Source organism: Aotus nancymaae, unplaced genomic scaffold, assembly GCF_030222135.1.
Source record: "Aotus nancymaae isolate 86718 unplaced genomic scaffold, 86718_ANA_hifiasm-v0.15.2.pri h1tg000025l, whole genome shotgun sequence".
NCBI classification, from domain to species: domain Eukaryota; kingdom Metazoa; phylum Chordata; class Mammalia; order Primates; family Aotidae; genus Aotus; species Aotus nancymaae.
Window position 1 is genome coordinate 11508372 of NW_026988438.1, and position 1153433 is coordinate 12661804.

The following is a 1153433-nucleotide window of genomic DNA, read 5'->3' on the forward strand; positions in this document are numbered from 1 at the left end:
ATTCTACTTTCCTTCACATGAATTCACTTGCAATGGAAATTTAAAATCGTATAAGGTCGATAATTTCCTGCCTAAATAACATATTTTCTCAAATACATAGCTGACCCATCCCACCATTTAAAAGTTATGCTTTACTTTTCTCAGTCAAAACCACAGCTACTGGTCACTTTTAAGTTCGATTTAAAGACCAAATCTTATCTCTTTGATGAGATATGCTTTGGAAGTGAACAACACTCTGCTGATAAACAGTTTCTCACAGTGGTTTGTTCGCTTTCACGCTACCATATGGCCTACCAGACCCTATCCATGTCTGGGTAACTAGGCACTCCCCTTTGTTTTGTAAAGCTTTTCTCCCTCTTTTTCTGAATCTAAACAAAAAAGTAAAAACTTGTATTGCTGAAGCTTTGTTTGCAAGAAATGTGCAACTTCCTTTGAAATGATTTCACTGAATTTAAACTTATTCCTATAAATTCTGAGGTATAAAGTGACATGGGAACAATGTTTTCTCTATTTAATGTGGTCATACCTGGGAACAATACAAAGACTTGGAACTTAAGACCTCTAGATTCTTGCCTTGTGATGGAGTGTGTGTAAGTTAAATGTCAAGAGGAAGCCAAGCTGTAGAAATCTGATCCAGTTAGACACCCCACAGCTCCAGAGATGCAGGTCAGGAACTCAGTGAGTACCAAAAACTGCCATTACCCTGAGCTGAATTTATCTCTGTCAGGTAATGAACCAACAACCCCAGTCTTTCCAAAAATATATGTGAACTATTCCAGTTTTACTAATAACTTTATTTAAATAAGACACAGGAACTTCTATACTGAAAAAATACAAAACAAAAGCCACACATTTCCTTGTGTAAAGCCATATTGTATGGTAACTCAAATACTGTTCAGCGCAGTGGCTAGAATTAAACAGTACAATTATATACAAAATTGAAGCAATTTCTGACAAATTTCTACAGCTGGATGTAGGATACATTTGAGCTCAACAACTTCTGGGAAATTTACATGGCAAAGCATAAGCTTTAACACATTTGGTTCAAAACTTTAATATATGCTAAGAACAAATGTACAACACAATATTTAGTATCTCATGAGAAAATAAAAGCACATGTCACTATAAATATCGTACATCAGATTTAATCACCAAAAAAGCATATTCAGTCCATTTTTCTGAAATTGATATTGATACTATTGCATTTTATCTGGACAAAAGCAGAGCATAAGATCAACATATTATGTAATGCTAAACCAGATATCAGAAGTTAAATGGAGCTCATATTTATCTTACGGAACTAGTAATTTTCTCCCTTTAACCATAATCTACAAAATATAATATTTTCATGAAGGCCTGAGATTATTAGGGTTAAAGGTATCTGCTGCTGAAAAGATTGTTTTAAAAGGTTTCTCTGTGAAAATGGCAAAAGTAAACTGAGTCCTTTTTTCCATGACAGTCTCCTACTATATAACACTGACTAATTTAAAGGAGCCAGAATGCACCTTCAGGAGAAAATATTACGGCAAACTTTGGTGGAAAGAAGAGAATTGAGATTATGACAAAATAATACACATACACATACACACACACAAACATATACATATATATATCATTTCTTTAAAAAAAAAATCAATGGTGTTGCTTTCTTCTCTATCACCTCATCCTTCTTCAACCTTCTTAGAAAATGAACAAAACAGAGAAAAACCCAGGAATGAATGAAGGGAACTGAAACGTTCCTTTAACTGTAGGCACCTTGTTCCTCTAATTCTTAGGAAAATTGTGCCGAACACCTTAGGTGCAGATGAAACAACTCTAGGTTTTACTGAACTGAAAGCAGTGGAATACAAATACAGAATCTTCGCTTTGCTTTTGGATACTCTCTGTACTGAAGGAAACGGTGAAAGTTAGGCTCTCCTGCTGACCAGTCAGGAACACCTGGGGCTCTCTTCATACTTGGTGAAGACCTTGTGTCAAAAGTCTGCAAGTTCAAGGAAATTTTCTTGAGTTTATGCTCTACTTCACCAAATTTCAAAACTATTCATGATTGTGTATTATGAGAGGCTTAAATGAGATAGCTTCAAACTAGTGCTCTTGTAAGTTACCAAAAAATCTGCTTATTTATGTTGCATCAATTCTGAGACCCCAAGTATTCTATGCAAATGCAGGTCATGCACCTAAACTGGAAAACAATAACCAAAAGTATGTCAATTTCTCACGTGCAAAATAAAGAATTTCCAAGAGAGAAACTAAACATAAATATGTCTTTAGATTAAATGGTAACAGTTATGACCCTGATGGCCAACATAAAAAAGTCTCAACCATCCCTTCAAACACTTAAATCTAGACATTCTTGTCTTTAAACTTCATCACACACAATGTGGAATGTTTATGTACAGTCTAGTACTGAACACTTTATTTGCAACGTTGTAACAGTCCTTTACTGAGCAACACCTGAACTTTTCAAAAAGCCACATGTACACATGTTGAAACAGTGAATGCAACAGTTGTTTTACTTGTAACCACATGACAAAGTGATGTCAAACACCACAGATTTGCTGGTTCTCCTCATGTTCACCCATGTCCAGGATTATCATTCTCCTAGGATTGAATGCACTTCTTATTCTAAGAATGTGGAATGTAATGAGGAAAGGGAAATGCATAAAATAAGGAAAGGCAAAAGAGTGATGTTCCCTCTTTAGCTTTTTAGCTGTGAAATATTTAATATCCCAATATGATATACATTCCAAGTTACCTGAGTTTAGACTTCAACTGAAGTACCTGAAGCTAGGCCATAGGGTGGGCACTGTGCAACTGTTGTGGCCATTTTTTTTTTTTTTTTGCATTGTATGTATTACAGAAGTTAGAAACAAACACCTGGGTCAATTGTAAACATAATCCTGAAGTACAGTATTTTCCATAGGACAAAACACAGCAAGACATTTTCTATTTAGACAGGCAACTTTTTGATATAGAGCTTATTTATACTGAAGAATCTGGAACAAAACACAGGACAAAGTACTAATCTCAAACATACTATGAAATGCATAGTCTCCACTTAAAATGCTGAATGACACACATGTTTTGCAAGCATTACAGCTTTCCACAAAAACTGCTGAATAGGAGTTCCATCCCTGCCAAGATCAGTGTTAAGAGATATTTTATGATGCTGATAAGTATTGGTGGTGGTGGTGGTGTTCAGAAAGTTTGTCACTCCATGCAGACACAAGTCTGAAATCTTGTTCCTAATCCATGGAAGGTAGGGTGGAGGCCAGCTCCCCCTTTTTTAGATGATCACATAGTTCTGGGCAGAGATGTGGTCCTCACCCTGCAGTTCCTGCAGGAGCTGCTGCTGCTGGGATGGCTGCTGGGCAGAGGCCTCCGTGGAGCCCGCTGTGCTGGTGTCATCAGAAAGAGACGTAAAGGAAACCCGGGATGAGAGCTGCTCAACAGTCAGAGTTGCCAATGCTGAGCTCTGGCCAGAGTTAGGAGAGTTCTTGAGCATAAGGTCGGAAGCCGGTAAGAGAGGGCCTAGAAGTTTTACAGGACAGAAAGCTGATCCGGTTGGGATGAAATTAACCTTGTTTTTGTCAGGACATGAAAAGAGAGGGGCCGAGATAGGCTGACGAGACCTAAAACCGTAAAACAAAATTAGATTTATAATCACTAACACAGAAAAAGTTAAGCATTTTCTGAATCAACTGGAGTTCTCTAAAACAGCTAAAATGTGAATGGCAGGGGATGGGTTAAGTGTATACAGAGGGGTAAACATCTTCCATAGCACAAGTCAGCTGGCAGACTATTCAAGCACACAGCACTGAAGTGGTATCTGAGACAAAAGGATTTTCAAAAGAACCAGAAAGACAAATATTTAGAAATCATTAGTTAGTTTTTAATCATTTGGAAAGGTGGAGAAGTCTGCTACGTTATAATTGAAGATTATGCAAAGTTAGAATGACCTTTTCTGTTAAGAAGAAGTATACTGGAGGTGGGGGGCATTAGTTCATCATGTATTCAGTTTTAAATACTTCCTCCTTTTTTCTCTCTAGATATACTTCCATTAGCACAGATGGGGGAATGGAGTGGGAAGGGGAGAGTTTCAGTGGTCTCTCAAAAAGTCAGTCAGTTCAACAGAGTTTGGGTCCACAAGCCCTTCCTCTCCTCCTGTTTCCAGGAGCTAAGCCATCAGCTCCTGCAAGATGGATCCTTCTAGGTTGCAAGAGTACAGCACCCTCCACTAGGCACCTGCACTGGAACAAAGGCGTGAGTGCATCCAAGAACCACGTAGTCTTCTTTTGAGCTACTCTGCACAGTGTTTGCAGCATTAACCTCTTTTTCTAGTTTCACTTCTAACTTACACATATTAAAATTTCATTAAGAAAACAAACCTCTTGTGAACAGAAAGTCTGAATATAAGCAAGCTTGATGTGGCTATACGGAAGGAGGCTAATCTTCTGGCTTGTGGGGTACACTGTCTTTAAGCTAGTCACCCATGGATACTGACTTTGCTCCTAACGTCTCTTTGTTAGTCATCTAAATTAAGAGTTCTTAAATGACAATTCTTAATGATTAAAAATAGATCTTTCAGGTAATAAGTTTCCAAGTTTCTTTGTACTGGCTTACACATTTCGAGCATACAGACTCCAATTCTCCTTCAATAAGATCTCCCTTGTCTATTCAATTCTCTTTACATTATTTGCTGTTGAAACGCATTATCAGCTGGATAGAGTAGTTGATTCATATGTAATCAACTGGTCTCAGTAAAAAGCTTTACAGCTTTGCAGACAGATCCCAGCTGACAGAAAAGACATTACTTACGCCATTTCCTCAAAGACCTTCACTCGCTCACATCCCTCTGGGGGCTCCCGTTTGAACATGTAGCTGTTGTTTGGTTTGGGAGATGAAGCATACTTGGGTAACGGTGAGCTACTCCCACTGTCTGTAAATTTAAAGCAGTTATATTAACTAGTGATTGAAAGCTCTATTAAATTAAATTTGATTTCCAAACAGCCTTTTGCACAATTTATCCACTACTGCGCCTATACTTTGACCACAGTCTCCTTTATTGCAAAGTTATTTCTTACACTTTGAATAGTACATTCTTCTAAATAAAAACTTCAGTGCAACAGTAATCTGCCATACCAGAGAACATAAAAAGAAGGACATTTTGGTCCAGAAAACTGCATTTTGAATAAAACAGAGCTGCCATCCTGAAAACAAATGTTATTTATTACGTATTTCAAGAATGCAAATGATGGGCCAATGTGCTTAAGTCATACAGAAGAATAAAACAGATTACAATGATACAGGGTTCTCTACATGCCTTCTCACTGTAAAACCAATTTAATGAAAATGAATAATATTCATTACAAAAGTTCTTAGCAGAAATGTTATTTTTGCTAAATATCATGAATAACACATACGTAGGGGAAAAAAGTTTATAAAATGTCTATCTGCCCAGCATAAAAAAGTAATTTGCTCAGAATTTTACCTTTAAAATGTTTATAATAAAAGGGCTTTTTCAGCAGAGTTTGTATTTTTGCTACTAGAAGACATGAGACATCTCCAAACATCTCTACCTAACACGTTTTCCTCATATTTTTGGCCAAAAAGAAAATGGTCTATTCATGAAAAGCCATAAAACCTATATGCAATTTCTCCCTTTCCTACCTGGCAAGAGATGTTGGAAATTCAAATCCACTAAAATGTGTCATTATCACTGTGAGATGCCAAGTTGTAAAGTCAGTAACATGTTTGTATACAATAGTCCTATTTAAACAAATTCTGACTTAATACAAACCAATCCCCACTGCTAAAATAGTATTATTTTCTTCTATTTGAAAGACTGCACTAGTATCATAATTATATTTATCACAATTTTGGTAAGTTGCTTTAGTTTAGAATACAGAGCACAGTCCAATACTCAGAAACTGAGTAATAAAAATGTTTTATCATCATTAATGAAGTTATAATACATGCTTAGGAAGAAAACCCTTGATGTACACTAATAACTTGTTAGTCTTGTGAATGCAGATCTATGCTTATATTTGAACATGGCTGTACCTCTGGCTGGGAAACCACTGTCTAGAAAATAAAAAGGTTACATTATTGGGAAAGCTAGAAAACCACGTAGTTTCTCTATCATTATTATGCATGTCCCTACAGAGCAGGCACCAAATAGCCTCTTGGAAAAAATTAAGTCTTAGAATGAAGTTTGGTTTCTTCCTATACCATACAGATTTGAGGATTTTCTTAAGTTTAATACTAATCTTGTATCTTGCATAAACAAATGGGAGGAAGAAGGAGAAATAGGATTGTATCTCTTAGGTTGATAAAAAGCATAATTAGCCTGATTGGAGGTCTGAATTTGCTGCTCTATTTGAGCTAGACTACTAGACTAGACAAAACTGGCTCATGATAAAAACAAACAAAAAAACCACCTGATGAGAATAAGGCCTCAAATTTGGTGTAATATTAAAAATATAGCTTGACCTTACCTTACTATGCAAACAGCAACAAGCCAGGCAAAGGAAATATGAGATCAAGAATACAAGTAGAAAGGATGGAAACCGCATTCTTCATGATGTGCTTATTTCACACTACATACTATCAAAACATCTCCTGTACCCCATAATATATATACCTACTATGTATCCACAGAAATTTAAAACATACAAGTAGATATGGCATGAGATGACTTCATGGAAATTACTGCTGAGCATAACTTAGCCTACAGGGCACAAGCAGCATCAGCCTCAAACCATGAGCTTGATGCCATCAGTAGTCATGTCAGTAGTTAAGGATCCGCCCTGCTATCACGTAAGAAAAGTCATCTTGGCCACAGTTATTGTCTTCTGTGTTCTTTTTCTTACTACAACATCAGGCCTACGACATTATTTCTCACTATTTTATTGATGGTTTCAAAGGCTAGATGTGAGCTGGCTAATCTAGCTGCAAAACTGATTATCTTCCTATTAACAATTTAGAATGAAGTAATTTTTCTTCTTAAAATATTTCTAATTTCAGACAGTATAAGTGTGTATTTTTTAACAGAATTTTACCTTTTTAAACATTACTGTTCTGCTTTTTTGGGGGGTGTTACTAATGTTAAGTAAACACATATACTGCTATCCCAGACAGACAGTATTCAGTGTTATTTTTCTGCCTTTTCAATAAAAATTGGTGTTTTTGTTGAATATATGTTTATATTTTAGGTGGTCTGGAAAGGCAAAGCTTAAAAGAAAAAAATTTTGAGACTACTAACAAATATTTGCTAAATCTGGAGTTTTTCTTCATGTAAGTATACAATCGGAGAGACTATAAAGAGGGGCCAGGGAATGGAGACACCTAGTCTGCGGTTTTAGCTCTTCTTGTATAGTTCTATGTTACCTGGAATACAACCACCTTTCTGGATTTCTATATAATTTAAAGGAACTGCCACTCATGAACTCTAAAATTCTGTGATTTTTCTTTAATAGTTCTAACATACAAAGAAGGTGTATTTTGCAGCCGGGTGTGGTGGCTTACGCGTGTAATCCCAGTACTTTGGGAGGCTGAGGAGAGCGGATCACGAGGTCAGGAGTTTGATGCCAGCCTGGCCAATATGGTGAAACCCAGTCTCTACTAAAAATAAAAAAATTAGCCAGGAATGGTGGCATGCACCTGTAATCCCAGCTACTTGGGAGACTGAGGCAGAAGAATCACTTGAACCCAGGAGGCGGAGGTTGCAGTGAGCCAAGATAACACCACTGCACTCCAGCCTGGGTAAAAGAGCAAGGCTCAGTCTCAAAAAAAAAAAAAAAGATATTTTGCATATATATTTTTTCTTGCCTTACAAAGTGGGATGCTTTAAAAACAACACATATTGGCTGGGTGTGGTGGCTCACACTTGTAATCCCAGCACTTCAGGAGGCCAAGGTGGGCAGATCACGAAGTCAGGAGTTTGAGACCAGCCTGTCCAATATGGTGAAACTCTGTTTCTACTAAAAAATACGAAAATTAGCTGAGTGTGGTGGCACATGCCTGTAGTCCCAGCTACTCAGGAGGCTGAAATAGGAGAATCGCCTGAACCCAGGAGACGGAAGTTGCAGTGAGCCAAGATCGTGCCACTGCACTCCAGCCTGGGTGACAGAGAGAGACTCGGTCTCAAAACCAAAACAACACTCCCACCCCCACCTCGCCACAAAAAAAACTGTCACATATGGCCAACCTATGCTACTCATTCCAGACTTGAATGTATAAAATGTTACTATTCATTTAAAACTCTGTGTTGAATTTAATAGCCACATTTCAATACAGAATATTATAAACATAAATATGCCTGCTCAGGAGATTCAAGATAAGAAGTCTCATGGTAATCTTAATTCAATCTCTTTTGTTTACCAGTATAGCAAGTTTTCTCATTCTGTTATCCCAGATATTAATATGGGATCATAATTAGAAATACATTTGAGATTAGGTTAAATGTTACTTTATGACTTTTAACATCATAGCCAATGTCAATTAATAAAATTAAATGCAGTGAATTCTTTATATATCTTTCTATATTTGCAAGTCTCATTTACATATATTTATAATAGAATCACTCAACTCTGAAAATCAAGAATATGGAAAAATGTGATTGCTATTTTATTATAACAGATCATACATATGCATTTGTACCATATTTACCACTAAAATACAATTAGCTTGTCAAATACTTTTAAACATATAATGAATTAAAGCTTGGAAAAATTAGAGAAGTTAAAGTTTAGAATTTCATATAAAAACAATATTCATTAAACTACATGTACTTGTATAGCTTGAGTTTTCTCAATTTCTCCTTATAAATGACCTTTATTATATCTGGTATATTACAGTGTGTGGCCCACAGCTCTTGTATAAAAAATTATACGTTTGATCACACAACCGCACTCCAGCCTGGGTGACAGAGTTGAGACCCTGTCTCAAAAGAAAAAAAATATCGCATCTATAAAGGTTGATTCATTTATGCAGGCAGTATGTAAAATCTCTGTCATGGTTATATTCTAGCCCTAAGTCTATACATGTGCTTTATCTCTATCAAATTACTTTATCAAACTAAGTAAAATTAATTCTAAAACAAGCAATAATAGAATAGTGGTTCTTAACCAGAGCTTCTTTCACATTAGACTCATCAGAAGATGTTTTAAAAAGATCAATCTCTAGACCTCATTCCTGAAAGACTCTAATTAGTCTGAGGAGAAGCCAAGCATTGCCTTGGGGTGGGGAGGTGGGAGTAAAGCTCCCAAATGCACCCGAATTGTCACTCATGAACTCTAAAATTCTGTGGTATTTCTTTAATAGTTCTAACGTACAAAGAAGACATATTTTGTGGCCAGATGCGGTGGCTCACAGCCATATTTGAGAATCAATTATGAAAAGGTTAAGAACACTGGTCTGGAGTGAGGCCGCCTGACTTCTTCCTAGACCTAACTGCATGGCATAGGGTAAGTCTGATCCCTCTGTTTTTTGATCTACAAAACAGAAAATACCACTGATATGACAGCTGTGAAAAATGTATGTAAAAGAATTAGGATAAGGGCTGGGTGAGGTGGCTCACACCTGTAATCCCAGCATTTTTGGAGGCTGAAGTGGGAGGATCACTTGAGGCCAGGAGTTCAAGACCACCTGGCCAAAATGGTGAAACCTTCTCCACAAAAAAAAAAAAAAAAAAAAAAACCCTAAACCCCAAAACAAACAAAAAGGATTAGGATAGTACCTGAAACACAGTAAGCTCTGAATATTATTATCATAGTAAAACATATCATTTCTAATTTGAAAATTAAAAATGATATGCCTATTCTTCTCCCTCTTGACAGAAGAGAATAAAGGAAATGTTGTTTTTACTAGATTTGTGCACTCTAACTCTACTCAGGTACGTACAGATAAAATTTTGTTTCTGAGAGAGAAGCAGAGTAGTATCTGGATTACTAGGTTGTCCAGGTTTATCACTGCCTGGCATGAACTCTGCCAGTTCATGATGGCATCCTTTAGTGTAAAGAAATATCCTGAAATTAAAATCAATGCTTAAGGCATGCAGATTCTATAGGCTACTATGCAAAGAAAATACTTTTATAGTATATGCAGCAATAACCAGTAGAATGTAATTCTTACTCTGGTAACTGACTAGGAAAGTGAGTACACTGTTCAACCAACACTCTACTCAATGACATACTGAAGCATAAAGTTAGCCAAGAGAGTTAAATTAGAAACATGATTGACTTAAATAGTACTTAAACAGAATTACTACTCTAGTGTTAAAATATACTTATTTTGCTTCAGGAAATGAAATGATCAACTATAATGTATAATGGGGTTTGAAGGCCTAATGAAATCAGGAAATGTGCACAACTGTATATCATTTCTGGGCAATAAACTTTAAGAATCAGGTTGTATTACCAATTGTATTAAAAACCTTCATTTTCAGTTAACTCCAAGACCAACTTGGAAACTTACAAGTAAAGAGAACATTTGGCTTTTACAAAGAGCCTCTAAGGTTTTTCTAAAATTCGAAGTTAACACCTTGTGAGAATGCTAAAGAATTTTAATGAACCAAGACATCAGCTATATATAAGATCTCCTTTAGATCAGCATTCAGCAAAGAATAAAGGGGAAAAATGACATCAGAACCTTTTGTTACTTATATTTATAAACTTTGTTTCTAATCTGATTTTTTTTAATAACTGGGACTCAACTTACTTACATTCCAAGGTCCATTAAATATTTATCATATGTAGGAAGTATTTTCTATTCTGTAATCACTTCTCGTTCCATAAGTATTAATTAAATTGATACCAACTTACAAATTGAGCAAAAATAAATTACTCTTTTGTTTTTGTGTACTCAAAATAAATACAGTGCTTATTCCACAGAACAACAGTCCTAATCATTATTTTTGATATGCTAACTACTCACTCTGAATCTGGTATGAAATTTAAAAATGAAAACAAGTCATTTTTAACCTGATATGAGAGTTAAAATTGAAAACTGTCCTTAAACCAATTTGTAGACTAAAATAATTCTTATAAATCATAATGGTAAAACTAAAAATAAATTGGATTACAGAAAATATTTTGTATCTTGTAAAGTACAAAAGTAAGTATCTCAAGAAAATCACTACAATACAATCTCAATTTTTATATTGTCAAGTTTATTAAATGGCAAAATTTCCAGGAACACGAGTTTTTTTTTTTTTTTTTTTTTTTAACTGATACACATTGTTCATGTTAAACTGCTCCTAAGGTACCCTACAACTGTGATTTCCCAATAAGGTAGGCATGAAACAATCTGCTGACATGTGGGGTGGAAAAATCAGCACATTATACATATTTACTTTTTATCTTTAAAAACAAGTAATCTTTAACATTTAGGGAAAAAAGAACATCTGAACTTCTAATAAAAGTTTCACTACAATTTTAAACGTTCAGTTAAATATTTACTGAGCATTTATTTACAATGTTCAAAATTTAAGGCAAAGCAAAATGCTATCAATGTTGTCAGTGCAACATTAGATAAAATTTACTATTTCCTCTTTTAAAAAATTTCTTGCTAAAGGGAAATGGTATTATAATGTCTTTAGGCAGAAACCAACATCTTAAACTTATCATTATAGTCACCGTAAAGTCTATTCCATCTCCAATATTCACTACCTTATTAATGATGGTAATCATTTCCACATTTCCCATGCTGGAACTTCATAACAACTTTGCTATTATCCTGATCTCCTTTTCCTCCCTCACCTCATACATCTAATCAGCCACCAAATGCTGTTGTCTCTTCTTCAGCTCCTTTCCTCCAGTTCCTCTGACCTTGCTATGCCTCCTCATCTTTGCCCTACACCTGTGGTCTCCCAGTTAAGGGGTGTGAAACAATCTGCTGACATGTAGGGGAACAAACATAACAGCAATTAAATACATTTATTTTTAAATTTATACGTATTTACTTTTTATCTTTTAAAAACAAGTAAACTTTAATAGTTATTTAGTTTGTAGAATGAATTATATACATATATCACCTAGAAATATATAAACATATTAGGGGTACACAGGTTCAAAATCGCTGACAAGGGTGTGGAATAAGTAAAGTTTGAAAACCACAAGACTAGACTATTAGCATGGCTACTTATCTTGTCCTCCTACTGTCTCTACTTCTGTGTCTACCTGAGTTACAGTTTTTAACTGTTAAACTGGCCATATCCTTTAGCAGATAAAAGATATTTCCTTGGCTTTTCCTTTCTCTTAGCAAGGCTTACAAAGGCCCTTATGAAAGAGTGGACTTTCTAACTCTCCAGTCTCACTGTTTTCTACTCTCCACCATTCACCCCTATGCCCCAACCATACAATTTCTTACTGTTCTTACACACCAGGCCCTTTCACAGCTGAATGTCCATATAAAGACTATTCCTTCTGCAAAGGCAGCAAGATGTAGTATCAGGTTCCTACAGAAGATCTTTGTTGGCATGTAGACACCATGGAAGTTAGCAAAATTACTTACTTTCTCTAAGCATCAGATTCTGGGTCCTTTAAATAATGACAATGTCACCTATACCCATAGGACTGTGGTAATATTACAAGAAATGATAAAAATAAAATCACCTGAACACATTTTATCATAACAATTCTATGAGGCAGCTATCCCCAACTTATAGGTGAGGAAATTGAGATAGAGATAGATAGATTGAGTAACTTGTTCAAGGGCACACAATTAATAAGTGGCAGAGCAGGGATTCAACCTGGCTGCCCCAGTGTCAAGGTTCATTATTGTTATGCTATCCGTCTCACTTAGTTTGGATCTAGCTCAACTCAAGTGTCTTCGTTACAGATATGAGATGACTAGATGATCAAGTTCCTTCTAATCTAACATTCTGTTTCTAATTAAAGGCTGATAGTTCAGGCAAGAGCTTCATTGGGTCTGCTTTCTGTCAGTGTCACAAGCAGACAGTGTAAGGAGTGGTCCGTATGAGTTGAAACTTTTTCTTAGAGGAACACAAAAGATAACGGGGAGGGAAAATCTAACAGATTCCCTTTTCCTTGAACCTAGTTGACACCCTGTTATTTTCAACCCAGTTATCATCAGAGTTTACTGGTTACCAGCATGACCAACAGCAAGAAGGGGAAGATGAGAGAGTTTTAGCAGTTATCTCCTTTCCCCTTATTTCAACAGCAAATTTGAACTTCATGGCCTCTTTCCCACCAAAAGCCTATCACTAGGTTTAGCATAATCTTTTATGCTAACTTAATTATGCTTGGTTTTTATTTTTATGAAGAGAATCACACACTCTTTATGAACATTAAAAGCCTAACATAAAATTTAACAATTCAAAGAAAAACATTTTCAACGTAGCTATAAAAATATATCCTTTAAAAAATGGACACACCATGAAGAAACGTCTTAATACTCAAACAAATTTCCATTAAGCACTGCAACATTCTAGGCACTAGTTAATCTGCTGAGACTAAAGCAATGACCAAAATAAAGTCATTTACTCTTGTTGGAGCTTATTTCACGGTAAATAGATAGGAAGTGATTAAGTGAAATATATATGCAGGTATGTTACAAATTTTTGATTTGCTTATATTCTAGACTGAGCAATAATGGCTAAAACTGAGTTGTATACTTAAGTAGTTTTGAATTATGAATAACAATTCATGCACAGAGAGCTATCACAGTATCTACCATTGGTACAACTGTTAACATTTTCAGAAAGAAGGGACAAGAGCATTTACTGGATACTTATTTTGTGCTGTTGGACACTGGAATGTATGTATTTTTAAGATGCTGTCTTGAAAGAGAGGTAAAATGACCTTAGGGACATAATTCTAGAATAGGTCCATTTTAACCTACAGACTAACTTCTTTGTTGGAATAATATCTTTATACTCTGTAATTTTACCACCAAAAGATTCTTCTAGGATAATAAGCATCCTAGAACCATATAAAGAGAATATTTCGATAAACACATCCTGGTTCAAAGGCAATGATTTTTTTCAAGGTGTGGTAGCTCAGAGAAATACGTATATCTATCATAGCTGTTTTTACAATATAAACCACCAAAAGAAAAGTGTCATAAAATCTTGGCTGATTACCTAAAAACTAAGAGGGTTAAAGCACAGTAAGGGCAAAGGTCAAATAAAAAAAAAAAAAACACAAAGCCATAGAGCACTAGAGATAAATACAAGTAGGTTAAAATGTATATAGAAAGGAAGAGGAGGGTGCCAAAAGCCGACTGTTTCAAAAGTCTGCCTAGGGTCAAACCCAGACCCTGAAAGATAATACTTTTGTTTTTTAATCCTAGGACCAAGGGTGGCACAGTCCTAACACTAAAAATTTAGCAATATGAATATTTATGAAATCACAGAATGAATTAAATAGGCTTATATGCATTGGCTTGAGAAACTCTATCTACATAGCATACACTGTTCCTTCAGGAAAATATAGCTTAAATTACAAGTAATCAATTTATGGACGCTTGGAATACAACTCTCAGTAGTTGGCCTAAATAAAATGATTCCTTTTATTTCATGATTACCATAATCAATGTTTCCACAATATCCTGCAAAATTGCAGAATTTTATAACAACTGCATAAGTGAACTGTGCCAAAGATCAATGATAAGTAGCTGACTGAAGTCTAGATTTTGCAGCTTGCCCAGCATGTTTGGCTACCATCAAGCAATGCTGGCAGAATTGCTTAAGAAACTAATATTCTGACTATTATAAACTAATAGTTATATAAATGACTATTTTTCTTCCTTGCATTTTATTTTGGGCAGGATAATGTGGAAAAATGCAAGCTACCTCTTAGGATACATTCTGTGACTGCTCTTATTCTGGATCTCTGAATTCTTCACACAGAGAAGAGCAGTAGTAGTTGCTACGGCTATTAGTTAGCCTGGCAACTTTACACATGTGACCAGAGTGACCAAGTTGTCTTTGGACTTTAGGTCACCAGAAAAATCTAGTAAAAAATCAAAAGACAAAAAACCCATTCACCTGAAATAAGTCTCTCAACAGTTGAAACCTTCTTGATAAGAGTGTTTTTGTCCTGGCACTGCAATCCATACAGGCAAAGAAAAAAACCAGTGTGTGATGCAGCTAAAATTATTTTATAGGTCTCAAATTATACATAATTCATAGAGAATAGATGTTAGGAACAGGCAAAAATAATGTTGGCAAAGTCAGAAAAAGAGTAAGTATATAACATGAACACTAGAAAAATAAACAGCTCACCAGCACATCCCTCATTAGGGCAGATACTCACGGCAGCTGTCCCTCTTCCCACCTGTATATGTCTATCCAGGCTCCTATGGAGTCTGAACTAGTTACTTTACCGCAGAATACATTTCTCTAAAGCAACTGCAGAATTTGTAGGTACTCCAAATCAAATCAATCCTAGTTGACTTCAAAATTATAGAATTCATTCTGTTTTCATAATAATGAAAAGCTCTAAGAAAGCTATACAGCTTCCTTTTGTCTTTAAAAAATAAAAACCAATTTATGATTTAATGTAGAAAACATACATTATAGGAAGAATTAGTATCTTTATTTTTTTTGAGACAAAGTCTTGCTCTGTTGCCCAGGCTGAATGCAGTGACTGATCTCGGCTTGCTGCAACCTCTACCGTTATTTCTACTTTTTATTTTTACCCCAGTTATGAGAGTTAAATAGCAAAAGTGGCCACCCTGAACTGTACTTATCCTTTCTACTTGTATAACAAAAAATATGAGTTTGGAATCAAGACAGACTGGTTTCTCTGTTTACCACCTATACAACCTAAAGCAAGTTACTATTGATAAATAATAGTAACATTTCCATTTACCTTCAAAACAAACACTCCTACTGGAAGCAAGATGTTTTGTTTTATTGTGAAACATCCACATTAAAAGGTTGTGAGGAAGTGATTGAAGGTATCTGCTCTCACAGGACGCTTCAGTGAAATGAAAGTTTCGTAGTCTGACATTTTAAGAAATGGAGACTTCCCACATGAAGCCAAGAGATACCTAAGGTACTACATTCGATATATCCTTAATGAAGGAAAGGGGGCCCCAAGGCCTTCAATAATGAAATGGTCAACAAGAAAGGGGAGAACTCTTTAGATCTACCCACATATAAAAGAAGAGGACAAAGTCTAAAGCAGCTTCCACTTAACATTTCAGAAGAGTTAGGTATAATGATAAGCAAAAGAAGTTAGACATAAAGAATATATACCATACTACTCAGTTTCTATGAAATCTAGTAAGAGGGGAAACTATAGTGATGGAAGTCAGTGCAGTGGTTACTTTCAGGTGAAGAGGGGAAGGATAGTATTTGGGAAGAGGCCCAAGGGAGCCTTGTGGGGTAATAAAAATCTTCTATATCTATACTTGATCTAGGTAGTGATTTCATGAGCACACACATATGTAAAAATTTACTTGGCTGAGCACTTATGATCTGGCCATTTTGCATATAACAATACATCAATCATAGGGGGTAGGGGTCAATTCAGAACAAGGACCATAAAACTCCTGCAAGATTTTCTCCTGCAAGATTTTATAAACCGCAACTTTGTATGGTTTTACATTTTTGTTGCCATTGACCTATTTCTCTATGGCAACAAGCAGTAAATGTGTTATAAAAATAAGATCAGTGTTTCTTTGTAAGTAGCTAGGAAGGCAGAAGCTGGGCAGTCTACATGGCCTTCTGTAGCTAGGTCTTAGGGGGCTAGAAACAATACAGGGAGTGTTGGTAGACAAGTGGAGGTGGACACAAGGATAGAAGAACATAGAGAGACAGTTTGGGCTTGACAGGCAATAAGAATCCCAGAGTTTCTCAACAGTTAATAATTTATCTACATACCATAATATAATCCCTGATGTCCTGTAGGTACAAGGACATCAGGGATGTAACCAAGCTTTAGTACACTTGGTTAAAAATACACTTATTTTTTTCCAACATAATTTTTAGAAATTATTTCCTCGCAAATCAATCTGATTATAAAATCTAACTTTAAGCTTGAGAAACATAAACTCTACCACAGCCATCGTCCGCTCTGGACAATATCAAGGAAAAGACCTATGCATTATATCAAGTTGTACACACTCCATTTTGTGGCTTTCATTAGCTGTTAGAACCATGCGCTGTGCTTCTCTGACACATTTATGGAAGATGTTTGTTAGAGTCACAAAGAAGGGGGTATGTGAAACCAATGAACAAAGAAACCTAGATTAACCAATCTTTGACAATGTCACCATTCAACAAAATAAAAAAAAAATGATGTAATGGTCTAAGACAAAGTATAATGAGCAAGGCCCATAACAAACCCGCTAAGTGGATGATTCCATTCTTACCTTTATCGCGATCATAGAGCAAATCTTCTGTTGAGCAAGGGCTACCATCCTGGGATTCCGGGGGACAAAAGGGGGAGACACAGGGTGAATGACTACTGCAGCTACTGCTGCGCTCCTGGACAGAAGGAGTCTGAGTGTCAATGCTGCGAGTACTACTGCTCCGGTAATAAGCAGGGAGTGGAGCTCTTCGACCATCTGGTATGTCCAACGGCTGTAAGAGGAATACCATTAAACATCCGAATGCTGGTGCATACACCCTGTCTACATACAAAGTACGTAGTATTTCTGTTGATTTCATATTCCACCACTACTGACCCAATTTATTATTCAAAGGCTAAAGACCAAGCTTGCATCTTAAGCTAATTTCTGTATATGTTACCTTTATTGAGCTAAAAATTTCTTTCAAATCAAATTGTTTGCCTTAAAAATTCCATAGCTCACCGTATGTACCTGTAGGTCTGCACATCCCATAATACTCCTCAAGGACAGCAGGAGTTTAACACTGTATCCCTAATGCCTGGCACATGGCAGATATTTAGTACACATTTGCTGAACGAATTAACTGAATTGCTAAAAAAAAATTCACTTTGACTTGCTTGTAAGAAAAAGTGAAATCTCATATTCACAGGTACACATTTTTCTGTTTGTTCCTTCCTATTTAATTTTTTTAAAGGCTATGAACAGAACCATCGTTTCTATTTCCTTTGCAAATTATCCAAAATTTCTAAGAGATTTATTCTATTACTACTCAATAGAGTTTATTAACATAACTCAGAAGAATTCTACTAATATTAGAATAATTCGGATATCAAATTCTACTAATTTGGTATCCAACTAGGACTACTCAAAATTTTCCTTAGTTTGAATACCTTATTCTTAGTAGCAAAAAGAAGAAATAGGAAGCCATAATCACAGAGCCATATATTTTGGTCTTGAGGGCACCTCAGAGCTCATTAGTCTATTGTTTTCTTTTCACAAATGAGGAACCTATAGTTCAGAGCTCCTAGTGACACAGCTAATTAAGTGGCTTCAGAGATGCTGCTGCAGTGGACTCTTTCTACTCTACTACTCTGATTCTACTGTAAAAATAGATCTTACTCCATATTCTTCATTTGTGTGCTAACAAAATAAGGTTAACAAGTAAAAGTCTCTATATTATTAAACACACATGATTGCAATGCTAAGGAAAAGAACCAATATACTTTTATTTATATTTTCACTATTGTGTCTACTGCTCTTACTCTGATCATTGTCATTTCAGAGATTTTAGAAACACTGTCAAGAGGGGAAAGGAAGGAAGGTAAAATCAGGTAAGATTCAAAATGTATTATTTTCTAGACCTAACAAGTGAAGGCTGACGCTATGCAAATGAAAACATCATTTAGAGTTCTGCCCCTGCTGTCCTTGAACTGGAGAAGAAACAAAGAGGCTGAAGGCTTTACTTGCACTGCCAGCATGACATAGTCACCATACAGACAGGAGCCCAGTCTCTTCCCTGTGAGCCCTCAGCACCCCACCCTTCACCCAGTGGGGCTCCCAGCACAGGCCACCAGCACAGCTGCCCCACCCCTGGCTGAACATCCCAGTAGCAGCGGATCTGTGTATCTGAAGTGGAGCTCCCAGAGGCAACTGAAAGCCCCTCTGCCACTGCAGTGGTACTACCCTTGCTACCCTTAGATTAGGAAAAGAGCAAAGACCCTGAGTGCTTTAACCATACCTCCAGCAACCTGCCACTGTCCTAAGAAGAGGTCAGTCTGTCTCCCCCGGGAACCACCCCCCGGCCCCTCTTGGGCCCACAACACAGCTGCCCTACCCCAAGCCAATCACACTGGCCACAGTTTTGCATTTCTCTGGGGTGGAGCCCCTAGAGACAAGTGACCCCCTGCCACAGCCACTGCCAAGGTCCCTTCTCCTGCTGCCTCCAAGCTGGGAGAGAATATAAAGCCTTAGCTCACCCCCAGAGCTACAGTGTGCAGCCTGGGAGTACCAAGCCAAGATCTGCAGCCAGCACTTGGGTGGGAGAAGAGCCCACACTTTCAGAGCACTGAGATGGAGCACAGCTGCAACGTGCAATGGTGAGGAAATACAGAGGAGCCACGTGGCTGAGCAAGAATTTACCTACTGGCCATTACGCTTAAGAGCCATCTACTGATCAGAGTGTAAACTTCAATACCAAAAATACTTTGCTAATAAGCCCTCCTGTGAAACAAAAGACAATAACTCAGCTACAAATAAAGACCCTGCACAATGCCTTGGCCTCTGAAAACATCCAGAAAAGTCAAGCAACTGTACAAATTAGACCATGGAGGGTACATCAGCCCACAAAGATGAGAAAGAACCAGTGCAAGAACTCTGTCAACTCAGAAAGCCCCAGTGTCTTCTTTCCTCCCAATGACCACATTAGTTCCCCAACAAAGGTTCTTAAGTAGGAATGGCTGAAATGACAGAAAGATAGAATTCAGAATATAGGAATGAAGATCAAGATTCAGGAGAAAGCCAAAACCCAATCCATGGAATCTAATGATTATGATAAAATAATACAGAAGCTGACTGAAAACCAACTGATCTGAGATTGAAAAAGACATTACAAAACTTTCATAATGCAATCCCAAGTATTAACAGCAAAATAGACCAACCTGAGGAAAGAATCGCAGAGCTTGAAGACTGGACTGGTGCTCTGAAATAAGTTGGACAAAAAAATTTTTTTTTCCTTTTTATTTGAGACAGAGTTTTGCTCTTGTTGCCCAGGCTGGAGTGCAATGGTGCGATCTTGGCTCACTGCAACCTCTGCCTCCTGGGTTCAAGAGATTCTCCTGCCTCAGCCTCCTGAGTGGCTAGGATTACAGGTACCTGCTACCATGTTAGTAGAGACACGGTTTCATCATGTTTGCCAGGCTGGTGTTGAACTACTGACCTCAGGTGATCCACCTGCCTTGGCCTCCCAAAGTGCTGGGATTACTGGCATGAGCCACCGTGCCTGGCTGAAATTTTTTAAAAAGAGTAAAAACAACGAACAAAGCCTCTGAGAAATACTGTACTATGTGAAGACACTAAATCCACGATGCACTGGCATCCCTAAAAGCAATGAGGAGAAAGCAAGCAACTTAGAAACCATATTTCAGGATACTGTCCAAGAAAACTTCTCCAACCTCAGTAAAGAGGCCAACATTCAAATTCAGGAAATGCAGAGAACTCCTGCAAAATACACAAGAAGACCATCCCCAAGACACAAAATCTTCAGATTCCCCAAGGTTGGAATGAAAGAAAAACAGAATAGGCAGGTCACCTACAAAGGGAACTCCATGAAGCCAAAGCAGACATTTCAGCAGAAACCCTGCAAGCCAAAAGAGATTGGGAGCCTATGTTCAGCATTATTAAAGAAAAAATTTCCAAGCAAGAAGTGCATATCCAGTCAAACTGAGCTACATAAGCAAAGGATAAATAAGATCCTTTTCTGACAAGTAAATGGTAAGGCAATTTATAACTACCAGATCTGCCTTACAAGAGGTCCTGAAAGGAGTGCTAAATCTGTAAAGGAAAGAACGTTATCAGCCACTACAAAAACACACTTAAGTACACAGAATAGTGACACTATAAAGCAACCACACAGTTAAGTCTACATAATAACTAGCTAACAACACAATTAAGGGTCAAATCCATACATATCAATAATAACCTTGAATGTAAATGGGTTGAATATCCCAATTAAAAGGCACAAACTGGCAAGCTGCATAAAGAAGCAAGACTAAATGGTAGGTGTCTTTGAGAGACCTAGCTCACATGCAAAGACACCCATAGGGTCAAAATAAAGGGATGGACAAAAATCTGCCAAGCAAATGGAAAACTGAAAAAAGCAAGGTTGCTATTCTAATTTTAAACAAAACATTTTATACCAACAAAGATCAAAAAAGGCAAAGAAGGGCAGTATATAATGATAAAGGGTTCAATTCAGCAGGAAGACCTAATTATCCTAAATACACATGCACCCAACACAGGAGCATCCAGATCCATAAAACAAGTTCTCAGAGACCTACAAAGAGACTTAGATGTCCACAAAACAATAATGGGAGACTTCAACACCCCACTGCCAGTATTAGATCACTGAGGCAGAAAATTAACAGAGATGTTCAGGACTTGAACTCAACACTTGACCAAATGAACTGAGCAGACATCTATAGAACTCTTCACCCCAAAACAATAGAGTATACATTCTTCTCATTAACACATGGCACATACTGTAAAAACCACCACACAAATGGACATAGAACAATCCTCTACAAATTAAAAAAAAAAAAAAAAAAACTGAAATCATGCCAACCACACTCTTGGACCACAGTACAATACAAATTGCAATCAATACTAAGAAATTTGCTGAGAACCATACAATTACATGGAAGTTAACTTGCTCCTGAATGGCATTTGGGTAAGAAATTATGGCAGAAATCAAGAAATTGTTTGAAACTATGAGAACAAAGATATAACATATACTAGATTCTATGGGACACAGCTAAAGCAGTGTTAAGAGGGAAATTTACAGCTCTAAAGGTCTACATTAAAAAATCAGATCTCAGATAACAGATAACAACTTAACATCATATCTAGAGAAACAAGAGCAAACCAACTCCAGAGCTGGCAGAAGACAAATAACAAAACTCAGAGCTGACCTGAAAGAAACTGAGATGCAAAAAAAAAAAAAAAAAAAAAAAAAAAAAAAAAAAATCCCTAAGTTAATTCTTTGAAAGAATAAGTGAGAGAGATAGACAGCCAACTAGACTAATAAAAGATCCAAATAATATCAGAAATGACAGAGGGGATAGTACCACTGACTCCACAGAAATATAAAAAAACCCTCAGACTACTACTATGAACACCTCTATGCATACAAGCTAGAAAACACAGAGGGAATATGTAAATTCCTGGAAACATACAACTTCCCAACACTGAACCAGGAAGAGAGAATCCCTGAACAGAACAATAATGAGTTTTGAAATTATCAGTAATAAAAAGCCTACCAACCAGAAAAGAGCCATGAACCACATAGATCCACAGCCAAACTCTACCAGATGGATAAATAAGAGCTAGTACGATTCCTACTGAAACTATTCAAAAAAATTGAGGGGGATTGACTTCTTAATTAATTCTGTAATGCCAACATCATCCTGATACCAAAACCTGGCAGAGACACGACAATGACAATAAAAACTTCAGGTGAACATCCTCGATAAAAATAGATGCAAAAATCCTCAACAAAATACTAGCAAGCCAAATCTAGCAGCAGATCAAAAAGCAAATCCACCATGATCAAGCAGACTTTATCCCTGGGATGCAATGTTGGTTCAACATATGCAAATCAATAAATGTGATTCATCACATAAACAGAACTATAAACAGAAACCACATAATTATCTCAATAGATGCAGAAAAGGCTTTCTGCATCCAACATCCCTTCATGTTAAAAACTTCCAACAAACTAGGCACTGAAGGAACATACTTCAAGACATTAAGAGCCATCTCAGAAAAACCCACAGCTAATGTCATATCGAATGGGCAAAAACTGGAAGCATTCCCTTGAAAACTGGAATGAAACAAGAATGCCCTCTTCTTGCCACTCCTGTTAAACATAGTACTTGAAGTCCTGACCAGAGCAATCAGGCAAGAGAAAGAAATAAAAGATATCCAAATAGGAAGAGTAAAGGCAAACTATCCCTGAATGCAGACGATATAATTCTATACCTAGAAAAATCCCATAGTATCTGCCCAAAGGCTCCTTGATCTGATAAACAACTTCAGCAGTTTTAAGAAACAAAACATATAAAAATCAATAGTATTCCTATATACTAACAATGTGAAAGCTGAGAGCCAAATAAAGAACACAATCCCATTCACAATAGCCATAAAAAGAATAAAATACCTAGGAATACAGCTATCTAGGGAAGGGAAAAATCTCTAGAATAAGAATTACAAAGCACTGCTCAATGAAATTAGAGATGACAGTATCAGATGGGAAAATATTCCATGCTTATGAACAGGAAGTATAAATATTGTTAAAATGGCCATACTGCCCAGGTGTGGTGACTCATGCCTGTAATCCCAGCACTTTGAGAGGCCAAGGTGGGTGTATCATGAGTCAGGAGATTGACCATCCCGGCCAACATAGTGAAACCCCGTCTCTACTAAAAAAATAAAAATAAAAAATAAAGCCAGGTGTGGTGGCACGTGGCTATAGTTCCAGCTACTCAGGAGCCTGAGGCAGGGTAATTTCTTGAACCAGGAGGCAGAGGTTGCAGTGAGCCGAGATCATGCCACTGCACTCCAGCCTGGTGACAGTGTGAAACTCTGTCTTAAAAAAAAAAAAAAAAGGCCATACTGCCCAAAGCAGTTTCCAGATTCAGTGCTCTTCCCATCAAAGTTCCAATGATACTCCTCACAGAAATAGAAAAATCTATTTTAAAATTCATATAGAACCAAAAAGGAGCTTGAATAGCCAAGGTAGTCCTAAGCAAGAACACCACAGCTGGAGGCATCATCTGGCCTGGATTCATATTATACTACAAGGATATAGTAACCAAAACATGGTACTGGTACAAAAGCAGACATACAGACCAACAGAACAGAAGAAAGAGCCCAGAAATAATACTGCAGACCTATAACCATCTGATCTTTGACAAAGTCGACAAAAATAAGCAATGGAGAAAGGACTCCCTATTCAATAAATGGTGCTGGGATAATTGGCTAGCCATATGCAAAAGATTGAAACTGAATCCCTTCCTTATACCATAAACAAAAATCAACTCAAGATGGATCAAAGACTTAAATATAAAACCTGAAACTATAAAAACACTGGAAGATAACCTAGGAATTACCATTGTGGACATAGGACCTGGCAAAGATTTCATAATAAAGAAGCCAAAGGCAACTGCAACAAAAACAAAAATTGAAAAATGGGACCTAATTAAAGAGCTTCTGTTCAACAAGAGGTTTCAACAACAGAGTAATCAACCTATGTAATGGGAGAGAATGTTTGCAAACTATGCATCTGACAAAGGTCTAATATCCAGAATCTAAAAAATGAAAACAACAAGCAAAAACCAAAGAATCTCATAAAAAAGTGGGCCAAATGGCCAGGCATGATGGCTCATACCTGTAATTATAATCCCAGAACTTTGGGAGACCAAGGCAAGAGAATTTTTTGAGCTCTGGAGTTGGGCAAATTAGCAAGAACTTGCCTGTACTAAAATTAAAAAAAAAAAAAAAATCAGCTGGCTATGGTGGCATGTGCCTGTAGTCCCAGCTACTCAGGAGGCTGAGGTGGGAGAATCACTTGGGCCTGAGAGATTGAGGCCACAGTAATCCATGACTGTGCCACTATACTCTAGCCTAGGCAATGGAGCGAGACCCTGTTTTAAAAAAAAAAAAAAAAAAAAAAAAAAAAGGCAAATCACATGGACAGACACTTTTCAAAAGTAGGATATACACATGGCCAACAAGCATATGAAAAAATGCTCCACATCACTAACCATTACAGAAATGCAAGTCAAAACCGCAATGAGGTACCATCTCATCAGTTAGAATGGCGATTATTAAAAAATCAAAAAACAGATGTTGGCAAGGTTGTGGAGAAAAGGGAATGCTTATACACTACTGGTGGGAATGTAAATTAGTTTAATCACTGTGGAAAGAAAGCACTGTGGTGATTTCTCAAAGAACTCAAAGCAGAATTACTTTTCAACTCAGCAATCCCATTATTGAGTATATACCCAAAGGAATATAAATTGTTCTACCATTAAGACACGTGCATGTGAATGTTCATCACAGCACTATTTACGATAACAAATACACGGAATCAACCTAAATGCCCATCAGTGGTAGACTGGATAAAGAAAATGTGGTACATACACACCATGGAATACCATGCAGCCATAAAAAGAATAAGATCATATCCTTTGCAGCAACATGGATGGTGCTAAAGGTCATTATCCTAAGCAAACTAACACAGGAACAGAAAACCAAATACTATACATATTCTCACTTATAAATGGGAACTAAACATTGAGTACCTATAGACACAAAGAAGGTAACAACAGATACTAGGTCCTATGTGAGGGTGGAGGGTGGGAGTAGAGTGAGGACTGAAAAACCACCTTATCAGGTAGTAGGATTATTACCTGAGTGGCGAAATAATCTGTATACCTAATTCTCGTGACATACAATTTACCTATAACAAACCTGCACATGTGCCCTTGAACCTAACAGTTAAAAACTTCATTTGTCTACAGAATGCTGCTAAACAAAAACTATACCAACTTCACAATCTAACAATGACTATTCTAAAGAGAGTTTTTAATTATTTATATATCAGTTCATTTTATGAACAAAAAAATGTTAACAAATTGTCCTGTTAACTACACTGGAATACTAACATAGTTAACAAGACAACTTTCCTTTTTTGGCTACTGGCCAATTCATGGTGATATTTTGATTCATTAAACTTTTTAGGTATACTTAATCATAAATCTAAAACTTCTAAAAATTATAAGTTTGTAGGTTATCCCAGAATAATTCTGATATGGCTATTGAAGTAAGGCTTATTTAAAAGGAGAAGTACTTTACCAAGTTTTTTATTTTAGCATAGTTTTCGTTTTTTGTTTTTAAGGAATCAGCAAATATGTGAATTTTCTCATCCTCCAAAAATGAGATCAAGTTTATGTCCTTACATTACTGTCCTTAAACAATGTATAAAGAAACAGTTTAATGGGCTGGGCCCAGTGGTTCACATGTGCAATTCCAGCACTTTGGGAGGCCTAGGTGGTCGGATCACTTGAGCTTAAAGGAGTTCGAGACCAGCCTGGCCAACGTGGTAAAACCCTGTCTCTACTAAAATTACAAAAATTAGATGGGCACGGTGGTGTGTGACTGTAATCTCAGCTACGCAGGAGGCTGAGGTAGGAGAATAGCTTGACCCTGGGAAGCAGAGGTTACAGTGAGCTGAGATTGTGCCACTGCACTCCAGTCTGGGCAACAGCACCAGACTCTGTCTCAAAAAAAGAAAAGAAAACAGTGCAATGGCAAACAGAGATGCCATATGTATGTCTAAAGAATTCCTTGATGGAATAATATACATAAAAATAAAAACTTAACATGAAATGTTAAAGGAAAGTAAAATAGTACAACCTTTTGGGAGGGTAATTCTGGCAATATTCATCAATATTTTAAATGTACAAATGCTATGACCTAGCAATTTCACTGCCAATTTTAAAACGGGGAGAAAGATCTAAATAAACATTTCTCCAATATACAAATGGCTACTAGCACATGAAAAGATGCTTAACATCTTCAGCCATTAGGAAATGCAAATTAATACTACAATGATATATCACTTCACATCCACTAAGATTGCTATAATAAAGAAAAAGACAGATAATTACAAGTGTTAGGATGCAAAGAAATTGGAACTCTTATACACTGGTAGGAATGTACAATGTTGCAGACACTTTGGAAAAGAGTTTGGCAGTCCCCTAAAAGGTGAAAATAAAGTACTATATTAGCAATTCCAACCCTAGGTATATACCCAAGAGAAATGCCAACAGTATGTTGACACAAAAACTTGTATACAAATGTTTATAGAAGCATTATTCACAATGGCCAAAAAGTAAAACAATCCAAATTTCCATTAATTTATAACTGACTAAGTAAAATCCATATAACTGAGCGTTATTTGGCCATAAAAAGGAAGTCACTGATAACAGTCTAAACATGGGTGATCCTTAAAAACACTAGGCTAAGTTGAAGCCAGTTACAAAAAGCCACATTGTACGATTCCATTGATACAAAATGTCTAGAACAACAACCAAAAAATCCATAAACAGATTAGTGGTTGCCTAGGGCCAAGAGTATTATAGGGAAATGAGGGACCACTGTGAAAGGATATAATGTTTCTTTCGGGGGTGATGAAAATGCTGTAAAATTAATTGTGATGATGGTTGTGTAACTCTGAATATGTTAAAAACCACTGAATTGTACACTAAATGAGTAAACTGGATGGTATGTGAATTATATCTTAATAAAGCTGTTACCAAAAAAGTACTTTTCAGACAGCTTGCTATAAAAAAAAAAAAAAAAAAAAGGATTCAAATATCCCAAGTAACCTTACCTTGGATACTTCTTCCTTCCCATTACTTTCCTTAATGAATACCTTTTCTAATTCAGGACTTATTCCTTCTACATTGCAGGGCACACGTGAAACAGATGATTTTGGCACTGATACATTTGACAGTGGCATAGGAACGGACCTTGATCCAGTAGCCTATGAGATAAGATAAAGGTGGTGTCAAATTATTTGTGGTCAAGGCAATCAAGACTAAAGAGTATGGTAAATACTAAAATTGAAACTCAATGAGCAGAGTTATTGCTGACCTTTCAAATACAATAAAAATTCAGGTGCACATACAGAAATTTAGGTTCTGAAGGAAGTAAAATGAAAATTATATAATCAGAATAATCCTTTCAAATCCCTTTATGTAAGTATAATGGTATAACTGTATAATGTATATACTTGTTCAGTAGAATGGCAGACAGAATCTTCTGCATTACATTGTTTTCCTTTTTCTGTTTCACGGAACAGCATACTTGAAATCATGTAACTTAAATATATCATGTAAGTCCACTCTATAGCTCTGTATTAATATGTTTAAAAGATGTTTGTTTTCTGTATAGTGACAATTACCTTCTAGTATTTTTCATTTCCATCTTGTCAACTATTTAAGAAAATCTCTTGGATTATTAAGTAATGGCAACAGTATTATACTAAGTTCAACTCTCTTAACAATTTTGACTGTTTTCAAAAGTCCTTGGCAGAAGTTCTCAAAAATTAACTACCACTAATAGCTGTTGTTAAGTAAAAATTTCAAGACAATCCTTTTGATGCTTAAGGATTTATACAACAGAAAAGAAGTAAGAAAAATAAAGATTAATAAGGTAAAAATTAAAACAACATATGACCTCTATCTTACACTGAATCAAGTTGATATACATGATCTGTGTTAAAGTGGATTGCTAATCACTGGTTAGCACACTAACAATATTTCTCATACAATGGTGTATTCTTGCCAGTTGTGAGTTGCTGCTCATCAATGTCTTTTGTCTCTTATTGATGCATGAGCTTTTTTCATAATGTGGTTTTAACTTTTTTATATGTTAGTATCACGTATTTTTTCAAATACTGTTGACCCTTGAACAACATGGGTTTGACCTGTGTGAGTCCACTTATATACGGATTTTCTCCTACCTCTGCTACCCCTAAGACAGCAAGACCAACCTCTCCTCTTTCTTCTCCTCGGCCTAACTCAAAGTGAAGAAAATGGGGAGGAAGACCTTTGTGATGATTTACTTCCACTTAATGAACACTGAATACATTTTCTCTTCTTTATGATTTAAATAATTACCATTTATTTTCTGTATCTTTATTGAAGAATACAGAATACATGAAACAAACAAAATATGTTAAGCACTATTTTATGTAATCAGTAAGGCTTCTGGGCAGTAGAAGGCTATTAGTAGGTAAGTTTTTGAGAAGCCAAAGTTATAAACAAATTTTCAACTGCATGAGGGTCAATGCTGAAACCCCCATTGTTGTTCAAGCGTTAACTGTATTTTATCAAATAGGAAATTAACTTTTATCAATATTTTTCTTTCAGCATTTTTACATTTTTTCATATTTAAATACTTAACCTATCATGATTTATTTTTGTGTATGGTGTAAAGTCTAAGTATTCTTTCCCCCACACAGTAATTCCACTGCTGTAACATTTCTTTATGGATTCTATATTTGATTTCCTGGAGCTACTATCTGATAATGCCTATACAGAGTGCCACTTAATTGCTATAATTATACATTACATTTCAGTATCTTGTAGGAAAAGTCTTTTCAAATTTTCTTTTCTATTAATGAGCACTGCTTTTTTCATTGACTTTCGAAGACAATTTTTCAAGTAATGAAAACAATTCCTTTTAAATTTGCACTGGAACTCAAAACAATTTGTACGTTAGTTTCAGGTAAATTGTTATTTGAAAGATACTGAATCTTCTCATCTATCAATGTGTTAAGACCTCCCATTTATGTGTCTTGTACTTCATGTTCTCAGAGATGTAAAGTTTGCGTATTTAAATGTGATTCTAGGCATTTTATATTTTTCATTATATTTTCAAGCATGTTATTACTAGTACAAGAGGAAACAATTTGTGTATGTTTTTACTTTAATCATCTAGCTTCAGTTTTCCCCTTTTAATTATGGAAAATTCCAATCATAAACATAATTCAACAGAGTAAAACAATAAACCCCTACCTGCACATAATCCAGCTTCAAAAATTATCAACATTTACCAATTTGTTTCATGTGAACACTCCTTTTTGGTTTTTGGAATATTTTAAAGTATATTCCAGACTTCATATTTCACCTACAAATATTTCAGTATGTATAGCAAAGGATAACCATTTTTAAGAAGAACCACATAGCAAAAATTCAATGTAAATTTGAACGATTGTATAAGTCTTCTTTGTTAAGTCAATGGGTCAGCTGATCTAGTGTAAGTACATTGGACTCCTAGAGAAAAACTGCTTGAAATAAACAATAAGAATATCCTACTTCTATCAGATTAAGAAAAAAAAAAGGCATGTATGAATTTTCACTTCAAATGTTCAGGCTTGCCAGTTGGTTTTACAGCTCTAATGAGGTATAACAGGCATACAAAAAAATTTTCCCTTTTTAAGTATGCAGGTTGTTGAGCTCTGTTACACAGATACAGTCCTACAATTATCAGTACAGTCACATTCAGAACCTTCTATCCAAAAACTTTCCCTAGGGCTTCTCTGTGGTCAGTCCCCCATCCCTATAAAAACTTTGTTTTGATAATGTTTCCTTTTTGAGAATCTAAAATAACAAATCATAGTATGTAGACTTTTGCTCCTGATTTGTTTCACTTAGCATGTTTTTAAGATTTAACCATGTTGTTCCACGTATCAGCAGTTCCGTTCATTTTACTGCCTAACAGTATTACACTGCATGGACAGATGAAGTGCTTATTCACTCACAACTTGACAGATGTTTGTCTATTTCCATTTTTTTTTAGTATTATGAATAATGTCTCAGAAGATTCATGTACAAGTCTTTATGTAGACATATGCTTTTATTTCTCATGGACCAATACCAAAGGGTGAAAATTCTAGTTTAATGGTCAGCATATGTTTAACTTCTTAAGAAAATGACAAAATGTTTGCCAAAGTAAAAAGTACAAAGTCTGTACCTTTTTGTGTTCCCACCAGCAATGTGTGGCTGTTTCGATTGTTCCACATCCTTATCAACAGTTAGTATTATCAGTAACTTTCATTTTCGCTATCCTATCATTAGTTTTAGTAGTCTTGTTAATTCACTTTGATTTTCTAAATATATAATATCATATGCAAGTAGTGATGATTCTTTTTCTTACTGCCCTGTTCTAGAACCTCTGAACCACTAGCAAATAATATCAATAATTATACACATCCTTGACTTGATTTTTTAACAATTATGCTACTAATATTTTATTGTTAGGGTCTCACTGTATTTGCAGTTAGTCACATTAGGAAATATCCTATTTTTAGTTTAGTAAGAGTTTTTTTTTAAAATCACAAGATACTGAGTTTTTATGAAGTGTAATTCAGCATCTAGAAAATCAAATGTTTTTTCTACTTCGGTTTTCTGATGCAATGAACTAAACTAATACATTTCTCAATGTTGAATCATCCTTATCTTTGTGAAACTAATCCTAATTGAGTTTGTTTTGATACACTGTTTGGGTTTCTTCTGTTACACTACTATTTTGTTCCATAGGATATTTAGTATTTATTTCTAGGGGAAAATAAAAACGTTAATCCTCAAATTCATCATATGTAAAACAGGGACAAGATACATAGAGATAAAGAGAAAGAACTGTCAGGAAGATTAAATGAAATAATGCCCATAGTTGCTCAATAAGTGAATGAAGTAAAGATTTTAGTCTAGGTCAGTATCATCCTTGAGACCACTATCCTCTGTTATATGTGTTATTAAGACAAGGCTAAACATATGCTTTTTAATCTTTTTTTTTTTTTTTTTTTTTTTTTTTTGAGATGTATTCTAGTTCTGTCACCCAGGCTGGAGTGCAGTGGCATGATCTTGGCTCTCTGCAACCTCCATCTCCCAAATTCAAGTAAGTCTCCTGCCTCAGCCTCCCAAGTAGTTGGGATTACAGGCACCCACCACCAGTCTGGCTAATTTATTTTTTGTATTTTTAGTAGAGGCAGGTTTTCACCATGTTGGCCAGGCTGGTTTTGAACCTCCTGACCTCAAGTACTCTGCCTGCCTTGGCCTCCCAAAGTGCTGGGATTACAGGTGTGAGCCACCTCGTCCAGCTGCTTTTTAATAATCTTTTTATAATCATTTAACAAAGAAGTAATTTAGTAGAGCTAAAGATTCATGGTATTTATTTAATGCTAAAATGATTAATTCTCTTCCTTAATGAACTAAAAGTTATTATTCAAATCTAGACAAGAAGAAGTTAGCCTACCTGAGTGTGACTGATTGTTATATGGTTGCCATGAAGAGGTGACTGGCGATCTTTCTCCTTACTGTGACGAATACTTTGTTTACTGCGTTGTAGCTGCTGCCTCAGTTTGGCGATCTGCTTTGGGGAGAGGGAAAGGGGAGAGGGAAAGGGAACAAAGCAAGAAGAGAAAAGTGAATACCAAATTTATATATATATTTCTTCAGTTTGGGGGTATTGATAAAAAAATTTTCAAGTTTCAAAGAAGAGATAATATTTCACCACAATGATTTGCTCTTCCAAGTTTTTAAAATTAAGATTATTAAAAATGAGAAATAAATATATGCTACAATTGCTTCACTTTTACAAATTTGAATAGTGTTACTGGTAAATAGCATGCTAACTACATTTCCCCAGACTATTTCAGATTTTACCTTTGTAACACCAGAAATATCTTCCTTTTCGAAAACCTTTTATAAGATGAAAAATAATATTTCAAATGCCAACTGATTAAAGTTAAACCTGATCTCTAAACATAGGGACCACATTAGTTTCTTAGTTCCTGTCTTACATAAACAAAATGGATCTGGATTTATCAGTTACTAAACACTAAAATTGTAAATCCCATGGTGTTGTGGAGAATCAAAGCTATTAGGTATTAGTAACTTATTAATATTTAATATATTACTATATATTACTCTTTAATCATTAAACCTTTAAAACCAAATATAATTTAGGGCATATTCTCCTAAACGGAAGGATCACACTTCCCTGGTTTCACAGATAAGTCATTACTATAATATGACCTGGAATTCATTAAACTACTTAACATGTTTTAGGTGATGTAAAAAAATTCCTGAGCATTCATCACCACCGGTCATTAGAGAAATGCAAATCAAAACCACAATGAGATACCATTTCACGCCAGTTAGAATGGCGATCTTTAAAAAACCAGGAGACAACAGATGCTGGAGAGGATGCAGAGAAATAGGAATGCTTTTACACTGTTGGTGAGAGTGTAAATTAGTTCAACCATTGTGGAAGACAGTGTGGTGATTCCTCAAGGATCTAGACCTAGGGATACCATTTGACCCAGCAATCCCATTACTGGGCACATACCCAAAGAATATAAATCATCTATTATAAAGACACATGTACATGTATGTTTATTGCAGCACTGTTCACAATAGCAAAGACTTGGAGCCAACCCAAATGTCCATCAATGATAGACTGGCTAAAGAACATGTGGTATATACACACCATGGAATACTATGTAGCCATAAAAAAGGATGAGTTCATGTCCTTTGCAGGGACATGGATGAAGCTGGAAACCATCATTCTCAGTAAACACACACAAGAACAGAAAACCAAACACTGCATGTTCTCACTCGTAAGTGGGTATTGAACAATGAGAACACATGGACACAGGGATGGGAACATCACACACTGGGGCCTGTTGGGGGGTGGGGGGCTAAGGGAAGGACAGCATTAGGATAAATACCTAATGTAGACGAGGGGTCAATGGATGCAGCAAACCACCATGGTACGTGCATACCTATGTAACGAACCTGTACATTCTGCACATGCACCCCAGAACTTAAAGTATAATAAAAAAAAATAATTTAAAAAAACCCAAGCATTTATAAGGAAACCATTAATAATTTGGGGGAAGTTATTTAATATTGGTATTATTTTCTTTGTAGAAAAGATGATGTTAATCAATAATTATTCCCTGAATCTACAATGAGCCCAGAGAGATATAATGTATTATAAAATTATCTAAAATATTTACCTTGAATAACCATGGCAATATAAAGCACAATAGAAAATTACTATTAAATCCTATAAATGCTCAAGGGTAAAAGTACGTAAGTCGCTGAGAAAACTAATATTTGCCTGTGGTTAATACAAGAGAAAATAATATAGAAGAAAATAAAGCACCCAAACAAGGAAGAATTTATATCATTTCTTTTATACTTAGATCTTTAGATCCCTTTAGGTTTTTTTAAAGCTCTATGTAGCTTATGGATCTCTCATAAAATGTGCTTGCAAAAAAAACATGTACAAATAAGATTATGTTAATATTTGTGTTCCCTCCTCTCTGTTGAACTGACATAATTTTCTTGCAGACAGCATTAGTTTTTATAAGAAAATGAATCAAAATTTATAGTAATCAATATAAAATCAAGACAGGTAACTCTCTATGATAAAAAATAAACAGGGCAGTGGCTCACACCTGTAATCCCAGCACTTTGGGAGGCTGAGGCGGGTGGATCAGGAGTCCAAGACCAGCCTGGCCAACATGACAAAACCCCGTCTCTACTAAAAAAACACAAAAATTAGCCAGGTGTAGTGGTATATGCCTGCAGTCCTGGCTACTTGGGAGGCTGAAACACAAGAATGGCTTGAACCTGGGAGGCCAAGTTTGCAGTGAGCTGAGATACCATCACTGCACTCCAACCTGGGGAACACAGTGAAACTCTGTCTCAAAAAAATAACAAAAAAACAAAAAATGAAAAATGAAATAAAAAAATGAAAATGAAAAAAAAAAACAAGAAAAAGGAAATAAGTGATCCTGGGTCACAAGGAATAAATAATAACTGTACAGAGAGTAATTATCATAGTCACAAAGAAAAGATTAAAGCATTTATGAAATTAAATGAAGAAAAAACAGAAATTGGCCTCACTTAACACCTGAGAACCAGAAACACATTTTTTGAAAGCTTGGTAACATCATCTCTGTTTATTTGCCATTTTTCTCCTATTTATTTCCCCCACTACTGTTAACATCTAAAAGAAAATTAAAATACATATCATTCTCAGCAAACTGACACAAGAACAGAAAATCAAACACCGCATGTTCTCACTCATAGGTGGGTGTTGAACAATGAGAACACGTGGACATGGGGAAAGCATCACATACTGGGGTCTGCTGGGGGGAGGCTAGGGGAGGGACAGGGGGAGGGAGTGGTGGGGGAGGGTGGGGAGGGATAACATGGGGAGAAATGCCAGGTATAGGTGATGGGGGGCTAGAGGCAGCAAACCACCTTGCCATGTATGTACCTATGCAACAATCCTGCATGATCTGCACATGTACCCCAGAACCTAAAGCACAATAAAATAAATAAATAAATAAAAATAAAAATACAAAACTAAAACCAAAACCCTTACCCTCAAAAGACTGGTTGAGCACTTTTGCCTCAAGGACTGAAGAAGACAGAAATCTTTCTCAGAATGAATTATATTCCACCATAGGGCAGGGAAATGGGAAATCTTAAAAGGACTAAGTGATGGCAGTGAGAGAGGAAGCAGGATTTGGGGGCTTTGGAAAGAAAAAAAAAAAAAAAAGAAGAGATAGCCTAGAACCAGGAAAAATGTTAGAGGTTATCACTAGCAAGAGACCTGGTATTCTCAGTTAGTCCTTCTTATCCACAAGTACCACTGCACCACAATTTAAGCACAGCCATCAGAGGTAGATGGAAACTGCAGTAATTATTTACAATGTTAGGACAATATAGGAAGTATGCCACTGATACCCTAAGACAGACAGGTAAACAATATTTACTATAGAAAGGCCACTCATTACACACAGTGGTTAAGGTCTCTCTCTATCCCACTACTATAGGTTGGGTTATAACCAAGATTCCACAGAACAGTGTTTCAGGGGGAAAAACATATCCTGTGTGTGAGACATCTAACTGATAACCAGACTTCTAAGTCATAACCAACTCAAAACTAAGAAATTAATTTTGGAAGTTAGCTCCCCCCAACTTAAGAACAACCTTTTTAAAGGAGAAAATCCAATGTATAAACTATAATAATTGGTATTCAATAGTTAGAAACTGATTACTTAAAGATAACCTGCCCTAGGGTGCCATCTTTGGTTTGCAGTTTGAGTATTGAGCAAATATTAAGGCACCAGACTGAGCTCTACTCAGCAAGCTGTAGCCGTAACAGAATATGCAGGCTACCTGAAAGAAGCCTTTTCCTTCACTAAAAGACACTAACCTTTAAAAAAAAAAATCTTATGCTAATGGGGCTGCAGATACTTAAAAGGGGGCGTTTTTATCTAATTCACACAAAGGTGACGTATAAGAGTAGTACCTGTCCAGAACATGGTGACTAAAGCTAAAATCCTATTTAACAGAAACCAAAAGTAACAGCTATGATTTTTTTCATCTTTGAAAAAGAAATTACCATTAGAATAAAAAGGGAGGCCATACACTGGGGAAAATATATTTACAACACATATATCCAAAGAAGAATTCACATCCACAATATGTAAAGAACACCTACAAAGCAATAAGAAAAAGACTAAGAGTAAACCAAGACTTTAACAGGTACTTAGCCAAAGAGAATATCCAAATGGTCAATATGCATTTAAAAAAAACGTGTTCAACATCATTCTAATGAGGGAAATATAAATTAACACCCATCATAATGTCTAAACTTAAAAGACAACAAAATCAAATGATGACAAAGACATGAAACAATTGGAACTCTACTTCCATTGCTAGAGGTGAAGGGTGTTCTTTTATTTTAACATAGTAGGCTTGAACAGAGAAGATTTTCTGGGGAAGTGCTTATATTCTCAATACTAGGTCACTGAAGGTAATAGCTGAAGAGCAGAAAGCAGTGACCTGACTCAAATGAGGCAAAAATTCTTAGTTCAGTTACCTGGAAGGAGAAATGAATGACATGCTCAAGGCTGTAATTAGGTTCTAAGGTTCTCAGTAGGAAACAGCGCAAACAGAAGAGGGAATCATGCTGATTATTCAAGAGGGAATGAGCTACCGGAAAATAGAAGACCTCTGCAAATATACAACTATGATGTCTATTTCTGTTAATAATGTTTCTAACAATTAACAGACATTAGAACACACCCTCTTTGTGTAAAGAGATATTCCTATAATAGAAATCTATCCATTGCCAAATGCAGGTAATACAATTTTAAACAAATTATAATTCAGCATGCTGAAAATGCTCTGATGATGCACATTCTGCCTAATAACATATTCTTTCCAGTAATTATTAAGAGTAATTATAGGCCAGTTTGTCTGATGACAGTGCCAATTAACAATAGAAAAGCATCATTAAAATTTGCCTATCTAATTATTTATTACTAACATTGTAGAAGGCACTCTGCTACTTGCTTTTATGTGAATTATCTCATTTATTTTTCAACAAAAGCACGTGAGATAGGTATTATTTCAGAGGTGAAGAAATACACAGGTAGAAATGTTAAAAAAAAAAAAAAAGCTTGCTAAAACAAGTGTTTACACTCACTAAGTGGAATTCCAGAGTCTGCTCTCTTAATCACCATTCTACACTGACTGAAGAACGAAGTTAATCACACACAATTTTCTTACAAAAATTACAGACAAATGGGAATGTAAAAGGTGACAAAAGCTGAACTGGGATAATTCCTTCCCCAAAACAATCACTAAAGATACTAACTCAAGAAATTTTTCTGAAAATATAGTTTGGAAAATCATGAATCTCAAGCTGTTATTCTCTTCTCTATAAAACAGGAAATATATGACAAACTTTAAGGCTTATAAAGATCACGTGTCTCAAAAGAAAGGTCTATAGCCTAGTTAAAAGCAAATTTTATATATTATATCCCTCAATAAAAATCTCAAACTTCCAAAAATAAAAATTTTAAACTTCTTTTGACTTTCTATAAAAATGAATAATCGGTGTTGTTTTCCTATTTTTCTTTAAAGTGCCAGTATGCAAACCCTGATGAACAAATTGTTCTTCAACACATGCACACAAACATGCACAAAGAAAACACATATGTGCATGCACAATACATATACACAAGGGAAGGGTCATCTGTAAACACATCAACCCCTATACATCCACAGACAGACATGCTTGCCTACATGCAGACTTCACATCAACACACTGATCCAGGAACAAACAGAGATTACACATACCACACTCCCCAACCCCCAGATTCACCTCTAAAGATACAGCTAGCTTTGGGAGAATTTTTATACATGTAAGTTTTAATATAGAAATGTACTTACAACTATTAATAAACCATATTTGTCAACAGAGACATTTTAACAATACAAGACTAAAATTTAAAGACACTGTTCACAAACCCATCTGATGCCTCAAATTTATTATATCATATTGCAGATGAGAAAAACTCAAAAGCAAAGTACCATCCCAATGTAAAACAGCTAATAAATGGTAAATTCAGTTCTATGGCCTTCATTTGTAACCTCTATCACCTAGCAATTCCTTTTTTAATGCTGGAGATATTACAAGCTGTGAAGCTGAAATAATAATGAACAAAAATTTAATGAAACAATTAAATGACTGTATACTAACTTACTGGTAAGTTTCTATATTTTTTGATAAACAATTTGTGTGACCTTCAAAATTGTTCCTATTGGGCCTGATTGTTAAAAGATAGTGAAAGGATTAAAAACATATTTACAATTCAATTTAACTTAGAGACTTTACTGGATAAATAATATATGTATTTTTTAAAGGTTTATCACATAATTCCTTTGATTTGACTAAAAATATTCAGATTATCTTGTACGTCCAGAGAAACCATTATTGCAATTGTTTTTCCCTAGTATTATTGACAATATGTATTTTAAAATGCCAAGAATGAACACAATGTTAAGGCAGAATGTACCCTCTCAGTAAAACTATAATTTTATTAAAGTATAAGGAAAGTTTTACTTTAAAAAGGAGACCCTATCAATAATATTAATCACTTTTAATTGGAAGCAAGAAATATCCCTAATCATTTATTTTACTCCTTCAGATGGTTCCATCTAAAAAAATATATCCTACTAATGAGAAGGCTTACTGGTGAAACAAAGAAGCAACATGTGATTTTTTTTCTTTCTATTGAGCACCTTAATAATAGTAAATCTATCTTTTTCAATTTTTGTTTATAAAAATTAGAATATTAAAAAAAAAGAAAGAAAAGAAAACAATGTAACAGTTTCATTTATGTTCCCTCTGGGACAAAGGATCAATCTGCTTACTGCTTATTATAAAAGCGGTAGATTATATAAGCTCAGTGTTCCTCTTCTATAATATGATCTACTATATATACAGGATCCATCTGAGTCTTCCTCATTCCCCTATGGGACTTGGGGTACAGGAGAACTGACATAAATTCGATGTTCTTGATACTTGCTGTGCTGTGAATAATAAAGTCACCTGTCTCTAACTCAGGAGTCTTATGCCTTCTGCCAGCAACCATGAAAGAGTAACAGGTTAATGTATGAGGTCTAAGTAGGATAAAGCAAATCTAATGCCCAAGACAGTATACTTACTCCTTCACCTCAAATGAAGAGAGGAGTTTTAATGGAACAACCTGGAAAGACTGATGTATGTTCCCCCTAACTAAGGGGACTGGTATTTGACTCACACTCCTCATACTGGAAAGGGTGCGGTAGGATGATACAGATTTATTGCTGCATTAGAATAAGTCTAAACTCCCTGAATTAACCAGGCGCCCCCCCACCAATAAAAATGGGTGAGAGTTTCTCAGGAGTCATTTGGGAAATCTGAGTGTGAGAGCCATCATGAAGGGTTGTCTTAGATCCTTCTTAAGAGGGCCAGCAAGAAGGGGAAATAGAGCTCAGTTGCTGAGAAGCTGAAGGTTATATCTAGAATTCTAGAGACTAAGAAGAGAGTAAGAGATACACTTACCCAGAAAGAAATGCAGATAAGAGATGTGCAGAAAAACAGATCTCCAAAGACCCATGAAAAATATAAGAGAAAGTCAACTTTAAAAATCTGTTAAGCCCAGAAAAAGTTTGCCTCTTATGACAGTAGCAGTCAAGTAGAACATTTCTATTCCATTTCCTTTCCCTTCATTTTTCCAAGCTCCAACTCCACAGAGGCTGGAAATAGAGACTGTGGAGTTTGGGGGGAAAAATGAGCAAGAAAGAGAAAGAAGCCCCTGGGATTCCTTCACCCATGATAAGTCACCCAGCAGTAGTACACTCTGGGAGAAGGGAAGTAGCTATACACATAAAAAGAGATGTAGGCTTTGATTATCATAAGAGACAAGAAAGCATTTACTCAAAGAGAACACAGGAGTTTAGGAGTGATCAGATTCTAGTTTTCTATCATGGGCAGAACTTCTGTCACTGAATAAGGATAGTGGGAGCTAATTAATAAACTCCTTTTGTGATTAACACTTAAAAGTCTTAGTTGTGTTTTCTAATATGTAAGTAAGTTCTGTAAGAAGTAGACGATCTCTAAAGTTTCTTTTGAAATTTTAGATGCTTTACATAATACTGAGTATACAATCTTACTCATTTGAGGTTAATGCAGATGTTGACACTACATAAACCAATGCAGTATCATCAAAGGCTGAAAATGAATGCTGAAAAGTTATCTTAAGCATATAGTTTTCTTCATTTTTACCTCAACTAAATGTGTGCAAATTAACTGTTGTAAAAGTGATAAGTATTCATTAAATCCTTATTTCTTTAGTAGACATCTTAAACCCTACTTATGCTTTATGTATTAATTTAAAATTATTGTGTTATTTCAGCAGGGAAACACAAATCTAACCAATGGAAAAGTATATGTATATCATTGTTTAGAAATTAAACGAGGGTATAATCTAATAAAGGTTGGATTAGCAAATCCCCAGTAAATACAATGCACTGAAGGAAAATCAATCTTTTCATAAAGGGAAATGATGTTTCACTTGGATTCACTTCCTTAACATGGGCACAACTGCACTGTATACGAGCATTAACTATGATTTCTAATAAATGCATTGATAATCTGGTTGTCATTTCTTTGTAAGTAACATGCTTTCCCCTAATTGCTAGAATGTGTGTGTACGTGTGTATTCTTGATCTACAGTTCTTTTACACTGTATCTAGAGTTTTTTTTCCCCTCCCTGTTTCTCCTCGTTGAAACTGGTAGCTTTTTCAATCTGAAGACACATCTTTCTCCAAATCTAACAAAATTTCAACCTTGAAATTTCTCTTCCCTGACACTATTCTTACATTCTGGAACTCCTAGCTCAGTTATCTTTGTCAACAACAACAAAAAAGTCAAACTCTGTATTTGAAGGTATTTATTCTGAGCCAAATATGAGTGCCCATGGCCTATGGCACAGCCCTGAGGAAATTCTAAGAACATGTGCCCAAGGTGGTTGGGACACAGCTTGGTTTTGTACATTTTAGGGAGACATGAGACATCAATCAAATACATTTAAGATATACATTGTTTCAGTCCTGAAAGGCAGTACAACTCGAGGCAAGGGCTTCTGGGTTATAGGTAGATTTAAAAATTTTCCAATTGGCAATTGGCTGAGTTATTATCAATAGAAACAAATGTCTGGATTCCGATAAGAAGTTGTGGAAACCAAAGTTTTATCATGCGGAACCCGGTAGCAGGCTTCAGAGAGAATAGACTGTAAGTAAGTATTTCTTATCAAACTTAAGGTCTGTGTTGATGTTAAACGCTGGTCAGCTTTTCCCAAATTCCAAAAGGGAGGAGGGCATAAAGAGGCATGTCTGCTGGGCATGGTGGCTCACGCCTGTAATCCCAGCACTTTGGGAGGCTGAGGCGGGCAGATCACGAGGTCAAGAGATCAAGACCATCCTGGCCAACATGGTGAAACCCCGTCTCTAATAAAAAATACAAAAATTAGCTGGGTGTGGTGGTGTGCACCTGTGGTCCCAGCTACTAGGGAGGCTGAAGCAGGAGAACTGCTTGAACCCAGGAGGTGGAGATTGCAGTGAGCTGAGATTGCACCACTGTACGCCAGCCTGGCGCCTGGCGACAGAGCAAGATTCTGTCTCAAAAAAAAAAAAAAAAAGGCATGTCCAACCCCTGCTTCCCATAATGGCCTAAACCAATCTTTCAGGTTCACTTTCAGTTCCTGGCCAAGAGGATGGAGTCCACTCAGATGGTTGAGGGAGGGCTCTGAATTTTATTTTTGGTTTACATCTTCCGTAACTCTTTCATGTTTTAAACCTCTTTATCTTTTTGTTCTATGTTCTAGATGAATTAACTCATCTTAGTTTTCAATTCTCAGTTGATATTTCTGATTCACGAATTCTCTCTTCTGTTATGGCAACTTGACTTTAATCCATCCAAGAGTTTAATTGTATCCAATTTTGTTACAAGATTTACAAGTGGCTGTTTTTCATTCCACCTGTTCTTATTTATTTCTATTCTCATAGTGAGTTATGACTTCAGCTGAAATTCTTATACATATGTAAGATTTTTTTTCGAATTGTGTTCTTATTCTCATTTCCTCAGATGTAAATGATCCTACTTAATATGTCTGATATCTCTTATGGCAACAGATTTCCTTATGTTGTCTAAGATATTTGTTTGCAAGTTCATCTTACGTGGACGTTTTATCCTTTGTGAACTCCTGCCTGCTGTGTGGTTGCATGGTTACTCACACTAGCCCTCTAGAGTTATACAGCTCCAGAGCAGGTCTAACATTTGGAACTTTGGTCCCTCATAAGTAGAGCTGTAATCCAGGTGCCACATCTACATATATTATAGGGTTACATTCCGATTTTTGCATAACTGCCTCATTGGGCCACAGGAAAATACCAACAGTGTAAAGTGGAATTGTTTCAGGTATAGCATTTCACGTATAGTTGCACTGCCTAGAAATATGGTCCCCGTTCCCTACTTTTATATAGAGAGCCCAGTTCCAATCTCCTACCATTTGCAAAATACTTTTGGTTCTCTTTCCCATGAAGATTACCTAGGTTTTTATATAACAGATCCCTTCATTATAATGTTGATTGAAAACAATTGATTCCAGATGGGACCTCCTGCATCCCAAATATGTTGCTGTGTCTAAATGGTCCCAGTCTAAGTGAGTGTGGGTGCATCTGTGAGTGTGCCTTATGATGGAATGGCATCCTATCCAGGGTTGGTTCTCATCCCGTGCATTAACCTTCCAGCATAGGCTGTGGCCACTCATGACCCTGCACTGGAACAGCTGGGTAAGTAATTATAATATCTTATTTTTATTACTATTTCTTAAATTTATATCCAGCTCACAGTTATTTCAATGTTTAATGTTAGAAGATTTTTGGTCTTTTCTGGAAGTCTGGCAATATTTTTATGACCAGAAATATGCCATAAGGACTTAACTCTTGTTTTTGTCCATTAGCCTATGGTAAAATTGGTTTTATCGTAGGCTAATGGACAGAAACAAGAGTTAAGTCCTTAAAAATTATATATCATTTCCTTTAAAGTCACAGTTTCCTAGAAGCTACTGACAACATTAAGTGAGGACTTAACTGTAAGCATCAACATCCACTCATCACTAAGACTTTCTTTTCTATTTCTACAGTCTGCTGAGATTTTTCTTGTCTTAAATGTAGATAAAATGTATTTACTTATTATTAAATTTTCTTCACAATGCATTCTTATAGGCTTGGAGTAAAGTAGAGGCATACTATATACAAGTGCTTTCACTGACATTTTAATCAGAAATCCTAAAGCAAACTATCTGAGAAGGAGAGTATACATGTGAATTATGAAGAATAGATGTGGCTGGGCATGGTGGCTCACACCTGTAATTTTAGCACTATGGGAGGTAGAGACAGGATGATCGCTTGAGCCCAGGAGATCGAGACCAGCCTGGGGAACATGCAGAAACCCTGTCTCTACAAAAAATACAAAAATTAGTCAGGAGTGGTGTCACACGCCTGTAGTCCCAGATAGGAGGCTGAGAAGTGAAAGGATCACTTGAACCCAGATGGTCAATGCTGCAGTGAGCCAAGGTCAAGCCACTGCACTCCAGCCTGGGTGACAGGGCAACACCCTGTCTCAAGAAAAAAAAAAAAAAAAGAAAGAAAGAAATGGATGTAATAATGTTTAGTTTGATCCTATGACAAGGAAGATGATGATATATTATTTCAAAAAAACACAACTTCAGTGGTATGTAACTTTTAAAAATATTTGGTGCTTCAACAATAGTTTTTATTTTTCATAATTTTCTCAAATTACAATTCTTGCCATCTATTACAACTGTTCTACCTATTTTCATGTTTAGTCTTCACCCATGTACTCTCATCAATTTTATAGCCTGTTATGATCATACAGAATTTAATAACTTCATGAAATACCATGAAAATCGCATTAGTCTTTTATATCTATTCCCTTTTTTTCAGTTTTATTGAGGTATAATTTATATTCCATTAACTTCAGCCATTGTAATAGTAAAATTCATACAATTTTAATCAATTTACAGAGTTATACAACAATAATCACAATTCAGTTATAGGACTTTTCATCACTCCCCCCACCCCCATCAAATTTCCCTTGAGTTTATTTATTGCCAATCACCAGTTTCCTGGTCACAGGCAACCATAATGGGCATTTTTTCCTTTCTATAAATTTGCCTTTTCTGGAATTTTGATAAAACTGGAATCATATAACATGTAGTCTTACTCATCTGACTTAATCTAGCAAGGATTGGTAAGCTATGTTCTGCTGGCCATATCTAGCCTGTCACTTGTTTTTGCAAATAAAGTTTTACTGGAACATAGTCAAATCTACTCTATACTGCCTATGGCTGTTTTCACACTACTACAGCATTGTTGAATAAAGGCATACTTTTGAGATATTGCAGGTTTGGTTCCATAAGACCACCATAAGAAGTAAAAAATATAGCAACAAAGTGAGTCACATGAATTTTTTGGTTTCCCAGGGCAAATAAAAGTTATGTTTCTACTATACTGTAGTCTAAAAGTGTGCAATAGTAGTGTCCAAAAGCAATATACATGAAGAGACCTAGCAAGATGGCCAAATAGGAACATCTCCAGTCTGCACCTACCAGTGAGATCAATGTAGAAGGCAGATGATTTCCACATTTCTGACTGAGGTACCTCGTTCATCTCATTGGGACTGGTTAGATAGCGGGTACAGCCCATGGAGGGTGAGCTGAAGCAGGGTGGGGCGTCACCTCACCCAGGAAACTCAAGAAGTCAAGCAAGTCCCTTCCCTAGCCAAGGGAAGCCTCAAGGGACTGTGCCGTGAGGAACAGTGCACCCTGGCCCATATACTATGCTATTGCCATGGTCTTCACAACCCACAGACCAGGAGATTCCCTCAGGTGCCTATACCATCAGGGCCCTGGGTTTCAAGCACAAAACTGGGTGGCTGTTTGGGCAGACCCTAAGCTAGCTACAGGAGTTCGTTTTTGTTTTGTTTTTTTTTTCATACCCTAGTGGTCCCTGGAATGCCAGTGAGACAGAACCATTCACTCCCCCGGAAAGAGGGCTGAAGCCAGGGAGCTGAGTGGTCTAGATCAGCAGATCCCACCCCCATGGAGCCCAGCAAGCTAAGTCTGAAGGCCACCTAGGACACGAGTTTAGTCAGAGGAGAGGCATCCGCCATTAATGAGGCTTGAGTAGGCGGTTTTCCCTTCACTGTGTAAACAAAGCTGTGGGGAAGTCCTAACCAGGCAGAGCCCTCATCTCAGCAGAGGTGCTGTAACCAGACTGCCTCTCTAAACTCCTCCTCAATGGGCAGTGCATCTCTGAAAGAAAGGCAGCAGCCCCAGTCAAGGGATTATAGATCAAACTCCCATCTCCCTGGGACAGAGCACCTGGGGGAAGGGGCGGCTATAGGCATAGCTTCAGCAGACTTAAACGTCCCTGCATGCCAGCTCTGTGCAGTGGAACTCCCAGTACAGCATTCGAGGTCTGCTAAGGGTCAGACTGCCTCCTCAAGTGGGTCCCTGACCCCTGTGTCTCGACTGGGAGACAATTCCCAGCAGGGGACAACAGATATCTCATACAGGACAGCTCGCACTGGCATCTGGCAGGTGCCTTCTGGGACAAAGCTTCCAGAGGAAGGAACAGGCAGCAATTCTTGCTGTTCTGCAGCCTCTGCTGGTGATAGGAAAACAGGATCTGGAGTGGACCTCCAGCAAATTCCAGCAGATCTGCAGCAGAGGAGCCTGACTGCTAGAAGGAAACTAACAAACAGAAAAAAATAGTTTCAACATCAACAGAAAGGACGTCCACTCAGAGACCCCATCCAAAAGTCACCAATTTGAAAGACCAAAGGTAGATAAATCCATGAAGAAGGGAGGAAACAAGCGCAAAAAGGCTGAAAATTCCAAAACCCAGAACGCCTCTTCTTCCCCAAAGGATCACAACTCCCAGCCAACAGGGGAACAAAACTGGATGGAGAATGAGTCTGACGAACTGACAGAAGCAGGCTTCAGAAGGTAGGTAATAAAAAACTCCTTTGAGCTAAAGAAGCATATTCTAAACCAATGCAAGAAAGTTAAGAACCTTGAAAAAGGGTTGGAGGAATTGCTAAACTAGAATAACCAGTTTAGAGAAGAACATAAATGACCTGATGGAGCTGAAAAACACAGCACAAGAACTTCATGAAGCACACACAAGTATCAATAGCTGAATCAATCAAGTGGAAGAAAGGATATCAGAGATTAAAGATGAACTTAAAAAAATAAACTTTGAAGACAAGCATAGAGAAAAAAGAATGAAAAGGAAGAAACAAAGCCTCCAAGAAATATGGGACTATGTGAAAAGACCAAACCTACGTTTGGTTGATGTCCCTGAAAGTGATGGAGAGAATGGAACCAAGCTGGAAAACACTCTTCAGGATACTATACAGGAGAATTTCCCCAATCTAGCAAGGCAGGCCAACATTCAAATTCAGGAGAGAGAACACCACAAAGATACTCCTCAAGAAGAGAAACCCCAGGACACATAATCATCATATTCACCAAGGTTGAAATGAAGGAAAAAATGTTAAGGGCAGCCAGAGAGAAAGGTTGGGTCACCCACAAGGGAAGCCCATCAAACAGTGGATCTCTCTGCAGAAACCCTACAAGCCAGAAGAGAGTGGGGCGGGGGCAGTGGCAGGGGGCGCAATATTCAACATTCTTAAAGAAAAGAATTTTCAACCCAGAATTTCATATCCAGCCAAACTAAGCTTCATAAGCACAGGAGAAATAAAATCCTTTACAGACAAGCAAATGTGGAGAGATTTTGACACCATCAGGCTTGCCTTACAAGAGCTCCTGAAGAAAGCACTAAACGTGGAAAGGAAAAACTGGTACCAGCTACTGCCAAAACATACCAAATTGTAAAGACCATAGACACCATGAAGAAACTCCATCAACTAATAGACAAAATAACCAGCTAGCATCATAATGACAGGATCAGATTCACACATAACAATATTAACCTTAAATGTAAATGGGTTAAATGCCCTACTTGAAAGATACGGACTGGCAAATTGGATAGAGTCAAGACCCATTGGTGTGCTGTATTCCGGAGACCCATTTCACGTGCAAAGACATACATAGGCTCAAAATAAAGGGATGGAGGAATATTTACCAAGCAAATGGAGGGCAATAAAAAGCAGGGGTTGCAATCCTAGTCTCTGACAAAACAGACTTTAAGCTCAAAAGAGACAAAGAAGGGCATTACATAATGGTAAAGGGGTCAATGGAACAAGGAGACCTAACTATCCTAAATATGTATGCACCCAATACAGGAGCACCTAGATTCATAAAGCAAGTTCTTAGAGACCTCCTAAGAGACTTATAGGCTCCTACACAATAATAGTGGGAGACTTTAACACCCCACTGTTGATATTAGAGAGATCAATGAGACAGAAAATTAATAAGGATATTCAGGACTTAAACTCAGCTCTGGACCGAGTGGACCTAATAGATACCTACAGAACTTTCCACCTCAAATGAACAGAATATACGTTCTTCTCAGCACCACATAGCACTTCTTCTAAAATTGACCACATAACTTCTAAAACTGAGGAAGTAAAACACTCCTCAGCAAATGCCAAAGAACAGAAATGATAACAATCTCTCAGACCACAGTGCAGTGACATTGAAACTCAGGATTAAGAAACTCACTTAAAACTGCACAACTACATGGAAACTAAGCAACCTGCTCCTAAATGACTACAGAGTAAATAATGAAATGAAGGCAGAAATAAATAAGTTCTTTGAAACCAAAGAAAACAAAGACAAAATGTACCAGAATCTCTGGGACACAGCTAAAGCAGTGTTTACGGGGAAATTTATAGCATTAAATGCCCACAAGAGAAGGCAGGAAAGAGCTAAAATCGACACCCTAACATCACAATAACTAGTGAAGCAAAAGCAAATAAATTCAAATGCTAGCAGAGGAAATAACTAAGATCAGAGCAGAACTGAAGGAGGTAGAGACACAAAAAACTCTTTAAAAAAAATCAATGAATCCAGGAGCTGGTTTTTTGAAAAGATCAACAAAATAGACTGCTAGCCAGATTAATAAAGAAGAAAAGAGAAAAGAATCAAAACACAATAAAAAATGATAAAGGGGGTATCACCACTGATCCCACAGAAATACAAGCTACCATCAGAGAATACTATAAAAACCTCTATGCAAATCAACTAGAAAATCTAGAAGAAATGGACACATTTCTAAATTCCTGGACACATACACCTGCCCAAGACTAAATCAGGAAGAAGTCAAATCCCTAAATAGACCAATAACAAGTTCTGAAATTGAGTCAGTAATAGCCTACCAACCAAAAAGAGTCCAGGACCAGATGGATTCACAGCCGAATTCTACTAGACACACAAAAAGGAGCTGGTACCATTCCTTCTGAAACTATTCCACACAATAGAAAAAGAGGGACCCCTCCCTAACTCATTTTATGAGGCCAACATCATCCTAATACCAAAACCTGGCAGAGACACAACAAAAAAATAAATTTCAGGCCAATATCCCTGATGAACATTGATGCAAAAATCCTCAATAAAATACTGGCAAGCCGAATCCAGCAGCACATCAAAAAGCTTATCCACCACAACCAAGTTGGCTTCATCCTTGGGATGCAAGGCTGGCTCAACATATGCAAATCAATACACATAATCCAACACATAAACAGAACCAATGACAAAAACCACATGATTATCTCAATAGGTGCAGAAAAGGCCTTCGATAAAATTCAACATCCTTTCATGCTAAAAACTCTCAGTAAACTAGGTATTGATGGAACGTATCTCAAGAAAAGCTGTTTATGACAAACCCAAAGCCAATACTATATTGAATGGAAAAATACTGGAAGAACCCTTTGAAAACTGGCACAAGATAAGGATACCCTCTCTCACAACTCCTATTCAACATAATATTGAAAGTTCTAGTCAGGGAAATCAGCCAAGAGAAAGAAATAAAGGTATTCAAATAGGAAGAGAGGAAGTGAAATTGTCTCTGTTTGCAGATGATATGATTGCATATTTAGAAAACTCTATTGTTTCAGCCCAAAATCTCCTTAAGCTGATAAGCAACTTCAGCAAAGTCTCAGGATACAAAATCAATGTGCAAAAATCACAAGCCTTCCTATACACCAATAACAGAGAGCCAAATCATGAATGAACTCCCATTCACAACTGCTACAAAGATAATTAAATACCAAGAATACACGTTACAAGGGATGTGAAGGACCTCTTCAAGGAGAACTATGAACCACTGCTCAAGGAAATAAGTGAAGACACAAACAAATGGAAAAACATTCCATGCTCATGGTTAGGAAGAATCAGTATTGTGAAAATGGCCATACTGCCCAAGGTAATCTACAGATTCAATGCTATCCCCATCAAGCTACCATTGACTTTCTTCAAAGAATTAGAAAAAACAACCTTAAATTTCAAAAAAGAGTCCGCATAGCCAAGACAATCCTAAGCAAAAAGAACAAGGCTGGAGGTATCATGCTACCTGACTTCAAACTATATTACAAGGCTACAATAATGAAAACAGCATGGTACTGGTACCAAAACAGAGATATAGACCAATGGAACAGAACAGAGGCCTCAGAAATAATGACACACATCTACAACAATTTGATCTTTGACAAACCTGACAAAGGCAATGGGGGAAAGGATTTCCTGTTTAATAAAGGTTGTTGGGAAAACTGGCTAGCCGTAGGAAGAAAACTTAAACTGGACCCCTTCCTTATGCCTTATACAAAAATTAACTCAAGATGAATTAAAGAATTAAATGTAAAACCTAAAACCATAAAAACCATTGATGAAAACCCAGGCAATATCATTCAGGACATATGCATGGGCAAAGACTTCATGACTAAAATATCAAAAGCAATGGCAACAAAAGCCAAAATTGACAAATAGGATTTAATTAAACTAAAGATCTTTTGTACAGCATAAGAAACTATCATCAGAGTGAACAGGCAACCTACAGAATGGGAGAAAATTTTTGGCAACCTATCCATCTGACAAATGGCTAATATCCAGAATCTACAAATAACTTAAACAAATTTACAAGAAAAAAACAACCCCATGAAAAAGTGGGTGAAGGATATAAACAGACACTTCTCAAAAGGAAACATATATGCAGCCAGCAAACATGAAAAAGAGCTCATCACCACTGGTCATTAGAGAAATGCAAATCAAAACCACAATGAGATACCATCTCACACCAGTTAGAATGGCAATCATTAAAAAGTCAGGAAACCAAAGATGCTGAAGAGGACGTGGAGAAATAGGAACACTTTTACACTGTTGGTGGGAATGTAATTAGTTCAACCATTGTGGAAGACAGTGTGGCAATTCCTCAATGATCTAGAACTAGAAATACCATTTGACCCAGCAATCCCATTAGTGGGTACATACCCAAAGGATATAAATCATTCTACTATAAAGACACATGCACACGTATTTTTACTGCAGCATAGTTCACAATAGCAAAGACTTGGAACCAACTCAAATGCTCACCAATGACAGACTGGATAAAGAAAATGTGGCACATATGCACCATGGAATACTATGCAGCCATGATAAAGGATGAGTTCATGTCCTTTGCAGGGGTATGGATGAAGCTAGAAACCATCATTCTCAGGAAACTAACACAAGAACAGAAAACCAAACATCACATGTTCTCATTCATAAGTGGGTGTTGAACAATGAGAACACATGGACACAGGGAGGGAAACATCATGCACCGGTAGCCTGTCAGGGGGTGGGGGGCTAGGGGAGGAATAGCATTAGGAGAAATACCTAATATAGATGACAAGTCAATGGGTGCAGCAAACCACCATGGTATGTGCATACCTATGTAACAAACCTATATGTTCTGTACATGCACCCCAGAAGTATTAAAAAAATAAAAAATATACATGCATTAATTTTAAAATACTTTATTGCTAAAAAACACTAACAATCATCTGAGTCTTCAGCAAGTTACAGTCTTTTCTATGGTGAAGCTCTTGCCTTGATATTGATGTTAGCCAACTGATCAGAATGGTGGTTACTGAAGGCTGAGGCAGTCGTGCCAATTTCTTAAAACAACAGTGAAGTTTGCTGAATTGACTGACTCTTCTTTTCATAACAGATTTCTTTGTAGCATGTGATGCTGTTTGATAGCATTTTACTCACAGGACTTCTTTCAATATTGGAGTCAATCCTCTCAAACCCTGCCACTCTTTATTAACTAAGTTTATGTAATATTCTAAATATTTTGTTGTCATTTCAACAATGTTCATAGGCTCTGCACCAGGAGTAGATTCCATCTTAAGAAACCACTTAATTTGCTCATCCATAAGAAGCAATTCCCCATTCATGCAAATTTGGTCATGAGATTGCAGCAAATCAGTCATATCTTCAGGTTCCACTTCTACTTATTATTTTAATTTTTCAAAGAGACAGGGTCTCGCTATGTTGCCCTGGTCTCAAACTCCTGGGCTCAAGTGAGCTCAGCCTCCAGTGTTGGGATTACAGGCATGAGCCACTGCATCCAGCCCAGGTTCCACTTCTAATTCTAGTTCTCTTGCGATTTCCACCACATCTGCAGTGACTTCCTCCACTGAAGTCTTGAACTCCTCAAAGTCATCCATTAAGGTTGGAATCAAGTTCTTCCAAGCTCCTGTTAATGATATTTTGAAAGCCTCCAATGAATCACAAATGTTCTTAATGGCATCTAGAATGGTGAATCCTTTCCAGAAGGTTTCCAACGTACTCTGCCCAGATCCATCAGAAGAATCATCACCTATGGTACCTGTAAGCCTTAAAAAATGTACTTCTTAAATAATAAGACTTGAAGATTGAAATTACTCCTTCATTCATGGACTGCAGAATGGATGTTGTGTTAGCAGGCATGAAAATATTTTTTTTAAATCTCTACCATCAGAGCTTTTGGGTGACCGGGCAAACTGTCAATAAGCAGTGATATTTTGAAAAGACTCGCTTCGAGAGAGAATCCAAGATGGCCGAAAAGGAACAGCTCTGGATTGCAGTTCCCAGCGAAAATGCAGAGAATGATCGCCGCGTTTCCAAACGAATTTTTACTGCCCACAGACCAGGAGATTCCCGAGCGGAAAAGAGCCACAAGTCTTCAGCGTGGCTGTTTCAGCAGGCGCAGCGGGTCTCCGCACAAAAACTCACACAAATCCAGGAGCTGTTTTAACTGGCAACTGGAATGCCTGACAGACAGAGTTATCTGTTCAACTGGAAAAGGGGCTGAAACAGGGAGCCAGGCGATCTGTCTCGGCTGCTCCCACCCCCACCCACAAAGACCAGCAATCTGAAACACTCTGGACTGACAGTTTCACAGCAAGCACAGCTGGACCCAGGATGGTCCAACTCTGTGGGGGGAAGGGTGTCCGCCATTACCAAGGCAGTCCGCCATTACCAAGGCAGTCCGCCATTACCGAGGCAGTCCACCATTACCGAGGCAGTCTGCCATTATTGAGACAGTCCACTATTACAGAGACAGTCCACCATTACTGAGGCAGTTCCAACTATACCCTATAAACAAAACTGCAAGGAAGTTCACACAGCAGCTGGGAAGAGCCCATGGCAGCTCAGCAATGCCTCTGCTGGCAGATTGTGACTAGGCTACCTCCTCCTCGCTAGGCAGGGCATCTCTGAAAAAAGGCAGCAGAATGACAGGAACTTATAAATAAAGCCCCACCTTCCTGGGACACAGCACCTGGGAAAAAAAGGCGGTTATGAGTTCTGCTACAGCAGACTTAAACGTACCTGCCCAGCAGCTCTAAACACAACAATGGAGCGTACAGCTCAGCACTTGAGCTCCTATAAGGGACAGACTGTGTCCTCAAGCAGCTCCCCGATCCCCGTATAACCAAACAGACACCTTATAAAGGAGAGCTCAGGCTGACATCTGGCGGGTATTTTTCTGGGACAAAGATAACAGAAGAAGAAACTGGCAGCAACCCTTACTGTTCTGCAGCTGCTGCAGGTGATCCCCAGGCAAGCAGGGTCTGCAGTGGACCTCCAGAGTCCTACAGGAGGGGGGCCTGTTAGAATGAAAACTAAGAAACAGAAAGAAATAACTTCATCAGTAACAAAAAGGACATCCACCACTCAGAGACCCCATCTGAAAGTCACCAACCACAAAGACCACAGGTAGATAAATCCACAAGACGGGAAGAAACCAGTGCCAAAAGGATGAAAATATCCAAAGCCAGAACACTTCTCCGCCTCCAAGGGATCACAACTCCTCACCAGCAAGAGAACAAGACTGGATGGAGAATGAGTGATGAATTGACAAAAACAAGCTTCAGAAGGTGAGTAATAAGAAACTTCTCTGAGCTAAAAGATCATTTTCTAACCCAATGCAAAGAAACTAAGAACCTTGAAAAAAGGTTTGAGGAAATGCTAACGAGAATAAACAGCTTAGAGAGGAATATAAATGAATTGATGGAGCTGAAAAACACAACACAAGAACTTCACGAAGCATACACAAGTTTCATTTTTTTTAAATTTTTTTATTTAAAAAAATTTTTTTTCTTTTTTTGCCCCTCCAACAAGTCTGTTTATATCAGGATTTTTTTTTAATTTTTTTTTAAATTTTTTTTGCATACACAAGTTTCAATAGCCGAATCGACCAAGCAGAAGAAAGGATATCAGAGATTGAAGATCAACTGAATGAAATAAAACGAGAAGGCAAGATTAGAGAAAAAAGAGTAAAAAGAAATGAACAAAGCCTCCAAGAAATATGAGATTAAGTGAAAAGACCTAATCTACGTTTGATAGGTGTACCTGAACGTGATGGAGAGAATGAAGCCAAGCTGGAAAACACCCTTCAGGATATTATCCAGGAGAACTTCCCCAACCTAGCAAGGAAGAAGGCCAATATTCAAGTTCAGGAAATACAGAGAACACCACAAAGATATTCCTCAAGAAGAGCAACCCAAAGGCACATAATCGTCAGATTCACCAGGGCTGAAATGAAGGAGAAAATGCTAAGGGCAGCCAGAGAGAAAGGTCAGGTTACCTGCAAAGGGAAGCCCATCAGACTCACAGTGGATCTCTCAGCAGAAACCCTATAAGCCAGAAAAGAGTGGGGGCCAATATTCAACATCTTTAAAGAAAAGAACTTTCAACTTAGAATTTCATATCCAGCCAAACTAAGCTTCATAAGCAAGGGAGAAATAAAATCCTTTATGAACAAGCAATTGCTCAGAAATTTCATGACCACCAGGCCTGCTTTACAAGAGCTCCTGAAAGAAGCACTAAACAAAGGAACAACCAGTACCAGTCATTCCAAAAACATACCAAATGGTAAAGAGCATCGACACAATGAATAAACTGAGTCAACTAATGGGCAAAACAACTAGCTAGCATCAAAATGGCAGGATCAAATTCACACCTAACAATATTAACCTTAAATGTAAATGGGCTAAATGTCCCAATAAAAAGACTCAGACTGGCAAACTGGATAAAAAGTCAAAACCGGTCGGTGTGCTGTACCCAGGAAACCCATCTCACATGGAAGGATATATATAGACTCAAAATAAAGGGATGGAGGAGGATCTACCAAGCAAATGGAGAGCAAAAAAAAAGCAGGAGTTGCAGTCCTAGTCTCTGATAAAATAGACTTTAAACTAACAAAGATCAGAAGAGACAAAGAAGGGCATTACATAATGGTAAAAGGATCAATGCAACAAGAAGAGCTAACGATCCTAAATATACATGCCCCCAATACTGGAGCATCCTAAAGCAAGTTCTTAATGACCTACAAAGAGACTTAGACTCCCACCCAATAATAGTGGGAGACTTTAACACTCCACTGTCAATATTAGATCAACGAGACAGAAAATTAACAAGGATATCCAGGACTTGAACTCAGACCTGGACCAAGCAAACCTAATAGACATTTACAGAACTCTCCACCCCAAATCCACAGAATATACATTCTTCTCAACACCACATCACACCTACTCTAAAATTGACCACATAATTGGAAGTAAATCATTCCTCAGCAAATGCAAAAGAACGGAAACCCTAACAGTCTCTCAGACCATGTTCTTAACATGTACCCCAGAACCTAAAATGCAATTTATATATATATATAATTTTTTTTTTTTAAGAGAAAAAAAGAAAAGACTGGCTTCCTTTTTTTGAGCAGTAGGTCTCCATAGTGGGCTTAAAATATTCAGTAAACCATGTTGTAAACAGATGTGCTACCATCCAGGCTTTGTTGTTCCACTTTATGAAGCATAAGCACAGTAGATAACAGCATAATTCTTAAGGTCCCCAGGATTTTCAGAATGGTAAATGAGCACTGGCTTCCATTGAAAGTCATCAGCTTCAGGTGGGTGTGGTGGCTCACACTTGTGATCCCAGTACTTTGGGAGGCCAAGGTGGGAGGATTGCTTGAGCCTGGGAGTTTGAGACCAGTCTGGGCAACATAGTGAGACTTTGTCTCTATAAAAAAAAAAAATAATTAGCTGGATATGGTGGTGTATGTCTGTAGTCCCAGCTACTTGGGATGCTGAGGTAGGAAGACTGCTTGAGTACAGTTGCAACTGCAGTGAGCTATGATCATGCCACTGTCTTAAAAAAAATAAAAATAAAAATAAGCTCCTAAAAAGAGAGTCAGCCTGTCTTTTACAGTTTTGACGCCAGGCATCAACTTCTCTCGAGCTATGAAAGTCCTAGATGACATCTTAATCCACAATAAAGCTGTTTTGTCTACATTGAAAACCTGTTAGTGTAGCCACCTTCATCGATGATCTCAGCTAGGTCTTCCAGTTCACTTGCTGCAATATCTACATCAGCACTTAGTACTTCCTCACCTTGCACTTTACATTATAGAGACGGCTTCTTTCCTTAAACCTCAGAACCAATGTCTGCTTGTTTCAAACTTCTTCTGCAGCTTCCTCTTTTCTCTCAGCTGTCACAGAATTGAAGATAATTAGGGTCTTTGTCTAGATTAAGCTTTGGCTTAAGGGAATGTTGTGGCTGGTTTGATCTTTTGTCTAGTCCACTCCAATTTTCTCCATTATCAGCAATTATGCTGTTTTGCTTTGTTATCATTCTTGTGTTTGCTTGAGTAGGATTTTTATTTCCTTCAAGACCTTTCCCTTTGCATCCACAGCTTGGTTATTTGGGTGCAAGAGACCTAATTTTGGACCGGTATTGGCTTTTTACATGCCTTCCTCACTAAGCTTAATCATTCCTAGCTTTTGACTGAATGTGAGAGATGTATGACTCTCCCATTCATTTGAACACTTAAGAGGTCATTGTAGGGATATTAATTGGCCTATTTCACTATTATTGTGTCTCAGGAAATCAGAAAGCCTGAGGAGAGGGAGAATGATGGGAGAATGGCAGGTCGATGGAGCAAAGTACATACATACATTTATGATTAAGTTTGAATGATGCTGCTATACACATTTGTGTATAAGTCTCAATGTAGACATGTGTTTTCATTTTTCTTAATACAGATTTTAAGAATTAAATTGTTGGGTTGTATGCTAAGTTTCTGTTTACCTTTTTGAGAAACTAGCAAAGTGTTTTCCAAAGTGGTTGTACCACTTTATATTCCTAACAATGTCTGAGGGTTCCAGATCCTCCAAATCCTTATCATGCTTGGAATTAATCTGCCTTTTAAATAATAGTCATTGTGTGTGTGTGTGTGTGTGTGTGTGTGTGTGTGTGAATTATATCTATTTTTTTTTTTTTTTTGAATCAGGGTCTTACTCTGCCACCCAGGGTAGAGTACAGTGGCATGATCATAGACAGCCCACTACTGTCTCAAACTCTTGGATTCAAGCAATCTCCCTGTCTCAACATCCTGAGTAGCTGGGACTACAGGCATGCACTACCATGCCCAGCTAACTTGTGTATCTTTTTAGAGATGAAGTCTTACTATGTTGCTCAGGCTGGTCTTGAACTAATGCGCTCAAGAGATGAGATCCTTCCCTCTCAGCCTTCTTAAGTGCTGGGATTATAGGTGTGAGCCACCACACCTCCCTCATTGTGGCTTTAATTTTCATTTTCCTAATGACTAATGAATGACACTGAGCACCTTTTCATGTGGTGATCTGCCATTCACATATTCTCTTTGGTGAGATACTTCTTTTTTATCATTTATTTTTGTAGTCTTATGGGGTAAAAGTGCAGTTTTGCTACATGAATATATTGTGTAGGGAAGCTTGGGGTTTTTTTTGTTTTTGTTTTTTGTTTGAGACACAGTCTTGCTCTGTTGCCCAGTCTGGAGTGCAGTGGCACGATCTTGGCTCACTGCAACTTCCATCTTCTGTGTGCCAGCGATTCTCCTGCCTCAACTGCCCGAATAGCTGGGATTACAGGTGCCTGCTACCATGCCTGGCTAATTTTTGAATTTTTAGTAGAGATGAGGTTTCACCATGTTGGCCAGGCTGGCTCAAACTTCTGACCTCAAGTGATCCACCCGCCTTGGCCTCCCAAAGTGCTAGAATTACAGGTGTGAGCCACTGTACCCGGCTGAAGTCTTGGCTTTTAGTGGAATCATCACTTGAATACTGTAACCATTAGGAAATTTTTCATCCCTCACCCCACCTCCAATCCTTCCAAGTCTCCAAAATCTATTATTCTACTCTCTATGTGCATATTTTCTAGCTCCCACTTACGAGTAAGAACATGTAATATTTGACTGTTTCTGAGTTATTTCATTTAGGATAATGGCCTCCAGTTCCATCCATGTTGCTACAAAAGACATGATTTCATTCTTTTTTATGAATGAATAGTATTCCATGGTGTGTATATATACACATACACACAGACACATCACATTTTCTTTATCTGATCAGCCAGTGACATTTATTCCATATGTTTGCTACTGTGAATAGTGCTATGACAAACATTTGAATACAGGTGTCTCTTTGCTATAATTTCCTTTCTTTTGGTAAGATACCCAGTAGTATGACTGCAGTTCTATTTTCAGTTCTGTAAGAAATCTCCATATTTTCACATAGAGGTTGTAGTAATTTACATTCTCACTAACAGTGTATAAGCATTCCCTTTTCCTCACCAACATCTATTATTTTTTGACTTTTTAATAGTCACCTGACTGGTATAAGGTGCCATCCCATTTTATTTTGCATTTCTCTGATAATTAATGATACCAAGCATTTTTGATCTCCTTCTTGGCTACATGTGGTTTTCTTTTGAAAAATGTCTGTTCATGTCCTTTGTCCACTCTTTAACAGGGTTATGTATTTTTTTCTTGTTGAATTGTTTGACTTCCTTATAGATTCTGCACATTAATCCTTTGTCAGATGTATAGTTTGCAAATATTTTCTTGCATTCTGTAGGTAGTCTAATTTCTCTGTTATTTATTTTGCTGCACAGAGACTTTTTAGTTTAATTAACTCTCATGTGCCTATTTTTGTTGCATTTGCTTTTAAGGTCTTACTCATAAACTCTCTGCTTAGGTAATGTTCAAGTTTGTCCTAGGATTTCTTTAAAATGTTTATAGGTTCAGGTCTTACACTTAAGTCTCTAATCCATCTTGAGTTAATTTTTGTATACGGTGAGAGATATGGATTCAGTTTCATTCTTCTCCTTATGGCTACACAATTTTCCCAGCACCATTTATTCAATAGAGAATCCCTAGGATATGTTTTGTCAACTTTGTCAAAAATCAGTTGGCTTTACTTCTGGGTTCTCTATTCTGTTCCACTGATTTATGTGTTTGCTATCATACAGTAGTAACAGTAGTATCATACAGGCTATACATACAGTAGTAACAGTAGCATGCTGACATACAGTAGTAACAGTGGTATCATACAGACTATAGTAACAGTAGCATGTTGCTTTGGTTACTATAGCCTCGTAGTATAATTTGAAGGCAGGTAATGTGATTCAATAACTTTTGTTCTTTTTTTGCTTAAGACTGCTTTCACCATTTGGGCTTTTTTTCCATATGAATTTTCATATTCTTTTTTCTAATTCCATGAAAAATGACATTGGTATTTTGATAGGAATTGCAATGAATCTGTAGGTGGCAATTTTAACCATACTGATTTAAGCTCTTACAATCCAAGAGCTTAGAATGTTTTTCCCTTTGTTTCTATCATGAATGATTTCATTGGTGTTCTGTTCCATGCAATAATGAGAAGAATCTATGTTCTATGGTTGGTGTGAATGTTCTATAAATGTATGCTAGCTCCATTTGATCTAGAGATCAATTTAAGTCCAGTGTTCTTTGCTAATTTTCTGCCTTGATGACCTGTTTAGTTCTGTCAGTGGGGGGTTGAAGTCCCCTTCCCACTATTATTGTATTACTATCTATCTGTTTTTTTAACTCTAGTAGTATCTGTTTTATCAATCTGGGTGGCCTAGTATTGGGTACATATATATTTAGAATTGCTATATATCTTCTTGTTGAGTTGATCCTTTTATCATTATATAATTATCTCATCTGTTTTTTTCCTGTTGATTTAAAATGTTTTATCTGATGTAAGTATGACTACTCCTGCTCACATTTGGTTTCCATTTGCATGAAATGTCTTTTTCCATCCCTTTACATTGAGTCTTTTAAGTGTCTTTAGCAGTTAGATGGATTTCTTGGTAGCAGAATATGTTTAGATCCAGCTTTTTAATCAATTCTCCCAAACCGTATCTTTTAAGTGGAGCATTTAACCCATTTACATTCAGATTTAATATTGGTATATGAGGTTTTGTTCCTATTATAATGTTAACTTACCTAGTTGCTTTGCAGTCTCAGTTGTGGAATTGTTTTATAAGAACCATGAGTTTTATTCTTTCATGTGTTTTTATGATGGTAAGTGTCACCTTTCATTTACATGTTTAGAAATCCCTCGAGCATTTCTTGTAAGTCCAGTCTAGTGGTGATAAATTCCTTTAGCGTTCACGCATCTGGGAAATACTATTTCCCCTTCATTTACCAAGCTTAGTTTACCAGCATACAAAATTCATGGTTGACAGTTTTCTTTTAAGAAGTCTGAAATTAGGGCTCCAACCTCTTCTGGCTTATAGGGTTTATGCTGCACATTCTGCTGTTAGTCTGTTGGGGTTTTCTTTACAGGAAATCAGAGTTTTTCTCTTGCTGATTTTAGGATTTCTTTCCTTCACATTGACTTTAGATAGTCTGAGGACTATGTATCTTGGTCAAATCATCTTGCAATATAACTTTTAGAGTTCCTTGAGCCTCTTCTATTTCAACATCTAAATCTCTAGTGAGATGAGAAATTTTTTCCTAAATTATCTCCTCAAATAGGTTTTCCAAACTTTTTGCATTTTCTTCTCCCTCAGGAAGAAGCCTTCTCCCTTTGAGTAGGTTAGGAGGTTTTACATAATCTCATACTTCTCAAAGGCTTTGTTCATTTTTCAAAATTCTGTTTTCTTTTTCTAGCTGAATTAACTTGCAGGACCTGTCTTCATGCTCTGACATTCTTTCTTCTAATTGGTCTAGTCTACTGTTAAAGCTTTCAACTGTATTTTGTAAATCATTCAACAAATTTTTCATTTCTATAAGTTCTGGTGGATTATAAAAATGTCTAATAGATTTTTCATTCATATCTTGAATTGTTTTTCTGATTTCATCTGGTATTTCAAAGATTTCATTTTCATTAGAATCTACTGCAGGACAGTATGATCCTTTGGAAGTATTATAATACTCTTGTTTTTTCATACTTGCAGAATTGTTTCCCTGGTTCCTTCTCATCTGGATAAACTACCTCTTCTTATTTTTATATTTACTTCTGTTTGGACATTATTTTTTTTCCATCTTAAGGATGAGACTATAATACGTGTTGTGTAAGGCCTTTTGGCTTCTGTTCTGGGTGCTTTCCACTGAAAGCAAAGTCTCTATCAGTGGCATGGTTACAGACATGCTTTGTGTGATGGCTTTTCAAATGCTAGTTGTAGAAGTGATGTATTAAGCATGTGAACAAGCTCACTGCATCTTGAGCCAGAAGCGGGAAGATCTCGGGAAGCTTATCTCATTCCCCAGAACTATGCACTTGACGTTAGCAGATTTTGTATTGGGTTGTGCAATTTAACCTACAGGCCAGTAGGTGGTGCTTATGTGTAAAAGCCAGCCACAACAGAAGCAGATGGATACATGCTTGATCTTTGTTTACTGGAAGAAGCTCTCTGTTGCCTCAAATTGGCCAGATTGTATAATGTACAGTAGCCTGAGATCCCTGTTCAGCCTCTGATGGGGACAAAGCTGGGCAAAGCTAAACCACAAAGCCTGCTCTTCAATATTCCAATGGTGGATACAAGCACTAGCCCTGAAAGGAGTGGTGAGAGGAGCTCCTAGTGGAATATGACAAGCTGTGTAGGGGACGGAACAGCCCCAGCTCCATACCTAGGCAGTCAGGAACATGATTTGCTTCTGTATCACACCCCTGTTAAGCACTTGGGACACTCTGATGGGATAGATAACACTGTCTATGTCCAGGCTGCAATGTAGCCAAGAGCTGTGAAATATGCCTGTCCCACAGCTTGCTGCCAAAATGTCTTAAGCCCAAAACATGCAACTTTGTGGCTCTCCTGATTTCTGCTTCATGAACACAGCAACTCCACATATAAAGGGGGAGGGGCCCCACCTTTCACACAAGACTGGGACCAGCCTGAATGAATTCTTTTCTTATTTTTTTAGATTATCAGTGTGGACACGGCCATGCCTAATTACCCTAGAAGGCTGTCTTCTGATATGCCTGTACCGACCTCCCAAAAGAGTAGCAATGGCTGTGTCTGCAGCAGTGGACAAGCTAGGAAGGAGAAATAACCCTTCTCCACATTTTGCTTGAACACTGAGGCCACTGAGCTACTGGGATGGAACCTTGTTTCTCTCTTGAAGAGCCAAGCACAGTGCCTGCATCTGCAATGGAAGTGGCAGCCAAATGGGGAGTTCTTGGACACAGGGCAGCACACACTCTGGTCACTTTGTCCTAAGGAGTACCCCTTTTTATCCACTTTCCTTTCCCTTCCCTTAGGAGTAGTACTCCCCCAAGGGATAGGCCACCGAGAATCCTGCAGCTCCCCTGGGTCCAGCCAGGCCTATGTGGCTGCTACAGTCTGAGTGGTTGCCAGGGAATGTCTGCATGGGATCCAGTGATGTGAAGACAGAAGGGCTAAGGTTCCTTGGGCAGAACTCAGTCCCTCAACGGGTATGTCCCAAATATTAGGACTGCCATCACAGCTTGGGTCCATGGGGAGGGTAAGCAACCCAGCATGAGCTGGAAGTCTGTTGTAATGCCCTCGTTAAGTCCCCAAATCACCACCCACACCAATGTTTGGGTTCATAAGGGGAGAGGAACTCTTGAATACCAGAAGTCTGCTGCAAGATGAAGGGGAGCCAAAAACACTCCCACCTACCCTTTCAACAAAATACCAAGTCCCTTGGGCTTCCTAGCCAACCTCTGCCAGCCTCTGTTTCCTTCTTTTTCTGTGTACTAGCTTCTTCTTGTGAGTTCTCCACTGGGCTCCAGGACTCTCCCGTTGATATAACACCTTTTCATATGCCTGTTTGCCATTTCTATGTCTTTTGAGAAATGTCTAATCAAATCTTTTGCCTAATCAAATCTTAACATATGAAGTTAATTCCAACGTATTTAATTTTATTTGTGTCCTTTGTAAACAGGATTACTTTTTATTTCTTTTTATATTGTTCACTGTTAGAATACAGAAATGCTATTGATTTTTGAATGCTGATTTTGTATTGTGCAACTTAACTGAATTTATCAGTTTTAATAGCTTTTTGATGGAGTCTTTGGGTTTTTCTAAATATACGATCATATCTGCAAACAAGGATAATTTGACTTCTTCCTTTCCAATTTGAATACCCTTTATTTTTTTCTCTTTTCTGATTACTCTAGATAAGACTTCCAGTATTATGTTGAATAACAGTAGTGAAAGTGAACGTCCTTATCATTTTCCAGATCTAAAAGGAAAGTCTTCCCCCCTCCCGCCCACATTCAGCACGATAATAGCTGTAGTTCTGTGATACACAGCTTTTATTATGTTGAGGTATGTTCCTTCTACAGCCAGTTTTTTGAGGGATTTTAACATGAAGGATGTTGAACTTTTACCAAATGCTTTTTCAGCAACAATTGAAATGATCATATGGTTTTTGTCCATTTTGTTTATATGATGTATCACACTGATTTGAGTTTCTTGAACCATCTTTGCATCCCTGGGATAAATATAACTTGGCCATGATGAATGATCTTTTTAATATATTGTTGAATTTGGTTTGCTAGCATTTTGTTGAGAATTTTTGTATCAATATTCATCAGATACACTGCCCTGTATTTTTACTTTTTTAATGTATGTTTGTCTGGTTTTGGTATCAGGGTAACACTACTCGGGTAGAATGAGCTTGGAAGTATTCCATCTTCCTCCATTTTTTGGAGCAGCTTGAGTAGGACTGGTACTAGCTCTTCTTTAAATGTTCGGTAGAATTCAGCAGTGAAGCCACTGGGTCCCGAGCTTTTCTTTACAGAGAGGCTTTTTATTATGGGTTTAATTTCTTTACTTGTTATTGGCTTGTTTGGACTTTGGATTTCTTCGTGGTTCAGTCTTGGTAGGTTATATGTGTCTTGGAATTTATTCATTTCTTATGGATATTCCAATTTATTGGCATACAGTTACTCAAAGTAGCCACTAATGATTCTTTCAATTTCTGTGGTTATCAGCTGTAAAGTCTTCTTTTTCACCTCTGATTTATTTGGGTATGCTCTTTTTTCTTGGTTACTTTGGCTACAGGTTTGTCAATTTGGTTTATCTTTTCAAAAAAACAACTTTTAATTTCATTGAACTTTTGTAGTATTTTCATCATTTCAAATACATTTTATTTCAGCTCTGATCTTTATTATTTCTTTTCTTATATGAACTTTCAGTTTGATTTGCTCTTGCTTTTGCTATTCTTTAAGATGCATCATTAAGTTATTTATTTGAAGTTTTTCTTCTTTTTTGATGTAGGCACTTAAATTTCCCTCTTAGTGGTGCTTTTGTTATATCCCATAGATTTTGGTATGTTGCGTTTCCATTATCATTTGTTTCAAGAAGTTTTTCAATTTCCTTCTTAATTTCTCCATTGACTCACTGGTCATCCAGGAGTATATTGTTTAATTTCCGTGTGTTTGTATAGTTTCCAAAATTCCCCATTATTGATATGTAGTTTTGTTCCACTGTTGTCAGAGAGGATTCCTGATATTATTTCAATTTTTTTTGGTATGTTTTAAGATATGCTTTTTGACCTAACATGTGGTCTGAGAATAATCCATGTGCTGAGGAGGAAAATTTGTATTCTGTGGCTGTTGGATGAAATGTTCTGTAAATATCTATTAGGCCCATTTGTTCTACAGTGCAAATTAAGCCCAATGTTTCCTTGCTGATTTTCTGTCTAAGAGATCTGTCTAACTGCTGAAAGCAGGGTGTTGAAGTCTCCAGCAATTATTGTATTGGGACCTATCTTTCTCTTTAGCTCTAATAATATGTTTTATATACCTTGGTGCTCCTGGGTGCTCCAGTGTTGGGTACATATGTATTTACAATCACTATATCCTCTTGCTGAATTGATCCCTCTATCATTATAGAATGATCTTGTCTTTTCTTACAGTTTTTGTCTTGAAATCTATTTTGTCTGATATAAGCATAGCAACTCCTGCTCTTTTTTTGGTTTCCACTGGCATAGAATATCTTTCCATCTTTTTAGTTTCAGTCTATGTTTATCTTTATAGGTGAAGTGTGTTTCTTGTAGGCAATAGATCACTGGGTCTTTTTTTTTTTTTTTTAATCCATTCAGCCACTCTAATGTCTTTTGTTTGGAGAGTTTAGTCCATTTACATTCAATTTTATTACTGATAAGTAGGAATTTACTCTTGCCATTTTATTATTTGTTTTCTGGTCTTCCTTCTTTCTTTCCTTCTTGTCTTTCTTTTGGTGATTTTTTTCTAGTGGTATGTATGCTTTCTTTCTTTTACATATTGTTGAGACAGTGTCTCCCTCTGTTGCCCAGGCAGGAGTGCAGTGGCGTGATCTTGGCTCACTGAAACCTCTACCTCCCGTGCTCAAACGTTTCTTGTGCCTCAGCCTCCCCAGTAGCTGGGAATACAGGTGTGTGCCACCACGTCCAGCTAATTTTTGTATTTTTAGTAAAAACAGAGTTTTACCATGTTGGCCAGGTTGGTCTCAAACTCCTGACCTCGTGTTCTGCCCGTTTTGGCTTCCCAAGGTGCTGGGATTACAGAAGTGAGTTTCCTCAAAACAGCTACTTTGAATTCTCTGTCTGAAAGGTTATATATCTCGGTTTCTCTAGGATTAGTCCCTGGTGCCTTATTTAGTTCATTTGGTGAGGTCATGTTTTCCTGGATGGTGCTGATTATTGTAGATGTTCCTCGGTGTCTGGGCATTGAAGAGTTAGGTATTTATTGTAGTCTTCACAGTCTGGGCTTATTTGTGCCTGTCCTTCTTGGGAAGGCTTTCTACATGTTCAAAGAGACTTGGGCCCCAAGCCCAATAATAGTGTGTTTTTTGCAGATTTGTAGAGGTATACCTACCACCTTGGAGGTCTTAAAAAAGATCTGCGAGAATTCTCTCAAATACCAGACAAAGACTCTTGTTCTTTTCCCTTACTTTCTCAACAGCAAACAGGGGGTATCTGTCTGTCTATCTCTCTCTCTCTCTCCTAAAGCTTGCCAATAAAAACTTCTGACTGCTGGAATGGGCGATTCCCCCCTGGCTAAGGCTGGTCCAAATGCTCCCTCCATGCAAAGGCAATGGCTGAAGCGAGCTGGCTTTATTCTTCACTGTGATAGGGCCGTACTGAGTTTAGTGTAAAGTTCCCCAGTTACTGTACTCTTCTTTCTCAAAGTGCACATATTCTCTCCGTTTTCCACACAATTGCTGCTAGGGGATGGAGGGGTAACATCAGCAATTCAAGACTGTCTCTGGCCTACTCAATGCCTCTTTTGGTGATATGAACTTAAAAACTAGGTACTGTGATTGCTCATCTGATTTTTGGTTCTTGTGATGGTGTTTTTCTCTGTGCAGATAGTTGTTAAAATTTGGTGCTCCATTGGGGGTTGGAGGCGATGAACAGTGTAGGCTTCTATTTTTGTGTTACGGCTGTTTTTGTTTACCTGTTCCTTTCCTGCTTTCTTTTGTGATATTTTTTAGTATGCCTTTTGCGATATTTTAAAATTTCTCTATTTTTTCTTTTTTTACATTTTTGGAGTTATCATCTTAGTAACTTAGCAACTGCTCTAGGGCTTATAATGTATCTTACTTTATCACAATCTACATCACAATACTTAATTCCAGTAAAATAGAAACTATACTTCAATATATGTCCTTTTCCTCACTCCTCCTTTGTGCTATAATCATATATATTTCACGTACATGCTATCAATCCAACAAAACAATGTTGAACACTCTTTTATATTTACCACATATTCACTATTCCCAGCACTCTTCAATTCTTCCTAGAGATGCAATTTAATATCCAGTGTTACTTCCTTTCAGCCTAAAGATTTGCTTTATTATTTCTCAAAAGACAGTCTGACAGGGAGAAAAGATCCCAAGTTTTATCTGGAAATGTCATTTTTTTTTGCCTCCAGTTTGGAAGACTAGTTTTGCTGGATATAGAATACTTGGTTGACAGCTTTGGTTCATTTTTTTTCTTTCAGCACTTTGAATGCATCAGGTCTTATGGTTCTTATAGCTTCTGATTTTAAAGTCAGCGGTTAAAGTTATTAGTGGTCCCCTATGTGTGATGACTAATTTTCTTCTTCTTACGGCTCTCTGTGTTTTCCTAGTTGTGATTAGCTGAGCTTTATCAATCTGTAAATTGTTTTTGACCAAATTTGGAAAGTTCTCTGTTAGTATTTCTTTAATTCTTTTTCTTTAAAGAATTTCTTTAACTCTGCTGTCTTTTCTCCTATGAGGTTTTTTTCAACTTTAATCTTTTTTTCCTCTCTGTTCTTCAAGGTACATAAATTCTGTTGACTTACCTTCAAATTCCTTGATTCTTCTGCCATTGCAAATCCGCAGTCAAGCCAATCTAACACATTTTTATATTTATATTTAGTTATTGCCCTTTTTAAGTCTAGAATTTTGTTTCCTCCTTTTTTAGAATGATGTCTTTGTGAAAACTCTTTATTCATTGAGTCCTTGTAGTCCTACTTTCCCTTTAATTCTTTAATCATGGTTTCCTTTATGTCTTTGAACATATTTACAATAGCTGCTTTGATGTCTTTGTCTGCTAAATACATCATAAAGATACATACAGTTTCTAATGACTGCGTTATTTTCCTGAGCATGTACCATACTTTTTTGTTTCTTTGTATATCTCAAAACTTTTTGCTGAATGCTGGATATTTTAGATAATGTTTTATAGCAACTCCAGATTCTGATTTTCTCCCCTGAGAGTTGTTGTCTATTTGTTATTTTTTAATAGTCTACAAGTCTGTTTCCCCTGCAATGTGTGACTGCTTATGTCTCTATTATTTTTTGCCTGACTTCTTAAGACCTTTTAAAGCACGTCTCCAGTGTTCACCATAGTGTTTGGCCAAAGACTGATTGTACATTTTATTCAAACATCTGAACCCAATAAGGCTTCTACTTCCCACTGATAGAATTTGTTTGTGGACAGAGGAGAGCATTTGAAGTTCAGGTTTTTTACATGTCTCCCCTGGTTGTATTTCCAGTAGCCCACTTGAATTTCCTCTGCACCTATTCTTAAGCTCTACTGGCCAGAAACAAGTCAGTGGCTTGGGCCCACTCTGTTCTCTGCTGTGCATGTCCACAGCCGTCAACCTGGGATATGTGGGGAATTTATCAAGCTCTCACTACTGTCTTACCTCTCAAAAGTCTCTACTAAACTCAACTAGTCAAAGAGTCTACCGTTGGCCCCAAACTGGACTACAATCTCAGGCTAATAAAGTTGTTGGCCCTCTTTGTTTATTTGCCACAGAGATCACTATTTTAACCTACAGTGCTCTGCATCAACCGATTTCTCTGCAACAGTGGAAGCAAAGCTGCTGATTTTCATCCTGATTGAAATGCTATGCAACAGAGCTGGGGACAAGAAAAAGGGGAAAAGGAGTAGCACCAGATCATGAATTTGTGCTCTTCTTACCCTACTTCATTACTTTTCATGAATAAAACTTCTCAGTTTGTTAGGTAAGGTACTCAAACAGTTGTTTTTTTGTTTGTTTGTTTATTTTTGAGATGCAGTCTCACTTTGTCCCCAGGCTATAATGCAGGGGCACGATCTCAGCTCACTGCAACCTCTGTCTCCCAGATTCAAGCAATTCCCCTGCCTCAGCCTCCTGAATAGCTGGGAATAAAGGCAAGCGCCACCAAGCCCAGCTAATTTTTTGTATTTAAGTAGAGATGGGGTTTCACCATGTTAGCCAGAATGGTTCAATCTCCTGACCTTGTGATCTGCTGGCCTCAGCCTCCCAGTGTTGGGATTACAGATGTGAGCCACTGCATCCAGCCTCAAACAGTTGTTTTGACAGTTTTGTCCAGCTCTATTCCTTTTTAATAATATATATCACTATTCCTATGTCATATATTCCTGTAATCCAGTTATAGGATTATAAATTAATTATAAATCCAACAAAACAGTGTTAAAAATTCATATTTACTCACATATGTACTATTCCCAGCACTCTTCAATTCTTCCTAAGGATTCAAATTAATATCTGGCATTACTTACTTTCAGCCTAAAGATGAGTAAATCTTGGTGATAACTCTAAGACTGTATTTAACTCTGAGATAAAAGTACAAGTTCATTTATTTGTCATTCATATGCTATACATACATATGTAATTATTGTAAGCGATATTATACTCAGCTTCGTTTGTTTTTTGTTGCTGCTGGAGAAAACTGATTTTTCTGCATACATGTATGGTAGACAGAAGGAGCTAAGTAATTCTCTACAACCATACTATAAAGGAGCTGCTCAAAATATAATACAATCATAAGTAAAATCATGCTAATAAACTATATCTATGCAGTCCAGACACCACAGTATATGAAGGACACTGATAACCTATAGTATATAAAAATTATACAAAGACGCCTGGAAACTGGTATATGAGAACAATTTTGAGACAAATGCTGATGTTTACACTGGAGAAAAAAAAAAGGCTTATTGCTAGCCTTTAAAATACTTGGACTTACTCAATATTGATCCAGAGGACAACGTGAAAACTAAGTTATCTAATTCTAAGTTCCATACATAAGAGAAGATATTTAACAACTTAAAACAATTTAACTGGTTCTTTTGTAAAATAATGAGTTTTCCTCACTAAGAATGATCATGGCTTGGTGCTGTGGCTCACGCCTGTAATCCCAGCACTTTGGGAGGCCGAGGTAGGCAGATCACTTGAGGTCAGGAGTTCGAAACTAGCCTGGCCAATATGGCGAAACCCCATCTCTACTAAAGATAAAAAAAAGTAGCTGGGTGTGGTGGCACACATCTGTAATCCCAGCTACTCAGGAGGCTGAGGCAGGAGAGTTGCTTGAACCTGGGTAGTGGAAGCTGCAGTGGGCCAAGATTGTGCCACTGTACCAGCCTGGGCGACAGAGCGAGACTCCATCTCAAAAAAAAAAAGAATAACAGAGATTGGATGACCACCTTTTTAAGGATCATTTATTTAGAGGATAGACTAGATGACCTTTCAACTCTAAATTTCTGTAATTTATAAATACAAATAAAAAAGAATTTAGATTGATAAAAGTATCAGGAACAATAATACAAAATATACATATAGATATGACACTTCAGGTTATTAATAAATAAGTAAATTGGTCATAGAAACCACATTTCTAAGAAACAGGATTCCACTCTATCGTTGGGTTCCAAAGGGTGACAATATGCTGGATATCATTTAAAAAGCTATTAGAAACAGGAAACACTATCCTACCATGGTACAAAGCTATAATCTATAGCTCTGGTTGCTACAACTTAAAAACAAGGAAGCTGAAGAGAGAACAAAAGATAACTCAAATGAACAAGATACAGAGAGTATTACATAAACTCAGACTTCATTCTGGAAAGGCTAAAACTGACTGAGTGCATAACAATTATTTATAAAAGGCAAAATACCCAGATAAGATAAATTCGGACTTGTTCACCAAAATGTAGAATGCAACCTACCTATCCAGAATTTGTCTTAACTTTATGAAAACCTGCCTAGAATTTGTCTTAACCTTACTAAAAGAGGTAAGGTTAGGACAAATTTTTAAAGTATCATTACATTCAGGAAATACTAAGGTAATCTAATTTACTAGGACCTAAACAGGTTATCAACTGAAAACAGAAATAACTTACCTCTTTCAGTTGATCAGCACTCCCCCATGATGCAGAACGCTGGTGTGACCTCTTTTCTGTACCCTCTTCTGCCCAACAGCTAGGTGTCTTTAAAAAAAATATATATATAAAAAATAAGAAATTTTCTCTCTACTTCCTAATCTCAAGCAACTGAAACATATTTCAAATTCTTAGTACATACCAGTTACAGAGCTATACTAAAATCCCTTAAACGCTAAGAGTTTCATGACCCAGTGAAATGTTTAAAATATATATTCTGCCATATTCTGAATTATATAGGCTCAAAGATGTCTCTGAGTCACCTTTCTTAAAACATTTGATATCTTCACATCAATAACATTAAAAACTTATTTATAAAATTCAAAGGGAATTGTAAAGATTTGTATATTGGTCTTTCTAAAGAGAATAGCTGAACGAAATTCAATAAACAGAGGTAAAATGAACAGAAGTATCTCCAAAGCAGGAGTATTAAAAAATGACCTATATTTCAAATATTTAGCTGCAGGACTGACTGTACTGCTTTTCCTGTACTTGGGGAAACGTATTAGTATCCTTTTTGAAAAATATCAGGCATCTTTGTATAAAAAACATCAAGTTATTATAAAAGTGAAAAAGATTAAAAATAGTAAATATAAGCTAAATAAACTGAAGTAATACATCGTCTAAAAAATCTGAACCAATATGTCGGAAAAGAGAATCATCTTTATCTAAAATATCATTTTCAGTTTTTTAGCCATGAATAGACACTATCCTCAAATGTAACACAAACCACTAAATCCCAAATAATACAGTGGTAAGACCATTTAATAGTTGTATTAAAAAAATTAAACAATAGGCTGAGCACAGTGGCTCACGCTCGTAATCCCAGCACTTTGGGAGGCTGAAGCGGGTGGATCACCTGAGGTCACGAGTTCAAGACCAGCCTGACCAACACTGTGAAACCCCGTCTCTACTAAAAATACAAAAATTAGCCAGTCGTGGTGGCAGGCACCTGTAATCCCAGCTATTTGGGAGGCTGAGACAGAAGAATCACTTGAACCCAGGAGGCAGAGGTTGCAGTGAGCCGAGATCATGCCATTGCACTCCAACCTGGGCAATGAAAGTAAAACTTCATCTCAAAAAACAAAACAAAACAAAACAAAAAAAATTAAACAACATTAAAATATCATCTTTAAAATATGAGAAGACTCTTGTGTAATATAAATTAGAAAGGGTAAAAACCACTACTAAAAGGGCAATGATTATGACAGTAACTACATACAGCTTTAAAAATTCTTTTTCATTACATGCTGAAAAATGCATCATTAATATTAAGGCCATAGTTGTGACTATATAAGTTCTTATGAGGAAGTCATCAGTTCTATTTTATACAGTTCAAAATGCTTGTGGAAAACTTTTTAAATAATCACATCTTCAAAGCAATGATATTCAAAAATAAAACTACTAACAAGTGAATGCTAGCTGAATACAAAAATAAACTGCTTGAACAGTTCACTGGTAAAATGAAGTTGTTTAGTCAATTGACAGAGTAAAATATTTTATTCAATCAGCAAGTCCAAGGATAAGAGGTATCAATATATTAAATATGTTGCTTAGACAAAACTATTAGTTATTAGAATTTCCTATGTTCCATCCTATATAAGATGAACTACTCTGAAAATAATTCAGCCCTCCAAATAATTGTATCCTTAATAATAAATTTATTCCAAAATTATTCAATTGTTTAGTCACTTTTATTCTGAGAATTTATGTAACAATGTTTTTACCTGTCTACCAACTGAACATTACTCTTACCAAAAACGAAAAGATTAAGGATCATAATCTTCATAACTCAAAGTATATTCACAGGAAATGAGTCAAATTTTTAGCATTTTCCGTAATTACTAAAAACCAACATTTATAATGTGAATTATGTTCATTTTGTACAGCTCTTTTTCAAAGGACATTTAAATATACTGTATCTCCAACTTAACAGACAAATGATAGCCACAAAACTTCTGCAATTGCTTCAATACTGGCAAGCATGCCAATAGCAAAAGGAACTAAATCTGAGTTCTCTTATCTCAAAGATTATCTTTTTTCTTCCTATTATACTTTTCTTAAGAATGAATTTGAAAACCTATTCAATTATTTCAGAATGTATTATTATTTACACAAAAGAATTATCTACAAAAGAAATCCAGTTAGTAGTATATGTATAGTTATGTGCTACATAACAATGCTTTGGTCAGTGATGGATGGCATACATAACAGTGGTCCCGTAAAATTATAATGAAGCTGAAAAATTCCTATTACCTAGTGATGTTTTGATGATCCTGATCTTGTGTAGGCCTAGGCTAATGTGTATGTTTGTCTTAGCTTTTAAAAAAAAAGTCTAAAAAACAAAATAAAGAAAAATAAATAAATAATAAAAGCTGATAGAGTAAGAATACTTTGGCACGGTTGTACAATATGTTTGTTTTAAGCTAAGTGTTATTATGAAAGGATCAAAAAGCTAAACAAAATTAAGTTTATGAAGTAAAAATGTTATTGCAAGCTGAGGTTAACATTATTGAAGAAAGAAAAATATGTGTTACAAACTTAGTGTAACCTAAATGTGCAGTGTTTAAAAAGTATACAGTAGCTTACGGTAATATACTAAGCCTTCACATTCACTCACCACTCACTGATTGACCCAATCAGACTAAGTTCCAGTCCCTCACAATCCATTCCAAGGTATATGCCCTAAACAGGTGTATCATTTTCTATCTTTATATATTATATTTTTACTGTACCTTTTCTATGTCTAGATATACAAATACCATTATGTTACAACTTCCTACAGTCTTCAGTACAGTATCATGCTATACAGTTTTGTATCCTAAGAGCAATGGGCTACGCCACATAGTCTCAGTGTGTAGTAGACTACATCATCTAGGTTTGTGTAAGTACACCCTATGATGTTTGCACAGTGATGAACGCCCAATGATGCATTTCTCAGAACATATCCCCATCATTAAGTGATAATGACTGTAGTTTTTAAAAGAGAAAAATGACTGGAAGAGTTCTCACAAACATATGACTATAGAGTACAAATAAATTATTTAAGTATAGTCATCATAACCTCGACTTTCCAAAAATATCCCTCCAAGAGTAATTTTAATTCCATCAATTTAAAATAAACAGTATGAAAAATATTCCCATCTACAAATATTATCTACAAATTGCATTATCCAATAAAATAGCTACTAGCCACATATGCCTATTTAGATTTAAACTAATGAGGACCTAAAAAAAAAAAAAACTAAATTTCCTTAGTCACACTTAGCATATTTTAAAAGCTCAACAACCACATGTGGCTACTGGCTGTCATATAGGACAACACGGATATGGAACATTTCCATTACTGAAGAAAGTTCAATTGGAGAGCAGTGTTCTATACACTGGTCACCAAGTTTTAGTAAGTTATTTTAGCCAAAACAAAACCATAAGATGGCTACCAAAATCAAATCTATTTAAAGCTGATGCTTAAAAAGTCATAGAAGGTGAACTAATTGAATCCAATTTATTACACCTGAGTATCCGAGAAATGTTTTAGCATTTCAGTCAGGAAAATAACACAAAGTAGCAAAAATTCTTTAGTTTCATATCAGCAAGCAGCCCCTTCCGAATGGCCTGTTATTCTGTCCATTAATCTAGACTAGAATTTTTAAAATAGTGCTATATATAATAGTGCCCTTGGTGCTAACAAGAGTAGACAAAAGGGTTCCACAGTCAAACAAATTTAGGAAAAATTGTAATATCATATCATCATTTAAAAGAAATGAAACTTTTGTACACTTGAACAATGCAGAACAAAAACCTATCTGCAAGGCTGTTGACAAAAAAGGTAACTGGGGTAAAAAAAAAGCCTCAATGTTTAAAGGATATGTATAGGTAGAAGAGGTCCTTTTTTTATTCTCAATCCATGGAAGCCTCCAAAGTCCAGACCATGAAATTTCTTTCCAACCTCTAGGGCCATACTGCCAGCTCCAACCTGGGTGAGAACCACTTTTTCTCTAAGTAAAATATGAAAAGAACAGTCCCACTGCACAGGACTAAACAGGTGCAAAATGAATACCATTAGAAAAATTATTTTTGTCTCCTGCTGAACAGTCTAGGGAGAAAGAAAAAAGGAAAAAAAAATTAAAAAAAAAGAAAAATTATTTTTGTCTAGATCAATCAAAAAGCTTAAATACTGGCTGCTTTTGTTATGTATATCTTTATTTACTAACTTGTGAGGGCCAGTATGCTTTTTAGTTTTATCAATTTCAAACCAGCTCAAACTAACTTCAAGCAAAAAGTATTCTTTTTCAATGTGCAAAAGTCTAAAGCCATTTAAAAAAAAATCCAAAACGATTACATCACAAAATTCTTTAATCTTATTTAAAACTTAAAAAATCTACTTTTATGTGGTTCATCACTGGTCTTGAAATTTGTTATAGTTTATCATTTATAGAAATATGAGTACTGACTGCTAGTTATTTTATAGTAGTTATAGCAATGATAAACCCAGCAAGAAATGAGATGGAATTAGCTGAAAAATCAATGACACTTAAATTAAAAATGAATTATGACCACAGACTGATCTTAAATTATGAAAAACTTTTAGATTAGGTAATGGCAAACCCTTCATTATTTATAAATATACACTTTAGAAATTTTTCTTTTGACTAAAAAAATTTTTAACTTCTTTTAAAACTTTTTTTTTTAAAGATTATTTGAAAAGTCTATCCTGATGAAGTATTACAAAGCAGCACAAAAGATTATGGTTCTAGTATAATCATCTGTTGCCTTTCTGGTAACAGTAGTAACCAGATATAGTAAATAGCTGCTTTGGATAGCAAAGAGTATAGAAAAAGGCAGAATTCAGCTCAAACAAAACACTGTGAAAATTAAGACTCCATTTTAATTTTATGTAAAGTTGGAGGGTTGTTTTTAAAGCTTTAGTAATACAGCAATAAGGAGCAGTTATATTTTCAAATTTTTTATCAAACTCCAACTCTATGCTAAGTTTTGTGCTCATTATATTAGACCAGTTTGAAAGTGCAGTCCCCAGATAAGCAGTAGCCACATCACATGTTAGAAATGCAAATTCTCAGGCTCAAGCCCAGAGTTACTAGATCTGAAACTCTTAGATAAGGACCAGCAATATTTTACTTTTTAAACAAGATTTTCAGATGATTCTGATGGATGCTAAAGTTTGAAAACCAGTCTTAGATTTAAAAAATTGCAATCAGTAACATATGGATTCTGCAATCAAGATGTCATGTTGACCATATACGCACTCATTTTTCTTGCTAGTTTTGACCATGTTGTTTTAAAGTCTCTTATATCTGACAGAAAATCAGCAATACAGGTGAGTACTATATACCACCAAAAATATTTTTCACATCATTCTGAAAAACACCCACTGAAGTCATAAAAACTAATAGTGCTAAGATGATGGCATGAATATCACCAAGTATAACTAAGTAATGGAGGAGGGAATAGTTTTCATGAGAATGTAACTACACTCTCCTGCACCTGAACCTATGGACGTGAAGTACCACTTATTTGTAAGACAGCAAACACACAATAACTACTTCTGACTGATGAATCCTGACCTACCAGGAGTTGTTTATTGAATTTCAGAGACTCACATGCTCTGGGGTCATTTTTATCATTTCTGTGCCATTTCCTACCAGTCCAGACTTAATGTTCATAATTGTATAATCAATAGTTGATACTAGCAATAATGACTTTTTCTGTACACTTAATTCAATATTATGATATTTAAACCTGGCAACAGTAACATACTATAGATAATACTTAAAGGCAACCAACACGTATCAGTGTCTATTATGTCACAGATACTCTGCTAGAGCTTAATTAACATGGACTATTTCATATAATCCTCATTGCAATAGGCTGTGTGAACAATAATAGTTGCCCTCCAAAAGCTGTTAGAATTCCAACAGCATGGAAAAGTTATCCCTTGGTTTATACTGATCCTAACAATATGGTATCTCCCATATCGATCATTCATTTATTCATTCATTTATACAAAATAGTATACCTTGAGAGGCATACTGTTATTTCATACCATATCGTAAACTATGACCTAATTTTAAACTATGATAATTCTGTGATGTTAATTGTTAAGGCATAATGTCTTTAACATAAAAATGTCTCTCAGTAAATTCTGTTTAATACTATCACAGGAATTATATATATATATATAATATATAATTAATATATTTACATAATATTAATTATATATAATAATTATATAATTATATGAATAAAATAATTAATAATTATATATATAATTATATGTGTATAATTATATATATATTTTATACTTTAAGTTCTGGGGTTACATGTGCAGATTGCGCAGGATTGTTACATAGGTACACACATGCCATGGTGGTTTGCTGCATCCATCCCCCCGTCATCTACATTAGGTATCTCTCCTACTGTTATCCCTCCCCAATCCCCCCACATCCTCCTATGCCTCCCGTAGCTCCCCCACCCCCAAATAGGTTCCCCTCCCTGTGTCCATGTGTTCTCATTGTTTCAGCACACACTTGTGAGTGAGAACATGTGGTGTTTGGTTTTCTGTTCTTGTGTCAGTTTGCTGAGAATGATGGTTTCCAGATTCATCCATGTCCCTGCAAACAACATGAACTCATCCTTTTTTATGGTTGCATAGTATTCCATGGTGTATATATGCCACATTTTCTTTATCCAGTCTATCACTGATGGGCATTTGGGTTGATTCCAAGTATTTTCTATTGTAAACAGTGCTACAATGAACATATGTGTGCATGCGTCTTTATAACAGAATGATTATAAGCCTTTGGGTATATACCCAGTAATGTGATTGCTGGGTCAAATGGTATTTCTATTCTTAGATCTTTGAGGAATCACCACACTGGCTTCCACAATGGTCGAACTAATTTACACTCCCACCAACAGTGTAAAAGCATTCCTATTTCTCCACACCCTCTTGAGCATCTGTTGTCTCGATTTTTCAATGATTGCCATTCTAACTGACAAGAAGTGGTATCTCCATGTGGTTTTGATTTGTATTTCTCTAATGACCAGTGATGATGAGCATTATTTCAGATGCTTGTTGGCTACATAAATGTCTTCTTTTGAAAAGTGTCTGTTCATATCCTTTGCCCACTTTTTGATGGGGTTGTTTTTTTCTTGTAAATTTGTATAAGTTCTTTGTAGATTCTGGATATTAACCCTTTGTGAGACAGGTAGATTGCAAACATTTTTTCCCGTTCTGTTGGTTGCTGGTTCACTCTAATGATAGTTTCTTTTGCTGTGGTTCTTAAGTTTAATTAGATCTCATTTGTCTATTTTGGCTTTTGTTGTCATTGCTTTTGGTGTTTTAGTCATGAAGTCTTTGGAAGGAGGGATATCAGAGACTGAAGATCAACTCAATGAAATAATGCGAGAAGGCAGGATTAGAGAAAAAAAGAGTGAAAAGAAATTAACAAAGCTTCCAAGAAATATGAGATAATGTGAAAAGACCAAATCTACATTTGATCGGTGTACCTGAAAGTGACGGGGAGAACAAAACCAAGACGGAAAACAATACTCTTCAGGATGTTAACCATGAGACCTTCCCCAATATAGCAAGGCAGGTCAACATTCAAATACAGGAAATGCAGAGAATACCACAAAGGTATTCCTCAAGAAGAGCAACCCCAAGGCACATAATCGTCAGACTCACCAGGGTTGAAATGAAGGAAAAAATGCTAAGGACAGCCAGAGAGAAAGGTCGGGTTATCCACAAAGGGAAGCTCAGACTCAGCGGATCTCTCGGCAGAAACCTATAAGCCAAAAGAGAGTGGGGGCCAATATTCAACATCCTAAAAGAAAACAATTTTCAACCTAGAATTTCATATCCAGTCAAACTAAGCTTCATAAGGACAGGAGAAATAAAATCCTTTATGGACAAGCAATTGCTGAGCGATTTCATCACCACCAGGCCTGCCCTACTAGAGTTCCTGAAGGAAGCACTAAACATGGAAAGGAACAACTAGTACCAGCCACTCCAAAATCATACCAAACTGTAAAGACCATCGACACTATGAAGAAACTGCATCAACTAACAGGCAAGACAACCAGCTAGCATCAAAATGGCAAGATCAAACTGACATATAATAATATTAACCTTAAATGTAAATGGGCTAAATGTCCCAATCAAAAGACAGAGACTGGCAAATTGGATAAAAAGTCAAGACCCATAGGTGTGCTGTATTCAGGAAACCCATCTCACGTGCAAAGACACACATAGGCTCAAAATAAAGGGATGGAGGAAGATTTACCAAGCAAATGGAGAACAAAAAAAGCAGGAATTGCAATCCTAGTCTCTGATAAAACAGACTTTAAACCAACAAAGATCAAAAGAGACCAAGAAGGGCATTACATAATGGTAAAGAGATTAATGCATCAAGAAGAGCTAACTATTTCAAATATATACGCACCCAATACAGGAGCACACAGATACAAAAAGCAACTTCTCAATGACCTACAAAGAGACTTAGACTCCCACACAATAATTTAAGTGGGAGACTTTAACACCCCACTGTCAATACTACACAGATCAATGAGATCTCCAACTCATTAACAATGATATCCAGGACTTGAACTCAGATCTGGACTAAGTGGATCTAATAGGTATCTATAGAACTTTCCACCTCAAATGAACAGAACATACATTCTTCTCAGCCCCACATCACACTTATTCTAAAATTGACCACATAATTGGAAGTAAAACACTCCTCAGCAAACGCAAAAGAACAGAAATCATAACAGTCTCTCAGACCACAGCACAATCAAATTAGAATGCAGGACTAAGAAACGCACTCAAAACCGCACAACTACATTGAAACTAAACAACCTGCTCCTGAATGGCTACTGGATGAAAAATGAAATGAAAGCAGAAATAAAGATGTTCTTTGAAACCAATAAGAACAAAGACACAACATACCAGAATCTCTGGGACACATTATTAAAACAGTGTCTAGAGGGAAATTTATACCACTAAATGCCCACAAGAGAAGAGAGGAAAGATATAAAATTGACACTCTAACATCATGATTAAAAAAACTACAGGAGCAAGATAAAACAAATTCAAAAGTTAGCAGAAGACAAGAAATAGCTAAGATCAAAGCAGAACTGAAGGAAACAGAGACACAAAAAACCCTTAAAAAAAAAAAAATCAATGAATCCAGGAGCCGGTTTTTTGAAAGGATCACAAGATAGAACGCTAGCCAGACTAAAAAGAAAAAAGAATCGAATAGATGAAATAAAAAATGATAAAGGGGATATTACTACCAATTCCACAGAAATACAAACTACCATCAGAGATTACTACAAACACTTCTATGCACATAAACCAGTAAATCTAGAAGAAATGGATAAATTCCTGGAACTTACACCCTCCCAAAACTAAACCAGGAAAAGTTGAATCTCTGAATAGACCAATAACAAGGTCTGAAGTTGAGGCAGCAATTAATAGCCTACCAACCAAAAAATAGACAGGTTTTCAGCAGAATTCTACCAAAGGTACAAAGAGGAGCCTGAAACTATTTCAAGCAATAGAAAAAGAGGGAATCCTCCCTAACTCATTTTATGAGACCAACATCATACTGATACCGAAACCTGGCACAACTAAAAAAGAAAATTTTAGGCTAATATACATGATGAACATTGATGCAAAAATCTTCAATGAAATACTGGCAAACTGAATCCAACAGCACATCAAAAAGCTTATTCATCACAATCAAGTTGGCTTCATCCCTGGGATGCAAGGCTGGTTCAATATACACAAATCTATAAACGTAATTCATCACATAAACAGAACCAAAGACATGATTATCTCAACAGATGCAGAGAAGGCCTTTGACAAAATTCAACAGCCTTTATGCTAAAAACTCTCAATAAACTAGGTATCCATGGAACATATCTCAAAATAATGAAAGCTATTTATGACAAACCCACAGCCAATATCATACTGAATGGACAAAAAGTGGAAGCATTCCCTTTGAAAACTGGCACAAGACAAGGGTGCCCTCTCTCATCACTCCTATTCAACACAGTACTGGAAATTCTGACCAGAGCAATCAGGCAAGAAAAAGAAATAAAAGGTATTCAACTAGGAAAAGAGGAAGTCAAAGTGTCTTTATTTGTAGACAACATGATTGTATATTTAGAAGACCCCATCATCTCATCCCAGAATCTCCTTAAGCTGATAAGCAACTTCAGCAAAGTCTCAGCATACAAAATCAATGTGCAAAAATCACAAGCATTTTTATACACCAATAACACACAAACAGAGAGCCAAATCATGAATGAACTCCCATTCACAACTGCTACAAAGATAAATACCTAGGAATATTCTTTCCTAATTATCATGATAATTGTGTACAAGCCTCTGAGAAGAAACTTTAGACCAATGTGTATTGTGTAATATATGCCAAAACCTGTGAAGGAAACTGGTAGGATTGGGAGTTGAAAGAAAACAAAAATTTGTCTGCTGTGCCCATGGAGTAGTCATTCTTTCATTCCTTTACTTCCCTAATAAACTTGGTTTCACTTAAAAAAAAAAAAAAGAAAAAAAAGATAATAATTCCATGAAAAACGAAAAGAAAAGAAAAAAAAATACTTAGGGATACAACTAACAAGGAACATGAAGGACCTCTTCAAGTAGAACTACAAACCACTGCTCAAGGAAATAAGAGAAGACGCAAACAGATGGAAAAACATTCCATGCTCATGGTTAGGAAGAATAAATATCATGAAAATGGCCATACTGCCTAAAGTAATTTATAGATTCAATGCTATCCCCATCAAGCTACCAATGACCTTCTTCACAGAACTGGAAAAAGCCACCTTAAACTTCATATGGAACCAAAACAGAGCCTACATAACCAAGACAATCCTAAGAAAAAACAAAAACAAAAACAAAGCAGCAGGCATCACGCTATCTGACTTCAAACTATACTACATGGCTACAGCAATCAAAACAGCATGGTACTGGTACCAAAACAGAGATATAAACCAATGGAACAGAGCAGAGCCCTCGAAAGTAACACCATACATCTACAACTGTCTGATTTTTGACAAACCTTACAAAAACAAGCAATGGGGAAAGGATTCCCTGTTTAATAAATGGTTTTGGGAAAACTTTCTAGCCATATGCAGAAAGTTGAAACTGGACCCCTTCCTTACACCTTATACAAAAATTAACTCCAGATAGATTAAAGATTTAAGTATAAGAAAATATAAAAACCCTAGAAGAAAACCCAGGCAACACCATTCAGGACATAGGCATAGGCAAGGACTGTATCACAGGAATTTTTTATAGAAAATTGATACATGATATAACAGGTTGAGAACCAAAGTACAGGTCAATGTACAGAACCAACACAGGTCAGGGGACCAGAGTAATAGTGCTATTACAAATAAATACAACCTATTTCACAATTTTACCTAGAGTGAGCTAAGGGACAAAGGCATGAGAAAGCAATGAAGAAAAACAGGTTAATTTTGTTTTAGCTAAATGTTTCTTATAAAGGGAAGAAAACTGAGTATCTAGGTAATGGGAGTATGAGAAATACCTTTCACTGTATACTTTCTACTTTTGAACTAAAAAATTAGAATTAGTAAGTAGAATTCTGACTTTCTGGTAATTTTAGAAAGAGCATTTGAAAATCATGAATAAAATATTAAATATTTTAGTTATGGATTAAAATTTTTCATCAATACAGCTGAGTATATCCCTTTAGCAACCAAATAAATTACTCTCTAAACCAGAAACATGACTAATTTAGTGTGAACTATTCAACTCCAAAATTCCACAATCCTCTGTCTCATAAATTAGATGACGGCTGAAAGAAAAAGTAAAGGTGATCTCAACAGTCAGGGACCAGCTCCATAAAAATAATTTAGACCCCGAGAACGCATCTAAGAGGCAAAAACAGTCAAATCTTTAGGCTTGTTTTCATTTCATGCAGAAGTCCCCCAGCCCCTAAAATGTTTCAGCAACTGCTGTTTCTTAAATATATTTCAACAGCAAGCCCTTTGACAAGGGCACAGGAAACTCAAACAGCTGTAGAAAGTGTGACTTTTGGCCAGGAAATGAATTTCTGATCAGAGTGATAAAACTTAAAGTTATTTTTTATATCAGTAAGTATTTGAGGTACATCACCTATTCCTTTGACTAAAGTCCTCCCCAACCAAGTTCCTTTCAGGAATGGAGGAAAAGGGTAGGTACTTAAAATATGACGTCAATAGCAAAGAATATATATTTTAGTTCAGAATTAGTTGAGTTTATCGAGTGCTGCCTAAAGCCAAATGCTAAGTACTTAGTCTGAATCTGTTTCTTAAAAACAAATAGATTTCTAGGGAAAGATGCTGGCATAGAGGCAGGATCATAAAACTCTATATACTCAAGTAGCCTGAGATTAAGAAATTGCTTTATGTGCTTTTGGCATGCCTAATGTTCTACAGTTTAGCCTTTGAAAATTAATTTAAAACAATAAAATATCAAATATAACAACATCACCTGGAGAAAGGGAAGTATCAGTATATGTAATTTTATTTAAGATCTAACCATCCCATCTCTCACCCCTCAAAGAATACAAGTTTTGAAATCTCTCCCTGATACCAACCAAGAGACCAAGAGCAATGGAAGAAATTAAGAAAACTTTCTAAAGTGCTACAATCCAAAAACATACTAGGCTACTAAGCTTCTTAGGTAAAATCCTTTCAGACCCAAGTGACAGATAACTCAGATGATATTTATACCATGTTATGCTAGAGCACAGAGGAAGGAAATCTTGCAAAATCTTTTTATGAAGCAAGTGTAAAAACAATCTAAGGCTCATGAAAAAAATTTAAGACCTCATTGCTGAATAATAAACAAATATAAAATTAACAAACATACTCAATGATGAAATGGCATTTTCCACATAAAGAATTATTCCTGATTAAAACAAGAAAAACCATTACTAAAGATAAGCATGTGTACTCTATGTACAAAACGTATACACTGCCTCACAGCCGACATCAGTATACCTTGTCCAGTGAATAAACTAGACACATTACCATTAGAGTCAAGAAAAAGGCCAAGGCATTCAGTACCATAACTGTTAGTTTACATGGTTCTGGGAGTGGCAGCAAATGCAATTCCAAAAGAGGACACATAGCAAGGAATAAATAAAGAAAAGGATGTAGAATTACTATTTGGATAATCGTATATCTAAAAAAACAAAGAAAATTACCTAAACCATTACTAGAAACAAGAAAAGTCAAGTTGAATATGTCCTATACACAAATTAGATATTAAATATCCTAATTACAACAGCAACCAAAGAAGACAAAATTATTTTGATGTAAGTTTAACAAGAAATGTGTTGTTCCAGTACGAAGTTGTAAAATATTCTCAAGGACAAACATAAGACTTAAAAGAATAAAAAGATATGCCCCTTGGGTGGCTCACGCTTGTAATCCCAGCACTTTGGGAGGCCGAGGCAGGCAGATCACAAGATCAGGAGATCGAGACCATCCTGGCCAACATAGTGAAACCCCATCTCTACTTAAAATACAAAAAAATTAGCTGGGTATGGTGGCGCACGCCTGTAGTCCCAGCTACTTAGGAGGCTGAAGCAGGAGAATTGCTTAAACCCAGGAGGCGGAGATTGTAGTGAGCCGAGATTGTGCCACTGCACTGCAGCCTGGGCGACAGTGTGATACTCTTTCTCAAAAAAAAAAAAGATATGCCCTTTTCTTGGATAAGATTTAATATAATAATTCCCCTGAATAAATATTTAATTGTAATATAAAACATTCTAAGAGGAATGTGACAAATTATAAAATTAACTGAGAAAAATAAATATGCAAGACTAGCCATACAAATTATGACAATGAATTACTATGCAATATAAATTAAAATCATTCAGTAGTAGGCACAAAAAGATATTAATGGTATATAGTATAGCATAGAGAAGCCAGAAAGAGATCCAAATAAGAATGGAAATTTATGATATCACAAGGATGACATCTCAAATCAGCAGGGAAAAGATAAACTACTAATCAACTATTAGTCACTTTGAAACATAAAGCTGGATATCACCTCATGCCTTCCATCAAAATAAACTCCAGAAATATCAAAGAAAGAAATATTAAAAAAGAAACATAAAACTGTTAAAAGAAAATATAGTTTAAATAAAATTTTTTAACTTTGAGTAGAAATCCTTCCCAATTATGGCATAATGCAAAAAGCCACAAGGCACAGACTAATGTAATAAACATAAGCAGCCAGAAATAAACCCTCACATATATGGTCAATTGATTTTTGACAAGGGTGTTAAGGCCATTCAATGGGAAAAGGAAAGGCTTTTCAACAAATGGTGCTAGGAGAACTGGACATTCACATCCAAAAGAATGAAGTTGGACTCTTACCTTATACTGCATACAAAAATGGGCTCAAATGGATCAAAGACCTAAACTTAAAAGCTAAAATTCTTAGAAGAAAATAAGAAGAAAGCTTATTTGGCAATGATTTCTTGAATATGCCAACAAAAGTACAGGCAACAAATGGAAAACAGATAAACTGGACTTTATCAAAATTAAAAACTAGTTAACTATCAAAATAATAAAAACGCAACCCACAGAATGGGAGAAAATATTTGCAAACCATGTATCTGATAAGAGATTGATATCTAGAATATATAAAGAACTCCTAGAACTCAACAACAAAAAATCCGATTCAAAAATGGTCAAAGGACTTAAATAGACATTTCTCCAAAGAAAATATATAGATGGCCAAAAAGCAGATGAAGTAATGCTCAACATCATTAATCATTTAGGAAACACAAATAAAAAATCATTAAGATACCAGGGTGACTAATGTTTTTTTTTAAAAGGAATAAAGAAAATAACTACTGGCAAAAATGTAGAAAAACTGGACCCCTGAGCATTGCTGATGGGAGTATAAAATAGTATAGCCGTAGTGGAAAACAGCATGTCAGTTCAACAAAAATTTAAACACAGAATTACCCTATGATCCAGCAGTTCTACTTCTGGATATATATACAAAAGAACTGAAAGCAGAGACTTGAAAAGATATGCATACACTAATGTTGCCAGCACCATTATTCACAACTGTCAAAAAGCAGAAACAACCTAAATGTCCATCCATAGACAAATGAATAAAGAAAATGCGGTACGTATATCTAATGCAATATTATTCCACCTTAAAAAGAAAGGAAATTTTGACACATGCTACAACACAGATGAACCTTGAAATCAGTATACTAAGTAAAATAAACCAGACACAAAAGGATAAATACTGTGTGATTTTTCTTATATGAGGTTCCTAGAGTAAATTCACAGAGACAGAAAATAGAATGGTGGCTACCAGAGGCTGAGGTATGGTGAGGAGGATGGAGACCTAGTATTTAATAGGTGGAAAAAGTGAAAATGTGTTAGACATGGATGGTGGTAATGGTTTTACAGTAATATGAATGCACTTAATGCTATGGAACTGTACATTTAAAATATAGTTAATTCATCTTCATCCATGGTAAATTTAATTATTTTGGGGGTGAGGGAGGGGGGAGATAGGTCTCACTCTGTTGCCCAGGCTGGAGAGTAGTAGGGCAATCCTGGCTCTCACTGAAACCTTCGCCTCCTGGGTTCAAGCGATTCTCTTGCCTCATCCTCGGGGTAGCTGGGATTACAGACACATGACACCATGTCTGGCTATCATGTTATATGTATTTTACCACAACTTAAAAAATAGGGGAAAAAATGAGGTAGGGATTTATATGTTATAAGGAGAGATGCCCATGATCCATCAAATGGAAAAAGCAAGTCAATGATATGATATAGAGTATGATTTCATCTCTGTGTGTATATGTTTAAATAATATCTTACAGAAAATGTCTCAAAACATGTGCCCCCCGCCCCCGCCAAAAAAAAAGAACCTGTTAATAATAATTTTTTTAAGTAATAGGTCCAGGGAGTCAGCGGCTACTATTCATGTCCTTCTATATTACATGGATTATTTTACCATCAAAAAGCATTACTTTTAAAACAAAGTCAGATAAAACTCAAAAATACATAACTGAAATATTTACTTATTTTAATTTAGCTGAACTAAAAACATTCTGGAACAATTACAGAATGTCTATAAATATATCACTAAGCATCCCTGCAAGAACTGAGAAGCACAGAGAATTTATACTATGATAGGATGCTGACCTTGGCAGGGAGCAGATGCCTGAAGTGGAAACACTATGTTTAGGCAAGTGACTTTTTTCTTTTACAAGTTATATATAAAAAGCATTCAATCCATCATTTTATTACAATATAAATCTAATCAAAAGCATTTTAAGTCCTTGTTTAAAAAAACAAAAGCAGCAAGAAGGCAGTGGTGGTTTCTCTTGTTAAGACTGAATATATTAACTTGCAGAAAGCCTAATGAAAATCACCTCTGTAGATTAACACCATCATGTCTTCTAATTTAATGGACATTTCAAAAGAGGTGACATTTTGAGACTGAGGTAGCCTGTTCCACAGGCTGCTTTAGATGGACTACTCATACAAAGAAAATTGTCTAACTGTATCAGAAAAAGTTTAAGGTCTATAAAAGTCAAAGAAAGGTATAACAGGAAAATAAACTATTAAGATACTATTTTTAAAAAATGTTTAAATAAAATTAAGAAAAGTTAATTAAGCAAATGATAAAACTCAGAAAAAACACTTCCCATGCTGTTTTCTCTTTCTATTTTGATACTGATTTTATGTCCACACTGAATCTTTTGAAAAGTTTTTAATTAAGAAATGTAACATACAAAAAGCCTACAAAAATTTGTTTAAAAGGTTATTATACATTGCATATTAGTCAGTAGAGTGTTGGTTATAGGATAGTAACCACACAATCTCCAAATCCCAATGACTTAAAATTGCAAAAGTTAATTTCTTGCTCATACAACACGTATGAGTCATTAAGAAGGCTATGCTTGTCACTGTCAGTGATCCAGATGGACAAAGTAGGAGTGAACAGTTACTTCCCTGTCAGAGAGAATGCACCGGTTCTTTAAAGCTTCTTCCCAAATCAAGTCTCATGGCCACACTTAACTTCAAGTGGGCAGAGAAGCAGAGTCCTACCATGTGCCCAGGAGAGAGAATGCCAGTATCTAGGAACAGCTCTAATCACACTACTATACCTGGGAAGTTGTAGGAAATACCTCTGATTATTGCTGTATTTATTATTTTTATTACTTGGCCACTTTACAAAGAACACATATTACTTTCACATTTAAAAACACACTCTAACACAAAATTTAAAATTTGTCCAGAGACTATACCTCAGACTATGGATGAAGACTGAGAAATCATTACTGTCTTATTACAGTAACCTTAATTGCAAGTTCAATTTTAAGAGTTGGTAATACATTTTTTGTTTTATAAAGGTTGTGTCTGCAAGGCTACAGTAATAATATTATATTTCACAAATGGCTTTTAGTTTTTCTTTCTACTATGCTAAACAGATGACTCTAAATCTGGCAGTGATCCATTTCTTCAGAGGCCTTAAAAATGTAAAGCTGTATCTTTTAGACCTCAGAATAAACATGTGAATGTGCAAATTGGTTATTATTAATTTTAATTTACAGAAAAGAAAGCTTAAGACTGGGTCGCAAAGCAACCAAGTCAGTGGGCCATGAATTTTTTTTTTTTTAATATTTTACTAATAGAAATTTCAAACAGAACAGTTAAAAGAGAAAAAACCTGTTCATGAGGGCCCATAAAGCCAATACTCAGCTTAGATAACATTTTACTCTATTTGCTCCACCAGATTAGGTATCCACTCATCAATCAATCTTATTTTTGATTCATTTCAAAGTTGCAGACAGCAGTATACTTCATCTCTAAACATCTGAGTTCAGTATTTGTTTTCTGTTCATATTCTATGTTTTTAAAATTAAAGTTATATAGCAAAATGTGCAAGTGTACACTTGGGTAAGTTCTGATAAATGAATTCACCAACATAACCCAAACTTCTATTAAGATATATAACACTGGCCAAGCATGGTGGCTTACGCCTATAATCCTAACACTCTGGGAGGCCAAGGCTAGTGGCTCACTTGAAGCCAGTTCAACAGCAGCCTCTACTGCTGAAACTCCATCTCTACTAAAAATATAAAAATTAGCTGGGTGTGGTGGCAGGGGCCTGTAGTCCCAGCTACTTGGAAGGCTGAGGCATGAGAATTGTTTGAATCTGGGAGGCAGAAGTTGCAGTGAGCCGAGATCACACCACTGCACTCCAGCCTAGGCAACAGAACAAGACCCTGTCTCAAAAAAAAAAAAAAAGATACATAACATTTAACGTACAGAAATAGCAGAACGATGGTTATCAGAGGCTAACGGTTGATGGTCCTGGGGAGATGCTGGTCAAAGGACACAAAATTTCAGTTACGAGAAATAACTTCAAGCAATCTATTGTATATCATGATGACTACAGTAAATAACAATATACTGTATATTTGAAAATTTCTAAGAGAGATTTCTTCCTACCACACACAAAAAAATGAGGTAATGCATATATTAGATTGATTTAAACATTTCAAATGTGTGTATATATATCAAAGAATCATGCTATATACCATTAATATAAATAACTTTTACTTAATTAAATTAACTAATTTTTAAATTAATTAACATTTCCATTATCCCAGAAAGTTCCCTCAGTGGGCCTTCATTTGAATACATCTGTGCCCGGATCTTTAACTGTCTAGACCCACACCTCTAAGTTTTGCTAGTTATTTCTACTTGGAAATTCCACTGCCTGCCATATTAAACTTATCCTCTTCCTCACTAAATGAATACTCAATCAAAAGACTAGGGAAGCATAAAATATTACAAGGACAGAACTGATGAGATAGATGATAAAAAAGAAGCCAGTTTCACAGTTTCAAGCTTGCCTGAGAAAATGACAAAAACTGAGAAGTAGAGTTTTATAGATCATGTCCAAAAAACTCTCTTCCTGTCTTTTTCCTCATTCTTCAGAGATGAAACTCTATTCTATTTCCCTAACCTACAGAGCCCAAAATGTTCTTTCCTTTGAATGCCCTCACGTTTACACCTCTATTCATCTAACACTGTCTTCATTTACCAATTCTTTTAAACGTATGTCTTATCTACCTAACTGTGCGGCAGGTTCTTTAAAACCAATAACCATATCTTATATTTTTAGTATTCTTCATGATGACAATAAATGCTGATTGACTACTGTTAGGAAGATATGGTAAATAACTCAGATAATCATGAATAAAGATGTTTTCAGATTTTTTTTTTCTGTCATGGAGAAAAAGCTTTTCAAATCAAAAGCCTGGGGATCCTTCCAAAAACAGGAAATGTGACAGTTAATTTATATTTCCCTCTGAAGGCTTTTAATCTTGGTTTTAACAGAAAAAAATAAATTATCCATCATACATTTTATTAGGCATATGTTAATACTTTATAAATTATTTTCAAGAAGTGTGCAAACTACTCTTTAAGAAGTTTTATATTTTCTAAAATGGTTACTAGTCATTTTAATTTCCATTGGAAAGCAATTCTTAAAATTACAACAAAAGTCTTTAAAGCCATATAATATAGACTGACGTGCTATTTAAGTATTAAAGAATTTCAAAGCTTCTAAAACCCAGATGACAAAAAACAATTATTGCAAAGTTTATTTAAAACGATGAGTTTTCCTTTCTTCCTTGGGTGGATGTATTTCAAATTTGGATAAATTTTATTACATTACATTTTCTTTACTGTGATCAAAACAGAAGAAGTGCAGGGTGATAAGCTGATTTTGATTTGCTTATTTTACCTGAGTAGCTTTGTCTTTCATGCATGAAGGGTAGTGAACATGAGGATCCCGTGGCCACTGTCCTGTGAGGTAAGGTCCTGTTATTGTATCCAAAGAGGAGGTTCGCCTTATTGTACTAGAGGTTCGAACTTGCTGAGATTTTGGCCTGTCCACTACAAAAAGTGAAAAAAAAATAGATTAGTCATTAGTGAATAAAGTGAAATGTAAAGTTATTTAAACTTCATAGTTTGTAGAATATCATCCTGTCAATTTTCCCCGTGATACATATTTATACTAATAGCCCTGTTGTACAATCAGATGAAATGTATGACCCATGTCCCAAGGAAAATACATTCATGTTAAATCTTACATACATTTCCAGGGCTTCCACAGACCCTATGAAGCCTATCCATTTTAGGGACCTGTAATAAATCTGTGTATCATCTCTTGCCATTATTTTAATTGCATGCCTCACTTGAACTGCCAGTTTTCTGACTGCTATCTCTGCAACCACTTCAAGTAAACTTTACAGTTCCATGCCCAAACAGAAAAATTTCCATGGTTAGTCACCATATTTAACTTAAAGCCCATATTATTTAGTATGACATAATAAGCTTTCACGATTTGGCTGGCATATACTTCAATGTTTAATATCCTGCTACTCCATAATCCCATGCTAAGCATCACATGAATGGCCTGTGTTTTTCCAAAAGTAAAATGCACTCTTTCTGCCTCTGTACATTCTACTTCCTGAGCCTAGAACTCTCTCTTTTCTTGTTTACTTGACAAACAAATCATTTATTTTCAAGACTAGCTAAGATGTCACACTGCCTCTGTGAAAGCTTCCCCAATGCCCTTTTCTCTCCCCTTCCTTCTAAGATATACTTGCCTGTCTGTGCTTTCGTGGCACCCTAAGCTTATTTCTCTCTCCCCTCAGAGTGTAAGTTTAAACCCTACAGACTGACTAGGAGTCGGCATTCAATACTCACTTAATGAATTTATTCGCAACTACACAAAAATAACATGTATAAATAACTTTATATTTTAATTCAACCTCCTCATTCACAGATGAAGAATTTGAAGCCTAGAGGAATACTGAACAAAAGATGCAAACAGGAAACAGAGGTAAAAAGAAACCAAAATCTATAAACATTATACACAGTTCAATCAATTGGCCATAACAAACTACTATACTTCTCCCTTCCATAGGGGTATCACAAGTATCTCCTAAAAATTAATCACACTACACACCAAACCTATAACGAGGATTTTCCATGTATCCTTCCCAAGTAATTTACTACTAATGTGCATTTGATGATACAATCCAATAGATTTACAGGTTCCCAAGGCTAAGAGTCTTTTCAGAGTCATACCTCACATCAAACAAAATGCCTTCCTCTTTACAGAGGGTGAAGAAACATTTATTTTGAATGCTGTCCTTTAACTACCTTTCTGAAATCAGAATGCATAGTTTACCAGAAAAATAGAAGAAAACGCAGTATACTCTAATGTTATATTATGCAGGTAATAGGTTAGAATTGCAGTTTTTATTTTTTCCTTTGACCCAAGAATTGTTAGAAAATATCTGAAAATCACCAGATTTCCTCTTTATCTGTATTACTTTAGCTCTAAATGTATTGTACTGAAAGCAGAGAATCTAGTGGAACCTATTTCTACTCTTTGGAATTGCCTGAAATTTTTCCTGTGACTAAAAACATGGTCAACGTTTCATGAATCAGAGAAGATATTTTGTTTTCAGAATATATAGTTCCTTGTCTTGTATATCAATTGAATTAAAATATAGAATATAGTAATATAATTATCAGTTTTATCTGTTACAGACCTAGAAGAGTACTATAAAATATTTAAACTATAATTGAGTTCTAAAAATTCTCTTTATTCTTTGAACATTTTTGACCTTTATATTTTAGTTCTGTATTATTTGGTACATATAGATTCTTGACATCAACATCACAGCTTATATGCATTATTGTTTTATCTCATTAATTAATATGCATTGTTTTATCTCATTAATTTTTTAAGTTTTATCATGATGAATATTATGACCCCCTCTGCTTTATTTTTGTTAATTTGCATGGTATGCCCATCCTTTTAAGTTCTTAAAAGATTTTTTAAATGTGTATCATAAAACAAAGTATTTTTTTACACTTAAAAAAAAAAAAACTTTGTAGCAAGCCTTCTGGTTGTAAAAGGTGAATTCATCCCACATATTTATTGTTATAACAAATTTGGTTTAACTTGTCATGTAATTTTTTCCTGTTTTGGAATGTTTCCTTGCTACTTGTTTTCTGTTTTATTGTTTCTTCGTCTCCCTTTATCCTCACCTCCCCCATTACATCATAGGTAACTTTGAAGATATATAAACTGTTTCTAGTTCTATTAATATTACTAAAAGTTATTATATTAATTTTTAAAAATATTTTTCCTGGTATAAAGGCAATACCTACTAATTTTAACAACACTGGGAAACACAAAATTAACATCTCCTATTTCTGATTTATAATAATTTGTTTAAAATTGTAAAGTTTATGTTAAATTCCTTCCACCATGAAGAAATAAAAAACAACAGACTGTTGAGAGGCAAGTCCAACATTTAACAGCTGACTTCTAAATTTAAAAGGCCTATATAAAGGTCAGCTACAATCAGATAAGGAAAAGCCATTCTGAGTGAATAATTTGCACCTCTACTTAAATTGCTCAAACTATTTGAAAAGGTGTAAATAGTTCACTTAGTTATTAAAACTCTTTTTATTTTAGTAATTAAACAGGAACCATATTTAATTGTTTTTTTGAGGGGGAATCAATTTATTTTATTTAATTCATGTTTTTTTTTTTAAATTGTACTTTGGGCTCTGGGGTACATGTGCACATCATGCATCCTGCAGGATTGTTGCATAGGTACATGCATGCCATGGTGGTTTGCTGTCTCCATCCCCCTCCCCAACCCACCGTTGCCTACATCAGGCATTTCTCCTGGTGGTATCCCTCCCCATCCTCCCTGTCCCCTGCTGTCCCTTCCCTCCCCCCCCAACTTCTACCCCCAACCTACACCAGTGAGTGTTGTTCCCTTCCCTGCGCCCAAGTGTTCTCATTGTTCATCACCCACCTATGAGTGAGAACATGTGGTGTCTGATTTTCTGTTCTTGTGTCAGTTTGCTGAGAATAATGGTTTCTAGATTGATCCACGTCTCCACAAAGGACACAAACTTGTGTTTTATGACTGCATAGTATTCCATGATGTATGTGCCACATTTTCCTTGTCCAGTCTATAACTGATGGGCATTTGGGTTTGTTCCAGGCTTTTGCTAATGTAAACAGTACCACAACAAACATACATGTGCATGTGTCTTTATAATAGAATGATTTATAATCCTTTGGATATATACCCAGTAATTGGATTGCTGGATCGAATGGAATTTCTATTTCTAGATCCTTGAGGAATCGCCACACTGTCTTCCACAACGGTTGAACTAATTTACACTCCCACCAACAGTGTAAAAGTGTTCCTTTTTCTCCACATCCTCTCCAGCATCTGTTGTCTCCAGATTTTTTAATGATTGCCATTCTAACTGGCATGAGATAGTATCTCAGTGTAGTTTTGATTTGCATTTCTCTAATGACCAATGACGATGAGCATTTTTATATGTTTGTTGGCTTCATAGATGTCTTCTTTTGAAAAGTGTCTTTTCATATCCTTCCCCCACTTTTGAATGGGTTTGTTGTTTTTTTTTTTTTCCTTGTAAATCTGCTTTAGTCCTTTGTAGATTCTGGATATTAGCCCTTTGTCAGATGGGTAGATTGCAAAAATTTTTTCCCATTCTCTTGGTTGCCGGTTCACTCTAATGATTGTTTCTTTTGCTGTGTAGCAGCTCTGGAGTTTAATTAGATCCCATTTGTCTATTTTGGCTTCTGTCGCCAATGCTTTTGGTGTTTTAGTCATGAAGTCCTTGCTTATGCCTATATCCTGAATGGTGTTGCCTAGGTTTTCTTTGAGGGTTTTTTATGGTGTTAGTTCTTATATTTAAATCTTTAATCCATCTGGAATTAATTTTTGTATAAGGTGTAAGGAAGGGGTCCAGTTTCAGCTTTCTGCACATGGCTAGCCAGTTTTCCCAACACCATTTACTAAACAGGGAATCCTTTCCCCATTGTTCGTTTTTGTGAGGTTTGTCAAAGATCAGATGGTTGTAGATGTGTGACGTTGCTTCCGAGGACTGTTCTGTTCCATTGGTCTATATCTCTGTTTTGGTATCAGTACCATGCTGTTTTGATTACTGTAGCCTTGTAGCATAGTTTGAAGTCAGGTGGCATGATGCCTCCAGCTTTGTTCTTTTTGCTTAGGATTGTCTTGGCTATGTGGGGTCTCTTTTGGTTCCATATGAAGTTTAAGGTGGCTTTTTCCAATTCTGTGAAGAAGGTCAATGGTAGCTTGATGGGGACAGCACTGAATCTATAGATTACTTAGGGCAGTATGGCCATTTTCACAATATTGATTCTTCCTAACCATGAGCATGAGAATGTTTTTCCACCTGTTTGTGTCCTCTCTTATTTCCTTGAGCAGTGGTTTGTAGTTCTCCTTGAAGAGATCTTTTATATCCTTTGTTAGTTGTATTCCTAGGTATTTTATTCTCTTTGTAGCAATTGTAAATGGGAGTTTGTTCATGTTTTGGCTCTCTGTTTGTTTGTTGCTGGTGTACAGGAATGCTTGTGATTTCTGCACATCGATTTTGTATCCTGAGACTTTGCTGAAGTTGCTTATCAGCTTAAGGAGGTTTTGTGCTGAGACAATGGGGTCTTCTAAATATACGATCATGTTGTCTGCAAACAGGGACAATTTGACTTCTTCTTTTCCTAATTGAATGGCCTTTATTTCTTTTTCTTGCCTAATGGCTCTGGCTAGAACTTCCAATACTATATTGAATAGGAGTGGTGAGAGAGGGCACACTTGTCTAGTGCCAGTTTTTAAAGGGAATGCTTCTAGTTTTTGCCTGTTCAGTATGATATTGGCTGTGGGTTTGTCGTAAATAGTTTTTATTATTTTGAGATATGTTCTGTCAATTTTGAGATATGTTCTGTCAATAAAAGCTATTTACGACAAACCCACAGTTGTGAGTTTACTGAGAGTTTTTAGCATAAAGGGCTGTTGAATTTTGGTGAAGGCCTTCTTTCCATCTACTGAGATAATCATGTGGTTTTTGTCTTTGGTTCTGTTTATGTGGCGAATTACGTTTACAGATTTGCATATGTTGAACCAGCCTTACATACCCAGGATGAAGCCTACTTGATTGTGGTGAATAAGCTTTTTGATGTACTGTTGGATTCAGTTTGCCGGTATTTTATTGAGGATTTTTGCAGCAATGTTCATCATGGATACTGGCCTGTAGTTTTCTCTTTTATTTGTGTCTCTGCCAGATTTTGGTATCAGGATGATGTTGGTCTCAGAGAAAGAGGGAGGATTCCCTCTTTTTGTATTGTTTGGAATAGTTTCAACAGGAAATGTATCAGCTCCTCTTCATATACGTCTAGTAAAATCCAGCTATGAACCCATCTGGACCTGGACTTTTTTTGGTTGGTAGGCTATTAATTGCTGCCTCAACTTCAGACCTTGTTATTGGTCTATTCAGGGTTTCAGCTTCTTCCTGGCTTAGTCTTGGGAGTGTGCAAGTGTCCAGGAATTTATCCATTTCTTCCAGATTTACTGGTTTATGTACATAGAGCTGTTTGTAGTAATCTCTGATGATAGTTTGTATTTCTGAGGAATCAGTGGTGATCTCCCCTTTATTGTTTTTTATTACATCTATTAGATTCTTCTCTCTTTTCTTTTTTATTAGTCTAGCTAGCATTCTGTCTATTTTGTTGATTTTTTCAAATAACCAGCTCCTGGATTTACTGATTTTTTTGAAGGGTTTTTTGTGTCTCTATCTTCTTCAGTTCTGCTTTGATCTTAGTTATTTATTGTCTTCTGCTAGCTTTTGAGTTTTTTTGATCTTGCTCCTCTAGCTCTTTCAATTTTGATGATAGAGTGTCGATTTTAGATCTTTCCTTGTTTCTCATGTGGGCATTTACTGCTATAAATTTCCCTCTAGACCCTACTTTACATGTGTCCCATAGGTTCTGGTAAGTTGTGTCTTCTTTCTCGTAGGTTTCTAAGAACATTTTTATTTCTGTCTTCATTTCATTGTTTATCCATTTGTCATTCAAGTGCAAGATGTTCAGCCTCCCTGTGATTGTGCATATATATATTTAGGATAGTTAGCTATTCTTGTTGCACTGATCCTTTTACCATTATGTAATGCCCTTGTCTCTCTTGATCTTTGTTGGTTTAAAGTCCATTTTGTCAGAGACTAGGATTGCTACCACTGCTTTTTTTTTTTTTGCTCTCCATTTGTTTGGTAAATCTTCTTCCATCTCTTTATTTTAAGTCTATGTGAGTCTTTGCAATGAGAAGAGTCTCCTGAATACAGCACGCTGATGTGTCTCGACTTTTTATCCAGTTTGCCAGTCTGTGTCTTTTGATTGGGGCATTTAAGCCATTTACATTCAATGTTAATATTATGTTTGAATTTGATCCTGCCATTTTGTTACTGGCTGGTTGTTTTGTCCATTAGTTGACTTGGTTTCTTCATTGCATCATTGTTTTTACCATTTGGTACGTTTCTGCAGTGGCTGGTACTGGTTGTTCCTTTCCATGTTTAGTACTTCCTTCAGTAGCTCTTGTAAGGCAGGTCTGATAGTGATGAAATCTCTCAGCAATTGCTTGTCCATAAAAGATTTTATTTCTCCTGTGCCTATGCAAGCTTAATTTGGCTGGATATGAAATTCTGGGTTGAAAATTCTTTTCTTTAAGGATGTTGAATATTGGCCCCCACTCCCTTCTAGCTTGTAGGGTTTCTGCCAAGAGATCTGCTGTGAGTCTGATGGTCTTTCCTTTGTGCATGACTCGATCTTTCTCTCTGGCTGCCCTTAGGATTTTTTCCTTCATTTCAATCCTGGTGAATCTGACAATTATGTGCCTTGGGGTTGCTCTTCTTGAGAAATACCTTTGTGGTGTTCTCTGTATCTCCTGGATTTGAATGTTGGCCTGCCTTGTTAGGTTGAGGAAGTTCTCTTGGATAACATCCTGAAAACTGTTTTCCTACTTGGATTCATTCTTCCCGTCACATTCAGGTATGCCAGTCAAGCATAGATTAGGTCTTTTCACATAATCCCATAGTTCTTGGAGGCTTTGTTTGTTTATTTTCACTCTTTTTTCTCTAATCTTGCCTTCTCATTTTATTTCATTTGATTTGATTTTCTATCTCTAATATCCTTTCCTCTGCTTGATCGATTTGGCTGTTGAAACTTGTGTATGCTTCACGAAGTTCTTGTGCTATGCTTTTCAGCTCCATCAAGTCGTTTATATTCTTCTCTAAGCTGGTTATTCTAGTTAGCATTTCATGTAACGTTTTTTTCAGGGTTCTTAGTTTCTTTGCATTGGGTTAGAACATGGTCTTTTAACTCAGAGAAGTTTGTTATTATCCACCTTCTGAAGCTTGCTTCTGTCAACTCATCAAACTCATTCTCTGTCTTATTTTGTTCCTTTGATGATGAGGAGTTGTGATCCCTGGGAGGAGAATAGGTATTCTGGGCTTTGATGGTTTCATCCTATTGTGCTGGTTTATTCCCATCTTTGTGGATTTATCTACCTTTGATCTTTGAAGTTGGGGAGGAGTCTCTAAGTGGACGTCCTGTCTGTTGAGGTTGGAGCTATATCTTTTTTGGCCTGTAGAGGCACTGCTGGAGTGTCTCAAATTCAGTCAGGTTGCTGGGTGGGTGATCCTTCCCTGGAGTTCCTTTGTAGGTGAGATTAGCCCCACCTTCCCAATGGCGTCTCTCCTTCCCCGAGCTCGAGCTTCCCGGTTGGGGTCAAACTGGTGTATTTGCTGCCAAGCCCTCTAGTGCGTGGGCTTCAGTTTGAGTTTTGTGGGGGGTGGCGCCTGCCAGGCCTTATGGCCTGTTTCCCTGCTTTCAACTCTGCCTCTTTCTGTGGGATGGGTCCGTTCTCCTGGTGTTAGTCCAAACTTCCACTGACAACTTGCAGCACCTGGCAGGAGCCATCGCTCAAATTTGCATCAACAACCCATAGCGTCCCTCAGTCTGGCGGGGCTCTTGTGGACCCTGGGTTGCAGAAGGGATGAGGTAAGCACAGGATCCGAATCAGAGCACTGAGGGGGTGACAACCCCGACCCTCCGAGCTGGCTGCACATTCCAGGTGGGGACTTGCCCCGTCCTGTCTCGTTTGCCCTCCCTGGGCAGCTCTCACCCTGCGGCTCCTTCCCTGGGCTATTTTCAGTGCACTACCAGTCCCACTGAAGTGAACCCAGCACCTCACTTGGAATCGTGAAGTCCTCTAGCCCTCTGCATCTCATTTGCTGGGAGCTGCATTCTGGTGTTGCCTCCTGTCGGCCACCTTGGCACACCGTCCCCCACTTAATTCGTGTTTTCTATAAAGAGTCTCCTTCTGTCACTCAGGGCTAGAGGGCAGTGGCATGATGACAGCTCATTGTAGCCTCAAACTCCCAGACTTAAGTGATCCTCCTGCCTCAGTCTCTTGAATAGCTGGGACCACAGGTATGCATCACCACGCCCAGCTAATTTTTTAAATTTATAGAGATGTCTCACTATCTTGACCAGGCTGGTCTCAAACTCCTGGGCTCAAGTGATACTCCAATCTTGGCCTCCCAAAATGTTAGGATTACAGGTATAAGCCACCACTTGCAGGCTTGTTCTTTTTAGACACAGGGTATTCCTCTGTTGCCCAGGCTGGAGTGCACTGGCGTGATTATAGCTCACTGCAGCCAGGAATTCCTGGGCTCAAGTTATCCTCCCGCCTCAGCTCTAAGACTACAGGTGTGCACCACCACATCTGGCTAATTTTTAAATTTTTTGTGGAGATGGGGTCTCGCTGTGCTGCTGAAGATGGTTTCAAACTCCTGGCCTCAAGCAATCCTTTCCCCTTAGGCTCCCAAAGCGCTGAGATTACAGACATGAGTCACAATACCCAGCCCATATTAATGCTTTATAATGAGTTAAATATATAAATAATCTATAAATGAGTCCCTTGGTCTGTACAATAATATTCTAATCTATATTTACTTTTACTTACTTACTCTATATTTACTTAGTTTTTCTTTTATTATATTTTTAATCATTGAATCTTTACCTATCTCTTTAAAAAGATCACATGCTCTACCCTTAGTGTTCACTTTCTATGACTGACTACTCTGTCAGAACTATGGTCTTCGAATTATTTTAACTAAGTATTCCTACTGGTAAATATACAGGCATGCAGTAATGTGTAGTTGCTTATTTATGAACTGGATATCTAAGATATTGCTAATATATATTATAAAATGCAAAATACAAAAAATAGAAATGTATATGTAGGAAATAAAAAATAAAAATACAGAAATTATATGTCCTTTCTGTACCTGAAAAAATAAATTTTCAGGGGCAACAACCTATTTAGAGACAATAAAAGTATGAATACACACTCTAGAAAATATCCTGCTGCAAAAAAAGTCAACCAATTCTTTGAAATCTGTGACTAGCTGCTGAACTTTTAGATCTAATAAATTTAAACATGTAGTCAGCTCCTTCAAAAAGTCATTTGCTATTAGTAAATTAAGTGCTAGCCATGACAATAAGAACTTTAAAACCTAAATACAAAACACTCTAAGGGAGAATGCTTACAAACATTAGAAAGTAACAAAGTACAGTATAGCTTCTCTGGAAAAAGACTCAGCCACGGAAATGAGGCATTTTGCATGCAAATGAAAGTTAAAAGTTACAATAAAAGCGGTGCCTCGGCCAGATGCAGTCACCTGTACAGGCTTACACCTGTAATACCAACAATTTGGGAGGGTGAGGCGGGCAGATCACCTGAGGTCAGGAGTTTGAGACCAGTCTGGCCAACATGGCAAAACCACATCTCTACTAAAAGTGCAAAAATGAGCCAGGGGTGGTGGCAGGTGCCTGTAATCTCAGCTACTTAGGAGGCTGAGGCAGGAGAATCGCAGTGAGCTAAGATCGCACCATTGCAGCACTCCAGCCTGGGCAACAAGAGCGAGACTCTGACTCAAGAAAACAAAACAAAACAAAAACCTACCTCCTCAAAAACTAAGTCTGAAAAAAAAAATAAAGTAGGGCCTCTTATAAAATGAAAGTGCCAGAGTAAAATTAAATCAAAGACTGCTCTAATATATAAGCAAAGTGAAATTTAGATTTTAATAATTTAGTTTCATTAAATAATTTAAGCCTGAGTCTGAAAATTCTATAAACTAGATATAATATTCTAAAGCTACCTCATTTATTTATTTATTTATTTGAGACAGAGTCTTGCTCTGTCATCCAGGCTTGAGTGCAGTACATGACCTCAGTTCACTGCAACCTCTGCCTCCCAGGTTCAAGTGATTCTCATGTCTCAGACTCCCAAGTAGCTGGGATTAAAAATGTGAACCAACACATCTGGCTAATTTTTGTTATTTTTGTAGAGACAGGGTTTTACCATGTTGGCCAGGTCCAGACTGGTCTTGAATTCCTGGTCTCAAGTGATCTGCCCGCCTTGGCCTCTCAAAGTGCTGGGATTACAGGCCTGAGTCACCACACCCAGCCTCTATAGCTACTTTATAAAACCTTTAACAGTCAGTGAGTTTTTCATGATGTTTAACTTTACTTATTAATTCAATCTTCACTAAAATCAAAATAACAAACTCATCAAGAACAGACTGAATACAAGACATTAAGTTGCTTTTCTTCAACTTCAAAATATCCTGAAATGATATAGTTCTTAATCTACCTGAGATCAAAAATAGTCATAAATAAATCCAAGTGGGGATTTTTCCTGCTATTGGGTCACTAAGGCTAAGCATAAATTTGCTAAAACTCAATTTTATTAATAGAAATTTACTTCATTAATTCTGTAATGAGAAATAATACCATGAAAGCTATACTTTTTAATGTATTATAGCTATTAACATTAAGAGTAATTTCTCCTTGTCTCACAGTTACAGAGAATGATTTTCAAAATAAATTTCAGAAAAAAGGTAAGAACAAAATAACTGAGAATACAAGATGTGGAAAGGAGACTGTATGTTTTTCTACGCAAAGTAATGTACATTAGTATTTATCATCCAATAGTCCCCCATTATTACTAGATTTAGTTTTCCTAAGTTAGCATAATCTAGGCACTTCAACAGCTGTTAATGGTCTTCCTCCTTGGCATATAAAATGATGAAAAGTTAGCCAAATACATGGGCCACATAAAATAAAATCACCAAATTCAAATGAACTTCAGATAAGTGATGGGAAAGATACTAGATGTGAATGTGCTGTCTGAAACAAAATGAAAGGGCAAAAACTGAAGCTCTCTCGGTGTGGGCAGATTCTGAAACACTTATCAACCAAACCTGGAATCCTGCCACAGAAGCAATCTAGAAAAAAATGCAGAAATGACCATATGGCTGCGCTGCAGAATCTGGAAAGAAACCAACCAAGAAGCTGACAAGAGAAACAAACATGCTTCTGACCAAATGAGGCCTGACACAACTCTGTAACCTGAGGTCCATCAGGAAAAACAAACAAACCAAAAAATGTAGTCAGGCAGCCATTTAGGCATGATTATCTAGGATACAGGCTCACCCAACAAATTTATGTCAAATGACACAGAGATTGAGATAAGACATTTGGAAGGAGGCCTTGAGTCTATTTTCAAAGAAAAGAGAGTATCTTTGCAACAAGGCTGAAAAGAAAGCATCACTAATATGGCTACAAGAAGCCTGCTAACAAGCACTGAAAAAGTACCCAACAAATTAAGATGGAGCTCTGATATTTGGAATACATTTTTTTAATTACATATGTGGCAAAAGATTTTTTTAAGTTCATTTTCTTGGGAGGGGGCAGAATGATAGTCCTTTAAGGAACTTTAGCAAAGTAGTAATTAGTAGGAGATTGATCAGCCTTATGAATTTCAAATCAATTGTTAATGAAATTCCACACATCTAAAATCCATTATGACTAATGAGTTCACATACTAAAGAAGTAATCCCAAAGTATTAGCAGTTACAAAAACAACTAAAATAATGACCAAAGGTGGAAGGTCACATTGTAAGGAAAGGAACACAAATATTCCTAATCAGAAAACAGAACATTTCACAAAATTCTGTGAATTTAACTTCTAGTTAAAGCACCAAAGCCAGGAACATTTTTTTACCAAATGAGATAGACTCACTATTACATCTCGATTTATAAAGAACAACTTTTTTAAAAAAAAAACGCACAACAATAAAGGTTATAAAATGGGCTTTCTCTTTTTTTGGAGACAGAGTCTTGCTCTGTCACCCAGGATGGAGTGCAGTGGCACAATCTCAGCTCACTGCAGCCTTGATCCCCCAGGCTCACATGAGCCTCCTGCCTTAGCTTCCCGAGTATTTGGGGCTATAGGCATATGCTATCACACTCAGCTAATTTTTGTATTTTTTGTAGAGAGAGTTTTGCCATGTTGCCCAGGCCAGTCTGGAACTCCTGGGCTCAAGTGATTTGCCTACCTCAGTCTCCCAAAGTGCCATCTAATATTACTGGTTAAATACCTTGATAATTAAAGTAAGGAATAATTTCCTCAATATAATGACATATAGGAAAAAGCATTTTCCCTCAAAATTTGCTTTTTATTTAATGAGAAATAAAGTTAACAAATAGAAAGTAATTCACTCTTCTAGCAGAGGATACTACTAAAATTATTCACCTGCTTTTATTTGGGATTGATGTCCATACATACAGAAATCCATATACATACACAAAACACAAACACATACACACATACTCTCTCCATATTTGTCCAGGTAACGGTTTCACTTCAAACACTAACAGTGCTTGTGTTTTTGTATCTAACAGTGTTTCAAGTGAAACTGTTACCTGGACAAATATGGAGAGTGTGTATGTGTGTGTGTTTGTGTGTGTATGTGTATGTATATCTATATAATATATGTAGCATTTTCTGTCCATTAAATAGAGTAATAAGTCAATATTCAAGATAGTTCCTTATACAAAAGTTTTGTCAAGTATTCCAACAATATGAAGATGCTGGCGGAATGGACTTTAACAACAGACAGACATCAATGAAGAAAACTGCTACACTTGAATGTCCCTTCCTAAACTCAGGCAGAAATTTAATTGCCACTCTGATGGTATTAAGAGGTGGGACCATTAAGAGGCAATTAGGTGATGACGGCTCTGCCCTCATCAATTCATTAATGTTGTTATTACAAGAGCAGGCTGTTATAAGGGTAGGTCGACCCTCTATTGCTCTCTTGCCTTTTTACCTCTGTGATGAGATGACATAGCATAAAGGCCTTCACCAAATGTCATTACCTTGATACTTTGATACTGTACTTCCCAGTCTCAGGAACTGTGAAAAATGAATTTCTTTTCTGTATACATTATCCAGTCTGTGATACTCTGTTAGAGCAATACAAAAGAGATTAAGACAATAGCTAAACCAAAGATTCAAGGGCAATACAGATGGTTCCAAATTTATGATATTTCGACTTAGAATTTTTTAACTTTATGATGTGTTTATCAAGATATAACCCTATCGTACCTAAGTTAAGGAGCATTTGGACTTATGATAGTCTGACTTACAGTTTTTTGACTTTACAATGGGTTTACTGGGGTATTAAATACATATTTGACTTAAAATATTTTCAACTTATATAGGTTTATTAGGATGTAAGCCCACTGTAAGTCAAGGAATATTGCCATCTATAACATAATAATGTCACAAAATATCCCTGCAAAACACTAAATATAAGTGAGTTGAAAGAAAGCATTAAAAAGTATTGAGCCATAGTGGTATCAGCATCTGTGTGAAACAGCAAAGGGAATATACCCAGGCTTCTGATGGTCCAGAGAACAAGAGAACACAATTCACTAATGGATAAATGTAAAGAGCCAATCTAGAAGAGCAGCCAAAATTGGGAGGGTATTCTACAGGATCCTGATTTGCAAGTGAAGGCAAGAGGACATCAACTCAATGAAGTCTGAGATACTAGAGCAATATGGCTACTCTCAAATCTAAGAAAAAAGAACTATTTCCAACACAGAATCCAACAATGAAGAGAAATTACTGGGAGTCTAATCAAAATTGAGAAGCAAAGAAAAGAGAAGGTTGAGAAAAAGTTGGACAACAGTCAGGGAAACAGCAGATCAAGAATTTCTTTAAAGGTCATTTTACAAAAAAACAGTAAAAGTGGAACCACTAGAGCCTTGAAGACAGAAATGCTATCCTGAACTATACCCCTTATTTAAAAGTACAAAAACATTCATTTTACTTAAAAAATGAACAACTGAAAAGAATAGCAGATTCTTCCTGAAGTTGTCATAAGGGAATAACAGGATACAAAGAATAAAAATGTCCCTATGAATAATGAAAGCATGCCAGAAAGGCCATATAAGATGAAAACTGTGACCTAATATTCCAGAATAAGTTAAAAATCCTTTTTTAAATGCCAATAGTGATGAAAATGCTCAGTACTTAAAAAATACTCAGAAATGATGTGTCTGACAGCAAGGAAGATATGAAAATCAAGGTGATCAAACTCAGGAAAGACTTAGAAAAGATACCAAAACTTGTTTTAGGGATGAAGACTAAGTTACAAGAAGCACAAGAATGAATAAACACAATGGGTAATGCCTTAACAGAAACAGGAAATGGTAAGAAAAAAACTTTAGATTTAAAAAAATGAGGAGACAAGATTTCAAGAGAAAGTAATATGCAACATAGGCAAAGAAGATCCAACATATGTGTATAGCAGGAGTCCCTCAAGAAGATGACCAAAGGAACAAAACAAAAAAGACTAAAAACTATCATTTTAAAAACTCTCCTAAAATAAAAGATAACTTAAAAGGACATATTGAAAGGACATACTTATACCTGGGGAAAATAATCAACATATCACATATATTTAATAAAGCTAAAGTGACCTTCAAGTATAAAGGCCACAGAATTTTTAAATAAACTGTATCTGAGTTCTTGCCATATAACTAGCAATAACTTAAGGAATATTATTCCTGTGAATCTTTCCTGAAAATCTATTACAGAATAGATTCAATCAAAAGCCTGGAAAGGAATTAACATAAGGACTGGTGGAAGGTGTGAGTCATTCAGTTAGCAAGCACCTTTGAAGAAGAGAGCAGCAGTATGTTCAGTATTTCTATAAGCAAGTCTTCCACCACTAAGTGAAAGAAATGGCCATAGAAGGATAGTAAAATTATATTGTTTCCTTCTTAGTACATTTGAATTTCAGACTATTAATTTCCAGAATGTCTGATAACTAAATGTAAGTTATTAAATTCCTTCAGAGTCAGATATATATGAGAGAAAGACAGAAAGAAAAAGAGAGAGAGAGGAAGGAAGGGAGGAAGGAAGGAAGGGAGGGAGGGAGGGAGGGAGGGAGGGAGGGAAAATTCTCATATTTCTCCAACATCATTGAATTGGCTAGCCTCAGAGAGGTCAGTTTCCTTCCTAAGTAACCTAGTAAAGAAATCTGGTCCTGTTCAATCTAGAGGGGAAAGTAACTGAAACTGGAGCATTCACACTAAAACCATCAATAGGATGTTTGCCTATTCTCTTCCTCCAAGCCTGACACTCAAAAAGTTCCAGGTGCGTCCTATGGAAGTCTATGGAGAAATGTATTTACCATGACAAATGATGGGATAATGGACTGAGGGGGTTGAAGAAAGGGCCATGTAGAAAAGATATAGCCTTGAGGAAGATCTTCTCTTTGCAATGGGGTAAATCTGGAAGAGCCTCTTAAGGAACAAAGAGAATAACCAGGCTCCTTCCACACCACCCTGCTATCCACTGGATATGTCAATAAAGAACAACGCATCCCTAAATTTATTTTCAAGGCCAAGGAAGAGCTGATTATGATTATTAATATTATGGAATCTCTACAAAAGGACAATCAAATTATGCCATGTAAAATGATGTATTTACATAGCTGTATGCCTATAATTCCTCTAATTCTGAAAAGTAACATTCTTCCTTGGAAAATTATCAGCATTCTTATCTCCTTTTTGAATAAAGAACAACAGCTAAATATAATACAGAAAACACTCCTAGACAAGCGAATAGCCCTTCTCATGACACCTAAACCGAAAAGTTGTAGAGTTCCAAATCCAACTATGCATTTTAACATATAATTCATAAAGAAAATATTCAAGCACTTAAACACTTTATGTAATAACTACAAATTAGCTCGTAACTGCCTAGTAACAGGGTGAACAGTTAAATCCATGGTTAAATGTAGAAGAGACTGAGGGGAAAGGTGTAGGAAAAACAGTAACTACTTAATTGAGTAAGGTATGATTGCCAGTCAAGCTAATCTACTGCTGCTAAGCAAATGATAAACAGAAATCGATAATGAAATATGTCTAAATACCACTGACTTGCTTAATGCAAAATAATCTAGTAAATTAAATATAGCCTACAAGCTGCATCCTCCCCACCCTCACATTGTGTCCCCAAATCCAGCGATGATGAATATGCTGTTGACTAGGAAACACAACTAGTTATACTTTTCTAGAGTAAACCCAGAATAAAGAGACACAACAGAATGAAGGCTTCAGAAATATGGAAACACAGATGTTTATTCTAGCATTTACTTTCATAAATATTGACAACAAAGAATCAAATATGTAGCTGTGAAACAGTAGTTTATCCAAAAGTGAATGCTTCATTAAAGCTGGAAATGGCCAAAAGCTGCAGAAAATATCCTGAAGGAAACTGTGTCACACAAATGACACTTTTGTAGAGGTCACGAGTAAAACAAAACATAGTAAAACACCAGTTTATGTCTGCATACAAAGAACACCTTCCACCTGAACAATTCTACAAATATTGTGCATGAAAGATTGCTAAGAAGTGTTGCCAAGGACTGAGAGCAACTGAAGAAATAAAACAACCAGCAACATAAATAAGTGTAGGGCAAAGTGTCATAAAATATTGGAGGATAGCATTATGCTTTATTTCTCTAAAATAGCCACAAAACTGGACATTATTAACTTAGTCAAAAAGAGTCCATTGATATTACTGATTGCACTGTGCTTCGGTCAAAATGCCACTGTCCAGGAGATACAAATAGGCTACAGTCACAATGTTCCAGTGTTTACTGTTAGTATTTAAGTATAATTTTTTCTCCTCAACAAACAATTAAAGAGCACTGTTCATCCTAAGTGCCCAAGAAATAAGTGAATTAATCTCAAATGATAGTTTTAGACACAGCCTGAATCATTAACAATACCTAGAATAGCTGGGGCATTTAGAATACAAAACTGAATACCTCCAGATGTACTGGGCTCATCTCAAAGTAGGAGGAAAACAAAACCACACCAAGCCAGTTGACACAAAAAAAGATAGCTCCAATGGATTTTTTTAAATCTCCTTTCTCTCTCCCTTCACTTCTGATTAGGTTTTTAAAATCCTTTCTATGTATGTAGTATTAACTAATGACAAGAACTGAACTATGCATATTCGAAGCATTATAAATAATGTAGCTCACTTATTTTTCATCATGGAGATGTCCCATCAAGCACTTGTATCTGTCTCTCTTTTCACCTATATCTTAACTATTTTACTTTCATTTTTGAATGAGAGAGGAAAAAAACTAACATTCAAAACCATTTTACTTTGACCTTAAATGCTTAATGCAAGACTTATCTACCAGAAGATACATTCCTAAAAAGCAAGAACTTTGTCATATTTTCATTTATCTGACACCTAGAACATCTACTTAAAAAACATCTGTTAGGCCGGGCGCGGTGGCTCAAGCCTGTAATCCCAGCACTTTGGGAGGCCGAGGCGGGTGGATCACGAGGTCAAGAGATCGAGACCATCCTGGTCAACATGGTGAAACCCCGTCTCTACTAATACAAAAAATTAGCTGGGCACGGTGGTGCGTGCCTGTAATCCTAGCTACTCAGGAGGCTGAGGCAGGAGAATTGCCTGAACCCAGGAGGCGGAGATTGCGGTGAGCCGAGATCGCGCCATTGCGCTCCAGCCTGGGTATCAAGAGCGAAACTCCGTCTCAAAAAAAAAAAAAAAAAAAAAAAAAAAAAAAAAAAATCTGTTAAACTTGTGGATATCACAATTGGTCTTAGCCCTTACTATGAAATAAATATTCAAAAATCTAAAATTGCCTGGCATGGATTCTGGATCTCTTTACCAAAGCAGACTTTTGGAAAGAGCCTCAAATAGAATAGCTCCACATTTCTCGTTAATATTCTTTACGTGAGGCTCATCTAAAATCATTGTGAATAAAGTACAAGACAGTGAAAAAAACAACTTGAATTCAGGTCCAATTGTCATTCTATTTTCCTCATTTATTTATGCTCAGACATTTTACAAAAATGAAAATAGGATAGGTTGATGGAGTGCCTCTTGCATTGACAGATGTACTGTCAACACAAAATTAACCATACTTGTCAATGTGACAGATCAGATAAGGAAAGAGAAGAACTCCCAAGGTGAATTTTCAAAGTGGCTCCAAGAGTAGCAGCTAGTGGACTACCTTCTTCAAACTCTAAAGTACAATAAGGGTGGTAATGCTAGCAGCTACAATTTAAAATTATAGCTTTATTTTTATAAAAATATTAGTGGCTTATCACAATAAAAGCCCAATATGTATTTTCTGACTGAGAAAATGCCTTCCACATGATCATTCGTGGATTCAGACTTCATTCATTTTATGGCTCCACCATCCCATTAAGGCCTTGGTTAGGGTCCTTTGCAAGATTCTCTGCACCCGGTTGGCAGATGAGGGAAAAGAAAGAATGAGGAGGATCAAACCAGAATTTTTTAATTGAACAAGGATGACAGTGTTGTTTATCATTTAGCCTTATCTAATTGCAGCAGGGTTCAGCAAAGAAAAAAATATATAACTGCAAAGCAGGTCAGAAATTACAGCCTACAAGTAGGCTCAAGAGGAAGAGAAAAGAAGATTAGGTGAACACATAGAAGTCTACTATAGAAGACTTTTTGTATTATTAACAACTCCATTTGTCTAAATTACTCTTGGAGACAGTCTGAACCAAATTTTAAAGTGACTCTCACTGCATAACCATCATAATCTGTCACCATAAATAAGATAATGTTAACTTAATCACCTACCTTACTCTCCACATTAGGTTCTTAATGATGTTTGGTTATTTTCAAAAGTTGTATCAACCCCTAAAAGAGGTAGAATTCTAAATGAAATTCTCTAAGGACATTTAAAATAAAAGGACAGCCAGTCACAGTAGCTAACACCTGTAATCCCAGCACTATGGGAGGCCGAGGCAGGCAGATCACAAGGTCTGGAGTTCAAGACCTGCCTGGCCAACATGGTGAGACCCTGTCTCTACAAAAAATACAAAAATTAGCCAGGCATGGTGGTGCACGCCTGTAGTCCCAGCTACTCAGGAGGCTGAGGTGGAAGAATCGCTTGAATCCGGGAGGCGGAGGTTGCAGTGAGTCAAGATCATGCCACTGCACTCCAGCCTGGGCTACAGAGCAAGACTCCAGCTCAAAAAAAAGGACACCAAAAAAGACTAGAAAACATATATATTCCCCAAGGTGATCTCTTTGACTAGGTTTGAAGAATTACAGTATACTGTTTTTCTTAAGGGATGGTCAGGATTCTGATAACTTATTTGAAAGTTCTTAAGGTTTGTCAAAGCAAGGTTGTATGTAATTTCAAACTGATGATAGTATTTATTAATAACAATACACCTCATAGAAAATAATAAAAATATTTGCTCATCAACATTAAAATATATAACACCAGTCAAACTTTCTGAATCCTTTTAACATAGACTTAACCATAAAAACCTTACTGTAAACTGTAAACTCTTGTCAACAGAGCCTCCAGTGCTGCCTTAGTTCTAGGTTTTAGGATTTGGAGACATACGGAGATGAAGGACTATAGTCTCAGATTCCAAATATCGTCTTATTGAAAGACTACTACTTTCTCTCCCAAAAGCAGTTATGTCCATCATTCCCCTCTCATCTCCAAGAAGACTCATTCTCTTGGTACCATTGTTCTCAATTTAATTTCATGAGGAAAATAATCTAATTGAACTAATTCATACAAAAGATAGTGCATTTCAAGGATATCGTTTCAGAGATATGAATTTTAAAAAGTAAAACAGTGGCTCACCCCTCCAACTCCAGCACTTCGAGACGCCAAGGCAGGAGGATCACTTGAGGCCAGGAGTTCAAGAACAGCCTGAACAACATAGTGGAACCCCATCTCTAAATAAAACAAAACAAAAACAGCCAGGCATGACAGCATGCACCTGTAGTCCTAGCTACTTGGGAGGCTGAAGTAGAAGGACTGCTTGAGCCCAGGAGTCTGAGGTTACAGTGAACTATGATTATGCCACTGCACATCAGTCTGGACACAGAGCAAGATCCTGTGAATCAGTTAATAAATAAATGACTGTCAACTCAAAAGGATCTCTAAGTAGTAAAATTTCAGGCAATGTGTTAGAGTGAAATAGAAACATTCAAGTAGAGAAATATATTTGGTGGGCAATGAGATCCTAAACAGTCTAGAATTCCTGCCCTCAAGAAACTGACATTTCAGATGAGATGACAAGTGTCTTAAACAGCGACTGTACAACATAAAGGCATAAATATAGTGCTTTGAATATTCAGAGGAAGTCACACTTCTCTTTACCTGGAAATGTTAGAAATATTTTGCACAGAGAAGCATGATATTTGAAAGCTGCTTGCAAAGAACAATTACGGGTTTTCAGGCAAAAAAGCATGTATATTAGAGGCACAAGTATTCCTGACAAGAAACATGTACCTAAAGCATTTTTTTTGTTTTTGAAACAGAGTTGTGCTCTTGTTGCCCAGTCATTGCCCAGGATGGAGTGCAATGTTGCGATCTTGGCTCACTGCAACCTCCACCTCCTGGGTTCAAGTGATTCTCCTGCCTCAGTCTCCTGAGTAGCTGGGATTACAGGCATGCACTACTACACCTGGCTAATTTTCTGTTTTTAGTATAGATGGCGGTTTCTCCATGTTGGTCAAGGTGGTCTCGAACTCCCGACCTCAGGTGATCTGCCCACCTTAGCCTCCCAAAGTGCTGGGATTACAGGCATGAGCCAACCCGCTCAGCCAACATTTTTAATAGAAAGTGAGTTCAGTTTGGCAGGAACACAGGTACACAGTGGAGGATAGTGAAATGAGTCTTTCACCCCTAATTCACCAAGGAACTAACAGAAATCTTTTATCAAAATCAGTTTTTGAGGGTTTTCTTTAAGAGAGACTGTGCTTATAGCAGTACAATGCTTACATTAAAGATGCAAGACAACTTGCATGGAAAAAGACTTCAGAGGTGATAATTCCAAGCAATAAGTAATAATTAGGACACGGAAAGAATGAAAAAAAAAACAAAACAAAACACGAGGTTCAGGAGATAATTCTGAGGAGGTAGGACAAGATACAGTAAGCAGTAGGATGGGAGAAATTAGGAGAAAAAGTCAAAGATTATGCTAGTAGGAAGTGAGAACTTAATCCAGTGACACTCTGGGTCTGAATATCTCTTAACCATAAAAGCTGTGTTCCATTGTGCCAATAAAAAAAGAATCCAATTCCATTTCTATACCAAGTCTCTGAGTGTAAATTTAAACCATTCAATGCCCTTGTCTTGATAACTATGCTTCTAATCATATCTTATTATATATGAATCATTAAAGCACATGACCCAAGCTTGCAATTATATAGAGTAAAATCTGTTAAATTTTATTAGTTTTCTTCTCAGTAACACAGAAAAATACACTAGGTCACTTTTTCAATGCATGAAAATTGAATACGAATTCCTGTACTAAGAGAGTATGACACATTCTATTTTGTGAAAAATAGGTTGAATACACTTTAAAGCCTTTTATATAGATGGTAACAGGATCAAGAAGAAGATAAAAACCATGAGCAAAACATCCAGAGACAGTTATAATGATACTTCAAAATATTTAGATTCGTAAACTTGTTGAATGTGTAAGGATCATGTCTGTTTTAACTTGCCATACACAAGTACCAACTATAAAAATACCCATTTCCAGCCAACAGAAATGCAGTAATTACACTTTCCAATGCTTGTTTCAAGTTTGAATTTAAATACCAACATAATCTTCTGCTCAAAAATTATAAAGCCAACCCCAGCAGAGAAAATTATGATACATTTCTTAAGAAAATTAAATTGCAGATAACTGGATTGCCATTGTAAAACTATATTATATGATTCAAAAGAAAGAATTTGTATCTAAACTGATTGATTTTTCTCCAAACCCACACACAGCAAACTTACATCTTACCAAACAACTCTGAGGTAAACAGTTTAGTCAAGGTGTTCAGCATTCAGAAAATGCTTCCAGGAAGGAAATATAATTATAACACTAGAAATAGTAAAAATCCCCTGAATCACAAGAAAGACATTCAAGAATATGTCTAGTTGGATGTTCACTGGTTTTTTTTTTTTTAATTTAATTTAATTTAATTTAAAGTTCCGGGATACATGCACAGGACATGCAGGTTTGTTACACAGGTAAATGTGTGCCATGTTGGTTTGCTGCACCTATCAACCCATCACTGGTTTTCTCGTATATGAAGTGAGCAAAATTCCTAAGTCACTATCACTCAGTATATTGAAATTACCTAAAGTATTAAGAAAAACTGATCATGAACCTCTACTCTGTATGGAGAAAATGTCAGGAGCCAGGGATTATCCAGTGATTGCTGAAAAAAGAATGTGAACTTTAGGGGTGTGCATGCTATTGCTCTCTTTCTCTTTTTCCCTCTCTTCCTCCCTCCTTCCCTTTCTCTCTCTCTCTCTCTCTCTCTCTCTCTCTCTCTCTCTCATATACACACATACATACATTTTTCTTGGTCCTTAAGTACACACAGAAACAATAAATTAAAATCAGCCTGTAGAAATATACAATTATACATAAAATCATAATCTACAGCACTAACCATATTTGTAGTCTAATTATGCTTACTTCTTGCTCTGTCCCTCTGACAATGACTAGAGTAAAATGTTTTATGAAAGCTTTTCTTGGAAGAAGGAGAAATATGAAGCTGGTTAGGAATAATTTCCTAGGGAATTATAACTGAAGTAATATTTTTTAAAAATAAGGACAAAATATTCCAGAAAAAGTCTTGGGGTATTTATCCAATATAAGCATATCTTTTCAGAGAACTGTGAGAAAATTATTAGTATATATGAGTTATTTTCCTTTGGGGGGTTATTTGAATACCACATTCCTCAGAATTTTAAAACTCAGACTAGAAAGGGAATGGAAAAGATATATTCATTTTCATTTATAATAGCTTCTTAGGATATTAATTTTGCTAAATTTCAGTAGAACATTTTATTCAGCAATGAGAAATTACACTATTCAGTCAATATGTTTTTACAACCTCAGATGAACCTCAACCTTCTGTAACTGACTTCCTAAAAAGTTTGTGTAAATAACATTTTGGTAAATTGGATCATTTTACTTGCACATAAGTTAGATATTGTGTAGAGCAAATAATCTGCTTTACAGTCTAAAGTTTTTACACCTCAAAATCTGCTTTACAGTTTAAAGTTTTTATATTACGATGAAGTTCAAATTAATATATAATTCACATTCTCCTTAGTTGGAGCTCAGTATTACCAGTCTTCAGGAGGGACTATAAAAACATTAGAATTTTTAATTTGAAGAGCCTGCAAAATTTTGGGCATGATGGTCTAGTTTCTCTAAGTATAAAAGATTCAGGGTCAGGAGTGGTGGCTCCATACTATTTGTGCTTTGGGAGCCCAAGGTGAGAGGATTCCTTGAGCCCAGGAGTTTGAGACAAATCTGGCAACACAGGGAGACCCCATGTCTACAAAAACTAAAAAATCAGCTGGGTGTGGCGGCACACACCTGTGGTCCTGGATACTAGAGAGGCTAAAACGGGAGGACTGATGGAGCCCAGGAGTCTGAGGCTGCAGTGAGCCATGACTGCGCCACTGCAATCAGCCTGAGTGACAGCGTGAGATCTTATCACAAACAAACAAAAAAAACAATTCAGAAGCTGATTCTATGGAGCCTCACTAAATCAAAATTCACTTAACAGAATTTTAAATGTAACTTAGAAGCTCACTCTGTAGAAACCTATCTTTTAAAATGTAGACTATGCTGACATCACCCATCTTTATCCCACCTATCTCTACCAGCAAGAGCACCCAGCTCTTATTTTGTGTGAGAGTCTAAATCAGTTTTTCCACTACCACCACCACTGAATAACAGGCCTTAAATGAAGATAAAATCCATCAGTTATCTAAACTATTAGGCATTTTTACAAAATGGGCAACACAAATATAATCTATTAATTTGACCTCTGTCAGATATTCATAGGACTGGCATGCCCTAACAATCATTGTTCAGTGATTTGAACCCAGCTACATATACAGCTAAAACAGAAATCTCTATATGAACCCTATGTAAGTATTTAACAAATATTTACTGCAAGGCTGGCTTTCTAAACACCAGAAACCACGGTAGATGCTAGAATACTAAAAATGACATGTTATTATCTGGTGAAGCACAGACATCCACCAAAACTACCTTGAATGCAGTTATAGAAACATTAAGATAAGTGAAAAATCATAACTAAACTATTAAAGCCTCTAGAATCACTATATTAACTTTAGAATAATACAATGAGTCAAATAATCAAAGTTTCAGCTACTGCATTGTATATTTATTTTATTTTATATTTTGAGGCACTTAATTCAATAATGGAATAATATTCTTAAATGAACGAAACAGATGTTAATTATAATTCATTTCATTACTTTTCCTATACCTCCCTATTTCCTAAAATTCCTACATACAATCTTAGATGGTTTCTTACATGGCTATAGTCAGAGGCCATAAGATTTTCTTCAGTGTTCCATATGCCCATAAAAAAGAAAACCCAGAAAATATGATTCATTTAACATTGTTTGCTTTGCCAAGAAGTTAACTACAACATATATTTCATTAAACAGGAATATCTGCATAAAGGTATTATTTTTTGACCATATGTTTAACACAACGTACAACGGGGCAAGTTTCCTAAAGATTAGCTAACATAACTGAATAGTAATATTACAGGCTTTAATTCTAATATTTTTTATAATTTGGCATTATTTTACACAAATGAAGATACCCATAGCACATGATCAAGCAATATAACTCCTAGACAACGCTCACAGCAGCATTGTTTCAGCAGCAAAAACAAAATAAAACTCAAATGTCCACCAAGAGAAGAATGAGTATTCATATAATACATATAGCAATAAAAATGAAAGTCACAGAAGTAAACAAACATTATACCATTTATTCAAAATTGAGAAATATACAAAATTCATATGTATAAAGCAAATGACATATGTATACATATGTATAAAGCAAATGACAAACACAAAATTCCAATAATCATTTGAGAGGGAGAGGGTTCTTAGGGGCCTTCTAAGGTGTAGGCAATATTCTATATCTTAGGCTGGCTGATGAGTACCAAGGTATTTATATTATCCCTTTACCTTATAAATACAGATTTACCTATTTTTGTAGTATAAAATACTTCATGTTTTTAAAAAAGAGTAAAAATGTTAAAGACTTCAAAAATGAAGACTATTTATGTATAACAATAAAATTAGTACAAAAAAGTATAAAAAGAAAATGTTATCTTTCAGTGCCCTATATAATCAGTATTAATAATCTAAAGGGCCATAATCCTAGTATGAAAAAAATAAACTTTGATACAACATCTGAACATCTGTTTCATGGCACTCCAAGTTAGACAAGGGTGAGAATGTTAGCCACTCAATTCTGCCTCTTCATCCTTCATCTCTACTTAGATTTTTCTTTATATTTGGATTTCTTTGACTTCCGCTTCAGTATCTTTTCACTCCTTTCTCTTTCATAAAGATGTTTGGCATTTGGATTTGTGACTACTACTATAATGGCCATCCCTCTCTTGAGATCAGCTACAATTTCAGTTCTGAGTTCGGTCTCTCTTTTTACTCTTTTGTTTCTCCCAACAGCTTTCTACTGTTTCATAGTGACCAAACTCCCATTCTCTATAGCTATCGGGATTAGTATTTTTAATTGGTATGTAGTCCTCGTCTTCTTTTTCTTCAGAGCAGTGATGGGTTTTCTTCTTGTGTTTTTTACTTGTGTGTGAATGACTTGACTTTGAGTCTTCTGCCTGCTCATCTAGTATAACATCATATTTTGCCTCATGTTTGAGCTTAATTTATCTTTCAGAACCAAATTAGATGGTTTATCCCATTCCTTTTTAGACTCCTTTAAATTACTCTTGGTGTATTTCCCACCTTTTCCTTCCATTTCACCTTTTGTAATAGACTGGCCACAATCCATGTTTTCTTCTATTATCTACAAGTACATTGTCCATTTTGAAGAAGGCTTTCTCACAATCTTCTTCCTTTTCAAATTCAATAAAAGCATACATCTGTAATCACAGCACTTTGGGAGGCTGAGGCAAATCACCTAAGGTCAGGAGTTTGAGACCAGCCTGACCACCATGGCAAAACCCCATCTCTACTAAAAATACAAAAATTAGCTGGGCGTGGTGACACCCACCTGTAGTCCCAGCTACTTGGAAGGCTGAGGCAGGAGAATCACTTGAACCTGGGAGGCAGAGGCTGCAGTAAGCCGAGATCGTGCCACTGCACTCCAGCCTAGGAAACAGAGTCTCAAAACAAAACAAACAAACAAAAAGCATAAAAGAGGATTTCTGTCTTACAGTCCCGGTTAACTTCACAACTTCTTACTGGACCAAATTTAGAGAATATTATTTCCATATCCTCATCTGTGGCCACTAGATTCAATTTACACAAACAGTAGATTTTCTCGAGATTTAATATCTGCATCAGTAGGTCTCCTACCAACTCTAAAAGCATAGCCTGAGTTTTGGCCTCTTTTTCTGCCTTTATTTCTTCTACTTCTTCAGCTGATCTTCCTTGGAAATCATCAATTTCCTCATCTGCTCCAATTCTAGAACCTTTCATTGTTTCCTTGTAGGTTCTGGTGATCCACCAGGGATTAATAAATCAGGAGTGTCATTAAAATAGATCATCTAAAATCACTGTATAATTTATTCTGATATCCTGAAATGATACAAAGTCCTTGTCAACAAAGGTCTCATTAACTTTCTTAATTATGTCCATGCCTTCTGGCACCTCACCAAATACTGTACAGACATTATCAAGGTAATTTAGATTTTCTCCTGTAGTGATAAGAAACTAAGACTCATGATGATCACTGCCATTATTCATGATGAACAGTGTGCCTTTCTTCTTGTGCTCAATTCTTGGGACTTTTTCTGTCTCAAAAAAGCTTGCTTGATCACTGTACAACTGGCCAAAAATAGACTCTCCTCAATGACCAATCCCTGTAGGATCACCGATTTGTATGATAAAATTCCTTTGTACACTGTGAATAAGGCAATAATTGTAATATTTTATGTTGCACAATTCCAAGAAATTAAAGCAGGCGAGTACCTTCTAGATGCTTGGCACTGCCATCAAAAATGCCATTAAACCGCGGTACCTGCTCTCAAAAGGTTCACAGTCACAAGGCTGCTGCTCAGTGTACAAGTCGACAACCACGTTGATGAAAGTGGTCTTCGGTAGAACTGCCATGTCACCCACTCCTCCTTGGCTATAAGCTCTGAGGAGGTCGCTAATATTTCTTTAAAGTAAAAACAAAAGTCTATAGTAATTGAAAATAGTTAAAGTCTGATTATAAGAAAGAAAAATAGGGCTGGACACAGTGGCTCACACCTGTAATTCCAGGTTACAGGACCCAGTGGCTCACACCTGTAATGCCAGGTTACACTGGAAGGCCAAAGCAGGCAGATCACTTGAGGCCAGGAGTTTGGAATCCCATCTCTTTTAAATGTACAAAAAATTAGCCAGGTGTGATGGCTCACATCTGTGGTCCCAGCTACTTGGGAGGCTGGGGCAGGAGAATCACTTGAACCTGGGAGGCAGAGGTTGCAGTGAGCCAAGATCATGCCATTGTGCTCCAGCCTGGGCGACAGAGGAAATGCTGCCTTATCAAGCAGGGTCTGGAGTGGACCTCCAGCAGTCCTACAGCAGAGGGGCCTGACTGTTACAAGGAAAACTAAGAAACAGAAAGAAATAATTTCATCAGCAACAAAAAGGATGTCCACTCAGAGACCCCATCTGAAAGTCACCAACTACAAAGACCACAGGTAGATAAATACACAAAGATGGGAAGAAACCAGCACAAAAAGGATGAAAACACCCAAAACCAGAACGCCTCTCCTCCTCCAAGGGATCACAACTCCTCACCAGAAAGGGAACAAGGCTGGATGGAGAATGAGTCTGATGAATTGACAGAAACAGGCTTCAGAAGGTGGGTAATAACAAACTTCTCTGAGCTACAAGAACATATCCTAACCCAATGCAAAGAAACTAAGAACCTTGAAAAAAGGTTTGACGAAATGCTAACGAGAATAAACAGCTTAGAGAGGAATATAAATGAATTGATGGAGCTGAAAAAGACAACACGAGAACTTTGCAAAGCACACATAAGTTTCAACAGCCAAATAGACCAAGCGGAAGAAAGGATATCAGAGAATAAAGATCAATTCAATGAAATAAAACAAGAAGGCAAGATTAGAGGAAAAAGAGTGAAAAGAAATGAACAAAGCCTCCAAGAAATACGGGATTACGTGAAAAGACCTAATCTACTTTTGATAGGTGTATGTGAATGCAACGGAGAGAATGAATCCAAGTTGGAAAACACTCTTCAGGATATTATCCAGGAGAACTTCCCATCCTAGCACGGCAGGCCAGTATTCAAGTCCAGGAAATACAGAGGATATACCTCCAGAAGAGCAACCCCAAGGCACATAATCCTCAGATTCACCAGGGCTGAAATGAAGGAAAAAATACTAAGCACAGCCAGAGAGAAAGGTCGGGTTACCCACAAAGGGAAGCCCATCAAACTCACAGCGGATCTCTCAGCAGAAACCCTATAAACCAGAAAAGAGTAGGGGCCAATATTTAACATCCTTAAAGAAAAGAACTTTCAACCTAGAATTTCATATCCAGCCAAACTAAGCTTCATAAGCAAAGGAGAAATAAAATCCTTTACGAACAAGCAATTGCTGAGAGATTTCATCACCACCAGGCCCGCTTTACAACAGCTCCTGAAAGAAGCACTAAACATAAAAGGAACAACCAGTACCAGCCACTCCAAAAATGTACCAAATGGTAAAGAGCATCAACACAATGAATAAACTGTGTCAACCAATATGGGCAAAACCACCTAGCATCAAAATGGCAGGATCAAATTAACACATAACAATATTAACCTTAAATGTAAATGGGCTAAATGCCCCAATCAAAGGACACAGACTGGCAAATTGGATAAAAAGTCAAAACCCATCGACGTGCAGTATCCAGGAAACCCATCTCACATGCTAGGATACACATAGGCTCAAAATAAAGGGATAGAGGAAGATTTACCAAGCAAATGGAGAGCAAAAAAAAGCAGGAGTTGCAGTCCTAGTCTCTGATAAAACAGACTGTAAACCAACAAAGACGAAAAGAGACAAAGAAGGGCATTACATAACGGTAAAAGGATCAATGCAACAAGAAGAGCTAATGATCCTAAATATATATGCACCCAATAGAGGACCATCCAGATACATAAAGCAAGTTCTTAATGACCTACAAAGAGACTTGGACTCCCACACAATAATAGTGGGAGACTAATACTCCACTGTCAATATTAGACAGATCAACGGACAGAAAATTAACAAGGATATCCAGGACTTGAATTCAGACCTGGACCAAGAAAATCTAACAGACATTTACAGAACTCTCCGCCCCAAATCCATAGAATATACATTCTTCTCAACACCACATCACACCTACTCTAAAACTGACCACATAATTGGAAGTAAATCACTCCTCAGCAAATACAAAAGAATGGAAACCATAACAAACAGTCTTTCAGACTACAGTGCAATCAAACTAGAACTCAGAATTCAGAAACTAACTGAGAACTGCACAACTTCATGGAAACTGAAGAACTGGCTCTTGAATGCTGACTGGATAAACAATGAAATGAAGGCAGAAATAAAGATGTTCTTCGAAAACAACGAGAACAAAGACACAACTTACCGGAATCTGTGGGACACCTTTAAAGCAGTGTTGAGAGGGAAACTTATAGCAATAAATGCCCACATGAGAAACAAGGAAAGATCGAAAATTGATACCCTATCATCAAAATTGAAAGAGCTAGAGGGGGAAGATCAAAAAAACTCAAAAGCTAGCAGAAGGTAAGAAATAACTAAGATCAGAGCAGAACTGAAGGAGAGAGAGACACAAAAAAATCCTTCAAAAAAATAATAAATCCAGGAGATGCCTTTTTGAAAAGATCAACAAAATAGACCACTACCCAGATTAATAAAAAAGGAAAGATAGAAGAATCAAATAGATGCAATAAAAAACGATAAGGGGATATCACCACAGATTCCACAGAAATAAAAACTATCATCAGAGATTACTACAAACTCTATGCACATAAACCAGTAAACCTGGAAGAAATGGATAAACTCCTGGATGCTTGCATCCTCCCAAGCCTAAACCAGGAGGAAGTCGAAACCCTGAATAGACCAATAACAAGGGCTGAAGTTGAGGCAGCAATTAATAGCCTATCAACCAAAAAAAGTCCAGGTCCAGATGGGTTCACAGCCGAATTCCACCAGCTCCACAAAGAGGAGCTGGTACCACTCCTTCTGAAACTATTTCAAACAATACGAAAAGAGGGAATCCTTCCCAAATCATTTTATGAGACCAACATCATCCTGTTTCCAAAACCCGGCAGAGACTCAACAAGAAAAGAAAACTTCAGGGCAATATCCATGATGAACATAGAGGCAAAAATCTTCAATAAAATAACTGGCAAGGCAATTGCAACAGCACATCGAAAAGCTTATCCATCACTATCAAGTAGGCTTCAATTCGGGGATGCAAGGCTGGATTAACATACGCAAGTCTATAAACGTAATTCATCACATTAACAGAACCAAAGACAAAAACCACAAGATTATCTCAATTGATGCAGAGAAGGCCTTTGACAAAATTCAACAGCCCTTTATGCTAAAAACCCTCAATAAACTAGGTATTGATGGAACGTATCTCAAAATAATAAAAGTTATTTATGACAAACCAACAGCCAATATCATACTGAATGGGCAAAAACTGGAAGCATTCCCTTTGAAATCTGGCACTAGACAAGGATGCCCTCTCTCACCACTCCTATTCAATATAGTATTGGAAGTTCTAGCCAGAGCAATCAGGCAAGAAAAAGAAATAAACAGTATTCAATTAGGAAAGGAGGAAGTTAAATTGTCTCTATATGCAGACAACATGATTGTATATTTAGCAGACCCTATTGTCTCAGCCCAAAATCTTCTGAAACTGATAAGCAACTTCAGCAAAGTCTCAGGATACAAAATAAATGTGCAAAAATCACAAGCATTCCTATACACCAGTAACAGTTATTTAACTCTCTTAAAGAGAGTCAAATCAAGAACGAACTGCCATTCAAAGTTGCTACAAAGAGAATAAAATACCTAGGAATACAACTGACAAAGGATTTAAAGGACCTCTTCAAGGAGAGCGACAAACCACTGCTCAATGAAATAAGAGAGGGCACAAACAGATGGAGAAATATTCCATGCTCATGGTTAGGAAGAATCAATATCGTGAAAATGGCCATACTGCCCAAAGTAATTTATAGATTCAATGCTATCCCCATCAAGCTACCAATTACCTTCTTCACAGAACTCGAAAAAACCACCTTAAACTTCATATGGAACCAAAAGAGAGCCCGCATAGCCAAGTCAAAAAGAACAAAGCGGGAGGCATTACGCTACCTGACTTCAAACTATACTACAAAGGCTACAAGTAATCAAAACAACATGGTCCTGGTACCAAAACAGATATAGACCAATGGAACAGAACAGAGGCCTTGGAGGCAACGCCACACATCTACAACTATCTGATCTTTGACAAACCTGAGAAAAGCAAGCAATGGGGAAAGGATTCCCTGTTTAATAAATGATACTGGGGAAACTGGCTAGCCATGTGCAGAAAGCAGAAACTGGACCCCTTCCTTACACCTTACACTAAAATTAACTCCAGATGGATTAAAGGCTTAAACATAAGACCTAACACCATAAAAACCCTAGAAGAAAATCTAGGCAAAACCATTCAGGACATAGGCATAGGCAAGGACTTCATGACTAAAACACCAAAACCATTGGCAACAAAAGCCCAAATAGACAAATGGGATCTAATTAAACTCCAGAGCTTCTGCACAGCAAAAGAAACAATCATTAGAGTGAACTGGCAACCAACAGAATGGGAAAAATTTTTTTGCAATCTACCCATCTGGCAAAGGATTTATATCCAAAATCTACAAAGAACTAAAACAGATTTACAAGAAGAAAACAAACCCATTCAAAAGTGGGCGAAGGATATGAACAGACACTTTTCAAAAGAAGACATCTATGAAGCCAACAAACATATGAAAAAATGCTCATCATCACTGGTCATTAGAGAAACGCAAATCGAAACTACATTGAGATACCATCTCATGCCAGTTTGAATGACGATCATTAAAAAATCTGGAGACAACAGATGCTGGAGAGGATGTGGAGAAATAGGAACACTTTTACACTGTTGGTGGGAGTGTAAATTAGTTCAACCATTGTGGAAGACAGTGTGGCGATTCCTCAAGGACCTAGAAATAGAAATTCCATTTGACCCAGCAATCCCATTACTGGGTTTATATCCAAAGGATTATAAATTGTTTTATTATAAAGACACATGCACACATACAGTCACTGCAGCACTGTTTACAGCAGCAAAGACTTGGAACCAACCCAAATGCCCACTGATGATAGACTGGACAGGGAAAATGTGGCATATATACACCATGAAATACTATGCAGCCAAAAAAAAGATGAGTTTATATCCTCTGTAGGGACATGGATGAATCTGGAAACCATCATTCTCAGCAAACTGACACAAGAACAGAAAATCAAACACCACATGTCCTCACTCATAGGCCAGTGTTGAACAATGAGAACACATGGACACAGGGAGGAGGGCATCACACACTGAGGTCTGTCGGAGCAGGGGGACTAGGGGAGAGACAGTAGAGGGTAGGGAATTGGGGAGGTGATGGGGATGGAGGCAGCAAACCACATTTCCATGTATGTACCTAAGCAACAATACTGCATGTTCTTCACATGTACCCCAGAACCTAAAGTGCAATAAAATGCATACATACATATATATATATATATATATACACATAAAAATATGATGCTGCCTTAAAAAAAAGAGAGAGAGAGAAAAGAAAAGAAAGAAAAATTGTTCAGTGTGCATTCAGCCAAGATTTCAGGTAAATGGTGATATAACACATGAAAAGTTTGTCACTTTCCATTCTAGCTCAGCAACAACAAATATTTAGCCAAAGCCAAGTCCTCCTTATCTCAACAGCCTCACAAGCCATCACTGTCCAAGATTACTACACAACATTATTACTACATATTACTACATTACAAAAAGCCACATCCAATAATACAGTTCAGACTTCTGCATGAATATATATGTGTGCAGAGAAAGGGCCAGTGACATCATCCTAGGCCAAACTATAGTATAATATTATAATACGTACAGGCAGCAAGATACATTAGATCTAAGTATGTTATAGAAACTACAGGATTAAACTATTAATATTTTAAGTTTCATCTAATGAAAGAAAAAGACATATAAACAGAGTGGCAACTTCAAAACAAAACACCAGAAAAAGCTCAAGCTAACTCAGAAATAAATAATTCATATATAAAATCCAAAGCTCAGTGAGAATAGTATATTTCTGAATAGTGATAATTCATTTAAAATCTGCTAAGAATTTGACCCACTATTTGCTACCCAAAAAGATACAAAGTGAGCAAATGCAAGTGCCTGAATGAGTTTTTTTTTCAAATAATAGGTCACTCAGGCATGTAAAGTATTAATAGACCTTTAAAATATACCTGTTAAGCTATATGATCAAAATATTACAGAATACTATAGCTTTTTTCAAAAATCTAATTTCAGAGCACAGTCTAAATCGTCACTTTTGCAATACTACTGAAGCTGCATTTAGCAATGTTTGCCAACACCAGTTTAGTAAGTCCTAGACACTTTAGTGGTCTGACTTAAAGCAGGAAGAGGACAGTTGATTGATTCTTTTAGGGATAATGTGTCCGAGTAACTCCAAGAATACTTTAGAAGAAAGAAAATGACACAGAACTTCGAAAGATATTGTAAATATATTTTGTTTATGATTAGCTAACATATAAACCAATCTATATTTTACTATGATATTTTTGTACCTTCATGGAAAGATCACAAGTTTGTATGAAGAATAGCAAAGTTTCCAGATGACTAGACTTGATGTAACCCTGAGCCACTCAGTCCTACTGCTTGTATTATTTTCTAAGATACCAGCATTACACTTAACTAATTCAATGTATAACTGATGCATTTAAACAGAAAAGTAAATATAATTACAGAAGAAATGTTATGAGAAACTTTATCCATCACAAAGATTCTATATAATACTTTCAATATCCTAACAACAAATACAATATCTAATGTTACTTTAAAAAGAGAATCATTTCCACATTGACTACTATGCAGAACTTAACAGTAAGCACAAAGGACACTAAAAAACGTCCAAACACCCTGGAAGAAATTATTAAAATAGAGATTAAAATTTCTTTTCTATATTACATCAACAAACCTAAAAGAAGTGAAAGGGCCAAGCAGATATAAATAAAATTATTTTTTAAGGTAGTGTGCCTTGCTTTGCCATGACAATGTTGTATAAAGAGACACTATGTTAAAAGTTGCTAAAATATGAAAGGATGATAAATGTAGAGAATCATAATGATGGGGCTGAAGGTAGCCTTATAATACTTTATTATATATTGACAGAGTTTTTAAAGTTTACATTGCCAAGTATGAAAATACACAAAAGAGACCTTATTCTACCCAGATTTTGAAATTTTATGTGAAAGGAAGTTTTTAAAAATCAAATGCTAAATTCTGTCTTAACAAAGTGATAGGTCCTTTAGGAACCAAAGGGAAGGCCCAACGATGGCATAATTACTGGGGATAGCTGCAGCTGTTTTAAGTTCCATGCACCCTAGGGTCTAGTCCCATTTAGCTTTCTCTTCCTCCTTCATGTCCCAAAGCTATATTTAGCCTTTCTATGACTTAACTATATAAGCAGTGGGATAATACATTGTGCGTAATTTCTTGACCCATAACTAACTGGGTTCCAAAAACAACTTTCAGCTATCTTGAAGTCAGGACTTAGAGCATTACAAGGGCCCTGTGCATGCTGCCTGATCTTGGGCAAAGTATTTAACTTCTCAGGACCTCATTTCCTCACCTGTGAAAAGAGGTTAATAAAATCACCTTAGATTGAATTCTACCAAAGATTAGTAGTTGGCATAAAAGCTCAATAAATAAACACTTCAAGAATCATCTAATCTAATAAACTTTCTTTTCCTCTCAATAGCAGAATCTTCTTCCTAAACAACTAAAGCTTTAAAAGCCTATCCCCTTCATTTTAAAGACATAGAAGATAAGATGCAGAGTTAGTGGCTTGTCATAAGTCGAATGTCAAAACTGAAAAGAGAATCCAAGTTTCTTGACTCCAGATCTAGTATTTCCCAGGATACATTTATGTCTCTTAAGACATGTCTATGGAACCATTTAGAAAATAATTACTTTGGCCTTTCATTTGATAATTCTAGAGAAAACAGCCAGGTTTACTATCAAGGGCTAATTCTGTCAAACATGCTTTGCTCCGCCTTCAACAGAAAAACAGCAAATAATCCCAAAAGCAAATTTATAGAATCAGTTATACTGCAACTCTAGTCAGTCAATACTCATTCAGTCTTATACTCAACATCATCTATAGTAATAATTTTTATGTACATGAATTATCAGTAAGTTATTAATAAAGCTAATCAAGCCACAAGGAGTTCATTTATGTCTTGTTCACTATGCTTAACAATCAAGTGTATAATAATGTTAGAAAATGTTTCATCAGAAAGTTAATTTTTTAGTAATGTAAAAGTTAAAATTAGCTATAGGGACTACTCACAAAAGTTCTCTTTATGGCCATAAAGGATAAATAAGGAATTATTACTGTCAGTAGTTAATAAGTATTTGATCTTCAGTAACACTAGACAGGAAGTTGTAGCAGTTTTTACCTTTTCATTATGAAACACATCTAGATGGTTGGTGGATTTCTTAACTTTTTTGTGTTTTTGAGACAGTGCCTCACTCTAACATCCAGGCTGGAGTGCAGTAGGGTGACCTCGGTTCACTGTAACCTCTGCCTCCCGCACACAAGTGATCCTCCTGCCTCAGCCTCCTGAGTAGTTGGAAATACAGGAGTGTGCCACCATGCCCAGGCTAATTTTCGTATTTTGTGTAGAGACAAGGTCTTGTTGTTCCCCAGGCTGGTCTTGAAACCCTAAATTCAAGCCATCTGCCTGCCTCAGCTTCCCAAAGTGCTAGGATTACAGGTGTAAGCCACTGTGCCCGGCAGGATTTCTTAACAATTCTAATAACCTGGCAGACAATTTTGCCACATAACCATGGGTTACTAGTTTCTTTTCTTTTCTTTTTTTTTTTTGAGACAGTGTTTCACTCTTGTTGCCCAAGCTAAAGTGCAATGGTGCAATCTTGGCTCACTGCAACCTCTGCCTCCCAGGTTCAAGCAATTCTTCTAACTCAGCCTCCCAAGTAGCATGCCACCACATTGGCTAGTTTCTTGTATTTTTAGTAGAAACAGCATTTCACCATGTTACCCAGCCTGGTCTCAAACTCCTGACCTCAGGTGATCTAAATACCTCAGCCTTCCAAAGTTCTGGGATTATAGGTGTGAGGCACTGCACTTGGCCTCCTTTTTTTTATTTTGAGATGAAGTCTTATTCTGTTTCCCAGACTGGAGTGCAGTGGTGCGGTCTCAGCTCACTGCAACCTTCACCTCCCAGGTTCAAGCGATTTGCATGCTTCAGCCTCCTGAGTAGCTGGGATTACAGGTGCATGCCACCACATCTGGCTAATTTAGTATTTTTAGTAGGGAATGGAGTTTCACCGTGTTGGCCAGGCTGTTCTCAAACTCCTGACCTCAAGTGATCCTCCCACCACAGCCTCCCAAAGTGCTGCGATTACAGGGGTGAGCCGCTGCACCAGGACCACTAGCTTATTTAAATCATCACTATTTTTGGTGAGCCATCATTAAGGTGCAGTATGATTGACTTCATTAAGTTACATACGTACACAGTTCACCCCACAAACTGCAGGCTCTTGGAAGCCTGTTGTCTTTTGGGAGGGATGAATCAACCTAGTGCCAGCTGCTGGGACAATCACTTGAGACCTGTCTCTTTAGTGATTCCTGAAGGCTTCATCCGTTTAGCACCATATGTAATTAACTTTTAACATTCATGAACAGCGAAAAGGTGAGAAAAGCACTTCTATTCACTATAATGTAATTTGAGGACAGTACAGATTCTGATTACATGTAAGAAAGGCCAGATACAATCATGTTCTTATCTTCAGAAACAAGGATTTCTCTCTCTCTTCCTCAGGAACAAGGATGTCTCTCTCTGTCGTGCTCTCTCTCTCTCTCTCTCACACACACACACACGCACACACACACACACTTTATGCAAGAAAGAAATGAAAAAATATGGCCAATCCATCTATATTTTAGTTACACTCAACAAACTAGGTCTCACATTTTTAGACATTTTGAAAATGTCAGATCATATCCCAGCACAGCGTAATAGTGCCATGGAAACAAAAGAAAACCAATTCCTTTGTCATTCTTTCAGCTCAGAAATCATAGCTGATCATCAACATCAGAGTCTTTTTGAGTTAGGAGCAACAGGATAGTCTCATGGTATGAACTTTGGATCTGGAATGAGAACATTCACATCCGCAATCCTTGCTGAATCAAAGTATACTTTGCTTAGCATATAGTTAGCACACAAGTAGATGTTTTCTTCCTACCTACAGCTAGAGACACAGCATAATATAGGGAAAGTTACTGATGTATTCAGGAACTTGCCTCTTGGTATGTGCCTCAATAACATTCACTTGGAATAAACAACACTGCTTAACGGTATCTGCCATGCTTGTTCATACTACAGTGAAATACTTTTCCACAATTTGTTCATAATATAAGATCCTCAGATTGTTCAGAATTACTGCTAATCCATTATAATTTGTTTTTCAGAATAAGCACAAAAATTCTTCCAGACTAGCTAAATGATGAGTCAACTCATGGTCACTTCCAAGGGTCCAGATGAAGAGTAGAGGGAAATACAGGTAGTACCTGCTCTTCCATCAGTTCTCTAGGCTTTCTATATCAATGTATGAGTACTTGTGTTCTCTTTCCTCCACTTACTTTTGGCAGAGACCAAGAGTTAGATAAATTCAACCTCTTGTTAAAATAATTAAACAGCATATAGCACAGAAAGAGTGTCAGTGATTTGGCTTCTTAGACACTTAATAAGAGAATAAATTATATACTGAAGACAAAAAAACAGTGCCAGACACAGATCTAGGACAGGGGCTGCCAAAAAGTCTATCTTGGTGATATCTGGAAATACTAAGCTCTGGAGAAAAGAGCAGACTAAAATTAAGAATAACTAAGTCATTAGAATATGCTCTTTGGCAGATTATTAACTGCCTGTGAACATTTTAATAAAATAGACTTTTAGAATTTTTAAAAATTTCAGACTTAAGGAAAACCTTCTTCGACTAGCCATTTGTTGAACATTGTCATTTATTTCCATTCTATACACTACCATGGAGCCCAGTTACTCCTTTTATTTTTTTATTCACATGTAGTCTGACTTATCACAAGTAAAATAAAAATCACAAGCATGCCATTATCCTTTAACATTTCCCCAAAGTACAAATCCTAATTTGCATTAAGTCCTTGCAGAAAAGTATACTGCAGTGAAATGTCCTTCTGTAAAATGTACTGTAATTAACAAAATGATTTCCAGTTGAATATATAGACACAGAACTTTACATACAGTTAAAAACTGACTAAAGTGATTTATATGGCCTAGGTATTTAATATTCAATATGCTTAGAGTAACAGTTATTTGGGAGGAATATAATCTTTGAACATAAGACAGTAGATTTTAATTAAATAACTGTAAGTTCATTTATCTATTTTGCTATTCACTTATTGATCTAGATATTTTAGGCACCATGAGATAACTGATGGAAAAAATTAGTTCTGTAAATAATGAACACTGCTGCTCTCTAGTATAGTTCTCTAAGAATTAAAATCTTTTCCAAAGTCAGACCTGTCTCTTTAGAAAAAATGAAAACTTTAACGCATTTTCACTCAGTAGAAGAAAGCTTTGAAACAAGTTTCTATAAGCACTCTAAGAAAATTAATTAATTTTAAAATGGAAAGGGAGGATCTTAATTTCCAAGAATATCAGCCTGAGAATAAACTTTATAGAAAGAGAATATCTGAGTAGCTCTAAAAAGAGAAAAAGTAATTAAAATTTTCTGTATTCCACTGAGCTCAGTATAAAAATGACTTAAAAAGATAAATTTAAGGAAAAGATAAAAACTGAAAGCAAATGAATTAACACATAGGCAAACATATGTTACATGCGGTTATTTAACATTATATTCTGGTTGGCTTTGTATTATCTTTTAGAATAGAATCATAACTTCTTTATGTATAAAACAATGAGGCTCTCAAGATGCTCATGAAAAAGTCTAATGAAATTTCACTCTAGAGTTAGCAATCTGTCAGAGTATTAGACCTAAATAAACCTGATATGTTAAATTAGGAACCAACACATGCTATTTTTCATAACAGGTGCTATATAAATTACAAGCTCTTCCATGTTTTTGTTATTAGATTTGGTACGGTTAAAAATAAGCTGTATTCTCTATCCAGACTACTCTAAATATGACTGTTTTTACATCTTTTAGAACTTATAATTCATTCTAATGCTCTAGCTTTACAAAAAAAAAAAAAAAAGGTTTGCATTCCCTACTTACTATTTTGCACAGTAAAACTGTATTTATACTATGTTTAAATCCATGGGTTCCTCTCTGTAAGGTTTCAAAAAGAAGGAACTTTATTATATATATTTTTGGTTGTTACTAATAATTTCAGCTTAAAGATCATTAATTTTAATACTAACATCCTGCTTTTTCTCATTTGAGTTGCTCTATTTATCTCAAAGGTAGACTTTATGTATTACCATTACAAAAAAACAACTATTTGCATAATACTTTATGATTTTACATCTATCACAAACACATCACAGGGAGCCTGAGGATTCATTCAGCAGCCTGTCATTCACCACTTCAAGACCCTTCAGAACAAAACAAGAGAGAGGATGACATTTTACTAATGGCAAAGGTACAGAAATGAATGTAAATAACAACCTTGAAGTTTTAAAAATACGAAAGAAAAAAAAAAAACAAACAGAAAACGATCCATGAGCACAAACAAAACAGTTTCAATTTGTAAAACTCCATGTCCTCTATACAGAGCAAGGTGTTTGGCAATTTATGTATTTTCTACTATAGTAACTATTTAAATTATTTAAAACTATGTTACAAAAATAAAGGAAATTACCATCTTTTTCCTGGGTTGTATAAATTAATATTATAATAATATTAAAATTGACTATTCCTATTTATAGAATTCAGCTTTTCCTCAGCATTGTGAAACAATTTGAATATCAATTCTCTATTACTCTAGTCCTACAAATATACACATTAAGAAAGCTTAAGGGGCAGATAATCATATAATGTATTTAGAAATTGTGTTGTTTCACAATTTCTTGGTAAAAGAATCATAAAAACATTTTTAAGCTACTATATTTTCTCCTATAATCATCACTCAGATAAAATGCATGAAATATTGAATGCTCAGTTATGTCACCTCTAGTCCAAATGCCCATAGCACTTGCAGCTTTCCATAAACAATATGCCTCTATACATACCCCTTGAGCCATCAACTACTTAATGTTTCAAAATGTAGTTCCAAACGCAGTTTTAACACCGTCTTGCGCGCGCGCACACACACACACACACACCCCGAAGTGTGCAGAAAAAGGAGGAGGTAGAGAGCAGAGGAAGAAATGGAGCACGTTGTTGTTTTTCATTCATGCAGTATAGTGATGTCAGTGTCTGCAGCAGCAGTGGCAGCAGCAGGAGCCTTGACCAGTGGAGGCTAAAAACCAATCAAGTCAGAACCTTACAGCATTCAAAAGAAACTGAGAAGATAACCATTTGAAAAATTAAATCAACTCTTCAGATAATGGATTTTAACTAGCTAAGGAAACAGAATAGATTAGTAGGATAGTTTTAATTTGGGTAGGGAGGGAAAAAGGCGGGACACGGAGAAGTAACATAGGAGTGATATAATCAGGGAACTGGGGGCACAGGAGCCCGCATTCAAAAATCACTTCAAGGTAAGAAACTGACAAAACCACCTGGTGTTTAAAACAGTAGAAAAATATCTTTAGTAAAGAAAGCCCTTCCATTCCCAACACAAGCTCTCTGACACTGCAAATCTGTCTGCTGCACAACCAGACTCAGAAAAGTGTTTTCATCATGATTGCATTAAAATTGCATTAAACTCGGATGTGCCATACTACAACAAAGAGAATAGCTTAAGCCAGATCACAAATTTCATTAAAACTGCTTGATGATGGAGGATGTAATTCCTAAGCAGTTAAGTCTTTTGAAGGATGCAGAAAAACAAGTTGTATTATTATCTGTTGTAAGATGTATATTAGTGTTTATATACAAAAGGGGAGGAGGTACTAGATGGCCATTATGTTGTTGCAGCAATTACCGAAACTTCTCTCACTCACCCACAAGACCCTCTATACACAATCTGCAATGCTTATTTCATGCCTCTTAGTCCCTACAAGAAAATTTCAAAACTTAATTTGTGCACTGTTGGAGCGAAATCACTAAAAAATTTATGTAACTGTTTTCCGTTCGTTCTGTTACTTCTCATTTCATATAGCTCTAGAAAATGTGCAAGGGAGTTGCATATGGCATTAATCTGTTAGAAAATGGTGGCCTTTTCTATAAAATACAGCCAAAGATGTGTGTTCAGTTGCGGTCATTATTAGGGCGATCACGTTGTTTTCATTCATTCATTCAGGATTTGCTATCAGTTTCTGCAGCAGCTGGCTTGACCTGGGGGAGGAGTGGGGGAGCATATTCCTCTCAGTGCATACAGATTACAGGATGTATTTCTTCGTGCTCATGTACTCATCCCACTTCACTACATCCTACCCTGGTTCACCATGAGGTGGTCAGAAAACAAGTGCGTTAGTAACATGCTAATTATAGGTCTGAAATATTAAAATAAAAACACCAAGACTGCAATGTATCATAATGCAGACAACCACTTTCTCCAACTCTAATACCTTCATTAAGAAAACTCCATTAAAAAAAAACAAAACATACCACATAAACAATGTACAGACTTTGGCAGTGTTTCCCTTCCAAGCAGAGATTTTTCCACTCAGTATAATCTGTTCCCTCCACAATGCAGCAGCAGCAGCATCTGTAGCTCTAGGCTGGTATCTAATAATATTAGCTATTCCACTCTCCCTTATGAGCTTTAAGTCCCTGTTTTGACTAATCTTCCTTTTCTCCCCCAGGGCTCAACTAGATCATGCACTGTGTCCCTAGACATAAACAAAACCAAAGCAAAACAGAAAACGCTAACGAAAACCCACAGGATCCACCAGCTCACCATTACCTCTGACACCTAACAAAAAAGAAACTTGAGATCCTGAACTGTTAAGTGTACTTAAAAACGGAAGGAAAAACCGAACACATTCAACAAATAAGTTTTCAGAAATTTATCCATGAAAATCTCTGGTTGAGCATAAACTGTTTCTAGTGCAGGACTGCTCTGATGCATGAATATATTAAGGGGAGGGGAGAGAGGCAGAGAGGGAGAGAAGAGAGAGAGAGAGGGGGAGAGAGAGAGAGGGGGCGGAGCAGGGGGTAGAGAGGGAGGGACGGAGGGAAAGAGAGAACTGGGGGGAAAACCGTATATACTTCAATTGCACATTCAAAACTGTCCCCTCTAGTACATATCATCACATCTAGCCGATATCCTTACATCATAACTAATACCACCATACCTCTAAAAATTAAAAAATTATTCCAGTGGTTAGAGGCACGTTAGGAACTTTGCAGGAAAGCACAAAGAGACTGTAGAGATTACAACCACCACCTTATCCGCAGCTGGAGAGTTTGCGAGCATGTATAAGTGTTTCGCCCAGCTCCTCCTTCCCCGGCTACAAACAGCAAACACACGAATGAGCTAGCCAGCTTTTAAACTGAAAAACCTTTCGAAGCAGGCGAGTGATGGAAGAGAAAATCTGAGGGGCGGCATGAGGGTCAAATAAAAGTTGCTTTTCAGTTCGCTCCTTTAAGCCCCGCAGCGACCGCAGGGGGGGTGAGATTCCCAAAGCCACTTTCACACCTTCGATAATGCACTAGTAAAGAGAAGCCCGAAGAGGCTGAAGTTTCCACGGAGGGCACCGTCGGGGAGACGCAGCCCGGGAGGACGGGAGGGTTGGGCTCGCTACCTCTGCATACAGGCGAGCCGGGGCTCCGTCTCTCAGGTGAGCTGCTCCTTCGGTGACTCTCTGGGGACCGTCTCGGGCGGCCCTTGGCCCGTGGCGTCTGCTCGGCCGTGGCTGCGGCCGGCGGCGGCGTCGGGCTGGAGGGGCTGGGGCCGCGGGCCGCGCCGGGCCCCGGGAGGCTGCCCAGAGAGGCGGCGGCAGCGGCGGCGGGTGGGCGCGTGGGACTGTGCTGGCTGCCCCGCAGGAGCTGGTAGGGCACCGTGGCGCGGATGGGCTGCAGCAGCCGGCCGGCTCCGGCAGCCGGGGCGCAGCCCACGCCGCCGCCAACCGCACCGTTCCCGCTCCCGGCGGCAGCGACGGCGGGCGGAGACCCCGCGGCGCTGCGCCGCATCCTCTGCGGCGGGGGATGAGGGGTCTGAGAGGAACTGGAGGAGGAGGAGGAGGAGGCAGTGGACATGGTGGCTCCGCGGGCCCTGGACGCCGTCGGCCGACACGGAGGCGCGGGGCGGGAGGCGCTCGAGCGTGTGGGAGCCGGCGCGATAGTGCGTGCGAGTGTGTAAGGGGGAGGGGCGGGGGTATCACGGAGAGGGAGGAGTCTCGGAGCTCCCCCTCCCCAACGCACACCCCCGCCGCCTCAGCGAGGGGGGAGGGGAAGGCTGCGAAAACAAACGTCCAACGGCCCCAACCGGCCGGCTGGGCTCGGCGTGGCAGTCACGGCCGGGGCTGCGAGGAGCCAGGAGCCGCCTCCACCACCGCTCTAGGCATCGCGCTGACAGGGCAATCGCCCGGATCACGCAGCCCCGAGGGCCGCTCACAGCCTTCTCCTCAGCCCCCGCGGGGCTGCACGCACGAGAGAACCCGGCAGCTGCACGGAGGGCCGGGAGGCCTGCTTCTGGGGACCAGGGTAGGGAGAAAGGGCCTCGAGGTGCTGGCGCTCCGGGGAGTCCGCACCACCACAAACGCCGCCGCCGCCGCCGCCGCCGCCGCCGCTTCTACCTACTCCTCACTCCGAAAGGCAACTAATTCGCCCTAGCCGCACCCCGCCCCCGGCACCGCCTCCCGGCGCTCGGGACCCGGCAGGGGCCGTAGCGAGCATTTCCATTGGCTTAGTCACTCCCCACCAAAACTCGAATGACTGGTTCTGGAGTAGGAGTGACAGGAACAATATCCAATGAAAATGATACCTCCTACTTTGAAGGCGGGCGTGAGGGGTGGCAGCGTGAGGAGGGGGCTGAGCGCGCAGGGAGGAGCGTAAAAGTTGACAGCCTTGAGGTAAGAACGAGACCAGGAAAGGGGGACTGTGTGTGTCCTGCGCGTGTCCCGACACCCCTAGACACGCACACGCTCAGCTAGGCAGGCTGCAGGGCTCCACCGTCCTGGGCTGTCTGTACGACTTGAGACAGAGGACACGTGAGGCAAACTTTAATTTGCAAGTACACCTGCAACCGGTGGGATGTTTTAGAGTTAGAACCAGAAGACTGGATCCCTTCCCCTTAATTTTAGTAAGCTGAGTTTTCATGACCAGGAGCCTTATTAATCAAAAGAACCTCTGGTGATCAGGAGAAATGTCTGGAACCTGGATTGAACAAAGTAAAACATTTTTACAGCCTAACATTTGTAGTTATGCAGTGAAAAGAGATTATCAAATTCTATGTTCCAAGACAATAACTCCGAATAGCAGGGGTCAATAAGGAATTTTACGTCATTGCACTATCAGTTAGATACATTAATGAAGGGCGCCCCGGTTGCCTTTTCCGAAGCAGATAGCTTCTTGAGAGGAGTAAATACCAGATGTAACGTAATAATCCATTGTAGTCAATTTGTTTTTTATTCTGCAATGAAACTGAAAGGACACAAAGATTTTGGATGACCATCAAAAACCTAAATTTAACCCACAGTAAGTTAAAGTTTTAATCAGGAGCAATTAACGTTAGGATATTCATCGAATAATTTTCATTAATTTTCAAGAGGTTAAAAGAGAAGAGGAATGTCAGATTGGTCTACTGGTAGTGTCTGCCCACACTGACAAGCTTCCTCTGATTTCAGGCACTACATGCAAAGGTCACTTGCACTTACAGGAGCCATCCTTCTTTGCTTCCTTGAGTGTTCAGACCAGAAAGCATACTAGGTTCTGTAAAAAATTGATGAAACTCAATAAAAATACAAAACTTTCATGCAGTACTTCATCCCAGTAAAACTAGTGATAGCTCTTCACTTTACTACATATTAGAATAATGGCTAACATTTATTCACCATGTGCCAGCCACTATTCTAAGAAAATTATGTGTTACTTCATTCAGTCCTCATATAATCCACAGGTAGATACTATTATTATCCTTACTGTGGTCTCAGTTGAAGCATAAATAATCTGTCTTGCCTGAGATCACTCAGTTAGTATATGGGGAGCTAAAAATTTCACCCAGACTGGCTCAAGAGTCTGAGGAAGCCCTCTGTTACAGTGCCTGGCAACTCAAAGCTGTGGGGTACATAATTTGTATTTACAATGGCCCACAAATCTCATCTGTGAGATAAGTTCCCATCAGTTCAAAAGAAATTTTACAAATGAAATGAGACCACTACTTGTTTCTTTTGTTTTCTGGAATAACATGTATTTTAATTATGAATAGGGTAAAAACTTTACTCTTTCAAATTTTATATAATTGGCCTATATCATTAATTTAAAAACTGCATTATTTTGTATGTAAAAAGAACGATAAATGATTTCTTTCCAATGACTTTTTCAGAATAGCAAGAGCAAAAAATCTGTCAGATTAAAAATATGTAAAGTTGGCCAGGTGCGGTGGCTCACGCCTGTAATCCCAGCACCTTGGGAGGCCAAGGCAGACAGATCACTTAAGCTCAGGATTTTGAAACCATCCTGGGCAACATGGCAAAACCCTGTCTCTACTAAAAATACAAAAAAAAACTAGCGGGGAGTGGTGGGAGGCTGAGGTGGGAGGATCACCTGAGCCCAAAGGCCCAGGAGGTCAAGGCTACAGTGAGCCATGATCATACCACTGTACTCCAGCTCGGGTGACAGAATGACACTCTATCCAAAAAAAAAGAAAGGCAAAGAAGAGAAAATTAAGGTTATTCTTTTACATGCTGGTAAATTCTAAGTTGTTGCTTTGATTATAGTATAGTTGCATTATAGAAATGCCATCTCTAGCTACTCCTAAATATATTTATGGGACAACCTCAACACATCAGGTTATAATAATTCTAAATTTATACTAGGTCACAATCACAATGAATACCTAATTTAGATTTAAAACAACATATCTAGTGATATTTTAAGGACTTTCTGTGTTTGTTCAAATCTACCACAGCTGACTTATACATCTAAAGCAAATCGAAATAACCCATACAGAGAAACAGAGAATTAGTATGGTCTTAAAATACTATTTTCAGTTACTGGTAAGTCATCATGACCAATGGAGTAGTTCAGTCACTTCTCTTTGCTATAGAAACCTTGATTGTCTCAAACTTTTATTCTCACGAAGTAACTACTGATCTTCATATTTAAGGAATACAGACTTCAAACAAATCAAAGGTGGCCTAAAATAAATTAAACTCAGTGCTTGCTTTCAAATGTCCGTTTGTTGAGTTCTTGATAATATTTTATTCTTATTGAGGATGACAGTAGGCTCCAAGGGTATATAGAAGCTTTAGGACAATGTTCTTAGTAAATTGGAAACCCCTTAGAATAAGATGTGTATTGCTGGGCTAGAGAGCATTGTTATGCTACTATGCTAGCTATGGGGTAGTTAGGCCTAGTGCAGATTTTCCATATTGGTTGAATGTAAGTATAACAATCTCTGAAAATCCTATATAAGGTTTAATGTTAGCAGTGACTTCATTACTATGTTGTCCTGTGTAAAGAAGACAAAATTGAAGGCACAATTTGGTGGCATGAGAAATACCTCTGTTTCAGTAGCCCCATGCCGTGGCTATCTGTGGGGCAAGGATCTACCATTAGCTAATCTGAGATAAAATTCTGTTATTCTTACTTCTTAGTGCAAACATGGTAATGGACTACATTTTAGGTTAAATTACAACTTGGAATCATTGACTACATATGATTTATATGCAGCCACGTGTGGAGAGATCACAAGATGAAGACAGCACAGAGCCCACAGAACTACCAAAACCTTCCTCTTCTAGCTCCGTCTGGGTTTGCCTGGCTGAGCATCCAAGGCCCATCCAAATCTGAGAGACAGTTCAGGCTGTCAGTATTTGCAATGAGGTCATGGCTGGGAGAGAACACTAAACAGATCTGCACTGATTTTCATCTTAAGCTGATTAAACTCTCTTGTAAATTGATTCCTAATAGCAACAACAAAAAAAGCCTTGCCTGAATTTTTGTCCCTGGCAGATGCGTAAATTAAACTCCTTACTGCTTGTGACAGCCTACGTGCACCTTTGCACTAGGTGTTCCCTCTGCCTGAAAGGTTCTTGCCCCAAATATACACATGGCTTGCTCACTCATTTCCATCAGGTCTTTACTCAAATGTCACCATCTTTATGATGAGAGCTTTCCTGAACACTTGTTTAAGAATTGTAAGCACTCCTAGGCTTTTTCTGCTCTTTATCCTACTCTTTTCCAAGAGTACTTATCACCATCCAAAACATGATTTGTTAAAATTATTTCTTGTTTTGTCTGTCTAGAATAGAACAGCCATGAAGTGAAGACTTTTTATTAGTTTTATAATTGCTGAATCTCCATAACAGTGCTTAGTATATGGTAGATGATCAATAAATATTTGTTTAATGTTGTTAAGAGTGGCAAATTTTATGTTTATCTTATGAACTAAAACTTGTGCTTTTCCTCAGGAAAAAAAAATCTAACAGGTGTATCTCTGCTACAAAAGCAGTCGCAGAGTTAAAAATATCTGATGTGACTACTGTAAGCCACACAGATATCTGTATTGAAGCTGGCATTCAAAAAGAAAGCATATCTTGTATTATGGTTGTTAGTACTACTGGTTCCTGAAAGCTCATCAGAGGTTGAAAATGGAAAATGGGGCCAGGCGTAGTCCCAACTACTCGCAAGGCTGAAGCAGAGGGCCACTTGAGCCCAGGAGTTTGAGATTACAGTGAGCTATGATCGTGCCACTGCACTCCAGCCTGGGTGACAGAGTGGGACCCTATCTCCCCCCAAAAAGGAAAATATAATTGGCAATGGAGAAAAGGCAGTGAAAAAAAAAAAAAGGACAACTGAAATAATAAACAGAGAAAGCTGAAGAGAATCACTTAAGGAGTGACATCTGCTGATTGGTATTTAGTTCTATCTCACTATTAAGAAGAGCTATTCTCAAGAGGCCTGTGCAAAGGAACTGAAAATGAATGATAATTAAGTAGACAAGACTATTATATGTAAATAACGAAAACTTTGTTTCTAAAAGAGGTTCAGAAGAAGCAATAATGAGAGATATTTTATTTTTAACTGGTAAGGTCCCCAGAATAAATGTAGTTATTTCTACAAGGATAGAAAACAGTAATGAAAACCACTGGTTTTTCAGTTTTCGTCTCCACAGTAGCTCCAGTTGCCAAGCATGATGCCAGTGGCACATCCTGTGCGTCTTAAGCTGAAGCATAAGACTCTCGCCATTTAAGTAAAAGACTATATTGTATAAAGCCAGCACATTCACAGGTCAAACTTGGGGGCCAAAGAACTATAAATATTCTCTTTCCATGCTGTGACATTCTATTTGTTTTAGTCCCAAACAGAGTGTTGATAAGACATGAAAGCAGTAGTAGTCCTATGAAGGGAATATGTTTGATTATCATGGTGTTTTTTTTTAAATGAGAGTTTAAAGTCATTAAAGTATGTCATAAGTTTCTTCCTATGTGGCTGAATCTTATTTTTTGCCACATGAATAGCTGTGTTGAGGGACTGTTGTTAGGGTGCCATCAACTCATCAACCATGCTTGACTAGAGAAGTTTATTTTTATTATTTTAAACTTTTTGAAACATACAATTTTCAGAGTGCCCTACGCAGCGTCTTATTGAAAAGGTCCATATTAATGCCCCTAATAAGCCTAAATGGGAGCTTAGTAGCAACAATACTGCATCAAGCCATAGCAACTCCTTATCAGGTTACTTACAGAATGTTTTTGAAGTGTCAGACACTGTTCTACACTCTGTAGGGTTTACCTGTTCTCACACTTTGGTAAATGGGGATAAAAAGATATGCTGACAAAGCTAAAGCCATATCTACAGATTTGCCTTACAAAAATAGGGTATTATGGAAATGATGGAAGGGAAATCTCACTTGAGAAAAGGCTTCAGGAAGAATAGTATGAAGAAGTCATGTAGTTAGGAATGCACAGAACCAGGCAGAAGATGATTGAACAGTCTGATGGTTTGGCTGATGGTTAATGGAAGGTAAGTCTTGGTCTGTTGATGACAGTTCATGGAGGCCCTTGGTTGTAAGGCAAGGCTTGCACTTTATTGGATATACAGTGAGGAGCTGATGAAGATTCTTGAATGGGTGGGGAGAACATTAGTGGAGCTGTGCTTTATGAAGATTAATGAAAGAATAGTTTACAACATGAATTAGAGACTGATGGTTGGAAGATGATGTAGGAGGCTGGAGAATACTCCATATTAGTTTAGGTGACATGAGTTAGGGGAATGACAGAGGACAGCAGAGGGGAACACGGTGCAAGTCATGCTCCTTCTCAGCTGATGACCATGTGGACTTTGAAAGGAGAACGCCAGACAGTTTTGAAGATTCAAGCTTGGATGCCTGAGAAGATAGTCATGGCTTTAACACAAACTAGGCAGCTAAGGGAAGGAGGAGGTTTGGTGAAAAGATAATGAGTTCAGCTATAAATAAAACAACCAGAGAATATTCAAATGCAGGCAGCTTTTAAATGACAATGAAGTTGAGAAGACAAGAGAGAGATTTGCGGGTTATCCATGTCCACATGGTAGTTGAAGCCACGGGCACAAAAGAACTTGGCAAAGGTAAAAAGCATAGAAATAAAGAAAAAGAGGGTGAAAGACAAAATTTTAGAAATTTATACATGAGCCATGGAGGGAAAAGTAAAAACAAACAAACAAATGAAAAAAAAAAGAAACCAAAACTAGAAAAGAAGGCAGGGCAGAAGTACTCCTTAACAAAATAGAGTTAGGGTCTCAGAAGATAAGTTTGGTAGATGCTTTGTGGGGCATCTGACAAACTAATATCCCTCTTCTCTGAGAACCAATCCTTCCCCAACCCGTGGAGGGTTTGGGCCTGACAGCTATGTATGTACAAAATAACCTTGCTCCTCTGGCCATGGTTGATTTCACCTGAGTTCAACAACTGACTAAAGTTGGGCCAATTAAATTTTTTCCCTTGGGAATTTGAAATTAATAAATAAAATGTTTTTCTATAAAGAATTGTGCATGGAGTGGTCATTTTCTGTCATGGGCACAGAGAAGCAGAGGAAACCTGCTTTCTGAGAGAAAAGAATGAAGTGACTGACAGAAAGAAGGAGAAATCAGACCAGGTGACCAGAAAGAGGGAGAGCGCCTGAGAGGAAGTTCACTTTCCCATGATGATTATTTTGTTTCTTATGCATTTTATTCAATCCTCCAAAACCACCCCCGACTCCAGCCCCATCCCTGCTGATACATCTCCACTATAATCCCACTATCAAATCTATGATTGTTTTTCAACATTTGTATCAATTTCTCCTTCCTTTCTGTCCAGGTAATACATGTTCTCCTTTCCTATCGAAAGCCATCTTCTCCACTTCTGATTTGCATTCCTTCCCCTCTTGTCTTCTCAGGGGCATCATTTCTGCAGTTATCTCCGTCTTCTTCATCATCAAATTATTGATTTTTCCCAGTAATGTCTGAACATGCTGTTATGCTAACATTTATTTTAAAAGGCAAAACAAAGATTCTCAGGCCATCCCTTTCCATCTATGGTCCAAATTCTTTGATCTTGTCACAGCAACACTTCTTGAGAGAAGTCTACATGTTACTTCTGATTTCCTATTTAACCCTGTTAATCTACTATTTTCCTATTTAGTCTACTCCAATCTGGCTTCATGCCACTGAAAACTGCTAATCAATATCAACTGCCTCCATATGGCCAGACCCAGTGGCTATTTCTGGGACCTCTTCCTACTCCAGCTTTTAGCAGTTTTCTACATAAATGGTCAGGTTCAGTTCTTTAAAAAAAAATCTCTTCTATGGGAGTCAAGGACACTGCACTCACCTGGTTTGTTCCCTACTTATCTAACCACTGCTCAGTGCTCTTCAGATTCTGCCTCCTCTCGTCCCCTCTAAAAGTTGGGCTCTATTCTCTGCTTGTTTCTCTATAAACTCACCTTCTTGGTACTCTCAGACATTCCCATGGCTTTAAATACTATAAAATGCTGGTGACTCCTAAATGAAACTCTCCAGCCCAGACATTTCCTCCAAGTTTCATATTTGTATATCCAGTTGACTGCTCGATATGTCAAGTCCCCATGAATACTTAAAATGAATGTGTCTTTTATAGGACTAAAATGTTAATTTCCATATTCCTGTTTTCTCTTAACCTCTGAGAAAATCGTCTCCATTTTTTCCCCATTTGAGTAAATGTTATCACCATCTATCCAGTTATTTCAAACAAGAAACCTGGACAATATTTTTGATTTCTCATTCTTCTCCCCACCATCGCCCCCTCCAACTAGACCTCTTATTTGTTCTTCATAAACAGATACCTAACCCATCCACTTCTCTCCATCTCTTCCACTATTACATCAAGCCAAACTACTGTCATCTCACCTAAACTATTGCTGCAGCTACTGAACTTGTGTCTCAGCTTCTACTCTCGCCTTCTTCAATCTAATTTCTATTTATCAGTCAGGGTAAACTTGGAAATATGTTGAGTCACATTTCCTGCTTAGCAATGTTCAATGTCTTCCAATAACTTTGCAATGAAATCCAAATTCCTTAAAGTAGCTTAAAAGGCCTGGCTTGGCCTGTCCTGACTTTTTTCTCCCGCTCCACCTACTTTTGCTCTCCTCTCCTCTCCTCCCCTCCCCCTGTAGGTTCCAGCCACAGTGCCTCCTTTCACTTCCCCTGAAACACTCCTACATGGCCTGCACACAGGTGTATCCTCAGCCTAAATCACTTCTTCTACCTCCCTGCTCCTCAATTCCCTTGAAATGCCATGCCTTAAAATGTCCTTCCTGAGTCCTCACCCATCACTAATAACCTACAATAATCTATCATTAAATCAGTTCTTTTCCATCTATTTTGCTCATTATAAGCTGTCAATACACATTTGTTTACTTCCTAATGCCAAGCCTTTCCTACTAGATTGTAAAGTCTCTAGAGGCAGCGACCTTGTTTATCTTTTCTGTTCACTACTTGATCACTTAACAGCTATGGAGTTCCTAGGATATACCACGTGTTCAGTAATGACTTGTTACAACTCTACTGGTTGCTGATGGCTTCATAGTTCATTATTCCAGTCCTTGTACAGTCCTACTATACTTTCTGTGGGAGAGTTTCCTATAGTCTTATATTCAGAACCCTCTTATTTCAATAATTTGAGTAGGTTTCTGCTCTTATATCAAATGATCACTAATTGATGCAGCTTTTAAAAGGATAAGGTGAGCCAGGTGCAGTGGCGTGGCTCACACCTGTAATCCCAGCACTTTGGGAGGCCGAGGTGGGCAGATCACCTGAGGTCAGGAATTCGAGACCAGCCTGACCAACATAGAGAAATCCTGTCTCTACTAAAAATAGAAAATTAGCTGGGCGTGGTGGTACATGCCTGTAATCCCAGCTCCTTGGGAGGCTGAGGTAGGAGAATTGCTTGAACCCAGGAGGCGGAGGTTGCGGTGAGCCAAGATGGCACCATTGCACTCCAGCCTGGGCAACAAGAGTGAAACTCCATCTCCAAAAAAAAAAAAAGGATAAGGTGGTCTGCAATGTCACATGCTGTTGAATGGGAAAGAAGGTTAAGAGCTAAGTAAAAAGCACTGGATCTCATCACTGATCATCTTCAAGCCAATAGTGTCCATAAAATATGGCCAAATGGAAGCCAGATTACAACTAAGTTAACAAGATGGGTAAGAAGGTAGATGCATCAATGCAGAATATTCCTTTTAAGAAGTTTAACAGTAAAAATAAGGTATGATATAAAAATGGGATATTGGGGTTCAGCAGAGCCAAAGAAAGTACATGTTGGTTTAGTTTAAAAGAAAAGAGAAGAAATGCCCATTGATATGCCCATAAGCCAAAGAAGTCAAAGGAGAAAAAAAAAATCAAGAAGTATTTGAATGGGGAAGAAGATTAATAGATTTAGTTTCCATTAGCATTAGAGGATTTGATCAAGAGCACGATGTTGACAAAAAGGCACAATGTTCCCCTTCTACTACAGGAAGGAAGGAGGATAAGATGTCAAAAGTAAGATAAAGTTTTGGATAGATCAAAGGGAGGTTGAGTGTGGCCATTTCAGAAGGTAGCAAAGTCATCTACAAACCAATCGTCTAGGCGAAGAATCTCTTGGAAGACTTTTCTGAACCATACTTCCAACCCTTCATTCCATCCCTTGCCTCCTGCTTTCCACTACCACCATAGCAGACACTCACTGCTGCAAAAGGCCATGATGGCTGATATAAGTGTGTCTTACTTCTTAGATGGTGCTATGGTTTGAATGTTTGTACCTTCCAAAACTCATGTTGAAATTTTTTTTCTTTCTTTCTGCTCTCACCCCCTCATGTTGTAATTTAATTGCCATTGTAACAGTACTAAGAGGTGGCACCTTTAAGTGGTGATTAGGTAATGAGGACTCTGCCCTTATGAATGGATTACTGCCATTATCAAGGGAGTTGGTTCACTATTGCAGGGGTGGGTTCACCCCCATTATTCTCATATTCTCTCTTCCACCAGTGACACTCTGCCATGGGATAATGCCACAAGAAGGACCTCACCAACTGCTGGCACCTTGATACTGGACTTCACAGGCTCCAGAACTGTGAGCCAGTAGGTTTCTGTTCATTATAAATTACCCAGTCTGTGGTGCATCATAAATTACCCAGCCCATGGTGTTCTGTTACAGCAGCACAAAACAAATTAATACAGGTAGGGTGGAGTAGAAAACAGTGCAATCCGTGAAGAGAAAGATGGTGAGAAGGGAATATGGGGTTGAAGAGCTCTGGCATCAGGAGGAATATGACAAGGAAACAAAACTGTATTTTCCAAACCTGTCAGATCATCAGGCATATCTGAGGCCCTTGCTAAAAACACAGATTTCAGTCCCCTTTCCTAGAGAGTCTAATTCAGGTGGCCTGATGGTGGGAGGGTTAGGACTGTATAATTTTCAACAACTTCCCCAGGTGATCCTTATGATCAGGCAAATTTGCAAAACAACAGATTTGAAATGAATAAAAGTTTACCAAGTATAATTGCAGGCCCCAAATATTTTCTCCATATTCATCCAAATAAAAGAAACATTGATACCTGACATCAATTCATTGAAATTACCAAAGAAAACAGCTTTTAAAATTCTACCTGTAGAATTTTTTTTTTTAATCTAAGAGGTTTATTCATTTTACATAATTGGTAACTAATTCTATGGTTCCAAATAATCTACAGTGATATTTAAAAATATAAGACTAGATTATGGATATTTCTTTATTATAGCAAATTGAGGAGAAGGGAAATGGACCTGACTGGCTAACAGTTATTATTTATAATATAATAATGAGTCAGATATTTTAAAGCCTGTTCTGCTTCTAGTTTGCTTAGTTCCCAGATTAATAAACTAAACATAGTAAAATCTAAGAATGCAACTTGATCTTATCCATTCCTAACATTTTAAACAAAATCTTGAGCACACTAGCAGTACAGCAGTATAGATTCAGGTCCCTGAAAAATTTCTTTCCATTTCCTCCCAGAAAAAGTGATTTGTATTGATACACAATAGTTGCAGCCCAAACTACTTTCTGTGACCACAAAGCCCCGCTAATTTGTACCAGTTTTTCTCCTTTCTAGTTGGTCCTGACCATCAGGCATAAATTAGTGCTAAATCAATATTAGCTGATACTTCCCCAGGTGTGGGAAGTGAGGAAACCTAATCACATGAGCAAACACAGCCCTTCCTGGCTACATTTAAAATAAGGTAGTTATTATTATACCGTGTGGGAAAAAGAATTTTTTTTTTAAATCAATCTTATGCCACCTCAATTTGTATTAACTTGATATAGTGATATCAGTCAGTCATTAGTTAGAATCCATTTTTAGTTATAGATTCCCTATCAACCTTCATACCTTTTTCATTCTTTCATGGGGCCTCCTCTTGCCCTTCCCACTTCTTCTCACCCCCAGCTATGCCGTGTGCCCTGCCTCACACCCTTTTTCATTGCTAGTACTACTTACTTAAGAGGTTGAGTGGAGGAGCCCAGGGGAGTAGGTTTACATACCTGCTTTCATTGCTCACCTTGGGCGGAGCAGTGTCCTAAATAAACTTTAGTTCTGCCACAGCACCATTACTCAACGAAGTATTTTTACAAGTGTCACTTAATAACACAAAAATAAATAAGGCACTTAAATTTGTTATTGAGGAAAGAAGCTTTAGCCGCCCACTTTCTGTAGTCAGGGGCCAATCTCACTTCACTTGTTCTTAGAAAACTCTGAAGGAGTTTTCCTTAAAGAAAATCAGTTAGAGCATAAGTGCTATGAGCCAGGTCTAAGCACCTTTACCATTGAAAGGATTAGTTCTTTTGTTACTTATCAATTGACAAGGAATTCTGTCATTTTCTCAATACTTTCCAGTCATGGCTATTGATAGGGTAACTATGTACTCAATGGTTTCATAAATATCAAAAACATATATGTTTAGCCATAGATGGAAACAAACAAATATTCAAAATTCCAAGGAAATAATGTGACTCTGCATGATTTTTTCCCCTTCTATTTCCTGGGTTTTATAAAAACTTCACAGTACTTTTAAAGCACTTTCGTATCTATGACTTTTTTGTTATCACCACCACAATTCCGTGACGTTAGAACGTGTCTGCTGTCCCCATTTGACAGATGGGGAAATGGAGGCCCACAACCATGAGTGGGGTCACAGATCACACATGAGAGACTAGAATTAGAAGCCAGTTCTTCTGATTCCTTCACTATAAAAATTGGGTGATTTTTTTTCCAGTGTTTTTTCTTCACTATAAAAATTGCCTCTGTAGCAAGAGCCAGGGATGTAATTGAGAGGCATGGATCTTTTCCACCTTGGTCTTTGAAAGACCTGTGAGCTAATAGTGTATGCAAGAGAGGACACTTACTGCCTAAGAGATTGATTACCTACATTCAGGGCAACCCGATGATGCACCTTGATAAGAGAAGGGCCTGTCTAAAGGTCCTAATTTGTTTTAAATATCCAGAGTTCCTGATAGGAAGGCAGGGTGTGGTAATCATATATGTAACTTTTGGCTCATCATCTCCATATTCTCACCTTCACAGGTGTCTTTCAAACATTGATAATTACAGCGTCCAGAGCCAAAGCCTACAAATTCATAATCCACACAGATGACATACTGAAATCTACTCAAACTTGTAAGTCTGAAGGCAATTTCAGCACTGCTGGACTTACATTAAGAGAAAACTGCTTTATGTCATAGCTATACTTTATCACATAGATGTGTCATGGTTTCACCTTGATCTGAGAAATTTAATCAAAATGAACAAAACAAGCAACAAAAAAGTGTGTAGATAATATCATAAGAGTAAAACTGACTCAAATTAATGAAACCAACTTGAAACAATGAAGGAACTCCTTTAAATAAGATAAAGAATCAGAACCAAGAAATACGTACAGCACAGAAAAGCAGTCATCCTTGTCATGGTGGCCTACAAGTACAACCCAAGTTAATTACATCTTTTAAGGTTCTTATTAAGAATTTAAGCCAAGTGTTGTGGCTCACACCTGTAATCCCAACAAATTGGGAGTCTGAGGCAGGAGGGATTGCTGGAGACCAGCAGTTTGAGACCAGCCTGAGTAACATAATAAGACCCCATCTCTAAAAAAGTAATTTCAAAATTTACCAAGCATGGTGGTGCATGCCTATAGTCCCAGCTACTTGGGAGCCTGACGCAGAAGGATCACTTGAGTCCAGGAGTTTGAGGCTGCAATGAGCTATAATGGTGCTACTGCACACCAGCCTGAGATCCCATCTCTACAAAAAAAAAAAAGGAAAGGAAAGGAAGAAAGAAAGAGAAAAGAAAGAAAGAAAGAAATTAAGAGAGAGAAAGAAATAAATTCAAAATATGAATCCAGCAAGTTCTTGCTATAGGGGCATCAACATAACAATATATAAGGTGTACTCTTACACCACCATCTCTATCACCAGCCAGAGCAATTGTAATAAATCCTGCCTAATGTGGGGTCTCACAATTTAGGAAGGTCTTAACATTTAATAAAGATTTATGAATGTACACTCTAGAAAAAGTCAAATGATTTAACTTTATTTAGCTTGCAGAAGTTCAAGGAGTGGTTAGTCATGGCCTTCAGGTATATTTAGTGGCATAGCTATTGGTGTTTGGGGATTTTTCATCATAGAAAGAACATAAGGAAATGTTAAAGATTTAAGAGGAACCAGCCTGACCAACATGGAGCAACCCCATCTCTACTAAAAGTACAAAAATTAGCTGTACGCGGTGGTGTGTGCCTGTAATCCGAGTTACTCAGGAGGCTGAGGCAGGAGAATCACTTGATCCCAGGAGGCAGAGGTTGCAGTGAGCCAAGGTATCACCATTGCACTCCAGCCTGGGCAACAAGAGTGAAACTCTCTTTCTAAAAAAAAAAGATTTAAGAGGAACAGGGTAAATAAAAGCATATGTTCAGCATTCACATGGCTATGCACTTTTTGTACATTATCTCATGGAATCCTCACAGATACCCTGCAAGACTGATAGAAAACAAGAATGAGAAGGTAGAAAAGTCAAGGTCAAAGTTAAAGGTCAAAGTCCTTTACCTGGTATTTGACCTTAGAGTCTATTTGCTTCCAAAGCCTGTGCTACAAGACCAACTCACTGTAATGCTACATTGGGCAGTGTTATGAAATCTTCTGCTCTCATTAAATTCAAGAATGGTTTCTAGAGACATATGTCTAGGATAGTGATATAGTCTTATCTGAAAATAGAAAAATGGACTATATTCCTCTGAGGCTACCTGCAGCCCTGCAATTTTAGATTAAAATTCAGATCAATAGAGATTTAGTCCAAGGCTTTTACTGGGCACAATTTTTTTAATCATTAAAGATCTGAGGCCTATAGCATGAGTAAGACTTTAGCTATTTATATTTAAAGTTTCCTCCACCTACTTAAATATCCTACATTAAGAAATTAGTCTAATAGAGTATATCCATACAATGAAATTTTGTGTTACTGTTAAAATTATGTGGAAGATATTTAATGACATAAGAAAATGTTTATGATATGTTATCAAGTGAATTAAAAAAACAGAAAAACCAAACTCAACTGTAAAGTGTGTTTATAACTGAATTTAATATATATTTATATATGCATATATAAAAACAACTGAGAGAACACAGTGAAAACATTAATAGTGGTTCCCTGTGGTTACTGGGATAAAGAGTTACATTTATTTTCATCTCTGGGCTTCTTTACATTTTTCTAAACTGAACATGTCCTACATATATTACTAGAAAGAATGCTTTACACATACCACACACACACACATAAAATAATTTTCTTCAAAGGTTTTAAATTTTAGAATAGAATAACATTGTATTAGGAATGAAATTTTGTATAGGGTGAGGAAAATTTATTAAATAGCATAGAGCTCACTGTTAGCAGCAAACTGTCACTCTTCCCAACACCAGAAATAAAATTGGCCTTTCATATAATTTATTTCTTTGTTTTTTTGAGATAGGGTCTCACTCTGTTGCGCAGGCTGGAGTGCAGTGTCACCATCATGGCTCGTTGCAACCTCTGTCTCCCAGGCTCAGGTGACCCTCCCACCTCAGCCATCTGAGAGGCTGGGACAACAGGTGCACACCAACACACCTGGCTAACTTCTGTATTTTTCGTAGAGATGGAGTTTTTCCATATTGCCCCAGCTGGTCTTGAACTCCTGACCTCAAGTTATCCACTCGCCTCAGCTTCCCAAAGTGCTGGGACTACAGGTGTGAGCCATTGCACCTGGCCATAATTTCTTACTATGCCAAAACTATCATATACAACTACCAGAATTCTTTTAGCCCTTGCCTAAAACCCTCTACTCAAAAGACACACAGAAGACACACAGCTAAGCACATGAAACAATATGTATCAAATGAAGATAATAATCATACCTAGCTCTTACATCTTAAGATGTAAATAAAATAATACTTTTAAAGCTAGGCCTAGCTCAGTACCTGGAACATAGTAAGCACTCAATTAATGTTATCTTGGTAGTTATGTTCTCATTGTTAGCTAAAGAACAGAAGAATTCTACAAAAAAATGGTTATTGATCTAAGAATTTCCAATCAGCCACCTGGCACACATACTTCATTTTAAAATAGTCTTGCAGTTAATGTAGATGGCATCTAAAGGAATGTTTGACACACTGTAATTATATAGCTCATTTCATTCTCCATACTTATCAAGGTTTTAATGAGTAATGAAAACAGGAAATGAAGCCATAATATAATTCAATTTTTTAAAATAATTTTTCTTATGTTTATATTACCAAAAAATGTTTGCAATATAAAGAAAATGTTAGGACTTGATAATTACAATGTTATTTGAATTTTTATTTTATGTAATTATTTATTTGTTGGATTTGTCTCTCTGGAGATAATTTTTTATTTTTATTTGTGATTAAAAGCACCTTTGAATTTAGCTATGTCTTTTACTATAATACAAAGAAAAACGACATCTAAGATTCATTCTTCTTTGCAAATATCATTGTCCATTTGGACACACACACACACACACACAATATATTTGTCTCAATATATTTTATTTTATATTATATTTTTTTGAGATGGAGTCTCACTCTGTCACCTAGGCTGGAATGCATTGGCATGATCTTGGCTCACTGCAACTTCCACCTCCCAGGCTCAGGTGATCCTCCCATCTCAGCTTCCCTATTAGCTGGGACTACAGATGCACACCATAACACTTGGCTAATTTTTTGTAATTTTGGTAGAGATGGGGTTCACCATGTTGTCCAGGCTGGTCTCAAACTCCTGAGCTCCAGTGATCTGTCTGCCTTGGCCTCCCAAAGTGTTGGGATTACAGGCATGAGCCACAGTACCCAGCCTCAATATATTAAATCTACAGTTGGTGAAATTGGCATGGCTAAATGTTCCACATTTTTAAGGAAAATTATCTTAGTAGGGGGTCACATTGCTTGCTGAGGACACATTAACCTGATTTCAAATAATATGGTTTGGGTCTGGCATCACATTTCAAGATCAAAAATACAAACCTCAGTTACCTAGTAAGTGAAAGATCTACAATGATAACTGATAAGAAAGTGGTTCAGGAACATGAGTAGGATTTTAAACATTTAAACTTAGACTTGTTTGTCTCCTACCCTAAAAAGAGAAATATTTTTATGGAGGGAGCAAAAAAATCCAGATAACTTAATGGCAAATGTTTTTGTAAACTGAAGAATAAGGGTGTCTTCTGCCAAAAGTAGTCATTTCAGAAATGCGGTTAGGGACTATACCTCACATATCAACTCTGCTCCTTGACCATCTTCTCAGAAGCCCTTGTACGTTTTCCTCCAGGACCATTCCTAATTAATGCCTTATGGCTATTTGAGCTTTTTCTGCCTTTTCAGGAAAAAGTTTGTTCTGGTTTCTGTCAAGACTTGCCCAGCCTCATTGATATGGTTTGGAACTGTGTCCTCACCAAATCTCATGTCAAACTGTAATCCTGAATGTCGGAGGTGAGGCCTGGTGGGGGGCGATTGGATCATGGGGGCAGTTTCTCAAGGTATAACACCATCCCCCTTGGTGCTGTCATCATGATAGTGAAGTCTCATGAGATTTGGTTGTTTAAAAGTGTGTGGCACCTTTCCACTACGTCTCTCTTCCTTCTTCTCTGGCCATGTGAAGTGCTTGATCACCCTTGCTTTCTGCCATGATTGTAAGTTTCCTGAGGCCTCTCCAGAAGCTGAGCAGATGCCAGCATCATGCTTCCTGTACAGCCTATGGAACTGTGAGTCAATTAAACATCTTTTTTTTTTTAAAATAAATTACCTAGTCTTCTATTCTTTATAGCAATGCAAGAATGGACTAACACATTCATCTAGCTTGTTTTCCAGCTAACAGGTTTATTTTTGGCCCAAGGAGGCAGGAGAAGAGGGGAAGGTGCTCAGAGGTGGCTCAATAAACCATAACCATTTAGGACACAGCTGGGTAAACTGATTCCACCAAAGATGATAGGTTTCTAAACTTTCTTGTATAGGTTCAGTGTGACTCTTTAACTTAATCAAAATTTCACAGTTTAAACATTAATTTTATGTTTCTTTCTGTTTCTATCACATGCTTTACAGATAATCCATTTTAAAGCAAGAAAACAAGATAATTCCAAGTAAAATTCAAAGAGGAAAGGGTGGGAGTCTGTGAAAGGTTGTTCCCTTACCATCTCCCACTTAGAGCTAAATTATATTTGACCAAGTAGTGTTTCTATGTATATATTCCAGGTAGCAGATTACTCTTGTGGATAAATAGGGAATATCTCTTTCTCTTCCCAAGGGAAAATTGCATGACTCTAAATTTGGAAACCAGATAGGATCTGCCAATATGGGGCAGAATAGTTAAAAAGAGGATGGATTTTGATTTCAGAAAATTTAGATGAAAAAAATGGATTCCTCAGGCAACTGAAAGAACATATCTGGATCTGTTAAGACTAAAGGAGGCTTCAAGAGAAATGGACTTCGTGTTGGACAGACTATCTGAGACAGGGTAAAACCCGTTCTGAATGATTACAGACAAATCAGTTAACTGGCTTGAGTTTCACCTTCTTCCTCTGTAAAATCTAGTGATTAGATTGGCCCAGCAAAAGATATAATACACATAAATAGGAATGAATCTGCATTTTTCCAAGCCTGATGAATTTTTAAAAACCGAATTAAGTCACTAACTGGCAGCCTGAAGATGAAAGAACTCAGTCATGCTTCTTAAGGTAAAAGGGCAGTCTAACTAAGAATTTCGTTATCTCTGAGGACAAATTATAAGGAGGTAAAGACACTCAAGATCACATGGAAGGCTTCTGCTCCCACTTTGAGACTGCAATGTAAGGCATGGAAACAGAATATTCTCTATAGAAACATAAATGTTAAAATATAAAACGTAAAGGTGTTAAATAAATGCCACAGTTTATTTATTATAAGAAATTTTTTCACATTTAAACATCTCTGAAATGTGGATAAAATTATTTTATTATGTTTATTTTTGAGATGGAGTTTTGCTCTTGTTGCCCAGGCTATAGTCAAATGGCACGATCTCAGCTCACTGCAACTTCTACCTCTCGGGTTCAAGCCATTCTCCTACCTCGGTCTCTCCAGTAGCTAGGATTACAGGCGCCCACCACCATGCCTGGCTAATTTTTGTATTTTTAGTAGAGACGGGGTTTCACCTTGTCTGCCAGGCTGGTCTCAAACTCCTGACCTCAGGTGATCCACCCACCTCGGCCTCCCAAAGTGCTGGAATTACAGGCGTGAGCCACCACGCTCAACCCTGAAATGTGAATAAAATTTTAAATGAATGGCTTGTTGTTTAATTGGCAGCATCTTTTTTCTTGGCACTACTTAAAGTAATGGTACAATTTATGATGGTATCTTAGGTTTGATTAAGTATTTCATCAAATTATGAAGTATTTGATGAACTGTCTTTAATAGGGACATCATATATGTTTAAATATTTGTGAATTATCTTAAGATAAGCTAGAAAACGCTAAAGAAACATTCCTGAGAATGTCTGGTCTTGTGAGCAAAAAGGAAAAGCATTGTTAGGAGGAAGTTCTCAGGTAAAGACAATGAGCTTAATGACATCATCAGTGACTTAGGTCTGGCATCTAACTCAGCTATGGCTCTCCTGTCTCACTTCCTAACCTCATAAAGCTGCGTCTAGTCAGTTTCAGTCCCTTCATATTGTGCTAGAATTCAATAACACACTGCAACCCCTGGAAAAGATTCACTTACCTTAATAATGTACTTAATAACAGATATAACATGTTTTCTAGGCATTATATTTATCCAAGTTTGACTGTAAAAGATCTTATACTTTTAAAAGGCCTATAACCCTATACGATCCATATAAAGTATATGTATTTTTAAAAACTTAACTAAAGCATTTTTGTCACCCTGTTTATATCAGTCCAAAACAGCATCAGTTCTTCAATAAGGGCTTCAGAGATCTTAAGTTGAATGAACAAAGTAGCCAATTAGTACAATGGAAGATTTAAAACCAAAACTTATTTTTTTAAAAAGATGAATATGTATATACACACACATATCACACGTAGATAAGGTATGTAGATAAGGCTTGGAAGGGTGTGTCAAAAGTGGTTACTTTGGAATGAAAACTATCTGAGTTTGTTTTGCCTCATCTGTGTTTCTAAATTTTGCCACAGTAAGCATATATTGCATTTGCAGTCACTTTAGAAAGCAGTAAGTATGATAGCATCCCCCCCTTTTTTTTCCACAATTAAATAGTGGGTATCGTAAGGTACAGCTGGCATAGTTAAGGATGTATCTTCAAGGATGCATTGGCTTAATTTTTTTCCTACAAAGTTATATGCACCATCTAGTCCAGCCACAAAGCCCAATTTAGAGTTAGCTGTACATGAGATAGTGGGGGCCTACAAGCTAATGTAGAAGGGATAATTCTTCCCTCCCTATTGATAGAGATGGTGACTTCTACACATTTCTATGTGTTGACAATATATGCATACACTTGCAATTTGCCTTCTCTGGTCAGGCCACAGAAGAGAGCAATTCACTTAAATGAATAATTTTCTTTTTCTTCTTTGTTTCATAAACAAATGCACCTAACGGTTTTATTTATAATACCCCAGAACTGGAAAGAAGCCAAATGTCCAGTATGTGAATGTATAAACAAATTGTGGACTATAAATACAATAAAATTCTCCTCAGCAATAAAAAGGAATGGACTACTGGTACATGTAACAAGAAAATGCATAATTTTCTTGACCTGGGTTTTCTTCAGAATGCTGGAGTTTTAGAGTCTTTTATTTATTTGATGTCACTTCAACTTGTCAAAGGATAAAACCCTTTTGGTACAGGCTTTTCTCCTACCATAACCACGTTTATGCCAAACTTAAAATATTGGTAAGCCTATTTGAAAATCAGTTGCGGAATAAATAAAATGTCCTCTTTTGCTTAGCTATTAGCAGAATTTTAGGATGCTATGCCTCCTTTACTACCATGTACTTGGGAGAAAATTATATTTCTGCTTTTTATATTATTCATAAATAAAAGTCAATATTTTTAAGGTTCTTTGTTTCTTCAAATCATGTTATTAACATTTATTGAAATATAGCTCTTTCTTCTTTTATCTTAGGTGTATAATCTCATCAACTTTGCAGGAAAAACAGATACCCTTAGGGTCTGAATTGGTATTTAAGTAGATAAGCTCACTTTTAGTCCATGCCTCACAGTATTACAGTATTGTTTAGGAAGAGATAGCAAGCTATGTCTTATAAATTTTAATATACTCTTTCTGTCATCGAATAAAAACAGAATTATCCCACTGATAAACAATAGGATTCATATACAATTGTGGATGATGTCTAGCTACTCTATTTCTGCCAAAAGGAGAACACAGATCAACATTATTCCGTGGCCAGCATTTCAGTGACTTTAGGAACTTACACGCAGTTAGCACCTCTTCACATATTGCTCAGAAAGCATATTCTCCAGTGATTTCAGACGGAGAACAAGAGGGACTCCAAAGGAGAATTTACTGGATGTTTGTGAAATTTGGGGCAATAGAGCCTCTCAAAGTTTCCTCCCAGGCAAAAGAAAGATGATTAATTCCTTATTCACAGGATGGTTGGAACTCTTAAATGGGATGATGCAGTTAGATAAAAACAGTTTGTGAAGCACTATGTTGGTATTACTATTACTGCATAAAGACGAACAGTGAGCACAGTAGGCCAGACCTTATTAAATTCAGTGCTTTAGATGGTGCGTTAGCACACAGAGTAGCCAGGGACTAGGCTCTGGAGAGGGGTACAGAGGGGACAGGCTGAACACTATTGACCCTGGCATTACAAAACCCACTGCCAGAATTTCCTGGTTTGCAGTACCATTCATGTTCGTTCAAGGTAAAGGGCACACTCTGCCTCTCTCATAGCAAAGGGATTCCTCCTCTGGCAAAGGTGCTGATGTCACACAATTTAGTAACAGTAAACATGGGAGTATTAATGGAAAGGAGTAGGTTAACATTCCCTTGAGGGAGTTCAAGGAAGCTTTTCCAACTGAGAATTGAGGTGGGTGGAGAAATAAGAGTTAAACAGTGAATGGGCATTAACTAAATATACCACAACAAAGGCTGGCCAGATAAAATATAGATGAACTATCCCTCTCTCCACATGCACACCTAACACCTGTTAACATAGCAATTGTGCACCGCAAGTGAGAGAGTTAAAGATAACTGATTAGATGATTCCATTGTCCCTGGGTAGGAAGATGCCTGGTAGCTGAGAAGCTCTGCTCTGTTTTCTGTTAGCAGAGATTCTACTACCATCATCTTATTTTGCAGCAACAGAGACAAAGGGGATTTTCCTGAGCAGCATCAGTAACAAAGAAATGAGTCACATTATTAAGAAACTGATGGGCATTCATTGAAGAGCAACAAATATGATATATACGTCTAAAGGGACTGCCTTCAGAGGGCAGATGAAAGAGACAAGTCTCCCAGCATGACCACACGGCTCTAACGGGACTGGCTCATCGGCCACAGGTACTTGAAGGGTGTAAATGGCAGGGACAGAGAGAAATTATTTAGTGTCCAAGGGGACAGCAGGAGGAGTGATGGAAATAAAAGTCAAAACACAGATGATTTAGGTGGCTGAACAAGTCATATGCCTGAATGGAGAGATCTATTATAGGCTGTACAGCATCACCCCTTGGGAAGGGTGGAAACCCCATCACTTGGGCCATTTACAATTGGAAAAGGCATTAAAAAGTAGATTAGCATGGTAGAGAGGGAAAAAACACCACATGTCCTCAGAGAATCAGTGGGATGACTTAATAGGTCTTTTCCATCTCACATTACTGTGATGTAGTTTGTATGCTTGGGAACCTGAGTTGCTAGACTAATTTTTCCATCATTTGGGCTTCTTTACTCTTACTACAAGGCCTCCATGAAGAAACGATAATGGGACATGGAATGCCGTTTCCGCATTGTATACAGAAACCCACAGTGTACTGATGGTGTAGCATGAAGGCAGAACTGACTATGATCAGTTTCAAATTGTGATGTCAGTGTAAATAAATACAAACACAATACCAATCAAGTCTCAAAACAACATACATATATTGAGACCTAAGGCAGAGGGAAAGGACCTTTGTCACAGTTAGATGGTGGCTGAACAAATGAAAATTCAAATAGTTTATTCTCTCATCTAGAAAAATACATGTCTAAATACTTAAAGTCTATCTTTAAAAAAAAAATAAGAAAAAAAATTGGCCTTAAAACTCTCAAGAAACATTGACTATGTAGGAACTTTAGGACCCACATTTTGAATGTGTGCTGTATTTCCTTCCACAGCTGCAGTCGTAGTTAGCAACTGACACATTCTGAAACCCGTGGTGGCCCAGAACACACACGTGCACAGGCTGTGCCAACCTGGGGCAATAACTGCAACTGAAAGGAATGGGCACAGCTTGGTCAGATGGAAACTAGGGCAGGCAGAGAAGGGCTCATGTTACTGTGATTACTAGAAGGAGCACAGCTGTGACCATCTCAACCCTTCTCAGCCAGAGGATGACACGGAAGCAGGGGACAAAAATGGTAAAAGGGTCACAGGAGGGAGAGGCAGCGAGAAAGAAAGCGAAAGAATCCAGAGACGGAAACTCACAGATGCAAGCTCTTTGCAGGTGGAGAATATCACAGCTCCTGAGAAAAATATTGTATGTGGTTGAGCATAAGTGAAACTTAGCGTTCTAGAAGACTGAAGTTTGCAACAAACAAATTCAGGGTTTGACCTACACCTGACAGATATAGGTCAACCCTCATCCTGCTGCTCTCAGCAGCTGTAGCCAATAGGAGACAGCGCTGCCCAGCATGCTGGTTTAAGCTGCTACTAATAGGGGGAAATCAACCTAACCCCATATTTCCTGCCTCTGTAGTCCTCACTTGTCTATTCATCACCAACTCAGGCGCAGGCAGAGCTGCTGGCTTGCTGTAACTGCTGGATGACTGATAAATGGAATCTGGTGATAGCATATATATTCCCATCTCATCTAGCTAAAAAAAAACTGTTGTAAAGTCTTTTAAGGGAGGACTATTAAAATGCAATATTCCCTCATTAACGTAAATGCTTTCCTAAATTCATACAACCAGAAGAGACTTACTAATTCTTCACACCAACAGAACTTTAGAGATGTTTAGAGACAGGAAATTCTGTGACAGAGACGTGTTTTCGAAAGGATACAGCAGAGGTTAACTGACTTATCCCATGTTACTTGGTGGTGATAGTTAAGGCAGAAAGAGAACTGAGAGAGTGGTCTGAGAGTAAGTGTGGAAATTATGAAATTAAATCTGAAGAAAGAACATCATCACCAAATCATGTTGCGTGTTGGTGGGTGCCTGTTAAATATCTATTGGAAATCCCAGTTCAGTAACACACATTCCTTTATCCTACATGTTCAGACTCATGTTAAAAGTGAGTTCAGATATTTCCTAGGCTCGTGTTTTTTAAAAAAATGTTCAACCATTCTCCTCAATGACCATGACATTAAATCAAGCTAAGTCCAGTCAGATGGCCTCAACTTTATTCACTAAAGCTAGCAGGCAAAGGCCTAGTGAGGTGAATTAGAGGTTTAATTAGAAGAACAAACAATAAATGCTAAATGTTCTGTTGCAACTATGTAACTTTCTGTGGGATTTTATGCCTTGTATCTTTTTTTCCTGAATTCCAGGCCAATGGGGCTGCACTAGAACCCCAGAAGTAGAGAATTCCATAACTCAGAATCTTTGATTCAGATAGTTTCTTTTCATACCTTGAGAGAGCAAATAAATCCCCTTTTACCACCTCTCAAACTTCTAGAGGATATTCTTGACTTTTCTTTTCATACCTTGAGAGAGCAAATAAAACTACTTTTACCACCTCTCAAGCTTCTAGAGGATATTCTTGACTGGAATTTGTCCATGTTCTGAAATAACAGGTTACCTCACGTTCTTTGTGTTTAAATAAATGTAATTAGGCCTGTTTAAAAAAAAAAAAAAAAACTATGGAAAATATTAAAAAGAAAATAAAAATCATCTATAAACTTACCACCCAGTGGCAACCACATGAACATTTTTGTGTTTCCTTCTTATTTCTACACACGTATACGTTCCAAAATTGGTCATAAATGTTTTAAAGGTGTTTCATATATTGCCAAATTGCCCTCCAGAAAAGTTAAATCAATTTATATCCATTTTCAGTGAGTGGTATAATTTTTTAAAAGCCAGCTTGAAATTTGAGAGTTGAAAAATGATGCCTCACAGCTGTTTTTATTTTCTTCTATCTTCCTCACTCCTAAAGTTGGCCATTTCTTTCCTATGGTTATGGTCAATTACAGTGGACATTGTATTGCACTCCTCAACAACAATGTAGTTTCTGGAATTGACCCCAGCTCTAGGAATGAGTGCTGATTACTGTTAAACCAAGCACAGTAATCCAATCTCTTTTGCTAGTGAAAGATTCGCAATCAAAACATGGCATTCCTCTGACAGGAGATTTGATCCAGGTTGGTCCTAAACTGAGTCAATAAGGCCGAGAAGAAGCACAAAGTCATTGCTAGAAAAGAGATTCTAAAGCCAGGTGTGGTGGCTCACACCTATTATCCCAGCACTTTGGGAGGCTGAGGTGGGTGGATCATTTGAGGTCAGGAGTTCGAGACCAGCCTGGTCAACATGGTGAAACCCTGCCTCTAACAAAAATAAAACAATTAACTGGGCGTGTTGGTGGGTGCCTGTAGTTCCAGCCACTCAGGAGGTGGAGGCAGGAGAATCGCTTGAACCCAGAAGGCGGAGGTTGCAGTGAGCAGAGAACACGTCACTGCACTCCAGTTTGGGTGACAGAGTGAGACTCTGTCTCAAAAAAAGAAAAAAAGAGATTCTACTTCTACTCTGATGTATGTGAACAGGAAAGTCTATATGCCCCACATGCTGCTAGGTGTTATCTTGTGATCGTCAGAGACGTCAACATGACTTTCTGGTTACATGCAAAAATATATTATTTCCTCAGTGTTTAGGTTAGTTTTATTTGGGGTTCCAATTTTTACAGTGAGAAGCAGTGAGAACCCTTTTTCTTTATGTGATCTTTTTGGAGTTTTTTAATTTTGCTTTTTCCAATTCCTATTAGGCATTATCAGTAATTTTATTATTGATGTGGTAAGAACTCTATTGAAGATATAATCTTTTTTGTCTGTATGTTATGATTATGTCTCCAAGTTTATCACTTATTCATTATTTGCTATGTACTATTATTTAATGCAGAGAACAGTCTTAATATAATTAAATATACCAGTATTTTTCTGTGATACATTCTATTGCTTTTACTGTTATTCATTCACTTGTGTGTGTGTGTGTGTGTGTGCGCGCGTGTGTGTGGCAACCACAAGGTGCCAAGCTATAAGAATACACAAGTGAGCCAAAAAAGATATAGTCCCTAGTTTATATCCTACTGGGTGGATTGAGGGTAAGGCAGACATTAAGCTGAAAAGCCACACAAATGATTGTGAGCTGCCAGTGGATAGATCCTACGAAAAGAAGGTACACAATATGTGAGAGCTCTAATAGGAAAATTAGGCCTAATTAAGGAAATTAGGGAAGCTTCCCTGGGGAAATGGTGATTGACTATGGATGATCAAATGGAGTTAGGTAGCTGGATAAGGGCATTACAGGTAGTGGGAACCACAGGTGCAAAGGTCCTGCTCAGGAACAAGCACAAGAAATATGAGGGATGAAAGAAAGTAAATGTCACCAGATCCTGAGAGGGCCTTGGTTTAAGATGAAGCTGGAAAGGTTGAGAGGTTGGGGGATGGAGCTGGGAGAAGATGACTATGTAGGGTTAATAAGTCCGTGTTAAAGAGTTCTGCCCCCTTCCTGAAATCTATGGTGTCATCTTTGACAACCATATTATTTTCACCTCCAACATACAATTCTATCAAACCCCCAAATCCTATTGATTTTGCTTTTTTTTTTTTTTGAGACGGAGTTTCGCTCTTGTTACCCAGGCTGGAGTGCAATGGCGCGATCTCGGCTCACCGCAACCTCCGCCTCCTGGGTTCAAGCAATTCTCCTGCCTCAGCCTCCCGAGTAACTGGGACTACAGACGCCCGCCACCATGCCCAGCTAATTTTTTGTATTTTTAGTAGAGACAGGGTTTCACCATGTTGACCAGGATGGTCTCGATCTCTTGACCTCGTGATCCACCCACTTCGGCCTCCCAAAGTGCTGAGATTATAGGCGTCGCCACCGCGCCCGGCCTGATTTTGCTTTCTAAATATCTCTTCAATCTATCCACTTTAATCTGCCCATTTCCCTTCATATTTGCCAACACTGCTTTAGTCCCTTCTGTCATCACTTCTGTGATCTGTTAGCTCCCACTCTTGCCCCAGTCCACTCCATTCCTACGTGGTAATGAGAATTCAGACCTGACATTGATACCGTTTGATGACATAAGACAACACTAGGAGATCTAACGTACAACAGGAGGGCTCCACTAAATAATATTGCACTGAACTTGAGGTTTTCCCTAAAAGAGTAGATTTTAGGTGCTCTTGTCACACACAAAAAATGAGTAATTATATGAGATAATGGATATGTTGATTTGCTTGACTATAGTAACCTTTTCACTTTCTATATGTATATCAAAACATCGTGTTGTACAACTTAAATGTATACAATAAAATTTTAACAATAAGGAAGGCAAGAAAATAAACTTAACAAAAAGGAAAGAAAACACTGAGAAAGGACCAGTTCGGATTTCTGTTAGTTTGTTTTTCAAGAGGAGAGGGTAAGCAGTGGGCAGTTCGTGAGCTCAATTTTGGACCCGTTGAGTTTGAAATGATCTTGAGAGGTCATGGAGAAGAAGCCAGTAGGAGGGGAATGCGAGGTGGAGATCTTCTGCTTTCCCACAGAGTCACTCTCCACCTTTCTCAGTTCTGCTGTGTCCAGAGAGACTGACCTGTATGAAATGTATCCTCAGCGCCTAGTTCCCACGCTCTCTGGCTTCTAGTCAGCTTCAGCCAATGGGAGGTAGAAGCAGAAGACTGAAGGAAGGCTGATTATTTATTCCACATTATCTCCATACTGCATTCTCTCTTCCCCTTCCTTCTCCTGCTTCTACCACTCCTTTGCCACCTCCTCCTCCCTCTCTCTCTCTCTCTCATCGAGTCATCATTTCCACCTCCTTCCTCGTTTAAGCCTAAGGCAGTAATGTTCCCTGAGATACTGTGCCATTATCCTTTGTTGCTTTCCCTAAACCTTTTGTAAATGATCTCTTAACTAAAGTCTTCTTAATTAGCCATTTGGAGTGTGCCGGACATTTCCTGCCTGGATCCTGACAATTACTGGAAAGCTGGAAATGGCTAGGCTGGAGTTGAGTCACCTGACTGAAGTGGTAACTGGAGCAGTGTTATGATGAGAATCCTTGGGAATGGGCCCAGAGGAACTCAAACATATAACGTTCTCCAGAGAAGGATAATCCTGCAAAGTCACTGGAGAAGTAGTGGCCAAAATGGTAAGAGAAAAATTAGGGAAGTGTTACGAAAGTCAAAGGAAGCAAAGGGAATAAAAAGAGGGTTCGCAGTCAGGACTATCAGTTGGTCCTACGTTCATTGGATTTAGTGATTTACCACATCCTGAATCTGTTACATATTTTCTGTGTTCCCTTGTAGTTTATAATGCTTTAAAATTTTTACATTCCTTTAACTTACCTAGAATTTACTTTGGAATACAGTTTAAAGTGAAAAATTATCCTTCTTTAGCCATTATTACAACATCATTTACTAAATGATTCATCACTTTCTCTGTTACAATTACTTCATCATATACTGTTTTTAAAAGGACAGAGATGCCTAAGCACTTTCTATTAGATGTTTAAGAGCTTCTTATTTAACTATAATTGTGGAAAGGGTTGTCAGCTTCATACATTTTAATATCCTTTTGAGCAAGTCTAACTTCTTATTTCTTAATTTTTAGAATTCTATTATTAATAGTGCCATTTATTCTTCCAGATGAACTTTAGAACCATTTTATCAATTTTTAAAAATTCCACTGGGATTTTATTTTATTTTATTTGTTTATTTTTGAGATGGAGTTTCACTCTTGTTGCCCAGGCTGGAGTGCAGTGGTATGATCTCGGCCCACTGCAACCTCTGCCTCCCCTCCTGGGTTCAAGCAATTCTCCTACCTCAGCCTCCCTAGTAGCTAGGATTACAGGCATGCACCACCACACCAAGCTAATTTTTTGTATTTTTAGTAGATGGGGTTTCACCACATTGGCCAGGCTGGTCTCGAACTCCTGACCTCAAGTGATCCACATGCCTCGGCCTCCCAAAGTGCTGGGATTACAGGCATGAGCCATTGTGCCCGGCTGTTTGGGATTATTTTCTCTCTCTTTTTTTTTTCTTTTGAATTCCATCACCTGGAAAGGGACTGTTTTAACCCTACAAATTAATTTGGCAAGAGTTTCACTTTATTATATTTAGCCAGAAACTACACACACGCACACACACACACACACACACATACACATACATACATATATCTACTTATCACCAAGTCTTCTTTTACCTCTAAAAAGAGAATAAGAGAATAAGAAGCATATTTTGTGAAGGTCATTTCCAAATATTTTATATTTACATTCTTCTTTCTGATGTTTTTAGACATTCTTTGTTATTCTTTCTCTGACATGGTTTTGATATAACAGTAATAATTTCTGTGGTAGAAAACTAGGAGAAATTAAGAAAATAAATTAAATATAATCCTAACATCAACTCCCAGATCGACTGCAGTGCAATGGCACAATCATAGTTAACTGCAGCCTTGAACTCCCAGCCTCAAGCAATCCTCCCACCTTGTCCCAAGATGCTGGGATTATAGGCATCACTTCTTATACTCATATCTACATGTATTTTTATATGTTCCTTATCCAAATAAGATACCATGTTGTTCTATAACTTTCTTCTTTCACCTGCTCTTCCAGGAATATCTTTCCTATCAGTACATACATTTCTAACACACCATCCTTCATTGCTGCACGCTCTTCTGTTGTATAGATGTACCTTAATTTATTTAACCAGTCTCTTATGTGACCTTTGCTGTTTCCCAGTTTCCAGCCTGAAATAATGCTGTGATAAACTTCTCTTATCTCCTCAACTCCAAAGATCTTTGAAATTTTGTTTTTATCAAATATTAAATATATACAAGAATATTTATAAAATCAGTGTTCATTTTTAAAAACAATACAGTGATCACTTATGTAGCCACTATCCTAAGAAACACCACATCTAACCCTCTGTGTGTCCCTCTCAATCTCATCCTTCTTTACTCATCATTCCCTTTATTTCATTTCTATTTTACCACATATACGTTGTTCCATGAAAAGGCCATATATGCCAAGTAGCCCCCAAATGCCAAAGGAGCCAAGAAACCAAAGAAGGAGGCAAATAAATCCAGTTTGTCGGTATTGGCTGATTTATCAAGAGAACTTACAGACAGAAGCGTGGTCTTGGGTGGCCACAAGACAAGCAGATCCTCACATTGTTACTCTTCAGACCCAGGGCTTTATACCACAGGGAGAAGGTTTACGTGCTCCAGCAAGACAATGAAAGGCAACCCTCCAGAACAGGTGAGAATGCTGTGTGCGTCATAGCCTATAATTTGTGCGATAACATCAAGGTTGCTTTGATCTAAAAATGGGAGTACATCTTCTAATACTAAGAACAGTAAATAAAACAGAAATCAGGAGGCATTCATAGGACTCGGGCTAATCAGAAGTCAACATGGTGGATTAGCATCCAAGATGGAGTCACTTTTGTCTCCATATGCATATATGCCTGAACATATATAATATGCGACTTTGCATGGTTTTGAACTATATAAACTGAAATTTTACTGGATAGATTTTTCCGTGACTTGCTTTTTCCACTCAATGTTTTCCTGAGATGGATCCATGTTGTTGTACAGAGCTACAATGTATCCATTTTTACTGTTGTATTCAATTATATGAATATACCACATTTTAAATCTATTCTCCTGTTAATGAATAGATTTTGCTATTACAAGCAGTGTTACTATGAACATCCTTGTACCTGTGTTGCAGTACATGTGTATAAGAGTTTCTCTTGGCCAAATATCAAGAGTGGAATTACTGGATCAAAAGCATGCACATTTTCAACCTTTTAGATAAAGGCAAATTTTCTTCCAAAATGGTTGAAATAATTTACAGTCTCACTAACAGTGTATAAAAATTCATTGGTTCCACATCTTTTCTCATTCTTGTTATTTGACATTTTAAAACTTTTGCCAAACTAATAGGATTGAAATAATATGCCATTGTGGTTTTAATTTGCATTTCCCTGATCACAAATGAAGTTAAGTATATTTTCATATGTTTATTCACCATTTGTGTTCTCTCTTCAATGAAGTGCCCATTTAAATCCTTTTCCCATTTAAAATGCTTTAGACTGTATTTTTTTTTTACAGGCTTATAGTTTTTTATTTTTTCTTATGGGCTTACAGTTTTTTTCTTTGTCACAAATCCCCTATCCCAGTTTGTGGCTCATCTTTTTCTCTCTTTAGGTGTCTCTTGATGTACAGAAGTTCTTAACTTTAATGTAGTTGACTTCAATAATTTCCTTTACTGTCTGTGCTTTTTGGTTTGGCTTCAGAAACCCTTCCCTTCCTTTAATTGAAAAGGACATTCTCCTATATTATCTTCCAAAGTTTTAAAGCTCTACCTAAAGTTAAGTCTTTAATCCATCCAGAATTGATTTTTTGGCATGTGGTGTGAGATAGGGGTTCAAACTGACTTTTCCCCTAGGAATAACTAGTCATTTCAGCATCATATATTTAAAGCCTATGCTTTCCCAATTGATTTTCACCTCTGATCAGCCAACTCTGATACATTTGACAAGCAACCTGACAAGTTCCACCATCCATTCCTCAACCCTTCCTCCTAAAAAGAAAAAAAAAAAAACTCAAAAACAAAACAAAACAAAAAAACCCCACCTTGTTGGGGTTTGAGTGTAATTGAATTAAATATACTGGTCGAGTACAACAAAAGTGAAAACTTTACAATACTGAATCTTCCTATCCATAAACATAGTATCTCTTTCTACTTATTTAAACCTCCTTTAATTTCTGTCAATAATTTTATGATTTTTTTTGTGTACAGGTCTTGTACATATTTTATTAAATTTATCCCTAGGTATTTAACATGTTTGTAGTATTGTAAATGTTACCTGTTTTTATTTGTGGCCATATAGAAATTCATTTTTAAATTATTAACCTTATAAGTAATAATTTTGCTAAAAAGGCTTAATTCTAATTTGTATGTAGATTCTTTTGTATTTTCTATGTACAAAAATCATCATCTGCAAATGATGACTCCTAATTTCTGCCCATCTAATCCTTACAAATTGTATATAAATTTTGTACTGTCTTTCTAGTACCTGACTAAAGTTTTTGTGGGTGATATTCAGAAGCTCGTTATTTGTGTTGGGTGTCATTCATGGTGCTTTTGTTTCTTAACTGTGGATTCATATTTCTATGGGAATTCTTTGAAGCCTAGATTGAAGGGAATTCATTTAAAGAGGATTTGCATTTGTTTCTGCCAGATGCCCACGGGTACTACTGAAGGAGGGCCACTTTAAACTAAATTCTCAGCTTGAAGTTTTTCCAGACCACCCAGGTGGTAAAAGGCAGCAAAACTCACACATAAGGGCTGGCTTGTACTTACAAACTTTCAGGGAGATTTTCCTTCCCCTTTGCCCAGTGCCAAGTTTTAAGATAAGCAAATTTTCTTCTTGTCTGCTGTGGGGGCCATTTGAGCTTTATGCAGGATGTTGTCTTTTAGACTACCTTCTTTGGGCTGGACCTGGGCTTTGTGACCTAGTGTCCACATCTCACAAGGCTGTGAAAACTGGAGCTTAAGATCCCCTGGATCTGTCAAAACTCCTCAGTACAGAAGCCAGCATTAGTGCCTAGGTCATCTCACTAGGGCCTTGCTTTGAATCTGTTTTGGCCTTACTTTATTTCCAGTTCATTGAGGCATTTTAAAACATATTTCTATATTTTATTCATTGTTTTTAATTATTCTCAATAGGAGGGGTGGTAAGGATATCTAGTTTGCCAGTGGTCTTCCATCCACCCCACTTCCGCTACCTATTCTTATACCCTGGAGCTTTTCAATCTCTGTTTCACCTCCTAAATTTCAAATCTCGACCCTATGGCCAACTTCTCTTGTCTTTGAGTGCCTCTAACTTATCAGTTCTATTTTAAGAATTATTCAACCCTATTAGGACTGCCAACCCATTCACCCCATATGTTCACGTTCACTGTTCATCTTCTCAAATTCATCTCAAAAATTTATTATTATTATTGCTATTTGAGACAGGGTTTGGCTCTGTCACACAGACTGGAGTGCAGTAGCACAATTACAGCTCACTGCAGCCTCAATTTCCTGAGCTCAAGTAATCCTCCTGCCGCAGCCTCCTGAGTAGCTGGGACTATAGATGTGTACCACCATAGCTTGCTAAGTTTTAAGTTTTTTCTAGAGACAAGTCTCACTATGTTTCTCAAGCTGGTCTCGAACTTCTGAGCTCAAGTGATTCTCCCACCTCCCAAAGTGCTGGGATTGATTACAAGCCTGAGCCACCGCACACAGCCAGATTAGAGTCTATGCAGGGTAATTGTGTTGCAAAATACAATGTGCCTTCTGCAATTGTGCCATGCTGTGGTACTGATCCTGTATTCCATCATCATAATCACTCCCTTACACACACCTTCAATGTCCTTATTCCTTTTCCCTTCTAATATTTAATCTGGCAACAAATACTGATTAAACCTAAATCTACCAGCCTACTCTGTACGTAGCTCTGGAAGGTAACAAGCAACTATGCTGACCTGATTTCCTTCAAAATGTATGTGGCTTCAGTATGCTCAACAATCCTACTATATTTCTCTAGTCAGTTTACCACCTTCCAAAGCAACTGATTCACGTCTTGCTCTCTGCAAATCCCTAGCCTTCCCTGAGCCTTTCCTTTCTCAATTGGTGGATTCCGTTCTATTCTATTGGAGACAATATTCTATTGGAGAATCCATCACTGGAGAGCTTTCTCATTCGCCCACCACCAAATCCACTAAACTCCCTGAATCTGCAGTACTGTATATTCTTAGCTTTCCTTCTTGTAACTTTGCTCAACTGTCAAAGTGACAAATGCAAAAGTGAAAAACACTTGAGTGCGTGGATCCCACTTTCCTCCTCTATCCATCATTACATATAACTCTCTGTCGTCATTCTGTTTGTCTTTCTGGTCTGAGAATGACCATGTGCTGTCAGATTTTTTTTTTCTTAAAACAAAACAGGAGACTTCTGTTTCTGGGAAGATGTAATAGACATACTTTTCCCTATTCCTCCAGCTAAATCAAATGAAAACCTCTTGGCATTACATATAAAAGAAACATTAAAACATTGAAAGGTGGAGAGAAGAAGGCAGTCCAGCGCGGGGCTTCGGAACTTGAGGAGCGACATAGTGACAGTTCCGTGTGCATTTTGTTTGTTTGCCTCCTATATCCCAGGCTTTGAGCTGAATAAGCTGGTAAGCCACAAACACCAACAGGCACAGACAAAAAAAAAAAAAAAAAAGCCTCAACAAAAGCAGGATCTCTCAAGCCAAACAACCAGGAAAGGGTCAGCCTAGTAAAACAAAAAATTTTTAGACAATAATTACTCCAAAAACCACAGGAAAACTGTGGCGGCCTGATTCCCACCCACGCCAACCAAGCCTTAATAGGAAGCCGAGACTCCAACCCTCCGCTAGGCTACACTCAGGACCCCCCAACATGCCGTCCAAGGTGCTATGAAACAATGCTGAGTAGGGAATACCAGAAGGTAATGACACATGCTTTCCTCCAACATCCCCCTCTCCAGTACCAGTAGACACCACATAAGGAGCTTGGACTTCCACTCCCACTCCCCCACTGGGGTGCCATCAGAGGAGACCCGGTGGAGCTTCAGGGTTTCCACCATGACCCAGTGGAAATGAGACCATGTCCTCACCCCAATATCAGTGGAGGCGTCATGTAGAGCAGTTATGAGGCACTTCTCCCGCTCCCTGCCAGGAAGTCATCAGTGGAGGCCCAGTGGGAAGCAGAACTCCCACCCTGCCCAGCAGTAATGAGGAGATGTTAAAGAGCATGGACTTTGCCTGTGTGGGTCATCTTTGCGACCTCAGTGCCTGGATACTGCTTGGCATATGATAGGGGCTAGTTGCACAATCTTGCTGCAATCACTCATTCCTTCTGCACATAAATTTCCTCCTCAGAGGAAGATGAGGACGAATGTAATAGTGTCTACCTACACGTTGTTCTGAGGAGTAAATTAATTTATATATGTAACGCTCTGAGACGAGTGTCCAGCACATGAGGTGTCAGCCGTTGCTGCTGCTGTCATTCATTCATTCCTCGTTGGTTTACCTGCCACTTAAATCTAGCTTTTGTCACATCCCGTGACTTTTGATTTGTAGTGTCTTCATTCTTATTTTCTATATATTCTGTAATTGCAATCATATTTCCCTCTTTATGCCCAAAAGAATATGGAAAGTGTATTTTTATATTTTCAAGTGGGTGGAAAATTTTTGTTGAAATGTTTGTTCTTGATTTGTAGTTTTATTATTCTGTGGTCAGAGAATATGTCAGTGCATTTTGTGTTTTAAGAGATTTATTGATGTTTTCTTTATAGTCTAGTACATAAGCTATTTTTTTAAAAAATAATTTCTTCAATTAAAATAATTTCTCCCTTTTTCCTCATGGTGAAGGCTTTTATGCTAGGGATATATCCTATAAAACATACTTTCCAACACACCAAACTAGACAGTTAAATGAAATAAAAGCTTCAGTCATGTTGAGTTAAAATGCTTTATTCCTATTCAATTTGCAGTAAGCACAGATTGCAAAGTTCCCCAGAGGGAGAGAAATGGAAGTGGGTACTCTCAGCCTGCAGGTATGATTTGTTATTGTTCTTTTGCCTCTTTTTTCCCTCCAGTTTTCTTCTTGCAAATAATTCCTTTAATTCTTAATTGTAGCAAACTCTAATTTCCAAAAGTAGTCACGGCAATATTGCTGGTCTCACATGCTCTTCTAGGATCTTGCTACTTCCCTTCAAGAAGTGACGTCTATCTCTTTGTACTGGGGTGCACCTTTATGATTGCCTCAACAAAAAAGGAATAGAGTGGAAGTCATGCTGTGTGATTTCCAAGATGGGTCAACTAGCAGACATGTGAATGAGCCTTCAAATAATCCCAGCCCTCAGCCTTGGAAAGAAGATCAGGGCCAAGCCAGCGCTACAGTGCCCTGTGCGAAATCTGTGATGCACAGACTCAGTGAGCATATTAAGTGGTTGTGTTATATCATTGAGTTATGAGGTAATTTATTACTCAGCTCCAGTAGCCAGGTCACCAAGATGGAGTGACTCTGACTTATCAGAAGATTTCATGTAGAAGGAAGGTGTTATAATGAGAAAAACATTAGACTAGGACCTGAGAGACTTGGCTTATAAGCTGGATTAGCTCATAACTGGCCATGGGTCCTTGACTAAATCATGTAACCTTTCTAGGCCTTAGTATCTGCATCTGTCAAAGAAGGCATCTGGACTTCTTAGGCTTCTTTAACTTCTACCATTAAATATGTCAATATAAAAAATTTAATATTATAAATGTTCTTATGTTGGGAATATTCTGTCTCTTGAGATGCTGAATATCTGTTTTTGATCAATGCTAGTCTTGATTTACAGGGCAATCTTATTTTTCTCATTTCCACATTATTGGAAATAATTTTCCAAAATATTGGCAGTAGAGAATAGAATCATTTTTATCAGCCCAAATTTAGTAAAAATAAGTTAGAAAGCTGGGTAGGCATTTGATGGAAAACAGAGGGCTTCCCAGTCTCTGTTCATGGTAATATATTAAACCACTACACTCTGATTCCTGACTTTTATATTGTTCAGTGATTTCTGCCTACTATTTTGTGTATTCTTTGTTAGTTACCAGGTAACAAGCTGACAGAATATATTTACTGAGATTTTACTGTCTCTGTCTAGATCCAGAAGTTGGAGAATTTTAAGTATACCTTCCAAAGCTAAATCTGCTATGGGATAAGTAACACTGGTTTTTCACCAGTTGTAATTCTCTGAAAGTTGTGAAGAGTCATCTATTATTCCACATACTGTATTCTAGAAACAGCTACAGCAAGTGCTTAATACATGCTTTCCAACACACAATACTCCAAGGTCCCTAGAGTGGGATGACTTGGCACAGCTGCCCCAAGTCAATATTCAGGGGACCCAGCCGTTCTGGCAGCTTGTCAGTGACTCAAGGAGCACCAGCTGTGGCCTGTAACGTGCTTGTATTACCCTTACCAAAAACAGTCTTAAGCTGCCTCCCCTTCCTGGACTCACCAGAATCAGTGAGCCTCTGTTCTCTTTGTATCATAACACTCCCCGACACAGAACAAAGTTAGTAGGCTACTCTCTGATATGAATTGTGTGATCCCTGAGAAGCAGTTTTTAGTTCCTAAATCTGTTTATGATAGTTGTATTTTATTATAATAATGATGTGATTTCATTAAATATTATATAAATCAATAAAATATGAAGACAAAAGAGCCGTTTCTATGAAAACAAGTTGAAAGCATCACAAAGTGTGAGTGATACCGTGGCAAAGGATTGTGGGAAAAAATCTGGAAGGATACTGTGCTCAGATTTCTTCCCATTTCTCTACAAACTCTCACTCTCCTTTAAAGAAATTCATACTTTAAATCTTAGTTAATATGTAGGAGGTGTGCTTTATTCAAGAGTGATGTCCTGTGCTGAAAGAAAAGGCCTGCTGGCCAGGCATGGTAACTCAGGCCTGTAAGTCCAGCACTTTGGGAGGCTGAAGCAAGAGGATCACTTAATCCCAGGAGTTCAAGACCACCCTGGGCAATATAATGAGACTCACTGCTACAAAAAATTTTTAAAAATTAGCCAGATATGGTGGCCCGTGCCTGTAGTCCCAGCTACTTGGGGGGCTGAGGTGGGAGGATCGCTTGAGCCCAGGAGGTCAAAGCTGCAGAGAACTATTGTCACACCATTGTATTTCAGCCTGGGTGACAGAGCAAGACCCTGTCCTTGTCACGATTTAAAAAAAAGAATAAGAGAAACAGAAAAAGAAAAGGCCTTGCCCCTATGTCAAAGGATTGGCCAACTGATGACATATACTTTTTTTTCAGTAAAAATGTATGTGGAAAATCGCATTTTTTGACTTGTTGTTTTAACCTACTTTTTAACAGACCAACTCCTGGTCCTACTCCTGAGGGATAAGTTGGCTTGGACTGCATGTAAATTCAGCTCATTTGTCTTTGCTGTTTCATCTCCACCAATAAAGAGCTGCAGGGATGGCCTTTTCTTGCAGCCAAGCTCCGCACTGCCTCTTTGTGACTTTGTTTCCATATTGAGCTTACCCTTGACATAAGCTTTGGCCTCATCTACCCAACACATCCCCCTTCACCTCTCAAATTATTTCTAGAGAAATGTGATTTATTCCAGGTTCCAAAAACCTCACTGGGATAGCGCCATATAAGCTCATTTACCCTGGGAATTCTCTGCTATCTCCCCAAATGTAGGAAAGATCCTCTGCTTCTTGCTCCAAGCAGTTCTCTAGTATAAAGTACCTGGTACCTTTCCTTCCTTGATTCAAGCAATATGAATTGGACACCTACCATGTGTCAGGCTCAGCACCAGGTACTAGGTATGTAGTAGTGACTACAATGGGCCAATTTCTATTGTCAACAACAGCTATAAGTGTATTATTGACAGAAGAGCAAAGTCTTTCTTTTTTTGGTGATAAATTGGTAAACTGGCTAGAGGGAATTTCCACAGCACTTTTGCCTTGGGAAACAAGAGTCTTTATTTGGTTTATGTGCTTATGCATGCATTTATATACATATGTATTTATTTGTGTTTCCTGGGGAAATTAAATGGGCAAGGGCATGTAATATTTTAGCTTAATCCAGAGACTGGCAAACTTTTTCTATAAAGAGCCAGAGAGTAAACATTTTTGTTTTGTGGGCCATAGGTCTCCGTCACAACTATTAAACTATGCCCTTGTAGCACAAAAGCAGTCATAGACAATACATAATTCAATGACAGTGGCTGTCTTCCAATTTTCCTTACAGAAATAGACGGGAGCCCTAGTTTGCAGACCCTTAGAATCTATCAAAATATATTAATGGCTCTCCCACTTGCAATTAAACTTGCTCAAGTCTCTCCCCTAAATAAAAATCAAAGAAGCCCACATCACTGCGGAAAGTTGTTTTGTACTCACCATCTCTCTTTCTCCACTGCTCATTTACCTTCAACTCTAGACAAACCGACCTCTGTGCTCACCACCCACTAAATCGCCCTTATCAAGGTCACCGCCGATCTCCATGTTGCTAAATCCCTCAGAGACTCCAGTCTTTTCTTTCTTACTCAATCTCTACACAGCTTTCAACACAGCCAGCCACTCCCTCCTCCTTCTGGAAATACTCTCCACTCAGCTTCTGAAACCTTCCAAGTCTGATTTCCTTCCTTCAGCAGGAATACTCGTCAACTATCGAAGGCTCCTTCTCCTCTTCACAAACGACATGATGGAGCCGCTCAAGGCTCTGTCCCGGGTACTACGTCTTCTCTCCCTAGCTTTATCTCTTCTGTAGCTTTAAATGATATCTTTATGCTGGAAACTCCCAAACTTACTTTTTCACCCCAGGTCATTCCCCCAGTTCTTTACTCATATATCCAATTGCCCACTTGACATTGCAAGTCTCTTAGATAGATGTCTTAAATGTAAAGTGCTGGGCAAATATGAATGAATAAATAGACATGAGTTTACCCAGTTTCCCAAGCAGAAACCAGAGCCTAATCATTAACTCCTCTCTTTGGCATTCTATTGCATTATCAAAACATAAGGCTTCTCTTTCCTAATCATCTCCTGAATCTTTTCCTGGCTCTCTATACCTAATTCCTAGGCTGGTATAGCCGCATCTGTTGCTAAAATACTGAACTACTTCCCTATTTGTTTCAAAGAACTGCAGGCCTAAGCTCCTATTGTGGTAGCTCTACCTCTGGGGTCCACCTGCCCCATCCAGCCTGGTCTAGCAGATGCCTGAACACTCTGCTCTAGCGCTAAGGCTTGCATCCATTCTGATGGATCAATGTTTATGCCAAAATAACTAAGTATTTCAATATTATCCCAGCCTAATACCACAGTGACTAAAATATTCTAGCACTAGGAAATTATCTTTCACCCAGATTACTGGAAAAGCTATAGTTTGGATGTCTGTCCCCCGCAAATCTCATGTTGAAATGTGACCCCCAGTGTGAAGGTGCGTGTAGTGGAAGGTGTTTGGGTCATGGGAGCAGATCCCTCATGAATGGCTTCGTGCTGTCCTCGCTGTAATAAGTGAGTTCTCACTCTATGAGTTCACACGGGATCCGGCTGTTTAAAAAAGCCTGGCGCCTCCTCCTCCTCTCTCTTGCTCCCTCTCTCACTATGTGACATGCCGGCTTCTCTCTTGCCTTCCACCATGATTGTAAACTTCCTGTGGCCTCACAAGAAGCTCAACAGATGCTGGCACCCTGCCTGTACAGCCTGCAGAACTGTGAGCCAAATAAACCTTAATTCTTTATTAATTACCCAGCCTTGGGCATTCATTTATAGCAATGAAACAGACAAACACCATCCAACTGGTTTCCCTACCTCCTGCCTTATTCATCTCCAGACTTAGCATAGCAGCCAGAGTGTGATCTGTCTAAAATGCAAATTGATGACATCTCTCCCCTGCTTAAAATCTTTAAACATGGGTAACTCTCAAGATAAAGCTATAGCTCCTTAATAAGGTTCCCCAGGCTTTCAGGATCTGCCTCCTGCTCATTCTTCAAATCTCACGTCCTCAGAGACATCATCCTGATCCCATTTAAAGTAAGTTATTCTTATTATTCTCTCTTAGCAACTTATTTGTTTTCCTCATTGTATTCATTACTTGACATTATTATGGTGATTATGTTTATCTGTTTCCCCAACTAAACTATAAGCTACCTGAGAGCAGATGCCATGTCTATCTTGTATACCGATATTTCCCTTTCTCCTGAATATTGTTAAGTGAATAAATCTGAACCCCTGAATACCTTCTAGCTTCATCTCTTACTATATTTTTCCTTGGAATTTATGGTTTAGCTGTATGCAGTCAACATTTATTCAACAATTACTTGATAATGATATTCTTGGTTCCCTAAACATTCCACGTAGAATATTCCTTTTGCCTGGATAGTTCTGGCTGCACGCTCACGCCCTTTCACCTGGCAAACTCCTGCTTACTTTCCAGGTATCAACACTGTCTTTGCACCTGAATGCCTTGCTTGTTAGTTCCTCCATGATAAAACTCTTTATACTATAATTTAAATGTCTGTTTCTCTTTCTGGTTTTCTTACTAGATGGTGAGGCAATTAAGGCAAGGACTATGTTTGTCATTTTTCACTGTTGCCTCTGAAGTACCTCGCTCAGTGCCTGGCACTAAATAAACAATATTTAGCAGACAAATTTAATCCTAAAGCAGACATCCCAAAGTTCTGAGAGGGGACCAGTGAACTCATATCCATTTGGGTGGCAAGATTTTTTATTTTCATTTTTACGTGGCTACAAAGAAAAAGGTGGGATTTTTTGTTTGTTTCCCTAAGAATATATTTTCCCTTAGCTATGTGCTCCTGCGATACACAGTGACTCCACCTGCAACTCATTGTTTGGCTTTAATAGCAGAAACTCATTCATAAATTGCTAAATTTATTTATAGCCTAAGTGAAAAGTGCAAAGTGCAGATTACTAAAAAGATCTATGAGGAGAATGGGTTTTGCAAAGTCCCAAAAGGACACAACAGGAGAGCAAGATCCCTTCCTTATAATTTTAAAAAAATATATTCATTATGAATTCATGTAATTTAGTTAAAAACAGAACCTCTTTCCTGTACTCATTAATGGCAGTTTTATGGTTTCATTCTGCCGGGCACATAAATATGTTATAATATAAACAAGCCAATGGTGTAATGAATCATTTCAGTCTTATTGTGCATATGTTTTTACTACAAATCTTGGTGAAAAAAACTATTCACGCTCTGCATTTTTAAATTATGCTAATGTGATTAGTCATTATGGTCCTACTTACTCTTTATGATGGATGCAAGATGTTTAAGCCTCTTACAGGACTTGTGAGGGGCCTGATTAATGCTTGAGACCCAATCAAGAAGCTGTTGATGAAGTTCAAATTACATATTAAAAAGTTATATACAACAGAAGAGTTGATCCTTGCCCATATAAGATTACATAAACAATAAAATAAGTGTAAATTGTATTAATGAACATTTGTATTCTTCCACAAAAATTTTAGCCGCTACCATAACTGCTTAATGTATTTTGGTTTGGAATGAAAGTGTAAAAATGACAGAGAAAGCTGTTATTATTGTTAAATATAAAAAAGCAAACACATCCACATCAGAAAACAAGTGTTTTTAAAACCTAGACTTCAAAACAGTTCACCCATTCTTGCATTTTGAGGTTGACATGATCGAGCAAAATGAAAAACAGAAGAGACATATTTTGGTTGGTTATTATGCTGCCAAATTAGATTGTTCCTGTTATTGTCTTGCATAAATCCCAAGCTCAGAGGGAGAAGTGAGGAGCCAGGAGAAGAATATGGACATGTGTGTGAAGGCAGCAAAAGAATAATTTCAGAATTTTAAATGAGTCCAATAAATTGAAGACCTGAATAGCAATCTGAGAAATAAATTTCAGGAGAAAGAAATGAAACATACACTTTATATTCAGTGTTTTTAAAACTTTTTAAGAAATGGAACCCCTTTTCAAAAATCTTATGAATAATCACAATCCATATACAATGGCGTATAAGGCTGTACTTGTGTTGATATAAAGAAATACTGAGTGATTTATAAAGAAAAGAGGTGGAATTAGCTCATGATTCTGCAAACGGTATAGGAGGCATGGTCATAGCCCCTGCCTGGCTTCTGAGGGGGCCTCAGGGAGCTTTTACTCATAGCGGAAGGCAAACTGGGAGCAGGCATGTCACATGGTGAAAGCAGGAGCAGAGAGGGAGTGGCGGGGACATGCCGCACACCTAAACAACCAGATCTGGAAAGAACACACTCGCTACCATGCAGACAGCACCAAGCCATGAAGGATGTGCCCCCGTGACCCAAACAGCTCCCACCAGGCCCCACCTCCAACACTGGGGATTATATTTCAGCATGAGATTTGGGCAGCAACAAATATCCAAACTATTAATATATCAGATGGAATATAAGAAAGAAATAAGAATATTTAGTAAACATTTCATTAGTTCGAACTTATCATATTTATGCATATCAATGAATTGGAAAAGTAAGACTTTTGATATTTCTGTGATTTCTTACTAGTTACATATTATCGAGATTTTCTTGATAACAAAAATAAGCTGTTGGAAATGGTAAAAATTATGAGTTTTTAAACAAGATGCCTTGTAATATCAGGATACTATTCCATTTATAAGTAATGAGAGGGAACTTCGTTTGTTCTGAGAGCCGCATTCTGGGTTAATCTGAAACAAGTTGACATGTTGTTGGTCTCTGTTGTAATAACATTCGGTACGTGATACGCTTGAATGTGCCTGTTTTTAAAAATAGCGTTTTGTAATAGATAAAAATTTAGCAAAATTCCAATCAAATGTTTCTGACCCATGAGTCTCCTCAAGGACACAATAGGGTGGGGCAGGGTGAGAACACTGTTCTGGCTGGTTCTCTCTGACTTGTAGTCTCCTCCACTGCACAGGAAGGATTTTAACAACCTATCTGCTAGCCTGCTCTGCATACCACCCCCATACTGCCCTGCTGTAGACATAAAGGATGTATTCCTTTTGCAGTGTTCTTTATTTCAGTTAATGGTATCACAGCCTTAGAAGCTGAAAACCCCTTCGACTTTTCCCTTTTTCTCACTCCTAACATTTAATAGCTCACAAAGGTCTACTCACACCATCTCCAAACTATCTATGGAATCTGATCTCTCATCTCCCTTTTGTCCCCGCTGCAACTGCCTCCTGACTGCTACCTGCAGACTTCAGCCTCATTCTACCCCTCCCAGCCAGAGCTTCTGTTCTGAAACACAGGCTTGATTCGGTTATTCCCTTGCTTTAAAGCTGGTTAACACTGTCTTGCACCTAACTGGTTAAGGCCAAACCCCTCAGCAAGTACAAAAGGCCCTCCATAGCCTAACACCACCAAACTCCAAACTTCTCTCTTGCTGACTCCAACCCAGGCAACCCTGGACTTGTCACACTGCAGGTACCTTATCCTTTGCATCTGTCTTCTTTGTGCCTGAAGCACTCCTACTCATCCTCCAGGGCCCAACTCAAACATTACCCCTTTTTCAAAGCATTTCTTGATTTTTCCAGGCAAAGCAAGTTGCAGCTCTTGAACTTCCTTTGTATTACATATCCTTGTAGCAACTGCTCCAGTGTTTAGACTGCAATCATCCTCTTTTACGTCTTTTTTTCTTCTCAAATACTATGAGCTTTTAGAGCACAGATACTGTATCTCATCCATCTTTTTAATCCCAAGCATGTACCCTCATGCTTGATATGTGCCTGAAACATGGTATACTTTCAATGCATATTTTTGAACTCTTTATTACAGCATTTCATGTGGAGTTTGTTCTTGATTCTTACAGTGACACGAAAACAGAAACCACAGTGATATCCTGTAGGCTTTCTGCTGCAATGAGCACACAGCTAATTGCCAGTTTCTTCTCTACTTACTCCCATTTCTCCATTACATTGGGCACTTAAATCCTTTATCTTCCTCTGAGTTTATTAACATATTTCAGAATTTAATCTTGAAACATCTCCTCTTTATGATGTTTTCTTTCCAAAATTTACTTATCCTGTCCCCTCTCAGGTTATATGAAACTTTCCTGGTGTTTAGAACCTCAAACAGAACTAATTTCTCTTCCTGGTTTCAGGTCAGATTTTGGGGAATGTGATCGGTTATTGTGCTCCAAGATAAAGACTGCCTTTCATTGTTTGTTCCTACTACATTTTATCCTTCCCACAAGAGGTCATATTCAAGTGATCTGCAAATTTTAGGTCCTCTGCCCAATAGCCCTTGAACCCCGAAGATGCCAAAGTAAAGCTGGAATTCTAATTATTTTTGTGTATTAATGCTATATGCTACAGTCAATAAAAATCATGAGTAAATTTTTATTGAATTATAGGATAGATTCAATAAAAATCGATCTCATGATATTATTACTTCTTTACAAACACAGTTGCTTATTATTCCTGACCAGCTGGATATTTTACTGATTTTATCACCATTTATTTGCTCCATGATTTTACTTGAATAGAATTTAATAACACTTACTAGGATGGTTGTTCTTCCTCATCCATTCAACCATTTCCACCCCTTTGCAAGGCATAACATTTCCTATTTCCAATCCTCCTCGGGTTTGTAAAAAAATAGCTTGGCAATGGTTCACTAAGAATTGCAATTTAATCCTTTGGAATAACAGGCTTTTCATCTCTGCTCCCCGCAATGATCCTACGATCTGCCACACAATCAGTTCCTTAGAAAAGAACAATGCAGCTCAAAAGAAAAGAAAGTGCTGGCAACATGGTAAAGAACATGAGGCCTGTTATAAAATTTGTAAATATAAATTAACCTTGGGAGTAAACGGCATCAAAATATGAATTATTGCTCCCTTTCAAAAGAAGAATTAGGACATTTTTGGCAGCAAATGCAAATGAACCTGGGTGTCTGTGCTTTTGATCCAGACTGTGTAAACACAGGCTCATAACTAGGTAGTTTAGTGTTTATATTGGTGGAGTCTCTAAAGTTATGCTTACCAACCCAGGAACAATGCAACATTCAAGAAAGAGCAAACACAACCTTAATTCTTACCTCCCATGGCCCTTGACCTAAGGGGTGTTTATCTAAGTTGTTTTGTATCTTGTATTTTATGGAGCAGGTTATTATTAAAAATATACAGATACAGCCCTATATATCTAAAATGCTACACACACATTTATTTAAATGGGATTAGTCTGTTATAAAATATCCTCCTTTTAAGACAATTATAGGCCATCAACAATCTGCATAGTAATTTATTACCTCGTTTTCAGTCATTATCACTATTAGTCAACCATGTGTTCCACAGCCTACACATCACTGAGAGTTCACTGGGATTAGTTACATGTTTTAAGAGTCATTATCATCATCATTATTACTACAGATCACACCATTTATTTTGCACCAACAATCTGCTGAAGAAAGTAGGTGGGCACAACTTACAGTGGATAAGAAATAGATGCCACCTACAAAAGGAACACAGGAGTGGGTTTCAGCAAGAATGTGTGAGGGAAGATGACTTAGTATGATCTTTAGGAAAGAGTATGGGGTTATATATTTTCACCTGGAATGTGGTCTCCTGGAAAGACAAATACTTTGTAAAAAAAAATCCTTATGTTTCTTCAATGGCCTGATCAATAAAGAACTAAGAGAAGTGACCAGAAGATATATTTAAAATCACAGAATTTAGAAACTGCCCATGTCTATGGTGCAAAATGACTTTTTTCTCCAAAGCCCATTGAGATTTTTACTCTCTCAAGTCAATCTGAGTCTAAAGTTGGTGTCTGAGTCCCCTCCTCTGCCAGCACAGGCTATTTATGTAACATCCAGAGGAGTGAGCCATCCAGTCAACCAAAGCAGGGTACAGAGAGGTTGGCAGTCTGAGCTCAGCCAACAGATTACTGCATAATAAAAAAGGATGCATTTCCTTCTGAGTATTACAATAAATGTAAGGCTCTACTATGCCTTATTTGGAAACTACCAGAAACCAAGTCAAATACTCCTTTTTCTTTCTATAAAATGTAAACATTAAAAGTGATTCTAATGTGATTATAAACTTTAACTTGGAGACAAAGGTTTTAGGACAAAGCAGAGAAAGTTTTTATTTTTTATTTTTTTGGGCTTTTATAGAATTGGCCAAAACTTTGAACAAAACTTAAGGGTTAAAGGAGACATTTGGCGAAAATGTCTGCATTCCTGCTTTATTTTTTATTTAAGGATTGTGAAAATTTGAAGTAAAGCAGCAAATCATATTAATAAAATTTTAATTATTTTACGTTTATTGAGAAGGAATTAAGTTCAAAATCATCTTACATTTGGTGGCTAGTGATATCTCAATAATTAATGAAATTAGTTTTCATGAAAATCACATATTTTCTTTATATGAGATGTGATATAATTTTTGACATTTAAAAAGAGCTACAGGATAAATAACCTATTATTATCGGGGTCAGATTTGTACACATGGTAAATATTTGACCTTTTATATATCCTTAGGACTTTTGGTTACAATAATTAAGGTTAAGGGTACTTCACATTTTAACAAGCCCAGATTTTCTATAATATCTAAAGATTCATAGTATCTTCATTTTACCCCAGTTAGCATCTGTACACATATACATAACTGACGAAAAAGAAAAAAAAACCTTTCCACCTGAGTATTTCCATTTGGTGTTCTGGGTCTGAGACAAGTACATGTTACAGAAAATGGCTGCAGGGAAAAGAAAAGCAATGGTTGAGAGGATATCAATTCCAGAAATTCTTAAGTATCTGGGAAGATTTTAAAAGTAAATATAAAAAGAAATGTTGGTGGGCTTTTCCAGAAAACAAAGTAATACATTTTATTATGTATTTATGGCTCTGGAATTTTTTTTTCCTACAACCTACCCAAGTTATAAAGATAATTGCCAACCCTTCCCACAATGACTGATGCCGTCTGTAAGGTTGCTACTGGCAGAAAGATTTTTTTCAGAAGACTGAAAAAAAAAGTATAAATATTATGTTTTTTTATTGTCTTTATGAAAAAGTATTTTTTCAGCCCTTGGACCTGAGCGTTAATTTACATAGCCGATTATAAAAGCTCTCTCAGAATGACTGCACACCTGCATTGGGTGAAATCGAAAGAAAAACTCTCTTGTTCAGTAATGCACCATATGCAAATTGGGGGAATAAAAGGAGCACAACAGCTGGCATGAAAAGAGTATTTTACACATTCTTAGGGAGTACTAGTCTGGAGGCATTCAGAAGCGCCATCAGGCTGGCAAAAGTGCACTATGCAACTAGGGTAACCTTGAGTATGAAAAAAACCCAGCTTTTAAAGAAACAGATAAATGTTATTATGATCAAAGTCCAAAACTCAATGGCATTGATAACCGAGTGTTGAGCAAAATGGGAACAGCCATTAACAAATACAGTAAGAGCCTCTTTATTCCTACCATCAACTGAAAACATATGTCTAATCTGTACTCTCTTTAATTTATTTCAATTGTTATTGGTAGAAAAAAGATAGCCTGCTTGAATCATAAAGATACGGCTATGACATACTTCTTATATTTCCAGGTCAGGGTGTACACATCTTCAGTCAACATTTATATTAAATGACAGCAACCTTTGAAGGCCTAGTTCTTCCTTGAGCAAAGAAGTGATTACTCTTCACAAAGGGACTGCTAACAGGATCTTAGAGGCAGTGTTGCCTATGAAAAAAAGCTCTGGACCATTCATAAGTTCAACTCACTCATCTATTAAATGGGGCTAATAATACCTGTCCTGCCCATTTGCACTTACTGTGAACATCAAATCGAATCATAACAGGTGAAAGCACTTTGTGATGTGTAAGATGACACATAAATGTAAAGGATTATAATTCATAAGTGAATTAGATAATAGCTATTCTTAGTTTATAGATATGAGAGAAGTCTAAAATTCTCAGAGTTTAATGCAATTATAATTATTTGATCCTTATATTTATTTTGATTAACAATCACATGCATCTCTTATTTAGGCAAGAAAGCCGAATTTCCTTTTCAGGCCACCCTCTGCCAGTATTCAAGCTTGTTTTTTATGTGTTTGTGAAACTCACTGAACTCAGCCAAGATTTTAACAGGGAAGTCCCAATGTTGATTAAAATGGCCTATTTTGGCACTTTTGTCCAAAATCTAATTACCAATGACAAGATAAAACAAAACAAACAAAACCAATGTCCCATTCCATGCAATCTCAGAACCCTAAGCTGCTCTCATTCTTGGTCTACTGACCAAAAGACTACTATTTTAGGCAAGATTTACACAGACCATTGCTCTTCTATGTAAACTTTATAATAACACATTCATAATACGCTAGGAAGCATCATCAAAAATAATCAAGGTTCAATTGTGCTTACAGAGTACAGTTTGTTATTGTAGCTTATATTTCTTTCTTTCTAGAGAAATTTACAATTATCTGGTCATGAAATTCCTAAAAGCTGTTAGCCATGGAAGGAAGCTTAGAAGTGGGTAAGCCCTGGAATAGATCTTCTTTGCCTTAAGTTTTACATGCTTATCATTTGGTAACTAATTTTTCTTTGTGTGTGTGTGTGTGTGTGTGTGTGTGTGTGTGTGTGTGCAGTGTGTGTGTTGTCTTTTGAGGGAAGAGGCCCAAGAATTGGTGGGCCTTTTTACAATAAATCTGGATAATAATAATGACCAGGTACAATGCTTTCTCTAACGACTGCTTTCTGTGGCCATTAGCCTTCAAGTCCTGGGAGTCCCTGACCCCCAATCTGTGTTGCTTTTAGGTAAATGGGTTTTCTCACTTTGCAAGCTTAAGGCAAAAGGTCTGGCTGGGCCACTTTAGGGACAATTATTTTCATTTGTAAAATAAGCACTCTTGAGTTAAGGCTTTCAAGGCCCCCTTCAGCTCTGAAACACTCATGGCTTGTTAAGCAACACCTCCAAAGATGATTCAGTCTATTCAGTGTATAAGCTTAATTATGCTCACAAAATTTGAGACCTACTTCCAGCATCTATCATAAAAAAGTTTTCCTATCTTCTTTATTGACTTGAGTTTTCATTTCTGTTTCTACAATTGACAATCATTTAACAACAAAAAGCCACAACTAAAATAATATTTTTGCAAAAGACCGTTCAAGTCAATCTTATTCGGACTAATTGTCTACTCCATAGCAATGAATATGAAGTATTTCACTGTGAACAGTTACACTTTGAATGACAAATATTTTCTGAGACGATCACTAGAATACCTATTGTTGTCAGAGCAGCAATGCTAATTATTAGCCGGCCATTTAAGCTGGCTAGTATCTACTCTAAACAGTCATTAACTGGCCTAGATTGAACTTCGGTTTCCCTATCTGTAAAGTTGGAATTGGGCCACTGATATAGCTCTTGAAAAGCACTTGTAATCATCTTAAGTCTCAGAGGGTAAATTACCACCTGGGCACATCTGAGACTTTGGGGGATGCATTTACTTTTGGGGCCATTAGAGAAACCATTTAGTACTGCAGCAATGATTTAGTGCTGTTGCCCCAAGCGCCCGAAAGAGTTAATGCACTTCCCATACATCTCCCCCCTTCTCTGTAAATCAACAAATTTATCAAATGGTGCTTTTGACAAATCAATTTGCTTGACACAGGTGGGCATTTTACTTCCATCTATTACAGACAGAGTACTTTGACTTTTCTTGGCTCATAAAGGAATCAGGGCCAAACCCCAACAGGCATCTACACAGCACTCTGCCTCACAGAGTAGTTTGAAATTATTTATGAAACAGTTGTTAACTGCTGGAACCTTTCACTGCCATTATTGTAGTCTCCCGTCTTTAGGAGAACAATGCCAAATGGTGGTGGCAGTTACTTGATAGAGTTGTGATTTTAACATTTCATTATTAATGACAGCTATAGGATGTGAGCATCTATCCACCACCTGTTCTTACCTCCTTCCATCTGGACTCAGAGAATGAGGGACATTAAAGAAGGTGAATCCTACTTATGTTCTGGATCTGTTCTTCTTGTCTCCTTAAGCAGTATTTTGATCAAATATTTCTACTCTCTCTGGAGTCATCAATATTTTTTTTTTTTTGCTACATTTTCCTTCTAAGCCATGTGAAAAACTCCAATCTTAAATAAATCACGTTGATTTTATGGCCCTCTTTGTTCTCTCCATCTCTTTCTTTCCTTGTTATGTTTGGGAAAGAGAAGTCCATATTTACTATCTTGGCTCCATCACTCATTATCTCCATGGCCCCTGTGGCCTTCTCTGAATGTGGTTCTATTTGTTTTGTTTGTTTCATTTTGAGACAGTCTTGCTCTGTCACCCAGGCCATAGTGCAGTAGTGTGATCTCGGCTCACTGCAACCTCTGCCTCCTGCTTCAAGAGGTTCTCCAGACAGCCTCCCAGTAGCTGGAGTTACAGGCAGCCCCTGCCACACCTGGCTAATTTTTTTGTATTCTTAGTAGAGACAGGGTTTCACCATGCTGACCCGAATGGTCTCAAACTCCTGACCTCAAGTGATCTGGCTATCTCAGTCTCCCAACGTGCTGGGATTACAGGCGTGAGCCACCACAGCCAGCCTGAATATGGTCACTACTGATGACAGCCTAGGTCTTCTACATTTTCAAGAGCCGACAAAATGTTCGCGATCTAAAGAAAAATCAACTAACTCAAATACAGAAGAAACTAGAACAATTTTAATTTGTAACAATTTCAAAAGGAAAAAGGTTAATCTCCTAAATTTTTATGACATAAATTTAATGTGGAATTTGGTGTATTTTAATATTTGCTGCAGCATGTGGTTGGATCTTTAGAAACCAGCATGTTCAGGATCTAGAAGAGTTTTAAATGACCCTGATAAGACATCTAATTGCCAAATCCAGTGGGCCATTCTTAATCCTTATTAAAAAACGAAGCAGCATTGGATAATGTTGACCACGCTCTCCATTCTCCTCCCTAGGTTTCTGTCATATCACCGTCTCATGGTTTTTAACCAAACTCTTTGAATACTCCTGCTCAGTCTCCTCTGGAGTCTTCTTCTACACCCAGAGTTCCATCTTGGTTATCTTTTCTTGTCATATGCTTTCCTTGACAATCTCATCCACACTCAGGTTCCATGCTCATTTATATTCTGAGCTCCATCACCATCTGCACTGTCGCCTCAACTTCAACTGTCCTTAAAAGTCTGCTCCTCATTTCATAGATCATGAGTAAATGGCACACTATTAATTCAATGGCTTAATCAAGAAATCCGGGGGTCATCTTATATTCTTTCTTTCCCTCTCATCTTATAGTCGATCAATCACCAATTCCTGTCAAGTTACTGCAATCTCTTACATCTGTCCACTTTTCTTCATCTATTAAGAGCTCAACTCTGAGCCAAGCATGGTGTTTCACACCTGTAATTCTAGCATTCTGGAAGGCCAAGGCAGGAGGATTGTTTGAGCTCATGAGTTCAACATCAGCCTGAGCAACATAGCAAGATCTCATCTCTCCAAAAAAAATTAAAAAATTAGCCGAGTGGGGTGGCATGCCCCTATAGTCCCAGCTACTCAGGTGGCTGAGGCCAGAGGACTGATTGAGCCCATGAGGTCAAGGCTACAGTGAGCTTAATCATGCCAATGCACTCCAGCGAGGGTGGCAGAGAGAGAGACCCTGTTTCAAAAACAAAAAAATTCACAACTCTGATTGTGTTATTCCCATGTTTAATCACTTCAGTGGCTCTCAATGACCCTGGGACAAAGTCCAAAATCTTCCTCTGAGCCTCTCCATGCGCTGGCTGCTGCTCCAGCCTTATTTCCATCCATTCTTCTGCTAGATAGTACTTCTTTGAATCTCCAGATCCTGTCCACAGCACACCACCACCTGCCACCATTACCTTGTTTTTGCACTATTGGCCTCATCTTCTGCAATTCCTATTATACCTTTTTTTTTTTTTTTTTGAGACAGAGTCTAATTCTGTCACCCAGCCTGGAGTGTAGTGGCACGATCTTGGCTCACTGCAACCTCTGCTTCCTGGGTTCAAGCGATTCTCCTGCCTCAGCCTCCCAAGTAGCTGAGATTACAGGCACGTGCCACCACACCCAGCTAATTTTTTTGTATTTTTAGTAGAAACAAGGTTTCACCATGTTGGTCAGACTGGTCTTGAACTCCTGACCTCAAAATATCCCCCCACTTCAGCCTCCCAAAGTGCTGGGATGACAGGCATGAGCCACTGAGCCCAGCCCCCCCATCATACTTTTAATTACTTGCTCAATGTCTGTTTTCCCCAGTAGAAACGGTGCTTAATACGTGTTAGGTACTTTCCCTGTGACAGGAAGTTTTACATACATCATCTCATTTTAATCACAACAGCAACTATGAGGTAGGTTCTATTATTATTCCAATTTTAAAGATAAGGAAACTGAAGCATTGAGAAATTGAAAACTGCACAGCCAGTATGGAGGAACTTAAAACTAAAACCCAGGCAGTCTATATCCAGGGCCCATATCTCATCCACAGTTAATATTGCTTCAGTGGTCAGGCACGGTGGCTCACACTTGTATTTCCAGCACTTTGGGTGGCCGAGGTGGGTAGATCATCTGAAGTGGGAGTTCAAGACCAGCCTGACCAACATGGAGAAACCCCGTTTCTACTAAAAATACAAAATTAGCCAGGCGTGGTGGCGCGTGCCTGTAATCCCAGCTACTTGGGAGGCTGAGACAGAAGAATTGCTTGAACCCAGGAGGCGGAGGTTGTGGTGAGCCGAGATTGTGCCATTGCACTCCAGCATGGGCAACAAGAGCAAAACTTCATCTCAAAAAAACCAAAAACATATTGCTTCAGTGAAACAGTAAGGTCTACAAGGGGAGGGGCTGAATCTTGTATCTCCAGAACCTAACACAGGATTGGCACAGACGGGGGGCCAATACGAAATTGCTGAAATAATAAATGCAATCCAATTCTTAGACTGGCATATAGGAGCCTCCACAATCTTACACTGACCTACCTCTTCAGCCTCATGTCCCTCCTTCCCCATGCCTTATCTTCCAGCCATACATGCGGTTCCAAGGATAGGCTACAGTGGTTCACACCTCTGACTTTTGTATATTCATAATTCACTCACTCATAATTCATTCATTTGCTAAACACCTACTGAATGCCAGGCAGACAGAAAAGTCCTGTGATAGACAGATGCTATAGGAACACAGAATAGGGATATTAAGGGGTTTGGACTAAGGAGTCAAGAACATCTCCCAAGAGAATTAACATTAAAAGTACATTTCATTTCCCTGGAATGTGCATATCTGCATGGCAAGACCCTATTTATCTTTTCGACTTCACTCAAATGTTTCTTCCAGGGCTCTCTCCATCGCAGAGCTTGCAGCCATTGTATTGCATGTCTTTGGGTGGTGACCTCCCCCATCAGACTATGAGATCCTCTTAGCCTCTTGGTGTGTATCACGTCAGTACAGTGGGTTCCTGGCACAGAGGAGGTATCCAATAAAAAGCTGATGAATGACAAAATCATGGTCCTTTTGTGAAGATACTGCATTTTAACTCATTGTACATATCTTTGCACTTACCTGAAACCATGGAGCTTGGGCTTCTGTTCATTTACAGAACAGATATATTTTAACATATAAATGAGAGAGATTAGGGAACACCTAGCACTGTATTATTTTATTTTAGACACAGATATATAAATTATGTAAAAATAGCAATGTAAAGATATACACACACACTCGAATACTTTTGTCAATTTAGTGACTAATAACTTGAGGAAATAAGAATTCCCACTATAAGGCACATTCTCCTGAAAGCTTTGGGCACTGTGGAGAATACTACGTAACAGAATGCTGGTATATTTTCTGAAAGACAAGATGATCCTAATGATTTCCTCATCAATGAAAAATGACTTTTTCATTATTAGAAATGAGCCCCAAATGTTAGGCTGTTAATGTGCTTTGTATACTGTGCAAACAAATGCCATTAATAACACTTTGGACCAACATCGAAGCACACTTCTGTCTCACTACTCTTCTTTTTGGGGTTGACATTTGAAGAGATTCTTTGAAAATTATAATGAGATACAAACTTACCCCAACATCCCCTTCTATCCTAATACATGAAGGGCAGCTGTGACTGGTTTTCAGGGAACCAAGGCTCTTACAGGAGTTGCTTAGGGAGACGCCTCGCATTCTGCAATCCTCTTTCTGTTTGAATATGTGAACCTGAGCTACCTCTCCCTCCACCCCTCCTCCCCTCGCCCGCTTTCTCCCTCCAGATAGATTTCTAATCTGTCCAGTCAATAGCTGGAACTACAGCCAGAGTCAGTAAACTTTTTTGGTAGAGGTCAAGATAGTAAATACTTTCAGCTTTGGTCCACATGGTCTGTGTTGCAACTATTTAACTCTGTCATTATGGTGTGAAAGCAGCCACACAGAACCTGTAAACAAGGGGGCATGCCTATTTTCCAATAAAATTTTATTTACGAAAACAGGTGGTGGGCCAGATCTGGCCAGTAGATCATAGTTACAGACTCCTGGACTAGAAATATTCTAGGATCCCTGTTAGCTTTTCTCTGCCTTAGCATTCAATTTTCATGAGTCTGTGAGAGTTCACAATTGGGAGACAGCTGGAAAAAAAGAGAAGCAAACTTTGAAGAATCATTGGTTGTGTGAAATTACTATATTTGACTTATCTTTTCACTTGGAGTCTTTTAACTTTGTAACATAATGCCCCTATTATATTTAGCAATTAGAGTGCCATCACAAAGTAAAATGTAAAACCATTATTCCTTGAAAAGGGAAAAGGCTTGTGGTATGAAATGATGCATGCAACGAGTGTGGGTGATAATTTACTCATATAATCATTTCTATTTCAGTTCTATGGCAAGTATTTCTGGAGATGGCTCAGATGGCAAGGAGATCTTTAAGAGGTACACGCCATAATTAACCTTTTTATGTGCTCTGATAGAAATATCAACAGTCTTTTCTCCTTTAGCACTTTTAACTTTACTTACGGTCTACAGAAATGATTTGGAGAATAATCATTATAAGAGAAAGAAAAGCCTTTATATCTTGGTTTCAAACAAAACATGCATATTCTTCCTATTATGTTCACTTTATGGCTAAGTTCTAGACACTGAACATCTGCATTTCCTTTTCCCTCCTTGTAAAGGAAACTAGACAACCAGCCGATGCCTCTGCGGACTGTAGTCCGTGATATACAAAGTGTACTCAGGACTAGCAGCATCAGTATCTGCATCAGCATCTCCTGGAAACTTGTTAAAAATGCAAATTCTCCAGTGCCATTCCAGACCTATTAAATAAGAAACTCTGGGAGTAGACCCAACTGTCTGTTTTAACAAGCCCTTCAGGTGATTCTAATGCTGCTAGAGTTTAAGAACCACTGGTATAGATTAAATTATTACTTTATAGAAGCACAAGTTAAAGGGAAGACCTGGCCTCATATAAACAGCAGAATGACCTTAGAGCTTGTACATTCAGAAGGCACAGAATACAGACAATAAGCCTATGACTACATTATAAGAAGAAAAAGGGGCTGAGAAAGAAAAACAATGGGAAGAAGGAGACATAGAACTTGAATGAGTAGGAGGAACTGGAAAACCCGAGGGTTCCGTTTGCAACTGTGGCTACAATCCTCCATGATTTGATGCGTGAGGACTGGGCTAGGTGAAGGGAAACAGAAATGAAGAGAACAGTCTCTCCATCTGCAAAGAATTCATAGTATTAGAGTGGAAAAAGGCAAAAAATGGCTCCCTTGAGAATAGGACCTACTATTTTAAGTCAAAGGATGCTGGGCATGGTGGCTCATGCCTGTAACCCCAGCACTTTGGGAGGCAAAGACAGGAGAATCACTTGAGCCCAGAGGAGTTCTGGTGCAGCCTAGGCAACATAGCAAAACAACGTCTCTACAAAATATACAAAAATTAGCTGGGCGGGGTGGTGTGTGTCTGTGGGCTCAGCTGCTTGGGTGGCTGAGGTGGGAGGATGGCTTGAGCCCAGGAAGTTGAGGTCACAGTGAGCCGTCATGTTACCGATGCACTCCAGCCTGGACTACAGAGTGAGACCCTGCCTCAAAAAAAAAAAGGATCAAAAGAGAGAGGTTGGACATCAGGAGACATAGCGACAAGAAGAAGACAACAAAAAAGAGAGGATATGAGGATAAGCAGAGTGAGTATTAAAAAGTTGTATCTGTACTAGAACATAGAGCATTTAGGAATTTGTTCTTTTAATTCCTCCAATTACTAAACGGTAAGCTCTGCTTTGATTTGGAGATAAAAATCCCTGACTTTCTTTATTCTCTTATTGCTTTACTGGACAGAACCACAGAAGAATTGCAACCAAAAGCTTTTCATTTCCTATGATGCTTATGGCTAACACACAGCCATAGTAACACACTGACATAAACCATTAAGCTATGCATGGGTTCGTGCTATTTAAAGAATGTTTGCTTCCCTACCCAACCCCATTCTTATGTTGAAATCCTACCCCACAATGTGATGGTATTAGGAGACATGGCCTCTGAGAGGTGATTAGGTCATGAGGGTAAGAGCCCTCATGAATGGGATTAGTGTCCTTATAAATAAGAGACCCCAGAGAATACATTTGCCCCTTCCACCATGTAAGGGTGAGAATACAGCCATCTATAAACCAGGGAACAGGCCCTCCCCAGACACCAAATCTGCCGGTGCCTTGATCTTGGCTTTCCCAGCCTCCAGAACTGTAAGAAATAAATTTCTGTTATTTATAAGCCACGCAGTTTAAGGTATTCTGTTATAGCAGCCCTAATGAACTAGAAGGAAAAAAAAAAAAGGAACAACATATTCTTATGGTAACACAACCTGGTCATTTTTCAAGTCCTGCTGCAGAGTATCAATCTGGGAGCCTCATCATAAAATCATTTTTGGGTTCCTAAGGAGAATGTTATAGGTGAGACCATACTATTAAAAAAATAACATGAAATCAAAGATCATAGTCTTTTCTGGAAGATTTTTAGAAGTCGTCTTGTCAAAACAGCCTCAGATGTTTTTAAAAATGACTTCACTGTTTTAGTAAAATGTGTATGCTTATTTATTTATTTATTTATTTTGGGACGGAGTTTCACTCTTGTTGCCCAGGCTGGAGTGCAGTGGCATGATCTCAGCTCACCACAACCTCCACCTCCCGAGTTCAAGGGATTCTCCTGCCTCAGCCTCCCGAGTAGCTGAGATAACAGGCATGCGCCACCACGCCTGGCTAATTTTTGTACTTTTAGTAGAGACGGGGTTTCTCCATGTTGTTCAGGCTGGTCTCAAACACCTGACCTCCCAAAGTGTTGCGATTACAGGCATGAGTCACTGTGCCCAGCCTATTTTTTTTTTAAACTCTAATAATACAGAAAAGCACAAAGAAATAAGTAAATAACTTCCCAAAGTAAAGATTACCAACATTTGTTGAATAGAATCCATAAATACAAATAGATAGACAATTAGGAATGGTTTCGGAGAGATGGATCATATGATACATGCTATTTTTTAAAATAAAATGTTTATTTTTGAATAATTTCAGGTTTATGAAAAGATTGCAAAGTTAATACCGAGTTTCTATACCTCTCAACCAACTTCCTCTATTGCTAACATTTTACATAGTAGGTACATTTGTTACGACTAAGAAAACAGCACTGGTACATTACTATTAACTAAATTCCAGACTCTTTTTAAATTTCACTTTAAAAAGTGAAATTTTCTGTCCCAAGATCGACATTGCATTTAGTTTTCAGGTATTGTATTAGGGTTCTCCAAAGAGACCGAACCAATAGGATAAATGGGTATATACATAGAGAGAGATAGTAGTTAATTCTAAAGCTAAGAGTCACGGAACCATCAGACATACTGTTTCAAAAGAAATTGGAAATAGAGTTACAGCCAGAGCAGCACAAGTAGCTAAGAACGCTCAGAACACCACAGTACCAGTGCAACCCACGAAAACAACTAATGTCAACAAACAACTGAAACCTACTGCTTCTATGAAACAGTACAGATGAAAATGTTGGTTTCAGAGGGTCCTTTTCCTACACCTGAGGATGTCTCCATGAAGAAGGGAACATCTGCCAAGCTTTCTTTGTTGCCTTGCTCTGCAAAATTGAGGATATTGATAACGAAGACTGGAAGAACCCTCAGCTCTGCAGTGACTATGTTGAGGATATCTATCAGTACCTCAGGCAGCTGGCGGTTTTGCAGTTCATAAACTCACATTTCTTAGATGGATGAGATATAAATGGACATATGTGCACACCATCCTAGTAGACTGGCTGGTGCAAATCCATTCCAAGGTTTTAGGCTTCTTCAGGAGACTCTGTATGTGTGATTTTTACTGGTTCAGCCAGTTTCCTGGAGGAAGCTTCAACTAATTGGGATTACTGCTCTGCTCATGGCTTCCAAATACGAGGAGATGTTTTCTCCAAATATTGAAGGCTTTGTTTACATCACAGACAATGCTTACGCAGGTTCCCAAATCCAAGGAATGGAAACGAATTTTGAAAAAAGTGAAATTTGAGTTGGGTCGACCCTTGCCACTACACTTCTTAAAGCGAGCACTGAAAGCCAGAAAGGTTGATGTTGAAAGCACACTTTAGCCAAATATTTGATGGAGCTGACTCTCATTGACTACAATATGATGCATTATCATCCTTCTAAGACAGCAGCAGCTGCTTCCTGCTTGTCTCAGAAGGTTCTGGGCCAAAGAAAATGGAAGTTAAAGCAGCAGTGTTATACAAGATACACAGAGAATGAAGTATTGGAAGTTGTACAGCACATGGTCAAAAATGTGCTGAAAGTAAATGAAAACTTAACTAAATTCATCACCATCAAGAATAAGTATGCAAGCAGCAAATTCCTGAAGATCAGCATGATCCCTCAACTGAATGCAAAAGCCATCAAAGACCTTGCCTCCCCTCTGATGAGAGGGTCCTAGGCTGCAGTGGCCCCTGGGGATGTGTGCTTCATTTGTGCCCCCTTTTTTTTTTTTTTTTTACTGGTTTAGAACTCTTTATTTTATACATAGTTCTCTGGTCTTTTCATGAAACCTCTTTGAGACCAATTTTCTAAATGTACATTGAGGAAAAATAAAGCTACTGGTTTTTCTTAAGGTAAAAAAAAAAAAATAGAATATACCTATTAGAGAGATCCTAAAAGAGATTTATTATAAGATATTGGCTCATGCAATTATGGAGAATGAGAAATCCCAAGACCTGCCGTTGGCAAGCTGGAGACCCAGGTAAGTTGACATAGATTTCCAATCTGAAACTTAGCAGGCTGGAGACTAAAAAACAGTCAATGTTTCAGTTTCAAGTCCGAAAGCCAAAAAGAAACTGGTGTCCCAGCTGAAAGCAGTCAGGCAGGTGGAGTTCCCCTTAATGAGTCTTTTTGTTTTATTCATGTTGTCTTCAAAGGATAGGATGAGGCCCACCCATATTAAAGAAGGCAGTCTGCTTTACTCAGTCTACCTATTCAAATATTAACCTCATCAAGAAACATTGTCACAGACACAGAAGATTAATGTTTAACCAAATGTCTGGGCACCCCATGGCCTAGCCAAATTGACACATAAAGTTGACCATCACAGATATGCATGCTATTTTGAATCTATCAGGTTAATGTAATATCCGACTTGCCAGATCATGCCATGTCACCCTTCACTTTAAATGCTCACAGCAAGCAGACAGCTCTCTAGATACCCTACACTTCTGTCTCCACAATTCTGCTGGAAGATTTCCATGAGTCAATTTGGGTGTTTGAACCCAAACTTTTTTTCTTTTCCTTTTCTTTTTTTTTTTTTTTTTTTTTTTGAGACAGAGTCTCTCTCTGTCGCCCAGGCTGGAGTGTAGTGGCACAATCTCGGCTCACTGCAACCTCTGCCTCCCAGGTTCAAGCAATTCCCTGACTCAGCCTCCTGAATAGCTGAGATTACAGGCACATGCCACCATGCCTGGCTAATTTTTGTATTTTTAGTAGAGAAGAGGGTTCACCATCTTGGCCAGGCTGGTCTTGAACTCCTGACCTGGTGATCCACCTGCCTCGGCCTCCCAAAGTGCTGGGATTACAGGTGTGAGCCACGGCACCTGCCCCAAACTTTTTTTAGTCATACAATTTAAATAAATATTAAGAAAACTGATAAAATATAAATGTGAAAAGAACAAATTTTTGCTTACATAAAAACTAGGTTGAGTACGTTAGAAAAACTGGATAAATACAGGGTGATTAAAAATTTGCTTTCAGGCTGGGTGCAGTGGCTCATGCCTGTAATCCCAGCATTTTGGGAGGCGAAGGCAAGAGGATTGCTTGAGCCCAGAAGTTTGAGACCAGCCTTCTCAATTTTTTTTTAGTTTGCTTTCAAAATAGATATGAGCATGACACATAGGGGGCCAAGGGAATCTAGGAGGACTCTATACTCAGATTCCTTTCCAGGTGTCTTTCTTGTTTCATTTTTTAAAAACTGAAATTGAAAATCACAGAGTGGCAATTCATACAAAATAGATGGTGAGAGGGAATTCCAATCAGGTGACCACTCTCAAGGAAAAGATCGTGGTCCCAATTTAAGAGATTGGCAAATGACAAATAACTACCTATAATTTATGTTAAATAATCCATTGGGGAATGTATTAGTCTTTTTTCACACTGCTAATAAAGACATAGCTGAGACTATGGGTAATTTACAAAGGAAAGAGGTTTAATGGACTCACAGTTCCACATGGCTGGGGAGGCCTCACAATCATGGCAGAAGGCAAAGGAGGAGCTAAGTCACAGCTTACATGAGGGCAGGCAAGAGAGCATGTGCAGGGGAGCTCTCATTTATAAAACCATCAGATCTTGCGAGACTTATTCACCACCATGAGAACAGTATGGGGGAACAGCTGCCATGATTCGATCATCTCCATCTGGCCCCACCCTTGACACATGGGGGTTATTACAATTCAAGGTGAGATTTGGGTGGGGACACAGCCGAACCATATCAGGGAAGATGAAAAAGTTCTGGAGATGGAAAGTGGTGATGATTGCACAACAATGTGAATGTAAGTAATCCCATGGAGCCGTATACTTGAAACTGGTTAAAATGATAAATTGTGTGTTATACATATATTATCATAATAAAAATATGCAAAGTAACTATGTATGTTTTTTCAGATTCCTTGTTTCAACAAATGCTTTTTTATTAATTCAAATTGTTGCATTCAGTAAGCGGGCTTATTCTGTATTAAGTTTTTTATTTTAGTTTAATAGAAGAAAAGGACACCATCATGAAGGTGAATGAATTTCAGGTAAATGATTCCCTTTTGAGATTTTATGAGATTCTAATTCTCTAACATTGCTCTAAATTTAATAGGAAAGATATGAAAACCTGTAAGAGGTTAGAGCAGTGGTTCTCAATCCAAGGCAGTGCCAATTCCCTAGGGTGTATCTAGAAATGCATGGACATGTTTTGGTTGTCACAATTATGAGGATCCTAGCATTCTCCAGAGATGTCAAACATCTTATTATGTACATTGCAGCCCTGACATCAAAATATACCCAACCCAAATGTCAATAGCTCCCTCAGTGACAAACACTGGGGAAGAGTTGATGTATGTTTTATTTTTATTTTTTTCTAACAAAATCCAATCTGAAATGCAAAAGTTTGTCAGAATAAAAATATATGTACATTACAATTATTTCACATCACTTGTAGATTTTACCACCATTCATTTTTAAATGATTTTAAAGTTTATACTGTAAATATTTGCACATTTGCAAACAAATCTTATATTACCAGATTTCCAATGTATCAGATATTGAATATGAAAATTTAGGATTGACGACTGATAGTTATATCTTACTGCACTTACTATTTCTATGAAATTTTAGAGGGAAAAAAGATTAATTCATTTTAAATGAAAAATATAGACTAGTTCACAAAGTTGTGTATCATCCTGTGTGTACAGGAGCTATGCTATTCTTCTCTGTATCATTCCAATTTTAGTATATATGTTGCAAAACCAATCAACATATTTTTTAAATTATATTTCAATTTCTTACAATATCTGACAATTTCCTTATGAAATCTGATAAAATAGACATAATTTCACTTTCTTCCTCCTCTCTCCCTCTTCCAACTGTATTTTGTTAGTTATATTATCCTTCATAATGTCTGGGTTTTTAACATTTACATCTTGTTCTGAAACTGTAATTCAAACCACTGTTTACTCATTTCTATTTTAAATGATTTGGTGCTCATCATCTAACTTTTCTGTGCCTGGCTTCTCCATTTCTTCACTCTGATTCATCTACTTAGTTGCCTAGAGTTTATTATACAAGAGTTTTTTGCTAATATACCCGTATTATTATTATTATTATTTTTAAGGCATTTTTTTATTATCTCAAATGTAATATTTGATACCTATAAATGATTAAAAACAAAATATGTAAATTATAATCAAAATAAGATTTAAGCTTTTAACCACTCAACTGAAGAACTGTAAGAATCCCCAATAGCACTGCATCTACCTATGGATTCCGCCTCTGTCCCACGTGCCTCTTCTCCCCCAGAGGCAGCAACCTATCTGTATGTTTATCCTTTCTTTCAATATTATAATGGTTTTGTCATGTAAATATGCATCCCCAAACAATATACAATATTATTTCATTTTGCTTATTTTTAAGTTATATAGAAATGGTGTAATACTATATATCATCTTTTAGAACTTTTTTCATTCAACTTACTATTTTTAAAGACTCATGTTGCATTGTATTACTAGAGTACTCATTTTTAATAGCATTATTGATACATAATTCACATCATCAAGTTCACCTGTTTCAAGTGTATATTTTAATGGCCTTCGGTATATTTACAAAGTTGTGCACCCATCATCATCTTCTAACTTTAGAGTATTTTCATCATTCCCAAAAGAAATCTTGTGCCAACTGGCAATCATTCCCAGTCTTCCTCTCCTCTGCCTTCCTAGCCTCTGGCCTGACTTTCTGTCTCTACCGATTTGCCTCTTTTAGGCATTTCATATAAATGGAATCATTAAATATGTGGTTTTGTTTCATTTAACATTACATTTTTGAGGTTCTTGCATGTTGTAGCATGTATCAGTACAATCATGCATCACTTAACAATAAGGATATGTTCTGAAAAATGAATTGTTAGGCAATTTTGTTGTTGTGCAAACATCATAGAGTATACTTAGAAAAACCTAGATGGTACAGCCTACTACACATGTAGGCTATACCATATAGACTATTTGCTCTTAGGCTACAAACCTATATATCATATTACTGTGCTAACCTACCCTGTGTTAGCCAGACAGACTCCATTTTGCTGAGAGCCAGAGAGACTCCATTTTAACCTCCGCCTCACCCCTCCTGGCATTTCTCCCTTAGGTGCATACCTGGGTCTTGCTACTGTGCTGGGTCATGCTGTATTTAAAACTATAAAAACATATAACCTTTGTAACCATATCCTGCTTGGCAAGCCCACTTGCTGTTGTGAATGCCCCCCTTGATTGATTATATGACAAGTACTGAATACCCACCTTGGTAACTGACAATCATGGGAACCACTTGTGTATACCCTCCTTGGAAATCAACAATCACGAACCTCCTGCCTCCTAGTTACCAGCCTCCTTATCTAACTTGCTTGTTCTGCTTCTGTAAATTCTGCTTCAGCTAGGCTCCCCCTCCCCTACCTTAATCAAGGTATAAAAAGGAATCCAGCCTCTTCCTTGGGGCAGAGAGAATTTTGAGCATTAGCTGTCTCTCGGTTGCTGGCTAATTAATAAAGGACTTGTGATTCAAACTGAGAGTGTGGTGCTGTTCCATCTAACTTGCCTGGGTGTAACATTACTGTACTGAATGCTGTAGGCAACTGTAACACAATGATAAGTATTTGTGTATCTAAACACAGAAAAGGTACAGTAGAAGTATGGTACTATAATCCTACAGGACCACTGTTGTATATGTGGTCCACTGTGACAGAGACAGCCTTATGTAGCACGCGATTGTACTTCATTACTTTTAATTGCTGAATATGATTCTATTGTATGGCTACAGCACATTTTATTTATCCACTCATCAAAAGCATTCATTTTCACTACTGTATAGTATTCCACCAAGTAAATATTCTACAATTTATTCAGTCTCCTATCAAAGGATGGATATTTCAGTCATTTCCAGTTTTTTTTCTTTTGTGAATTGTGCTGCTCTGAACAAGTGCCTAGGTAACCATGGGTAATAGTTTCTGTAGGATATATATCTAGGAGTAAGTACACTCATACTCCAATTTATTGGATAATGCCAAATTGTTTTCCAAAGCAATTACACAAGTTTACATTCCCAACAAATGTATATAAGAGATCTTGTTAGCTCCCATCCCTTCCAGCACTTGACATTGCCCAATTTCTTAATTTCTGCCAATTCTGGGTATAAAAAAATGGTGTTTCACTTCAGTTTTAGTTTGTATTTCTGTTATTACTCATGAGAGTTAGCATTTTTTATATACTGTCCATTCATTTTTCTCCTTTGATATGCCTGTTACTGCCTTTTGATCATTTTTCTATTGGTTTTTCTCAACTGATGTGTACATTTTTGTTGTAACTATAAACTGTACCTTTTTTATATCACATTTTAAAACTGTTCACGACCACCATTTACAAAAGCAGTTGGGGAATGCACCTTCATTTTACACTGAAGGCTGCATCTCTCTAGTTTGCAAACTGTTTACTGGAATATAGTCTCTTTCTTCCACATTCCTTTTCAGAGAACTCTTGTGCAGGGGCTGCATCTCATACACAAGGGTGAGAGAAGACTGCATGTTACAGAATAATGCTATGATACAATTTCTATAAAGTTTAGGAAAAAATGCAAAACACTGCAATTAGTATAGGTTGTTTAGCAATGTACATCTACATCTATGTCACAGAATTTTATAGAAAATCATGGCAATCAGAGGTATCAGTTTAATGTAGGGGTTACTTCTGGGAAGGGAAGGGGAAGTGATATCAGGGAAGTGGGATCAGGTATATGTAGGGGGATACAATGGTATCTTTAATATTTATTCCTTAAACTGGGTGATGCATATATGATTGTTGATTATATTTCTCTCTCTGTATTTTCTTTCTTTTATTTTCTTTCCTTCCCTCCCTCCCTCCTTCCCTTCCTTCCTTCCTTTCTTCCTTTTTTCTTTCTTTTATAGCATCTCACTCTATCACCCACACTGGAGTGCAGTGGCACAATCTTGGCTCACTGCAACCGCCACCTCCCAAGTTCAAGCGATTCTCCTGCCCCAGCTTTCCAAGTAGCTGGGATTACAGGTGTGTGCCACCATGTCTGGCTAATTTTTGTATTTTTAGTAGAGATGGGGTTCACCATATTGGCCAGGCTGGTCTTGAACTCCTGACCTCAGGTGATCCGCCCACCTCAGCCTCCCAAAGTGCTGGGATTACAGGCAGGAGCCACCGTGCCCAGGCTGTATTTTCATTTAGCCAACATGTTGTGTAACATTTTTGTGAAGGGCAGAGATAATTGTCAACTCTTGGCTATCACTCCCACATCCAGTCAGTCACTCTACAAATTTTGCCTTTTAAGTAGTCCCTGGGACTGTCCCCTCCACTCCGTCTCTACAGCCCCTTAGTGTGGGCCTTCATCATCTTTACCTGGACTATAGCAATCACCTCCTACCTCCAGCATGGGCCCCTTCAAATCCAGCCTCTACACTACTGCTGAAGTGGTCTAACTAAAATGCAAACTGTCACTGTCACATACCTCCCTGCTTAAAACCTTTCAACAGCTCGCTGCTGCCTGGAGGTCGAGGTACAAGTTCCTTTAATATGGAACACCAGGCCCTTTGTGATCTGGTCCCTGCTCTTCTCCCCAGTCTTGTCTGCCACCACGTCCTGCCCTGCATTTTAAGCTGCATGACTTTGGACTACTTACAGTTCTCCCACAAAGTGATCAGCTCCTCCTGGTTTGTGCAGGACTTTGCTGGTCTGAGCACTGACAGTCCTGCATCCTGGGAGCCCCTCAGTCCCAGGCAAACTGGGACAGTCATGGTATTGAACCTGAAAGTCCTGCATCCTACAAAACCCTCAGTAACAAGCAAACTGGGAGAACAGTTTCCTAATCTCTGTGCTGTTTCTGCAGATGTCTCAGCAACTTAGGATGTGTCCCTGACCTCCTGCTTCCTACTTCTTCTGAAAATATGACCCAAAGCAAACAGCAAACAGCAAACAAGATATAAAATAAAACATAACAAACACAAACAATAGGCAACTGATTTCTGCATATGGGCTTTAGAGCCTGACACCTCTAAACGTGATAATTACTATCACGTTGTTTTAAATTCTTTGTGATTTTATTTGTATATTATCATATTATCTGCAAATATTTATGGGTTTGTTTTTTCAAAGCAAACTTGGAATAGAAGAAATGTTTGCACCTTTCTAATCATTATGCCTTTATTTATTTTTCTCATCTTATTGTCTGGTTAGGAACTCCAGTTTTAATGGTGGTTAAAAACATGATAGTGAGCAAATGTGTCCCATTTGCGATTTTACATGGGATTTTCAAAAAATTTTCATCATTAAGAATGATGTTTACTGAGGTTTTGGCTGATAACTTAATTCATGTAAAGGGAATTCTCTTCTATTCATACTTTGCTAAGACTTTCTACACTAAATCAGTGGTTAACTTTATCCAAAGCTTTTTCTGTTCCTATTGAGATTACATATGATTTTTCCCTTTTAATCTATTAGGTAGATCACAATTCAAGATTTTTAAATGTTAAACTACCCTTGCATTCCTGAATAAAGCCAAGTTGATCATGATAAATGAACTTTTTTTTTTTTTTTTTTAACTCCACTGCATTTCATTTGGTATAATGTTTTTAGGCTCTTGAGATTGGCCTATAATTTATTTTCTCAAACTTATTTGTCTATTTTTGGTGTTCAGGTTATATGGAAAAATTTAGAGAGCATTTGTTCTTTTCCATTTTGCTAAATAAGTCTGTAAAAGATAGAAATTAACTCTTGAGTGCTTAGTAATTTCACCTATAAAATTAAATGGCTTGGTCTTTCCTGTAGGAAATTTTGAACTACTAATTCGGTTGCTTTAATAGTTATAGAACCATTTAAAGTTTCTGAATTCCTAATTCAGTTTTGATAAGTTATATTTTTCTAAAGATTATTTCATTTCACCTTCAATTTATTGGCCTAATATTGCACATAGGATTTTCTTTTTAATCTGTGCTATAGCTATATCTATATTCTCTTTTAATCCTTACGTTATTTGTATGCTTTTCTTTCTCAGTCTTATCAAAAGATTGTCTATTTTATTAGTCTTTTCAAAATGCTAACTTTTATCTCTATAAATTTTTCTTTCGTAGTATTGTTTTCAACTTATGGGATTCTGCTTCCTTTTCATTTTCTCTTATTCTTTTCTAAATACTTATGATGGTGCTTAGCTCATTTTCAGACTTCTTTCTTTTCTAATGTAGATATTTATGGTTGATAGACTGCCCTCAAAAATACTGGTCATGACACTTTATATTTTCATTACAATTTGGCTTTAAGTATTTTTAAAGATTATGATTTCTTAATTGAGCAATGAATAATTAAGTATTCTATTTACGAAGATGTGAGGACTGTAAAAATATCATTTTGCTATTGACTTTAACCTTAACTGAATTTTTGTTGAAAATGTCATCTTTCTTTTTATTTTATTTTATTTTATTTTATTTATTTTTTGAGACAGAGTCTCACTATTGTCACCCAGACTGGAGTGCAGTGGTGCGATCTTGGCTCACTGCAACTTCTGCCTCCCAAGTTTAAGAGATTCTCCTGCCTTAGCCTCCTGAGTAGCTGGGATTACAGGCACATGCCACCACACCTGGCTAATTTCTGTATTTTTAGTAGAGACAGGGTTTCATCATGTTGGCCAGGCTGGTCTCGAACCCCTGACCTCAGGTGATCCAGCTGCCTCAACCTCCCAAAGTGCTGTGATCACAGGGATGAGCCACTGTGCCCAGCCCTAAAATACCATCTTTCTAAGGAATAATCTTTAGTGTGTGATATGGTTTGGCTATGTCCCCACCCAAATCTCATCTTGAATTATAGCTCCCATAATTCCTACATGTCACGGGAGGGACCCAGTGGGAGATAATTGAATCATGAGGGCAGGTCATTCCTGTGTTGTTCTCATGATAGTGAGTAAATCTCACTAGTGAGATACGATGGTTTTAATAAGGGCAGTTACTCTGCACACATCCCCTTGACTGCCGCCATGTAAAATGTGCCTTTGCTCCTCCTTCACCTTCTGCCATTACTATGAGGCCTCCCCAGCCATGTGGAACTGCAAGTCCATTAAACCTCTTTTTCTTTATAAATTACTCCGTCTTGGGTATGTCTTTATTAACAGATTGAGAACAGACTAATACAATGTGAATCTACTGATGGTAAATTCTCAATTTTTGGTTAATGGCAAATGCCTTTCTTTTACTCTCACGCTTGATAATAGCTATTTGTTCTCAACACTTTATTATTCCACTGCTTTCTGTTTTCTGGTGTCACTGTTGAGCACTCTGCTGCCAATGAAACGATCATTTCTCGGTATGCAATGTGTCTTTACTTTCTGGCTCCTTTAAAATTTTTTGCCTTGTTTCTCTAGAGAGCCAACACACTTCTAGATGTCGCTTTTCTTTTTAATTTATCTTGCTTGGGAATACTGTCCTTTATGAAACTGGGGATTCATAGCTTTCAGCATTTCTGAACATTTCTCCTTGATTAACTTTGTTATCACTTCTTGGTTGACTTATTCTTTTCTTCTGTGACTCTGACTTGATGTATGTTAGAACTTCTCATTTTATCCTCAACATTTTAAATTGTTCTAACATCTTCTGACCCTTTTTCTTTCAAGATTATATTCTGGTTAATTTATTCACTTCAACCTACAAGCTTATTAATTCTCTTTCATCTGCGGCTAATCTGCTTGTTAACATGTTTTGTGTTTTCTTCCATTGTTTACATATTTTATATAGACATTCCACTGGATTATTTGTAAGAACGGCCTGATTACTCCTGATAACTTTCTGTTGCTTGCTCACTATTTTGATCCTATATTTTACTTTGTAAGTACTTCACAGACAGCATTTCTATGTCTAATGGTTCTAATATAGATGGCTTACTGCCTCTTGTAGCTTCGTGGTCTTTGGTTGTGAACTAATACTTGTCTGACTATATATTGTGGGAATATGATGAGATCTCCGTAGGATGCTTTCCTATGCTGATTTGGCGTGTTTCTGCAAGTAGGTAGTAGGACTACTAACCTGGGGCCATTTACTACTCTTTGAGGGACCTGGGTTAACGCAAAAATCTCAGATTCAGTTCCCTTTCCTTGCTGTTGACCCTAGGCTCAGTGTCCTGGTTGCAATTTACAGTGCTTCTATCGGCATTTTCCCTCGGTATAACACAGTTTCTCTCCCTTGCTTCTTGCTCAGGACATTTATCTGTTCATGGCTCTAAGCTCCAACATTGGCTCAGATTGTTCCTTTTTATTTTCTGGAGGGGAGGAAGGTTGGACTTAGAGGTGGTTTTACCCACTTCCAGAGAGTCCAGTAGCAAATCAAAATGTTTTATTTAGGATATAACTGATTTCCAGTACAGAGTGTCTTGTCTCCATTGCTGCTGTAAGTGAAAGTGCTGTTCTTAATCTGTGAAATTCAAGGAATACAACACATGTGCTGACCACTCTGCCTGTTTTCTTGGCATATTATGATTTAAAGGGTAAAGTATCTATAATTGTTTTTGGATTTTCAGTTTAAAAATAAGTAAACTGAGGCCCAAATAGGCTAAATGACTCAATCATTTCATAACAAAGCAAGACTAGAAACCATGCTTTATGTCCAGTCTGGTAGTTTTCTCAACAAATCCTTCTAATAATCTTTAGACCTGATTTTAAAAGACATGTTGTGTTAAATTCCATCTGTAATTGTTTAACTTATGACAAAGTTTATAATTTTATTTTTAAGTCTATACATTCCCAAGTCTAGATACATATGTCTATGTACAATCATATACATACATAAACTCGAGCCTATATAGAAACTATTATAAATAATTTAATATATAGATAAGCATGAATACAAAGAAGATACCTTGAAAGCACTAAGGGGAAACTACAGAATCCTAAACTTTTTTTCTACTAAGCATGGCCTTTAAGATCAAAATAATTGTACACAACATAGAACATTTGTTTTTAATTATGCACAAGAGCAAATAACTTCTGGTAAAGATTATGAGGACCTGGATTAGCTATATACTATGTTTCGAGTAGTCTTTTAAATAATCTCTGCATTGAATTAACTCATGGGTTAGAATTATAAATTACACAAGTATGTCAATGAAAAGGAAAAGTGAGATTTCTTTTGGGCAGTATTCATCAGCAGTACTCCAGAAAATCTGTCAACATACACAGTCACTAACATAGCACAAAGTTAATACAGTCCAGAGAGAACAAGGGGGAAAACTAGAGGCAATCAGGAAAGCAGTCATTTCAATTTAGAGAATCTTGCTATCAGAGAATCTGAGAGGAGAGAGTTACAAACACACCCTCGGATATGTCAGCATTCCATGAAGCTATAAATAGCGGCCAGTAGTGACCCTGGGTTTCCTTAAATACTATCTGATAATTTCTATTTTATTAGCTCTGCTTGGATATATTTTATTTTGGTTATTTATTTTAACAGACAAAAGTTATATAAATTTATAATGTACAATATAATGTTCTGAAATACACATATACTGCGAATTGGCTACATGGAGCTAATTAACACGTGTGACCTCACATACCTACTATTTTTTTGTGGTGAGAACACTTAAACTTTACAGCTTAAATCTAGGAAATGTATTTTTAAAGTAATTGGGTTACAGTCCTAAAATTAATTTTAGATATTTCGAGGACTGAAGGTGGAGACAGATGTTTCTCAAAGCTCTTTTCAGATGACTTGGCCGTATGTGCCCCTTCTTAAAAGTTCTCACAGATACTCTTGCCCCTAGGAGATTCTCCAAGAATATTTCAGTGTCTTTGTTATTTCCACGTTAACAAGCAAGGGAAGATAATGTAGTTACTTTTCTTTTTTCCTCCTTTGATTTTCTCTCCTGTCCAGTTTTGCATTCTCCATCCCTCGCACCCCAACCTCTACCCCCAAAAATCTTCCAGCATGTAGCTCTGCTTCTCAAAAGCAGATACTGTTTTAGTCTAATGTAACACTAGCTTGAATATAGTTGTGCTTGGGCATTTGTGAACCTTTAACAAATCTGTATTGCTAAGATTATTACAGCATGGTCCACATATGCTACTACTCCTGAAAACCACTAACAGATGAAGTGACTTAGAATATTATAGGCAAGGGTTGAGTGAGCTTGGAGTGTCAGAACCTGAATCACCCTGTGAAAGGTGGAAGACACTTTAGATATGTCAATCTGGGAGGAGAGTCACATGGAAGAAGGTTGTTTCAACAAGCCAAGTCTGTACAACGGCATTCCCAAATCAACTTCTAATTTTTCAACAAATGATTATACACTTAAGATACTGCCCAGGACCTTTGTTTTTCCTAACTTCTAGCTTTATATGATAATGTGTCATATTATACACAATGAATAATTATTTTACACATACTTGCAAATCTATTATACAATTTAAAAGTGAAATTATTGACATATTTCATAGGCCCTGGTTGATCCCTGAAATTTTCAACGAACCCACCCCCTAGGAGACTACTCCCTGCATCTGGGTGTGAATGGACGCCTCATCATGTTTGACCTTCTGGAGGGTCATAAAACATACACCATCAACTTAAACATCCGCTGTACTCCAGAGCGCCTTGCATTGCTATTATGTTTTAATAACAGTGACAGTTGTACTTAATAGGCAAATTGACCAATTCCGACTGATCTGACAATGGGAGAAGTTGGTGTTTAATAACACAATAGATTGTTTCTTTTTTTTTTTTTTTTGAGACGGATTTTCGCTCGTCACCCAGGCTGGAGCGCAGTGCTGCGATATCGGCTGACTGCAACCTCTGCCTCCCAGGTTCAAGCGATTCTCCTGCCTCAGCCTCCTGAATAGCTGAAACTATGGGTGCATGGCACCATGCCCTGCTAATTTTTTGTATTTTTAGTAGAGACGAGGTTTCACCACGTTGGCCAGGCTGTTCTCAAACTCCTGACCTCAGGTGATCCTCCCGCCTTGGCCTCCCGAAGTGCTGGGATTACAGATGTGAACCACCGTGCCTGGTTTTTTTTTTTGAGATGGAGTCTCACTCTCTCTCTCAGGCTGAAGTGCAGTGGCACAATTTTGGCTCACTGCAACCTCAGCCTCCCAGGTTCAAGAGATTCCCCTGCCTCAGCCCCTCAAGTAGCTGGGAACACAGGTGTGCACCACCATGCCTGGCTAGTTTTTGTATTTTTTTTTTCAGTAGAGATGGGGTTTCACCATGTTTGCCAGGCTAGTCTCGAACTCCTGACCTCAGGTGATCCACCCATCTTGGCCTCCCAAAGTGCTGGGATTACAGGTGTGAGCCACTGAGCCTGGCCCATAATAGATTGTTTGCAATTGCTTGAAAAAATGTCCTTCAGAAAAGTCTCCTGACACAGAGTCAGAAGTTGGGGCAGGCAGCGAGGCTTATTAGACCTGGAGCCCAATGGGGGGCAGCAGGTGACAGCTGGCATTTTCTCAGGAGAGACACTTTATTCATTATTTTACTGTTTGTGTTAGTGAATACCTCCAAAGTAAAAGTGAATTTCCCTTTGGATTACTTAAAATATTATTTTTAATGCTGAGGTTTTCCACATCCTTGGACAGATTTTTTTTTCTCAGAATGAGTATTTTTTTAAAAAAATTATATGATTATTTCCAACAACATGTAAACCCATGATTTCCTTGTAGACATTCTTAACGACAATCTTTGAAGAAAGAAAAAGACAAAAGCATTTAGTGTTACGGATTAAAATGAAAGTTCAGTATTTTACTTGTGGGTGGCAGGTGGTAAAGAGGAGTGAAATTCTCCTTAAAACTTTGAAACAATGAAATTCCACCTACTTCTGTCTAAAAATTCCAAACAATTAAAACGAAGCTTGCTAAACAAGTATAAGCTTTAGGTTATTGAGACCATTATGGACCTGTCTAAAGTCATGCCTGTTCCGTTTGCATCTGTCATCTCAAATATGGTCTGTTAGAGAATGGCAGGGACAAAACGTCTTCCTTAATCTATCCAGCTGCCTCCCACCCCTGCCAGAGCATCTCTGGGCTGTGTTTAGGGTACAAGAGGCAAGCCAGAGAAGCATGAAATCAACCACAGTTTCCGCTTCCTTTTCTCACTGCTCCCCGCAACTCCACCCCCAATCCCATCAAGACCTCCAATTGTGAGGGGCTGGAGCTGCTTCTAATGCCTGTCCATGTCCCTCTCTGGCAGCTATGCTCACTGGGCAGCATCAAGAGAGGAGCACAGTCCAAACCAAGAAACATTCAATGTCAACTTCCTCAGAACCAAACTTTTAGGTAACTTTCCAAGCAGGCAGCATTTTGGGGAATTTTGCTGTCACTTCCTTTGGAAGGGCTTACTAAGATAGATTTTTAATGTGCTTACAAGAAGCTGTGTTTAAGAGAATATTGTTATTAGATTAATCCAGCAGATAAACTGTTCTATAAGCATGACAATGCACTGTGAAAAAAAATTCATATTTCTACTTTAATACTATTTAATGTTATGCAAAAGTGAGTTCTTTGAACTAGATGAATCTTGAATTATAAGCAGACTGAATTTAGAGCAGATACAGAAGATGTAAGAATTTCAGAAGTGCCAGGGAAATTCCTCTTTGATAAGGTTTACTGGTATCACCTTTTTTGGACTTTCTGTATGTCTCAGGTTAAATGAGAGAATAACAACTTTAGGAAAGCAAATATATCTTTAGTCTTGGAATGGCAAATAGGCTTATTTCCCCTTTTGAATTCAAAATCAGCAGGCAAAAATCATTGCTTTTAGAGAGAAATGAAAAGCTTACTAGAATCGTATCCACCGAGCTTCCACTGGACAAGCCCTGGAAAGCTCTATATACAAGTTAGGATCTGCTTAACCCCAGGGAAATATTGAGGTTGGATCACAGTGACTGAGAATGGCTGACTGTTAGTAAGGCATTTAACTACACCTAGACACACGAATTTTTTTAGCTTGAGCTCTGTACTGTGTCTCTTGAATGTTCCTTTATGTTTGTATTTATGTGCTTAAATGAAGTTCTGTTTTACTGGAGAAAATAATTGTGCTTTGGTTCGGTTGATACATGCCTATAGGAAATCTCAACCAGAATGATATCACCTAGACCCTAGCACCCACCTCGCAGAACCCAAATGGTGTGGTTCTGTCAAATTATGTAAGACATGGAGATAAAATAAACACTTTAAGGAACATTTATTAGTACACCCACTTAAAAAAGCATCTCTCCATTTATTTTACTGGATACCAAAGGCCAGTACCGGAGATGTAGGAATTCCTTACCATATTCAAGAAATGAAAAGGGATGGATAAATGTAGATAAAGAGTTTTATCCCTGGTTCTAAAGGAAACTAACCTAAATCCCAGGGAATTTCAGAGACTCTATGTTTTTCTATTTGATTTCCTCAATATATGTCATCTCCAACCTCATCCTGCCCTAGAATAAAGAGGATAAGGTGGAAAGAAAAAAATGAGCCAAATATTCAAAAGTGAAAGAAACATTTGAACACAATAAAGCAAAAGCCAGGGAACCAGAAATGAATGTTTCCTTACAAAGGATGGACAATGATTAGCTAGGATACTGAGTACTGAGGTTTACAGAAAGGGCCATAGTGGGTGCTTATTGTTGTCAGGAGAGCCTCAGCCTAGCATTTCATGATTTTTGTGTTTTTTACTTTATAGTCAGACAATTCCATTCCTATCGTTTAGAAAAAAAAGCCGATATAAAATGAATACTACAAGCAATTGGGGGAAGAGGTGAATCTAGTTGATTTGAAGGAAAATGATGTTTCAGAAGAGATGAAAATACATATTCGATTATGTTTTTGAGAGGATGGCTAAAAGGTAGTGAGACTTGCAAGTCAAACATCTGGGACCAGCAACAATTAAGTCAAATGCTGGTAGGCTTTGTCCCAGCTACATCTAAGCAAGAAGGAATTCTTTATGGAATTTGGTGCAGTGTCAGAGAAGACAAAATCCAATGCTTAGCTATGAACATTTTCTAAAATTATCCCATGACTATTTGTATATTTGAATTAATAACAGTTCCCTAGGCCAAAATTGAGTCTGGAGGATGTGCCTTTCTAGCAAATACAGTAGTTGTTACAATGATTTTTAAACCACAGCTATCAATATAAGAGTGGCTGCTGTATTCTGTAAACCATCTGCTTCACAGCCAGATGAAGTCATAGATACAAAATGCAGCTATGAGTTATTTTATTGTATCTCCATAATGTTAGTGTCTCACATATATTTTAAGACCTGGAAGAAGTGTCAAAAAGATAGGGGTCCAGAAAGAATCACATGTCCCCTCTTCCAACCCCCAACTACAGCTTTAGTGACTAAAGAAATCTTAACTAAATAGTACAGTTATTTTCAGATAAGATATTTAAAAAATAGAAACAGTTACTCTAAAAAAATGATCTGGTGTCCATCTCTACTTCATCCTTTATAAAAAGCAAGTATTCTCTGAACATCTCATTCATGAATAGAGAGAATGAAAGTGAATTAACTGGATGAATAGTGACTGTAACAACAGCTAAAGGAATGCATCTAATGAAAATACCCAGCAAGACTTTGAAAATTCACTCACTGCCAGGCACAGTGGCTCGTGCCTATAATCTGAGCACTCTGGGAGGCTGAGGTGGATGACTTGAGCCCAAGAGTTCAAGATCAGCCTGGGCAACATAGTGAGATGCTGTCTCTATAAAAAAAATAAAAGAAACTACCTGGGTGTGGTGTCACGTGCCTGTAGTCCCAGCTACTCAGGAGGTGGGAGGACCACTTGAGCCCAGGAAGTTGAGGCTGCACTGAGATGTGATGGAGTGACAGAGAGAAACCTTGTCTCAGAAACCTCTGCACTCCAGCCTGACAGAGAGAAACCTTGTCTCAGAAAAAAAAAATTCACTCACCATTCGCATTTTAGGAAACAGAACTTCTTACTTTTTCAGAAAAATATCCCTTGCTCCACCTACTTCCTTAGGCTACAAAGTATTTCTCAACTTTTTTTCATCACTGTTCTCCAAAAGAGAAAAAAGAATTTAATTTAAATACTCCTTTATGAGAGAATTAAATACTAAGGGATAAGATCTGTCGGGTAGCTATGAGCTTTGGATGACCACAAACTATTTAATATTTAAGATATTTTTGCTCTCCCCAAAACCAGTTTTCCCACTGGGAATACTTGGGTTATAGTGACTTGATTCCTCTTCCTCCATCATATATTCTCTATTCCTTCTAAATTGTAGGAAGTTATGGCTAAATAATAAGTACTCAGGAAAGGCATGTGGATGGTCAGTATACTATTTCATGGGTGCCTAATTAACTCAGTCAATGGTAACTTAGTTCAGCTGCTCTGTGACTCCTGTTAGCTACAAGACCATTTGTTCAACTGGATGGGCTGCTGTCAGAAGGGCGAAGAGGCTGTAAAGTCAGATGTCCTGAGTGCAAACCTCAGGTTTACCACGTATCAGCAATGAAACTTCAGCTAATCATCTAACCCAGTGGTCCTCAATTTGGGGCAATCCCCCAGCACTCAACCAAGCCATTTGCAAATGTCTGGAGACATTTTCGATTGTCACAGCTTGGGGATGGGAGACGACCAGGATTTAGCTGGGTAGAGGCCAGGGATGCTGCTAACCGTCCTGCAATGCACAGGACAGCCTGTCACGACAAAGAATTACCCAGTAAAAATGTCAGCTCTCAGGCTGAGAAACTGATTCCATCTCTCTGTTCCTCTTTTATTGTCACTGTGCCAGATGGTGTTTATTCCTCAACAGACATTTCCAACCCATCTCCTTGCTGCCTCCATTACAGATGCTGGAAAAGCCAAGCACTCATTCTGCTGGCCTCTCTTGCCTTGCAGCTTGGGATAGCCCTGAGGTACAGTCCTGCCAGGTAAGATATTGAGGGAAATTTATTAGGGCTTTAGGAAAGCTTTCATTTTGTGTGCGTGATAAAAGGAAAAGATTTGACTGATGTCACTCCTTTCTTCCCCCCTTCCCACCTTAGACATGGATGCAATACACAGAGTTGCAGTAGCCATCTTGCTGTCACTAGGGAAAGCCAAGAGATTGGAGGAGAGGCTGACCCTGAACCAACGCCACAGCACCCTCCTAGACGTCTCTTTCTGTTAGTATATACAACTCCTATGTGTTTAAACATTCCAGATATACTCAAATCAAAATTAGGTTAGGAATAGCGTTTTTCAAAACTGTTTTTTACTGTGGTAAATATATATAACAAAATTTGCCATTTTAACCATTTTTAAGTGTATAGTTCAGTAGCATTAATTACATTCACAATGTTGTGCAACCATTACCACTATTTCCAGAATTTTTCATCACCCCAAACAGAAACTCTGTACCCATTAAGTAATAACTGCCATCCCTCCTACTAAAGTCCTTGGTAATTTATAATCAAGTTGCCATCTTTATGAATATGCATAGATATGCAAATTCTAGATATTTCATATAAGGTGAATAACACAGTATTTGTCCTTTTATGTCTGGCTTATTTCACTTAGTACAATGTTTTAAAGATTCATACATGTTGTAGCATTAGTAGAACTTTATTCCTTTTTTGTGGCTGAGTAATATTCCACTGTACAAATATTTCATATTTTATTTAGCCATTCAGCTGATGGACAAGGGTTGTTTCTACTTTTGGCAATAATAGAGTTTCAAAAGATAAATAATATATGTAAAGGATTTAGAACAGTGCTTGGTACCTAAGAACTAAGCAAATGTAAGATAAAAAACTATTACTGCTATCACTAAATACCAACCCACCATATCCACTTTGTCAACTGTTTTCATTTCAAGGGGAAATGTAGTATGTGGATACACTGACACAGAAGTGCCAGACAGACCTACCATACAATTCAGAGCAAATGATACACTCACAGGTCTGTGGCCAACTGTGGTGCAGGTATAATGAATCCAACCCCACTTATATCTGTCTGTCCATCCATCCATCCATCCAGAATTTATTAAGTACCTCCTCTGGGAAAAATACTATGCTTCAAACCTAAGCTGAAGTGACACATAATTAAACTGTTAAGTGACAAAGAAGAAAAGGGGCAGCACTTAGGCATTTCTAGTGTGATGAAATAGTTCTACAATCAATCACGAGCTTCAGAATTCTTCCCATGACTGGGACTATGTCGTTTCTACAAAGTTATCAATGAACCAGTCACCTGCCTTATGAAGTCCTCATGCTGCTAATTAATTACTCTTAAATTCATTCATAAAGGCTGGGCACAGTGGCTCATGCCTGTAATCCCAGCATTTTGGGAGGCCAAGGAGGGCAGATCACTTGAGTCCAGTAATTTGAGACCAGCCTGGGTAATGTGGGGAAACCCCATCTCTACTGAAAATACAAATACTAGCTGGCATGGTGGCCCATGCCTGTGGTCCCAGCTACTCAGGAGGGGAGTAGTATCACTTGACCCGGGAAGCAGAGTTTGCAGTGAGCCAAGATCAAGCCACTGCACTGCAGCCTGGGTGACACAGCAAGACTGTCTCAAAAATAAAATTTAAAAAATTCATTTATAAATATTGTTGGCCTTTGCACCTAATGTTTCAATCACAAGAGTTGAAAACAATAGCTGCTTATACTCATTGTCATGACTAGTTCCTGGAAGAGGACCATTTTCTAAGTGAGAAAAGCAAACTTCCACCTCCAAGTAACAAGGATAGGAAAAGAATACTGAGAGTACCTCTGTTCACAGTAGAAGAGCACAGCAGGCCAACTTTTTAGCTGGCAGGAAGTGCATCTCTGGGAGAGGATCTGCTGTGCGGGAAGGAGCATATACTAAAGAACACATTTAAACAGGGAGTGGGAAAGAGCGGGGGAGGAAGGAAGGTAATCACCCTCCAGTGACAGTGGTGATTACACATCTCGCTTAGGCATTGAAGACCTCGACACTAATGTAGATGGTCAATCATTTGAGATGCAACAACCCCAAAAATGTTTGGAAGTCAGGTATTCATTGAGCACCTACTGTGTGCAATGTGTTTTATTATATAAAATAATAATCAGGTTGCCTTTACATATCTAACAATGTACTTAGAGAGTTAAGATTCATCACACAATATTGTGAGAAAACAAGTAGAAAAAATAGTGGGAAAATCTGGATGCCAGAGTCAGAGGGGCTCTGAGATGACATGTATCAGTCATTCCTGGAGAACACATTCACGAGAGGGCTGGAAACACAGCTGCCCTGAGCGTTAGTATGTGCACAGGCAGGATACAAGACCAAAAGAGGGAGAAATACCATCAACAGAGGAGTGACATGGCACCAGAAAGGAGGTAAGGAATGAGCAGGAGGAAAAGAGGTTGGCTTGACTGGGCCCCATGGTAAATAAGGTTCAGTAGTGAGAATGGGGCCAAAAAGGAGCCATGTACTCAACAGTTCATTATTTCCAGGCTAGTCACAAGAGAATATGGCTTCACGTCAAGATTCTGTTCTATCACCACCACCCCTGTCCATTTGTCAATTCTTTTCATATCTTGTTGCATTACAAATCACACACTCTAGGCAAGATAATTTAGAAAATAATAAACTAGCCCCAACAAATTTTCTCTGGGTGCTCTGAATAACCGTTGCTTGGCCTCTGAATCACCTCCTTCCCTGACTTGCATTTAAACTGGCTCACTTGCTTGGCATTTCATGATGATCAACCCTGTCTCTGGTGGTCAACCTGATACTGTTACTGCTACCTGTAATTTTAGAATCTAGAATGAAAAGCACTAAGGATAGAGAACTTGTCTTTTGTGTATTATGTTTTGTCAAGCTCAGGGTGCATTTCTGGCACTCTGTACTTAACAAGCATAACAAAGCACACCCAGACTGAAGGATATCACATCTGCTGTACTTCAGCACAACAAAAGCAGCAAGCCCAGTGGTCTCTCCCCCTAGGGTGGTTAGAGATTACACGGGAAAATGTGGTCCTTATCACAATCCACATAAAGAAGAAATCATGCCTCAAGTGTATCTCTTCATATACTAGGAAAGCCCCAGTGGAAATAAGACTGAATGGAAATAACCTACACCCAGAAGAAAAATGATTTGCTTAAAGAGGGTTTAAATTCCTACAATCACTCTCTGATACTTCAATATTGCCAAGTGTAGAAACTTAGAGTCACTTATAATTACTCAGGAAAACCTAAGGTGGGTATAGAGAGTTTCAGCAGGTAGTCTTTCAATCAGGAAAAGAAGAAAACTATTGACCCCTGACACTAATTTAATGTAGCATTTTAATCAAAAATAGGAAGGTAATAAAGATTACAAATTTGCTTTTAAGTTCTGGAGATAATTTTTGCTGAAACTCTTTCTAATGAAAGATTGTATGACTTCTTGATGTTACAAAGTATTTGCAAATTGTTATTTGGGTAACAGAAATGAGAATTTTGTTAACCAACAACAGGGTTTTTTTTTTTTTTTTTCTTTTTATAGACTAAATCAAAGTTTTAAGAGATTGGCTACTATTCTCCATTTGTGGAAAATTATATATTGTATATCCACACTTGCATCTTGGGAAAAAAGAGGACCTATGAAAATGTGAAACCTTAGAGGTTGCAATAATTAATATGGTAACCACACTAGTTAGAAGTTCAGTTAACCAATATTGCACAAAATCATTATAAACCATTACAAAAATTAAAAAGTTAAATTCATTCAGTAAATTGGCTATCAAATAAATGGACCAGTTAAACAATATTTTAGAACCTGTTTTTATTGCATGAAAAATTGAAATTATCGTCTTCCTTCCTCAGATAATTATTTACTTTTCTTCAAAAGTAAAATGAGCTTATCTTTCAAAATGGACCACCACCAAAATGGTTAACATTTCCGAATCCTTCAGTAAGGTTAGATTACATAAAAACAAAATGCTACAGCCCATTAAAAAACCAGGCATTCCATTTATGGTATATATTTAAATCTACTCAAGTCCATGCTTTGAAAAGAGCCATGTAATTTAATTACCATGAAAAAGTGTTGATTTAATAGAAGGATTAAGAAAGTTCTTCCCAGGTAGATATTAAAATAAACGAAAAAATAGGCCGGGCACAGTGGCTCATGTCTGTAATCCCAGCACTTTGGGAGGCCAAGGTAGGCAGATCCCTTGTCAGAGTTTGAGACTGGGTTGGCCAACATGGGGAAACCCCGTCTCTGCTAAAAACTACAAAACAAAGTTAGGTGGGTGCTGGGTACGGTAGCTCACTTTGGGAGGCTGAGGTGGGAGAATCACTTGAACCTGGAAGTGAAGGTTGCAGCGAGCCGAGATTGTGCCACTGCACTCCAGCCTGGGCTACAGAGTGAGGGAGACTCTGTTTCAAAAAAATAAAATTAAAAAAAGATAATGTAAATCAAGAAATAAAACCCAAGTTATATAGATCCAGCCAGCCATGGTGGCTTAATGCCTATAATCCTAGTACTTTGGGAGGCTGAAGCAGGAGGATTGCTTAAAGCCAGGATATCATGACCAGCCTGGGCAATAAAGTGAGACTCCCATCTCTACAAAAATTAGAAAATTAGCCAGGCACGGTGACATGTGCCTATAAGTCCCAGCTACTGGGAAGGCTGAGGTAGGAGGATCACTTGAGCCCAGGAATTTGGAGAATGCAGTGAGCTATGATTGCACCAGTGCACTCCAGCCTGGAAAAACAGAGCAAGACCCTGTCTCTAAAATAATAATAATAATACATAGATTCATAGTAATTTATATTCCAAAAATTTAATCTGAAGACTTAACACTGTCTGAAACATTGTAACAAATATAAAATGTCTTTATTGTATTAATGTGGATACAGATCACCAAACAAAAGGGGTAGAAATTTAAGAAGCTAATTTATTTAGAATACAAGATATGTTTGGGGCATTAAGGAAATGTAGCATATTCTAATATGGATATCAGTGAAGTTTCCTAAAGGCTTCCAACACAGACACAAGGGCAACGTCTAATAGTCTAATATAGATGGGACATAAACTAATTGATTTTCTTGAATCAATAGTGACTCAAACTGGACAAACTTTTACTGAGTACACACTGTATGTCAAGCATCACGTTAAGCATGGAAGTATATGTTGGTTTCAATTCAGAGTTATGAAGAGGGAACAAACAATTACAAACAATTATGAAACAAAGAGGAAACAAACAATTACAATACTATGGATCAAGAACTTTAAAAGGGAAAGCACACGTTAGCACAAAAACAGAAAAAGACATCCAGTGCAGCTCACCGAAAATAAAGCAAGACTTCCTCGAAGAGATGATACAGGAAAAAAAAGTCTTGTAACAGGATTTAGTCAGGTGAAGAAGGGAAGGTCAAGGCATTCCAGGCAAAGGAAATAGAATATAAGAAAATTAAAGAAGGCATGGCATGTTAAATAGTGCAGGGCATTGCTCAATCGGTCAAGAACACAGAAGATATGAGTTGCAATATAATTTGGGGAGGCTGGAGAGGCAGGTGGGGGCTCCTTGTTTGCCTTAAAATGCCTGAATTTTCTAGAGACACCACAGAGCCTGTGAGGAATTTATCTGTATTTCTTACGACATTTCACCTGGCTTTAGTGTAGAGGATGGATGGGAGGGAGGCTTACTTGGATGTAGGGAGATCAGTTGGGTGAAATGATGAAGACCGGCACTGAAGTAGGAGTGGCAGTGGGTCTGGAGTACACATTTGATAGACAAATCTTTAAGATGTATAATTAACAAAAGTTTATCATCAACTGAGTATGGAAATAAGAAAGAAGAATGGATAGATTCTTAGATTTCTTCCACGGGTAATCCAGGTCCTCAAATAATATGCTTAAGACTTTGAAACATGGAGGGAAGGACAGTGTCAGCAGCAACCCAGCAAAATAGGTGCGTCTTTCTCCAAAAATCTATGTATTGGTTGATGGATGATAATTGGACTAGGCTAGGTTATGTGTTTATCACCTTGTGGTACAGAAATGGTCATAAGTATCATAGCTCCACCAGGACTATATAAAGTGGTGCACAATTCCTCAAAGAAAAGTGGGGCAGAAGGAAGAGAGATGAAAAAGAGTGTGGAGCAAATAAAAATAGCCGCTATAGGGCCGGGCGCGGTGGCTCACGCCTGTAATCCCAGCATTTTGGGAGGCCGAGGCGGGTGCATCACAAAGCCAAGAGATCGAGACCATCCTGGTCAACATGGTGAAACCCCGTCTCTACTAAAAATACAAAAAATTAGCCAGGCATGGTGGCACGTGCCTGTAATCCCAGCTACTCAGGAGGCTGAGGCAGGAGAATTGCCTGAACCCAGGAGGCGGAGGTTGCAGTGAGCCGAGATCGCGCCATTGCACTCCAGCCTGGGTAACAAGAGCGAAACTCCATCTCAAAAAAAAAAAAAAAAAAAAAAAAATAGCAGCTATAACAGACCAAAATCTGTTAAAGAAGCTGAGAGTAAGGGTCAAGGGAGATATCTGATAGCAAATTATGTATATGGATATGGAATCTGAGAGAGTTCTGGGCTGGAGATTGAACTGGCAGATAAGACATGGATATGACTGCATAGGGAAAAGAGAAAAGGTAGAGAAGACAGTCAGAGACAGAATCCTGAAGAACACCAACATTTTACAATTAGAATGGAAAAAAGTCCCCAAAGGTCTAAAATGGGATGGTTACAGAGATGGAAGGAAACCCAGAAAAGTTGTCATAGACATCAAGAGTGGAAGACGATTTCAAGAGAGTAGGATTAATCAATAGTGATTAATTGCCTCAAGGAAAGAGAGATAGGCTGGGCACAGTGGCTCACACTTGTAATCCCAGAACTTTAGGAGGCTCAGGTGGGTGGATCACCTGAGGTCAGGAGTTTGAGATCAGCCTGACCAACACGGTAAAACCCCGTTCCTACTAAATAATAATTTTAAAAAATTAGCTGGTCGTGGTGGCAAATGCTTGTAATCCCAACTACTTTGGAGGCTGAGGCAGGAGAATCACTTGAACCTGGGAGGCAGAGGTTGCACCGAGCTGAGATTGTGCCATTGCAGTCCAAACTGGGTGACAGAGCGAAACTCCATCAGAAAGAGAGAAAGAGAGAAAGAGAGAAGGAAGGAAGAAGGAAGGGAGGGAGGGAGGGAAGGAAGGAAGGAAGGAAGGAAGGAAGGAAGGAAGGAAGGAAGGAAGGAAAGAAGCATTTTGCAAGTTTTAAAGGTGGGCCGAGTATAAACCAGTTCAGGGGAAGGGTTCTAATGAGGGCCCCAAAGTCAGATTGCAGAAGCTGACAGTGAATAGAAAATAAGAAACTGGAGACACAAATATAGACCACTCTCTCAAGAAGCTTGCAACTCAAGAGAAGGGAAAAAGAGTTTATAGTTGGAGTTAGATGGGAAAGAGCTAAAATGTTTATATGAGGAAGGATCAGAACTGGCTGAGTGGGAAACACAGGACAGAGATATCGGAGAGTACTAAAACAAAGGTGCACTACTGCTCCTGGAAAAGCGTCTTTTTAAAAGAAATAAGGTCATTTAAAAAACCCAAATGTGCTTGGAGGCAAGCATATGAAAAAGGAAAACATTTTTCAAGGACAGGTGAGATAGGACTAATAAAATCTGGGGCAGGAATACACACAACCATAATCAAGAACACCCAAGGGAAACTTGGCAGGTGAATAAAACCTCAGACGGGTTCATCCACAGCACCAAAATTCACTGCATTGTCTAGAATCAGCTCGTCATTATGGGCAGAGGAAAACATAACCTGAGAAACGTGGATATTACCCACCACAGATAAAAGATACAATTTGTAGAGTACGGTGAGCTAAGCGTTATTTTCAGCTGCACATAGTTCTTCCCAAGGCTGGAGAAATGACAAAAGTTTTAAAATTCTATTCCTTTGCTTTTGGGAAATCTCATGATTAAATAACTTAATGATTTATTTGATTGATTCACTCATTCATTCATCAAATCCTGACTGAGGATTTATCATGTGCTAAGCACAAGCCCAGTCAGAGCACAGATTCTTACGTGAAATAGGGAATGGCAGTTAATCTTTGAAAAAGCACATTCAATTTACCTATGATCTTTGTAATAAAAAATACGAAGTAAAACCTGTCAGAAATCTTCTTGGCTGGTGGAATATATAGAGGATACAGGGAAAACACACTGTAGGTCACATTAGTTTTAAAAGCAGGACAGACATTGGCCCAAGGATTCAAGCATTTCTCTTTAGAAGATATTCAATATGAAGATAAAGTATCTGGATTCATTGCTACTCCTTGAAGTTCAATTTCTAATTTCAGGATATGGAATAGGCAAACCATAGAAGAAATATATAGTTAATTTATGGAGATATTGACCTGTATCTTTTTTTCTAACCTACTATCTGTTCTTTATGGTTCTTACCAGGGTCCTTCCATTCTGTAACTCATCTTTATTTCTTCTACTGTTGCCTACATGTTTAGGGATAGGAAACTCAAATAGCTACCTGAGGTAGAAACCTCCAGATTTGCTTCACAGACAGCAGCTAAGTTTCCTGCAAAAGGAAGAGGAAAGTTTAGTGTTCCTGTTTTAGCTGTGTTAATTGATGGCTACAACTGGTGTAGTGTGAGATAGAAGACTGCGTGCAGTCTGTTCCAGGCTCAAACATATGTGTGGAAAAAACACAAATTCTCCTGAAGATCCAAAAGAAGGATGAAGGAAGAGACTACAGGAAGGGAATGAGTATTTAGGTTTCATCTTAGACCAACTTCCTCTGTGTGCATTTCGGCATCCATCCATCCATCCATCCATCCATTTATCTATTTATCTATCTATTTATTTATTTCTTTATTTGTCCTGGGAAGGCCTATTCAAATGACTAAGTTAACAATCTCACACACGTTAGTGTACCTTGTAGGTGTAAAAATTCAGCTTTGTTTTGCCCTTGTTCTAGAACAAAAGCTTCTTCTCTGCTAGCCTCCCAGATGTTCCTTGCCATTATGCAGAAATACATTCATTTTAAAATAAATTCTGTACCTTTTGAAAAAATTAAAAGAAAAATCATACACAGAAACACACATATGCACAATGACATTATCCTGTTCCCTCTCCCATGTGCCTTAGAATTACAGCCAACACCTGTGGCCACGCAAGGGGCAGATTTGGCAGCTGCAGAACCCAGATGTCAGACACTGGATTGTACATCCCTGGCAGCAGTCCCAAGTTGGAACCTGTCTCCTTAACTGACCTCTGAAATGGTCTATTGTCTGACTCCCTTTCTGGCCTGCGTAGTGACTAGCAAGCTCTCTGTCAGGGCTGGTTCAGAGTCAGCCAACTGATGGTTTGTTCTGGACGCAACTATCCTTTGATTTACCTTTGATTGTAAGGAATTTATTTATTCATTTATTTTGTAAGGGTGAAAACTGGGATCGGGTAAATTCTTAATGAGGAGTTATATTCAGGTTTTTTGCAAAGACTATGTAAGTTGTTTTTTGTTTTGATTGTCTTTCCCAACTGAAACTGAATGAGATCCACTCGTCCCATTTACATTTTAGCACACAGTGAGCTTTCGCTAATAAGTAAAATTAAGAGATTCTTGGGCACTTTTCCCCGCCAAAAGACTGGCTTCCTCTTATTGATTCTTCTTTCCTCCTTGTCCTCCTCCTCCTCCTTTATTTGCCTTTTATTGGTTCTTCTTCCCTCCCCCTCCCCCTCCTTCTCCTTCTTTTTTAGACAGGGTCTCAGTCTGTCGTCACGGCTCACTGCATCACTGCAGCCTCGACCTCTCCAGGCTCAGGTGATCTCCAACCTCAGACCCCTGACAGCTGGGATTACAGGTGCACACCACCAAACCCAGCTAATTTTTTCTGTAGAGATCGGGTTTCACCATGTTGCCCAGGCTGGCTTCTACTGCTTCTTAAAACTACCTCTTAATGTTGAAAATAAAATCCATTTTTCTTTAGAAAATTAAAGAGGTACAATTTTATTTTTGCTATTACTAAAAAAAAAAAAGTCTCACCTTATACAGAGAAGAACTCTTTGTATCATGAGTTTTCTCGATTCTTTAAAGAGGAAAATAATGACATTACAATCTCATTTTCATACCACTTGCTGAAGAATGACATTTGTAAGATGCAACCATCTTTGGAATAAGGTAAGAAAAGGCCAAGTATCTAAGGGGGCTCCATTTACAATGCAACACTGTTAGCCCTACAAGGAAGGTCTGTGGTATATACAGTTATTTGTGGCAAGCTAAGGAGATACACGCCTGACATTAACAGGAAGATAAATTTTGAGGAAACCATAAAATATACCATCATATGCAACATAAAATGGTATTCATCTGCACCACGTAAAATGTTCCAAATTTTCTTTATTGACTTTCATAAAAATGTAAATATGTCTCCTGGATACCACTGATTAAGACTTGGAAAAAAGATTGAATATTCCTGAGTTCCTACTAATATAAATCGACAACTGATAAACAAATCGGGGAAAAGAGACAAATCTGTCATGCAGAGGAATTCCAAATAATTTATGTGATACTTGCCTTTCGAGGAGGTGGAATTTAATTCCCCACCCTTGAGTGTGGGCCATGCTTTGTGATTTAATTCCAAAGAGTATAGAAAGGTTGGGGGAAATAACTTTTTCAGTGCAGAAATCTGAGAAGCACTACTTTGGCCAGGTACTCAAAGTCAGCATCATCAGTAGGAAGTCATGTTTACAGCATATACTACACTTAATATAATATGATATAATCTCACTGAAGGGTGCATCACCTTTATAATATTTCTCCAAAACCCCATATCCCTAGTATCACCATGTGAAAACATTAGATAAACCCCACTTGAGAAATATTCTACAGAATACTTTACCAGTACTCCTCAAAACTGTCAAGATCACCAAAAATAAAAAGTCTGAGAAACTGTTGAAGCCAAGAGGAGCCTAAGGAGATATAATGACTAAATCAAGGTAATATGTTATATTAGATAGGCTGCTGGAGGAGAAAAAGGACATTAGAGGAAAACTATGAAATCTGAACAGGGTGTGCAGTGTGGTTAACTGCAATGTATCAGTGTTGATTACTTAGTTGTGACAAATTTACTGTAGTTATGTGAGATGTCAACAACAGGGGAAACTGAGTGAGGGGTATATGGGAACTCCCTGTAGCATCTTCATAATTTTTCTGTAAATCTAAAACTAGTTCCAAAATAAAAAATTTAAATTTTAGTAAGAATGACATATTGTCATATCGACTGAAACAGAGTTCCTTGTGTCAATCAATACATCTTTCGTTCTTTTGCACACACACCTATCTGCCAAACCATATGGCATAAAGAGTCCTTTTCCTGAAACATAAGAATACTTCATCCTTCAAGCCAATGTAGTATGAATGGAGATGGACTTATACTGAAAGTTTTAGATTTCCCAATAATACCTAGGTCATGCCCTTGGTAATATGGCACAAATGCTCAAAAGATAATGTCTATAAAGCTGTATTTCTCAAAAGCTGTAAAAACAGAACATCCTTCAATTACATTTCCAGTAAACTTATACTTTGTGTGAGTTATCAATGACATAATTAATAACAATGCATTCATCTCTGAAAGAAACACGTTCTTTGCTAGATTACCGAGGGCAGTGTTCATTTATTGATCAATTGTTATTATGTGAGGCACAGAGGTAAAGTCTGATGTACCTCGGTTTCAGAACATGGGTGAGATCAGTTCCTTGCTTCTCCTCACCTGCCATTTAGAATTATGAGAAATGAAACCTCTGGGAATTTTAGATGAGATACTCTTTCCTACTGTTTTCAATTTACCACTTTTCTTTAAGAAAAGAAAAAACAAGTGTTGATATCAATGAATGTTTACTTGAAAAAACGATTATGGGTTTCTGCAATTGTTAATAAAAATTGTGCCTTTGTTAATATTTTAATCATATAATTTTAGAAGTTCAGTTGATCAAAATTTAATTAGCCAGGATAATAAACTGGTCAGAATTGCCTCTCTCATCCTGTTTTTTAGGAAAGAATGCAAACGTCCTTAAAGAAAGCATGGGAAAAAAAATACATGCAAGTTCTTGAATGTATTTTAGGGCTAAAAATAAGATTCAAGGCCAGGTGTGGTGGCTCACACCTGTAGTACCAGCACTTTGGGAGCCTGAGCAGGCAGATCACCTGAGGTTAGGAGTTCGAGACCAGAATGACCAACATGGTGAAACCCCATATCTATTAAAAAATATAAAAATTAGCTGGGCGTGGTGGCAGGAACCTGTAATCGCAGCTACTCAGGAGGCTGAGGCAGGAGAATGGCTTGAACTCAGGAGGCGGAGGCTGCACTGAGCTGAGATTGTGCCATTGCACTCCAACCTGGGCGACAAGAACGAAACTCCATCAATCAATCAATCAATCAATCAATAAAAGATTCAGTAAAATCACTTGCACATTCTATACCTATAATACTTTGCAATAATAACATATATTAGGAAAAAAACTATAATAATGAGGAAAAAATATTCACTATGGAATTCTTAGCTAAGGCAGAACAGTCAACTAACATACTTTAGGAATATTTCTCACAGCAAGGTATTTAATATGGAAAGAAAATACTGGAAAGGAGGGGAGATCTACAGTTAATGTAGGTAGCTGTTTTTTTCTGTTGTTCTTTAAGAAGTTCAACTAATATGTATTTTGGATTGCATTATACTACTGCGTGTATGTGGCCAATAACAAGAATTATAACAATCCCTTTCCCAGAATACTGATGATGCGCTGGGTTTTAGGCTGCCAGGCGTTTGACAGACACCACCTATAACTTAACATAACCCTGCAAGTTATGAATAATTAGTGTTTAACAATTGAGGGAACTGAGGGCACCAGAAATTAGGGAACTGATTGAAAGCCCCACCACTTATAAGGGAGGGAGCCATTACAAACTCTGTCTGGTCACCTTAATTGCCTGAACTCTTTCCCACCATATCATTCATACAGCTTTGTTATCATATATTATAATTACTAACTATTAAAGTAAGCATTTATTTATCACTAAGTGATGTAAGTCATTTAGTTTTTCTAGGCTTCAATTTTCTCTTGGGTAAAATGAAGCTGACTGATTGATTTCTAATGTTTAATAGAAACACTGATTTATATACAGAATAAAAGAATGTAAATGGTCATTTTCGCAATACTTTTGTTTATAAAAGAAAATCATTAACACTGGCCCTTACTCAGTGTTGTGAAGATGGGACTGATCTAGAAGTGCTCATGTCATCTCTCTCGAATACCTCTAGTCCTGTTAAGCCAGGGCTAGTGATCTTACCATTTTCAATGTTATTCCTTAAAACTTACAAGTAAGAGGAAATTGGATAACTTTTCCCTGCACTGTACAAACTATATACTTAAACTTTTTGGCTCCTAAAGAATCAATAACTTGCATTCAGATATAAATAATGCAAAGAAACCCATTTTTCTGGCTCTGAAAATAATCAAAATTTTTATTTTAATTCACATTTATTTAAATATAATATTTTTATAGACACATGAAGGTACTTATAAACATTTATAACATGGTAGACATAAATATAGATGAAATGTTTAGGTATTTTAGACAAAATTTCACACATACATTAGACAAACTGACTATATGCTCACATTTAGTTTCAAGGGTACATTAACATAGATATTTGAAAAGGATGTGCTTTTACAAAACTACAAAATGTTCACATTTGCATCAGTAATAAGTTATATTTCCTAGACTGATGTTTTATAAAAACTATGTAAAGATCTAATTTAATCATTAACCACATGATAATATTATTTGTAAATGAAGCATATTTTTGTCAACAGAAATGTTCCTATAACTTTTAAATAACATAGCATTTTTATTAAGACCATGCCACATCTATTAAACAAACATGCATAATATTTTAAAACTTGAATAATTCATGTACCTTTATGCACAGTGTTTAGTTTCACTATGGCACTCTATCTTTGTGAAAAAAATATACTTAAAACTTGGCACAGAGTTAATAAATCATATTGCTGGTAATCAAAATAAATGTGATTTCAATTTCCCATGGCATAGAAAATTCTCTATCACAATTTACCTCTTCCCTTCACAGTTTATTGACCAATGGCAGTTCTGTTTTCATTAAAGTAAACAATGGATATTCAAGAACTAAGTCATATCTATGTGTTTTGCCTATACTCTAATTGGAAATGAGTTGATTTTAGTTTCTTCAGCAGTAAAACATTTCCATCTGTATTGTGGCCAACAAATTTCTAAATAAGGGTGTTATCAGCAATAATACGTATCATCACGAGATTTTTTTTTTTTTAGGAGGCAGAGAGGTTGAAAGGAAATGTGGATCTCTTCATAAACTGGGAACATATGTGGTAAGGAGAGCAAACGCCAACTGAGGCAGAAGCAGGGCAAGTTCTTTGGAAAGCTGGTCAGAGAGCGCACTGAAGTAGCAAAAGAGAACAGAGGCGGGGACACAACAATTATTCACGATGGAAAGGGCTGCCATGGGGTTAAGAAAACGGAGATGGGCCACTCTAGAAACAGGACGCAGAGCAGTTCTAGCACGCTCGTATCAGCAAACTACCACTGCTGTCTAGGACAAGTTTTACATTTCCACATCAATGCGTCTAAAGTGAGACTGAAGAAATCAAGCTAACTGGCACCTTTTTTCTGAATTCATTCATAAACACTGTGGAAGAGAAAAATTCGGGAATAACACTAATTCAACTTCCTACAAACCAGAAAGGAGACTTCACACCCACCTCAAGCTCAGACTTCAGAGCTGTGGTAACTAAAAAATGCCACAATTCTTTTTCACAGTTCTTCTAAGATAAATTTGAGATGTTATATTTTGAGAGACCATCTGAAGGCATCGACTCCTTTCATAAAATCTTCATAGCCTAATTTTTATATTTATTATGTGGGAGAAAGGAAGTAGAACTTAAGTTCGGTTTTTATACAAATATTCTTTTTTCTAAAAAATAGAGTAATGAACATAATGCTATTTTCTTCACTTAAGATCCTTGCTTTGCTGAGGGCCTTAAACAGTGAAACGGCAAAGAACATCAAACAGGTTAAATAAAATAGGCAAACTTATATTTTAAAGCTATTAAGGTGCAAACAGACATAAAGATTATGAATCACAGAGCACTGAATTTTCAAGAGTGAAATCATACCAAAACCGGGATAAGTTTTCGCTGACATCATAGGAGAGTAAGTGGTCGGGAAGGTCAGTGACGGTGCCCTGCACTGCCAGCACATGCGGGGCCAAGGTGAAGGGTACATCGCTCAGCAGCTCGGCCATTAATGAGCTGTTCTCCAGAGTGTGGCCTGCCTTATTTTCCGTCTCAGGGTCTGATACAGTCACACTGGATGCATTTTCTTTGTTGGTCTAAAAATACATATATTTAAAACATTTAGACCTTGTGAACTTTGAGGTTTAGTCACGGTAAATGTGGCATTAATACATCAAAATGATTGAGAAACGTGGACTATATAAATATTCCCTGATTTGAATGCAGCTATTTACTTTCCTTTAGAATGACATTCATCCAAATCTCGTTAGGCTTTAAAATGCTCCTAAACTTTAACTCAGACTGACCACCCACAGACCCCTTAAATACAAACTGGCCTTCCTGTTATTTCCCTAGCTCAGATAATGTCTGCAAAGTCTGTCTCCACTTTTCCAAATCTTATGTGCGTTTTCAGGCTCTGCGAAATTCTCAGCTGCCCCATAAAATCTTGTATCACTGGAGTCCAAAGTGATCTTGCCTATTTCAGAATGCTTATGGGGCAAATTGCCTAGTATGTTATTTGGTATTGCCTATATGTGTCCTTTCTTGTTGCTGTTCCATATACATATGTATCTTATCTCCAACCAGATTCTAGGGTCCTTGAAGGCAAGCAATCTATCGGGCATATCTTTGTATTTTCAATCTTGTACACTTTACTGTTTAATATGTATGTACTCATAATTTATCTCTGATGTATACCATGAGTATTGATTGATTGCCTGACTTTCATTGGAACTAACCTGTTATGTCACAAAATTTATTCAATTTTTTTTAAGAAAGGATATATCTTGTTCAGTTTCTTTATAATTAATTATCTCTTGCAAATCACCTAAATATCAATCAAGAGAAGAATGGGTAATAAATTGAAATCTATTTACAGCAATGAAGACAAATGGCCTGCCACTATGAGCACCTGAAACCCAACTCAAACCAGCCTGGACAAAAAACGACCCCATCCTGCCCCTCAATCTCAGGCAGAATAAAACTACCAAGTCTTTAGAGAGGCCTACGAGCTTCTTCATGATCTGGCTCCAGGTATGCCTCTGACCTCATCTCCAGCTAGTGTGCCCTGGCCTATTCCTCTTCAGTTCCACTGTCTCCTTGCTAGTACAAGTGCTTGCTTGTGCACACCCAGCCTGCTTCTGCCTCAGGGCCCCTTTCCATTCCCTCTGCCCAGGACACTCTTCTCCCAGACATACACAGGGCTACTTCCTTTACCTCCCTCCAAATGCTAGACCAGATGCCATCTCAATAAGGCCTTTTCTCACTTACATGAAACTTACTTTTATGTGTTTTTCTTGTTTGTTATTTTTTTGAGATGGGAGTCTCACTCTGTCGCCCAGGCTGGGGTGCAGTGGCGTGATCCCACCTTACTGCACCCTCTGCCTACCAGGCTCAAGTAACCCTCCCTGCCTCAGCCTCCCAAGTAGCTGGCATTATTAGGAGCATGTCACCATGCTTCTAATTTTTGTATTTTTTTGTACAGACAGGATTTTACCATGTTGCCCAGGCCAATCCTGAACTCCTGGGCTCAAGCAATCTGCCTGCCTCAGCCTCCCAAAATGCTGGCATTACAGGTATGAGCCACTGGGTCCAGTAAAGGAGCTTTCGTAGCTTATGTTCACTGCTATATCCCACATGCCTAGATCAGTGCAGTAAACCTAACTCAAACCAGCCTGAAGATTTACTGGGCTTTTTTTTTTGGTTTGTAGGCTATTAATTACTGCCTCAATTTCAGAACTTGTTACTGATCTCAGAGATTCAACTTCTTCCTGGTTTAGTCTTGGGAGGGTGTATGTGTCCAAGAATTTATCCATTTCTTCTAGATTTTACAGTTTATTTGCAGAGAGGTGTTTATAGTATTCTCTGATGGTAGTTTGTATTTCTGTGGGATCAGTAGTGATATCCATTTTTTATTCTGTCTATTTATTCTTCTCTCTTTGCTTCTTCATTAGTCTGGCTAGCGGTCTATTTTGTTAATCTTTTCAAAAAACCAGCTCCTGGGTTCAATGATTTTTTTGAAAGGTTTTTTGTGTCTCCATCTCCTTCAGTTCTGTTCTGAGCTTAGTTATTTCTTGTCATCTGCTAGCTTTTGAATTTGTTTGCTCTTGCTTCTCTAGTTCTTTTCATTGTGATGTTAGGATATTGATTCTAGATCTTTCCTGCTTTCTTCTGTGGGTATTTAGTGCTATAAATTTTCCAGTATCCCAGAGATTCTGGGTCATTGTGTCTTTGGTTATAAATGCTGACAAATTCTTTGACTCATAAGTCTAAAAGAGAAGAATGATTTTCTGTATGAGAAATAATTTTGTAAAACTTTAAAGTATAAAATACAGAAGAGATTACGTCATAAGTATATAACTTGCTAAATTTTCACAAACTGAACACACATGAGCAACCGGCACCCAGATCAAGAAAAAGACCAGCCCCCAGAAGCCCTCCTGGTGTTCTCTTGCAGTCACAATCAACCCCCGTCCCCTCAATCACAATCCTTATTTCTAACAGCACAGAACTGGTTTTACTTGGTTTTGTGTATATATGTGTATGTATATGTTTATTTATTTATTTTATTTCATTTATTTTTCCTTTTTGAAACAAAGTTTCGCTCCTGTTGCACAGGCTGGAGTGCAATGGTGCAATCTCAGCTCATTGCAATCTCCACCTCCTAGGTTTAAGTAATTCTCTTGCCTCAGCCTCAAGAGTAGCTGGGATTACAGGCAACGGACACCATGTCCAGCTAATTTTTGTATTTTTAGTAGAAATGGACTTTCAACATGTTGGCCCGGCTGGTCTTGAACTCTTGACCTTTGGTGATTTGCCTGCTTTGGCGAGTGCTGGGATTACAGGTGTAAGCCACCATGCCCAGCCTGGTTTTGTATTTTAAATAAATGTAATCATACAGCATGAACTCTTGCTTCTGGCTTCTTTCACTCAAAATTATGTGGATGAAATTCATCCACATTTTTTCATGTTAGATGAAAAAAATAGTGAAGAACATATTGTTCTCTGACTGATGTTTTAAAATAATCACCCTGGTTGCTGGGTTAACAGCAGATAGTAGAGCTGGAGTGGCCAAGGAAGGAAGTGGGAAGATAGCTGGGAATGAGAGAGTACTATGAAGTGGATTATAGCAGGGATAGCAAAGGTGAGATGAAATGGTTGGATTTTTAGAGAGACAGAATGGATGGTGGGGGTGTGAGAACAAAAGCATAATCAAGGACAAAGTCAAAGTTCTTGGCCTGAGCAATGAGACAGATGGAATCACCACTTACAGGGATGGGAAAGAGTACCAGGGAGCAGAAATGGGTAGAAAGATCAATACTTCAGTTCTGGAAGTTTCAGTGCCTAAAACATCAGGTGGAGCTGTTAGTAGGCACGGAGATATAATTTGAATCTAGAGCTGGATGAGATCTGGTGGAGAAAGCGAAGAGAAAATTAGACAATATTTCCTAGGTGTTATGATGTAGATGGAGAAAGATAATGGGCCAGTAGTTAAAAAGGGACGTGTAGTCAAGAAAAATTTCTTTTGATTTTTGTTTTTCTTTTTAAGTTAGGAGAAATAATGATGATTTATAAGAAGCAGCATATAAGAAAGGAAAAATACATAGGGAATTTATAGAGAAAGAACTTGTCGAGATCTCTGCAAGATGGCCGGTTAGGAGCAGCTCAGGATTGCAGCTCCCAGTGAAAGCGCAGAGGGTGAGTGGACGTCGCATTTCCAGACAGATTTTTATTGCCCACACACCAGGAGATTCCCAGGCGGAGGAGCCCCATGGGTCGCCAGGGTGGCTGTTTTGGCCAGCGCGGCTGTTTTGCCTGTGCTCCGGTGCAGCGGTTCCCAGTGCAGAGTAAACAGGAATGTGTCCCCACTTAGCCAGCAAGGGGAGCTGAAACAGGGAGCCAGGTCAGGAGATTCCCGGGCAAAAAAGCGCCACGAATCTCAGAGCCGTGGTTTCAGCCGGCGCAGTGGGTCGCCGCATGGGAAATCACACAGATCCTGGGGCCTATTCAACAGGCAACCAGGACACCTGGGAGAGAGCTGACCATTCAACTAAAAAACAAAAGGCTCTGAGGCAGGGAGCCAGGTGATCAGGTCCAGCTGGTCCCACCCCGACAAAAACAAAAATAAAAACAAAAAAACAGGAATTGGAAACACTCTGGGTTGAGAGCATGTGGGTTGTGCTTGTGCTTCACAGCAAGCACAGCTGAACCCAGGATGGTCCAGCTCTGTGGGGGAGGGGTGTCCGCCATTACTGAGGCACTCCACCTCTACGGAGGCAGTCTGCCATTCCTCAGGCAGCCTGCTGTTGCCGAGGCAACCTGCCGTTGCCGAGGCAACCCGCCATTACAGAGAGAGTCCATCATTACAGAGGCGGGCCACCACTGCCGAGGCAGTTCTAACTACACCCATATAAAAAGGACTGCAGGGAAGTGCACATGGAAGCTGGGCGGAGACCACAGCAACTCAGCAAAGCCTCTGCAGGCTGAGAGTGACTAGGCTGCCTCCTTGTGGGCAGGGCAGCCCTGAAGAGGAAAAAAAAAAAGGCAGCAGCACAGAGGAAACTCATAAAGCCCTAACTCCCTGGCACAGAACACCTGGGAAAAAAAGGGGGTTTATGAGTTCTGCTGCTGCAGACTTAAACTTACCTGCCCAGCAGCTCTGAATGAACAATGGGGCTCACAGCTCAGCACTTGAGCTACTATAAAGGACAGACTGTTTCCTCAAGCAGCTCCCTGACCCCCGTATAGCCAAAGAGTCACCTCATAAACGAGAGCTCAGACTGACATTTGGCAGGTATCCTTATGGGACAAAGCAGAAGAAGAAACTGGTAGCAACCTTTACTGTTTGGCAGCTGCTGCAAGTGATCCTCAGGCAAGCAGGGCCTAGAGTGGACCTCAGCAGTCCTACAGCAGAGAGGCCAGACAGTTAAAAGGAAAAACAAGAAACAGAAATAACTTCATCATCAAAAAACAGGACATCCACTCAGAGACCCAATCAGAAAGTCAACAACTACAAAGTCGACAGGTGGATAAATCCACAAAGATGGGAAGGAACCAGCGCAAAAAGGATGAAAACACCCGAAACCAGAGCACCTCTCCTTCTACAAGGGATCACAACCTCTCCTTCTACAAGGGATCACAACTCCTCACCAGCAAGGGAACAAGACTGGATGGAGAATGAGTGTGATGAAATGACAGAATCAGCCTTCAGAAAGTGGGTAATAGGAAACTTCCGTGAGCTAAAAGAACATGTTCTAACCCAATGCAAAGACACTAAGAACCTTGAAAAAAGATCTGACGAAATGCTAATGAGAATGGACAACTTAGAGAGGAATATAAGTGAATTGATGGAGCTGAAAAACACAACACGAGAACTTCACGAAGCATGCACAAGTTTCAACAGCCAAACTGACCAAGTAGAAGAAAGGCTATCAGAGGTCGAAGATCAACTCAATGAAATAAAATGAGAAGGCAAGATTAGAGAAAAAAGGGTAAAAAGGAATGAACAAAGTCAACAAGAAATATGGGACTATGTGAAAAGACCTAATCTATGTTTGATAGGTGTACCTGAATGTGACGACGAGAATGAATCCAAGCTGGAAAATACTCTTCAGGATACTATCCAGGAAAACTTCCCCAACCTAGCAAGGCAGGCCAATATTCAAGTCCAGGAAACACAGAGAACGCCACAAAGATATTCCTCAAGAAGAGCAACCCCAAGGCACATAATCATCAGATTCACCAAGGTGGAAATGAAGGAGAAAATGCTAAGGGCAGCCAGAGAGAAAGGTCGGGTTACCCACAAAGGGAAGCCCATCAGACTCACAGCAGATCTCTCAGCAGAAACCCTACAAGCCAGAAGAGAGTGGGGGCCGATATTCAATATCCTTAAAGAAAAGAACTTTCAACCCAGAATTTTATATCCAGCCAAACTAAGCTTCATAAGGGAAGGAAAAATAAAATCCTTTGTGAACAAGCAAGTACTCACAGATTTCATCACCACCAGACCTGCTTTAAAAGAGATCCTGAAAGAGGCACTACACATAGAAAAGAACAAAAAGTACCAGCCACTCCAAAAACATACCAAATGATAAAGAGCATCAACACAATGAAGAATCTGCATCAACCAATGGGCAAAACAGCCGGCTACCATCAAAATGCCAGCATCAAATTCACACATAACAATATTAACCCTAAACGTAAATGGACTAAATGCCCCAATCAAGAGACACAGATTGGCAAATTGGATAAAAAGTCAAAACCCATCAGTGTGCTGTATCCAGGAAACCCATCTCACATGCAAGGATACACAAAGGCTCAAAATAAAGGGATAGAGGAAGATTTACCAAGCAAATGGAGAGCAAAAAAAAGCAGGAGTTGCAATTCTCATCTCTGTTAAAACAGGCTTTAAAGCAACAAAGATCAAAAGAGACAAAGAAGGACATTATATACTGGTAAAAGGATCAATGTAACAAGAAGAGCTAATGATCCTAAATATATATGCACCTAATACAGGAGCACCCAGATACATAAGGCAAGTTCTTAATGACTTACAAAGAGACTTAGACTTCCACACAATAATAGTGGGAGACTTTAACACCCCATTGTCAATATTAGACAGATCAATGAGACAGAAAATTAACAAGGATATCCAGGACTTGAACTCAGACCTGGAAGAAGCAAACCTAATAGACATTTACAGAACTCTCTACCCCAAATCCACAGAATATACATTCTTCTCAGCACCACATCACACCTACTCTAAAACTGACCACGTAATTGGAAGTAAATCACTCCTCAGCAAATGCAAAAGAATGGAAACCATAACAAACAGTCTCTCAGACCACAGTGCAATCAAGTTAGAACTCAGAATTCAGAAACCCACCCAGAACCGCACAGCTTCATGGAAACTGAATAACTTTCTCTTGAATGTCGACTAGATAAACAATGAAATGAAGGCAGAAATAAAGATGTTCTTCGAAACCAACAAGAATGAAGACACCACATACCAGAATCTCTGGGACACATTTAAAGCAGTCTCTAGAGGAAAATATATAGCAATAAGTGCCCACATGAGAAGCAAGAAGAGATCTAAAACTGACACCATATCGTCAAAATTGAAAGAGCTAGAGGAGCAAGATCAAAGAAACTCAAAACGTAGCAGAAGACAAGAAATAACTGAGATAAGAGCAGAATTGAAGGAGATAGAAACACGAAAAACCCTTCAAAAAATCAATAAATCCAGGAGCTGGTTTTTTGAGAAGATCAACAAAATAGACAGACCACTAGCCAGATTAATAAAAAAGAAGAGAGAGAATAACCAAATAGATGCAATAAAAAATGATAAAGGGGATATCACCACAGATTCCACAGAAATTCAAACCATCATCAGAGATTATTACAAACAACTCTATGCACATAAACTAGGAAACCTGGAAGAAATGGATAAATTCCTGGACAGTTGCCTCCTCCCAAGCCTAAACCAGGAAGAAGTCGAAACCCTGAATAGACCAATAACAAGGTCTGAAGTCGAGGCAGCAATTAAGAGCCTACCACCCAAAAAAAGCCCAGGTCCAGATGGGTACACAGCCGAATTCTACCAGACATACAAAGAGGAACTGGTACCATTCCTTCTGAAACTATTCCAAATAATCCAAAAAGAGGGAATCCTTCCCAAATCATTTTATGAGACCAATATCATCCTGATACCAAAACCAGGCAGAGACTCGACAAGAAAAGAAAACTACAGGCCAATATCCATGATGAACATAGATGCAAAAATCTTTGATAAAATATTGGCAAGCCGATTGCAACAGCACATCAAAAAGCTTATCATCCACCATGATCAAGTAGGATTCATCCCGGGATTGCAAGGCTGGTTCAACATACACAAGTCTATAAATGTAATTCACCACATAAACAGAACCAAAGACAAAAACCACATGATTATCTCAATTGATGCAGAGAAGGCCTTTGACAAAATTCAACAGCCCTTTATGCTAAAAACCCTCAATAAACTAGGTATTGACGGAACGTATCTCAAAATAACAAAAGCTATTTATGACAAACCAACAGCCAATATCATACTGAATGGGCAAAAACTGGAAGCATTCCCTTTGAAATCTGGCACTAGACAAGGATGCCCTCTCTCACCACTCCTATTCAACATATAGTACTGGAAGTTCTAGCCAGAGCAATTAGGCAAGAAAAAGAAATAAAGGGTATTCAATTAGGAAAGGAGGAAGTCAAATTGTCTCTATTTGCAGACGACATGATTGTATATCTAGAAGACCCCATCGTCTCAGCCCAAAATCTCCTGAAACTGATAAGCAACTTCAGCAAAGTCTCAGGATACAAAAATCAATGTGCAAAAATCACAAGCATTCCTATACACCAATAACAGGAGAGTCAAATCAAGAATGAACTGCCATTCACAATTGCTACAAAGAGAATAAAATACCTAGGAATACAACTAACAAGGAATGTCAAGGACCTCTTCAAGGAGAACTACAAACCACTGCTCAATGAAATAAGAAAGGATACAAACAGATGGAGAAACATTCCATGTTCATGGTTAGGAAGAATCAGTATCATGAAAATGGCCATACTTCCCAAAGTAATTTACAGATTCAATGCTATCTCCATCAAGCTACCAATGACCTTCTTCACAGAACTGGAAAAAACCACCTTAAACTTCATATGGAACCAAAAGAGAGCCCGCATAGCCAAGTTAATTCTAAGCAAAAAGAACAAAGCGGGAGGCATCACACTACCGGACATCAAACTATACCACAAGGCTACAGTAATCAAAACAGCATGGTACTGGTACCAAAACAGAGATATAGACCAATGGAACAGAACAGAGGCCTCGGAGGCAACACAACATATCTACAACCATCCGATCTTTGACAAACCTGACAAAAACAAGCAATGGGGAAAGGATTCCCTGTTTAATAAGTGGTGTTGGGAAAACTGGCTAGCCATATGTAGAAAGCAAAAACTGGACCCCTTCCTGACACCTTACACTAAAATTGACTCCAAATGGATTAAAGACTTAAACATAAGATCTAACACCATAAAAACCCTAGAAGAAAACCTAGGCAAAACCATTCAGGACATAGGCGTAGGCAAGGACTTCATGACCAAAACACCAAAAGCATTGGCAACAAAAGCCAAAATAGAGAAATGGGACCTAATCAAACTCCACAGCTTCTGCATGGCAAAAGAAACAGTCATTAGAGTGAATCAGCAACCAACAGAATGGGAAAAAATTTTTGCAGCTTACCCATCTGACAAAGGGCTGATATCCAGAATTTTCAATGAACTAAAACAGATTTACAAGAAAAAAACAAACAAGCCCATTCAAAAGTGGGCGAAGGATATGAACAGATACTTTACAAAAGAAGACATACATGAGGCCAACAAACATATGAGAAAATGCTCATCATCACTGGTCATTAGAGAAATGCAAATCAAAACTACATTGAGATACCATCTCATGCCAGTTAGAACGGCGATCATTAAAAAATCTGGAGACAACAGATGCTGGAGAGGATGGGGAGAAATAGGAACACTTTTGCACTGTTGGTGGAAGTGTAAATTAGTTCAACCATTGTGGAAGACAGTGTGGCGATTCCTCAAGGACCTAGAAATAGAAATTCCATTTGACCCAGCAATCCCATTACTGGGTATATATCCAAAGGATTATAAATCGTTCTACTATAAGGACACAGGCACACGAATGTTCATTGCAGCACTGTTTACAATAGCAAAGACCTGGAACCAACCCAAATGCCCATTGATGATAGACTGGACAGGGAAAATGTGGCATATATACACCATGGAATATTATGCAGCCATAAAAAACGATGAGTTTGCGTCCTTTGTAGGGACATGGATGAACCTGGAAACCATCATTCTCAGCAAACTGACACAAGAATACAAAATCAAACACCACATGTTCTCACTCATAGATGGGTGTTGAGCAATGAGAACACATGGACACAGGGAGGGGAGTACTATACACTGGGGTCTGTTGGGGGGAAATAGGGGAGGGACAGCGGGGGGTGGGGAGTTGGGGAGAGATAGCATGGGGAGAAATGCCACATATAGGTGAAGGGGAGGAAGGCAGCAAATCACACTGCCACGTATGCACCTATGCAACAATCTTGCATGTTCTTCACATGTACCCCAAAACCTAAAATGCGATAAAAAAAAAAAAAGAACTTGTCATAAAGTATCTCCAACATCTAAAACAGGGGCCATCAAGAAGTATTTTTTAGTGAATGATCTTCAATTAATAAAGTTAAAAAGCACATGCCTGTAAGAGTGGTCTTATAATTTCATGTGAAAATAATACCACAGTACTGTTTTAGAACTGCAACTAACAAATGTAATCATATTCTGTTATGATAAAGCTTGCTATAAAGATGTATGTCTGCAGTGGGCAGATCCTGTCTCCTGAAATCGAATTGGGACTCACAACACTAAGTATCCTTGGGTCAGAGAACAGTGTAGGTGTGAGTAATGACACCACCATTCTAGTCTCTTTAAAGGGCTTCCCTATACTGGTTTATACAGAAAAATGGAAAAGGAAGCAACATTTGGGTGCACCATAAAACCTCAAGATTCCATATGCACCAGGGCTTTGATCACCTGTGAGCAGGAGAACAAAGTGGTTAGGAGCACAGATTCCAGAACCATGCTGCTTGGTATAAATCCCAAGTCTCTTGTTTATTAAGAAGCAAATGGCCTTGGACAAATTATTTAACTTCTCTGTTCTCAGTTTCCTTAGCTGTATTATGAGATTGATAATAGTTAACTATTTCATAGGATTGTTAAATGCAAGGATTAAATGAAGTTATAAGTAAGTAGAACACTGCTTGGCACACGTTAAAGTAAGTGAATAAATAACATTTTAGAAATGCCGGATCCCATTTGGCTTTAGATGAAGTTTAGAATCCATTCATTTCTTTTGACACTCACTGGTAGTTCAAATAAAACTTTTCCCTTTCCTTTTTTTCCTTCCTTTCTCTCTTACTCTCACATATAAATGTTCCCTAGATGTGGTAAGTCTCATGCCATACCCAAGCTTTCTTCTCTTTTTTGTTTATGTACAGAATGTTCCAGAGTTTCATTAGCCAAATAATCTAATAATCTCCTTTCTTATACAAAAGCATTCCCAACATCCCACCTTCTCCACTAAAGCGGGAGGCATAGGCATATACTGTTTTATTGCTTTTTACTTTATGGTGCTTCATAGATACTGCTTTATTTTTATTTATTTATTTATTTATTTTTTTACAAATTGAAGGTTTGTGGCAACTCTGCATCAAGTCTCTTGGAGCCATTTATCCAACAGCATGTGCTCACTTTGTGTGTCTATGCCACATTATTATAATTCCCACAATATTTCACATTTTTCATTATTGTATCTGCTTTGGTAAAGCATGATCAGTGATCTTTGATGCTATTACTATATTTGTTTTGGAGTGCCATGAACCATCCCCATGTAAGATGACAAATTTAACTGATAAATGTTGTGTGTGTTCTGACTGTTCCACCAACTAGTTGGCCATTCCCCTGTCTACCTCCCTGGGACATTTCAAGGTATTCTGTCACCCTAAGACACAACAATATTGAAATTAGGCCAATTAGTGATCCTACAATGGCCTCTATGTGTTCAAGTGAAAGGAAGAGTCATATCACTTTCACTTTAAATCAAAAGCTGGATGTGGTTAAACTTAGTGAGAAAGGCACATTGAAAGTCAAGACAGCCCAAAAGCTAAGCCTCTTGTGCCAAACTGCCAAGTTGTGACTGCAAAGGGAAAGTTCTTGAAGGAAAGGAAAAGTGCTACCCCAGTGAATACAGGAATGATAAAGCAACAAAGCCTTATAACTGATATGGAGAAAGTTTGAGTGGAGCGAATAAAAGATCAAATCAGTCACAACATTCCCTTAAGCAGAAGTCTAATCCAGAAAAAGGCCTTAACTCTCTTCAATTCTCTGAAAGCTGAGAAAGGTGAGGCTGCCATGGAAGAAAAGTTTGAAGCTAGCAGAGGTTGGTTCATGTGGTTTAAAGAAAAAAGCCACCTCTATAACAAAAGTACAAGGTGAAGTAGCAAATGTTGATATAGAACCCTCAGCAAGTTATCCAGAAGATCTACCTAAGGTCATTGCAGAAGGTGGCTACACTAAATAAAAGATTCTCAGTATAGACAAAATACCTTTATAGTGGAATATGATGCCATCTAGAACTTTCATAGCTACAGAGGAGAAGTCAATGCCTACCTTCAAACTTTCAAAGGGCAGGGTGGGCATGGCGGCTCACACCTGTAATCCTAGTACTTTGGAAGGCTGAGGCGGGTGGATCACCTGAGGTCAGGAGTTTGAGACCAACATGGTGAAACTCTGTCTATACTTAAAATACCACTAAAATTACAAAAATTAGCTGGACATTGTGGCAGGCACCTGTAATCCTAGCTATTCAGGATGCTGAGGCAGGAAAATTGCTTAAACCTGGGAAGCAGAGGTTGCAGTGAGCCGAGATTGTGCCACTGCACTCTAGCCTAGGTGACAGAGGGAGACACCATTTCAAAAAACAAAAAAGAAAAAAAAGAAACATATTTCATAAGGCCATAGCTGCCATAGATAGTGATTCCTCTGATGGATCTGGGCAAAGTAAATTGAAAACCTTCTAGAAAGGGGTCATCATTCTAGATGCCATTAAGAAAATCTGTTATTCATTGGAAGAGGTCAAACTATCATTAACAGGAGTTTGGAAGAACTTGATTCCAACCTTCATGCATAATTTTGGAAGTACAAGACTTTAATTAAAGTCTTGGATGAATTAATTACAGATTTGATGAAAATAGCAAGAGAACTAGAATTAGAAGTAGAACATGAAGAAATGACTGAATTGCTGCAATCTCATGATCAAACATGAATGGATGAGGAGTTGCTTCTCATGGATGAGCAAAGTAAGTGATTTCCTGAGATGGAACCTACTCTTGGTAAAGAGGCTGTGATGATTGTTGAAATGACAACAAAGGATTTAGGGTAGTACATAAGCTTCGTAAAGTAGCAGCAAAGGTGAGAGGACTGACTCCAATTTTGAAGTAAGTCCCACTGTGGGTAGAATGCTATCAAACAGTACAGCATGCTAAACAGAAATCTTTTGTGAAAGAGTCAATTGATGTGGCTAACTTCATTATTGTTTTAAGAAACTGACACAGCTGCCTTGGCCTTAAGTACACCACCTTCATCATCAGCTGCCATCAACATCGAGGCAAGATCCTCCACGAGCAAGAAGATTCCAAGTCACTGAAGGCTCAGATGATTGTTAGCATTTTTTTTAAGCAATAAAGTACTATTAATTAAAGCATGTACATTTGTTTAGATATACTGCTACTGCACACTTAATAGATGAAAATATAGTGTAAGCATAACTTTTATATGTAGTGGGAAACAAAAAATTTATGTGACTCGCTTTAATGCAATGTTCACTTTATTGCAGTGGTGTAGAACTGAACCCGAAATATCTCTGAAGTATGTCTGTATATTACCTGTAGCATTTTGCTTTGTAAACACACAACTTCTTTTTTTGTTTTTTGGTTTTTTTGGCTTAGTAGGGCAGGCTTTATTGATGGCACATGAAGGCCCCTTCCTCTTCAGCGGGTATGTGTGGAACTGAGGAGGGGAGATTCTTGACGTGGTGGCAGCCTCAGTGTGGCAAGGACTCCCCAGCAGCTGAGGGTCTCTCTCTTCCTCAGCTTCTAAGGCTTAACTCTCTAGCAGCAATATTTATTCCCTTGTTCATATTTTTATTAATCCTCTTTTTTTGACAAATCATTATTTCTGAGAAGGTAATTCCTTGAGGACATTGAGACGTGTTTTCTTGTTCAAGTTATCCTGATAAAACTACCATCTGATCTGAAGGGGGTTGTCTTACCCATCTGAGACTCAGCCCACTGTTATGCAAAATGAGTGAAGAGGGACCAAAGATGAAGATGATGAAGACAACTAGGATGGCAACGATGACAAGACAGCAACTAGCATACATGGAACACTTTGTGTCAGGCTGTATCTAAGCTGTTTAAACGTATTCACTCATTTAGGTCTTCCAACAGCCTTATAGGGTGTGTGCTCCTATTAGTCCCTTATTAAAGACAAGAGGACACTGAGGCACAGAGAGGTTAAGAAAGTTGTCCCAGGTTGTACAGTTTGTCAGTAGTGAAACTGATCATCAAACCCAATGACCGGGGGAGAGAGATCCAAGATGGCTGATCACTAGCAGCTCGGGCTCGTAGTTCCCACTGAAATCGCAGAGAATGAGAGGACACCACACTTTCAGAAGAATATTTGTTGCTCACGGACCAAGAGATTCCCAGCGGAGGAGCCCCACGGGTCGCCAGGGCGACTCTTGTGGCCGGCGCGGCAGTTTTGCTGGCGCCTTAGCGTGGCAGTTCTTGGTGCAGAGTCCGGAGATTCCCAGGCAGAAAAGCACCATCAATCTTAACACCGCTATTTTGGCCGGTGCAGTGGATTGCTCAGATTTCGGCACTGGGAATCAACAAGTTGGACGTCCGCTCAGAGACCTAGTTAGAAAGTCGGTAATTACAAAGACGACAGAGGGATAAATATATAATGAAGGGAAGAAACCAGCCTAAAAAGGCAGAGAATACTCAAAATCAGAATGCCTCTCCCTCTACAGGGGATCGCAATTCCTCATCAGTACCAGAACAAGGCTTGATGGAGAACGAGTGTGTTCCAATAACAGAAGCAGGTTTCAAAAGCTGGGTGATAAGAAACTTCTGTGAATTAAAAGAACTTGTTCTAACCGAATGCAAAGAAACTAAGAACCTTGAAAAAAGGTTTGACAAAATGTTAACGAGAATGGACAATTTAGAGAGGAATATAAGTGAATTGATGGAGCTGAAAAACACAACACGAGAACTTCGCGAAGCATGCACAAGTTTAAACAGTAGAATTGATCAAGCAGAAGAAAGGATATCAGATGTCGAGGACCAGCTCAGTGAAATGAAACGAGAAGACAAGATTGGAGAAAAAAGGATAAAAAGGAATGAGCAAAGTTTCCAGGAAATATGGGACTATGTGAAAAGACCTAATTTACGTTTGATAGGTGTACCTGAATGTGACGAAGAGAATGAATCCAAGTTGGAAAATACTCTTCAGGATATCATTCAGGAAAACTTTCCCAACCTGGCAAGACAGGGTAATATTCAACTCCAGGTAATACAGAGAACACCACAAAGATATTCTTCAAGAAGACCAACCCCAAGGCACATAATCGCCAGATTTATTAGGGTTGAAATGAAGGAGAAAATACTAAGGGCAGCCAGAGAGAAAGGTCAGGTTACCCATAAAGGGAAACCTATCAGACTTACAGCAGATCTCTCAGCAGAAACCCTACAAGCCAGAAAAGAGTGGGGACCAATATTTAACATCCTTAAAGAAAAGAACTTTCAACCCAGAATTTCATATCCAGCCAAACTAAGCTTTATAATCGAAGGAAAAATTAAATCTTTTGCGAACAAACAAGTACTTAGAGACTTCACCACCACCAGGCCTGCTTTACAAGAGCTTCTGAAAGAAGCACTATACATATAAAGGAACAACCAATATCAGCCCTTCCAAAAATATATCAAAAAGCAAAGAGCATTTACACAATGAAAATTTTACACTAACTAATGGGAAAAACAGCCAGCTAGCATCAAATGCCAGTATTAAACTTATATATATTCTAATTGGATAAAAAGCCAAAACCCATCGGTATGCTGCATCCAGACCCATCTCACATGCAATGATACACAAAGACTTAAAACAAAGAGGAGGAGGAAGATTTACCAACCAAACAGAGAGTAAAAATAAACAAATAAAAAGCAGGAGATGCAATTCTCGCCTCTGATAAAGTAGACTTTAAAGCAACAAAGATCAAAAGAGGCAAAGAAGGACATTACATAATGGCAAAAGGATCAATGTAACAAGAAGAGCTAATGATTTTATAGATCAACGAGACAGAAAATTAACAAGGACATCCAGGACTTGAACTCAGACCCGGAACAAGTAAACTGAATAAACATTTATAGAACTCTCCACTTCAAATACACAAAACATACATTACCACCTCACACCTATTCCAAAAGCAACTACATAATTGGAAGTAAATCACTCCACAGTAATCGCATAGCATTTCATAGGTTTAAATGAAATATTGATTGGCTGCTTGTTTGTTATTTTCTTCCCTTATTCCTTCCTGTCTACATCAAGTATAATTATTGCTATAAAAGAGGTTTTCAATACCCATTACTAAACTGCATTCTAGCCTGGGCAAGAAAGCAATACTCCCATTCTCTCTCTCTCTCTTTCTCTTCCTTTTTCTTCCTCTTCGTTCTTTTTTTTCCTTTCTTTCTAAATAAAAAAAAATAAAAAATAAAAATGGAAAAAAAAAAAAAAAGAAAAGCAACCATTATAATTAATTACACTAATGGGTTAAAGAAGAAACATCACATGATTATCAAAAAAAAAAAAGAAACAGAAAAGTCAAATAGACTCAGTGTATTTTAAAGAAATTTAATTAGTTTCAAACATATCTCCCCTACAGAAGGGATTCAACCCAGATGGTTTTATGAGCAAATTTACCAGCTCTTTAAGGAATAGCTAATACCTACTTTACAAAAACAATTTATTTTCATGAAGTTAACTTAACTTTGATACCAAAACCAGACAGTGCAAAAAGTGAAAATTAGAGGGAATGCTAGCCAGTTTCATTTGTGAATCTAAATAAAAAAATAGATTAGCAAAATAATTCTAGTAGAGTATTAAAAAGTACATTATGATCAAGCAATACTTACCCCAATAATGCAAGGATTGGTTCAACATTAGAAAATCTATCCAAAAAAAAATCCCAATGACCATTAAAGCTCTATATTCCAAGATCCTGCACATTTCAGACGTGCTTTGGATAGAATAACTGGCTGAATGAACAGGGCTTCAAAAATTTTAAGGTACAGTATTAGAAAATATAACAGTTACTAAAGTAGCATATCTTGGCTTAATTTAAGAGGAAAAATATGCTAATATTTTGTACCTTAAAGAAGAAAGGACTGAGAAAATCATTAAGGTGACAGATCATACAGACAGGCTGCAGAAGGATGGAAAAGCAAGTCTAATGTAAGATATATTTATCCCTGGAAATGAATCTACCAGGAGTCTGGAGAAGATCATGGGAAAAACACCATGGACAGTGAAACAAGATTGTCTGTGAGTTGGTAATTATCGAAACAGACAGGAAGGTACGTGGGAATGCAGCACTACAGTATTCTTTCCACCTTTGCATAAGCTTGAAAATTTTTCATAATTAAGTTTTTAAAAATTAGTTTAAAAACACAATGGGCAAAGTGTTCCACCAAATGTCTCCCAGAATGATGTGAATTTCAGTTGTGGTGTATGTATTACTCCAGCATCTATCTCTTAACTGTTGGCTATAATGCAATGTTACAGTCTCCAAGGAGGCTGCCTGCCCTCTTGGCAGCAGGGTGAGTGCCATGATGCAGCTGCTGTTGGCATGCTGAGAGCTGGAAGGGGAGAAATATAAGCCAAACAAGAGTAAGTCACAAAGAAAATGTGAGTCAAAATTCAAGGACTCCACAGCCGCTAAACCTGCTCACTAAGTCTGGCAGCCAATGGAAGCAGTGGTGGGGGCTGGGGGTTTAAACAGGTGCATGAGTTTCCCTGCAAAAAGCAGCTCTCTCTTAGACACAAAGTCTTGTGATTTTTTTCATTTGCATAATAAAATGGGTCTTTAATGGGAAGAATTAGTATGTTAACTACAATAGAGCAAAGAGAAAAGACTCAATTAACCTTTTGGTTAATAGCCAAATTTTAGAAAATTACTTCAAATACTGAGTTCATAAAGCATATTTGTTATTTCTGTGATTAATCCTGTTCACAGAAATGCTATCATAATGTTTCAGAGTATAGTTTCTTCATAAATCTAGCTTTAGTACTTCTTTTTCAAATTAGTATTTGCCCTTACTTAGTTTAAATACGAGTATATCATGTTAGATTTTTTTAATCTTACAAAGAAAATTAATTTTCTTATTTATGTCACTATAACAAATAAAGTTTACTATTATTAGCTGTTTTCATATGTTTGTATAAAAATTATTTCTTGTTCATCAGTTAACCTATTAAAAAAATTGGCCAAATTTATTTTCATTCCTTACATTCTATTATCTTTATTTCAAGTAATTCAAAGAGGTTTACAGGTACTCTTCCTCCCTTTCTTGCAGAGGGGTATAAAAATTCATGAGGTTCAATCTTAAAAATCTTCTCAGAGCTTAGGAAAAACACACTCCAAGAATACAAGGCATATAACACTTTTCAGTAAAGGGCTGGAAAATGAAGTCACTTCCCCAGAGCAACAGAAGGTTCGTGGCATTCTTGTGAACCTCACTCTTGGGTGTTTGAAAGCAAGGAAATTCAGGTTTAAGAACAGACAACTACATTTTTCCTGGCACGAAATTCCAGTAATCACCATGAAATCTATTAGGAGGCGCCAACTTTGCAGACGCACTAACAATTGGAGACCTCATCTACTTAGCTATATCCAACTAAATTATGAATATTTTATTAATGTGAAAGTCATCTATATTTGGCTTCTTTTAAAATCTCCTGCTTTTTTCTCTGCTACCTATGCCTCAGATAAATAGCATTAAAATAGTATGCTATAAAAGCAAAATATTGATGCATTAAAATTTGGAAACCAGCCTTAACTAAAACAGCAACAGAACCTATTAAAAGAACATAAAACCAGGTATAAAACACCCTTCTAACACATTCAATTTACATACAGAGAAGGTAGCTATATCAAGCATATTTCTAGGAAACAAGTTACAGAAAGAAGAGGTAATATCAAGCTCGGCTATCTATGCCTTTAAATTCTAATGTCTATAAATAAAAGACAAGCTTCTTTGAACAATAGCCTGAACAAGCAACACTGTCACTTTATCTCCCCAGATAACTATCCATTCTATTCTGGCTTCAGCTGGTATCTGTTTGCATTACATCAGCTTCTTGACTGTGGGGTGAGGTGGAGAGGCAAATCTGAGTTAGAAGCATTAGGGGACAGAGGTTAGCAGAAGGTGATATAAGCTATGGCGCAGTTACGGCGGCACTCAAGCTTTCTATTTTTTAATAAGAAGCTAGTCACTAATAAATGTCTGTCTAGCTATTAAAAGCCAGAGTTGGTGTCTTGCATCTATGTAATTCCTAAGCAACAGTCTCCATTCACTTGGGAGAAATCATATTGCAACAGCAAAGACTGTTTCCTATTTTTCACCAAGTTCCCAGTACCCAGAACAGCACCTAAACATACAAAGTGCTCACTAAATGTTATTGAATGGCACTGGATCTGGTCCTCTTCCTTCTCAGATACTCTAGGCACTCAGACTTGATTTTAAAATTGAGGGGTTAGGTCAAAGAAGGAAATAAAATCTCAGGACACGTTGTCACTGACATAGAAATTAGGTGGGAGAAGGTGAATTCAAAGAAGATTTCTATCTCTACGTGGCCTGAGTATTAGCTTCCCCTAGAAGTGAGGGCTCCAGTTTAAGAATGCTGGATTTCAGTAGCGATTTTAAGAGGCTAGGTTAGAAAGCAGATATTTTCTCTGTTTCCTTTCCTAGTCTCTGACATCATTTCGGTTTACCTTCTGGCTCATGATTTTTTTTTTTCAGTATTTGTTCCATTTTCTCTTCTTTCTCTTTCCTTCAATATTTCCACCTGCTTGTGCTCCCTGCTTCTCCAACCTCTTTTTAAAAAAGAAAAAAAATGTTCTCCCGACTTCCTCTTTTCAGAACTCCAGCTGAACGTATATACAAGTGCAGAAGGGGAAGTGAGCAGGCTGTTACTTGCTTCTGTAATCTGTTCCATGTATTCTTGGAAAAGTGGTTTGTCTGAAGCTGGAAAAATCCTCTACACTAGCCAACTAGAGTGGGGGTGCGGTGGAAAAAGGAAAGAGAAGCATTTCAGGAAAGGAACCAGGCAAGAAATAGTGCATTCAATGCAGGATCCTATTTAATACTGGTTTTGAAACACAAAAGGCTGTTTTTTTTTTTTTTTTTTTTTAAAAACTGTTTTAAAGTTGGTTTACAGAAATTCATGAACTCTAACCGTAAGCTGTCCAGGGAGCTCATTTTCCCAGTAGGCCTTCCCAGCTCGTGATTCACAGCACACATTTCACCTTTCTCTTCTCTCCTATAGCCCTACATCACTACCTTCCTCCTCACTGGTGGCAGGCGGGCCAGCCTCCTATTTCACAGAGAAAACAGGAACCACCAAGTGAGGATCTCCTCTATCTGTCCCACCCAAAAAATGTATCTGCATTTGTAGCCAGCCCTTTACCCAGAACTTCCAGGGCTGCAGTTCCACCCAGTGTCTTCAAAAATGTGGCTTCATCAATTAGGTGGTGTCTCCTAATTGCTAATCTTTCCTAGAAGCAATTAACCACTTTTAAAAGTTGTATTCAACTCTCTATTGCCTCCTGGAATGTCACCTACCTAACTCCCACACTACCTTTCCATGTTTTTTTCACAGCCAGGCTGAGACCATTGTGGGCACACACTGTCTGCCGTTCATCCCTCACCCACTGGACCTGCTTTCTGCCTGTGCCTCTCTACTGAGTCTGCTTTCACAAAGGTTACTAATGATCACTCTCTTGCTAAGTTCAGAAAACGTTTGGAAGCGCTATTCTGAAATGACCACTTTGTAGCACTTAGCACTAGTGACTCCCTCTCTGAAGTTTTATTTCTTGGCTTTGGTACACTTCTTAGGTTTGTTTTCTACATGTCTAGCTGGTTATTCTTTTTGTCTATTTCTCAAGTGATGGTGTTCTTCAGGGTTTCATTTCCTTTTACTCTTCCTAATCTCAACACACTTCTTTGGATGAGCTTATCTGATGTGGATATGCTCACAAAGCCTACTGCTCCACTATTCCACTCCCTCAAAAGTAGTATGTATGTCGATTCACGCATATGTGTGTGTGCGGGCACACGCACATATACCAATCCCAAACCTGGATTTCTCTCTAGAGTTCCTGATCCCTATGTTCAGCTCCTATTACATGTTTTCTTTTGGATACGCCACAGGACATCTTACACTCACCATGTTTTAAATCTGGCTCTTATTCCCTTCCTTACCTTAACCTTACCTCAAACTTAATGCTCTTCCAATCTTCCAATATTTTCTGTATCAGTGAAGAACACCTACATAGTTGCCCAACACAGTCCCTCCCTCTCACTTCCTCCATGCAGTAAATCCCTGAGTCCTACTAACCTTTCTGTCTTTAATATCTCCCCCAATTCATCCGTTTCTCTTCAGGTTCATGTCATTCTCTTTATTCAGGATACTAAGGTCTTCTGCCTTGAATGCTGCAACACTTTCCCATGTACAGCCTTACTACCCTACACTACACTCTCCCTACCACTTGGAGCATGTAAAACACAATTCTCTTCTTTGCTTAAAATTCCTCAGTGCCTTTGAGAAAAGACCAAACTCCTTATCATAGCACATAAACATGACCTGGCCTTGTTTACCCCTCCAGTTTCTTGTACTGTTATTCCTCAATTCTTTACTGCATCTGTACCAAGCCATCTGCTGTCATCCAAACATTCTCATGGTGCCTACTGCTTTCCACTCCCCTAAAAGTAGGTACATATGTAGATTCATGCATGTGTGTACACACGCTCTCTCTTTAGTTCTGAGCCTTGGTTCATTTAATTACTTTAACCTAAGTAAGACATCCTCTCTCCTACTCCCTTCATCTTGCCTATTTCAATTTGCCCTTCCAGATGGACCCAAGCCTCTTTTAGAAAGACTTCCCCACCTCCTTCCCACACCTGGGCCAAGTAACCATGCTTGTGTTTCCAAAACAGCTTGTGCATACCTCTCTCACATCACACATCACACTCAACTAGAATTCCCTGTCACCCCCACAAAACTATGGGCTGTTCAAAGCCAGGGGCTATAGCTTTCATTTCCATTTCCTTCCCAGTCAGCACAATGTGGGGCTCATAATAGGTGATCAATACATGTTTACTGAATGACTGAATAAATTTCTTTATAAATTTTATATTCAATTTTTTTTCTGAATAAGCTAGGAGTTAGGATGCTGGGCCTCAATTCCTGCATTTGTTTCTTTGTTTTTCAAAGATTTTATCAACCCCATTTTAACTATGGATGGTATTAAATGCAGAGATAAACTGTTTTGCGACTCCAGCTGCATCTATTTCCTCAAGCGTGAGAAAGGCTGTTCCTCGACTTGCCAAATGAACAGCTTTACAAATATGACTCCTAAAGGAAGTTCAACGGGATCCTGCTACAATGTCGATGAAACCGTTGAGGAAAGATTTTTCCTACAGACCCATCTTCTCACTGAGCTAGCCTCATCTACTCCAAAGTCCTCTTAACCACCCTGCTTTACACAGCTCTTCTCTCCCAGGAACGACTGTTTCTCTCCAGCTACATGGGATAGTCCGGAGGCACTGCAGTATAGCCTATGCTTGGGGACAGGGCACAGGGACAGCAACAGGGTGGCAGGACCTAGGTAGGCACTGAAAAGGAATGAGAGCTTCAGAGATGAGAGCTGCATAGTAGGGTAGGTAGGAAAGGGGATGGGCTGGTGAATTCCATTTAATTGCTGTTCACCTCTGTTAGAGGGAAAAGCCTCATAGCTACTTATCTGGTTTCTATAAACAGGGACTTTTTTCTATAAGGAACTCTGGCCTTCTGCTCTACCACTTATTCCTCCCTAGGGAGGTAGGCTGAGTTACCTAGTTGGTGGGTCTATGTTGTTTTTAGTCACAACACTTATGACACTAAATGCAAGGTCTTTTTCCTCATATCAACCAATTCTCCAACTCTCTGAATACCAACTGAGTGTTCTACAATTCAGTTCTATTCCAATGCTAACCCCCTGGACGTAGCCCAAACTCCACAGGTTCAGGGCTCAGTCTCACAAGACTGCTCTCATTTCAGATGCCAATCACAAGTTCAGGACACAAGTACTTTTGACTGACTAGCTATAAAGTCAGGGATTCCCACAACCCCCTCCTCCGGGTTGATAATTTGCTAGAGCAGCTCACAAAACCCAGAAAAACAATTTTCTTCACATTCCTGGTTTGTTGCAAATGATACCCTCATGAACAGTCAAACAGAAGAAACGCATAGGGCAAGATCAGGGGAAGGAGTATAGGGCTCCCACACCCTTTCCAGGGACCTTGCCCTTCTGGCACCTCAATGTGTTCACCAATCCAGAAACTCTCAGAACCCACTACTTAGGGGTTTTTATGGAAGTTTTATTACATAGGCATAAAATCATTGGCCACTGGGGTAATTAACTCAATTTCTAGCTCATCTTCTTCCCAGAGGTCAAGGAGTGGGTCTGGCAGTTCCAGTCATGTAATCACATGGTTGGTTCCTCTGGCAAATGGTCCTTCATTCTGATGCTATCTAGAAACCACCAACAGCCACCTCATTAGTACAGTAGGTCCTCAGATAATGTCGTTTTGTTCAATGTACAACATGGATAAGAAAAAAGAATCAATTCCTGAAGGAGCCACTGAGTGTGTGGAGTTCTCATATTCTCCTCATGTCTAGGTGGGTTTTCTTCAGGTACCCTGATTTCTTGACACATCCCAAAGATGAGCATGTTAGGAGAACTGGCGTGTCTGCGTTGTCCCAGCCTGCTTGAGAGTAGGTGTGTGTGAGTGTGCCCTGTGATGGGATGGTGCCCTGTCCAGCTCTGGGTACCCCCTCACACCCTGAGCTGCTGAGATACACTCCGGTAACTCTGAACTCAAATAACTGGGTGAGTAATGTTCTTAGTTGTTTTTATTAATATTTCTTAAATGTATAGCTCACATTTATTTCAATGGTTACTTTTAGAAGTGTTTTGATATTTATTTAGAAGTTTGGTGATTTTTCTGTGACCAGAAATATGCCATAGCAACTTCATTCTTATTTCTATCAATTAACCTATGGTAAAACTGGTTTTGTTACCTGCCATTTTGCTTAAAATTGTAGCTTCCAAGAACCTATCAAGGAATGTCAATGGAGAATGGTTGAAAGGAACTTGTAATAGATAACAAAAGATGCTCCTCTCACCCCATCACTCAGGAAATTCAAAAGGTTCTAGAAGTTCAGTGTCAGGAACTGGAGACCAAGACCAAATATATATTTCTTATTATCACAGGGGATGACAGACATAAGTCTATATTTCTAGGTGGGGTAAGCTAAACCCAATATCCTCAGGCCCAGAGAGAGTCTCTTTCTCCTTATCTCTCTACTTGGACTGGGGAAAAAAAGTGGCCGAAGGGAGAATCTGTTGTGGTTCCTCAAACTTTCCCTGCAGATGCAGACATGGGACAGTGGGAGTGCGGAAGTCCATCTCAGCTATTACACCATCCACCCACAGCTTTATGTGTCAAAAGAGGGCTATCTTGTTTCCCTGTCTGGTGGCTCTTTGGTCTTATTTCTCCATTGGCTCAGGATGTAAGAGGGAAGAGTGTTCTTTATTAGGACTTAAGACCCCTACCAACTTCTACTGCCCAAAGCAACTTCATCTACACTAAAAAAAGGCATATTAACCACACCAAAACAAAACACAAAACAAAAACCGAAGTAAAGCAGATGTTAAATGATCTGGAAATTTAAAATATAACAAATTAAGGGTTTTAAAAACTTACATGCCCTATAGTACTATACAAAACAACATACTGGTGCAATTTTATCAAAGTTTCATGATAATTCAGTTAGATCTAAGAGATCAGAAAAGTTATCATCAGAACCTTGGAAAAATAACATTTGTACGGTGCTTTACATAGTTTTCAAAGTAGTTTCACATGTTATTTAATTTGAACCTCACAACCCACTAAATTTGATAGGGAAGCTATTATTTCATTCTCCTCTTCTGAGGCTCAGAGGTTAGTGACTATCACATCACCACTAACTGGCAGAGACTTACACTTTGGGTCTTCTGACTTAAAATTCAATGATCCCTGTCTCATACTCCAAGTCAATGACTGTCACAGATAGACTATAAAACAAGTATGCATCCCCTGTGTCCAGATCATAACAATGTTGATGCAACCTACATAAACAATCTCTAACCTTATAATCCAACTTGGCCAGGCTGATTTTTTTTTTACATTAAATCAGCCGTATTTCAATTTTATGTACTATAGTATAGTTTCACACAAAAATGTTTTACTCAAGTTTCCCTAGACATTCTGATAATTTTCTTTACAAGTCTAAGCAAACTGAATTGGTTAAAGCCTTCCAGTAAAGACTACCAACAGGGGAAATAATTTTAAAGGTTACTTGTCTGGAGTTTTTTTGTTTTTGTTTTTAGGACTCAAGTTTAGCAATTTCTTTATGGACAAGTGTCATCTGGATTGGAGAGTGAAGGTCCAAAACTATATAGACTCTACCACTATAGAAACCAAGTTTAAACTAACAGTTCAACTAAGCATCTTTTTAGTAGGTTAAATCTACCAAGCTGGCTCCAACATGTAATAGTTTAGAAAACTACAGCATCTAATCACAACTAAGGTTGCAAAGCAATTTAGGCTTCTGTGCACGAATTCTTCAAGCTTATTATGTATACCACAGGTCTGAAGAACGTGATATCCCTTGACAGTCACAATGGATTCTATTGATACTTAACTTCCCATTTATGTAGCCTTATTTGTTTTAAGTATCTATTCAACTTCTTTAAAATGTAATCATATTTTTTCCAGATAATTTAAAAGGAAAACAATGAGAAATGATCTTGCCCATCTCCTAGCGTGCCGAGTATTAATTTCACTGAAATGAATAATACTCATTTCAGTGAAACAATAAAGTACTTCAATCGTCTGCATATACAATAAGAAAGAAAATGGAATACTTTCCATTTTTAAAGCTGGTACGAAAATACAATTATACTAATTTGTTTTTATATAATTAAATAAATTGACATCACTTATATGATATTGACTGAATGCAAATAAATGGAATAAGATACAGTCAGAAATACAAAAAGAAGGTAAATCTAAAAACGTTAAGTAACAGCTACATGTTGGGTTTTTTGGTGTGTGCCTTGATAATGAACATTTGCTGTTCTCATAACCTAAGTATAATATATATTTTTAAGAACAAAAAATTAAATGTTATGACAAATAACAATGAATATAATTATTTCATGTTAAGGCTGTTGTGTGAGCACAAAAAAAACAATCTGTTCTGCTGCTCTTAATATAGACTAAAAAAGTTATGATTTGTCAATGTTTCTACCACATTATACAAAAACATAAATGTATAATTCTTAGTATGTACTTAGAATTGCTCATGTTCACCCTACGTATAAATATCTCTCTAATCTCAAAAATCAAATAACTCCTCAAGAAATGGGAAAATATTCGAGAAGAAAAGCCTTATTTTCTGTGTAATTTGAATTTGACATATGGAGAAATCCACATACTTGGAAACACTATAGTTGATGAGTACACAACTATGTGTTTTCATATACAGATGAAAGTAAAAGGAAATGTGTCATACCAAATCGAGTACAGAAATTGTGAGGGTAGGCTAATTAAATTCCACTTGGCGTATGAGTGATAATGTTACTCACACTTGCTGCACCTAACCCAGAACTCCACTAGAAAAACAATGTTTGGCAAACTGAAGAGGTGAGCAGAAAGCTGTGTCACTTGACCTTGGCTCTCACTTGCAAAAGTCATATTTCAAAATAGAAGATGGGGTTAGAAAAGTAAATACAGCTGTGTTCCTCCCCCGCCACCCCCAGTATGAGGACGAAGGGGCCGTTCTGAATGGCAGTGTCCCTTCTTGGTGTACACTCAGAGTCCAAAGAGTGTGCTATTATTTCATTTCATAGGTAACTCAGGACAGTAGTTTTTTATCATGGTAAAATATACAAAAATAAAATTTACCATCTTAACCACTGTTAAGTGTATAATTCAATGGCATAAGTAAATTCACAATGTTGTGCAACCATCAATACAACCCGTCTCTAGAGCTTTTTCATCATCCTAAACAGAAACTCCATACCCATTAAACAACTCCCCATCCCTCCTCTCCCCAAGCCCTGGGTGAACTTCTTCTAAATACTTTTTGTCTCTATCATTTGCCTGTTATAGGCAACTTTTATATAAATGGAATGATACAGTGTATATCCTTTTGCATCTGGTCATTTTACTTAAGAAAACGTTTTCAAGGTCCACATATGTTGTAGCATATATCAGAATTTCATTCCTTTTTAAGGTTGAATAATATTCCATTGTTGTATATACCACATTTTGTTTATCTATTCATCTATTGACAGACACTTGGTAGTTTCCATTTTTTGTCTAATGTAGGACAATATTTTTAAGTTTGTCCTTAAAACTCTCAACTTTTTCCAGTTGAGCGAAAAGTTAAGAAACAAGTCTAACAGATTCATAAGGATTTGATGAATATAGGAATACAGAATATTTAAGTAGATGGAAGACAAACAGCAAGGGCCTGAAGTGAGAGAAACACAAACTATGGTTCCTGCTTATTTTGAATTATAAATTTGTTTAGGTAGAATAAATCTGTATATTTTCATAATATACTCTTTGCTTGTCTTTAAAAATCATAATTAAATAATTAAAGTAAATCTTGTCAACTTAGTATTTTATAAATTAAAATCTGAGTATAATTGATACTATTTCAATCTTGTTTGAAACAGTTCCATAAACCCTAAGACTTTCCACACACACTGCAACTCTACACGACAATTCTTTTCTGTGGTTATTATAAGGGTACAAGATGTCCTTACCCACTCTTGGAGAAAGTCTACCCAATAAAATAGAATGAATAATACTAAGAAGTGATTAAAAGTGAGAAGCCACAATGGTGTCTAAAAAATCATGAGAAGAAAATTTAAAGTTCACATAGCTTAATAAATTTCAAAAATTATAATGCTTCAACGAAGCAACAAACCTTACATAAGCAATCTGGAATTTCTTAAAGGAAAATACAGTGTAGTAAAAAAATACTTTCAGATCAACAACAGAAAAGCTGATTAATGTATAATCAATTCTTAAGGTCATCTTTTTCCAGGATTCCTAGAATTTTTGGGAAAAAGAAGGTAATTATCAGAATATACGCTGTTACTTGTATATCAAGTTGAAAATTAATCTGCAAGACTTAGAAGAAAGTGCATTAGACTCAAGTCTCAATGACCCCTGCCTCTACCTAAACTGTGTGACCTTAGGTGAATCATTTAACCTTTCTGGGTTTCAACTTAACTCCTCTGAAACATGAGATAATTGGACCAGATGATCCAGCTCTCAAATGCCATGATTCCAAGTAGACTTAGACCACAAATCTGCACTAGTTAAAATTCTTAATGAAATAGTACTTAAATCAATATAAATGGTAACAGTAGAAAGAAAGTAATGACTGAGAAGATACCCGTAATTCAGAAAGATATTCCAAAGGTTATTTAAAGGACTCATATTCACATTGTTCTTGATTATGGTAAGAAACATAAACACTTAGGACCCAAATAAGAAAAATACAGGTAGGTACCAATCTTCTCATAAGTATGGCCTAAAAATAATCTTTATAATTATTAAGAAGTCAGAATGTATTTTCTTAGGCTAATGAGTTCACAATAGAGACAAAATCCTATATATCTGTAATAAACAGATATAGAAAAATTATTATAATATGCCTTGAAATCAGGAAAACAATAAATCAGAATAAATTAAATTTATCCTGAATGCTAGCATTTGAAAAGGCAATTTAGTTTGGAGGAGCTGAACTCTGGTAAAGGAACTAAAGAGCACTTTCAAGATTGCTGGCCTCAGTTTGCTGGGGTATTTTCATTAGAAACATCGCTAGGAAATACATGATTTAAAACTTTTCGTTTTATCCCCATTAACAGCAAGGTGATAGAGTAAAATTTTCCTGAGATTAGTGGCAGAATCTGGAGAGAGAAGGGTATTAGGAAAGATGTACACGTATGAAAGAAAGCAATTAGCTACAGGTGGAAATGACTCGTTACAAGAAGTGAAAGCATAAGCATAATCCATCTGCTAACAGTCAGAAATGGAAAATGGGACGTGATAGGGAAGAACCTCACATAGTTCCTTCCTGGCTACCATGTGAGTTTTCCATGGGTCAGACTGATTTTTCTGATGGCCAAACTAGAGAACAGAAAAACCTAGAATGACTGGGAGGAAGAAGCAACATCACACAGCTCTCCAGGACCGAGATGATTACGTACTTCACCAAAGTTTCTGGGTAGTCAACTATCAGAACCTGGTACAGATTCTCCTTTAGTCTTCCAGAAATCATTGCTATGGTTTCAACTACCAAAGTGACCTAAAAGTGAACACCTATAATTTCCCAAAGTGTTTTTAAATGTATAGAAACTATGCTTACAGCCCAACAGAGCTTCTGTTTTCCCCTCCTCTGTCCTCTTTGCAGTGAGTTGATAACAAGAATTCTCTGAAGAAACTAAATAATTTATGGTGCAGTCCTGAGGGTAAAACAAAGGGTTTTAAATATGAGCCCTGATAGATACTAATAAATAAATTACATTAGCTTTACTGATTTTAGTTTCACTAACTTTACGTTGAGTCAGTCTTAAGCTTCTTATAGTGTGCCTATTTCTACTACCATAGTTAGCAGTTCACACTGAATGAACACTTACTTGCGAGTCATGGTTTTAAGCTCTCTACCTGAGTCTAACTTAATTTTTCCTTTATGAGGTAGGTACTATTTTAATCTCCACTTAACAGGTGGGGAATACCGAAGTACAGAGAAGTTACACAGTCTAACTCTGGAGTTATAAGCTTAACCACTATTTCATGCTGCTTCTCAAATCCATCAGAGTGTAAGGACATTTCACTTCATGCCTTTTAAAATGCAAAGCTATTGTTTCTAGAAACCAAAGATTATCTTCTCTTTCAGAAAGGGTTATACATTCGTTTCTAATGATCATACTTAAGTCTTCTACCGAAACAAACAAACAAAGCAGATAAAATGTGAAGGATACCATTTTTTGGGGGAAAAAACATTGGCTGTTGTATTATACGTCATTTTTCTATGCAGCTGGATATGCTAATTCAATGTAGATCTTAGAAACTCTGAAATTACAGGCTGTTTAGACTATTTTAAAACCTAAAAGCACTGTTGTGATCCCTGAATAATACATTTTAAAAAATAACTATTTACCTTAACCAAATGTATTTCAGTTAAATTTAAGAACTTAAAGTAACAACACACTGTCCTTTGTTCATGAGGATGACTCTTCCTGAGAAAAGCTCTCTGTGGCCAATTGTCCAGTAACAGGGACAGACTGCATTCAACTGCCCACATTCTCTAGCCCATAGCACTTGGCAAGCAATGGCAAGAAGGTGCCAGATGGCTGGGACCTGGGCTGCAATCTGTTCTCAGGAAATGAAAATATACCTTTCCTTTAACAGGCTCAAACACATGATCTGGGCCCACTTAACATGATTCCTGAACCAATTATACTAAGAGATTATATCAGAGGCTAGAAAAGAGAATGAGAACATTTCCGGGACTCAATATAGTTGTAAACTCCTGGGTGGACCCTTAAATGTGGGAAAAAAAGGGGAAGTACTCATCAGTATTTATGCCCAAAGAAGTACAAAAAAAGTGGTGCTTTCATGCTCAAAGAGTACAGTTGATTTTTTAAAGACTCGTAAGTATATTTTACGTCCTATTTATTTCATTGCTTTGAACTAAAACCTAAAAAAAACTGATTAATGTGATACAGTCCAAAATAGAATTTTCATGGTGGTTGCCTGAAAAATTATTGAAAATATCTGGGCTCATCAATTATAAAAAGTAGAGCAACTCACAAGTTGAAAAATAATTTTAAAATTCTGAGTAGAAAGTCAGTGAGAAGGAAACACAAAAACTATTCTCACTTGCACAAAAATGTGCTGAATTAATGCTATTCCCTCAGTTTTCCTTTTTACAACCAAAAGTTAATGTGTTTTTGAAAAGAGACCTGTACGGTCAATATATGTAAAGTATATGCTTTTCTGTAGCATGAGCTTTGAACTGTTCCCTACTATGCTTTACATAAGTTTAGGGAAACTCAATTAAGGTAATATATCACATCAATAGAATAAAAAATTAAAGCCACACGATCATCTCATATGGCCAACTCAATAGGCTCAGAAAAAAATATATGAAAAAATCAAATACCCTTTCAAAAAACAAAGAAGACACCCAATGATATGGTTTGGTGGTATCTCCACCCAAATCTGGAATTGTAATCTTCATAATCCCCACATGTTGTGGGAGGAACCTGGTGGGAGGTAACTGAATCACGGTGGCGGTTTCTCCCATGATGTTCTCGTGACAGTGAGTGAGTTCTCACAAGATCTGATGGTTTTATAAGCATCTGGCATTTCCCCTATTTGTACTCATTCTCTCTCCTGCTGCCTTGTGAAGAAGTGCCTTCTACCATGATTGTAAGTTTCCTGAGGCCCTTTCAGCCATGCAGAACTGTGAGTCAATTGAACCTCTGTTCTTTATTAATTACCTAGTCTTGGTTATTTCTGTATAACAATGTGAGACTAATACAATAAATTGGTACCGAGGTAGTAGGGAATAGCTTAAGATACCTGAGAATGTGGAATTGACTTTGGAATTTGGTAATGGGAAGAGGTTGGAACAGTATGGAGGACTCAGAGAAAGATGTGGAGAAGTTTGCAACTTCCTAGAGACTTGTTGAATGGCTTTGACCCAAATGCTGATGGTGATATGGACAATGAAGTCCAGGCTGAGGTGGTCCCAGGTGGAGATGAAAAACTTGATGGAAAATGGAGTAAAGGTTACTCCTGCTATGCTTTAGTAAAGAGACTGGCAGCATTTTGTCCCTGCCCTAGAGATCTGTGGAACTTTAAACTTGAGAGATGATTTAGAGTAGCTGACAGAAGAAATTACTAAGCAGCAAAGCATTCTAGAGATGACAGAGCATAAAAGTTTGAAAAATATGCATCCAGATGATACAGTAGAAAAGAAAAACTGATTTTCTGGAAAGAAATTCAAACCCTCTGCAGAAATTTGCCTAAGTAATGAGAAGCCAAATGCAAATCACCAAGACAATGAGGAAAATGTCTCCAGGGCATGTCTGACAGCTTCACAGCAGCCCCTTCCATCACAGGCCTGGAGGCCTGGGAGCAAAAGATGGTTTCCTGGGCCAGGTCTAGGCACCCCCACCATGCTGTGTGCAGCCTTGGGACTTGATGCCCTATATCCTAGCCACTTCAGCCATGGCTAAAAGGGGCCAAGGTACAGCCCAGGCTGTTGCTTCAGAGAGTGCAAGCCCTAAGCCTTGGTATCTTGCATGTGGTGTTGGTGTTGTGGGTGTGCATTAGACAAGAATTGAAGTTTAGGAACCTTCGCCTAGATTTCAAAGGATGTATGGAAACTCCTGGATGTCCAGATATAAGTTTGCTGCAGGGGTGAAGCCTTCATGGAGAACCTCTGCTAGGGAAGTGCAGAAGGGAAAGGTAGGGATGGAGCCCCACACAGAGTCCACACTGGGGCACTGTCTAGTGGAGCTGTGAGAAGGGGCCACCATTCTCCAGACTCCAAAATGGTAGATTCACTTAAGGCTTGCACCATGGGCCTGGAAAAGCCACCGACACTAAATGCCAGCCTTGAAAGTAGCTGGGAGGGACTGTATCCTGCAAAGCCACAGGGCAGAGCTCCCGAAGGCCTTGGTAGCCCACCTCTTGCATCAGCATTACCTGGATATGAGACATGGAGTCAAAGGAGAATATTTTGGAACTTTAAGGTTTAATGATCACCCTATTGGATTTCAAACTTGCATGAGGCCTGTAGCCCCTCTGTTTTGACCAATTTCTAACATGTGTGACAGGTATATTTACCCAATGCCTGTATCCCCATTGTATCTAGGAAGCAACTAACTTGCTTTCAATTTTACAGGCTCATAGGTGGAGGGATTTGCCTTGTTTTAGATTAGACTCTGGACTTTGATTTTTGGGTTAATGCTGAAATGAGTTAAGACTTTTGGGGGCTTTTGTGAAGGTATGATTGTGTTTTAAAATGCGAGGGCATGAGATCTGGGAGGAGCCAGGAACAGAATGGTATGGTTTGGCTCTGTGTCCCCACTCAAACCTCATCTTGAATTGTAATCCCCATAATCTTCCTGTGTTATGGGAGGGACCTGGTGGGAGGTAATTGAATCATAAGGGTGATTTCCCCATGTTATTCATGTGATAGTGATTTCTCATGAGATCTGATGGTTTTAGATGTGTCCGTCATTTCCCTTACTGGTACTCATTCTCTCTCCTGCCACCTTGTGAAGAAATGCCATGATTGTAAGTTTCCTGAGGCCTCCTCAGCTATGTGGAACTGTGAGTCAGTTAAACATCTTTTCTTTATAAATTATCCAGTCTCAGGTATTTCATTATAGCAATGTGAGAACAGACTAAAAGACCCAACAAAGTAAGAAGAGAAGAAATCTTCTGCAACCTGATAAAGTGTGTCTATAGAAAAACCAAAGCTGGCCAGGCGCAGTGGCCGATGCCTGTAATCCCAGCACTGTGGGAGGCTGAGGCAGGCAGATCACGAGGTCAGGAGTTTGAAACCAGCCAGAACAACGTGGTGAAACCCTGTCTCTACTAAAAATACAAAAATTAGCCAAGTGTGGTAGCACATGCCTGTAATCCCAGCTACTCAGAAGGCTGAGGCTGGAGAATCTCTTGAACCTGGAAGATGGAGGATACAGTAAGCTGAGATCGTGCCACTGCACTCCAGCCTGGGAAAGAGAGTGAGAATGTATCTCAAAAAAAAAAAAAAGAAAAGAAAGAAAGAAAGAAAAGAAAACCAAAGCTAACAACATAATTAATGTCAAAGGACTAGATGCTTTTTCCCTAAGATCAAGAACAAGACAAGGTATCCATTCTTGCTACTTCTATTCAACATTGTATCAGAGGTTCTAGTCAGGGCAATTAGGTAAAATACTGATAATAATAATAGTCATCGAAATTAGACAGGAAGAAGTAAAACTATCTCTTTGCACAAATAATACGATTTTCTATATAGAAAATTGTAGGGAATTCATTAAAATACTATTGGAACAAATAAGTTCAGCAAGGTTGCAGAATACAAAATCAACATACAAAAATCACTTTTATTTCTATATACTTGGAATGAACAATCCAAATATGAAATTAAGATAATTTCATTTACAATACTATTAAAAATAAAATAATTAGGAATAAATTTAATGAAAGAAGTACAAAACTCATACTATGAAAACTACAAAGGGAAATTGAAAAAAATTAAAGAGCACCTAAATAAATGGGAAAAAACCCCCACACTCATGTATCAGAAGACAATATCATTAAGATGGCAATACTCGTAATCCCAGCACTTTGGGAGGCCAAGGCGGGTGGATCATGAGGTCAAGAGATCGAGACCATCCTGGTCAACATGGTGAAACCCCGTCTCTACTAAAAATACAAAAAATTAGCTGGGCATGGTGGCGCGTGCCTGTAATCCCAGCTACTCAGGAGGCTGAGGCAGGAGAATTGCCTGAACCCAGAAGGCGGAGGTTGTGGTGAGCTGAGATCGCGCCATTGCGCTCCAGCCTGGGTAACAAAAGTGAAACTCCTTCTCAAAAAAAAAAAAAAAGATGGCAATACTCCTCAAATTGAGCTACACAATCAATGCAATCCCTATAAGAATCCCAACTGACTTCTTTGTGGAAAAGTGGATCCTAAAATCCGTATGTAATTGTCAGGAACCTAGAATTGCTAAAACAATTTTGAAAAAGAAGAACAAAGTTGGAGGACTCACTTTCTGATTTCAAAACGTAGTACAAAGCAATAGAAGTCATGAAACTGTGGTAGTGACATAAGGAGAGAGACATAGATCAATGAAACAGAAGAATTAAATGTCCTGTGTGATATTATGTTATATGTACATATTTCATCCACAGTTTCTGGCTCATAACTCCTATGGCTTTTGTTATAATGCTGGGGTGCTTTAGGCCTCAGAAAACAGACTCTCTCTTTCTGACCTTCCTTTCATGGGCCCAAGGCAAGACTCTATTCTGATTGTTGGGCCATAAGACACAAGGGTAAATCTTCAGGGCCTCACAGTTTGAAATGGATTCATACATATGACACTCATAGTAAATATACATATAGTTTAAATTAACTTATATCAATTTTCTTTGTTGCCAGGAAATATGATAACATGATCAATAAAAGACTTTCAAGATAAAAGATAAAATTCTTTGGGAGGAAGTAGATGGAAATCTGAGTTCAAGGAGAAAAAGGAATGATGTCAAATATAAACTTCCATGCTTCAAAGGATACTATCAAAAAAATAAAATGGCAACCCAGAGAATGAGAGAAAATATTTTAAAGTCATATATTTGATAAAGGACTTGCATGTAGAATATATTTTTTAAAAACCTCAGCAACTCAAAAGACAATGAATTAAAAAGAATAAACAAAGGATCTGAGTAGACATTTCTGCAAAGCAGATATACAGAAGTCCAATAAGCATATTACTAGTCACCAAGGAAATGCAAACCAAAACCACAATAAACAAAATGTGGTATAGCCACACAATGGAATATTATACAGCAATGAGAAGGAATGGACTACTGCGTAAACATGGATGACCCTTGAAAATGTTTCACTAAGTGAAAGAAGCCAGTCACCAAAGATCACATTTGTATGAACTATGCAGAATAGGTAAATCTATAAAAGACAGAATAGATTAGTTGTGAAAATTTCACTTTTACTTCCAAAATATCAAAGCTACATGTTCAAGTAAAAAGATACATACTGGTCATAAGTTAGCTTTTATATATCTTTGAACACTTAATTAGACTCATAAAAGAAGTATTCTCATTTTTCCCCAAATATTTTTGGATATCATAAATCCACATTCATTTTAAAATTTATTATAACCCATCAATAATATTTAGATGAACTTAAAAGGAATGTTGTAGATTCTACTATATAAGGTGCTTAAAAATCACTAGTACACTTTTGTGAGACCCCCTTCCATCCTATAATCATTAGTGGCCCAAATCCTTCACTTCATTTTATTGTTAGCATTATGCTAGTAATAATTATCCTCAGATATATGAATTAATTGAAAAAAATCAAGTTATTCCATCACATTAAGATATACCTTTCTTTAAAAATTACCTTCATGTTTAATAATTGTCAAAATTTGGAATTACTTATATTGTTTTGGATGATTATATACCAGAAATAATTAAAATAATAAGTCAGAAGAAATGTTATAACACTTGGCCTTATGGTCATGGTAAATATACATATAGTTCCAATTAACTTATATCAATTTTCTTTGTTGCAAAGAAATAGGATATTGCGATCAATAAAAGACTTTCAAAAGATAAAATTCTTTGGGGGAAAGTAGATGGAAATCTGAGTTCAAGGAGAAAAAGGAATGATGTAAAATTTCTGATAAAGAGCTTAGCTTGTTCATGTATTTTTTAAATGGATGATGTAATGTATCAAATTGCTATGGGACCTCAATTCCATTGGATATAGTATTAAATATATTTGAAAGAATGATGTAAGAGTTTCATATTTAAATATCAATATTCATAATATGTAAAAAATTCTAATCTTTGTAACTATTAAAATTATAAAGGAAAAGTTTTTTAACAGCTTAAAAATGTCATGGGGGTACATAGTTTTCAAGACTTCTTTTAAGAATAATTGCTCCAGGATTTATATACAAAACTGTATCTTCACAATTACTAGCTATTGCCAAATTGGTCTCTAGAGTAGTTGTGTGGACTTAAACTGGGCATGAAGGTTTTCCTTTTCCCTACACCATAAAAATGAGTCTTTTCAGGCTTTTTAATCTTTGCCAAACTGAATATGAAAAGGCATCATAGTATAATTTGCCTTTGCTCCCAGTTCTATCTAAAACTCCTTGCATCCCCCTGAGCATATCTTCCTAACTCTTAAAGTCTCAGCTTAAATACCACTGAGAGAGTCCTGTTCTTTCCACTCTATCTTAAAGTAGATGACCCTTCATCCTCATTCTCTACACTGCTCTCTATCTCACTCCATCGGTTATTTCATTTGTTCTATTTACCACGGTCTGATGTACTTTTATCTGTTTACCTATTTTTAGTTTAGTTTAGTTTTTGGTCTGAATCTCCCACTAAAAGGTAAACTCCATGAGGCAGGGTCCCTGTCCACTCTGTTGTATGTGCAGTATACGACAGAATACCTAGAACACAGTAGACACTCAATAAATACTGTTGAATGAATGACCATTGCAGGGTTGGGTCATGGAGTAGTGTCATCCTCTATCCTTCCTTCAAAAGACCTCCCAGAATTCACTAGGCCACAGTATCTGGTCTTGCTCTTGGCCACACCCCTTAGCTTTACTCTGGGTAAACGTCTATGTGCATAACCCTACAACTACTTTTATAGTGAACTGTGTTGAACTGTAGAACACAATATAAATATAGCAGTTAACGGCTCCCTCTTTGTGTGACCTTAGAAAAGCTACCTTACGTGTCTGTGCCTCAGTTACTTTTTATTCTCAAACACAAGGAAAGCAACTGTGGAAAGTGTTATAAGGAGGAGCAGCATGCAATGAAAAGAAATGGAATGGGCAGTAAAAATGGGAATAAGTGAATCTATTTGTAAGATGTGAGGACTGAATGAGATAATGTTGGTAAAGATCCTCAATACAGAATGCAGAATGCAGTAAGTAATCAATAAATGTTAGTTACTATTACCTCACTCTCTATAAGGAAATTTGAACATGTCCATCAAGTCCATCATACTCAGCATTATCCCAAATTTCAACATAACGGAAGTATTTCATTCTAAGAAGAGCAAGTAATATAAAATCTAGTCATAACTTAAATAACAGGTAGACAAATAACACTTTAAGAATGTGGCATACAGAGTTCTTCAAAGAACAAGATAAATTATATTATCATCTTTGCAAATTGAGAAAGTAGTTTAAATAAAGTTGGCAGTAAAATATGACAAAATTGCCAGCACATAGATAGCTTAAAAAAAATCTTTCCTTCAAAAATACTGATAATTGACCTAATAATCCTAAAAGCAGACTTGGCTTTCTGGTTGTCTTTTCCTTTAAGTTTGATGACTAAATAATGATTACAATTTTTATAATGATTTACTGTTTTTCAAACCCCTGTGTCACCTTCAGGCAAGATTTCATAAATTTCTCCTTTTCTCTTACTTTAACAATGCTCAGAAAAATAACTTTTTCAAACAAACGTTTCAACAATAGTAAGCTTGATTTGGTAAATCCTCTACTGTCAGTTTTGAGAACACGCTAAATGTTATTTGACTCTACCATCGTTGGTGGAAGTACTATCTTTGGTATTGAGTATAATTTTAACCAAACTGTGAACACTTTAGACAGAAGACCAACTGTTAATATAGGACCTGAAGGCTTCCTGCAGGAAACCAACCAACACTTGTGTAACTTCAACCCAATTACCAATTTCACAGCAATGTATTAAAAATTGCTAAAATATGTTTTCTTTTTGACATCATTACTCGTGTGTCATTTTATTTTGAGACAGCAAGCTGAAACACAGATTGGCCATAATGTATATCTTGATATATTTAGTAGCATAACAGATTCTGTTAAAATCAGTTATTTGGGGGAAAAATGACAAAGAGACTATCAAGTTGAAATAGGCTATACTTTAGTCAATTAATAATGTTAACAATTGTTAAAAAAAAAAATTCCAATGCTACATAATATATCATTAGTTCCAAGGAGCTTCTACAGGTATCTTTCAACAATTCATTTATTTAATAAGTTTAAAAAATTCTCATGGGCTTAATTCATGTTGGTTTGATACATCAAAAGATGACTGTCGACTAAAAATATCTTAAGAATTTTGTAGCTGCATGTGAAAAAAAAAACAAATGGCTTTAAGAAATTTGGCAAAATGGGTATAAATAATGGTTTTAGTTTTTACAGTTAAAAAATGTGCATCCTGACTGGGTGCAGTGGCTGTAACGCCTGTAATCCCAGCATTTTGACAGGCTAAGGCAGAAGAATTGCTTTGAGCCAGGAATTCAAAACCAGCCTGGGCAACATAGCAGCACTTCATTTAGATTTGAGTCCCTATAATGCGCCTGGCACCAGAGTGGGGAAGAGTCATGATGCTGCCTTGGTGAGAATTACAGTCCAGTGTGGAAGTTGGACAGAACACAAGGAAACCAACTGTGGGAAGTGTTATAAGGAGGGGCAGCATGGAATGAAATGAAATGGATGGGCAGTAGGGATGAAGAGGGAAAAAGACAACTAATTTTGACTGCATAGTTAGGGAAACACTCACTGGGGAGGTGAGGTTTCAACTGAAATCTGGAGGAAAGGAGACAATGTCATAAAGAATGGGACCTGAAGCTAATTCAGGCAACCAGGGTAAACTGAACATGTGGCGTCTCCAGTGAAATAGTGACGACAATACTGTCATTCCTATCTCACAGAGATCCAGCGAGAGCATATATATATATATATGCTATGTAAACTGTGAAGCATCAGCTAGGGTGAAACCCATCTTGGTTTGCTCAGAACTAAACTGCTTCCTGGAATACAGAATTTTCAGTGCTAAAACTGGACAGTCCCAGGAAAATCAGGCTCATTGGTCACCCTAAGCTGTATCACTTTAAAATAATTATTATGATCAAATATATTTTTAAAATAGAATGAAGTCTTTTAAGTAAACTTGTGACTCAATTTCCATACTTCCATGTTAAAATATTTGAAATTTTGGAATAATTATTATTGAAAAACGTTCATTTTAACAATCTAACCCTCAATACACCAAGTTTTAAAATCCAATTCAATGTTATAATAGCAGTATTTAGAATAGTCATCAAAGCATATCAAAATTTTACCATGATTTTGAAAATCCAATTTAAAAATATTACTACCTGGCTGAGCTTTTTAAGATAGTCTCATCTGTTTACATTTTATTTTATACATGTGATATTTTATGAATATCACATTTGTAAAGAAAGTATCTCCAGCTATTAGTGTTGTATGAATTGTAATATCTCTTGCAGGTAATAATTATTAAGGAAAATAAGATGTTACTATAACCAGATTTGACCAAGAATTCTTAGTTTAATGGTGGAGGATTTCCAGGGAACAGGAGAAGACTAAATATATTGTAAAGAAAAGAATAAACACTTGATCTTTACTTTTTCTTTGTACTAAAATAAAATGGATACTAAAAGATATTATGGAATATTAAGCTATATATTCCTTGATAAGATGTTACTATAACCACATTTGACCAAGAATTCTTAGTTTAATGGTGGAGGATTTCCAGGGAACAGGAGAAGACTAAATATATTTTAAAGAAAAGAATAAACACTTGATCTTTACTTTTTCTTTGTACTAAAATAAAATGGATACTAAGAGATATTATGGAATATCAAGCTATATATTCCTTGCACATGTGTCATTTAAATCTGCGCAACTACCCTACAGATAAATAGTATTACCCCCAATTTGCAGACAGGAAAGTGAGACACAGATGCATTAAATAAATGGCCCAAGGTCACAGTTCATATATCACAGAGCACTACTCTACACTGTTCTTAAGAACGGAATTCTGGATTACTTTACTATGCATGAGTAAATCTCTCACTCAGATATAGACTGTTCTCACAATACTAGCAAAGGGTGTGTTAAAGCTTAGCAAGAGAAAATAACTAGTTGCCTAGCATTAACAATTTACCAAGGAAATACAGAGCCTGCAGGCCTTATTCTTAACTGGCATCATTTCGCAGTTATATGCTAACATGATAGCTGTTATTGGAACATACCCAATAAAAATTTGTAATTTATGATAATTTGTATTACAAGTGTGCAAGGAAATTTGAAAACTCTACTACAGTATTAACTAGATCTATTTAAAAAATATTTCTGCTGCCATAATGGTTCTGTATGTAAGGTTTTCATAGGGAAAACTATCTCCATTTTAAGAAGGGCTAATAACTGAAATTTCAAATTTATGAAATAAACTAAAAGGAACATTTACCTCTAGTATAAAGAGACTCTGCTTTACAAGAGTTCAGTGAAAAATTCTGAAGAATAGACATTTCCTCTTACAATAAAAGTGCCAGAGTCACAGAAAGCTACTTTCACTAAAAAGGGCATTGGTCTTATAATTTAAAAGAAATTTCTGGTCTCAAGCTTTACTACTTTACTAAAATGCTATGTAACCTAAAGCAAGTTACTTAAATTCTCTAAATTCTATGAGGTTTCCTTAACTCTAAAATGACAGGGTTAGATGAGATCTTTATCTCTACAGAACAGCTCTGTTAAATAGAAATTAATAAGGTCTACATATGTAATTTAAAATTTTCCAGTAGCCACAGTAAAAAAGGACAAGGAAACAGTTAAAATTAATTTTAACAATAGATTTTATTTAATCCAATATATCTAAAATGTCAGTTCAAAAAATAATCAATATAAAAATTATTAATGAAAATTTTAAATTCCTTTTATCACACTAAGTCTTTGAAATCCAGCATATATTTTATACTTAGAGCATGTTTCCATTCAGACTACACACATTACAAGTGTTCAGTAGCCACATGTGACTGTGGCTACCATATCAGACAGTGCAGCCCTACGAGTCTGTTATGTAATAATTTGTGTAACATTTTTCAGGACTATTCTATTATCAAAAGTAAGGCACACCAGCAGAAATTAGGCTTAAAGCAACTGTCTACACACTGTGGATAACAGCAGTGTTGTGAATGTGCCTAACTACTGAAGCCTGAAATTCCACCTTGGGTGGGGATTCCTTTGTACTAAACAGAAATTACCCATGTTTTACTGTTTTAAAGTATAAATTGTGAAAAGATAAGTTTTTAATGCAAACTAAAAATCTTTTTAGAAGCATAAAGGCTATAAATGGTAAATTAAGTTAAAAAATATATAATATATATTTATAAATATAGATATAACATATATATTTTTTTGAGATGGAATCTTGCTCTGTTGCACAGGCTGGAGTGCAATGGTGTGATTTTGGCTCACTGCAACCTCTGCCTCCCGGGTTCAAGTGATTCTCATGCCTCAGCCTCCTGAGTAACTGGGATTACAGGCGCATGCCACCATGCCTGGTTAATTTTTGTATTTTTAGTAGAGACAGGGTTTTACCATGTTGGTCAGGCTGGTCTCGAACTCCTGACCTCATGATCTGCCCGCTTCGGTCTCCCAAAGTCCTGGGATTACAGGCATGAGCCACTGCATCCAGGGTCCCTAATATTTTATATGAATGTGTTAACGTATTAGCTGGGTCACTAGCATCTTACATGGCATTGGAGGGTAGGGATGAAAAATCGGTGGATGGTAGACACCTAAGAAAAAATGTATACACTTAATGAATCAGCCTTGTGTTCTCAGAATCTAACTTTTTTTATTCTTACAGTCTAACTTTGAACTAAATGGAAAATAGATAAGAAAAAAGAATCCAGATAATCCTGTGTTAGGTGAAGTCATACCAAAAAGGCTGTCATTTTGACCTTAGTGTCAATGAATGCCAACTGCAACATGGTGATGTTGGGGAAGATACTACCAACACCAGTCAACACTATAAAATGCACTTGGGCTCCTTTAGAAGGCCATACTGACAATACAAACTAAAAGTTAATAGCAGAGGCATAGTGAGATAGGACACTTTAAAACAACCAGGACCTGTGCAATAGATAGTATTCAAACATTTAGCTGCACCTTGAAAGCAGAAATGGTAAGTCTGCAGCACAGAGCCTGTTGAAAGCAAAAAGAAAAAAATCCTAGACTATGTCAAAATTTGTGTTCTCATGTCAACCAGTTTCCACTCTGAGATTCAGATTAAGGTTCTGCAATAATCACATGTGCAAGTGACCACATACTGGACATGTGGGAAATGCTGTGGAAGCCTCTTATTAAGAGAAAGAAGAAGACAGGACCAGAGTGGTCCTGAAAATAATTTTGGCCATTCATTTTTATTTAGTCAGGTAGAAGGTGGCTATGAATTTAGGATAAGTATTCAGGCATTACATAAAAGCATTCATTCATTCCCAGTGGCCAGTCAAAAAGGAACACTTTGTCAAAACCAAGAATTAGTATTTCACTCAGTTTACTCTTACAAGCAAATCTAAATTTTAAACATAAAGCTTGGTAGGGGAGGGTACAGGGGCCAGGGGTGGGGGTTCCCTGTTAGTTTTTGCAATTATGGGGAGGAATGGTTTGAGGGGATTACAGAATTGACATTACTGGGCCTGGGGCATGTTAGCTGTTCTGTCAGTTCAGTAAATTGTGGAAGTATAATTTTTCCTTGATGGAAAGGATTTTATCTAAGAATTACAAAGCAGTAAGGAATCATCACTGTAGAAAACACAGCAACCTTTTCATTACATCTCTTTTTTACTGGCTCTTACATTTATTTCCAGTCTACTACGTCCATATTCATCAACAAGTTTGAACTCTATCCAAATATACAGCACAATAAAATGTCAGATAATAATAAATAGCACAGCTATAGGTAGTATGCTTCATCTCCCTTCATATATATTGTGTGTGTTAGAATAGGAATATTATTGCCAATCCACTCAGAGACTAGTTCAAATAAACAGGGAGGTACATAAAGCTCTCTAAGCAATCAGAAGAACAGTACTCTAAGGTCTAACAATCTTTCACTTTAAAACAGGTTTACTATCCTTCATAGGAGAATCTACCAGTCTTTAGCAATCATTTTAGTTCTAGAACGACCCAATGAGCAACTGATTCAGCCAAGAAAGAGGTTCAAGTTGGCAGTGAATCTCAGAATAGACAAGTGTGGGCCCTGATAGGGACACCTGCACGCTAAAGCAACTGACCTTTCACAAACTTTGTAGTCAAATGCTCAACTTTAAAAATCAGTGAGCTTAGGCCAGGCATGGTGGCTCACGCCTGTAATCCCAGCACTTTGGGAGGCCGAGGTTGGCGGATCACGAGGTCAAGAAATCAAGACCATCCTGGCCAACGTGGTGAAACCCCATCTCTACTAAAAATACAAAAAAATTAGCTGGGCGTGGTGGCGCGCACCTGTAGTCCCAGCTATTTGGGAGGCTGAGGCAGGAGAATTGCTTGAACCCGAAAGGCGGAGGTTGCAGCGAGCCGAGGTCGCGCCACTGCACTCCAGCCTGGAGCCTGGTGACGGAGTGAGACTCTGTCTCCAAAAAAAAAAAGAAAACCGGTTAAAATGGCACCTTGTGCTTTTCTTTCTTAAAGTGGCAGGGAGACTTTACTTAGTTTTTGCAAAATCAACTCACTAACTAGATTCTTAAATTTGTATGTCCAGAAAAATCCCTTTGAACGACTGGGAATACTGGATGAGTCATCTCAAACAGAATCACATTATTTAAGATATGGCAAGAGTATCCACTTGGCCCACGGCATCCCCCTTCACAGTCACAGGACAGACTCTACTGGGTTTTTGTAATTACCTTTGTCCCCTATAGACTGAGAAGTCTGGGAGGGCATGGAGATTGCCTACTTTTTTAACAATAACTGTATTCTTTCTTCATCCCTGAGTACCATGGCTGGCATATCACAGGTGCTTAGTAAATATTTATTAAAAGGGGAGGAAAAGAATTTTCTCAGGATAGGCTAAAAGAAACAAGAATGGATCACCAGTAACCAAGATTCTGAAGAATACATATTGAGTAAGGGATGTAGTCTTTACTTTTCTCCTAGGATAATAATAGCTTTCTTCAGATAATAAGCTTTCTTCTCAGTGAAATAGCCATACAATATTAGTAAAAAAAAAATAAAATAAAAGTTAACAATTTTCCTTGCCACATTTTACTCAATACCATTAGGGAACTGCCCACAGGTTATCAGAAAACACAGTACTATTTCTCTTTTAGACCTTAATAAATCATTCTAAAATTTGATGGATCACATTCACAAGTTGTAAGACCTCGTGTCATACTGGCAGTGCCAAATCAGGTTTTAAAGCTGTCTAGATCTTGGTTGTGCTTACCAAAATAAGGTCCACTTTCTGGATTAGAAACACAACAACAAAAAATAAACGATGATAAAAACCATTATGTGTAGAAATTTCTCATTTGCAAAGCATTTCCACAATCATTGACATTTACTACCACTCCTGTGCAGAAGGCAGAGAGAGTTATCCTCATTTTTCAGAGGAATTACTGGGGCTCACAGAACTAAGCCACTCAGTGTCACACAATTAGTAAATGAATAGTTGGGAATTTCAAGCTCGAAATGACGACAAAGACATTGCTGAAAGTATCAAAAAGGATTTGTTTATAAAACATAAGCTTAGTTTACTGTTACTGCTTACCTAACATACCCAACAGAAACACTGTACAGAAATTACATTGTTTACTGTCTGGTGTCACTGTCCAGTGTTGTCATCATTATTTTTGTTTTGTACAGGGCCATGGAGAAAAGTGTATGGCATCCCATATCAGATGATAGGCTTTTAAACTAGATCTTTTATTCATTTATAATATAAGATGACATGAATTATTATGGAGAGCAAAAACAATTGGAATAAAACATAGGAGGCATATGTTTATAGCAAGCTAAAATCTGGTTGGATATAAAGAGAGAGATGTATCTCATTATTCTTCAAATTAGAATAGAACTATTCTGGAATGCTCCAGATGGAAAATATTTTCCAATTCTTTCTTTGATATTGTATTTTCTAAGCTTCTTGCATGCCAGCTTTCCTAGTGATCCAGTGAATGTATATTAAAATATATTTTTGTGTGCAATAGTACAAAATATGATCATTTATGAGCCAGGTGTGGTGGTTCATGCCTGTAATCCTAGCATGTTGGGAGGCTATGGTGGGAGATCACTTGAGCCCAAGAGTTCAAGACCTGCCTAAGCAATATAAGGAGAACCCATCTCTACAAGAAAAAAAAAAAATTCAAAAATTCGCTGAGTGTGGTGGTGCATGCCTGTGGTCCCAGCTTACTTGGGAGGCTGAGGTAGGAGGATCGCTTGAGCCTGAGAGGTCAAGGCTGCAGTGAGCCATGATCGTGCCATTGCACTCCAGCCTTGGTGACAGAGCAAGACCCTGCCTCAAAAAAAAAAAAAGATCATTTGTTACATTGACAGTTTGTATGTATAATTCCTTGCATTCTTTAGTGGAACCACATATTCAGGAGTCCCTAAGTACCCACAAGTATACATTAGCTTTAAATAGTACTGTTTACCCTGACTAATGACGCTCCTTCTTTTGCAGGGAAGGGAGTAAGAGTGTGTAAATGCACACAAAGTAATTTGGGAATATAAAATAAAATATTAGAATGTTATACGTTTAATCTCTGTCTCCTCTTCCCAATCCCAACCCTGGCACAGGGACATTGAAACACAACTAAAAGGCTCTAAGGTTCCTATTAGTGGGAAAATAGCAATCAGCTGTCTCAGCCTTTAGGTTTTGACCAGAGAAAAGAAAGTACCCAACTCCTAACCTGCTAGCTTCTGACATCTGCATACTGCTAAGCCAGTGTATGATGGGGTGCAACTCCTCCCAGCTTCACAACAACTGTGCCAGCTCAATTCAGAATACTGCCAACTTCTAGCTTTTTTGCCAAACTTTATTAGGAACTTTCCCTGATGATCATCTAAAACTAGTGCTGTATTTTCTAATCTTCTGTAAAGAACCTTTGATAAAATGTCTGGACACTTTCCCCAGGATAATGTTCCTGCTGTTGCCACTGTCAATAATAATGATGATGACAATAACAAAAATAAAAAGAGCTACCATTGACTGAGTGCACACTATATACAATAAATTGTGCTATGCACCTTTCAAGTAGTCAGTGATCCTCTGAATCATTCCTAGTTCCTCCCATATTCTCTCAGTCCATAACAGTTCTTTCTACTGCTTCTTTTATAATGAATTGGCTTGGCAATGCCAACATCCATGTAGACCTGTGGTGTCTCAGGTCTACATGAACCTAAATGCACACTATAATCACACAGGGAGTTCTTTAAAAATATAAATTCCTCAGAAACCACACCCAGAGATCCTGATTTAATTGATCTGGGGTGGGGCCTGGGCATCAATATTCTATGAAAGTCCCTCAGATTATTCTGATGTGCAGTCAGGGTTGAAGATCACGAGCATATACAACCCATCCAATGCTCCATCCTCTCAGTTTCATGTACTCCAAAATCCTTTTCTATCAGCAGAACTGGGTATTCCCATGATCATCTTAGACACTGACACTAATAACTAAACTAACCCCAGAACTCTATTTACCTAACAATCTACCTCACATACTCTGGAAGCTACACTCTGGCAATTCTGTGACTTGCCCTGCTCCCCAAAATGGGCGGGGGGGGGTGGCATTTCTGCATTGTCCAGGACACCATCATATCTATTCTTTCTTTATCCAGCTTGAATTCTGTTTCATAACTGTAATTATCTCATTGCATACACTCCAATTCCATTGCCCTGTTTGTTCCTACCATGTTTTCAGCTAGCAAAACCTCAACCTCAGTTAAACCCAATTTTCTGCCAACTGCAAACCTGCATGCACTTGAGCAGCTGGATATGAGCTGGAGGAAAGAACAGAATCATGATGGCTAGTGTCATTTTAAATTTGTGGTCATAAATCTCTAGATGGGATCTTCATCTTCCCACAAACCAATCTATCAACCTACGTGCAATTGTACCATATATTCTTCCCCAATCCCCATTAAACTTGTCAAACTGACCCTAAGGCCAAACCACTCATTTGTAGACTGCATTGCTTCTCAAGAACTTTGTTCTTGAAACTACCTTCTCTTCTTCCTTATTATGACTTTCCCCCCATCTCCTGGATTCCTATTAGCATTCAAACATGTTATTTTAAGTCTTATTTATAAAGAAATCCTTTTACCCATTTCTCCCTCCAACCTACTGCTCTATTGCTTTGCTCTCTTGTACAGCAAGAGTAAAAAGGCTTAAAAAAAAAGTGTCCATCTGGCCGGGTGTGGTGGCCGAGGCAAGAGACTGGCTTGAGCCCAGCAGTTCAAGATCAGCCTGAGCAACATAGGGAGACCCTGTCTCTACAAGTAACCTTTAAAAAAATTAGCCTGGCATGATGGCATGTCTGTGGCCCCTGCCACGGAGGAGGCTGAGGCAGGAAGATTGGCAGAGTCCAGGAGGTTGAGGCAGCAGTGAGCCATGAACATCATGCCACTGCCTTCCAGACTGGGTGATGACAGAGCAAGACCCAGTCTCAGAAAACAAAAAAAGTGTCCACCCTTGTTGTTTCCATACCTCCTTACTCCATCCCCACTGTGTAATTTATTTCATTTATTAAACAATGAGGAGATAATATGATATGTGTAAGGCACAAAGATTAAAATACAACAACAGCTGTGTTTCGCCACCCAATTTAAGGAATAGAATATTACCAGGAACTCTGGAGTTTACTCTCATTCCCATCTACTCCTTTTCTTCCCCTACTAGAAAGTAAATGCTATTCTGAATTTTGTGTCTGTTCTTGCTTTGCTCTTCTTTATAGCTACATGACAAATATATAAATCGATATATCTATATATATCTCTCTAAATTAAGTATTGGGTAGCTTTGCATGTTTTGAATTTTATAATTGTATTTATTCTTCTGTGGTTTGCTTTATTATCTTAAAACTAAAGATTCATCCATACTGCCATGTGAAGCAGTTTTAAATCCATTTTCATATCCTTAGAGTATTCCATTTGTGAATAAACATTATTTATTTTTCATTCTGTTGACAATGAATATTTGGGTTGTTTCCAGTTCTTACTACCATGAATAGCACTGTGATCATTCCTGTATGTCTATTACTGTACAAGAGTTAATCTAGAGCATATGACCAGGAGTGGACTTGCTGGATCATAGAGGAACAACATATTTAATGAAGAAATGCCAAATTATTGTTAAAAGTGGTTTTACTAATTTTATTAGTTAACTGGATAATGTTGATTCTAGATAATAATCTTAACACTTATTGATATTTGCTCTATGGTCCTGTATGCTTTTTATTTTCATAAATCTTCCATGCCTCCTTGAGAAGAATGTCTCTTCTATACGTGTATGGTCAATATCAACCTTATTAACTCTGTTACTAAAATCATTTATTCCCTCACTGATTTTCACTCTCTACTTCAGAAGTCAAAAAACTATACCCCATGGGCTAAATCTGTTTAGCCTATTGTTTCATGGCCCAATGAGCTAAGTATGGTGCAAAGAGGAATACACAAAACAGACTATATGTGTCCTGCAAAGCCTAAAATATTTATCTGGCTTTTCTTTCAGAAAATGTTTGCCAATCCATGGTCTATTCAATAAATCAATTATTAAGGAGATTCCAATCTCCAACTCTGATGACAAATTTTTCTTTTTATCCTTGTGTTTCTGTCCCTCTTTTTATATTATATAATTTTGGTCTATGTTATTAGGTGCATACAGCATTAGAACTGTCATATTTTCCTGGTGAAATGAATCTTTTACCATTATCTAGTGACCCTCTATCTCTGGTAGCATCTTTTGCCTTAAAGTCCATTCCACCTATATTTGTAGTTATATCACCCTATTTTTCAAAACCTTGATGTACCCTTATGTAGGGGTTTCACATAAACCACAGTACTGTATTTAGATTTTTAAAGCTAGCCTATTTTTCTAATTTAATCTAATAAACTGTGCTTTTTAACAGGAGGATTTAATTTATTTATATTATAGTGACTAATATGTTCACATTTGTTCTCTCATCTTGTTAAGCTTTGTCTCCCTTTCTTTTTCTCCCTTTTTCTTAACTTTGTTTGGGTTGATTAACTACTTTTGTTTAGTTTAGAGTTTTACTATATCCTTTCTTTAGTAAGTACCCTAGAAATGTTAACAAGCATAGTTAGTGTTTTTGTTGTTTGTTTGTTTTTACCAATTTCCTACATAAAGCAAGGACTTTAGAACGCTTTAACTCCAACCACTTCTCTCTCAAGTTGTTTGCTATAAGCCATTACATTATTGTTTCACCACTCAATTTTAGTTTAGATTTATTGTCATACGAACCACTTTCTTAATTCGTTATATCCTATTGTAGGTCAAGGTCTTCCATCAGGGATTATTTTCCTTCCGCCTGAAGTGTATCCTTTAGAATTCCTTTAGACAGAGTCTCTTGCTGCATATTCTCTCAGGTTTTATATATTTGAAAAAAATTATATTGCCTTTAATTTTCAATTTTTTGCTAAATATGGAGTTCTAGCTTGAGTTATATTTTCTCACCACTTTGAAAATATTACTTGACTGTCTTCTGGATCTACTGTTGTTACTGACAAATCAGCTTTAGGTCTTTTAATTCTTTAAGGCAGTCTTTTAAGACCGTTTGTCTTTGGTGTTATGTTGATTCACTACTACATGTCTAATGGGAATTTCTTTCATTTATTCTTCTTCGTATTTTGGGGGCTTTCTAAATCTGAAGACTGATATTTTTTTAACTAGTTTTGAAAAGTTCTTAGCTCCTATCTTTTCAAATATTGTCCCTGCCTCATTCTTTGACTTTGTCTCCTCTGCTTCTTGGACTCCATTACGATGGATGTTAGACATACCTCTTTATTATATCCTTCATGCTATTATATGCATTTCTTTCTCTCTGTTACATTCTGAGTAATCCTTCAGATCTGTTTTCTAGCCTATGAAATCTCTTTACTTATGTCTAATATACTCTTTAACCTATGCACTGAATCATTGTTTTTAATTTCTAATATTCCATTTTTTCCAAATATGCTTAATTTTTAAGTCTCATAATTGTTATAATATTTTAAGTTTGCCTTTTATTTCCTTAAATTTAGTAAATATACTTAGTTTATATTATGTGGGATATACCGATATCTGAGACCTTTGCAGATCTGACTCTGCAGTCTGTTTTTACTAACTCCTACTCAGCCTTGAGACCCACGTATCTTGATAATATAGTAAATTTCTAAATTTCAAAGGGATAAAAAATAAATTATAGCATGAAACAGAAAAGATAAAAACATATTCCCTACTAGAGAAGGAAAATCAGGTTGGCCAGGAAACCATGGAGTGATAATTTTGAGCAAAACAAAGATTGTAATGTAAGACTTTTATAGCCAGTAAAATTATTGGTCCTTTGTAAAGACCAAAGAATACCATTTTTAAATATTCAAGAGCTTAAAAATATACTCAGGACTTTTTTTTTTTTTTTGAGACGAAGTTTTGCTCTTGTTACCCAGGCTGGAGTGCATTGGCGCGATCTCAGCTCACTGCAACCTCCACCTCCTGGGTTTAAGTGATTCTCCTGCCTCAGCCTGACATTTTTTAAATAATATGTAAACATGTTTACCACTAAAATTAAGAAATTCAGGAAGGTTAAATTAGTGTATACAAATTGACAGTAAGCATTAAAAGCTGTTAAATATAGAAGTCAGTATAATTATTGTGGCTATGAAACCCTATTAAGAACAGTTAATAAAATTAATTAAATGAAATCTTTAAGACTATATTAATAAAGACCATAAAAGAGCAAGACTGTTAATGATTAAATTTCTCATGTTATAAGAAGAGAACAAAAGATACGATTCTTGGATTTGATAAAAAGGCAAAATTTAGATTAGAAAATGTTTTCAGTGAATGTAAAAATATCCACTTATGTAAATAAAAACAATATCATCTTTCAAATCAATTGAGAAGGAAACAAGCAAATAAAGCAAGATATTTCTCATAAGACTTTAAAGACCAAAATCTAAATAGAAACAAAACCTCAGAAAACCTAAAATAAGATAACCAATGTAAGATCATACACATATCAACTATTTCAGTAAATGTAATTCTTTTAAATCCTTTTATTAACTGACAAATCATCTCCAGTGCTACTTAACAGCCTTTTACCATGCTGTTTATCATGTTAGCACACTACTGTATTTTCTTCATAGCACTTACCACTATTAGAATTATTTTTGTTTATTGCACAGTTTCCCACACTAGAATATAAACTCCACAAGAAAGGACCATGGCTGTCTTGCTCACTTCTATATATCGCTAAGAGCTCAAAAGAAAGTGTTGTTTCAGTGAGTGAATAGATGAATGAAAATCACAGAGCAAGATTTTTTTAAAAAGCAAAAAAAACAAGCAGAAGTTACAATAAAAATGTCATATAAAAGTGATAGCAAAATGCTTTTAAAATCCATAAGGGTATTTTTGCTGTGTGATAAAAGATAAAATTTGTGACTTTAAGTCACAAATCTTATATCAAATAACCAGATCAAGACACACACAAAACAACAAAAAGCAGAATACAGACAGAAAATGATAGAATTACAATGATGATGAGTGACTAACATACTTCTAATAGTCTTTGCTAGATTAGGTGAATAAAACATAATAGAATCAATGATACAGATTGGCTCGTGTTTCCACCCAAATCTCACCTTGAATTGTAAACCCCACCTGTGGAGGGAGGTCATTAGATCACGGGGGCAGTCTCCCCTATGCAGTTCTTGTGATAGTGAGTGAGTTCTCAGGAGATCTGATTTTTTAAGTGTGTGGCTTCCTTTGCTCTGTCTCTCTCTCTTCTGCTTCACAATAGGAAGATGTGCCCTGTTTTCCCTTCACCTTCTGCCATGACTGTAAGTTTCCTGAGGCCTCCCCAGCCACATGAAACTGTGAGTCAAACCTCTTTTCCATATAACTTACCCAGTCAGGTTGCTCTTTATGGCAGTGTGAGAATGAACTAATATAGAAAATTGGCACCAGGAGGGGGTACTGCTATGAAGGATACCTGAAAATGTGGATGTAACTTTGGGACTGCGTAATGGGCTGAGGCTGGAACAGTTTGGAAGGCTCAGAAGAAGAGAGGAAGATGAGGGAATGTTTGGAACTTCCTAGAGGCTTGTTGCATGATTGTGACCAAAATGCTGATAGTGATATGGACAATGAAATATTAAAGCAGTCTCAGATGGAGAGGAGGAATGTATTGGGAACTGCAGTAATGGTCATTCTTGCTATGCTTTAACAAAGAGACTGGCGGCATTTTGTCCTTCCTCTAGAGATCTGTGGAACTTTGAACTTGAAAGAGATGATTTAGGATATCTGACAGAAGAAATTTCTAAGCAGCAAAGTATTCAAGAAGTGACTTGGCTTTCGTTAAAAGCATATAGTCATATGCATTCACAAAGAGACAGTCTGAAATGGGAACTTATTTATAAAATAAGTTATAAAGGGAAGCAGAGCATAATAGTTTGGAAAATGTACAGCCTGACTATGTGGTAGAAAAGAAAAACCCATTTTCTGGGGAGGAATTCAAGCCTGCTGCAGAAATTTGGATAAGTAACAAGGAGCTGAATGTTAATAGCCAAGACAATGGAGAATATATCTCCAGGGCATGTCAGAGATCCCCTTAACAGTCCTTCCCATCACAGGCTTGGAGGCCTTGGGGAGTGGTTGTGGGGGGAGGTTGAAGGCGAAATGGTTTCATGGGCTAGGCCTGGGCCCACTGTTCTGTGGAGCCTTGGGAAATGGCATCCTGCATGCCAGCCACTCCAGCTCCAGCTGTGGCTAAAAGGGGCCAAGGTACAACTCAGGTGGTGGCCTCAGAGGGTACCAGCCTCAAACTTTGGTGTCTTCCATGTGGTGTTGGGCCTGTGAGTGCACAGAAAGCAAGAGTTTAGGAACCTCTGCCTAGATTTCCGAGGATGTATGGAAACGCCTGGATGTCCACTGCAGGGGTGGAGCCCTTATGGACAAACTCTAGTAGCACAGTGTGGAGGGAAACTAGGGGGTTGGAGCCCCCAAAGGGTTCCCACTGGGGCACTGCCTAGTGGAGCTGTAAGTGTAAAACTTCAGGAAAAGGGCAACCAAAATTATATGCACAGGGCATCTACCAATAAATTAAAGATTCTTCAATGTACAAATGAAAGTTAAGAAAATTTTTTTTCTAATAACTGGTAATATCTCCCTGATTTACAAGCTTATTGTCTGCTATGGGATAACTGTGTATCTCTTCCTCCACCCTACACACCCACCCCTACCTCCAATTCATATGTTGAAGCCCTAACTGCCAATGTGATGGTATTTCGAGATCACATATTTGGGGAGATAATTAGGGTAAGAGAAAGTCAAAAGGGTAGGGCCTTCATGATGGGATTAGTGGCTTTATAGGAAGAAGAAGAGAGAGAGTGTGTTGTTTTTCTATCTGTGAAGACACAGCAAGAAGGTGGCCATCTGCAAGCCATGACGGGATTCTTCATCAGGAACTGAATTGACCATAATCTTAGACTTACCAGCCTCCAAAACCATGAGAAAAACAAAGGTCTGTTGTTTAAGCCACCCAGTCTATAGTATTTTGTTATAGCAGCCTGAGCAGACTAAGACACTGTCCGATGACATGCTGTATTGCAGTCTAAAAATATAAAAAGCCTGGGAAATAGGATAAGAAATTTATGGATGGCAGAACCATATCAGGTTATCTAGAAATGTAAGGGATAGGCTGGATGTGGTAGCTCATGCCTGTAATCCCAGCACTTTGGGAGGTCCAGGTGGGTGGATCACCTGAGGTCAAGAGTTCAAGACCAGCCTGACCAACATGGTAAAACCTCACCTCTACTAAAAAACACAAAAATTAGCTGGGCATGGTGGCAGGCACCTGTAATCCCAGCTACTTGAGAGGCTGAGGCAGGAGAATCACTTGAACCTGGGAGGTGGAGGTTGTAGTAAACTGAGATTGCACCACTGTACTCCTGCACTCCAGCCTGGACAACAGAGCAAGACTCCATCTCAAAAAAAAAAAAAAAAAAAAGAAATGTTAAGGAAACTTGGGTAGATCACCACATTATTGAGGCTGATGACATGATACATTACCCACAGAATCTCCTTGGAAACCAGTGCTTGACAGAGTAAGATGGGAAGCAGACTTCTGTAGGATTAGATAGGCGAATACTGCTCTTGTCTGGCTTCTTCAAGTGTTTCAAATAAAACCTGAAAAAGGGCCGGGCACGGTGGCTCAAGCCTGTAATCCCAGCACTTTGGGAGGCCGAGGTGGGTGGATCACGAGGTCAAGAGATCGAGACCATCCTGGTCAACATGGTGAAACCCCGTCTCTACTAAAAATACAAAAAAAATTAGCTGGGCATGGTGGTGCGTGCCTGTAATCCCAGCTATTCGGGAGGCTAAGGCAGGAGAACTGCCTGAACCCAGGAGGCGGAGGTTGCAGCGAGCCGAGATCGCGCCATTGCACTCCAGCCTGGGTAACAAGAGCGAAACTCCGTCTAAAAAAAAAACTGAAAAAGTAAGCACCATGTTCTGGCTGCTGTTCCATGATTAAAGACATTTTAAGCACATACACAGAATTGTGTTTTTGTATATTTAGCATATATGTGTAGTTTTTCTAATTGGTTTTTCACAGTATAAAGGTGAATAGGCTCCAACAAGTATATTTCCTATCCTGCCATCTTTTAACCTATTTGTGTAAATGTGCCACAGTATGGTAATTACCAAGACTTATTCTCTGAAATCTGCTCCCTTCCTGACAACCCTATTTTAATTGAAGGTACTCACCTGTTTCTTCCCAGTCATCTTGACCCAGGTCCATCCTGTCCTTCACCTCCATGTCAGAACAGTTGCCAATATCAAGAAATACTAACACCACAGTATACCTCATGTGTGTAGTAACTCTCTTTTTCACTCCCAATGCCAACAGTCCAGAGATGACTCTGGTCTTAATTTCCACAACATTTCTGAGTGTATCTGTTCTCCTGTAGTCTGTTCCACTTCAGTTCATCTGGCATGCTGAGGCCTGCCCACTTTCACAGCACAGCTCTAGTCTATCACTCTCCATCAAAACCATGTGGTGACTCCACAGTGACAGCTGAATTAAATATAAAGTTTTCTGCCAAACTTTCAGGGCCCTCCACACTGTCGCCCCAAGCTGCCTTTCCGGTCTCATCTCCTATCCCTTCCTTTACAAGATAACTACAACTCTAGCAAAACAAATCACTCTTTTCTGAACCTATGTTTTGGTAGGTCCAATCCTTTGCTCACACAAACACTCTCCCTCATTTCCATCAAACTTCCCCTCTTATCTATGAAAAGCTGACCTACCCATTAGGTCCTATCTCAAACACAAGTACTAAGAAGCTTCTCCTGATGTCTCCAATCAATGTGATCACTGCCTCTACCGAATCTCACCTGCACTCTGTAGAGTACTTACTACAGTTTGCAGACAGATGCACCTTCTTTATGTCAACATTTTGTTCTAAACTCCTAGAAGGTAACAACTGTTCGTTCTAAACTCCTAGAAGGCCCATCTCTGAGTCCCCTTTGGTGGTAGCATGGTACATTATGCAAAGTAGAGTTCAATGATCATCATTGAAGAGAACCATTAAAGAGCAGATGTCTTAAAAGAGGCTGTTACTAAACTTACCATTAAAAGCCAAAAACTTTCCCCTTTGACTTAGGAGCTCAGTGGAGACAAATGGCTAAAACACTGTCTTCCTGGTCTCCTCATTTTTCTTTATACTTTTCTGTAGAAATAAAAGTTACACTGTGGTGATTAAAAGCCTCCTGTAAAAATGATGTCAACAGGCCATATCTGGGAAGAGAGGATCAGTCCTCTTTAGTAAGGAGGATATGAGATGGCATGTTTGGAGACAGAAAGGAAATGGAATTTTCAAGGGAGAAAAATTACAAAAGAAAAACCTGTTTCACAAAATGCAGTCTATGGAAAATCAGCTGAATGTCAAGATTAAGAAAAATCAATAAAACCTTTGGAACTAGAACCATGTTAGAAGCCTTTTAGGCTCAATGGCAAAATACAAAGCTACGTCATGAAAAAAATAAAATCTGTCTCAAGTAATCGCAAAAGCAATTCTTCAATATTCAGGAGCCTCCATGGCCCCAAAATATGCTTAGCACAAATTACTTATTACACAGATAGACATAGTCAACATTCAAAGGGCCAGCATTTTCAAAAGAACTTTTACCAAGGCTGCAATTAGTTGTTCAGGCAAAAACTGCATACACATCTAATTGCACACACAATTGGCTAATTGTATCTTCAAAATAAAGGGTAAAGAGTTAATTGTATCCACATCTGGCCACAAAGAAAAAAGTTGTCCTTTGAAAATATGACAGTACATTTAGAGAAAATTTGCATTGAACAACCATCCCTATTACTACTAATAATTATAATAATACTATGCTTACAAATTAATACCCTTCTTCGTGATCCTGAAAACACTTTACAAACATTAATTAACCTCACAGTACTCCCACGAGGTATGAAAGGTGATTATCCCAACAGTGTCAATGAAGAAATACAGCAAAGTTAGGTAATTGTCAAAAATCCACAAAAGGAATCCGAGCTCCCAGTCCAGGCTCTCAACGCTGACTGAAGTCACCAGGGAGGTTCAACGGGGTGCTTGGCTCACATAATCAACAAAAAGAGCCTAAAAACAACACGAAACTAAGTAATCCAATTTCAGAAAAGTAAAATGTGTCTGTGATTTAGAGACCATTTTAACTTCTTTCATTGAAAGGTACCCAGAGAGACAGGCTCAAGAATAGAGCTAACAAACAGAACTTCTTTGTTCCTTAGTTTGATTTTATAATCAAATATATCAGATAATTTTTAAGAGTACAGAGAATTGATATGATGCACCACCAATGAATCATACTTTCAAAAATATATAACAAGAATAAACTTCTGTAAGAGATAGATACTTAGAATGTCCTGGCTACAGCAACTATAAGGTGAAGACATGCTGAACACAGGGATATGAGCAAGAAACTAAAACTCAGTAAAACTAACATCACCTTCACTGTAACTCTTGAAGATTTACATCAAGTTACTGGTCAGGAGAATCCAATTAACACTAGCCAAGAATATCTAACTTCATACAAATAATTTTCCTTATAAATGCATAAGTATATCATGAGTATTTGGTATAATATTCTTAAAGAATCAGAGAAATATAAGAATTTATTTTTATCAACAAAATACACATTTTAAGGACTGGTTTTTTTAATAATTAAAAAATATTCTTGTAGCCACATGAGGAAATGTTTGGGTGATTTGCTTATTCATCAAAACTAATGACAATATTTTATAAGCAGATACTTATAAAGATATGTAGATATAAACAGGCTTCAATTCAATTCACTTCACTTATCCAGTGAAGACACAGTACTGAAATATACAAGATGAGCAAGAAAAGGTTCCTGCTTTCATAGAACTTACAGTCTGTTTATTTATAATGTCTCAAACCCCTGCTGTATCTCTTCTTACAAAGGTTCTGAGGCCAATATCTTAGAATAAAGGAAACATTGAAATAGAAAGTCAGGGACAAGGAAAACAAACCAAAACATGCTGAAGATAAGAATCAGTGTGACCGGTTTCCACACTTCAAAGTTGGCTCACAGTTACTGGGCACCCAGAGCAAAAAAGGAAAACACACATGCTAAAAGAAAGAAAGAAAGAAAAGAAAAAAGGAAAAGAAAGATATAAAAGAGGGATACTAGAACATATAATTTTTTTAAATAATAGAGGTAAAAAAAATCAATATAGTATAAAAGTGCTTCAAGCAGAGAATGAACTTCTGATGGGAGAACCTGGTAAGGCTCCAGGGAAAACAGTCACATCCTAGGCTGGACATGAAGCGCAGGGCTGACCTCCATAGCAGTTGCTACAGAAAAGGTATTCCACACTCACTGTGTAGCAATTAGACAGAAAGCTGGCTGATTACAATGCGTATTCAGGAAATGGCAAGTTGATTCCAGCACCACGTACAAGGTAGACCACAGTCCTAGCTGGGGGTTGGCCAGACCTGCAGGCCCACTGGCAAATGCCTGTTAAGGAACAAATAACATGGTAGATTTTTGAGGGTGAAGTGGAAAAATAATATAACTTTTCTTTTTTAAAGTAGAAAACTCTAGCACTGTGTAAAGAATAGTCCAGAAAGCCAAAAGTCAGAAGGAAGAAGATTTGTCAGAAGACTCTAGTAAATCAGATGAGGGAAGATAAGGGCCTGATCTCTAGTCCTGGCACAGGAGAGGCAAAGGAGAGGACAAGTTAGAGACTCTCTGGCAGCTCCTAGTGAACATAATTAAAGGTGAGGAAAGAGATGAGTCACACATGACTTGAGGGTGCCTTGCTTCTCAATTCTATGTGACCAAGGAGATCCAGAAGGCTGATACTATATGCTTTTTCTAATGTTTTACTAGGTCTGGTGACAACAAAATTAACATATACCTTTGTGTCTCAATATTTTTCATCAATGAACAGTATACAAAATTGTTTTTTAAAATGTTTGAGAATTGCATTTAAAATTACGTCAGAATATGAAATGTATGTTTGTTTAAAATAAAAATAAAATGTGCTATTTCAGCCAGATCCACCATATGAGACCTAAAGCACTGTGGTTATATACAGTTCTAGCTCAGGTTTCAACACATTCCTTTTTTTGTCCATCTATATTTACAAAAAGGAAAACGGGCTTCAATTTTTTATCCAGGAATTTAAATGACTTGCACTCACCAAGTGTCATATTATTTACCTTCCACATTACCAGGGATAACACAAAACTATGATGGAAGTAGATGCTTGAAAATTACATGCTAAATGAATAATTTCAAAAATTAAAGTCAAGCAGAAATCACCTGTTCCCCAAACTTGTAGAGAGTTATTGCTCTTAGCACTGGACTATCTGTTCAATGCAGGCGTGCAAGTGATTGCTGATGCTCATTAACTAACAGTGTAAAATGTTCATCAGGGAAGATCTGTTTTCTAAATAATTTATCCTTATTATCAAATTTTGTTGTTATGAAAAATTGCTAGACACCCTATACAAGACCGAGTCCTTATTAATGCCAGTGCTAAGAATTGCTAGAAAATGAACATTGGCAATAAAATGTTTGGGAGCTACTGCAACACAGTTATAACATTTACTTAGACAGTGACATGACTATATGATCAATATTATATAATTAGACATTTTATCCCTGATAATAGTGCTCCATCTTTGCATTTTGAGGAAAAACAACTGATGTTTATCTACCTTAATTTAAAGATAACATTATTGTCAGTGACCTCCTAACCACATACAAAACAGAGTTCAGACTTTTAAATTTGACATTCAAAGCCCTAGTTAACCTGGGCCAATTGATTTTCTTGTCATAATTCCCTCTAATCTGTTCAGGAATTCCTAAGTAGCAGGGAGAGTACCACTGATTGTACAAGCATTGAGAAGGAGGAGGAGCACTGGGAAACTGAAGTTCAGGAGAGCTTCAAAGGCAAAAAGGAGAAGGAAAAATGAAAGGCAAGGTTGTGTGCAAGACAGGTCAGGAGCTATCTCCTTTCTTTTTCTGGATCAAAGTCTTTAGTGGCAGGCCTTTATCCCCTGCACAGACTAGCATGCGTGTGTATACACAGAAGTCAGCAGGGATGGGATCCCTATAGATTGATCTAGCTGCAGGAAGCCCAGGACTAAGGGCTCTGAGAAGCATGAGTCAGAGCTGTATTCCCCAATTCTGATTCAGTGACTCAGCAGTTAAGTGTTTGGATTGAATCCAACAGATCAGAATTTGAGTTTGAGCCACAGATTAGGTATGTGACGTGGGTAAGTCAGACTTTTGTCTTTCTGAGCATCAGTTTTCTCAACTTCTCAAATAGGGAGAGCTACATGATAAACATGCATGCACTGTACTCAGCACAGTCTCTAACCACAGTAGGTCAACAAATAATACCTATTCTTATTATTACTGAATGCTGGATCTCATTCATCCATTTTAACCAACCAGCAACTATCAAACATCCAAAAACACTGGCCAGGTTGTAAATTCAAATGAATTCTGTGAAAATATTTTGAAACTGATGAAAGGTTTTCATAAGTATTTTTGCAAACGAGATGGTAGTGGTGAACGGCAAATAATCTCTTTCATTCCACAACTTTTTAAACATTATCCGATAACCTGACATGTTCAAAAGAAGAAAAAGACTTTGAAAATGGCCTTACAATGGCTTCTTGAATAATTGTTTGCCTAACAAAACTCATCTATGACATTTTGGTCCGAAACTGATTCCATGAACAACTTATAGGAAGAGGGGTTAAACATATTTATCTACTTCCAACTTCATGTGTGAATTGGAGATTTTGCTGCTGGTAGTAATTTTCATTAAAAGGCAGAATTGTCTTGTCGGAGGCAGAACTTCATCTTTGTCCTAAACCACATGCCATTGAGCCAAATATACTGATCAAAAAATGTTTCATTTTGCCTACTGAAGAACTTAATTTGTTTACTATTAAGTAATGAACTAAAAGTTATATCTTACTATTACTTCTAGTTCATTATGCATTTAAAATTTTAATATCACTGTATTTTCTCAAAAGTTACCTTTAGTTGGCAAGTAAAATCAGCTTTATGTATATGATACTGGCATAAAATTTCCTCTTCAAATATATGTATTAAAACATGAATCAATTTTAAAACTGTGGATAAATATTTTTAAATACTAAAACTATTTTTAAAAATATATCAGAGATATAGTAATATGAATATCCTAAAATAATAGGTGGCACGAGTTGAATACAGGGGGATTGCCCTCTGCTTATTCTCGTTTGCCTGCCAAATCTACTAATCTACCTTTTGTAGATCTTCCTTGGCCACTGCAGCCACAGCAATTACTCTTTGTATCTGGAATTTTTCCTACAGAATTCAGTTTATACTATGTGATTTCATTTTTACTACACGATTAACATAAAATCATATGCTATAATATTCCATTATTTAAATTGTATATATACTTAAATTGTATATAATATTGTATAATGTATATATATATATATCCCGGACTGTGAGACTGGTAAAACACTTCAGGGGAAAAATAATTAATCCATTTCCTTTGGCACTGAGCACAGCACTATACAAATGGGGCACACTATAAATATTTTCTGAATAGTCTTATAATTCCTTATCATGCATTAAAGTAACTGCATCTTAAAGAATGTTATCTAAATATTAATGAACATAAACTAAATTTTAGTTTTAATTATTTTGAATTGAATGATCCCATAAAGACGAAGATAATAGTTTACCCTAATTTGAGTTGTTATAAGATTAGTAGTTGTGTATTGGTGAACATTTCTTCTTCTTTAATTATAGATAAGTATGATGATGGGGTGACAATGTGCCTAGCTAACATTTCTGAGCCTTCCTTGCTGATAGATTTAGTCAACGAGATGTAAATGAAAGCTGTTGTATGGGGTTTTCAGAAAATTACTTAAAGCGGGCTGGGTTTTACCCTAGTCCCCTCCTGCTATGGTTGAAGATGCAGTGTCCATCTTGTAATCTAGAGGCAACCTGATATATGGAAGCCATACATCTAATAAACAGCACGGGTAGACTAGCTATCCAGGTGAAATATCAAGAGCCAATTTTCTATTCACCAAATGATGTGAAAGAAATGACACACGGTGGTAAGTGAGCGGCTAACACACAGGCCCAGTTTAACAGGAGGGAATTTACCTGAAGCTTTATTAAGTGGACAGTTGTTCCACTCAAGCACTCAGACATTTCTCAAGTGCTTGTTATTTGTGACTTAGTACTAGATACTAGAGATTCGAAATGATGATGATAGTGTCCTATCTTCAAAAATTAAAGATTGTGCAACAGAAAGAGAAAAAGTTGAGAAAACTGATAGTATCATGGAGCCACCATATCAGCCCTCAGTTGCCTAACTTGAGACATTTTTAGATGAAGAAAAACAAACCCCTGTTTTGTTAAGGTCACCAGGCCAGGAATGCCCATTACTTGCAGTCAAATGCAATTTCTGGTTCATCCATGTACATAACAATCAGCCCTCTGTATCCTGAGGTTCAACATCCATGGAGTCAACCAACCACTGATAAAAAGTATTAGAAAAAAACCAATACAACAATAAAGTATAACTTTAAAAACAATATAACAACTACTAATATAGCATTTACATTATATCAACTTTCACAAGTAAATCTAGTAATGACTTAAAGTATACGAAAATACATGTGTAGGTTATATGGATATACTGTGCCCATTTTATACCTGAGACTTGAGCATCTTCAGATTTTAGTATCTGCAGAGCTCATGGAACCAATCCTCTATATACTGACGGACAATTTTATGCTTTATAGGCACCACCTAGGGAATCCTATTTGAGTGGCGATTAAAAAGTCCTTAGCTTTTCCACAAACACCTTTTTCCCTGGTACTATAAAACATATTCATTATAAAATATATCATCCTGCCATGAACAGTGGGATTACACCTGTAATCCCAGCACTTTGGGAGACTGAGGCAGGTGGACCACCTGACGTTAGGAGTTCAAGACCAAGCTGGCCAACCTGGTAAAATCCCATCTCTACTAAAAATACAAAAATTAGCTGGGTGTGGTGGTGGGTGACTATAATCTCAGCTACTTGGGAGGCTGAGGCAGGAGAATCACTTGAACCTGGGAGGCAGAGGCTGCAGTGAGCCAAGATCACGTCATTGCACTCCAACTGGGCAACAGAGCGAGACTCTGCCTCAAAAAAAAAAAGAAAAAACAGATCATGCCAATATTATTCATTCTTTGGAAATAAGGTGATATGGTTTGTCTGTGTTCTCACACAAACCTCGTCTTCAATTCCCACTTGTGGGAGGGGGCAGGTCTTTCCTGTGCTGTTCTCATGATAGTGAATAAGTCTCATGAGAACTGATGGTTTTAAAAGTGGAAATTTCCCTGCACAAGCTCTCTTTCTTTGCCTACTGCCATCCATGTAAGACGTGACTTGCTCCTACTTGCCTTCTGCCATGATTGTGAGGCCTCCCCAATCAAGTGGAACTGTAAGTCCTCAAACCTCTTTCTTTTGTAAATTGCCCAGTCTTAGGTATGTCTTTATCAGCAGCATTAAAATTGACTAATACATATGGATTTAAAGTTTCTGTAAAACTGTAAATGCTATCTGAGAAGAGTTATACTTTAACTTATCAATATAATTGAATATCTCATTGTGAATTGACTTATTAATTAACTTCAGTGACGGGCAGGCCCTGAGAGGATGGAACACAACATATAAATAGATAAGTTTTCCTGTAGGAAGATTACACTCCCCCCACACCTCCCACCCCACTCTATTCCCATCCCTAATAAATTGACAGGCAGCCTTAGGGGTCAAGGATACAAAAACTGAAAGAAGAGATACAGACCTGAAGAGAAAGCGTGCCAAATGCAAACTTACATCTCTGTTACATAATGCTACCCATGACCACCCTCTATATGGGTCTACTTTATTATTCCACACACACACACACACAAAATCCAGTTAACTAATCAACAGCATGGGTAGACTAGCTATCCAAGTGAAAAATCAAGAGCCACTTTTCTATTCACCAGTTGATGTGAAAGAAATGACAAATGGTGGTAAGTGAGCGGCTAATGCACAGGACCAGTTTGTTTTTGTTTATTTATTTTTCTTTTTGAGACAGAGTCTTGCTCTGTCACCCAGGCTGGAGTGCAGTGGCCCGATCTCAGCTCACTGCAACCTCTGCCTCCCGGGTTCAAGCAATTCTCCTGCCTCAGCCTCCCAGCCTCCCGAGCTGCCAGGACTACAGGCGCATGCCACCACGCCCAGCTAAGTTTTTGTATTTTTAGTAGAGACAAGGTTTCACCATATTGGCCAGTCTGGTCTTGAACTCCTGACCTTGTGATCTACCTGCCTTGGCCTCCCAAAGTGCTGGGATTACAGTCATGAGCCACCGACCCAGCCAAGGACGAGTTTAACAGGATGAAATTTACCTAAAGTTTTACCAAGTGGACACTTGATCCACTCAGGCACTCAAACGTTTTTTCAAGTGCTTGTTATTTGTGAGACTTAGTACTAGATACTAGAGATTAGAAATGATGAGGATATGTCCTATCTTCAAAAATCTTCCAAACTTCTACTGGTGATTGTCATGTAAATAAACCATGACAAAACACAGTGAAATATGTGATAATCCAAGTGTATACAAAAGCTGAAGTAGGATAGCAGAATTCATTCTAAGGAAAATGAAGAGCAGAGAAAGCCTCACACAGGGAATGATACCTAAACAGGATTTTCCAGGATGATAGGATTTTGCTACAAGATAAAAAGGGATATGCATTCCAGTCAAAGGGAACAATGAACAAAACCTGAAGATATGAATGTGTGAGGCATGACAAATATCTGTTATTGCTATAGCATTGAGCACTGAGGAAGAAGTAAAAGAAGTGGGAATTAATTAGAATGCAGATCAGGGAGAGTGCTGGATGCCATGCTAATCAGCTTGGACTTTATCTGATAAGTAGTTACTAAAGGTGAGCCAGGGTCAAGACTTGGAAGATTTGGAATGGAGTGAGGCTGGAGGAAGGAATATAACCTGGGAAGCCTTAGTAATAATCCAGATGACAAAGGATGAGGTCATGTAGGTTACAAGTGGTTCCTCTCTGGTTCTCTGGAGCAGAGGGCAAGGTAGTGGGTGGGGTTGGAAAAGGAAAGGAAAGTTAAAAATCATTCAGCTGATGGTAGTGTTTGTCTTCTGGATTAGTCACTTTTTACCCACAGGCCCTCAACATTGTTTACAAGGCACCCAGGAAATGTACGTTCTCTATGAATTCACTCTTTCCAGGTTTCTTTTGTCTGTGATTATACCGCTAGGGATTTAATACTAAATGAACCAAAAATAAAGAGAGGTGACAAGGAGAAGTGGAAGCTTTTTGCTGTAGGTGTCTTCTTAGCTTTAAGAATCAATATTATCACTTTATAAGAAAGAATTTTTCACCTAAAGGGAATGAAGAGGGGATGCATTAGATATACTGAAATCTGTCTTTAAATCATTTTAATACCATCTTTAGATATATCGTTGTGGAAATTATCTAGAAATATATACATTAATAATTTTTTTTAATAAAAAAGAAAGCATTTTCTTCTTTTTAAGAAATGAAAAGTAGGCAAGATGTGAATAGAGTCTGCCCAATTCCTATCTCCCAAAAAAGATGTGGACAAATGAGAAAGCATACCTGAGGCACTATGGGCTTCAAAAAAACTGGGCAAACAGAGTGCAGGAGGGCTAAGCATCACATTTGCTAGACTTGGGAGTGGAGTTAGTAAGAGAGCTGAGTTTTTGATCTGGGGGTTGCCAGATCAAATATAGATAACTTTTTTGGTCTAAGCATAACCCAAATATTGCACAGGACAAACATACTAAAAAATTGTTTGTTGCTTATCTGAAACACAAATGTAACTGGGCATCCAGTAATTTTATTTGCTAAATCTGGCAATCCTAGTTATGGTGATATCTTAAGGGGGAAAAAAAGTTAGCTGAATTAATGACTGACTTATCTTTTTTGGTGTGGCATTTTGGCTTTCTATGTGCGATAAGGAGTGTTACTACGTAGTAGGTGATTATGAAGCACAACAATATAAAAGTGTGAGCTTAAATGACTAATAAGTTATAAAAGGTTTCCCAACAATATTGGGATCTCATCTTTTAAATACTGTGCTCTATTTAAAACATCAAGGGAGGATTTAAAACATCACTCCTAATTAATAAAAGAGAATATTAACACCTGAAAGAATAAATAATGTTCACTGACACATTGTAAGCACTATAACCTCACAGACAAGTATTCTGAAAAGCATACAGACCATAAGAATATAGAGGCACAAAAACTTTTCTAAAGACATGTCACCTAAAAAAAATTATTGTTAACAAAGCATACTTTCTTTATAAATGACAGTGAAGACAATCAAAAAAAAGTTGTTCACGTTCACAGAGGTCTTACTAATTCAACTGATTGCTAGAAAAAAAACTGATTGCTTCAGGGGCATCTTTGGAATCCAAGCAAGGTAGAAAGCTCAATTGTTCAAATCTAGGAATTTTTCTGTATTTACACTAAAGCATTATGGCTATTTCTTATGCACTTTAAGCTTACTTTTATTACTTCCAGAACCCTTTCCTCATTAAGGCATAGATATAAACTGAGAACTGCTTATAGGGCACATACCAAGTAGTCTGTGTGCTGGTGGGATATAGACCTCCACCTTGCATGCTTATCAGCTGAAGAAAAAGAGCCCTTATTCATCACATTTAAAAAGCACTCTCTCATTTCATGCTAATTGTATGAACCTTTACATGATATACAAATGATTGCCCAAGATGAAAGGCATGAAAAAGAAAACTATCAAGCTCAGGTTGTTGTTTATTTTTGGAACAAGATTAACTTATTACTTTTTCGGAGAAAGTAGATGACTAATTCAAGTATTACACTTATCTTCACAGATTGACCTTACAGATTTCATTATCAGCATTTACTCAACTGCCTTTGTCTTCCTCAGTGAAGTAATGTGACTTCACTGTACTATTCTCAGTGCTTCCAAACACTTTAAGTTGGTGTCAAACAATACATACATTAAAAAATTTAAATAAAGTACACAGAGATTATTACCCAAGTTTTTCACAGGAAAATTAGCTAAACTCCTCTGGGAAAGAGAGGCTTATTATTAATAAATGCTTGCTTCCCAGTTCCTACAAAATGTAGGTTCTGCTTTGGCTGATATCATACAAAACACATCAAAAACTCATTTTTGTTTACTTATTTAATAAGCAATAACAACAATATTTACAGTATTATGTAGTAACATAAACAGTGATAGAATATTACTCAAGGGTTATCAATAAGATGATAAACCACGATAATTTATGACATAATTTATGGGATATAGTAAAACATGAATTGGGTCTCTGAAAACCAATTTAGATTTATGTTACCATAAACATCAATTGAACACTAACAACCACATAAAAGTCACCAGGGGAAGACGCAGAAAGTAGAGAAACAGTAGGTACAGTTCACTCATTTGGCTGCACGACCACAAAGCAGTACTTACGCCTTCCACAACTATCGATTACTCTTAGTCAACTCAATCAGGACTGGCAATTTCAAAGAACAGCTGCTTTAACCTGGAGCCCTCGAAGAGACCAAGGAATAATTGGGCTTCTCAGATTTCCAAAGAATTGACTGTTCAAGAGGTTAAAACTTGAATCATGTAAGCTTTTAATATTTAATATTTACTGTATATATTAAGAAGTTTTAAATATATTAGACTGGCATTGTCCAATAAATCGGGAGGCAAAACACATATAATTTTAAATTTTTTGATAGCCATATTAGGAAATTTAAGAGAAACAGGTGAAATTAATTTTAATGCTCTTTTTAAAATCCAATATATCAAAAACATTACTATGGCAACATGTAACTAATATAAAATATTCAGCTATTTTACAATCTTTTTTTTCATACCAAGTCTTTGAATCCCAGCATGTATTTACATCTGAATTCAGACTAGTCACATTTCATGTGCTCAATAGCCTCAAGTGGCAAGTGGTTACTGCATTAGGCAGTGTGGTTAAAATTTCACCAACTGGGGGGTAGGGGGAAAGCACTGTTTTAATTACTACCTAATGTTTTCCTTCGAGTCAGATCTCAAGCCACTAGTGAGGTTACTTGTTCTTTTGTGATCATGAACACAGTAAGCTACAAAATACCAAAAAGCTATACCACTAAAAACAGGGATTGAATCCTAAAAAAGTCATGCTTATTTTTCATTAATAACAAGTACTTACATATTAAACTACTGTTTTTCCTGGTTACTTTTCAGATTCTGCAACAAATTTCAGGAGTTTCAGTTTTTCTCTGAGGATCTAATTATCAGCAAAATCACCTGATATTCAGTGAAATATTTACATCTTTACTATTTGCTAAGTATTTGAATAAAATAATGTTTCAAAGTAATAAACTATGCAATTCCTAAATCCAAACTGGCTTATGATTAATTGGTAGGGATTGTAGATTTTCCTCACGAAAAGGGTTTGAAAAAATCAAGAAAAGAGTAACTAAAAGCAAATGAGTACCAAAATACACTAAATTCCAGGCTAACAAGCTCTTTGGCCCTTATGAAACTACAAAAGGCAGCTTAAAGGCCTGCATGCTAAACTGAGACCTGACAGGCCATTTTGAGGAGCTGAAGCATAGATGATCATTAGCAAAAAATAAGTGACGCAGAGGTGCCAGTATTCAATCCTCAAATCTGAATATTCAAAATATAAAAGACATAATATTTTAAAACAAATCAATGTTACTTCATTTTTTCTTTCTCATTTATTGTTAGAAAATTTTAATTCCAAGCTTGAATTTTGAATTGACTGATACTGCCCGGCAATATAAGTAGAAATCAAAAAGTTAGTGGAATTATAGATGCTATAATCAATACCTAAAAAGATCTTGAGATACAAGCTGAGTATTCATCTTAATCCTTATAATGTGATTAGGTCATTCAGTTAAATATGTCAGAAAATGAAGCATTCTCATGTTACTATGCTTTAGTCTATAATTCATCTATAATTTAATCAATAATTCTCATAATATATCTTCCCCAGATCTCATATTCTCCTGTATCACCATCTTTCTGCATCAGTAACTCCTTAACACTTAACTGAATTGAGGAAAGCAGTGGTTAACTGATCCGTTTGGTTAATTAATGTTTAGCCCTGTGATGCCCTAAAATTCTCCTGAGTGAAAATTACCTCTAAAAGACATTGTTATAGCCTTCAATCCCAAAGTTCAGTCATGGTCCATTGTTTTGCTTGATATTGATATGATGAGTTTTAGAAGTATAATACAATTTTTTTAACCACAAATCTTTGTCAGAGTAATAACCTATAAATTTTCAGATATGGTGAACAGAGTTTAACAGAGCCTTATCCAAAATAGGTGTGTAAGCAATATTTGGTGAAATAAATGGGATGGTCTGCTATTTCAGCAATGTACTTGGATGAGAAGCTACAGAATGGCATTAATAATTTATTAACCAAGTGGAACAGGTTTTAGTTAGGCAATGGTACAAATGCAAATGCAAAGTTAACCATAAGATATTTTTGTGAAAAAATAACCTTATATCAGAATGTGAACTTGCTTTTCTTTCAGAGGAAAACTAAAACTATTTTTGTCGAAAGCACAAAACACTGGTTTTGGTTCTCAATGTCAACAGGCATGGAAAAAACAAACAAGGAATATACACATGGATTTATGCAACTAAAAATGGCCCTCCTCTTTCAGATCTGATTCAGTGGCCCTTTTGCATAAGTGTGATTTCTGCAGGCTCCCAGCATATTTGTATAGCATACCTAAAGAGACCCTGCAGAAATCACACTTAAGCAGCTCTCAAGAATCTTATAGTCTTCTATTAATTATCTATAACTTATCAGATATAGCATAATATGAACAACTGCTGAATGTTATTTTATACATCAGAAATTGGGGCTTAAAATTCTGAGAAGTAGTAATATACTCATGGCTTGAAGAAAATCTTCAGATGCTTGTCATTTACTTATTTTGCCAATTTCCTAATTTTTGTGCAAGAAGGTCCTATACTATGGGGTAAAAAATATACACAAAAAGATCCTTAGGAATCACCGCTTAAAAATAAGAGGAAAGAGCTGAGCATGGTGGCCCACGCCTGTAATCTCAGCACTTTGGGAGGCAGAGGTGGGTGGTTCACCTGGGGTCAGGAGTTCGAGACCAGTGTGGCCAGCATGGTGAAATCCCATCTCTAATAAAAATAGAAAAATTAACTGGTTGTGGTGGCATGTGCCTGTAATCCCAACTACTCAGGAGGCTGAGGTGGAGGCTGCAGCAAGCAGAGATTGTGCCACTGCACTCCAGCCTGGGCAACAGAGTAAGACTCTGTCTCAAAAAAAAAGAAAAAAAAAAGAGGAAAAAACCCAGGCAACATGGCAAACCCCGTCTCTATATAAAAATACAAAACTTAGTGTGTTTTCTTTATCCAGCCTTTCAATGATGGGCATGGAGGTTGATTCCATGTCTTTGCTATTGTGAACAGTGCTGCAATGAACATGTGTGCATGTGTCTTCATAACAGAAAGATTTCTATCTTTGGGTATATACAGTAATGGGATTGCTGGGTCAAATGGTATTTCTGTCTTCAGGTATTTGAGGAATCACCACTGTCTTCCACAATGGTTGAACTAATTTAAACTCCCACCAACCGTATATAAGCGTTCTCTTTTCTCCCTAATCTTCCCAGCATCTGTTATTTTTTGACCTTTAATTAATAGCCATTCTGACTGATGTGAAACAGTATCTCATTGTGGTTTTGATTTGCATTTCAGTAGTCATCAGTGATGCTAAGCTTTTTTTCATATGATTGTTTGACACATATAGGTCTTCCTTTGCAGAACTGTCTGTTCATGTGGTACACATACACCAAGGAATACTACGTAGCCATAAAAAAAAAAAAAAAAAACAAGACTATGTCCTTTTCAGGGACATGGATGATGGATGAAGCTGGAGGCCTTTATCCTTAGCAAACTAACACAGGAACAGAAAACAAAATACCACATGTTCTCACTTACAAGTGGGCGCTAAAATGATAAGAACACATAGACAAATAAAGGGGAACAACTGGGTCCTATGAGAGGGTGGAAGGTGGGAGGAGAAAGAGGAGCAGGAAAAATAACTAAGTACTACTAGTCTTAATACCTGGATGATGAAATAATCTGTACAGTAAACCCCCATGACATGTGTTTACCTATGTAACAAACAGGTACATCCTGCACACGTACCTCTGAACTTGAAAGTTTAAAAAAAAAAATTAGCTGAGCCTGGTGTTGCATGCCTATAGTCCCAGTGACTTAGGAAGCTGAGGCAGGAAGATCACTTGAGCCCAGGAGGTGCAGGTTGCAGTGAGCTGACATCATGCCACTGCACTCCAGCCCGAGTGACTGAGTGAGACCTTGTCTCAAAAAAAAGGGGGTGGAGGGAACATTTTGAAACATCTAATAAGTACTACTGGACATATGTCTTTAGTCAGGAATGGATACAAAAACAGTTGAGATACAGGAAAAAAAATCCAAAACACAACTAGGTTTTGAGGAAAATCATAATACATAACAAATACAAAATCAATGTGGCAGGTAAAATTGGATAAGAGAGGCAAGAGTCACTTTAGGATTTGAGAATTAGAATCATCATTCAGCCGGTATAACGGAAATTATTAAACATAACCTGAAAAACTAACAAATTGTTAAGAACCTGGTGAGAATAATTCACTTCAGAGAGATGAAGCAATGTTTCAAATAGACTCCCATTACTCTAGCACTGAAAAGTATGGAAGTTATTTAAAGTTATAGCTTTTCATGGCTAAGAGCGATACTTAGATAACAAGTTATTCTTTTGTCTAATCTAACTGTTTCCATACATATCAAACATTAAATATTTATTGAGTGGCTGATGCATGCCATGCACAGTGCTAGGCACAGGGAACAATGACGAGTCAGTCCGAGTCCCCACTTAATGTAGTTCCTGATCATAACACAAGGAGCTAGAATGCAGGCATGTACAAGGTGTTAAGGACTGGAGGGGAGACAAAAATGGCATTGAAGAGGAAAGATATTTGAGCAGGGGTTTGAAAGATGAACAGGAATTTGCTCAGTGAACACAAGAGGTATGGGATAAAGTTTTTCAGAGAAGTGACAGAAATTGCACATACAAACTCCAAGAGAAAGGAATATACTCAAGATATGGTAAGAAACTGTGTATGGTGACATGGAACCGACCTAAATGTTCACACAGGGGGCAGAACCAGATCAAGAAGGACCATGCACGCTGGGTAAAAGTTACTGGATTTTATCCTGCAAGCAGCTGAAGAGCCTCTGATGCCATCAAGTCAGGCAACTACATGGTCAGATTTCTGGATGAATGGACTGAATGAAGGTAGGACTGGGCATTAAGGGTTATTACAGAAACTCTTTGTAATAATCCATGTGAAAGATAAGGCCAGGACCATTGTAGTTGCAGTGGGGACGTAGAGAAAAGGACAATTATCTGTAGCCAGAAGAGGCAGAAACAAAGTGACTTGGTGATCAATTGGGTTGAGAACGAAAGGGGAAGAAGTCAAGGATAATCCCCAGGCTTCTGACTTGAAAAAACACACCTCCAGGCCAACTCATTCTATCAGCTTTCCTTTCGGACTTTGGCTCACTCAGATGGGTCACTGATGCTTTGCCACATTCCCTTTGTCCCAGAGAATGTCCTTGAATGCTATGGACACTGGTGGCAGAAATCCCAAGACAGTCATTCCCACCTCTGAGTGGCAGAGATGAGAGAGAAGCACCACTTCTTCCTCTCCCAGCCTCATCTCTACAGCCTTCAGCAACCAACAGCAGCAATCTTTTATAGAACACTCAGTTCAGTTCTACATACAAATCATTGAAGTCAACAGATAGTTATTATGGACCTCATAGAAGGCACTATGGAAGAGAGAAGCAAAATGAAACAGCAGGTTTCTGCAGCATTATTTATATAGTGGAGACAGGAAAACAACATGATGTAAAGCATAGGTTTTGTGGTTAGTCAGGCGCAAGTCTGAATTTCGGTTCCATTAATGTTACTGGTTTTTTTGTGTGTGTGTGTGACCTTAGGAAATGGGTATTGTTGAGCCTTGGTTTCCTCCTCTATAAGATATATTGATAATAATGCCTACCTCATCTATAAAAATTAATAAGTTAATATCTGTAAAGGTCCTACCAGCATTGTACCTAGTTTATTCAAGATTTTTTTAAAAAGTAATTGTCCTTCTTTACTTCTTGCCCACTATGGCTACTCAGACTTCCTGCCCCAATCCAGTCTCCACTAATGAATGTTTCTCTCTGCCAGTATTACATATTGAGTCACCAAATTCTTATAGTAATCCTGTACAGTAAGTGATAAAGCCAAGATATGAGCTATAAGTCTGTCTGACACAGTTCACATTCTTACAGCTATCCACACTACAGCAAGGATTATGAAAATTTGCTACTATGAGGAACCATTACTCCCAGAAAATCTTTCTAAGTTAGAAAGGCACTTTTCCTACATCCTCTACACTGATATCCAAAATCCAACTGGTAAACCATCTAAAAAGCATATCTGAAGATTGAAAACAAGAAAAGTATATACAGAAGGGAGACCATGAAGTGGCCGATGTGACAAGTCGTGAGAGTTGCAGATGCCTGGGGTACACCCTGCCTGAAAGCAGCTTGGCAAGGCTAGAAAGGAGGCTTCTTTCACCTGCATCTTCAAATCAATAAGGATCCTGAAAAAAATCCCATTACACTGGAGATCAGTGTGTAGCTGACTGCCAGATTCCACCTGAGGCATCGGGGAGACAGGTTAAGTAAGGTACCCAATGTCACATTCCCGCAGTAAAACCCCTATGTATAATTTTCTCTCTTATGACTTTTGAAAGAGAAGCAAAAGATTAAAATTAGAGGCTATGTCTATCGGTTACAACCTATTAAAATAAAAAGCACACTCTAAATATTTTTAATATAAGTATTACACAAATATACTTACATATAAGAATATATTTTAACCCCGTCCTCTACAAAATGAATCCAAGGCAACTAACAAGACCCACAATAAATTTAAAATTTATGTCCAGGAAAAATACAGAACAGGAGCATCAGGTAAGAGGAAAATAAAGTATGTAGATGCATATCTCATAAGATCCTAAATTGTTACTAAAACTGAACTGTAAATTTAGGTCTGAGCTTCCTCCTAGCCAATGGAAAACGGGGAAAAAAAAAGTTAGGCACAAAATTTACAATGGCCATGAGAAAAAGAGACTATTACCACCTCAGGAAAGACAAAATATTTTGTTAGTATAAAAGCAATCAAAAATTAGAATACCTAAGTGGGACTTCACATGGGAAACTATGTAATGTAGCAGACAATTCTTAGTAACACCTCCATGATAAATATCACAGTATATTCCACACAAAGTTTCTTACCGAGTTATTTAATCAAAACAAACAATAATACAAGGAGAGCAATCCATGCAGGACTAAGGCAATGAGGTAGAAATACACTGCTCTCCGATGGGTTGGTTTGAGCTAGTCATCAATGCCAGATCATTTTGATGAACAAATAAAAAGCATGTTCTTCAACTATTTTCCAAGAGAAACCTTTAAAGTAGGGTTATACAACCATTTACTGGCATTTCAGCTAAAAAGTTCTGAGCAAGTTTTCATATGGTTTTTATTAATGTAAATGGTACTTCAGTCCACTATCACGGCACTCTTATGTATAGCATACACCAAACTTTTCTCTCTCTGTAAGTGGCATAAAAAGGCAGAAAAAAAATGTGGGTTGCTGTCAGTTATAGCTTTCAGCTTTCATATTAGGAGGTTCAAATATATATGGCTTTCTATTACATAACTGGTATCAGAGAAAATTTATAAACTCACACCTATAACAATTTCTAAACTAATTTAAAACGTGATGTGTGAAAGGTACTTTCCTAAGAGTATAATATCCCCAAAGTAGTTACCACACACCCTTGTAAAGATGAAAATTAATCTCAATTCTTGAATAGGGTAGAAAGAATACTGACATTCATTAAAAACAAAGAAACCTAGCACATAGTAAGGAATGGGGCTGGCTAGGCCTGGAAAGAAATATAAAATCTATGTAAATTTAACTAAGCTTAACTAAAGTGTATATTTTTTTGGTATGAATTCATGCTGGTGCACTCTCGTAGGCATGTTTACAAAAAGAATCCTCAGTAGGTACAAAGTGGAATATTCAGATAATGTCAATTAGACCAAGTACATACCTGAATGTTACTTTTCCACTGCCTGAAGATTCAGATGAAATTTATCCTTCAAGAAGGAATCTCTAGTTGTGGGAAGACATCATAAATATGGCTGCATTTTAATGTAAACTCTCTATGTAGTCTCAAGAAGTTACAGTGGTAACATAAACCAAAGGAGGACAAAATAAGGACCATTTGCTACTAATTAAAAACCAGAAAACTTGAAAAAAAAAAACAAAACCTGATGGCTGTGGGAAATAGGGAACAGTTGTTCTCCCAACATGGACCTCTCACCCTGCTGATTTTGTGGGTTTTAAAGCTATAAAAGTGGAAACTGGAAACAATGACAAGGTGACTACCAACGTATAAACAGAATGTTACATATGGCTTTAAAAAAATAATATCTAAGTTGAAGACAGAAAACTAGATTTGGTAAACAAAAGCTAGTATTTCCACATTTTTGTTCTTCCTACTAAATATATATAATTAACACATGTGTAGCTCCATGAAATACAGTAACAAGGTTCCAGTTCTTTGATTCTAATTGCAATCAATTGTGATCAATCAACAGAGATGGTGGGAACTTAAAGTTACATAACTTTAATATACTAAGATTGCTAAAGTTAAATAAATATTGTGGTCATTTTAAGCTACCTAACTTCATCAAGCAGAGCTACAAAAGCAGCAGGTTATCGGGTTTCTGGCAGGGAATACTTGGTGCTGAGCAACAGACTGTGTACATGAGCAGAAACATTGCATAAAACTCATATTACTGGCTTACCCACACCATATGTGCAGTTTGGATGGAAACAGGGTTGTTCTCATACACCTCACATGGTTTGGCCTCACTGGCTAGGGTGAATGAACATTATGTTTCAGTGTGCTAGTTAACCCCAACGTAAGCCAAAAGAAAGCACCATAATTATGAACTTTCAATTATAATTTTTCCAGCAAAAGTGAAGTTAGGATACAGATACAGTGGTAACAAAAATGTACAAATTTGAAATTATGAAAAAGACCTTCACAAACTTTGATAAGCAAGCTGTAAGTAAATTTATCTTGGCAGTGTTTTGGGTAAACAATCTATGCTAATCTTATTGTAAAAATAAGTCAAGATTATCTATAGACTAAAAGAAATAATAATGTTGAATATTTTTAATTGTTCTCTACCAGGGACCAAATTTATCATTTTCCAAGACAGACACTGTTAGCAAGAGCAAGAATCTTTGAAGTAATTTTTGCAATCTGACGATTTATCTGCAAGGATCATTAAATTTTCCCCACCCAACAGGCAATAAAGCTTGATTAATCAATGCTAAAATCTCTTCATTATGCAGCAGATTCTCATATCCCTTTCTTCCCTATTAAAGCATTATTTTAAAGGTTGGCATTTTGTGGCAAAACCCCAATTCACTTTCCAAAGAGGTAAATAGCCATGACTTCTAGACAGGGAAAGAGCTCAGACATTGCATCTAATTCACTGACTTCATGGACTAAGAATTGAAGTTAAAGAAATTTTAGCAACATATCCTAAATCACATATTTAGCGAACAAAGGAGTCCAACAAAAATCCACTTTCTGTTTTGTTATATGACCCAGCAATTCAGATGAAAATATAGGTTGGAGAAATGCATTCTACAGAATCTTCTTACCAAGAGGTATGTTGCGTAAGAGGATAAACACATCAAAGAATTAAATTTACCCGTTTAAATGACACAGTGCAATAATCTATGCTTCACATCCCAAAGAAATCAGAAATTACAAAGGGTTATATATTAGGAAGAACAAAGAATGAACACAAATCCTGATAATTCTTTGATAAAATCATGTTCTCATCAACTAATTATTATAAAGCTAGAAATTCGTATCTTTAAATTAGGAGTATCAGCATCATAGATAAAAAGAAAGAGGTGAGATGTTTAGACAAATATATGCTCAAGCCAGTAACTCATACATTTTTGGGGGGCGAAAATATGCCTTTATAAGTGATTCAATGACACTGACAGGTTGATTAATGAGAAAAGTTTAGGCCATGTGATTTCCAAAGAAATAAGGAAGAATAATCCAAATCACCTCACTCTTCTCCCTGCTGGAAAGGTCCCTGGGTGTCAGGGGACAGATGTTTTAACAAATCGTGATCAGATACGGTACTCTGTGATCAACTAATTAAGAGATCCTAAACCTAAATGAGTCAAGGAAGGAAAGTACCAACATTATCTCCTTCATGATCATTCTCAATAGACCGATTGTTTCACTGTTTCACTATCATACAAAATAGTTCTTTTATTAATCAAAAACTATCCTTAAGTGAATACATTGTTTCCTCATCACCAACATTACTATCATTTAAAATATAAGATACATTCATTATAGATAAATTGGAACATCAGAACACTGGAAAGAATGATTTAACCTATAGAGCTATCATCTCAAATGCAACTACTCTTAATGTTTTTATGTATTACATCATCTTTTTCTGCATAGTTTTTATATAGCAGCAATCATATTGTATATACAATTTTGTATATTGCATTTTTAACTAAAATTATAAAACCACTGTATGTTTTATTGAAAACTCATCAGTGTCATTTATGAAAACTGAAAAATATGCACTGACTGAATAAGACATCTTTTCCGAGCATAAAACTTGTGGATTTAAAAGATTATTTTCTTAGAACAGAATCCTAAAAGTGGAATTACTGTCAAAGTATATTAACATCTTTATGGTTCTTAATATCTATTGCCAAAATGCTTTCCAAAAATGGTTGTACCAATTTAAACTGCCTTCCATAGCAATATCCATTATATTTGCATTTGGACTATGAACGTCTTGTGAGAGTAAAGAGTTTCATAATCATCTTTGTACCCCCAATGCTTTAAATTAATATATTTATTATATACCATGTTGTATTAAAAAATTCTTAAAGCCAAAATCCTGGCATCCACTAGAAGAACTGTTGCTATATTTGAAATTGTTCTTGAAAATCTCCCCCTCTGGTCTCCTTTTTTCTTCACTTTGCATCCCCAATTCCTTTCTACAAAAGACCCAGTTTTTAATGCAGTAATCTTATTCCATTCTTCATGGTGTAGTAACCAAAGTCTGTGTCACATGGGATTCACAAACCTCAAGGATATTTTTATTCATTTTAATAACTATCTGAAATAAAAGCAACAAGGAAACGAGTCCCTACAGAATCTGAAGGCTCCTATAGCTCTGTGAAAGACATAATGGATGTATGAAAACACATCAGAAGAAAAGTGAACACATTTTATTAAAATGTGCATCTCATTTTTAGAAAATCGAATTTTAGACTGAGGGAAAGGAGTGGGTAGTGAAAGAGAATTTGCTGATCAAAGAGGACAAAGTTTCAGTGAGGCAGGAAGAATCAGCTTTAGTAATCTAATGCACAGAATGGTGACTTCAATAAATAATAATACATTGTATATTCAAAATTGCTAAAAGAGATTTTAAATGTCTTTATCACAAAAAAGATAAGCATGTAAGTGACAGATTTGTTAATTAGCCTGATTTAATCACTTCATATTGTAAGCATGCATCAAAACATCACACTGTACCACATAAATGTATACAATCATCGCTTGTCCATTAAAAATAAAAATGTTCATAAAGAACTGAACAAAAGAATCAAATTTTCCCTAAGTTACTGAACTATGAATTCGACAATGCAGCTTCATACACAATGCAGCTTCCACAACAAGTTCAAAAGAACTCAAGTTTTTGTTTACAATTGTATGATATTCCAAAGTGACTACTGTGTACTAAATTGAGAAGTGCGTTTGAAATTATCTGAATAAACAAAGTCCCTTGAATCCTTCCTTTACCTACTAGAAATATCAAGCCGCTAACAATTTTAGCAAAACAGTTTTTATTGTTTTGCTACTCCCTTAATTACTATTTTTGCAACTCTATTAAATTTAATAATACAAATTGGCCATAAGATTGTTTTATCTCTTCATTAAGAAATTTATATTAAATACACAGTAAGTTACTTTGGTAAACAGAAGATGGAGGGAGATGTTAGTGCCACAGTTTCTTAATATAAATAATTTTTCTGTGTCTTCTGTCAGTATAACCACAGGAGTATCTCAACACCACCAACTGATAATAATCTTTACAAATCCTACTTTGCAGCTCTACCATCTGTTAGTTATTATTTTATATGTGTCTCCATATGCATATGTGAATTCGTTATCACTTGAGACAAATATACAAATGGAATTATGGTTTTGTGGGGAACATTTTATTGGCTTGTTTTTGTATTTTGTTATCTTTAAGCCAGTAAGTAAATAAGTAAATAAAAATATTTCTCAGTCTTTGAGATCAAAAGTAAGTTCAAATTTTTAAAAAATTACAGTTACAAATATAAGAAATTTAAGTTCAACCAACACTTAAACAACCTAAAAATATCTGCTAAAACTAGGTTAAAATTTATAGCCACCAAAATTAGGCATACTTATAAACTAAAACTAACATATTCTCAACTCCCAAAACGTATCTACGAAGCCAAAAAGAACAGGTCCACCAGTAAATTATTAGCTAATATGGTTCCAGTTTTCACAATATAAAACACTTTCCAAGACTGCAAATTTAAAAAGAATGACTACTTGCTTAAATGTAATGTTTATTCTCTTAAGAGATGAGTCATAATGGCAAAATCTCAAAGCTGGGCCCCTACAGGTTTATCTCCCTGATCTGTAAGTTACAGGCTCCAAGACTAGCAGAACACAGTAGAAGTAGCTGCTATATCATTACAACTCACTACCAAAATTTACCCAGAAAACAAGAAAAAGATGTGGCTAATCTTTTAATTGGATACTTAGTTCAAACTGTAACTCTTCCCTCAAATACTACAGTCTAATGACATTAATTTTAGTAAGTCCAAACATGGATTTATACACACTCACTCTCTCCATACCAAAAACATGATGAACTTTGTTAAAAGTTACAAATTACTCTTAAAACACAGAGTAATGCACAACTTGATAAAAATCACACTTTGATGATTAGATAGTTCAATGACATTTCTCCTAAAGTTACCCTATTTTAGGTGATAATATCTTAGGATGATGCATAGGAAACTATAAGGTAGAAGCAGTATTAATTAATTTTTCATTGAGAGAAACCCAAAACTACTTAAAGAAGGAGAGTGAAGAGGAGACAAACAGCACTTCAGGAAATACTGAAAACTTACCATTTTTCTGGAGTGAATTCTATATTATCACTTTCATGAACTGCAAAGTCCCTCAAATCACTTAACACAAATATGCTGTTTTCCATAGACAATCATTTGTGCAAATGCATTAAAATATACCATAATCTAACTGTAAAAACTAACCTACTTGATGACCAAACCAGATCTTCTTTTCTAAATTCAATTCCATCTAGATGTTAAAATTTCCATGATGTCCAGAGATGTACTTGGATAAAGAACACAGTTTTGAAATATACTTGGGCTATAAAGTGTAATGAAAAATATCACAGACTACTTAACAAATATTTTAACTGTCATTAAAATTACAATATAGCATAGGCCAGGCTACACTCATTTCATTTTTTAACCCCTTATTACTAGTCATTGAGATTAATGTGTGTAAAGCAATTCACATTAGCATTTGCTTCTGTATTTCTAAAATGTTCTTAATGAAGAATTTCATTTCCTAGGAGCTTCTTAATCATAAACAATGAATCATATAAGCAGACAAAATTACTCATGGTTCAAAGCTCATCTAATGCATGATGCCTTTTTTGACTCCCCAGACAATATCCTTCTTCCATCAAAATCTCAGTTACCTTTGTAGTTATGAAGCATAAGAAACTTATTTTATTTCACTTTACATTACTGTGATTTGTTAAATTTTCCATGAATGTCAGGGAACTCCCATAAAAAAAAAAAAAAAGAAAAAAAAATTTTCCATGAATAGATTGAGAATTCCTGCATCAGTAAGTCAGAGTCACTGAGACTTACATATCTTTGTATCCTCCCTACCCCTGTGCCTAACACAATTCCTTGAAAATAAAAAGGCAATCTATATGTTTACCTGAACTTGCCAAAAAAACCTCTTTTGGTATACTAAAAGCCACCTTCTCCAAAGGGTGCTTAGAAAAGTGAGTTCTATTTTGGCAACTACAAACATTATTTTTAAACTTTATGGAACCCATACTAATAATGTTTTCATTATAGAGAATATTTCAACATTGCTTATATAGTCATTAAAAATTAAAATAATTTGGATCTTTCCAGTTAACATAATAGTTATGATTTCTTAATCAGATGTATATTTTTAAAAACTAACTGAAGTTACTAAACTTTTCCCTGCTAATGTAGTAAGAGTACCAAAGATAAGGTAAATTAATAGATTTTTTAATGGGTAACTCCAAAGAAATGCAAGAAAAACTTTTTTTATGATGAGAAAAGATATAACTGTGTGTTTACCCTGTAAAGTAGAAAACAGAATTTAATAAACATAAGTGGATTATTTATTTTTTCATTTATCCACCCAGAAATCATTGACAGGGCATTTATGTTACAACACATACATCTAACAGTATGATAGCTGCTGAAGTCATAAAGCTAATTAAGCCCTAGCCCCATTTCTTTCAAGAACCTGTGCTGTAGTGAAGTCATAAAAGACAACATAAGCATTAAGAGGACATTGGGGTCATCTCTGGCTGGGGGAGCAGAGAAAAAGGGTCACAAAGTGACACTAGAACAGGGTTCAAGGTTTAAGCTTCGCTGTGCAGGTTTCAAGGGATTTTAGGGGGGAGCATGGAAGTAAAAAAAAAAACCTGTTGTTCTTTTTTAGAAAGAGATTTGGGAAGGCCGGGCGCGGTGGCTCAAGCCTGTAATCCCAGCACTTTGGGAGGCCGAGGCGGGTGGATCACGAGGTCAAGAGATCGAGACCATCCTGGTCAACATGGTGAAACCCCGTCTCTACTAATACAAAAAATTAGCTGGGCACGGTGGCGCGTGCCTGTAATCCCAGCTACTCAGGAGGCTGAGGCGGGAGAATTGCCTGAACCCAGGAGGCGGAGATTGCAGTGAGCCGAGATCGCGCCATTGCGCTCCAGCCTGGGTATCAAGAGTGAAACGCTGTCTCAAAAAAAAAAAAAAAAAAAAAAAAAAAAAAAAATACAAAAAATTAGCTGGGCATGGTGGCACGTGCCTGTAATCCCAGCTACTCAGGAGGCTAAGGCAGGAGAATTGCTTGAACCCAGGAGGCAGAGGTTGTGGTGAGCCGAGATCGCGCCATTGCACTCCAGCCTGGGTAACAAGAGCGAAACTCCGTCTCAAAAAAAAAAAAAAGAAAAAGAAAAAAAAGAAAAAAAAAAGAAACAGATCTGGGGAGGAAACTGCTCATCTAATAATAGTCTAGTGAACAGATGAGGAGCTAGTTGGGGTAGGAGAAACCATATTTGGAAGGTATTTGGTGGGCAGAAACATTAGGATTTGGTGATAGATTTGATGACAGGATGAGAAGAAGGAGTCAAGAAGACATTTAGGCCTTTAACCTGGCAGATGGACAATGACATTAAATAAAATCTAGGTGATCAGTTAGAAGTATTTATCAGATACCTTCTGTGTACCAGACACTATTCTAGACATACAAAGTCTGTTTTCATTCTAGTCAGGAGAAGCAGACAGCAAATGAATAATCTGAGACAGTGATAAATGTGATGGAGAAAATAAGACAGGGTTATGTGACAGTGACTGGGGGGAGGGACACATTAGCTGAGGTAGTCATGAAAAGTGACACTTGAATGATAAGGAGGAAGCCAAGTGAAGCTCTGTTTAAAAAAAGGATGAGCAAATACAAAGCCTGAGATAGGAAAAGGCTTAACATCATCAAGAGACAGAATGGCAGGCAGTTGGTGGATGGGCATGGGGATGGGAGAGAAATGAGATTAGAGAGAGTATGGAGTTCATTGTAGCCCACTCCAAGGAGCTTAGTGTTTACTCTAGTTACAGTGGGTAGTCAGCAGCTTTTAAGCCAAGGAGTGATGTGATCTGACATATTTCTGTCTGCTATGTGGAGAATGGACTGAAGGAGAAGGGATGGGAGCCTGGTAAAAGGGGTAGCTTAGACTGTTCTAACAGTGATGATGTTGAGAAGCAGTCACATTCCAGATATAGAGGGCAAGATGGCAGGACTTGCTGACAGACTGAATGTGCAGTGCGAGGAAAAGAGAAGAGCCAAGGGTACCTCAGGGGATTTGGTTTTAAATCACTATATAGATAGAAGGTGGTGATATTAAACAGGGATATTAAAACTTGGGTACAGAGAAGCTTTAGGGTAGTGGGGCCAGGTATCAATAGTTCTTCTGTGGCTAAGGAAAGGCTGAACTGTGTAGAAATTTGTTACATAGGCACTTGGGTACAGAGTCTAGAACTCAGGGGAGAGGTCTAGATAGAGACATATTTTAGGAGTCATCAACTTCTACACAGAATTTACATCTAGGAGGCCGGATAAGACTCATTTTGACTATAACAAGGTACAAAGAGGGTAGGGGGTATTCAGCAGTGTTTTCATTTTTGAATTTTTAAAGGGGAGGAATAATGAATCCCATGTTAGATGCTTACTGTCAAGGTAAATTATTACTTGGGTTTTCTGTGGCGAACATATATAGCCTCTAAAGTATTTTATCATTTTCTTCTTGCATTGCGATTTAACCCTGTGGTCTTATTTATAGTCTCCCACTCCACTTTTTTTCCTACATCAGTGAGATCTCTGATAGCAAGCACTGTCCTCTCATTGCCCAGCTGCTACTTGAATAGAAGTACTTTTGAAGTATCTATTACTGCATGAGTATATACATCCAGCCTAATGATTAACAATTGACTATATTAATAGAGTGACTAGAAAGTAGCACAATAATGAGTTCGTTTCAAATCTCTGCAGACTGTAATCTTAAAAGCTTCTTTCCTTAAGAATTAGTCTTGGAATTCTTTCTGTCAACGAATCAACTTTGAAAAATAGTCAAGTTCTACAGACATTTCCAATGAATCACATAACTAAGTGCTATGGTCTCAAATGTTTTGTGTCCCTCTCAAATGCATATGCTGAAACCTAATCCCCAAGGTGATTGTATTAGGAGGTGAGAGGTGGGAGAGGAGAGTCTGCATTAATGGGATTAGTGCCCTTATAAGGGGCTGAAGAGACCAGAGTTCTCCCTTTATCATGTGAGAACAGAGAGCAAACAAACAAACAACAAAAAATGGGCCCTCGCCAGACACAAATCTGCCAGCACCTTGACCTTGGCCTTTCCAGCCTCCTGAACTAAAGAAATAAATTTCTGTTGTTAATAAGATATCCAGTTTATGGTATTTTGCTGTAGCACCCCAGATAAAAGAAGACACTAAGCAACCAAACTCAAGTAATCATGGATGATTTTTGAACCATCCTGGTGGTTGTGTCCCAAATCCCAAATATAACCGCCTTTATTTCCTATCAGAGATGCTACTTATGGTCAGCACTCACTATGTGTTTCTGCTACCCAGGCTGGGTGATTACAGCTCACTGCAGCCTTGAATTCCTGGGCTCAAGCAATTCTGCCACCTCAGCCTTCTGAGTAGCTGGGACTACAGGCGTATGCCACCACACCCAGCTAATTTTTTAATTTTTTTGTAGAGATGAGTCTCTCAGTGTTGCCCAGGCTGGTCGCAAACTCCTAGCCTCAAGCGATCCTCCTTCCTTGGCCTCCCAAAGTGCTGGGACCATGGGTATGAGTCACTACGCCCAGCCTCACTAAATGTTTGAATAAATGAAAGAGATCAAGTTGCTTCACGGTATAACCTGGACATTGTTCTTTGTCCTTGTATCTTATTTTCACCATTATGTATTCAGCTCCATGTACAGCACTTTGAGTATAGTCAGTATTTAATAAGTACTTTTTGCATGCATAAGTGAAAGAATGAACAGTTTTATGAGAAAGATGATTTTCTTCCTCCTCATGAATTTACTTCCTCTATCACATCTTTAAATAAGATGATTTTTCCTTGATTGTAAAATATTTGTTCACTGTGAAAAATATAAATATATAAAAAAAGTATCTTTTAAAATAAATATTACTCCCTACTTATAACTCATGATTGTACTAACTTATTCATTTAATAAATCTTTTCAACCACCTACTATGTGCTAGGCATTAAGACACCATGGTGAATCACACTGGCGAGGTCACTGACTTCCCTCTAGTTGTATGCAGCAATACCCTCATGTGCTACAACTAGAATACAAGTAGAGTTGTGACACCACGTAGAAAGTTTCAAATTTCCAGATAATCATTCCACCCTAGTACTTAAAATTGCCCTTAAGTCTTAAAGATGATGATTTCGGTGATTAAATAATGTTAGTATATTTCTATATAGTATTCAAAAGTATCCTAACTACATTTTCACATTTGCCCTTAAAGAGCCAATAGTTTTCTCATGTGAGAAAGAACAAATACTCTAGTTTTTCTACAGAATACTTTCAAGGAGTGTACTTTGATGCTGGAAATAGTAAGGCAATAGTGTGCTGAATGGATTATTTTTAAGCCTTTCTCTCTAAGTTTATGTACTGCCTATTTACGGAAATGTTTTGTAAATAATCACTCAATTAAAAATAGTTTAAATGTTTTAACTTAAAGACTCTATTTCTGTTTCGTTTTAACAGAAAGTTTCCACTTCCAGCACTAAAAGAGTTTAGCACTTGGGAAGTCACTCCCTGTGCTGCTCTCCACTGACTTTCAGCAGACCACTTGTTTCTCTGTATTCAGGCACTTATGGCATAGCAAGAGCAGACGTTACTATTTATCCTCAGAGGCATATATAATCATAGTGACTTGTTCAGTTTCATCGAAAAGGACTTAACCTTGTTTCACTTACCTCCAAAGATTGGTCAGCTTCTACATCCGAAGTTTTGCCTCTTGCTGACATTCTTTGCTCATTTGATGTATCTCCTATGAAGTAAAATATTTTTTTAAAAAAAACTTGACCGTATTACTGAGGCCAAACCACCTGCTAATTGTTTGAAGTATCTTTTGTTATATGTTTCACATGATGGAAGAAACCACTATTTCCTTTGTTTCAAAGTAAACAAGCTAACTTTTTAAGAAAAATAATTATATACAGGTCTCATATATCATTCATAAATACATATACACACAACCTAAATATATCCTGTTTCATACAGATTTACTCTGGAAAAACCAAATAAATTCATATTTTATAAGTCAAGTCATATTTCAAATAAACTTGGAAAACTATGACTTAAGGCAAATTTTGTTGAAATACAGACTCTTTATGATAAGGATGTCCTCCAAATTAGTTTTTCATAAGGCTTCCCATTTGTAAGCGTTTGTGTATCTGTGGATTTGCCTTGGAGTAGATGTGCATGTTTATATGTAATAATTAACCAGATGCCAGACAATCGTTATAGCGGGGAAGAATAATGAACAAATGCATAAATTAGCCTTCAGTTAATACTTTGATTCCTAAAGGTAATGCCTGGCTAAAGGGTTACACTGCTACATTAAGTTAGTGAGTAGGCTGGCTTGAAGGACACAGGATAGACATAAACACACTTGGGTAAGTATAAGCAGAATTTAATAATTCATCCATTTTAATTTATTAGTTATCGCTAATGGTTTGTGATTAACACATTATAGATAGAGACTATCTATTAGCCTACTTTTTTGAAGCATAATCAGATGCTAATTTAGCAATTTGTAAATTGTTCTTTCTATAAAATTGGGCCATCTTAGGAATGTCCACAGCAGGGAAGATTACCAAAGAAATAAATGATGGCTTAACTGACACTAATGGTTAGAAATTTGTTAATGTAAGGAAAAGTTATGAGTCTTGATTGCAGATAAAGTGTAAAATCTTGTCTAAGCTTAATTTCTACATATGCAACACAAAAGTTTAGTTTACTAGTGAATATAATTAAGAAAGAGTTTCAAGAAAATTGTAAAGGATTATACATAAGCCTGTTGACAAGAATGATAAAATGGACTTTGGGGACTTGGGGGAAAGGCTGCAGGGTGGAAACGGATAAAAGACTACACATTGGGTACAGTGTACACTGCTTGGGTGATGGGTGCATCAAAATCTCAGAAATCACCACTAAAGAACTTATTCATGTAACCAAACACCACCTGTTCCCCCAAAACCTATTGCAATAAAATAAAAAATAAAATAAAGTCTGATTAATGTAATAAAAAATATAAATGAGCTTGTTAAATTATAAAATCATGAAACAAGAACTAAATTGGTAGCTTATTTAAGATAAATTGACCCACAAAATATTTATAATGCATGTTCCAGTCTATCACTTTGTTCTCTGTTTTGTACATTATTATTATTATTGGGCAGGGCCCAGCACACAATAGGTGTTCAATAAACATTAATTGAATAAATTATTGAACTTCTCTTTGTAGTTCACTGTAAAACTATGACAATACTTTATGATACATAATAAAAACTATATTTGAGCATACATTGTTGTAAAAACGTATTTGTGAAACAAATACCCCATGTCTGAAAGTGAGGGATAAGAGAACCTCTAATTTACACTGGAGAAACCAATACATAGAGGAGTTTGGTTTGCTTAGTCATACACATGAGACCACAGCAACCTGAGTGGCCAAGGTAATACAAATGTCTGTACAACAAGGTCAAGGTTGTGTTTAACAATGCACGTGCATGGTGTTTCTAAGAAAACATGTATAGTTCACTATAAAAGGTCCTTTACTCAAATAAATATTATTTATCTTTTAAAAAGTGTTCCATCCATAGCCACACAAACACTATATTTGGTTAAAATCATACAGCACAAAGTCTGTCTTCCTTTGCCATTTTCTAATTTCAAGGTGTATATCTATTCAAAACTTTCTCCCCACTGCTTGAACAACTAGAAAGGTTATCAGCCAGTGTTCTTAACTTTACACAACACATCTGCCTGGAAGCAATTTCAGAATCACTATTTACTGTAATGCCATGTCTGGCGATGACTCAGATAGGACAATAACTGATTACAAGGAAAATTGCCATCTGCAAGATTGTTTCTCCGTAAACAAAGGCATAAAAATGAAAGCTGAACAAACAACAAATGGTAAAAAATGGGTCACAAGGAAATATAATTTTTGAAGTTTTTTTTCCACCCATTGAAGAATTATTTCATTATGGTAAAAATTCAGTTATTTTCTATATTTTCTCTAATCCATGTAAAAGTTAAATACTGTAACAATAATAAGCAAATGGATGTGAGAAATATGAAATAAGGTACTTTAGTTTTCACATATCAGTTAACTTTATATGTTGGACAGATTAAAAAATTTCATTTGCAATTCATTGAAGTTTTTTTTCCACTCATTGAAGAATTATTTCATTACGGTAAAAATTCAGTTATGTTCTATATTTTCTCTAATCCATATAAAAGTTAAATACTATAACAATAATAAGCAAAAATGGATGTGAGAAATATGAAATAAGGTACTTTAGTTTTCACATATCAGTTAACTTTATATGTTGGATAGATTAAAAAATTTCATTTCCAACTCAGATATTTTAACAAAAACAAAAACACTGACAATTTCATAATACCTTACCTTTCATATAGGCTTTTAAAAAACATCACATTTGATTACTTACTTAGGCAAGCCCAGTAAGATAACTCTACCCACCCACCAGTTTACAGGTGAGTGAACCCTAAGGGACAGAAGCACTCAGCGACCTGCCCAAGGTCTCCTACATAGAAAGCAGTCACAGTGGGAGCAGATCACCGTCTCCTGACATCTCTGGGGATTCTATGGTCTGGTGAAAGGTTCCAATGCATGAGGACCAAGGTGGGAGGAATCTAGACTGAATTAGGGAACAGGATGTGACGAGAGGAGCCACAGGGAGCTCTGAAGGCAGGATCTCGTGCCTTCTTGTCCTTCAGTTTTCATTACTCCGTTTTGCTTTCATAGGCCCCACAGATTATCTGTTTTCTTCCCTTTCTAATGATACTTCTGACTAGTGCAAGACTCTATTCTTCCTTCTGGTCCTTCAAAGCAAACACATAGTTTCCTTCATATTTTTCAAGAAGTTTGTAAGGCTAGAAACTATTTTACAAGATGCAAAAATTGTCCTTATAGTACAGCCATGCAATTCTCTTTGTTTCAAATATAGTTTTTATTTAGAGTGAGTAAATGATAAAGGCTACATATATATACTAATGAAGTTCTTTCAGAACTTAAAGGACTGACATGAAATCCATCTATATTTTAGCTGATGAGTTGGCAAATTTTTTTTTTTGTAGTAAAGGGCCAGATAGCAAACATTTTAGTTTTTTTTTTTTTTTTTTGAGACGGAGTTTCGCTCTTGATACCCAGGCTGGAGCGCAATGGCGCGATCTCGGCTCACCGCAATCTCCGCCTCCTGGGTTCAGGCAATTCTCCTGCCTCAGCCTCCTGAGTAGCTGGGATTACAGGCACGCGCCACCGTGCCCAGCTAATTTTTTGTATTAGTAGAGATGAGGTTTCACCATGTTAACCAGGATGGTCTCGATCTCTTGACCTCGTGATCCACCCGCCTCAGCCTCCCAAAGTGCTGGGATTACAGGCTTGAGCCACCGCGCCCGGCCTACATTTTAGTTTTTGCAGCCCATAAGGTCTCTGTCACAACTTCACAACACACCATTGTAGCTACAAGCAGCCATAGAAAATATGTAAACTAATGAGTGTGGCTGTGTTCCAGTAAAATCTTGTTTACAAAAACAAGTGGCAGCCTGTAGTTTTCCAGTTTGTTTTAGAGAAATACACGCCTTCCATCTTTCCTGGGTTAAAAAGTTAAATGATGACCGGGCACAGTGGCTCATGCCTGTATTCCAGCACTTTGGAAGGCTGAAGCAGGTGGATCACTTGAGGTCCAGAGTTCGAGGTCAGCCTGGCAAACATGGTGAAACCTCGTCTCTAATAATAATACAAAAAATAGCCTGGCTTGGTGGCACAGGTTTGTAATCCTAACTACTGGGGAGGCTGAGGCAGGAGAATCACTTGAATCTGGGACATGGAGGTTGCAGTGAGCCAAGATCACACCACTGCACTCTAGAGCGAGATCCCATCTCAAAAAAAAAAAAAAAGCTGGATGATGTTTTAGCTATATAAGGAGGTGAGAAAGGAATGGTCATTAGAGTATCATCATGATCCCATTCTACTGGGTGAAGATGGCTGAGGGAGAGGAGAAACAGTGGTGAAGAATGAGCACTAAGGTATAAAGGAAATTGGAAAGGAGAGAAATTTCCAGTGATAGGAGAGGAACTCAATGCCTACTTGGGTCACCCAGAGGAGGGTTGTCTAAAGGGGTTGGTGGCGGGTAGGTGATGGAGCAGACATGTGGTTCCCACTCCTTATGAAACCATAATAGGTTCATTGCCCCATGCATGTGATAAGTCAATATACTGAGCGCTATGGTTTGGATGTGTGTCCCCTCCAAATTTTATGTTGAAATGTAATCCCCAATGTTGCAGGTGGGGCCTGCTGGGAGGTATTTGGGTCATGTGGGCAAATCCCACATGAAGTGCCCTCCCTGTGGTAATGAGTTCTCACTCTATTAGTCCATGTGAGAGGTGGCTGTTTAAGAGTTTAGCATCTCTCTTGCTTCCTCTCTTGCCATGTGACACGCTGGTTCCCCTTCACCTTCTGCCATGATCGTAGGCTTCCTGAAGCCCTGACCAGAAGTGGTTAACAGCATCATGCTTCCTGTATAGCCTGCAGAACCCTGGAGCAAAATAAACCTCTTTTCTTTATAAATTGCCCTTCTCAGGTATTCCTTTACAGCAACATAAACAGACCAATACACTGAGACACTGGGCTGTAGCAGTGAAAGAAGTTTAATCTTAGGGCCACCGAATAAGGAGACACGAAGAAAACTCAAATCTGTCTCCCAGAGGAGTTTAGGGATAGGGTTTCTAAAGGTTTTGGAGTGAGCCAAAGTGTGGAGACCACTGATTGGTTGAAAAGTGCAGGATGAAGTCATGGGACAGGGAGATGAAGAAATGGTATTCTCTTGCTGATTTTGTTCCTCTGTAGGGGTCTTTAAACTGGTTGCTGTCAGTTGTTCCACTAGAATCCAGGATCCGCTTAAGTAATTCTTCAACAGAAGCTTATGATTCTAGTGTCAAAGATACTGTCTTAAACAAAAATCAGTTCCATATCTATAGGAACAACGGGGATACAAATGGTCAGTATCCCGTGTTACATGAATTTTGGTTACAAAGAAATGGGTCAAAATGCAGCATGAAGAATGCTTAATTATATCCATAAATTTCTTTTGGATATTCCGAATTCTTGTAAACTCTATGAGGTCACTTCCCTTATGCTTTCTTCAGCAAGGAGGAAATTCCATTAACATTCACCCCAAGCCTCTCTCCACTGTCCTGTCCATTGGTTGGTGCATTTGGGAGGACTTGGCCGCAGTGGTTCCATCCCCTTGTCAGAGGCATTTGAACCAGCGACTCTATCTTGAATAGGGGTCTGGGCGAAATGAGGCTTAGACCTGCTGGGCCACATCCCCAGGATATTAGACATTCTTAGTCACAGGATGGGATAGGTCACAAGATAAACATCACAAACACCCTGTTGATAAATGAGGACGCAGTAAAGCCGGCCAAAACCAAAATGGTGATGAAAGTAATCTCTCCTCATCCTCAATGTTCATTATATGCTAATTACAATGCATTAGCATGCTAAATAATACTCCCACTAGCATCAAGACAGTTTACAAATGCCATGGCAATATCCAGAAGTCATCCTATAAGGCCTAAAAGGAAGAGAAACCCTCAGTCTTCGGAAATCCCTGCCCCTATCCTTAAAAACTCATAAATAACTCACCCTTGTTTAGCATTTAATCAAGAAATAACCATAAAAATAGCCAACCAGCAGACAGCTGCTCTGCCTATGGAACAGTCATTCTTTTATTCCTTTACTTGCTTAATAAACTTTATTTCTTCACTCTGTAGACTCACCCCAAATTACTTCTTGCAAGAGATCTAAGAACCCTCCTCAAGATCAGGATTCCTTTCCAGTAACTTCTTCCCTCTCTTGAGAATGGAAGGAACACAGGCAGCCTGTTGCTGTCTGCTCTGATCCTCCACAGAAACGTCCTCTTACTTGGGGAAAAACTTGGCCAGCCTCAGCATATTCTGTAACTGAGTGGAACTAGCTGACAAAAAAGCCAAGCTCTGTAAAATATTTGGAGAGGTTTATTCTGATCCAATGTGTATGTCCACAACCCGTGCAACAGTCTCAGGAGGTCCTGAGAGTGTGCCTGAGGTAGTCAGCTTACAGTTTGGTTTTACATATTTTAGAGAGACAGAAGTTACAGGTGAAGACATAAATCAATACACGGTAAGGTATACACTGGTTCAGCCTAAAAAGTTGGGATATCTCAAAGTGGGGAGGAGGGGTTCTTACAAGTCATAATTGGATTCAAAGATTTTCTGATAGGCAGTTTGTTGAAGGAGTTTAGCTTTATCTAAAGACTAGAAGTAAATGCTTGAGTTAAGATGAAGGGCATTGTGGAAGCCAAGTTTCTCCTTAAGCAGATGACGTTTTCAGGTAACAGCCCTAGAGAGAATATCCTCAATGTCTCTTCTTCAAACCTTACAGGTGTCGGTCTTTTATTTAATCTCTCCTAAATCTGGGAAAGACCTAGAAAGGAAAGGAGATTCTCTACACATGCAATTTCCCCCACAAAAGACAACTTTGCAGTGCCATTTCAAACAAGGTCAAGGAAATATATTTTAGGGTAAAATATATGTATTTCCTTCAGGGTCTGCTATCTGTCATGAGATCCTATACCAGTGTCAGGTTGGAATTTGGTATCTTATTGCTACAAAGAGCCTGTTTTGTCAGTCTTATGATCTCTCTGATAACACCTAGTCAGTTGCTCCTAAACTCCAAAAGGGAGGGGGTATAACAAGATCTCCAACCTCCCTTCCTGTCACAATTGGGAATGCATTTTTTCAGTTTCTCCTTGGCCCAGAGGGGGTTTATTCAGTCCGTTGTGGGGGTTTAGGATTTTACTTTTGGTTTACAAACTCAATCTAATTCTGAGATTCAGATTAGGAAGCCCTTTTGCTCCCTGTTATAAGCTACATTCTTCAACACCAGCTTTATAGGCAGTAAAGATGAGAATTTGGTCTCTATCTATTCCTTTTTCTCCCCGCTCAATCCACTAGATCTCATCTGGGGAAGAGGGCTGTTACTGTCATGCCTTTGAGCCCAACAAAACTGGAAATGGGCTGCTGTGGACTGGGTTGGAGCCTGACTGCATGCAAAGGGCTGTGAATACAGAAAACTGTTTCTCTTCTTCTTTTCTTTAATTAGAGAGGATTTATCTAGAACTCTATAACTGAGAATTTAATATACAAAGCACTGGTTCCAAGAGGTTCACAAGGAAAAATACTTCTATGGTCAAAAATACGAGAAACACCTTCAAAATGCGAATTCTCTTCCAGTTGATTTCCTTTAGCATCTGAGAAATTCTGCAGTAAAGAAACTTAAAAAATTTTTTTTCAGTGTATTTGACTACGGAGCCATTTTATTCACCTGACACCTATTAAACATCTTGCAAAGCTTCATTAACACACCATGGGAAATGCTGATATAACATTTCTAAAGTTAAATTTGGTTATAAAATATATTCTTTTCACCTGACTCTTTGGAAGACCCTCTATATAGCCAAATTTATTTGCTTTTGGACATTCATTTTAGAGAATGCTAACCCATGCTTTTTTCCTTTTGATGATATTTTTTCCTGGCTCCCTTTTAATTCACGACTCTCTGTTAATGCATTTGGGGCAGACTAGCAGTATGTGACCTCACTCTGCTACAGGATTCTGATTCTAGAATCTATAATCTATAAAGAAGAAAAAGATAGCCAGGCACCTTGAAGACACAGGAGAAAGCCCCAGTACTTAAAAATATCTCCCCCACAAATTTCACCAATTAGAGATTCATTAGGGTTAATGAGCTCACTTTTAAAATGCAAATACCCTCTGGGAGTGTTTGCCTATTAGTCATTCACCAAGTGAAGTAGTGGAAAGAACAGGGAACGGCCACACCATTAACTCCTTTTCATTCTTCAGTCACACTCATTAATCTAGGCAGCCTGGCACTGTGGAAAGAGGATGGCTTTGAAATCTGACAGAACTCTACCCAAATCCTTTACCAAATCTATGACCTTGTGTAAGATACTTCTCAGGGCCTCAATTTCCTCATCTGAAAAATGGGAATAATAATACATACTAAGGCTGTTATAAAGATTAAATGGGAAAACATATCAGACACTAATTGCAGAGAAGCATGGGAAGCCAGGGCAAGGTCTCGGTTTCAACTGTTATTCTGTCTTTGCATGTAGCAATTAGTGATATGCTAATTTAGCATAGGAGAATCTATGGACTGAATGTGTGTGTACTCCCCAACCCTCGCAAAATTCATATGTTGAAACCTAATCCCCAATGTGTTGGTAGGAAGAGGTGGGGCCTTTGTGAAGTCAGGAGGTCATGAGGGTGGAGCCCTCATGAGCGTGATTAGTGCCCTTATAAGGGGCTGAAGAGAGCTGTGTTGTCCCCTTCTACCATGTGAAACAGAAGATGCCTTTCTTGAACCAAAAAGTGGGCCTCATCAGACTCCAAACCTGCCAGCATCTAGATCTTGGACTTCTCAGCTTCTAGAACTGCGAGAAATAAATTTCTGTTGTTTATAAGCCAAGCAGTTTACGGTATTCTGTTATAGTAGCCCAAACAAACTAAGACAGAGAGGATGACAGGAGAAGGCATGTAATCTTATTTAATGCTCTGGCAGTGTCGTGAGGTAGGCTTTATTGCATTCATTTAACAGAGGCAGAGCTGGTACTAAAACCCAAGTCTGTTGACAATGACAAAGTATTCCATAATATCACGGTGCTTCCCCATTACTTATCAAAGCTTGAGTTAAGTTATCCAATTCAGTTTTAAACACATTACATTTAAGTCTCCTCCAATTCCCCTCCTGCTTTTTCTAATTCTGTCCATTTAATCCCTGTCTGTTTTCCACCATAATGAAGAAAAGAGGAATAGAGAGAAAACAAAAGTACTAATTGGTTAAGACATGGCTTGCCCAGGAGCCTGGTCAGGATTCTGTTGACAACTGTTATAACCTCAAAGGAAAATGAGCCAAGAATAGGAACAGCTAAGCCATAGAGGAAGGAATGCAGTTAGCAAACAAATATAGGAAAGGGTTCAAGCTGACTGAGAATTAAAGAAAAGCAAATTAAAATGGCACAGAGCATGTAATAAATTAGCATACCAAAATTATTAACACCCAAAATTGGCAAAGGAAGGAATTGGCACATGCAAAGTGAATGCGCAATAAACATCTGTTGATTTGACTGTAGGTGGGAGAAGGACAGTAAGAAAGATAATGCTGCATACATACTCACTAAAAGCTAATAAAAAGAAGTACAAATTATTGCTAAAATATAAAGAAGTTTCAAACTAAGGGTTCACCAGAACACGTAGTCTACATTAAAAGATATTAGTGTGGATTTTCATATGTATCTCTACACAACTTTTAGGTATCACGTTAGATTTTAAATGTGATTGCTATTCAAATCACATAGCTCAAAAACTAGCTTACTACTTTAAGAGCATTGGGTCACATTGAATGTTAAGCATTTTTAGTCTGGAAAGTAAGAACACCAACAAATCTAAATGTGGTCATATCCACTGGTCAGTCCTACCGGCCTGCTCTTAATTAATCTGTCTTGGGCTTTACTGATGTCCTTAGTTCTGAGTCTTGTTACTTTGTAGCTATGGGGTAATAATTTTTCTGGAAGATCTTGAAGGAACCCCAAAACATTAATTCAGCCATTTAACAGTTTTTGTTAAAAACAATTAAGCCTAGGCATTCTTACTTTTAGGCTGGAAGACTAGACACTGAAAAGGCCAAATTAATTTTGTACATATACATTAGTACAATATTATATTAAGCTGTACAAACCTGCATCTTGAAAGGTTTTTTGTTGTTGCTGCTGTTAATATGTTTCCCATGTCAGAGTAAATTTATATACTGCTGGAAGCATAAGTTGGATCAACCATTCCTCAGCCTGAGTCCCAAAATGCTGCCAATAGAAAGCTCTACAAAGGGCAGTTCTCAGCATTCCACTGACAACAGACTCTACAGGCTCTGCTGAGAACAAACAGGACTGCCATTAAAAAAAATATTTTTAGTCTGTATAGCTTAAAGACTAAATAAGTAAACAGAAAATAAAATATGCTCCAGCCAGGCACGGCAACTGTCGCCTGTAAGCTCAACACTTTGGGAGGCTGAGGTGGAGAGTATGAGACCAGCCTGGCCAACAAGGTAAAACCGCATCTCTCCCAAAAACACAAATATCAGCCATTGTGGTGCATGCCTGTAGTCCCAGCTACTCAGGAGGCTATGGCAGGAGAATCGCTTGAACCTGGGAGATGGCAGTTGCAGTAAGCCAAGATTGTGCCATTGCACTCCAGCCTGGGCAACAGAGCAAGACTCTGTCTCAAGAAAAAGAAAAAGGAAAAAAAAAAAAAAAACCAGGCTCATGCATTATGTAATGCATAATGCAAGGATACAGGTTGTCTGGTATCCTTGATGAAGACTCAAGTGGGCAAGGATGATGGCATTGATCCATCACCAATAATACAAACCCAGGTTGGAGACACACTGGCATCAAGTCACTCACACTCAAAGAGTGTTCAGTCTCCTTTCAACCAATAGAAGAAACTTGTAAAATTATGGGCTGATATCAGGAGTTCTGCTCAGAGTTTTCTACATAGAAAAATAAGTGACACCAGGAGATCAAATATGTGTCACCTTTGTTTTTTCTCAACATCAACTAGTCCAACTAGAAATATTAGTTATGCAAACTTCTCAATCTCTTAAAATGGAGGTTTTAGATGGATATAAAAATTGTACTGTAACAAAATTACGAAGAAAATATCTAGCAGAAACAATAAATGCAGTATATGAAATATATTACAATCAGGCTCAAGTTAAGTCCCCTTCATTCAGCAAATGTTTGCTGAATGCCTATGTCCAATGCACCATGCTGGGCACCATGTGAACTACAGTCACACCATCCCTGCCCTCACAGAGCTTACATTCAAAAAGGAATTTCAACCAAGCAAATGGGAAATCCAAAAAAAAAAAAATGGTTGTAGAAATGAGCCAAAAACTAAAATTATGGGAGTACCAAATAGGTTAAGGAATGATCATTTGAATGGAACATATCATGAACCAGCTATAACAAGAACAAGCTTTCTTATGAGGGCCTTTTCCTCCTAGTACCTTTCATTAAAAAGTAAAATAAAATAAAGAACATACATCATTAATCAGTATCATTATTTTTAATGGAAGTCAAATATTAAATTTGTTCTTATTATATCACACAAAGGTTAGAGGAGAATATTTCATGAAAAATACAAACATTATTTGAAAAAAAGTTGATATCAAAAAAAGTGACTTCCAGCTGGGCACGGTAGCTTAGGCCTGTAATCCCAGCACTTTGGGAGGATGAGGTGGGCAGATTACCTCAGCTCAGGAGTTCAAGAACAGCCTGGCCAACATGGTAAAACCCTGTGTCTACCAAAAACACAAAAATTAGCTGAGCATGGTAGCGTGGGCCTATGGTCCCAGCTACTTGGAGGGCTGAGGCAGGAGGATTGCTTGAGCCCAGGAGGCGGAGGTTGCAGTGAGCTGAGATCGCACTACTGCACTCCAACCTGGACAGCAGAGCAAGCGAGATTCTGTACCATAAAAAGAAAAAAAGTCACTTGCAAATCACAGATCATGTAATAATTAGAAGCAAACCACACATGTTAAAGATAGCACAATGTGATAACTAGATGAAAACAGAGTTCAAGTTCAAAATGCAGAAGCTGGTTGGTTTCATTAAAGATATCACACTTGTCATTCAGCTATACAAGATGAACGTGAGAAATTACTACCCTAATTAGGATCATAATTTGCTATGCCATACTTAGAATGTTCATATCAGGAAAGACATTTGGTCCCTTTAAGAACTCAGGTAAGCCTAAACACTACAAGGCCTGAGGGAGGAAGTTCTAACCTGTTCACTGGCCCACTGATGAGAGGCAGACAGACAGCAAAAGTGAATCACTAATAGGAGCCTGAGAAGAAGGACCTGAATGGGCCTGGATCCAAGTTTAGGGTTGCAAAGTCAGGGCTGCCCTCCTTTATTGTATTTATGAGACTTTTAGTTGGGCTAAAATATGCAGACAGAATAAAGTGAAAATCATAGGCTAGCCTGGGATGGATGTGCCTCCCCAAAAGCAAGACACTATTAGTAGCAGGCAACAGGACTTCCATCTGCATAAACACAGATAAATCCTAGGATGTCTAATTGCCAGTGCTCAGTGCATCTCACATTTCGGTGTACATAAGAATCACCTGGGGTGCAAATTCCTGTGTCTACAAGAGAGTCTGATTTGAAAAGTCTGGTGAAAGGCCTAAGAATCAAAATTTACCAGATATTCTAATGCAAGTATACATGGACAGAACTCTGAGAAACAATGAAGCAGACAGAGAGCCTTAAACAGTGGACAGACTATTATCTGCCTACTTTTTACAGTCACTGTTTCCTCCTTTCCCACATCGATTCTGCCCACATTGTTCAAATATTTAAAGAATAAATAACTCTGTATGAAGACTGGGGCTCGGTAAGATAAGCATTCCCAAAGGAATTGAAAGTAGAGTCTTAAAGAGATACTTGAACATATGCCCATGTTCTCAGTAGCACTATACACGATAGCCAATGGTGGAAGCAACCCTAGTCTTCAGTGACAGATGAATGAATTAAAAACGTAGTATAAACATATAATGGAATATTATTCAGCTTTAAAGGGAAATTGACACATGCTACAACATGGATGAAGCTTGAAGACATTGCTAAGTAAAATAAGCCAGTCATAAGACAAATATTGCATGATTCTACTTATATGAGATACCTAAAGGAGTCAGATTTGTACAGACAGAAAACAGAATGGTGGTTATCAGGGTCTGTGGGGAGAAGAGAAGGGGCATTTTGTTTAATGAGTACAGAGTTTCAGTTTTGTTCTAGAGATCTGTGGTACAACAATGCGAATGTACTTATCACAATAAACTATATACTTAAAAAGAGTTTAAGAAGGCAAATATTGCATTATATTTATTTTATTACAAATAAAAAATTTAAGAAATAAGATGTTTTTCTCTATTTAAAACAATAAAACAGTATTTTTTCAATTCTTTTTTTGTTCTAACAATTGTTTTCATACAGATGTTATAAGTCTCTATTCTACATTCATACTGTTATTTTAATAAACAGGTATTTAAAGGGAAAAGGAAAGTCATGTGAGGGAAATGTGTTTTCTTTCTCTCTGCTATAGAATTGGTTACGGCTCAGTAAAAGGCCTTACCACCTGACTACAAGAAATAGTTTGACCACCTGCCCAGCTACTATGCCTTGCAGTAAAAAATAATAACCAGTATCAGAGGAACATACTTTGACCACTTTTTACTAGCACAATAATGTTATTTCTGTTGATGTATATCTGCAAGTTTGCTTGTATGTATACCACCAGTACCAACAGTGTTAGTGATACTGCATATCAATATGTTTTACTCTAAATAATTTTAAACTGCTGGTTACAAAACTAGACATTTTTAAGTAGATCAAGAAATTTAAAATATAAAGTATTACAAAATAGATGAAGCACAATTACAGATTATGGAGAAATTCAGGGCTAATATGTATATCCTTTAAAGCTCTAGCGCAAAATACCTAGATTTTCTCTGAAGATGGGACATTTTTCAATCTTCTTAAGTCTTGATGTCACTAAAATGGGAAGAGGAGGTTGCCAAAAATAAAATTCAAGTGTTCGGAGGGAGGGGTTTGATATCAACAAATATTCTAGGTCCCCCCACAACTCCCCACCCACCCACCCTTATCCAACTGCTGGCTTTGCTTCCTGTAGAAATTACAGAAAATCTGAGCAGTTGAGAGAAGGAAAAGGAGAATAACCAGGTAGGAGGCAGTGGACAAACCAGACATTGAGAGCCTGCTACTAGTAGATCCTAATCAAACGGCTAGAAAACTCTGACCTCGGGAATTCCAAAATAGCTGATACTACAAAATCAGAAACATGGAAATGTGTAAAAGCAAGAGCTCATTAAGAAGGAAGAGGCACCTGGTGAGACTGAGCAAGTGGCATGGCTGAATAGTATGAGAATAAATAATATGAGAACCTGCTTGATTACAGAGTGAAATGTGATGATAGAAAGAGAAGGGACCACTCATAGCCTAAAATATTTCCCGACCTAGATTTCAACCAGCTAATAATGTGTACTCAATCTGCATGCTTCGGCTTCAAGACTACCCCAATAAAACCCATGCCTACTTTACAAGTTGTCTGATCTCCTTCTTCTCCAAAGCACTTCACCCATTTGCAATCACTTAATTACATGCACTCCCTTGTTTAATAGCTGTTGTTCCCACTAGACTATCAGTTCCACGAGGACAATGATGTGTTTATTTGCCACAATATTCTCAGCACCTGATAAAGTGGCCGGGACCAAGTAGGCTCTGACTATATCGCTGTTACCTGACTGGTGCATTGTGGAAAACATGGTATGGTCAAGAGGAGGGTGGCAATAGTCTCAGAAAAATTAAAGTTTCTGATGAAACTACTGGTTAGGTGAAGGAAGTTTAAGAGGATACACTTTAATAGATAATAGGAAATAAGTTTATTAACAGCACTTTGACCTGAGTGAAAGGCAGAAACTGAGGAAAAGGCTTAAGGAGAGATCTATAATCACAACTCTAACATGAAGTTTGGACAGGATTTCTGCAATAAAGACAGGGTAGCTCAGCTATAAGATACTTGGAAACACTTCCCAGAAGTTTCCAAGGGTAGAAGAAACAGGTAAGCAGTCAATAGTGACTCTGAAGCTGCATTAGGAAAACTGACAGGTCTCTGGTATTCTGTGGAGAAGATAATGTGGGAGAAAGGAGAAAGAGAAGAGATTTTACTGGGTTCTACACCGTTACGATGGAATTTGAGGTAAATTACATGAAATGCAAAAGTTAGCTGAGACTCCAAAGGAATTCTGATTAAGTAATTTTATTTATCATATTGTATTCAATGCCATATTTTAAAGTTTACTAACATATATTTGATTAATTTAAAACACCTATTTTTTAAAAGCAGTACTATATTAGAAATACATGGCAACAAATTTGCAATACTTTTTAAATTCCTTTAAAAATAACAGTGCTGTTTAAAAATTCTGCAGTCATTTCAGTTTATAAAGAAGGAATCACTAATATTAAAACTGGTTAAAGAGTAAAAACATTTACTCTTTTAAATTATGAAAATCGGATATAGTTCATGTACTTTAAAGCTGTATTTCTTTTTTTTTTTTAATTTAATTTTTTTTATTGTATTTTAGGTTTTGGGGTACATGTGAAGAACATGCAAAATTGTTGCATAGGTACACACGTGGCAGTGTGATTTGCTGCCTTCCTCCCCTTCACCTATATGTGGCATTTCTCCCCATGCTCTCTCTCCCCACCTCCCTACCCCTCGCTATCCCTCCCCTATTTCCCCCTAACAGACCCCAGTGTGTAGTGTTCCCCTCCCTGTGTCCATGTGTTCTCATTGTTCAACACCCATCTGTGAGTGAGAACATGCAGTGTTTGATTTTCTGTTCTTGTGTCAGTTTGCTGAGAATGATGGTTTCCAGGTTCATCCATGTCCCTACAAAGGACACAAACTCATAGTTTTTGATGGCTGCATACTATTCCATGGTGTATATGTGCCACATTTTCCCTGTCCAGTCTATCATCAATGGGCATTTGGGTTGGTTCCAGGTCTTTGCTATTGTAAACTATGCTGCAATGAACATTTGTGTGCATGTGTCCTTATAACAGAATGATTTATAATCCTTTGGATATATACCTAGTAATGGGATTGCTGGGTTAAATGGAATTTCTATTTCTAGGTCCTTGAGGAATCGTCACACTGTCTTCCACAATGGTTGAACTAATTTACACTCCCACCAACAGTGTAAAAGTGTTCCTATTTCTCCACATCCTCTCCAGCATCTGTTATCTCCAGATTTTTTAATGATCACCATTCTAACTGGCATAAGGTGGTATCTGAGTATGGTTTGATCTGCATTTTTCTAATAATCAGTGATGATTAATATTTTTCATATGTTTGTTGGCCTCATGTATGTCTTCTTTTGTAAAGTGTCTGTTCATATCCTTCGCCCACTTTTGAATGGGTGTGTTTGTTTTTTTCTTGTAAATCTGTTTTAGTTTTTTGTAAATTCTTGATATCAGCCCTTTGTCAGATGGGCAAACTGCAAAAATTTTTTCCCATCCTGTTGGTTGCCAGTTCACTCTAATGACTGTTTCTTTTGCTGTGCAGAAGCTGTGGAGTTTGATTAGGTCCCATTTGTCTATTTTGGCTTTTGTAAAGCTGTATTTCTAATTACCACCAAATACTATAGTACTGCTTGGTTCCATAAATTAGATATTCTTGAAATTAGATTTATTTCATTAAATCCCCATTATATATTTATATCATAGTGACTCACTATTTTCGAATAATTTCAGCAATTTGCTAGGGAGCAGGTTTAGTGAAATTAGAATTCAACTGGACATGTGCCTGATTGCAAAACATATTTTTAAAATTCCAATCTCTAATAACTTGTTTTAAGGCTTGGAGGACTAGCAAGGAAAAAAAGAGAAACATTAACTAACTGGCTATTTTATGCAAAGTTGTCTAGGAGTAGCTGCTTCACGCAAATCAACTTGTCGCAGTCAAATCCCTTCTCTTCTCCCACTCTCATCCTTTAACCACATCCGGACTTAAAATGAGGCAAACCTTCCTCCTCCCATGGCTGTCAGGTTCTCTATCCACTTTGTGAGAAAACACATCAACCTCAATGAGAGCAAGGTACCTGGAAACCAGAGCACAGTGGCAACAGAGAGAGCCTTTCAATCTAAGACAAGACAAAGTATTTCTCTTCTCCACTAAACTGATAATAAATTTAGTTGGTAATGATACAAATTACAATAATAATGGAGATTATAATTATCTAAAAAATATTTCTCTCAACAAGGCTTACAAAGGGGGGAAAATACTGAATGTTTACTTTTCTATATAGCCCCAGCTGATCTGTACAACATGCATCTATTCCCCATCTCATAGCAAATTAGTAAGTGATGAAGGTTGACATTTTCAGTAACGTAACAAACAGGAGTTGTGCACTATTTGATAGAAAGCAATGAAAAGAATACATAATTATTGTGATATTCCTAACAAAAATTCCTGAATCATAAACTGAATCTAATTGCAAAACACATCAGACAAACTCAAATTGAGGGATATTTTACAAAATAATTAGCTTGTAATTTTAAAAAATGTGTAGATGTTGAAGGAAAAGGAAATAGTGAAGAAATGTTCAAGATAGAGGGAGATTAAAGAGACATAATAAGTAAATACAACATATGATTCTAGACTGGATCCTTTTGCTGTAAAGGACATCGCTGGGACAAAACATAAAAGTAGGAGATGCCTTTGCTTTTAGGAAATGCACACTAAAATACTGGGAACTCATGAGACATCATATTGCCAATTTACTCTCAAAAGATTCCAAAAAAACAAAAAGCACTTTGTACTGTTTTTGTGACCTTTAAGTTTAAAATTATTTCAAAATAAAAAATAAATGAGAGGAATAGTTGGGATGATTAGAATACATAGATATGATACAGATCTAGATAGGTATAGAGATAAATATATTGATAGATGTATCTCACTATTTGCTTTAACCTACAGACTAAAATGGAACTAATCCTTTGACCTTCTCAGCCTAGGTACTCTGTGTAAAAGAAGGAAAAGTATCACCAACTGCCCTGCTTCCTATTCCTCCTTCACTCCCCGCATCATGTCAGTCAGCTAGCTGGTTATTTTGTATCCTGGCCTCCACTTTCAGCTTTCTAAAGCCACTGACTCTACTCAAGTTTAGGCTATGATAATTTTTTGTGATTTTCACAAGTGGCCACACAATTTCCCTTCCTCTACTTGTTCCCTTTCCTTCAATCCATTCTCCTACTCTTTCTTAACACAGATCTGGGCCTTTGCCCCATCTTGCAACTATTTTATGGCCCCTACTGTGCTTAGGATAAAGGTCAAATTCCTCTACATGGCTTCCAAGTCCAGGATATCTGTCCCCTGACTAACTCAACCCCTTTCGTCCCTTCTGCTCCAACTCTACACTCCAACCACAAAACAACTTTCAGATCCTCAAATCTGCTTCCTTTCAGGTGTGCTAGTCTGTCATGAACATTCTTCCCCATTCCATCTCACCTCTTCCCACTGAACACACAATCAATATTCAAGAAATATTCAATTTAATGAGTAAATGAATTATTGTCTTCTTAAAAGTCTTATTGCATTTTCCCAAACCATTGTTCAGGAAGTTTTCATTCTATCACAACTTTATACCATACCCAGATTCACTTCTTATATCAAATGTTATGCCTACTTGATTTACTGGTATCTTTCTTTTTCTCTTTACCTGCAAAAACCTGAAGGACCGATAACAGATTCTTCAGGCACTTGTAAATGAAGATACAGGAAACATTCCCCACACAGACTGCACATGCCACAAAAACTCCAACACAGTTCAGATAATTAGGGAACCTTTCTAAAAAGGAAGAGCAGAAACTAATGTAAAACATGTTCAGATGATACGGTAATATGTAACTGGGTTGGTCTTGTTTATTTTCTATATAGCACTTTTCCTCAAAAGATTTTAAGTAGAGGGCCGGGCGCGGTGGCTCAAGCCTGTAATCCCAGCACTTTGGGAGGCCGAGGCGGGTGGATCACGAGGTCAAGAGATCGAGACCATCCTGGTCAACATGGTGAAACCCCGTCTCTACTAAAAATACAAAAAATTAGTCGGGCATGGTGGCGTGTGCCTGTAATCCCAGCTACTCAGGAGGCTGAGGCAGGAGAATTGCCTGAACCCAGGAGGCGGAGGTTGCGGTGAGCCGAGATCGCGCCATCGCACTCCAGCCTGGATAACAAGAGCGAAACTCCGTCTCAAAAAAAAAAAAAAAAAAAAAAAAAAAAAAAAAAAAGATTTTAAGTAGAAAATTTTCAGTCAAGAAAATCATAATTTCTTTGAAAATTTCATGAAAGTGGACAAACTCCTTACAATAAGATCTTTACAACAACTTTATTAAGTAGGAATGATTTTGCTGATTTAACAGGTGAAGAAAATAACAAAAAAGAGAGTTTAGAAAGTTCCCAGCATCACAAAACTCCTAAGTAGCAGAGACATATTCAAACTAAAGTCTGTCTAGAAGTCAAGATCCACACTTTTTTTTAATAAAACTATAAAAGAAAACAATTCACTCAAAATTCTCTTCATAAGCAATGTCTACCTTCAGAATGGCATTCTGTTAGTCTGCCATAAGAAAACTGGATCCATTTATCATCTTTAATTTCTTCCTTAATTGTTTAATTTCTTCCTTTAATTTCTCCTTCATCTTTAATTTCACCTCCTTTTTGGTGAATGTACTGAATTAGGGTGGACAGCCACAGTGTCAATTTCTGGTCTGATTTTGCTTAACCAGAAGTACAGTATATTGATCATTTTATAACAGTGTACAAAACAAACTGAATTACCACATGTAACAGGGTGCCTGTGAAAACGGTTTTTTGTTGTCAGTTTTAAGTATTCTGCTGGTGTAATTGTTTCTGGCTTTAGTCCTTTGTTTCTATTTTCTTTTAAGGACTTGGAACCAGTTTTATACCTCTCTAATGAAAGCATATCAGTTTACCCTTATAATTCCTAATAGTTCGTTTTTAAGCTACAAATCTTGGTAGTTAAGACCTGGAAGCAGCCTTTGAGATTATTCTGGCAACTGCCCTTCATCCTCATTTCCAAACCCATTTTATAAGTGAAATCTGAATACAGTGTCCTGATTGTCCATTCTGATTCTCACCTCCTAGTTTCAAAGCTCAACAAACACCCAAAGACACAAATCCTGAACCATCTTTCTTTTTTTAAAAAAAAAATATAACTTCTATTCTACAAAAGATAGGATTCTCAAGTTGTCATATCCCAATTCTACAGTCATTAGAGGTAATTAATTCATTTGATTTTGATAAGAGAAAAAATGTATTTTAATAACCACCAGCCCTGGCTTACGGACTATTTTGAGCAAGTTACAACTATCTGTAATTGATCTGACCTAGTTTTATTTTACAAAATTAGACAAAATGGGTGCAACCAGCCTCTTACAAGAATTAAATGAGACCCTAGATAGTCTCTTCCTAAAAATCAGCAAACCGCCATCTCAAAAGAGGACAGTTAATCTCTAGATCAGACTTTGTCAGTGAGTATGTGGGTCCACATAAAAGATTATACACTAGGCCTAGAGTGGTGGCTCCTGCCTATAATCCCAGCACTTTGGGAGGCCCAGGCGGGCGGATCATCTGAGGTCAGGAATTCCAGATCAGCCTGGCCAACATGATGAAAACCTATCTCTACAAAAAAATTACCTGGGCGTGTTGGCATGTGCCTATAGTCCCAGCTATGGGGGAGGCTGAGGCAGAAGAATCGCAAGAGCTCAGGAAGTAGAGGTGGCAGTGAGCAGAGATCATGACAATGCACTCCAGCCTGGGCGATGACAGAAAGAGACTCCCTCTCAAAAAAAACAAGAGAGAGATTATATACTAGACATTCTGCTATTGTTTCAGCTATAGGCACAGAAGGTCAATAATGTGGATTAACTAAGATTAAAGTATTATTTTCTGATTACATTTGTGGTTCAAGTTTCTAGGTACTTAAAAGTATCCTTAAGATTAAACCAAAAACCTATAATTTAAAATGAATGTGAAACAAAATAAAACAAATTTAAACATTTAAAAGTAAACTGAGAAAAAATTATTTTTATAATCTATGCAATAGCATATAGATACACAACTTAGATATATTTTCTTATCTCTGAGGAAAAAGGTGAGATAAGACAACCCCTGACAAAATACTGGTATCTCAAATGCACACACGTATAAAGGTATTCAGATGAATAAATGGTAGAAGAAGGAAGAGAATCACTAGAATGACCCAGAAGAACAGAAAAGTACTATGAAAACATGTAAGAAAAAAATCTGAGAGGAAAACTGAAAGATTTTTATTTTTTCCCTTATTTATCCTAAAATTTATTTTTCATTAGTATTAAAAAAATTATTCCCAAGCTACTGTATTCTTTAAAAAAAAATAGAGAAGCAAAATAGAGAATAGATAATAAAAATAGAAGTTTTTAAAAATGAGATGATGGAAAAAGTGTAGAGTAGTATAAAGGGTAAATAATGTGGTCTTCATAACTACTTTTCCTAATGTAATGATAGATAATTTTTACATTCTACAACTTCATTAGTTTGAGGTTTAACTTTGTTACTTGCTGTTTCATACAAAATATAAGGCTAGAGAAAATAGTTGAGAATTGGCAAAAATGAGTACCTCAGTGCATTAAAAGAACAGATCAGAATTCTACATTTCTATTTTTTAATATTTTTCCAGGTTATCATTTTTTTATTTCTTTATTTTATATATTAACTTCTCCCTTTCTGAAATTATAAACTAAATGTTCCCAGACCCAAAAGTATTATGGGGGGGAAAACTGTTAACATTAATAAGAGCTTGGTAAAAAGGATTAATACAAAATTAATATAGAAAATACAATAGCTTTCATATAACTAAGTTGTAATGGACAGAAAATATCTCATTCCCAGTACTAGGCGAAGTATAGCAATAGCAGTTCTGGTGGCAAGTAGCATTTCTACCATAAGATAGCTGTGTGACTTTAGGCAAATTATTTAACCTTATTGTGCCTGAGATGCCCTATCTGAAAAATGATGATAAGTATTAATTACTATTATCATTTATTATGTTTATTTAGAAGTAGAGTTTCTAAGATGCTTTCAAACCTAGAAACACCAAACAAAACAAAAAAGAACACAATAGGTAATGAAGCAGCAGATGCTAAATCACAATAAACAATCTCAACAAAGAATATGGTCTCAATTTTTTATTTTGAAATATATTAGGCTAAGTGTGGTGGCTCACACCTAAAATCCCAGCACTTTGGGAGGCCAAGGTAGGAGGATCACTTGAGGCCAGGAGTTTGAAACTACCTTGGGCAACATAGCAAGACCTCATCTCTATAAAAATAAAGAAATTAGCCAGTACACACCTGTAGTCCTAGCTACTTAGGAAGCTAAGACAGGATGATCACATGAGCTCAAAAGGCTGAAGCTGCATTGAGCTGTGATTGCATCCCTGCACTCCAGCATGGGCAGCAAGATCTGCCTTAAAAAAATGAAACAGAAAAGAAAGAAAGAAAAAAAGAAAAATTTTAAATCTATGGAAAATTTGAAAGAATAGTACAATGAACACTCTAGACTGTTCACCTTCACTTATATTCATCAGTTGTTAAATTTTGCCATATTTACACACTCTCTCTTACACACAGACACACACAAAACCAGTGTTAGAGAAGCCAAGATGAGAGCTGGCTAGCTCATTGTGTAAAAGTATTTGTCATTTGTACAAAAAGCCTTTTTCAGAGAATCTAATATTGCATAAGACGTATAATGTCGCAATATCAAAGTTGCAATAATTGTGATGACCAATACAGAGTAACACTGATAGCAAATATGAATTTTTTTTGCAATGCTCTGCTTGGGAAAGATAAAGAGTCTCTGAGTTTTGTGTTCAGGTCTTTTAATAAGGAAAGAGCAAAGGCTTTCATAAGCAGGCAAGGAAGCCTAACACAGCCAGATCAGGGTTAGAGTTAGATATGTTACTGAATGAAGTTACTGGAAAAGGATTTCCAGAAACAGCCCTGTGTACATGGGTATTTCCCCCTTAACTATACTGAATAGGAGCATTTAAATAAAGGTTCCCCACTCTGTTTTGTAAATTTTAAACATCCAGATTTTCACAAGTATCTGGAAGTGGATGAGAAGATCAAAAGGATGCCAAATACTTTGTCTCAAAGAATTACATATGTGAATATTTATTTTACAGATATTAGACAGAATAACATAAACTTTTTTTCTAGGTTAGAAAGCCAAATACTGGCAATTTTCAATATATTTATATATATTTGCTCATGTGGGAAATGATATATATAAACATATTAACTGTAGTTTTTTCTTTTTTTTGAGATGGAGTCTCACACTGTCACCCAGGCTGGAGTGAAGTGGTGTGATTTCGGCTCACTGCAACCTCAGCCTCTTAGGTTCAAAAGCGATTCTTCTGCCTCAGCCTCCCAAGTAGCTGGGATTACAGATGCCCACCACCATGCCTAGCTAATTTTTTGTACTTTTAGTAGAAAAGGGGTTTCACCATATTGGCCAGGCTAGTCTGGAACTCCAGACCTCGTGATTCACCTGCCTCGGCCTCCTAACATGCTGGGATTACAGGAGTGAGTCACCGCGCCCCGCCTGTAGCACTGTTTTTACAAGTGGAAGTCTGGAAATGACCTAAATGTCAATAGACAGGAGATCAGTAAATAAAATGTGGTACAGCCACATAATATAATACTATTCAACTGTTAAAATCAAAAATTAAAAAGCTGTGTACCACCTTGAAAATTTCTTAAGATGCATTGTTATGTGAAAAGAGTATGGTACAAAATAGTTGGTATAGTAAGCTACCTTTTGCATAAGCAGGGAGGAGGGTAAAAAAAATACATCTGCATTTGCTTGTATAAACATAAAGAAACTCTGAAAGAATACATAAGAGATTAATAGTAGTAGTTTACTTTTCGAGGATGAATGAACTGTGTGGATGGAAGACAGATGTTGGAGGAATACTTTTCAGTGTCTTCTTTTTCATGTATTTTTTAGTCATTTATATATATTACCTAATCAAAAAGAATTTAAGATTTTGAACATTTAGATATGGTGATCGGAGACTGATCAGGAAAATGATTCTTCATGTGCCTTCTGTCTACAACAATGCAATGTTACCCAATTGTAATGATCTCTATGAAATTAAGTTTCTAGTGTTTGCAGAATAACATTATTATAGATTTAAGTTATAAAGATTGATTTTTTTTGGCATACTGTCTTTGTTTCACATTAGAGAACCCAGTATCTAAAAGGCACTTTCAAAAGAAACTTTTTGTGATACAGATTCTTTAGTCATATAATTGCAACGACAACACTGAAAATTCCTGTGTGTCTTTCACCTAGTTTTCCCTATGGTTACTATCCCTAACCCCTGGCTACCAGAACCTGTTCTCTATCTCTATAACCTTGTCATTAGAGAATATTATATACATGGATTTTTAAAGTATGTAATATTTTGAGATTAGCTGTTAGTAATTATTTTTCCCACTCTCAATCCCCATATTTCATTTTCATATTTTTATTTGCTTTTTAGGGATGTGGTCTCATCATGTTGCCCAAGCTGCTTTCCAATTCTTGGGCTCGACTGATTCTCCTGCCTCAACCTCTCAAGTAGCTGGAACTACAGGTGCATGCCGCTGTGCCTGGTTCCATGTGTCTTGTTTTGTTTTGTTTTTTTAAGTCCGGTTTATTGAGGGATAATTTACGTACTATAAAATTCACCCTTTTCAGGCGAGTTCTATAACTTTTAAAATAGTGTGCAGTTCTGATTGTTAAAATAGTTTTACTGTGGTATAATTAGTGTATAACAAATTATACATTTTCAAGTATCAAATTTGATGAGTTTGTATGTATTTGTGAAGGCATTATCACAACCTACATAATGATCCATCACCCCTGAAAAGTTTCCTTGTACTACTTTATAATCCATTTTTTCAACACTTTGCTTTCCATTACTATAGGTTTATATTTTCTAGATTTTTATTTAAATGGAATCACACAGTATATTCTTTCATTTCTCCTGAGTAAATATCTAGAAGTAGAATGGCTGCATCATATGGTAGGTATATGTTTACCTCTTTTACAAACAGCCAAACTTCCAAAATATCTGTACCATTTTATATTCCCACCAGCAATATATGCAATTCCAATTTCTCCATATCCTCACCAACATTTGGTATGGTCAGTCTTTGCAATTTTAGCCTTTCTGGTGGGAGTAGTAATGTATTAGTCTGTTCTCATGCTGCTATGAAGAAATATCTGAGACTGGGTAATTTATAGAGGTTTAATTGACTCAGTTCTGCATGGCTGGGGAGGCATCTCTTCACAGGGCAGCAGAAGAGAGAATGAGAGACAGCAGGGAAAATGCCAGACACTTATAAAACCATCAGATCTCATGAGAACTACTCACTATTATGAGAACAGCATGGGGGAAACTACCCCCATGATTCAATTACCTTCCACTGGGTCCCTCCCATGACACGTGGGGATTATGGGGATTACAACTCAAGATGAGATTTCCATATCAAGTAGTATCTCACTGTAGTATTAATTTACATTTCCCTAATAACTACGATGCTGAGCATCTTTTCATGTGCTTATTTGAACAGAGAGAAGCCAGATTGAAACGGATCAAAAGAAAGCATGAATGCTGAAGAAGGAATAAGCTCAAATCACTCTTTGGAAAATTTTGGCAGTGAAAATGGAAGAAACACATATGATACTGAACTTAAAGAGAGTTTCTTGGCTATGGAGAAGGACCAGTAGAGGAGATTTTAAAAAGAAACGAGAAATACATGAAATAATTGATGAATAAAGGTTGGAGAAGAGACAGGATGAGAATGTGATAAGCATACAGGTTACCTCTTGCAAGGAAGAGACAAAGTGAGAAGGAAATTCGGTGAAGAAATACATTTTGAGATGGTGAACAGGGAAACTCAAGGCCCTTGCTCAACCTTCCTGGCAAAACTGGGGAGGAGCTAACATAGGAGGAACTGGGCCTGGGGCTTGAGAAGGATGACAGAAGTGGAAATTGGTGTTATGAGAAAGTGGTGGGTTGGGAATCAAACAGAGGTAAGTAATGGGATTATCGAAGGGCTTTAACAGCACTCACAAAGAATCTACGTTTGTAAAATTTAGTATTTGCTGTATTCCCTTTCCTTGATTGTCAAGATTTCCCCAAAAAAGGACATAAATGGGCCAAACAGTTCCATAACTATACTTTACTACCTCACAACACTTCTACATTCTCAAGCTCTCTCTCTTTCTCTCTTTTTAAGACTTACATACTGTTTGGTATGTAAAACAGGTTCCACTCTATACGTGAAGAAACAGAAGGTGAGAGAATGGCTTTCCCGCAATGCTATGTCAGCTGGGACTGCAATCCAGATCTTGTGACTCTGATTCTAGTAATTAGCATGTCCCACAATTCCCGTGTTGCATCCTGCTACTATCTACCTTCAACACTCTTCATGATTGTTCTGACCTTAAAACCTGCCTCAGTTTCTTGTTATTCTACCTTTCTAATCCAACCCACACTCTGCTACATTCCCTTTTCTAAACAACTTTGCTCATGCTCTACAGAGGCAGAAGTCTGTCCAGAAGTCAGAGTAGCATCTAAGCCTGAGAAGCTGCTCAGAGAAAGGGGAAGAAGAGTTTGGGGCACATGATGACTCAGTTTGCAAACAGAAAAAGCACCTGCTATCAAACTGCAGCTATGGTTTGCCATTTAGAATGGATGGCCTGATTCTCAGTGTTTTCTTACTGTCTGGGGTGAGGAGAGACAAAAGAAATCAGGAGAGAGCTACCATCAGTGAGCCAGAGAGAAATAGCAGCCAGGGTTCTTCTCTAAAACAGCCAATCTAACGTAGACTCATCCTCCTTTATAATACCTCCCAGGGAAGCGCTGCAAGGTTGGAAATGAGCAGAGCATTTGGGCTGTAACTCCTCACTCACCTCCTCCCTTCAACCAGCCTTCCAAATTCACCTAACTGAAATAAAGCCTAAGAGTCTCCCCCAGAAAATCAATATATAATAATGTTTCAAAGCAAACCTGAAACTGGCACCTTTACTTGCTCAGGATGAAAATTTCAGTTTCTAGTGTGTTGGGCAATCTGTATAAAAAATTATAAAGGTTAAGTGTCTAGTACAAATAAATCTTGGTTATTTGTGAACACAATAGGTTTTTGTTTGGTTTTGTTTTTGTGGGGTTTTTTTAGAAATTAAGCTCCCTCTGACCTTGAAACAGTCATTTTGCTACTGTAGACTGTGATGCAAATTAAGGCATTTCTATTCTTATTTCAAAGTCTGCTGCATAAAATAAGTGTATGCTTTTCAAAGTCACTTGACAGCCTAATGTTGCAAATTTAGCTACATCAAATAAATTTCACCAGCTTATTTCATTATTATTTGACTAACTGATTTTAAAATTTATCAAGAAAAACATATAACTTTCTCCTCTCATGGTTTCCAGTCTTAAGAAACTAATACCCTAACACTTATGATAGTTCCCCTAATGTTGCAGGTTGTGTACAAAGCAGGTCTAAAAAGCAGCCTCACAACTTTATTATGAAAGTAGATCACTTTTTTTAATGCATTAAGTTAACATAAATGTAACTGTGCAATTCTTTATTTTAAGCTTTGTTTTGAAGGCAGATCTCTCACAAATGAAATCATCTTAAAACCCGTACTTTTTAGTTTGCACTTGTTACAAAAACAAGCAATTATTCCATAGTAGAGCATCTCATGTTTCCTAGAGCTAAATGATACCGTGAAATAGCAAAAATCTTGTAGGCCAGAATGATAGCAATATTTCTCCTTTGAAGCATTAAAGAAAAAAAATGAATAAATTTAAGGTGAAATCCCTCTTTAAAACAAATAAAAAGGCTTCTTGTGTTATATTTAATCCACTTTCACACAGTTTTTCTTAATTACACTACAGCTGTCTGGTAAGGCACAACTGACCACTTCCATCATGAAAACAAACTGTACCCTACCATCTAAAGTTCTCGATTAAAAAGCAAGTGTTTTTGTGAGCCCAGAGAAAACGAGTGCAGCTGCTCCATTTCACGAGGCAGGCACCTCTACTCCATTCAGCTGTGAAGAATGGCAATGACTGTAAATTGTTCTTCCTGATCGGTTCCACAATAAAAACAAACCACACTACTTTCAATTTTTCAAAGCCAATTTTTTTAAGCCTACAGTACACTGGAAACAAGAGTTGTGTTCTTCTGATTCATGGCCTTTGATTTCTACATAAACATCCCTGTATGCATGTAAAAACAGGTCCCTGCAGGATACTCACAGACTGTATATATTAACTTACCAGATGTACCAGGAGATAGAAATGCCATCAGCCTACCTTTCAAAGCAAGATACTATTTAACAGCTTAAACTGCCTGTGACTAAAGAATGACTGCAAAGAACACATCGTATGTGGAGAGGCATTAGGTAGTTCATGAGAAAACTTAAGCATTTTCACAAAAAGTACAACAAATGGTTTTCAACTTGTGTTTTAAGGCTCTCCCTTAAAATACAGAGTAAGGAATTAAGGTCAAGAAACACATCTGCATTTTGCAACTAAAACATTAATGTTTAGCTATTATTAGGAAACCAATAATAGCTAAAATGATTGACACAAGTTTGTTGAGAAACTTCTAAATATTCCCAGTTGATTTACAATGCTCAAACAATAATTACAATTTAATCTTGAAGTCTCCAAAGTATTTTTTAATCAAATACACACTTGTCAATTTCAAACTGTGAGAGCATGCTTCTGCCATATTTATAAAAATCATATATAATCTATCTACTTACAAGCATGGAGCACTATACTAATATCTAATACACATTTTTAAACATATGCAAAAATAGTTGTTAAGAATAGGATAAAAATTGTTTATAAATAGAAGTTTTAAGACTCTGCACACCTCCTATAGGTAATCTTGCACAGCTCCTGGGGCACCATCCCCTCCACCCTCACCCCCACCAATGGAGACCCTAAGTGGACCACAGCTAATGTGAGGACAAGCCATGCCCTTAGTGGCTTTGGATGAATTATTTGATTGCTATAATTGCTAACCCTGCCCTCAAGAAGATTGTTTGTGGAAACATAAGAACATAATCTAGTTTAGAACAGCTTTTAATTCTGACTTATGACTGGAGGGCTGTAATGGAACTTAAATGTGGTAAAATGTTACGGAGATTTAAAAAACAAGAAAATGTTCGTATCTGTGAACCCCTGACTTCAGCGGCAAAACTGCTAGCAGCCAATGATTATTCTCTGATACCTGAAAGCCATCAAAATCACCTGAATCAGCAAAGAGGTTTATATTGAAAATAACATCCTGTGGCTGCTGTAGTGATGGCAGCCCCTAACCATCAGCCTTTCCATATAGCTCCAAAATATTGATGCTTTACCTTTCCAAACTGTCTCATTTACAACCTCATTCTTTCCAAAAACCCTAGTTACATGTGATTTCAGGCAAAGGAAGTTCTCAACAAGTGATGAGACTATTTTAATTGAGCCCTGTCAATAATGCAATCTAATTGGTATTTATTGAGTATATACAACTTTTGCTAGAAGCTGTCAATACAATTATCCTTGTCTTCAAAGAGTTCCAAAGGAAAAAAAAAAAAAACTAACAAAAACCTCCATCTAACAAAAATCTACCTTATTGTATTTGCCGCCTTTCTTTCTGCCATTTGTTCTCAGGCTCCTTTACAGGTTCCTCTTCTTCCACTTCCTGTGTTACTCTCTAGGGTTATTTTCTTCTCACTCGCTCTCTAGTGGATCTTATCCAAGACTAACTCAAGATACACCAAGACATCTTTAATTACCAAAGCCATTTCTAAACAACAAATATTTTTCTTAAGTTATACACTGTATGCCTCATACTCTGAACTGCTTACCTGATTTTTCCAACTGGATGTCCAACTGCAGTTCACCTCAACACTTCCAAAAGTGAACTCATGATCTTCTCCATAAAACCTGCTCCTCATTCTGTATTCACTCTCTCAATTCACAGGAATCATCATGGATTTCTCCCTTTACTTCAACTCTCATAACCACTGAATGTGAAATTCTAATCAATCCTACCTCCTAGATGCCCCTGAAACTTCTCTCCTCTCCATCACAATCACCTTAATTCAACACCCTTCTAACTGATCTTTTCTCTCTAATTTCTGCCTTCCTTGCCTCATCCCTCAGCATCACAGCCACAGTAATCTTCCTACATACTCAGACCACCTACCCCCCTTGCTTTAATAAGGAGAAGCAGGCAGTATCTTGAGAAGAGTGGTGTTTTTAGGCCAAGGGAGATTGGAAAATGTTTATAAGCTGGAAGGAAAGGGCCTGTGGTAAGAAAGGAATGAGAGTCAACGATAAATAGAGCTAGGTCCCAGAGCATGAGGCAGGCTAGGCAGGCTCCAGATCCCTGGAGCAGGGGATGGCTTGATAGATACGCACTTGCCTCTGGGGGAGAAAGAAAGACTGAAAGGATGAATGTGATAAATGTAAGTTTGAATGTGGAGGGGAGGCAAGTTGAGGGAGTATGTGCCAGAGAGTATCTATTTCCTTAGAAACATGAGAAGGGAGGTAGATTATTACTTGAAAATGAGGGGGTAAGTAGGACTGGCTGCCTGAGAAAAGCAGTTCCAGTTTGGAACAGTCACTACTAATAATGAAGAAAGCAGATGATTATAAATAAGTTTGAAGGCCGGGCGCGGTGGCTCAAGCCTGTAATCCCAGCACTTTGGGAGGCCGAGGCGGGTGGATCACGAGGTCAAGAGATCGAGACCATCCTGGTCAACATGGTGAAACCCCGTCTCTACTAATACAAAAAATTAGCTGGGCACGGTGGCGCGTGCCTGTAATCCCAGCTACTCAGGAGGCTGAGGCAGGAGAATTGCCTGAACCCAGGAGGCGGAGATTGCGGTGAGCCGAGATCGCGCCATTGCGCTCCAGCCTGGGTATCAAGAGCGAAACTCCGTCTCAAAAAAAAAAAAAAAAAAAAAGAAATAAGTTTGAAACAGCTAGGTGCAGTGGCTCACGCCTGTAATCCCAGCATTTTGGGAGGCCAAGGCAGGCAAATCACGACGTCAGGAGTTCAAGACCAGCCTGGCAACATGGTGAAACCCAGTCTCTACTAAAATTACAAAAAAAAAAAAAAAATTAGCTGGGCATGGTGGCGGGCACCTATAATTCCAGCTACTCAGGAGGCTGAGGCAGGAAAATCACTTGAACCCAGGAGGCAGAGGTTGCAGTGAGACGAGTTTGTACCACTGCACTCCAGCCCAGGCAACACTCCCTCTCAAAAAAAAAAAAGAGGTTTGAAAAAAAATTAAAAGTGGAGGGAAAAGCTGAGGCTGGAAATCATAAATCTGTACCAGAGTCAATCAGCACAGTAAGAGGAAAGTTGTTGCAAAGGTGGTGGGCAGGAGAAGCGGGAAGAGTGTGATTATGGTGCTGATGGGCTATAAATCACCAACAGCTTTCAACGCCCACTTTTATCCATTTAGCTCAGTTTCCTAGGGCCAGTGCAATTTAGTCCCTCTTCCCCTCCTGAAATGCATGTTCCAACCATAATGAACATACTGTACCATTTCCACAATATGCCACACTATCAGGACTCTGTTATAAGACATGCTGCTTCCTCTACATAAATGCAATTCCCCTACTCCCCTCTCCTTCTCTCTATCTTCCTTCACTCCAGAAAGAAACATTCTAAAATCACTCTGATTGGACTGGGTGAGCAGCCCAATAAACCAATAAGCTGGGTATGCAGTAAGCACTCTACAAGCATTTGATTCGGGAAGGAATCATATGATATGTAGTAAAAACCCATCCTGTTAGTAAGGGAGGCTCTCTAAGGCATATGAAGAAAAGGGAATAATAGGTATCACTAAGTATCCCCTCTACCGCATCATGTTTAATAAACTTGTGTATCATTCCTCAGGTCCCTATCTCCCTAACTAATTCAATCTAAATTTAAAATATGATCCCCTAAAGTTCTCTAATATTTTTTTTTTTAAAAAAAGAACATTAAAGGGCAATTGATTTTGAGATTTTTGTGTAAGTTAAAGCCACTTAGTCTCTCTAATTGACAGAAGCAGATTTGTTAAGTTTTAACTGAGTTCCTATCTCTACAACTGTTTCCCTTACCATGTTACCCTGGAAAACAAATGAATATCTGGAACTCAGTTTGACTGGTATGCCCAAATGTGCAAATTGCAGCCAAACAAAAGCTAAATTTCTGGACAGAAGAATGAAAAGGGACATCTGGTCTTGATGTTTCTGCTCCTCCCTTCTTGATTCAGAGTTCAGAAATTCACAATGCACTGGTCCTTTTAGTCACTACTCATTCTAGCACCCTCCTTTTAATCATCTCCATCAATACCACAGAGATCTAAAAGTATTAATTAGTTGCTCACCCATTAATTCAGTAAACAGTTACTGACTTAACTAATATGTTACAGATACTAGAAAAAATACAAAGAAGAATAACATGAGAAGCTTACTGTCTGGGGAACAATAAAAAGTACAAAAACTATTATAAACAATATAGTAATATAATATACTATGCATTCATTTATTTATTAAAAAAATAAGAAATACCTAATATACACTAGACACTGCTTTTGGTGCTGAGAATTTAACAGTGAAAGAAGTAGGAGGAAAAAAAGTAACACTTGTCCTCAAGGAGTTTAACTGATAAACAAATAAGCAAACAAAATGAAGCAGGACATTGAAGGCAGCGACTCCTCCAGAGCAGGAGGAGCTTTCAGGCCTCCTCAGAGAAGCTGATAGCAGTTTAATCTCAGAGGATGAACAGAAATGCACAGGTAGAAGAGGAAAGTGGTCCAGGAACATGGTCCCAGGAAGCAAAGAGCATAGACATGTAAGGGAATAGTGTGTGGAGTTCAGAATGGCAGAAATACTTGCTCCAGGAAGAATTCCAAAGGGGGATAAGTAAGCCCAAATATTTTCCTTCTGTTAGACTGCAGTTAAGAAATGAGGAAATCCCTCTCAAAACATGAGGTTGGCAGAATTGTGCTTGTTCTCTTTATGGGAAAATGAAGTCTGCTTTTCTGTTTCCAGTTTTTTTTCCAGAGGTACAGAAAAATAAAATTTTTAGGCAATGAGTTTGACTAAATTTTCATTTTAAATTTAATAAATCTGTCAGGGTATTGGGTATATAAAAACAAATAATAATATTAATTAAAAAGTAAGCAAACATAATTAAGAACCAAAACAAATAAATTTCCAGGTTCCTAAGGGCTGGAATTACAATTTTAAAAAGACGCCTTTCCAAGATAGGAAAGTCATGAATAAGAAAAAAAAGTCATAATAAAACCAGTATGTTCACTTTCATGTTCAGAGTACAACATGTGCTACACAAATTAATATTTACATAGCCAAAAGATAGCTAATTCCTAGAATGAAAAGGCAAGAAAGCATATACAGTATTTAAGGATGGGAGGCAGTAGAACACAGAGGTGAAGAGCTAGCTTGTTTGGGATCTCACCTCCGCCTTGCCTCTCACTAGCTTTGTAACCTTGGGCAAGTTGCTCAGTCTCAGTTTCTTTACATGTAATACAGAGTTATAATAATGGTATCTACTTCAAAGAATTATTTTGAGGCTTAAACTCATAAACAAGGCTCTTCAAACCAGTACTTTCAAACAGGAAAATATAAACTGTTCCTGTTGAGAGGTGGTAATGGTTATTGTTGCTATTATGATCCAGGGCTGGCACTTACTATAGAATCCATATTAACTACCAATGTCTCCTGAAAAAACGTTTATCCTCTTATTAAAATGTGTAAAAATGCTGCTTTCCAGTTATACTACTACTCTGGAGTTGAAACCTAAAATAAACATCCTCAGCAATACAGATTGTTTAATCCTACTTTTGTTTAAGAGCTTAATTTCTTGAAATGCTCACTATTCACAATAAACAGCAATGATCATCTGTGAAGCAATACTCATGCCATCTTTTTAGGGTGAAAGGACTTTAAAAGACAGAACTTGAGGCCGGGTGCGGTGGCTCACGCCTGTAATCCCGGCACTTTGGGAGGCCGAGGCGGGTGGATCACGAGGTCAAGAGATCGAGACCATCCTGGTCAACATGGTGAAACCCCGTCTCTACTAAAAATACAAAAAATTAGCTGGGCATGGTGGCGCGTGCCTGTAATCCCAGCTACTCAGGAGGCTGAGGCAGGAGAATTGCCTGAACCCAGGAGGCGGAGGTTGCGGTGAGCCGAGATCACACCATTGCACTCTGGCCTGGGTAACAAGAGCGAAACTCCGTCTAAAAAAAAAAAAAAAGACAGAACTTGAAACTGTTGCTTATATTTTACCTGTCTAGAGGATTTATGAATAGGCAAGAATGCCTATAATACCCACCAAAATATAAATTCCACTAGACAATAAGTTTCCATAAAGGCAAGGATTTTTCTGAGTTCACAAATGTGTCATCAACATATAAATCTGTGCCTGAAATATGGCAGGATCTTAATATTTCAAAATAAATGAATAATATGGTTTAAAATGAATTGTCCAAATGTTAAACAAGTACACATTTTTGGAAATTACATATATATTTAAATGAAAAAATGAGTACTAGGTTAAGTTTTTAAAATAATCACAGGTTTGAGCTTTACATGAAGTGTTATCTTCAACATTAACCAGTTCACAATATAAGAAGGAAAAAAATTAAACACTTTGGAGAACCTGTAGATTTTAAACCAAAGCAGCACCTGTATCATTGAGAAGAACAAATTCAACAAGAAGCAGTTAGGAATATATAAATCATAAAGCTTTGGGGGTTCTTTTATATATGAGTAACAGCAAGTACTTTCTGGACTTGCAGCTAGTGCATTATTTTTAAACTACACGAGGACCTATTTTATTCACTACAGAATTTGAAACCTGAGGCATTATCAGTTTATTAATCAGATGAACTTTAATGTTAAACAGTAAAAGTTTTATTTAGCAATATAAATTGTGGGCCTGCAGAAAGAAGTAACAAATAGCATGTCACTGAGCATGCATGGAATAAGCAATAACTTGCAGTAAAATATATTTTTAAAAATCGATTGAATTAACTACGTATGTACTGTGGGAGAAAAACAGACAAGTAAATTTTACTGCTATTGGCAGGGTTATTCTATCATAATCTTATGTCTTAGCACAATCACTGTTACATTAAAAGAAGAAAGCTGCTACATTTGGGTTCTATCTGCCATATTTGGATTCTAACAGATCTATCCCAAACAAATGACCAGAAGGCTAATTCTGATTAAAATACTTATTCTGCTATTACAATGATATGTAACTAAGGAGAACTGTTCTACTATTTATTATATATACAAGGACTACTTCCTTGGCTAAGAAATTAGTAAGTATTCAAAAAAAATCCCAGATACTAAGTAGAGGGAAACAATTATTTCTAAAATTTTGAGTAGAACATTATATTCATAAAACCAGATAGATAATGTGCTGATTAAATAAGCCTGTAGGTACCCCAGCTTCCCCTGTTGCTCAGCATACTGTATACCTACTATCTAGCAGAGAGTTTGAAGCTCAATAAATATTGACTGGCCATATTATTGACTTCTCAATCAACCAAAAGTATGCCCATAATAAGAACGTGAGCTTCTTAAGGCCAAAGACCACATCTCATTCATAATCCTCAGGGCAGGCCTATCTCAATCCCTGACACAGAGACAAAACTCAAGAAATGACTAATGGGTCTATAAAAGTAATGAAGTCAATGACCTAAACAGTTTTCAATTTTAAAAAGCAAATTTTAGGATTTTAATATTAAGCTACCAAATTATTACGTTTCTTTAATATGATTAATTTCCTTTTCATAAGATTTTAAATGAGAGTAGCCAAAAATCAAAATTTAATCAGAATTAGAACTTTTAATAAGTCATCAATAGTTTCTGAAACAATGGTGTGATTGATTAAATATTATTATTTTTAAGCACTGAAATATTGTACTCGAAGCAAAAGGAATATTTTGAGAGAAAGATCTCAAGACCAGATTAGAAATTTGCCTACTGGAAAAAAAAAAGGACAGATACAGAAAAGACAGATACATAGAGCGAACTGATGAGAGGTGAGATACGGGTGAAGGAACTTGAGCTTTTTGATCAGTGAGATGTTGTCCTCACTGGCGTAAGTAGAAAGTTATATATTTGTCAGATTTGGGAAGGGAAGACTAAAAACAGGACTTCAATAATTTAAGTGTGTGAACACTGAAAGACAACTTAAGACAATGCCTGATTTTCTATGTCCTTATTAAAAAAAGAATATATTAAGAATTAGAGCAGAGGTGTCACCAGTAGTAGGCAGTGGTGGCTAAAGTACAAACGTGACGAGAGCTAAGATATAACAGGTATATATGGGGAAGGAAGTGCTTTCAAAAGAAACAGCAGGTCAGTTTTGGAGATCAGAGGCAAAGCAGTCAAAGAAATTCTAGGAGCCAAGATCAAAAAGGGTGCTTACAGAAAGGGAGGGTACCCTGGCAAAGACATCAGAACAGTTCTTGAGTAGATACACTGAATCACATATTGTAAACAATGAGGCAGAGTAATCCAACCAGTATAGACAACAGTAAAAATATGACCTCATTATTTAAACACACTGCTTCCAATCAATTCCAGCACTGTTACCTGATGGAGTTCCTCATGTAGTCCAAACTTACCTCAAGTGATCTACCTCCCATCACTGTCTTAAGATGCTCTTTCACTATCTGCATAATTGGCCTAGATATTCAGAAGTGCCTATGAACGAGTTCACACTACTCTCACCTTCCATGGTCTCAGCTTCATCTGAACAAATCTGTCTTCCAACGAGTTGCTTATATCCACTGTATAACCTCATATTGCTTTACTACTTAACCAAAGCAAAGAGATTTTATTTTTAAAAATTATTTTATTACATTACATTCTCCCCTATTCTAAGAACTACAGTTTCTATTTTTCAATACTCAATATATTGATAGCTGTGGGTTTGGATGTTCTTAAGTTGATAGAAGACACATGTGATCTTAAAACTGACAACTTGTAAGAGATTTCTGCTTCCCTGCATTATTGTAATGAGTTTGCAAGATGACCCCCGGAAAGGCAACAGCTCTTTGTGACTGCCATATCCCACTGCAACCTCACATCTGCTTTGCTGTCTGATAGCACCTGACTTCCCTTCAGTACTATTAAGCATTGTCTCTCATTAAATATCTATTTCAGATTATTTGCTCTTAGATGTATTCGCTTGTAATTTCTTAGGCTGAATCTCACTATTTCCTATGATACTTCTAAACCTTTTTGCTATCTTCTACATTGCTACTTGAAGTGCTTCCCAATTTACTATCATTTCTAAAGCTAGTTGACATACTTCATTTCCAATTTTAGATTTTTAATGAAAATGCAAAGGAAAACCAGATAATATATCATCCGAAAGAGGCTGTATTATTTCATCTTAGAATGAATTTCTTAAGTAAAAGCTGTAAATCATCATGCTATGAATAAACCTGAACTGTTTACTTATTACACAAATCAAATAATCTACTAATTTTGTGACTAATTTAAACAAAAATTGATGATATTTAGTAGCATTTATTTTTATATAACATGTAAAATATACTTGGCTCAATTTCACTCATTCATTTTTTGAGATTAAAAATGTTTAAGTGTTTTTGTTTAAATTTCAATCTTAAATATATATTTAACTTTTTAAAATTCAAATATCTTTGATACTCCAATGACTGTAAAAATGTCATTGGCTTTGCATGTTCTCATTTATAAATGAGAGCTAAACATTGAGCATGCATGGACATAAATATGGAAACGACAGACACCGTGGTCTACTGGGGGTGGGGAGAAGGAGGAAAATGTGGGCTGAAGAACCATCTACTGAGTACTATGCTCACTACCTAGGTGATAAGATCCATACCCCAAACCTCAGCATTATGCAATAGCCCCATATAACAAACTTGTACATGTACTGCTTGTATTAAAATACAAGCTAAAATTTAATTAAAAAAAATTAATAAATAATTTTCAAATGTCATTGGTGTTAATTAAATAAAAAGCACTTCAACTAAATATCAGTGATCCATATTTAATATTTTAAATACTACCTAATCATATTTATGATAGTTATATAAACTTTTCCCTACTAGGCTGTTTGTAACTTGTTTCTTATTGTCAAAAAATTTAAAAATAATTTTTAAATTTTAATTTTAATTAAAAATTTAATTTGGCTAGGGAATTTCAGGATATTTATTTCCTTAATACTGTGATTACATAAACATAAAACTCCTGTTTTACATCATTGTTTATTTAATATCATTCTGATTTTCTCTATTTTCTTTTGAGAATGATGGCTTAAAAACATTTTAAAAAATCAAACCGAAAATTAATGTTATTCAAAGCACTTTAGATTAAACCCATTAAACCTTAAATATACAATAATGTGTTTCTGACTCATAAAGCCTTTGATGAAAACAAATTCTAATCCAAGCCAGGAAAGTGAAGAGTTAAGTGTGCAATTTAGGAAAGAAATATTGCAAGTCCATGTATGTGGCTCAGCCTTCCAGTGATGTTTATATCACTCTAAGACAGGGAATCCTATCTCTGTCTGCACTAGATTATGACCCTTGTCATCGCCTGCCCTGGAGCAGTTGCATATGCATCTACTTCTCCCACTAAGCAAGTCTCTCCTGAAGGCCAGAAGCAAATGAAACCTTTGTAATTTCCATGAGGCATCCAACAGCAATTTTCACAAAGTGGCCATACAATCAATGTCTTTTAAATTATCAGAAGAGCAAAGTTCTTGAGTTTGCCTTAATACACAAGACTCGTGAAAAATGAAATGAAAAGTAACTACATGCATGGGGTGGGGGTAGTAGTGGTGGTGCTAAAAATGTTAGCAAGAAACCTCAAATGAAAATATTAAAATGTGTTGTGACTTAACCAGTCACTGATGTACTTAAACAAGAGTCAAGTTTTTTTTTGTTTTTGTTTTGTTTTTTTCTAAGTAACTTTTCATACCTCCCAAGTTAGAAGCTGGGGAAGCTTCATTATTTTGTTTGAAAGTTCTCCGAATTAGACACACCCATATGACACAGCCAATGTAAATAATTTGTTCTGCTGGTGTTGCCACTGCTAAACAATGATGAACGGATCAACGGTACAGGAATTCCCCAAGGAAGAGTGACCTATTGTGCAAAAAATACATCGTGAAACAAGGAACCGTATTTAGGATAGGTTTCTACTTTCTGAATTCTGGCACACCCTTAGTCCCTAACTGCCTATCAGTCTCCTGAAAAACCTGAAACTGATCTTTCAAAAGCAATGCAATTCAATTCAACAAACATTTATTGAGCACCCACTGTATAAAAAAAGCACAAGAATGGGAGGCCAAGGCGGGTGGATCACGAGGTCAAGAGATCGAGACCATCCTGGTCAACATGGTGAAACCCTGTCTCTACTAAAAATACAAAAAATTAGCTGGGCATGGTGGCGAGTGCCTGTAATCCCAGCTACTCAGGCGGCTGAGGCGGGAGAATTGCCTGAATCCAGGAGGCAGAGGTTGCGGTGAGCCGAGATCGCACCATTGCACTCCAGTCTGGGTAACAAGAGCGAAACTCCGTCTCAAAAAAAAAAAAAGCACAAGAATGGAAACCTGAGGGAAAAGGGCCTGTAAAGGAGATTGGTAAGAAGCAATGTTCAAAATAGAAGGAAAAGATACAGAAGAGAGAGGTGTATGAAATACAAAAGAGGAACTGGTCAACATTCTGGTCAGACATCACAAGGAGGAAAACTGAGATTCTAGAAGAAAAGGTAACAAAATTTTTACTGAGTAAATACAAATCACTGGGATCAATAAATAATAAAATGACTGTCTTCCCATGTAAAGAATGATTCTGCCTTATAAATCTATTCCCTAAGAGTAAGTTCTAGTTCTATTAATGTCACAACTAACCTCCCTACCATCCAGACTTCAGATTTCTTCCTTTTCCTTCTAATAGCAAATGTGATCCGTTACCAAGTCCTACACTTGCACCCACAAAATTAGGGACACAGGCATGTTAATACAGGTTGTATACTGCACAAGGATATGAAAAGGGGAGGAGCATTCAAACCAAAAACATGTATTTAATAATTTTCCAGCAGATGGCAGTCACGTGTCTTATTCTAAAAACATATTACAACAATTTTCTAACAGATGGAAGTAAAATGTCATAAAGAAGTAGCACTTTTTTTTTTTTGAGATAGGTCTCACTTTCATCACCCAGGATGGAGTACAGTGGCACAATCACAGCTCACTATATCTTTGACCTCCTGGGCTCTGGTGATTCTCCCAAATCAGCCTCCCGAGTAGCTAGGACCACAGGTACATACCACCATGCTGGTTAATTTTTTGTATTTTTTTGTAGAGACAGTTTTCTCATGTTGCCTGGGCTGGACTTGAATTCCTGGGCTCAAGCAATCTGCCCACCTCGGCCTCCCAAAGTGCTACGATTACAGGTGTGGGCCACCATGTCCAGCTAGGGGGACCTTTTTTTTAATTCACAAAATGTACTAAGTAGGTCAGTGGTGGCCCTGCCCACAGTATTTCCTGTCTATTTTCTAGCCTTCATTCTGGTTGCAGCTACCACAAATCAGAGTCAGATAACATCTTGCAATAGTTTCCAAACTGATTCTCTAATTTCTCCATACTTCAGTTCATCCCACAAGAATTTGAAAAAAATTCCCAAAAGTGGAGTTTTGCTAGCATAACTTTTCAAAAAATACAGTGGCACATATTGTACAATTTTTTTCAACCTCACATTCAAGGCCCTTCATAGCATGTCCTTAAACTTCTCTTTTAGCTAGTATTTCACTGTTCCCAAGAGGTGCCCTACTCCTAGCTGAACCTAATTACTATGTACCTTACATATGTCCTGTCCTTCTCTGCCTTGCTATCTTTGTTCATGTCATTTCCTCTGCCTGAAATACTCTCCAAACTCAGTCTTCCTGCCAGAAGTTCTAAATTACATTGAGTAGTATATTCCAGGGAGAGGTTGTGGATGACTTAACATTGTCTTCGGCAAACATCTAAGGAAAAATCCCCTCACTCTGGGTTTGGTTGGTATTCCAGTTATCTATTGGTGTATAACAAACTACTCACAACTCAAGACAATGATTATTTTTATTATATCTCACAACTCTGTGGGTCAAAAATTAGGGCAGAGCTGAGCATTTCTTCTGCTCTGTATAGTGATGTTAGAGGCTGCTCTAGGGTACTGGTAGTCAGGTAACAGGTGACTGGTCTGAAGGGTCCAAGATAACTTCACTCGCATTTGGCAGAATGGCTTGAAAGTTGGACTCAGCTGGGAATGTCAACCAGATCATCTACACACATGTCTCTACAGCATGATGGCCTCAAGCTGATTGGAGTTCTTAAATGGTGGCTCCAGGCTCCAACAGCAAGTGTTCCAGCAAACAAAGCAGAAGTCACATGGTCTTTGACAAATGACCCTTGTAAACCAGGGTGTCTTTTGCCATATTCTATTAACTGAGGCAGTCATGAGTTTGTCCAGATTCAAGAGGAGTGGGTGTCGACACAACTTTTCAACAGGAGAATGTCAAAGAATATGCAGCCGTGTTTTAACACTGCCTAAGTTAGGGTAGAAGGGGGATGATATGGCAGACTTTCTCCCAGAACGATCTGAGCCGCTTCTCTTACTGTTTCCTGAATATGTCACCGTCTTATACCTTTTCCCCTCCTGTATCTTTACTCTGCCTGGAAAGCCTCTCCATTCCTCCTTCTTCCCTACGAGCATGTCTAATTGTCATACACCTTTAAGGTCTTCTCCCGTAAGGACCAGCTTAAATTTGCCTTCCTCCAAGACTTCTTTCTAGATCCTTTCAGTCAGTTTTAATCTCGTTTCAGATTCCCTAGTACTTTTTTCTTCATGATAGTACTTTTCCTATTTATAATTTTACATTAATTTTCATTTATGTATGAAGCAAAAAAGAGAGAAAGGCAAAAAGCAAAACAGAATGCTGTAAGCCTGTGGCCTTGTAAATTCTGTCAAGTTTAAAGGGGGCACAAAATGCCTGATGTAACTGGAACCTTAGGGAATCAAGTAGAGGGCCTGAGTCCTGTGTCCAGGCTGATGCCGGATAAAGGTGACCAAGCACATGCAGACAACATACTTTAAAATATATTATACATATATTTATTCTAAATTAATAGCATTTGTAATTCCCACAGATTCCAAGAAAGATAAACAAACCTGGGGAGAAGGAAGGTTTAGTGTCTTTTGTTCTGCTTAATGATAGTTTCTAATACTACATATACTTTCATCCTCAAAAATGTTCAAAATGGAACTTTCCCATGTCAAAAGTAAAATCCATATCTTCCATAATCTACTGAAGAGATATACTAATGGGCCTGTGAAGAAATACAAACAACAAAAGCCAGTAATTCAAACTATCCAGTTTCAATACCCAAATAAGAAGTGCGACTCTGAGCTAGAAAAGATCTAGTTCAATCTTACGTTGAAAAATCTGAGGCCCACATAATTTGACTAGTCCCCAGAGAATTCATTTTCTGTATAAAAATAAACAAAACAAAACAAAACCAAAGCTATAAAGATCTGTGAAGCAAGATATGTGCAAAAACTTTTCTGGCAGTACCGTCTCTAATAGGGTGGGGAGGGAGAGTGTGTCCATAAATGCCCACTACTTGGAGAAAGGACAAATTGTGGTATACAAAGAAACATTACACAGTGGTCAAAATTAGTGAACTACAGCTACAAATATCAACAGGTATAAATCTGATAAATGCAACACTGAAGGCAAAATTGCAGAATAAAAAGAAAATGACAACACTTATACAAAATGTTTGCATAAGTAAAATGGTACTAAACATAGGCTGGAATTACACACCGTATGTGGTAAAAGGATAAGAAAATGGCATGGGAATGAACGGCTACTCCAGCGAGGGCTGAAGGTGTTCGGAGGCAGCTTCCACAGTATCTACCCATTATGTTTTCTTTCTAAAGCTGAATGGTAGGTATGTGGATGTTGGTTGTATCGTAATTTATAACTTTTGTAAAGCTTAATTATTGTATAATAAAATTTAAAGATAAAAAAGATTGGTAAAAACAGCTTTTACACTTTAAGATACTCACTATAAAAATTTGGCATAAACAGAGGGAAACAAAGATTAGGCAGGCTCCACAAGGAATGATTCAAGACCATTAAGATAGGCTATGTGAGAAAAAGGGAAGGCGAAGACGCCTCTAGTTCTCAAAATAAGGTAAGAAAAACAAACCAAAAATCCAGCCAAGGCCAGGCGTGGTGGCTCACGCCCATAACCATAGCAATTTGGGAGGCTGAAATAGAAAGACTGCTTGAGCCCAGAAGTTCAAGACCAGCATGGTCGACATAGGGAGAACCCTGTCTCTAATTAAAAAATAATAATTAGAAAATAACTTTTAAAAAACCCAACCAAGCAAGCACATTTAAAAAATCTTAAATAAACCACATCCCAGATCCTTCCTTCAACTTCTGCATTTCTGTTTTATAAGTGCCCCCTACCCCAAAACTTCCACTCTATATGGACCTTAAGAAGACAGGATCAAACACAATACAAAACCCTGCTGCAGCCTCCGGAATGGTGGTGGCAGTGGAACCAACAGCATAACTAAGACGTAGTAGGCATATACTATGTACCAGGCATTGATAGCTTCGAGCTTTTTCTGCATTCTCTACTCAATCCACACAACATCCCTAAATGTGGGAATTGCTACCATGTTCATTTCACAGAAGCTGAAGAAATTGCCAATGCCCCACAGCTAGCAAGTGGTGGAACCAGGAGTCTAGCCAGATCCAGATGATCACCAACGTTACTCTGCTTTTCTGTCTATCCAAAATGAGAATGACCAAATATCTGGAAATTTCTCTTAAAAAAAGTTACCTTATTTACATCTTGCTCCAAAGCATGTTTAATGAGATTAAAGTAGCTTTACTTTGGTAGTGTAAGTATTTCCCCTTCTGCAATACAACACAAAGAACTTTATAGATCAATCTCTTAAAAAACCACCTGTACTATGTTCACATGGTTGTCAAGGTTTAAAAATGAATACAAATAATAACGGAAGCAATTCCAAGGGGAATGTTTCTTTTAAGAGAGAGGATTTGATGGAAACATTCTAAAAAATGAGAAAAGGAACGCCATCTGGAATAATTTTATTTTCTCACATCTCAGATACCTCATAGTGTGAAAAAATGTGAAAATAAAGGATCAGGAAGTCCTGAAGTTGACAAGTCTTAGCATCTCAGAATCCAAGATGACACCTTGAATACGTAATAAAATTGATCGTTGCTTATGAATGGATATCCTCTCTGGATTTTTCTCTTTTTACTAACAACTAACACATTTACATCATTTATCTGTTAATAAAAGTAGTAACTCATGTCTCAAAGAAAAGCAAAATCCCATTCATTTAAAACAAAGAAGGAGCATATTAATTTACCACAAAACAGATCAACATGTAGCTATTCTATCAAACTGGCACTTTCCTTCCGGGCAAGCAGGTACCACACACTGTAGCAGTGCCCAAGACTCCCAGGAAAACTCAGCAACATCAAAGCCTGAGGTCTTCAACCCTGGCTGCCCAGTAGAATCACCCGGACTTTAAGGAATTCTGAGCACACTGTAACTGTACATATGATTGGTAAAACAGTAAAATGTCTAGCAGATTACATAAGGGAATATTTTCTTGATCATGGGGAAGGCAAAGATTACCTGCACAACAGAAAGTACTAACCAAAAGGGAAAGAGATTGAGAAACTTAACATTAACATTAAAAACGTTTGTATCAAGAGACATATAGTAAAAAGCAAAGCATGATGTGGGAGACAATAGTGATCAGCACATTCATCAAATAACAGAGTAAGGGGCTTGGAGCTGCTGTAGCCATCCTGCCACCAGAAAGGGGTGGCTGGTCTGAAGATGAGGCTTGCACACAAAGAATAAGATCCTGGGTCATCTTTGGAACCTTAAATCAAGGTATGCCTAAAGTCAGCCCGACCCATGGACTGGTTATATGCACCAAAAGATGCCCTTTTAAGCCAGGATAAACTAGATTTTCTGTCACTTTCTTCATAAATAATCACGAACAATACCCAATTCAGACCCACTCACAGTTTAATTCTCAACTCCGTGGGCACATTTATGAGCTCTTTTTTGGTCAATTCACCAGGTGTAAATCCACACGTCCTCAAATCTGATTTCATGATAACTCCAAACTGGGATGGTTTTTCTCCTGGTCTCACATATAAAAGGCTATCTTCATTTTCCAACAATTGTCTTTATCCTTTGGGGTCCTACTTCACACTAAGCCTAGTTTTAGCATTTACTCTGCTATCACTTCATATTCCTTTCTTTCTGATTAAGTCTCCCTGATTTCTTGAGTCCCCTGCTCCCAGGGCTCAAAGCTCTAACAAACACTACTTATTGCAAGCAATGTGGTTCACTTGCTTATTCATTTCATTTGTTCATCTAAAACATTTATTCAGTGATACGTGTAAGTCCACATATTTATAACTATCACCATATCTTGTATCATAATAACCTTGAGCTTTCAAATAATCATAAAATCTCTAAAATTCTATCTTCTTAAATTTTATGTTTAAATAGCTCATAGGGGTCTCCCTTACATAGTGGCACTGGGATGATAACATTACATACACACTTAGCCAACATGTTTTTAGTAGTCATTGTTTAATTTTAAAAATGGTTTCCTAACTTGTAACCACTCTGAATTTTTTTAAATCTTAAATTTTTCTGCAAAACTCTTCTTGACTTCTAATGGGCTTAGAAACCATTTTGGAGTGTCTCTGCCAATACAAAAGCCTTTTCTTTAAGCCTGGCATGGCAGGACTATAGTGAGTGGCATAAAGAGGAGGCAGACAGATTTTTCTCCTTTTTGCACACTGATTTTTTTAAAAGTGCCACCAGATGTGAAAGAGAAAATTTAGACTCTGAATTCTGAAATTCAATCTAGCAAGAAAGAAGCAACAAATTCTTAATACATAGTATACTTCAACTATCTGCCATAACACCATTTCCTCTTTTCAGTGTGCTCTTGATTAGAAAATGTCTGCATCATTTTTACTCCAGTTAACAAAGTTTATATTACTTCAGTGAGTAGTACTGGGAAGGAAAAATGGGATGTCTTTAAAAGGAGCTGGCAGTGGTCAAATAAATGAGACACTAAACAAGACCTTAAATTTTGTATATGGAAAGTCTCCACTTTACTAAATAACATTTCTGATGGATTTTTAAAAGAATGAAATATTTGTGTCTAATTCCCACATTACAGATTAAAAGCTGTCCACCATAGCCTGAACTGAGTAGAATAGCAGTGAAAAAACAGATCAAGGCAGGCATTCGATGTGGACTGCAGACTTGGAATTTGATTTTGAGATAGATTTGAAGCCACTAGAGGGTTGTGAACAAAGAAGTGACATGATCTCACTTACACTTAAATTAAAAATGAAAAGACTACAAAAACAGAAGAGAATATTAGACACTAATAACTAAATGAAATAAATCTGCAAGTTGTTGTGAAAAGATGTGCAAACCATACAGTTAAGTTGGAAAACTAAGATGCAGAGTATGATCCTGTTTATGGATAAAAAATAAATATATGTATATACACAGACACACCACATGTACACACACACACACTCCCAACCAGTGATGTCCTTTGGATTTCAGAAAATTTACAGCTGAAGAAAATAAATCCACATACCCAAGTTGTTTTAAGCATACTTAGAAGTTTTCAAATAATGGAATTATTATTTTAAATGTAAACTGAATTAAAATTAAACTTTAATGAAATGAAAATTTAAACATCAGTACATTTGTTACATTTCAAGTTCTCATAGCTACATGTGGCTGGTTAGTGTACACCTTACTGAATGAAGCAAATCTAAACAACTGTAAAGCAGAGATAAGAAAAGCTACCCATCTGACGAGGAATTAATAACCAGAATATATAAGGAGCTCAAACAACTCTATAGGGAAAAAACTAGTAATCTGATTAAAAAATGGACAAACAATTTGATTAGATATTTCTCAAAAGAAGACATGCAAATGACAAACAGGCACATAAAAAAGTGTTCAACATCACTGATAGTCAGAGAAATGCAAATAAAAATTACAATGAGATATCATGTCACCTGAGTTAAAATGGCTCATATTCACAAGACAGGCAATAACAAATGCTGGAGAGGATGTGGAGAAAAGGGAACCCCTGTACACCGGTGTTTTTTGTATTTTTATGAGATGGAGTCTCGCTCTTGTCGCCCAGGCTGGAGTACAATGGCGAGATCTTGGCTCAACCTCTGCCTCCTGGGTTCACAAAATTCTCCTGCCTCAGCCTCCCCAGTAGCTGGGATTTCAGGCACCCACCACCACGTCTGGCTAATTTTTTGTATTTTTAGTAGAGACAGGGTCTCACCATGTTGGTCAGGCTGGTCTCGAATGCCTGACCTCAGGTGATTCACCCACCTTGGCCTTCCAAAGTGCTGGGATTACAGGCAAGAGCCACCGCACCCGGCCCATACACTGTTGGTGGGAAAGTGAATTAGTACAACCACTATGGAGAACCATTTGCAGGTTCCTCGAAACATTAAAAATGGAGCTATCATATGATCTAGCAATTTGACTTGTGTGTATATCCCCAAAAGAAAGAAAATCAGGATACTAAAAAGATAACTGCACTCCCATGTTTGTTACAGCACTCTTCACAAGGGCCAAGATTTGGAAGCAACCTAAGCACCCATCAACAGATGAATGATAAAGAAAATGTGGCATTAATACACTATGGAGTACGATTCAGCCATAAAAAAGGATAAGATCCAGTTGTTTGTGACAACATGGATAGAACTGGAAGTCATTATGTTAAGTGAAATAAGCCAGGCACAGAACGACAAACATCACATGCTCTCACTTATTCCTGGGATCTCAAAATCAAAACAATTGAACTTATGGAAACAGAAAGTAGAAGAATGGTTACCAGAGGCAAGAGAGTAGTGGGGAGTTGGGGGATTTATGAAGATGGTTAATGGGTACCAAAAATAATAGAATGAGTATGACCAAGTATTTGACGGCACAACAGAGTGACTACAGTGAACAATAATTTAATTGTAAATGTTAAAATAACTAAAAGCGTAGAATTGAATTGTTTGAAACATAAAGGATAAATGCCTGAGGGGATGGATACCCCATTTTCCATGATGTGATTTTTACACAATGTATGCCTATATCAAAACATCTACTGTACTCCAGAAATATATACACCTAGTATGTACCCATAAAAATCAAAATAAATAAATAAATAGATGATGTTACAACAATTTTTAAAAATACATAAGGAAGGTTAAGTTTTTTCTTCTTGGGCTTACAAATAAGGGTGGAGGAGGAGTCTTTTACTTCTCACTTTATGCCTTCTGGAGTATGTATGCCACATAATAAATATATTTTTTCATGTTTAAAGAATTAACTACAGACAAGAGTGGATCCAGATTGTAAGGTATCTGAACCTTATGCAACTTTTTAAGACCTTTTAAAGAAAAAGAATACAAAATTATGAATACAAAATTAGATAAGAAAGTGGAAGTATATTTAGAACAGAAAAATTACAAATTTTAAATAGCTGAAAATAAACATCATGAAATTCAGAAAAATATCATCCTATTTTTATTAATCTGACAAACCTCTATAATTGCTTTTTTCTAAAGTTTTTGATTATGCGTATTTTGACAAATGACAATTTCATAATATAATTTTCCAGATTTAAAATTAAAAAAATAATTTGGTGTCTCTTCTCATTATGCTATAAAAAGAATTTCTAGAAATATGTGTTTAGGAAAGCTTCTGTTCACTTCACAACTCATGTCAGGTTAATTTTTAGGATCATTGTAAAATTTGAGAAAACTTTCATAAAAATTTTTTTCATTTATGAGCTGCAAAATTTCAGGTTACTTCAAAGTTTCTTATGTGGCAACTCATCCATATACTCTTTGAATTGAAGATACTCATTAATTATAAAGCTCATTATAGTTACATATTATGACATTTTATGTTGTCTTTCTCTATATGTATTTTGTGGTTAAATCAAGAAGAAATGTAAATGTTTCCCCAATGTATTCATATGACTCACTCTTTTTTATTAACTAGGTTTTCAAACAGTCTATCAAGCCTATTTATTACCTCTATTAGAAAGTTTTCTTTTCAATGAATTACTGCTTTTGTTATAATCTAATTTTTACAACACACATTTTGATATCAAATAATTCTACTTATTTCATCATTCATCTTTGTTGCTTTAGTTTTATGTTCCATTATCTAAATTATCCCATTCTTTAATAAATAAACACAAAAATGAGAACATAATTACCTCATGTGCCTAAATTAGGAATCGATAATTTCTCACTTGTCTTACTGAAATGTTTCAAAATATCTTTCAAACTGTAGTTTAAAGTTGTGTATTCTCAACTCAATTTCCCTTTAGCCAGATCTGATAAATGCCTGTGATCACTCCAAAGCAATCCCATGTGAGGAAATGCGATAGAAGGACGGTCAGAGTAGAAAAGAGATAGCAGTCTTAACTAACTGTGCTTAAATACCTTTAAATTCTTCAAATTTTGCAAAACCATATGATCATGTGAACACATTGCTAGAGGTCCTCGCAGAGCCGTGGAAGGGGTCTGTGCAAGTCAGAGGTCCTGAAACCTAAATCCCACTAAATTAGCTCCAGGTAAATTTGCCTCTGATTACAGGTAAACAGAGCAGTTAGAAGATCCAACTAAAGCCAAAGGTCCTTGGCTCAAGCCCAGGAGGAGCTGAGCGTTTGTCCCCATCTATCCCTCCATCCCCATATATAATATTCAATTTCAGAATGACATAAAGTGTTAGTACAAAGTCTAATTTACTTTCCCTGACTTTTCCACATTGCAAAGCTAGAATTGCTTAAATTCCATTTTTGCCAAAATTGAAATTCACACAAGATGAAATCTTAATTAGCCAAAAATCTCTAACTTATCAGAAATTTCTTTAGTTTCAGTTTCACTAATCCATTGTTTCAACTGACACATCTAGTCTTTCTCTCTCTCTACAATTCTGGAAACTTCAGCCCTATTTTAACATACAAACTCTAAACGTTTCATATGCCCCAGGCATTCATTAAAATTATCTTTCATTTATAAAATATAGGCTAAAATCATAATACATATAATGGGGGAGAGAAATATTCATTCACAGAGCTCAATACTGTACTTCATAAGCTGAAGTAATATAACTAGTGGTATAACACAGGAAACAATAATGATGGCATTATATTCACACTGCTCAGTTATATACACAAAGGGAAGCCTGCATAATATCAAATGGATAAATAAAGTAGAAGTCTTAACTGGCTTTTAATACAGTTAAAGCTGGTTTTGTTTCTCTTTACCATTTATCTTGCATTTTTAATATAGAGAATTTCAAGGTATTATGGGGGTCATTACTTCTTATTAAATATTTTATTGATGCTATTTGCTATCTCTATTTACCCTTTACTACTTTTAAATCCAGCAATAGGATTAAAACAATTATTGTTTTCACCAAATTCTGAAATATCTGAAAAATGTATACAGTTAAGAGCACTATGGAACCAAACTGACTGGGTTTATATCTCAGCTCTGCCATGTTCTAGCTGTATGATTTTGAGTGAGTCACTTAACCTCTCTGTGCCTCAGTTATCTTATTTGTAAAATGGGGATAAAATAATGCCTACCTCATAGGTATACTGGTGAGGATTAAATTAATTCATGTTTGTAACTACTTAGAATAGTGCCTTACACACAGCAGTGCTATATACATGTTTGTTAAATGTAAGAAAAATATGTAACCATGTGTAATATAAAATAGGTAGTCATTAAAGAAGCTATAATCAAGAAATCAGGTAGTTATTCTAATTTGAGTAGAGTTCTACTATTTTCCATCAAGTATTATACATCTCAAACTGCAAAAGATAATTAATTCAAATTTAAAAGCATGAACACATTTCTGAGCCAAATATACAATCTGTACATTATCAATACCATATCCATCTCTGATCATGAGGAAGTCAAAGACTGACAAGCAGCTTGGTTCAGTAGAGTCTGATATATGTGAAATGGACTTTAGCTGCGCAGCTTTAAGGAAGTTACTTAATTTTTTAAAAACTCAATTTTCACATTCGGGCAAATGGCATAAATATTACCTAAACTTCTTGAGATATGAGTTAAAATTACATTATATAAGACATATATAAAGAGCTAGTATGTGGTAGAAGATACTTAAAAAATCGAAGTTATTATAATTGCAATTGACCATAATTCTACTTTGTTAATATTGCTCTTTATATATGATACCTTACATTATAGACCACTGCCTCTTACCATTCTAGCAGTATAATTAAGAATATTTATCTTCCCTATTCACTTTTGTTAAGACTGTCAAACATAATCAATGTCTGACCTTGTCTTGGACTGAGACTGAATAACACTGGTGAAAGAGATCCTTCATGGATATTTATGAATGCAAATGTGACACATAACGTCCTTTCATTAACAGTTACTTACATTATTAAAAGTTTTACAGAACTTAGATAAACTATCTTGGAAAATAATAATCTTATCTTAGATGTTTTCTGTGTAATAAATATTTCAATTTATAGCACTTTTTATGAGAACATACAAAAATCTCAATATGCGTTATTTTATAAATCTTTTCCTCATATCTACATATTAGATCACAGCAAATATCAATGCCCAGTTTTATTTTAGAAAAATATGAGAGTAAAGATTTATGACTTGCCCTCCTAAGCATGCCAAGAGGGGAATTCAAATAATTTCTCACTTTTCTGAAGGAAGCCTTTGCCACCAGTACTGAGAAACCTATAAAATTAAGTACTGGAAGCTAAAATTGCTAAATATTCTATAAGCCATGAAAAAACTGCTTACCCACTCCCATTCCTGGAAAATGCATTAACTAATGTCCCCCAAATATTTTTTCTTGGATTAGGTGGAAACAGTTCAAACCTAGAGAAGACACATAGCTTTCACATGGAATGTTGGCTATTAAAGTGTGCACTGTCGGAAAGTAATTAAACCACACTGTATACTCACTTACGTGAGATTATGAAAACCTAGAAAAGAGTCCTTCAAGGAAAAAGTGTCAAAACCATTTAAATTAATTTAACACATCTAATTTCACTATATTTATTGTGGAATTGTTGCAATTATTTTAACATTAAAAATAAGTAACTGATAAATTGAATTTGTTTTGGAATCCACACAAATTTTTCCTCAAATCTGTTGTAAAACCCAATACCAAGTATGGAAAGATCATGCTAAAACTTTTTAAAACACTATCAAGGGAAATAAAAAAAAAAAAAAAACCAACACAGAAATCAATGCAACGCAGTAACACTGATCTGGGTAAAGAAGAGCCCAGAGTAAAAGAAAATCATGTAAAATAGGATATCTCTAGCACAGCAAGAAAAGAGGGATGAGAGAATTAGTAGTGTGAGAAGTCTGGCAGTTTTCCAAGCTGATGGAGCTAAATCCTAAAGTATCCTTCTGATAAATATAACATTCTTTTCCCCAAATTTTTGCTTCTAGAAATAAATTTTAAAATTTTTATATATACAAAATATATACACATATACTTACATGTATAAATGTAACCACTAACCCCCAAAGAACAACATGATCAATCCTATTTTAAAAGGAATTAAAAGGTAATAGATGGGAATTTGGTAAATGTGTAAATTAGCATTATGATTATATTGTTAATATTAATGTGCCACCACAGGAAAATGTTGATAACCTTGCTGTAAATGTAAATCTAACATAAAAATAAGTCTTTCCTCACTTGCTCCCCTCAAAAAATTACAGCAGCTCTAACAATAAGACTATTGATCAATTTATATTCCAATCTGGGAATGGTTACCTAGTTCTGTGGTGGCAGCAGATTTCAAAATATCATTGTTAGTCTATCACATCTCTATATATCTTTATTTTATAAATGCATATTGAATTTATATGTTATAATCCATAGAATATAATTTGGTTTAATAAATTATATTATTATAATTTTATTAAGGAATTATATGATAAAAAATAAATAAAATACATAACTTTATAAAATAGAACATATATAATCAGAAAACATATACTTTTATTAGATGATTATGCACTGTTTTCCTACTTTTTTGGTTTAGGAATGGCACATTATGTAATAATTTAATGATTTAGATTTAATTTCTATACCTTTTTCCCAAAACACAGGCAAACCTTTCTTTTCCTTTAAGTAAAATTATTTGTTAAACTGAAAATAATGAAGACTAAATGGAGAAATAGGGCAACTTAGCAAGTAACAGTGAAGATTTCCCATTTCCTGAAATCTTGACTTAGTGGGCTCAGTGTTAGAGATGAAAGGAACAAAAACCTCCATCTCTGATCTGTTTTGAGTTACTCCTCTGGCAGCCTTCTTGGCAGTTTCAATTGCTTAAAAGGTTTATTATTTCTTGGAAAAGATATATTTCATAATTACAAAGCGTCATGATAACCTAAAATTTGTTGCTTCCGACTGGTACTGTTATAGAAAGAGAGCCATCCTCTGCTAACCTGTGACCTTGACCAAGTCACTGTGTATCTCTGAGCCTTGGTTTTCTTCATCCATGAACCAAGATGAAAACATTTGCCCTGCCTTGATCTAGGGATTTCTGAAAGAATCAAATAAAGTAGCATGTATTAAATGCTCTATGATATAGCAAGTGTTAAACAAATGAGGTGCCATTATAGTTGCGATAGTACTGATTAATTAAATTAAATAGATTTAACTATAGTAGGGCCTTCTGAAACTCTGTTTAAACAATTTCTGTTCTCCTGTAGCAACTCCAAAACAATACTAGGATTTATTCCTTCCCTATTATTTAGGAAAATGTCTTCATGGCCTAATGGCTACAGTATCCCATTACTACTTCTCACCATGCACCTGAAGGCCACTTTGCCTACCTAACAATAAACATCATTTCTAATTAGAGATATGAAGTATCTAAAATAAATATGGCAATAACTTCCAGTAACACTCACTCTCTCTCTCTCTCTCTCTCTCTCTCTCTCTCTCTCTCACACACACCCCCCCTCACTTAAAAGGAATATAATCATTTTTCAAAATATCTTAAATCTATAGGGCCTGAATACCTGAAGATAGCAGTAAGAAAGAGGACTGCATGTGTAAACTGTACCAAAGCCAACAATAAGACATTCTCAAGTTGTGTTTGAAATTCTTTCAACAAGGTGGCCTTTTTAGCAAATTAAGATAAAGGTGTGAAACATTTGAGGGACAGGGCATTTGGCTGGCATTCTGCCATGTTCTGTACCAGATAATTTCAGTTGCTGCTATTTGTCTCATATGTTTTTTATTCTTCCTCTAGGGAAGTCAAAGCCTTTTCACTTGCAGGCAAATTTTACTGTAGCTCTGGTAACTACTTTACAAGGTGATAAGCATTCACAAGAGGCTTTTATTAGGCCAGTAGCTAAGGCAAAAACTACATGCACATATTTAAGCAACATGTGTGAAATGAAAGACTTTAAACATATATGAGTTCCAAGTTAGCACACTAAAAGTGCTTATCTAATGAAAAAGGCTGGAGATAAGAGGAAGGAGCATTTTAAATAGTCTAAAATGCAATTATAAAATTGTATATTTTCTTTGCCTTCAACTCAACATATCAGTTTGTTTAATTAACTATATCAGTTCCTGCATTTGCTAACCCATTGCTCTGATTTTGCCCATCTGCCCAAAGTGTTTCCCTCTATCATTTTCCCAAATGATTTTGCAAAGTTAGAACAGTATACTGTGCTTTTTCCAGTTTGTTCTACTCAGCTCCACACGTAGTATGCCAAAGAAGTAAACTATGGTACATGCAAATTATGAGAGCAACTAAACATTCAAATATGAGAATATTAATTAAGACACAATGTTTAAGACTGCTATGCTAATTGGAAAGAGAAAAAAGACCATCAGAAAGACACCAGTCAATTAGCTGGTGTGGTGGCACAACGCTTGTAGTCCTAGTTACTTGGGAGGCTACGGTGGGAGGATCTCTTGAGCCCAGAAGTTTGAGGCTGCAATGAGCCATGAGAAGGTAGGTCTTGGTCCCAGGCAGACCTGGATAAAGAAAGAGAAAAGAAACAGCCCAGGAAACAACAAGAATAAGGACCCAATGTAAGCTTCCAGGGCCCAGAGAGATTGAGCAAAGAGCTCCAGTGAGGGGCAATGGAAAGAAAATGTGGGGAAACAGACCATTTGTCATTTTACTAGACAACTTTGTACAGACCATGAAGTAAAATATACTCAGTGATATTCGAGTTTCCATGGCCTGCAAGTTAATATCATAAATCTAATAAAGTAAACTCTTCTTGGTTTATAAAGACACAGTGATTTTCCTGACAACTCAACTTTTCCTGACCTGTCTGCTAGACTATAAGCTTACTGAGAATGGGTTCCATCTTATATTTATTCCCAAAAATTCATCACAGTATCTAGTACATTAGCAGGCACCAAAATAAATTCTTCCTGAATTCTAGAGCACAGAGAGAAGGGGTAAGAAATAGACTTGACCAGCAGAGACCTTTCTCAGGTTATCACTGACAGGCACACCACATAAAGAGTTCAAAGTTTCTGAAAATAAAGTCATGATGCAATTAGAAATCAGAGAGAAGAAGCAGTAAAATCTCAAAAAGAAAGTACAGTTGACCCTTGAACGACACAGGTTTGAATTGCAGGAGTCCAGTATACATGCATTTCCTTCCCCCTCTGCCACTCCTGAGACAGCAAGACCAACCTCTCCTCTTCCTCCTCCTCTTCAGCCTACTCAAGGTGTAGATGACAAAGATGAAGACTTTTATGATGATCTACTTACACTTAATGAATAGTAAGTATATTTCCTCTTCCTTATGTTTTTCTTAATAACATCTTTTTTTCTCTAGCTTACTTTATTGTAAGAATATAGTATACAAAACACATTCCATAGAAAGTATGTGTTAATAGACTGTTTATGTTATCAGTAAGACTTCCAGTCAACAGTAGGCTATTAGTAATTTAAGTTTTGGGGAAGTCAAAACTTATACACAGATTTTCAACTGTGCACAGGGGTCAGTGCCCCTAACTCACATGTTGTTCAAGGGTCAACTTTATTATGAAAAGACAACCTACAGAATGGGAAATAATATTTGCAAATCATATATATCTGTAAAAGGCTTGTATCTAGACTATATAAAGAACTCTTACAATTCAATAATAAAAAGACAAATAATATGACTTAAAAATAAGCAAAATATCTGAATAGACATTTATCCAGTGAAAAGATATAAATGGCCAATAAGCACATGACAATATGCTCAACATCATTAGCCTTCAGGTAAATGAAAATCAAAACTCCAATGATACTATATCACACTCACTAGGATGACTATAATTAAAAAAACAACAACAACATCAACAGTTAGTGTTCACCAGGACATAGAGAAATGAGAACCCTTGTACATAGCTGGTAGGACTGTGAATGGAGCAAATCCCTTTGAAAAGCTTTCTAGCAATTTCTCAAATGGTTAAACACAGGACTACCATGTAACCTAGCAATTCCACTCCCAGGTATACACTCAATGAAATGAAAATACATGTCTACACAAAAGCCTGTACACAAATATTCACAGCAGCATTATCTGTAATATCCAAATAGCAAAAACAACCTAAATATCCATCAATTGATGCATAGTAAATAAAATGTGGGATAGCCATACAATGGGATATTATTCAGCAATAAAAATGAATGAAGTAATGATATCTCCTCTAACATAGAGAGATGTTGAACACATAAAAGAAGCCAGTCACAAAAACCTACTATTTTAAAATTTCATTTATATGAAGCACCCATAATAGGGAAATCTATAGAGATAGAAAGTAGATTCATGAGTGACTAGGGCGAGGGGAAAGAAGATTTAGGGGTAATAATGAGTAACTGCTAATGGATACAGAGGTTTCTTTTGGGATAATGAAAATGTTCCAAAATTATGGTAATGGTTGTACAATTGTGTGGATATATTAAAAGCCACTGAATTGTAAACTTCAGGTTGATGTTATGGTATATGAATTATACCTCAATAAAGAATTTATTTTAAAAATAGTTTCTCTGGGGTGATGAAAAAGCTTTAGAAATAGACAGTGGTGATGGTTTCATAACATTATGAATATAATGAACACGACTAAATTGGACACTTAAAACTTGTTAAAATGGAAATTTTGTTACATATATTTTAACACAATTTTTAAAATAAAAAACTGCAGAATGGAAAATATATATGCATATGTATAATATACACATATATGTATATTAGCTGACTTTCCCTTGCTTTAATAATGAATAGATTCTTTCTCCAATAGACTCACTTTGTCCAGAGTAGGAAAATCTCACATCTAAAATGCTTTATAAGCCCAAAAATACATAAGGGAAAAGTATTAATATGACTTTGGAAAATTTATTGAAATAAATCAATCAGTAAAACAAAAATATCTGTAAAAGATATCAAAACATCTTTAAACACTACTGAACATTCTGCTTTCAATGTTATAATTTATACATTTCATATATGTAGTTCTTTAACCTGCCTTAACACTGTTTTTGACAAATGACGTTTGTTAACTGTTTTGCTATTTCATGTTGTGAGGAAATTAACTGACTGTCACAATTCAGGTTTTAACAAATTGCATTTCTAGTATCCTTTGCTAATTATGCTGTGCTTAGATTTTGCATAAAAATTCACACTACATTTAATCTCCTACTTTAATTTTAAAGCAACTTGTTTGTAAGTATGTAAATGTATACAAATTTCTCTTGCACCACCAGACCTAATCTGATTGTGTTGTTTCTAAACCAATTTTAGACACATACTCACACAGAAATTCACACTGATGTGAATAAACTAAAAGTAACATTTAAATATATACCACCTTCTTCAGGTTTCAACAGGAATGTAAATACATATATACACATAGACACAAAACAAAAACAACCTAGTGCATGAAATATAAAATGCACATGCTTTACAATAAATATTTCCATACAAATATTTTCTAATACACTGAAAATTATTACCTTAACATGATTATATTTTGAACATATAGCACTTTGAAGGGGTTAAAGTCAGTCTATTATGACACAAAGAATAGTAAATATTCTACCACAGTGCCATTTTACACAAAATAAAGCATCAATATCAGAAACTGGAAAAATTAAAATGTCAAGCAATAGTCATCAGTCAAGCTGATTTTAGAGAAATACAGAATTTCAAATCTTTGATTATTCATATTTATTTTCTTTTTAATTGACAATCATGAAAAATCACTTGAAAATTATGGTTCTTTTAGGCTCATTATGAAACAGAATTAATACTTCTAAGAAACTGTCCAGACCCTTTTCACAAGATGGTACCGAAAGCAAAGAAGAAACCTCCTGCCCCTCCTACAGCTGAAACCAAAGTGAAGGCTTTGAAGGCCAAGACAGTGTTAAAAGGCGTCCACACCTACAAAAAAGAGAATCTGCATGTCACCCACCTTCCAGCAGCCCAAGACACTGCGACTCCGGAGGCAGCCCAAATATCGTGGTAAGAGCGCCCCCAGGACAAACAAGCTTAACCTCTATACTACTGTCAAGTTTCCGCTGACTACTGAGTCTGCCATGAAGAAGACAGAAGACAACAACACACTTGTGTTCACTGTGGACGTTAAAGCCAACAAGCACCAGATCAAACAGGCTGTGAAGAAGCTCTATGACATTGATGTGGCCAAGGTCAGCACCCTGATTCGGCCTGATGTAGAAAAGAAGGCATATATTCAACTGGCTCCTGATTACGATGCTTTGGATGTTACCAAAACAATTGGGATCATCTAAACTAAGTCCAGCTGGCCAATTCTAAATATATGTATATCTTTTCACCAGAAAAAAAAAGGAAGAAATTGTCCCTAATCCAAGTCACCACCATCTCTCACCTGGATTACTTTTGCCTTAGGGTACTTCCTACCCATTCTCCCCTCCAACTACCAGTGAGGTCTTTAAAAAAACCCGAACATATCCTCTGCTTAAAAATTTTTCAATACTTTCCCATTGCACTTTAAAACAAGATTCAAACTACTAAGCCCTGCATGTTCTGACCCCTTCATTCCTTGCATCTTCATCCCATGTTTTTTGCTCCCCTCTCTACTTTGTGGTATTAGTCTTCTTTCAGTTCTTATAATCCCAAATCGTTACTGCCTCAGAGTTTTTGCACATGCTAGGTCCTCCGCTTGGAACACCTTCCCCCACTCCTTATTTAGATAACTCTGACTCATTCTTCAAGTTTTAGCTCAAATATCACTTCCTTTGAGTGGCCTCCCTAATCTGCCATATTAAATTAGTTCTCTCTTGTAATCCTTTTATAGCATCCTTTTCTTTCCTTCATATCACTCATTGCTGTATATAAGTATGTATGCAGGTGTATATGTATATGTATATATGTGTGCATATGTATGTGCATGTGTGTGTGTTTGTGTTGTTAACTGCTTTGATATTTCATGCTGTGAGGAAGTTGACTTTTACAATTAAGGTTTTCAAAATTGCATTTCTACTATCCTTTGCTAATTATGCTGTGCTTAGATTATATATATAACATATGGTTTATATACTTTTATTTATATTGTATATTAATAGCTCATATATTATACATTAAAATATACATATTTTATATATTATATATTATATATATTTATAACATAAAATATATATAATCTGAGCACAGCATAATTTGCAAAGAATAGTAGAAATACAATTTATATATAACATATTTTATATATAATATATAAAAATGTATATTTATAACATAAAAAAATTTATAACATTATAAATATAAAATATTTTATAATATATACATTATATATATTATATAAAATGTCTGGCTTTCCACTAGGTAGTAAAATTAGCAAAGACAGAAATCATGTCTGCCTTGGTCCCCACTACACAGCCAACACTGCATAATATTTGGCACAGAATGGACACTTTTTAGAAATATGCTGAACTAATTAGTGAAAAGTCCCCTTTTCTACCGATAACACATCCCCAGGCTCTGTAAGCCACCATTGTAACACTGTTTCTTTTTTATCTTTCCAGATACGAAATATTTAAACAGGAAAGAGCTCAAGTATAAACATATTTTTATATTCAAATATGAACAAGTAAATGTTACACAGAAAGAAGTCAATACTATGTAAATCTTCAAAATATCACCAAGCATTTACTAAACATCTATTATGTACCAAGTGCTGTGCTATACAATGGAACTGTCTCACATCAGTATTCATTTAAAAGTAGTATTTATGAAAATTTTTCAGAGGCAGTTGGTAAGAAATATTTTTAACACTATAACTATAAAATGATTGATTTTATTACGTTCAAAATAAAAATATTTTATTTAGTAGTAAAAACAACTTTACTTTGTCATTTTACAAAGGTGTTCTATTTTTAGTAAGTTGACTTAAAGCCTTTTACTTAGGGCCAGACACGGTGGCTCATGCCTGTAATCCCAGCACTTTGGGAGGCCAAGGCAGCAGATCACCTGAGGTCAGGAGTTTGAAACCAGCCTGACCAACATGGTGAAACCCCGTCTCTACTAAAAATATAAAAATTAGCCAGGCATAGTGGCGCATGCCTGTAATCCCAGCTACTCAGGAGGCTGAGGGAGGAGAATCACTTGAACCCAGGAGGCAGAGGTTGCAGTGAGCCAAGATCACACCATTACACTCCAGCCTGTGCGACAGAGTGAGACTGTCTCCCCCCCAAAAAAAAAAAAGTCTTTACTTAATAGTCAACTTTTACAAGGATGAAGAAATGCAGGTTTTTCTCTGCTCTTATCATACTAATTGTAGTTAACTTAAAAGTCTAAAGTTTCCCCTCCCATGGCAGCATGGGAGCTCTTTCTACTTCTCTTTCTTTCTTTCTCTGCCTAATAAATCGCTCTCTGCTAAAAAAAAAAATAAAAAAAATTTTTTAAAGCCTAAAGTTGTTTTCAGCAAGCCAGTGGTTTAAGTTTAAGTTATTGTTGGTTCAAAAGCAGAGAGGACCTCAACTGTCATTCTAATCATGTTTCAATTCATTACATTACAGTCTTTTTTTAAGACTATTTTTCCCTTGCTCTTTAAAGGAATCCAAAGTTCTCCTAGTAAGTTGAGCACCTAGAGAAACTTTATTAAGAGCTATTCCCTGAATTACTGCCACAACATACAAAATAGAAGCTTTCTAACCTGAAGAAGTTAATGTAACTCCACAGCTGCTCGCCGCCATGCTATTAGCTAAGTTAATGGTTTTGTCAAATGAATGGAATGGAAAACAAAAAAAAAAGACCAAAAGGTCAGGCTTTGCAAGAATTTAAAGAAAAAATGAATTTCTAATGTTAACATTAACTGAAAAAAACTTTAAACTTATTTCCACAAGGATAGACATGAATTCTCACAATACATCCTTGGAGGTGATTGCAAACATTATATAGGTTTGGACCCAAATACTGGAATTCTTTACTCATTAAAATTTGCAACTGATAAAACAGATTTTGGCTAAAAGAGAAAGGGAGAAAGGAAGAAACAAAGAAAAGTCGGTTTTCAAACTGTCTTCAATTCTGGTAGCTACATGTCAAGACGTAAACAGATGCTGGATAAGGTCGGTAAGATGACCATAGAATAATGGATTGCTGTATATGGTAGATTATAACCAAGGGTTATGACATCTCAGTATGGAAAGGGCAATGCAAAAGGCAGATTAAAAGAGTACATAGAACAAAAGCAATACCAGCTTATACTTGAAATAATTTATGACAAAGAAAATAATGTTTTAAGAAGTTGATAGAAAACTTGTTTATCTTACCGTAAGTAGCATAAAGCTAAAATTATAACAGTTTCAAGAAGGATTTAGGTGTTTTTTAAGGATTTACAGATAAAGTAATCTTGCAACTCCATTTGGGTGGGGAGAGAGAACAGATAACTTTTTTTAAGGTTATCGCAAAGGACAGACATGAATTCTCACAATACATCCTTGGAGGTGTTTGCAAACATTACATAGGTTTGGACCCAAATACTGAAATTCTTTACTCTTATTAAACTTTGTGTTTGATAAATTAGATTTTGGTTAAAAGAGAAAGGGAGAAAGGAAGAAACAAAGAAAGAAAAGCCAGTTTTCAAATGAAAGTGATAGCCTGCTGCTCAGAATTTCAAATCTGTCTCATGCCTTGAAAGTAGTAGCAATCCAGGGTTTCAAGAACTTTTAACAATCATGCTCCTATCTGAAGGGGAAAAAGGGTTCACTGTATAGTAATTAGATGCTTAAAAGTCTTATTTAAGTTGCCTTCCTATTTTCCCCATTGACACAGGTAGCAAGGATGCTGACTCAGATTTCTCTTCAGGCCTGCCTGGTTAATCTTCCTGTGCTTTCCTTTGTATAGACAAATAAGCAGAATCTGAATGTCCTCACAAGTTTCTCTAACTACTTAACAGCAAGCTGAGCCATTTCTTCTACTCTTGATGAATTTGTCATCATTCCAACGTGAAAAATAAAAGATCCCATCATTTCTCTGCAAAAAATAACTCAATTAGTATAAACTTACAGTTTCCATTTTTAACATAATATCAGGAAATATTAAGTGCTTTTTGACCCAAAAATAAATATCCAGATTTTTTAAAGTTTTTGCTTGATTGATTTGCTGTATCACTAGAAACATCAAACAATTTCCTTGAGAAAAATAGATCTTGAAGAATCTATTTTAAGTTTGAAAAATATTTCTGACTATTTTTAGACAGCAAAGGTGCTGGGGTCAAACCTCATTCCACAAGAGGAAATCATCAATTACCTCAAAAAACAAACAAACAAACAAACACTTGTTAAGCTTGCTACCAAAACAAAACAAAACTATTTTATTTTGTGGAGTATATAATGAAAATGGCAGGTGTTAGTAATGGAGAAAAATGCCAAATCTCACCTAAGACTACAGCAACTTGCTAAAAATACGATAAATTTCAGAGACCAGGCAAGGTAAGTGAAATATAAAACTGACTGTATGATTAAACCTCAAATGTCTGCTGATGCAGCAGTTCATTACTAGGTATTTACACACCCACATTTGTGGTCTGTCGACTTAAAATTTTTATTTAACAAACTATGCTAATTTCCTACTTTAAAAATACATTAATTTAAGCTACTTAAAGTATACTTATGTAACAATTAAGTGACACTTCAAATGCTTTAAGTTTATAATTTGTTGCCCAGATTTTGTGCCCAAATAATGGTGCTGAAAAGTAAAAATACTTTCTCATCCTTTTTCCTGAAATTTCTCCCAGTTCTATCAAGAATCCCAACAATAGAATTTCATTCCCTGTGCCCAGTCTCCTTTCTATTTCCTCTTCCACCTATGTCTCAGCTGGAAGCTTAGACCAATGGTTCCACCTTCTTCAGCTATCATCTAAATTCCTAATGTAGCCATGACAAGGCATCTGCACATGGCAGCTGTAAAAGAAACACTGGCACTTTATTGATGAGAAGAAAAGTAGTGCCATTTTTTGAGCATCGGTACCCTCCCAGAGAGGATGACAGCTGGCAACTCTGTCCTACCGAAAATAGGAAAGCAAGAGAAACATATATAGAAATGCCTACATATGACATTACTAGGTAGCCACAGCCCTAAAAGTATCCCAGAAAAAGGGCACATTAGTGGTAAAGCTAAAGCAATAAATTTTCCTGAACAGCATTTGGTTACAAGGACAAACAAAGTTCATTTATATTCATTGCTTAGTGGAAGATTTCTTTTACAACCATGTTATTTGGCAAAACTTTTATATCAATGCAACAACCTAGTCCAATGACTTTGAACAATAGTCCATTAAACATCACCAGGTCCTTCTTGAACCTGTTTGACACTTGGTTAGTGTCAAATACCACAGCAAGTTATCCAACGCAAATAGAGATGATTTAAATTTTATGACTTGATGAATACAGCAATGATTTATTTTTTGGCACTAAGGGCATAGGGAGAACAAGCCTCCGTTTTGTTTGTTTCATTTTCAGGTTCAGAGAGTCAGATACAATGCTGGAAAAAATTTTATAAAATATACTAAATCCTTCCAATGCCTAAACTAGTGGTTGGTCATACTAAACTTCCTTAAGAAACTGAATTAGTTCTTTTAATAAGTAACTACTGTTTAATATTCTACAGATCCTTTTATCAATTCAAAAAATTATACCCCTTTATGTATTAAAGTGACATTCTTCTATTAACTTGACTTTAGAATCCATTTTCTCAATTGATAACATGAAAAACTAGGTTATGTTGTTTCTTTGTTTTAAGGTGACTAGCAAGACAAAGTTTTAGTGACACTAAATTTTCCACTGCATATTAATGACTAATATCTATTGACTTAGTGTATGCAAGTGCTGGGCAGGCCTCTGGAATGTATTATCTCATTTAATCTTTGCAACAATCTGATAAAAGTTTAACTACTATAAATTATGCTATCTGCCAACATTCTACATTCTTATATTACTATACACAAAAAGACAATATACCCAGCTTCAAGGAGACCAAATTTAGCAAAAACTTAGGTAGGAAAATCAAGCAAAAATCCATCTTTTTTTAATAGATAAAAATATAAGCATAATTAATACTTTATAAATCTCAATGTGTACTTTAAAATAATAGTAAAACCACTGCTGTGCCATCAAAAACAAACTATCATGAGTGAAATGAATCAAATAATACTAAGTATTTCCTACTGATTTAGTTCTTCACTCACGCTGTAGCAGTAGTTTCTTTTCTCCAGGCTTTTAATCCTACTACACGACTTAATGCTATGTGTTCTTGAGATTAAATAATGCACAATATAAAAATCCAGTTGGGCACGGTGGCTCACGTCTGTAATCCCAGCACTTTAAGGGAGGCCGAGGCAGGTGGATCACTAAGTCAAGAGATGGAGACCATCCCAGCCAACATAGTGAAAACCTGTCTCTACTAAAAAAAAGAAATATACAAAAATTAGCTGGGCATGGATGGCACACGCCTGTAATCCCAGCTACTTGGGAGGCTGAAGCAGGAGAATTGCTTGAACCCGGAAGGCAGAGGTTGCAGTGAGCCAAGATTGTGCCACTGCACTCCAGCCTGGTAACAGAGTGAGACTCCATCTCAAAAAAAAAACAAAACAAAACAAAATCCAAAGGTAAGAACTGGTGGTACTGGAGAGAAGGGGAAACTGCTGTTGACTGACAACCCATTCTGTGCCCAGCACTGGGCTGGTATTTTAATTTCCATAAGTTACTAGATCTAAACGTCACAACAGCACTACTGAGTCCATGTCATCATCCTTGTTTCACAGCTGAGAAAACTAAAGCCCAGAGAGGTTAATTAATGCATCAAAGTCTTAGCTGGCAAGTAGCAGAGCTGAGATTCAGCTCCAAGTGTCTGACTTAGTAGACAATGGGTTTTCTTCCTAAATTAATATATAGAAATTATATATAATTTGTAAGCTTAATTCCTTTCTCTGTAAAAGACGACAGGATTTGCGAAATGTAGCTTTAGAGAACCTACGCATGGCCCAAGCCAAAGAAGGAAAACCCCTCCCAGAGCAGGGTGGCCACAGGAGCTTCTGGAGAAGCAGTGGGGTCTTCAGGGAAAGCAGAGGCCTGGTGACCTCTGGCAACCCTGGTTGTTTTCAGATTGTTTCCCACCACTGGGGAATGAAAAGCAGACAGCTCAGCAGGAGGGCGCTGGAAGCCAGGCTCCAGCTGTCAGAGATGCATTGGTAAAGGATGACATTTGTCTTCTGAAGTGTGGAAAAGCTCAGAGGAGAGATACAGTGACTCCCATCTCAACATGGACCAACGAGTCTACTGCTTCATATTTTCCCAGTCACTGCATACGAAGATACCAAGAAACAACTTTAGAATTCAGAGAGAGAATTCTTTCTTAAAGAAAAGAATAAAACTTTGAAAGAAACATTTATAGTAAATAAGATGAAGAAAAACATGTTCTGCGAAATGAAAACCAGTAAACAAGGGCTATCATGCACATCAGGAAGCCTGCATCGATAGAGATCATTTGAAGAGCACAATGGAATCAAATAAATAAAGATGACTGAATCTTTGAAAGTAGTGAGTGAATAGATGTAATCTAAATAAGCAGAATTCCTCCTTCTATGCACAGAAGTAGAAACTCAGCAAGTGAAGAGGCATTTATCAAACTGGGAGGCGGAAGACTGAACTGTGATCTGAAGATCCATGTTTTAGAACAAGAGCTGCTATTTATAAGGAAAACAACGTAGCAATTTCAAAATAGAGCTGCAAAAATCCAAAGGGATCCATCTCAGGAAGAAAACCTAACCAGCAGACACTTTCAAAAACTAAGCTTTTCAAGTCATAATATGCAACATTTATATTGGTAACCAAAGGGAGAAATGACTACTAAGAACACTGAAAATTATTACTACAACCAGGAAAGCCTTTGTCTCAAGAGAATATGTTGAAGACATTGGGGAGGACAGCACAAAGCTGCATTTCATGCATTTTACTGCAACATTCAACAGACATCCCTCTTTCTCGCCAAATGATAAAGCTCTTTGTAAGAAATACCACAGCTTCTCCTTTACCAGGAGATCTGAGTATTTTATTAGGGAAAGCAATTCTCCAATCATGGACAAACAATGGTAGATCCATTCCTATGGATGTGACTACTGATGGTACAAACTTTTAGGAACACAACTCCTATAGCAAAAAATCTGTGGAAGACACTTTGTGGGTGTTTCCAAGTCCTCCGAAATTCAGTGAGGCAGACTTTGGGGAAACTAAAACTATTAGGTCAACATAATCAGAACTGTCTTGATAGAAATTAACTCTGAAGAGATTCATATTTAAGATGAGGATGTAGGATTTACCCCAGTGGTCTCCAAGAAATATGTACAACACACTAAAAGTAAGCTTGGATTAAAAGTTTGCAGAAGTCTTCAGAGTATGTGTATGTGTGTATCTGCACATATTGTACCTTTAGGATTACCTTTAAATTATTACTACCTTTCCTTCGAATTTGATCCCATGATGGGTTATTTCTAGCCAAAATGTCTGTATCCTCAAGAGTGACATGTTACCAATGTCAACTTTTCTCTTTGACTTTGCAGCAATATTCATTTAAGGCATAATCACTCTTCATGGACAAATCATTGTCTATTAAATTATAACTTACCTGATGAGTTCTTGAAATTTTTTTACACCGTTGGTTTTGTGAGACCTATTTCATGACAGAAACTACTAAAATAATACCCTGTTCACACTATATTTATTAAATATAATCTAGGAGTATAAAATATAATTTTATATTTACTATGTAAAAATAGAATTCAAATTGAATGTGCTTTCTGTATAGTAGTCTTAGATCTTAGATATTTCCTGAGCATTGTGGGAAATTGCAAAGCATTGTGAGTAAATGCACTTGGGGTTACACATTTTTTTATGTATGAAAAAATAAAGTTAGCTAGCATATCATTTGGCTTTAAAGACCACAAGATATATCATAAGGTGGTTAATGCGAATTAATGGAAATGATAGGTAATTATTTTAAGTGAATAATGGAAAACAAGAGAGATCAAAAAAGCCCTTGAGGGTAGGCATTTGGTTTCAGCATGGTATGGTGAAGGGCTTTATTTTAACAAAATTCCTTGTGATCTTGAGTATTTGTGATGAAACTTCAAATATACAGTAAAGTTCATATACTTCTCAATATAATGAAGAATAACAGATATTTCAAATTTAGTTGGATGAATGCTGAATAGGGAGAGAGGTTTAGCTCTGAAAGTAAAAGCACCAACATATAGCTTAATTAAATAGAAAAGATAATTTCAAAAGTATTAAGCTTCGTATATTCATGAACTTCTTAAAGTTTCAAATTAAAGGCCTTAATTAAAATTTAAAAGACTTAATAATAAATAAAGGTTAGCTACAACACCAAGGCACAGGAACCAGAGAATTTCTGGGAACTAAGAGAAGACTCATATCCACATAAGGGTAAATAAAACAGTTTAATTTGACCTGGCACACCCAAAATCATACCATAGGGGACTCAAAGCTCTGAGACATCGTGAGCTAACAAAGTCTCCTATGATTACAAAACTGGGATCAATATCTCAAAAGGAACTTAAGCCTGTAGCCCTGCAGTAACTCTAAAATCGCTTTGATGATAATGACATTGATCAAAAACATCAAAAGTTTAAAAAAAGGGTGGTTGGGGAGAATAACCTTATACATACCTTGTAATTAAAGAAAACACTGTTAATTCTTAACTGTAACAAAAAAAAATGAAAAGAGATTACACTCCTTTGAAAATACAAGGAAATTAAAATCTCACGATTATCTGAAAGAACCAGAAATTACACTCATATTTTCTTCTCTAAAGAGAGATATTCATATTATGTATAATGTAAGTCTATAATCAATTTTATAAATATGTGGGGAATCTGTCTTGGTGTATGCTATCTAGATTCAAGATAGCTTGAACAGCTATTAATACAAATGGAGTATTTTAGACCTATAAAATGCATAAGTATGAAAAGTCATATATTATTATAAACAAAGAAAAGTTTAGTGACAAAGCTGAAAATAATATTTTGGCAGAATATCTAACTTCAATTGACATGACTGGCTAGTATTAAAAACTGGCCTGGGATAATTCTGTACAATGTCTTGTGACACACTAGACTGTAAAGTCATAATGACCACATATTGCTAATGTTTTCTGTGTATCATTCATTTCATGTCATCATATTAATTCAAAACATGAGGACCATCTATTCTAAAAGGGACCACAATTATAATTTACGGAATTGAATGAGGAATTCCTTCGATCAGAAATATCAAGTTTATATTGTTGGGCTTTGGTCTCTAAGACAGCAACTGTCATGTCATTAAATATATTCTTGCTAAACCAATAAATAAGATCAGCAAAGGAAATGCATCAGGGAAGCACCCAAAATGTCAGTCTTCAGGGCATACTTATAGCCTAGTGGTATCTTAGGAACTATACACCAAGACCACTGATGTCTCTCTGAGTTTAAATCAGCATTCAGCTGACTACCCAGAGACTCTGGAGTTTCCAGCCAAATAAAGGACAAACATACCAACTGGGTATTATGTGCTACTTGCTGCAGTTTTAAAAAACAATATGAGATTACAGCACTCTTTGTCCACAAAAATGCCTAACATTTCTGGCCTAAGACTTTTTGGACCTAATAACTCCATTACTTATGACAGAGGTTTCTTTCATTGATGGGCTTATTAAATAAATAAGTAGTTCATCAGTTTACATAATGTGTTATTTCACACAATTTAATATGAAACAACTAGCAGGTGGTACTATTAAGAACCATCAGTAGTAGGAATTGTTTCACAGATGACCAACTTAATCTACCTTTGGAACACTGCCACCCTTTATAAGGTTTTTCCATATAACACATTCAAAGTTTTAGTGCCCATCTACTCAGGGTGTTTATGAAATCCTTGTGCAACTTTAAACTTGACCTATCCCACTGAACTATATTTTATGGGACTGTGTTAAAACTGTTGTGTATTCATCCAGACCACATTCTTTAAGAGAACTTCCAGCCAGGATCATGAATGCAATTTATGAAATCACTCAGCAGCAGCTGTAGAATGTTTTCAATGAAGTGGAAAATCAGACTGAATGTTGGATCACCAAAAACTGGTGGTTATGTTGAAGTCTATAAATTTAAACTGCAATGTTAAAGTCTTATGCACACTGATTTAAGTCATTTAAAATTTTTCTTCTGTCACAAATACAACAAAGACTAAGGTTTAAAGTTAACATGGAAATTTTTAAAACACCCCAAATGGCTGTGAAGTTATATATATGTATTAGAAACTTTCTTATTTTTCCCATGTTAGAAGACTAACAGCAACTCATTAGAAAATGTTTGCCTTTTCACTTTACTGTTCTCCCTACTTCTTTCTCTTCACAGAATTTATTGATTATAGAAGTTAAGGGCAATTAGTAAATTTTGAGAAAAAACACTCAACTGGAACTTCATGAGAGAATCAACATTTTTATGTTTAACAAAAACATCCGTTGGCTAATACTCAGCCAATGAATTTTTTTTTTAAAAGAACATGAATTACTCTGCATTTGCTTACTAAATAACAAGAATATTTTAGTGAATCTCAATGGCCAGAGCAAGTAATCCAAGCAGAAGATATAAGAATATCTATCTAAAATTCACTATATAAAACAAAATAATGGTAATTAATATTTATCTCAGATATTTCTCACAATCCTCTAAGGTGGACCCTCTTAAGTTTTTCCATTGTACAGATAAGGAAAATGAATTGTAGCAATGTTAAGCAATTTGCTCAAGGTCACCGGGTCAGTTAAGGCAGGAGATGAACCTCAAAGCTCGTCTATGTCTACAGCCTAAGCCCTTAGCTACTACACTTCTCTGGATTATGGTATTTTTATACTTAAGGCTTCTTTTACACATTTCAATGGACCATTATAAAGATTCTGAATCACTGATCAAATCACTTATTTAAATTTGCTCTAGCATTACACTCCATAGACGAGATTTCTATTCTTTCAAAAAAAATTTCCTGAAAACTCTTTTATTGGGGCAGCTTATAAATAAATAGGCAATTTAGCAGTCTTTTGGGTTAATTACTATGAACAAATTAACTTAAATGCCTATGAGTCTTTGACAGAATTCTCCAGAATGCAAAATGAGCCAATCTTATTGATTCTAGCTTTAACCTCTAGAAGCATGGCTTTTTTTCCTTTGTCTTCCTCGCTGCTACTACTTTAGTGCAGGACATCATTTCTTGCTTAGACTGCTGAACATTGCTCCCAAATGTCCTCTAACCTGTTTCCTTTACAGACCATGCCCTACACTGCTACCATAGTTCCATCCTTAAAATACATATTTGATCATTTTACTCCTTCCCCCTAGGAGGAGCTTTCAACATTAAAAATCGAAGTCCAACAATTTTAATGTAATATACAAAGCCCCACCACCATTCCCACCACTACTTCCACTCCCACCACTACTCCTATCCAGTCCCAACCATCTTCTAGATACCACATCTCAGTATATTTCATCAAATATTATTTGCTTTGAAAATTGTCATCTTTCCACTTAATACTGCTTAGACTTGGGTTTGGCAGATTTGGGTTTTTTTTCCCCACAGGTTTTTGTTTTGCTTTTAAGAGAAATGCATGCTTAGTACATGCCTATTATTTTAAACCTAGCCACTCAGACCATCTGGCTCAGATCAGGAGCAGAGAAGGTGAGACAGACACCAGTGTACCTTTTGAAAGGCTTAAATGTGAGGATATAGGTAATTGCTTTCCTCTAGAATAATAATGAACTAGGCAAGTATGAATGTAATTAGAGGTAAGTTTAAATGTAAAAAAAGAAAGAGAAGCTTGATGAGATTAGATCTATTGCTTAAAATGAGGACTAGCAGAGAGTTCAAGCAGCAGCAAACATGTCCATCAGTCTCTGTGGTCACATTAGTACATGGTTCTCAACCTTGACTGCACATTAGAATCACCTGGAGAGTGTCTAAAAGTCCCTGCCCGGTGTTCTTCAGGGCAATTGCATCAAAACCTCTAGAAGTGAATGGCAGCTATTGGTATTTTTTAGAGCACCCCCAGGTGATTCCAAAATACAGCCAAAGTTGAAATTCACCCAGTTAAGACAAAAGTGATGAGAAAGGACCACAGAAGAAAGCTGACAGCTCACATAACTGGAAAGCAAAGATACATTATAGTGCCCATATCACAGTTATGATTTTTTCCAGGAATGCTTAGTAGCCTGGGACCAAGGACACGTAAAGGGAAAAGTCGAGTTTATCCAGAGTCGAAAAGCAGCAGGGTCCTAAACAATACAGACCTGATCTTAGAACACTGCAACTATTGAACATAGGCTCCAGACTGGGTAAGAGAAGTCAGGAAGTGACGACAGACTGAGCAAACAGCTGTCAATGAATTCGGTGAATGAGTGGGAATAGCAGCAGGAAAGAGGGACAAGTTGACATGTGAGAGAATTTCTGGGTTTAAAATTTAAGTTTTTTGAGGCAGCACCACTCTGAGTGATTATATAATCTGGAGCAAGGCCACAGCAGAGAATGATGGGAATAGAAAAGAGAATGGCTGGCTCCAATGACAAAGTTTTTGAAGACTGAGATTAGGGTGTTCACCAGGGCATCATGAATTTTAGAGTTACCCAGGCTATCTATAGGATCTAGGAAGGGAAAGAAATCAAGTGAAAGGGCTTTATGAAGTCTGGGACACAATCCAGAGTGAGTAGAGAATAGCAATGGCCAAATACAAGCTCAGGAGATGGGAGCCTTAATGAGGTAGAAAAGAAATAGCCTGAAATAGCAGAATGACTGCAAGAGACTGACACCCTAATCACAGAAGCCAAGTACCACGTGTTTGACAGAATGAAGAGCAGCTGTCTGAGAGAACAAAGGCGTCTCAAAGGATGAAAATGAAATATTATTTCAAACCCATAATTGTCCAGCTCATTCCCATCTTCAGCTTAATGTTCAACATTGGTTTCCACCGCTCAAGATAAAAACATGACCAGCGCCTACAAGGTCTAGCAAGACTAGGGTCTGCCTAACTCCCCAGCCTCATCACCTTCCATGCTCCATCCTGGCTCTCTGCATATCAGTCAAAGGGCCTTTTCCCAACTCACCAAATGTGCCATGTTCCCTCCCACCAAAGAGCCATTAAACATTGCTGTTTTGGCAGTCTCAAACTCTCTCACCTCTCTTTGTTCTCCATCCAGTTAACTCATTCGTGTTTCCATTTCCAACTCAAATATATTATGTACTTATAGAAACCGTACTCAACCTTCCACATTTGGTCAGTTGCTCTAGTACCACTTATGAACATTGTAGTTTTACACTTACTTAGGTGATCGTATAACTAATGTCTATCTCTACAACTGGGCTGTCAGTTCTATAAGGGCACAGGCTATATCCATCATATTCACCATATATTCCTAATGTCCAGCAAAGTCACTGACATATGGTAGGCCCACTATAAATACTGCTGAATCAATGAATGAAAACATAGATACACCACAAATGAATGAGAAGGAACATAGTGAAAAGAAAATGCTATTGGAATCTTAATGCTATTCATATAGCAGAGATATCACTTGTTGAGGGCTTCCTGTGTACCAGATATGGCTACTCACTTAATCCATGCATCAACCTCTAAGATAGGTTTTATTTCTTTCTTTCTTGAGACAGAGTCTTGCTCTGTCACCCAGGCTGGAGTGCGGTTGCGCAATCTTGGCTCACTGCAACCTCCACCTCCCAGGTTCAATTAATTCTCCTGCCTCCGCCTCCCAAGTAGCTGGGACTACAGGCATGTGCCACCACACCCAACTGATTTTTGTATTTTTAGTAGAGACGGGGTTTCACCATGTTGGTCAGGCTGATCATGAACTCCTGACCTCATGATCTACCTGCCTTAGCCTCCCAAAGTGCTGGGATTACAGGCATGAGCCACCGTGCCTAGCCTGCGATAGGTTTAATCGTCTCAATTTTGTAAACTGAACACTCAAAGAGATTAAAAGACTTTCCTGCTGGCCCCCAGCTGTAAGCAGTGAGAACCAGGATATTCCCAGGTAGAGGTACCTACCTTTATGTCAAGTTGACTATAAAGATACCTACAGTTAAAACCAAATTATCCTCAAAAAAGCAACTCTAGATGTGCACACATGTACGAACATATCTGAACATGTACTAGTTTGGCTTCAAGCTGGTACTCTGAATAGGGCATTTTACCATAGAATGGAGGTCCCAAGGGTTGAAAATAGAGCCAATAGAAGAAAATAGGTTTGGATGGTGCATTAGTCAGGGTCCTCTAGAGGGACCAAACTAATGGAATAGATACATATATAAAGAGAGTTTATTAAGGAGTATTAAACTCACACAATCACAAGGTCCCACAATAAGCCATCTGCAAGCTGAGGAGCAAGGAAGCCAGTTCAAGTTCCAAAGTTGAAGAACTTGAAGTCTGATGCTGGAGGATAGGAAGCATCCAACATGGGAGAAAGATGTATACCCTGGCTGAACGGGCATCTGATTAGAGGATGCCCACCCAAATTAAGGGTGGGTCTGCCTTTCCCAGCCCACTGACTCAAATGTTTTCTCCTTTGGAAATACCCTCACAGACACACCCAGGATCAATGCTTTGCATCCTTCAATCCAATCAAGTTGACACTCAGTATTAACCATCATAAGTACATCCCTTGTCAACGTGAACTCATACACATCTCCTGAGATCATATGTAAGTTTCAAATAAAGACAATAATAAAGTCATAATTATGCCTAATATAATACAACTATCCTATGTATAACTGAACACACACCAATACCCAACCCAAAAGCTATTACATAAAGTTAACAATACTTAAATAGTGGTAAGTCAGTAAATCTTATGTCATATGATAAAGTAAAACAGAAAATGAAGGCGTATTCTTAGTACAGTGTATATATACATGAACCAACATGTTTTTAACAAAAGAAGGAAAAAATACTCAAGAAAATTACAGTACTCATTTCTGCAACTGGTCATGTAGCTGGTATTGATGACTACCTTCTTCTACTACCCATTCTGTATTCCCTTTGCCTTCAACAAGCACCTCAGCAGGTCATGGATTTTTTTTCCTGGTGGAGTGACCCAAACCTTCATTCCTGAAGGGTCTTGGCCATTTACAGTCCTGCCTGGATTGGGCTGTTGTAGTTTCCAATTGACCTTAACCACAGGACATGGTAAATACTAAAAGACACCCTAATAGATCTCCTGTATTTCATGCATACTCTTACCTCTGTGGTGAAGTAGTAGACTGATTTCATCTTGATAGTCTAGGTCAATCACTCCAGCCAACACTGTAACTCCCTCCTTAGCCTGTTGACTTAAGGTAGGAGGTGCCCAAAGTGTTTAGGTGGCAATTCTAATTTCCAGTTTAATGGAATCATTGTTGTGTTTCCTCATGGCAGCATGCCTCCTTCTGGAACTAAGACCTCTAGGTCAGCAGGACATAATGTCACAGGAACAAGAAGCAAAATTTTGCAGATCACTAGGGGTAAGGGTGAGTGGTGCCACTTCCACTTTCACCATGAATCCTGGCTATGGGAGAAACAGTACCATATATTGGACACTGATTCAGAGCATAAACAACCTTCTGGAGAACTGTGTCCCAGCCCTACAAAGTACTGTCACCTATTTGGTGTTATAATTGTGACTTCAAAAGGCCATTCCATGATTCTATCAATCCAGCTACTTCAGGATGATGGGGAACGTTGTAAGACCAGTGAATTCCGTGAACATGAGCCCACTGCTGCATTTCCTTAGTGTAAAATGAGCGACTTGGTCAGAGACAATGCTCTGTGGAGTACCATGATGATGGATAAGGTATTTCATGAGTCTATGGATGGTAGTCTTAGCAGAAGCATTGCTGAGGTTACCTGTTAGTGAGCACTCACATGGGATACAAATTATCTTCACAGTGTTTGACCACTAAGAGAGGTCCATCCACACGCCTCTTCCTCAATTTTCTTTGTCACCAATTTTACAGTCATGCTTCTTCCAAGTCCCTGACCATCCAGCCAAACCATTGGCTACAGCCCATGAATCAGTATATAATCACACATCTGGCCATCTCTGGCCTTCAGGACCTGCTTGAGCCCGATCACAGATACACCACTTCCATTTGTTGATGGAATGCTGCTGTGCATGATCCACTTTTTGCCTAGATGGGTCAGAAAGCACCCAGTTCATGACAGGCAGTTCAGGTCACATGGTGACTTGATGATCCATAGTCAAACGGTCAGTTCCCACCAAAGCCCAGTAACAGGCCAAGGGCTGTCTCTCAAAAGGAGAGTAGTTATCTGCAGATGATGGCATGGTCTTGCTCCAAAATCCTAGAGGCCTCCACTGTGATTCACCTATGGGGGCCTGCCAAAGGCTCCAAAGAGCATCCCTATCTGCCATTGACACATGAAGCACCAGTGAATCTGCTGGGTCATATGGCCCAAGTGACAGAGCAGCTTGCACAGCAGCCTGGACCTATTGTAGAGCCTTCTACTGTTCTGGACCTCATTCAAAACTGGCAGCCTTTTGGGTCACTTGATAAATGGACTGGAGTAACACACCCAAATGAGGAATGTACTGCCTCCAAAATCGAAACAGGCCCACTATGTGTTGTGCCTCTTCCTTGGTTGTAGGAGGGGCCAAATGCAGCAACTTATCCTTCATCTTAGAAGGAATATCTCAACAGACCCCACACCACTGGACCCCTAAGAATTTTACTGAGGTGGAAGCTTACTGAATTTTAATCAGATTTTTTTTCCCATTCTCTGGCATGCAAATGTCTCACCAGTAAGTCCAATTTGTTTGCTACTTCTTGCTCACTGGATCCAATCAGCATAATGTCATCAATGTAATGGACCAGTGTGATATCTTGTGGAAGTGAAAACCACTCAAATTCTCTCCAAATAAGATTATGGCACAAAGCCAGAGAGTTGATATACCCCTGAGGTAGGGCAGGAAAGGTATATTGCTGGCTGAAGGCAAATTGCTTCTGGTGAACCTTATGGACAGGAATGGAGAAAAGGGCATTTGCCAAGTCAATGGCTGCATACCAGGTACCAGGAGATGTGTGAATTTGCTCATGCAATGTAACCACGTCTGGTACAGCAGCTGCAATTTGAGTCACCACTTGGTTAAGCTTACAATAATCCACAGTCTTTCTCCAAGATCGATCTGTCTTCTGCATAGGCCAAACAGGAGAGTTGAACAGGGATGTGGTAGGAATCACCACCCCCGCGTCTTTCAAGTCCTTGATGATGGCACTAATCTCTGCAGTTCCCCAGGGATGTGATATTGTTTTTGATTTACTATTTTTCTAGATAAAGGAAGCTCTAAAAGCTTCCATTTCCTACCATAACAGCTCTCACTCTACCAGTCAGGGAGTCAATGTAGGGGTTCTACCAGCTGCTAAGTATGTTTATGCCAATTATGCATTCTGGCACTGGGGAAATGACCACAGGATGAGTCCAGGGCCCCAGTGGACCCACTGTAAGTCCGACCTGAGCTAAAACTCCACTAATTACCTGACCTCCATAAGCCCCTACTTTAACTAGAGTTCTACAATGATGTTTTGGGTCCACTGGAATCAATGTCAGCTCAGTGTCCAGTAGTCTCTGAAATGTCTGATCATTTCCCTTTCCCCAATGCACAGATACCCTGGTAAAAGGCTGGAGGTCTCCTTGGGGGAGGATGGGAGAAAGATTAGCAGCATAAATTGTTGGTAGTGTAATGGGGTCCTTCCTCAAGGGGACCCAGCCTCCCCTCCATTCAAGGGGTTTTGGGTCTGTAAACTAGCGCAAGTCTGGAAATTGACCGAGGGGCTGTGATTCTCTGTTTTTATAATTCAAATTAGTCTTTTGTCTGTTTGACCTGGAAATTTTCTGTTCATATAAATTAAGTAGAAATGCAGTAGGCTATCAATTTCACTTCTAGGAGCACTGTGATTAATTAGCCAATGTCAGAGCTCTACATGAGTCAGACTATTCTGATTGTTGCTTTGCCTCTGCTGTCCATTACAGTAGCTATGTCTACCTTGCCTTTGATGGTTAGAGTGCCACCACTTGGCCCTGCCACCTCAGGATCCAGTTATTCTCATTGTATTTAAATTTTGTAGTTGAGTGACTATGGTTCCCACTGTTAGATTTGACAGACCGAGAAGAGCAATTACAGGGCGTTTCAAAGATGCAGGTGCTGCCCTCACAAATCTGTTTTGCAAAGCACTGGTCAAGGGTAAATCTTCTGGACCCCCCCCCCAGCTGGGAAGAGTAGGTCTAAAGTGACTAATCCACTCCATCATCCCAATCTCCCTAAGTCTTTGGATCACCTCCTCTACATTAAACCAAGGGAGATCAGACATTTTCAGCCCTCTCACAATGGGACATCTTTTAATCCATATTTCAGCTAAGCAAATAAACTATTAGAACATTTTTTAACCCCTTGAGCTGCAACATTAAATGCAGAACGCCTACTTAATGGGCCCAAATCAATAAATTTAGCCTGATCCAACTCTATGTTCCTTCCACCATTATCCCAACACCCTTAATATCCACTCCCATGTCTGTTTTCCAGATTTCTGCATATATAAATTGGAAAACTCGAGCAATTGTTTTTAAGTGTGGTGCACCTCCTCATGGGTCACATTCTGAACCACGCCTCTAGGGGCCCGCCAGGACTTTAGTTATAGGTCTAGAAGCAAATAGGGGTATTGGGTGGCTCCTGAGAATCAACATCATCTTGCCTGGCAACTGCCTCACGGGAGGCCATCACATTGCCTCAGGCAGCGCAGGGTTCATCTCCTCAGACAAAGGTGGAAAGGCTGATGGCAGTGTGGGTCCGGGAATGCATGCTGCCATTACTAGGGATGGAGAAGCAGCTTCTTCTGGCAAAAAAAAAGGTTCATCAGGGTTTACAAGCTGAGTGTCCCCAGCTTCATCAAGGTCCTCCCACACATCCCCATTCCAAGTTGCAGGGTCCCATTCTTTTCCAATTAGTGCCCTTATTTTAACAGTAGACACCTGGCAAGGCTGTGCACACATCTTTCGTTGCAGGTCAGCCACTCGCATGATAAGAGTTTGTGTCTGTTTTTCCACAATTTCAACTCTTTCACTACAAGAGATAAGACTCTCACTAAGGGCAATCTTAGGAGACTTAAGGCTCAGTATCTGCTTCTGAAGCCAGGAATTAGAATCCCCGAGTTCATCGTTTTCCTTCATCACTTTGTCCAGTGAACTTAGGAGGAACCAACCCACTTCATTACTTTTCTTAGTTCTCTACATATAGCCAAAAGTATTATGTACAGAGTCACTAAACTCTTTGCCTCCCACAAGCAGCGAATCAGGAGTGTCAAATGCATTTATTTTGCATTACTCTCTAAACAGTTCATGCCAAGGACTATCAGTGTTCTCCACACTATTAGAAGTAGAGTCCCTAGCATTTTTGGGTCTAATCATATTAAGCAGCCCAAAGTTCAAGAACCTGAAGTCCGCTGTTCAAGGACAGGAAGCATCCAACATGGGAAAAGATGTAGGATAGGAGGCTAAGCCAGTCTAGCCTTTTCACATTTTCCTGCCTGCTTTATATCCTGGCCGAGCGGACAGCTGATTAGATGGTGCCCAGTTAGATTAAGGGTGGGTCTGCCTTTCACAGCCCACTGACTCAAATGTTAATCTCCTTTGGAAACAGCCTCACAGACACACCCAGGATCAATACTTTGCATCCTTCAATCCAACCAAGTGCACACTCAGTATTAACCATCACAGGTGGGGAGTTTGATAAAATCCCTGAGAGGACAGGTAGCAAAATCCTCATGACAGTCACAAAAAAGATCAAGAAGGAGGAAGACTCAGCACAGATGCTGATTCACTCCCTCTGCAGAGATCTTTCCTGGGGTAGAAGCAAGTCTTCATTCCAGTAGAAGATCATGAAAGTGACCAGTTCCTGCTGATTACAAAAGTCTCCTCCATATTTTATGAAACGTAACTCTGACATCTCCATTTGGTATTTATTCAAATGCATGAGCTTCTTTTTAAGGAAAAATGGTTCCTAATGGAAGTATCCCCCAGGGCTCACAATTATGCAGCAGTAGTACGGTTTTCATGCAGGCTCCTTAACATTTAAAATAGAATTCAAACTTGTCCACAATGATAGGTCCAGAGCTCATGAACCTCTACACACATACGAAATATCTGAGAAAAGAAACTTTACTATTTTTTTTTCTATTTAGTAGTGGTCAAAAAGCCAAATGAGAGTAAAAGTGATTCACATACTGTATTAGGTTTCCAAAGCTGCCATAGCAAAGTGGTACAAACTCGGTGCTTAACACAACAGAAATTTATTCTGTCACATTTCTGGAGGCTAGAAATCTGAAATCAAGGTATCAGTAGGGCTGTGCTCTCTCTGAAGTCTCTAAAAGAGAATCCTTCCTTGCCTCTTCCTAGCTTCTGGTGGTTGCTTGCAATCCTTGGTGTCCCTTGGCTTGTGCTGGCATCACTTCGATCTCTGCCTCTCTCACATGGCCACTTCCTGTGTGTGTGTGTGTCCCTCTGTCCAAATTTCCCTTTTCTTGTAAGGATATCAATCATTGAAGGAGGACCCTCTCCAATGAGTATGACCTCATCTTAACTTGATTCTATCTACAAAGAGACTCTATTTCCAAATAAGGTTATGTTCACAGGTACTGGGGGTGAAGTCTTAAAGGTATCTTTTTGGGGGACAGAATTCAACCCACAACACATACTAACCACCTGGTCTGGATTACCAGAAAGCAGCACACCTGCACTTGGCCTTCACTGAAGGCTTGTAGTTATTCAGTAAAATGCCCCTCACTTTTATAAAAAAGTTTAAACATAAGTATATGAAAAAAACAAATTGGCTTCTTCTACAAAATCACTATTGAAGATGCTTTTTTTTCCTCAAAAGTCTTTTTATAATTACCATGAAAAAAGTTTATTTCTTATGATGACAGTAAAAAATTTTCTTCCGTTTGGCAATTAGGAAGCTTACTAGTCTGCACTATAGTACTATAATAATACTCAGTAGTCTACAGTACCATAATACTACAGTAGTCTGGGTGTTTCTCAAGTTTGAATGGAGACAGTAAGTTAGGAAGGGAAATGATTAAAAACACAGATGCCTGGGACCCACTCCAAACCTATAAAATCAGAAGTGATGGGGATGAGGCCCAGGCTTATTCACTTCTCACAAGCAGCCAGTCATTCTGCTATACACCAAGTTTGAGTGCCACCAGCCTAGGGCTTTTACACCCCATTTCCCCCTTTATTCTCAGGGGTGTATGGTTTATGAGTTTTATATTTTAATGCTCTTATGTCCTTTATTGCAAGCTATATTTTTTTTAGCTATTTACAATTAACATTAACAAGCAATTTATAAATACTATATTTCTGAACTACACATGTGAAATAATACATTTTAGGTCCTGTAGCACTTTTTTTCTGTAGCACATATATTTTCAAACAGATGGCTTTATTCATGCTTACCAAGTCCCTCTGAGGTACAATGGAAGAAGAAACATATTCCCTTCGAAAATAGAGGCTCAAGTCCAAGTCAAACTGAGTATTTATTAAACACCTTTAATGTTCAAGACACTTAAATATCACCTCATCAGGGCAGGTTATAGCTAGGGAGGTACATCTCTGAATATGGAAAGGTTAGTGTACCACTTAAACACAGGACACTGATTTATCATCTCTGGTTTGTATAGAATTAAATAGTCTGGACAATTTAATTATTTTAATTGATCAGCGTAAGTAGTTGTGAACAATTCAGAATAAGAGCTCGAAGTACAAGTACTTTCTTTCCACATTATTATTCTCATCTTCTGTTCATATATGAAAACTAAAGCCTCCTAAAGATTATAAAGTACTGCAAAGTATGATAGTCACTAAGGTGAAAAAAAATTACTAGTTTCTATGGCTGTCTATAGTTCAACTTATCTGAAAAAATATATAGTCAGTTTTAAGTCTTTTGTGAAATCCCTTGTGAGTATCTACTGTTGACTGTGGTTAGAATACAGTCAAAAGTATAATCAGATTGCATCATCACCATCACCTGCTCAGTTGAAGAAACACGTGCTCATGAGGCTGAAGTTGGTTTATTGTACTACACTCTCATGTGGGCTTGCCAGACAGATTAGTCACCATTTTGCAGCTGGTTTCAAATTCAGTTGCTGCAATACAAGTGCAGATGCAATGGCTTACCCTAATTATATTGCTCCAGTTTAATCTTTCCATTTGTAGCATACTATATACTGGATCAAATTCAAGACTCTGGATTGGTTTCAAACAGAAGAGACTTCAAAATCACATATTTGTGATCCTCTCCTAAAGCTTGCTGATCATATTTCATCATCGTATCTTTTGGATCTTCTGAATCCACCCCAAAGGTGTTTTTAGGTTTCTAAGCCTTCACTAGATCTTGATAATTAATAAAAATGCAGGAAAAAAAAAAAACAGTTCTTAAAGTTTTTTTAAACAAAAAAAAAGCAAAGTTATGTCATCTCTAAAAATACTTTTATATTTTTTAAAATTTCAAGGTTTTTCCTGTTTGGAATTAAATATACAAGTAAATCCTAAGGAAATTAATTGCAATCAGGGGTTTCTAAACTTGACTGATGATCAAAATCACTTGGGAAGCTTTAAAAACATGCATTTCACCCTATACCTGTTGAATCATAATTTAAAGAGATTTCTTTTTAAATTAATCTAGAAGTTAAATAAAGCTTACGCTGGTTTGCTTTGAGAGTAAGAAAGAAAAAAGAAAGGTTCCTGCCTATCTCAGGCAGGTCTTTTTAACTGCCTGCTACTGTCCATATTTAATAAATGCCATCTGTCAAGAACGATGTCTAAGAGATGATGTAATCAGAAGAACTTTAAAATATAAGAAAAAATAAAATCCTAGCATCATCAGATTCACAGAAGCTACTCAGAGAAGAGGCTCCAAGAGGAGATTTTTGGATGTGAAAAATAATGCCAAAGAGTACAACACACGTTTAAAATAGTCTTCATTTTGTTAAGTATCTGTTTAAATTTGTTGGATACACAGTTTTTTCCTTCAAAATAACTTATAGGCATGATTTTGAAGACATATATAGTCAGGATTATGCATTTTTACTCCCTTGTTTCTTATTCATTCATTCCACACTAGTGCTGGGAATATGGTGATAAGAACAAACAACCCATGTCCTCACCACGCATACAGTATCATAGATGGCATTATAAAACATATCAAAATAGTTTTATGGTTAAAATAAAGTATATCATAAGAAATTCAAATCAGTATATTTCAAAACACCCTTGGGGATAAAAATAACACCTTCAAGTTATAGTTGACACAGTATTTCAAAAAATCACTAAAGTTCTGCAATTTCTCCTTCCCAAATTAATAATGCCAGTTTTACTTTATCTGATCTAAAAATTATTATACAAAAATGTGAAGTTAATAAGTGAACGATACATCATAGGTTATTCAATACATAGCTAAAATTAAAACTCACTGTGTCAATTCTAAAAATTAGACTTCCCTGTAATCCCAGCACTTTGGGAGGCCGAGGCGGGTGGATCACGAGGTCAAGAGATCGAGACCATCATGGTCAACATGGTGAAACCCCGTCTCTACTAAAAATACAAAAAATTAGCTGGGCATGGTGGCGCGTGCCTGTAATCCCAGCTACTCGGGAGGCAGAGGCAGGAGAATTGCCTGAACCCAGGAGGCGGAGGTTGCGGTGAGCCGAGATCGCGCCATTGCACTCCAGCCTGGGTAAAAAGAACGAAACTCCATCTCAAAAAAAAAAAAAAAAAAAAAAACTAGACTTCCCTAAAGTAAACTCTAAAAACAACTATGACAAAGAGAATCTACAGTACTTTGTGACTCTTAATATTATAATTAAACATCAGGTTTAATTAATAGAGAGGTTTCCTACATAGATTTTCATATAACAGAATATGTCAACTGGATAATTATGACCAATCATAAACTTAAGCATAAAAGGTGGTGGTAAGATCAAAACAAAATCTTAAAGATAAAATTTCAAACTCATACTCTGAACCAGGCCACAGTTCCTGAACTATACAATTACAAACTAACTTCTTTGTTATTTAAACTGCATTTTACTCTTTACAAATACAAGTAGTTTTGCAAGTACTCCACACTGTTAATCCCCTAAAGTGGGAAAACCACATGAATTAAAATAAGTAGAGGCCATGTTAGCCAATGTGATTGAGACCATTTCTTCATTTAATAAAAAAAATCAGTTAAAGTGGGAAATTATAAAAAATATACACATATCTTAAACATTTTATTTTAATTCAAAACAAATCATATTCATTTAATAAAGTACTTTGGAAGTAGCGGCGTTGTCTGAGGTAAATGTCCCAGGTTCGTCGTCTCCCGCCAAAGAAGTCAAAGACGAGGACACACAAGGAGTGAGCTTAAGAGTGTTAGTTTAATAGGTGAAAGAAAGAGAAAAGCTACCCTCCTCGTGGAGAGGAAGGGTTCGTGGCAAGATGCGGTTGGTTTTATAGGAGGTCGTGTCTCCATAGGGCTGGAGAGACTGGTCAGACCAGGTGTGCCATTTACATAGCCTGGGAAGAACCTGGCCACCCCATCTTAATCTTTTATTAGACAGATGGGTTCACTACCCAGCCAGCGCCATGTTGCCTGCCTCTTTATTGCACACGTGGTGACAAAGAAAAGGTCAGGTGAGCCTCCATGTTGAACATACCGGCTTCCAAGTAGCCCTTTTCTATTGGTACAACTGCCAGCATTCACCTGTGCAAGCTTCCAGCTTGCTTATCTGTCTGCAGCTCAATTTTTCAGGCTGCCCTTTGTTAGAAAAGAAATGTTTTTGGGGCTGCTTTTCATTAAAAAGGAAACCTTGCCAAAGACTCTCCTACCCTCACTAACTGCCTAAATAATTTCTTTCTAGTTCCTGTATCACTTGGAAGTTATAAGAATAAATATAATTTTCTTGGCATTGTTTCTTCCCATGTTGTAGTAATACCAAATCCTGATTCAAGCTGATATTCGATACAACATAGAACTATTTCTAGAGCATCTATAACTACCAACAGCATGAGTAATTTTTGCCTCTGGAAGCTCTTATCTCCTCCTCCTCTTCATATTAAATCCATCCTTTTCTGCCACAGCTTGTTTGCTTTCTGCATCCATAATTTCATTTTCAAGAAATAATTTCTTAACTGTAACCATATGTCTGACATATATTAGTTTCAAATTTAAAAAATTATTCAATTTGTCTGATACTTAAAAGTAAATAAAAATAAATATACAATTGCAAAAAACTATGTTTTATACTACCTCCTTGTAGTTAAGGATATTTTTAAGTCATAGTTTTTAACCAAAGTTTAGTAAATGCTTAAATGTAAATTTTGCTCTATGCTCTCACTATACTATTTTTTAAATATTTGATGTTATTCTATTTTATATGACTGCTACTACTGTCTTATACTTCTTTTTCCAAATTAAAACTCAAAGCTCTTTTTTACATCTTCTCTTTACATATTCTGATTCATGGGTTAGAGGAAGGATATTCCATTCAATGGTAAAACTATGACTTTTAGGTCATTTTCTTTTTTTATCAGGAAATCTGTGGATCTTCATTTTCATTTTAAAAAATAATTGTTATTGAAAAACTCTATCCTCAACTGAATGAAAACAGAGCTCTTTGTACTGTTTATCACTGCATACCCAACACCCAGCATATCACCTAGCACACAGAAATATTCACATATTGTCTGAATGCATGAATGTTTATATAATTTCATGGAAGCAGTAATTAATGAAATAAGGGTGCACATCCCTAAGTTACTTATCAGGGAACTAGTGTTGGTTGTCAAGATCTTCAAGTTTCAGATTTAGGAGAAAATTCATTAAGTTAGCTATATAAGCTCTAAGGTCAACTCTTCTGCTACTACCACTCACCAAGATCACTAATAAAATTGCATTCATAAATCTGGTGAAAATTTTTCAGTTCTTATCCTACTTGTAGTTCATTTTGTCTCAGGTCCTCAGAAAAAGGATGTGATGACAATGCACAGGAAGAACAACTGTTTCAGGTAAGTTTATTTTCTTTAACTGTTTCTATGCTGAACGTGCATTTTAATGGTGAGACATTCTATAATTCAGAATCCATCTCATAAAACACTAAAAAAAGTATGATGTATTTTTTAAAGTTCTAAGATTTGTGAATTTGCCTACAACAAAAAAAACTGCAGTTTGTTAGTTCTAATTTCATTGCTGACTATGACAACTGTAATTCCTCTGTAGATTTTTTTTTTTTTTAATTCTAGTGTCCCTGTTCTGCTTTTCTAGGTTATCATTTTGAATAACTATTCCAACTACATGGTAAAACAGGTCTGCAAGTATTGCTATCAACTAAAAAAAAAATGTAAAATTTTTGAACAACTAGTCCATGAGGAAATAAACAATTACTCTATACAAATGCCCAACACCCTAAATGCTGACTTTCTCCCAGCTTCCAACCTGTTACTTGCTTTAACGTTCCCACAGGGGAAAGTTTTCAGTTGAGGCCTTTATTTGCAGTTAGGGACACATTATAGAGTTCTAAGCCTTTCTTACGTAAGTCCAACATGAATACATTGTATACAATATCCAACTATTTTTAAGCAAATGAGAATTTAAAGATATTTACAAAATCAATCTACAACTGATTCTAGATCCTAAGGCATCTGACTCATACATAATGACAGCTCCTTTTTTATTTTAGCAATTAAACTACAGAGATTATTTCCAAAACATTTAACAAAGTTTTGCAGATATAAGAACTCCCTCTTTATTCATGTTTAAGCACTACCTCTTAAATCATATTTTAATTAAATTATGCAATTATAATAACAAGTACATACATTTAGAAGCATACCAAACACCTTGACACTTCAACAGCACTCTGCTGGAATAGCCAAAGCAGTCTGCTCATCAAAGAATAGACTAGATGCTCTCAACATCCAAGGATTTATAGAAAAGTTGGAAATGCTGGTCAATATGCAAAGTCACATAGTGGAGGTCAGTTAAGACTGATATGCTTTTCTTTGAGAACAGGCCATGAATCAAGTCTCAACACATTTCAGGAATTTCTATCATTTGTATCACACTCTCTGACCATAGCACATTAAATTGAAAATCTTCACCAAAAAGATAACACAAAAAAACTCAATTTTGGAAATCCTGAAACATTTAAAAATAACTCAGCAAAAAGTATTAACAATGAAAAACGTGTGAGTCAGGTGTGGTGGCCTATGCCTGTAGTCCCAGCTACTCAGGAGGGTGAAGTGGGAAGATCACTTGAGCCTAGGAGGTCGAGGCTGCAGTGGGCTGTCTGTGGTCATGCCACTGCACTCCAATGTGAGTGACAGAACAAGACCCTGTCTCTGAAAAAACAAAATTTAAGTTTTTAAAAAGAGAAAAATGTGTAAAATGAAAAACAAATGGAAAAATACAAATTAAAACTTGGAAGCTGCCCTATTTAGCAGCTTTTAAAGGGGAATACAGAGCATTTTCAATGAACATATTAGAATTTTTAAAACTTTAAAAATGATGATGCAAGGGCAAGCAACCAACAAAAAGTTAAAATGAAACCAACAAAATAAAGTCCAAAGAAAATGCAAAAGAAAGTAATTAAGGTAGGAGCAAGAAATGATGAACAGAAAATAAAATGCAACAGAAGAACAATACATCCTAAAACTGGTCTTTTGAAAACACTAAGAAAATAAATAGCAAAGCAATAAATAAACAATATTGGAGTTGGGGGAGGAGCAGAACATAATGAAAATCCCAGAGATTAAAAAACGGTAAGAAGACATCATTAAAAACAAACAAACAAACAAAAAAACTCTCTCTATAAATTTAGAATTTTTTTTATATAAGCAATCACCTAGGAAAATATCTTACCAAACTGACAAATTAGGCTAGTCTGCAACTATCAAAGAATTCATTCAGTACATAAAGCTACCCACTAAAGAAACACCAGGCACAGATAATGTTTATAGGTTAAGTCTATTAAAATCAAATGTTATACTAATTCTAATAACACTCACTGCCTATTTATGTTTTTTCAATAAGCCTTTAGCCAATCAGGAGCAACCCAAAAAACAGTATGTACTATATCCAGTAGTTAAACACTGCAAACATTATAATTTTTTTTTTAATCAGAAGTGGGAAAAAGATGTTTTCTTAGACACTTCTCTTCAACATACTAGATGTCCTAGACTATGCAATAAGACCAAACAATAAAATGAAAGCCAGAAGGATTTGAATGAAACAGAACTCACTATTCACAGAGGTTATAATTATCTACTTAGAAAAATTCAAAAGAATCTAAAGCTGAATTATGAGACGTAAATACTTTATCAAGGCAGTTTCTACAAATATCAACTACATGTTTCTATGCTGGCAACGAATGGAAAATACAATTTAAAAAATATTTACTATAATAATAAAACAAAAAAAAAACACTCTAAGAATAAATCTGACAAAAGGAGAAATGTGATTTTTATGAAAAATGTATAGCAATTTTATAAAAATTTACTAAGGAAACCTAAGTAAATGAACAGAAATATACTTCTGAAGAAGGGTAAATATTGTAAATACAGCAATTCTCCCCTAATTTAATCTATATGTTCAATAAAATTTCAACAAAAATCACATCAGACTGGGTGGGTTTGATTGATTATTTATTATTCATTTTTTATTTATCTGGCATGAATGAGCCAATGATTCATCATATAGAAAAGCAGGCAACAAAGGAAGGTTGAGATGGTTTTAAAGGATAGTAACATAATGAGCTTTATGACATTAGCTAAGAGAGAGAAAAATAGTCTGATAAAGTATAAGAACCAAATATATATGTAAGAGTGAGCTTGGAAGATAAGCGAAGAAAAGAAGATGAATTAATCCAAAACAGTTCTAAGAAAATAGGTTATCCTTATGAACAAAAAATTAAAATTGGATCACTATATCACACTATAACCAAAGTTAACCATAGAGCTTTAAGAAGATGCTATAGGAAGATAACTTTCTGATCTCCAAAAAGGGACTTTTAAAATCAGACTGAAATATAAAAGTTAAGAAAAAGTTTTATTTTAAAATCATCACATTAAAATCTCTCTTCATTAATAGATATAATTTAAAAAGAGAAACATAAGTCATTAACTGAGTTACTATAAAGTACCACAAGATTCATAACTAGATCCCCTTAGCATCAATTTTTAAAATGATAGACAACACAATAAGGAAAAGAGATAGTGATTTTATGGAGCAAAAAAACACCTATGACTATTAAACATAAATAAAAACATCCAATTTCATTATAAACAAGAAAATGTAAATTATAAACATGATAACATTTTATAACCAACAGACTGATAAAAATTTAAGTCTCACAATATTACATGTTAAAAAGGATATACTGTAAGTAGAATTTTCATATACTGCTTGGGAAAAAAATTTGCCATTATTTACTAAAGTTAACATGTGCATAGCCTATAATTCCTCCTGGAAATAAAAATCTAGAGGAAAGCTTACATACGTGCACCAGGAGACATGTACAATGATGTTTGTAACAGCATTATTTTGTCTTTTAATTGAACTTGTTGAGATAAATGTAGATTCAAATGCAGATTGGAAAAATTATATGGAAATATCCCATGTAGCTTCTACCCAGTTTATCACAATGGCAACATCTTGCAAAACTATAGTACAATACCACAACCAGGATGTTGACACTGATACAGACCAGATACAGAACATCTCCATAACCACCAGAATTCCCAGTGTTATCCTTTTATAGCCACATGCACTTCCCTCTCACTTTCACCCCATCCTTAACCACCAGCAACCACTAATTTCTCTATTTTTTGTGTATACTTTTGTTATTTCAAGAACGTGACACAAATGAAGTTATACAGTATATCATCTTTAGGGATTGGCTTTTTCACTCAGCATAATTCTCTGGAGATTCATCTAGGTTGTTGTACATATCAATAGTCTGTTACTTCGTCTTGCTGAGGATTATTCCATGGTATGGCTAACCCATAGCTCATTTAACCATTCACCTGTTGAAGGATATTTGGTCTGTATCCAGTTTGGGGCTATTATAAATAAACTTGCTATAAACACTCAGTTTTTATGTGCACATACGTCTTCAATTTCTCTGCCCAAAGTGCAATTGCTGAGTCGTATAATAACTATACATTCAGGTTTTCAGAAACTGCCAAGGTGTTTTACAGAGTAATTGTACCATTTTACATTCCTATTATCAATAAGTGATCCAGTTTCTCTTCATCTTTACCAGCATTTGGTGTTATTACTATTTATTTTAGCTATTCTGATACAGGTTTGTAGAGAGCCCTCATTATGGATTTAATTTGCATTATGGCTAATGACACTTATTCATGTGCTTATTTGCCATACATATATTCTCTTCAGTGAAATGTCTCTTCACGTTTTTTGCCCATTTTCTAATCAGGTTTTATGTTTTTTTGATTTTTGTTTTTTTACTGCTGAGTTTTGCAAGTACATGTTCTAGATACTAGTCCTTTCATTTTGAGCAACTTTTGCATAAAGTGTGAGACACAGATCAAGGTGTCTTTTTTTTCTGCCTACTAATGTTCAATAATAGCACTGTTTTTAGGAAAACAAAACAAAACCCCAAATGTTCATCATCAGAACAGATACATAAATTGTGGCATATTCATCAATGGAATGTCAAATAAAAACGAAAGAACTAAAGGTACATGGAGCAATACAGATGAGACCAGATAAATGATACTGAGTGAGAGAGGCAAATTGCTGAAGAATACACTGTATACACATTGTGAATGACTCCATTTACATATGGTTCTAAAACATACAAAACTAGACATACAAAAAATATGTTAACACTACTTAAAAAGAGACTGAAAAAACACAGAATTTAAAGAGTGGAATTTACCTCTGAGGTAGGAGTAAGGGGGAGACTAGGGAGCAATTCTCCCCTAAGTTAATCTACATGTTCAATAAAATTTCAACAAAAATCACATCAGCTGGGTGGGTTTGAGTGATTATTTATTATTCATTTTTTTATTTATCTAGCACAAATGAGCTGATGCTTCATCATATTTCTTAAACCAATTGTTAGGTACACAGGTGTTCATTACATTGTCATTCTGAATACCTTATTACTAAAAAAAAAAAAAAACTTTAAAAGGTTATTTTTAAAATTGAGATTTGCATAAGCAAGAGCTAAGAATAATACCTGGCAAGATGTCACCTTAAAGATCTTACCCTCAGCAGACAACAAAACAGTATTATAAAATGTAATACAGGAACATATCAAACAGACCCTTGTTTGGGAAAGATGACTTCTGAGCAAACCATTCTTATCCCACAAGCCTCGTTTTACCCTTGTAGGCTCAGCGCCTGACTTTTGTTTCAACTTCAAGTCCCCTAACCATTCACCTTCTCTCCAGACAGTTCCTTCTGCTTTGTTTTATAGCATTCTGCCCTCCTCAGGTGGTAATGCTTTAAATGAACACCAACATCTGACCTCTCCGCTTATCCACAGGACTTATCTTCTTAAGAGATGGTGTGAGGACAAAGGGTGAGCCTTCCTGACTTGAATTAATGAGGACCCACAATTGAACAAGTTTCTAATGTTCATATTTACAAAGAATATAGTCTAGAATCTCACTCAAATACATACTAAAAGTAACTCCATGCATAATATCATTATTTACATATATAATTGAGATAAATATCAGCATACAGATAGAAAAACAAAGAAACTTCAAACAACTAATAAAATTCTTTAACCATTAGAAAATCACTTAACTATGCAGAAATTTGCAAAATATTTAATAAATTATTATGCAAGACACTGAAAGATGTGTTATTAAGTAGCTAATTGGTATTTGTAATAGCACCTTTCCTCTTCTGTCTTCTCTTCCCCTCCTCTTTTCCTCCCACACTCTCTCTCTTCCTCTCCCCTTCTCTTTCTCCCTCTCTCTCTGCCTCTGTCTCTCTCTCTCTCTCTCACAAACACACACACTTTGCTAGCTAAAACCTTCTTAAAAACATACAACTGGCTATGTTTGTATATACACATATGTATTTGGTGTCTTGTTATAACTTTCCTTTAAACCACATATTAATGGGCAAAAAAGTACTAACATTCTATCTGTTGAAATACTGGGTCTCCAGTAAACATAGTTGCTCATTTCAGTCATTCAGCTTATTTGCTAATTATAAAATATAATTTTAAGATGACCAAAACGAAGTAGTAAGAGAAGTGTATTACTACTTTAATAGAATTTGCTTCTATTTTTAAGGTCTGTCCTACAAAGTGCAAATACATTGACTCATTTTTAAAGGTTTCTTTTCAATGTTTCAAGTTATAAAGTATGACTGCTTTTGTAAAAAACCTTATTAATTTCTTAATAGAGTGTTAAACCTGATCCCACTATATCCAAAATGATAAATGCTATCTAATAAATACATGGGTGATTGAATAAGGGTCACTGACACTTGGGTAACTGTTTGATATAGAAACAATTTATAATAAATATCTCTCTACAAAACTAAAGCTGAGTAATCAATAATTTTGTCTTCCTTCGTCTGCAAGTAGCTTATCCAACATTAACTAGTAAACCAAGGGTGAAAGCGAGGGTTGTAAATCACAAAGAAAAGAGTCATTTTATTCTTAATTCCCACTTGAATCTATGTAAAATGTTAAGTTACAGACAGTTAAGGAGAAGCTGTTGTTTTTGAATATGTAATTGCTATTTAGATGATAATGGCATGGATGTCACAGTAGAACCATGATCCAAATTTGAATAAGGTCTTAATGAAGGAGGCTAAGAGAAGAATGACGAATGAAATACAACAGTGTCAGCAACAGACCTTAATGAAGCAAATTACTTTCAGTACCTTTGTAATTCAGGAGGAGCTGCATTGAAAAAGTGACAACTAAAGGATCAAAAGCAGGACCTTTGCAAACTAAACATGCTTAAAACATGACATCACTGTCTGGGCAACAAGGCATTGTGGAAAGCAGCCTCAATGTTTGGGTTTTACAGCTCACATAGCAAAATAACTACATTAAAAGATCTGGCTAGGCAAACCAATTTCCTTAGAAAGCATCTTTATATTTCAAGTTAATGACATTTCTGAACAGAGGACTATAAATGCCCAAAGATACCTTGACCGATTTTTAAAAAGCATTATATATTAACACTAAGAATAGCTTTAAGGCAAAACTAAGCCAGATTTTGGATCACAGAAAACTAAAGAGGTCTTTTTTCAGTTTCCAAATATCATTTATTCTTTTATCATTTGTTAGATTTATGAAATATACAATGCATTCTACTTAGTAAGTGGTTGAATCACTTTACATATTCATATTTTAGAATCAATTTCACTTTTACAAAATCATACTGAAGCAATTTGAGAGCATATGGCATTCTCACTGCCAAATGAAACATACGTTCAACATGTTTAAATGATTTACCCAAGGTAACATTGATGATAGTGCTAGAAACTGAACACAAGGCTTATGACTTCCAAAGAAGTCATTCAAGGCAAGCACAAACTACCATAGTTACAAATTTAACTTGATACCTAAAGGATATTTTCTGAAGTCTTCTTAGTAACAGAAACTTGGTGATAACATTCATTCCATATTAATATTGTAGGCGGACAAGGAGTTTACGACCATAGTGAATATAATCTCTGTTGTACAGACCAGTATTCACACAGGGTTGTAAAAACTGATATTGCCTGTTTATTCCAGCTCCTCAAATAAAGTGCACAAACAGCAATCCTACCAACCAGGGAATGCTAGCACAACAGTTATGTATTTATAATCAGAAAATCATTCCTCAATACTAATTAATTAGTGTCCTAACAAAGTCATGTTACTATTTCTAGGGACTGAATAAAAATGTTTCGACTTCAAAGATAAGAATGAGATAAGGTAGAAGTGAGGGAGGATATCCAAGATGGCTGAATAGAAACATCTCTGGAGTGCAGTTCCCAAAGAGAACAATGCAGAGGGCAAGCGATCACCGCATTTCCAAACGAGTTTTTACTGCCAACCAACCAGGAGATACCAGGCTGAAAAGCACCACGAGTTTCCAGCACAGCTGTTTCAGCCGGCGCCTCAGTTCTCCGCACAAACTCACACAAATCTGGGCAGCCATTTCAACTGGCTCCTGGAACGCCTGGGAGACAGAGCCGCCTATTCAACTGAATAAAAGTGGGCTGAAACAGGAAGCAAAGTGATCTGGCACAGCAGATCCCACCTCAACAAAGATCAGCAATCTGAAACGTTCTGGATTTAGAGTTTCACAGCAAGCACAGCCGGATCTGGGACGGTCCAGCTCGGTGGAGGGGAGGGCATCTGCCATTACTGAGGCAGTCTACGACTAACGAGACAGTCCGCCATTACAGAGGCAATCCACCTTGAGTGAGGCAGTCTACCATTACCGAGGCAGCCCACCATTACTGAGACACTCCTAACTGTACATCTGTAAACAACACCACATGGAAGTTCACACAGCAGCTGGGCAAAGCATACGGCAGCTCAGCAACAGCTCTGCTGGCAGACTGTGACTAGGCTACCACCTTGCTGGGCAGGGCATTTCTGAAAAAAGGCAGAAGCACATCAAGAACTTATAAATAAAGCGCCACCTTCCCACGACAGAGCACCTGGGAAAAAAGGCAGTTACGAGTTCCAGTGCAGAAGACTTAAACGTACCTGCCCAGCAGCTCTGAATGGAACAGAGCTCCCAGCTGAGCACCTGAGCTCCTATAAAGGACAGACTGTCTCCTCAAGCAGCTCCACAACCCCCATATATGCAAAGAGACACCTCATAAACGAGAGCTCAGGCTGACATCTGGTGGGTATCCTTCTGGGACAAAGATAACAGAAGAAGAAACTGGCAGCAACCCTTACTGTTCTGCAGCCGCAACAGGTTATCCCCAGGCAAGCAGGGTCTGGAGTGGACCTCCAGCAGTCCTATAGCAGAGGGGCCTGACTGTTAGAAGGAAAACAAAAAAAACAGAAAGAAATAACTTCAACATCAACAAAAAGGATGTCCACTCAGAGACCCCATCTGAAAGTCACCAACTACAAAGACCACAGGTAGATAAATCCATGAAGATGAGAATGACCCAGTGCAAAAAGGATGAAATCACCAAAAACCAGAACACCTCTCCTCCTACAAGGGATCACAACTCCTCACCAGCAAGGGAACAAAGCTGGATGGAGAATAAGTCTGATAAATTAACAGAAACAGGCTTCAGAAGGTGAGTAATAACAAACTTCTCTGAGCTAAAAGAACATGTTCTAACCCAATGCAAAGAAAATAAGAACCTTGAAAAAAGCTTAGATGAACTGCTAATGAGAATAAACAACTTAGAGAACAATATAAATGACTTGATGGAGCTGAAAAACACAGCACAAGAACTTGGCAAAACATACACAAGTTTCAATAGCCAAATCGCCCAAGCAGGAGAAAGGATATCCAAAACTGAAGATCAACTCAATGAAATAAAACAAGAAGGCAAGATTAGAGAAAAAAGAGTGAAAAGAAATGAACAAAGCCTCCAAGAAATACGGGATTATGTGAAAAGACCCAATCTACGTTTAATAGATGTACCTGAATGTGACCGAGAGAATGAATCCAAGCTGGAAAACACTCTTCAGGATATTATCCAGGAGAACTTCCAAACCTAGCAAGGAAGGCCAATATTCAAATCCAGGAAATACAGAGAACACCACAAAGATATTCCCCAAGAAGAGCAACCCCAAGGCACATAATCGTCAGATTCACCAGGGTCAAAATGAAGGAAAAAATGTTAAGGGCAGCCAGAGAGAAAGGTTGGATTACCCACAAGGGAAGCCCATCAGACTCACAGCAGATGTCTCAGCAGAAACCCTATGTCCAGAAGAGAGTGGGGGCCAATATTCAACATCCCTAAAGAAAAGAACTTTCCACCTAGAATTTCATATCCAGACAAACTAAGCTACATAAGTGAAGGAGAAATAAAATCCTTTGCAAACAAGCAATTGCTTAGAGATTTCACCACCACCAGGCCTGCCTTAAAAGGGCTCCTGAAAGAAGCACTAAACATAGAAAGGAACAACCAGTACCAGCCACTCCAAAAAAGCACCAAATGATAAAGACCATCGATACTATGAAAATACTGCATCAACTAATGGACCAAACAACCAGCTAGGATCAAAATGGCAGGATCAAATTCACGCATAACAATATTAACCTTAAATATAAATGGGCTAAATGCCCCCATCAATAGACACAGACTGGCAAATTGGATAAAAAGTCAAAATGCATCGGTGTGCTGCATTCAGGAAACCCATCTCACATGCAAGGACACACACAGGTTCAAAATAAAGGGATGGAAGAAGATTTACCAAGCAAATAGCTAAAAAAAAAAGCAGGAGTTCCATCCCAGTCTCTGATAAAATAGCCTTTAAACCAACAAAGATCAAAAGAGACCAAAAAGGGCATAATGGTAAAAGGATCAATTCAACAAGAAGAGCTAACGATCCTAAATATATATGCACCCAATACAGGAGCACCCAGATATATAAAGCAAGTTCTTAATGACCAACAAAGAGAATTAGACTCCCACACAATAATAGTGGGAGGTGTTAACACTCCACTGTCAATATTAGACAGATCAACGAGACAGAAATTCAACAATGATATCTAGCACTTGAACTCAGATTTGGACCAAGCAAACCTAATAGACATCTACAGAACTCTCCACCCCCAAATCCACAGAATATACATTCTTCTCAGCAACACATCGCACTTATTCTAAAATTGACCACATAATTGGAAGTAAATCACTGCTCAGCATATGCAAAAGAACAGAAATCATAACAGTCTCTCAGACCACAGTGCAATCCAATTAGAACTCAGAATTAAGAAACTGAGAACCCTACAACTTCATCATAATTAACAACTGGCTCTTGAATACTGACTGGATAAACAATAAATGAAGGCAGAAATAAAGATGTTCTTCAAAATCAATGAGAACAAAGACACAATGTACCAGAATATCTGGGACACGTTTAAAGCAGTGTCTAGAGGGAAATTTTTAGCAATAAATGCCCACATGAGAAGCGAGGAAAGATCTAAAATCGACATCCTATCATCAAAATTGAAAGAGCTAGAGGAGCAAGATCAAAAAAACTCAAAAGCTAGCAGAAGCAAGAAATAACTAAGATCAGAGCAGAACTGAAGGAGATAAACACACAAAAAACCCTCAAAAAATATCAATAAATCCAGAAGCTGGTTTTTTAAAAAGATCAACAAAGTAGATAGATCACTTGCCAGATTAATAAAAAAGAAAAGAGAGAAGAATCAAATAGATGCAATAAAAAGCAATAAAGGGGATATCACCACAGATTCCACAGAAATACAAACTACCATCAGATATTACTACAAACAACTCTAGGCACATAAACTAGTAAACCTGGAAGAAATGGATACATTCCTGGACACTTGCACCTTCGCAAGCCTAAACCAGGAAGAAGTTGAAACCCTGAATAGGACAATAACAAGGGCTGATGTTGAAGCAGCAATTAATAGCCTTCCAACCAAAAACAACCCCAGGTACAAATGGGTTCACAGCTGAATTCTACCAGAAGTACAAAGAGGAGCTGGTACCAATCCTTCTGAAACTATTCCAAACAATACAAAAAGAGGGAATCCTTCCCAAGTCATTTTATGAGAGCAACATCATCCTGATACCAAAACCTGGCAGAGACTCAACAAGAAAAGAAAACTTCAGGCCAATATCCATGATGAACATAGACACAAAAATCTTCAATAAAATCCTGGCAAACCAACTGCAATAGCACATCAAAAAGCTTATCCATCACCATTAAGTAGGCATCATCCCGAAGATGTAAGGCTGGTTCATCATACACAAGTCTATAAACGTAATCCACCACATAAACACAACCAAAGACAAAAACTACATGATTATCTCAATAGATGCAGAGAAGGCCTTTGACAAAATTCAACGGCCCTTTATGCTAAAAACTCTCAATAATCTAGGTATCGACAGAACGTATCTCAAAATAATAAAAGCTATTTACATCATACCCACAGCCAATATCATACTGAATGGGCAAAAACTGGAAGTGCTCCCTTTGAAATCCAACACTAGAGAAGGATGCCCTCTTTCACCACTACTATTCAATACAGTATTGGAAGTTCTAGCCAGAGCAATCAGGCAAGAAAAAGAAATAAAGAGTATTCAATTAGGAAAGGAAAAAGTCAAATTGTCTCCATTTGCAGACGACATGATTGTATATTTAGAACACCCCATTGTCTCAGTCCAAAATCTCCTTAAACTGATAAGCAACTTCAGCAAAGTCTCAGGATACAAAAATCAATGTGCAGACAGTTTACAATAGCAAAGACCTGGAACCAACCCAAATGCCCATCGATGATAGACTGGACAGGAAAAATGTGGCACATATACACCATGGAATATTATGCAGCCATTAAAAACGAGGAGTTCGCGTCCTTTGTAGGGACATGGATGAACCTGGAAACCATCATTCTCAGCAAACTGACACAAGAACACAAAATCAAACACCACATGTTCTCACTCATAGGCGGGTGTTGAACAAGGAGAACATATGGACACAGGGAGGGGAGCACTATACATGGGGGTCTGTTGTGGGGGAGTGGGGGGGACAGCGGGGGGGTGGGGAATTGGGGAGGGATAGCATGGGGAGAAATGCCAGATGTGGGTGAAGGGGAGGAAGGCAGCAAATCACACTGCCACGTATGCACCTATGCAACAACCTTGCATGTTTTTCACATGTACCCCAAAACCTAAAATGCAATAAATAAAAAATAAAAATAAAAAAAAAAAATAAATAAATAAATAAATAAATAAATAAATAAAAAAAAATCAATGTGCAGAAATCACAAGCATTCCTGTACACCAAAAAAAGACTTAAAGAGAGCCAAATCAAGAATGAGCTGCCATTCACAATTGCTACAAAGAGATTAAAATATCCGGGAATACAACTAACAAAGGATGTAAAGGACATCTTCAAGGAGAACCACAAACCACTGCTTAACGAAATGAGAGGACACAAACAGATGGAGAAACATTCCATGCTCATGGTTAGGAAGAATCAATTTCGTGAAAGTGGCCATACTGCCCAAAGTAATTTACAGATTCAACGCTATCCCCATCAAGCTACCTACGGCCCTCTTCACAGAACTGGAAAAACCACCTTAAACTTCATATGGAACCAAAAGAGAGCCCACATAGCCAAGACAATCCTAAGCAAAAAGAACAATGCTGGAGGCATCACGTTACCTGACTTCAAACTATAATACAAGGCTACAGTAATCAAAACAGCATGGTATTGGTACCAAAAAAAGAGATATAAACCAATGGAACAGAACAGAGTCCTCGGAGGCAACGCCACACATCTACAACCATCTGATCTTTGACAAACCTGATGAAAACAAGCAATGGGGAAAGGATTCCCGGTTTAGTAAATAGTGTTGGGAAAACTTGACTAGCCATGTGCAGAAAGCAGAAACTGGACCCCTTCCTGATACCTTACACTAAAATTAACTCCAGATGGATTAAAGACTTAAACATAAGACCTAACACCATAAAAACCCTAGAAGAAAACCTAGGCAAAATCATTCAGGACATAGGCAAGGACTTCATGACTAAAACACCAAAAGCATTGGTAACAAAAGCCAAAATAGACAAATGGGATCTAATTAAACTTCAGAGCTTTTGTACAGCAAAAGAAACAATCATTAGAGTGAACCGGCAACCAACAGAATGGGCAAATATTTTTGAAATCTACCCATCTGACAAAGGGCTAATCTACAAAGAACTAAAACAGATTTACAAGAAAAAAACGAACAAATCCATTCAAAAGTGGGCAAAGGACATCAACAGACACTTTTCAAAAGAAGACATACATGAGGCCAACAAACATATGAAAAAATGATCATCATCACTGGTTATTAGAGAAATGCAAATCAAAACCACATTGAGATACCATCTTATGCCAGTTAGAATGGTGATCATTAAAAATTCTGGAGACAACAGATGCTGGAGAAGATGTGGAGAAACACTTTTACATTGTTGGTGGGAGTGTATATGAGTTCAATCATTGTGTACAGTGTGGCAATTCCTCAAGGACCTAGAAATAGAAATTCCATTTGACCCAGCAATCCCATTACTGGGTATATATCCAAAGGATTATAAATCATTCTATTATGAAGACACATGCACGTGTATGTTCACTGCGGCACTGTTTACAATAGCAAAGACCTGGAACCAACCCAAATGCCCATCAATGACAGACTGGACAAGGAAAATGTGGCACATATACACCATGGAATACTATGCAGCCATAAAAAATGATGAGTTTGTGTCCTTTGTAGGGACATGGATGAATCTGGAAGCCATCATTCTCAGCAAACTGACACAAAAACAGAAAATCAAACACCACATGTTCTCACTCATAGATGGTTGTTGAACAGTGAGAACACATGGACACAGGGAGGGGAGCATCATACAGTGGGGTCTGTTGGGAGGGACTAAGGGAGGGATAGCACGGGGTAGGGAGTTTGGGGAGGGATAACATGGGAGAAATGCCAGATATAGGTGATGAGGGGATGGAAGCAGGAAACCACATTGCCATGTATGTACCTATGCAACAATCCTGCATGATCTGTACATGTACCCCAGAACCTAAAGTACAATTTTTAAAACATTATATATATATATAAAGGTAAGAATGAGACAAAAATATAAGCCTGGCATTAGGAAAGATTTGCTGTCATCTCCCTGGGCCTCTGTTAGGATTTTAGCCACCCTTGCAAATGTTTGTGCTGCAATGGATTTTATTTTAAATCTAAGTAAGTCACGATGGTGTATCCAAAAAACAACAAAAACAACAGATAGGATGTAGAACATACTGATTAAGAACACAGACTCAGGCAATCTAGTTTAAAATCCCAGCTGTCACTTACTAACCGTGCACTCTTAGGCAAGTTAATCAACCTTACTGACACTTAGTTTTCCCATCTGTGAGTTAGAAATAATAGTACTAAGTTCTTAGAGTTCTTACGTAAATGAGTTAATATTAGCTATCATCATTATTACCTACTAGTATGTGCCTTTGGATGGGTTACTTAAGCTTTGTTTTCCTCATTTTTTCCAATTTTAAAAAATGATAACTAACATTTTCAGGCACAATTTAAATGAGGCTTTGGAAACTCTGGAAATATTTCACATATTGTTAGCATTGTTATATAATTTTCATTTTTGTTTTTGGAATCACTGAACCTAGTATAGTTCCCATGCACTGTTGGTAATGCCTGAACTTAACCCTCTCTCTTCCAATCATATGTATTCTAACCAGCAAACCCAGACTAGGGTGATAACATGATCAGCCTCACTACGTCTACCTCTTCTAGATTTTCCTCAAATCTCTACCAACAGATAATTTTTAGATGCTTTTTGATGATTTTTTTTTCCTTCTCAAAAGGTGATTATCCATTTTGTTCTGACTCAACATGAACTTCATATATTTCACTAATCTCTACTCTCTCTTCCCCAAATCGGTCAACACATACAGTATCGAGATAATGTACTTTCTTTGTAGCATCTTGACTCCATGATAACTTTGAATGGTGACTTCCATAATTTATTCTAGTGAATAATGACTTCATCCATGTATTTTTCCATGCAAAAATAGCAACAATGATTTCTAATAACAGATTATAGAGTACATATTCCTTTTTAAAACAGAAGTTATTCTTTAGAGCAGTTTTAGGTTCATAGCAAAGTTGAACAGAAGATACACAGAATTTCCATATACCTCCTGCCCCTATACATGCACAGCCTCCCCTACTAACAACCTCCCCGACCAGAAAGGAATGTTAATTACAATTGATGAGCATACACTTACACATCATTATCACCCAAAGTCCATATTTTACATTAGTGTTCACTCTTTTTGTTTTGTACTCTATGAGTTTGGACAAATTTGTAATGACATGTTCCCACCATTGTAGTATCATAAGAGTAGTTTCACTGCCCTAAAAAATCCTAAAAACATACAGTTCTCTGTTTATAAATAAGTTTGACTGTTTCATCTCGAACTATAATTCATTGTCCCTATAATGGAAATACTAATATGATTATCAAAATAACAGATTAGATAAGCATAGTACATAGAGCCAGATGATTACATACAATATGTATTAAACATTTTGTAATAACACAGTGAATATAAACACTCAGTGCAGGCTGTATGGAGCAGTGACCCAAGCCAATTATATTCACTTGAACCTACATAGTTATTTTTTATGCTTACATTATTTAGAACATGTAAAATTACTTTTTAAACTCCAAAGCACTCTCATAATGTAGGTGGTTATTATGATCAAACATTTTGAAGATTCTTTTTTTTATAAGTAAGGTATTTTTTCTCCAAACAGAATCTTAATGGCAAAACTAAATCACAGTGCATCAACTATACAAACTTCATTACAATCATCTTGGACGTTAATATGTCACTTCCTATTCCATGCACCTCAACAAGATTTCTAAGTTGAGATCTCTTCTTAAGTTCAAAAACGAAGACTGGTTTACAACATGTGAGAAGAGGAGGTCCCTTCAATTCAGAATAATAACAATGTCAGAAAGAACAATGTCAGTAGTTCTGTGTTACAGATGCCAAGAAGCACTGTGGTTCACAGTCAGCTCCCTTCCTCTTCTCTATCTGTAACTGCATGCTGAGTTTATCTAGAATCTTCTTTTCATTCAGATTATGAATACTGTTTAGAATCTGCCCATCTTCTAGACCAATTTTACTTTACCCAAATAAAACATCATTTTTTTCAACTGATGACCCTTTTGTGAATAAAGACAATCTGTAAGTTAAACTGGCACTTAAGTACAGAAACAATTCTTTAAGGCAGCAGTTGTTAAACTCTGTGATCTCTAAGACCTCTTTACAGTCTCAAAAATTATTGAGGACCCAAAGGACTCTTACATCAGTTATATCTGTTAATATTTTTCATGTTAGAAATCAAAAATGAGAAATTTTATACATATTTATTAATTTATTTTAACTGTTTTACATATTGACATAAATGTTTCTATTTTAAAAAATGACTATATTTTCCAAACAAAAAGAAAGGTAGTGAAAAGAGTGGCCTGATATTTTTATGAATATCCTTAATTTCTAGCTTAACAGAAAACAGCTGGTCTTTCTCTTATGCTTCTGCATTCAGGCTACTGTAATATGTTGTTTAGTCAAAATACATTAAAGAAAATGCAGCCTCACACACAGATACTTAGTTGGAAAAGGAAGATGTCTGGGATCCCATGAAAGTATCTCCTTAAATACTGTTGCTCTAAGGTATGTCTATGTTTCTTTCTTTTCTTTCCTTCTCCTTTCCTTCTCCCCTTCCCTTCCTTCCTTCTTTCTCTCTTTTGTTAAGCCACAGGTTATCTGTCATCCAGGCTTGACTGCAGTGACATAGTCATGACTCACTATAACCTCAACCTTCCAGGCTCAAGGGATCCTCCCATCTCACCCTTCCAAATAGCTGGGACTGAATGTGCATGCTGCCACACCACCTGGCTAAGTTTTGTAGTTTTGTAGAAACAGAGTTTCGCCGTGTTGCCCAGGCTGGTCTCAAACCCCTGGGCTCAAGCAATCTGCTGGTCTTAGTCTCACAAAGTGCTGATGTCTACATTTCATAATTAAAACATCCTATTTGCCAAAGAAGAAGGAACTGAACCTTGGCCCTGAACTGATTAGGACAAATTGTTGTTAGCACCTGTGTTGTAAGTGCCTGTATTTTGAGCTTGTTTGAAACCTGAGTCAGGAACTCTGGGATTCAATATAGGTTAGAAAAAGATGTTTATAAAATTATGTGTACTTGCTATATCTACACAATGAATAAAGTTTAGTTTTCTTTTTATTTAATCAATAAGAAATAAGAGCACTCACAAAATGGTACTTCACATTAAAAAGTTTAAAATTCTATAGGTAAATAAATAAGACTGAAAAATCTCTTCTTTTAGTCTAAATTTTGATGAAAGATCAGTTTAAACAGCAACCTTAAACGAGAACACCCAAATTCAATAATTCAGAAAACTACCTTATTTTTATTGTAGAAGCCTCGTTTTAAGCACATTTTCAAAATCTCAGCACAAAAGTACAAACATCAAGTGGATTTTAATCACCATTTTATTGGGTACCAGTAATTATTTTCAGCAAATAAGATAAACTACAGCTGTATTCAATTATACGAGGAGTCATTCAGGGAAGGTTTGGAAAGGAAGTATTTAAAAAGCAGGCAATAAATTCAGTGTAGTACTTTTTTTTTTTTTTTTTTTTTTGAGACGGAGTTTTGCTCTTGTTACCCAGGCTGGAGTGCAATGGCGCGATCTCGGCTCACCGCGACCTCCGCCTCCTGGGTTCAAGCAATTCTCCTGCCTCAGCCTCACGAGTAGCTAGGACTGCCGGCGCGCCCCACCATGATCGGCTAATTTTTTGTATGTTTAGTAGAGACGGAATTTCACCATGTTGACCAGGATGGTCTCGATCTCTTCACCTCGTGATCCACCCGCCTCGGCCTCCCAAAGTGCTGGGATTATAGCCATGAGCCACCGCGCCAGGCCGGCCCAGTGTAGTACTAAGTAGAAGACTAGCTGATGGAATTCTCCTGAAATTCTGTTGTGGCTGCTCACATGGCTTTAAGGAACTCATTACAAGTGAACATGACAACATGACTGGAGAATGACACGAGTAAAAATCAAATGATTTTCCCCTGTAGCTAGGACAATGAGGTTGTACAGGTGGACGAAGCAACAACTGTTCATCAACAAACAAATTAGTTGTCTTGTCTCTAAGCATTTATTACAAAAAGTAAACAAACAAACAAAACCAGGTCACTGATGGTCAGAAAGGGTGGCTTGTCAAATTTTACTCACAGTAACACCTTTCAGAAATCATAATAGACATCAGTGGGAAAGTAAGATTCGATTTAAAGAAAGCCACTGAAAATAATATGTACAAAAGTATTTAAAACATTAAGAAACTTCTGCTTTTTATTTTTATCTTTGAGGGCTGTTCATTTAAAAATAAAAATATGTTTAAAAGTATCAGGAAAAATACAGAAAATGAAAATGAAAATAGCTATCTCAAGTATTAGAGAAAAAGGATATCTGCATTTTATGTAAAAGCTACTTCAGTGTACTTGAAAGCCAGGTTCCCTGCCTCCCAGACAAGAATTTTCCTATTATATCCCATAGACTCCCTCATAAAATATCAATTTAAAAAATAAGATGTAATAAAATATGTACCATATAAACTCCACTGAATATAGTCTTATCTTTCCTTAAAAGTCAGTGTAGGAAGCATAGGATCTCTAGTCCCTGAAGAAGAATATCAATAATTATATTACTAACTTGTGAAATAATTATTTAATAAAGATTTAGTTTTAAAATGTGAAATAGCCTTCTGCATACTGATATTATCAAATACCAACCTTTTAAAGACAAGCTATGATTGTCATATACAATCTAGCTTTCAATCACAAAAATAATTGAAAACATCTACATAGTAATCACTTCCCTACCTCGACATCCCTTACATTAAATTCAACTATATGTAAATATATTTCCGTATACCTTTTCTGTCTGAATTTCAACATGAATTTCAGTTATACTTTTTACAAATCATGAGCCCCTCTTATTTGGAAAATTCATAAAAGAAGAGAAAAGAGGTCAGAAACAGAAAAGAGAGGTATAGCTGATGGCAGAGAGATGGCAGAAATGGTTACAGTGAATTATTAGGAAAGGCACAGGGAGACAGAAGAAAGCAAATACACCCAGGCATCCTCAGAGAGCAGACAGTCAGAGATGTGGGTAAAGGGTTTGTCATTAAATAACCATGGGAGGACTCACAACTGCAGAAACCTGAATAAAGGGGAACTGATAAACAGATAGGAGGTAAACATAGGTAAAAACACTGTCATTCTCTTAATCATCCTAATCAGCCTCCTAATCATATTTCACTATGAAATATAGGACCATATAGACAAGACCCATAAGGTCAACTCTGAATCAGAAAAGCATAGACACAGAGCATTTAAATAGAGGGGAAGGTTCAGAAAAATACTACTTCATGTGTCTTTCATCTTCACAAAGCAGCACAAATTTACAGGCATGGAAGAGCAAGATCTAAGAAATTCTCTAGCAAACAAGGGATGGTAGATGAAGATGAGCAGGACAGTTTCCAGTATTAGTAATTTAAGATATGTAAAATGTCACATATTGTCTGTAGTGTGCTTTGTTTTCTTCTAGCAAATGCAAAAACTGTCACATACCTTCAATTTAAGGTTACCTAACCTAGTTTCCCCTTAAATTTTAAGTTCCTCAGCCAAAAATGTATCCTTAAATGAGGTTTTAGTGCCCTAAGTCCTATAGTTAGAGAGAAAATGATATAGTTTATTCCTTAAATAGGTATGATAGATTCCATTCCTCCTCACACATTTTTCTCTATAAAGACACAGAACATGTTTATTAAATGTCTAATACACAACTGGAATATTAACCAAATGGCTATAGAGATCCAAGTGTGAATTATACTTGCATGACTTTTTCTTTTTCTTAAGAGACAAGGTCTCCCTCTGTCACCCATGCTGGAGTGCAGTGGCATGAACATAGCTCACTGTAGCCTCGAACTCCTGGGCTCAAGCAATTATCTTGCTTCACCCTCCCATGTAGGTGGGACTACAGGTACGCACCACCATGGCTGGCTATTTTTTGTTTTTTTGTTGTTTTTTGTTTTTGAGATGAAGGCTCACTCTTATCACCCAGGCCAGAGTGCAGTGGTACAATCTCGGCTCACTGCAACCTCCACCTCCTGGGTTCAAGTGATTCTCCTGCCTCAGCCTCCTGAGCAGCTAGATTACAGGCGCCCACCACCACGCCCAGCTAATTTTTGTATTTTTAGTAGAGACGAGGTTTTGCCATGTTGGCCAGGCTGGTTTCGAACTCCTGAACTCAGGTGATCCGCCCACCTCAGCCTTCCAAAGTTCTGAGATTACAGGAAAGCATGAACCACCATGCCAAGTCCCCTCCCTTTTTTTTTGAGACGAAGGCTCACTCATCACTCAGGCCAGAGTGCAGTGGCACAATCTCGGCTCACTGCAACCTCCACCTCCTGGGTTCAAGTGATTCTCCTGCTAATTTTTATATTCTTAGTAGAGATAGGGTTTCACCATGCTGGCCAGGCTGGTCTTGAACTCCTGAATTCAGGTGATCCACCCACCTTGGCCTCCCAAAGTGCTGGGATTACAGGCAGGCATGAGCCACTATGTCAAGCCTTTTATTTTTTTTTCCTCTTTTTTTTTTGGTAGAGATGAAGTTTCACTATGTGGCCCAGGATGGTGTTGAACTCATAGCCTTAAGCAATCCTCCCACACTGGCCTCGCACAAACTGGGGTTACAGGTATAAGCCACTGCACCTACCCTGACTTTTTCTTAATATAAAATTTTGGACTCAGGTGTTTTCTTTAGACTGAATATTTGTGTTACTCCAAAAATTGAAATCCTACCTCACATCATGATGGTATTAGGAGACTTTTGGGAGGTAATTTGGTATTGAGGGTGGAGTACACATGAATAGAATAAAATAATCCTCAGAAAGCCACCTTGCCCCTTCCAACATGTGGGGAGCAGGGAGAAGGCGCCATCTATGAACAGAAAGTAGGCTCTTACCGGACTGCCTATTTGCCAATGCCTTGATCTTGGACTTCCCAGCCTCCAGAACTCTGATAAGTACATTTCTGTGGTTTACAAGCCACCAATCTATGATACTTTGTTACAGGAGTCCAAACTGACTAAGACATCCTCCACAGAAGTAGTTACTTACTTGAGTGAGCAACTCTAAATATTTGAATAACATAAGTGGGTAAAATATCACCACACTTACTTCATGTGAAGAAAATGTCCCTTTTTACTTTCACTGTACTTCAGAAATATATTTTTAAGTGTAGTTTTCTGAATATAATCTCACTATGAATAAACAAAAAATGTATTTCCATTTATATAAATAGTATTATTTATAATCCAGAGCTCAGTTTAAGGTTCTTACTATCCAAATTCATCTACTCATTCTCCCCCAACAAATATTTACTTAAAATATTTACAACAAATATTTACAAATATAAACTTAATATTTGTAAGGCATTATATGAGCACTAAGATTACTGAGCCTTATAAGCTGTGGTGCACCAGCAGTTGCGAAATTGAAAAATACCTCTGCCCTCACTCAATATAGCTTTAGGACTAAATGTGAAAAGCCTGGAGGAAGGAAGTAGTCTTTTCTGGTCCTAAACTTAGAAATAATCCATCTCCAAGATGACCTTACAGACTGGACCATCACATCCACGAACCACCCTAGGGATTCACTTCTCTAGCAGTTTCTAAAGTGAAACTTTCCAGTGTTCCTGTTTAGTTCAGTCTGGTGCCACTATTTTTAAACAGCTTAATGATTTTCCTATTTTAGTGTAAGCAAAAACTAAACAAAACTATACTTTTAATTCAAAAATTCTTATAAAATTCTAAGGAACTAAGGGTATTAAATTTTTAATGAGGTCCAAGTTTATGAGTGATTAAAGCAAAAATATAAGTTTTAACTCAGTTTGACAAAGAATCCAAAAAAACTAAAAACTAAATGTTATATTATTAAAATTAGTCTGATGAGAAGGAAAAACACAAATGCATTCTCAGAAATCTATTCTTAATTCCCATAATCAGTGAAATCAGCACCCCTTGAGAGTTGGGGGAACCCAGCCAGGCACAGTGGCTCACTCCTGTAATTCCAGCACTTTGAGAAGCCGAGGTGGGTGCAGACCAGCCTGGGCAACATGGCAAACCTCGTATCTACCCACCCCATCCCCCCGCAAAAAAAACTATACAAAAATTAACTGAGCATGGTGGTGTACCCCTGCAGTCCCAGATACTTGGGGGACTGAAATGGAGAATCAGTGGGCCCAGGGTGGTCGAGGCTTCAGTGAGCTGTTATCACACGTGGGCAACAAAGTGAGACTCTGTCTCAAAACAAAAAAAAAAATGAGAAGAGAGAGAGAGTTGGGGGAACCCATATCCACAGCCAGAAATGTCACGGTCTGGTTTTTGGCTCCAAATCACTTTGCGATAGATTCATTTTAGGACAAGATTCCTATTTACCTTACCATTAAATAGTCATTAAAGAAGTGGAGCAGGTAATTATTAAGAGCTGGGGAAAGAAGGCTAAAAGGATGCTCCAAACCGAACTAAGAAGCTGAGGCTGTAGCACCCACATTACAACTGAACTACTTGATAGTCAAAAGTGTAGAATGAACTGTCTAAACAGGATCTCCAATTATATGAAATACTACAAAAATATTTAGACAGAATAAAGCCTGCAATGATTCAATCTCAAACACTTTTTGTTAAATCAGGTGGATCCGGTTCTAGAAGTGACTTCTAAGAAAAAAGCTAAGCTGTAAAAACACTGAAAGTCAACTTATAGCTATTTCTCAATCAAAATTTCTACCAGTTTGGTTGAAATTGACAGCAGAGGTGCAGCAGGAAATGCATTATCACATAAACCTTATTTTAGAAGCACTAAAAACAATTTTGTCTAGTAACTTAAAGAATGGGAATTGTTGGCTGGGTGCGGTGGCTCATGCCTATAATCCCAGCACTTTGGGAGGCCAAGGTGGGTGGATCACAAGGTCAGAAGTTCAAGACCATCCTGGCCAAGATGGTGAAACCCTGTCTCTACTAAAAATACAAAAATTAGCTGGGCACAGTGGCGCGACTGTAATTCCATCTACTTAGGAGGCTGAGGCAGGAGAATTGCTTGAACCTGGGCAGCAGAGGTCGCAGTGAGCCAAGATCACGCCACTGCACTCCAGCCTGGGAGACAGAGTGAGACTCTTGTCTCAAAAAAAAAAAAAGAATGGGAATTGTTATATTTTGCAATCTTCTCACAGAAATAAATCTGCCCTGCCTATATCTTATTAAATTTCATCCAAAAACACTAATGAAGCATACGGCAATTCAAAATAAATAACATCACATCAGATATAGAACTCTCTGCTTATTCTTAGTGCCTGTCAGCATAGTGTCTAATTCATGGGCATTTAGTAAGTATTTGATTCAGATAACATATTGTCTAGCTAGAACCTGAAGTGCAGAAATTCTCTATTTCTAATTAAAAGCAGAATTGCACAACCTAACAATCAAATGAGTAGAGGGTCAGTTTGGTAAGGAATCCAATCCAGGCAACTCCCCAAAGTTTTTATTTCACAGCTCTCATGAAGGTGAGCTGAAGGAATACCAAAATTTTCCTCTGAAAACACTTCTGGTCTCAAACAGAGAGTCATTTAAGCAACTAAAAAACTCTGATTTATACTTCTCAAATTGAAAGATGGATACCCAAGAGCACATGCACCATGTGAAAAGAAGCATAATGACAAAGAAAAAACACAGTAAATGTCCTATCCTCTAGTTTACTACTTGATGCTACATAATTTAAAGCATTTTATGTTAAAATAACCATAGCTTTATTATACACTGAGTGCTAATTTCACATGAATTTGCTAATACCAGCTAAGAAAATTAAAAATGTCCTTGAAGTTAGATGCCCACCCCAAGGGCTTTAGCAGGTACATATTCATACTCCTTCCTTCCTGAGATACTTGGGTAGAAAATTTTAAGCAACACTGCCACAAAAAGAAGTCACGATAACATTTCAAAATGAATTTTACATTAGCCATTTTTTAAAGTTTCCAATAGGTATTCATAAGATACCCCTTTTAAGAAAATAACTCATAGGAATTGAAATAAAATGGATACGTTATCTGTTTGATAGGTGTTTTAGAAATAAGCAAATTAAATGCTGCAACTTGTCTGGCAGAATACAGGATTCTGATATTAAAGCAATAAACACCAAGCAGTTCTTTGGGAAAATAATTAGATAGCAGAAGATACTATTCCTAGATAACGAGGAATCTGTCCAGAAAGCCAAACAATCAGCACTATTGCAAAAAATGTTAATCTCTCCCTTTAGTGTATCAAAGGGTCAGGTACACATTCCATCAAGAAGTGGTATATATTATCATCAGGATTTTAAAGGAAAAAGTAACTTTTTTAAATAAAAAGAAAAGCAAAACAATCTGATTTATCCTGACTGAAAATCATCTGATCTACCACAAGACCATTCCTACTGAGTGCTTGGAATGTGTACTAAGACAGAAGTTATATAGACCTTGGAGCAAAGAGAGGCTGTTTACTGAGCTCGCTAAGCTTAGGTCATAGCTGGTTCCACTTCACATAGTCAAATGCCCAGGAAAAATCAATAAATCTGTGATGACTCTTATGTTATTCTTAACAGATTTCAGATGGAATGTCTGAAAAGGGCAGTATTTGAAAAAAAAAAAAAAAAGAGACAGAGAGAGAAAGAGAGAACATCTACATCTTAGTGTCGTCTAACAAGGCCCTACCCATAGAGTTAATATGGGTAAACCAGATGGCAAGAATCAGTACCCACTATTAAGAGCTGACTTTGAGCAGTTCTAGAGGCAGAAAATCTTTACAGAGTGCTTTATTTAGCTTGAGCATGTGAGTCATTTGTTCTGTATGAGGGAGAGCTACTGGCAACAAATGATGAAGAGCCTTCAGATCAATAAATTTCAGACAGATGACACTGGTTAATAGCTGGGGAGAAAGACACTTCCCTGTGATCCAATGACATCTGAATTTCTACAATTTTTCTAACTAAATTCATGCAGCAGGTTACTCTATTCCCAAATCAGGTCTCGAGATCAGTTCTAGTGGCAAATTAGAATTTTATACTAAGATAGATCTAATATGATTTCATAGTTTTTACAAATTCTCTTTATCATATGTCACATATTAGACTACATTTGTTTTGGAGAGTTTTTTTTTAAATCTACCTAATAATTCTTATCAACTTTGGCTAAAAGAGTCGGTCTCATATGAGTTCATGCAGAAAACAAATTACACTGGTAGCCTGGGCAACATGGCAAAACCCCATCTCTACAAAAAAATACAAAAATTAGCTAGGCATGGTGGTACACGCCTGTAGTCCTAGCTTCTCAGGAGGCCCCAATGGGAGGATCACTTGAACCCAGGAGATGGATGCTGCACTGAACTGTGATAACACCACTGCAATCCAGCCTGGGCAACAAAGACCCTGTATCAAAAAAAAAAAAAATGATACCAGTAATAGTTTTTCAGAAAGCAAACAAAACAGAGATATACACAGTAGGGTTTAAAAGAACTTCATATAGATAAAGGTCAATGATCAATCTCACTCTTTCACACCCCTGCCCTACTAAATCCAACCATGAGTGTATAAGATGTAGTGTGCATACTGCTGCCTAACATATAATCAGCATTTATGAGCACAGAAGACACATATAGAGAAATAAAGAACCTAAAGGTGACACATTGACAAGTAATTCCCAACATACATAGATATTAAAGATGCTAGGGGCCGGGCGCGGTGGCTCACGCCTGTAATCCCAGCACTTTAGGAGGCCGAGGCGGGTGGATCACGAGGTCAAGAGATCGAGACCATCATGGTCAACATGGTGAAACCCCGTCTCTACTAAAAATACAAAAAATTAGCTGGGCATGGTGGCGCGTGCCTGTAATCCCAGCTACTCAGGAGGCTGAGGCAGGAGAATTGCCTGAACCCAGGAGGCGGAGGTTGCAGTGAGCCGAGATCGCGCCATTGCACTCCAGCCTGGGTAACAAGAGTGAAACTCCGTCTCAAAAAAAAAAAAAAAGATGCTAGGTCTACATAGAACATAAGTTGTTAACGATCATTGCAGAGGTGCATATGCTCAGAAGCAATGTTTCTTTATTCAGGGTCATGGTGTGAGGGGTCAGCTCCTGTGAGCAGAAATTCCACTGCCAGAAATTCAATGTGTTACAGCTGCTAGTGCCAAAGAACATGAAAAGCTTGAGTGTTCTTGCTCTGAGACTAAACATTTAGGAAGTTCTATGCCTGAAAGTAAGAAGGAAAGACTTTGATTGAGAAACATGTAACAAAAATTAAGAGGACAGAATCAGAATAAAATCAATGTATTAGGTCTAGAAAAGACGGAAAGACAAGGTTAGGAGATTTTTATCTCTCTACAGCCTTTCTTATCTAATATAACATAATCACCTTGTGTTACAAATGAAATCTTAAAGTTGGCTGGGCTTGAGAATTCTGTATGAGGTAAACTGTGGTGGGGAAATTGTTGACAGCAAGTAAACAAATTATTGCATGGCTACCTGGCTGGCAGCAACAGTGATTTTCTCTATTTGGAAAAAAACATGCTTCTCAAAAGAAGATGCACAAATGGCAAACAGGTATATGAAAAGGTGCTCAACATCACTGATCATCAGGAAAAGCAAATCATAATTACAATGAGGTATCATCTCTCCCCAGTTAAAATGGCTTTTATCCAAAAGAAAGGCAATAGCAAACACTGGCAAGGATATGGAAACAGGGTAACTCTCAAACACTGTTGGTGGGAATGTAAATTAGTACAACCACTATGGAGAACAGTACGGAGGTTCCTCAAAAAACTAAAACTAGAACTACCATATGATCCAACAATCCCACTTCTAGGTATATTCCCAAAAGGAAAGAAATCAGCATAACGAAGATATAGCTATATTCCCATGTTTATTGTAGCACTATTCACAACAGCTAAGATTTGGAATCAACCTAAGTGTCTATCAAAAGATGAATGGATGAAGAAAATGTGGTACATATACACAATGGAGTACTATTCAGCCATAAAAGAGACTGAGATCCTGTCATTTACAACAACATGGATGGAACAGAAGATTTGTTAACTGAAATAAGCCAGGCATACAGAGACAAATTTCACATGTTCTCACTCATTTGTGGGAACTAAAAATTAAAATAATTGAACTCAGAGAGAGTAGAATGATGGTTACCAGAAGCTGGGAAGGACAGTGTTGGAGGTGGGATGGGGAATGGGGATGGTTAATGGGCACAAAAATACAGTTTGATACAATAAGTAAGATCTGGTGTTTGATAGCAAAACAGGGTTACTACAGTCAGCAATAATTTGTCATACATTTTAGAACAACTGAGGGAGTACAATCGGAATGTTTGTATCACAGAAAAAAGTGACAGATATCTCATTTACCCTGATGACTTTTTTTCTTTTTTGAGACGGAGTTTCACTCTTGTTACCCAGGCTGGAGTGCAATGGTGTGATCTCAGTTCACTGCAACCTCCACCTCCTCGGTTCAAACAATTCTCCTGCCTCAGCCTCCTGAGTAGCTGGGACTACAGGCACGCATCACCATGCCCCGCTAATTTTTGTACTTTTAGTAGAGACAGGGTTTCACCATGTTGACCAGGATGGTCTCGATCTATTGACCTTGTGATCCACCCACCTCGGCCTCCCAAAGTGCTGGGATTATAGGCATGAGCCACTGTGCCTGGACTCCTGATGTGATTATTATACATGTATGCCTGTATTAAAATTTCTCATATAACCCATAAATATATACACCTACTATGTACTCAAAAAAATTAAAAATAAAAAAGAAATTACCAATAAGCACATGAAAAGATGCTCAATTATCACTAGTCATTAGGAGAAAAAGCAAACATGCTTCATTCCTTCTTTGGAATGCTCAAATATGATTCACACAGACAAACTTTCAACTACTTCACAGTGCTCCTCCATAGGCATGGATAAAAATCTAAAGTTCTGCTCGTATCTAATGACTCAGTTGGAAAAAACTCAGGTGCCTTCCATCAGCAAAGCATTAGCATTCCAGCACAACTGACAATAACAGCAATAAAAAAAAAAGAGATCTCAGCCCTCAGAGAGAAAGCTCTTCTTTTCAATAATTGCCATTATAAGGTAATATGAAATATTAACTTTATTATCAATAGAAAAACCCACCATAGAGGAAAAATTATTACATACACTCATGGTAACTAGGGCTAATATGATTAAAGTTGAAAAGTTTAAAGTACTAGATAAACATCTTGCAAAATATTTAAAGAGGGATATAAAACTTCACATTAGGTGATGGGGAGGAAGGCAGCAAATCATACTGCCATGTGAGTACCTATGCAACAATTTTGCATGTTCTTCACATGTACCCCAAAACCTAAAATGCAATTAAAAAAAAACTATAACTCCATGTTTAATGAGACCCACAAAAAAAACTTCACATTCATATAATATTGCTAAAGTATAAAATTGTAATAAAATTATTACAAAATAAACAAGGCATAAATTTGTGCAATCCACAAAAGTTATAGAGTTTAAATAAACAAGTCTTAAAATATTGTAGAACTTCACCTTAAAATAGACCTTAATGTTTAAAGAATGCCTCCTGATACATTGGAAGTTCTAGTTTCATGAAGCTATTTTGGGAATAAAAGGACTATAAACATCCAGGAAAATATGAGAGAGAAACCCAAATAAAAAGTTAGTTAACTTCTTTCCCCAAAACATTTTTTCCCCTTGGAAAGTCTATAAATTATTAAGCTTTCACAGAATGAATGAAAAGTTTAAGATGAGATTTTCCTACATTATACTTTGGCCGTAAGTTTACTAAAATAATAATATATATAAGTATTGATATAAATATTTTAAGAGTAACTATCCATATTTACTTAGTAAATGTTTGGTGAACTGTAGACTGGAAATAAGATGGACAGTGCAATTTCAGTAGTAATAGTAAAATGCACTTCTGCTTTTAGAAAGAACCATAGTTCTGCTTTTAGAAGAACTATAGCTCTCCTGAGAGATTCAATAATTCAGGGACATATACCTTTGGGGTTCCTTTTGACTTTGGAGTTATACAAATAATATTTGTTCGTTACAGAATAATTAAGTAGATACAAGTAATCAAGAAGAAAAAAAATTAATTACCTGTAATCATATGGTCCTTAGGTAAATGTTTTTCCTCCTAGAGCTATTTTAGGCACACAAAATATATACAACAAAAAGATTCACATGAAATATACCATTTTTTAAAACCACATCTGCTTGTGTTTTGATGATAAATTACTAAAAGTGGAATATACATACTGACCATTTGTCTTCCAGAAAAACTGTATGAATATAAATTCCCACCAGCTTAGAGGCAGGTGGGTGCACGTAGTATTCAATCCATTTGCCTATTTTGTTTGGGCTTTCACTTAGTGTAACTCTTCTCTCTTGGAATGTCTTTTTCCTCTTATTTCTACCATGTGGTCTGTAGGAGTACAAGAAAAAATTTATAATTCTCCTCATGACTACTAGCAGCACCAATTTTTATCTCTATTCCTGCCCACATCATTTTCCTGGTGAGGACTAGTCTATACCTCCACATCACCCTCCACCAACACCAGTCCCTTCTCTACCTGCTGACCAGCTGCTTTCCAGAATAAGGAAAGATGGTGATGTGTGTGGGAGAGTGCAGAAAAAGGGAGCAAAGTACTCTGCTTCGTTTACAGAACAGAACCCCAGGGGTAAAGAGGGATAACTGTTGATAACTATAGTTATCAATATACCGTACTATGTGTAGAAACTTAAATAGTTTTTTCTCAATGTAACTTCACCAGATTCTAGCATTAAACTGTCACTCTTAAGTTTTGGAACAGTTAAACATTTTTTCCTTCTACATTTGCATGAGTAGTTTAATAAAAGATTAGTCAGAGCTAAACTGAGCTACTAGCCAGATAAAATTTTAACTTAAAAAATCTTCATAATGATTTTTGTTTGGCAGCTGGTAGACCACCTTTTACCCTCCTGAGAAAGAACTCAATGTATCAGAAAACATTTCAATACCATCAAATGATTATTCAACAGAGATTAGAATAAATTAGGGATTTGTCAGTCTCTTTAAATATATAGAACAAACAAGGTATCACTAAATATAAAGCTCTTTCTTAAAAAACTTTAGAGATAAAAATCCAATTTACTTCCTCATTCACTGGATAGAGAATCTATGCCCCAGCAAAATGATCTGAAATGCATAAGATAAGAAAGAAAATAAGCAGCAGAGTTCCCATCTTCTCCCTCAAAATGTAATCTCTTCATATAGTAAATGTCATGCAGGGCCTGAAGTCAAAATGCTCTTTGCAGGACAATATTAAATATTGATATTTTAAATTCTATCATATAAACAATCATTTTAGACAAGATTACATATTTAGTAATTCTAAGTTTAAGTTGCTATTAATGTTCAGTTTATTTTAATTGAATATAAAATCATGATTATGACTACAAATATCTAAAGAACAAAGCAGTATAAAAGTAGATATTATTGGTTGTTTACAAGTTTTTTCCTCTAATAACTATTTTTTCCTTATTCACACATTTTACGCCTAATTCTGCCTAATACTCGCTTGAAAATTAATAGTGGCTTTTTCTAGAATTTAAGGAAAATTTCGGAATGAAAAACCTGAAAATTCCATCAGTTTTTTTCCCCTACAAACTGTGAAAAGACCACCATTATTCAATGTTGGCAGCATAACACCTCTGACCAGTTCCAAGAAGGGTCACATGGAGCAAAAATTGAGAAATACAGGTTTGTACCATGCTGAGCTCTACATGCTTCAAGGTCCTGTAACCTTGGAGATCTAGAAGGAGCAGAAGGAAATTGCACTCCTTTAGGGGATGGAAAACATTTCAATATATCTGGACCAATAACATTAAAATATATTTGGATGTGTTCACATATTTTCATAATAAGTATAAATCATAATTGAATTTCTGTGGTGATAAATTTAACCCAACTTTAGCAATAAAAAGATGCCTACAGGCTAGAAAAGCATTTATATGTGAAGGGAATGCTTTCACTATAATTGGTTCATACTATAATTTGGCATTTCATATAAGGCAGCTGAATACTATACTTACCTTTCTTTCTCTCCTTAGCAAAAACAAGAGTTTACATATCTTAAAATATTCTGAATATATAACTATCAAACAGAAATATTTACATATGTGGTTGTTTAGAATTATCCTTAAGATCTCCTTTTAGCTCTAAAAATTATGTGCTACATCACCGCCACCTTATAATGGCAAAATGTTAAAAACTGCAGCTCAATTTATAATAAAAAAGTAAACATTTAAAAATAAGATTAATAAAATATTTTTCATCACCTTGAAAACTCTCCTTTAACATCTGACACACTGGGCATAATTAATGTTCAATTCCAGTAAAAACATAATCTATACTTGGTTTTAAACTTTATAAAGTGATTTTGGAACTAGAAATTTGGGATGGTAAAAGAAACATATACACTTCAATTTTTCTCCTGAATTTCCATGCTTAAAAAAAGAATTATGATTTCATTTCATTTATTGCCTTCAGCATTTTAGAAATACATTTCCAAATACGTAACATATAAAATATGTGAGGGATACAGGTGAGTTGCTAGTTAAAAATTATATTATCATTAGCAGAATTGCTGACTTAATAATATAGCTGGTTCAGATTAGTAAAGAAATCTCTGCCTAATATCAGTAACACGTTCCTGAAAATCAAATGGGTGGGAAAATATAATGGCAAGCCTATTTCCCATTACTTTAGATGGGAAAAATTACAATGTGGAATACATAATCTAAAACCCTCAACTAATTTCTTAAAACATAACTAAAACACAGTAAAAATGTCTCTATATAAGTAGCAAACTACTACATGAGCATGTTAAACTTGTTTCCTGATCGCCAATTAATATAGTTGTTAATCACTAGCTGCTCTGTAGCAGTAATATGGTCTCCCTTGGTACCAGCAATATCCAAAATGCACAACCTTTGTGATGACAGTGGGTATACCGTTTAAAATGTTTACTTATGACTCTGAGAATTTATTAATTTCATTTAAAATTGAACTCCAGACTATTTCCACACATTGTTTTGAGTTTAGAAAGACATAAATATAAATGTTTTCCATACAGACACAGACTGAAGAGATATACATATTAATGTTAATATATTAATATATTACATACATATAATACATATTACTGAGATATACATATTAATACATTTCCATAAAGTTTGGGCATGGAAAACTAACAGGGGCTTTACCAAGAAAAGATTATCTAGGGAGATAGCATTACAAGCACATCTGTCAAATATCAGTGCAGACATTTTCAGCTGCAAGTAACATAAACCTAGCTAAAAGTGGCTTAAACTTTAATGGGAGAGTTTATTATCCTACCTAGAAAGTCCAGAGGTAAAGAGCTCCCAAGTTAGTTAATACATCAGTTCAACAATGTCATTATGGTTGCTTCTTCATTTTACCCTGCCATCTTTAACACGTTACCTCTGTCCCAAGTTAGCTCTCCTAAGCAAAGATGGCAATGATAGATAAAACATCATCAGGCATTTCACCCAGATAAAATAACTGCCACGGGAAGAGTGATTTTGCAACTAGAAATAAAGTGATTTTGGAACTAGAAATTTGGGATGGTAAGAGATGGTAAAAGGAAACATAAACACTGTCTCTTCTGACTGTATCTGCCTGTGAGTTCCTCAGTTGATCTTCCTTCATATCCACTCAGAAATGTGATGGGTGCCCATTCCTAAGCCAATCACTGGCAAGGTGAATTAGACTACCATGACTGGCTTAGGCAAACAAAAACTGACTTTCTGGGTGTGGGAATAAGGTTGGCTCTCCTAAAATACATGGTCAAGCAGAGGTAAGGAAGTAAAGGAAGCCCCCTCCTCCCCAGTGTAAGGCAGCCTTACTCTGAATGCTTACGAATTTGCATTTATATAACTAAATAAAATAAGCATAATTTAAATCCAAGTGATAGATTAAAGTTAAACAAAGACTCAATTTCACTGGAGAAAATACCTTAATAAAAGGTATTACCAAGTTTTCTAACCAAATATTAAATGATTTAGAAGTCATTACAAAACCTGTTAACAATATATGGACTGAGGATCAACTTTTTGAAAGTCATGTGCTTACAATTTTGTAAAATATGCAGTGGGTTAGATGTCCTTTAGGAGGTTACAACATAACTGGCCAGACTTAAAAGGGTAAATAACATCACAAAATAGTAATATAGGTAGGAGCTGCTACAAAATACTATGTGTGATTAAGAAGCAAATAAATGATAGAAGAGTCACACCAGGAGATCAAAAAGAGATTTCATCTGAGATCTTTACACTGAACGGGACATGGACAAAATGAAACAGGCTGGGCACTCTGCACAAGGAAACACTGGGCTGAGAGCACGGGAGCAGAAAACACCTTGGATTAGAATAATTAATGAAAAGGCAAACCATCAGCAAATAATTACTACTAATTATAAGTAAATGTTCCTTTTTAAGATAATTAAAAAGGTTCTCCAATCGCAGTTTTGCATCTGTACATCTCCATTATCATTTGCCTATCTTCATTCTCTAATTTTTATGTAGTTGTCCAGTCATTCTACTTTCTGAAGCCAAACTAGTAAAAGTAGCCCCACCTGACAACTCTCCCACCGTAAAAAATCCTAAGATATCACACTCCAAGTGGCTAGTAAACCAATGCAACATCTAAAAAAGTAATTCTTAATATTTTTAGAGTTACAGATCTTTGAGAATCTAATGTAATGCAAGGATTGTTCTCCCCCCAAAAATACAAACCTAAAATTTTACATGTAGTGTCAGGCTTCCAGACCACTCTATGTGGCCCTCCAAACTCAACACGGGTTAAGGACCCCTAACATAGCAACAGCAACAGGGACAATGGCTGCTTATTTCAGTTATCAACTTCTTCGAGCCATCCATCAACAAGCTATTTTAAGGGTTACAGTTTTCCTTTGGTGCTGCCAAGCATATTTTCAGCTGGTGCATCAGGAAACGATGAATGCCAGAAATAAAAAGAAGTCATTCCATAAGTTTACAGCTTAGTTATTTGACTTAGAATACTTAAAATTTTCAGAACAATTACTCCTTTAAGTCAGTAACACTATAATGTAAAGCTCGAATATCATATATTTAATACTTATTGTTAAAAATATGTATGGATGTATAGTCATACAAGTATATATCATTTTTGATGGAAATACCAGCTGTAAGAAGTGAATCATTTTCAAATTTAACTGATAACCAGAGTTTGGCAGCAATTGCCTTTAGTAATGTTCTGCTGGTTAACACACACTTTAAACACTTCAGCCTATAGTGGGCGTGAATAGACTTTCTGGTGGACTGATCGTATAAGCACAGATTGGCCTTCAAGTCTGAGATGAGGAAAGGCTTATATGTGGCCCTGGTAGGGTGTACATCATTCCTTTGCCTACAACATACATCATTAGTGATTTCAAAATTCTTTCCAGCTAAACTAAATGCTACCTCAGAATCATTCTCCCAAGCATTTCACTGAACTGCTCAGAGTCAGCAAGAGAATTAAAACTTCTTTGTACTTCCTTTTGTCAGTGCAGATATGTGTACAGTTTCCTTTTGCTTCATCTCCTCTAACAATGTAATGAAGACACCATGATATCATTAACATTTCACACAAAAGGAAAATGAGGCTGAAATGGTAAGTAGCCTGCTCAAAATCACACAGCAAGTAAACGACAGAACTTAAATAGAATCCAAATACTATTATTTCCAGTTCAGTACCTGTATTACTTAGGGCTTGGTTCATCTGCAAATGACAAAATAAAATAGTTGCTCAAACAGAATAGAACTTTGTGTCTCACATAAAGGAAGCTCAAAGGAAAGTTCAAAGGACTGGTATGGCAACTTCACAACTCTTTGACTTCACTCTTCAGCTATCCTCACAATGTACCCTAGTTCTCATGGTCTAAGATGGTGGCTAGAATTCTACATAATCATCATATCCACATTCCAGGATAAGGAAAGTAGGGGCAGGGGAGAGGAGTAGGGAAGATACACAGCAGTGTATTTTTAAAAGGTTTCCTAGAATCTGCAACACAACATTTCTTCTTATATCCATTGGCCAGAAATTTCATCATAGTCTTCATATCTAACTGGAAAATGGCCACATGGCAAGATAAAGGGAGAAATGGATATGGAGGGACTAGTAGTGTCTGCCCATAACACACTGAATCTAAAGAAGATTTAAAAGGTTCAGTTCTCAGGTGTTCACAAAAATAACTTGCAGCATGATGCTTCTGGCACGTTTATTAATTTGTTGTTGTTTCTCTGACTTACTCTGTCAACCTGGTATGGGTGTACATGCATGCTTTCTCAGTGATGCATTCAGGACATGATGTTGCAATTAATTTTTAATTAAAAGACAACTTTCAATCTTGAAACTATAAAAATTATATCCATTTTAAAAAAATGTGTATAAATTATCTCCATTTTTAAAAATTGTGAATACATTTCTGTTAAGAAAAAACACAACAAAACAAAACTCATAACTTTACTGCTTTAAATTGGTCTGATAGTTCCTTATTGCTAGTGGGATAACATTCTAACATTTGAGAATGCCACACAGGGCCCACAAACCACGTTTCTAGACACATTTCCCAATAGTGGTCCTGATACACTCTCTCTATTCAGCCAAGAATACTCGCACTGCCTATGTATCAGATTCTTCTAAAGCTATATAACTTTACACAATGTGCCCCACCACTTAGAAAGGTTTTGCTCCCCTACCATACCTTATGCAAATAATTATTCCAGAAATACTCAGACATTAGTATGCATAAAAACACTGTTGAGTAAAACAGGCAACTCCTCCCAAGTAGCTATACTAAATGCATTGCTTGTTTAAAATGCTGATTCTCTGGCTATAGATCTGAAGATTCTGTTTCACTAGGCGTGGATCAGGCCCAGAAATCTGCAGCATCCGTACCAAGCAGCAGAGCACCTGTTCACTTACCAATTACTACAATCAAAAAAAGATGGTATCACACCAATTTACCATATTCTTCTTACTTATTTTATGAGATACTGTTCTTCCAAGGTAAGACCATAATTCTATCATCATATAATGAAGGAAGAAGACATTTAAATTTTTTTTTTTTTTCAGAACAGGAGTGAAAGTTATTAAAAAGCTTTAGAACAGTAAGGAAAGGAAATAGAAGAAAAGTACACTTCGGAAGAGGGTCAAGCAGCCAACTTGAGAAACCAAGTGCGCCAACACTTAAATTTTTTAGAAATTCACAGTTCTGAAGATTAATGTGTAAACCCAACAATTATTCCCTCCATAATATGCATTGGTTGCATACAATGAATAAAAAAACAGAAGTTCAATATGATAACTGCTTAAGTATAAAAGAACACTGTAGTACTGAGATTACCAGAAAGACATTCAGGTTTTCCAATCCAACATGAATTACTCATACAAAGTAGAATATTCATACTGTACATTTTACTTAGATGCTCCGCCTCATTATTTATTTCCTCAATATAATGAAATAATAAACTTTAAATATGAAAAACACTCATCATAATTTTTGAGTTAAATCTGACAAGATGTGAAGTTACACCATTAGTAAAACCTGTAAGGAAACAGTTGGAGAAATTCTATTTACATAATATGGTGTGCATACTTAAAATGTTTTCCCTACAGATATTGTATGGAATAAGCACCCCTTAAGTAAATAGTATCATAGTAAAACAGTCAACTGCCCCCAAATAGCTGTACTAAAAATATGACTGCTTGAATGCTTTAGTCTGATTTTTAAAAAGTACCTCAGATGTTGCTTGGAAACGTTTATGGGTGTTAATCTGTCAAATAATTTCACATAAATTTAATTCATAAACGTACTATGTCTAAAGACAAAAAGAGTCATAGATCACTTGGAATTCACATTGTATAATTAATTTAACAAAATGCTTCCCAGTTGTTCCACTGATTTTTCAAAAAACATCTAAGGTTTCAAAAACAACCCTCCGTATCCATGATTTTCTCATGGGTGGATTCAACCAACAGTAGATCAAAAATATTCAGAAAAAAATTGCTTGTGGTTGCCAAGCGTGGTGGTTCATGCCTATAATCTCAGCATTTTGGGAGGCTGAAGCAGGTGGATCACTCAAGGCCAGAAGTTCAAGACCAGCCTGACCAACATGGTGAAACCCCATCTCTACTAAACACACACACACACACACACACACACACACACACACACAGAGGCCGGGAATGGTGGCACACTCCTATAATCCCAGCTACTTGGGAGCCTGAGGCATGAGAATCACTTGAACCCAGGAGAAAGAGGTTGCAGTGAGCTAAGACTGTGCTACTGCACTACAGCCTGTGTGACAGAGTAAGACTCTGTCTTAAAAAAAAAAAACAAATTGCATCTGTCCTAAACATGTACAGGCTACTTTTCTTGTCATTATTCCTCAAACAATACAGTAAAACAACTATTTACATATTACATAGCCTTTACATTGTACTAGGTATTTTAAGTAATCTAGGAATGATTTAAAGTGTATGGGAGGATGTTAAGTAGGTCATAAGCAAGCACTAGGCTTTTTTATATCAGGGACTTGAGCCACCATGAATTTGGGTATAAGTGGGGGTCCTGGAAACAATTTCCCACAGATACCAAGGGAAAACTGTATATTACTCGTAGAAAATGAATTTCGGCTGGGCGCAGTGGCTCATGCCTATAATCCTAGCACTCTGAGAGGCTGCGGCAGGCAGATCACCAGCAGTCAGGAGTTCGAGACCGGCCTGGACAACATGGTGAAACCCCATCTCTATTAAAAATACAAAAATTAGCTGAGCATGGTGGTGCGTGCCTGTAATCCCAGCTTCTTGGGAGGCTGAGGCGAGAATCATTTGAACCCAGGAGGCAGAGGCTGCAGTGAGCCGAGAGTATACCATTGCACTTCAGCATGGGCAACAAGAACAAAAAGTTCATCTAAAAAAAAAAAAAAGAAAAGAAATTTCATTTCTTATAATTATGTATGAAGCTGCCTGCTCTTTTTCTATTTAATGATTTAATATCTTGAAGGAAACTTAATTACCCAGATATTCTGTGGTTTTATTTGCTTTTTGTTTATGGCTCAACTAAAAAAGTAACTGTAGCTTTGTATTTTATGAAATGTTTTTCAAAGTATCTTAACACATTATTTGATGATGTACAATTACTAAATTAGAGAGTAAACTGTGGTGCTTATCAGCCTTGCATGAACTCTAGAATCATCTGAAGAACTCTAGGGGAAAATCATCAATATCTGGGCCTAATCCAAGGGCCATTTAATCAGAATCTAGGAATGGGTCCCAGCACCAGTATTTTTTTCGAAGTACCCCCTAAGGCACAGGAGGGTTAGAATCATAGAGTTAGAGAGATAGATCCCTAATTTACATTTGAGTCAACTAAGTCCACTAAGCCCCAGAAAACAATGAATGATTTTCCCACAGTTAATTGTGCCAAACAGAGGGCTCAGTTCTGCCTCTCAGTACAGTTGGCACCTCTCCCCTTCCCTCATGCAAGTGCCTTTTACTGTACATTCAAGGAGTTGAGGGTGGTGGATCCCAGATGGGGATGGCCTAATCTAACTTTTTCACCTCCAAAAAACTGAAACTGAAATACTGCTAGATTAACAGGTAAACCAGAATCAGGTTAACAGTGAATGAAAATACTGTTAATTCTTTCCATTAGACACACCACTCCACGTTTCTTAATAGAAAAACAAGCATCTACATAATGAAGTGAATTGAAAAATCCTGACATACTTTCTTTACAATTTAAAGTTGAAAAGTAAAAACACAAAAATTGCTAAGTAAATTAAATGTAAATTGAGTTTTTCTGGCTATCCCAATACATGGGTAAGGAGATAGTGATAGGGCAAGTTGCTTTTTAATCCATAAAACACTCTAATTTTTTAATAAGCTGGTAAACATTTTTTATTAAGAACAAGGAATAAAAACAGGAAGCACATGTTGAAAACCTGTTTAGTTTTTGTCACTGTTTTAATTAAAGCCTTCAACCTTAGAATCAATGTGACTTACTGTCCCTCATTCCTTAGAATGCAAAATTGTATGTACACAGCTAAGTTTCCACTTTTAAATAAAGGAAACAACACAGCGACAAAGAGACTACCTTTAAAACTTCTATATAAAAATGTGATTGTTTAACTAAAGTATGTATATGTGGTTAGCTTCCCAGAATGAAGAAATCAGTAGGAGATAATCTTAAAAATAACTTACTTTCAAAATCTGACTAATCATTTAGACCGTAAAACAGAAGGTGAGACTAAATTACATATTTCAATACCTTTTAAGTATTTTAAAAGTGAAATTCAAGCTACTGTGAATTATTAAACTCTGGTTCTAAATTCAGTGAGTGATACAAAATAATTAGCTTAATGGAAACTAGAAGTTCTTATGCCCTACTTTAAGAAGCACCTGCATATTCTGAAAAACATGATGCATTTCAGTTGTACTGTAACCCAATTCCTTTAATCTCTAAAATAGTGTTTGCTTGATTTCATTCTGCCTGTTTCAAAGTTATATTCATTATTAGGTCAGCAATATTAGTGAACCAACAACAATATCTAAATTGTTCCTTTTCATTTATATCCTATGATTTTGTGTTATTTTTCCTTCCTTTTGCTATAACATAATAAGCTAATTCATGCTTTTGTCTTAGTTTTGGAAGGAATTATATGCCAACATTTATGCAATACTCCTTTTCCTAATTTAAAATAACTATGAGCCTGCCACTACACTAGGAAATTTGTAATCAACTTAAAGATAATATCTTAAAAGTACAATTAAACATGTCATAACAGAAGAAAACCCCGATAATTACGAATAGCGCCAGGCTTGCTGGATTTTTAAACAGTAGCATAAGGCTATGAAAAATCGCCACCCAGTGATGCAAATGAAAACTGCAATTTGTTTTTGTGTAAAATGAGTACCCTGAAGGATTACTTCAACTTCATTACTGAATGAAAGAATAGCTATTACCTTCTTAGGTGAATAGGAACTGGTTACAAGGTAAAGGATGTTTTTCTACTAGGATTTTTTCCCCTTATTCTTATTCAGCACACTCGACATTTTACAAAGGCTAAAAGCTTTGGAAATTGTAATGGGGAGAAAGGTTTTCTGTCTAAATGTAATCTAACTGTATACAAACTGCCTAGATATTCCTATTACCCAAACAAAAGTGTCCAGACTCTGCCCTGACCTGAATTTCAAGTCATGATGTGTTGATTCCATCAATTCTGCAATGCCATCTAATAATTGTGACCTAAAACCTATTTGTGTTAAGCAGAAAGGCTTACCTAGGGGAAAAGGTATTCTCAAGTGGAAAAAAATAGATAATTTATAGCTTAAACAACATAATTTACTCTGATCTTTCTAGAAACAGGTTATAAAGGTCACATAAGGAGATAGTCTAACAAATTCTGTAGAGTCCCTATTGATAAAAAGCTGTTGCTACAAATATAATGATGTTTATAAGTCTTTACTTAGTTGTATCATTTAGACACCAACAAATACACACAAACCAACAATATATATTTATTTTTCTGTAGTGTACCTATTGCACATGACGCCACAAAAAAGTTATATTGATATATGCTAATCACAATACATGTGTATGCAACTAAAAAACCATCAGAACTAATAAATAAATTCAGTAAGGTTACAGGATACAAAATCAACATACAAAAGTCAATAGCATTTTTGTATGCCAACAGCAAACAATTTAAAAAAGAAACCAAGAAAGTAATCCATTCATAAAGCGACCAGTAAAATAAAATACTTAGGAATAAATTTAACCAAAGTGAAAGATCTCTAAAATAAAAATTATAAAACACTGATGAAAAGAAACTGAAGAGAACACACACACACACACACACACACACACACAATTAGAAAGATATTTACAGATTGGAAGAATCAGTACTGATAAAATGTCCATACTACCAAAACAATCTACAGATTCAATGCAATCACTATCACACTACCAATACAACTCTTTACAGAAATGGAAAAAATAATCCTAACATTTATATGGAACCACAAAAGACTGAGAAAAGTCAAAGCCATCCTGAGTAAAAATAACAAAACTAGAGGAATCACACTACCTGACTTAAAATATACTAAAAAGCTACAGTAACTAAAATAGCACAGTACCGACATAAAAACAGACACGTGGACCAATGGAACCAAATACAGAACCCAGGAATAAATTCACACATTTACAATGAACTCATTTACAACAAAGATACCAAGGACATACATTAGGAAAAGGAAGTCTCTCAAATCAATGGTGCTGGGAAAACTGGGTATCTATACGCAGAAGAATGAAACTAGACCCCTATCTCTTGTTATATACAAAAATCAAACCAAAATGGATAAAATACTTATATCTAAGACCTGAAACTATGAAACTACTAGAAGAAAGCTTTGGATAAACGCTCCATGACAGTAATCTGAACCAAGATATCCTGAGTAATACCCTACAAGCACAGGCAACCAAAGCAAAAATGGACAAATGGGATTGCATCAAGTTGACAGGCTTCTGCACAGCAAAGGAAATAATGAACAGTGAAGAGACAACCCACAGATTGAAAGAAAATATTGACAAACTACTCATCTCACAAGAGATTAATAATCAGTATACATAGGAACTCAACTCAATAGAAAAAAATAAAATAATCCAATTGTAAAATGGGTAGGCCAGGCATAGCAGCTCATGCCTGTAATCCCAGTACTTTGGGAGGCCGAGGCGGAAAGCTGGGTTGCGCCTAAGAGTTTGAAAGTAGCCTGGGTAACAACATAGTGAGACATTGTCTCTTAAAAAAAAAAATGTGTGTGTGTGTGTGTGTGTGTGTGTGTGTGTATACATATATATATATCTGAACAGACATTTCCCAAAAAAAGTTCATATCAATAATACTGAACATCTGTATGACTTTTTTGAGGAATGTCTCAAAATGAAACATGTTCAATATTATTGATCATGTATATGAAAAAATGTTCAATATTATTGATCATCAGAGAAATGCAAATCAAAATCAAAATGAGATATCATCTCAACCCAGTTAAAATGGCTTTTATCCAAAAGACAAGCAATAACGAATGCTGGCAAGGATGTGTAGAAAGGGAACCTCATACCCTGGTGGCAGGAATGTAAATTAGTACAGCCACTATGAAGAACAGTATAGAGATTCCTTAAAAAACTAAAAACATAACTACTATATGATCCAGCAATTCTATTGATGGGTACATACCCAAAAGAAGAAATCAGCATATCAAAGAGATGTCTGTATTCCCATGTTTATTGCAGTACTATTCACAGTAGTCAGGATATAGAATCAACCTAAGTGTCTCTATCAACAGATGAACGGATAAAGAAAAGGTGGTACATATACACCATAGAATAACATTTAGCCATAAAAAAGAATAAAATCTTGCCCTTTGCAACAACGTAGATGGTACTAGAAGAGATCATGTTAAGTGAAATAAGCCAGGCACAAATATCACATGTTTTCACTCATATGTGGGAACTAAATTTTTTTAAAATTGAACTCATAGAGATAGAGAATACAGAGGGTTACCAGAGGCTAAGAACGGTAGCAGGAAGAGGGAGATATAATGGGGATAGATAATGGGTACAAAAATACAGTGAGGTAGAAGGAATAAGATCTAGTATCTGGTAGCAAAATAGGGTGACTATATAATTTATTGTGTATTTTTAAATAACTGAAAGAGTAGAAATTGAAGGTTACTAACACAAAGAAATAATTGCATGAAGTGATGGATATCCCAACTACCCTGATGTGATCACTACACATTATATGCCTGTGTCAAAACATCACATGTACCCTATAAATACACATAACAATTATGTACTAATAATAACTAAAACTAAAAAATTTAAAAGAAAATAGATGTGCGCAAGTATGTGTCCATGTTAATAAAAGCAGTGAAAGCATTTTCTATTTACCATTTGACCTACTTTACTTTTTCCAAATTCTTTTTATACAGTATGCTCTGAGACTAAAGTAGATACTCTATATGTCAGTACAGAATTATAAGATAAAAAGAGCAATCTAACAGAGCAAATCAATTTTTTAAAAAAGAGTTTACCAGACAATTAACTATAACTTTAAAGACAATTAACAATATTCCTAATAATCTGTCAGGACCTTTATCTGTCAATTCAGTTAAGTTCTTCACTGTTGAAGGATGTTTTCACTAATTAAAAAATATATACCATCTTCCAATCTCAACTTCATCAAGGAGTTTTCTGAAATATTTTAAAAATATTTAAACTATTGGCAAGTCATGGTGGCTCACACCTGTAATCCTAGAACTTTGGGAGCCAGAGGCAGGTGGATCACAAGATCAGGAGATCAAGACCATCCTGGCCAACATGGTAAAACCCCATCTCTACTAAAAATACAAAACTTAGCTGGGTGTGGTGGCGGGTGTCTGTAGTCCCAGCTACTGGGGAGGTTAAGGTAGGAGAATTGCTTGAACCCAAGAGGCGAAAGTTGCAGTGAGCCGAGATCACACCACTGCACTCCAGCCTGGTGACAGAGGGAGACTCCAACTCAAAAAAAAAAAAAATTTTAACTATTAGATAATAACAAGTTAAAAGGTTTGGGTTAGCCAAAATAAAAGCCAAACTTTATGAACAGTAATACAACAACCAACCTTCTTTTATTAAAACAAAAACCAGCACTTTCTCTTTTCAACTTCAGGGAATGTAATTTTTTTTTTAACAAAGAGGTTAAGATGTCAATAATGTCTTAGAATTAAAACTGATGATATAACTTTTTTTTTTTTAACAAAATAATGGATAGTTTAGTGGTTTAGAGGATAGGCTCTGAAGTCAAATTGCCTGGGCTAATTCCAGATCTGCTACATGCTAGCTGGAGAAACTTGGAAACATTAAATCCTAGCCTGTGTATGCTGATATAATAGTATTAGCTCATTTACAAGGTTGTTCTAAGAATTTTACAGACATTAACTAATTTAATCCCCTCAATAACCCCATGGGGTAGGAACTGATATCAGGCTTATTTTCTAGATATACTAAGTGGTACTGCGGAGGGTATATAACTTGCTAAAGGTAGAGAGTAAGTCATGGTGCCAGGATGCCAACCCCAGGGGTCTGACCCAGGGTCAGCACTTTTAATGGCATGTCACTGTAGAGTGTCTGAGATGCACCTGCAGAAGAAGGAAGAGGGTATAAGTGATGAAAAGAGAAAGAAGACAGAGGAAGTAAGAGCTCAGAGATGATGCTGATTGATACCATCAAAACTTCTGGAGAGTAATGACATCCACAAAAGATTATGTACACAGGATTTTTACGAAAATGGTGAAGGGGTGGAGCTTTGCACCTGAGGGGAAATGAGGCTAAACGGAGACAAAGTGAGCAGACAGAGGAGCTGAAAGGCAAAGAGGCCTCAGCCAACATCTAGGGGGTCTGTCTTGTTTGGGTCATTTGAATGAGGTGCAGCACCAGCTGCACTGCCAATTAAACTGCTATCCTAGAACTATGACAGAAGTGATTCTTCACCATGACTGTTCAACTGCTAGACATATGGCGCTGGGTACCACTAACTAGCATCAATCATGCTAGTCCAAGATAGTCCTGGGAAAACTCCCTCAAAATACAGCATGTCAGCCTTTGGGAAAAAGTATCATTAGAGCTTAGACATATCAGATGGAGCAGCTAGTACTGAGAGCATATTAGAGTAATTAGGTCCCAGAAATTCCTTCATGAAATGCCAAACCTGTTCTGAGGCTCAGTTAAAGAAAGACTACTTCTCAAGAGTCTTTCCTAGGAAGGGACGGAGGTCTATGGTAGATAATACCCTGAGGCAGAAGGCCCTGGAAACCGGGCTTCTATTGAGGTAGCTACAAGACATGCAGTGGAATGTCTCATCAAGCCTACATCCTGCTACCAGAAACTGGAGAAGATCTTAGCAGCTCCAGGAGCCACTGCAGAGGGGGTTAAAATTCATCTCAGAAATCCTACAAAGTGGCTGAGAGGTAGAGATAAAGAAGATGAATAAAAAGTTTAAGGTCCAGCATCAGAAATTCTATGTGCCCTCAAAGATGCCAGTACACCCAACTTACATCCTTTAAATGGCTATTTGATATCAAAAATAATAAAGTCAATTTCTAATCACAAAAACCACAGAAAAGAGGCTAGACGTGATGGCTCATGGCTGTAATCCCAACACTTTGGGAGGCCGAGGCAGGAAGATTGCTTAAGGCCAGGAGTTCAAGACCAGACTAGGCAACATGGCAAGACCCCATCTCTATTTTCTCAAAAAATAACTTTAAAAAAAATTTTAAATACATGTATAACAAAAACAAAAAAAAGCAGAGTTCCTTGCATATGTGTTAAGACTTCAGAGGTATTTTAAAATCAAGAATATGGAACAGAGTAGAAAACCAGGGTTTTTTGGAAAAAAATGTTGAGAAGAATTTATTGTGAAATCCTGAAGAAGAGGAACTTCACAGGAGGCCTGAGGCACCCCTGAAGTTTTCTGTTAGTGAGGCTAATTCAAGAAGTGTGAAGAAAGTAATACTGGCAGTTTTCAAGGAACTAAACTTGGGGTTGACAGAGTCAGGGAAGCCAAGACATAAATCCCTGACACACTAAGAAGGAAGGATCAGACTAGCAATCAAGTCCACCACACCCCACCCTATCCTAGTCCGAAGGCTACCCAGAAAAATCAACAGCCCTGGTCAAAGACTAAGCGCCAGTATTTTACCTCAGGTATAAGGGATCTGGTCTGAAAAAAACAATACTGACCAACCTCCCAGCTACTGCCCCTGTCCCTGGACATATGAGACAGATTCAGAAAAACACCCAGGACTGCCAGAACTTGGCTGTAGAAATGATGGAAAATTCTATAGTAAAGTTTATCCATGAGAAAAACTCTATTCTGATCTCCCAGAGATTACACTTACATCTAAGGGAAACATCTCTTATTTCTCAAAGCATACAGAGCATTGGCTGATGCTAGCAGATGTCAGTCTGACTGGGCCAAGATAAAGAAGTAAGAGGTAAGAAACCAGTATCTGGAAAAAGAGACCCAGAAAAGCATTCCAGGGAGTGAAGACCATACGAGTTAATGTAAATCTTCTCAGAGAGGGAGCAGGAATTTGGTGGAAGGAGGTCCAGCATAGAAGAGGATGAGAACCAGAAGGAAATACTGGGTTTGACTACGCCCTGCCACACTTGGGAAAGAGAATTTCTGGAAACAGCATACAGAGACCTTGTGCAAAACTCTTCTTCAGGGGAAGAAATGTGAAACGACATGGAGGAAATTGTACTTTTCAGAATTCCCCTGGGGAAGAAAACTGTATTTGATTGAAAGAAATATTTTTTAAAGCCAAAAAAATCTTAAAATTGGTAGGTATTAATTTTATAATAGAAAATAGTCTTAACAAACAGGAAACACTAACATATTTCGACTTTAAAGTCTACTTCGTTCAGCAAATATTTATTGCATGCCTAATTTAATTTCAGATGCTAATTTATGAAACAAAGTTAGTACTATTTATAAGACAGAACTTGAATTCATCAAAAATTCTTCAAGACTTTTTTGAAGATTGTAAGTTTCCACAGTTAAAAAGTGGGGGGGGGGGGGAGAAGTGATTTTACAAATTTAATTTGGAGTACACAGCCAAACCAACATGCAAGAAAAATCTCACTTGATGACACTATTCCAAGTAACTGATGACCTTTATCTTTACAGATTTCACTTTTTAAAAAGTAATGCATAAATTAATTCTGAATTATAAGAAATAATTTAAAATAAATCATATAATCAAGTAATTTTTTTAAAGAAAACATAATTCATCTAATTATTTTGTTTCTTAAAAAGACTCACCTAAAAGGACAAATCCATCTGCTTCTGTCTCTGGTACTGAGGGCTTTTTAGATTCTGGAGGCTTTCTGAAAAAGTGAAACATTGCTGCTGCTGCTGCTGCTGCTACCTGAAACAGAAACATTACACAATGTCAAATGTGGATGCAACTGTAAGACTCTTACCCTTTGTAGCAAAAAGTTAAGCATAAAGATATCACAATAATTGCTCTTAGGAATTCTATGCTCAGATGTAAATGCATGAGCCTTCTCTAGATGTCAGCAGACAAAGCTAGAAAATGATCTTCCAGTTTAAACTCCTGTATCCCTTGAAGCTAACAGTGCAACCTCTCTCAATTTCTGAAGACTTAGAAAATAACCCAGGAAATCCCTACATATAAACGCAAATTAATAGATAACACAAGAATCTGGAAGGAGCTCACTAACTAAAAAACAGATATTGGTTTGGGTAATAGAAAAAAATAAAAAGTCCAGGTCTCTTTTTATGCCATAACTACCTTAAGCCTCATAAAACTAAGGCCACCTGAAAAAAAGAAAACATTTCAAAGATCCTCTACTGATGGTTACCTAATTTAGACACTCAAGCACTGTACTTGTATTAGTCCATTCTCACACTGTTATGAAGAATACCCGAGACTGGGTAATTTATAAAGAAAAGAGGTTTCACTGACTCACAGTTTCACATGGATGCCAATAACTAGCACCAACCATGCAATATTGGTGCTAGTTATTGGTACCCATGTGAAAGGTCTCAGGAAACTTACAATCAAGGGGGAAGGCACCCCTTCACAGGATAACAGGAGAGAGAATGAGTGCCAAGCCAACGGGGAATCCCCTTATAAAACCATCAGATCTCAGGAGAACTCACTCACTATCACAAAAACAACATGGGGTAAATGGCCCCCATGATTCAGTTATCTCCACCTGGTCCTGCCCTTGACACATGGGCATTAATACAATTCAAGGTGAGATTTGGGTGGAGACATAGAACCAAAGCACATCAGTACCCATCGGAAAACTGCAGCCAACTTCAAATTCCCATCAGTGCAGATCCTCGTGTTGGTGAGATTATTGTGCACCATTCCCAGTACACATGCTCACACACACAAATACAAACACACACACACACACACACACACACACACACACACACACCTCCCTTCCTACTATTCCAATTGTCATACATTCAACCAGGCCAACAATTTCTAGAAAACAAAAGGGGAGAAAGTTGCAGGGTACATGCAAGGACACATAAGATTCTGAGGACAGTTCCTAACAAGCCATAAAACAGAAGAGAAAGCAAAGAATAATCCTGGTGGCAGCAAATGCTCCAAGTTTTAGTTCTCACATATTTCACCCATAGCAGAAAATCAAGAAGGAAGGATAGATAAAGATTTAATCTGAGTAAAGCCTTCTAGAAACTGAGAATTATACTGGGATTTGTGCTGGTTGCCCTGACCTAAGCTGTAGATCGAAGAAGTGAATCCCAGCTTAAGTGAGTGGTAAAAGGAACTTAATTGTTGCTAGCAAACATATCCTGCAGATTTCACTTTTAAAAGGAATAAAAAGTAGAGAAGAAAAATACAAGCCAGGTAAAGAAGAAAATGTTCTAATAAGAGAAAAGGAACAGCCTCTGAAATCCTTGAAGAAAGAGCTTACTGGATATAGTAATGGATACAGAAGAAAAGTTTTCAAAATAGTTTGGCACTCTCCACAGAGATCAAGGAGAGATGGCCTCTAATGAACCTGGTGGGAAAAAAAAGATGAGGTGAAAAAGCAAAAGAAAAGGATGAAAAGACAAGGAATCAAATGAAAAAAAGTAACTGAATAAGATAAAGAGAAACCCACACAAGGAAAAAATGAATTCAGGAAAGAGTTGGTTTGCAAGCAGGAATGTAAGAAAATAGAGTTCGAATTAAATGACTTATACAATTGGAAGAGGCAACTACTTTTCAAACCCAAACAGTTAAAAACAAAACTGAGAAGGCCTTTAAGGAACAACAACTGATTAAAACTCAACCTCAGCTAAGGATCAAATAAAGGGTATAGCTGATATTAAAACCTCAGTGCAGACTAATGTGGCACTCAGTAAATTCTTTCACTTGGGATAAAACGGATCAGAAAAAAAGAGACTGAGGACTGAAGCCTTGTAGAGCCAAGATATCCTCAAGTAAATAAAGAGAAGGAAGGGGCCTGCACAAAGGTGAAAAAGATAAGAAATACAGGAACTCTAAGAATTATATCTAGCAAAAATTTTAGGTCTGGCTATTAACACATCAAGCTGACTGAAGTTAAGTAGATAAGAAGCCAACAAAATTTTTGAGAATTGTACTGCAAAAATAATCTGGTCTCAATTCAAAGAGGAATATGATTATTGAATACTTAAAACAAACTTTAGACACCAATTTTCTACAGATAAGAGGCTGCCAGAGAAAACTGTTCAGTCCCCAAGGAGGCCCAGTGCCCATTTGTGTTGTAGCCAAGGAAGTTACTGAAAAGGAAAAAATTCCAAGAGGCTGAACACAATGGTATGGAGGACAATGGATGGAGGAGCCTCTCCCAGGAAGCAGAATCTGGACATAATTAAGAAACATTCTTGGGCCCAAGATAGGGGTCCCCCAAAATTAATTTCGGAATTGCTACAACTTTTGACTGCTCTATCTCTCCTACTGTTTGCCTTTCTGAATCGGAGTGATTTTGGCAACTATTCTTCCCAGTTAGTTCTACCAGGGTGTAAGGGGAAAGGAGGGACAAGTTACTTGTCTTTTTAGTTCATGAAGTCTCCAGATCAAGAGGTACCACATCTGAACATAAGGAACAGACTCTTGTATATCACCCAGAGGCACTGAACTTTGAGCACGATGTTGTAACTGAATTTGGCAATGAGACAGACTGCCTTTGGGAGGGGTGAGTTACTTTGCCTATGGTAGTAGAGAGAGATCTGAATATGGTGAACACAAATGAGAAGCACAGAATCATTAGGGCTGTTTACCAGCTATGTTTTAGGGAGATATATAGGACAGTTTTCTCTTCCCTCCTTGGAGTTAGATGTGGCCATGTGATTTGCCTTGTTCACTGTGCCACATGTCATCAGAATGCTAAAATAAGGGCTTCTGTGGATATGGAGAGAAACTCTTTAGAAAGTGGCTACTATTCTAACATATGAATAACAGCCTTTTAAATAGAAGGACTCAAATTTCCAATGCCTTTTCATGTCTGGCCACAAGTCAGAAATGGAACAAACATGGATATCACTAAAGTAGTTCTGATAAGTCATTCTCAAACCCCAAAAGTTTAGCTATATTGTTATAAAAGCCAGACTAAACTCAAGTGTAGTATAAGAAAACAACCTCTTTTTAACCCAAGTATTGTGTAAGGAATTTATAACAAGTAATTAAGTGAAACGTTTAAATTTTTAATGACCTAAAACATTACATTCGAACACACTGGCTGCAGCAGTCTGTTACACAGCATGACTTACTGGCAAAGCATAACATTAAAATCTGTCACTTCCGAACATAAGAACATTATCATATCCCAATAGAAGGAGGGATAATATAGGCTCCAGAAGTCATGACACTTGTAGGCAGGGAAAAAACAGGTCAGGAATAAGGCAAACGAGGCAGAGAATGTAAAAAAAGAACTAAGAATGGCAGCAAAGATTTCCTTTGGATAATTTCAGACAGTTTTGAAGTTATACAAAGGCATGAGTCACCCTGATGTCTATCACTCCATCAACCTGACCACCAACTTAGCTCCTTCCTCAACTACAGTCCACCTCAAGATGATGTTCTATGGGAACATGCTTCTAGTTTACAATGAGAGTCTCAGGAATCCCTTGTATGACCAATACTGCTGCTGATGCTAAAGACTCATACCACTAGGTACCTAAGGTCAGTCTAACTATGTATCTTCAGTAATCCCTCCATGCATGAAAAGAGCATATACTAAAACACTAAAATCTGCAATCAGCTTATCTTAATCCCATGATAATTCTTTTCATATCACTCAAAAACATACAGTGGTATAAAAACTTACTCTAGAGTGGAGGGAAGGACTGGTAAATACCATTCTTAGATATCCCCTCTATGAGGGGTACAGCAAGATTTAGTTACCCTGCCTAAGACTAGTAACTGGAAAGGCAAAGGGGAATAACTACAAATGCCACTAACAGTTGCTGAGTTCCTACAATGAGTCAGACCCAATATCAAAATACTGTATACAACAGTCCCCGCCTTATCCATGGGGGACATGTTCCAAGTCCCCAAGTAGATGCCTGAAACCAAGGATAGTACTAAACCCTATATACAGTATGTTTTTTCCTATACAAAATGTCCCCTAAACAGTGTCCCTTCATTTTAATGTTGATGAGAAAAGAAACTTGATTCCCAGCTGGGACCACTGTCTATGTATGTTTAGAGTTGGCCCATTCTCCCCATGTCTGTATGGGTTTTCTCTCCAGTACTCCAGCTTCCTCCCATAACCCAAAGCTGTGTCCACTAGGTGGACTGGCATGTCTACATGGTTCCTCTCTGAGTGAGTGTGGGTGGGTGTGTGAGTGCCCTGCAATGGAGTGGTGTCCTGTCCAGAGCTGGTTCCTGCCTCAAGGCTTAAGCTGCCAGAATAGCCTCTGGTTACCTGGAGTACTTAACTAGAATAATTGGGTAAATAATTATCTTGTTTTATTAATATTTCTTTTTTTTTTTTTTTTTTGAGACGGAGTTTCACTCTTGTTACCCAGGCTGGAGTGCAGTGGTGCGATCTCGGCTCACCGCAACCTCCGCCTCCTGGGTTCAGGCAATTCTCCTGCCTCAGCCTCCTGAGTAGCTGGGATTACAGGCACGCGCCACCATGCCCAGCTAATTTTTTTTATTTTTTAGTAGAGACAGGGTTTCACCATGTTGACCATGATGGTCTCAATCTCTTGATCTCATGATCCACCCGCCTCGGCCTCCCAAAGTGCTGGGATTACAGGCATGAGCCACCGCGCCCGGCCTAATATTTCTTAAATGTAAGTATCACTAACATTTATTTCCATGTTTAACATTATAAACGTTTTTATCTTTATTTACAAGTTGGTGATGTTTTTATGAACAGAAATATGCCATAGGAAATTAACTCTTGCTTGTATCAATTAGCCTATGGTAAAACTGGTTTCATTATATGTTGTTTCACTTAAAGTCAGTTTTTAAGAACCTATCTATGATGTTAAGCGAGAATTTACTGTATGTACATATCTATGATAAAGTCTAATTTATAAATTAGACACAGTAAAAGATCAGCAATAACTAATAATAAAATAGAACTATAACAATATATAGAAATAAAAGTTTATGGTCCCTCTCTCTTTTCCTCTCTTACAATATCTTATTGTACTGTACTCATCCGTTTTTTCACTCAGTTGCCATAAGCAACCGAAACAGTAGGAATCAAAACCATAGATAAGAGGCGGAACTACTGTATACTCTATCTCCTGCAATCCTTACGATAACCCCACAGGTATACACAATTATTCACATTGGATAAGTAAAAGAAGTGAAGTAGGACCAGGCATGGTAGCTCGCACCTGTAATCCCAGAACTTTGGAAGGCCAAGGCAGGCAGATTGCTTGGGCCCCAGAGTTCGAGACCAGCCTGGGCAACATGACAAAATCCTGTCTCTACAAAAAATACAAAATTAGCCAGGTGTGGTTGTGTGTGCCTGTGGTCCCAGCTAATCAAGAGGCTGAGGTGGGAGGATTGCTTGAACCCAGAAGGGAGAGGTGAAAGTGACCCACTGCACTGCAGCCTGAGCGACAGAGCGAGATCCTGCGTCAAACAAACAAACAAAAAATAATTGAAGTAAAAAACTAGGTTAAGTATTGGTACAAGTTTACACAGCTAGTAGAGTAGAATATAATCTTAAACCAAATCCTATTGGCACCAAAACTGAATGCTTTTCATCAGTAAAGCATCACAGGCCAAAAACTCTTAACACTTAGGACATCTGTGTTGGACTTTCTTTAATATAATATTTCTCAGTGTTAGTCAAATACATTTGATTAATTCCATTTCTGTCTTTTCAATCCCTACTTTCTCAAGCCTTGCTAAGCTCTATGCTGTGAAGACATTTACTTATTGTACAACATCTATGAAGACCTTCACTTATTTCATACTTCTATAATACAAACAGTTATTAAGTGCATAGTTCAGATACCGATCCAACACTGCAGATGTAGCACTGAACTAACATTTAGGGAAAACAAACTGCAACCTCAGCCCATCATATTTCTGAGGCGATCCTTACCAGAATTGAGAATAATTTAAGTGGAGGAGGTCTATATAGTCCTGCAGTATGTGGTAAGCTCCAAATCTGTGGAGCACCCTTGCTTCTGATACGCATGGCCTTGACAGCTGGACTTCTGCCTGGAGTTCCCAAGCATACTCCAGTCTCATTTCCTTCTCTGTAATTTTCCGTATTTTTTAAATTGTCTACAATGAGCAAATTTTACAATTACACAAGAAAACATATCAAATTTTATTCTTAAAAATCCATTATTAGCTAGTGGCAACTTGCCTAACTGAGCTAGAACCCAACCCATAATGCATCTTAATATTCAAACACAGGGATCCTGGAACTACCCCAATACAGGTGAGGTATAAAGAATTCACCTGTTGGCACGGCAAAGTGGCTCATGCCTGTACTCCCAGCACTTTGGGAGGCTGAGGCGGGTGGATCACCTGAGGTTAGGAATTAGAGGCCAACATGGTGAAACCCTGTCTCTACTAATAATACAAAAATTAGCTGGGTGTGGTGGCGCACGCCTGTAATCCCAGTTACTCAGGAGACTGAGAGGCAAGAGAATCACCTGAATTCGGCAAGCAGAGGTTGCAGTGAGCCGAGATCCCACCATTGCCCTCCTGCCTGGGTGACAAGAGCAAAACTTCGTCTCAAAAAAAAAAAAAAAAACTTCACCTGTCCAAACCTCAGAATGGGAGAAAATTCCTGCAAATCACATATTTGATAGATAATGTATATAAAGAATATATAAAGACCTCTTAAAACTCAATAACCAAAAAAACCCTCAAAAGTGGCAAAAAATATGAACAGCCACTTCACCTAGGAAGATACATGAGCACCAGACAACCACACGGAAAATGCCCAATATCATCAGTCAATAAGGAAAAGTAAATTAGATCTCAGTGAGATACCATTAAATATTTATTAGAATATTTAAAACTAAAAAGACTTGCCCTAGCTGGGTACAGGGGCTCACACCTGTAATCCCAGTACTTTGGGAGGCTGAAATGAGCAGATCACTTGAGGCCAGGAGTTTGTGTCCAGCCTGGGAAACACTTGAAACCCCATCTCTACAATAAATACAAAACTCAGCCAGGTGTGGTGGCATGTGCCTGAGGTCTCAGCTACTTGGGAGACTGAAATGGGAAGATTGCTTGAGCCCAGGATGTCAAGGTTGCAATGAGCCATGATCATACCACTGCACATCAGCCTGGGTGACAGGACGATGAAACCCTGTCTAAAAACAAAACAAAACAAACAAACAAAAAAACTTGTCTCATCCCAAGTGTTGGCAAAGATATAGAGCAACTGAAACTCTTGTACACTGGTGGTAGAAGGGTAACAGAGTACAACCAACCTGGACAAGAGTTTGGCAGTTTCTCAAAAACATAAACACATATCCACCATATAACTTAGCCCTTGGGGAAACAAAAACATATGTTCACACTTATATACAAATATTGCAACAGCTTTTTTTATAATAACCAAAAAATGGAAACAACCCAAATGTCCAATAACAGGTAAATGGACTTTTTAAAACTGCCATATCCATCCCACTCAGCAGTAAAGGAAAACAAAATAGTGGTATATACTACAATATGCAAGAATCTCAAAAAAAAATAAGCTGATGAAGCCAGACAAAATAAAAGTTCATACTATATGATTCAATTTATATAAACTTCTAGAAAATACAAACTAATGTACAGTGAAAGAAAGCAGATCAGAGGTTGACTGGGGAGGGGAGCAAAGGAAGGAGAAATAACAAGGGAGTGGAAGGAAACTACTGGAAGTGATGGATAGGTTCATTATCAACTATAATGATTGTTTCAGTGGTACAAATATACATTAAAACTCATCAAATTGTATACTTTCAATATATGTTATTCATAATACCTCAATAAAGTTCTTTAAAAATTCATTATTAACACAATTAGATGTCATATATAAGTTTTAGTTCACAATTATTCAAAAAATTGTCTCAAGTCTCTTAAGCCACTGTGTATTACAGGGACAGTCTTCGTAAAAAAGCAAAATGCTTCTTTTCTCCATGCATCACACAAAACTGAAAAATAAAAGGAGAGTTTATTCACTTTTAATGGTATACACAGACTGCATATTAAAGGACATGCCTGACTGCTTAGCAGGGCAGATCCTACTGCTCTGAATTGAGGTAGAGGAGCACAAGAATATATTTCTTTTTTCCTATTACTCCAAGGCTTCCCTTTTAAGTAATATTAGACATGACAAAAGGATTAAGGCAACATGGTTTTCTCAATTTGATTATCTTCTTTGAATTTCAACAGACTGCTAGTTAATGTAAATATAGCAAATAGACTGAAATTCCTGTGTAACTGATGCAGCTACTGTCTAGACAGAATAATGTAAATATATGTGTATGTATGTGTGTGCACGTGTGTGTATAAATATATCATCCACACACATTGTTCTTTCAAATCCAATAAATATGTAAATTTTACAGTGCTGAAAAATTAAAATCCTGAACAATGTTTAATCTTCCTCCTTTTGTATGGTGAAATGCATGACCATACAAATATAAAAATTTAGATAACAAGTTTACTAATTTCTCCTCAGAGATACCAAAACAGTATATAGGAAGGTAGGCCATACTTTTGGTAGCTTTAACCTTGAGTGATAAGAATACACCACTTAAAACAGCACTACACAGCATAAAAATCAATGAGAATTAGAACTCTGGTAGGCTTCACAGACTAGGTAGCCTTGAGTTTAACTTGATGTGATGTGTATAAACAAAGAAGAGGGCCGGGCGCGGTGGCTCAAGCCTGTAATCCCAGCACTTTGGGAGGCTGAGGCAGGTGGATCACGAGGTCAAGAGATCGAGACCATCCTGGTCAACATGGTGAAACCCCGTCTCTACTAAAAATACAAAACATTAGCTGGGCACGGTGGCACGTGCCTGTAATCCCAGCTACTCAGGAGGCTGAGGCAGGAGAATTGCCTGAACCCAGGAGGCGGAGGTTGCGGTGAGCCGAGATCGCGCCATTGCACTCCAGCCTGGGTAACAAGAGCGAAACTCCGTCTCAAAAAAAAAAAAAAAAAAAAAAAAGAAGAAAGGCCTTTCCTGTAGGAAAGATCAACATGAACAAAAAGCATAGTTGGTATAGAGGAAGGCAAAGAGATTAACCTCACCAGAGAAAGGAACATGTAGATAAGCAACAGACATCAAGACTGCAAAAGAAGGGATGAAATAAATTATTGAAAGCGTCAGGAAAGTGTCAGCATATTCACAGTGGCAAAACAAGGTTTGTTGGACATTACTGGGCAGTCTGGAGTCTTGAGCAAAGTGTTTAAACGAGATTAAATGTAAAATAGCATGCTGGAGAGACTGACTGAGGAGAGCCTGGAGTCAAGAAGTTAGAAAGTTGTAGTGAAAATGACTGGATTAAGATGGGTGAAGTTTGAATGAGAAAAGAAGGGATGCACAGAAATGATATGGAAGAGTGCTATTATGAATAAGAAAAGAGAAGTAGGGAAAAGAAGTTTATCTTAAGAGAAGAAAATAATAGTAAATTCCATTTCAATCAGATTTTCCAAGACAAACTGGAAATCCAGATATTATGTAAAAATCTAGGTTTTAAATAATAGCAACAAATTCACAATGTTTACAAATATAGTGCAGCTGGTATGAATCCTCTACAAACTGGACTTGGCCTTCAGGTGGCAAAGTATTTTAGACCTCGGTTAGGAATAGCCTAAATCAGTAAAAGGAAAAACTGTTTAAACCTTTAGAATTAAGTAGATGTCCTGGCTAGTGCACCCATTCAGGTCATTCCCACCTTTGCTTGTTTTGACTAGGCTATTTTAAAACTCTGTAAGAATAGGAGATCAATTGTAGAAAACTGATAGTCACGCATGTAACTCCTATCCGTAAAAACGTTTCTGGTAAAATGCATTCGTTATTGCCCTGGGAATACTAAGAAATTTTGCATCTATTTATAAATTTAACATGCCTTATTTGCTTATCAATGTGTGACGATGCTTTGAGTTCTCTTTTGAACCAGGTGCAGTATCTCACTAGTTCCCTCCTTAATTAACAAGTTCAGTATTTAACAGATTTTAGATTCATAGTGGAGACATGATTTAATCCTCTTTTAAAATTTATCCTTTAGCATCAGTTAGACTACTAATTAGGATTATATAAAGACCCTCCCCGTTTTTCCAACCCACTTAGGTTTTTTAGTTCGTAGATTTTTGATATTGGTATAATGGGGAAAAGGTACAGCTGTCTGAGAGGATAAGCACGGAAAGACATTTAAACTGAGTCACTTTTCAGCTCCACAGAACAGCTTGGAAACTAATTAAATTGAAGCATTCATGTAAGTTTTATTTCCACCTCTCTTATTTATGCTCAGACTTTTAAAAAATGAAACAAAAGCAAAAAACTGTATCTTAGATCCAGGTGTTTGTTTCAAACTGCAAGTCCCAACCCTTGAGTGGAAGTAAACAAGTTAGCAGGTCAAGACCAGATTATTATTATTATTTTTAATGGATTGAAATAGGAAGAAAAAAGAGTAATAGGAAGGGAAAGAGAAGGCAAAAAGACTGCCTGAGAGCATCACGTATGGTAACTAATGCTTTATAAACGTTTGCATTTGGGTGCCTGTGCTGGTTTATGATAAGAAATCTATTTTTTACTTTGGGTTACAGGCAAAAAAGTTTTTTTCAAAGCCACTGATCATACATGGGCATTCACATGCCCCTTTGAATTTTTTTGAAAAAACTGTGCACCCCCTTGCACTTTTTTTTTTTTTTTTTGAGACGGAGTTTCGCTCTTGTTACCCAGGCTGGAGTGCAATGGCGCGATCTCGGCTCACCGCAACCTCCACCTCCTGGGTTCAGGCAATTCTCCTGCCTCAGCCTCCTGAGTAGCTGGGATTACAAGCATGTGCCACCATGCCCAGCTAATGTTTTGTATTAGTAGAGACAGGGTTTCACCATGTTGACCAGGATGGTCTCGATCTCTTGATCTCATGATCCACCCGCCTCAGCCTCCCAAAGTGCTGGGATTACAGGCTTGAGCCACCGCGCCCGGCCACCCCCTTGCACTTCTAAAGTTCACATCTAAAACTTCCCATTGAAAATTATAAAGGACATAGTTTCTAGCATACTATAAATATTTATATGTTGAAACAAAATAATTATATCTTTCTTTTAACTTTATCCAATGAAATCTAAACACCATAACATTTTAACACTCACCATCAACCATTTTAAAAATACATGAACAAGTTCTTTTGTAACAGCAAGAGATTTTACATTGTTCTTTTTTCACCTTCAACTCGTATTTCCACTCCACTTCCACTGGTCTGGAGAAGCTTAGAAACACCCTCAGAATACAACTGTGCAGCTTTTACAACGGTGTATACAGAAGAATACAAAGTGGTGGCAGCAACCTCACTTTTAAGAGAGTCTGTCCTAGCCAGGCGCGGTGGCTCACATCTGTAATCCCAGCACTTCGGGAGGCCGAGACAGGCAGATCACCTGAGGACCAGCCTGACCAACGTGGAGAAACCCTGTCTCTACTAAAAATACAAAATTAGCCAGGCATGGTGGTGCATGCTTGTAATCCCATAGGGTGGCTGAGGCAGGAGAATCACTTGAACCCGGGAGGCGGAGGTTGCAGTGAGCCGAGATAGCGCCATTGCACTCCAGCCTGGGCAACAAGAGTGAAACTCTGTCTCAAAAAAAAAAAAAAAAGAAGAGAGAGAGCCTGTCCTAAATATATACACTTACTATATACTTACAAAAATATTTTTAAAATAAAAATACATAAAAAGGAGTCTGTCCTCTAATTTAACATCCCTAATCTTTTCATTCATCCCCTAAATGTAATACCCCATCATACACATATATAACAGCCATTAAAAAGGGAAGTTATATGAGTTAATAAAACTTCTCTAACATAGCCTTATAGATGCTTTCAGTCAACTGAGAATTAAAATGTTATTACTTTTAGCCAAAATAGCACATCTAAATTACTTAGGAAGTTGAAAGACGGTGAGCTACAAGTCAATTATAGAGCATCAAGCCAGGAGAACTAGAGGAACGCAAACAGCTCCAGAGAACTTCACTGTATAGGGTTCCACAGGAGCCAAACTCAAACTTTTTTTTTGAATTTATTTTATTTTTTCTTGATCCTCATAATTTAAATCCTTTTCTTATTTTACTTTGAAAGGCAGGAAAAGCTTTTCCCAAATGCGACGTGTGGATTTCAAACATGAAATCTTTAAATGTGATACAGGAAATCCTAGGTGAAAGAGTACTGGAGAAGGGACAGTCTAGTTTATTCCCATGACTGGATGACTTTTAACGGCTGGCTCTGTCTGCCATGGAGAGCAGGCCTGAGCTTTCATTTGATAATCTTAACTACCAGCTACTCATCATTAGCATGTAAGACATCTACTACCAGGAACTGTCTGGAATTACTGCTGTTACTATAATAGTAAATCCTGATATCATAGCAAGAATTACATAACCTGAAATTACTCATTTTCTAGAATAGAGTGGGCCCACCACGTCCATAGGTCCTGCAATCCCAGTTAATCAAAAATATTAAAAAATTAAAAACAGTACAACAATTAAAAATAATACAAGTTTTCTTTTTTGTTTTTGAGACAGAGTCTTGCTCTGTCACCTAGGCTGAAGTACAGTGGTGCAATCTAACCTCCACTCACTGCAATCTCTGCCTCCCAGGTTTAAGCGATTCTCCTGCCTCAGCCTCCTGAGTAGCTGGGATTACAGGCACCTGACACCATGCCTGGCTAATTTTTGTATTTTTTAGTAGAGACGGGGTTTCACCATGTTGGCCAAGCTGGTCTCAAACTCCTGGCCTCAAGCGATCTGCCCACCTTGGACTCCCAAAGTGCTGGGATTACAGGCATGAGTCACTGTGCCCAGCCCAAATTTTAAAATGTAACTATTTACACAGAATTAGATATTCTAAGTAATTTAGTGATAAAGAATATGGGTGGATATACATAGGCTATATGCAAATACTACACCATTTAATAAAAGGCACTAGCAGATTTGAGTATCAGGAAGAAGTCCTGGAACCAATCCCCTAGGGATACCGAGGGACAACTGTACTGTCTCTACAGAATCGCTTCCCATATCCATATGATGAAGTCATCTTGAAAACTAACAACTTTGCCTAAGAAAATTTTAGAACAGAACCTCCCCTCTTGTCAGATCCTATTTCTATCACTGAATATAGATGGCCTCACTAGGGTAAAACAGACATCAAACAACTTTACTCTTCTCCATTACTTTGTAAATAAATTTGAGCCTCAAAGTACCTACCAGAGAATTGTTAGGGAAGTTTTTAGTTTTATTGTTGATGGATTTAAGGATTTGTATTTATTTTCTTTTTAATTGAATGCCCTATGGTTTTCAGAAGCAAGAAGGGTAGCCTAGCAGCGATAAGAAATGATGGCTTTTTTCCTCTACTGCTCCTTATCCACAATATGAAAAACAGAACAGAATAATAAAGCCTCCCCTCAATCTACTAATTTAGGGAGGAAAAATCTCATATAACATTAGACCAAGATTTCTCAATCTCTCCACTCTGATCATTTGGGACCAGATAATTCTCTGTTGTAGGAGGCTGTTTTTAGCACTGTATCAAGTTTAGCAGCATCCCTGGCTTCAGCCCACTAAGTGCCCTCCTATCCCCCAGCTGTGACAACCAAAAATGCCTGCAGACATTGCAAAATGTCTCCAAGAAGACAAAACCGCCCCTGGTTGAGAATCAAGACATTACAAGAAAAGGATTTCTTATTCAACATTAACCACTCAGCAGCACTCTCTAGGTAAAGACATTCCTCTAGGTCTGGGAGTGTCAGATTTCACCTGAGAACTCTCAGAATTCTGCCCTTTTCTTCAGTGTGAACAATAACAGTGAATAATAAAAAATGTGTTGTAACTCACTCCTCTGTGAATGGGTATGATCACCTAGTGTGTGATGTACTTCAGTCAGAAAACATCTTAATTTCAAGAGGATTTTTTTTTAACGCTATACATGTGAAAACCATGGTTTTTTTCCTGAAGAAGGATGCTAAATAGCTTGAGAAGACCCAGAAATTTAGAAGGTTACTGCCTTTTTCAGAGCTTATAAACAAACTGCACTAAGAATTTATCATACGAGTCTCAATCACTGACAAAGAAGACAATTTACAGCCTTTAGTGTTATCCTGAGTTATCTAAATTAATGACACAATGACACATTTATATGTTTTAGAAAAGTTAGAAATATAACTACATAACTGCCACCAAAAAAACATTTTGATTTGGGTGTAAATAACACCATAGCATAATAAGAATTTCTACCTATTTCATTCGGTGTTACATTCTCAAAATGAAAAAACACCCTGCCAAAGACTTCAGACAACTGTAACAAAAAGCATCTCTCCACATAAAACAAATATCTTAGGTGAGATAAACACATCTAAATAATGTCCTAAGGGAGAATGAAGTCATGGGATGTGAGGTCACACCTCTTTACAACTCTCTAGAGCACTGGGGAACCACGAATAAATTTAAAAATAAATACAACATTACTCAGTGTGGGTCTTTAAAATACTATATTTGCTAATACAGAAAAATTAGCCGGGCGTGGTGGCATGCACGTGTAGTCCCAGCTACTTAGGAGGCTGAGGCAAGATAATTACTTGAACCCAGGAGGCAGAGGCTGCAGTGAGCTGAGATCGCGCCACTGCACTCCAGCCTAGCGGACAGAGCGAGACTCCGTCTCAAAAAAATATATATACTTTATTTGCTCATTTTAATGTTTTACACATAAGAGGAACCATCACATTCAACATCCAAAAAGAATTACTCCCTAAACTGCCAACTAAAAATTATTTGACTTTCAATATAGCCTAACTACATTATTAGAAGGCTTACTTCCTCCCCACTTAAGAACAAACTTCTTTTAACAGTCAGTCGTTTGTTTGTTCACTATTTAATTCATTCAACCAACATCTTTTGAGGGCCCAATATTGGCCAGGCACTGTGGTAGGCCCTAGACAAACGAAATTAGACAAGGCACTTTCTCCAAATTCAAGGAATTGACCAATCTACTTCCTGCCTCTTTATCCTTTTTCTTTACCACCTCTCACAATGTCAATGGGCACAAAGCAAGGTGCTAAGTCCTGTATAAAACCAGCATCAACTATGCATCAATTATACAAAATGTTACTCACATTCTAGTCTACTCAAAAAGTATCGCTAGCTGTCTAATAACTTTCTTCAGACTGCTGAGTAAATTAAGCAAGCCAGCTGTTTTATAACAAAATGTACGTAAAGAAACATACTACAAAAATTGTCAATAACTGTATCAACTAAAAATAAGAGACCATATGCCAAAGTTTGAGCCAAACTTCCATGAACTGCATGATCAATGGGTATTGAACAAGAAGTACAATCAAGCAGAGTACATTTCTGTACTCTTACCGTGGTACATCGGAAATCCTATCAAAGGAATGAATAAATGGCTAAGTGAGCAAACGAGCAATGTGAAACAGAAGCATGAACCACAAAGAATTTGTGGAAAATACATTGTCCATCCCCACTGCCTGAGCTTAATTTTAAAATATAAGAGCTATACCCACCAGAAAAAAGGACTGCCAGACATCCCACTGCATGGAAACCCCAAAGTCTTACAGGACTAGATCTCCCCACTTCCTTCTACCCCTCCCTGACAAGATCTTCTTCCACTTCCATTTAGAGATCACAGCTCTTGATAGAGGAAAGGGGAGGGAGGGAGGAGTCAGGAGGGTAATGGTTTGAATGGTGTGTAACTGCCCGAGGAGGACTCTGTAAAACAGGGTTCACAACAGGAAAAACTCTGAGCGGAGCAAAGAAAGAAGTTTGAATTTCAAGTTCAAAGAACTGTAAACTGCTCCTAATTCTTCAACTCATTCACAGACCTTTTAAAGTCTGAGACTCAGAAGACCCAGTTTCCACCCAGCCATTCATATGATGAATGCCTGTTAGCCATCAGGAACTGAGCGAACCACAGAATGTGTACATCCATCTGACTTCCATGACTAGACACAGAAACAAGAAGCTGCCAGCAACAAAAAGTTAAGTGAAGGAGACGAAAGTAATCTGACACAGTCTCTCCTTCACTGAGCGAGTAGCAGAATGAGATCAACATGAGGACAGGAAAATAACATACCCAAAGCAGTGGCCACAGGGAAAATAATGCAAACAGGAGGCAGGGAAATACTGGGTAGAAAAGAGCAGTTCCCCAGCAAAGACCCCACCCTCAAGCCTGAAAACCCACAGCCCTAAATGGGAACATGCATTTCTGCTTTTGCACCAAAATGTTGCCTTTTGGCCTGCCACTCCCTCTACCCTGTACCCACATAAACCCCAAACCCCAGGCTCCACGAGCAGAAGAAGTGAAGAGCAGAAGAGCAGCAGAGTGGCATGGCAGAGAAAAAGAGACCAGAAAGAGCATCTGAACATCAAGAGGAGTGCAGCTAGATATGGTCGGAGACTAGATCAGCCATGGGACAGTCCGACTCCAGGGTAAGATCACCTTCCTACGCCATCCTCTTTCCAGCTCCCCATTCATCCCTCTGACAGCCACCTCGATCTGGCAATAAAATCCCCTACATTTACTATCCTTCAATTTGTCTGTGCAATCTGATTATTCCAAGATACTAGACAAGAACCTGTGTAGCAAGAGGGCACTGAACTGGTGAACATGTAAGCCGTCTACGGACAGTACAGCTAAAAGAGCACTGTAACACACACAGGCACCCACCCTCAAATGCTACCATGGGGCCAGAGCCCAAAAGCACTAGCCCAATCTCCTGCACCTGTCTGTTGTGGCACACTCCCCCTCCCATAAGGGGTTTGAGCAGCCAGCTAAACAGACAAGCCACATCCTTGTCACATGTCCTGTGAAAAGGTTCAGGGAACTCTCCAGTTTTAACAACATTAGCTCTGGTACTAGCATATACTCTTGTGGATTTGTAAATCCTTGTCCTTTCTGGTTTCTATGTAATTTTTAAAATATTTTATTGATTCAGCCGTATATTTTTTAAAATACGTTAAAAACATTTAATCTAACTTTTTTAGATAAACTGTACAGGGAGTGATTTCTCTGAATGTCTGATTTAATATATTACCAGAAAAATGTGCTCTGGTATTGCTTTTGGCTTTCTACTTGGTTACAGAAGAGTTGCTGAAGGGCCAAACACCTGCCTTTTCATATCACAAATGCTCTTTTAAGAGAGCCAATATGGGGATTCTGCTAGTTGCTGAGTATAACAAATCTGACTTATACATTAGCCAAGATCTCAGCGAAGGTTATAATAAATTGTTGGGGAGGGAACAGCATTAAAGGTAAAGGTAAGTCAAGGCCAGAACCTGGAATATCTTTCTTATATGCCATGCCAAGGAGTTTGGACTTAATAAGGATGCTGGAGGAAATCAATGGATGGAGAGTGATCAGTTTGATATTTTAGGTGGACCATTCTCGGTTCAGGATGCAGCATGGCTTGATTAGTAAATCAAGGTGCTTTTGGTAAAAATAACATTGCCACTTTAGCCAGCTTAAACTTTGTTTTACTTATTAATTGTGGTAATAAACAAATAACATAAAATTTATCATTTAAACCATTTTTAAGTGTACAGTTTAGCGGCACTAGGTACATTCACATTGTTGTGCAGCCATCATTACTATCCTCTTACAATTGAAAATCAAGGAAATAAAAAGACATGAAAGCCTACAGCAAAATCACAATTTAAAACAAAGCAAACATTACAAGAGTAAAATATTATCATTATAGTAGTTTTGGGAGAAATTAACTTTCCATTTAGAATTCTATACCACAGAAAGATAATAAAACTATGCTTTGAGAACTCAAATGAAATAAACATTCAGAACATAAACATGAACTGATGAAGCTGTAAAAATAAATATTAAGTAAAGAAAATGATAAATATATGGGTAATAAAAAATATTAACTGTATAAAGCAATAATAATGTCTAATTGTATAGTTACAAGAATGTAAATTGTGGGATTATAAGAAATCAAAACATAGACAACATAAAAATTGGGAAAAGGTAAATAAAATTACAGGTTCTGTCTTGACCCAAAGTTACTTTGGTCTGTTTTAACTTCACTGTGTAAACAAAGTCACCAGGAAGTTTACACAACAACTGGGTGGAGCCCACAGCAGCTCAGCAAGGCCTCTGCAGGCAGACTGTCGACTAGACTCCCTTCTTGCTGGGCAAGGCATCTCTGAAAAAAGGCAGCAGCCCGTCAGGGACTTATAAATGAAGCCCTCACCTTCCTGGGACAGGGCACCTGAGAAAAGAGGCAGTTGTGGGTTCTACTTCAGTAGACTTAAACATCCCTGCCCACCAGCTCTGAAGGGAGCAATGAATCTCCCAGCACAGCGCTTGAGCTCCGATAAGGCACAGACTGCCTCCTCAAGTAGCTCCCTGACCCCATGTATCCTCAGTGGGAGACACCTCATACAGGAAAGTTCTGGCTGACATCTGGAGGGTACCCATCTGGGACAAAGCTACCAGAGGAAGGAACAGACAGCAATCTTTGCTGTTTTGCAACCCCCACTGGTAATTCCCAGGCAAGCAGAATCTGGAGTGGACCTCTAGCAAACTCCAGCAGATCTGCAGCAGAGGGATCTGACTGTAGAAGGAAAACTAACAACAGGAAAGTAGCTTCAACATCAACAGAAAGGACATCCACTCAGAGACCCCATCCAAAAGTCACCAACTTCAAAGACCAAAGGTAGATAAATCCACAAAGATGGGAAGAAACCATTGCCAAAAAGGCTGAAATCACCAAAAATCAGAATGTCTCTTCTCCTCCAAAGGATCTCAACTCCTCACCAGCAAGGACACAAGACTGGATAAAGAATGAGTTTGAGGAACTGACAAAAGCAGGCTTCAGAAGGTGGGTAATAACAAATTTCTCCGAGCTAAAGGAGCATGTTGTAACCCAATGCAAGGAAACTAAGAACCTTGAAAAAAGGTTAGACAAACTGCTAACTAGAATAACAAGCATAAAGAACGTAAATGACTTGATGGAGCTGAAAACACAGCATGAGAACTTCATGAAATATACACAAGTTTCAATACCCAAATAGATTAAGTGGAAGAAAGAATATCAGAGATTGAAGGTCATCAACTCAATGAAATAAAGTGAGAAGGCAAGATTAGAGAAAAAAGAGTGAAAAGAAGTTAATAAAGCCTCCAAGAAACATGGGATTATGTGAAAAGATCTAATCTACGTTTGATCAGTGTACCTGAAAGTGACAGGGAGAATGAAATCGAGTAGGAAAACACTCTTCAACATATTATCCAGGAGAACTTCCCCAACCTAGCAAGGCAGGCCAACATTCAAATTCAGGAAATACAGTGAACGCCACAAACATATTCCTCAAGAAGAACAACCCCAAGGCAAATAATAATCAGATTGACCAGGGTTGAAATGAAGGAAAAAATGCTAACGGAAAGATCAGGTTAGGGAAATGCTAAGGGAAAGATCAGAAAGAAAGATCAGGCTACCCACAAAGGGAAGCCCATCAGACTCATAGAAGATCTCTCCGCAGAAACCCTACAAGCCAGAAGAGAGTGGGGGCCAATATTCAACATCCTTAAAGAAAAGAATTTTCAACTCAGAATTTCACATCCAGCAAAACTAAGCTTCATAAGTGAAGGAGAAATAAAATCCTTTACAGAGAAGCAACTGCTGAGAGATTTCATCACCACCAGGACTACCTTACAAGAGTTCCTGAAGGAAGCACTAAACATGAAAAGGAACAACCAATACCAGCCACTGCAAAAACATACCAAACTGTAAAGACCATCGACACTATGAAGAAACTTCATCATCTAATGGGCAAAACAACCAGCTGGCATCAAAATGGCAGGATCAAATTCACACATAACAATATTAACCTTAAATGTAAATGGACTAAATGCCCCAATCAAAACACAGAGAAAACAATTTGATAGAGTCAAGATCCATCAGTGTACTGTATTCAGGAGACCCATCTCACGTGCAAACACACACATAGGCTCAAAATAAAGGGATAGAGGAAGATTTACCAAGCAAATGGAGAGCAAAACAAAGCAGGGGTTGCAATCCTAGTCTCTGATAAAATGGACTTCAAACCAACAAAGATCAAAAGAGACAAAGAAGGGCATTACATAACAGTAAGGAAATCAATGCACCAAGAAGAACTAACTACCCTAAACATATGTGCACCCAATACAGGAGCACCCAGATACATACAGCAAATTCTTTTTTTTTTTTTTTTTTGAGACGGAGTTTCGCTCTTGTTACCCAGGCTGGAGTGCAATGGCGCGATCTCGGCTCACCGCAACCTCCACCTCCTGGGTTCAAGCAATTCTCCTGCCTCAGCCTCCCGAGTAGCTGGGACTACAGGCATGCACCACCATGCCCAGCTAATTTTTGTATTTTTAGTAGAGACAGCGTTTCACCATGTTGACTAGGATGGTCTCAATCTCTTGACCTCGTGATCCACCCATCTCGGCCTCCCAAAGTGCTGGGATTATAGGCGTGAGCCACCGCGCCTGGCCAAGCAAATTCTTAATGACCTACAAAGAGACTCAGACTCCCACACAATAATAGTGGGAGACTTTAACACTCCATTATCAATATCAGACAGATCATCGAGACAGAAAATTAACATGGATATCCAGGACTTGAACTCAGATCTAGACCAAGTAGACCTAATAGACATCTACAGAACTCTCTACCCCAAATCCAGAGAATATATTTTCTTCTGAGCACCACGTTGCACTTATTCTAAAATTGACCACATAATTGGAAGTAAAACACTCCAGCAAATGCAAAAAAATGGAAATCATAACAAACAATCTCTCAGACCAGTGCAATCAATTAGAACTCAGGATTAAGAACCTCACTCAAAACCACACAACAACATGGAAACTGAACAACCTGCTCTTGAATGACTACTGGATAAATAATGAAACGAAGGCAGAAATAAAATGTTGTTCAAAACCAATGAAAATTAAGACACAACGTAGCAGAATCGCTGGGACACATTTAAAGCAGTGTCTAGAGGAAAATTTATAGGACTTAAATGACCACAAGAGAAACGAGGAAAGATCAAAAATCAACACCCTAATGTCACGATTAAAAGAATTAGACGAGCAAGATCAAACAAATCCAAAAGCTAGCAGAAGACAAGAAATAACTACGATCAGAGCAAAAATGAAGGAGACAGAGACACAAAAAAACCCTTCAAAAAAATCATTGAATCCAGGAGTTGGTTTTTTGAAAAGATCGACAAAATAGATAGACCACTAGCCAGACTAATAAAAAAGAAAACAGAGAAGAATCAAATAGATGCAATAAAAAATGATAAAAGGGATATCACCACTGATAGCACAAAAATACAAACTACCATCAGAGATTACTACAAAAAGCTCTATGCAAATAAACCAGTAAATCTAGAAGAAATGGATAAATTTCTGGACACTTACATCCTCCCAAGACTAAACCAGGAAGAAGTTGAATCCCTGAATAGATTGACAACAAGCTCTGAAGGTGAGGCAGCAATTAATAGCTTACCAACCAAAAAAAGTCCAGGACCAGATGGGTTTGAAGGTGAATTCTACCACAGGTACAAAGAGGAGCTGGTACCATTCCTTCTGAAACTATTCCAAACAATACAAAAAGAGAAAATCCTCCCTAACTCATTTTATCGGACCAACATCATCCTGATACCAAAATCTGGCAGAAACATAACTAAAAAAGAAAATTTCAGGCCAATATCCATGATGAAAATTGATGCAGAAACTCTCAATAAAATATAAATAAAATAAAACTCTCAAACCAAATCCAGCAGCACATCAAAAAGCATATCCATCACGATCCAGTCGGCTTAATCCCTGGGATGCAAGGCTGGATCAACATACACAAATCTATAAATGTAATCCATCACATAAACAGAACCAAAGACAAAAACCACATGATTATCTCAATAGATGCAGAGAAGGCCTTCAACAAAATCCAACAGCCTTTTATGCTAAAAACTCTAAATAAACTAGGTATCAATGGAACATGTCTCAAAATAATAAAAGCTATATATAACAGACCCACAGCCAATATCATACTGAATGGGCAAAAACTGGAAGCATTCCCTTTGAAAACCAGCACAAGACAAGGATGCCCTCTCTCACCACTCCTATTCAACATAGTATTGGAAATTCTGGCCAGAGCAATCAGGCAAGAAAAGAAATAAAGGGTATTCAATTAGGAAAAGAGAAAGTCAAATTGTCTCTATTAGCAGACAATATGATTGTATATTTAGAAGACCCCATCGTTTCAGCCCAAAATCTCCTTAAGCTGATGATCAACTTCAGCAAAGTCTCAGGATACAAAATCAATGTACAAAAATCACAAGCATTCCTATACACCAATAACAGACAGTGAGCCAAATCATGAGTGAACTCCCATTCACAATTGCTACAAAAACAATAAAATACCTAGGAATACCACTAACAAGGGACGTGAAGAACCTCTTCAAGGAGAACTACAAACCACTGCTGAAGGAAATCAGAGAGGACACAAACAGATGGAAAAACATTCCATGCTCATGGTTAGGAAGAATCAATATCGTGAAAATGGCCATACTGCCCAAAGTATTGTATAGATTCAATGCTATCCCCATCAAGCTACATTGACCTTCTTCACAGAATTGTAAAAAAAAACCTTAAACTGCATATGGAACCGAAAAACAGCCTGCATAGCCAAGACAATCCTAAGCCAAAAAAAAAAAAAAAAAAAGCTGGAGGCATCACACCACCTGATTCAAACTATACTACAAGACTGTAGTAATCAAAACAGCATACTACTGATACCAAAACAGAGACATTGACCAATGGAACAGAACAGAGGCCTTAGAAATAACACCACATATCTACAACCATCTGATCTTTGACAAACCTGATAAAAACAAGCAATGGAGAAAGGATTCCCTATTTAATAAATGGTGTTGGGAAAACTGGCTAGCCATATGCAGAAAGCTAAAACTGGATCCCTTCCTTAAACTTTATACAAAAATTAACTCCAGATGGATTAGATATTTGAATGTAAGACCTAACACCATAAAAATCCTAGAAGAAAACCTAGGCAATGCCATTCAGGACACAGGCATGGGCAGGACTTCATGACTAAAACATCTAAAGCAATGCCAACAAAAGCCAAAATAGACAAGTGGGATCTAATTAAACTCCAGAGCTTCTACACAGCAATAGAAACTATAATTAGAGTGAACCAGCAACCAACAGAATGGGAAAACATTTTTGCAATCTACCCATCTGACAAAGGGCTAATAACCAAAATCTAAAAAGAACTTAAAGAAATTTACAAGAAATAACCCCAGACAAACACTTTTCAAAAGAAGACATTTATGCAGCCAACAAACATATGAAAAAAAGTTCATCATCACTGGTCATTAGAGAAATGCAAATCAAAACCATATTGAGATACCATGTCATGCCATCTCATGGCGATCATTAAAAAAATCAGGACATAACAGATGCTGGAGAGAATGTGGAGAAATAGGAACGCTTTTACACTGTTGGTGGGAGTGTAAATTAGTTCAACCATTATGGAAGATAGTGTGGCTATTCCTCAAGGATCTAGAAATGGAAATACCATTTGACCCAGCAATCCCACTACTGGGTATATACCCAAAGGGTTAATAAGTTTCATTCTATTATAAAGACACATGCACATGTATGTTTATTGTGGCACTGTTCACAATAGCGAAGACTTGGAACCAACCCAAATGCCCATCAATGATAGAATAGAAAAAGAAAATGTGGCACATATACACCATGTAATACTATGTAGCCATAAAAAAGGATGAGTTCACGTCCTTTGCAGAGACACAGATGAAGCTGGAAATCATCGTTCTCAGCAAACTAACACAAGAACAGAAAACCAAACACTGCATGTTCTTACTCATAAGTGGGTGTTGCACAATGAGAACACATTGACACTGGGAGGGGAACATCACATACCGGGACCTGTCGGAGGGTGGGGGGCTAGGGGAGGGATAGCAGGGGGTGGGAGGATTGGGGAGGGATAGCATTAGGAGAAATACCTAACGTAGATGATGGGGTGATGGATGCAGCAAACCACCATGGCACATGTATACCTATGTAACAAACCTGCATGTTCTGCACATGTACCCCAGAACTGAAAGTATAATAGGTAAATAAATAAAAATAAATAAATAACAGAAAGAATAACAGTATAAAGTCTAAGGCTTACTGGAGAAAACTTAAGCAGAGAAGTAGCAAATCACTCATGATCTGTCAAACATTAGTGCTCTCTTAGAGAGGAATCCATCCCCATACATCCAAGCAATTATGTCCTAATGGAAATCTCCTCATTTAGAAGGAAGTGACTTCTTTATGAAGAAGGAAATCTCCTGATTTAGAAGGAAGTGACCACTGGCTGGTATCAGCCTGTTCTTACCTTCACCTGAGACCTCTCAACCCAGCTGTCAGCTGAGCCACAAAAGAAATGAGGAAATGAACAACCAAGCCCTTAGGTCTTGTCTCTCCCAGGTGAGATATAGGATGGAAAAGATAAAAATAAATAAATTCTAACCAAGACAACTGGCTTATCTATAATAGTAGCAAACGACAACAAAAAAAACTATAAAGCCAGACCGGGCACAGTGACTCACACCTGTAATCTTAGCACTCTGGGAGGGCAAGGAGGGAGGCTTGATTCTAGCAGTTAAGGACCAGCCTGGGCCACAAAGCAAGACCCCCATCCCTACAAAAGAAAGATTTTATTTTTAATTAGCTGGGTGTGGTGGCATGTACCTATAGTCTCAGTTGGGAAGCTGAGGCAAGATCACTCACGCTCAAGAGTTTAAGGCTGCAGTGAACCAAGATCACGCCACTGCACTCCAGCCTCAGCAACAGAGTAAGACCCTGTCTCCAAAAAAAACAAAAATCTAATCTAATCTATCTATCTATCTATCTATCTGACAACAGTTATCAGGGCTTCAAGGAGAAATCTGACAATGCTACCATCTATAGGATATTTCACACATTTATCAATAGAGACATTAAGCAGACAAAAAAAGAATAGAACTATGTGAACACTACAATTCACATACTGGATCCAACAACTGGAAAATACATTCTTTTTTTGCCAAGCACACCTGAAAAATTGTCCATGTTCCTAATAAGCCTTAAAGCAAGCCTCATATAATTTCAAATAATCAGTCCCATATAATTTCAAAGAATTAGACAAACCACACCCTCAGATCATAACATATTTCATTGGGAATTATCAAAATAACTTCAATAAAACCTATACATTTTGAAACAAAAATGACCTGTGGCTCAAAAAAGAAATATGCTGGAAACTAGCAAATACTTAGAATTTAATGAACATCTACTTATGAAAACTTGTGGGAAATATCTAAAGCTCTAGTCAAAGACAATTATACCAGATCTACAAGGTTTTACAGGTAAACACTATCAAACACTCGATAGATAATTTCAGTTGTATATACAATCTTGGAGAATAAATAAAAGAAACACTCCACACTAATTTCACAGAACTAGTATAACTGATATGGAAAGGAGGCAGAAGGGCAGGGTCCCTGGCAAGGGCTCTACCCTCAAGCCTGGACCCACAGCCCTAAATGTGGATGGGCTGTTTTTACACTCAAATGTTGCCTTTTGGCCCACTACGCCTCCCTATTCTGTGCCCATATAAACCCTAAACCCCAGGCTCCACAAGCAGAAGAGTGGCAGAGCAGCAGAATGGCACACCAGAGAAGGAGAGAAGAGAGAAAGCATCTGAGTGTCGAGGGGAGTGTGGCTGGGGATGATCAGAGAGGAGATTGGCCATAAAACAGCTGAACTCCAGGACTTCCCACTCCATTCCCTTTCCAACTCCCCATGTGTATTAGTGCATTTTCATACTGCTGGGTACTTTATAAAGAAAAAGAGGTTTAATGGACTCACAGTTCCATGTGGCTGGGGAGGCCTCACAATCATGGTTGAAGGCAAAAGGAACATCTTACATGGCGTCAGATAAGAGAGAATAAAAAAAAAAAAAATCAAGCAAAAGGGGCTTCCCCTTATAAAACCATCAGCTCTCATGAGACTCATTCACTACCACAAGAACAGTATGGGGGAAACTGTTCCCGTGATTCAGTTACCTCTTGTAGGGTCCCTCCCACAACACTTGGGAATTATAGGAGCTACAATTCAAGGTGAGATTTGGGTGGGGACACAGCCAAACCATATCATCATCCCACTGAGAGTCACCTCCATCACTCAATAAAATGCCCACATTCACTATCTTTCAAGTCCATATAACCTGATTCCTCCTGGATGCTAGACAAGTATTCAGGATGCACTAGGTGCAGGAACGCAAAAAGGCTGTCACACTGACTCCACTGAGCTACTTAACACTTAAGCCATCCCCAGACGGCAGGGCTAAAAAGGCACTGTAACACCCCTAGTCACTGCCATGGGGTGAAAGCCCAAAATCACTCACCCCAGCTCCTGCACCTGCTCACCTGCATGATCCCCCCCACCCTTAAGGAGTTTGAATGCATGGCAGCTGAGCAAACGTGCCACACCCTGGTTGCAAGTCACACAAAGGGTTTAGGGAATTCTCCTGCCTCATAACCATAATGCCATATTTTGACAAGGACTATACAAAAAAGGAAAATTCAGGCCAATCTCTCTCATGAATATGGATTTTTTTTAAAAAAAATCCTAAACAAAAACAACAGCAAATCAAATCCAGGAATATATAATAAAAGACAATATATCATAACCAAGCTTTCAGGAATGTGAGCTTGGTTCAACACTGAAAAATATATACTCATTTCAATCATCTCAATTAAGGAAAAAAATGCATCTGATCAAATTCCATAACCATTCAATTAAAACTCTTATCAAACTAGGAACAGAAGGAAAATTCCTTAACCTAATAAGCAGAAATTCAGGTTCGGAAGAATGCTCCTTAAAAGAAGCTGAATCTCATGAAGGTATACTCTTGCCTGTCCACTTCTCTGCCACGTGCAATGTGGATTTACTCAATGGCTGAAGCTCCATCACTTACTGGCCTATAAGGTGACCATGAATATGGAACTAGATATTGAATGTACAGGAAGACAGAAAGAACCTGGGGCCCTAAGATCTTAGTGGCACTACCACATACGTACTAAGTTGCATAGCTGTGAACTTCTTTCACATGTGAGAAGGAGCATTTGTGCATTAAAGATACTTTCATTTATGCAGCCAAATCCATCTTGACTTAAACACTATTTCTATTCAAAATGGTACTGAAGGCTCTATACTAGGGAAAGGTAAGAAAAATAAAACATGTAAGAATTCTTACAAAACAAATCTATAATTATTCAAATATGAATAGAAAATTTCAAAAAAAACTCATAGAAAATTCTTAAAATGGCATTTCTATATACCAAACAATCAGTTAAAATCTTCAATTTAAAAAGTGATACCATTCATAACAGCAACAAAAACAAGATATCTAGGAATAAAACTAAGCTAAAAGTCAAAATTCTTATGTAGAAAAGAGACTTTTTGGAAAGATTTTAAGAGGACCAAAATAGCTCAAGGATAGTAAGAGATGACATTCAGCTGTTACTTCTGAAATACATCTAAGGATTCAACACAATTTTGATCAAAATTCCAACACAGTTTTTCACAGAAATTAATAAGTTATATTCTACATGGAACAGTAAAGAGACAAAAATAACGAAGACATTCCTTAAGAACACAGCCCCAGACATCAAAACTTATGATAAGGCTACACTATTAAAGAAAACAGGTAGTGGTTCAGGGACAGAAAACTAGATCCACAGAACAGAATCGACTCCATATGTATCTGTAAATTTAAGGTGACATGTGAAGGTCAGTGGCAAAAAGGTGATACAGTGAAATCACGTTAGGACAATTGAAATTAAAACAAAACAAAGAAACTGGAGATCCATCTGTCAACATACATGAAGAGTGAACTCTAGATGACGGACTATTAAATATGAAAGGCAAAACTAAGAATTCTAGGAAAAAATAGAATACTTTTAAGAGTATGATGTACAAAAGAATTCATAAATGAGATTTTAATTGACTTTTCTCCTATATTAAACTTAAGGGGGAAAATGTTTAACTATATTAAAAGAGCTCTTTCTTTTTTCTTTTTTTTTTTTTTTTTGAGACAAAGTCTCGCTTCATCGCCAGGGGCCACGCTGCAGTGCAGTGGCACGATCTCAGCTCACTGCAGCCTCCACTTCCTGGGTTCAAGCAATTCTCCTGCCTCAGCCTCCTGAGTAGCTGGGACTACAGGCGCGTGCTACCACGCACAGCTAATTTTTGTATTTTTAGTAGAGACGGCGTTTCACCATTTTGGCCAGGATGGTCTCGATCTCTTGACCTCTTGATCCGCCCGCCGCTGCCTCCCAAAGTGCTGGGATTACAGGCATGAGTCACTGCACCAGGCAAAAGAGCTCTTTCTAATTTTTTTTTTTTTTTTTAAAGGAAGGAAGGAAGGAAATGGAAAGACAGGCCAAAAACGGACAACACTTTGTACCATTACAATATTCCACTAATAAAAAGCTCTTAAAAGTCAGTAAGAAAAAGAAAAATCAAGGAAAAAAGAAAAAAATAGCCAATAAAAATCTGAAAAGATGTTCAAATCTATTAGTAATCAGGGAGTGCAAATTAAGGTCACGACAAAAAACCATTTCATATCCATCAAACTGGGGAAAAACACTTCAAGGGTTGCCAATAATATACATTAACTGTAACTCTCTTATACTCCAGGTAACAGGGTAAACTAATACCACCATTTGGGGAAATCACTTTGTTACTGGTAGCAAAGATCCAAGTTATCCCAAGTTACCGGTGGCCTATTCTTATGGGTCCGTAGCAAATTCAGTCCTTGCTTCCTCAGAAGAAATAATTTGACTGAGGGCCATAAAGCAGAAAAAGAGACCCAAGTAAGTTCCAGAGCAGGAATGGAAGTTTACTTAAGAAGGCCTTAAACAGTAAAGAAAGGAAGGTGTACTTGTTAGAGACCCAAGCAGGAATGTGAAGCTTTTTCAAACTCGCCTCTTTCCCAGGCTTCTTCCCTTAGGCTGCCCGCATGTGCAGAGCCCTCCTTACCCTTGTGTAACGCCCAACTGAGACTTTGTTCCTTTTTCCGGTGGAGTGTACCAGGAAGATCATACTTTACCATTTTTGTCTCTTAATATACAGGCCCAGAAAGCTGTTTCTCCCTCGGGTCTGCATTCGATAAACATTTTGATAACAAGTGTGGACCATTAGGAATGGCCTCTCCCTGGCGCTCGAATTATTTTTTTTTTTAAGACGAGAGTATCGCTCCGTAGCCAGGCTGGAGGGCAGTGGCGCGATCTCGGCTCACTGCAACTTCCGCCTTCCGGGTTCAAGCGATTCTCCCGCCTCCGCTTCCTGAGTAGCTGGGACTACAGGCGCACGCCACCACGCCCAGCTAATTTTTGTATATTTAGTAGAGACAGGTTTTCACCATGTTGGCAAGGATGGTCTCGATCGCTTGACCTGGTGATCCGCCCGCCTCAGCCTCCCAAAGTGCTGGGATTACAGGCGTGAGCCACTGCACCCAACCCAAATTATCGTTTTTAGAGACGCAATTCGATAATTGCCAAACCATTGCCCGACATTTCTAGTAGGTTAGGGGAGAGCTCACTACTGCCTGGCTCACAGGTACTGCCTAACTACCTGTGACTATATATATATACACATACATTCAACATAGATGAATCTCAAAAGCAGAAAAAACATGTCAGACGATACGTAACGTTTCCATTTACATAAAGGTCAAAGATTGGCAATACTAAACAACGTACCATTTAGAAATGACTACGTATGTGATAAAATTATGTAGAAAAGCTTAGGAACCTTAACACAAATTTCAAGATAGTGTTTACTTACGGCTGTAGCGAGAAGGACTTAATTGGGTAAGTGCAGACTGGTAGAATTTACTGGTAACTGGTAAAGTTCCATTTCTTCAGCTGAATGACAGGCCTCATGGATTCATTTCATTTCTCTCAAAACTATGCAAATCGGCTATCTATACTCTTTTCTGTATATCATATATTTCATAATATTTTAAGTGACTCAAAAATAGGCAAAAAAGTTTTAAATTATCTTCTTGCTCATCTCTCTGTTTTAAAAGAAATCCTTTGCTTAATAGTGGTCTTTTTAACTGCAAGGAAACGACATCAACATTTGGTACTCTCAGGACTGCTCTTAAAAAAAAAATCGCTATTACAATCTGAGAGGCTCACACCTGTAATTCCAGTACTTTGGGAGGCAGAGGAGAGAGGGAGGGATCGCTTGAGCCCAGGAATTTGAGATAAGCCTGGGCAATACGGCAAGACCCCATCTGTACAAAAAAAAAAAAATTTTTAATTAGCTGGGTGTGGTGGCATGTGCCTATAGCCCCAGCTACTTGGCAGGCTGAGGTGAGAGGATCGCTTGAGCCTAGGAGTTAAAAGTTGCAGTGAGCTATGATCATGCCACTGCACTCCAATCTTGGTGACAGAGCGAGATCTTGTCTCAAAAAAAAAAAAAAAACTATTACATTGAAGACGTTCATGTGTGTACTCTCCCCTATATAATGCACATCAACTTACTTTGCAAAGCAATGCTAAAGTACAAAAGACTTAAGGCTTTATGCAGAAATATAAAATGGACTTTACTGACTTGCACCAATACAACCACAACTTTTTATACACCACTGATACACATTCTAGAACTCTGTTTAACGAAATCCTTTAAACTACTATTAGTGAGTAAAACTAAGACAAACCTATTAAGTGTTAAGTTGACACTGAGGCAGACTATCATTTAATTATCGTACATCAGATTCCAATCTTAAATTGCCACGTTAAGTCATAAACCGGATCTTTTTTGCTTAGGGAATATGAACGATGACAATTCTGTAGCTTTGGGTAAACTCACAGACTCAGTTTCCACAACGTTATAACACCCAATTAAAACTTCTGTCCAAATTCCACAGCACCGTTTGAAGGTATTTTTATGTGCACTCATTCTAGAATATTCCTGGCAAGGCCGCCGGCTTCGGGTCACAAGATAGCCAGGGACAGATTGGTGACTACCTCCAAATCTCCCTGGAAAGGGTTATCTTCCAGACCTCCAGATCGCCCTCCAGAGTCTCGGGTTGTGGAGGACAACAGAAAGACTGCTGGGGGTGGGGTGGGGGGGGTTAAAAACTGTTGCGTCAAGCAAATGGCCAAAAGTTGAGTCAACTGGGACCTTGCAAATCATTCCGCCTAACCCTTCGTTTTGCAGATGGGGAAAATATGCCTCAGAAGGGGGAACCGTAGCTCAGGGAACACTAGTTCAGGGCATAACGACGATTTAAGCTTGTCTCCTCTGGTCCTGGTCAGTGGTCCTTCCCCATTACCCATTCTCAAGTGCTTCTACCGGCTGCCAAAACAGAGGGGGTAGTGGAGTGAGAGAACCGGCATCACTGCAGTGTAGCCAGGTTGTCTGGGCTAAAAAAAAAAAAAACGTCTTAGAAGTAATCGGGCCAATCTCTCTTCTTACAGGTGGAGAAACTTAAGAAAGTAGAGTGACGCAGCTAAGGGAGTAAATCAACCCTCAGCCAACAAGTGGCAAAAGCCTGAAGAAACTGATTAAGATCACTGACGACCCCCGCTTCCCATCTCCAAAGGAGCAAGTATCACAACCACCTCCCCACCCTTCGCCACACCACATTTCATTCAGCAAAACTCCAGCGCCTCCCACGCAGAACCTGGAAGAAGGCAGGCGGAGCAACAGTAACAGCTGGTACGCAGCACCCACAGCACCGCGGCAACAGCTGGTACCGAAATCCCGCCTAGCTCTTTTGACTCTGTTAGCCGGAAGAATGAGGAAACAGTAAGGCTGCGGCGCCTCCCGCGAGAAGAGGTACCTGAGGCTCTTGCCGCAGTCCCCCGCCGCACCGGCACCGGAGCTCCACACCTCACTTCCGGGGTCAAATCACCGCGGAGAAGCCCGTCACCGCAGAAACGGAGCCTCAGGTTCCGCCCCTATCCAAGCCCTGCCTCCACTGCCGTTAGCCTGGGATCCGGCAACTTCCGGGACGCCGCGCGTCACTAAGCAGCCAATCTCCACTTCCGGACACATCGCGCCCCTACCGCACCCCTTTCAGAGGCGGCGCGACGGCGCGACGCCGATGTAGGTTTCCGCGCATTTAATTGGCGAAGCTGGAGCTCTAGTCTTCGCTGATTGGTGCCTGGAAATCTGCCCCATAGACACCCGCGGGGCGCACAGTTTCAGTCTTCTATGGGTTTCCCGCCCGCCGCAGTCTTGGACCGTATAAACATGGTGGATATGATGGAGTTTCCCAGAACGCGCATCAATGTCAGCATGCTAGCTCAGTTCATCGACAAGCCTGTCTGCTTCGTAGGGAGGCTGGAAAAGGTGTGCGGGTTCGCCGTCGTGGGCTCCGCTGTCCGAGGCCGGAGGGAGGGACCCTGTGACCTCCTGGGTGGCGGATTTTGAGTGGATAACTGGGTAACGGGGGATGAAGGAGGACGGAAAGCCTCAGATCACTGCGCTCCCGAATCCTTTATTTTGCACAAGGAGACTTTTTGAAAATTCTTTAACCATTATAGCCCCATTTTGGCGCCTCTTTTATGGCACGGAAACAAGGTGTTTTCAAACGCTCTGCGTTCTAAATTCCAGTGTTCTTCGCCTCCATTCAGGCAGTGCGTATCTAAGGGAAATTATAGACACGACTCCCACATCTACCTTCAGATTTCTTAGTTTACTCAGACATGACAGACGCCGGCAAAACTAATCTGCTTATTCCTTCTCTTCTGAAATTACTTCTTTTTGGAAATCTCGTTTCCTCTTAATCGCTTCTTCGCAAAACCTGCCTTGATTGTCCGCTTTGAGTCCCGTAGTAGCGAGTTATCTAACCCCACTATTAAAGTGAAGTCCCCTCATTCTACAGGCGAGAAACTGGCCCAAAGTCTTGGAATCAGTGACCTGAGAAGCTGAGGAGGAAAAAAAACTATTATATAAAGACTTACTTAGTAGCTCATTTCATCTACACATCCTCTTCCTTAAATGAGTGTTACTCTGACTTCACAAGTAGGGAAACTGAGTAGGAGTGGTAGGTGGTTGACTAAAATACTCAGAAACTCAGCAAATGGCAAAGCTGGCATTCAAATGAGATCTGACAGCGTTCTTTACAACTGCTTCCCAGGAGTAGGACCCAGATATTCTAGCAACCAGTTCTCCGTTTACTTCATCATGCCTGATTTTTAAAACATAACCTCCATGGGTTATGTACTGTCTAAATCATAAGTGCCAGCAGATTTCACTTTTAGCTAGGGCGGGCCTCCCTTTAATTTGTTGTTGGAATAGGGTTGCCATATTTAGCAAATGCAGAACCTACTTATACTACAAAACAAATTCCTTGTTTATCCGAAATTCAGAATTAACCTGTGTGTCCCATGAACAGATTTGGTAACATAAGATTATAATTTGAACCAATAAATTGAATAAACTGAATGGAATAGAATGAATAAACTGTTCAAAAAACAGTTGATTTGTGCTCAACTAAAGATCAATGTGCTCATCTTTTGTCAAACTTATTTGTTGTTTTAATGAGATTTTAATCATATGTTTCGTTTTTAGATTCATCCCACCGGAAAAATGTTTATTCTTTCAGACGGAGAAGGAAAAAATGGAACCATCGAGTTGATGGAACCTGTATGTTTAAATATTAATAAGTCTCATATATATTATAGTTAATTCTTCATCTGGGTTTGGTTTGTTGTTGATGTTTCTAATTTTTGGAGTAGATGTGAAAAGCATGAGCTGGTGAAACATCCCTGGCTCTAAAATTAAATTCTTGTACTATTCTCTCATATTTCCTTTTACATTTTTAACCTATGATTTTTTGGGCTTCATGATTTTTGAACATGTCCCTTAAATGCTGGATAACAATTTTCATTCCTTATGAAAGGTCATAAAATTACATAAGAAAAATTTAAACTGCTTTTTTCTTCCTCAAGAGTTTTTTTGTTTTGAGACAGAGTCTCACTCTGTTGCCCCAGCTAGAATGCAGTGGCTCCATCGTGGCTCACTGCAGCCTCAGCCTTCCATGATCAAGTTGCTCCCATCTCAGCCTCCCCAGGACTGCAGGCATGCTCAACTGTGTCGTTAATTTTTTTTTTTTTTTTTTTTTTTTTTTTGTAGAGATGACATCTCCCTATGTTGCTCAGGCTTGTCTTGAACTCTTGGTCTCAAGCAATCATCCTCCTGCCTGGACTAACCCCGCAAAAGTTTTAAATTTTATTTTATTTTCTGTTTTTGTTTATATATTTCCAGTTTTTACTTACTAATTTTTTCATTTTATGTTTAATGTACTTAGAACTTTTTTGGTATTTTGTGAAGACAAATCCATATGATATTTGGTTATACAGTATACATTGTGAAATACAAATTATAGAAGGTTCCTCTCAATAAGAAATTACTGCTTATAGAAATGCTGGGCGTTTTCAATAAGTAATTTTGTCTTTAACTTGAATTGTAGCTTTGGATTTGAAGCTACTACTCAAGGTAACAGGAATTTTAACATGCTGACAGTTAAGTACTCAAACGTTTTTTAACCAGTTACATTTTAATTTTTGCATTGGTAATTTTTAAAATTACTTTGTTACTTGAATTGAAAGATTAGTAACCTGTATTAACAGTTTTCCAAATTAATTGTCAACTGAAAATGTGATAACAGCAAATCAATGTTTTATTCCATATCTTAGCTTGATGAAGAACTATCTGGAATTATAGAAGTGGTTGGAAAAGTAACCACTAAGGCGACCATCCTGTGTACATCTTATGTCCAGTTTAAAGAAGATAACTATCCTTTTGGTAACTAAAGCATTCTAGTATTGACTGGTTTTATGTAATTAGCAGGAAAACAATTTTAATTTTAAATCTATTGGTCTAGCGTTTAGTACTGTCGTATTTTCAATTTCTATAGAATTTTCTGATCCTAAAGGAAAATAGGAATACATTTTGTTTTGTGCTGTTTATAAGTAGTGCTTATATATGGAAGAAACTCAGTAAAGATTAATTAATATTTGTAGAAAGACAATTTTTTTAATATAACAAATAAAATAATATTAAGTTGTTTTGTTGTAATATACGAATTAAAGGAATGGAATAATCCATAACACCTAAAATACTACCAGGCAGATACTGCCTGTATAATGAACATCGAAGTGGATGGTATTCCCATGTTTTTTTGTTTGTTTTTTTCTTTCTTTCTTTTGGCACCACAGTTAAATACAAGAATCTGTAATCCATATCTCCATTTTTAGAAATTCACTTCCAAAGGGTGAGAAAAGGGAAATAAGTAAAAATATCTTAGGTAATAATTGATGTTACAACTTTCCACTGTGGGTTAAATGTTTGCTTAAATGTTTCTTTCAGATCTTGGACTTTACAATGAAGCTGTGAAAATTATCCATGAGTTCCCTCAGTTTTATCCTTTAGGGATTGTGCAACATGACTGATCCTGATGGATTTTCATATGATTGCAAATGAGCTACATTAAAGACTATTAAAGGAGGCCCCTCTTGTTTGAGCGAGAGATTTCTGTGCTTTCTCATATTTAATTTGCTCTTTTTAAGATATTCCAACCTAGAGTTTTTGATGGAACTGATATATTGACAATTCTCATCTAAGCCCTTTTATAAAGAATTGCTACTCCAGTATATGGTCAGATTAGATGCAAGAATAAAGCAGTTGTCTGAGTTTAGGTTTCTATTTTATTAATAAAAACTAAAATGATACATATACTATCGGTCATTTCATTTTCATTCTTTTAGTCATGTATTCAAGCACAAACTTGGAATTCCATAGTTGTAAGGTCAATTTAGACCTACCAAATAAAACCCTGGGCCAACTGTGTTAAGGATTTACTCACCTTTTCCCAAACTATACCTGATAATTATTTCCTTGATACTCTTCTTAAAAAATGAATTAGATGACATTAAAAAGTCAAACAGAATCTTACATCTTCAGTAATTTGCGAAGTATCTCTTTTTCTGGTTTGGTTTGCTTTAGTTTTTGTAGAGATAGGATCTCGCTCTGTCGCTCAGGCTGGAATACAGTGGTGCAATCATAGCTCACTGCAGCCTTGAACTTCTGGGTTCAGCAATTCTCCCACCTCAGACTCCCGAGTAGCTCAGACCATAGGTGGGCACTACCATGCCCAGCTAATTCTTAATTTTTTTTGTAGAGATGGGATCTCACTGTGTTTCCCAGACTGTACTCAAATGCTTAGCCTCAGGCAATCCTACCACCTTAGCCTCCCAAAGTTTTGAGATTACAGGTGTAAGCAACCATGCCCAGCCTTCTTGGGTTGTAAAATAGCATTTACTAAATTCCAAACAAGGAATATATGATCCTTGAAAGAGCTGGTAGAATCATTTGACTTTTTTCTTCTTTTCAGTTGTGGTCTTTAGTGTGGAATTTGTCTGTAGCACACGTTGGGGGTGAGCAGAGATGCAGCAGGTTTGGAATAGGGTGGTACAGAATAACTGATGACCTATGTGCCAGTTAGGTTTTATGGCTTGACTCATCAATAAGGAAATAAAATAATTCCAAATCCATATAGATTGTTGTAAATTAGGCCAAAAATATTTAATTAATATAATCTTAAATGTCAACTTCTGTTATCCAAAAATACTCTGCTGATTTCTTGAGGGACATGGCCATAGCCACTTATGGTAAAGCATTCTGTTACATGAAATGAAGACAATTGTTCAGTTGTATGCTGTATAATGACTTTGGTCAATGGCAGACTGCATATATGACAGTGGTCCCATAAGATCACAATGGAACTGAAAAATTCCTGTTGCCTAGAGACAAAGGCATCATAACATCTTAGCACAATGCATTACTCACGTGTTTGTGGTGATGCTGGTGTAGACAAGCTGCATATGAAAGTATTACACATAGAATTATGTTGAGTACATAATACTTGATAATATAAGACCATGTTACTGGTTATGTGTTTACTATTTTAAACTGTACCCCTACTTACTAAACTGTGTACAGGTAACTGTAAACAGCCTCAGGAGAGTCCTTCAGGAGGTCTTCCCAAAGAAGTCCTTGTTATAGAAGATGACAGTTTCTTGCATGTTATGGCCCTTGAAGAACTTCCACTGGGACAAGATATGGAGGTAGAAGACGGTGATATTGATGAGCCTGACCCTGTGTAGGTAGGCTTAGGCCAGTGTGTGTGTGCTTGTCTTAGTTTTTAACAAAAAAGTTAAAATATAAAAAGAAAATTTTAGTTTACAAAACAGAAAAACATTCATAAGGATATAAAGAAAAATATTTCGTTCAGCTGTACAGTGTGTTTTGAGCTAAGTGTTATTCAAAAAGAGTGAAAATATTAAAAAGAAACAGGTGTGGTGGTGCATGCCTATAGCCCCAGCTTCTTGGGAGGCTAAGGTGGCAGGATAGCTCGAGCCCAGGAGTTCAAAGCTGCAGTGAGCAACAGTCATGCCACTGTACTTCAGCCTGCACAACACAGCAAGACCCCATCCAAAAAAGAAAAGTTAAAAAAAATTAAAAGCAGCTGGGCGCAGTGGCTCAAGCCTATAATCCTAGCACTTTGGGAGGCCGGGGCGGGTGGATCACGAGGTCAAGAGATCGAGACCATCCTGGTCAACATGGTGAAACTCCGTCTCTACTAAAAATACAAAAAATTAGCTGGGCATGGTGGCGCGTGCCTGTAATCCCAGCTACTCAGGAGACTGAGTCAGGAGAATTGCCTGAACCTAGGAGGCGGAGGTTGCAGTGAGCCGAGATCGCACCATTGCACTCCAGCCTGGGTAATGAGCGAAGCTCCGTCTCAAAAAAAAAAAAAAAAAAATTAAAAGCGCATAAAGTAAAAAAGCTACAATAAGCTAAAGTTAATTTATTATTGAAGAAAGAAAAATATATTTCTATAAATTAGTGTAGACTAAGTATACACTGTAAAGTCTATGACAGTGTTCAATAATGTCCTAGGTTATCACATTACGCACCACTCACTGACACCTGGAAGCAACGTTCATTTTTCAAGCTCAATTTATGGTAAGTGCCCTACACAGGTGTATTTTTTATTTTAAAGATGGCCTTGCTCTGTTGCTCACGCAGGAGTGCACCTCCCACCTCAGCCTCCTGAAAAGCTAGGACTACAGGTGCACACCACCACATCCAGTGAATTTTTGTATTTTTTTGTAGAGATGGGTTCTTGCTATATTACCCGGTCTGGTCTTGAACTTCTGACCTCAAGCAATCCTTCCATCTTGGCCTCCCAAAGCACTGGTATTACAGATCTAAGCCACCATGCCCAGCCCAGGCGTATCATTTTTATAAGTATACCTTTTTTTTTTTTTTTTGAGATGGAGGCTTGTTCTATAACCCAGTCTGGTGTACAGTGCTGAGATCTCAGCTCACTGCAACTTCTGCCTCCCAGGTTCAAGAGATTCTCTTGCTTCAGCCTCCTGAGTAGCTGGGATTACAGGTGCCCACCACTGAGCCTGGCTAATTTTTGTATTTGTATTTGAGATGGGGTTTCATCATGTTGGCCAGGCTCGTCACAAACTCCTGACCTCAAGTGATCTGCCCACCTTGACCTCCCAAAATGCTAGGATTACAGGCGGGAGCCACTGTGCCTGGGCTATACTGTGTTTTTACTGTACCTTTTCTATGTTTAGATATAGAAATACTGACCATTCTGTTATACCTCTGCAAAGTCCTAAGTACAATGACATGCCATACAGGTTTGTAGCCTAGGAGCAATAGGCTGTACCATCTAAGATTGTGTAAGTATGCTCTGTGATGTTCACACCATGATGAATTTGCCTAATGCTTCATTTCTCAGAACTATTCCCATTCAGAGACTAGTAGCAAATGAAGAGAGACATCAGCCAGTCTCAGTAACAGTGTTGTCTTGAATGCCAAAGGAGTCTGCATCAGTCCGTTTTCACGCTGTTATAAAGATACTCCCCAAGAATGGGTAATTTATAAACAAAGGAGGCTTAATTGACTCAATTCCACATGGCTGGGAAGGCCTCAGGAAACTTACAATCATGGTGAAAGGGGAAGCAGTCACCTTCACAAGGCAGCAGAAAAGAAAGAGGAAGAGCAGGGAAGACTGCCTTATAAATCCATCAGATCAACCAGGCATGGTGGCTCCTGTAATCCCAGTGCTTTGGGAGGCTGAGGTGGGTGGATCATTTGTGTTCAGAAGTTCGAGACCAGCCTGCTCAACATGGCAAAACCCCATCTCTACAAAAGTATACAAAAATTAGTTGGGTGTGGTGGTTCATGACTATAGTCCCAGCTATTCAGGAGGCCAAGGCAGGAGAATCACTTGAACCCAGGAGGCAGGGATTACAGTAAGCACTGCACTCCAGCCTGGATGATGAGTGAGACGCTCTCAAAAAAGCCATCAGATCTCATTGTGAACTCAGTATCATGAGAACAGCATGGGAGAACCACCCCCATGGTATAGTTACCTCCACCTGGTCTCTCCCTTGACTCATGGGGATTATGGGTATTAGAATTCAAGATGAGATTTTGGTGTGGATACAGAGCCAAGCCATATCATTCTGCCCCTGGCCTCTCTCAAATGTCATGTATTTTCACACTTCAGAACCAATCATGCCTTCCCTCCCAACAGCCCCCCATGTCTTAACTCATTTCAGCATTAACTGAAAAGTCCACAGTCCAAAATCTCCTCTGAGATAAGGCAAGTGCAAGTCCCTTCCACCTATGAACCTGTACAGTCAAAAGCAAGTTAGTTACTTTATAGATACAGTGGGGGTACAGGCATTGGATAAATGTTCCCATTCCAAATGGGAGAAATTGGAAAAAACCAAAAGGCTACAGACCCCATGCAAGTCCAAAATCCAGCGGGGCAGTCATTAAATCCTAAAGCTCGAAAATAGTCTTTGACTTAATGTCTCTCATCAGGGGCAAACTAATGCAAGGGGTGGGCTCCCACAGCCTTGGGTAGCTCCTTCATGGGCTGGCATTGAATGTCTGTGGTTTTTCCAGGCACAGAGTGCAAGGTGTCAGTGGATCTACCATTCTGGGGTCTTGAGGATGGTGGCCCTTATCTCACTAGGCAGTGCCTAGTGGGGACTCTGTGTGGGGCTGCAATCCCATGTTTCCCTAATGCAGTACCTTAGCAGAGATTTTCTGTGAGGGCTCTGCCTCTGAAGCAGACTTCTGCATGGACATGCAGGTATTTCTATAAATTCTGTGAATTCTAAGTGGAGGTTCCCAAACTTTAATTCTTGAATTCTGTGCACCTGCAGGCCTAACACCAAGTGGTAGCTGCCAAAGCTTGGGGCTTGCACCCTTGGAAGCAACAGTGACACTATACCTTGGCGCCTTTCAGCCACGTCTGGAGCTGGAGAGGCTGGGACACAGGGCACCAAGTTCGAGGTTGCACACAGCAATAGGCACCTGGCCCTACACAGGAAACCATTTTTTTTCTTTAGGCCTCCAGGCCTGTGATGGGAGGGGCTGTGGCCAAGATCTCTGACATGCCCTGGAGACATTTTCCCCATTGTATTGGCAATTAACATTTGGCTCCTCCTTACTTATGCAAATTTCTGCAGCTGGCTAGAATTTCTAACCAGAAAAATGGGTTTTCTTTTCTATCGCTTAGTCACACTGCAAATTTTCCAAAGTTTTACGCTCTGCTTGCCTTTGAAACATAAATTCCAATTTCAAATTATCTCTCTCAAGTTCAAAGTTCGACAGATTTCTAAGGCAGGGGCAAAATACTAGCAGTCTCTTTGCTAAAGCATAGTAAGAGTGACCTTTGCTCCAGTTCCCAATAAGTTCCTCATCTTCACCTCGGCCTGGACTTCATTGTCCATAACACTATCAGCAATTTGATCAAAACCATTCAACAAGTCTCTAGGAAGTTCCAAATATTCCTACATCTTCCTGTCTTCTTCTGAGCCCTCCAAACTGTTCCAATCTGTGTCCATTGCCCAGTTCTAAAGACACTTCCATATTTTCTGTATCTTTATAGCAGTACCCCACTTCTGGTACCAATTAACTGTATTAGGCCATTTTCACACTGCTATAAAGATATTATACTACCCAAGAATGGGTAATTTATAAACAATGGAGGTTTAATTTACGCACAGTTCCACATGGCTGGATAGGTCTCAGGAAACTTAACAATAATAGCAGAAGGGGAAGCAGACACCTTCTTCCCAAGGCGCAGGAAAGAGAGCAAGCAAGAGCAGGGAAAACTGCCTTATAAAACCATCAGATCTCTTGAGAACTCAGTCATTGGCATGAGAACAGCATGGGGGAAACTGCCCCCAAGATTCAATCACCTCACTCATCAACACTTGGAGATTACAATTTGAGATGAGATTTGAGTGGGGAGACAGAGCCAAACCATATCAGATTCAGTCCTCAGTTCTGTGTTAACCCTGGAAAATTCAGTGCTTTAAATATTGAAGTTGCCCTGCTTGAAATCTTGTAGTATAGTTTAAATGAGTATGGTTCTCGTGCCATGTGTTACAGATTTTTTTTTTGGTAATAATTTCATTGAGATATAATTTACATATTGGCCGGGTGCGGTGGCTCACATCTGTAATCTCAGCACTAAGGGAGTCTGAAGTGGGCGGATCATGAGGTTAAGAGTTTGAGACTAGCCTGACCAACATGGTGAAACCCTGTCTCTACTAAAAATACAAAAATTAGCTGGGCATGGTGGCAGGTGCCTGTAATCCCAGCTGCTCAGGAGGCTGAGGAAGGAGAATCACTTGAACCCAGGAGGAAGAGGTTTCAGTGAGCCGAGATCACACCACTGCACTCCAGTCTGGGTGATGGAGCAAGACTCCATCTCAAAAAAAAAAAAAAAATATATATATACACACACACACACACACACACACAAACACACGTATAATTTACATATCATGCAATTTACCTAATTCAAGTGTATGATTCTATAGTTTTTAGTGTATTCAGGATTGTACAACCATCACCATAATCAATTTAAAAGCATTCTCATCACCCCAAAAGGAAACCTCATACCATTTGCCTATCACAGCCTAATCCCTCCACCATCCACCCACTCCCCCAGTGCTAAGCAACTGTTAATCTACTTTCTGTATCTAGATTTGTCTCCATTTTGGACATTTCATATAAATAGAATCATAATATGTGGTCTTTTGTGATTAGCTTCTTTCACTTAGCATAGCATTTTTAGAGTTCATCTGTGTTGTAACAGCGTGTTAGTGCTTCCACCCCTTTTATGGATGAATAAGATATACCACATTTTGTTTGTTCATCAATTCATGGACATTTGGGTAGTTTCTGTCATTTTGTTATAATGAGTAATGCTATTATGAAGATTTATGTATGCATTTTTATGTGTACACATGTTATTTCTCAGTTATGTACCTAGAAATGGAATTGCTGCATCAAATGGTAAATATGTTCAATTTTTTGAGTAACTGCCTATTTTCCAAAGTGGCTACACCATTTTACATTCCCATCAGCAGCATATAGGGATTCTAATTTCCCTGCATCCTCACCATCACTTCTTAATATTTGACTTTTTATTATAACTTCCCTAATGGGCATAAAGTGGTATCTCACTGTGGTTTTGATTTGCCATGTTTTTCTTAAAGCTACCGCAAGCCACTCAGTTGCCCAGAAGTGCTTGAATATCTCCAATCCATTTTACTATTACCATTGCCACTGAAAGTTCAAATGCTTGTCATCTATCACTTGAATTATTACAGCAACCTTAGATATATAACTGACCTTCCTTTTCCACCCTCCTCCCATCACCCAGCCAAGAAAATTGCATTAAACGTTAAACATCTGTTGTAATATAATGTACAGCTTAAAAGCTTGAGAAGTATGGAAAGAAAAAACTTTCCGGGAAGCTTACAGTGGAGAAACCTAGCAAACATCTTTTTTTTTTTTTTTTTTTTTTTTTTTGAGACGGAGTCTCGCTCTTGTTACCCAGTCTGGAGTGCAATAGCGCGATCTCGGCTCACTGCAACCTCCGCCTCCTGGGTTCAAGCAATTCTCCTGCCTCAGCCTCCTGAGTAGCTGGGATTACAGGCATGCACCACCATGCCCAGCTAATTTTTTGTATTTTTAGTAGAGACGGGGTTTCACCATGTTGACCAGGATGGTCTCGATCTCTTGACCTCGTGATCCACCCGCCTCGGCCTCCCAAAGTGCTGGGATTACAGGCGTGAGCCACCGTGCCCGGCCCAAGCAAACATCTTAAATGAAGTGATCAAGGTTAGCATCAGCAGTGATGTGTCCTCTGCAATGATATGTGAAAAATACCTGTGTGGTATTTTTTCTAAAACCCTTACCTCCAGTCTAGTCATGAGAAAACATCAGACAAACCCAAATTGAGGAATATTTGACAAACTTTCTGATCAGCACCTTTCAAAACTATCAAGGTCATGAAAAACAAGGAAAGACTGAGTAAAGAAACTTAGAGTGAAGAGATTAAGGAGTCCGTGACAGCTACATGTTATGTGGGATCCTGTATTGGCTCCTGGAAAAGAAAAACCACATTAATGGAAAAAAGAGTGAAATCCAAATGAAGACTGGCTTTCAGGTAATAATTTACCAGTGTTGGCTTCTTAGTTTTGACAAATATACCCTGATAATGTAAGATAACATTAAGGAAGACAAACTGGTTGAGGGCTTATATGAGAACTCTCTGTACTATCTTTGTAACTTTTCTACAAATCTAAAATTACTCCAAAATAAAAACATGTATTTTATTTAAAAATTAACAAGCTTCAAAGGCTCCCCACTTAATAGAGCAGGTCCATATTTCCAACTTGTTGAAGCCCTCCACTGACTTACTTTTATTATAACTGCCCTTATGGCTATGAAATGGTATCTCACTGTGGTTTTGGTTAGCCCTGTTTCTTTTAAAGCTACCATAAGCCACCCAGTTGCCCAGAAACACTTATCTCCAGTCCTTTTCACTATCTTCCATCTCTAACCTCAGTGTCAAATATTGTTTCTCCTCGAAGCTACTCTCCAGCATCCAATCTGCTGTTCTCAGACATACTGTACCCTTTAAGAAATGGGTACCATTGAATCTGCTGTTTGCTCTGATTGGAATGTCTGTTTCTGCACTCAAAGGAAAATATTTTCTAAGATTTTCATAACTTAGCCTGAGTTAGTTGCTTTGTGCTGTATTCCCCCCTTTTTTTTCTTTTGAGACAGAAGCCTCACTCTGTTACCCAGACTGGAGTGCAGTGGCACGATCACAGCTCACTGCAGCCTTACCCTCCTGCGCTCAGGTGTTCTTCTCACTTCAGCCCCTGCAAGTATCTGGAAGGTCAGGAGATCAGCCTGGCCAACATAGTGAAACCCCATCTCTACCAAAAATACAAAAATTAGCTGAGTATGGTGGTGGGCACCTGTAGTCCCAGCTACTTGGGAGGCTGAGGCAGGAGAATAACTTGAACCCGGGAGACAGAGGTTGCCGTGAGCCGAGATTGTGCCACTGTACTCCAGCCTGGGCAACAGAGTGAGACCCTGTCTCAAAAAAAAAAAAATGCTGTGAGTGTTATAGTCTACATATACTATAGTAGTCATAATCTCTATCTTGCTTTGTGTAAACATGCATATATTTCATTGCAGAAATATTGATATATTTAATTAGACAGTGGTGCCCCCTCTGTGTAAAGTGTTACAAAATAGATGGTTGTTACAACCTATGACTTTGCTAAAATCTGAAAATTCAGAATTCTGAAGCGTATCTGGCTTCAAAAGTTTCAAGTAAGGGAATTGTGTTCCTAAATCAAGGGACAGTGTGCAGAATTGAGAACATCATAAAATAAATGACAGAACCTTTTTGGACCTGCTCCATTTATGGGGCAGAAGTGAGAGAGTAAAGGATGAAGAAGAGGATCAAATTGGGAGAGGAATAACAACAGTGCCTGACACTTAGTAAATATTCAATATTTGTTAACCGAAAGAATATAGTGAGAGGCAAGAAAGAAAACGTGTCAGCTGGGCGTGGTGGCTCACTCCTGTAATCCCAGCACTTTGGATGGCTGAGGCAGCTAGATCACTTGGGACCAGCCTGGGCAACATGGAGAAACCCTGCCTCTACTAAAAATATAAAAATTAGCTGGGCATGGTGGTGCATACCTATAATCCCAGCTACTTGGGAGGCTGAGGCATGAGAATTGATTGAACTTGGGAGACGAAGCCTGCAGTGAGCCGAGATTATGCCACTGCATTCCAGTCTGGGCAAGAGAGCAAAACTCTGTCTCAAAAAAAAAAAAAAAGGTTCAAGGAGTAGTGAACAGTCGTTTTTGAAAGCTCAAAAACAATTGAAAAATGAGGATTAAGAATAAAAAACATATTAATTCATAATATACAGCACACATTTCTAAAAAGGATTAAACTACAAAAATAAAAAGGGAAACATTGTAAAAAGGAAATGATAACTCAAAAACACCCAACCTAATATACAAAATATACTTAGGCATCGAAATTAGCCCCAAGTCTTCCTGGGAAGCTAAGAGAAGAGAAGAATGATAGGTTATAGAGTTTTAATATCCTTAAATTCACTAGGACTCAAGCTTTTTACTAACATTTGAAGAAATATCAAGTACAGGCCAGGCATGGTGGCTCAAGCCTGTAATCCCAGCACTTTGGGAGGCCAAAGTGAGCGGATGATGAGTCAGGAGATTGAGACCATCCTGGCCAACAAAGTGAAACCCCGTCCCTACTAAAACAATAAAAAAATTAGCCGGGCGTGGTGGTGCGCACCTGTAGTCCCAGCTACTTGTGAGGCTGAGGCAGGGGAATCACTTGAACCCAGGAGGCAGAGGTTGCAGTGAGCTGAGATCATGCCACTGCACTCCAGCCTGGTGACAGCCTGAGACTCTGTCTCAAAAAAAAAATTATCAAGCACAATCTAATGTAGGGAATGAATGATGAACTACAATATGGTTGTCTTTAGTTGTAATTTTACAGATGTTATTCTAGTGTTCACTTTTATTTTCATCTGAAAGTGACAAAATTAACTCTGAAAGCGTCTCTTCATAAGGTGAGTTAAGTGCTCTTAGTGATCAACTAGTATTATTACTAAATTTATAGAATTTTGAGGTTGTCTTTTTTCTAGAATGAGGTTGTCTTTTTTATATAATATGCATTATATTATTTAACAAGCACTTTGAGTAAAAATCCTGGGCTAACTACTGAAGATACATATAAACAAGGTCTAAAAACTGCCCTATGAAATCTCAATCAACAGCAGCCTAGTATAATCTCTAGAAATGTTTCCCCTCTTACTAGTTATTTAATATTTAACTGGTCTAAGGTTTCAAAGAAATCCACTAGCATTAACAACCAAATTCTGTAAGTTCTATTTAGTGAAACTTCAATTTGGTTTCTTATTTAATTTGCATAGAATTTGATTCTGACTAGTGGCTAAAAAAAAATTTAGTAATTCTGGAACCAAAGGTTTTCTTTCTTAAGAAGATGATGCTAAATCTAGAATACTAATAAAGCATGTGTTTTAAGTTACTTTCTAATAGTGGTGTTGGTTTGAGGTAAGCCACTTATGTTCTTTATGACCCCATTTGACCTACAGCATGACGTTTTGAGATGGCTAACTAAGACCAGAAGTGTAGGCCACGTACATTCATATTGATTGCAAGGGTAAAACGATCGTTTTCATTCTATTGTTTCTTTACATCTTACAGAATGTAAGTTTTAGACAAATATGGTGGCTTTTGCATATTAAAAAAATGCAGTTTCAACATGATTGTTTCTCCGGTGGGTAGGTAAAGAACAACAGTGAAGTATTCAAGATGCAAAATTCAGAAATCTTCCAAACAGTTACCAAAAAACAGTGAGGGCTGGAAGTTGAAAGGAAGGATATATGAGCAGAGTGACAATTGTGGGCAATGCCATAAATGACACTATGACTTAATTACCCCCTCTTCTAAGCAACTATTCACTTTTCACAGGAGTTTGAAATATTACCCAGGAAGACAAGACAATGATTTTGGCTGTGAGAATCTTCTACCATAAAATGTTAAGGTAAGATAGTTTATTTAATAATGGGCTTAAATGAATGGTTTCATATTAAAAGATCTTAGTTTCTTGTCACCTGAATCTTGAAAGATAATTAGAAGGGAGAAATCTGTTGAATTAAAAACTAATTAAAAACTAGATAATTTAGCATTATTTTTTACCTTAGCTACTCATTTAGGAAATGTTTATTATTTAGATGTTACCATTCATTTTCACTAATTTAATTCTGTTTAATACAACATGATTAAAGTTAAATTGTGTCAAGTAAATTTATCATAACTCTATAGAAAATCAAAAACAGTGCCACAGTTTACTCAAATGTTTTAGTATTTTTATTTAGCATTTGAGAGTTTTAAGTATTTTGAAAATACTGGGCCTGATGAGAGAATACACTTTTCTTTTTAAGAGACGCATCTATTCTTTTAAGTGATCAGGGTCCCATTTAGTCAATTATTTCTTCCATATGGCTCAAAAATGTATGTCTTTGTTGGTCATGTATTTGATTGACCTTTTATGAAAGGCAGACAGTTGACCAAGGGTTGCCTCATTTTAGAGTCTCCTCAGAAATGACTAAATGTTTTCCAGATGAACATACTGTGAACCAAGCAGGGAGCCAGGAATTAGAAATCATTGCCTTAAACCAGGGGAATTTGTGGACTATTTCTACTGGCACTCAGCGACCTAAAGGAATTGACCCACAGAGCAATTTCCTTCACTCTCCACAGTGTAAGTCATGAAATCAACTCAAGGTAAGATATACATATTTATGGCTAGGCTCAGTGGCTCACGGCTGTAATCCCAGCACTTTGGGAGGCCAAGGTGGGTGGATCACCTGAGGTCAGGAGTTCAAGACCAGCCTGGTCAACATCGTGAAACGTCGTCTCTACTAAAAATGCAAAAAATTAGCCGAGCATGGTGGCAGGCACCTGTAATCCCAGCTACTCGGGAGACTGAGGCAGGAGAATTGCTTGAAACCTGGGAGTGGAGGTTGTGGTGAGCTGAGATCTCGCCACTGCACTCCAGCCTGTGCAACAGAGCGAGATTCCATCTCAAAAAAAAAAAAAAAAAGAGAGAGAGAGAGCTATTTATTTATAGTCCACTTGTTTCCAAAGAAGAATTTAAGGCAGCTGCAAAGGCTTCTATCTTTTCCCTGTTTTCTCATTTTAAATTCATTCAAAGTGACTTTACAAAATATAAACTTTAGTTACCAGTGGAGGTAGAAGAGAGTGATCAATTTATTACTGTGTCATTTGTCACTGGACCCCTCATCTGCTAAAATTGGCACTAATATCCTATTTCATCCCTTTTTAAAGAAAATAAAAATAACATTTCAATAGGAATAAAATACGTTCTATGTTGTTTTTCCTCCTTTATCTTCTATCTTATAACCTAAACCTATTTAAGATACAAATCTAAGAATACATTTTAAGCAATACAGGGAAAATAAATGATGAGTATATACAAACTCTAAAACTACACCTAAGATAATTTATTTTAAAAAAATAATGCTCCTCTGTATAATTTGTTATCCAAAGTTGAATGGGTGGTACTTTTTTAAAGGAAAAATAGGCCCCCTGCAAAAGGCCAAAATACATTTGTAAAGTTCACCTAAGATAATTGGAAAATACACCAGTTATGTACACATTTATGTTTTTTTAATTAAAAGAATAGAAAGCAGTATAAGGCACCACATGCTTCTAGGTATGACTCCCTAAACAATCTGGAACACAACATTTAGCTTCTATAATTTTAAAACATAGGAGCTAGAGATAAGTTGTCTGATACATTGTCTTACTGGAAATTAGCTTAGGGAATTGCAGGGATTTGGAGAAAGAAACTAATGCATAATGATACCCATTTGCACTAACAGAACACTTCAAGGGATTTATCTAAAGTACATTTCAGGGATGGATGATTTGGGTTGATGCATTTGAACCTTTAAAAATTTTATGAGTTAAATTCATTAAGTCAGTGACATTTAGAAACATTGCTGCTGCCTTCTGTGTTCTCAACAGATTCTAAATTCAGCTACATGTATCCTGTGATTACAAGATATGGTTACAAATAGCAATAATTGTTGCAAAGCAAATTACAGAGTGACACAGGAAAACATTCCCCCTCCAACAGAGAGGGTAGTGGATTACCTCACTCATATAGCCTGCAGGTTATATAATGAAGATTGCAGACTTTGAAATGAAAAAGAAATGTATGCCAAAATAGAAAAATGATTTCATGAAAAATAAAGGCAGATTCTTTTGTTTAGGAGAAAACACCTAAAGAATTGATGAGAAACTTCAAGCACAAATATTTAAGTGTTTATGGCTCTGGAAACTGTTTCTAAAAAGCTTATTTATTCATTTCCATAACTATTCATAGGATGCAATCATGCAAATAACAGCTTTGTTCATATAGGGCTTGAAAATATTACGATTATATCGCACAATGTTGCACAACAAATGTACATTTATACATATACACAATATATTACATTTTTATATTGTATACATATAATTATATTGTAACAATATGTCACATTTATATACAATACATTACTTTACAACTTAAAAATGAGTAATTTCTACTTAGATTCAGTATCCAGACAAAAGTATTACTGTTAATTTTAACTCACACATTTTAGTAAGAAGTGGACAGAACATTAGCATTACACATTTGAATTACTTCAGGACACGTTTTTATATAAGTAACCTCCAGGAAGTTGCCACACACATAAGCAATTATTGCAATAGAGATTCCAAGAAGTAGGCAAAGAAACCATTTTATTTTTGTGTGTGGCAGTTGATTCCTTTAACTCAGTTTTTCTCCCTTCTTTTTAAACCCTTCTTTGATAAATTTTAAAATCTCATGATTGAAGCTTCCCAACTCAGCATTCTGTAACACCCTCCTCCCAGAACCCTGAAACTGAATCAAAAATTACTGATAATGAGAAGACTGAATGTACCTTATTATAATTTCTTGCTTGTCTACCTGTTCAATATACTGCAGACTCCATGAGGATAGGGTGGGGAAACTGGAAGATAATGGATGGGAATGAAAAGAAAGCTTATCACTGTGTTTTCTTTGTACTTGACTTTTGAGCCATGCTGTGATGGTTAATTTTATGTGTTTACTTTACTAAGCTAAGGGATGCCCCGAGAGTTGGTAAGACATTATTTCTGAGTGTGTCTGTGGGGGTATTTCCAGAAGAGATTCACACTTGAATCAGTAGGCTGAGTAAAGATGATCCAGCCTCACCTATGAGGGTGGACATCGTCCAGTCTACTGAGTGCCAGGATAAAACACAAAGGTGGAGGAAGAATTAATTTTCTATTCTTGAACCTAAACATCCATCTTCTCCTGTTTTTGGACATCAAAGCTCTTGATTCTTGGGCCTTTGGACTCCAGGACTTAGACCAGCACCCCCGAACACACACACACACACACACACACACACACACACACACACACACTCTCTCTCTCATGCCTTCAGCCTTGGACTGAGAGACACATCGTTGGATCCCCTGGTTCTCAGGATGTTGGTATTGGACTGAATTGCACCACTAGCTGTCCTGGTTCTTCAGCTTGCAGAGGGTGCATCCTGGGACTTCTCAGCCTCCATAATCATGCAAGTAAATTCCCATAATAAATCTCCATGTATGTGTGTCTCTCTGTGTGTGTGTGTATCCTACTGGTTCTGCTTCTCTGGAGAACGTAATGCACATGTGAATAAATTTCCTATTCAAAATTAAAAAGTCCTCATGATAAAGATTTGTTCCTGAATAGTTAGCACTCAGGTAAACCAGGTTCATTTTTCAAAAGGATTCATTGTAACTGAATTGCCAAGTCCAGTCACTTTGGTCTGTTAGTATATGAAGGTATCCTGAAAACAGGGAATCAGACATTTTGTTATTCTTGAAAATATTATTCTTTCTGTAGTAGAAATGACTGTGAAATAAGATGAATACCAAGGGCACACAGTTACTGACAAGAAGATGGCAAACAGGTGAACACTGGCTAGAATACTAAGCTGAAAAAAGATCTGAGGGTAAGTGGGAGATTGATGAGCCACTTCTACCAAAGGTAAAGAAGAAGGGTGTGGTCATTCATTCACCACCAGGTCAAGCACAGTTTGGCCTAACCTGTCCATCTTGTGGTGATTGAAATGAGTTGCTATATTTCTCATTGAAGAATTTTAACATATAGAGGAAGTTTGCTATTGGCTCACATGTAGAAATCTTGTTACTATGTGTTTTTCTTATCACCCATTGCTTCTTACTATGACCATTTTCTTCCCATTTTTCAAAATACAAATAAGTCTCAGCCATCTACATTAATCAATGTTGGGTAAAAATGTCCTCTATTTAGCAGTCCTCAAAGCAGACTTTGTTAGCTTCTTAAAATCCCACAAAGAGAGCAAGAGAAGAAAAGTTACAATACTACCACCAACAGACTCTGGAAAGAATATTAGTCAAGTATAGGACAGAGCAGCTGGATTGAGGACCTATGATAGCTCCATTTCATTGTATGATCAGTTCGTCTCAGCTCTGAAGAAAATGCACATGCACTTCGATTGCGTAACCAATGCGATGTAGTAAAGGTAGTGTCTTAATTCAGAGGCAGATAAAACCAACTCTTTATATTTGAATTTGAAATTCAAAGAGGGGCAGAAACAATGAGGAAATATAAGAAAGCCACGCTGGAAGAGGAACATAGAGGAGGAGGGTTTAAGGTCAGTAATATTGAGAACTTGAAGAACTTGGTCCCAGGAGCAGAAAGAGATGCTAAAATACCAATTCCAAGTTCCATTCGTTTTCCTCAGATGTATCATTTTACCAAAACTACAATCTGTCACTTTTTTGTAGGATTATGAAGACCCACATCATCTGCCATCTGTTTTAGAAATGCAGCCCATGTCATCCTGACATCTAAATGATGATGTTCTTATCACCTCATTCTCACATCTGCCTGCTGAAATATAAGAGAAGCTTTATTTTGCTGTATCTCAGTATCATGTGTAAATCTAGTTCCTTTAAGCCCCCTTTCTGGATAAATTCTGACCTATCAAAAATGCCTAACTCTATCTTTTTGCTTTTTCTCTGAAGGAGTTAATTTGGCAACTTCATTGCTCACCATTGAATGCAAATTGTAGCATTTCATAAATTTGCATTCCAAGGAACATGACAGTGATTAACAAAAAGAATGGGAAGTTTGGAAATCTTAGAGGGTTGTTCTTGAAACAAGAACAATCCTTCCATGCTTCCTTCCTCAATTTAAGATTTTGTGATGCTCTCTGATGAGGAAAAAAAAAAAAAAAAAAAAAAAAACCACCTTACCAGGTCTGACAGAGCTACCCAGAAGGGATTATTTTGTTATTTTTAATGCCATAACTTAATTCTTTTATTTAAATGCTAATTGATTATCCTAGCACAACCCTCTAGTGGCAGAATCAGTTTCAGTAATGATGTTGATGGCTGCAATATGATCAACTGAAGCCTTCACCACTTGGTACAAAAGGAGTGGAAATGATAGGTAGCTCATTAATCATTTATTCCAGAGATGAATGTGTTCAGTTGCTGATAGGGTGCTGTAGGTGAATGCTGCCAAAATGAGAAATGTCAGTTGTCAGGCCTCATGCATAATAACTGTGGAGCTATTTTTAAGCTTCTTTGAAGATTAAAGTTATGCCCTTTTTCCCTACACTTTTGTCACATATACTTGGCAATTCTGTTCTCTGCAAATTCATTTCGCTATGCTCAGATGTCTCTGCTTGAGAAAATATATACAGCTTAAAATCTAGCATATTTGAAAAGTTATTTAGAATCTGCAGTGATCCATACACTGGAACAGGACTCTAAATGAATAAACAAGACGTAAAATATACAAACCTGGAGAGATAAGGAGTAACTTTTTTGGCCAATTTTTCCATTGAGGTATGTTTTATCAGGATGATACATGTTTTTAATTTCCCAGGTCCCCATAGGGAACATACGTTTTCTGTATTTCATATAACATTTTCTGAAGACAGAAATAACAGAATTCAATAAAATATATTTAAAAGCAATAAAATGTTTCTAAAATAGTTGTTCCCAAATGACCTTCAAAATGTGTCCCAGCTTACTTGTCTCTAAATTATGTCTGATTCTTCCAGAAGAAGAAAAGTAAGTTCCCTACCTGGAGTATTCTCTTTTGTAAGTCAACAGTATCTTAACATTCATTGAAAGAGTTACACTCAATTTTCCAAAAAGCATTTAATGTTATTTCAAAAAGCTATGTTAAAAAATGCTAATCAAAAAATGCTAATCTGTCCTAAGAGTGACAAGTGACCGTACATTCCATTTTTAAATGGAAGAAAAAGATCAGATTTAAAATGATAAAACATATTATTTAAAAAAAACTATTACTTTAGCAAGAGATACTTCTCCCACATTTGTCACATTGCTGAATATGTTTGCTCCATAAAGTATACATCTTAATCTATTTTGGGAACATTTATGTACCATAAAGATACATATCCATAGTTGTTCAAATATTAAGTATACCTGCTTAATGCATAATAAAAATATGCAAATTGATGAGGAAAATATTTTTTGACACAATATAGCAGCACAGGAACTTTGTAACATTCAAATTTTTACTATGAAATAATACGTGGTGCTGAAAAGGATACTTAGTTTACCATTTTACAGTAGCAACGTATTTATCTTCAGCAAAATATGTGGCTGCAATGTGATATAAATCTGGATAAACATGAATTTGTACATCTACTATTCCAAACTCTAGGCTTTCTTATGTGTAAATTGAGTTAAAATTCTTTAAATAAAAAGATGTAAGATCAACAATTTGCATGAATTCTTACATATATATCTGTTTCAAATTGTAAGACATTAATCCCTTCAAATGCTCCTCCAGACTTCTCTGTCTTTGTGACTTTATATTTTAAGAGACTCATTTGATTCCTGTATCTAAATTTCCAGTTAAGAAATTATATTAAGGTAATATGCTTTTCATAAATTGAATGATGAAAGTCTCTACTGAATTATTATTGCTGCTAACATTACAGAAATTATCCTTTAATCCTAAAGCTACCTTTTTAGCAAAGCATTTTAAAACATTATGCCATTAATAGTAGATAAGTAAGAAAATTACATTTTTGAAAAATGTTATGGAAATCTCTATTTCCTCAAATTATTTTTAATTAGAAAATAATTTTTAAAAGTGCAAAATGAGAAAATTAAATAAAATAAATAGACATTTTATGGCTTGCAGAAAGAGATGCTAAAATGATACTCATTTTATTGAAATGCTGTAGCAGATGTAAATATTAAGTTAAGTATATTTGGGTCTGCTGAAAACTGCTTATATCTACCTCTTCCATTAGACATACAACTCCTCCAAGGCAACTATGGTTCTATCAATCCTTTAACATCAGAACCTTTAACACACTGTTCAGCACAGCTAGGTCTGTGAATGCTTGCTGTTTTCTTGAAGCATAGACACACAGGTATGTTCAGAATTCATCACTTAAACCTAAATAACTTGCTATTATTGGAAATGAATTGAGCAAAGTGTACTCCAGATCAGATTGGACGATGATCACATAAATTCAGTACCTAGAGGAGGACAGCTTTCCCACCACAGACCCAAAGCCAAAAGAGGAGTCAGGAAATCTCATCAGGAAGATATAGGAGAAAAAACATTGAAATAAAGTTATTAATCATGTACCACTAACCTCAGATAAATCAGAATTATTTTATGTATCCATTTCCCAATATGCTAAATGAAGAACACAATGCACTATTTCCAAAAGTAATAAAGAATTGAGAGGACTGTGTCTTGTTATTCCTGTATATTACTAGTGTAAAATAGGAAACCTAGAAAACGCTTTCTGAACAATTACATTTCAATCCAAATTTTCATGCTACCTTGTAGCCGGTTTTTCACCTCATAGAATAAATCCTGAATACGTGATTGTTTCACTGTGTTTAATAACAAGATACTAGGTCATGGATAACTTTTCTTTTCTTTTCTGAGACAGAGTCTCACTCTGTCACCCAGGCTGGAGTGCAGTGGTGTGATCTCTGCTCACTGTAACCTCTGCCTCCCAGGTTCAAGTGATTCTTCTGCCTCGGTCTGGGACTACAGGTGTGTGCCACCACACCTGGCTATTTTTGTATTTTTCGTAGAGACCAGGGTTCCACTGTATTGGCCTGGCTGGCCTCAAACTCCTGACCTCATGACCCACCCGCCTCAGCCTCCCAAAGAGCTGGGATTACAGGCATGAGCCACTGTGCCCGGCCCATGGATAACTTCCCTTTCCTTTCACTTACCAATACCTTATGGAATCTTTGTCAGTGAAAATAGCTATACTAATTGAATCATTTCTTAGTAACCCACTGTATGTATATACAGTCATTTATTCTTTTCTATTATTGGACATTTAGGTTTCCAAGTTTTTGTTATAAACAATACTGTGTAGAACCGTATCATAAAAACATATTTGTGAACTTATGCAGTCAATCCCTCAGAAAATATTCCCAGATACTATGTCAAACGGTATGAACCTTTTTAAGGCTTCTGATTAATACAGTTTACCTCTCCTCAAGACTTAAACTCTCATAAGCTGTTATCTCAGAATGTTTCCTTCTCACACACATGAAAATACCTATTATTATTTAAAATCTATGCAGACAGGTGAACAGTATTCTTTTTAATCAGCATGTAACTGATTTAGTATTTATTTAAATTTGTCAGCTGTTCTATTTTGTTTGCACAAGTCTTTGATTGATATTATCTACTGATTGTTTTTTCCTCGGCTTTGAAAATGTCCTTTATGAATTAAAGGTGTTTGTCATACATGTTGTAGTTTATCAATTTGTTTGCCTTGTAACTATTTACGGTTTTTGCCATACCAGATTTTGATGATTTGGAAAAGAAGCAAAGCTGTGCCTCCTTTTGCTTTCTTCTTTTGCACTGCTAAGTGCAGAACCAGTGACAACAGCATACACATCTTATTCCTGTCTATAGTGAGGAGGATTCTAGCTTTTCTCTACTAGGTATGATGTGTGAGACGGTAAAATAGGAGGGGATAAAATGGAGAGAAAACATTTCCTTTGCATGATAAAAACTAACCTAAAAAACAAATTAGAGATCAATTTTTGAATTTTATCAAGTGCTTTGTACATCCAAAGAGCTACTGACATGGTTCCTCTCTTTTGGTGTATTCACAGTAAATATGAGTATTACTCAGTACTTAATTCTTGGAATAAACTCTTCTTTGTCATAGTGAATTATTCTCTTACGCAACCTACAAAGTAGTGCACAGAAGCAGAAAACATAAATTAAAAGTACAGATTAGGAAGCCAAGACTTCTAGAATCTTAAGTCTTGGCTGTATTTGCTACTCGTGTAACCTAGGACAAGTGACCTGATGTCCCTATGCCTGAGTTGCCTCATTTACAGAATGGAGACAAAAATGGTATACCTGCCTCATAGGTTTATTGTGAAAACAGAAAATGTATTTGGCAAACAGGCATTAACAGTAATTATAATTCTCCTTATTATACCAATGCATTTGATCTAATTTTACTTGTGACTTTATCATTAAATTTGTGTTAATTTGATATCTGGGTTGTTAGCTTTTAAAAACTTTGGGAAGCTTTCCTTCAGTACTCTGGGAAAAGTAGTATTTTATAAAAATTAATATATTTGTAAAGTGCTGCTTGTTATAATCAGCAAAGTAACCTACAACATTTTCAGGTAGGAGAGAAAACTGGAAGATGATGGAAGGAGCGAGTAGAGGATAGGGGAGCTATCTAGTAAGCCATTTCTGTGATTGTGATGTGGGTCACTAGACTTGATACAAGATGCTGACCTAACACCAAATATGCCTCTCCTACCTCTCTGATGCCTATCTGAGCAGATGTTAGAAATGTGTGCCCACTAGCTTTAATTATGGCCATTCTGGGAGAGCAAGTCTCACAGTATACTTTTGATTATCACTACCACCCCAGCATTTTAACTGAAATGAACATCAAGTCTAACAGAATGCCAGAAAAGGAAGAAGTATACAGAATAATCCTGGATACTGTCTCCAAGTATCCAGATTAGGGAGTTAAATTTAAACTTAGTTTAGAGTTGAGAATAGATATAAAAACTCCAAGTTTTCAATAATCTAAATTTGCCATATTTTTTTCCTCTCGGTTCACTTTTATACCACATTTAACTCCTGGGAGGTCATTTGGAGGATTTTTGCATACAGCAAAATAGTAATACTCCAAATTTATCCAAATTATGGCATTTTTCTTTTGAGATAGGATTTAGCTACTTTTGTTTACCCTATATTTGGAGCATCACTATTACGGGAAATTTTCATTCTTGAGACAAATGTAGGTTCTTTGTTAACATTATACTGTATTCATTGAAAAAGTACTGCTACAGGAGTAACCTATGAAAATTAAGGTAGCAATGATTGCTAATCGCTGCCATTTATAGAGCACTGTGTGACAGGGATATGGCAAGTAATGTTTATTGCATCACCTAATGCCCCCACACTTCATAAGGTAGGTATTTCTGTATCTTTCTTTTAACATATGAAGAAACTGAAGCTCAAAAAGGTCAAGTCACTTACCAAAGATCCTGAGGGTAGGATTATAAGTTTCAAAGACCATTCCTTTACTATTTGCAGTCAAATGAATGACTGAAATTCAGTCATCCAATTAAATGCAGAACTACATTCTTTTAAATACTATGTGAAGCATTGATAAGGGTAAGCTATTTTTAAAATATACCATTATAAAGGATAATAACCATTCTGGAAAGTGGGTTAAACTGAAAAATAGAGCCTAAAAGGAATGTTACTTTAAGTATAAAGTCTGTCATCAAAATAAGTACCAATATAACTTCATTTGGATTATGTGTAAAGGAATCATAATTTCTTTATTAGATACAATGACTTCAACCCAGATTTATTGAATCTTTTAAAAATAATAAAAATACTTTTATTAAACACTTCTATTGATCATGTTTAGGTAAAATACCTTGTTGAGTTTATAAACCCAAATACCAGTGACTTTGTGACAAAAATGAGAAAATAATTTGAATCTACCTTCATTGTCCACACGCACTGAAATGCAAAACGCACATCACAGACATAAACTGCATGTTTGGGCTTCACAGAAAACAATATGAGGTTGACACACACAATCTTAAAAATGTCCCCCTTATATATCAGGATTATAAATAAGCATATTAGATAATAGACTTTACATTCATGTTTTATACTGTATTTCCAAAACTTGTAACTATTTCAGATAAATTCAATAATTTTATATTTTACTTTAGCTAATGAGAAATGAAAATTATTATATAAGAGTTTGACATTACTTAAAGCTGACTTTCATATTTAGGACATAGTAAATTTGAAAAGAACACTTCAAATGAAATATTAAAGGTAGAGGGTATGTGTTAATAAAATGCAATCAATTAAAATTTACTCGAAGGCTGGAAAAAGTACCCTTAATAGCCATCTTTAAAAAAATTTGCATTTCCCATTTCTTTCATTTGAAAAGACTGTCATGTAGATGAGACATTTAGAGTAGATATGTATTACTTCCAACGTTTTCCTAGAAAAGGGTTTTATGTATCAGGTACTCAAGGCAAAAAATAAATTTAATCTACTTTTAATATTTAAGTTACACCTCAAACTAATCTGACAGATCTTAGTTTTTATAAGGCAAAACTGCTAATATGAAAGCTCTTAAAATTCTTGTTTATTTCTCTAAAACCTAAAAAATAAAATTAGATTTACTCTTTATGAACACAGCTTCAACTACAAGCTTCCTAGTTCAGTCCCTCTGCATATGGCAGATGACAAAGAAGCATCCTGTAAATCCTTGCTATTTCTCTTACAACTTTCTAGCTATGAAATCAGAAAAAGTAAATTTTAAATAAAGTCCCTGGCTTAGCTCCAGTAACACATACATTTAAAAACTTACATCTAAAGTGGTCTCTGAAGTGACCCTATTTCCCCAACACCTCCTAGTCTACCTTGGAAAGAACAAAGAATGTTATTCCTAATCAGGAGGGAATTTGACAGTACAGAAACACTGACATAGATTATGCTAAATGGTTAGTTACATATAATCTTGTATAGACTTTGTATTCAGTAAAATATTCTTGGATGATGAGGATAAGATGGCAAATTAATATGGAGAAAAACCTTTGAAGACAAATTAAGACATTGGAAAGCAAAAGGTAGAAAGTGAAAATTTTATATGTTCACCTGAAATGGTACATGTTTTTCTCTTCTGAAGAGGAAAAAGTTGTAAGATAGATTCTTCATCTTGGCTTTTCTAGGAAGACAATGCCTATGCCAAAAGATTGCTTATCTTAAAATAAAAACATATGAAAGAAAAGGCTCCTTTGAAAAAATATATATATTTATACACACACACATACACACACATGCATACACATATATATGACATATATTAATAAAAAGTATTCTCCAGTATGGGATAGGGACTCTCCAATTCTAAAAGTAAAAATCTGTAATTTTAAATTTATCTGAAAGAAATCTAAGCACAGCTGAACTTAAAATGATTGTCTGAATCACTGAATTAGTCGTTTTGTTTTAAAAGTGCATGGATTTTATTGAAAGATGTCCAATTTCAGCTTTGAAGATACAGGCTCAAGGTCTGTTCTTGGCTATTCCAGAAATTCTTGTAGAATGTTCATAATTTCAACAAAAACTTAGAAAGTTTTTCCAAAACAGACTTTTCAACCTACTGAACAGAACTCACATCTATACTCTGATGTTTATTTCAGCAGCATTTGTCTCTGTGAAGCATATCAAAATCACTCACACATCAAATTGCTGATCTGATAGAATGATTTATTTTCCCATTTCAGGGAAGTCATGAATGACTTGTTCTGAGGTATGTTTCTGAGCTATGAAGGACGCCTATTAGAAAGCTCTACACTTGAAGGTTTGTCTTAAGGTGATAACATTTTATGGCTGGACAGTCTCTGCAGGTACCAGATTCCCTGTTGTATCCAACTGCATACATTTACATGTGCATGCAGATACAGGGCACTCTGCGTGGTCCCTAAAAAAATAGGTCAAATAACAGTTAAAAATCCAAATTAGACATATACACATTTATATATCTAAATTTTTTTTTTTTTTAAAGAGACAGGGTCTTGCTATATTGCCCAGGCTGGACTCACACTCCTGGGCTCAAGCAATGCTCCTGCCTCAAACTACTGATTAGCTGGGACTATAGGTGTGCACACTGTTCCCACCTGTTTACTTAGATCTATCTATAATGCAACTTTTCAAAATGGTATTTGGAAAAATATAGAAACTAAAACCCACAGGAAAAAAGCATCAAAAGCATCAAATTATAAATTACTGCCAAGCTGAACTTTAGGGATAAGTTAAAAAATACATACCTTTTACTTTCTACATATATGGCAAGGTATTTCATTTACAGTTGTGAAGGTGACAGGGATGTGCTCAGAGTTTAAATTAGCTAGTAGGACAAACTGGGTATAAATGCTGTATCAATGGGGAGCACAGGGCCACTGGCACCATTCAAAATAAAATTCAATTATGATCTTGAGAGTTTCAATTGCATGACTACATAAAAGCTTACTTAGAAGAGAACTGAGGCAGCAGTATGATATGCACTTTTATCATTTCATTATTAATTCAATTGCATGATAAATTACAGCATATTCAGTTGTAAAAAACTCTAAACACATCCTCTCCCCGAATAAAGTTAAATAATGTTATTCAAACATTTAACTCATACAAAATATTTGAACTAGTTTTTATATAAGTATTACCTTTATAGTTTAAGGTTACATAGGCTATCTAACGATGAAATAAATGTTCATACCACCTTTGTTAACGCAAGTGACAGTAAAAATAAAATTCATACTTTGGCTAAATGTTAACAGATAAACCCAAACTATTTAGAAGCAATCTGTGTTATCTCTTGTAACTCCAAGCCTATGGAAGAAGAAATGTGCTGATTACCTGAACCAACTAAGCATATGTCCAGCGTGCCCACCGTGCCTGCAATTGTGACACCATGTAAACCAGTTGTTGAACTGGGCTAGTTTTTTGTCCTTACTTAAGTCCACTTTTTCATCTGATTTGGTTCCTCCTATGAGAAAAGAAAATGATCTTCATTAACTGCATCACAATATTTTATTTAAAGTTACTTTCAAAAGGCATTTCTAAAACTATGTTCAAAATACGAATCACACATCATATTGAAATAACAATTTTGATGCTAGGTTCTAGTTTAGATGGAGTGAAACAGAATGACAGGAACTTCCCTACGTTTTTAATAGCCAATACAAAAATGGAAAAATATAAATTATCAAAACCCACTAAGAAACAATCTAAATTTAACACTTTGGGGAGACCAAATCAGTAGTTTAAAATCTTTCCACAAGGAATACCAGGCCCAGTTTACAAGTGAATTTTACCTAACATTCAAGAACAGGTAGGACTGGGAATGGTGGCTCATGCCTGTAATCCCAGCACTTTGGGAGGCTGAGGTGGACAGACTACTTGAGGCTAGGAGTTGGAGACCAGCCTGGCCAATATGGCAAAACCCCGTCTCTGCTAAAAATACAAAAATTAGTCGGGGGTGGTGACACATGCCTGTAGTCCCAGCTCCTTGGGAGGCTGAGGCACAAAAATTGCCTAAACCTAGGAGTTGGAGGCTGCAGTGAGCCGAGAGAGTGCTGCTGCACTCCAGGTTAGGTGACAGAGCAAGACTGTCTCAAAAAAGAAGAAAGACAATCAAGGGACAGCTAATTCTCATCTGTACAAGCCCTTTCAAAGAAGGAGAAAAGAGGAAAAGTTTCCCAATGCACTTCATGAGACTTGAGTAACTTGAGCAATTGCTTAATTAGACTTAATATTTTTACTTAATTGCTATCTATTAAGATATTATGCATAGATAACTATGTTCAAAATTTTGCTTGGACCATTGCAGGTCACACTTTCAGGATCAAAAGGATAATCTTGCAGTCGGGAATACTTTTAAAAAATATCTGTTTCTGCTAATAATGTGAGGTGAAAGGATGTATAAGTCGTTCAATGATTTAAGATGTAAACACACTAAATTTATTCCTGAAAGGTCACCAAAGATTAATAATGAGAGGGCAAAAAGGAAAGGGGGAAGAGAAAAATAAAATATAGATCTGATATGGACACTTTGTGTAAAGCTCTCATTAGTGCTTGTCATTTTGTTTTTGTAACTTCTAGTATAAACAGAAAACAGACTGAATCTGAACAAGCGTATCCTTATATTTTTCTGATAAAGCTGGAAGTATTAAGATCTACCTCACTGCCAAGTATAAAGGCTTTTTTAAGATCAAATGACTTTAAATTTTAAAAGATTCATGGTGAATTATGAAGACAAGTGCCACAGAACACTTTAGGGGAAACTAGAGTTTCACTTGTGTACTAACTTACAATGTGAGAAGAAAATGAAGGAAACCAGTATATAATCTAACTTTAAAAAAATGTATCATTGTCCAAAAATTAAGTTCTGTAAGGGCAGGGATTTTTGTTTTGTTTACTGTAACATTTCTAGCACTTGGAACATTAGGTACCAAATAAAATTTGCTTAATAAATAATATTTATAATGTTTACAATGATGTTAGAACTGTTTTGAGTTCTAATCTTCAAAGCACGATTGAGTATAAAAATATCAAGTCTCAGTTAAATAAACTTATAGAAATTCCAGCTATTTGAATCACAAAGCATAATGGATGGATGTAATCTCTGACTGCAGGCAAAGCACCAGGGAGGTTTAGATACTCAAGCCATTAGCCAGCACTTGATTTCTATTAGATACTGTTTTATTTTGGAACTAGGACTCCTCTGATTTCACATATCAAAAAAATACATATATATGCTTCCTTAACTTTTACTTTAGTTTCAGGGGTACATGTGCAGGTTTGTTATACAGGTAAATTACGTATCATGGGGGTTTTGGTGTACGGACTGTCATCCAGGTAATAAACATACTACCTGATAGGTAGTTTTTTGATTTCAATCCTCCTCCAACCCTCCACCCTCCGGTAAGCACTGGTGTCTGTTATTCCTTCTTTATGACCATATGTACTAAATCTTTAGCTCCTACTTATAAAGTGATAAAATGAGGTATTTAGTTTTCTGTTCCTGTGTTAGTTTGCTTAGGATAAGGTCTCTAGCTCTATCTATGCTGCTGCAAGGGACATGGCTGCATAGTATTCCATGGTGTATATATACCACATTTCCTTTATCCAGTCCACCACGGATGGGCATTATAGTTGACTCTATGTCTTTGCTATTGTAAATAGTGCTTATTATTCTCTAAGTTAGCTCAGCAATGCCTTTAAAGATCATACTCAGGCTCTCCCTAAATTTTCCTACTGTTCTTATCAGTCCACTTCCTAGGTCCTTTCACACCGATGTACTTGCTCTTCCCATACACTCCCTGTACTTATCATACTTACCAGTCTCTTCACCCTAGTTTGTTTTTTACTCTCGGTCTACAACCTGGAAGGCTTCCCTGCAATCTTCGTATATTAAATCTTCCAAACTTTAAAGGACTGGCTTAAATGGTAACTTCTTCCTGAAGCTTTCCAGATATCTTCAGATAGAAGTAATGTTTCCTACTTTGAAAATTCCTAATTCTTTCCTTATATAATAGTCCTAATTCATGTTGGGGGTTAGATGTGTTTCAGAATGCAGAATGTTTTGGGATTTTAGAAAAATAATAATGAGCAAATATGTACACTTCGAGGGAAGTCTGAAACACCCTGTAATCCAACTTGTTAATATTTCTGCAGTGAAACATAAATATTCACAAATAAATAAGAGAAATAAATATCTTAATAGCCTCACATCAATTCTGAACAGGTTTTCTGGCCAAATGAAATTACTGTAATTTCATTTTTAAAAGGCATAGGATTTTCAGAACTTTTTAGAGACTTTGAAATGACAGATAAGGAATTGTAGACCAGTATTTATTTTGTAGAAAATATCACTTATTTTATATTCATTATCTATATTTATTATACACCATAAGCTCCAAGAGGTTCTCTGATTTATTCATCTGAGCACCTCAGCCTTATCTTAATGTGTCAAGTAAAATCAGTGCTCAAATATGTATTATATATAAAGAAATTATTTCTGAAGCAAATATGGAAAAAAATTCTATAACAAATATGGAAAAATGTTAATATTTGATAAATCTGAATGCTGACTATTCATTACATTAGTCATCATAACAAAGAGTTTGAAATGTTTTAAGATTTTTCTTCAAATTCTAGGAAATCATTTTGTCTTCTAACCTACTTCAAAAATAGAAAAGATTGAGAAGCTGATATCCAGCAAAAAGGAAGACTGCCCAGGTATAAGAAAGCAAATAATCCTTATAGCTTCCTGAGGCTTATGGTCCAAAAGATGTGTTACATTTAATTATTTCTACATAGCTCACATAAATATATGACTTATTTATGCTATATTTTATCTCCTTGTTCTCTCATTGTTGTAGATATTCCAAATTGTTATTTTCTGCTTATTAGGACCAGAGTAACATAAAAGAGTGATCAGTATGCAATGTATAAAATGAAAATCCTTGATTAAAATTTTAATCAAAACTACACTTAAATCATTAAGTACTGCTTTCATTTCTTTAAAAAAAAGCATCTAGATGGAAAAATAATTGCTAAGCCAATGATACCAGCAAGCCTTTCATAAATGTTAACGTAATGATAAAGCAGACTACTTAAATGAACAAGATAAAACAGAAAATGAACAAGATACAGAACAGAATTATAAAATGTCTGCACTAGAAAAGATCTCCAGTCCATAGGAAGGTGAAAGCAACTCTCAATGTCACAGAGTGAATGTCGCAGAGCTAGAATTAAAACAGACATTTTGACACTCTATCCAGTTCATTATTACCTGTATACCAAATACCCAAAATGATTTTAATTAAAAATTTTGCCATAGTATCATTTCCAAGTTAGGTAAAGAGCTAGAATAATTCCAGCCTCCAGGTATAAGATAATATATTTGGTTATTTACTATTCTCAAAAATTTTTTCTTTATGTTTACTATAAAGAATAAAAAATAATATTTCTAACCATTATAAAATATAGGCTGGGCATGGTGGCTCATGCCTATAATCCCAGCATTCTGGGAGGCTGAGGCAGGTGGATCGCTTGAGTTCAGGAGTTCAAGACCAGCCTGGCAACAGGGTGAAACCCTGTGGTCCCAGCTACTTGGGAGGCTGAGGTGGGAGGATCATCTGAGCCCAGGAGGCAGAAGGCAGAGGTTTCAGTGAGCCAAGATCACGCCACTGCATTCTATCCTGCACAACGGAGTGAGATCCTGTCTCAAAAACAAAACAAAACAAAAAAACACTATATATATATATATAATTTACTAGGTAACTGAAAAACAGATTCAAAATCTAGAAGTCAAGGGACCTGACTTCACTTCTAGGTTAATACTTTCTGTATGTATTTTCTTATTATTTTAAAATTATTATTATTATTATTTTGGCGATGAAGTCTTGCTCCATGGCCCAGAATGGAGTGCACTGGTGCGATCTTGGGTCACCGCAACCTCCACCTCCCGGTTCAAGCGATTCTCCTGCCTCAGCCTCCTGAGCAGCTGAGACTACAGGTGCATGCCACCACACCTGGGTAATTTTTTGTATTTTTACTAGAGACGGGGTTTCACCTTGTTAGTGAGGATGGTCTAGATCTCCTGACCTCATGATCTGCCCACCTTGGCCTCCCAAAGTGCTGCGCTTATAGGTGTGAGCCACTGCGCCTGGCTAAAAAACTTTTTTATAGAGATAGGGTCTCACTTTTTTGACCAGGCTGGTCTCAAACACCCAGGCTCAAGTAATCCTTCTGCCCTGGCCTCTCAAAGTGCTGGGATTACAGACATAAGCCATTGCACCTGACCCTTCTGTATGTATTTTACAGGTAGGTTGTGAAGATGAAATAAGAAATGTCAAAGTGCTTTAATGATGTCAGAAGTTCCTTAGGAATACAAAGTATCTGTTAATAGGTGCAGGTAAACTGAGGGTAAACTGACTTTTAAATAATCAAATTTGAACAAAATCCTCTTGAAACAGTGATAAGAAAATGCTAATATTTTAAGATTATTTCATATGTAAGCTTTTCTCACAAACTTTAAATTGGTCAGAACTTTCGAAATTACCTAAAGTATCAATTGATAGAGATTTTACTTTTTTTTTTTTTTTTTTTTTTTTGAGACGGAGTCTCGCTCTTGTTACCCAGGCTGGAGTGCAATGGCGCGATCTCGGCTCACCGCAACCTCCGCCTCCTGGGTTCAGGCAATTCTCCTGCCTCAGCCTCCTGAGTAGCTGGGATTACAGGCACGCGCCACCGTGCCCAGCTAATTTTTTTGTATTAATAGAGACGGGGTTTCACCATGTTGACCAGGATGGTCTCGATCTCTCGACCTCGTGATCCACCCGCCTCGGCCTCCCAAAGTGCTGGGATTACAGGCTTGAGCCACCGCGCCCGGCCGAGATTTTACTTTTAATGTACATATTTCATAACTTATAGGAACATAAAAGTCTTCAAGCTAGGAAACTGCCCTTTCTTAGAAATAATAACAAACTCAAGCTAGTTTGTATTTTATTTGCAACATTAACTCAATTATGTAAGAATCATTCAGCTCATAAAAGTATTTTGTAGAATTAGGTCATACCAGGACAGCTAGAAACTGGTGTTCCCATATTAATGAGACAAAGTGCACATCGAGGAAGGGGTTTTCGACAGCCAGGACAACTTGTGACTTTAGATTTCGTTGGTGAGCCACTCACACCATACTGACTAAAACCTCTGCCCTGATGAGGCACAGCTGAACAGCTGTAGGAGATTGACTTGCCACAGAAATTGCAACTCACAAAAACCTGCAAAACAAATGAAAGAAGAAATAAACGTAATGCAAATCATAATGGAATGCTAAATAATTTAGTTTGGTCCTAACAAATTATTTTAAAATATTTTTTAAAAACTTTGTATTTTGAAATTTATCTGCTAAGCTCAACTAGCTCTCATTTAAAATCTATATATAGCCAATACATTTTTTGGGTACTTCCTTCTTGACTATATTTTTATTAATACCACTGAAATTGGTGGAAGAACTCAAACTTTATAGACTCCAACATTTTAGAGATAATGACTTCAGAATTTACACTAGGCCATTATAAAATATCTCAATATGACTTCTAAACCAAAGTTCAGAGATGTAATCTTCTGGACAAAATTTTCTTATAAAGAAAACACTGTTTCTAAGACAAAAAGGAGTTAACAATCTTACAATGGTAGTTAAATTTTTAGAATAATACCAATAGCTGTTCATTTTGTTTTTACAGTCAACTGCTAGGCTCTAAATCACTTATATAGACTAGCAATATGTACTACCATGTAATGCTATTTTACCAATACTCTGGTTTTAATATAAGCACTTTCTCCAGTTCCTAAAGTAAGAAAATAGCACCATCCAGTGCTCATTTGAGGATAACCTAATATTTAATATCTGAACTAAGACATAGTGATTTAATGTGATATACCTTATGTGACAACAATCTCATTTTTTTAAACTAATGCTTAAAAAAAATTTCCATGTGTAATTACACATATAGATATAGGTAATACTGCTAAAGCCTAGAAATACTCAAACCTGCCATACTGAACATATACTAGAAATATACTGGAAAACTTCAGGCCTGCTGTGGTTTGTTCTATCTCAGACTAAAGCTCAAGCCACTGAGATGATTGTTAGCAAGAAGCAGAACCACAGGAAGATTAAGAACAAAGTTCAATGTAGAATAAAGACTTCAACGGGAATTCAATATAAGCAAAATAATGAGCCAATAACTTATTAAATTGAACATCAACACATTACAATTTGATTTTCTCCAAAAGAATGTACTTACTTGTGCTAAAGGCTTGGAACTGGGATCCAACTTACTCCTGTGAATATCAAATTCAGCTCGTTTATGCCAAAACCTCCAGGCATCTAATAAATTTCTATAATTCTCAATCCAGTATTGAACCCTTTCATCTTTAAGAACATCTAAAGGTGAACCCTAAAACAAAAACAAGAATTACTTCAATTGTTTAAAATCTCCCGGCTGGGCCAGAGACTTCTGGGTAGCATGTAAGTGTGAGTTACACACAAGAAAAAGGCCTCTCTCTCTTTTTTTTGCCAAAAGCCGGCTCCTAATGAGGATATAGAAAAAATTTATGGAATCTCCATTAATTTATCTCAAGCTGGGTACCACTAATGACATAAATATGTACTTTATATATCATACCTGGTCAGGGAAGTGTAATTCTCTACCTTTTAGTTAAGTTTAAGAAAACAGAACTTCGTGGTTAAATGTTGAATACCCTTTGTCCCAGCAATTAAAAACCTCTAGGTTCACAAACTCTGTTTACTATTAAATCCAAACGTAATACAGGCTGGGCATGGTGGTTCAGGCCTGTAATCCCAGCACTTTGGAAGGCCGAGGTAGGCGGATCACTTGACGTCAGGAGTTCGAGACCAGCCTTACCAACAGGGTGAAACCCTGTCTCTAGTAAAAATACAAAAATTAGCCAGGTGTGTGGCAGGCGCCTATAAGCCTAGTTACTCATGAGGCTGATGCCTTAACCTGAAGGTGGAGGTTTCAGTGAGCCGAGATTGTGCCACTGCACTGCAGCCTAGGCGACAAAGTGAGACTCCATTAAAAAAAAAAAAAAATCATCCAAATGCACACCAAAACTGCTCAGTCACATTTGAACTAATAGCTTGGTCCTTCCTATCTAGCAATGCATGGCAAACTGAGACGCTGCTTTTATATATCTGTTTATCTGTAAGTTAAATCTGTCTATACTTACTCTTGCCTTCAATTAAAACATACATTTTTTGCCTTGAAAATAATAAAACAAGAAAAGGCAAAACCAAATACCTTCTTAGCTCTTTTGCCCCTAGCCACAGTTAAAAGCAACACCTTGTTTTAGTTAAATTTACTTTAGAGTTCTTCTCATTAAGAACTTCTTCTTGCCAGTAAGAATTTTCCTAAAGTTGCATATTCCCTGGTAGCTGTGATATTCCAAATTTCATCCATGCTTGCTTCAGGTTTTCTTAAAAGACTTTTAGCCCTGTCCAGGATCTCTTCCTTAATTTTACATGATGGAGAAAAGAGAAAAAGTGTCCACTTCTAATGATGCTTTGACATCAATCTGAAGCTCAGTTTTCTCAGTCCTACTTGAGGGCCAATAGAAAAGTAAATTTCAGAGAGAACCTGACATATATCTTACTTATAAAAAAAAAAGAACAGAAATCCATAACAGCTAATACAATCTTTAGACATCCAATCAAACACGAAGGCAGCCTATCTTTCATCTATTCAATTTGATGTTAATTACCAGAGTTAAATTTAGCTAAAAGAACATGTGAAACACTTAGCTTACAATTTCATTTCTTAAAAAATAGAGGTCTACTGTAGCCCTAATTATGACCAACTAGGCAGAACTAAGTATCAAAGTAGCATATAATCCCAGGTTTAAAAAGAAAATTCACAGAAAAATAAGATATTTTCATATCTCATTCTTTCCCCTTATATGGAAGGAAGGAGATAAACTAAGAAAGAATTTGGTCAATATATATACAGTAAGTCTTTTCTAGATCGTCTCCAACAAAGCCTAATATCAAGCCCCATGATCTATAAAGAAAACAGTTCAGAGATTGAGTCTGACCAAATTAGAAGGGCTTGGGAAAACAGTGTTTTGATTGGTGGAGAGATAAGGAATCTGAACCAAGAAACGTAAACCAGGGGGCTCCAACCCTCAATATACCCCCGAGTACATGGCCTGGTACAAACTGGGTCGCACAGCAGGAGAACGGCAGGGCAATGAGCGAAGCTTCATCTGTATTTACGGCTGCTCCTCATTGCTCATATTACTGCCTGAGCTCTGCCTCCTGTCAGATCAGTGGTGGCATTAGATTCTCATAGGAGAGTGAACCCTACTGTGAACTGCACATGTGAAGGATCTAGGCTGCATACTACTTATGAGAACTGAATGCCTGATGATCTGTCACTGTCTCCCATTCTTAGATGGGACCATCTAGTTGCAAGAAATAACCTCAGGGCTCCCACTGATTCTACATTATGGTAAGCTGTACAATTACTTCATTATGTATTACAGTGTAATAATAATAGAAATAAAGTGCACAAGAAATACAATGTGTTTGAATCACCCCTAAACCAACCCCCTGGTGCTAAAAAAAACCCCTGGTGCTAAAAGGTTGGGGACCACCGATGTAAACTATAACAAAGTTAAGATTCTATAACTGAAAAGCAAAAATAATTGAAATGAACAAATACCTGGAAAGTTTAACAGCAGATGGAGGTGACGGATGAGTCCATAAGTCAACAGAAATCAATTAATTTGGGCCAGCCATGGTGGCTCACGCCTGTAATCCGAACACTTTGGGAGGCTGAGGCGGGCAGATCACTTGAGGACAGGCATTTAAGACCAACATGGCCAACATAGTGAAACCATGTCTCTACTAAAAATACTAAAAATTAGCCAGGCATGGTGGCATATGCCTGTAATACCAGCTACTCAGGAGGCTGAGGCAGGAGAATCACATGAATGCTTGAATCTGGGAGGCAGAGTTTGCAGTGAGCCAAGATTGTGCCACTGCACTGCAGGCTGGGTGACACAGCGAGACTCTGTCTTTAAAAAAAAAAAATTAACCAATTTGAAGAATAGAAGGGAAAAAAAATGGATTGAAAGAGAATAGAGCCTCAGGCACCTATGGACACTATGATGTGGTTTACTACATATGTAGTAAGAGTATTAAGAAAAATAAGTTTGAGGCAGAAAAAAATATTTAAAGAAATAACATCCCTGAACTTCTCAAATCTGATGAAAAATAGACTTGCAGAGTCAAGAAGCTCAGTAAACCACAAACAGGATAAAGAGAACAACAACCAGGCATATTAAGGTCATACTACTGAAAAATCAAAGGTAAAGAAAAAATCTTGGAAGAAACCCCAAGAGACTGTCCTACGTAAAAATAATAGAAAACATTTTATAGATGGCAGCAAGGAAAACAAGTTTACTTAAACATTAAAAATCAGGATTTAGGCTGGGCATTTTGGGAGGCTGAGGCGGGCGGATCGCTTGAGGTCAGGAGTTAAAACCAGCCTGGGCAACATGGTGAAACCCAATTTCTATCAAAAATACTAAAAATTAGCCAGAAGTGGTGGTATGAACTTGTGGTCCCAACTACTTGGGAGGCTGAGGTGGGAGGATCGCCTAAGCCTGGAGGCTGCAGTGAGCCAAGATCCACCCTACCCTGGGTGATAAAGCAAGACCCTGTCTCCAAAAAAAAAAAAAAAAAAACCCAATGAAAAATGGAAACAAGCATAAGAACAGCTGACTTCTCATCAGAAACAACAGAGGCCAGAAGACAATGAAATTGTATCTTTAAAGTATTGAAAGAAAAAGTAAGGGTGAAACAGACATTTTCAATTATAATTTGAGAGAATCTGTCACCTACATTACAAGGAATACTATGGGATTTAAAGAAAGGAAAAAGAATGCCAGGAATGATAAATAAGTGAATAAATATAAAAGCCCATGTTTTCTTTTCATAATTTACATAAAAGACAAATGACTTAAAAAAAAACACTATAAATTGGAGTATATAATATCTGTAAAAGTAAAACATATGGCTATAGGACAAAAGAATGGATGTGTAAATGACATCACACTGTTGTGACATTTATGAAGCAGGAAGTAAAACCCAGAAAGAATCAGCGTGATCTAAGAAAAGGTAAAGTAGAAAGCATGTGTCAGGTGTGAAATGTGAAGTATGAGAAGGTAAAATGTTGACTTTGATGAGTTAAGAATGCTTATTGTTAGACCTACAGCAACATTTAAAAAAAAATAATGAAAAGGGGTATAGCTAAAAAGCCAATAGAGGCAATAAAATGAAACATGGAAATATTAAGCCAAAATACGGTAGAAAAGGAACACAAGAACAAACGGAAAAAGGACAAACAAAACGGAAAACAAATAGCAAGATGGTAGACTTAACCTTGACCATATAAATGTAAATGAAGGAAACACTCCAATTAAAGGCAGCAATTATCAGACTGGATTTTAAAAAAGCAAGATCTGATTACGTATTTATTAAATATATTTTATAAATCTTGGTAAGAAGTTACTTACCCATTTGCACTCTGTAGCTATCTATAGCCATATATATATATATATATATATATATATATACACACACACACACACACAGTTTAATTTAAAAGACATAATTGTATTTCAGCAAGAAAAATGTTATAGAAGGATACTTTTTCTTCCATGGGCAGTGGCTTGATACATTAGGTAAGTTTACTTTGTGGTCTGTTTGTGGGCCAGTACCTCTATATATGCACAAGAAGGTACAGTGGGAAAGGGGGCATTTTCCTGTGTTTACCCAGTACACAGTATGCTACCATACTGTGATATGAGGATGAGGGCAGGAAAGAGGTAAGTACCATAAGATCAGCTGGAGGGCTACAGGAAATCTCAGGAGAATACTCTAAATTTTACCATATTCCCAGCAAAAGTAAAGTAGACAGCAACCCCTGCCTGGAATCTGTTTTTAATCACTGGACAGTAAAAATTGAGAAAATATAGATAAATTGGTTACCCCAAATCACCCCCATTGATAATAAAAAGAGAAAACCAAAGCTGAGAGCTGTGGTATATTGACTTCGGCACTTCAAGTGAGACTATAGTTCAGATCAGGAAAAGGCAATCTTTCTTGTAGAAGATGCAGTTATGTCAACAACTGGAGAAACTGAAGAGAGGTTTCTCTTTTCCATTTGAACTTTACATAAATTCAGATGCAGTCAAGACTGGCTGTTCTCAGATTGAAAGGAAAAACTGGATAACTCAATGAAGGACTTAGGGACAGTAAGATAAGGCACAAGTCTTTAGTAGATCAACTCATTAGGTTAAAGTTGAATGCCTTCTAAAGATCCTAAGCAGGCAAAAGTGCATATTTATTTTCAACTAAGGAAAGAAGATATAGAATACTGTTACTTTTTAAAAGCTGCTGTCAAACTGCACTGACCTGTAACATGCAGTAACTTGCTGTTTGAACATCTCCAGTTCTATCAACATAACTCTCCATTAAGTCCACTCCATCTTTAGTAAGGCCTGTAAGCAAAATTCCTTCCAAATTTCCAGCTTCTTTCATTTCATTGGTCAACTTTTCGATGTATCTATTTAACTGGAATATTCAAAATGATTTTTCTAAAGCAATGTTTCACTATGTATTTTGTACTTCAAAATACTATGTTTTGAACAATTTCATTCCTAATGGAAAACATTTTAAAACAAAAGGCTTTACTAAAATATACATGTGTAACTAAGAAGTCTGCATCTATCACAAATTTCAAAGCAGTATCCATAATCATTTAAACATTTTAAAGAGGCATTTACTATGTTGATAATTAATACAAAAAAGAACTACAGATGTGGTTTACTATTTTAAACAGAATTGTCCTGATTGTTTGCTGCCTATCATAGTAGCATATAATAGAATCACAAAATCTGAGTTGGAAGGGAACTTCAAAAGGTTATCGAGAATAACCATCTCCTTTAAGTTTTCCCTGACTTTAACCCACCCCAAACAAACTCTAGCCAAGATTCCTCCATATTTCCCCAGCACATTTTCATTATTATAGCACTTAGCACATAGTATTACTAGTTGTTTACATGCAATTCTCCCTCACTATATGCACAGCACAGACATTTAGCATTGTTTAATGTATTGAAAATGAGGAATCCTTTTATAGCATCACTGAGATCTACTAACTAATCTAACCCTCCAAAGAAGAAATATACTAAAATATTAAGTCAGTATTCTAAACAAATAAATTTAGTTATGGTAAACATTTTCAAAATATTTTTTGAAGATTTACACATCAATCTCACACATACATAATTATAAAGACTAGCTTCTTACAATAATTGTGACAATAAATATTAATCACTTCAAATGTAGAACTAAATCAGTTTTCACCTGAGTATCACTAAGGAATTTGCAAGCAAATGCCACTCTGTCACGTACTGCAACTTTGTTTTCATACTGGAAAGAACAGAAAAAGCAAAAAGTTATTTCTAGGTGCACTGAGTTTTAAAGCTTTACAGAGACTAAATGTTTTATATAAATAAAATGGAATTTTTTTAGTATTTCCAAATTTATTAGTAAGTTATCATACATATCTTGCAGAGCCATTAATTGCCTGAGATGCCTTTCTTGATGTAACTCTCAGAAAACTCAGCAGTAAGGTTTTGTCCTTGCAAAGTAAAAATTTACGTTTTAAACACTGATGAAATTCAGTTTTAAAAAGTCCAGGTCAGTCTTATATAACTCCAATATAAAACATAAGCAATGCTTTGTTTATGTTATTAAATGTTTTATGTATTAAATGCTCAAATTTAATATGCCACATAACCATTCCATCATAGAAATTAATTTTAGAGAACTAAGGAAATCTTTCCTTGGCTACTAAGTTAATCAATAAGTCTAAGAAATTTGTGATTGGCTACACCAGTACACAATTTAGAAGAATACCAATATACGTTTCCAACTACAAAGTGATAAGATTTAAAAGACAGACACTCTTGTGGCTAACGTTGTTATATAGGTGGTTTGTAGCAAAGATTTCAAGGCATTATAATAACTAAAATTTTTATACACTTGTCAGTATCATGAAACACTTGAAATATATTTACTACAAATGTAGAAAGGTACAATTAATTTTGTGATTTGTAAAAATAATTTAAGGGTGGAAAAAAGATCCAATTTCCATTGAAGTCATCCTATGAAAGTTTTCCTTTTTTAAACGTAAGATCACTTCAATTGACACCTATCTTAGCATGTTTTTTCTATGATAAAATATGATTCTGCCCTAAAGAGAGAACATATTTCATATAACTAGATTTAACTCTTAAATTTAGTTGCATATGTTACAAAATTTTGATCTGGAAAGGATTAAAAATATTATCTGTCCCATTTTATATCTCAGAGAACTAATACTAAAAAAATTAACTGAATGGCTAAGGTAAATAGGGCAGAGCAAGGAGTCTGGCCTGTATTTTCGGACTTCCCAATTCAGTACTTTCCACATTCTTACTACTAACATTTTTTTAATGGAGCAATATTAATTATAATTATTTACACATAAGGTATAACTAAATACATAGTTGAAACAGCTTGGAAATATGAACTTATTACTCAAGATGACTGTTATCTAATAACTTAAATTTATGTATAAGAAAAGAAGGGTACTGGCATGGGGTGCAGTGGCTCACACCTGTAATCCCAGCACTTCGGGAGGCCAAGGCAGGTGGATAATTCAAGGTCAGGAGTTCGAGACCAGAATTGGTATTTTTGGCCAATATGACGAAACCCCATCTCTACTACAAATACAAAAATTAGCTGGCACGGTGGTGCATTCAGGTAGTCCCAGCTACTCAGGAGGGTGAAGCACGAGAACTGCTTAAACCCAGGGTATGAAGGTTGCAGTGAGCTGAGATTGCACCACTGTACTCCAGTGTGGGCGACAGAGAGAGACTCAGTCTCAAAAAAAAAAAAAAGGAAAACAAAAGAAGCGTACTTATTATGGGTCACTTAACTTAAAATACAGAAATTTAATATTTAAACAATATCTATCTTTATCAATTCAGAAGTTAACAATCCACTTGTTTATCTAGTCTCTATCATTCTCTAACACTTCCTGAAAGTTGTTTTTTTTAAGACACATTTAAAGTCTTCTGTTTAACAAAAAAGATTAATTATAGTTAAAAAAAAAACAGTCTTAACATTATATATTAATTTGAAGGGGTCAGAAAATTTCAATAATAATTTATTAAAAGTAATAAAATACATGAAGTACAAAATACACATTTATTAAAAATTTCATTAAGCTACTCCAACAAAATGCATATTTTGATAAATTCTTAGGGACTAACATTTAAATCACTTATTCAAGAAATGTATATTTGATAAGAAATGCTATAGTAGCAAACACAGAAATAAATTTCAATGTAGAAAGCTCTCCTTATTGTTAGAAAGAAGTCAAGTAGTGCAAAGAAAGTTGCAGTACCTAAAACCCAACAACTAAAACTGAAAAGCAAATCTCACTTCATTTTTTCTTTCCCCATTTTGTGATAAAGAACCTATTTCATAGTGTTGTAATAACAGGTGGCTAAAACAGGAGAAAAAAACCCACAAAGACCAAATAAAAAGTTGAAAGAGTCCACTGTAAGTACTGTTGTCATTCCAAACAGGAACCACAAACACTAACTGAGACAAGATATATGGTCACCTCCACCATAACTGATAAACTAATCATGAGTTGTTTTGCTTAACTAAACCTACACACACACACACACACACACACGTGCACAAGTGCACACAGTGTATTTAAACAGTGAATATATTTTTATATTAACATAGTTGTAGATTTCTACAGCTCAGTTCTTAAGCTAAAGGATAAAATCTTTATTCCTTTTATATCTGTAAATTATAGTATTAACACCATAAAAATCAAATCCAGTTTGATATCAGTTAACTAACCCTACAATGGGAATCACACTCAAGAAGAGCTGCTCAAAAAAAAACCCAAGATGCCTTATTTTAAATAACATGTATCGAAATACTTTATGCAACAGACATTTGAAACTTTTAACAAAGTTAGATAAAAACTCCTAATTCAAAGGAATATCTCACAAAACAAGTTTAGCTTACCAAAACTCCATCATAAGATCCTGCTTCACTTGTCAGAAATGCAAACATGACACACAAATACGGGTTGTTTAGTTGTAATCGCAGTGTGCTACACATTTCTCTCCAAAGGGAGTTCTTCTCATCCGTATAACCCGATAAAGCCATTGCTACCACATTGAGATTCAGATCTCCTGCATATTAAAAACAGCCAGCTAATCAAAGCGATTGAAAGCTTAATATCTCTTCTACATTTCTTAAAACATAAATAGAAATCAGAGGGTGACTTTCACCCTCAGAAAAATCAGCCCAGAGAATAAGGGTTTTGGGTTGCTCTGCCTATGGATTAGCCATTCTTTTATTTCTTTACTTCCTTAATAAACTTGCACCTTACTCAAAGAAAAAAAAAGCCTTTTGGGTTTTGATTCAGATTGGAAATTTGGCAAAGACAATCAGCAAAACATTTCTGTTCTTATAAAACTCATGCCCATGTGTGCAAACTCTGTGCAGGTGTGCAAGAAAGCAGATCTTTTAATTTTGAAGTTCTCAAACCAGGCAGGTTCTTATATATATGTTATTCCTATATATGTTCCTATATATGTATGTTATTGCTTACTTAATGAAGAAAAGTGAAGTCATCCTACCAGAATCAGTCAACTTTAACAAGTTTATTAATGCATCAATATTTCAAAAACACTTACAGTAAATATTATTGCATCTCGAGACTGCAATATTGAAAATCATTTTATCTTCCTATTTCCAAATAGATAATGCATATACTTATAAAGCTAAGATTCTCTCTTCATTTAAATTTTGAATATCATTTTGCTTATCCAACCCACTCCAATTATGTCTGCTGCTTTCTACCAAGTGTCAATGCAAAGTGTGGAAAGCAATATTTCAACATTTTAATTATAGTATTACACTTACAATTTTTCCAGGACAAAATGAACTATAAGAATTACCACAGAACTGCATTTAGACACATTTGCAACAAAGCATTTCTTATCAATAGTCTATTAAACATTTGTTCTTAGCAGTTTCAATGCATGCTGATAAGCTGCTAACCTGGCCTTCAGCACTATGGCTGCCTAGTCTTCTAAGTTCAGCTTCAAAAGAGAAAACTAAATTTTCTTTTAACTTTCACTCAAGTATTTTCTACATTATAGAAGTTTTCTTATTCTATTTCTTCATTCTAATCTTTTGATTTGTTTTCCAAAAAAAAGCAGTGTTTCCCACTTTATGTTCTTAACAGCTTTATATTCCTCATTTCTGTAAACATTTTACCAAGTTATTGGTAAAATGCTTGCTTCCTTTACCTAATATATTAAATTAGATTTAAGGTCTTTTAAAATAAAAATAAAAATAACAAAGAGATTATCTTAGAATAATTTACTTCTAAATGGAAAGGAATGTTTGACTCAGAGACGTCTTCTCTTCAGTTCTTAAAATCACTGGAAAGATACACTTTCCTTATTGTTAGTATGTTTAAATCAACCACCAAATTTTCCAGGTACACAAGATAGGAAAGTATTACCCTTTCCAGTTATAGCAAAATTATAATTAGAAATGGCTTTAAATATCAATTCTTTTTTCCATCATCACATATTTTCTATTGTACTCTTAAATGGGGAAGTTAAAGCAAAGGTAAAGAAAAAGATGTCAATCTGAGCAAAACATTAACTCTTTAAACTTTTAGACTGCAAAAAAATATATTACTGTGAATTTCATGTTTTTCTCTATGCTACAGTTGAACTATAATGGTTTTAAAATGGACCAGCAAGTAAGAATTCAGTATTCTGAATATTCAGAAAAAATTTTTTAGGTGTACTAAAACCCAACAGCTATATATATTTTAGTTATTTTCAATTGAAATATTTCTTATAAGAAAAAAAACCCCAAGGTTTTAGAATAGATTTGTTTCTCTGAGGATCCTCTGGCAAAATGCCAGAGTAAAAAACCTTATTTCTTTCTTTTTAAAAAATACTAAATGAAAACTATATTTTAATCTCCAGACTCAAGAAGCATTTTTGAAGATCAAAGTATGCTTTTTATAAGAATTTGTATTAGCCTACATAAACGTGTCATTCAGAGATTCCTAAAGGTCAAACCATCATCCAAAAAAGTATAAACTAAAACACACTGAAATATGTACCATAAAAATACCTGTAGGCTAAAGTAATCCTAATCTTTAAGGAAATATATTTTTTAAAATGTGAACTATCTTTAAAAGAGAAGACATTGAAAATGGACACAGTTGAGCACTCCTTACAATATTATACTGACATTTAAGACACGTCTTTGGTTTTACAGACCTAAACCAAGGCATAAGGGATGAGCTAAGTATTTACTGTTATAGATATATTACCATGTTAATTTTCTCTTCCAATGAAAATTAAATAAAATATTAAGTGATTAGATATTTGAAAATTATTAGCCTCTTTTGTTTAAAAGATTCTATGAACTGCTAACATCTTAGATTATAACTAATATCTTAGATTATAACCTAATACCTTTTTCAGAAGATGCCCCTTCATTCAGGATTTGGATTGCTCGGCGAATATCCAAGTTGAACAATGCCACAGCAGCAGCTCTCTCCCATTCCCCTTCTTGTACAAGGGAGTTCAAAAATGGCCCCACATCTATATCCGTTCCTCTCTTTATCCACCCACAAAGTTGTAAAGCTAAGATTCTCTCTTCATTTAAATTCTGAATATCATTTTGCTTATCCAACCCACTCCAATTATGTCTGCTGCTTTCCACCATTCCTAAAAACAAAAAACATTTTTATATTGTTTTGTTATTTTGAAATATATTTTGAAAATAAGTCAGTTTTACAGAGAACTATTTCGACACATTTGGAATATTTAACTTCTTGGCCGCAATTTTATGATGGTGTAAATATGAAATATGCCCCAAATAAAACATATTTTGCATGTTTCTAAGTACAATAGCTCCTTGAGTTACCAAAGAACTACCAAAATAAGAGCAAATGCTCAGATGACTGAGTTACCGCTTCAGAGAAGGTTCCCTGGCTACCTAAACTAAATTAGATACACCTGTTATTATCTAACTCCCCGCTCATTGTTTCCTCTATTTTCTTTAGCACTTAACATGTGCTCCCATGTAGGTATTAATTTATTTTTCAGTCTTATCTCTTCTCCCACTAGCACATAAGCTACAAAAGGGTAAGTGTCTTGTTTTATTCACAAGATACCCCTACTGTCTGAAATCAAGTAGAAGTGCTCTTTCTTTCTTCTTTCTCTGTATATTAAAAAACAAGATTACTTGAACCCAGGAGGCAGAGGTTGCAGTGAGCCGAGATCGCGTCATTGCACTCCAGTCTGGGCAACAAGAGCGAAACTCTGTCTCAAAAAAAATAAAAAAAAAAACAAGATTATAGACTTCAAAGTACATTGAAAGTTTAACCTAAGTAATAATTTTAAAATACAATGTAAATAACTTGAAGGCTTTTTTTCCCTTACTAATTCAGAAAATCTCATTTATCATTCTTTTTTCAGAACAAAGCATTGCTATTCTTGTAGCATTATTTACATTGCAATGAAGGCAGTTGATCCTAATGACAGGGTAATTTCACTTAGGATGATACTTAGTGCCAAATGATGTCAAAACAAAGGTGACACTTAAGAACTATAATAACGAATTCTTAAATGTCCTAGAAAGTTTTAGCATCAAAATTGTCACTACCTAATTATGTTTTCTAACAAAAACGATTTTCAGAATAAACTAAATTATGAATTAGGCAACATGAATGTCCAACATTACCAATTTTTAATTTTTTGTAATAATTTACATTTTATAATTTATAGTAATTATATATTTATATTTTTACATCTAATACTGCAATTATACATTTGTAAATAACTAGATCAACAAAACAGTTTCTAGAATTCCTCATTCAACTTGTTGGTTGTAGGCAGAACTGTTAAGAAGGGCTCTATTCCTGCCCCCCTGGTAACCACACTCTTGTGTCATCCCGTCCCCTTGAGTACAGGTAGAATCTATAACTTGTCTCAAGATAAAGAACATAGCAGAGATGAAAGCATTTTGCAGATATAATTAAGGCCCTTACTCAGTTCACTGAGTGAATCAAGGGAAGAATATCCTGTGTGGGCCTAATCTAATCAATTAAGTCCTTTGAAAGAAGGTCTAGAGGTAAGAGAGAAGGAACAGGAGACACATCTCCTACTGGTCTTGAAGAAGTAAAAGCTGCCATGCTGTGAGAGGGTCTATGAGAAGGCCACGTGGCAAGGAAGTGTGAACAGCCTCTGGCCATCAGCCAGCAAGAAAATGGTTACCTTAGTCCTACAGCTGCAAGGAACTGAATCCTGCCAACAACTCCATGAACTTGGAAGAGCACTCTCATCTCTAGAAAGAAATACAGTTTGGCTGATACCTTCTGGTTAGCCTTTCTGAAACTCTGAATAGAGGACTCAGCTAAGGTGTGCCCAGACTCCTGACCCAGAGAAATGATGAGATAGTAAATTAATGAAAATACACTATCCAAAGTTAATTTAGCTATAGTCATTCTGGTCAAGGAATTAAACATATAAACAAACCCAAGCAAAAATAAGAAAATATTAAAAACTTAATTGTCATTTGCAAGTTAAATTACACACATAAAATTTTCCTTTTTTTTTTTTTGAGATGGAGTTTTGCTCTGTCACCCCGGCTGGAGTGGAGTGGCGTGATCTCAGCTCACTGCAACTTCCACCTCCCAGGTTCAAGCAATTCTCCTGTCTCAGCCTCCCGAGCAGCTGGGACTACAGGTGCACACCACTATGCCCGGCTAATTTGTTTTTAGTAGAGACCCAGTTTTGCCACGTTAGCCAGGCTGGTCTCAAACTCCCGACCTCAGGTATCTATCCGCCTTGGCCTCCCAAAGTGCTGGGATTACAGGCATGAGCCACCACGCATGGCCTATTTTTACTCTTTCCAAGTATTCAGACTAAATGATTTTTAAGAAAAATTTTAGGCCGGGTGTGGTGGCTCATGCCTATAATCCCAGCACTTTGAGACACCAAGGCGGGTAGATCACCTGGGGTCACAAGTTCGAGACCAGCCTGGCCGACATGGTGAAACTCGGTCTCTACTAAAAACACAAAAATTAGCCAGGTGTGGTGGTATGTAGCTGTAGTCCCAGCTACTCAGGAGACTGAAGCAGGAAAATCACTTGAACCTAGGAGGTAGAGGTTGCAGTGAGCAGAGATCACCCAAGCCTGGGTACAGAGACTCTGGGTCTTAAAAAAAAAAAAAGATAAGATAGTACATAGCAAAGGTCTAATCTCTCCGTTATACCTAATTCATACTTTTAAAAACCTTGTATGATTATCTAATTTTAGGCTATGACAAAGTCTAAAATATTATGCATGTTAGTACATATTTTATATCCGACTGGTTTATGAAAAAGTTTGAAACTTTTTGTTATTTGTAAAATTTTGGAAATTCAAAAAATAGTTAATTATACTTGAAGTTATTTATTTTTAACCTGACCATTGGAAACTATTGCCAATTCAGGTCAAGGAGTTAAGAGGAAACTTCCAAAAAGAAGTTTCCTTACTTTAAGAGCACTTTCTACCCACTAAAAAGCAGCAGCATGCTACTTTATTTGCAACCATGAGGGGAGTCAGCCTAGAAACAAAATCACTTTTAGCTTATGAAAGTGGATCTTTAAGAACTATAATGTGAAAACTCTTAACGATTAATGATAAAGTTAATAAAACACTTATTTAAAAAATTAAAACATTCATTCTGAATACCAAATTTTTAATAAAACACTTATTTGAAAATCAAAACATTTATTCTATATAACAAATTTAAATTGTCAGGACAGAATTCAGTTATTAAATTTCAGGTAGAGGCTGAGATGTATTATAAGGTATTTATTTTCATATCTCTCCTATAAAATTTTGGATTCAAAGCTGGTATTTAGCAATAATAAAATTTTAAAACAAGTGAGCAAAAATCAGCAATTTATTTTTCAAGTGATTCCTTACAGCTTAATAATATAACAATATTCTAATTTCTTAACAGTCTTTATAGAAACCATGTCATGGAATAGAATAGAGAAAAATGCGGTCGCGTGTTGATTAACAGTAGGGATAGCATCTAAGAAATGTGTTGTTAGGTAATTTCGTTGTTGTGTGAACATCACAGAGTGTACTTACACAAACCAAGATGGGATAGCCTACTACATACCTGGGCTACATGGTATAGCCTATTGCTCCTAGGATATAAACCTTTACAGCAAGCTTGTCTAACCCACAGCCCAGGAAAGCTTTGAATGTGGCCCAACAGAAATTTGTAAACTTTCTTAAAATATTGCGAGATTTTGAAGAAGGGATTTTTTAAAAACTTTTTTTATTTTTTAGCTCATTAGCTATCGTTAGTGTGTTATATGTGGCACAAGACAATCCTTCCAATGTGGCCCAGGGAAGACAAAAGATTGGACACCTCCACTTTATAGCAAGTTACTGTACTGAATACTGCAGGTAACTGTAACACAATGGTAAGTATTTGTGTACCTAAACACAGAAAAGGCAGAGTTAAAAATACAGTATTAAATCTTATGGGGCCACCATCATATATGCAATCGATTGTTAACATTAATGTCATTATGCAATGCATGACTGAATATGATTTAAAGAAGTCACTGCGAGGAGGTGAAAATATTAATATATCCTGCATGTTAAGAACATGGTTATTGTATCACACATTTTTTCTGCTTAGAGACCTTTTTATTGATCACTATGCTACAGTTGATTAGGATCATCAAATAAGCAATATGATGTCAGCATGAGTTTTAACGTATAGTTATGAGTTTAACATATAAATTTTTAATATAGCTCTGAAAATGAAGTAAAATATATTTATGCATGTCATGTAACGCTAAATAAAACTGTATGTCCTAAATTTGAGATTGTCCTATAAATAATAGGAAACGTTTTATTGATGGCTGCAAGGAAAATAAGTTTGTTTAAACATTAAAAATCAGGATTCAGGCCAGGCTCATGCTTGTAACCCCAGCACTTTGGGAGCCTGAGGCAGGCAGATCACTTGAGGTCAGGACTTTGAGACCAGCTTGGCCAATGGGGCAAAACCCTGTCTGTACAAAAAATACAAAAATTAGCTGGTATAATGGCATGCACCCATAATCCCAGCTACTTGGGAGGCTGAGGCACGAAAACCACTTGAACCCAGGAGGTGGAGGTTGCAGTGAGCCAAGATTGTGCTACTGCACTCCAGCCTGAGTAACAGAGAAAGAGATTCTTGCCTCAAAAAAAAAAAAAAAAAAAAAAAAAAAATTAAGATTTAAACCTGTCAAATCAGCAGGTACTATGATCTTTGTGGCTAATCTGTTGCATTTTAATATCTATATTCTAAGCAATAACATTATCCAGTTTATAAGAAATCCTAGCTATTTTGCCCTTGAAGTCATTTTGTCTAAAAAAAATTCTCAGTTCTCTAGATTACACTTAAAAAAAAAAAATGAGAGAGAGAGACAGGGTCTCTATATAGCCCAGGCTTGCTTCAAACTCCTGGGCTCAAGCGATCCTCCTACCTCAGCCTCCTGAGTAGCTGGAGCTATAGAGCTTACTCTTTTTTTTTTTTTTTAAGTAAATACGGCTATTTTGTAACAATTTTATTTTGATTTTTAAAAAATGAGTCTCTTGATTTTTAATCAGGGCTTTGGGGTCATGGGGGATTAGTCAATGTCACAGTCATAATGATGCACTTATTCAGGGATAACTTTAATTTTCTTTGTCTTCTTCAAAAACAGCTGCTGAAACACCTCAAATTAAGCAATGTTCATCTAAAACACTTTTACTGAAACTTGATTCCTTGGGCCAAAGGAAGGTCCTTACTGTAACTGATAGTACAAGTAGACCTTCTCATGTACTGTTTCCAAGCATCACTGCCAGACTCCCTGCCACCACCAGTGTGCTTTTCTCCTCCAAAGACACCTCCAATCTCAGCCCCACTTGTTGGAATGTTGACATTTACAATGCCACAGTCTGATCCTTTAGGTCTGAGCCAGCGGAATATTCTGCCCAGATCTTTGGTAAAGATGCTACTTGAAAGTCCTTGTTTTACTTCATTATTCCATGCAAAGACCTCTTCTTCATTCTTGAATTTAAAGACATAGAGAATCAGAGCAAAAGTCTGTGTGTGTGCAATGGATGCATCGTGGCCACGACCTGTCACAATTGTCGGTTTTACATAATTTCCAGGGCGATCCATAACCTTGCCCCATAGACCACTGTGCCACCTTCTTTCTTTGCTTCTTCCACTGCTCCAAGAAACATGCTCACTGCCTGTTTAGTGTGAAGTGGCCCATAGAGAACATTAGAGTCCCATGGGTTCCCAACTCAGATCTGTGCATAGGCCTTTTTAAGTCTGTTTACAACTTCATCATGGATGCTTTCATGCACAAACAGTCACCTCGCAGTGGTACACCTCTGGCCAGCTATTCCCACAGCAGCGAAGAGAGCTGATGGAACAACTAAGTTGAGGTCTGCATCTTCAAAGGCAATAATGGCATTATTTCCTCCAAGTTCCAACAAACTTCTCCCAAACCTCTCCTGCACCTTCAGGGCCACCTGTTTTCCCACCTGAGTGCTCCCAGTGAAGGACAGCAGGTTCACTCATTCATCTTCAGCCACTGCTGTGCTAATATCTGCTCCACCACAAGTCAAGGAACAAATTGCACCAGGCAGCTTGTTGTCCTCCAGAACCTTGGCTATTATCTTTGTGACAGCCACACTAATCAGGGAAGTTGTTGGAGCTCCTTTCCAGAGGCAGACATTTCCACAGATCAAGGCGATGGCATTGTTCCAGCCATACATTGCCACAGGAAAATTGAATGCAGTGATGATTCCAACCAGGCCTACAGGATTCCACTGGTCGATCAGTGCATGGCCAGGTCTTTCAGAAGGCAAGATAGGTCCTCCAGTCATCCGTGATAAACCAACAGCATAGTCACAGATATCCACATACTCCTGAACTTCTCCCACACCTTCCACTAAGATTTTCCCCATCTCCAAAGACACCAAGCTTCCTAGTACTTGGATCTTCTCCCACAAGTCATCGCCAATCTGTCTTACTATTTCTCCTCGTTTTGGAGCAGGAGTATCTGCCCAGATTTTCCATGCTTCTCTTGCTTTCTTTACAGTGTCTTCATAGTCTGCGACACTGGCCTGACGGACTCTTGCTATAGACTCGTTGTTAGCAGACAGTAAGTCGTAATAACCTCTCCTCAGCCTCCCCAGCTTCCATTATACACACCCTCATTTTCCTCTTGGAGGTCCAGCTCTTTCAGCCACACATACTGGGGCTGATTGATTAGGAGAGTGGACATGAAGGCGGCAGGCCTGCTCCAAGATCCAGGGAGCTTGCTGGCCTTCGCAGCATGCACACACAGCGCGTGGGGGAGGCACCACATACTGAGTCCAGAACTTGGGGTAGAGCTTACTCTTTAAGGATGAAAAATATTCATGATGGATGAAAAGCGGGCCAATATTTTTAATACAACTTTCTGCCATCTTAGAAAAAAAAGGAATTATACCTACTAATAACACTGTGAACTTGCTATACAGGACTGTAGAAGAGATTCCCTCAGAGCATGCATTCTCCTCATCCTGGTTAATTTCAGCACTTAGCCCATTCAACAAACTAGCCTCTCAGTTCCTTTGCTCCTTATCTCCAGTAGCCTACACCTCCAAGACTTTAGCTACTCCTTTCACAGCCATACTCGAAACTGTCCTCCTTCCAAAGAGCTACTGTCTAACCCCACGTAGCCTTCCAAAAATCTCAATTCCTTATATTTTTCACAATCTCACAGTGTCTTCACCACTATTATTTTTACTTACCAAGACTGGTATCTTATTCTGTCTTCATTTTCATTTCTATCCAAATAAGATCCCAAGGGTCAAGTGAATCACTCTCTTGCCACTATAGTTAATTACCTTGCCCTACTGTCCTTTATTCTACCTTTTGATAAAATAATATTAACCTGTAATCTTCCCATGTTTCTCAAGACAGCTCTCTCTTTGTGGGTAACACCCCCCATGGGCACTGAGGAAGGAGAACTGTCCAGACCCCAGGCACAACCAGTGCCTGAAGAATATCTTAGTTTATAGTGTTATTGCTCAGCTGTTTCCTTTATATAATCCTTGATAATCATATATTAGTTTATAAAATTAGTGCTTGAAGTATAACTTACTGCTTATATATATTTAGTTTATATAATCACACTTAATACTTATATCTACTTAGTTCTATATAATCTTTCTATATAATCATACAGGTGTTGTAGTCAGAGCTGTACTGACACATTTAGTGCTGATTTATATAATCCTTCCATATAACCATATAGTAGTATGTAGTAGGAGGAATGCCTAGAGCAGTCACAGAACAGAAGCAGTACATGGGAAAACAGTCAGACCAGGACAAGATCCAAAGAACCAGGCAGTGGCGTCCCTGCCTGAAAGGGCATATGCTGTGTGGAAGGCTTGGAGCAAGTGCCTCTCCTCCTGATAAAGGAGTTGTAGTACCTTGCATCCAGCTCCTGTGGAAAGTAGGCCTCAGGCCTGAGATCCTGGAAGTAACGGAGGGAGAAGAACTCCTCTGTTGTGACCAGTCACGGCGGCTATACACCCTGTCAGTCTTTTCTCACTTCTGTGCTGGCTCAAATCATCCTCCCATAAATATCTTAAGAGAAGAGCACAAGTCTGTCAGCTCCCACTACATTAAGCTTACAGTATCCTCCTATTAGAAATCCTTTGAAGTCTCCAGCCCCCAGATAAGAAGTGTTGAACATGACACCTGTTGCACACAGCCCACCTCCTTGCCTTGGTGACCTAATGGGGGTGGACCCCTTTTCTGTATACGACCCTCTACTACTGCGCACAGCCCACCTCTCTGCCCAAGTGACGTAATGGGGTGGCCTCCTCGCTTGTAACTCATGTGATTATGTATGCCCTGTTACTAAGCCTACAGATGATGACCTCACTCACGACTCTGCTCCCTGCTCGTACCTAATAAATACAGATGCTCTTGGGCATTTGGGGGGCCTCCACTGATATCCACTCACAGGTGGTGTGGCCCCCCGAGTCCAGATGCTCTTCACCAGTTCTTCAGCGTCCCGTCTCTTTGCTTCTCGGATCCTGCACCACAACACAGCATAAGGGACACCCCATGACCCTGTGGGGCCTTCACAGCCCTACATTTCTCCTCTTCTCCATATGCTCTTCCTACAAGCTCCCTGTTCCTTCTCAACAGGAGTTATAAAATGAGAAACCCCTCAGCCTCTGGTCATTGAACCTTAAATAACCTGCATATGGCATCCTTTTCCCCTTTCCTCTGGCAAAGGTGGAGGTATGCACCATTGTATCTAAAGCTAAACAAACCTGTGCTCTGGATCCCATTCCCTCCTATTTCTAGAAGTTTTGCTTCATTCCCTTCTCTCTGCATCTTTAACCTCTTTCTGTGGGTTTCTTCCAATCAGCATTTAAACAGGCTTAAATGAATCCCATGTTGAAAACAAAAATAAAGCAACACAAAGCTCCTCCAGATTTGCCTCCTCCTATGAATATCATTTTGTCCTCTTTTATATAGTCAAATTTCTTGAAAAAAGTATTTATAATTGATGACTTCATTTCCTCAACCCACTCTGAATTTCTAATCTAACTGCCATTTGCTATCCATACCACCAATGAAGACCTTCTCCTATTCCTAAATTCAGTGAGTCCTTTTTAGTTCTTATTTGGCTGGATCTGAAGCATGGAGCACTGGACAATTGACCTCTCTTCCCTCATCCATGTGAATACATATTAGGTTGGTGCAAAAGTGATTTGTGGTTTTTGCCATATAGATCTTTCTCCTACATCTCTCGACAATTCTCCTCAGTCTCCTTTAAGCCACCTCTTTCTGTTCTTACTCTGAACAATTCCATCTACTCCATCAAATATCATTTATTTCAAACAAACATTATATTCCTCCCTTGAGCTTTGGACTCATATCCTATTGCCTAATGGACATCTGTACCTAAGTATCTTGATTTCAACTTGCTCCAAAATAAACGCAAATACTCTTCCAGTGTTGTTCCTAATTAACATACTTAAAATTAACTAGTTTCCCAAACTAAATATATGTATGCTATCTTTGACCTTTCCATCTTCTCCAACCCCTTTATCTACTTAATCATTAAATTTTGTCCTATTCTCTAATGTATCCACATTTCTCTAGCTCCTCTGCTACTAACTTTGGTAAAGATACCATCACGTCTTGCCTCCTTACAGCAGGCTTCTATCTGATATCCCTACTATCACTCTTGATCTGCTTTTTTAAAACACAAATCTATCACAAATCCATCCATTTCCCTGCCTTACAAGATGAAGTCTCCCTAAATTCTTAACATGATTTCTAAGTCCTTCCTGAGTTAGCTCACTGCTTAGCTTTCTAGCCTCCACTCTTTCCTCACTTCCTCTCTCATGCTTTCTTCCAGGCATAATAATGTGCTATGCTCTCTACCCTCTGGGCCCACTGCATATGCTGCTTCCTGCCTGGACCTTGTCTTTGGCTGTACCTCCTCTGAGAAATCTCTCATCCCTGCAACCAGATTAGGAATCCTTCCTGTATATAACTGTTTGTTCTTCCCTATGTTATAACTGACTGTTTATTTGTCTATATTGTAAACTAGAATGTAAACTCCCCAAGAGCAGGGACGACACTGAACCTGCTCAATCTCCATGAGGGAAGAGATTTATGAATCTTCTTGAGAGTTATGTCTCTAGTTCCTAGGATAACTCCTGGCATACAGGGAGTATGTAATAAATACTTGCTGAATGAATGAGCTTACTTCATATTGTAGTTGTAGAAATTAAAGTAACATGGGAAAAGAAACTAATTCATAGCAAGCACATATATATATATATTTGTTACCAAAATTAAAATTTAGCTGTGTGCTCTAATAAACTTGTGTATTAGGTTACTGTGGACAAGATGGCTCAATGTGTTGACTTACCATGTGATGAATTATTAGAGACACAATTAGAGGAAAAGGTATGGCCAAGTAAAACAGAAGACTGAAATCTAAGAGTGTCATATTTGACAGTATTTCTCTACTTTTCACCTTTAGGTAGTAGAAACAAAAATATCTATACCAAACAAAACAAAAAGCTGAAAATCTAGCAATGAGAGCAACGAGAGAATGATGAATGAAGAAATCTTTCCAACAGTAGCGTTTCTTTAGTCTGGGTAAAGACTATTTTGACTCAAGGGTGGGATACTCAGTTTGTCTCTGGTGCACCAGAAACGTAAAGATATTACATTTTCCCCTTTTGCTTTTCATCAAAGGTTGGCTTTTCCTTAAAATATATCAAACTACAACAAACACAATAACTAACCTCTAAATAACTGAGTACAGTGTGTCCTGGTCTACTATATAGCTAAGACACTATAAATCCTATAAGCTTGGTGTTTAATTCTTTGCAGCAATGGACAATGGCTCTAAAATCATGAACCATGGAACCAGGTTTATTTGTGGGCATAAAACAGTACGAGTGACCTTTTACCTATGTTAATAAAAACAGCAGCTTCTAACTAAACTTATTCATTTTACTATTTATAATAAAGGTTACTTTTTTTGGTGGAGGACTAACACAAAAACAACAAAATCAAACTGATCAGTAAGTAGTCTACTGTATCTTTCAGTAAAGTGGACCAAAGTAATTTGAACGACCTTAAAAAAACTGTAACAGTTTAACTAAAACACTTAACCTACTCTAAAAAATTTTATTATTTTGTATTTTGTTTGTATAGTATTGATACAAGTTCTGTAAAAGTTCAAATTTACTACTTCTATTACTGCTCTTTGACAAAATAATGTTAACTACTTTTCAAACAGCTTGACTTGGGCCCAAATGTGCCTTACCAACAGCTGGAAAATAAATCCTAGGTCACAGAGATATAGGTTGAGCATCCCAAATCTGAAAACTGAAATCCACAAGCCTTCAAAATCTGAAACTTTCTGAGTGCCAAGATGATATTCAAAGGAAATGCTCATTGGAGCATTTTGGATTTCAGAATAGGGATGCTTAATCTCTAAGTATGTAATGTAAATATTTCAAAATCTGAAAATATCTGAAACACTTCTGGTCCCAAGCCATTTTGGATAAGGTATACTCAACCTGCAATTCTAATATAACCCATTATTCAATTCCAGTAAAAGAATAGGAACAACTGTTTAAAGCAGTCAGAAAAAAAAAAGTTTGGTTTTTGTCACCTTTACTTTATTCTTTAATAGTTTACCATACCAATGTCAATCCTACATTAACTCACACATTAATAAATTCATTCACTAATTCACCAAGGACTATTTCAGGTATAATTCCTCCCAGTTAGGCCATATTTCATATCATAGTCCTTGCTGTTAGATAGCTCAATGAAAGTATTTGGGGAATGAAACAAAAAGGAGTCTCCTTCAATTAGAGATCTTTTAATCTAGTTTTCAAAAAGCAAAATGCTGTCATAAAACCTGAACTAACAATCAGTAATCTATAAATTGCCTAGCATAAAACCTCTCAAATTCGGTTTTCAGAAAAATAATACTGAATAAATGTGTGAATAGATTTAAGAAAGTCAACATCACTTCAGAGAATTAAGATTTCCTGCAAAAAAGGTTTTGGATATAAATACAATTATGCATTTAACTCAACAATTCACTGAAATAGCTAATCAAAAAACAAAAAAAGAATATTTATGTACATGATCCTGAAATAACTAGATAATTTCTGCCAAATGATAGGAGCAAAATAAAGGTACAAAAGTTATAAACATATTGGAGAAAATGAAATGGAATTTTCTTACCCAAAGATGACTTTACAATTGATTTAATTCCTGCATAAACCAACGATCCTTTGTTGCCTGGAGATTTCTGATCCATATCTTCTGTATATTGCTTCATAAGTATTTAAATGCATAGGAAATACTAGTGATAATGCACAATAAAATATTTCAAAGCTAAATTTATTTTTATTTGGAGCCAATTCATAACAGGTGTCAGTGCAAATAAGGAGGTTCTACTCTATTGCAGAGATACTTTTCTTCCTCCTACACAATCTACAAAGTGGTATTTCAAGTTCAAGGGTTTAGAGCAATTTTACTTCATAATGTTAGTATTATGTAACTTGTATTTGTATATAAAACATTCAACATATTTATAGACTGACCTTTCAGCAAACTTCAAGAATACTTCTACCTGATTCACCTCACAAAATTCACAACGCAAAGGATATAGTGCAGAGTATACCAGAGTGACTTGAGCTGTGGATCTTCATTTCCAGCTAAAATGTGGTTTCTCCACACCTGCTCTGTATCAAGTCCATACCTCGATAAAGCCCGAAGGCGCATCTTCGTTGCTATATCTTTTTCTAAAGAATTATCATTTTCTTCTTCTGTACATTCATACAAATGACGACCACAGGCCCACATTAAAGATGTAATTGGGCTCCAGGCAAGAGATATCCTTTCAAAAACAGTGAAGTCAGACATTGTTCGGTTGGGAGTTACAACTATCATTCGATTTTGACTTGTTGGATGCCATGCAAAGGAAGCAATGTAATTGTCACAAGGTTGTACACTTCTTTCAATTATTGTGGGCTCAGTTTCATCCCCAATGGGAGTGGGTGTATGCTGCATATCATATAATCTAATAATATTACTATCCCTTGTTAAAGTGGCAAGTAGACCAGTCCTAGTGGGACACCATGCTACTTTTGTTAAGGGTTTTGGTTGCTCAGTCAAAGTCAAAACTGGCTTCTCAAATTTTCTAAGATCCCATATTGCAACCTGACCTTCATAGAAGGAAGCAACACGATCGTGGAAATAGGGGTCTACTGTCACACCCTGAACAGCTTTTGTATTTACAAACATCTTTTGGCTTGTATTCCGAAGATCAAATATAGCTAGGTTACGATGCATACCAGCAAGAAGAAGTTTCTGGTCTCGTGGAAGCCAACAAAGAGAGAGACAAGCGTCATTCTGTCCTAACTCATAAAGAGGTTTTGTTACTAATAATGTTGTTTCAGTTTCACCTGCTGAAAGTCTCACTTTTTCCATGGGAACTATATCAGGAGTGTATTTGCTGCAGATATCCCATATTAGCACTGAAAAGTCAGCTCTGTGCTTATCTAAACCAGCAGCAAGCCAGTTACTATCCAGTGGATTCCAGGCAAGGGTATTACACTGTCTGGCATGTTTTGGAACAAACTCTTTTCCTATCAAATCTTTGAATTTTGAGTTATGATCTTGGCCAAGACTTGTAAGTACAACTCGACCATTTGCTTGTCCAACTGCCAGCAGACATTCAGGATCATAATTGAGATACCAGGCAACACATTTCATATAGGGTGTATCTGAATTTATTGACAGTAACGTAGCTGCAGAGTCTTCAGATAAACGTAAAGATCCAGCTTTGAGTTCTGAATTCACAGTAGATTCCACATGATAAAGACTTAGTTCTGAGTCACACACAACAAATCTGTCAACCTGGTGTGGTGCCCACAAAATATCTGGTTTGGTACCGCTCATGTTTACTGATGTGCTCAAAGGGTCCACTCAGGTCCATTCACTGAAAATGTTTAAAAATAAAAAATTTTAAAATAACAACAAAATATAATTCTTACATTGAATAAACTACTTAGAAAGTCAGAAAATTCTCTATTCAAGAAACTTCTTTTTCAATAGATTTGTGTTTCTTCTATCTGCTATGAATTCAAGAAAATATTTATTGAAAAAAGGGAGAAAGAACAACCACTTTCAATAAAATGAGCCAGTAGGAATCTGAGACTCCAATCCTGGCTATATTTCCTATGATCAATTATCTTAATTGCACTGTTGCTAGAACCTTCAGTTTAACTTCAGGGTTATAACAACTTCAGTGTGGTAAGCAAATTATTAAGTGTTAAGCCTTTGAAGGGGGAAAACTTAAAAGCATTATGAATCATGTTCCTAAGCAATAGTTTAAAGCAACACTGCCCAATAAAACTTTCTGCAGTGACAGAAATGTTCTATGTTCATGCTGTCCAATATGGTAACCACTAGCCACATGTAGCTACTGAGCACTAGAAATGTGACTAGTTCATATTTTAAACCCTAATTTTAACTAATTTCAATATAAATAACCATATGTGGCCATTGTAATGAACACTAGAGATTTAAAGTACAATGCCATACTAAGAGCTTTCTTCAGCTTTCAGTAATAAGCAGCAGCCTTGTACTGCAGAATAAACACTGGAATGTACTGAGCAAACCTGAGTTCTAGTCCTAGCTCTGCCTATATTAGTTATATGCCTCAGAAAAGTCATTGTGTGTGGGGAACCCCTTTGTTTTCTCATATACCTAATGTAAGAGTTGCTTTAGATTAGTTATTTGCCAAACCTCAGTCAGGTAGCAACCTGTGCCACTAATATTTTGCTTTAAACTGACTCATTTTTAAAATCTGAAAATTGACTTTAATCTCTTCATAAGGTCCATGAATCATGGCATGCTATGCTAATTGTATTTTTTAACATACACTGAAATATATAACTATTAAAAACGTTTCTGTTTTATCTACAAAGCATCTTATGATCAGTGATATGCACATACATTTGGAGAAACTGAATTAAGTGATCATTAGAGGCTCTTTCAGTTTTTGGTTCTGCAAACTTTGAATAAGTGTTAAAGTAGAATTTTGAAAAAAGTAAATATTCTAGTATTAGAAGCACAAACTAAATATAGCTATAGTTTAAAATGGTGTTTCAATAATTAAGGTTGACTACAAAAATTTAAATGCCTATTTCTAACTGAGGCTGGCAAAAGGAATAGTTTAGATTCAAAATGAATGAACATACTTAAAATCTTCATTGCAATTAATATCTGTACAACTAGGTTGTCAGTTCTCATAGGGTAAAGCTATGGTTCACTTATCTCCCTATCCATAGTGCTACATATAGAGTCTGGCATAGACTTCTAATAAAGACATACTAAATAGTTCAACTCAAACATAATTGCTTTTCTTTTTAATCTTGCAAGAGTTTCAGTTAGGAATTACCAGTCTAAAATTTCATAGACTCATATAATTTAGACCAGGGGTCCCCAACCTCCAGGGCCATAGAGCAGTCCATGTCCCTGGCCTGTTAGGAACCAGGCACACAGCAGGAGGTGAGCAGCAGGCAAGGGAGCAAAGCAGTTTCCCCTGTATTTACAGTCACTCCCCATCTCTGGCACTGCCGCTTGAACTCTGCCTCCTGTCAGAGCAGCAGCAGCATTAGCTTCTAACAGGAGGGCAAACCCTGTTGTGAACTGTGCATGCGAGGGATCTAGGTTGTATGCTCCTTATGAGAATCTAATGCCTGATGATCTGTCACTGTCTCCTATCACCCCTATGTGGTACCGTCTAGTTGCAGGAAAACAAGCTCAGGGCTCCCACCGATTCTACATTATGGTGAGTTGTGTAATTACTTCATTATATAGTACAATGTAAATAATAGAAATAAAGTACACCATAAATGTAATGCGCTTGAATCATCCTGAAACCAGCCCCCACCCCTGTCAGTGAGAAAATTGTCTTCCATGAAACCAGTCCCTGGTGCCAAAAAGGTTGGGGACCACTAATTTAAAAATTTTTATACTGGTTTTATTTCCTTCTTTAGTATTTCTCAAGCCCAGGATCAATCATTTCAATTATATTTTTACTAGCACCCTCAATATATTCACTTCCTTGCCACTTTGGGTTTGCCTTTCCCCAATCCCAGATCAACCCAATTATTTACCATCTTGTCTCCTCACTCAGGCTTCCAAGTGCTACGACACTGAGCATAGTCTCAAGCCTCTGAAAACCGATTTCAGGAAATCAAGGTATATAACATATCTGGTATGTGGTACTGGCTCAGCTTTTCTTTTAGTCATCTTTCCCCTGGTCCTTCAGAAATTCTGCTTTATAGGCTATAAGAGTAATAATCCTTTTACAACAAAAACTTGACCAGGCTATCCTTCTTTGCTTAAAATCCTCTAATGGTCTCCAGCTGCTCTTAGTATAGCGTTGAAAATCTTCAATCTAACCTATAAAACCTTACATGCTTTTGGTCTCTGCCTACTGCACACGCCTCATGGCACAACATTCTTGCTGTCCTTTTATACCATCCTTTTCACTTCCTAGAGTATACCCTCCTCCCCCATCACCATACCTTTGCAAATGATGTTTCCTCTTGAAGGCAGTCAACACCTGCTGATCCTTGACATCAACCACTCTCTATTTCCTCCCTAGTCCAGGTCAGGTTAGTCAGACATACACTGTCAATAAGTTGTATTCTTTCCCCTGAATCATCCATCTCTGTCTCTTCTACTGCATTATACACTCCATGAGAGCAGGTGAAGTATTTTTTTGTGTTCCATTGCACCTCTAGTCCCCAGCACAGTGGTAGGTACTTAGTAGGAAGTTAATAAATATTTGCTAAATAAATGCATGTGCTGAATGGTCCCTCTGACACTTCTCACAATTGCTATCTCCAAGTTTTACCTATTTCCTCGTGCTTCCACTTCTACCCTTCCTAGCAGAGGTTGGCTCCAGCCAAGATTAAAGTGTCTGCTATCCAAACTGGTTCTAATGATGGGCAAGAGCCCCAAAGTAAGCCATCCTAACAGAGAATTACTCTAACATACTGTCTTTCATTTATTCTGTAACTATTGATTGGGCACCTTCTATGTTCTAGGCATTGTTTTAAAGCTGGGAACACAGCAGTGAACATGAGCAGATGAAGTCTCTCGTCTAAAGAAAACCAGCACTGTAGTGATAAAATTAAGTGAAACCTTAAAGAGATTTTAAACATTTAAGAATGAGGAGGAAGAGAGGGACCTCATGTAATAGGAAGCAGCTATGATAGCAAAGAAAAGGAACAGATACTGCCAAGTAAGGGTTCATACTTGCACCCTCACAAACAAAGGAAACCTCTTAATTGAAGACATCACGAGATCTGGCCCATTTTCCCATCTCACTGAAAAATCAATGTTTAAATAAACAAATTTTTTATCTAGGCTTTCGTTCCACAATCCTATTCTTTATACCAATGGTCTGTGGTGAGCAAACTTGATGGCACATAGAAAAATCCATCTTACAAAGTTTTAGTGTAATTTTAAAAACTTTAATTTACATGACTCTCAATGCAGAATCACCAGCATTTCTTGATGTTATGCACCTAAAATATTTATACTGCCATTCACAAAATCTGATGACAGTAATTTATACAGAATCACAGAACTTGAGAGAAAAAGACTAGCAAATTCTTCTCATTTCATGTAGGAGTAAAGTGAAGACCAGATGTTTTGGTGCTTGTCCAAGGTCTCTCAACTTCCAGGTGCAAAATAAAAATGCAGGGCCCTTATTTAAAAATTATTATTATTATTTGAGACGGAGTTTGGCTCTTGTTGCCCGGGCTAGAGTGCAGTGGTGCAATCTTGGCTCACTGCAACCTCTGCCTCCTGGGTTCAAGCGATTCTCCTGCCTCAGCCTCCTGAGTAGCTGGGACTACAAGAGTCCACCACCACCACACCCGGCTAATTTTTTGTATTTTTAGTAGAAACAGAGTTTCACCATGTTGAGCAGGTTGGTCTTGAACTCCTGACTTCAGGTGATCCGCCTGTCTTGGTCTCCCAAAGCGGTGGGATTACAGGCACGAGCCACCATGCCCAGCCTAAAAATTTTTTAAATGTCAAGAAACTGATAGCAGACTGGCCATTAAAGTAAGTGCTAGCCATTCTAAATGCTGGGCTCTGTGCTACTGCACGGGTTGCACATCAGAAGACTAGCCCTGTATAGAGAGCTGCATCTATGTCTACCCTTTTAAGAAATGTATTTTTTTCACCATCTAATACACAGTATAAACAGTTCCTTGCTCGTGAACATACATCACTAAGAATTTGGTGTAAACAAAACAATCTAGAGCCAGAAATCCTACAGCCACTCCCTAGCTCAGATTCTAACAAATCTTGTAATTACTCCAAAACCATAAAACGGAGATAAAATCTATCACATTTCCATCTCACAAAGTTGTGACAATCGACTGAAATGAGCTCTTCATATCACACAGATGTTAGTATCACTACCATTCCCTTAATGAGCCCTGAAAGTTAATGTTTTTTCCAAATGCTGGAGACATTAAAAAATTAAGTGTTGAAGGGGTGCGGTATGCAATAATTACAGCTTATATTTATATCCTCACCTTCAAGTTTAACAAGTCTCACTTCCCATCAGTGGTTTCTCAGCAAAGGAAAGCAATGCTGATTCTGTGTTCATTCACCAGAATATCTGGAACAGCACTGTCCAAAAGAAGTACAGTGTGAGCCATATGATTTAAAAATTTCTAGTAGCCACATTTAAAAAGTAAAAATGGGTGGAATTAAGTTTAAAAATACATTTTATTTAGCCAACATATCAACAGCATTATCCTTTCAATATGTAATCACCACAAAAATTATCAGTAAGGATTTATATACACATATTTTTGGTACCGTGTCTGGGAAATCGGATGTGTATTTTACACTTACAGAACATCTCAATCCATGTGGCTACTGGACCGTGAAGTCCAACACACTACAATACTACTAAGTGTACAAAGTATCCAATCGCATGCTTTCTGATGTTATCTTTTACTTTTCTTACCGTGGCAAATTACAACGAGGGCGGTTAAAGAGAAATTTCCACCATCAGCATCTTCAAGGAGATGCACTGCACATATCCAAATTACCCTTAAAATATATAAAAGGCCTGCAAAAGCAGTAATTTGCTAAGCAATTCAGCAAAGTCCACAACATGTGTGAGGGTTTCATTCATCCGAAGAGAACAGAGCTCACCGGGAGATAGGCCGTTTAAGAAGCACAGTATTTCATAGGGTACAACTGGAACAGGGCACATTGCAATTCCGGGTAAAGCAGGAATGTGAGTGCGACTCTCCCGCTCCAGGCACCTGACTGAACCTCAGGGGAAAGGCTAGGCCGCCGCTCCCTACAAGCCTGCCGCGGCGAAGGCTGCAGCGTGGCCCCTGCGCCCCGAGGAGGTCCCCGCGCGCCGGTAGCTCCCTGTGAGGCCCCCGGCCGCCAGGCACGATGACCCCACAGCGCGGAACGCACTCCCCGCCGAGACGCCCAGGCCTTTCAACTAGGCTATCTTGGGCCCTTCGCTGCGATCGCAGCGCTCCCCAGAGCGGAGACGCAGCCCGAGTCGCACTCTCTGACCTGAGATAGCAGCGCCGCCGCCGCACAGCCGCTTCCGGTCAGGACACCGCCCCTCCTGTCGCAGGAGCCCGGACGCGGGCAAGATGGCGGCCGCGGCTGCGCGGCTGGTGCCCTGGACCACTGGAGCTGGGGCCCAAGACCCCACTACCAAGCCTTGGGGACGCGCAGCCGAGCCTGGGCCTTGGAAGGGGAGTTTCCCGCCGCGAGCCCCGCCCTTCCCCGCCCGGGAGGCGCCCAGCCTCGGGGCGGGGTCACTGGCCAGGAGGCCCCGCCTTCCGCCAGAAAGCCTCAGGCCCGTAGGCCCCGCCCATGGGTCTGCAGGCTGGATCCCCGGGTTCCTAGGCTGGGACTGCCTCTCAGAACCACCTCTGTCGTTTTCAAGTAAGGTCGCACACTCTACGTCACTGGGTCGATTTTAATTTCTATTAAACATATTTTTGCAAATGATGTAGTAGGAGACGAAAGATATTTGGTTAATGATTTATTCACTCATTTAGTTATTCCACAAACTTGTCTTTAGCACCTGTTATGTACCCAGCACTATGCCGGAATGCTGAGGAGACAGCAGTGAAGTGAGGAGACAGCAGTGAGGTGAAAAGACACGGTCCCGCCTGGAAACAGGCAAGGAGAGCGATGGCTTGGTAGGGCTAACACAGTGCTACACGGGAAGGACGCTCGCTCAGTGTCCGGCGTCAGCAAAACTTCCTTAAGGACCACTTGGCTGAGACGAGAAGGATGAGTATGGGATTAGCCAGGAAAGAGAACAGTGCAGTGAGAGCTGAAAGAGAAGAGCCTTCAGGACTGAGGAAGAGCACGTGCTAGGTAGGAGAAGACATAGCAGTGAGGAGGCAGTAGGTATGGATGAGTGAGCAGAGGAAGCGGAGAGAGACTAAGATGCTGACACAAAGGGTTTGGAAACCAGTTTAGTGAGTTCGGATAGACTTTTTCCTAAAGGCAGTGGTAGAGTCATCGAAAGTTTTTAATTAGGCAAGTGGTATGATCAGTTTTTGTGCAGAGAGCTGGAGGGATGGAGTATCAGAATGAGGAATGACGGAAAGGCAGGTTACCAGTGGCATGGAGAGTGGGCGTGGAGAGAAGTGAGTGCCCTGGGGAATATTTAGAAAGTGGGATGAATAGAGCTTGGTGATTGACCAAGTGAATGACCGTGAAAGAGGATTCCAGGATTTTTGTTCCCAAACCTGAGTGAATGGTGCTGCCCCAGGTGTCACACGTCTGAGCCCGAGGCAGTCTTCAGATGTCTGACAGTCTTTGCTTGTCTGTTCATGCTTAAACGTGGGTGGTCTTGGGCTTGTGGGGGTGATGGCTATAAACAGCATAACGAGCTTTAGTCCTGATGATCTTCATGGCAGATGGTTTTGGTAAGATGATGAGTTTGGGGAGAGTATTGCCTTTCCAATCCTGCCATTAGAAGAGTATAGGCTGAAGAAAGTGCTGCATTACTGAGGGGAGACACGACAGTATTTGTCATTTCAAACGCTATCTTGCCAATCTTCTCAATGGATTTGGCCCTGGCCTCAAACCCCCACAAAACCTCAGATCAATACAAATCTTTTCCTTATCCACTCCTATTATACATAGTTGAGGACAACTTTTCTGCTTGCACTCAGGAGCTGACACTGCCTCCTACTTCAGAAAGAAATATCTATTAGGTAGAATTTCCACAGCCTCCCACTACTTCCTCCTTCCCTTCTCCAACATCTTGATTCTCTCCCATTCTTGTCTTCTTTTAGGTAACAAAAAGTAAAAGGAGGAACCCTGAATATTTCTCCTCTTCTGAGACCTTGCACCATCAATTGCTCCACTTCCAAGTATCTTAGCCTCTCCATTTCTACTGGCTCTTTACTTTCAACACATACTCAAGTCATTCCAATTTTCTCTTCAAAGAAGAGGACCATATTTGCTTTCTGTAATTCCACTTCCTCCTGTCTCCCTTGAAGTCACTCCATTCAGTCCTTTGTGCCCACTATGCCACCAAAACTGCCACTAGTCAAGGTCACATATGTCCTCCATGCTGCCAGTTTCAATGGCCAAAGCTTCACCCTTGCAACTTTTGTTTTTCTTGACTACTTCCTCTCTCTTGAAATATCTCATTCACTTGGTTCCATATCATCACTTTCTTCTGGTTTGTCTTTTGTCTCTGTGACTTCACTGTCCCTTAAACATGGCAAGCATGCTCTTGCCTCAGAGCTTCTTCACTAGCTATTCCCTCTGCCTGGAATGCAGTAATCTACATGAGTCATACTCTCCCTTCACTCAGGACTCTACTCACTTGTCACTGACTACCTATAAATTAGCTCCTTTGTTATTGTCTTCATGTTATTTACCACAACTTCACATATGTTGCCGTCTCTTTACTTTCCTATAGTTGTCTATTTCTAGACTGTGTCTTTTCCTTATCCCCAGTTTTCATCCTGTTTTTTTTTTTTTTCTTTTTAGTAAGAAGAAATAACTCTACATTCAAATTTGAGCAGGACATTTGGTGACCCACTTAGACATGATATTCCTTGGCCTCCCTTTCAGCCAGGTAAGGCTATATAAAAAAGCTACAGATGTGAGTAGAACTGGGATCATGTCCCTTAAAATGAAAGCTCCTTGCTATACACTTTCTCTTCCCTCTTCCTGCTGTCTGGCAAATGGCAAAAAGAGATACATACTGGAAATGGAAGCCATGTATTAAGGAAGGCAAAGCTGTTCTCACTAGCCTAAGTCCCAAACTAATCTCAGGGAGCTGGGGCATCTTCTCCCTTGCATCGATCACAGACTTCTGGACCATTATGTAAGAGAAAATAAACTTTGTTCTTTAAAAAAGTCTTTGTTTGTTTGGCCCTGTTAGAGCAGCTTAGCTAATTCCCTAACTAAAACAGAGGAGCTTTGTCTACTTTATTTTCTACTTAATCCCCAGGATGTAAAACAGTGCCTAATAAAGAGTACCTGGTCAACAAAAGTTTGTTGAATAAATCCTAAATCAACATCTTTCTCTAGTCTACATCCCCCTCCAGCTAATGTTCTTTTTTCAACTTCCTTTTCCACTCAAGCTTTGTGAAAGTATATATTTTTTCATATTGCCACCAGTTCCTCTAAAGCCCCTAACAGGAATAAGTGACACTTTTCTCAGTCTTCTTGGAAACTGATTCCTCTTCTCCACTAAAACAACATCCTTGTGGGTAGCAATCTTTTAGTGTAGAACTTTGGATTTCCTTGAGCACCTGTTGCGTAGGTATCCAAAAAACATTTAGTGAGCTGGGTGAGTGCTTTATATCTTTTGGAAACAGTAAACCATAGCAGAGAACTTGACAGACTGGTCTGAGATGACACTAGTTGCCTTTACTAAACATGTGTTTTACAGTAGATCCTAAAGCTGCTGTAGTTCAGTCTCAGTATTTTGTTTTAAATTTAAACTTTTGTATCCCTAATAGGATTTTTTTTTTTTTTTTTTTTTTTTTTTTTTTTTTTTTGAGATGGAGACTCTCTCTGTCGCGTAGGCTGGATTGCAGTGACGCAGTCTCGACTCACTGCAACCTCTGCCTCCCGGGTTCAAGTAATTCTCCTGCCTCAGCCCCCCAAGTAACTGGGATTACAGGCATGCGCCACCACGCCCAGCTACTTTTTGTATTTTCAGTAGAGACAGTGTTTCACCGTGTTGGTCAGGCTGGTCTCAAACTCCTGACCTCTAGTGATCCACCTGCCTTAGCCTCCCAAAGTGTTGAGATTACAGGAAGGAGCCACCGCGCCCGGCCAGGATGTTCTTTTTCAGCTTCTTCATTTATGCTGTGGTTATCAGGACAGTATTTTTGTTACGGTTTTAAAACAAAAAGGATAGCAGTTGAAGGACAGCCAATTTATTCCTTATTTACAGCTGCTCCTGGCAGCAATTCAGTTACTACAGTACTGGAACATTTTGCGGAGTCTGTGACTGGCTAATCCCAATTCTTTTTATTTCCACATAAACAAAATCATTCTGTATCTGAGAGCAAGTTTCGCTTTTAGATGGAGGCTGAGGAGGTATCAAGCTGAAATGAAGGCGCTGTAAACATGTGCAATGGCTTAGGAAATCTTTTCACAAAGGTTGAATATCAGAAGATCTGAGATATCTTAAAATACTGGCCTTCAAAATGTTTTCTAGCATATACCCAAATACATTTCTAAAATCAGTACACTTCTTCATACATTTTGGGATTAACATTGTCAAAATCAATTTACATAGTTGTCAAGTATATGATTTCTAATATTTTTTAAATCTTTAAATTGTAAACAAAACAGAGCTAGGCATGGTGGCTCGCACCTATAATCCCAGCACTTTAGGAGGCTGAGGCTGGTGGGTCACCTGAGGTCAGAAGTTCAAGACTAGCCTGACCAACATGGTGAAACCATATCTCTATTAAAAAATACAAGCAAGATATTAGCAAGGCATGGTGGTGCACACTTGTAGTCCCAGCTACTCAGGAGGCAGGAAACTCACTTGAAACCAGGAGGCGGAGGTTGCAGTGAGCCAAGACTGTGATACTGCACTCCAGCCTGGGCAACAGAGAGAGACCCTGTCTCAAAAAAAAAAAAAAAAAAAAAATGGGTTTGGAAAAATTTGATAAAATATATCACGTGAATTCAGATTTACCTCAATAACAAGATTTACGTTTAAATAGGACAAAGAAGATTTTTTTAAAACTTTTGTTTTAGGTTCATGGATACATGTGCAGGTTTGCTATATAGGTAAACTCGTGTTATGGGGGTTTGTTGTACAGATTATTTAGTTACCCAGGGATTAAGCCTAGTTCCTGTTAGTTATTTTTCCTGATCCTCTGCCTCCTTCCCTCCACTCCTGGTAGGCCCCAACGTCTGTTGTTTCCCGCTATGTGTCCATGTGTTCTCATCTTTTAGTTTCCACTTATAAATGAGAACATGCAGTATTTTGTTTTTTGTTCCTGCATTAGTTTGCTAAGGCTAATGACCTCCAGGTCCATCCATGTTCCTGCAGAGGACATGATCTCATTCATTTTTACGGCTGCATAGTATTCCATGGTGTATATTTAGCACATTTCCTTTATCCAGTCTACCATTGATGGGTGCTTAGGTTGATTCCTTGTGTTTGTTATTATGAATAGTACCACAGTAAACATACATGTGCATGTGTCTTTATAATAGAATGATTTATATTCCTTTGGATATATATCCAGTAATAGGATTGCTGGGTCAAATGATAGTTCTGTTTTCAGGTCTTTAAGGAATCGCTACACTGTTTTCCACCATTGATGAGCTAATTGATACTCTCATTAACAGTGTGTAAGTATTCCTTTTTCTTGGCAACCTTGCCAGCATCTGTTATTTTTTGACTTTTCAATAACAGCCATTCTAACTAGTATGAGATGGTATCTCGTTGTGGTTTTGATTTGCATTTTTCTAATGATCAGTGATGAGCTTTTTTTTCATTTGCTTGTTGGCCACATGTATGTCTTCTTTTGAAAAGTGTCTGTTCATATCCTTTGCCTACTTTTTAATAGGGTTTCGTTCTTGCTCATAAATTTGTTTCAGTTCCTTATAGATGCTGGATATTTGACCTTTATCAGTTGCATAGCTTGCAAAATTTTTCTCCCTTTCTGCAGGTTGTCTGTTTACTCTGTTGATAGTTTCTTTTGCTGCACAGAAGCTCTTTAGTTTAATTAAATCCCATTTGTCAATATTTGCTTTTGTTGCAGCTGTTTTCGGTGTCTTTGTCATGAAATCTTTGTCCGTTCCTACATCCAGAATAGTATTGCCTAGGTTGTCTTCCAGGGTTTTTATAGTGAGTTAATTTTTGTGTATGGTATAAGGAAGGGATCTAGTTTCAATCTTCTGCATATAGCTAGCCAGTTATCTCAGCACCATTTATTGAATAGGGAGTCCCTTCCCCATTGCTTATTTTTGTCAGCCTTGTTGAAGATCAGATTGTTGTAGGTGTACAGCCTTATTTCTGGGCTTTCTATTCTGTTCCATTGGTCAATGTGTCTGTTTTTGTACCTGTACCTTTCTGTTTTGGTTACTGTAGCCCTGTAGTATGGTTTGGAGTCATGTAGTGGGATGCCTCCAGCTTTGTTCTTTTTGATTAGGAGTGCTTTGGCTATTCAGGCTCTTTTTTGGTTCCATATGAATTTTAAAATAGTTTTTTCTAGTTCTGCAAAGAATGCCTTTGGTAGTTTGATAGAAGTAACATTGAATCTCTAAATTGCTTTGGGCAGTGTGGTCATTTTAACAATATTGATTCTTCCTATCTATGAACATGGAACATGTTTTTCATTTGTTTGTGTCATCTCTGATTTCTTTGAGCTGTGTTTTGTAGTTCTCCTTGTAGAGATCTTTCACCTTTCTGGTTAGCTGTATTCCTAGGTATTTTACTCTTTTTTTTTTTTTCTGGCAATTGTGAATGGGATTGTGTTTGCGATTTGGCTCTTGGCTTGACTGCTGTTGGTATATAGAAATGCTGTTGATTTTTGTGCATTGATTCTGTATCCTGAGACTTTGCTGAAGTTATTTATAAGCTGAAGGAGCTTTTGGGTAAAGACTATGGGGTTTTCTACCTATAGGATTGTGTCATCTGCAAACAGGGATAGTTTGACTTCTCTTCCTATTTGGATGCCCTTTCTTTCTTTCTCTTGCCTGATTGCTCTAGCTAAGACTTCCAATACTATGTTGAATAGGAGTGATGATGGAGGGCATCTTGTCTTGTGCTGATTTTCAAGGGAAATGCTTCTAGCTTTTGCCCATTCAGTATGATGTTGGCTGTGGGTTTGTCATAGATGGCTGTTATTATTTTGAAGTATGTTCATTCCATACCTAGTTTATTGAGAGGTTTTTTTTTTTAAAAAAAAACATGAAGCGATGTTGAATTTTATCAAAAGCTCTTCTGCATCTATTGAGATAATCATGGTTTTTGGTCTTTAGTTCTATTTATGAGACAAATCACGTTTATTGATTTGCATATGTTGAACCAACCTTGCATTGCAGAGATAAAACCTACTTGATCATGGTAGATAGCTTTTGATGTTCTTCTGGATTTAGTTTGCCAGTATTTTGTTGAAAATTTTTGCATCAAGGTTCATCAAAGATATTGACCTGAAGTTTTCTTTTTTTGTTGTGTCTCTGCCAGGTTTTGGTATCAGGATGATGCTGGCTTCATGGAATGAGTTAGGAAGGAGTCCCTCTGCCTCAATTTTTTTGAATGGTTTCAAGTAGAAATGGTACCAGCTCTGGTAGAATTCATCTATGAATCTGTCTGGTCCTGGGCTTTTATTTTTATTTTTTTAATTGGTAGTCTGCTACTAATTCCATTTCAGAGCTTGTTATTGGTCTATTCAGGGATTCAACTTCTTCCTGGCCCTTGGGAAGGTGTATGTGTCCAGGAATTTATCTATTTCTTTTAGATTTTCTAGTTTATGTACATAGAGGTGTGCATAATGTTCTCTGATGGTTATTTATATTTCTGTGGAGTCAATGGTAATGTCCCTTTTGTTGTTTCTAATTGTGCTTATTTGGATCTTCTCTTTTTCTTTTTTATTAGTCTAGCTAGTGGTATATTTCATTAATTAAAAAAAAAAACTCCTGGATTCACTGATCTTTTGAATTTTTTTTTGTGTTTCAATCTCATTTAGCTCATCTCTGATTTTGGTTATTTCTTGTCTTCTGTTAGCTTTGGGGTCAGTTTGCTCTTGGTTCTCTAGTTCTTTTAGTTGTAGATGTTAGGTTGTTAAATTGAGATATTTCTAACTTTTTAATTTGGGGATTTAGTGCTATAAATTTTCCTCTTAACACTGCCTTATCTGTGTCCCAGAGATTCTGGTACATTGTATCTTTGTTCTTACTAATTTAAAAGCGCTTCTTGATTTCTGCCTTAATTTTATTATTTACTCAAAAGTCATTCTGGAGTAGGTTACTCAGTTTCCATGTAATTGTATGGTTTTGAGCAAGTCTCTTAGTCTTGATTTCTAATTTGATTGCGCTGTGGTCCAAGAGAGTGGTTATTATGATTTCAGTTCTTCTTCATTTGCTGAGGAGAGTTTTGGGTCCAATTATGTGGTTGATTTTAGAGTATGCACCATGTGATGATGAGGAAAAATATATATTCTGTTGCTTTTGGATGGAGAGGTCTGTGGATGTCTATCAGGTCCATTTGATCTATTGCTGAGTTCAGGTCCTGAATATCTGTTAATTTTCTGCCCAGCGATCTGTCTAATACTGTCAGTGGGATGTTGAAGTCTCTCATTATTATTGTGTGGGAGTATAAATCTCTTTGAAGGTCTCTATGGACTTGTTTTGTGAATCTGGATGCTTGTGTGTTGGGTGCATATATATTTAGCATAGTTAGGTATTCTTGTTAAATTGAACCCTTTATCATTATGTAATGTCCTTCTTTATCGTTTTTGATCTTGTGGTTTAAAGTCTGTTTTGTCTGAAATTGAGATTGCAACTCCTATTTTTTTCTGTTTTTCATTTGCTTGGAAAGATTTTTCTCCATTTTTAATTTTGAGATGGGTCTCTTGAAGACAGCATACCAATAGATCTTGGTTCTTTATCCAGCTTGCCATGATGCCTTTTAATTGGGGAACCTGAAGCCATTTACGTTCAAGGCTAGTATTTTTTCCTATCCATATTTTGGCTCAAAATTAATATTTTGAATTCTATTTTTGTCATTTCAGACATCTCAGCCTAGTTCAGAACCCTTGCTGGAGAGGTGGTGTGGTCATTTGGAGAAAAGAAGGCACTCTGGCTTTCTGAGTTGTCAGAGTTCTTGGGTTGGTTCTTTCTCATCTTTGTGGGTTGATGTTTCTTCAATCTTTGAGGTTGCTGACCTTTGGGTGTTTTTTTCTTTCACCCAGTATGGTGACCTTGAGGGTTTGGTTGTAGTATAAGATGGATTCAGCCAACTGGCTTTGGTTTTGGAAGATTTTAGGGGGCCAATGCTGAAGCTCTCAACTCCTGGACTGTGTGCTGTAACTCCGGGGGACTTGTATTGGGCCCTGATGTTGTTCACTGAATCCTTGAGGTTAGGAATCCACCGTATGAGGGGTGAGGTGGGGAGGTGAGGTGGTTCAGATTGCATTCACTACACTCTAATGGGTAGTGTTAGCCAAAGCATTTTATAGTGCAGTAACACTGGGATCCATCCTCATCTGCACATGACAGCAGCAGTGGCAGCAGAAGCACAGTGAGGTGCATGCTTGTTGGCTGAAGCAGGGTACTAGTGGGTGCTGGGGTACCTGCTTCCGTATGGGCATTCACCACAGTGGCAGAGGCAGCACTGCTGGGTGGGGGTAGGTGGTGTTTGCAGGCAACTGTGCATGCAGTCATGCTGCTGGTGGTGTTAGCATGTGGGTAGAGTGCTGGTGGTCACAGGACTGTGTGTTCTCTGTGTGCTGCAGGCAAGGGGAGAATCCACTGTTCTCTGTACCTAGTTTCACGCCCAGGGCAGTGTTGGCACAAGGGCAGGGCACTGGTGGGAGTAGGGCTGGCTGGCTCTGTGCCTGCCAAGACACCAACTGCAATGGTGGTGGTGGTGGGGTGGGGTAGGGTGGAGTGCATTCTAACTGCAGCAGTAGCAGGGCAGGGAGCATGCACACACTGCAGTGGTGGGCAGGTAAGGCAAAACCTGCTCATGCACATGTGCTCTGGGAAAGCAATGCCCGGGCTTGCTGTGGGCCTGGGGGAACTGCAGTGTAGGGAGGGAGCAGGCAGGCCATGGGGGCCACCTCTCTGGAGCTGTCTACCAGTCAGGCATGGTCTGCCAGTGCAGAAGCTGTGAAGTGAGCCCTCAGGGCACCTGAGGCTGCTCTGCAAGCAGGTGTGGTGAAGCTGGGTCTCTGAGAGAGGCCAGCAGACAAAGAGGTGCTCAGGTTGAACTGGCTCCATATGATGGGCAAGATCACCCTGCAGAGTTCAGATCTTACAGTTTCCCTAGGGCTTAAGTCTCCTATGGGAACAAGTTGAGCCTGGAAAAATGGGCTTCCCTGGGTGTGCTCCATTACAGCTTCTCCTGCACCAAACCCTCTAGGCTCTGCCTCAGCTGATGTGCTGTCCCTACCACTTCTCTAAGCAGCTCTTCCTGCCAACTCGAGTGTCTATGCTGGTCAAGGGGGTCTCCTCCTGCTGGGATTCCAGAGGCCTGTGGTGGGAATGGGTTGCTCCTTTCCAGTTAAATTCACCCATTTCCCTGGAGACAATGGGGCCAGGAATGAGTCCCAGTGTGTGGTAATCTCATGCACAGTTCTTAGCTTCTTCCTCCTTCAGCCCAGCTTTCGTGTCTTCCCTCCATCTACTCTAGGTGCATTCCCTCTGAAGATCTGTTAGGCGTGCTCTAGTCCTCTTGGTTCCTTGGTGGCAGCTGTTCTACCTGGCTGTGTCTGGTCAGCCATCTTGTCCTCCCACCAGAATTTTTTTTTTAAATATCAGGTAGAAAAATAGTTTGATTGCTTTGAGTTTTATGTAGCTTTGGACTTTTAAAATGTCAGAATGTATTTACTTACGAAAAGTGATTTGGAAAATTATGACTTTGGTTTAATTATTGGTAATTACACTGTCATTCTCTTACTCTTGTGTATTGAACTAGGTCCAGAATCAAGTTTATGTAGATCCCGAACATGTTATGAGAATCTGATTGGTATTTGTCACCTGTATTTAAAGATTAGCATTGGATTATTTCACATTGCATGCTTGTATCAAAACATCTTATGTATCCCACAAATGTATACACATACTATTTAAAAAAATAGTACACAAACATTTTTAAAAAGGTTTATAAAAATAAATGAATATATATTAACATTGGAATATTTCACAGTTGTCAATGTGGATTGTTTCCACCAATAACCACTGCTTGATCTATATAATTAAAGTTTGTAACAAAAATTTTATGATTAAGCTGTTCTTCAATTGTAGGAAGTTTTACACTATTCTATTTTTTATTCTTTAACTTGTATTTCCATTCCACTTTTTCCCACTGGATTATTTATTTATTTAAAAAACAATTATATAAATATATAGCATCTATTCTGTGTCAGAGATTTTTAAATACAGACCCATTTAACATACCATGTCAGCTTAGGTTTCCTGGGAACCGATTCTAAGATGGAGACTAGGATGTAGGATATTCATTAGGGAGTATTGTTTGGATCAGCACCTGAGGATGGAAGAGGAAGAAGGGAAATTAGGCAGAAGGGGAAATTGAGCAGCTATGCAATACCAAAAAAAGGCCTCAGACAGCCCATGGGTAACTCTGAAATTGGACTGGTCCTCCAGAGTTGTCCTGAGCTGAGGGCTTGGGCACAGGCCTTTATACTATTCCATTGATGTGGATGTGTAATTGAATGTGAACTGTGCCTTGAGAGAGGCATGATTTTGAGTGAGGCAATTTCCTCGGGTAGGGCAGTCCCCAAAGAAAGCTAACAGCTGAGGCTGTCTGCTGGCAGCACTACCCAGAGCTGAAGGAAGAAGTCACTAATGACTGAAAAAAAATCTGGAGGTGCATCACAGGGTCTGCCACATCTTCATCACAACTTTATGAGGATAATACTATTAATTTTCCTATTTTGCAGATGAGAAAACTGAGGCACAGAGAGGTGAAATAAGTTAGGTAAGCTCATACGTTTCTTAAATGGTTGTGCTGGGATATAAACTCAGACAATCTGGCACCAGCATTGTGCTTCTAACCACTGGGTCACGCACTGGCCAATGGAATTGCTTTTTGATCTAATTATATGCTGTCATTAAAATAATCTTTTAAAGCAGGAGTTAGCAAACTTTTTGTAAAGAGCCAGATTGTAAATATTTCCAGCTCTTCAGGCTATGCTGCCTTTGTCACAACTATTCAGTTTTGCTCTTGGAGTGCAAAGGCAGCCATAGATAGTACATAAACAAATGTCCATGGCTCTGCGCCCACAAAACTACAGAAACAGGTGGTGGGCTGGAGTAGCTTGACCTCTGTCTTAGAAAACTATTTAAAGATAGAGGAAACACTATGGTTTACTGTTACAGGAATGGAATATTACTGAATGAAATAATTATAATGATCCTAGCCTTATTTTGAAAGGGTAAGTTTTAACAGTAGATTTCTCTGTGTGGTAGGTTTAAAAGTGATCATTATTTTCCTCATTGTGCTTTTCTGTGTTTTCTAAATTTGAATATAATTGTTATGCACATTATAATATAAAATGTTTTTCATGAGAAAAAAACGAATGTTATGTTATTTTTAAGAGTATAATTGGAGGGATTAGAATGCTAAATTCCATAATAGACACATCATAATCCTATACCCACAAAGTTAAGGCACAAATAAGATTCAAGCAGCATATTAGATGCTTTATTAACTGGAGCAATTTTAGCATGATGACTGCAACATGGGCAATGCTAACATTTCCTGCCTTGCTCATTACTTTTTCACAGGGTCTCTGTTTCATTTGTGGGTAATTTGGTGCATTTCTTCTAATGTGCAATGAAGCACTAAAGTAGCAGCTATCAAAATTGTTCTCAAATTGGCACCATTAGTCCCAGTAAAACCACAGTCATTTTACTGCCTGATCTCTATCCCTCATTGAACAGGACTTGAGTAAATCACATTTGGGATTTTGAAACAGATGATGTGGCTTCATTCTGTCAGTCTCTCTGCTCCCACAGCTACTGACCTGCTTTAGGTCTTAATTACTCCTCACCCAGACTGTAGTCTCCCCAGTTGGCCTCTGGCTCCCTGGTTCCTACCCATTTATTCTAATTCATCTTTTCTGTGAGGCCAGATTGATTCCTCTGAAGCATACGTGAAGCTACCCTTTACTTAGAAGCTTCTATTGGTTAACATTCCCTATAGATCAATATCCATACTCCTCAGCCTTGACTTAAGGTGTCCATGTTACAAGTCATAATGGTTGAGAGATGAGAAAAAAACTTGTATTTTCAATGAATCAAATTAACTTTATAATTAGACCCAAAGCAGTTATATAAACAGTTTTCTGTTGGTAGTAAAATAAGAAAAAGATTTCCAGAATAAGAACTGGAAAGTAGATGTTTCTTAGACTTCGAAGACAATGTGTTCAGGGCCAGGATCATTTTGAGAAAAAGACTGGGTCACAGAAAAATCAAAGCATATTTGATTGTCCTGAGTCAGTAATTTGGACTATTTCAGATGTAAGGTACAATGTGTAACTGGAAAACCTTCAGATGGATAACAGACTTGATTCACATGCTCTAAATTTTGGAACATTAGCAGCTCATTTGAGAAGCTAAGCCTGACTTTCTTGGCTAAGTATAATCATAACCCAAGGAAGCAATGAAAGAGAGAAAAAAACCCAGAAGCATAAGGAGAGCCAGAATTAGAATCAGAACAGGGATGATGTGGACACAAATTTACTCCCAAAGTTTTACTTCCAGAGTCTTTTTATGACTTTTACACTATTCAGTTTTATAATTATTGTTCTATTGGTATATTTTGTCCTCTTTTTGAAAAATATTTCAAAGAATCTGCTACTTTAAACTTGAGAAGAGGGATTCAGTTTGCAACAGTGCTTAAGAGAAATCTCATTTACTAAATTAATAGATGTTCAATATGTTCGTTGTATAAATGAGGTAAGTATAGTTAATTATTTAAAGATTAGTAAATTACATATAATGGTGACTATCTCTTCATGTAACATGTATAAAAGCATCTGAAACTTTTTTAAAGGGTTATCAACACGAGGTTGTCCGTATCTACTCTGGCCCAACATATTTTTTCCCACTTGATTTCTTAATTCATACTAGAGCCATCCCACCGAATTGTTTCCAATGACTTTTCCATAGCACTTTCCTTATAACATGCTTTTGTTCCTTCCCCCACCTCCACCGGCCCCCAGAATGCCCTTCTCCAAGACTTAGAAAATTCAAATGCTATCCATCCCTCAAGATACATCCCTCCAGCCCCTCCTTGAACTCTCCTGCAGCTCGAAGTAACATCTATCTCTGTCTGGACTCCTTAGCACGTTGCTTTACCTCCTTTAGTCCCATCTCTTTACGAACACACACACACACACACACACACACACACACGTACACAGAGAGTATTATAATACTATTACCTATTATATTACATTATATTATTGTAGTTCTACTGTGAATTCCTTGAGGATGGGATAAATTTTACAGTCATCACTGTTTCTCTCATAATTTGTTGAATCAAAAAATGATGCATGATGAAAAATTATACAATATATACATTCTTTTATTCCAACTGAAAATTTAAAAATGTTACTGTTAAAACAATATTGAATGACATATAATAAAATTCAAATATTTCTACCATGCACAATTTTCATTTCTCTGTGCTCTTGCAACATTTATTCAAGTTCATACACAGCACATTTGTTTGTGTAACAGGATGTTAAAAATAGACTTTGTTACCTGTAGTTTTTGCTAAAGCTCTGCTAGACTGGAACAGAACAATAGGTGGTGAATACTCCATTCCTCAGTCAGATGCTACTACCTATGCAGAGCTGGAAAAGATTTTGCAACCTGAAGATCCAACCATTTCTGAGAGATATAAAGGGACTAAAAAGTCTGGAAGAGATTTCTTTGGAGAAATTCATTTTCTGTGAGTCTCACTCCTAATTCCCTTAGGAGATATCTGGGGGTGAGGAGTAGGTGTTGTTCTACACAGAGAGCTTGATCTGTGCATCTTGGAAGATGGAGGTGGGTAGGGAACAGGGCGAGCTGCTTTTGGGCCCATGCCTTAAAACGCAGGTACTGGGGCTGGCTGGTTCTAAAGGCCAAGAGGTGAGGCGCACCTGTGGGGAATAACCTTCGCTCTCAGAGTTTGTCAGGATAGAGGATATGTGAGCCTTGCCCTGCAGGTGGGATGTGGACTACAAGGGTGAGAGTCAGCTTAGAGAAATCTGAAGAACTATCTACCAGGACTGAGGTGACCACAGCAAGAGATGTTGGAGGTATTCTGCTGGGAACAAGATGGTGTGAGGTAGAGATTGTATTTTATATCTGCTAGAGAAGAGATCTTGCATTAAGACCAGCATTAAGAGAATTTCAGATGAGCAATCCCTGGTAAAGCAGAGTCTCCAAAGAATGCATACAAGCTCTGCAGTGAAAAAGAGATCACTTGAATAACTCCCAAAATCAAAACAAGGCAGTGACTTGCTAAGCAGATCTTTCCTGTCTTCTACCTGGAAGTGTGTGAAACTGCGATTCATGAGTTTGGGCAAGGCAGAGAGACACAAAGTGGGGAAATGGAAAAGTTGACTGTGCCCCCTTTCCTACTGCAGTATTCCAGAGAAGAAACTTCAAGCTCAGAATTTTGGCTACTCCCTGAGATAAACATTTAAATTATTGGAACAAGAGAGTTTTTATAACTAAATTTGAAAGAAGTGACTTTTTATATCAAAGACCAACCCAAAGATTCATGACCACTGCTTGTGATTTCATCCATGTGGCAAGGAAAATCCTTCCCCCCTGCCCCAATAGAAAGGGCAGTGGGGGAAAAATAAAGTTGTTTTATGATGCATCCTATGGAGTTCTGCTCTTTTGACAGAGTGGTACCATTTAACTATAATCAGGATGAGCAAACCATTTTATTAAACTAACATTTTAAATCTTTAGTAAATATACTACAAACTGCAAAATAAAAATAATTTTTCAACTCTACACAAAGATGTTAATTGCATAAACAGTGAGATGTTACAGGGCAGAGACCTATAGTTCTTCAGGTTGTACATTAAACATCTCCATGGATGGTCAGTTGCATCCTAGCTATTCTGACAGTTATCAGGTAGCAAGGGTTTTGAGGAAGGGGCACTTTTCTAATCTGGGGTAGAAGAAGGAATAATACCATGTATCCCAAGGAATATTCATACATAGTGTATCAATTAAGCAAGTGCTCAGACTATTAACAATATTACTATGTGATGAATATTTATACAGTGGATTAGAAAATAAGCTTATTTCTAGAAAGCGGCTTAGTTTTCATTAATTATTACCAACATCTTGGCAATTATTTAATGGTTTAAAAGTTAAAATTTCTATATATATATTTAGCATCAGCCAAGGAAGTACATATCTATTATGTTCCATCTTTGGAAGTATGCAATAAGTGTAACTGCATTGAGTATATATCAAAGAGCCACAGGACAGTAAATTTAACTGGAAGGGACTATTTAAATTAGGAAGATACTCAATCATCTCCTGTGAGCAGCTTAAGGTTTTTGTTTTGTTTTGTTTTGTTTTGTTTTCTCTCATCTGGAACAAGCTAAGTTCATATTTAGAAAATAAATTCTTCTTTTGGGTGCATAGGTTTTAAAGTAAATGAGTGCCTTAGTAAATTTTGACATTTCCACTTTGTCTCCAAACACATTTAAATTCTGTTCATCTGATTGAAGATCTAAGGCATTCTCTGTTTACTTAGAAATGACTCCTTATATTAATGTGTACAAATGCTAAGTTGTATTTGTTAAATACATGTCTTGTTGCCTAAGAGTTTTCCTTTCTTTTTTTTTTATTGCATTTTAGGATTTGGGGTACATGTGAAGAGCATGCAAGATTGTTGCATAGGTACACACGTGGCAGTGTGATTTGCTGCCTTCCTCCTCTTCACCTATATCTGGCATTTCTTCCCGTGCTATCTCTCCCCAACTCCCCACCCTCCGCTGTCCCCTCCTATTTCCCCCCAACAGACCCCAGTGTGTAGTGCTCCCCTCCCTGTGTCCATGTGTTCTCACTGTTCAACATCCACCTATGAGTGAGAACATGCGGTGTTTGATTTTGTGTTCTTGTGTCAGTTTGCTGAGAATGATGGTTTCCAGGTTCACCCATGTCCCTACAAAGGACACATACTCATAGTTTTTGATGGCTGCATAATATTCCATGGTGTATATGTGCCACATTTTCCCTGTCCAGTCTATCATCGATGGGCATTTGGATTCGTTCCAGGTCTTTGCTATTGTAAACTGCTGCAATGAACATTCGTGTGCATGTGTCCTTATAGTAGAAGGATTTATAATCCTTTGGATATATACCCAGTAATGGGATTGCTGGGTCAAATGGAATTTCTATTTCTAGGTCCTTGAGGAATCGCCACACTGTCTTCCACAATGGTTGAACTAATTTACACTCCCACCAACAGTGTAAAAGTGTTCCTATTTCTCCGCATCCTCTCCAGCATCTGTTGTCTCCAGCTTTTTTAATGATTGCCATTTTAACTGGCTTGAGATGGTATCTCAATGTAGTTTCGATTTGCATTTCTCTAATGACCAGTGATGGTCAGCATTTTTTCATATGTTTGTTGGCCTCATGTATGTCTTTTGTAAAGTATCTGTTCATGTCCTTCGCCCACTTTTGAATGGGCTTGTTTTTTTCTTGTAAATCTGTTTTAGTTCTTTGTAAATTCTGGATATCAGCCCTTTGTCAGATGGATAAACGACAAAAATTTTTCCCATTCTGTTGGTTGCCAAATCACTCTAATGACTGTTTCTTTTGCTGTGCAGAAGCTGTGGAGTTTGATTAGGTCCCATTTGTCTATTTTTGCTTTTGTTACCAATGCTTTTGGTGTTTTGGTCAAGAAGTTCTTGCCTATGCCTATGTCCTGAATGGTTTTGCCTAGATTTTCTTCTATGGTTTTTATGGTGTTAGGTCTTATGTTTAAGTCTTTAATCCATCTGGAGTTAATTTTAGTGTAAGGTATCAGGAAGGGGTCTAGTTTCTGCTTTCTGCACACTGCTAGCCAGTTTTCCCAACACCATTTATTAAACAGGGAATCCTTTCCCCATTGCTTGTTTTTGTCAGTTTTGTCAAATATCAGATGGTTGTAGATGTGTGCCCTTTATCGTTTATATATTGTGATATACCCTATATCTCTGTTTTGGTACCAGTACCAAGCTGTTTTGATTACTGTAGCCTTGTAGTTTGAAATCATGTAGAATGATGCTTCTGGCTTTGTTCTTTTTGCTTAGGATTGTCTTGGCTATGTGGGCTCTCTTTTTGTTCCATATGAAGTTTAAGGTGGTTTTTTCCAGTTCTGTGAAGAAGGTCATTGGTAGCTTGATGAGGATAGCGTTGGATCTATAAATTACGTTGGGCAGTATGGCCATTTTCACAATATTGATTCTTCCTAACCAAGAGCATGCAATGTTTCTCCATCTGTTTGTGTCCTCTCTTATTTCGTTGAGCAGTGGTTTGTAGTTCTCCTTGAAGGGGTCCTTTAAGTTCCTTGTTAGTTGTATTCCTAGGTATTTTATTCTCTTTGTAGCAATTGTGAATGGCAGTTTGTTCTTGATTTGGCTCTCTTTAAGTCTGTTATTGGTGTATAGGAATGCTTGTGATTTTTGCACATTGATTTTGTATGCTGAGACTTTGCTGAAGTTGCTTATCAGTATTTTATTCTCTTTGTAGCAATTGTGAATGGCAGTTCATTCTTGATTTGACTCTCTTTAAGTCTATTATTGGTATATAGGAATGCTTGTGATTTTTGCACATTGATTTTGTATCCTGAGACTTTGCTGAAGTTGCTTATCAGTTTCAGGAGATTTTGGGCTGAGATGATGGGGTCTTCTAGATATACAATCATGTCGTCTGCAAATAGAGACAATTTGACTTCCTCCTTTCCTATTTGAATACCCTTTATTTCTTTTTCTTGCCTGATTGCTCTGGCTAGAACTTCCAGTACTATATTGAATAGGAGTGGTGAGAGAGGGCGTCCTTGTCTAATGCCAGATTTCAAAGGGAATGCTTCCAGTTTTTGCTCATTCAGTATGATATTGGCTGTTGGTTTGTCGTAAATAGCTTTTATTATTTTGAGATATGTTCCATCAATACCTAGTTTATTGAGGGTTTTTAGCATAAAGGGCTGTTGAATTTTGTCAAAGGCCTTCTCTGCATCAATTGAGATAATCATGTGGTTTTTGTCTTTGGTTCTGTTTATGTGGTGAATTACATTTATAGACTTGTGTATGTTGAACCAACCTTGCATCCGTGGGATGAATCCTACTTGATCATGGTGGATAAGCTTTTTGATGTGCTGTTGCAGTCAGCTTGCCAGTATTTTATTGAAGATTTTTGCATGTGTGTTCATCATGGATATTGGCTTGTAGTTTTCTTTTCTTATTGAATCTTTGCCGGGTTTTGGTATCAGGATGATGTTGGTCTCATAAAATGTTTTGGGAAGGATTCCTTCTTTTTGGATTATTTGGAATAGTTTCAGAAGGAATGGTACCAGTTCCTCTTTGTATGTCTGGTAGAATTCGGCTGTGAACCCATCTGGACCTGGGCTTTTTTTGGGTGGTAGGCTCTTAATTGCTGCCTCGACTTCAGACCTTGTTATTGGTCTATTCAGGGTTTCGGCTTCTTCCTGGTTTAGGCTTGGGAGGAGGCAACTGTCCAGGAATGTATCCATTTCTTCCAGGTTTTCTAGTTTATGTGCATAGAGTTGTCTGATGATGGTTTGAATTTCTGTGGCATCTGTGGTGATATCCCCTTTATCATTTTTTATTGCATCTATTTGGTTATTCTCTCTTTCCTTTTTTATTAATCTGGCTAGTGGTCTATTTTGTTGATCTGTTTGAAAAACCAGCTCCTGGATTTATTGAATTTTTGTGTCTCTATGTCCTTCAGTTCTGCTCTGATCTTAGTTATTTCTTGTCTTCTCCTAGGTTTTGAGTTTTTTTGATCTTGCTCCTCTAGCTCTTTCAATTTTGATGATAGGGTGTCAATTTTAGATCTCTCCTTGCTTCTCATGTGGGCACTTACTGCTATGTATTTTCCTCTAAAGACTGCTTTAAATGTGTCCCAGAGATTCTGGTATGTTGTGTCTTCATTCTCGTTGGTTTCGAAGAACATCTTTATTTCCACCTTCATTTCATCGTTTATCGAGTCAACATTCAAGAGCCTGTTGTTCAGTTTCCATGAAACTGTGCGGTTCTGAGTTAGTTTCTTTCGAAGAACATCTTTATTTCCACCTTCATTTCATTGTTTATCGAGTCAACATTCAAGAGCCTGTTGTTCAGTTTCCATGAAGCTGTGCGGTTCTGAGTTAGTTTCTGAATTCTGAGTTCTAACTTAATTGCACTGTAGTCTGAGAGACTGTTTGTTATGATTTCCGTTCTTTGCATTTGCTGAGGAGTGATTTACTTCCAATTATGTGGTCAATTTTAGAGTAGGTGTGATGTGGTGCTGAGAAGAATGTATATTCTGTGGATTTGGGGTGGAGAGTTCTGTAAATGTTTATTAGGTTTGCTTGTTCCAGGTCTGAGTTCAAGTCCTGGATATCCTTGTTAATTTTCTGTCTAGTTGATCTAATATTGACAATGGGGTGTTAACATCTCCCACTATTATTGTGTGGGAGTCTAAGTCTCTTTGTAAGTCATTAAGAACTTGCCTTATGTGTCTGGGTGCTCCTGTATTGGGTGCATATATATTTAGGATCGTTAGCTCTTCTTGTTTCATTGATCCTTTTACCATTATGTAATGTCCTTCTTTGCCTCTTTTGATCTTTGTTGCTTTAAAGTCTGTTTTATCAGAGACGAGAATTGCAACTCCTGCTTTTTTTTGCTCTCCATTTGCTTGGTAAATCTTCCTCCATCCCTTTATTTTGAGCCTTTGTGTATCCTTGCATGTGAGATGGGTTTCCTGGATACAGCACACTGATGAGTTTTGGCTTTTTATCCAATTTGCCAGTCTGTGTCTTTTGATTGGGGCATTTAGTCCATTTACATTTAGGGTTAATATTGTTATGTGTGAATTTGATCCTGCCATTTTGATGCTAGCTGGCTGTTTTCCCATTAGTTGATGCAAATTCTTCATTGTGTTGATGCTCTTTACCATTTGGTATATTTTTGGAGTGGCTGCTACTGGTTGTTCCTTTCTATGTGTAGTGCCTCTTTCAGGAGCTCTTGTAAAGCAGGCCTGGTGGTGATGAAATCTCTGAGTACTTGCTTGTTCACAAAGGATTTTATTTTTCCTTCACTTATGAAGCTTAGTTTGGCTGGATGTGAAATTCTGGGTTGAAAGTTCTTTTCTTTAAGGATGTTGAATATTGGCCCCCACTCTCTTCTGGTTTGTAGGGTTTCTGCTGAGAGATCTTCTGTGAATCTGATGGGCTTCCCTCTGTGGGTAACCCGACCTTACTCTCTGGCTGCCCTTAGCATTTTCTCCTTCATTTCAACCCTGGTGAATCTGACGATTATGTGCCTTGGGTTTGCTCTTCTTGAGGAATATCTTTGTGGTGTTCTCAGTATTTCCTGGACTTGAATATTGGCCTGCCTTGCTAGGTTGGGGAAATTTTCCTGGATAATATCTTGAAGAGTATTTTCCAGCTTGGATTCATTCTCTTCATCACATTCAGGTACACCTATCAAATGTAGATTAGGTCTTTTCACATAGTCCCATATTTCTTGTTGACTTTGTTCATTCCTTTTTAGCCTTTTTTCTCTAATCTTGCCTTCTCATTTTATTTTATTGAGTTGATCTTCGACCTCTGATATCCTTTCTTCTGCTTGGTCAATTTGGCTGTTGAAACTTGTGCATGCTTCGCGAAGTTCTCGTGTTGTGTTTTTCAGCTCTGTCAATTCACTTATATTCCTCTCTAAGTTGTCCATTCTCGTTAGCATTTCGTCAAATCTTTTTTCAACATTCTTAGTTTCTTTGCATTGGGTTAGAACATGTTCTTTTAGCTCATGGAAGCTTCTTATTACCCACCTTCTGAAGCCTGATTCTGTCATTTCATCACACTCATTCTCCTTCCAGCCTTGTTCCCTTACTTGTGAGGAGTTGTGATCCCTTGTAGGAGGAGAGGTGTTCTAGTTTTGGGTGTTTTCATCCTTTTTGCGCTGGTTTCTTTTCGTCTTTGCGGATTTATCCACCTGTTGTCTTTGTAGTTACTGACTTTCAGATTGGGTCTCTGAGTGGATGTCCTGTTTGTTGATGATGAAGTTATTTCTATTGCTTAGTTTTCCTTCTAACAGTCTGGCCCCTCTGCTCTAGGACTGCTGAGGTCCACTCCAGGCCCTGCTTGCCTGGGGATCACCTGCAGCAGCTGCAGAACAGTAAGGGTTGCTACCAGTTTCTTCTGCTATCTTTTCCCAAAAGGATACCCACCAAATGTCAGTCTGAGCTCTCCTTTATGAGGTGACTCTTTGGATATATGGGAGTCAGGGAGCTGCTTGAGGAGACAGTCTGTCCTTTATAGGAGCTCAAGTGCTGAGCTGTGAGCTCTGTTGTTCATTCAGAGCTGCTGGGCAGGTGTGTTTACGTCTGCTGCAGCAGAACTCATAAACCCCTTTTTTTCCCCAGGTGTTCTGTCTCGGGGAGTTAGGGCTTTATTTATGAGTTTCCGTTGTGCTGCTGCCTTTTTTTTCAGGGCTACCCTGCCCAGCAAGGAGGCAGCCTAGTCACTGTCTGCCTGCAGAGGCTTTGCTGAGCTGCTGTGGGCTCCGCCCAGCTGCCGTGTGAACTTCTCTGCAGTCCTGTTTATATGGGTGTAGTTAGAACTGCCTTGGCAATGGTGGCCCACCTCTGTAATGGCAGACTCTCTCTGTAATGGCGGGTTGCCTCGGCAATGGCAGGCTGCCTCAGCAATGGCGGACTACCTCTGTAGTGGTGGAGTGCCTTGGTAATGGCGGACACCCCTCCCCGACAGAGCTGGACTATCCCGGGTTTAGCTGTGCTTGCTGTGAAACTCTCAACCCAGAGAGTTTCCAATTGCTGTTTTTTTGTGTGTGTGTTGGTGGGGTGGGACCAGCCGAGCCTGATCACCTGGCTCCCTGCCTCAGAGCCTTTTTTTTTTTTTTTTGGTTGAATGGTTGACTCTCTCCCAGGTGTTCCAGTCGCCTGTTGAAAAGGCGCCAGAAGCTGTGTGATTTCCCATGTGGTGACCCACTGCGCCGGATGAAACAGTGGCACTGAGATTCGTGGTGCTTTTTTGCCCAGGAATCTCCTTGCCTGGCTCCCTGTTTCAGTCCCCTTTTTTTAATCAGATGAATGGGCAACTCTGCCTTCCTGGAGCTCCACTCGCCAGCTAAAAGGGGACCCAGTCCCATTTACTCTGCACTGGGAACCGCCGCGCCGGGACGCCGGCAAAACAGCCGCGCTGGTGACCCGTGGGGCTCCTCCACCTAGGAATCTCCTGGTCTGTGGGCAATAAAAATCCGTCTGGAAATGCGGCATCCACTCACCCTCTGCACTTTCACTGGGAGCTGCAATCCTGAGCTGCTCCTAACTGGCCATCTTGGATCTTCTCTGGTGCAGTAAATCAAGTTTTCCTTTCTTATAATTTAATATAAATGTCTAGGAAATAAGATTCCCATTTAATAGCTTGTAAAGAATGCTGATGTATCAGCAGTGGCCTTAACATTATTGGCTACAAGTAAGATCTACACTAATGGTTAAATCAGATTGGTTAAAATTATTCATTCTAATAAAAGCACTGAATCCATGAGGTGTTCTTGTAGCTGAAATTAACATTGGTGTTCCTATGAGCTCTTTAAAATCTTAGTTACTGAAAATTATTATTCCTTTTGACCTAATTTTTTCCTTACTTTGCATGTATTTGACAAGGTAGAGGTTAGGGATCGGAGAGTATATAAAGAATGAAATAAAATGTAGTCACTTTTAACTATATCCACATATATCCACAGGGAGATGGGGGTTAACACTGATAATTATTCTCAACATTCTTCTTCTGGGTTTTGAGTTAATTGAGAAATATGCATAGCACTCAGAAACACAGGGATCAAAATATCAGCATAGTTATCAGTAAAGATGAATATGTCTTGGACCTGCAACTCAAACCAAGTACCTGTACCCATGTCTAGACTTTGGGGTTTCTCATCAGAGTATTACAGTTACAGAATGTGTCACTCGCTGCTTCCCATCCTTGGATTCTGAATAGTAAGTGTGGAAAAGAGGAAATCAACATGCATAGGACTTTTAACATATTAACTCTACTAGTTCAAGAAAAATCAACTGATGGATGTTAGATCAATGGATGTCAGACTGTCTCCTCCCATCATAACACTGAAATGGGTCAGTGTTAGGGTTGCGAGATTTAGCACATACAAAAATTATAGGCTGCCAAGCTAAATTAAATTTCAGATAAGCAATGAGGTTTTTTTTTTTTCAGCATTAAGTATATTCCAAATGTTGCATGTGACATACTAAGTATGAGATACACCTAACTCCTCCTCCTATGGGTAGGAGTGAATTAAGGGATATAAAGATACCTAAAATTACACACTGGCAGAAGTATCATGAAAAAATGAAGGCAGGGCATAGGGTTCCCATGACATGCTTTGGGGAATTTTGCAAGTTTAAGTCATCAAAATCTTTGAAAAGTTAAAGTTATTTAGAAGACAATCACATAATGCTACAATATTTAAAATAGTTGTTCATTTTACAACTATTGGTGATGAATGAATACACACCTTGCTGTGGGTTCTATAAAAGAAGTAAAATTAAAAAAAATCCTGCCCTTAGTGAAATATATATTATTTAATTATTATCATATAACATAAAATATTTATTTCTCAGTACAAAACACAGTAGGTATTGTTAGATGAATGATACCATAAATAATGCTAGAAGAATTCAGAGTAGGGAGGGATCTTTGTGGGCTGCATACCAGTTAAGAAGCATTAAAAAGTAGAAATTTGACCCATTTACTATGAGTCTAGAGATAGAATGAGCTTAAAGTAGAGGACAGAAAGAAATGGATGATGTCAAATGGTAACTGATGATATGTTAATGAGTACATATACGATGCCTGCTTTGGATTTCTAGGGCTGTTTGGAGAGTATTTTCCAGGGGCTAAGAATAGAAGTTAATGAAGTGGCAATCCGGTGGAAAATTAAAGTCTTCATGAGGAATGCTGAAAATAAGAACTAATGAGAGCTGGTGACCTAAGGAGTAGAGTCCAAAATGATAAATCTGTGTAACTGGCATGGTATCAACTCTGTTTCATTTATTTTTTATTTTTTGGAGACAGAGTCTTACTCTGTCACCCAGGCTGGAGTGCAGTGGCATGATCTCGGCTCATTGCAACCTCCACCTCCCGGGTTCAAGCAATTCTCCTTCATCAGCCTCCTGAGTAGCTGAGATTACTGGCGTGCACCACCATGCCCAGTTAATTTTTGTATTTTTAGTAGAGAGAGGGTTTCACTGTGTTACCCAGGATGGTCTCAATCTCCTGACTTCGTGATCCGCCCACATCAGCCTTCCAGCGTGCTGGGATTACAGGTGTGAGCCACACTGCACCTGGCCCACCAACTCTATTTTAACTATTGCTTAATATGTTGAAGAGTTGAAGGGTTTTCAAAGTACTTTTTATTATGAAAATTTTAAAAACATGTATATGAAGGGTAATATGACAACATCTATATACCAACCACCCAGAATTGGAATGTTTCAGGGTTTTTTTTTTTTTTCATTTTCTCAAATCATTGGAACTAGAGTTGAAGTCCCCTTTGTATCCAGTCCCCATCCTATTCTCCTCTCTCCAGCGACAACTGTCAGAAAATTGGTGAGTTTCTGCCTATCAAAGTTTATTATAGATTTACAACATATAAATATATCTGTAAAATAGCTAACATTTTGTATGTTTTAAAATGTTATAGAAAATATATCACTTTTTATATCATTCCATAGCTTTCTTTTCTATTTAAAATTATATTTTAAAGATATATAAAGGTTACAATATATATTTGTTGAATAAATAAATCAAAGTTGTTATGCCCCAAGTTATTTATCCAACCTACTGATGAACATTTAGGTTATTTCCGACATTTTATTATAATAAACATTCTTGTCTATGTCTTTTGAACAAATGTTCTAGAATTTCTCTAGGGTATATTTTTAGAAGTGAAAAAAATACACACTTTTATTTTTAACAAATATTGCCAAATTGCTTTGTAATGCAGTTTTACCAAATCACCCTCCCACCATGTGTCCCATTTCCTGACATCCTTGCTAACCCTTCGTTACGCTCTTTAAATTTGTCAATCTAATGAGAAACATATGATATCTCAGCATTTTTAGTTTGCATTTCATGAATACTAATGAGCATAAACAATTTTTCATATGATTATTGGCCATCCTTATTTCCCTTCTAAAACACTGCCTGTTCATATCCTATTTTTTTCTTTTTGCTTATATGTTCTGGATACTGATCCTATATATTACAAACATGTTGTAGTGTTGTCTTTTAAGTTGTTTTTGAAATTACAAAACATTTATGGATTTCTACTGTTTACAAAGCTCTTTTGATACTCACCCCAACACTGAGAGAGGTGTTATTTTTGTTGTTGATTCGGCTGCTGCTGTTACTATCGTTATATTTATTGGACTCCTCTTCATAGTCTTCACTTTGGAGATGTGGAAACTGAGGGTTTCAGAAATTACAGGTCCAGCATCAAAAAGTGGCAAAACCAATTCTCAGACCTGTGTGCTGTACTCTTTTAAGTGACAAGAGGGCACCACATAGCATGGAAGTTAGGTATAGTCTCTGGTGTGCCGAAGATGGCTCATGTCACCTTGTGAGAGTCAACTGCTAAATTTCCAGAAATTTTGTGAGCCAGTTGTTAACCACACATATTATTAAACGTTGCATTATATATTTAACTTACAAATAAATAAATTACATTAACAACAACAGTAATAAATACTCAAAACTCATTACTTCCTAATTATTGTACTAAATCTTACTACTGTATATGTACTTGAAGTTGTTTGCATTCATGGCAACTAGATGATGGAAATCCTGCATAGTGCTATGCTGCTATGTATTTGTGTTTCTCTTTCCAATTCTGTGTTCAGTAATGTCACATTAGTAACTTGAAATCTGATATAGTAGGACTTTTTACACAATACACATCTGCTACAAATTAGGGCTTGAATTACTATTTTATTTATTGTCTAGACCAAAGAAAGTGATGAAGAAAACAATAATGCAGATTAAACTCAAAAGTGTATTATATCTGTAACAGTTGAGTACGAAAAAAACTAAGAAAATGTTTCAGTATTTGAAAAGTATTATCTTATCCAGCTGCAAAGTTGCTTATATCAATGACAAACGAAATTTCAATGCACATCCACCTTTTTCTTTGTTTCACTTTTGTCTTACTTGTTAAAGAAGAGGAAAATGTCAACCAACATTCTTGTTGGAACTACACTCATTCATCAATTGCAACCATAGATTGGCTAAGGATATAAGAATTTGGTCAAAAATCAATGAAAGCATTCTCTTAAGAGTCAATTTGCTATATAAAATTTATAATAGAGAATATTGTATATTTTGTTATTATTTGAAAATCGTATACCATACATTCTTTATATCAATAGCATTTCTAATAAACTTATGTATGTATATGTGTATACTTACACTTTTTTTCCCTGGAGAGACAGTTTTTAAATACTTTTCAGCAGGCTACTGGGTACCATTTTTCTCCTTCATTTCTTCCCTCTCCTAGGCCAATTGGGTACTAAGTTCTTTGATTCTGCTTCTTAGTATTTTTTAGACTTTGTCACTTTGCATTCTCATTGCTGGTACTTGAGAGCCTTATCCCTCATTGATGTCATAGTAAATTTCCTGGTAGATGTTAGCTTCCAAGCCTGTTTTCCTGTCATTTTTTATACAGCAATCAGAGTGATTTTCCTAACATGAAAATGTGATCATGTCACACCCCTGCTTAAAATTGTTCAGTGGCTCTCATTGCTTTCAAGATAAAGTTTTGCCATGGCATAAAAGAAACTACTGTTTATCCGTTGCTCCTGCACTTCCAACTTGCATATCATACTCTGGGCTGGGTACCCTCTGTGTAACTTTTATAGATGTTATCACACTATATTGCTGTTGCTCTTTTTGGTCTAATATTTTGTTATGAAAATTTTCAAACATATGGAAAAGTTAACAGAATTATACAGCAAACCCATTACCCGCCACCTAGATTTCACAATTGATATTTATAATGAACATATTTGCTCTATTGCATAACCTACCCATCTACCCATTCTTCTATCCATCTCCTTTCTTTATGATGCATTTCAAGGTAAGCTGCAGATACTGGTACATTTTGTTCCCAAACCCTTCAGCACGGTATTGTCAACTAGAGTTAGATATTTGATTACTGAATTTTTTTTTTTTTGTAAAACTTGTCATTGCTCTTTACTTGCTTATTTTCTTCATTGGGTTGAAGTGACTGGGTCTATTTTCTATCTAATGCCTCACATATAGCAGAAACTAGATTAATGTTAGTTAAGCGAATGAGTTTTGGATTTCATCAGATGTTACTTAGATAGCTTCTTGATCCGATATAAGAGTAGTTTTATTACTCTTTGGTTCATCTCCTCATTCTTCTGCCCAGAAAATCTGTAGAAAGCAACATATTCCACCCGTTCAGCATCACAGATGATTACAAATTTTAATCTTTTAACAATAGTTGACAAACTCTCACACTATGTGTTTCTACAAAGTCCCACAAGGTGGTGCCCAAATATCTTTTTTCAAACAACAGTCCCTCAAGACCCATGCAGAGTCCTGACTAAATTGTGTTAGTATTTGACATTTCTGAATTTGGTCAATTATCATAACAGAAAATATATAATTAAGTAAAAGTTAATCAACATTAATTAACATAAAATTGTATATGTGCAATTTCAAAATTTATACTTCTGGATATAAACAAGGAATAATGATAATAGGTACCTTATATCTGTGTAGAATTTAATATTATTAAAAGGTTTTTCATATCCCCAAATAGGAAAAAAATTCACCTCAAGTCCCCTTTACTATAAACTTTGTCCATGAATAATTTACCCTTAGTATAGAGTTTATAAGGGCAGAAGAAAAAACAAACCGTTGTACAGGAGGAACTATAAAATGTAGATGGAATGAAAAAAACAGACGACCTTTTTACCTTAATTGGGAACAATGAGGTATAAACCAGCATTGTAATGGCTTAATATAACGTGGGATAATAGTTACTTAATGCTCTTAAAACACTTTTATTCAAGAAATTTGAGAGAGTCATCTTAAAACTTTTTTTTTGATATTCTTATTAAATCTCAAATACACTGACCAGAAAACGCAAGTGGATATTGCATTTCTGCAACTTATTCTTCATGAAAATGATTATATCTACCTATATTACTGGCTATATTTTGATCAGGGATCAAAAACATGGGTCACCAATCAGTGAAGGAGCTGTAACAATCCCCAGCTACTCAGATAAACCTGCCCAAACCTAGAGGAGAAAGTTTTTCAACCCAGGGTTTGAAGAGATGGTGTTCATTGCCTTTGATGGCTCAGGCATTAAGATTTACACAGTGAGAGGTGAGACTCTTTAACATGCTGGAACTTAGCCCATGATGATTTTTTCTGAGCCGTTAGCCATTAAAGTTAAATCCTTAATATAAATTATTAGCCATCCAGCTTCCTTTTTCTCCTGCTCAAGCATGAGCCTGGATAGTGCAAAGGCCTAAAAATTTTCTAAGGCATTTAGAGATAATGAAAGATGGCCGCTTGATACACAAAGACCTAAACTTTATTTCCTCAGTAATTAATGATTTGACCTTTGGGTGGGTCTTAATATCTGTCCTCTATTTTGTCAACTGTGAAATGGCAGAATTAAATAAAAGTGGCTTCTAAGTTTCCTTCCAATTCAGAGATTTGACACTATTGTTTGTCCCCAATACAAGAAAAGTTTAAGTACTAATCAGTGGGTAATCAAAGAATTAACCAAGATATAGAACAACACTGTCTAATACCTGAAAGTAAAATGAACTAAGTGAAAAGTAGAAATATTTCTCCATTTAAAGCAGGGTTTAGTCAAGCTGTAAATAGATCCGATCTTTCTCTTTTTGTTGGCTCTGCATGAAAAAGTTAAAACTGGTCTATCTACTGACCAAAGAAAGTAATTAAAGAAAAATCTTGAACATTCAAACATATGATAGGACTAGATAGCTCTACTTTCAGATATTTCTTAGGAAAAAAACTGTAAAATTTTCCAGATGGGACCCTGATTTTTTTGGTCTAAAATAATTGATTTTAGTAAGGAATAAACAACATTGAAAGAAGAAATATTAATATTGAAGAAACATTTTAGAGAAAGAGATTAATAGCCATTAGATTGGTATAATGGGAATTTAGCCTGTCACTGTAGCCTACGAGGCACTGTGTGTTGCACATGTGACACAATTATTCAAGCTGGGGATTGAAGCAAGATCTCTTAGGGAGTAAACAATATGAAAGATAATTGAGTCCATATTGCTGTACACCAAAACTGCTCTAAACAATGAAGTTTATTAAATAATAGTAACACTTGAAAAATAATAGAGGGAATGTGAAAGGATCAACTCAATCAGAATTTGGTGAGGGAAAGGGGACTGAAGTCACATTGTTCCAGATTTAAGCAATGCCACATCTTATATTTTATAACCAATGATAGTTTTTATTTCCTTGTTGTCTTTGAATGCTTTTACTCTTTCCCTTTGTTGAAAAGTAAGACCAATACAGTTTTGGTGTTTGCTGTAGTTTGAATATTTGTCCCCTCCAAACCTCATATTGAAATTTCATCCTCATTGTTGATAATGGGGCTTGATGGGAAACATTTGGGTCATGTGGGTGGATCCCTTATGAATGACTTGGTGCCATCCTTGAGGTAATGAGTGAGTTCTCTCTGTATTAGTTCCTGGGGGAGCTGATTGTTTAAAAGAGCCTGGCACCTCTCTCCCTCTCTTACCATATGATCTGCACACTCTGGCCCCATTTCATGTTTTGCCATGAGTAGAAGCAACCAAAAGCCCTCACCAGAAGCAGATGCTGGTGTCATGCTTCTTGCACAGCCTGCAGAATTGTGAGCCAAATAAACCTCTTTTCTTTATAGATTACTTAGCCTTAGGTATTCCTTTATAGCAACACAAAATGAACTGAGACACTATTCCTCTAATTACTGATAAAGGAGTTGAGAGAATGCCTAAGTCATACTCTGGGTCCAAGGATAATGAATCCCAGAGATTTCAGAGCTTTGGGGCAAGTGTTAGAAATTCTGCTATATCAATCTTTTCTACTGACCAAAAAAGAAAGAAAGAAAGAAAGAAAAAGTAAAAAAGAAAAAAGAAAAGGACCTTCAAAAACAAATTTCTTCAAATTATGTACAAAGATCATTTATTTCCTTCTTGTTAGATGGTAATTTTTTTTTCTACTCTAGATCAGCAGTGTGGGAGGTGACTAAAATTGGGAGAAGCTTGTGAGACTATACTATGTCTTCGTCTTGGTCCACATGTATAACTTTGATTTGTTACCAGCCTTTTTTTGTATGTGTGTATCTATGACTTCATGCGGATAAAATTCTCTGAACTATATAAGTCCTAACAGACTTGTCTCTTTTTAAATGATTCTAGGACCCCCCCAAATGCCATCACTACTGAAATGAAGATGTTGGCACTGGTACTAGAATCAATAAACACAATGCAGATCCTACTATGGTAGCATATTACAAGAATTTGAAAAAGTTGAAAAAAGATTTTCATCTAGCAGAGCTTTGGAGAAGAGCAATTTATTGTATCATAGACCTCAGGTAATTGATAAACACTAAAAATTACTTCTAATAATCATTAATTTAACAAATATGTGTGCTTACTCTGGGCTATAACAATAAAAATAGTGTGCTTTTTTTTTTTTTTTTTGAGACAGAGTTTCGCTCTTCTTACCCAGGCTGGAGTGCAATGGCGCGATCTCGGCTCACCGCAACCTCTGCCTCCTGGGTTCAGGCAATTCTCCTGCCTCAGCCTCCCGAGTAGCTGGGATTACAGGCACACGCCACCATGCCCAGCTAATTTTTTGTATTTTTAGTAGAGACGGGGTTTCACCATGTTGACCAGGATGGTCTCGATCTCTTGACCTCGTGATCCACCCGCCTCGGCCTCCCAAAGTGCTGGGATTACAGGCGTCAGCCACCGCGCCCGGCCACGTTGCCTTTTTCTAGTCGTTATGTTTTCCATGCGCTCTTATTTGGTCGGGTGTATGTCCTATAGCATGCTAATTCAAGACCATCTGTTGGGATTAGGATTGCAGTGGTGCATTGTTTCTCTGGGTGCAAAACTAAATGCCTTTTATAGATTGACAAAATGAAGATTTTATTTTGCATTGTCTTCCCAATCAATTTAGTGCTGATTTTCACACTTGGTAATGAGAGGTGGAAAATCTTTGGTTTGAGTTACCCTATTTAATGTTGGAGAATGAAAGGGAATGGATGAGTAAGTTGGACTTCAAGCTCCCACCAACATTAATCAAAACAGTTCCAAAGCAGAAGGGCTTTAGTTCATTTTCCCCATCCAGGAATCACCTGTTTGCTTCTTAGTGGCATTATTATTCTGCAAGTTGTTAACCTGCCTCAGGTTAACAGCTAAAAGAGAGTTAACCTTCTGAAAATATGCTACTTCCTTGTCTCTTGATTCTCATCTCACAAAAGTAAAAAGTGTGACTAACATCCACAGGCTATCAGGTAAATATGTCATTGTTTCCTAAGAAATTCCATTGTTATTTCTGCATTATACCCACTGTTTCTTCTTTCAGTTACCGAAGCCTCACAAAACTTCCTCAGTTCCTCAAAACCTGCATTGTGATGAGACAGTGAAAACACAGGCATTCAGATGGATACTTAATGATGCAGTAGTTGTTTTAAGTGAGGCGTACAGGTCATTAGAAACCTGAGTTGAAAGTTCATTTTGCCATTCTTTAGTGTTAGTATGACAGTGGACAAGTTACTGAACCCTTCTGTGCCTCTATCTCAGAAAAATTTACAAGGGGTCCTGGAATAACGTCTTGTTCAATGTCCATTTTGTTATAACATTGATGAGAAAAAGAAATCAATTCCTGGGCCAGGCTCACTGTGTGGAGTTGACATGTTTTCCCCATGCCTGTGTGAGTTTTCTTCAGGTTCTGGGGTTTGCTCCCACATCCCAACGCTTTGCCCATTAGGTGCATTGGTGTGTCCACATGGTCCCTGTCTGAGAGAGTGGGTGGGTGTGTGCGTGCCCTGTGATGGAATTGCCTCCTGTCCAGGGCTGGTTCCCACCTTGCACCCTCAGATGCTGGGATGGGATCTGGTCAACCATAACCCTGAACTGGAATACGTAGGTAAATAGTTATCTTGTTTTTATCAATCTTTTATAAATGTATGTATAGCTTAGATTTATTTCAATGTTTAATATTAGAAGCATTTTGAGTCTTTATTTAGAAGTTTAGTAATGTTTTTGTGACTAGAAGTATGCCATAGGAGCTTAACTCTTACTTATATCAATCAGCTCATGGGAAAATTGGCTTCATTATGTATTGTTTCACTTTATGTCACAGTTTCCAAGAACCTACGGAAGACATTAAGTGAGGACTTACTGTGTATAGATGGTTGTTTTTGACGGACTAAATAAGCTAATGTGTGTGAAGCATGCAGCACAGTGCCTAGCACCTGGTAAGTGTCCATAAATTGGAGGCTATTATTGCTATAATAAGGAAATCTATATGCATTACAATGCCTTAGAAAGCTTATTTTAAATAATTGTAATATGAACATATATATGGCTTTCTTGGATGATCTTGCTATTCTCTATTTCAGAGGAAGTCCAGAAAGAAGCCTGCCTGTTAGTTGTCTAGGAGTCAAGGGGCTTTTTGACAGTACATATTACACTGATAAACACTGACTTAATATGGGCTGTAACCACAAGGTAGAAAACAGGGAAAAAGAGAGTGGAACAACCACAGTAACCTCCTTTCCTGGTCAGAGACCAAAATATTAACTGCTGTAAACCTCTCATATTACAGTTTGAACAAATCTTAATAAAAATTAAATCTACTCCCTCATTTCATAAATAGTAAACAAAGCCCCCATAAGAGTGAGGGGCAGAACTATGACTATGCTCAGACCACTCTTTCCCTGTACTTTATATATACATTTTATTATTAAAAAATTCAAAAATCACAGAAATACAAAGACTAGAACAATGCACATCTATGTACTCATCCAGCTTTAATAACAACCAACCTGTTACCTCTCTTAAAAAACCAGCTTTGAATCTGAGTCTAGCGTCATTTATACTCCTTCACAGAGCTCTTCAGAACCAGTATCTTAGAGCACATCCCCCAGGCAAAGAAATGTAGCAATAAAAAGAGAAGGACATACTATGAGAATCAAAGGCAGGCTATCAACAAATACCTATAAGGTAGAAAGTTCTCTCAAGTTGTTTCCTCAGTAGTCTGGAAAACACAGTCTAGTCCTGAAAGGACACTGTTCCTTTAAATTGCTTACTGATCCCACCCAGATCTTGCATCCTGGCCAAATGCCTGACCACTCTTGCTTTAACTTAGTCTAATAAACATGAATAAAAGATTGCAGAACATCCTAAAGCAAAGACACTTTTATTTCCCACAGAACAGAACAATATCAAATAGCTAACTTCACCCCCAACCATAGTCCTTGCTGTTGGCATTTACTCAACTAGTCTTTACTCAACCAGTCCTGTTTGACAAACTTTATAAGGTAAGACATAATGGCTTTATTTTAGTCACTTGAAATCAGATAGGACCATCAAGAAACTGTGGAAGACTAAATGATTTACATACTTTTTAGGTGAAGAAAGCTTGTCAAAAGTTTTTATTCTCTGATCTTCAAATCATTATTAGAGAAATATTAACATTGTTAAAATGTAGAAATTTAAAATTTAAAGTTATTTTGAAATTGATTTTTAATTTACAGTCTTCTAAATTGTATTACAATGATGTTAATATATTTTAGGACGTCTTTTCCTTAATTTGGAACAGGTGTTTACAACTCAGAATTAGTTACACAATACTTTATAACTTGGCTAGTTTGTCAATTTGAATAAAGGCTTCATTCAATCATTTTGTATTTGTATAGAAACTAATGAGATGCAAACATTGTAACTAAGGTTGGTAAACTCTGCTGAAAGATCATTTTATTTTTGAACAATCACACACAAAAAAAGTATTTTGGATTTATTGATCCTGATATTTACCCAAAATAAATTTTAGGCCAAAAAGTAAAAATATGGTTTTTGATTACAAATTATGATTGTTTCTGCATTTATAAAATTTAATCTATAGTAAACACAGAGGTTCACACTTCTTTCACTTAACTAATGGCATTGTTTCCTCTGAAACATATTTTGCTTGTATGTGACATCAGAAAGAGAGAAAGGTAAGAATTATTAAAAACAGAGGCAAAATAAAACATGATTAAAAAGTGATTAGAAATGAGTGGGCTCTCAAGATGCCAAATTAATAGAGGAGAAAGATATTTCAGGAAAGCTGTAGAACTAACAAACTAGATAAACAAAACTAGAGAGGTATGGAAATGTCCTCTGGCTACAATAGGGAAACAGAAAGAAATAAGACTTTGGTTTGGGAGGGCTAGATTAAAAATGTCAGAGCAAATGAGACTAAAATCTGACATTGTGATTATTGTCAATAGAAAGTTATGTTTGTGAATATCATATATATAGGGGTCAGGTATGAATTCATGATTATATGCCAAGAAAATAGTATGAGCAGGTGCTTAGTTTTGGGAAAAGATAAATCTTTATTTAAGGCCAGTATTTCTAAAACTTTACATGAAGGGTTTTGAAGAGTTGCTTGATTATGTTGCTTATAAAATCTTGCTTGGTTCTCAATGGAATTCAATTCTCAGTCTCTTATTTCCAGAACTTCTGAGATGTCCTTTATGGTATGAACTCAACCAAAGAGAAAAGTCATATGTAATACCATGGCCATGGTAATATTCCCTTACCCCTCTGAAAATGCAGTAACAGCTGTGTTTTTCACATAGCCTTATGGTTACACTAACTTTCAGACTTAAAGTTGTACATCATTTATTCTTTTCCTTGATTAGCAAAGGGATAACTTGAGGAGAGAGGGCCTTTGTGTGTTCTGTTTTCTTAGCACACTTCTTCGTTTTGTTTTGTTTTGTTTTTTAAATACCCAGCTGTCTTTACATCTTAGTATACCTTGTCTGAGCATCAGTTGGCATTTGGCCAATTGCAACCTGAGATGTTTGGTCATACCTATCCAAAGTTCTTTTAATAAACTTCCAGCTGGATGATGCTATGTGAGGAGCAGACTATGGCATGAAGCCATCCATTGGTCCTCTCCTAACCCAACAGCTTTGTTTCCCTTTGGGGTTTATCCATCTGGCATGTATGAAGAAAGTCAGTCTTCCATCTCACTCCTCACTGCCTTTGCATATATTTCCACCCTCTATTCAGATTCTGGAAAAATCGTGCTCATGATTTCCCAGATTCTTGTCCCCTAAAGGCAAGGTGCCAAAGAAGGAAAATGTGATTCCTTTTCCAGAATTCCTGAAGTCAGTAAAGTTTCAGCAGGCAAGCATTTTCAAGCCATGCTAAATATTGATTTGAAATAAGCTTTCTCGTTCCCGTTCTCTTGGGTATACTGAGGCAGCAACATGTGAGTCTTCTCCTGCCAGGGAAATCTATGAGTTTAAAAGCCATTTGGTTTGTAGCTAGGTATACTGAATGATGAAGATTGAGGATTTTAATACAGAATTAGATTTTTCATTGTTAATCTACACAGAAAAATAGTTTCACAGGGCTATTCAGAGGGGGTGCTTCTTGACTTCAAGTCCTGTTTCTGTCCATTAGTGCTTTTAGCCATCACTGAAAGAAAAGTATTGCTTTTAAGCAAATCTGTTATTTTTACTCTCATACTATCAGATAGGCAGCTTTGAACCTCTGGTGGAGACAAAGTTTCCAAAGCTAGGGTAGAAAAAAGAAATGGGATTCTATGGCAACAGAAGGGCAATTTAATTTTTACTTTGACCTCTGAACTCACTGAAGTTATATATGTAGTATTAACTCTGAAAGGGTGGTAGTTGTAAATTCTGCAAAGTACTGTATTTGTCAGGAATCAGTTATAATGAAAGTGAATGGAATGACCATATAGCAATCTGAATTCACCCTGAAGAATCTGGAAATGTCAAAGCAGACTCTGTGATTGAACCACAGTAATCATATATAGTCGATTGAAATGTTTTTAAATGGCTTTCTCCACTCTATGCGCCTCATAATATAATGGGGAATTAAGAATACTTGAATATAGTTCTTTGAATGTATAGAAATATTCACTAATAAATGTTTGATCATGGTGCTATGATTTACTTGGATTGAAATCTTTTAAAATCTCAATGTGAATATTTTTCTAGAAATATGAATGAAAACATCTTTTTCCAGTCACATGCCAGTTTTAAACTCTGTTGGTTTGAAATTTAAAAATAACAAACACCATATTTTATTAAAGTATTTATAACTGACTTTTCTATTATAGGTGCTGCAAGGCAGATGATTTTTCACCATCTACCGTAATGTGGAACAGATATTTTTTCTTCTATCTCCTGCTTTTGTCAGCATTTACTAGTCAAACAGTATCTGGACAAAGAAAGAAAGGACCAAAGCCAAATTTGCTTGCAAGGAAAAGTGATGTCCAGGGTAAAAAAAAAACTTGTTTGTTTTTAAGTTTAGCCTGTTAAAAATACTTATGTGAATTTTTCTAAATAGCATTTGATATTTATAGCAAGCCGTATGTATGTATACATGTGATAGTTTACTTTTATAAAATTATATGGTAATATACCTAACATACTTATAGCACATCAGAGTTTTTAGTAAGAGCACTTGTGCACTTATTATCCAATTCGAGCCTCACAGTAACCTTGTAAAATAGGCAGGACAGAGATTGCCACTCATAGCATAGATAAAGAAATTGAGGTCTTAAGAGGTTGAGTGGCATACTCAAGGCCATAGGCAAATTAACGAGTAAGATACAGAGCTGAGATTCAAGCTTAAGTTGGGTTTAAGTTAGGTTTCTTCCCCACTTACTCTTACTACAATGTATATAGTCATTTTCTCCCTTGATTTCAAGAAATTGAAAAAAAAAATAGGGACTCACTGATATGACACAACCTGAGAATGAGAGTGTCATGTACTTCTGGACAGCGATGCTCAGTGTTAGTTGGATTTTTAAAATGTGATGCATCTTGACTTCCCATTTCCTCCCACTTTCAGCAAGTGTAACATTGAGAAGATGCTCAGAATATATGATATTTTATTTATTTTTAATTTGCATGATTTTATAAGGAGAAAATAATTTATAAACTTAGACATTTAGTTTTTTACAATTTAAAGCTTTTGTCCAATGTGTCTCTCTTACTCTCCTCATTCTGCTCTCAAAATGAAACAATATACAACACACCACTTCAGGGCTTTCCTTATGCAAATTTGTTTCATGATAGGAATAATTATTTTGCCTAACCTGTTTCTTCTGTTTCAGACTCCATTTGTTTCATAGATATTGTCTTCATCGTAGACAGCTCTGAAAGTTCTAAAATTGTCCTCTTTGATAAACAGAAAGATTTTGTGGATGGCCTGAGTGACAAGATTTTCCGATTGACTCCTGGTCGCTCTGTGGAATATGACATAAAACTGGCAGCCCTTCAGTTTAGCAGCTCTGTCCAAATTGATCCACCTTTTTCTTCTTGGAAGGACCTGCAGACGTTTAAGCAGAAGGTCAAGTCTATGAATTTAATTGGGCAAGGTACTTTCTCTTATTATGCCATCTCCAATGCCACTAAGCTACTTAAGAGAGAAGGGCGAAAGGGTAGTGTGAAAGTGGCTTTGCTGATGACTGATGGCATTGACCATCCAAAGAATCCAGATGTTCAAAGTATTTCTGATGATGCCAGAATTTCAGGAATATCATTTATCACTATTGGACTTTCTACTGTAGTCAATGAAGCCAAACTTCGTTTGATCTCTGGGGATTCATCCAGTGAACCCATTTTACTGTTGAGTGATCCAACCCTAGTGGATAAAATTCAAGACCACCTGGTAGGTACCTAATGGGTTGGTTATACAGTTGTCATCATAATGTTGATATATTTGTTGTAAATTCCATAAGGAGAGATATTGGATCAAAAAGATGGGGAAAATGAGAATTCACCTTGAAAGCAGAAAGAAGAATCTTTTGGAAGTGTCACTCTACTTGGCAGTTTACTTCAGATAAACTGGAAAGGTTCCAGGCAAATTCCCTGGAATTGCATTCTTAACGTTATTGTTAGCTGATGCTGAGGATTTTGGAAGTGTTACTTTCCGGTTGTATACCTCAGGCTCCCGTTTGTACATCCTACAGTCATGAACATTGCTGACTTACATTCAGGTTGTGGTATTAGGCTATATTTATTCTAAGTTGGTCTTTTCCCGTTTCCTATCTGTACAGGTATTTTTGACGCAATTTTCACATACTCTCTCTTACTCTTTTAAAGGACTGAATATGTTTGGCACTGTCTCACCTATTGTTACATTATGCTACTTTAAAAATTTTTAAAACTTCCAATTTTTAAAATTACTGCCTTGTTTCTTAGATGTTAACAAGCCCATCCAATTTAAAATCATCTGCAACCTGCAGTCAAGCAATAGTTTCTCCCATCAGATCAATGAGTACCACTTGATTGATCTTATTAGCTTTTCTTTATTTGTTGCTCAGCTGTGTGTAAAAGCCTTTCCTTGCTGCCTTGTAAAACACACGGCACAGCAATCAAAAGGAGATCCCTCTTCACCATATTTCTCAAGGAGAAAACTCTAGAGATAAATTGGTTGGTTGCCTAAGTGTTAAAAATCAATTTTCTTAAAAACTTGAACTTCTTTGATTTCCTGAGAAATGAAGGCAAAGGTGTGCTTTATGTACTGAGCATTTCGTATGGCTGCTCAGAAAACGCAGGCTCTATTTCAGAAATTGTTTTGCTCCTTTTGTCCTGTCCCTGGATCCTTTTCTCAACATTACTCTTTTTATTCTCTGTTGTTTTCAGCATAAGACCTGAGGTTTTCTTACCTAAATAATAGCTCTTGTGTATTGAGTACTCTCTCTTTATTAGGCATTTTCCTGAGCACTTTATATATTGTATTTTATTCAGTGTTTGCCGCCATCTTATGATGTAGCTACTGTTATTGTATCCATTTTGAAGTTGAAAATTTAAGGCCAGTGAAGACCTCACAGTTTGCATGCTTAACCCTGTAAAGGCACATTGAGAGGGGAAATAGTAACTACTTTTTAAAAAAAGATTTTCTCAATCAGTGCTGCTCTGTTTAGTAGCAGCCCTCCTCCAAAGTTACTACTGTTTCTAGCCTTTTCTCCATGGGAATTCAGGGTAAATGGGAGATTTCTGCCTAGATCAGAGATGGAGCTGATGGGCCCGGCCCTGCGGTGATCAAGGCAAGTACTCATTCTTTGCAGCTCTTTTGCATGAAAGGGAAATTTGTAGTGGTTCCTGGCTAACACTTAGCCCTGCCTGTGCCATGACATAAGGGGTCCTCACCACTGAATGTAAAACTCAGGGCTCCAGCAGGTGCAGGAGAGAATCCTGGGGATGTCATCATGAGTGGGCTGTTGTTACTATTCATCTTTACCCTTAAGATGGATAAGAGCTGACCATAGACGATACAGGACAGGCAGCTCCTTTTTGGCCACATGTGTAGGCTCAGATTGTTCACATTGCCACCAGATACACCCTCGGTGAGAGCACCTGCTTCACTGAGAACACTGGCTCTTGACAGTAGACTGGAAGCACAACTGTTTGTCTGTTCCCGGGGAACCAGAAAATGAACAAATAATACTGCTCTTCTTTAGCATCCAGTGACTTCAGCTTGTTTGTTTAGCATCTGTTAGTGATTTCGGCTTGTTTGTTCAGATGGAAGCTCCATGAATAAACCGCTTCTTAGAAGGAGGTGCTGGTTTCCAAATACTTTCAGGATCCAAAGTGCTTATTAGGCTCTTAAACAATGGTATACCAACTTACGATGTTTCAAGTTGCCGCCATCTAGAAGGCAGAACTTGACGGTTTTTTTTTTTTTTTGATATGGAGTTTCGCTCTTGTTGCCCAGGCTGGAGTGGAATGGCGCAATCTCGGCTCACTGCAATCTCTGCCTCCCGGGTTCAAGTGATTCTCCTGCCTCAGCCTCCCAGTAGCTGGTATTACAGGCTAATTTTTTCATATTTTTTAGTAGAGATGGGGTTTCACCATATTGGCCAGACTGGTCTTGAACTCCTGACTGCAGATGATCTGCCTGCCTCAGCCTCCCAAAGTTCTGGGATTACAGATGTGAGCCACTGCACCCGACCCAGAACTTGACTCTTGATGAGACCATTGGAAAAATCCTTTAATCCCTTTCTATTACATCTTTAGTTGACTTTTTAAACTTTTTATTTTGAAATAATTATGTAGTTAACTTTTAAAGTAAGTTTTTAGTATGATTTAAGTATACAACTGCATCAACTTAAAGTGCACAATTCCATGAGCTTTTGACATAGGTACGCACCTATGAAACCACCAACACAATTAGGTTACAGAACATTTCCGTCACCTCCCCAAATTGCCTCATGTCTGTTTCTAAGACCTCGTTTGCTCCTGAGCTACTGATCTGACTTTTGTGACTCTAGTGTATACTTTATAGAATTTTATACAAACTCAAATAGTATGTATTATTTTTGTGTCAAGTTTCTTGGACCCAGTATAATGATTTGCAAACTCATCAGGTTGTTTTCTGTATCACAAGTTTATTCCCTTTTACTGTAGAATAGACTTTAGTTGAATTTAATGGATGTGAGTATACAGAATGAATAGATTCTTCAGGAGCCAAAACAAATCAAATCGTTGCAAATTCCTTGATGCCTCTAGTAGGAATTATCATGTAAGAACCTCATAAAAACATTTTAGTTCTGAATTACCCAAAAGAGACTTAATGATTTCAAATTGAAGGAGATGTAATATATTTTTATTGCTATTTTATTATACTTTACATAATAGTATTGAAACTAAAGAAATAAATTCAACCCAAAGTCCTGGATATATTACTCGGTCCTTTAGAAGAGTATGAGAGGATATGTGAAAATTAAAAACAATTTTTTCAATCTATTGCCTTTGATGTGAAGTATTTAAAAAGCCTTTATGGAAATAAGGGTTGTGACAACTTTGTCTTTTTTAAAAAAACATAAATTTAAGTTATTCCTCTTGCATACCAAGAAAAGATTAATATGATGATGTCTGTATCATCTTTAGAATCCTATGCTTTATTAATCTATTAAGCATGATCACTTTCCATTTTTTCAAGACTTCCTCTGTTTAGGGCCTTGTTTTTGTTTTCTGTTTTAGATTTTATAGTGGCTGTTTTGCTACCATTGTAAGTTGAATTTTTTTGCCACAGGGTTTGTTCTCCTTGCTTACTAACTGCTTTTCTGTCATTACACTTGCTATGATACTTTGTTCATTCCTCAGGTTTTTTCTGTCCCCTTCTTGTAGCACAGACCTTACACTCCTTGAAAAACTGGCAGTTCCATTCTAGTCTTCAGGTTTCGCATATATGATGCATGTGAATATGCGTCATATATATGAATCCATTAATGAAATTCTGACTGCGGCTTCTTTTGCTCTTATGAGAGCCTTTCCCTATTTATCCTTTTCATTGAAACTCAAGCATCCCCTAAGTCTGTCATTGAACATGACCTTCCCTCAGGCTTTGACACTGTTCTTCTTGCAGCCTGCTTCCTGGCCTGAGTGCTAGCCCTCGCCACCTCCCAAGGCCTCCAGCTCTGTCCATGTGGGCTCTTCTATCCGCTCCCTTGAAATGTCCCTCCTAACTGCTTCCTTTGTCTTATAGCCCATAATAGTTCTTATGACTTTTTTCCCCATAAACTTTGATATATAGGGCAGCATACCATCAATGGGTGGTCCTTTGCATTCCTCTCTTCAAAACCATCCAGAAAACCCACCTATTCCAAGAAGCTGTCTTGTTACTGGCTCCCCCACCCCTGGTCTAGGACCTCCTTCCTACTCAGGTTGCTGTGTATTGTCCTCTGTTCCTGGAGCTTATAGCCTATAAGTGCCCTCAGGGATGGGGCTTTGTTCTTTGTTTGAAACAGTCTTATCTATTGTGTAGTTTTGGGTTCATTTTTGTTTCCATAGAAATATAAATTCCAGCAAACACAAAATTAAGTGAGTTTCAAAGTAGTTTTTTGCATTGCTATGGTTTTAAGCCTCATTCCACATATTTCTAAAAAGCAATATGGCAAAGCAGAATTTCAAAGAAAGAACTGAAAAAAAAGTGTAAAATTACACATCAGGCACAGTAAGAGCTGAATGCATGAATTTAAAAACTGATTAAGATATTGCTTATTGTGGTTGGGTGCGGTGGCGCATGCCTGTAATCCCAGCACTTTGGAAAGGCGAGGTGAGTGGATCATTTGAGATCAGGAGTTTGAGACCACCCTGGCTGACATGGTGAAACCCCATCTCCGCTAAAAATACAAAAACTAGCCTGGCGTGTTGGCGTGTACCTGTAATCCCAGCTACTCTGGAGGCTGAGGCACGAGACTCGCTTGAACCTGGGAGGTGGAGGTTGCAGTGAGCCAAGATCATGCCACTGCACTCCAGCCTGGGTGACAGATTGCGACTCTGTCTTAGAAAAAAAAAGATACTGCTCATTGTAAAAAGATTGTAAAGTGACAAAAATTTAAATTTTTCTTTTAGTAGTGGTTTTTTAAATATTACAATTTGACTTGAATTACTGGTTGTTTTACTGCCTCTGTTAAACTTCTTTTGAATTTCTTTTCTCTCTCTTTCTCCCAGAGGAAACCAGTCTCTGATGTGGTTTAAAATATTTTACGTATTTTAATAAATCAGATCATTTTGTATGTATCTATCTACAACTTGCTTTTGCACTCAATGTTTTTTTGGAAATTTTGTTGAAATGTGTAGATCCAATGCATTCACTTTAACTGCTGAATAGTATTTCGTTTATTGATCCATTCCACATTGGAATTATTTTATTTCCAGTTTTTCATTACAAAAACAATGAATGCTGAAATGTGCAAGTGCAAGAATTTCCCTGTGGTATGTCTGGAAAGGATGTCAGGATAACAGGCAAAAGCAAGAATTGTCCTGGCAGCCTAGAGATAGAGCATGCCCATCTTCAGCTTTGTAGGCATAGCCAAATGTACTACAGAGGTTAATAGCATTTTAACTAAAACTGTCAGTGTATCTGAATTCCCATTTCTCCATAGGACCTCCTAGCTCTTAAAGATACAAGTATCTCATCTGTTTTCAGCCTGGATTTACATGGCTAGTAATTTAAAATCATTTGGTTGGGAAAGGTGGTAGGTGAGACTCTAAATTTTGTAGGTAGTGTCTGTGGCTAGGGTTTTATAGCTCCTGAGATTATGTAGTCAAACTTCGCCCTTTTTTATATATGTAGAAAATTACCTGGAAGGATTGTATGACTTATCCAAGGCCGCATAGCTAGTTAATGGTTGAAACGGGATGGAAATCCAGGATGACACTTAATTCCCAGCCCAATTTTTTCCCTATTAAATCATTAGTGCCACTTAAAGCATTTTGTTATCTCTTCCCTCTATAGTATTAGTTTGTATGGAAATAAAGTAAAAATAAAACTAAAGGGATGCAGCGTCCTTCATAAAGGTACATACTCTAATTTATTTTTAACTTCCTCGTTAGCTTCTGTATTTTTAATATCTTGCAACAAATATTCCAATGCTTGTTCCTTCATCTTTCTATTTTATATATGTAAATTACTCCTTTAGATGAAATCATAAGGCCCTGGTTTGACACATAATTTCTAGTTAAGAAAGCACTAATTCTATATGTAAACTTAGGTTACTAGGTTAATTTCTTTCCAGTGTTTGACTTCCAACATGGCCTTCAGTGCACTTTTCATGTAATATCCCACTTAACTAAAGCATGGCAGTGAGGCCTAGGTGTTGGACAAAAAAAAAAATAATAGTATTTCTGTAAAATTATACATTTAAAATAGTTTTGAAAAATACTCTGGCTAATTTGTTTCTGTACGATACGTATGACGTGCATGAAGACTGTCAGGAGACGCACCCAAGCTTGTTACCTTGGTCGAGTCATGTCATGGTGGAACCATGTTTCCTTATTGCAAAGCAAGAGGTTGAGTCTGACTTCTAAGACTCATTAAATTTGTTTTTTTTTTTCATAATGATACTTTCATTATAAATATTTATTATTTTTCTATCACTTGATTTTTTTCCTAAGGTAACCAGTTATAAATGTAGGTCCTCTTTTACATAAGTGATACATATTGCTATAAACTGTTGAAAATTTTTACCAAAATATTATTCCTCATACTGTTTAAATTTAAAAGCTGAGTATCTTTTTTTCTTTATGTGGAAATTCTATAAAGTATCATATTAGAGGCTTTTCAAATTTTAAATAGAAAACCCTTCCCCTAGTGAGCATAGTAATGGAAATTTTTGTCTTTCATAATGCAGATCATCTAAAAAAATGTCACTGGACTTTCTAACTTTCTCTCTTTGAGTTTTAATATGATTATTCTAAGGCCCATTAATGTTCCATAAAGTTATGACTCCGTATTGTTTTAATCTTGAAAAATAAGTCCTGAAAAATAGATGCATGTATATGTGCATAGGGCTGGAAAAAATAGAAAATACACAATTATATATTCTGCCTCAGTCTTTGTGTGTAACAGTGAGAGCTTTCTCATTAGGAATGATTAAATTTATAGTCAAATTATGGAGATTATAGAGCTAATAAAGGAAACAAAAGATAAAACAGAACGCAGTAAGATAAAGTTCCTAGAAAATATAGATTAATTTTTAATTGTAGTCATATCTCCTATTATTACATGGCTCAGACTGTTTCTTGGCTGGTTGGCTGGTTGGCTTTATTGCTTTTACAAGGTTAAAAAGCTGAATTGCTATTCTTTGTGAAAACTTCATATCCCATAGGAAATAATTAAGACTAATAAATAGCTGGAAGCAGAACCATGAATTGAGTTAATGCTTCATTCTTTTTTCCCTTGTAGGAAACCTTATTTGAAAAGAAGGTAAGTACCTCATGCTTTGATTACTACGAATTACCCTAAAATCTTGCATTATCAAATCAGCATTATAATTCACATTAGAAAATTAAGTGTGACTAAATAAGAATTCATAGTTCTTTTAAAATGAGCTACTCTATTCTGAGGCAGCCATCTGATTTCTTTTATACTACCATATTCAATGCAGGTTGGAAAATTTAGAAAAAGTAGGAAATACTGAATGTGACTCTAGGAGTGATTTTAGAAATCAGTGATAAGAAAACCACGTTTTTGCTTACTTTGATATGCCGTCTTTATTCTAAGCATATCTCTGACATCAGCCACTCATGGGGGTCCTTTATTTTGGGGGGTGTTCCTTGTGTTGGCTAGGTTAGGCAGAGTGTTCCCAGCTAAGAGGCAGAGTTTAGAGTCATCCCCTGCTGCCTACCAATTGCCTTGAGCTCATTCTCCTTCTTATTTTGAAGAAAAGGCAACCTAATGATGGCAACCAGATCACATGGCAAAGGAATCTGGCCAATATGGTTAAATGGGCCTTAAACCAATAGATGATCATCAGCTTGCTGAGGAGTCCCATCCTGGACATGCATTTCTTAAAGCAAAGAGTTTGGAATATCTAAACTTTGTTCAATGAGCTGCTTATTTAACATCAGGAAATTTACATGTATTGTTGCATAAAATAATAGGAGTCACCCAAGCCTTCTACAGCATCATGTTTTATTGAATTGTGCATATTCAGATATACCATTATGTTATGTACCATTAAGAAAGGAAAAAAACCTTGCCAATTTAACTTACAATATCTTTTTATTAATTGCAATTTTTATTTTATACTTGTAGAAAGTAGTTTTTAGATATTTTAGATGTAGATTTTAAAATCCTGTATCACTTTCATATATACATATAAAGGAATTGTAAGCAAAATAACTTGGTTATTTCTAAAACTTCTTCACATCAGAGTTTAAATTAAACTTGTCCAACTTGTGGCCAGCAGGCTGTATGCAGCCCAGAACGACTTTGAGTACAGACCAACACAAATTCATAAACTTTTAAAAAACATTATAAAATGTATGCACGGACTTTTTTTTTTTCTCATCAGCTCTCATTAGTGTTAGTGTATTTTATGTGTAGTCCAAGGCATTTCTTCTTCTTCCAGTGTGGCCCAGGGAAGCCAAAATATTGGACACCCCTGGTAAATCTCTGAATCAATTTTTGTCTGAATTACTGATGTTCTTGTTTTTCCATATAATACTGACCTGTATGTCAGCAAAAGCATTGATATAAAGCATTTCTTAAGAATGTTCTGGAATTTTCTTCCATTTCATTCTGCAAGTTTTGAAGTGCATGTGCAGAAAGCAACTACTTTGTCATGACTGAGTCTGGTCAATAGCTGTTATAAGACTCATTCTGATTTCAGAGTTGTTAAAATGAGGAAGAATGTGCATCTTAGAAATAGTAAAATACGGTATAAGTCAAACGTTTTCCTTTGCTTAGTAAAGGAACATTTAGTATTATTATATTATTGAGCTTTGATATGTTATATGGAAGAGAAGCAGTAGAAATTCTAAAAGTCAACTGAAAATATGTATTTTCTCCTTTTAACTGGCACCTATATATTATATATGTATTATTGATGGGATGCCTATTTTATTTAACCATACTGAAATTTAAAAATATTTTGTTATCTGGCTATTGATAGGTATAAATTTGCCTAGAATAATTTAATAGAGAGAGCAAAACCTCCACAAATGTTCACGGTAAAATTTCTTTGAGAGTGGTCCAGTTAGTTATATGCTGAATACAATTTGCAATGCTGTCTTTCACTGTGTGTTAATATCACGTTTCATTATTGATTCAGTGTGAACGCAAGATTTGTGAATGTGAGAAAGGAGATCCAGGTGATCCAGGGAATCCTGTGAGTATATTTCTACTTTAAACATAAGTCAGGAAGCCCTAGCAATGAGATAGCTCTACTCGCTCTTGAAAACATCGGGGCTATTTTGAACTGTTGAAAAGCAATTGTTTGGAAATGGCAGCAAAAATGGAAATACTACTTCTTTCTTTTATTTCTAAAGGGACACATTCTATCTTTAGAAATAAGCCTGGGATTTTGCTGACCTGAACTGAGGGCAGGTATGTTTTGAAGTTGTTCCCACAAAGGACGTTGTGTCCCTCTTCATAAAATAATTGAAGCCAGAATTTCTTAATAGTGAAGTGAAAATACAGAAAAAGCTAATACAAATAATCAGTGCTTTAGGCAAAGCTATATCCCACTAGAAACACGAGGCACAAGCCTCTCTGGAAGTTAAATGTTGTCTTCACACAAATGCAGCAGTGCAGCATCAACACCGTGTGGACTCGTGGACAGGAAGCTGGTCAGGACTCTTTGGGGGATTGTGGTGAGTTCTGTGAAATGGAAGTAAACACATGGCAACCAAAAATAAATGGCAGGATTTACTATGATGATTCATTATTTGATAAGATAATATGGGACGGAGTGCTTCCCTTATATTCTGGCCTAATATCTGGTAGGTGCCATGTCTATACTGGGAAGGCATTTGAAATGACATCTAGATCACTGGAAATGCTGAGCATTTCTTTAACATTTGTCTTCATAAAGCATCCACGTGTTCATTCAGTCTTCTATTTATTTGTGTAATTCCAAATATCATCCTTAGAGTTCAGAAGGAGCCCTATGGAGATTCTCACAAAATGCATGGGTAAAAATTTTCAACTAATGGGGGTGGGAGGGGAATGTATACTGTGACTGTATTAGAATATGACAAATTTTACCTTGAGACTCGGGTCCAAAGCCTATACTTTTTCAAACCATCTAACCAATCAAGGGATCTTTTTCTCCCCAAATACAAAGTTAGATGCATTAGATAATAATGGGGCAGCCAGTAGAAGCTGACTTTGGCTAAAGCAAAGATTTAGCCATCCCTTCCTATAAAGTCTTAGTTTATCCCCATTACACCAAGAGATGGCCAGGGTAAGGAATATTTCTTTATATTTTAAAATGAACAGTAAGGAAGTTCACAATTGTTCCGCACCTGAGAATTTTAGTCACCTTCTTGTCACATTTTAGTAGGGGTAAGCCACAGAATATGTTATTTAACATTTATTGAGTACCCCCAACACCAGTTCTCAGAAAAGCAAGATTTTTGGTTGATTAGGAACAGGAAAACAAAATGCTTTTCTGGAAGAGGATTACAGAGCTTCTTTCTCCCATCTTTTGAGATTGTCACCTGGATATCAGAACCTCTTTGACCAAAGACAAGGAAGCTGGCCTGGCTGCAAATCAAAACCACATTGAGATACTACCTCACACAAGTTAGAATGTTGATCATTAAATAATCTGGAGACAACAGATGCTGTAGAGGATGTGGAGAAATAGGAACACTTTTACACTGTTGGTGGGAGTGTAAATTAGTTCAACCATTGTGGAAGACAGTGTGGAGATTCCTCAAGGATCTAGAAATAGAAATTCCATTTGACCCAGCAATACCATTACTGGGTATATACCCAAAGGATTATAAATTGTTCTATTATAAAGACACATGCACACACATGTTCATAGTGGCACTGTTTACAATAGCAAAGACCTGGAACCAACCCAAATGCCCATCAATGATAGACTGGACAAGGAAAATGTGCCACATACACACCATGAAATACTTTGCAGCCATAAAAAACGATGAGTTTGTGTTCTTTGTAGGGACATGGATGAACCTGGAAACCATCATTCTCAGCAAACTGACACAAGAACAGAAAATCAAGCACTGCATGTTCTCACTCATAGGCGGGTGATGAACAATGAGAACACGTGGACACAGAAAGGGGGGCATCACTGGGGTCCATTTGGGGGTGCCTAGAGGAGAGAGAGTGGGGGTGGGGAAGTTGGGGAGGGATAACTTGGGGAGAAATGTCAGGTATAGGTGATGGGGTGATGGAGGCAGCAAACCACCTTGCCATGAATGTACCTATGTATCATGTATCTTGCATGATCTGCACATGTACCCCAGAAGCTAAAATACAATAAAAAAAAAAAGTGAGTGACAGAGGGGAATTGTAGAAGTGGCCCACAATGAAGAGAGGTTGAGAACAACTCCTACCCTTTGGCCTGTTGCAGCTACTCTTTTAAATCTTCGCATGAGTTTGATTTTGTTTGCAAAACTGCCAAGAAATAATTGTTTTGGGAAGAAGTAATTGGTGGTAAGAGAGAAACATTATTCTCTTTTGAGCAAATTTAGAAAATCTGCCAATTGAAGACAGTGGTTTTCTTGTGTAGAAAAGGGGAGAAGAGAGTTGAATCTTGGCTTGGCAGGTAAAGATTTTATAATTTTCCCTCATTCTAGGAGACAAAGCTCATCAGAAATTATTATAAAGTATAGAAAACAATAGAATACCTACTTAAAATAATATTTTTTCCCTTTGCCTTCAGGGTACACATGGAAACCCAGGTATCAAAGGTGAGCGAGGACCAAAAGGAAACCCGGTAAATGAATAAACAGTTTTTCTTTAAACCAGCATATTTTCTTCTAGATTTATTTTTAAAAAACAACTATTTAAAAAATAAAAAGCATTGTAGTATATGGCAAAAATCTGACAATTTTTGTGAAGAATACAGGATGTCCACTTCCTATATTATCTATCTTGTTTCTATTAGCTTGAATTCACAAATTCTGAGTAACATATGAATATTTTAGTCAGTAAATTTAGGAAGCCTAGGGACATTGAATAAACAGAAACTAGTACTTAAATGATGGCAGCCCATCTTATTTAGGACAATGTTTAATGAACTTATAATATATGGGCCATATCAGATTGACATTGGCACTTGTGTTTTTAATGGGTCTACTTTAAATGAATAACTGACCGACAATAATAATAGAAAAACCACCAGATGTTTTCTCACTCCCAGAGCATCTTCAAGGACTTCATCAATTCCTTTTCTCCATGTACCTATCAAAAAAAAAAAAAAAAATCCTAGGCTTTTAAAGAAAATATTCACCTGTTCAGATCATTGGTAGGATTTTGGTTCCCAGTTTAAGAACAACAGCAGGAATCACAAAGAGAAAAGCAGATATAACTATGTGAAAATTTAAGTCAAAATTCTGTGTGATGAAAAAATAATAATTAAAGGGAGTGATATGCTTTGGTTGTGACACTACCCAAATCTCATCTTAAATTGTATGTAGCTCCCATAATTCCCACATGTGGTGAGAGAGACCGGTAGGAGGTCATTGAATCATGGGGACGGGTCTTTCCCATGCTGTTCTTGTGATAGTGAGCAAGTCTCATGTGATCTGATGGTTTTATAAGGGGAAGTTCCCCTACACAAGCTCTCTTGCCTGTTGCCATGTAAGATGTGGCTTTGTTCCTCCTTTACCTTCTGCCATGATGGTGAGGCCTCCCCAGCACTGTGAAACTGTGAGTCCACTACACATCTTTCCTTTATAAACTACCCAGGTATGTCTTTATTAGCAGCATGAGAACAGACTAATATGGGGAGAGGATATTAAAGAAATAGAAATATCAGGGAATATTTGCATCATATATAATGGACATTGGGTTAATTTCTATAATCATTGAGTTAATTTCTGAACACAATTTTCAAGAGAGGAAACAAAACTAGTAAAGAAAAAAGTAAAAGCACATTTAATTTCGTTAGGTAATAAGAGAAATTTAAACAGAGAGAATGAGGTATACTTTAGTAGTAATGCTTACATTTTAGGAACTTTGGAATCCAGAGGATTTCTTTTCTTTTCTTTTTTTTTTTTTTTTGGTAGTGGTTTTCTAGTTCAGATTGTTTGTTTTTGTGTGTGTTTTGAAGTTTTAAAATATTTCTTTCATTATAGCAATTAACACAGCAATTTTAAAACAGTAATAACTAGAGATAGCAATGTGGCAGTGAAACTGGTTTGCTTTTCATTGTAGGGAACTTGACACAAATATTTTGGAAGCAATTAGGCAAAACATAAGAGGCACTCAAATACTGACAAAGTTAACTATTAAATTAAAAGTCAACTCAAAAATTAACTCTAAAATATCTCTATTTCTTAGAAAATTTTTAGGGAAGTAGTGAAAAAAATCATAAAGTGAAATGCATAAAAGTATTTTTGGCAATTGTCTGCTTGTCAAAGAAAGGGAATATAGCATCCTTGGATAGTTTTACAATATACACACACATGCACACCCAAACAACTCAACACTCACTCATCTTATATACATCCAAACTGATGCCATCATGCCTTCTTTTTGTTGGGTTAAATACCTGTTATAAGTGTATGTTCACATTTTATTTATTTGGTTTATAATTTTGTGCTACATAATATATTTTCTTAAGTCTTACTGAAATCAAGCAATCACTCTTGAGGACATTTTGGAAAACATTCCAATGCCCCTTAGAGAAAAGGCAGAATGACTGGCTCCAAGTGAATGTAATGCTGTATTTGAGAACAACGGCTGTGTTGTTCAACCAGGATGTGGCGTAAGCTGTGAAAATGTACCTGGATCCTGTACCCTACACATCTGGCTTCATTCCAAAGGGCAAAGTTTATCTGAGTTGCTAGTTTTTTTGCCTAGATTGCATGGTGAAAATGTCAATGGGCAAGGCTAAAGATGTTTCCTAATTGGGTTAAGTTATTAATCTGGGACTTCTGTATAATGCATTTTATTGAGCAATCTTAGTCACTCTGCAGGGTTGTGGAATTTTGACTGTTTTTTGTTTGTCACAGGGTGATGCTCAAAAAGGAGAAGCTGGAGAAAGAGGTCCAGGGGTATGTACACAACTGGAATGCCTTCCTAAGAAAATGATCCTAGGTTGCTGATTTTGTGGTTGACTGTTTCGACCCCTGTAGTGCAAGTGCAGAAGTGATTTCTATCTACCTTGTGCTCTTGATGGCACAGGAAGGCAATCAGAAAGATCTGATCTTAGAAGTGGAAATGTGGGGAGAAAATAGAAAATAGCCCAACAGGAGTGAAAATAGGAGCAGGAGTGTTCAACCCTATCAAATTATCTGATACTTAATTTGACTTTGGTGAAAGGTTCCAATGAGAAAAATACTTGCTTTATTTCTTATAATTGTTATGATAAAGAATAAGTTAGAATTTCAGGAGCATAAGAACTACATGTTCTAAACTATACTTTTGTTAAACCAATTCTGCAGACATAATAAAATTTATCATTCTATTTGATTTCTTATCCCCCAAATTAGAAGATAGTGCCCAAGAACTAATTACAGTATGTTTCTTATTTTGGATTTTTCTGGGCATTGCTGTTAAGTGTAGCAAATAGCAGAGATGTGTACAGTGAATAAAAAGAAGACCATAAGACATTGGCCCTGTCTGCTTGTCCCCCTGGATGAGCCCTGAACTCAGACCCAGAGATGTTAAAAACTATTCTCTGGGCATTTTTAATCAACTTCATAAAAAATCTGATAGGAAATTTGATAATGTCAACAAAAATTCAATCTTAAATTTGTGTTACTCATTCAGGAAACATTTCTTAGGTATCTTCTACATATAAAGCATATAAGTATGTGAAAATAAAACTAAAATAAAGCACTCGTATTTTTAAAAAGCTTATTATCTCATAGGAGACAATTCTACTTTTATCTTCTATTCCTCAGTGACCACATATTTGGAAGTTTTATTTCCTTCATGAAGTTTCCTTTTGTAAAAAAACAAAACAAAAAAAAAGTCCGGCCAGTCACAGTGACTCATACACTTTAGGAGGCCTAGGTGGCAAGATCACTTGAGGCCACTAGTTTGAGACCAGCCTGGGCAACATAGGAGACACTCTCTCTACAAATAAATAAATAAATGAATAAATAATACTATTAATAAAAAAGTCATACATAGAATGAAATTTTGTAGTCTGATTCACATGTAACTGCAATAATAGCTTATTTATTAAGTAGGTTTATTCAGTTCTCTAAGCATATATGACAATTCTATTTCCATACTTCAAAAATATAGCTGTGTGAAAAAGACAAAAAATCCCATTTGAAGAGGACTTGCTCCTGCAGAGAGCTGGTAATTTCCCAGGCCATGTAATATTCACTATTGTATTTCTTAAAGGGCCATGGGCAGTGACACAATGGAAAAGACTATACAGGATTCCCAAGTGTGATGCACAGAAGACAGGAAAAGTGCTGGCCCCTTATTTAGCGTGAGATAAAAGACAGTAGCTTAAAGGTCACTGTCTGATTAGGGCTGATAAAGGAACCTTTTATTTCCTAGATGTTTTATGTTTTAGACTGAATTTGAAAGGAGGACCATAATGGATACAAATATTTGCACACATTTTAAAGGCCATTATCTCAGCTCATTCTCAAAGCCAATTTCTTTAAGAGTTGCTGTGAAACAGTCTTAGCTGCAATAGTTCATAGTTTAAAAGTCAGTATAACAATTTTGAAGGAAGCATTATAGGCCATCACTTCTACAATGACTTTCAGTGTACATTATCTCCTCCAGTTTTGGCTCAAAGGATAACAAATTGAATATGAAAAAAAGTCTGAATCTGAGAATAAAATGTGATAAAGACGAAAAACAGATTCTTTTCTTCTCGGTAAATGCACATTTCTCCAAGCACGAAGAGAAGTGAAACAGTTTACATTTCTATGGTTTAATTTTCCAGACTGTATAGATGTGTTTTTGTTATACGTTGTAATTGAAAAATGCCTAATTCTTATTCTAACTCTGCCTTAGACTATCATATTTTACTTTTACTTTTCTTTTTAAATTAGGGAATTCCTGGGTACAAGGGTGACAAGGTAAGTTGGTAACAACCAATAGATAGACCAGAATTTCAAAAAGAAAAACAGAAACGTAAGTGTACTTATGAACTTAATGAAAGTTATTTTATTTATTTTTGTAAGTCTGGATTCCCTCTTTCCTGAGTTAACATAAAATAGTAACAGAACTTAACATATGGATGTGTGTTGTAAGGGATGGAGGGTACCATAAGATTCCTAAGATTAGAATCCAACCTCCTTTGGCTTTGCAAACATGAATTATTTTACCAGAGAACCCCAATTTATAAGCCATGCAGCACAGGTATGCAGGCTAAATGTTTATTTACACAAACAGATTCAGCAATACTCCAAGTAGGTTTCTCCCTTGGAGCTTAACTTCCTATGAAAACCTAGACACCAAACCCTCTCCCAGGGGAAAGAGAGGATTTATCCTGGTTAAGCAGTGAAGAGCCACTGACTTCACTGATTCAGGCAACTGGGTAGAGCTTGCAGGGGTAAATTTGGCAAACAAGCAAAGAAAAGGTATGGGTTGTTAGATGGTTTGATGATTATTTGTGAGTTACAAGTTAGGATACCAAACTGTTTTAAAAGGGATTAGCAAGTTGTACTGGGGCTCAGGAACCTCTGAGAGTGCTCACTGGTTCATTGATAAGTCTGTCCCACAGTTATCTTTATTATCAGATTTTCTATCTGAAATCAGGACATGGACCTATCATCCATCCCATCCTACAGGGCTACAACCCTCAGGCATGGGAAAGAGGCTGGAACTTTTGAGGGTCCAGCTCTGGGTCTCCACTGGCCTCCCTACTTCTCATGGAGCCAGGAGTCTGCAGGAGGTCTGTGCTTCCTTCTCCTGGATCATGCATTGGGTAGCCAAGACCCCAGAAGGCCTGCTGCTGGGAGGGCATACAAAAACCTCCTTTCCATATCCATCTTTTTCCTAGGCTGAAGGGGAGCCAAATGGTAGCTGTTGGGGCAGGAGAGGTCATGCAGGGGGCTTTGTTGTGCTGCCCAGGGCATCTTCACATGTGTGTTCATGCTCTTCTTGCTGTGGAAGGAGTTGGAGGTAGGAAGTGAAGTGGGGGCCAGGGTGCAGGGGGCTGTGTCTGGCAAGGACCTCTGAGGAATTCACAAGTCTTTAATTCTTTATTCCTTTTGAAGACACATTTATTAAAGAAGGAAGCCAGAACATTATTAGTTACCACTTTCAACTATTTAGACACATGGTATGTGGGCTTCCACTTACAGTCTTTTTTTTTTAATTTATTTTTTTTTAATTGTACTTTAGGTTCTGGGGTACATGTGCAGATCATGCAGGATTGTTGCATAGGTACATTCATGGCAAGGTGGTTTGCTGCCTCCATCCCCCCATCACCTACATCTGGCATTTCTCCCCATGTTATCCCTCCCCAACCTCCCCAGCCCTGCACTGTCCTTCTGTTGGCGCCCCCCAACAGACCTCAGTGTGTGATGCTCCCTGTGTCCATGTGTTCTCATTGTTCATCACCCGCCTATGAGTGAGAACATGTGGTGTTTGATTTTCTGTTCTTGTGTCAGTTTGCTGAGAATGATGGTTTCCAGATTTACCCATGTCCCTACAAAGGACACAAACTCATCGTTTTTTATGGCTGCATAGTATTCCATGGTGTGTATGTGGCACATTTTCCTTGTCCAGTCTATCATTGATGGGCATTTGGGTTGGTTCCAGGTCTTTGCTATTGTAAACAGTGCCACTATGAACATGTGTGTGCATATGTCTTTATAATAGAACAATTTATAATCCTTTGGGTATATACCCAGTAATGGTATTGCTGGGTCAAATGGAATTTCTATTTCTAGATCCTTGCTTGAGGAATCTCCACACTGTCTTCCACAATGGTTGAACTAATTTACACTCCCACCAACAGTGTAAAAGTGTTCCTATTTCTCCACATCCTCTCCAGCATCTGTTGTCTCCAGATTTTTTAACGATTGCCATTCTAACTTGTGTGAGGTAGTATCTCAATGTGGTTTTGATTTGCATTTCTCTAATAGTCAGTGATGATGAGCATTTTTTCGTATGTTTGTTGGCCTCATATATGTCTTCTTTTGAAAAGTGTCTGTTCATATCCTTCGCCCCCTTTTGCATGGGTTTGTTTGTTTTTTTCTTGTAAATCTGTTTTAGTTTTTTGTAGATTCTGAATATCAGCCCTTTGTCAGATGGGTAGGTTGCAAAAAATTTTTTCCCATTCTGTTGGTTGCCGGTTCACTTTAATGATTGTTTCTTTTGCTGTACAGAAGCTCTGGAGTTTAATTAGGTCTCATTTGTCTATTTTGGCTTTTGTTGCCAATGCTTTTGGTGTTTTAGTCATGAAGTCCTTACCTATGCCTATATTCTGAATGGTTTTGCCTAGGTTTTCTGCTAGGGTTTTTATGGTGTTAGGTCTTATGTTTAAGTCTTTAATCCATCTGGAGTTAATTTTAGTGTAAGGTATCAGGAAGGGGTCCAGTTTCTGCTTTCTGCACACTGCTAGCCAGTTTTCCCAACACCGTTTATTAAACAGGGAATCCTTTCCCCATTGCTTGTTTTTGTCAGTTTTGTCAAATATCAGATGGTTGTAGATGTGTGCCCTTTATCGTTTATATATTGTGATATACCCTATATCTCTGTTTTGGTACCAGTACCATGCTGTTTTGATTACTGTAGTCTTGTAGTTTGAAATCATGTAGAATGATGCTTCTGGCTTTGTTCTTTTTGCTTAGGATTGTCTTGGCTATGTGGGCTCTCTTTTTGTTCCATATGAAGTTTAAGGTGGTTTTTTCCAGTTCTGTGAAGAAGGTCATTGGTAGCTTGATGGGGATAACGTTGACTCTGTAAATTACTTAGGGCAGTATGGCCATTTTCACGATATTGATTCTTCCTAACCATGAGCAAGGAATGTTTCTCTATCTGTTTGTGTCCTCTCTTATTTCCTTAAGCAGTGGTTTGTAGTTCTCCTTGAAGAGGTCCTTTACATCCTTTGTTACTTGTACTCCTAGGTATTTTATTCTCTGTAGCAATTGTGAATGTGAGTTTGCTCATGATTTCTCTCTCTGCTAGTCTGTTATTGGTATATAGAAATGCTTGTGATTTCTGCACATTGATTTTGTATCTCAAGACTTTGCAGAAGTTGCTTATTAGTTTAAGGAGATTCTGGGCTAAGATGATAGGGTCTTCTAAATGTACAATCATGTTGTCTGCAAATAGAGACAATTTGACTTCCTCTTTTCCTAATTGAATACATTTATTTTTTTTTTCTTGCCTAATTGCTCTGGCTGGAACTTCTAATACTATATTGAATAGGAGTAGTGAGAGAGAGAGCATCCTTGTCTAGTGTTGGATTTCAAAGGGAATGCTTCCAGTTTTTGCCCATTCAGTATGATATTGGCTGTAGGTTTGTTGTAAATAGCTTTTATTGTTTTGAGATGTGTTCCTTCGATACCTAGTTTTTTGAGAGTTTTTAGCATAAAGGGCTGTTGAATTTTGTCAAATGTCTTCTCTGAATCTATTGAGATAATCCTGTGGTTTTTGTCTTTGGTTCTGTTTATGTGGTGGATTACGTTTATAGACTTGCCTATGTTGAACCAGCCTTGCATCCCTGGCATGAAGCCTACTTGATTGTGATGGATAAGCTTTTTGATGTGCTGTTGCAATAGGTTTGCCAGTATTTTATTTAAGATGTTTGCATCTATGTTTATCATGGATATTGGCCTGAAGTTTTCCTCTTTTTTTGAGTCTCTGCCAGGTTTTGGTATCAGGATGATGTTGGTCTCATAAAATGATTTGGGAAGGATTCCCTCTTTCTCGATAGTTTGGAATAGTTTCAGAAGGAATGGTACCAGCTCCTCTTTGTACGTCTGGTAGAATTCAGCTCTGAAATCATCTGGACCTGGATTTTTTTGATTGGTAGGCTCTTAATTGCTGCCTCAACTTCAGCCCTGAGGATTCAACTTCTTCCTGGTTTAGGCTTGAGAGAGTGCAAGTGTCTGGGAATTTATCCATTTCTTCCAGGTTTACTGGTTTATGTGCATAGAGTTGTTTGTAGTAATCTCTAATTGTAGTTTGTATTTCTGTGGAATCAGTGGTGATACACCCTTTATCATTTTTTATTACATCTATTTGATTCTTTTCCCTTTTCTTTTATATGAATCTGGCTAGTGGTCTATTTTGTTGATCTTTTCAAAAAACCAGCTCCTGGATTTATTGATTTTTTGAAGGATTTTTTTGTGTGTCTCTATCTCCTTCAGTTCTGCTCTGATCTTAGTTATTTCTTGTCTTCTGCTAGCTTTTGAGTTTTTTTGTTCTTGATCCTCTAGCTCTTTCAATTTTGATGATAGGGTGTCGATTTTAGATCTTTCCTTGCTTCTCATGTGGGCATTCATTGCTATAAATTTCCCTCTAGACACTGCTTTAAATGTGTCCCAGAGATTCTGGTATTTGTATATTCATTCTCATTGGTTTTAAATAACATCTTTATTTCTGCCTTCATTTCATTTTTTATCCAGTTGACATTCAGGTGCCAGTTGTTCAGTTTTCATGAAGTTGTGCGGTTCTGAGTTAGTTTCTTAATCCTGAGTTCTAATTTGATTGCTCTGTGTTCTGAGAGACTGTTTGTTATGATTTCCATTTTTTTGCATTTGCTGAGGAGTGATTTACTTCCAATTATGTGGTCAATTTTAGAGTAGGTGCAGTGTGGTGCTGAGAAGAATGTATGTTCTGTGCATTTGGGGTGGAGAGTCTTGTAGATGTATGTTAGGTCTGCTTGGTCCAGATCTGAGTTCAAGTCCTGGATATCCTTGTTAATTTTCTGTCTTGTTGATCTGTCTAATATTGACAATGGGGTGTTAAAGTCTCCCACTATTACTGTGTGAGACTTACTGTGTAAGTCTCTTTGTAGGTCATTAGGGACTTGCTTCATGTACTTGGGTGCTCCTGTATTGGGTGTGTATATATTTAGGATAGTTAGCTCTCTTGATGCATTGATCCTTTTACCATTATGTAATGTTCTTCTTTGTCTCTTTTGATCTTTGTTGGTTTAAAGTTCATTTTATCAGAGACTAGGATTGCAACTCCTGCTTTTTTTTGCTCTCCATTTGCTTGATAAATCTTCCTCCATCCCTTTATCTTGAGCCTATGTGTGTCCTTGCACATGAGATGGGTGTGCTGAATACAGCACACCAATGGGTCTTGACTTTTTGTCCAATTTGCCAGTATGTGTCTTTTGATTGAGGCATTTAGCCCATTTACATTTAAGGTTAATATTGTTATGTGTGAATTTGATCCTGCCATTTTGATGCTAGCTGGATGTTTTGCCTGTTAGTTGACACGTTTTTTTCATTGTGTCAATGGTCTTTACCATTTGGTATGTTTTTGGAGTGGCTGGTACTGGTTGTTCCTTTCCTTGTTTAGTGCTTCATTCAGGAGCTCTTGTAAGGCAGGCCTGGTGGTGACAAAATCTCTCAGCAATTGCTTGTCCATAAAGGATTTTATTTCTCCTGTGCTTATGAAGCTTAGTTTGGCTGGATATGAAATTCTAGGTTGAAAGTTCTTTTCTTTAAGGATGTTGTATATTGGCCCCCCACTCTTCTGGCTTGTAGGGTTTCTGCAGAGAGATCCACTGTGAGTCTGATGGGCTTTTCTTTGTGGGTAATCCGACCTTTTTCTCTGGCTGCTGTTAGCATTTTTTCCTTCATTTCAACCCTGGTGAATCTGAGGATTATGTGCCTTGGGGTTGCTCTTCTTGAGGAATATCTTTGTGGTGTTCTCTGTATTTCCTGGACTTCAATGGTGGCCTGACTTGCTAGGTTGGGGAAGTTCTCCTGGATAATATCCTGAAGAGTGTTTTCCAGCTTGGATCCATTTTCTCTGTCACATTCAGGTACACCTATCAAGCATAGATTAGGTCTTTTCACATAACCCGTATTTCTTAGAGGCTGTGTTCATTTCTTTTCACTCTTTTTTTCTCTATTCTTTCCTTCTCATTTTATTTCATTGAGTTGATCTTCAATCTCTGATATTCTTTCTTCTGCTTGGTTGATTCAGCTATTGAAATTTGGGTATGCTTCACGAAGTTCTTGTGCTGTGTTTTTCAGCTCCGTTAAGTCATTTATATTCTTCTCTAAGCTATTTATTCTAGTTAGCATCTCATGTAACCTTTCTTCTAGGTTCTTAGTTTCTTTGCATTGGGTTAGCACATGTTCTTTTAGCTCTGAGAAAAGTTTGTTATTACCCATGTTCTGAAGCCTGTTTCTGTCAATTCATCAGATTCATTCTCCTTGCTTCTTTGATCCCTAGCTGGTGAGGCATTGTGATCCTTTGGAAGAGGAGAGGCGTTCTGGTTTTTGGTGTTTTCATCCTTTTTGCACTGGTTTCTTCCCATCTTAGTAGCTTTATCTACCTGTGGTCTTTGTAGTTGGTGATTTTCCGATGGGGTCTCTGAGTCAATGTCCTTTTTGTTGATGATGAAGTCATTGATTTCTGTTTCTTAGTTTTCCTTCTAACAGTCAGGCCACTCTGCTGCAGGACTGCTAGAGGTCCACTCAGTACCCTGCTTGCCTGGGAATCACCTGTGGGGGCTGCAGAACAGTAAGGGTTGCTTCCGATTTCTTGTTCTGTTATCTTCGTCCCAGAAGGGTACCTGCCAGATGTCAGCCTGAGCTCTCCTTTATGAGGTGTCTCTTTGGGTATATGGGGGTCGGGGAGCTGCTTGAGGAGACAGTCTGTCCCTTATAGGAGCTCAAGTTCTGTGCTGGGAGCTCAGCTGTTCTATGCAGAGCTGCTGGGCAGGTACCTTTAAGTCTGCTGCAGTGGAACTCATAACCACCTGTTTTTCCAGGTGCCATGTCCTAGGAAGGTCAGCTTTATTTATAAGTTCCTGTCGTGCTGCTGCCTTTTTTCAAAAATGCCCTGCCCCACACAGAGTAGTCTAGTCACAGTCTGCCAGCAAAGCTGTTGCTGAGCTGCCACAGGCTCTGCCCAGCTGCTCTGTGAACTGCCTCAGTAGTGGTGGACTGCCTTGGTAGTGGTGGTCACCCTTCCCCCAACTGAGCTGGGCTGTCCTGGTTCTGGCTGTGCTTGCTGGGAAACTCTCAATCCAGAGCATTTCAGACTGCTTGTTTTGTGGGGGTGGTACCCGCCAAGCGAGATCACCTGGCTCCCTTTCTCAGGACCCTCCCTTTCTGTTAAATTGGTGGCTCTGTCTCCCAGGTGTTCTAGGTACCAGTTGAAACGGCCACCCAGATTTGTGTGAGTTTCTGTGTACCAAGCCGTTACTGTCTGAAACTGCCATGCTGAAATTGGTGGTTTTCAGCCGGGAATCTCCTGGTCTGTGGGTAGTGAACGTTTGTTTGGAAATGCGGTGGGCACTCACCCTCTGCGTTGTTCTTACTGGGAACTGCACTCCAGAATTCTTCCTATTCGGCCATCTTGGATCCTCAACCCTCCACTTACAGTCTTGCCCTGGGCCTTGCAAATATTAGGGGTGAGCCTGCATGCGAGCCAATAAATATACCCTAATCACTGGCAATGTCAGGCCTCCAAGGGGAAGAGTATGAGAAACCCCATGATTCTGCACTTAGCAGTTTTAAGAACTTATGTAACTCAATATATTGGAGTATCTGTTTCTTTGACTGGATGGAATAAAATTTTGTACAGGCCTGCCTAATTTACAGAGTGGTTAGAGAATCAAATAATGGGTGTGACAATGTATTCTGAAATGTTGGCTTTTCTACAAATGTAAGTGCTATTATGAAGAGGAAAGGAACATATATTAAGATGAGAAAGCTAAAAAATTTTCACTGTTGTAAAATTATCCTGTATATAGTTGAGGAAAATTATGGGTGGCCCCCCTCCTCCATTTTGAGTTATATAGTGAGGTAGTTATCAACACAAGGAAGCTTTATACATATATATTTTGAAAAGATTCATTTCACTGTCTAGAGAGTTATTGATTCACTGGAAGAGTTCTCACTTGGAAAATACAAGCTGTCAGAGCAAAGTGACCCTGAACTATCGACATTCAAACCAGAATTTCACTAGGAGCAGCAGCATCAGAAAATAGAGGCTGAGAACAGAGCCGATCTGTTCATGGCTCTCTGAAATACTCACTCTCTGAAACTATGTAATTGTGGCCATTCCACAGGGATTAATGAGCCCACCAAAAAGGAAAACGCCTTTGCAGAGGCAAATAACATGAATACAATATTTTCATTGATGGAAATCTGCCCCCCTCCCCCCTAAAAACAAATGCAGTTCCTCAGGCCTCTATAGCTAACAAATCCGTCTGGACAAATGGAATGTGAATTCTAGCCAAAAGCATTTTGAGTGTATTTATGATACATTTCTGTTTTATATTTTGGTGGTTGACTCATTTTATTCCCATCCAACATTATTAAATTAATTGCTTTCTAATTGATTCTTCAAAAGTGATTTTCCATTTGCATTCAGAAATAAATGTTCAACTTGTTCTAAGTGAAAGCTCAGTTTTTCCTGGGTCAGTTTGACTCACAAAAGGATGTGAGAGAGAACAGATTGCTTTTGATCAGAGGCATAGCTGCCTCTAAGAGTCACACCTCCCTCTTTCCTGCTCCTGATGCCTGCAAGAGCCCAGGCAGTACCGCAGGCAGAAATGTCAGGTTAATGGAAAGTTACTTGCAGCCTATGATAGTGTGCCTTGTTCAGCTACAGGTGACTGATAAGAACGTGGACTTGAGAGCCTAACAGACTCAAGCCTGTGGTCATGAACAAACTAATCTCTCTGAGCCTCATTTTGCTTATCTGTGAGTGGAGATATACCTTACAAGGCTGCTATGGGGATTAGCAATAATGTAAAGGTTATGATGCATACTTTGCATTGATAAGTGGAAGTTGCAATTGTGATTTCCCTTAGAGCACTGCTCTTCAAACTGTGGTCTGCAAGCTGACTGCCAGTCTTAGGAATAGTTTGTTGCTATTCTGCAACAAGATAAAGCTTCCCTCAGCATATAAATCCACTATATTACTACGTATGTTGTTAAAAGTTCAGCTGACATTTATTTTTCTTAGCAAGACTTCCTGGATGAAGGAAGTAGTGCCTTGATTTATGTTTGAATGCAATTTCTTTATGTCATTGTGTAGTGGCACTTCCAGTCACATGCCCTAGAGCAGTAGAGGCAGAATAAAGCAGCAACAGCAGCAGCAGCAGAAGCTAGTGGTGAGAGCACTGGACTAGGAGTCATTGGGTAGCCTGTCCATTTAAGTAAATCATTTAACGTTTCCAATTGTGTTTCCTTATCTTGAAAATGAGAATTGAATTGAGGCTCAAAATAAACATATATATATGAAAGCATTTTGAAAACTCTAAAGTGATTTATAAACAAGAGATAATTCTATGATTATAAACTTTAGTCATTTTTCTGTCATCTTTTAGTTCTAATTATTAGACATCTCAAAAGTCTGACATAGGGATTGGTATTCAGAGGTCCCAATTCTCATTCTGTTTGAGCAAACTAACCTTTTAAAAATATTTATTTTTATTTAAAAATTTTAGTTGACAAATCTAAAAAGTTCATATTTATTGTATTGTATAAAATATGATTTGATAGGCATATATATTGTAAAATGGCTAAATCGAGCTAATTAACATATGCATCACCTCACATAATGATCAATTTTTGTGGTGAGAATGCTTAAAATCTACCCTTTTAGTGATTTTCAATACAAGACATATTATTAATGATAGTCATCATGTTGTACAACAGATCTCTTGAACTTACTGCTCCTATCTAAGTTTTGTATCTTTTGACCAACATTTCCCAAGTTTCCACCCATTACCTCTGGTAACCACCCTTCAACTCTGTGCTTCTGTGAGTTCAACGTTTTTAGACCTCACATATAAGTGAGATTATGCCATATTTGTCTTTCTGTTCCTGGCTTATTTCACTTAACATGATGTCTTCCAGGTTCAGGTTCATCTATATTGTTACAAATAACAGGATTTCCTTTGTAAAGGCTGAATAATATTCCATTGTATACCACATTCTCTTTACTTAACCTTCAGAATTACAAATTTTTAGTCTATAAAATTAGATTAACATTTATCTCAGACAGTTAATGTCAGATTAACTGAGATACAATATTTATGATAAACTATCACTAATAAACTCGAAAGCACAACTCAAATGTTGTTTTTTTTTTGTGCAATATTCTAGGGCAGACAGGGCAGTAGAGCATAACGAAAAATCTGTAGCATGCTTACTTCCAAGCCCCGCTCTCCCATAGCAGACCTTGCTAACTCATTATGGCACCTGTTCCCACCAACTCACAATGCAATCTCGTCTCAGATCTTTTTGCTCACAGTTCTCCAGGTGAACCCTGCTAGGTGATCAAGGTTGGTACTCAGGCTGAAGCATGGTGTTCTTAAAAAATAGGAATTCTGAGTTAGAATATCTGGGTTCAGACCCTGATTTTTTACTTACTAGCTACTTGATAGAGGGAAGTTATCTTGTTGAGTTTAAATGTTCTCAGCTATAAAATAAGAATGATAAAGCTGATCTCCTTGGGCTGTTACGTGGATTCAATTAAACCATGTATGCAAAGGGCATCTAATATGTGGTTAGACGCTAGGTTCCTTTTCTTCTAGTTTTATCCATTTCTTAAAAATGTCAACCCTTATTACATTGTTGCTGATGTGTTCCTGTCAAGTTAAGGATGGCTCCCGGGTAAAAATCATCAGACTTCAATGCACATACAACCCACAGTATTGAAGCTAAAATTGTGTAGAAACCAACAGAGTGCTTATGTTACAAGAGTCTGCTGGGAATTAAAAAAAAAAACCAAACATTTTTAATAGTGAATGATTACAAGTGTTCTCTTATTTATTTCACTTATTTATTTTTTAGGGTGAACGTGGGGAATGTGGTAAACCAGGAATAAAAGGTGACAAAGTAAGGAACATGTTTTTAAAATGCTTACAGCTGTGATCCCTTTTGGGTTGTGTTCCCTTAAGGGGAAATTCCTGTGCTGAATTATGGTGATCTCACTACTAAGTTGGAATCAATGGCTCAATTTTTCACATCTGTAAAACATGTGGTAGAAAACAAAGTGATGCCTAACTCAAAAATGGAGCCACCAAATGCCTTTCTTATGGACCATTAAGATTTTGTGACACCCTAATCTTGGAGGCCACACCTACTGAATGTTATGGTGAAAAGAATTATTTAACCAGCAAAGTTAATTCAAGCTGCAGTTCAGTCAGAGTAGTATTGCTTTCCAGATGTGAACACTGAGAACAGGCAGTTTCCAAAAGAGTGTGAAGAACTCTGAAATAAGTCAGCGAAATAGTTATAAAGTGTGGTGCAACTAGACATAGAGATTTTGAATTTTGAAAATGTAGACACAGACAATTGGATAGATATTCACTTTTATTTAAAAAATAAATATAGGCTGGGCACAGTGGCTCATGCCTGTAATCCCAGCATTTTGGGAGGCCGATTTCAGGTGGATTACCTGAAATCAGGAGTTCGAGACCAGCCTGACCAACATGGTGAAACCTCATCTCACTAAAAATACAAAAATTAGCTGGGCATGGTGGCGTGTTCCTATAGTCCCGGCTACTCGGGAGGCTGAGACAGGAGAATTGCTTGAACCCAGGAGGCAGAGGTTGCAGTGAGCTGAGATTGTGCCACTGCACTCCAGCATGGGTGACAGAGTGAGACTCCATCTCTCACACACACACACACGCACACAAAAAGCACTTAAATTTGGAAATAGTATTAAGTATGTTAAAGAGTTCCTCAAAAGGCCAAGTATATACAGAGAGTATAATGTTAAAGGGTCCAAAAAATATAGCCAAAAATAAATAGTTTTCATTACAGTTAAGAACTATTAACATCATGCCACCAAGACACCAAACTTTTTCAGTTTCTATGTTATAATTCTGGAATGGCGTCAAGGAGAGAAAATGAGGCAGAAGGTTAGGAGAAGAGGGGGAGATAATGACATTGGCTCATGGAACTAAACACTTTAAATAGATTGAGACTTTCTGAATGCTTTTAAACTACTATAGAGCTAAAGGTCAGATGAATCTGCAAAATGTAGGCTTGGTAATTATCTCTGGTCAAAATGGGAAATGTGAAAATAAATAGATTTTTTGCTGGGATGTAATTGAACATGTAAGATGTACTTGGATACTGGAAATACAGAAAAAGGGACACACATATAATAGAACAGAAATGAAAGTCAAACAATACCTGGGAAAACTAGATGAAATAAAAATGGTTGACAAAGGATATCATATTTCATTGACTAAGATGTCAGGGATTGTTAAATGTCCCATTATTTTCCATGCCAAAAATAAATAAAGAAAAAAAACCCCACTGCCAATTATAAATGTAAGGTGCAATTGATTGTAAAATATACCCCAATGTCAGAGATATAAAAACGTGAAAGGCCAGGCACAGTGGCTCATGCCTGTAATCCCAGCACTTTCGGAGGCTGAGGCAGGTGGATCACCTGAGGTCAGGTGTTCGAGACTAGCCTGATCAACATGGTGAAACCTGTCTCTACTAAAATTACAGAAATTAGCTGGGCATGGTGGTGTGCGCCTATAATCCCAGCTACTCAGGAGGCTGAGGCAGGAGAATCACTTGAACCCGGCAGGTGGAGGTTGCTGTGAGCCAAGATCACACCACTGTACTCCAGCCTGGGTGACAGAGCGAGACTCTGTCTCAAAAAAAAAAAAAGGAAAAAAAGTGAAAAAATTTGTCTTAGAGCCAATGAGATATAGTGTCCTTGACACTAAAAATACAAAAATTAGCTGGGCGTGGTGGTGCACACCTGGCATCTCAGCTACTCAGGAGGCTGGGGCAGGAGAATTGCTTGAACCTAGGAGGCAGAGGTTGCGGTGAGCCGATTGTGCCATTGCACTCCAGCCTGGATGACAGAGTAAGACTCCATACCAAAAAAAAAAAAAAAAAAAAACACAACAACAAACAGCAAAATATTATCTCACCAGCGTGGGCAACTTAGTAGGCTAAGGTGAGAGGATTCCTTGAGCTTGGGAGGTAGAGGCTGCAGTGAGCTACTCCATCCTGGGCAACAGAGCAAGACCCTGTCTCAAAAAAACCCCAAAAAACAAAAAAACAAAAAACAACAACCAAAACCAAACGCACAGAAGTATTATGTCACCTATAAAATTAGCAAACAGGAAGTAATGTATAATACTAACTGTCGATGGGGAGCCTGTAAGATGAAGATACACTCTCTCATACTCAGGGAGTGGGAATGATCAACAAACAACCTTCATGGAGGAAGTGTCCCTCTCTTTATTTCTACATATGGCCTGGGAGACAAAGGAGAGCCAGCAAACCTTAAATGTGCTTATAGTCTCTGCTTCTGTCATCCCCTTCTAGGAGACTATTTTTAGGAGTGAATCAGAAATTGGACAGAGATTTATACATAAAGATGTTCATTATACTATTACTTGGGTCAAAACTAGGGAAATGAGTAAATAAATTATGGTAGTTCCCTGTTCCTGAATGTTTTCTGTTTACTCTGAGTTTTTAATGACATGGAAAAATATTTTTGATACAATGTAAGGCCAAAGAGGTAGGACACAAAATCGGACATACACTTTGATCACATTATTTGAAGAGAAATCTATTGGGAATAAAACTGGAGGAAATATGCCAAAAATATTAATGGTATTTACCTCTGTGTGATTTTTCAAATTGTTTCTTTACATGTTTCTGTAATTTTCAAAGTGTGTCAATTGTTAACAGTTATACTTTGATAAGCAAAAAAAAAAAAAAGTAGAAATCTGGGAAATAAAAACTAGACTATGTTCTCCCTCACAAAATAAATTTTAAAGGGTTTCCTGATTATGGGACAGAATGAAATATTTTCTATTAGAATAGCATTGAATATAAACAGTGTTTTCCAAGTTCAGTGTCTTGAAGATGAGCCAAAGAGTGATCTAGATATCATGGAAATTTACTACATTGTTAATTTAACTGACATTGCCCTGTTGGAAGGAAATATTATTCCAATAAGTTTATAGCCCTCCAAGGAATCTTAAAAAGTAATTTATTTACTCTAACCAAAATGACCAAACTGTCAATACATAGGCAAAGGAGTTACATCTAAAATTGTATTTTCATGGAGTTTGTTTAGTGAAGGAAAGTTTGACACTCCTACCCCTTGGCTTGTTAATTAGGATTATTTCAATTTATTGTCTTTGATATTAAGATAATCAGGGAAGACAACAATTACAGAGAACACATTTCCTTCCCTCCTGCATGTTGAAGATGTGTATTTAGAGAGACTTATTTTCAATTTTATTTCACAGGGATCCCCAGGGCCATATGGAGCAAAGGGACCTAGAGGAATTCAGGTAAGGGGGTTAAAACCTAAGTCTGGATTAGAATCACCTGGGGAGATTTTAAACCATCCCGTTGCCCACTTGCACCCTCTGCCAATTAAATCAAAGTGTCTGGAGATTGAAGCCAGGTGTTAATATTTTTTAAGATCCCCAGATGATTCCAATGTGTAACAAATTTTGGAAATGCCTTCCCTAAAGTTTTCAATAAGTTAACTAAGACTCCCAGATATAGGTACCAACAGGCAAATATTAGTGAGTAGCTAACGGATGAAGTTAAAAGATTAAGAATCTGGAAAGACAGAGAAAGTCAAAGTGGTTAAAAGCAGGATGTAACTATTTTTGCCTATTATAGTGTAGTTCGAAAAGTTATATATTTTAATCTAAATCACAGTATTTATATTGTTCTGTAACTACAGGTAATGTTCTATAATAGGGACTGATTCTCTAAGGCATTTAAGAAGTTAGACATCCATAGATTTCAGAAAATAATTGGAATCTTTTTCTAGCCTAGGAATTTGTCTAGAGTTATAACGGTGGTCTGTGTGAGGAGTTAATTTCAGTATTTCAGGAAGCCTACAGAAAATTATAATTTTACCCAGAATTTCCTATACACCATCTAGTTAACCACTAATTTTTTGCTTTACTCTGGAAATGCCAGAGCCACTCAGTAATTCTGGTTATCACAGGTTCTTTGGAAGCTCTAACTTCAGTTACATATGCCTTAGATATTTTTAAAAAGAAGAGGTTTAATAGGTAAAATCTTTTTTAGAAAGAGTCAGGAACGTTGGAATAATGTTGGAAATACAGGTTTAGTAAATAAACATCTTGTTAATTAAATGTTTGCTCTTAGCATAAGTGCTATTTTAGAAGCTACTTATTTAACACAGAAATTTTCTCTCATTCCATTTCTTGATTGAATGTGATTTCAATTTAGCTCTGAGTTACACAGTCTAACTTCTAATGCCAGGATCTACAGGGACCCTAAAGAATGATTTATTCCTGCTTGGCCTTTTGTACTCAGAACTAATTCTTGGTTTTCATCTTGGAGCAGGGAATTAGTGGACCTCCAGGAGATCCAGGCCCAAAGGGGTTTCAAGGCAATAAGGTAATCTTACCCTTTGGTTAAAGACAGGCTTTTCCCCCAGTGCACCATAGTAATGCATGTTTTATTAGGTAAGAGTCAATGGATTCTTTGAGGAAGTACCTTTGGAAATGCATAATAACCTGCAGATGTGTACAGAGAATCAAGTCCAAGTGCATTCAGGAAGTCAGCAGCATATCTTTATCATTTATTATTATATTACTCAAATGGGGGCATTATTAACTATGAGCCATTATCTAGAATCTTTGCCGTGTTTCCTTCTTAGTCCTGACCTTTATTTATTTTGTGGCTTATTAGAAACAGAAAAGCAATAACTAGCGACACAATTCAAACCACTCACTCTATTTCCCAAATGTAATGTCACCTCAATATACAGTTTATAGGGGAAGGAAATTTAGAATTGCTATATCAACAGAAATCAAGCTTTTTTAGATTACAGGGAAATCTCAGCCATCAGCACCGTGCTTGTAATATCATTCCACAGAAAACCAGCCAAGACAGATAGGGAGGGGTTGAATATAAGCCATATAGAACAAAAAGATGCTGATAGGAGGGATCTTTAAAAGGCCTGGTTATAAGGCTCTCTTTTCCAATGAGAGTGACCATTAATTTGCTAAAACAAGCTTTTTAGTTCCTTTTTAACTCTTCTAAATGTTTAGTAAATTTCACAGATACAGTAAATATCCAGTAAACAGTGTCGACTTAGTGATTTGAGTGGTATGGAATTTGTGGCAGTAATAACAGCAGAAGATGCTGTCCTCAAGTGACCCTAAAGAAAGCCTGCTTTTTAAGGGTAATATTAAATTGAAGTTGTAGGGAGCAATTGGGCTACTTGAGAGTGAAGAGAGTGACAAGTATAGTATTTTTAATGAGACAGTGACAGTGTGTGATTTACCAGGCCACTTTTAATTGGCAAATTAAAATAGAATGGGCTTCTCAGCAGGCATGTGCTTAGGCTTCATTTGAGAAAATGTCTTTTTCACATCTTGCCTATGATTAATTCTCTCTGGGGAAAGAAATGGCCTTGTTGAATACTGATGAGCAGTAGTTTTCATAAAATTGTGTTGGCTACAGGTACAATCCTAAAGCAAAAAATATATATTTTGACAGTCAACACAATTTTTAGACTTCTTTAGTTACCTAAGATAATTTTCATGTTTGTGAAAAAGAGACTTAAAATCAGGGATCAGAACAAGGATTTGCAGTAGTGATAGAATTATAGAATGTTTGAGCCACTAGGGATGTTAGACCTCATACTGGCTTAACATTTTCATTTTGGAAATGAGAAATGAAGCCTGGAGATCAAATGGCTTGCCTGAGGTGGAGTCCCAGCCAGGTCCCATCATCTGTGGAGGGCACTGGGGTGGTCCTGGCCTGGAAACAGTGCCTGAAGCTTTAGATGATGCAGGCTGTGGCCGTGGTGGTGGTATGGTAGGGAAGAGATCCCAAAAATGGTGCTCCTCCTGGGCAGTTACCCAGACCAGCCTGGGTAACACAGTGAAACCTCATCTCTACTAAAATAAAAAAAAATTGGCTGGGTATGGCGGCATGCACCTGTAGTCCCAGCTACTTGGGAGGCTGAGACAGGAGAGTGGCTTGAACCTGGGAGGTGGAGGTTGCAGTGAGCTGAGATTATGCCACCGCACTCTTGCCTGGATGATAGAGCAAGAGTCTGTCTCCAAAAAAAAAAAAAAAAAAAAAAAGGTGCTCCTTCTCTCTCTCTCTTTTTTTCTTTTTAGAGATAGGGTGTTGCTTTGTTGCCCCAGCTGGAGTACAGGGGCATGATCATAACCAACTGTAACTTGAACTCCTGGGCTCAAGTGATTCTCCTGCCTCAGCCTCCGAAATAGCTGGGACTACAGGCACACACCACAGTGCCTGGCTAAATTATAAATTTTTTTTGTAGAGATGGGCTCTCACATTATTGTCCAGTCTAGTATGGTCTGGAATGCCTGGCCTCAAGGGATCCTTCTGCCCTTCAGCACCTCCCAAAATGTTGAGATTACAAGTGCGAGCCACCGTACCTGGCCCAATTCTTTATGTCTAATAGTCTTATCACTTAGGACTATAAATCACTTCAATAAAATTTAGCTTTTAATTTCAATAGTATATTAATTTTTAATAATGCACCAAATGTGTTTTTTTTGGGGGGGTTGGTTATAATTTTTCTGACATAATAGCACTTCGTGGTTGACTTTTACAGCATAATCATAAAAGGAGTCATTTTTCCAAAAGTATTTGAGCACTTCATCAATTTCTCAAGGGCCTCTCTTTTGTAAAATATACATGACATAAAATTGCCACTTACATTTTAATCACAAAGTTCACTGCCAAGTGAACAAAGTTCATTGCCAATTGAAAAGTTGTCAATTTCTAGAGAATGTTGGGGATTGCTGGGAGGCTATGAAGTGGGTGTGAGTTCCCCCTTTTCCCTCTAGTTGTGGTTCTGGTTTAAGGTCTTGACTCTTACTTTGACACTATTACTAACTTCTATATAATTTTTACTACTCTTTGGATCTGTTAGCTGGAGATTCATGTCACATTGATCATTAGCTTTGTTTTAATTTTATACATTTATTAGTGTACTGTCATAAAAGTCAGTTTTCAGGGAATGATTTCATCTTGCCTCCTAGAATGTACTATACTTTGAAGACATAATACTCTATTTTGTTCCTCAATCTGGAAATAATATTTTATAATGACATTTCTTTTTATATGTTATCATTTTATTAGACAATTTTTAAAGAAACTGCTATTGCAATTTGTGCAAAGAAACTGTCTAGAATTCAGTAATTTTGTATTCTCTCATGGGTACAAGGAAGATAATTTATTTTAAAACTTCTATAATAGCTAACATTTATTTATTGTGTATTTATTTGTTGGGGTCACCCCACATTAGGCACCACTGTCAGGGTCACCACCTGCGGGGGTCTGTCCTGCAGACCCTGACTCAGCTGTGGATGAATAAAGTACACGGACACACAGACACTATGCTTTGCTACTTCGGCTGAAGGTCTGTACCACTTACAGACTCCCTGGAGAGTGCTGTGAAGAGACAGCAGCTGCTGGCCCCCACCAGCCAGTGAGACTTGCATTTGTTTAGTAAAGTTTAATTGACAAAGGCCTGAGTCAACGCCACTAGAGTGAAGAGATTAAATGACAGGTTCCGATGCCCAAAGCAAACACCATTAGAGGGTAATCTCCCTGATCAACCTCCCCCCAGCCCCCCAAGAGGGACATCCAGCTCAAAGGTTGGTTTTAAGACCACATGAGTAAACAAGTTAGCTAGGTAAATTACTCCCATTCCTTTGTCTTTGTGCCCTAATCTCTCTGGCTCTTGCAAAGAGACTCTGGCTGCCTTCAGCCAAGAACTATAGAAAAAAACCCTTAGGCCTTCCAAAAGGATTTGAGACTATATTCTACAACTTTCTCTAATGTTTTTCCCTTAATATTTTTGCCATCACCCTGAGTGGATTCCTACATTTATTATGTATAGGTACAGTTTTAAATACTCATTTAATACTAGCATCACTTTTGAGACATGATCTATTCTTATTTCCTTTGTACAGATTAGTCTACTAAGATAAGTCTATAACACTACCAAAACCCAGAAGTCTGCTCCTAGCTGCCATATTATATCCCTTTAGAAAAAATTGCTGAATTTCCTGAATATTTGGTCTGAAATAAATGCATTTCTTTTCAACAGTATGAAAGTTCTATCTGTTTTCCCTTTTTGTAGACTCTGTCTAGGGACAACAGTTTGTTGAAAGGTGCATTTCTACCAGGTTTTAATGTTCATCTGAAAGTGCAGGAAAAAGAAAGGGAATCTCTTGGGAGAAGGACAACAGTAATGCTAATTGTGCATTTTCAAATATTATATTTCATATAAGACCTGAAAATAGAAATCTTTGTAACATTTGCAAAAATTCCATGAGAGTTTCTATATGGGGCCTGCCTATGTCTATGAATTTATGAATAGTCTTTCTCTTGAATTATACTTGCTTCCTGTTGCTTTTGGGATTGGCTTTTCTTCATTAAAGGGTTTTCAGAAAAGGTGGCCAAAGAACAAAAGGAAAAAAATAGCATGTGTTAAATCAGGAAAAAATGTGCTCCTGGCCCAGTTTCACAAATCATTTCTGTTAATAATACTTTTCACATGTAAAGTGGCTCCTAGTCTGCCTTGAATGGCTTTGTTGCCTTAGCAACAAAACATAGATGTTTCTCAGAAAGAAGCCTTAGCTCAGAGGCCACCTCAGCCTCTACCACACATGAAGGTCATCTTGTGGCATTCATAAGAACATCTCAACAGTCTCTGAAATCAGTTAGAGTTGTAGTCACACAAGTGCCCGAGAAGCCTTATATCTGAGACCATACTGAAAATGTGACTCAGGAGAGAGCACTGTGCTCTGAGGAAAGACTGAACCCCTAAAAACCCAATGCCGCTGCCTTCCATGGGGCTGTCTTGGTGGCTCAGGTTGAAATCACATCTGATCATTGAAAAAGGCCTTTAATTACTAGGAAGAACAGCTCATGATTGGTAGGCCTTTCAAATCACAGAGGACAAGTTACCAAAACTAATTTTGAACAAAACAACACAGTGGAACGCTGGGGTGTGCCCAGTCTCTATTAGGTAATTTTTGCCATTTTCTTGATGTCTTTCTGAGGTTATTTCTGAAGGGCATTTCCTTCTCAAATTTCATGCAAATCCACTCTTTCCAAGACTCTCTTTGTGCCTTGGGAGGAGAGACTGCATGGTGGCATGTGCAGGAAGCAGCTGGTGACACTTCAAAGTATCCCAGTGTTAGAGCTTCAAGGCCAAAAGGGCACAAGAAGATATCCCTGATGTTTTTTCCCAAGGGAAAGTACCATATGCTAATCCTCAAACAGTTAGAAAATACTGCAATATTATATATTGATTTATCTTAAAAGATGAATTGCCTCCCTTCCACTAACTCCTTTCATCATTCTACTCTAAGATGCTCATAATATTCCTGCAGGATATTTGTCTTAAGTATTTTCTTCTTGCTGTATAGTCAAGGGTAAGAAACTTAACAATCTTTTACCTAAGAAACTTGGTCTTGCTTTACGTTCAGTTTAAGCTTCTGAGATATTAATAAAATCCGTAGAGAAATAGCACTAGACTGGTCCAGTTTAATAAATGGATATGGTCAGGGTAAGTGACTCAAACATTCATCCAAAATGGACAAAAGGCTTAGTATTAGTGAATGAACTACAACCATGTTTTAAGAGGAGTTCATTGCAGCGAGGGTGATGAGAGTTGTACATGAAACATGTAGTTCACCCTAAAGTTTGTATCACCCCACAGTTCTTGGATACCCTGCTTTTCTGAATCCTGCTTTGTCAAGCTTCCATCCCAGTTTTTGAGGTTCCCAAGCAAAGGAGATATTTTTCAGGTTAACAATGTACTAATGAGGAGATTAAGTAAACAAAAGTTAGATGTACAGACCCTGAACTTAAAACTATAAGCACACTAAACATCCCTACACAACATCCTGTTTCCTTCAAAGTGTTCTATGAAAAAGAGTTGTGGCAAGAGGGCTAGCTGTCTTCCTTTCAGATATGACATTAGGAATGAATGTGTGGATATTTCTGGGAGCTGGAAGTGTGCTAATCAAGTTTCTCTACTTTGAGCTTCCATGTATTATATCTCTGAACATTCCTAGTCTTCATTCAGATAGGAACCATTGGCAGAAGAACTGGGCAGATATCAGCAGGTCCATTACTGTTTTTATAAAGTCTAAATCAGAAAATGTGGGGACAATGGGTCAGGAGCACCACTGTCTGGGAGATTTAAAAATTTTGCTATGCACACTCATTCACACACATTTACATGAAGCAACAAGTGTTTCTTAAATGAATGAGTGAATAAAAGGTTTTAAATGGCATGAGTGGTCAGCAGTATCATACTTCAGACAGGTCTTGTGGGCAGTTGTCTATGTGGTAACTTAATTTGGCAATACTGAGGTCATTGGGAAGCTTTGAAAGAATACTTTCAGTAGAAGGGTCAAGGAGATGGCAATGTGTTGTGTAGAAAACCAGAGAGAAGGATATAGCAGTCAGGAATATTGACCATTCTTCTGACATAGTTGGGTAATAAAGACAAACAGGACAGTGTTGACATACCCCATCAAAGGCTTCCTGTGCATTAAACAATCCAATGTGTTACTTCTACTTTTTTCTAAGAGTGGCATGAAGACTTGGGGTGTAATTTTTTATTTTTTACAGTTTCTTGTATACAACTTATAGTCTTATGTTTTCTATGTCAGTATTTCCTTTGGAATAGAAGTCACTAATGAAGATTTAGTAGTTTTAAAAGTAAATTCTTGTTTTGGTCATTATTTAAGTATTTGGTTGGCTCAAAATTCGCTTAGTAGCTAGGTCGACCTACTAAACGTAACTAATGTTTCCAATTGTGTGTTGGAAGTAGTTCAACATCACAAATATGAACAACTATAAAGCATTTTAAACTTTTTCATCATACAATCATCTTGTGTAGACACATTTCAGTTCTTATATAACTCAAAAATCTAACAATTTCCTAACATCATGGTGTTGCTCTCAACCACTTAAAAAGTCATGATTTGTAACAGGATATAATTCCTTGTAATTTATCACTTGAAGTGAAGTAAATCAAGTGAAAACATGTAGACACCTACATTTCTTGGTAAGGAATAATCAATCAAACAAAAAACTTTTTTAAGTTCACAATTATCTTAACAGAATGACTGTATTTTTGGCTTCATGTAAAGTATTTTAAGTATAGGGTACTTGAAAATGTCAGCTTTTCTAGTTGTCCAAAAACAATAATTTGCTGTCTGGTTCTCCTGGCAGGATAACGACTTTGAACAAGGTTGTGACTACTCAGTGTATAGGAAGAATCCCTTTACAATTTTAATTATAAATAGCTGTTAAATGAAGAATCATAGCCAATCTGCCAAATGATGTGAATGTTTTTTCCTTCAGAGATGTCAAAGTCTAAATGCTATTTCTGTTCTGGGCCTAATTAAAGGGAAAGAATCATTAGTAATTCAGCAATTCTTGCTGTGGAGAAGGCTTTGACCTACATGCACATCTGCCTACCAAAACTCTAAATGAGCTTATTAACTCATTTGACATGAGACAACTGATAGTGACAACTTGAAGTGGCTGCCAGAACATGTGGGATGTCAGCCAATGGCTTCAAGGTAGATGATTTCTATTCCCAAATTGCTGATGCATGTGGTTCTCAGCAGATGGGTATATATACTGTGTGTGTGTGTGTGTGTGTGTGTGTATGTGCATGTGCACGCGTGTGTGTAGATTGTCAGGTAAAAGCTCTGATGTACTAAGGAACCTAAAGTGCTGCCAACATTTCCCACAAAGTGGCTGGGTCTAACCTGCATACATAAAGAGGGCACTAATATGGAATGAATCAGCCACTGCAGTGTCTTCAGAGGGATGTCAGAATGTTTTCTTTCTAATTTTTTCAATGTCCTTATTTATTTCAAGTAAGTTGCAGTAACAACTCTTTGCAACAGAGAAATTAATTGTATTCCAAAGGTAAGGGTTTTTGTTGTGGTAAAATATTTATAACATAACATTTATTGTTTGAACCATTTGTAAGCATGCAATTCAGTGGTTTTAAATATATTCACAATGTTATATATATAACCATCACCACTATCTATACCCAAAAACTTTTCATTGTCTCAACATAAACTCTGTACCCATATTCCCCATGATTCCCTCCTCCCAGCCTCTCAGGGTAAGGTTTTAAGAAACATTATCACACTGTCATATGGATCCATCTCCTTTCATAAATCAATGGCCTTGTTCTTAGGTTAATGGAGTATGTCCATCCTGAATTCTTACCAGCAACTCATTTTGTGCTGGAGGATTCTAAACAGTGTCTTCTAGAGCTGCAATTCTCCGAAGCTCTCCTAATGGGCTGCTGACTGGTCCTTCCTTTTAGGGAAAATGACTTGCATTTTCTTATATTTTGTTATATATAATGAAGTATGATTTTTCTATTAGTTGAAACACATGAATTGCCATGTTTGTAGGCCAAACATGGTCAAATATTGTCAATTTCATGTGGTTTAATCTAATAGCATTCTAGAAGGTGAGTTAAGAGTTACTAAAATGTGGTTCAATATAATTTGTATTATATTCCTCACCAATTCATTGTTATTAGAGTTTTTTCTGCTTTAGAAAGCACAAGTAGGTAGAGTATGTGGACTGGACTTCCTCTCTTGCATAAGTGGCTGGTATTCAAGAAAGGTTTTATTTAGAGGTTTGACATAATAGTGGTTCCAAACTCAGTACAGTTTACTTACTGGTTTATAGATTTGCCTTATGTGATTACAGTATTGCCAGTTGTAATTTACATTACTTTTAACATTAAGTGACAACCAGGTAGACTTTATATACCTGAAATGGCATGTGCATCAGCTTGGATAAGCTGTATTTCCTCTTGGCTTATATTTTACTTTAGAGGTGCTTTGTTGTCATATGATGGATTTTCACTTTTGAGTAGATTGTAATTATCTGACTTTTGCATTTTTCATCTTATACTAAAGATATGAATTTAGTCTGCAATCGTATAATTTTTGAAATACTTTAAAAGAAGAATTGAAAAATTTCAAGAGGCGGTTTGGCATAGTAGTTGAGAGCACTGGCTTTAATGCCAAACAACCAGGTTTCAAACCCAGTCCTATGTTTTACTGACTGTGTGATTTGGGCAAGTTACTTTACCTCCCTATGACTCAGTCTTCTCATCCATGCAGTGAGTTAATAATAGTACCTACTTCTTAAGAGTTGTGATGAGGATTAAATGAGTTAATACATGTCAGTTATGTAGAGCAGCACTTGTTGCATAGTAAGTGCCATATGTATTAGCAATTTTAATTAAGTAGTTAAGTATTTTACAACTGTCTTTATACTAATGTATACCAAGTTTATTCTGATAAATTTTCTAAAAACAAGCCTTTTATAGCACAATACTTCCTCCGAAATGAGAAACTTGGTGCTAAAAATGGAGCTTGATTTAACAAGTATTTGATAAATATTGACTCCCCTCTTCTCCCCTCCTTCTCTCCCTCCCTCTCCCCTCCCTCCCTTCCCCCTCCCTCCTTTATCCTTGTCCCCTCCTCCTTCCTTCCTTCCTTTGTTCCTCTTTCCAAAAGGAGGCTTTCTTGACCTTTCTCCCAAGCCCTGATATACAGTCATCACTTTCCTGAGTTTCAGCTGAGAATGTATCCTGGCCATACTTGAACCATTCTGTACCTACAAAATGCTCATCCATCATTTTCTTCCATTTGGAAAGCATTAGAATATTTGCAATAAAACTTAAAATATTAAAGTTGGCACCATACATATCTGGGAAATGATTTTTAAAAGTTGCTAAAACATCTTTGTAATATTAAGAAAATATACATTTTTTCATAATTGTATTATTTAAAAAAGGGTAAAGTTCTGTCCTCAAATATTTAATTCAGTCTTGGATAACTATTTATTATGTACCATCTTAGAGAAATGAAGGATTTGCTTTTGGTTAGAATCAGTGCCAGGGATAGGGGGTGTTGGTTGGTTTTCTTAGCTGAACTTTCCTCTTCATTGTGGCTTCATTACTCTTTCAGTTGAAGAAAATTAATTGTGTCTGGGTGAATTTGTAGGAGAAACTGTGTAATAGATACTTGATATCATTGTGTGATTTATATACAGTTGCTCCTAGTTGAAAACCTAAGCAAACCAGAGGGAAGTCCAGAGGAGTATTTCTAGACCCCCAGCTCCCCCAGCCTAGAACAGGTTTCCAGTTTTGTTCACCTCCCACAGCTAGCAGAGCCCTGCTCCCTAATCAATGCTCAATAAACGTTTGGCACATGGATGATTGAGTGAATGATAGTAATTAGCTAAACATGGAGAAGGCAAAGCTGAACGAAATCATATGCATCATCCCCACAGTCTAGCGGGGAGGAGATGGAGAACATTAAATGCGAAGTTACAGCCGTAATGAATGCTCAATAAAAAAAAAAAAAGGAAAACAGTGCTATTGATACTGTAGTGCCTAAAATAGGAATTTCAGCTGATCCAAAAATCCCTTCTTGAAGCCATGCTGCTTAACATAAGATCTGAAAGATAAGAATCACTATGAAAGAGAGAGGTAAAAGCACCCCAGACAGACAGAACAGTCTGTGCAAAGAGCCTGACAGAATAGTCTGTGCAAAGATCCTGTGGCAGGAGGAGCCAGGCAAGTACAAGGAATTGAACACAAGCCAATGTTGCTGGGATCGGGAGTGAAGAGGTGACTGATGACAGATGGGACTGGAGAGGCTGCAGGGCCACACCACGCAGGGCCTTGTAAGGAGATCTGTCTTAGGGAAAGGCCTCAGAAGGTTTTACTCAGATTAAAATTAAAATTAAAAAATTGCTCTGCAGCAATGGAGGGAATAAATTGGAGTATGCTAGAGTGGGTGCAAATAGAATACTAAGGACTTTGTTGTACTCTGAACAAGAGGTATTATCACTTTGCTGTAGACTGGAGAGGCATGGTAGAGGACTGAAGTGGATGGATTTGGGAGAGATTTAGGAGGCATACTGATGGGTGTTGGGATGCATTGCATATGGTAGCAGAGGGAATGGGAGGTGTCATGAATGACCCCTAGGTTCCTGTTTGACACAGGAGGGATTCTGGTGCCCTTCCCTGAGATGGAGAACACTAGAAGATGACTAGGTTGGGGAGTGAAAGATGACAAATTTATCTTTGGAAATGATGAATCTCTTTTGAAATTTTCTTTTTCCCCAACTCCCCGCAAGACATCTCTGTATTCTTCCACTCTCACATGACTTAAATGTTGGTACTGTTCATGGTTCTGACCTGAGACTTCAGCCCTGTTAATCACTCTAAACCGCACTGCCCAATAAGGTAGCCGCATGTGTCTACTGAGCACTTGAAATGTGGCTGGTCCAAATTGAGATGTGCTGTAAGTGTAAGATACACATCAGATTTCCAAGACTTAGCATTAAAAGATAGTAAAAAATCATTAATACTTTAAAAAGTATTGATTATATGTCAAAATGATACTATTTTGTATTTATTAAGTAAAATATATTATTAATTATAATTTACCTGTTTCTTTTTATTTCTTAATGTGGCTACTAGAGGATTAAAAATTATAAATGTGGCTCTCTATTTTCATTGGACCATGCTGCTCCAGACAGTGGCCTTAGTGCCACCTCGTTTCTAGCCTTTTGGGCTCACAGGGCTGCAGACCATCCCTAGAACATTTAACATCATTTTATGGCTCATACTCTTCCTTCTTCCAGAACTTTTGTTTCTTTTCTTTTCCGTCAGATTAGCTATGATTCCTACTTCTTTGTTCGAATCAAACATCTCCTCTACTATATGAAACTTTCCCAGTTCCTTAAGGTAGAATTAAACATTTCTGCTTCAGAGTCTTATATATTCTGTTAATATCTTTCTTATGCTAATTCATATGCTTGTATTTTATTTTATGTTCATTCGTCTCTCCAGCCAGATTGTAAGCCTCTGCAAAGTGCAAGTGCAATCTGATTTATGTCTGTAATTATGTAACCTGATATTCAATTATACACATAAATTGTTATTTACCTATTATTAGTTCGGTGCTCAAAAAAGGTCTGGTGAATAACAATCAAATCTATACATATTAAACAGCTGTTGTGTGACTGGTTATGACTTAGATGTTTTGCAGACAATATTTTGAATCCTCTCAATGCTGCAAGGCAGATATAATTATCCTCATTTTGCATATGGAGATTTTGCAAAAGCTCAGATTGTTAGTAAATAATAGAACCAAGGTTCTACAAGACCAAATGATTCAAAGTCATGGTTTTTTCCCTGTGACTCCATGCATGAAGGGCTGGGTGTGGTGGCTTACGCCTGTACTCCCAGCATTTTGGGAGGGCAAGACAGAAAAATCACTTGAAGCCAGACATTTGAAAAAAAAACCCCAAACCCAAAAACCTACTTCTTATGATTGATAGAAGATTAAATGAGATAATGTATATGACATGTCTGGGCAGTGCTGATAAATAGTAGGTTTTATTCAACATTGGCTTCCTGTCCTCTTAAAGTCCATAGCATGGGTGTTTTTGATTTCTGAGAAGGACCAAGGTGGTTTACCTAATCTTTTTGCTGCCTCCACACATGCTTACACTCACATTCACACATATTCACACTCACATGGAGGTAATGAGAAACAGATTCTTTCTGGGGCTACTCGTTTTAACCCATACTTCTTTGTTATACTTGCCTGTTGGTAAATGGCTCTGATGGCAAATGAAAGTAAAGTAGAGAAATAATTAGTAGTAATGTGGGCATGCAATCTTTTGGGCATGCAATCTCTCTCTCTCTCTCTCTCTCTCTCTCTCTCTCTCTCTCCTCTCTGTGTGTGTGTGTGTGTGTGTGTATGTGTGTGTGTGTGTGTGTGTGACAAATGGCTAGGGAAGGAATATTGACAGGAATGGAATCATGCCTGCAGTCTTACCAGGACTATGCTGTCTTGGTAAATTCCTGGAAAATCATTCTGACTAGAGTGCTGACTCTTCCCTCCCTGTTTTGTCTTTGCCCAGACAGCATATTTTACAGTCAGGACCACTTTCTTTTCTACCTCAGGAATCTCTGTAAGAAAGAAAAAGGGGAAATGTGAAAGAAATAAACATGAGCTGTAGGCCAATACTGTTTTGTGAATCCTACCTTGAGATACCAGGCTCCTGAGAAATAAATTTAAGCAAGTGAAATGTGAAGTTACATTGCTAAGAGGCTGTGCTCAGGTAAAGGAGAACAACCCTCTCTAATCTTCACACTCCTGCAACTCCCTTGAAAAGCAATATTAAGATATTTCTCAGCTGCTCTTGGTACTTGACCAAGGCTAAAGGGAGTTCATGGGCTCAAGGTAAGAGAGTTGCTTCTACTCTTGATTCTCCTGGTCCATACATTTCAAGATAATGACCAAGCCAATTTCTTGTCATCAGCCTGGGCTCTTGGTTTGTTTCTGATCAAACATTACAGAAGTACAAAGTAGGGCAGAACTTCCACTACTCAAAAAACTCTCAAATTCTATGGCAAATATATAATTTAGATGTCTTCTGACCCATTACAGAACCAATGCTACATATAGAAGGGATAAAAAGTGAATAGATTAAGTAAAGTTAGGACCTTGTATTGTTATTATTGTACTTTTTTTTAGCCAGCCAAATTCAGCAGTGGGTGGTTGTATTTATTGTATTTTTAATGGTATTACATATATATATGTGTCATATAATATATATATACTTAAATTTTTTTTACTTCAATAGTTTCTGGGGTACAAGTGGTTTTTGATTGTTTGAATGAATTACATTATGGTGAATTCTGAGATTTTAGTGAATGCATTACCGAAGTAGTGTATGTTGTACCTAATACGTAGTTTTTTATCCCACACCCCATTTTTAAATGGTATGCTTTGTCTCTTAAGCTGGTCTCTTAAGTTTAGGAACTATGTCTTCACCTTCTTCTAATTTTACTTCATGGCCCTCCACATAGCAAGTACCTGGTGTTATTTGCTGAGTGACGGAGACAGTCACCCATATGCGACCTGTATAACTGACAGGTAGATTCCAACTTAAATGGGGAGCACAACAAGTTGTAAGCAAAGTGAAAATTTGGAATCTCTAGAAAGCTAAATATTCTCTAGCACTTCATTAAATATTGAGATTAAGTAAACAGGCCGGGTGCAGTGGCTCAGGCCTGCAACATCAGCAGTTTGGGAGGCCAAGGCAGGTGGATCACTTTAGGTCAGGAGTTCGAGACCAGCCTGGCCAACATGGCAAAACCCCATCTCTGCTAAAAATACAAAAATTAGCCAGGCATGGTGGCAGATACCTGTAATCCCAGCTACTCAGGAGGCTGAAGCAGGAGAATAGTTTGAGCCTGGGAGGTGGAGATTGCAGTGAGCTGAGATCACATCATTGCACTGCATCCTGGGTGACAGAGAGAAACTAAAGATAGATAGAGAGAGAGAGAGAGAGAGAGAGAGAGAGAGAGACAGAGAGAAAAAGAGAGAGAGAGAGATTAAGTAAGCAAGTTCAAATTTAATGTGAACTTTTCTGTCTGATAGTATGAGGAGAGATAAATTTCACTGCTAAAAACATGTAAAATGAGAATGTCAGTCACCTGGCCACTCAGAAAACTTAATCTACATAGAAAAACAAGTACAACCTTAGGAGTTTAAGGGAAAAAATGTTTGCCAGACTGACTTGTACTCAACAGGTTACACAGTAAGTACTTTTGAATTCAATCCACTTAAATGCCAAGGGATCATAAATGTGGATGACTCGTTTTGAGGCAGAATTCCTTTGTTTTAAATTCACCCTGAGCCTGGGCATACCTTTTGGGGAGCTGGTTTGACACTGACCCTTTTGGCTCTTCTCTTCCCCTTTTGTAGTTGGTCAACAGACTTTTTAAAATGAAGTCTGGCTCTGTTGCCCAGGCTCAAGTGTAGTGAGGAGATCTTGGCTCACTGCAACCTCTGCCTCCTGCGTTCAAGCAATTCTTCTGCCTCAGCCTCCTGAGTAGCTGAGACTACAGGCACATGCCACCAGGCCCAGCTAAATTTTTGTTGTTGTTGTTGTATTTTTAGTAGAGACAATGTTTCACCATGTTGGCCAGGCTGGTCTTGAATTCAAGGCCTCTATTGCAAAACCATACATCGAAGAGCTGCTTAAACAATACTGTTGAGTTGACCTAACATATAACTGCTGTCACTATTTCTTCCTCCAGGGTGAGCCAGGTCCTCCTGGTCCTTATGGTTCTCCAGGAATTCCTGGAATTGGACAGCAAGGTATTAAGGTAAAGATAACTTGACTTTTTGCCCATTGATGACTATTGAATTTATTGTAGGGCCTGAGGGAGCTGTGATTTGAACTCCATTCTGCCTAAACCCAATAGACACAAGGAGGCTTCCTGAAGTTACTTCATTTTATATGCTTGGACACAGCAATATGCTTGTCGGGGCAGTTTCCACAAGAATAATTAATGTATTTTTTGATTTTGTTGTAATGAAAAACTTGTTTCCAAATACCCACCCTCTTGCCAAGGTACATTGTAGTTCTGTTGAGTTTTCATGGACTTTAAGCATTCATATGCAAATATGTTATCAGGAAGTGAAACAACTTAACACATCAACACTCATGGCTCACACTGAACAAGCATAAAGGGGCAGAAACCGGAAGGACCATGGCACTGAATAGGTCAACGTTGGCAGAGAGATTTGTAGAGAACTAGAAAGGGAAAGAACATCTATCCTGTGAGACTCTACATTATACAGAATACAATAAAGCAGAAGTGCCTATTTTGAATGGCTTTTCTATGTGGTTGTGACAGTAAGACTTTGATGCAGGATTAAAATAGCAAGCAGTACAAAACACTGTACTTTGAATGGGATTGAATATTCCCACATATAGCATTTCAGCAATGAGCACATTGAGACTCCAGGGAAGGTAAAGTTTATGTTGGCAGAGTTATGGAGAAGCATTTGTTGCTCATAAAGATACAAGGTGATTGGGAGGCTGAGGAGGGTGAATCACCTGAGCTCAGGAGTTTGAGACCAGCCTGGACAACTTGGAAAAACCCCGTATCTACTAAAACTACTAAAAAATTAGCTGGTCCTGGTGATATGCAGCTGTAGTCTCAGCTACTCGGGAGGCTGAGGCAGGAGAATTGCTTGAACCCAAGAGGTGGTGGTTGCAGTAGCCAAGAAAGCCTCCAGAAAAGAGGGGACGAAGTCTGAAGTCTGAAAAGAGTTTAAAGGAAAGGTGAAATAGGATAGAGTGGGGACAAGGTAGATGTGACATCCCAGGATGCTGGCAAGAGGGCAGGGCACAGCACACACATTGTCGGCTTGGCCATTTCAGTAACCAGCATGCATTGCCACACAGTCTGCCCTGTCAATTCTTACACAGTATTTTGTGAAAGTTGAAAATGCTAAATTATATTTGGACAAGAAAAGATAATGAACAATTTTGAGTAATTTGTTCACTTAAATTTACTTAAATTTGAGCTATTTCTCTTCCTCTAGAATTTTTTACCTTTATGAATATGAAAAATGTGTCCATTTTGCTATTTATCCCTGTTGGAATCTCCACAGAATTTTGTGCTATGTTTATTCTTTATTTAAAATCTCTAGCTTTCATTCTATTATTTATTTATCTTAGGGAGAAAGAGGCCAAGAAGGAAGACCAGGAGCTCCAGGATCCATTGGAATTGGAGAGCCTGGACAGCCAGTAAGTAGCAAAAATTCTAGATAAAATGAAAAGGACAAATATAGGTTTTACTTGTTCTTTCTGGTTAGAATAAATGGTCAAATTAACCCACCTTGTATTTTTTTTTTTTTTTTTTTTTTTTGAGATGGAGTCTCACTCTGTCACCCAGGCTGGAGTGTAGTGATGTGATCTCAGCTCAGTGCAACCACCACCTCTCAAGTTCAAGTGATTCTCTTGCCTCAGCCTCCCGAGTAGCTGAGACTAAAGGTGCACATCACCAGGAACAACTAATTTTTTTGCATTTTTAGTAGATACGGGGTTTTGCCATGTTGGCCAGGCTGGTCTCGAACTCCTGACTTCAGGTGATTCACCCGCCTCGGCCTTCCAACCACCTTGTATCTTTATGAGCAACAAATGAAAATAAATATGCGAGGACCAGATCCAAGTGCTGTTTTTCACAACACATGAAATAGAACAACATATATGTATATGTGTAAATATATATATAATGTTGACAAACAACTCTCTTTTACTGTAACCTCTTACAAGATTAATCAACTTGAACAAGAAGAAAAGAGTTCTCATGTGTCAAAATTTTCTAGAAATAAGATCTGGACTCAAGCCTAATGTTTATACTTTATAATGGATTTCTTTGTAACCACAAGAAAATCGCTGAGAGTAAGGACTTGGCTCATTATCTAACCCATGAGTGTGCCCTAAAGCTAGGATTGATAATTGTAGACAGGTAATACCTGTGTTATTCACAATGTCTCTTTCATGTAGCTTTGAAGTTACTGTTGTTGGAGAAGAAAAAAATTTCTATTAAAAGTCATTTGGAGAGGAAGTGAATAAAATACGATTATTCTGGTATAAGAAGTGTGTTAACTTTTCAAGTAATCATTATTCTCTTAGGGAAAAATAGTAGCTGACTCACTGAGGTACAAATGAAAACAACTGATTGTGGATAGCTGGTCTTTCAAGTTGTCTTTGCACTGCATAGTTCCTCACATCTGTATATTCACAGAGACATGCACTTCCATACTGCACTCTCTGAGTGAAATGGCAATATATTGTTTAGGTTTAGGCTTTTCACTAATATCTGAATATACTAACTCAAAAAAGAGAGCATCATATGGAAGAAAAATACACTGGACTAATCATCTAGAGATAAGTGATCTAGTCTCAGTTTCCACTAACTAGATAATATCATTACAGGTAAACCACTAACTTATTTTGTTCTCTATTTTGGTTTTGTGTGTCTGTTTAACAAACTGCCTCAAGCCCTAGTGCCTTAAAACAATAATTTGTTATTTCTTATGGTTTTGTGAGTTGTAGTGAGAGTTCTGTATAATTTGAAGTCAGATGGAGTGCTGAAACAGCTGGAATGTTAAAAATGGACTACATGGCTGGCAGTTTATGCAAGTTGTTGTCTGGGAGCTTAGCTGGGATTGTTGCTCAGAGACCTCAGTTCTCCTCCACATGGGTAGGTACAGGTTGTTGCTTGGGCTTCCTCACCAAATGGCAGAGTGTTCCAGTAAACAGAAACCACTCATCATGTCAGGCTTAGCCTCAGAAATTATACAGCATCATTTCTGTGATATCTAAAATATGTATAGGACCAGCTCAGATTTGAGTGGAATAGAAGAAGATTTCACCCCCTTATGAAGAATATCAAATAACTTGTGGATGTATTTGCAAAGTCTCCAACTTTAACTTCTATAAAAGTAAAAGATTGAGTTTTCCATAGGTCTATGATTTTCAGAGCTGGAAAAATTCTGAAAATTTCAAAGAAATAAGTCACAATTAAAAAAATTTTAAATACAGATTGATGAGTGTTTTATCCAAACAACTTTATGCTTTGCTATTATTTATTCCTTCCAAACTCAGCACTAAACTTAAAAATGAGTTTCATTTATTCATTGTAGTTCTTAAAATGTTTTTATTTTTAAATAATAAAATATTTTAAGCATACTGGAAAATATAAAGAATGATTGGGTAAACCTACACCAGATAGACAATTATACTTAGTACATTTACTATTTTGCTTTAATTTTCTTTGAAAAACAGAAAACATTATGGACAGTAAATTCTCCCTATTTTTTTCAGAAAATAGAAGAGGAAGAAACACTTACCAACTTATGTTATGAGGCCAGTTTTCCTTTAAACCAGAACAAAATACTAAACGTACATAATAAGAATGCTACAGACCAATATCCCTTATGAATGTCAACATAAAAATTCTTAACAAAATAGTAGCTGATAGAATTCAGCAATATGTAAAAAGAATTGTACAGCATGACCAAGTGGGGTTTATCCTATGGATACAAGCCTGGCTTAATAATTGAAAATTAATCAATGGAATACACCATATTAATAGGCTAAAGAAGAAAAATCACATGATCACATCAAAAGACAGAGAAATGCATTTGACAAAACTCAAAACCCTAATAAACCCTGATAAATCTCTGATGAAAACTCTCAGAAAACTAGAAGTAGAGGAGGAACGTCCTTAATTTCTGTGAAAAATCTAGAGCTAACATTATATCTAATAGTGAAAGAGTGAATACATCCCTCTAAGATCAGGAACAAGACAAAGACATCTGCTGTCACCAGTCTTATTCAATATAGTATTGGATGTTCTAGCCAGCACAATACGACAAGAAAAAGAAATATGAGGCATTGGTATAAAAACAATAAATAAAACTATCCTTATTTGCAGATGATATGATGGCCTCCATAGAAAAATCCCAATAAATCTACAAGAAAAGCTCCTAGAATTAACAAGTGAGTTCAGCAAAGTCACAGGATACAATATCAACATACAAAATCAATTTAATTTTTGTGAACTAGTAATGAACACATAGAAACTAAAATTAAAAGCACAATACCATTTTTAATTGCTAAAAAAGAAAAATATTTGGGTAGAAATCTAATAAGACATGTATAGGACTTGTGTAAAAGTATAAAACACTGATGAAAGAAATCAAAGGATACTTGATAAATTTAGGGACATGTTTATAGATTAGAAGATTCAACATCATAAAGATGTAAATTCTTCTCAAATTGATATAAAAGTTTAGCACAAATATTTTTAATATCTCAGCAAGATTTTGTTTAGACATGGACAGGGCTATTTTAAAATTAATATGTAAAGGCAAAGAGCTGGAATAGCTTTTTAAAAAACTTGAAAAAGAATACACTTGGAGAAATTATACTAACTTAACTGGTCTTAAGATTTATTATATAGTTACAGTAATAATGACTGTGTGATATTGGCAGATTATAGAAATATGATTAGTGAAACAGAATAGAGACCCCAGATACAGACCTACACAAGTGTAGTCAAAATATTGCAAAAACAATCCAATAGAGGAAACACAGTCTTTTCAACAAATGGTGCTGGCACAATTACATATCTGTGCAAACACAAAAAATGAACCTCAATTTAATGAACCTCAATTTAAGTCTTGCACCTTATACAAAAAGTAACCCAAAATGGATCATAGATTTAAATATAAAAGGTAAAAACTATAAAACTGTTAGAATAAAACATATGAGAAAATCTTTAGAATCGTGGACTTAAGATTTCTTAGACATGTCACCAAAAACATGATTCCCCCAAAAATTAATTAATTGGACTTAATGAAAGTGGCAAATGTTTGCTCTGTGAAACACTCTGTTAAGATTCTAAAGAAACAAGCTGCTGATTGGGAGAAAATATTCACAAACTACACATTTACAAAGGATTTGTATTGGAAATACATTTTTAAAAAACTCTCAAAACTCAATAATAAATCAAAAATCTAATTAGAAATTGGGCAAAATGTCAAATACAGATGCATATCTCAAGCATATATACACATGCATACACAACTTGGTACGTATATATCTATATATGTGTACATATACTTGTATATATTTTTGCATATTTTATTTCTTTAAACTTTTAGTATGTGTTCTTTTTATTAACTTTTATTTTAGGTTCGGGGGTACATGTTCAGGTTTGTTATATGGGTTAATTGCATGTCACATGGGTTTGGTGTAGAGATTATTTTATCATCTAAATAATAAGCATAGTACCTGATAGGCAATTTATCCATCCTCACCCTTTTCTCACTCTCCACCTCAAGTAGGGCCCTAGTGTCTGTTATTCCCTTCTTTGTGTCCTTGTGTTCTCAGTATTTAGTTCCCACTTATAGGTGAGAACATGCAGTATTTGGTTTTCTATTCTTGCATTAGTTTGCCAAGGATAATATGGCTTTCAGCTCCATCCATGTTGCTACAAAGGACATGATCTCATTCTTTCTTACGGCTGTGTAATATTTCATGGTGTATATGTACCATATTTTCTTTATCCAGTCTACTGTTGATGGGCATTTAGGTTGATTCCTAACATGTTTTCTTAACTAACAAGTTTGAAATGTCATCAATATTGCCATCCACTCCTGAAAAGTATACTGACCATAGGAGGCTTTTACTTCAATCATTTCTTTCACCTTTAGAATATTATCTCTATTGACTTAGTTCTACTTTATTTTCATCCTACCAAAATTATTTATTATTACTTTTGTACTTTTTTTAGTATTTGTTTAGTTTTACCCATATATATACCCATTTCTTAGCTTGACATAGCTTCCTAAATTTCTCTTTTCTTCTTGACTGATTTATTTTTTCAAGAAGTACTTCTTTTAGAAGATGTTTTCAGTAAAAATATGTTAGCACTAAACTCTTTTGGCCTTTGGTTGAAGTGCCATTATTTGGTTTGCTTTGTAAGAATAGTTTAGCTGGTGTACTCTGGATTGTGTACACAAGCTCCATTGTCTGCTGACAATCATGGTTTCTGGTTGCCATGTATTCTACCTGTTTATAATTTCTTGTAGTAATTCATTTTTTGCCTTAGGCTGCTTTTGCAAAAGTGTAAATATATTTTTCACTTACATTTCTTCAGATTTACTGTTTCATGAATCTGAGGACTCTATAGTTTAAACAGTTCTTAGCTATTATTTCTTCAAATATTTTCTTTCCCCATTCTATTTATCAAGAAATCCTACTAGACATTTGGTTGCAATTTGGACAATTTTCTCAAATCTAACTTATAAGTCACAAATTTATCTTCATCAGATTATAAAATGTTTTTAACTCATTCATTGTATTTTTAAGTTAATACGTATTTTTAAAATTCTTGAAGTTATTTTTTAAAATCTGCCATTTTTTTAAACTATATTATCTTTTTACTATACTTTTCTTGTTATTTTCCATTATTTCCTTAAGACCATTAAGCCTTTAAAGTACTTCTTTTTTCTCTCCATTATTTTATTCTATTGTTTGACATTCTTGAGGAAGTTTACATTGTGTTAGCTCACTTTTATTCATTGTGAACTTTTTTTATGTTTTGTACTTTGACATCTGAATTATTTTCAGCTGGGCTTTAATTGTGAATCCTAAGTGTTCTGCATGGAGGGTGTTTGAGAGGAGTTTGTGTTTGTATCTCTTATGTACTCCAGGGGTTTCCTTGGTGCTAATGTCTTGATTAAGGTGTTCATGAACCACTTAGATGATGCCAATTGAAATCATAAACTCATACATAGCACAGGCAGGTTTAGAAATTTTTAGTCATTACAAGCCCAAGCCAAGCAGACAAAATTCTTGTCATTCCTATCATTGTGTCGATGAGATGGCTTTTTTCTACTTTGTCCTTTCATTGAATATATACAGATGCTTCTTGACTTACAATGGGGTTGCATCCTATTATACCTATCATAAATAAATAATATTGTAAGTTGAAAATGGATTTAGTGTTAATAACACAGAAGATGGTCCCCAACTTACAATGGTTTGATTTATACATATTTTTTACTTTATGAGGATGCAAACACAATGCATTCAGTAAAAACCATAAGCCCATTATAAGTCATAAGGAGCTCCTTGACTACTTACCATGGGAGTTACATGCTGACAAATCCATTATAAAGTCAAAAAATCATAAGTCAAACCATCCCATCTCTCTCTCTTGTTTTTTTTTTTTTTTTTTTTGAGATGGAGTCTTGCTCTGTTGCCCAGGCTGGAGTACAGTGGCATGATCTCGGCTCATTGCAACCTCTGCCTCCTGGGTTCAAGCAGTTCTCCTGCCTCAGCCTCCTGAGTAGCTGGGACTACAGGCGCATGCCACCACACCCAGCTAATTTTTTGTATTTCTAGTAGAGATGGAGTTTCACCATCTTAGCCAGGATGGTCTTGATCTCCTGACCTTGTGATCCTCCTGCCTCGGGCTCCCAAAGTGCTGGGATTGCAGACATGAGCCACCACACCTGGCCCCATCTCATCTTAGGTTGGGGACCGTCTCTATAAGTTTGTGGAAATCTCAATTTTTCAGTTATAATTGTGTTTTCATTTTCCACTGGGTGAGCCAAAGTCTTTGCTACTGTTCCTCCTTCTAAATTTCATAGTCTTCTTCCCACCACACAAACACATTTTTCTATTCAAAACAGTTGTAGTACTAGCTTAGATGCTTACCTACAATGCTTACCTTACGTGCTTGAGCTTTCGAGTTTTGACTCTCATTTTGAAGCCTGTAATTTCTCTTACCTTCTTTGGACTCTTCCATGCCTTTAAAATTCATTTTAAAGGAAAATTTATATTACCTGTCTAACTGTTTGTAGTTGAGTGTTTTTAACAATATTGCCAGAACATGAAATGCTTGCTTGCTTTCCAAGCCACAATTACACAGAGTTACATTTAATTGGAAACTAAAATCATAACAAAGGTGGGAAAGATCCTAAATAATGTATCAAAACATTGCACCAAAATGTCATTATAAAAAAATCAACAATGTGACTTTTTGAATTATTTACAAGTAACATAAATACTTACCTTAGGAATGACAAGAGTTTTACTGAAAATCCTTTACTTTTGTTTCTTTGTCTGAATTATTTCAAGTGTTTCATATTTAGTACTACTCTCTTTTCACTACCACACTAATATAAATCTGCTGATAGATTGAATTAATATTCTAGCTCCAAGACCTACTTTTGAACTGTCATCTGTCATCTTTATGTGATTTCCACTAGTTTTGTGCTGGTCTGGTAGATGTAACTGATTCATAAAAATCAAATTGGTTAAGACCATCAGGGTGATCTTTTTTTTCTTTAATGCAAGGTTATTCAGAGCACTGTAAAAAAACAAACCCTGGAAGAGAACTATAATTACTTGGAGGTTAAAAAAATAAAGTAGATGGCACTGTTTGAAGATAATGGACAGTTACTATTATTATTAGCATATTTATCTCTAATGCTTACAGTGTATATTGAAAGCATTTTTATTGATTATTAACACTATTGAGATTATTATTGAAAGTAATAAGATGAGCATAATGGATAATCATGTTTTATCTCTTTGTTAATGTCTCAGATAAAGCATTTCACTCATCAGGCTGTGTTAACTAATAATTAGATGGCTTCATTATTTATTTTTTATTAGAGGTGTTCATTAGAAGCCAAGTAAGTATGTCGTAGTTATAATTGGTTCTCACGGCCTTAGAAAGGACACTGAGGTTGTTTTTTTTTTTTTTTAATGGAAGGATTTCTGTCTTTTAAAAATAATCCCTTGGTACTATCTTAATAAATTAAAGTATAGCTCATTTAACCCGAGTACCTTCTATTTCTCTTCTCTGGTTAATGATCATTTTCCATTCTGAGTGTTTAACTGGAAGACTTGAGAATATACTGATGGTGTGGAATATTACCCTGAGGGTTTATCGTAATTACACTTTGGATCACTGTTCTTTAAATTCCCCTAAATGATTGTTCATGAGCGTTAACTCTGTTCTTAGCAGCTTTGAATACCTGGCTTCTTAAAGCTTCCAATATTTTCACTTCCATCTTAGCTAATGTACTTTAGAAATGCAGAGAATGAGGGAAGATTCAGTGTTAATTCTGTGCAGTATGCTTTTTACACATTGTTTAATTTAAATCATTCATGCTGAGACCGCCTTCATTTGCACAAACTTCCGTGAAAGGACACTCTTAGCAATTACAGAACTCAAGTGAAATAATTTGGATAATAATAGCAGATATTTATTGAGTACTTAATCTGTAAAAGCTTTAAATCTCTCTGGCTTAATCCTTACATGAACGCTTGTGGTTGAGGTAGATACCATTATTATGACCATTTTGAGGAGGATGCTGTGCTCTACAGAGATTGAATTACTTGTTTAAGGTGAAACTGCTAATATGTAGCAGAGCTGGGACTGAACCTCAGTCCAAATGACACCAAAATCTGGTTTTAACTATCATGCAATACTGTCAGCTCCACAAGACAAGGAGCAGTTTTGTCCGCTGTCCCTAGAACATAGCACAGAGCCTTTCTCCTACTAGGAGTTTGGTATATCTTTGCTGGATGAATGAAAAAAGTTGAGTGAACTGGAAAAATACTCCCTTACATTTAGTGTAAATTGTGTGTGTTTTTTTCAATTTGTCATATTATTAGGGAAAAAGAATAATTTGTCCGTGTTTTCTTTGCTAAAGTATGTGATGTTGGCTTGGCACTTTTGGTTTAGTTTGCAATCTATTAATAATTTTCATGCTCCTATTTATTTTTCTACTAGCTAATTGCTCTGCCAGCAGAGTAAACTGTCATGGATATTAGTGCTTTCATTAAGATCTTGAAAGTGTTAAAAGCTAGGTTTCTGATAACTGTTGCAATTTAAATTGAATTTGATGTTAGCTTTTTCTTTTAATTGAAGTCTTTACTACATCGGTATGCATAAATACTAAAGAAGATTGTCTTGTAAAATATAAAACATTAGGGAAAGACAAAAACACTGAAAAACAGATCTTTTTCTTATGAATTGATAACTATGATCAGTTACTGATGAGTATAATGCTGCATCCTTGATCTGCTACCGGGCTTGAGCAGAAAGCATGCCTTAAATCACCCTGGATTACTGTATCTCAAGCTCAAAGATCATTCAGTTTCTGTAGTGTGCTGGTTTAGGTACTTGTGGAAAACTTGGCAGACTTCGTTTCTTCATAGTTTATTTATCTGGCAAGTGAAGCCTAATTATCTGTTTAGATTCACCAGAGAAAAGTATTCAGTTTTTTCTTCTAAGATTCTTGTTTTAAGTGCCTTTACTATTTTTTTGCCTTCTGGCCAAGAAGAAAAAGAGAGAAAAATTACCACCTTTAAAAATTCCTAATATAAATGAAAATCTCACTATTACTCTTTTTTTTTATTAGTACATTTTCTGCAAGTCCATTTCAACACTTGAGACTGTGTTTTTCTTAACTCATGTGAGAAGTCATCTTTCCTAGTGGCTTTCTGAGCAATAGTTACATGAACTTCTTAATTTGAATCATTGCAATTGAAAATCATGTTTCCCCTTAATGATCCTATCAAGATTTCAAATTGCACATAAAACTGCCTGTGGGTTCAACCAGGTCCTGAAATAATTCAAGTTTTAATCCAAATTTATCAGTACAGAAATTAAAACACATGTAAACAGTACTTAATGCTTTAAAAGAGCTGTGTGATGATTTCTTCACAGCGCTCCCCTGATAATTAATTATCAAATCACCTGCATCTTTCTCTGGGCCACAGATAATTCTAGATTTTTAGCCTTTCCTCAGATAATTTATTTCTTAATTCTCATTTCAAAGCACCATTCAATTTCCATTTTCTTCTACTTTGAGAACACTGGAATAGAACATTTTATGCCAATCAAATGGAACCAGTATTTAATACAACGGGAATATTATTCTTCATAGCCCTACAATTCTACTGAGCAGTATCGAATTTACTAGAAGGATTCTCACTAAAAACTGAAATAGAGCTACAGTCATTAATCCTTCCTTGGTATTCATGGGGGATTTGTTTCAGGACATCTGTGGATATCAAAATCTACAGATACTCAAGCCCCTTGTATAAAATGGCCTGGTATTTGCATATAACCTATGCACATCTGAGATATACTTTAAATCATCTCTAGATTATTTATAATACCTAATACAATGTAAATGCTGTGTAAATAGTTATTATACTGTAGTATTTAGGAACTGATAAAGGAAAAAGTCTGTACATGTTTAGTACAAATCCAACTATTTTTTTTTTGGCGTGTGAACTGAAATATAACCATTCTCTCCTTCTGTTTCCTTCCTTTCATCACTCCTCTTTCCATTTTCTCTCTCCTCCTGCTCCTAATTTTCTTCTATCCTAACCAGGGTCCCCGTGGTCCTGAGGGAGTACCAGGAGAGAGGGGATTACCTGGAGAAGGATTTCCAGGACCAAAGGTAACGATAACTTCTGTACCAGGAAATGGTGCTTTGTCTTGTATGCTCATTAATTACAAATTTTAAAAATGTATCCTAGCTAATTTTTAGAATTTAAGTATTTTTCATCTTCATCTTCATTCTATTAAATGAAGGAATATGTAAATTTCTCTGTAATGTGAAATTACAGTAAAATTTGCAACTACAAATAAGTAATTGGCAGACTTCTACTTCATGTAATTAAGAAGTTAAGTATTTTTCATCTTCATCTTCATCCTATTAAATGAAGGAATATGTAAATTTCTCTAATATGAAAGTACGGTAAAATTTGCAACTGCAAATAAGTAATTGGCAGACTTCTACTTCATGTAATTACTACATATGAAATTAGAAAACTCTCTTAAAGCAGTTTGTAGTCATTAAAACCACAGTGATAAATAACATTCTTAGGCCCAGAAGTTAAATCATTGAGTGTAGCTATGGCAATGCTTTGCTCACAGCTTTGTTTGTAAAACACAGATAAGAAACCAATCTGTAACAGTACTGTCCTCAATATGATAAGAAAGAAAATTTTACCACAGGAACAAAATGTTATGAAAGACCTTTTTTTACCTAGCAATTGAGAATTTCCTATAATTTCCCATATATAATTCTTAGAGCTTGAGTTGTTCTGTATCAAGGTTTGGCAAACTTTTTCTGTGAAGGGGCAGATAGCAAATATTTTAGGCTTTGTGAGCCATATGGTATCTGCTGTAATTACTTAACTCTGCTGTTGTAGTTTGAAAGCAGCCATAAACAATGTATAAATGAATGAATGTGACTGTTCCAATAAAACTGTATTTATGAAAAAAAAACAGGCAGTGGGCTGAATTTGGCTTATAGGGTGTAGTTTGCTGTCCCCTGATATAGGCAGTTTGTCTATAATCTTTGGCACATTTGCTGAAAGCCATGTTAAAAACAGTTTTCCAAAATACTTTGAGCAGCATCAACAACATTTCAGAGTATGTAAAGATACATTTGGAGTCCTTCTTCCTTTATTTCCAAAGCCTTTCCCCAAAACAGACACATACATATGCACACATACTGCCCAGAGAACTACATGCTGCTTTCTAAGTGTCTGAGAACCTCCGGATCAGTCATTCCATCAAATTACTAAGATCTGACCTTCTCAGTATGGCCTCATCCTCTAAAAGTGCATTTCATTCTCAGCTTCTTCCACCATGATCAATATTCAATTACCTATGAAAAGACTAAATCTTAACTAGAGGGAAAACAATTACGTAAAAACAAATAATTCATCCTTAATTGCGAGTGACTACTGGGTTAAATTTTAAAAGAGACCCTTTTTAATGAACACATTTTAATTTATCGTGATAATGGAAATATGTTGAATAAAGGGATATTACTAACACCATTGACTAATCACAGTATCACTATCAGAAGACAGGTAAGCAACTTGGCATGATATCACAGAGTTTTATAATACACAATTTCTTGAAATTTTTTTGGCACTTAGTAAATTTCTATTTCTATTTATGTGTAGCCCAAATAATCTGAAAAATTCAAATAGAATTATTTCTCTTTAAAATCTGTGTTTTTTAAAGAGAAAGAAATAAATGAGAAGTGAATATATGAAACATTAAAAAAGATATTTCAGGGTATGTCCTAGTGACAGGTTCAACATACTTTTATATTATATAAAATACGATAAATTGATACTCTTGTATGTTATAGCCTATGGGGATTGACCTCTATCTCATCAAAGAAAGAACACATCATGTTCTGTGCTGTTTTATGGTCAAATATATACAGTTATACTTTGTGGAGATAATCAGAAGAACCGTTAGTCAGAATATTTCATTCCCCAACCAGTCAGACCAATGGGTGTTCTCTGTGTGTGCTATTTGGGGCTAATTTGTAAATGTTCGTTGACTTTATTGTTGGTTCTAATAAATTTATTAAATGAATGCTACTTCTGATTGATTATATGGTTTATTTTACATAAAAGCACATGAAAGGTTATGACTTCATATACATTATGTTAAGGGCAGAGCTATTCACTTAGGCCATGTAACTATATAAGCATATCGAAGAAGATTTTCCATGAATTCTTTTAAACATAAATTTTCAACGAATGTTTATAAACACAGACAAAATGTTTAGCAAGTATTAGTTTACATATTGCTATGATAAATTTTCCTTGAGTGATGGACCCAGTTTCAGCAATATTAAGGAAAAGGAGGCTTGATCCAGCTAGGTATACTATGTAATTGATTAGGTGCTCCATTTCCAGAATATTTTTGTTTAAATTGAGAACTGAACTCTTTTCTAACTTCAGGGATGCTACATATGTGTTTTACTTGGATAGAGTCCTTCTTGTTTAAGTGTTATAACTAATGTATTTTTTCAAGTTGTAAATCTCAGAGTCAATTAGAATTACCCATTTGTAGTAAACAGTGACTTTGGATGCTTGATTTAAAAAATAATTTTGAAGCACAATTCATAGTGTTTGTAATGTAAACTCTTTTAAAATCCTGATTTTTGTTGGTGCACTGATATACCTCCCTTGTACTTTCAGGGTGAAAAAGGTTCTGAAGGACCAACTGGCCCACAGGGACTACAAGGCCTGTCAATCAAAGGGGACAAGGTACTGTATAATAGAGTGTACACTAAAAACAATGCCAATAAAATTATCATTGTTCTTTATGTATGTACATTTCTGAACTGTATACATGACAACTATGCCACACAGGTATCTGGTTAATTAGAAATCTAGTATATTCTTTTTTAAAATTAATTATTTTAATTTAATTGTTTGGGGAACAGGTGGTGTTAGGTTACATGAGTAAGTTCTTTTATGGTGATTAGTGAGATTTCGGTGCACCCATCACCTGAGCAGTATACACTGAACCCAATTTGTGGTCTTTTATCATTCACCCTCTTCTCACCCTTTTGCCTTGAGACCCCAAAGTTCACTGTGTCTTTTTTATGCCTTTGCATCCTCATAGTTTAGCTCCCACATATAAGTGAAAACATACAATGTTTGGTTTTCTATTTCTGAGTTACTTTACTTAGAATAATAGTCTCCAGTCTTATTCGGGTTGCTGCAAATGCCATTAATTCATTCCTTTTTATGGCTGAATAGTATTCCATTGTGTATATATATATATATATAATAGTTTCTTATCTACTCATTGACTGATGGGCATTTAGGTTGGTTCCATGATTTTACAATTGCAAATTGTGCTGCTATATACATATGTGTGCAAGTATCTTTTTTGTATGATGACCTTTTCCTCTGGGTAGATCCTAGTGGTGGGATTGCTGGATCAAATGGTAGTTCTACTTTTAGTTCTTTGAGGAATCTCCACACTGTTTTCCATACTGGTTGTATTAGTTTACATTCCCACCAGCAGTGTAGAAGTGTTCCCTGTTCACTGCATCCATGCCAATATCTATTGTTTTTTGATTTTTTTGATTATGGCCATTCTTGCAGGAGTAGGGTGGTATCACATTGTGATTTTGATTTGCATTTCTCTGATCATTAGTGATGTTGAGCATTTTTTCATATGTTTCTTGGCCCCTTGTATATCTTCTTTTGAGAATTGTCTATTCATGTCCTTAGCCCACTTTTGATGGGATTGTTTTTTTTTTCTTGATAATTTGTTTGAGTTCATTGTAGATTGTGGATATTAGTCCTTTGTCAGATGTACAGATTGTGAAGATTTTCTCCCATCTTGTGGGTTGTCTGTTTACTCTGCTAACTGTTCCTTTTGCCATGCAAAAGCTTTTTAGTTTAATTAAGTCCCAGCTATTTATCTTTGTTTTTATTGTGTTTGATTTTGGGTTCTTAATCATGAAATCCTTGCCTAGGCCAGTGTCTAGAAGGGGTTTTCCAATGTTATCTTCTAGAATATCTACAGTTTCAGGTTTTAGATTTAAGTCCTTGATCCATCTTGAGTTGATTTTTGTGTAAGGTGAGAGATGAGGATCCAGTTTTATTCTCCTACATGGGCTTACCAATTATTCTAGCACCATTTGTTAAATAGGGTGTCCTTTCCCCACTTTATGTTTTTGTTTGCTTTGTTGAAGATCAGTTGGTTGTAAGTATGATGGTTTATTTCTGGGCTCTCTATTCTGTTTCACTGGTCTATGTGGCTATTTTTATACCAGTACCATGCCGTTTTGGTAACTATGGCCTTATAGTATAGCTAGAAATCAGGTAATTGATGCCTCCAGATTTGTTCTTTTCTCTTCGTCTTGCTTTGGCTATGTGGGCTCTCTTTTGGTTCCATGTGCATTTTAGAATTATTATTTTTAATTCTGTGAAGAATGATAGTGGTATTTTGATGGAAATTGAGCTGAATTTGTAGATTGCTTTTGGCAATATGGTCATTTTTACAATATTGATTCTACCCATCCAGGAGCATGGCATGTGTTTCCATTTGTTCCTGTCATCTATGATGTTTTTCAGCAGTGTTTTGTAGTTTTCTTTGTAGAGGTCTTTCACCTCCTTGGTTAGGTATATTCCTAAGTATTTTATTTTTATTTCTGCAGCTGTTGTAAAAAGGGTTGAGTTCTTGATTTGATTCTCAGCTTGTTTGCTGTTGGTATATAGAAGAGCTACTGATCTGTGTACGTTAATTTTGTATCTGGAAACTGCTGAATTCTTTAATCAGTTCTAGGAGCTTTCTGGAGGAGTCTTTAGGGTTTTCTAGGTAAACAGTCATATCATCAGCAAACAGACAGTTTTACCTTTTCTTTACCAATGTGGATGCTCTTTCTTTCTTTCTCTTATCTGATTGCTCTGGCTAGTACTATGTGGCAGAGGGGTGGTGAGAGTGGGCATCCTTGTCTTGTTCCAGTTCTCAGAGAAAATGCATTCAGCCTTTCCCCATTCAGTATTATGTTAGTCCTGGGTTTGTCATAGATGTCTGTTATTACACTGAGGTATGCTCCTTATATGCCAATTTTCCTGAGAATTTTAATCATAAAGCAATGCCGGATTTTGTTGAATGCATTTATTTGTATTTGACAAAATACAAATAAATTTTGTATTTTGTATAAATTAAGATGATCATGTGATTTTTGTTTGTTTGTTTGTTTGTTTGTTTTTGAGGCAGGGTTTCACTCTTTTTGCCCAGACTGGAGTGCAGTGGTGCCATTGCGGCTCACTGCGACCTCTACCTCCCAGATTGAAGCAATTCTCCTGTCTCAGCCTCCTGAGTAGCTGGGATTGCAGGTGCCCACCACTACATCCAGCTAATTTTTATATTTTTATTAGAGACAGGGTTTCACCATGTTGGCCAAGCTGGTCTTGAACTTCTGACCTCAAGTGATCCACCAACCTCGGCCTCCCAAAGTGCTGGGATTACAAGTGTGAGCCATCGTGCCTGGCCCGTTTTTGATTCTGTTTATGTGGTGTATCACATTTATTGACTTGTGAATGTTAAACCCATTCTTGCATCCCTGGTATGAAACCCACTTGATCATGGTGGATTATCTTTTCCATATGTTGTTGGATTTGGTTAGCTAGTATTTTGTTAAGGATTTTAACATCTATGTTCATTACAGATATTGGTCTGTAGTTCTCTTTTGGTTATGTTCTTTCCTGGTTTTGGTATTAGGGTGTTACTGGTTTCATAGAATGATTCAGAGAAGGTGCTCTCTTTCTCTATCTTGTGGAATAGTGTCAGTAGGATTGGTACCAATTTTTTGAATGTCTGGTAGAATTCTGCTGTGACTCCATCTGGTCCTGGACATTTTTTTATTGGTAATTTTTAAATCACCATTTCAATCTCACTGCTTGTTATTAGTCTGTTCAGAGTATCTAATTCTTCCTGATTTAAGCTAGGAAGGTTGTATCTTTTCAGGAATTTATCCATCTCCTCTAGGTTTTGAAGTTTATGCACATAAAGGTGTTCATAGTAACCTTGAATGATCTTTTGGATTTCTTTTGGATTTTTGGTGCCAGTTGTAATGTCTCCCAATTCGTTTCTAATTGAGCTTATTTAGATTTTCTCCCTTCTTTTCTTGGTTAATCTTGCTAATGGTCTATCAATTTTATTTATCTTTTCAAAGAACCAGTTTTTGTTTCATTTATCCTTTGCATTTTTTTTTTTGTTTCAATTTCATTCAGTTCTGCTCTGATCTTGGTTATTTCCTTTCTGCTGAGTTTTGGTTTGGTTTGTTCTTACTTCTCTATTTCCTTGAGGTGTGACCTTAGATTGTCTGTTTGTACTCTTTCAGACTCTTTGATATAGGCTTGTTAAGGCTATAAAATTTCCTCTTAGCACTGCCTTTGCAGTATCCCAGAGGTCTTGATAGGTTGTGTCAATACTGTCATTCAGTTTGAAGAATTTTTAAATTTCCATCTTGATTTCATTTTTGACCCAATGATCTTTCAGGAGCAGGTTACTTAATTTCCATGTATTTGCATGGGTTTGAAGGCTTTTTGGAGTTCATTTCCAGTTTTGTTCCACTGTGGTCTGAAAGGGCTTGGTATAATTTCATTTTTCTTGAATTTATTGAGGTTCATTTTATTGCCTATCATATGGTCTATCTTGGAGAAAGTACCATGCACTGTTGAGTAGAATGTATATTCCGTGATTGTCAGATAGAATGTTCTGTAAATATCTGTTAAGTCCATTTGTTCTAGGGTATAGTTTAAATCCATTGCTTCTTTGTTGACTTTCTGTCTTGATGATCTGTCTAGTACTGTCAGTGAAGTACTGAAGTCCCCCACTATTATTGTGTTGCTGTCTATCTCATTTCTTAAGTACATGAATATTGTTTTATAAATTAGTGAGCTCCAGTGTTAGGTGCATGTCTATTTTGGGACTGTGATATTTTCCTGTTGGACAGGGCCTTTTATCATTATATAATGACCTTCTTTGTCTATTTAAACTGCTGTTGCTTTAAAGTTTGTTTTGTCTGATATAAGAATAGCTACACCTGCTCTCTTTTGGTGTCCATTTGCATGAAATGTCATTTTCCATCCCTTTACCTTAAATTTGTGTGAGTCCTTATGTGTTAGGTGTGTCTCTTGAAAGCAGGAGATGCTTGGTGAATTCTTATTCATTCTGCAATTCTACATTTTTTAAGTGGAGCATTTAGGCCATTTGCATACAATGTTAGTATTGAGATGTGGGGTACCGTTCCATTCATTGTGCTATTTGTTGCCTGTATACCTTGTTTTTTTTTTTTCTTAATTGTATTTTTGTTTTATAGGTCCTGTGAAATTTATGCTTTAAAGAGGTTCTGTTTTGATGTGTTTCCAGGATTTATTTCAAGATTTAGAGCTCCTTTTGGCAGTTCTTGTAGTGCTGGGTTGGTAGTGGCAAATTCTTTCAGCACTTGTTTGTCTGAAAAAGACTGTATCTTTCCTTCATTTATGAACCTTAGTTTCTCTGGGTACGAAATTCTTGGCTGATAATTGTTTTGTTTGAGGAGGCTGATAATAGGACCCCAATCCCTTCTAGACTGTAGGGTTTTTACTGAGAAATCTGCTGTTAATCTGATAAGTTTTCCTTTTGTAGGGTTTTTACTGAGAAATCTGCTGTTAATCTGTTAAGTTTTCCTTTATAGGTTACCTGGTGTTTTTGCCTCATAGCTCTTAAGATTCTTTCCTTCATCTTAACTTTAAATAACTTGATGACAGTGTGCTTAAGCGATGATCTTTTTGTGATGAATTTCACAGGTGTTCTTTGAACTTCTTGTATTTTGATGTCTAGTTCTCTAGCAAGGCTGGGGAAGTTTTTCTTTTCTTCTTCTTCTTCTTTTTTTTATTTGTAGAAAGTGATTTAATTAAAGAGAGAGAAACAGGAGAAGGAGAAAGAAACAGCTAACTCTCACACTGAGTGAGAGAATCCAGAAAGATGGAATCCAGGACAGGAAAGCAGCTTCCACAATGAATGGAAGGGAATAGAGAGAGATGGAGTTTAGGAGGAGAAGACAGGCTTCCACAAGAGAATGTGGAAGGGGACTCCAGAGGAGAAATCCAGGAGAGAGAAAAACAGCTTCCATGAAGGGAGTGTTTGTGGAAGGGGACCCAAACATGGAGTCCAGAAGTTTTTCTTAATTATTTCTCCAAATATATTTTTCAAACTTTTAGATTTTTCTTCTTCCTCAGGAACACCAATTATTCTTAGGTTTGGTTGTTTAATATAACCCGAGACTTGTTGGAGGCTTTGTTCATATTTTCTTATTCTTTTTTTTTGTTTGTCTTTGTTGGATTGGGTTAACTCTAAAACCTTGTCTTTGAGCTCTGAAGTTCTTTCTTTTGCTTGTTCAATTCTATTGCAGAGAATTTCCAGAGCATTTTGCATTTCTATAAGTACATCCCTTGTTTCCTGAAGTTTTGATTGTTTTTATTTATGCTATCTATTTCATTGAATATTTCTCTATTCACTTCTTGTATCATTTTTTTAAAATTTCCTTACATTGGGCTTCATCTTTCTCTGGTGCCTTCCTGATTAGCTTAATAACTAACCTTCTGAATTCTTTTTCAGGTAGATCAGGAATTTCTTCTTGGTTTGGATCTATTGCTAGTGAGCTAGTGTGATTATTGGGGGGATGTTAAATAACCTTGTTTTGTCATATTACCAGAGTTGGTTTTCTGGTTTCTTCTCATTTGGGTAGGCTCTGTCAGAGGGAAGTTCTAGGGCTCAAGGCTGTCATTAAATTCCTTTTGTCCCACTGGGATTTCCTTAATGTAGTACTCTCACTCTTTTTCTAGGTATGTGGCTTCCTAAGAGCTAAGCTGGAGTGATTGTTATTTCTCTTCAGGATCTGGCCACCCAGCAAGTCTACCAGGTCCAGGCTGGTACTGGGGACTGTCTGCACAGAGTCCTGTGATGTGAACTGTCTGTGGGTCCCTCAGCCATGGATACTAGCGCCTGCTCCAGTGGAGGTGGCAGGGGGGTGAAATGGACTCTGTGAGGGTCCTTAGCTTTTGTTGGTTTCTACAGTATTTTTATGCTGGTTGGCCTTCTGCTGGGAGGTGGTGCTTTCAAGAGAGCATCAGCTGTGGTAGTATGGAAAGGAACAGGCAATGAGAGGGGCCCTAGAACTACCAGGGTGGGTAGGGAAGGACCATTATGTGGGGGCAAGGCTAGGTGTGTCTGAGCTTAGACTCTACTTGGGTGTGTCTTGCTGCAGTTGCTGTTGGGGGTGAGGGTGAGGTTCCCAGGCCAATGGCATTGTGTACCTAGGAGGATTATGCCTGCCTCTGCTGTGCCACACAGGTTGTCAGGGAAATGGGAGAAAGCTGGCAGTCACAGGCTTCACCCAGCTCCCACGCAAACCAAAGGGCCGGTCTTACTCCCACCATGCCCTCCATCCCAACAACACTGAGTCTGTTTCCAGGCAGTGGTTGAGCAGGGCGGAGAACTTGCCCCAGGCTGCCTGCCTCCCAGATGGGAAAGTCAGTAGAGCTTTCCTTTTTCCCTTGCCTGTGGAGTCTGCACACTGGATTCACACCCTTTCCTGACTTCTGGCCAGGAGACTTCTGAATCAGTTGAAATTATTACAAAGTTAAGCTGGAGGTTTCCTTCCCCCTGTGGCCTTTTCCCAGTGCCTCTGGCAGCTGTCCTCAAGAACCTCAGTGATGTAAGGCAGATATGGCCTGCTAGGGGACCCACTGAGCCCACAGGGATTTTCCTGCTGCTTATTCTACACCTGTATTTTGCTTGGCTCTCTAAATTGACTCTGCTTCAGGTAAGGTCAGAATCTTCTGTAATCTAGACCTTCAGGTTCCCCAGTGGGGGTATATGTTCAGGGGCGGACAATCTCCCTTTTCCATTTCCACAGTTTGCATGCTCACAATATTTGGGGTGTCTGCTGGGTCCTGCAGGAGCAATCTGTTTCCTTCAGCACGTCTCTGGGTGTTTTTTTTTTGGCCTTCCTAATGTATTCTTGTAGTCATTCTGGAGCAAAGGTTCACAATGTGAGCCTTCACATGCTATTCTTTCCTCTCGAGTGGAAGCTGCAATATAGTCCTGCCTCCCGTCCACCATGATCTCCAAATCTAGTATATTCAAGATGTGTTATTATGTAGGATGACTTATGATCTGAGAAATTTGATTCATTTATTATAATGTCTCACTTATTTAGGTTCTGACATCCAGTGACTTTTACCATCAGCAAAGTAGCTTTGAATCCTGACATTATCAAAAGACATTTCTTCTTAGTAAAGAAAATAGTTGTTTAAAACATCAACTTGACCTTGTTATGAGAGTGTATGTCCATCCTTAGGCTCCCACTCTAAAATATTATCTTAAAATGGGGTTAAAATAAGGAAACTCATTTAAGAAAACTAGTGTTGATGCCCTCTAGCAAGGACCAACAGGAATCCATCCAGAGTTTTAACAAAGGCTTATTGACTCTGCAGGGAGGGAGACCACACACGATGAACCTACAGTGACTCAGGAAGAGGATGAAAGATATTTCATAGGATTTGTGTTTGTGTTATGTGATTTTGGGAATAATTTAAAAAATCAGGGATGGGCTCTGGATTGAATGTTATTGATAATTGGGGATAATTTTAGTATTGAATATGTAATGAATCTCATTTAGAAGTTGGAAAAAATGGAGTTAGGCTAAGTCATAATTGGTAGAAGTAGCAGTCACTAATTTTAGCCAGTATTGGAGGATGTTTGATAATTTGGGGGTTTTGTACAGTGTTTGCTGTTTTTGTCTGTGCTCAGATGTGATTATGGAGTAGTATGGATTTAATCTTGGTCCATCAGACTCATGAAGTGGCCTTGTCTGATCTTGATGATGTGTCAAATTGTTCATATTTGGCACCACGGCCTTCTTGGCAGGGTCAGGTCAGCTCCTCGTTGCTAGGGATTGTTTTTCTCTTTCTCACTGGCTGTTTTCTTTAAAACAGCTGCAGATTATACCAGATTAGAAATGGGAGTGGGACTGGTGATAGAAGCTGCTAGAGGGCTGATACAGCCCTAAAGAGCAGTAGAAGTGAAGCTGCCAGAGGAGGAAAGGATATAAAAAATGTGTAAAAAAAAAGGGACCTCATATCAATTTGGAGTCATTTATATGTCAGCCTTTAAGCATATCATTATGTTGTATATTAGATTAGAATAACAATTAATATTCATGATTATCTCAAGTGTTGGGTTCAGTCTTGCATGACTTATTTTTATTTGCTGGTAGTTATCTCTTTTAGTTGTTTGTATTTAAATAACAGAAATGTGAGTTATATGAATTTTAGATGCAATACAATTCTTTGTTCAAGTCTCTCAAGTCTGGTTGTACTACAACTCCAAAATACTTCAAAAAATATATAAGATGCTCTTTCTTCTTTTGGAGCAGTGAGAACTGAATATAACAGAACCATTGTTTTACGAGTTCAGTAAATTAACTTTTTCAGGTGGTGGTGTGACATGGTACATGTATTTTTACATCTGGAGCTCATGCAAAGACATCACTTTGAAATATCAGGATATTATTAATAGCAAAGCTTCTATCTGCTGTTCCTTTACCAAATCAATACCATCTTCTTTGTCTTTTCTTCCTTTCCTATGTTTTTATATATGACACTAGATTCAGAGGCCTTGATGTCTGTGATTCAAGTGAGAAAATAAACATGCCTCTGATAAGGCCTCTCGAATATATATAAATGGTACAAAACAGAGTTATACCTATGGCACTGGTATTTAAATGTCAATAACATTGAACAAAAAAGGGACCTTCTCTTATGTGTTTAACAAATATTTGTAAACTAGTGGCTATGAGTTGGGTTCTGGAGTCAGAGTAGACTTGACTGTCACATCTGCCATCTAACAGTTGTGTGACCTGCGGTGAGTTACTTACACTCATCTGAAAAATGGGGATGCCCACTTCATAGGCGTTGTTGTGAGGATAAAACATAAAGGATGAGAAGCATTTAGCACAATATCCGATGTATAAGAAATCAAGTTCTGAATCAGAATAATCCAGCTCTGAGCCAGAACTTGACTCCATTACATTTTCCTCCCATAATATTTATGTAGACTGAGGGTTAATGGAAAGAGAAACACTAAGGAGTGTATTCCAGGGCATCTCTTAGTGCAGGTTTTAGATATTTAATATTTTATAAAGTTTCATCAGTGATACATTTTTGTTCATAAAAACTTTTTAGCTCAAACACTGGCCAACTGTGGAGCTGGCTGCCTGTTCTTATAAATAAAATGTTACTGGAGCACAGGTGTACTTGTTCACTATATATTGTCTATGGCTACTTTTGTACTACCAAAGCAGCATTGATCAATTATGAAAGAGACCTTATTATGACCCTCAAGCCCGAAATATCTACTATCCAACAGTTTAAGAAAAAGTTTTGTGGCCCTAATGTAGTCTAAATACAACTGCCACTAAAATGAGCATCTTAACCATGTTACTCAATCCAGTGGTCAATTCTCTGTCGTCAACTTATTTGCCATGTTGGTAGCATTTGACAGATGGATCCCTCACCTTCTTGAAACGCTCTCTTCACTTGGTCTCTCCGGCTGCTTCCTTCTCAGTCTCACTGCTGTGGCGTCTTCATCTCTCTGACCTCTAATGATTGGAGTGCTTAAAGGGGTCAGTCCCGGGACCTTCTCTTTTTTCTATTACTTGGCAAGTTGACTCAATTGTGGCCTTTAATATTATTTATATACGAAGGCTTCCAAATTTATGTTCTCATCCAGGCCTCTCCCACCTACTTGATATCTCCATTTGGATATTCATTTTAGGTATCTCAAACTAAACATGTCCAAAACTAAGCTCCTGATATCACCCTCCACCGCAAATGTTGTTTTTCTCTTGGGCTTCTTCTTCTTGGTCAATGACAACTCTATTCTGCCAAGAGCCTTGGAGACTTCCTGGAGTCCTCTCAATCCTCAGCAAATCCTGTCACTCTACCTTCAACATTATCCAGGTTTTGAGTGCTCCCTACCACCTCTGCTCTCAACACTCTGGTTTGTGCCCCATCATCTCTCATGTAGATCTCCCTTCAGTCTGTTCTCCATACAGCTTCCAGATGGGGCCTTAAAAACCAAGTCAGATCTTTTACTTCCCTTCTCAAAACCCTCTGGTGGCTTCCTATCTCACTCAGAAAATAGCCAAGCCTTTACAATGGCCTCAAAGTCTCCACTGATCCTTATACCTGACCCCACTCCATAATTCTCCAACTTCATAGTCTACTGCTCTCCCTCATGGAGATAGTTCCACCCACACTGTCTCCTTGCTGTTTCTGGAACATGCTGGGCATCAGCCTTGCACTGACTGTTTCTCTGCCTGGAATGCTTTCCTTCTGGGTTTCTACCTGGCTCATTCCCTCTCATCAGCGACGTCATCTCTGGACATCCTAACCACAAAATCATTGTTGCCTCCTCTCTTCCCTGATTAATTTTTCACCTTCATGCTTATTTAACATACTAGTTATTTTATCTACCTGTCTTGTTTACTATCTTGTTTCCCCTACTAAAATCTAAGCTCCATGGAGGACAGAGATTTTGAGCTGTTTTGGTCACTATTGTTTTCCTAATGTTTGGAATACTTTCTGGCATATAATGGGCACTCAACAAACATCTGTATAAAGACACAGAAAGAATGAATGATGTTCTTCTTGCTGGTAACTTTAATTTTCTTTTCTCAATTTCATGGAAGAAGAAAATAGGGCTCTTTAATTTTGCTACATTCATGTGAGATAATTTCTTAATTTTCAAAATGCATTTTAAATAAGATTGGGAGGGAAAGGATATTTAGAAAATTTAAAAATATTTTTCTTCAATTTATCGCTCAAATTCTATTTTTCTTATATCCTGTGTATTTTCTACTTTTAAATATTTTTGTTATAATCCTAGCAGGAAGTGTTTGTGTCATGATAACAACTATTCAGGAATATTTTTTGAGAAAAATGATTGACAAATATAAGACTATACAAACGCTCACCAACTTAAACTGAACAGCAAAAATGTCATTTACTATTTTGGTGACTTTGAACTACATACTGTTTAAAAGGAATAAAATAAAGTTTTATAATTTTCCATGTTGAGCTTTTTTTATGGTATAAACATAGCCTAATTCCAGGTTAGCAAAGTATGAAAAAATAAGATTTTGTTTTGTTGTTATATTTCCTGGTTTATTTTCTATACAGGGGGATTTGGGACCTGTGGGACCCCAAGGACCAATGGGCATCCCTGGAATCGGAAGTCAAGGGGAACAGGTAATTAATGTATTCCTCCTTTCCCTTCAGTGCGAAACATTCCAGCCCAATCTTGGTATTCACTGAAGGCCAGTCCTGCAAACATCTATGCGTATATTTGACAGTTAATTGCAATGGAGTGTAAGTCCAGAATTGAATATAAGGATGGATAAGATGGTTTTATGAAATTTTATTTTTTAGAACTTCTAAAGGCTTAAAAAATAAGTAGTGTGTTTCTCGATGCTGTGACTTTTAACATTAAAACCTAATTAACAAGATAAATGTTTGGGGACAATATTTTTAGTTCTGCTTGGAAACAATCGTTTGTTTACCTGCTGGTTTGTGTATTTTTTTCTCCTTGAAGGTTTATGAAAATTAAATCCCACTCTCTACCAATGGAGTAGAGTAGTATCCCCCTACCAACCACTCCAACTAGCCACATACCAATTTTTAAAAAACTATTATAGTTAAAACTTGGAGCAGGATCAGAGGTAACCACTTAGTTTAAGGGGCACCCTTCTGGAATAGAAGCAAACCACAGAGAGAATTTATAAATGACACCTGACCCCTCTTGGTAAGAAGAAAAAAAATGATCTGTAAGAATGTCTACATTCATGATGAGAATCACTTCCAAAATCTTCTGATAACTTTTGGAAAAATCTGGGTAATTGAGATAAATCTAAATAATGTGAAGATAGTGTAACAGTACTTACTACTGTTGTTTACCATGTATTTTTTTTTTGTTTACCATATACTTTGTTGTTTACCATACAGTCTCATTTAATCTAAGTGACCAATAAATCCAGATTTATGCTAAATATCTTCTGGTTAGAAAGTAGCAGGTCAGGTTTGATTAAGATTTATGATTAAGGTTTGAATTATTCTATTGCCTAGAGAATGAATACTGCTTTCTTTAGGATAGTGGAAGAAGGGAAGAATTTTTAAAACGAGATAATTCCAAGTGCCATTGTTGAGATTAACTTTGGGTTTATTTCTAATTGTCTGCTAATTTATTATTATTATCACTTTTTTTGTTAGTCCAATCATCAGCAAAGTTGGATATGACTCCTTTTTCCATTCCCTTGCCCTTGGCAGAGGTCCTAGTCTAACACATTAGGAAACTTAAGGTACAGAAGAAGCCAAGATAAATGTATAAATAAATATTTAGATAATAATTAAGAGCTGGATAGTTGGGCTACTCAAGTGTCATGATTCGACCATACCACCAGACATTCTCAAGCCTTGTAGCTTACTGATTGCAAAAGCGGCTGGACAGTGCTGTCACATCTTGGGTCTTGCGGTGCTCCTGGTGCTGAGTGACCACTATGGGGCTAAGCATGAGGTTCAAAGACAAGTTTGTCCAGATGGCCTGTGAATTCTGGACCTCCCACCTACAGCTTCCTGTTGCCTTTAATGCTGCTGTTTCTTGGTGGAGGTTGTTATTTTTCAGCTTGAAAAAAAACAAAACAAAAATCTTGGACTTCTTTCATTTTCTCACCCTCCTTTCTTCTTTTTGAAAAGAAAAAAAATTTCAAGGTAGATGTGTCCTTATAGAGCTGATCTCTATTGGAAATGAGATCTCTATTTGTAAAATGATCTGAGCAAGAAAAGAATTTATTTACCTTTTAAGCCAAATGATATAAATTCTACTTAAATTTAACCTCTGTTTATGCAGTTATTCAATGTTCTTTTCTTTAATTTTATGTGTTTATCCATTGAATTCTTGTTATATTAGATCTTCCTATTTCTCTTATAAAAATGGATTTTCTCCCTCACGTGTCTATGAGGGAACTTCTGTTTCTAGCAACATGTTTACAGTATCTCTTAAATGGCCCACAGAGTTTTGTTAAATATTTGGAGGCTTGATCAACTCAGATCTTGTACAAAATAGAGTGAAATATAAACAGCCACATATACATATGTATGCATACATATATGCACATCCTTTTCATACTCATGTATAAAAACCTCCTTTACAGTGTGAAGGAGGGAGTCAAGTGTTTGAACATTCTACAGTTTGGTATCTGCTGACTATTGCTTCTTAGAGGCTAGGTCAAACCTTCAATTTACCATCCCGACACATATCATTGGAACAACTGGGATATAGGTTTGCCTGCATGGTCAGAGATATGAAATGGGTTAACTAGGTGTAATTTTATTTTCCTTACTTAAAACTCCAAGCTGGTAGAGTGACTCTATTCATCAGTCTTGTTAGTCTGCCATACTGAGGGTGCTTTCCTCATCTGCATGATCCTGGAGGTCACTGTCTCTTAATTCTATCTACTGAAGAAGAGGAAAAGGGAAGGAGAAGGCATACCTCTTCTTTTAACATGAATCAGGAATTAACTCTATTCACATCCCATTGGCTAGAATCTAGCCCACATGGCCACACCTGGCTTCAACAGGGACTGAGAAACATGATCTTTATTCTAGGTTAGCCACATGGGCCAGCTAAAATGTCTTTTAATGTGGAAGTAGGGAAGAATGCAAATTACGGTTTAATTAGCAACCTCTGCCACCCCACTCTACAAATGTTTGTTGAGTATAAGTAACTTATTATGGGGTTTGAACTAAAGTTTCACTTTAGAGGATTTGAAACTACTCTTATCCAAATGTCTTAATTTCACTAATACTCTTTTTTTTAAAATTTTATTTTAAAGGGAATCCAAGGTCCTATTGGTCCTCCTGGTCCACAAGGGCCCCCAGGACAAGGCTTACCTGGTTCTAAGGTAACTTTGTAAATGAGAGCAGAGTTGAATATATCTATAGTATAATTGCTGTTTTCTGATCAGTGTCAGTGCATTTGGAATACAGCAGATAGAATGAACTTAAAAATCAGAGATCTCTACTTAATGCATAATGTTACTGATATTCTTGACAATTTAGAAAATGTAATATGTATTCTTTATGCTTTAAGAAAGTTTTACTTACATAATTTTCATTTATTGTTTTCTTTGTTACTTTTACTCATGTGATCCTATTCTAGTAATTCAAGCAGTAATATCAACAGAGGCAACCACTGGTTATGTATCTCTCTAGGTTGGCTAATTTTCATTCTCACCACCACTCTGACAGTAGGTCCAACTACTAAAGCCTTAGCTAAAGAGATGGGGTTAGAAATGACCTAACAAATAAAAATGTTCTATGTACTTGGGAATCAAACTATCTCATAAATTGGAACTATTATTTTTTTCCTTGGGGGGGGCGTGGCATTTGTTTAACTCGTTATCCTTAATATTGCTTCCAAGAATCATGAATCATTGTTAAATAAATAAAATACTTCTCTGAAACTACTCACCTTAGAACATACTCCTTAGAGCTGTTCATGTGAGAAGCTGCTCAATGGACCACTCTGACTGTCCTTGAGAGTTTTGATTTGCAACTTGTCCTTGAAAGCTCAAATTGTGTTTTCTGGTTATGACATTGCTCTTGATCAGCAGTTACCTTGGCTTTTCCTGTGCCAATTTTAGTTGTTCTAGGATACAACTGCCTATCTTTTCCAGATGCCCTCCATAAAGGGCTCCTTAAAATCAATTTTGAATATGCTATATGGCCTATATTTTAAGTCAGATGATATATACATCAAATATGTATATTTTTCATTCCAAATTTGGTTAAAATCCATCCATCTGAAGGAATTTCGGGCAATATATATGAATTGAGTACATGAAACTATTTTACATTGTTGGTATAAGACAGGTTTTAGGAGATCAACAGCCGGAATATATTATTTTTGCTTTGCTGCTGTATTAAAATATTTTCTTTTCTTACTAGGGAGAAGTAGGCCAAATTGGACCTGCAGGCCCTCGAGGACCAGTGGGAATTGGAGTACAAGGTCCAAAGGTGAGTTGACTGCTGCTAAGGAATGATATGTTACTTTATGTAATATTATGTAAAGTTTCTTTTATATCCGATTGCAGTATAGACCCTGCATGTGCTATTTAACTCTATATAACGGGTTCCTTTCACTTTTTAAGTGTGGCTACTACTACTGCAAAAGCTATAATTACATGTATGGCTTGCTTTATATTCCTCTTGGACAGTGCTGCTCTAAAATCTATACTCCACCAGGGTGGAACTTTGTTTATCTTGGTTTATTATAAAATCCCCAGCTTTGGGGACATGATAGAGTCTCAATAAATACTGCTGAATAATGAACGAATACTTAGTTTACCCTTCACGCTTTCTATAACTCATTCTTAAGTTATATAGGAGCCAGAGAGCCATGTTGAGCACTCAGCTTCACCATTTTTCTGTTGTCAGTGTCCTATTCTTATGAGCATTTGAGTATTAGAAGAATATGTTAGATGTAGTTCTAAGGAGAATATACATGTTACATATATAAACACAGCATTACAAAAAATAAAAATATATTAATATAGTAATAATAGCTGCCATTTTTACATGGTTTCCATGTACTACACAGTATACTAAGTGCCAAGTTTGACATATATGTTTATACATATATGTAATATATGCCTCTGTGTACATATGTATGCAAACATATGTTATATACCTATCAATTGCAGAGAGGCAATATACAAGGATATTGTATATCTCTTAGTACTCTTACCTTGTCTTGATTATAATAGATTTATAATATGTTTTGTCATCTAAAAGGAAAAATATTCTCATCTTATTTCTTAGTTAATATTGACTCTAAGATACATGTTTTAGGGTTGACTTGTCAAATTTAACAAGATACCCTATTTGGTTTGCACTGAATCTACAGATTAAATAGCAAGTCTTTCATACCATAGAGTAAAGCTCTAATTTTTCAGAAAAATATTTGTAATTTTCTCCATAAAGGTCTTGTACTTTAGTTAAATTTATTTCCAAGTACCTTGTAGAAATTTTTGTAATTGTAAATTGTCCTTTTTATACTTTTTTTTTTTTTTTTTTTTGAGATGGAGTTTCACTCCTGTTGTCCAGGCTAGAGTGCAGTGGTGTGATCTTGGCTCACTGCAACCTCCACTTCCATGGTTCAAGCAATTCTCCTGCCTTAGCCTCCCTTTCTACATCTTTTAATTAACTGGTATAGGTCTATAGGAGAAGTTTTCATTTTGTTTTGGCATGTTGATTTTGTATCCAGCCACCCTGTGACATCTCTCATTATTTGTGGAGTCTCTTACTTTTTCAGTCCCAATGTACACAATCATATTGTCTGAAAATAAAGTTTTACCTATTCTTTTTTAGCTCTTCTTTTATTACTTACTTTTATCATTTTGTACTGCTAGGATCACTTGTACAATGTTTAAAAGAAGTGACTTCAAAAGAAGTGCTTCTAAAATTTTACTCTTAAGTGTCACATTTGCTGAAAGTTTTTGATAGATACCCTCTATTAGGTTAAGGAAGTTCCCTTCTTTTTTGGTTGTACCAAATGTTACTTGTTAAATATAAATGATTACTGGATTTTATCAAATTATACATCTACTAAGATAATTGTATTGTTTTCCACGTTTAGCTTGTTAATATGACACATATTCACAGAGTTTTCAGATGTCAAACCATTCTTGCATTCTTGAGATAGACTCAATATATTATGTGTACTTTTTTATGATAATCATTCAACTGACCAATCTTTTATTTAGGATTTTTACATTTGTTTTAATAACTATATATTATCCGATTGGCATATAGTAAATACACATGTTTAAAGTATACAATTTGATGTTTTGAGATACATATATATATATATATATATATATATATATATATACTCTTTGAATTGTCACTGTAATCAAGATAATAAATTTTTCTGTAACCCTCAGAAGTTGCTATCTGTCCTATCCCTCCATAACTTCTTCTATGTTCACTAATATGCTTCCCACAGATCTGCTTTCCAATTATCTGCTAACCGTTGATCTGTTTTTTGTCATCATACACTAGTTTGCATTTTCTAGATTTTTATGGAAATATATACTATATGATATTTTTCTGGCTTCTTTTAACTCAGCAAAATCATTCTAAGATCCATGTTATAGCAGATATATGAACAGCTCATTCCTTCATATTGCTGAATAGTACTGTATTATATGGATATTCCACAATTTGTTTATCCATTCACCTGTTGATAAAAATTTTGTTTCCAGATTTAGAATATTATAAATAAAGCTGTTATGAACATTTATATATGTGCTTATATGGATATTTCTTCTTATTTTTCTTGGGTAAACACCTAGAAGTGAAATGGCTAGGTCAGAAGGTAGCTATTCATTTAGTGTTCCAAGAAATTGCCAAATCAACTTCCAAAAAAAACTTCCTTATTATTTTTTTTGGTTATAGAATTATAATGTGCAGTTGCTTTTTCTTCCTTTTAATACTTTTAAGATGTTGTTCTATTGCCTTCTCACTTGCATTACTTCTGATGAGAAATCTGTTGTTATCCTTCTATTTGTTTCTCTACATAACATGTCTTTTTTACCTCTGGCTGCTTTTGAGATTTTCTCTACATCACTGGTTTTGAGCAGTCTGATTATAATGTGTCTTAGATATGTTTCTTGTGCTTGAGGTTCATTGATATTCTTGGTTCACTGATATTCCTAGATCTATGGGTTATAGTTTTCATCACATTTGGAAAATATTTGGCCAGTATTTCTTGAAATAGCACTTCTTTACCCCAGGAACTCCAATTTTACTTAAATTTGGATTTTATTTTTGTTTTGAGACTGAGTCTCTCACCCAGACTGGAGTGCAGTGACACCATCTTGGATCACTGAAACCTCTGCCTCCTGGGTTCAAGTGATCCTAGTGTCTCAGCCTCCCAGGTAGCTAGGATTACAGGCATGCACCAACACATCTGGCTAATTTTTGTATTTTTTAGTAGAGATGGGTTTTCGAAATGTTGGCCAGGATATTTGGATGTTTCAAGTTATTTCATAATTCACTGATGCTCTGCTCATTTTTTTTCAGTCTCTTTTCTCTCTGTGTTTAATTTAGGATAGCTTTTATTGCTATATGTTTTAGTTCACTAATCTTTTCTTCCATGACACTAATCAGCTTTTAATTCTATCCAGTGTTTTTTATCTCATATATCATAATTTTAAATCTAAAATTTTAATTTGTATCCTTCTTATATCTTTCTTGTCTCTATTTACATGCTTCAGATTTCCTCTTGTTTCTTGACTGTATGGAATATGGTCATAATAACTGTTTTAATATTCTTACCTACTAATTCTACTACTGGTGTTATTTCTGGCTAAGTTTCAATTGATTGATTTTTCTCAACACAAAGTACTATATTTTTCAGCCTTTTTAATGCCTATTTTTTATTTTTAAATTAAATATTATTATTAATATTAATATTTTAAAAGGTATTGACCAGGTTGGCTTTGAACTCCTGAGCTCAAGCCGTCTTCCTGCCTTAGCCTCTTGAGTAGTTGGGATTACAGGCATGTGCCACCACACCCAGCTGAATACTTTTTTATTGAATACCCAACATTGTGAATTTTACCATTTTGCATGTTGGATATTTTTGCATTCCTCTATTTTGAGCTTTCTTCTTGAATGTTTTTTAGTTGCTTGAAAACAGATTGACCCATTTTGGTCTTGCTTTTAAGATTTGTTAAGTAAGACTACAGCAGCATTTAGTCTAGGATTAATTTTTCCCTACTGTTGAGGCAAGACCCTTTTTAGAACTCCAATCTATGCCCTCAGAATTGTGAGGTTTTATTTCTTGCCAGTAGAAATAGGCACTATTCCTGGTTCCATGTCACTTCTCTAATCCTTTAAGTTGGTTGTTTCCCTGGCCTTGGGTAGTTTCTTCATACACATGTGCTGAGCAGTACTCAACTGAATAATCAAATTGGATGCTCAGAAGATACTTACAGTTTTCTCTGTGTAACTTTTTCTGGTTATCTGCCTTGTGAACTTTTGATACCTTGACTTACCCAGACACATATGTTTGTCTCCTCGGAGAGATGCCTGAACTTTCCCTGGTTTCTCAATCCCTGCGTTATGACCTGGAAGCTTTATGTAGGCACTGGGGGAAATTATAGCATTTGATTAGAAGCTTAAATTGTGCTATGTTTCATAGGTAGACTGGTCTATGGTTTTGTTTTCTTGTCTTGCCATTGTATAATTTTTCTAAAAAGGCTTTATAAGGCTCATAAAATAAATTAGATAGACTTCTCTGTTTTTCTAGGTTTTTTAGAACTGTTTGTATAAGGTAGGAAATAACTGTACTTTAAAAGTTTAAAAGTTTGGTAAGTCTTGACTGTAAAACTAAGCTTGTGATCTTGGAGGGAGAGGAAGTAGAGACTTTTAATCACTGACTCAATTTATTTAATAGTATTGGTTTATCTAGCTTGTTCATTTCTTTTTACAGCATTATATAATTCATATTTTTCTCAAAGATTATTATTGTTTTCCAATATGTTTTTAAAAATTATCACCAATTTTCTATGACTTAAAAATTTTTTACTATACATATAGTTATATCTTCCATTTTTAATATTTATTGGTGTCTTTAAAAAAAACCCTAATTATTTCTATTAGAAATTTATTTACTTTTATTAGTTTTTAAAAAGGCATTACCTTTTAATTTTATGAATATTCTTACTTTTTGTTTTCAAGTTTATTATTTTCTTTTCTCATCTTTATCCTTCCTTCTACTTATTGTTAGATTTACTGTGCTTTTTTTCACTGGCTTGCTTAGGTTAGTTGAAGTTACTTTCAATTATTTTCCATTTTGTTGCTATTAATAAATGCCATAAAGATGCTTTAAACTGTTTGAAAGTAGGATTTTTTTTTCCTGAACATTTTAAAGGATTTATTACTAATCATAAATTAACTTGAAAGCAAGTAGAATTACTGAATATTAGAGCTGGAAGTGGTGTTAGGGCACAAATTTGTTATTTCACTCTTATATTAGTTTTCTAGAACTGATGTAAGAAAGTACAAGAAACTGAGTGGCTGAGACAACAGAAATTTAGAAACTGACACAACAGAAATTTATTGTCTCAGACAAAGTCCAAAATCAGTCTGCAGGGCTATGTTTCCTCCAAAACCTGTAAGAGAGAATGCTTCCTGGTCTCATCTTAGCTTCTGGGCATGTCTGTCAATCCTTGGCATGCCTTGCCTAGCAGCTGCTTCCTCCAGTCTTTGCCTCTCCTGTCACATGGTGCTCTCTCTATGTGTCTGCCTCCAAGTGGCATTTTTCTCTGCTTATACTACCCATTGTATTAGTCTGTCCTTGCATTGCTTTAAATAACTACCTGAGACTGGGTAATTTATAAAGAAAAAAGGTTTAATTGACTCACAATTCTGCAGGCTGTGCAGGAAACATGATACTGGCATCTGCTTGGCTTTGGGGGAGGCCTCTGGAAACTTACAATCCTGGCAGAAGGGGAAGGGGAAGCAGGCATATGTTTACATGGCAGAGTAAAAGAGGGAAAGAGATTGAAGGCGGGTATGCTACACATTTTCAAACAACGAGATGTCATGAGAACTCTATCATGAGAACAGCAAGGGGGAGGTCCACCCCCATAACTCAGTCATCTCTTACCAGGCCCCACCTTCATCACAGGGAATTACAATTTGAATGAGATTTGGGTGGGAACACAGAGCCAAATCTGTTATACTGAATTAGGGCCCTCTGTAATGACTTCATCTTAACTTGATTAAATCTGCAAAGACCCTGTTTCCAATTAAAGTTACATTCATAGGTACAAAGAGTTAGGATGTCAACATATCTTTTGGGGGTCACAATTCAGCCTATAATAATAGAATGAAAACTAAGGCCTAAAGATGTTAAGTAACTTCTCAAGATCAAATAGTTTAGCATTAATTACTAATCAGATTTCTCGGAGGCTTTTCTCAAACACTGTAAGATACATCCAATTGCAAGTACCTCCGAATAGATGCTTGAACTTTTGGGAAATAAAATACTTGTTCATCCACCAGGGGGAGCCAGGCTCAATAGGGCTCCCAGGACAACCAGGAGTACCGGGAGAAGATGGAGCTGCAGGGAAGAAGGTAACACCAAGTTTTTCATATTACTGGAGTAAGAACTATTGAAGCAAGCTGGTATCTTGATCCTGTGGGAGCTCGAATCAAACCATCCAGGAAAAACTTAGTCTCCTTAAGAGAAAAAAATCTCGCAATCCCAAATGTCCCTTTTCACTTATCCCTGATAGAAGCAGTGGACTATTGAAAGGCTAAAATAGTGTCTCACATCTTCTGCCTTCTCTCTGGTGTTTTGGTTATGGCCTAGTTTCTTCAGGATATCTAGAAAGCACATTAATTTAAACTTAAGAGAAAACTGCTCCCTCCGCCCCATCCCCACCCCCCAAGAGGAGAGTCTGTAAATGCATTCAGGAAATAAGGCCATTGTAAAGATTTCCTGAAATATTTTGAGTTGACATTTGAAATATTCATTTTTCAATAAAAGTAGCAAAAAACAGCAGATGGAAAGGCTGAAGGTCTTCCCTGTTTTTTAAAAAAACCTACCAAATGTGAATGAAGAGCCAAAGGAAAATGAGCTTATTGCTTTGGAAATTGGCTGAGAAATTAAACTTTTTCATGATACTCCAGCTGCTCTGAGTTAAACTGGAGTTTGATGTTACTTTATTTTAAGTTTATAAACTTCCAAATTGATTTTGAGACTAGAGCGAAGGTGTGGTGTGTTTCGGAGAGTTTCAGCTGAATCCACTGGTGATAAAAGGAGACAAGGTGGGATGAGACATACTGTCTGTCTGCTGGAGGGTCAACTGAAACATCAGTGTCATTTCCTCTAGGGAGAAGCGGGGCTTCCAGGAGCAAGAGGCCTAGAAGGACCACCTGGAAAAGGGCAGCCTGGCCCCAAGGTATGGAAATGACAGTGTTGGAGGAAGCAGCCTGTGTTCTGGTTCTCATGCTGAGGAGCCAACTTAGGAGAAATTTGATTGTTATTCTTACTATGTCAAATGTGTTTGTGTCTGGCTTAGAAGTATGAATACTATCTTGGAAGCTTTTGGAAGACAGCAAGCATGTATAATTCATTTTTATTTTCCTAACATCTATCGTAAGCCCCAGCATATAGAAGAGTTCAACACATGTTTTCTCAATAAATGGTCAGGTCGACATTTAAAAAACACATAGGAAAGAAAAGAAACCTTGAGATATGTCATTGAGATTTGACAGTCCATAAATTTTCTTTATAAAATCTCACACAATAATAAGAAATATCACCTTGTTAAATGGACATTTCACTTCATGACTTGGCATAAATTTATTTTAAACTCTGTAGAAATGCTAGTTTAATAACATCTTTGTATGTTAAGATGAGACTATACAAATTCATCAGTAGGATAACACCACTAGTAACATAATCTACAGCCTCTAAGATTCCAGATCTTCCTACAGTTTTTATGTGCACTTATCAATTCCCATGTAAAGATTTTTGTGGATTATATACAAGTAAATGTAAAATTTGTATTCTTACTAGTGTTCTATTCATAATTCAACTAAAATAGTAATTGATGTCTTGTGAAAATACTCACTAAAATTGAATCCTTAATCCTAAATATGAAGATATGAAATTTCAATATATCTGTAGACTTTTAAACATTTTTATTTATTGATTTACCAGACTCTGGGATCCTTTTTGGGTGAGGTGGAGGGGATAACATCATGATGCAAAATACACTTTTAGAAATGCCAGTCTGTTAACATTCAGGAGAACTAATATTTTTAGGATGTGCTTTTGGAAAATAGGCACTCGGAGTTAATATTTGAAGCTATGAGAATAAACGATGTCTCTAAGGAAGAGAGTTGAGGTTTAAGCCCCACATTGTGAGGTAGCTGGAGAACGAGCACTCAACAGAATAAGCAGAATGGTAGCATGTTAGGGATGCTAAGGAAAGGATTTCAAGATGAAAGCAATGGGTGGTATCGGATGCCACCTATAAAGTAAGGAGAATGTGCATTGGAAGGAGAGGCTACTGGATTTGTGGCTTGAGGTCACTTGTGGCTTATGGAAGGCTGTTGGAGAAAAGTGGTAGGAACATGTTACATAGCCCAGGCACACCATGGTTCAGTGCTGGTGATTTATTACATTTAACTGGGTTCCTGCTGTTGATTTCTGGGGTGATTTAGGTCAATAACTTAAATTAGTGATAATGGAGGGAAGAAAATAAATGATTGTGGTTGAGTTTCGTCTCTACTGGTAAGTGAAAATAAGATACTTGGATATTCAACTGCTTTTGTTGTTGATGTTTTTGTTTTTTACACCGGTGTCTCGCTGTCCATTAGTGTGGACCATGGAAACCTCTGTGGATTCTACAGGAGGTCACCTCTTAGTGAACTGCCTGCTTTGCTGATGATCTTAGTATATAGTCCAGTGATTCTCAAATGCGGTCCCTGAACCAGCAGCATCAGCATCACCTGGGAATGTTAAAAATGCAAATGCTTGGACCTCAGTGCAGACCTACTAAATCAGAGACTCTGGGTGGAGGGCCCAGCAATCTGTGTTCTAACAAGCCCTCCAGGTGATTCTGTTGCTCAACTTTAAAAACCATGGTATAGTCATTTATATCACAAATATTTAAATAGCCTCAGCTGCAGACCATGGAATTTTCATTTGTTGAGCTACATCCCTGGATATGGTGCATTGAAGTTGAACCCTACTTGAAAGATAGTTTTGAAGGTAAAGGAATTCTTTTGAGGGCGTACTGTTTTACACAACCATGCTGGGGAACAGCCAGTAGGCAGTTTCTAGCTCTGTTCCAGGTTAATGCTCAAGTATCTTCCTGCCAATAAAACTATTGGTCTCTTTTGGGGGAAAGAATTAGACTCCCCAGTGAGGAAGAAATAGGGCTGTGATTTTTAAAATGTCTCATTTCATGTTGTAAACCTGAAATAGATAAATGGAAAAACAGCATGAAAAAGCATAGATAGTTCTCATTTCTGAAACTGTGAATGTTTCAGAGCCATCTGTTAATAGACCAAGGGTGCAAAGGAGCTATAAATTCAAATAAAAGTTCCAAAAGAAAGATACAGAACTTAGATTTTTAAAAATACCAAATCATATTGAATAAATAGTAAAGGATGAACAATCTGCAGTCATGTAATCTCCTCAAGAACATTGACAAATCCTTCACAACAGAGCTGTGCTTAGGGCACACCACTTTAAATTGGTATTAGTTGAGAATCTGGCTCTGCTATAGCCCTTACTAGGTTAGGGGAGGTTGATAATACAATATCTGTATTTTCATAATTATTTTGTTAGGGTGATGAAGGCAAGAAAGGGAGCAAAGGAAATCAAGGACAGAGGGGACTTCCAGGGCCCGAAGGACCAAAGGTATGTTTCTTGTATTCTGACTTAGGCTTTGAGAAGTTTGTATTTGCGTCTGGTTTTAATAGAGTATTAGATTTCCCAGAAAATTTGATTCCTTGTTTCTTTTCCAACAAATACATAACAAAAACTCAAAAAAAAAAAAAAAACTATAGAAAACACGCTATTCTCAGACCATAATAGAATGGAATAGATTGCATAAAATATGTAATACTCATAGAAATATTTATGTTTCTAATTTGTCTGTCAGTCCTCTCTAGCAACAAGCAAATATTCAGAAGTTGGGATAAAATTGGGACTACAGGAGATAATCAGTTCTTCATAATCTCACTTTGCTAAACAACCCAAAAGCCTGAGACTGAGAGGCAACACAGTGATGATGAAGGCTCTTCTTCAGAAGGCTTATTGCATTCTGCTGTGCCATGAATCTTTTGGAGCCAGTCGTCACTTTAGTTATAGAAAGAGGATAATGATATGTACTATTTCACAGGGTTGTTGTGAAGACTAAAAGAGTTAATAAGACTTAGCACATTTCCTGGTATATAGTAAGTGTTCAATACATCTAATTATTCAGAGAAAAAAATCAGTATAGTGAAATGGAAAGTACAGGATCTATGTCCTGGTAAATTGTCCGTAACAGGATGCAGAGGAAGAAGTGAAGGAGATTGTGAGGCTAGCAATTAAGCAGGTGTCCTGACTTGGCCTCAGAGACCCACCATTAAGGTCATTTGAATGTGTCAGGAAACAGAAACTGCAAACCTAAGAGAGTTCATGTCTCTAGGAAGATATTAATTGTAAGAAAGAGACAAGGAGTGTATTTTAGGACCAGATGGTTAAAAAGCAAATTTTTTTTTATTATACTCTAAGTTCTGGGGTACATGTGCAGATCATGCAGGATTGTTACATAGGTATACACATGCCATGGTTGTTTGCTGCATCCATCCCCCTGTCATCACCATTAGATATTTCTCCTAATGTTATCCCCCCATCCCTCCACCCCCTGATATCCCTCCCCAACCCCCCCACCCCGCAACAGGCCCCAGTGTATGATGTTCCCCTCCCTGTGTTCATGTGTTCTCATTGTTCAACACCCACTTATGAGTGAGAACATGTGGTGTTTGGTTTTCTATTCTTGTGTCAGTTTGCTGAAAATGATGGTTTCCAGCTTCATCCATGTCCCTGCAAGGACATGAACTCGTCCTTTTTTATGGCTGCATAGTATTCCATGGTGTATATTTGCCATATTTTCTTTATCCAGTCTATCATTGTTGAGCATTTGGGTTGGTTCCAAGTCTTTGCTATTGTAAACAGTACCGCAATGAACATATTTCTGCATGTGTCTTTATAATAGACTGATTTATAATCCTTTGGGTATATACCCAGTAATGGAATTGCAAATTTAAAAAAATGGTGCTGACAAGGTAAGATCGGGTACAAAATAAAACATCGCCTGTACACCAGTGACTCTTAAACTTATTCATTGCCCATCGGTATCACCTGGGGATTATTACAAATCCAAATTTCTTGTTACCATCCTCAGCTATCTGGATTCAGTAGGTGAGTGGGCCCAGGAATCTGTACTTCTCATGAGTAAATGCCCTGTGCTCCAGGGAGTTCAAGAAGCACATTATGAGAAGTGCCACTATGTAACAAATGTGTCGCATTAGTATTAATAACAGATTACTCTTTATGTCCTACTCTATTTCAAAGTGAACGGTTTTCTGTGTTTTGAAATAAAACTGTTTTTAAAGATGAAGGTGAAGAATTGCCATATGATAAAGCATAATCATCTCTTAATACAGGGTCTTTGAGAGAATTGTATACTTTCCATGATACTTTTCATATTTTAAAAGTAATTGATCTCTTTTTTTAAAAAAGTAGAACAAATTAAATCTAGAGACATAATTTTGCTTTTCCTTTGGTTTTAGTGAAGAATTTTAATGGGTTCATGTACTGTTCCTTTGTCAAAGCTTGAATGGGGGTTTATTGTGTTTCCCAGTTCTTCCTGTGTCCTGTGCCATTGCCTTCCAGGTTTGGATTTAAGGACAGGCACATACATGCCATGGCATGAACTGGGTCCCGGTTGACCAGTGTGCTCGGCTTGTTTGTTGTATTGGCTAATCAATATAGTGGGAGGCCTCAGCTCTGCAGATGAATATGGCCTTGGGCAGGGGTCATCACTGCTGAGTATGACTGATGAGTCCCTGCTGGAGGAAGCAGCATAACTGAATAGGAAGCTCATGCGATTGAATTTTCAAAGGACATGAGTCAGGCAGAGGCAAGATTAGTCAGCAGTCTGAGAACCTAGAGGGTCAGGTTTAGACATAGCATAGAAATAGCTTATTTTCCATGACTCATCTCCACAGTGGGTTTTTGTGTTTTTTTTGGAGGGGGTAAAGGTCCAGATAGTAAATATTTTAGGTTCTGTGGCTCAAGAGGCAAAATCGAATATATTATGTAGTTACTTGTATAATGACCACTTGAAAATGTGAAAACCATTCATAGCTCAAGGCTATATAAAACCAGGGATGGGCTGGATTTGGCCTGCCTACTCTAGAGAAGTAGTTTCCAAACTATTTTGATTGTAAATCCTTCCAGTAAAATTTTGATCACACTCCACAGATTTTTAATTTTTTAATTGTAATTTTTATTAATAAACTATAATACTAATATGAATTTATATAAATAATTGAAATGTTAATAAATGAGATAAAAATATAGAGATAAATTGTAATATTTTCTTCTTATATCCCAGTGAGTCATTTGGAACGCCTTGTGGTAGACAGTGACAATTGCTCTGGAATAGTGTTTTTCACTAGGGGTGCTTAATAAAAATTAATAATCCTGGGCCCTGGCCTCTAGATCTATTGAATCAGAATCTCTGGAGTTTGAACCCAGGACTACACATTACCAAACTTTCCTGATAATTTCTCTGCTCTCTAAAATTTGAGAATCACTGGTCTAAGATCCAGATGGAACAGAAGAGTTACCTGTTGCTCTAGATTGAGTCTTTGAGACTCTAACTAAATATTAGATACCTCTCCCACCAAATGTTTTAAATTTTCTATTAAAAATATCATTTTTAAAAATCAAAGGCATTCTAACTTCTTCTTCTTCTTCTTTTTTTTTTTTTGAGACAACAGTTTGCTGTGTTGCTCAGGCTGGAGTTTAGTGGTGCGATCTCAGCTCACTGCAACCTCTGCCTCCCGGGTTTGAGCAATTCTCCTGCCTCAGCCTCCTGAGTAGCTGGGATTACAGGCACACGCCACCATGCCCAGCTAATTTTTTGTATTTTTAGTAGAGACAGGGTTTTGCCATGTTGGCCATGCTGGCCTCAAACTCCTGACCTCAGTGATCTGCCTGCCTTGGCCTCCCAAAGTGCTGGGATTACAGGTGTGAGCCACCGCGCCCAGCCCCTAGGGGTTCTACTTCTCAAAAAGGATGTGAGATAACGGAAAATGGAAGACTGTTATACCTTGGGCCATTAAAATAAAACAACAAAGAAAAAAGAGTTATAACCTAGAAGTATACCCTAGAACATTTGCTGAAGATAATTGTTATATTGAAAAAAAAATTTCTCTCTGAACTTCCCAGCATACAACACAAAAGGGAAGCACCATGAATTGCATAATTTTTATTAGCTAATAAAAGGATACACAAGAGATAAACTTTTCTTAACCTTCAGTAATTAATTGAATGTATTTATTTGAAAGCACTGAAATCTTACTAGTCAATACTTTAGCAGTGGTTTGCAAAAGATGCTTAAATTATTTTCACATTGGTCTTTGAAGCAGGTAGAGGTCATAATATTATTTAAAAATCTGCAGACATTTCTATACTCTTCTTAATATTGTCTCTACGTGTGCTTTCTCTGCTTGAAATGAACTGAGCATTTTGCTGTTTTTAAGGGTGAACCGGGCATTATGGGCCCTTTTGGAATGCCTGGAACATCAATTCCTGGACCACCTGGGCCAAAGGTATATATTCTTGGGAATTATTTTCTTTTTCTTGACCCTTTGGCAGTTGGAGAAAAAAAATCATGGTACCAGTGAACTAGAATTTTAGTTTTGGAAAAGTCTTAGAAATGATTTAGTTCAACTCTGAAACTTCACAGGTAAGCAAACTACAGCCAGCAGCAGAGTTAGGACTAAAACCAGATTTTGTGCTCCTAGTCCCAAGCTTGTCACTTTACCCTTCTTTACCTTTTCCAAATCCTAAACCCCAATGCAGGTAAGAATTTAGTACATTTATTCAGAAGAATCCACTGGGATTTATAATTGAAGAGTCTAGCAGAAGAGATACCCACTCAAGTTTGTTGGTTGGTTGGTGTTTTGAGACAGAGTCTCACTCTGTCCCCAAGCTGGAGGGCAGTGGTGCGATCTTGGCTCACTGCAACCTCCACCTTCTGAGCTCAAGTGATTCTCCTGCCTCAGCCACCCAAGTAGGTGGGATTACAGGTGAGCCACCATACCTGAATAATTTTTGTAGTTTTAGTAGAGGCAGGATTTTGCCATGTTGGCCAGGCTGGTCTCAAACTCCTGGATTCAAGTGATCCACCTGCCTTGGCCTCCCAAAATGTTTGAATTATAGGCGTAAGCCACTGCACCTGGCCTTCACTGACACCTGTCAATAAGGACTATTACTGCTGTTAGGAGAAAGTTCATTGAAATAATATGTGGCAATTCAGACTCAAATATTTAGACTGTAGGAATGGCCATTCTTACCTAAAGTTTAAATATTTGAGTCTGAATTGCCTCGTATTATTTCAATGGACTTTCTCCTAACAGCAGTAATAGTCTTTACTGACAGGTGTTATTTACTTAGTATTTGAAATTCCCCTCAAATATATATGAAGAATATACTATCTGAGGGTCAGAGATGGACAGATTAAGCTCTTTACAGAGTGGTCAATGCTCTTTTTTTGCTATGTGTCATGTGGTTTCCTGCACAACTGTAGCCTGTGAAATGTCATTTGAAATGTACAGGGAGATAGAGGAGGACCTGGGATGCCTGGATTTAAAGGAGAACCTGGACTTTCTATTCGAGGACCAAAGGTATGCTTTATTCATGTTCTTTTTGTTTTTCTGTATTTGAAATAAACGAAGGTAGATTTAATGCGTAAGTTGATTTTTCTACTTGCAAAGTCTACATTGATGAACTAAAATGTAAGAATATAGCTATTCCCTTTTATTAAAAAAAATAAGCAATCACATCGTTATTTTTCATGCATGTGGGAAAAGTAGCTCTTATGGTTAAATTTTTGCTTATTAGATAATTGTTTGAAAATGCTCTTTTGCACTGTCTGTGATACAAGGAATTAAATGGCCTCTGGCTTCTTCATTTACATGTTAATGCCTAAAGTATCCGTTCTGCAAAACATTGTCCAAAAAATCATCTGTGCTTGGAAGCTTTGTTGAATAAAAATTTCCTGCTTTGATTATTCATAGTTTGGAGTTATTTCAAAGGGAAATACAAATAATTAAGAAGAAACTATGTTTCTGTAATCATATGTGGTTTTTCATGGCAACGAAGCACCATTTTCCTTCTCACACTATACCCAGCATCACAGCAAAATTTAGCATTTATAACATTCCTGGGTATCAACCAGCAGATCTGTTTATGAAGACAGGCTTCAGGGCCCCATAATTAGCACTTTTTAAATCAATAGCATGTTGTTACATAGCTTTGAAGCTTGCTTATATGCTCCCATATTAAGTTGTCTCATCTAGATAAAAAGGTTCAAGTACTAAATTGATGACTCTCAAAGTTAAAAGAAGAAAACATGGAGTCATCTTTTAAATAAAATATGATGCAAAACCTGTTATATAAAACTGACATAAATTGGAGTGGTTCTTATTAAAAGTAAAGGGACAATCTTGAGCCTCCCTGTTCTTCTGGCTTTAACAGTCAGTCCTCCCTGCTAGAGTCACAGCTGCCCTGGTTTGCCCAGGATTAAAGTGGTTCCTGGAACGCATGACTTTCAGGGCTAAAACTGGGAAAATCTTGGGCAAACTTGGACAAATTGTTCATCTGCTTCCCCCAGATCCCAAGGTAGCCCAAACTATGTAGACCAGTCTCTTTAGAAACACAGGCTATATAGACAACTCAAGGAGACAAGAGCAAATTTTCTAGTGTGAAAACGACAGATATGACCTTGATCAATTACTTCTGCATGACAATTTTAATAAATTGATAGCTGTGAAGTCACAATTCATGATTTATACATCTCTCTCTCTCTACTTCTATTTGCAGTAGGAATACAATCCAATTAAATGTGCTGTCAGAGTTTATAGGCCCCACCTGTTCCCTGCTGATGATTATTAGGTATCATAGGTGATGGTATTTAAAGATATTTGCCTCTTCATCCAAGCGTTTTGCTACTCCCTTGGATTCTGATGATACTCTTTCTGTCGTTCTTCCCTAGTTCATTAGTTTTTCAATTTTTGGAGTGTCATACACACCTTTGAATGTCTGGTGGAAGTTTTAGCACATTAATTTCATTTTGTGTAATACTTCAGGGATCTCCCAGACACCACCTAAAGCTGATTGCAAAATACTAGGTTTCTATTTTTGCCCTAATTTCTATCGAATGAGAGAAATACTTTGAAGTAAATCACTTTGTAGGACATTTCCTTGAATCCAGTGCAGAAAAGCCAAGTGGCAAAATTCCATCTATAAAAATACAGTAAGGAATCCAAAATAAATATCTGCACCTCCTCTTGCTCCTTGATATATCCTATTAATAACAGAAGTAACAAGCTACCTGAAATTTTTGCAGAAGCAAGGACAAAGATCTCTAGAAAAAGGATGTTTATAAACTGTGAGTGTTTTCATGGTTTTTCCCTCCACTGTGGTGTCAGACGTTAAACAAGAGCAGCTGCTGATAAGTTGTTGTAAGTTTGGGCCTTAGAAATAAAAACTGAAAAGTAAATTTTGATTCCAATTTTCTTTTCTTTTTAACTCAACCAGGGAGCAGTTACTGCTTTATTTTATTGATGGCCCTCTCCTTGTGTAAACATGGAGATAAGTAGAAAACTTATTTTGGGACAAGTTTCATATGTGAATGTTTAGAGCTTTAACCTTAAATGTGGTTGGAATAGTATAAACAATTGGTTCTGAGAAGTAACCAGTTTCTTGTAGTTGGAATTCACCAATATTTAGCTGTCCTGAAGACCATGGGCTTCCTTTCTCTCATTCAACTTTAAAACATCACCTTGAGTTTTTGTTGATGATGAATAGTACATTAAATTTTTATAAGTGGCCACGTATTTCCTAAAGACGATCATTCTTAAGAAGGTTAACCACATAAAAACAGCCTTTCAGTTTAATAGGAAAAAAAAACAGCTGTTGCATTCATGGTTTTTAAAATAAAGTTTCTGATTGCTTAAAGAGTATGTAAATTTTTTTTCCCATTTCCAATCAATTATTCATTTATTGGAGTAGAGTTGAGAATAGGTTTTGGGAGTTGAACTTTGGGCAGTGTTTTCACTTGGAATAATGGCAGTTTGATCTCCAAGTTTGCTGGCATGTAAGGAAAGTTCTTAAGAGTCCTGCTACTTTCTTTCTCCATTCTTGGAAAACAAAGGTCTGCCTGTTGTTAAAGTTTCCTACCAATATAAAGAAAAACCATAAATATTTTAAAACATGAGCAGCTCTTTATCAAAACCAGGGCTGATATTGACAAGGGCTGTTGCAAGTGTTATCAACCAATAACAGATCAGCGGAATGTGTTGTAAAATGAAGTATTATAGGTTTTAAATATAAGTGTAATGGACTTGTAGGTAATCTTTTAAAAGATTCTTAATTTTTTTCTCTCCCCCCATTTTACTTTTGTTAGAAATTTTTCTGATTTCTGTTTGTGAGAGAGTTATAAGTCTTAGAAAACGCTGTCATCCAAAGGACAATAATCACCCCTTCCTGCTCTTTCTGTAGGAGACTAAGGGCTGCTACTAAAAGTTTTGGATGCCTAAGGTCATCACTGTAAAACAGTATTTACAACTTTTTCCTAAGTCTTAAGATATGAATCACAAACTCTATCCTTTCATAACTTGTTTTTGAAAAATTAATGTGTTTTTATTTTCATCTGGCTTTACTTATTCCCCATATAATTCGGGCCCCATTAATGAAGACAATAGATTTAATGCAACAATAGGAAACTCTAGTTATTTCCACACTCAAAATTTTGCTATGTATTATTTTCTATTCATCTCACATTGTGCTTACTAAATTTTCGTTTTTTTAATTCTCCTTGATTTACAATGCACTAAAAATTTATTATTTAAAAAATTAAAATATTAGCAATAAGTCATTTTCTAAGTCCTGGGTTAGAAATCTACCATTGGCATATTGAGTTGGTGTTATACTTAAGTTTAACCAGGTGTTTTATCATTGAGTCTCATGATTTCACTGATGTTGGAATTTACCCAGGGTGTTCAAGGCCCTCAGGGACCAGTGGGTGCTCCAGGACTCAAAGGCGATGGCTATCCTGGTGTGCCTGTAAGTGGGACATTTTTTTCTTCACTTCCTCCCTTCCTTTTGAGTGTTGCATACAACAAGGATGCTCACTCGCTCCCTTACTATGTCATCTCAGGGACCTCGAGGATTACCAGGACCCCCTGGGCCGATGGGTTTACGTGGAGTGGGAGACACTGGAGCAAAGGTAAGATTTTAAAGCAGGCAACATACTAGCTTCGAAGAGTGTGCCTATAGGTAGGTGATTTTGGTAAAGATGAAATGTTTTATCAGATAGAAAACTAGAGGTGTCTGGAATAATTGATAAAGTTATTTGCCCTTATCTATGGACTTCTGGGGAACTAATCTGAACATGTAGACTAACTTTATGGTTTGCCTCCTCCTTCTCTGATAGCAACTCACACTCCTTTGCTGCTTCCTCTTCTTATATCAACATCAGAGTTCAAGTCAGAGCCCTCCTCTCTCCTCTAGCCATACTCTTTCCCTAGGTACTCTCATCCAGCCCCATGGCCTTAATCACTGTCCACACATCGATGGCTTCCAAATACCTATATTTTGTCCCTTAAGATCTGGTCTCATGTACCTAGTTTCTTACCACGTATCCCTTCTTGGGCTTCTCACAAACATCTCTAATTTAACATCCAAAATAAAATCCTTGATTTTTGCCCTGTAACCCTGCAAATGGCTCTCCCATACTCAAGCCAGAAGGACTAAGCATCATCCTTGGTCTCTTCCTTTCCCTCTCCTTCCTCCATGCCTAGTCCTTTGGTAAGTCCTATCAATGCTACTGTCAACGTATCTCTCAGCTCTGGCTCCTTTTCTCTTTCTGCTTCTGCCAAGCAGACTATGTCATCTCTTACCTGGGCTGTAAAAATAGCCTCTTCACTGTTCTTCCCTCTATCCCACCTCTGTCCTCCTGTAACTTAGTAGCAAGAGTGGTCTTTTAAAACCGTAAATCAGACCATATACCGTTCCTTCCTAGAAACACCTTGGTGGATTCTCTTTGTACTCAGAACAGACTTTGAATACTTCCCATGGCCTTTAACACCCTTCATGCCCCAACAGCAGCTTCTGTCATTTCTGCAGCTTCTGTCATTTCTCCCCGGGGGCAGGATTTTTGCTTTGTTTCCTCCTAACTTCACGTCACCAGAACTAGGTTACCATTCAATAGGAGCTCTATAACCTGTTGAATGAATGGAAAATGAATAAATGATCAATATTACCCTAAAGGAAAAATTTTTGCTTTGAAATATATCTACTTAGTTTTTTGAATGTTTCCAGGTCACTAGAGAGAAAAGATGTTATATGTGCTAATGCCAACCTCTTCTCTTGGTTTTTGCACCTGCCACAAAACTTAGAAGTGCCTCTTTGCTCTCTCCCAGATAGAATAAAAGATTGGAGACACAAGGCACTAAATATCATATTTAAGGGGAAATCTTTATACCTGCCCCATCTCCGCTTCTAGGGGTAATGATGAAAGTCCAGTAAGAATATATCTGAAAGTGCTGTGTCCACTGTACAGAGAGGATGAACCCGAGGTGCTCTGATAAAGGATCTGGCTTAGTCTGACTCAGGACTACATCAGATCCTTGAATAAGGCTCAGCAGTTATCAGTAAACTGCACTGAATTTGGGTACTGATGTATTCTTTTTTCTTTAAGGCATAGCAGCTGTCAAAATGCTAAAATTAAAAAAAAAGAAAGATAAATTCAATAGGTAGACCTCATTATTTTCTGCTCTGAAGCGATGGTAAGAAGTTGTATATTGAATATTTCTTTAGTTAGGGAGGTAGAAGCTTATTTCTATTTAAAATAAGACATGAAATGAACTATATTAAATATATACTGGAATGTGTATATTCCAATGGAAACATGATCATTTATGTTTCACAGAGTAGATTATTATAAATTTGTTATGTAAGTAGACATGATGTTATATTAAATTATACAATTATGTTACTGCTTTACATTGAGCAATAATAATAAAGACAGGCACTTAGGCACAGGTAAAGAACATTAAAAAATTAGCTGGGTATGGTGGCTCTTGCCTGTAATCCGAGCACTTTGGGAGGCTGAGGTGGGCAGATTACCTGAGGTCAGGAGTTCGAGACCAGCCGGGCCAACATGGTAAAACCCCGTCTCTTCTAAAAATAATAAAATTAGGCAAGCATGCTGGTGCACACCTGTAATCCCAGCTACTCTGGAGGCTGAGGCAGGAGAATTGCTTGACTCCAGAAGATGGAAGTTGCAGTGAGCTGCGATCACGCCATTGCACTCCAGCCTGGGCAACAGAGCGAGACTCCATTAAAAAAAAAATTTTAAAACCCAATTCCTGTGAATATTTCACTCTGTCAGATTATCTAAGATACGGACTAAAACATTTACTAAATGGTTTATGACATTACTAAATGGTCATATGCCATTTTCCTCCAAAAGTCCCTTGATATGCCTTCATCTACATTTTAGGGGGAAAAAGGTAAGAAACAAGTTGTTCAAAACTTCATCTTGCCTATTGTTTTTTGAAATGGCTAATATGCTGCCAGAAGATGTATCTGAAGTGAAACTCCCATTGTCTGTGGAGCCCACAGGGGAGGCTGAGTGGAAGCAGCGGTCCACGGTTTGCTTCCAGCTGCGGGCAGAACTCAGGCAAAAAAGCTAGGACCTACCTGTCTGCCCACCTCCCTCTCAGCTGCTTTTCCTTCCTTCCATTGCCTCTTGTGTCTTCCCATGGAAATTGTGTTGTTCAGAATTTCTCTAGCCCTGGAAGGAGATGTTAGGAGAGTGAGCTGGTCTTAGAATCAAGGAAACTTGGGTCATAAACTTGAAAATAAAGGGAAGTCTAAAAGTAAATGCCAGCTTTTAAATAGCTTTAAAAATAATCTCTCCTTTTTTTACAGAGGCTTCAACATCTCAATGTGGCCTTTTTTTCTGAAGAAAATTTTTGGAAACATACACACACACACAAATATACATAGAGCACTAGGGGTAGAGGGAGGGAGGGAGGGAGAGAGAGAGCGAAAGAGAGAGAGAGAGAGATTCATAGACAGAAACTGGCAAAGAAAGGAAGATAATTCCAGTTAACTTTGCCCTTCTGGCTTGGTAAAGTGGAGGGGAAATTCTGAAAATAGCAAAAATTGTCCATGGCAGCAGAAACACAGGACCCAAATGTGTGCAAAATTTCTCCCCTTTTGAGTTAAAATGACAGAAAAACTGTATGTGTGTGTGTGTGTGTGTGTGTGTGGTAGTATAGCCATATGGATCCTGATATGTTTTTCATTTAAGCTTTGTGTAGTCACCTTAAAATTGTGGCCTTAAGGCATTAATTTACAAAACAAATGTGTTTTGAAATGAGGAAACCATTAAGGTTGACAATGAATTTATGGTGAGTTTTTGTGCTGTTTAGTTAAGGTCACATGTGTTTAGCATATGACACAGATGTTAAACTCAAAGCTTCTGTGTTTCAAAACATATAAAAAGCAGTCCCTCACATCTAGCACCCTTGTGGTTCTCCATGGCTTTTTTCCAAGTAGAAAAATTCCCTACAATATCTATGGGTATCATCCTTCTAGATACAGTTACCTTTAATTTAAATTAAATTTGGCAAGACTTTCTGAGAGATTTCAAAAATTCTGATAAAAACTACAACTTTGAAGGAGAGAGTAGATACAGTTTTTAAACTCACCTTTGAAACATGCTGGGAAGAGGAACTGATAATTTGGTTTCTTGCTAAGTGGGAAGTGTTCATCCAGTGTCCTACTCCTGAATCCAATCTCCTGGCTTATTGATGGGGAAGCCAAGCTCCAAGACCCTACCCATCACTTCATGCTTTTCTTCACTGGAGCCTTATATATTAAGAGAACTTCTTATAATTTGAGGACAAACGTGCCATACATCTCATTTCTCTTTGAGAAGCTGCAGATAACTCTGCTCCTGTGTTTTTACCCCCAAAGCTTCATAAGGTATATGTAGCCCAAGGGCTGATTTCCTGATGTCCCTGAGTATGAGTTTAATTCTGGCCTCATAGAAAAGGAATATAAGAAGTGGCTCTCCTGAGTTCCCTAAGGGCAGGTGCAGCCTGCCATGCCCCTCTTTTAGCTTTTTTCGGGCCCTCTCAGGAAGCTGGGTCATCAAAAGGAAAGCTATGACCCTCTCCAAAGCCTTGGAGTGGTTGAACTTAGGCTGATCTTTGCACAGAGGAGATCTGGATTTGTGGTTAGGACCTCTTAACCATCAAGTTGTTGGCATAAGTCTGTGAGCAGAAAAGACTTGTTGGATTGTTGTTGTTATTACAGCTATAATTACTCTTATTATTATAATGATTATGTATTACCTAAGTATTTCCAGAATATTATGACATTTTTAACAGTCCCCATGTTTTATAGATGAAGAAATGAAGGACCAGACAAGTTGAACAACTTGCCTCTTTACAATGTACACATTTTTGATGCTATATTTGTTTTGTATATGAGAGGGGCTATGGATATGGATGAATGAATGAAAAACTAAATGGATGAATCAATCAGAGCAGAAAGCGTGACTTCCCTGATCCACAGATGCCCACTCTCCTATGGTGTCCATCTTCTATTTAGGCAGTTTTGTGTGCAGTTGGATTGTTTCCCTTTTCTATTGTCAAAACTTAAATTACGTAAACAGTAAAGAGAAGCATAAACCTAAAACCCAAAAGAGTTAAATAATTTTCAGTAACTTTACATGTTTGTGTATTGTAAGTACATGCTTTATTTGACAAAAGTGGCCCATAGTAATAAAATGCAAGTCTTATGTAGAATTCCACTGAGTATCATTATTCTAAAAATGTTCCCAGCATCTGAATTGCCCCTCTGTTCTCTGCAATGGCTCACATATGTACACTCCACCAACAGGCATTGGTGGAACAGAGGACTGATTCACATAGAGATACATTAGGAATGTGTGGATTCCATTGGCAGACATAGACTGGACAAGGAACTCCATTTTGAACAGTGTCCAACAAGGAGGGCTAGCCTAGGATACAGACTTAATAATGAAGTTAAGGGCCCATAATTCCAAAGTGTACTTGAAGAAAGCCACCTCCCTGTAACATGACTGCAAAATTGCTTCAGGCTGAACAATCAGCCCGAAACAGAACTAATTAAAGCCAGAGCCATACAAAGTTTAGATGCCAGGCAGTTTGACCCAGAGGTTTCATAAAGAGTCATATCCAAGACCAGAAAAAGGTGACTTTTCAAGGTTACTCGCCAATGCAGTTCCATGCCTGATCTCTAAAATCTGAGCTGCACTCCAGTTCACCTCATGGCTTTCAGTATTGCTTTCATCTCTCCTTGCTGTTTTCCTAGCTTTGTATTTGTCTTCGCATGAGTATGTACACTCCCTTCGGCGCTGGAGACACATGGTAAATCCCCTTAACATTCATCGCCCACATCACCATTTACACATTTTTATTTTTAATCATGCAGACTTGGAGGAACTTTCTCCCAGTGGAAAATTATATTTAGTTTTAGTACAAGACAGCCTGCTCTTCTCCCTGTCATAAGGGCAGTATCAATGTTTCTGTTTTCAAGGTTTCTAACCAAGCTAAATAAGAGAGTCTCTTCCTCTCCAGTGAAGTTCTTGGCGAAAGGCAATCATTTGCTTATCTCTGATGAGCTGATTTTGAGAAAAGTAAAAAACAATCAATAAGAAGTTTTAAAATTGTCAGCAGTTTTGGGGTGAATATTAAAGTTTTAGGAGAGAAATTGATTCAAGGAATTGAAAATGCTTTAAAATACTTTGAAATTTAAAGGTAAAAAAATACTTGAGAGGAAATGTGATAGCAATTTGAGAACTTTGGTGGCCGAGTAAGACCTGCCCACAATTCTCTTGCTCACATTCACCAGGTGTGGTGGCTAACATGGATACATGGCCCATGGAACAACAAAAGATCATTTTCTAGCATCTGTGTAATTATTTTCGCATCCGCATGATGATCATGCTGACAGTTGGTACCATCTTCCTATTCATATTAAAGGGTGTCAGTGAGAAATGACTGAGTCACATGACAATGGTCATTCAGTAATCATTACACATTGCCAATATCTGTCTTGTCTGTGCATATGCCTAGAATAAAGACTCTAAAACTTCCATTGACATTCTGACTACCATGAGTGAGGTATTCAAGAGGTACTAACTCATGACTTAGGTGGAATTACATAATTGTTTCCAGAGTTCTGCCTATGTTTGTGGTAGTTGGAGTAGTTATTTCTTAATTTTATTTAAAAACCAGAAAGAAAGAAACATTAAGCAGCTGCTATCATCACTCTGACTTCTACCTTATTTTAAAACCTAGTCATTCCTCAGTTTCATCATTTAGCAGAATCTTTAGAGTACCATTCCTTGGAACATCCTTAAGAGGCTGATTCTTTCACAGTGAATTTAATTTGCTTTTATTGTCCCCAAGTAGAAAAGCATGAAATCGCTTTTGGAACAAGAATATCTTGCTTCCACCATCTTCTCAAAGAGTGGCAGGAACTTAGCTGGTACAAAGGGAGAGAGAATGATTAAAGCCTCATTAGTGTGTGTGGGGGTGGGGTGTGAGGGGGAGGAAAATAATCTAATGGGTTGATTATTTCCTCAAATATTGTATTAATATTTTTAGAAAACCCATAAGGTATGATGGGTTGTTTCCTTGTCACTGCTCCACCTTGAAACCTTGCCACTTATTAGCTGTGTGACCTCAGCAATTCATTTAGTCTTCCTGAGGCTTAGCACTCTTATCTGTGATTTGGGATAATAATGCCTACTTCACAGATTTATTCTGATAAATTAATAGAATAATGTACATAAAACATCTTTATGAATTCTAACATATTAAAATATAACTAGTGGTAGTAGCCATATTATGCATCACTGCCAAATCAAGCACATTGTAGGATGGATAAGAAGAGAGATTAAGAATTGGTATAGGTAGGGCATCTGGAATTAGGCCAGTTAACATGTTGGAGTAAACCACAAAACCAAGGAATAGCAATGGAGGGAAAATGGGAAGGGAAGCCTTAGAGAGCTGGGTTCTTGTGCAGGTCACATGGGACCAGTATCATACAGGATGAATCTTATAATCCAGGATGTTCTTTCTTCTCCTTGAGAGAGTGTGGTTGGCAATGTAGGAAAAGGGCTTTCACAGTTTCACAGCCAAACAGCTGTGGTCTTTGCATTAAATGGCAGCTGGAAGAAAGTCTATGGAAAAGTTAGCATCTTGCGTCTAGTCCCAGCCAACATCAAAATGGGAGATGGGTTTTGGAGTCATACCTGGGTTTGAATGGCTTCTGGCTGCCTGGTTTGTGGCAAGTCATGTGTCCTGCTGTAGCCTCAGTTTCCTTATCTGTAAAATGGAGTAAGTTGATGTTGATAAGATCAGGTAAGATAATAAATGAAAAGTGCCTGCTGCATAATAAACTTGATAAATGTTATTTTTATTTATTTATTACAATAGTTTTAATATTAGCCAAAGTAAAGATTTACTAATGAGAATGTGAATGTGTTTGCTCTCCTCTTTTCCTTCTTTCATTTAAAAAGGGAAAGCTTCAATGTATGATTTTTAGAACCAGCATAAGATGATATGTGTTTTTAAAGTTGTTAAAATTATCCACTCTGCAGTTATGGTCTAAGTAGTCTTCACTGAATCACGTGTTAAGTTCACATACACAAGTACTGCAGATAGTCCTAAACTTGGCCATTTCCTGTGAAAATGAAAGCAGTATCTCCCATCTAGAATCCCTTTTGTGGGCCAAGAGGAAGTGGTATGCCATCTAAACAGTCCGTTCTTCTTCTTTTGAGAGAATGGGTGCATGGAGGAGGGATAAGGGTAAGACTGTCGTCTTAGGAAAGTGATAGATGTCGTTACCAATGGTAACTCTAGAATTTGCTCGCCCGTCTGTTCATTATCTCCTAATACAAGAGCTCCCTCTGCAGGCTCCAACAACCCTCAGCTGTTGCGTGGGAAGCTATGTCCAGCTATGCAGGAACCTGTTATAATTTCCTTTATTTGTGAATGTTGCTCTATCCAATGACAATAAACTGCATATCTGAAAATATCACAAGTTAATGCACTTCTTAGGTACCTATGGTGCTGCCTTATGACAAAAACAGTGCCGTCAAGTGGCTGAGTAAGACCTGCCCACAATCCTCTTGCTCACATTCACCAGGTATGGTGGCTAACATGGACACATGGCCCATGGAACAACAAAAGATCATTTTCAAAGACCACACCATAGTGGAGAGACACTGCTTCTGTGGATTCTCAGATCATTAAGTGCCTAATGTTCCCATCTATCAAAGTGTGGTACTTAGACACTGAGGAACAACACTCATGCCATGTTACAGACCAATTCAAACATCTGCAGAATGTTAAAACTTGATTTAGAATCTATTAGATTATTTTCCCATAGTTTGAAAGATACAAAAGATTATTTAGATAGGTGAAACATAGCTATGTGTCAACAATTATATGGATAAGGATGGACAGTTTGTTCTAGGTGAACACTGAAACACCACAGATGACATGGAACACACCTTGAAATTCACTGGCTGAGGCTGCAGGACAGAAAGAACAGTAAGGTACCTACAAGGTCAGCTGTCCTATCGCAGTTGGCCTTCAGACACTCCTAAAGGTTGTGGGTTGGGGGAACTGAATAAGGGAGACTATGAAGGAGAAAATGAATAGCAACACTGAGCATGGACAAGGCTGATCTGAGCTAAACTAGAGACTTAACTGTTTTTCTCACTTGCTTTCCTGTGTGTGTGTGTGTGTGTGTTTGTGTGTGTGTGTATTAGTATGATTAATACTAGTTGAGGGGAGGTTTTACATTCTCACAAGAAAAATATCATAAATTAAATAGTAAAATATCACATTTTTTCTTAAAACATACTACTTTGTTAAAAAAAAACTTGCCTTCTCTCTATATCCCTATATTTTAAAAAAAATATATAACATTTGGTACAGCCCGATAATATACACAACACATGTAAATTCTACTAATGATGTTGAATCTACCTGTGTGCTCCTCCCCTTTGCCCATGTTTAATATCTTTAAAATCATGAATTATTATTAAGGAGGTCTATTACAGCAACACTTTCTCATGTTTACTGGAGAGACTTTTGCTGGATATTGTTTATGGATTTTTAATGATGGCATTAAAACATTTTATTATGAAAATTATTATTATTATTATTATTATTATTATTATTATTTTTTTTTAGACGGAGTTTCGCTCTTGATACCCAGGCTGGAGTGCAATGGCGCGATCTCGGCTCACCACAACCTCCGCCTCCTGGGTTCAGGCAATTCTCCTGCCTCAGCCTCCTGAGTAGCTGGGATTACAGGCACGCGCCACCGTGCCCAGCTAATTTTTTGTATTAGTAGAGACGGGGTTTCACCATGTCGACCAGGATGGTCTCGATCTCTTGACCTCGTGATCCACCCGCCTCGGCCTCCCAAAGTGCTGGGATTACAGGCTTGAGCCATCGCGCCCGGCCTATGAAAATTATTAAGCATGCACAAAAGTGGAAAGACTAGTGAAATGAACTGTCATTTACTTATCACACTTCCTTGACAATTATCAACTCATAGTTGATCTTGTTTTTAGCTGTATTCTCCACTCCTCCCCTCACTGCATTATCCTGAAGCAATCTTCATACATCACCCATATAAAGCTTTAGTATTTGCCACTCAAATGCAAGCACTCTTTCTAAAAACTTGACTGCAATACCATTATTAAACCTAAAAAAAATTAACAACTCTTTAACATAGCAAATATCCAGCATTCAAATCTTCAAGCTTGTCTCATCAATTTGCTACAATTCGTTTGTTTGGACTGAGATCCAAATCATGCCCACACATTGCATTTGATTGAGATAGCTCTTAAATCTCTTTTAATCAAAGTTGACTCGTGCCTCGTTTTTTGTTCGCAGTTTGTGAATGTGCTGTTGATGATATCCTCATGGTGTTGAGTTATGTGTTTCTCCATCTTCCATCTATTATTGTAAGCTGGTAGATCTTGAGATGTGTTTACATCCAGGTTCGTTTTTTTCTTGGCCAGAATGTTAGTAGGTAGGGTGGTGCATTCTCTACTGCAGCACAGCAGGAAGCACATGGTATCTGGCTTTATCCTACCTAACCTCTCACCTTATCATGGAAGGGCACAGGTGAACAGAAAAGAAAGAGAGGAAGCCATCAAATCTGGGATGGGTTGGGGTGACTGGGCAAAGAGGAGTATTATTTCTGATAAAACATTCAATGATTTGGGGTAAAATTTATCTAACTATGCTTACTTGTTTTGTTGAAGGGTGTCAAAATGTTCGAAAGAGATAAGACATCTCCCTTTTAAGATGTAGAAAACTGTATGAATCAGTCAGATGTAGTTGGAGAACTTCAGGCAGTGAACTTACACTCCCTTTGAAGGTACTTCAGAGGTACTCAAGAAAAGAGTGATAATAGAAATGTAAGTACTAGAAGGTTTTCATGTTCTCTACTTGGAGCTCTTGATGTTGGAGTGATCCTTTCAGCTGGCAGGAACTTGGGGACATTCAAAGATGGGAGTCAGTAGGGGAGAGGTGTTAAAGAGATAATTAGCACCTGTAGCCTTAAAAGCAGCTGAGTACTAAGTGGAAGAGATGGAGACAGTATAATAAAAGTGGCCTGTAAGCAAAAGAGAGATACATAATTATGAAAGTAGACATTAGAAGAATTAAGTCTGTAATAAAGTACAATTTAAAAATTTCCCCCGTCCTTTTAAGGCCTTGTGTTATCTACAAGTATTTTAGAGTTTATAAGTAGAAAGTAAATTAAAAGATGGACTGTTTTTCTAGATAAACGACATCAACATTTCTTATAATTTATGGTTTTTGCACTGTTGAAAGCTAGAAGCTGTTTAGCTGGTAACAGGATATGGGCAAAACAGGATCTAAGGTAAAGGTCTTGGGAGATAGTTCAAAGCCTAACCCTGGTTCTTTTATTTCTTTATTATTTTATTCAGGCATATTTTATACATTATAGAATTTGTCCTATTTAACTATACAATTCAATGATTCTTTAATTAAATTTACTATTAATCTATACAGCCATCATCATAAATCAGTTTTAGAACATTTTTACCTCTCCAATAAACTCTCATGACCATTTATAGTTAATCCATGTTGCTATCCCTGGCCGCTGGCAGTGACTAATCTGCTTTTTGTTTCTATGGAGTTACCTTTTTTGGAAATTTTGTGTAAATGGACTCATAAAGTATGTCTGGCTTCTTTCATCAGAATAAGGTTTTTGGGGATCATTCATGTTGTAGCATGTATTCACGGTTTATTCCTTTTTATTTCTGAATTTACAGCACTTTGTCCATTCACCAGTTGATGGGCATTTAGGTTGTTTCTACTTTTGGGCTATTATGAATAATGCTACTAAGGGCATTCATATGCAAGTCTCTGTGTGGACATATGTTTTCATTTTCCTTGGATATATAGGTAGGAGTGAAATGACTGTATCATATGGTAAATTTATGTTGAACTTTAAAAGAAACCGCCAAAATGTTTTCCAAAGTGGCTGCTCTAGCAATTATAGGGGTTCCTGTTTTTCTATTCTTCTAGCCCTGCATCTTAATAGCTGTGGAGACTTGGGCAAACCTTAGTTTCTGCTTTAATAAAATAGGTGGGTGGAGCTGACATTTACCAAATGCCTATTCTGTGGTAACAACAGTGATAGAAGCACTTATAAGCTTTGTCTCACTTAATTCTGAGCCCTATGAAATATAGGTATTATTTTCTACATATGTGATGAATTAATATCTACATATGTCTCTGAACTGAGGTTCAGAGAAGTTACATAAACTGGTCAACATTATAATGCAGGATTATTGTAAGGACTAAATTACATCAAATAACATATATGAACATGGGTGGCATAGTCTTGGGCATACAGAAGGTGGATAATCAAGCAATTTTTATTTCTCTCCTTCTTGCCATCATTAGCATCTCTAGTAGGTCTAGCCACAGGGCTTTACCTACCTTCATCAGGTCCCACCAATTTTCTGGTAATAGTTGCCAGCTATGAAGCTGTCATGCCTTAGTGAAACTGAAAATCCTTTGTAGAGTTTACCCTGCAGTTCCAGTTAATGAGGTGGCAGATATATCACAGAGCCAATCCCTAACTCAAATAGCATAAGCTTTGTTGCATACAATGATAAAAGCAACTAGCTCAGGATATGATTATATTTCTTATTGGTTGTTTTTATTCTTGTCCCTTCTTCCATCCTCTATTCACAATACTAGTAATTACTTTTCCAAATTCTAGAGAAGAGAGTAATGAAAAAAGTTAATGTTGCCAAGAAGTTAATTGACTTGATTAATTTGAAATGGACCTGGATCCAATGTTTGAAGATTTCCTAAGTGGAAAAAGAAAAGAGATGTAGGAAAAGAGGGTTCAATTAGTACCTTAGTCACATTCAAGAAGTTTTTGGTATTAAAATATATATATATTGAAAAAACATAAAGTCTTTAAAAAATTAGTAACTTGTTATTTGTTGTATCTTTTCAGGGGGAGCCCGGGGTCAGAGGCCCTCCAGGTCCTTCTGGACCTCGTGGAATAGGAACCCAAGGGCCAAAGGTGAGTCCTCAGCTCAGTGCTCTGTGTGAGGGTCAGATACCATCAGTGACAAACAAGTCAATGGTAACTGCATAGTAAGTGTTCATATTGGTGTTGACTTATTTTTTTCTTGATGACTGATGAAAAGTCTTATTTTTCATATCAGGCAAATGTTCAGTAAAATAGAACATTTGAGTTTATAAAGCTATTCACTTCCCCAAAAGAAATGAGCAAGTCAGCTTCTCTTTAGTTGCAAAGTGCTCAGAACATTTCTAGGTTTCTTAGAGGCTGTGCCATTGCCAAGAAGCACATCTTTGCTTTGGCAGAGGTGCCTTGGGATACATTAACAGGTCACCTGCTAATGCATCTGTTGTGCCCTGTGTGGCCACAGCTACTCTGACAGGGCCTCAGTGCAAGGGTCTAGACTGATTGTCCCCAGAGAAGACAAGAGCAACTTTTTTTGGCCCAGTTTCCCTCCTTTCTGTGTCTCCTTCAGCTTGGTGGTTATTCATCTTTTAATTCTTTTAATCCAGTGTTTCTCAAAGAGGGAGACTTTGTTTCTCTTCCCTGCCTCAGGGGACATGTGGCAATGTCTAGGGGCATTTTTGGTTGTGTAGGTCAAGTCCAGAGATGCTGCCAACCATTCTGCAATGCCTAGGACAGCCTCCTCTCAGAAAGAGTGACCCAGCTTGAAATGTCAAAGGTGCTGAGTTTGAGAAACATGGTTTTAATTGTTCATTCACTTGCTCAACAAATTTCTTTGATTTGTTCAAAAGTAGGGTAAAGAAGTAACAACCATGTTCAATAGGGAAAGTAGGTGTCGATGAATCACCCACCACAAATTCAAATTTCGAATTGGTATATTCATGCCAAAAATGCACAGAGAGGAAAGGGAAAAGGCTTTATGAGTCAGAGATTTTACTGGCATCCCAGAATTACCAAGATTCTCAGTTTGTCTTTGTTTTGTCCGTCAACTCCCTTTTGGCAGTATGCTAGTTTTGAACCTTCTAGATCACTTTAAATGGAGAAAGATGCCCCCAAGATGTTAGTAGTCATTTCGCTGCATGATGGAAGATGGGTCTATTTTTCTTTTTCGTTGTCATTTTTCTTCTGTTAAAAGTTTTTTTTCAATGGGCAGGTATTCCTCTTACTATGTTTACTTGTTTTGTTGGAGGGTGTCAAAATGTTCGGAAGAGATAAGACATCTCCCTTTTAAGATGTAGAAAACTGTATGAATCAGTCAGATGTAGTTGGAGAACTTCAGGCAGTGAACTTACACTCCCTTTGAAGGTACTTCAGAGGTACTCAAGAAAAGAGTGACAATAGTGGATGTACTAGAGGGTTTACATAACAGATACTAGAAATATATGTACAGAAAAAAAATCAAGCTTTTTTTAAAATACTGGAAATAAAAAGACTAACTTACATAATAACTTATATTACCTAGCATTTCTCAATGCTTCTTCCATCCAATGTTAATTTAGGAACTTCTGGGATAAGCAACATGACACTAATTTCTTTAATGTGGGACCTGTTAGAGCCACTAATCTACTATATTAATGTGCACTGGAGATCACCAGGGGAAAGCATATGCTATTTTCCAATCTTATTCCACCACAAAGTCTTTCCAAAGAAACATGGGATCAGTTTACGAACACATACTGGGAAATGCTACCCTTGCTTATTGCTTCATCTACATATTTTCCTAAAAATTTGGACACGAATCCACATTAATATCCACTGAATCTCTAACTGCAACCCCAGTGAAGTTGCACTCCACGTTGAAAGAGTGCAACATGTTAAGACTATGTGGAGCCACATGTCAGTGGTTTTCATATGTGGTGCAGGGCAGCCCTGATGTTCTTGGGCTTGATGGTAGAGCAGCAAGGGGGGCCCAGGCAGATGAGGCCCTGGGCCTCCATTTCTGCTTGGGCCAAGCAGCTTTGCCTACTACTAAATTTTTATTTGGATTATATGTAAGGTGTTGTTTGCAAAGAATTCTGTGACTTAAATATATTGGGGAAGCATTTTAAGTAAAATCGGAAGTACCTTATAGACAGCATGAAGGTCCTGGTCAGACAGAAGTAAGAATGAAGCTGAGAGTAGTAATACTTACGTTGTTTCTTCTTCAGTCTTCTTACATTTTGTCTTCAAATTCTCCCCATCTTCTAACAGGGTGATACTGGGCAGAAAGGCTTGCCTGGCCCTCCTGGCCCCCGTGGCTATGGATCACAAGGAATTAAAGTAAGTGAATGGGGTTGTGCTGGAGTCACCTCTTGTTTCACCAGAGTGATGGGGAGAAGAGATTTTAACACAAAAAATGGCTATTATAAAATAGATTTATTGTGAACCTAGCAGTTAAATGGCATCCAGTATTTAGAGACATCATCTGGAAGTGTAAAAATGATGTGAGTACAATACTTTAACAAATGCTAAACGTTATATAAATTGCTTGCCACAAAACTGAACTGTTCTATGGTTTGTCGCTCTCCCCTCTTTCTGAATTGAATGGAGAATTTATACTCAGCTTCTCTCTCTCTCTCCCCCGCTGTCCCCCTACCCCGGCCTCCCCTGTATCCTCCATGATAGCCCAGGGCTTCCCAATCTTAGCTCACAGTGGAATCACCTAGGGAGCTTTTGAACAGTACTGATGCCTTTTTCCAGAGGAACAAAATCTGAGTCTCTGGGAGTAGGGCTTGAGTGCTGTGGTTTTCAAAGCTCTCCAAGGGATTCTTCTGAGCAGCCAGGGTAAGAACCTCTGAGGCCCTGAGTCTGTGTTACTGGAATTCATAACCATCTGCATGACACTTTGTTTCTGTGTCAGCAGCAACAAGCTTATCCAGCATGGTGGGACTCTCAGGGTCTCCCATGTCTCAGCAGACAAATTTGACATCTAAGGGTTACTATGTAGTTCTAAAAAATTCCCTCTTCTAATTAATATGTTGATGTTGTTTTTCTTATCGGTTCACTTTCTTTTTTTTCCTATTCCACTGCTGCCTCCCTTATAAACTGGTTTTTCATTTTATTATATATGTAATATATATATATTTTATAAATAAATATTAATATATATATTTATTTACCATACTTAAGCTTTGAAACTGAGTTATTCACCTCTGGATGATTGAGATTGATTCTAAAAATGTGGAAACATTCAAAATAAACTCTTTTTCAAATAGCAGAACTTCTTAGTAAGTAGGAGACAGTAGGAGCTTAAGATAATACATGTAAAAGTCCCATGTTGAAATTAAACCGCCTACTTCTGTGTAGAGAGAGTGAGCTTAGTCAAGAGCAGAACTCATAGAATGTATGTTAAATCTCCAGTTTTATCACACAATGTCTATAGCTTCTACAGCAGGTCTTTTAAATAACAATTGTTCATCTCTCGGGCTGAGTATCCAAGCAAAGGCCAAATAGGCCTGTTGCCCATATTGTACAAGCCCTGGAAAGAAAATATAGCAAAACTGCTTTCTCATAAACAATACCAATCTCAGACTTAATTTTTAAATTCTATGGTTAAAAAAGTGGTAGCTCTGTACACAGAGTTTTGCATGAGTTTGCTTAGGGAATAAACCTATGTCAAACCACAGGTCTTGTCACTAACATAAGCTTAATTCACACATGCTATTAGTGCATTATTACCACCACTTTGGATCTGGGGCCGGTTTTCTCCCCTCTCTTATCTGTGAAATACTTCCTTAATCTCATCTGGGTGGTGTTTAATTAATCCTCACCAACTGTAACTTATCTGGTTTCCTGCCCATCCTTATGCTCTCAGGGTTATGCTGTGTCCAAACTCCATCCGGCGTGAAACCAGATCCTGAAGCCTCCCATCATAGGAAAGAACCAAAATCAAAACTGCCATGTATCCTGTCTTATAAGAAATGAGATAAGCTTTTCCTTCACTTAGGACTGTAGCCTGATGCTGCTTAGCAGTGAGCCCTGACTAAGGCTCACTCATAAAACCTGGTTTCTAGGCCAGGCCCGGTGGCTTATGCCCGTAATCTCAGCACTTTGGGAGGCCAAGGCAGGCGAATCACTTAAGGTCAGGAGTTTGAGATCAGCCTGGGCAACATGGTGAAACCCCATCTCTACTGAAAATACAGAACTTAGCCTGGTGTGGTGGTGCATGTCTGTAGTCTGAGCTACTCAGGAGGCTGAGGCACGAGAATCACTTGAACTCAGGAGGCAGAGGCTGCCGTGAGCCAAGATAGCAACACTGCACTTCAGCCTGGATGACAGCTAGAGATCCTGTCTTAAAAAAATTAGCTGGGCATGGTGGCTGGCGCCTGTAATCCCAGCTACTCAGGCAGAAGAATCACTTGAACCTGGGAGGCAGAGGTTGCAGTGAGCCGAGATTGCGCCATTGCACTTCAACATGGGTGGCAAGAGTGAGACTCTGTCTCAAAAAAAAGCCACCCGGCACTTTGGGAGGCTGAGGCGAATGTATCACAAGGTCAGGAGTTCGAGACCAGCTTGACCAACTTGGTGAAACCTCATCTGAACTAAAAATGCAAAAATTAGCCAGGTGTGGTGGCACGTGCCTGTAATTCCAGTTACTCAGGAGGCTAAGGCAAGAGAATCTCTTGAACCCCAGAGGTGGAGGTTGCAATGAGCTGAGATTGCATCACTGCACTCCAGCCTGGGGGACAAAGCAAGACTCTGCCTCAAAAAAAAAAAGAAAAGAAAAGAAAAAGAAAAACCTCTCTAGACATATTGGACTGCCTGGCATCCTGCTGGCAGCAGGGCAGAGATACTTCCCTCAGGACTTTCAACTCATTTTCCTGACCCTGGGTTGTATTAGGTTGGTGCAAAAGTAATTCGGTTTTTGCAAAAACCGAATTACTTTTGCACCAACCAAATACCCTCATGGTGAAAGGGAAGGAACTGAAAAACAAAATTGGTGGCATTCCTCTGAATCATTTCAAGGCTATAGGAAAGGCAAAATTTCATTTCTTACATTCCTTTGTTGACTTATTTCCTATCTCTTTCCAAAGAGCATTTGAATCAGTGAAATCTGCTTCCCTTAGTGTGTCTGCTTAGTAGGCTTTGATGGAAACCTTTACTGCTGTTAACCTTTACCACAGAAGCCTCAACCGTGTTCTGTCTCTCTATCCCTTTCCATTCATGGCTGAAATAAGGGCTGTAGCTGCAATCACAAGTGACTTGCTTCAGCATTCACCTAACCAGCTAGTCATTCATTCATTCATTCGACCAACCAACCAACCAATACTGATTGAGCACCACCTATGTTAGGCAAATAAGCCAAGTGCTAGTATAAAGTGTAAGTGAAAATATATAAACTTAGTCCTCATGGAATTTACAGGCTATAAAATAATTAGACTTTGAGTTCTGGAGAGTATGGAGGGATGGCACAATGGAGTGAATTGAGACTACAGCAGCAGGCAGGGCCCTTGCCAGATCCTGTAGACCAAGTAGTGAGTTTGGCCTTAATCCGAGGAGCAACTCGAAGTCAGAGAAGAATGACCTGACTTTGGAAGTTTGGAAGAGACTCACTCTGGCTACCATCTGTAGAATGAATGGACATGACTGGAAGGAATGAGGGAGTAGAAGGGCTTCCCTTTCCATGCCCCCTTCCTGTTCTCTTGATTCTTCATGTGGAAGAATATGATCTTCTGGGAACTACTTCTCCCTGCCTTTCCTGGGACTCTAGGACCACCCAGGCTGCTGCTGAGGCAGCTCTGATCCTGGGAAACCTTGTGAGCATGATGGGCTTGCCCCTCTTTATTTAATTCCACAGCAGCCCCCTGCCATTCCTCGGCAGCCCTGCTGTGGCCCAGCTGGCTCTGCACTGCAGAGGAGCTCCAGCTCCTCCAGGGCCTCAGTGCTTTTTCCTAACTGTAAATATTTGCTGTTTAGATGGATGAATATGGGACTGTGGCTCTTTGATCCTAAAATGGTCTTGGTCTTTCAGGTTACATCACAGGCCAGGAAGTTATATGATACCACCATCTTGTCCCACTGTAAGCCTCCAGCACTAACCCAGATATAGACTCTAGGTATGTCAGAAGTCCCACAGATTAAGTCAGGAGGGGGAAGGAATGGAACTGGGTCTGGAGGGATTCCTTTATATGCCAAGTAGCCCTTGTGAGGCAAGCTTATATAGAGGCCAGGAGGGATGTGATCAGAGGGTGTATTGCCCAGGTTAAAAAAGCACAGGGACAGACATGAATGGCTTCTCCCCCATTCTTTATTTCTGCTTGGGAGTTATGCCAGTTTCCCTCTCTCTATCCTTGTTTAAGTCAGTTCCAGTGTCCCGATCAGCCCTGACATTCCCTTAGTACTTATCTCAGAGGACCCAGAAGTCCTTATATAAACACAATTCTTGGTAGCCCTCCTTGACTTTAAAGAGTTTGTGAGGTAGATTTGTGGACTGGCTCTACTATAATTCTTGCTCTGCATAAACGCTTTATTCATTGAGAGAATTAGCTTCCATACCACTGGCTTTTGTCCTTCCTATAGGCTTGAACATGACTGATCCACCCCCAGCTAAGGATACCTCCTGTTGGGCTATGGCAGAGGAGGGGCTGACTATTTCAAGCCTAACAAGTTTGTTGTCAGTTTTAAAAAATAGCCTCAATGACATGCTGGGGAATTTGGTGACTTCTACCCAACAGAAACCCTGGCATCTCCAAAGCTGACAAATAGTGATTGCAGTATTCGCACAGTTACAGACCTAACAGATAACCTCTGAGACATCTGGAGCTCGTAAGTGGAGTGAAACTCATTCTGCATGGCCTCTCCCTCCATCTATATTCTAACCTCCGTGGTGTAAGAGAAAGAGAATGAGGGACTCATTCCTCTGTGGCTTTAGAGCTATTCAGATCTTGGCCTGAATCTGGGGTCCGATTCTTTCTAGTTGTAACCTTAGGTAAACCATTTATCTTTGTTGAATCTCAGCTTACTTATCTTTAAAATGGGGATAATATACACGGTGTTATAAACAAAAAATTGTACAAAGTGTCTAGGATACAGAGTGGGTATTCAGCCAGAGTGTGGGCTATAGAGTCAACAGATTTGAATCATGGCTTCTCTACTTCCCGAGTATTTTATCTCTCCCTCAGTATCCACATCTGAGTAATGGGATAATACAGTACTATTTTCTAAAGTTGTTGTGAGAAATAATTGAAATTAGATAGTATGTATAATGCATGTAATACATGGTTATATATGTGAAAAATGTTTGCAGCTATTCACATTATTATTCCTACCTGCTTCCCTTCCCTTTCTGCTAGTCTCTCTTGTATTTTCCAGGAAGAAGGCCTAGAATTCTAATATAGTACTCAAGTGATGTAATGCTTTTAAGCATAATATATTGGTTATATTAGTTAGCATAGGCATGGCTCCAACACCAAACAGACAACCAAATGTATAATGGCTGAAAAATAGTAGAGGGTTTTGCTCACATTACAGTCCAATGTGAGTGTTCCTGGGTTGTGGGTGATTTTCTTCCACACGGAATTTTAGAAAACCTTGTCTTCCATTTATGGTTCTTCTATTGGCTGGGCTTCTTTACCACTTATACCCAGCAGGTGAGAAGAGAGTATGTAGAAAGGGGTATACCTGCTTCATAAACTCTTGGCCAGGACTTGACATGTGTCCCCTCTGCTCACATTTTATTGGTGAGAACTAGTTGTATGGCTGTACTTAATTGCAAAGGGACTGGGAAAGGTAGTCACTGTGTGCCCAGGAGGAAAAGGAATCAGAGGTTTGGTGAAGAGTCAATAATTACTGCCATTCGTAATTTAACCTGTTTTTAGGAAATATGGAAATTTTAAGTTACTTGTTGCTCTGAAGTATATTGGTGCCTCCAGAAAAGAACAGATAGTATGGTGGTCTCCATGGCAACTTCCAGAATGCCCCACCATTCTCCTGACACTCTGGGCACAGACATCTGGGCTTATAAGGACTGTGTTTAGCCCATCATTTATTTTATCCTATCCTAAAAAGAGAAACTTAGAGCCTTGATAATCTTCTTACTTATTTCACACAGCATCAGTAGTACTCATGGATGACTTAGAAATTTTCAGGGTAGACAGGCTGAGCACTGGCCAAAGAGCTGGAGGGGGCTTGGGGTTTTTGATAGGACCAAGAAAGGAACAGGAAATGTTCATTCATGTCCACAGCAAAGGCAGGGCCAGAGAGTAGGAGCACCATGATTCAAAGGCTGGGGAGTGATAAGCAGAGAGAGGATTAAGCAGGGGGGCAAAGCTGGCACAAAGAGCTTGATTTCAGGAGAAAAAGAGGAGCAGTGATTAGGCTCCTGTAGGAGAATAAGTAACGGTTTGGAGACCTGGGTGATTGCTTGGGATGCCAGCAGCATTTGAGACCAAGCAGGGGTGTGAAGATGGGTGGGTCAGCTCACCTTGCAGAGTGTAGCATAAATGGGCACAGCCAGAAAATTGCTTCTCCCTCCAAAGCTCCCTGATTCAGGAATTTGGGGCATAATGTGGAACATTATTAGATTATTGACTCTGTGTTTAAGGTTAATGCCATTTCTTAGGAAGATTTCTTTTGGTTAGTCTCAGTTGCGCTACAATAACTGTGTTTCTCTAAACTCCAAGGGCTCTTTTTATAGAATCAGGTGTCTTTGCTATCTCTGACTTCGCTTTACAAGAAAAATTAATGTTTGAAAAATGTCAGGATTCTGTGGTGGAAATCTCACATGGAGCCTGCCAACCTTCTGCCTGGCTCCTACCTGTGACCTGATTGCTTTCAAAGTGTTTCCAGAATCCACTTGACTAGATTTGTGGTTACAGTGAACCTATTACAGCACAGAAAACTGCCACGCTTAAAGGCCAAATAGAAGTGATTTATTCATTAAAATTTAACTAACTTAAGGGGAAAAAAGGAATTTGATTTATTTAAAAAAACCAGGGATGGGTTTGACGTACACTAAGTTCTGAATACCTGCAGAGAGGTTAAGAAGTATGGACATAGGAAGTTTTTTATAATCTTCTAAACTTAGAACCATGCTGCACAAGGGTCTTAATATTATGAAGGGAGCAACACACACATATTTAGTATTAAGACTTAGGCATTTGAAGTTAAAGTTTTTTTTCTCCTTCTTGACTGTAAACAAACAACAGCATTTTTTTTAAAAAAAAGACAAAACCAATCTTGATAATAGTACAATCACCGTATTCAAGTTGAACACACCTCAGAAATTAATAGAAACAATAAGTAACCAATTAACAGCATAGCACAGATGATGTGTTTGCTTGCACCAGAAAGTCTCTTTTAATTAATTTCTGTGACTTATCTCTCATTGTGATTTTCGAATTCACACAATGGCTCCACTACATAAAAAGGAGTCGTCGAGACCGCATGAGAGGCTTCAAGTTTTCGGTAGTTTGGTGTTTTAGGATCATGCCTGCCAACTCAATTGTGGCAGGACATCGAGGGTGTGGCTAAAATTAATCCTGGTGATCAAAATCTACAAACCTAGTTACAGACATTGAAAGCATCTTATACCTTTATACCTTTTATTATTTTTAAAACCAAATTGAAAACAATTACCTGGGTTATAAACCAAAACCAAAAGCACCAAGTTCACGGTATTCTCTGTAGGGTTGTACACATCAGGGCACATTTGCATTTATTAACTGAGGCTGGATCTGTGACCATTTGTATTTTTCACTTACTGGTTCACACTTTCATTTTTCTTCTGGGCCAAGTTGCTTTCATTCCTTCAAGCCAGTTAAGAGAAAGAATAATTTTAAAAATATTCTAAGTCAAAATCTGAGGATATAGTAGGCTGTTTTCCTCTTTCAATATCATTATTAAATTTCCCTTTTTCATAGCCAATTCTCCAAATCAGATTTAGAATGAAAACTTTAGGTTCTCAATTGAGTGGGGATTGAATCATCATTACTGCCTTGTATTTCTTGCCTGTTTGCTATGAACAAGGCCCCTGTGTGATGACAGTGACCATCATGGATTTGCTGAAATACCACACTTCTTACACTGCCATGAACCAAAAAGGAAAAGCGAATTTTGAAATCATGTTTTTGAATTAAATAGGGTGCCCTACCCCAAGATTTATTATAGCTCCCAAATTCCAAAAGAAAAGTAAAAATGGCTGCTGACTTGTTAATAAAGATAAGACATTGTTTAGTATCATGTGTGGATTCTGAATATTTAAAAAGGAGATTTTAAAATATCACCAAGAGTTAGAAAATTAGTGAAAGATTTCATTCAAACTGTCATATACTAAAAGTACTCATCATGCTATAACAGTCCATAATTTATAATTATGGTGCATGTACTGCTGGTTTAAATTGGTCTTTTTTCCTCTCCTTTTCCTTCATTTCTTCCTTTCTCTCTCCCTTCCTCCTAAACTCCTACATATTCGTATCTGTCTAGTACATAAAGATGTAGATACCGTATATTTATTTCTTTTCATTCTTGTAACAGATTCTGTCCGTATAAAACCAAGTCAAGTGAAGGACATGAATAAGTTACTCTTAGCTGCTGCTACCACCTTTATAGCCCATGCATTTCACTGTTGCAAATTTATAAAAGGCATTTTATCTTTTTCCTACCCATCAGTGGCTGGTCAAGTAAGTTACTGGTATAAATTTTTCTCCATCTCCTTTTAGCAAGATAAGAGGTATTTTTAGTAATGAGAGCTTTGAGCTCCTGGAAAGAGGTAGGGCCGTATTACACTCTCTAAATTTGATGTGTTATTTTATTCAAGCCTCACCATCCTATGAGGTAGGCTATAGAAAACTAAGGCACAGTGATGTTAAATAACATCTCCCAAATCACTCAGAGCTGCTCTTCACATGACCTACTTGAAGTGATCATGCGTTAGGTAGTAATCAAATCAGAGTAGATGTCAGAGAGGAAACTGATCAGTTTGAGTTCTTAAAAACCAAATGTCACTCAAAATTTTAATTTGCATATTGAAATTTAAAGTTGACACAGGGAGATGTGAGGTATATTAAGTGAGTTCTCTTTTTTCCTGATAATCTATTTTTTTATAAGATAGAAATATTATATAAAGAGCGATTCTTTTTCTCCAAGTACAGTTCTTCAGAATCCAGGAGCTGGATTTAGTGACCTTTTGAACTAATGCTAGTTTTACTAGGAAAAAGAGCAGGATCTGGGCTGGCATCCCTGGGGTGGGACTATAATAATCACTTCTCATACATTCAAAGACAAATCAAGTTCTTTCCTGTTTAACTGGTTGAAGGACATGTTCTTTTGTACTGCAGTCCTCTGTGACAAATTAGTACATAGCACGTAATCTAAACAGATTTTTATTGTTCTTACAAACACCTTAAGAACTTTACAATTGTCAGCTTTTTACCATCAGCACCTTTCCTTACCTAGTTGCAGAAAAGACTTTTCATTTTAATTATAACAAGTGAGGGGAAATGAAGTAAATTACCTGCTTAGGGTCACTTAGAGAATCTCTAACAGAGGAAAGATAATGAAGTTTTGAGTATTTGTGACTCAAATTGGCAGTCCATAAAGATAGCCCCAGAGCAATCTGTCTTTGATCTTACAAAAATTCTTCAGTAGCAGTTCTTCTGAGTGACTTTCACATTATCAGAGTGGGAATCATGAACATGGCTGTAATGCAGGAACTAGTGTCTACCCTCCTCATAAGAAAGCCAAATGAGAAGAGCAAAGAGTATTAAAATGAAGAGAAATGGAGTTAGAGAGACATAGAAAGGGAATTAAGAAGAAAATGGTAAAAGAAATAAAAGAAAAGGAATAGGAAATTGGTTGTGATGTCTTCATAGGACCCTGTGTTTAGTAATGCTTTTGGCCTTAAAGTCTTTTAGTATCTGAAATTAATGTAGTTGCTGTCTTTTGGTTAAATTTTACTGGTGTTCTATTTTTAATCCTCTAACACTTATATTCCATTTACCTTACCCTGATATTATTAGTGGTGTTTTACATTTTAATCAGTTTTTAACCCCTCAAAATATTATTTTTGCAAATAGTCACTGTTTATTAAAATTAATTCATGTATTTACTTTTCTCTTTCTCTTTAATCCATCCTCCATGTCAGATTGAAACCACTCTCTTTCTACCTGCATTGTATTCTTTAGAATTTTTTTGGTCAAAATATACTAGAGCAATATTTTTCCATTTTTGTTTGCCTGGAAGTATCTTTTTTCCTCCTTAATATCTTCTTAAGGATATTTTCCTAAGAATAGAATTTCAAGTATAGTTTTTCCTCTGAGTGCATGGAAGATTTTCCTCTGTCATTTAGTCTCCATTATTGCTCTCAAGAAGTTATCTGTCAGTTTAGCTATTCCTTTCACAGTAATTTATTCTTTTCTCAGTGGCTTTTGATGCTTCCTCTTTTTTATTGTTTTGCATTCTTACTACCATATGTTTAGATGTAGATTTCTTTTTTATTTATCTTGTTTAAGATTCATTAGAATTCCTAATTCTGTGGACTAGTATATTTTATGATTTCTGGAAAGTTCTCCATTACATTTTCAAAGATTGCTTCTGACCTAATCTTCCTCCTCTGCCCAATTAACCATCTTTCTGAAACTTCAACTAGTTAAACCTTTTAGTTCTTTTCTCTCTACATATCTATACATATCTATTTTTAAAATATTTTTAATTTAATCATTCTGAGTAACATTATGGCTGTTATTTTTCCATTCTATTTTCAAGTTTATTAAATATTTCTTCAGCAGTATCAAATCTGTCATTTAACCAGTCCATTGAATTTTTAGCTTCTGTTACATTTTTCATTTCCAGAAGTTGTATTTGGGTTTTTAAAACCCATAAACTCATGCCAGTTAGAATGGCAATCATTAAAAAATCTGGAGACAACAGATGCTGGAGAGGATGTGGAGAAATAGGAACACTTTTACACTGTCTGTGGGAGTGTAAATCAGTTCAACCATTGTGGAAGACAATTTGGCGATTCCTCAAGGACCTAGAAATAGAAATTCCATTTGACCCAGCAATCCCATTACTGGGTATATATCCAAAGGATTATAAATCGTTCTATTATAAGGACACATGCACACGAATGTTCATTGCAGCACTTTTTACGATAGCAAAGACTTGGAACCAACCCAAATGCCCATCGATGATAGACTGGACAGGGAAAATGTGGCACATATACACCATGGAATACTATGCAGCCATAAAAAATGACGAGTTTGTGTCCTTTGTAGGGACATGGGTGAATCTGGAAACCATCATTCTCAGCAAACTGACACAAGAACAGAAAATCAAACACCACATGTTCTCACTCATAGGTGGATGTTGAACAATGAGAACACATGGACACAGGGAGGGGAGCATCACACACTGGGGTCTGTGGAGGGGAACTATGGGGGTGGGGAGTTGGGGAGGGATAACATGGGAAGAAATGCCAGATACAGGTGAAGGGGAGGAAGGCAGCAAACCACATTGCCATGTATGTACCTATGCAACAATCTTGCATGTTCTTTACATGTGCCCCCAAACCTAAAATGCAATAAAAAAAGGATAGAATATTATTTTAGAAAAAGAATTCAGTCCATATCACTTCCTTGCTTAAAAAGCATCTAAAGTATTCCTATAATATTTTTTAAAGATAAAAAAAGAAAGAAAACCACTACAAAGTTGTTTGCAATCTGGATGCTGTCACCTCATTGACTTCATCTTGCATCTTACTTTATTTCACTCAATACAATCAGAGAACATTGGCTTTTGTCCTGTTCCTCAAAAACAGTATTCACTCCTTTGAGCCTTCGCAGTATTGTTTCTTCTGTCTTGGCATTTGACATGGCTAGTTCCTTCTCTTTATGAAAGTATTAGCTCAGATATTATGTCCTTAGAGAGATCACCCTTGACCCCACTCTCCTGCGCCTACCCCCTTCTCCATCGTTGTGTCATGTTATCCTGTTTTATTGTTTTCATAGCACTATCATTATCTGAAAATATTTCTTTCTTTGTTGATTATCTGTCATCTCCAAGTAAAAAGAAGTTCTGTGAGAGCAGAGGCTGTGTTTCTTTTATCCACCTCTCATTCCCAGCGGAGTGCCTGGCATATAGTAGGCACTTAATAAGTATTTGTTGAATGAATAAGCAAAGTAAGGAACACTTGAATGAATGTGTGGAGGCTACTTCATGGATAATGATCAAACTTCACCTGCAATCATACTGTTAGACCCACAAAATGACTCATTCATATATACTTTAATTCAACAAACAATTATTGGATTCCGTTATTAAAGAGAACCCTAAACTTGTGAGTGATTCTTTTCTAAATCCTAGTGTTCAATAGTGGAAGTATCTCACTCTTACAGGTTGTTATATGTGGTTTGACTAACAGGTAGCCACTTACTTGGTAGAGCTGGATTTGGCTTTCTTAAATTGATACCTTTGTGATTAAATTATCTATTACTATAAAGCAACAGGATCACAATGAATGCAGTAAAAGTGAATGTACTTGTTTGACATGAATAAACCTAAGGGTATTGTGTCTGGTGGTTCTTTTATATGCTTTGGTTTTGCCTTGTGACAGGGTATATATTCAGTAAATTCTTGATTGATATGATCTGGGTTCTACTTTTAAGTACTCATATTAATAGATTAAAGAGTTAAGGCGGAGGAACCTTACTCCATCATCAGCCAATCATGCAATATTGTTGCACTTGCCATGATCCTCTTAGTTTAATAATTAAATTAGAAATAATGAGACACCTGATGCTCTCGAGGTAGATTTTTCACAATTCTGTGGTTTCTACAAGAAAGCTTAAGTCTTGGAAATGGACAGATTTTCATATTTAAGGTACAGCATTTAGAGAGTGGTCCTAACACATTCATTATAATTCCTCCTCGTTGGCATAAAGACAGTGAGCTTTTACAAGGCTTTATAAAGGCATATGCAATTATGCCTTTAAATTGTACCTCTTAGGTTTCAAAGCAGAAAATAGATTTTTAATCCATAAAAATACTAGTCTTCTGAAAGTTCTCCAACTGACTTCTGTTGGTTTTGAAAAATGAAATTTGATGTTACTAGTTCCCATTGTGATTATTATGCCAGCTTTAGAAAGAAATAAATCTTCCCCAGACCTCAATCTGTACTCCTTCTTAAATTACCATACTGTGGTGATTTTGTAAACAATCATATTTGCTATATTTTCCTGCTATGTATATACTTAAATAACAGCATATACACACTCTTCGCCAAGGTTGTGAGATGAATAATGGTAATATGCCCATCAAAATAGAATCTGCTTTTATTTTACATATAAAGAAAATTAGTTCACATACAAGTTTTTAAATGAGATCTTCTTTCTGCTTAAAGTGAAGGATACTGGCTCCCCTAGTCAATCCTTGCTAGTTGTACAAAGTTTTATTTCAGCAATTTATTCAATAAATGATTTTTGAAATTAGCTGGGCATGGTGGTGAATGCCTGTAGTCCCAGCTACTCAGAAGGCTCAGGCCAGAGGATTGCTTGAGTCTAGGAGGTTGAGGCTGTAGTGAGTTGCGATCATGCCGCTGCACTCATGCCTGGGCAACAGAGCAAGACTCTGTCTCAAAAAAATTAAAACAAAATATTAAATAAATGTTTGTTGTACATATTTAAGTATGCCAGGCTCTGTTCTATCTGCTTAGGATGTATCATAAGCAAAAGAGACAAAAATTTCTGACTTTATGGATATTGCTTCTATTAGCAATAAATATAATCAAAATAAATATAATCAATAAAAAAAATTATATAGTCTTTTGGAAGGTGAAAACTGCTATGGCAAATCAAGGAGAACAGGGTAGGTGGGTAGAGGTGTGTGATGAAATTTTAGTGGATGTCCTTATGAGTAGATAACATCTGAACAGAGAGATCTGAGGGGGTGAGGGAGGCAGCCTTGTGGATTTCTTGGGGAAGAGCATTACAGGAAGAGGGAAGAGCTTGTGCAAAGGTCCTATAGAGGCAGGAGGGTAGCTGGCATGTTCAGAGAAGAGAAGAGAGACCAGAGTGGATGCAGATGAGGTCAGAGAGGTAACAGCAGTGAGTTTGGGGGAGGGCCTACAGCCACATAGACCTTGTTAGATCCTTGACTTTCCCCCAGAGTGAAAGGGGGAGCCATTTGCTGGAATTCAACCAGCAACGTGATATGGTCTGACTTACCCTTTGAAAGAGTAACTATCTCCTAGGGGCAGTCACTCTTTCAAAGAGTGAGTTAGACCATATATAAGCTCCTTGATTTCTGAGGGGTCAGAATGTCTCCTTCTGTGTGTTTTAGAATCCTTCCTTGCCTTGTTTCACGGCAGTGAAATGTCTCTTGGTTATGTCCAAGTGTGTCTTTCACTGACTGATTCTAAAATATTTTCTAGTTGCTTGGCTCTGTCACATGGGTCCAGTGTTCATTTAAGCATAACTACACTAAAGCCTTTTTCCAGATCAGTATAATAAAGGAGTGATGTGCAATTTAAAAAAAGAAAGTGACTGTGACTTTTGGGCTGAGAATACCCTGCAACAGGGCCAGGATTACACCAAGGAGGCTATTGCAGACACCCAGGCAATTACAAATGTCATTCAAAAATCTAGTTCACATAAATTTAACTTCTTAGGAAAGGATTTGTTTCTAGTGGCTTGTGTCTGAAAGCTGAGACATGGACTGGAAAACATCTTATTATGACAAAATTGATGCCAGGTATCTAAATCTGATTGCAAATTGAACCATACAAAACTGTATTTTATATCTGGACTGTAGCATAAAACAAAAATCCTATCCCTAGATGAATATTTTCATTATGCATTTGGCAAGAACAAAGGTGGAGTCCATCCCTTCTTTCTCCTTAATCTACGTATATTACTTGCTGAGACATTGGAAGTCATGTTACCAGGTTTAGGACATACATTTAAGAAAAGTACCACTCGTCCTTACCTGAATTCCTCACCAAAGTCCAATAAAGAGGTGTTTGTCTATTATTGGCCATTAACAAACATTCTGGAATGTACTTCTTAATAAACCAAACCTCCATGCACAGTAAAATATGAGTGTGAGTATATTATAAAAAATCCATTTTATAATTTAAAAAGCTTTTCTGTATTTATCAAGAAAACAAGTCAGAAGAGGGGTTAAGAAGGCTCTTTGTGTTTTTAACATGTACCCAAAGAGATCAGCTTCAAATACTAGTATTCACATATGATCTGGGTACCCATCCTCAAGTCTTCTAATCCCCTCAGCTCTGATCTGATTGTACTGAAAGTCTTTCACTTCCTCATGAAACCATGTTGCCTGGGCCAGATGCATGTTCACGTGCTGTTACCTCTTCTTGGAAAGATCCCTTTCACCCCCACTTCAACAGGTTGACTTATACTCATTTATTAGGGTTCATATTAGGTAGCACTTCCTCCAGAAGCCTTCCCTGTCTCCTGAAGCCTGTGCTTCCATGGTACACTGACTAGTCCACATCATAGCACTTCTCACACCGTGAGTGTCATTTCTCATCTAACCACCAGACTGAGAGATAGTAGATGTCTTGTATATTATGTATCCTGAGCACCTAACATATACCTGGATATACAGTAGCTATCCAAGGGAAAAAAGTGAGTCCTGTCTGTAGTTTTCCTTAGTATTTATAATCTTATCTTGTCCATCTTCCAGAGCATTTATTCAACAAACAGTAATGAGCATCTACTATGTGCTGGGTACTGTGGTAAGTGCTGAAGATAGAAGTGACTATCACAGCTAAAGCCCCTATGCATGGAGATTAGATTCTATAAAGTCTCCATCCACATTTCCTTATATCCATTTGGCAAGAAAATATCAAAACATATAGTGGTGGAGAAAATAAGGACCCATGGATTGAGTCTGTTGTCCCTTTATGGTATAAAAGATAAGTTGGTCTTTTTTAGTGTTTTACCTTGATATTTATTTAGTACCTGATAGAGCTGGTGTCAACATTTTCATCTCATCTCATAGAACTATATTTCCCTTGTTTGATTCTCTAAATACCCGTACAAAGCAATTTTCTTTAAATACGAGACTACTATATACATTCTCATTTGCTAATTGAACAATGAATAGTATTTATGATAAAAATATTGCCTAAAAAGTAATATATAAGATGGGATTGGGAACTAGTATGAGTAAATCCATATACCACACACTAAAATGAGTCCATTTCTTCTGAGCCATAGAATGCAGGTATTTATAATTTGCCTCTTCTCATTGCATAAGATAATGGCATTGCAACAAGCCTTGATGGCAAGAAGCAAAATGTCCCGCTCTTTAACCTTGGTATTCAAATGATGAAATTATGAGCTGGAACTAATCCTAATAATCTAAGTGAATGTGCAAAACAGTTTCCCAGAGTAAACAACTGTATTGATGGTAGATTTTAAAGTATGAATTAAGGAAGACTCAGGGCAACACTACACCCATTGGGAGAATTCCTTCATTACACATTTCACTTATTTTTTTGAAAAGCCTCCCTTATTAGCATTGTTATTTGTCCTTCTGTACCCTGCATTCCTGGCTCGTAACATTGTATCCTGCATGTTTAGAAGTGGGGTGGAAGCTCTGGAAATAGGGAGAAGAAATTTTGGGGTTTCTCAATTAGGGATTGAAATAAGAATCTGTGCCTGCCATATTTGAGGGACATCAGTGACAATTTAGAATGCAGTGAACATTGTGATATGAGAAGTTCTTGAAAGGTTTTACACGGAGGAGTGACCCAATATAAATCATATTTTAAAAGGATGATTCTGGCAGTAGGTGACAAAGGGGACAACACCAAAGAGGCAAGATAGAAAATCTATTGCCAAAGTGCGAGCAGGAGATGGCGTGGGCTTAGCCCAGGGTGGTGATGGTGGAACTGATAAGGGGTGGTTGCATTCTGGACTGAATATGGGGTATAACATAGACAAAGAAGTCAAGGATAACTAAGATTTTTGGCTTGAACAACCTATTATGTAATAGGAAGAATGGAGGTGGGTAGGTGTTGAGAAATCAGTAATTCAGACTTGGGCATGTACAGCTAAACCTTTAAATGGACTTACTAAGTAGGTATTTGAGGATAGAAATCTGGAGCTCAGGGGAGAGGTCAGGACAAGAGATATAAATTTTATTTAACAATTTATAGATGGCATTTAAAGTCTTGAGACTGGATGAGGACATGTGGAGAGTGAGAGTATATATAGAAGAGAAAAAATCCAAGGATTGGGCCCTGGGTCCTCCAGCATTTGGAGGTTTGTATGATGAGGAGGACCTGGTAAAGAAGGCTGAGAAGGAGTGGCCAGTGGTGTAGACAGAGAATGAAAGAGAAAGAGGTGTCCTGGAAGCCAAGTGAGGGAGTGTTTCACGGAGGGCTGATTTTGGTGCTGCTGATTGGATGAGAACTGAAACGTGATCATTAGATTTGACAACCTGGAAGTCATTGGTGACTTTCACAAGAGCTGGGTACACACACACACACATACACCAATACTCACACATCCCATGGGAAACTAGGAGAGAGAGGGATACATTTAAAAATATGGAAAATCTTAATTGATATATTAGGGTAAAGGGAATATGGAAAATATTTATATTATTCTAGTAATTTTTTCCTGTAAGTTTGAAATGATTTTAAAATAAGAAATTTTAAAAACAGAAAAATGATAAGAAAGAAATGAAGACAAAGTATATGGGTAACACTTGTGAAAAGAAAGTACAGACATGGATTTATAGAGGGAGCAATTAGTGTGATTAAGGTAGGTTTTTTTTAAGCTGAGAGATGTTACAGTATGTTGTATGCTGATGGAAGCAATCCAGCACACAAGAAAAAATCATAATGCCAAAGTGGAAGGAGTTGCTGGGCGTGTGCTTGATCTTTCAAATAAGAAAGGACTTCTTCAAATCCCCTGCCACCAAACATGGAATGCATTCTACAATATTCTGAGGGGCACCTGTCCATGAAGACTCTGCTAGGGGAGAATTCATTTCCTAGTCTTTTCCAGCTTCTAGGGCCACATTCCTCATATTCCTTGGCTTGTGGCTCCTTCTTCCATCTTCAAAGCCAATGGTTTCCATCTTTTCTGTCTGACTCTGCTTCACTTTGTTTCTATTGCATGGCCTTCTTCTCTTCTGTCTGTCAAATCTCCCTCTGCTTTGCTCTTAGAATACTTGTGATTACATTTAGGGCTCACACGGATAATCCAGGATAATATACCCTACCACAATCCTTAACTTTTTCCATGGATAATAGAGTTCAAAGGTTCCAGGGATGAGGACCTGGATATCTAGGGGCCATTGTTTAACCTACCCTAGTATTAAATCAGCACAAAGGGGGCTTTGCCCTTTCACTGCTTTGGAGTTCATTCTTGTCTGTTAATGAACTGATAGATGGAAAAGAGAAGAGTAATTTGAAAAGCATACAACATTTTATAGAATCCTTTCATTCATAAAAGTATACAGAGGAATTGAATGCTTTGCTTGGAGGCCCCATTCCTGCTGCTGTGGTAATGGCTGTGGCCACACAGGTCAGCAGTTCTGGCTGCCCTTGCACGCTGGCAGCACTGCTGAAGTGGCCTATGCAGTCAGCTTCAATGAAGTGTAGTGGTTTTCTAACTTGTGGTAATTTCCTTATCTGCTTTGTTTAACTGTCTCAGTGGCCAGTGCTACGGAGTTTTTTAATAAAGAGGCCCTAGACTCAGCTCCAGATCCCAAGTCCAGAGAATCTGGTTGTAAACCTTTCTTTCAATTGACCCATGTAATTGAATTATTGGATGGTATTTTTCCATGCATCCCTATTTTATTATTTCTTTTCCATGTTGAACCCCAAAAGTTTGTCATGAAATTTGCCTTCTATCATCCTGAGAGGAACCCAGGCTAAACAAGACAAAATTTAGGATGCATAATCTCTAGGTAACTTCTACCAAGAAGATAACCAACCTCCACATCCACTCTCTCTAACCCAGAACAATATTCAGGACCCTGAAATAGGCACTCAGAAGGTAGAAAGGCTAATAAGGAGAAGTGCCTCCACCTTGGGAGTTTATGATAAGTAGGACAGATAGGTTGTGAGCATCCAAGCCTGTTATGAGACACATGCTATAGGAAAGGTGTGGGTTGATATGGAAAATATCACTCTTGGCTGGGGTGAGGGCAGATAAACGAAGACTTCTTGGATGTGTTTGGGAAGCTGAGACTTGCCCACAGACTGGATCAGGGTGTTCAGGAAGCACAGAGGCCAGAACACAAAGAGAATCCTGAGCCTGGAGACTGAGGTACGTGAGTGGAGAAGGGAAAGCCAATAGTGAAAAGCAGATGTGGCTGGGGTGTATTTGATGTATTTGGTTCTGAAATGGCTAGCATGTGGAAAACTATAAAAAGTAGATAAGAAGTTAGGCCTGGATCTAAGAGACAGGGCTAAGACTGGAGACTAGAGAATTGGAGATTAGCCCAATAGGGTCACCACTAAAGTCATAGAAGTGGACACGATTGCTAAGGATAACATGAAGGTAAAACTAAGGACCCTCGCAGAAACCTACCTTGAGGATACAGGGAGCACCAACACAGGCATCAGAGTAGTTACAGGCAAACTGACAGCTAAACACACAAATCACTAAACACCCAGGGGGACAAGGAGATGGCATCGTGCAGATGGCCAGCAAAGAGAGCATTCCAGATGTCCTTGTCTCTAGCAGAGTCAACTGTCATAATGCCAACCCTGTCTCTCTGTATTTATCACTTGTGGTGTGAGTATATTCAAATGCCATGTGAGGCATTCATGAAATTTGGCAGGTTTTACAGACAGCTGCTTAGAAAGGAGGGCAGGACAAGTTAATGTATGCAACTGAGTCCAGCTGGGAAAGCCCCTCAAAACCATGGCACCCTTTGCACTATGACCTATCCATGTATTTAACTCTAGGATTTAAACTAGGAACAATTTTATTGTCAGAAAACAGGACTAAATTCTGTGAATTGGTTAGAAAATCAAAATTGTGAGCATGTGTCCATGAAGCAATCAACATAGTTAAGTGGCTTGACTGTTGCTGAGATTATTGGCAAATATTCCCTTGCTACTTGTCCAATCGCTTTATCATCTGCTAGTGGTTATGTATAGAGAAATGGAAGCAAGAGCTAAAAGTTTAAGAAAATGATTGCAGGAAACAATCTCCAAATGGAGAACATTTGACTGTAAGTATTGAGTGCTGAGCTAAGCCAATTTTGATATTTATAATTTGTTAGATTCTGTTTGATGACTATCAGAAGAATGGCCTCTGAAGAATAGAATTCAGAAGGAGTACCTGCTTCCTCCTAGACAACTTTGCCATCAGGTGGCATGTTTCAATTAAAACAAATTTCAGACAGAATTCTATCCTGTGTTTAGCTATTTATTATAAGCAGGCATAAACACTTTTACTAAAAGACTGGTCAAAGTTCCAATTCTATATTTTTTAAAACACTTTGCATAAAATGAACACTCTGAGGCAAATGCAATAATATTCTCATGACAGGATCGATTTACCTTTTAGTCACAGCAGATGAAGGGATTCTTCATCATGGGATGAGAGTAGGAGGCACTTGTTCTGAATAAAGCTCAAGAATTAGGTGCGATATTTGGCTGGTGGGTGTACCTCACTTTTATGACCAATTTGTGCCAGGGTCAAGATACCTGTACATTTCTAGCTACCATGTCTTAAACACTCCTTATTTTACCAAAGATAAATTGTTTTTCTTATCCCTCTAGAGCAAATCCAGATAGCAATAGTTGAAGCACATGCCTGAGAAGTACAGACTACTGAATACACTATTTCCAGTGTTAACTCAGCAACCCTAGAGTGCAAATTAAGTTAACTTGCACATATACATATTCATGAGATGATCTAAATGGAAGTGTATGGAGGTAAATTACAGACAATATAATTATTATCTTACTTTTTTTTACATAAATAGAGCAAAAGCCAGTGTGGTAAGCTGAATAATGGTTCTCAAAGATGTCCACATCTGAATCCCTGGAATTAGTACATATTACCTTAAATGGCAGAAGGAATCCTGAAATGGGGAGATCATCCTGGATTATCTGGGTGGGCCCTGAATATAAGGCCCAAGTGTCCTTTATAAGAGAAAGGCAGCAGGAGAAGAGACTGTGAAAGAGGCAGTGTGGTGACGGAAACAGACTGGAGTGCAGGAAGATGGAGGGAAGCTGTAGAATACAGGTGGCCACCAAAGGCTGAAAAAATAAAGAAAATAAGATTTTCTCCTTACGGCCTCTAGAGAAAACCAGCCCTGTTGACACCTTGACTTTAGCCCAGTGAAACTGATTTCAGACTTCTGACTTCCAGAATTGAGACAGAATACCACTAAATTCATGGCAATTCATTACAGCAGCAATAGAAAACAGATACAGCCATCAGTATTAATGGCAGCAGCATCTTGATCCAGCACATGGACATTTCCATGGGAGCTTTTCTGAAAACCTTTGCAATACATGGCTGACAGTTCTTAGGTTATTAACAAAAGCCCTTTATTGAGGGCCATGGAGAGAGGGGAAGTGATACAAAAGGTGCAGGTTTTAAACTGTTTTTAGGAACAGACTCAAAATCAGTCCCTGAATCTATAAAAAGTCAGCTATTTCTCTGCCTCTCACCAGACACAATGGGACTAGATCACCATTTAAATGAAAATCAAATATAATGAAGCCATGTTTTGTTCCATTAAGCCCATCAGGATTGTATTCTGGCCAGGTACCAAATGAGCCAGGGCTACACTCCAGCAAATAGCTTGTCTGATAACAAGTAACTTACTCATTGATTCCGTTCCCAACCAAATAGGGTGCTTTACTGAACAAGCATTAGACTGTCTTAGTCCCATTAGAGAATGTTAACATATCAAAATGGGACATTAAGTTAGAGGAATTCAATTCCACAAAGGAAAGTGATTTTAGGAAACTGGAAACTATTGATTATCAAGTTAGAGAAAGGGAAACTGCCTGGCTTCTACTCTACGCCAAGATAGTATTAGGGAATGAAAACCAGCAAAACCTTTGTTCGAAGGGACTGTCAGTTTTGCATCTGAGTGAAAGCATTATAAAGCCTTGGTTTTGTCATGTATATACTTGCTTCCAGGGTTATCACAAAAATTAAATGAGTATATTAGCTCAGTCCTTTGCATATAGGCACACAATAAATGGCAGTTGCTAGTTACAATAGGAGAATTAGGATCAGAACTTCAGGCAGAAGGAGATCAATACCCAAATGACAGACCGTTGGATTGCTCTAGGGAGTCTCCGGATAAGCTCCTTCTATCAATATTTACAATTTTATGTAATACAAAGGAGAAAGTACATTTTTCTTTTCAAGTGAATTAGCTGCACTCACAAAGCAGAAAACAATCCCTTTCAACACAAAGGTAGTTCCTGGATTCCAGGCCAAATGCTAGTTGACTATTCAGGTAGGTCACTGCATCTTATTTACTACCATTAATCCACTAAGTCAACATCTTAATGCTGGCTTTTTTATTTGAGCTAGCAGAAGGCTTTTACTCCCAGTTTCAAAATATACAGTTCCCCTCGTTCCTAATGAGCAATACTGTAATCAGAAAAGAGGACAGGCAAACTAGAAGAGAAGTAGAGGGAAGAATGATAAAATTATTTATTCTGGGATGTTTTGGGGCCACGAAAAAGTAGTAGGGATGGGTTTAAACTTTTAATATGGTTGCATGACTGCATCGCAGCAAAGAAAATTTTGTACTAAAGTAAAATGCTTACTCTTCCCAGAGCTTTTACTGCAAGTGCACTGAACCAAGCACGTTTCAATTGACCTATAACTGAGGGTTAGCCAGAAGTTTCATTTGTTTGTAATGTGTAACCAGGCCTCTATGATTTATCAGACCAGACTGTAAATCTTGATGGAGGAAAAACCCAAGCTTCTGTTTGAACTGGAAATACTGGCCATTGGACACCTAATATTATTGACTTTAGCCTTTTTCTTTTCTCAAAAGTTAGTTGGAAAATGATAAGGAAGAAAGCAACTTAACAGTAAAATGAAAAGAGTACACAGATGAAAGATTAAAAGGTGAAAGGTTTTCACTCAATTAAGCCTGGGTTTAGGCCAAAATCCCATTCAGGTACCACAGCTGTTTTTTTTGTTTGTTTTTTAAAGCCTGTCGCCCAGGCTCAAGTGCAGTGGCATGACCTCAGCTCACTGCAGAACTCCATCTCCTGAGTTTAAGCGATTCTCTTGGCTCAGTCTCCCAAGTAGCTGGAACTACAGGAGTGCACCATGTTGGCCAGGCTGGTCTCAAACTCCTGGCCTCAAGCGATTCTTCCACCTCAAGTTCCCAAAGTACTGGCATTACAGGTGTAAGCCACCATGCCCAGCCCATAGCTGTTTGTTCTCTCACCTTCCACATTTCAGCCTGAGGCAATGAGCAAGTGCCGAAATCCAAGAACAGCTCATTTCTTTTTTTCCTTAAGAGTGAACCTCCTAGTACAGTTTTATAAATGTAAAATACATATCTCTTCTTAGAAATAAGTAGTGTGTTATAAATAATTACCTCTATTATTACATATGAGATGACAGAGAAACCTTGGGAAGGCGTGAACTCGAACAGGAAGGGAAAAGATTCCTTTTCTTGCAATGCAGCCCTGATGTCCTATTTCTCCGTTAGCATTTATGTTATCCCTGTGTAGATAGAAGTCACAAGCTGGGGGTAGATAGCCAGCATCAGACCTATAAACTGTCTGTGTCCAACTGGACAATCCTGCTGGTTTAAAAGATTGAACTGAAATTGATGTGAATATAAATTCTAGGGAAATTTAGAGGTTTCTGGTAACAGTAGAAGCCTCCTGAATTCAAAGAACAGAAGCTGTCTCTGCTTAGGGAGAAATCCACACCTGTATCTTTGTTTTGGGTCTTTCAATGTTCTTTTTGCCTTTGGGCTGCCAAACTTTGAGTAGGCAAAGTACCTGTATACTCATATGCTTTAGCTGCTGCAGCAATGATAGATGACATCTTTTTGCAACCATTTGGTACATTCATTCATTCGTTCATTCACTTTATCTATTAATCTTTAACTTTTATTTTGAAATAATTTCAGATTTGCAAAAAAAGTTGCAAAGATAATACAAAGAATTCTTATACATCCTTTACCCAGATTCTCTAAATGTTAATATTACCATGTTTGCTGTATCAAATACTTTGTGTGTATATGTATATGTATGTGTCATGTTATTTTTCTGAAACACTTGAGAGTAAAATACAGATATGGTGCCCATTTACCCCTAATGCACCAGTATTTTTGCTGCAGACAAGCACATTCTCTTATATAACACAGTACAATGATAAACATTAGAAAATTATCATTGATACAAAACTATTTTATGTCTAGAACTCGCTTAAATTTTGCCAAGTGTTCAATTAGTTCTTTTTAATTTTTTAAAGAATTGTTTTATTCTTTAGTAAAGGATTATTTATATGTGGTAAAATTTACCCTTTTTAGTGTATAGTTTTATGGGTTCCAGCAAACCCGTAGGAGGAGGCCTCTGATGGTCTGGGCCTGGTTTCCTGACATTCTGCAAGTAGTAGGGCATCTCTAAAGATCGGGGCCCAGGATTCATTATTGCAAGGTTTATGCAGTTTTCTTCAAAAGGAAACAGAATATGGTTTGAAAATTCATATGGTCCCCAAATTCACATGTTGAAATCCTAACCCTCATGGCCATCATGTTAGGAAGTGGGGCCTTGGGGAGGTGATCAGGTCACCTCTGCTCCCAGGAATGGGATTAACATCCTTATAAAGGAGGCCCCAGGGAGCTGCCTTGTCCCTTCTACCATGTGAAGACACAGCAAGAAGGTGCCACTTATGAACCAGGAAATGGATCCTCACCAAATGCTGAATTTGTCAGTACCTTGATCATGGGTTTTCTAGCCTCCAGGACTGTGAGAAATAATCTGCTGTTGTTTATAAGCAACCCAGTCTATGGTGTTTTGTTATAGCAGCACAAACAGACTGAGACATGTCAGTCTGTTTGCGCTTCCCTCCCCAGGCTGCTTCCCTCCCCAGGTTGACACCACAAGGGAAGCCTACTCCTGCCCCTAGTCCTGGCCCTAGTCTTTCTCTTGAGCACTGGCAAACTCCCTGAGAAAAGTCTGTGAGTAGGTATGATTTCCCCTTGTGCCTGCAGCTCCCAAGGGTCCCATCCTCTCATGCTATCCCACACTCAGCCTTTGGCAACTTGTTAAAAATTTTAAAGGAATTCTTACCAGCTTGTATAGCATGTGGCACCTCCACCAGGCAAGTGAATGTCCAAGCCTGTCTCTCCTTGGAGGATCTTGACTTTCCTTAAGTGCTGAATTGGCTGGTTGCTCTGCAACCATACCTGTATGATAACTCAAGAAAAGCTGGGACTTGACAGATTAGTTCTCATTTTTTGTTGTTGGGGTTTTAAGAATGAGTAGCATTTTTTCTACTTTTCTACACACTGAGCAGAAGCCAGATGTCCATTTTACATTTTATGATCATCTATAAATTTGATTTTTTTTCTTGCCACACCTTACTGAGAAAACATTTGAAGGAAAAACCATTGTTTCCTGATGTATCGGTAATGTAAAAAATAAGTGAATGAAAATATTCAGGTAGATGTGCATTATTTTTGGAAATTTCTCTCCCAGAGAACAAGCAGTCATCTGAAAAATGAAAATGATCACATCTTTATCAGGACACATCTAATGTGGTGACATAGTGATTAACCAGGGTTTGAAATTTAGATTTAATTATACCTTCCAATAGGTTGTTTCCTGCAGTTGCTTCTGACCCACACTCAAATCATTGTTTGTCATTTTCCTGAGACTTATACATTTTAAAGTATGATTGGATAACATTCACCTCTGCCAAGCTCAGATGTAGATTTATTTGCTAAAGGCTTTTAGCTAGATAGTCTACTCTGAAAGTTATAGGAAGCCTTTAAGTATTTTGAAGGGAAACTAGTGATTAAAAAGAAAACTAATTGCCTTTGCTATAGGGAAATCCAGCTGCCTGGAACATCTAAAGTGTTAACAGTTGTATAGAAAATATTTATATTGTGAAGTCATGCAAAAGAAATTCCTGAACATCATTCTAACATGATAATTTGCTACTCTGAGATTGTTTTTTTCCCTCAGGGAATGACAATGAAGCCCCAATAGGTTTTAGCTATTTTAGGAAATTGTGTCATTTCATAAAGGCAGCTAGTTAGTCATAAACATTTATTGGACACCTTCGGTATTGGCTGCTGTAGGAATCTGAAATGTTGCAAAAGAAATAATTATTCTGAGTAATTGTCAGAAAGGTATGGCGTTCTCTCTGGATCCACTTTGTCTAAACGTATAACTCCCAGTGATAATTCACCATCATACCACAGTCCCAGCTCCTCTCTTTATCACACAGTTCTATCCTTTGAGGTTGGGACAAAGTCAACCATGGATTTCCGCTTAGTGTTCTCCCATGAGCCTTTAATCTCCCTTATCCCTGGCCAACTGGACCCCCCAACTCAGGAACAGTGGTCTGACACAGCTCCCCTACAACTCAAACCTTCTACCAGGTACCTCATTGAATGAAAATGTCCTCATTCACCTCCACAAAAAAAACCAAGAAAACAAATTTATACCAAAGTGTACTTTACCAAGACATCTTTCTTAAGAGGATATCTTTCCTATATTTTTATGTGTTTTCCTTTTGATTTGAACAGAAGAAGATGGTATAACCTCAGGCAGGTATCTGCCTGCAGTCCTGCATATCACTCTGGGAGCTGGCTTCTAGTCTGTATGTAGGCAGACTCTGCTAACCTTCATGTTCAGGAGCAGGCTGCAGTGAGCATAATGAGGTTGGTCTGTGCTGTATCCACATTCCGCCTGTTCATCTTCATGACACCTGTGTTAGGAGTGCCATCTTTGGAAACAGGACAGATTTTTCTCCTCTCCTTTTTTTGGTTGAATTTTCATCTTGTAATTCCAGTGTCAGCTTAATGTTTAGGGCTTATTTAACTGGTACAAATCCCTATCCAGGGTTCTGAGGCTCTCAATGACATCAAGTTTCCTGGTAGGAAAAGATTACAGTAGTCCCTCCTTATCCACAGAAGATATGTTCCAAGATTCCCAGTGGGTGCCTCCTTGGATAGTACCAAACCCTACATATACTATGTTTCTTTCTATATACACATACCTATAATAAAGTTTAATGTAAAATGAGGCACAGTAGGAGATTAACAAGAACACAATAAAATAGAACAACTATAAGCAATATACTATCATCAAAATTATGTGAATGTGGTCTCTCTCAAAATATCTTATTGTACTGTACTCACTTATTTTCCAACCACAGTTGACTGTGGGTAAGTGAAACCATGGGAAGAGAAAGTGCAGACAAAGGAGGATTACTATATTCTCTCCTGACTTTAAACTGAATACAGAAGACCAATCATCCCTACTTGTTCTCTCTAAGAAACTAACAGAGGAAGCACTCCTTCTTCTGGGTAAGCCTCCTTAGGTGGGCCTAAGACACTGTAGTACAACGCTGCTTACCCATTCCCAGTGGGCCCAGTATGTCACTGCTTGGGCTTGGCTCAAGAGATACCATGGTGCTCTTCCGGGGACGTTGTGTGCAGGCACTCAGAATGGTCCAATGTTTGACATACCGATGTAGGCTTTCCTACAATACTGCCTCTAACAAAACTAGCCTGTCTCGGACCCCTGGTAATAGAATTGTTTACCTTTATACCAAGAAGGTTGGGAAAGCACCAAAATGAACATGTGGTGTGTGCCCAGGCAGGCTTCGAGGGGTTCGTGCTGTAAGACCTAAAGTTCTTATGAGATTGTCCAAAACAAAGAAACGTGTCAGCAGGGCCTATGGTGGTTCCATGTGTGCTAAATGTGTTCGTGACAGGATCAAGTGTGCTTTCCTTATCGAGGAGCAGAAAATCGTTGTGAAAGTGTTGAAGGCGCAAGCACAGAGTCAGAAAGCTAAATAAAAAATGAAACTTTGAGTAATAAAAATGAAAAGACTTGCAAAAAAAAAAAAAAGAGATACTATGGTGAAAAGACGTTGAGTAAATTAAGTTCTCTGCAGTCTGACCACTGTAAAGAAGTTGTTTTAAGTCCTCTGGTGTTGAATTGGGGAGGCAATACTGTAACCCCAGACCTACAATCAGTTTAGAAACACATGTCAGAGAATAAAAAGAACCTGAGAGTTCAGTCAAGCCGATGTGCCACAAGAGGTTAGGGATGGGTGTGAGAAGAATCAAGCCCTTCTGATCCGCCTGCCTCGGCCTCCCAAAGTGCTAGGATTACAGGTGTGAACTGGTTGATATGTTCATAGCTTGAAATCAGCCATAGTAAAAGTATTTACACCACAGAAAGAGGGAAATGGCAGTTCAACTTCAGAGAATCAGTACTTGTGTTTATTTTATTTTGTACCATTTAATACAATATTTGTTTTGATGTAAGAGTTTCCTCCTAGGAATGTGTACAAGTGTGCAAAGGTATATAAAAGAATATTCATTAAAATATTATTCTAAATACAGAAATATTGGAAATAACCTAAGTGGCCATCAAAAGGCTAATGGATAAGTTGTATTCAGTTATTTAATGAAATACTATATAGCAGAGAGAAAATCAACAAATTAGAACCTCATATATATGTATATATAGAGAGAAATACATTTCAAATAGATAATGTTGATATTTTTTAAAAAAAATTGAATGCATAAATATATCACTTATTGGAAATTTAAAATATTAAAAACTGACTGGGTGCAGTGGCTCATGCCTATAATCCCAGCAGTTTGGGAGACTGAGGTGGGCAGATCACCTGAGGTCAGGAGATCGAGACCATCCTGGTGAAACCCCATCTCTACTAAAAATACAAAAGTTAGCTGGGCGTGGTGGTATGCACCTGTAATCCCAGCTACTCAGAAGGCTAGAAGCCTGGGGCAGGAGAATCGCTTGAACCCAGGAGTCAGAGGTTTCAGTGAGCTGAGATCACGCCACTGCACTCCAGCCTGGGTGACAGAGTGAGACTCTGTCTCAAAAACAAAAACACAAAAAAAACACACAAACAACAAAAAAACATGATGTATTATTTTGGAATGTAGTTAAAGCATAAAAACATGAATACAAATGATAAATGTGATTTCAGATAGAGATTTCCTCTCTCAGGGAAATAGGATTGGGGATGGGTACCAAAGAGGTTTGAATTGTATCTATACTATTTTATTTTTTAACATGGTAGTAGACAGGTGTTTACTTTATTCTGTATAATTTTTGTTCTGAAATATTTTATAACAATTTAAAAAAGAATGGGCCCATTTGATTTAAAAAAGCTTAACAGCCAATCAACAAGGTAAAGAAGGCTCAGGGATCTTGAGATGCTCAAAGTTACAATGATCTCCAAGCAAACCTAGGTGGCCCCTTCCAGGAGGGCCTCATAAATCCCATCAGGCCTCCTGGAGGAGTGGCTCTCAAGCTTTAGCATGCTTATGGCACCTGTGATTCTCATTTAGTTGGTTTGAGGTTGGGCCTGGAAGATGGAATTTTTATCAAGCACACCAATGATCTTGGTGCAGGTGATCAGGATACCTTTGAAAACCACAGATCAATCCCCAGGAGCCCATGGTCCTTCAAGTCTTTGCCAGAGACTCATCACTAATAATTATCCAGAGTCAAATAAGAATTGAGTATAAGCTCCAAGGAGCATTAGAACTGTGACTTTGTATACTTGCTAGTAATTGCTTCTGTTTCATGCTCAACATCATGAAACCCCTTGGAACCTGTGTGGTTTTTCTGGGGCAAGAAATAATGTTAAAGTATGATAGAGAAAGCTGCAAACAAGCCCTGAATGTCCACAAATTATCAGAGGTGGAACTGATAGTGTAAGGGGAATTACATAAACAATAACTTGGCATTAATTGTGAATGGATGCCGTTATATACTCTTTTCCCCCATTACTAAAATAACATTTTTTTCTTTTCTTTCTTTTTTTTTTGAGACCAAGATTCATTTTTGTTGCTCAGGCTGGAGTGCAGTGGTGCGATCTCAATTCACTGCAACCTCCGCCTCCCGGGTTCAAGCAATTATCCTGCCTCAGCCTGCTGAGTAGCTGGGACTACAGTTGTACACCACCATGCCAAGCTAATTTTTGTATTTTTAGTAGAGATGGGGTTTTGCCATGTTGGCCAGGCTGGTCTCAAACTCCTGACCTCCGGTGATCCACCTGCCTTGGCCTCCCACAGTGCTGGGATTACAGGTGTGAGCCACCGTGCCCAGCCAATAACGTGATTTTTAACATACCAGAAAATATGGAAAAATGTAAACAAGAGGAAACCCACTTTTACTACCACAGCTGAAACAGTAGCTGTTATGTGTAAACTGGTTGATGTGTTCATAGCTTGAAAAAAGTCACAGTGGAAGTATTTACACCACAGAATAGGCAAATGGCATAAATCAGAGCCCTCACTCCTATCCTAGTCTTAGTTGTTAAACACTTGCTAGCAAACCATTGAGCCATACACATACACACACGCATGTATGTATTTATATATATGTTTATATATCTATTTTCCCCAATATTTAGATAATACTATAATGCAGCTTTAAACTGTAAATGTGTTTCTGACCCAAAGAATATCCGAGCTATCCTAGGAAATTAATAGAACATATCTTTCATATCCTGTGTAGGGGGAACAAGGACCACAAGGCTTTCCAGGGTCAAAGGGCACAACGGGCTATGGCCTCCCAGGCCAGAAGGTAAGTATCTCAGGATCTTAGAGAAATGCATAGGCTTACGATCTCAGTAGCTTAACTTTCACTTTGGAAGAACCCTAATATATGTGTCATGCCTCCCAAATCCACTTGAAATTAAATCCTTATGCATTGCTTTTTCTACCTATAAATAGGTTTACTTTATAAAATGTCCTTTTCTTTGAGAAGTTGAGACAAGGGGATTGCTTGAGGCCAGAAGTTCAAGACCAGCTTGAGCAATATAGTGAGATCCCATCTCTACATTTAAAGAAAAAAAACTCATGTTCTTTATTCTCAGAAGATAACTAGTAAAGGAATAAATTCTACAACATACTACGTAGGAGATACCAGATAACTCAGGCACCTGGTAAATTGTGTAATAGTTGAATGTCCTGAAAGGTGAGCTGATTAGATGGTATTATATCTCAAGGTCTCCTCACTCTGAGACCTCTGGCTCATCATGAATGAGAGGATGGTATCTGATGACATGTAAATAAATTACCCCCAATTTTTTTTCAAACAGTGTATTTGTATGAACAAGAAGTGGTCTTCAAGAGATACCAGTTGCAGATAGACAAAATTGTAGAGCTTTTCTTATCTGGTTTTCATATTTACATTCTGAACCTGTGACTTTACCTTATTGTAAAGGGAGAGCACGGAGACCAGGGTGATGTAGGAAAGAAAGGCGATAAAGGAGAAATTGGAGAGCCTGGATCTCCAGGAATACAGGCAAGAAGTACTTTTTAATGTCTCATTATGATTTTATACTCTTAACTGGTTCCAACATATATTGACTTTTACTCTTTTTCCAATAAGTAGGGTTTACAAGGACCCAAAGGAGACCTAGGACTTACAGTGAGTATCCATTCTAGAGGGTAATTGAGGCTTTTATGGTTGCAAAATTATTGCATTCATGCTTTAGCTTTAAAATTATGAATTTTTTGGATGCAGAATTCCAGTTGCTATTTAAATGAGAGCAACTACTACCAGCCCAGTGTTGACTTAGATGCATGAGGGAATTGAATCTGAATATGAGGGAAGAAATAACACCAGGGGCCTTGTCCTGGTGGCTGTGTGTGATCACTCCTCTCAGATCCTTGGTAGAAATGATCACACTGCTATTATCGGCAACAAGGAGGTGAGCTGTTTCAAAAAAGCCAAATTACCAAAAGTCTTTATTTTATGTGGTCCATCTCCATTTAGAATGAGGGCTCTTTTTTCCTGAACTAGTTCCTTTAGAAGTGTCCTGAGGAGAGCAGCAATCACAAAATTGGAATTACGTCTATGTATTGATTCAATTATTCAGTAAGTATTTGTTGAGCATCTACAGACTTTTTCCTATTTTTCTCCCCACACCATTAAGAACAGAAAACTGACTCTTGAAAACCTCACGAGTGGGAAGGCAAAGTCTAATTCTTCCTTTCTGATTTGAAGGCTATGCATCTTGTGGAGTTGAGGAAAAACAGGGATCTTTTTTTTTTTCCTGTTGGACATTTCCAGGCCTCATGGTCTTGGGGGCTGATTCGATGTACTGTGCTAGGAATGTTCAAGTGTGAGGGAGAGAGAATTCAGGTGGTGAAGCCAAGAGCTGAGAGCTGGTCATGTGACCAACAGAACTGCACGTATGTTCTGTGGCCTGTCTGCCTTTTTCTCTTTTTTGTTCCCCGCCACAAGTCTGACCCCTAAAGATGCCCATAGTAGATGAAGTAGCTATATATGCAGCAATTGCTCCCCAAAAGTAGCAGGGGAGTGTGTATGTAAATGAGCAGAGGAACGTTCCCTGTATGTTTATACCTGCCCTACTGTCCCAACATGGGGAGTGGGATTGGTTTCCTTTCTCCATTCATTTATTCATCATTCATTTCACCAACGTTTATTGGACATATCCAGTAAACCTTACTCTGGATCAGGCTCTGAAATAGGCACTGGGGGAATGGTGGAGAGTGAGGCTACCTCTTGGGATTGAAGGAGCTCATAGCCTGGAGAGAAAGACAACAAAGGATGCTCACCTAAGGCATGATAAATGCTATGATAGAAGAAGTGGTCTGGGGGTCCAGAGCAGACAAAATGGTGTATGATGGTGTTTGAGAGCAGGATAAGCTTTATTTATTGAGTGGAAGCTTTTCAACCAAGAGACAGAGACCGTAGAAGTAGGGAAATCATTCTGCTGACTTGGCTTTCTAGATTCTGGAAGAAGAGACTAGCAAGAAGAGAAGACTGAAGGAAAAGAGAATTTAGTATGTGACAGGCTCTGTGTTAGGCTCCTCTATATCATACATGTTACCCAGTACTGCACGGTGTTTTAGAGGCCCCTTCTCTGGAATTCTGGTCCTTCTCCAGCTGGACTCCTTCCTCCGGGTGAGAAGTCCTTGGGGCCAAAGGGCACGCACATATGTCCCTCTATGCCACACTCTGGATGCATGAAATTCCAGAATTCTCAGTTCAAATGGCCACAGGTTTAGAGAGCTGAAGCACAGGCCTTGATGCACCAGCCAAGAGATGGCCAAACAGCAGATAGTTTCAGGGGATTTGGACAGAGCTTGAACATGAGGACTGGGTTGACTGCATGAATGCTGGCCAAAGTCCCATGCAGTGTAGGACTAGTGGGTTGTGGTACAAGAAGAAGGAGGCAGGCTGATGGCCATAACCTTCTCTTACCTAAGATCTCACCTTTACTCTGCATGACAGCTCCATGAGGTAGACAGTATCTCACATCAAATGGAGACACACAATAAGGTTGATCATTACGCCCAAAGTCATTTAACTGGTACATAGCGGAGGCCTTATAGCTAGAGGTGGCCTATCTGATACCAAATTCATGCTGCTCCCCCATGAAAGCTATTCTTGGAAGGCCTCTTTCCTCTCCTCCCTCATCCTTTCCCTGATCAAATGTATCCCCCAAAGCTATCAATTGTGCAGATTCATTTCAGACTAACACACACTTCTTTTAAGAGGTAAATGGCATTGATGGCATTAAATGTTTTAATATTTCTCATAAAATTACTTAAAAAGACTCTGTTTCTCCACCTTCCACTTCAGTGTTAGCATTTCCCAATGTCTAGCCTCTCAGTCTTCCTGTCTTCAAACTCTCAGGGAATGCAGCCCCTAAAGGCAGGGAGACATACAGTTTGAAAAGGCTAATTCAATAGCACAGTGAAAGCATATGGCAAATAAAAAAATTTGTGTTTTTATATTTAAACAGAAAGAATATATTTGTCAAATGTGGGGTAGGGGAAACATACTGGTTTTAAAAAGGCTGAGAAGCCCTGCTCCAGGCAATCTTTTTTTAGTCCCTTTTTTAACAGCCATGTGTACGTTGGCATTTCTCAAATGCGCCTCCTGCTTGGACAGTACTTCCGAGCACCAGATCTAATATCCTTCTGCCTGTGGACATCTCTAGTTGGATGTCTTAGACACATGAGATTCAGCCAGACTCAAGCTGGGCTCAGTCGTCTTTATGAGCTCCTAACCTGCCCCTTTCCCACTCCCACCTCTCTCAGAGTACAGCCCCCTGAAAGTATGGCCCCGCTGTCACTTGCCTCCTCTTAGATTCCTTCTTTCCCTCATCCTTTCTTCCAGTTACTCACCAAGCCCCTTGTTCTCCCTCTGGAATGTCCCTGCAGACCTGTTCTCTTCATCCATTACTTCTGATGGCTTTTTTTTTTTTTTTGCCTGAATTATTTAGGAACCTCAAATCCCTCCCCTGGTTGCTATGATCATTTCTTTTAAATAAAAGTCCCACCAGAGCTCTTCTCTGTCTAGGGATTGGGTGAGTCCCACTGCCCAGGATAAAATTCACACTCTTCAACATGACACAAAGGTCTTCGAGAGTCCCTCTGTCTCCAACATTTCTTGTCATTGTTTTGGCTATGTGCCCTGATTCCTAAGTTTCCTCTGGTACTGTAATGCTGCGTGCTCTGAGAGAAGGCTGATCCTCTTGCCTGAACACTCCCACTTGCTGTCCCAACCTGGTCAGGGTCTGCCTCCCTCGACCACAATCCCATTCCCATTCTCCTGCCCCAGGAATACCCAGCAGATCGAGATGGTTCCTTGGCTCTGCAGAGCACTTAAAAAAGTCTTCGTTTGTCTGCCTCTTCCGAGACTATGAATGCTTTGAGGGGTATAAATGTGATGCTTTCGTCACTGGCACCAAGTAGCCAAGGTAGTTATTCAGTGATTTTAGTGGAAGGAATGAACTTTTCCAGTCACTTAAATGCAAAGAATATGAAGAAAAAAATTTAAATATGTATATGGTGACTTCAAGCATCCTAAACCTGATTATGCCACAAAAATATGTTGAAAAATTAAAATCCAGCCTTGATACATGCATTGCTCTTATAAGTCAATAAAAGATATTCCCACAGAAAAAGATAGGGCAAAGAACATACAAAGATATGCACAAGGGAATACAATTTGGAAATATGCATATGAAATGAAATGTAGCCTCATGAATAATTTAATAAATATAATTTAAAACAATGAGAAATTTTGCTCTACCAAGTGGCAAAAATGATATAATAATAGTCGCCAGTGTTGTGTGGCTAAAATAAAGTGGGTTTTCTTATTACTGCTGTTGAAGCTGTCAGTTACTACAACTTTCCTGAAGTACAGTATGAAAGTGTGAATCACAGAGCCTTAAAGTGGCCATACATTCAATTTCGGTAATCAGGTTTTTCAGAATCCTTAATAATGTGGAAGATGAATTATAATATTGTATTAAGTAAAAAATTATAACCATACAAACTTGATATTTTCTCTATTTATAAAAAAATTAAACATAAATATATAAATACATATATCTCCCCTTTCTAGATATACTTAATATAAATATACAAATATGTACATTTTGCCTTTCTATACATATTCTTGTTTCAGATTTTTAAAATGGATTTTTAAATGTGGAAAAGCATGGCAAGGTCTAGAAGAAAAGATGACTGTTGACTCTCTCATTTTGAAGAATTGTGTTATATAACTCGGGACTGCAGTAGAAGTTCTTTTTAAAGAGCCAGTTGGAATCATTAGCTTTTACTCAGTTTACAGCTTAAAAAGTTAAATTAAAATACTCTGAATATTTCCCATATATTCTACTTTTAAGCCGTGTTACTGGCTATATCACCTCTACCTCGATTCTGTCATTACAGACTTGTTCTTAAAAACTTTACTTTCGTACCTGTTAAATTGTTTTTTCTTAGATTGGGTCCACTGGTCTTTCCTGTTGAGATCTAGGCTTCTGTTAATCATCTCTTTTAGCTTCAAGTGTTTGGCCAATGTATAATCCTGCCTTCTCTAGTCCCATTGTAGTTAGGTATAAACGCACTGCACAGGGAGGGGCATTGGCAGCTTTCTTTCTAGTACCCAGCTCATTTCAGGCCCTTCTGATGGAGCTCATGGGCAGCAGGACAAGGAAGGGGCATTCAGGAACATGGGGAATTGTCACGGAAGAGCCAGAGTGAGAGTGTTAAGAGGCTGAAGAGAGGTCTTGAAAAATCAGGAACTAGTACAGAAAAAGAAGAGAAAATTCTGCATAGAATGAATTCTCTCTAGGTATTGGGGCTTGTCTTGGTTGCTCAGCATGCGTGGTTTAAATTGTATAACTGAATGTATATATAGCACCACAACACTGTAGGTATGGTAAAGTTGCCAGACCCTGTGCTAAGACGTACCTTAACAGCGCTTAATCCATACCATAGCCCTGAGACGTAGATACTGTTAGGGCACCAGATGCCCAAGGTCACACAGCTGATAAATGCTGAAGTTGCAATTGGAATTCCAAAAGTCTCAGCTATTAAGTTTCACAGCTCAAATGCATTTTAGTTATGATATAGTCAACGTTTGACTTCTGTGTTATTTATTTTATTTTCTGCAGTGGAAGGATTCAGTCAAGTGGTCCAATGCTGATTGTAAAAAGATATCTTTTATGGCCATAGGAAAAATATTATAGTCATATATTTAGTGGTAATACATTTTTCTTTTTATCCCCCAGAAAGAAGAAATTATCAAACTTATTACAGAAATATGTGGTAAGATTTGACTATCAAGAAAAAAACATTAAAGTATCACCCCTACTATGTACTGTGTTGGTGAGAGAATGAGTTCATACAGATGTATGTTATATAGCTAGTGGGAAAATGTGAGGTTCATTTGAAAAGTCAATGGAAACTGAAAGGAAGCAGTAACAGAGACTGTGGGAATCCTGATGTAAGGAAATAAAATCATCTTCCCAGGCTAGTTAAGATATGTGAAGGTGCTGGCCTAGAATGTGTAGGCAGCCAGGCCTTTCTGTCAGTGCAGTGCCCATTTGTATTCAGTGACATTTACCTGAACTGAGAACAAAAACTCAAAAAAGGAAATACAACTACAAAAGCCCAGCTGGTATTTGAGTCCAGCCTAGCTGGTGATTAGAATGTCTGTGTTTTTTCTGAAGCTGTGAAATCTTTCTGAGTTGAGTTTTGAGTTGTACTCAGTCCCAAAGGTGGGAGGACAGAGTCAGGTGTTCATCTTGCTTCACAACTACTAAATACTTCCATGGCTGAATGGCAGACTTAGAGTTACAAGAAAGAGGAAGTAAAGGAAAGAAATTAGCCAAAAGACAAGAGACTAATGGAATAATGATGGGAGAATCTTCTGGGTTTAAAGTGGTCAGAGGCAGGCATATCTTTGTCCTTCTATACAGAGAATCCCAGAACCAGCTTATTCCCTAAAAGACTGCTCGGCCTAAGAAGCAGCCTGGGAGTCTTTCTGATGAGAGGCCAGTCTAGACATGGCTTTCGGGTTCTAGAAGTCTTGTAAAAATAGCACATGATTTCCTGATGGTTTTCTGTAGTAGGCTTGTTAAACAACATGAAGATATGAATAAAGAAACAGAACCCTGATAATGTATTTCCTGGTGACTCTAGCAACTGCTTTAAGTGGTTATTTATCAACCTAAATAGAAGGTGTTTTTTTTTCTTCTTTTTGGAGATGGAGTCTTATCAGTTGCCAGGCTGGAGTGCAGTGGCGCGATCTCAGCTCACTGCAACCTCCGCCTCCTGGGTTCAAGCCATTCCCCTGCCTCAGCCTCCCGAGTAGCTGGGACTACAGGTGTGCACCACCACGCCTGGCTCATTTTTTATATTTTAGTGGAGATGGGTTTTTACCATGTTGGTCAGGATGGTCTTGATCTCTTGACCTCGTGATCCACCTGCTTTGGCCTCCCAGTGCTGAGATTACAGGGGTAAGCCACCGCGCCTGGCAAGGTTTTTTTAATTGACAAGTGTTCTCTGGGATCACTCCCCTCAAAAGTTTTTAGCACAGATGTACTGCTGGCCTCCTTGATAACATGAAAGCTGCCATAGTTGTCACTGTGGGTAATTGGAGACATAAACTAGAGTAGTTAGGGATAGCTGTTCCTAGGTACATTTAAGGTCCCAGTCCTTCCACCACAATGACAATTTTTCATCCCATTACTTCATCCATTGGCCAGGCTGGTGAGCAAATCTCAATTTTCATATAAGGCTATGGCTGAAGACTGAAATATTAGCTCTCATATTCAGATTAAATACAATAGTGGTATGATAAAGAGCAAATGTAGGATGGTGGTTTCCTCTTTGGGAGAGGAAGAAGAATGTTACTGGGAAGGCATCCACAGGGTAGGCTAACTCTTTTAAACATATTTTACTTTTTAATCCAAGAAATAAGCACATAAGTATTTATTATTTTATCTACTACAGTGTTTTTCCCCATACACACACACACACACACACACACACACATATGAAAAAAATATATATATATGTTTTAAAAGAGTCAATTGTAGAACCAGAAAGGAGACAACTGTCAGATATTTTCACAATCACAGAAAAGGAAGAGAATAATTGAGGTCTCAGGTTCATCATTGCCTTTTTCTCCCCTCCCCTCACCAGTCTGACACCAATCATTCCCTCTATGTTTCTGTCTCAACATTCATCTTTTAGGTTGTGGTCCCAAATGCAAAGAGACTCCACTAGAGCTGGTGTTTGTGATTGACAGCTCAGAAAGCGTGGGGCCAGAGAACTTCCAGATCATCAAAAATTTTGTGAAGACTATGGCTGACCGAGTTGCTCTGGATCTTGCCACAGCCCGCATAGGCGTAATTAACTATAGCCATAAGGTGGAGAAGGTGGCTAATTTGAAGCAGTTCTCCAGCAAGGATGACTTCAAGTTGGCTGTGGACAACATGCAGTATCTGGGGGAAGGCACATACACAGCCACTGCTCTCCAAGCAGCCAATGACATGTTCAAGGATGCAAGGCCAGGTGTAAAACAAGTGGCCTTGGTCATCACTGATGGGCAGACAGATTCTCGTGATAAAGAGAAACTGACAGAGGTGGTGAAGAATGTCAGTGACACCAACGTGGAGATATTTGTAATCGGGGTGGTGAAGAAAAATGATCCCAACTTTGAAATATTCCACAAAGAAATGAATCTAATTGCTACTGACCCAGAGCATGTTTATCAGTTTGATGATTTCTTTACCCTGCAAGGTAAGGAAGGCTGTCTGGCCCAGGGCAAAGGCATTTACGTTGTTCCTCCAAGTACCATCTCACTGGTTTGTCCTGACCAAATAGAAAATTCTGGAGGTTACTAAGGCTTATGCCAATACTAAATTGTAACACATAAACTCCAGAAGATAAAAACATTTAGTATTATTCAGTTTGGAGATTACAATCCCTTGTGTTTATTCAGGGTTAATAATTGCTGAGTTGGCCTTGGAGTTAACTAGAGTCCATGGTCAACAGACAGGAATGAAGACAGAGAATAGGACTTGGGGATATTGCTAACATTGGTTAAGGTTCAGAAAGCTGCCTAACTAAAATAAGGGATTGAGCAAGCCAACAGCAAGGCAGAAAATAGTCATGAAATAAAAATTAAGAAGTGCATATTGAATGAAAAAAGTTATGGTCATCTAAAGAGATGAGAAATTCAAGTAACTGGGATGAATTAGAGGGCATGGTCTATTCTCTGTTTTTATGAAAGCAAATAATGATGAGTAAACAGGTTGACACCAGGAATGTATCTCAAAGAACACCATTTTAAAATTCATTGTACAGTTAGTGCTAATCTGATAGGCTTCTCTATGCTAAGTTTATCCTTTCATGTTAACTGATATTTACTAATGAGCCATCCTAGGACACTGACTCATCTATGATTAAAATGGTCAGTATGACTGTATAATAACTTTTATCCCAATTCTTTGGAAACCGATGATTCATTCTGGCAGGGCTGTACCTGGCAAGTTTGTGAAGTAAGTGAAAGGCTTCAATTTGCCTTTGTCCTTCCTCCTCTACCCACCTGGGAGTGGGGTCTGATGTGGTTGGGCACAGCCCACCAGTGCCTCATGCCCTGCCTACTCCATGTACCAGCACAAATGGCCCTACGGAGAGCATACCACACTCAGAAACTTTCCGTTTACTATTTCGCACCTTCTCCAGAGCTTTCTAACCTGGGGTTCCACTTCCTCATTACCCTGCTGGCTGACTGGTGGGTTTATCTGATATGTTCAATCTTACTGGGGTGTGAATGTGTTTGAGTAGCCAGAGCCATTTCAGAGCCAACTCATATTTTAATCTTTGAAGAGCTTTATCATTCTATCTGGAGTTAGTAATTTGTTACAGCCAGTAAGAAATGTATTTTTCAACTGGGTGGCTATTTGCTATCCCTAATATCATAGGTAGTTGCCAATTCAACTTATTATGGGTGAGGCTAGCTCTTGACATGGAGTGATTCATGGTGAACAGAGACACTTTGGAAGAACATACATTAAAGTCATTCTTTTGCCTCTTTGTGTCATCATATATATTTAATTATTTTAGATGACCTCTTACACAGGATGTAAAAAATGCTTTTATAAGTTAGTTAACCTAGTAGTTGATTTCAAGTAATAGGAAATTATATATTTTAAGGAGAGTGCAGATCTTCTTAAATGAGTTTTAAGTATTGTTTCATTGCTTCTACTATCTCTCTTTTCTATTTCTTTTTTAAAAGACACCCTGAAGCAAAAGTTGTTTCAAAAAATTTGTGAGGATTTTGATTCCTATCTTCTTCAAATTTTTGGTTCATCATCACTTCAACCTGGATTTGGGATGTCAGGGGAAGAACTCAGTGAATCTACTCCAGAGACTCAAAAAGAAATTTCTGAGTCAGTAAGTAACTGTCTCACTTACTTTGTGGGCTTAAAATGGTGTGTTCTCTCTGTTTCATATCAAAGATTATTCTGCCCTGCAATGTCAAGAATCAGCTGAAGTATGTGTATTTTTGGGTTGTTGGCTTTAAGTGTTAGTATCTTGACTGTAGATTTCCATTCTGAAACAGCTTTAGGTTTTGTAGGGTATTTTTTTTTAACACTTTCATATTTTATAAGTAATTATTTATTATATATTGCCAATAATATTTTTATATTATACCCCTATCACCATTAAAGTAATCGTGTATGCTAGAACAGATTGACACGACACTCTGAATTCACCCACTTGGCATGCTATGCAGCACCTTTCGTACCAGGCCACGGCTCTCCCTGTTCATCTGTGCATCTGCTTCCCACTTTGTACCCTCTCAAGTTTTTTCTAAATATGCATATGCTCAATTGGCCACTCTCCCACACTCCAAGTCATGCTTTTGCTCATTTGGCTTCCGCCTCCTGTGCTCTGAGTGAGGACTGTGAGGGAGGCTATATATGCACATGGTGCAAGGTAGATGCTCTGTTTCAGAGCCTCTCAATCACATAGCTTGTGAAGAACCACCTCCTGTATCAATTGAGACAAATGTGACTGTTATAGCAAGCTTATGGGAACTGACTTCAGCCAATCAGATTATAGGCAAATATTAGTTTTTTTAAGGAGAAAATGGGGGAGCCTTTCATAGTCACTGATGAGTGCTATAGTCTCTTACCCACCAAGTTGCAACTTGGGCAAGTCTAGACCAATTTCTGTTACCCAATGGACATCCTCTGGCAAGCTGGCACATAGCAGTCATGCCCCTGTTCTGTAAGTTCAGTGAAGTCCTTGCACTGCCCTTTTCTGACGCTTTCATGTACATGAAACAGTGATCATAAGCATGTGCAACAGTGTTCTAACATTAGGATTCAGTGAACAGTCTCGTTAGACTAAGGCCCTAAGGAACATTCGGATCAGTAGTTGGACCCAGGGCCATTCAGGAATCAAGCCTAGGATACCATTCCTAAGGGTACAGACTATAGAACTCAGTAGATTTTCATACTCTGTTCACAAAAGGGAAGAAAGGCCTCTAACCTATTTCTATTTCATTAAATAGCAACCAACTGCAAAATGGGTAATTCCAGTCAGGGCCACAGATTCTACTAGGTTGCAGATTGAAATTAACACAAACATTTATACTCCGTGGTCTACATCAGGGGTCAGCAAACTCTGTAAAGGGCCATATACTGAATAGTTTTGTATTTGCAGGTCATCTGATTTCCGTTTCAATTACTCAACTCTGCCTTTGAAGTAGAAACATAGCCAGAGACAATACTTAAATGAATGAATATGGCTGGGTTCTGATGGAACTTATTTACAAGAACAGGTAGTGACTTGGATTTGGCCCACAGTGGTTTGCCAACCCTGAATGATGCTGCTCATTTTAAAGTAAATTCCAGACAATACTGAACACAGTCTATCTCCTCCTGAGCATGGACTGCTACTGGGGCCTCGCCTGTTTGTGTGACTTACCACCTTGTGCCTCTCCTAGTCAATCATCATCCCTTTCTAAAGTCTTCCTAAAAAAGAGCAAGCTCAGGTTTCATCCAGGAAGTGAGGCTTCAACTGAGCCCTCCTTATAATCGCTGAATCACATTTCTTGCTATATTAATACCAATGAATTCCAGTAGCATGTATTGATCATTTACTGCTGTGATAGCTGGTGTGGCTCTTAAGACATGGCCCCTTCTTGAGAGAAGCTCACATTCTTTCAGGGAGATAGGTAAGTACAAGATGCATTATGAATTTTAGCAGAGCTGTGAAGGAAGCACAAAGATGATGCAATTAATTTTAGAAGATAGTAATAGGAAAGTATCTTAGTCTGTTGGGGCTGCCGTAACAAAAATACCATAGACTGAGTGGCTTAAACAACAAACATTTGTTTTTCACAGTTCTGGAGGTTGGGAAGTCTAAAATGTGGTGTTTGGTGAGGGCTTGCTTTTTGGCTTTTAAACACTCACCTTCTTGTTGTGTCTTCACATGGCTGAGAGACAGCTCATCTCTCGTGTCACTTCTTATAAGGGCACTAATCCCATTCATGAGGGCTCCACCCTCATGACCTAATCACCTCCCAAAGTCCCCACCTTCAAACTGGGGATTCAGGTTTCAATATATGATTTTTGGAGGGACATAAACATTTAGTTCATAACATAAGGCATCACAGAGGAGGTGACATTGAATCAAGTTTTAAGAATAACTAGAAGTTTTTCAAAAGAAAGGCAGGGGGAAGGGTATTCCCAGCAAAAACAAAAACAAAACAAAAAAAACCTGTAGGCAAAGGGAGATTTTAAAGTGCCATGGCATTTCAAGAAAGTTGAACAAGTTCAGTCTAATTGTAGCCTAGGGTGTGGCAGAGTGATGAGAGTTAAAGCTGGACAAGTAATTTAAGGACTAAATTAAATACAGTAAATATCTTAATGTATTAAGGCAAGGAGCTTGAACTTCATATATAGGCCAGGCAGCCAGAGACAGCAGAGAAGTTTTAAAAGCAAAAGTCATATAGCCATATTTGATTCACAGAAAGAATAGCCCCAGTTGCTATGTGAAACGTACCTAGGAGAAGGAGGTGAGGAGTCTGGAGACTGAGATATGAGGCATGATAGTCCAGGGAGGTGATAATGAGGCCCTGAAAGAAGGCGGGGCAGTGGGAATAAAAAGGAGGCACAGATTAAAAAGCCATTTCTAGGGTAGAATTAACAGGATATAGAGACTGAAAGGATTGGAGGTTAGGGAGAGAGAGGGGTTTGGGTAGGACTACTGCATTTCTAGCATGGAGATGAGATGGATTGAAACACTATATACTGAGATGGAGAATATAAAAGGCAGGGTGGGCTTTTTTTTTTTAAAAGGAAAATAGTGAGTTTAGTTTGCACCATGTAAAGTGGAGGTGCCTGAGGAACATCCAAGATAGTTATGACACAGAACGAGGAAAAGTAAGAACAGATGCCTCTGTATTATGTCCCAGGAAGCCTGATGGCCTTGAGAGACAAATGACATTAACAGACTAGGACAGTTGAAGCTTTCTAGTAGCTGGAGAGGGGAGGAAATAAGAAAAATACAACTGAAATAGTGTGAAGTTATAACACCAAGAGCCACATGAAGGGAAACTGAACATCAGCTAGGTCTCTCTAGAGGAACTTTGACCCAGATAGTGGGACCTTGCAATGAACTTGACCTTCTCGGATAGTGCCTCTTGTCTCTAGACTTTCTCATTTTTTTAAGAAGCACCAATGCAAAACTGAATTTTTAAAAAACTATTTCCTTATAGATACTTAGTTTGAACAAACGTTTGTGCTTTTATATTCACATTTAAATCTCTGACATATAGTCATGCGTCGTTTAATGACAGGGACACTTTCTGAGAAATGTTTCACTAGGCAATTTTTTGTGTGTATGAATATCATAGAGTGTACTCACACAAGCCTACATAGTATAGCCTACTACACACCTGGGCTCTATAATTAGAGCTGTCAGAAACGTTTACTGGGTAATGCCAGAATGCAGGCTATTTTACCGCACTAATGTATGGGAGGTTTAAACAGAATAAAATCCTGCCTTCCACCTTTTATGAAAGCCCAAACTCAAGGTGTTCCTAAAGGCCCTCAGTTACTTTAAAATGCAAATAAATAACCTTCGGTTTAAGTATTTGAGTGTAGAGAGACCTGACAAAGAAGTGTTATGGATTCTTGGGGAGAATCAATCAACAAGGGAGCCAGACAACTTGACGGCTTCGGCTGTGGAGCCAGCTGGCAGTAGAATCCCCAGAGCCAAACTGGAGAAATTTTGACCCACACTCGTGGGAAAACGCTAAGTCTTAACACAAGCACTAATGCAAATGATCATTAGCATTCATCCAGAGAAGACATATGCTCAGATTTGAAGACTTTGTCTGTAATATATGCAAAATTCTGGGTAAAAAAATATGAGGAAAATGTTTGGAAATCAGAAAGGAAAAGACCTTTTGGATGTGGCACCTGATCAGCAATCCTCCTTAGCTCATGCATGCATGTTCTTGGGATATTGCACTGAGTCTGTTTTCCTCCCCTTAAAGATCAGCTCAAAGGCTGAAAGAGAATGGTGATAACATGTCTGCTTGACCAGCTACACAGAACAGCTCTGGACTCCAGGTGTCAGCCCTCGTGTGCCCCTAGACTCCTCTTTTGCGCCTTTTACTATAGTGTCCCTGCTTGGAGCTGAAGTCATCCTTCTTTCCCAGGGCAGGCCAGTGTGGTAGGAGTAGAGGTGCAGAGCACAAGTCAAGGCAAGCTTGTGTTTTCGGATCTAAGATTTATTAAAAAGACTAGAAATACAACAAACACCTCACTGAGTACTCATCCCCCAGAAGTAACTAGTGTTTCCATTTGTTCATTCATTCTTGCTCCAGATAAAGTCCTAGCTTTTTCCCTCCAGAGCTCTTTTTCCTCCTCTCTCCGGAGGTAACCACTATTGTGAATTGGGTGTTTATTCTGCCAGTCGTTCATGTTGTTGAATCCAACTGTTAGAGTTGGAAAGTATGTTAGGGCCTAATCTTTTTTATTTTAAAAATGATGATGTTAAAGTCTAGAGGAATTAAATAGTGCAAATTTATCTCTTTCTCTTTCGTTCTTTGCATATCCTGATTAAGTTCAATCTAAAGATTAGTATAACGAAAAGATTAACCCACTGTGAATTTATTCAATGGATACTTTTTGCTGCCTGTTCTATGCTATGGAGATAGAAAAAAAAAGAGGTAGAGAAAGAAGAAAAGAAAGAAAGATATGACATAATTTATCTTATCAGGGAAGTGGTGTTTATACATATGAAACAATAAATAAGATAGTGGAGGGGAGGAAAATTTTTCTTTTTCCTCTACCCATCTTAGGATTATTAGCTAGGGCCTTGTAAATTAGACTGACAAAAGACAGATTAACAATAGAAAAGCGCACAGAAGTTTATTAACATGTAGATATACACATAGGAGCATGGACATGAGTAGCTCAAAGGGGTGGTTAGCACTTGGCCTTATATAACATCTTTTTTTTTTTTTTTTGAGACAGAGTCTCTCTCTGTTACCCAGGCTGGAGTGCGATGGTATGGTCTCAGCTCACTGCAACCTCTGTTTCCTGGGTTCAAGTGATTCTCCTGCTTCAACCTCCCAAGTAGCTGGGACTACAGGTGCTTGCCATCACACCTGGCTAATCTTTGTATTTTTAGTAGAGACAGGGTTTCACTATGTTGGCCAGGCTGGTCTCGAACTCCTGACCTCATGATCCTCCCACCTCAGCCTCCCAAAGTGCTGGGATTACAGGGGTAAGCCACCACACTCGGCCCTACATAGCATCTTAATGAAAGAACAATAGAGCTTAGAGGAGTGACAAGACAATGGAAAAGGACTTTCTAGAGCAGCAGATGGTGGGAAGGTAAATCTACATGTGAGCTAATGGAAGATAAGGATTAGTGAATCGTTTGTTATGTACAGTCCTGCGGTGTGTCTCTGGGCTAAGTAAGGGTCTAGAGTCCTCTTGAGTTATTTACTCTGATTTTCCTGATAGAGAGGAGGGACATCTTTATGAATGTATATCCTGCATTTAGACAAATGAGCTTGTATCTACTTCTCAATTGCCTTTAGTTCAAAATAATCAATGTGCCAAAGTGGTGTATTTTGGGAGGCATATTCTGTTATTCTTCAATAGGATAGAACTAAAGGCTAAATTCTACACAATCCATGCTAAGTATAGAAGAGTCAGAAGGCACTGTGCATCATCTAGAAGAGGAGAATCAGTACTGACTGGGTTATTGGAGAAGGTTTTGCAGATGGAGACCAATTTTTCCTAGGCTGTGGTGGAAAGGTTGATATTGACAGCCTGAGGCAGAATAAAGAGGAAGAGCGAATGAAAGGGAATAGTGGAAAGCAAGGTTAGAAAACTATGCAGGAGGCTGGGCATGGTGGCTCACACCTGTAATACCAGCTACTTGGGAAGCTGAGTCATGAGAATTGCATAAAGCTGGGAGGTGGAGCTTGTAGTGAGCCAAGATTATGCCACTGCATGATCCAGCCTGGGCAACAGAGCAAGGCACTGTCTCAAAAATACAATACAATACAATACAATACAATACAATACAATACAATACAATACAATACAAGTTATAGAGTCACAGTGAAATATACAGAATGATCATAATATAGTATATTTTACAATAGCATATAGCATAGAAAACCAAACATACAGTATTTTTTTGTAAAAACAAAAAAATGTATATGCACATAGAAAAAAAGACTGGGGAAAAATACACCTGAATACCAACAAGGATTATCTTTAGAAAGTAGAATTACTTCTGATTTCTATTTTCTCTTTTTAATATCCACATTTTCTAAAATTCCCTTCAATTAACATGCTTGCTTTTGTAGTAAGGAAATTATAAAAATTGCAAGCCATAATTATGCATTTGTTGAAATAATCTGACATCTCACTGAGCCAGAAAATTAATGAAATTATTTTCATTTATTAAAGTTAATTTTGCTTGTCTTGGAATCTGTGGTGTAATGTCAAAATTTCCAAATGGTTATGTGATTGAGAAAGAAAACACACATTCCTAAACTTAGAAGAGGTAAAAAATAACTTCTGAGGACTCAGGACTTGAACAAGGTAAAGACTTGAAGGCTGAGTTAATTCCTTGAAGAAAACCATACTGCTTAGCCCATCTCTTCAATGGAACATTCTCACCTTCTAGACCATATATCTGACGTGTAGACTAATGTCAGTTGGCTTTTATTAAGTGTAGACTAATGTCAGTTGACTTTTATGTTTTTATTTCTTGCTTGAAATTAAATACATGCAGGCAAAAAACAACACTACTTTTCTTCCTGAAGGTTTGATACTAGCTTACCAATAATTTTTGGGAAGTTTCGTAATTGTTTGTAGCTTTGTATCCCACTACCCAGTGGAAAATAAGAGACCCAGTGCTGGGCTCAGGAGGCCAAGGTGGGAGGATCATTTGAAGCCAGGAGTTTGAGACCAGGCTGGGCAACATACCAAGACCCCATCTCTATAAAAAAGAAAAAAGAAAAGAAGGGACCAAGAAACTTTTCCTCTAGCCTTAAATTCTCTAGTATAATGATTATTTTTAAAAGTTCACATTTAAATTGCTGTATGTGCATACAGGATTATTCTGAAAGAAAGATGAACCTCAAGTAATCCATAATTTTTTTTCCCCACTTGTACCAAAAGTTGTGTTTAGGGGGCAGTGAAAAGTTCCTCTTGTATTTAAATTGTGTGCCCTTTATATAGGGCTAATGACCAATCCTAATGGAAATCTTTGCTCTGAGTCATCTGATAGTAATTTAATCACTGTGAAAAATACACATATGTGAGTAATGGTACTAATAAGTTTTTTCCTTGTGTGTCTGTGCACACACACAAAATCAAAAGCAATAGAACAGCTTAGGTGGCAGAGGACACAGCACACCAGGATACCTGGGTAAAAAGGCATAAAAAGCTACCTCAGTCACAGATTTGACTATTTAAATAAATAAACAAAAAAGCAAACAACAAACAAACAAGAGAAACCTTGGCAAGGATAAATAACCAAGTGCCAGGATTCAGGTGAATGACTGATTCAACTGCGTACAGCTGGAGTCCAAGGAAGAATTTGAAAAAGAATAAAGAATACAATTATTCCCATAAAAGATTTGTCTAGCTCCTGGCAGTTGTCAAGAATAACTGACAAGATTTTTTTTTTTTTAAATCATACTTTAAGTCCTGGGATACATGTGAAGAACATGCAGGTTTGTTACATAGATATACATGTGCCATGGTGGTTTGCTGCACCCATCAACCTGTCATCTACATTAGGTATTTCTCCTAATGCTATCCCTTCCCTAGCCCCCTATCCCCACAACAGGCCCCAGTGTGTGATGTTCCCTTCCCTGTGTCCATGTGTTCTCGTTGTTTAACTCCCACTTATGAGTGAGAACATGTGGTGTCTGGTTTTCTGTTCCTGTGTTAGTTTGCTGAGAGTGATGGTTTCCAGCTTCATCCATGTCCCTGCAAAAAACATGAACTCATCCTTTTTTATGGATACATAGTATTAGATAGTGTATATGTGCCACATTTTCTTTATCCAGTCTATCACTGATGGGCATTTGGGTTGGTTCCAAGTCTTTGTTATTATGAATAGTGCTGCAATAAACATACATGTGCATGTATCTTTATAGTAGAACTTAAACAAATTTACAAGAAAAAAACAACCCCATCAAAAAATGGGTAAAGGATATGAACAGATGCTTCTCAAAAGAAGACATTTGTGCAGCCAAAAAACATGAAAAAATGCTCATCATCACTGGTCATTAGAGAAATGCAAATCAAAACCACAATGAGATACCATGTCACGCCAGTTAGAATGGTGATCATTAAAAAGTCAGGAGACAACAGATGCTGGAGAGGATGTGGAGAAATAGGAACACTTTTACACTGTTGGTGAGAATGTAAATTAGTTCAACCATTGTGGAAGACAGTGTGGCAATTCCTCAAGGATCTGGAACTAGAAATTCCATTTGACCCAGCAATCCCATTACTGGGTATAAACCCAAAGGATTATACATCATTCTACTATAAAGACATGATTTTTTTTAAAGTAAAATACCTTTCTTCCTTGTTTTGTTAGATATCATAAATTTGGAGGAAACTTGGAAGTGTTAGTCCAGAAAATTTGCTTTTGAAATGAAAATCCTTTGTTCTTTAGATATGAAACATTTCTTAGAGCATTTTAGAAGAATCCCCATCCTATAACATTTGGCATTAGCTGGGGTCTGATAATAGGAAGAGCAGGCAAAGGTGTCTGCAGCTGAAATTTGGGTAAGCGATCAAAAAGTGATTGGTGTTGTTTTTATTTCAGCTGTATTATTGTCGTCTGCTACCCTAATTTCCAAATTGACTGAGTTCATGGTAAATATTTTGGACTATATTGTTAAGATGTCTAGTGTTAGGAAATGGAGAAAGGCCTAAAAATGTTAAAGAAATGAGTGGTTATTTTCTTATATCAGTGGCTAAGAAAAGAATGAAAATAAACTCCTCCCAACCTCACATCTTTCACACGTGCTTTGGATGTCCCAGCACTAAAGCATCTGTGCCTGGAGATGGGCTGTGTGTGTGTGTGTGTGTGTGTGTGTGTGTGTGTGTGTACAACTTGGGTATTCAGGGATGCATGACACAGAGGAGGGGCATTATTTTCTGAGTTTTATTTGAAATAGTTAATATCAGACAGCTGAAGAAACACAACATGGCTGAACTTTTCCTTAAATGTTCCCAAAAGCAAACTAGTATTTTTTTTACTTGATATTATCAGAAACACAAAGTGTGAATTTTTTTGTGTAGTTGAGTGTCACCAGAGACCAGGATGAAGAGAATAAGGCTCCAGAGCCAACCTGGGCTGATGCTGTGCCTGCCACTTCCTCATCTGAGGCCACCACTGCCCCCAGGCCACTGCGCAGCTCCCCTGTGGTTGGGGCAGAGGGTAGGTAAACCAGAACTCCAAGTGCCATTTTGATTCTACAGCCAGAAAATTTGGTGCACAAAGGTAAGAGAGATCTGCCAATCTGCCACTGTATCTACAATGTGAGGAAGGCACAGGGTTACCCAGAGAGAAAATGTTATGATTCTAAAGCTGGACAAAATATAGTTTTCATTGGACTATATGTAGAATTTGAAATCTGGCTGGCAGTGGAGTAAATTTGGTCTATAAAGAATTTCAACGCTCTTATAGTATTTTTTATTTTAATTTGAATGCCTTTAGAGGGGATCATGTTCTCCTGTTTGCCATAGTCCCTACTGCTTCCTGCTGTCTTACATGTGCCCTTCACACATGTAGGCATTTGAATTTTTGAAGCTTTTATTGCACAGGAATGAGAAACAAGCTAAAATCTAGATTCTGATTCATTAACATATTTTCTATGAAGTTAATATCTATTAAAAATATATTATTATATACATATTTTCTGTAGAACATGAGAGACTTTTTTGTGCTCAAAGGAAGTTTAGATTAGCTTGAAAATGAATTACACAATATACATTATTTGGTTTTGTTTTTAAGGGCAGAGGTAGTAGAAATCTATGGCTCATTTCCATTAGGTCTAGGGAGTCTTCATAATAGAGGTAGATTAGATTAAGTTTTAGAAAATAAATGAACCAAGGCATGCTCCAAATCTGGGGAAATGTTTAAGGAAGATAGAGAGAGGGCTGGTTTAGGTATTGCCAAATAAAGCTTACATATAAGTCCCAGACAGCAATTATCTATTTGGTTTTTTGTTTGTTTGTTTGTTTTTTGGCTTCTCCCACCTTGGAATCACTTCTTCAAGTAGGAAATACTAATCAAGGCACTCCGGAGTACCACACAATAAAAAGGAATTTAGCAAATGAGGAGCTCCATAATTAAAGGAACCTTATTAGGACAATGTGTCTTTGTTGTTATAGCTCTCCTATGCTTTTTTATAGTAGATATATTTCTACGATAAGACTGTATGATAACTATATGATATTAGAAAATCATACCATGTTTTCAGTGTCCTGCAAGAGCTGTTGTTTTCTTTTCTTTTCTTTTTTTTTTTGAGATGGAGTTTCACTCTGTCACCAGGCTGGAGTGCAGTGGTGCAATCTCAGCTCACTGCAGCCTCCGCCTCCCAGGTTCAAGAGATTCTTCTGCCTCAGTCTCCCAAGTAGCTGAGACTACAGGCATGAGCCACCACACCCAGCTAATTTTTGTATTTTTATTAGAGACAGAGTTTCATTATGTTGGCCCGGATGGTCTCAATCTCTTGACCTCATGATCTGCCCACCTCAGCCTCCCAAAGTGCTGGGATTACAGGCGTGAGCCACCGCACCTGGCCTTAGAGCTGCTCCTTTAAAAAGATAATTGTAATACAAAGAGAGCCACTCATTTTACTTTTTGGGTTTTTTTTTTGGTAACTTAAGGAGTTTTTCTTTCATAGTGGGCAATTGCATGTGATCTTGGTGGTTCTTTCTGTGAACAGACTGGGAGGAAATGTGAACGGAAAATGGAAATAATTTTTATTCCAAATATTAATTTGATTGTAAATCAAATCTAATGTAAATGAAAGAAGTCCTGTCTTTCTCCTGTTAACTAATCCCCGCAAAAGTATTAGCCAGTGAAGTCTCACTTAGGCTTTCAGGAAAATAAGCATTTTTAATACGATTTCATGAAGACCAAAAACTTTCATGTTTTCAAAAGAATTAATATCTAGTGGTAGAGTTTCAGGTGGTGAGGGAAATATTTTGGGTTTTAGGAAATCCTTCTTTCACTTACTTAGAACCGTATTTTCTTGGTTGGTCTGAATTACAGATAAAAATCTTTATAAGATTTTTATTTTTTATGTCTTCAATATAAGAAAAATCTGTAATACATTATCCTTTTCTCACTCTAGATCCTAGATGTTTGGAAGCCTTGAAGCCTGGAAACTGTGGTGAATATGTGGTTCGATGGTATTATGACAAACAGGTCAACTCTTGTGCCCGATTTTGGTTCAGTGGCTGTGATGGCTCAGGAAACAGATTCAACAGTGAAAAGGAATGTCAGGAAACCTGCATTCAAGGATGAGCAAGTAAACTGGCCTGTCTCTATCAAAAGCCTAGAACTCCCTAATTTCTGCATATTCACCCAGTACAAATACAGCACTGTAGTTGAGTGTATACTGAGTATTTCAACTTACCAATGTAATTGAATTCTCACTACAGCCCTAGGATGTAGGTATTATTAACCACTTACGTAGATAAGGAAGCTGAGGCTCTGAGAAGTTTAGTAACTTGTCAACTGTCACCCACCTAAAAAGTGTCAGAGCTGAGGATTTAGACTTAGAGCTGTGTAACTGCAATACACAGGCTCTATCTACTTCACAGCCTGCAACGTGATTCTGATTCCTTTCATTCCTGCTGTATGTACTATGTCAGCTCAAACCCCTACCGCTGCCCCCTGCCCATACCCCCACCCACTCACCTCCCCAACCTCCTTATGTCCCACCTACCCCAGCAGCAAGAGGTAGGTGATAGGAGGACTTTGGTGTGGAAATTAGAAATGATGGGAATGTTTATGAAGGAGTGCTGGGATAGGAGTGGGGATGGTGAGGGTAGTTACATTTTTGCCTCATTTGCCCTGAAAGCGGTAATAGGGAAAAATCAATCTGAATTAAAATTAAATAACTTAAATGTTTCACAAACTGTCACTTTGTATTCTTCCAACGTGTTTGGTAACAAAGTGTTTAATATATGTTTAAACAAAGAAGCTTTTTACACTCTTCCATTAAAATACAGTAAATCTGGGGTTTCCCTTCCATTTTATGGGAATGGAATGGGAAGGCCCGTCGGACAATCAAAAACCACTTGAAGTTGACATCCACTCTGGAGCAGGGTGTATTAAAGACAGGACTCACACTGAAAGGTGAGCCACCAAATTGAAACACGAGTAATGGAGAGTAACGAAGAATTGGCTCTGTCGTTTTATATAATACTTTTGCAACATCCCGTCTGGGAAGACCATTAGTTCTGAGCTGAGCTCAGACAGCACTTGCATATTTCATCTTACAAAACACTTTCTCCTTCTATCGGGTCTACCCTCATTCAATTCAACAGTGTAAAAAAATGCACTCAAGGAAGAAGGAGATGGAAGAATAGCCATCTTGGCAGAAATAATATAATTTTTTTTAGTTAATTAAAATTGTATTATGTAATGTTTGATACTACAAAAGAAGATATGCAATATACTCATCAATTTAAAAACACAATAAGTTGAACACCAGTGAACACATCACCTAGAGAATGAAACAAACATCACAAATTCCATTGAAGCTTCCTGCGTGGCCCTCCACCATCCCAGCCCCCTGTTCCATGCTAGAAATATCCCATTTTGAACTTTTTGTTTACCATGTCAATGTGCTGTTGACTTTTATAGGTAATTTTACATGTAAAACTCCACATATCTCTATGTATCTCTAAACAATAAATGTTTAACCTTGCTTATTTTAGAGTTTTACAAATATGGTGTCATACAGTAGTCTTCTGCAACTTACAATTTTCATTCAATGTTATAACTAATTCATATATTTTATGATATATAAATATATTTCTAAATAATTTATTTAGTTTTTTGAGCTTCAGAAAATATGCATCATAATATGTAATTTTCTACAACTCACTAGATTTTTTTTTTCATTTTAAACAAGAAGTTTATTTAAACAATGAGACGCTTGACTTGAAGCGAAAACTAGGATTCTTTTTTTTTTTGTTTTAGAGTAATTTATCCCTACTTAAAGACAGATTGCCCTACATGTAACAGCTATGTACAAAAAAGTTATAAAATTGTCCTTGGTTTTACAATGATAAATGAAAAACATTAAAAGTCTCCAATCAAACAAGGTATGCAAGGATTTTTTTTTTTTTTTTTTTGTTAAAACAGTGAGTGCAAAATAACTTACTGGAATATAAAGATAAGAGCTGAATGAGCATGCCACTAATGGAGAAAGGGGGTATTTTCACAGAATCAGTATTTTTCCCCATCCCATCTCCACTTGATGTCAATCAAAACATACCATTGGCTGTTAAAAAAAAAAAAGCAATATGCTTGTGCACATATACCAGTTACTTTATGTACAATAAAGGAATGGGGAAGGGGAAAATGAAAGAATAGAGAAAACTATTCTGTAGTAGTCAGGATGTGGTGGAACCAAATTGCAGTTTTCTAATTGAGAATGTAATCTTGGTCTTTAAAGAACAGAGTTCTGAAGTAAAGAAGCAGGTTCTCTTTTCAGTAGACACCTCCCGTCTGCTGTTGGAACACATCAATTGTATCTTCAGCCTCTAGTTCCAACTGTGCAGGTGTGTCTGTTTCACTGATTGGTTGCCCGTCAAATCGGGATCTGATCTGCCTCATTGACAATCCCTGTCGTTCATTAGTTTATTAGGCTTTCATTAGTTTACTAAGTGGTGTATGCCTCTTAAGCTTAAACTGGACCACTAAACCATCCTGCCCCACCACCACTTTCAAATGAACGTGATCGTTGTTCTCAGTCTTGACTCCTTCCTTGGGCTTTTCGTCGGCCATGGCGAGCGCCGGAGTCTCCTCAGCTGCCGCTTCACAAAAGAGGTAAAGGTCTGCACCGAACGAGCACACAAGCAGCACCAGCAACTCACTAGATTATTACATTATAATTCACACATTTTCATTTACTTCCACAGTTGTATATTTGTGTGAATATACCACTATATATATATAATCGTTGCCTCATCCATGATCAGTTAAGTTCTTCTATTTTATTTGCATCAGTATTCCAACACTGTTGCTGGGAATGCTCTTATTCATGTCTCTGGGCACACATACACCAGTGTTTTTCGGGGGTATAGTCCCCAAAAGTAGGATTGCTGGGTTGCAGAGTATGTAAACATTCAAAACCAGTATATCATATCCATTTTATTCCTGACGTGTCGGAACCAATTTATTATAAATTTCATCAGTTGCATATAAAATTCCCATTGCTTGATATTCTCATTAACACTTAGGGTTATCAGATTTCTTTATTTTGCTAGTAAAGGTGTAAAATGGTATCTTGTTTTATTTTATTTTATATTTATTTTTGAGGTGGAGTCTTGCTCTGTTGCCCAGGCTAGGGTGCAGTAGTGCTATCTCAGCTCACTGCAACCTCCACCTCCCAGGCTCAAGTGATCCTCTCACCTCAGCCTCCTGAGTAGCTTGGACTACAACCGCCTGAGATGGAGTTTTGCCATGTTGTTCAGGCTGGTCTCAAACTCCTGGCCTCCAGTGATCCATGACAGCCTCCCAGAGAATTAGGATTATAGGTGCGAGCCGTTGCATCTGGCCAGTATATTGTTCTTATTTACCTTTCTCTGGTGACACCTTATCATGTTTACTTACCCTCTGTGCTGCTGCTTCTGTGAATTACCTGCTTATAATTAGGAAAGATTTTCTTTATTAGATTTTTTGTCTTTTCCTTATTGAATTTTTGAAATTCCTGTATATCTGAAATCTAATTCTTTGCTAATTATTTGTGTTGCTAATATCTTCATAGCTTGTCTTTTTACTTGTTTATTTTTGTTTTAACAAACTCAATTTTAATGCAGTCCAATTTACCCGTATTCCCTTTTGTGGCTGGAACTTTTGTTCCTTCTTTATGCCACTCAGCCTCTCAGCCATCTTTCTCAGGTGAGAAACTTCCCTAGGAAAAAAAATGACTCTGAGTGCTGGCTCCACCTCACTAGATAATCATCTTTGTGCCAGATAACTTGTTAGGAGCCCTTAAGCTCTTTGGTGTCAGAGTCATCCAAACCAGAGTAACTCCACCTTGAATAAAGACTGCATAAAGCCAAGCCTGCTCGGTTACATTCCCAGGAAGTTAGGTACTCTTGGTCACAAGATGTTTGTGGTTAAGGAAACAAGTTAATGGTGCTAACTAATTAAGTAAGACTCAGAACTTATGGAAGTGTCCCAATAAAGAAAAAGCATCCGGCCGGGCGCGGTGGCTCAAGCCTGTAATCCCAGCACTTTGGGAGGCCGAGGCGGGTGGATCACGAGGTCGAGATATCGAGACCATCCTGGTCAACATTGTGAAACCCCGTCTCTACTGATACAAAAAAATTAGCTGGGCACGGTGGCGCGTGCCTGTAATCCCAGCTACTCAGGAGGCTGAGGCAGGAGAATTGCCTGAACCCAGGAGGCGGAGGTTGCGGTGAGCTGAGATCGCGCCATTGCACTCCAGCCTGGGTAACAAGAGCGAGACTCCGTCTCAAAAAAAAAAAAAAGAAAAAGCATCCTTAGTTTAAGAGTTTCACTTTAAAAATAATAATATACTCACAGATTCTTGCTGAAATCAATAGTTGCAGAAGAGAATAACAATGCTAATAGCCTGTTACAAGCTGATCACGAGCTTTTATAATAAAGCACATTATTTTTAGCTCTAACACCCTATATAAGCAACTATTATGTTTTAGGTAGGGGCGTTCCTCCTCTTGCTTTTTGAGGACACCCTACTCTGTAATAAAAGTAGTGCCCAATAAACTATCTTAATTTCACTATGCTTTGATACTTGCCCTGAATTCTTTATGGCATGCCATCTGTGAACCTGCTCTTAGGGATCTGGGTCGAGACCCCTTTTCTAGTAACATCGGTAATTTCTAGATGCTTAAAAAATTTTTTTTGGGCCAGGCGCGGTGGCTCACACCTGTAATCCCAGCACTTTGGGAGGCCGAGGCAGGCGGATCACTTGAGGCCAGAGGTTTCAGACCAGCCTGGGAACATGGCAAAACTGTATCTCTACACAAAATTTTAAAAATTAGCCAGGCATCATGGTGGGTGCGTGTAGTCCCATATACTTGGGAGGCTGAGGTGGGAAGATCCCTTGAGTCTAGGATGTCAAGGCTGCAGTCAGAGTGAGACCAAGGGCCCATCTCTGAAAAATAAAAAGTTTTGCTTTATCTTCTTTAGTTGTCCTTAGCATGAAAATGGGTATGAGATATAGAAATAGACTTTCCTATATTGTTATAAGTAAAATTTTGATGCTACAAAAGAAATAGCACTCTAAGATATGTCCTCTCAGCAAGGCAGTTTACTTCTATAGAAGGGTGCAGGGTGCAAGGACAGAGCAATGACGGTCACCACAGCTTGGACAAGATGGGAAGGGGCACTTATGCCTGACGGAGGTCGTCCCTATTGCTGTGTCATCCCCTATTAGCTAGGGTTAGACCACACGAGCTAGACTAATTCTGATTCGCTATTTCTTAAAAAAAAGAGTAGGGGTCTGGGCTGGAGTGGCAGGGTGGGTGTTTTGGTGGGATGGACGGTGATGGGTGTGTCAGAGCAGGTAGATCAGGTAGCCAGGGGGATGAGTCAGGATGGGATGGTGCTGGGGGTTGGGGGGTAGATGTGAAGTACTGATTAGAACCAGAGGAGAAGGTTGTTTACTAGAATTACAAGGTATTAAACTTTGAAATAGAGAATTACAGAATAAGAGAGCTGAACATACTGACATATTGATTCTTTGAAGAGAAACCTCGGGTTCACTATAACAGTATTTTTTGTTGTGGGATGGAGAGCTATGGGTATTTTCTGGAAGCCCACATTGCATTAGAAAGTAGATATCAGTCACCATATTGTTGTTGGAAAGTAGAAGGACCCTTTAGAATATCTAGGCTGCTATTTTGACAGCAGCAAAAGTACTTACATTTTTTGTTCAAGCTTTTCACAACTTTGCTCACATAGAAAACTGATATGCAAACATGTTGTAATGTTGACTTTGGTGTTTGTCCCTTTGTCTGCAATGTCCTTCTCCTCCTTCCCTGACTGACCACATCAATACTGCAGGGACAACCTGAAGGCCTCTTCCTCTGCAGTACCTTCTCATCTCTATCAACTGAGTAGCAACCAATATAAGTAGCTGAGACACAGGTCTCAGTGATCGAGGTTTCTTAAGCCAGCTTTAGAGCAAATCCAGGAAAATCACCCAACAAAGAGGCTTTCAGAAGGTTTAGTATTTATACGTATCTGTAAAGTGGGAAAGGCACGTAGGAAGAGGGGCAGGCAGTAAGGCAAATAGTTATATTCCCGTGTGTCTTTCATTAGTGCCTAGTAAATCTACATTTTACACAAGACAAGGTGAAGGTCTAAAGAGAAAAAGGGAGTAAAGCAAGAGCCAATCATGTAGATGTCTCTGGGCACGTGGAGGAAAGACTGAGCTGTCTTCGTTCTGCACCTGGGAAGATAAACTTGTAATCCACATGATCAGTGTGGAATTGAACAGACTTTAGTTTTAGGAGCTAAACTTGGATTGTAGACCTATAGTTATGATTGGCATGTCCTTGTTTGTGGGAGGCCAGGAAAGAATTTACCTATGACTGATCTATCGGGGGCAGTCCCTTCCAGATGCCTAATGCCTTTTACCTTTCCATAGGGATCTGGCTGATGCACAATGTTAGTAACAGCTATTCATTTGGAAGAGAGTAGTGCAATGACCCAGCCCCCAGGCTTAACCTTTCCTTTTGCATAAGATTTTGGGGAGGTCCTGACATTTTTTTCCTTTCCCTTTCATGGTCCACTCACTCCCACCACTGAGGACCCAAAGCACTTGGCTTATGCCTCCATTCTGCACACTGATGTCAGGCTGAGCTACTTTGCTCTTAGTTGAGGCACATCTGCATTAATTTCTTTTTGCTGCTATAACAAATTACTACAGATTTGGTGGCTTAAACAACAACAATGTGTTATGTTGTAATTCTGTAGGTCAAAAGTGTGATGCAGGTCTCACTGGGCTAAAATCAAGGTGTCCATAGGGCTGTGTTTCTTCTGGAAGATCTGAGGGAGAATTCATTTCCTTGTCTTTTCCAACAACTAAAGGCCACCCACATTCCTTGGCTCATAGTTCCTCTATTTTTAAAGCCAGCAACAGCAGGTTGGGTCCTTCACCTTCTGCCATCCTTCTGGTTTTCTGAGTAAAGCTGGGCAAGATGTTCTGCTTTTAAGGACTCATGTGATTAGATTGGGCCCACCTGAATAATCCAGAATAATCCTGCCACCTCAAAGTCCTTAAGTTTAGTTACATCTATAGAGTCCCTTTTGGCACGTAGGGTAGCATATATACGGGGGGGATTAGGGAGCAGACATCTTTGGGGCCTTTATTTCATTTACCACAGCAGCCGTGTCCTCTGCCTGCTGTCTGAGCTACTTATGAGCAAAGACATGCCTTGTTTATCTTTGTGTTCCTAGTTGCTTAAGTGTAAGATGAACTTAATAAATTTTTAAAAAACCAAATTAAACATATTTTATAAAAGTCATTACAGGAATAATTAGCTACTTGCAAGAGGGAATAGAAAAAGATCAGAAAACAAAACAAAACAAAACAAACCCACACTAGTTTAAAAGCAGACTAGGAGAGGAGGGATATATCAGTGAGTGAGGGGCTGTCCAGTCCAAGGTTTTATCATGCAAATGAAGTCTCCAGGTATCTGGCCTCAGAGAGAATAAATTGTAAACGTTTCCTATCAGACTTAAAGAGTGTGTTCTATCAGTGACTCCAAAAGTGAAGAGAGTAGAATGAGATAAGTATGGCTCTCCCTTCCCATCATGGCCTGAACTGGTTTGGAATGCCGCTGACTGAGAGGAGTCCATTCAGATGGTAGAGGAGGGCCTTGGAATTTTAATTTTGGTTTATAGCCCCAAGTCATAATTCACACATATATGTATGATATTTTGTGTTTTAATTTTTAAAATATTGGACTGATTTCATTTCTGTATGCACTCATTTATCATTTTTACATAAATTAGTAATTTTTGCAAAAATCTTTCATTTAAATGAACTAATTCATTTAAAGTCACATCAGACTCTAAAAATTAAGAATCCTTAAAGTCTGTTTTAATCAAGTTAAGAAAATATGGACTTTTAGAATTACCAAGAAATCTTAGAGTCTTCCAGTGCTATGTCCCTTCTATTGCTTATAACCTTTAGACAGACACCCTAAGCAACTGGGCATTCTTGGGGTTTCTGGAAGGTTATTATCTCTTTCAGGAACAGTTCCTTCTTAGAAAACACTGACTCCCATTGCTATAATTGGAGTTGGATGTCTTCCGTGGCTTCTGGCTTCGACCCTTCAAACTCCTCCTCTGACCTTGTGAAGCCAATCATAATAACTGTGTGATTATTTTAAGACAGTCAATATATCCTCTCTCATTCCGGCTGCTGCTGCAGCTTCTCCTATTTCCATGGCTCTTTTACCATCCTAGCCTCTAATTCTGAGCATGCCCTCTGGCTTGCAAGGATGTTCTTGGTGACTAAAGTGGGGGAGAGGAACAAACCAGCATATTCCTTGTTCTAATTTCTGTATTCCTATGGATTCCACCTCAGATGGCTGCCACATTAATAAAAGACAAAATGTCTCTCTAGTTGAAATGTCTCAGCAGAACAAAACTGAGAAATTACATAGTCAGGATTATAAATTAATAAATAAATTGGGACTTGTGGATTGCATACACAGCAAAGACTTTCTCTATTTTTCTCTGAAATGACTAGAGGCTTTCATTTTATTTTCACCACCCTTCAAAGTTGCCCTTAAACTTCACGCTCAGTTTCTTAACGATTTGTAAATGCTCCAGTTACTTTCTTCTTGGCATATCAGTTGATATTATGTTAAATGTATCATTTGGCTATTTTTCTTCTGTACATCTTAACGAGGAGTGCTGCGGTTTGCCAGTATCTGCAACTTAGGACTTTTCTCAAACTGAATAAATTACTGCTCAGACTTGCCTTCAGCTGTTTTTTTTTTTAAACAAAAAACAAAAAAACAGAACATCTCCCTGCTGGAAAATAAAACAAAACAAAAATCAACTCTTGCCTTTAAGTAATTATCTCATGTTTAATCTTCTAAGAAAGAAATACTGGAATTGGTATAGACTTTGCCTCTGAGGCATTATGTGTTTTGTTATTAGAAAAGGTTGACAAACACAGTAAAATTGGCTAAAATTGTACTTCTTCAAATTTTGGAGCATTATCTCAGCTTTCCTTATATTAAAGATTAGAAGCCAAGTCTATTACCTTGGTCTTGTCTCACTCTCCACCTCCACTGTACACCAGGAGTCCGTGTTCCATCTCTGTGAATCTCTCTCTGCACAGTCACCCAGCCAATGACTGCAGCTGGCCCCTGAGAAACATCCCTGAACCTTTTGTCTCCCTCACTTCTCTTATCCAATTGCTCACTGGATCTGGCCCATCTTACTTCTTCCTGTTCCTTTCCACTCTGAGACTGTCATTGTATCTGACTTCCAAATTGGCCTCCTCTCCTCCAATCTTTATCTGCCTAGTACTGTGGAGTTACTGTAAGTCTGACCCAATTATTTTCCTCCTTCAAATGCGTTAGGGTGAGACCCATGGCTGTGTTAGGCGTGACCTATGGCTGTCAGTGGAACCCATGGCCGATGGTGTGGCCCGTGGCTGTCAGGATCTGTGGCTGTCGGTGGGACCCGTGGCTGATGGTGTGGCCTGGGGCTGTCGGTGGGACTTGTGGCTGTCAATGGGACCTGTGGCTATCAGTGGGACCCATGGCTGATGGTATGGCCTGTGGCTGTCACTGGGACCTGTGGCTATCAGTGGGACCTATGTGGTCAGTGGGACCCTGGTTATTGATGTGGCCCCAGCCCTCAGCATGGCCCGTGGCTGTTGGCAGCACGTGTGGTTGTCAGTGGGGGCCTGAGCTCATCGGCGTGGCCTGAGGCTGGCGGGTCAACCTCACACTTGCTGGCCAGCCCTGTCCCACCTGCCGTCCGTGCTTCCTCCTGCCCAGAATGCCCGATCCAGAGATCTCTTCACTGTGCTTTCAGAAGTGCCCTTCCTGCTGCGCAGTTCTCCCCTCCTGGGATGGCAGCAGTATTGAAGCTCGTGACAAGTGCCATCACACAGACCCTTCACAACTGTCCATGCGTGCTGTGGCACCAGGCGCTGCCCACCTGCTGGCCCCGGCAGAATTATGGAATATGATAGGGGCCCTGCATATTCTTTAAGATAAAGGGCAAACCTTTTAATATCATATTCAAGGTTTTTCAGGACCTCTCTGTCACTTATATTTCCAGATTACCTCTCTCCATGTCCTTAAACATGTTCTGCAAGTCAGCGATACTGAACCGTTTGCTACTTTTTGAGAGCACTATCCATTTCCCTTTGGAATTTTTCCTTCTTCACTCTCTCCCTTCCTCTCTCCCTACCTCCCCTTTTCTTTCTCTTCTTTATTTCCTTACTTACCAAGATGACGTAACAGGGACCAAATTTACTTTCATGCCTGAAACCAAAAACAGGTAAAATACATGAAAAGATGCTTCACAAGACACAGTAAATCAGGCAAGGAAGAGCAGTGATCCCTGAGAGGCAGGAAAGAAAGTGGGATGAGCCCTATGATGGTCTTAGCTTACTGCTTTGAGAGAGTTTCCAGGCCATAGCACAGAGGGGGGCACCAAGGCAGAACCTGGCAGTCTCCCAGGATGGAGGGGAATGTTCTAGAGTCCCAGGAGACTAATGCGGCTAGAATTCTGAGGGAAGAGTATTGTAAAGGAGGGAATTTCAAAGAAAGAAAACTTAGGAGATCTGCAGAGGGTTCACCTTGAATATTCAGCTAAGTACTGATGGGCGAATGCAAGAGAGGAAACTACCCAAAGCCAGTAACAGAACCGACTGAAAGGACTAGAGGGAGCAGAAGCTAATACTGGGCTAGAAATAGTGATTGTCATACTAGCCAGACTGGAAAACCTCAAGATTCTTGAAGTATTGGATAGACTACATATTCTGGGTGATAAATAGGTATTAATAAACTTAAAATAATTCAAATCATACGAAGTATGTTTTCTTATCACAATGGATTTAAAATAGAAATTACTTATAAAAATATATTTGGAAAACTCTCAAATATTTCTAAACTCTATGGAATACTTTAAGGTCTATATGTCAAAAAATAAACCATAGAGGAAATTTAAAGGACACAACGTATCAAAATTAGTGGCTGGATACAGTGACTCATGCCTATAATCTCAGCTACTTAGGATTCTGAGGAGGGAGGATTGCTTGAGACCGGGAGCTCAAGACCAGCTTAGGCAACATAGTGAGGTCCCATCTGTAAAACAATAATTTAAAAAATTATCTGGGTGTGGTGGCAGGTGCCTGTAGTTCTAGCTACTGGAGAAGCTGAGATAGAAGGCTCACTTGAGCCCAGGAGTTCAAGGCTGCAGTGAACTATGATTGTGCCACTCGTTTTTTTTTTTTCCTGAGAAGGAGTTTTGCTTTTGTTGCCCAGTCTGGAGTGCAACGGCATGATCTCAGCTCACCGCAACCTCTGCCTTCCGAGTTCAGGTGATACTTCTGCCTCAGCCTCCCAAGTAGCTGGGATTACAGGCACGTGCCACCATGCCCACCTAGCTTTGCATTTTTAGTGGAGACAGGGTTTCTCCATGTTGGTCAGGCTGGTCTCAAACTCCCGACCTCAGGTGATCTGCCCAAAGTCCTGGGTCACTCTTAAAAGTTACTCTTAAAAAATATTGTGGGATGCTGCTAAAGAAGTACTTAGAAGGAAATGTATAGCACCAAGTGTCTACTAGAAGAAAAGCCTCAAATCAATGACTTAACATCTACCCTAAGGAATGAGAAAGGAAGAGCAAATAAGCAATAAAAAACAGAGTAGAAACTAATGAAACAGGAAGCAGAAAATAAATGGATATACATGTGTCAAAACTTTTTGTTTTTTTATAAAAACAAAAAGTTTTGACACATGTATATCCATTTATTGAGATATAAATGATATAAAATAAACTGCACATACTTTAAATTTAAAGTATACATTGTATACTTTAAATATGTGCAGTTTATTTTATATCATTTATATCTCAATGAAGCTTTTAAATGTTTTTAAAAGTATCTTGTAGGAGGAGAGAGTGAGTGAGTAAGAGTGTGCTAGAACTCTCCAGAGACTGGAGATCTCTTATGAGCTTGTCATTTTAATTCACATTGCCCCTACTTAGAGGTAAATGTGTCTCCTTTGGTGGGCTGAATCTGGTGATCCTATTAGTATCTCCTAATCTTAAGGGGAGAAGCCAGGGTTTTGAGAGATGGATGGAGATCTTCACCTCCCTTACACTGCTTAACTCATAGAGCAGCTGGAATCGCTCCAACAAGAATTCCAAGTCCTTCTGAACCCCAACTTTACTCTCGTTGTCCTCATCTTAATTAATGCTATCACAGTATATCCAATTCCCCAAGCTTACCTTCAGCTCTTACTATCCTCTCGCTTTCCATAACTTACTGAGTCCTGTCAGTTAGGCCTCAGAAATCTCTCTCAAATCTATTTCCTCCACTGTATGTTGACTTCCACTATTTTAAAATGTTTTCCTTAGTTTTATTAGTTTCCATGCCAATTAATGCCTCAAAGAATCATTAGAAATATTTTTCCTAAGATACATATCAGATTACTTTAAAGTATTAACCACCCCCAACTCCCCACATTACCAACATGATGAGGCTCAATTTCCTTACTAGGCCTTATAATGCCCTTCACAATCCAGCCTTCACCCTGTTTCAGCATCCCCTCCACACCTTATTATGTTCCAGCTCCAGTCATTCTGTTTAATCCCAAACATATTAGGTTGGACTTTTGTTTGGTATTTTTGCCTTTGTATCGTTCTACCTGCTGTTTCCTCTATCTCTTTTCCACATGGCAGTCTCCTACATATTACATAAGATTTAGTTAAAATAGCATATCTTTGATAAAGTCTTCCCCACCTTCCCTGTAAAAATGGCCTTCTTTTGTTTGACTCACAAATGGTTTTGCTCCAGTGGTACTGAGAACAGTACAAATCAGATGTTAACTAACTGCCACCTGGGGCAGTGAAGTTGGACTGAGAGAAATGACTGAAATGCTGGTATAAAAAGGAGACAGTCAGAAGAGAGAGGAGCTGCTTAGTTTGGACGCTGCAGTATTCCCCTTTCTTGGAGCCACTTAGAGACTAAGAACATTTTTAGAAATATAGCAATAAAATATGAACAGCCATTTTTCTTAGACTAGATATAAGAAGAAAGAGCTAGGTTCTGGGTATTTAGAGGCTTGCAGTTATTAACCCGCCCACTGGGAAAGAATTGATTTGCTTAATGGCAAAGTGAGCTGTGCCATTCAAAGGAGACTGTAACAGGTATTTTAAGTCAGGGCTCATGTACCAGGGACAAGAAGGAGATCAGTCATTTCCTTACACTGCCTGGTGTGGCCAAATACTAATTGAAAACTCATATACATTGTTTTTTCCTAGTATGGACATTATGATTCATTTGAATCAAGATCCATCACTACATGGAAAAAAAGAATTCTGGCATTAAGAAACGAAAGTCAGGTTTCTGAATTCATGTCTGCTAAAATGATCTTGCAACTGATGTATCTGGTTTGTTTGATAAAGAATTTTTAAATATCCTAGGATAATAAAGCTTTAAAACTTGACCCTATAGATAATACTTATACTTCCAGTATCAAAAGCCTCTGGCAAAGAATTTTTAGGTGGAATGTTGGCATAACAATTTGGAAAGTTTTTCCCATGATGTGTTTGCTATCTGCCTTTTCCCAGACCTGTTAGTTTTAAATTAACGTCTATCTCTCTTAAGCCCTTTTCCCAGTACAAATATTGCCCCTCCTTCAGCTTATTTTTCTTTTACCTACAGCTTAAATGAGTTTCCAAAATGAATAAATTTTTCATTATTTTATTTTGAGAAAGACCTCTCAAATCAATTACTATAGAAGATTCAATAGTATCATTTGATTTCCTGAACCATCAACTATAATATTAAATAGACATGAACATATTAAAGGGCTTCAGTCATTTTCTGATATTTTCTGTATGTTTTCTTTAGTTTCTGCTTCCACAATGGGAGAAATTTTTATTTTCATTCCAATTCCAACAACATTGTATTACCTTTAAGAGGGAGGACTTTTTAAATTCTCTAGATTTTCTTCATTTTAGAATGTTTAGAATAAGCACTTTAGTAAATGTGGGTTCTTATTAATAAAAAAAAAATTTGAACCTGTTTAAAATTTCTATTCTTAGTGATATGCAGGACTACTTTATTTAGGCAAATCCTTATGCTGAAAACACTTTCTTGAAGAAAGTTGAATATATTTCTTAAAAGATCTCTTAAATCTTAAAAAAAATTTCTTAAAACTGGCTAATGAGATATTAAGGGGTTCCAAGGCTAAAATCTAAGGAAAAATGGGAAATTAGAGCAAACAGTAAAACACTGGAGCTTATTTTGCCACCAAATACTTACTTCAGAATGTCTCAAACTTTAGTTTTAGTAGCTTCTGAATATAAAAAAGGCAAAATGTAAAGCTCAGGATCACGTGAAATGAGTTTATTAGGAGACCCTGATACCAAGGAAATAATGACTACAAAGGGACATGAAGGAGCTTGTGGGTGAAAAATAGTCTATATTGAAAACATGGAGATAATCTCAAATTAGATGAAAAAAAACAACTCACACAAGGAGCTAAAGAATCTCAAGCAGGGTGAATGCTAAATAAACAAAAAACAAACAAAAAACAAAACATACATAGCCATGTCATTGTCAAACTGCTAAAAGCCAAGAATGAAGGGAAAATCTGAGAAGCAACAAAAAGAAAAAGGACACGTTACATACAAGGAACCAACAAATGTGATGATCAGCTGACTTCTCGTAAAAAACAATGGAGGTCAGAAGATGTTTTCACATTTTCAAAATGCTCAACAAATATACCTGTCAAGATAGAATCCAAACCAGTGAAACTATTCTTTTAAAATGAAGATTTTTAAAAAGATACACACACACACACACACACACAAAAACACACACACACACACACACACACAAACTGAAGATAATTCTTTTCCAGTAGATGTATACTATAAAAAGTGGTTAAAGGAACTTCTTTACCTACAGGAAAATTATACCAGATGGTAATTTGGATCTTCTGGAAGGAACAAAGAACAACTGAAATGGCAACTATGTAGGTAAAGTAACATATAAATTAATTAGTACAGGATATTGGATTGTATCATTTGATTTCCTGAGCCACCAAACGCAAGATAATAATGAACGTATTAAAAGTGTTGAGTAGGATTCTGTATGCTTTTTTAAAAAGTTTCAACTTCCATCATGAGAAACATTTATTTTTCTCTCAATACAAACAATATCATATAACTTTTAATAGGTAGGGCTTTTCTATTTTCTAATTTGTCACATTTTATTTTATTTTGCTGTTTCTAGTTACTTTATTAAGGAGTTGTTAATAAAATAGCATAATGTGGTGCTGCTTTTGCAAATTCAGCAAGTATATCACACAAAAGGGAACACCTCCCCTGCCCCCTACCAACACACATACAGCTCTTGTAGGGAAAGGTGTGTGTGTGTGTGTGTGTGTGTGTGTGTATTTCTTGGCCAAAGACATTTCTCCTACCCACTCCCTTTTGGTTGTGCACCTGCAATTTGATCTTGCACTGTAATAACTCAGTTTTGCCTAATCTGATTATACTTGACTAAAAATGAAAAGCAGCGTCTATATGATATATTGAAATTTGTAAGAAAAAACTATCTAGCCTTCTAGCAGATTGCAGCAATTTAATGCGGGGTTTCTTAGCCTTGCCACTGTTGACATTTTGGCTGCATAATTCTTTGTTGTTGGGGGAATGCCTTGTGTATTATAGGATTTTAGCATCATCCCTAGTTTTTACCCACTAGAAGCTAATTTCTCACCTTTTAGAAAAAAAAATTCTATTGCTTTTCTTAATGCATTTAAAAGACAGATGACGCAAAACAACACAAAAATTATTTCTCTGCAATTTTGGAATTTAAATCTACGTAGATGTAATATATATGACAAAATAGCACAAAGAAGGTGGATGAGGTCAATGAAACTATATTGTTGCAAATTTTCTATATGCTACCTGAAGTAATTCAATATTAACTATAAGTAGATTGAGATAAACTAAAAATGCATATTATACTCACTAGACAAATTATTAAAACAATAATACAAAGAAATATAACTCAAAAACCATTAGAGGATTACCCTGGAATACTAAAAATTATTTCATTAATATAAAAGGAGGCAGCAAAAGAAGAAAAAAATGAACAAAAACCAGATAAGACAAATAATGAGACAATAGGCCAGGTACAGTGGCTCCCACTTATAATCCAGTGCTTTGGGAGGCCAAGGTGGGAGGACTGCTTGAGGCCAGGAGATTAAGACAAGCCTGGTGACATAGCAAGACTCTGTCTCTACAAAGTAGTAATAATGAGAACATAAATAGTAAAAGGACAGCCATATAATCAAACCTATAGATAATTACATTAAATACAAGTAGACTAAATAATCATAAGACAGAGAATGTCAGGCTGGATTTTAAAAAGCAAGACTTAACTATATGTAATGTAAGAAACATGAGTGAAATGCACCTGCACGTTTATTTTTACTTTTTTTTTTTTTTGATAGGGTCTCACTCTGTCACCCAGCTGGAATACAGTAGTACAATATAGCACATTGCAGCCTCTGAACCCCTGGGCCCAAGCAATCCTTCCACCTCAGCCTCCGAAGTAACTGAAACTACAGGCATGGTCCACCAGGTCCAATTAATTTTTAATTTTTTTGTAGAGATCAAGTCTCATTATATTGCCCAGGCTAGTCTCAAACTCCTGGCCTCAGGCTATACTCTCTCAGCTTCCCAAAGTGCTGGGATTATAGCCATGAATCACAGCAGTTGGCCCAGAAATGCACTTTAAATATAGAAATAGATTCAGAGTAAAAAGATGAGAAAATTATACAATGCAAAGAGTAAGTATAACAAAGCTGGAATGGCTTACTCATATATATTATAATTTTCTGCATCTTTATTTGACAAAACTTATATAAAGCTATGCATTTGAAATAAGTGCATTTCTTTATGTTGACATTATACCTCATGAAGTTGATTTTAAAATAAGTAACACATAGGTTAACAGCAGATTATGTGCAGTGGGAGAAACTGGAAGACCATTCTCTAGCACGCAGCAAGAAAAAAGACAAACAGATTAAAAATACAAAGGAAATGTTAAGAGACATGGAAGTGAGAGTGAGCATTCTGAGATTAATTGGAATTTTAGATTGAGAAGGAAAAAAAGGGGCATGAGGCAAAGACAATTTTAAAAAGGTGATACCATGTGAAATTTTCCGGAACTGATAAAAGATACCAATTTAGAAGTTCAAGAATCCCAGTGAATCTTAAGTAGTATAAATTTTTAAAATCTACACTTAGATATATAATACTAAAGAGAAGACCAAAATTTAAAATCAGACAGAGATTACCTCCATGCAGGAGCAGTTAGATGTACAACAGGCTTCTTAATAAAGTCAGTGGAAACTAAAGAATAGTGAAGGAATATTTTTCACGTTTTGTAAGAAAGTAGTTGCCAACCTAGAATTGTATTTCCTGGTATGAGGTTGAAATAGACACTGAATGATCAAAAAGACTGAGGTCAACTCTAAAAAAACTCTAAATAAATTATTTAAAAAGTTCTTTAGGCAGCAGGAGAACGATTCTCAGAGGGAAACCTGAAGGAGTAAGAGACAAATAAATCAATAAATATGTAGGTAAAAACAAACATTGCCCAAATATAATAATAATCATAATATTTCATGACATTTTAAAAATAATTAAAATGCAAAACAATGGTAATGTATAAACCCAAAGTGAGTAAAAGGAGTTAAGATATTCCAATGTTCTGTTCTGAGGATGAAGATACTGGTTAACTTTAGACTTTGATATGTGAAGTATGCATGTGGAGTTTCTAGGAAAATCAATACAAGAATAGAAACAGAGAACATAGCTCAAATCTAATACATGAAAAAAAAGAAAAAAGATAAAAGTATTTAATCCAAAAAAAGAAAGTAAGTAAAACAAAATGTTAGTCCTATCAGATAAATAAAAAGCCCAACACAAAATATTGAATTTAAACCAAAATATATTCATAAGTCAGGCTGTGGATATATAACCTAGGACATAGTACTTAATATAATTTGCTTCCTAATTCTTTGACCAAAATGCTTAGACCTGAAGAAATTTGTAAATGAATTTTATAATATATTCTGAATAATTTTGGTGTACTTAGTTGGTTATTGGTTGACTTGCTTTAGGGGTTGACTCTAATTTGAAATCAAGTTTTTGGTGTTTAAGAAAAGTAAATGGGTAGTTTCAATCCCTAATGGCAAAGAAAAAAGAAGGAAGAATAGAGCTGAAAAAATAACAATGAGTAATTTTGGCTGGATACCATCATGGTAAGTCACAAATCTAGACCTTTATTTTCATTCTATGTTGCAAATATTAGCTATCTTGGGATTATGGATGAAAAATACACAGAAAGTAAGCAACTTGCCCAAGGCATTACTGTTCAATTAATCTCGGATTAGGATGCATGCATGGCTTGTTTCTCCACTCAGATGCTTGTGTTGCCTAACCTGTTGTCAGGAACCTGTGGTCACAGGCATAGCTTTGGAAGGCAATGTATACCTCCAGCAAAACCAGGTCCTCTTAGAAAACATGTTTTCTTCTCTTTCCTGCCTCTCACCTCCTTCTAATTCTGTTTTTTCCCGTATCAATTTTTCCCACTTCATCTTTCTCTAATTCTTATGATTTAAATCTACATGTACATGATACAGCATTTCCTTCCGGCCTAATAAAATGCTGTCTCCTGCATCAACACAAAGCAGCGTTTTGGACACAAATTGATTCTGGACTAGTGAGAAGCGCTTGTACAGCAACTCAATACTATTCACTATGGCTTTGCAAGATTATGTTGATTCAGGAGATAGTTCACAATTCTCAAATATTTGTAAGATGAACTGGTTTTCAATTTACTTTAAATCTGCATATGGTGGCACCCATCCTGTTCTGGCAGAAGAGAATGGGGCATACCAGGTCACAGCCCCATCTGGTGTCCAGATTCATCCCTGCTGTGGACAGAGACATCAGGCTGTCACAGACTGATGCCAGTCGACACCTGTATCACCCCACCAGGTCCCCTTGCTGAGAACAAGACTCATGAGGCATCTTTCTGATTATGAGTCCCATGAGATATGCCTGTGGGGAGAGACGAATCTGATCCCATATTTCTTATTCACCTACTGAAGAATAGGAGGGACTGAAATTTCTTAATTTCAGTTTTTTTTCAAATACATGAGCCAATGTAATTCCTCTGAGGAGCTGGGAGAACAAAACGTGGGAAAAGAAGCACAAAATTTGTCCTGGACTCACATGTCAAACTGATGGTTAATATGCAGAAGTCATTTAAGTGGAATGAAACATTTAATTTCAGAATATATAAAAAATATGAGGATCATTTTAAAAAGCAGGACAATAAGTCTTATGCTAATCATTTTTCTTCTACTTTCAGAATCTGAAAATTTTTTTGTAGCATTATTAAATGGTATATGCTTGGGCTTTACTGCTTAATCATTCCATTTTCCCTGGAACTCTCACTCTGAACCGTTCTAGGATTCCTGGCGCACTGGAATTTTAAGCATGTGAGGTGGATAATCAGGAAACTTAGTTCTGTTTGCTTTCTCCAATGCTTCAGAAAGCAATTACAGACATAGCTGGCACAGGGGCAGGTTAGATAAGATGGTCAGAGCCTCACTTGAAGGGAAACAAACTTGCCAGAAGTGGAGAAAACCAACCACTTGCGAGTGCACAGACTGCATCTGCAGCTTTGGTGAGAACATCCTGCAGCAAGGAGGGTGAAGAGCAGAAGGGAAAACCCCCAAACTTGCACAAGCACAGAAACCCATGATTAGTGTCCTTGGGTTGACCTGTGCTCGTTATAATAGTAAAAATCACACCCCTGGGTAGAGAATTTAGATGCTAATAAGGCATGCCATATATATGATAGCATGTAACAGCAATTGCACACGCACACCCAGGAGACCACCTGCAACATGCTTAAGCCAACAGCCAGGCTCATTCCCACCCTCTTATAGAAATCACATCAGCTTCCCATAAAGCAGATTTTCCAGGGTCAGAGGGGACTATCTCATTCTCAAGCAACCAACTCTGATGTAGCTTTCAGAGTGTCCTTTGGCTTTGCGATAACTGTCTATGCCTGCTCTTACGTTGGACTCACTCTCAAATTCTTTCGTGAGGGTCAAGAACATGAAGCAGGCCACTGACAACAGCACCACCCACAACCCAGAGCCCTTCACACTTGGGCAGAATGCAGGATTTCTCCACCTTTGTATCTTGCTCTGAGACAACAAATGGGGCTCATACCTGGGAGCAAAGAAAAAAACATAGAAAGAGAAGTGGTGGGAGGCTTTTGAGTTGGAACAGGATAGGACCCTCTTAAATCTGGAAGGGGAAAATAAACCAGTAACTTTTCTTATTCCATTGATGGTATTAGATCTCAGGTCTAGAAAACAGAAGGTGCTATCTGTGGCCTAGAACTGGACAACTTTGAAATTTTCCAGTCTCTATCCATGAGCCCCTTTGCCCCCTCCCTGCTGCTAATGTCAACAAGAAGAAGGAGGGCTTGCCAGAACCTCTGTCAAATGCTCAGAATTCCAGGAGGTGTGTTTCTTGGCATGCTGGTTCCTAGAATTCAATTCCTGTTGGCAGCAGTTTCTCAGCAGTGCCTGGGGGATGAAGGCTTAATGAAAAGTCTGGGCTTGTTTAATACCTTGCTGGCCCTGAGGAGCTAGTGCCAGAGCTGTATAATCACATCCCCACACTGCTGTGAGAAAGGAGGCTTTGCTTTGGTCTCAGTGACACAGGTCAGCACTCTTGTCCGCTCCATCCTCAGACTCAGCTCCATCAACTACAGATGTAGCGATAGAGTCTATTTTAAAATCTGAGGTTAATGAAGAAAATGTTGGAAGAGAAATGTAAAGTTGTAAGCAGAAGTATAGAGAAGTTGCCATTGAGCTGAATTTCATCTCCTTGGGCAACAAGTGTTACTGAGAGACTAAACTGATTCAGCTGAGTGTATATCGGGGCGATGGGGTTGAGACGATGAGTTTGTTTACAAATCTTTATGGTCACATGCCCTCAGACTCAGCTCCTGGGGAAATCATATTTCTAACCATGGTACAATGAAGGTATGTGTAATCCATGGAGAAAACAAATAGGGCTTGTGTATGCAAGCACCACCCATATGCTAATAAGCTTATTAAATTTTACTTCCTCAAATGTTCTATGAAAAACCTGAGCAGCAACCCTATACCACCACGGCAATCTTCTTCTCCTGCCACAGGCTCTTTGGGGGTTGGAACCCATGCCTTTTCTTCTGTGTCTCCTAAGCACCAATGCATAATACTTATGGAGAAAATGAACAAAACCTGAAGTTGGATTTGGTGGGAGGAGGCGGTGAGAGACCATAGAAAGTTTTTTTCTTTCTGTAATTAGAAAATCACGGCCAGGTGCAGTGGCTCATGCCTATAATCCTAGCACTTTGGGAGGATTGCTTGACCTCTGGAGTTTGAGACCAGCACGAGCAAGACGGTGAGACCTTGTCTCAACAAAAAAATTTTTTTTAATTAGTTGGGTATGGGGCACATTCCTACAGTCCAGATTACTCGGGAGGCTGAGGTGGGAGGATCCTTTGCACTCAGGAGTTCAAGGCGGCAGTGAACTATGATCACATCGCTGCACTCCAGCCTGGGTGACAAAGTGAGACCCTATTTCAACAAAGAGAAAACAAAAGAAAGAAAGAAAGAAAAGAATTGTCAGCATTGGTGAAATGTTTGTTATTTGCAGAATATTTTAAATAATGAAAGAAATCAGAGAACTTTCAGACGATAACTGGAATGGTGAAAATTTCCCATTTTGATATGTATGATGGTTAATTCCTTGTGTCAACTTGCCTAGGTTTCAGTGCCCAGATGTTTGGTCAAACATTGGTCTAGATGTTGCTGTAAAGATATATTTTAGATCTGATGCATATTTCAATCAGCAGACTTTGAGTAAAGCAGATTACCTTTTGTGATGTGTGTGGGCCTCATCCAAACAATTAAAGGCCTTAAGAGAAACAACTGAAATCACCTGAGAAACAAGGAATTCTGCCTCCTGTCTACCTTCCCACTCAAACTGCAATATCAACTCTTCTCTGAGTCTCCAGCCTGCTGGGCTGCCCTACAAATTTTAGATTTACCAGCTTCCCTTTCCCCTTCCCTTCCTTTTCCCTCTCCTCCCTCTCCCTCTCCCTTTCTCTCCATCCTACTGGTTCTGTTTAGCTGCGGATCTCTAAGACGATATGTAAGTTACCTTTTGCGAACGTAATTGGGAATTGACAATGAACGTGTTGGATGTCAGTGCTGCTCTTGAGCTCTTGAAGTATTAAGACTAAGAACAAGTCCAAAAGGAAATGTGGGAGGCACCTGGACATTTAATCTCCCTGATGGAGTACACATGAAAACCCTTCTAATGTAATCACGCTGGAGCTCATTTTTAGCCACTGACCTTCTTTAAGGGGGAATATTAAAAATGCGCCACACTTAGTCTGCTGACTGATTAGCTGGTAAGGCAAAAGTGGCATTTAATCAGAGGGACACGTCCAAACAAGTAACAAATCTTTTTTCCTTCGACAGTCTAGATTCAGTCAATAATTAAATTTGTATTGAATGTTGACTATATTTAGAGTACTGAATCAGCTATTGTTGGGACTGAAAGCAAAGTAAAAGGCATTGCATCCCCATCGAGCCTGTATATAAAGGAATCAATTTAGGATAGATTCGCACGTAGGTGACAAATCAATTACAGTATTTCATAAAAACCACGTTGTTAGGGAATGTCAGGTGCTAGTTAAATGAATTCTTCATATAATCTAAACTCTTTTGTCTAATACTTAAATTTTCTTCTAACAATATTGGGGGTTTTCATGAAGTATGTATATTACCTATTATTGAGGAAATCAAAATATGTTGCTCTATCAGTTAGGCATCTTTAGAACTCTAAGATTGACTTAATAGAATCACTTAGGAAACAGGGAGTTTTAGATGAATAAGACCTAGACTTTTTCTTCTAATGGTTAATATCCTAAATTATATAAAGTTTATGTTTCTTACCATAAATCTTAATAGAAGTTTATAGTTTACTAATTGTTACTGAGTCCAAGGCCTTTATTTTAGAAAATATCAGAACTTAGTTGCTGAAGTTGAAATGATTTGCTCATAGTCATTGTCAGCTAGTCACTTTTTAGTGAGTTAATCTAACTGGCCACACAGCTAATTATACAGTAAAGTTACTACTCAAAACAGTTCTAACTTCAATAAATAGGTTGCTGTTGTTATAACTGCCCAGGTTATTGGTCAGGGTGGCTGGGAATGGGGTAACTGACCAGCTAGGATCCTTCACATAGAGCCCACTCTGAAAGGCTGGTCAGTTCCGGTCCAGCCTTAGGGTGCTGTCCATTCTGTGGTTTGTTAAATCCTCAGACTCTAATAGTGAAGAAACAATAACTTCCAGCCTTTTTGGCTCCAATTCATTCCTGGGATACAGGTATCCAGAAAGGTAGATCAGCTATGAGTCAAACCTATGGGTCTGATTGACTCCGGGCAGCCAAATTACCGAAACAGAAACTCAACTTATTTTCATCTGGGAAATATTTTAGAAATGAGTCAGATAGCAGTAGTTACTTGCAATACGGCTTCTGGAGTATTTAACAGAGTGTCTTTCAAAGTGGAGTTGAAATTCAAGTTGTTCAAGGAGTCTCTTAAATATGACCTAGAACCAAGTGGCTCAGATTTTTAAATCTACACTTAATCAAAATCATAGCTTCCTTTTCCACAATCTTAAGATCCAAATAGGCCCTCCCCAGTCCTGGGTTCTCAAGTTGCAGACCGTAACTGTAGAGGTATCCAGGACAAGTTTCATTAGGATTTATACCCGTTTCCATGCATGATGGCTGTAAGAATTGTTTTGCAATTATCGTTGACTGCTAGTTGTAAAATGCCAATTCTTTGTTATGTTAATACTGATTCTCATCTGTTATTTTCACAATGTAATTTCTTCTAATTCATCAGTAATTTCAGACCCCTTAAGAATTAAGTTAGAGAATGACAGCACATCAATATATTAGGAAGAAAAACTGATGCACTTCAGAATGGAACTCAAGTGCCTTTGTAAGAATTAATGTAATTGGTGATGGTGGGCATGGGTGGCCCACCAAGTGTTTTGCCCTTTCCACCTGGATGCAGAGTGAGGGGCCAGAGCCTTCTTCATGTGGGAGTAGGTTGGATGTTCTCTGAGAAGGAATATCCTGTAAGAGACAAGGATTGCCATGGAACAAGACCAGTCTTAGTCCCTTGAATATCCAAACGTATCAGTGTTTATCTCTGGAGTGGGGCACATCTTCAAGTGCTCACCGCTCAGAACACCGCACAGTCTCTAGGTCTTTGTCTTCCTCTTACATAATATCTAACCTATATGATTGGTTAGAGACCTATGTGGGCTTTTGTCCTCACATGGTACACAATCCAGGTCTTCTTGCTGTGGACCCGGTGCCCTTTCCACACTGCCTTTATGCACCACATCGCCATTCACAGTTGCTTCAGGGACCCAAACGAGAAGAGAGTAAAATACCTCCTAACACATTAAAACATCTTTACCACAACATCATCCACAGGCGATTCACTGAAACACTCATTACATTCATTTTCTCATGGCAAAAGGGCATTGTGTACTTTTGGATGGATTTTGGATTTGTTATAACTTTATCCATGTGGTTTTCTATTCTCAGTTTCCTCACGTCTCCCTCCAATTATTAACTGAGTCTTCTTCAACTCTTCCAAAATCAAAAACAAAAACCATGTGCTTGGAATCTCAGCTTCTTCTGGCATCCTACAGAAAAGGTCTAACTTATTTGGGTTAGAATTTCCTTTCTCCCCCCACACACAGGGAAGTCTATCAAACATTTGGCCTTGTAAAGAGCAAGATAGTCATGCTTGATTCTATGAGTCTGATTCTTTTTTCTCATATTATTGGTTAGATTCTTTCAGGTAGTAAGGAAGAAACTTGCTGGAAATTTAGATGATAGGATCCATGCAGAGGGCAGATAGGGAGGAAGCGATCCCTCAGCCAGTGTCCACTCCGATCTTGTCACTTCCGAGGGTAGGATGTCAAGAGAGCAGAACAGAAACATTGTCGTTCAAGATATGACCCAGGTGTGGTACTCTCTACTCATTCATCTCTGTGGCAGTTTGAGTAATACTCCATGTTCGCGTTGAAAGCATAGGGCAATTAGTGGTATTTGGAAAATGATTGTGAAGAAATGAGGCTGATTTCACAAGTCATAGGTTCTCACACATTCTTTTATATGTGTGAAATGCAGGTCACAGCTTAGACCTAATTTTTATGTCTGCCTTGGAAATTCAGGGCCAGCAGTTAGTCCAGTTTGTATGAGGACATTCTCAGACTCCTGGGAGAAAAGGTAAAAGCAACTTTAGATTAGATGGTCAGATTCCAGGAGGGTGGGGTCACTCACCGGGCAGAGGATGCACGAGGGCAGTTGTCCAGCCCTTCTCACAAGGAATCAGGGTCCAATTAGAGGGATCAGCTGTAAGGGGACAGACCAAGTCAGGGGTCAGTGGGAGAAGTTGATGTTCAAACAGCAGAAACACCCTCCATAAATGTTCATTTCCAACGATAAAAGTCAAGTCCTAGCGTCTCAGGTCAACATCACACTGGATCAGATTGGCAGCAGGATGGGAATAAGTTGGCAGAATATGATAGTTGCTGAGGTAACTCCAGGGTGTTGGTTGTTAGAAGGAAGTAGAAGGTGGCTTGGGTTGAAGCCAGTCAAAGAACCAGAGATAGGACAACCGGACAGCAAAATGCTGAAAGAGTTGTTCTATAGAGAAACTGGTAATGACCTTAAAACACCCTCTGGCCTGAGTCTGAGACAGTCTTGTCAAGGGAAATCTCTCCAATCATGAGGTAAGATCCATTCCAGAACTCCCATCCCTAGACAGACAGTAGCAGCAATGGGAAGAAGGGAGTTATGAGTGTCCAGACGGCAGCAGATGGTGGTCAACAGACAGTGACAAGAATGTGGGCACATTCCCCCAGCAGAAAACACACAGTAACCACTGAGGAAAATCAAATGCCTTCAAGATCTTTGGGAATGAGGGAGAGAATTCTGGGTGGGGAAGAAAAAATGTATGTTTCCCCAATGTTTGATTTTCTCCTCAGCTGTTGAAGCCCCACAGAGCAAGGCTGAGGGAGGAATTCCTCAGTTTCCAGCATTATGCTCCAGGCCCAATATACAATACATTCTCCCACAGCTACCACTGTGGCCTTTGTTCATCTAAATTACATTGCATCCCTCTCCTATGATGAATCATTCAGTGGCCTCTCATAAAACCTGCAGGACAAGGCTGCGTGACCTGGTTCCTGCCTGCCTACCTGAGTCTTTCATACACCTCCCGCTTCAGCTCCCGTGAACTCCAGACACACTGGCACCCTTTCTCTCTCTCCACAGTCAAGGCTCTTTCTCACCTCAGAGTGTTTGTACTTGCTCTTCCCCTGCCCGGGAAAGCCCGTCCCCAGCTCTTTGCACGGCTGGTTTAGTCTTCATCTCTCAGGTCTCAGCTCAAATGTGGTGAGCTTTCCTGACCTCCTTATCTAGATTAGCTCCCCTGGTTGGGCACAGTGGCATCCAGGAGTTTGAGACCAGCCTGAGCAACATAATGAGACTCCATCTCTAGTAAAAAATACAAAATTTAGCTGGGCCTCGTGGTGGGTACCTGTGGTCCTGGCTACTTGGGAGGTGGATGTGGGAAGAAGATTGCTTGAGCTTGGGAGGTCAAGGCTGCAGTGAGCTGTAATTGTGCTACAGCACTCCAGCCTGGGCAACGGAGCAAGGCCCTATCTCAAAAAAAGAAGATTCACACTCCCTGCAGTGACTCTTTACCACAATGTTTATTTATTTACTTTTTACTGTCTCTTGTATGGCTTGCTCACTATATCCCAGAATTTAGTGTGGTGTCTTGTGTATAACAGGTGCTCTAATGAATTTGTGTCAGTTGAATGGGTGAATGAAAGAATTGTCAGCTAGCTGGGGGGATAGGATGGAGAAGGGTAGGACCTTCAGGTCTCGGCTGGATGGCAGTGATTCTGAAACACTACCACCTCAGTCTTCTCCCAGTAGGGCCATCCCTCTCCTCTCTCCTGTTGTCTCTAGTCCCTTTACCTATTTATCCGAGCCCAGGGTAGACATCAGCAGCTGGTACAAAGTTCAGGCATAGAAATGAGGCAGGTTCCAAGGTTCTGTAGGGGAAGAATCTTTTTCTCTATTCTCCCTAGGTTCATGGCTGAGGCTCCTATAGCAAGAGAAAAGCATACACATTTATTTAGTATGAGTTTTACCAAAGCTGAGTGTAAGTTTTATTAAATCTAAGTATATTTTATAATAGGTTTGAGGAGGAGTAGATGGTGGTGAGGAAATGTGATAGGACGAAGGGCTGGCATGATCTAATGGCAACGAACTGGCATAAACGTAGCAAGATTCTTCTTGGCACCTGTGTCTTTGGCTCCTTTCCTCTGGGCATAGGGTCTTTTACCTGCTTCCTGGGCAGGTCTGAAGACCCTTCCTAGGTTTTATGTCCTGCTTCAGGGGAGAAGAGCTGAGGGAAAGGCGAGAGGGGACCTTGCGGATTCTACTGTTTCCTCAAATGCCAAGGTGTCATATTGGTGGGGGGGCAGGTAGCCTGTCCCAAGCCCCATCAGTTCTCTGATATAAAGGAGTTGGCAAGTCTTCTGAGACCTTAAAATATCTCCTCCATCTACTTGCCACTTACCTGAAGTCCTTCCATTGGCATTGAACAGTTATGTCTTTGAGCTAAGACACTGCCTCCTGGGGCCTCTTTTTCCAAGTGTAAACAGCTCTGGGCAGGGTTTGACAAGAAAATCTGTCACCAGCTCCCAAGCACGAACCCGCAGAGCATACCTGCAAGCTGCCCTGTCCCAGGGACTCAATGATATTTCTTGGGACTGAACCATAACCATGTGGCTCTCCTTTACCAGATATAGAAAGTCCCAAGAGCCCACCTTTCCTACCCTAATGATAAGAACAAGCCCAATAAGGTACAACTTTTTTTTTTAAAAAACAAAATGTTTGAACTGTAGGGTAAAAATAATAACCCCCAATAGGTTCTTATTGAAACCGACCCCTGTTATAAAAGACAAATTAAGAAGAGAAAAACAGAAGTTTATTAACATTTATATTTCATATATACACATCTTTGTAAATCTACGTCCTGCTATTTAGGAAAAAAAAAGGAAAGGCAGAGAGTGCCTGATCTATTTCTTGTTAATGACCTTCAGCTCAACATTTCTTCATATTGCTGGGAGGCATATGCTGGTACCCACAGAAGTAAATGGTAAATGGAACCCAGCTGAGGCCATGACAGAGCCCAGAGCCAGCTCAGCTACGTCGATCAAACTGACTGGGCTCCTACACAAGTGGCCCCACTGAAGCTGTCCGCCAACTTTAAGCATTTTGCCCCAGTGAACTTGTGGTGGAGGCCTTCTCTTCCAGAGTGTGAGAATGATGGTGCTGGATCAGATAATAGCCCTGAGCACGACTAACCTGTCTTGCCTGTGTTTTAGGTCATGCAAATATGAACAGTGACATTGACATAAACAGCTCTGTCTGGGCCAGGACTGTTCTTCCTCTGTATCTCAAATTACTTTGGAGGGTTTCCAGCAGGAAAATCACTGGACCCTGAGTGGACACTACTCTTACAACTAGCACATTCTGTAACTGTCAGTGTTTATAGATGACACTTTGAAAGTCATTCTCTTTGAGAGGTAACACTTTCCCCTTCTTTCTTCCTCTTAGACTTTTCATTTCTCCTTTGCCTTCTTTTAACCCTCTACAAAACACACACACACACACACACACACACACACACACACACACTCTGCCTTGGTTCCAAAGTTAGCCTCACTGACCTGAGGCATCAGTCTTGAGCCAGGCGGTCAGTTCTCATCCATGTTCACCTGCATGATTCTGCCTGCCCACTCTCTAGGGGTCTAGGGGGCTGGGGGGCTCCACCAGTGTCTCCAGCAGTTATGGCTAAATTCTCATGTAAACCCACACTTGTGCAAGTTACCCAGAATGTTGAAATAGTTTTGGACTTTGTAATTGAAATTTAGGCCTTTACATGTGTCAAGCCTACTTTTTGCTTACAACCAAAAATTTTGCTTTTGTGTTTTCTCGCTTTACCAGGCAGTCACTCAAAGTCACAAAGCTTTCTATTTTAGGAGATCAAGTTTTGTAGGAGCTTATTTTTATTGTAGTTCATGGATTTTTGTTTTACAGCCTTGATTTAATCCAGGCTCAAGCAGCATGACTGGAACAATTACCGATAACCAATAAAAAAAATTATAAAGAAAAAATGTAAAGTCATAAAAGAAGGTCAAGGGTTGGCCCTTCTATCAGCGATTTTACAGACAAAGAAAGCCAAGTTTAAAGATTGTTCGAGCAACATGACTGAGGCATACCACTGATAGGGCTAGAAGAGCTGGCCCAGGAATCATGGCGTGCCACCTCCAACCCCAGCTTATTTCCACTGTGTGGGATGACAGGGTGCTTTGGCCGGGAGAGCCATGGGTGAAGGCTCTACACTAGTGTTGTCACTTGGAATTATGTTCAGTTGTCACATAACAGAAAACAAGTGCATGGCAGTGTTTTAAACAAATTAGGGATATGTATTTTTTTCCATGAAAAAGAATTAAAAGGTAAATAGTTCAGGACTGTCCTAGAGGCTACACAGCATGATGGAATAATTTAGGTTGACACATGTAAAGGCCTGAATTTGAATTACAAAGTCAAAAACTATTGCAGCATTCTGGGTAACTTGCACAGGTGTGGGTTTGCATGAGACTTTAGCCATAACTGCTGGAGACACTGGTGGAAACTCCCAGCACGCTAGACCCAGCTTCTCTGCTTACCTTCATTAGGAAGTATCCATAGTCTTCCTGTTGTCAGGATGAAGTTCCAGCCATCACATCTATGTTCCAGGCAGAACAGAAAGGATTAGCTAAGGGAAACAAGCGCTCATGCCCATTGAGTTCCTCCCTTTTAAAGAACTTGCCAAATTCTGCACCCTATGCCTTCTGTTTACTTCTCGCTGGCTAGGTCCGTGCCATATGGTTATTTCTAACTTTAGAGGAGGTGGATACGTGAGCACTCTGGATAAAAGTAGGGTCTGTGAGTAGGGAAGAGGGAAAAAATATTCTCTAGGCAATAGTAGTCTCCCCAAACTGGGGAAGACTGGCCCTCGGAGCCAATAGGGATAAACCTGTTCTATTAAATGGAAAGAAACAGGGAGGAGAGGCACCAAATGCCATGGAAAATCCTTAGGTTTAATTCTGCTTAATTGCTTGGAAGACTTTGAAACAGTTAATCCCTCCCTTTCTCTTTCTCTTTCTCTTTTTCCTTTTCTTTCTTTCTTTCTCTCTCTTTCTTTCTTTTGACAGAGTCTCACTCTGCCTCCAGACTGGAGAGCGGTGGCATGACCTTGGCTCACTGTAGCCTCTGCCTCCCGGGTTCAAGCGATTCACCTGCCTCAGCCTCCCTAGTAGCTGAGATTACAGATGCATGCCACCATACCCAGCTAACTTTTGTATTTTTAGTAGAGACAGGGTTTCACCATTTTGACCAGGCTGGTCTCAAACTCCTGACCTCAAGTGATCCACCAATCTTGCCCTCCCAAAGTGCTGGGATTACAGGCATGAGCCACCACACCTGGCCCCTCCCTCCTTCTTAAGCACCTATTTTTCCCTTGGTTTCCAGGAAATCATCTAGTTTTCTCCTCCAGTACTGGCCATTTCTCCCCAGTCCTGGCTACATCTGCTTTCCCTTCCTGACCTCTAGCACCAGAGAAACCTAGAGTGTAGGTCTCAGATGGCTTTTCAATCTATGCTTTCTTCCCTGGAGTGCTCATCCAGCCCCATGGCTTTATATGTTTCTCATATGCTAAAGTGCCTCAGTTTTTATCCCTAGCCATGTCTTCAACCTTCTAGTCTTTTTGCTGTCTGCCTGAAATCTCCACTTAGATGTTTAATCAGCCTCTCAATACTAATGTGTTCAAAGCCAAATTTTTTATTTAGCCCCAAAACGGATTCCTCCCCCACTGTTCTCCATCTCCATGACGTGACTAGTATTTACAGGTTCATGCTGAAAGCCTCAGTGTCATCCTCAACTTCTCTTGTTTTCTCTCATCCCAGTGCAAGCCCTTCAAAGTATCTCCAGAATCTGACCACCTCTCACTCCGTCCAGCACTGCATTCCTGGCCCAGGCCACTACCATATCATCTCTCGCCACGCCTATGCCTCTAACTGGTCTCCTTGTTTCCATCCCTGCCCCTCTATAGTCAGTTGTTCACACTGCAGCCAGAGTGAGCCTTCTAAAATGGAGATCAATCCGAAAAAGGATCTCTGAGGAATAAATTAAACAAGAAAAAAGAATGGAGTGTAAATCCATTCCCTGCAAGAATGTTATGTTTCACACTTTATCATCAGACCACATATGTGAGTTACTGGCCTTCACTACTGGACTCTAAAACACATATACCCAGGTTTTGACAGCTCTTTGACAGCTCAGGCTGTGGGAGGGCTAATCTCTGTCAACCTCGGAGCCACTCCCTGAAGCCTTGCCCATCTACGCGGTCATTGCTCTCTAGCATTGAGGAACCTTGCACGTTTCATGGATCTCCCGTGTTGGTCAGGCTGTGTCTCCCAAGAACCTCTTAGAGAAAGGTATGCCTCAAAACTGATTAGACTTTACACCCACAAAGACCCGCTTCTATCCTAATTGAGCAACTAGACTATAAAAATTGGACTCTAAATGAAATTGGAATTCACTCATTATGGGGTTAATAGATCTCATCTATTGAGAGTATTCCCTGTGAGATGTATTCTAAAAAAAACCCTTGTATAACAATAAATATGATTTGTAAAGTCATACTTTAATCATCTCTTTATTTAATCAAAGGAAATAGTCCTCTTGAAGGCTGGCGCATGGCTTCTAGGATCTTCCTTATCCTCTCTGTGTCTCCATTCTTTCCCTTGTTCATACTTCTCCAGCGACACTGGCGTATGTGCTGTTTCTTAAATACACCCGGCATATTCCTGCTAAGAGCTTTGTACTGCTGCTTCTATTCCTGGAATGCTTTGCTCTATGATCTCCACATTGCTTTTTCCCTCAGTTGATTCAGGTCTCAGCTCCAATGTTATCTCTTCAGAAAAGCCTTCCCTGCTGGCCTGATGCCTACAATTCTCCACTCCCTGACTCAGCATGATTTTATTTTCATAGCACCCATCACTATCTAACGTTATGGCACATGTTGGTTAATTTATTTGTTTTTTTGCGTGTCTTCTCCATGAGAATGTACACTCAATGAAAGCAGGATTTCGTTTTGTACAACACTTTATCCCCAGTGTCTGATGTATAGTTGGTGGTCAATAGAGATCTGTTGAATGAATGAGTGAATTCATAATAGAGGAAAAAAACCTTCAAGAGACATTAATTATAATATGGTTTTTGAGTCTTTCTTAGAGAGGCTTATATAGCGCTTTAGAACATTATTCTTTAGCCCACAAAGAAATCTCAAGAGAGATGGATCAAGGTGGCAATACCCTAATAGAAATCCTCTGATGAAAGACATAACGTGTCCTATTTATGGTAATGCTAATTCCTTACATCTTACAATAAGTACTGCTGACTTTCAACAATATAATCCCTTTCCAGCAGAAGATGAAAATTCTGGAAAGTGGAATGGAAAGGCATAGTTCATCTTCAAAATGGCATTGAAAATATAATGCAAGTCTAAGCCCAAGAAACATGAGAAAACATTACGTTCACTGAGGCTACTGCTGATCTCAAATTTTAGGAACAGACTGAGTTCTTAACATCAAACCAACTCTTGTAGGTGGAATGAAGATATGATAGACTTTCTGACAAAGCCACTTCTTGAACAGAAATTTCGGGTGACTGCAAGAAGGTTTCATGCATAGGGTAGGAACCAGTGTATTCAAGTGACAAAGAGAGATAGGAACAATTAGCCACATGACAGTAGCTCAAGAAGACCTTAAAACATCAGTGATCCATAGCAAGTCAGGACATCAGTGACAGGGAGAAAAATACCCACGTGTAAGTGGAAAAGTGCTGGAAGAAAAAGTTATAAAAGAGTCATTGCTGGTAAAGCAACAGAGGATGCTCTGTCTTAAAGGTTGGTTCAGATTCCTCAGAACTGCATTTACCAACATAGGAAGAAAGTATTAGAATTAACAACTGTTTTTACTATTATTTTAGGGTAAGGAAAGCTCTTAGATGGATCAGATGCAAACTTTCGAATCCACAGTTAAAATAATGACAAATAAAAAATACTGCAGGAAAAAAATTCATTAAGGATAAATAGAGGATATACCAATGACAAACTGGAAAAAATATTTTACCAATATATGACCAAATACTAATTTGTTTAGTCTGTAAAAACCCCTCAATTAATCAGTAGATACAAATAACATGCCAAGAGAAAACAGACAAGGGCAAAAAAGAAATTAAATTGCTTGTAAACGTAATAATTTTGAATCAAGAAGCTCAACTCCCGGGTATAATATGCAAAATCTAATTTTTATTTCTCTAAAAGTTGCTGCTAACTGTGCTCTCTCGACCCACCCTCTCCCTTCTCTGTTCTGCATCTATAGCTGTTAACAGTCAGATAACTTAATACCTCAACCTAGCTCCACAAGTATTTAGTTGTTAAGGCAATCTTATTCACGTTCTTATAGTTCAGTCTTGTTCATTTATAAAATTTCAATCTCATATTCGATGAAAACCTTAATTTATGAAACTTCAACATCATAACATCATATTCACCCCATCCCCCTCCGACACAGGCTAGAGTGGTGACCGGGAATGGCCCACACCCCTTTTTCTGCCCTGTGACTGGTAAGGAGCAGAGGGGAAGGCTTCTGCCGGGCAGCTTGTCCCTTTCTCTTGGTTGTCATCATTTCTCTCTTTAACACTGATTAGTTTTGGTTTCCACAGGGAAGATGGACAAAACCAGCTTTCCAGGGCACTCGTCATTTGTTTTTTCTAAGGAGGTTTCTGTCAGGGGCTTCTTCTACAGAGTCACTGCTCTGGGAGCTCTGGCTAAGGCCTGACCTCTTCCTCGTCGCCTCACCTGACATCCCCATGTCAACCTCGGTGATGCTAGGTCCACCCCGCCTATCCTTTCTGGTGAGGCTTCCCTCTGCTCTCTCCCCTCCCCGTTCCAAGGGAACATTCTTGCAGTGGGGTGGAAGATTAGAAATCACTACGGTTAAGATCTTTTTAATGATTTATATTTGGAAACTTAGGTCTTAAAAACTTTGAAATTGTGCAGGATCTGGATTTATAAATATCTTTTTAGAAAGCTTAAAAGCAAGAACCAAATATATGAACTATGTGTGAGCAGCTTTGAGGGACTAGGACAAAAGGCGGTGAAGGTATGTGGCGGGGACAGGGCTCTCCGTGCGTCGTCCCATCTCAGCAGCTCAACCACCACCTACTCCAAAGGGAGCAAAACCTTAAGATGAAGCTGCATTTTTAATTGACTGGACAGTAGCCTTAAAAGTATATTTTTAAGTATAGACTGCCTTCTTTCCTTGCCCGTATCAAAATTTTCTCCACTGTCCTCTCAAAGCCTCAAGCTTTCAGTTTGTGTCCAGAGAAGAATACACCTGCCCACTGACATAAACCTTACCTCACGAAGTCAAGTAGACAAGAAATCTCATCCGTTTTTAAAATACATTAAATTAGCTTTCATTCTGAGTTCCCATGAAGCTAACCCGGCAGTAAATTCTGCCTCGACCATACTGGAGGCACCTCCACGTCCTCCTGCCTGGATAATGTCAAGTTTTTGGTGCTGACTCAGTGCAGAGGGAGCAGCATAAACTTTGGTTTATCCATTTTATGTCCAAGAAAATGCTATCCATTGTCCCTGGGGGTATGGCAGCTTCAGGCCTGACCTTTCTTCTTACTTCAATTCTACTCTTAGACCATAGCAATCTTTTTGGTGCTGTGGCTTGAAATCCTGACTTGTTCCACCTAGACTTAGCAAACAGCCGTAAGTCCCTGAGACCTCATCACCTTTTCAGGGCAATGTCCTGAGGCAGAACCATGGCTCTGCTCCTCTAAGACCATAGGTCTCTCTTCTCTTCAAGCCAAGGGGTATCTTTTCCTTACCTTGGTCTTCTCAGTCTATCTCCCCACAATACCTCTTTCCCTCAAGTCCTAATCTACTCAGTTGACTTTAGCTTCTAGGAAGTCCATCAAGTCTCCACCTTCTACATACCTTCTCTGAAACAATGGCACACAGAGCATACTACGAGCAGGAATAGGGGATGGAGGAGTTAAGGATAAATAAAAATATGGAGAGAATAAGAATTATACAATCAATACACCAAACTATTCCAATCAAGTCTTGTTCTTGGTTCTGTTTTCTCTGCTTAAATCACCAGACGTGTGGAAGACCCCTCACAATATGACATCCAGGCCTGTTTCCTAGGACATATGGTCTGCTGGTGTGCAGTTTCATAAATGGTTCCCTTATATGTCAATCTCAGTGTGAATAAGACTCCAAACAGGACGGTGAGAAGTAAGAAAACCCCACTTCAAATCAGCTTCTTTACCCTTGAGGTCTGTGTAATCTATTTATCTACTTTAAAGCTTTCTTTTTGGTTGGATGTGCAGTCATTTAATAGTAGAGTAATTGGACATGAGTAGATTGTCTAAGTGCACAGCTAATGGGGTTTAAATGTTCCTTTTACATTCTCCCTCTGGCTTAGTTGACTAGCTGCCATTCTTGATTCAGAATGAGACTTATTTATAAATAGGCAGGTTACAGCATCATCTATTGGTGTGAACTAAGGAGTTCAAAAGTTTTACCCCAAAGAACAAAATATCTTCTCTATCTATCTGTCCTTGCGATCTGAAACTCTACTAGTTTACATTTATTTTCTTGTAATGTACAATGGTTCTGGGATAGCTAATGTGTCTGTTTAAAAATGCACATATTGTCCTTGGGAAAGAGACTACTTTTATGTAATATGATTTTATCTGACTGCTTTTAATTTGAAAGAAGCTGTTAATGCTCTGATTCTCCTGAAGCCTTGGGGGATGTGGACAGAGACTACTGGGAAAATGGTGTGTAACTAATATAATCATGGGCTTGATGTGCTTGTGGCTAGCAAATAAGACCATCTTTTTTTTAAAAAAAAAGTATCCATAATTCAATGATACAGAATCTTCATTCCTTAAATGAAAAGCCATTTTTGTACCTGGTTTACCTACTCAAAGAAATCTCAGAAAATCATTGAGTAATGTTTACCTGGTCCGTAGATTCTTCCTGGCAGTTGTCTGTCACCTCCACCATACTCTGAGCTGCGGCACATCAAGGCTTGAAGTTACCTCTTGTAGTTGGCTTCTGTTGGTTTCTGCTATTTTTTTTTTAAATCACTTTCCTCCTTGTGAGTTCCCTTTATTAACTCCTAAAAATACAGCTAAAAGCAGATGGAGGCTTTCAAAAACTTTACTGAACACTTGAGAACAATAGTAAAGAATCAAAACTTAAAGGTATATTGGCCACAGCTGATCCTAAGTGTGAGACCGCACACCCCTCCACAAGGGGTGGGTCCCTAATGAAGTCTCTCTCTTTAGCTTCCTCCAATGTCAAAGTAGCAACTTTATCTTCCACCAAGAAAAGGGACATTCACCATGTCTCACCTATTGCCACACCCCACCATCAAGATGAAATCATCTTCAACAGTTCGACTCTGTCCTTTTTAAGAGAATCTGCCAAATTATTATGCATAGCAATTAAATATCTCATCTTTTAGATGGAATGAACAAATTCATAGAAAGATACAATTATAGAATCTGACCCAAGAAGAGACAGAAAATCTGAATAAACCTATAACAACCAAAATATTTAGCAATTAAACATTTTTCCACAAAGCAATGTGTTGGCCCAGAGAGCTATACTCATGAATTCTATCAGACATTTAAGGAAGAAACAATATCAGTAGTAAAAGAATTCTTTTTGAAAATAGAGGAGAGAACACTTCTATATTCGTTTTTATGAAGTTAGTATTAGCCTGATCCTAAAGCCAGATAAAGACATCATAAGAAAAGAAAACCAGACTCAGGAACATAGGTACAAAAATCTTTAATTAAAAAAATTAGCAAAACGAACCCAGCAAAATATAAAAAGAATTATACATTGTAAATGAACAGATGTATCCCAGAGTACAAGGTAAACTAACATTCAAAAAATTCAATGAATACAGTATATTAATAGAATAAAGAAGAAAAAAATATGGTCATCCCAATAGTAGCAGAAAAAAGCATCGAACAATTAACGTACTAGGAATAGAGGAAACGTCCTCAGTCTGACACGGGACATCTACAAAAAGCCTACAGCTAACATCATACTTAATGTGAAAGACTGCTTTTCCTGTAAGATCGGGAAAAAGGCAAAGATATCCACTCTACAACTTTTATTCAACACCGTACTGGAGATGTTGGCTAATGCGAAAAGCGGGGAAAGGATGTAAAGGCATGCTGATGGGAATGTAAAGCCATACAGATTGGAACACAAGAGGTAAACTTGGATGTAGTCACAGATGACATAATCTTGTGTCTAGAAAATCCTAAGAAATCTATAAAATCTATTGCAACTACTGAGCTTTCGATGGTATAGAATACAAGATATCTGTACAAAAATAAATCATATTTCTACAAACTGACAATCAACAATCTGAAAATAAAATTAAGAAAACAAATGTATTCACAATAGCATCCAAAAGAATAAAATACTTAGGAATATATTTAACAAAAAACCTGCAAGATCTATACAAGAAAACTGTATACTATTGTGGAAAAAATTAGAACACTTATATAAATGAAAAGACATATACGCTCATGGAATAGAAGACTCTGTCTTATTAAGGCTGCAATTCTCCCCAAATTGATCTATATATTCAAGACAATCCCAATCAAAATCTCAGTAGGCTTTTTTAAAAATAGAAAATGACAAGTGATCCAAAGATGTACATGGAAATGCAAAAGACACAGAATAGCCAAAATGAATTGCTAATTTTAAACTTATTGTGAAGCCACAGCAATGAAGACAATGTGGTACTGTCATAAAGATAAACATACAGATAAATGGAACAGAATAAAGAGCTTAGAAACAAATTTATGTTGAATGGATACTTGACAAAGGTGCCAAGGTAATTCAATGTCGTAAAAGTATTTTCAACCTTTTGTGCAGGACCAATATGATATACATATGCAAACAAAGAAACCTTAGACTCTTACCTCACACTATACAGTAAAAATTGACTCTGCACTAAAATTAAACTGTGCATTTAAAATTTAAAATTAAACTCTGCATTAAAAATTAACTGTGCACTAAAGATCTAATGTAAGAGTTTGAGCTAGAAAGCTTCCAGAAGATAACATAGGAAAGATCTTTATGGTCTTGAGATAGACAAAGATTTCTTAGATAGGATATAAAAAGTAAGATAAAGAAAAAAATTGATTAATTATATAAAATAAATAACTACTACTGAGCAATAGGAAAGAACAAACTACTGACGCTTGTAGCGACACGGATGAACCTCAGAAACATTTTGCTGAGTAAAAGAAGCCAGACACAACTACATATTGTGAGTGGTTCCATTTGCCTAAAATTTCTAGAAAAAGCAAAATTATAAAGACAGAAAGCAGATGGGAATGGGGATTGACAGTAAATGAGCATGAAGAAAATTTTGGAGGTGATGGAAATATTCAAAAGCTCAATTGTGGTGATTGCACACATGTATAAATTTACTACAACTTATGAATTTTATTATAATATGGTATTGGGGCATAATTTGAGACATTGTACCCATCGGCTCCAGATGGAAGATTCCACTGAGATGCTGCCTCAATTCTCCCCCATGACCTCTCCACACCATGCATCTGAATCAGCCACAAGGCCTCTCAACCTGCAAGGTCACACTGGTTCACACAGATCTTGTGGTACCTGCTTAAGAATCACAGACAATGATTAGAGCTGGGTTAATGCCACCTGCTTCCCAGAGAAACAAATTGTCACTGAAAGTGAGTGCCAAGAAGTCTCTGGCTCCATGCAGAAATCTTTCCCAAGGTTTTCTCATGAGTGTATGCACAGGAAATGGAAGATATTCCTACAATTTGACAGATTTTACAGAGTGTTATTTAAATAGAGGAAATAGGGTGAGTAAGAACAATGCTTTTCTGAGCAGTGACAATTCGAAGGTCTTAGCAAAGCTAGAGTTTCTGGGAAAGAGAAATAAATGCAAAGGCATAAGACGGACACAATGAACTTTGGAGACTCAAGGGAAAAGGTTCAGAAGGCAGGAGGGATAAAAGGCTACCAATTGTTTGAAGTATATACTGCTCAGGTGCATCAAAATCTCACAAATCACCACTAAAGAACTTACTCAGGTAACCAAACACCACCCGTTTCCCAATAACCTATGGAAATTAAAAATTGAAAAAAAGAGAATGTGGAAGTGGAGCTCTTGAGGGTCTCTTGTGCATTCACTGATCTGACTTCCCTGTAACTGACCTGGCTGTCACTCCTTAATGCAGAAGTTAGGGAGAAGGGAAGGACACTTAGAGGATTTGAGTGCTAGCCGTTCACATGATTGTGGAGGAGTTTACTGCAGATTATCTCATTTAATCCTCAGAACTACATTAAGAAATAGGTTGCTTATCTCTTGCTGTTTTTGGAAGCCACCTGCACATGAAAAACTCATGTTAGTCTGGAGGAGACACAGGTCTGGCAGACAACTAGCACCATCTGCCAGACATGTGAATGAGGTCATCTTAGGCCACCCAGCCCAAGTCAACTGTCTGATGACAGCAGCCACTTGCATGACTCCAGATGGCTGACTAGAAGCATTTCAAGCATGGGTTCACTTAAAACAACCAAAATAGTATATAGACAATCACACTTTGAATACAATATCCAAGAGGGAACATGAGAGTTCAACAGAAAAGTAACAGCACAAACCAAAAACTAGGAAAAAGGAAAACAAGCAGCCTGTGTGGTCAGGACCAGTTGGGAACTTGGAATTACTTCCAATATAGGGCAGGCTCCTAACAGACTGTATGTGGTCCTGGGAACCTAATGGCACCAGTGCTATGCATTAGGGAAACTTTGGTTGCTGCTTGTGGAAATGAGATATCAGCAGGAGGTGGGCTCCCACAATCAGGACTGAGATGTGGGCACAATGTAGTCTGCAACCACCAATGCTGGAAGCAGGCACTACTCCTGGGACTTGAGCAGGATGAGAATTGCCACAGAGGCTTGGTCTTGAGCTGGGTAGGGGGTCCTGTGACCTGTGACTGAGTTGTGGGCTGGGCATACCCTGCTGAGAACAGCTAGGTTGGCTGCAACAGTTGAGGTGGGAGAGCAAGCCTCCCCAATCCAGGATGGGTGTGAAAAGGACACAAGTCCTCCATCTGCTTGTTAAGGTTATGGCTGCTGGGTCTGGCCCCACCCTCCCTGTGGCAGGACCTCAGTACAGCAGTGTCTGCCCCGCACCCAAGCATTCTGACAGGGGCCTGAGGATTGCTGCATCCCCGCCTGCCATGGCTGACACATGTACTTGCCATTGAGAGCCCTGAGTGCAAGCTTGCCCAGTCCAGCTCTGCTCAGCTTCACCATCTGCCCTAAGACAGTGTGGGATCCAGAGCCTTGGGAATTCTACAACTTAATCCACCAGCTAGGACACCCCAACATTCGTTCTGGAGGACTGAGGTTAGGCATAAATACGCTACCTCTACCACCTCAGCTGGTTCCTATCCATAAGTGCCACCTAAGGGCCTGGAAGCTGGCCCACAGAGCCCATCACAGCCATTGTTAATACAAGTGCACAGCACTTGGGACACAGAAGACCTCTTACCATCACTACTACTGCCATTACCCACACCACACCAGCTGTTCAGGGGCTCAAGAAACCCTCACCTGCTCAGTTCACTGCTATTACAACTGGCATCTGAGAAAGCCACTCAGAGGCCAAAAAATCAGCCTGCCTGGAACCACCAACATGGGTGGCAGCAAATGACACCCCAGGGCACAAGGATAGACATGCTTAGCCCACCATCACTACCACTGAAACCTGCAGATGAGCCAAACTGGCATTCCAGTCACCAGCACAACTTCACCACAGGCTCCACCAATAACACCAAACACACTAAGGAAACCACAGATAGCATTAACACTGTTTATACTCAAGCAATCATACACAGACTTCATACTGCATGCACCCAGAAGCAAGCCAATCAATAATATCTTAGTCATATCTTCAGCAAAAAGCCATCCCCTAACAAAAGTAAATTCAAAAAGAAGTGACTATTATACTAGATGCACAGAAATCATCATAAAGACACAAGAAACACACAAAAAAGCAAAGTAATATGATACTCCCAAAGGAACACAACAATTCTCCAGCAATAACTCTAACCAAAAAGAAATTCTTGAAAGTCCAGATGTAGAATTCCAGACATTGACTTAAAAGAAGCTTAAAGAGATGAAAGCAAAATCTGAAAACCAATACAAAAAAAAAAAAAAATCAGAAAATCAATTCAGGATATTAGTAAGAAATTTACCAAGCAAGTATGTAACTTAAAAAAAAAAAAAAAGAACAGAAATTTGGAACTGAAAAATTCTTTGAAAGAAATACAAAATACATTCTAAAGCTTCTACACAACTAGATCATGTACAAGAAAGAATTTCAAAACTTGAAGGCAGTTCCTTTGAAATGATTCAGTCAGATAACAAAAATAATAAAAATGAATGAACAAAACCTTCAAGACATTTGGAACTACATAAAGCAACCACATTTACAAATCATTGGTATTCCCAAGGGTGAAGAAGATCAAAAGGCTTAGAAAACCTATAAAACAAAATAATGGATGAAAATTTCTCATGTCTAGCAAGAGATTTTGACATTCAGATACAGGAGGCTCAGCAATCTTAAGGAAATACAATGCAAAAAAGACTTCACCACAGCACTTTATAATCAGACTCTCTAAAGTCAAAATGAAAGGAAGAATTATAAAATCAGCAAGATAAAAGCTTCCAGTCACCTATGAAGAAAACTCCATCAGACTAACATCAGACTTCTCAGTTACATGCCAGAAGAGAATGAGATGTCAAGAATTCTATGTCCAGCAAGATTAACCTTCATAAATGAAGGAGAAATAAAATCTTCTTTAGCAAATGCTAAGAAAATTTATCATCACTAGACTAGCCCTGCAAAAAATGCTCAACAGTCCTAAACTTGGAAGCAAAAGGATGACATTCACCATCATGAAAACACATAAAAGAATAAAACTCATTGGTAAAGTAATCACACAAAGGTAGAAAAAAATGGAATCAAATGGCAGCACTATAGAATTCCATCAAACCACAATGACAGTCAGAGAAAAAGAAAGAAATAAAGAACTTATAAGACAACTAGAAAACAACAATATGACTGGAACAAAACCTCACATATCAATATAAACCTTGAATGTAAATAGATTAAATGCTCCACTTAAAAGATATAGACTGGGGAGGCCGAGGCGGGTGGATCACGAGGTCAAGAGATCGAGACCATCCTGGTCAACGTGGTGAAACCCCGTCTCTACTGAAAATACAAAAAATTAGCTGGGCATGGTGGTGCATGCCTGTAATCCCAGCTACTCGGGAGGCTGAGGCAGGAGAATTGCCTGAACCCAGGAGGCGGAGGTTGCGGTGAGCCGAGATCGCGCCATTGCACTCCAGCCTGGGTAACAAGAGCGAAACTCCGTCTCAAAAAAAAAAAAAAAAAAAAGATATAGACTGGTTGAAGGGATTAAAACAAACAAACAAAACAAAACCCAAACAACAAAAAACTCACATGTTCCAACTATATGCTGCCTACAAGAAACTCACCTTATCTGTAAAGACACATATAGACTGAAAGTAAGGAGGTAGAAAAAGATATTCCATGCAAATGGAAACCAAAAATGAGCAGGAATAGCTCTGCTTATATCAAATATAACAGACATTAAGGAAAAACTATTTAAAAGGAAAAAGAAGGTCATTACATAATGATAAAGGTATCAGTCCATCAAGAGGTGACAACAATTTGAAATGCATGTACCTGACACTGGAGAACTCAAGATTTATGAAACAAATATTACCAGACCTGAGAGATGTAGCAATGCAATAATAGTGGGGAACTTCAACACCCTCCTCACAGTACTATACAGATTATCAAGACAGAAAGTCAATGGATAAACATTGGACTTAAATTGGACCTTAGACTAAATGAACCTAACAGACATTCACAGGACATTCTACCAAACAACTGCAGAATATACATTCTTTTCAGCAGCACCTGAAACATTTTCCAAGATAAACTATATGTTAGGCCACCAAAAAAGTCTCAACAAATTTTTAAAAACTGAAATCATATCAAGTATTTTCTTATACCACAGTGAAATAAAATGAGAACTCAATACCAAAAGAAACTTAGGAAATTATACAAATGCATAAAAATTAAACAACATGCTCCTGAATGACTATCAGGTCAATAATGAAGTTAAGACAGAAAGTTAACATTTTGAAGCAAATTAAAATGAAAACAGAACGTACCAAAACCTGTGGGATACAGCACAAGCAGCGCTAGGAAGGAGTTTTATAACATTAAATGCCTACATCAAAAAGGTAGAAAGATTACAAATTAACAATCTAATAATACACCTCAAATAAGTAGAAAATCAAGAACAAACCAAACCCAAAATTAAAAGAAGAAATGACAAAGACCAGAACAGAACTAAGTAAAATAGATTTTTAAAAAAAATACAAAGGATGAACAAAACAAAAAATTTGTTCTTGGAAAGGATAAACAAAACTGAAAAATTGCTAGCTAGAGTAACCTAGAAGAAAGAAGACCCAAATAAACAAAAACAGAAATTAAAAAAAGACATAACAACTGATAATACAGAAATATAAAAGATTATCTGAGACTATTCTCAACACCTATCCATTCACAAACTAGAAAATCTAGAGAAAATGGATAAATTCCTGGAAACACAACCTTCCAAGGTTGAGCCAGGAAGAAACAGAAATCCTGAACCGAACAATAGTAAGTAGCAAGATTCAATCAGTAATATAAAATCTCTCAACAAAACCCAAAAAACTCAGGACCACATGGATTCACAATCAAATTACAAAGAAGAACTAATATCAATCTTCCTGAAACTGAGCCATAAAATTGAGGAGGAGAGCATTCTCCCCATTCTACAAGGCCAGTATCATTCTGATGCTAAAGCAGATAAGGACACAACAATAAAAGAAAACTACAAATCAGCAATCCCTGGTGGACATAGACACAAAAATCCTCAATAAAATACTAGCAAACTGAATCCAACAGCACATCAAAAAGATAATACACCATGATCAAGCAGGTTTTATATCAGAGATGCAAGGATGATTCAACATATACCAGCCAAAAAATGTGATACATCACATAAACAGAATCAAGGACAAAAACTATATGATCATCTCAATAGATGCAGAAAAAGCGTTTGCTAAATTTCAACACCCTTTCATGATAAAAACCCTCAACAAACTAGGCATAGAAGGAACATATCTCAAAATAATAAAGATCGTATGCAATAAACTCAATACTAGTATCATATGGAATGAGGGAAAGTAGAAACCACTTTCTCTAAGACCTAGAACAAGACAAGGATGCCCATTTTCACCACTCCTATTTAACACAGTACTGGACGTCCCAGCCAGATTAATGAGGCAAGAGAAAGAAATAGAAGGCATCCAAATTGGAGTAGAAGAAGTCAAATTGTCCCCCTTTGCGGATGACATGATCTGAAATCTGGAAAAACCTAAAGACTCCACCAAAAAACTCTTAGATTTGATAAATGAATTCAGTAAAGTTGTAGGATGCAAAATCAACATACAAAAATCAGTAGCATTTCTATATACAGTAACAATCTAGCTGAGAAAGAAATCAAGAAGGCAGTCCCATTTATAATAGCTATAATTTTTTAAAAAACCTTAGAAATAAATTTAACCAAAAAGGTGAAATATCTCAACAACAACAAAAAAACTACAAAACACTGAGATTGAAAGGAAACTGTAGATGACACAACAAATGAAAAAAATCCCCATGCTCATGGATTGAAAGAAATGATATTTTTTAAATGACCATACTGCTCCAAGCAATCTATAGGGATTCAATACAATCCCTATTGAAATACCAATGCCATTTTTCACAGAATTAGAAAAAAAAAAAATTAAATTTATACAGAACCAAAAAAGAACCCAAATAGCAAAAGCAATCCTCTGCAAAGAGAATGCTGGAGTCATTACATTACCTGACTTCAAGTTATATTACAAGATTGCAGTAACTAAAACAACATGGCACTGGTATAAAAATAGACACAGTGATAAAGGAACAGAATGCAGAAATCAGAAATAAAGTGATATATTTACAGCCAACTGATCTTTGACAAAGCTAACAAGAACATACATTGGAGAAAAGACACCCTCCTCAAAAAATGGTGCTGGGAATATTAGAGTACCATATACAGAAGAATGAAATTGGACTCCTCTCACTCACAAAATCAACTCAAGATGAATTAAAGACTTAAATGTAATATCTGAAACTATAAAAATACTAGAAGAAAACCTGGGGCAAACTCTTCAGAACATTGGTCTAGCCAAAGAATTTATGACTAAGATCTCAAAAGCACAGGGAACAAAACAAAAATAGACACATGGGACTGAATTAAACAAATAGGCTGTAGCACAGCAAAAGAAATAATGAACAGAATGAAGAGACAACCTTTTGAATGGGAGAAAATATTTTCAAACTATCCATTTGACAGGGTACTAATAATGAGAATACACAAGGAACTCAGACAACTCAGCAGCAGCAGCAGCAACAACAACGATCTCATTAAAAAAGTGGGCAAAAGACATGAACAGACCTGTTTCAAAAAAAGATGTATAAATGACCAGCAGGTAAATGAAAAAAATGCTAAGCATCACTCATCATCAGAGAAATGCAAATCAAAACCACAGTGAGATATCATTTTACACTAGTCAGAACGGCTATTATTAAAACGCAAAGCAAAACAAAGCAAAACAAAACAAAACAAAAGAACAACAACAACAACAAAGAAACCAAAAACCAGATTGGTGAGAATGAGGAGAAAAGGAACCCTTAAATACTGGTGGTGGGAATTAGTACAGCCCCTATGGAAACTAGTGTAGAAATTTCTCAAAGAAAGTAAGAATAGAACTGTTATTCAATCCAGCAATCACATTGCTATCTACTCAAATAAAAAGAAATCAATATATCAAAGGGACACTTGCACCTGCATGTTTATCACAGCACTATTCACAATAGCAAATATATGGAATCAACCTAAGTGTCCATCAACAAATGAATGGATAAAGAAAATGTTGAATATATACACAATGGAGTACTATTCAGCTGTAAAAAGAATGAAATCATGTTGTTTGCTGCAACATGGATGGAACTGGATGTCATTTTCTTTAGTGAAACAAGCAAGGCACAGACAGACAAATTATCATGGGTGCTAAAAATGTGCACATGGACACAGTGGAATGATAGACAATAGAGACTCAGGGCGAATGATGAAGGGATGCAGGATGAGAATTAGTTAATAGGTGAAATGTACATTAATTGGGTGATGGATACCCTAAAAGCCCTGATTTGACCACTGCGCATTCACAGTGTAACAAAATTGCAGATGTACCCCATAAATTTGTCCAAAAAAATTTTTAAATAGCTTTAACAAATAAGGAACTAGAGGACCAGACAGATTAAGGAGATTTCCAATACTTGAATTTCTGGTTGAGCAGGAAACACTGGGAGATCAATATCACTCGGCACTTTTTATTATTTAAAAGAAGGGACCAGGAAGTTAAAAAAAAAAAAAAAAGGTGGTCCAGGCTTGAAATACAGAAAAGTTAAATATCAACCACTAAATGTTTACAAAGTCTTTATATTAACGTAGGAAAATGTTTACATTAAAACATTATGTCAAAAAAGCCAGATGCACAGTTACAAATGTATTACCCTCTCTGTTTTATAGTCCTCTTTAAAGTAGCAAACCTAAGCAAACAAAAACGAAACTACTTTTTCAAGTCTGCACATGAATACACCAAAACAAGAAACAATGGTGGAGATATGAGTAGTCTTTCCTACTTTCTATATTTTCCTAGTTTTCTGTAATAAAGAATTAATGACTGTATAATAAAAAAAACATGCATTATGTTTATTTTAGGAGAAGCATTTACCTCAGAGTTGGGGCTTCAGAGAAGTGTATCTTGAATTTTCAGGGAAATTATAATAATAGTCTGTATGTTTAGAACTTGGGAAGATTCTATTCTGAAGGCTTAAGGAAGTCACAGATGGGTTTAAATGAGAGTGATATTAAGGTCAGATCCGATTTTTAGAAGACTACTGTGGGACAATGTGCAGAATGACTTGGAGGCCAAGAAACAAGGGAAGAGATGGCTTTGTGGCATTTTTAATGGTGCCCAGGGTATAGATTTCACCTTGGTCAAGAGGGCCAAGTTTCTTTTCACGCCACCATCACACCACAGGTGTCTCAGAGTACCAAGGAGGCCCTCACTTTCATCTTACCCCAGGAGCATCAACACAGATTACAGCTACGCCTTTCAGGAAGGTTAAATGTTTTATGCCCATTCTCTCTAATTGCCAGTCTTCTGGTGCTTTATCCTTGCAGGGGCCCAAAGCAGTATCCAAATAGAAGGGCGGAGGCAGAACAATACTGAAAAAATGATCCTAAAACTAAAGAATACTTTTGCCAGACACTTCTCAGCCGAAGTAGGCCTGACCTAGGGAAGAGGAAAAGTTTTAAATCGGAGACTTTTGAGTTTCACTAAAAACTTTGGTTTTTAAAACTTTTAAATCTTTAAAGCAAGTGCCTTTTTAATGAACTAAAGTGAATAAGACACAACTAAAAACAGTAGTGAATAAAGATCACACAGGAGTGGTAAGAACGCCAAATATCATGACGTGTACAATATCAACTAGACAATCTGAAAGGATTTACACAATGAAAAATATTAAAAATTAAACACATTAAAAATTAAACACATTTAAAATTAGCCCTGTGAACAGATGCATGCAGTGGGAAGAGTAGGTGACGGAAGCTGGAGATCCCTTTATGATCAGTTGAGGGTCCATATGCAGTGAAATTGACTTTTTCTCTCCATTGCAGCAAATAACTTTCACTAACAGATACAGGTATTTCACACACATTCAGATACAGAAGGATGAACTTTGGCCTGCTACCTCTACAGTCTACAGTGACATAACTGGTCCATCTGATACCCCCAGGAAATCACAAAGAGCAAACCCCATGCAACTGCCAGGTAAGTAGCGGGAAGCATCAAGTCATTTATTCTAGATTGAACTTTGAAGATGTTCAATTTTCAACCTCATATTTCTAAAGAACATATGTCTCCTTTGGCTACATTTTCTTCACAATTGACATACACTTTAGAGTGGGGAAATTGTGATGACTTGTTTCACCTAACAGTGATAACTGAAGTACTATTGAAAATGTGAGAACATTTTAATAACATATTGTATTAAACTTAACATATAACATGAATCATGTATGGTTTTAAGCCAAACGGTAGAAAGGAGTGCATATGAATTGTCATGCTTTTAGTGTTTATATTCTGTAGTTTCTACCACTGTCCTAAAGAATGAAGCTGATCACAACTGCTTCTTTACTTACCAAATCAGGAACTGGTTTGAATTCTTAGATCGGAGGAAATCCAAAATCAAAGAAATGCCACTTTTTAAAAAATCCCTCTGGGACCGTTTTAGAAGCTAGACCGAATCTATGAATTATTCAAGGTTCTATTGAGCAATGGTTCTGTTTTGTTTTCTCCCTATGTGTAATGGTCTAGAAGCAAACCAGGTAAAAACTCGTTAACACTGCAAGAAAGTTGACCTTCGGTATACTTCCCATCAAGAATCAGAAATCTTGAACAGAAATTAAGAGTCAGGTTTTTTTTCTTTTTAAATATACCCTTAAGTATCCTGCTTTGCAGTAACTATTATGGCAAATGAGTTTTAGGGGGTAATTCTTGACAATTTATGCCTAAATAGCCTCTTATGGAGATTTCTCTGGTTTTATAACAAGTTGACAGATTCTGTGAAACTAAAGAGAAAAAGTCTCTCTAAATGATTTTAAGTTACTGCTTGAATTGCAAATTCATATTGGGGGAAAAGAACATTAAAGTAACTTGAAAGTCTCTTTTATTGGCAACTTCAAATGCAAAGTATTTTATTTTTAAATTTCTAAAGCATAGGTTAAGTAATATAGTTTTCCAAAGCTGAATGTACTCATCTGGAGTTCAGTATTTCTGCTTTTCTAAAACTCCTGGGTAGAAACACTCCTCTTCTGATGACCTGTGATTGGATGAACTGATCCATCTCAGCTGGTAGCATCCCTTTTCTTCCATGTTTAGCATTTAAAAAATTCTAGAATAGATGTGTCTTGCCAGTCTTAAATAGAAATTTTATTCCAAATGCCTCCGGAGAGTCATCTACCATTTACAGGAATCCATCTTCATTCTTCTCACTTTTATATACCTCGGAAAACAGTGTGGAAATGCTCACCATACTGTTTCTTCTCACCAACAGGAAGAAGGCTTGATTAGCATTCAGCTGTAAGCACGATTTTTTTTTAACCTCTGCTTCCCAGGTCCTGGTTCAAGAAATTCTTCTGCCTCAGCCTTCTTACTCAGCTACTAAATTGGATTATAGGTGCGCACCACCATGCCCGGCTAATTTTTGTATTTTTAGTAGAGATGGGGTTTCACTGTGTTGGCCAGGCTGGTCTTGAACTCCTGACCTGGTGATCCTCCCGCCTCAGCCTCTCAAAGTTCTGGGATTACAGGCGTGAGCCACTGTGCCTGGCCAACTGTAAGCACCTTCTAATTACTTTGATTAGTTACTCATGTTGACGTGGTCTGGCATGAGAAGCTTGGTTTTATCCAATACAGGAGTCTGCTTCTCACGCCTTGTATCTTTCTGTTATCCTTGAGATTTTGGTAGGATGCTGCCCTCTGGTAAGTTGGACATCTACTCTTTGTTTCAAGATGCAGTGGAAGTTCTCCCATGCATGGCGCAGGAGGGTGGTTGGCAATGGTGGCTCTGACTCTGGTGACATTGACTGCTCTTGTAATTCCTCATCCCTACAGCCAGGTCAGCTAGACTGGACTTGTTATTATGTGACAGTGACCAGAAAGGTTACATTCCTTGCCTGAGAATTCTTCCAGGGCTGGTCTAGAATGGATCTGCAGGGCAGGTTTAAGGGGGAGAGGTGAGAAACAAAAATGCTGTCCTGTGCTTTACCTACAAAGTCCATCACTCAGTAAAACAGCTGCTCCAGGAGTAGAAGTATTTGGAGACTGGCTGGTCATATGCTACGCAAGATGTGTCTCTTTATCTCATTTCAGGGTCAGGCCAAGTTCCACAATGCCACACAGTATGTGTTTAGGCAGAGGCTTTACTGGGAAAAGGGACAAATTATTGGGCTAAATTATTGGGAAGGTAATTGGAAGAATTATCGAGGGAAGAGACAGCAGGTCTCCATTCTCCCAGCATCCCACAGAGAAGTATGCTGGAGCAGGGTGCCCTGCTGGGTGTGCAGTGTGGGTTTATATTCTAATGTGGAAACGAACCCCTGATATCTTCTTTTTTGTAGGGTCTATGTGAGAAAGCAGCCTGTTGCAGGGAGAGACACTGCTGGAGGCTGCAGATTGCAGACTTTGGGAATGCTAGTCATCCAGCATGTGGCAACCTTGAGCTTATGGGAGATTGCGTGGGGTAGGAGGGACTGGTTGGGGAGGGGACTGGACGCTTGAGCAGCTGGTGTGAGTGCAGCCTCTCGTACTGTGAGAAGGAGCCTCTCATCCCAACTGGCCCATTGTCCTGGCAACCAAGAATGAGCATTTGCGGTCACTTCTGGCTCTTCTGATGATTACGCCACAGTATGGGGGAGAGAAAAAAGAGGAAACAGGTGAATTCCAGCTTTCAGGCCTAGCTAATTGTATATCTAAGGGAGGAGCAGCACGAGAGCAGGTAGGTATTCTAAGAAGGGAAGATGGGGGAAGTTTGGGGAAAACACAGAAGTATTTATATTAACAAGCAGCCACCATCTCCTTGGTTGCACAGACGAGTGAGAATGTGTTGAAAACTAAACTGATAAGCCTGCCAGATTCAAATAATTTCATCAGCTATTTTCTGATAAAGTGAGTTAGAAGGTAAATGCCTATTAACTTGAGAAAAGAAATATTAAAATAATAATTATGCTCTTTTGTCCTCATCCGTCTCTCAGAACAGGAGAAAAGGAAGCCAGTAGTTTTAGTATTCGTAGAAATTTATTTAATGGAGTTGCTGCCTGAGCATCCATTTTAGACCTAACACAAGTTATTGGAACCCAGTAGTACCCTGTCACATTCAGCCAGGTGAAAACTTCCCCTCCCTGTGTGGTTGTTTGCAATATAGTCCACGTGTTCCTCATCCCACAGCTGCTGGCCATGATAAAATCTAATGGCCCACACCAGACTCATTAACATGAGTTAACAAGACAATTGACACCCGCCTCAGGAAGCCTAATGGAAAACACCCATGGGCCCTACGGAACGTCCCACAGGTCTTTCCTCTCTCACTCCTCATTTGCTGGTTGAGCTTCCTGTCGCCTCCAGACTTACTGCGGACCTCCGGACGGCATCCCTAACCTCTCTGGGATATGTAAGTCATACATTTCTTCTGTTTCATGCAATTTGACTTTACCTCCTCATTGTGTCTCACGTGACCAACACACTGGAACCTAACTTTCTCCCGTCAGGGCTCTCCTAGCAAGTGGCTATCTTGGCTTATGGCCACTCTCCACAGAGACTTCCAGACCAAATTAGAAAGAAACTATCACAGTAAAAATCACAATGCAGTACTTATCACAGTTTTAACCTTAAGGTAGTAAACAGTTTAGTCCATAATGCCTTAGGATTGAACCTTCAGCAAGTCAGTGTAGGCTATGGGGCTGAGACCTTGCCTCTAGAAATGATGTGTGGGCAAAGTGAATCTTCACAGCGTTCTGTTTTGAAATAACAGGATTGCAAATAACTAAAATCATTATTAAAAAGGTAGTCGTTACATAAATTATGTTATACAGTCCGATAGAATATAGTGCAGCCGTAAAAAATAATGAGGATACTTTGATATTCATTGATTCTTAATGACATCCAAAATTCATTCTTAGGTTAAAAAAAAAGGTGCCAAACAATGTATAGTCTATGGTTTCACCGATGTAAGAAAGAATGGTAGTGGAGGGGAGTATATATAGGTATGGCCTTACATACACATAGAATATTTTTGGAAAGATATGCAAGAAACTATGTTCATTGCCTCTGGAAGGGGTCACCAGGTGCCTGAGGGCAAAGGTGAGCGCTATCTTGTTGCAATACATTTTCTGTATTTTGAACTGTGTGAATGTATTATTTACTTTGGAAAAAAATGGTTTAAAAAATGCATATAAAACTTTACATCTTCCCTCTTTCAAAGTTTCTCTGCATTCATTCATTGTCTTTCACTAAAATTTCTGTTCCTTTTGTGCTTGTTGTTGGATTATTTGTTGCAAAGCAGTAGAGTGTATTTTTAAGTTCTGTGAAGAGTGTGAGCCTGGGTGGAGAGCTGGTTCTACCAATGCATGGCGGTGGAAACTTATGGAGCCTGCTTTACCTGAGTCTCAGTTTTGTTACTTATGAAATGAAGTTGGGAATATTTTTTATAGGGCTTATGGTGAGAAGTATATCAGATAAATCTATACAAAATCCTTAGCAAAGTTTCTAGGAAACTCTAAATGCCCAACAACTGGTAATTTAATGGTTAATTTTTGTTTTTTCCTGCTGAAATATGAACATACTGAGAGAGTTTGGGGCTCAGTCAGACCTAGGGCAATTTGGTCATTTTCATTTGTTAGGTCTCTGTAGTAAATATCAATAAAGTCTAAGGATGAGAACCAGGTGAAAGCTATAGGTAGTTGTATTCTATTTTGCTGCATGATAAATTCTTCAGAACTCAGCAGTGCTGAGCTAAGAAACTGAAATATTTACATTCTTTCAGTTTCTGAAAATTAGGAACCTGAGAGTGGCTTAGTTAGGTGGTTGTAGTCACGAAGCTGTAGTCAAGCTGTCAGTTGGGGCTGTTGTCTCTGACAGTTGGACTGGGCCTGGAAGATCCACATCCAAAATGGCCTGCTTCCCTGGGCTGTTGGTAGGAAACCTCAGGTCTTTGCCATGTGGGTCTCTTCTCAGGGTTACTTGGGTGTTCTTAAAACGTGGCAGCTGGTTTTCCCCCAGGAGTGGTCCCCACTAAAAAAAGCAAGGGGATCTTTTAGGACATGGGCCAAGTTTCTACACCATCACTTCTGCCTTATTTGATTCGTTGGAAGCCAGTCACTAAGTCCAACGTGTACTCAAGAGGTAGGGAATTAGGCTCCTTCTGTTGAGGGAGAAATAGCAAAGAATTTGTGGACATATTTTTCAAAATAACACAAAAGAGTATCCTTATAATTTATCAAACTTGGACACTTTTAGAAGTGAATATTGGTGTTTGTTAATAACCAAGACTGTCAGCAAGTGTAAACTGGGACCCTTCTGGGCAAAATAGGGTGTCTAGTCACTGAGGTATAAGTCTTTCTATAATGTCTCATGAAAGTAAGTCAAATACCTATTACAAGCAGACTCCCAAACAGCCATACTTCTTGCTCTGTAAGCTCAGTGTAGTCCTGATACTCTGATCATTTAGGAACTCTAGTCACCATTTTGCACGAAAGGCTAATTACCAGGAAAAATGAGAAAGTGTTCTGACTGAAAAATCAGCTAACTTTCTAATTGTGTCAGACAAAAGAACCCTTAATTAAGGGGAGGAATGCAAGACAGGGTTCTAAATTTTAGGAGTCTTTTCACAAGGTGATAAGCTGCTAGGCTCTTCATTTTTCATACTTCTGTTCATCTGAGAGTGGAGGCGTATCATTCATTTCACTATTGAAAATGGTCTTATATTATCTCTTCTAAAACTCCTTAAGTGCAGATACGGATAGCAAGTTTTGAAGCTCTTGCAGAATTATCCAGAGTACAGCATCTTTCACATGCAACCCACCTGTCAAGTGTGAATTTGATTAGAGTACATCAGGTGTTAAGCATCTTCTTGGGTATAGATTAAAACTAATTTAAACAGACACCTACGTATCACATTATCTATGCTGAAGTACTTTAAATTTCAGACATATTAAAAAACTCAGTAACTGGGTTTCTAAGCAACCAACCTTCAGTTTTTAAGAGTTCCATTAAAGAACTATCATTTCAAAAGGAAAATGGAAGTTATAGGCCTGAGAAATTCAGACTAGTAATAACAAATTTTTTTCCTTTAGAAATTTCTGTGTAAAATATTTTCTTTAATAGTGTATAGCTGTAAAATTCTCCCCCATCTTATTGAGGTATAACTGACAAAAATTGCATATATTTAATATATACAATGTGATGTTTTGTATATATTAAATGATTCTCCCATCAATCTAATTAATAACCTATTCCTTACTTTACATAGTTAACTTATTTTTTTGTGGGGTATACAAGAACACTTAAGATCTACTCTCTTAGCAAATTTCAAGTACACAATACATTATTATTAACTGTAGCCACCATGTTGAGAATTAGATCTCTAGAACTTTTTCAGAGTTTGTACCCTTAGACCAACATTTCCCCATTGCTCCCCTGCCTCCCTGGGGGCAACCACTACTCTACTCTGTCTCTGTAAGTTCAACATTTTTAGATTTCACATTGTATGAGTTTGACTTTTCTAGATTCCGCTTTTTTAGATTTGAAAATTTTAGATTCCCAGCCCCAGCAACCTCAGTTCTCTTTCTATGAGGTCAACTTTTTTAGATTTCATTTTATAGATTTCTTATTTAAGTAAGATCTTGCAGCATTTGGTCTTTGTATCTAACTTACTTAGCTTAATGTCCTCTAGATTTTCCAATGATTTTGCAAAAGGCAGGATTTCCTTCTTTTTAAAGGCACAATAATAATCCATTGTGTATATATACCACATTTTCCTTACCTATTTATCCATTGAAAAATACTGAGGTTATTTCCATATCCTATTCCAATGGGTATTGTGAATAATGGTACAATGAACATGGGAGTGTAGATATCTCTTTGAGATGCTGATTTTAGTTCCTTTGGATATATTCTCAGAAGTGAAATAGTTGGATTATACAATTTTTTTAACTTTTTGATAATAGCCAGCCTAACGTGTGAGGTGATATCTCCTTGTGGTTGTGATGATTAGTGGATGCTGACCACTTTTTCATATACCTGTGGCCATTTGTATGTTTTATTTGAAAAAATGTCTGTTCAGATCCTTTGCCTATTTTTAATTTTTTTTTTTTTTTTTTTTTTTGCTCTTGAGTTGTATGGGTTTCTTTTATAATTTAGATATTAGCCCCCTACCAGATACATAGTTTGCAAATATTTTCTCCCATTCCGTGAGTTGCCTTTGCATTTTGTTGATTGATTGTTTCACTGTGCAGAAACATTTTACTTTGATGTAGGCCCACTTGTTTATTTTTGCTTTCATTGCCTGTGCCTTTGGTGTGATATTCAAAAAAATCACTGCCAAGTACAATGTCAAGGAGGATTTCCCCTAGGTTTTCTTGTAGTAGCTTTACAGTTCAGGTCTTATGTTTGAGACTTTAATGCATTTTGAATTGATTTTTCACATATGATGTAAGATAAGGGAACAGTTTCATTCCTTTGCCTGTAGATATCCAGTTTTCTTGGCACCATCTTCTGAAAAGATTATTCTTACCCCATTGTGTATTCTTGATGCCTTTGTCAAAGATTAATGACTATATATATTTGGGATTATTTCTAGGCTCCCTGTTCTGTTCTATTTTTCTATGTGTCTGGTTTTATGCCAGTCCCGCACTGTTTTGATTGCTATAGTTTTGTGATATAATTTGAAATTAGGTAACAGCTTTTTTTGTTGTTGTTGTTTTGTTGTTTTTTTGCTTTGGCATCTTTTGTAGTTATACACACATTTCAGGATTTTTTTGGGGGTTTCTATAGAAACATGTGATTGGAATTCTTACATGGATTGCATTGATCACTTTGGGTAATATGAACATTTTAACATTAATTCTTCCAATCCATGAACATTGGATATCTTTTCATTTATTTGTGTCACCTTCAATTTCTTTTGTCAATGTTGTATAGTTTTCAATGTTCAAGTCTTTCACCTCCTTGGTTAAATGTATTTCTAAGTGTTTAATGCTTTTTGATACTATTCTAAATGGGATTATTTTCTTGACATTTCCCACCCAGATTATTCATTGTTAGTCTGTAAAAACTATTGACTAGGTGCATTGGCTTAACAACTATAGTCCCAGTGCTTTGGGAGGCCAAGATGAGAGGATCACTTGAGGCCAGAATTTCAAGACTAGCTTGGGCAATAAAGCAAGACCCAATGAGAGAGAGAGAGAGTGTGTGTGTGTTATTTCTTTTTCTTGCCTAATTACTCTGGCTAGGACTTCCATTACTACATTAAATAAAAATAGGGAGAATGGGTATCATTGTTTTATTTCTGATCATAGAGGAAAAGCTTTCAGCATTTCACCATTAAATACAATGTTTACTGTAAGCTTGTAATATATAGTGTTTATTATGTTGAGGTACATTCCTTCTATGCCTAATTCATTGAGAGTTTTAATCTAAAAGAATAATACATTTTGTTAAATGTGTTTTCTGCATTTCTTGAGATCATTTGGTTTTTGTTCTTCATTCTGTTAATGTGATGTATCACATTTATAGATTTGCATATATTACAACATCTTTGTATTCTCAGGATAAATCCAACTTGAACATGCTGTATGATTCTTTTAATGTTCTGTTGAATTTGGCTTGCTAGTATTTCATTGAGGATTTCTGCATCTATATTCATTAGGGTTATTAGCCTGTAGTTTTATTTTCTTGTAGTGTCTTTGTCTGTCTTTGATATAGGGTAATGCTTGCCTCATCAGATAAGTTTGAAAGTGTTCCCTCATCTTTAATATTTTTGAGAGTTTGAGGAGGATTGGAATTTTTTTTTTTAAATGTTTGGTAGAATTGACCAGTGAAGCCATCCTGTCCTGAGTTTTTTTGTTGGGAGATTTTTGATTGCTGATACAATCTCCTTACTCATTATTAGTCTGTTCACATTTTCTGTTTATTCATGATTCAGGTAGGTTGTATGTTTTTAGGAACTTGTTCATTTTTTTTCTAGGTCATCTAATTTGTTGGCACATAATTGTTCATAGTAGTTGCATATGATGCTTTTATTTCTGTGACATCAGTTGTAATGTGTCCTGTTTCATTTTTGATTTTGAGTCTTTTTTTCTTTTCTCAATGTTGTTTATCTTCTCAACAAATGTTTAGTTTTGATCTTTTCTATGGCTTATCTAGTCCCTATTTCATTTATTTTTATTTTACTCTTTTATTTCTTTTTTTCTGAAAACTTTGCACATAGTTTGTTCTTTTTTCTAGTTCTTCGAGGTGTAAAGTTAGGTTATTTAAGATCTTTTTTCTCTTCATGCAGGCATTTATAGCTACTAATTTCCCTTTTGTTACTGCTTTTGCTGCGTTTCATAAGTTTTGGTATGTTGAGTTTCCATTTTCATTTGTCACAGATCATTTAAATTTCCATTTTGACTTCTTTTTTTGATCCACTGATTGTTCAGGAAAGTGTTTAATTATCACATATTTTGGATCCTTCCAGTTTTTCTCCTGTTATAAATTTCTAATTTCATACCACTGTGATTGAAAAAAGACGCTTTATATGATTTCAATCTTCTTACATTTAGGATTTGTTTTGTGGCCTAACACTTGATCCATCCTGGAGAATGTTCTATGTATGCCTGAAAAGAATGTGTACACTGCTGCTTTGGGATAGAATGTTTTGTATATATCTCTTAAGTCTGGCTGGTGTAAAATGAACTTTAAGTCCAATGCTCCAATGCTTTTATATTAATTTTTCTGTTAGGATGATCTGTCCATTGTTGAAAGTAGGGTATTGAAGTCCCCTACTATTATTGAATTGTTATGTATTGTTCCCTTGGGATCTGTTAATATTTGTTTTATATATTTAGGTGTTCTGATATTATGTGCATATGTATTTACAGTTATGTCCTTTTGATGAATTGACACCTTTATCATTATGCAATGACTTTTTGTGTCTCTTATGACAGTTTTTGACTTAAAGTCTATTTTGTCTGATGTAAGTGCAAACACTTTGCTCTCTTTTGGTTAACATTTGCATGGAATATCTTTTGCTATAACCTCCACTTTCAGCCTATGTATGGCATTAAAGCTAAAGTGAGTCTGCTGTAAGCACCATGTAATTGTTTTGGTTTTTTTTAAGCCATTTAACTGTTCTAGGTCTTTTGATTGAAGAATTTAATCTATTTACATTTAAAGTAATTATTTATAGGTAGAGATTTACTATTGCCATTATGTTAAATGTCTCTGACTGTGCTGTAGTTCCTTTGTTCCTCTCTTACTCCCTTTCTTTGCAATTTCATGATTTTTTATATTGGTGTGCTTTGATTACTTTCTCTTTATCGCTTGTGTACCTACTATAGGATTCTGCCTTGTGGTTACTGTGGGGTTTACATGAAACATCTTATAATGTAACAGTTTATTTAAAGACGATAAAACTTTAAATAGCACACAAAAGTTCTGAACTTTTACTTCTTTACACTCCATATTTTGTTTTTGATAACTTGTTTTATATAATGTTTCTGTTAACAAAATTTTGTAGCTACAATTATTTTTAAATATTTTGTTTTTTAACGTATATCCTAGAGTTTAAAAGTGATTTACACAAGATTTATAGTACTAAATAATTCTGAATTTGACTATACATTTACCTTACCAGTGAATTTTATATTTTTATGTTACAAACTAGCATTCTTTTGTTTCATTTGCTTGAAAAATTCTCCTTAGCATTTCTTGTAAGCAGGTCTAGGAATGCTCAACTTGCTCAGTTTTGTTTTGTTTTGTTTTGTTTTGTTTTTAATCTGAGAAAGTATCTCTCCTTTATTTCTGGACAGCTTTGCCAGTTAAAGTATTCTCTGTGGTGAATTTTTTCTTTCATAATTTCGAATATATCTTCCCATTCTCTCCTGATCTGCAAGATAAATCTGCTGATAACCTCAGTGGTTTCATTATATGTGACAAGTCACTTCTTTCTTGCTGCTTTCAAAATTCTCAGTTTTGACATTTTGATTATAATGTATCGTGGTGAAGTCTTCTTTGGGTAAAAACTATTTGGGAACTTATGAGCTTCGTGGACTTTGGATGTTTACTCTCTTCCAAGATTTGGGAAGTTGGCAATTATTCTTTGAATAAGTGTCTTTCTCTTTCTCTCTTTTCTCCTTCTAAAACTCCTATAATGTGTATAGTTGTTCATTTAATGGTGGCCCATGAGTCCTGCAGGGTTTTTTTACTCTTTGTCATTCTTTTTTCTCTTTGTTCTCCTCAGATTGAATAATTTCAAAAGCCTTGTCTTTGAGTTCACCAATTCTTTCTTCTGATTGATCTCATCTGTTGTTGAAGTTCTCTATTGCTTTTCTTTTTTCGTTTTATTTACTGTATTCTTCAGCTACAGGATTTCTGTTTGGCTGATCTATGATTTCTGTTTTGAACTTCCTATTTTATGTATTTTTCTGATTTTGTTGAGGTGTTTGTGTTATCTTGTATCTTAGTGAGCTACATTAAAATAATTATTTTGATTCCATTTTCAGACAATTCCTAGATCTCCATTTTGAAGTGGCTAGTAACTGGACAATTACTTTGTTCCTTTGGTGGTGTCATGTTTCTTTGTTTCTTCTTCATGTTCCCGTGGCCTTGCATAGATATCTGCACATTTGAGGGAGCAGTATACATTTCCGGATTTTATGGACTGGCTTCCGTGGGGAAAGACTTTCATTTGCAGGTGTGTGTGAGGGTGCTGGCTGGTGGGGTACAGTGGTTGCAGTTATGGGGAGGGTGTGGTGGTATAGTCTCCATGTAGCTCTGTCAACTGAGGTCACCATCTGTGAAGACTGTGGGAAACCTTGGTGGCCTAGGCTATAGGAATCTGCAGTGGCAGCAAGTGTTATTGGGGAGCTTTGTCTGATACTCAAATTTTGCCATAATTTGCCCAATGTTATTCTGCAGAAAAAGAATATGAGCAACTATGTAACTTAAAATTTTCTGGTGTGCACATTAAAAAGTAGAAAGACACAGATGAAGTTAATTCTAGTAATCTATTTTATTGAAAATATTTTATAATGTGTAATCAATATAAAAACATAATGTGATATTTTAGTTTTTAAAATTAAGTGTCCAAAATCTGGTATGTATTTTACATTTACAGAAAATTTCCATTTAAACTAGCCATCTTTCAAGTGCTGAGTAGCTACATTTGGCTAATGGCTACTGTACAGACTAGTCCTACTCTATTGTGACCCCTTAAATTTCTGTCAGTCACATCTCTCATTCTTCCCTGAAAACACTCTGCTATAGTCTGAATATTTATGTCCCCCAAATTTATATGGTAAAATTCTAATGCCCAAGGTGATAGTATTAGGAGGTGAGGCCTTTAGAAGGTGTTAGATAATGAGGGCTCCACCCTCATGACAGGTATTAGTACACTTATAAGAGATACTCCAGAGAGCTAGCTAGCCCCTTTTACCATGTACGGACACAGCAAGAAGGGTGTTACCTATGAGCCAGGAAATGGGCTCTTAGCAGACACTGTATCTGCTGGTGCCTTGATCTTGGACCAGCATCTAAAACAGTGAGAAATAAACTGCTGTTGTTTATAAGCCACCTGGTTTATATTTTGTTATAGAAACGTCAAAAAACTAAGACACACTCCGAGATTATCTGCCTCATATTTTCATAGGTAGTGTTCCCTTTTCCTGGAAACTCCTTCCCTTGTCTCAGTCCTTTAAATCTTGCCTACCTTCTGGTATCATCACAAATGTAAAACAAAAGTTTTCTACCCAGATGAAATGTGTTCATTCACTTATCTTCTGCCACAGATTATCATAATTTACACATACATTTCATTCCTTTTTATTACCTTCTTGAGAAAGTATTGAGGCTTATTTTTGTTTTTCTTCTCAGGCCTAACATATTGCCTTATATATAGTGATTACTCAATAAACATGTGTTGTTTTAAAGTGGATTGTGTTGAATTCACTGCAAAGGAAGAGAAACTATCCATAGAAAAGCAATTGACAGTAAGTAAAACATCTGCCAAACCAATATGTTTTCTACCTACAGGGAAACCAGAGGGCTGTCATAGTCACTGTATAGCCTAAGCAACAGTTAATTATATGGAAAGCGGTCACATTGTGTGGTAATTCAATAGAGTCCTCATCTTTAGATTGATTATATTTTATTTAGCTATTGACACTTTAAGACTGTGCAAAACTTTCCATTTTGTATATTGTCTATTAAGCTAGAATATTGTCATTTATTAGAAAACTGTCATTTAATCTATATAAGGCACTGAAGATTGTTGAAAGGGATGGAAAGAAATGGGACCTGCTTTGAATAAAAATTTATGAAGTGATCAAATCTTCCTGAGTCCCATTTTATATATATAATGGGTTCTGGGGTACATGTGCAGAACATGCAGGATTGTTGCATAGGTACATACACAGCAATGTGGTTTGCTGCCTCCACCCCCATCACCTATATCTGGCATTTCTCCCCATGTTATCCCTCCCCAACTCCCTACCCCCAACTGTCCCTCCCCTAGTCCCCCGCAACAGACCCCAGTGTGTGATTTTCCCCTCCCTGTGTCCATGTGTTCTCATTGTTCAACACCCGCCTATGAGTGAGAACATGCGATGTTTGATTTTCTGATCGTGTGTCAGTTTGCTGAGAATGATGATTTCCAGATTCATCCATGTCCCTACAAAGGACACAAACTCATCGTTTTTTATGGCTGCATAGTATTCCATGGTATATATGTGCCACATTTTCCTTGTTCAGTCTATCAGTGATGGGCATTTGGGTTGGGTCCAGGTCTTTGCTATTGTAAACAGTGCTGCAATGAACATATGTGTGCATGTGTCTTTATAATAGAACAATTTATAATCCTTTGGATATATACCCAGTAATGGGATTGCTGGGTCAAACGGAATTTCTATTTCTAGGTCCTTGAGGAAGCACCACACTGTCTTCCACAATGGTTGAACTAATTTATACTCCCACCAACAGTGTAAAAGTTTTCCTATTTCTCGACATCCTCTCCAGCATCTGTTGTCTCTGGGTTTTTTAATGATCACCATTCTAACTGGCATGAGATACTATCTCAATGTGTTTTTGATTTGTATTTCTCTAATGACCAGTAATGATGAGCATTTTTTCATATGTTTGTTGGCCTCATATATGTCTTCTTTTGAAAAGTGTCTGTTCATATCGTTCTCCCACTTTTGGATGGGTTTGTTTGTTTTTTTCTTGTAAGTCTGTTTTAGTTCTTTGTAGATTCTGGATATTAGCTGTTTGTCAAATGGGTAGATTGCAAAAATTTTTTCCCATTCTGTTAGTTGCCAGTTCACTCTAATGATTGTTTTGCTGTGCAGAAGCTCTGGAGTTTAATTAGATCCCATTTGTCTATTTTGGCTTTTGTTGTCAATGCTTTTGGTGTTTTATTCATGAAGTCCTTGCCTATGCCTAGGTCCTTAATGGTTTTGTGTAGGTTTTCTTCTGGGGTTTTTATGGTGTAAGGTCTTATGTTTAAGTCTTTAATCCATCTGGAGTTAATTTTAGTGTAAGGTGTCAGGAAGGGGTCCAGTTTCTGCTTTCTGCACATGGCTAGCCAGTTTTCCCAACACTGTTTATTAAACAGGGAATCCTTTCCCCGTTGCTTGTTTTTGTCAGGTTTGTCAAAGATCAGATGGTTGTAGATGTCTGATGTTGCCTCTGAGGCCTCTGTTCTGTTCCATTGGTCTGTATCTCTGTTTTGGTACCAGTACTATGCTGTTTTGATTACTGTAACCTTGTAGTATAGTTTGAAGTCAGGTAGTTTGATGCCTCCAGCTTTGCTCTTTTTGCTTAGAATTGACTTGGCTATGCAGGCTCTCTTTTGGTTCCATATTAAGTTTAAGGTGGCTTTTTCCAGTTTTGTAAAGAGGGTCTTAGGTAGCTTGAGGGGGATAGCATTGAATCTATAAATTACTTTGGGAAGTATGGCCATTTTCACGATATTGATTCTTCCTCACCATGAGCATGGAATGTTTTCTCCATCCGTTTGTGTCCTCTCATTTCCTTGAGCAGTGTTTTATAGTTCTCCTTGAAGAGGTCATTTACATCCTTTGTTAGTTGTATTCCTAGGTATTTTATTCTCTTTGTAGCAATTGTGAATGGCAGTTCATTCTTGATTTGGCTCTCTTTAAGTCTGTTAATCATGTATAGGAATGCTTGTGATTTTTGCACATTGATTTTGTATCCTGAGACTTTGCTGAAGTTGCTTATCAGTTTAAGAAGATATTGGGCTGAGACGATGGGGCCTTCTATATATACAATCATGTCATCTGCAAATAGAGACAATTTGACTTCCTCCTTTCCTAATTGAATACTGTTTATTTCTTTTTCTTGCCTGATTGCTCTGGCTAGAACTTCCAATATTATATTGAATAGGAGTAGTGAGAGAGGACATCCTTGTCTAGTGCCAGATTTCAAAGGGAATGCTTCCAGTTTTTACCCATTCAGTATGATATTGGTGGTGGGTTTGTCATAAATAGCTTTTATTATTTTGAGATACATTCCATCAATACCTAGTTTATTGAGCATTTTTAGCATAAAGGCTGTTGAATTTTGTCGAAGGCCTTCTCTGCATCTATTGAGATAATCATGTGGTTTTTGTCTTTGGTTCTGTGTATGTGGTGAATTACATTTATAGACTTGCATATGTTGAACCAGCCTTGCATCTCTGGAAAGAAGGCTACTTGATCATGATGGATAAACTTTTTGATGTGCTGTTGCAATTGGTTTCCCAGTATTTTATTGAAGATTTTTGCATCTATGTTCTTCAAGGATATTGGCCTGAAGTTTTCTTTTTTTATTGAGTCTCTGCCTGGTTTTGGTATCAGGATGATGTTGGTCTCATAAAATGATGTGGGAAGGATTCCCTCTTTTTGGATTGTTTGAAATACTTTCAGAAGGAATGGTACCACCTCTTCTTTGTACGTCTGGTAGAATACAGCTCTGAAACTGTCTGTGTGGGGATCCCCACCAGCGTAGAGGCCCCTCCGTGTCTCCGCCATGACGGGGTTTGAGCCCAGACACGTCTCTCTCCACTGGGTGCAGTCGAGTGAGGTGGCTACAGGAAGACGTGGGAAATGTTAAGCTTGCAGAGAGTCACTCTCAGTTCACTGCTTCTAAGGCATGACTGAAGTAATGCCAGATTATTGTTTTTCTCCTGAAGTCAATGTTCTGGGCTAGTTCTATGACTCTATTTACCCGTACCATAGAAACATTGAGATCATTCACTGAATCACTACAAAATTGTTCCCCTCCTGATTTATTGCTTGCCCACCTGTCTTAACGTCATTTTCTGTAACAATGGATAAGAGGATAAGAATCTTTTGTGACCTTTAGGTAAACTTGTATGTTGCCCCCTCCCTTGGTTACTTTGAACCTCCTTTGGTTACCTTGTAACTTTCTGTTTTTTCCCCTGATAATAATTCTGTAAGAAAACTGACGTCAGCCACTGTATGTAAAATCATATATAAGAACATGTGCACAAAGAATAAATCGCTGATCTGAGCATATCTCTTATCAGACCTCCAGACCCATTTCTCTCTCTCTCTCTCTTCTCTTCCGCGCACTCTCTCTTCCAGGTATTAGGACCCTCTTGCTGGTCAAGAGATCCTTGGCAGAAGTGCCGATCTCACGGCCAACAACATGTCTGGACCTGGACTTTTTTTGGTTAGTAGGTTATTAATTGCTGCCTCAACTTCAGCCCTTGTTATTGGTCTATTCAGGGTTTTGACTTCTTCCTGGTTTAGGCTTGGGAGGGTGCAAGTGTCCAGGAATTTATCCATTTCTTCCAGGTTTACTGGTTTATGTGCATAGAGTTGTTTGTAGTAATCTCTGATGGTGGTTTATATTTCTGTGGAATCTGTGGTGATAGCCCCTTTATCGTTTTTTATTGCATCTATTTGATTCTTCCCTCTTCTTTTTTATTAATCTGGCTAGTGGTCTATTTTGTTGATCTATGAAATAAAACCAGCTCCTAGATTTATTAATTTTTTGAAGGGATTTTTATGTCTCTGTCTCCTTTAGTTCTGCTCTGATCTTAGTTATTTCTTGTGTTCTGTTAACTTTTCATGTTTTTTTTTTTCTTGCTCCTCTAGCTCTTTCAATTTCGATGATAGGATGTTGATTTTAGATCTTTCTTTGCTTCTCATGTGGGCATTTATTGCTATAAATTTTCCTCTAGACACTGCTTTAAATGTGTCCCAGAGATTCTGGTATGTTGTGTCTTCATTCTCATTGGTTTCAAAGAACATCTTTATTTCTGCCTTCATTTCATTGTTTATCCAGTCGACATTCAAGAGCCACTTGTTCAGTTTCCATGAAGTTGTGCGGTTCTGAGTTAGTTTCTTAATGCTGAGTTCTAGTTTGATTGCCCTGTGTTCTGAGAGACTGTTTGTTATGATTTTCTGTTATGATTTGCTGAGGAATGATTTACTACTAATTATGTGGTCAGTTTTAAAGTAGGTATGATGTGCTGAGAAGAATGTATATTCTGTGGATTTGGGGTGTAGAGTTCTGTAAATGTCTATTAGGTTCTCTTGGTCCAGGTCTGAGTTCAAGTCCTGGATATCCTTGTTACTTTTCTGTCTCATTGATCTGTCTAATATTGAGAGCCTAGTGTTAAAGTCTCCCGCTATTATTGTGTGGGAGTCTAAGTCTCTTTGTAGGTCATTAAGAACTTGCTTTATGTATCTGGGTGCTCCTGTATTGGGTGCATATATATTTAGGATCATTAGCTTTTCTTGTTGCCCTGATCCTTTTACCATTATGTAATGTCCTTCTTTATCTCTTTTGATCTTTGTTGCTTTAAAGTCTATTTTATCAGAGACTAGGATTTCAACTCCTGCTTTTTTTTTTTGCTCTCCATTTGCTTGGTAAATCTTCCTCCATCCCTTTATTTTGAGTCTTTGTATATCCTTGCACATGAGATGGGTTTCCTGGATACAGCACACCAATGGGTTTTGACTTTTTATCCAATTTGCCAGTCTGTGTCTTTTGATTGGAGCATTTAGCCCATTTACATTTAAGGTTAATATTGTTATGTGTGAATTTGATCCTGCCATTTTGATGCTAGCTGGTTGTTTTGCCCATTAGTTGATGTAGTTTCTTCATTGTGTCGATGCTCTTTACCATTTGGTATGTTTTTGGAGTGGCTGGTACTGGTTGTTCCTTTCTATGTTTAGTGCTTCTTTCAGGACCTCTTGTAGGACAGCCCTGGTAGTGATGAAATCTCTGAGCAATTGCTTGTTTGTAAAGAATTTTATTTCTCTTTCGCTTATGAAGCTTAGTTTGGCTTGATATGAAATTCTAGGTTGAAAGTTCTTTGCTTTAAGGATGTTGAATATTGGCCCCAACTTTTTTCTGACTTGTAGGGTTTCTGTGGAGAGATCCTCTGTGAGTCTGATGGGCTTCCCTTGTGGGTAACCCAACCTTTCTCTCTGGCTGCCCTTAGCATTTTTTCCTTCATTTCAGCCCTGGTGAATCTGATGATTATGTGCCTTGGGGTGGTTCTTTTTGAGGAATATATTTGTGGTGTTCTCTGTATTTCCTGGACTTGAATATTGGCCTGGCTTGCTAGGTTGGGGAAGTTCTCCTGGATAATATCCTGAGAGTGCTTTCCAGATTCATTCTCTCCGTCACATTCAGGTACACGTATCAAATGTAGATTAGGTATTTTCATATAATCCTATATTTCCTGGAGTCTTTGTTCATTTCTTTTTACTCTTTTTTCTCTAATCTTGCCTCTCGTTTTATTTCATTGAGTTAATCTTCAATCTCTGATACCCTTTCTTCTACTTGGTGGATTCAGCTATTGAAACTTGTGTATGCTTTGTGAAGTTTTCATATTGTGTTTTTCAGCTCCATTAGGTCATTTATATTCTTCTCTAAGCCATTTATTCTCATTAGCATTTCATCCATCCTTTTTTCAAGGTTCTTAGTTTCTTTGCATTGGGTTAGAACATGTTCTTTCAGCTCAGAGAATTTTGTTATTACCTACTTTCTGAATTTTGTTATTACCCACTTTCATCAGACTCATTCTCCATCCAGCCTTTTTTCCATGCTGGTGAGGAGTTGTGATCATTTGGAGGAGGAGAGGCTTTCTGGTTTTGGGTGTTTTCATCCTTTTTGCACTGGTTTCTTCCCATCTTTGTGGACTTATCTACCTGTGGTCTTTGTAGTTGATGACTTTTCATGGGGTCTGAGTGGACGTCCTTTTTGTTGATGATGAAGTTATTTCTTTCTGTTTTTTAGTTTTCCTTCTAACAGGCCTCCCTGCTGTAGGACTGCTGGAGGTCCACTCCAGACTCTTCTTGCCTGGGGATCACCTGTGGCAGCTGCAGAACCTTAAGGGTTGCTGCCAGTTTCTTCTTCTGTTATCTTTGTCCCAGAAGGATACCCACCAGATCTCAGCCTGAGCTCTCCTTTATGAGGTGTCTCTTTAGATATTTAGGGGTCAGGGAGCTGCTTGAGGAAACAGACTGTCCCTTATAGGAGTTCAAGTGCTGAGCTGTGAACTCCATTGTTCCATTCAGAGCTGCTGGCCAGGTACGTTTAAGTCTGCTGCAGCGGAACTCATAACCACCTTTTTTTCCCAAGTGCTCTGTCCTGGGAAGGTGGGGCTTTATTTATAAGTTCCTGACATGCTGCTTCCTTTTTTTCAGAGATGCCCTACCCAACGAGGAGGTAGCCTAGTCACAGTCTTCCAGCAGAGGCATTGCTGAGCTGCTGTGGGCTGTATCCAGCTGCTGTGTGAACTTCCTTGTGATTTTGTTTATAGAGGTATAGTTAGAACTGCCTCGGTAATGAAGGTCTGCCTCAGTAATGGCGGACTGTCTGTGTAATGGTGGACTGCCTTGGTAATGGTGGACTGTCTTGGTAATCACATACTGCCTCAGTAGTGGTGGACTGCCTTGGTAATGGTGGACGCCCTTTCCCCCACAGAGCTGGACTGTCCTGGGTCCAGCTGTGCTTGATGTCAAACTCTCAATCCAGAGCATTTCAGATTGCTGGTCTTTGTGGGAGTGGGACCCACCAAGCTAGATCACCTGGCTCCCTGTTTCAGCCCCCTTTTTTTCAGTTGAATGGATGACTCTGTCTTCCAGGCGTTCCAGGTGCCAGTTGAAATGGCTGCCCAGATTTGTGTGAGTTTTTGTGCAGAGACCTGCTGCGCCAGCTGAAACAGCCATGCTGAAGATTCGTGGTGCTTTTCCACCTGGGAATCTCCTGGTCTGTGGGCAGTAAAAACTCGTTTGGAAATGTGGTGATCACTCACCCTCTGCATTTTTGCTGGGAACTGTACTTCAGAGCTGTTCCTATTTGGCCATCTTGGATGATCTCCCCCATTCTATCTCAAAAAAGAATTCCAGCTGTTCTAGAAAAAATAGTGAAGTAGCACTAGAGCACTAGTATGAGAGTTAAAGAGGAAAGAAACATGAAAAGCAGCTCAACAGTCAGACACATTTATTTTGGAGAATAAACCTAAGAGGGGCTTCTGACCAATTTCAATTGGAGCTTTCTCTCTTACAGACTAAGAGTATTTAAGGGTTCAGGGTGAGAGAACTTATCACTGGCTTTAAATTTTTCTGTGTGGGAGAGTTCATTGTGGAGTTGGAATGTCTCTGGCCAGAGGGGAGATTATCTCAGGGCTGGCATGTTTCTGGTTGGGGAGAGGTTTATCTTATAGTTGGAATGTTTCTGGTCAGAGATGTCATGTGTGGTTTATGGTCATGCTGACCTTAGCCATTAAGCTGCTGCCCTTTGGATTTAGGCAGTTTTTGATCAAGGTGAATTTTAAAATGGCAGTGCTTGTCCAAGATGGCAGTGCTCCTGCTCTGTCAATCAAGACCCTATAGTTATAAAAAGGACAAGGGTTGGTGTGTTCTTTCTGGCTACTTTCTGTTGAGGAGGGATGGAGAGTTTTCTGGTCTCAGATTGGCTGCAGGCATAATACCATCCGTAGATGTTTTTGGGTAGTTGTCTGTGAAATGACCATGATCCTGTCAATTAAAAGTCTTTGAAAAAGGTTAATTAGGCAGGATAAGAACATTAGTACTAAGAATATCATTAGCAGAGGGCCCAGAAATGGGATGACTCATGCTATGATTTTGTTCTCAGACCAATAATCTATTTTTTTTGTTGTTGTTGTTGTTTGTTTGTTTTTAGCCCTTTCTTTAAGCTTATCAGCAGCATCTCTTACTAGGCCTCATTGATACAGAAACAACATTTGTCACCCAATGAGAGGCAGAGGCCCCTTTTTCTGCTGTTATAAGATCTAGTACCTGTCTGTTTTGGAGGACTACACCAGTTAAGGAGTCTAGTTGGTTTTGGACTCTTAGAAGGCTTCAGGCTATATCTTCTAAAAAGCCCCATAGCTCTGTTGAAAGAGCCTTGAAGTATGTTAAGGAGATGGCTAATCTGCCTGCTCCCAATCCAAGTCCAGAGGTTATGCTTAAGGCAGCCATTAAGGAAATGACGTGGATGGCCCTTCTTTTCCTAACATATTGGATGGATGGGGTGGGCAAAGGTTGATTGGGGGAACTAGTCCCATAGAGGGAGATAGATAAACTAGGATACAGGTTCCAGTCCAGTTGGTGGGGAAACAAAGATACGTGTTGCTGCCACACAAAAAGAACAAGCTTTTGTCTTAAATATAGGCAGAGATACGGAAAGAGAACAAGTGAATTAAAGATGGAGTTTTCTTTTCTTTCCTGTGGTTCATTACTCCAGATGGACAAGGAGGTAGCAAGGGAGACAACTACTATAGTAGAAATATAGGAAGAGTAATTTTTTACACATTTAATGCGATTGATGTTGCACCATTGATATTGAACCATGGAAAAAGGTAGGCACCAGGAACAGCACAAGTTAGGCCCGAGGCCTTGGTTAAGGGAGAGGCTGTAAAACAAACCAGATGCAGAAATGCTCCATTTGCTTCAGGTGATACTTGGTAGTCAACTCAGTTAGATGGTCAGAGGGGTGTTTAAAAATGATAATGGGTATATATCCAAAGGATTATAAATCGTTCTACTATAAGGACACATGCACACGAATGTTCATTGCAGCACTGTTCACAATAGCAAAGACCTGGAACCAACCCAAATGCCCATCAATGATAGACTGGACAGGGAAAATGTGACACATATACACCATGGAATATTATGCAGCCATCAAAAACAACGAGTTTGTGTCCTTTGTAGGGACATGGATGAACCTGGAAACCATCATTCTCAGCAAACTGACACAAGAACAGAAAATCAAACACCGCATGTTCTCATTCATAGGTGGATGTTGAACAATGAGAACACATGGATACAGGGAGGGGAACATCACACACTGGGATCTGTCGGGGGGAAATAGGGGAGGGAGAGCAAGGGGTGGGGAGTTGGGGAGAGATAGCATGGGGAGAAGTGCCAGATATAGGTGATGGGGAGGAAGGCAGCAAACCACACTGCCATGTGTGTACTTATGCAACAATCTTGCATGTTCTTCACATGTACCCCAAAACCTAAAATGCAATAATAAAAAAAAAAAGATAGTGCTTTTGCATTGGTTAGATGCTAAGGATTCAACAGGAAGATTTCCCTCCGATACTGAAAAGCAAAGTGAGGCTTGTTGTAAAAGTGGGTGTGTTTGGTTATAGGCCCTTCAACAGGAGGGCCTTGGGGCTTGAAGCATTGTAGGAAGTTGTACTATTTTGAAATAATTTGTTAGCCTGATTGGCCCTAGAAGTAGGATAATTACTGACCAGGGTGTCAGCTCTTTCAAAAAAGGAAACTCCCTTTTGGAGTTTATAAATCTGGGTTATGGTCCCTGTTAATAGGTCAGAAAGGTGCAGGAAGGGCTGTGTAAGCTGAGGAAGACAGCGATAAGCACATCCAGCATTCTAGAGCAAAGGAGGAGTTAGCTTGCAGCAAGAGGGATTATGTAAGGTTTATAGAGTGTTCAAGCTTGAGAGCAGTGAGCATTGGTTGTATGGTGAGGTTGATGTACTTAGGGTACTTATACTGAAAAACACGAGCAAAAAGAAAAAGGTTATTTGGATAGGAGTAAAGTCCTGGAAAGTTCCGTGAAGCCACAGGTTCCATAGAACAGTACGGAGCTGATCAGGATTTATATTGGGAGTTTCACAAGGGTACTACTGAAGGTCTGTAACCAGGTTGGTTAGGAAGCGATGAACGTTTGGGAGAGAAAGAGACATAGGTGGCTTATGTAGATTTCTCTTCTTTTTCCTCTAGGATTCAGGTGAGGCAAAGGGAAGTGAGTCCTATGGAGACACAAGAGAAGGCTGAAGGGGTTTTTGATTTGGTTGTTTGGATATGTGATGAATGGAAGTCTTGAGAGAAGTATAATGAATCCAGTTGGGGAGTCCCTGGAGTTTTGCTGCCATGGGTGTCGTAAAGATGATTTGGTAAGGTCCCTTCTATGGTGTGAGGAAGGAATTGAAAATAGGACTGGGATCTTTTATCAGAACCCAATCTCCTGACTGTAGGAAGGGATTAGAGGAGTCTGTGATGGGTTGCGGCAGGTATTTGTCAGCATATTCCCAAATGAAATGGTGGATGCTATGTAGAAGAGGGGAAAGGAGAGGAGTTGGTAGAGGTGGCGCTTGACCCTGAGGTGGAACAAAGTGGGTGAATGGTCTTCCATACATGAGTTTAAAGGAGCTGAGCATTAAGGGTTTACATGGGAGCACCTGAATTTTTAGGAAGGCCAAAGAGGTAAAAGTGTAACCCAGTCTTTATGTGTTTGGAGTGAGTACCTGGCGAGGGTGTTTTTTAGAATGCCATTCATTTTTTCAACCTTTCCTGAAGACTGAGGTCAATAGGGGATGTGTAGCTTTCAGGTGATTTGTAGAGCTTGTGCAAGTGTTTGAGTAATTTGAGAGATGAATTCAGGACCATTGTTGGATTGAAAAGAAAGAGGCACCATGAACCCTGAGTATGATTTCTGTTATTAATTTGGAGGTGACAGTGGAAGCCTGTTTTAGGCTGTGAGAAAAGCTTCGATCTATCCTGAAAAGTTATTGGCCAGAACTAGAAGAAATCAAACCTTTTTAACAGGGGGCATATGGGTAAAATCAATTTTCCAATCCTGTCCTGGAAGGTGTCCTCTAGCTTGATGGTTGGGAAAGAAGGGGGCCAGTGTTGAAGTGGGGTGAAGCTTTTTGGCAAATAGAACATGGATGGGAAATGGCCTTTAGCTGTTCCTTTGTGTCTGGGGTTATGTGTATATGGGAACTTAAGAACTGTTGTAGAGGGGAATGGCTAGTGTGGAAGAGGTTGTAAAAGAGTTGTTTTTTCAGGTAGGACTAATTGTTTTGTATGAACCAGTATGGGGGTTTGAATCGTGCCCCCATTGTTACTAGTTGTTGTATTTGGTATTCTGGATAAAAGGAGGTGATACGTTGTATGAAGGGAAATAGGTATTGGAGGATTGGATAATTGGTTGAAGCATGTTTTGCCCAATAGTCAGCCTCACAGTTTCCTACCAAAATGTGGCTTTTATCTGATTGATGTCCTTTGCAATGGATAACTGCTACCTTTTTTGGAAGTAAGGCTGCCTTAGTAAATAATGGATTAGTTTTCCATTAATGACAGGAGTTCCCTTAGCTGTGAAATAGCCTTGCTTGCTCCAAATTTGGGCACTGGAATGGATGATGTTATAGGCATATTTAGAATCAGCGTATATATTAACTTGTGTGTTTTTTTTGCTAGGGTTAGTACTCTTATTTGGGCAACTAATTCTGCTTGTTGGGAGGATGTGCCCAAAGGCAAGGGGGTAGGCTCTATGACTTTTCTAGGTGGGAGAGAGTGAGTATCATCATCATATCCCTCAGTTATGGCATATCCTGCTTTGGGGGAGGGTTTTTTGATGCACTGCCATCTATAAACCAATCTGGGGCTCCCTTTTTGTTGGGTGGAAGTAAGGTGGTAAAACATGGTGAGAGAACTTTCAATTAAATCAGAGCATGACTGTTGGTCGGGGTCCAAAATTAGTGTTGAAGGGATAATCAGAGAGGGTATGGCTAAAGTTTTTAAGCAAAGGGATCAGGTTTTGTAAATGGGGTCTAGTTCTTTTGAAAAAAGATGCCACCAGTTGGAGGGAATCTCCCATGAGTTGCGCTAATAGTCTAAGGGCCTGATTATGGGAACTGTGTAAATGTAGATGAAAGGGTCTCAGGGAGTTTGGAAGGCCTAAAGCAGGGACCTGTAATAAGGCACGTTTTAGGTGAGAGAAAGCATGATAAAGGTCTGGAGTGAGAATGAATGGGAGTGAGTGAGTCCTTCTCGAGATTTTGGGTCCAGATTGGTAAAATGCATAGCTTCAGATTTTCTTTTGTGTGTTCATAATGAGGTTTAGTGATAATGGCAAAATTTGCTATCCACAGTTGGAAATATCTCACTAATCTGAGGAAAGAAAGTAAGTCCTTTTTGTTTTAGGAAAAGGGATTTGTTGAGTGCCTTGCTTTCATGCTGGCAGAATTTCTCAAGTATTTGGAGTTATGATTAATCCTAGGTATGAGACTTTTGGAGAGGTTAATTGGGCCTTTCTTTTGGACACCCACATTTAGCTAAAAAATTTAAAAGCCTGGTGGTATGTTGAATACAATGTGGTAGTGTTTTGTATGGGGGTTCTTGTATGTTCTTCATGCCAACAATGGAAACAGATGAATGTTCTAATGGGCCTTGATATTTGGTTAATACTGATAGGCTCGCCCCAGTATTCAAAAGAAAGGAAATAATCTTATCAGATACTGTCCCAATTACTCTGGGTTCCGTGGACTCACTGGACGTGGGAACAAAGGATCCTGGGCATGCTCAGTCTTCCGTTGTTAGAACCTGCAGTGAAGAGATTTCCTCCTGTGATGGTTGGGGGACCTCTTTATGGACCACACCAAATGGGGAGGGTGTCCTCATCCGGGCAGTCCATTTTCCAGTGTACCGAAAGACCATAAGTTGCACATGGCTTGGTGAGGGGCCAGGGGCTAGGACAAGCCTTTGCCCAGTGTCCAGGGTTGCCACATTGGAAACAGACTTCCGCATAGGTGAGGAAGTTTCCCTTTGGGTTATTGGGAGGCTTTTGTATAACTGACTTTTGGATAGCAGAGGTGAGCATCTGGTATTTTAGACAGAGATGTTTGTCTTTTTGAATGTTTTGTTCCTTATCTCTGTTGTTAAAGACGTGGAAGGCTGCATTTAGGAGGTCCTGCTGAGATGTCTGGGGACCCCGCTCTAATTTTTGTAATTTTTTTCTGGATATCTGGGGGAAAATTGGGAAATAAATTGGAAGTGGACAAAAGTTTGCCCTTCTCGAGATTTTTGTGTCCAGATTGGTAAAATGCTTAGCCTCAGTGAAGCGTGATAAGAAAAGGGGAGGATTCTCCTGGGGCTCCTGTGTAATTTCTCTGTTTCTTATAATTAACTACATTTTTGTCCATGCCCATGAGGAGATAGGTGATCATGTGGTCTCTTCACCTGATGCCATTATTTCCCTGTTGGTAAGTCCAATCTGGGTCTCTATGGAAGCCTGCATCATTGGCCATTGGATTTTGTGTGGGGGCTTGGTTATGGAGTTCATCTCTGTGGGCTTCAGCTGAATGCCAGATGTGCTGCTCTTTTTCATCAGGAGTGAGGGTGAAGGTTAGAGTTAGAATTATATAAATGTCATGCCAAGCTAAATTAAAGGATTGGGTTCTGTGTAGAAATTCCCTGCGATAATGAGAGGGATTTTTAGAGAAAGATCCCAGACGCTGTTTGATCTGTGACAAATCAGACATGGAGAAAGGGACATGAATGCGAGCAATGCCTTCAACCCCAGCCACTCCCTGGGGATGGAGAATGGCAGAGGTGGTTTGACTGGTTGGAGTAGTATTTGAATGGGTAACAGGAGGAGGAGGGGAGGAGCAGGGTTTGGGGCTGAAGGCTTGGGGGCAGCAGGGACCACTGGGGCGGAGGGTTCAGACAAGCTAGCAGTGGATGCAAGGGGATGAGAATAGTGAGGGGGTTCATCTGCAGGGTCAAAAGGTGTGTCAGAGGATGGAGTCTGGGAGGAAGAGGTTTCAGAGAAGGAGTTTTGGAGGAAGGAGAGACCCGGGGAGGGTTTTCATTAAGAAGAAGGATTTCATGAGGGGCGCAAGCTTGACATAGGGAGGGTCGGGATCTAAGGTAGAAGAAAGTCTGCATATAGAGAACCTCTTGCCATTACCATTCCTGGTTATAAAGTTGTCAAGGTCCCTGAGAATTTGAAAGGCAAAGGTTCCATTTTTGGACTGTTGGCTGATGTTATCTAATTTGTATTGAGGCCAGGCAGTGTTGCAATAAAAGACTAAATGCTTTGGCTTTATGCTTCCCTATAAGCCAAGTTTGACGAGGTTGTGAAGGAGACAGCCCAGTGGAGAGGACGTAGGAATGTGGGTTTGTTTGGCACCCATGTGGACTGGTGAAAAGAGTCCAAGGATGCCTGTTTTGGTTCTAGGCGTCCCCAGACAAAAGACAAAAATCCGGAATCCTCTTTCTAAAGAGGACAGTCAAGCTGAGAAGAAACTGGGAGTCCCCAAAATTTCTTCTAGTTTAGTCCCATTGGTCCTCCCGGGACCAGGACAGCAGACCTGACCTCCCTCGGTACCGCGAGAAAGCCAGGGGAGGGCCGCTCTTACCAGTCAGCTGGATTAGTGTCCAATGTTGGATGTTCCAGTTGGAGTCAGCAAAGGGACCCTTGGACTGCAGCTGCATGAGGGAGGGAGGGAGGGAGGGAGGAAGAGGGGAGAGAGTGAAATACTTGTTGCGAGTGGTTGGAGGTGGATTCCTGAGACCTGAGGGCTTTGAGGGCTCACTGGAGAGTAGCCCCAGCTGAGCCTCGAAGTCCCCTTCAAGTTTGTTGTCCTCCTCAACGCAAATCGTTCATAAAATGAAGTAAGAGACAAGACGGGGTGGGTGGCCAGAGATTCTCAGGATCCAACAGGATGAGCCGCTGCTGTCCATTGTGTCCTGGGTTGCAAGAGAGCCTCTACCCCAACACCCATCCCAGGTTTTGGCACCAAATGTAAGAGTTAAAGAAAGAGGAAAGAAATACAGCCTAAGAGTATTTAAGCGTTCTGGGCAAGAAAACTTACCACAGGCTTGGAATGTTTCTGATTTGAGGAGAAGTTTATTGCAGGGTTGGAATGTCTCTGGTTGGAGGGGAGATTATCTTGGGGCTGGCATGTCTCTGGTCGGGGAGGGGTTTATCTTATGGTTGGAATGTTTCTGGTCAGAGATGTCATTTGTTACTTGTGATCATGCTGACCTTAGCCATTAGGCTGATGTCCTTGGATTTAGGCGGTTTTTGATCTAGGCAAACTTTTAAATGACAGTGCTTGTCAAAGATGGTGATGCTCCTGCTCTGTCAACTAGACTTTCTCCTTCTGAGTTCTGTCTTTTGCCCTCTGCTTGTATCTTCTGTGAGGCTGTGAAAAGCACCAATCTGCCTGCCATGTAGGCATCCCAGAGCTGAGGGTGACCTAAGTTCCTTCCCTAAAGAATATGACAAATTACCTTATACCAAGAATCATTTACTAATAGTCTCTAAATTATTACTTTTCGTACGTATTTGCACTGTATTTATTTTGACAACAGAAATGTGGATCTCTGACCTACCCTGAGTCACATCCTTTAAACTCTCCTATTGTATTGCCGGAGAGAACAAAATTTCTTTTACCCTTCTGGGTTCTGTAGCTAGGGCCCGATAAATTAAACTGACAAAAGATCATGCCTCAGCCTCCTGAGTGGCTGGGATTACAGGCGTGTGCCACCGTACCTGGCTAATTTTTGTATTTTTCGTAGAGACAAGGTTTTACCATGTTGTCCAGGCTGGTCTTGAACTCCTGGACTCAAGTGTTCTGCCCCACTTGGCCTCCTAAAGTGCTGGGAGTACAGGTGTGAGCCACTGTGCCTGGCCAAATTTGCTTTTCTTATAGTTACATCAAGCCTGCATGATATTCCTAAGGGCAAAAGTATGCACACCGAGGGTTAAAACATGGAAGAGTTTTATAAAGTCAAGGTATTGCTATTGCAATAAAGATCATCATAAAATGAAGGACTATAATAAAATACCAGGAAATTTTTTAGCTCATTTTCCTTTTAGCACTTAGCATATTTTTAACCTTTTTCAAACCTATCAGTCATGTTCCTATTTTTGAAGAACTCAGAGGGGCAGATGTGTAATTACAGTGATATTCTGAGTAGCCCTTCATGCATAAACAACAGCTTCAACAACCAGAATCTTATAATTAAGGATGAGTCCTCAGCCACAACTCGTGGAAAAGTGGGATTGGGACGAAGTAAAGTACCAAAGGATCAGATCTTCAATGAAAACGTGAAAAAGCAACACCCACATGTATCTTTATTTCTGTTGGTACATTCATTTCTGAATTTTCCATTCACATATTGTACTGAACACTCCCAACACAAAGTTGACATAGGTAGAAGAGAGAAAGTCACATGGGAGAGAGCCCTCTTACAAATTGAGGCATATCTAGTCACTGGGAAGGGACTCCCTCCTCCACTCCATTCCCACCACCATCCCAAGCCTCAGCATGGGGTGACCTATTATCTGTACTTTCTCTTTAAAAAAAAGGGGAAAAAAAAAAAGGTCTCACTATGTTGCCCAGGCTAGTCTTGAACTCCTGGCCGCAAAGAATTCTGCTTCAGCCTCCCAAAGTGCTGGGATTACAGGCATGAGCTACCACGCCTGGCATCTGCCACTTTCTCTATTGTTTTTGTTAATAGGACCCATTAATGCTATAGTGAAAAGCACAAGAAAGACACCAAACTGGTTAAAAATAGGAGGCACAAAATCATCTAACTGAATAAAATTCAATGCTTGATCACAATAGACTCTATATGTCTTAAAAACAAAATCATAGATTTCCAAATATTCAAAAGAACTTACAAATTCTATCAAACTTACAGATATGTTTATTGGACTATTTCCCCTTGTTAGACTGAGAGAAATAGGAATCGTTTATCCAAATTCTTCACGTCACATTGATTAACGAATGCTTTCATTTATCTAACCACTATCTATCCAGTGAGAATGTGAGCAGGTCACCACGTTAGGCTCAGGATGGGGCTTGGGTCTTAGGGGTCGGGGAGCTAATTGCTCAGAAACTTTACAATCTGATGGATGCTGGTGATTTATTAGGATCTTGATTATGGTGTTATCAAAATCTATCTACATTTTTAAGGAATTCCGTATCATGTAAGGGACCTCAGGAAACCAAAGGCAGGCATACTATGAATCCTCCGTATTTCCTAATTCTTTTTTTCCTTGGGGTAAAACTGTCTATAGAGAAAGATCTTATTTATCACTGTTTAATTTCAAAAAGGTTTTGAGGTAGCAGCAAAGGGTCTCCAGCTATGAGTTGAAAAAAGGAGAACAGCAAAAGTGCAGTTAAAAAAAGAAAAGATCAAGCCTGTAATCCCAGCACTTTGGGAGGCCGAGGCGGGTGGATCACGAGGTCAAGAGATCGAGACCATCCTGGTCAACATGGTGAAACCCCGTCTCTACTAATACAAAAAAATTAGCTGGGCACAGTGGCGCGTGCCTGTAATCCCAGCTACTCAGGAGGCTGAGGCAGGAGAATTGCCTGAACCCAGGAAGCAGAGATTGCGGTGAGCCGAGATCGCGCCATTGCGCTCCAGCCTGGGTATCAAGAGCGAAACTCCGTCTCAAAAAAAAAAAAAAAAAAGAAAAGAAAAGAAAAGAAAAATCCTACATAACCAGACAATGTACCAAGGCTACATCTGTCCCTGGAAAAAACTGAGTATTCCTGTAGGAAATCACTCTGCCATTCCAAAGTTTTGCTTTGCTGAATATAGTCAGGCAGCAAAGCTTAGGCATCAAATCAGTAGGGCTGATTTGTTGATTATTAACAGATGAAATTCAGGAAGACATAGTGTCCTCTAGGAAAGCCCCATCTACCCCATGCCTATGTATCACCCTACTTATCATCTAGGCTGTATCTGTATTGGGAAAAATTGTTCCCTGTTACCACTTCCCTGGTACCGTAGTGGTGCTGAGAAAAGCTTCCCTGCATGGAGGAGCAAAGCAACACCCTACCATGTGATGCAGCAGCGGTGGGGCGGGGTCGGTGGGGAGAATCACTTTGAGGGCTGTTTTTGGGACTCGTCATGGACAAAATAGATCCTTTGCATGTCAAGGAAAATAAATAAATGGTGTTGGGGATGGGAAAAGAGAGACACATGAAGAAACATTAGAAGGATTCTCTGCTTTTATTTGAATGCATGGTTTCTTATTGCTTCTAAATCCAGAATTAGTTTTTGTAGGCTAGCTGGCTTTTCAGCTCTCCAGTAATGGAAGTGAGATGGAATACCAGCCAGTTTAATGAATCATTGATTTTAATGAGTATTCACTGTGCACCTGCTATGTGCCAGGCTCTTTCAGGAGATGGGAAACAGCGGTGAACAAGACAAGAAGCTCCTCTTCTGGGGTGGGGTGGGAGGATAAACACTCCAAAGCCCAGCATCCTGACCATCTCAATATGCCCTTGACCGATGTATTCAGCATTTTATCTGTTGGTGTGTTCTTGGCCTCCCATCCATATGGTCTCCTTATCTAGGATGTGACAATCGACCACTTATTCTCAACTCTCTGGACACTTCGTCTCAGCCATGCTGTACTTTCTCTTCTTCATCATCCTCATGGTCTCACTTTCTGTCTCATTTACTCCTATGCATTGTCTGCAACAGAAGCACAACAATGAACAGTTTTTAGGATTTAACCAATATCTGAGGCCTGAGGTTCTACCCGCTGCCTTTTCATTTTCATAGACTTCCTGGCTCAACCATACCCCTTGCTTTGCCCAAGTTTGCTATAAGCCCTCAGCTCTTATACGTGCCTCTCCCAGTGTTGACTTGTATATACACTGTTCTTCACTTGCTCTCACAACTGACTAATAGGTGCGGCGCGCATACCCGTGCTGAGAAATGTCAGTATATATCTCCCTCTCTGCCTGCAAGCTTCAGTAGTAGTGAAGCCCATCCATCATGCTCCAAAACATCTCAGCCCTATTGAAATTATTCTCATGTGAACAACTACCCTCTTTAATAATAACAAATGATTAGAGACTTGGATTGAAACACCTTAGGAATAGTGAAAAAGTAAAAGACAAAGCCCCAAACCCCTGTACTTGGGCATGGACTAGATGGAACAAGCTTAAGATTGTACCTTGAGCTGGAACATTTGTGACACACTGCCTGTCACACCTCTAATTTGTTATTACCATCAGCAGGTATCTTTAGACATCATATATTATTCTAAGAATTATTGCTACTTGCATATATATAAGGTGATTTTACTGTAAGGTGAAAGTAAAGAGTTGCTAATGGTTGATGAGCAGTCTTAGGCAGTGTTCTCTAAGAGATAAGATCAGAGAGGCAAAGACTTCCTGCCTAGCAACCTCACCCTTTTATGGACAGGTATTGTGACTTGTCTTGGATTTCACTTCCTACTCCCTTCCTTCTCTTTCCCACTCAATAATTTAGGACATTTAATAGTCTGCAATAGAGTTCGAGGGGGAAACAGTGTCCCAAACGACTATAAATGAAATCAAAGGCACGGTCTCTGGGGAGCTTCCTATGTCAAAGAGAATCGGATTCTCTAGGTAATTTGATCTACTGAGAAGATCAGACAGATTCATGAAGTAGACAAAAAGTCATGTAAAGCCTCATAACAAACAAATGCAAATTGAAACTAAACTCCCAGTATGATTATAAATTCTAGAGAGACTTGGAATAGAGATGTACTACATAGATGACAGTAAAAGAAGGCCTGCTGGAAACAGAAGCCTCTCAAGATTGTGGGTATGGTGCCTTTTGGCAGTCTGCACCAGCACAGCTGCCAGAAAAGAGGAAAACTGGCCAGGGACGCTAGGAAAAAAATCCAACGTCTGTGACAAGCTGTCAGACGGTCATTAGCATTCCCCTGACCACAGAGGAGCTCAAATTTGAAGGTCTCGCCTGATCAAACACACTTTCTGAGTAATGAAGTATTGAACCAATCCTTGGAATAAAAAGCCTGTAAGTCTCCTTGGAAATATACTGCCATTTGGAACACGTTCATCTCTTGCTTGTGGGCATATCCCCCCAGGTCTATTTTCTTTCTAAGTTTCAATTATTAAAATGGAAAGAAATGAAGTGCTATATCTCAAGTGGAGCTAACATCTGATCCATATTCTGTCTTCCAAACTGGGTAGTAAAGGTGTTGGTTGCTCTGATGTAATAAATAGTACTTAAGTTGACCAAACACATTTCTGAATAGGAAACTACTGTAATTCTAAAACAGGTAGTTTAAATAGGATTGATCATTTTTCCTTTTGATAAATTTGCCTACTTGTATATTATGCATATGTTTTAAATGCATTTGCTTTTTATTCAAAGAACAGAAATACCACTTTTTTCTACTTGTCCAAATGTTAGAAAGCTTATTCTTGTTGCATATTAATGTTAACAAATATGTACTCAGATTTCCTAGAGGAGGTCACTGGAAACATGTCTGAGGTCTACACTTGTTGTACTATCAAAAATAAACACTAAGGTTACCTAAGGTAGGTTGCATCTGTGAAACAGCATGATTCAAGGATCAGAACACCTGGGCTGCTGCCCCATTCTTAGATTCTCAGGAGTCGGTAATTAATTCTCCATAACTCATCTTCTATGTATATTTTTAGGATTTGCTCGGATAGCAAAGGGTTTGTGAAGAAACCTGCTGAGTGAACAGCATTGTTGGAGATGTTAGTTCCTTATTCAACTAATAACTTGTTTCTAAGGGGTTACACCCAAACCCCAAAAGCTGTGAGAAGAGTTGAATTAGTGGCTGTAAGACTATTGCTGGGGTGTGTATATCCTTGGGCTCAAAGTCCTAGAGGATTATAACGTAGCTCTTCTTCCCCAAACAGATGTAGGTTCCTGAAAACAGCCAGTGAAGTACTATTTGAGGCTGAAGAACTTAAAACCATATACAAAGAAATAGAAAACACTTGGCAGACTCAGATTATGAGTAAAATTTACATCTTATATTTTAAGCTTTACTAAAATACAACAACAAAGACAGTACCCCACATAGAAATTATGTCCATATTATTTTACTCATTTTATGTAAATAATAAGTGATTTATAGTTAATTTCCATTTTTCATTCTTCATTTACTAGAAATTTAACTGGAAATCCCTGCATCATTTCAGTAAGAGGTATCTAATTTAGTTTAATTTTAAAAATGTCATGGCTGAAGGCTTTCATCAGCTATCATGTGCCGTCCCCCTTCCAGCTCCTTCTGTCCTTAGTCACGCCGTTTTCTTCCTTGTGGCTGCAAGATGGCTACTGCATCTGTCAGCATCAGGACCATTCACAAGGCAGGAATTAGGAGAAAGAGCAGAGAGGAATAGCAACATTCTTTTCTTTCTGAGGCTTTGTCCCCTACTGTGGAAGGAAGGCCTCTAGATCCCTATCCACCTGCATCTCATTGGTGTCATATCTGCCCCTTAGCCGAAGGGGGGTCTAGGAAGTTAAGTATTTTGAACTGATGAAATTTCTGCCCTAAAAAAGTAAGTATTCTGTTATTTCCGAAGAAGAGAAAATGGAATCCCATAGCTAACTAGCCATATCTGCTGCAAATATTTTTCGGAATTTGTAACTCTGAGGTTCTTGACAACTGTCACCCACTTCCCAGCGTCCCAGCTCCTTGGTACTTCTCTTTGCTCATGTATCTGCACGTGCTTTGGTTCTCAGGCCTTAGGTTTCTTTCCATTATCTTCTTTTATCTTTCCAGTATTCCGTTGCACATATCTCTATTCCTTTCCTGCCACTTTCTCGGCCTCCTTTTGTCCATGCCTAATTTGTTGTTTTTTTCTTTTTTTCTAAGTACCCCTGATAGGCATTGCCGTTAATCCAAAATTCTTTTGTTAACCAAAAACATATTCAGCAATAAATTCATGTATATCCTCTCCTAAGTCTCATTAGATATCAGACATTAGTCAGATATTTTTATATCTATTAAGTTTTATATCCATACAATTTATGCGAGTTTGCTAGGAGTTCCTCCCAAGGGGGTGGCACTCAGGTAGGTCTTTGGTTATGGATGGAGGGCCATGAGCTCAGGTGACTCAGGCAACTGGGCCAAAGAGGCAGAGTCTTTGTGGAAAACAGGAAGGTCTAAGTGTAGGGTCTCTGAGGCTGGCAGGAACCAAGGCAGTGTGGAGATTGGAAAAGCATTGTATGAGGGACTTGTCTTTGCAGCATTAGTGAACATGCTGCAGTACTTTGTCGATTTCTTGATAAAATTGTGATTAAAAGAGTATACGCATCCAACACTGAATCTACTGTAAGCACTTGCTGGAAGTAAGAAGGGGTGGGTGGCTGAGATACTGAAGTGAACAGCCAGACTGACCTAGACACAGTGAGAAATGGAAGCATCAAGTCAGCAGAGGAGAGTCTCCCAGACATCCCACACAGCAGGGGCAGGGTGGGAGAACTCCAATATCTTTGTTTTCAGGAAGCAAGCTCACACACCCCAGTGGACCCCTTGGGACCTGGGGATGAAACTATGTGAGACAGACTTTCTTCTTGGGAGAAGCAGACATCTGGTAGTAAAAACTACATTTGAATCTGGACAATCTTTCTAATTGCCCAACTCTAATTTATGCACACTTTAACAAAATGCTATACATGTAAGGATTTTCCACACTACCTGCTTCGTTTCATAAAAATGAATCTGGTGCCCATTGGAAGGTGAGAAGTCGTAAAAACTGAACAAGAAGGACAGTAAGGAAGGAGGAAGGCTGAGATGCTGAGTGCAGGCCCCAGCATTTTTGAGCAAGACTAATTGCCAACAAGGAAGGAAAAGGAGCTGCCATTGGCAAATGGATGTAAAGGGACTGCCGGCTGGAAGAACACTGGAGGGAAGGGATGACACTAAGCTAGTGCATTGAATGTGGACACACCGAGCCTTCAGATCCAATAGCTCAGGAGAAAATGCCTACTTGAAATGATTTTATGTTCCACACATACTCTTACAATTTAGACATAGTTACTACATTTGTTTTATATCAACAGCAGTGATTATACAGTGCCCTAGCTTTTCCAGTTGCTTCTTAATACATAGAGTCTATCAAAACCTACAGGACACGGTTTACAATGAGAGGTAAATGAATTCTTGCATTAGGTTTTGGTTACATTTAGATCAGGGCAGTAGGGTTTGTATTGAGTTGCTCCTATAGGAATGGAACTTAAGCACCAGATCTTTGGAAAGCTGTGCTGAGTTTGAATTTTGAACTCTGGTCCTTAACTATATGGTAACTTGCATCATATTTTTCTCAAATTATGTGCATGTAAGCATCACGGACATAATGATGAGAGAAGATATCTTTTAGTTAATTATAACTATAGAGTGAAAACACAACTAGAGTTTATTACAACCCTGAATTAATAATAACACATTAAAGTTACTGCCGTATAAAAAAATATATACTCCTTTAGCTTTTCTTCAAAGATGCTCGAGAAATAAGGACATTTCCCTTGGAAATAACTATATTCATGTCAACATCAATTTCTAGTCCTTATTTTGATGTATAAAAGTGAGACAAATCTAAAATCACATAATCTTCACTGCTCTCTTTGCCATGTGTAGAAAATGCTAGTCAAGTTCTGCAGAAACTCCCAAGCCTCCCTTGCTAAAATACATTCATTGAGTTGTAATTAAATAAAAATAATAATTTATATAGATAGAATTGAAAAGTTTTAAAAGCTTCAGTATCATTGGTTCTTGTTTTTGTTTTTTCTACGTGAAACGTCTACTGGAAAAAAATCCATAAAAATGAGTCACTCAATTGTTGCAAAATACGTTGTCATGTCAGCGGCAACGGTCATTTCCTCATTTTGTTAAAACAGCTTTTCTAAGAAAAGGAAAGTCATTTCAGTTTGCTTTATTTCCACGAAAATTTTCTAATAAAAGCAAATAATTTCTCTCTGGTCATATCATATTCTTACTAGATCAATATTTAGATGAATTGATTGTGTTCGTTTTCATGTTTGAATATAGCTACTGCATATGCTAGGTAAAAGATAAACTATTTTTAAAAATTGCCAACTATGGTATTATTCATAAATAAGTAGACTTTTATGGCTTTAAAAAACATATAACAGTTGCAGATTTAACTTATATTACATTGAGATATGCTCCTTTATTTTTAATCTGTAAATGTTGTGAACTTCTTTGGCCTCTAGTAGTGGGGAAAAGTCCTTAACTTTTAGCCCTATCTGGGTGAAATCTTAGTTCCAATTAGTAAGCAATCCCTTCAGATAATATTCAGCTCTTGGGAAAAAGAAAAATAGCCTTACACATTTTTGATCTTGAGTATCTCCACTGATTCTTCCCTAAGACGGCTTCTGTGGCTCTGGGGGGACAGGTGTGGTTTTTTTATGTGTCTTCTGGGTGGTGGACCTAATCCACCTGGTTGGTACTTGCACAGCTGGCACCTGAGGCTGAATTCTGTGGCTGCTGCAGCATGTAGAATGTCCGTAAAGTACCTGCCTGCAGGTTGTGCATTGTCTGCGTGCTCTCTTCCGTTCTCTACACAAGCCTTAGCATTCATCACATTCTTCCGGACCTCTTCTTCAATGCTGATGGTTGGGAATCATTAACGCAGTCCCTGAGATCTGTTCTTTGATCTTCATGTGGTTACAGTGTGAGCTCATTTCGGGTAGGGTGGGGGTGGGAGGACTTTGTGGCCACTCTGTCATCTCATCTCTCCTTGACTGATTCAGCCCTGTCCTGATTCCTCAGGGGCTAAAGACACTTCTCAGTAATACTCTCCACCAGGCACCCCACTGCCACTATAACAGCCCCCACTTGGCTGGTCCCCACCAGATACTCAGCAGCTGCAGGATCCTCTATAAATACCGCAGAGCCACATGGGGCAACCACAATCCTCTCCTGACCTACTGTACTGCCAAGTGACATGGCTTCTCTCTGGGTGGTGCAGAACAGCCTGTGAGGCCGTCTCCCCAAGTCCCAAGGGGAGAACTAGGACAAGAGCAGCCCCACCCATCCCTGATTCTGTATTTTCCTCACTGCTCTAAGCTGGGCGGGGTGGGGGTGAGGTAAGGTGGGTGGTGCTTGTAACATACATCATCTCTGTACTTGGCTTTCCTAGTTCTCCTTTTCCATTCTGCTTTCTTCTTCCCACCATCCTGGGGGAAAAAGAATGGGTGGGTCGTCTATTTTGTGATGTCAGCATCTTCTGCCATGTAGCAGCAGATCTTGAAGCTTTGCTGCCATAGGGAGCAAAGGTTTCTCCTCTAGCCCATAGGAGAATTCTGTAAGCTGGATCTTCCAGGCTGGGACTGTGGTATGTTAAAGAGGAGACAGAGTATTTGGGAAATCTTCTCTCAACGAAATAACCCGGCTTGAAAGCCTTTTTTTCTCTCCCTACATACTCTTATTTTTTTAAATGCCAGAATCAAAAAAACATATTTTTGCATTCTTTCTTACTTCAATTAGATGGACACCCAAGACAACTAAGGGAAGGCTACCCTCTCAGAAGGGTGAGAGAGGGAAGTGCTTTAGTAATTTTCATAACTTTATCTAGTTGCAAAATAAACATGTTGCTGTGAGAAGTCACCTCATTTCTATATGGAAATTGACATGCCAGCTTACCAATTCCTTTAAAAAGAATCATGGGAGAGGCAAAGTTTTGGATCTTTTTCTTGGTGGGGTTTTTGTTACCATACCAAGAAGACAGAACATTCTTTGTTTTTGCAAACAAACTTCTTGCGGCAAGTGCACGATAGTGCATTATACAAATAGCTACTTGTTTTTATTTATTTTCATTTTATTTTGTATGCTAGGCAGCAAAGCTTGACGTTTTACCAGGCATAGCAGGGGGTACCATCAGTGAGAATTGATCCATACACATGAAGTGTTAGCTGATGGTTCAAAAAGAAATCCTGGATGAGATTGAACACATTGATTCCTTTCACAGTTCACTGAAGCAGTTCACAAAAGAAGAATTAATCTACAGTCTCCCCCTTAGGTACTGCAAAAATAACAACAGCTGACTACAGCCATTAACATCACTTGGCTCATCAAGCTGAATACCTAAAGAGGAATAGGTTTTGCATTCTCTCTCTAACTTGCTTCTAGATATCTTGGTTTTTCACTTAAATTTTAAAACAGATCTCATAAATAACATGCTGAAGCTTGTTTGATACATCTCTTTTCAATGCAATTCCAGTGCCACCAAATTCACCCATCACAGGGCTGCTTTTTCTAGGCCTATGAATTTTCCACTTGATCAGATGTTGGTATCCAGAGTTTTTCAAGTCATACAAACTCACATGTCCTCAAGGTTTTACTACGATCAAATCCCTCCCTGGTATGTTCATGATAACAAGTATATCTTCTCACATTAAAACACATTTAATATCAGAGTTTCAATGTTTGAAGTAACAAGGTGCACAGTTTATTCACATTGCGGTTGGTAAGTTCCATCCCTACCTGATCTAAGAGTGAAGCTGGAAACACCATAGGAGTTACTGAGGAATAAGAGGCTGTCAGTCCTCCAAAGCGTAAGGAGCCTTCTGGGATCTTGCAGTTGACATTGATTGAACACCCCCTCATATGTTCAAAGCCATGTGCTGTAGGCCATGAACAGCCCTGTGTGAAGCACATAGCTGGGTTTCCTCATCAAGAAGCAAAGAAGTCCCCAGTTCTCTGAGAGTCACTGTCTATATAGTGTGAAGAATAAACAAAACTTGTGGTTGGGAAGTAGAATAATGTTATATTTTCCCATAAATTCCTTCAAAATTGAATTGTCAATTGCAACTTAGCAGGAAAAATATGTCAGCATTAGTGTTTAGCAAGGGACTAATCCAGATTCAAAACGTCTTCAATCCGTTGTAAGACATTTCCTTTCAGGTGAATAACTAGTCCTTGTCATGTTGAAGCAGTTATAGAAACTGAATTCTGTTTACTTTGTTTGTTTTGGTTTTTAGTTTAAAAATTTTGCCTTAAGGTGAGCAACACCTGTTAAGTGAATCTGGTAAAAACAGTCTTTTATTTCTTTATACATGTAATGAAATGCTGATTCTTTTTGCAAAACATTAAACTGGGGTATGAAGATAAAAGAGTAAAAAAAACACTTGTGATTTGAATCATTGTCATAGTGAATGCTATTAAAGCTCTCTACATTAGTGATTATGCAGTATATAATATACAATACTCGAGTTACACATCTCCATCTGAAGGAAATTAAATCCTAATTATACAAGAGGAACCCACAAAGTTTACTTTTTCCTTTTAAATGGAAGAATGTTACTCGTTGAGGGTAAATAGTTATAGTTACTTCTCTGTTCCATTTAATCTTCATAAAGCAGATGTGTCAGAGGTAGGTTTTAAAGAAGAGTGTATCAGGCATTGTTGGGAATAAACCTGGGGAAAAGTGCACAGGAATAAATTTGGAAAGAGCTGCTTAGCCCTGTGACCTTTACAAAAGTATGTCACTGTTCCGTGTTTTGGGTTTTGTCTGAGAAAATAAGGTAGTGATATATCCCAGGTGCCTCATAAGACACACATTCCTAAAGTGTAAGGGGCCTTCTGGGTCTTCTGGGATCTTGTAGTTGACATTGGTTGAATATTCCCTGTGTTCAAAGCATTGTGCTGCAGGCTATGGGTAGGCCAATGAACAAAAGGGACGCGGCTACTCTCTTTAGGGAGCCCACACACAACTTTCTACGCATCGAATCACTTCCAAAATGGGAACTATCGGAGATGACTCAGGGGTATGATGGAGGTAAAAGACACACTAAATGGGAAATCTAGAAGCTTTTTCGACAGAGATTGTATCTCTACATATATCTAGTTTACTAAAGTGTGTTCTGACGCAGAGTTAACATATTTCTGTTAACTGATTGTGGTGAGCATTTTCAGAAACCCCAGAGCACCCATCCCATCCTTCAGCAAGTCCTTTGAAATTATTGTGAAAAGTGAGCACTATCTCAACTCTCCTTTCTCTTCTCCCATTTCTCCCCATATACCTATTATTTCTGATTTATTAGTATAATAAATATGGGCTTTACAGACTGGGTTTTTTTTTCCTTAACAAAAAGGCGTAGACATATTTTCTTCCGGTTATTTTCTTAGTTATTATTTTCTCCTTTGTCTAATACCAACATTGCCACAGGGAGTGTGTAACAGCGGAGGAATGCAGATGTTTTTCTATTTGTTTGTATCACCATAGAGTGGAAAAAACATGGACCAGTTAGCAGCAGCTTCGTCACTATCTGTGCAGGTGACCTTAGAACATGAGTGACTTAGACTTCAGTGCACCAAGAATTGGATAGTCGTTAATGCAAATAACACAGTCCTACACACCAGAAGTTCTTTCTTGAATTTAAAAGTAGTCCTGTGCACAGTTAGAAATGCTTTTAGCTGCAAGCAGTAAAACAGCAAAAAATAATATCTCACATAATCTCTTAATAATGGTTCTAGGGTTGGTATACCTCAACAATGTTGTCAGGGTCCCCAGCTCTTTCTGACTTTTTGTCCTACCTTCTCAACATTTTGGCATTTCATCCAGTCATCTCAGCTTGTGGCCACAGATAGCTGCTGCTCCCAGTGGCACAGTCTCTCACTCACATGCTCAAGGAATGGCACCAGAGAGCTCGCCTATGCATTTTTATCTTTTTTCAGAAGCAAAAGCTTTCCCAAGAACTCCCCACTCCTAATGGAGTCTCCTTATGTGTTTTTGGCTCATTCTAGCTGCAAAGAGATGGAAAATGTATTAGGGTTCTCCAGAGAAAACAGTAGGATGGATATATTGAAAATAAAATTTAGTACGAGAAATTTGTCATGCAGTTATGGAGGCTGAGAAGAAGTAAGTCCCACAATCTGCCATCTGCAAACTGGAGACCCAAGAAAGCTGATGGTGATATTACCAGAAAAGGGGTCCTGATCCAGACCCCAAGAGAGGGTTCTTGGATCTCCCACAAGAAAGAATTTGGGGCAACTCCATAAAGTGAAAGCAAGTTTATTAAAAAAGTAAAGGAGGCCGGGCGCGGTGGCTCACGCCTATAATCCCAGCACTTTGGGAGGCCGAGGCGGGTGGATCACGAGGTCAAGAGATCGAAACCATCCTGGTCAACATGGTGAAACCCCGTCTCTACTAAAAATACAAAAAATTAGCTGGGCATGGTGGCACGTGCCTGTAATCCCAGCTACTCGGGAGGCTGAGGCAGGAGAATTGCCTGAACCCAGGAGGCGGAGGTTGCGGTGAACCGAGATTGCACCATTGCACTCCAGCCTGGGTAACAAGAGCGAAACTCCGTCTCAAAAAAAAAAAAAAAAAAAAGGAACAAAGAATGGCTACTCCACAGGCAGAGCAGCAGCATGGGCTGCTCAGCTGCTTATACTTATTGTTACGTCTTGATTATATGCTAAACAAGGGGTGGATTTTTCATGAGTTTTCTGGGAAAGGGGTGGGCAATTCCGAGAACTAAGGGTTCCTCCCCTTTTTAGACCATATAGGGTAAATTCCTGAAATTGCCATGGCATCTGTAAACTGTCATGTCACTGGTAGGCATGTCTTTTAGCATGCTAATGTATTATAATTAGTGTATAATGAGCAGTGATGACAAGCAGCGGTCACTCTTGTCACCATCTTGGTTTTGGTGGGTTTTGGCCAGCTTCTTTACTGTGACTTGTTTTATTAGCAAGACCTTCATGACCTGTATCTTGTGCTGACCTCCTATCTTATCCTGTAACTTAGAATGCCTAGCCTCCTTGGAATGCAACCCAGCAGAGGTCTCAGCCTTATTTTACCTAGCCCCTATGCAAGATGGAGTCACTCTGGTTCAAATGCCTCTGACAGTGTAATTCAGTCCAAGTCTAAAGGCCTGAGAACCAGGGGAGTTGATGGTGTAAATTCCAGTCCAAGGGCTAGAGAAGATGAGATTATATGACCCAGGTCAAGAGGCAAGGCAGGAAAAAAGAGGGCAAATTTCTTCTTTCTCTACCTTTTGTTCTACTGAGACCTTCAATATATTGGACGATCCCTACCCATGTCGGGGAGGACAATCTACTGAGTCTGTTGATTCAAATGCTAATGTTATTTGGGAACACTTGCACAGATACGCCTGGAAATAATGTTTAATCTGGGAACCCCATGGCTAGTCAAGTTGCTCAGTGGAATAAACCTTCACAGGAGGGTACTAGGAAAGAGAAATGTGATGACATGATTAGAGCTGAAAATTGAGACACCCATGGTTTATCCCCTCTGGCCAGACATGAAGTCCTGTTGTAAGTGAAGTAGTAGAGGATGGCTGTTGGGGACACGACCATCAGTGGCTGCCACCACCCTGAGGGCTTCTGATGATGGTGTCCATGAACCACACTTTAAGCCATTGGTTGCCAAACATCTGGGTTATATCAGAATCATCCAAGAGTTTTAATAAGTGCACGAGGCCTGGGCCTCTCTGATTCAGTGGGTCAGCGTTGAGGCCCCAGCATCGTGACTTTCTAAAAGCTCATTAACTTAAAAAACCAACAAACCAAAAAACAAAACAAAACCAAAAAAAAACCACCTCAGGTGATTTGGTGATTCTGGTACACAGCTAGGATTGAGAACTTACTGGACCAATCATTTAATTTCTCTGAACACCAGTTAGAAGCCCATGGAGATAACATTGGGATAATAATAGTGTTTGTTAGAGAGGGTAGGTGTGAGGTATAAATGGGTTGGTATACATAAAGTCGAAGCTCAAACCAGCACATAATAGTTTTGGATCTCAGTCTGCCTTCCCCTTATGCCAGATGCCAGATGGCTTTCGAGGCAGATTCCAGTTTCTTCCAGAGAAAGTGTTTTTCACAAATAGTGACAAGTAGACTTGCTTGTCTTGGCTACTATACTAGTTCCCTATTACAAATTACCACAAACTTAGCAGCTTAAAACTATAGCAAGTTGTCATCTCACACTTTTGTAGGTTACAACTCCAGACAGGCGAGGCTGAGTTCTATGCTCAGAGTCTCACAGGCCAAAATCAAAGTGTTGTCTGGGCTTTTCCCTGGAGGCTTGGGTAAGAATCTACTTCCAATCTCATTGAGAATATTGGCAGAATTCCATCATTGTGGTTGGAAGACTGAAGTCCCTATTTTCTTGCTAGATGTCAACTGGGGTCCTCTCTCTGCTCCTAGAGGCCATCCACATTCCTTCTCATATGGTCCCCTCAGTCTTCAAAGCAGCAACTCTCTTTAACTTCCTCTTCTGTCCCTCTTTGGAAAAGGCTTATGTGATTACACTAGGCCCATGGAGGCAATCTCCTTATTTTAAGGTTAACTGTACCTTATGATATAATCATGGAAGTGATATCTCAATTTTCACAGGTTCTGAGGATTAGGTTGGGACATCCCTGAGGGCATTTTTAGAAATTCTGGCAGACACAGCTGTCTGTTCTCTTTCCTGTTCAGCACCCCTTTACCCCGGTGGCTCTCATCCCGCCTTCAATCTTATCAGCTGGTATTTAGCAATCTTCAGGTGAAGTGTTAGTACCTGTCATGTCTTTTACTGCAGCTCTATGTAGGTATAATCATTTCCTATGTTGGGCAAAAACCAAGGCAGGAATGATGGCAATTTCACTTGCTGCATTTGTGGGTTCCACGGGCATAGAGGAACAACAGCCTGGCCTGACCTTGAGGGGTTGGGAGCCTCAGGTATTCAAGCCTAGGATTTGGGTTAAACACAAAATGACAAACAGCAAGAGGAGACAGGTGAGTGACACTGACAAGTAAGCGCCTCTGGAGTTCAGAAGCTGTTATGAATAAAGATGATTTCAGAGCAGATGGGCCTGGCAAGTCTTTCCATGGCCATTCCAATCACAGGGCACTGGCAGCCACCCACTTCCCTGCTTCCTAAACTCAATTCTTTTCACAGAAGCTCAAATTGGTTCAGGCAGATCTGAAATTACTGTTTTGGAGCAAGGCATATCTTGTAGTTGTCCAGAGCATTTTTCGGGAGTTCTCAGGCCAATATTATTTTAGTCTGCTTTTCAATCTTCAAATTGGAATATTTTCTTTAAACACTGAAAATCCAGGCACACTGGTTTATGCCTGTAATCCCAGCACTTTGGGAGGCTGAGGGAGGAGGATTGTTGGAGCCAAGGAGTTTGAGACTAGCTTGGGCAACATAGGAGAATTTGTCTCTACCAAAAATTTTAAAAGTTGCTGGGCATGCTGGCACATGCTTACGGTCCCAGCTGCTCAGGAGGCTGATGTGGGAGAATCTGTTGAGCCCAGCAGTTTGAAACTGCAGTGAGCCATGACTGCATCACTGCAGTGCAGCCTGGGTGACAGAGCGAGACCCTGTCTCAAAACAAAAACAAAACAAAGAAAACCAACCAAACAAAAATCAAAGCACAAAGAATTCTACCAGATATGGGAGAGTCTAGGATAATCTTGAAAAACCAAAATGAAAAAATTACAGGTTTGAAGACAGAAGCTGTAGATGAGCTTCATGGCCACTTTTTCAGTCATTCTGTAGTGAACACTGTGGTATGTGGCTCAGTCCTCACTTCAAGTTTGAGGTAGCCATTCTTCTGCTGCTGGGAGTGTTGGTAGCTGTTGTCCCTCAGCTGAGTTCTTCTCAGGGAATTACAAGGAGCTGAAGAGAGCTGTCTTGTCCAAGGTCATGGCTTCCCACTGGGAAGTCCTCATCCAATGACTGGTAAATACTGGGGTAGCAAGGACAGGCTCAAGTAGAACAAGACTGAAGGGCTATCCTGGCTCCAGTTTCCCTGAGGAATTGGCTTAGGCCTTTGCTAGGACTGCTTCATGGTGCAACTTCTCCCTCCACCCAATTCTGCCTCCTCCATTTCCCCATAGACATCAAACTTAAAGGCACTACAGGGGTATCCGATCTTTTGGCTTCCCTAGGCTGCACTGGAAGAAGAATTGTCTTGGGCCACACATAAAATATTAACACTAACGATAGCTGATGAGCTTAAACAGAAAAGCCCACAAAAGTCTCAGTATTTTAAGAAAGTTTTCAAATTTGTGTTGGGTAACATTCAAAGCCTTTCTGGGCCACATGCAGCCAACGGACCGTGGGTTGGACAAGCTCGGATCCTACAACCTTCCTGTATGCTCATCTCTGGCTAGCAATAGAGTTGAACAAGTCTCATCAACCTTGAGGATAGACCGTTTGCTAGAGGCCTTCAACATGTGTGCCTGTGTGTATGTGTCCACAGGCACACGTCTGTTTTCATGTTTAATTTGAGTTAAATGGGCAAATGATATAACAGTTTAAAATATGATTGGAAAGTAAATTTTTCAGATTTCAGAATCCCATCATGAGCTTCAGTTTTTTTTTTTAAGTCTCAATTTCATTCCCAAAAAAACAGTTCCAAGAGTGAACAACTGAAAGGTGAAAATTTCAGAGAGGCCATAAGTGTGTAAAATTCATTTCCTTCAATGATGCAATAGAGGTATCTGCATTTGAGCACAGTCATGAATGAGAGGTAGATTGTCAGCCATAGTTAGCTATCCAGGATGTGGCATTTACCAAATAATGGCACTATGTCAAAGTTCAGTTGAATACCATTTAAGAATGCCCCAGTATCTTTGGAAAAATGACTTAAGGAAATTATTTCCCACAAATCCATCTTAGTTCTCCTGAGGAGTGGTTGGGGTAGGGGGAACGTGGCCTGAAGAGGTAGTTGTGATGAAGTACTACTCCTCAGGTTGTTACGGGGCCTTTCTGTAGAGCAGCCTGTGCCCTGACTCACTGACCTCAGGTGGGGATCTTTTAAAGTGTTAATTTGACTGAAATTGACATGTTGATGCTTAGAAAGTATTAGAAAACTTCCCAAGAGAAAAATAGATACTATGTAAGAATAGGACAAGTTGGAATCCGTCTGGATATTAAGACATGTGAGATTCACATATGTAAGTATCCACTTGTTTCATGTCCCAAAATATACAATTCTAGAGATATTTTCTAGGTCTTCTTCTGATGTATCTGGTTTTCATGGAAATTGGGATGGTTTGAAAAGAACACTCCTTAACCCAACATTAAAGAGTTTAGGTCATCAGGTGCTCTTGAATGTGGTGGGAAATTAATAAAGCCAGTTCTGTATGAGAGGTGAGTGGAAGGTTCTGGTTTCCTGTGATCCTACATCTTGGGTACAATGTATCTTGGGGACCAGGCCACCTTTATAAAATCAACAAATTGGCCACAAGATTAGAAATTATGACTAAGGAGCCATGCACTCAGAGGTTACAAGATTACTAACCTCCCCAATTGCTCCTACAGACAACATTACTATTATAAAACCTAAGATTGGTGCTTGAGATATTTTTTAGACCCGCATTCTGATGGATCAGCTGGCACCATCCAGATTGGTCAACTGACTCATCTGGTTTTGTGGCCCCTACCCAGGTACTAACTCATGCCTGCCAAACTGTCTTAAAAATCCTAGCCTCTAAATTTTTGGGGAGGCTGATTTAAATAATAGCAAAATTCTGGTCTCCTATTTAGCTGGCACTATGCATATTAAAATCTTTCTCTATTGCACTTTCCTGTCTTCATAAATTGGTTGTATCTGGGCAGTAGGCAAGATGAACTGGTTACCATCTCATTTGATTCTTTGAGGATAATCCTTTGCTAAACTCTGAGACTTCTTTACCTAACTACAATGTCGGTCACCAGGTCAGTGAGGTTCTTGGATTTTCAGTTGTATATACACCATTGCCACCATTTGGGGCAGCATAGATTTTATTGCTTCATAAGGTGAAACAGATTCATTCGTCCTATTCAAAAGGCTACTGACAATTGTGATATTCCTGCCAAAGATATAATATAACCAAAAATAACTCGAAAACGTAACTAATACCAAAAAAAAAATAAGACAATAGATCTAGACCAATAGGGGATCTTGACAGTGTGACTATCCAACATGGATTCCATAATGAGTATGCTTAAAAGGTTTAAGGAAATAAAAATTAAGATTGAGAACACTGGAAGAGACCTAGAAATATATAACCAAATGGAAATTCTAGAATTGAAAAATTTGATAAATGAAATCAAGAACATAATAATAGATGGGCTTAATAGAGAACAAATACTATCAATAAAACTTTATTTTTTTGAGACAATAGTCTCGCTCTGTTGCCCAGGCTGGGGTGCAGTGGCGTGATCTTGGCTCACTGCAACCTCCACCTCCTAGGTTCAAGTGATTCTCATGCCTCAGTCACCCAACTAGCTGGGATTATAACTGTGTGCCAACACACCCAGCTAATTTTTGTATTTTTAGTAGAGATGAGGTTTCGCCAGGTTGCCTAGGCTGGTCTCAAACCCTGGGGCTCAAGGGATCTGCCCGTCTTGCCTTCCCAAAGTGCTGGGATTACGGGCGTGAGCCACTGTACCCGGCTGCAACAAAACTTTTCATTACAGAAGTTACTGAGTGACCTCCGCCAAACTACAAATTCCCACATAAAGCTTAGCTTCCAAAAGGTAGGCTTATTTGCCCTGGAGAGTTCATGGCTTTATCTCTGGTGAATGGGCATTTGTCATCTTTGAGTTATGTTCTTTACTTCCAAGTTCTTACCCTTAATTGGTCATTTTGGATTGACATGTTTGAAAAGTATCAGCCCTGTAATAAGTTGGAGGAGCCATCTCTATACACTGAGTTCCTGGGGGCAGGATTATATCTTTTCCTCTCTGCAATCCCAGGGCCAGCAAAGTGCCTGGGGGCAAAAGTAGTCATTCCTGTGAACATAAGAATTGGACTTGAAGAGCAGAAGGAAAGTGAGGGAAGGGTTAATAATACAGACTTTAAAAAACCAAACCCTAGGTGAAGGCCTGGACTAAGCAAGACTTCAAAGTTGCTTCTCCTCTCAAAGCAGTTTCTTTTGTCTGTGTTTCCCTAGTTCCCCATCACATCCTCAGTCTGGCTAGTCCTCCCTTCATAATGACAGATCAGAGGATCCTTGCTGAAAGATAGGGTGTTTACTCTCTGTAAGAGTAATATGTCATAGTAAATGAGAGATTTCACTCAAGAACTGATTGGTGGTGATGGAGTAGGGGGCTGGTCTTTTCCCACTTCTCTAATGGTAATATTTTCTCCCAACTCACTTGCATGTTTACAGTGAGCTTAAATGTAAAGCTAAATTTTATCCAATGGAAATTATGGGGATCGCAATATGCAATTTAACTCTTCAGTTACTTTGACTCAACTAAAATACTAAAGCAGAAAAAAAGGGGTGAACCAAGTTGCTGACCTCTTCCTGCAAGCAATATAGTGAGGTAGAAAATGGGATCAATATACTTGTGTTCCCTCAAGATATCTCTCCTTTCTTCATCCAAACTGTTGAACTAAATAGTGAGGTCCTTGAGGAATGAGTTTTTTCCCGGTTTTTAAATGAGGGAGGCTAATAATCCTAAAAGATGACTCTAAAATGTTGTCAGAATAGTCAAGAGTTAACAGCAATTGTACGTGGCTCTAGAAGCCTGATTGTTACTTGTTAAATTGCTTCTGCTGTTCTTTCCCATTTGAAAGATGGTGGTGACTGGTTATTAGGGCAATAGCGGATTTTATGTCTGTTTTATCACAGCCCAGCCTCCTGAGTGTGAATTTGATTTATATTAAAGCTGACAAAATGAATCAAATGCTTGCTGACCTTGTATAGAATAACTTGGGTTGGATCTAAAGAGAAATTAATTACCTGTTGGCAAGGTGAAAGTGACCATAAACACTCCTGATTTTAATACATCATGCCATAAAATGGAGTTAATTTTTAGCTACCTTGAGAGAAAACAACTACCATCCTGCCACATAGTAGAGTCTGGAGAAAAATAGCTGTCAGTTGACAGGAAACCTCTACTTTCTTTAATTTCATTAAAACATAATCTCATTGATGCTAACAACTGTGCTGTTGGGTAAAGTTGCTGGTTCACATTTTCAGTTTCAATTTCCTTTGCTTCTCTTGCTTCAGTTTCAGTAGCAACAGGAAGTTTGGGAAATTCTCTATCATTTAGATGTGAAGAGGAAGAAAGAAAACTGTTCATAAAGACATCCTGATGAGTGTCAGAAAATTGTATGCAGTGACCTGGAGTAATCAAAGAGCAAATTCAGAAAATATTCTCTAAGTTTAGGATTTGTAGACTACTTAATTATAAATTTATACTGCTTAATACATAGCAAAGTTTCTATTAATATATCAAATCGTGAATTTATATTATTTTGATGTGACTGGCCATATAATGAGGTCACTTATAAATTGATTTTATGAGCACATAACACTTTATCTCTTTCCACCCTCTAAGTCTGTATATTATTAAAATACAAGAAGACTAGACTTGATGTGTTTCAAAACTTCAGACACAGGTTAAATAATTCCACCACTCAGTTCTGCTTCACTTGTTCTCACTCTGAGTCACTCAACCTCTGAACACGCTTTTCATTTGATTGATTTATTTCAGCATTTGTTCAAGTAGCCTGAGTGGGTCTAAGTATAATAAGATATGAAATAAAAGAGCTTGACATGGCAAAGACTGTTAGACTTTCAGAAAGAAAAACTACTGTTTACTTAAAATCTCAGAAATAGCTGGTCACGTCTGAGTCGCTAAGAAAATACAGGTGATTTCACTTATTATCTCCCCCACTCCTTTCCCCCTTGCATTTCCAAAATTTGGTATTTTGAAGAGGATAAAGATGTGGAAGTAGCTAATTTTAAAAAGGAACATAATATGAGAAAATTGTAACATTCTATTAGGTTTCAAGGCTGATTCATGTATAACCACAGCCCTAAGATATGCTTGAAACCCTTAATGCAATGAGAAAAAACAGGAGCAGGGCTGAGCCTGATGCAGCCTCATCTGGGTTTTGTTGTTGCTGCCCTACTTGTAAAAGCAGTACAGACCGTGAAATAGACAGTTGTCCCTCAGTATCCTTGGGGTTTTGGTTCCAGGAACCCCTCTGACACCACAACTCATGGATGTTTAAATCTCTTATATAAAATGGAATAGTATTTGCATATAACCTATGCTCATCCTCTTGTATACTTTAAATCATCTCTATAATACCTAATACGTGATGTTATGTAAATAATTGTTATACTGTATTGTTTTTGTTGTATTTTTTTTTACTGAATATTTTTGATTCATGATTGGCTGAATCCATGGATGTGGAACCCATAGATATGAAGTGCCTGATTGTACTAACTGATACCAGATCATTAGGCAATTTTCTTATTGGGGACACAAATCCAAAATCCAGACCACATTTCTCTGAGTAAAGATGTAATTTCCACTGAAAAGAGTAAATGTTTTCACTGTCAGTTTCCCAGGGGAGAGCTTCATTCAGCAGGAATTTTGGGAGGAGGATGTTGACAGTGTTAGATTCCAGTGAGGGGAAATCTTCCTCATTTCTTTTAGTGCAGATATCAATTTGGCTCCAATTCTAAAGAAGTGCTGATAACTGAACGTTTCTAGTCGGGTAGCTGAGCTGCCTTTGGTGACCTGGAAACAGGTAGCAAAGAAGGCAGAGCACTAGCCTGGTAAGTGGTGAGAGGATTCCCTTGGGCTTTGCAGCTCCCATCAAGAATTATCTGGACCCTTTCTTTCCTTATTCTGGAACAGTCAGGAAAGTCTCGTCTCTGCTGTACTGTGGGCAACAAAGAGGAAGACAAGTCTTTTCCCCAGGGCCAAACAAGATGATAGAAGTCACCAACAGAAAATGGTAGTGTTCACTGAAGCAGCAAGTTAACTGGAGTCACTGTCCCCTAGGAGGCAGCCCAGGAATGGGCAAGAGGGCAACCCGTTTCTAGGTACACATGACACTGTACCGTGGAAACCTCTCAGGATCATGAGGGGAATATTTTAAGCGTGGCTATTCCTGCCAGTAATGCTGGAAAGGATTCATGGCAAAATGCCATGATATGTAGCAGAATCTACTATAGTGTCTGTACAGAATGTTTAAGTATGTAATTCATTCTGTCAGTTATTAAGTGTTATGAATCTGAAATCATTAAAACAATGTAGTACTGCAGAAGAAACAGGCAGATAAGCAGACCAGAATAGAGTTAACACACAAACTGATACTGAAATATCATATGGTAATGGTGATTTAAAATAAATGTTGAAAGAAAGGATCATAATAAAGTGTAATATGACAAATGGGTAGCCAGTTTATTTTCTTACCTCACTCCATATACAAAAATTCCAGAGGGATCAAAAATACACGAAAAAATGAAACTATGAGAGGAAAACATATTTATTTATAACCTTGGTGTGAGCAAGACACACAATTCAATAGCCCTAAGAAAAGATCCGTTAATTGGCTTGTGTGGGGAAAAAGGAAAATAACTTAAGTACAAAATAATCATAATAGTTCGAATACACATAAAAGAATCCAATATTCCAAGAGTTTATAAAAATTGTTTAAAATCCTAGTAATTCAATAGAAAAAACAATTGGCTAAGACGAAATGCAAATTACCAATGTATAAAAAAGTCACTCAAACCTTAAGTACAAATCAACATAATTATCAGATATTAATGCAGTGACAGATAAAACTAAGTTTAATAATCAAAAATTTTGGTAAAAGGGTCAGGAAAATATACTCGTAAATGTTAAGTGGTAGTATAAGGTAGTTCAGTTTAAGAAGGCAATTTGGTAGTATCTATGAAGATTGAAATGCATACATTCTTTAACTCAGCAATTCCTTGCTAGGAACTTATCCTATGGCTATACTCACACAATCACTTCAAGGATGTTCAGTGCAGCAATAATTGTAATAGCAAATGTCTATAATCCTGCTCAATTATCAATAGAGGAATGGCTAAAAAATTATGGCACATCCATACAGAGATCTAGTTAACCATTAAAAAGGATTACCTCTAAGTTATTAAACAGATAAGCAGGAAAAACAAGGAGCAGAATGATGTGTGTAGTTTGGAAAGGAGTATTTTATAATTGGAAAGGTTCTGTTATTTTCTGTTTGTGGCTGGACAAAGGGACTGTTGGGTGGGGCAGTGGTAGATTATTTCTTTTCATTTTATATTCATTGTTTTATCAAGTGCATATATTACCTTTGTACAAAAACTTAAAAAGATTTTTAACAGGAAAAAATTATCTTCAAACCATGTAGTAAAGCCCAACTTGAATGTATTTGTTTAGGATCTGAGGAAGGAAACTAGGGGTGCTGGAGTTACTGAAAAATAAATCTAAAAACATGCCAATGAACGAAAATGGCTCTGGGTCTCAGAAAAATGTGGTACACTGATTGCACTTGGAAAAAAACTGCAATTCTAGAAGAATGAAGTTAACCTGGCTTTGGCAAATTTGTAAATATATCATCTCTTTCATATGAAGTTGTACCTGAGCCTTATTCTTTAGTATCTAGTTCAAATGCCACAATTTCTTTGAAACTTCTCAGATTCCTAAACACTTAATATACAGTCCTCTTATAGTTCTTTGTAAATATCTGTATCATAGGATGCATCATAGTCCCGAGGAGGCTATTTGTTCACTGGCATGTCAGCCTCCAACTCAAACGTGAGATCCCTCAGGCAAGCCTTAACCACAGGTTTCATCCTCCTTTCTCTTCTATACTTGACAGACCATGAGCCCAGTAAAAGTTTGTTGAATGGGTGAATTAATGACTGGAGGAAATAAAAGAGGGCTGTTGCTTTTTCTTGGATTTTAGGAACCTCTTCCAATAAGATAGAAATCTTGTGACTAGTTTTCTCCTTCCCAGCGTTAGGAACGACCCTACCTTTTTTGCCATCGCGGCCCGCTTACCGTTTCAGTAACCAAGAGCACTGAGGTGTACCAAGTGACAGTGCTTTGCAATGTCTGATGGTCACTGTAGGGAAAAGGAACCTGAGCTTTCCTTCCTAACACCAGATAAACACAATCTTCTGCCCACACTTGAGGTTTTCTTCTTTTTCTGGATATATTCTCCAATATAAATGCAAGGCTTTTTGCCTAATGGTGTATGATATGTGGAGTTCAAATCAACATTTTCCTCAAGTAGAAAACCTGTTTAGGGCCCCCCCTTGCCCATGAGAAAAGCATTTTGTTTAGAGGTCTCTATAAATATGAAACAGAAGAAGGTAGGGGGCATATAGTACCCTGAGAACTTTTCTTCATAGTGAGAGGGCACTCACCATTTCTTTCTTTTTATTTGACATATAATAATTGCACATATTTATGGGGAAGAGAGTAATATTTTGATGCATATAATGTATAGTAATCTTTTAAACTTTTTTTGTTGTAGAGATGGAATCTTGCTAAGTGCCCAGGGTGGACTTGCCTGAGCTTCAGCCTCCTGGGTAGCTAGGACTACAGGCATGTACCACTGGGCGTGGCTTTGTTAAAAAAATATATTCCTATTATGTCCTAGGCACAATTGGAAACAAGACAGATATGATCCCTGATACCAGTGCCTGACAACTATTACAATTGTGCCTAGAATCTATTTGTAAATGATGGGAAAAGGCAGGGACCAAATATGTGAGTTCTATCCAGCAGTATAATGGGTCAAAGAAAAAACAAAACTAAAGAATAAGACCTAGTATTTGACAGTACGATAGGGTGACTGTAGTCAATAATAACTGTACATTTAAAAAATAACAAAGTATAATTGGATTGTTTGTAACACAAAGGGGATGGTTACCCCATTTTCCATGAAGTGATTACTTGTTGCATAGCTGTATCAAAGTGTCTCATGTACTCCATAAATATGTGTATCTACTATGTACCCACAAAAAAATGTGTTTAAAAAAGTACATAGGGCCGGGCGCGGTGGCTCACGCCTGTAATCCCAGCACTTTGGGAGGCCGAGGCGGGTGGATCACGAGGTCGAGAGATCGAGACCATCCTGGTCAACATGGTGAAACCCCGTCTCTACTAAAAATACAAAAAATTAGCTGGGCATGGTGGCGCGTGCCTGTAATCCCAGCTACTCAGGAGGCTGAGGCAGGAGAATTGCCCGAGCCCAGGAGGCGGAGGTTGTGGTGAGCCGAGATCGCGCCATTGCACTCCAGCCTGGGTAACAAGAGCGAAACTCCGTCTCAAAAAAAAAAAAAAAAAAAAAAAGTACATAGCACAGGTTGTTCAGGGAAGATAAGAAATTGCCATTTAGCACAAAGACTACTAACCTGGGAGTCAGGAGAATTGAGTTCTGTTGCCAGGTCTGGCATTAATTGTGTCATTTTTGTAAACTTTAACATCTCTGTATCTGTTTCTGGATCTTTCAAACAAGCGGTTGGAACATCTTTAAGCTCTAGAAATCAGTAGTTCTATACTTTTATGTGGGAAAGGGCTCACTGTCTTCTATTTCCATGAATAAAAGAGTAGGACTTAAGCCAGAAGAGATCTAAGAAAGATGAAAATAATCTGACACAGGCTTTGAGAATAAATAGTAACTTCTGAGTACTCTTCACCCTTGGAGTAGGTGAGGAGGATGCTAAGATGGGTCCAGATGAGGCTGCTGGTCCTTTGTATGGGTCTACTGTTTATTTACCACTCTTTAAGATGGATACCTTTTCATCTACCCTCATTATGAACTAGTTCAGCAGTCTTTATAGCCTTGATTGAAGAAAATAATTCCTTATGGCAAGATAAAAGAACCCAAATCAGCTGTAGATCCTTCCAGTTCATGTGCATCTGCTTACCTCAACTGCTGCTTAAGAATGTCTGTGGACATTCTTTACCACTGGTTGTAAAAACCCTAGGGACCCAGGACCAATAGCTTTTTTCCCCTACTTTAGTTAGCTAAACTATGACAACATAAACATGATTTTTTTAAAGTTCAAAAAGGAAAACAATGAATAGTGAATTACTGAATTTGTTTCCAATCCTAGTACCCTTCCCCAAAGGTACTGCCAACAGTTTTTATATATTCAGACATTTATAAGTTAATCATTTATCCTTGACATCATATCTATATTTGATCTTAATTCTGTCATTTATTTTCTATTTTAAATTCTCCCTTTATCTTATATGGCCTGTGTTATCTTTAATTTTGTGTTTCCATTTTAATAGTTATCAGGCTTATAGTTTTGGTGATTCCTTTAAAAAGGGATATACATGCTAGGATCAGGCTGTGGACGGTCACATAATCTGAGGTATAATCATTTTATTCAACAGGTTGTAGTGACCATTTTTAAGATGTGCGAGAGGACTGCCTGAATACTGAGCACTGAAATCTTTTATCTACAAAGGTAAGTTTTTCTCCCAAAACTAAACTAGATTCAAATCTATGAATATTTTTGTCTTTTGTCGTAAGAGATGTTTCATTCTTTGAAACATACTTTCCAGTCTCCCTTTTTATGGTTATCACTGGTCACTTCTGAGAATTCTTAAGATAAAACACCTAACCTGCTCTATTATGTTAGGGGTCCCAGCCATTTTGTTCCTAGATCACTGATTCATATTTAACAAGAGCAAGAGTTTGCTTTCTACTTAAAAAGGATGGATAGATCCAAACCAATGAAGTCAACACACATCTCCTTGGGGTCACTGATCTTTAGGGCATGGCTATGAGACTTTGAATCTTTTTATTAATAAAGTGGTTGAAGGCATCAACCCTGGGGCCTCTACCCCTCATGAATTATCTCCATATACCTAAGCCCATTTGAAATCAAATTAGGTAACACTGCATGTCTGTAAACCTAGGTGAGGGAGCTTAGTGCCTCTATATGTCTGCTCCCTCCTGCACCCCTTTCTGAAGAAGCCATGCTTTCTTTTGTTTGCTACACAGAGGTGCCACCTTTCTATGACAACTATCCCTTTGTTATATAACTCTGATCTATATATTGCACTGTGGTTTGAACCTCACCTCCAGCAAAGCAAAGAATCCTTTGCCTCACTGTTTCAAATAAGTGAGAAATACTTGTGATTCTGTTCCTAAGAGCTCCCCCTGCCATAATGAGTGCCATTCATAACCTCAAGCACCATTTCTGCTAGAGACAACATCAACTGGGGTTTTAAAAAAAAGAGGGCAGATTCTTACTGGTTTTCAAGTATTTAAGCACCTATATTTTCACTGAGTAGGTTCTAGAAGGAAACATTTCCTTAAGAAAGAGGAAACTGCAGAATAATGCTGGCATCAATTCTCTGAGTTCTCTCTCTTCCTTCTTTCAGCAACTTCCAAGCTGGTGAGAGGGAACTGAGGTTCACAAATGATACATAATTTAAAAAAGTCTTAAACACATTTCTTGATAGAAAACAGAGGCAGCCAGGTATGGTGGCTCATGCATGTAATCCCAACACTCTGGGAGGCCAACCAGTTCAAAGACCAGCCTGGGCAACACAGCAAGACCCTGTCTCTATTTAAAAAAAGAAAAAAGAGAATGGGGGCCAATAAAAGTCTTAAGAAACTAAAGACTTGCTGCTGCTAATGAGAAGAAAAAGGGAGAAAGAAAAAACATGGAATGAGAGATGAGTAGGAGAAGGTTCCAAGAGCTAGAAATTTGAAGGCCAAAAAAGGGGGAAATTCAGTCAGGCAAGTAGGTTTGTAAAAATTACTTTAAAAATCAGAAATTATCTCTGTGGCCAACTATTCTAAACACATAGTTACCTTCACTTCATAAATAAGCTGCTATTATATAAACCTAATCAACACGAAAATGCAGTGGTTTTACTACTTCAATTACATTAAAAATTCAGTTATTGGCTGGGTGTGGTGGCTCACACCTGTAATCCTAGCACTTTGGGAGATCCAGGCGGGTGGATCTTGAGGTCAGGAGTTTGAGACCACCCTGGCCAACATGGTGAAACCCTGTCTGTACTAAAAATGCAAAAATTAGCTAGGCATGGTGGCAGGGGCCTGTAATCCCAGCTACTCGGGAGGCTGAGCAGGAGAATCGCTTGAATCCAGGAGGCGGAGGTTGCAGTGAGCCAAGATCGTGCCACTGCACTCCAGCCTGGCAACAGAGCGAGACTCAGTCTCAAAAAAAAAAAAAAAAAGGAAAAGAAAGAAACTCCAGTTATTAAAATATAATCATAACCTCCCTTTTTCTTCCTGTCTCTGACATATACACACCCACACTCACCTACCCACACCCCACGAAAATGTATAAAAACAAGAAAGACAGTCATGTGTAGAACTAAAGGAAAAGTTGAATATTACTTCTCTTCCAAACCTATGTTCTCACCACCTCTCCACAATCTAACAATTGGACAACAAAATTAATGAAAAATGAAATTCAACCTAAATGCTATCAAAAGTATGATTCTACTGTTATAGGTACAGAAAGGGAGATAATGCAGTTTAGGTAGTTTTATGAAAAAAATTGAAGCCTACAAAAGTAAAAACCTGATTAGTTTTAAGAAGACATTGTACCCAAATTAGTTCCATGACAGCACATCAGTCAGCAGTTCTAGAAATGAAGAAGTACTGTTAATCTTTCACTAGGCATTCATTAGAAAAGCCAAAGAGCCTAAGTTCTAGGATTGAACCTCATTTTTTTTTTAAATGAGTATTTTGTTTATTTCAAAGTAAGCTGCTGTATTCAACTGCACTATACAGAGCCAATATATAAGAAAGTATATCATACCCTGGACAAATCTTTAGTCCCGGAGAAAAGCAGTATCAATAACAATACAAGAAACACTAGAACGTTTGGTAGAAGAAATGATGCGACACAGAGACAGTTTTAGGTTCTAGGCAGCAATACAAAATGCGTTAATCAGTAATAAACTCATAGCATAACAAAGTTCACTTCTATGTTTTACTAATACAGATGTATCCGGAGAATGCCAATGTTGCTGAGCTTACTCAACTTTAGTTGTTAAATGTTCATTCATTCTTAACCACTAAAAAAATTTCTCTTGAACAATCCATGTTGTCAGCATTATTAGACTTGATGAAAAATATCTTGAGCTCTGTAGTCCTTCCCTTTAACAAGGAGATAAATTCAGCAAGAATCTTCTATCCTTTCCAGTACTATGAAGTATACCTTTGGAAAATTAAAATAGGTTTAATTGTACGTATTTGGGTAAATATATCTACTTTCCAATGGTTTATCAATTATCAGTACAGCTAGTTGGAAAATATTTAGCTGTCTGAATATATTAAATTATACAACTCTACTACTAAAGTAGTATGAAGTGGTATTTATCTCCTCAGCTTTTCTAAAGCTGTCTAATCCAAATAACTGTGTATGCATGCTTGTGTGCACACACACATGCTAATAAACATATTGGGTAGCAGATTACTGAAAAATCAAGGCAAATAGGCTAGACTCAAGGGCCTTATGGAATTTGTAATTGTTTGCCTAGGAAGAAATAAAATACTAGGTCTATTTTTATTCATACCCTGAAACTCCCAGACAAACCTACTATCAATAGACCAGAGCTCTGGATGAAGTATGCTCAAAAACACAGTTTTTTAGCATATAGATTACATTTCAGTGAGCCTTCACATATACCCACAGCATGATTAAGCAAGGGTGGAAACTTTTTTTTGTTTTTACATAGTAGATAAAAGTAACTTCTGAAGTATATAAAATGTCTGTCATTCAACATTCAAGTCTCTGCTCAAATGTTACTTCCTAGTCTTCCTTAATGCGTCATCCAGAAAATTGTTTGGATAATATTTTTATTTTCCTAATACCACTCTCTGAAATACCTTGTTTATCCATCTACTAGCTTATTTCTAACTCTAAAGTTAAGGTTCTATGAAAACAGACATCCACTATGTCTTGCTCACCACCGTATTTCTAGCAGATGCTTGGCACAATTATTTGTTGAATAATTTATCAGTGTATTCAACAGATCAAAATACACCAAGGAACAGAGAAGCAGTCTCTCTCTAAATATATATGAGATTTCCCCTGCCCGCACCCCTACCCATCCAGACACACTTACCTGGATTACACAGTGTTTCTAATTTTTTTAAGGTATATTATTCTCAGTCAGAGGTGGAATATTTTGCTGCTTTAAAGTAAATAATATATATTGCAGTAAAACAGAAAAATAACCCCACAACTACCCATAAAAGATAACATTTATCTCACAACTTTTATATTGGTCAAAAATAATCAGATGAAACAACTTTGAACATGGCAATTTATTTTATGCATTATTTAAATCCGCTGTTTAAAAATGTTCAAAAGGCACTTTAAGAAACATTAAAAAATACATTTTCTGACTTAATGGTGATCACTTAAAATAAGCAAGTCACCAGACATATTTAAACCATTCATAACACAATTACCTTAAATAATTTTTAAATTCCAAAACACAAACATTCACTAGTACAGCACACTGCTTAGCAGTAAGATTAGTTTCCCTCTAATAATAAACTTCATGTAGATTACTAATTTGCAGGGCCCTGCAAAGTTATTAAAACTTAACTAATATAAACTGAAAACAAGAGCGGTAAGGGTGTGAAATAGAGCACAATTCAACTGTAAAACTTACAGCTGGTTTCTCTACAGAGAATTTGTAAAATTCCTTATTTCAGCCTGTGTTAACATTTTTATTTCAACTCTTATATATAAACATATATTTTTTTTAAATCAACAGAGGTAACATTAACATTTAGCATAAAATCTACCACAGGTTGTCTCTCAGATTGCTTTAGTATGTTTCTGTCAGGCCTACTATAAAGTAGAAAAATAAAGCAAATAAGTTTTTTTTTTTTTTTTTTTTTTTTTGAGCAAAGGGTGAGTAGAAGAATCCAAATAACTTTACTTCCTTTAATAATTATAGATGTAGAATTATTTTAAAATTATGGATATTTTAAGTAGGGCAAGTATCTTGAGAGCCAGCAGGCATTATTCTTAGACAGACTTTTACTTTCAATCTCATAGGGAAACCTAGTCAGTAGGTTTAAAATTGTCAACTAAGTAATAAAAATTCTAATCACTATTAACAGCCAAATTAACCCTGTGAAGGCAGCATTTAAGAGTAACTAGAAAATGGAAGTTAGTAATAAAGCAAATAAAAAAGGCAATAAATACAAGCAGAAACTGTCAAAGAATAATAGTCTAATGAACTGAAAATTTAAATGGCAAATAAGATGCTAGATATAATTTAATCAGTCAAGGGATTCTTTCAAGTACAATAGTGCATCAACCTGGTAATAACTATAATTTGACAGTCTCAAAGCAGTGAAAAATTAATATTCAAGAAAAAAATGTGAAAAAACCACTTAGCAAATGTAATACTCAAATCCAATTCCACATTCAAAAAATATTAAAAGCTGATCAGTGATTTATTTTCATATCTCATTACAGTAAGAAAAACTCCTCTGAAATTTACGGTATTTGAAAACAAACTGGGACAAAAATCTGCTTTATCTATGAACTTTCCACTAGAAAATACAAGCAAACCATTATTAGAGAACATAAGACATCAAAAGCCTTATGTTTTGAAACCATATTAAAATCATTTATCCAAATAACGAAGATCTTAATCTAAAAGACAGTGAATACATCATCATCATGAAGTCTGGTTTTATGTGCTCTATGAAGTACTTATTAGTACTTAATGAACCCTTCCTGCCTCAATATAAAATTGCTAAACTTGGAGAATTATGGATTTTATTGTGGGCCCTGATATTAGTCACTTTGGAGAAGTTAAAATTTGACAAAAATCAATGATTCAATGACCATTTAAATTATCTTTATTTATATTTAATATAGTATGATCCTGGACTACACTGATTTAAAACATGCTTTTTGAAAAATGTCTTAGTAATGGGGCAGTAATCTTCAGCGTGTTTCAAACACTATTTGCACCAAAATCATGTAGGTTGTTGGGTAGTGGTTCTCAAACCAGGATGAGAAAGACACCTGCAGAGTTTGCTTAAACACAACTGCTAGCCCCTGCTGCTGCTCTTAGAGTATCTGATTTAGTAGATTTGAGAATGGGGCCCTGAGAGAGGCTGCATTTCCAACAAGTTCCCAGGTGATGTTGATGCTATTTGTTGGGACCACACCATGGTTAAATTAAAATTTCTGAGATTGGGGTCTTCAGATCTGCATTTTAACAACGCCCTAGGCAAGTGTGAGAACCACAGTTTAAGAATCATTATGACATTTTCGCTATGTTAATTTGACTATTACTGGCCAATGTATCAGATGTCACATATCATATAAATAAAAATGGAAATAATGCTAAATGACTAACCCCAAGTCTGATATGGTTCAAATGAACACACAGGATTTGAACATAAATCTTACTTGTTACTTACTAGCTTTGTGACAGTGACAAAATTACTTTAATTTCCCGAGCCTCAGTTTCCTTATCCCAAATTTTGAGGATTAACATTTATACACAGATTATCTAAGCATAGTACCTAGCATACAGTAGGCACTCGATAAATACTATTACTTATTAAGAAATGTATGAAATATTTCCTTCAGTATCTGGTCAAAGCAAATTTTTCATTCACTGAAATGCAGTATTTATACTCCAAGGTAATACAGTAATAATACAATCTTCTATTTATTGCTACCTATTCTGGGACAGACAGTGTTCTAAGAACATTACATTTATTTAATCCTCATAAAAATCCTGTGAGGTAGGTAGTATTATCATCCCTAATTTACACATGAGGAAACTGAGACACAGAGAGATTAAGTAAAATTGCTCAAGGTTACAAAAACAGTAAGTGTTGGAGCAAGAATTTAAACCCAAGCAAGTCTGACTCTAAAGCCCAGGATTCATCACAACATTCATTTCCTATGAGCAAATCTTAAGGTTTTAGATATTTATAGTAAACTATACTTCTAGTCAAGTAACACATCTGAAAATTCATGTCCACACCATGGTAAAGAGTTGTTCAAAGGATAAAATGAATGCCATACTACCATGATAATAGGTAAAAAACTGGTGTATATTTTTACTACATAGAGAGAGTAATCCATGGTTAGCCAATGAAATGAACATCCTCTCAAATATACCCTTCAAAGAGGTCATGATTTTGACATGTTTTGGCACAATAAATAGAAATTATTTAGCTAGCTGGGCTCTATGGCTCATGCCTGTAATCCCAGCACTTTGGGAGGCTGAGGTGGGTGGATCACCTGAGGTCAGGAGTTCAAGACCAGCCTGGCCAACATGGTAAAACCCCATCTTTAATAACAATACAAAAATTGGCCGGGCATGGTGGCATGCACCTGTAATCTCAGCTACTTGGAGGCTGAGGCCGGAGAATCGCTTGAACCCGGGAGGCAGAGGTTGCAGTGAGCTGAGATCGCACTCCTTTCTTTAAAAAAAGAAATTACTTAGCTAAACAGCAGAGTAAGTGGCATGATAGCCCTGTCAAATTGGCATAATGATAAACATAAGGGAAATGTAAATCTTTTGTACCATTAAAAATCTCATAGAAAGTCTGTAAAATATTCTATTATGACATACTCAGTATTGCTAAAGATAATAAATATAATTTTCTTTCCTTTCAGAAACTCTTTAAACAGAGAGTCACTAAAAATAGAATGAAACATTTGTGAATGTTTTTGATGACAGTCTTGACTAGGTAATCTGCATTGTTAGAATTATCCATTGGCAAAACAAGTATTCCAAAATAGTAAGTCAGCATCAACCTTCAGACTGTTATTTATAAATTAAGTAACTACTCTTTCAATATATAACATTTTTGTTTAAGCACTGTGCATTTTCTATTGTTTTTAATTTTTTCCCGTCAAAATCTTGCATTCAAAAGACTCTTGCCAGGGTAACTAATAGCCACCTCAGATCCTAAAAATGAATTTAAAATTCTGCTTTAAACAAGTTATGAAAGGCACAAACAAGTTTTCATCTCTCAACAGGATGAGAAAGAAACCATAACTATGTAGTTGAAAAGAGTTTAAAATAATCAATTTAAAATGTTACTTAGTAATTCCTGAGAGTGGCACTGATATGAAAAAAACATCCTCAAATAGCATTAAATTTATTATTAGTTACCCATAATTAAGAATGGGTAAATTTGGGAGCAAATATTATAAAATATATGTTTACAGAATGCTATGAATGCTTTGAGTAAATTAATATTAATAGTGGAGAATGGTATTCTAGAGTGGCTAAACATATTTAGAAAAGAGACAACAGAGATTCCATAAAAGATTACTAATTAGAATCAAGTATATAATATAGTCAAGGCCCATGATAATTTTAAAGTGTGGTTTTATTAATGCACTTCAGGATAAGTGCCAGTCCTACTTTAGCTTCTTCTGGAAGAAATACTGCCAATTGTAAATAATCACAGCAAAAGTTTCATTAGACAAAAATTATGTGTGTGTGTAAGGGGGGTTGGATCATTTATATCATACTGCAAACATAAACTAAATTCTTGAGCTGTATTAACAACACTGAGCAACATTTCTAAAATTTTCTTTAAGGCAGATCTGTTTATTACTAACATAATGCAGTGTAGTGTTAGCAAATTTAACTATTTTAGTTTCTCAGCGACAATAATACAGATGGTCAAAAATAGGCAACAAAATCTCTTTTCTAGTTCTTCTACCTGGCCACCATTTTAAAAACACAAGTTCTTCATATATATATAGATATACTTATATATTACTGTATCAAAACACATTTTAACAGACTTCACAGCTCATTTAAAGCTTCAGTTTATAGTCATTCATGTGAAACATTTCTATATGGAATGTTCACTTAGAATTCCTCACTGGGATTCCAGTGTTCTTTGTCAGAAATGCAGAAGTCCTTCTTCAGTGCAATGCTAGACATTTTACCTTTGTTCATTCATGGTTTTCTTTCAAGGCTTTCCTAACTTCACTTTTGTATCTTCATTTTTGTTTGTTTGACTAATTTCCTTTAGTATATTTTCAGGTAAGGTAGGTTGATATCTGTATAAATAACCATATGGACGAAGATGATAAACGAGGTATTCTAACTCATACATAGTTGTAGAATCAACATAGTGAAAAGAAACTGCAAGATCAGAACAGCAACCAGGACCCTAAAAAAGGAGTGGAAACAGGCATTGTTAATAAACAGCACATTGCTAGCATATAATATTCACATACTTATAAAGGACAAGCTAATTTTAAAAGAATGCAAACATTAAAGCTGGCAAGGTAAAGCAGAGGAATCTCATTTACTAGACCTGCAGAAGAAATCAATAGTTTACTTAGACATCCTAATGATTTAAAACTAACTGAAATTGGTGAAATCAAGTAAAATTGGTTCTAACTGAAACAATGTTTCTAACAAACAATATTCTCTCGCACTCTTCAGTGTTTCAGCAGATAAAATTTTTGAGATTTCTTCAAAGCAAAGGAAGAGCTATACAAAGGACAAATCTCTTTCTCCAACATCTGCTTTCTCTTCCTCATTTTCTCACTGTAATTTTTTGCTTGATTCAGACTTGGAAACAACCTCTAGAGCATTCAATGACTTCAAAACCTTGCCCATTAGGTGTCTACAACCAAATACACTTCATCTATATATCAAGCCAAACAGTACAGTATTTGAGGCAAAGCTCTCAAGCTAGATCTGAGTTTGAACCCAAATTTGGCAGGGTAGTATATGACCTTGAGCAAGTTATTTAATCTCTATAAGCTTCAATTTCCCCACCTGTAAAAGGTGGTTATTTAAAGGAGACAATGTGTTTTGTGAAATGCTTGGCATTACCCTTTCCTTAAAATAAATGCTCGATAAATGTTAGCTATTATTGACAGAAAAATCATATCAGGTGGCCCTCAGGTAGGTAGGTCAGATTTAAACCTTTGTCCAGTTATGTAATTCTTATAAATTCCTAATAGAGTTGGTATGAGAACAAAGTTGAAAATAAAACAACAATACAATGAACATGAGAACTACGAAGATAGAAAGAGATGAATTAAGCAGTCAACCTGGAGTCAGAATTGGGTATCTGGAGAATATTGGAGTCATCCACGTGACACCAACAAAACTTCAGGGTCCATCTGACATCTTTGTAAAGAATGAGGGAGACAGTCTGGCAAGTTCCAAGAGAAGATTCATATTGATTGAACTTTTAATAAATCTACTAATTCATGTTTGGAAGTATATAGCTTACAGTGTAGTAAAAATTATCAAGAAACTGTCCATTGCATTTTCTCTGCTGTTATCTCTGAATTTTCCTTCGAAACACACACCGGACATGTGGATTCTTAGATAACTTATTCTTGCACCTTTAGGAAATATCAGAATAAAGGCAAATAGGAAAAATAACCAGATAAGTCAACTTGTGATTATCTAAACTAGCTCTGTTCAACAGATATTAAAAATGTAAAAAGAAAGAGGTGAAATTTATTTGAATATATTTTATGTAACTAAAAAATTTCATCATATTGTTTTAACACGCAGTAGTTTTAAAATGATTAATGAAACCATTTTTAAAATCAGGTGTATATTTTATATTTACAATTTGGAGTAACCACATGTACTTAGTGGCTACTATACTACTGTCCAGTGCATATTAAAGACTAGACCAGTAATAGTTTTTAATAAATATTTTTAGTAAGATTTACTGCATTATGTTACTCTTATTTATCTATATTTTACTATATGGCCAGGATTCTGTTACTGTCATTTATGCAATAAATGACAATAAAAGAAAAAAAGCTATAATTATTAGAAAACAAGAGCTTGTAGACAATTACGGTTACCCAAAAAACTTAAGAATCTCAAGTGAAGAATCATCAGAAATAAGGAGGAATTCAGTTACAAAGCCAGATTTTAAAGATGCTTAAAAAGAAAACCAAACAAAGAAGTTTTCATATATACCAGTAAAAAGGTAAGTTAAGTTTTAAATAAGCACAAGTAGAACAGTAGCAAAAATATTACATACCTATGGAAATAAAACAGTTTCTAAAACTTGACCAAAGGACCTAAAAGGCAACTTAAAAAAAATCCTGGACAAAGATGTTATCTCTAAATTAATGAGTTTATATGCAAAGATAAAGACATGAGAGTTGCTAAAACACTTGGAAAGAAAGAAAGGAAAAAAAAAGTTAATTTGCTCTTAGAATATTAACTTGAAACTACTGTAAAGCTACAAGGTTCAAAACAATATGGTGCTGGGCCAAAATCAAATTAGAACAATGGCACAGAACTGAAATCTCAGATATAGATCCTACGATAAATAATGCTATAGTGTATGATAAAGGGGTATTTTAAATCAGTAATGAATTAAAAAATGGTACTAGAATAATTAACAATTTGGAAAAATCAGGAGCTCTCTATCTTAATTATGTACTAATATGTTTCAGATAGAATAATGTAAATAAAACTGAAAAATAAAATAATATTTGACCATTTCTGACCTACAGAAAAGTCAGTTTTTCATGTAGAGAGCTATGTATGCAAACAATTACACATGTATTTTAAATCTACCCATTGCAATGTCTCTGGTGGAAAGTCTATTCCTAAGAAGAGAACTGCTTAAGAGTCAGTTCTGAACAAGAAATTTAGGAATATGAATTAGAATATCTTATACCCTGACTTGCTAGATAAAAATTTTCTGTATTTTTAGTAATTACTATATAGAAAAAAAAATAGGGGAAAGACAACTTATTAAATAATAGATGGATAATAATAGAATTTTCGGGGCCAGGCGCAGTGACTCACACCTGTAATCCCAGCACTTTGGGAGGCCGAGGTGGGTGGATCACCTGAGGTTGGGAGTTTGAGACCAGCCTGACCAACATGAAGAAACCCTGTATCTACCAAAAATACAAAAAATTAGCAGGGTGTGGTGGTGCATGCCTGTAATCCCAGCTACTCAGGAGGCTGAGGCAGGAGAACCACTTGAATCTAGGAGGCGGAGGTTGCAGTGAGCTGAGATCACGCCATTGCACTCCAGCCTGGGCAGCAAGAGTAAAACCCCGTCTCAAAAAAAAACAAAACAAAACAGAATTTTAGTTTATGTTAGAATCTCCTGATGGAGAACAATGTCAGAATGATGGGTCAATTTTGGTACTTTGAATTCTGTTTTACGGTCATCAACATAATGGGATAAATTTTTATAGAAAGAACAAATTTGCCATCCGTTTAATAAACAACTACAATGTAAATAAAGGATGCACTATATTTATTTTGTTTATATAAAGCATACTGTTAGGTACACTTTATTTGTAAACAGAAATTGTGGACAGTACTCTCAAAAGGAAGGAAGGCTATTTTGCTGTTTACAAAATAAAGATAATTATGATGTCCCCTTGCTACTACTGTATGTGTACCCAATATCAGATACTCTTGGTAAATTCTTATATGAATTTGGATGTATTTGCTTCGTTTATATTCTTGAATTTGGGTATATTTTTCATATCGGAAAAGTAGTGGCGGGCACCTGTAATCCCAGCTACTCAGGAGGCTGAGGCAGGAGAGTTGCTTGAACCCAGGAGGCAGAGGTTACAGTGAGCCAAGATCACACTATTGCACTCCAGCCCGGGCAACAGTGCGAGACTACATCTCAAAGAAGGAAGGAAGGAAAAGGTCAAGTCATCTTGGAATGGTCAGAATATACTAAGAAAAATTTACATCAAAAAAGCATCCAAAGTAGTACTTTCATTAAAACAGAAAAACAGACTATCAAAAGTTTCTTTTAAAGCTGATTACCTAAAGCTTGGGTCAGAAGTTCTAGGCCAGGGTTTCTGAACTATGGCACTGCTGATGTTTTGGGCTAGAGTAATTCTTTGTTGTAGGAGGCTGTCCTGTGCATTTTAGGATATTTATCATCTAGTAAGTTTATAATGTAGTAGATTTCTACCCATTAGATGCCAGTAGCAACCTCCTAGTTGTAACAACCAAAAATGTCTCCAGACCTTGCAAAATGTCCTCTGGGGGCAAAATTGCCCTGGGTTGAGAACCACAGTTACAGATGATGATTTGAAAGCACTGTCTTATGAGTAGCATGAAGTGTATTATTTATATGTTAGGTCCAGAGAGAGGTAGGCATAGAGAACTAGTGACTTGTCTAAAAGCATTATTAATCATGAACAGAATTGCGTCTAAAAGCTAGATTTCATGATTCCTGGTCTCTTTCAGTTATTTACTGAAGCAATGCTTTAATAGTGAACATAGCAGATATGTAATTAACACTGATCAACATCAATGTTGTGTGAAAAGGGCAAATTGTAGAAAGATGCTTATTTAAAAATCTGAAAAACAATACTATATATTATTTGTGGATACATAAACATGTAGGAAAAATATAAAACATTCATGGTAATGAGTAATATTAAATTCATGACAGTGGTTAACTCCAGGGAAGGAGATTGGAGAGGGTACACAGGCCTCGACTACAGCATTTTTTCTTTAAAAAAACTGAAACAAATGTGGCAAAAGATTAAAATTTGGTAAAGATGGGAGATGAGTACAAGGCATATTATTCTGAAACATTTGTACAAGTGGAATATTTCACAAAGTAAGGTACTTTAGATAAAATTCTCAGGAATGTAAGCTAAGGTGTCAAATGTGAGCCAAGGCTTATTAAACGCTTACTGTGTGAAAGGCTGTCCTATATTGTAATTACAACTAAAGAAGACAGGTACATCATGTCCATCTTAAAATGAGGAAACTGAGGCTCAGAATTCAGACAAATCCTGTCCATCCAAGGTCATTCAGCTATTAAGTGGGAGAGCAGGATTTGACTCTAGGTCTTTCTGAACCTCCAGGTCTTTTCATGTCTTGCCCCTGATGACTAGAAGACTCTTTACCCAGATCTTCACACAGGTTACTCTTTAATATCACTCAGGTTTCTGCTCAAAAGTCACCTCTTTGAGAGGCCTTCCTTAATCACCCAAACCAGAGGACTCCACCCCACTCTGGGTCACTCTCCATCTCCTTACTTGGCTTATTTTTCTTCAGGGCACTTACTACTAAAATCCTTTTATATCTTTACTAGTCTTCCTGTTTTCTGTGCATCTCTTCATCTAGAATGTAAGATTCACGAGAACCGGAACTTGGCTCTGTTTACTTCCACATTCTTAGTGCCTAGCATATAATAGCACCAACAGATATCTGCTAAGTGACTATTGTTGAATGTCCCTGTTCTCATCTATTTTGTTATACTGCTACTCTATTTAAAAAGACTAAGAAAGAGTCCTAGTTATTGGTACTAAAGAACATACACGTATTAACAAGTTTTTATCAATAAAATTCAGTCAGTCCAAATGTTAACATAGTAATACAATTTCTAAACTTACCTCTACAGGAGGGTAATAGTTGTAATTCCAGTACCAAAAGGTTCTAGGTAGATAACCTTTAATTAAATGGTGTTCTGGCACAAAGGGATGAAAAGTTTCTTTTCCAGTGGTATCTCTGGAATCTCCTGCTTGTACATTTATAATTTCCATGCATTTCCCCAGTGCTAAGTCTTCAATGGAGGAAGTATGTGTACACTTGTCTGTTTTAAATGCATCAACAAATCTCTTCAAGGCTTCTTTGCTTAGTACATATCCTGCTCCTCCACTCATGTAGCCCTGCTTTACATAGGGCTTAAATCTTCTCCCAAAATAAATGGGTTCTTTAGGGTCATATTTTGAAAGAAGCCATCTCAAATTGTCTAGTATGACATATGTGTCGTCATCTGCTTTCAAAAACCAATCAGCATCTTCTAAATAATGTTCATGAACATACTGAAAAGCTTTAATTGTTTTCCAATATAGTTGATCTCTGCCTTCTTTGGTTTTCAATCCCACAGCAGGGAAGTCTTTATTTTCTACTGAACTCATAAACAACACTTTGTTACAACGCTGGGCCCATGTAGCTTTGACATGTTTGGCCTTTTTCTCTAGGTTTTGAGGGCCTGTCATAATCCAGCAAAGAATTTTAACTTTCTGATAGAGGTTTTCAGCAATGTCTGTGTTCTCATCTATTAAGCAAAACATTTAAAAAAGTTATTTACATAAAAGTAAAATCCAAATATTAATAAATTATATTGAAGAAAGCATTTTCTTAATTTCAAAAGCCCTCCTATATATATCCCTCTATTAGTGATTTAGCCAAAGGAAAGCAAAACTCAACCTAATGTGAACTGACACTCTGATTTATTGGTTTCCTGCCAATGTGATCCAGAACATCACTGGAGCTAATAAGAGTCAACGTTATGATTTAAGTTCTTACTTCTTGAACTGGGGTTTACTGATTGAAAGCAGCAGCATCACCTGGAAACTTGTTAGAAATACATACTCCCAGGCCCCATCCCAGACCTACTGAATCAGAATCAGCATTTTAATAAGTTCTCCTGGTGCTTCATAGGCATGTTAAGTGCTGCCTTAAATAGTCTCTGCTTGGCATTTCATATAAGAAAACTTCAGCTGGTTTTCAACAGATTATTGACAGAAATTTCTCACTGCTCTGAATGAGTTTCTGAAGAGCAGGAAAGACATGCTGCTGAAGTGGCAGTTCATTTTTGAAGTTCACAAGAATCCACTATTTACAATTTCTACAAGTACTCTGAAGTGGTGACAGTTCAAAGCACAAGAATTTGAGATTCCTTCCTGATAGTAACATACCTTATTCCAAAATGCAAATCTGCCAATCAGAAACAGAACACAATGGTAGACTTGCGAATTCCAAGACTGGCTAGAGCAGTGCTCTTTAAACTACTGGTTTGCAAAGAAATAAGGAGCTTATACCAGAATATAAAGGAACACATTACTCTGAAAAAGACCTACTATCAGAACCAACCAACCAAACAAAATGTCCACTTAACTAAGCAGTAAGCTTAGGGACTTAATTTACATCCTAGTGTAAGCTCATTATCTTGTATAGACAAACAGTTTACAAACTGTCAGGCCAGGACCACATTTTGAGTAGCACTGGTGTAGAGGAAGAGCTCAATTGTGAGATTTTAGATGAGTACTTCTCAAGCTATCTGTGGTGAAAGGCCAATTTTTATTTCTAATAGAGGTCTACAATTGTGTAAATATGATAAAAATGAATTATGAGAAAAATAAAACTAAAAGAAATACAAAACACAAGCCCTAAAGTTTTATTTTTAGCTTCAGGCAAAATTAATTACAATAAAAGTTTCTGCTTACTCCCAAATAAGCAAACATTCTCTAGTTATAGATCAGAATGGGTCTATGAAGCAACTTTGAATAGTGATGTTCTGGGCAGTATCCTGATGAAGCATTTGCTTAAAATTAAGGTCAAACAGTAAATTACAGAAGCTTAGGCCCATGAGAAATTAACAATTAGTTAACCAATTGAGGGGGAATAAAGGGAAAAGCTGGGTAGAATATAAAAATATTTTCATGTCCCTCTCAATATCAAGATTCACAATCCAGAAGGACAAAAGCAGACAAAATCACCCTACTTTCAGTCAGAAAGCATTGACATCTCACATCCTTGAGGAGCCCAATCTCTTGGCTACACATATATACCAAACCCTGAATGGATAGGAATGGTGAATGCAAGAATCCCCAGTCTGTTTCACTCAGGCAAGGCAGTTTTGTCCTCACTACTGAACTTGATAAATAATTTTTCATTCATGAATTACTTTGTACTGGGCATGGGCTGGCATAGGAGATGAAAAAAATGAGTAAGACACATTTCCTGCTGCAGAGGAATTCAGTCCATTCAGGGAGCCTGACACACAAACCAGTAATTGCTAAATACTAAGAGATGTTAATATTATGAACAAAGGGTTCAGTTGCTGAAGGAAAAGAAAGCAGTGGCTAATAAACCCTATAGAGCAGTACATGGGGACCTGGGTAGAACAAAGAATAGAAAGATAAAGTGATACTAGAAAAAATAAAGAGATGATGCAGAAAATAGGTTATAAGTTCACCAAAAGGAATGATGAAGTTTGGCTGAGTGCAGGTACATAGGTATAGCTGCAGGCCTGAATCAGGGGAAATGCACTGTGGACTGAGAGGAAAAGAGATGAAAAATGGTAAAGTAGCATTGTTAGAATGTACCAACATATGGGATTGGCTAGCATGTGAAGGCAAGCACCTATCATGATTTCATAGTTTCTGGCATAGAGATAGTAATGAGCTACATAAAATAAAGAATAGAGGAAGAAGAGCAACTTCTAGGAGTAGGAAGGAAAAGAAAAGGAGACTTAATTTACACATGTTGAGTCTGAAGGGAGTAGACAAACTTTTAGCATGTCCCACATTTTGTAGGCCACCGAGCTGGACAAGTATGCATCTAATACATGTGCCTGTAGTGAGGCCTAGTACAGTTTACTATTAGTAGGGAAGCTTGGCTCGAATTGATCATCTGAAGACATGTAGCTATGCTACAGAGCAAATACACAGTGACTAAACTGTTCGGTAACAACACAGAGCACCTGCTCAGAGATGAATTATTGTTATATAAACAATCATAAAACATGACATACTTTGACATAGTATGCATGTGCTTGCTAGTTGATAAAACTGAACCAGGCTTTGAAACCTCACCCTTCAGCCTCTGCTTGAGAGGTAGTGAAGAATTTACTTTTGGGAAGAGAAGAGAAACAAATGAAAAGTGAACCTTCTGCATCCCAGAATTCCAATTGTTTTCAAGCTACTTATATTATTTTCTGTCAAATAAAGCATATTGTGCAGAAATCTTTGCACTGTGTTCATGTATTCTCACAATGTCTGGAACTGGGCTAAAGACAGAAGGAAATAAATGGAAATTAAAATTATGAGGGTTGATGATGTCACATGGACAAATAGCTAAAGGACAGAAACTTGGAGAAAACCAACACTTAAGGGACACAAAGAACTCAACTGAATTGGACCTAGAAAAACATTTTCAGAAACAAATCTAATCTGAATAGTCATGCCCTTCCCCAAATTGTGGTTTCTGAACCATTTCTACTTAAAAACTAATTCAAAATTAGTATCTTATTTCCTAAATAAATCTGGGTTTTAGCAATTCCTTTCTCTTGAGGCAAACCAATAATTGTTATTTAATATCTGGAATATATAGCTCATTTTAATTAACAGATACGGACAGGGATATGATGAAATTTAGACTAAAATACTGCTTATGTTTATTCTTTAATAAAGTAAACCATACCTTTATGTTGGCTAGAATCTGCATTGAAGTTCATTTGTCCTTCTAGATGATTCTCTCCATTATCATCTGAATGCCTTGCATGAGGATCATTATGAAGAACATTAGGCTGGGTGTCACCCTGTTCTCCCAACAAAATACTAAATAGCTGAGAACATAAAAGAAATCCTATTGCTGATCCACAAAGGAAGATTAAAATATTCAGCCAGGATTTAGAGGCCATTTCCCGAAAGTGTATTTCTGTAAGAACAAAAATTAGCAGGATGTTATAAAATCAAAGCTATATACATACCAGGAGTAAAAAGTCTGATAACATTTAGCTATAATGGAAAGTTAATATCTTTCATATAAGAGAAGATTTCTAACAGTATTTAGCTTTTTATTATTTATGAGTTTACCCCTCTGTTTGCTGCTAAAACAGCACTTTATGGAAAATCCATAAAAACAGAATAGTTAATTAGTAGGCCACTGTTGGCATGGGGTATGGATAAGTACGTCAGTATAGTACACAGAATTTCCTATACTTTCCACCAGGATCCTTTGTGGATCCAAGACTACTTGTCATGCTGTTTTTCTTTCTTTGCTGTCAACTTTCAGTACTGAAGTCTACTTCTTTTTCAACCACCACTCATTCTCCAACCCAAAAGTTAGCAAAACCCTTTCTGTAAAGAACTAGAAATAAAGTATTTTAGGCTTTTTTGGTCTCATGTGGTCTCTGTTGCATCCTCTTTTTAAACAACCCTTTACAAATGTAAAAAACATTCATAGCTTGTGGAAGACTAGGCTCAGCACAGTTTGGGGGCCCATGGGCCAAAGCTGGCCTGCCACCTATTTTTGTAAATAGAGTTTTACTTGAACACACCCATACCCATTCTTTTATGTATTGACTATGGCTACTTTTGCCCTAAAAGAGCAGACTGAATAGCTACAATAGAGGCAATATGTCTCACAAAACCTTACCTAGCCCTTTATAGAAAAAGTTTGCTGGCCAGGCACAGTGGTTCATGCCTGTAATCCCAGCACTTTGGGAGGCTGAGGTGGGTGGATCACTTGGAAGTCAGGAGTTTGAGACCAGTCTGGACAACATGGTGAAACCCTGTCTCTACCAAAAAATACAAAAATTAGCTGGGCTTGGTGGCATGCATCTGTAGTCCCAGCTACTTGGGAGGCTGAAGTAGGAAGAACTGCTTCAACTCAGAAGGCAGAAGTTGCAGTGTCTAGCCTGGGTGAAAGAGTGAAACGCTGTCTCAGGAAAAGAAAAAGTTTACTGACCTCTGCTCTGCAATGCAAAATCTTGGATGGAATCTATATATTAATGAGATTAAGTAGGATACCTGGGACACAGATGCTTGTTGAACTGCCCCACAACCAAACCTAATGGCCCTTTTTAAGGGTTTGTTAACAATGACTACATGGTGAAGTTATACATTTCTATTAAATTCCTTATAAGATTGGTCTTAACTCTATAGTTTCCTAGTCCTCAAGATAAGCTGCTGTCCATACATTTCACTTTAAATAAAATCTAATTTCAGTTTCCTTTTTCATTCTCACTAAGCCCATTTTGCAGATGAAGAAAGAAAAATTAAAAAAACTAACAGGTAACTCATACAGGTTGACGTAATCAGAAGGAGTCACAATTTGAATGTAGGTCTGTGTGCTTAAAAAGCCCATGCCCGGCTGGGCGCAGTGACTCACGCCTGTAATCCTATAACTTTGGGAGGCAGAGGCAGGCTGATCACCTGAAGTCAGGAGTTCAAGACCAGCCTGGCCAACATGATGAAATCCCATCTCTACTAAAAATAGAAAATTAGCTGGGCATAGTGGCATGTGCCTGTAATCCCAGCTACCTGGGAGGCTGAGGCAAGACAATCGCTGGAACCTGGAGGCAGAGGCTGCAGTGAGCCTGGAGGCAGAGGCTGCAGTGAGCGGAGATCATGCCACTGCACTCCAGCCTGGATGACAGAGGGAGACTCTGTCTCAAATAAAAAAAAAAAAAAAAGCCCATGACCTTCCCTTTCCATTACATTTCTCAAACTCTTCACCTAACCACCACTAACAGCAGAGGGTAATGGGCATGTGTAGTGACAGTAGAGGTCTGGGAAATATAACACTAAAAATCAAAATCGCTTTGAAATATTTTGTGAAAGCAAAAGGTACAAATCAACAATAACCAACAATCATCACTACAACAAAAACAAAACAACTTCATATGGTTATATTTCTGGAATGGCTGACTAGGTTCTTTTAGAGCAATCAAGTACAATCAGAAAAATTGAAAAAAATGTAAAACAAACAAAACCACACACACACACACACACACACACACACACACACACATTTGAAGACAGTGGTAAGCTATCAAGGCAGTGAGAATTAGTAGGACCAAAATCTGGGAGAAGAAAGAAGAGAGGCAGACCAGACATCTGGCAATAGCTCTGTCCTCAAGACAATTCTCAGAGAGAAAACAGCTGAAGGGCAATGAAGCTAAGCAAAAATTAATGTCCAAAGTCTGCTTAGGAGAAGAGGTCCTGGAAAACACCTAGGCTGTTACAGAGGACTCTGAAAGGCTAAAATCTGAAAATAAGAACAAAACAAAAATAGACCAATCTTTACAAGGGCTGAAGTCTATGTTGGAATCATCTCAGCCACTGACTGGATGAGATGATCTGCCCTAGCCTGATTGCAAAAATATTTTCCTGGAGAAATATAAAATCATAATATCATTACATTTTTTTTTTTGGTATATGGACACGGACAAAATGTTGACACACAATGTCCAAAATAATAACCAGGTTTATCAAGATGAAAATTGTGACTAAACACAAAAAAAGTAGACAATAGAAACAGAGCCAAAAGACTCAAGATTTTCATGTCATTAGCTCTGAAATAACTGCTCTTAATAAAGTAAAAATCTTAAATGGCAAGATTAAGAAATTAGGCATAGAATAGGCACAGCTGAAGAAAAAAAAAATAAACTAAAAAGGCTAGAAGAAAATATGCAGAATAAAGTATGGAAAAACAAAAGGAGAAAAAGAATTGAGCAAAACATAAGAATAAAATGAAAGGGTCTAATGTAAGTGTTAACTGGAACCTTTGAGGGAAGAGACATATAACTCAGGAGAAGTGGTATTTAAAGAAATAATGACTGAATATTTTCCAAAACTGACAAGAGTACCAACCCTCATATTAAAAAAATCTACAAATCCCAATGAAGATTTAAAAGAAAAAGAAAACATTACCTAAGTATATCAAACTACTGAAAACCAAGGACAGAGAAAAAAGCTTAAAAGGAGTAATAAGATTGACAGCCAACTTTTTAGCAGCAACAACAGAATCGAGACTGCAGTGGACTATTTTTAAAGTCCTAAAAGAACAGAACTACCAACCTAGCACTCTATACCCAGCAAAAATGTCCTTCAAAAATGAACCTTATAAAGATGTTCAGAAAGACAAAATGTAAGTGAATTTATCACTAACAAGTCTATTCTAAGAAGAATTCTTCAGGCAGAAGGAAAAAAATTTCAAATAAAAATTCAGAGATGTAGGAAGGAAGAGAGAGTAATAAAAAGGGAATGTATTTATGATGTAAATAAGTCCAAATAAATATTGGCTATATAAAACACTTTTTGAAAGTTTCACAAGATATTAGTATTATTACCATTAAAACAAATTATAAAACTGGCATCAAAAAGTGTAAGGTGAATCCATAGAGTTTAAGAATTCTAAAGTAATTTCACTGTCTAGGAATTGTTTAAAAAAAAAAACAAAAACTAATAGCAATAAACTTTAAAAGACCCAGGATGCATAATATAATCTCTAATTGTTAAAAAAAAAAAGTAAAAGAATATAATTAAATTCAAATGGAAAAATGAAATGGGAAAATACCCCAAATCAAGGCATGTTAAAAAAAAAACAGGGGAATATAGATTAGAGGGACAAACAGATAATAAATAGTAAGGTGGCTGATTTAAACCCAAACATATGAATGATTATATTAAAAGCAAATAGCCTAAAAACTCCAATTAAAAGATGAAGATTGCTAGCCAGACTTGAGAAAAATTTCAGCTTACAAGATACACACATTAAATATATTCATAAAGTTGAAAGCAAAAGATACACCATACAAACAGTAATAAAAGGAAAGCTATTATGTTGATATCACAAAAAAACAAACTTGTAGTTACATGGCCTATTCTCTGTGATATTCATTAAGCTCCACTTTATGATTTTACATACTTTTCTGTATTAACATTTATTTTAGTAAAAAGTGTATACATAAATCCCTTCATGTGTCCTCTTTATCCCATTAAGCACATACTTAATACATTCATATTTGATATAAAAATATTTATTTCAAAATCTACAAGTAAAATTGACCTGCCATGAAAACACATCATGTTTATGCTGTATTATGTCAGGCTCTCTCCTGAACTGTAATTCCAGTTCAGGAAACAACCCCAAGAGAGGAGAGGAGAGGTAGAGGAACAGCACAGTATAAGCAAAGTTGCTCAATATCTTGAGATGTAAATTACCCATTTGAAACTATCATATACTTGTTTACACCTTTTGCTCTATCTTAACTGTACCTTCAAGTTCAGAAAGGTAAGCCTTCATGGATGATGAGTATATAGGCCGCACTCAACAATCTTTCTCTCTACCCTCAATCAAATTTCCCACAGGAAAAGCAAAAACAAGTTTACCATGTCTTTCTGCTGTTTTCCCTGATGAGGGGGGTCTCAAATTCTCCTGCCCTACTGCCCCCTTTCCCTCATTCTGATTAGCTTTTAGTGAAATCTTTATATCCAAAAGACAGAATCAAAAATATCATATCCCTCCTGTCTTAAGTGATTGTTTTGAAATTCTAAATATCTCCATTGTCTGAGGCCCAGTTCATTAGACTTTGCTGTAACCAGAAATCTTGGTTTGGAATTTCATTCATACAGCCAAAGAGAGCTGACTATTCAAATATCTGTTTGAGATTATACAAGTCCTTCCTTTAACAGTATACGTGATTAAGACAATCTACAATAGAGGTATGTAATGTGAAAGTACCATCAATCAAAAACATGAATTTAAGAGAAGCAAATGAAGGGTGTTACAACTCTTAATTTCTTGTGGAGAAAGACTAGCAGAATATGATTGAAGCAGTGAACCTGCAGGAAGACTTTTAAGGTAACATTAGCAGAAATTTAATAAACTGAGGTGTCATCTAGGAGCCATACTGTAAGCAACTCTCTGCATTCTCTGATTTGCTCACTGACAATTTGCCTTACAGCATGCTGATCTTGATTTTCCATTGCTTTTTGTCCTAGCTATGATTTTGCTTTAATACCATATATAGCAACTTCACCATCTCAGAAAGGAACAAAGACAAATGATACCTTCAGTGCTGCAGAGTCTACCTCTCCTGGCATTGGAGAAGAAAGCAGTAGTCACAATGCCATTCAGTACCACTCAGGCAGAAAGCACCGTGACTGAGAAGAGGAAGGACTGCAGGACCAGAGATAATCTCTTTCTATCACCAGAGTGGATATCTGAAGTTAAAGAAGCACTAACCCAGCTCCAGCAACTATGAATACTAACATGTGACTCAATCATTTTCCAAGGAGATGTTGAGCTTCAGAACTAACCTACTCTTACAGCACAAAAAAAGAGACTGTGGAAAGCTAGTGAAGTACTTATGGACAGTTTTCTTAGCTGAAGAGGCACTTTTTAAGCAAGGCATCTATCCTGGGGTGAGTGGAGGGAAAACTGACTTTTTGATGTTACCCAATTTGTTTTTAACTGTAAAATGTTTTGTGATGCTGTCTGATGCCTGTCATACTCTTACTCTTTCTTCCTCCCCAGAGTATCAGCACACTCAGAATGTGTTGGCTCCTCTGTGTTGCTTTTACCACATTCCCTTCCAATTTCAAGGTCTCCTGCCTTATGACTAAATAACTGTAAAATCCCATTTTTGTTTCCTGCTCCTGGGATAAAATAGCCATCTCATGGGGGTAGAATATACCCCAAAGCTCACTCAGAATATTTGGCAAAAATCATCATGTCCGCAAGAGTGTTGAGGTAGACTAGACTGGAAGAAGACATAGCTTAACCACACTGCACATTATGAGGGCTTACATACATATTTCTTTGAATTGGGTGGGGGAAGTTCTTTATGCCAAGTGCTTCCAAACCTGATGTGTAATCAGAATCACTTGAGGAATATTTTCAAAGTAAAGATTTCCAGGCTTCACAACTGAGGTTTCAGATACAAAATAACTGCTGGGACAACTAAAATTTATATTTTAAATTTATTTTTAAAGGGACAGCTTTGTGTTATTCACTATTAAAAAAATATCCAAGCAGGAGAGAAATACATTTAGAAGGAAGAAATCATCACAAACCCTACTACCCAGAAACAACAATTTTAATATTTGGTGATTATCATTAGACAGAGAAATTAGCAAACTTCCCAGAGTCACTAGCAATCTGCATCAAGAATTCAGACTCTTAACCACTTTGCTATTATGTCTTAGTAGTTTTTTTGATATTTATAACAGAACAACTGAAACTAGGTAATTTATAAAAAGAAGGAATTTATTTCTTACAGTTATGGAGGCTAGGAAGTCCAAGGCCAAAGGGGGCACATCTGGTAGGAGCCTTCTTGCTATTGGGGACTCTTCTCTGAAGAGTCTCAAGGGTATCACATGGCATGAGGGATACACATGCTAATGTGTTAGCTTAGGTTTGTTTCTCTTCCCTTTCTTTATAAAGCCAACAGTTCCCTTCTCATGATAACCCATTAATCTATTAACCCATTAATGAATTAAACCATTCATGAGGGTAGAGGTCTCATAAACCAATCACCTCCTTAAAAGTCCTACCTATTATTGCCAAACTGGGGATTAAATTTCAACATGAGTTTTCGAGAGGACAAATATTCAAACCATAGCACTGCAGTTTTATGGAATGGGAATTAGTTGTCTCGTTTTTAAAGATTAAAATATTAGGTTTATTTGAATTTATAGGAAATAAAGGAAAGGAAATGAATCTAAAATATCTGAATGTCACCTAGACATTTGTAATATGACCCCCATCCTCTAAAGGATCCATCTAAAAATTTTGAAAAGTTTACAAAAAACAGAAAGCAGTTGGAGGCCTCTTATTTAACTACATAGCTCAATTTTAGGCAGTATCTACTGATATCTTGCTGTGAAATGTGGAAATCAGCATGGATACACATATGTATACATTTATATACACAAAAATATATCCAAAATATATTCCCTCTTCTAAACATATTAAAATAATTTTTGATACATCTTTTTTCCAAATATTTTCCTATGAAAGTGATATAAATCTTACAGAGACACACCTTACATTTACAAATACAGTACATGTGAGGTACCATGTTAGAAATTTGTTTTTCCTGATCCTCACAGCAACCTGAACACTTGATAGCAGTACTCCCTACATATTACAGATGAAGAAACTGAGTATGAGAAAGGTTAATTAGACTGACCCAAACCAGCCAGCCAACAATGTAAATTGGAATTTTCACCCTCATTTCATTTAAAGTTCATTAGTTTTTCCACTACACCACTCTCCCATCTATAGTTGTCTATTAACTTTCCATATCCTTTCCCTTTCTCTCTAAAAGGATTTTTAAATGGAATACTTAAAAGGTTATACCACCAGTAGGTCCAACAAGAAACCACTTTTACTCTATTTATAAAGCTTGAGGTGAAAATAAGATACTGAAAAGTCCACTGGGCCTAAGAATGGACTGGGAAGGTGTTAATGTTTGCTGAGAGACTGGAACTGGTTTCAGACTAAATGTTCATGCCTCTGCTCTTTACAGTAATCTTGCCATTAAAAAACTCAAATGTTTCTTTATATAAATTCTTAAACACAAAAGACAAACACATTGCTACAGACTTAATCCATATATTGTTTTCAGTATACTTTTCAATAAACAAAAATAAATTTATTAAGTAGAATTTTACTTGCAATAAACCCTCTATAGTTTTCATCTAATTTTAGGGAATATTTATATTAACTGTGTTTCTTCCAGTTCCTGGTTATAAGTAGGGGTAAGATGCCAAGCTGAGACATAAGTTTTAAAGTTCAAAAAGTATTTACAAATATATGGCAGTATGCTATGTACGGGGAACAGCAAAAAGCAAGTACCCTTCCCTGCTTTCATTGAGTTTAGTCTTGTTAATGATACAGGAAAATAAAAATAGCAAAGAAAGAGATCGGAAACAATAGAACGGCACAGCTAAAGCAGTGTTACGAGGAAAACTTCCAGCACTAACTGCTTACATTAAAAAAGACAGAAAGTCTCAAATTGATTATTTAAGCTCCTACCTCAAGACTCAACGAAAAGAGCAAAATAAACCCAAAGCAAGAAGGAATAAAATAATAAAGAGCAGAAATTAATAAAAATTAAAATAGAAAAACAATGAAGACATTTTAGTCACTTATCCTAAGTGAACTAACAAAGGAACAGAAAACCAAATGTTCTCACTTGTAAGTGGGAACTAAACACAGAGTACATATGGACACAAAGAAGGGAATAACAGACACCAGAGACTACCTGAGACTGGAGGGAGGGAAGAGGGTGGGGACTATGCTTAAATACACCAAACCCCCATGACACACAATTTACCTCTATAACAAACCTGTAAACGTACCCTTGAACCTAAAATAAAAGTTGAAAAAAAAAAAAATGAATGAAACAAAGAGCTGGTTCTTTGGTAAGATTAATAAAATGGAAAGCCTCTAGCAAGACTGAGACACAAACTACCAATAGTAGGAATAATACAGGGGATATTTCTACTGACTCTGCAGACATCAAAGGATAATAAGGGAATACTACAAACAATTCTACATGTATAAATTTGACAACTTAGATGAAATGGACCAATTCCTTGAAACACCACAAACCATCACAATTCACTGAATATGAAATAGATGATTTGAATAGCCATATAATTATTTACAGAAACTAAACTCGCAATTTTAAAACTCCCCTCACCCCACCAAAAAATCTCCAGGCCCAGGTGGTTTTATTGGAAAATTCTAACAGATGTTTTAAAAATTATTTTTTAATGTTTTAACATCAACTTTGTATAATCTCTTCCAAAAAGTAGGAGAGCAGAATTACCAATTCATTTTATCAAGTTCATATTACCCTGATACCAAAATCCAACAGGCAGTACAAAAACAACAACAACAACAACAAAAAAACACTACAGACCACTACCCTTCTCAGAAATATAGAAACAAAAATACACTTAGAAGTATGAATTAGCATGTTTATTCTGAGTACGTAAGGCTGGTTCAATATTCAAAAATCAACACATGGTTCATCCTATTAACAAACTAAAAAGGAAAATCACACAAATGAAAAGATGCAGAAAAAACACTTGACAAAATCCAATACTCAATCTTGACAAATAACTCTCAGAAAAACAAAAACAGAAGGAATTTCCTTAACTTGATAAAGAACATGTATCAAAAACTAACAGCTAATGCTACACTTAATGGTAAAAGACTAAATGGTTTCACATTAAGATCACGCACAAGGAAAGGATGTCCATTCTCATCACTCTTATTCAATACAGCACTGGAAATTCTAGCTAATATAATAAAAGAAAAAAATTAAAAAGAGAATGAAAAGGCATACAGATTGTAATGGAAAAAATGAAACCATCCCTATTTGCAGATTTGTAGATAATGTGACTGTGAAGAAAATATCAAGGATTTTGTGAAAAGAAATATCCTATAATGAGTAAATTCCACAAGGTCATAGGATATAAGATACACATGTCAAAATAAATTGTATTTCTATATACTAATAATGAACACCAGGACACTAAAGTAATGCAATACCATTTGCTATTGCTCAAAAAAACATGAATTACTTATGTGTAAAGCTAACGAAACATGCATATGACTTGTACGATAAAAGCTAAATAATGCTAATGAAGAAAAGTAAGATCTGAATAAACAGGGATTCATACTGCATTCACAAAATTAAAAACTCAACTTAGTAAAGACGTCAATTCTCCCAAAATTGACATGCATGTTTAATGCAATTTCTACTGAAGTTCTAGCAAGATTTTTTTATAGAGACAGACAAGATTATTCTAAAATCTGTAGGTTAAGGCAAAAGAAGTAGAATAGCTACAATTTTGAAAAATGAGAAAAAGGGGAGGAATAAGTCACCTGAGTTCAAGACATCACATGGCTATAGAAATCAAGACCTTATAGTTCTGGTAGATAAACAGACACATGGATGGATCAATGGAGCAGAATAGAAAATGCAGAAACAGACCCACATACATCTGCTTGACTGATTTTTGACAAAGGTACAAAAGCAAGTGATGGAACAAAGACAGCCTTTTAAACAAATGAGAGTAGACATTCCTACACAAAAAATAAACCTAGACAGAAGTCTCACACCTGAGACAAAAATTAACTCAAAATGATCATAAACTTAAATGTTAAAACATGCAAGTATGAAACTTTTAAGAAAAAAAAATTTGGTATTTAGAGCTAGGAAAAGAGCTCTTAGACTTGGAAACAAAAGCACAATTTATAAATTGGAAAAACTGATATTAAACTTATGAAAATTAAATCTCTCACTCCGTGAAAGACCCTATTAACAGAATGGACAAACTACAGACTGGAAGAAAATATTTGCAAAGTACATGTCTTAGATCATTTTCAGCTGCTACAATAGAATATCACAAACACAGTAATTTATGAAGAACAGAAGTTTCTTTGGCTTACAGTTTTGGAGGCTGGGAAGTCCAAGACCATGGCACTGGCACCTGGTGAGGGGCATCCCATGGTGGAAGGTATCACATGGCAAGGAAGTGTGCATGAGACAGACAGAAAAATGAGGCCAAACATCCTTCCCATCAAGACCCTACTCCTGTGATAATGGCATTAATCCATTCATGAGGGCAGAGCGTTAATGACCTAATCACCTATTAAAAGTCCTACCTCTTAATACTGTTACAATGACAAATTTCAACATGAGTTTTGGAGGGGACATTCAAACCACAGCAACACATATCTGAAAAAGAATTCCCTTTTAAAGTATATAAAGAACTCTCAAAACTCAAAAGCAAAAAACCAAAAATAAGAAAAAAATACAATAAAAAATGGGCAAAATACTTTTCACCAAAGATCTATAGGTGACAAATAAGAGCATGAAAACATATTCAACATCATTCATCATTATGAAAATGCAAACTAAAACTGTAAGAGTCCTCTACATACCTATAAAGATAGTTAAAATTTAAAAAATAGTGACACCACCAAATGTTGGTGAGGATGTAGAGAAACTGAATTACTATACATTGCTAGTTGGACTATAAAACAGTGCCAAACTAACATAGATCAAAGATAACTATGCACAGAAAAATATGTTCTAATCCATTAAACAAACCCAATTTGTTAACTGCGTACACTATTCATCTTGACAAAATGGGAAATATACCACACAAATTTGAATGATATACCCCCAATCTGGTAAAGCTTCCCACCCCCCAACACACCCGACCTCCTGGAGTCTTTTAAAAAGTCACAGAAAAGATCAAGACAAATCTCTACTTGCAGTTGCCCCAGGTTCCAGATCTCCTATTTAACTTTCTCAGGAAGCTAAATGTCTAGAAAGACAACCACCAGCAGCATAAAACTCCAGCTAAAATTTAAAGGGAATGATCCAAATGATACATAAAACAATTGTATGTGGAAAGAAGTAAAAAGATTTCCATCCACACATTTCTTAAGCAAGACTAGCTAGAATTGATTCTATTTAAAAAATAAATAGAAATGAAGCGACCCTACATAAAAATCTTGCAGTGGAAAAAAAAATGAAACACAGGATACAAAGTAGAGGTAAAAGACACAGTTATGAATACTTATTCCATATAAAATAAGAAAGTCATAAACCACACAGAACTGTTTTGCACACATTTAGGAACTGAAGAGGTTAAAGAAATTACAGAGAAGATGACAGATATGAAATACAGGCAATGGATAGCCAAAAGAGAGATCACTTACATTCCAAAAATAGAATAGGAAAAAAGGCTCATCTATAATAAAAGAAAATGCAGTGAAATGAAGGCCATATATCTGAATATTTAAAGGCCTCATATATGAACCAGAAAAACGCAACATATACACAGATCAGTCTTTAAAAGTATCCTGACCTTTACTCTTAAACTTTTTAAGTATCCAGGAAAAAAGCAAACAAGCAAGGCAAAGGAAAAGCATTAGCAGAACTACAAAGGAAAAAGGCAGCTTTCTCCTCTGTATCACCATATGGCAAAAGAAATGCTGTAAAAACGAAAGTTTTGAATGGGAAAACATATGCTCACAATCTCAGATAATTAGCAAGCTGTCATTCAAGAATCAAAATCATAGGAAGACATTTTCAAATATGTAAGAACTCAGTACCCATATATCCTTGATATACTACCTAAAGATATAACTCAACAAGGAATCTAAATTGAAGAAAAGTAAAGAAAAGAAAAGAAAAGCGTAGGCTACGCTAGGCTAGGCTAGAATAGAATAGAATGGAAAAGAAATGAAACACCAGCCCGGGCAACATGGTGAAATCCCATCTCTACCAAAAATACAAAAAAATTAGCCAGGTGTGGAGGTGCGCACCTGTGGTCCCAGCTACTTGCAAGGATTGCTGGAGCCTGGGAGGTTGAGGTTGCAGTGAGCCAAGATCAAGCCACTGCACTCCAACCTGGGTGGACAGAGTGACACCTGGTCTCAAAAAAAAAAAAAAAGAAAGAAAGAAAAAAGAAAAACCCCCACACAAATCACAAATGGAGAAATCATACAATGAAAGGATTGGCAAAAGACATGTGATCTCTTTTGATATAAAACTAAAGAATCTGTGTGTGGCTGGGCACTGTGATTCATGCCTGTCATCCCAGCACTTTGGGAGGCTGAGGTGGGCAGATCATCTGAGGTCATGAGTTCCAAACCAGCCTGGCCAACATGGAGAAACCTCATCTCTATTAAAACGATTTTTAAAACTTAGCTGGGCACAGTGGCAGGTGCCTGTAATCCCAGCTACTGGGGAGACTGAGGCAGGAGAACTGCTTGAACCTGGAAGGCAGAGGTTGCAGTGAGCCGAGATCGCACTACTGCACTCCATCCAGCCTGGGCAACAGAGCAAGACCCTGTCTCAGCAAAAAAAACCAAAAAAACAGCAAAGCAAAAATGGCATATGTTGCCAATTGAAATGAAGTGGGAGATAAGAGAGAATGTGCTTCTAAGAAGTATGTGTTCTAATTTCATCACGTAAGTAACTCAGTTGTCATTTTTTAAAAAAAGACTTAACTATAAAAATCTTCACACATGCATAAAACTCATATACCCATCATATAGACTGAATTATAATAAAAAATTTAGCATACTTTATTCTTTCTTCAAAGGATTATAGTATTTTAATGCAAATCTTAAACATTAAGTCATCTCTTTTCTACATACTTCTGTATACCTTTCTGAAAATACCAACATTTTCTTAAAAGCTACAATGCCATTACTAAATGCCTAACAAATTAGCAATAATTATTTGGAATCATCTAACCCACAGTTTGTAATCAAATTTCCCCAACTGTCTTCTGTAATCAAACTGTCTCAATTAGCACACAAATGTCTTTTCACAGTTGGTTTGTTCAAATCAGAATTCAAATTGTATTCACGTTCACAGATAAAATGAAAAATAAAATAACACTTTATATAACAAATAGCTATTAAACATAAAAACCTTAATGAACAAACATTTCTATTTAAAAGAAAGCTTATTATCAAACCTGACTCAAGATACACAACCTAATAGACAAATAACCATAGAAAAAATAAAATATGTTGTCAAAGAGTCAGACTTCAAAAAGATCCAGACTTCAAAAAGGTTCAGACTTTCCTGGACAAAGTCTCTCAATCTGACATAAAACAATTTTTGGACTACATAAATCATTCTAGAAAATCAAGGAACAGAAATTAACCAATTCTTCTTTAATATAAAAGTTTGATGACATTATCTGACAAACAGAACCCAAAGAACAGCATAGAAAACTTCAGTCCAATTTCACTCCAAACTATTATATAATTAAAAAGAATGATGCACAATTATTAGTAGTTATCTTAAGTTGGATCTTTTGGCAGGACACTCTACTGCCAAAGATCTCTACTGCACAAGATGATGCGCCTGTGTGAAAGTGATTTATTAGAAAGTATTCCCTGGAAAAACTTGTAGGGAAATAGGACAGGAAAGGGAAAGAAGCTAAGCAAGGGTAAGACACCAAGGAAGGTCCCATAGAGGATAATTTTAGCTCAGTCCCTCAGGGTAGCTCTGGTGTTAATGTAGGTCACACCTCAGATTTGACTCATACCATTATTCATTGGTTAAGAGCTGTTCTCAGGAAGCAAATTTTCCAGACACTTCCACAGCGTGTACATTGGCGAAACAGGCTCTGGCATGGTGAGGGTGGCCTTGTAACAAGCCTTAGGAGCTAGATGTTGAGAATGAATACACACTAGGAGTCTGAGAACAGGAAGGAAACATAGGCCTATGGACACTGGGCATCATCTGCTACAATAATTTTAGAATATAGAAGGTTAAAAACCACTTTGTTTGGATTTGCATTATGCAACTCCTAAGAGGTTGAGCAATAAATCACTCCAGTTGGATCAAACTACAAAACCCAGAGGTGATTAGTCCCAACAACTTTTATAGATATTTCAATTAGTTTTTTATTAGCTACTCTGAATTATCAACACCAGTTAAGAATCACCAGACATTTTAAGGAATGCTCCGATAAGAAAGAAAAAGACAAAGTCACATTTAAATCAACTTGGTAGAGATTATGCAACGAGATGAAAACTTAATAACAAACAAAATACCACCATTAATATCCTGAGAGAGAAAAGATGCCATGCCATTGCATTCATGAAGAACAAGATACCAGTTTTTAAAAATCAGAAGACAAGACTCCTAAAAATTAAATATGAGAAAAATTGAAAGCTTCAAATAGAACAGATGTAAATCAGATAAAGAAATCTCCCCAAAAGTAAGCAAAGTTAAAAGACAAGAAAGACAAGATGATGGAAAACAAGAAAAAAGTTATGATAACTAAAGATCAGTTTAGAGGTCCAGATAAGAGAAGAGGAAATCATTAGCTTAATATTTCAAAGATATTTTCACACTGAAAGGATCCAATGATACTCAGCATGGCAAATAAAAACAGACTCATAAAGACATATTATCATGAAATCTCAGAATGCGTGGGTCAAAAAAGCCATCCTGCAAACTTTCAGAGAGGAACAAAAGGTCACATACAAGAAACCAGAAAATAAGTGGTTCTGGACTTTTGCACAACATTGAAAGCTAAAAAGCAGTGGAGAAACTCCTTTGAAATTCTGAGGAAAAGTAATTTTCAACCTAAAATTTTATACCCAAACTATTGAACAAGTGTGAAGGAAGAATACAAATGCTCTAAAGACATGACAGTTTTTGTTTAGATCAATAGTCAGCATATGTCGTATTTTAAAGCACCAGTAGGACACTGATGTAGAAATGTTGAACAAGCTGTTGGAGATACAGGTCTGGGACTGGGAGAAGATTCAGAATTGGTCACCTGTATATTTGAATTACAAATTAAAAAGAACAGTCAAATCTAAAATATAACATAGCAAATAAAAATAGGTAACACTGAGTAATTACTCATTGGAAAGGATATTCTTCTAAATGCTTTAAATTAATTTACCATATCATCTTTCCACAACCCTATGCTGGATAACAGAGTTGTATAAATCCCTATTAATTTTAATTGCTTGCTATATGGTCTGCTACCATTAAAAAAAACTCAAAAGAAAAGTTAAGATTCTCTTTAGCATACTCCCCTCTTTTTACTCAGCCACTCCACTCTTAATCTAAGACAATCTTAATAAAAAATAAAAAGCATTCATGAACAGTACCTGTACATAATAAGCTTCCAAGTATGTGCTAAATGAAAGATTTATAACCCCAAATCAGAATCAATACAAGGTAAAATTATATAAACTAAGTTATACCCAAACTAAATTATATAAACTAAGATTATACAATTTAAATTTTTGAAGATCACCTTTTATTATGAAAACATATTAGAACATAAGTGAACACAAATATTTTACATATGATTTTATATCCAATTCTATACAAAATTTTATATACAATGTTATTCCAATTATGTGCTTTAAAAAACTGATCTTAAAAAAAGACTAGAAGAAAACAAACCAAAATATTTAAAATGCTTCTAGTTTCAATAGGATGAGGGGCAACTAAGATTATTTTTCTAAATTGAGTTTAATGAATATATATTTCTTAAGCAGCTCTCAAAAATTAATCTTAGAATCCCTTTAAACTCTTAATTAGTATGGCCCTCCAAATAGTTTTTATTATGTAGGTTTTATCTATTGATTATATTTTTATTAGAAATTAATTATTTAAGGCTTTATTTTTTTAAGAGTAGTTTTAGATTCACAACAAAATTGAGAGGAAGGAGAACAGAGATTTCCTAATACTCTCTGCCCCAACATATGCCTAGCTTTCTCTATCAGCATTCCTCACCAGAGGATACATTTGTTACAACAGATAAACCTACACTGACACACCATTACTACCCAAAGTCTACAGTTTATATGAGGGTTCACTTTTAGTGTTGTACGTTCTCTGGGTTTGGACAAACGTACAATGATGTGTATCTGTTGTTACAGTATCATAGAGTATTTTCATTCCCCAGAAGCCTCTGCGTAAACTATTTATTCAAAACAGTAATGTTAAACTCACTATTTGTTAACACAAATAATGTATTTTATGAAACATTACTATGTTCCCTTTTAAAATGAGAAAGTGGCACTGCTTTAAATTTCTACAAATCTTAGTAACTGGCTTAACAGAAAACAGCTGGATCTGGAATTCCACATCTCCTTCTGCATTTAATTTGTTGCAATGTCGTATATCATGTAACTTCTAGGAAACCTGACTGTACACTTGTGACAGAATGTAAGAGAAGTGCAAATAACATCTTGATATTAGTATAGTTGTGACTTTATGGACCTCCTGAAAAGGTCTGAGAGACCTCAGTTTCCCCAGACCATACTTTGAGAATTGCTGCATTATTTTTGACAAAAATTTTCTTCCTCCAAAAATATTGAATGGTGGCTGGTAGCCTGCTGGATTACGAAATAAACAGGATGGAGGCTTGAGAGTTCTCTCATTTCTGGATGACTAGAACTCAAATGGGAACATGGTATATTCAATCTCCATTCTCTGTACAATGAAAGACAATGTTTAAAGCAGGGAAGCAAAGCTTCTCCTTAGTTCAGTGCTCTTTCCACTTGATTCAGGTTCAATTCTCTTTAAGTATAACTAGGTTTGGAAATTCCAGTCTGAATGTTAGCTACTAAGGAGTATCCACAAGAGGAAATCTGGTATTCTTTTCCTTCCTCCCTCTATTTTGATATAATCAAGTAGTATAACACTAACTTTGTGTATTATAGAAAACATTGAGAATGTAGGAAATATTGTGGGCTCATAGAATAGAAACACAAAAGCATTCTTACCTTTTGATATCTGAACCTGAAATTGGTGGGAACATTTTTTAAAAATAGAAACACGGTTTGAGATTTATATCAACTTGATTTTAAACCCAATTACAAGGTTTTATGTAATCTTTAGAAGGTGCTACCAATTGAAGACCTTTCCAAGTGTTAAAAATTATACTAGGAGCCAAAGATATAGTTACTAGCATATCTTCTACTGTACTGATTGTAAACTCTCACAAGGCGAAATAGAATATCTTACCTCTCAGAGTTGCTATGATTCTTTTTATGAGACACTAGTGTAATACACAATAACTAGAGCTTGTAATGAGAAGGCAAAGCAGCTCACCTTATTCATTCCTCACCCCCAAATCTAATATCTCTACACTGCTCTATTTTAACCACTCTGTGATGACACTTTTTTTCTCCATTATATGATCATTTTTCCTTGGACCAGTAACTTTTACTACTCTCTGCCAACAACCCCATAGAGACTTCACCTAACAGTCTTGTTTTAAAGATATAATACTTTCCAATGCCACAAAATTAAATCCAACTACTTAATTTGGTATACAGGGTCTAGCTGTAGTTTACCTTCCTGCCATTTTATTTCTGACATTCCCTATTTCTAGGCCTACACTGGGCCTTTCTCCAAGTCTTCCATGGCCTTCTATATAGATTACTTTGACTATTCTAGTCTTTCTGACTGCAGTCCCTGACCTGATTTTGTCTACTCCACAGACACATAACTAACTTTTAAAGGTTATCTTAGTTTTAGCACTTTCCACTGCTCCCCTTCCCTAACTCCCATGGCCAAACTATAATACTATCCCATCAAGTGTTTTCTTATTCCTTTATTTATACCTTTATTATATATTCCTCAGTAAAGCTCCTCCTGAATGGCAGGTATGGCTCATTTATCTTTCTCTCGCCAGTACCTAACATACTGCTCAGCTTGCAAAAGCCATCTAGTTTTCTGAAGGGTGGAGGGGGGAGGTACAGTTGAAATGATTTTTCTAAATCAATACCTATGCTGCCTGATTTATGAAACAAAATTGCTTCTGGGCCAGGCATGGTGGCTCATGCCTGTAATTCTAAAATTTTGGGAGGCCAAGGTGGGAGGATCACTTGAGCTCAGTACAAGGCTGCAATGAACTATGACCGTACCACTGCACTCCAGCCTGGGCAACAGAGTGAAATTCTTCTTCTTTAAATAAATAAGTAAAAACAACAACAAAAATTGCTTCTGTTGTATTTCAAAATCATGCCTGCACCTCTGAAATTTTTGACAGTTTTCTCAAAGCTTTTAAAGAAGTTTCTATCTTATTAAACAAAAAGGAATAAAAATGAAATAATTTAACAGTGAATAAAGCATATGCCCACATAGTCATTAAGATTTTACCCACGGCCAGGTGCAAGCGGCATGTACCTGTAGTCTCAGCTACTTGGGAGGCTGAGGCAGGAGAATCACTTGTGAATGACCACTACACTCCAGCCTGGGTGATGTAGCAAGACCATGTCTCTTAAAAAAAAAAAAGAAGAAGAATTTGCTTACTATGAAATCAAGTCTGGTTTCATCATTTGAAGCTTTAAAGTACACTTTATAATACAAAGCATAAACTGGACATATAACATGAGCTATACAGATGCTTCACAATCAAGTTAAAATCAAGTTGCATAAGTCTCAAGTTGGAATTCAATTTTTTAAAATATTCCCACAATTTTAGGTTCAGAAAATAAAAAGTCAGAACAGCTTTTTGTTACTTTTCCAAGAGTTTACAAATATTTTTTGCATCCTCAATAGGTTTTACAATGCCCAAGGTTGGGAGAAAGTTATACTGCTTTATCACATTGAAAACTTCTCAACGAATATCCTATCTGCCTTTCCCAGGAGTAGACTGACCTTTATTCATTAACAAGATTCAAAAGGCTATGTATGAGACATACCTGGAAGTAGATTATTCTTGAAAAGCTTGTCTTTTTTGTTTTTTCTGCATCATGCTCCTATTTCTATACTTATAAGCAGAAAGTGTCCATTTAAGACAAGGGTGCAGGTTATTAACACTGTATTTAATATTTGAAGCACTATCCAATCCAACTGCACAAGAAGATAATGGTACAAATATTTCAGAAGAGGTGGTAAAATCATCATTAACTACAGATACAATGGTCGTCTTTGGAAAGAAAACTAAAATGCTGTCCAAAAACAAAACAGTAAATTCACTTAAGGCTGCCATTTACAAAATATGTGAAGTCAATCACTTTTTATATACAGATAATAAGCAATTTATAATGGAAGACCATGTTGCAATAACAAACAAAAAAGCTATAAGTAACAAAGAATAACAAAACTAGAAAGGTATAGACTCTACATAAAAAAAACTATAATTCCATGAAAAATCTAAAATAAAACTGAGTAAACGGAAAGACAAAATATGTTGTGAGATAAGAAGAATCCATGATTAAGTTAGAGGATTTCTGGAAGATAGTAGAGTAGAAAGCACCAATAATCAGTCTGTATACCCAAAGAACACTTATGCTGGTAGAAATCTATCTGATACAATTATTTTGAAACTCTCAAAGTATACTGAAAGCTTCAAGTTTCAAGAAAAAGTCCTGGACAGTAAGGTAAATTGTGGCTGATTTCAGTTATTTACTCAGCAATAGCTACCCACCCCACCCTCAGTCCCTCAGAAAGGCAACTGTGCATGTGTTCCTGGAGTAGCTCATATGTAGTTGTGGGAGTTGGGGTGGGCAATAAGGACCCCATCCTCCAAATATCAGGAATGGGTGTTCTAACTATTAACTGCTACTTCTGATCACGAAGATATAGATGCAGGCAAGCCCCTCTCCTTCTAGCTGAGGCAACTTATGGGGGACTTAAAGGCTGGTGCTTTCCCCAACACTCTTCATTTTTCTCCTTTTCTTTTTTTGGGAGCCAGACATTAAAGACTGAGGCATTCAAAAGCAACTGCATATATAAGGAAAAATAGAAATTCACTATATAGTGCCCCTTTATCCACAGATAGTACTGAACTTACACATATTGTGTTTTTTCCTAAATATACACACCTATGAGAAAGTTTGATGTGTAAATTAGGCACAATAAGATATTAACAAATAATAAAAAAACAATTACAGCACTATGTCAGCATCACTATTCTTGTGCCCTGGGGTCATTAGGGTCATTACGTAAAATAAAGGTTAACTGAACACAAACACTGCAATACCATGACAGTCAACCCAATAATCAAGACAGCTATTAAGTGACTATCAGGTGAGCATTGTATACAGTGTGCATATGATGGACAAAGGGGTAATTCCTGAGCAGGTTGGAACAAGATTTCATCATGCTACTCAGAACAGAAATAAACTTATTAATTGTTTATTCCTTAAGTTTATTCTGAAGTTTTCCATTTAATATTTTTGGACCACTGTTGACCATAACTGAAACTTAAGTAAGTGAAACCAAGGATAAGGAGGGACTATTGTACACATATTTAGCTTAGGGCACAGACACAGAAAAGACCTGAAAATACCCTAATTTTACATCTCAGACTGATCTTTAGCAAAGAGACAGACTGCAACAATTAAAAAAATAAAAGATAGCAAACCCTGGGGAAGCGATACTACCTGATTTCCAGAGTTACCACATTAAATTCAAGCATCTAGTTTTCAACAAAAAAAATCACAAGGTATACAAAGAAACAGAAAAATATGGCCCACCGAAAGAAAATAAATAAATAAATTGTCCCTGAGAAAAACCTGATGGTAGATCTATTAAACAAAGACCACAAAACAACTTTCTGAAAAATGCTCAAAGAACTAAAGGAAAATGTGGACCAAGTTTAGAAAATGATGTATGAACAAAATGGAAATATGAATAAAGACATGGAAAATCTGAGCCAGGCACAGTGGTGCACAACTACAGTCCCAGATACTCAGGAAGCTGAGATGGAAGGATTGCTTGAGCCCAGGAGTTTGAGTCCAGCCTGGAAATAGAGCAAGACCTCATCTCTTTAAACAGAAGGCAAGAGAGTAAGAGGATGAAAACCTAAAAAGATACACACAAAAATTCTGAAGCTGAAAAGTACAATGAATGAAATTAAAAATCCACTAGAGAGACTGAAAGGCAGATTTGGACACGGAGAATAAAGAATCAATGAACTTGGAGAGAGAGCAACTGAAATTACTGAGTCTTAGGAAAAGAAAGAAAAAAGACTAAAGAAATGTGGTCCTAAGGGACTTGTGAAACCATCAAGTAGGCGTACACACACATTGTCATAGTCTCAATTAATGGAGAGAGAAAAAAATGTTTGAAGAAACAATGGCTGAAAAATCCCAATTTAATAAAAGACATGAATATAAACATCTAAGAAGCTGAAAAAGACTCCAAGCAGAATGACATCAAAGAGACTGATAGCAAAACACATTACAATGAAACCACTAAAAGGCAAAGAGAAAATCCTGAAAGCTGAAAGAAAGAAGTAATTCATTACACATAAGCAGTCCTCAATAAAATTATCAGATTTTTCATCAGACACCTTAGAGGACAGAAGGCAGTAAGCTAATATATTTAAGATATTAAAACAAAAAAATTGTCAACTATGAATCCTATATATAGAAAAACTGTCCTTTAAAAAAAAAGCTGAGTCATTCTCAAATAAAACATTCTCAAGTAAAAAGCTGAGAGAGTTCATTACCAATAGACCTGCTCTGTAGAGCAGAATTCTGCAGGATGAAACAAATGAATACTAGATAATAACTTGAAGCTATATAAAAAAATAAAAATTGCAGTGACAGTAAATATACAGGCAATTATAAAAGCTAGTATTATTGCAACTTTAGTTTGTAACTCCACATTTTGTTTTCTACATAAGAGACTAACACATTAAAAATTAGTTTATATTTTTTGACACACGATGTACAAAGATGTAATTATGCAACATCAACAGGAAGTGGCGATGGAATTGTAAAAAAACATAATTTTTGTATGTTACTGAAATGAAGCTGGTATAAACAGCGATTATAATTTTTAAATATTAAGTGTAATGATCATGGTAACCAAAGAAAATAGCTTATAAAATACACACACACACAAATATGACAGTAATGTACGAAATTAAGGTTAAAAAAAAAAACCCATAAAGCACATAGAAAAAAAATGGCAAAATGACAGTTCTTCCTTATGATTTTAAATGTAAATGGTTAAACTCTAATCAAAAGACATTGGCAGAATGGATAAACATCATCTAACTACATGCTGTCTACAAAAAACTCACATCAGAACCAAATACACAATCAGGGTAAAATTGAAGGCATGGAAAAAAGATATTCCATTCAAACAAGAACCAAGCAAACAGAAGTGCCATACCAGTATCAGACAAAATTGACTTTAAGTCAAAAAAGGTTACGAAAGACAAAAAAAAATTATAATATTAATAAAAGATTCAAAACAGAAAAATATATAACAATTATAGTTGACCCTTGAACAACATGGGTCTGAACTGTGTAGGTCAATTTATATGTGCATCTTCTTTTACCTCTGCAACCCAGGAGACATCAAGTCCAGTCCTTCCTTTTCCTCAATCCAATGTGAAGAGGACAAGAATGAAGGGGTATACGATGATCTACTTCCACGTAATGAACTGTAAATTTTCTCTGCTTGATAATTTTCTTAACACATTATTTTCTGCAGTTTATTTTATCCTAAGAACACAGTATACAATACATATAAAATATGTGTTAATCAACTGCTTATGTTATCAGTAAGACTTCCAATGGTAGTCTATTAATAGTTAAATTTTGGAAGAGTCAAAAGTTATATGCAGATTTCTGACTGTGTGAGGGAATAGCACCCCAACCTCTGTGTTGTTCAAGGCTCAGCTATACAAACATTTACATGCCTAATAACAGATCACTGAGATATATGAAGCAAAGGTGAAAGAAATATAAGGAGAAATAGTTATATAATAATAGTTGGAGACTTCAGTTCCCCACTCTTAATAATGAACACAACTATAGAGAATAGAGAACCTGAACACCACAATAAACCAACTTGGTCTAACAGACACAGACTGAATGTTCTGCCTAAAAATAACCAAATAAATATTGTTCTTAAGTACACATGGGATATTTCCCAGGATAGACCATATGTTAGGCTACAGATAAAGTCTTAATAGATTTTAAAAGACAGATATCATACAAAGTATCTTCTCTGAGCACAATAGAAATCAAGAAAAGAAGGAAAATGAAAATTCACAAATGTGTGGAAATCAAACAACTAATGGTGTGAAGAATAAATCACAACAGTAATTAGAAAATAGAGACAAATGAAAAACACAACATAAGGAAATTTATGAAACACAGATAAAGCAGTGCTAAGAGAGAAATTTATAGTTATTAACACTTACATGAAACAAAAAGAATGTTCTCAATTCAATAACCTATTTTTACAACTTCAAAACTAGAAAAAGAACAAACTAAACCTAAAGGTAGCAGAAGAAATAAAATAATGAAGAAAAGAACAGAGAGAAACAAAATAGAAAATAGGAAAGCAACATGGAAAAATCAATGAAACTAAAAGTTGGTTCTTCAAAAAGAAACAATACTGATAAATCTCTAGCTACACTGACTAAGAAAAAGAGAAAGACTCAAATTACTGAAATCAGAAATCAAAGTAGGGCACTGCTACCAGTTTTACAGAAATATAAAGGATTATAAGAGGATAACATGAACAACTGAATGCCAACAACTGCATGCTCTAGACGAGAAAAAACTGTTAGAAACACGAAACTTACTGAAACAGAATCACAAATCTGAAAATTTGTGAAAATCTGAAAATCCTATACTACTAAGAAGACTGAATCAATAATAAAAAATCTCCCAAGAAAGAAAAGCCCTGGACATGATGGCTTCACAGGTGAATTCTACCCAACATCTGAAAAAGAACTGAAACCAAGCCTTCTAAAACCTTTCTAAAAAAAAAACAGAAGAGGAGGGAACACTTCCTGATTCATTCTGTGAGGCCAGCGTTACCCTGATACCAAAGCCAGACAAAGAAACTACAAACCAACAGAGGATACTAGAAACTGGGAAGGGAAAGGGGGGCATAGGGAGAGCTCTGTTAAAGGACACAAAATTACAGCTAATGATAATAGTTGCAGCAATGAATTATTGTATTTTATAGTACTGTAGGATGACTATAATTAACAACAATATATAGTTTCAAACAGCTGGGAGGACACTGAATGTTCCTAACACAAAGAAGTGGTAAGTCTTTGAGATGATGGATATATGCTAATTATCCTGATATATGTACTTCAACATCGCTATGTACTCCATAAATATGTACAATGATTTTGTCAATTAAAAATTTTTTTAGAAAAAGAAATGAGAGCAACCTGAAGAGAGAGAGAAAAAAAAATTCAAACCAATATCCATTATTAACAGTAATGTAAAAGTTCTCAACAAAATACTAGCAAACTGAATTCAGCAGCATATTATAAGATTATACAACATGACCAAGTGGGATTTATCCTGGAATGGTTTTACATATGGAAATCAATCAAGGCAATACACCCCATTAACAGAATTAAGAAGGAAAAAAAAATGCTACATGGTCATCTCAACTGATGCAGAAAGAGCATCTGACAAAATTCAATATCCTATCATGATAAAAACACTCCACAAACTAGGAAATTACTTCAACATAATAAAAGCCATATATGAGAAACCCACAGTGAATATCACACACAATAGTAAAGGACTAAAAGCTTTTCCTCTAAGATCAAATGGTAAAGGACTAAAAGCTTTTCTTCTAAATCCAGAACAAGGCAAGAATGTCTGATTTCACCACTTCTATTCAACATAGTACTGGAAGTTAGAGCAATTAGGATAGAAAATGAAACAAAAGACATCCAAATTGGAAAGAAAAAGTAAAACTATCTTCTTACAGATGATATGATCTTATATGCAGGAAACCCTAAAGATTCAAAAAAATCCTGTTAGAACTAATAAATCAATTCAGCAAAAAAAGCAGGATACAAAGTCAACACATAAAAATGAGTTACACTTTTATACACTAACGAGAACAATTTTTTAAAGTAATAATTCCATTTATAATAGCATAAAAAAGAAACCTCAGGAATTAACCAAGACAGTGAAAAATCTGTACAACAAAAACTACAAAACGCTGCTGAAAGAAATTAAAGAACAGATAAATAAATGGAAAGACACTACATGTTCATCGATTGGAAAACTTAATATTGTTAAGATGTCAATACTACCCAAAGTGATCTATAGATTCAATGCAGTTCCTACTGAAATCCCAACGTTTTCTGCAGAAATAGAAAAATCCATTCTAAAATTCATACAGAATTAAAGAACCCTGAATAGCCGAAACAATTTTGAAAGAGGAACAAAACTAGAGAACTCATACTTACTGATTTCAAAACTTACTACAAAGCTACATTTGTCCAAACAGTGTGGTACTAGCATGAAAACAGATATAAAGATCAATGAAATAATGAATTCACAGGAAAAAACAAGCATCTCACTTTATGGTCATAGGAGTTTTGGGAAGCGAGCCAAGACCATTCAATGGGAAAAGGACAGTGGTTTTTCTTTTTTTAACAAGTGGTACTGGGAAAACTGGATATCCACATGCAAAAGAATGAAGTTGGACTTTTATGTAACACAATACACGAAAACTGACTCAAAATGGGAAAATAATGGTAGATAGTGAACAGGATTAACTTGCAGCTCCCACTCAGAGAGACGCAGCAGTGTGTGGAGACTCACATCGTGAATTTTTGCTCCAAGAACTACCACAGGAACATACCAGGGAAACCTAGAGAAACCACAGACCTTTCAAAGGAAGAGGTTTACTGCTGCTGGTCCCCTGAGACAGCTGGAAAACTGTGAGTGCTCAATGTGTGAGAGGGAATGTTCACCCCAGAACACACATCTTCACTGGGAAACTGAAGGACCAGTTGACGAGAGAAGGATGTGACCTCACCTGGAGCTGAGATTAATTTAGAGAGCTGTGAGAAATATAAGGATAAAGGAAGAAGCGGAAGGCCCTGTGGGCACTCTTGGTCATCAGGGAAGCCATTCCTGACTGTCTCACAGAGGTCCTTGGGGAGGGCTGCCAGTGGAACTGGGAAAAGACTACAAGAATAAGGAAATTTCCAGCTGAACTGTGTAACAATTTTAAACAAACGCAAAGTTTCCTGGACAGAATCCGGGGAGGAGGTGAACAGGCAGTGCAGAAAGCAGCAAAGAAACCTTGGTAGGTAGGTTAAGTGTGAATTCTTAAAGCCCTGCTTACTTTCTCAGGGGAGAGGCCTGTAGCCTGGAGCAACTTCTCATACCTGCTCTACAGCTTCCTGGAAGCTTTATACTGCTGGAAGGGGCACCTTGGGAGTGGGACTGGCCTTTCCGGCTTTGTGGAAGCTGAGTGAGGCCTGTTACTGCTGATTTTCCTCCACTTTTCTGATGACCTGTATGACACAGTAGAGACAGCCATAATCCCCTGGAGAATATAACTTCACTGGCCTAAGAACCACACCCCCATCTTCTACAGCAGCCACAGCAAGCCCCACCCAAGGGGAGTCTCAGCTCAGACACGCCTAACCCAGCCCCAACCTGACGGTCTTTCTCTACCCACCCTGGTAATCTAAGACAAAGGATATAATCTCCTGGGAGCTCTATGACCCCACCCACCACCTGAGAAACCGAAATACCTCTATTGGCAACCCTAGGGCAAGCTTGTATCCTCTTTATACTATCACAGTTGATTCTTTCTTGAAAGTGCCACCTCCTGGCTGGAAGCCAACCAACACAAAAACAGTATACTAAATGAAACTACAACCAAAGACCCTCACAGAATCCACTTCACTCCCCTGCTATCTCCACCAGAGCAGGTGATGGTATCCATGGCTGAGACACCTGAAGATAGATCACATCACAGGACTCTTTTCAGACACTTCCCAGTACCAGCCTTGAGCCTGGCAGGCCTGCTGAATGGCTAGACCCAGAAGAGAAATAATCACTACAGCTCAGCTCTCAGGAAGCCACATCCCTAGGGAAAGGGGGACAGCACCACATCATGGGTGCACCCAGTGGGACAAACTAACCTGAATAACAGCCCTTGAGCCCCAGATCTTCCCCCTGACATAATCTACCCAAATAACCAGAAAAACAATTCTGGTAATATGACAAAACAAAGTTCCTTAATACCTCCAAAAGATCACACTAGCTCACCAGAAATGGATCCAAACTAAGAAGACGTCTCTAAATTTCCAGAAAAAGAATTCAAAAGGTTGATTATTAAGCTACTCAAGAAGGCATCAAAGAAAGGTGAATACCAACCTAAAATTAAAAAAAAAAAAGTGTTATAGAATATGAACAGAAAAATCTCCATAGAAATAGCTGACATAAATAAAAAACAATCACAATTTCTAGAAATAAAAGATACACTCAGAGAAATGCAAAATACACTGGAAAGTCTCAGCAACAAAATCAAACAAGTAGAAGAAAGAACTTCAGAGCTTGAAGACAAAGCTTTTGAATTAATCCAATTTGACAAAGACAAAGAAAAAAAATCAAGCCAAAAAAAAAAAAAGAACAAAGACCACAAGAAGTTTGGGATTATGTTAAATGACCTAACCTAGGTATTCCCAAGGAAGAAGATAATCTAAAAGTTTGGAAAACATATTTGAAGGAATAACTGAGTGTTGGAAACAGGTTTATAACGCTGGAAAAAATCCACACAGAGACAATGGATCACTCAGCAAGACTAGTTTACTTCCTGCAGAAAGGGTGCCACTTGCCAACAGTCTTGCCATGAGAGCAAACCTGAACAAGGAGACGGGGACATTAGTAACTTTCATAACCTGACACAATCACCCTACTGCCGTGTCCAGTTTCCACTGTCTGGAATGGGACCTCATATTTTATGCTTGACCTGATTGGCTAAAAACTTGGAAATTTCCTGAATAGATAAGGGGAAAGAAGACAAAAAAGAAGACCAGGAAAAAGAGGAAGCTAGTCAGGAAAAGGTTAGGAGGGTTTCCAAATACGGAATAGCATGCACCAGAGTTTGGAGTTTGCCCAGTTTGGTTCAGACATGCCGGAGCAAGTCAAGGTAGCTGATTTAAGATGTGGCTCATTCAGAGAATATATATATGGGTATAGGTTTATGCTAACAGCGGACAATGGCCATACAGCAAGAGATTGTAACTCCTTATAATGTAGTCTAGGGTATAAACTTTGAAGAACTTTCCCATCTCTCACATTGAGGAAAACTTTCCTGACCTTGCTAGAGATCTAGACACACAAATAAAACAAGCACAAAGAACACTAGGAAATTCATTGCAAAAAGACCATCACCTAGGCACACAGTTATCAGGTTATCTAAAATCAAGATGAAAGAAAGAGTCTTAACAGCTGTCAGGCAAAAGAATCAGGTAACCTACAAAGGAAAACCTATAGAGTAACAGCAGATTTCTCAGCAGAAACCCTACAACTTAGAAGGAATTGGGGCCCTATCTTTAGCCTACTTAGACAAAACAACTATCAGTCAAGAATTTGTATCTAGTGATATTAAGGTTCATAAATAAAAGAAACATAGAGTCTTTTTCAGACAAATGTTGAGAGAATTCACCACTACCAAGCCAGCAAGAACTGCTAAAAGGAGCTCTAAATCTTTTTTTTTTTTTTTGGAGACGGAGTTTCGCTCTTGTTACCCAGGCTGGAGTGCAATGGCGCGATCTCGGCTCACCGCAACCTCCGCCTCCTGGGTTCAGGCAATTCTCCTGCCTCAGCCTCCTGAGTAGCCGGGATTACAGGCACGCGCCACCATGCCCAGCTAATTTTTTGTATTACTAGAGACGGGGTTTCACCATGTTGACCAGGATGGTCTCGATCTCTTGACCTCGTGATCCACCCGCCTCGGCCTCCCAAAGTGCTGGGATTACAGGCTTGAGCCACCGCGCCCGGCCAGGAGCTCTAAATCTTGAAACAAAACCTTAAATACACCAAAATAGAACCTCCTTAAGGTAAAAATCTCACAGGACCTATAAAACAATAACACAATGAAAAAAAACGAGTTATTCAGGAAACAACTAACACAATGAATAGACTAGTACCTTACTTCTCAATATTAAGGCTGAATGTAATTGGTGTAAACACTCCACTTAAAAGATACAGAATAACAGAATGAATAAGAATTCACCAACCAAGAATTCACCAGATATTTTCTTGAAGTATCTGCTGCCTTTAAGAAACTCATCTGACATATAAGGACTCACACAAACTTAAGGTAAAACATTGGGAAGAGATATTCCATTCCAATGGACACCGAAAGTGAGCAGAAGTAGCTATTTTTGTATCAGACAAAACAGACTTTAAAGCAACAACAATTATAAAAGACAAAGAGGGACATTGTATCATGACAAAAGGCCTTGTCCAACAAGAAAATACCACAATCCTAAATATATATGCACCTAACACTGGAGCTCCCTAATTTATAAAACGATTACTACTAGACTTTAGAAATGAGATAAATAGCAACACAACAATAGTGGGGAACTTCAATACTCCACTGATGGCACAAGTCATCAAGACAGAAAGTCAACAGAGAAACAATGGACTTAAACTATACCCCACAGAACAAGCAGACTTAACAGATATTTACGGGATACTCTACCAACAACTAAAGAATATACATCCTATTCATCAGTACATGGAACCTTCTCCAAGATAGACCACGAAAGGCCACAAAACAAGTCTCAACAAATTTAAGAAAATCAAAATTATAGCAAGTACTCTATCATGTTATAGTGGAATAAAATTGGAAATCAACTCCAAAAGGAACCCTCAAAACCACACAAATACATGGAAATTAAATAACCTACTCCTGAATGATTATTCAGTCAACAATGATATCAAGATGGAAATTTAAAAATCCTCTGAACTGAATGATAAGTGACACAACCTATCAAAACTTCTGGGATAAAGCAAAAGTGGTGCTAAGAGGAAAGTTTACAGCAATGAATGCCTATATCAAAAAGTCTGAAAGAGCACAAATAGACAATCTATCGGGTTACACCTCAAGGAACTAAAGAAACAAGAACAAACCAAACCCAAACCCAGCAGAAGAAAGAAAACAACAAAGGTCAGAGCATAACTAAATGAAACTGAAACAAAGAAAAAAACAAACAAAAAACTCAAAAGATAAATGAAAGACAAAGCTGGTTCTTTGAAAAGATAAAATTGATAAGACCATTAGTGAGATTAACCAAGCAAAGAGAGAAGATCCAAATAACCTCAATTAAAAAGGAAATAGGAGCTATCACAACTGATACCACAGAAATACAAAAGATCATTCAAGGCTACTCTGAACCACCTTGATGCACACAAACTAGAAAACCTAGAGGAGATGGATAAATTCCTGAAAATATACAACCCTCCTAGATTAAACCAGGAAGAAAATAGAAACTCTGAACAGACCGACAACAAGCAGCAAGACTGAAATGGTAATTAAAACTGCCAACAAAAGAAGTCCTGGCCCAGATGGATTCAGAGCTGAATTCTATCATTCAAAAAAGAATTGGTACCAATCCTATTGGCACTGTCCTACAATATAGAGAAAGAGGAAACCCTCAGTAATTCATTCTATGAAGCTAGTACCACCCTAATACCAAAACCAGTAAAGTACCTAACAAAAAAAAGAGAACTACAGGCCAATATCCCTGATGAACACAGATGCAAAAATCCTCAACAAAATACTAGCTAACCAAATCCAACAGCATTACCAAAAAGATAACACACCATTATCAAGTGGGTTTCATTCTAGGGATGCATGGATGGTTTAACATACACAAGTCAATAAATGTGATAGACCACATAAACAATTAAAAACAAAAATCATATGATCATCTCAATAGACACAGCAAAGTCATCTGACAAAATTCAGTATCCCTTTATAATTAAAACACTCAGCAAAACTGGCATAGAAGGGACATGACTTAAGCTAATAAAAGCCATCTATGACAAACCCACAGCCAACATTATACTGAACGGGGAAAAGTTGAAAGCATTTCCCCTGAGAACTAGAACAAGACAAGGATGCCCAGTCTCACCACTTCTATTCAACATAGTACTGGAAGTCCTAGCCAGAGTGATCAGACAAAACAAGGAAATAAAGGGCATCCAAATCAGTAAAGAGGAAGTCAAACTGTTGCTGTTTGCATATACCAAGAAAACTAAAGATTCATCCAAAAAGCTCCTAGAACTGGCAAAAGAATTCAGTAAAGTTTCAGGATACAAAATTAATGTACACAAATTGGCAGCATGGCTATACACCAACAGCGACCAAGCTGAGAATCAGATCAAGAACGCAACCCCTTGGACTATAGCTGCAAAAAAATAAAATACTTAGGAATATACCTAAGGAAGTAAAAGACTTCTACAAGAAAAACTACAAAACACTGCTGAAAGAATCACAGACGACACAAACAAATGGAAACACATCCCATGCTCATGGATGGGTAGAGGAAATACTGAGAAAATGACCATACTGCCAAAAGCAATCTACAGATTCAATGCAATTCCCATCAAAATATCACCATCATTCTTTGCAGAGCTAGTAAAAACAATTCTAAAATTCACAGGAAACCAAAAAAGAACACACATAGCCAAACCAAGACTAAGCAAAAACCAAAACCAAAACAAACCCTCAAAACCCACAAATCTGGATGTATCATATTACCCAAATTCAAACTAAACTAAACAGCATGGTACTGGTATGAAAACAGGCACACAGACTAATGAAACAGAATAGAGAACCCAGAAATAAAGCCAAATACCTACAGCCAACTGATCTTTGACAAAGCAAACAAAAACATAAAGTGGAGAAAGGACACCCTATTCAACAAATGGTGCTGGGATAACTGGCAAGCCACATAGACAAGATTGAAACTAGATCCTCATCTCTCACCTTATACAAAGATGAACTCAAGATTAGATCAAAGACATAAATCTTTTCGGACCGGAAATCATAGACATCCTAGAAGATAACCTCGGAAAAACCCTTCTAGACATAGGCAAAGACTTCATGACCAAGAGCTCAAAAGCAAATTCAACAGAAACAAAGAGAAATAGATGAGACTTAATTAAACTAAAAAGCTTCTGCACAGCAAAGGAAATAATCAGTAAACAGACAACCCAAAGAGTGGGAGAAAATCTTCATAAACTACACATCTGACAAAGGTCTAATATCCAGAATCTATCAAAAAACCCAAACAAATCAGCAAGAAAAAACCAAACAATTCCATCAAAAAGTGGGCTAAGGACATGAATAGACAATCCCCAAAAGAAAATACACAAATGTCCAACAAACATATGAAAAAATGCTCAACATAACTAATTATCAGGGAAATGCAAATCAAAACCACAATGAGATACCAACTTACTCCTGCAAGAATGGCCATAATAAAAAAAAACAAAAAATAATAGTTGTTGGCATCAATGTGGTAAAAAGGGAACACTTTTACACAGCTGCTGGGAATGTAAATTAGTATAACCACTATGGAAAATGGTGTGGTGATTCCTTAAGGAACCAAAAGTAGATCTACCCAGCAATCCCACTACTGGGTATCTATCTACACAGAGAAAAAGAAGTCATTATATGAAAAAGGCACTTGAACACACATTTATAGCAACACAATTTGTAACTGCAAAAATATACAATCAGCCCAAATGCCCATCAATTAACAAGTGGATAAAGAAAATGTGGTATGTATAATATACACACACAGCATGGAATACTACTCAGCTATAAAAAGTAATGAAATAATGGCATTCACAGCAACGTGGATGGAGTTAGAGATTATTATTCTAAGTAAAGTGATTCAGGAATGGAAAACCAAACATTGTATGTTGTCACTCATGGGTGGGAGCTAAGCTATGAGGATGCAAAGGTATAGAATGATGCAATGAACTTTGGGAACTTGAAGCAAAGGGTGAGAAGGGGTGAGGGATAAATGACTACACATTGGGTACTGTGTACACTGCTTGGGTGAGTGGTGCACCCAAATTTCAAAAATCACTACCAAAAAACCTATCCATGTAAACAGACACTACCTGCTCCCCCAAAAACCTATTGCAATAAAAAAAAAAGAAAAACTCAAAATGGATCAAACACCTAAATATAAGATCTAAAACTATAAAATTCTTAGAACATTGAACAAAAGAGCTTCATAACATTATATTTGGCAATGATTTCTTGAATGTGACAGCAAAGGCAGAGTCATTGAAAGAAAATATTGGCAAATTAGATTTCATGAAAAATTTTTAAATTTGTGCGTAAGACCGTATTAACAGTAAAAAAGACAACCACAGAATGGGCGAAAATATCTGCAAATCATGTACAGAATGAGTGAAAATATCTGCAAATCATGTATCTGATAAGAGATTAGTATCCAAAATATATAGAAAATTCCTAAAACTCAACCAAAAAAAAAAGTCAACTTGATTCAATAATGTGCAAAAGACTCAAATAAACATTTCTCCTAAGAAGATACACGAAGGGTCAATAAGCACATGAAGATACTCAACATCTCTAATCATCAGCAAAACAAATCAAAACTACAATGTGATGCTGCCTCATACCCATAAGAATGGCTACCATCAAAAATCAGAAAATACCAACTGTTGGAGAGAATGTGGAGAAATTGGAACCCTTGTATACTGTTGATATGAAAGTAAAATGTTAATGCTGCTGTGGAAAACAGTATGAAAATTACTCAAAAAATTAAAAATAGAATTATCATATGATCCAGCAATTCTACTTCTGGATATATATCCCTTGAGAGCAGAGTTTCAAGAAGGTATTTGTACACTCATGTTCACAGTAGCAGTATTCACAGGTGCTAAAATGTGAAGCAAACCAAGTGTTGACTGAAGGATGAATGAACAAACAATATTGGTATTTACATACAATGGAAGTATTATTCAGCCTTAAAAAGTAAGGATATTCTGACATATGCTACAAAATGAATGAATCTTGAGGACATTTTGCTAAATGAAATAAGCCAATCCCAAAGAGACAAATAATGCACAATTCCACTTACATGAAGTACTCTGAAGTACTGAAAATCAGAGATAGAAGAGAATTTTGGTTTCCAGGGTCTGTGGAAAAGTGAGAATGGAGAGCTATTGTTTAAATGGATGTAGAGCTTCAGTTTTACAAAATAAAGAGTTTTGGAGATAGACAGCAGTGATGGTTGCACAACAATATAAATGTACTTAATACCACTGATCTGTAAACTTAAAAATGATGATGATGGTAAACTTTATATGTATTTTAATCACAATTTTAAAAAACTGAAAAAAGGTATCAATGATAACAATGTTGATTTCCTCCAAATTAACCTGTATTTCCTCCAAACTAACCAGCTAAAACACAGGAAGATTTTTAAAAATTATATAACTTGGCAAAAAGTATTCTAAAACTTTGGACCAATAAACATGTGAGTGTAACTGGGAAATTCCGAAAAGGGGCATTGTGGGAAGGGGTGTATTATTCTGATCAGATCCATTTTAAGTTATAAAAAGATTTTTAAAAAATAATATGGCAAAAATTATTCTAAATGTTATCTGGAAAAACAGGTGAGTATAACTGGAAAGTTCTTAAAAGGGGAACTTGGGGGAGGGGAAGAGACAAAATTTACTACATATAAAAATATATTACCTTAAAAAAAGGTAAAGTAATGAAAACAATTTGATATTGAGACTGAAAAGACTATGAGTCTGTTAAAAAAATGCATTTGTTAATACTAAAGACAATGTGTTGAGAAACTGTTCTCTGCAATCAGACTGTCAAAAACTATGTTGTTTGAAATTACATAAAGTGAGAATGGAACATCCCACTCTTGCACTGATGGTGGATCATTATGAAACAGAAGCAGCCTCAATTTGCAACGCAGAGCTTCAGATAAGGGGTTTCCAGACACAACATTCCACATGTATTTTGTAGTCTCCAGGGAATCAGAATCCTGAGTCAGCTTCTTAGCCTAGGCCTGGTGTTTACTAACCCTTGAAACACAGTCTTGCTGTGCTTTAAGCTTATCAAATATTGTTGCATTTAAACTTTGTCCAAATTCCACCCTTCTCCAAAATCCTATAATAACCCTGGTTCCTTCTTTAGTGAAATGCTGGCATTTCCTTCGCTGTGCAAGTCTCCCTCGCTGCAGCAAGCTAATTAACCTTTGTCAGCCTACAGATGTGTCCCGGTGGTCTTTACCAGATGGATTTTATAAAGAGACTTTATCAGCTTGAAACAAAGAATCTATGAAAAACAAAAGTTCCTATGGAAATTTAATACATAATAGCACCTCAAATCAAGAAAAAGATGGCTTATTGAAGAAATGGTATTGAATTAATTAATCTTTTGAGAAAAAAACAAAACCAGCTGGATCCCTAACTTTCTGGTAACAATTCCAAATGTTTCTAAGATTTCAGTATTTCAGAAAATGGAATTAAAACAAAACTGGAAGAAAATATAGTTTTGCATTTTTATATTACGCATTGAGATCTCTCCTGAACTTGGAAGCTATGACTATTAAAAAACCATGAATTTATTCACTGGATAAATTTCTGGCAATGAAGTCGCTGGTTAAAAGGTATAATTCTTTATGAAATATATTTTTTAATGTACAGCAAAAAGTACCAAAAAAGTATCATAAATAATAAAAAAGATCAATGGTTAACCAAATATAAAAATAGATAAATAAAAGATTCACAGAGAAAAATGGTCAATGATGTTCAAATTTCACTCACAAAGAAGGGTAAATCAAATGAAGAGATATTATTTTTAACTTAACATATTGGCAAAACTTTTAAAGTTTATTAACAGCTGTTATTGACACAGATATGAGAAAACAGATAGTCCTGTATTCTTTCTCACAATATAAACTTTTACTGTCTTTTGGAGGGGCATTTCACAATATCTGTTAAAATTTTTAATTATGCCTTGATCCATCACTTCATGATCAGAAATTTATTTTACAGATACAATCATAGAAGTCAGCCAAGATGCTCATGACAGCCATAACCATAAGATGTTTGTCTGTTGATGAGGAACTAGTTTAAAAAAAAAAAGATACTGTAGCATAGAATACTAGTAGCTGTTAAAAATAGTGATCTACATGTGCTGATGAAGGAAAATCTTTGTGCTTTTGACAAAGGTTACTTTTTATTGTTAATAAGGTGTACTGGGTATTTTTTTAAGCATCAGAAAATGTAAAGAAAACAAAAGGAACCCAAACAAATGAAAGAGAGAGAAAACCACATACAGAAAAGAGTAAATTTTCTTTATCATCTCTACCACTATCTCTCCGCAAAAGTAACTGCTTTCGTATTGTTGGGTAATGCCTATATCATCACACATGTATGTTCAGCTTTTAATTTACATCAGAGATCATGCTTATCCATTAGTCTGCACTTTTCCCCTTCACTTATTTTTTCCATAACACAATGTCATTCATTTTAACAACTGTATAAAAAGTTTATTTTTTAAGACAAAATACAAAAATCTTTCTATTATGATCTCACTTGGCTTTTTAGATGCTTCTGTATATACTAAAAAATCTGTTAAGATATATATACGTATGATATTTAACAAGAGCTATCTCTGGGAACTAGTACTGGGTGGCACAAGCAAGAAAGGAGAAATTTTTTTCATTTTATAACCTTTTGATGTTTTAATTTTGCATCAGGTACATACATTATTTTTCTGATAAAACTTAAAGGGAGGCTATTTTTATCTACAGAGTAAAATATAATAAAAATTAAAGTCCACTAATTTCTCCATACTTGTTAAAATGATCTCTTGCTCCTTTCAGATTTATCCAAGTTTCAGATTCACATACACAAATGCCTGCTAAACACTTCCACCTGGAACATAGGCATCTCTAATTCAACACACCCAAAGTGACTCATTACCTTCCTCTGCTCATTTTACCTTAATTACTGGTAATTATCTAAATTACTCACCAATGGGTTCCTATTTCACTCAAAGCCATAAGATTATCTAAACTAAAAAGTACAGAGACATTCTGAATGCTTCCCTTATCTTCACCCCAAATCTAATTACCAAGTCTTGCCAACATTACTTCCTAAATATTTTTCTAATCCATTGTCACCTCTCCATTTCTATTATTTATCCTATGTCAGACTCCTCTCTTCCCGAGGCTATTACAATATCTAACCTGTCTGACTCAAGTGCTACCCCTCTTTAGCTCATAGCCCTTCTGTCACCAGAATGACCTCTCTAAAATGAAAAGCTGACCATGTCACCCCACAAATCTTTTCATGGAACCTCACTGCCTACAAGACAAAAACTAAGCTTTTTTTAACACGATATATATAAAGGCTATGATCTAGAGCCTGTCCAAGTTTCCAGCCTCATCTTTTGCTATTCTGTGCCTTATAATTTATGTCTGCTTCAGCAATCCTGATCTACAGTTCCTGAAAGATTCCCAATACAGTCAGCTCCTCCATTTTTCTCTGACTACAACACCTGCTTCCTACCAACCTCTGTAAATCCCATGAAACTAAGGTTTCTTAACCTTGGCGCTACTGACATCAAGAGCTGGATAACTCTCTGTTGTGGAAGTTGTCCTGTTGATTGTAGGATGTTTAGCAGCATCCCTTGCTGCTAAACTAGATGCAAGCCAGTAGCATTCCCCCTAGTTGTGACAAACAATGTCTCTAGACATTGCTAAATGTTTCCTGGGGAAGAAAACAGGCCCAAGTAACCACCTCTCCACTAACTTGTTAAAACTGTTTCTCATATAGACATAAAAGATCTCAGGAAGAAGAGATAAGACTATTTTTAACACTAATTGCCTTTGAGGAGAACAACTCGGCAAGTGGGGTAACTGGAGTGGGATGAAAAAAACTTACTTTTCACAACATTTTCCATGTACTCTCCACTGCTATCACCCTGGTCTGAGCCACCTCTAACTACTGCAACAACATTCTAGCTATCTTTTCCCTTCCTTTAGCCTTTCTTTCTTTGGCCCATTTTTACCAGTAGCCACAGTGATCCTTTTAAAACTGAAATCAGATCATATCACTTATTTGCTCAAAACCCTCCACTGTCTTCCTAGTATCAGAGAAACCCAAAACCTTACAACAATTTACACAATCGGCACCCTACTCCACCACTTTCTTTCTGATCTCTTCTCCCTAGTATTTGGTGCTTTTGTAGGTCAAAAATGAACAAACAGCAACAATTTCATAGATTGAACCTAATACTGTTTCCTTCACTATGTTTTAATGCTGGATTGCTTGCCATTCCTCCAATGTGCCAGGGTCTTTGCGTTTACTGTTCTCTGCTGAGAACACGCACCCAGATGCTCATGTGGCTCACTCTCTAACTCCTTCAGGTCTTTACTTTTCAGGGTCTTTGCTGGCCACCCTATTCTTACCCACAGCACCTCTTAATAGCTAATATTATTTTACTTATCCATCTTGTTTATTGTCTTTTTTCCATCTTGATCAGTGGTTCTGAAACCTGAGTCTGCATCAGAATAATTTGGAAGGCCAGTTAAGTAGTTCTGTGATGGAGACTGAAAACGTCAATTTCTAACAACTTCCTAGGTGATGCTGATGCTGCAGATCCAGGGACCACATTTTTAGAACCTGTGTTTCTGAATGTAAGTTCCGTGAGGACAGAGATTTTTGTCTATCCATTGTTTTATCTCTAGGACTTGGCACACAGTAAGCACTTGCTGTGGTCTAAATGTTTGTCTCTTCCAAAACTCATGTTGAAACTTTATCGCCAGTGTGGCAGTATTGAGAGCTGGAGTCTTTAAGTGATGACTGGATCCTAAGGCTTTGGCCCTCATGAATGGGTTACCATGGGAAAGAAACTAGTAGCTTTGTAAGAAAGAGTTCTGGGCTAGCATGCGCGGCCCCCTCGCCATGTGGTACCCTGTGCTACCTCAGGACTCTGCAGAGTCCCTACCAGCAAGGCCCTCACCAGATGTGGCCCCCTGACCCAGGACTTTTCAGCCTTCATAACTGTAAGGAATAAATTTCTTTTCTTTATAGAATACCCAGTTTCAGATATTCTGCTAGAGGTAACAGAAAACGGATTAAGACATACTGATATATGTAAATAAATGTAGGGGTCCCATCCTGTTTCCATTGTAGCCTCTGATTCAGCCTATGATGCTAAACATCTACTGAACACTGTAAAAGATAAACTGCATAACTGTTATAGGTTAAACTGTGTCTCCCCAAAAGATAGGCTGAAGTCCTAATTCTGGTACCTCTGCATGTGACCTTATTTCAAAATAGGATCTTTGCAGAGGTAATCAAGTTAAGATGAGGTGATTAGGGTGGATCTTAATCCAATACGACTAGTATCCTTCTAAGAAGGGGAGCACACCATATGAAGACAGAGCCACACAGGGATTATGTCATGATAACAGAGTCAGAGACTGGAGTGATATAGCTGCAAGCCAAAAAATGCCAAGGTCTGGCAGTAACACAAGAAGTTAAGAGAGATGGAACAGATTCTCCCCTTGAACCTTGAGAGAGCATGGCCCTACCTATATCTTGATTTCAGACAGATATTTTGTCTCCAGAACTGAGACAATAAATCTCCTGTTTTAAATCACCCAGTTTGTGGTATTTTGTTACCGCAGCCCTAGAAAACTAATACAATGACAAAGAATGCAAATAACTATGCCAAGCTGTATTTAATTTCAAGTTCTGCCTATTATCCAACATCCACCAGTTTAAATGTGCTTTAATATACAGGTTTCCGGCTGGGCACGGTGGCTCACGCCTGTAATCCCAGCACTTTGGGAGGCCGAGGCGGGTGGATCACGAGGTCAAGAGATCGAGACCATCCTGGTCAACATGGTGAAACCCCGTCTCTACTAAAAATACAAAAAATTAGCTGGGCATGGTGGCGCGTGCCTGTAATCCCAGCTACTCAGGAAGCTGAGGCAGGAGAATTGCCTGAACCCAGGAGGCGGAGGTTGCGGTGAGCCGAGATCGTGCCATTGCACTCCAGCCTGGGTACTAAGAGCGAAACTTCATCTCAAAGAAAAAAAAAAAAAAAAAATATATATATATATATATACACACACACACACACACACACATATACAGGTTTCCCATTCCAGAATCTCCCTAATATTGCCTCTCCTTGCCCACAACATGCCCCTTCAATGAGCAAGGCAGCACATGCTACAGGTGCTAGATAATTTATATGGACTTTCCTTTTGTTTCTTCCACCTTCTTATGTGCTTCCCTAGATCACAAACACGTTTCTTTATATATATTTTTTCTCTCCAACGGACACTTCTTGTTCTCATACATTACAGATTTTGGCATATATTTTCCCCTTGGACATTTGTATTAGCTGCAAAATAATTTAAGTACACATTGGAGTTCCTCTCTAACCAGGTTTTAAGATAAAAGGCTAACTTTTCACTTTATGGAACAAGTCTCCTTCCACCCCTCCCCCCAGACATCCCTTTCTTCTTTTAAAAGAATGACTTAATCCCACTGAATTTGGAGTAAAAACATTTTTGTCATGCCTTTCTTTCAGCCTTGCTATAGTTCGTACACCAAACTCGTTAATCAAATCTTAAGAATCTTCTAAAAGAAAAAATGGTTGTATTGGGAAGCTTAAACTTTTAAGCCTATCTGAATTCAATTTCAGCATCAAGCTTTCCATTTCTACTTAAGGTTTATTTATAGCTGCACGGTCACAAAAATTCCAATCAATGATTTTACCATACACAGACTTACTTTAAATTACTATGACTTATAAAGTTAAACTGTATAATGCAATTTTAATTTTAGCACAAATCAACATATAAATAGCATATGCCCAGTGACATACATTTTCATATTTCTATTAGGTAAACATGAACTTAGATATGTACCCTGAATAAATCTATTATACAATTCTAAGAATAACTGGATATTGAATTTACTCAGAAACGCTGACTAGTATAGTCTTAAAAAGCATAATTAAGAAAAACTTTAAAAGGAAACACAAAATATTCCTAAAATGCTTAATCCTAAGTAGAAAGATACAGAAAAATAGAAATTCCAGGCAAATTTAAGAGAGACATCTAGTAGTTCTCCACTAATACTGAAAAATTGTCTTTTCCTATGAAAAAATTTAAATGTCGTACTTTCCTTACTAAATCGTTTTATTTAACATATGAAGAGTTAACTGCTAGCTTTAAACTTTATATTCACTTAAACTGTACATCGATATACATAAAGGCCGGTAGAAAATATAGTTTACTATATACAATACTTAGAACATACAGTATCATGTGCATCAAGCTCATCTGACATTTAACTAAGAGGGTGAAAAGCTGTCATTTAAGTACCTTCTAAAAACTCAGATTCCCACTTCCCAAACTAACACCAGAAACAAGCAACTTGAAATTATGCACAGCACTTTTTCCTGCCATCTAGGCAGCGATATGTTCTATGCCCAACTTTCAGTAAATTAACATATTTCTGTCCCTTACATGTTGGCCTAATTATTCACTGATTCATCATGGTTCTAAATCTATAACTTTTAAATTCATAATGAAATCAATCCATGGTTAGCACAATAGTTTTCTATCTTAAAAGTAAATACAGTCATATCTACAATGGATGTAGAGAAGTATAGTAGAAATCTAGAACATTTTTCCAGGATGTGTGGGTTTTTTGTTGCTGATATTGTTGTTTGTTTTAAATGGGGGATGGTGGGGGGTGGGGAGATGGTAAGGGCTAGTAAAGAATAAACCCACAGAGCTAAATTACGGTCATCTTTTAAGAGTGTACAACTTACCCAAATTCAAAGCAATACGGACAACTTTCAACACCTATTAATCCCATCACAATTTGTTGGGGGCGAGGGGAATGGGGTGGAGAGGCAAAAAAATTTTTTTAAATAAAAATTTTTAAATGCCTTTCTTCCTTCTCCTCCACGCAGCGAATGCCCCAACACACACGTATCTGGTTCCCTGCCAGCGGCAGGGAAACTTAAAGAAATAAATCAGCTACAGACAAACCTGATGATCCAAGCTAGCCCCAGGCAAGCTCCAGGCACTTCTGGAATGAGCCGGCTCGCTGGGAGCTCAGGCGGCGCAGCAGCCGAATGGCCCTCGGCGAAGGTGCCCCACACCTGGGCGCCGAGTCCGGCCGGACCGACAGGTCGGCGGCGGGGCGGGGACAACCCGAGAGGAGGGGCGGGGAGGGCCCAGCGGGGCAGGACCGCTAAGTGGTCCGGCCCGGGTGCAGTCCGTGTCCCATCGCTGCCGCTGCTGCTGCTGCTGCTGCTGCTGCCGCCGCCGCCGCCGCCGCCAAGCAGCGCGCGGGCAGAAGAGGGGCGCGAGCGGGCACAAGGGAAGGACCCACGACGAACAGAAGGCTGCATGTCTACAAAATTGCGACCGGGTACACACCCGGCCCTTGTAGCAGACAGCTGAGGCGCCGGGAGCAGGAAGTCCCCGCGCCTTCCTCAGGAGCCCGGACACCCCCAGCCCGGCTTTGACCCCGAGACACCTGTTCCGCCGCGCCCGGGGTTTGGTTCTATCCTTCACGCTTCCCCTACCAACCCAGAGATGGGGGAGGGCGAGGGGAACCGAGACCTTGGACCCGCAGCCTGAGGGCGCCTCCGTCGGCCGTACCTGACATCAGCCGCAGCTCCCTCTCGCCCCTCCTGGGGGGCGGAGAGGAGGGACGACACGGGACCGGCGACCTTTGCTTCTCTGGGCAGCCGCAGAAGTGGCTCGTGGCCGCTAGCTGAGGCCGCCCGCTGCCGCCTAGATGATTCCCCGGCAGCGGCGGCGGCGGCTGCCGAGGCGGGCCCAGTGCTCGCTCCCGCCCGCTCGCTCCGCCCCTCCCCGCAGCGCGTCCAGGCCGCGGCCCGCCTACGGCGCAGCCGCTACCCGGAGTCTCCTGGCGCTGACGTCTCCGCTGCCGCACCAGCCCCAGGGAAGGGTGGAGCGGGAGGGGCACGGAGGGCGGGGATACGGCGACGTGAGGACGCGGGGATTGGCCCCCGAGCGCACGCTCCGCCCTAATGCGAAGGGGTCTGGGAAGTCGGATCTTCCACGAGCCTTAGATTTCGCTGTAGCCCCCTTGCGGCTTGTCTCTGCTGGCCTCCACCTTTCTGATCCTGCTGTAAGGTCAGGCACTAACTTCCGGACCTTGAGCGGGAAGAAAGCAAGGAAACCACAGGGAATGAGAAAGGAGATGCCTGAGGGACCTTTGTCTGAGGTACAGGCTCTAACCCTGCAGGACTTTTATGGCTTCTAGCCTGCTCTTAACCCGTTCGTTTGTTTTTCCTGTTCTCTCCCGTACTCTCTTTACTCAGTATCTTTCTGGGCTTAATGAAAGGAAATAATGATTAGATGAAGTATCCAAACGGGTGCTGGGTCATCACGTGTGAACCAGGAAGAGCTGAAAACCGATACAATGGTACCAGAAAGCTTTCTGTAGGCACACTTCGTCTTTGGTTCTGTCAGCGCTTCGGTTCTGTGGGTCAGTGGCCGGAAGAGCTTCTTCCGGGCTTAACTAAACCTATCTCCCCTTTCGCTGGCCAAAGGGCTCTGGATGAGGAAGTTGTCTTTGGAAAAGGGGAGGAGGCTGCCACCTATTGAGGCAATTCCACAATAGTCACGAGGTGAAGGTAAGGTATAGGCCTTACTGCGGTTAACCATTATCTACTAGACCAAGCTCCAGAATGGGAAAGCTACCCTGCTTCCTTTAAATGCAGTTCTTTAGTACTCTACAGCATGGTTGTTAAGAGTATGGGCTCTGAAATCAGACTGCCTTGGCTGGCGTCTTGGTCTCTCCACCTATTGGCAAGCTACTTCGAGTGCCTGAGAGAAATAATAAACAACATACATTAGTTATTGTTATTTTTCCTTTAATTTGCTTAGGTTCAGCTGTAGTGTGGTTTCTCAGGACATAGCATCAATATATCCAAAAGAATCGTAAAACATAAAGCACATGTAGTGATTCTAATAGTTATTTCATTTTTCACATCAGAAAACTGAGGCCAGAAAGATAATAAACTGATAGGTCCATGTTAGAAGAGAAGTGCAGCTATCCTGATGTCCAGGTTATTGCTCTTTCCCTGGCTCATGGGTCCAGACTTCTGTCCCTTACATCCTTACCTCCATCCTCTGCAGCTCCCCAACTTTTATATAGTTGTTGATCACTCTCTCCCCTCACCTTCCCACCATATCCTTCCCATTGCCACCATACCCTTCCACCCATTGTAAAACAGGGATAGGAGACTCTTCCAGAGGTCAGTGTTCCAAGTAGAAACCAAAACTCAGAACCCCTTATCTCGTCTTAATTTTATTAAAAGCTATAAGGAGTAAAGAATACAGTGAGCAAAGATAAGAAACCTTTCCAAAGATAAGTTCAGCCACAGCCTTACCCAGGAAAATTACTTGCTAGAAACAATAGTGGAACAAATCAGCCCCATCCCATCCCTGCCTTTATTTGAAAACAGTTTTTGTTTGTTTGTTTGGTTAAAGAGATAGGGTATTTCTGTGTTGCCCAGGTTGGAGTGCATTGGCTATTCACAGGCACTCCTGTGAATGATCATGGCACACAGCAGCCTTGAACAACTGGGCTGAAGGCTGAAGCATTCCTCCTGCCGTAGCCTCCCCAGTGGTTGGGAGTATAGGCACAGGCTGTGGCACCCAACTAATAACTATTGTTTCATATAATCAATACATGCTTATGCAAACAATTTCAAAAATTTTAAACAAAAATGCAAAGAAGTTATAATTTGTCCAAATCCCATAATCTAGAGATAACCATTTTTTAAATTGTGTGTTACATTCTTCTAGGCTTCTCTCTAAGAATAAAAACACATATAGACATATAAATAAAATATTTCATCAATTGGATCTTATCTGCACAGTGAATAATATGTCATGAATAACATCATTTTTAAAAGTTGCAGTGTCTGTTAAGTGGATGTATCATTTATCCAACCAATATTCTATTGATTGACATTTATGTTTCCAAGTTTTTACTATCATAAAAAAAGTCTCTGATGAACATTCTTATCCATAGACTTTTGCACAATTGTGTAGTTATATCCTTGGATACATTCCTAGAAGTGGCATTAATGTCAGCCAATTCTTCAACATTTTCAATTAGAGAATAAAAGTGGTTATTTTGGAAAATATACTTCATATGTAGGACTCAAAACTGACCAGATTCTCCCGTTTGAAACATATTTGAAACACAGATAAACCTCAGTGTTGTTTATCTGGTGTCTCGTGTTTAATAATGCATGTCAGAGCTCCTTGGAGTAGGTCAGTAGACATTACTAGTTGTCTAAACCAATATCCTTTCTTCTTTACTAGTAGAACTCTGATTTCTTCAGGGTGACGATGTGTCCAGTTAAAAATATTCATGCCCCTAGACTTAAGTCATGGTTGGTCATGTATCAGTTAAATAAAAGTGAATTTCTCTAGAGGAGGCTCAAGGAAAGCTTTATGGAAGAAATATCACTTGAGTCATTTGATCTGCACCCATCCCTTTTTTTTGAACCTGAAACAGGGATATGATACTGGAGGTAGAGCAGCCATATTTCGCCCATAAAAATAAAAGCCACACAGACTATTAGTAGTGTAGGATGCCAGAGGTGCCTAGGTTCATAGTTGCTTTGCCAACTTACCAGCTCTGAATTGTCCACTTCTGGATTTGTTGTTAGGTGAGGAAGAATATATCCCTTCTATATAAGATTTTGTTATTTGGGTTGTCTGTTATAAGTATCAAATGCAATTCTTAGTTGACATAAGATACGAGAAGTCATCATTTATTTAGCACTATATATAGAATTTTTTAATAGAATGAGAATATCTATTAAAATATATAGAAAATTTTAATAGAATTTTTTAATAGAATAGAAATTTTTAATAGAATGAAAATGGTGACAAAATGCAAACAAGCTAGCAACAACATTAAAACATTGTCTTCTCTAATAAATTTAGTTTTTTTTAAAACCTACATTTTACAAATATATTAACACCACTTTAGAATAATTAAATTTGATAAATTAAATTTTTTTTTTTTTGAGTTGGGGTCTTGCTCTGTCACCCAGGCTGGAGTGCAGTGGCACAATCTTGGCTCACTGTAACCTCCACCTCCTGGGTTCAAGCGAATCTCCTGCCTCAGCCTCCCAAGTGGCTGAGATTATAGGCACACGCCACCACACTCAGCTAGTTTTTTGTATTTTTAGTAGAGACGGGGTTTCACCATCTTGGCCAGGCTGATCTCAAACTCCTGACCTCGTGATCCACCTGCCTTGGCCTCCCAAAGTGCTGGGATTACAAGTGTGAGCTACCACACCCAGCCAAATTAAATTTTATTAACTCACATAGTAGCATTAAAATATGTTCACCAATTATTTGATATTTCTTCATTCAAAGGGTGAAACTTCATTCCCCTCACCTTGAGTTTGAACTGTATTAAATGACTTGTTCTCATGAATAGAATATAGTGGAAATGACGTAGTGTGACTTCTGAGGGGAAATCATAAAACATGCCAGGCTTTTTATTCTTTCTCTGGGATTACTTGTTGGGGCCAGGTAGCTGTCGTGTCGAATCATAAGGTCACTCAGGCAACTTATAAAGAGGCTTACATGGTGAGTAATTAAGGATTCTAGCCAACAACCAGTGAGGTGTTGAGGCCTTCTGATAACAGCCTTGTGAGTGAGATCGGAAGCAGATCCTCCAACCCCAGTCAAGCCTTCAGACGATTATGTGCATCATGGTCAACATCTTAACCTAGACTGTAACGTAGAAAGAGACCCTGAGCCAGAACCATTCAGCTAAGGTGCTCCTGAATTCCTAGTCCACAGAAACTGTGAGATACTAAATGTTTAAATGACTGTTGTTTTAAGCCACCAAGTTTTGTGTTTGTTATGCAACAATAGGTAACTCATACAGCTGGATATAATAGAGCCTAGCACAATGCCTGGCACACATGCAGGTGTTTGATTATTTGTTGTTTGAATGAATAAACAATTGAATGAAGTATATCTTTTTCACTTTAGTGGGTAGCCTACAATGTAATGATTATCTTTGCTACCAGACACCTGTATTATCTAAGGATTTTTTGATCTCATAGAGATTTGAAGTGTGACTCTTACTGTGAGCTAAACTCTGCCAGTTGTGGAAGTAACATGGTTAATAGAACAATGGAATCCTTGAAGTTTGAATTCTGCCCCCAGTTTTTTTTCCTCAAAAATTTAAAATTTTTTTTTATTTAATGAGTTAACACAAAATTAAACCATATCTTGAAACCAGACATCCATTTTGTCTGCCATCTCCAAGCAAATTACAGATTGACTCATAATATAAATTTGCCCAGAGGGCTTGGAATACTGTTTCACAAAGTTGACTATATTCTTCCTCTTCACAAATGGCCAGTCTGATACATAGCATGTTTAGCTACAAACACCTCTGCTGACTCTCCTTGCAACATTTTCATGGCTTGCCAATGCATTTGTCTGCATTTCTCAAGTCTACCAAGGGGGCAGTTCAATTCTGCTTTGATGTAATCCATCTAAAGATCAGAATCTACAGATCTAAATTCTCTCAAAGCCCTGTCTTGCAGGATTCTTGCTCCTTTTCAAACTGAATCATTTCCTGAAAAAGTCAACTGAAAATGGATGGCTCGCCTATAAACTTTTAAACACAGCTGTAGCCTTTTTGTAGCCACCACTATGATAAGCCCAATCCAGGTATTTATACTTCAGTGCCTCCAGATTGATCACTGATTAGCTGGATGACCTGTAGTAAGTCGCCTAACCCTTTTGAATCTCAATTTCGCTGTCCCCTAACTGGGGAAAATATACCCCAAAAGGCAGTCAGTGAGATTGTATGTGATCATATAAAGCATTAACATTCTTTTAATTAAACTACAGTGATGATGTCTAACTTATTTTTAAGCAATTATGCATTAAATATTTTAGATGTGAACATCATGGAGACCTTTCAGGAAGTGACAACTTATTTACTGATTTTACTGTGTACTGTATAAAATAGTAGCATCATTCATAGCAAGCAATTTGGATTTAAGAGTATGGTAGAATGGTAGCGTATATGTCAGATCTCATTTTATTAGCCTGTTGAAAATTTATTACTCTTTTAAAAGAATGCATAATTATCACTGGCTCCATTTCTTTTCATGAATTAATTTGTAACTGTGGATGAGTATATCTGCTCCTCTTTATGGTAACAGAGGTACTTAAACATACTTAATAATAAACATACTTAACCAGTTATTTGAATTTATGAGTTCATACTAGAGCAAAATTGCATCCAACAGCAAGAAAATAAGCAGCAGAAAATATGTTCTCTTTCAGAGGACAGAACTTAGGGCACACAGGGGAAGGCTTTATATATTGGAACATCAGAGACAGAGATGAAGCAATTATTAACAATGCATATTTTTATGGCATGACTAACCTGAGAGATAAATATGTTAGAATGAGTAAGACAGAGCCTTAGTGTGAGATTCAAGTGCTGATTATGTAGTGGATGAATGTCCTTAAATACAAAGTCCCTAGTTTAATTGTATCGTTGTTTCTTGCTTTCAGCTATTCAGCTGTGAGCCCAAATCAGTTGAAACTACTGGCCTAATTAGATATCAGACTGTTTTTTTGTTGTGGATGATCCCTGAGTAAGAAAAAGAAGAACTTTAGGGGAAAGAGAGGGACAGAGCTAAATGCACCTCATTTCCAATGTTAAATTAGGGAGTAAGTGAAAAATGGACAACAGGAAACAAAGATGAGGGAAGTCCTTCTGGTAACATTGTGCTTTTCAACATAGCTTCTCATCTCCTATTGAAAACACCTGACAGTGCCACCCTGTATAATCTAAGAGAACATTTTCTAAACAGTTTTCATTCCTTGAAGCTACATCTTCACAAAATTTACCAAGATTTTGAGACGATTGGAAAGGCAGGTGTTATTTTCTGAATTGACTGATAGAGGAATAGGGTTAAGATAGAGAACAAAGCAGAGGAAGAAATAAAGAAAAAAAGTGTAGGAAATACATTTAACCTCAAGGGAAGAGGACCCAGTATGACTCATAGCATATTAGCTTGAAAGCAGAGACTGCCACGTGTGCACTGAGGAACTTGTGTCATCTAGAAAAATATTCTGAGCTTATGAGGCTAGAATCCCTAGGGTTACTCTCCATTCCTCTAGTTCCCTGGAATAAGAATCAAGAGTATTTATTCCTTCATTGTTTTCTCAACTGATGAGAAGCAAAAGCAGAAAACATTTGTTGTAAATGGAATAGTTGAAGTTTCTTTAGTTTGAAATTCCAAAGGAGTAAATTATTTATAAATGTATATGTTGCATCTGTTATTGTAAAGAGCTAATTGACTTACAAATTATATAGCTGTATAATGTGGCATTTTTTTTTTTCTTATTTCAAGTTGTATTTCTAAATCTAAAGGTGGACCTGTGGTAGATACCTTTTTTGGTTTCTATTCATCCTCCATTGAGAAGCATCTCCTTCCTTACCCTTCCACAAATTCCCATTTTGCTGAAATGACTCATAGACCTTGGAGAAATACTTTACTTGTTTACTCACTTTTTATAAAGGATACAGATGAATAGCCAGATAGAAGAGATGTATAATGTAAGGTATGGGAGAAATGGCATGTAGCTTCCATGCTGTCTCCAGGCATACCAACCTCTAGGCACCTCCATGTGTTTGGAAAGCCCCCCAAACCCTATCCTTTTGGTGTTTTATGGAGGTAATAAAGGTAAAATAAGGTAATAAAGGTAGGGCCCAATCCAATAGACCTGGTGCCCTTATAAGAAGAGGAAGAGCTCTCTCTCGCCATTATGTAAGGACAAAGAGATAAGCCAATCATCTGTAAACCAGAAAAAAAAAAAAAAACCAGCCCTCAGCAGAAACCAAGTCAGCCAGACTGTGGATCTTGGACTTGCTAGCCTCCAGAACCGTGAAAAAATAAATTTGTTGTTTAAGCTATTTAGTTTGTGGTATTTTGTTACAGTAGCCCAAGCAGACTAATACAAGGGACTACCTAAAGGATTGATGCAAGATATTCTCCTCTGTTTTGTCTAACTTAGATCTTGGGGCAGAAAAAGCTAGAAAATACAGCAAACTGAAGTAATAATCCCAGACACCTGGAGGCAGAGATAACCGTTGAAACATGGCAATAGACTGCCTAAGGCAAAATCTGGAGAAAGTTTCTTTGGGAAATTAAAATATTCAAAAGCAACCATATATATACATGGGAATTTAGAAAGCAATGCACATGCCCAGGGCAAAACCCATGCTTAGAAAACACCTGAGAAAACCCTAAGCTTTCATTTTGGGCTGATCCCTTAGCACAGTGTAAACCTGACTAAGAATTGAAGTAGAGCCCTGGCTTAGAGCAAATTTGCAAAGATTGTGAGAGCTTCTGGCATTTGAGGAAATTTGCCAAAACACTAGCTAGACACAGGCTAAGGAAGAGTCTTTAGTGACCATATTGACAAGGAATATAGTCTTTGAAATAGTAGTCTGGGACAAGCATCAAATAAACTGACTGCTACAGTCTTCAAGAACCAGAAAACAGCAAATTCTAGGAAAGTGAAGAAAATCTAATTTCTAGTTACCACATTATATGAGCAAAATGTCCAGTTTTTAAGCTCACACACAAAAATCACAAAGTGTACAAAGAAAGAAGAAAGTATGGTTCCTTCAGAGGAACAAAATAAATGGACAGAAACTGTCCCTGAGGAAATTCAGACACTGGAATTACTAAACAAAGACTTTAAAACAATTGTCTTAAATATACTCAAAATGCTAAACACAGAAAGGAAAACATGGACAATGAACTAAAAGAAGCCAGGAAAATGATGCATTAACAAGAGGAGGATATCAACAAAGAGATAGTAATTATAAAAAGGAACCAAACAGAAATTCTGAAGCTGAAAAATAAAAAGAAAATCTAGGTGGCTTCAGCAACAATTGAGCAAGCAGAAATGTCAGTGACCTTGAAGATAAGACCATTGAAATTACTGAGCCTGAGGAGTAGAAAGGAAAAAGAATGAAGAAGTTTTCATTTGTTGTTGGAATGCAAATGGTACAGTCACTTTTTTTTTTCTTTTTTAAATAGAGATGAGTTCTCACTATGTTGTCCAGGCTGGTCTTGAACTCCTGAGCTTGTGATCCTCCCACTTTGGCCTCCCAAAGCGCTAGGATTGCAGGGATGGGCCACCATGCCCAGTTCAGTATAGGCATGTTGAAAGACAGTTTGGCAGTTTTCTTACAAAACTAAATATACTCTTACTATACAATCCAGCAATTGGGCTCTTTGTTATTTACCCAAATCAGGTGAAACTTATGTCCACACAAAAACCTGAATTTGAATGGTTACAGCAGCTTTATTAATAATTACCAGAACTTGAAAGTAACCGGGATGTCCTTTAATGGGTGTATTATGGACTGCAGGTTTATATACCCTTTAGAATTCCTGTGCTGAAGCCCTAATGGCTAGTGTGGCTGTATTGGGAGATGGAGTCTCTAAGGAAGTGAAGGTTAAGAGTGGAGCCCTGATCTGATAAGATTAGTGTTCTCAAGAAGAGATAACAGAGCACTCTCTCTTCCTCTCTCTCTGCACACACATATACCTAGGAAAGGCCATGTGAGGACATAAAAAGAAGACAGCTGCTTATAAGCCAGGAAGACAGCCCTCACCAGAAAGTAAGTTTGCCAGCACTGTTGTCATGGATTTCTAGCCTCCAGAACTGTGAGAAAGTAAATTTCTATTGTTTAAGCCACCCAGTCTGTATAATTTTTTTCCCATTTTTGAAAAATTTGAGACAGTCTTGCTCTGGTACCCAGGCTGGAGTGCAGTGGCATGATCTTGGCTCAGTGCAACCTCCACCTCCCAGGCTCAAGTGATCCTGGTGTCTCAGCCTCCCAAGTAATGGGGATGAGAGACATACACCACCATGCCTGGCTTTTTGTAGTTTTTAGAGAGATAGGGTTTCACCACGTTGCCCAGACTAATCTTCAACTCCTGAGCTTAAGTAATCTGCCGCCTTAGCCTCCCAAAGTACTGGGATTACAGGCATGAGCCACTGTGCGCAGCCTAGTCTGTATTATTTTGTTATAGCAGCCCAAACAGACTAATACAAGGTAAATGGATAAATGAACTGTGGTACACACACAATGGAATACTATTTAATGCTAAAAAGAAATCAGCTATCAAGCCACAAAAACACATGGTTGAACCTTGTGTTAATCCATTCTTTCACTGCTATAGAGAAATACCCAAGACTGGGTGATTTGAAGAGGTTTGACTGGCTCATGGTTCTGCAGTCTTTACAGGAAACATGATGCTGACTTCTGCTTGGCTTCCAGGGAGTCCTCAGGAAGCTTGCAATCATAGCAGAAGGTGAAGGGAGAGCAAGCACATCACATGGCCAGAGCAGGAGCCAGAGAGAGAGAGAGTTGGAGGAGTGATGCCACACACTTTTAAATGACCAGATCTCATGTGAACCAGGGAGCAAGAACTCACTTATTACCAAGGGGATAGCCATCCATGAGGGATCTGCTCCTGTGATCCAGGCCCCACCTCCAACACTGGGGATGGCATTTCAACATGAGATTCAGGCAGCGAGAAATATCCGAACTATATCAGAGCTAAGTGTGTATTGCTAAGGGAAAGAAGCCAATCTGAAAAAGTTACAGACTGCATGATTCCAATCAGATGAGGGGAAGGAATGATGAATAGATGGAGCATAGGAGATTTTTATGGCAGGGAAACTATTTTTATGATACTATATACAGAATGCATAACACCATGAGTGAACCCTAATGTAAAGTATGGACTGTGGTTGATAATGATGTATCACTGTTGGTTCATTGATAGTAACAAATGTGCCACTCTGGTGTGAGATGTTGTTAGTGGGGAAGGCTGTGTATGTGTGATGGTAAGGACTATATGAGAATTCTCTGTAACTCTGCTGCATTTCACTGTAAACCTAAAATGGCATTAAAAATAAGATCTGTTAATTTTTTTAAAAAGTTTTCAGAGACAAAGGGACGAGTGTGTCATCATCAAGAGGACCAACATACATGTTATGGGAGTTTTAGATGGCAAAGAGAAAGGGGCATAAATAATATTTGAAAAATTATAGCCAGAAACTTCTAAAATTGTATTAAATATAGTAACCTTACAAATCCAAGAAATGTAATAAACTCCAAGTTGGATAAACTCAAAAAGACCAATACTAAGACATTCTAACCAGCCTACCAAATGCCCAAGGGAGAGTGAGAATCTTGAAAGCAGGAAACAAGAAAGAGGTAACTCATCATATACAAGGAATCCCATTAGGAATAAAGGCCAATTTCTCATCAGAAAACATGGAAGCCGGAAGACAGTGGGGTGACATATTTAAGTGGGTGAAAGAAAAACCTATTAAGTGAGATTTTATATCTAACAAAACTGTCCTTCAAAATGATGGAAAAGTTAGGATATACTTTGATAAACAAAAGCTGAGGGAGTTAATTACCACTTGCAAAGGAATTCTTTCAAATTGAAGTGAAAAGACACTAGACAGTAATTCAAAGCCATGTGAAGAAAATAAAGGCCTGCAGGAAAGGTAGGGCAAATATAAAAACAAGTACTGTTTCATTTTTGTTTGTAACTCCACCTTTGATTTTTAATAAGATTTGACACACACACATATACAAAATAATTATAAATCTGCTACTGGGCAGATTTATATCTTTTACATCTTTAACCCCATGTTAAAGATGTAAAAAGACATTAACAACATAAAGGGGGAAGATAAAGATGTATAGTATTATAGTTCTTAAATGTTTTTGAAGTTAAGTTGGTGTCAATTCAAAATATGTTGCCTTAAATTTAGGGCATTAAATGTAATCACTATGATAGCCACAAAAAAAAATCTAAAAGATATACACAAATGGAAATGAGAAAAGAATCAAAATGGTTCACTACAAAAAAAATTAAACATAAAAGAAGGCAATAATGGAGAAAATGAGAGGAAAAAAGGGTAAGACATATAGAAAACAAGTATCAAGATGGCAAAAATACTTCATTATGAGTAATTAAGTATAAATGGATTAAACTATTTACTCAAAGGCACAGATTGGCAGAATGGATAAATGCTGTCTGTAAGAGATTCACTTTAGATTTAAAGACACAAATAAGTAGAAAGTGAAAAAATGGAAAAGATATTACATGCAAATAGTAACCAAAAGAGAGCAGAGGAGGCTATACTAATATTTGGCAAAAAACTTCAAGTCAAAAATCTGTTACAATGACAAAGAAGGACATTATATATTGATATATTGATAAATATCATCAAAGAGTTATTATAATTATAAACATATGCACCAAACAACAGAGACCCAAAATATTTCAAGCAAATATTAACAGAATTGAAGGGAGACAAATGGTTATACAATAATAGTTGGAGACTCCAATATCTCATTTTCAAAAATGAACAGAATATCTAGACAGAAGATAAGTCACAAAATAAAAGACTTGAATAAGCCAACTAGACCTAGAACATTTTACCCTATAACAGCAGAATACATATTTTTTTCTCAAGGGCACATGGGACATTCTTTAGGAAAGATTATATCCACAAAACAAGTAAATAAATTTTAAAAGTTTGAAGTCATACACAGTATCTTTTCTGACCAAGTAGAATGAAGCTACAAATCAAAATCAAAGGAAAACTGCAAAATCCACAAATATATGGAAATAAAACACCAACCAAACACTCACTGGTCAAAGAAAAAACTACAAGAAAAATTAGAAAATAATGAAAATGAAAACACACATATTAAAACAAGATGTTTTTGTTTGTTTGTTTTGAGACAGACTCCCACTTTGTTTCCCAGGCTGGAGTGCAGTGGCACAATCATGGCTCACTGCAACCTCTGCCTCCTGCGTTCAGGTGATTCTCCTGCTTCAGCCTTCTGAGTAGCTAGGATTACAGGCACCTGCCAGCATCCCTGGCTAATTTTTGTATTTTTAGTAGAGATGGGGTTTTACCATGTTGACCAGGCTGGTCTCAAACTCCTGACCTCAGGTAATCGTCCTGCCTCAACCTCCCAAAGTGCTGGGATTACAGGCGTGAACCACCGTGCCCAGCCTAACATAAGATGTTTAATAATGAAAATGAAAACACATATATTAAAACATAAGATGCAGCAAAAACAATGTTCAGAGGAAAACTTATAACTGTAAATTCCTACATTAAAAAAGACAAAAGATAATCAAAATGGCCTAACTTTATCCTTTGAAAAACTAGAAAAGGAAAACCAAACCAAATCCAAAACTAGCCAATGGAAGGAAATAAAAATTAGAGCAGAGATCAATAAAACAGAGAATAAACAATAGAGAGAATCAGTAAAACCATAATTTGTCTCTGTAAAAAAAAAATAAATTGACAAACCTTTAGCTAAACTGGCAAAGAAAAAAAAAGACACAAATGATTAAAATTTAAAATGAAAATAGGGATATTACTGCCAGCTTTGGATAATCTAGATAAAATAGATAAACACACAAATTAACTAAACTTACTCAAGATGAAATAGAAAATTTTCCCAGACCTGTAACAAAGAGATTGAACCACTGATCAAAAACCTCCCAACAAAGAAAAGTCCAGGACCAGATAGCTTCACTGGTGAATTTTACCAAATATTTTAGGAAGAATTAACATCAATTCTTCTTAAACTCTTTCAGAAAATTGAAGAGGAAAGAACACTTTCTAACTTATTGTATGAAGGCAGCATTACTCTGATACCGAAGTCAGATAAAGACCACAAAAAAGTGCACACCAATTTCCCTTTTGAATATTAAAGCAAAAATCTTCAACGAAGCACTAGCAAACGAATCCAACAGCATACTTAAAAGACAATGTGATTTAAAAATGGACAAAGACTAGAATTAACACTTCTTAAAAAAAAAATGTACAAATGGCTAATAAGCACATGAAAAGATGTTCAACATCCTTAGTTATTAGGGTAATGCAAATCAAAACAATGAGATACCATTTCACATTTACTAGAATAGCTATAAGATTAAAAAAATAAATAAAACTCAAACAGAAAATAACAAGTGTTAACAAGGATGTGGAGAAATTAGAACACTTGCATATTACTGGTGGGAATGTAAAATGGTACAACCACTGTGGAAACCAGTTTGGCAGCTTTTCAAAAAGCTACACATAGAATTACCATGCAACCCAGCAGTTCAGCTCTGAGATACACACCCCAAAGAACTGAAAACAGATTTAAGAGATATTTGTACATGAATGTTCATAGTGACCTTATTCATAACAGCCAAAAGGTGGAAACAACCCAAGTGTTCATCAACCTATAAATGGATAAACAAAATATCTTATAGACATACAGTGGGATATTATTCAGCCATGAAAAAAATGAAGTTTTGATATATGCTACTACATGGACAAGCCTTGAAACGTTATACCCTCTCAGGCACCCATATCCAATGACTGATCAACACATGTTTATTAAAAATACAGCTTTCCTTCCCCGACCTGTGATACTCTTTAGGACCATTCCACCTTCAGAGTTCCCCATCCGGTTGACTGAGGCCTTTGTTAAGACTACATCACAGCCCAAGTTTTACCACTATCCAATCCTGCTTCTGTATCTTTCCATGCACAGGTGCTGATCTTAAAAGTCTTCCCTAATAAACTTTCTACATGCTGATCTCCATTTCAGAGTCTGTTTTCTGGAAAACCCAGCCTATGGCAAAATATAAAGCAAGAGGAGAGCTGTTTCCCAATGCTCCTGAAATTCAAGTTCCTTTTTAGGTATCTAAGATCAGTAGGTGATAGAATTTGAGTTACTTCTGCTTACTTAGGGTTAGCTCTTCGTGCATCATAGACCCATTAACATCAATGTTCCACATGAGAAATGAAGAAAGAAAGATCCAGTGCAATGTATCAGTCCTATCCACAAATGAGCCCGTAATCATTTCACCATGCTGATCAATGACAATTACTAAAGTTTTTGAACTGTTCGCATTTAATGAGAGGGTAGAATTTTGAAGTACTTTCAGTAAGTCAGCCCTCTTTATGACCTCTTTATGACTGTCTTTGCCTTAGGAAAACTTCAATAGAATCTTCTGCACTTGCACACATATTATAAGGATACTTGAAATAGCACCTACCATAGAAAGCATTCATGTTTTCCTATATTTCTATTTTTTTAAATTCCACTGTGACACAACCTGATAGAGTACTAAGTATTAGAAAACATGTATTTTAATCCTGACTCTACTACTTACTAGCTGCTTTCTGAGCCTCATGCTCCTCAACTGTGTAAAAGGAAGATAACGATGCCTGTCTTTTCTAGTGGTTGTGCTGGTTAAAGGGGAGGATGTTTGCAAAGGGTCTAACATGTTATGAGTACTCAGTAAATGGTAGTTATTTTTATCAATAACTCATAATAAAAGTGGACTGATAAAAAATTTTAAAAGTAAATATCTTTTTAACAAATACTTCAATTTATTACCACATTTTTTAGTCCCTTGGCAACAAATTTTGGCTAGCAAATGTAAAGTTATTCACTATAAATATGTTTATACTAAAATGTTTATGATTTTCATCCAAGGGGCAATTACCTTTAAAATAAAGAAGTTAGACTAAGTGAGTTGTAAGTTTTTTTCCCCACTGTTAAAGCCTCACAAGTTTATGGATTTGGATGACCTTCCAAAAATAGAAGCAAATGTTGCTGAGAATTTGAGTCTCTCTTTGGTAAGGATGGCTACATGTCAATAGAGTTATGGTTCCAAGTCCTCTTGACTAGTAGTTTACTTGCAAACTATTCAGTCTGTCTTAGTCTACCATATCATTGTGCAAAATACTTGGCAGTACACGAGTAGTAATTTTGCGTAGTAATGACTACACATTATTATAAGCTGGAAATTACTGCCTATTATTCTGTCTTAGCTTTTCAGTTGCATAAATTCTTTTTAAGTTGATTGTAAAGTATGGCTCATTTTTTCTTTCAATACTCATTACTTCTGCTGATTAGTACTGTGTTTGTGTCTGTAGTTCAAAGTTTTTTTTCAGTTATAGTTCTAAGTACTAGTAATCTACTTGCAAATAATTCAGACAGCTTTCTCTCTGTCATCTGTTAACATTAGTCCTGGGGACTGGCTTCTCTGATAAAATTCCTGCAGCTACTTCATACTTTTGGACATGTACTTGGACACATGCCCTCTATTTCATCTTTTGTACCCAGAAATGAGTTGCATGTATGTGTCCATCCTTTGGAACCAATTTAGTCTTCAACCTTACTTCTACATTGAACTGGACTTGACTTTTCTTTTACTGAGTGGATTCAGGCTAGCAGACACATAGACCATTTTTACTTTCCTCCCCTTCTAAATATCTGTCTCTTTATCCATCTTCCTACCTCCTGTCTAAGAAGAGCAGTGTAGCCTCCTTTCTCATGAGAAATAGGGTAACATTTTGTCTTCCTTCCTGTTCTATATCAACTACTTAATATATGTATTAGAACACTGTCAATCAAGATAACACTATCTGTCCCTTATATGTCAGAATTTTGTCAAGGATTAGGATCTGATTAGGAAAATGGCAAGGATTAGGGGTTGGAGGTAGAAGGTGAAGGTTCAAGAAAGAGGTGACACTCTATACAGTTGAAGACTAAAAAGATCTGGATGGAAGGTAAAGGTGATATGCAGAAACAGAATAGAAATAATTTTCCAGAGTTCAGAAGAAAGATCTCTAGTTCCATGAGGCTACTGGAATGTGTACCCAACATCATAAAATGTGGAAAGGTACTAGGGGTAAGAAGGTTACACATGTGGGGCAGGAAAGGGCTCAGGGAAAGAATAAGAATCAGGAAATTTAACTAGTTTTACTTATGTACGAATCGCCATTTATGGTACTGCTGCCTTTGATCTTTGAAGAGGACATATCCCTCAATTTATGAACATTGGTTGGTGCAGAGCTCACTAGGATATGAGAAAGGAAATGAGAAGAGATGCTGTGCTCCAGTTTACCAAGCTCAGAGCTGATGGCTGAAAGGCCAAGTTCCCTTTTCTTCCATTACATGTTAAGTATGTTATTATGGACTATAGTGATACTCTTTGTAGCACTGTTTCTATAGGAAAATGCATTCTTTGAATTGGATCACATTAAAATGAGTTTTTTGAATATAGCTTACATGGAGACAGGGATTTCTTTTAACTTCACTAACATTAACTATCTAAAGATTGCAGATAAAGAAAAGCTAGGTGGAAGAATAGTGACTTTCCAAAGGCATTACTATAAAATTAAGCTAAAATTAGAATTTCATACACCTTCATTCAGTCTGTAAGAGTTTTGTTTCTACTGGGTCTCTAGGGAGCCTTTACCTTGAAGAGATTATTGGGGAGAAGGGACAGGAAGGGAGGGAATAAATCAGCACAGTCCAACACACCACGTTCTTTCCTTTCTCTCTTTCTCTTCTGCTTTAGGTTTCTATTTCTTTTCCACTCTTTTTCCTCCTCCCCCTTCTCTTCCTATGTTTCCTTTCTTTGCTTCTTAGTCCTTTACTGCTCTTAGTATTTGGCCGGCCTCTTTCCAATCTCTTCTTTTTTGTTTTTTAGTTCTACTTTTTATATCTCCCCCTCCTAGTAGAGAAAAGATGGTCAATCTTACAGTCATTCAAAAATAAAAATTAAGCACTTAACTTCTTCTGGCTCTGTGCCAAGCATTGTAAAAAGGATATTATATAGACAGTTTCCAACCTCCAAAAGCATACAATCATTTGAGTCCCAGCTGTGATTTTATAACACCTTCATAATTCTTGACTTTTTTTTTCTGTTTCTCAGTCCCATTAAAAATCTGATGATAGCAATTAATTGCTTCACTCCAATAATGCTTAAGTCACAGACATGCCCTATTCGCATACAATTTCGGAAGATTCAAGAACTCCCTGAATTCCTCAGTAGTTTATGACCTCAGGTCAAGAACACTGCTTGTTGTCTCAATATATTGCACAAGTATCACACAGTTTGAGATAGAATGTCTTAAAACACAGTAAATTTTAATCCATTAACAAAATCAGTAGGCCATATAACAGCCATTTTGTGTGTTTGGGGAGGCAAAAAGGGGAAGAAATGTTATCTAATTACAAGCAGGTTGTAACATTATCTAAAAGGAACAAACACTTATTTGACCACCTATTACATATTATATATGTGTATATGAGTCCTGCATAATACAGCTTTTATAAAATTATATATGAAATATATATGTATATATACATACATGTATACATAGATACATGTGTATATACTTGTAAATTTATACAAATATGTTTATATGATATATATTATGTGTATATACTATGTAAAGTATAATAGAAAAAATATACAAAATGTTTAAAACAGCTATGTTATATAGGAATTATTATACTCAGATATGAAAATTAAGACTCAGAGAGATCAAACAGCTTGCTCAACCTGCTAGTGAACAGTAGAATTAGAATTTGAATCCACATCTCACACCAATGACTTCTTGGAGAATGATTTCTTATTTATCCTTTCTATTCAACACAAAACTCAGCACATAGGCGGTACTCTTGAAATACTGGAATGCTGATTGAATTAGATGGAACAGAGTCAGATATAGAGCCCTGCAGTAGATCACTGGAGACTGGAGACCACTCTTCCCATCCCACCACCACCTCCCATTTAATTTCTTTCCTTTAGTAAAAAGGAAGGGACATTCTAACAGGTCCTAAAGACTAGAGAGGACTCTACAAAACTTCAGAGAGATATAGTAATTTTACTTTAGTCATCAGGGAAATATATCAGCTGTGGTTGTGTGAGGGTAACAGGCTTGAATACACCAATTTTCATGTGAAAGGAATGTACTGCTAAATTAATACAACAGCAACTTGGGGAAATTACTTTTGATTTGGCAAGTTATCTGAACATTAAAGGAGGCATTCTGACTAAGATTCCTGAAATATAAAGGCCAATTTGAAACATGCCTGGAAGGAAAATAAGGCAATTTTAGCAAAAAGACAGTTCTCAAATAAAGTCTGATTTTAAAGGAAGAGACCTCACTGATTGAAGGAATTGTTCAGGATGTACATGCACACACCCTAACTGAGGCTAGCTAATAAAGGAACTGAAATTTGAAGTGTGCTGGTAAAGAAAATGAAAGCAATATAAGAATGTTGGCAACTCTGAGATAGAGGCTGATTATACTTCAAAAGAGTATCTTTAGGGAAGCTAATAAATTCTTAACTAAGTTGAACAGAAACTATTAGAAATAAGTATAATCTTAGAAGCCAGTCAAGGCAATAGAGCAACACAGAATCAGTGACTGTGTTGCCTTGATTGATAGATTCATGATTTAAAAATAAACCCATCTTGACTTCAGGTCAGGGCAAGGTTATGATGTACAGTTTTTGAATTTCCCCAAATCCATTCCTAAAATCATACTGAACAACTAGAATAGCAAAAGATAAGCTCCATTCACCACATCCTCCAGAAAACCAACTGAAAAAAACATCACCATGATGTCTCAGAATACCAGTGGGTTTTGCCCCACCCAAACCACAGACAACAGCAGCAGAAGTCAAACAGAGCATGCCTAGTTTCAGCAGCAGTGCAGAGGCAGTAGACAGGAGAGAACAAAAGTATGGAAGGTTCTATGAAAGCTGCAATATGGAAATTGTCCACAAACACTCAAAAAAAGGTCTCACCTTGAGTGGGATTCTTAACAGGTAAAAATTGTGAAAATAACAGAAAAAGGAGAAGGCTTCTGACTCCAATTTATGGTTGAGTAGAATAAAAATATCTCAGCCACACACTAAGAGAACATGGGAAGATCAGAAGGGACTGGGTGGCTTATGTACTCACAGAACTCAGAAACAGCCAATGAAATATATTTCCTGAGGAAAACACCTCTGTGAAGAAAATTCAAATTGAGCAGGATAGAAACTCTGAGAGTAAAGCCAATATTTTGACAACCTTACAATGCCTTTGTTGTTTGTTGAGAGAAAAGAATCAAACACTGGAAGATGAGGTGGGTCTCCAGAGAAGGCAGATCTCTGAAAGTAGGTGTGACTACACAAAGGCCATCTATGTCTACATGTGTATCTCCATCTATCTACTGTGTGGTAATAATAAAGGAGGAATCTTTTAAGCAATGAAACTATAAAGGCTATCATGGCATATCCCAATTCCCATGAGGGAACCATTTCCTAAAAGTATAGAACACCTGATTTTATTTATACAAAAGCAACAGAAAAGGATGTGGTTGAACACCAAATAAGTATACTATTATAAATAAAATGAACTAAATAAAGAAAAAATGGGTAGTTAATATGTACCAGAAAAGACATAATCAAAAAAACCAATGAAAACTAACAAAATCAACTGAAGCAAATTAAGATAATAATAGAAACTATAAAATAACAGTATATATTAGAACCAGGAAACTTGGAGACAAGACGGCTAAACATCAATTGGGGACTGATACAATTCAGAACTGGAGTTAAGTCATTCGTCCATTTCCAATTTATCCTTTCTCATAAAGTGTGGTCTCTTGTGGTACCAATGGAAAGCCTAGTGTTTATGTTTTTTGGGTTTTTTTTTTAGATCTCATCCTCCTTGTGCAGCTCAGAACTCCAGTTTTCCCCCCAACTTCTTGAGTCTATCAAAAGTTTTGTTCAAATTCTCATCCTTTCAGCCATTGTTCTCAAATAGGCAAATAAATACCTCAAGACTAAAAGCAGTGGCGCATGTCAGGTTCAGCTCTCTGGGATTCCCTTTTCTTGTGGATCCTGGCCCCATAAGCCCTCACTACCTGACTGATTTTTCAATACCTTCAAATTGTTCTGAAACAACCTAGTTCACTATTTTTAGAAATAGGACTTGTGAAATACAGTTTACAAAGGAGGAAAAGAAAGCAGTAGAAAGGATTCAAGAGAAAAATGATAGTTATAGAAGACAGGAAAAGGAAATCCAACATCAGTGTAATTCATGTTGGAAGAAAAATGAAAGCAATGGAAGAAAGCTAACACAAAAATCCATAATGCAAAAGGATGTTCTTAAAGTTAGAAAAAAAATGATCACCTATGTTGAAAGAGCACACCAGTAACCTTGGAAAAGTAAAGCCAGAATTGTCAATACCAAGACATAGTCCAGTATAATTGGAAAATAAAAAAGTTATTTGAACATTCAGGCATAAAGACTAAGTTGTCAAAAATAAAATCATATTTACTTCAGATTTCGTAAGTCCATGGAGCAATATGTTTAACATATCAAAGAGAAAAAATAATGAAACAATGATTTTTACACATACCCAGACTTACTTTGAAGTATAAAAGCTACAGAAAAATAAAGCAATTGTAATCATGCAAGAACCGAATGAATATTATTCCCTGAGAAATATACATAGAAAACAAGCTTCAACCAAAAAAATCATAGGAAATGCTTCAGCTAAGTTCTAGACACAAAATAACTTGCCAATAAATATTATTTGAGCAGAGAGATAGACGTATGAATGCATGGGTGGAAGAATTAATTAATTAATTAATACCTGGGAAGGAAAAGAAAAGATCTACCCATGTGTATTAGTCTGTTTTCATGCTGCCGATAAAGACATACCTGAGACTGGGAAGAAAAAGAAGTTTAATTGGACTTACAATTCCACATGGCTGGGGAGGCCTCAGAATCATGGCAGTAGGTGAAAGGCACTTCTCACATGGTGGCAGCAAGAGAAAATTAGGAAGAAGCAAAAGTGGAATCCCCTGATAAGCCCACCAGATCTTGTGAGACTTATTCACTATCATGAGAGTAGCAGAAGAAAGACTGGCCCCCGTGATTCAATTACCTCCTTTTGGGTCCCTCCCACAACACGTGGAATTTCTGGGAGGTACAGTTCAAGTTGAGACTTCAGTGAGGACACAGACAAACCATGTCATTCTGCCCCTGGTCCCTCCAAATCTCATGTCTTCACTTTTCAAAACCAATTATGCCTTCCCAACAGTACCCCAACGTCTTAACTCATTTCAGCATTAACCCAAAAGTCCACAGTCCAAAGTCTCATTTGAGACAAGGCAAGTCCCTTCCATCTGTGAGCCTGTAAGATCAAAAGCAAACTAGTTACTTTCTAGATACAATGGGGATAGAGGTATTGGGTAAATACAGCCATTCCAAATGGTTCGAAATTGGCCAAAACAAAGGGGTTACAGGGCCCATGCAAGTCTGAAACCCAGTGGGGAAGTCAAATTTTAAAGCCCCAAAATGATCTTTGACTTTATGTCTCACATCCAGGTTACGCTGATACAAGAGGTAGGTTCCCATGGTCTTGGGCAGCTCTGCTTCTGTGGCTTTGCAGGGTATAGCCTCCCTCCTGGCTGCTTTCACAGGCTAGCACTGAGTGTCTGTGGCTTTTCCAGGTGCACGGTGCAAGCTGTTAGGTGGATCTACCATTCTGGAGTCTGGAGGACAGTGGCCCTCTTCTCACAGCTCCACTAGGCAGTTCCCCAGTAGGAACCCTGTGTGGGGGCTCTGACCCCACATTTCCCTTAGCAGAGGTTCTCTATAAGGCACCACCTTTAGAGAAAACTTTTGCCTGAGCATCCAGGTATTTCCATGTATCTTCTGAAATCTAGGCGGAGGTTCACAAGTCTCTTATCTCCATCTGAGACACAGCCAAACCATACCACTATGTTACTGGTTACCACAGAACTAGGAATGTAAAGTCAATGAATATTAGTTCTGGGAAAGAAATTCTAGATTAAGTACATTTACATCCTCACTTTTTTATCACCCGAGACGTCAACTACGGCTGAATAATCCGCTATTTACATGCCAATGGCGCTTCCATGTTCTTCGTATGCCTCTTTCTTCATATTGGCCGAGGCCTATATTACGGATCTTTCCTTTTTCTGAAGACTTGAAATATCGGTACCTTCCTACTACTTACAACTATAGCCACAGCATTCATGGGCTATGTCCTCCCATGGGGCCAAATATCATTTTAAGGGGCTACAGTAATTACAAACCTTTTATCGGCCATCCCCTACATCGGATCTGACCTTGTACAGTGAATCTGAGGCGGCTTCTCAGTAGACAAAGCCACTCTCACACGATTCTTTACTTTCCACTTCATTTTACCCTTCATTATCACGGTCCTAGCAACTATCCATCTCTTGTTTCTGCATGAGACAGGATCAAGTAACCCATCAGGAGTGACATCAGAGCCCGACAAAATTACATTTCACCCCTACTACACAACTAAAGACATCCTCAGACTAATTTTTCTCCTCCTATCTCCTTACACAGATAGGTAAACTGTGTCTCAGCATGATTTGTCCAACATGCCCAGATGGCCCATGGCAGAGGCAGAAAATGGATCCAGAATTTTCTGATGCTTAGTGAAGGTCTCTTTAAAAACTGGGTCCTGGCTGACTGGGTTTGGTGGCTCACACCTGTAGTCCCAGCACCTTGGGAGGCCAAGGTGGGTGGATCACGTGACGTCAGGAGTTTGAGAGCAGCCTGGCTAACATGGTGAAACTCCATCTCTACCAAAAATATGAAAATTAGCCAGGCATGGTGGTATGCACCTATAATTCCAGCTACTTGGGAGGCTGAGACACAAGAATTCCTTGAACTTACAAGGCAGAGGTTGCAGTGACCTGAGATCTTACCACTGCACCCCAGCCTGGGCAACAGAGTGAGACTCCATCTTAAAAAGAACACAAAAAACAAGAAACAAATAAAACAAAACTTGGTTACTGGCAAAGTATAACTGTTAAATATTATTACTCATTCCTTTCCCCGGCCCCCGAATAAATAAATCCTGCTCCCTGTCCCAGAGTAAAATGTTTCTTGAGTGCCAGGCCATGATTTGTTTTATTAAGTTTTAAAATTTACAAAAACAATTTATTTTACTATAGAAAAATTAGAAAAAACACTTTACTTATAATCCTATCACTCAGAGAAAACTATTATGCTATAAATATTTTTGTTGTTACTTTTTTAGACTTTGTTATTCTTTGAACAAATGCACACTTATGTTTAAAACAAAAACAATTATACGGTCATATTCTTTTGCAGTCTTTTTCTCAAAATATGTCATAATCATCCTTCATTTTCAATAAACATAGAACTAAGTCACACATATACACACAAACTTTAAAATAAATTTTGTATCAATGAAATTGTAAATTTTAATGTTAACTTATATTTTATTTTCCTGAGCATTTCATGATTTCATTCAGTCATTTATAAATAGTTTAACTTTTATGTGTCCTTAATTTATGTTTTCCCATTTTATTTGGTTGACACAAATTTTAAACTTGCCAAGCAGACCACTTATAGCTCCTTGGTGCCTGCTAAAACCTGGAGGCAGTGTTATCAGATAGGGTTTTCCTTTTGTGGTGGGGTTCTGAGGGAAAAAGTGGGAGAATATGAGAGAGGAGGAGAGAGCCACTGCGTCTAGCCAGTTCTTCTACTTTTAAATAGTTGAGGGAAATAAAAGAGTTTTGAAATAATAAATCTTTGCATAAGATTAGGGTGCTATTTATTAAGAAATAGAGGCCAAGGGGCTGGGTGTGGTGGCTCATGCCTGTAATCCCAACACTTTGGGAGCCTCAGGCAGGTGGATCACCTGAGGTCAGGAGTTCGAGACCAGCCTGACCAACATGGTAAAACCCTGTTTACAAAAAATATAAAAATTAGCCGGGCATGGTTGCAGGCGCCTGTAATCCCAGCTACTTGGGAGGCTGAGGCAGGACAATTGCTTGAACCTGGGAGGCAGAAATTGCAGTGAGCTGAGATCATGTCATTGTACTCCAGCCTGGGTGACAGAGCAAGAAATAGAAGCTAGGTATGGTGGCCCATACCTGTAACCCCATCCCTTTGGGAGGCCAAGGTGAGAGGATTGCTTGAGGCCAGGAGTTTGAGACCAACCTGGTCTCAAAGTGAGGTCTTTCTCTATAAAGTGAGGTCTTTCTCTATAAAGAAAAGTTAAAAATAAAAAAATTAGCCGGACCACACCACTGCACTCCAGCCTGGGAAACAGAGTGAGACTGTCTCTTTAAAAAGACAGACAGACAGATGGAAAGAAGGAGGAAGAGAGAAAGAGGAAGGAAGGAAGGAAGGAAGGAAGAAAGGGAGGGAGGGAGGGAAGAAGGAAGGGAGAGAGAAAGAAGAAGGAAGGAAGGAGAGAGAAAGAAAGAGAGAAAGAGAGCAAAAGTTACATTAAATTAGAAAATTTCCCTAGTGAGGATAGGTTATTTCTTTAGGAAACTGGAATTTATAATGAAGTGGGTGAGAGTTCTGGAGCCAAATTCTTCTGTAAGTCTCCTTAAGAATATAGATCTTGGAGGGATATTGTGATCAAATTATATAATGTTTGCAAAGTGCTTAACATAGTTATTGACAGGTTTCAGTAAGTGTTAGCTATGTTGCTCCTATTGCTGTTGACATTATTATCATTACTATTATCTCATGAAAAAGATAAAATGCCCCATTTATTCCCTACTCTGACTTCCCCTGGGTATTTGTATAATAGCTTTCATCACTGTCAAATTTCACTCACTTACAGGTGATGGTGGCTTTTCCTCTTATACCACTCTATTTCTTTTGGTGTTAAAAACCCCACCCTTTTTTCAGTGGTCTTTTTTGAAAAGAGGAGTGTCCAATGAGGGCCCACTTCCTCTTGGAACACTGGTTAACATCTTTTTGATAAATTTTTGGACTGTCTTTTTGGCTTTTTATTCTGGTTCAGTGGCTATCAGCCACTGAAATAATATATATATATTATTGTTTTTGTCATGAAATATCCTTGGCTTTTGGCTCTGCACCCCAAAGTTCAGTCTTGTTCCACCCTGCATCCTGGCTTCCACAATCATTGCCTGCATTTTACTTATCAGGACTTGTTTAATTGGGAGAGAAAAGAGGCTGGGTCATGAGGTAGAATAAACAAGGGTTTTAGAGTTACACAGACCTGGGTTCAAATTCCAGTACCAGTGCTTACTGGTTTTGTAACTTGAATCAGTTACATGACCTTTCTGTGAGGCAATTTTATTATTAGGAAGATGGATAAGATAATGCCCAACTCAATAGGGTTTGGAGACAATGAAATATTAATAGCATAATGGATATGTGTAGCATAAATACCCCTCAATGTTAGTTTTAACCTATGTTTTATATATTTAAATTTGTATGTGTTTAGAGTTACACCTTTCCTTTCTTTCTTTGAATTATTGCAGTTCAAAGGTTGCAATAGAGATATGCATGACAATGATTTTATATTTCCTTTCCAGCCATATTCGAATAGCAAAGATTATCATTTTCTAGCTAATATATCACTATTATGTAGGTGAGTCTTTGTTAGCTTTTTCTTTTTTTTTGAGATGGAGTCTCAGTCTATCACCAAGCTGGAGTGCACTGGCGCAATCTCAGCTCACTGCAACCTCTGCCTGCCAGGTTCAAGTGATTCTCCTGCCCCAGCCTCCCAAGTAGCTGCGGTTACAGGTGCCCACCACCGCACCCGGCTACATTTTTTTTTTTTTTGTATTTTTAGTAGAGATGGGGGTTCACCATCTTGTCCAGGCTGGTCTCAAACTCTTGACCTCATGATCCATTCACCTCAGCCTCCCAAAGTGCTAGGATTACAGGCATGAGCCATCGCACCTGGCTGTTTTCTTATTTTTTACCACTCCTCAGGCAATTGTTTTTCTTGTAACCATTTGTTTCTGTGTACTTGAACTTTGGCTTGCTTTCTGGCTTTATTACTTATCATAACTATTAGCTTGTTTTATTACCTTTAATTTAGTTGTATTAGGCACCTGTAAATGGAGATGACCTTATTTTCTTGGTGGGCCAAGTTTCACCTTAACTGGTTGAGACAATTCAGTCCATTCATTTTGCCCTTTATGGCCCTTCTGTCTCCAGATTTTTCTCAGAAGAAATGCCAATTAAAAATATATTTTGGTTAAATTAGCATTTTAATTAGTATGCATTTTTGAAAGTAGAAATTATTGATTCTTTAATTAGTAAAAAGCTCATTTATCTTGTAGCCTTCAACTAACTTTTGTGTTTAGAAAGAAACCAACATGCAGGCTGGGAGCAGTGGCTCACATCAGTAATCCCAGCACGTTGGGAGCCTGAGGTAGGAGGATTACTTGAATCCAGGAGTTCAAGACCAGGCTGGGCAACAAAGTAAGGCCTCATCTCTACTAAGAAAAAATTAAAAATGGTTTATTTTAAAATCAAAATTTAAAATGCCAGTTAAAATAATTTAAAAATATTTTAAAAAGAAGGCAACATGCTAGATTTGTCACTATAAACCTCTATATATTCCTATGACATAGCTATATAATTTGATTGATTAAACATGGCTTCCTGATCATCTCATAGGCCCTTGGTCAAAAACAAATCTTTACTCATTATTATTTATGAAAAAACTGGATTCAGTGATATTATTTTGATGTCTAGCACTATTTCAATTTCCCCCAGTATTCAAATAACAGGATTAGCAAGGTGGTGACCTGCTAAAGAAGGGAGGGGCTGGTGACTCTAAAAGACAAATGGTAGGTATTTGCATACACACACACACACACACACACACACACACACACACACACACACACACAGTACAGGTTGAGACAGGATAAAAGAAGGTCTTTGTTCTTTGACATTTCTAAATTCCGGAAACTTTTACCATCTGTGTATGGTAAACTGGCTTTTCTAAGTTCTGGGAGCTTTCTCAAAGATAGTGGAATTCTGTTTTCAGAGAAACAGGAGACCTTTTGTGCCCAAGGGTCTAAAGGAGAAGGGGTGGGGTCCTGGGGATTATTAGTATGAGGCTCAGGAAGTGTCAGGATCTGGGTACAATGAAAAGAACTCTTGTGAGTGAGTATTGCTTTATACCCCATTTAGTGTTCAGATAAGGAGGCCTATTCAGCCCTGTGTTCCTGAGACTGCTTGTGGGAGTGGAGAGATGTCTCCCCATCATGCCAGCTGCCATTGTGGTCTCTCTCACCTCCCAGGCATTCCCAGAGCAGAATTCTGAGAAGTTGTATGTTTCCTTGTTAGGTTCTTTAATTCCACTGGTCCCAAGGACCTGTCACACCCTAGCCTGCTCACCAGCAAACGCGCTGGAGACTCATGCTCACCAGAGACAACTGACAGCTTTGGCAATCATGCAATGCAGATCTCTTGAGTAATTACTACAGTCTTTTCTCAGTATCTCAGGGAAATATCAAAATTTGTAGATGCTCAAGACTCTTATATAAAATGGCATAGTATATGCATATGACCTGTGTACATCCTCACGTACATTTTAAATAATCTTGATATTACTTGTAATACCCAATGCAATGTAAATGCTATGTAAATAATTATAATACTGTATTTTCATTATTTTTATTGTACTGCTATTTTGAACTTTTTCCTTAATATATTTAGTCATGGTTGGTTGAATTCATGGATGTGGAACCCACAAATACAGAAGATTGGCTCTATAGGCCAGGCTTTTGATCTGGGGTTAGACTTTTGAAATGGGAGAACAACAATTCCTTCCCTTTTAAAGCTTAAATTTTGGTGGGTGAGGAAAGTAACACCATAAACAATCACAATGTCAGATAGTGATACGGGCAATGGAGTGGGGGTGGTGGGCGGAATAGAGTGCTGCAAGTAGAAGCTGTAATATTAAGTAGGGTGGTCACTGAGAAATGAACATTTGAAGAAAAACCTAAAAGAGGTTAAAGAGAAAACCCTGTGACTATCTCAGACACAAGCATTCATAGCAGAGGGTGTAACAAGTTCAAAGTCCCTGAGGCTGGTCTATAGCCTGTATTTTGGGAGAACAGTGAGATAAGTGAGGCTGAAGATGCATGAAGGAAGAAGAAATTTGAAATAGGTGAAGTACCTGAGAATCATGTAGGGCCTTGTAGGCCTGTGAAAGGACTTTGACTTTGCACTGAGTGAGATAGGGAGACATTGGAGGGTTTGGGGCTGAGGGGTGACATGATCTAACTCTCTTTGTGGTGGGGCAAAAGCAGAAGCAATGATTTCAATTGGGAGGTTATTGCAAAAGGTAATATAACTTGGACTAGGTTGGCTCCAAACTCTCTTTGCGGTGGGGCAAAAACAGAAGCAATGATATCAATTGGGAGGCTATTGCAAAAGATAATACAACTTGGACTAGGTTGGCTCCAAAGGAAGGGATGAGAAGTCATTGAGTTCCAGATATTTGTTGAGGGCAGAGTCATCAGCATTTTCTGATAGATCAAATGTGGAGTATTTGACAGCAGTCGGCACCAAAGATGATTCCAAGCTTTTGACCTAAACAACTGGAGAGATTTTGTTTATTACTGAGATAGGGGAACTTAGAAAGGAACATATTTAGGGGAAGATTACAAATTTGTTTTAGGGCATGTTAAGTTGAGATGCCTATTAGACATGAAGTTGAAGATGTCAAGTGGGAGGCTGAATTTGTAAGTATGGGGTTCACAAGAGAAGCCTGTGCTAGAAACATAAATTAAGGAGTCATCAGTGAATAGATGATATTTAAAGCCATATGTGGTATTAAATCCACATATGGGACTTCGGGGTAGAGTAGAGCACACTGGTATATATCAGACTGAGGATAATAGGGTGAGGGCACTCATCTGACATTAATGCTGCTTCAGTCCAAATACTGTAGTGAAATTCAAATACTTCCTATAAGAAATACTTAATGACAATCGTACCACTCATTGGACTCTCAGTTTTCACCAGGGTTGATCCAAATGTCCCAGGGGATTAAAAAAAATAATATGATTAAAGGAAAGGAGATAAACTCTTTGCTATGGTAACAGGAGTTTGTGCAGAATCCTAGTGCAGGCTTGATGGAGAATCCAGTAGGTTCTGTGAGCCCCGTGTGAACCAGAATGAGGGTGTGAACTGCTGCCCAGAATAGTAATTGTCCACGATATAGAACCCATGAGGAGCGGTTCTCAGAATACTTGCTGCCACAGCCAATCTCCAGGTCCAAAGAAGAGGGAAGCGGTGGTCTATGATATATGTGGCCAATCCAGCCTCCTCCTACTGGAAAGAACCACCATGATGTACCTTAAAAAGGCCTTTCCAACTGGTTCCCACTGAAGCCAAGAATATGATTGCTTTATAAATTTGACCATAAGGTTGAGGAAGATGCTTACAATTGGATATTAGCATGGACTTAAATATGAAGTTAGCCTTTCAGTTGATCTTAGAAGAGCATTTATAAACTTGTAAACTAGCTCCAGGCCAGAGTCAATGAGGAAAGTCATTGAGTTACCCTATTTGCATCAGTAGAACAATTGTAATTTTATTAAGATGATTTGGGTTTATGTTATGAAGCTATAAGACACTTTTAATCAAAGAATCAAAGGAACTTTTAAAGCAAATAGCCGTTTTTTTTGATAATGGTAATAATGTCCTAGATTCAGAGTCACTGATTGCTTTCATAGATGTAGCTAAAACATTATAAGAGTTGATAATGTAGTTGGATGCAGAAGAAAAATGGAAGACTTTTGATGAAGAAATATAAAAATGCGTATGATTTTTCCTTGTTGCCACTGAACCTACTATGCAGGGAGGTAAAGCATCTTGAATAGGTAGCATCTTTTATGACCCAAAATGCAAACTGCCAAACCTCAGCAGAAAAAATTAGCTCATGTCAAAAGACAAAAGTACAATTAATTTAGTTAAAGATCTTAACTGAGATATTTCTTGGCCTAACTGGCTTTATTTATGATTCTAGAATAGGACAATATTTTATTCCATAAAATAGAATAAGTGTTTCACTGAGATGTGCAGAAGTGTTTAGTTTTACAGAGAGAAAGGGATAAAGAAAACAAAGAACAAAATGCAGTCATTTCAAAGTTACTTTTCTTATAAGGCAGGAGTAGGGAGACAGAAAAATAGAAATATAAATGATTGATATCAGATTATTACAGGTGACTTTGTTGTGAAAAATTAAAATAGAGGGAACGTCAGTATCATGCCTGTTCAGATTAAAACTGGACTGGACGGTTGGCTATCATCTCTCCTGATTTCTCTGAAAGTAACATAACAGCCTAGTTTTGTTTTGGTAGCGTGGAACTTTAGCACAGTTGACTCCATTTTGATTTTTCATCTGGTCTGTTGGACCCTAGTGCAGGAGCTTAGGCCAAAACAATGACCTGCTCTGATTTTTATTTAACACCTGTGAAGAGTATTAAAAGAGTGAGCCAGGCACTGGGCATCAGCACCCAGGACACCCTTTGCTCACTACTGCTATTTAGCAGTTTCTCTAGTAATAGCAACCAAATTAGTTGTTTCCTAGAAATGAAGGGCTTGGGCTTCATTCAATTATTTGATCCTGAATACAACCATGCATTGCTTAATGATGAGGATACATTCTGAAAAATGTGTTAGGTGATTTCATCCTTGTGTGAACATCATGGAATGTACTTACACAAATCTAGATGACATAGCCTAGTACACACCTAGGCTGTATGCTATAGCCCATTGCTCCTAGGCTTCAAACCTGTATAGCATGTTACTATACTGAATACTGTATGCCGTTATAGCACAATGCTAAGTATTTGTATGCCGTTATAGCACAATGTTAAGTATTTGCATATGTAAACATAGAAAATGTAATGTATTGCAGTATAACATTATGATGGCTGCAACATTAACAATGTCACTAGGTGATAGGAATGTTGCAGATCAATTATAATTTTCTGGGACCACTCAAGTGTATATGGTCCATCCTTGAGGGAAACATTGTTATGCAGCACATAGTTATACAGTATAGTGCCAATAGCACTGCAGTTTATGATGAATGAGAAGGAATTTGTGGATCTGAAATCAGCAATCTATTTATCAGGCAACATATCTTATGGGTATCTTACTAAGCACCATGATGGCCATCTGAGATTGTGACAGCTCATTAATTACCAGTATTATTGCAGTGTCTTATTTGCTCCCTCCTCTTCTACCTCTCTCATTGCATCTCCTATGTTCCTACTCCTCACCTGATCACTCATCTTCATCCCTGCTCCTTCTGTGCTATTCTTCAAACATGCTAAGACCACTCCCACCTCATGACATGACTGGCTACAGAATTTTCGGGGCCCAGAGCAAAATGGCCTGGGGCTCTTACTCAAAAATTACCAAAAATTTTAAGACAGTGACTGCTGGGCATTGAAGGAAGCACAGAGACTTTCTGAGAGTGGAGAGCCATGTGATTGTACAGATCACGCATCCTACCTCATGGCCTCTCTACTTGGCATGTCCTCTACCTGGAATGTTCTCTCCTCAGACACTTGTAAGACTCTCACTGTATTCAGATCTCAACTCCCCAGGAGGCCTTCTCTGAATATCTTAACTAAAGAGATTCATAACCTCTTCCCTCCCTTCTTTACTCTGAATTGTCTTTCTTCATAGGACCCAATCACTTTTTATGTCTTTTTGTTTGTTGTCTGTTTCCCTCTACTAGAATGCAAGTCCCAAGAGACTGGGAACTTTGTCATGTGTATTGCTGTCTCCCCAGTGGATAGAATAGTGCCAGCACATAGGATCTATTTCACAAATATTTGCTGAATGCATGATTAAATGAATCCCATCATTTTAGTCAATAAAAGTCAAGTAGCCTTGTATATTATTTTCCCTTTAAAAGCTTGCTCTTATGCTTCCTATACCTAAAATAAATATTGCTGCTTCTGCCTCTTTTCCATAAAGTGCTTATAGTGCTGCATCATTTATCGTCTACAGAGCTGCATAACGAACATGCAAAGTGAAAAAGGAACACCGTAAACATCTGATAGAGTCCTTAGTCTTATAGAGCCTTGTAAAGCCAGTTCTTTTAGGAAAGTCCTCTTTTTGAAAAACTACATAGTTTTATAATCTTCTACTTCAATTTGTATTTGCAATTTTGTCAAAACAAAGGGTCCAATATCTACATGGAAAACAAGGCTTTTTTGGTGGTTGTTATAAAGAAAGCAGTAGCCTCAGAAGCTTGCAGACATCTCCTCCTCACCACCACTGCTGCCACTCAAATTCTTCTCCTTCCTACTTCTTTTACTCTCCTGAGGGAGGGATGGAGGGAAAATGATAGGAGAAGGGAAAGCCACAGTAGCTTGAGGGATGATGACTGAAATGCAATTTAAGATACATTATTTTTTATTTCTCTAGAAGTTATTTGCTAATTTTGTAATAAAGGTTTCATATATGTACCAAAAAATGTTAGTTATTTGACAACCTTAGTGATCATGTCTGTGACTTTTCTCTCATCAGATATCAATCACAGCCTTATTCAACTTATCTAGCATGATCTCCTTTTAATGAAACTTGTGTCAATAGGTTTCAAGCCTTTCATCACTTAATGTTTACATATTGATTTCTTTATAGTGTTCTTGAACCTTAATTTGAAAACTGGTATTAGTTTTTTATCATGCTGGAATTTTCTTTCTTTTCCTTTCTAAAAGAGTTCAGTCATTTTCTGTGTTTTGCTCCTTGGGTAGTCTTGACTCTTGAGATTTATAATGCTTAACGATTTTATTATACCTAGCCTTTATTAGCTCTTAAAAACCTTTTTGATGTAATCTTCCTCTTCAAAAGGTTAGCAAAGCATTCTTTTTTTTTTTTTTTTTTTAGACGGACTCTCACTCTGTGGCCAGGCTGGAGTACAGTGGTGCAATCTCGGCTCACTGCAAACTCTGCCTCCCAGGTTCAAGCAATTCTTCTGCCTCAGCTTCCTGATTAGCTGGACTACAGGTGCACGCCACCATGCCCGGCTAATTTTTTTTGCATATTTTTAGTAGAGACGAGGTTTCACTATGTTGGCCAGTATGGTCTTGATCTCCTGACCCGTGATCTGCCTGCCTTGGCCTCCCAAAGTGCTGAGATTACAGGTCCAGCCAACAAAGCATTCTTGATAAACAGAAAGTTCCTTAATGTTCAAAATTCTCTTGACTTTCTAATGAAGAGTTTTAACTGTTTTCCTTTTTCCAATTTAGGCTTCTTTGTATTTAAAAAAATAAACATCTGAAGAAAATTTTATCATGCATGGTGTAAACGACTTACATCTGACTCCCATTTTTATTTTTAAGCATTGTTTTGCCATTTCATTTTTTAATTGCTTGTCTGTGTGATTAATGGTGAATATTCACTGAGCATTCATTATGTTTGAAGAACTAAGATAAACACTGTACTTGCCCTATCTCATTTGAGCCTCACCACAGCTCTATAAGTACTATTCTTAGACTTATTTTTCAGATGAGAAAACAGACTCAGAGAGCAACCCACCCAAGATAGTATTTGGCAGTGCTGAAATTCAAACTAAAAGAGACTACACTCTTAACCAGTATACTAAAATGCTTCTAAGTGATTCATGCCTTGGACAATTATCCTTTTCCAAGTCTACTGTTTCTTCCATTTTCAATACTGTCTTCACTACAGTTGTTTACACTTTTACTAAGGCAGCGAAGCCTTCAGGACACAGGCTCTGGAGCCAGATAGAGTAGATCTACATTCAGGGCCACTGCACACAACATATATAATCTTAGGCAAACTATTTAGCTAGAGTTGTACTACTTAAATAAATCAAAACATCTGATATGGTTTGGCTGGGTCCCTACCCAAATCTCATCTTGAATTATAGTTCCCATAATCCCCATGTGTTGTAGAAGGGACCTGGTAGGCGGTAATTGAATCATGAGGGTGGTTATATCCATGCTGTTCTCATGAAAGTGAGTGAGTTCTCACAGGATCCAATGGTTTTATAAGGGGCTTTTCCCCTTTTGCTGTACTTACCTCTCCTGCTACCATGTGAAGAAGGACATGTTTGCTTCCCCTTCTGCCATGATTGTAGGTTTCCTGAGGCTTCCCCAGCCATGTGAAATTGTGAGTCAATTAAAGCTCTTTTCTTTATAGATTACCCAGTCTTGGGTATGTCTTTATTAGCAGCATGAGAACACCTTAATACAATATCTGAAGTCTTTATAACTGTCTCTGGTATATAAGAGTGTCCAATAAACACCTAATTTTATTATTTATTAATTCAACACATGTAATTACTGAATACTTTATATTGTCACTAAGTGCCAGGTATCACATTCAATTCTGAATATAGAGAATGATTAAGATAGAGTCTTACCCTTTGGGTGTTCAAGTCTAGTCATGGGCCCTAAGGGTATGGGTATCATAAGGAAGATACCCATACTTAGAATAGCAGTCCAGATATTGGGTGATCAATCTAAGTTTACTACATTTAGGGAGCAAATCTTTAATGAGTGGTTAAGTGAGAGTTTGTAGCCAAGTTGTTTATATCTCAAATTAATGCTTTCCTACTAAGATAGTTAATTGCTCAAGACAGCCTCCATAATCCTTGTCATACTATTTGCCCTTTTGTGATAGGACCTTTCTAATCTTCCCATCAAGAGGTAGTATCTGTTTCCCATACACTGAATTTGGACTAGCCCTGTGACTTGCTTTCACCAATAGAATGTGGTGAAAATGATGCAATGCACCTTGCTGGCCTAGACCTTAAGAAAGCTTGCAGATTTCTTTAGACTCTTGGGATCCACCCTCCATGTATTGAAGCCAAGACTAGATTGTGAGATGATGAGAGATTTGGTGGAAAGAGAGAAATCCAGCCAATCCCTGGCTATTGTCATCACCCTGGCTAGAGTGCCTGGCATGTGAGTGAAGCCCTGGAACACACAGTTGTCCACTTTGCACTTGAGTCCCCACTGAAACTGTACACTTTGCTAGTAGAGCATGTGTAACACCTTGTTGTTTTAAAATCAGTTTTTTAATCAATCAGACTGAGTTCTCCTTAATCTTGCAGTCATCCTGTATACCCAACACTTAGCCTAGACTGGTCCTTAATGAGAAAAGTTCTGCAGGAAAGAAGTGAGGGTCAGTAAGGGTCAGATCAAATTGTCAAGGACCTTGGATGCCATGTTGATATGATCTAATGTTCCCAAATCACACCATCCTTCTAGCGCCACCTTTTCTTCTAATATTCAAAGTTGCAAGGTCTCCAGCTCCTATTCCACATTCTCTGGAAGGCCCAACATCCTCCTCCTCTTCCTAAGCCTCTTCCCCTAAATATTCTGGAGCTTCAAGGAAGGAGGAGTTGAGTCAGGGACTCCTAGTTCCCTTGATCTGCTCAGGTTCTCGTTTCCTGCTTATCCTGACATTGTCATTCTTCCCTTGACTACTGTCCTCTGTGTTGCTTCCTATTTGATGGATTCTGTCTTATTCTTTTGTTCTCCCAAAACAGCTTGAATGCGAGGCTGTGATGGTTGGAAGACTTTTTTCTTTTTAAATTGCTTCAAAGTTTTGAATACATAATACATTCACATAGTTCAAAAATCAAATAATATAAAAGTATGCATAGTAAAAATTCTCACTCCCACCTCTGCCCTCATCTGCCTTATCCCCCAACCTTGCCCCACCCTAAGTACTTACTTGGTTAGCTTCTTTGATATCGTTCTAGGGTTTACTTATGCAAATATAATATAATAAAAATACAGATTTGTTTTTTTTCTTTCTGTTGAACACTGTTGGCAAAAGCTGTGCTGCCTGGTTCTACTTTCAAATCTATTCTGTCATCTGCTCTCTATGGGGCCTTCCCTGCAGCACAGAAAAATCTTTCTGTCCAATTTTTCCACAGGGATGATTTCACAATGACAATATTTTTTAAAGACAAAATTGGAATACAAGGTCTGAGAAGTGGATTTTTTGTAGAATGTGGGACCAGATGATGGCTTTACCCCGGAGAATGTAGGACTAAGGTCTCTGCAGCTATTCCAAACTTCCCTGACCCTGAAGGTCAGACCATTCCTTACTCGGGGAGAGCAGACTTTTTCTATTGTTTAGACTAACAGACAGTATGAAAGCTCAGGAAAAAAGTGACAATGATTTAAACTTAAACATTAGACATTACTGTCTTGATATGGAGGATGTATCACTGTCCACCCTTCTTTCCAGGGCTTCTCCCTGCTGCCATCTGCCTGGGCCTCCTGCCCTCGTTGAGACCCTCTCCTCCATCGTTTTACTTCCCTTCCAAGTCCTGGCATTCTCTTACTGCTATCTTCCTGCTTCCAGGCTGCTCTGGAATCTCTTGAGTTCCTTTTTGTTTTATATGTGGAACAATTCAGCTTTTTGTGGGGAAGGTCACACATGAGCCACTCCTTTGGGAATTTCCAGAAGAAATAGGGATCTCTTGAGCAGCATTTAATTTTAGCAATCAGGCCTTACTATAATAATTTTCACATAGTTAGAAAGGCACCAGAATGCCCCCTTGTTAAGATTAATGAGATCAGATTCTCATTGGACTTACTATTATCTAGCCAACATCTTCTCCTTTGGGTTAATGTTTTACACAGTTATTCCCTGTATTGTTTTTATGGAAAAGACAATTGGTATTTCCAAAAATTTCCAGCTGTTTTTCTATATTACCTAGTTTCAGTTGTAGTTAGATTGGGAGCCATGTGACTTGCTTTGGCCAGTGAACTATGAACAGAAGTATTGTTGTGTCTCTTCTGGACTGAGGCAATTGAGAGCCAGAGTGCCTTCTTCTATCCCTTTCTTCCCCTGAAGTGGAGGCCAAATGTTCTAGATGGCACAGTTACAAACTATAGAAGTGCCATCTGAGTGTGATGTGAGCAAAAAATAAATGTTTATTATAATAAGCAATTGAGATGTTTTGGATATTTGCATTAATATTTAATTGCATATCTGTGTTACTTGAGCCAATAATTTTGGAAACTGATTAAACCTAAAATCTTTAAAACAGTAACATGTATGCCTATCTTGATCAGAACATGGATATGTGTCTTCATACTTTGCATTAATTATGATTTGAAAATCTTTACAATTATTTATATATTTGGAGTTCCCATGGATGTATAAGAGAATTCCATTACACAGATTCTAGTATCTTAGCACTCCTGTTCTCAAAGCCAGCAAGACATTAAATATTAAATATAAGCTTGTACCGTATTGTCCTTTCATTTACCCCTAGTTCTGTATATTCAGATACAGGTATAATATCCTGTTTGACCCACTTTCAAATTTCTTTAAGCCTTCCCAGAAACAATTAGGCAAAAATCTAGTTTGAGATTTATTTTCATAAAGTTTTTCGAGGCAACCTTTCTCAAGTTTTTTCCAAGTACTCTTTCTCTGTTATAAGGGAATTAGAATTAACTTGGAAGCTTTCTACTTCACAGCCTTTCCAAAGTCTTTAGTGACCAATCCCATGTTGTCATAGAACATGGATAATAGCAGGCCCCACCTCGGCTGTTCCAGAACTTTTTCTTCCCTCAGAGCTCAGGTGCTCCCTCACATGAGATTTCAACTGTGAAATCTCAGTCATATTTCCATGGTTGTCACAGAGTGGTTTTCTTAGTTTTCTAGGACTGCCTTAACAAAGTACCAAAATGAAGTGGCTTATAAAACAGAAATGTATTGTCTCCCAAGCTGGAGCCTTGAAGTCCGAGATCAAGGTGTCCACAGGGCCATTCTCCCTCTGAAGACATTAGGAAAGGATCTACCCTGAGCCTCTCTCCTAGCTTCTGGCTGTTCCTTGGTTGTGGCAGCATGACTCAGTCTTCACGTGGCTTTCTCTCAGTGTGTCTGTGTCCAGATATTTTTCTTTTTATAAGGACACTGGTCACATTGGATTAGGGGCCCACCCTACTTCAGTACAACTTCATCGTAGCTTAACAAATTACATCTGCAAAACCTTGTTTCCAAGTAAGGTCACATTCTGAAGTAGTAGAGGTCAGGACTTCAATGTATAAATTTTGGGGTACGCAATTTAACCCATAACAATCAACGGTATTTGTGATGTCAATCATATAAACATAATGGTTAACAGCAAAGGCCTTAGCAGCCGACTCATTAGTGTTGGAATCCCATTTGCTGCCATTTTAACCTATGTTTCTAAAATGGAGTCATTGATTTTTATTTTATAGGGTTGTTGAGATCATTACATAATACACATGTACCATGATAAAGCTCCTTCTGTCTCAATTTTGGCCATGGCCTCAAAGACCAAAAACAAAATAATTAATTGCAAAGTATCCATGTTCTAAAGTGAGTTGCTAGACCACCTATACAAGACATGCTTAGAGAGTGTAAAACTTTTTCAGCTGGTATATGCTACCATTCAGTTCTACTGAAAAAGGAATCAAGGCTGACAAGGCCAGTAGAGTGAAATTGTTTTTAGAGAGAATTGTTCTTCCTGCTCCCAATGCTTCCCCCTCACCTCAGGTCAGGTGACAGGAACCTTTCAGAGAGGTTGAGGGAAAGTAGGACCTGATGTTTGACTCACACTTGTGAACATTAAATGTGGAAGGCTATGGCTGGAGTTGCCTACCTGGTGACTGCAGGAGCCCATATGCTCTGCTGCTGACAGCAGAACAATGAAGTGGGGGAATTTCCTGTGTGCCCCCAGTGGGCTGGTGGGATGAAGGAAGTCTGGAGTCATTTCAAAGGGCCTTGTCTGAGGGAGAGTCTTCCAACCAAACTGGATCTTGGCAAAAAGAAGTTGGAGTATACCATCGGATACAGAAACTAAGAGGGATTCAACATTGGCCAGCCTAGTAAGGGGCTGTGGTGGGAAAGCTGCAGCGGAGGTTCTCTGAGGAAGCTATGTCAGCACCCCAGCAGAGGAAGAATCAGCATTGAGAATCTGCCATACTAAGAGGGCTCGATGCCAGATGACATCCACCTGTTTAGAAGCTCCTCCCCTGCCCCAGTTTTACCTCTTCCCAGTTGTGTTCCCACACAAGAGGATCCCAAGTGGGAGAGAAAGATATGAGAAAGAGAAGAGGAAGAGGAAGGAGAAGGGAAATGGAGAGGCATCTTATAGAGAAATTGAGCAAAAGCCAACCATGTCCTCCTTCAGCCCCAAGGAATCTCAAGCTAGGGGTGTATGTAAGTGGACAAGAAGAGCATTGGGTTACGTAATATTAACCCCAGACTGGACATTTTAATAACTAAAATGAGATCATTTGAGGGACTGGCATGAATTGGCGGACTTTTTAAGATCTGAGAGTGACTGATTTTATGATCTAGACCTGCCTCATTTCATTCATGCAGCAGGGGACCATCTACCCATACAGTTTGAGTGGCATGAGAAAAAAAATAAAGGTGTGCTCTGTTTGCATCTTACTGCATTCATCCTAGCAGAAAGTCAGTACTCTGAAAAAAGTTGCTGTTAATCTCGTGATGCCAGTAATCATTTTAGTTATAATTTTGATGGAAGAAAAACATACCAATATTTATGGTGATGTCAGAGTATAGTTCCAGAAAAACAGAAATCACTCCAGCAATTTCATGTAGAAAGGGATTTAATAAGGATACCTATGTGCTTGTCAAATCATTGGAGAGCTGGAGGAGCAGTCTCTAAACTGAACCTCCAGAAATAACTCCCAGGAGATAGCCATCAAGCTGATTTGCTAGGGGAGCTATATCCTCTGTCCCAGTCCTAAATGTGTGAAATCAGGAGTATGTCATGGAAACTTTTGGATTCTTGAACACACTGCTATAGTTGCAATCTGAAGATGGTGAAGCCACTGTCATCGTTGCAGCTGTTAATGCTCATAAAACTGGGCATTGGACATTGGAATGCTGTTGCAGAAAAACCCAATGCCTGAATGGTCCTACGTATCAGCAGCAACAAACATCACAGCAGGCAGGTGGACCTAGTCTCACTCAAAGCTATTTAACTGGAAATGTGTAACTTACAATCAGAATATTATCTATGAAGGAGTCAGATAAATCTAATTTTGAGCTTTTCAGCCTCTGCAATATAGGAAAGTACTATAGAAGGCGTTTGGAATGGTTGCTAAAATCTAGGGTTTTATATCCATCACTATGGTCCCATGCATATAAAAAGACATTATGCCAGTGGCCCAAGCCTCTGTCAAAGATCAACTACTGGATTCAGCTGGGCTTTTCAAAAATCAACTTTATTGAGGTATAATACGCATATGATAAAATGCACCTATTTTAAGTGTACAATTCAGCGAGTTTGACAGATATGATGTAAATGTAATCACTGCCATAATCAAGATGTGAAATCTTTCCATCATTCCAAAATACTTTATGTTCCTTTGCAGGCAATCCCCTCATTTCTCCCACTCCAAGAAACCAGAGATCTGATTTGTGTCACTATTGACTAGTTTTTTCTGGTCTAGAATTTCATATAAATGAAAGCCTACAGTAAGATACAGCTGTTTTTAATATTTGAAAATAGTTTCTTCTCTCTAGCCAAGAATGTAGCGTGGCATAGTGGATTAAGTAGGGTCTTTGAAATAAGGCAAACTCAGAGCTGAATTTCAGCTTTCTACCTACCAACTTTGACCTTGTGCAAGCTGCATGTGCCGAGCCCAGATTTCTTATCTGTAAAATAGTCATTTAAAACAAAAACAAAAACATCTGTGAAGATTAAAACTAATGTATGAAAAGCACAGAATTGGCACCACATAAGTATCATTATTCTTCTTGATGATGGCCTATCATTTTCTGTTTATGCTAGTTTTCCAGTCAAATTCATCAAAACTATAGTGTTTCTGTGGAGCATTTTATTTCTGACTTTCATGCATTACTGCTACAGCAATAATTAGAAGCTATTCTCTGAGTGTCAGTTTGCCTAGGTTCACATGCGGATTCTACCACTTGCTATTTGCTACCTCATGTAAATTCTGAATCTTTCTGTGCCTGTTTTCCCTTCTGTAAACTGGGAATAATCATATATACCTAGGATTGTTGTGGGAATTAAATGAGATAACACATATTGCCTTAGTGAGTGTTTAATAAACGTTAGCTATCAATATCATTATTACTGCACATTGACATTTCACTAAGATCCCACAGAGTGCATTGTGTCTCTTTACCTTCACCCAAGCTCCAGCTCCTTTCCCCAGGAGGAGTATCTCTCTCTATTTGGCCAACTAAAGTCTCTCATTTCAGCCTCTGGGGACTTCTCCCTCCTATGAAATACACGTGTATCCTCTCATTTGGCACTTATCCCACACTTTCTATTATCATTGAACCACAGAATGCTTGAGTGGAAAAAAATGATTCACTCAAACCTGGCATTTTATGGCTGGTGTAATAGAGGTTCTGTAAGAATAAATTATTTTCCAAGGCCATATCTTTAAAACATAGACCAGGTCAGAATTTGGTCTCCTAACTCTCAGTCCCTATGTCTATAACATGATTTAAAGAACTTAGCAGAATTCCTGCACATAATTCTCAGTAGTTTACTGGCTTCTTGAATAAATTCTTAAAATATACTGTGCTTAGTAATTCTTAGAGTCAAATCCAAGAACTTTGCTTGTCACTGTTCCTAAGCTCTTGTCATTTTCCAAGATTAAAGAAATGGTACTCAAACCTGTAAAAATATAATCACAAAGCTTATCAGGCAAAACATCTGAAAATAAGTCATGCATATTATATGATGTGAAGGTATACTACATAGCAGGAGATGCTGCATAGATTTTATGTGGTAGATATAAATTCCTACTGTAGTGTCCATTCTTTTATAGATTAGCCATAAATATAAGAAGGCTGCTATGTAATTGAAAGGAAAATATTTTTATCATCAGTTTAGTCTTTGGGTAAATACTTTAAAAGAAATTTCAATATCTTTAGCCCAATAAGATAAAGGTCTTTATATTACACCCATACCAAGTAAACACAACTAGATAAAAAGTAAAATACAGGCAAAACTAATCTTATATTTGTATGCAAGATATCAGTTATACAGCTTTTCAGGGCTGAGGAACTAAGAGTGTTATCTCTGAGAGTTATGTTTATGTCCACAAGCCACTGTGGGCTTTGGTGGGGAATAAATAAGGAAGTGCAGCAAACATATTTTGGGAAAGACGAAGAGGAAGAAATGGCAAAGTTAGGAGGGAGACCTCCTTTTGTGAAAAGGACGTAGAAGAGCAATCTCATTTCTCACTTTTCTCTCACAATTTTTAAAATGCTGTGTTTCAGGGGTTCCCAAGACCATCCCTCATTTCCAATGATTTGGTAAAAGGATTCAAATAATTTAGCATATATTTGTACTCATGGCTAATATTATTACCATAAAAAGATATAAAGCCAAATCAAAAAAGGGAAAAGGCACATGAGACAAAGTCAGGAGAAAACCAGGCACAAGCTTCCAAGAGTTCTTTCATAGTGGAGTGGCTTAATTCCTTCAGCAATGAGTTGTGACAACACATGCAAAATGCTATCTATCGAGCCAGCTCAGGAGAGAGTTGGTGTCCAAGGTTGTTTTTTTAATCAAAGGCTTATCAAATAGGAACCTTCTTCCTACCATAAAACAAAATTCCAGGCTTCCCTCCCAGGCAGGTGTTCAGCATAAACATATTGTTTGCACAAACAGTATAGCCATAGTGAATCACCTTTGTTATAAAGGGATATTTTTATGTGTGTGCTGGATGAAACTTTTTACCAGCCAAATTCCCAGATGCCAGCTAAGGGATGATCTTGTAATTGGGCCTTTCTTAGGATAGCAGGCATAGGCCTTCTATGTTAACTCTTCTGCACACACTACTTTCTTCATTCCAGCATGCATAGAGACATTTGAGATAACTCATCTGTAGCACAGACAGGCTGACTAGCTTGTTTAAAGTCATATCTGGTTAGTAGGGTAGGATAGTTCACCTGGGACCATAGGTCTGAACCCTTGGTTCTAGCTGTTAGTTGGATTCCTTGATTCTTCTCTACTTCATGCTCACTAAGGTGGCCAAGATGCTGCCAGACAACTTCTTCTCACTTGTTTGATGCCTTGGTTGGGATAACTAGAATAGCTAGGCCTAGTGTCATGTCTATGCAGATTCACCTGGTGGATATCTTGGGCTCCTTACACATGGTCATCCCAGATACCTGGAGTTCTTATATAATGGCTATCTTCTTCTAGAGCAAGCATTCTAAGAGACCCAGTAGAAGTCCTAGAGGATCACTTGTCACATTGTATTAGTTAGGCAAAGTACTAAGACTTGCTTCAGATTCAAAGTGAGGAGAATTAAACTCAATAGCAGGAATAGCAAATAATTTGCAACCATCTTTAATATATTGCAATAAATGATTTATCTGAATATCTTCACATATATCCATTTCTATTATTCTAGTTATGTACTTTGCATGTTTTATTTCTCCTACTAGACTGTACATACCTTAAGACTAGGAAGCCAGTCAGCCTCAGTGTCCATTTCCTTATAGCGTTTAGCGGTACTTTGCTCATAGCACACGTTGAATAATTATTTGTTGAATAACTGAATATTATTAAATGATACCTCATGCCAAGAACTGTACCAAACTTTTTAATATTTTATTTAATCCTTACAACAACCTTGAGAGATAGGTATTGTTATTCCTATTTTCTTTTTTAAATTTTTTTTAAAGACAGGGTTTCACCATGTTGGCCAGGCTAGTCTTGAACTCCTAACCTCAGGTGATCCGCCTGCCTCAGCCAAAGTGCTGAGATTACAGGTGTGAGCCACCACGCCCGGCCCTGTTATTCCTATTTTCATGTAAGAAACTGGGGCACAGAGTGGTTAAGTTATTTGCCTGAGGGCACATAGGTAGTGTCAGGATTTGAACTTAGACTGCCTCTAGAGCATATCCTAAATCATCAGACCCTCCTGCTTTTGTCATGGGCTGAACTTTACACAAAGAAATCCTTGAAGAATTCAAATTATGGTACAGAGCTATCCAAAAATTAGAGAGGTCTTAAGCCCTTTATTTAGTTTATTTAGTTCCTTTTCCTGTTTATTTTTTGGAGAAGTGGGGTGTAAGTATGAAGAGAATGACAAAGAATGGTAATAGGCCTAAAACACATTCTCATGGATAAAGCCATGTTATGTGTTCTTAAATATTATATAATTGAGTCATTTGTAGTCTTGAAAAACTTTTTTTTAATTGTGAAATGAATAAAAAAGATGAGATTTTTAAAAAGTACCTGAAAAAATAAAAAGAAATACTGTATCATGTTATATGGGCTTTAGATTATATTTGATAATAAAGCGATCATTTGAAAAACTTTATGTGGTAAGATACAGAGTCTAAGGGTTAAATGTCTGTCTTCTGATGTATCTGTCATTGGAAAATAACAGAAAACATAAAGGCTGGCACACATTCGAAATTTATTTTTCATGAACACAAAAACCTGTCTGGAGGAGAGCAGTCCAGAGCTTTATGGTGGCTCCATGGCTTTTAGGAGACCTGTCTTTTTCTACCCCATTGCTCTGTACTGTGGACTGAGTACAGTATCAAGTGGATCACAAATCCATTTGATCCCATACGACTCTTAGGGTGTTTTTGGTAAAGAATACTAGATTTGAGATAAAAGTATCAGCTTCTTCAACCTTGCTATGAGGCTGTATGGAAAGCAAGTTGCAGAACAAATTCTGCTACAAAAGCAATCATGTATAACAAAACATTTAATTACAAGCAAGCATAAAAATAGTTTATCTAGTCTTTTCTTTCCATTGAAGGCAGTCTTGGCTCTACTTCCTCCAATCTCTAATCTCACCTGACATGAAAAATTGAACCAAGGCAGTAATGGCAATATTCCAGAAGCAGAAATCTGTTATCTGCATAGTCAGCATCAGGCAGCTAAGAAGGCCTTAAAACCAAATACTGAACCCAGCATCATTTAGAGATTAAACCACGGGCATCATACTTGAAGGTACAGACCACAGGCCACACGTCACACTGGATTCTTTTATTCTACTCATGCAAAGGTGGGGAATGTCTCTAAAATATTTTAGCTAACCTTATACCTTAAATATAATTAATTTAGCCAATGACAATTCCTTTCTAGCATTCATTAGTAGACTGTTAATTTCATTCACCCTTAAAAACCCATTTCTGAAATTCACTGAGAATATTAGCAAAGACCCAAACATGAATGACAGAAACAGTCACTTCTATGATACAGGCTTTTTAATTAGAACATTAATGCCACCTCTGGAGTGCAAACTTTTAATTGAAATTTTAGCTGACTGCCCTTGGGTTGTAACTTAAACTGAATTGGACAAACAAAATATCTTAATTAAATTTAATTGCCATCCTCAAAACATGGCTTGTACACATGCTTCTGCTTAGATCCCATTGGCAGGAACTTGGTAACATGGCTACTCCGGCTTCAAGAGAGGCTGGGAAAAGCAACCTTTACTCTAGGGAGCCATGTGCCCAGATATGATTGGTATTACCACCAAGGGAGAAGAAATGAACAAGTATTTTGTAAACCCTGGAAGGTTTCTTGTGCAGAGGGGACTCACCATAGTTGCTCAACACTTTCATTTGCATTGCAATAAATAAATCCTACTCCACCCTCGGACTATGGGAAACTTTCCAGGTATGAGAAATATTCCTGTGTCTTCCCAGAAATGGGTTACAGTTGGGGTAATACTTAATGGTAGATAGATGTATGAAGGCAAACATTTCCATTAATTATCCTATATTCTAAGTTTAAATGCCAACTCTGCATTTTAACAAGTTTGCCAGAAGATTCCTAATGCAGAAAAATTTGAGAAGTACTGTTTTTGGATGCTTCCCCCTCTTTCCTCAACATATATGTACTTGAACAAACTGTGGTTGAGGCCAAAATGTTTCCCCCAGCAGGGCACCTTTAACCTAGAACACAAAAGTAAGTCTGGGAGAATTCAGGAGTAAGTGGTACATTGTACTTTAGATAATGATTACTCAACATTTCATGGAGATTAGGATTGTTATCTTATGAAAAAAGCAATTAGTGTATTCTCTGAATTGTAATAAGGAAATAATAAAAATAATGTATTAAAAGTGGATCTAGCTGGAGAATAAAACTCTAGATAATTTCTTTTTCCAATTTTGTCATACTTTTCAAAAATTTTTTTTATGAACATAAACTATTTTAAAGTGGAAAAAAATTGTTGTCTGAAGATGTTATGAAAATATATTTGTTTTAGCTTTAACAATCAGTTAGATAGTTAAATAAAAAATAAATCTCTCACTTGTTTGGAAGTTAACAGTTATGGAGTGAGATATTATGAATCCACCCAAGACAAGCTTCTGCAGTTGCCAAAGTAAACTGCTTATTCACAGGAGATGAGACGTGCTTATTTTGGAGTACTTTTCTTAATTGCTGACTTTTGCAACTCAAAAATTTTGATGTCATTTCCAAATGTTGTTTTAAAAGTATTTTCAAATTGACACTTGGCACGGAAGTTTAATATTTTCTTCTGGTAATTGAAATTATTCAATTCAACCACACTTGTTGGAGTACTGATAGTTGCATAACTCTAAATCTTTTTTTTTCATTTTGGAGGGAACATATCAAGGAGTTAAAAGACATAGTCCCTACATTTGAGAACTCACTTTGGAGGACTTTTGTAAAATTATTTTGTAACCCTCTTTCAAAATTAAGATTTGTTTAAGTGTGTTTAAATAATTTTATCCTGGTTGAATATTTTTATAATTCTATGCATTCCTTTAAAAACCCATGATATATCTGATTGATCTGATGTAAAAACAAGAAGAAATTCTAGCTTCAAAGGTCAAAATACATATAGAGGTCATAATTTCACAAAAGCAACTATAGAAACACATTGAAGGCATTGGGTCTTTCTCCTGCTGCTTCTGGAAAAATATAAAGAAGGACAAATGAAGGGAACAGAGGGAGTATGGCATTTCCCTAATGCATTTTTGGTAGGAACTCTGACAGGAGAGCTTGCAATGGAAAATTTGTGCCTGATCCTTGACTTCTGAAACACATTTCCCCAAAAGAAATTCTTACTTTAGTAATGGGATAAACTCAGTAAAAACAGTCAAGGATTAGTAAGGAAGATTCCATATTCTTAAAAACAGTCAAGGATTAGTGAGGAAGATTCCATATTCTATCAGAGGACTGGTAAAGAATTCTAATTCTCTGACACTTTAATTTGTGGAATGGGCCAGGCGCAGTGGCTCATGCTTGTAATCCTAGCACTTTGGGAGGCTGAGGCTGGTGGATCACTGGAGGTCAGGAGTTCAAGACCAGCCTGTCCAACATGGTGAAACCCCATTTCTACTAAAAATACAAGGATTAGCTAGGTATGGTGGCACATGCCTATAGTCCCAGCTACTCAGGAGGCTGAGGCGGGAGAATCGTTTGAACCCGGGAGGCGGAGATTGTAGTGAGACGAGATCACACCATTGCACTCCAGCATGGGCGAGAGAGCAAGACTACATCTCAAAACAAAACAAAACCAAAAAAAACAGAACAAACAAACAAACAAAAATTGTGGCATGATTAGTATAGATATTAATTTTTATGCAAAGTTTTATTAGTAAAGAATTGTTTCTCTTTTGAAAAACAAAAATGAGGAAATTAAAATCATAAAATTAAAAGTTCAAGGGTTTTTTTTTGGGTTGGAAGGAATCAGAAACTCACTCAAACTAGCTTAGAAAAGATTAATTTTAATGTTACAGATGTATCACAGAACTGTGTGAAACTGGGCCTCATACAAACTAGAAGCCTGTTTAGAACCAATATTAAATCAGTCTCACTTAATCTCAGCTTCTTTTTCTACAACTATACTAACCACTTTCATCTCTTTAAAGAGCAATGTCATTTGCTTACTCATCATCTTGCAAATGGCTTCTTCCACCACCAAGCTGACATGACTTTGCCACTCCAAAGCCCACCCTGACTCGTAACAATTTCTGTATTTCATAGTTTAAAATAATAATGGAGGGAATCTGATTGGTGCAGATCATCTGTTCTAGTCAAGCCATAGCAATCAGAGGTCTCTGATAAGCCAGCAGATTGGCTGCCCATTTAGAGCAGATACCTGACCTAATCATCCGTGGCTGGGGGAAGAAGAGGTAGCATGTAATGCATTGGACTGCTTATTCTTCTGGGCATGTATTTACTTCAGGTAAAAGAAAGGAATAAATAATGTAATTGAGGTTGGGCTTAGCAAATATAAAATCTATGAAGTGAAGCTGTAGAGGGCAATGCACATGAAAGAATTATATATGTTTACTAAATGGCCCAAAGAATAATAATATGACAAAATGTACCAAAGGGTGAGAATCCAATATGATCTGTAGTTATACCATATTATGGCAATATGGAATGTTGAAAAGCTGAAGGATTATCAGATATGCCAAAAAAGAAAAAACAAAAGTATGTGTTTGTAAATAATGAATAACCAGTTACAGATAAAAATTAATATTAAATTACCTAAAGAATTCTGATTCAAGACGGCTGATGAAGCATATGCTTAGGAATAAAATTATATAAAGAATAAGTACAAAAATAAAATACATAAAGTATAAAAAAATAAAATTATATAAAGAATAAAAACAAAAATAGCACAATAAAAAGACTGAGGGGATAATTGGTAGACAAGAGATTGCAATAAATTTCTGGAAGTTTCTCAATATTGATAACGCTGAGTAGAGACAGCCATAGCCAAGGGAGCACCATGAAGCTGATTGTCCTGGCAGACACACCCAGAAAGGGGGTCTCTATCCAGTCTATCCATTACAGTGGATAGAGTGGGAAATGAGTTTGAGAAATTGGACTGAAAGGATTTGTAGGCAGCCATTTGCCCCAAACCAAAAAATTAGAGGGTTTAAATAATCTTAAGAAATTATCCAGGAAAAAGTAGGGCAGATGGTAAGGGAAAACTCTCTCAGAGTAAATACCTCTTAAGTCTGACATTTAAGGGTTTCCAGAGTTACAGCTGGCTTCATGCCTGCACATACACACTATTGAAGCCTGTCATTAACCAGTACTGAATATGTCCACAAAGCTCCCAGAAAATCTTTACATTGGCCATATTCTTTTTAAAATGCTTCATTTTGGCATAATTTTAGATGTACAGAAAAGTTGGAAGGAAAGTACAAAGAGTTCCCATATACAGTATACCTAAGTTTCTGAAATATTGACATTTTAACATATGTACTATATCCTTTTCTCTCTCTCCACAGATATATATAGAGACAGATGGATGAATAGATAGATATGCAATTTATTTTTGTGGAACCATTTCAGAGTTGTAGACATGATGCCCCTTTATACTTAGATACTCCAGTGCTTGTTTCTTAAAAACATTCTCTTGCATAATTAGAGGAAGAATGTCAAATTCAGGAAATTAATATTGATAGAATACTATTATCTAATTATAGGCCTTATTCAGATTTTGCTGATTATTTAAAAAATCCTTTTTAGGAAAAGAAATTTCTAGATCAGGTTGTATTCAGTTGTCTTATCTCTTTAATCTCCTTTAATGGGGACGAATCTCCTAGTCTTTGTGCTTCATGGTATTGATATTTGAGATGACTAGTCAATTATTTTGTAGAATGTCCCTCAGTTTGAGTTTGTCTAATGTTTCCTCATGATTAAATTCAGGTCATACACTTTTGGTAGGAATACCACTGAAGTCAGTGTTTTCCTCAGTGCATATCTTGTCATAAGGCACGTCATGTTGATTTGTTGCCCCATTATTGTCTCATTCTTAGTGTGGGCAGTAATCAAGGATCAATAAACACCACATGAAAGTCTCCACCATGAAAAGGAAAACCCACGGTAAACCAATGGGAAAAAAGTGACATCAAAGGAAAGAAATAATTCAGAGAACAGAAGTGTACTTCAAAATAAGACAGACTTTCCAACTGGTGACTTCTGAGATTTGAAAAGCTATTGCAGGACCAATCCAAGATGGCCGAATAGGAACAGCTCTGGATTGCAGTTCCCAGCGAAAATGCAGAGGGTGAGTGATCACCGCATTTCCAAATGAATTTTTACTGCCCACAGACCAGGAGATTCCAGGGTGGAAAAGAGCCACAAGTCTCCAGCATGGCTGTTTCAGCTGGCGCAGCAGGTCTCTGCACAAAAACACACAAATATGGGCGCTGTTTCAACTGGTGACTGGAATGCCTGGAAGACAGAGTTGCCCATTCAACTGAAGAAAAGAGGGCTGAAACAGGGAGCCAGATGATCGGGCTCAGCTGGTCCCACCCCCACAAAGACCAGCAATCTGAAATGTTCTGGATTGAGAGTTTCACAGCAAGTGCAGCTGGACCTGGGACAGTCCAGCTCTGTAGAGGGAAGGGCATCCACCATTACCAAGGCAGTCCACTACTATGGAGGCAGTCTGCCATTACTGAGGCAGTCTGCCATTACTGAGGCAGTCCACCATTACAGAGACAGTCCACCATTACTGAGGCAGACCACCATTACTGGGGCATTTCTAACTATACCCCTATAAACAAACCTGCAAGGAAGTTCACACAGCAGCTGGGCAGAGCCCATGGCAACTCAGCAATGCCTCTGCTGGCAGACTGTGACTAGGCTACCTCCTCGCTGGGCAGGGCATCTCTGAAAAAAGGCAGGAGAATGACAGGAACTTATAAATAAAGCCCCACCTTCCTGGGACAGAGCACCTGGGAAAAAAAGGAGGTTATGAGTTCTGCTGCAGCAGACTTAAACATACCTGCCCAGCAGCTCTGAACAGAAAAACAGAGCTCACAGCTCAGCACTTGAGCTCCTATAAGTGACAGACTGTCTCCTCAAGCAGCTCCCTGACCCCCATATAACCAAAGAGTCACCTTATAAAGGAGAGCTAAGGCTGACATCTGGTGGGTATCCTCCTGGGACAAAGATAGCAGAAGAGGAAACTAGAAGCAACCCTTACTGTTCTACAGCCACTGCAGGTAATCCCCAGTCAAGAAGGTCTGGAGTAAATCTCCAGCAGTCCTACCTGGCTTCATGCCTGCACATGCACACTATTGAAGCCTGTCATTAACCAGTACTGAATATGTCAGGGGGGCCTGACTGTTAGAAGGAAAACTAAGAAATTGAAAGGAATAACTTCATCAGCAACAAAAAAGACATCCACTCAGAAACACAATCTGAAAGTCACCAACCACAAAGACCACAGGTAAGTAAATTCATAAAGATGGGAAGAAACCAGCACAAAAAGGATGAAAATACCCAAAACCAGAATGCCTCTCCTTCTCCAAGGGATCACAACTTCTCACCAGTAAGGGAACAAGGCTGGATGGAGAATGAGTCTGATGCATTGACAGAAACAGGCTTCAGAAGGTGGGTAATAACTAACTTCTCGGAGCTAAAATATCATGTTCTAACCCAAGGCAAAGAAACTAAGAACCTTGAAAAAAGGTTTGATGAAATGCTAATGAGAATAAATAGCTTAGAGAGGAATATAAATGAATTGATGTAACTGAAAACCACAACACGAGAACTTCATGCAGCATACACAAGTTTAAATAGCTGAATCGACCAAGCAGAAGAAAGGATATCAGAGATTGAAGATCAACTCAATGAAATAAAATGAGAAGGCAAGATTAGAGAAAAAATTGTAAAAAGAAATGAACAAAGCCTCCAAGAAATATGGGATTATGTGGAAAGACCTAATCTACGTTTGATAGGTGTACCTGAATGCAATGGAGAGAATGAATCCAAGCTGGAAACCACTCTTCAGGATATTATCCAGGAGAATGTCCCCACCCTAGCCAGGCAGGCCAACAACCACAAAGATATTCCTCAAGAAGAGCAACCCCAAGGCACATAATTGTCAGATTCGCCAGGGTTGAAATGAAGGAAAAAATGCTATGGGCAGCCAAAGAGAAAGGTCAAGTTACCCACAAAGGGAAGCCCATCAGACTTAACAGCAGATCTCTCAGCAGAATCCTTACAAGCCAGAAGACAGTGGGGGCCAATATTTAACATCTTTAAAGAAAATAACTTTCCACCTAGAACTTCATATCCAGCCAAACTAAGCTTCATAAGTGAAGGAGAAATAAAATCCTTTATGAACAAGCAATTGCTCAGAGATTTCATCACCACCAGGCCTGCTTTACAAGAGCTCCTGAAAGAAGCACTAAACATAGAAAGGAACAACAAGTACCAGCCACTCCAAAAACGTACCAAATGGTAAAGAGCATCAGCACAATGAAGAAACTGCGTCAACTAATGGGCAAAACAACCAGCTAGCATCAAAATGGCAGGATCAACTTCACACATAACAATATTAACCTTAAATGTAATTGGGCTAAATGCCCCAATCAAAAGACAAAGACTGGCAAATTGGATAAAAAGTCAAAACCCATTGGTGTGCTGTATCCAGGAAATCCATCTCATGTGCAAGGATATACGAAGACTCAAAATAAAGCGATGGAGGAAGATTTACCAAGCAAATGGAGAACAAAAAAAAAGCAGGAGTTGCAATCCCACTGTCTGATAAAATAGACTTTAAACCAACAAAGATCAAAAGAGACAAAGAAAGGCATTACATAATGGTGAAAGGATCAATGCAACAAGAAGAGCTAATGATCCTAGATATATATGCACCCAATACAGGAGCACCCAAGTACATGAAGCAAGTTCCTAATGACCTACAAAGAGACTTAGACTCCCACACAGTAATAGTGGGAGACTTTAGCACTCCACTGTCAATATTAGATCAGTGAGACAGAAAATTGACAAGCATATCCAGGACTTGAATTCAGACCTGGACAAAGAAAACCTAATAGACATTTACAGAACTCTCCACCCCAAATCCACAGAATATACATTCTTCTCAGCACTACATCACACCTACTCTAAAATTGACCATATAATTGGAAGTAAATCACTCCTCAGCAAATGCAAAAGAATGGAAATCATAACAAGCAGTCTCTCAGACTACAGTGCAATCAAATTAGAATTCAGAATTCAGAACCTAACTCAGAACCTCACAACTTCATGGAAAGTGAACAACAGGCTCTTGAATGTTGACTGGATAAACAATGAAATGAAGGCAAAAATAAAGATGTTCTTCAAAACCAACAAGAATGAAGACACAACATACCAGAATCTCTGGGACACATGTAAAGCAGTGTCTAGAGGAAAATTATAGCAATAAATGCCCACATGAGAAGCAAGGGAAGATCTAAAATCAATACCCTATCATCAAAATTGAAAAAGCTAGAGGAGCAAGATTAAAAAAAACTCAAAAGCTAGCAGAAGACAAGAAATAACCAAGATTAGAGCAGAACTGAAGGAGATAGAGACATTAAAAACCCTTTAAAAAATTAATAAATCCAGGAGCTGGTTTTTTGAAAAGATCAACAAAATAGACCACTAGCCAGATTAATAAAAAAGAAAAGAGAGACTAATCAAATGGATGCAATAAAAAATGATAAAGGGGATATCACCACAGATTCCACAGATATATAAACCACCATCAGGGATTACTACAAACAACTCTATGCACATAAACCAGTAAACCTGGAAGAAATGGATAAATTCCTGGACACTTGCACCCTCCCAAGCCGAAACCAGGAAGAAGATGAAACCCTGAATAGACCAGTAACAAGGGCTGAAGCTGAGGCAGCAATTAATAGCCTACAAACCAAAAAAGGTCCAGGTCCAGATGGTTTCAGAGCTGTATTCTACCAGATGTACAAAGAAGAGCTGGTACCATTCCTTCTGAAAGTATTTCAGACAATCCAAAAAGAGGGAATCCTTCCCAAATCATTTTATGAGACCAACATCATCCTGATCCCAAAACCCGGCAGACTCAACAAGAAAAGAAAACTTCATGCCAATATCCATGATGAACATAGATGCAAAAATCCTCAATAAAATACTGGCAAACCGATTGCAACAGCACATCAAAAAGCTTATCCATCACGATTGAGTAGGCTTCATCCCAGGGATGCAAGGCTGCTTCAACATACACAAGTCTATAAACTTAATTCACCACATAAACAGAACCAAAGACAAAAACCACATGATTATCTCAATAGAGGAGGCAGAGAAGGCCTTTGACAAAATTCAACAGCCCTTTATGCTAAAAACTCTCAATAAACTAGGTATTGACTGAATGTATCTCAAAATAATAACAGCTATTTATGACAAACCCACAACCAATATCATACTGAATGGGCAAAAACTGGAAGCATTCCCTTTGAAATCTGGCACTAGACAAGGATGCCCTCTTTCACTACTCCTATTCAATAGAGTATTGGAAGTTCTATCCAGAGCAATCAGGCAAGAAAAAGAAATAAAGGGTATTCAATTAGGAAAGGAGGAATTCAAATTGTCTCTATTTGCAGATGACATAATTGTATATTTAGAAGACCCTATCGTCTCAGCCCCAAATCTTCTTAAACTGATAAGCAACTTCAGCAGTCTCAGGATACAAAAGCAATGTGCAAAAATCACAAGCATTCCTGTACACCAATAACAGACTTAAAGAGAGCCAAATCAAGAACGAAATGCCATTCACAATTGCTACAAAGAGAATAAAATACCTAGGAATACAACTGACAAAGGATGTAAAGGACCTCTTCAAGGAGAACTATAAACCACTGCTCAAGGAAATGAGAGGACACAAACGGATGGAGAAAACATTCCATGCTCATGGTGAGGAAGAATCAATATCATGAAAATGGCCATACTGCCCACAGTAATTTATAGATTCAATGCTATCCCCATCAAGCTACCAATGACCTTCTTCACATAACTGGAAAAAACCACCTTAAACTTCATATGGAACCAAAAGAGAGCCCACATAGCCAAGTCAATTCTAAGCAAAAGGAACAAAGATGGAGGCATCACACTACCTGACTTCAAACTATACTACAAGGCTACGGTAATCAAAACAGCATGGTACTCATACCAAAACAGAGATATAGACCAATGGAACAGAACAGAGGCCTCAGAGGCAACGCCACACATCTACAACCATCTGATCTTTGACAAACCTCACAAAGACAAGCAATGGGGGAAGGATTCCCTATTTAATAAATGGTGTTGGGAAAACTGGCTAGCCATATGCAGAAAGCAGAAACTCGACCCCTTCCTGACACCTTACACTAAAATTAACTCCAGATGGATTAAAGACTTGAACATAAGACCTAACACCATAAAAACTCTAGAAGAAAATCTAGGCAAAATCATTCAGGACATAGGCATAGGCAAGGACTTCATGACTAAAACACAAAAAGCATTGGCAACAAAAGCCAAAATAGACAAATGGGATCTAATTAAACTCCAGAGCTTCTTCACAGCAAAAGAAACAATCATTAGAGTGAATCAGCAGCCAACAGAATGGGAAAAAACTTTTGCAATCTACCCATCTGACAAAGGACTTATATCCAAAATCTACAAAGAGCTAAAACAGATTTACAAGGAAAAACCAAACCCATTCAAAAGTGAGCAAAGGATATGAACAGACACTTTTCAAAAGAAGACATATATGAGGCCAACAAACATGAAAAAATGCTCATCATCACTGATCATTAGAGAAATGCAAATCAAAACCACATTGAGATACCATCTCACACCAGTTAGAATGGTGATCATTAAAAATTCTGGAGACAACAGATGCTGGAGAGGATGTGGAGAAATAGGAACACTTTTACACTGTTGGTGGGAGTGTAAATTAGTTCAACCATTGTGGAAGACAGTGTGGCTATTCCTCAAGGACCTAGAAATAGAAATTCCATTTGACCCAGCAATCCCATTACTGGGTATATATCCAAAGGATCATAAATCATTCTATTATAAGGACACATGCACACATATGTTCATTGCAGCACTGTTTACAATAGCAAAGACTTGGAAGCAACCCAAATGCCCATCAATGTTAGAGTGGACAGGGAAAATATGGCACATATACATCATGAAATACTATGCAGCCATAAAAAATGATGAGTTTGTGTCCTTTGTAGGGACATGGATGAACCTGGAAACCATCATTCTCAGCAAACTGACACAAGAACAGAAAATCAAACACTGCATGTTCTCACTCATAGGCAGGTGTTGAACAATGAGAACACATGGACACAGGGAGGGGTGCATCACACACTGAGGTCTGTGGGGGGTACTAGAGGAGGGACAGTGGGGGTTAGGGAGTTGGGGAGGGATAACATAGGAAGAAATGCCAGTTATAGGTGATGGGGATGGAGGCAGCAAACCACATTTCCATGTATGTACCTGTGCAACAATCCTGCATGTTCTTCACACGTACCCCAGAACCTAAAATGCAATAAAATATATATTAAAAAAATAAAAGAAAAGCTATTGCATACACAAAACAAGAAAATATATGCTATGAAAAAGAAATAACTATTAGAAAATGAAATTATAATTTCAGAATTTTTTAAAAAAAGTTTTAAAGATGAAATCAAGGCATTCACCTGGAAAATAAAAAGGGAGAGGGATCAAAAGATAACAGATAAAATACATAACAGATTACTGTGAGAATTCTGTCTTAGCATTAGATTTGACTACATGCAATAGAAAAATCACAAAATGATAGAAGATTGAAAAAACATAAGTTTTTCACCTACATAAAAGAAAATTTTGAGGTGCGTTGGTGACTTCAGTGAATCACCAGGATCAACAAGCTCTTATCTTCCCATTCTGTTATCTACCAAATGGTTTCTTTTGTTCTTTTTTTAAGGCAGAGTTTTGCTTTGTTGCCCACACTGGAATGCAGTGGCATGTATGACCATAGCTTACTGTAATCTGACCTCCTTGGCTCAAGTGATCCTCCCACCTCAGCCTCCTGAGTAACTGGGACTACAGGCACAAGTCACCATGTCCAGGTAATGTTTTTATTTTTTGTAGAAACGGGGTCTCACTTTGTTACCCAGGCTGATCTCAAACTTCTGGGCTTAAGCGATCCTGCCATCTCGGCCTTTCAGAGTGTTAGGAATACAGGCTGAGCCACCACTCCCTGCCCTAAATGGTTTCCAGGCACATGGCAACCTCATGGTCCGAGACAGCTGGTGGAACCACATCCTTTAAGTCTAAATCCAGACGAGAAAAAGAAGTGAAGTCGGGGTGGGGTGGAGAAAGGCCCTTCTAAGCTGTGGGAACTAACTTTAAGCAGCTTTTCAATAATGCCGTTTATATCTCACTGGTCAAACCTAGCTGCAAGGAAAGTTGGGAAATGTAGTTCTTTATTCTAGGCAGCAATATGATGATAAAAAGATCTAGATGTGCTTATTAAGGAGGGGAGTGTTGATATTCAGTTAGACAGCTAGTGGATTCTGCCACCGGGTTTACTATGCAAAATCAGTTCCAGAGCAGGAGATACAAATCATTAAATTAAAAGTGTTTAACAAATACCGAACAGGACATATTTGTATATGCATAGTCATAGTATTATAACTATTAATAGTTTGAAAGTTTAGAAATCAAAAAAAAAAAAGAAAGTTTAGAAATCTAGGGACTTTTACAAAATGGTGTTAATTCCAAATAAAACAGAATATGTTTAACAAATATATAAAGGATGCTCACCCTTGTTAAAAAAAAATTGACCTGGCCTTCAAATGAAAATAAAAATGAAATATTTTTCAGGATCAGCTTGGAAAAATTAAGATATTGAAAATTTCCCTTGTCAGTGCAGGTTTTGAGGAAGAGTTTTATCATCACCTGTTGGTATAAGTATAAATAAATTTAGATTTGGGGGATGACATTTTGGCAGCATTTATTAAAAAAGAAAAAAGTTTTCTATTGCTGCTGTAAAAAATTACCACAAACTTGGTGGCTTAAAACAACACATATTTAAAGACACACACAAATTTATTAATTTAAGATCTGTAGGTCTGAAGTCTGGTACGAGTCTCACTGGATTAAAGTCAAAGGGTCATCAGGGTTGTGTTCTTTTCTGGAAATTCTATGATCTGTTCCTAGGAGCTAGGATTTCTAGGCTCTAGAATCCATTTCCAGCTTATTTTGGTTGCAAGCAGAATTCAGTTCCTTGCAGATAGATGTAAATCCAAGTTGCATGTTGTCTTGCTGGCTATTAGCTGAGAGCAGTTTCTATCATTTACAAACTGCCTATGTTTTTGGCTCATGGTTATCATCTTTCTTCAAAGCCAGAAGTGGGAGATCCAGTCCTCTCATGCTTCAGATCTCCTTGTTTCAACTTTGCTCCAGACAAGAAAGGTTGTCCACTTTCAAGGACTTGTGTGATTAAATTGTGTGCACTCAGGAAATCCAGACTAATCTCCCCATCTCAAAATTGGTAACCTTAATAATCCCTGTCAAATCTCTTTTGCTGTGTAAAATAGCAAATTCACAGGTTCTGGGAATTAGGACATTGACATCTTTGAGGGGGGTCAGGAGGAGGAGCATTATTCTGCCCACAACAGTGAAATATACACATTTCCTTTTACCTAGCAGTTACACACATAAACACAACTCACATACCCTAAAACCTGAGATGAGAGAGAGAAGACTTAATTACCAGCATCAAACTTCTTATCAGCATCATGAAATGCTAAGAAAAATATGAAGCAAGGCTTTCAAAGTTCTGGGAAAAATAATTTAAAATACAGGTTGCTATGCTACTGTTTTAGATAGTAATTTATACAGTAATTTGAAATAAAGGTTGCTATGCTATTCTATTGTTTGGCTAACCAAACAATCAATAGGAGGAAAAAGGCATTTCAAATATTTAAGTATTAGAAATTTTATCTCCAATATACCCTTAAAAAAATGTTCCTTGAGGATGGATTTCAGCAATGACGGATTAATTTAAGAAAGGTGGGGGACGCTGGAGCAGTTCCTCTAACCCAGGGGAGCAGGGCAGTGAGGCCTCAGGACATTTGCTGTCAGGAGCATGAAGAGCAATAGCCTACATTGGAGCAGAAGGATTGAGGACTCCAGATGGGAGCTGTTTGGGCAAAGACTGGAGTGGACTGGCCTGGCCTGGGTTATCATCGAGAGCTTGATAAACTTGAGGATATAAGAAAGGTACAGAGTAGGCCGGGCGCGGTGGCTCACGCCTCTAATCCCAGCACTCTGGGAGGCCGAGGCGGGCGGATCACGAGGTCAAGAAATCGAGACCATCCTGGCCAACATGGCAAAACCCCATCTCTACTAAAATACAAAAATTAGCTGAGCGTGGTGGCTTACACCTGTAGTCCCAGCTATTCCGGAGGCTGAGGCAGGAGAATTGCTTGAACCTGAGAGGCAGAGGTTGCAGTGAGCCAATATTGCGCCACTGCTCCAGCCTAGCAACAGAGTGAGATTCTGTCTCAAAACGAAAGAAAGAAAGAAAGAGAGAGAAAGAAAGAAAAAGGTACAGAGTATGTGGTGCAAAATGAAAAGTCATGTCCTATTTAAAGCAATTGGAGAAGGGTAAAACAAAGAAACAAGAAACTCACGAATTTTTGAGCTAGAACAAGGAATAGTCTCTTTTGAGCAATACTGCAGTCACAGTACTGACGCTGTAAAAAACAGTTTCTCCACACATGTCCCAGCCTGGACATGTCTGCATGTAATGAGTTAATGTGAGGAAAGATCTTGAAGGGTATGTACTGTAACATTAACAGTGATTGTAGTTAGAGATGAAATTCTGAGTGATTTTTTTTCTTTCTGTTTATCTGTATTTTCTAAGTTTTTGAAAGTAATCCTATATTTTATTATTATGCAGTTTAGATTGTGTCACTGATTTTTAAAACAGTGTAAAGAAAATAGGGATATTATTATGGCGGGGGAGGTGGGGGAATCATGGGCTTTAAAGAGATAGAGTCCTGACTGTGGTACTTATGAAGAGACTGGTATAGTTGATCACCCTATATTCTTTTAAGACTTTGCAGGACCAGCTAAGAGGTCAAAAGCATTAAAAGGAGCCTCAGGCATACATTCAAATATGCTGAGCCTTAATGTGCAAAGCACCTGATAGGCATGGGAGGCAGAGAGGAACAAGATACAGTCTCTGTCCTGAAGATACAGTCTCTGTCCCACTCCAAGTCGGAGTGGGAGCTGACCAGGAAATCTTTCCTCACTTCACAGTAGCAACAGCTGTGCTTAGTGTAAGACATAGAGTGCCCTGGAACTCCAGCAAAGCCCTCCTCAACCTAGGCAGGGTCCAGTGTGGCTTCTCATAAGAGATGACCTACGGCAGATAAATTCTGAAAGACAACTAGTAATAAGCCGGATGGAGGATTTGGAACAGGTATCCCCAGCAGGGCAAGAGGCATTAGCCCGCTTCCATTCTTCCTCTTTATCCGGGCTAGTTTCTGGCATTGAAACCTCACTACAAATATTTGTTCTCCTTTACCACTGCCATGCATGTATGTTACTTGGGCCAATATTTGCTTTCGTAGAAGACTGCACTGGACAATGCTTAATGGTGTGTATTGTATAGGTGGCTTGAAAGATTGTGGATTACTTGAGTTTTCCTGTTTCCTTTTGAACCTTAGGAAACATCGAGATAATTCTTTTCTGCACTTACACATTTTCTTCATGCACTGAACAACTTGAGCTGTAAAAAATGACTCAAATGATGCAATATCCCATTTCTAATTTCTTGGCAATAACCAAGGAGAATCTTTCTGATTGTTAGTGTGGGAAAGAGGAGGCAGGTTAGTGTTGTACACCAAAACAAAATTGGGTCTGTGGTTATCTTTTGAGGTGACTGCTGGTGGTTTTTAATTATAGAAACAGCTACATGTTTCTGTGGTTACAGAGACCATGGTTAGACTACTCAAAGTGAACAGAGGCTCAGGAGTAACTACAAAATGAAATTTTGTTGTTTGTGAATTAATATGTTAAAAATTAGTAGCAGATCTGTTTTCCTTCACAGTTTTCACATAATTTGGGAATACAAGCTAATTGTAGCTTATGTTTCCTTGTTTGGTTTATATACTCACTCTTTGGTCCTAAGAATCCTGAAGACAAGTTTGGCACTTGCAGGCTTTGCTTTATGTTATGGGAAAGTTCTCCGGAGTGCTGGAGGGAAGGAAGTTGTCTCTCTTCCAGCTTAAGCCTAGTGAAGGAGCAGAGGAAGGGTATTCCGCAGGGATGAGCCTCATGTGCAAAGCCAGCAGGGCTTGGTTTGTTCAAGGAACGGCAAGGAATTGGATGACTGGCTTGAAGCTGGGTGGCGTTGGGTGAGGAACGAAGCTGAAGAGATGGGTGGGTAGTCATGTAACTGAAGTTCAGGTTTGTTTGTTTGCCACTTGCAGAGTCCAATTAACAAGAACGAGGCCTGGTATAAAGAAAGTGACTTTTTATTCCAAAGCTGGCTTAGGAGAAGTATAGGCTTCCAGCCTTAAGTGTACTGCTTCATCTTTGGAGCAGAAAGTGGGCACTTTTAAAAGACAAAGGAGAAAACAAACAGCTGGGGGGTTCATGTGCTATCTTGGTGCCTTATCTATCAGACAGTCAAGTTGGTGTCTTCATGGGCAGAAATGAGATGTAAAGGTGGCCAAAAACTCTAGCGGGTATACTTTGGATTGTAAATTGACTGTTACCTCTGGAGGCAACCTCCTGGTGGGTGTGAGTTCCATTCTGGAGCTTCTAAGCACACAGTTAGATGAACTTGCCCTGTAAGGAGTATCTGCTAAAGAGGAGATAAAGGCTATAATTGCATTTCTAAAGAGCTAACTAGGAAGTGGGAAAAAGGAGGAAAGAGAAGAGACAGAAAGAATAATTAAACTATGTCTTAGAAAAATGGGAGTACTCAGTGACAGTCTGGAGCAGATCACAAAGGGTCCTATATGTTCCTTGTATACTACCCTACCCAGTCTCTAGGCTGTTCTTCCTCCACTATCTCCTGCATATTGATCTTCCCAAAGTGTAGAGCTGATCATTTGGGTTTCCACTTCAAATAAAATAGAACAAAACACTTCACTAGCTCCTTGTCGCCCAGTGAATAAAGACCAAATTCTTTAGACATGTTTTGAAACTTTTCTCCTACTTTCTTCTACCAACCTTATTCTTTGGCTAATTTAGTCATTTTCCAAATGCTCCCTAATTTTTCAAACCTCTATGCTTTTCCTTTTGTGCCATTCTACCATTCCTTTTTTTCTAGAATGCTTATTCTCTGTCTCTACCTAGGAAGACTTGCCTGTCTTTGAGGGCCTAATTGAAATGTGATTTCTGACTGGGTGAGATCTGAGGGTGAGGTGGCTCATGCCTTTAATCCCTATGCTTTAGGGAGGATCACTGGAGCCCAGGAGTTCAATGTTCCAGTGAGCTATGAATATACCACTGCACTCCAGCCTGGGCAACAGGCTAAAAAAAAGAAATTGATTTCCTTCATTCAGTTGTACTGTCATTCCAGGTAGAAGTGACTTTTATCTACACTTGGCTAACCTTAATTTTTAAAAACTTTAAGTATAATTTACATGTACTTCCTTACATACTTACCTAAATGTAAGTATACAGGTTGAAGAATTTTCACGAACTGAACACACTGGAATAATCAAGAAGTAGAACACTATTAGCACCCCAGAAACCCTTTCTCCAGTCACTACTCCCACCGAAGCATAACTATGATTCACACTTTGGGGTATAGATTAATTTTGAACCTTATAAAAGTGGAATTATAACATGTGCACTCTTTTGCATCTAGCTTCTTTCTCCTAATATTATGCCTAGGAAATTCATATTGTTATAGTTACCTGTGAATAATTCATTCTTGTGGTGGTGTAGTATTCCACTATGTGAATACTATCACAATCTAGTTACGCATCTGTCAATGGACATTTTGCTACTTTTAACAGTCTGGTGTATGCCTTTTGGTGAAAGTATGTATGTGTTTTGTTGTGTACAGAGTTAAGAGTAGAGTTGTTGGGTCATAGGGTATGCATATGTAGATACTACCACACAGTAAGGTCTGAAAAGCCATTATGAATCTGGGATATATTCTCTTCCATCTTTGATCTCTCCATTTCTGCTTTGTGTCCATGTTACTATTTTCCTCTTGCTTTAGATTTCTCTGCTGATCTGCCCTTGTGACAGAATACAGCATCTCCACAGCTCTCAAGCATACAAATTGCACCTACAGCCCTGAAAAAAGACTGACTGACTTTCCTTTGGTCTGGATTCCACATTTCTGAAAGGAAAAATGATTAGCTCATACTGGGCCAAATTTTCCAATTAACTATATTCAGATGGGTAGGGAGTTACAGACTACCAATATGATTCCTAGAAGCCCAAGCCATGAACTGGGGAGCCATTCCTAGAGAAGGGAATGGCTCATGGGTTTAGTAGACCCCTCTAAAAGCTTCTATCCCAGAGTTCCCATCCAGGCAATACAGAGACCCAGAGGAACATATAAAGGAGGGCTGTCTTTCTTCCTGTGAACCCCCAAAATTTGAGACAGGTCTCAGTTAATTTGGAAAGTTTATTTTGCTAAGGCTGAGGATGTGCGCATGACACAGCTTCAGGAAGTCTTGACATGTGTCCAAGGTGGTTGGGGTACAGCTTAGTTTTATACATGTTAGGGAGACATGAGACATCAATCAATATATGTAAGAAGTGCAGTCAATATACGTAAGAAGATAGGTGAGACAGGAGGGTTGCATTCTTTTGAGTTTCTGCTTAGTCTTTCCAAAAGAGGCAATTAGGATATGCATCTATCTCAGTGAGCGGAGGGGTGACTTTGAATAGAATAGGAGGCAGGTTTGCTCTAAACAGTTCCCAGCTTGACTTTTTCCCTTCAGCTTAGTGATCTGGGTGCCTCAAGATTTATTTTCCTTTCACATTTCCCCTCTTTCTTCTTTAAAATCTTTTGGAGACAGCAAGAAAATGAGCTTCTGGTCTCAGGTTTCATCTGATCTTTCATGATCTTTCAGGACAGTTTATTCCTAGGACAGTAGGTCCTGAAAACTCATTTTTAGCAGGTTGTGAAGTCTCATGTCCTGTGAAGAGCAAATAGTGGTGGAGGAAAGTAGAAAAACAACAAACAAAAGGGCACTCCTGGAAAAATCAGTATAGGCCCCACTTCTCTGAAGTCTCTATATATCAGTAGGCAGATATGAAAGTGGCTTATGTATGCAAATAGGTGGCTGTTATTTTCTTCTGAACTTTTAGTTGTGTTGTTTCAGTTTGCAGGGCTTTAAGAAAGCACAGCTTAGTTTTCAGTGACTCCCAAGTAGGAAAAATAGAAAAAAAAAAAAGAAGGAAAAAAGAGAAAAAAATTGGAAACATTATTTTGAAGACTTGTAGTCAAGAAAAACTTAGAATTTAACCCAAACTGTAGAAATAATAAAAACTGAAAAACATTAGGCAAGACTAGAATCTAAAAACAGGTGTACAGCTGTTTTTGAAACATAATTTTTCTCTATCCAGTTTCCCATTTTTGCTAAAGACAAATCATGGCAGGACTGGTTTGCTTTATTATACTTGGCCTAATTACTTGTCTACAGTGCAGAAAGAATATTTTTTACATAGGCTTTAAATTGGCTTTGATGGAACTTTGTTCCATATAAGGAATCCCAGATAAGATTTTTTTAAAGCCGAGCCCAACCATGGAGTTGTGCCATCATATATCTATGAGTTGGGTGAATTTTCTCTCCTCTTGAGGTTTCAAAATAAACTGGGGGCTTCCATGTCTGATAGAAGTGACATTCTTTACTTACCACAGGTCAGAAACCCTGTACAGGGACTGTGTGCACAAAATATGAGGACAGTTTTTTTAAGGGCTTTATTGGCTCCATAAGTCAAATTGGATTCCTTAAAAGCACACCATTCCAGTCAAAGCCTTGGTAAAATAATCAGTTTCTCCAATCGTGGTTGTTAATGAAAACAGACTCTTATTGCACTTATGCAAATAACTGTATTGCCATAAGTTAAGAATACTTACAAATATTTTCCAAATTCCAGAGAAATTAGGTGAAGAGAAACAATTATGCTCCAAATTTTGTTCATGGGAGTATACTAAATTGTTAAAAGCTGCCAATAGCTCAAAAGAAAAGTTTCAAGACTGAAAAACAAAACAAAGGATCAGCAACATTTTAAGCAAAAAGTCAAAAAGATTAGTTCAGTCCATGTAGTTAATTCCTGTTCTGCTTGATATTCATGAATATTTTATAGCTTTCCATAAGTTCTGAAAGATTTTCCTCTATTCTGATGTCACAATCTCTAAAGTTATCAGAAACCTGCTTTCAAGAGCTTCTGTCAGTTTTATAGCTGATTATAAAGCCACCTTCTAAAGAGAACCAAAACAAGACAACAATTGTCCATGATGACAAAAAGTTTTAGGAGAGCCCTAGTCAAAAACACAATTAAAAAGGACATTTGTTACCTCTGTGGCACAAAATAATTTTAACATAACAATTATGATTATTACTGATAATGTACACTAAGTTATATCAGAATTATAGGAGTTTTCCATAATTTTGGAACACATACTAATAACATATATTACAAATACAGGCCCCCAAAAAATCAACACCATTTCATATTTGACACTGCTTCCTATATAATTTGTGTACCAAATAAGCCAAATTATGTTATTTTTTGGACTTTAGGAAACCTAATATATTAAAGCATTAATTAGGTCAGAAAAAGACATGATTTTATAATTTGATTTTGGAAAGTTTGTCAAATATCAAAGATTTTAAACATCTGATATCACAATATAGGATCACAGGTCATTGTAAAATAAGTCATTCATTTAACTAAAGTGAAAACTCATGGATTTTTAAAAAAGGCAAGAATCTTTATTTTTTGAGAGAGGAGACTTAATTGTCCAAACAATAAGGCCTAATATAAACAGCATGAAGCCAATTAAATTTGTTTTTCAAAATCTATAAAATCTATAAAATTTTACACAATCTATAAAATTTTAATCTTGACCATAAGATATAGGTTCCATAGCATTTTATAACCTTTATAACTTTTACTAAGGATTTGGTTAATGCTTCAAGAAAACCTTGTTAATCTGACACAGGGGCCCATGTGCTGGTCTTGCATCAGTGTGCTTTTGACATTAATGATTAATTTTTAAAGAAACTGAACTTATTTTATCTTTCAAAATTGGCCCTTATAATATTGCATGCTCACCTCTTCAGAGATAGTCCCTGGGCCTTGAGGATTTGAAATAGCTTTAGTTTCTTGCCCTGTGTCACAGAAATGCGGTTTATTTTGATTGGCATCTTCTATGGGGCCTGAAGATGAGGCTTTAATTGCTGCCAGTGTTTAAGATTTAGCAGACTTTGTGTCCTTTTTAGATCCAGGAGTCAAAGCCCTGTAACTCAATGTCACAAGGACTTTAAAAGCACATACAGGAAGATACATGAATGTAATAACCTTAATTAAAAATTTTTTTTAATCTCAATTTTTTCCCTTAAGCAAACTGAAACTTAATAATAGTATTTGGACTTTCTGATTTGTCCTGAACATCCTTCCTTTTTAAACAACCAGTCATTTTATTTTAGGACTAAAACCATATAAGATTCTTTCTCATATAAAAGTATTTCTTTTTAAGCTTTCTTACCACCCACACACAAAAATACCTCTTCAATTTTATAACTTTCTTTACATCTCTTTTTATTTCCTGGTTCCTTTTACCTGATTTTATATATAATCTTTAAATAAGCTTTTAATTAGACAAAAATTTTTCACCTTTTTTTTTTAAAAACAAAACCACTTTTTTTTACAAGAATGTTTTCCTACAATATATATTTATTGGAAAATACCCAAATAATGAAATACATTTAATTTAATATATAATTTTATGTTCTAAATTATGATATTATGACCAGTTTGTCTACAAGTATTTATCCCATTACATTTACCTATTTCATTTTAATTGTCTGCCTAGACTATTTATAGTCATGAATTTGAAGTTATGAAACCAACATTGTAAAATTATATATAACTGAGACAGTGAGAATACGATTTGACCTAATGTACTCCATCTTGCTCTTAATCTACAAGCTCTCCTTGTTCACTCCTGGGCATAGTCCAAACTAACTTTGGGAGGAACTTAGTTTATAGTTTACCTTGAAAACAAAAATGATTACAGTCCTTTCCCAAAACAAATTTCCTTATTGCCTGTGGACTAGACTGCATAAAGCCACAGGATTAGAAGTTATGGTAATCTTACTAAATTCAAGATGCAGCTATTTTCATTAAACCAATATCAATGTCTTACTTACTAAAAATTACACAACCAAAAATCATTCTGTTTTGGGCTGGGTTTATAGTTTTGTAACCCCTGTGCCAAATTTTGACACATTATAGTATTTGGCAGGGATAAGTATGAAATTGCTTGATTAATAAATGCAAAACAAAAAAATGTATGGTGGCAATTTTTAAGACATTTCTAATATTACTTAATCAATAATCAAAGCTAGCTTATTTATTAAAGATTTTATTTAAGATACATAAATCTGAAAAAAGCATTTGATTAGTCTTTTTTAGTATTTAAGAGCTTTTATTTTTCTTTAACTCTTAATTAATTAGAGCTCTTTTATATATTTTTAGTAGTGAAACATTTTGTACACAACACATAAATACAAAGATGTATAGGCATGCCAATGGAAGTAAATTTTATAGATTTTTAAAGACCCTGTTCTTTTTTCTTCCTATCTCACACTTTCAGATTCTTGATAGCCTGTTTTACAACCCTAGGCAGTTGTTAGCTAAATGGCCTTAAATTTGCACATTAAAGGAAACAACTCAGGTGAAAATCAAATAGCAAAATTCACATCATAAGGTACAGAGAGAAAGGGTCTGGTGGTGCTAGAGGGAGACGTTTCACTTTTCTCTGAGCCAAATGAAACAAAATTAAACTACACTCTTTCTTAAAAACTTAAAAGCAGCCTCTGTTGCAATAACTATTACAGTAAAAACAAGAAAAAAACTCAGGTGAAAACAGAATTCAGTCAAATGAGAAGAAAAAGAAAAAAAAACTTGTGCTCAAAAAAAAAAAAAAAGACAAGGTCTTAGAAGAGAAAAACAAACGAAAAGCAAAAACATGAAGGCCTTTCAAATACAAAGACAGATACATGCACACACACACACACACACACACACACATCTTCGATGGCCTTTTAATTAAGTTGATTTTTAACACTGAGCTCCTTTAAAAAATTTTTAAAAATCTTATTACCATATTTTATCTAAGACAAAATGCTGCTGAACTAACAATGATCACACAAAAATACACGATTTCTGAGCGCTCTAAGTGAAAGCAGAAATTAACACCAGCTGGTTGTTAAATGCTAATTTTAGTCGTTTAAAAGGAGTTTGCAAGACAGAATCCCAAACCAGTTTCTTACCTAGTGATCAGTCTCAGGCTGTAGACTGCTCTCTAACCATCCTAGAAGCAGGAAAAAACAACAAAAAAACCCAAACTCATTTTCCCTGTTGTAAGTGAGTTCAAACTCCATAAAGGAGTTACCTGCCTTCCAACATCATGGAAGCAGGAAAACTTGGCTTCCTTGTGTTGGAAAAAAGTAAAACTCAAAAAAAAAAAAAAAAAAAAAAAGGAATTATACCCCAAAATAAACTTTAGATCATGACCAAATTTTGGGAAATCAGGGATTCTCAGGAAGGAGTGCTCTCAGACCTTAGCAAATTGTTCTCTTGGTTTGAGCCATAAAGTTAGCTCATGCTGGTACCAAGCACTGATAGGAGATGCGTCAAAGGTCAGGGGCATCTCCACTCAGAATCCTTCCACAGTTACCAAAATGTGAACCCTGAAAATTTGAGTAGAAAGTTTATTTTACCTAGGTTGAGGATGTGTCTGTGACACAGCCTTAGGAAGCTTTGGGCATCACATGTGCCCAAGGTGATGCAGCACAGCTTAGTTTTAAACATTTTAGGGAGATTTGAGACTTCAATCAGTATACGTGAGAAGTACATTGGTTCGGTCTTGGAAAGGTCGGACAACCTGCAGGAAGACTGGAAGCAGGGAGGGGGCTTCCAGGTCACAGATAGGTGAGAGAGGGAGGATTGCATTCTTTGGAGTTTCTGATTAGTCTTTCTAAAGGAGGCAATCAGATATGCATCTATCTCAGTGAGCAGAGGAGTGACTTTAAACAGGATGGAAGGCAAGTTGGCTCTAAGCAGTTCCCAGCTTGACTTTTCCCTTTAGCTTAGTGATTTGGGGGCCTCAACATTTATTTTCTTTTCACATCCCCTTCTACTTCATGTTTTCTATTTGTTTGTTTTTGTTTTAAACACACAAATTGAGAAATATTTTTTTTCTGATTTTAAAAATTAGGAGAGCATAGAGAACCTTCTTAGGTACTAGAAATATTCTATATTTTAATCAGTGTGATGGTTACATGAGTGCATGTACATGCATAAATTTTTAAAAATTAAGGGAGCATCAACAAATTAGGATCAAATTGTGATCCCTGATTCCAGTCCTATCCCAACAATCAATGTAAATAGAAACGCATATTGAAGTACATTTTCACAATAAATTTTTGTGAAGACGTTTTCACAATAAATTTTTGCCAGACTGGAGAGTAGATTAGTGAATTGAATGTAACCCAGTCTGGAGGTTCTCAGAGACGCAAACTCATCATTTGCAACGTGGGGCCTATTTTCCTGCATTAATCATCACTCTAGGTTTACTTGATAGGAAAGAAGCCTTCCTAGGCGAAGAGAAATGAGTGTGTGTTTCTTCCAAAGGCAAAGTTCTGAATGAAGAGGTGATATTGGTGAGTCCTTTTTAATTTTCTTCAAATACCATTTTCGTGCTTTGTTTATTCCACTTTTTTTTTCTTTTTTTGGAGACAGGTTCTGGCTCTGTTGCCCAGTGGCACAATTAGCTAACAGGAGCCTCAACTTTCTGGGGCTCCAGCGATCCTCTCACCTCAGCCCCCAAGTAGCTGGGTCTACTGGCTCACACCACTGCATGCGGCTATTCCATTGTCATGTTGAAGCCTAGAAGCCAGGTGTGGTAGTGTATACCTATGGGCCTAGCCACTTGGGAGGCTGAGGTGGAAAGATCACTTGAGCCTAGGAGATCGAAGCTGCAGTGAGCCGTGATCGCACCACTGCACTCCAGCCTGGGCAACAAAGCCACCAGACTGTGTTGTGGTCCATGAGATCAGCACGTCTGCCGGGGGTCTCTTGACCAGCAAGAGGGTCCCAATACCTGGAAGAGAGAGTGCACGGAAGAATGACAGAAAGAATGAGGTCTGGAGGGCTGAATCAGGCCAGGCCCCAGACAGCAGTTTATTCTCGTGCACAAGAGTTTATATATGTTTTTAGATACAGTGACTGACGTAGGTCCCATTACAAAAGTTTTATCAGGAGGGAACAGAAAATTACAAAGTAAGCAGGGGAGGGGGTAGCATACAGGTTTATCTAGAGGTCACTGAACACAAAACAAAAGATTCTTATCCTCTTATCAATAACTACAGTTTACAGTAAATAACATCAAGGCAAGCGATAATTTGAGGGGTAGCATTTTTCTAGTAACATGTGAGTGATCACAGGATTTAGTAAATGCAGGTAAACAGAGTCATAAAACCAGCCTAGAACGGGAACTTCCAGGGAGACAATGGTCTCGTAAATGGTCACGCAGGCCTCACCCAGACATGCCATTAGCTCAGTGGATCAAGAATAGGCTTCTGCAAACTCAGGCCTCTTTCACTTCCTTCTTTTTCCTCAGCTCAACTGCCCTCAGTCGGGGGAGAATATGTCTGGGCTCTAACTCCGTAATGGCGGAGACATGGAGGGGTCTCTACGCTGGTGGAGTAATCCCCATAAGACTGTAACAAAAAAAAAAAAAAAAAGAAAGAAAAAAAGACTGGGCACCGTGGCTCACGCCTGTAATCCTAGCACTTTGGGAAGCCGAGGCAAGGCACAATACGTTCTAGACCAACCTGGGCAATACGGTGAAACCCCGTCTCTACTAAAATACAAAAATTTAGCCAGGTGTGGTGGTGCATGCCTGTAATCCCAGCACTCGGGAGGCTGAGGCAGGAGAATTGCTTGAACCCAGGAGGCTAAGGTTGCAGTGAGCTGAGATCACGCCACTGCACTCCAGCCTCGGGGACAGAGCGAGGAAACTCCTTCTCCAAAAAAAAAAAAAAAAAAAATGAAGTCTAGAGTTTAGAAATGTAACACGGATCTAGAAGTTTCTTAAAATGGCACTGTACTATGTCGTTGCTGTAGTTTGTTTCAAAGCAATACTGCCACCTATTGGTATAAAAAGAGAGCTTTATCTCAATGTTTTTTTCTGAAAGTCCTGAGGCCCAGATAGCCATGGGCGAAAATTAAACTGATGTTAATTCAACATTAACACCTGCCTGTCCCTCACAAACTTCTCCCAGAGACACAGCTCACAGGAGTCTTAACATTATGCCACCAGAGGAAAGAGTATTACCAGTACCTTAGAAAGCTGGAATGGTTGACTTCTACATTTCCTTGAGAGAAACTTCCACGTTCATTGTCTCATTGTTCACTTTCACTCCACATAATATTTTTTTTTTTTTTTTTGAGACAGAGTCTCACTCCGTCACCAGGCGCCAGGCTGGAGTGCATGGCGCGACCTTGGCTCAGCCTCCGCCTCCTGGGTTCAAGCAATTCTGCCTCAGCCTCCCGAGTAGCTGGGACTACAGGCATGCGCCGCCACGCCCAGCTAATTTTTTTTTTTTTTTTTTTTTTTTTTTTGTATTTTTAGTATAGACGGGGTTTCACCATGTTGGCTAGGATGGTCTCGATCTCTCGACCTCGTGATCTGCCCGCCTCGGCCTCCCAAAGTGCTGGGATTACAGGCGTGACCACCGCGCTCCGCCCCGCATAAGATTTTAAGAGTTTTCTTTTTTTTCTTTTTTTTTTTTTTGAGTTTCACTCTTGTTACCCAGGCTGGAGTGCAATGACGCAATCTCCGCTCACCGCAACCTCCGCCTCCCGGGTTCAAGCAATTCTCCTGCCTCAGCCTCCTGAGTAGCTGGGACTACAGGCGTGCACTACCATACCTGGCTAATTTTTGTATTTTTAGTAGAGACGGGGTTTCACCATGTTGACCAGGATGGACTCGATCTTTTGACCTCATGATCCACTCGCCTCAGCCTCCCAAAGTGCTGGGATTACAGGCGTGAGCCACCTCGCCCGGCCAGATTTTAAGAGTTTTCTAGGGGAGAGACAGAGGGGAGTGGGGAGGGAGGGGAGGGTGGGGAGGGATAACAGAGAGAGAAATGCCAGATATAGTATGCACCTAAAGTAAAATAAATTAAAAAAAAAAAAAGTTTTCGGCTGGGCAAGGTGGCTCACTCCTGTAATCCCAGCACTCTGGGAGGTGAGTGGATCACTTAAGCCCAGGACTTCTAGACCAGCCTGGGCAACATGGTGAAACCCTGTCTCTATAAACAATACAAAAGAAATAGAAGCAGGGCGTGGCTGCCTGTGGTCCCAGCCACTCAGGAGGCTGAGCCGGGAGGATCCCTTGAACCTGGGAAATACCATGAGCCATGATTGTGCCATTGAACTTCGCCTTAAGCTACAAAGTGAGACCTTGTCTCAAAAATAAATAAATAAATAAAATAAAATAAAAATAAAAATAAATAAATAATTTCAAAAACAGCCCTAATTTTCCCATTTTTATGCTAGAAAATTGTCCTAGTAAATCTCTCCGTTAATAAATGTGTGTCATGTTTTATATATTTATTTGGCAAATCCTACCTTATTCATTGACTTCCATCATTCAGTTTTATATTTTTTATTGCTGAAGGTAATAAAGTTTTATTTTACCATGCAAATAAATGCTTTACAAAATAACAATTAAGGCTGGTCTGAAGGTAGTGACTTATCTCATCTGATTGTTCATAGTTACGGATTGAACTTGTTCCACTCTTCCCTGCCTTCTTGCTACTGCACTTCACTAGTCTAAGTTTTTTTTTTTTTTTTTTGTAATTTAAAAAATAATTAAAATACTTTTTTTTGATAAAATACCAGAATTTTATGTTAACTGTAATACTAATTATGTAACAGAGACCATAAGTAAAAATAACACTAGGAAACGTGTTCTGTAAACATATGACAATTTTGTCTTTTGGTGCATTTTTCTCTTGTTTGTTTATTAATTTGCCAAGCATTTAATAGGAACCTACTACATGCCAGCACTATGCTAGAAGCTGGGAATACAAAGATTAATGAGACACAGCCCCTGCTCATTGACATGTCACACTGTAGGTGGGTAAAACAGATACCAAGACAGATCATTATGATACTTTGTTGAAAGTATAGTTATACAAATATTCTGAAGATATGGAAGAGGTATCCCAATTCTGAGAGAAAAATGGAGAGGAGGGCAGCTTGGTTTCAGGGAAGCTGAGTCTTAAATTATGTGTAGGTGTTGGCTTAGCGAAGGGTAGAGGTCGGGGGTGGTGGGAGGGCTGGTGTGGACTTTGAAGTGTTTGTAAGATTTCCAGCCATAGCAGAAATTGGAAATGGAAGTCAGAAACAAAGGCATATGTAAGAGTGTGAGATATAGACTTAGGATGTCACTCAGAAAGACTGTGTAGTAAGAAAAGACTCATGGGCTGGGGATGAACACCTGAGTAGGCAGAGGGAGGATGGCTCACAAAGAACCACCAGCAGCAAAAACCAAAGGTTCCCAAAGAAAACCAAGAAAATTCAACCATGGAATCCAGGGGGACTCATCCACAGCCTTTAGACTAAATTGGCCCAAAGTTTCATTTTGTTTTCGTCACCAGTGTTTATAATATTTTTTAAAAATAATTGATAACAGTTAAGAATTGAGAGGTATCTCAAAAAAATCTGCATTTCTAGCGTCCCTTGAAACACTGGACATTTTGTTTTTTAGGCCTGGTGGGCAGTCCCTCATAGGGGCCAAGGGGCTTCCCTATTGCTATGGGGTACGTGCTCTCCAGTTCCCTGCAGGCTTTAGCGTGTTAAGCCAATGTTCTTATCTTAATATGGCTTTCTTCATTAATTGTCACAGCTTGCCTGGCCTCTCTTGGGATTTGAATTTGGGTTATTTCCCTAGAGTTTCAAAAAGGGTATGATTTGTAAAACTTTATTTACAAAGATAGGTTTCTTGTGGGCTATGGTTTGCCAAACCCCAGATGAGGTATATCTAGACAAGGAATAAAATGTTAAGTTGAGAGGAACATGAGTAGGTCTACAGATACTAGAGAAGGGCTCAGTGGAGAAGGTGAGATTGAAGGTAAAGGAAAACTAGAAAAAGACTGATGAAGCCAATTCCAGAGGGAGCGGGAGGGAGTAGGTCCTCAGTGGTGCTAAGGGCAGGAAGTACTTGCGCTCTGAGACTTGGGCAGAGGAGGCAGGCACATTTGTAGTGTGTATGAGTAGGATGATGTGGGACATTGTACTGACACTGCCAATTTTGTGAATAAAGTATGAGATGAGGTAGTTAACTGAGAGCCATTGAAAAGTGGGATGAAGAAGCTGGTCAAAGACAAATAGGAAGGTTGATAAATTGCTCAGGGCTAAGCTGAAATTGGAAAGTGCAAATGGGTTGTGTAGTTACTTTGTGCCAGTGCACACTTGCAGCAGGAGCACCAGAGTTTAGAATCAGAGAAGGTAGGTTGTAACATTGATCATGAGTTTTGATCTTTCTGGTGAGGTAGTAATTTAGAATGAGGGGATCTGAGCAGTGTAATAGAAGAAGAGAGGCTGAGAGAATCCTGTTAGATTTTCATGAAAGAATAAGTCAAGGAATTAGGGGTCTCTGCGAACAGGTGGTTGGAAGGGAAAGAGCAGAAAGGAAAGGAGATGATCTGAGGATAAACAACTGGAGTTAGGATTTCTGAATTAGGGCATTTGGAGGATATTAAGATTCAAGATCAGCTCCTTGGATTAGGGAGCTGAAATACAATGCAGCAAAGGAGATTCAGAAATTACAAAGCAATATTGCTCACTGGCTATCTAAATAGAGATTGAAATCTCTCAGGATTTGTGGTGGAGAAGATTTCTACGCAATGATGGGCAGTGATCTGAAGGCAGTAGATGACAGCAATGAAGAGGAGTAAAAGGGGGTATACTTAGATGACGTGAGCATTAACAGGAATAGGACAGGGACACCAACACTCATTTCAAGTTTGCAGATGCCAGCCTGGTAGTCCTGCTGAGTGTGTACGCCTCCGTTGCCAAGGAGACCTATTCATTGCTATCTCCATACAAAAGGCAAGCTGGGGCCTGCTGTTCAAGATACTGGGGAGTTTGCTATTTATCTCTAACTCTCCTCTTAATGCACACAAGCCCTGCCATGAGCTCTCCTGTGACATAGTCCTGTCCATAGAAAATGTCAGCCTCCTCTGCCTGCCCATGGGCTACCTGCTTCTTTTTGCCTGTCTCTGACTCTGTTCAAGTTGCAGCTCTAGCCATTAATGGACTGTCCTATCTCCTCTTTCTTCTGCCACCAAGGTGGTTGCAATGTCTGTCCAAATGTGTCTCCGGAGAAGAGCCAGGTGTCCTCTATTATTATTATTATTATTATTATTATTCAAGTTCTGTGGTACATGTGCAGAACGTGCAGGTTTGTTACATAGTTATGCACGTACCATGGTGGTTTGCTACATCCATCACCCTGTCATCTATATAAGATATTTCTCCTAATGCTATCCCTCCCCTAACTCCCAACCCCCAACAGGCCCTGGTGTATGATGTTTCCCTCCCTGTATCCATGTGTTCTCATTGTTAAATTCCCACTTATGAGTGGGAACATGTGGTGTTTGGTTTTTTGTTCTTGTGTTAGTTTGCTGAGACTGATGGTTTTCCGCTTCATCTATGTCCCCACAAAGGACATGAACTCATCCTTTTTTATGGCTGCATCATATTCCATGGTGTATATGTGCCACATTTTTTTTATCCAGTCTATCATTGATGAACATTTGGGTTGGTTCCAAGTCTTTGCTACTGTGAACAGTGCTGCAATAAACATATGTGTGCACGCGTCTTTATAATAGAATGATTTATAATCCTTCAGGTATGTACCGAGCAGTGGGATTGCTGGGTCAAATGGTATTTCTGGATCTAGATCCTTGAGGAATCACCACACTGTCTTCCACAATGGTTGAACTAATTTACACTCCCACCAACAGTGTAGAAGTGTTCCTATTTCTCCACATCCTCTTTAGCATCTGTTGTTTCCTGACTTTTTAATGATCACCATTCTAACTGGCATGAAATGGTGTCTCATTATGGTTTTGATTTGCATTTCTCTAATGACCAGTGATGATAAGCATTTTTTCATATGTTTGTTGGCTGCATAAATGTCTCCTTTTGAGAAGTGTCTGTTCATATCCTTCACCCACATTTTAATGGGTTTGTTTGTTTTTTTTTCTTGTAAATTTGTTCTTTGAAGATTCTGGATATTAGCCCTTTGTCAGATGGGTAAATTGCAAACATTTTCTCCCATTCTGTAGGTTGCCTGTTCACTCAGGGATCTAGAAACAGAAATACCATTTGACCCAGCAATCTCATTACTGGGTATCCTGAGACTTTGCTGAAGTTGCTTATCAGCTTAAGGACATTTTGGGCTGAGACGATGGGGTTTTCTAAACATATAGTCATGTCATCTGCAAATAGAGCAATTTGACTTCCTCTTTTCTTAATTGAATATCCTTTATTTCGTTTTCTCACCTGATTGCCCAGGCCAGAACTTCCAATACTATGTTGAATAGGAGTGGTGAGAGAAGGCATCCTTGTCTTGTGCTAGTTTTCAAAGGGAATGCTTCCAGTTTTCACTCATTCAATATGATATTGGCTGTGGGTTTGTCATGAATAGCTCTTATTATTTTGAGACACATTCTATCAATACCTAGTTTATTGAGAGTTTTTAGCATAAAAGGCTGTTGAATTTTGTCGAAGACATTCTCTGCATCTATTGAGATAATCATGTGTTTTTTGTCTTTGGTTCTGTTTATGTGATGGATTATGTTTATTGATTTGCCTATTTTGAACCAGCCTTGCATCCCAGGGATGAAGCTGACTTGATCATGGTGGATAAGCTTTTTGATGTGCTGTTGGAGTCAGTGTACCAATATTTCACTAGGATTTTTGCATCGATGTTCATCAGGGATATAGGCCTGAAATTTTCTTTTTTAGTTGTATCTCTGCCAGGTTTTGGTATCAAGATGATGCTGGCTTCATAAAATGAATTAGGGAGGATTCCCTCTTTTTGTATTGTTTGGAATAGTTTCAGAAAGAATGGTACCAGCTTCTCTTTGTACCTCTGATAGAAATTGGCTGTGAACCTGTCTGGTCCTGAACTTTTTTTGGTTGGTAGGCGATTAATTGCCGCGTCAATTTCAGAACTTGTTATTGGTCTATTTAGAGATTTGACTTTCTACTGGTTTAGTCTTGGGAGGGTGTAAGTGTCTAGAAATTTATCCATTTCTTCTAGATTTTCTGGTTTATTTGCATAGAGGTGTTTATAGTATTATCTGATGGTAGTTTGTATTTCTGTAGGATTGGTGATGATATCCCCTTTATCATTTTTTATTGCATCTATCTGATTCTTCTCTCTTTTTTGCTTTATTAGTCTGGCTAGCAGTCTATCTATCTTTTCAAAAAACCAGCTCCTGGATTTATTGATTTTTTAAAGGATTTTTCATATCTCTATCTCTTTCAGTTCTGCTCTGATCGTAGTTATTTCTTGTCTTCTGCTGGCTTTTGAATTTGTTAGTTCCTGCTCCTCTAGTTCTTTTAATTGTGATGTCAGGGTGTCAATTTTAGATCTTGTCGCATTTCTCTTGTGGGCATTTAGTGCTACTACACACTGCTTTAAATGTGTCCCAGAGATTCTGGTAGGTTGTGTCTTTGTTCTCATTGGTATCAAAGGGCATCTTTATTTCTGCCTTCATTTCATTATTTATCCAGTAGTCATTCAGGAGCAGGTTGTTCAGTTTCCATGTAGTTGTGCAGTTCTGAATGTTTCTAAATCCTGAGTTCTAATTTGATTGCACTGTGGTCTGGGAGACTGTTATGGTTTCCATTCTTTAGCATTTGCTGAGGAGTGTTTTACTTCCAATTATGTGGTCAGTTTTAGACTAAATGCAATGTGGTGCTGAGAAGAAGGTATGTTCTGTGGATTTGAGGTGGGTAGTTCTGTAGATGTTTATTAGGTCTGCTTGGTTCAGATCTGAGTTCAAGTCCTGGATATCCTTGTTAATTTTCTGTCTTGTTGATCTGCCTAATATTGACAGTGGGGTGTTAAAGTCTCCCACTATTGTTGTGTGGCAGTCTACGTCCATTATAGGTCTCTAAGAACTTGCTTTATGAATCTGGATGCTCCTATATTGGGTACATGTATATTTAGGATAGTTAGCTCTTCTTGTTGCATTGATCCCTTTACCATTATGTACTGCCCTTCTTTGTCTCTTTTGATCTTTGTTGTTTTAAAGTCTGTTTTATTGGAGACTACGATTGCAGCCCCCCACTTTGTTTGCTTTCCATTTGCTTGGTAAATATTCCTCCATCCCTTTATTTTAAGCCTATGTGTGTTTTTGCCATGAGATGGGTCTTCTGAGTACAGCACACTAATGGGTCTTGATTCTTTATCCAATTTACCAGTCTGTGTCTTTTATTTGGGGCATTTAGACCATTTACATTTAAGGTTACCATTGTTATGTGTGAATTTGATCCTGCCATTTTGATGCTAGCTGGTTATTTTGCCCATTAGTTGATGCAGTTTCTTCGTAGTGTTGATGGTCTTTACAATTTGGTATGTTTTTGCAGTGACTTGTACTGGTTGTTCTTTTCCATGTTTATTGCTTCCTTTGGGAGCTCTTGAAAGGCAGGCCTGGTGGTGACAAAATCTCTCTGTATTTGCTTGTTTGTAAAGAATTTTATTTTTCCTTCACTTATGAAGCTTAGTTTGGATATGAAATTCTGGGTTGAAACTTTTTCTCCTTATTTTATTTTATTTTATTTTTTGAGATGGAGTCTTGCTCTGTCACCCAGGCTGGAGTGCAGTGGCTTGATCTTGGCTAACTGCAAACCTCCGCCTCCCAGTTCAAGTGATTCTCCTGCCTCAGCCTCCTGAGTAGCTGTGATTACAGGCACCCACCACTGCACCTGGCTAATTTTTGTATTTTTAGTAGAGACAGGGTTTCACCACCTTGGCCAGGCTTGTCTCGAATTCCTGACCTCATGATCCATCTGCCTCAGCCTCCCAAAGTGCTGGGATTACAGGTGTGAGCCACCCCACCCATCCAAAAATTCTTTTCTTAAAGAATGTTGAATATTGGCCCCTATTCTCTCTGGCTTGTAGGGTTTCTGCTGAGAGATCTGCTGTGATTCTGGTGGGCTTCCTTTTGTGGGTAACTCGACCTTTCTCTCTGGTTGCCCTTAACATCTTTTCCTTCATTTGAACCTTGGTGAATCTGACGATTTTGTGTCTCAGGGTTGCTCTTCTCGAGGAATTTCTTTGTGGTCTTCTCTGTATTTCCTGAATTTGAATGTTGGCCTGCTTTGCTAGGTTGTGGAAGTTCTTCTGGATACTATCCTGACGAGTGTTTTCCAACTTGGTTTGATTCTCCCCATTACTTTCAGTTACACTGATCAAATGTAGATTTGGTCTTTTCACGTAATCCCTTATTTCTTGAAGGCTTTGTTCATTTCTTTTCACTCTTTTTTCTCTAATCTTGTCTTCGCACTTTATTTCATTGAGTTGATCTTCAATCTGTGATATTCTTTCTTCCACTTAATCGATTTGGCTATTGAAACTTGTGTGTGCTTCACATTTTCATGCTGTGTTTTTCAGCTCCATGAGGTTTTTTTTTTTTTTTTTTTTTTTTTTTTTTTTTTTTTTTGAGACGGAGTTTCGCTCTTGATACCCAGGCTGGAGCGCAATGGCGCGATCTCGGCTCACCGCAATCTCCGCCTCCTGGGTTCAGGCAATTCTCCTGCCTCAGCCTCCTGAGTAGCTGGGATTACAGGCACGCGCCACCGTGCCCAGCTAATTTTTTTTTTTTTTTTGTATTAGTAGAGACGGGGTTTCACCATGTTGACCAGGATGGTCTCGATCTCTTGACCTCGTGATCCACCCGCCTCGGCCTCCCAAAGTGCTGGGATTACAGGCTTGAGCCACCGCGCCCGGCCTCCATGAGGTTTTTTATGTTCTTCTCTAAACTGGTTATTCTAGTTAGCAATTTGTCTAACCTTTTTTCAAGGTTCTTAGCTTCCTTGCATTGGGTTAGAACATGCTCCTTTAGCCTGGAGACATTTGTTATTACCCACCTTCTGAAGCCTGCTTCTGTCAATTCGTCAAACTCATTCTCCATCCAGTTTTGTTCTCTTGCTGGTGAGGCGTTGTGATCCCTTGGAGGAGAAGAGGCATTCTGGTTTTTGGAATTTTCAGCCTTTTTGCACTGGTTTTATCCCATCTTCATGGATTTATCTACCTTTGGTCTTTAAAGTCAGTGACCCGAGCCAGATGTCTTCCTAAATGGCACTGCCACCACCTGAAGGGTCTGTAAGAACTGGGCTGTGGCAAAATCCATTTAGAATCTCATGTTACGGATGGTGCAAGCTGTCAACAGTTAGTGGCCACTCTCCTCCCAGCTCTGTCCTGAGACAGGCCTCAAACCAGGACTATCCAAGGAGAGGAGTCAATGGAGTGGTCAAAGTGAATGATAATAATGAGGCCTAATGAAAGAAGCCAAATATACTATGTGTAGTTTACTTAAACTGTATGTAGGATGCAATTTTTACAGTATTGTTTGCCATTTTTAAAAAATGTAATAAACCCTCCTTTTCTCCTAGAAATTGAAGCTTTACTTTTGTCACAACATATAAGCAGGCACTTCTGGTCTAGAGAGACGGACAAATGTCAAACGGGAGTTAAAATTGAAGATGTCGGCTGGGAGTGGTGGCTCACGCCTATAATCCCAGCACTTTGGGAGGCCGAGGTGGGCGGATCGCGAGGTCAAGAGATTGAGACCATCCCAGCCAACATGGTGAAACCCCGACTCTACTAAAAATACAAAAATTAGCCAGGTGTGGTGGCATGCACCTGTGGTCCCAGCTACTCTGGAGACTGAGGCGGAAGAATCGCTTGAACCCAGGAGGCGGAGGTTGCAGTGAGCCGAGATTGTGCCACTGCACTCCAGACTGGTGACAGAGCAAGACTCTGTCTTTAAAAAAAAAAAAAAAAAAAAAAAAAATTTAAGATGCCAGCACCCAGGGCTGTGTTATGCCCTTATCTCTTGAGCCTTGGAAACAGAAGCTGAATCAGCAGTATTTCTCAGTTGCATGTGGCAAGGGAGCTTCCCCAGCAGCTGTTTAAAGACAAATAGCTGAGAAAGGAAGCCTGCATTCCCTTGGGCTCCCTCTGCATATTTTAGGCATGAGTCAGCTCCCAGGGCTGGCATTTGTTCCTCCATTAACAGTTAAGTTCTCTATCTCTCCAGACAGACAGCTCTCAAAATAGCCAATGCCTGGGCAAATGACCTGCAAGTGGGAGGGCACAGTCAGAGAATGCCAGTTCTTGATCCTATGGGGTGGGAGTGGGAATGGACAGCTTTCAGCCTTCAGTTAAGATAGGAAGTGGAGCAGAACATTCTCTCCTGGTTATCACTTTAGAAAGAAGAATCAATCCTTATGGCATTAACATTTTGGATTTTTTGGTTTTAACATGTCTCAAACCTATCCACCCAACATATCTCATTTTACTCTAGGGAAATTTTTAACACATCATCTCAGCCAACCTACATTCATCTAGCAATATTTATGTAAATGTTGTGGTATACACAGACAAAATAGAACACAAAGCTAAGAAATTGTTTCATTTTCATTTTGTAATGTCTATTCTCTTCAATATGGGAAAAATTGCACTAGTTAGGTTTTCAGCCTAAAGCAGTGATGTGAAAACTTTATGTAAGAATCAGCTGGAAGTTTTTAAAAAGTTCTGATGCTAGGCCTCCCCCAAGCCAACCACGTTAAAATCTATGGGGGTAGGCATCAATATTTTTAGATTTCTCCAGGTAATTCCCGTCAACAGCCAAGGCAGAGAACCACTAAAGAGTAGAGTTTACCCAAATAATGACAGGTATCTCCATTTAATTCATGGTGTATTCACTGCCACTATCAGTTAGCCCTCTGAGGGTTGATTTGATTATCATGATGGTATTTATGGAGCCTAATACAATCATAATCATTGTGAAGCAAGCTGGGATGAGAGTCAGGTGGGAGGCAGAGGTTTCATGAAACAGGGGAACTTCTATCAGTCACCAAACCTGAAGAAGCCCAAAGCATTGATCAAAGTCAGAGGTACTGAGCCCTAAATTCAGAGAAATGGTAGATGGAAGCAAAAGTAGTGGATCTGGTATAAGTGGGGAGTACACTAGAAAAATTTTCTAGAATAATTTATCTCTGCAACTAGATCTTGTGGGCCAGATGCAATAGGATATTTGAGAGGGCCTGCTATGTTTAAACACATAGGAACAACAGTAAACAGATTCCCAAATTCTTTAACTCCCTGAGGTGATGATTTTTAGAATGATTTTTTTTTTCTAGTTGAGAGGCTATTATCATTTTGTCAAAAAAAAAAAACAACCACATTCATTCATCAAATGTGTTGAGTGCTTTTTCTGTGCTAGGTATATCACTAGTTGCTAAGGATACAGAGATTAAATAAGAGACAGTCTTATACCTGTCAGAATCCATAACCTAGATGTGGAAAGGGATGCATAAATTGAAATCTTTTAAATAAAATGTGTCAAAAAACTATGCTAGATCAGATAAAGTTCCATGTATTTGGTATTAACATTAATGACATTAACTTTCATTGATTTCATTTTTCTTCTTCCATTTTCTATACTCTGGACTTTGTAGTTTTTTTTTTTTTTTTTTTTTTTTTTGAATATAATGTAAACGAATACTCTGTGGGTTTGTCTTGTTTTTGTCATTTGGGAGATGCAGAGTGAGCTATAGGAAAGCTATGAAGGGGCTTGAAACTCACACCATTATGATCAATTGATGCAGTTTCCAAAAGCCCTGTTTTGAGCATCCTTAGCTGACTTGTCTTCTTAGCTGTTATGTAATCGGTAAGTCACTTAACTTCCTGAAGAGGAATTGAGTTTTCTTGATGACCTGTAAAAATAGCAAAATTTGTGACATCACTGCAGAAAAATCCAGACCTGAGCTGACATTTGAAAGACTTATTTTTCCTACACTTATAAATCAAGGTCACCTGTTCTGAATTTTGTAGCCTTAGTACTCTAACAGGGTTCTTGTACAACTTTTGCTAAATAAAGCATTCAGACTCCATGATTGTTCCAAGTTTTCTCTGATGGTAGTGTACACCTTTGCCAAATATTAATCCATAAAAATGTGATCTCATTTTGTTTAACAATAGAGAACAATAACCCATCTCCCTAAGTTGTGAACTCATTAATTCTGCAGGTATTCTATCTAAAAAGCATACTTATTTTTTTCTTTGATAAATCATATGCCTGGGTCTGTCAGTTCAATAATTTATATAGAGCAGGGAGTTTTAAGCATGGTTATTTTGCTGTTGGTGATCATCAATAAATTCGTCACATTGTGGGGAAATTTTCATAAAATTGCTTATATCTTGTCTTGATTATTTCTTTGTGACTCAATGTTTGGGAGCCAGCTGTGAAAGCTGATCACACAAATTGGGTCATTCTTGTTATATTCAACTAAATCAGAGTTGAGGAGCCAGGGGGAAGATGCACTCAAGGCATATCATATTGCTCCAAGAATGTAATTCTCTGAAAACCTGGCTGCTGAAACTTCCTGTTTTAACATGAATGAGTTTTAATCTAATAGTTGCAGAAACAGCCTGCTATAATTCTAAAACTAGTTTTAGCCACCACCGTCGTTCACCAGTTAGAGCTTGCCAGTGATCCAAAACTTTATTAATGCCAATGAAATTACTTTCAAAATAATATGTAACATTTAGCCTTTTTATAAAAGTCTACAACCTTCTCTTTGTCCTTCGGACATACTAAAGGTCACCCAGTCTGTGGGTATGTGCTGAATCGCCATCTTTGCTTCTCAAATAAAATGTTTTAAATTTAGAGATTCATCTTAGTATTTTATTTGACTTCAATATAGCTATGGGTTGATCTGTAGAACTCAATATAGAAATCTACTGTCCTGGTCAAGGTTGGTAGAAAGCATTACAAATTATATATGTGTTAATTCTGAATCTGCAAGAGGGTAAAATAGGAATTTGCTCTCTCATCTCTTGGGAATTTGATCCAAATCTGTAGACATTATGGTCAGAGAACAGTGAATGCATGAACAGAATGGTCCCATAAAGTTGAGATTGAGGAGCCATTTTTTGCCAAGAGCTTTCTAACAAGTAAGAAAAACTTGTCTTTAGAGAGAGACTGAAGAGTAGAGTAGACAATACAGAGGTGAGGAGAGGAGAGGCTGTGTGACTCCGGAGAAAGAAAGGGGGAAAACCTCCTTGTACCTCACTCTAGTTTTTCAGGTCTTGTGAAGCCAGGCTGGGCCTCTGGCTCTGTGCAATTTCTCTGTATCTTCTCAATAAACCCTTTGTATTCATGTTTACTCAAAGGGGATTCTATTTCATTCAGTAAAACAAGCTTAAGCCTGAAATTAAACCTGTTGTTTTATTGTATCTTCTTCATTCACATCTCTTATATTCTCTGCAGACTTTTTTTTTTTCCAGACACAATTCCTCTATGGGTTTTTCCTATGGTCTCTCTCTTCTTTCCTTGGACAAAGTAGTTCCAGTTGCAGTTTTGATATAATAGAGGGACAGAAGGCCTTCCAGTCTATTCTGGAGGCATCTGGCACAGCTAGCTCACTTGGGATCAGGCAGGGCTGCTGCCAGTCCATGATGTGGCTTTGTGTGTACTTTTAAAAGGTACCCCATCCGCTAGATGAACTAAGGCCGGCACAGAGCATAGGCTTTCAGGCAGAGCACAGACTGAATTCAGCAACTCTTCTTTCTTGGCTGGGCAGTCTTAGAAAAGTATAATCTTCACAACCCTATGTGGTGATCCAGAGTCATGGACCCATACATATCCTCCACGCAGTTGAGAAAGAAAAGAAGACATGCACAAATTAGAGAAAGTGACCCCAACAGAGTCAATGTAGTTGCAAAGGTCAGGCTAATAGGAAACAGCAACTTCAGACTATACTACAAGGCTACAGTAATCAAAACAGCATGGTACTGGTACCAAAACAAAGATATGGACCAATGAAACAAAACAAGAGTCTCCAGAGGCAATGCCACACATCTACAACCATCTGATCTTTGACAAGCCTCACAAAAACAAGCAATGGGGAAAGGATTCCCTGTTTAATAAATGGTGTTGGGAAAACTGGCTAGCCATGTGCAGAAAGCAGAAGCTGGACCCCTTCCTGATACCTTACACTAAAATTAACTCCAGATGGATTAAAGACTTAAATATAAGACCTAATACCATAAAAACCCTAGAAGAAAACCTAGGCAAAATCATTCAGGACATAGGCATAGGCAAGGACTTCATAACTAAAACACCAAAAGCATTGGCAACAAAAGCCAAAATAGACAAATGGGATCTAATTAAACTCCAGAGCTTCTTCACAGCAAAAGAAACAATCATTAGAGTGAACTGGCAACCAACAGAATGGGAAAAAACTTTTGCAATCTACCCATCTGACAAAGGGTTAATATCCAGAATCTACAAAGAACTAAAACAGATTTACAAGAAAAAACCAAACTCATTCAAAAGTGGGCAAAGGATATGAACAGACACTTTTCAAAAGAAGACATATACAAGGCCAAGAAATATATGAAAAAATGCTCATCATCACTGATCGTTAGAGAAATGCAAACCAAAACCACATTGAGATACCATCTCATGCCAGTTAGAATGGTGATCATTAAAAAATCTGGAGACAACAGATGCTGGACAGGATGTGGAGAAATGGGAACACTTTTACACTGTTGATGGGAGTGTAAATTAGTTAAACCATTGTGGAAGACAGTGTGGCAATTCCTCAAGGATCTAGAAATAGAAATTCCATTTGACCCAGCAATCCCATTATTGGGTATATACCCAAAGGATTGTAAATTGTTCTATTATAAAGACACATGTAGACATATGTTCACTGCAGCACTGTTTACAGTAGCAAAGACCTGGAACCAACCCAAATGCCCATTAGTGATAGACTGGACAAGGAAAATGTGGCACATATATACTATGCAGCCGTAAAAAACAATGAGTTCATGTCCTTTGTAGGGCCATGGATGAATCTAGAAACCATCATTCTCAGCAAACTGACACAAGAACAGAAAATCAAACACCACATGTTCTCATCCATAGGTGGCTGTTGAACAATGAGAACACATGGACACAGGGAGGGGAGCATCACACACTGGGGTCTGTTGGGGATGGCTAGAGGATGGACAGTGGAGGTGGGGAGGTTGGGGAGGGAGGGATAACATGGGGAGAAATGCCAGATATAGGTGATGCGGGGGATGGAGGCAGCAAACCACCTTGCCATGTATGTACCTATGCATCAGTCCTGCATGATCTGCACATGTACCCCAGAACCTAAAATACAATTTTAAAAAAAGGATATACATCCTCCTTCTTTACTAAGTGCTCTGGCTGGTTGCCTTAAAAATATATATTTTCTTTCTTTTCCAATAAAGAAAAATTAAGGCTGAGTGTGGTGGCTCATGCCTGTAATCGCAGCACTTTGGGAGGCTGAGGTGGGTGGATCATGAGGTCAGGAGTTCGAGACCAGCCTGGCCAATGTGGCGAAACCCTGTCTCTACTGAAAGTAAAAAAATTAGCTGGGCATGGTGGTGTGTACCTATAATCCCAGCTATTCAGGAGGCTGAGGCAGAAGAATTGCTTGAACCCAGGTGGCAGAGTTTGCAATGAGCTGAGATCATGCCATTGTACTGCAGCCTGGCAACAGAGTGAGACTCTGTCTCAAAAAACAAAACAAAACCAAAAAAAAAAAAAAAAAAGAAACAAAGAAAAATAGAAAAGAAAAATTAAAATACAAAAAGGAAGAAGGAAAGAATTACCTATAGTTCCATCACCTATGAATAATTTAAATACAGCTGTTTATGTGACTATTGCCTATCAAAACACCTCCGAACTCCTTAGTGTGGGAAAGATACTCACTACATTCTGATCCCCACTCCCCTCACCCACATCAGTCTCTCTCCAGTCACTCTCTCTTTGTAGACTCTTCAGTCCTGTTTTGTTTCAAAGTGATGCTTTCATTTTTTAGCTCCTGTTTTTCTCACTCAAATTTACCTTTTGTGTCCATGTACATTTTTGCTGTTTGCCTGTTTATATTTAGAAGTTTTATAATACCTGTTGGAGTTTTAGGAGATTGTAATTAATAATATCCTGTTTTCTCTTTTGAATTAAAAATCATTATAAGATATATGTAGGGATCAGGCATACAGAAAGAAAAATATTACCTGAATTGAAACAGATCTTGAACTTCAGGTCAAGTAGACTTAGGTAGGACTTGCTTTCCAGGTCTAGAGGAAGTCCACTCCAGAAGAAGTTGAGCTATAGGGCTGATACATTTATGCAGAATCACTACTTTACAACCACTGAGAAAGAGAGGGAAATCTTACTGTTTGCAAGACTGAAAAAAAAAAAAAGAGCATCATGTGTTAGTCCACTTGGCATTGCTATAAAAGAATGCCTGAGGCTGGGTAATTTATAAAGAAAAGACGTTTATTTGGCCCATAGTTCTGCAGGCTGTATAAGAAGCATGACACCATCTTCTGCTTCTAGAGGGCCTCAGGAAGCTTCCATTCATAGTGGAAGGCAAAGGAGGAAGTGGACATATCACATGGCCCAGGAGAGAAGGAGCAAGAGAGGGAGGAGGAGGTCCCAGTCTCCTTTAAACAACTAGCTCTCATGTGAACTGCCAGAATGAGAGCTCACTCATTACCACTAGGATAGCACCAAGCCATTGATGAAAGATCCATCCCCATGACCCAAACACCTCCCACTAGGCTCATTGCCAACATTGGAGGTCACATTTGAACATGAGATTTGGAGGAGACACATACCCAAATTATGTCACATCAGTAGGTGGCAATGAGATCTGACTCAAGGACATGTATATACAAAGCTAGGGCTTTCCTCACTATTTGTGGAGAGAAAAGCTAGAATGGCGGGGGCGGGGGGGGGCATCCTGCTAATTTTTCAGGTAGACTCTCACAGTCATTATAATTAGGGTATTAAAGGAAATGTGGTAAGCAGAAGAGAGATGGTCTATGGGAGAAACTTACTAAGACATAAACATTCATATCTTAAACATATGTTAAAATTATGAGAAAATATAAAACATAAACCAGCACACAGACAAACTATATAAACAGATTGTTTCATAAAAACAACTCTAGGAATGTGTTTGATTCTTTTACTGTATTTTTTAAAGGCATTTTTGTTTTCATTTATTAAAAACAAATTATAGACAATAATATAAAGGACACCCATATACTTATTACACAACTGTATTAAAGCGCCTCTGTAAAATTTTAAAAATATAATTTAAACACAAAATGCGGCTTTAAAAACAATCCCAAAACACATCAACAATTCATGTTCCTCCAAATACACTTTGGGGATTGTGAGCATTGGGCTATGTGGCCGGCAGCCTCTACGAGGTCTCTCAGTGATCCCTGCTGCCTGACATTTATGCCTTTGCATAACCTCCCCACCTTCAGTGTGGACTGAGTCTAGTGACTCATTTCTAATGAACAGATTATGGCAAAAGGGAGGGGATATTACTTCTGAGATTAAGATTACAAAGATTTGGGGCTTATTCTTGGAGATTCCCTTTGGCTCTCTTGCTCACTTGGTCTGAAGGAAGCCAGATGTCACATTGTGAGCTGCTCTGTGCAGAGGCCCATATGGCATGGAACTGAGAGAGCCATTTGGCTGACAGCTAGAAAGGAACTGAATCCTGCCAGCAACTACATCAGTGAGCTCAGAAGCAGGTCCTCTCGCAACTGAGCCTTCAGATGATACCATAGCCCTGGGAAACACCTTGATTGTAGCTTCATGAGAGACCCTAAGGCAGAGGCATCTGATTAAGCTGTACTCAGAAACTTTAAGATACTAAATATTTTTTGTTTTAAGCCACAAAGTTTTGGGGTAATTTGTTATCTGGGATGCCATACATGGAATGGTTCTTAGAAACATGGTTAAGTCAGGAGGAGTGTAACCCACAGACTCAATCATAATAATTTGCAGACAAGGAGACAACAAAAGCAATCTATTTTAGCAGTCTTTAAATATTGTGTTAAGAAGGGATCATAATTCCCTTGTTATTATTAAATGAGAAAAGTCCTACCAAAGGTTTTGTTCAGTGCATGGTAAACTCTACAAAATTAGTTGTGATATAGTATTCTGAAAGGTTTATAAGAAATTCAATTGTGAACAAATTTGGGAATGTGAATGAAAGATGGGCAGTGTTTGGAAGCCATAGGGGATGCAAGAAAAACAGAAGGAGTTAGATGTCTTAGCAAGGGAAGCCAGGCAGTTTGGTATCCTAAACATAAGAGCAGGGAATATAGAATATATAGTCTGGTGTGTATCACTACACCCGAGGAAATTCTTTAAAGAAATTAATATAGGCCAAATTGATCCTGTAAGAGGTTGTTGCTTTTCCTTTTTTTTTCTTCAAGTTTTCAGAGACACTGCCTATTTCTACCATACTAGAATTGGGTAACAATATTTGTCTTGCCTGTATCTCTTAGTCATTATTTTTTAACTTTTTGTTTTGCCACACTTTTTTCTTCCTTGAACAATGATCCCTAATCTTTTAAATATCTTTTGTCTCCTCTGACAATAAATTTGTGTGCAGTCTCCATGTGAATTCTTTGGCATCCTCCCTTTTTCTCATTTCCCTGACACCTCCTTGTCCACTTCCTCATTGTCTCTTTCCTGGGTGACTGCACAGCCTGTCAGCAGGACTTCCTTAGCACTGCTAATGAGGATTCTGAGCTGAACTGTAAAAGTGCTTAGTATAACAGTACTTTATAAAAAATGTAGCTGTTGCTTTTATAGTCATCCAGAAGACTGTAGCAGAGAGATAAAAAGAGTCTGACAAGGCAGATGAGAAGGGAATGACCTTGGTAGAAGAGAGAAGCTACTAAACAATACAGGGATATAGACGCCTAAAATCAGCATGACAACCAATGTAATATGGGAGGCCAGTGATATTTACTAGGCTGATATACGGCTTAAAGGAGTGGCCGATTTGGTGAGCAATTATACTGAGGCCAGACAGGCCCAAGGAGCCAGAAGTCTAAATTAGATTACCAAGCATGAGACTCGAGTAAGCTGAACTGCTTGTGCACAGTGTTAGTATTTGGAATCAATAAGCAGCAATAGTTATTCCTCCCAGGCTTTTACCCTAGGAGCTAGTCTGGATGAAATGACTGTGACAGCTTAAAAATAAACATTCTGGTTTATGTGACTCAAAAGAGGCAGAGATTGATTTATTTCTAGGTTGCCTCAAATACTTGGTTTCTCCTGATGGGTGTGTAATTGCCCTGACCTGACTGCTTTAACACTTGTGGTTTCCCCGGAGCCACCTCTCCCAAAACCATCTTGGCAGCAGCCTGGAAAGCTAGCATAACTTTCAGTTATGGGCAGGATCTCAGCCCCTGATTAAAGAGATGTGGACTACATGCAAAATCCTCCCAATTCAGTGCAGAATCCCTAGGACTGGCCAGAGAGTCAGTAATTCACATTTTAGTGGTAGTCCTACCCTTCTCCCCCAGCATCAGGAACTGCTTCTATAAACCTGCCTTTGTTCTTTTCTGGCTCTCTTATGTCTACGCCAGAATCTGCAGTTGACTGCAGCCTCTATGTGTGGCTGAAGGTGAAGGTGAAAGGGAACCAGCATGTGCAGAGGTCACATGGCAAGAGTGGAAGCAAGAGAGAGTGGAGAGGAGGTGCGAGGCTTTTTTCAACAATCAGTTCTTCTCAGAGCTAAGAATGAGAACTCACTCCATTCCTTGAGAATGGCACCAAGCCATTCAGGAGGGATCTGCCCCCATGACCTAAGCACCTCCTACCAGGCCCCGCCTCTCATCCTGGGGATCAAATTTCAGCATGAGACTTGGTGCAGCCAAACAAACCATATCTAAACCATAGCAACAAGTAGTTTACAATTTTAGAAATTATAACTAATTAGAAATAAATTCTGGAGTCTTCAACTATAGCCCTAGGGCCAAATCTGCTTTCGAAAGTGAAGTCTTATTGGAACACAGCTACACCCATTTGTTTACATGTTGCCCGCTGCTACAATGGTAAAGTTGAGTTGTTTCAACAGAAACATACATGGCCAACAGAGTCTAATATATTTACTCTCTGGCCCTTTGCAGAGAAGGTTTTGCTGACCCTTCTAACTCATTATTCCTAATGGCTAGCCATGGACTCCCAGGAGCCCATTAAGCTGTTAAAGATGCCAGTGAGTCACTATACTCTACAAGCATAACTCTCTTGTGAATGAATATGACTCACATATGAATTTTCAAATATACATTGTCATAAACAAAATACAAATTAATTTCAAAGCATTAGGGGATTTATGGTAGCTTTTAATCCTTATGTATTTTTTTCAGCTAGGGGATAAATCAAAATACAATTTATATAATTTATATCACATGGAGTCCTGTGAAATGTTTTTGCATTATGGGCTTCATTTTTTTTTATAATGATTGTAAACCGTTGATCCAGTTAGACTCTGCGGGCCTACATTACCTTAATGAAGCACAGAAATCTTAGTCAATTTAAATATTTGAGATTAGTTATACCATGTATGTGGTCATTTGTTCCCAGGGCCAAATTCTATTTTATGATAAATATGATGGGTGAAAAATAATAGCTTGAGACCATTAAGATGCAAAATAATAATAATTTCCTCAACACTTAGCTTGTGCCAGACAGTCCTAAGTGTTTTTCATGAATTTACTCCTATAATCATCATAACATCATGTGGAGTTGTCAGGACATAAAGCTGCATGTTAGATTCAGCTTTAGAAACTGTTACTAATCTTTAATTTTACAATTTAAAATATTATATGTTGGGGACAGTGGCTCACACCTGTAATCCCAGCACTTTGGGAGGCTGAGGTGGGCAGATCACTTGAGCCCAGGAATTCCAGGCCAACCTGGGCAACATGGTGAGACTCTGTCTCTACAGAAAATACAAAAGTTGGCCAGGTATGGTGATGTGTGCCTATACTCCCAGCTACTTGGGAAGCTGAGGCAGGAGGATCCCCAGTGTGGGTGACAGAGTGAGACCTTGCCTCTAAAAACTAATAATTTTGTTTAAAAATTATAAATAATTTGTCGTATTAGCTTATATAAAAGAGACCACATTAATCTTAGTCGCTATCTCAAAAAAAGCAAAATTGTTCTCTCTTGTGATGGCTTTTTGGAGAACAAAGAAAGAAGAGAAAAAGAAAAACAATCACACCTTAACTGACATACATTTTATTAATATGATTCAGCAAAGTTCGACAACATAAGAGTCCTCATTTTTTTATAGTGAAAAGAAGGAAATGACACAAGAGGAAAATTGCATGACTCATACAGAGGAGTTACAAAGTTGAATTTATTCATATCATATTAGGGTTTTTTTTTTTTGAGACAGGGACTCATTCTGTCACCCATGTTGGAGTGCAATGGTGCAATCTCAGCTCTCTGCAGCCTCAGCCTCCCAGCTTGCACAACTTTCCCACTTCAGCATCCTGAGTAGCTGGGACCACAGGTGCACACCACCACACCTCGCTAATTTTTGTGTTTTTTGTATAGGGGAGTTTTGCCATGTAGCCCAGGCTGGTCCAAAACTCCTGGGCTCAAGTGATCTACCCACCTAGGCCTCCTGAAGTGCTTGGATTACAAGGCATGAGTCACCACACCTGGCCAGTTTTGCCTTTACTTAATCAAGTTTTAGCACCATTTTCATTTCGTTGTCTACTCAAAATAAGACACTTAGACATCAAGTGTTTATCAATAAAGTATCTGTAGTTTCTACATCACCCTTTTGCCTTCAGGTTTCCTTAGCTGATTCCTTTTTGACAAAGAATGAACAAAAAACAAATGAAAAACAAAACAAAAAACCCAGAAATTTAATTTTTTAGCTCTTCTTTTTTTTCCTGTAAGTAAAGGAAGGTATGTTTTAAAATTCCATAGTAGTTATTGATATTTTCTTAATTTTTCCAGAAGTGAGAAGCTGAGGCAGGAGGAGGCTGAGTAACTTGTACAAAGTTATATGGTCATCAAGAAGCAGAAATCAGAGTAGGCTGTTAACCTGTGCTGCCTCTTATCACGTACAGGAGGATTTTATTCTGAACCCTTAAGGATACAGCTTAGAGATTTTTTAATGTCACCCTTGAGACTTCAGTGTCAGGGGTGGGGATGATATCAAGAAGAGTTATTTTATAATAAATGGTACAACTGAAATAAAATTGCAGTTGCTTCCTGCAGTAAAATTAGAGTATATAAATTATTTTCCATTCCTTTCTTGGCTGCTTATCCTTCAGTCATTCTTTCCAGGGCCATTCTGTGTAGGTTGGGCTTCCTCAGCAAAAGCAGAGGGTCATGGTGGGGAGAACATAGACTCTATATTCAGACAGACTTGGGGGTAGGTGAAAGTCCTGGATCCACACTTAATACTTCTGTATCATTTACAAGTGATTCATTTGGCATCTGTTTCTTTCATTTGTAATGTGGAGAGTTACCTATTTCTGAAAGTTGTTTGAAATTTAAATGGGATTGTGGTCCTGACTGTTAATTAATACTTATTTCCCTTCCTTTAGTGCTGTGCTTCAAAGTTGCCCATGCTTGTTAAGTACACTCATGCTTGGGTGTACATTATGTTGTATGAGTCTGTCATGAGGAGTGTTTTGTCTTCTTCAACTACAAGAGTGTTTTGAGAACTACTTGCTTAGGGCATAGAACTTGAGGGCTGGAAGCATTAGCTCAAATCATATGAAATAGCTGATTTGTGACCACTTTTGAACCAAACAAATCCCATTTTCATCTGGGCCAGTATTATACCTTAGGAAAACACAAAAGAGGGTAGCTGTATGGTCAAATGTCATACTACTAGCTAATTATAAAACTGTACATAAAACTTGGTGGTCTTGGTTTCTGGATAATATACATATAGATTTTATTTTCTGGAGAAGATAAGACTTGTCTTATTGCCAATCAAGTGCCAACAAGATGTTGCATTGAATATTTGCAAACCTGCTTAGTGCTTGGCTCCTGTTCTGGGTATCAGTTATAAAAAGGTGAAGAAGAGCTTGAGCTGTTTGTGAGCCACAGATCTGAGCACAGCCACAATATTCCAAGACCAAGATGTCAGTTCTATTGGATGTTCTAAGTGCTATAGGTGCAACCAGGAAGGAGTGATAAATTTCCCCAGGAACAAATAGGAAGGACCGGTTCATTCTATTAACACTTTACCTGTGATGATTCTGGCTCTAGCTAAGTCCTCCTATCATGCATCTCATTCAGCAGACATTCATGGAGTACCATCTCTGTGTCAAACATTACGGAATGTTGGCAGTGGGATAATAAAGATGAATATTTATAGAATACTTAGACTATGCCAGGTACCATACTATGGACTTCACAGGTATTAATTTCCACAATAACTCTAAGGAAGTAGTATCATTATTGTCATCATGTCATTTTTATAGATGAGGAACTGTTAAGTAACATGCCCAATATTATTACTATTATTATTATTATTATTATTATTATTATTATTGAGATGGAGTCTTGGTCTGTTGCCAGGCTGGAATGCAGTGGCATGATCTTGGCTCAATGCAACCTCTGCCTCCCAGAGTTGATTCTCCTGCCTCAGCCTCCCCAGTAGCTGGGACTACAGGCATGTGCCACCATGACCAGGTAGTTTTTGTATTTTTAGTAGACAGGGCTTCACCGTGTTGGCCAGGATTGTCTCAATCTCTTGACCTCATGATCCACCTGCCTCAACCCCCTAAAGTGCTGGGATTACAGGTGTGAGCCACCACACCCAGCCTCCAATATTATACAGCTGGTAAGTAGGGAAGGCAGTATGTGAACTAGGAAGGCTGCCTTTATAGCATGCACTCATAACTGTGCTATGTGGCCTACTTACTTAAAGAGGTAAATCATGTCATTCTCAAAGTATATACAGTTAAGGAGAGAGGTGTGATGAAAAGGAGATAATAATCATTATGATGAATCTTTTCATTAAAAAGTAAAAGTGAAGACGCCTCTCTTTTCATAAAACATTTAAGTAACTTCTCAAAAACCTGACCTGGAGTGTGACCTTTTCAAGAGACAGCCTGGGGAGTCAGAGAGCCAGCATCTTTTCCTTCCAGGGAGCTTTAAAGTATTCAGATACTTAAACTCCTCAAAAAGTTAAATGTAGATTTCCCACATGACCCAGAAATTACTCTCCTAGGTATGTATCCAAGAGAAACAAAAATATGCATTAATACAAAACTTATACATAAATGTTCATAGCAGTATTATTCATAACCATCAAAAAGTAGCATGTGTCTGTCAATATTTAAATGGATAAACAAAATTGGCATCTACATACAGTGAAATACCATTTAGTCTTAAAAAGGAATGAGGTGGCTGGCAAGATGGTTGAATAGGAACAGCTCCAGTCTGCAGCTCCCAGTGAGATAAACACAGAAGGGGGCTGATTTCTGCATTTCCAACTGAGGTACCCAGCTTATCTAACTGGGACTGGTTAGACAGTGGGGCAGCCCATGGAGGGTGAGCAGAAGCAGGGTGGGGTGTCATCTCATCTGGGAAGCACAAAGGGTTGGGGAACTCCCTCCCCCAGCCAAGGGAGCTGTGAAGGACTGTGCCATGAGGAATGGTGCATTCTGGCCCAGATACAATGCTTTCTCCACGGTCTTTGCAAACCACAGACCAGGAAATTCCCTTGGGTGCCTACACCACCAGGGCCCTGGGTTTCAAGCTCAAAACTGGGTGGCCCTTTGGGCAGACACCAAGCTAGCTGCAAGAGTTTTTTCATACCCCAATGGTGCCTGGAACACCAGCAAGACAGAACTATTCATTTTCCTGAAAAGCCAGGGAGCCAAGGAGCCAGGGAGCCAAGTGGGCTAGCTCAGTGGATCCCACCCCTACGGAGACCAACAAGCTAAGATCCACTGGCTTGAAATTCTCGCTGCCAGCACAGTAGTCTGAAGTCAACCTGGGATACCCCAGCTTGGTGAGGGGAGGGGCGTCCACCATTACTAAGGTTTGAGTAGGTGGTTTTCCTCTCACAGTGTAAACAAAGCTGCTGGGAAGTTCAAAATAGGCAGGATCCACCGCAGCTCAGCAAAGCCAGACTGCCTCACTAGCTTCCTCGTCTCTGGGCAGGGGATCTCTAAAAGAAAGGCAGCAGCCCCAGCCAAAGGCTTATAGATAAAATTCCCATCTCCCTGGGACAGAGTACCTGGGTGAAGGGGCGGCTGTGGGCACAGCTTCAGCAGACTTAAATATTCCTGCCTAAGAGCTCTGAAGAGAGCAGCAGATCTCCCAGCACAACACTCAAGGTCTGCTAAGGGACAGACTGCCTCCTCAAGTGAGTCTCTGACCCCTGTGCCTTCTCACTGGGAGACACTTCCCAGCAAGGGTCGACACACACCTCATACAGGAGAGCTCCAGCTGGCATTTGGTGAGTGCCTCTCTGGGATGAAGCTCCCAGAGGAAGGAACAGGCAGCAATCTTCGCTGTTCTGCAGCCTCTGCTGGTGATACCAAGGCAAACAGTGTCTGGAGGGGATCTCTAGCAAACTCCAGCAGACCTGCAGCAGAGGAGCCTGACTGTTTGAAGGAAAACTAATAAACAGAAAGGAATAGCATCAATATAAACAAAAAGAACATCCACACAAAAACTCCATCTGAAGGTGACTAGCATCAAAGACCAAAGGTAGATAACTCCACGAAGGTGAGAAAAAAACCAGTGTAAAAAGTCTGAATATTCCAAAAAACAGAATGCTTTTTCTCCTCCAAAGAATCACAACTCCTCATCAGCAAGGGAAGTAAACGGGACAGAAAATGAGGTTGATGAATTGACAGAAGTAGGCTTCAGAAGGTGGGTAATGACAGACTTCTCTGAGCTAAAGGAGCATGTTCTAACCCAATGCAAGGAAGCTAAGAACTTTGAAAAAAAGGTTAGATGAATTGCTAACTAGAATAACTAGTTTAGAGAAGAACATAAATGACCTGATGGAGCTGAAAAACACAGTGATGAACTTTGTGAAGCATACACAAGTATCACTAGCTGAATTGATCAGTGGAAGAAAAGATATCAGAAATTGAAGATCAACTTAATGAAATAAAGCATGAAGACAAGATTAGAGAAAAAAGAATAAAAATGAATGAACAAAGCCTCCAAGAAATATGGGACTATGTGAAAAGACCAAACCTACATTTAACTGGTATACCTGAAAGTGACAGGGAGAATGGAACCAAGTTGAAAAACACTCTTCAGGTTATTATCTAGGAGAACTTCCCCAACTTTGCAAGACAGGCCAACATTCAAATTCAGGAAATACAGAGAACGACACAAAGACACTCCTCAAGAAGAGCAACCCCAAGACACATAATCATCAGATTCACCAAGGTTGAAATGAAAGAAAAAATATGAAGGGCAGCCAGAGAGAAAGGTCAGGTTAACCACAAAGGGAAGCCCATCAGACTAACAGTGGATCTCTCTGCAGAAACCCTACAAACCAGAAGAGAGTGTGGGCTGATATTCAACATTCTTACAGAAAAAATTTTCAACCCAGAATTTCATATCCAGCCAAACTAAGCTTCACAAGTGAAGGAGCAATAAAATCCGTTAGAGACAAGCAAATGCTGAGAGATTTTGTCACCACTAGGCCTGCCTTACAAGACCTCCTGAAGGAAGCACTAAACATGGAAAGGAACAACTGGTACCAACCACTGTAAAAACACACCAAATTGTAAAGACCATTGACACAATGAAGAAACTGCATCAAATAACAGGCAAAATAACCATCATAATGACAGGATCAAATTCATACACAACAATATTAACTTTAAATATAAATGGGCTAAATGCCCTAATTAAAAGACACAGACTGGAAAACTGGATAAAGAGTCAAGACCCATTGGTTTGCTCTATTCAGGAGACCTATCACATGTGCAAAGATTCATATAGGCTCAAAATAAAGGGATGGAGGAATATTTACCAAGCAAATGGAAAGCAAAAAAAAGCAGGGGTTGCAATCCTAGTCTCTGATAAAGTGGACTTTAAACCAACAAAGATCAAAAAAGACAAAGAAGTGCATTACATAATGGTAAAGGGATCAATGCAACAAGAAGAGCTAACTATCCTAAATATATATGCACCCAATACAGGAGCACCCAGATTCATATAGCAAGTTCTTAGAGACTACAAAGAGACTTAGACTCCCACATGATAATAGTAGGAGACTTTTCTACCTCACTGTCAATATTAGACAGATTAATGAGACAGAAAATTAACAAGAATATTCAGGACTTGAACTCAGCTCTGGACCAGCACACCTAATAGACATCTAAGGAACTCTCCATCAGAATATACATTCTTCTCAGCAACCATATCACACTTATTCTAAAATTGACCACATAATTGGAAGAAAAACACTCATCAGCAAATGCAAAAGAATGGAAATCATAAGAAACAGTCTCTCAGACCACGGTGTATCAAATTAGAACTCATGATTAAGAAAATCACTCAAAACTGCACAATTATATAGCAACTGAACAAACCTGCTCCTGAATGACTACTGGGTAAATAATGAAATTAAGGCAGAAATAAAAAAGTTCCTTGAAACCAATGAGAACAAAGACACAGCATGCCAGAATCTCTGGGACACACAGCTAAAGCAGTATTTAGAGGGAAATTTGTATCACTACATGCCCATAGGAGAAAGCGGAAAAGATCTAAAACTGACACCCTAACATCACAATTAAAAGAACTAGAGAAGCAAGAGCAAACAAATTTAAAAGGCAGCAGAAGACAATGCACTCCAGTCTGGGTAACAGAACAAGTGTCTTCTCCCAAAAAAAAGGAAAAAAAAAGAAAGAAACAACAACGAACAAACAAACAAAAAACAATGGCAAGCTCAGCCTGATGGTGCATAACTGTGGTCCCAGCTACTCCAGAGACAGAGGGAAAATAATCACTTGAGTTCAGGAGTTCAAGACTATCCTGAACAATATAGTGAGACTCTATCTCTAAAAAAAAAAAAAAAAAAAAAAATCAATTAAGTTTTTGAAAAAGCAATGGCAGAAATAAACACACACACGCACACACAGATGCACACACACACACTTATACATACACTATCCAGATGCGTGGGCCACGCTGTAGAGCTGTAGATTCCTAATATAGGAAGATATATTTAAAAATCATTGCCAAGGAGAGAACCAAGAAAACATTTAACATTTTTATTTATGGTGTTTTGATTAGAAGGTCCATTTTTTTTGCACTAGCCTCACCTAAAAATGGTTAAGTATTCATATTTTTGTGTGATAAATATAGCAATAGTAAGAAATAGTTTGAAAATATTTCTAAGCATTTCCTTATAAATTTAAATCTCATCCCATCTCGAACCCTGTGAGTTTAGAATGGTGGGACATCTCTGTCGGGGAGGAGCGAGGCATCTGACTCTGCTCCTCAGCTCTGGAGACATGGGCTCAGGTGCTAAGACCTCAGGTGCAGAGTGTCAAATAATTATATTTTTCAGTTCATGGCACATTATCATCATATGTCCATGCGATATTGCGAGGCCTCTCTTATTTTGTCTATTCCTGTTTATCCACAACCCTCTATATGTAACCATTCTCAAATGTTTAACATCTTTTTGTTTGTGTTCTTGCATAATGTGTATCATTTTTTGTGTTAAATTTCTAATATGTAGAGATTTTTGTAAATGTTTCTAAGTTATGTACCTCATCTTACTTTTTATGCCTGCTTTGCCACTTTGGAAGGAATGAGGAGCTATCAGAGCCCTGCCATAAACATTCATTTGCTACATTTTTACTGGAATGGCTACTGTGTGCACCTCTGTAATAAGAAGGAAGGCAGTATGACGATATGGCCAAGAGCTCTGGCTCTGGGTTCTGAATGGCAGGGTTCGAATCCTTGCTCTTCCATTTCCTAGCTGCTTGGGCTTGGATAGGTTACTTGGACCTCTTTGCTTTTCAGTTTAATCACCCATGTGAAGTGTGAATACTTCCTTTTTTTTTTTTGAGATGAACTCTCACTCTGTCACCCAGGTGGCGTGCAGTGAGGTGATCTTGGCTCACTGCAACCTCAGCCTCTGGGTTCAAGTGATTCTCCTGCCTCAGCCTCCCGAGTAGCTGGGACTGATCACAGGCATGCACCACCATGCCAAGCTAATTTTCATATTTTAGTAGAGATGGGGTTTCACCATGTTGTCCAGGCTGGTCTCAAACTCCTGATCTCAGGTGATTTGCCCACAGCCTCTCAAAGTGCTAGGATTACAGGCGTAAGCCACTGCACCCGGCCAAGTGGGAATTCTTTAGCACACGTCTCAGAGGTAGTTATAAAGATCAAATATCCAGGTGGGAGATGACGATATTACTCCCAATATTGAAGGGATTGTACACCCCCCTCTGATATTGTTAATAATATTTGCGGGGGTGAGGATAATATTACTCCCGATATTGCAGAGGGTGTACATACCTTTCTTCTATCTGTTCTGATCTCCTTGCTCATAGGCTCTCACGTGGAATCTTTGGGGTAGCTGTCAGTTCTTCATGTTTTCCAGCCCCAATGCCCTTTTTATAAAATTGGGTAGCTGTTAATACATTGATACTTCAGCACACAGTTGGCACTAAATAAGTAGCTGTTAAGTAAATGAATCAAAAGAAGTGCAAGATACAAGATACATGGTCTCTTCTATCAAAGACTTAAAAATCAAGTATGAATAATAATACCTGAAACCACTTTAAAAAAATCTATGTAAGCACCACTATATGTGACATGTCAGGATAAGAAGAACAACTAATAAATTTTGTAGACATTCAGTAAATGGAGAGAAAGATTTTTAGAGATGAGGGGCTTGAGCTAGATCTTGTATGTGTGCTGTTAGTTTTCTGGGTTGGACACATATAAAAACTGCCCTTTGATACTAATGGTATTAAAATTGTCTCCTTGGAAGCAGAGAGCCTATTGCTTTAGCTTCAAAAGAGATTTAGATCCAAGCATTTCATTATGCAAGCCATAGAAAGACTGTACTATGTGAAGATGCACTTTAATTGCACTTTCCTCTCTATATTTTATTGTAGTTAGTTGTTTAGAGCTGTCTCTGTGTAGAGCGTGAGGTCTTTGAGGTCCTCGAGGGAAGGGACTTTGCTTGCCCTCTTTATCCCCTGCATACTTTGCATAAAGGAGGCACTCCATAAATGTTTATTGAATGAATGCTATACTCCTAATGGGTAATAATGTATATATTATTCTTTGTTTTCTTCATTATTATTATTATTATTTTATGTGCACTGAAACAAATTGTTTCCTGAGATTGGTCCTTAGAATATTTATTCAGTTTTTACTGATTCTCTTGCTACAGGTTAGCTAACCTGAGTTTCACTTTTCTCCAGTCCTGCAGAATTATATTTTGATGACCTCCATTTTGATACTTGTAGACCAGATCTAATCCAAAGATTGATCTTTAGGTAGCAGATGGAGAGTGACAATGATAACTTCTGTGAAGACAAACCCATGCACACATTCTGTTCTCTGAATAATGTTTAAATGAATCCTTCTGCTCTCAAGTTATCAACTTGCCCCTTAACACACATCTTTCTAGAGCACAAATCTGAGCTCCTTGTAGAAGATCTTTGCCCTCTCCATTCTCCAGGCCTTCCTAATTAATGTCTTCTCAGAATTTATCTTCTCTCTCTCTTAATCATTAGTTAAAAGAAAAAGTGGCTGGTGTAGCTTCTGGGGATACATTGCCACATCCCATTTCCTTCTCTATCAGCACATTTCCAATTTCCAAGCCTGATGGGGTCTCCCACTTGGAACAGGATCTACAGGTCTTTGATCTGGAAACTAAGACTAGAGAAGTCTTAAGAGATGACTGCTCAGGTGAGTAAGGCAGATCAATCAGATGGAATTAATAGGGAAGTAAAGTTCAATCACTGAGTCAAGTTGTAGCTGCTTTAGCACTCAGAAAGAAGAGCCCTATGTGTGTCCCAGCATGGATAGTTCTTTCCTTTTCCCTTCAGTTAGGTTGCTTTCCATTTGTTTAGTACCCTTGCACATATTGTACTAGAACCCTAATCAAGTTGCTTATCTAAAATTCTTTTAAACTGTTTCCCTATTATCTCCTTAACTGTTGTCAGGCTGAATTCTGGTGGAAGCTCACATTGTACTTACCATTATCATCAGTATTCTGTATTCTAAGAACTCTCTGATCTGCATCAATAGTAGTAACTGTTGTCTTCTTACGCTGCTGGACATGTCCACGGTTTTACCTCACTGCTCCTGTTCATGCCCTTAATTCCGCTGTTGAGATTTTGTGCTTCTTGTCCTTGTAGCTACTAAACTGTTTAGTTTTCTCATCTGAGTTTTCTTTTCCTAAGCACAAGGTACAGATTACATTTGCAGTTTCTATTTATATATTGTATCGGATGGAGAGACCAGAGAAGAGAACAAGCTGTTCATTCCTAAGCAGAAAATTTTGGAAGAAGTACATTCATAAAAAGTGAGAGTGGGAAGACTCAAACAGGATATTACCCAAGTTCCTGAGACTAGAGAAGTGTATAAGTCTGAGGACAGATTAGAAAGGCTTCAGGAAATTCTAAGGAAATTTTTGTTCCTGGAGAGAGAGTTTAGGCAAATAGCAATCAACAAGGAAATCTTCACCAATGAGAACGATGAACACAATGAACCTGAAAGAAGCTTCAGTCTGGACTCTACTATTGCTGCAGATCAGAGAGTTCTTAGAATACAGAATACTGATGATAATGACTAGCATGACATGAGCTTCAGCCAGAATTCAGCCTATGGTAAACATGAACACATAAATCTAACACAGGATTTTCAGGATAGTGAATGTAAGGAAAGCTTAATGGATCTCTTCCACCTTAATAAATGGGACAGCATCCCTAACACTGAGAAATCCTATAAATGTGATGTATATGGGAAAATTTTCCATTAGAGCTCAGCCCTTACTAGACATCAGAGAATTCATACCAGAGAGAAGCCCTACAAATATAAAGAATGTGAAAAGTCTTGCAGTCAGAGCTCAAGTCTTAGTCAACATAAGATAATACACACTAGAGAAAAACTTTACAAATGTGAAGCATCTGATAAATCCTGTGAAGCATCTGAAAAATCCTGTAGTCCAAGCCCAGGCATAATTCAGCACAAGAAAATTCACATCAGAGCCAAAGCTTACACATGCAGCAGTTGTAAAAGGGTCTTCAGTCATAGTGTCCATCTTACTTAACATCAGAAAATTCACAAAGAAATTCCCTGTAAGTGTACTATATGTGGCAGTGACTTCTGCCATACTTCATACTTAACTTGAACATCAGAGGGTCCACCGTGAAGAGAAATCTTATGCATATGATGAATACGGGTTGGCCTATATTAAACAAGGAATTCATTTCAGAGAAAAGCCCTATGCATAAAATGAATGAGGAAAAGACTTCAGATTGAATTCGGATCTTATTCAGCATTGAAGAATTTACACAGGAGAGAAACCACATGAATGTAATGAATGTAGAAAAGCTTTCAGTCAAACTTCATGCCTTATTCAGCATCAAAAAATGCATAGGAAAGATACATCATATGAATGTAATGAGTATGGGCAATTTCAGTCATAACTCAGATCTTATCCTGCAACAAGAAGTCCTCACCAGACAGAAAGTCTTTGTGATGTATATAGGAAAAGAACTCCAGTCAGAGAGCACACCTGGTTCAACATCAGAGCATTCATACCAAAGAGAACTTGTGAGTGTAATGAAGGTGGGAAGACATTTAATCAAATTCAGGCTTCATTCAACATCCGAGAGTTCACACCAGGGAGAAATCATGTATGTACTGCATGTGGTAAAGCCTTCCTTCATAGCTCAGCCGTTACTCAGCATCAGAGAAAAACCCTCTGAATGTGATGAATGTAGAAAAGGTATTAGCATTAAACATTACAAAGAATTTCACTGAAGATGTACACCCACTACGATATTAGGAGTAACACCATCTCTCCCCTTGGATATTAGGAAGAATATCACAGAGGGTGTAAACCCCCTGGGATATGAGAAGTGACATAATCTCCACTTTTGGATATTATAAAGAATATCACAGGGGTTGTATACCCCTTGCAATATTAGGAATAACATCATCTCCCACCTTGGATATTACAAAGAAGATTACAGAGGGTGTACACACAGGATGCTTAGGATATTAGAAGTAAAATCATCTCTGCCCTTGGATATTATGAAGAATATACAGAGGGTGTACACACAGTGTGTTTATGATATTAGGAGTAATACCATCTCCTGCCTTGGGTAGTACAAAGAATATCAAAGAGGGTGTATACACAGGGTATTTACCATATTATGAGTAATATCATCTCCCCCCTTGGGTATTATGAATAATATCATGGAGGGGGTATACCCACTGTGACATTTGGAGTAATATAATCTTGCCCCTTGGATATTACAAATAATTTTACAAGGGTGTATACCTTCTGTGAAGTAATATCATCTTCCCCCTTGGATATTACAAACAATATCACAGAGGGCTGGATTATTATGACAGTAGTGGAATAGAGAAGTTGATATATTTGGTATTTATTTTGGTGATTTATTTTGGTTTGTTGATTAACTCAACAACCTTTGTTGGACCTATCACCAAATATTACCAAATAGCTCACATATCACATGTGAGATGTGAAGGAAAGAAATAAATCATGGACAACTCCAAAATTTTTGTTTCAGCAAAATTCTTCCATTATATGTATTCATGCCATTTATCAGGCTCTACCCATTTTGAAGGTGGCTTACATTCTCCTTCTCTCTTTGATTTATCAATCCATTTCCATGATTAAAGTTAGAGCACTTCAGGATTGCATGATGCTGCTAGTGGGTTCTGCCTCTCCCTTTACACCTCCATGGACATTGCTGTTTTCCAGGCCAATGGTGAATTTTTCATGGTCAAATAAAATGGCTAATTCTCAGTTCCAGTTCTACTTAATCTCTGCAGCATTTGTGGCTATTGATTCACTTCTTCCTCCATTGGCTCCCAGGCCACTCTCCTGATTCTCTTCCTGCCTCTCCCCTTGCCTTCTCACCAGCCTCTCTGCCTGCTCCTATTCTACCACTCCCAGTACTGGCATCCCTGAGTGCACGTCTTTTTCCATCTCTCTTGCACAACTAGGATAATCAGAGCTATTCTGTTGTCTACATTTCTCATATGCATTCTGCAGGCTCACAAATCTATACACTAATAGGACCAGCCATTTCTGAGTCAGGAATTTTGCTAATTGTTTTACATACATGATCTAATTTAATCCTTCCAGGAACTCTGTGGGGTAGGTATGACCATTCTAATTGTCAGATGAGGAAGCTAAAGCTCAGGAATGTGCAAATCTTTGCCCAGGCTCAAATAATTAAAAATGGCTGGGCTTAGATTTAAAGGCAAACCCATGTGGCTCCTCAGCTGTGGTTTCTGTCTGTAACAGATTGATGTTTTGAGCCACCTAGTGGACAACACATATGTGTAGAACGGGCTTTTGAAAATAGGCATAAAAAAGCTTTTTATCACCTACTTCTCTCTATGTAAATACCACAAACAAGTAAACAATAACAAAACCAAAACACCTCGTTTCCTCGTATTCCTTATTTGGTTTCATGGTACAACAACCAGTCCAGTCTCTAAAAGTAGAAACATTTTGTCTTTTACTTCCTACCTTCCCACATTCAGTTAGTTTCAAAGTCCTGCAGGGTGTACCCCAGTGGAGCTCTTTACCTAAAGGAACTCAGACTTGTAGAGTTTGAGAACCACTGTAGACTGCATTAGGGTCACCTGGAATGCTTGTTAAATTCCAGGTCATTGGGCACCATACCCAGAGTTTCTGATTCAGGAGGTCTGGGCTGGGGCCTGAGGATGTGCATATCTGAAAGTTTCCAGATGATGCTTCTGCTCTGGGGAACACACTCTGAGAACCTGTGGTCTAGGGTGAATTACAGATCTCCAGTACCACCAACCACAGGGCAGGTCAGCTGGAATAGCAGCTCTGCAGAAATGCCAAGTACAGCAGAAGAAAAGGAAGGAGGGATTTGCTTTGCGTGGGATAAAAAGTAAGGGTTTGGGAGGTTTGCCATATATGTGATGAGAGTCTTCGGTTGTTCTGGCTCCTCCAGTTTGCATCATCATTCGATAATTCAATACAATCGATTTATGGAGTAGAAATGCTACTTTTGGGCTACATAGGATTTTGTATTTGAAAACAACTAACAGTTTAAGGTAGGGGGAGGAAATAAGATGCAGAAGCAAATAATGCAACAATTTGATATTTTTCCCTAAATGAGGTGTAAATGATTACAGAAGTTCCCTGATTTACAGTGGCAAAAAACTGGCAACCACCAAGTAGCTGGGGATGGGGACTGTTTGGAAAAACTCAAAACTGTTTTTTCTCTGCTCTCATATCAGACATCAATAATCATCAACACAGAAGATTTCTGTGACCCCAAAACGTGGATATTTCTCCCCACTAGCAAGCAGGCAATCAATTCTGTAGTAGACACCAACTGGGTGTCCTTCAATTCAATTCCAACACTATCTACCTGGAGATCATGTCAGATTACACAGGTGAAGGGCTCAGTCCTCAAGATTGCTCCACCCTCTCAGGCACCAGTTGCAAGTCCAGGCCTCTAGAACTTCTGACCAACTGGCTTCAAGTTGGAGTTCTTACAGTCCCCTCTTTGGGTTTAATTAATTTGCTACAGCGGCTCACCAGACTCAGGAAAGTAAGTATACTTATGCTTACTGGTTGATTTTAAAAGATTTTCGGTTTTTTGCTTGTTTGTTTGTTTTAAAGACGAGGTCTTGTGCATGTGTCCAGGCTGGAGTGTAGCAGTATGATCAGAGTTCACTGTAACGTTGAACTCCTGGGCTCAAGTGATCCTCTTGCCTCAGCCTCCCCAGTAGCTAAGACTACAGGCTCATGCCACCATGTCTGGATAATTTCTTCTATTTTTCGTAGAGATGGAGTCTTCCTACATTGGCTGGGTTAGTCTTGAACTCCTGGGCTCATATGACCCTCCCACCTCGGCCTCCCAAAATGTTACTGGGATTATAGGTGTGAGCCACAACACCTGGCCTATTTTAAAAGATACAAACAAGCAGCCAGATACAGACCTTGCAGCCAGGTCTGCAAGGGTCCCAAGCACAGGAGTTTCTACCCCTGTGGAGTTGGGATGTTCCATCTTCCTGGCATATGAATAAATTCTTGTTTACCTCCCTGTCAGCCTCCATCACGTTCAGCTCTCTGAACTCTGCCCTTTTGGGTTTTTATGGAGGCTTCATTACATAGGCATGATTGATTAAACTATTGGCCATTGGTGATCAACTTGACCTTCAGCCCTCTCCCCTCCCTAGAAGGCTGGGGGATGGGGGTGAAAGTCCCAACCCTCTGATCATGCCTCTGTCTTTTTGGTGACCAGTCCCATCCTGAATCTAGCAGTCAACATTTGCATACCAAAAAAAAAAAAAAAAACCTCTTTGGAGATTCCAAGTATTTTAAAGGCTGTATGCCAGGAAAGGGGACAGAGACCAAATATATATTTCACAATATCACAGAGGCTCTTTGTCTGTCTGAAAAACAGACCCCTTTAGCTGAGACCTTCATCATCCAGAGTCACATTTCTTTCTGGCTCAAAAGTACATACAGCATTAACACCTCATCCTCCTTTCTTATGTCTCCTCCTCTACTCTCCAACGTCTAGTCTAAACTAGAATCTGCCCAACAACATTGGATTCCATATCCCTGTTCGTAAGTCCTTGTAACAAATGATGAAATGTCTAGTCTGCATTCAAATTGCCAGACAAGCAGGGTATGAGAGGGCAGAGAGAAAGTGGAGGAGAAAGCAGTGGCTGGAAGCTTCGTCTGTCTCTCCTGTTCTTCAGGATCATACTCTGCTACAGTAATTTGCAGAGCTCATAAACAGTGGACTCTGCCCTCCTGGCAAGTGTACATCACCACTGTGTCCCTACATCTGGTCAGAGGAGGATACTTGGCTGTGGGCTGGAACAAATCAGAGTAGCACAAGATGGAGGAAAGCCAGCACTTATTTTCTCACTTCCTCATAGCTTCTGTCCCTCCTCCTTCTTGCCACACTTCTAGACATGCAAGCAAATGTTTCTTTGTAGAAAATGGACAACACTGACAAATGAGAGCACAGAAAAGTGTAATTCACAGGATTTTCATAATTGCACAAAACAAAATTGTAAGCGTCCAAATTGCAATGTCAAAGAAAAAACCAACTCCAGAACACCCCCATTTTAATGTTTCCCATAAACCACAGACATTTTTCAAGAAATGGGTTTCCATTCCTTATATTTGCACACATATTTGTGATGAGAATATTGATCAAAGGTCCTTGCCCTGGCTGTCCATTTGAATCACTAAGAAACATGGATGTCCAGGTGTTGAGGCTCAGGTAGATGTACCTCTATTTTGGTTAACTTTTTATTGAGGTAAATATGTATCATAAATGTGAAGCTAGATAAATTTTCTCAAACTGAACAAGACCGAGTAACCACCTTCCAGATCCAGAAACAGATTCTCACCAGCAGCTCAAGAGAGCCATTAGGACCCCTAACTACTACAAGCCCAGTGAAAGTTGTCAACGTCCTAACTTCTAACATCATGGGTTAGTTTTGTTTTTGAAACTAAAAAAAAAAAATAATTAAAATAATATATACTCCTATGCTAGCTTCCTTCACTCAATGTTATATGAGATTCCCTCATATTTGTTACAGGTAGTTGTGATTTATTCGTTTTCATTGTTTTATAGTATTTCATTGTTTGAATAAATTGCAACTTATTTATCCATTTTACTATTGATGGGCACCTAGATAGTTAACAATTGATAAATTGGGGCATATTAAAGTTAGGGAACAAAAGTTGAAAAAAAGTCACCATTAAAGAGAATGATATGTGAAGAAAAATATTCTCAATACATACATAAAAAATAAAAGATTTGTACCCTGGTGAGAGAGAATGAATATATAGACAGGAATCCTGTGTATTAGCCAGTAAAACACAGCTCAATTTTAAAAATGCTTGGCACATCTCAGATAAGATATGCAAATGCCCAATAAATATATGCTCAACTTCATTTATGGTTCAGGAAATACAAATTAAAATACCCACTGGAGTGGTTAAAATTAAAAATATGAAATACCAAGCAATGTTATTGAATATGGAACAATGGGGATTCTCATACTGCATTGATGTGAGTGTTAATTTGTACAACCATTTTGGAAAACTCTTTAGCGGTATCTATGAAAGCTAATCACATGCATATCCTGGTTTAGCAATTCTATTCTCAGATATACACTTCACAGAAATGCATACATATGTGCCCCAAAAGATTGGTACTATATAAGATGTTCTTAGTAGTACATTTGTAATAGCCCCAAACAGCCATCTATATGTTCAAGATGCTCTGTTGGTGATTCTCAGGACCAATCAGGGATGGAAACTGTGGCAATAAATATACTTTTGACAGAGTTTTAAGTTAAAATTACATTTTATATGCTGATTTAATAGGGAAATTATAAGCCTTTACCTTTCTCCTTTGTAAGAGATAAAGCCTAAATAATAGTATGGCTAAAATTTATTTATCTATAAAATACTAAATTTTTTTGTTATATTTTGAAATACTAAATGTTTTCAAAATCGTTTCTATTTTTTTATGTGGTAGAATCTTAAGAAGTCTTTGGCTTTGATGATAGGACCTAATATGGGAAGAGGTTAAAGACAGGAAAAAGTAATAAAAATTTCTTAGTAATAAATCTGTACAACAGTACAATACAACTTGGTCCTCAGCTACATCCTGAAAATTTTTTAAAAGGCTGATAATGATTTCCCCTCCCAGTGAAGCCATCTGATTCAGGCAGCATTACCAGGGCATCAAAAGAGGATGGGTTAGTTTCTCACTAGAGAGGCCTTGAGTGGGATTCAGTCTGTCTACTAGGTGTCTAATTCTTTAATTGTCCCAACCCTTGAAATGGCCCTGGGAGCTGGTTCTTTTACTTCCATTTGATAGGTAAAGGAGTTGGGGCTCAGGGAGGCAAGGCCACCTGTAGGGAGGTCACACAGCCTGCAGGTAATAGAGCCAGATACTCCCTAGGAGATAGGTATTTCTGGTGCTGACAATAGAGGAACAGGCAATAGGTGTTTATTTAGGGCTTTCTATCTGCTGGGCACTGGGATAAGCACTGGCTTATGACAAGGGGGCCCAAGAAGAGTGGAGACCGAGGAGTTGGTATAAGGCAAGATTTTCATTTTGAGAAAAGAAGCTATTTTTTGAGGATGGCAGCCATGATGTCTTTAGAATATAAGAAAAAAGGGCAAGAGCTGATTCACTCTTTCTGATTGTGGTTGGGCACTAGACAGGAAAATATATTCAAAGACAGCTTTGAATAGTTGTATTAGTCTATTTTCATATTGCTATAAAGAACTCCCCAAGACTATGTAATTTATAAAGGAAAGAGGTGTAATTTACTCACAGTTCAGCATTGCTGGGGAAGCCTCAGGAAACTTACAATCACGGCAGAAAGTGAAGGGGAAGCAAGGCACCTTCTTCATAAGGTGGCAGGAAGAAGTGCTGAGTGGAGGGGGAAGAGCCCCATCAGATTTCGTGATAACTCACACACTATCATGAGAACAGCATCAGGGAACCTGCTCCCATGATTCAATTACCTCCATCTGGTTTCTCCCTTGACATGTAGGGATTCTGGGGATTACAATTCAGGATGAGATTTGGGTGGCCTAACCATATCAATGGTACTCTGCAAAATAGGGATACACACTGAGGTTGAAGGTTATGGACTAGGTAGACTGAGAAAATGGAGAATCTTTTAGATGAATAGGATAGTGATAGCTAGTACTGTTTGGCAGGAAGGGTATTTCAAAAGACAAGTTAGGATCAATGTGGCAAATGAGGTTGAAGATGATTCTTGAAATGAAACTGTCATCAGATTGTCCAGGGGCATTTGAGATAAAGTGTAGTGTGGCAGAGGTGGGCTGACCAGCCTTATTCTTATCCTAAAGATGTGTATCAATGGTAGTGTTGAGTTGAAGAGACTGGGTCAGGGCTATAAACTGATAGCAGTGGCCTTGGATGCAGACTATACCTTTGCTTGTGCTGAAAACTTCTCAGTTCCCCACTCTACTTTAATACTCCTTGCAGGGCTGCTTCAAGATGCCCTGGTTTTCAGGTAATCTTTCAGGAAGATATGTCTTTCTTTTTTCTGCACTGGAGCTTGACAAGAGAGATATCTAACTCTGCAGTTTTACTGGGCTGGTGTACTGGGCCATCAAGGTGCTACTGAGCCTAGGTGTAATGAATCTAATCTCAAAGGAAATACAAAGCTGTGGAGGGCTATCACTTCACTTTCAACATGAATGCAGACTAGGGCACCTGCCCTGCCCTAGACACTACAGCTTATGCTTTACAGGAACCTTACCTCACTTCTACACCTTACAGCAAATTTTCAATGTGAGTATTTTAATTCCATTTAACAGTTGGGACACTTAGGATAAGAGAGGTAAAGATTCTTGCTTAGAGTTCCACAACTTGTAAGTGGCTGAGGCTGGGTTTTAACGTGATTTGTGTGATTCTAAAGATAGTGTTCTCTCTACAACTTGGCCTGGTAGGGACAGCTGGAGAAATGCGTCCAAGCATGTGGTCTACACAGCAGGCCTGGAATCTAACTGGTTGGAATGAGTGAATGGATCTCAATCATGCATTCTCAATGAGGGTTCTATTGCCCACAAGAGGGCAGCAAAAGATTCTTAGGTCTCATTTAATGGTTTGTAGTCCTGCAAGGGGCAAGAGTTCATAACCATATATATTATATATCTGTACATATATATAGTATATCTGTGGTATTGACATTTTATATGGAGGGTGTGATTAGGAAAAATTTGTCTAAAAAGGCCGCTTAGGGAGGTCATGATAGTTAAAAGGTTGAGAATCATTGCTTTTTAGATGTATATCAGGGAGAGGAGGGTACTGTGGTTAAATTTCAATCTGCCCCCTTGATAAACTAGTCTGTAATTGGGCATGGCAGGGCTGAGTTTTGCTTAATTGTACCAGAAGAAAGACTGCTGTACACTGGGATAAAAATACAGTGTTTCTCACTAATATATTCTGATCTGTCCCTAGTGGACACCATCATTATGTCATTCTTTTATCTGTAAAAGTCTGCCCTGAAGGGCCTGTCGGGCAAGCTTGAGCCAGCTGGCTGCAGAGTTACTAGCAGGTCCAGAGGGTTGGGTAGAGGGTGGAAAATATAGTTGCAAGTAATTACGAGCAAGGGTGGTTTAGGTAGAGGGGAACAATGGTTTCCCCTTTGAGGCTCTGGCTACTGGAGTATAGTCCTCAGGAGGCAGCACCAGCACCACCTGGAAGCTTGCTAGAAATGCAGCATTTCAGGATCTACCCAGCCCTACTGGCTCAGAAAGTATAGTTCAGAGAACTGTTAGGTTGAATTTTGAGAAGCACAGCTCTAGGCCAGGGGTGTTTAGCCTTGGCTATGTTAGAATCTACTGGAGATATTAGGCAATGTAAGATTCCCAGGCCCCACTTGGGAATCTTACATTAGATCAGTCACTGGCTCAGGAAGGCAGTTTTGGTTTTATACTGAATGACCTAATTTATGGTTTGTATAGATCCCTCTGCTACAGAGGATAATCTGTGAGTGTGTGTGGAAGGCGGGCAGGGCCCGAAATGAAGCAGGGAGACCAGAGAGACCTTCCATATGTGCTCTATTAGGCAGAGCAAAACTGCATCAGCTTTCTTTTTCTCCTTCTTTTCTTTTTTTTTTTTTTTTTCCCTGAAACAGAGTCTCACTCTGTTGCCCAGGCTGGAGTGCGGTGGCATGATCTCAGCTCACTGCAACCTCCACCTCCTGGGTCCAAGTGATTCTCTTGCCTCAGCCTCCAAAGTAGCTGGGATTACAGGTGTGCACCACCATGCCTGGCTAATTTTTGTATTTTTAGTAGAGACAGGGTTTTACCATGTTGACCAGGCTGGTCTTGAACATCTGACCTCAGGTGATCCACCCACCTTGGCCTCCCAAAGTGCTGGGATTACAGGTGTGAGTCACCATGCTTGGCTAGTGTTTTCTTTACTCATACTTTTAGAATTTCCTTTGAGGCAGAAAAAAGATTCCAATTTCATCTCACAGCTACCACAAAGATCTTCCTTTCCCAATATATTTTGGAAAGCCTTAATGAAAGATGTATCCTCTGAGCCATTCTGAGGAACTTAGCCATTATCTGAACAGGTATTTATTCACTTCAGCTTATCAATCTCCCTCAGCCTTTGGTTCCCTTTGTTGGTATACCAAGAAGGTGAGAAACATCAAATTAATTTAGTGAAAGCACATTTAATGTGAAGTACCTTCAATTTCAAGGTTTCAGTAACCAACCAACCACTTTTAGAACTATTCCCAGCCCCTTGGGCTAACACACTGATTCCAAAATCTCTGTTTAGTGCAATGAAGTCCACTATTCCAGTGAATCCAAAATTATGTTTCTTTTTCCTTGATTCAATGCATCTAAGGATCCATTCCCATACATATTATTGGGGTTCTGTCAATATAAATTGACAAAATATTGCAATGCCTTTGGTTATGTATTGGCCCTCTTATGAGTCATCCTTTATAGGTTACCTCCTGGGGTCTGCTGGGACTTGGGCCTAGGTACAGGTCTAGAAGTAATGATAGAGTTGGGAGTACCTCCTGCAGATGATCAGCTGTCCCATGTAGGGAAACTACTTCAAGGAAGACATTACAGGTTCTTCAGGCCGGGGAAGACTACTCTTCTTAGACAGGGGTGGAAGGGCTTCTTCTATTGACTCAGGAGAGGCTTAGTAGAGTTTAAGGGTTTAAGGTCGCCAGCTTCATTGGAATCTGCTCACATATTTCCATCATGACTTTTGTGCACTATTCTTTCTCAATCCATATCCAATCTTAAAATAAGAGACCCTGAGAAGTTAAGTATTTAATTTGTGTTGTAATTCAGCCACCCACAGCATTAAATTTCATGTTTGGTTTTCAATCATCTTGGCCCTACAAGATATCCTTATCTTGTAGGGCAGCCATAAATCCTCAAGTTCATCCTTTTCTTTCCTTACATTCTCTAGTGTACTCAGGAGTAACCATTCAATGCCATACTACGTTATTTTCACTAAAGTCTTCATTAGTTGCAATTAGTTCACCCACATTCCCACCATTTATAGACACTTGATTCCAAGATATGTACAGGTTATCATTCAAGCAACTCTTTTGCATACCATTGTGAAAGGAAAAGAAAATCTCAGGACCCTAAACTCATGAAGTTGAAAAGAAAAGTTAGGCTTGGGAACTGAGTCCTGCAGAAACAACCAAAAAAAAAAAAAAAAAAAAAACCCAGATGGAAACGAAAAACAATTGCCTTCCATTTGTTCCCAAACAGCCATAATTTCACATGCTTACGTTATCTTTTTTGTTGCTGTTTTTGTTTTGTGTTTGAAACAGCGTCTCACTCTGCTGCCCAGGCTGAAGTGGAGTGGTGCGATTTCAGCTCACTGCAACCTCTGCCTCCCAGCCTCAAGCAATTCTCCCACCTCAGCTTCCTGAGTAGCTTGGATCACAAGTGTACACCACCACACCTGGCTAATTTTTGTGATTTTTTTGTAGAGATGGGGTTTTACTGTGTTGCCTTGGCTGTTCTCAAATTCCTAGGCTCAAGTGACCTGCCCACCTTGGCCTCCCAAAGTGCTGGGATTACAGGCATGAGACACCAAAGCCAGCCATGCTTGCATTAGCTTATGTGAAATGTAGATATTCTGAGCAGGATATGAATGCATAATTGACTTTCCCCTACTCCTCTGTTTTCACATATGCAATGTGGATTCAGGAAGCATTAGTCAAAGCCTCACAAGAATGTAACCATTTGTCTCATTTTTTGCCTACTTTCCTTTTTTTTTTTCTTTTTCTCCTTCCCCTCTTGCCCACTTCTCCCCCTTTAAATATTTAAGTCCTCAAAACCCTCTTTGGAAAAAACACAGGTCACAGGTCCTACTGTAACTTGTATTTCTTTTTCTCAGTCACATCTTCAACCTTGGCAAAATAAAACTCTAAATCAGCCGAGTTCTGTCTCAGACACTTTTTGGTTTATACCATGAACTATCAACGTCTCTCTAATCATAGAAAAAAAATTCTAGGTGGCATAGAACTAATTTAGAGAACCACCCTTAAGGTTATTTTCCTGTGGAACCACTTTGGTATCAATTTCTGAATTAGTCAGGGAAACAGCTGCTATAAGTGACATAAAAAAGGATTTATTACAGGGTTTAGACCTTACCCATTGTGTGATGAAGTCTACGGAAAGCTGTCCATATCTAATGGTAGCGCTAAGGTCACTGAAGTCAGGAGGCCCAGCAGTTGGGAAGAAAAGCTGAATGTGAAGCAGGGTGAGTGTTGACAGATGGGCTTCTTATATGTGTCTCAGTGACTTGCGGATGCTGGTGACCTTCTCCCAGAGTTATACAAGCACCTGGCCCAGGATGTGGGGAGGCTAGAAGAGGAAACAAAGAGGGAGCTAGAGGAGCTTTGGGCCCAGCTGCTGCCCTACTCCAACAAGGTAAGCCAGCAGATGCATGAGCTCCAGCAAGGCGCCCTGCACTGACTGCTTGACCTTATTGGCAACACCTTCACGTCTCAAGTTGAAATCACATGCAAATTTTTTTACATCCAACTGTGACCTACAACCACACAGGGAAAAGAATTCTGCAAAATGTAGTTCGATTCAGCTAATTTAACATTGTAGAAGGTCACCACAAATGGGGTTGGATTTGCAATTGATTTGGGAAATAAAGCTAACAGCATTTGTTGATGAATTGGATTTGGTAGGGAGAGAAAGAGACTCACTTACACGTTTTTTTTGTTTGATATTTTTAAATTCAAATTTTCGATTCATATCTATAGAGTAAAACAGACTGTTCTCTTCTGACAAGATTGTTTCTCATTTGTAAAAATTATCTACCCTCCCCTGATGTGTTTGTAATGCCTATATTTCCCCATTTAATCTTGGTCACCACAATCAGACAGACAGAAAGGGCAAGGACACATTTTTCTTTCATCAGTAGTGGAAGCTGTAGCAGATATTAAGTGCTCCAGGTATGTTAAATAGGTAAATCCATTTTTTTTTTAGCCATGTCAATACGGTTTATTATGCTCTCATTTTGAATCCAGGTTAATTTCTGTCTCTTGCAATTATGTAATGATTTTGATAATTAACCTTTTATAGCTCTAGAAGTGCCTGCATACTGTCCCAGCATGTTGTCATTATCCTCACATTACTCTTCAGGGCATTGTAACTCCCTTATTAACTCAACATTAATGTTTAGTCCCATCTTCAGAAATCAGATCTACCTCCTGCTTATTGAAACTCTTGTCTCTAGTGACTGCCAGGTCACTGTCTTTTCCCTATTCCCTTCTTACCTTCTCAGCCTCTTTCGCCTGCTGCTCTTTCGGTTGTTTCTCTAGTATTGAATCCCCAGAGCCCTGCCTTTTATTTTTCTCTATTTTGTTCTCCAAGGATGATGATGATCAATTTCACTGCCTCAGTGGATGTTACCAACACTCTAGTGTCTTGCAATCTACATAATAATAGCACCTGCTTCTTAGTGAGCAACTACCACTTGCCATGCACAATGCCAAGATATATCATCTCTAATTTTTTGAAAACCTAGAATCTTTTGAAAGAAATTCCTGATGTTGGTATTGATTATCCCAGTTTTCAAATGAGGAAATTAAGACTCTATAAAGTTCAAGATTTTCCTCTAGCTAGTTAGTAAATAGATTTCAAGTGAGGACTCTCTAACTTGTAAGCTATTGCCATAAAACTGTGGTTTCCTGCTGACCAAAGATTCAGCTCAGATCTCATTATCAGAATTAAATATCCAATAACATGCTGAAGGGACATCACCTGATGTATCCTTATTATTTCAAGCTTAATACGTATAAGTGCATGTATTAGTCAGGGTTCTCTAGAGGGACAGGACTAATACCAGAGATGTATATATGAAAGGGAGTTTATTAAGGACAATTGACTCACATGATCACAAAGTAAAGTCCCAAAATAGGCCCTCTGCAAGTTGAGCAGCAAGGAAGCCAGTATGAGTCCCAAAATCTCAAAAGTAGGGAAGCCTACAGTGCAGCCTTCAGTCAGTGGCTGAAGACCTGAGGGTCCCTAGCAAACCACTTGCATGAGTTCAAGAGTCTAAAAGCTGAAGAACTTGGAGTCTGATGTTTGAGGGCAGAAAGCATCCAGCATGGGAGAAGGATGAAGGCCAGAAGACTCAGCTAGGCTAGTCCTCCACGTTCCTTTGCCTGCTTTTATCCTAGCCTTGGTGGCAGCTGATTAGATGGTGTCCACCCAGAGTGAGGGTGACTGTCTCTCCCAGTCCACTGACTCAAATGTTAATCTCCTTTGGCAACACCCTCACAGATACACCCGGGAACAATACTTTGCATCCTTCAGTCCAATCAAGTTGACAATCAATAGTAACCATCACAGTCCATATTAGTATTATCACTCTCATCAACCATTCTACCACTCCAACCCCCAGCCCCACCCAAAGTATACAACTAAACAAACGTATATCCTCTGGTGTTTCTTATTCTTTTCAGGGTAACATCCTTCAAATATTTCTAAATCTAGAAGGATCTCTGGATGCTCCATCTCCTGCATTGCTCATATCTAGTTTTTCACCAAGTCCTCCAGTTTTGGGGTCAAAGGTACCTCTGTATCACTTTGGCTCTTGGCATTCTATTCCCTCTTCTCCTGACCTCCTGCCTCTGTTTATTCCATATCACATTTGGCTCTCTACACTACTGCCAACATTATCTTCAGAAAAGAAAAATCAACCCGATCTTTCCAGTTTGCTGTAAAACCTTTCTTTACTCCACGTTGCCCAGAGAATAAATTTGAATCTCTTTGGTATGCCACCAAAAGCCCTTGACAATTGGCCTGGCCTATCTTGCAGTTAGCTATTTTTCACACATATACAATTGATTACTTTTCAGATGGATATAGATGTTGGCATGCAGAAAATACAAACTTATTTGAAAACTTGTCAATTCATTATAACTTTTTATCACATTTTCTCATTCAAGGAATACTAAAAAGCATTATTATTATCATGTGGAGTTGTAATTTTATGCTGCATAGAAAAGAGATTCTCATAATGTAAATACTGGGAACCAACTAGATCAGATTTCTATGAAGTATTTTTTCCAAGTTTCAGAGTTTATTTAAAATAACTTGCTTAGCAGAAGCTGTTGGAAAAGTATAGCTTCTAAGTTCAAGGGTGTCCCTGGACTAATGAATTTTTTTTTTTGAGACGGAGTTTCGCTCTTATTGCCCAGGCTGGAGTGCAATGGCACCATCTCCACTCACTGCAACCTTCGCCTCCTGGGTTCAAGTGATTCTCCAGCCTCAGCCTCCCGAGTAGCTGGGGTTGCAGGCATCTACCACCACAGCTGGCTAATTTTTGTATTTTTAGTAGAGATGGGGTTTCACCATATTGGCCAGGCTGCTCTCAAACTCCTGACCTCAGGTGATCCACCTGCCTTGGCCTCCCAAAGTGATGGGATTACAGGTGTGAGCCACCATACCAGGCCACATTGTTTAAATTTGATGTCTGGGGAAGGAAGGAGGGAGGGTTGGATGGTGGGATGATGGAAAGACACTGGCCCCAAGGCCTGTACAAGGCAGGGAAAGATTTTATTCTTCATTCTTAATAATTCAACTAAAATAATTTTTAAGTGCCTCTGGCTCTTTTAATAGGCTCCAACAAGGGAATTAAGGCAGAGTTAAGAAAAAGACATCATTTAGTAATACTGTAAAGTCATGCTATAAAACTGTGTTCTGTTATGACCTGTGACAAAGGAAGGGTGAAAACTATTTTCCATCCTAAAGAAGCCACCTGTTCTTTAGGCAGCATCACCAAGAAGCTAACTGATCAGTCTCCCATGGCAGAAGCAGTGTGTGGAGGTTAGCGAGAGTGGGCTATGGGTTCAAACAAGTTTGGGTTTATATACTAGGCATATTCTTGGTAACTATCTGACCTTAAATCAAAGCTCTGGGACTCTATTTTTTTGGTCTTCAAATTGGAAGAAAATACACATTTCGAAGTTCGGGTGAGGATTATATGAATTCGGGTTGATCTGCAAGGAATTTATACAGGTCCATTAGTTTCTCTACAGTGCTGTGCTTCAAATACCTCTTATATGATATGGCTAGTGCTTCCATTTTTCTGACTGGAAATGTCCTTAGAGCTGATTTAGTACAGTTAGCTTACTGAATGGAAACTCAAATAAATCTTATAGCTTATCTATAGTTACATCAAAAAGGAATTGTATAGTGAGGACCCTATGCTATGTTTTTTTTTCTTTCCTTTCTAGCATTTATTTCATTCCTAGTGATAAGGAAATCAGTCACCAGCCAAATAATATTAAGATAGAAAATTCACTTGGGATATAGCAAATAGTCAAGCACTTGCTCAATGCTAGTGCCATTCCAGGAGATGGTAGATATACAAGGTTCTTTACCTGAGGGACTCACAGTCTGGTGGGAGGCATAGACTTAACCCAAGATCTGGGGGAGATTAGGCTGGAATGTGTGTGTAGAGGGCAGTCTACCAGCTCACCATCTATTAATTCAACACTAATCTGTGGAGCAAAAGAGGTCTGTGTCAAGTACCATGTCCTGCTAGCTCTGATAATGACAAGAAAAATAACATTCAAATAATGTACAGTCACAGAGTGGGAACAGAAATATGACACAGAGACAAATGAATAAACTTTAGGCAATGGTTTTCTCTACAGAAAGTATAAGGAAAAACAGAAGCTGCATTATTTAAGGTGCAGCAAACGAGGAGGCCTCTGAACAGCTGGAATTGGGCTTATCGCTCTCTCCGGAAATATCTCTGTCATTCAGTCACATTTATTTTCTGACATCCAGACTCTCAGACATAGCTTTACTCCTAGCATTCTCCCTCCTTCTCTTCCCTTTCTTCCACTCTATACACCCTTCCTAACCATCTCCCATTTTTTTCCTCCCAGCTTCTGGTCTGATGTAGCATTAACCTAGCAACAGCAGAGGCTGCACCCCTTTGAAGCCCTGCTGGGATTCTCAAAGGATGGGGTCACTTCCAGTCTGCACTAACTCTCCAGATAGCAGAACATAGTGGGTGGCGGGCAGAGAGAAACCTGAGAATAGCTGAGGGCTGCCTGCAGCCTTCTTGGTGCAGTCAGTATCTATTTCTGCATCACTTCCTCTGTACAATTTTGAATTATTTGTAATCAGACAGCAGGTCAGTGGTGCTCAACTGTAGTTGGTCATCAGAATCTTCAAGGGGGCTTTTAAGAGATGGGATCATCCAGGCCACAGAGAGGCCCACTGCCATGGAACTCTTGGTAGAAGATCAGGTCTGGGAATGTCTTATAAAGTTGCACAGATGCTTCTGATATGCAGGCAGAGCTGAGAATTGTCGGAGAGAATTCAATTTTATATAGAGTTTTCATAGAAAAGTTAATTTTGTGAACTACTGTTAAAGAAAGCCCATAAACAAACTCCTTTCACATATGGAAGAGTTAAGTTTAAAGATCGTAAAGGCTGAGAAAATTATTTCAAAATACAAAAATTTCCAAATAGCTTTTAAGTTTGTGAGAAACTTATGGGAATCGTTGAGAAGGGTCCTGCTCAGGTTTTCAGGTCTGGAGGGGTGGGCAGGGTATCCTGACCCAGACGTAAGTTCTGCTTTTTGTAATTGTGGTGGTGTCTAGCCAAATGTTGACTTATGTCCAAAATGACAATAATAATGGCTGACATTTAAAAATTCTTACTACATGCCAGGTGCTCTACTAGATCTCACTAGTCCTCTGATCACCTTTAAACCCCACAACAGTTCTGAATGACTGTTATATGGCTTCTACTTGACAGGTGAAGGAACCATGGCTTAATGTCACACAGGTTGTAGATGATAAAGCGAGGATTCAAAACAGATCTCTCTGATTCCAAAGTCCAGGTTGTCAACATGAGAGCTTGGGAGAGCATGAATTGTGTGGGGAGAGCTGGCTGAACATGAGGTAAAAGCTAGGATGCTTGAGTATGTGGACTGAAGAGATGGCTGGCACCAAGGAAGCTGGAACATTGGGGTGTACAGGATGACTGCCAAGACAAGATATGGTTATATTTGGCTGTTGGCCTGCTCACATTTAAGACCCCTCTCTTTTTGGCAGAGACGGTTTGCCTGGAGGTGAGCCTTGACCTGTGCTCCAATGAGTACACTTGAGTGAGGATGGGTGGTTGACTTCGGTGTTCCACTGAGATGCCAGTAGTCTACAGTTGTGGGAGGGGATAGGTAGACTTTCCAAGTTTTCTTGTTCCACCAGAAGATTTCTCAAAAGTCCTCTTGGAGCTCTTCAGCTTCCTGAAAACCAACTTTCCTTTATCAGATTTTTCTTCAGCCTCTTCATATGCCGGGAAGTTTGCTAAGCACTGGATTGTGTCCATGGATCCAGGAGAAATGAGGTCCTGAGAATGGCAGAGGATATTTAGTGTGGAGGAAGATGATGACAGGCTCTAGGCATACTCCATAGGGGCTGGACAGGTGGCTGGGCCATACAGTCAGCTACTTTCCTAAAGAGGGTGTTGGAAAAGAGCCCCTGGCTACAGCTGGGCATTGGGCAGACAGATCATCATGGGGATACACATGGCAACTGGAAGTAGAAAGATAGGGGGCTGGTTAGGTTGAATGAGGGAGAGGAATTGGCTAAAATAAAGGTAATAGTCATGTTTTCAAAAACTCTTCTCCAGGAAATGTGTTTTTGCACTTAAGGCCTTCAAATGATTGGATGAGGCTCACCCATATTGTTAAAAGTAATCTCCTCTACTTAAAGCCAACAGATCATAAATTTTTTTTGTAAGATATTTTTCTCCCCCACCCCAACTTTTATTTTAGATTCAGGGGGTGCCTGTGCAGGTTTGTTACATTGCATGACACTGAGGTTTGAATATGAATGATCTCATCACCCAGGTGATGAGCATAGTACCCAACAGATAGTTTTTCAATCCTTATCCCCCACACCTCTTATAGTCTCCAGTGTCTATTGTCCCCACCTTTATGTCCCTGAGTACCCAACATTAAGCTTCCATTTATAAGTTGGAATATACAGTGTTTGGTTTTCTGTTCCTGAGTTAATTCACTTAAGATAATAGCCTCCAGCTGCATCCAAGTAGCTGTAAAGGACATGATTTCATTCTTTTTTTTTTTAATGGACGTATAATATGCCTTGGTGTACATGTACCACATTTTCTTTATCTAACCCACCATTGATGGGCATCTAGGTGATTCCATGTCTTTGCTATTGTGAATACTGCTGTGATGAACTTATGTGTGCATAGTGTCTTTTTGGTAGAATGATTTATATTCCTTTCTAAATATACCCAGTAATGGGTTTGCTGGGTTGAATGGCAGTTCTGTTTTAAAGAAATCTCTAAACTGCTTTCCACAGTGGCTGAACTAATTTACATCCTTATCAACAATGTATAAACATTCTCTTTTCTTTGTAGCCTTGCCGGCATCTGTTGTTTTTTCTTTTTAATAGTAGCAATTCTGACTGGTGTGAGATGGTATCTCATTGTGGTTTTGATTTGCATTTCTCTGATTAGTGATGTGGTAGAGAGCATTTTTTCATATGTTTGTTGGCTACTTGTATGCCTTCTTTTGAGAAGTGCCTCTTCACGTCTTTTACCTGTTTTTTCAATGAGGTTATTTGATTTTGCTTGTTGAATTAAGTTCCTTACAGTTTCTGGACATTAGACCTTTGTCAGATGCATAGTCTGCAAATATTTTCTCCTATTTTGTAGGTTGATAGTTGATTTTGCTGTGCAGAAGCTCTTTAGTTTAATTTGGTCCCACTTGTCAATTTTTGTTTTTGTAACTGTTTTTGAGGGCATAGTCATGAATTCTTTCTTAAAGATGATGTTCAGAATGATGTTTCTTACATTTTCTTCTAGGATTCTTATAGTTTGAGGTCTTACATTTAAATCTTTAATTCATCTTGAGTTAACTTTTTAAAAACAGCATCTTATATTTTATTTGTTTTTATTTTCATTTAAAAATATTTTATTTCCATAGGTTATTGGGGAACAGGTGGTGTTTGTTTACATGAGTAAGCTCTTTGGTGGTGATTTGTGAGATTTTGGTACACCCATCACCCAAGTAGTATACACTGTACTTAATTTGTAGTCTTTTATCCCTCACCCCCTTCTCACCCTTTTCCCCTGAGTCCCCAAAGTACCTTGTGTCATTCTTATCCCTTTGCATCCTCATAGCTTAGCTCGCACATATGAGTAAGAACGTACAATGTTTGTTTCCATTCCTGAGTTACTTTGCTTAGAATAATAGTCTTTAATCTCATCCAGGTCGCTGCAAATGCCATTAATTCTTTCTTTTTTATGGCCGAGTTGTATTCCATCATATATATATACACACACATATATATACATATATATATACAAGCGGATAAAGAAACTGTGGTGTATATGTATATATATATATATGAGTATGTGTATATATATATATATGAGTATATATATATACTCATATATATATATACTCATTGTGTGTATATATATATATATATATATACTCATATATATATACTTATTGATTGATTGGCATTGGGTTGGATCCACATTTTTGCAATTGTGAATTGTGCTGTTATAAACATGTATGTGCAAGTATCATTTTCGTATAATGACTTCTTTTCCTCTGGGTTGAGAGCTAGTAGTGGGATTGCTGGATCAAATGGTAGTTCTACTTTTAATTCTTTAAGGAATCTCCACACTGTTTTCCATAGTGGTTGTACTAGTTTACATTCCCACCAGCAGTGTAGAAACATTCTTTGTTCACCACATCCATGTCACCAACACCTATTTATTTTTATTTTTATTTTATTATGGCCAATCTTGCAGGAGTAAGGTGATATCACCTTGTGGTTTTGATTTGCATTTCCCTGATCATTAGTGATGTTGAGCATTTTTTCACATGTTTCTTGGCCCCTTGTGTATCTTCTTTTGAGAATTGTCTATTCATGTTCTTAGCCCACTTTTTGATGGGATTGGTTGTTTTTTTCTTGCTAATTTGTTTGAATTCATTGTAGATTCTGGATATTAGTCCTTTGTCAGATGTAAAGATTGTGAAGATTTTTTCCCACTCTGTGGGTTGTCTGTTTACTCTGATAATTGTTCCTTTTGCTGTGCAGAAGCTCTTTAGTTTAATTAAGTCCCAGCTATTTATCTTTGTTTTTATTACATTTGCTTTTGGATTCTTGGTCATGAAGTCCTTGCCTAAGCCAATGTCTAGAAGGGTTTTTCCAATGTTATCTTCCACAATTTTTGTAGTTTCAGGTCTTAGATTTAAGCCATTGATCTATCTTCAGTTGATTTAAGCCATTGATCTATCTTCAGTTGATTTTCATGTAAGGCAAGAGATGAGGAACCAGTTTTATTCTCCTACATGTGGCTTGCCAATTATCCCAGCACCATTTGTTGAATAGGGTGTCCTTTCCCCACTTCATGTATTTGTTTGTTTTGTCAAAGATCAATTAGCTATAAGTATTTGGGTTTAATTCTGGGCTCTCTATTCTGTTCCATTGGTCTATGTGCTGATTTTTATACCAGTACCCTACTGTTTTGGTGACTATGGCCTTATAGTATAGTTTGAAATCAGGTAATGTGATGCCTCTATGCCTCCAGATTTGTTCTTTTCACTTAGTCTTGCTTTGGCTATGTGTAAGGTCTGTTTTCACCGAAGACGAAACGGAGAAACTGAGGCCAGCACAAAAATAATCCAATGCAAGGGAATTTATTCAGGCTCCCGGACGAGGTTCTGCGGTCCAGACAGGAAGGGCCGGAGAAGTCGCGCGGACTCCTCTCAGGCACGGGGTTTTATAGGGAGTGGAGGCATCCAATTGGCTGTGGCCAAGGTGGGTGGGACAAAATGGAGGGGAGTGGGACCCGGATGGAAGGGAGTGGGGTCTGGATGGTATCAGGTAAGTCCTGATGGGGCTTTTTTCCCCGGCTCCTGGCCGGGGGAGGAGGCATGTCTGAGCTCCGGCAAGGGAAGGAGGCGTGTCCGAGCTCCCGGCGAGGGGAGGAGGCGTGTCCGAACTCTCCATGACGCGGCCAACCTTACACTATGAGGGCTTTTTTGTGGTTCTATATGAATTTTAGGATTGTTTTTTCTAGTTCTATGAAGGATGATGATAATATTTTGATGGGGATTGCACTGAATTTATAGATTGCTTTTGGCAGTATGGTCATTTTCACAATATTGATTCCACCCATCCATGAGCATGGGATGTGTTTCTGTTTGCTCCTGTCATCTATGATTTCTTTCAGCAGTGTTTTGTAGCTTTCCTTGCAGAGGTCTTTAACCTCCTTGGTTGGGTAAATTCCTAGGTATTTTATTTATTTATTTTCACAGTTATTGTAACAGGTGTTGAGTTCTTGATTTGATATTCATCATGGTCACTGTTGGTGTATAGAAGAGCTACTGATTTGTGTACATTAATTTTGTATCCAAAAACTTTGCTGAATTCATTTATCAGTTCTAGGAGCTTTTTAGAGGAGTTTTTAGGGTTTTCTGGGTATACAATCATATCATCAGCAAACAGCGACAGTTTGACTTTCTCTTTACTGATGTAGATGCTCTTTATTTCTTTCTCTTGTCTGATTGCTCTGGCTAGGCCTTCCAGTACTACTTTGTGTAGAAGTGATGAGAGTGGACATCCTTGTCTTGTTCCAGTTCTAAGAAGGAATGCTTTAAACTTTTCCCTATTCAATATTCTGTTGGCTGTGGGTGTTGGGGTCCATGAGATCAGCACATCTGCCGGGGGTCTTTTGACCAGCAAGAGGGTCCCAATACCTGGAAGAGAGAGTGCGCAGAAGAAAAGAATGACAGAAAGAATGAAGTCTGGAGGGCTGAATCAGGCCGGGCCCAAGACAGCAGTTTATTTCTGGTGCACAGGAGCTTATATATGTTTTTTCATACAGTGACAGACGTAGGTCCCATTACAAAAGTTTTATCAGGAGGGAACAGAAAATTACAAAGTAAGCATGGGAGGGGGTAGCATACAGGCTTATCTAAAGGTCGCTGAACCCAAAACAAACAAAAGATTCTTATCCTATAAAGATTCTTATCCTCTTATCAATGACTACAGTTACGGTAAATAACATCAAGGCGAGCGATAATTTGAGGGGTAGCATTTTTCTAGTAACATGTGAGCGATCACAGGATTTAGTGAATGCAGGTAAACAGAGTCATAAAACCAGCCCAGAACGGGAACTTCAAGAGACAATAGTCTAGTAAATAGTCACGCAGGCCTCACCCAGACATGCCATTAGCTCAGTGGATCAAGAATAGGCTTCTGCAAACTCAGGCCTCTATCACTTCCTTCTTTTTTCCTCAGCTTGACTACCCTCAGTGGGGGGAGAATATGTCCGGGCTCTAACTCCGTAATGGCAGAGACACGGAGGGGTCTCTACGCTGGTGGAGTGATCCCCATAAGTGGGTCTATCATAAATGACTTTTATTACATGAAGGTATATCTCTTGTATGCTGATTTTGCTGAGAGTTTTAATTATAAAAAGATGTTGTAATTTGTCAAACGCTTTTTCTGCATCTATTCAGATGATCATGTGATTTTTATTTTTAATTCTGTTTATGTGGTGTATCATGTTTGTTGACTTGTGTATTTTTTTTTTTTTTTTTTTTGAGACGGAGTTTCGCTCTTGTTACCCAGGCTGGAGTAGTGTAATGGCAGGATCTCGGCTCACCGCAACCTCCGCCTCCTGGGTTCAGGCAATTCTCCTGCCTCAGTCTCCTGAGTAGCTGGGATTACAGGCACGTGCCACGGTGCCCAGCTAATTTTTTGTATTTTTAGTAGAGACAGGGTTTCACCATGTTGACCAGGATGGTCTCGATCTCTTGACCTCGTGATCCACGCGCCTCGGCCTCCCAAAGTGCTGGGATTACAGGCGTGAGCCACCGCGCCCGGCGGACTTGTGTATGTTAAACCATCATTCCTGGTATGAAACCCACTTGATCATAGTGGATTTTTAAAAAAATATATGCTGTTGGATTCAGTTAGCTAGTATTTTGTTGAGGATTTTTGCATCTATGTTCATCAGGGATATTTGTCTGTAGTTTTCTTTTTTGGTTATGTCCTTTCCTGGTTTTGGTATTAGGGTGACACTGGCTTTAAGGAATCATTTAGGGAGGATTCCCTCTTTCTTTATCTTGTGTGTAATAGTTTCTATAAGATTAGTGCCAACTATTCTTTGAATGTCTGATAGAATTCAGCTGTGAATCCATCTGGTCCTGGACTTTTTTTGTTGGTGTTTTTTTTTCAGGAAAATATTCTCTTTATTTGCATCTCAGCAAAGGTTCTCTTTGGCATCTGACTGGCATCAAACCAAAGTTCATAGGCCAATAAAGCTGGGCCACTCACAAGCTTCCCATTTGTAGATCTCAAAGCCTATGAGTGTCTGACACCTGTTCCTCTCTTCAGTCTTGTAAGGAGGCTTAAATGTGTCTCAGGTGTGCTTAAAGTGCCAGCCACAAGGTGGTGAAAAAGTCCATGAAATTGCAGTCTTTGCTGGGATAGAAAGCCAAACAGTGCCTGAACGACAGAGTTCTTTTCTTGGGCAACAGATAACCAGACAGGACCCTAATCGTGCTCTTATTCAACATTCTTCTGTCTCTACCTAGACTGGAATAAAGAACCAATCATCTCTCTCGTGGCATGGGGGAAGATACAAGCTTGTTTACATTTGACAGATCTAACAAAGACATGTACCGAAGTCTGGTCTGGATGGACGGCGCAGGGAGCTCTTACGTCAGTGCTGCTGGTTGGAGGACATCCCTAAGTCCGGCTTTGCAGCCTTTGTGCAGCAGTATTCTCCCAGGACCCACAGGAAATGCTCAGAGTTCACCTGGACATTTCACTTTTGGTTTCCATTTCATTTCAGTTTCCAAGTGTCAGAGGAGTTCAGGACTGTCTGGCATGGGGCCCTCCGCGGCACCTCAATTCAGCATTACCTACTCAAGACATTAAATAAAAGGAAATAGATTTTAAGGATGAAGGCTGCTCTTTTAGGCCCTGCTGAAGAAACCATTTCAGACAGAATTGGAATGGAGAAACCAGGCACTCAGCTCGGCGCAAGCAGGCGTCGCCTTCAGACCAGAGAACCTCTCCTCCGGTGTGGTGCAAGTGGGGCCTCGGCTTGAGGTCAGCATTCTAGCTGCCCAACGCTCCCTCTCTGGCACCTCGGAGAGGACTGTTGACCCGACAGGCCGGGGTCACGAGCAGCTGCAGGAGAATGAAGACCCGGGATGTGATGAAACTGAACCAGAGCTCCCACTTTTACTCTGCCAGCTTCTGGCATAACAGTATCTCGAAGACAAGCTTGAGACTCAAGACCGTGAGGACCCAGAAAAGGCGGAGCACAGCCAGCCACTTCTCTCTGTCCTGGAAGAGGCGCAGGACACGATGGTGGTGAAGTAGGTGCTGAGCCCGTCAGTGGTGAAGAAAGGCATGAACACGTTCCATCAGGAGAGGCCTGGGACCAGGCCATCCACACGCAGTGCCAGCAGGTGCACGAAGATCTCGAAGGTGGCAAAGCCCAGCCACTACACCAGCTTCCGGAGCCAGAAGAGCATCGCGCCTGTTGAGTGCGGGCGGGGGCCGGCCGAGCGTGCCACCCGCGGTGCTGCGTCTCTTCTTGCCGTGGCCGTGGCCCAGGCCTGCCCCGGTTGCTGAGAGCCAGAAGCAGCGAGCGGCTGGTCAGCTCCGGCCTCGGCCCTGGTGCGCCCCGGATCCCCGGGCCTGGCCCGGGACTCAACACTGGCCTCCGGCGGATGCCCTCCTCGTTAGGACTCCATGCTCCTCTGGTCGGTAAGTTTTGAATTATCATTTCAACCTCACTGCTTGTTATTGGTCTGTTCAGTGTATCTAATTCTTCCTGATTTAGGCTAGGAAGGTGGTATATTTCCTGGAATTTCTCCATCTTCCCTAGGTTTTCTAGTTTATGTGCATAAAGGTGTTCATAGTAACCTTGAATGATCTTTTTTATTTCTTTGGCGTCAGTTGTAATATCTCCCGTTTCATTTCTAATTGAGCTTATTTGGATTTTCTCTCTTCTTCGTTAACCTTGCTAATGGTCTATCAATTTTATCTTTTAAAAGAACCAGCATTTTTTTTTCATTTATCTTTTGTATTGCTTTGTTTGTTTTGATTTCGTTTAGCTCTGCTCGCATCTTGGTTATTTCCTTTCTTCTGCTGGGTTTGGGTCTGGTTTTTTCTTGTTTCTCTAGCTCCTTGAGGTGTGACCTTAGGTTGTCTGTGCCCTTTCAGACTTTTTGATGTAGGTATTTAGAGCTATGAACGTTTCTCTTTGATATATGCCAGAGGTTTTCATAGGTTGTGTCACTGTTATCATTCAGTTAAGAGAATTTTTAAATTTCCATCTTGATTTCATTTTGACCCAGTGATCTTTCAGGAGCAGGTTATTTAATTTCCGTGTATTTGCATGGTTTTGAAGGTTCATTCTGGAGTTGATTTCCAGTTTTATTCCACTGTGATCTGAGAGGGTGCTTGATATAATTTCAATTTTCTTAAGTTTATTAAGGCTTGTTTTGTGGCCTGTCATATGGTCTGTCTTGGAGAAAGTTTCATGTGCTGATGAATGGAATGTATATTCTGCTGCTGTTGGGTAGAATGTTCTGTAAATATCTGTTAAGTTCATTTGTTCTAGGGTATCTTTAAATCCATTGCTTCTTTGTTGACTTTCTGTCTTGATGACCTGTCTAGTGCTGTCAGTGGAGTATTGAAGTCCTGCACTATTACTGTGTTGCTCTCTCATTTCTTAGGTATATTAGTAATTGTTTCATAAATTTGGGAGCTCCAGTGTAATTGTGATATTTTCCTCTTGGACAATGCTTTTTATCGTATAGTGTCCCTCCTTGTCTTCTTAAAATGCTGTTGCTTTATTTATTTTTTGAGATGGAGTCTTGCTCTGTCACCTGAGCTGGAGTGCAGTGACGCAATCTCAGCTCACTGCAACCTCCACCTCCTAGGCTCAAGCGATTCTTGTGTCTTAGCCTCCTGTGTGGCTGGGATTAGAGGCACCCACCACCACACCCAGCTAATTTTTGTATTTTTAGTGGAGATAGGGTTTCACCATGTTGGCCAGGCTGGTCTCAAACTTCTAACCTCAGGTGATCTACCCACCTCGGCCTCCCAAAGTGCTGGGGTTACAGGCGTGAGCCACTGCATCCAGCCTGCTGTTGCTTTAAAGTTTGTCTTGTCTACTCCCGCTCACTTTTGGTATCCATTTGCATGGAATGTTTTTTCCACCCCTTTACCTTAAGTTTATGTGAGTCTTACGTATTACGGGAGTCTCCTGAAGGCAGCAGATAGTTGGTTGGTGAGTTCTTATTCATTCTGCAGTTGTGTATCTTTTAAGTGGGGTATCTAGGCCATGTACATTCAGCATTAATATTCAGAAATGAGGTACTATTCCATTCATCTTGCTATTTATTGCCTGTATACCTTGTTTTTTTATTGCATTTTTGTTTAATAGATATTGTGAGATTTATGCTTTAAAGAGGTTCTCTTTTGATGTGTTCCCAAGATTTGTTTCAAGATATAGAGCTTCTTTTAGCAGTTCTTGTAGTGCTAGTTTGGTAGTGGCGAATTATCTCAGCATTTGTTTGTCTGACAAAGACTGTATCTTTCCTTCATTTATGAAGCTTAGTTTCACTGGGTGAGTTCTTATTCATTCTGCAGTTGTGTATCTTTTAAGTGGGGTTTTCCTTTATAGTTACCTGGTGCTTTTGCCTCATACCTCTTAATATTCTTTCCTACCTCTTAACTTTAGATAACCTGATGATAATGTTGCTAGGTGATTATCTTTTGCAATAAATTTTCCAGTTGTACTTTGATCTTCTTGTATTTGGATGTCTAGGTCTCCAGCAAGGCTGGGAAAGATTTTCTTGATTATTCCCCTAAACATGTTTTCCAAATGTTTAGATTTCTCTCCTTCCTCAGGAATGCCAATTATTCTTAGGCTTGGTTATTTAACATAATCCCAAACTTTTTGAAGGCTTTGTTCATATTTTCTTTTTTTTTTTTTTTCCTGAGATGGAGTTTCACTCTTGTTACCCAGGCTGGAGTGCAATGGTGTGATCTTGGCTCACCGCAACTTCTACCTCCTGGGTTCAAGCAATTCTCCTGCCTCAGCCTCCTGAGTAGCTGGGACTACAGGCACACACCACCATGCCCAGCTAATTTTTGTATTTTTAGTAGAGATGGGGTTTCACCATGTTGACCAGGATGGTCTTGATCTCTTGACCTTGTGATCCACCTGCCTTGGCCTCCCAAAGTGCTGGGATTATAGGCGTGAGCCACTGTGCCCGGCCCTGTTCATATTTTCTAAATCATTTTTCTTTGCCTTTTTTGCATTGGGTTAATTCGAAAATCTCATCTTAGAGCTCTGAAGCTCTTTCTTCTGCTTGTTTGATTCTATTGCTGAGACTTTCTGGGACATTTTGCATTTCTATAAGTGCACCCATTGTTTCCTGAAGTTTTGATTGTTTTTTATTTATGCTATCTATTTCACTGAAGTTTTCTCCCCTCATTTCTTGTATGATTTTAAAAAATTTCCTTAAATTGGGCTTCGTCTTTCTCTGGTGCCTCCTTGATTAGCTTAATAACTGACCTTCTGAATTCTTTTTCAGGTAAATCAGGAATTTCTTTTTGGTTTGAATTGATTGCTGGTGAGCTAGTGTGATTTTGGGGGACTGTTAAAGAACCTTGTTTTGTCATATTACCAGAGTTGGTTTTCTTGTTCCTTCTGATTTGGGTATACTCTGTCAGAGAGAAGGTCTAGGGCTCAAGGCTGGTTCAGATTATTTTGTCCCACAGGTGTTCCTTTGATACAGTACTCGCCCCTTTGGATCTACCTACCCAGCAGGTGTACCATGCTCTGGGCTGGTACTGAGGGTTGTCTGCACAGAGTCCTGTGATGTGAACTGTCTGTGGGTCTCTCAGCCATGGATACTGGCACCTGCTCTTGTGGAGGTGGTAGGGAGGTGAAATGCACTCTGTGAGGGTCCTTAGTTTTGGTTGTTTAATGCACTATTTTTATGGTTGTTGGCCTCCTGCTAGGAGGCAGAACTTTCAAAAGAACATCAGCTATGGTACTATGGGGAGGATCAGGCAGTGAGCGGGCCCTGTAACTCTCAAGAGTATATGCCCTGTGTCCTCAGCCTCCAGGGTGGGTAGGGAAGGACCATCAAGTGGGAGCAGGGATAGTGGTGTCTGAGCTCAGACTCTCCTTGGGCGGGTCTTGCTGCGGCTGCTGTGAGGCATGGGGGTGTGGTTCTCAGGTCAATGGAGTTTTGTTCCTAGGAGGATTATGGCTGTCTCTGCTGTGTCATGCAGGTTGTCAGGGAAAGCCAGCAGTCACAGACCTCACCCAGCTCCCATGCAACACAGAAGGCCAGTCTCACTCACATTGTGCCCCACCAACCACCAACAGTATGATTCTGTTTCCAGGCAGTGGGTGAATGTGGCTGAGAACTTGCCCCAGGCTACCAGACTCCCAGCTGCAAAAGCAAGTAGGGCTTTCATGGTTCCCTGCCTGTGGAGTTTGCACATTGGATTCACAGCCCCCACATTCTGGCCAGGAGACTTCTCACTCAGTAGGAATTGTTTAGAAGTTCAGTTGAGGACCGCCCGGCACGGGGGCTCACGCCTGTACTCCCAGCACTTTGGGAGGCTGAGGTGGGCGGATCACGAGGTCAGGAGTTCGAGACCAGCCTGGCCAGCATAGTGAAACCCTGTCTCTACTAAAACTACAAAAAATTAGTTGGGCGTGGTGGTAGACACCTGTAATTCCAGCTACTCAGGAGGCTGAGGTGGTAGAATTGCTTGAACCCGGGAGACGGAGGTTGCAGTGGGCCGAGATCTGGCCATTGCACTCCAGCCTGGGAAACAGTACAAGACTCCATCTCAAAAAAAAAAAAAAAAAAAAATGTTCTGCTGAAGGTTTCCTTCTCCCTGTGGTTTTCTCCAAGTACCTCTGGCAGTCCTTCCCGAGAACCTCTGTGAGGCAAGGCAGAAATGACTTCCTAGGGGACCTAGAGAGCCCACAAAGCTTTTCTCCCTGCCTTCTCTACCTCTGTATTTCACTAGGCTCTCTAAAGTGATTCAGCTCTAGGTAAGGTCAGAAGCTTCTCCCATGATCCAGACCTTTAGTTTCTCCAGTGCAGGTGTGTGTTTGGGGGTGGACAATTCCCCTTTCCCACTTCCACCATTTAAGTACTCGTAGTATTTGGGGTGTTTCCCAGGTCCTGCAGGAGTAATCTGCTTCCTTCAGAGGTCTATGAGTTCTCTCAGCTTTCATGATTTATTCCTGTAGTAGTTCCAAAGCAAAAGTTCACAGTGCGAGACTCCACACGCTGCTCTGTCTGTCTGAGTAAGAGCTGCAATCTAGTCTGCTTCCTGTCCACCATGATCTTCAAACTTCAGTCCTAGAGTTAATATTATATATGGTGAAAGATGGGGGTGCAGTTTAATTCTTCGGCATATGGTTAGCCAGCTATCCCAGCACCATTTAGTGAATTGGGAATCTCTTCCCCCTTGCTTATTTTTATTGATCTTGTCAAAGATCAGATGGTTGTAGGTGTTCTGCTTTATTTCTGGATTCTCTATTCTCTTCTGTTGGTCTTTGTGTCTATTTTTGTACCAATATCATGCTGTTTTGGTTACTGTACTTCATAGTATAGTTTGAGGTCAGGTAATATAATGCCTTTGCTTTTGTTCTTTTTGCATAGGATTGCTTTGGTTATTTTGGCTCTGTGTGGGTTCCATATGGATTTTAGAATAGTTTTTTTTGAATTATGTGAAAAATGACATTGATAGTTTGATAGGAATGGCATTAAGTCTATAGATTGCTTTGGGCAGTATGTTCATTTTTATAATATTAATTCTTCCAAGCCATGAGCATGGAATGTTTTTCCATTTGTTTTTGTCATCTGTGATTTCTTTCAGCAGTATTTTACAGTAATCCTTATAGAGCTCTTTCACTTCCTTGGTTAGATGTATTCCTAGATATTTTAATATTTGTGTGGCTATTGTAAATGTGATTACATTCTTGATTTGGCTCTTGGCTTGAATGCTATTGGTGTCTAGAAATGCTACTGATTTATATACATTGATTTTGTATCCTGAAACTTTAATGAAGTTGTTTATTGATTCTGGGACCCTTTTGGTGGCATCTTTAGGGTTTTCTAGGTATCAAATCATACCATCCTCAAAGAGAGATAGTTTGACTTTTCTTGTGCTATTTGAGTATCTTTTATTTCTTTTTCTTGCCTGATTGCTCTGAGACTTCCAATACTATATTAAATAGGAGATTCGGTGTTAATGTTAGTCTCATCTACAAACTATCTTTATAGAAATATTTAGACTACTGTTTGGCCAAACAACTTGGCACCATAGCTTAGCCAAGTTGACATATAAAATGTAATAATCACAAAGCTCTTAGACTAACTGGAAGTAGGGATTAGGAGGGTGCTGTTGAGAATAGAATTATTATGGATGTAGTGCCACCAAATATTCCTGTAAACTGGATTTGGAGGCATACATGGGCAGCCTCCCTGATCTGTTCAGAGTAGTGAAGAGAACTAGTACCCTGCCCGTACTTGCCAGCTATAGTCAACTTTCCCTAGAGACGCCCTCTAGGCCTTTCTCATCTACAGGACTGCCCCAGATGGCCAAGATCTCTGCCACAACTCCCAAGAAAAAGCATACTGCTGCTGCCTGAGCTAGATCATGTTGCTGCTAAATTTTCAGACTGGAGGATTTTCTGGGCCGAGCAATTTCCTAGAGAGGATTTCTGCTACACCTATTGGAATGCTGGGAACATAGCAAGTGGTGAAATTCAGTTACCTGAAGAAGGTTGCCCCCAAATGGCTTAAGTCTATGCTGAACATTAGAATCACTGGGGGAGCTTTTAAACATATGTATCTCACTGCTTGTTATTCTAATTTAATTGGTCAAAGGTAGGGCACTATCATAATTTTTTAAAACTCTTTTTCAGAGATTGTATTAAACAGCCAGGGTTGAGAATCACTGGCTAACTTAGGTTAGGTTCTCCTAGAAACAGACACAGGCCAAGCATTTGCCAGTTATTTATTAAGGACGTGTCCCAAAGAGAAACCAATGAAGGAGCAGAAGAAGCAGGAAAGGGAAGGGAAAGAGGCCAGGGAAGGACATCACTTCAAAGGAAGTCCCAGCGTTAGCCTGATCTCACGGGATGTTCTGGAGCATAAATTATACCAAGTTTGTCCTAACTTGAAGAAAAAGAACAGAGCTCTTCTATTTCTACTTTAGTCAGTCATTGGGAGAAATAAAAACTCCCAGCACCTCCTGTACTCTGTCTAGGTGAGGAGGCTCCAGTGCCCAAGGTCTCTTCTCTGAAGAAGGTCACAGGTAGAGAAATTAACAGCAAAGCCTTCCAAAGCTGAGACATTAGCACACAGAGGTGCTAGAAGGAATCTAACAGAAATTTTAATGAGAAGCTAAGGGTGTCTATGCACTAAATAAGTGGTTATTATAGCTGTTTTGAGGTCTGGCTTAGTGCTAGTGGTCTGTGTGAAGCCATTAGTGAAGGCTGTTACATAAAATTTATGCTTCAAGGACCTGCAGGCAGTCTTTATTGCTAATAATACTTGGCAAATACCAAGAACTGTAAAGGGAGTGAGATTTTTCCCCTAGTCACAAACCAGCAAGTTAGACTGACAATTTCATGGATGCTGTCAGAAAATGTGAGACCCCTGGGTCACAGTCAAAGGATTTAATTATGTTAATAGTAGTAGCTAGAGATTCAACATTTTCTTGCAATGGCCCAGAACCCTAATTCCCACAGGGCAATAGGAAGAGTACTAGGTGGCACTTGCTCACGCAGTGAGCAGATTGGATTATAAAGAGGAACACTGGGCTAAGAGAATCTGAATCTTTTACAATGAGCAGCAAGCAAAACTTCTCTTTGCTCCCAATACAACCCATTCTTGAAGAGGTAGTTTGGTGCAAAGGCAGTCAATGCCTCTGCTTGCGAGACATACAGAAACATGAGAAACCTATGGAGAATTGTCTCCCAAGAGCAAGTAGGTGCATGGTCAGAAGGATCTTTGATAGCTAAACTAGACTTGGTGATTATAACCTCTACAATAATATCAGGGACCTTGGTTTTCATGTGGAAGGCTGGGCTGTGCCAAGGTTGGCTAGGATTGAGAAAGAGGTAAATAGGGTCTTCAGCTGCTATAAGACTACTAGGTGATGCTCCTCTTATCCTTCATATGGAATTTGTTATTAGAATCACTAGGGTGGAGAAGTAAGAGATGAATTGGTCATTTCTAACAAACCTCAGGATTCACTGCATGTCTATATATCCTGGGGTCATTCATTAGGATGCTGCTGACCCTTTGCTGGCATCTGTGAACATCTTAACCCTTAATTTCCCAGAGAATGGCAGGCCTAAATAATTATCATCACTGATTCTTAATATTTAATATTAATAAAAGTTTTTAGTTCATTGCAACTCACTATTATTTAATGCCCTTAAAATAATAAATACTGTCTTCCTCTAAATCTTTATTTCATCTCTGACCTTCCACTGCCTTATCCAGCCCAATTTGTCCAACCTATTTAGACTTGTATTTTGTCTCATCCTCCATATTCTCTGCCTATTAACCTACTTGTGGTTTTATTTCCCATGTTTTTCCAGTTTAAACCTTCTGACTCATAACGTCAATAACTCTCCTCCCCAAAGTTTTATTTTTCTTTCCTTTCATATTTTCCTATATGTGTAACCTCCAACCTTGGATCAACCAGCCATCTTTTTTCGTTTCTGGTTCTGACTGCCGATTAGTTTTGTAGAAAATCCCTTTTCTGGTGCACTTTCCTGTGTTTGTTGTTGCTTTTTGTTTGTTTTTTTAACATTTGCTGAACTTAATGATTTTCCTGACTCCTCATCAATCTTGTTTTATTTGCTTTTGTAGTTATTCCAGAGAGTACCAGTACCACTTCATGATATAATGACAGGACCTCTTTTGTTTTTATGTCTGTAAACTAAGTAAGGTGGTCTAAATAAGCTCAAAGCATCCTTCCAGATACAGAGTTTGAAGCCTTAACTATATATGAAGTATTTGGGAGAATGGTATTTTTAGTAGTAGTAATAGATACAGAAAAAGAATATGTCATTACCTATAAAAGCAACTTAATTTCACTTAAAGGCATCATAATATTGCAAAATGTATCTGTTATTTAGGTTATTGATGAAAGAACTGAGTCTCAGAGAAGCGGTTTACTCAGTGTCACACAGTTACCAAGAATGTTCCCAGGATTTGAATCCAAATCTGTTTGAGTCCAGTCTACTCTCTCCAATCACCACATTTTGATTCTATAATGAGGGGCTGTCCAGTGCAAGATGGCGTTCTGGTGATGCCACCTGAAGAACTGGTGGCTTCATGAGGGCAGAAAACTCTTTCCATCCTCTCTTATTATTATAAAATGTATGGAAAGCCTAAATTGTACTGTAAATATGTTTTACTACAATTGAGGTCACTTTACTCCATTTCTTTACTGAAACCTATTAAAGAAGCTGGAGTTGTTTGAAGTGAACTATTGAGAAAAAATGTAACATCTTACCCTATTTATGCAGGCCCTGGGCTAGTCTCCTTTTTGCCACCCACCTCACGCACACTATATACACAAATGCTCACAAAACCAAAATCATTTTTCAGCCCAAATATACTATTGTTCTTAAAGTCTACATCCTTAGAATGGCCATGCCTAAAAATTTTACTTAGCATGACTAAGTTCTGAAAGTTGGAAGAGACCTTTAAAAATATGAATCTTTGTAAGGACATTATGCTAAGTGATCTAAACCAGTCATAGAAGGACAAATATGCATAATTCCACTTATATAAAGTATCTAAAATAGTCCAACTCATAGAAGTGAAGAAGATAATGATAGTTTTCAGGGGCTGGCTGGGGGTGGGGGGAATGAGTAGCCACTAGTCAGGAGGCATGAAATTAAAGTTATACCTGATGAATAAATTCTAGAGATCTGCTGTACAACATTGTCTTTATAGATAACAATACTGTATTGTACACTTTAAAATTTGTTAAGAGAGTAGATCTCATGTTGCATTTTTACAATAATAAAAAAAGAATGGTATTGATAGTGACAAGAGGCAGCCAAATGCCTAGGCATATAGGGGCAGGTCCCCAGTGAAGCACCACCACCAAGCTGAAGACAGTTTAAAGCCTGAAAGCCAAGCTACAAGTTAAATCCTCAGACCAGATTGAGAATTTCCTTCCTGTTTGGCATAGTTTCCTCTGATTGATCCCCGACATTCACCTATTTTACGTATACCTAGCCTTTCCTAATTGGTTTTCTATACTGTTGTGCCCACCTTTGAGTGGTGTCTTTGCTTTAACCTTTTTTGCATACTCATAAACCAATCAGCATGCACTCCCTATTCTGAGTCCATAAAGGGCTTCAGACTCAGCCACACAGGGCACCTTCCCCACTTCAGGTAGGGAAACTACCCCACCCCTGTATCCCCTCTCCACTGAGAATCTTTTCTTTTTCTTAATAAATTCTACTTCACTCACTCTCGGGTGTCTGCATACCTAATTCTTCCTAGTAGTGAGACAAGAACTTGGACCTAGCTGATCTAAAGAGCAGGAAGACTGCTCCAGTATCATACTATACATATATAGTTGGCTCTCAACTTTTAAAATATAAGAATCCCTTTTTTAATTATACTCTAAGTTCTGGAATACATGTACAGAATGTGCAGATTTGTTACATAGGTATACATGTACCGTGGTGGTTTGCTGCACCCATCAACCCATCATCTACATTAGGTATTTTTCCTAGTGCTATCCCTTCCCTACCCCACCCTCATCCCCTGCCAGGCCCCAGCTCTGTCCCAGGGAGACGGCAGTTATATCTATAAGCCCCTGACTGGGACTGCTGCCATTTTTTCAGAGATGCTCTGCCCAGCGAGGGGGAATCTAGAGGCAGTCTGGCTACAGTGACTTTGCTCAAGAATACCTTTTTAACATCAAATATTACAATTATACATGATAATAACTATGCTTTTTGTATTTATTCCATTGCTTGGAAAATACACAAAATCTGTATAAATTCAGTAAAACTTTGAAATAAGTTTATTTTTTTTCATCACCACAGCACCTATATCAATCTGAAAAATAATTACTGTATGTATAAGAAATTTCTAACTGTAAGAGAGGCTGGACCAATTGTTAAGAGCCTTGGGGGATATACCAAGAAGACTGAAATTTATTCTGTAGGCAAAATGAAGTCAAAAAAGGTTTCAAAGCAAAGTGACAGAATTTGATTTATTGTATTTTCTGAAAGATAATTTTGGCAGCAGTGTGGAAAACCAAATGACACACGGAAAGACCAGTAGCAGAAGGTCAGTTGAGAGATAGATGCTGATGTCAGGAGCCACAGCAATACAGAGTTACCTGTAACCCTGGCTGGATGTGGGCATGCCAGAGAGGGCATTTCTATATTTGGAAAACATGTTGGAGAATGAGGCCTTGAGGAGAATAAGAAGTATCAGAGGAAGCGGCATTTTATGTATTCATTATGTATATAAAAAAACATATATTTTATATATGTTATATATATATACACATATAACATATAATATATACACATCTTTATATTGAAGTGTGGTCTACAACCAGGTGATACCTATTAAGTATTTGGGTCTAAAACTGAGGCAGTATGAGTAAAGACTTCAGGTATTAGTAAACTATCTTCCCCAAAGGACATTAGTAGAGATTTAGGGAAAGCTTGGTTTTAATCCCAGTGGAAAGGTTTATTCTTTAAAAAAACTTCTTTTTATTTTATTATTTTGTAGTAGAGACAGAGTCTCACGATGTTGCCCAGGCTTGTCTTGAACTCCTGGCCTCAAGGGATCCTCCTGCCTTGGCCTCCCAAAGTACTGGAGTTATAAGTGTGAGCCACTGTACTCAGCCACAAAGGTTTAGTCTTGATCTCTCTTGGGTTCAGAGATCTCTCTTGGGTTCTAGTGTGTTTTCTTCTTGACCCTTGTTGAAAAGGTGAAATTTCTGGGGATTCTATATATTATTCCAAGCACATCTTCACCCCGGGTGATAAAACTTGAAGGTCTAAAGGAAGCACGGTTTTAGTTTCAGTGTTTTAGTTTGGGTTCTCCTAGAGACAGAGACTGAGACAAAAATTCTAGTACAAACAGTTTATTTGGGAATTTCAGAAAATACTGATATAAATTGGAGAAGTCAAATAGGGAAGAGAAGGCAACTAATAAAGAGTAACATCAAGCAAGCTACCATAGTGGGAGACTAGAACGTAGTGCCGTAAGGACCTTCTGGAAAATGATGCAAAGTACATGCCACAGGGATAGGGCAGCCCCGATACTCATATACTAATTCCCTAGACTTATTGATTAAGGGTTATTCCTCGGAGTGTTAATTCCCCTGCACTTTTCACCTGCTCAGTTTAGATAGAAAGACCTATTGTATTTCTGGCAAAAAGTCTCCAGGCAATCAGAGGTAGATACTGGCCATTGAAAATCATCTGGAGCCCAACAAAAGGTCTGAAAAATATGGGAGGAAGACTGTGTCTGCTGCCTCAGTCCTGAGGGAAAAGATTGTAAAAATACAGTGAGCAGAAACAATATAATCTTAATTGAACAGGAAAGGAAAATGTCACTGTAGCCCAATTAATTAGGCTAATGTGTTTAAAGAAAGTGGAAATTGTCATGAGGGAAATACAAACCTGGAAAAGATGCAAGAAGTACTGGAGCTGTACTGCTCTGCACCCTGGGTGCTCTAATTAGCAAGATCACCTATCCAGTGCCTTCTATAATATCAGTATTTTAGACTGGGGAGGGAAAACTTTTTGCAAAGAGCCATGTATTATTTTAGGCTTTGTGGACCATGTGATCTCTACTGCAACTATTCAGCTCTGCCACTGTCACACAAAATAGGCATGGCTGTGTTCCAATAAAACTTTATATATAGACATTGAAATTTAAATTTTGTATAGTTTCCATTTGTCGTAAAATCTTAATTTTCTTTCGTTATTGTTCAACCACTTAAAAATGTAAAAGCCATTCTTAATTTGTAGGCCACTGATGAGGCTTGGCTCTGTGTCTCCACGCAAATCTCACCTTGAATTGTAATAATACCCATGCGTCGTCAGAGGAACCCAGTGGGAGATAATTAAATCATGGGGGTGGGTCTTTCCTGTGCTGTTCTTGTGATAGTGAATAGGTCTCACAAGACCTGATGATTTTATAAAGGGGAGTTTCCCCACAAATGCTCTCTCTTGCCTGCCACCGTGTAAGACATCCTTTGTTCTTCTGCCATGATTGTGAGGCTTTCCCAGTCATGTGGAACTGTGTCAGTTAAACCTCTTCGTTTGTAAATTACCCAATCTCAGGTATGTCTTTATTAGCAGCATGAGAACAGACCAATACAGCAAATTGGTACAGGGGTCAGGGGCTGCTGTAAAGATACCTGAAAATGTGGAAGTCATTTTGAAACTGGGTAACAGGCAGAGGCTGAAACGGTTTGGAGGGCTCAGAAGAAAATAAAAAAATGTGGAAAAGTTTGGAACTTCCTAGAGACTTGGAAGGCTCAGGAGACAGGAAGTTGTGGGAAGGTTTGGAACTTCCTAGAGACTTGTGGAATGGCTTTGACCAAAATGCTAATAATGATTCACACAATACGTTTCAGGCTTAGTTAGTCTCAGATGGAGATGAGGAACTTGTTGGGAACTGGAGTAAAGGTCACTCTTGCTATGCAAAGAGACTGGTGGCACTTTGCCTCTGCCCTAGAGAACTGTGGAACTTTAAACTTGAAAAAGATGACTTCGGGTATCTCCTGGAAGAAATTTTCAAGTGGCAAAGTGTTCAAGAGGAAGCAGACTATGGAAGTTTGGGAGGCCCACACATTTTGGCCAATCTCTCCCATTTGGAACTGGTGTATTTACCCCAATACCTGTACCCTTGTTACATGTCTGTGCTCTTTAATTGTCATTCAATTTGAGAGGTAAAGAGGGAACAATAAGTGGACACATGTATATACCACTCTTTATAATATCTCAGGCTGGTTTCAAACTCCTGACCTCATGATCTGCCTGCTTCAGCCTCTCACAATGCTGGGATTACAGGCCTGTAGGTGAAGGCAAGTAGAAATGTAAGTGGAGGCAGGTAGAAACATAAGTGGTTTTGTCCCTGAATTGCCTAGTTGACAAGGGATTCAGGAGGAATGGGAACCTGGAGGATTGGTAGAGGATGGATTAGTTACCAGCATTAATGGAAGAGAGTGGTCTGGGTAGATGTTTTAATCTGTGCATGCAGCTATAACAAAATACCTGACATTTTATAATTTATGAAGAATAGAAATTTATTTGTCAGCGTTCTGGAGGCTGTAAATCCCCAGATCAAGGTGCCAGAAGATTTGGTATCTGGCATGAGCTGCTCTCTGCTTCCAAGATGGCACCTTGTTACTGTGTCCTCACATGGCAGAAGAGCTAGAAGGCCCAGGAAGGTCTCCAATGCCTCTTTTATAAGGGCATTAATCCTATTCATGAGGGCAGACCCTCATGGCCTAATCACTTCTCAAGGGACCCACCTCTTAATACCATCACCTTGGAGTTTAAGTTGCAACATATATATTTTGGAGAGAAACATACATTTAATTCATAGCAGTCGGGGAGAACAATGTTTTGGTCTAAATAGTCAATGGAGACTGAGTAGCTGAACCAGTGATACTTGATTTTGGAGGCATAACAGTAGAGAACCTACAGATATAATAGTCTGTCTAGACTATTGTGTATGTTGGAAAAAGGAGGATGATAAGAGCATATTTGAACTGTTCTCCAAAACTAGAATAAACATTGATGTTAAGTAGCAAAGACTAGGTGGTTGATTAGATTATACAGAGAGACAATGTCTTTTATGGACAGGGTTGTGGTCACTAGTTCTGAAGACTACATAGGAGAAATTCTGGGTTGAGTGTGGCTGAATGATTGCTGAAGTGAAGGTCATTGAGTTCCAGTGACATTCAGGAGTCAAGATTAGTGCAGCAGAACTTTAGATGTCTGGGAATATCCTTGTCTGCAATGTAGGCACCCCAGGTATTTATAGTGAGGAAAAATTTTAGTTAGATGTAGTACAGCAGGGGCAATTTGGAGGTAGGAGTATTGTTCCCATAACTATGGCTGCACAGCAAACCACCTCAAAACTTACTGGTTTAATATGTTTTGCTCACAAATGTGCAATTTGTACAGTGCTTGTCCCTGCTCTACTTGGGCAGCTTGAAGACTGGGGACTGAAACCTTCTGAAGGTTCTCTCAGTCATATTTCTGGCAGTTAATCCTCAGAAGATTCAGACACCTGGGGGCTAACATATCTGGGGATCCTTGAACAGCTCTCTTTATGTGCTCTGTACATGAAGTCTCTCTAGGATGGCAGTTTCAGTGTAGCTAGGCTTCTTATATGCCAACTTCTAAGGCATATATCCCAAGAAAGAGAACCAGATGGGAACCAATTACTTTTTTTTAATTTAACCTAAAAATTCATGCAGTGTCACTCCGCCTCATGTTCTTTGTTGAGGAAGTTATAAAGATCTAGAGGAATGTCAATGTTGCAATGTAAGAAGAACATGTATGATAGATGTGACCATCTTTTAAAAGTACACTCACAGTTGGACATAGTGGCTTACACCTATAATCCCAGTACTTTAGAAGCCCAAGGCAGAAGGATTACTTGAGGCCAGGAATTCATTTCAAGCCTGGGCAAAGTAGTGAGACTCTGTCTCTACAATTTTTTTTTTAAAAATTAGCCAGATGTGATGGCACATGTCTGTAGTCCTAGCTACTTGGGAGGCTGAGGTGGGAGAATGGCTTGAACCCAGGAGATGAGGCTGCAGTGAGCTATGCTCATACTGCTGAACTCCAGCCTGGGTGACAGAGTGAGACCCTGTCTCTAATAAATAAATACATACATAAATAAATAAGATACAAATATACTCTGTCACAGTCTAATCCTCTGGCTACAGTTATATCTCTCCCTCATGCAAAATACTCTTCCTCTCCCTGTAGACTCTCAACTCAGCCCTTTTATGGCATTAGATCAAAGTCCAAGATCTTGTTATATAAATCTGGTCGTGGTGAAGATGAGGCTCATTGGGTACAATTCCTTGTATACAGTTCCTTGAGTACAATTTTTCTTGAACTGAAAGACCTGTGAAAAAGACAAGTTCTATGTTCCCCATACACCCGACATGGAACAGCAAAATAGATTTGGAAGAACTGGTAAAAATTCTCCCCTTCAAAGAAGGGAAACATAGAAAGCACACAAGAGTTGCTGTTCCAAAGTAACTTTGAAATCCAGCCAGGCACATGCTATGCTACCTGTTTCTTTAGTAGGATTGTATTCTACAGCCTAGAAATGATTTACTGCAGCTCTTGGCTCTGCCCTCTAAGCTCTCGGTTTTGCCATCTGAGTCATTTTTTTTCCTAATAAATTGAGTCTGCAGAAGAGTGATTTTCTCAGCCTGCTTTCAACCCATAATAGTTGTTTGGGAGGTGAAAGTCCTTTTGAAATTTTGTACTGTCTTTGTCCCTTTTAGTTTAAGCTGTTTATGGTAATATAATTCTATTAAATAGTTTGCAAGTCTCTGAATCCTATTGAGTTTGCTCCATTAGATAAAAGCCACACACATAAATCTCATTGAGATCAGCCTTTCTCTACTTTGGCCTTCCTGTAAGACTGTTGTATGACAATGCCCTTAAAATATGTAGAAGCACAATATTATTTAAAGAAGAGGGGCTGTGACGCACCCTACAATTGTTAGAGGGACTCTTGCCTGTTTGAGATGCCATCTTAAATCTTTCTTAGGCCTTATAAAAGGATTTTACAGTCATTCTTTTGATTTCATATTAAGAGCCTTAGATTTGATCTCTGACATTTTAAAATTCTAGAATTATATGCCATTTGGAGAGCTGAGAATGAGAAACATCCTGCTACGACATAATAAGGGTCTCCTTTTCTCTAGCTTCCAGCAACATTTTCCTCACTTTTCTTTAAGCCCTCACCAGCAGCCTCTACAGGGGCCATAAGGTTTCTACTAACAGTTTCTTCAAAGCCCTGCAGGCTTTCACTTTCAGTAACTCTTTCCTCAAGGTCTTTCCAGCTTTTCCTGACCACCCAATCCCAACACCATGGGTTTTAGGTTTGGTTATAGTATCATCCCCTCTTTCATGGATCAAAATCTGTTCCAGTTACTATGGCTTTGTAACAAACCACCTAAATCTTAGAGGCTAAAACTACAACAACAATGTTTATTCTGCTCACAAATCTGTGGTTTGGACAGAACTTGGTGTGAACAGCTTATCTGTGTTCCACTTTGCATCAGCTGGGGAAGTTTGAAGTCCGGGTTGGAATTATATGAAGCTCTCCGAGTTGATACTGGGAAGACTCAAGCAGCTGGGGGCCAGCAGAGTTGGGGCTTCTTGGGCATCTTTCCCTATTTTCTATGTAGCTACTTCATGTGGCCTCTCTGTGTGGCATCCTCAAGGCAGCCAGGCTTCTTATTAATATATGCCAGCTTGGGGCTCCCAAGATGCAATCCTCAGAACAAGAGCCAGGTGGAAGCCATATCACCTTTTATGACTTAGACTCAGAAGCTACATAGAATCAATTCTGCCACATGCTATTGTTTGAGGCAACTACAAAGGATCAAAAGGATGGGACCAGATTCTACCCCTCAATCACATGGTTAGAAGAGCGTGTGGGGTGGTATATGTGTTGGTGCCACCATCTTTGGAAATTACATCTTCCACAAATATGAAGTCCCATATTATTGCAGGTTGTACATTGCTTTTCCTGATAACATCCTCTCAACCTTCCTCATCCTGGTGCTACTCCAGAACTTCTGCATCCCAGTCACTTGCTTCTGAGAAGTAGTCTTCTTTTTTTTCTTCTGCTGCATACACTAAACCAGACATCTGTGACATTTTCTGGGGATGTGTAAGCTTCTGCTCTTTCTTCAAGTTCCAGCCTCAGAGTTAGAATATCTTCCCAGTAGGTTTAACTTGCTGAGAGCAAATGGCGAAATTCCATCTTTGATGAAGAGTTCCTGTTGCTGCAATAAGTTCAATCAATCAGTATTTATTGAGCATCTGTAATTTCCAGGCACTCTAACGTAGATGCAGAGGATGGGCATAATGCCTAAGAGTCCTCAAGTGCCTTCTGTCTCTTCTTCTCTTTCTTTCTTTCTTCCTCTTTCCTTTCTTTTCTCTCTCCCTGAGCCAGCATTTTTATCCCTCTCTCTCATTTTTTCTCCCTTCTTTCTTCTCTTTCTTTGTCTCTCTCTCTCCTTCTTTTTCTTCCTCTTCTACCCCAAGCTGCCTAGGGATGAATATCCCAGCTTCTCTTTTCTAGCTGTGTGAAATTGATTAAATTTCTTAACCTCTCCATGACTTTTTTCCCTAATGTGTAAAATCAGGGTCCTGAAATAATTGACTACATGGAGTTATGGTGAGGATTAAGTGAAAAAAGTATGTGGTAAATTCTTAGAACAGTGCTTGGCACATACAAAGAGCTCAATTAAAGAACAGACTGATGTGATAGGGACAGGATGTGGATCTAAGCTTAATGAATCCTGAAGCTTATATTGTTTTGGGGGAGGCCTTTAAAAATACATAATTACTTGACATGTATAAGAAACAAAAATCACTGTGGCAGATGTGTAAAAAGTAGGGAACTTGTGGGCTCAAGTTGGGTCAGAGAGGTAGTCTGGGGCTGAGTACCTTGGACCCTGCTGACACCATACAAACTCCTTAGTGAAATGGGGAAATTTTGGAAGGCTTTAAACAATGGATTGATACATGATTAATGTTTTAAAAGTAGCACGGTGGCAACTATAAGGTGAATGGATTCAGCAGGAGCAAGAAGGGAGGCAGAAGGCTGCTGAGGTACGTGGAGCACAGAGGAGAGATGGTGGTGCCTTCTTTTCGGGTGGTATCCACAGAGAGAGAGAGAGAGAGAGAGAGAGAGAGAGAGGTGGATGAACTGGGGGCTTTATTTTTGAAATAGTGTCAAAAGAAAGAAGTTTTTAATGGACTTAATTTGAAGATATGTGAAAAAACTCAAGAAGACTGTAAGGCTTTTAACTTGAGCCAAGTATGTATTGAGATGTAATACTGTTAATTAGGCTCTCCCTGGTTTTAATCCAGATTACATTCTTCTGAGTGTGCATCCATTTTCCTGATTAAGCTTTCTGAGTCTTACGATTGCTGAGTGATAACACTGTGTACTTCCTCCTTCCTCACAGAACTCTTCAAACTGTGGATTTTCTCTGGCCAAATCTAAGGGTTAAATGTTTTCCCCTTTCCTCTTCAATTTCTGAAAAGTGGGACACAGCTGACCTATTCTCTTGCTTGTCGAACTGCTTTCCCTACCTGCGTCCAGTTCCCTGCCCTCCCCAGAGTCTCCTTTCTGGCTCTTCTGTCCACCCTGTCTTGGTCTCTTTGCCTGTCCCTCCTCTGCCTGCTTGTCTGTATTCAACAGCCTCGACTCTTGCTTTGGATTCTCTTTAGCTTTCCAGCACCACGCCCTTGGCAACACCCCTGTCCAGATTGCAATTACTTACACATCTATATGATAATAATGGTACCTGTCATTATTGCTGCCTGACCCTTTGCTAAAAATTGTGGTACATAGTAACTTACTTAATCCATTCTTCAAACCTTATGAAGAATATGTTACTACTTTCAAATGAGGAAACCTTGACTCAGTAAGGTTGAAAATCTTTTCCAGGCCCTCATAGCTAGAATGTGTTAAAGATGGGGTTTAAACTCAAGCCTGAGTGCCTCATAAGCTATTGTTATAACCACTCTGGTTTACCTCTGAGGTCCAGCTCTGATGGCCACATTTGTAGACCTGTACAGCCTAGACCTGTTACCTCATACACTTTGATATCCCAGACCTGTTCCCCAATATACATGTATATCCCAGACCTTTTTCCCTAATACACCTGTACATCTCAGACCTGTCCTCCAATTCACTTATTTATCCCAGACCTGTTTTCCCATGCACCTGTACATCCCAGACCTGTCCCTAATACACCTGCACATCCCAGACATGTTCCTAATATACCTGTACATCCTAGCCTTCCCTAATACAGCTGTACATCCCTGACCTGCCCCTAATATACCCATACATTCCCAGACCAGTCCACAATATATCTATACATACCAGACCTGTTGCCTAATGGATGCATGTATGCAGGCACTTCGAGATGAAGCCATAATGATCTCCCCAACCTGATCCAACAATAAAAAGTGATATGCTACTTTGGATTTTGCTTTATATACAGTCCTCGACATTATAAATATCCATGTCCATTCCCTTCCCTCACCCCATCTGTCGCATTCCCTTATTTCCTAAGGACTACCTTGAGTGTTTACTTCAGTTCTGTCTTTGCTTCTCCATAATAATTGAGTCATTTTTTAACTCCTAACTCATCTCTTGCTTCTGGTCTGTCCTCGAACCACTTGGTCTTACTCTTAATTTCAGGGCTATATTTTTTTGGGAAAAAAAAATCCTGCCATTCTGCTTAAAAACCTTTCTTTTCTTTTCTTTCTCTCTCTTTCTTTTTCTCTCTCTTCTTTCTTTCTTTCTCTCTCTTCTTTCTTTCTTTCTCTCTCTCTCTCTCTCCTTTCTGTATTTTTAGTATAGATGGGGTTTGAGCAAGTCACGGAAGTTTCTTTATAATTGTTTTTGTTGGTTCCTAGAAAGATGTTTTGCCCACATGCATATGATTATTTTTCTACATGTATCTAGGTACATGTAATACTATTGTGATAGAGGAAATTTAAGTTTATTCAGAGATGTACTTAAATCACAGTGGCTTTCCATTATCTATTTCCTCAATCAGTGACATACTGAAAGTACAACTCATAATGCTTTAAATCTTTTGATGTTATAAATAGGATTTTCACACTTGAAATTTATATATCAACCAAATCAAAACTTTTCAAAAAAACTTTTTTTTTCAGAGCTAGAGAACTTCTTTAACCACTATTGTTCCAGAGCTATCAATCATGAAGCCAAAGACATATTTTTTGTGTTTCTGTGGGAATATATGGGGACATGAAGTAGGGAAGGAGGTAACATTAGCTCAAGTACCTTGGTTTACTAGAAACAGATTTCATTCTTAATAGCTTCATTTAAAGAATTTTCAAATGTCTCTAGCACTTACGGTAAGTTATAATAAGTAAATGGGGGCGGGAGTCAAGAAAAACATATTTAGTGATATAATTTTATACCATTAATGCCTTGCAATTTAATCTTCTGTTGTGACCTGTAATAAAAAAGAGAGGATGAAACTGGTTTCTATCCTAGTGAAGTCACCTATATAAATCAGCTTCGTACTACATGGACAGTACATTGGGGTTAGAATCAAATAGATTTGGGTTGAAATGCTGGATAAGCACTGACCAACCCTTTGACCTTAGAGAAGTTGTATCAAGTCCCCCACAAAATGGAAGTACAATACTTAAAAAAAGGTATTGGTTGGGCACAGTGGCTCATGCTTGTAATCCCAGCACTTTGGGAGGCTGAAGTGGGCGGGTTACCTGCGGTCAGGAGTTCGAGACCAGCCTGTCCAACTTGGCTACCTGGAACTGATCTGCATGTCCCATAGCTAGGTACCCCAACCTGCTCCCCTGAGGCCATAGTACAGCAGGGCCCTCTCTGCTCCACCACCAGGCAGAAATCCAGGCACTTAGAGCATCTGCTTGCCTGGACCAGGAGCCTGAGATATCCCACCCTTCATAGACATAGGTCATGGTGCAGCCAGGCTCTCTCCACACCTAGGCAGATCTACAACACAGGCTTTCTCCATACCAAGGGATTCAGAGCAACAGTATGCCTGGATCAGCAGCCTGAGCTGCCCCACCCTTCCTGTATAGAGATCCTGGTGCAGGGCAAAGAGCGGGGAGGGAGATCTCTGCTACATGCTCAGGCAGATCTCCAGGCATTCAGAGTAACTAACTGTCTGGTTTGGCAGCCTGAGCTACCCCACCCCTCCTGTGGGGAGAGATCTTGGTGCAGGGGTCCCTCTCTGCTCCATGCCTGGGCAGATCTCCAGGCATCTGGAGCACCCACTCCCCTGGATTAGGAGTTTCAGCTGTCCCTCATCCTCAGGCAGAGAATTTGGAGCTGAGGTGTTTTTCCAGCTCCGCTGGGTGCTTGGTGGCTGCCTGCTGAATTCTCCCTCAGTGCTGGTGCTCATGCTTGCCATTGGGTAACGTTTAGGCAGACCTGCCTGGTCCAGCCCTGCCCTTTGCACGCACCCCTAACCCATTCCCCACCCCACCCCCGCCACCCACATCGCTCCACTCTTGGGCTGAGCAGAGAGCTCGGACCGCAGTACAATCCACTAATCAGCCCCGTGCCTGAGACAACAGAGAGCTTCTGCCAGTAATCAAGTATATACGGAACAGCATTGGCCACAGCTGGCTCTTATCTATCACCGCCATCTGCTGGAGTATAGGTGGCATTGCACAACCCAATATAAAACAGTAGAAGTGAATAGGACTGTAGAAACAAAGCTGAAAGACCCTACCTGACACTCTCCACAGTCACAACCTCTACGAAGCAGGAGGAAAGGAAAAGAAAAAAAAATTATACATAAAGAAAGAAAAATAAAAAATCCTGCTCTAATAAAAATAATTATAAAAATCAGAAGTGCTCGTGTCTCCAGATGAAAAGGAACCAATGCAAAAATTCTGGAACCATGAAATCTGAATGTAGTGATACCACCAGAGTATTGCACTAGTTCTCCAGCAATGGTTCAAAGTGGAAATTTAAAAATGGCAGATAAGGAATTCAAGGCCTGGATAGCAAAGAAGCTCAATGAGATCCAAGATGAGCTAGAAATCAACACAAAGAAACTTCTAGGATGGGCACGGTGACTCACACCTATTATCATAGCACATTGGGAGGCTGAAGCAGGGAGATCACTGAAGATCAGGAGTTTAAGACCAGCCTGGCCAACTTGATGAAACTCTGTCTCTACTAAAAATACAAAAATTAGCCAGATGTGGTAGTGCACACCTCTAATCACAGCTACTCGGGAGGCTGAGGCAGGAGAATTGCTTGAACCTAGGAGGCAGAGGTTGCAGTGAACTGAGATTGCACTACTGCATTCTAGCCTGAGTGACAGTGGGACTACATCTCAAAAGCAGAAAAAGAAATTCTTAAGTAATCCAGGAAATGAAGATAAACAACTTTAAAAAATCAATCAGAACTTCCGAAATTGAAAAACTAACTTAGGGAAATTAAACGTACAATTGAAAGCTTTATTGGTAGATGACCAACTAGAAAAAATAATTTCAGAGCTTGCAGACCAGTCTTTTGAACTAACCCAGTCAGACAAAAATAAAGAAAAAATAATTTCAAAATGAACAGTCTTTGAGAAATATGGAATTATGTAAAGTGGCAAGACCTATCAATTATTGGCATTACTGAGAGAAAAAGCAAACCACCTGGAAACCATATTTGAGGGAAGAATACAAAAAAACTTCCCTCATCTTGCTAGAGGTAGACATCTAGATGCAAGAAATCTGGAGAACACCTGTGAGACACTACACAAAATGAACGTTATCAAGGCATAGAGTCACCAGGCTGACCAAGGTCTATGCTAAAAAAAAAAAAAAGACTCATAATCTGCAATTGCATAGTGTCTCCCCCGAAGCACTGTGGCCCCTGGCAGCTGGTGAAAAAGGTCAGATCACATACAAAGGGACCCCCGTCAGGCTAACTGTGGACTTCTCAGCAGAAACCTTACAAGACAGGAGAGATTGTGGGCCTATTTTTGGCATTCTTAAAGAAAATAAATTCCAACCAACAATTTCAGACTCCATCAAACTAAGCTTCATAAGCAAAGGAGAAATAAACATCTTTCCAGATAAGTGAGCACTAAGAGAATTTATTACTATCAGACAAACCTTACAGGAGATCTTTAAAGGAGTTCTAAATATGGAAACAAAAGAATGATACCTGCTACCACAAAAGCCTACTTAAGTACACAGCCTCCACACCGTATAAAGCAACTGGACTATAGAAATTACAATGCAACAAGCTAACAACTTCATGATAGGATTTAAACCTTACATAGCAATATTAACCTTGAAAGTAAATGGTTTCTAATGCCTCACTTAAAAAGCACAAAGTGGCAATTTGGATAAAAAAAATCAAGACCCATCCATCTGCTGTCTTCAAGAGACCCATCTCACACATAACACCAACACACATGGGCTCAAAGTAAAGGGTTGGAGAAAGATCTACCACACAAACAGAAAACCACAAAAGAGCAAGGCTTGCTATTCTTAACCAGATAAAACAGATTTTAAACAAACCACAGTAAAATATGACAAAGGAGGACATTACATAATGATAAAGGGTTCAATTCTACAATAAGACTTAACTATTCTAAATATATATACACTCAACATTGGAACACCCAGATTAATAAAACAAGTACATCTAGACCTACAAAAAGATTTAGACAGCCACACAACAATAGTGGGAGACTTCAATACCCCATAGACAGCATTAAACAGATCACTGACGTAAAAAAATAACAAAGAAAGTCTGGACTTAAGGACTTGAGCAATTGCACCTAATATACGTCTATGAAACACTCCACCTACCAGCCACAGCATATATAGTTTTCTCATCTGCACACAGAACATACTCCAAGAGTGACCCCAAGTCTGGCCATAAAGCAAGTCTCAAACACATGTACACAAGGAGGGGAACACACACACCCGGGCCTATCAGGGGTTGGAGAGAAAGGGAGGGAGAGCATTAGGACAAATACCTAATGCATGCAGGGCTTAAAACCTAGATGATAGGTTGATGGGTACAGCAAACCACCATAGCACATGTATACCTATGTAACAAACCTGCTTGTTCTGCACATGTATCCCATAACTTAAAGTAATTATATATATATGTATGTGTGTGTGTATATATATATATATATATATATATATATATATATATATATAAAAATAAAGACATTTATGTGGCCAAGAAACATATGAAAAAAAAAGCTCATCATCACTGGTCATTAGAGAAATGCAAATCAAAACCACAATGGAATATCATCTCATGCGTTAGAATGACGATTATTAAAAAGTCAGGAAACAACAGATGCTGGCAAGGCTGTGGTGAAATAGAAGCACTTTTACATTGTTGGTGAGAGTGTAAATTGGTTCAACCATTGTAGAAGACAGTGTGGTGATTCCTCAAGGATCTAGAACCAGAAATACCATTTAACCCAGCAACACCATTGCTGGGTATATACCCAAAGGATTATAAATCATTCTACTATAAAGACACATGCACACATGTTTATTGCAGCGCTATTTACTATAGCAAAGACTTGAAACCAACCCAAATACCCATTAATGATAAACTGGATAAAGAAAATATGGCACATCTACACCATGGAATACTATCAACCATAAAAAAGAATGAGTTCATGTCTTTTGCTGGGACATGAATGAAGCTGGAAGCCATCATTCTCAGCAAACTAACACAGGAACAGAAAACTAAACATTACATGTTCTCACTCATAAGTGGGAGTTGAACAATGAGAACACATGGACACGGGGAGGGGAACATCACATACTGGGGTCTGTTGGGGTTTGAGGGACAAGGGTAGGAAGAGCAGTAGGACAAATATCTAGTGCATGCAGAGCTTAAAACCTAGATGACGGGTCGATAGGTGCAGCAAATCACCATGGCACTTGTATACCTATGTAACAAACCTGCATGTTGTGCACATGTTTTCCAGAACTTAAAAAAAAATCAAAATAATGCAAATTATACTCTCAGACCAAAGGGAAATAAAAATATAAATCAATACAATGAAGGTCTCAACTATACAATTACATGGAAATTAAACAACTTGCTCCTGAATGGCTTTTGGGTTAACAGTAAATTAAGCCAGAAATCAAAACATTTTTGAAAAAAAAAACAAAAACAGACACAACATACCAAAATCTCTGTGATGCAGCAAAAGCAGTATTAGAAGAAAACTTTATAGAGTTAAATGCCTACTTCAAAATGCTAGAGCAATCTCAAATTAATGATTTAATATCACACCTAGTGGAACTAGAAAAACAAGAACAAACCAACCACAAAGCTAGCAGAACAAACTCAAATAACTAAAATTAAAGTGGAACTGAACAAAATTGAGATCCAAAAATCTATATCAAAAGAAAAAATAGTGAAATTAAAATCGATTTTTGAAAGGATAAACAAGATCAAAACTGCTAGCTAAATTGACAAAGAAAAAAAGAGAAGATTCAAGTAAGCACAATCAGAAATGACAAAAGTGACATTATACCTGATGCCACAGAAATACAAAAGATCCCCAGAGACTGTTATAAATACTTCCACACACACAAACTAGAAAATCTAGAGAAAATGGGTAAATTCCTGGAAATATACAATCTACTAAAATTGAACCAGAAAGAAATTGGGACACTGAACAGACCAATATTGAATTCTGAAATTCTATCAGTAACAAAAAAACCCAGCAACTAAAAAAAGCCCTTGACCAGATAGATTTACAGCCAAATTCTACCAGACATATACAAAGAAGAGCTGGTACCAATTCTACTGGAATTATTCAAAAAATTGAGGAGGAGGGACTCCTTCCTAATTCATCCTTACAAAGCCGGAATCGCCCTAATACAAAAACCTGGCAAAGACACAAGAAAAGAAAACTGCAGGTCAAAATCCCTGGCGAACATAGATGCAAAAATCTTCAACAAAATACTAGCAAACTAAATTCAACAGCATATTACAGTGAATTCACTATGATCAAGTAGGCTTTATTTTTGGGATACAACAGTGGTTCAACATACGTAAATCAACAAATGTGATTCACCATATAAACAGAATTAAAAAGAAAAACTACCTAATCATTTCAATAGATGTGGAAAACTTTTGATGAAATCTGACATCCTTTCATGATAAAAAAAAAAAACCTTCAGCAAACTAGGCTTCAAAGGAACATACCTCAAAATAATGAGTAAGAGCCGTCTATGACAAACCCACAGGAAACATCATCCTGGGTGGACAGTGAAAACTGGAACACAATAAGGATGTACACTCTCACCACTTCTATTCAAAGTAGGACTAGGAACTGCTAGTTAGAGCAATCAGGCAAGAGAAATGAGAGGCATCTAAATAGGAAAAGAAGAAATTAAAATATTTCTCTTCATGGACGATATAATTCTAGACCTAGAAAATCCTAAAGATGTCACCAAAAATGCTTCTTGAACTGATAAACAACTTCAGTGAAGTTTCAGAATACAAAACCAATATACAAAAACCAGTAGCATTTCTATACACCGATAGCATTCAAGCTGAGAGCCAAATAAAAAATGCAATCCCATTTACTAGACACACACACACACACATACTCACACACAAAATACCTAGGAATACATGTCACTAAGGAGGTGAAAGATTTCTACATAGAGAACTACAAAATACTAACAGAAATCATAGATAACACAAATTGAAAAATATCCCTTGCTCATGGATTGGAAGAATCAATATTTTTAAAATGGCCATAACACCCAAAGAAATCTACAGAGTTGATGCTATTTCTGTCAAACTCCTGATGTTATTTTTCACAGAACTAGAAAGAAACTATTCTAAAATTGATATAGAACCAAAACAGAGCCCAAACATCCAAAGCAATCCTAAACAAACAAACAAACAAACAAACAAAAAACTCTGGAGGCATCATGTCACACCCAACTTCAAACTATACTATAAGGCTACAGTAACCAAAACAGCATGATATTGGTACAAAAACAGACACATAAGAATCCAGAAATAAAGCCACACATATACAGCCATCTGATCTTTAACAAGGTCAACAAAAATAAGCAGTGAGAAAAGACCTCCCTATTCAATAAATGGTTCTGGGATAGCTGGCAGACCATTTGCAGAAGAATGAAACTGGACCTCAGTGTTTTACCATGTAATTAATTCAAGATGGAGAGAAGATTTAAATGTAAGAAAGACTGCAAACTATAAAAATCCTAGATGAAAACCTTGGAAAAGCAATTCTGGACATGGGTCTTGGGAAAGATAACTAAGTTCCCTAAAGAAATTGCAATAAAAACAAAAATTGACAAGTGAGACCTAATTAAATGAAAGAGCTTCTACACAGCAAAAGAAACTTTCAACAGAGTTAACAGACAACCTACAGAATGGGAGAAAATATTCACACATTCTGCATCTCACAAAGGTCTAATATCCCGAATTCATAAGGAATAATTCAACATTCAAAAACCAACTAATCCCATTAAAAAGGGGACAATAGATGTGAATAGATACTTCCCAAAAGAAGACATACAAGTGGCCAATAAACATGAAAAAATATTCCACATCACTAGTAATAGAGAAACGCAAATCAAACCCACAATGAGATACCATCTCACAAGAGTCAGAATGGCTATTATTAAAGGAAACACTTCTATGCTGTTGGTCAGAATGTAAATTAGCCACTATGGAAAGCAATTTGATTTTCAAAGAACTTAAACGGAACTACCATTTGACCCAGTAATTCCATTGCTGGGTATATATCCAAAAGAAATCAAATCTTTCTACCAAAAAGACATGCATTCACAAGTTCATTGCAGCATTATTCACAATAGCAAAGACATGGAATCAACCTAGGTGCCCATCAGTGGTATATTGGATAAGAAAATATGGTACATTGACCCAACAATCCCATTACTGGGTATATATCCAAAGGGTTATAAATTGTTCTGTTATAAGGAAACATGCACACGAATGTTCATTGCAGCACTGTTTACAATAGCAAAGACTTGGAATCAACCCAAATGCCCATCGATGATAGACTGGACAGGGAAAATGTGGCACATATACACCATGGAATACTATGCAGCCATAAAAAACAATGAGTTCATGTCCTTTGTAGGGACATAGATAAACCTGGAAACCATCATTCTCAGCAAACTGACGCAAAAACAGAAAATCAAACACCACATGTTCTCACTCATAGGCGGGTGTTGAACAATGAGAACACATGGACACAGGGAGGGGAGCATCACACACTGGGGTCTGTCGAGGGGAACTAGGGAAGGGACAGTAGGGGGTGGGGAGTTGGGGAGGGATAACATGGGGAGAAATGTCAGTTATAGGGGAGGAAGGCAGATGGGAAGGAAGGTAGTAAACCACATTGCCATGTATGTACCTATGCAACAATCTTGCATGTTCTTCACATGTACCCCAAAACCTAAAACGCAATAAAATATATATTAATAAAAAGAAAATATGGTACATATATACCATGGAATACTATGCAGCCATGATAAAGAACAAAGCCTCGTCCTTTGCAGCAACATGGATGCAGCTAGAGGCCATTATACTAAGTGAATTGATGTAGAAGCAGAAAACCAAATACTTCATGTCCTCACTTATGAGTGGAAGCTAAACATTGGTCACATTGAAGATGATGGCAACAATAGAAACTGGGGACTACTAGTGGGGATAGTGAGAGGTTGAAAAAGTACCTAATGGGTACCATGCTCATTATCTGGGTGACAGGATTATTTGTACCCAAAACTTCAGCACTATACAATATACCCAGGTAACAAACATGCACATGCACCCCCCCCACGTCTATAACAAAATTAAAAATAGACGGTGCAAGGTGGCAGAATAGAAGCCTACAGCATTTGTATCCTCCACAGGACCACCAAAATTGAGCAACCATCTGTACAAAGAAAAGCACTATCACAAGCACCAAAAATCAGGTAAGCAATCACATTACCTGGTTTTAACTACATATCATGAAAAGAGGCATTGAGAAGGGCAAGAGAGACAGTCTTGAGTCACCAAGGCCACTCCTCCTCCTTCCACTGGCAGTGACCATGCAGTGCAGAGAGTCTGTGCACTTTAAGGAGGGAGAATGCAGTGACATGGAACTTGGTACTACCCTGTCGCAGCAGAGAGTAAAGCCATACTAGGCTCAACCAGTGCCATGTATAAAGGGAGCATTTGGAATCAGACCTAGCCAAAGGGGGATCATGCATCTTATAGGTCAGAACTCAAGTCTCTTGGCAAGCTTCACGACCATGAGCTGAGGCTGCCTAGAACACAAGAACTGCACTTCCTAGGCCCTAGATATTTGTGGAACTTTAAACTTAAGAGAGATAATTTAGGGTATCTGGCGAAATAAATTTCTAAGCAATAAAGCATTCAAGAGGTGACTTGGGTACTGTTAAAAGTATTCCATTTTAAAAGGGAAACAGAGTATAAAAGTTCAAAAAATTTGCAGCCTGAAGACGCAGTAGAAAAGAAAAACCCATTTTCTGAAGAGAAATTCAAGCCAGCTGCAGAAATTTGCATAACTAGCAAGAAGTCTAATGTTAAGCCCCAAGACCATGGGGAAAATGTCTCCAGGCCATGTCAGAGACCTTCATGGCAGCCACTCCCATCACAGGTCTGGAGGCCCAGGAGGAAAAAGTGGTTTTGTGGGCTGAGCCCAGGGTACCCATGCTCTGTGCAGCCTAGGGACTTGGTGCCCTTTGTCCCAGCTGCTCTAGCTGTGGCTGAAAGGGGCCAACGTAGAGCTCAGGCTGTGGTTTCAGAGGGTGGAAGCCTCAAGCCTAGGCAGCTTCCATGTGGTGTTGAGCCTGCAGGTGCACAAAAGTCTAGAACTGAGGTTTGGGAACCTTTGCCTAGGTTTCAGAAGATGTACGGAAACACCTGGATGCCCAGGCAAAAGTTTTCTGCAAAGGTAGGGTCCTCATGAAGAACCTCTGCTAGGGCAGTGCAGAAGGGAAATGTGGGGTCAGAGCCCACACACAGAGTCCCTACTGGGGCCCTGCCTAGTGGAGCTGTGAGAACAAGACAAGGATGCCCACTTTCACTACTGCTACTCAACACAGTACTGGAAGTCCTTGCCAGAGAAATTAGACAAGAGAAAGAAAGGTCATCTAAATTGGTAAAGAGAATGTCAAACTGTCACTGTTCACTAATTATATGATTGTATATCTAGAAAACCCTAAAGACTCATCCAAAAAGCTCCTAGATCTGATAAATGAATCCAGTTAAGTTTCAGGATACAAAATCAATGTACACAAATCAGTAGCACTGCTATATACCAACAGTGACCAAGCTGAGGATCAAATTAAGAACTGAACCCCTTTTACAAGAGCTGAAAAAAAATACTTAGGCATATACCTAACCAAAGACATGAAAGATCTCTACAAGGAAAACTACAAAACATTGCTGAAAGAAATCGTGGATGACATAAACAAATGGAAACACATCCTGTGGTCATGGATAAGTAGAGTCAATATTGTGAAAATGACCATACTGCCAAAAGCAATCTACAAATTTAATGCAATTCCCATCAAAATACCTTCTTCATTCTTTATAGAACTAGAAAAAAACAATTCTAAATTCATATGAAACCAGAAAAAAAAAAAAAAACTTGCATAGCCAAAGCAAGACTAAACAAAAAGAACAAATCTGGAGGCATCACATTATCCAACTTCAAACCATCCTTCAAACCTGTAATTACCAAAACAGTATGGTACTGGCATAAAAATAGGCACATAGACCAATGGGACAGAATAGAGAATCCAGAAAAAAAAGCCAACTAATCTTCAACAAGGAGAACAAAAACATAAAGTGGGGAAAGGATATTTTATTCAACAGATGGTGCTGGGATAATTGGAAAGCCACATCTAGAAGAATGAAGCTGGATCCTCATCTCTCACCTTATACAAAAATCAACTTAAGATGGATCAAAGACTTAAGACCTGAAACCATAAAAATTATGGAAGATAACCACAGAAAAACTCTTCTAGACATTGGCTTCGGCAAAGAGTTCATGGCAAAGAACCCAAAAGCAAATGCAACAAAAACAAAGATAAATAGATGGGACTTAATTAAACTAAAAGGATTCTGCACAGCTAAAGAAATAATTGGCAGAGTAAACAGACAACCCACAGAGTGGGAAAAAATATTCACAAACTATGCATTTGAGAAAGGACTCGTATTCAGAATCGATAAGGAACTCAAACAAATCGACAGGAAGAAAGCAAATAATCCCATTATAAAGTAGGCAAAAGACATAAATATACAATTCTCAAAAGAAGATATACAAATGGCCACAAAACATATGAAAAATTGCTCAACATCACTAATTATCAGGGAAATGCAAATCAAATTCACAACGAGACACCACCTTACTCCTGCAAGAATGGCCATAATCAAAAATAAAAAAAAAAAAAAACATGTGGATGTGGATGTGGTGAAAAGGGAACACTTTTATACTGCTGGTTAGAATGCAAAGTATTACAACCACTATGGAAAACAGTGTGGAGATTCCTTAAAGAACTAAAAGTAGAACTAATTTGATCCAGGAATCCCACTGCTGAGTATCTCCCAGAAAAAAAGAAATCATTATATGAAAAAGACACTTGCATACACGTTTATCATAACACAATTCACAATTGTAAAAATATGAAACCAGCTTAAATGCCCATCAACCAACAAGTGAATAAAGAAAATATGGTATACATACACCACAGAATACTACTCAGCCATAAAAAGGAATGAAATAATAACATTTGCAGTAACCTAGATGGAGTTGGAGACCATTATTCTAAGTGAAGTAACTCAGGAATGGAAAACCAAACATTGTATCTTCTCATTTATAAGTAACAGCTAAGCTATGAGGATGCATAGGCATAAAAATGATATAATGGACTTTGGGGACTTGGAAGGATGGGAGGGGATGAGGGATAAAAGACTATACATTGGGTACACTGTACACTGCTCGGGTGATGGGTGCACCAAAATCTCAGAAATCACCAGAAAATAACTTTCTTTTGCAACTAAACACCATCTGTTCCCCCAAAACTATTGAAATAAAAATTAAAATTAGAAAAAAACTTTCGAAAGATGAAAGAAAGAAAACAAAGCTGGAGGCATCACACTACGTAACTTCAAAATATACTATGAAGATACAGTAATCAAAACAGCATGGTACTGACATAAGAAAAGATGCATAGACTGGTAGAATAGAATAGGGAGCCCTATTCTAAATAAATCTACTTATGATTAATTGATTTTTGACAATGATGCCAAGAATACATTACAGGTAAAGGATAGTCTCTTCAATAGTGTTGAGAAAACAGGATTCCACATTCAAAAAATGAAATTAGACTCTTATCACATACTATATACAAAAATAAACTAAAAATGGATTAGAGATTTAAATGTATGATCTGAACCTATAAAACTACTAGACAAAATATAGGGAAAAAGTGTTTTGACATTGGCCTGGGAAATGATTTTTTGGATATGACCCCAAAAGCACGAGCAACAACAGGAAAGATAGACAAATGGGACTGTATCAAACTAAAAAGTTTCTGCACAGCAAAGAAAACGGTGAACAGAGTGAAAAGCCAACCTACAGATTAGGAGAAATTATTTGCAAATCATACATTTGATGAGGTGTTGATATCCAAAATATATAGAAACTTAACTAATAACAAGGAAAAAAAAAACAATTTTCAAAAGGACAAAAGGCTTGATAGACATTTCTAAAAAGAAGACATACCAAGAGTCAGCAGGGGTATATAAATGTGCTAAAAATCACTAATTATCAAGGAAATGCAGATCAACACCACAGTGAGATATCACCTCATATCTGTTAGAATAGTTATTATCAAAAAGATGAAAGATAACAAATTGTTGGTGAGGATGAAGACAAGAGAGAAAACCCTTTCACATTGTTGGTGAGTACATAATATAATATAACCATTATGGAAAACAGTATGGTGGTTCCTCAAAAAATTAAAAATGGAACTACTATATAATCAAGCAACCCAACTTCTGGGCATATATTGAAAGAATATCAGCATGTCAAGGAGTCATCTGCACTCCCATGTTCACTGCAGCATTATTCATGTTAGTCAAGATATAGAATCAATCAAAGTGTCAATGGATATATAAAGTGGAATATTATTCAGCCATAAAAAGGAAGGTGATCCTGTCATTTACAACAATATAGATGAATGCACAGAACATCATGCTAAGTGAAGTAAGCCAGGCACAGAAACATAAATAGTAACATGATCTCACTTATACATGGAATATGTAAAAGTCAACCTCATAGAAGCAGAGAGTAGCATTATGCTACCAGAGGGTAGGGGATGAGGCAAAGGGAGAGATGTAGGTTAGCACGTCCAAAGTTTAGTTAGGCAGAACGGAAGTTGTGGAGATCTAATGGACAGCATGATGACTATAGTTAATAATACTGTATTGTATACTTGAAATTTGCTAGAAGAGTAGATTTTAAATGTTCTTACTACACACACACACACACATACACAAAATGCTAACTATGTGAGGGGATGGATATGCTAACTAGCTTGACTGTAGTAATTATTTCACAATGTGAATATATATCAAAACATCATATAGTGCACCATAAATATATACAATTTTTGTTAGTTATACTTCAATAAAGCTGGAAAAAAGTAAGAACAATAATAAACCATTTACATTTTAACATAAATAATAATTTTTACAAGAAATAATTATGTTTTCCCAACATAAATATTAGTTATGAGTGATACTGTCTACAAATTTTGTAATCTCTTTTATGTTTGACCCAGAAGACAGCAGGTCATTCTCATGTCTGCTTCTGTTTCTAATATGCTGTGATATACTGTGTTAGATAAGCACTTGAAGAGAATCTGGCCTCGTGCAGATGTATAGCTAGAAAAGGGAGTAGTATTTTAATGGCCTTTTTAGATAATTGTGAATATTTTTTGATATGACGCCAAACTGTTTAAGTACTAGTTTACTAAAGGTTTGTTATAATGTGGAAATAGAAATGGTATCAACGCACTTTTTGTACTCTCTACATTTGGGTGTATGAAAGTGAAAAATTCAGATGCTATCTTATATTATGAAAATAGCTTTGACATCATGGACTTTTTGAAAGGATCTCTTTGAGGACTTTAATTGCTTCTGCAGACCAAAAATAAAAATAGTTTGACATGCACCTAGCAGGAAGAGGACATCCTCTTAAATTTTGGTCTGAGGAAGACTCATGAAAATTTACTACGATGAGGCATCATTTAACAAGACCTGCAATCTCAAAGGGTTATATAGAAAGACTGTAAGAAGAGGGAAGGGTGACTAGGCAGACAGATTCAGCTTTATAATTTCTCCAGAAACCAAAGTCTTTCTGAACAGAAACCAACTTGAAGATAAAGCTTATCCACAGCATCCCTGTTCAGCAGAGGGGATTTAAGGAAGCACCTAAAGTAGGGCATCAAAGGATTCTACCCGAGCTCACAAAGTCCCTGCCCTGTAGTTCACTTCTGCCATTCTCAAGGTTTTTATTGTTTCACATTCAACCAAAACCTGCACCAAACTGTTGGGTAAATTGAGTCTCAGTCTCAGGATTTACCATAAGACTCTGTTGCTTATCAGAATTGGACCACAGAAAGGAAGGAGGCATACACATTAGTTAGAGACTGAGGATCACCCTAATGAACCTTTTTTGGCTAATTGAGAGAAAATTATAGTTGCAGAAAAAGCTTGAGCTGAGTTATAATGAAAGCTGTTCTTGGACCATGTTCTGTCATGTATATAAGAAGGCATAACATAGTGTATTTGACATTTGCTGTTAGCTTGATGAAGTCTGAGCTCTCTGTTCTTTAAGGTGCTCTGAACACCACCTTGCATGAAAAGTTCTTTCAGGATCAATGTAACAATATTTCAGAGTCATGATATGGTGCACCTAAGACAAAACATCAGCCAATCAGAAACTGAAACGAATGGCTGATCCCAGGACCGTTTAGAGAGCAAAGTTAGGGGCTATCCCCATGGGTACAAGCTGGAGGGCTCATGAGATTCACAGTTCTATTGAAATAGTTTTTGTTCAGTCTCCAATAAATTCCTCATTTTCTAGTCCAATGATAAAATTTTAGTTTTATTCTTTCTTGGTCCCAGTTTGATGCTATTAACCTATCCTAAAACTATCGAAACACTTTCCTCCATTTCTTCTAGTTCACCACTTTGTAGGAATCTTCTCTGTCCCTTGTGCTTACACTTTCCTGATATGTTTGGTTTATCATTCTCTTCTTACTCATAATTCTCTCCTTACTCCTAAAATACTGTCATTTCTAAGGTCTGCCCTTTAATTTCGACTTTTGCTCTTGCAGGATGATTGTTTCCACTCTTTAAATATACTGATAACCTTGAAAATTTGCCATTTCTGAGCAATTATGTTCCAGGAACTGTTTATTTCTTTATACATTTTATTTCTTTAAAATTTTACAACAACCTAATCATTATTTTTAGCATCCCTGTTTTGCATGAGGCTCAAAAACATTGCATGCCTTGTTCAAGTCACAGCTTGTAGGAGCAAGGATTTTATCCTAGATGTGATTGCAAAACGGTTGCCTTAAACTTACCATATGCCACCCAACATACTGCCTACTCAGATTTCCATCTTGAACCTGAGACCATGTCTTCACACCTTTGGAGCACATTAGAGACATTGGTTAAAATGCTTTTAAATATAGATGTCTTTGTCTTTCCTGATTCTTAGAGGATTAAAATCTTGGCAGATGATCTGATGCATGGATCTTTATGTTCAACTTTTTGTTAGAACATCACCAGGATGCTTCCCAAGAACTTTGATTTTAGCCTGAATAAAACTGAATCCACATTCTCCCAAATCTCCCCTTGTATTTCTTATATTGTTAATATATCATCCTTCACACAAAGGTAGACATTTAGGAGTCATCCAAGAGCCCTTATCCTATCTCACTCTTCTTACCCTTTTGGCTCCAAGTCCTATAAAATTTACCCAGAGATGTCTGGACATCTCCACTTGTATTGCCATCATCTGTCACCTCCTAGCTAGTCTCCTTATTTCTATTCTCTCCATATTCTAAGTCCATCCTGCATCTTGCTGCTAAGGTCATTTTAGTTTTTCTAAGAAGTGTCTTTGTGTGACCATGTTAATAATTCTTTTATTGTTTTGCATAAGGAAAATGAGGCAGAAAGAGATTGAATATCTGGTCAAAATATCATAAAGTGAAAGCATCATGGCAGTTTAATGGCACATTGGCCATTCTTGAATTTTACCTCTGCTATTTAACCTTCTGAACTGTAGTTCGGATGTGAGTAGATGCAGGTGATACTTCAGGAAATCAGAAAACATGGATAGGGGACTGGTGGGCTAAATAAGATGATTTCTCTTTTTCCCCATTTTTAATTTTAATGCTTAAAAATAGAATTCCTAGAGTAATATTCTGAAATGAAGAGAAACAAGCAATCAGTCATATAGACTATGTGTTAATTTAAAAATAAATTTTAAATAGTGGGCCTCACTTCAAAAACATAAAGATTTGAGGATACATATACATTAGTTGGTAATCTAGTTGTGTTTTTCAACTTGTGAGGCATGGATCCTGAATAGTTTAGGAATTATATAGCAAGGAGTTGGTGAATCTGAATGTTGCTGTCTCATTGTCTATAAATGGAAAAAACAGGTAACTGATACATCTATGAAAATGATTTTTCAGAAGTATAGAATGGCAAATGAAATACAAACTTAAAAGTGTAACAAAAGTCATAGTAGATTGTTTCATTATGAGTTTTTCTATCAGTGGATACCCAATTACAACTATTCTCATGTAAGCAGTTTGTTTACATTTTGATGTTAGGAAAGGACCTCACATACCTGAAAGGGTTAAGATGTGACAGAAAGACTCCCTAGTCAATAAATGATGCTAGCATAAGTGGCTAGTGATATGCAGAAGATTGAAGCTGGACCCCTTCCTTACACCATATACAAAAATCAACTCAAAATGAATTAAAGACCTAAACGTAAAACCAAAAACTATAAAAACTCTGGAAGAAAATCTAGGCAATACCATTCAGGACATAGGCATCGGCAAAGATTTTATGATGAAAACACCAAAAGCAATTGCAACAAAAGCAAAAATTGACAAATGGGATCTAATTAAACTAAGGAGCTTCTGCATAGCAAAAGAAACCATCAACAGAGTGAACAGACAACCTAGAGAATGGAAGAAAATTTTTGCAATCTATCCATCTGACAAAGGTTTAAATCAGAATCTACAAAGAACTTAAACAAATTTACAAGAGAAAAACAAACAACCCATTAAAAAGTGTGCAAAGAACATGAACAGACACGTCTCAAAAGAAGACATACATGTGGCAAATGAACATACAAAAAAAAGCTCAACATCACTGATATTAAAAAATGCACATCAAAACCACAATGAGATACCATCTCACAGCAGTCAGAATGGCTTTTATTAAAAAGTCAAAAAACAAAAGATGCTGGCAAGGTTGCAGAGAAAAAAGAACATTTTACCCTGTTGGAGTGTCAATTAGTTTAACGGTTGTGGAAAACAGTGTATTGATTTCTCAAAGACCTAGTGGCAGAGATACCATTTGACCCAGCAATCCCATTACTGGGTATATATCCAAAAGAATATAAATCATTATTTTTTAAAGATACATGTACATGTATGTTCATTGCAGCATTCACAATAGCAAAGACATGGAATCAATCTAAATGCTTATCAATGACAGACTGGATAAAGAAAATGTGGTACATATACACCATGGAATTCTACGCAGTTGTAAAACGGAATGCGATCATGTCCTTTGCAGGGACATGGATGAAATTGGAAGCCATTAGCCTCAGCAAACTAACACAGGAACAGAAAGCCAAACACTGCATGTTCTCACTTATAAGTGGAAGCTGAATGATGAGAACACACGAACACATTGCAGGGAACAACACACAGTAGGGCCTGCTGGGAGTGCAGGGGCAGGGAGAACATCAGGAATAATTGCTTATGGATACTGGGCTTAATACCTGGGTAATGGGATGATCTGTACAGCAAACCACACGGCACACATTTACCTATGTAACAAACCTGCACATTCTATACATGTACCCTTGGACTTAAAAGATAAGTTGAAGAATAAATAATTAAATAAAAATTTTAAAAGATGGATTAAAGACTTAAATGTAAAACCCAAAACTATAAAAACCCTGGAAGGCAACCTAGGCAATACCATCCTGGACCTAGGAATGGGCAAAAATTTCATGACAAAGACACCAAAAGCAAACACAACAAAAGTAAAAATTGACAAATGAGATCTAATTAAATGTAAGAGCTTCTGCACAGCAAAAGAAATGATCAACAGAGTAAGCAAACAACCTACAGAATGGGAGAAAATATTTGCAAACTATGCATCAAACAAATGTCTAATATCCAGCATCTATAAGGAACTGACATTTATAAGAGAAAAACAAGCAACCCCTTTAAAAAGTGGGCCAAGGGCATGAACAGACACTTTTCAAAAGAAGACATACATGTAGCCAACGAACGTATGAAAAAAAGCTCAATATCACTGATCATTAGAGAAATGCAAATAAAAACCACAATGAGATACCTTCTCACACCAGTTAGAATGATTATTACTACAAAGTCAAAAAATAACAGATGCTGGTGAGGTGGCAGAGAAAATGGAATCCTTACATACTATTGGTGGGAGAGTAAATTAGTTCAACCATTGTGGAAAGCAGTATGGTGATTCCTCAGAGAGCTAAAAACAAAATTAGCATTCGACCCACCAATCCTATTACTGGCTATATACCCAGAGTGATATAAAATATTCTACCAAAGCCACATGCATGAGAATGTTCATTGCAGCACTATTCACAATAACAAAGACATGGAATCAACCTAAATGCCCATCAGTAACAGACTGGATAAAGAAAATGTGGTATATATACACCATGGAATGTTATGCAGCCATAACAAAGAACAAGATCATGTCTCTTGCAGGAGTATGGATGGAGCTGGAGGCTATCATCTTTAGCAAACTAATGCAGGAACAGAAAAGCAAATACTGCAAGTTCTCACTTGTAAGAGGGAGCTAAATGATAAGAACTTATGAACACAAAGAAGGAAACAACAGACACTTGGGTTTACTTGAAGGGGGAGGGTGGGACAAGGGAGAGGAGCAGAAAAGATAACTATTGGATTCTGAGCTTAATACCAGGATGATGTAATAATAGGTAAAACAAACCCCCATGACATGTGTTTATCCATGTAACAAACCTTCACATGTTCCTTCAAACCTAAAATAAAAATTAAAAGAGATGATGCATTGTTTTTGTTGATATTTATTTTTTAAATGCACAGTTAAAAAAAGAGTTTCAAATAAAAATGTTAAAACGAAGATGGATATAGTAGTAGTTTGGAGTTTCTGGAAAGTTCTAGGTTTAAAATACAAATTTAGGAGTTACCAGCATATAATTTATTTTAAGTCACAAGACTGGATTAGATTATTGAGTGAGGAGTGTAGATTTAAAAATATATATTGGAGAAGTCTAAGGACTAAACTTAGTGCTCTTCAATATTAAGAGGTCAAGATGATAAGAAGGAACAAGGAAAGGAGACTTGGAGAGTGGCTGATGAAAAAAGAGGAAAGTCAAGAGAACGTGCACTCTGGAAACGGAATGAATCAAATATTTAAAGAAAAAGGGTGATTAGCTGTATCAACTGTTGCTAATCGTGCATCTAAGATGAAGACTGAGAATTGACCATTGTATTTTGCAGTGTGGAGGTCCCTGGTGACTCTGACAAGAGTTTGGTGGAATGCCAGGGAGAAACCATTTTGGAGTAGTTGTAAGAGAGAATGCAAAAAAAATGGAAATGGGGAATTTAGACCAAGCATTGGAAAAGTTTTGCTGTGAAGGTAACGAGACAAATGGAGCAGAAGTAGAATGGAGAAAGAAGTAGAGCTGTAGAGTTGTAAAGTCAAGAGATTTTTGTTGTTGTTGTTATTGTGTTGTTTGTTTTTGTTTTTTACTTTTTTTAAGATGGGAGAAATACTAGCATGGTCACACACTGAGGGGAAGGTTCCTAAAGAAATCCACTTCAGCTGTGTTAATATTAGTAATTAGTCCCTTACTGGTTTTTAGCTAGATTATATTCACCCTTTTAGAATTATATGGCTATTTTAAATAATTAAGCTTTCAGACTGATAGGAAAGCTGAATACTGTCCCTGTACATTGCCTCTACCCTATCTTTCTTCAAATTAATGTTTGTTCAGATCAACAAAGACATCCTCATTGACAGATCTAAGGGTTAATTTTCTGCTGCTTATCTACTTGCTATGATTCTGACTGTCCTCCTACTTGTTGGAACTCTTTCACTGGCTTCCAGATTACCACCCAATCCTGATTCTCCTTCCCCCTGTCTCTATGTGTTCATAGTCTCTTTTGCCTGCTCCAGCTGTGCCTGCACCTCCTGGGTTGGAAAACCCAAGGCCCTGTCTTTGATTCTCCGTCTCACATACTTCAGGGTTATCAGCTTCCATCCTGGCTTCAATTCTAACTCTATTCATGACTCAATAACCTATTTAATAGTAATGGCATCTAACATTACTGAGCATTTACTGTATTACTTGTGCCAGGCACTTTGCTAACTGCTGTCCCTGCCTGTCTCTCCCAATCCATACCAGATACTCTTCTGAGAATTACTGTCTTCATTTTAAAATGAAGAAGTATATGTTCAGTAAGGCTCCAAATCTTTCCTAATCCCATGACAGAGCTTTGATTCAACTCATTGTCTATTTGATTCTGAAGCTGTTGTTATAGCTACTATATTTTATTATCTTCTAAACCTCTAACTCAGATCTCCTTAGTTTTAGGCTGTGACATCCACCTACCTACTGGATGTAGCTCAGGCACTTCCGCCTTAGTAGATATTAAACTAAATTCATATTACTTGTCCCTCATTTCAACCCCTTTTCTACCCTCCAGTTGTCCCTATTTCAACACTTTCTTCTCTAATGTTTTTTATTTCTTGTCATGATTTCTCCTTTAGACCATCCCCTAAGAACACTTTGGATTTTTTTCTCTCCCTCATCCTCATCTCCATTGGTCTCACAGAGGCATCTCTACATCTCAGTGCAGCTGACATTCCCCTCTGCTTCCTAATTGACCTCTGGCTCCTGGGCTCCCAACTCCAGCTGGTTCTCCCTACAGCTGTCAAAGTTAGCTTTTCAAAAAATCAATCTCATAATTCCACTCCACCTAAAAATCTCCCATGGCCCTTGTTACCTACAGAGCCATTTGTGTTCTTAGAGGATTTCTCTATAAATGGCCTTGCCTTCTTTACCTATCAGACACATAATGAATATATGTGAAGAATTATATTTTAAGATATATGTAGATACTTCTCATGCTCAAGAAAACAAAATGAGTTTCAAAATCTTTACTAAATTTAAAATAAATTCATTAAATTAAAAATAAATTATCCACATGGTGTGGTGGCTCATACCTGGAATCCTGGCACTTTGAAAGGCTGAAGCAGAAAGATTGCTTGAGCCCAGCAGTTTGAAACCAGCCTGGACAACATGGCGAAACCCCATCTTTACAAAAAATTAGCTGGGCATGGTGGCACAGGCCGGTAGTCCCAGTTACTGGGAAAGCTGAGGTGGGACGATCGCCTGAGGCTGGGAAGTCAAGGCTGCAGTAAGCTGAGATTGTGTCACTGCACTCCATCCTGGGTGACAGAGCAAGACCCTGTCTCAAAAATAAAGGGAAAAAATTATCACTCATTTTTTCTTAATTGGGAACTAAATGCACAACGATTGTCATGTGAATCTGCTCAATTTTTTTGACATTAAAAAAGATACTCTTATTCATAACTACATACTGATTTGATTATTTTTATGTAAAAGCTCTCATTTTAACTAATACTCTCCATCATATATGTTCTCTGACTGTGGACCTTGTGACTAGGTCATGTTAATTCTGCATAATAAACTTTGGTAATGTATGAGTGACAGAGTGGAAATAGGTAATTGGTGTTGGGGAAGATGGGGATACTGACATTAGAGTCTTTTCAAAACTGGAATGGAATAAATTCCACATTCTAAAAAGCTCAATTAAAATAATTAAAAGTTCCCTGTGGTCTTTTATTAACTTCCAAAAGAGGCATTCAGGTGAAGCCTGAATATACAGTATAGTAACATACTGCTATATGCAACTGGGACTAGACCTCAGTGTTCTAGCCTCCTAACTTGGCATTGTTAACATGGCTTGAAAGGGCCAGTAGGAGCTCACAGCCTGGTAGGAGACTCATACCTCAACTCAGTTTCTAATCTTATAAGCTGGAACGTCAGCTGTGAGAGAGGTGGAAGCTTCAGAAAAAAAAAATGCATTTTCCTGGGAACCATAAGAAAAGCTTCGTCTAATCTTCTATAGTAAAAGGAGAACATTCTATGTTTCTCACATTTTCCACTTCAACTCATCACTTAGTAATTCAACAGATATTTATGTGGTAACAACTCGGCCAGGTAGTGTTTGAGTTGATCTGAAAAATCAGGGTTTACAATCAAAGGAGGAGGGTGAAATGAAATGTAGAGGAGGATAATAACAAGTAGTGATTATATCCCTAAAAGAAATATAAACAAATCCAGAAGCATCTTCTCTTATATAATAGCAAACTGGGCAAACTCCTAATAGCCAGAGATGAGGTTCCTTCTCTTACCCTATGAAATAAGGAACCTAGTAAGAACATTTTTTTCTTTTATTAAAATTCAGAGTCATTTTCTTCTGTCTGGCTCACAGATGTAGCTTTAATACTTCCCTTTCTTTCTGCCACCCGATTCTCCTTTTCCCCTACCTCTTCTGACCAGTGTGAGATATTATCTCATTGTGGTTTTGATTTGCATTTCTCTGATGGTTTGTGTTGTTGAACATTTTTTCACATGCTTGCTGGCTGCATGAATGTCTTTTATAGAAGTGTCTGTTCGTGTTCTTCGCCCACTTTTTAATGGGGTTGTTTGTTCTTGCTTGCAAATCTAGTAAGATTTTGCCTTAGGTGAAATCTTCCTGGAAGCAGCAAGCCCTTTCAGAAATGAGGTACTGCCCGGTCTACATTCATATGCCAAACAAGCAGACTTGGAGGTGAGGAGGAAGATGGGTGAGGGGGAAGAGGTGTGGGTGGCGGGTGGTTTGATGAGAGGAAGTCAGAGGGAAATCTGGAGGCAGCTGTGTTTGGAGCGTTGTCTGCTGTACCCTGGCTGTTCCTCTGTAGCCTCTCTCCTCTGGGTCTCACAGCACTCTGCTTCACTGAAGAGCCTCAGTCATCCCGGAAAGTTCATATCCCCACTGCTCACCTCCCATCAGACACAAAGGGATGCTGAGCTGTGCTTGGGGACCCCCCATTTTTTTTTTAAAGAGTTTCACAATTAGTTTATTTTATTTTTTAAACTTTTATTTCAGGTTTGAGGGTACACACATGCAGGTTTGTTAAATAGGTAAATTGCATGTTGCAATGGAGGGGTGGTTGGTGTACCAATTATTTCATCACTCAGCTAATGAGCATAGTACTTGATAGGTAGTTTTTCAGTGCTCACCCTCCTCCCACCCTCTACCCTCAAGTAGGCCCTGGTGTCTATTGTTCACCTTTTTGTATCCATATGTACTCAATGTTTAACTTCCACTTATAAGTGAGAACATGGGACATTTGGTTTTCTGTTCCTGTCTCTGTTGGTTTGCTTAGGATAATGGCCTCCAGCTGCATCCATGTTGATCACTGTTGCTACAAAGTACGTATCTCATTTTTATGGCTGCATAGTATTCCATGGTATATATGTACCACATTATCTTTATACTGTTGATGGACATTTAGGTTGATTCCATGTCTTTGCTATTGTGAATAGTGCTGCAGTGAACATAGGTGTGCATATGTCTTTATGGTAGAATGATTTATACCCCTTTGAGTATACACCCAATAATGACATTGCTGGGTCAGATGGTAATTCTGACTTAAGTTCTTTTAGAAATCACCAAACTGCTTTCCATAGTGGCTGAACTAATTTACCTTCTCACCAACAATGTATGAGCATTCCCTTTTCTGTACAGCCATACCAGCATCTGTTGTTTTTTAGCATTTTAGTAATAACCATTGCAGCTGGGCATGGTGGCTCACACTTTGGGAGGCAAAGATGGACAGATCACTTGTGTGGTCAGGAGGTCGAGACCAGCCTGGCCAACATGGCAAAAACTCCGTCTCTACTAAAAATACAAAAATTAGCCGGGTGTGGTGGTGCACACCTGTAGTCCCAGCTACTTAGGAGGCTGAGGGATGAGAACTGCTTGAACCTGGGAGGTGGAGGTTGCAGTCAGCCAAGAGAGCACTACTGCATTCCAGTCTTGGTGACAGAGTGAGATTCTGTCTAAAAAAAACATAATAATAATAGTAGCCATTGTGACTGGTATGAGACGATATCTCATTATAGTTTTGATTTGCATTTCTCTAATGATTAATGATGTTGAGCATTTTTCATATGCTTATTGGCCACATGAATGTCTTCTTTTGAAAAGTATCTGTTAATGTTATTTACCTATTTCTTAATGGGACTGTTTTTTGCTCATTGATTTGTTTGAGCTCCTTATAATTTCTGGATATTAGACCTTTGTTGGATGTGTAGTTTGCAGATATTTTCTCCCATTCTGTAGCTTGTCTGTTTACTCTGTTGATAGTGTCTTCTGCTGTGCAGAAGCTCTTTAGTTTAATTAGGTCCCGTTTATCAAATCTTGCTTTTGTTGAAATTGCTTTTGATGTTGGGACCCTTTTGCATGGAGGAGGTTCAATGTAGATATGGGGTCTTACTATGTTGCCCCAGCTGGTCTCATTGTCTCCTGGATGAGAAGAATCCAGGGGGTGTTATAGGGGCCATGTTTTGTTTTCCCACCTCACAGCTCCCAAGCTTGCACCTGCCAATAAACAGACACCTCTTCCTAAAAATAAAATGAATAAAAACCCACAGAAAAGTATAATTTACATAGTTAAGTGCATTGCTCAAACTTTATCGTAGACTGGGCACAGTGGCTCATGCCTATAATCCCAGCACTTTGGGAGGCTGAGGTGGATGGATTGCTTGAGCCCATGAGTAATCCTCCCCAGATTAATGAGCCTAGCCTGAGCAACATGTCAAAACCCCATATCTACTAAAAATTTAAAAAAAAGAAAAGAAAAAAGAAAACACCCAGGCTTGGTGGTGTGTTGCTATAGTCCCAGCTACTTGGCAGGCTGAGGTGAGAGAATTACCTGAGCCCAGGAGGTTGAGGCTGCTGTGAGCCAGGATCACACCACTGCACTCAAGCCTGGGAAATGGGAGTGAGACCCTGTCTCAAAAAAACCCCACAAAACAACAACAACAACAAGAAAACCCAAATTTTATCAAAACTCAAATAGTAGAAATGATAGAGAAAAGAATGCCCCCAGAATCCAACCATCTTAGCCAGATAACAACAGCCTTTTTTTTTTAAGTGCTATTTCTACTTTATTCATATCCTTTGCCCAATTTTGAGATATTTTAAATCATGAATCAATGGTTCTCAACTCTGGCTCATGTGAAAAGGGAATTTTTACAAGGCGTGGATGACCATGCTCTACCTTGACCTGGAGAATCAGAATCTCAAGAAACTGTTTTTAAAATGAGCCCAAGGTCAACATTCTGATGCTGGAGACAACATCCGTCACTGTGCAGCAGCTACGTTGTGTGGGGTAAATACCCAGGGTTCGTCATCTCATGCCAAGAAAATTTAGGACACTAGGAGTGGAGGTTTAACAGGCAAAAGAAAAAGAAGGAAAGAGAAAGGAAGACAGCTTTCTAGTGAGAGAGAGGGGATTTATGAGAGAAAAAGGCTGGTCTGTGGCAGATGTGCCGGATTTTATAGTCAGGCTTGAGGAGGTGGTGTCAAATTTACACAGGGCTCACAGATTGGTTTGATCAGGTATGACGTGTGTGGGGAGGGGCATCGAGGGGGGACTGGCTGACCCATCCACCCTACTCTTATTATGCAAATGAACTTTCCTATTGGTGGCACCATCTTGTCTGTTCCTTACTGTACACTTGGCTGACAAAGAGAAGGGAAGATGGAGCCACCATCTTGAACATGATTGGCACAGCTGCCAGCATTGTCTGCAGCTTGATTTTACAGGCTGCTCTTCGTTAGAAAGGAAAATAATTTCGGGCTGCTTTTCATTAAAAAGAAGACCTTACCAAGGACTTTTGTACCTTCACTATCTGCTCAAGTAATTTCTTCTTAACTCCTATATCAACTGCATTTAAACACATTTTTTAAATTGAGGTAAAACTCACCATTTTAAAGTGTACAATTCAGTGATATTTAGTACATCACAACGTTGTGTGACTGATGTAGTCTTGCAGGCATTTTGAGCTACATCTATTGATACTGTGTAAAACTAGAAAGTTCCATTTGCAAGAGATAAAATTAAATGCTAAGAAAGTTAATTTTTTCAAACTAGTATTTCTAATGGTTTTTGTTATTTCTATCCGCAGTTCAGTAAGACAGAATTGTAGAAACATCTGGGAATAGTTGGGAGTATTCTGTTCACCTCTTCAGGTCTGAAAGGGTGAGTGAGGCTGCCCACGGTTCTGCAAGAACTCCTTTCTGCATTCAATGCTATGAATTTGGAGGCCACATGTGAATATAGTCTAATGATAACAAGAGCTGATACATTTTGAAAGTTTATTGTGTTCCAACTACCCTACCAGTTTGCTAATTCTCACAGTATTCCTAAACCTCCCAACAAGCCTGCATAGTTTTTATCTTTTCCCATTTGGCAAGTGAAGAAATTTAGAATCTGAGGGGACTTGCTCAAGGTCCTACAGCTTAAAGGTAATGTAGCTGAGGTTCCCGTGTTTGATCTGTATAATACCATAGCCCCAATCCTCTCTCCCTGAACTCTCCGGACTCCAGCTTGGTGTTCAAGAATTCAGTTCAGTTCTAATCGTCTACCTGGAGTAAGCATGAACCCCACAGGTTAAGGGCTCAGTCACATAAGACTGCCCTCACTTCAAAAATGAATCCTAAGTCCCAGGCCTCCCATACTTCTGACTGATTGGTTACAAGTTGGGGAATCCCAGGACTCCCTCTTCATATTTGATAATTTGCTGGAACAGCTCACAGAACTCAGGAAGTCACTTTACCTACTATTACCAATTTATTTTAAAGGCTATGACTCACGAACAGGCAAATGGAAAAGATGCATAGTATAAGGTATGGGGGTACACAGAGCTTCCACACCCTCTCAGGGTGCACCACCCTCCAAGCCCCTGGCTGTGTTCACCAATCCAGAAGCATTCTGAGTCCCATCATTTAGGCGTTTTATGAAGGTTTCATTACATAGGCATGATTGATTAAATCATTGGCCATTGTTGATTAACTCAATCTCCAGCCCTTGTCCCCTCCCAGGAGGTTGAGAGGTGGGGCAGGAAGTTCCAACCCACTAATCACTTCGTTGGTTCCTAGGACAACCAGCCCTTATGCTCCAAGAGTCATGTTGTTAACATAAACTCAGATATGGTTGAAAGGAGCTTGCTGTGAATGACAAAAATGCTCCTATCACCCCTGGCACTCAGGAAATTCCAAGGGTTTTAGAACTCTGTCAGAAGTCAGCATGGTAGCAAAAGCATCTGTCATTCCAGCTACTCAGGATACTTGGAGTAGTGGGAGGATCACTTCGGCCCAGGAGTTCAAGGCTGCAGTGAACTATGATCATACCACTGGTGAGACCCTGTCTCTTAAAAATTATTTTTTAAAAGCTCTGTGTTGGAAACCAAAGACAAAGACCAAGTATATATGTCTTACTATCGCACTCCCAAAACACAGCATGAGAGCTTATGAGCCTAACATTAAGTGGAGAAGCTGATCTAAACACTAAGAGACAAGAGTTCTGGGTGTGTGAACCCAATGCATGGAACCAGGGAGGCCAAAACAGAAAAGAGACGGGAGACAGAATGCCAGCCAGAAGGTAGAAGCTAGCTTGAAGTTTTGCTTGTTCACCTGGTAAAATCCTCTCTCCTTGGCAGGAAGAGTTTGCCTGAAGCAAACTCTTTCAGAAGGGCATCTGGTAATTGCATGGACAGTTTTAAATGGTGTCTTGCAAAGTTCAGGCATCCATTAGAATGGAAGGTTGGAGGCTAATTGGCTGAATAGTCCATGAAGAATCTCTTTAGAAAGATTTAAAGAATCTCTTTAATGATTATGTATTTTGCTCCAGCCTGGGTGGTTGTTGGGCAGATGGAGGTGCAAGAGATCCCCTAGTTTAAATATGGCAGGGGGCACATCTGAAATGGAGGCCATAACAATTGCAGAGGCATTTAGGATTGGCAATGGTGCTGCTGCCTGGGCTTCTTGTCTTGGTGGTAGGCATCAAAGGTAGGGTCAAGCTAAAGAGAGTCATCAAGTGTATTAGTTTCCTGGGACTGCTGTAATAAATAACCACAAACCGAGTAGTTTAAAACAACAGAAATTTATTTTCTCGAAGTTCTGGAGACCAGAAGTCCCTCATCAGGGTGTCAGCAGAACCACACTTCCTAAGAAGCCTCTAGGGAAGATCCCTTCCTTGCCTCTTCCATCTTCTCCTGGTTCCAAATGTTCCTCGACTTGTGACTGCACGACTGCAATCTCTGCCTTCACGTGGCCTTCTCTGTTTCCTTTCTGTGTGTCTCTTTAAGAACACTTGTCCTTGGATTTAAGGCCTACCTGGATAATCCAGGGTGATCTCATCCTAAAGTTCTTCACTTAATTACATCCACAAAAATGCTTTTTTCCAAATGAAGTCACATTCACAGGTTCTGGGACCTATGTATCTATTTTTAGGGGCCACCATTCAACTACTACACCAACTCCTCTACATATTATGTATGTATTATTATTCTGAATTTCAGACTGTTATTTGCTTGCTCTGATAATTTCCTCTCAGTCCTCCTCACCTTTGTCCTGTCACCAGATGTTCTGTATCACAGCCAGATGCAGTGGGGAGATGTGTTTTTCTGTTTATACTGGGGCCTGATGGCTGAGACATGCTTGTTCTGAAGGATTTCCTGAGAGCAGGGCTAACCCTGCCATACACTGCGAGTTCGGCCTCTAAGCCAGACAGTTACTTAGCAGTAGACAAAAATAAATCACCTTGAAAAGGTGACCCAAAATGCCCTCAATAAACAATAGCTAACATTGTTATTTTAAAGTCTACCACAAGTGATCTGGACAGTCTGCATATAGCCTACACCAGGTGCCTGTTTCTTAAAGGAAGCATCCAGGCCATAGAGGCAGCCTTGATATCTAATCACTTTTGCTGTCAGCTTTCTGCACTGCAGATATAGCAGTGAGCATCATTTGTATCTGCAGTCACTGAAACCCTTTGGTACCTCTTAGGAAACACTGGTCCCCATTATGGGTTTATGAACCTAGCTTTGGAGTATTGGGCTGGGTGCTGTCATGATGGCCAAATTAGGGTAAAAGTGAAATGAGTCTTCAGCTGCTGCAAGGATTTACTGATGGCTGGATTCCAGCAAGCCTTTTCCCCCTTTTGTGGGTGCTATTTAGAGTAGTTAATGACTGAGATGCAGTGGATGGGTTGGTCATATCTAACAAGCCTCAGGAATGACTAGATGATTCTCTTCTGAGGACCTTTCACTATAGCAATGCAGAATGTTTTTGTTTCATCCCAGAGAGATGTTCGTAACATTTTATTCAATGAGAATAATAGCAGACTACTTGGACTATAGCAGACTATATAGGATGATATTATATAATGCAATGCCCAGCCGCCATCATGATATTTTCTCCTCTACTCTGTTTTTCTCCATAGCACTTATCTTCATTTACATATGTAATTTACGTGTCTTGTTGTAATAAGTAATGGTGAATGTAATAAGTTCCATGAATGTAATAAGTTCCATGCCCCAGAACACAAGAGATACTCAAAACATATTGTTAGTTTAATGAAACAATTAAACCCTTTTCCCTCTGACAATCCTAATCATAACTTCCACATGAAGGAAAAGGGATTAGTCTGGTCTCCAGCTACAAGAAGCCTAACTTTCAGCTGCTAAAAACCCTGTTCACCTCTGCTTGTTGTGTTCAAGAACAGCAAAGAGATCAATATGCCTGGGATGTAATGAACTAGGGAGAGGGAAGTAAGAGATACATTTGGAAAACGATGAAGGTGGATGTTTGTCAAGCTTCTGGACTCACATATTTTACTGTGATTTTCTGGGGGCTTCTTACTCCAGGGCTCCTGATTCCTAGTTCAGAATCTGTAAACAGTATCTATGACTGGACAGGGCATATCTATGGCTAGACAGGGCATAACCTGGAAATGCTTATGGGAATCCTGTGTGAGGAAGGCTTTTGTCGATCTAATACACATTGTGTTTAGGGACCTGGGCTAGATAATCTTACATTCACTGTTTTATTTAACACTGTAAAATTATACATTAATCACTCATGAAAATGTCCAGTTCATCTGTCCCTTTCACTCCCATACTTCTCTAGCCTGCAACCATGCCTCTAATCATCAGCCCCTGTTATGCTTTCAACAGATTAGGTCACTTCTGGTTTTACTTGTTTCCCTTTCAACTTGAAATATTCAAGCTCTGTTAGCCAGTTTAGATTGGGTTATTCTGTGGTTACAAATGACTCCCAAGTCTCAGACACTTAAAACCAGAAAAGTTTGTTTGCTCACTCCAGCTACGTATCGATCCTGGGTAGGCTGTGACCCTTCTCTACAGAATTCTCATTCTGGGCCCAGAAGAAAAAGAGGCAGTGTTGAGTTACATCATGGTTCTTAAAATTTCTGCTCACAAGTGACACCTGTCACTTCTGCTCATGTTTCATTGGCAATAGCAAGTCACCTGGCTACACAGATATCAATGGGCTAGATATAGTATAATCCTCCCCCAGGAAGGGGCACTGCATATTTTTGAGCAATAACAGAACATACCAGAAGTGTGTCCCTGCGGAGGCACACTCACTGCACTTGTGCTCCCGAGCCCTCTTATCCTTCTTATACACACACTGTGCCAAACACAGAAAATGGATCCATCCTCTCGACGTCTTGACTCTGCCTCTCGGACTGCCCCATGTTGTTGGAGGCTCTGCCCTTCCTGACGGCACCAGTCCACATTCATAGTTGGGTTTTCCTCCTTTGCTGGACCACCATGATGCTCACTCATCTTTTCTTTTTCCCATGATTAACTCTGACATATGTCTGTTATTTTCAAGCTCACCCTCAGAACATCCCAAACCCTTCAGTACCTGCAGAAGATAAGCCTCCTGTTTTTTTATGGAAAACAGGGGCCTATAAGTAGAATTCTTCTAAACCTTGTAAACCCTTCTCTGCATTCCTTTTCTCCTCTCTGCTGTTTTTTATTCCACAGCACTTATTTAGCATCATTGACATACTTAGCTTATAAATCTTGAATGATGGTTAACATTAGGTGTCAACTTGATTGGATTGAGAACTGCCTAGAGTATTGTTCCTGAGTATGTTTGTGAGGGTGTTGCCAGAGGAGACTGACCTGTGAGTTGGTGGGCTGGGAAGAAAGACCCACCGTCAAGGTGGGTGGGCACCAGCCAATCAGCTGCCAGAGCAGCTAGAACAAAGCAGGCAGAGGAAGGTGTGATAACCTTGCTAGCTGAGGCTTCTGGCTCTCTCTATTTCTTCTTCCTGTGTAGGACACTTGCTTCCATTCCTCCTGCCCTTGGACATCAGACTCCAGGTTCTTCCGCCTTTGGACTATGAGACTTTTACCAGCAGCTTCCCTGGGGCTCTCAGGCCCTCTGGCTCAGACTGAAGGCTGCACTGCGGGCTTCCCTGGTTTTGAGGCTTTTGGACTTGGTCTGAGCCACTACCAGCTTCTCTCTTTCCCTAGCTTGCAGACAGCCTACTGTGGGCCTTTGCCTTGTAATCGAGTGAGCCAATTCTCTCTAATAAACTCCCTTTTATATATACATGTATCCTATTGGTTCTGTCCCTCTGGAGAACCCTGACTAATACATCCTGTTTTTACCTCCGCTTCCCTTTCCTCTGCTTCTACACTTAACCTAGACCACCAGCATTCCTTCCCTCTTTCCTGTTCTAAGCATGGTATTCTGCCCATTTCCCATGGCTTCCCTCAGTCCTGCTCTGTTTATTCTTCTTGCTCTCTTAGGAGGAAATCCCTGCCTTTTCCTTGGCTTTTTCTACTTGGTCTACATACTGGTTTCTGCTGTTCTCAGAGACACACTGAGACCTTTCATGTCTCTCTTGGAAGGGTTCTCTCTACTGGGTCTGCCTGCTGAGCAGACAGACCTCTCTTGGGGAAACATGAGCACTCCTGAGTCACTGAATGTGAGCTGTTTGGTGTTGGTATGTTAATTTATCTTCTTACACCACGTCCTTAACTTCAAAAGGGAAGAATAATTATTATTTTCCATGACTGGAAATTTATCTTCTTACACCACTTCCTTAACTCCAAAAGAGAATAATAATTATTATTTTCCATGGTTGATGTGAAAAGTAGAAATAACTTATACGAAATGCATTGCAGTTAGGAGATAATAATCGGCAGTGAATGCCCTTATTAATGTTATTCTATCAGTCTTGGCTCAGATACCATCTGCTCTGTTAGCTCCACTCTGAATTGTATCTAGTTCTTCTCTGGGTTCGTTGTGCTCTATTCTTAACTGCTTTAAAGCAGTAATTATTCTGATTCTAATTAGTGATCCTTCTCAGTAAATTTTTAATTTTTTAGATTTCTTCCCCCCACCCTTCCCCCAGCCTTACCAGTGTTTTCTTGTTTTGTTTGTGTGTGTGTGTGTGTGTGTGTGTGTGTGTGTGTGTGTGTGTAGGCTGAATCACTGGTCTTCTATTGTGGCTAAATAAATATTTTGTTGGAAGAGTAAAGAGTTCCCAGTTCCATGGGATCTACAGTTCTACAAAATGAATATATACATAATCCATGTAAATATTTCACGACAATAATTTCACTACTAAAGTTGTGAAATATTAGTAGTGAAACTATTTCATTACAATGTTTACTACTAAAATTGTGAAATTTAGTAGTGAAACAATATTTCACTACTAAAATTGTTTTAAAATTAAAACAATTTTATAATTTAATTTGTGTGTGTGTGTATGTGTGTGAGACCAGAGATTGGGGGGTGGGTCTCACTATGTTTCCCAGGCTGGTCTTGAACTGCTAGCCTCAAGCCACCCTCTTGCCTTGACCTCCCAAAGTGCTGGATTTACAGGCGTGAACCGCTGCACCCAGCCTCACTTTTTGTTTTAACAGACCCTACAGTGAGAAAGCAAGTAGCATTGTGATAGAGTAGCTAGATAGGGAGCAGTTCTGGAATGTGAAGAAAAGGAGGTGTGGAAAGGGTCAGTCCACAGAAGCTGTGGCCTTCAGGAGAAAAGCTTTGAGGTCAGGAAGCCAGGGGGGTAAATGTCCTGAGACTACTCCATCCCACCTTTTGTATCTCCTTGAAATGTCTTTCTTTGGCCACTCTCCCTGAAAGAGGAGGGCAAGGGAGCCAGGGCAGAAAGTGAGGTGGAGAAGAGTGGCGCTCTGGAGGGACAAGCAGGAGCTACGCAGCACAACCAACCACACTAGATAACACATCAAGTAGGGGAACCCGTCTTCCGCTACACAGGCTAGGTGCTACGGGACATGGGCTCTGGGTTCACAGATTATGACTCAGTTCTTTGCTGTTGTGAAGTTGTGTTTGGATAAATCCCTCAGCTTCTCTGAGTCTTATTTTTTCATTTGTAAAATGTAGACAGAAGACCCACTTTCCCTCATTGCTCTCAGGTTTAAAATGCATCAATTAGGATACAGCAAAGTCTGTTTGATGCTGAAAACTTTCCAGCAAGAATGAACCTGAGAACGAGTCATCTCTCATCTTTGCTCTTGCCTGTAACTACTAAGCATCTACTCCATCTTCAGTGCTTAGGGATTTTATATTGTTGGCATTTTTGATTTAGTCAGGAATGCATTGTATGGGAATATCAAACCTGCATGCTCTCCACACATTGACCATAGTCTGATCTTAGAAGGTGGTGCACATATAATTTTACTATTTCTCAATTTATTTTGGTGCTGATGTAATTAGTAAAATGCGATTTAAGAGTGTTATATATTTTTTTAATCATGATGTCTTTTCATCAAAGTGATACTTAAAAGCACATCATCATCTTGTGGAGGCACATTGACAAAATTCTTTTTTGAGATTCTAAAAGGAATCTTTGTACTTACACTGTTTAAGAACCACTGATGTATTTTGGCTTCACGTATCCATTAGATTTAGATTTTATTTTGTTTTAGAGATGGGGGGTCTCACTTTGTCGCCCAGGCTGGAGTACAGCTCACCACAGCCTCAAGCTCCTGGCCTCAAGCTATCCGTCTGCCTCAGCCTCCTGAGTTGCTGGGACTACAAGGGTGTGCCACCATTTTTTTGTAGAGATGTGATCTCATTGTGTTTCCCAGGCTGGCCTTGAACTCCTGGTTTCAAGTGATCCTCTTGTCTTGGCCTCCCAAAGTGTTGGGGTTACAGGCGTGAGCCATCGCGCCTGGCCCTCCGATTTATTAATAGATTTTATAAGGACATTTTAGGCCTTACCCATCAGTTTCTTAGGGCAAGGTTTTCTCTGTACTGCATAATAAATCAGACGGTAGTGCAACAAAAAACGGAGATGATTTCCCTAAGAACAAACTAAGTGCAGAAGACTCCCTGGTTGTCAGAACAGCAGGTAACCTGGGCAGATCTCTGAGGCTATCCTTAAACTGACGCACCGGAAACAAAAGAACTCCTCTTGGCGCACTCCCGCCGTCCCTCTGAGTCCCCACCCGCCCGGCCGCCCCGTGGGCCCCGCCCCTGCGCGCGCTGGTTGGTTCTCGCCGGCTGATGGCTGATGAAATTTCCCGTACGCATTACAGGAGCCAGACGGGTATAAACGCCAGTAGCTCCTCCGCCCGGTACGCCATCCATAGCACGACACGCCATCCACCTCTCGACACGCCGTCGGCAGACCTGGAGTCCGCGGCCCACATCACCGTTACCCGCTTGCGCCCAGGTAAGACGGGGCCCTGCGCCCCACGCAGCATCCTCCTCGCGGGCTCTGGGGCTGCCCCGGGGAAGGCGGATGCGCTCCGCCGCCTGGCACCCGGCGGACGGACGCGCTTCTGGTCGGCTAATGCTGCGTCTCCGGCAGTAGAGAGGGCGGGGTGGACGCCTAGCGATTGTTGCGCACCTCGCAGCAAGCCGGTGCGGAAGGACCTCTGTGTTCTGTTCCCCGAGGCATCAAGGGAACCGCGGCCGGAAGACTGGGCGGCTCGGGAGAGAAGGCAGCGGCGACCTGAGCCCCTGTAGATGTTATATGTGTACTTTTTTTTTTTTTTTTTTAAACTATGTGGCGTTGAAGCCCGTGGACATTTTCGTGGTCCGGGACCACTGCGGAAGACTGGTTGGAGCCTCCACGTGGCCAGGGCGCAGTCGCGTGTCGCGTGTCGCGTGTCGCGGGGTCCTGATCTAGGAAGGAGAGACCTGGGTGTCTGTGCTTTCCCTTTCAACTGCTCCGCTCCTCACCTGGCCTCCCTCACCATGCCTCCTCCCCTCTCACCCCATCCCCCCGCCAGTCACCACCCCTCTGTAGACTGCAAGACTCAACAAGTGACTTGCTGAGCAAACCCGGCCGAGAGGCAGTCTGTTTAGGGACACAGAAGGCCAGGTACCGAAAAAGGCAAAAGAACTAGCGTGCCTGTTTCAATGGATGTCTATTTTACAGGGCTGACTTCAGGTTATTGTTAAAGCTTTAAATAAAAGGACAGTTTTCATCTTGGCCTGTGGCCTACATTATTTCTTTACTGTCCATTACGCTGGGCCCTTGGCTGATAATTTAACAGCAGTGTTTTTTTTTTTTTCTTTTTTTTTGTAAATCATGATTCATCGCATTGCTCTAAGAGTAGTTAGAGGTAAAGTAGGGCTTGAACCTTTCTGTAGTTGGTTACTTACTGAGATCTTAACATAAAAGTAAAGTGAGAGGGTGAAGTTTTAAGTAGCACTAAGTGGAATAGAAATTAAATGTACTGAAACTGCAGTGTCCATTTCGGTAGGCGCTAGCCACCTGTAACTTGAGCATGTGAAATGCTGGCTGGTCCGAATTGAGATGTGTTGTGTTAAATATACTGGATTTTGTCGTTGGAGTAGGAAGAACAGTGTAAAATATCTGCTCGATAAGTTTTTATATTGATTACATGTTAAAATGATACTATTTGGGCTATATTAAGTATATTTAAGATTAATTTCACCTTTTTCTTTTAATGGGGCTACTAGTATATTTAAAATTACATATGTGGCTCACATATTTATTGGACAGCACTGCTCTAGAAGTTTATGAAGAAAAAAGAAAAATATTGAGAACAGGTAGTAGCAGTAGGAACTTTGCTCTCCTATAAGACTGATTCCAATAAAAAATAAGTTATAGTTTTAATTGGCTTTTTCCTACTAGAAAAAAATAAGTGTCCCTTACATGCCTCTTTGTTCTCCCTCTCTCCCCTCCAATTTAGTGGTTAGCGTGTATTTACTATAGCAGGCTTAATATTCACAAGCAACGTATTCTGTGATGACCACATTTGATTTTCAAAGCACTTTCCTAACCCATTTTTAATTGGTATAGAGTCAAAGGCAGATGGCTTATTAGTAGTCATCTCATTTAAATCTCATGGAGTTTTCCCACTAAATCTGAAAGTAAAGAATTTGTTATAGGCTGTTTGATCAAGTGCATGGAAGGAACAGTGTAGGATGTGTGGCATTTCATTTCCAAATTGCTTGAGATGACTTTCATTATAACCATGTATTATTTGGTTCTGGTTTTCTGGAAAAGCCAGCTAAACCTTAGGTTCATTTAGATAAAAATGAAATATCCTCAAAAGAGTGCTCAAAGTGACTTATGTAATTTGAATGTGTATTTTTTCCTTAGGGTGTCTATCCCAAATTATCTGGGCATTTACTGCGATTTGCCGTTTTTTTAAAGAAAACATCAAAATTGTTATTTTTCAAGTTAGAGATGTTTTAATAAAAATGGCCATTTTGAGCTGGTAGTAGTCAAATAAAACAGCCCTTTATTTCACAGTTGAGAATTTGAAATTGGAAAATAATTAATGTATTTAAGGATGATTTATTTGCTTCCTGGCTTATAGGGATGAGCCAAGATTTTTTTTAGGGCTGTTGTTGCTTTATATGTCCCATCTACTTTGTTTCCTTACTGAATATTAAACTTTGAGACAGAAATATTTGAAGACATTTTTTTTCAGTTAGGATATTTTGATAGCAAACATTTTGTATCTTCTGTCTACCTAAAATGTTTTATTTGTTATAAAGCCAGGATATCTGATATCAAATTAAATTGCTTTTTTTTTCCCTTTAGACTTTCTTCAATAACATCTGGTTACATCATTTAGAGGTAAGCTAGATATAATATGGTGAAATGCTTAAAAGAGCTGTGTTTCTTAGTATTGCAGATAGTAATCCTAGTATTACAGCAGTATGATTTTCTGTTCTACCCATTATATTCTACCTGCAGCTAGTTCAAGTAAAGAGAGGGCATTTAACTGTCAAGGGAACCTGAGAGGAGACTCTAGTAATCTGGAAAGTCTCTTGGATCTTTGAGGGATTTTGGGATGGAGAGAGTGGGGCTGGGATCTCTGGCTAGGTTGGAGCCAGCTTGCATTCATTTCTGTATCTTGGAAGCAAACTTAGATTGCAGAAATAGATGTGGCCTGGATGCTGCCAGCTCTAGCCAACCACTAAGGTGGGAGAGATGCAGGCTTTGGCTGGGTGCTAAGCTGCTGTAACTGGTTGGATGTAGAGGTCACTATCTTTTCTGAATACTTTTAAGTAAATTAAATCATTCTCTACTCCCATGGGCCTGTCAATCTAATGGGAAATAGCTATAGAAAAGGTGGTTTACATTTTAGTCTTTGAAGTGGTTTATGCATGTTTCTGGAATGAAGATTTAATGCAGACTTGGATTGGATATTGAATATTTTTGATTTGTCTGCTTTTCTCTCCGTAGAGAGCTTATAAAGTTTCATTGCACCATGTGTGGCATTTGGGCCCTGTTTGGCAGTGATGCCTGCCTTTCTGTTCAGTGTCTGAGTGCTATGAAGATTGCACACAGGGGTCCAGATGCATTTCGTTTTGAGAATGTCAATGGATACACCAACTGCTGCTTTGGATTTCACCGGTTGGCAGTAGTGGACCCTCTGTTTGGAATGCAGCCAATTCGAGTGAGGAAATATCCATATTTGTGGCTCTGTTACAATGGTGAGATCTACAACCATAGGAAGGTAAGGAAAAAGAAGCCAGATGTCTGGATGTGATTAAACTTCAGAGCTTGTTGGTTATGATGATATTATATATTCTGTATCATGCTTTTTACTTTGCAAAACACTCTGTTATCTCATTTGTTCTAAGTATGTAGATAGGGAACTGATGAATAAAAAGGTGAATGAAATGACTTGGTCACAAAAAAAGTGATAAAAATGGAGATTACAGTTCAATTTCTTTGACTCTTAGAATATTTTCTCCTTCTCCCCAACTTTTCATTTGATAACATACAGAAAATAATGGAACAGTGAGCACCTAGATTGAATAATTATTAATGTTTTGCCATATTTGCTTGATTTTTCTTTCTACACACACACACACACACACACACACACACACACACACACTTTTTTTGCTGTATCATTTTAGAGTATGGTGCAGATATTATGACACTCCTAAATATATAAGCATTTATCACCTAAGAATAAGGACATTCTTCTTTGTAACACCAATACCATTATTAAATCTAAGACTCCATAATACCACCTAATACCCAGTTTATACTTAAATTTCCCTAAGTGTCCTGAGAATATCTTTTTTTTTTTGAGACAGAGTCTTACTCTGTCACCCAGGCTGGAGTGCAGTGGTAAGATCTCAGCTCACTGCAGCCTCTGCCTCCTGGTTTCAAGCAGTTCTCCTGACTCAGCCTCCTGAGCAGCTGGGACAATAGGCACCTGCCACCATACTCGGGTAATTTTTTGTATTTTAGTAAAGATGGGTTTTGCCATGTTGCCCAGGGTGGTCTGGAACTCCTGAGCTCAGGTGTCTGCCCACCGTGGCCTCTCAGAATGTTACCAAGAATATCTTTATAGCTGATTTTTGTTTGTTTTGAGCTAGATTTCATTCAAGATTCATGCATTTGGTTGTGATGTTTCTTGATATTTTTTGAGATCTCTTGATAGATGCCTGTCATGCATTGATGGAGATGTGTATCCTAACCACTTTTTGGACATTTTTGTCTCTGAACAATAGCTTTGTCATTGTTTGTTGCCTGCTCATAGGAACACTTTTAATAATAGTCTTCTCGTTTAAAAAGTTTTAAAATAGTTATTCAGGAAATTCCTTTCACACATTTCTTTATTCCTTTGTTAAGGGCCTACTATGCACCAGACCATTTTTCTAGGTAATTGGAGAGGAAATAGGGAAAAGGAGAGGCAAGAATGGAATTTCCTGCTAGTGGGAGGTAGAAGAAGAGAGTATTAAAACTTTTTTCTTTCTAACTCAAATGAGTGTCATATGCATGAGAATGCTAGGTGGTATTATGGCATTATCAGCTTGGCTTTCCCCTTAAATGAGACAGGAAGTGCCCCTTTAACTTAACAGTGTTGTTGCTTTTGTTAAAAAGTTACGAGAAGTTAGTAATTAATTTCTGTTCTAAATTAGCCAAATGTTGCATTTGTAAAAGTAGAGAAGTTTGTTCCATTGCTTTTACCAAACATCTAAGCTTATGCAGTTGGGGCAGCTAGAAATTCGTCTAATGAGCAGAATGTAAATTTTAGGTTTATATAAAGTATTCTGGAACATAAGCTCAAAAATCCCCCCCACTCCCTTTTTGATAAAAATAAAGTGTACTAGCTGGGAGTGGAGGGAGACTGAATGAAAGAGAGGAGGAATGGGATAAAGGCTGGGGCAAAGAGTAGTCCCTGTCCCTGCAGGAGATTGTCAGAGGGCTGCAGCCAAGTCAAATGCCAGCGTGACTTCAGGAGGCATTTGAGGGCTTTTATCTAAGATGCAGCATTGGAGTTTCGTTTTAGGAGAGTAGGAAGTGATACATACGTTACCTGACGGTCCCTTCTCCTTTTTAAATAAATTACCTGCAAAGTTTAGGCCAAAGAGGCAGGCAAGGTGGATTTGGGAAGCTGTTGCTTGCTCTCACCGAATGCTTTATGGTCACTTACCTTTCAGGCAGTTCAGCCCAGAACAGTCAGCTGAAGACTGTTTCCTGACCCCACCTGCTAGTTACAGGATTATCCCTGATGGAGCAGAGAGGGGGACCAAATAGGTGGCAAAGGCCATTTTTGGACAGTTCAGTGAGGGCTTATAGACAAAAGTTTTACAAATCAGGGAGTGAGCTGAATGGAGTGTGAAGCATATTTTTGGGTCATGCACATACATAATAGATTTAGTTTTTGAAATTTGAAAACGTTTTAAACTTAATCTAGGATTTCCACCTGATTTAAACCTCTTTCTCTAATGTCCACCAAAAATGTGAGTAAAAGATATGAAGAGGAATACATCAAGGACTTTTCATCCTCGTAGTTTGTCAGTGATGATGGAGGGTGTCAGAACTGGGGAGCAGCCTGATCAAACCTTGTTACTCTGTGTGCAGTGGCAGACAGTCCCTTTGCTGTTCCTTTGGGGCATGCAGACTAATAAAGCGCCATTATCAATTTATCAGTGAGGAGTAGCTTTAATGCTACTGCAGTGGTGGAAGCACTGGGCATTGTCATCCGCCCTTGGGGACCAGTAGCTTTGTTTTGGATCATATATCTGTTATTGTGATGGAGTCATTTTTCAGGGAATGATACCAAATGGTGTTTGTCCCAGGTCTTTGAAGCTGAACCTGAGGAACTTCTTAGCCAATACTATCTTCTCAAACCAAAAGTTTACAGTTGCACAAGACACATTTTTTAGTGTCATGGCAACCAGGCAGCCTATATCTTAAATTTAGAGGGTGAGCGTCCTTAAACTGAAAATCTGAAATTTGAAATGCTCCAAAATCTGAAACTTTTTGAGCACTGACGTGACACTGCATATGCGTTTTGATGGCACTGTCAAAATGCAGGTGGACAACACACAGTTTATTTGGCGTTCCCTAGGGAAGAAAGACCCTCTCAGCCCCCTTCAGCTGCAGTGTAACTTTTCTACTCATGCCCAGATTTCCCCATGCAAGTATGCCCACAAAGGGTAATAGGATGGCACGTGTGCAAGCTGGGCACCCCAGTGGCAGGATCCCCACAGATGGAACCTGTGTGCATTACCTGTTGTATATATTTGCTTATTCTCTGCTCTGTGGTGTGAAGATACTGAAAATGACAAAAAGGCCTGTAGAAGTCCCTGTGAGCAGCAATGATAAGAAAAAGTAGAAACGTGTGTTTATAACCCAGACAGTCAAGCTGTTGGAGAAATTGGACTGTAGTGTAAAGGTATAGATGACATGGTGAAAATGTGTGACAGAGATACTGAAGGACTAGTGCTACCTGCATTCATGACAGAACAAGAGGTTATGTCAGTTTATAAAAACAAAGAGAGACTTCCAAGATGAAAGCCGTTGTTAATGAGGCAGATGACTCTGGAGAAACATTTTAAAAAGCCATCTGGCAGAATGCCTCCTCAACCTCAGAGGACCCACTTCCTAGTTGCTCAACTGCTTCTGATATTCTCAACTAAAAAGAGAAAAAAAAAAATACAGTGGACAGTAACTTTTAATCAAAACACAGCATTGTAGGTGGAGTCTGAAAGCCTGCTGTTGTTTATATAGCTGTTTAACAGCTGATGCAGGTATTCTGATGACGCTACTATACTGCTTGTTTTCTTACTGTATTAATTGTATGTCATATTTTTTACTTAATGTGTGAATAAGTGTATAAAAATGATGACTCATCAGTAGCATATAAATTCAGAGTCAGGAATGTTGGTCAGTGATATCAAACAGCCACAGATACATGGTAGCTGAGATAGTGACACCTTTGCTTTCTGATGGTTCCATGTACACAAACTCTGCTTCATGCACAAGATTATTTGAAACGTTATATAAAAGTACTTTTAGACTGTGTGTAAGATATATGAAACAAATGAATTTCATGTTTGGACTTGGGTCTCATCCCCAAGATATCTTACATATATGCCAATGTTCCAAAATAATAATAATAAAAAAAACCCAAAACACTTCTGGTTCTAAACATTTCAGATAAGGAATACTCAATCTGCATATATATAAATATATATGTATTACATATATGGTGTGTATATAATATGCATTTCCATCCCTCCACAGGTTACGATTCTGGTTTATTCCCATTACATTCTGTTTATCAGACTGCAACCAAAATTTTTATGGGTTCAACTTTATGTAATGAAAATTTTAGTTGCAATCTAATAAAGAATTTGAATTATGAGCTGAAACAAACTCTAATTTGATAATGTTGTGATTCTCCTAAATCACCAAAGTGCATGAAATAATTATAGAGCTCAAATACTGAAGCAACTTTGCAATAAAAAATTATTAGTGAATGCACAAGGAGTCTAACGTTTTAGTTTTGCTATTGCTTCCTAAGATGCAACAGCATTTTGGATTTGAATACCAGACCAACGTGGATGGTGAGATAATCCTCCATCTTTATGACAAAGGCGGAATTGAGCAAACAGTTTCTCTGTTGGATGGTGTGTTTGCATTTATTCTACTGGATACTGCCAACAAGAAAGTGTTCCTGGGCAGAGATACGTACGGAGTCAGACCTTTGTTTAAAGCAATGACAGAAGATGGATTTTTGGCTGTATGTTCAGAAGCTAAAGGTAATAATAAATCTTTCTATAGATTTTCATTATTGTCTTGGTTGTGTGTTTTCTTTTAAGTTATATTTGAGAATCTCTTAGAGAACAATCCAGAATTTTACAACTGACTAAGTTATGAGTCTTTACCTTTTCTTAAGAAACAGAGGAATTGTACTCTCCTTTTCAGCACTTAAATTCTGTAATCCTTGAAGGATGAGTCTTTACTGCAGTCATTTATTTTTTGCTGTGCTAATATGCTCTGCGTCTAGCTTGATCCTAAGTGCAGTTTTAAGTTTTCCTGTGTCATACTGTAATGGTAGAGTTGGCTCTGCAATTATTGCACTGCGGTACTTTGCTGCGGTTATAGCACAGCAAATATTAGGATTTCTAAAATAGCTTTACTGATCATTCACATACCGTGTAACTCACCCACTTGAAGTATACAGTTCAGTGGTTTTTAGTATAGTCACAGATGTTGGTAACCAACACTCCAGTCAATTTTAGAATTGTTTTTCCACTTCAAAAAAAACAAATCAAATCCTATGTCCTTTACCTTATTTTTTACTGGCAGGATCAACCAGGTTTTTGTTTTTGTTTTTTTTTTAAGAGATGGGATCTTGCTCAGTCGTCCAGCCCAGTGGTGTGATCATAGCTTAGTGCAGCCTTGAACTCCTGGGTTCAAGCAATCCTTCCACCTCTGCCTCCCTAGTAGCTAGGAGTACAGGCACGCACCACAACATCCTGCCTCCTGTGCCCTTTAGCTTTCAGTTCCATCTCTCCATATCTGTCATCTGCACCCCTGCTGTCGTAGCCCCGACAATCACTTATCTTTCTGCCTCTGGATTCCTTATTCTGTATGTTTCATATGAATAGGATTGTATCATATGGCTTTTGTGATTGGATTCTTTCACTTGGCACAATGCTTTCAAGATTTGTCTATGCTGTAACGTGTATCAGTACTTACTTTTTATGGCCAAGTGATACTGCATTACATGGATACACTGCATTTTGTTTATCCACTGGTCAGTTGATAGACACTTAGGACGTTGTTTACCCCTTTTGGCTATTACGAATAATGCTGCTATAAACATCGGTGTACAAGTTTTTGTGTAGACATTTCTCTTGGGTGTATGTCTAGGAGTAGAATTGCTGGGACACACGGTAACTATGTTTAATTGAGGAACTGCCAGTCTATTTTTTGAAATGGCTGCGTTGTTTTTTGTTCCCTTCAGCAGTGTATTAAAATTTCAGTTTCTCCACATCTTCACAAACACTTACTGTGTGACTTTTTAATTCTAGCCATTCTAGTGTATGTGAAGTGGTATCTCGTTGTGGTTTTGATTTGTATTTTCCTGTTGACAGTGATGTCCAGAGTTTTATTTCATGCTTATTAGCCATTTGTGTATCTTCTTTGGAGAAATATTTGTACAGATTCTTTGCCATTTTTTTTCCCTGCTAGGCATCATTTTATTTTAAAACATAATAGACTTTATTTTTCTTCTTAGAGCAGTTTTAGAAAAAATTGGAAGTGCAGAGAGTTCACATATGTTCCCCCTTCAGCGCCCCCACCCAGTTTTCCTGACTCTTAACATCTTGCATTACTGTGCTGTGTTTGTTAGATTTGATGAACTGATGCTTATGTGTTAACTGAAGTTCATAGTTTACATTAGGGTTCACTCTTTGTGTTTTTTGGATTTGACAAATGTGCTCCACTTATTCATTCCTCCCCCTCCTCTTCCTCCTAATCCCCCAGTCATTGCTGATCTTTTTACTTTCTGTCTAATTTTGCCTTTCCCAGAATGTCATATAAATAGTTGTAATCATATAGTATGTAGCCTTTTCAGACTGGCTTCTTTCACCTACCAGTATACACTTAGGGTTGTTCTGTGTTTTTTCGTGGCTTGGTAGCTCATTTTTTAAATCGTGAATAATATTCCATTTGTTTGCATGTACTGCATTTTGTTTATCCATTCTTGAATTATCCATCTCTAATTGGGTTATTTTGTCTTTTTATTACTGGATTGTAACAGTTCCTTATGTATTCTAGATACAAATCCCTTGTGCTCATCAGGGTTACAGGATACAAGATCAATATACAAAAATCAATGGTATCTGACACACTTTTAACTGAATACTACATAATTACAATGAGGAATCTGAAAATGAAATTAAGAAAGCAACTTCATGTATAATAACATCAAAAAGAATAAAATACTTAGAAATAAATTTCAGAAGTATAAAACTTGTACTCTGTTAGCTATAAAATGTTGAAAGAAATGAAAGAAGATTTAAATAAATGGAAAAGTATCCCATGATTATGGATTGAAGGCTTAACATTGTTAAGATGGCAGTCCTCCCTAAACTGATCTACAGATTTAACTTGATCCCTACTAGCATCCCAGATGAGTTCTTTGTAAAATTGACAAGCTGTCTGTCAAATTCATATGGAATTGCAAGGGACTAAAGAATAGCCAAAACAGTCTTTTGAAAATGAGGAACAAATTAAGAGAACTCATATTTACTGACTTTAAAACTTGATACAAGACAATGATAATAAAGACTGTATAATACTAGCAGACAGATGGATGTGTAGACCAATGGGATAGAATTGAGAGAGGTGAACCCATATATGTATAATCAACTGATTTTTGACAAGGGTGCTAAGATTATTTAGTGGGGAAAGAAGTTCGAAAACTGGCACAGGGACAACTAGATATGTAAACATATGCAGAACCTGAAGTGTTGGACCTTTACCCAACACCAAATACAAAAGCTCTGGATACAAAAAAATGGATCAAATGGATCCATTTTGAGCTAATCCACATAAATGTAAAGACTAAAACTATAAAATCCTGAGAAGCAAACATAGGAATAAATTGTCATGACCTTGGATTTGGCAAAGCTTTCTTAAATATGACAATAATACAAATTGATGAATTGGACTTCATCAAAATTAAACATTTTTGTATTTCAAAGGACGCCATCAAGAAAGCAAAAAGACAACCACAAGAGGGAAGAAAATAATTGCGAATCATGTATAGCACTTTTTGATGAAGAAGCGGAGAAGACATTTTTTTTTATCCCTTACCTACACAGCAGTAACATCCTAAAACCTCTCTCCCTGCCTCTTTTTGCCATTCTTTAAATTCTTTCTCACTTAATTTTCAGATTTAATATTGGCTGAAACAGGGATAATGAGATCAATCGAATGGGTCCTTAGGACACTAGTCACAGTGTTTGTACTAATACCAGAACTGTTTTATTTTCAGGTATTTCTAGTGTGATCAGATGGCAAAGAACAAGTATATATGTCAGTTGCCAGGACTGCTGGGTAAGCCTGGCAAAGAGAACACCCCAGAAAAGCAGCCTCCTGCTCCTCTGTGCCTTCTTTGAGCCTGATGATCACTTGACATGGAGCTATAATCACATCCAGTTTACCCTCTGAAATTCCTTGATAGTTCTTTTCCATATCCTTGACACTGTCCTTTTCCAGACCAAATGATCTCATCTGGAAGACTGCAACAGTTTTCCTTTCTCGGTGCTTTTAGAATAACCTGTCAAAAACTCATCTGATGATAGTACTGCCGGCTTAAAACCTTTAAATTACTCCCCATTCCCTTCCCAGGCTGTGTAGCTCATGAGCTCTGATAGCTGGTGAGGGAATCTGGGTCCTTTTTCTGGTATTTGAATTCATTGCTACACAGGTTGCTGGCTGGGTTGACAGTCTCAAATTGTAAATCATGAGTATTCCATGTAGATAGTCTGTTATGAATTACAAGAAAACATTGATGTTTGTGTCAAAGATCATGGTGATGTGAGCTTGGGTACTTTGTGGGAATTTTCTGAGGAAATTTAAGTTATATGGTTTTATTCACATAAAGTGAATAACAACTAGTTAAGGGGTAGATGTCTTATCTGACTTTAAAGTAGCTAAGAGTGGATCATTGAACTTGTTAAAGGTCTGGGAATCATGGCTATTTTCTGAAAATACCTCAGTGATGACAAATAAATGACTACCAGCTTATCATGACATTAGGCCTCTGTTTCATCCCTTTGCCTCATAAGTGTGTCTTTTCCTTTCGTATGTGTTTGCTTTAGTATAGAAAATAGGTTTTCTTGGTTAGAAATCTAAGAAGAAGAAATTGAACACTGGAGATTTTTCTATTGCTTTGAATTAACAAAAGTTAGTGTAATTTGGCAGTATATCACTGCCATTATTAATCTCTCCAGTAAGTAGATGGTAGGGCTTTGGGTGATTAAAATTTTTTTTCCTATTTTGCTTATTTAATGGGCATGTGTTTGTATTGAAAAGGGAAAATAAATAGGAATGTAGAGGATGTTAACTAATTGTGAAAGTTTACCTAATTTGAACAAAGGTATGATTTTGAATTTGTAGGTCTTGTTACGTTGAAGCACTCTTCAACTCCCTTTTTAAAAGTGGAGCCTTTTCTTCCTGGACACTATGAAGTTTTGGATTTAAAGCCAAATGGCAAAGTTGCGTCTGTGGAGATGGTTAAATATCATCACTATCGTGATGAACCCCTGCACGCCCTCTACGACAACGTGGAGAAACTCTTTCCAGGTAGTGGACACCCACCCACCTATTCCCCATCCTTCTCCAAGGGAAAAAAGTTAATAAGTTGTACTCTTACATCATTTGAATGATTTTTAGTGTCAAGACCTACTTCCTGTTTTGTTTGGAGGGAACACGTTAAGATTTGGCAGACTCCACCATTGAGTAAATGCCATCATGATAGATGTTGATGATTATGTATTTCGTTTCAATAACTAATCCAGCCCAAGATTTTCTGGAGCCGTTTGATTTACTTGCTGTGTTTATAGGTTTTGAGATAGAAACAGTGAAGAACAACATTCGGATCCTTTTTAATAATGCTGTAAAGAAGCGTTTGATGACAGACAGGAGGATTGGCTGCCTTTTATCAGGTGAAGTCAATTTAAAAAAAACCTAATTATATTTCATGTGTGTTTAATTGAGATGATTTGTAGCCATCCCTTTGGATTTTACTATAAAATATTTACTATATGATTTAATCTTTCCTTCATTATAGGATGGAAACGATTTTGTATAAGCTACATTTAATACTCATAGTAACACTCCAACTTGAGTGACACTGTAGCTATGTTATTGGTGTAAAGAGTGAGCCAGTGAATGTTCTTTAGAATTCTGTGTAGTGATTTTTAACCAAATACTAATATTATCACAGTATATGTATTTTTATCTCGTTGAAGTTGATTTTAGTTTATAAAACTTGAGGATTTTAAATGGTAAAACTGTGATCTTGGTGTTTGTCAGGAATGTACATCCTCTGTCCCTGTCTTATGCAAGGCACATAACTAGGACACGTCCACTTTCTCTTTTGCATGTAGGGGGCTTGGACTCCAGCTTGGTTGCTGCCACCCTGTTGAAGCAGATGAAAGAGGCCCAAGTACAGTATCCTCTGCAGACATTTGCAATTGGCATGGAAGACAGCCCCGATTTACTGGCTGCTAGAAAGGTAAGGTGCTGTCTCTGCCCCTTGTATAGCTAGAGTAGACTTGTTATTAGAATGAAAATGGAGGCAGTAATGGATAATTCCACTTATGCTGCTGTATTGACTGGGGAAATTGCTTCAAATGTATTAAAATAGAATGAAATCGCTGTTGAATATGCACCGTGTTGTACACTGTCCTCTGTACTTTCATCTGTTATGACCCATACGATTCTCACAAAGACCCTGTGATGATAATTATGCTCTTTTGAAAGTAAAGGTGTCTGGCTGCGGTGGCCTACACCTGTAATCCCAGCACTTTAGGAGGCCGAGGGAGTGGATTACTTGAGGTCAAGAGTTTAAAACCAGCCTGAGCAACATAGTCAAACTCCCATCTCTACAGAAAAAAATATAAAAATTAGCCAGGCTTGGTGGTGCTAGGGAGAAATGAGGTGGGTTAGGTAAAGTGGGTGGGGAGGGAGGTGCCGACTGAGAGAATGGCCGAAGCCTTGGCACCGGAGGAGCTGAGGGGAGACCTACTTCCTGGTGGTGCAGTCGAAGCAGGCGAGGGAACAGGGCTGGATGGGGCTTGTATGTGGTGGCCTGTGAAATCAGGTTTTCTGTTTTCCCTTGTTTAGTTTTCACTGTTGTTAATTCATAAAGCTTTGTGAACTCACGTCATGTTTGATTTTCAAGGGAAGTTATTTTCTTTAACAAATAAAGGGGTATTTCTTTATATAATAAGGTAGCAAATCATATTGGAAGTGAGCATCATGAAGTCCTCTTCAACTCAGAGGAAGGCATTCAGGCTCTGGATGAAGTCATATTTTCCTTGGAAACTTACGATATTACAACAGTTCGTGCGTCAGTAGGTGAGGTATTCCTATATTATTAAGTAAACAGATTTTTTTAAATACTGAAGAAGTAAGGTGTAACACAAATTATTTCAAGCAATAGTTAAAAAATGTTATTTAAGGGCTGGGCATGGTGGCTCACACCTGTAATCCCAGCACTTTGGGGGCTGAGGTGAGCTGATCATGAGGTCAAGAGATCCAGACTATCCTGGCCAACATGGTGAAACCCTGTCTCTACTAAAAATACAAAGACAAGCTGGGCATAGTGGCACACGCCTATAGTCCCAGCTACTCAGGAGGCTGAGGCAGGAGAATCATTTGAACCAAAGAGTCAGAGGTGCAGTGAGCTGAGATCATGCCACTGCACTCCAGCCTGGTGACAGAGTCTCAAAAAAAAAAATATATATATATGTATATTATTTAAGGATGAATGCAAATTAAATCCCTGTTAGTAATTATTTAAGACCACTTAAGAATTCTCGGAATCTCTTTTGGAGTGAAGGGCACAATAAATACATAGTTCAGCCTCTACATTTTTGGTATCACTGTTGGACTGTTGGTGTTTTCCCAGGGAGTAGATAACATATTTTCTCTTAGATATTTGAGTCATTGTTCAGCTTAGCAAAGTTTTAAGATGGACTTTCTTGGTCTAAAAATATTAGAACATTAGAATTTTGAAACCTGTTTATAAAATGACAGAGTGGTTCTGGGTTATTTTACAGTAGTACTTTTAGATTAAGTACATGTAAATGGCTTATAAATATAAGGTCATTATTGTGGAAACTATTTCATATTAATCTGAAGTCCAGTATAGTAGTAAAGCTTTCAATTATTTCCAAAGATCAAAGGCATTCTTGGTGGAAGGTTATGTTGACATTAAAGTTAATTTCTCTCTCTCATTTAAGGTATGTATTTAATTTCCAAGTATATTCGGAAGAACACAGATAGTGTGGTGATCTTCTCTGGAGAGGGATCAGACGAACTTACACAGGGTTACATATATTTTCACAAGGTAAGCACTCTGAAGTGGAGGGATGTTCATGCTGTATTAAGAAAAGTGTGAATTGTTTGACTATTTTCTATCATCTTTCAGTATTACAGTAATATTTTTGAGTGCCCTGTGAGGTTACAAAAGGGAATCTGATAGTGTTGGCTTTCTATCTCTTGGGGAAGAAATTTTAATAGTGTTAGATAATTTTTATTCTTTAAAACTAGTAGACAGGTATGGTGGCTCATGCTTATACTCCCAGCTACTCAGGAGGCTGAGGCGGGAGGATCACCTGAACCCAAGAGGTCTGAGGCTACAGTGAGCTGTGATTGTGCCACTGCACTCCTGCCTATCTCTTAAAAAAAAAAAGCAAAAGTTAAAAATAAATAAATAAAACTAGTTAAGCTTGAGAATCACCTTTCTGCCATTTCTTAGCCCCCTACAGAATTATGACTGTTTCCCAGTGTGTTCATTTTATTTAGAAGGTATGTTTTGTGAAGCATTGCTTAGCTCTGTTCAGTTATTTACTCCCTTCCCTAAATTTGTTTAGTTTTTTGTCTTATCCACCTTTGGGATTGGAGAGGGAGAAAGACAAACTGCTTTGTGTGCCAAAAGCAAAACTCTTGGTATTTTTGTTTGAAATAGGCTCCTTCTCCTGAAAAAGCCGAGGAAGAGAGTGAGAGGCTCCTGAGGGAACTCTATTTGTTTGATGTTCTCCGCGCAGATCGAACTACTGCTGCCCACGGGTAACATTTTAAGAAGCTATTGTAAAACAAAAACGAAAAAATATCAAAAATTAAAAAAAAAAGCTCAATACCCTGAAAAAATTAAAAGATCAATAGCTGATTGGCTGTATGTTACATACAGTTGGCTTTATGTTACAAAATGTGACTTCTGTGGAGAAAATGAAGCTGTTTCTTAACTTAGTCCCAAAAGAGGCCACATTTCAAAGTGTCATGGTCTGTGGGGAGAAGTCTTCTTCCATAGGTGTCTGAGGTGCAGTTTTCACCTTTAAAGGGTAACAACATTCTGCTCACATCTGAACAACCAAGAGGGAAGAGGGAGGGCTGCTACAGCTATTGTTAAGTGTTTTAAAGAGAAATAGGCCGGGGCAGTGGATGACCTGAGGTCAAGAGTTGGAGACCAGCTGACCAACGTGGAGAAACTCTGTCTCTACTAAAAATACAAAAAAATCAGCCAGGTGTGGTGGTGCATGCCAAAAGAGAGAAGTATTGTAAACATATGACGATATTGAGTGCCCATCATGCCTGTTTGGTGCTGTAGTGACCCTGAGGTCACTGTGGGCAGTGAAGACCCTTCACTGTGAGGGCAGTGAAGATGCAAGGCGTTCGATTACATCATAAAGAACTGGGTTTTTTTGGTATCATTTCTGGTTGTCTAAAGTTATGTTGAAGAACTGAAGACTTTAACTGTATAGGATAAACAACTGACACTAAATGTTTTAGTTGCCTCTGCTGAATCACACGTAAATTAGGATATAATTAATTATGGGTTTGAGGAATGAACTGAATCTGGTTATTATCCTATCTGCTTGTCTTAACTAGAGTCTCTAGGCTTCAGGAAACTGGTGATATGGCATTTGATGAAATACAGTGGAATGCTAGTTTATATTGCATGTTGAAAACACTGAGTTAGAAAGCTCCAGGCAAGGTATTTTCTTAATGATTGGGTCACGCATGATTTGTAACTTTTTCTGCTTTTTGAAATATGCAATTAACTATTCCTAGAAAGGAAACTAAAAGTAATAGTCTCAAATAGTTAAGTTTTACTCCCTAGATGACATGATATGTTTGTTACTTTAAATGAATATATATTTTTTTGTATTCATTCAGTAGTGTAGGGCAGTCATTAGGAGGCTTGCACTTGTATGTGGCTGTATGATTTTAACATTTCTTAGAATCTGGTTGAATTGATGGGAAACTGAATCAGAACCTAAACTGATGGGCACTAAATACCCATTTTAATTTAGATTTTTCTTCTTTTTTCCTTTAAGCCTTGAACTGAGAGTCCCATTTCTAGATCATCGATTTTCTTCCTATTACTTGTCTCTGCCACCAGAATTGAGAATTCCAAAGGTAGGTAAATCAACTCGAGATAGAAACTGTCCAGTGCCACCAGATTATATTTGTAACTTTCACTGATGCTCCTTTTTTTTGATGTCAGAATGGGATAGAAAAACATCTCCTGAGAGAAGCGTTTGAGGACTCCAATCTGATACCCAAAGAAATTCTCTGGCGACCAAAAGAAGCCTTCAGTGATGGCATAACTTCAGTTAAGAATTCCTGGTTCAAGATTTTACAGGAATACATTGAACATCAGGTATAATGTCTTTAAAAACATTTTCAGGAATGGGACAGTTTGGATGCAGAGCTGTCATTGCTGTTCATTTCGTATTTAGTTTGAATGCTTTGTCCCTGTAAGAGACAGTTACAGTCTCTGTAAACAGTTGTCTCTTTTATAAGAATTAAGTATCATGAAGGATTACAAAGTAGCATCTAGAATTGAAAGAGAGGAGACTTACTACTATAATCATCATTTACCTTCATATAACACATTATTGGGCACCTGCTGGGTGCCAGATCTTGTTAGGCACAAATGACTAAAACAGAGCCACCAAGCATTAAAAATATGCATATGAATTCTTTAAAAGTCACTGTAGCTATGTGTATTATATGAATAGCATTTTCTAAGCAATGGGTGATTCAAAGAGTCTCATGTAATTTACAGTCCTGTCTTAACGTTTTCTGTTTTGTGGAACCAGAGTAAATACAAGTATTTCCATGCTATTTAAAAAACTGTTTTGCTCTTACACGCTTATTCTTACAGGTTGATGATGCAATGTTGGCAAATGCAGCCCAGAAATTTCCCTTCAATACTCCCAAAACCAAAGAAGGATATTACTATCGTCAAATCTTTGAACGCCATTACCCAGGCCGGGCTTCCTGGCTCAGCCATTACTGGATGCCCAGGTGGATCAATGCCACTGACCCTTCCGCCCGCACGCTGACCCACTACAAGTCGGCGGCCAAAGCTTAGGTGCTCTTCGTGCTGTAATTGTTGTTCTCGTTGTATAGGTACTATGCAAATATTTCTTCTTGTTGTGTGAGTACTATGAGTAGTAGATGGGGGAACAATGAGAGTCAACTCAGGCTAACTTGAAAAAAATAAAAGTCCTGAATCTTAAACACTGCTATAGTCATTTATGTTCATACAGTCTCTTCATAAGAGGTAACTAGAAATTTTCTGCTGTATCACAGTAAAGCGGAGGGTAAGCTAGGAAAAGGAAATGGTCTGATGTCTGCAAGAACTCACAGCACTCTTCTGGCGGAGCTGCTTTAGATGTCATCTGTGTCTTGTGTGCACGTGGCTTCTTTGCAGTCCTTGCCTCATCTTCGGGAAGTCATCAATGAACTACGGTATTTTTGTTCTGCCTGCATTCCTACCAGCTGCCTAGGTAAGACTGGAGACTTGAGTCTCCAGTAGGAGTTCCTGACAGCTCTATTTTACAAGACAGTAGTTCATTTTTTTCTCTTTTATGTTGAGCCAAAGTCACCTCTAGAGACTTGTCCTAAAGCAGGGATCAGGCTTTTTTTTTTTTTTTAAATAAAGATCCACACAAATATTTTAGGCTTTGTGGACGTCTTTTGGAACTGTGCAGGTCTGGCATTATAATGCAAAAGCAGTTCCATAGACAATATGTCCACAAATGAGCATGGCTGTGTTCTGTTAAAAGTTATTTATAAAAGCAGATGGTGGACCAGATGTGGTCCATGGGCCATAGTTTTTTGATCACTGTTCTATGCGTATTATATGAATAAAAGTCATATAATGACTTTTATTCATATAATAAAACAACCAAGCTTAACTAAGCATTTCCGATAAAAGTCCAAACCTACTTGAAAGAGAAAGTATAGTAACATATTCAGCTGGGTGTGGGGTGGCTCACACCTGTAATCCCAGCACTTTGGGAGGCTGAGGTGGGCGGATCACCTGAAGTCAGGAGCGAGACCAGCCTGACCAACAGGGAGAAACCCCATCTCTACTAAAAATATAAAATTAGCTGGGTATGGTGGCACATACTTGTAATCCCAGCTACTTGGGAGGCTGAGGCGGGAGAATCGCTTGAACCCGGGAGTTGGAGGTTGCGGTGAGCTGAGATGGTACCATTGCACTCCAGACTGGGCAAAAAGAGCAAAACTTCATCTCAAAGAAAACACACATTCAAAGGACAGAAGATTTTCAGTGAATGCTCACTGGTTGTTTAGGGACAACATTTTGAAATACCTTATAAAGGTGAATTTAGCTCTTAAAAGCTTTTGAAAAGGGAACTGCTGGTGTACAGATAAATACCAGAATGCTTGATGGAGGAGTGAGTGGGCAGAAAATTAGCTGGTAAGTTGGAAGAAGGGTGTATGTTAGGGTAGCTGTAGGGCTGTATCCACAGAGTATCTCTAAGAAACAGAAAATGTCATTAACTTAGATGAATTTGTTTTGTTTGTTTTAGATAGTCTTGCTCTGTCACCTAGGCTGGAGTGCAATGGCATGATCTTGGCTCACTGTAACCTCTGCCTTTTGGGTTCAAGCAATTCTTGTGCCTCAGCCTCCCAACCAAGTAGCTGGGATTACAGGCAGGTGCCACTGTGCCTGGCCAATTTTTGTATATTTAGTAGAGGTGGGGTTTCACCATGTTGACCAGGTTGGTCTTGAACTCCTGGCCTCAAGTGATCCACCCACCTTGGCCTCCTGAAGTGCTGGGACTACAGGTGTTAGTCACTGCACCCGACCCTAGTAGATGACTTTTAATGATTATCTTGTGTTTGTAGGTGCTTAAATTGCTTAAACCTGGAATGATTTGATTCTAGGCATATTTATTCCTGGTAAAGCCTCAGACAACCAAGCCGAATGACATAAAAATTACTTGGGAAACCCGGTTCATAATCATTGCAGAGTGTACACTACAAGGTTAAGGTATGACATAAACCCCAAACTGCCAGTTTTCCAGGGAGTGGGATTTGGTTCTGGATTTTTAACTTTAGTGACAGATCTAGCATATTTAGTTGCCACCCAGAAGTTTGATAGTGAAGATACTTAGCCAAGCCAATTTCATAGCAGCAAACTATAGGTTAATTATAATGGCAGCAACTTTCTGGATTTCAAACTACACACAAGATTTACAGAAGGTTCTTGGCACCAAGAATAAAGCTAGCTTTTTCTCTTTTGCAATTTAAATTGTAGAAGGTTTGAAGAAATGGTGCCCTTGGGCTGCTGTACACATGACTTAATAGCTCACTTACTGGCCAAGCCTGTTTTCCTGGATTTTGGTAATTTAGTGCTAAGGAAGCCCTAATCTACACAACATCTCTAACAACAAATAGTCCAGTCGTTTTAAGCATACACTGAGAATATTAGCTGATATCGTTCTGCCATTTCAGTCTGATGTGAGCACCGTCATGAATGACCCACCCTTTAGAGGTTTATTTCACTTTCTCTTAAAATCTGCTAACAGGCACCATATAGTTCGACAGAATGATACACTTCTATTTTAAAAAAATGGAAAGTAAAATCCACCTAATATCTACTTCTAAAGTTTTAACGTTTTTTTGAAGATCTCTTGCTATAAAGGGACATGTGTAGGTAGATTTTGGTTAACATAAGGCCTGAAAGCTTCTGAAGTCCTTTATAAGGAAAACATAAAAATGAACGAATCCTAAGCCTATGGTAGCCCAGCATCCAAAGGATTGTACTTTGTGGGAAATTTGCTTGTATTAGACTGTGGTATGAACATCTTGAGCACAGAGTCAAAGCATGCTCCTGAATGCCTCCTGTTTTGGAATTGCCCTTAGTTTCATCTAGAATCTGATAAAGAATCCTTGGAGTAGGTCCCTAGGAAGGGAAAATCTGGCCACGAAGAAGCAGAGTGGAAGCTGAGCAGGGAGGCTGTTACGTGTGGTTCTAGACTGTGCAGTGGAAAAATCAATACCAAGCATGTACTTACAGCTGTTCTAAGTAATTTTATTGTTAGCTCGTTCCAATCTTAGAAAGTGTGGCAGATTTTATTTTCTAAAAGTGGCCATAGCAGTGTTCCTGGTCCCATGTCCTCTTCCAGAGCCTGGCTGCCCCTCTGAAGAAGTAGCCTATCTTCCCTCTCCTTGAGCCTGGGCAAGATTTTGCAATTGCCTTGTAGTAGAGTACAGTGGAAGCGATGCTGTGTGACTTCTGAAAGTAGGTCACAAAAGATGATGTGGCTTCTGCTCGCTCTCTCTTGATAAGGAAGCCCAGACCGTGGAAGAGGCTGTATGTGAGTTTGGGCTGACTGCCCTTAGCAAAGGGCTCAGTCGACAGCCACCACCAACTGCCAGCTGTGTCAGGGAGTGAGCCTCCAGATCATTCCAGCTGCTAATCTTTCAGTCTTCTATCTGGAGCCCATGCATGGGAAGGAGAGATGAGCCATCCCTGCTGTGTGCTCTGTCCAAGTTCTTCATTCACAAATCTGTGAGCGTAATAAAAGCTTGTTTGACACCATTAAGTTTTGTCATTTCTTACACAGGTATAGTAACTGGAACAGGTAAACACTGTTACCCCCATTTTATGCATATTAAATACATTGCTTAGTCATTTGGCTAATTAGTAAGTGGTGGAACCTCAAATTAGCCAGGTAGGTTGACTGCAGGGCCTGTGCGTTGTTCGTTTCTAAATATTGTCTTGCAATGTCAGTCTGAAACTATTGCCTGGGTCTCTGGTGTGAATCGGGAGACTAAGGGAAAGGGCTTTTATTGGGAACAAGAACAGGGAGTGCAGAGAATCTCCCAGGGACTGCAATGAGGCTAATCATTTTCTGTAATGGCACAGGCTAGGTGATACTGAGAAAACAATCCCCAAATTTCAGTGCGTTACCACAGGAAGGGTTTTTTTCTCAAACTGTATGTCCACTTTGGCCTATGGGCGGCTCTGCACATCGTTGAGGAGTTATAAGCACTCTGGAACCCAGGCTGATGGAGGTACAACCTTGACATAATTCCATCATCAGCAAGGCAGGGGATGGAGAAAGTAGTGAATTATTTACTGAAACTTAAATCTTCCACTCTGAAGTGACACATCACTTTGGTTCACATTACATATGAGACATGTGGCCACACCTAACTGCAAGGGAGCATGAAAGGATGAAAGGAAAATGAACAGCACTAGTAACTCCCCAGATATGCTCTTTGGGAACAAAATAACTGAATTCACTCTCCTATGCAAGAAATATATTCACCACCTTTTGAGGGTTACAACTGGGGAATTCCATTGTGCAAAGACCCCAAGCCCAGAGTTCAGGATCTCTGGGTGACGTACTTATGTGGAAGTCTGTTTCAGGGCTGGAGATGGGCACTTACTGAACTAAGAAAAAAGTGATCTGCTCCCCATCCGTCCAATATATAATTCACCAGGAATAGAATAACTGTGGCAACAACAAAATACATTCAAAAAGGATAAACCAGAAGAAATATCATAAACCCTACTCAGGAGCAATTTTGACGTCCTGCAGTCAGCCTCCAAGTCCAGCAGAAAATTGCTCCTCAGGGGTCAGCCAAGACATCAGTGTGTTGGCAGAAGGAAGCAGATTGAAAGAACTGGGGGAATCAGTGTCTGAGCACAGGTGAGAAGCGGAACGGTTTGGAGGGGAAGGGCTGATTTCTAGCAATAATGCCACTTTGGTTCATACCGTTATAATTTTGGTTATACAGTGTTAACATTAATTGGTTACCCTTCCTGAGTGCCAAGGACTGCTCTAAAAGCTATAATCAGTCTTCACAACAGCTTGTGAAGTTTGTCCCTTTGAGCTCATCCATATTTTGTGGATGAGAAAAGCAACATACAGAGGTGTTACGTTGCATACCTGAGGTCACATAGCTAACACGTAATAGAAGTGGGATGTTGGATCCCAGGCTTCAGGGTTTTACAGACCTTATTCTTAACCCCTAATCTGTGTTACCTTTCAAAGGGATAGACTATAGAATATAATTATGTACATGGAAAAAATATAATTCCATATTTTTTCTCAAATTCTGTCTTGTTAATGGGAGTATATGGTCTATTTTATGGGTAACTCATAAGTTATTTAGCACAATTATAAATTTAAGCATAAGATACTATTTTAATTTTTAAAATTTGTCATGAGCATGTATATGTACGGATCATTGGTGCAATTTAGATCTTCTGTGACTTAGATGTGATTTCGATCTGTGAGTTTTTACCCGATTTCAGGCCCTACGTAGTCAATAAATTGATACCAATAAATCAATTCATAGTCCTCTTTGCAACTTGGTGAATTTTTAATAATACTAGGAAGAAAGCCATACCTAGAAATTGCCAGTATATTTTAGAAATTGGTTGTGGCAGTATAAAATATTTATTTAATATCTGAGGACTGCAATATAAAACAAAACCACACGGTGGCAGCAACAACACATGTTTTTCTCTAGAGGCAATTTTATGCCTTTCCTGAAAGGTAGTGGTGTGGGGAAACTATTTTATGCTGAATTGAAGAGATGACATCTTTATTTCATAAAATCATCCAAGCACAAAACTTATTAGTGAGCAGTGTTAACTTGTAGTCATCATATGACTGTTGTACAGGCCACTGTGAACTTGTTTATGTATTGTTTTTGTGAAACTTTTATCTTTCTCTTCTTGATCCACTAGCCTAAATATACCTGCACAATGTGCGTTCTTACATAAGTGAGATCCTTTATACTCTGGAAGGTAAGAAAAGATGTGAACAACCTCAAAGCTGTTATTTGCTTTTTGAATGTAGCAAAAATCTACATAAACTCATTTTCATAATTACCCACTCTACCGAACCCTAACTTGTCTCAGTTTCTGCAAATGTAGCTAAAAGACAAAATGTGTATTGAGCCCTTAGTTTACACATAATACCACCTAATGTGTCCTGATGACTTACTGTGCACCTAACAGTGGTGTAAGACCATACTCAATCTGTATGACAATTCTGAGAGGTACCCGCTATTGGTACCATCCCCATTTTATGGTAGAAGAAACCATGTACTAGCAGTCCAAACGTTGAACAAGAAGATGGTCAATTTGTGGCCAATGGAATCGTCTGTCAATTATAATGGATACCACAGAAAAGAGTTCTATATTACAAGGCAATTTTCATATGTAGATAGATGACTCACAGAACTTCGTGAGCCCCCATTACGATGACCTTTCTGTGCAAGAAGTGCCTTTAGTTCCTATCAGAAAACCTATATCCTCTATCCATTAACTTTATACTTCACAGAATTGAACTCACAGGCAGTGGTTTTAGTGGCAATGTTGGAAGTTACAGAGCAGCAGGTTTGAAAGTGCAGGGGCAGGGAAGAACCCAGCATGTGTGTTGGTCCATTTCAGGGAGTGAGAAGAAAACACAGTTAAAATGAATGATTCATATTATTGGATAAAGTGGCTGAGTTTCTGGGGCTCTGTACCAACTGACCAGATTAAATTCAATGAACTGCTAGCTTGGGAGCTTAGCTAAACACACCAAAGGCAACATCATAGCAATCCTATTACATTATCCTGTGACCAAGGATAAGGATAATGTAAGACACTATCTATTGTATTTGGCCCGAGTTGTCTAGGGTGTATGCTCCCAAATGACCACAAGGTGGGGCTAGATGTTACTCAACTGACTGTTCACAAACTTTGGGGAATTTTTCTGTTGGTCTTAACATCTGAATCCTGTGCATCTGTTAATTTGTAGTTTAGCACTTTTTGTGGTCATAGATTAAAACCAAAACCCCAGCTATTGACCTTTGTACACATCATATGTGCCATGTGATATGTAATGTCACAGACCTTGAAGTGCATTGTAAAGCCATCTTTCTTCCATCTTCCTGACGCTGAAATATACTATGCCCTGTGCTCCACCCTGACTCTGATTCACCTTGGCTACTGGTGGGGAGGTGGCCTCCCCAGCTGAGATAGGAAATACAAGAGAAAGCAAGGGTTGGGGAGGGCCGGTGGAGATGCGGGGGAAAATGTGAATTCTTCTTGGGGCAGTAATATGGTTTAGATGTTTGTTCCCTCCAAAATTATGTTGAAATGTGACCTCCAATGTTGGAGGTGGGCCTAGTGGGATGTGTTTTGGTCATGGGGACAGATCTCTTATGAACGGCTTAGTGCCATCCCCTTGTTGGAGGTGGGCCTAGTGGGATGTGTTTTGGTCATGGGGACAGATCTCTTATGAACGGCTTAGTGCCATCCCCTTGTTGGAGGTGGGCCTACTGGGATGTGTTTTGGTCATGGGGACCGATCTCTTATGAATTTAGTGCCATCCCCTTGTTGATGAGTGAGTTCTTGCTCAGTTAGTTCACATGAGATCTGGTTGTTTAAAAGAATCTAGGCTCTCCCCTCACCCCCACTGTTTGCTCCTTCCCTGGCCATGTGACCTGCCTGCTCTTCCTTTGTCTTCTGCCATGGGCAAAAGCTCCCTGAGGTCTCCCCAGAAGTCTAGCAGATGCTGGTGCCATGCTCGTAGGGCCTGCAGAACTGTCAGCCAAATAAACCTCTTTTCTTTATAAATTACCCAGTGTCAGGTATTCCTTTGTAGCAATGCGAAAGGACTAGAACAGGCAGCAAAGTTTGTGATGACAGCAGTGGACCATATGGACCATGTGATATGTAATGTCATATGTCATCACCCAGCCAGAAATTACTGACATGCTGCAAGGGGCCAGGCAGGTGGACATGTGAAGCCTCCTGGGCAGGGGTGGGAGCTGTGGCCAACGGCAAAGAAAGCCCAGCCACAGTCTGCTCCTCAGATCCAGCCTTTCGATGCCATGTGGCAACACTGGTGGTCTTTTATTGTGAGAGAATCCAGAAATCCAGATTTTTGTGAAAACATTTCCTGATTTTAAAATATCAATTACAATGTTTAAGAATTTTCAGGTCAAACAAACCACGTCCTGTGTGTTAACATTCACTAGAATAATCTACACATGCTCTGTACAAGTCACACCAGCAGTAGCCCTCCCTGGACTCTTCTTTTTAATATAAAGACCAGAACATTGTTAAACACCAGAAGGAATTTTGTGCAGTTTTATTTCACTTCTGCATGGAGGCATTCCTTCAACAAGCCTGTGTTGAGTGCCTTCTCATCAGGCATTACTCTACTCAGTGGAGAACAAGGGCTGTACATGTAGGGAAGGAATATATCTTTTCCCCACCCATCCTAGGTTTGTGGCCGAGGCTCCTAGATTAATAAGAAAAAGGCATACACATTTATTTATTTATTTAGGAGACAGAGTCTTGCTTTGTCACCCAGGCTGGAGTGCAGTGGCACAATCTTGGCTCACTGGAACCTTGACTTCCCAGATTCAAGAGATTCTCCTGCCTCAGCCTCCCAGGTAGCTGAGACTGCAGGCATGCACCACCATGTCCAGATTTTTTTTTTTTTTTTCTGTATTTTGGTAGAGATGGGGTTTCACCATGTTTCCCAGGCTGGTCTTGAACTCCTGAGCTCAGGCAATCTGCCTGCCTTGGCCTCCCAAAGTGTTAGGGTTACAGGTGTGAGCCACTGTCCCCAGCCAAATTTATTTAATATAAGTTTTATGCAACATGAGAAACTTCATAAGAAATGGAGATGCAAAGAAATGGTTAAGCCAGTATATTTTTATGTTAGGGCTGATGAACAGTGGACAGTTGAGAAATGTGATAGGACAAAGGAGGTATGATCTGATGGCAACAAACGGGGGAAAGTTAAAAGGCTGTCTGCTCAGATTCCATTGTGGTCCTTCATCTTTAGAGATAAGGATGCTCCTTTTTCTCTGGGTGTCGAGGACACCTCTTCCATAAGGGTCTTATGTCCTACTCAGGGAAAGGTAAAAAAGAAAAAAATCTTCCCAGGTTTTATCATCTGCTTCAGGGAAGATGTCAGGGGGCAGGGGGAACTCAGAGGCTTCCCTGTTTCTGCCAGTTTTCAGTGTGCCGAGGTGTTACATTTTGGGATAGCATGTCCTGAACGCCATCCTATGTATATGTCCTGTCGTATATGGGTGTCTTGATTCTCTTGTCTCTGGCTAACTTTTTAATTCCTGGTGGTCACGAACCATAGTGCTTTAGCTTTAAATATAGTATGGAGCTTAATTTAGAATCATGAGAGTAAAAGGCTCTGAATAACGATGTTAAGTGATTTATGTACCACTTGTGCTTATTCAAAAGACATCCACTCTGTCTCTATTTTGCAGAAAGAGACACGAAGGTGTTTTTATTCTGTGGAACAACTGATGGAGCAATAGAAATAGAATCAATCTCATTCTCAATCCATTCTTATTTGCCCCTAGAACTAAAACCTCATCAGATGGTTTGGTGTTAAATAAATGTGACAAAAATGTCAGCACTTCAGACTCGTATCTGATTTCCTGCACATGTCCTCTGCTGTTATCACAAATTTTGCTGCTCAGCTCACACCTCACATTCCCACACCCCAATTTCTCTTCTATTCCCTATCTCTGCTGGAAGACTACCTTCCCCCACAACCAACCAGATGAGTCACAGATCAGGAAGAAGCACTGGGCATGGCGTACTTTAATGTCAGGAGCATGGAAGAAAGCTGGCTTTGCAATGCAACCCGGGGTCTGCACAAACAGTGCAGCCTTGGACCATACTGACTTCCAGTCACATACAAATGACTCATAATTTTCAATTTTGACATTAGGACGACGTATTTTTCCAGGTGATAGGATAGAACACATTTTATTGAGCAGTTGCGTTGATTTATAACTTTTGCTCATTTAGATATGCGATACATGGGATTCCATTTGTACTCTCGTACCAGTATCCACAACTGTCAGTAAGATCAAAATGATGCTGGTGGTGGAGGTGGCAATCTCCTACCTGGACACTGTAGTACTGTGGATGGGAGATTTCTGCTTGTTGTGAGAGATGTTTGGGGCTTTGTCAGATTCTAAGAGATATGCAGAGAAAAAAGAAGACCACAATGGGAGTAGAGTTACCTGTCGGCCATCCTCTGCTCGCCCTGAGGTTCAAAGGCTTCTCACATGCCTCTACCTAGTGGCAGAAATGAGCAGATGAGCGAGGATGGCTGGCATGGATTCACAAATGGAACAGGAGACTGCGAAAATGTGTGTGACCCAAGAGATATTTTGGGACGTGCTTACTTCTAAGAGAACAGTTGGAGTCTAGCAAAATGGGGACATTGGAAATGAAGACTGGACAAGAAAGACTTGGAGATAGTAGGGAGAAAGGAGTAACATGAAGCAGAGAAGACAGGTGCAAACAGGATGGTTTTCAATGGCCTGGGAAATGTTCTATTGTGCATCCAGAAGGTGTGGTGAAATCGATGCCTTCTTAAGGTATAGGAAATGAAAAAGCCAGTGAGGCAGAGATACTGATTTATTATTGGGGGCAGGGGGCACCTGTTATTCAGTCCCATCTCTTACATCTGCATTATTTAGATTTTATCACTAAAAACTGTGTGTGTGTGTGTGTGTGTGTGTGTGTGTGTGTGTTTCTTAGGCAAGATACCCATCAATAAAGGAAATAGATTACCTGAAACCTCCACTCTGTCTCTACACAAGAGCAGGGATTAGAGACCCATTCCAGCAAAGAATGACAGATCCATATTATTGGATTAAAGACAAGAAGCCTAATGGGATCATAGGTCTGAAATAAAGAGCTGACCAACCTTTCTCTCTGCCTCTATGGTCCCCACAGGGGAACATGTCACCTAAGGCAGGGTGCAAGGTGATCTGCTGAAATGCAGGGAAAGCTGAACTTTTAATTTTCATTTTTTCCTTTAAAATTTCTATTTTTGTACATCATTTACAAAATGTATGACATGTCAGTACATCAATAATTAAATATATATCATGCTCTAATTTTTTTACTGATGGTGTGGACAAATGTTGTAAGATCATAGCACTCATAGATAAAGTTCACACTCCCTTCACACAGCTTACAAGAAGTCCTTGCATGATTAGGCTAAATGCCAGTCTCTGCAGCTCATAACTTAGCATGCTTTGTTTGCATGCTCAGGCAACTCCAGACTGTCTGCAGTTCGTCACACATCAAGAAGTGAGGAAAGCAGGCTGGGCACGGTGGCTCAGCCTGTAATCCCAGCACTTTGAGGGGCCGAGGCAAGGCGGATCACCTGAGGTCAGGAGTTCAAGACCAGCCTGGCCAACGTGGTGAAACCCTGTCTCTACTGAAAATAGAAAAAAAGTTAGCCGAGTGTGGTGGCACGCACCTGTAGTCCCAGCTACTTGGGAAGGCCGAGGCATGAGAATCACTTGAACCTGGGAGGTGGAGGTTGCAGTGAGCTGAGATTGTGTCACTGCACTCCAGCCTGGGCGACAGAAGGAGACTCAGTCTCAAAACAAAAAACAAACAAAAAAGAAGTGAGGAAACCAGAAAATAGGACAAGGGATAAGTTAAGCAAAGATAAAGTTTCTGCTGTAGCCCTAGCCTGCTGCCACAGAGAATTTGAATGGCATCACAAAGTTGGCATCACCTTAAGGTGAGGAGACCAGGTGATTGTGGGCCTGCATGTCAGCCCTCAGCTGTGAATGCCTTTGGAGGAAGGCCAAGTCTTTCAGAAACCTCCAGGTGAGTAGCAATTCTTCGGAGGAGGCTGCAGTTGTGAGCCATTGGTGACTATCATTCACAGCAGCTGGGAACTTGGTATACCAATCTGGCAAGGCTTTAGGGCAGGCGGAGCACCAATAGCAGTACTGCGTTTTGCCACACTGATTTCTCCAAGTGTGTAATGAGCTTTACAGGAACGGAATCATGCAAGAAAACTGTTGTTTTATTCCTCATCAACGTGCTAATTGTAAGTTTGGTAAGTTTTTTAGTCTTGCGTGTTTTCCTCTTTAAATATAGTTTTATTTTTGGTTATCCAGTCCTTCTAAAACCTAACTTTTTTCTACACACCTTAGTTTCTGAATATTTCTTTGCACCTAGATAATTTCTTTTCATCTTTGGAACTTACTGTAGATGCCAGTTTGTCTGAGAAGCCTCCCTCAATCCCCTAAAGCTGGGATACTTTCCTGCTACTCAGTTCTCATAAAATCTGAGTTTAGTCTGGTTTTCACGACACTATAGCAATGTTGTAGAATTATCTAGCCATGTGAGTAATCCAGCTATGTGTCTGAGTCACTCAGGATTGATCAGGGAAACAGAAAATACTCCATATTTAGGGGGCAGAAGGGGTTTGTTATTAGGAATTAGGAGCTTGCTCGACGATTGGAAAAGCTGGGGAGTACTGAAGGCCATGGAATCCAGGGGGAGGGAAGCGGACACTGGAGATCTCATCCTGAAGCAATAGGGCAGGGGCTTCTCAGGAGCTTACCGGCAAGCTGCTGCAAGTCTTAGGAATCTCTAAGAGGTCCCCCACTGTCTCACAGTGCGGTAGGGACACAGATGGGTTCTCCAGTGCTCACCAGGGAACCAATCTGAATCTCTCATTTGCTTCAGTCAGGATGCAGTTGCCTCTAGAGGATGAAACTTCTCGTTTTCTTCTGTCTTCCAAATCTTGAGTGACTTCTATGGGCAGCTCCATGTCCTAGGTAAATGGACTGTGGGAGAAGACCCTAAAAGGGATGATGGTGATGCCCAGTTGACAACAGATAATTCAGCATAGTATCTCATGGTAAACGTCAAGAGACAAAATTGCAACAAGTTTAAATTATCAAATTGGCTTTTATTTGTGATTCATGAGTCAGGCAGCATCTCATCTAAAAAACAAAGTGGTGCTCTGTTGGGCATGATGGGAGAGTCAGGTTTTAAAAGCTTTAGCAGGAGCAAGGCTATTATTTCTTTTTGGCTGGAACCACAGGCATGCACCACTATGCCTGGCTAATTATTTTATTTTTTTATAGAGACAGCGTTACTCTATGCTGCCCAGGCTTGTCTTGAACTCCTGGGCTCAAGCTGTTCTCCTGCTTCGGCTTCCCAAAATGCTGGGATTACAGGCATGAGTCACAACACCTGGCCTGGAATCACTTTTCTATGGGAGAAAAACTCCAGCAGCTGAGTAGGCTTTTAAATTAGCTCAAATTATGGCTAAGCAAGAGTTGATCATGACCAATAGAGGCAAACTTGCTGTAGCATGACTGAAATCCTTCCTTTTAAGATCCACACATTTTTTTCCAACCAAATGAAAATAGAGTGGTGTCTGTTGGGCATGGTGAAGAGTCGGTTTTTAAAAGCTTGAGCAGGAACAAGAAACAACATCATACAAAAAGCAGATCCATTAACAGACGGTTACTTTTCTTGTAAGGGTTAAAGCAGAGGGGACTTCCTTACCGTACTGGCTAAAACTGGCCTCTTTGGGGATTTGGCTATTCTTTCTTTTTCTCTCTTAATTTCTCAGAACGTCAGATAGAAAACTTAGTTTCAGTTTGGTGATGTGGAACTTCAGCATGGGCTTTAGCTTGGTCTGCTGGGGCCTAGTGCAGGAGCTCAGTTCAAACCAATGGACTTCTAGAAATTTTACTTAACATGGAGTATGAGCTTTCCACCAGTTGGAGAATGTATCTTTTTTCATGTTTATGTTCCAGAGTCTAGTGCAGTCCCTGCAAAATAAAGGTTTTGAAAACATGTTCATTAACTAACAGAATAAGTAATGAGGAGAGGACAATAGCTGCCCGAAACCAGATAATTTCGGTTATGTTATAAACGACGTTATGAGAGATCAGTAGTTATTCTCCAGAAAGCCTCGTATTTAGTAATTTATGATAGAGATAACTGCAATTCAGGTTATTTTTTCTACGTTGATCAAAACTGTCACATTTCTGAAAGCTAAAATCCTAGGTAGAAGGAAACCTCTACAAATCAGGGCACTGAAGCTGTCGAGGCATGTTAGGCCAGTCTCTGCAATATCATTACCTCTTTTCAAGTTTTCAAGTTTCTTCCAGCCCGCAGGAACCATGTGTATATTTAGTGAGCTGCCACGAGGTGGCACTCTTGCTTATTTGTTGGAGTAGGCCACTGCCTTCCAGACAAGGGATGTGATGGAGTCAGAGATGTTCATCTTAAAGCAACTAAACTGTCCCTCAAATTATGACATTGTCGTTAGTTCACATCAGATACACACATTGCTTCAAACCAGAATTAAAGCAAACGCAAAAGTGAAAGAGAAAATCAGAGCCTAACATCGTTGTCTATGATGACACCATCTGAGTGAGTTGTCTATAATGTCACCATCTGAGTTACTGGACAACTGGCACTAGAATCTTGTTCTCTGAGGTATTCCCAGGGGTTCTTACCCTCAGTTAACTGTCCCTGCTTCCTGAGTAAGGTGGGGTGACTCAGAAGTTTATTGTCTTATCTTACTTCTGAAGTCTATGGGGGACACACTTTTCTTCCTCTGCCCCTGCCCCTGCCCCTGCCCCTATTTCTTTTTGTTTGTTTTTGAGACAGTACCTCCCTCTGTCATCCAGGCTGGAGTGCAATGGTGCGGTCGCAGCTCACTGCAGCCTTGAGCTCCATCCAGGGCTGAAGCGATTCTCCCACCTTAGCCTCCTGAGTAGCTGAAACCACGGGCGTACACCAACATGCCTAGCTAATTATTTTATTTTTTATAGAGACAGGGTTCCCCTATATTGCCCCTATATCCTGCTTCAGCCTCCCAATATGCTGGGATTACAGGCATGAGTCACCACGCCTGGCCTGGAATCACTTTTCTATGGGAGAAAAACCCCAGCACGTGAGTAGGCTTTTAATTTAGCTCAAATTATGGCTAAGAAAGAGTTGATCATGACTAATAGAGGCACACTTGCTGTAGCATGACTGAAATCCTTCCTTTTAAGATCCACAAATTTCTTTCCAACCAAATTAAAGCTTTCCATAGGACTTAAGCTTTTTTAAAAATCACAAAAGTAATTTGTACTCATTGTACAAAACCCCCAAAATAAGTATAAACAAAGACAAGAAAGAAAAACATAATTAATCTTAGCCTCAATAACCAATCGCATTTTAGGGAATGTCTTTTATTACCAATTTATTTATACATGTGATTGACTTGGTCTACTCTTACTACATACTCTGTTCCAGGCACCATGCCAGGTTTTGAGTTTGCAAAGAAGAACAAATAGACAGTCTTTCTCTATAAGACAGATATAGCCCCTCTCTGGTTATATATATATATACATGCATATATAAGTTTTATAAAAAGAGTGTCATATTTTACAAACAGTGGTTCCTCTGTGTCTTCAGTTCTGCATTTATGAGTTCAACCAACCACAGATCAAAAATATTTTGAAAAAATTTTTTATAGTACAATAGAAAATAATACAAATAAAAACCAATATAGTATAAAAACTACTTACGTAGCAATGGCAATGTATTAGCTATCATAAGTAATTTAGAGAAGATTTAATGTATCTGAGAGATTGTGTGTGAGTTAGATGCGAATGCTATGCTAGTTATATCAGGGACTTGAGCATCCTTGAATTTTGATGTCCACTGGGATCCTGGGACCAATCTCCATGGATGTGGAGCCTTGCCTTTTCTCATTAATGATATACTAAGAACAGTTTTTCATGTCATTAAATAATTTTCAAAATTTTTTAAATTCATATTTTATTTTCTAGATATATCATAGTTTATTCATTAAATTTTCCTATTCTTGAAAATATACATGTATCTACTCTTTTACTACAAAAAATAATGATTCATGGCTATGAAAATATGGTCAGAATGAGTAAGATCTAGTATTTGATAGTACAACAGGGTGAGTACGTCAATAGTGTGCATTTCAAAGTAACTAAAAGTATAATTTGTTTGTAACACAAAGAAGGATACATGCTTGAGATGATAGACACTTCCATTTACCCTGATTCTGTATTCTTTAGTAAAGATTATGACCTCACGGTTGCCAAGGCAACTGCTTTTGCTCAATATTGTTATATTCTGATTGCTCTGGGTCCTGTTTGCACCAATAAAGATGTAGAGGGCAAGAAATAAACAAGTGTGTTTTTATCTGTGAGTGCATTGTTCCCTGGAAATATAATTATTTTGTTCACTTGAAATTGCCTTTGATCAACAAGTTGGTATAAACCAGAAGGTTTTTGGTTGCCTGCAGATGGCAGTAATTGTTAACTTGTCATTCTGAATACAAGGTGTTGGTTTTATCCAGGAGTCTAAAGTGCTCTATCAATGGCAGGGTTTATTGTGTTCTAATAAAAATTAGAAAGAGTCACACGTTGCCTTCGGGGGAGAGGACTGAATTTATATGCTTGATATAATGTCATTTAAAATATTAGTTAGCTAGACATGGAACACAAAAGAGTTATGAAATTAACTTGACCTGAGTATGCAAAATATTGAATAGTGATGAGGATTTAAGAACAAAATTTGATTATTGTGACCAAATCAAGTAACATTGGAAAACTAGATTCCAAAATATACTTAAAATATGATAAACTCTGTCCTTTAAGTTTCAGCTTCAGGACAGGATGTGGCAGTAATGGTTGATTGTTCTTTGCAGACACTGGCAAGAGAGATTCTGGAATACAGACAACAAATGATGCAGTCCAAATGGAAAGAATCATCAGAAAGGTAATGGAAATCAAAGTACAAACACCACCTGCCTATAATGTAAGTTCTTGGAGAGTGTATACAAATCTGAGAAAGGTACAGTGGAGCTGCAGAAGTCTAGGAAGAGTCCACTAAAATAGTCAAAAGAAATGATCAGGAACCATGTTAAGGTGGACTGAAAAGATGGGTCTTCATCAGGCAATAAAAAGGAAATGGGAATGTGATCAGAATTATTTTTTCCATGGTCGTTGGGCATTGCCTTACCTTGTAAGGGATTAATATATGCTTTCAGATGTGTACATTCATGGAGGGTGTAGAAGATAAAAATACAAACATATTGGAGGTGATGCATCTAAATAAGGTGTTTTCTAATAAGCTTCAAAAGGGAGAAAATGAAAGCCTTGGAGATACATCCCGTCTTCTGAGGTTGAAGTAACTGAGTGAAGACAGCTCTGCCTTTCCACAAATGACTGTGCGTTATGGAGACAGGTCATTTGAACTAGAGATTATGTTTCTATTTTTATCAGAATTACAATTCAGTTTGGAAAGGTAAATGCAAAGCATTGTACTACCTACCATGAGTCTAGAAAATTCATAGATTGAATTGACTATTCAATCATGTATTGAATAATCTTATTGGAGGTGTTCAGAGGAAACTGGACAGATCTTATTGGCGATGCTAGAGGAGACTTATGCATTTGAGGTGACTAGATTCAATTTGTGATTCTGTGATTTACTCTCTTGAAAGGGCTCTTAAGAAAGGAAAATGAAGATAAATCTTACAAGTAGTATGAACCTAAATATAAAATATTTTGATTTAGCAATAGATAATGGAGCTGCAAGTTTTCTTTATTTCCCTGTCCCCAAAGTGAAATTTCTTCATTTATTTATTCAGTAGCTCCTAATCTGAGCCAGCACTATAGGCCAACAGTAGTTTCTCAATACTTGTTAATTTAGTGGACAAATTATAACTAGTAGGAGAGCAAAGAAGATCAAACCATAGTTTCCCTCCTCTGTGGGCAGAAAGAAAATAATGAGCAAGAAAGAAACAGAGTTGAAGAAATGGGCTATAGATCTACTAAGGAAATAACTATAAGGTGAAGTGTCAGAAGTTTCCCTAAGTAATTCTTTAACTTAGAATTATCCCATAAATTTTGAAATATATTTTTATTGTCACCTGTTAAAAATACGTCCAATTTCCCTATTGATTTCTTCTTTGACCTATGGGTTTCTTAGACGTATGTGATTTAGTTTTCAAGTATTTGGGGAATTTCCCAGCATTTCTTTATTTGTTGATTTACTATTTTATTTCTAAAGAAAGCATTGTTTGTATGATTTGAATTATTAAAAATTTATTGTTTTTAAAACTTTTATTTTAAGTTCCGGGGTACGTGTGCATGTTTGTTATATAGGTAAACCCAGGTCCCGAGGGTTATTTTGCCATCAACGTATTAAGCCTAGTACTCAATAGTTATTTTTTGTGATCTTCTCCTTCCTCCCATCCTGCACCTTCTGGTAGGCCGCAGTGTCTGTTGTTCCCCTCTATGTGTCCATGTGTTCTGATCATTTAGCTCTCACTTACAAGTGAGAACATGTGGTATTTGGTTTTCTCTTCCTGCATTAGTTTCCTAAGGATAATGGCCTCCAGCTCCATCTGTATTGCTGCAAAGAACATGATCTCATTCTTTTTTATAGCTGCATAGGATTCAATATTGTATATGTACCACATTTTCTTTATCCATTCTACCACTGATGGGCGTTTAGGTTGATTCCATGTCTCTACTATTGTAAATAGTGCTGCAATGAACATGCATGTGCATGTATCTTTATGATAGAAGGGCTTATATTCCTTTGGATATATACCCAGCAATGGGATTGCCGGGTCAAATGATAGTTCTGTTTTTAGCTCTTTGAGGATTTGCCAAACTGCTTTTCACAGTGACTGAACTATGCATTTTCTTTTCTGTGTAGCCTCACCAGCATCGGTTGTTTTTTGGCATTTGAATAAGAACCATTGTGATTTGTGTGAGATGGCACCTCACTGTGGTTTTGATTTGTATTTCTCTAATAATCAGTGATGTTGAACTCTCTTTCTTATGCTTGTTGGTCACATATATGCCTTCTTTTGAAAAGTGTCTATTCATGTCCTATACTCACTTTTTAATGGGATTATTTTTAAGTTTCTTGTGGATTCTGTTGAATTTTTAAGTTTCTTATGGATTGTGGATATTAGACCTTTATTAGATAAATAGTTTGCAAAAATGTTCTCTTATTTTGTAGCTTGTCTGTTTATTGACAGTTTCTTTTGCTGTGCTGAAGCTCTTTAGTTTAATCAGATCCTGTTTGTCAATTTTTGCTTTTGTTAACAATTACTTTTGGCATTTTTGTCATGAAATCTTTATCCATTCCTATGTCTGGAATAATAATGTCTAGGTTGTCTTTAAGGGTTTTTATAGTTTCGGGTTTTACATTTAAGTCTTTAATCCATCTTGAGTTGATTTTTGTATATGGTGTAAGGAAGGGGTCCAGCTTTAATCTTCTGCCTATGGCTAGCCAGTTATCCCAGCATCACTTATTGAATAGTAATTCCTTTCTCTATTGTTTGTTTTTGTCAGCTTTGTCTAAGATCAGATAGTTGGAGCTGTGCAGCCTTGTTTCTGGGCTCTCTATTTTGATCCATTTGTCTGTGTGTCTTCTTGTACCAGTGCCATGCTGTTTTGGTTACTGTAGCCCTATAGTATAGTTTAAAGTTAGGTAGCATGATGCCTTCAGTTTTATTCTTTTGCATAGGATTGCCTTGGCTATTCAGGCACTTTTTTTGTTCCATACGAATTTTAAAATAGTTTTTTCTTTACTTTTGAGTGACTGTACAGAATGGGACTTTTGGATTTGGGTAGTCTCTTAGTATATTGCCAGGTTAAATAAAATAGGCTGCTAATGCTGCTGAACAAACAACCCACAGATCTCAGTGCTTAACATAATAGTGTTTTTCTACTTTTCATCGCCTAAATAGTGAGAGGCAACTGTTTGTTTAATGATTGAGGTACTCAGTCTCCTTTATTTAGTGACTTTATCATCCTCTAAGTTCTTTTCAAATTTCTGCACTAGAACCTCTGCATTCAGCTGCCTAATGAGCGAAGAGAAAGATCATGAAAGATTATATGAGAAGTTCTAGGAGTCAATTTTAAAAGTGTTTTACAATACCTCTGCTTACTTTCCATTAATTGGATCCAGTCACATGACCCAACATAGTAGTAAGGTGGGCAGAAGATGTTTAGGGGAGTTCTCAGGAAAAAGAGAAACAGCATGGATAATGAGGAGTACTAGTGTTCTTAGCTGTAATAAGTTTAGAATTATGAACTAGGCTATTAGATAAAGGCATATATTCCTTGAGTATATATATACTTTCTGAAGTTATTGATTACTTTCATCTCTAAACAAAACATCTTAAGCTTTCTTCCTGTAAAACTGCAGAAAGTTTCAATGAAGTCCTTATAGGATTGCTGCTTGTCACTTCTCATTTAATAGCTGTTTCTGGCTTTTGATGTTTCATCTCTGCTACTGCAGGCTGACCCAATTTGCTATAAACATGAGCATAGCTTCCTTTAAGACCACACCAAGACCATACCAACACAAGCTAGACAATAGGTAGTAGTGATTATTAGCTCCTGACCTCAGGTGATCTGCCCATCTCAGCCTTCCCAAGTGCTTGGATTACAGGCGTGAGCCACCATGTCCTGACATAAAAAGCCTTTAAAAAATTTCCCTGAATAACAATTTTCTCCCTCAAGTGCTCTCCTACTTCCTAGAAAAAGGGTGCCTCATATCCCCTTGCTTTGTTTTTTTTCTTTGTTTGATTCCCTCTGACATTATTTCTCCTTATACCAGTGGGATATTCTAATGGGGCTTTTATAACTTTAGGAAATGTTTAAAAAGCAAAAGGAAATCTGAACTTTCAAAGAATCATTAGGAAAATGATGTAGACATTCTTAACCTTGTCTGTGCATTAGAATCGCTGGGGGAGCTTCTAAAAATTTTGACCCTCAAACCACACTCCAGAACCATTAGATTAGAAAGAGGGAGGAGATGAGAGCTGGATATTAGTATACTTTTGAAAATTCTTCATGAGATTCCAATGTGCAGTCAAGATTGAAAGCTACTGGTTAAGAGAGACCCATCCTCAATTTAAAGGAGTTAACTTTTAGATGATGGTTAAATTACAACAAAATATATGTGTTTTCAAAAGTAGAGAGCTAGGTATACCTTTAGAGTAATTTCTCTTGGCAAATAGCCTACAATTCCCTTGGATTATCACTATTTGAAGATACTGACACTAGGATATGACGTATTGGCTTCCATGTGGATTTAGATTTCTGCTTTTTCTGCAAGAAATAGCATCAACCACGATAATAAGTTGGCTGTCAAATATGCACATTTCAAACCTGGGAATGATTCCTATTATCAGTTAAATTTTATCGTGTAGTGGTAATTAAAACATTTGACAATAAGTATAATTTAAAGTAAAGGAAATTGTATTAAATTTCCCGTGGCTAAGATTATTAGATAGTAAAGCTTTTAGAAGCAGTGACATGAAGGAAATACAAGAATGATTAATTAACTTTACAGATATTCTAAACTCTCAGCCCACCCAGTACAGAGCTCTATGTGGTATTAATAAATTGACTTTAATGTTCTGTGCCCAGGATTATCTTCCCAAAATAATGAAAATTGTCTGAATTTCACCTTTTCTATAATTAATAGGTGTTTACAAAGTATACTAGTCCATTTTCATACTGCTACGAAGAAATACCCAAGACTGGGTAATTTATAAAGAAAGAGAGGTTTAATGGACTTACAGTTCCACATGGCTTGGGAGGCATCACAATCATGGCGGAAGGTGAAGGAGGAACAAGGGCACATCTTACATGGCATCAGGCAAGAGAGTGCGTGCAGGGGAACTGCTCTTCGTAAAACCATCAGATCTCGTGAGATTTATTCATAAACACCAGAACAGTATGGGAAAAACCTCATGATTCAGTTACCTCCCATCGGGTACCTTCTACAACTTATGGGGATTACAGGAGCTACAGTTCAAGATGAGATTTGGGTGGGGACACAGCCAAACCATATCACAAAGGAATTAGATAATTTTGTGTGCATATATTATATGTATTGCTTTCAAGATTTTTATTTTATTTAATTTTTTTTAAAGATGGGACCTCACTCTGTTGCCCAGGCGCTACAGCCTACAACTCCTAGGTTGAAGCAATTCTCCCACCTTAGTGTCTGTTTGGGCTCCTTACTAGCTGAGACTACAAGCAAGTGCCACCATGGCTGGCTACAGGATACCTTCCTTACCCTAAAAGTACTTTCAGCTCCTACTTATCAGGGACTGATTAAATGGCTGTCTTCCTTCTGTTGTTCTCATTCTTATCATTTTGTATTTGTCTGGGATATCAATACATTGTAGTGCTCCAAATCAGAAACTTTCAAGTCACCCTTGACTTTTTATTCTGCTCCATTCCCAAACTCCAAACCCGAAAGGGCCATTAAAATAAATTATTTCTCCCTTTGAAATAGCTTTCAGATTTTGTGTATTCTCTACATTTCAGCTGCCACTTTGGAGAATAGTCTTTTATTACCAAACTTCCTAGCTGGTCTCCCAGCCTTCATCAGTCTCTCTCTTTTGAATTAATCTTGCTTTTTTATGAATTTTAGCTTCATGGTTATCCCTTTTAGGAAAGCCACAAATTCTAAATCCCTTATCCTGCTTCTTAGGGCCTTTCATAAGCATATTTTTCTCTGAGTCTCCAACCTATTTCCTGCTATTTCAACACCCATCTGGGCTGATAATGTAGATTTTCCATAGGAAAGTCTTTTAAAAAATTTTTAAAGGGAAGATGTTGCTTACAAATAATTATTAGGTAGCTTGAAAATTGTTTTCAATGCAGTACAATTCCCTGAAGATGCAGCCTAGTTGATATACAAAATATAATTTATTTATTTCCCCTAGAACCAATTGCTGTGTGCCGTGGGTAAATCACTTGGCCACTTGCCTTGATGATAAAGAAATGATAGTAAGTCCTGATCCCCATTTATTTCTTGTAATAATGAGTAATCGAAGGAGGTGGTAGGCAAATAGATGTGGGACTCATGAGAAGTTTTTGAGTCAAAAAGATGTTATTGTTGGTTTTGAAATGGATGCAAAGCTGATCCATTAATGAATCGGCTCCTCTCGCCCTCAGGAAGATAGCACTAGAGATGCTGATTACTATGTTTGGTCTCCTCTGCTTCTTCTACTCTATGGAATCGCCCTAGTTTTCAACCTCTCATGAAGAAACAGGCTCAAGGGATCAAGTTATTTACTTTGTAACCTACTTTCCCAGTTTATTGGACCCAGGGCCAGTGGGCATTTTCTGTTTGGACTGTTATAACAAAATACCATAGAATGAGTAGCTTACAAACAGAAGAAACTTATTTCTCACAGTTCTGGAGGCTGGAAGTTCAAGGTCAATGTGCTGGTAGATTGAGCATCCAGAGAGGGCCTGCTTCCTGGTTTGTAGACAGACCTAGCTGTGTCCTCACGTGGTAGAAGAGGACAACTGTGGTCTCTGTAGCCCCCAATAAGGGTACTAATCCCATTTTTCTTCAGGGTTCCACCCTCGTGACCTAATTACCTACCAAAGGCCCTACCTCCTAATACCGTTACATTAAGGATTGGATTTCAACATATGAATTTGAGGGGATGCAAACATTCAGTCCATAGCTGACAGTACACCCAAAGATAGCTCAACCACAGACCCAAGCCAGTGGCCTATGGCTTAGCTCACTCAATTACATTTACTCTTCAGGGAGTTTGAAGAGTAACATCAAGAGGCTTGGAAAGTTAATGATGGTAGCTGAAGGATGCAAAAAATATATAATATTTTTAAGAGCAATTTCATCAACATTTTGCTTATTTTATTTCATTCACCACCTCCACTTTCTTCTCTTATATTTTTAAAAGTAAATCTCAGATATCATGTTATTTCGTCTCTAAATACTTTGTTATGGACTTAGAACAGATGAAGTTTTTTTTTAAAAAAATGTTCTTACAGAACTAATAGTAATTTTTAAACATTGTCTGATACCTAGTCCACATTCAGATTTCTCCAGTTGTCTCAATTATGTCTTTTTACAGTTAGTTTGAGTTAGAATCCAAACCAAACCTTCATATTACATTCAGTTATTCTGTGACAGCTCCCTCCATGTTTGGTCCTGTGGAATTTCTCACATTCTGAATTGGGCTGATTGCTTCTTTTTATTATTATTTTTTATATATATAGCTGCATTTTGGGTTTTGGGGTACATGTGAAGAACATGCAATATTGTTGCATAGGTACATACATGGCAATGTGATTTGCTGCCTTCCTCCCCATCACCTATATCTGACATTTCTCCCCATGTTATCCCTCCCCAACTTCCCACTCCCCCGCTGTCCCTCCCCTAGTACCCCCTACAGACCCCAGTGTGTGATGCTCCCCTCCCTGTGTCCGTGTGTTCTCATTGTTCAACACTTGCCTTGTGAGTGAGAACATGCGGTGTTTGATTTTCTGTTCTTGTGTCAGTTTGCTGAGAATGATGGTTTCCAGGTTCATCCATGTCCCTACAAAGGACACGAACTCATTGTTTTTTATGGCTGCATAGTATTCCATAGTGTGTATGTGCCACATTTTCCCATTCCAGTCTATCATTGATGGGCATTTGGGTTGGTTCCAAGTCTTTGCTATTGTAAACAGTGATGCAATGAACATTCGTATGCATGTGTCCTTATAATAGAATGATTTATAATCCTTTGGATATATACCCAGTAATGGGATTGCTGGGTCAAGGTTAATGTTTGTTTCTATCCCTTATATTGCCTAGAAACAGAATTAGAGGCTTGATTAGGTATTCAAGTATAATTTTTAAGGCAAGACCACGTTGTAGCTACTGTTGTATACTTTTTAGTATACCCTGTTATGAAGCACATTACGTCTAGTCCTGCTTTTAGAAAACCTGGCTATATATTGTCACACTTTCCATGGAGAGTTGGAGTCTTTCTCCTCCCTCCAGTCTGGGCTAAATCTTGTGCCCTGCTTGGCCAACAGAATGCTCACAGCCAGTTACAGGCCCAGACTGCAGGAAAGCTGGCCAAATCTACATCTAGGGAAGCTTCTGTCCCTGGCTCCTCCATCCTACTTTCTCCCTCCCACTATAGTGAATCATTTTTTAAAAATTAATATTTGGTTTGTTCATTATTTCTTTAGGAAAATATAAATAACTATGTATATTTATATATTTTTATTATCCCTTTTTTACACAAAAAGTAAAATACTGGAAGTAGGATACTATACATGGCTTTTTCCCCTTTGCAATGTAACCTGAAGATCATTTCATATCAGTATATGCTGTTCTCATTACTTTTTATAGTTACACAGTCTTTCATCATATGCATGTATAATAGTCTACTCAATCAGTCCCCTTTTGATGGAAGTTGGGTTGTTTTCAGCTTTATGTTTATGCAAATGATGTTACAATGAATAGCTTTATGTAGATATCATTTGGTGTTTTTTGCCAACATGTCAGAGCTAGATTTCTACGAGTGAGGTTGATGGGTGAAAGGGCCCATGTATAACTTTGCTAGGTGAGGGCAGCTGAAATTGAAGATAGCAAAGGAAATCTACTGGGAGAGGTGAGAAGGCAGTAGAAGCACTGAGGAAAGTGGAGATCCAGAGAGAGCAATGAGGTGGTCCCTTAGCTGGCCACTGGGAGAGCAGGCCGTTCCTAGAGCCACTTGAATGTCCTTTGAGTGTCAGATTCCAATTTTAGGTCTGATTTACCTGTATCTTAAAAAAAATATATTTTCTTAAGGTAACTTAAGTGGGATTCTGATCTTTGGAAACAAGAGTCTGACTAGACTAGTCAGTGAAACTATATTGAAAAGCTTCTGTCGTTACTATTTTTATAAATTTCATTTAATCTCTGATGTTTTATTATGAAAATTTTCAAACACACAGAAAAGTTGAAAGACTAGTGCAATGATCATCTCTATATTCACCATCCAAATGTGACAATTATTAATATTTTTCACATATACTTTTATTCTGTAGGATAATTTAGACTAAGTTTCAGATATCATCACACTTCGGTTCCTAAATACTTCAGTATGCATTTACTAAGAATAAGGACATTCTCCTAAATAACTACAACACTATTACCAAAACTTAGAAAACTAGCAATATTTTCCTGACATCTTCTAATATTTCATAAATATTTAAATTTCCCCATAATTTCTAGAATGAATTTATAAATTTCTTTTTTCAAGGCATATCCAACCAGGATACATGTACTGCATTTGAAATATACATGCAAACATAAATTCATGTTAAGGAAATATGCTTCACTTTAAGTTTTATTAGAAAAGTTTTATACTTTTATTGAATAAATTTTAGCATCTATGGGGAAGATCAAGTGATTTTTTTCCCCCTGGCCTCTTAATATGATGAATTTTATATTAATGAATTTTTCAATATTAATTTTCTCTTTAATTTCTTTAATAAGCCCTACTTGGTTATGATATATTTTTAGAATGCTGCTGTTGGATTTTGCTTGCTAATATTCTATTTAAGATTTTGGCATTGCTATAAGTGTCAGGGTCCATGAATTTCTTCTGTGTGTGTGTAAATAAGCAATGTTTATTAGGTTTTGTTGTAAATGTTATGCTCACTTTAAACTCTTGAAGTTTTCTTTTTCTTCTTTGTGCTTTAGAACATTTAAAATAGATTGGTATTATCCATTCTTTGAAGGTTGGTATATTTCCTTTGGGATGGTTTGTAGGCCTGGTGCTTTCATGGGGGGTAGGAATAGATCGCCATGTCTTCTGTAAAATGTGATATATTTAAACAACTTGAAAATAATCTTTGTTAGGTTAATTTTGGTATATTAAGTTTTCCTGGAGAATTACTTATTACATTGAGGTTTTCAATGTGTTTGTTAGTTTTTTGGCATATATGCAAGTAATCTGTTATAATTTTTAATATTCTGCATTTGATGGTTTCTTCCCCATTGAAACTTTTTATTTTGAATATATGTGCTTGGAGTCTTTTTTTTTTTTTGAGAGGTGAGCTAGTACTTTTTCTATTTTTTGATCCTTACACATAATCTTTTCTCATTTAAAATTATTCATACTAATATTATTATGCTTTTACCAATTTATTCCTTCTGCCTTTTGAGGTAGTTGCTTTCTTGTTCTTTTTCTAACTTTTTGAGTTGGCTGTCTAATTAGTTAATTTTTATTTCATTTAGTTGACTTAATTGATGTTTAATGTTATTAATTTTCCTCTGATTACTGTTTTAATTATAGTCCATAGATTCTGAAATGTAGTATTTGTATAAATATTTTTTAGAAATTCTGAAATTTTAGTTTGTTTCTACTTTGACCCAAGAATTATGTAACATTAAGTTTTAAAATTTCGAGGTAGAAGGGTGTTTTAAAATTTTATTATGAACTTCTGGTTTATTGTATTGTGATTAGATAACATTTTGGTTATCCTTACTTTGAAGAGACTTATGAAGCTTTTGTTTGTTTGTTTTGAGATGGCGTCTCGCTCTGTCCCCTAGGCTGGAGTGCAGTGGTGCCATCTTGGCTCACTGCAACCTCTGCTCCTGGGTTCAAGTGATTCTTGTGCCTCAGCCTCTGGAGTAGCCGGGATTAGACACACACCACTACGCCCGGCTAATTTTTTTTTCATATTTTTAGTAGAGACAGGGTTTCGCCATGTTGGCCAGGCTTGTCTAGAACTCTTGACCTCAGGTGATCCACCCACCTCGGCCTCCCAAAGTGCTGGTATTACAGGTGTGAGCCACCATGCCCTACCTAAGATTTTCTTTATGAATTAATACATGGTTAATTTTTTTAATGTGCCATGTTCACTTGGAAAACAAAATGATATTATCTAGGTTTTTGTCTATTCTTGCTTCTCCTGTAGCTTCTGAGTTTTGAAAGTCTTTTTATGCTATTTGGGTGCATAACATATTATGGCTTTTTATAAATTATTGCCTTTAGCATTAAAACTAGTCCTTTTTGTCTTGTTTAATGTTTTCTGGTCTAAATTCTGTATTACCAGATATCCCAATCTCCAGTTTTTATTTCCATTTTCCTAGTACCTTTGCTGTCTCTTTATGTTCAGCCTTTCTGAATCACTTTAAGTATGTCTTGTATTCTGCAAATATGTTTTGATTTTTTTGTGAGTCAGTCTGAACATTAAAAAAATCTTTTTGATTATAAAAGTAATATGTGTGTACTGTAAAAATACACTGAGAACTGCAGAGGTATAAAAAAGTAAAAAACAAGCACTTCTAACCTTCTACTCCAAGGACAACTGCTGGCATTAGGTTGTATATCATTTAGGTGTTTTTCTCTTCTTTATAAAACATTTGTTATAAAATATTTCTATTTTATTTGTTGCCTCTTTTGAAAGGAGCATTATTCTTCAGTACATGAATTTCATTTTTATGTGCTCCCACTTTGAAGTTTTCAGAATAACCACTCATATACATATATATATAGAAGTTCACATTTTTTTTTTAAAGAACTGTCATCGGGTTTCTCATAAAAATTTTGAGTGCCTTACATTTTGTGATTATGTACGATATACTCTCTACTTTCTGGTCTGGCAAACTCTTCAAGGGTGGATTAACATGGGTTGAATGACCATGTAATTTGTTCTCTGAACTGGGACTCTTTTGAAGTGAAGATGGTGCTATTATTTAGCTCAAAATAACTGGCATAGGAAGTTGATACTTTGATTATCAATGCTCCCTTATGGTTGAAGAACGTAAAGCACAGAGAGGTTAAATAACTTGATCAAGGTCACACAGCTTATGTATTTAAAAAATTTATTTTAGAGATAGAGTCTTGTTCTGTAATGTGGACTGAGAATACAGTGGTATGATGATATGTCTTTAACTCCTGGGCTGGAGGGATTCTCCCCCTTAGCTGAGACTACAGATGCACACCACCATGCTCAGTTAAATTTTTAGATTTTTTTTTTTTTTTTTTGTAGAGGCAGAGTCTTGCTGTGTTGCCCAGGCTGATCTTGAACTCCTAGCCTCAAGCAATCCTCCCTTCTTTGCTTCCCAAAGGGCTGAGATTACAGGCATGAGCCACTGTGCCCAGCCTCACATAGCTCACAAATGGCAGAACTGGGATTTGAACCCAGGCAGGGTGGGTCAGGCACCTGCAGCGCTAACTGCTATGCGACCGACCTTGTCTCCTGTAATCATTGTTTTAAGTTTACAATTCAGTGGCATTTATTATATTCATAATGTGCAACCATCACTACTATCTCATTCCACACCTATTTTTGCCCACAATATAATTTTTTACTTCATTTCTTTTTGATAAATAATATATGCACATATTTATGGGTATATGTGATATTTTGATTCATACAATGCATAATGATCAAATTTAGGATATTCACCACCTTAAACAATTATCATTTCTTTGTGTTGGGAACATTTCAAATATTTTCTTCTAGCTATTTTAAAATATACGATGTATTATTGTTAACTACAGTCACCCTACTGTGCTATTGAATGCTAGTACTTATTCCTTCAATCTAATTGTATATTTGTATCCATTAACTAACTTCTCTCCCTATTTTTCTCCCCCATATACCCTTCCCAGCTCCTGGTAGCTATCATTCTACTCGTTACCTTCATGAGATCAACTGTTTTTAGTTCCCATATGTCATTGAGAACATGTGATATTTTTGTCTTTCTGTGCCTGGCTTACTTCACTTAGCATGATGACCTCCAGTTCCATCCATGCTGCTGCAAATGACAGGATTTTATTCTTTTTTTGTTGCTAAATAGCATTCTATTGTGTACATATGCTACATTTTCTTTATCAATTCATTCATTGACAGACGTTTAAGTTGAGTTCATATCTTGGCTATTGTGAATAGTATTGCAGTAAACATGGAATTGCAGATATCCCTTTGATATATTAATTTCTTTTCCTTTGGATAAATAATCAGTAGTGAAATTGCTGGATTATATGGTAATTCTATTTTTAACTTTTTGAGGAACCTCTATACTAGTTTTCGTAATGGCTGTAGTAACTTACATCTCCTCCAGCAATGTATAAGAGTTTCCTTTTCTCTGCATCCTTCACAGCATTTGTTTTTGGTCTTTTTGATAACAGCTGTTCTAACTGGGATAAGAAAATATTTCACTGTGATTTTGATTTGTGTTCGTGCTGTTAAGCATTTTTTCATTTACCAGTTGGATTTTTGTGTCTTCTTTGGAAAATACCTTTTTACTCTGTTGATTGTTTCCTTTGCTGTGCAGAAGCTTTTTAGTTTAGTATCATTTCATTAATCTATTTTTGTTTTAGTTGCCTGTTCTTTTGAGGTCTTACCATAAAATTTTTGCCTAGATAAATGTCCTGAATTGTTTCCCCTATGGTTTCTTCTAGAAGTTTTATAGTCCTGGGTCTTTGTTTAAGTCTTTAATCTATTGGACTTGACTTTTGTATTTTATGTATGGGAAGAGACAGGGATTCAGTTTTATTCTTCTGCATATAAATATCCAGTTTACCCAGCACCATTTATTGAAGAGAGTGTCCTTCACCCAATATATGTTTTTGACACCTTTGCCAAAAATCAGTTGGCTGTAATGAGTTTCTGTTAGATCTAATACCATTTGCTTTATATATCTGTTTCTCTGGTGTTGGGTATATATATTTAGAATTATTATATCTTCTTGCTGAATCAACCCCTTTATCATTATATAATAACCTTATTTGTCTCTTCTTACTGTTTTTGACTAAAAAGGCTGTTTTACCTCATACTCATTGGAAATTCCTGCATAATTTTGGTTTCCATTTGCATGGGATATCTTGTTCCATCCCTTCACTTTCAGTCTACATGTATCTTTACAGGTGAAGCAACTTTCTTGTAGGCAGCAGCATATAGTTGGTTTATTTTATTTTATTTTTTTATGGTGGAGTCTTGCTCAGCCACCCAGGCTGGAGTGCAGTGGCATGATCTCGGCTCACTGCAGCTTCTGCCTCCTGGGTTCTAGTGATTCTCCTGCCTCGGCCTCCTAAGTTGCTGGGACTATTGGTATGTGCCACTAGGCACTGCTAATTTTTGTATTTTTAGTAGAGACAGGGTGTCACTATGTTGGTCAGGCTGGTCTTGAACTCCTGACCACAAGTGATCTGCCCATCTTGGCCTCCCAAAGTGCTGGGATTCCAGACATGAGCCACCGTGCCTGGCCTCAGTTGGGTTATTTTTAAAAAATTGTTTATCCAGTGTATATCTTTTTTTAGTATACTTTAAATTCTGGGATACATGTGCAGAATGTGCAGGTTTGTTACCTAGATATACACATGCCATGGTGATTTGCTGCACCCATCAACCCATCATCTACATTAGATATTTCTCCTAATACTATCCTTCCCCTAGCCCCTAACCCCCCAACAAGCCCTGGTGTGTGATGTTCCCCTCTCTGTGCCCATGTGTTCTCATTGTTCAACTCCCACTTATGAGTGAAACCATGCAGTGTTTGGTTTTCTGTTTCTGTGTTAGTTTGCTGAGAATGATGGTGTCCATCTTTATCCATGTCCCTGCAAAGGACATGAACTCATCCTTTTTCATGGCTACATAGTATTCCATGGTATATATGTACCACATTTGCTTTCTCCAGTCTATCTTTGATGGGCATTTGGGTTGGTTCCAAGTCTTTGCCATTGTGAACAGTGCTGCAATAAATATATGTGTGCATGTGTCTTTATAGCAGAATGATTTATATGCCTTTGAGTATATACTCAGCAATCCCATTACTGATATTTCTGGTTGTATATCCTTGAGGAATCACCACACTGTCTTCCACAATGGTTAAACTAATTTACACTCCCACCAACAGTGTAAAAACATTCCTATTTCTCCACATCCTCTCCAGCATCTGTTGTCTCCTGACTTTTTAATGATTGCCATTCTAACTGAGGTGGTATCTCACTGTGGTTTTGATTTGGATTTCTCTAATTACCAGTGATGATGAGCTTTTTTTTCATGTTTGTGGGTCACATAAATGTCTTCTTTTGAGAAGTGTCTGTTTATATCCTTTGCCCACTTTTTGATGGGGTGGTTTTTTTTCTTGTAAATTTGTTTAAGTTCTTTGTAGATTCTGGATATTAGCCCTTTGTCAGATGGATAGATTACAAAATTTTTCTCCCATTCTGTAGGTTACCTGTTCACTCTGATGATAGTTTATTTTGCTGTGCAGAAGCTCTTTAATTTAATTAGATTCCATTTGTCAATTTTGGCTTTTGTTGACATTGCTTTTGGTATTTTAGTATGAAGTCTTTGCCCATGCCTGTGTCCTGAATGATATTGCCTATGTTTTCTTCTAGGGTTTTTATGGTTTTGGGTCTTCCATTTAAAACTTTAATTCATCTGGAATTAATTTTTGTATAAGATGTAAGGAAGGGGTCCAGATTCAGTTTTCTGCATATGGCTAACCAGGTTTCCCAACAGCATTTATTAAACAGGGAATCCTTTCCCCATTGCTTGTCTTTGTCATGTTTGTCAAAGACCAGATGGTTGTAGATGTGTGGTGTTATTTCTGAGGCCTCTGTTCTGTTCCATTGGTCTCTATATCTCTTTTGGTACCAGTACTATGCTGTTGGTTACTGTAGCCTTGTAGTATAGTTTGAAGTCAGGTAGCATAATACCTGCAGCTTTGTTCTTTTTGCTTAGGATTGTCTTGGCTATATGTGCTCTTTTTTTGTTCCATATGAAATTTAAAGTAGTTTTTTCTAATTCTGTAAAGAAAGTTATAGAATTGTGATACGAATAGCATTGAATCTATAAATTATTTTGGGCAGTATGGCCATTTTCCCAATATTGATTCTTCCTATCCATGAGCATGGAATGTTTTTCTTCTGGGATAGAGATGGTTATAAGAACAGAGATAGAAATATTTAAGTAATTTTTTTAAACTGAAAAGTAACAGCCAGTAGTTACTATGTCTTATTACTCCACCATCTAACACAACATCTAGTATATAGTAGGCACATAATAAATGCAAAAGAAAATAAACGTGTGAATATATACCATGGTCAGTCTCAGGGGGTGGTCATTAGCATCGATAGCAAAAATGTGTTAATTTCATAGTAACAGTGCATGGCAGAGAGGGTAGATAAACTCTGAATCAACTACTCCTTCACTAATCCTACTCAAACACTTTGGGAGAATTTCTGCTACCCACCATGACCTCCTTTGCTTTATTGCTACTGAAGAGTTCTACTCCCTGGGGTCCTGGGGTAAGAATGCATCTCTTCTGTTCTGATATACTATATGTTGTTATCACCCCATGGAAGCAGAATTGGCCCCTACCTACAATTTAGTTTTGATGTCAAGATCAATGATGCTACATACACACAAGTTATGAAATGTCTATTACTTATATAAGGAGACTTTCTGGGGAGAGCAAGGCTTCAGAGAGCAAAGAAAGGAGAATGGCTTGGAGTTTTTAATGGTTGTTAATGGGTGAGGTTGGGATTAGATTGGATTGCACATAGGCAGAGGCTTGTCTATATGGTTTGGCTATGTCCTGACCCAAATCTCATCTTGAATTGTAGCTCCCATAATCCCCACTTGTCATGAGAGGGACCTGGTGGGAGGTAATTGAATCATGGGGGTGGTTTCCCCCCTGTTATTCTCATGATAGTAAGTTTTCACAAGATCTGATGGTTTTATAAGGGGCTTCCCCCTTTGCTCGGCTCTCATTCTTCTTACTGCCTCCATGTGAAGAAGACTATGTTCCTTCCCCTTCCACCATGATTGTAAGTTTCCTGAGGCCTCCCCAGCCATACTGTGAGTCAGTTAAACCTCTTCATTTACAAATTACCCAGTCTTGAGTATTTCTTCATAGTAGCATGAGAACAGACTAATACACTTGTGTAAATTGCATTTCCTGCTGGAGCCAAAGGTGGAAGTACCCAGGGTTTCTTATCAGTTTGCTCACATATGGGGCAGAAGGTGAGGCATAAAAGTTCTCATTAACAAATAGTGTAAGACTTTATTATGTCATGTGTATCCTCTGCTTCTATCAAGCAAACCTCCTACTCCTTAGATTGGGGAGTGGGGATAAGGAAACAATTGCTGTTTTTACCAAGACACTGACATTTAGAAATTTCATTTACTTGGCCGGGCGCGGTGGCTCAAGCCTGTAATCCCAGCACTTTGGGAGGCCGAGGCGGGTGGATCACGAGGTCAAGAGATCAAGACCATCCTGGTCAACATGGTGAAACCCCGTCTCTATTAAAAATACAAAAATTAGCTGGGCACGGTGGCGCGTGCCTGTAATCCCAGCTACTCAGGAGGCTGAGGCAGGAGAATTGCCTGAACCCAGGAGGCGGAGATTGCGGTGAGCCGAGATCGCGCCATTGCACTCCAGCCTGGGTAACAAGAGCGAAACTCCGTCTCAAAAAAAAAAAAAAAAAAAAAAAAGAAAGAAATTTCATTTACTTTTAATGCACAAAGTACGGTACATCATTACTTCTTTAATTTGGGCTTATTCTCTCTGCTTACTTGTAACATCATGCATTGTATTAAACTTTCTCTAAATTTAACATTTATTTACATATTTTTGCTTGCTTAAACTCCTTGGTACTTAGTGTGTTCAAGTACAGTTTAAAAATACATATTTATTAACCTAATCTGATTAAGCAGTCTAAATATGTGCTCTCGATTTTAGGCTAAGTGATAAGTCTGGTTTCAAACAATGATATTCAAATAATACTTGAGGTAGAGGGTGGCATTAATAGGAAGAAAGTAGAGAGGACACAGGGCATTCTTCCTTTCATAGCTATGCAAGAGAATCCAAGATAGGAAAAACAACTAGATAATTAGATGTGCAGAGAAGCACACCTTTCTCTCTTCCTCTTGTTAAAGAAGATGAAGTGTTTCTAGATAGCATGGAGAAAATCATCCAAGAAGAAAGCCAGAGAGATAAGCATTCTGGAGATTTGTGACCACCGTGGACGAAAAGTGGGTGAACGGCAAGTTCTCCCAGAGATGATAAAACACTCAGACTCATTTCAGGCAAAGGTCTGCCCTGGGCCTGGACCAAACTTGGAGAGGCTCTTCTGCTTGGGAAAAATGTGGAGCAGCTCCAACAGTGGCGATAGAGAATGGGAAGCTTTTCTGGACCAGGGCTTCAACACAAAGATGACAGGAAACTGGCCAGGGCTTTCATGAATTTCACGAGGCTTGGAAAGAGAATGATGGACAAGAGACAGACAGGTATGCTAAGTAGAAATGTAAGGAGATGGGTGAAAACTTCCTATGAAGAAACAGGAAATTGGTACATTGGAGTCATGTTTGATATTAGATGCCACTAGACATATAAAGGTAGAGATGATGGCTACTCTTAGGGGAAAAACAGCAAAATAATTTGGGATCTAAGTTCCAGATTATATTCATTTATGTGTTCCCTCATTCAGTCTTCAACAAATCTTTTCAAGTGCTTTCTATGTACCAGGCTCTGATGTGGGAATAAAAATGTAGGGAAGATGAAAAATTTATTTTCAAGAAGTTTGTGGTCTTATTTAGTGCCTGGAAAAATGGAGGGTGAAGTCTTGACTAGGGGCAAGTCCCAGGAAAGTCAGGAGGTAAAGAACAAAAGAGCATATCCCCCATATCCCACATTTGTACCTACCAAGACTTTAGGAACAGAAGATATATTATTTTTTGATAGATAGGGAGCTGACTGTAGATGTGATTTCTAGAATAACACATGTTTAAAATATAGAAATGCAACTTAAATGTCAGTCAGGGGCTTCTCTACCCCTCAAGACTTAGGTGAAATGGATGTAGAGCTTCAGTTTTCTGTGAATTCCTTAAGACAGGAGTGAATGGGGCTAATTGATCATCTTAAGGTCACTTTACCTGTGGAGTTATGGATTGCCACCATTGCAACCCTTGCACAGACTTTGCCTTTTCTTCAGTTTCTGATCCTGCAATACCAAGTTTTCTTCATAGAGGAAGGTCTGAGTCCCTCAACTATTCACTGACAAGGAGAAAGATCAGCATGATTGGATGGGCTTAGAGCAGGGTGTCTCAGACCCAGCCCTATTGACATTTAAGGCTGGATAATTATTTGTTGTGGGGGTTATTCTTTGCATTGTCAGGACAATGTTTAATGACACTTCTGGCCTCTATTCCTAAAATGACATTTGCATGATAATAGCAACCTCCCCTCAACTTGTGACCAACAAATGTTCCCCTGGTGTTAAAATCACTTCCAGTTGATTAATCTAAGCACTGGCTTAGATCATTCATTCTTCACTTTGGAGTGGGGTTTTGGCAATGGTGTGGGGCAAGAGAGGTGACTGTGGGATGGACATCAAGGAGTGTTGTGAGTATTTCCTAGTTCAGGGCCAACCTGTCACGCAACTCCAGAGGGCAACCTTCACCTTGTATTTTATGTAATGGCACTCCTAGCTCATATATCTCTCATGAATCGTGTTCCCGAAGTAGTTCAACACAGAAGTACCGTAATAGTTACCTACCCAATATACAGTCTCCTCTTTCATTCTCAGTAACAGATTCAGGCCTCAACCTGTCAGAAGTGTCAGCCCCAACACACTGTGAATTAGACAAAGTTTATATTTAGTATTCTTAGCCTTCTCTGTCTGCTCTTCTTTGCTTTATTCAACTTTTCCCACCCACTTCAATCCTCGGGTTTCCTGGCACTCACTGTGGTCTTGTCAAGGACAGAGTCCACTGTGAGTTACTGTCATGGGTCTGAGGAGGGGCTGATAAAAGACTGAATCTCTTATAGGGGAAGCACAGGCCCTAGAACACTTGTTGATCATAATAATA

General features: G+C 37.9%; 8 protein-coding genes, 3 long non-coding RNA genes, 1 other non-coding gene and 5 pseudogenes across 26 annotated transcripts; 6 read left to right on the plus strand and 11 right to left on the minus strand.

Moving 5' to 3' along the window:
• Positions 1–773: 773 nt before the first annotated feature.
• On the minus strand, positions 774–135284 carry GLCCI1 (glucocorticoid induced 1). Its single transcript, XM_012450880.3, has 8 exons — positions 134267–135284; positions 90409–90560; positions 70500–70586; positions 31924–32040; positions 27494–27646; positions 17344–17554; positions 4819–4939; positions 774–3632 (listed from the first exon to the last, which is right to left on the minus strand). Exons 1-8 carry the CDS (start codon positions 134718–134720, stop codon positions 3287–3289), a joined length of 1641 nt encoding a protein of 546 aa, XP_012306303.3. The 5' UTR covers positions 134721–135284; the 3' UTR covers positions 774–3286.
• On the minus strand, positions 115966–119364 carry LOC105716177 (peptidyl-prolyl cis-trans isomerase-like 4; annotated as a pseudogene).
• Positions 135285–187983: 52699 nt separating the features above from the next.
• LOC105716268 (G2/mitotic-specific cyclin-B2-like) lies at positions 187984–194619 on the plus strand (annotated as a pseudogene).
• Positions 194620–197539: 2920 nt separating this feature from the next.
• Positions 197540–197645, minus strand: LOC135276569 (U6 spliceosomal RNA). The gene has a single exon (XR_010344130.1). It is a non-coding gene; the product is annotated as a U6 spliceosomal RNA (small nuclear RNA).
• A 28673-nt stretch (positions 197646–226318) lies between these two features.
• Positions 226319–481259, minus strand: UMAD1 (UBAP1-MVB12-associated (UMA) domain containing 1). Of its 4 annotated transcripts, none has more exons than XM_064380373.1 (4): positions 481113–481259; positions 448772–448865; positions 314874–314947; positions 226319–228268 (listed from the first exon to the last, which is right to left on the minus strand). In XM_064380373.1, exons 2-4 carry the CDS (start codon positions 448851–448853, stop codon positions 228011–228013), a joined length of 414 nt encoding a protein of 137 aa, XP_064236443.1. In that variant the 5' UTR covers positions 448854–448865; positions 481113–481259; the 3' UTR covers positions 226319–228010. The 4 variants fall into 4 exon arrangements, with proteins under 4 accessions (XP_064236443.1, XP_064236442.1, XP_012306173.1 ...); XM_064380372.1 differs by having other exon boundaries at positions 448772–448868; XM_012450750.3 differs by lacking the exon at positions 481113–481259 and adding an exon at positions 479104–479587 and having other exon boundaries at positions 448772–448867.
• Positions 480751–485020, plus strand: RPA3 (replication protein A3). Its single transcript, XM_012450752.3, has 4 exons — positions 480751–481627; positions 482852–482926; positions 483979–484087; positions 484652–485020. Exons 1-4 carry the CDS (start codon positions 481490–481492, stop codon positions 484732–484734), a joined length of 405 nt encoding a protein of 134 aa, XP_012306175.1. The 5' UTR covers positions 480751–481489; the 3' UTR covers positions 484735–485020.
• Positions 485021–492501: 7481 nt separating this feature from the next.
• Positions 492502–499839, plus strand: LOC105716179 (uncharacterized). The gene is made up of 4 exons (XR_001107216.3): positions 492502–492848; positions 496237–496309; positions 496889–497029; positions 499791–499839. It is a non-coding gene; the product is annotated as an uncharacterized LOC105716179 (long non-coding RNA).
• On the minus strand, positions 498635–548529 carry MIOS (meiosis regulator for oocyte development). Of its 5 annotated transcripts, XM_064380371.1 has the most exons (14): positions 547882–548023; positions 547442–547538; positions 541478–542811; positions 541050–541148; positions 528674–528928; positions 526185–526354; positions 523452–523517; positions 522498–522656; positions 517303–517455; positions 516069–516273; positions 510341–510470; positions 503911–509405; positions 502186–502315; positions 498635–501897 (listed from the first exon to the last, which is right to left on the minus strand). In XM_064380371.1, the coding sequence occupies exons 3-12, from the start codon at positions 542769–542771 to the stop codon at positions 509309–509311; spliced, it is 2628 nt and encodes an 875-aa protein (XP_064236441.1). In that variant the 5' UTR covers positions 542772–542811; positions 547442–547538; positions 547882–548023; the 3' UTR covers positions 498635–501897; positions 502186–502315; positions 503911–509308. The 5 variants fall into 5 exon arrangements, with proteins under 5 accessions (XP_064236441.1, XP_012306177.1, XP_012306178.1 ...); XM_012450754.2 differs by lacking the exon at positions 547882–548023 and adding an exon at positions 548454–548529 and having other exon boundaries at positions 502186–509405; XM_012450755.3 differs by lacking the exon at positions 547882–548023 and adding an exon at positions 548073–548203 and having other exon boundaries at positions 502186–509405.
• Positions 533563–536426, minus strand: LOC105716181 (alpha-aminoadipic semialdehyde dehydrogenase-like; annotated as a pseudogene).
• Positions 548530–548762: 233 nt separating the features above from the next.
• On the plus strand, positions 548763–750034 carry COL28A1 (collagen type XXVIII alpha 1 chain). Of its 6 annotated transcripts, none has more exons than XM_064380376.1 (38): positions 548763–548834; positions 550911–550998; positions 560030–560067; positions 581797–581911; positions 585796–585956; positions 586798–587354; positions 594381–594401; positions 596251–596307; positions 598837–598890; positions 601133–601174; positions 603146–603172; positions 614051–614095; positions 617497–617541; positions 618581–618634; positions 633432–633500; positions 634865–634933; positions 645127–645195; positions 647753–647821; positions 659312–659380; positions 662020–662088; positions 663134–663202; positions 669263–669334; positions 670096–670164; positions 672567–672638; positions 676541–676609; positions 677618–677686; positions 681060–681128; positions 681223–681291; positions 693660–693728; positions 695883–695951; positions 726346–726414; positions 727057–727137; positions 727228–727263; positions 732392–732428; positions 734361–734909; positions 736411–736568; positions 745991–746129; positions 748054–750034. In XM_064380376.1, exons 5-38 carry the CDS (start codon positions 585833–585835, stop codon positions 748224–748226), a joined length of 3378 nt encoding a protein of 1125 aa, XP_064236446.1. In that variant the 5' UTR covers positions 548763–548834; positions 550911–550998; positions 560030–560067; positions 581797–581911; positions 585796–585832; the 3' UTR covers positions 748227–750034. The 6 variants fall into 6 exon arrangements, with proteins under 6 accessions (XP_064236446.1, XP_021529877.1, XP_021529874.1 ...); XM_021674202.2 differs by lacking the exon at positions 560030–560067 and having other exon boundaries at positions 586798–587061; positions 587254–587354; XM_021674199.2 differs by lacking the exon at positions 560030–560067.
• On the minus strand, positions 688367–721032 carry LOC110568988 (uncharacterized). Its single transcript, XR_002479128.2, has 3 exons — positions 720901–721032; positions 695824–695929; positions 688367–688456 (listed from the first exon to the last, which is right to left on the minus strand). It is a non-coding gene; the product is annotated as an uncharacterized LOC110568988 (long non-coding RNA).
• Positions 723288–723711, plus strand: LOC105716182 (large ribosomal subunit protein eL34-like; annotated as a pseudogene).
• A 55-nt stretch (positions 750035–750089) lies between the features above and the next one.
• LOC105716183 (small ubiquitin-related modifier 2-like) lies at positions 750090–750722 on the minus strand. Its single transcript, XM_064380295.1, is given in 1 exon segment — positions 750090–750722. A coding segment is annotated over 1 exon segment (297 nt). The 3' UTR covers positions 750090–750425.
• Positions 750723–827959: 77237 nt separating this feature from the next.
• LOC135276495 (uncharacterized) lies at positions 827960–846464 on the minus strand. The gene is made up of 3 exons (XR_010344019.1): positions 846425–846464; positions 838307–838516; positions 827960–828444 (listed from the first exon to the last, which is right to left on the minus strand). It is a non-coding gene; the product is annotated as an uncharacterized LOC135276495 (long non-coding RNA).
• Positions 846465–856805: 10341 nt separating this feature from the next.
• On the minus strand, positions 856806–914166 carry C1GALT1 (core 1 synthase, glycoprotein-N-acetylgalactosamine 3-beta-galactosyltransferase 1). Of its 3 annotated transcripts, none has more exons than XM_012450757.2 (4): positions 914051–914166; positions 870717–870953; positions 866900–867567; positions 856806–861687 (listed from the first exon to the last, which is right to left on the minus strand). In XM_012450757.2, the coding sequence occupies exons 1-4, from the start codon at positions 914055–914057 to the stop codon at positions 861484–861486; spliced, it is 1116 nt and encodes a 371-aa protein (XP_012306180.2). In that variant the 5' UTR covers positions 914058–914166; the 3' UTR covers positions 856806–861483. The 3 variants fall into 3 exon arrangements, with proteins under 3 accessions (XP_012306180.2, XP_064236448.1, XP_012306181.2); XM_064380378.1 differs by lacking the exon at positions 914051–914166 and adding an exon at positions 913433–913456; XM_012450758.2 differs by lacking the exon at positions 914051–914166 and adding an exon at positions 889750–889842.
• A 128658-nt stretch (positions 914167–1042824) lies between these two features.
• On the minus strand, positions 1042825–1043246 carry LOC105716186 (transmembrane protein 203-like; annotated as a pseudogene).
• Positions 1043247–1098659: 55413 nt separating this feature from the next.
• Positions 1098660–1118186, plus strand: ASNS (asparagine synthetase (glutamine-hydrolyzing)). Its single transcript, XM_012450759.3, has 13 exons — positions 1098660–1098806; positions 1101159–1101194; positions 1101807–1102080; positions 1106398–1106635; positions 1111011–1111196; positions 1111457–1111558; positions 1112003–1112130; positions 1112849–1112975; positions 1113863–1113969; positions 1114591–1114691; positions 1115960–1116041; positions 1116130–1116285; positions 1116793–1118186. The coding sequence occupies exons 3-13, from the start codon at positions 1101832–1101834 to the stop codon at positions 1117000–1117002; spliced, it is 1686 nt and encodes a 561-aa protein (XP_012306182.1). The 5' UTR covers positions 1098660–1098806; positions 1101159–1101194; positions 1101807–1101831; the 3' UTR covers positions 1117003–1118186.
• The last annotated feature ends 35247 nt before the right edge of the window (positions 1118187–1153433 follow it).

Bases quoted from the DNA above. Each gene is read 5' to 3' on its own strand.
- GLCCI1 (XM_012450880.3), bottom strand. From the start codon at position 134,720: ATGTCCACTGCCTCCTCCTCCTCCTCCTCCAGTTCCTCTCAGACCCCT. The intron at 32,041-70,499 runs GTAAGTTATTTC...CTCTCCCCAAAG, and splicing joins GTGCTGATCAACTGAAAGAG to CAGATCGCCAAACTGAGGCA. The intron at 27,647-31,923 runs GTAGGCTAACTT...CTTATCTCATAG, and splicing joins TAACAATCAGTCACACTCAG to GCTACTGGATCAAGGTCCGT.
- RPA3 (XM_012450752.3), top strand. From the start codon at position 481,490: ATGGGTTTCCCGCCCGCCGCAGTCTTGGACCGTATAAACATGGTGGAT. The intron at 482,927-483,978 runs GTATGTTTAAAT...TCCATATCTTAG, and splicing joins CCATCGAGTTGATGGAACCT to CTTGATGAAGAACTATCTGG. The intron at 484,088-484,651 runs GTAACTAAAGCA...TGTTTCTTTCAG, and splicing joins AGAAGATAACTATCCTTTTG to ATCTTGGACTTTACAATGAA.
- C1GALT1 (XM_012450757.2), bottom strand. The intron at 867,568-870,716 runs GTATGGTTTACT...TTTGCTTAATAG, and splicing joins AGATTCTAGCCAACATAAAG to ATGAGAACACAGACATTGCT. The intron at 861,688-866,899 runs GTAAGTTTAGAA...CTCCTTTTTTAG, and splicing joins ACTATTACCCTCCTGTAGAG to GGTCCTGGTTGCTGTTCTGA.
- MIOS (XM_012450754.2), bottom strand. From the start codon at position 542,771: ATGAGCGGTACCAAACCAGATATTTTGTGGGCACCACACCAGGTTGAC. The intron at 517,456-522,497 runs GTCAGTGCAGTT...TTTTTGTTTTAG, and splicing joins CAAGTTACTGCATGTTACAG to GGTTCACCTTTAGATGTTCT. The intron at 510,471-516,068 runs GTATGACCTAAT...CTTTTCTCATAG, and splicing joins ACCAGTTTCTAGCTGTCCTG to GAGGAACCAAATCAGATGAA.
- COL28A1 (XM_064380376.1), top strand. From the start codon at position 585,833: ATGTGGAACAGATATTTTTTCTTCTATCTCCTGCTTTTGTCAGCATTT. The intron at 587,355-594,380 runs GTAGGTACCTAA...TTTCCCTTGTAG, and splicing joins ATAAAATTCAAGACCACCTG to GAAACCTTATTTGAAAAGAA. The intron at 618,635-633,431 runs GTAATCTTACCC...TTCTTCCTCCAG, and splicing joins AGGGGTTTCAAGGCAATAAG to GGTGAGCCAGGTCCTCCTGG.
- ASNS (XM_012450759.3), top strand. From the start codon at position 1,101,832: ATGTGTGGCATTTGGGCCCTGTTTGGCAGTGATGCCTGCCTTTCTGTT. The intron at 1,102,081-1,106,397 runs GTAAGGAAAAAG...TTGCTTCCTAAG, and splicing joins AGATCTACAACCATAGGAAG to ATGCAACAGCATTTTGGATT. The intron at 1,116,042-1,116,129 runs GTAGGTAAATCA...TTTTGATGTCAG, and splicing joins CAGAATTGAGAATTCCAAAG to AATGGGATAGAAAAACATCT.
- UMAD1 (XM_064380373.1), bottom strand. From the start codon at position 448,853: ATGTTTCACTTTTTCAGAAAGCCTCCAGAATCTAAAAAGCCCTCAGTA. The intron at 314,948-448,771 runs GTGAGTCTTTTT...TTTACTTCATAG, and splicing joins AGATGGATTTGTCCTTTTAG to GAGATACATCAAATGAGCAA. The intron at 228,269-314,873 runs GTAAGTGAAACA...ATGTATTTTTAG, and splicing joins AAGCTGACCAATCTTTGGAG to ACCAACAAAGAAAATGCATC.